This window comes from Agelaius phoeniceus, chromosome 7 (assembly GCF_051311805.1).
Source record: "Agelaius phoeniceus isolate bAgePho1 chromosome 7, bAgePho1.hap1, whole genome shotgun sequence".
NCBI classification, from domain to species: Eukaryota; Metazoa; Chordata; class Aves; order Passeriformes; family Icteridae; genus Agelaius; species Agelaius phoeniceus.
This window is the reverse complement of record NC_135271.1, coordinates 45534051-46687483: the sequence shown is the minus strand read 5'-3', so window position 1 is coordinate 46687483 and position 1153433 is coordinate 45534051. Positions and strand designations below refer to the sequence as shown.

The window sequence follows — 1153433 nt, the reverse complement described above, 5'->3', positions numbered from 1 at the left end:
AATAAAATTACAGACAATTACACACTTAGCATTTCTTAATTCTGAAGTGTTTACCTTCCCAATTAAAATACTGCTTAGCCAATAAGGTTATTTTATATCTGATATATGCTTTATGAATATATATGGAGCTGTGGTCTAAAATCAATATAAACATCTCAAAAATACTTGAATTTGTTTCTGCTATTAAATTAAGCCAGTGGATATTTTAATCTCTATGTGTATAGGTATTCATCTCACTTTTATGATCCCCCTTTGTTATTTTTTATTTCTTTGTCCTGCTTTGATCAGGCTCATGACTGATTGCAAATCAGGAAGGCCCTCCTTGAAAAGTGTCTGTACTGACTCTGTGTTTAAAAATATTAACATTATTCAGGATTTGACTTTTTTGCACCTACCCAAGGCAGTGAAGCTAGGATTATTTTCAGCGATCCCAGAACTAATTTTTATTTGTGATGAACATCAATTTCGTTCTCAAAATGAGATTCCTTATAGAATGCCTCCCAGTTTAACATTTTTTAATAGGAATTTGCCATTGATAAGATTTGTAAATTTCAAGGACATTTCCACCTTGTCAGCAGGAAGCCACCACAATTATGTCACTCAAACTTTAGGACAACACAGCCCCAATATTACTGACAGATGTCTGAAGAGCAAGTCACCTGCTACATCCAGTGGTTTGTAGCTGACACTTTCCTGATTTTATATGCTAGAACTTTACTGTACAATAATTTTAAACTATTTCTCTCCTCAATGGCTTTGAAACAGATAAAGCCCTTTGTTACACAAGCCAGACAATTTTTACACTGTGGCAGCGCATCCCGCATTTTTCTTTTCTGCAAGGGTTTTACTCACAGCAGGAGCAAAACACCTATTTAATATCATCCAGGGTAAAACTCACACATTTTTTTGTGTTCAATTTACCAAGAAACGCAATGAAGTCCTAAACATTTAAAGTGAATTACCCCACATGTCTCTGTGTCTTGCTGAACAGTTTGCCAATTCAAAGGGATGTCAGGAAGAAGCAATATTAAACTAACAGCCGTGTGCATTGATTTTCTGAAAGATTAGGTATTGCAAAATTGCAAGGAGAAAAAAACTAAGCTTCAGAAACTTGCTTGACATAAGGGAATGAACAGTGGGGATTCATTAATCAAAGTCTATAAGGACTTTATTAATAACCTTGTCTGATAAGTTTGAAAAGAAAATAATGATATTTTAAAGCATTTAGGATATTTAGGATACCTGCAGGAATTGCCTTTGTTAGAAACTGTCTTCAGGCTAAAGCTCCACTAATAAGATGAAAATTGCTGATATAGTTTGAGAAAAATATAAGAGTAATTTGGGCAGAGATGAGTTTGCAAGAATACAGAGCTAATGAAAGCATCTGAGAACAGTCCTGAGGAGCTTTCCTGGGGATACAGCTTTCCTTTTCTAGTGACACAACAGCATCTCGGGGTAGTAGACCAGATGATGGTGTAAAAATGAAAAGAGAAAAAGAAAAGACCTGAAGTTTATCTTATTTGCTTCCTTCAATGACTTCATGTAAACAACAGCTTGCGTTTTAGCACATGGGGTGCAAAACAGTTATTTAGATTTTTTTCATGGTGAACCTATAAATTTTTGTAATTAGTCAATGAAATGCTGGCAGTCAAGCATGTCTCTCTCATCTGAGCTAATCCAGAGAGTGAACCCAGTGTTTTGAAAAGAATGTCAGATTTTGGGGTTAAAGATTTATTCCACTCTAATTCTTAAATGTAACAAAATGTTACTTGGAAGCCATTAGCAAAAGAGGTCATTCTAAGCTATAAAATGATTCATAGAGAAATTATTCCAGAGACAAATATACAGTGTTGTTAATTATTTTGTTAGATAATTAAATTAACCAGACTTTCTGTAGTGGAAGGCTTATCCTGAACTTTGATGCATATTATATAAATTTATTTTTGTATTACATAAATAAATATCTAAATGAACACAAACTTTTATGACTATTCAACCAAATAGAAAATGTCTTTTTCAGTTTAAATACTGCTTATTTTTCAGCTGCATGATCCTATTCCTTTTACATTTTGCTTTAAATGCTCCTCTTTCTCTGCAAGATTATTGTGCACAACATTTGGTGAGGACCTCCACAAAGCATTTTGCTTAAAAATTAACAAATATCCCCTACTTTGGTGCTTTAGTCCTGCTGATTTTGTGAAGATGTCATTAAAATATGACTTTTTTTTTAAGACCTTGGTGTAGAACCACTAAATTGTCTTTACTGTACTCACCTCCTCAGCAGTACTCAGCGAGAGCAATCAGGCCACATTTTCCACTCATGCTTATGTAAATCACAAATAAATCATTTGCAGCCAGCAGGCGTGACCCAGTGAGAACAGGTTCCCAGCTGTTCAGCATGGGCTTAGTCAGGAAAGATTTGTTGGATTCGGTGGTTCACGCTAAAATGAGTAAAGAGCAGCTTTATCTCTGCTCCTGGTTTACAAGACATGCCTGGAATTTGGGGTTTGTAACAGGTTTTATCGCTTTGCCCTTCCCGGAATGCATGCAGAGAGCTAATTACCGTGAGGAGCAGTTGTGATCCCATTCAGACTCTGACTCAGCCCTCGGTTCTCCCTGAGCATCCTTCTCCTTATCCCAACCACAAACATCGACGGCAATTCACTGACAAACTGCGGGGCCAGGGGCAGAAACAATGCATGCTCATTTTACCATTCTTTTGGACTCATTTCCTGGGGATTTAAGCCGAAATTCCAAACCCTGAGCACCTCCAAGTACCTGGTCCTTTCTTCCACTGCAGTTGTCCTGCCATTTGCCTCGGAGCTGCCTTTTCCAGCTTGTCCCAGGAATTGGCAGGGTTTGGAGAAGAGGCCTGGTGGAAGCATCAAACAGCACTTTACATTTCTTATTTATTCTTATTCTTTCTGTCTTATTTATCCTATACATTTATATTGGTTATTCTGAATATAACATTTTATACTTTGAGAAGAAACAAGCAAGACTGGGCTAGGCATGGACAGAGTTTGTAAATTGACATCCCCACACAGTGACAGATGGATGTACATCCAACCTCGTACAGCTCGAGCGCGTGCAAACATCAAAATCAAATTTCATTTCTCCTCTATCAAATAAGACCGAGCATGCTGTAGTCTTTGAGTAATCAGTGTTATCTGCTCAGGCACTGATATTTCTGATCTCCTAAACTCTGTTAGCCTGGCCCTTGGACGATCTCCTCTGTGATTAGAGAGTGGGGATAATGTGGTCAAAAGAAAAGAATGGTTGTATCAGTGCACGTACACAACTGCCTCTGTCTAAGCATTGAAACTGGGAAAACAGATCCCTCCTGGTAGGCATCCTGAAATCTGGGGTGAAGGCAGTGTTGATAAAACAACAATGAATTAGAGCTGCTTTCCCAGCTCTAAATTTACCAAAATTTATCTAAAATTTCTCAGTACAAAAAGACGTGCAATATCAAATCCCACTTGTGAAAGAAAAGATTCTCCCCAGAACCTACTGAATCTCTGATTAATAAAGTTATAGATTTAATTAAACTAAAGCATGATTTTTTTTTTCTTTAGTATCTCACTTTCTAGGGAATAAAACACAATAGTTTGGGCCTTTCAAAAAACATATCTTCCTAAGCTTGTATTTCCATTCAATAAAGCAGATGCATTAGGGGACCAAGGCCTTATTCAATCTAAGCATTTAAATTACTTAATGGAATGTAAAACAGAAACAAAACTTTCAGCTGATGGCTATCGGCAGCCCTGAGCTTCCATGGGCTTAATCGACCTCCCTGTGGGCAATATCCATCAGTCACAGCCGGGCTCCACACCTGAGCACCGAGGGTGGGCTCTGGGCCTGGTGCAGAGCCCAGCCCTGAGGGTCCCACACACATTTCAGGGCTCAGCTGCTCTGAACCAAGAAGGTCAATGGCTCCTGGCCTGCATCAGGAATGGTGTGGCCAGCAGGAGCAGGGAGATTGTTCTGCCCCTGTCCTTGGCACTGGTGAGGGCACACCTCGAGTGCTGTGTGCAGTTCTGGCCTCTCAGTTTGGGAAGGACTTTGAGACTCTTGAGTGCATCCAGAGGAATCAATGAGGCTGGAGAGGGTCTGGGAACACAAACCCTGTGAGGAACCACTGAGGGAGCTGGGGGTGCTCAGCCTGGAGAAAAGGGGACTCAGGGGTGACCTTATCACTCTGCACAGCTCCTGAAAGGTGCCTGTGCTCAGCTGGGGTTGGGCTCTTTCTCCAGGCAGCACTGACAGGAAGAGGGAACACAGTCTCAAGTGGCACCAAGGGAAATACAGGTTAGATATTAGGAAAAAGCTTTTTATGGAAAGAGTCATAAAGCACTGGAATGGTTGCCTGTAGAGGTGGTGGAGTCACCATCCCTGGGTGTGTTTAACAAAGCCTGGATGTGGCACTGGGTGCCAGGGTTTGGCTGAGGTGTTGGGGCTGGGTTGGACGTGATGATCTTGAAGGTCTCTTCCAGCCCAGTGATTCTGTGAGTTTTCATCACCTGTCCACTGTAATCACACTCCATGTCACCCAGGCTGTCTCTCTATGCTGACTTTTGGACCCCACAGATCACCTTAAGGCATTTGGGACCTTTTCACCATCCTTGGTGCAGTCAGAGCTTGGCTCTTGCTTCCAACCCATTAGCCTTTCACTTGTAGCCTGGCTTGGTTTAAAACTTAATTAGGGCTTAGTGTCTGCCTTTATAAACAAGTATCTGGTTTTTATTATTAAAGATTTATATTTTCCACTAAAAAAAAACAACTTTCTGAATGATTCGTTTTAAGACTACTTCAATTTTTAAACAGACGTAGGCAGCAGCAAGAACAGTGAGAGTTCAGCATTTCTTAACTCCTGGAATCAGGAATCGTTCAAGCAAGTAAACTCAAAACAGCTGTGGCAATTGGCTGAAATTGCCACTTTTAATGACACAAATTATACCAGAGTGATGTTTAATGAAAGCTACAATTCCCAGCTTCTATATGCAAAATTTAAAACATTCTCCTAAATTGTGTTGACCTCTCTTGCTTAATACCCTGCTAATCATTGAAAATTGGAAACAAATGCTTCAATTAAGAGACAATTAATTGACAATTAATTCAACAATAAGCAGATGGCCAGAAAGAGCATCCTGCTATTAAATGAATCAAATGTGAGAGGGAGCATTTGACCTTTCTTATGTAAAGCTCCCCTCCTCGAAAAAAATTCTTTTCCCGAAAAAAACAAAATGTGTGGATTTTTTTGTCTCTTACTCTGCAGAGCTATAACTTTGAAAAATGAAAATAAAAACCTTATTTACATCAGTATTTTGGTCTAGGGGATAGGAATTGTGAATTAGGAGGGAAATAAGGAGCAGTAGCATGCACAAGTGCAAGAGGATTTACAATAGCTCTTGCACCCCAAGGCCTAATAGAAGAAAATAAAGCCGCCATTATCATCAAAACTGCAGATGATCTCATAAAGGGCTTGTCTACACGGGGAGGTCAGCACAGAACAAGCTCTGTTATGAATTTTAAGTGCAGTTGCAACTTTTCCTGGCTCCCTGTGCAGGAGGGGTGGCTGCTCTTCCATGGTTCCCATGGATGAGGAACAGGGAGGGGCTGGGGCAGGAGTGCATTACCCAAAAGTGCAGCCAGGCACCCCGAGCACAAACCCAGCTCAGGCAGGGCCTCCTGCAGGGTGGGGTGGGAAGGAGGCTGGAGAAGCTGCTCTGCAGGTGGGGTGGGGCAGCTCAGCACCTCATGAGGGAAAAGGCTCTTTACATTCCCCTCTTTATTCATTCCCTTGTAGCATCCCCGTGCAGAGCAGGATTGTTCTAATTGTGTCTTGGCATACATCACAGAATGGGCTGGGCTGGAGGGGATCCTAAAGCCCATCTCCTCCCAGCCCTGCCATGGGCAGGGACACCTTCCCCTATCCCAGGGTGCTCAGAACCCTGTCCAACCTGGCCTTGGACGTTTCCAGGGATAGGACAGCCACAGCTTCTCTGGATACCCTGTGCCAGGGCCTCCCCATGCTCACAGGGAATGATTCCTTCCCAATATCCCATCCAACCCTGCCCTTGGCAGTGGAAAGCCATTCCCCCATCCCGTCCCTCCAAGCCCTTGTCCAAAGTCCCTCTCCAGCTCTCTTGGAACACCTTTAGGCTCCAGAAGGGGCTCTAAGATCTTCCTGGAACCTTATCAAGACTCTCTTATCCCTTTGCAAGGCTGTATGAGGACAAGGCTTGAATTCCATACCAAAAGTTCCTTGGCAAGTCAAGGTTTCACTCTACATACCTGAAAAACTCAAAGCCAAATTCTCAGTGGCACTGGGGATATTTTCAGATAACTTCAGAAAATGGTCCTTTTCCAACTCCTTGCTTCTTTGAGAAAATGCGCAATATTCTAATTTAGCTTAGAGAACCATTGTATGTGTAAATAAAAATTTATGCTAAAGTTGAAATGTAGTGCATAAAAACCACTAAGAAATTAATTTTGTTCACAAAAGATTAGTTATTTTGTCTCAAATATATTGCAAAATTAAATTGATGAAGCAAAGAAAAAAAAAAAGATTGGACAAAGGAAAAAGTTCCTTTAAAAGAATTCGAGCTACAGATAAACCAAAGTTTCTGTTCTCCAAATTTTTATTTAACCTATAGTTTAAAAAAATAACATAGTTAATGATTGAAACTCATGAATAAATAATTCCTGCCCTCCCTCACACAGCACTGCAGGTGCTCTGCCTGTGTTTCATTTGATGCTGTATTTTATGCAGTCTGACTATGATTTCCTTGGTAATTTATACTGCATAAACCTTGACACCTGGGTGGCAGGAGCAGTAAGCTGAGCTTTCTGGGGCTTTGGCAGAGGTAAAGGAGGCAGGTTAATCATTGCTTGTACCTGGAGCTGTCTGGGTTCTGTTAATATTCATCAGGTGCTCCTGCCCTTTATTTCTGTGGCTGCCTCTTAATCCCACCATGAGAACAACCTAATCCAAAAGCTGGAGCAGCAAGACCATTAAGCAAATTCATGAATACTTTCTTCATCATACTCATCTTTCCTATGTCAACATAATAGGGATGTTTTTTCCTTTAATATTAATAACACATTTGTACTTGAAAAAAAGGGGTTTTTTTAAGAATTCCAGAAGTTAAAAACAACCAAATAAAAGTCGCTGTGGAAAACCAGTTTTATTTTGTGAGTTGTGCTTGGTGTGCCCTGGAAAGGACTTCCTGAACTGGTGAGATTCCGGGTAAAAATTTGCATCACTTGGACAAGAAATGTGCAGACACAAATAATTAAACTGGCTTTCTCCAGGTAATTCATGGGAAGTGGAAGTCAATGGAACTGGAAATACATTCTATTATTTCAGGAAACAAGCCAGGAAGAGGAGAGAAAAATCAATAATTTCAATGCTAATAAAACCAGAGTCCTTACATATTTTGTTATCTGAGAAGGAGCCAGACAGAAATGTGGTGACACAGAGGGGTGGTTCCTGGTGGAGCCCCCAGGAGTGGCAGAGACCAGAACTGGGGGCCAGAAGCAATCAGAAAGTTTAGCAGCACCAATGTTCTTTTAGTCAGGATAAACTTCCCAGCCAGACCTCTCAAATCTTAAAGATGAATTATTTTACCACCACATATCTTTGATTCCTCTTCATTTTGCTCCTGTTCCTGCTTAGTACGTGAGACTGTAAGATCGTAAAGGACACAAGACTGAAAGAATAATGATATATTGTAAATAAATGTATGATGTTCAGAGACTTAAAGGATTTTTTTTCTCCTATAGAGACTTTTTATACTCAAAGAGTGACTTTTTTTTTTTTTTTACCTAAGTCACTGTCTCAATTGTTTTCATGTTCAAGAAGAGAGGTCTTGTTACTGATTGCTGGATTATCTTGCCTTCTGCAAGGATTTAGTTAAACTTCCTGAGTTAGTGAACTTTAAAAACCACTTTAAAATTATAGCACCAGTTCAAGTTTCCTTCTTTAATTAAATTTTAAACAGTCCCCAGCAGTTTTGTGCCTGTCTCCTCCCTTGGAATATCTCAATCCATTCCCAGCTGTCATGCTCAGAGTGCTGGGTCTGCACACTCATTAGCAGATACCAGAGAGATGGCAAAAGAAATATCAAAAACCCAAACAAACAAACAAAAAAAAACCAAACAAGGGAGAAGATACTGAATATAGTTTAGGAAAATTAATATATAAATATGTGTCAAGTTTTTTCTTCATATATCACTGGTATTTTAAAATATTTTAGATTGTCTTCTGATATCAAAAATGCAAACATTTTCAAATGAGTAATTTTATTATTAATACCTTAACACTTGTTTTAAGCTTGAAATAAGGAAAAGCAGGTATTGTAACTTTTTTCATTTTCATCTTTCTAGTTCATAATATCTTTTTAAGCTTTATATGGTAACAAAGGATTCAAAAAAGTGAAAAGCAAACAAAAAGACAAAAAAACCTCCAAAAACCTCCAAACAAATGTGTTAAAAACATGAAAGTAAAATATTTAGTTTAATATAAAGTAAATGTTCTTGGGACATTTGTTATTTTTAATTTGCATGCCAAAAAGAGAGTAGAAAAAATTATAGTTCGTCTAGAAAGAACAACTTCCACTGATAGTCAAGTTATATAATGTGAATTTTAGTAAATGTTGTTTTTCCAAAAGAAATCATCTCATTTTCTGAAGATCATGAAAAGAGCTTTTGTTCTGAGTGCTATAATTTTGTCTACTTTGGCTAAGATTAGATGTCATTTGATTTTCTGAAAATTATTTGCAAATTGTTTAATGCCTGTAGTACACAAGAAAATTAGAAAAAAATAGGGGTTTATTAGTTCTACACTGGAACTTCTAAATATCTGTAAAAGCAGCTATTATAACCATTAATATAGCTTTTATTTGTAAAAATTCATTGTTAAATTAATATTGGAATAATCTGGGGATGTTCCAAATGATCAGAAAATACCTGAAAAAAAACCCTTGTCAATGTTTTAACAGAATGCACAAGATCATCTGTGTAATTCTATTTCTTAGCCTTTTATTCTTGGCTCAATATTATTCTCTAATGCCACCAAAATTGAGGCTTGGACTTGTACAATCCCTATCCCTCTGTATCAATGATAATGTGAATAAATTGATGAGGGCTCAACATTTCGCTAAGATCCAATAGCCAGACACATTTAGATATCTACAAATTCAAATATGGTTGATTTCCTTTGTCCGTGAAGGTATTTGAAATAATAAAATGCATCAATTAGAGTGTCTTCACTACTTAATCTTTAAGAAATCCAGAGGCAACTTGTTTCCCTACAGCTGTGGAAATTCCTATAAAGCCAGTATATTCCAAGAGACAGATGTGGGAGCAGAGACCCAAATGAACCTTTGTTCAGTGAGGGGTTGTGTTCAGTTTACAAACAAACAAACAGAAAAAAAAAAGAAAAAAAGGCAAAAAGAAATAAATTAACAGACTAAAGTCTTCTGCCCTCATTTTTCTTTGTTGCTACTGGAACACAGGCTTAACTGGGGTTTTTTTGTAGCCCTTCATCAAGTCTTGGCAGCTTATCTGCAGCTCCAAGGCAGAATACAGGTTAGCAGGGTATTAGCTCTGTGTCGTCTTCACTTGAGACCAAAAGAGCATTCAGTCAGCTCATGAAAGATATAGTAGACCTGGCAGTTTATTACAAATCCTGTGCACTCCTCAGCAGTCCCAGCCAGCAGGTACACCCCTGCAGCTCAATTCAGGGATGCACAGAGGATAATGTTCCCTTTAGATCCAACTCTGTTCTTTGCTAATCTCCTGTCAGCCAAATTTTCCTTGCTCTTCTCCATTTCTCATCGTATTTCATTTTGGAAATCCTTAATTAGCCACCGAGGCAGGTTGGAAAAAAAAAATTGACACAACTGATGAGTCAGCATTTCAACTAACAATTGCTAAAGTTTTTGGGTATTTTTTTTTAAGTCCCAAACTCAAGAATAGTCTGGCTCTGCAGCTCACTTTCTGGGGCTTTGAAATGCAAATCGCTAAGTCCAGTAGACTGAAACTCAATCTAAATTACTCAGAAGTGTCAGAACAACAAAGGCTATGAAAGTGCAGTGCCCTATTTAACAAACCTTTGTGGAGAGATCACGGTGGAGAAAGTGTGGAGTTTGTCACCTGAAAGTCTTTAAAAAGTTGTCTGCCTAATCACAACTGCCAGACCTTTCTGAGCAAGGATTAGATAACACTGATATAAAAGTTCATCCAGTTCTCCAAAGACCATCTTAGCAGTTTTATATAATATGATTTAAGAGGGGTGGTGCAAAGGGTGAAGAGCATGACAAGTCCAGGGCCAAATCCAAACCCAGCTTTATTCAGCCATGATTTCTGCAGCTCACATTCTGCCTCAGTGAGGCACATGAAGTGTCCTTAGTCCCAGTGAAGTTCTACCTCTGCAAGGAGACATGAGGAAATGTATGAGAATCCCTTGTCTGGATACTTCCCTGACAGACTGCTTCCTCCCATGCAATAATTAGCAGGCATTAATTCACCATAACTATTTGTTCCTGTAAAATTTTGGAGAAGCACAGGCCTTCAAAGCCCACACCAGAAATGTCCCACGCAGTCATTAACTGTGTGATTCACCAAATTTAAATGCTGTACAAAAATATCCATGTGGACACTCATTTCCAGATACGTGACATCTGATTTCCTCCTTTTCCAGAGCATGAATTTAAATATACCCATGAAATCCCCTCCTTTGCCATGTGGTTGCCTTGTTCCCTCACTGATATGGGGCTACCTCCTGTTTTCCCAGCTGCTCCTGCTCATTTCCCCTCTCCAGTCTCACACTCAGCACAGTGGCCTAAACCTTCCTGCAAGTTGTCAGTTATCATTCTACAAATAAAACACCTCACAGGAAAGACCCCTTTCCTTAGGAGAAGAGAATAAAGAGGTAGAAAAGATACACTGGGATCTGCTTCAAATTTACTCAGCATTGTGCCAGTAAATTTACAAAGCAAAATAGCCCTGACTGTGCTGGGAAGGCTTTTCAGAGCAGCCATCAAGGTTCATCTCAAGGAGAGTGCTCTGCCATATGACTGGAAAGGTCTGTTGGCTTCCTGACACACTGATACTCCTTCTGCAGAGTCGGGTGTTCAGTGTGGTGGTCACTGCCCTTGAGGCTTCAAAGATGCTTGGCAGAACCTGCCCATCCTCCTGCTCCACCTGGGCACAGAGTGGTTTGCCTTGAAAAGAGAGCCAGGCTGCATTTCCATGTGGCTTCACTCCAGGGAATGGACACAATCACAAAACCTGCAGCAGCTCCTTGCAGAGCTGAGTTGATGCTCCCACCAGGCTTTTCTATCTTGCAACCCATAGATCAGTGAAGGCTGCTGAGTTTCTCACCTAATTATACCAGTTTGGGATCTCTAAACACAGAGTTTCCTACTAACACAGCCAGGAACCCATTTTCAGATGAAAAGAAGCAACTCCCTGCTTTATGGGAGGTGAAGCCTTAGGTCAGCCTTTTGTTGCTACAAAACACAGATGAGGTCAGCAAAGGTCTTTTAAGCAAATAGACCTTCTTAGACCTAATTTCAACCACCAGTGGAGAGTTTGTGCCATCGTTCTTTCTAACCAGTCAACGCCTGTGAGCTCAGCCATTTTGTCTCCCCAATAAGTTACTTCAGATCAGCACTGTCAAAAATATAAATAACATCTTTATTTCAACCCATTGCCATTCCTCCAACAGGTACAGAGCTGGAGCATCCTGCTGGAATAGCAGACAGAAATTCATCCCCTTGTTTGAGCCCAAACACCTGTGCACCATCTCACTTGCATGAGATGGTTATTTGGCAATTTATAAACAGAGCTCTGAGACTAATGCCTATGTGCTCTCTGGCTGCCTCCTTACCCCCAGCTCCTGTTTGGCATCTCCCATCTATTTAAAGGGAAAAAAAAACCCCAAACAACAACAAAACAAAACAAATTATAGGAATAATGAAAGACTGTGCCATGAGATACCTGCCCGGAACAGAGTGATTAATTCAAATTAGCACAGGGACTTTAGTGGGCCACAGGGACACAATGATTTATGTGAAATACACTTCATGCTAGAATAACAAAGAAGACTTACTCACTTCCATCTATTACAGCAATTAGAGAGGAAAAAAAATGAAAAAGGACGTGCAATATTTCCATGGAGGTTAAACTAAAGATACATCTATATCAGTCCTTAGTGCCCATGGTTTCAACCCAAAATTGACCCTCAGCACTTCCTAAATCTTCCCAGTGCCCATCCCTGCAGACACAAGCCTGTGTCCCCTCTCCCCAGCAGGTTTCATGTGGCTCTGTCACACCTTCTCAAAGGGAACTAAAACAAGTGTGGGGAAAGTGCAAACAAACAGAAGCTGCCACATACATGATCTGGAAGAGCTTATTCCTGTGTGGGAAGTGCTACTGTGTGATAAAGGACTTTTATATCTGGGTGATTGTAATGCCCTGGGATTGTGCCAGCAGTGTCAAAGATGGAGATTTTCACAGCCCTGGTTAATCTGACTACAGAAACCTTGTGCAGGCCAAAATTAGATTAAATTTATATTAACACTGCTCATTGTTCACAGTGGAAGTTCTACTTGCTCAGAAAGAGACATTTGTGTGTCACACAGGGGTACTGTGACCTAAGGTACCTGCTTGGTATCCACAAGATGAACAAATATTCCTTGAAAACTTTTGCCTGCCTTGTATCTCAGAAAATAAATGTAAATCAGAAAAACTCTGATTTGAAGTACCACGTGCAATTTGGTTTTTTTAACCATGCATTTTTAATGAATGTGAAAATGACCTGACTAAAACCTAGAAATTTATATTAATAAGGATCAATCAGTAAATAAAAGCATCCAAATGCAATGCTGTCCCCTATGGCCAGAGGCAATACCTTGTATTTGCCTTAGCACAGTGAAGTCACTGAACTGATAAATAAATAACAACCAGACCCAAGAACAGTGTCATCGTGATGTGCCAAAGAAAACAACACAAAACATTTACCAGGAACAAAGCAAAAACAATACCTGGCATAATATGGCTTGCAAGATAAAATTTAACTATCCTCTGAAGTAATTAGCAAGTACATGAAGCTCGTAAACAGAGAAAAAGGGACATCTCCTGCTCTGCATCTCAGGCTGTCAGCCACGGATCAGGAGTGAGAACCTGCCTGACAGCGACAAGGCGCAGCGGAAAGCGTGGCACCGCCCGGCTGGCAGCGTTTCATCAAACCGCGGCTCCTTCAGAAGGGCAAATTAGCTGCTCTTGTTCTTCTTCCTGCCCCTCCTAAAATATGCTGTCTGCGTCCAAATAGAGACATGGGGACACGAGACAGCTGGGCTGTCAGGGATGCTGCTAACCCAGATCTGTCAAGGTGAACATGTGAGAGACTTCAGCTCTCCATAGGCTGGGCGGAGGAGGAGAAGTCTGTGCTGGCCGTGCTAAGCTGCTGCCGCCAGGGACTCAGGAAGATTTCTGCATGAACAATTTGCTCAACCTTTTGTGCTGTGTGAGGATGCTGCCCGCAGGTACTCTCGTGATAAGGCAAGGCTCACAAAAACTCATGGCTTGCTTTGTAAAGCCAGGGTTGTCCCATACCCAGCAGGTTTTCTTTAGCTGGTACCCACAGCAGCACTGTGATGAAAGGATTGAACTCTCTGAACAGAAAAGAACTCTCCTGCAAACCAGGAGCATTTGCTTTGCTTTTAATTTTTCTGTAGCAGAAAATCCTTTAAGGCTCTGTCCTACAGGTGTTGGCACCCTTTGGGCTGAAATGTTAAAGTCCTGTCTGCTCCATTTAAGAGCTGGTGGCACTTTGGTTACAAGCTGGAGTTCACCACAGCCTTCCTGGCTTCTCCCAGAGATAAACTTTAAATTTTAACGCTGTTTTCTAAAGGTTCTCACTGAAGTTCGAGTTTTGCACATTTTTGTACTTTTCATGCGCAGACAGAATCACCACTATAGAATAGAGAAAAAAATTGTTGAAATAAGACTTAGAGAGCATCCAGTGAAGAAAAGGCTACACTGGTAAGTGATGTCGTGACACACACTCAGCAGATGCCTTTTCCAGAGGAACCTGGTCAATATTAGGATGAGTTAAGAGAATACTTAGAGAAAGCAATAGGTGTTTTCAAAATGGATGGGCCATTAGAAGCAGATAATTGAATACCTGTGGTTAAGAAGTGCCATTGAGTTCAATAGGAGCTGCACATACATCTGAAGCCAACACTGGCTTTTGACAGAGCCCGGATAAGGTGATGGGGAAGCAGAACATTTCTGAACAACAGGGGAAAAAAAGCTCTAGGTTACAATAAAAATTGGGGAGGCAAAGCAAGCAAACAAACAAACAAACCACAAACTGAAGCTAAAATATTTTCAGTGTGGCCAAAATTTTTCCAAAATAAAAAGCTTGGGTGGAAATTTGTGATTCACTCTCTTTGGTGCTGCTTTGTAGATAGAGTTCTCCTTTGTTCAAGTCTGGTCTGGGGAAAAACAAAGTACTAGAATGTCTCACCAGCTGTAGCCCTTCACCTTCTACCATTTATGATGAGGAAAGTTGTATGTATATTTATATATAACTCTTAGAGAGTTTGGACTCAAATTCAGTGTTCCTTGGATCACTGAATTTTGTTCCTGTCCAAAGAACAAGAAAACTGCTCCTACATCAAGTTAGTCCTGCTTGCTCAAGAGCTTTGACATCCTCCAGACCAAAAAATGAGGTTTGTCAAGGGTTTTATACAATTCAATAATTTCCCATAGGGAGATGACAGAATTCTCATGGCAGCCTAAATAAAGGGTTTTTGGAATACACACCTCTGGCAGACACAGGTGGATCCCATTTCAGCTCTTGGCAAATCCAGCAAGTGCTGCAGGGCCTCTTCTGCTGCCTTGGCATCATCTTCTGGCCTGTGAGCAACCTCCAGACCCGGTCTCCAAGGCAAATGAAGGCAGCAATGACCACCCAGCTGTGATGAAGCAGCACAGGACTGAAATGAGTCAGTCTGGTGGGCACCTGCTTGTGCTCGTAGGGTCATAGCAATGGATAAAGTCAAAAAGAACATTTCACAGACTTCCTTCATGCTGTGAGCCTTGGCTCCCCTGATAAGGAGGTCCCAGAGCTGGCCTGAGCCTTTTGGCTGTTTCTCTCTGACCTTACACCATATCTGCATATCTGTTACCTCTTTTACATTGCTAAGCACACACCTTCTCATCTAGCTCTTTTTCTTTGGCTTCAGCTGCCATGCATTTGATTATCTCCCTGCTTAACTGAAAAAGGCATTCGAAATATTCCTGTTGCTTTTGCTTTGGCATTAATTATGCCCTGGTTTTGTCTTTAATTTGGATTCTGGCAGTGCATTTGCAAAGTGGATTTGCTGGGAATGCATGCAGCATCGTTTGTCTGCAGCTGCTCTCCAAAACTGCCTCCTGAAGAAGATCCTCTGCCAGACAAAAAAGTCTGCAAAGTTCAAAGGGGCTGCACAGAACTTACAAGACTTTCTCCTAATTTAAATTTTAATATTTGTATTAGGCATTTGAAGTAGAAGGTGAATCTATTCAGCCTCAATATTATTTTCCTGTATATTTTGTCAATCTGTAAAGGTATTTCTTTGCTGCTTCCCAATACTTCTTCTGTATTCCTATAAATCTGTTGATTACAGTTGTAAAATACAGATTAGCTCTCAATTTTCTTGAAGACAGTGTTAGAACTTAATCTATAACACTCTTCCCAATACCTTTGAAAAGGACAGAAGTGAGGATTTCAGAGACATAAAGCATACTAATGTCTGTGTTATGTGATACTTCACAGACATTTTTTCCCAAAATAAAAATGGTTAATTTAATCAAACCTTGGATTTTGAATCTCCAGTCACTGATAGATGGATGTTTCCCTGATATAAAATGACATTATTCAACTGACATCGATACAGGAAAAACAAAGAGCTTTCTATCTCCTAGCTTTGTTTGTACTTGACCCATTTTGTTTTAAATAACTACTTTTGAGAGCTAAAATAATCATAGATTCACTCTGATTTTCAGTTAGTTTTTCTGATGCATCAGAAACCTGACTTTTTTTGCCAATCCCACAGGTTATGCGTGTGGGCCAGAATCACAAATTGCATGGCACAAACTACCCCAGTAATCTTAAACACAAATATTTTGAGGCAATTCCAGAACGATATATTGGTCTCCCAAAGGTGGTTTACAGTCGTGGTTTTGTTTACAGATTATTCCTTTGTAATAGCTAAATATTTTTCTGGTACTGAAAATGGAAGATGTTATATTTATCACTTGAGAGATGTTGAATATAAAACTGCAACCTGCATTATTCAGCTTTGTGTGAGGTCTGGCAGCACCAAAAATTCTCTTTAGCCTGACAAATATCTGTGGAAGGCTCCATTTGTATCAGGAATTAAATAGAGAATGAGGAACATGACCACTTGAAAATAATTTGTGTCTCTCCCCCAGCCTCTACTTAGTCTTAGTCTTTTCCTAAAAAATAATTAGCCATTGTGAAAAATGCTCAGAAGTTCTGCACACTGAAAGGAAGAGGGAGAAAAATCACAGATTTTTATCCTTGCAGCTGACAGGAAGAAATGACTGTGAGCCAGGGTGTTTTGCAGATTTGGGAACACCTTGTGCAAGGGTAATGGTGCCAGTGATGCTGCTGGTCCTTTTGGGACCAGTGACCTTTGCAAAGAGCAGCAGCACCCACAAACACTAATTCAGAGAGACAGAGGAGGAGCACACAGAGTCCATAAACACCTGGAACCAGCTGTTTAGAAAGTAGCCCATAAATATGAAAACCCAGCTCACGGAGCACCGGCAGCTCTCTGCCAGGCAATGTCACCAGGAGCTGAGCCCTTCCACTACAGAGCACAGATATTTTTTTATATATTTATATACTTTTTTTTTTTTTCCAATCCATCAGAATTTGTGCTCGTGCTCTGCGAATCCATCAGGCAGCTCTGAAGGCATAACAATAGCTGGTCAAGGACAGAGCACACAATGTCTTTTCACAAGGGGCAAAGGCAATCAAGAGATTTCACACATATTTGTGCTGCCTGAGAAACATCCTTAATGTGTGGGGACACAGACAAGGGTAAGAGCAAGAAAGATAAATTATCTTGCTCCTAGCTACAGTCAGCCTGTGGATAGAAGCAGATTGACACAGTTGAGTACAAGCACCACGAGCCAGAGACTGTAAATACCTGTTAGAGTGCAAGCTGAGCTGAGCAAGGAAAAATGTCTGTCTCCTTCCTCCTAACCCTTCTGCTCGTCTTTATCTGTCTCTCCTGGTAATTTTATCATCCTTCTCAGAGAGCAGAGAGGGGATGGAAAGGGTAAGTGGCATTTCTAACCCCAACGCTGGATATTAAGGGTGAGGTGTTTAAATCTGCAAGATAGATTTAAGAGTCATCAGCCTTCGGAGACAAGCTCTTAGATTAGCAGCTCTAAAAACTCTTCAGGAATTACAGCTAAAGCAACCCCGACAAAGCCTCCCAGTAATCCCATTTTTGCACATTTGCAAAAATGGATTGAGGAGGCTGAGAAACATTCAGCCCTCAGAAACCCCATAGCTTAAGTGGCTACTGCTGCAGACTTTGGCTAATTACACTGCCAGGTGTGGATCCTACAGAAAGATTTAAGCCTGAGAAGAAAAACACGGGAAAATGATGAAAATTTCTTTGAAATATTCCTATTTGCCCTCCTCCTAAGTCCTTCTGTTTCTGCATATGTTGTGAAACTGCTTCTGCTTGGTGATGGCTGAGGCTTGTACAGAGAATGCACCACACTGGGACAACATCTCGCTGGATTCATGTCTGGCACGGCACCATCACTCCTGAGCAGACTGAGATTGCAGGGATTGACCAGATACAGCCAAGAAAATAAGGGACAACCTCCAGGTTTCCTGGTGCCCTTAGCACTGGAGTACAGCAAAGCCTGAATTTTAGACCTGTCCCAGGATAAAGCTCTTTCACTGAGCTGCTTTCACAGGATGGTCCCAGGAGATCACCCCTTTATGGGGCTTTGGGATTGCCTTGTGGAAACCCAGAACTAGCAAAAGGTCACTAAGCTGATAGTGCTGCTGTGGCCAGGACCTGGCTTTCCTCATCCTTCAAACTGCAGAATGAGATTCTCTTTTACTCCATTCCAAAGGGCGTGTGCAGGTTTCCCTCCATGGAAGCTCGGGGGGCAGAGAGCAGCTGAGTGTCAAAACTCTGTCCTGTCATTTACAGGGCACAGCCTGGAAATAAATATTTCCATTAATTTATAGGTTAACTGGAGGTTTGCTCAGCTATGGCTATGCCTAACCTAATGAGGGCTGCATCTGGGAACATCCCAGAGAATCCTTCAGCAGAGCCTGTGCTCCACAAGCAGATGTGGGCCACAGCTCACTGCAGACGTGTGTAATGGACAGGAAAAGTGGGAGTCTTGCTGGTCACTTTGTCTGCTGACATTCCTGCACTGGAAAAGACGTGGAGAGAGCTCTTAGTACTGTGGAACTGGTATCCTGAATTCCAGGAGCAGCACGGTGATCATCTGGACACTCGGCCATATGGCAGGTCATGTGTGCCAGGAGAAGTTCCCAGGAGAGGAGTTTCCACCTTCAGAATGTGCCTGCTAATCACTGTCCTCCAGATTGCAACAGGCAAGGCACAGAGCACCCCATCAGACTCACAGAGAGGTTTATAAAAGAGCTAACACGGTACGTACCTAGGAAATTCAGTGCAATATTGAAATATGAATAAAATAGAATACATTGGAATAATATTATCAATGTGTCTTGAAATGCAGCAGCAATACAGTTTGATAGTCTCCAATTGAATATTCTTGTTTTTGTTTCACTTCAACGTCTGAATTTTGTTTTCTTACTTTGATTTGGAACTCATTTCAAGTACAAAGAATTTACAACAAAACAGGGGAAAAAAGTTGCTCGTCGGTCAAAGGCAAACACTTTGCATTTAACATGGAAACACAGCTCCTCACAACAGTGGAAATCTCTGATCAAAAGATAAATTTCTTTTTTTTAATCAAATATTAGTGATTACTGTAAGGATCACTGCAAACATCAGCTCCATGAGCTCTGGAGGAGCCTACTGAACTCAGGATCTAAGCAGACATGCTAATAAACCTAAATTAGACTAGAGTTTACTGAATATTAACATTGCTGAATATTAAATAGGAAACTTGCAAATTCCAACACAGCTGATCATCCTCTAGATGAGCCAGTGAATAAAATCATCCCTGAAGTGCTCGAATTCATGTACTGTTGAATCAAATTTTTCATCTCTGATTGAAGAGCAGAATGACTCTGTGTTTTCTTAGTTTTTATCTCCATGGAGAGCTAAAGACAGCTACTGTCATCTTGTATGCCAGGTCTGTCACTCTTGGGATATCTTGCAGTGGGAGCCTAAGGGTATTCAATTTTTCAGTAAAGTCTTCTCAAATGCAAGATACAAGATGTGAAAAAAAAATCTTACCAAAAGAGGAAATACGAAATTAATTGCTCAAGTTGCAAGTCAGAGGAAAAGGCACACTTCTCTGCTGTCTAATTTTCAGAGAGAAGGAAAACAGAAGAAAAATCACAACCAAATGCAACATTTCATCATTAAAACCACAATTAAATCAAAACATCAGAAATAATGTCTGCTTGATGTAATTAAAACTCAAGGCACAGGAGTGAGTGCCTTGGAGGCAGCTCTCACTGCCTGCCAGAACCCATATGTTTGTTTAGGTACCAGGTTGAGAGCTGCTTAAGAAATGCTGACACAATATTCAGCTGATACATTAGTGGGCTAAGGGTAAAACAGCAACAAAAACATTTTACTTGTGAAAATAGATAAGGTAATGACATTTTTTTTTGTTTTATATATATATATATATATATATATATATATATATATATATATATATATATATATATATGCACACTTTTCATTATTACAGTGAAGAGTGGCCTGGAGTCAGGCCCATAAATAAGATAAAAGGGAAGCTGTGCCATACCTGAAAACTCCTCATCTCACACTTCCTCTTCTTTTTTTTCACCTTGTTTTGTTCAAACATTCACCTTAAGGCTTTGAGTGAACAACTGCATCAACGTGGGTCTTGCTGCCCAACAGCAGGAGAACTCAAGAATTTCCCCAGTCCCCAAGGATGTGGCTCAGCCCAGCTGGAGAAAGATCCTCAGACACCTTTTGTTTGGGTGGTGTCCCAAAATACCTGTGCATTACCCAAACCAGCTTGGTGGTACTGAGGGAGCCCATAGGCAAAAGTACTGGACCAGTGAGAAATTAACTTTTTGTGATGGTGGAAGTGTGTCATAACCAATGCCTTTTCTATTAAAAATTAATTGTCTCAAGCAGCATATGCCACTAAAACTTAAATTTTCTGCTCAATCTTTTAAGGTGCTGAACTGCATGGCTTTAATCCCCAGAGGCATTAGTGCAGGTACTTAAAGTTTGTACGTGTGCAGTCTTATTGATGTAAGCACTCAGTTAAAAAGGGCCAGATTACAAAGCTTCTTTGAGGATCTAGCCCCGAGCAGTGAAAAGAAACAGTTTAGGCCAGAGACATCAGAGTGGGCTAGACCCACATGTGTTATTTGCATTTGGAATGAAAGCATTTTAAGAATTTAATCACTTTTGAAAAGCATTGAGCAGAGACGATCCCCAGTCATTTTGAGGAACTAAGTCCTCTTAAATTCTAATTCTTACCCTTCTGCTTATGCACAAAATAGCTTTAAAGAATATCTTGGCGTGCCTCAGCTTTTCCATCCCCACAATGCATACCTCAAAGGGCCATTGTGCCTGCCATTAAATAGTGCTGGTAAAGCACTCTGAATATCTGCACTGGTATATATATTCCACGAGAAATTATTACTGTAGCATTAGTACCATATGAAGTTTGATATAAATCCATGAACTGTACCATTGGTTACAATTCTTTATACACTATCTCCAACATAAAGATATGAAGTCAAAGAAATAGTTGACTACTTTAGAACATGGTTCTCTAAAACCTTTATTCTTACAGCTATATTATATTCAAATGACAGAATATATCCAAACCCCTATTTTTATTTTAAGCTTGGCTGATTTATTGATGGCTGTGCTTAATTTTTAAAACATTTTCTCCTTTAGAAATTAGTCTTCTGTCAACCTCTCTAATGTACACAATCTGGAGTCACAGCATTCATCTTAAGCAGCTTAGCATTAATGTTTAATTCTGCAGTCCTTACCCTGGCTGTGCAGAACAGTTTGATAGTTTATGTCTTTTGCAATCAGTAGTTAACATATATTGCTGTATTCTCCACTGTAGTGATAGTAAGTTGCTGTTCTCTCACAGTTTTTTTTTCCCGGGTTTTCTCCTTTAATTTCTACCTGGTTTAAGATACTTGATTTTTCATTAATAAGTAATTTAGAGAGATAGCAACTGAAATGCTGAAGGACACACAATCTCTGGCCCCTCACTGAATGCTGGAGTTCTCAAGATATTTTTGAATCAGATGGTCTGGGCACCTGTGGGTGTGACTTCCTTATTTGCTTCTGTGGGTCATGGAATGGTTTGGGTTAGGAGGGACCTTAAAACCAGTTCCAACTCCCTGCCTTGGGCAGGGACACCATGCACTAGAGCAGGTTGCTCCAAACCTCATCCAATCTGGCCTTGGGGTGTCCCTTGGGCACCAAAGGCTTTAGCCCCCCCAGCCCTTAGTGCTGTGAATAGAATCACAGCATCACAGAATAGCTCCTGTCCCGCAGAGCAGACCTTCACCCAAGGACTGTTCTTGTTTCAATAAGCAGAAACAATGCATAAAGCCTCTCTCACACTTCATGTAGGACAGAATAAACCATGGGGTGCCTTATGCAGTGATACATAGTCCCCAGGGGAATTTAGGCTGCCTCAAGCACTCTGCTTTTCTTCATTTCTCATATTTCTGCCTACAGCTGCACATGTCAAACACCTACCCTTCTTACACACCCCAGGCTTTGCTATCTGCTAGAATCCACACTCCTGCAGCCCATTTTTCACATGAGAGATTCAAGGCTGCTACTCTGAAGTACTTAGAGATTGGGTAGGTGAGCGTGTGCTTAACATTAGTCCGTGCTTATCTTCTATTAACCCTAATAGGACTCAGTACTTGTTTAATGTTAATTATACCCCTACGTGGTTTTATGGATTGGGGCCTGGATTACTTATTTGATTACAATTAGGCCTGTGATTGCATGTTCACTGAGCTGAGACCATTCAGCAGTGAGCCTGAGTGCTTGTCTACTCCTCCCCGCCCTCCTTTGGAGTTACAGAAGCCACTCCACTGGCAGAGCTGAGAGGTTTCTCTTAGCCTCATGGTCATGGTGGATTAAAAAATAAAAATACCATTACTCTTTTTCTCAGTGCCTTGTGATAGTGAACAGATAGAAATGTCTCAATGAGAGGGTGAGCAAACCATCTCCCAAACACAAACCTTTTACATCTTTGGTACATGAATATATACATGCATTACTCTCATCCAGAGAAGCTGTAAACAAGATGAACTCTTCTAACCTCAGTCAAAACTGTCAAACTGAAAACCAGAGAGCAAATGCTCTGGTGAAAAGGAAGAGGTAGAGCAACCTTTAGCAGAGCCACAAAATCTCACACTTTCCACTGTGAAAAGCAAAAACTCAAGAGGAGAAATTCCCATCCTGCTAAACAGTAACAGGCTTAGAGCTCAGTGTGACTGCAGCAGTTAAACTCTTTCTTGCAGAGTCAAAACCCACCATCAGCTGGAAACAATATTAATTAAAGAGGCACAAAATTCACAATTCATTTTGTACAGGGCAATGCTTACAATTTTTTTAAATAGTTAATTTCCTCAATGAAACTGTGTTTCTCTAGACAAACAAACAAAGAAAAAACTGATGTCCTCATCATAATGGTCTTGTGGTTAAGGTGACAGATTTGGAGTCATTCCCAAGGTCTGTGTCCTTTTCGTGTCTTATCTTTGAGAGACAGATTGTGAACCAGTTATTCTCATTGACGAGCAGCACTTGCACTAGTTGCCCCATACAAAATAATGATACAGCTCATGCAGGCACTCATCCATCACTCCAAAAAAGACATTCTCAATGTAACCTTTAGGTTGAAAGAGATGTTCATGGAAGTCACTATCTCCTCCTGCATTTAGCACAAAGGTCTCCCTGCAGCTGGCATGTCAAAGGAGCTGCAATATAAGTAAAGGCAGCCTCAACAGTAGCCAGAAAATATCTTTCTAGAATATTTAAGTAAAGGCTATTGCAGGCAAAATATTAAAATATTTTCCTCTGTAAAATCATTGTCATCCACATGCCTACATCTCAATGATCTTAGAGGTCTTTTCCAACCTAAGCTGTTCTATGATTTTGTTTGAGGCCTCAAGGACAAATTTAAGGCTAAAATATAAAAGGAATAGTTCAATACTGATTCATACACAAAAGCTTAGTTATTTTTTATTTCCATAAATGGCAATCATTCAAACTATCAATCATCTGGAGAGGAAGAATCAGCAGGCAATCTAATTCAAGGAATTAGATTGTAATGTCTGATGTAGATCTACCAGTTAATTTAAATAATGAGTCACCTGGTAGGCAATCAAATCTAGGTCAGGACATTTAGCAGGCTGAAAATAATGAGTCTAACAGCAACAGAGCTAACAAAACAATCCAGATAATAATGACAGCACAGAATGACAGTCCTAACGTAATCAGACAGTGTGCACAAACTGTTAATAGACAGAGTAAAGAGAATGAACTTGTGTAGGGAGGCAAAACATATTCTCCAATGAAACTATTATAGAAGAATTATGTTTGGTTAAAAGGAAGCATGGTGACAATCACAGTGAGGACATGCAATATTTATGTGCTCTGACTGCATCTACGATATCAGTGAAAGCCTTCTTTCCCAGGCTTTTAGTTTGTTTTGCTTTGTATGAAAAGCAAACACTGTAAAACTTGATTGTTGTTGGACTTAGGAAGTGAGGCCCCCCATTTTCCTACTGACCTTTCTTGATGTTTCCTTGAAATAAGTTTTGATCTTGATTTTAGAAATTGCTTCTCAATTCAAGAAAATTGGGGGAGAAATGAAGTAAATGTTCAAAAGCAAATGTTCAAAATGTTCAAAAGCTCCCCCTGCAGTGCCCTGTGCCCCGGTGCCCACATGGATCAGGATATTGGAGACACAGGAAGCAGGGACAGGGAATGTCACACCAGCATCTTCCACAAGCCCCTCACCCATCAGATGTCTTGAAGCCCTGCACCTTGTGCTCCTCGAGCAGCCCAGGGGCTGTCACACACACAGGCACTTCTGCTCCTGAAAAGCACGAGCAGGAGATGTGTTTGAGAGGGAAACACTAGATGTCAGCAGCCCTCCTTGCTCCCCAAAGGGTGCTGCCTGTTCAAGAAGAGTTTGTAGTTTATCCATCTGCTCCTCTCTGGATGCACAGTTCCCAAATGATGGGATTTTTATCTCCACAGTGTCCTGACTGCATCCAGCTGCCACAAAGTGTTTTCTTGTGTGTGATTTCAGCCTTGTTCATTCACACAAGCAGAGGGCAATGTGTTCTGTTGGTGTGTCAGGAAGTTGGGGTCTGAAAATTCTTTTTTGCACAACCCTCAGTGCAAAGCACATCAGTGGCTCTGCCAGGGAGGTCAGACCCTCTTTCCCCAGTGCCCTGCTCCAGAAATTTAAGAATTATAGAATCTTTAAGATTGGAAAAGTCCTCAAAGATCATCAGGTTCCCATTAACCCAGCACTGCCAAGCCCACCCTAAGCCACATCCTCAAGTGCCTCATAATGCACCCTCCAAGGATGGTGATCCCTCAAGCAGAGCCCTGGGCAGCCTGTTCCAAAGCCTGACCTATGTTTTAGTTTGGAGGGGGTTTTGTGGCTTTTTTGGGTTCTTTTTGTATTAGGATGAACTCTGTGTTACCAATGACACTACCAAGTTTCTCAGACAAAATGTGGAATGGCAACAGCTTTACCCATTGAGATGAATTTTATAATCCATTACCCATATGATGCTGCAGGCAGCTGGAGCTCTGCTGGCTCGTCACTAATGCTGGGCTGTTGGGTTTATTCAGCTTAAACTAATCAGGGAGCATATAGGAGATGACTATCAAATAAATATCCTTCAACTTCAGCATCTCATTATGCCTTCAAACCTGGCATCTCATTATGTCCTAAAATGAATGATGGCACTACTTACCATAACTCCAGGTAGCTAGCTAAAGCTGAACAGCCAATTTTTTTCCCTTTGTGAGCTGATTATTTAGTTTATAATCACAATTTCAGTTTTAAAAGCATTGTTGTGTTCCACTGACAGATTTTTAAAAGTGTAGGGCTTTGTAGCTCAGCTTTATGTTTTCCAAGCATGTCATGGACTCCTTCAAGAGAATCTGTGGGAGCTCTTGTGATTCCTTACATCATGACTTTTTTTCTTTGAAAAGTCAAAAGGGAATGATCAGGCTTTATTGTTGCCTACATCACTGAGAATTATCTCTGCCTATGAACTGGACCTACTGTGGTGATAAGGCAGTATCAGGTAGCTGCTTGTAAAAACTTCATCAGGTTTCAGAAATGAAAAATGGGTGAAGAGCCTAACTGGGGTTTATTGAAATGCAAAAATTTCATCTTCTAAAATAATTTAGTCATTTCTTTTAGGATTTCTGAGCTCTGCTGCAGCCCAAGTGATGAGAGGAAGAGATTGCAGATAAGTCCATCTTCCCTATTCTTCTGTACTGTGTGTAGACTATTCACATTATTTGAAGTCAGATGTCTGTTTTGATGTTCTTATTATTTAATTTTATGTTAATCTGGTTTATGTCTTCTCAAAGGTAACAAGAACTCCCTAATACATCAGAGAAGTGGTGTTCAATGTACAAAGAAGGTTGTGGAGTGTTTTGAGGTCCACTTCAATGAAGGGAGCTTTAGATAATGAGAAATAATAATCAAAAACTAGCCTGAAGATTTTAGAATACACAAAAGCACCAACCTGCACAGAAAAGATGGAAATCACAACCTTATCCCTAATTAATGAATTTAATTTATGCCATTTGTTTCACAAATTTTGGAGCCTGTCACATCTGTAAAATCTTCCACAGCTGGAGAGTGGCACCTTTAAGCTGTAAGCTGTAACATTTGGCTAGCAGGGCCTGCTAAAGTGCTAATCCCAGAAACAGCAATTTTCCCCTTTTTACACATACTTAACAGTTTTTTATATGCCTGAAATAGTAATGCCATATGTAATTCTCTTTCTAGCCAAGCCTACTTAAAATGCTCGCTCAGAAGTAATAAGTGCAATATTTTTTCTAATCAGGTCCCTTTGGAATGAAATCATGGAAAAACTGTTCCTGCCAGCTCATGCTGATTACCTGTGTGCCTCATTACTCTAAACCCTATCTGACAGCCACACAGTCGTAACTGTCTTTCAACAAGAGCTACCACCGAGTCTTTTAAAATAATTTCATTTCAATTTTAGCTAGTTCTAGCTTAAACAGCACATTTAATTGCCTAATAAGCAGTTCATAAGAAGAACATAATTTCAAAGTAAAATGTTGGACCTACCCGGTCTTTGACAGTGAGGGAAATTAGAGATGCCTTTTAAGTCCTCCAGTGCAAGTTATTCTGCAGCAGAGGAATCAGCAACCTGGAAACTCGTTAGAATACTGATTGCACTTTCAAAGTATGCACAGAATTAAAAAATAATAATAATAAAAATTACTGTAAATATTAAGCAATTACTGAACTCAGAAGGTAGAATATTTTAACTGTTTCAGAAGTAGCAGTAGGCTCCAAAGTAATAAGAAACCCAGCAGGTTTGGTTTATCTATAGGGAAAACATCCCACACCATTGGAAACTGTGTTATTTTATTACACATAAAATATCTGAATAAATGTACAATGCACCATGTACAGGGGCTAATTTTGCCTGATCTCCCATGAAACAAAGGCAACAGAACTCAGTGAACGTGTTTTTCCTTTTAGCCCCATTATCTGTGCCTAATGAACTCCCAGCTCTGGAATGCTGCATTATCTTGAGGAGTCCCAGAGATGAGAGACTGGACTGAGTTGTATTAAATCCCTGAGGATTTACAGCAGGTGCACCTCAGCCAGCAGTGTTGGAATATCTCACCTCCCCTGCTTTGTCCCCATGTGTCCTTGGTCTGTGCTTATGGGATGGAGCCTCTTGGTCCCATGTCTGGCAGGGAAAATCCAGGCTGGAAGGGAAAGCAGGCAGGAAAGAGGAGTGGTGGACCAGAGTTCTTCAACGTGGAGCTGGGACATAACTGGGAAATCTTCTGGGGTTCATCACATCCAAGCAAAGCATGGCCACAGACCTCAAGTCCTAATTCACCAAGGGAGCAAGCCCCTCACCTTCTGCATTTTTTGTCGAGTCCTCAAATAATTAAAATTAAGTTCCAAAGCGTAAGGCAAAGAAAATGGCTAAGAGACTTCCCCTTGTTTGTCCATTTTGGATGGCAGAGCTGTTGATTTTCCTAGACAATGTGTTTTCCTGCCAGTGTGAATATTTCTAGGATGTTTAAAAATTTCTGGCAAGTTCCTGAGGAATGAAAAGTGGCTGACTACCAACATGGGCATTTGTTTGATATCCAGGAATGTTTCGTGTGTCTGGAAGACAGCAAACCCAGTTACTACAGGAAATACCCTACAGAAAGGCAGTGAAATAAATTAAGATCTGCAATGGAAATGCTTTTCTATTGAAAAAATATTCAGTTCTTGGAAATTCATGCATTTTGTCACAATTTCTTGATTCTGATTAAACTGTACACATAAAAAAGAGGGAAAATAATTAAATCCCAGTGATACTCATGAGGTCAAATGCACTGTCATATATCTGTTCATTGTTTTGAACTACTTTTTCTGATTTTATGAGAACATTACAAATTGGATGACCAGGGAGAAAAAGTTCTCAAATTTCTATGCTTTGCTTTTATCTGAATTAAATGGGAGACTTCTGCCCTCATTTTAAATAAAATATTGTATTATTAAGTTGCAGCAAATTTTTCATCAGATCACTTTTAAGAAAAAAAAAAACTCAAGAAACTCTAGCTGTAAAGAACAAAGTGAAATTAAATTGCATAGCAATATTTAGAAAATATTAGTAAATACAAGAATTACTGCTGAAGAAAAATCAATATTCTTCACCCATCAGCTCAAAATAGAATTGCCTGATTTTACTCCCAGAAAATGAGGAAATAATTTTGTCTATGAACATTGAAAAACTGATAAACTAGAAGTGTAAACTATGAAGTCATAAATCAAATACAAAACAAATTTCAGAAATGATCAAACAATAACTCATTTTCTGTATAGATTTCTCTGTATGTCTGCCTCTGAAATACCCTTTTAACCTGCTTTTTCCCATGTTTTTTGAAAGTATGGTATATTCAGCTCCTCAACAAAATTCTTATTAGTGAAAGCATTAATCATTGGTTAATTGTAATTACTTAGCCTGTGGAAAATTTGGGAATGGAATTAGACTGTGACTACAAGTCAAATAAAGTTTGCTTTTCCTATTGATTTAAACATTTTTGAGACAGATGTCCAATATGGTTTGCTTGGCATTTTCTTTTTTTTTTTTTTTTGATGCTTGGTCAATGTGCTGAATAATAATTGAGCTCACTCTCTACACACATTTTTGTATCCCATAGAAGTTACCTTGTAATCATCAATTTTCCTAACGATAGAGGACAGCACATATATTGCTTTTCCAATAAACTTGCACAAATGTACAAACCAAGATATTTTTGAGCTTCTATAATTTTTGTTGTTGAAGTGAATGTTCCTGACAAATTAAAAATTATTTAAAGCCTGCACTACACACTTTGATACCTTCTTTAAAAACATTTAAGCTTTTTCAGTGTCACAGTCCAATGCTCTTTCCTTTATTTATGCTTGGAAGGGCAAAGCCTCAATAGGGTTTCAGTGTTGGGATGGGGCACTGCCTGCATCTGACACTGGCTTTTCTTCAGTCAATCAGGAATGTGAAGGTGAGGATCAAGGGCTTCATTTTTCCATCATTGGAGTTATTGTCTTTTTTTTCTTTACTTTTTTTTTTTTTTTAATATCACCTTTAATGCTGATGACTTCAACTATTATGAAAATATTCTTTTTTTCACTATTTTTTTTTTGAAACTGGATGAGGATCCTTTCAGAACTAATCAACCCCATCATGGTAAAATTTTGCCAAAAAAAAAAAAAATAACTCTGAATGACAGCACAGAGAACCTTCCTGACGAATCATAATGTCATAACCTAACAACATTTATTTTTATAGCAAATAAATATTTCATGCACATTTAAAGTTATTACAAATTTTTCTCATGGTTTTCTGAACCAGCCACATATTACCACTTCCAGTGGTAGATTATTTCACTTTCCTAAAGTCTGTTTTTCTAAACTTAAGTCTGAATAATAACAGCCTTATTTTCTTGTCCATTCAGATTTCAAATATAAAGCTAATGACATTTTATTATTCACACAGTTTGAATCTCTTGTGAAATACTTGCTTTTAAAAGAATGTCTGAGAATACTCCCAAATGGGAGGGGGAGAAAAGCATTTTTATTTAGAACAATTTGAGCTGTTTCATTTTAAATTCAATGCCAAAATCCTTCCGTAGTTCCCCCCATGACCTCTCATAACATGAGTCATCAGAGATAACTATATCTATTATTATGCTGCAAAAAAGGTAGGAGGTTTTGCTTTTTCAAACACTTTTAGCTAACTTTTCCCCCATTTCCAGTGCAGGCTAAGGTAATAATTTATCGCTTGGCAGAAAATTACAAGACTTCCACAGTGACTCATCTGTGCTCTTGGGTTTTACATGAAAGCAGCTGTATAGCACAAGTTTTTCCCACATTTTTAACCTGATTTATTCTTAGGTTGAAGATTTGGATGCTTTTTGGGATAACAAGTTGGGTAACAAAGTGAAGAGGTTTTGACGTTACAAGTTCCTGGCTCTTCAGCTCTGAGCTGCTGTGGGAAGAGCAGACAGACAAACCAACTACCTGAGCTCTCCTCCATCCCAGCTTCTCCAGAAATTTCTGCTGGCCACCAGCTCAACTCCTACTCACATTCCTGACACCAAAACACCAGCTTTTGCTGCAAAACCACAGACTGCACGTTTTTCCTTTACTTTTACCTGTCTTTTTAAGTAAAACCTATTAACGAGTCTGCAAAGTCCTTCTCATACTCACAGAATTCTCCAATCCATAATGAAGGTCTTGGATACAGGTCATAGGCCAGATTTCATCAAGCCTTGCAGGTCATTAAATGGGAAGGAGGACATCAATAAATAAAAACATGTTGTCTTTCTGAGGATTCTTTCCTAGTAAGAAGCATAGTAATAATGAGTATATTCTTACTTACAGAATATACTCATTATTACTATGCTTCTTACACAGAATATACAGAATATACTTCGCAAACTAAAGCCATGATTCAAAGCAAAAACTTCAGAAGAAGACAGATACAGAGTATCAGAAGTCAAGACTTGGTAAATAATTATAAAGGACAATATCAGCAAAACATTGCATTGGTGTCTCTACATTTGGTTGTGCTATAATTAATCCAGCCCAAATCCTTTTGTAAAAGAAATAAACCAGTAAGATAATTTTAATGAGCTTTAAATTGATGTTATACTTTGCATTCCCTCTAAATCTAAATATTGGTAATAATTTCTCCACCAAAATATTTTCTTCTATTATAATTTCAATAACTACAGTGTATGCAAGCCAAGATATGAGTTAGTGAAAGAAAAGAAACACTGGATAATAGATCATTAACCTTAGGCCATATTTTAATCTTCATTTCTAAAGGTTTCTCTTTCTGTACACTTTATTCATTTTGCATTTCCTGCTTGCAACAAGCAAATTCAGCAAACATTATTTATCAGAGTTCCTTTGTAGGCAAACAACAGCCTGACTTTCCTGATGCGTTGTGGAGGACAAACCAAGGAGGCAGATTCCACAAAAATAAATGGTTGATGCCCAAGTTAGTGATGTATTTCTTTAAACGTAGTGGAAATATCCTTAAAAGCTGCAAGGACACATAATCAAGTGTCCCAAGAGGAGACTAACTCATGCTCTGACCTTTTATACCAGTTTGGTTATTGTAGGTATTCCATTACCCAATTAAAAGTAAAAAATGAGAGAGAAGAAAATGGGTATAAATATATAGCAATATCATCTTGATGCCTTTGATTCCTGAACTGAGTTATACCTTATTCAGAGGCCCTCAAAAGCAAAAATTGCAAGTGCTACAATATTTCTGAGAAGATATTCTGAATGGAATTAAACTTCTTTGATCAACAACTCTTTTTATGATTTTTATCTTTTTTTTAAATCATTTTTTTCCTGTTACATAACACCTGGGTTTTCCTGCCCACTTCTTACTTTCTTGTCTTCATAAAACTGGAAATTAGAAATATGTCCTGGTTTGAAAGGAGGAGGAGATACCTTACATCAAAGAGTAAACAGCACATTTCTATCTCAGTAAATGAGGTCATTTTGCTGTTTCTCCACTCTGCTTTATTCTTTCTTTCCCTGGATACTGAACTCTGAAACTAAATTATCCCTACTTCGTTTTCTGAAGAACTGAAAATTTTGTGTACATCATAATTTGCAACAACCATAGGGGTCTAAATTTTGTAGCCCAAAGGTAAATGCAACATTTTCTTCTAGTTAAAAGAACTTCTTCTTTCTCTAGCATTACAATGTGTTATAACTGCATTGTACATTCCATTTCTTAGCTGGGTGAAAATTGCAAAGCCCTATCAACAATTTCTAAAAATACTCATTTTTCATATGATACCCAAAGGAATATTTTCATGCAAAGATCAATATTTTCAAAAATATCTACTTATTTTTGTTTATTTGATGACTGAATGTTTGCTAAACATTCTGGATAGATCTGTGGGGGACCTTCATTGCTCTTATTTAAAACTGGAGGTGTTCATCAGTTTTCAGATTCCAAGCTCCTTCTTTCTTGGCATCACCGTTGGCAGCCTGAGTTCTGTTGTTGTGTCAGTGGTACCACGCTCAAGTCTATAAATCCATGTGACATTGGAAAGTCTAAATTTCATCAATGTCATCAATCATGAACTGATGAATAACAAAGCGTTTTCAAGGATCTGTTATCCAACAAGAACCTGTTGCAAAAAAAAAGACAAAATCATCTTTGTTACATCCAAGACTGATGCTAGTCCACACCAAGCGAGATTCTTTACTTGAGTAAGAATTACTTGTGCCACTAAAAAAAATTGGGAGGGCGGCAGTAATATTTGTTACCATGGTACAATTACTTTCATAACTGAGAAAACATTGTTGAGTTTTATTTTCAAAAGAAATTATTGTCTTTTTTCCAAAATTCCATCATTAATCTTTGTAAAGAATGGCTGAGGACTGAATAGAATTATGATCCCCTTCTGACAGGAAGAGAAAGATTAGAATTACAATACTCTTCTGTCAGGAAGAGAAAGATTAGATTACACTCCATATTTTATGTGAAGAAAATTGTGGCTACTTTGGCCATAAATGCAGCCTCTAAGAAGAAAAAATACTGAATTTGGATTGCCAGTGCAATGCTATTATGCCAGAGTAATATAATATCCCCACAGATATGATAGGTACTTTCAGAAAAGTCCAGCTATGTAGTGTGATACACTACACTGCAGATGAAACCTTCTCTTAATATATAACCTGAATAAAAATTTCAGTGTAATAAATGGTGGGTGGATTTCTTGTTATTGATTTTACCATGGAGGTCATCATGCATTTACACAGGAAATACTACAAATCCCAGTGGTCATAAGTTTGTTACCTCAGCCTATTTTTCTGGGTTTTTTTTCATATAGTTGGTACAGCAGTAAACACAGAGAATAATAATCCTTACTGCCTAGCAATTTCTTTTATTGTCCTTTGTATTATATACAATCTTTTGGTGGGAAAGCCCTTAAGAGAAACAAAATCAATAGGACACTATGAAACTGTAATAGGAGTCTACAAAAATCACTCTAAGAACCATCAGATATAATAGGAAGTGATTAAACCTCCATAGGGCTTTTCTTTCTAGGGAAAAAAAGTTAATAATTATAAAAAAGGTAAAAAGCTTGTTTGCTGTTACTTAGCAGGTTGTGTTAAATTCTAACAGGGGTTGAGGGAGGAAAGGTGCCACTGTAATTCTGAACATAAATGCACAATAAAAGCTCAGCCCCCAGAGGAGGACTGTCTTCACAAAGGACTCATGGAAGACTTTTCCAGAGTGTCCAAATGCTTCAAAAGGGAAAATTATATAAATTGGGAAATAGTGAAATGTTGAGGAGTTTATTTCTCCAGGTAGCATATGATCGCTAAGTGTTACATTTCCAAGCAATTCCTGAGTTGCACCAGGGCTGCTCAGAGAAAAACAGGTGAAACAGCTCCTTCATCCAGCCACCAGTGCTTCTCTATTTATCTCCTGGAAGGAAATCCTAGAGGAAAGAGCTTTAAGTTTTTGCACAACTCTTTTTGCAAGTCTTTGGTATCAGCCTGCACACTCTATCACAGTTTGAGAGCTTTATCTCTGCAGGGTTCCTTCCTGATATGGCCCATGCTGATGAGCTGATGACTCACAAAAGATTTAACACCAAGAGCACCACAAAGTTATTCTCATTTAATTTCTATTCAATGATATTCTTAAAACCTTTCAAGAAGTTTGAGAGGTGATGATAGTGTAGGTCCTGATCCAAACTTACCTACAGTCAGTAAGAACTTAGACTTTGACTTATTTAATCCTGATTGAGCTAGATAATAAAGCCAGTGCTGAATTTTAAGTGTGCAAATAGTTCTATATTATGCATACAAATCCCTTTCCAGATTAAGCTAAATGTTAATCAGTAGAACACTGATAGAACTCCCCCAATCAGCTTCCTTTTCACAACTAAGAAATTCACAATGGGGACACACAGAATGACTACTTCAAAATTATATTCAAAGGTAAGTGAAAGCTTCAATGATCTGCTGGGCTGGACACTGGAATATTCTCTGTCAATTATTGTACTTCTGAAACCTCTTCCTCACATGGTTTAACTTGCGGTGTCTCATGGAGGTGTTTTGAATCTGTAATGCCAGTCTCTCCTGTACAGCCTGCTTGGGCTCTAGCTTTGGATAGCTAAATTATCTCAGTTAAATGCCCAGAGAATATGAAATACATGGTGAACCACGTATTCATGGTGAGCAAATGTGATGAAATACATGGAGAACTGTGTGGTGAAGAAATTATTTGTCAAACCCCACATTCTTCCACATCACTGCAAATTTATTGAACTGGATGGAATTCAATCCAATGTGCTCTATGTATTTGAATCTGCATTAATACTCAAATAATTTTTGTACCTGTGCAGTGACAGTGGAAACTAGTTTTTGGAAATGTAAGTTTATTTTGCTAAATATCTAAACCAACCTGGACAAAGGGCTGAAGTGACTCATAAGAGTTGCAAGACCAAGAACATGAATGTTCTATTTTCCTTCACATCCCAGCCACAGGAGCACCACTCAGCCCATATATTCATCAGAGTGTTTTAGTGTACCTTTTAAATTGTCATCATTCTCTCTGCTCCATTAATAGAACTATCTGCATGAAAGAAAGAACAAATTGTCTTCTAACTGGTCTATTACAAGGTACATTAATGAAGATAGGGGAACTTTATTAGTGCTTTAATGGTGTACCTGTTCACTTCACGTTGTCTTGGGTGTTATTGTTGTAAGGGGCTGCTTGACAGGCATCAAAGTGCTGCCAGGTACAACAAACAATGCATTAGAAAGCAACTTTTATGCTTGTACAGTTCTTTCTCCCTGTAAAACAAGTATTTTCCAAGCAACATTTACCACCAGTCATTTGATGGCCACTGATACTTGGCCATCTTAAATGTAGTTGCCAAGCCAGGCGCTTCAAGTTTCACATCCTTGTAAAGTGACTTTTATTTTTTTAACAAAAAAACAGTTGTAAAATAAATTCTGAGGAGCAGAGCATTAACTTAATGTTTTATCACATTAACTAAACTATATCCTGTAAAAAAACTGCACTATAAAACACTGCATTAAAGTTAATGCAAGACTGAATATTATACATGGGCATATCCAGTGCAATTTAGATCCTCACTAGGACTAAGCTTCCATGGATACCCTTGAGAAATTGGCTTGACTAAACATAGGAAATTAAACCATGTTTTGAGGAGGAAAATGACCTTCCAGCACATAGGTCATACATAAGTTTTTTGTATTTTTTTTTTTAAGGCTGGCCATCATCATTGAATATTGGAAATGAAAAGACAAATCAAAATTCTTTGTTTCCTTGTTACAGTTGTTATCCACAGCTCAATCAGTAAAGGGTAAAGGCCACCATGGGATGGTCTGGGTGTAAAAGTCATCTGCAGAATACAAAAATTTATTAATTTCATACTGATTTCTCACACTGTCCTAAAGCATCATCATGGCGTCTTTTGTTAAAAACATTTTCAGCCACTTCCTGACAAGATCAGCAAATTGTTTTTGCTTCAATAAACTATTACAGAGCAGGCAAATATTATAAACCCACAGTATTTACTTTGTAAATATAAAGATAAATTTGTTGTTGCTCATATGACTCAGTTGTGTAAATTTATTGCTATAAATGTATATCTAAATTATACATATAAATATATGCTATATATTGGATAAGGTTGCCATCCTTTCATAAACAATCCAAAATAATGGGAATTAAAGTCAAAATCTGAAAATAAACTGTTACTAAAGAGAAATATTTTAAGGAGATGAGAGAGAGAGAAGTACCAATCTGATATTCACATTTCATATTTGTGAAATTTATGATTAAACACAACAATGACTTTTCAATGGCTAAAATTTCCTTTTTCACTGCCAAAGTAAGCTGAATAATTTTGGGGGTTTGTTTTTTTGTTGGGCGAGTGCATGCTTGGTTTTTGTTTGTTTGTTTATTTGCTTGGGGGTTTTTATCATAAATCACCACATTGAATTCTAAATGCTTCGTCCTTGTCTTCCTTTCTGGAAGAAACACAGAAAGACTCTTCTACTGAAAAGCAAGGTAAAAAACCTTAAACCTTTTGAGAGATTTTGTCTTGCTCTTTTCTCTGTTTTAAAATGAATAATTGTGAGTGGGGAACTGGAATATCTGGAATCCCCTTGTTCAGGGGGCCCTACCAGTGACCAGGACCTACCAGTGAGGTTGTGATAAACATTTACAAGTGTGCATGGAACAGATATCTTTGACATGACCTGATTTCACTCCATATTCACAACCTGTTTGTTCATAATCATTCACCAACTCGCGTGGCTTTCTAACAAAGTAGTTTGTCAGAAAAGTTTGAGGGAAGCTTAATCTGGTAAAAGGCTTTAAACATCTCAGAAGTACAATGAGGTTGAAGTTAGCACTAATGTTTATATGCATGAAAATCATTATTGTCTGAGCATTTTATACTGCTTTTTCTTCCAAGTTGATAACATAGGCTGACGTACCATGATGCATTTTTTATTAAGTGCTTGATTATTCGGTTTGATTTCCTGGAGGCTTTGTGTCTAATTTACAGAGGAGGGAGGGGATCAGCTTCAACTTTGTGCAGAAAAGTGGAAATAACACATCTTATGGAAACCTGTTATGGTGTGACATGATTGCATGGGGCCAATCTTCATGAGGCTGTAGAAATAATCTCAGTTCCTGAAAAGTGGCAGAGCATATCAGATTGTGAGGAATATATAAAAATGAATGCATACTTTATGCAAAATCCTCAAAATTTAAGAAGTAGGGAAGAAGACACAATGGCATCAGATTTAACTCAAATTTTGATGTGGACTTTGCAACATCTATATTGCAAAGACTAAAATATCTCCTAGCTGCAATTATGTAATTTTCATTCTAGAGTTCAGCACTATTGTAGAGACATTTTCCAGTCTAGACAGAGGACTATTAACCACTCCAGTTTTACAACAGGTGAAAGTGACCCAAAATAACTCTTCTCTGGTGATAATTTTTTTTATTTTTTTAATCCACCTTCTCAAGGTTTATAAAGAAATAATTTCATTTAAATTCTGGATCACATCTTTGCACTCCACTAGAATGTACACCATGATAGGTTGAATATAATTCACATATTGCTTAATATCATATAAATATTTATATGCAAAAAATATTAGGATGGAGTGCATGGCTGCCAGTGAAACATTCCTGCAGAAGTTATGAGAAAGATCTTTGGCAAGAAAACAGCAGTATCAAACCTTTCAGTCCTTTGACTAAATCCTGAGTAATTATCAGTAATCATGATATTCACTATCAGAAATGCAGCAAAGTCTTCCACTCAGTTCATTTTGTATCATTCACAGCTTGGGTAAAGCCCAGCTTACCAACTTTGTGTTTGAGCACATACACTGGAGGAGAAACAGGCACCTTCAATGTAATTTATCCTTTTCATTATTATTTTTTATATCATATGTGCTTGTTTTATAGGTATATTTCTGTTGCTGTTAGAGGTGATTAGAGTGTCAGAGTGAAATGTACATTTTAAGTATATAATTAAGAAAAAATTAAAGTGATACAAAAGCAAGCATTATGTACTGTGGTAGAAAGCCTTTATGGGATTCTGAAAAAGCTTGTGTGGAAAGTGGCCAAAAATGGAGGCAAATTACATCAACATAGATTTATCTCTGTGCTTAGTTCAATGTTTTGTAATCCTGATACAAATACACAGTTTATTTCAAACCACAAAGCCCAGCAAACATGATCAGATAGAAAGACTCAACCAATTTCTTTCAGTTATTAGGCCTCTGGCATTCATAAATCACCAGAAAGGCTGACCAGATATTCTGAAGCCCATCCAATTTATCATAGCACAGATAGGTTACACTTTCTAAACTTGCTCGCTCATTCTGATCATTATAATCATTTGAAATGCCAAAATAAATCACAGAATATCAGGTTGGGAGAGACCTCAAGGATCATCTGGTGTGAGTTTTCTTGGCAAAGACACGTGCTAGACATGGCCCAACATCCTGTCCAGACAACTCTTAAAAGTGTCCAGCATTGGTGAATCCAGCACTTCCCTGTGGAGACTATTCCAATATTTGTATTGATTTCACCAGGACAGTATTTCTTGCCATTGGAAGCATTGTTTAATGTTTAATTTCCTTCCCCCTGTGGTTTAGGCACCAGCCCAGGAAGCCGTCTGTGCGTGGCATTAAACATGTACTCACTTTACTCTGGGTTTAAGCATTTAAATAAGGCACTTAAATGCCTTCTGCCTCAACATCAGCAATTTTTAGAGAATTGATTGTAGCTGGCTCTGCTGTCACCTGCAGTCTCTGACCCCAACCACCTGTTCCAGCCACATCCACCCTCACTGGGTTGTGCTCCCCATTGCACTGTAAAAGTGTGTTCAGCTCATCAAAAATGCATTTCATTACCTTCAGCATCTTCCAATTACAATTCTTCTGAGTTTGAGATGCACTTGTAAAACCAAAGTTATATTTTGCAGAACAGAAAAATATTTGGAAAAAAGTTCTAAATGTGATGTCAATCAGACAAAATTTGTTGCTTTCATCGAATCCTCTGGTTTGTTGTTTTTCATGAAAAGAACAAAGCCCCTTTCCAGACTTTAATGGGTGGCTTGTGCCTCCAGCTATGCAGCAGAATAAATGGTGCTCCAAATGTTGTTTTGTCCTAATTATACAGCTGTTTAGAGAATATATAACATTTATAGAGATGTGCCTTGTCAAAAGTTAGAAGTGGTGACTATTGGCAGGCCGGCACATTCAGATGTCATGTCAACCTACTCTCATCTAAACACTGCCAGAAACAGCAGAGGAAAAGGGTAAAAGGCAGAGGAAAGAGGTAAACTTTGCTGTTCACCAAAGAGTAAAGTTCATTTAAATAATATTCCTGATTCTCTCTGCTGCCCGTTCTCCTTTCTGAGCTCCACAATTATTTCTTTATTATTTTTGCACCATTCCTCTGGGATTCACGGAGCTAAATGCTCTTCATAAGATTCCTCAGAGAATTTCCTTGTCTCAAGTCCTAAGGAAGCTGTCTGACCCATGAGTTTGCCACTGAATTGGTGATGGGCCTAATTTTGATGCACCCCTTTCTCTGCTTCCCCTGACTAAGCCCTTGAGTCAACAAAGTCACCACCATCTCTTTGCATTAAAGGCTCCTCCAAGTGTTTTTTCCACAGCTGAGTATCACTCCTGTCATTAAAATTTTATGGATGAATGCTCCACATGCATCCAGCAGTGTTTCTAAGAGCCCTATTGCCTCCCATTATTAATTAAAAGATTGGAGGAAGACTGACTCTTTGAAGTAGGAAGTATAAGAAACCATGTCTAAAAGGGTTTAAAATTGTTGTAGTAATTATAAAATATAGGCACATTTTATATGTTGCATAAAAACCATATAAACATAAAAGAATTGAAGAAATTCTTTGCTCTGAGGGTGATGAGGTAGAGGGTGCCCAGAGAAGCTGTGGCTGTCCCTGGATCCCTGGAAACGTCCAAGGCCAGGCTGGACAGGGCTTGGAGCAACCTGGGATAGTGGAAGGTGATCCTGACTATGGCAGGGGGTAGAATGGGATGATTTTAGGGTCCTTTCCAACCCAAAACATTCCATGATCTTATGTAAAGTAAAATAATACAAACTATTATAACCATTATCATTAGTATAATATTTATAAATTATAAAAATTATATAAATTCTAAATTATTAGTATATTATATATAGAAATGATCTATATACAAAGTATGTGTTTAAATTTATAGCACAGTACCACCCAGGGCTATCAGCCAAGAATCTGATTTCTACAGTGTTAGGCATATATTAACACAAAATTAAAGCATAATTTTCTTGTGCAGAACTTTCAAGGTGGCTGAAAAAAAAATAATGGAGTACCTTTAAATAGGAATTAAGCATTTTTCTGTGTAATAATTCTATGCAAGAAGTGTGATCATGGAGAATACACCAAGAAATAAGAGTGAACATGAGTGTAAAACCACTTTGGCTGTCCAGGTACCAATTCCTCTCTAAACAGTGGCCCATGAAATCAGGGAGTGTTTGAAAGACAGTGCCACTTACTGAGTAAAGAGACAGTCCAAACACCTTAATCTCAGAGGATTACAACCACTACAAATGGAAACAAACTTTCCAGCTCCTTTCCAAATTAAACAATTAACTCTAATATTCACACCCTTGAAGACATTTCAGTTGAGCTAGCATGTCTAATTTATAATCGATGATTAACAGAAGATGCAACTAATTTGTCTTTGTTATTTGATTTTTCCCCAGTCAAATTTACTCAGTAAAATGGATTGAAACAATGTTTAGAAGGCTGGTAAGCATTGAATTAGAAATCTGGTATGTGGCTTCATTGGAGACCAGCATTAAATAGATGTATTACAGGACACTATCTCTTGCCTTGAGTAGTTTTAACAAATTAATTTTGACCTGTGAGTTTAATAAGGACTGTTAAGTAGGCCCAACCTCTCAGTTAAGTTAAACAGAGACTGAATATTTAATTATTTTAATTTTGTGATAAATTTGAAATTCAGAAAGTAACAGCCCTGCAAATCTTAAAAAATACATTTTCAACCCTGTGTGTAATTAAGCATTACTATTGTGATTTTACTGCAGTCAAGAGGCCACAAAGTCAAGCCCAGTCACCCCAATGGAATGAGAATTGCACATTAGATCAAGAAAAATAGTTTTCCAGAGGTTAAAGTACCAGTTCAGGGAAAGTAAGATACATTTGCAGGAACACTGAGAATGGTGATTAGCAGAAGAGCTAACAAAGAGGGGCAGCCTTAATAATGGCAAAATACACCAGCTCACTGAAGTGGATTGTGGTCATTCTTATGGTAAAGGACATGAAACTTTATTAGTTTATGTATGAAGAACTATCACTTTCACTGTCATCTTCTACAATAATCATAGAGATGTAAACACTTAAAGATGAGGGAGCTGTCCCAGAACCCACTGCTAGATTGTGGTGTTTGTGAGGGTCCCCAGGACCAGGTAAGAGATGAGAATCTACCTCCAAGTTCTCAGAAAGCTGATTTATTATTTTATGTACTTATATTATATTAAAATAATGCTATACTAAAACTATACTAAAGAGAAAGGATACATCAGAAAGATTATCAAGAACGATGAAGAAGAACCCGTGACTCCTCAGAGCCTCAACGCTGCTGGACCATTACTGGTCATTAAATTAAAATAATTCACATGCTGCATAAACAATCTCCAAATCACATTCCACAGCAGCAGAACAGGGAGAAGCTGAAGCTTCTCAGCTTCCCAAGAGAAAATCCTGGGCAAAGAGGATTTTTCAGAAAATATCATGGTGACACTAGATCCAGCATGGGTCTGAGTGCTCTCTCAGCTCTCCCAGTTCCCAGGCAGCTCCCTGTTCTTTTTTGTGGGGGATTAACAGGTTTTTGGCACAAACTCACCCTAATACACATCAGCAAATCCCACATGCACAGAAATCATTGCTTGCACTCAGCTTGAGCTGGCAGTGACACTGACAGGGACCATGTCCTGAATCCCTCCCCCAGCCTTGGGCATCTGATTTGTGACACTCGTCCCCAAAGATTTGCTGAACAGCAGAATTCCTGCATTGTCCCAAAGCAGTGGGATGCAGGGAATGAGGAAACATCAGGAGCAGAGGTAAAGCTGCAACAAAAGCTGCAGAAAGCAGTATCTGATTATCCAGCTCCAGCTCAAACATAAAGATTTTGAGCAATCTAGTTTCTGAGCAGCACCACCAAAGTCAATATAAATGAGACTGACATTTCCTAGAAAGTTCTCTAAAAAAATAAAAGGAAGGCTTAACAAGGATCATGAATGAACAGAAAAGTAACCTACATCACACCCTGATATTTTCCTGCGATGTTTCTTCCCAAATTATTTGAACTGAAATCATCTACAGTTCATGGGCATGCAATGGAACAGGCCTCTTAGATAAATATATCCTGAATTTGCTACCTTTTAATTTTACATAATAATCCAATAAGAACACAAGCTGACTCAACTGCAGTTATTAGGTCTAATCTCTTCAAGTAATTATTTTACTAGGAAAAAAGTAGAAGTATTTCTGAAAGTGCTCTCTCCAGAGGATGGTTCCACACTGGACATCAGACAGAAACTAATCAGCCACAGTAAAATAAGGATGAAAAAAAGTAGCTACAGTCACTATGCTGAGAAGTCATCCCTGTTAAAATCAATACTGTGATTAATGTTAAAACACAGGAGATCAGAATCCATCATGCAATATTTTTCCTGTCTGGGCTGTTATTTTTATAGCTGAATTTTGCCATGCTGAACTGCTTCACATCTGAATAATTGCTGGCAAGGAGCTCCAACCCCTTCTGGAGAAACAAAGGGAGACTGAGGTTTGTACTTGCACAGGAAGAAAGAAGATGAGAAGGGAAAACTGAGTGAAAGCAAATCTATGTTATTTATATGAACTGCAGAGCACGAACTAAACCACACAACCTGGCAGGCAATTCCTGCTGAAATTGCTGCAAAATCTTTCAAGGTTTCCTGAGATGAAGTTCCTCACTCTCTGCTGCAGACACCTCCACTCCAGTGACCCTGGACCTCCCTGCTGAAGGACTGGTGGCCACAGCATTTCTCCCCCCTTGCCTCGTGCTGGTTTTTTCTGAATTCATTTTCCACTGCAACAAGAGCCACGTCCTCAATCTCCATCCCCTGAAAAGCAAAACTGCAAAGCAACCATGATGCATTGACTGATAATTTTAAAAGACAGGATCAAGTTCATATAATTAAAAAGTATCTGTTCAGAATATTTCACACTTTCAGTTTCTCTCTTTTTTTTAAAATTTAAAGTCTTTGCTGCAACAAGAATGACCTTGATACATAATAAATATATTGGTTGTCTGATAGTTTAACATGAAGTTGCAATGTGAGGTAGAAAAATTGGTTTTTCTTAGATGCTTAAATTAAAATCACAAGTCTTACATCTACTAGTAGAAGTTGTTCCTGCCCATGGCAGGGAATTAGAAATAGATGATTTTTAAGATGTCATCCAACCCAAACCATTCTATGGTTCTATGATCTGAAAATTTTGATTGGTGACACAGCAATATTCACTGCATGGAAACATGACTGAGCACATTGTGCAAGAACACAAATAACCTTTTTTACCCTTAAAGTTACAGAAAATAGGCATTAATTCCAGCTAATTCCCATCCCCTACCCACCTAGGTGATGTTTCACAGCACCTTGATGGGAGCACACTGGTGAGTACCAGCAACTTCATAAAGAGGGAAAACCATTCCTGGAATACCTCAGTTACAGAGTGCAAACTTCTGAGTCCCATACAGGCAAAACAGTCACTCTAAAGGAATTAACAAGGAGTAACCTCTCTTAGCTGTGAAAAAAATACAACAGAATTCTCTTCTACTTAAAAACTACGCACAAGAAAAGAAGAAAAACAACTCATTCTCCTTTTCCTGCTTGGTTGGGCTCTCTGTTTATAAACAGACTGCAGAGACATGGCAGACTAATGTTCTGTGCCCTCAGTTTTGTCCCTCTTCCACAAAAAATAGCCATAATATTATTGTTTTCTAAACAATTGAGGTGATTTGCATTTACCTTAAAACTGACATGGGCTGAACATGTTTTTAAATCCCTTTTGTTCTCACTACACTTACGTATAAAAACTGCAGAAGAGTTGTCAGTGGATATTTTACAAATTTGCTAAAGACTATTATTTAACCATGCTAATTATAACAATAAATGATTTAGCATTAATTATAAAGTCATATAGTAGAGAAGTGCACATATTTTATACACCTAGCAGATTTTATTAGACAGCTATATTGGGCTCTGGTTTTCATTATCTTGCACAGGTTTATGCATCAAAGCTTTCAGTTTGACACTTGCTTTTTTCCTTTCCATTTTATAATATTATTGATGTATTATTAAACGGTGGAAGATTTTGAACACGTATGTTGATAAACAGAAAAGGAGCTTTGTTTTCCATAGGAACATTGCTTTTTATCTTTTCTTCATTGAATTGTCAAGACTGCATACTTAATCACAGCTGGATGTTGGGTCTCATCTTGAACACCATAAAATCAACGAGAATTTTGCAACTGATTTTTATTGGAATGGGACCGAGCACTGTATTGGTAATGTGCAACTTATAATGCAACTTACTTGCACACATATCAATTTTATTAACTCCCTTAGTATGGAATTTTCAGAATGTAATAGTTTGGCAGGCATTACTTTAGATTTATAGTGCTCCAGGATGACACTATTAAGCCACATTCACACCTCTGAAAATTGCTATAGCAACGGACTAGGACCAGCTCTTCCTCCACACTGGTGGGTGAGAATTATCTCAACAACTGAGGCTCCTGCTGCTGCCTTTTGGGGGGCGTTGCTTCAGGAAAAGGTGCCTATGTGAGATGCATCCACCAACAAAACACACACAAATAAATATAGATGCAAAGAGCACGAGCAGATGGTCACAAACTGGGAGAGCAGTGAGGATATGGGAAGGCATGGAATGTGTGGGACTGCCTAAGCAAACTGCTTGAGTGGATTTCTCCTTGGGAAGAGGTGTCTTCTGAATAGGGGCAATAGGAACAGGCTGCCCAGAGGAGCAGGGATATCACCATTCCTGGAAGTGTTCAAAAGACAGAAGTGGCACTTGGGGACAAGGTTTAGTGTGAACTTGGTGCTGGGTCAATGACTGGACTCTGATTTTAGAGATCTTTTCTGATGTCAATGATTCTGATTTTAACCCATGAATCTTTCATCTTCTACAGACCTGATAAAAACAAGACTATACCTGGGAAGGAGGTTTGAGCACTCCTTAAAATATCAGTAATTCCTGTTAAAGAGAGAGGAGGTGACAGACCAGTCTGGCTCTCAGTGCTGCCTCCAAAACTCTGCACAAGCCACATCTGACCTTGCCAGAGCCCTTCTGCCATGGCAGGGGAAATATCCACCCCTCATCCCTGAGAGTGCTGAGAGTGAAACAAACAGAAGGGCTGGACAGACAAGGGAAGGTGAAGTCAAGCTTCACTTGAGGGCAAGGGCACTGCTGGAGAGAAACCTCAGGCCTGAAACTTCCACTCACCTTCATGGAGGAGCAGGGAGAGACTGACCTGAGTCACTGCTTTCTGTGGGAGAACAAATGAGGATTCTCCCTTTGTCTGAGAGAACAGATCACTAAGGAAAAGCTGGAGGAATGACAATCTCCTGTTGCTATTTCCTACACTTAGAAGTTTGCCTTTATCCTGGCTGTGAAACCATCTTAAAACACCAAATATTAAAAGGGAGCATAATTTTTTATAAGATTACTTTTAACTATTTCTTCATATTTTTAACTAATCTTTACATTTCTATTTGCCCAGGGTTAAAAAAAAATGTGTCTCTGAATCCAATGGCCTGTCAATTATTGTACTTCTACGTGGAATTTCAGAATTACAGGTCCATTTCCTCTGTGACTGTAACACATGGTAGAGCCTGAGTCACTTTTTTGGCAATGATCTCACTCCTGACTAACGCTGAATCATGCTGGCAACACTGTTTCATAATTTTCCTACAGAAAAGCTACAGGCAACACTTTCTCCAAACTATGACTTGAGATCACTTAGTCTACAAAACAAAAATTAAACTCATTCTATACTTCCGAGTTTTAGATGTTCTCTAAAAAGTTACCTAATTCTGAATTACATCCTAGAGCATTTCTCAGCAATTGCTTTTTGGTAAGATTATAGAGGTACAGGTAGTTAGTAGCTAAAGCTAGCAAAAGCAAGCTTTTGAAATAAAGAGATTTAAAAGCCAGAGGAGTGATTTCAATGGCTGGAGACGGAGTGCAACCATCACAAAAATTTCCTTGCTTTTTGTTCTTTGAGAGGTGGTAAAAATGCTTCTCTCTTTCACGATAGGTGGGAGGGAAAAATCTGATAGCTTCAAAAGGGTGGCCTGTCTTTCCTGTTTCATAACCACTGAGAAAAAGATTCTGTCTCTTTCTGCAATAATTTCAATCAGACAATAATCCAAAGAGATTCCAAATCCAGAGAGAGAAAACTCTTGTCCTCCCAGGCATACCAAGACAAGTGCTGACAGGGGCATAAATCCCATTGCCTTAAATCAGCTGTTCTGGGTCTGGCCCAAAGCTCTAATGATTCATTGTGCTTAAAGGTTTTAAATAAAATGTCAAACCATTGCCATGGCCACTGCCATCAGCAATGTCACCATCCTGGCTCCAGTGTGTTCCCTGGCTTGTCACTGCAGCATGAGCATGGGGTGATACCAGCAAACACTTACTGAAGGGGACTTAGAAAGGGAGAAGGGAAAAATTACTTCTAAATTTGCAAGAGAAACAGTATTGTCCTTGCAAAATATCTACTGCACTGAGCCTCAGATGCAGCTGTTCCATCATGACCTCATTGCATCTTTGCTTGTGCCTGCAGAGAACCTGAGTGCTCCTTTAAGCACTTATTTGTTGATGCACTGCTGTGCTCCCATGCATGAATTTTGAAAATGTGCTTTAGCTCACCAGCTATGGAGCTTACTCTTTCCTTTTCTTGCTAAACTGAGCATGTCCTTAAAGTGAATGCAGTCTCACATGCACTTAGACATTGCTGCAGAACACACAACATGCTGCTAAGATGATATAATTTGTTCATATTTGTTGACAGACCACTGGTCAGGAAGAATTAAAATAATTAAAAGGGCCTTCATTAGGAAAAGCAGGAAAAAAACCCAACTAATAGTGAAGTCTAAAGACAGGAAAATTACTTTTAAATTTTAAAAGAACTCAGAGACTCAATGGGCAAAAATAGGAGCCTACTAACAATTTTTCTGTGAAAATAATTTTAAAATGTTTGGAATTTGGGGCAGTACTCCCCATGACAGTGGTAAATAGCACACATTCTTTCCAACACACTTCAGCTCCTGTCAGCTCAGTTCTGCCTACCTATGTTTAACTCCCTTTGCTCTTCCTATGGATCAAGCTCTGGAGCTATTCCAGAATAACTGGAATGTGTCTGCCCATGGCAGGGGGTTGGAACTAGAGAATCTTTAAGGTCCCTTCCAACCTCAAAACCACTCTATAATTACGTGCCAGCTGCATAAACTGCATGCTATGATCTGAGGAAATTCTGCCAGTTTTTTTTCTCTTTTACCCGTTTCCTCTCAGATAGCTTGTTCAGATATGCTTTCCCAAACTTCCCCACCATTCCAGCTAGTCCCTTAAATCTCTGTTTCCTGCAGACTGATCTCTGACAAAGCTCTTTTCTCCAACAAAGCCATTCCAAGGATTACTAAACTGCAAATCACCATTGAAAGTATTTCACGCCTAAACCTCGAAGTGAGCTAAACATGATTTATCTTTAAAAAGAAAATGCAAAACCAAACCAAACAAACAAACAAACAAAAATGAAAAACCCAACAGTCTTTGGATTGACACAGCATACAGTCAGGAAAAAACAAAGAACAGGCATTCATTTGGAGCAAAGGGAAATATCAGTGCAGGTTACAAATATTTGTGCTTGTGTTTTCCTAGGCTGGATTACTGTTGTTATTAATTGCATGTCTAAACCTAAGTCCCCACTCTTTAATGTGTAGACAGACTTGTAAAGATAGGTGTTGCTAAATGCTACTGTCTTTATAAAGACCTCTACAAAAACACAAACCAATGACTGCAGCACCGATTTTTATTTTCTGTTTATCTTAAATGTGTATCAGTAGGTTTTCTCTCTCAAAAGCAGATTGCTTATTCAAAGGAAGGCTACATAGGCTTGCTTTAAAGTAAGAACAAATTTTCTGCTTCCTTTTAATCTATCTGTAAACTGTGAAGTCTGCCATCAAGTAGCTCCATATTAGTTGTGGGTGTTAAAACCTGTCAATCATGCAAGATAATTTAAATTCCTAGGTTCCTTAGACAGTGATTTTCTCCCAGATATCAAGTTATCTCCTTCTTAAAAAGGATACAATAACTTGAGACACCTGTAAGTAAAAAAACACATGAAGATCATGAAGCTTGTGGGTTTGTTCCCATGTATAATTTGGTGTTATTCTTAAATTTCCACATAAAGTCTCTTTTATAGGAGTTATTTTCATTTATGGTGATTAAAACTTCAGGACTACAGTTACAAATTCTCTAGTACAGAGGGAAAAAAAAGAGAAGAAACCATTCTGTAATCAATTGTCTTCAACATGTGGGGTGCAATCTCTTTTAATGGCAAAAAATCCCCTACTAGGTGAGACCTTTAATCCATTGAATCCAGCTGGAAGAGCCTGCATGACTTCCTGTGGTTCACAGCCCTCTCCAGCATCCACATTTCCTGGGTTAGGGACATTATTGCAGACGTCTCTGCCTGTTCCCTTCCATCAGTGTATTTTTATGGATTTCCTATCCATGGATTTTTCTATCCCTTTTTGGGCAGCCTGATGCTGTCTCCATGACCTCCAGAGACAGCCACTTCCAGACCTCACTTGCACAGTGGTAAAAGTCATTTTCTTTTGTAGGTGTTGAAGATTTTCTTCTCGTTCTAATGAGTTTCAGAACCAAGTGTGGCTTGTATCAAAATGCTTCTTTGGTCTCTCCAAAGCCCAGAATTTCAAGAGCACAGGGCACTGCACTTCTCTCTTTTCCTGGGGTTTTCCAGCACATGACTGTGCCCATGAAAGCCACGGTCCTGTGTGAGGGTACAGACTCTTCCAGTCCTTCCAGCTCTACCAGATCACATATTTTTCACATCTTCCTTTTCTGTGAGTCTCTCCATTTACCTCCAGTCCAACAGTAAAAAGTCTCCCCTTGCACAGCCTCCCCTTTCTCCCTGCAAGGACATCCATGGCAGGGATGCAACCTCTACATGCAGCAAAGAACCCATGGGGGGTGTGGATCAGAAGTTGGCTCTGCTGGAGACACATTTAGCAGGAAACACCACAAAACCAAAGGAAAAAAAAATTCTTCAGAGCAGCAGTTCCCAGGAAACATCAATGCTGTGACATGATGTGTCAATAAATTTAATTTAACCATTAAAATTAATCTAAGGATGACCTCTGCAAAGGTAGGATATAAAGATAAGACTCTAAGAACAGTGATTTAGATTAAGTACCCTTCTCTTGTGGTTTATTAATAAGACACAGCAAGCCCCACTGACTAGTCAACATAAACACTTAAAGAATGAAATGGACTAAGAAGAACAAAACAAAACAAAACAAAAAACCTAAAAAGGCAGGATTTGTTCAGCTTGGTTTTCTGAGCCAATTCCTAAAGCTTGCTTTAACTGTTTTTCTAATTTAGATAGATGCCACTTGGAGGCACTCTTATACTATTCTTGCTTGAAGTTTCTTAGAAGCTCTTCATGCAGGGAAAAAGTAATTCTTTTTTTAATTTCTTTTTTCTTCTAATAATCATCTGGAAATGGGTAATTAACAATGGTTTGGGTAGTTAAACTTTGACATTACTTGTATTTATTACCCTGTAACTTTGTCAGAGGTAAATAGTCCCCTATACTCTCAGTAAAACTGACTTAATTCCCTTATGCAATGGGTGATAAGCTGTGCCTGTGATGCAATGCTGGCTCAAAGTGGCTAGAAAGGATTACAAACTGCCAACTTACACAGATTATTCACTTTAAAACTGTGTGGGGTTTTATCATTTTAGATTTGAAATTAAGCACCCAGTTTATCATTATATCCCTTATATATTAAATTATATAAAATTATCTTTGAGAAGCAGATAAAAGTATTTCTGTTTTATAGGCACATATAATCTCCCAATTTTGATTGCATTTTAGATATGGAACTTTGGAATACATTTCAGTGTATTTGGAGCATTGTAAAATTCTTTCTCAGTCTAAGCAGGGGTGACATTTTGCAAAGCACTGTAGGAGTACTTTTAAAATTCTTATGTAATGTGTTCATTAATTTTCAATAGCTCACCAACCAAAAAATTAATCAGGCTAAAAGAAAGCTTGGCCATTACTTGCAAGGCAACATCTTGCATACCTGGGAAAGCCTACAAGAGGGAGGAAAGGACTTGGAGCACGGTGTTTTCCTTAGCAAAGGATGCATTAAAAGGGTCTAAAAAGGCCTACTACCACGAAAAAAGCAAAACTATTATTCACAAAGTCAGGGACTGAGTCCTTTCCTGTGGTACTTTCTGGGTCCCCCATGGCAGGAATGAAATGATGAATCTGATTCATGTTCCCAGAAGGCTAATTCATTATTTTGATACTGCATTATATTAAAGAATTTTATACTAAAACTATACTAAAGAATAGAGAAAGGATGCAGACAGAAATCTAGAAGATACTAATTAAAAACTCGTGACTGTCTCTCCTCAGAGTCTGACACAGCCTGACTGTGATTGGTCATTAAGCCAAAACAATTCACATGTTGGATAAACAATCTCCAACCACATCCCAAAGCAGCAAAACGCAGGAGAAGCAAATGAGATAATAATTGTTTTCCTTTTTCTCTACTGCTTCTCAGCTTCCCAGGAGAAGAATCCTGGGCAAGGGAATTTTTCAGAAAATGTGACAGTGAAATATGAAACTTTCCACCCTAACCCTGGGATGTGCACCCACTCTCCTGTTCCACCTCACACCTCTGCAGGGGTCAGACAAGCACCACTTGTAAGAGGCTGATGCAGTTCCCAGTGATCATTCTGCTGAGGATGTGCAGCACAGGCCCAGGATGTGCAGTAAATCCCCCCAGCACGGCCTCGTGGCACCCAGCAAACAATAATTGTTAAAGTTCCTCTCACTCCAAATGGCCATTTCACACAGCTCAACTGTGCAGTTCAAAACCCATCTGAACAGAGTTGTACCTCACACTCATCTTCCCAAAGAAATCCTTGCATATGCTCTAGATAAACATTAGGAATTCCTCAGAGTGAAAGAGATTAGTAAAAACTATTCTTGAGCAGAGCATAAGTCTAAATAGTGAGTGGTGAGGGATAATACCTGCCTGGGGAGCCATCAGGACAAAGTGTGCTTACAGAGAATGATGGCTCTCAGCAGTGTCAGAAAGAAGGCAGCAAGAGGAAACCTCTGCATAGGGAGGATGGGAGAGAGATGAAAGCCAGGAAAGTCCAGTGCCATGAGAAGGGCAAAGGCAAATGGATATTAACCCTCTAGAAATCTTCTGGCTCTGCTGGCATCCTGCTTTTTGAGGGCTAAGTTCCTTTTGCAACACGCACTGACCATGCTATTCTGCCAGCTTGGTTCTTTCCTGACATAGGAGCAGCCACAGAGGCCCAGAGCAGCAGTGCCAGATCCCATATCCCAACTCCAACAGCAGGGAAAAACCAAAGCCTCTGCCCACCCCATGCCATGCCATGCCATGCCATGCCATGCCATGCCATGCCATGCCATGCCATGCCATGCCATGCCATGCCATCCATCAACCCAGCACCCACCAAATGTGCTTTCCAAGTAATAAGACACCCACAGGGGATTTATCTTCAATCAATGTGTCCAGCTTTTATTTGAACTTAAAGTCTTTTTTCTATGCCTTTTTATATTCTCCTCTCTGCTAAAGACACCTAAGCTGAGCATGTACAGCATATGGAAGTAATAGTGACTGTGAAAAAGCGATGGAGAGAGCACAAATTTTCCCTACATCCTGTAGAGGAGTTTTAAAGCTTATCCCACACTTCATAGCTTGTTTGTTTTGAATCTGCCACCTCCTACTCATCCCCCTATCTCTCATCACTTGAAATATTTTTTTTTATTTTGCCCTTTTCCCCTTCCCTTTTTATTTGCTTACATTTTCTCTTTTTCACTCTAGCCCAACCATTTCCCTGTTCTTCTCCTCTACATTTATTTTTCTCTCCAGTTTCTACAGCTCTCTCTCTCGTTTTGGGCACGTATTATTGGCATAAAAATATTGTCTGTAAAATTAAGGAGGAATTGGAAAGTCACATCCCCTAAGAGGCAGGATTTCTTACAGGTCTTATTCTACTCAGACAAATCTTCTGGCACTATTCACAATTCAGAATAAACTCCTAAACATTTTTTTCAGTGAAGTTGATGGTTTGCCCCATCCTTCCTTTGCAGCATCTTTCCTGGTTCTTTGGCTACTAAAGATTTTTCACACAACAGAAAGATCTAAATGGAATTTGACCTAAGCCAAGCCCTTATACAGAAGTCAAATTTCCTGAGAACAAAGTGGTGGAGGCAGCACAAAGGACCTGATGATTGATTTAATGAACACACTTGTCTGTGAGGTGTTACCCCACCACTGTTGGTTCAATTAAACTTGGTTTTCTGACCAGCCCTCCATTAAGGATGGTCTGGAGTCAAAACCATGGCAGTTGCTGGATAGTGGGGGCATCAGACCTTGGCATTAAGGACTCATAAATATCCTTTCTTTGCTGCTGTTTCATGGAAGCTCAGTAGGCACCTCCATGACTTCATGGTGAAAGGATGCAGACCCTGCAGAGGAGAGGTCAGCCCATAGTGACCAAACTCCCACTTAAAGGTGGCACCAGAGCACGGGAAAGGCTTCTCTTCACGTTAAAAGTTTCCTTTTAGCCAGTACTTCATCCACCCTCAGGTCACCAAATGATTTATGATTCTACATCCAAACCAGCCTCTGATGCTAATTTGACAAGCCAACTGGTGAATCCTGAAACACTTTCCTGTTAAAGACGAGACAGAGTTGAAACTGTGCATTAGGGCGTCAGTCACAGAAACCATCTGTTCTAACAGGGCTTTTTGTTCTTCCCAAATTCAAGCTTTCTGAATGAGATGCTGACTGTTTTATAAAATACTGACAAGAATCAGTATACAAGAAATTACCTATTCAGCATCTCTAAGAGATGGTAATTGACAGTAGTCAGTTAAGAAGTAAAGATGTTTGGAATGATTAGCATTAGGGAGGATGAGTTGTAGAGTCTCTTCGTTAACTCTGTATTAAATTAACCTTCCCACCACTTACAGTTTCAGAATTGCTTTGTAAAACACTACAAATGAGCCTTAAGTGCAAGGCATTGTTTCCCATGGCTAGTCACAATAGTCATAAAATAAATCAGGGGTCTGGATAAGCTTTGCTGCCTTTCTTCAAGACAATATCCTGGAGTAATTTTATTTTTGGCCACAAATGACTCACTATCACCTCCATCTTTTAATTTATCACTCTAATCTTTCAAAACTAAGGAAAAGTGACTCAGAGAAAGCATTTTCCCCCATGACAGCAGTCAATGAGAGAAGATTGCCCACCTCCAACCTCACAGATTTGCAGCATCCAAGTGGATCAAGCCCCAGTCAAGTGAGTCAGACCCCAGGGTTGAGCCTTCTGGAACAGGAATTCTGACCCAAGACCTGCTGGGGCCCCTTTCCTACCTAAATTACCTCAGATCCCAACACAGGCAACTTGCAACAGTGATTGACAATTCATAGACATCAGGCTGTTCCTGCCTTGTCTTGAATACACCAAAGCTCCCTAACCCTCCCAAAGTTCAAGGCAGTCATTTTATTATTTCCCACCAAACTTCAACTCTGATCTCTGCTTTGCCCCCTTTAGAAGAGCTGACACTGAATTACCACACCAGGGTTTTCAGGTGTGGTAAAAAAATTTAATTTCCTAGAATTTCTTCCTTTCAGACTCTCTAAAGATAGTTTGGAGTGATAATAGATTGTCATGCACAGAAATACCAATATTTTGATCACAGTTATTTTGACATTTCATGCCCCTCAGTAGCTACATGGCATTGTGATACCAAACCTCTCACAGCAAACTGTAACCAGCTTCTATTTTGGATGCCTGAAGGTTGAGGAGACACTTTTCTATTCTGAGGACACAATTTACATAGATAAAACAGATAATACCAACAGCTCAAGCAGAAGGAACAATTTCATATCAGATTCCTCTTAATATACAATGAGATTTATCTTTATTGTGATAGTAGCTACCAACTTTCTTTACCATGTATTTCCCAAACCAGAAAATGAATTCTTCTCCCTCTATTCTTTACATTCATAGAAATGCCATTCATGCCATTCATGCCATTCATAGAAATGGCATGAAGTTCTATTTTTTCCCTTGGTGAAGCACCTGAGGCTGCTTTCATCAAAGCACAGAATGGGTTGGGTTGGAAAGGACCACAAAGATCATCTTGTTCCACCCTCTGCCATGGGCAGGAACACTTTCCACTATCCCAGATTGCTCCAAGTCCAACCTGACCTTGGACACCGCCAGGGGCAGCCACAGCTTCTTTGGGAAAGCTGTGCCAGGGCCTCAAAGGGAAGAATCTCTTTCCCATATCCCAGCCAGCCCAGCTCTCTGTCAGTGTGAATCCATTGCCCCTTGCCCTGTCACTCCGTGCCCATCTCCAAAGTTCCTCCCCAGCTCTCTTGGAGCCCCCTTAGGTATTTTAAGGGGCTCTAAGGTCTCCCCAGAGCCTTCTCCAGGCTGAACAGCCCCAACCCTCCCAGCCTGGTTCCAGACCAGAAGGGTCTCAGCCCTCTGGGCATCTTTGTGGCTTCCTCTGGACCTGCTCCAGCAGCTCCAGTCCTTCTCTGGCTGGGGACCCCCCAGCTGGATGCAGTGCCCTGAGTGGGGGTCTGACTTTTGAGAAGAATCTCTCCATTAACATCTTCCCTGTACGTGTTGAAACACAAAAGAAGAAAATGGGCAAGCGAACGTAACACTACAAATATATTTTTCTGTCTTAAAAAAGAATGGCATTACAAATATCTGTTCTATTACAGCAGAGTGTTCCTTTATCAGCAGGCTGTGAAGCTGAGGCTGCTCTAGGTGTTCTCTGCAAGGCTGCTCAACAGACTGCAGGGATAGAACAGACCTTCACTCTGTGAAATCCTGCTGACAGCTCCGAGCTGAATGCTGCAGTTCCTTGTCCCCTTAAGATAACACAATTGCTTGGATGCACAGCATCTTCTGCAGTTTATGAGGCAGTGATCAATCTCTGATTGACAATTCTAATTAGCAGCTCTCTTATGTGCAACATTATGGCATTTTATAGCAACTTTCTCCTGGATATTAAACCTCCACAACCATCTTACATGAAATAAAGTACTTTATAGATCATTTGATACCCAATGCTATCAATTCTGTTTGTTTATACTGAAAGGCTTTGTTGGTATTATAATATGCTGGTTTTGATATAAAAATTCATATCTTTAATACCCAGCAATATCTTCTAAGGCCTCAGCTTTTCTTCTCTGAAGAGCTCTTGGCATTTGAGGCTGATACAGGAGGAGGACTACTGTGTCCTTTTATTGCTGTTTCCAGAACTCTGTGTATTCCAGGTATAAGGTTTTGTACATTTAGAGATGAAGATTATTTCCCTCCCTCCAACAGCAGTGATTCATAATGGAATACAGAAATCATAAGAAAAAATGACATCTGTTTAAAAATGTGGTTCTCTGTTACAGTCACAATGACATATCACATTTTGCTTGGTTGAAAACAGCTATAAAATGGTGTTCATTTGAGATGTGTTATGAAACATCTAAACAGATTTGTCATGGAATAACAACTTTCACCCCCCCAAACCCACCCCAAACCAAGCAAAAGTTACACAGCAGGGTCATTCCTGAGCATCCCCATTAGAATCTGTAACCAGCAGACCAAAGTCCATCAGAAATACAGGAAATAAGCTTGGGTTCGAGTCACTGAATTCCTCACCTGTACTAAATATGAGTTTGTTTCAGGGTATTTTTTTCCCACCCTGATATTTCTTTTGGAAAACTAGGCTTTCCATCATACAGAAGGTGATAAATTACTGAGAAAAACGCAGTATCTTTTCTTGTCATGTGTGTGGCTTGTACCACAGATCTGTTTTCCCTGGTGTTCTCGGAGGGAGAGACAGTATATAAAATAAAGTTTTCCTCCTCCCTCCCCAGAAATCCCTAAACAGTAATTTGAGCTTAAATGTTACCTTAAGCCTACTTTAAATTAACCACCCTACACTTCCAAAACTAAATTTAAAGATGAGGAATCAGCAAAACTTCTGTAACAACACCAAAAGAAAAAAAAAAATAAAAAAGATTGTAAAGCACAGATAAGGAGGTTGATGATATATACACTTGAAATACCAGATATCAGCAACAGAATGCAAAGCACAGCAGGGCAGTTACAACTCAGTGTGATTCATCTTTTAAATGATAAGACTTCTCTAATTTTATGAAGTATTTGTCATATCAAATGCTTCCTAGTCCCATGAAAAATTTCTTTCCTTTCCATCCCTTAGGATTTTGATGTACAGTACAGTGCTGCCTTAATATCAGGATTAATGCTGGAATTATAAATAAACCACTCAATATTTAGGGCTATTGATGGTCGTAAGTGACACCCTGAAAGTTGAATTTCCACACTGAACAGTAACTTTACAGTATTGCACAAACCAGGAGCTGTACAGGGACGATCTCCTCTATTTTATTCAGAAGGGAGAGGGCTTGAAGATCCATTGATTTCAAACTTATTTTGCAAGTTTTCATTTAAATACCATAAATCCTCCCAGTAAATTGAGAAAATACATTTTTTCCCTTTGGAAATTAATCGGGAGGCAATTTATATGCATATATCTAATACATAGGCACACAGACACATAAAAATGTGATTTGAGGGAAGAGATTGTATTGCATTAATAAAAGCAAAGATAAAAATTCAAATAGGAGCTTCAGCATAATCAGTCCCTTCAAGTCACATTGACTGTGCTGGGGTTCAGCCACCCAAGCTGCCCTTTGGCTTTTCCTGCAGGTCATCCTCCTGCCCCGGGGCAGCTCCTGCTCCCTGGCTCAGGGATTTCTCCTTCAGCTGCCAGCCCCAGTCGCTGTTTGCCCAGCCAGGTGTTCTGCCCATCCTCTGCTAAAGAGGCATTTCTTCCGCTCCACTGAAAAACTTTGTCTTTTGCTGTTTTGGCAGGCTTCACTCCCTCCTACCTACGCCTTCTCACCCTCCTCTCCTGCCAAAACACACCTTTCCTGAGCCACTTTTTCTCCATTTCATTTCCATACCTCTCATATAAAGTGATTCCTGTGTGAATCATCCAAATACACCTGGTCCCTAAACATCAGGCAGAACCTCTGGTACGTGCCCAGGGTTCTTATGTTTTACCTTTAAATTGAGTTTTGCCATGACACGAAACAATTTGTGTTGAATGTTTTCACTCAACCTGTTAAAGAATGGGGGATCTTGCTCAAATTTAAACAGGACTCTCCCTGCTACACACCAAAAACCCACAAAACAACCCAAATTTTCTTCATATATTAAACATGCTCAGGGTTTTTATGTTTTACCTTTAAATTGAGTTTTGCCATGACACAAAACAATTTGTGTTGAATGTTTTCACTCAACCTGTTAAAGAATGGGGGATCTTGCCCAAATTTAAACAGGACTCTCCCTGCTACACACCCACAAAACGACCCAAAGTTTCTTCATATGTTAAACAGCAATAATCAGAAGTGGCAAAGAATGCATTTAATACCCAACACCACTGTACTTGAGGGAGGCATCAGTCTCACCCACCCTGAAGTCATTGTTAAATTTGGCATCACTAACACGGCCTCAGACGAGGATAAATCTTCCTTCTCATCCGCATTCAGGCGCGGTTGAGAGCAGCGCTGCCTGTTCCACGCTCCTGCTTTTCTCTGCTGAGTTTGGGCAGAGGGAGGTATAAAATATGCAACACAGAGCCCTGGTGCAAACTGGAGGATGTGTGGTTACTCCTGCTTTGATGGAGGGAAAATATGTTTCTCTCATCTATTCTCCCTGGACTGCAAAGGCAGGAAAAGGGAAGGCCACGGTATGCCTTTGGAAAGGAGAGTGGTGTTAGTCCAAACAGCTGAGTCCAGAAATAAAAAAAAGCCATTAAAAATAGTTCTAGTAGTTGATTAAAACTGTGTGATATTCCCTATGGAGCAAAAATGCTTCCACAATTTTAAGGTGTTCAACTCACGGAGTTAAGATTATGTTTTAACAGTATAACACACCTCACATCTCACTCAGCAATCAAATTTACTAAGTAACTCCTGGAAAACCTTAAGTGTATTTTAAATAACATCCATAGTTTTTTTATCCAGTATATTTAGAACTATAGTCAAAAAGACATGTGAGTAATGTAGCATGTAAACAAAACTCACACTGAGGAATTTATTTTATTCCAGCTTTTTTAACACATTTATAGACACATAAAACAGATCAAGTTTTTGTGTATCCTAATATTTCTCAACTTCTGTTGTTAATATTTTTTTTAATATTCAGTTCATGTGACAATCCAAAATTAAGGCATTTACATATAAAGGGCAGTAAAACATAAAACATTAATTTTGCATTTTAACATTAATTTTATCTCAGATACTTTATGCCACTTCATAAAATTTAAAGCTATTAAATTTTAAGGCTTCACTTATATTGAATTTTAGCGCTTGTCTTATTTAGGATAGACCTTCAGTGTGGGAGATGTAATTTAAGATGACCTGTAAAACGTATAGACAAAGCATCTTCTGATGTGTGTCCTATACCAGGTCGATTTTACTGACATGCCCTCAAAAATTAGCTTGCCCTTGACAAGGAAATTATTTCAAAATGCTCTTTTATTTTTCTTTATCACTGTATACAAGGGAAACAGGTTAACAGAAAATTCAATTGCCCAAGATTATCTAGGAACTCAGAGGTAAAGATCCAGATGGAATATGTGTCTTCCAGCTCTTTAAACACCAATACATTCCCAAGAGATCTTCTCCTATATCGTATCAGTTAAAAAAAAAAAAACAAAACCAGAAGATAAATGGCAAGCATGTCAGACAGCAGCCCTGCCTGCTGTTTTCCCTAGTTAGAAATGCAAACAAGAATTGACCTGTGCCACTTCTGATCTCAAACCAGTTATCAGAGTGCATCTCCTTCAGCAGCCAGGCCAAGGGAACTCGAGTCAATGACCGTGGATAAAAGCTTTTCCGATAAACCCTCAATCCATTAAATCAAATGGCGACTTTAAATTGATGAAGATTATAATAAATTATTTCTTAATCCTGATGTATCAATCTATCATAGGTGGTGGCACAGCGCAACGAGCAGCAGCACTAAAAGCTTTGTGAAAGTCATCTCCTCTTCCCTCAGAGCTCAGAGCATGGGAGAGGAGCTGCAGCAGGGGACAGGGGAGGGAGAGGCCACAACTCCTGTGCAAGGGGGAAGGAAGGAACTGATTTGGCACCTTGCTGGGAAAAGGGACACAGATAAAGGTTCCCATCATGGCACAGAGGCTGACAGTGCCATAGAAAGGACCAGTCCGTTCCAGTTACTTTGAGGAGCAGGAGGAACAGGAAACTTCCTCAGTTTGGGGAATATTGACAGTTGTTAGTTATCCCATTGTTAGTAACAAGATTGAGGAGCACAGAGACCCTTTAGTCTGCTGCTGGCATGCTGGTAATTCTGAACTCTGCTCACTTCTGTTTATCATACTAATTCAGGGAATGGCAGGAATGAACTCTTTCTGGAGCATGCTCACAGCTGTTTCCTAAATAATGAAAATTGAAACAGTTTCTTTCAAAGCTCTTGGAATTCATGGAAAGAGGAAGTGGCAACTCTAAGGAACCTTTATTTATTTTTTAACCAAACTATTCTAATCCAAGCAATATACAATGAAAACATACAGATCCAAGCCTGGCCATTCCATTACTATTTTACATTTCTGCCTGATGTGTTCCTCCTGGATTCAGGCACTTTCTTCACCATCAGCTGGTGAAATGAGGTGCTGGTTTTGATCCACTGTATACTGGATCCTCATTATTCGAGGCTGTTGCTCCACTAAGACAAAGGAAAGAGGGATAATGGCTCCAAGGAAGTGCCTGAAGAGGGACAGCATAAAGAGCTACACCTATGGCCATCTCCAAGTATTCCAGGCTGTGCAACCTTCCCCTGGCTGCCTTTGTTTGGAAATTCCAACCTGTGCTGGCTGAGATGGTCTCTCCTTACACCTGTTGACTTTCACTGTCATGGGAGCTTCCCAATAATTTATATTTCTCCAAGCACACACGGTTTGGCATCAGGACAATGACAGCATTACAAACCCACCTCCCTTTCACATTGAATGTTAAGAGCTTAAAAAGACCAGATGAGTTTTTCTACAATTCCTGGAGAGTTTGGTCCAGTGAATACTCAAATACCTTTATTTCATAGCCTTTGCTTCACAGGTCAGCTGAGCTCTTTATCCACCTGTCTTGTATGCTCTGAGCTGCAACATTTGAGAGCTCTAAACCCAAAAATGAACCCAAGAAATGTTTGACTTTGAGTTGCATTTTACTTCAGACATTTTCTATGCACCACTGCACACACACAAAAGGCAAATCTGATGGGAATACTGCATGAAAGGGTGTTGTCATCAGGTTTTGAGACCACTATTGAAGACTCAAGACTTCAGATAAAAATTCAAAATTTTTTAGTCTTCCTTGTAGTTAGTAATTTATATTTACACAGACAAGCAACTCATAACATTTTACATTTCTTCTAGAAATAAATCTTGCAACATCTGTGTGAGATAGAAACTTAAATAGAGTTATTTTACAGATGAGGAAACTTAAGCACAGAGAAAAGTGCATGACTAAGAAATTGACATTTACTTTCAATGTCTAAAATGGACTCTCAGGCATCTAAATGATGGCTTAAGTATTCACATTCAGAAATGAGCATTTTGCTCCAATTAAAAAAAAAAAAAGAGCTGTCAGGTATAAAAATACATAAACCCCTAAAAATAACCTAGTTAACATCTTATGCTGATTTAAAGACTTATGACTTCTACCTGGTAACTTTCCAAACAGCAACCCTGGGGTAAAGAAGAGATCTAAATACTAATAACAGGATTTCTGCCACTGGACCTACTATTATTATGAAAAGAAGTGATTATTTTTGGCTTAAAAGTGTGTGGTTGAGATGTTTATTTATCACCTTGGTAAATGAAGAAAAAAAAAGCCAGAAACTTCAATTCACAAACAGAAGCACAGTTAGCAACTGCTATTGCCAACAGTTGGTCCATCTCATCATGAAAAATATAGGTCTCATACTTACTAAAAAAAAAAAAATTGTCATTTTCTATAGCAGAACATTCTTAAATATTTTTTTTTAGATATGAGGCATCTTTTTCTTTTCCCTAAGTGTCAACCCAAGGCATGCATTTAATTTTGATTTTTTTTTTTTGTGTGTCTTCAAAGCTTGGTCACGCCACCTTCACACACCTGCCACTTGCCAAACCTCTTTTCTTCTCCTTGAGCACAGAAGATGTCCCAGACAATGCAGCAATCATTCAAATCACATCTCCAGCACACACGCTGGATCTGCTATGGCTCGCGCTGCTTCTATCCCTTGCAATAAATTTTAATCAGATACTTTGTACCCTGTTGTACTCTTGTCTGAAACCATCCAAAGTGCTGTTGTTGCTAAGGAAACCACTTCCCCTTATCCTCACACTCATCTCTGCTGCCTCCTTCCCTCCCTTCCCTTCTCCCCACGTTTTCCTTGGCTCCAAGGGCACCACTGAGCCATTTACCCCCTCATACCTTGGGGTGCAATCTCACTTGAAGCACATAAGAAATCCCTGCAACCAGAACTGGTGGTATTTAAAGTGTGACCATCCCTGCACAGGCCCATTATTTAATTAGTCTCTGCACAGCAGGGACCAAGCCAATCCCAATGGCTGCAACGGTGAGGAGAAGCTCTAACCTGCTGTGAAAAAAGGCAAAATTTCAGCTCCGGGCTCTTCTTGCAGGAGACAAAAGAAGAAATAGATGGAATGGAATATATGGGCTGGATAAGCAAGTATTTGGTACTTTTCCTAAGGAAGGAAGTTTCAGAGCCCTGCACTCTCCTCTGCAGAGCCCTCCCACCATAAGAAGCCCACAACAGGAAGAGCTGTTTACCTCTTTCAGAGAAATCAAGTCCCCTGAGCCATTTGACTGCAGAATTGATTTCTGACCCTTTGCTTCCTTCCAGGCTCCTGATGTTTAAATCATCAGGAAGGGTGCTTGTGTTTAGAGTTTTATCTTCTCAAAGCTGTGAGCAGCACTGCAGACCATGGCTCCATCACCACAAGCACAAGGGAAAAATAAGAAAAGGGGAAATTTGGCTTTTGCCATGACCACCCTGCATGCCCAGAACCAGAACTAAGCCAGGCTGTTAACTGAAAGAGGCACAGGGGAAAACACAGCAAGGAAACAAAGTCAACAACCATTAGAGTGCTTTCTTCTACAGGAATGGATAAAGCAGCATTTGAATAATATTTCAAGTTGTATTTGGTAGGTTTTTTCAGGGAAAAGAAAATTCACTCAACATACACCATTCCCTAATGGAAAGGCCCCTTTAACTATACATTGTGGCTGGCAGTAATGGGAATTTTGACACATTTGGCCTTTTTCAACACTCATTACTCTTCTCCCCACCTTGCTTTTGCTTTTTACCACACTCAGCTTTGTACAGAGGGGTGTAGAAGAGGCAAAGGGCAAAATTCAAAGCTAAAGAGCAAACAACCTCTAATATTATAGAGCTTTCTCTGTGTTTTTGCTTTCCCCAACTAAGCCTCCCTGCCACTAGTATTGAGTGTGAGGAACCTGCTGGGTCTGTTGCAGTTGTCCTATTGACTTTCTCTGGATGAATAAGTTCCTGTCAAGAGCAGCACTAAATATCCACTTTAGAAAAGCACTTTTAGCCATAAAGAGCACATTTTCCCTTCCTTTCTAGAGCCAGAGCCAGCACTGCAAAGCACAATGAAAATGCAGTCTTTGGAGACAGATATAATTATAAGTAAATACTTCACAGGCATTAATTAGCAGCATTTTTTCACCTGTGGTTTGTATAGGGAGTCAAACATCCCCCAGCAGAATTTGCTGCTGCTCCTATACTTGCTACCAACACTTCACAAGTAATAATTACACCAAACCCTTGTACTGCACCAAGCCTCAGATGCTTGAATAATATGAATCTAAAACCTTAGTTGTGGATTACTTTTTTTAAATTTTTTTTTTAGTCAAAAGCAGGTAAGATACAGATCCTGAATCTACTGCATGGCAGCCTCTTAGTACTTTCTTGTGGTCAGGGGCTGAATAAGGGATAGACCCCTTGCCAAAAAAATTTCACAAAATTCCAGAATGCTTATTTGGGATTTCAGCTAATTATCTGAAAAAAAAATCATTGAGAGGAACAAAGTAATGGCTCATCTGCATTCAGCATTGGTGCCATAAGATGAGGGTTAAAGAAAAAAAATATGTACAGAAACAGGGAAGCAGAAGAGACAAAAATAAAGGCCAGTGTATTGGTCTACAGCCTTGCAGAACAGCAGAGCAAATGCTCAGTGAGGAACACAAGCCATGGGTCTGTGTTTGCCAGCAAAGAGAACAGCCAATTTCTTTGGGCTGTGCATGTCCAAAGGCTCTGCAGTTTTTAATCAAAGGCTACTGCTCTCACCCACTTAGAGTGGGTTACTGGTACATTACTGATATTATATAGTAAAGGGCCTTAAAAAAATCCTGAAATTATTTTTCACACAATAAATTTCAGAATTCTTGACTCACTTGGCAGAGTTCTTCTCTTTCCTTTAGGCAAAAAAACATAAAAGAAGTCGTTCCCTTGCTTTGTTGGGGTGATGTTCAGATTTAAGATTCCCATGCTGAATACAGAATGGAAATCCCACAGAGAAACTCATGCATATATTGCTAAATTATTACAGAGGTTTTATTCTGGAGAGTAAATAAACCTACATGTTATAGAAAGTTCAGAGGCAGGCGGGAGAGAAACATCAATATATTCCTCTGAAAACTAAGTTAAATGTTTGAAAGCCTAGATTTGTTTTGCATAAGCCTTGGAATGTGTGCCACCAGCATGGCCCTGAAGCAGCTTGGGGAAGCTCTGGCTGTGAGCACAGGCTGGTGGAAAACCAGCACAGGCACTCATGGCTGTGACTCAGCATCATGAGAGCCTCCTGACACACAGCCTGCTGCCACCACGTACTCCAAGGGCTCCTTCAGCCCAGCAGCAGAACCTCTGTTTTCATTCCCAAACACCTCCAGATTTGCTTGTGAGGGCCTAGATCACCTCGTCCCTTAGCTGGGCAGAGGGGGACATTCACATAACCACCTCCAGATTTCCATCTGAGATGCAGAGTTCACTGTTTGAACATATGAATATGCAGTCAGGAGCTGTCAAAAAATCATGCAGCTATTCACTGGAACAAACAAGAGAGGAGAAATGTCTTAATATCAGAGCTGGCTTGACATTTCCCAGCATAACCAGATCTGGCTGTGGTCTGCAAGAAATCAATTCACAGAGAAGCCACAAATATCAGCTAATGCTTTGGTTCATAAACTTTTATCCGTGCTGGTATGAAAGACCTATTAAAGTAAATAGGGCGAGAGCCTGAGGCTCAGGTTGAGGGCCCAGAGCAGGTAAGAAGTCAAGCAGGCTCTTTGAAAGCTCCCTGGGGAAAATACCAGGGATATCACTTGGAAAACAGCCCTAAAATTTTTTTCTTCATATACATTGCCCCTATTTTGCATACCCTGGACAACGCCTGAACTCAAGAGATTGCTTAGTGCCTTAGTTTTGGTAAAGGTCATATAAATATTGATCACTGCTGGAGAAGTTAAAAAAACCTTTTAAACTGATGCCTTTTGTTTGGCACCAATTAATTTTTATTCCCATATTTTGAAATGAAAAGTTCCCGATTCCACCCACTTGACAAATGATTTTGAGTATTGTGAATAAGAAGCTTTTATAGGACTAGGTAAATTGCTGGAAGATTTTTAAGGACTGTACTTCACTCCTTTAGATCTGTTATTTTTGACAAGAGGAAAGAAAGGTTAGAGTAGTGTACAGCATAAATAATTTTCAACTAATGACCTAAGACTTCAGGGTCAGGTCTTTCAGGAGTTTATTATTAATCTCTTGACTTCAACGGACTTGTGGTTTCATTTGTGGGGTTTTTTTAAAGAAGAAACTAAGGAGGTCTTTCTCCTTTTAGAAAAACATTGTTAGTTTTAGCTATATTCTCAGGTATGCACAGATTAAGGTCTTGATTATGGTTTTCCTGAATGCATGGCATGTTTCTGATGAAGAAAAGGACTTGAGAACTATTTAAGCTGGTGACAGGATTTAACACTAATTGGGTCTACACTGGGGATTATTCTTACAGGTATTATTACAATGGAAATAGAGACAGCCAAGAGGACAAACATTTAGTGCAGATATCCACTAAATAGAACAGTGCTTGCAATAATTAATATTTCAGAAATCCGTGAAAGTAAATTGGCAGTAAAGAAGCAGAATTGCTACTTGGATTTCCAGGTTTCTGCTCTAAAAGCAAGCAAGGTCAAGGATAGGATTAATTTCTTCAGTACAGGTTATGGTCTCAGTGACTGTTTAAATTTTATACGACCATAGTGGCCATAAAACAAATAGGAAGGGAAGAGGCACGAGAGAAAAAGAATGAGTATTTTTATCATCTGACTGTGGAAAAAAATTAAAAATAAAAAAAAATCAAGACCCATTGGAATTTTCTCCATAGAATCACAGGATGGGTTGGGTTGGAAGGGACCTTAAAAGATCATCTAGTTCCAATCTCCCTGCCATGGGCAGGGATTTAAGTAAGTTCATTTCAGTATCTACACAGTTCTTTACCAACAGTACAAACATGAGTTGCAGAACCTTACAGCAGGTGCTAAACATGCAATATCTAAAGACAATATCTCTGTATAGCAATCAAAATATTGCACTTTTAAAGATAAAGCCTACTGAAAATAGATTTTTTCAGAAACAGGTCTGATTTTCTATCAGGTGCCCTTTACTCATAAACATGTAAAAGCAGCTCCCATTTAGGTGAAAAGCATGAATAACTGCTTTAAGCTCGTAGTGGAAGAACTTTTATCTCTTTTTAATTTTTTTTTTTTTAAATATGCAGAGAAGTTAAGATGTCTCCATTTGGAAATTGCTTCCTGCAAATTCCACACAGGCTTCTGTGATGGCTGGAATGACCATGTGGTTTGCTAACCTGACCTTGGTGTCTTCTTTCTCTCAGGTGCAAGGAGGTAGCTGAACAAAACCCTTCCACTCTGGAGACAGACTTTGGAGCTGATTAGTCAGCCACACACTTAAGTCTATTAATACATAGCACTATTGCCATGGTAGCAGGTTAAAGTTAGAAGTAACTAGATTTGAATAATTTAAATATGCTAAAAATACCAACTTCTGGGCTTAAGTGGTTCTATTTGTCACCTACAATGACAATTGCCACCTATGCTAGAAAGTCTCCTTGGAAAGTTTAGTCTCAGCAGGTGCAGAATTTTCTATGTGATCATGCTCCAAAATCTGTGTCATAGTTCCATCTGCAGACACCAAAACCAAGAGTTGTGTTTCTCAGATGTAGTGAATACACCCAGCTTGATCTCTGACATAAGCCAAACCAAAGCAGATAATTGGAAGGTTGAATCCAATTAGTTTAATTTGGTATGGCCCAGGGACCTCCAGATGAATCCAAGCACAATTTTACAAGTTTCCCTTTTGCCACATGTTTACATCTACACAGAGACCACAGAAAAAAAGAATAAGAAGCTTAAAATTTAAGAAGGAGTGCACATGTACAATAAAACCTAGAAAAGATTGAAAGAATACCAAACTATATTGCCCTACCATCTAAAAATATTGACTATGCTCGAAAAAAAAAACCAACCCAAATCAATACCAACCAACCAACAAACCAATCAAGAACACAGCAAACCAAACCATAAAAACTAACACTATTTTTCAGAAAGGTGGTAAGAAAAGTTATCTCTCCCATCAGTTTACCAAAGTACAACCCAAATGTAAGGTAAAATTTGTTCTATTTCTAAGAATTTCTGACTTGGTGCTCCAGACTCACTAAATTAATGCAGTGTCAATTCCAATCAATCCAACCCACTCACCTAAGTAAAATCCTGCAGGTACATTACTGTTTCCAGGACTGTTTGACAGCAATGGGAAAGATACAGGGCTCAGAGTTAACAAAAAAAATTCAAAACCAGTTTCTGCCTGTATTTAGCACAGACACCATATTTCAGATCTTAGCTGGTCGTGTTCATTTCTTGATTAAAAAAACTAACAGGGAATATTAACCATGTTCCTATTTCATCTTTCAATATGCAGATTGTAGGTGCAGGCCTACTGGTAGCAGCCTACTGTAGGATGTGGCTGGATGACACAGGTGCAAGGAGGAAAGATAATTTTAACACCAAGAGATTACAACTACAAATTTACCTATCAGTAACCCAGCTGGGAAGCTGATTAATAACACTGGATTGAAGATTTTGAACGAAAAATAAGAAAAATGCAGAATACAGGAGGATATATGGTTAGCTCTGTGGTTTGATATAATTTGGGAATGGACAAGATTTTTCACCTCTTAGGGGATTTAGAAAATAAAATAACTTTTTTCTTATTTCTATGCCTGCCTATAGAAATGATTTTTTTTAATTTTGCAATGTTCACCCTTCCCCTTCCATCTGGTCAGACCACGAGGCCCTGGATCCACAAGGGTCTGATCATCCACATCTGGGTGCAGCTGTGTCCATGTGTCTGTCCCAGCCCCTTGGGGGCAGAGCAGCCCTGTTTTGGTGGGATATCAGGAAGGACTGACTAGCCCAAGATGAAATGGCTCTGTCAAGATGCCCACAGTGCAGAACTGAGGCCCTGGCAGGTCCAGACCCTGCCTGGGCAAGCATTGAGTTTTCCTAAAATGATGTTATCACACACAGGAACAGGAGGCTAATTGGGAAACAGGGCTGCAGCAAGGAGCTTCCAGGAGGGATTTTAAAGATAAAGAAGAGCCAGCTAAGCTTACAGAACAAGCCAACACTGATAGCTGTGTGAAATGCAGATGCAGGGAGCCAGACATGTTTTAAACTCGAGCTGTTGTTGTGACTGTGGATTCCCAGCACTGCTTCATTTGCTGCCCCCATTAGATTGCCACTCTGAGTTTCTGTGCTGGGTTATGCTATGCTGGGCCAGCCTTCTCCTGGGATCATTACAAATATCTCAATTTAGTTTTCCAATAAAAATAGGAAAGTTGCAATTTAGCAGCACAGCTGCACTTATTGAAATAGCTCTGTCTGTGCTGGTGAGGGCTGTGAGGTGGAGAAGGAAGGGGAGAGGAACAGCTGCAGTGCAGAGGAGCTGGTTGGGGACAGACACAAAAAAGGCAGGGAAGGACAAGGAGGCTTCCCATCAGGAGAAGCTGAGGTGATGCACATCAGCACAGGCTTTATTTCATTGTGTTCCTATTTCAGGAATTAAGAAATCTTGTCTGAATAAGAGCCAAGGCTGAAAGTTCACCCCCCTGCTCCATCCTGCTCTTTGACCTGTTCATGGTCCTCTGTACATTTACTGTACACAGATATATTGTGTATAATTACAATAGATATTGTGTATAATTACACATTGCCAACAGCCTGAGTATCTCACAAAACCAGCAATACAAAGACATCTCCTCACTGTGCAGAGCAATCATGAAGGTGAGCATCACACTGAGGAGGTGCCACCCCTGCTGAACTCATGGGACAGCTTTTCACACTCTGTGTGTGCTGACCCACCTGTCACCCATGCTTCTTGTACAATTTAATCATCTAAAATGATGATTCTTTGCATATATCAATGGGCAATTATGACCAAGCTGTAGATGGGCTTGCCCTTCAAAACAGATTTTGAAGGTCACTATTAGAAGTCTCAGCTGCCACAGATTGAATTGGTACACCTAGGACTTCTGGCTTTATTTTTGCTCATAATCAGGTAAACAAAAGAATGAGAATATGGATTGTTAGCTAAAAAACCTGAAGGCAGAAGATGTAAAGATTCACAGAACAATTATGCTCATAATTCCAAAGGAACAGAGAAAGGAAAATCTACATTAAAAGGAAGTGTCAGCAAATGTGGAGAAATTGTCAAGACATTCTGTGGAACTAAAACAAAACAAAAAAACCCTTTAAAATTCAGGACAGCTTTTGTTAAAAGACACCTTATTCAGTATCAAATAATCCTGATGCAGGGAAAATGGAAGAAATAGAGACCCAGGACCTCTTTAACAACCCAGATAATCAGAAAGGAATTGTATTTAAAGTGGAGTTGTGCTGAAACTGGATATATAATTAAGGACAAGTGTAAATGAATAGTACAAGTATGTAGGCATGGAATTGAAAAGACAGAGGCACAAAACAAGTTACGACCAGCTATTAATGTAAATGAAAGCAGGAAAACAATTCCAGAAATGCAACATTCATAACAGAAGATAAAGAGCCAACAAGTTCCCTTATTTTAGTTGTAATAATGGCAAGTGCAGGAACACTGAAGTAGCCAAAACCTGCTTTTCTTCAGTTTTCAGCTAGAGTAATTACAGCCAGATACTAAAACAATTAATTTTAACTGGGAGCCAAAAGCATAGGACAGGAATATGAAAAAGAAAGGTTGAAGAATATTTAAGTTAGACATATTTGAGTTCCAAAGACAAATGAAATGCACTGTAAAGTACTCAAGAAATTAACTTGAGCCATCTAAGAACCATTAGCAATTATGTTTGAGGATTCAGAGGGCAGGGAAGTCCTGGGGGACTGGGGAAGGGCAGAGAGAGAGAGCACCAGCTCTGCAAAGAGAAGACAGAAAGAAGGTCCAAGGATTTAAAGATAATACAATCTTGCTTTTGTATTTGAGAGTGTATTAGAACTCTGCTTAAAATGAGGAGACAAAAATGTGAACATTTAGTGTGTGAATGTCTGGAGAGCAGATTAACCCTGTCACCAACAAGAGGCATTGCTGACATTGAGGAGCACGTGGGAAGCTGCAGATGCAGTCTGGCGAGGCTACTGATGGCAAGATCAACTCTCATCACTTTCATAAGTAAACTCAGAAGAAAGGTCTAAGAGAAATTCTTGTGAAGCATGCAGACAGGTGGTTTAAAAACAGCACTCAAAGCTTTTACCTATGACCAGCCTCTAACAGGGAAAGGTGCTGCCAGGGACCTTCCAGGGAAGGCCTGTTCTGGATTTTGTCCTGCATTCCCGTGCTGGCTTTGGCTGGGGCAGGATTGATTCTCGTGTGGAGCTGCTGGAAGCTGTGCATCACCCAGGGCCACAGCTGCTGCTGAGCAGGGACTGCACAGAGCCAGGGACAGCCCTGCTCCTCAGCCACCAGCAAGGGGCTGGAAGGGCACCAGGAGCTGGGAACGGCCATAGCTGGGACAGCAAACCCCAGGGGGCTCAAGGAACATCCTGCAACATTTGGCATCATGCTCAGCATGTAACCTGGGGGAAACCAGGGAACTGGGGCTATTCTGAGCCCTGTTTTCCTGGAGGTGGCTGAACACCTGCCTGCCCAGGAGCAGTGGCAGACGAATTCCTTGATCTGCTTTGCTTTGCTTGCATGAACAGCTTTTGCTTTACCTATTAAACTTTTATCTCAGCCCCCAAGGTTCTCACCTCTCCAGTTCTTCGCCCATGCCACTGTGGCTGTGCAGGGCTTAGCTGGCAGCTGAGGCTAAGCAACAACAGTTCTTTAGCAAGAAATGCATGTTTTGACAAATACAGCTGTTTGTGTGGTCCCAAAGTAGCAAACAGATAATAGAGTAGCATTTTGCTAGAGGACTGGGAACAGTTACTTTAAGTTGGAGACATTTCTGGAAAGGTTGTCTTCCAGGAAATGCTGTATGTAGTTACTGTGCTCAGCAAGCCTAAGCCACCTCCTGCTTCTGAAAGGAGGCCTGCAGCAGAGCCAGGCACTGAGTGGCAGTGCTGAGGACAGATATAAGGAGATGAGGATTTATCAGCTGAGATAAGGGGCTTTGGCTTCCTCATTAGTTACAGTCACTGTGGTTGAGCAACTGCATTGCCTCCTCCTCCTCCACACCAGGGGGGACAAAGCAAGCTACAAATTGCTGGGAATGCTGCATTTATCATCAGCTCCAATTCACTCCCAAACTAAGCACTAGCAATCCAGTTGTATTTATAACTCATTCGGGGGGAAAAAATAAAATATTAATAGCCATAACAAAGAAACAGCCATTTTGGTGCAGTTTGATCAAATCCTATTTCTGTCATTGGGAATACAAGGAGCTTAGAGCCTCCACCACCTCAGAACAACACAACACATGCAGGAATATTTTTCTCGAGATCAGCCAAGCATAAGGACCAGGCTGACCAGGTAGGGGGTGCTCATCTAATATAGCAATGTTGCTCTTGGTACTCAAAGCACATCTTGCTCAAGACCATGGAATCAGAAAGTATTTTATCCCTGTTGTTAGATTTCCTTCACAGACCCCTGCAGAAACAGGTAAAGGACACACTTTCCCTCATGAAATCAAAATACCTCTTGAAGGTGCCACTTCAAAACCTTAAAAAAGTTTGAAAGTCACAACAAGTAACAAAAGACCAATGAGTCACAGCAAGAGAATACAGCACAGGAAACAAACTCTACAACTGTCTTTTCCTAGAGGAAAAATACCTCTGAGATTGGCCCTTTTGTAAAAAAGGAAATAAAACCCACTGATGCACTTTAAAGTGCCCAATGTTAGGTATTGTAGTGTCGGGTCCGGCTGTCTGTCTCTGCCCCGACACGGGTAGGGTGGTTCTTGGGTGGCACGCGATGCAAAGGACGAGTCTGGACTCTTCAGCTTTTCGATCTTCAGATTGTTTATTGTTTCTTATCTACAAAATTTTCTGTCTGCCCAACAGAGGTCTGATCTGCAAGGCAGCCAAGGGCACTCTGACCACCCACGGGGCGGTCATGTCTTTTTATACTAAAATCTACGTACATAATATTTACCTTTATTTTCCAATACTTTTCACCCATGTTAGCAAGTGCACCTTCACCATAAACCAATCCCCAAGTGCCAACATCATCACAGGAGATGGAGGACAAGAAGAAGAAAGAAGAAGGACGAGACACGCCCCGATCCCTCCATCTTGTCTCCATAACCCCCCTGTACCAAAAACCTTAAAGTTTATATTTCACCCTCTAAATGTGTCCCTTTTACACCCTTCACTCTAAAGTGATTCTCTTGTCCTCAAACTGCTGTCACTTCTGTGGATGGATCAAAATCAAGCCACCAAACACTCTTGGCAACATTCCAGGATTTTCGAGACCCCCCAAGGGTTCTCCTGGCATCTCTGGACATCGGGAACGATGTGCTGAGATCCCACATTGTAGAATAATAGAAGGATAAAGGGTTGTAAGGGACCTTAAAGCTCATCCAGTCCCACCCCCTGCCATGGCAGGAACACCTTCCCCTATCCCAGGTTGCTCCAGCCTGGCCTTGGACACTGCCAGGGATCCAGGGGCAGCCACAGCTTCTCTGGGCACCCTGTGCCAGGGCCTCATCACCTTCACAGGGAGGAATTTCTTCCTGATATTGAACCTAAATTTCCCCTCTTACAATTTGTATCCACTAGTCCTTGTCCTGTCACTACAGATCCTGGTGTATTTTTCCTTGCATGTCTAGTGTTAGAAACAAACTGTGCAATCTCTTCCCCCTTCCAAGGGGATCACAGATATTTTTGTGCATAATATGGCTTGACCCAGAAGAATGTTAATTCAAGGAATACCTTGACAGCAGAACTGAAGATAAAACTAAGGACAATACAGCAAATTTAAATTGTTGACATGACAGTTGCATATTCAACCAGAGTTGCTGAGGTTTCCATATTGAGCTAGATTGGATTCACACAGAGGGACATGAACAGTGAGAAAGGAGTTCTTCCTCACCAAAGCTCTTTCACTCTAAGCCTGAGGACCAGGAGTGAAGCAGCAGCACAACCAGCCAAAAAAAAAAAAGAATGGATAAGATTAAGGCTATTACTTTTCTCCCTGCAGATATCTCAGCAAGCCAGTATGGGTACATGCACACGATATTTGGAAAGAAAACAGCAAGGGGGGAAATGGGCTTGCGCTTCTTTCCTTCTCTGAAAGTATTTTCTGAAATTTTTTTTTGTGTAGAATTAAGATTAGCCTTCCTAAGTCTGCCTGAATAACAAGGATGTTTAGCAGGAATGCTCTTGTCCTAAGGAGATTGGCAGGCTGAGATGTTACACTTTAGCAAGATGTATTTTCTACAAACTCATTGAGCCTCTGACACTGCTTAAAAATCATTAAGTTGTTACCTAAAATGCTCTATTTTTGTCATCAGCGTTACTCCCTGCACCAACTATTCTGTCACTACAGAACAGCTCAGCTTTAACTGAGACCAAACTTCTGATGCCAACAGGAGCAGAGTTCTGCACAAATATTGCAGCCCTGACACAGAGCATCAAGCCAGGTCACCATCCCTTTTTGTCCAAGAAATGAAGTGTTCCAAAGCCACATCCCCCTGGCATTGTATACACAGACACACATGCACAGATCCCACTGGGCACTGAGACTTCAGACTGCAATACAGCATTAAAAGGTATATTTTTCCTTCAAAGTCCATTTATAATTCCCACCAACACTTAGGAGAGCTGTGCAAACCCATTAAGAAAGAGATGAATATACTTCCCTCCTGAGCACAGCCTTGAATTACAAACCCAGAGCAGCTACAGAGGTCTGACACCTAAAAGTAAAACTTGAAAATCTGTATTTCTTGCAGAGATGCATCTTCTCCTCTCACTCCAGCAGTGGTGCACTACAGTGTGCTCTGCTCACCTCTGCTGCCTGATGCTGCAGATATTCTGTGGTCAAGGTTCAGAAGTGCTAATGATATTCAAAATCCATTTCCAGATCAGCCCTTTCTGCATCTGTTTACTTGACTGAAAAAAACCCAAACATATGTCTGCAATACTCACTTATTTTTCTATAGAAAAGTCATGCTGACATATATTCAAGGACCAGAGTTCTTCAGCAGGCTTCCAGGCTGTTTTGGTATTCATTTCCAGAGTATTTTCCTGCTTTCTTTTATAACAACAATCATAAGAAAACATACTTTGGAAAACAGGAGCATAAAAGTCAGCTGATTATGGCCCTCATCCCCCTGCCCCAGGGGCAGACAGGAGCTCTCACTTTTCATAGAATAAAGCTGTTCTTGAAAACACTTTTTGGTGGCCTTTCTCACCTCTGAGACCACAGATTTCTCACCAAGGCCAGGTTTGTTTCTTCAAACAAACCTTTACAGTCCAGTGATGCCAAACTCCTGCTGAAGCACAAGTGTGGGCACTCAGTGGGATTGGTAATTTGTCCCTCACAGGTCAGATGGGAGCACACATCCATTATTTGAAAAGGATGTCCAGAATTACATCAAGTTTACATGTGTGAGAAATTAACTTATAAGAAAAACCAACTCCTCATTTGTCTTTAAGGATGCAATGAATGAAATTCTATCAATGGTTTCCTTGCACAGACTAGAATAAGCATAAATTATAATTAATTGTAATTTGCTTTACTTAAGGAAAACATTATTTCCTGGAATAGGTGTAGACAAACTCCAGCTCTTTTCCACCTGTGTTACTCACCCACTGACTGATCTGCCCCTGTTGTTTTGCCTCTGTACCTGATTTCTGATTTCTGTACTGGTAGGAAGAGGAGAATAATTTCTGATTTGAGTATTGCCAGATAAATTTGCCTTAAAGACAGCTGGACACACATAACTTCATAAGAATTTTCAAAATGCTCAAGACAATCTCCTATTCCCCATCATTGAAGCTTCCCATTGTACCACTACAATCTGAGTAACAACTAACCTCTCAAATTCCTTCACACAGCAACTCCTTTAATTTTCAACACTTCACTGTCACTTACAGACAACTTGTGCACTTGTTCCATTGCACAAAGCACATTTTCCTGCAGGTAGATGATGGTATAATACACACCAGTGGTGATGGAGCTGCTGCAGGAATCAGGGAGGTTTGTGTCAATCAAGTGACCCCAGGGAGCTCTTTGTTGCCCAGCTGCCATGAGGATGGCTCATGGCTGTGTCTGTCCTTTTGAAAAATAGATTCTTCAGATTCATCTGAGATGCCTGGACAGCAGTGCCCAGAAATCCTTCATTTATTCTCCACCGTGCACAAATCAACCCCTCAGGGCATGCTTGCTGCCACTGAGAATTGTCCAACCTCCTGCTTCAAAATTGATTTTTACCTCTTGGAAAATTTAAAAGCCCCAGCAGTACAGAATTTACAGCACAGTTGCACCACAGATGCATTGGACAAGCAGCCCATGATGCACCACACATCTGAGCACTGGTGAGTCTGCCTTGCTTTTGCCACCAATGGATGCAGCTGGGCTGGTTTGGTGATGATTTTATATTTCATCCTAATTTAGCCCCATGTACCCCTTTGCTAAAGGAAGAAGTGCTATCACAGGTGACAGGACACAGCAAGCTGAATATAGACAGGTGTTCCTTTCCCTGGGAAAAAAAAGAAAAGCTTCAAACACAGAAAAGCTGTGCTGGGGTTTCGAGTTTTCTCATCAGAATTCAACACCACTCCAACACCTCCAGGGTGAACAAACACCATACAGGAAAGAGAGCTTGGTGAAGAAAGAAGCAAAGCAAGGTGTTTTAAGCACTGTACTTGATTCACCTTCCCTTTCTCCTCAGCCATCCCTGCTTCCCCCCTGAGAGGGCCCTGCCCTTTGGCTCCTCTGGAACACGTGAAGCCACATCTGCCCACAGCTGTGTGTGCCAGAGCCCACGAGGCTCACACTGTACTTGCTGCCTCACAGCATCACAAATGGCTTTTTTAGGGGGCAGTGGCAAAGGGTGAAGTTTGCTGGAGCCTCAGGGAATCAAAGGAGGAACAAAGCTTACTGAAACAGTTCCTAGTAACAGCAGCAGACTGAAAATCAGCCTGTTTGTTGTTCTGCTTGGGCTGATGAACCTCCAGAGCCTGTGCATAACATCAGAAGAGAACAGCACACAGCTTTCCTGTCAACTCTCAGTTCAACTTTTAGATATTCCTGATGGTTTCAGGCTGCACTTTGTTCTAAACCCTCAGCCCATGGTAATGGGCTAAGCAGGTGCTTCCTCTAATAGAAATAATTGATTACACAGCAAAGTTTGGTGCAGAACTGAAACAGTATGGGTATTAAATGGCTATTTAGCAAGGAAAAATGATTAGCCATTGCAAATGCTAAGTTCTGATTTCACATAAAAGGTCAATGTTAAAAAAAAATTAGTTCCAGCTTCATTGAAATACTGTTTTGACAGACGTGTTAGAGGGCTTGGGGAGGATCAGGGATGCACAGGAGACTGCCTGGTGTCACGTGCAAAACCCACTGCACCTAATGTCTGAAAAAGAGAGTTCAGTTTTCATCCACCTCATGCCTCACCTGGCCACTTGCACCCATGAAATGCAAAAAAAAATGTCATGTAAGAAGAGAAAAAGTCTACACCTACATAGAATTTGCTCTGCCCACCTGTAATGCTCCAGCAGAGCCTGTGTTGCCCACTCAACATCATGTAATTCATAAGTTCTCTAGGGGAGCATAAAGACAAAGTAGAATGATTGAGAAGGCACAGAGAAAGCAAAATCAGAAAAAATAAAAATAAGAACAAATGTATAAGGTTGGATATAACCCATAAAATGGACAAGACTGAATAACTGACAAGCCCTTTTTAAATAAACCTAAATAAAACAACTATTCCAATGTGCAAACAACACATAGGACAATTAGAGATATTTCACATCTTTATGTTATTTAATAGAGACTTCTGATGTCGAAGGTAGAGAGGATAGTCAAGATCATGATGGGCAGATTTCAACACCTTTGTTCAAAGAGGCCATGAAATAATAAGGAAGTATATACAAGCACTTTTACAGTCTGGAAGACAGAAGGAAACAGAGTTGAGGAAACTTCCTTACCCAAGAGCCAGAAGTTCAGCATGTTGGTGTTTCAGGGTTTTTTTTGTTTGTTTTTGTTTTGTTTTGTTTTTTAATACAGGTAGCAGAAACCAACAATGTCATCCAAAATACAACCTCAGTCTGACAGTGGTTTGGCACACTAAATGTATTATTTAATATTGTCATTAAATTCATTATCTCAGTGGAAGACAGGCAAGCAACTGTCACCACTAGCATGCTGCAGAAATATGTGTATTTTCCACTAGGGAAAATATGGAAAGGGAAACTAAAGGAATTCTGCAAACCACCCGCTGCTAAAAAGAAAAGTCTCTAGAATTCTCTTCACTCAGACAGAAAGAGGAAAAAAAGGGAACAAGACTTGGACACACATGCTGATCATGGCAGGAAAATGAGCAAAATAAATTGATTTGTGTACAAGTGCTGAAGAATGAGTGACATCACCCTTGAAAGAGAACAAACAGAGACCCCATTTTGCTTTGAGAAGATCTGGTATGGCCACCAATGGAACATTTTTGCATTTAAGGACAGTTTCCATCTGAATAAATGTACTCTTAAAGAAGTATCAACATGTCTGAGGACCAACAAGTTTGTGTGGAACTGAAATGCAGCTCAAATGACCATGATGGACTTAGTTCATGGTTTGGTGAGTGCTTGAGATGGTGTTCATTGTTAAACTTGAGTAGAGGAAGAGCAAATCAAACTCCTTTATCTGGGGGAATTCAGGAGCAAGTGCAATCCAGGCACTTAAGGAGTGCTGGTAAAACATCCTATCCAAATACCTCTCAAGAACAAAAGTCAGTTGAGGGGTTTTTGGTGTTTTCTTTTGGGTTTGTTTTGTTTTTTCCCTTGAATTGGGAATCTTTAATTTAAGGTGTCATAATCTGTACTCTTCATATTAAAAAGAAAAAAAAAAAGATAAAAAAAATGAAAAAACAACCAAAACAAAAACCTGAAACAGGGTCTAGAGGAACGAGGATAATTGCCCACCAAAATACAACTTCCATTTGGTGCTTCTGAGATGAAAAGGCACCACATCCTTTCACCAAAGACTGCTGAGATGATTCTTTCTGCACCTTCAGAGCCCCTTCCTCACAGCTGCCAGAGCAGGGGAAATGCCCTCTGGGGATGAGAAATCTCTTCTGTCCAAGTGTTTTTCTGCCACACCCGTGCGAGCCATGCAGCCCCCGAAATGCCAGCCCTGGGAGCAGAACCTGGCGCGAGCGCTTTCCACATTCGCGTTTTCACCCGAGCTCACTGAATTGTGACTAATGACTCCAGCACAAAGCTGCAGATCTTAAACCCTGAACAAAATGAAAAAATCCTCACTTTACTCACCCAGCCAATATATTTCAGGCTCGTGCATAATGAGTGCTGTAGCTGGCTCTTGCCCAGGAGCCCTCTCAGAAAAGCCATACATTTCCCAGATCTCCTCCACAACCACCAGTTAAAAAGGGAAGCTTCAAACTGAGAAATAGTCCATGTAGGTTTTTATGAGGTTTTTTTTAAGGCATATTTACCTCCTATCATTAAACAGATAATATCATGTTAAAAATAGACTCAAATTACGGCCAACACTGCTCTTAAGTTTTCAGGAATCTGGCAAAAGTCAAGGGGAGAAACACTTGGCAAAAGGAGAAAAGATAAGAAGTCATTTTTACATTTTCACTCACGTGGGGTGGGGAGAATGTTACAGGCCTTATGCAGTGGAATCTCTACACTTAGTTCCCTCTCTTACTCAGGGATCTCAGAGCCACATCACAGATTTTGATACTGATTTCCACTGAAGCCTCAAGAGGCTGTCAAAAAACTATTTATTCTCTGTACTACTTAAGTTTAAGACTCATCATCCACCCCACAACTCTGAGACAAATGAGTGCATAAAGAAACAAGACACCCCAATTTTGAGCTTTAACACAAATATCATTTTCACCAAGCCATAAGAATATCAAATTTAGCCTGCCACCTCCTAGGATTTCCTGAGACAAATATCCACTGTGTGAGGAGCTTGGGCAGTTCTTCAGGGGTGTTCCTGCAGGTCCTGCCCTGTGATGTTCAACATCAACACAGCTCTCAGTGGGCAAAAACTGGTAGCCCTTGGTGGCATTTGACATGTGTAGGTTGCTGTGTCCTGTCAGAGCTCCTGTGTTCCCTCAGTCAGAGGTTAGGAGGCACAAACATTCCCTGTGGCCGAGTGCTTGTAATTAAACACAGTGCTGAAGAAGCTAATTAAAAAAAATGTTTTGATGGTAGCTGTGTAATACTTAATAACCTTCGTAGTGGAACAGCTGTGCAGAAAGATGTAAATTTGTGCATGTTTTTAGGAGTGTGATATCAATGCTGGGCTGCCATGACTGCAGGCACTGAGGAGCAGGAGAGAGGCATTAGTTTGGGTGGCTTTTGGGCTGTTCAGAAGGACAAGGAGTCACCTTATCTGTCCCCAGGGGAACCCTGCTCTGCATCACTGCCTTCTGTAAGCACAGGGGCTATTTTAAATGCACTTATACCCTTATAGTAAACTTGGATTTGGGCATTTTGGGTGAAAAAGTTGCATGCAAGCATATCCAGGTAAAAATCTGATTGCCATCCCCTGGTGAGGAGCTTTCCTTTCATGACAGAAGAGGTTTTGGCTGCTTAGAGGTGTATATATATATATATATATATATGTATGCATATTTATATACACAAACATACACACTCTCTCCCCTTTGCTCTCTATGGGACCGCAATTAAAAGTTAGGAATATTTGGATTCTATTCTGGTGTCAGCTCTGAGGAACCTAATCTATTGAAAAGTGTCCCTGCCCAGGGCAGAGGGGTTGGAAATTATGTTTTTTAAAGTCCCTTCCATCTGTACATTTTGTTTCAACCCAGGGCACTCTGTGATTCTATGAATGAAGAGGCAGAGGTCACAGCACTACAAATAGGAACCATTTCTGAGCTAGCTCCCACTCCCCAGATTCAGATATTTCCTCTTTTACCAAATCCTCACTCTCTACCAGTTCCTGGGACTCTGCATCTCACTGAACTCATGAAAACAAAAAAAAAAAAATCACTTTCTCTGTGTCTCAACAGCACAATCAGTTTTCACAAACCACAGAAGTCACAGACAGATCACTGTAAGGGACAGATTCCAAACAAATATTTCAACTTCTTATGCACACAGAAAAACGGGGACAAAGAAAAATCAATAGCAATATGCTTACTAATATGTGCCTTAGCCACAGGCTGCAGCATGGGATGCAATATACATAAGGTAAACATCTTCAATGCAACACAGTTCAATAAAATGATAGATATTCCAAAAATAAAGTGTCCCCAAAGAAACAGAAAACATAATATCTGCCCAAAAAAAAGAGAAAATCCATGTAACCTCAGCAGTGAGTTTACAATAATATATACCTTCAAGGCTAGCTTTGGAATAAAAAAGCTCTTTGGGAAAAAGAAAAGAAAAAAGTAAAGTTTCCTCTATTGCAGAAGGGCCAGGCAGCCCAGGGATGCTCACTGACGTGCTCAGCAGGGCTGACAGGGGATGCACTCCTGCATTGTGGGAAATGGATCTGTAAAGAGTTTTTAGGGTTTGATAGAAGGTTTATAGAGTATGTATTTGTATGTTAATTTTGAGATAAGAAATGTTGATTTAGAAATGTTATGGAATAGGATAAATATTGTTGAGTGAGAAATAGAGCTTGAAAAAAGTTTTAAAGGATGGTTTTGTAAATAAGGTTAGATATTTGTGGAGAAATAGAATGATGAAAGTTGTATTGTAGTAGGATTTATAAGGGTTAGTTTTAGATGATTGGTCTTAAGGTATTTATAATAAGGTGTGATAAAAAGTTGATAGGTTACAAAATGTTTATAGTGTAATTAGGAAATGGTTGGGTTTTGATTGTGATGGCGTGAATGATAATATTTGTATTGTTTCACTTTTTTTTTTATGAGACTGAAAATGGAATAAAAGGTTTTTAAAGCGTCTTTTAGTTATTTTATCTCTAAGAAAAAAATATTCTCCAACACTGCATCGGGGCCTGCCCTGAGGATGGGAGACCCGAGCAGAGCTTCCCAAGGGGAGTAAATGCCTCCGACAGCACAGGATCCTCTGAGAGCAAACAACGGCAGTACAAAGTTGAAATTAACACTTTAAAAAGTACAATTTCCATTTCCAACCACTTTCAAAGGGCCTTGTTCCTCCTGCACTTCTCACCTCTTCTCACTGTCACCTCGGGACTAATTTCACTCAATATTGCCAAGGGTTCACCCGATTGCTGCATCCATCCTCACTGTCTGCTTGACAATCATCTGATTTCTAAAGCAATCCCCCAGTGCATGTGATTTGCAGGGGAGGATGTGAGTTTGACAGCCACATCCCTCAATATTGCACATAAATTAAAAATACATCATGGACATCTCAAACAAAATGTAGAAACACTTAGTCTGTTCTTTTGCAACAAGTCCAGCTTGTAGCCATGATATTTTCTGAAAAATCCTTTCCTTAGGATTTTTTCTCATGAGAAGCTGAGAGGCCTCAGGAACAAAATGTACCCAATGGTTATCTGCTGCTGTGGAATGCAACAGGTGCATCTGGGATTGGTCTCATGGGGTTGTTTCTAATTAATGGCCAATCACAGTCAGCTGGCTCAGACTCTCTGTCTGTGACACAAGCCTTTGTTATCATTCTTTCTTTTTCTATTCTTGGCTAGCCTTCTGATGAAATCCTTTCTTCTATTCTTTTAGTATAGTTTTAATATAATATATATCATAAAATAATAAATCAGCCTTCCAAAACATGGAGTCAGATCCTCGTCTCTGCCCTCACCCACAGACCCCTGTGAACACCCTCACACCAGCCAACTCCTTTTCAAGTATCTTCCTACTTAAAACTGATCTCCATAATTCCAGCCAAATGGCAAAAACCAGAAACTGGGAGGATGATGAATTAAGAAGCACTGGAGTTTCTGGTTGTTTAATATTTGCTTATGAAACATTGAACTTTAGTTAAATGCAGGTCCTAAGGGTTTGGTCTAATTGCTGCTTTTTTTTCATCTTGCCAGGTTATTTACTTTAATCCTGCCACCTCACTGACTTCCAGCACCTCATTATACCTTGGAGAACCAAGTTAACCCAACAGAAAGAACTTGGCCGAGGTTTCTTGAACACTCTCTAAAGGCATAAAAATGAAAAATTATAAAAACAATAGTTCAACAACAAAAAAAAAGACAACTCTTCTTATGACTATTTTGCAAGAAAAAATATTCTTCATGGCTTCAAGGCTTTTATTGAAAAATAATATCTTTTTGGATGGCAAAAGTTTCTTGAACCTTGAATGACTGAGCACCATTTTTCATTATGTTAATTTAAGTGGTTAAAGGTTTGCCTGACTGACACTAATTGATGGTCCCCTCCTGGGGCTTAATTGACACGAGCTTGTCTCTATAAACCTGCACTGTTAATCAGCTCCTTAGCCACTCTGGAAAATGTTTGCAGCTGAAGTGTCAGTGGGGGTTGCAGACAGACAACATTGATTCTGAGTGAGGGTGCTTTTCAGCACTCTTGTGATATTTCATTAAACTGATATTTTCCTGATTCCTTTCTAAAGCAGAAAGATCATGTCTTACGTTAATTTTCTGCTGGATTTATTTTTGCTGTCGTTTGGGAAGCATTTTATTTAGCTGTTAAGTGTTTCCTTTGATCTTCTGCAGTAGGCTTAGATAACAAGATGTTAAATACTGGCTGAAAACAGCTCGAATTAGCCACAATATCGAGTCATCCACAAGGAAAGAGCCATCCTTTGCTACACCCATGTTATTCCTGTAGTGATATCATATTTAGAAAATACAAGTGGGGAAAAAAAATAGTCATTTCCATGATAGGACCAATATCCTTTCTTCCTTTTCAGAGTCAGCACTGAATATTTTCTGATGTTTCTCTCAACTATTAAATTACTCCAGTATTGAATTTCCCCAACAACTCTATCCCTTGCTGTGATATACTCGCATTTTGATTTAAAAAGTCCTTTTATAAACTGCTGGTTTCCATTCAAAATTGGCCTATAGCCACAGTTCCTTCTCCTATCCCTGCTTCCAGAGCAATTCCAAACTCCTCATTTTTAGCACATCTTTTACTTGCATTGGTTTTCCTATTTTTAAGAAATCCTGAGTGCACACAATGTAAGTCATTAGCTATTAATAATGGTGCAATGATTGTAAACACTGAAGATAGATGGGGATTCAGATATTCAGATTTCTCATCTATCATGGACAAAAAAGTGACTTTGTAGCATTTTCAATAGAAAGTAGGGAGCGTATTGAGGTACAACTTTGATTTACTTTGGTGACAGGAGTGTTTGCTCTCTAAAAATATCAGACAAATGGTTAAAAGAAATTTTAAAGAATAAAAAAAGTGATTTACAAAATATGACCCATTATTTTGCTGCCCATCACAGGAATGCCTGGCAGAAGTGGGGACTGCTCAGTAACAGCATGGTGGGTGACTTACACCAAGGCAGAGGCTACTCTACATGTTAGGAGGACTCTGAAACAAAGTTTTATTCTCAAAAGATGTTTGGGATGATAAAGCAGGACAGTCTAGTATTTTCTGAAAATAATTTGGTACAAATATACCCTGCAATTCTATATCATAACGTGCTTTGGCACCAGCTGTAGACAAGCAGTTATAAATAACTTGAAATTAAAGTTCTGCAGAACTGAGCCACAGGATATTTTGGGGATGTGACTTCTCCTCTTGCCCTAAGGCCATGCTCCCAGCTCTGGGGCCCCAGGTACAGCACAGCCCCCAAAGCTTTCCTGCTCCACTGATCTACAGCCACAGTGATGCTGCAAAGACATTTCCCTACCCCACAGCATTGGCTTCCACCACTTGGGTTTTCCAAACAAACACCTCTATATTTTACTCTTGGGAGCAACCCTTCAGAAATATCTTTAAAAGTACTTCACTATCCCCTTTCCAAACTCATCATAATTCACCTGCCATGAAGCACCTCGGAATAGTAACTAGATTTTGGAGGGGGGTTGCCCTGTGCTTCAATAATTCTTGCTATAAGGTCATAGAAGATGTAGACAAGTTGATAATAATGGTAATATTTGGTAGGTTCACAAAAATACTGAACTGCCTCCAATTTTATGACAGCTACCTGAGTGGGAAGCACACAGCAGTAAACATGGATAAATCCATTTTTATAGACATGTATATAAATTATTGGGATAAACTCATCAAAAGCACAGCAGGTTAACTGGTACACCAAGGGGGGAAAAAAATCTGATGATGTCCTAAAAACAGCAATACAAGCGTGGCCTTTAAATTGTTAAATTATTTGGACAGGGAAAATTATGTACATAAAGATAAGCATGGGATGCATCCTGAATAATTTATTTCAGTTCAAGTTCTTGTTTCCTAAGAAGTCAAAACTTGTAGGTTGCTTTGAATTTACAAGTCATAATGGGCTGACCCAATTTATACCAGCACAGTGCAAGCCACCAGAGCCATTTTTCACATTTTCTCTTTCTTTGAGGGCTGGATTGTTTAGCTGGCCATATGTGAAAAGATATCATATGCTGTCAGGAAGGTTTTTTTAAAGTTACACCAAGGTACAGAAAGATTGAAAAGATTTTAAGACAGGCTTGTGAAAACTTTAAATCATAAACCATTCCACAATGCATAAATCATACAATTGTTCAGATAGCAGCCCTCAGTTTACATCTGTTGGATGAGCAGCTATCAAAGCTATTTCATATTTCTTCAGTTCTATTTGACTGCTTCATAGTCTGCCCAGTGTTGTTTTCTTTTCCTCTCATCTGAAATGCAATATATAAAATACACAGATATTGTTTGCCATTACATCAACTCAGTTTTGAGTGTTGAACAACAAAATGCTGAGAAATAAAGCAAATTTCAGACAGAATAGAGAGAGTCACATGCTTCATCCACAAGTTATAGTTATACAGTGAAAGCTGCCACTTCAGGGTTCAATCCCAAGTTATCTATGCTTTTGCTGACAGTCTCCCAATATATTTGACTAATATAACAAGAATTCTTCCCCATAAGCATTCTTCATTCTTACTCTTATCTATGAGATGCTGAAAACCAAGCTCACACCAGCCAACACACACTGTATTTTACAGCAATTAAATATGCTGATAGACTTCAGAATAAGCATGTCTGAGGCAGCCCAGGAGATGAATTCAGCCCTAGAGTTGCACCTTGGCTGTGCTACCTGAGCCAGAACAGACATAAAAATCATTTCATCCAGTGGCTTTGCAGCGAGCAGAAATGCCTGCAGCAGGTGAGGAAGTTGTAACTGAAAACAAAGCTCTACAGCCAGCCCTGAAAAATTCCTCAAAATGCTTTTTCTAAGCAGATTATGTAAATTATTTATAGCTGTGGAGGAGTGGCTCTGTGGTAAATTTGCCTGGGATTAGTTCAGGAATTGAAGGTTTTCTGAAGCCCCTTAGAGCTCAAACACCTTCCCCACTCCCCTGATGCTGCTGGGTGTGGATGTCACACACCAAGACACTGCAAAGCCCTCCCTCCACTCCCAGCTGGGGTACCAGCTCCTGGAGTACCTTCACACCAAGGAAGACCCTTACAAATCCCATACCTCAAATATTGTCTTTCTCAACATCAAAATACCTGGATACTCCAAAATCCATTTATTCCTGTCTTAAGAGGCTGGGTTAAATGAAGGCGCCATTTGAAGTCTGGATAAAATCAAAAGTTTAGAAGGATTCAAGTGGGAAATTCAACCACGTTTATTTAATATGCTCAGTCCAATGTAAGCATAAAACTCCTTTTCTTTTCTCAATTGAGCAGCCAAACTTTAGACTCCTGTTTAATCTAAAGTTGGCAGGAGCCCAGGTTTAATCCATATCCTCAGGATTGCTTTCAAAGGCACAAATTTCATGTTGAGGAGGTATCACCCTCAGCCAGGTTTGCCATTTGCTCGGGGATTCATTCACCTCTCATCTTTTCTTCTCTTGTTCAAAAAGTTATGTTTCCTTCAAAGCTTCACCTATTTAAAAACATAGATTTCACTTTGGGAGTTCATTTTTTACATTTAAATGGGTAAAAAACCAGAAATCCATTGAGCCAAAAAAGTCTCCCTCTCATTCACAAACCTAAGTGCTGAATGGTTCCAATCAGCCACAGACACAGAAAACTTTGACATACACACAGAAAATCATAGTTTAGAAATCTATAAACTTTAAACCTATTTATATAGTTAATGAGCTTGATTAATGACTTTGGGGAAAATAGATGGTGCATAATCCTAGCCTTGGACATAACAAAATCAAAGAATTTAAATGCTGAAAGAGAGCTGGCACATGTAATAAAGTTCATGGTGGTAAAATATGAGGAGTTTTGAGAGAATTGCAGTGTTTGCTAATTTATATGCCATGAACTACACTAGCAAGCTCTGGGGATCTTTTTATGCTAATGGGATCTGGAGTAGACTAAAATGGAATTCCAAATAAACATATATATGTATGGGTCATAATCCAGTAACTGTAGTAAACACATCCTGAATAAAATTACAGAGGAGAACAAGAAACCCTTGAGCAAACCCTGGAGTGTTATTTGGGTATTTTATACAAACCAAAAAACCCTTTGTGCATTTGTATATTCATGCCATAGGGGCAGCAGTGCAGCCTTCAAGCAGGTACACAAGTTATCCCTGTGATACAGAATGGATTTAGGTAGGAAATTGAGCCCCTTTCCAAAGACTCAAGTGATCAATGCCAGAAGAATTGGTGGCTGAGATTTCAAACAAGCCATTCCACCAAAGAGCTCTAACATGAAGTATTTGCATTTTCAAGCCAAGGGGAGTAGGTGCATTGCCAGCATTTTATGTTAATAAATTAAAAATGGAGTTGCATTTTTAGTAATGTTTTTTTTAAGATAAACTGTTTAATTAAGAAATTATATTTAAATTATTTTGATTTTTAACTTAATGACTAATTATTTGTGGTTCATAATGTGGATTTTTAAATTTAATTATATAGTATTACTTAAACTTAAGAAGGTGAAGAAGGATCAGTTTTTGTTTTAAAAGTTCTATTTTGTTTTATATATATTATTATATTCCAAAATTATAAATTAAGTCTTCTATTATGTGATGCTATATACTTTTATTTAAATTACACACTAAATATTAATTTTATTATTTAGATTTGGAAGCTTTTTCTATAGTCTTAGGTTAAATGTAGTGCTCTTTTGGGGGTAAGTGTATGTCAGTATAGAAAGTCTAAAATTCTCAGTAGTTAGGGTTCTAACAGCACATAGCCTGTTATTATGAGCTTATCACCACTGCTTTTCTAGACACACGAGTTTCTGCTAGAAAAGTTAGTTTATCAGCTGGCTGCTCTAATTAATTTACTCTTTCAGCCCTGTAGTTGTCACAGTACAGAAATGAGATGCATGCAAAGAGACTCATTCCAAATCAGCATTTTCTAGACCATGAAAAGTTGGTCTGACTATCAAAACTCTCCCAAGTTAAACACTTAATGCTCCTACCCAAGTCATGGTCAAACACACAGCCTTGGTTCACTGAGCACACCAGTGGCATGCAATTGTAGCCTTGCAGGGGCATTTCAAACCTCTCTTGACATAATCAATAACCCATTCTCCACAAAGAACAAGCAGAGTATTGGAAATAAACATCTGTGTCGCCAGGTCAGGCCCACGCTGGCTTTTCCAATTGCAGCGCTGCACACTTTTGTACAAGGACTTATTGCCCCTCAAGTTATGCTAAAGAGAGGCAAATAAACCCTCACCCAGCAGCTCAGGCCACCAGCATCATCTTTACTGATGCTTGGATTAGTCAGAGACTGATTATAAAGTCAGATAATGGATTTCCCTGGGTGGTTTCACGTGTTGTCCCTGTATCTGTTCTGCCAATTCACCCTTATTTTATTTTCTTAGTCAAACTAGGCAATGCCATTCCTGCTGTGCTGTTTGACCCTTCTGAGTTATCACCCATCTTCTTGTGGCTATTTTTAGGACACTAATCTTTAGAGGGGGGGGGATTTTAGTGATACTCAGTAGGAAATCTCATACATTTTATCACTCATCCTCTCATTTACACACAGGAAACATGCAATACTTCAACAAATATTGAATAATTTCTGGTTCAAAATAACTCCCTTAAATTTAAAAACCCATGAAGAAACTAGAGCTGACACTAAGGGTTCAGGACCAAGCTCTTCACTCTCATTGACTGTGAAATGTTGTGGGACAAAAGAGGATCCCTGCTAAACACTGCTTTCAAAGTGTCTCACCACACTTTTATACTGCAGCTTTTAAAATATAAGGACTAACTCTACAACACATGTAATGTGTTTGGCTTTTTCTTACACTTTTAAAAGCAACAGCTGCAATCAATTCTCTTTTCTGATGACATTAGGAGTTGTCCACATTAAGCATTCCCAAGGAAGACTGACATTAGGAGTTGTCCATATTAAACATTCCCAAGGAAGACTCGTAATTTATGGACTCATAATTATGGACTCATAATTTATTTCTTTTAAGAGGCCAAGCTAAGAGAAGGCAGGAAGCCTGAGAGCTACCCCAAATGCACTAATGAAAGAAACAAAACAGATCAGGAAGTTAAATTGTGTCTCAGAGTTGCATTTGATTTCAGCAAGAGTAGCTTATGAATCTTTGAAGATTAGACCAATGTGGATAATTAGAGTAATTAAGCCTAGGAAGAAGCTCAGACACACGGAAAAGGATTAATTTCTGACCATTCCATTTCATGGCTGCACATGCTTGTGCAATCCTTCCCAGCAGATACATTCTGTGCTTTCCTGATCCTGGGTTGTTACACAGCCAGCAAGACAGACAAGATAAATAAGTCAAAACCCAATCCCACAAAAACCAGGTAATATCTCTTTGTATCAGTGACCCAAGCTAGCCTAGAGCAGGTACAAGAAAAGAAAATGGAAAAGGGATGGAGCAGGAGGGCAGTGAATTCCTGACCCTTTCAGGAGACGCACTGACTGAGGTTAACCCCAGGTCCCCAAGAAACCACATCCTGGTAAAAATGGACAAAACCATTGTGCAAGGTGGGCATGAGTAAAGAGACATTTTTCATTGTCAGTCCTCTGAAAACCAAGAGAGGAAGAATCAAAGAATCAGCTCTTGCAACATGCAAGCTGACACTATAAAATTTTGAAATCAACACTGAATTCCTATTTTTACTCTCAGCACAATTGACCTTGTATCAGCAACTGCTCCTGTCATCACATTAGCAGGAACCTCACTCATTAAAACAGTTCCCCTTTTGTGCACTCCTGAAAAAAAAATTCCCAGATTAGCATGTTGCTCAAAATTCCTTGGGTTTAGAATTCTTTTATCTAAGAAAGAGTCTGCACAGCCTTTTAATAGATGCCTTAAAAGAAAAACCTTAAATAAATAGAAAAAGTACTTCACAAAACTCACCAAGGCTCACCACTGCCATGGGAGGAGACCCCAGATGTTCTGTTTAAGCCTGGAGTTGATTCCTTCTCACAACAAAAGCGTTCACACCTGGGAAAAACACTTAGCTTTAGTATCAAGTTGCTGTTGTGCATCTCTAATACTGCTCTGTGTACACAGTGCCTCCAATAAATGTAATAAAAAGAAGTAATGCACTGCTGTGCTGTGCTATGACCTCAGAAACACAGCAAGCGGGGTCAAAAGCACAAGAACCTCAGACACAGGGAAAGAAATGCAAGCAGATGGAGGAGGAGCAGCTCTAAGCATGTCAAGGCAAAGAAAAAAAAATTAGATTAAAAAAATCCAATGTGAATTAAAAAAACTCAAGGTGTTGCTCCTAGGGAAACTTAGATTGGATGAAGAAAATAGAATTTCAGTGCCTGCTGTTACCCTCTCCAAGGTGCCCCATATCTGGCAAGGTATTGAAGAACCAGAAGAGCTGGAATTAATTAATTTAATTCAAGTCTTAAGTAGTCAGTACAATGATGCTACAAGAGAGATACATGACCTCTCTTAATCAAAGCTGGAGAAATTAATCCCCACAGTGGAGGGAATGACATGCACTCTTCCCCAGTCTATCCAGCCTATTTTCCCATTTATTTAGAGTATTCTGAATTTATGTGTGTATTTAGGTGAGATTTTCACTGTACTGAGCCATAAATGCTGGAGGAAAGAGTTTCTGCCTGTTCATAAACAGTGTACCAGGTGTCAGGGTTGCAATTCAGCTGTCAATGGCCAAGACTGAATTGTGATAATAGAGGCAGAATTGCATAAAGGAAGTTCTCATCACTCTTGAATTAGATTATTTCACCTTTGTCTTATCCAAGGTTTTCTCCTTTATAAAAAGGGAAAGAAAGCCTCAGTTCTGACTCCTCTGACAAGTGATAAGGAAAATATGAACATGTTGGACTGGGAAAAAGCGGCTTCTAATGCTGGCTGTGTCCCAAAAATCTGTATGATCTGGAGCAGCCCCCGTTCCCCCTTGTGCTTCTAGGGAGCTGACTCCCCTCACACGTATCCCAGAACCAGCAGCTATAAATAAAGTATACAACAAGCCTGCAAACCTGCCAATAGAGTGTTTGGCAATCAGAGATACCCCTCATTATATTTAAAACAACAAGAAAAATTAATGCAGGAATAAAACCCCAGGGAGAGCACAAAAAATAATGGCAACTAACCTAAAAAGACACCAAACCTCTCTGAATACCATTTTTAACTCCAAAGCATAAAGTTCTGTACTTTAAACTGATTTTTTTTTTTTTAAAGCAATGAGGCATTGGTTCTGCCAGTATCAGCCACAGGAAAATGCAGCTTTCTGAAAAATAGGAAAAGCTTATAGTATTTTTTTCCCTTTTTTATAGCGTGTCCTTGGAAAACATCATTCAGTAATTATGCTTGTGCTGTTGCATCTTTTCTGTGTTGCTCAGGCTCCTTTGTCTGAGCCAGGTGTGTACATGAAGGGAACAGATCCTCAAAAGCAGTGAATGCCTCACAGCTCCACTTGATGAATGCATTATCATCTCTGAAGAAACAGACTCCCCTATCTATCTCCTGATTTAACCATCGTTGCATTTACAAAAAAAAACTGATACAAATAATTTATGCATACAAGCTACCAACACCTGCAGAAGGACCTGCCAGTGTGACCAGGAAGGTCGTGCTGGTCCTGGAGAATCTTCATTTTTTTCTTTCCCCTTCTCCAGCTGGAGGGTCACAGCTGACAAGAAACAGGCAAGAGAGCTTGGGAAAAAATCCTGTGCCAAGTGCTCTAAGATGCAGCAGGCCTTTTAAGGGAGGGACCCATAACCAGGTGGACCAGCAGAAAAAGAAAACTAGATATATTCACATTTCACTTGGCAAGTTCTCGTCATACACTAAGAAATAATTTTGGAGCTCCTTAAAGGATAAAAATGCCTTTTTTAAGGATTAATTGGGAATTTCAAAAGGCTCTTAAAGGGTTTAAGCATTCTTCCAGCACCACAGGGAAAGCAATAATTAGCTTTTCTCAGCCAACCTGTACTTTTGAGCACTGGAGAATAATGAAGTATTTTCCATATCCCTACCTCCACAACGTTTATCCTCATCCCTGTGAGCCAGGCTCAGGCAGGCAGGCTGCAGGTGGCTGTAGACTTTGCTAATGTTAAGAGAGGTATAGGCACTCCTTTGGGGGCAATTAACTGTGAAATATACAGATCAACTAAGTAATTCTTAACCTTATTCTTTGTGGAACAATTCATTCATTTAAACTGCCCTTATTATGTTAATCCACCTAAAGCAAGTTTCATAACAAACAAGCAGCCACAACCATTTTCTCTCCTAAATAAAAACAAAACAGAATATGTAAGTGTATGCATTTTGAAAGCTTTTTTTTTTTTTTTGAATCATCTTTACTGGCAACATCAGGATCAGTGGGAGGCAACACAGAGCACCAGTGAGACAGTATCTGCAGAGGTTTGCTTGGGTGAATTCATTATTGCTTGGCAAACTGAGCACTTTCCTCAGGAAATATTTTGTCCTTTGGAGTTTTTTGATTTAAACATACTTAGTTGATGCAGCTTTTTCCCTAAGTGTCTCTTTCTTAAAAGCGCCTCTGGCAAAAAGCAGAGGATAAAGGCACAGCAGAGCCAAGGAACCCAGGATGCACTTGCAGCCCGTGTGCCCCTGTTACACCCCCAGGAGGCAAGGGCAGGAGGAAGGTGAACACAACCTTGGCTGTATTGTCCTTGGGCAATCACAATTTGGAGGGGGCAAAACCCACCAGGGGATCTGCACTGCCAATTTGCCTCTGTTAAGGAAAAACATGGCTAAAAATGTGCAGTGTCTTTTCAAGGGAGCCCAACCACCCCAGTCCACACCAGCCACTCACCCACACCTACCTCACCACCAGGCTTGCTGCAATCACCCTTTCCCTTCCTCTCCTTCAGTTTTAAATGCTTTGCTGCCATCAGAGGTGTAATTCCTGCCACCTGCCCTACAGAGCTGTCCCACCCTCATCTCCAAAGGCCCATCACATTATTAAATGTGGTGCCACAGCAGGGCTATCTCAGGCTGCATTGCCTGCACACTGAGTACAGACTGGAGGGATGAGGCAGACCAGGTAAAAGCCCTAAATATTTTCTATCATGAATATCAAGTAATAAATAAAATCTTAGATCTCCAATAATAATTAAACTCATGGGACAAGAATAGAGCGATGTGATGTCAGCTACATAAATCCAGCTAGGTGAAAGACATTAATTTTGTACCTTGGACGTTTTTGGTGCCACAGTAGACTATGCAGACAGGTATGCAGACTCCAGCACCTCACAGTACAGGTTCTTAGTTTCCAGAGAGCAATAACTGGATTATCTGGATGAGCTGGGCTTATCCCAGCAGCCATGTTGTGGTGTCCATCCAACACACTGAGGGAATTCATCCAGACCATGTCAGTTCCTGCTGCTTGACAATGCAACATCTGAGCTGGTGCAGTTTCAAAACCAGCATCCACACAGTGAGGAAAACCTCAGTGCTGCAAGGAATTGGAGCTCCTAACAACAGAGCTCCTCAGGGCCATCAGCTCCCTGCTCATCCAGGACAATTTTAAACTCCGTTCCCTGTGAGAGCATCCTGCAGGTCACAGTCACAGGGAGTCCCTACTCCTGGCCACTACCACCAGTGAAAGGAGCCCAAAGCTCTGCACAGGGGTTGGGACCCCCTCATTCAGTTTCTGGACACCTGACTGCACAGTGTAGGTTTGACAAAAAGCAGAGGCAAGAGCAGAAGGGAGAAGAGTTTATGCGGTTAAGCTGAGTGTGAACACCAGAGAGGCTGGACCTAAATATCAATATAACCTATTTCCTTCCAAGGATGTATTTCTTGCCCACTGAATGATCAGTTAATCCTCCTTTTTATTCTCCTCCCTTCAGTGAAACTCCCAGGTTATTGCAGGTGTTATCCAGGGACACAATATTCACAGTTCCATTTGCTTATGTTTTACTGCTCCCATTAAAATCTGTACAAAGTTTAGAGACTGAACTAGAATTGTGCCCTTACTGGAAGCAGCTTGAACCCCTCAGTTCTTCACTTCATGCTACAAAATGAGGAATATAATGAGGAATATCCCCAGAACTCTCTGAATGAGAAATTAATCCCTTGCATCATTTCTTTTCCTTTTTTTTTTTTTTTTCTCTCTTATTTTTCTTTCTCTATGTCCCCAGCCTTGCTTTTTATATACCTTTCAAACCTGAGCATATGCATATACCTCATTTTGGGCCCATCTTGACTTGCTAATATCATATGCAATCCATGCCTTCCATCTCACCAAAGTGAATGCAGTAAAAGAGCAGAAAGCTTTTTTTCTGAGATGTCATGTAACACAAGATATGCAAACTGTCTCTGATTGGAAAGAAGAGATTATTTTTCCTGTCAAATACATATGCTTTATGTACACTGCTTGTTAGAACAATGTTCAACAAACATTCCATTTTTAAAGGCTAGAATATGCCGAAAATGAGTTTTGCATGCAAAATCTTCGTGTACAAGCAGAAAAATTGGAGTAGTACACAGTGCATTCTGTTATCAGGAACAAACATGGGCAGCAAGAAGCTTCTGAGGGAGCGGAGACTGCCAAGTTTGTCTGTAGAATTTTGGGTTTGTCCTTTTTTTATAATGACCCGTGTGGTGGGGAGGGAAAACACACGGCGGCAGTGCCAGCCCTGGTGCCAGTGCTGAGAGAAGGGAGGAGCCATTGCTGGGGTGCAGAGGCTCAGTGCAGGCTCTGTGGTAGCCATAGGATTCAGCCAATCTGTTCCTGCAGCTGCCAGTTTTACGCATGATTTACCTGGCTGGATGCAGCTCCCGCACCAGCGCTGCCAGCTCCAGGGTTGGAAAGCTCTGCTGCCAGGGCTGCTCAAAGCATCCACCCAGCCCTCTGCTGCCCCACAAAAGGGAGGAGAAAGTCTCCAGGATTTTGGTCTGCTTTGTTGAATTTGGCGTTTGTTTATTTTTTTCTTCTTCTTTTTTTTTTTCCTGAGCTTTTCTGTATAGCTCTGAATGCTTGCAGATTTAATTATTTTTTTTTATTTGATATTTTTCCTCCAGATGGGCTTCTACTAAAGATTACAAGTAAACCAAGGAAAACACATATGAAAAAAGGCTTTTTTAAACCAGACAGTGGGACAACACATGCACTTGTGAAGCATAGGCTCCATGAAGCATAGGCTATTAAAGATGTAATATTTCCACTATATCTCAGCTGCAGTACAACAAGTGACTCCAGGTGAGCGAACACAGCTGACCTTCCATAAGCATTTCCAATACCCTTCAAAATACCACATTATTTACCAGTTGTGGGAAAGTGTTCTTTAGTAAGCAGCACAAAGCAATCACAGTGGCTTTAGAGATTTTAAAGGTTTCCTAAGGAGCCACAAGTGTCTGGAAGATGCCCTTGGGGCTTCTGTTTTGCACTGTGATTGTGCAGTGTTTTATTTCTGTCATAAAGTGCATACAAAGGGAAAAGGAAAGAAGTAATCTCCTACAGCTGGAAACCAAATTACAAGACTCTCTTATAATAAGGAGAGATTTTCCCCAAAGTGACACAGTGGGACATTAAGTCTTTGAATTTGATCCTACCTAAATGAACAGGGAAAAATTCCATTGACTTTAGTGGTAGAGGATCAAACTCCAAAGGAGCTATTTAAAATATTATGTAGGTGATATATGAGTGTGGTTTCATATATGTTCATTAGGAGTCTTTTTATCCCCTCCTCCCCTCTGAAAATGCTGCAGAAATATTATCAGGTTCTGTGATTACAGCATGTGCTGATATGCCAAAGGTATCTCCAAGAGCAGGGTTTCTGTTGAGGTACTAACCCAGATTAGCTTTATATTAAAGGGAGTTCACAAATAAGGTTTTGTTATCTCTGCTCCTGGCAATTGTCAGGGCACACTGAAGCATTATTAACATTCCTGCAATCAGCAAATGAAACACAACACCCAGGACCCAGCATTATCCACAACTTCAGTTCCAAACAGTTTCCTTCTAATCTACCTTTTAGCACTACTTCCAGAAAAGAAAGAATTAATATAATGAGAAAGCAGAGTTTCTGTGGTCTCTCTGGATCTTGAATCCTCTTTGAAGTAGAAAAAAAAATAAAAAAGTAATGGTACCTGCACCCCATTAAATTGGTGTGACTCACATTTAGGAGATTCAGCTTCTATGGCTGATTTTACAGGAGGCAATATTTCCTACTTTGCCTCTCCATGAACACCACATGAAAAACCTGGACCTGAGTTCAAATGCAGAGGAAATAGGAATTTTACAATTATTAAGGATGAAAATGAGTATTGTTTAAATTAATGCAATAAAAAATGTTTGAAATCCACCTGAATTTACCTTTCCTATTTGCATTAAACTGAAGTTGCTTGCAGTCACCTACCTCAGGGTTATACTCAGAATTATATTTGAAGGAAGGAATTATAACTTGTGAGGTCAATTTTTTCAGTCTAGTTCCAGTTAACCAAATGTCCTGAAAGGACTTGGACTTGTCCTGACTCTTCTTCAACCATACTAAAGTTCATGAACTGCAGAACCAGGGTTTAGCTCCTTGGAATATTTTGGAAAGTCACAATTGTCTCATTGTAAGGGCTGATCCAGAAAGTGCTTGTGTTCATCTTCCTATTCACTACAACAGATTTTAGAAAATGTTTAACAGGAGTCAGAAAGTGATGTGAGAGAAATTGTACACTGAGTGGTTAACTGGTAAAAGAAGAAACAAAATAAAACTGAGCTAATGGCTTGTCTTGAGATATTCCTATAGGACAGGATCATCCTTAAATAAAAAACTGTTAAGAATAGGCCTTCTAATTTTGTGATAGTTGCTCAAGCTTTGCTCTTCCAACAAAAAGAACTTTTAGTTTACATGGTAGGGTATAACATTGCAATATGGGATAAACCAGGCAGCTTCAGGACAACGACTGATGAAACTAAATAAACTTTGAAAGGCAAGGAAAAGAAAAAAAAGGCCTTTTAAAAGTAGTGTCCTGGACATCCAAAGGAGATTATGATTTTGTAATTCAGTTTCTTAACAAAATCCTTGTTAATACTCACATCCCTGCAAGCTCTGAAGTGCTGCTTTCATACAGACAGGCAAGTTCAATCTGCCCTATCCTGAGCTGATCCCTTCCAAACCATTTCAGTAAAACCCAATCAGATCTCTAACAAAAGGAGCTGCAGTGGCTGTTTGACTCCTGGCAGTGACTTTATCACTCCCCTGCCTTTTGTGGCTGCCTCTGTGCAGCTGTGAGCTCATCACTGCCAGTCTGGTGCTGGGATCTTGGGTTTTTTTGCTCTTAGCAGAGTCTTAGCTCAGTGCTTTGAATCACTGCTTATGGGATCCTGAGTTATTTTTAAAAGTAACTAAGGGCTGTGGCTGTGCACAGGTTCATGGCTGTGATGCTTTGCTGCTCCCAGGTGGGTGGTCTGGTCTCTGCCTTTCCCATCTCTGTGATCCCTCATCCCTCCTGCCACCTCTGCTCCCTCAAGGCTTCTCTGTGAGCTTGCTCTGGATCATCTTGCAGGAACAACTCTTTTGCTGGGTGCTTTTTCTACCACCATGAGTAATTGGATTAGAATTGTAGAATTACCTCATGGAGGTGTGTGCAGGGCAGCAGAACTGGTATAAAATACATAGATGGGGGATGTAACCAGGAGCAGAGGATGGGAAGATCAGGGTCTCCCCTTTCCAGCAGCAATAAGCTCTTCTGTCAGCTCACCAAGGCAGACATGATATTTTCTGAAAAATCCCTTTGCCAGGATTTTTTCTCCTGAGAAGCTGAGAGGCCTCAGGAACAAAATGTAACCAATGGTTATCTGCTGCTGTGGAATGCAAGAGGTGCATCTTTGATTGGTCCATGTTGGTTGTTTCTAATTAATGGCCAATCACAGTCCAGCTGGCTCGGATCCTCTGAGAGTCATGAGCTTTTGTTATTCATTCCATTCTTGTTCTTCTTGCTTGCTAGCCTTCTGATGAAATCCTTTCTTCTATTCTTTTAGTATAGTTTTAATATAATATATATCATAAAATAATAAATCAGCCTTCTGAAACATGGAGTCAGGTCCTCTTCTCTCGTGCTGGCACCCCTGTGAACACCACACACCACCTCATGCCCACAGACATCTACATGGGTGCTGGAATATCTTTCAGTCTGCTCCTTTCTACAGCTGCTTTGTTAGGGTTGGAAACAACCTGCACAACAGAGCAGCCTAAAATTGATGAGCTTAGTCTAAAGCTGCCAAGAGGGAGACACAGCACAGGGCTGCCTTCAGCCAGGGCTCCCCATTTGGTGTCATTAATGTCACACACTCCTCTGCAGGGACCTCAGCTGGATTCCTTGAGGAGTGCAGCAAAAGCTCACATGATTATTATCATTACTGTTAAAATCACAGCCTAGAATGACCATCTTCCTACTGAGAGATCCAGTCACAGCTCCTCCCCAAAATGCAGAGAGCACCTCCCACTCCTGCTGCTGCTCCATCCCTTTAATCACCTGCACCAGAGACAGCCTGGCCTCCACTTGGCTGCTACAGCTCTGCCTCCTGTGTCAGGCTTGAACATGAATCTCTGCTCCAGGGGGATGATTGCACAGTTTATATCAAACTCCCCAGCAGAAATAGCTGCTCTTTGAGGCAAGGGCTGCACTCCAAGGTCCCTTGCTCCTTAGCATCCCAACCACAAGCCTACAAAAGCTTCTTTCACGTTTTTTATCCTTTCTCACAATATATTTTGAATACTTGATGCTGAGTGAGGCAGCTTGAGAAAGCGAGAGGTGCCTTCAGCCTGCACAGTCCATGCGCTGTTGGCTGGTTTGTGCTGCACAAATGGCAGCTCCAGGTTTTACCAGGCAAAGTTGGGAATTCAGAATGTTGCTTTCAGCTCAGGCAGGTGCTCTCCATCATGTATGAAGAGAAGGGATGTGATACCACCTTCTCTGAAAGCAAACAGGGAATGTGGCTGTGTTTCCATCCTGGATGAAACTCACTTTTCCAGGGCTGGTAAAATGAGGTCATGATGAGCAAGAAGGGCCTTACAGTTCAACTGAGACTAAAGAACCATAGAATCATGCAGGTTATAAAAAAACTCTAAGATCATCAAGTCTGACTTCTGCAGCCAGTCCTGGTGCAAAAGGAGAAAGGGAAAAGGTTTTAAAGTCACATTGCCACATGTTGAGAGGCAAATAACTTGCTGAAATGTCTACAACAATTTCTGGAAGGCTCTTGCATTAAAACTACTGCATTCAGATGCTTCATTAACAACTCCAGCTTTGATTGCTTGATATGTTTTCTGCTCAGTAATTTGAAGCCATAAATCACTGTTTAAGCTCCTAAAAATGAAGTGATCGTTAAGGAATTAAGAGTATATTACTGTCAGTAATATCTGATCCTTTGCCACATAACATCTCTCTAACTATCTCTGTGGAGATTGTGGGGAAGGAACTGATTTTTTTTTTTTAATGCAGATATTAGAATCAGAATTCCAGAAGTGCAAAATGGGAATATAATGTTTACAAGAAGCTTGATAGCCTGAAATCCAAAAAGCTTTTAACTAGATACTTAAAAAAAAAACAAAAAAACAAAAACAACACAAACATCATCAGTGGAAGTTATCTGAACTGGACTGCTGATTTTACCCAGAAATAATCAAAATTTCTGGTTTTGTGTATATTTAGAAGAAGGAACAGTAATCAATCAATCAATAAGATTGGTCTGGACTAGGCAATAGGTTAACCCTTCTGAAAAGGCATTATTTCAGTTTTAGAGTTGACTTATTACAGCAGACCAGGCTCTGTTTCCAAACAAGAATTCAGGTCTAAATTAGATACTGTATCACCTAAGTAAAAAAAAAAAAAAAGAAACCAACAAGAATTCAAGAATTGTTGGTGAGATGGTGAGAACAGAATTTAAAACTCAGAATCAAAACTAAGAAACTAAGAGTTTAGACAGCTAAAGGCTTAAGAGTAATCTAGAAGACTTTCACATTGTGGGGCCATAATTAGCTATTAGGAAATGCTAAACACATAACTGTGTTGAAAGCCTCAGTTCTCTCTGGAGATTAAATGCCAGGCTGAATCAGGTTGGAAAAAAGGCAATTTCCATCCCCTCCAGGCTCCCCAGTCTGCAGTATATTCCCAAGGGTTTGAATCAGAAGTTCAGAAAGTTTAACTCTGCACAAGTCCCAACTTCACTGGCAAAGCCAAGCAAAAGCACCATGACTCAATGCTCTGCTCTGGGTGAACAGGCAGAATGTGCATTTTTCACCTCAGAAAGCACCACAGACAGGCAGCCCTTGCACAGCTGTGGGGTCACAGGATGCAGCAGGTCAGGAGTCAGAATTAACAAGGCGGGATATTAAACAAGCTGTGGCAGAGAGTCTGCCCATCAAGGAGCAGGAAACCTGTGCTCAAGTCCATGCCTGCTTCATTCTACAAGGGAGGAGAAGAGAGGTGTGTGGGGGATTTTGATCTGTTAATGATGTAAAAGCATGGAGTTTGAGGGGGTTTTTTGCCTTTTTTTTTTTTTCTTCACTTTAGGGTGTCTTATTTAACTATACTGCACTAACTCTGTCTCTGAAAGGGTTTCAAAACTCTGCTGTGCAGCATTGAAGATTTGTCACAAAACTGAAGGTTTGGCTGGGATCTTGTTTTCAGTATCCTCTGAAATTTTTAGTAAAGTTCAATTTCATGTACTCATAACAATTTTATTTGTTTCCTGTTGAGTGACAGGCTAGGGATAAAAACATCTTTGAAGAACTGGGATTTTTATTGGAGATGAGTGCACATCTTTTTTTTTTTTTCTTGAGTTCCTTAGGCAGCACCCAAAATTCAGACCATTTTAAGGCAAATTTCTGGTGGCAGCAAGATAAAATTGTAAAGGAACAACTACATAAAATTGTCAGAGAACAACTATTCTTCAGGTAATTTTTGTTATCAATGACAGATTTTTCCAGTAGAAATTTACTTTTACTGTGTGCTGCAATTCTTGTGACTTGGAGCTGCACAAGCCAAAGGCACTGATTTCAGTGCACTAAGCACGGGTGGTAAAGCAGCAGACCTTCATTAGAAAAGAGCATTTAAAAATTAATTATCTAATGCTGCAAAATGTGAAAAATAATGGAAATGTAGTTAAATTTTCCATATGTCCTATTGAATCAATCTCTGATCTTGTTAGGGAAAATATAAAGCACCTGTCTTTGATAAGGGTGAATTACTTCTCCAGGACTAATTCTCCTGGCTTTTTGGAATTGGCATTGGATTTTTTTTCTATGCAATGTGTTGCTTGATTTAATTTCTGGCATGATGACTTCTCTCCCTTGGTAGATTTTCAGCTGCTCAAGAAGTAGAAGGATGATGGATTTGGTCTCTCTGAGAAAATCTTCCTGAATGAAGCAAACTGGAGATTCCATCTAATTCCAGACAGAATGAATGAACACCACATGGATAAGAAGTAAAAAAAAAAAAAAAAAATTTAAAATAATAATTCAACGGCATTTAAGTCTTGTGTTAAATTTCATTGGGAAATAAAACATTTGACTGAGAACATATTAACATCACCAGACAGCTTCATGCCCAGAGCTGTGTGGAAATAGCTAGAAACTTTAAATTAAGCTGAAGCTTTAAGCTTACCCCACATGTATAAGAGCTTTGTAACAGAAGGAACACTTGCCTTTCATCTTTGCTATTGGCATAGAAACTCTTTGAATGAACGGACGAGCTCAAAAGTTGCCCATTTATCATCTAAAGTATTAAATCAAGCTGTGGGCCTACATGGCTGAAGAGGATGAAATGTTCATCACTTGTAGGGACATTGAAAATTCTGTACAAAAATTACAAATAACATAAAACAGGGAGTAATTTAAATGCTGACTTTGTCCATTAGGATGTGCAATGTAGAACAGAAAGTTTTAATTCCGTATCCCATTTTTTTCAGCAGGAAGATTGCTGCAGCTTGTTACACTTCATTATGTATTTAGCAAAATCAGCAAACAATCCAGAACTGAATACTAATGAGGATCACACATGTGTGAAATGGTACATGAGGAGGCAGAAGGACAGAATTGCAAGCTAAAAATCCTTGTAGGAAGAAGTGGCTCTCTAAAGTTTGCCTGTGATCATAAAATCATGGAATGGTTTGGGTTGGAAGAGATCTAAAGGAACACCTCGTTCCAACCCCCTGCCATGGGCAGGCATGCCTTCCACTGGACCAGGCTGCTCCAAGCCCTGTCCAGCCTGGCCGTGAGCACTTCCAGGGATGGGGCATCCTGATCCTTGCTCATGCAGACACAGCAGCCATCTCAGCTGCTCATTAGCAGGGCAATTGCTTGAGTAATTATCACAAGAGTTGCCCAGACCTTAAGCCTGCTCTGCTAAATAAATTTGTGCCTCTATAGTTGCACCTCTTGTGAGGCTGAGAGGCTCATTCAGCCCAGGGCTGACAGTGGCACCTCAGTGCTTCCTTTCTGCTTCTGTGAACTTCTTGAAGGCGCTAAAAAATCTAGTGAAAACAAGGAATGAGTAGATGAGAGAAGGAATTTTAGAAGGAGCTATGTCTTCCCTTCATTGGAAGTGATCCAAGATCTCCATGCTGTCTTCCATCAGCCCCACAAGTGTTGCCCACCCACCCATCCCTTTTACCAATAAAATTTCTCCCATTTTGCATTTTCAGCTGCTTCACTGATAATTTTAGATATCAGTGTTTCACTCTTTGAAAAACAAGATTTAGATACATTGTCCACGGAAAATACCTTCCAGACAAACGCCAACAAGGACAGGCAAGAAATAATAAAGATCGGTAGGGTGGATTATTCTCTGAACTGATCTTTGATCTATGCTGAATAAAAGTTCAGCCAAAACCAAATGCCAAATTCATTTCTTCCTTCCTCAACTCTCCATTATCTGTACAACTGGAATATCAGTCTGCAGCTGATGGTGGCCATATTTTTTCTAGACTCTTAGGAAATCCTCCAAAGTAAATATTAATAATGTTTAGGCATATCAATCTGTAAAAGCTGATAGAAAATCTTCCTAGTGGTCCTAGTGGCATCCCCAAGTGCTCTCCATCACCCAGGAGAGGCTCCAGCATCAGACACCCCCATGTCAGGAGCTGAGGTCACTTCTGGAGTGTCCTGTCTCCCTCTGCACTGCCCTGACACAGTGTGGGATGCTCCAGGGGTCCTGGAAAAGATTGGTACCTGCTCCTTGGGACCTCTCAGAACCATGAAGAGACCTGCACATGCACCTTTTAATTAAAAACCTGTGCAGAGGATATTTATTCACCCTAAGGAAAACAGTATGTTAACGTACTTTAAAAAATATAAAGCACAGTTTTCCCCAAGAAGCCACAACTAATTTGTAGGGATTCTGATACAACTGATTATTGCATTACTGTCTGATTATTGAATTGAAAAAGTGCAGCTGTTGCTCTCCAATTCCTGTGCAGTAAAAGCTCCTTAAGTTTTCAAGATATCCAGAGGAATTTCCCTTACTGTGTCTTCATTTTCAATGTATCCTGCTCTTGCAGAGTGATGCTGCGTGTAAGGTGTTAGGGAGATGCTTTTTCTCTCCTCTGCAATGCTTTCTGAATTCTCTAGGACTGCTGTATCTCATCTTGCATAACACAGCAGATGGGAGAGAGAACAGAGTGGGGCAGAATCCAGTAACATCCTTTGGATGGTTGGACTGGCAGATTGCAGGAAACTGTGTTGATGGTACCTGCCAAGTCACCAATCAGTCTGAATCAATTAATTGTCAAACTGGCACACAACTCCTAGCAGGAAGCTCCGTGTCTCATTTGGGTTGGTTTTCTTTGCGTTTTTATTTTTATCTATCCAATGTCACTTTTTTTTTTGTTTGTTTTAATATCTTTACTCTTTTGAAGGTTCATCTTTTTGTTTACTGACATCTTGTGTATCCATGCTTCTTGTAAGCCTGTAGATAATGCATCAAAGTCAGTACTACCTGCTTTTGCTGGTGTTTAATGTTTTCTGGATAACAAATTGTTTTCAGGAAGTGAAAATGTTATTCAAGGGAGGATATGTTTAAGCTATCAGAAGCTAAAGCATCACTGACAATACTGGAAAAGATGTTTTATTTCTTCATTAACAACATCCTCTAGCCACTTAAAAGTCCTGGTTTCTATTTTTGTGTGTGCCTTTCTCCAGCAGTAATATTGCTGTTGGCTTCCCATAAATGACCTTGTTTATGTCTTCATATTTATTCATAGCACCAAGCTATGACATAGTATACAAATGTAATATACACATTACTAACAGCATTTAAATTAAATATGGACTGTAGCACAGGCAGCTCTTCCCTGGGATAGGGAGCCCATCCCCACTATCCTTATTCCTGTTGGTAAAATCTTTTTTAGCCCTATATCTCCCAGGGCAGGGGACTTGCCAGCCCCAGAAGTGCCCCATGGAGCCCTTGTGTGCATCCCCACCACCCAGGAAACACTGCAGCTGCTCTTTTTATATATATTATTTTCTTCTTGATTGCTTTTGGAGCAGATTTAGCTCTGCCTCGCCTCCCTGCCTGCCCAAATTCCTGTAAAGGTACAAGTCTCCAGCTCCAGCAAGCAGCAATGCTTCCCAGCTTGGTGGAGTCCCCTCATGTCCTCATATCCACTGGCACAAAATCAGGGGGAACTGATAAAAGCTGCTGTGGTGTGTTCAGCAAACACCTGCCTGGCTGCACCATCACTCCCAAACCACCATGTCCCCACTATTTTTGGGTAAAACATAGTGCTGTTCATAAGTGCGCTGGGAGCTGCAACGTGAGCTCTGTGCAAAGAGCTGCTCTTCTATGGACTCACTCAGCAAAAAAAAGTTAATTTTTCATAAAAGTAACTTTCTGATTTTTGTGGGGAAGACATGAAATGCTTGTAGGAGTGGGCCCTGGCCTGTGGGAAGCAGGTGTTCCCTCCCAGCCCCGTTGCCATGGACAGTCTCAAGACATCTGTCATTGTGCAGGGAAAGGTGGTCTGAGCTCAGCGGAGGCACAGACAGAATAAGCCAAGCTTGTATTGTGTGGAAAAGAGTTACAAATGTTTCAGAAGAGAAATCAGCCCTTAAATCCTGCAGCCTGTGCAGGGCCTGGGAGAATCTTCTTGTCTGAGATGGTCCCAAGGGTTTGACACTGGGTGGACAGGGCCAGATGCACCCCTCAAGTGATGATGGACTCTGGATCCTGTCAGAGGAATCCCTCAAGTGGTGATGGACTCTGGGACCTGCCAGAGGAATCCCTCAAGTGGTGATGGACTCTGGGACCTGCCAGACGAATCCCTCAAGTGGTGATGGACTCTGTATTGGAATAAGAGCCCAATATTACCGGATGGAACGTGCCTGGGCTCGTCTGGCCCTTGCTGCTTGACCAGAGGCAGCAGCTGTGGTGTTTTCACCTCAGAGACACCCCTGGCTGGCTGTATGTTGCAGCTGGCACTTGGAACAAGTCCAGGCAAGCAGGAACTCAGTTTTACCTCTGGTGGAAAGGACTTAGGCGATGGTGAAGGAGAAAAGGAGATGGATTCTGCCAGAGGATTTAATCCAGAGTTTTATTCCAGGGTCACAGATCTCTGAATCTTGTAATGGCTCCAACAGAATAGCGACCGCGTGGTCCCAGTGTCCTTTTAAGCCCGGGGAAAGGGGGAGGGGAAGGGGTAGGTGTGCCACCAACCAGGTGGGAGGGGGGCAGTCTCAGAGGACAAATGACACTTGGCTAGGCCAATGACCCCGGGCTGAGGGGCATCTTTTGAACTTCGCCAATCAGACAACGCCCTTGCTGGAATGTTAAGATTGACAGACAGCACTTAGCAAGGAGGCAAAAGAGGGGGGAAGGGAGAAGGTATTGGCACACCTGGGAAACTGGGATAGCTGAAACAGGATATTGCTTCACACTGCAACAACTGTGGATCCTTCCAGATGCATCCCTCAAGTGGTGATGGACTCTGGATCCTGCCAGAGGAATTCCTGAAGTGATGGACTCTTGGTCCTGCCAGAGGAATCCCTCAAGTGGTGATGGACTCTGGGACCTGCCAGAGGAATTCCTGAAGTGGTGATGGACTCTGGGACCTGCCAGAGGAATCCCTCAAGTGGTGATGGACTCTGGGACCTGCCAGAGGAATCCCTCAAGTGGTGATGGACTCTGGGACCTGCCAGAGGAATCCCTCAAGTGGTGATGGACTCTGGGTCCTGCCAGGCACACATCAGCACTGTCAATGCCAGATCTTCACCAGGATTGGACCTGTGGTGTTTCCACTTCTCTCAGTCATGTGGGCACACAACATGGATTTTGTGTCATTGGAGGAAGACAAAGACTAAAAGTCTCAGCCTCCAGTGACAATGATGAGGAGGGCATCTCCTCATATAAATTTAACCCATCAAAATCTCCTGATTCAGCTGCATGGATTCAGACCAGGCTCTGCATGAAGGGGCCACAGGGCTGTTAACCACATAGCAGAAGCCCTGCCAGATGATTTCTGAGTGACAATCTTTGTAGACCATGGTCTGCCATACCCATGGTCTCACCCTTCTCCTAGACTGCAAAACATCACTCCTGCTCTTGTCAGAATGCAATGCACTGAGGCAATACTCACCTTGCATCTTGCAAGCCCAAGCATGGGGGAGATCAGTTGGCCAAATAAGAGCTGAAATAATTTTAAGGAGCACAGATCCTCTGAGACCAAAGTGTAAAGATATGTGTGTGTCTGTGTGAAGCCATTGCACACACAATTGAAGAATTTGAGGGCAAAACTTTTCCCAGAGCCAAACAGCTATGTGTCCTCATACAGAATTACATATAAAATCTTAGTAAATTTTAATGTGTTTTAATCCAGCCTTTGTGGTTTCTTTGGCTACTCGCCACTCTCTTTCCATATCAGTGCATTATTGTATAATAAGTTAAATCTTGTACAAAGTTGCTTTATGTGGCTGAGTTTGAACTGCTGTACAAAGGATTTTTCCACTTATGAACTTGGTGGATGGTGACTCTTTCTCTACAGTTGTCCAATTAATTTTGTTCCTAAATGTGAACAAAAACCAGCTTGTATCAGGATAGTTCCTGTTATACTTCAATGTGATTTTGATTACATTATGTTACAGAAGTAGCACTGGCCTTCCTTCAAGTCTAGGTGAGAAGCTAATTGGTTTCAAACTGTTTTAAATATGCTGAAGTTATAGTTGTCAATTATTTTTCTGGAACAATAATAATTTCTCAGATTGAACTCTGCTTTGTTAAAGGGCTTTAAAAGCTGAAATAATGAAATAACTTCCTTTTTTTTTCTTGTTTTTCTCTGCTTTCACATTTAGAATCTTTTGGTTCCTGACCCCCACAGCCTGTTAATTTTGATCAGCTTTCATTCTGATTTGAAAGTAGGCTCTCTTTTTTTTATTGTTTTTTAATCAGTATTGTGTTAATGCATTTTACATTGCTTAAAAGTTACTTCAGGAGCTGGTTCTGAAAGAAGCATGGCAATATCTTTAATAAGCTCTCTATTCATACTTACTTTTAATGTCTTTTTACTGATTTAATCAATAATTTTGAAGCAGCATTGTGCCATCTTTGTGGGCATCTCTCAACAAAACAATTACAAATTCTTTTTAATAGATATCCAAGGGTAATGTGTCATCACAAAGATTTAACTATGAAAATGCAATAATGCTGAACACAGACAGAATTGCCTCAAAATTTCAGCTGATACTTACACAAAATTATTGTCCACTTCCCAAAAGGAGAAGTAGTTCTGCAAACATTTCCTTAGGTGTGTGTTTGTCACAGCACCACATTCAGAACACACATCTGGCTACTCCCAGCTACAGCAGTCTTTTACTGTTTTTTTGGGTAATATATTGTCACAGAACATTTATCACTTTTGATACATAATTATCTGTAAAACAGGGATTAGGATTTTGTTGGGTAAGGCCCAGCCGTATGTGAAATCAGAACAAGGGTCATTACCTTTAATGCCTTTTTATCTCTTTGGATGCTGCAACAATTACTGCCTGGAAAGAGGGAGGATGGGGCGTGAGAATGGGCACTCCAAGGTGTTCCAGACATCTGCTTGCCCAGATCAGCATGCAAGAGAAAAAAGAGACACTGAGAAATTCAACCAAAAACTAGAAGGTGATCCTCCTGAAAGGCACACAGCAAAACCCACCACAGAAAATGGAGCCTGTGCTGGTGAGGGATGGGTTGCTGGTGGAGCAGAGTGATTGGATTTCCTGATGGAAGAAAGGGAATTTCCTTGCCTGCATATGGCCAGAGCCATTTTTCCAGAGTTTTTTTCAGTTTTTTTGCAGTTTTAGCACTCTGTCTTAATGGTGATTCAGGGTTTAAGCAATGGAAATGAAGAGATTTCACACTGAAGCCCAAGGGATATAGCTTTAGTTTTGAGGGTTTTTACATCAACAGCCAATGTTATTTGAGGTGTTTTATGAATATAGGACTCACCTTGGCAGATCAGATTAGTGCAGCACAAGATCTGTCTGACAACAGTGGCCAATATTGATGTCTGATACTGTCAAACACTTCTTGGCTGGGTCTACAACTGCTCACCCTGACCCTGGCCAACCAGATAACTTCTCTCCTGATGTGCAGAGATTTATGACGCTCATATATTTCCATTCTCTCAGCATAACTGCAGATATTTTACTGGGGTATTTTTCTTTTATTTTCAAATGTAATTTCTCATCATCTTTGAATCTTGCTGCCCTTTGCTATGATGAGCTGTTGGGCCCAGCTGCTGTTGCTGCAGCTCCACGTGTTTACCTAGATGGATTCATTGAAAACAACGCTTATAAAGCCGGACCCGCTGCTCTGCAAGTCCAGAGCACAGACATCTGCTCCTGCTCCTGCTCCTGATCACATCAGGGCACTGCTGCTGTGATATGGGATGAAGAGGAGATCCTGGATTTAACAGCTCTGGGCAAGGTGCAAGGAAGCTGTGATCAGAGTGGTGGAGTGTGAGATGTGTGAGTGAGAGCTGGGTGTCTGCTGCAGCCTCCCTGAGCTGATACATGGCAGGCACAGGTGAGGAGAGGGCTCCAAATATCCTCTAAAGAGGACAGTAGCTCCAAATATCCTCTGAAGAACTACCTGCTCCTCCTACCTGATCCTCTTCCCACTGACCTGCTGGGTAAAGCAAACTAAAGGATCCAGGGCACCCCTGCTCTGCCCACAGAAGAAAGATTCCTGGAGCACATGGAGGGGAAAGGGAACTTCATTTTCTTGTTTTCTGGTGACTTTATCCATGTGGAGAGGCCCCTGCAGAGTGTCACAAAGCCAGGATAAATGTTAGGAAGCTGAATTAGTTTATTGCTGGAGGTCCCTTCCAACTGAAAATATTTTTTCTATTCTTCTCCATCCCATTCCATCCCATTCCATCCCATTCCATCCCATTCCATCCCATTCCATCCCATTCCATTCCATTCCATTCCATCCCATTCCACTCCATTCCATCCCAACCCATTCCATTCACCAAACACACCCCCAAAGGAACGATCTGACAGAAGGTGTGCTGCCTTGGGGGCTGGGAGGAAAAGATTGTGCTGGGAGGGCTTTTTTTTCTGTTTGGTTGCAAATGTACTTGGTGACTCCAGAGAGCAGGTTACAAGCCCCAGAAAACAATTCTTTCTGCACATTGAGAGTATGAGCTGCTGCAGCAGGCTCTGCTTGCTCATTCCATGAACGTGTCCCTGCCCTGATGAGGACAGACCACCTACTGAGAAGTGCAAGTAATTCTCTTTCCACGTCGATTCATTTTTTGGCTCCTTCACTAAGATTAATTCCTCCCTTTGTATTTAACAGCATCTCCAACTAGCAAACAAAACCAGCTTCATGAATAGCAGCAAACAATCTCCAGCCAGGTTGCCAGGTACTGTGGTGGCTTTGCAGGAGAGACATCTGTCTGATGGCAACTTGACCAAGACCAACAGCAGAGCAGAGTCACAGTCCCACGTGCCAAAATCAAGCTGGCATTGCCAGCCATGGACTAAAGGAGAAATTGAGTTTTTTTCAGTTTTATTACCACTGGTCTGAAATTTCCTGTCTGCGTCTAAAAGCTGCTCTTTATTTGGCACTTGGCACAACAAATGCCCCAGAATGCAGTACAAAGATTTAAAAGCAAAATAGCCTGTTCTTGCCACTGAGCCTATGCACAGGCTTTTCTCCAAGGTCCTCTCCCAAAAGGTTTTGGGGTAAATTTCAGTCCCTGTAATAGTCACAGCCTGAGTAAAAATATAAATTTAAAGTTTCTGAATAAAAGAAAAAAAAAAAAACCCAAACAAAAAACACCCAGATAATTATTCCTGAAACTGGAATGTAGGGCCAAATTATTCATTTCTTGCATCAGAACACACACCCAGCTCTAAGTCCAAACCCACAAGGGATGTATTCCTCACATATGGAAGGGTTGAATTCCCACAAGAAAAGCTATTTTTGCAAGACTTTGGCTTTTGATGGCAGGATCTGAGATGTAATCTCTGCAATTTGAGGCTGAGCAGCTATGGAGCATATGTTGTAAAATGCAGAACAGAGTTCTGACCCTCCATTCCAGCATTTCACAGCCTCCTGCTCCCCGGCATCCTTCCCTAAGCCCTCGGGTCCCAGTTTGTGCACAAAGAGCCAGCTTTTCCCTCCTTTCCATGCCAGCCCCAATCTCATCTCTCTTCTAAATATGGGCTTGGCAGTGTTTTAAGCATTTGGTTGAAGTCTGTGTGTGTTTTAACCAGAACGCTTTTTCTCCGCAATCCCTTTACAGGAACATGCCAGACTGATTTGAAAGTGTCTGATACAGGAATTACTTATTTGCCCTTCCACACAGGGACTGAAATGCTCTTAAAAGGCACATTTTAACTGGAATAACCAGATCTGTGCCAATACAGGTGAAGGGGTTCAACCTCCTGGTGCTTGCAGTGCTTTTGTCCAGTTTGCTTCATCACTCCTTGCCATGACAGCTCAACCTCTGGTTTGGTCACCTTTAGCACCTCTCATCCCCACTCCAGGGTGGGCAGGGCCCATCAAACCTTTGTTATAATCTCCACAAGTCTCTTTAAAATGAATTAAATCCACGGTCCAACCTTCAACTTCCAGCATGCCCTGAAGCTGGCTGAGCATCTCCTCCCATGCTCAGTGTGCCGTGTGCCTGTGTTTGTCCTTGTTGTACGAGTGGTTCCTGGTGAGACGTGACTGTCATCTTTGCTGGAGACACAGAGAAAATGTTTTGCACTTGTACAGCAGGGCACTCACTGGAGGAAATGCTGCTGCACACCAGCCTGGGCTGGGTAAACAGGAAAAGGGAGTTGCTCATCTCTTTGGAGCAGCTCAATCTGCAGGGTAGCGCATGATTTAGCAGCATTTGTGATGTTGCCCTGATTAATTCTCAGAAAGGTTTCTCAGCAGCAGATGAAGGAAGGGGGACCACAAGCACTTTGCCACAGAAGAAACTTCTTTGTGTGTTGCTGTGTGGTGTCAAGTGTTAGGATTTTTACTTTCCCCTTTGTAAGTGCACACAGAGGTCTCTGGCATGGAGTCACTTCTCTGGATACACATTCCTGACATAAGTAACTGGGTTAGGGAAGCTTCTGTGGCATGACAGAAGGGAAGGAACTAAGTAATTTCTTAAAATTCTAGCCACTGGATTTGAAACTGACAGTGATCACTTGGTTAAAATATTTCTCAAAGGATGCCATGTTCAATTGTAGCAATTTATAGGAAATGTTTTGTAAACTTCTAGGGAAATCTCAAAGGAAAAGAGTGAAAAAAGCAAGGTAAGACTTTTATTTTTATATTCCTGGACATGGAAGGAACAGTTGTATTTACAATTAATTTACACTGTTACGGAAACTGCCTGTAAATATGTGTTTGAGCTCCTGTCTGATAAGACCAGAAAATTTCATATTAGAATGTGACCCTTACAGATTTTTAATGGGAAACTTAAATAAGACAAAATAGAATAAATGCACCATTTCCATTATTCTCTCCTACCCTTCAGCCCATAAAAGCCTATTCCTTTAAAAATTAGGCACCGTGCCTACAGAGAAAAAGTGTCATTAGCAAAAAAGCTTCATGCTTCCACTGAAACACAAAGTATCAGTAGAACTCATCTGTGATTGGAATTAAAATTGTACCAGAAGACTGCAGCACTTGTGCATCCTTCTGGAAAAATAAAGGTGGAGCCTCCATGGCAGGTTTATCTTTGCACTCAAGGAAACTTCCCAGTAGGAGTCCTAGGAGGAAAAAGCTGGTATTTTCCTAAGGGCAGTAAACCAAGTAGTTAATCCAAGGGAAATTCAGCTGGATAATTGTAAGCTGTTAAATCCTTAATTAAAGGACGGTACAAAGGTATCTCAGCAGACACACACACACAAAGGTATTCGTCCTCTCCTCAGTTCTAATAAAATTGTTGTTTAGATGGATTTATGAATTGACTTCAGGATTAGATGCTTCCCTTAGATGTGTCTTCATGGTCTGGGAATAAAATTAACACCACAGCAGAATGCAGATTCCAAAGTGAAAAATAAGTTGAAGTAATAAAAAACTGAGAAACAAGGATAAGTGATAAGTTGAGGGGTTACTCCTCTTAAGAAAGTAAAATCTAACAAAAGAAATTTGTTTTCCTATGAATTACAGCTCAGAAGCAGGACTTTGTGAGTAATTAATCCCAATTTTAGAGTGAATATTCTGTGTGTGTGGATTATCACCAGGGTAAAGGTTTGCAAGACCGAGCTCCCAGCAAACATTCTCAGGTCATTACCTTTAAATCAAGTCTTGGAAGTTAAATATTGAATTTCTGGGATTTCTGAGGAACCCACGGTGAGTATTTGCAAAAGTCAGAAGGAGGGATGGGAAGATGGGCCAAGAAACAGATTTTGGTTCTTGTGCCAGGGAGAGGGAGGAGATAGTGAGGACTGCAATCCCTGCTGCTCCATCCTGCACCCAGAGCTCAGCCATTCCCCCAGCTCAGCTCATCCTCTGCTTTTCTTCCTCCCTGGGGGCTGCCCTCAAAATCAAAACCCTCAGCTCCCCCACTTCCACTTCTCAGCTCTCCATCCTTCACTCACTCTGCAAGCAGGCAGCTCTGTGTGCTGAGGAACAGCTTGACAATTTAAAGAAGTGTATAGGACAATCCATCATGAATATGAAGACTTGAAAGAATGTTTAATTTTTCTTTCTTCAGGAAACCAGCAGCCCAAGATTCCAGCTGCTCAAAATATGTCAGCAGTGGATCTAACTGCAGGGCCCTGAGAGGGGATTTGTAGAAGCCACGTGGATTTATACATCTGCTGCCTCTGTGGTGCTAAATTGGGTCTCCATCTTTTATTGTTGCTGCATCCCATCCATATTTGTTTGGTTTTTACTCTCAAACTCTGTGCAGTGCAAAACACAGCCCACCTTACAACAGTAGCAGTCCCACTTCTCTCACAGAAAATTATTTTAGAAGGTAAAGGGTAGCAGGGATTCCATGTCCTTTCACCAGGTGGCATCAATTAACACACCTTCTAACCCCTAATGTTAATATTTTATAAGACTGAGAGAACGTTCACTTATTTCCCTTCCCACAAGGATCCACTTGCAAAAATGTTTTCTAACTTATCTTAATTCATATCTCTTATTTCATAATTACCATTTTACTATTCTTTCTGCCCCTGTCATAGCTTAGTTGTGTTTTTTTTCGAAATTTAATCAAATAATAATTAAATTCTGAGGGTAACACCTCTGGTTATCTCTTCATAATTAAAGTTTACTTTTTTCTTCAGGAATATTTGAAAGGAAAAGGCAATTGCTTGTAAGAATGCATGCTTATCATTTGTGTGTCAGTTTGATGACTGAAGTGACTTTGGCAGGGAATTCAGAGGAAATAAAATTTATGTATTCACATACTGGATCTTTGGAATTTTTCTTTTTTGATCTGGATTGGTTAACTGGTTTCAAGAAGTCCCAACTACATGCCAAACAAAACCCAAGAGGCTTGTAAGCTTTCTGTCTTAAACATTGCTTTTGCTGAGCATGGTAGGTGCTACAATTGCTCTCTTTACCTTCCCTCACAGGCAGACTAAATTCTTTCCAAGATGTGTTCAAGGAAGACCCATCAATATTTACTTAATGGGGTGCTGGTTTTTCCCTGAAATCCTAGGGAAAAAATCCAAATCTCACTTTGCTGGAGAGGAGTGAGATACAGTTAAAGTAGTATTAATGCAGAGAGAGCTGTGCCCCAGCTACCATTCTTCTCAGACAACAATTTTTCTTTGCTCCAGTCCAGGGTTACTTGGCATCTGAGATTTATAAAGGTAAAAAATAACCCAACACCACAACCCTTTCAATATTTCAGAGTTTACATTGACAAAATTGTTCTTAATATTTTATTGGACTATCTCCTCGCTAGACAGCTTGAGGATATTTTCCTCAAAATAAATAACGGTCAAGAAGATCTAAAATAATAGCTTTTCATTCTAAGGTTATTTACAGTCCTATGATTAAGTCATGAAAACGCAGAATACGCAAAGAGGTGATTATAACATTGTCAGTGTCCAGCAAAGTGTCTGACAGGACCTAGCTGGGCCACTGCATCCCCAGCTGTGACAGATGGGGCAGCAAAGAAAGACAACACAGTTTGAGTCTATCAACAATGGAAAACAAGATTTCAAATGTGCTGTCAGAGACGAAGAGCGAAAATCATTCTGGTGCCGGAGAAAGTGATGAAAGTTCCCCCAAAGCTGAACTCGGAGCAGGGCAGAGGGAACAGTAAATAATCAGTGCTTGTGCTACAGGCAGGGTGATGTGTTTGTTCTTGGTTACATGGAATAGTTCTGCAAGCAAAATGGGCTGTTAAGTATTGCACATCAGCGCTTCTTACCTTATTAGATTACAAGGTTTCACAGCGCTCTCCCAGAACCTGATAACAGTCCTGACTCCCTCTCCTTACACAAACCTTGACAACCATACAACATTTTACATTTAATTACTTGAGCTGAAACTGTTCCTTGTACAAAGGTTTTTTTCAAATTAATTAATCTGCTTCCTCCATATGTCACAATTCTCTTTTGTATCCCTCATGATCTTTCAGACACGAACAAAACTCATCCAAGATCCATATGTCTCTATATTTGCTGTTGTTATGCACTTGTACCTGTTTTTTTTAAACTTTCATTGAAAAGCTACTTTTAAAACTAATAAAAAATATAAAAGCTTTTCACAATGTCACCTAGTCATGATATATTTTTTTTGTTGTTGTTATGTGAGAACTGTTATCACCAGCATGAACACCAATCTCATTCATATAACAACTACCTAAGGAAGCTACTGGGCATTTGGACTTTTTCATGCAATCCAAAGGCTGGAATGACTTAAGCCCATGGATAAACAGCAGGAACTCTGCAGGTCACTCTCTAGCTTTCCACAACAACGATATCCAGCAGAAGTTAACACCTAATCTAATTAGTTTCCTTGAGGGGGAAAAATAGGAAAAAGACAGAGCAGTATCTCTCTGGGTTTATAATATATATTTTTTAATCCTGTAATTAGCATTGCAGTGGCTTATCTTGGTAGCATGAGATAGTCAAAGCTATCAGCTTTGCTACCCAAATTAGAACTCTTAGTCTTTCCTGATTCAAACTATCACAAAATTATTATAATAATAATATTTTATTATTAAAAAATAATAGGAATATCACAGCTGTCTTGTGTCCTCATGCAGTGAATTTGAAGACAAAAATGAGCACTCTATTATTTTCCAGTGGTTCTGAGACAATTCTCTGGCATGCCCATATTTCTCTGTGTAAAACAACAGGAAAAGTCCCTGGGTCTGGGAAATCTTTGGGTCTCTTGATCAAGGAAGGGCAGCTGTGAGCTGCCCAGGAAATGTGAGCTCTTGAACAACTGCTGCTCCCACTTGAAATGGATTCAGCCATTCCCATTCTGGGAAGGTTTGGGGGTCACTGGATTAACCACATTTTCATTAATGCAGTCACAAGCATTAGAAAATTGCTCTCCCCAGCTCTTTGCGATCATGGGTTTTACCAGAAAACTGAAAGAAACTGGATTGTTTTCCCTACCTAAATTTTACTTCTCTGTGGTATAAAGGGAAAGGAAAAGAAAGCATCTATTGCCTGAATAATGCCCTCTGGAGTCTCATGGACATTTTTCATGGTTTAAACTTTGTAAAATAGAAAAAAAAGGACTGGTAGCATCAAAGGCTGACTTGGCTGAGTACCATCATTGTATGACACAAAAAAGTCAGGAAACCTTAAATAATTTGCTGATCTTGTGCCTTCTGTGTCATCAGTTTCCCTTATTTTTAGATCAACTCTTGAGTGGGAAGCTGTATATTGCTGCATCTAGATTTTTTAATGTACAGGTGAATGATGGGAGGAAGTTGGAAAGACTCTTGTTATGACAACACTTTTGGGCATCAATACATGAGGTCTGAATATTTCTGAATCTGGTATAATCTTTTTCAGGTCTTGGCAAAACCGTGGAGCTCCATCTTCAAGGGATGCCCAAGAGCATGGGAAGAGCAGAGTTTGTACTAACAGTAACACACCAGCTCATAAATTCAATGACATTGTTAGGATTCCACTGAGAATACTATTAATTTTGTAGGTTATAACAGCATAATCACACAGGAAGTGCTGCATAAGATGGAAAAAAAAAATATAGCAAACTTCTACTCCAAGTCTCCAAGGTGTTTTTTTTTCCTTTTTTATTTCTCTTTTATTATTTTTCCCATATTAAATGGGATGGATAACAAAAAGTCCATGGTTTTCACTTCAGATTTTACCGTGTAATTCTGAGTGCACCTTAAACCATGAAGGATAAGGCATGGAATACCAAGAATTATCCATGCTGCAGCAGAAAGGAGACAGTGCCAGCATAGTTTTTTTCACAGATCTTCACAAACAACAGCAAACACAGAGGAAGATGGAGAAATGAGAGGAAGATGGTTTATTACTGGCAAGAGCTCCAAGTCTGGGAAGCCTGACACGTGACTCAAAATGTGACAGTTGAAATATATGAAATTTCAGAGTATTAGGAACATTATTCTGGATGTCTTATTGAAACACACTACACAATCATCTGCCACAAAAGTGGAGTGATTCAATTTTAAGGCAATTTAAAAATCAAATTGAGGACATCTCTCATTTGAAGTGAGTGGGACTTGGCAGGTCCTTTACAGACAAGAAGAGTTAAGCCCTGCTTAAAGCCCTGCCTGTAAAGTTCTGGATCACAGAGGTGGGAACCACAGAAGGGGGAAAAAAAAAAACCTTTACAACTTCTATAACTGAGGGGAGAAATGTGCCCTTGAAAACCAGAAGGGAGATCAGAAGAATCATTTGTGTGGGGGTTTTTATCTCCAGGTCAATGGGTTCTGAACAATACAGGTTGTTTAGGTAGGGAAAAAAAAATCTTAAGAGCAGGCAGCAGAAAAAAACAGATAACAAACACAAAGGAGTATTTTCTCAAAGAAGTTAATGAAAAATAAGAATTCATTACTAGAGAAGAAGCATTAGCAAAGTTCAGCAAAGAGCCAATGAACAACAGGGGAAAAAAGAAGGCACAATAAATTTTGAGGGTAATCCCAAGAAATGTGCCAAATAATCTTAAACACAGGTGTGATTGAATGGGTTTGTAAATCAGATTGTTAATAGGATTGTGATAAATAATTTGTTACATAGAAAAAAACCCCTAAGTTTTGCAAAAGTACCTGGTGATAAAATCTATGAATTTATTCAAGTGACTAAACACGTACAAAAGGATCAAAGTGGATTGTTAAAACCACATGGATATTTCCATATATTCTTGGCCCCAGTTCAAATTTTTGAAATGACCTAGGGTCAGACTTGTGAAGTTATTCAACAGCCTAAAATATATACACAAGTACTAATGGGACCTACATAATTGCTTAACTAATTCAGTTACTTGACTTCTGTTAAAAAATTTCAATTAATATATTCCACTGGGCTTTGAAAAGGAATTGGAAATGCTGAGAATTTATTCATTAAGAGCTCATCTTCATAATCTGGTGTGTAAGAAAAACAATGTTAAATTCTCTTTGCTGTCATCAGATGTATCTGTTGATCACCTAAATCCGAGCAGTCTGAAGTTATTTTTGTACTCCAGACTATTCACTGCGACTTTATCAAACATGCCAAGGCAATTTCATTATTATTTCTCCTGACATAAAATTTGAGTTTTATCTTCAGATGTATCAATATGATTTTGGCTCCGTCTGCACTTGCTAAGTAAAATTAATTGGAATCACATTTACCACGATCAAACTAAAATTAAATGAGATTGTTATACTGGAGACATGCTTTTGTTTTTTTCCATTTTATGTAGAATTAAAACAGAGATTTTTCCTGCTCTTTCCTGGATGTGATATTTTTTTCTCTTAAACTCTTAAATCCAAATAAATAGAAGGAATTCAGCATAAAACATGTGGTTTTTTTTTTTCTTTTCTCTATTACTGGTTAAAAACACCATGCAGTTGTTTTCATTTTAAAACCCCAATAGGAGAATTACAGACGTTTCTATTTTTTACAAAGGATACCATTTTGCAAATACAGAGGGAAAATGATTAATAAAGAATGGAGCACAGCACTGATTGAATATTAGTGTCTGTGCTCAGCCACTAAGCTGGTCTGGGGGAGATGTGCTTTGTACTCAGGGCATTGTGTGCATTCAGAATGAGATAATCAGTTTAAAACTATCCAAGAACTTCTGAACTGCAGATTAACTTCCATCATCCTCTGCAGAAAGGGAGAGTGATTGCCATCCGCTTGCTGCCAACACAATCCAGGGAAGGAATTCTTTGCCCTTTCTTCTCTATGTACATTTCCAGAAATGGAATTCTTTGCCCTTTCTTCTCTATGTACATTTCCAGAAATGGCATGGAAAGTTTAATTTATTTCTTGGTGAAGTACCTGAGGCTGTTTTCATCAGAAGAGAATGGTTTGGGTTGGAAGGGACAATGAAAATCATCTAATTCCAATCCCCTGCCATGGGACACCTTCCACTGTCCCAGGTTGCTCAGAACCCCGTCCAGCCTGGCCTCAGACACTTCCAGGGATCCAGGGGCAGCCACAGCTTCTCTGAATAACCCATGCCAGGCCCTGACCACCCTCACAGGGAAGAATTTCTTCTTAATACCTAATCCCCTGCTCTGTGTCAGTTTAAAGCCTTTGCCCCTTGTCCTGTCACTCCAGGCTCTTGTCCCAAATTCCTCTCTAGCCCCCTTGGAGCCCCTTTAGGCCCTGGAAAGGGTTCTAAGGTCTCCCTGGAGCCTTTTCTTCTCCAGGCTGGAAAACCCCAGCTCTCCCATCCTGTTGCCAGAGCAGAGGGGCTCCTGCCCTCAGAACCCCTCCATGGCTCCCTCTGGACTCACTCCAGGAGGTCCATGTCCTTCTGATTTCCAGGGCCTCAGAGCTGGAGAGAGTTCCTGTGTTATCTATAATTATTTATTGTGTGCTCATTGACAAGACAGGAAGAGGAATACAAATTAACAGAACCTTAAAATTGTGTCAACAATTAATCTGCAAATCATTTCTGCCCAGTGTGCTGCTATCTAATCCCTGATATGCTACATCAAATTCCATTTCTGCTGGCCCTCTCTAGCCTTGAGTTAAAGTTCATCTTCACCCTTCCTCCTTCCAAGCAAATTTTTCTGTCTGGACTCTTAAGACAGGAGATAAAAGTATTATTTTCTACTTTGTTTTTCAGAAGGCATTCCATTACTGAAATACTTTCAATTAATAGAAAATGGAAAATGATGCCTAAGGCATCCTTCATTTCAGAAAAGAACACAAGCTTTCATCACTAACTTGTCAATGCTGTACTCTTGATCTGATGCACTTCTCCAAAGCATCACCTTTCTATTTGTTGTCAGGGACCACAAATCCGTGACAAACATTTCAAAATGAGTGATAAGGTTAAAAAGATCTTCTCTGAGTTTGTGTACAAACATTCTGCACATTCTCAAGCCTCCCTCTGCCCAGCTGGCTCTCTGTAGTCATGTTCTCCATTCTTACACTGCTGCTGTGGTTGCTGTAAATGTTGCAGCACCATGAGAAAAACCTAAATCACAGTGCACTGTGAGTGCTGACTTAGTAACCAACAAAACGAGAGCTTTACTGCACCACACAAAAGATCCATGTTTCCTCACATTTAACAAACTGCTGAAAGACCTGCAATTTAGATAGCAGGAACTAAGTTCTGTGCTCCAAGTAGGCAGGAGATAAAGGGATATGAGGCAAAGGAAGGGAAAAGATAAAGAACATCACTGTAAGACCAGGTTTTGATACTATCAATCCCATTTAACCATCTTCTTTTAGCTAAAATGTTTGTTTATACTGTCCTGGGGTTTTATTCCAAATGTGAAAGTGACAGGAATGATACGAAAAACATAGATTAGAAAGCAATTGCTCAAGTGCAGTGTCCTCTGAGGCAGAGAGGAGAGTTTCTTTATGAAGCATTGGACAGAAGGAACATGATAGTGCTTTCATTCTCCACATTTCAAGCCAGTTGACTACAACAGCACTGCTAAAACCCAGGATGTCTCTACCCTACTTGTTCTAAGCAGCCATTGCTGTCTATACCATGCCAGCTGTGCCTGTTCCTGGAGTTCCCCTCAATGCAGGAAAGGGAAAATTCCTTCTCTCTGTCTTGGCAGACCATGCCAAGGAGACAGCCTTGACCTTCAGGCTCGTGGAGGTGGGTGACCTCACTCCCAGGGTGTCCAGAGTTGTTGTTCCTTGGAGCAGAGTGGTCTAAATGGTAGAATGCTGGTTTGTAATCCCATGGGCTGCATATGACTCCTGTGGCCAAGCAGGGATCCTGGGAAGAAACCAGGATGAAGACAACATAGACCCTGATTGGAACAGAGCAAATTAGCATTTCCATAAATCAAAAGCTTCTACAAATTGGTGTGGGGTTTTTTTTCTTTTTTTTTGAGAAAGCATTAAAAATGGTTCTTTGCATAGCTACATGACCTATTTTAAATGTATATAAAACCAGCAGCCAGTTCTTTACTGTCTCAGCACCCAATTTTGCAGCAAATTTACCAGCATAATCCCACTCACCTGTAAACAACACTGATTTCTTTTCTTTTAGAGGTGCTGCTTGGAAAATTTTGTTACAAATAGCTTTCACTGAACTTTAAAAGGAAGTTATATTGTATATTGCAGAAGGACTCAGCACCTTCAATCCTTGTTCCCTGCAGGAAATTATTAAAATAACCAATGTTGCAATGATTTGGAGAGTTTAATCAAGGCTTGTCCATACAACCATTGCTACAGGGTTTTATTGTATTCTAGGCAGTACCTGAGCTCACTGTGGGCACATCCACACAGCTCAAGAAATAACCTAAGCTCTGGAAAAGGTCACAAGAGCAGGCAAGCACACAGGCAGGGTGGGCAACCATGTGAATCCCAGGGCTTCTCAGTGGGTGAGAATTACAGAATCATTAAGGTTGGGAAACACCTCTAAGATCATCATGTCAAACCATCAATATAAGCAAAAAATTTCTAAGCTATAACTTATGAAAATGAGGACTCTGGACTGGATTATCAGGAGGTGGATAATTTTATGTTCTTGCATGGAGGCCTTAATGGCAGCTCTGAGAGTTGTCTGGGTTTGGGATGTGCCCTGAACCCCTCACACTGCTGGCTGCAGTGCAGTGATTGACTGGGTAAATGATGTGAGTCCAGCTCAGAGCAAAGGTGAGCAGAGAGGTTTAAACCACTCTTCAGCAGTCGTTTAAACCAAACTGGAGTGAATTAGGTCATACAAGTTTACAGTCATACCAGCTACAGCTGAGGAGAGCTTTAAAAAGCTGTCCTTGACACCTCTTAGCTTTTAGTTATTCTTATCTCCTTGTTTCTTTATGACTCTGTCATTCAATCCACCATCCAAGCTGCCTCTTGCTCAGGAACAGCTCAGGCCAATTCCCTGGTTTTGAGGAAAAAAATATGGTGCATAAAGAGCAGAGAAAGTCTGAGGGATGGACCAGGGGTCTTAGCAGCAGGGGAGGAACAGGACTTTGTGATCAGAGTGGTGGCACAGCTGGATGTGACTGCAGCTGCTCTTTCTCCTCCACGTGGGTGAGCTCTGAGCCGCAGTCAGGGTTGAAAAACACCAACGGTTTGGTCAAAGACAGACAGAGGAGCTCCTGGAGAGGAGAAGCAGCTGTGAACATTCTGGTGTTGGGGTGAAAATTATCAACAGCTCTTGGTAATGATTGTAAGGATTAGATTGACATTTGTCCTTCTAACTTCGGTCTGTCCACTCATTTTTATATAAATTAAACATCACACACACATTCATCGTCTTGTGTGATGTTTAATTTATATAAAAATGAGTGGACAGACCAAAGTTAAAAGGATGTTAAAAAAAAAGTTTTAAAAAATATCTGCAACATTATGGGTTGATCTGAAATAGAAATAATAGTATTTTGCATATATTCTGCCCCAAATTTAGATTTTTATTTTTAGATTTGGAGTGGTGATGTTGGTGATCCCTGTTTTGCTGGTCACCCCCCCCCCCATACCTGTATATAATTCACCACCTCAGAGATTTACTCATTTAGTCTGCAATAATAATATGTAATTGAAAAAAAAAGATAAAAAACCAACACAATTCTACCCCCACACAATATCACAAAAGAATCAGTTTGATCTGGTCTTATCTTGGGCTGTCTTGGGTCAAAGAGAGCAGGTTAGGCCTGGCAATAACAGGGGAGAAGGGCTGGTGTAGTTCCCATGTTCTTCCTGCTCTTGCCTAAGCAGCAGCACAACACAAATTAGAGTAAAACCTCATGCTCCCATTGCACCCTCACAATGAAATATATAAGGAATCAGAGTGGGATCAGTGAAGGCATCACTCAGATATCCTTTTTTAATCAGGTGTTCCTCTCCAGCTTTCAAATCCTGAATGGGGGAATTTGCAGGAGCAGCACAAGAGACACAACCCAGTGTGTGGGTATAATTAAAAAAAGTAGCAGCATAATTAAAATGATAACGGAGGCAGAAAGGTAACCAGTTTCCAAAGGTGATTTGAGAAAGCACCAAGGTGAAACGGGATTTTTGCCATTAACTTTACAAGTTTAACATCTTCCTAGGTGTCCTAATTTTTTTATTTAATAGGAGCTCTACAGGTAAAAATCAATTAGATCATTGTCATTGTGTGATACTTTCAAAAAAAAAAGGCAATAAAGTTGTCTTCTAGAAACATAATATTTTCATTTTAGAGCATAATATTTATTTGATAGCTCAGAGCATCATTTCAGCCTTTCCTTCTATGTGAAATAATATGTATGCAATGGAGTGATACCGAACAGTGTGATAAAAAACATTTCCCAAAGTTCAATTGCTCATAATGGCTTATATTGCCTATGCATATGTGCCTGCACAGGGGAAGGTTTATTTCAGGGGAAAAAAAAAAAAAAAAAGAAGAAGAAGTGGAAATTTGCAGTATTTGTTACACTTATCAGACTTGAACACCTTTAAGCGTTTTCCCATGAAAGATGTTTCTATGTGACCAAAAGCTGTTAATAGCAGGTTTTTGCTGGAGACCTCCAGCTATCTTTCTATAAAAGACTGAGGCTGTAAAGTCCTTGTCTCTGTGTCAGTTACAGACCAGGGAAATGCAGCTGCAGCGCTGCAGAAGGAGGAGCTGTGCTGCTCGTGGGGTTGGTTTCCTTCACAAGGGCGATGCTGTGCACCTTGTCTGCCTGTGTTTCCACAACAATCCACTACTGCTTAATAACAATCCATAATGTTCTAAAAATAATAAGCCTAGGTGGTCTGGAAAGCAAGGAAATAGAAAGGCTGTCACGTTTTCTCTAGAGGGAATTGATACATTTTGTTGTGCTCTATTCCCCAAAGGGCACAGCAGATGTACAGGTACTAGGCTAGAAATTGTTATAATTACAAAACCTGTATTCAGTTCCTCAGAGAGCTTTGAAATTTCAACATACAGTAGAAACTGGAGCTTTAAAGAGGAAAAAAAAATCTATATGCCCGAAGAACAATAGAGTACAGGATGATTTCCTGAATTATTTACTGCAGCAAGTCGATCATTAAGAAATACAACACAACAAACAAAACTTACAAGAAGCACTGTAAATCTAAAGTACATCAAAACCAAAATTTCTGGCCCACAAAGGATTTTTTAATACATATATACAACTTTTGTTTTGCACTTTCTGCACAGAGTGGTTATATGAGGATGTATACAGACCAATATCACTCTTCTTCTCACCCCATCCCCATTGCCTGTGAATTACAGCTATTTGTTTTCTGTGAGGGGGAAAAGCCTTTATTAATGCTAACATAGGAAAATGAATTGAATTATTTATGTTCCTAGGCAGCTAAAAAACAAAACAAAACAAAACAAAAAGCTTACTGTCTTACTCTATATTTGGAAACGGTCAATCACTGGTGATGGCAATAGAGAAGAAAAGGTTTTCAGGTCCTTGCTTATTTCACTGAATCATTGATTCATTAAATGGTCTGGTTTGGCTGTGGCTTTAACACTCATCCAATCCAAACTCCTTCCCATGGGCAGGGACACCTTCCACTATCCAGCCTGTGGCAGCGCCTCCCCTCCCTCACAAGGAAGAATTTCTTCACAATATCCAATCTAACCCAGCCCAATTTCAACGAGAATCCATTCCCCTTGTCCTGTAACTCTGGATCTGTGTTCAAGCTCTCCTGTAGCCCTTTACAAGAACCCACAGTTATTGTTCTGTTTGGTCCCATGCCATTCTCCTAAGGCCACAAACCCATGGGTAAATCCTCTGGTTTCTTGGGCACCTCCAAGAGTTACTGACATCAGTGTGAGGCTCACAGGCCTTCATCAGTACTTCTGGGATGCTCACATGTTCCTTCTAAATCAAGATATATAATTTATGGACATCCTCTGGAGATGAGAACATTTCATGTAGATATGTCCCAATTATTTGACAATCTGCATTGTTCAAATTTCATCCCTTCATAGTATCACTGGAAATTCAGATGAAAATTGAAATGCACTGTAAGATGGTTTCAAATTTCTCCTGGGAATTTGGCAAGAGCAGAGTTTCCTTGGGTTTACCATTTTAACTCCCTGTTGTATTTACCTGAGGACAATTTGCTGCAGGGGAGTGCAGAAATCTCACAGGCAAATGGGGAGAAGCCTAAAGTGTCTGGTGCCTGGAGCACTTGGTGGCTGGCATAGCACCAAATTATTAATCCTGTGATAGCAGCTTTAAATCAGATCCTCTGATGTCTGTCCTTCTTTTAATTGCTGAGCCCTTTCTGCTAGTCACTGCCACTGCTCTTATTTAAACTCTCACCTTTAGGAGACTGTGCTTAGGTAGGAAGAGTGAGGCAGGGAAAAGGAGAGATCAGAGGGAGGAGGATGAGGAGGAGAAGGCAGGCTGAGGGCAGAAGGCCCAAGGTAAATGTTCAGAACTATTATCCAAGCCCAGGCAGCCACCACAGTGAGGTGACATGACCTCCAGAACAGATACCTCCAAACAGGATAAAGCAGGAACTGTGGTTTTCCCATTTTTCATTCTGATTTCTAAACTGCTCTCAAATCATGTGTTGTGTGCTACTCTTAGTGCAGGTTACAAATAACAGCCTAATCGAAATTGTTAGTAAAATTGTTTGATAAATAATCTTTTATACCAGGAAAGCTTCAGTCTCATTGAAAACATGAAAGCTATTATACAATGGATTTTTGATGGGCTCACTGGAGCCCACTCTGATAAATCTATAGGGAAATCATTCTTTATAGCATTCTTACATATACAATAAATTGTGCTAGCATGGCTCTTAAGGAGAAGCATTTGAAAGAAAAGTATTTGAGGGTTAAAAAAATCCTACCAAACACAAACAAACAACTGAAAAATAACACTCAGAGAATATCCTGGCACTTACATTTCTCACAATTAAGCTCCGAGCAAGGGATTTCTCTCTACTTTGAAGGAAACTTCTGTAGTAACCTTTTCAAATTTTGCAAAGCCATAAGAGGATGTACTAGAATTGCAACGTACTGTGTTTCATCTGGCATAGCTCTTCAATCTCTTCAATAATTTCTGGTGCCACAAAATGTCTTCATGTAACATAGCAACAGTTTCAGCAACTGTGCAGATTTAGAATCATCAAAAACACTGTAGTTTGGTCTAAATTGCATGGCTCCCTTCCCTCTTCTATACATTGCATAATGTGTAGGTGTGTCATTTGTAAATAGCTGTCTGTAGTCCCACAGTAAAAAAAAAAAAAAAAAAATTAAAAGAAAAAAAATAAGACAATGTGAACAGGTACTGCATCTGATGATCTGATGCTGGAAATCCCTACAAAGCATCTGAAATGGAAAAGTCTTGAAAAGGAAAAAATCCTGACACGGGGGCAAAATACCCTTTTCCTTCTGGGTACTTAATGACATTCATGGCCAAAATAACCAGATAGGAATAAATAAAGTGAAAATTATAAAATGAAGAAAAATCTCTGGCTTGTGGAACATGTGCTTTCTTATACAATGTGCTGTGCTTCTAAAGGTCTTTCAAACAGATACTCAGTGTACAAGTTTGTGTTTCCAGCAGGGCATGGACACAAGGATTGAGTTCAGGGAACACTGTGGGGAGTGCCAGAGCCTGGGATGTGATGGTTCACAGGCAGGAGCTTCCACACAGAGCACAATTTCCTCACATCAAATAAACTCTGCAATAGGATTTTCAGTATACTTTTAAGGTTACATATTTAAATAAGGAAATGTGTAGGATTAACTTGCTAAGGGTGTTTTCTCTTTATCTGTTTGAGAAAGGATGATATAATGATCTATCTTTAATTTGTGGAGTGGTGTCCCTGTGCTCAGGGTCAGAGGATGGTCAGTGAGGGGAGATAAGTGCTGCAGTTACACTTCAGTGTATAATAACACTTATTTGTGTCTGAGTGTGTATAAAATGTATGTGAGCAAATGCAGCTTGAACATGGAAACTCTACTCTGAAAGGAAACTTCTTTCTCACTTCTCTCTCTATTGTGAAAATGGGTTCCAAAATTACAGCTGCAGGGAGTTCTCCTCCGCAGAAGCTCCCCAGTCAGAGCAGGGGAAAGGAGCAGCTACACAGTGGGATGGGGCCCCCAGTGGGATGATGCATTAAATATCTTCTGATCACACTGAGATGAAATCAAGACTTCTAGAACACAAAATGAAGACCATGCTGGTCTGAAAACACTGAAGAATATTATTAAAAACCAAAAACCCCTCCTGTAGCTCAGCTGACTGACCTGAAATTTCCAAGGAGCACATTCAATATACAATAGGCAAGCATGTCTAAGTAGGTGGCACTGAGATGCCACCAGGCTCTGCTCCCACCTCAGAGATGGCAGCAGTTCTTGCCTCTGTGCTGAGCTGAGATGCACCTCATAACCCTGCACTTGGATTTGAGCTGATGTGCACCTTTCCAGTGGGCAGCAAAAGCAGGAGGAGCTGGTGCACGACCCAAACCAGCCCCTGCCAATGAGCATGGATCACTACCTTGTTGTTTTTCCTGGAGCAGATGTGGAAGACACAGGTCTCACACTTCAGCAGCTATTGAGATGTCCAGAATGAGTTGATGAGAACCAGGTGAGCAATTATCTCATTCTGAATATGCAGTTTCTGGAAAGATCTAATTTTCCCTCTCAGACAGTGCATCCTAAAAAATAATGGTGAAGTGGAACGTGGATGTGAATGTTACAAGAGCTGCAAACTAAAAATTTACTGGTGGTGCCTGACTTCATCTTTAGCAAACAGCACGTTGAAAGAGTGGGAGAAAGTGCAATCTAAAAATCTCATTTAAAAACGAATATATGTTCTTTACCTTAATTAAGTTCATTAGTTCTTGCAATTAATCTAATTGTAACTGGGATTTCAAACCAATAGTTGCTAGCAATATTAGCACTGATAGTAACACTTGCCACAGCTGGAGGTCATGAGAACTTAAGGGCATTTTCCAGCCTCTTTCCTGAGCACCATTTTGGCAAGGAATAATTATGCAGAGTGAAAGCTGATGGATTGTTCTGATATCAGTGAAGCCTTCATGTCTTTTCACCAGATGTAAAGTGTAATCAGAATTTTTCAGAAGTACTTCTGAATGTCATTTTTGCAGTTTTATTGGCAGCTTTTTAGAATCCATTTCCTGCCATACATGGAGGCACAAAGAGGCAGAATTGTAAAAACGCTGCACTTCTTTTCCTCTTTTTTCTTCAGCAGAGGGAAGATAGCAACAAGAAAGGAAAGACAGAGTTGGTATCAGATGTGCAACACTGTGAAAGGAACTTTGGTTGCCCTGTAAGCTGGCTGTGGGGCTTTTCCATGGCCTATAGTGCCAGGCTGCCTATTATCTCAACTTTTGTAATTAAAATGTCTTTAGTCAGAAGTACCCATGTATTGCTATGCTCTCTGACTGAAAATTTCCCTCCATCAGCCTCCTCTGCCAAACACCTCGTGCACACTGTGCTCAGCACCTGGGACCTGTGGTTTACAGCAGCTCCCTATCCTGCAGGAAGGAAATATTTGGATTGCAGTCAGGGCTTGCAGTGGCAAAGCAGAGCTGATGGTGGCGTGTGGGGAAGTGCAGCTGTGCCAGAGGCAGCAGTGCACGGAGCAGGGGAAGAGCTCAGCAGAAGGTTGCCCAGTTGTTTTTGTGGACAATCCGCACACCTGGCCAAACCCTGGAGAAGCCCGTGGCCAATCACCAACCAACAATCATTAGCGGATCTTTAATTAAAGTGCATCACTTCTGATTGCTGATATTGCACAGTTAATTTGGTGTTGGTAGATCAGCTGTAGGGACTGTTGTCATGGGCGACATCTGGGAGTCCACGGTGCCAGATCATAAAAAGATTGGCAGCACACAGCAATATTGAGAATCTTACACCTGTAAAGCTGTCAAATCATAGATAATGTATGTACTCATTGTCTCACAAAGCAGATAAAGAGAAAGGTTTATCAACAAGAAAGGATTTTGCCTGCTTGACTTCTCCAAATTGAAAAGAAAGATCCATATTGGCAAGATCTTTATCAACTGAAGGCTGTTTTCTGAAATCAGCGAGGACATTTTTGCTTCTCAGGCTTCTTCTCACTGCTACAGTGGGAGAATGAGCTCAGTCTTTGTTTTTCTTTTTTGCTCCTTAGTGAGCACTTTCACATCATGAAATGGGCCCTTTCCTTTCAGACTGTACACAGGGGACAACTGGGTGTTGTTTCAGATCTGAATGCAGAGTGAGGGGACAAAAGTCAAAGCTCCTACCATTCTCAGTGTCGCACAGTAAGGTATAATGCACCCACATTTCTGAAACATCAAGGCAGAAAGTGTTGCCCAGAAGACAAAAAGTGCAGGTAGATGATGTGACACATCATGACTGGATAACAAAGGCACCTTTGGAAAACATTTTGGTGAAATAAAGCCAGGAATCTTTTATTTGTTTTTTGCTTTGGTGACATTACCTAAGCAACAAGGACTTCTTAGAAACTATGGTTTTGATCTTGTTGTGAGTTAATGGGAGGGTAACTGTGAGCTGGTGATTGTGGGTGCTGTTCTCCCAGAAAGTCTTTCACACAAAACTAAAAAATTTGTCAAATCATGCTCTGAGTAATCCCAGGAGCAGTGCACCTGAACACACTGACATATTTGTTGGGTAGGAACTGTCCAAAGAGTTTGCCTTTGGTGCAGTTAATTAGCCCAGCAAGAGCTTGCAGAGTTAGAGATGAAATGATGCTCTGCAGTTTTTGCTCAATGATCTGCACAATGTGGTTGCACTGGGAAATTATGCTTGAGCTTGGAAAAAAATCAGCCTGATCCAGCTGTCTGCCTGTGCATCGTGCACACAATGCAAACTCCACAAGCTCTTTGTCATGACTACTCACTTCTGAGTCTGCTTAACTGCCCTTCCCATTCCTTGTCTCATTTTAAGATGGATCTACTATTCCCTGAACCTTCTTATTTACCTTGTTTGGCTTTTCTCTCACAGGCTTGGCATCCCTGCAGTGATAAAGTTGCTCATGAAGGCACAGAATTTCAATGCCAATGTATCAGAAAAAAATGCACCTCATTATTATCCAAATATTAGTAGCCACACCAACAGCACTGCTTTTATGAAAAAGTAGAATGGGGCTCCTAAATCTGCTTTCAGATTATCTTCAGGCTGGGGAGATATTTTCCAGTGTGCTTAGCCTTGATCCAAACTTCTGCCCCGGTGTTTATGGCCAGTGGGTAAATGGAGAATGAGAGGATGAACAGGAAAGCTGAATAATTTGGTATAAATCCCTGCAAGTGTTAGTGAACCTGGGAGATTCCCTGGGGCAAAAAGCATAAGACATAGGGGTTTGGTACCAGCTGACAATCAAGATAGGCAATGCTGTTACCAGCACTGTAAGAAGGTTTATTTCTATTCCTGTAATTTCAAGTTAGGTCTTAAGTAGAAGGCAAGTATCTGTGATGTTTGCTGTCTGCATAGCTGTGAATTTCATCAAGTCCAATGCAGTTCTTAGGCATTTAAGGAAGGAGCTTCTAAACCAAAAAAGTAAAAGCTGAGCTCTATTCAGAAATACAGCAAAAACAACTTCTGAGGGTATCATCTATCTCCAAATCTACTTTTCTTGGCTTTGTGTGATACAGAGCACCATGACCTTCTCCCACACATCCAAAAGAAAGGATATTTTGCTTTCAAGAAACCTTTCAACTTTTCTTTGACATCCCCAAGGTGCCTAAATAACAGAGTCAAGCTGTCCAACCTTGAAGTCAACTTAGCCAGCCTTGATTTTTCCAGACTCACACACCAATATGAAAAGAAATACTGGCTCAAAGTCAATAGGTTTATGCATGCACTCAGGAAGATTTAAGTCAGTGTCGAACACAAGTACTTGATTTCAGGTTTAGCTGAGTACAATCAAAACTCTTGTCAGATAAAAGTCTTTAATTAGATTTATTTTTTTCCCCATGCTATTTCTACGGTAACATTTATATTATCCATGAGAGCTGGTAATATCATTCTCCTTGCAGCATATTTACACTCCAACAAGCTCCTGTGTCAGTAAATGCACCCAGACAGAGCACATCAGTTGCCACCATCCCACTGCCACGTGCCAAAACAAAAGAAAAAGGGCAAAGCTGTTAGTATATTTTTCCAACAAACTGAAGAAAAAGAGTCAATCATGAGAGCAAATGATTGCCACTCCTTGAGAGATAGGAAGATTGCAGCTGCAGAATGTAAAAGAATTTCATTGACCTGTTATTGGTTTGAAAAGATAAAGGGCTTTCTCTAGAAGTGCCTTAAAAATACACACACACACAGAAGGGTAACAGAAAGCTAAAAATGTTCAGTTGCAAGAATTTATATCAGCAGAGCTGTGATCTCTTGATGTGACCAGGAACAGGTTGTACCTGTCTCATAGCTGGTCAAGGAGTTTCTGAATGTCTGGGAAAAGAAGAGTAAACCCCTGTTAATTAAAGCTGGGACTGGGAGAAACGAATCAGTAAGAAATAAAGCAAGAGAGGTAATCAATGAGGAAGGAGGATTTTGCTGGTAGGCTGCAATTAGACTTCGAGGAAAAGGACACAGAGCCATTGATCATCCAGTAGCTCCCTGGCTATCCAGAAATATTTTGCTCTATTCACTCTGAGGGCTCAAATGTGGTAAACGTGGCAATCCTGCAGTCAAAGTTTTGAAACAGAAAGAAGTTGACACAGATAATTGTATTGAAGGGGGAAAAAAAAATCAAACCTCGAAAACACCAACATGTATTGATAGTCACAGCATCTTTCTATTGGATATTGGGAAAGAGAACAAAATGGAATAATGGACAGAGATAAATGTTGAATTTTCTAGTATGATCTTAAATAACAGAGAAGAATTGTGGGAAAAGGTTTCTCCTCAGCAAATTGGCAGGATCAGGAAGCCTTTTTCACAAAAATAAAAGAATGGACAAATAAGTAAAACAAGAAAAGGCATAGAAAAAACCACCAGATTTCTTTTTCTGCAAAAGCCCTGAGGCAGCCTGTAGCTGATGTGGTTGTCTGCCTTTGAGGCTTTTGTGGGTGGAGATCCATTGAAATGGGATGGACCACTGTGAAAGGCTAGTTGGAATGGTTATGGACCCAAATCTCATTAAATGATGTGAGTTCACATGTTAATATTGAAGTCTGTTCTGGCCCTTCCAGGGGCGCAGGCTACCACTGTGGTAATGTCAAATTCCTATCAGATGGGGTCTTGAAAACTCGTAATTATCAGCTCAGTTGTTTATTAACAACTAAACCAAGCCCAACATTTTTGTAGAAAGTGGATTAACCTAATTTTCAACTTCCATCAACCCAGTATACCTGCTGGATTATTCTTCACATAGGCTATGGATTTTTAACTTTTGTTTTCTTGTGGGTTTGTTGTTTTGTTGTTTTTTTTAAATCTTTCAACACCATAAGACAAATGACCCCAAAAGGTAAACCACTGGGGCCACAGACCTGACTGGGGGAGGATATTACAGGACATAAATGGAAAGAAGAAGCTGTAAATTCCTAACACTGGCTTCCTTCCTCACCTTCACCACTGGGGCTCCTGGGATATATTGCTGCCATTGAGGAAGTCACCTCTGAAACTGAAAACCAGAAAGGGCAAGTGCTGTGTTCCCCTTGCAAGTTGTTTTCACAGAGGTACTTCTTTGTTTTCTTTTCTAGCAGGGCAGCCACAGCTGTTCATTCTGCTTTTCTTCTTCTTGAAATTAATGTTGTGAGCAAATGAAAAAAGTCACACCTAAAATATTTCTCCATCTGTAAAAATGGGAATAATAACATCTCCTTCACAGGGGTGTTGTACATCCCAATTATAGGTTTGGCACTCTCTGAGGCATCTCCTCTCTCCCAATGTGGCTTGCTCAGCCCTCAGCTCCCTCCTCACGTGTTTGCACAGGAACTGATCCTCAGTAACTTCTCAGATGCCTTGATTTTGTTTAAAGCTGGTAGCCTAAAGCTCCTGTCTATCCTCCAAATTTCTAATCTATACTCCTGTACATATTGAGTTTTACTCTGATACAGACTTCAGAAGAATCCATTTAAATATCAAATGTGTTGGATGATTATTTAAGGGCTTTTTGTAGTAATATGCTCTAAAATTAAAACTTTAGAAGAATTGTTGAAGTCACTTGGGGACAGATTTCAGTGGTGAGCTTGGCAGGATTCATGGCTGAACTTGATGATCTTGGAGGTCTTTACCAGCCTAAATAATTCTGTGATTGTAATCATGGTGCAGCCTGTGGGTGCTGCTAAGTAAAATCCCATGGCTGTCCAAGCAAATGTTCACACTGTGCTCCTTCAGCTCAAGGACCCATGGACAGCCCATGCCCTGTGTCCTGTGCTCTCTGCATGCTGAATTCAGAACCTGGACACCCTCCCTGAAACTTTATGGAAATTATTTGAAACAGATTTCTTTTTCTTTTTCTTCTACTTCCTTCAAGCTGATGTGAATTTGGATAAAAATTTTTGCAGGTTGCATTCTTCCTTTCCAACATGAAATGTGACATCTGTTGACAGCTGGGTGATATTTTCTTGACAGGAATGAGTTTTTTTGGGGGGGAAGAGGAATCAAATTTGGTGACATGAAACATTTAACAAATTTACTTTGCTTTCTCTGAGGATCTTGTGCTGAACAAATTTCATAAAAGCAGTTAGGTTTGTGTTGACTTTACAGCAATAGAATAATATCATGACATCTTAGTGAGCATTACTGTTGTGTAATGGAAGTGCATGCAGGCAAAAGACATTTAATAAGAAAATATTTTAAAGACACTAAACCTAGATTTGAAAAAAAACAAAAAAAAACCAAAAAACCAAACTTGTCTCTTACAGCATTCTTCTCAATGGAGAATGCTTTCCTAATAAAATTTTAATGCTGGAATATTCTCCACCATTGCAGACTAGAGAAATTGCAATTCATATTGAAGATAATTGCCTTTAAAAATCAGTGGGAGAAGGGATGTCAGTGTCATCTTTTCTCCCTGTTTAACAAGGATGTTGGGGCTTTTCCTGGGCAGGACAGGAGTGCTCCCTTTCCTGTCTGTGCTTTGTGCCCCGCACTGGAAATGGCACCCAGTGCACCAGGGTAGGGACACAGATTTCCTGTTTTATACACATCCTTCTTACCAAGGGATGCTGTCTCTGCCATCCTGCACTGGTTGAAATCACTACCCCAGAAGTATGTAGAGATGCTTTGGTGTAAAACCAGACTAAGGAAGGGAAGAATTTAACACCCATCTCTGAAGAGTTCCCGGTAATATGATTTTGCCTGTAGCAATGGTTTACTTTTGAGGTCACCTTTCTACAAAATGTACTTTCAACAACTCTGTGCTGTTTTCCAAATATTTGGAATATATTTGCAGCAGTTCAGAGGAGTCAGGACTGTGAGAAAGCAAATGAGACACCATCACCATCTTTGAACATCACAGTTTAAATATCCTTTTTCCTATCTGGTTGCATATCTGCGTGCACTTAAAATGGAATATATTTTTCACTGAACATCAGTGTTTTTCAAAATTAGATATTAGATCCAGTTTCACACAGCAGTGTGAGCAATATGACTGGCAGTGGCATAATGGCTCTTCCCACCAGCCCAACTGTCCCTTCCAGAGGGTCCCAGTGCTGTACTGAGCCCCAGCTGCATCCCTTCTCCCACCCTCCTTCCAGCATTCCCAAATTGCTGCTTCCAGCACCTCTTTGCTTTGGTGGTTCCTCTCCCTTAAAAATGTGAGCACCTTGGTGAATGTCAGACCAGCCCTGATGGGATGAAAACCCTCAACAAAAAGATGATGATTACAGACTCATTAGGTCAACCTGCAGTGAAAGTGCTCTGACCAAATGTTCAGCACTTAGGGTGCCATAAATTTTCCTAAATGGGAAAGCAGTGTTTTAAGCAGGCTCGCACTTATTCTAGGTCAGGGTCATTAGGGAAGGATTCTCTCCTGCTGTAACTCATGTGGCAGAAACAGAGGTTGTATATTTTGGGGTTGCTTTTTACTTTTAAAAGATGGTCTCAAGCCAAAATGCCTGGATGTGAACTCAAGATTTGAATCCAGGTTTGGTGCTATCAAAGTTGCCTCTAAGAGCCAAGGGCAGTGGAACATAGAAAATGTTCCTTTCGGATTTGAATTTCAAACTTGCATCTGAAAGATCTGGATCCTTGATTTTTGATTCAGTAAAGATGCACAGTATCTGTACACAGGAGAATAATTTTGGTTTGCACCTCTTTGCTATGTGGGGAGCATAAGTAGTTTTATGTTATTTTTTTTCCTTGTTTTCAAGGTCAGGCTGGATGGGATTCTGAACAACTTGGTCTAGTGGAAGATGATGCCTGTCCATGACAGGGGGTTGAAATGAGATGGTCTTTAAGGTCCCTTCCAACCCAGGCCATTCGATGATTCTATGATTCATAAAGAAAGAGAAGTGTAATGTTTTCACAGCAGCAATTAATATTAAGCATGCTACATATATAATTGATGGCAGTGAGGACTGTGGAAATGAAGCCTGGGGTTTATGTTTCTTGGAGGGGTTTGTGTCTTTCATCCAAAATTGATTATTTGTTTTGCCCTGACTTTACTGCACTGCATTAAAGACTGGCTCTGAACCCACTGCCCTGTGCCTTTGTGGGGATGAGCAGTGCAACCTCCATGAAGGAAAGAGCAGCCTGGAGAGGGGAGCAGTGTTATTTATGTCTGTCCTGTAATAAGAGAAAGTAATGCCCTCTGTACCCTCCACTGGGTCCTCCAGAACTGCTGGACATCACTCAGATATTTCCCTGTAGGAACATCCAAATGGAAATCTTGGCCTCCTACAGGAAACTCCAGGTAATAAAAAACGGATTAGTCTTTGGGTACCATTCTGCTATGATTAATAGTGGAAATAGTGAAAATCTTTTTTTATAATAGTCCATGGGGTTGCTAAGGTTGGCCCAACTGTACCTGAATGTTAACTTTGGACCATTTTTTCCTGTGTACTGCAGCTTTTTGTCAGCTGTATCAAGAGTTACTGTTCAGCTCTGGTCACCAGAGGGACAGGCAAAACAAGCTGAACAATAATAGAGACATTTGTGCAATTTCAACCACTCTTGCCTTTGCTTCTTGAGTGACAAGTGGCAGGAAGCCAACTTTTCAGTGAGTGTTTGAAAAGAAGGGACGAGCTCATTGTACTCCTGTTCAAAGCATGCCCATGGGTGAGGGAATGGAACAATTCACCACTGCTGGAAGGCTGAGAGGGGACACGATCTCCTCCCTCAATACAGCATGGAGCTTAACACTGGGAACGAGGAGGAGCTGCTGAACTTAATCACAACACAAGAGGAAAACAAACAGAATAAATGTTCATTAATAAATGGAACTGAAATTCGGAAGGGTTTTAACTATTACAGGAGTGAAGTTATGAAAACATGTTTAGATAGAAGTCCACATATCAGCAGAATATTATTCCTAGAGATGCCTCTGCTGTATTTATCTGACATCTTTCATTCCTTTCTTTAAAATGAAAAAATGAATCAGAGAAATGCACTATTGACATAATGTCAGTCCCACGAGCTTGCCATGTTCTGTTGAGAAATAACTACAGCTCCACACTTATTCACCTCAATGTTACTCTTAGATTTGAACATTTGCTCTCTCTTTATTTTTCCTTTACTTATATTCCTGCTGCAATATCTTTCAAAGATTAAATAAATTGTTATTCAAAAGGCAACACCACAATTCTATTTATACTCCCAGGCTCTTCACCAAAACTCAATACTACAATGTAGTTTCAAAAGTGAAAGAATTTGCCTCTTTTTTTTTTGTAAGATATGTTAATATAGAAAGGCTTTTGAAAGAGAAGGAACTTGAAAGACTCTCTAATGCTCTATTATTATCTAGTCCATAAAAAGGGTACCACAGCAGCATACCTTACTGACTGTGCATATGACTACATATTTTTTTTTTTTATACTTTAGGACATATAAGGAAAATGAATTACACTATCAGTCATTTCACAAAATGGTTCTGGGGAAAGATTAAGCTTCACCTGTGCATTTCCCTGAAGCACAGTCGTTTGTGTATATACATGAAGCAAAATACACCTCTACAATACTGGGCCATTATATAGAACTGTTTTCCACTAAATAAATATTCAGCAAATGGGCAGTTTTGCACATTTGCTGTTTTGCTTCTTATGCTTGAAGGATTATTTTAGTTACTCTTCTTCATACCCACTGAAATATCACTTGACTGAAGGACCTGGGAGCTCCTGCAGGTATTTCAGCTGGGAATACTGAAAAGGAGTCTGGTGTCTTGCCATGATTTCTGGATCTGTTTCAGTGAGCACACAAGGCAAAAACAGCATCTGCCACCCCACTGGATTCCTGGATTCCTTAGGACTGTACCCCTCTACCTGCTGGGCATCTCTGTGGCTACAGGAACACGAGGAGGATGGACCACAGGGGTGGGTGTTAGTGTCAGCCCTCACAGATATTGCCACAATATTCCCTTCTGCCTCTGTTAACAAATATAATATCTCTTATGCAGTTTAATCACTGGGGATTTTTTTTTTCTAATGAACAATATTTGAAAAAAAAAAAAAAAATGAACTCACACACATAGTCAGTGATATCTGCTGATATTAATCAGACAAGATATTGCATATGCTCTGAGCCATGGAAATTTCTTAGTCTCCAAAGGCAGTTACAGATGTTGTGATCATTATTAAAGGAAAAGAAAGAAAAAAGAAAACAAGAACCTCTAACTGTCAAGGCTTTAGAAAGAGGTTTCTGAAGATTTCTGGAGGTCTCTTGGAGGCAATGGGGAGCACAGTTTCCGCAGGGTGCTCCTCAGAGGAAGCACACAGTGCTCTCTCCACCCAGCCCCGTACCACGCTCAGGGGGCAGTGCGTGGGACTGAGGCTACACAAACCAGCATTCCATGGAATTGCAACTGCTGGCCTGCTTTGAAACAAAGGCTGCAAACGTGCCTAGGAACCTTTTCTGCAGTCTTTTCTCAGAAGGTTTTAGCAGAACACAGGTCTGGACAGATCCTCTCTAGACAATGTTTAGTGTCCAAGACTGAAGGAAGGCAGAGCTTTGCTCTGTGGGCAGTGCCCCCATTGCAGCATTTTGAGCCTCATCTGGAATAGGAGAGGCATTAAATAAACCAGGAAACAAAACACCTCTCTTCAATCCTTTTTTTTTGTTTTAAGAAAACTGCACACTGCCAGAAATGAAAGCGTGAGAAACATCTGTGTTTTTTTCATTTTTCTAGAACAGTTATTCTTTGAGTGCTGTCTGATGCATACCTCACACTTTTTTTTTTAACAGTTTGCACCTTTTTAATTGAAAGATATTTCGTCTAGCATTTTCAAGCACCGCTTACTTTTCCTGCCATTGTAAGATTTTTTAAGTTTACAGGAGGAAAAGCAGTAACCATAAGATTCTTGAGGTGACTAGATAAACTAAACCACAAAAATAACCTGTAACAAGGTGTTACAGCAGGGAAAAGCATCAGACAGGTGTATCATCCCCCAGAAGTCAGTGAAAGCAGAGGAGTGACAGGAAAAATTATGTTCTATAAATTAAAATGTAGAGAAACTCTTACTAAGCATCTTGAATGTTTCATGAATTAAGAGGTCACTGAAAGATTGTTCTTGCTTCTCTCAATAGGATCCCACCGAACACCAACACCTGCCTTGTGCTGGTGGGATGATATATCTATTCCTCCATTACAACTTCTACACTTTTGTTTTGCATCTCTGTCAAACATTGAACACAGCATCTTTACTCATTGCCTTATAAATCTGCTGCAGTAACCCAGGAGTCATGAAATTGTCAATGTGTATTTATGGAATAGGTCTATTTTATCAGGGCTTTTTTCTTCCACATCATTTAGTGCTTGTAGACTGATACCTATTGAAATTCAGAAACATTTTCTGTAAATATATGTTTATCTTGCTGTTATTTAAATATATGAGACTGTACTCTATGTGTGGCTCCTGATACTTACATGCAAATTTCTTTTTAAAAGATGACTAAGCCAATTTAAACTGAAAGTAAAGAAAACAGTTCTTTGCTGAGACTTGCATGCCAAATTTGAGCCAGAAAGGATTTTAATGCAGAACTCTTAGACTCACAAACCCTCAGAAACAGTATTTATAATGGAAATTTTGACAGCACCTTCAGTACAGCAGTGAAAATAACACCACCATAATGAAAAAGAAATGATGATAAACAGAATATATTATAAAGTAGGGTCTAACAAATTCATAGCCTTTAGTTTTGTCAGCAAGCTGGCAACAAGCAGTGAAATACAAAACAAGCCTTAGCTTTTAAATGAGAACAGCCTGAACAACAAAAGGGATTCTGTAAAATAGATTAAGAAAATATAATACCACCCTTACTGCATAAAGTACTATTTTCATTAGGAACCTTAATTCACAAATTAACACTAAGAGCACTTAGAATGGAATGTGGCTATCTGTCATTTTGGTAGCATATTTTCTTCAAAAAGATTCTTATTACATTTGCCAGGCAGGTTTGCTAATACCTTTTGTTTAAATATTCATATGTGGGCTTTTGAGCCTGATTCCTGTGAAGAGAGACAGAGCCTGAGAGCTCCTGCTGAAGCAGCTCTGAGATATAACCCATGGCACAATGGGGGGACAGACATGGGGGATGTCCCGTCCTCCCTCCTGTGGCCTCCCAGTGCCTGCTCGTGCCTGAGCACACCTACCCACACACATGCGTGTCCACAGGCCACTCAGGAGCCTGGCCTCTGCTAAAATTACCAAACTGAACTCTGGGAACCATCCCCTTCCCATATTTTTTTAACCACATCTCTGTGTTATGGTTTCCAAAGGTAGTGGCAGAAGATGTGTTCCAGTGTTGTGGGGTTGGGGATAGAGATATTCCCTTGTCCGGTGACACACCAAAATAACATCTCATGTGAAGGCAAGATGGAAACACTCATATAGAAATAAATGTGGCTTTTGTATCAATCCTTATTGCCATGAATACAGCTATTATCTTGCATAGTGAGCCTGTGTAATAATATGTTAAACATGGAATCAGGTATTCTTGTACTGATGGAAAAACCTGTATGTAGTGGAAACACACACCTACGATAGAACTTGGGTTCTGTAAAAATATGGAAGGTAAAAGAAATCTTCTAGGCACTGCTTTGTTCCCACATTTCATCTGCCTGATGTAATGCAGTATTTGAAAAATGAAGTGTGAGGCAAAAAATTCAGACCATGGATGCCCTCCCCCTCCACTTGGAGTTGGGGGTTGGAACTGGGTGATCTTTTAGGTCCCTTCCAAACCAATTCATTCTATTCCAGGTAAAACAGATACTCCTGAGTTTGCAATGTATTAATTTTTCTTTCAAGACAAATATCAAGGTTAATCCACTAGGAATATGCATTGTTTCCTCTTGCTCCCAGAACCTCACTACAAGGCATTGCCATTTGTGGGCTAATATGAGCTGAGTTCTTCAAAGTGAAGAAATCAGTGGCCTCCTATATAATCTTGTAAATACAAAGTGAGAAATTTTATTTGTTTTATTTTTAAATTTACTTTACTCTTCAGTACTATCTTCTATGTCAATTTATATAATGTCTCTCTCTAGCATGTTGGCAATATATTTAGTAATCAGAGATGCTATCTTTAACCTGTCTATTAATTTTCTCCTGGCAGTGTCCTTTTCACACTCCCAGCTGTGTCCATCAGGTTATCTGAATTTCATGCATGATCCATGCTATGTGGAATATCTCTGCACTTGTCCCTCAGCCTGTAAGTCCTCGTAACCTTGGCAAGGTGTTTCTAGCACTTCAAAGTGCTGCATCATCTGTCCTATCCATGGATTAAAATCAAACCATCTGCATTGCCATTCTTGGCCAAGACATGACAGCACCGAGGATGAGGCCTGAGGGCAGCAGTGCTGGGCCAAGGTCACCTCCAGACTCCTGGGGACCACAGCTGGTCAAGGTACAGCAATGGGGTTTTGTCACCAAATGACTCTTGGTGCCTCTTCCTGTGACACTGAGGCCAGCTTGGGCAAAGCAGTAACCTCTGCAGAGATCTTACAACAAACAATGTGATAAACAGCAAAAACTGGGATTTTAGACATCGCTTTACATGCTAACCCACTCAGCAGCTGACAAATGCATCTTCCATTCATTAGGGTGTGCCTGGGGAACAACAGACTCTTCTCCTTTTGGCTGCTGATGATTTCCTTTGGCATTAACCACATTACCCACACATTATGTTCCATCTCTAATTTTCTATTAACTTATAAGACTCTCTGGCCTCAGATGACCTAACCTGAATTCACTCTTCACTTGAGTGAAGATTTGAGTGAACATTTCTTGTCTGGGAGCACTGTGGGTGACACCATCAGTTAATCAGTTTCTAGCTCTTCTGATAAAATCTTGCAGATATTTTCCACCCAGCATGTCTTGTATGCATAGGTTTTATAAATATCAAAACAGCTAGAAATTAACCCAGACTTTTTTCATCATGAATTTCAGCTTGTGCAGCCCTCTTCTCTTTGGCTTTATGAGTACCTGCCTGTCTTGAGCAGAATATTGTTCTTAATTCCCTGTCTTTCTCATCTTACTCCTCCTGCTTTCTCTCCTGTGTCAAACATAAACTTCTTGCTTCCTCCTCCAAAGCCATGTCGTATCCCCATCCCTGACCAGATCGTACCACTGAACTCCATTTTTAAAGGATTCATTTTTCAAGTTGGCACTTTGATGCTTTCTCCCATACTATCACTCCCTCTTTGCAGGAGCTTCCCATAAACATGAGAAAAAATAACTACTCCTCCTCCAGAATGTCCCTCAAACCTCTCTTTTCGTGAAGTGACTGTTTTTCATTGGCTATGGCCACACTGAGATATACTACACACCGTGTTAATCAATATTACCTCATTGCTTTCTCGTATTCACCATTCTTTTTTATTTATTCCTACATTCTTGCCTGTCTTACTTTGAGATTAGAAAATCATCTTTATGTCCTGCATGTTCACCTTATTTAGATAGCTGCCCACCCCCTATGATGAGGTCTCATAGGCAATATAGTGACACTAAAAATAAAGAGTTATAGGCTTATAAAGACGTCTGCGAATCGGAAGCACTCTCCTAAAGGGAGCAGAGTGGAAATTTACTGGTGAACATTAAATCTCAACTGTTCTCTAATTTTAAAAAGATGGTACACCCAGACTCAGATGGAGATGTACTGGTGGGCAGCATGTGGTTTTTCATTAAGTGTAGAGATATACTTTGAGTTATAGCCATGACTTGACTCATGTTTTATAGGAGAAAAGCACAGACCCTCGATAGGATTCATCTCTAGGTAAATATTCCTGTCTCTGTGAGCCCAACATTTCTCCCAACAAGGGGTCATACTTTAGTGCTTATTTCTGGAAGCAGACAAGGAAGTGAATTCCCAAAATGCTTTTCTTCCCTCTTCTTCAGGACAAATGTTTCCTGGTTGAATACTACATATAATGTAACATACGTACTTGAATATGGAAGAGAAAGTAATACAAGGCTCCCCACCTTTAACCAGTCACTGTTTGCAACCATTAGGATGAAAAATTGTAGTTGTTTTCCCATCTTACATTGCTCTGCATAATAACTAATACAGGATAGGCATGGCAGGAGACACAGGATGCATCACTGTAATACATTTTAGAGACAAAACTTTACACTGTGTTATTGACTAAAATAAATTAAAACTTTACACTGTGTTATTGAATAAAATAAACTAAAATTGCCCCTGTTAAATTGGTGATGATACCACCTCCTTTTTATTGTAAGGGCAAAAAAGTGGTAAGCTCAGATACTTTTTAATACTTCCTTACATGTAGAGATGATGGAATGAAATAGAACATCATGCAAACAAAGCCTTCATCAGTCAGTCCTGGAGGCCAGCCAGGGACCAGATAATTTGGACAAGACCATGATGGGCTGGATGAAGGAATGGGAACAAGGTTCTGCTTCCAGGCTTTGTAAAACAGCTGTAGATAGTCTGTCCCTTTTTAAAACGTCCTTTCTTTTTATTTCAGACTGAAAACATAACCTAATATTTTTTGCCTAGTTCATTGGAAAACAAAGTCTTGAGAAGAAGAATAAGAAAACCCACGTTTGCTGTAATGCTTCTATGTTATTGAGCCATAATATTATGGCACAAAAAATACACCACTTAAGAATCTGCTTTTTAAGAGCTGCCAGGATTTTTAACCTCATCTCAAAATGCATGAGAGGCCTCTTAAAATGTATGGCCTTAGTACATTGCAAATCTATTCATTTAGCAGTTGTATCAGACATATTTCTTTGTCAGCCACCCATTTAGGACGGGATCATCTTAAAAGGCACTGACATAAATTGTTGTGCAAAAGATCGATCGGTTTAAAAGGTTTTTCCTTTTAACAGATCAGATATCTATTATATCTCACCATTTGGCATATGGAATTTCCATTGAATAAATTCAGTGTTTAATCACTTCTTTAAACACATATTCATTTTAAAAGATTTCTCCCAGATTCCATGATCATGGCTTACTGAAATGTGTTTTATGCTCGTGTGTCGTATCAAACAGGTTTGACCAAATGGCCGGGACATTCTTCCTAAGAAATCAGTTTAATTAGCTGGGAGAGACCTTTGGTGCAAAGGTAGGGGTTATTCAGCTGAGGCAAGGAAAGGCAGTTTTACAAGGTAGGTCACAAATTATCAGGATTTTGCTAATTATTCCTGAGCCTACAGGTGAACATTACACACCTCTAGAAGTCATGGCAGGGCAGCTGGTGGGATCCCATCCTCCCCATGTTAATCCCTGAATCAATTCCTGCAGATGTGAAAAGGAGTGCACATGGACTGTTGCTCTTTACTGCTCTGAAAATCACACTTCTTGACAGATATGTAATTGCTATTGTTTCTTGAAATTAGTTCATAAGAAAGATGCTGAAAACAGCAATCTGGTAAATAACTTTAATTGAATTCTAAGGGCAAAATGCTGCCAATCATTAGTCCCATTGGTAACACCTTTCTCTACAATCATTCCATTGATTTGGCTGAGATTACTGTTGAGGTTTACATCGGGTGCCACACAAAAAAACGACAGAGCAGAACTTCACCTGAGCACTGAAACATGGCACCAATGTTTCCTTCTCTTCCTCCCCTTCCATCTTCCTCAGGCTGAGGGACTCCATCCCTTATCCCAGACCACCAGTGCTTATTCTTTAGGGATATCAGAGAGGCTGGATGTGCTACTGCTGAGCATCCACGACAGTCAATTTGTTTCCTTCCTCTCTGGGGACAGCCTGGAGACCAGAGCAAGTTCTCATATTCCGTGGCCATGATCCATTTCTCCTCTGGAAGGTGAGCATCCAATTCCCAAATAGCCACCCAACTACAATGCCACTCAGATATTATAAATAGTGGGTAACAGAAGCATAAAGTTTCAGCAATAGACTTTGTTTATACTGTTTCTTCTGTATGAATTCCAACTATTTATTTTTTCTCCTTGACCTGATAAAAGAATTATTTGACAGCTCCACAAACTTCAGACTCACTGAGAATTAAACAAACTAACTGCAGTAGAACTATGATCTCATCAGCCTCCCACACATTTACTTTTGTGTTGTACTCATTTATATTGCATGCCTAATTAGTCAGGGGACATGACAATTACAAAATTAAACTACCAATAGATTTTCTTGAGTTCTTAAAGCTTTGGAAAAAAGAAACAGAATCAAAAAGAAAGGATTATGAATCAGAAAGTTGCTGGAAATTGTATAACCACAGTCCTTCCTATTCAGAAGTCATCCAGTTATCTTTTCAAGCCCACCAATGAATTTTTAGCCTAAGTCTCAAAGCAAACCTAGATTTATACCACTGCTGAGGGATTTTTTTTATTATTTATAGTTTGTTTTCTCACAAAAGCCATATATAGAAATTTTAAAAAAAGCATTTCCATCCTTATTCCTTTTTTTTAGCTGCTTCCATAATCTGAACATTAACAAGAAGATGTCACATTTTAGATGAGTTAGACAGATTCGTAGAGTTTTGAAGGCAAGAATATCTCCATATGAATGGAATTTCAAACCTAAACTCAGACATTTTGCTGTAATTCCCTCTGAAGATTCACATACCACATATTTAATAACAACCTGAACTGACTCCATGTTTCTAAAACTAGACAATTTTTAGTATTCCAGTAGCTATTTACAGAGGAGCTGAGCACTCCACATGGAATGCAGCAATGTTCTCATTCCCCTGAACCTGTTTTCTCTGCTAGGACTGTGCTCTTCTGCAAGCTCCTTGTTGACTGATACAAACTCCTTTTGAACGGTTGTTGATTGCATTTGACACAAAGGTCTGCTGGAGACAAAAGCTGCATAACTCAATGAAGATTCATTTTCTAAAGCTACCGACCTCCCAAGTGACAGCAGGGACACTTGTGCTAAAATTATTGTTTTCTCCATCCTTGCAAATTCCTCTTTATATCTCTGACCTTTTTCAGTTTGTGTGCATACAATTGTGTATGTACCAAATCCATCTGGAGAGTAGGAAGGAATAAGACTCTTTTCATGCTTTTGTTGTGTTTTCTGGACCCTCAGCACAGCCCTTCAGATGATGTCCTTCAATAGGAGATCTCTTTAGGAATGAGTGAGATTCCTATGTTATTTTCTGTTCTCCTCACAGTCAGGACAAACTAACTAGCAACAACAATGGGAGTAGAAGTCCTCCCAGCTCAGAATTTTCTCAGGGTCCCCTGGACCCCCATGGCAGGTAGGAAGTGAGGTATCATGAAAAATCCTGTCCAGGGGCTCCATTACTCCAGAAAATCCATATGTCAGAAGTCACAGAGAGCAAATATATTTGTTCTGCATAGGTCAGAGTCTGTGCACTAAAACTGATAACAAATAGCCATTTTTGTTTGCTCTGTGTCCAGTGAGAGTGGATGAATTGGCAACCAGCCCACTCACAAAACTATCTGCTTTGCATACCTTCAGTAGACATATTTCTTCTCTCCTTATACATTTCCAGCTTCCCTCCTGCTGTATTTTAACAGAATTTGTAGAAGTCTCTATTTCAGTTGTGTTCCAAGTGGCTCTTGGAGTGAGGAAAGTTTGCTGTTTCTGGGTCTTGCTGTCCCAGAGTCCCTGAGGTAGGTGCACACTTTGTGAGCTCAGGGTGACCTGGAGAACTGCAGGTACTGTCAATAAACCCCACAACTCAGATTGTCCCATTGCCACATCATTGAATGGACTCTTCTCTTCTGCACCTACTCAGGCCAACACATGTTCAAATAACCAGTTGATGTCACCCCTGCTGGATTTTCCTGGGGAGCCTCAATTTTCTCACTGTTCTCAGAATGTTCTTATTACACATCACATGGCCATGTTTCTTCCCATTGCTTCCAGGATGATATTGTTTCTTACTACCCAGTACAACTGCAATTTGTGAAAAAATAATCACAAGCAATGCATCCAAATGCCTAGCAAACTTTTTTCCTACATTGCACTTATTACATTGTTTTTGTCAGCCCTTTTTTTTTTCCCTGTCATATTACTTTATGGAATATATATACTTGACATGAGATCTATCAGTGTGTCTGGCTCTTCAGCAAAAGTTCTAGTCATAAGCACAGAAAACAACTTGCTGAAATATTTTCTAAACATTCTCCTTCTGGTTTTCTATTGAGTGCCACTCACAAAAAAAAAAAATTAGAATGAAGTGAAAGCAATCTATCAGGAAAATGGAACAAATGCAGTCAAAGGAAAAAGATCTGTGTTTGGGGACATTTGTATCAGACTATTGGGGCTTTAGTTATGTGCCCAGGCAGAGTACATGCCCTAATAAAGCAGATAAAGCAGTGGGATTTTGAATTAGTTCCTTCAGGTTACAATTTTTATTGGCAGGTGCAATGAGTTATGTGGCACTTGTTATGTACTGATGATGAACAGCACTTTCATGTACATAAACAAGGTGATTTTGCAAACAGACGCATGGCACATATTGAGAATTTAGAATATAGCATTTAAGTTTCATCTCTAACAACACCAAACCTATGTCGTAGGACACTTTTCCAAAAAAAAAAAAAGAAAAGCATTGGTAGGATGTGCTAAAGCCCCTCTCTGGAGAAGCCAAAAGCAGGTGATATATCCTAATCACAGGGAAGGAAGAATCAAAGGAGATTTGTGCCTACTTAGTATTTCAGAATTGTTTCTAACTTGGGGAAAGCACTGAGAGCCCCTCAGGAAAAGCTGGCATACTGTAATGCAAAGGCAGGATAAAGATTAATACATGTTTTCAAATATATATAAGAACAACTGCTGGTAGAATAAGAATTCAAACATTTCCTGTATTATGCTTGAAGGCATTCAAGCTGCCAGCCAATAGGTATAACAAGAAACTTCCCATTTTGCTATTATATTGTTGTGCTGTATAGGGTTTTTTTCTGAAGCATCTGGTATGGGTTATTGTCAAAATCCTACTTTGAGCAACGCTCCAGCTTAACATGAGAATTTCTGTGCTCCTGAAACTGGGACATTCTAATTATCTTTCAACAATACAGTGCTGTGCTACCAAACCCACTTTAATCTATAATAATAATAGAAAAGAATCATAAGCCAAAAGACTGTTTACAAGTTGACACAAATGACCCAATCTTTACGAAGAGCCATGGTGGAAAAAGTGTGAAAAATGTACTTCACAGAAGCATTCTTGGCAGAAGACGTGAATTTAGTGAAAAGGTTTAAAACATTTCTAGCCTGAATTGGATGACAGAGCTGCAAGAAGTTTATCTTGTACCAAAAGAGGGAACAGAAAAGATCTCAGAAAAATACAGTACATATCTTCTCTGTTACCAAACAGACTTTAAAATAGCAAACAGAATAAACAGACAAATGGCAAGAAAATGCCTAAACACAACAAACTAACCTCTGCAGGGTTCTTCACGGCTTTATTCCCTCGTATATGACCTGTGATTTGCATGTATATCAATATTTTTCTAGCAGTTGCACGGGTCCATTAGCCAGCTGCCATTCTTCATAACAAAACCATTATAAATATATGGCCTCAAAGTGCTTTTGGCCCGACTCCAACAGATCCCATCTTTCAGCAAGCCATTTCAATATAGGGAAAAGAGAAAGAAAGAAGGAAAATTTCTTTTCGAGCGTGTCATACCTCCAAGTCTAATAATGAGAAGTGAGACAGATCATGCAGGTTTCTGTATTGTCCAAAAGTTACAAATTAAACCTAGGAGAGGCTGTTTAATGAAGTCTGAGTGCAGCACAATAGGAAATCATGATATTGCCCTCAATGCTGCTGCCTTGAGAGCACTGAGTTTCCTGTAGGGAAAGAGAAGTGAGGTTTGAAATTCTACATTCAGAAAGGAAATGCCCTGCAATACTGCAAACTAGAAGAAGAAAAATAGAAATAACTATTTATAAACTTTCCTTGATAATACTTTTTCCATTATTTTATCAAAGTAAGAGAAGTGAGAACAATTGTCAAGTTACTCTGAAGTAAACTGTGCTTACCAGTGCTTAAAGAAAAGCCAACACGGTTCACCAATACTTTGTCTCTAAAAATTGACCTTTCTTAGCAAAATAAAGGTGTAAAAGCCCTCTGCTACTTTAAAAGACATCTGACAAACAGACTCCAGCTAGGGACAATGTTCATTTTCACATTTGAGCCATCAGATGTTAACATTCTAGTATAAGCCGAGTGGCCTTCTAATTGTGAACTTATTAAAGTGAAACATAATTTTATGGGTTCCATTTGGTTGCTTGGGGTTTTTTTCCTCTTACCAAACGAGGTACAATATGAAATCAAGCAATTCAAGTAACGTTAATGGGATCATGAATAATTGGCTGGGATTTTCCCCACTCTGGGGGTGTCAGATGCAGTTTAGATTAAGGCAGAGAAGAGATTCAAAGGTACTAGGCAGTACATATTTACCCTGTAATACAAGGATAAACAGATGCAAATAAGCAATTAAATATGTGAGAAGATTAAAAATCATGTACCCCTTAGTGCCACAAAAATAAGCCTTGCAAGAATTAATAACTTCAGAGAGAGGTCTCACCCTTCCAATAGTTTAGAAACTCCCTAAATAATTTCTATTTCTCTGGCCCCTATGCTTGCTCTTCCTCCCCTTAGGAAAGCTGAAGAAAGACCTAAGCACACACACAAAAAAAAAAAAAAAAAAAAAAAAAAAAAAAAAAAAAGAAGACAAAACAAAAAAAGAAAACAAACACAAAACTGAATAGAACAGATAAAAAAATCATTTGAGGGATTGAAATTTATCTCATATAGTTAGAGCAAAGCACAAACTCCATGATTCAGCCAGCAACAAAGGGGAGGCATAAGGAAGGGCTCAGCTAGCTCCAGGCAAGGCAAAGCCACTTCAGCCAGAGGTCTCAGAGTAATGAGAGACCCCACAAAAGCAATCATGGGAAGGAAACAAATATGTGAGCCTGTAGTAAAAAAGACTTTGCCTACATGTGTGACACAAAACCCAAGGAATAAACAAATTCTGTCTAAACACTGCAAAAGCTCTTGGCGCTGCAGAAGTTCTGAAACAATTTGTGGCTGCAAAAATGTGTGGAGAGCAGGGGTGATCCAGGACCAAGTCACTTCAGCTGCTGCTGGGCCACACGGGTGTGGCTTTGACTCTGTCAAAACAAGGCATCAGTGTGGCTTTATGTGGGTGTCAGTCAGGTCACTGATGCATTGGATCATGTTAGATCTGAGTTTGATGAGATCTGAGCTGAATCTGATCTGCTGAAATCCCTTCTCTGGTCCAAGCATTGTGGTACTGGGCTCTATGCAATGCAGACTCATCCTTCTCAAAGCTGCCCTCCAGCAAACCCAAAAGAGCAGCAAATATTGAAATTACATGTGCTGGATAAAGGCTCCAAACTGCTGAGCACCAAATCCCCACCCCTGCTGAGAGAAAAGGGTCAGGGGTTCAGGTAAGGGCCTATTTTGAGAGTTTGAACAGTCAAGTTTGGGCTATGGCAGCAAGGAAAATGATAGGTATTCATTTCGGTTCATGATTTTTCAATTTTTAATTTGGTTTTAAAGATTTCTCATCAGCAGCATATTTCCTAATTTTTCCACTGTCTGAACCTGTCAGACAGCTCTGAACCAAAGCCAGACCACATAGACTGCCTCAAATTAATGAAAAAGGTGAAATGAGAAAGTTCTATCTCCACTAAACTAAATAACAAAGCTCTGTAGCAAGTACACCAAGCACGTGAACAGAACCCAGGCAAGGTGAAGCCACTCCTAACAGTTCTGAGAACCCCTTATTTCACAAAAAATACAACTTTCAAAGAAACCATTTCAAACATAGTAAAAAAAAAATAAAAATATAATGCTTTGGGGCCCTTGTCCCCTGCTCTATTGTGGCATTAGGGACATTGGGAAATTCTATTAGTGACTGTAAGTTCAGGCATGGTGACTCAGCCATGCTGCACCAATTGAGTGAGTCTTTAGGGCAGCTCAAGATAAGGCTCAGTTCAAGAGAGATTTATGTTTTCCTTTGAGAAACTTGTGAGAACACGATACTTGGATTGAGACACTCATCTTGAGAAACAGCTCTTGCTTTTCAAATCTGCAGGAGTTATTTGGGTAGCGTGTACTCTCTGGTCCTTCATATTTAATGGCCATAATGCCTCTATTGTGTGGTTGTCATTAAATATAACACTGCCCTCCAACCTTTGGATTACCACTAGAAGCTGCCATGAACAATTTATATGCCAATCTTGATTCCCAGAAGAAACTCAGGCAGAAGCTTCTCCTTTTTAAATGTTCAAATGTGCTTTGTATCAAAAGAAAAAAGAAATATATTTGTGAAGTACTTACCATCGATTACAAACATCTGTGGTAAAATTAAGTAGTGGAAGGCTCTTTTATATCCAGAAACTTTAAAGAATTACCAAAAGTTGAAATCTGTCAGATATTTTAAGTAGATTTATAACAGAAGACTGTATCTATGGCTTTAGCATCTCATATATACAAAGCTAAACTGACAGAATTAAAGCTACTCATGCTAGAAAATCCCACAGTGCAGTTATCAGACTCCAGGAATAATCTGCATAAATGAAAGAAGTTTTATAATCAGGAGGGAATTAAAGAGAAAAGGGCTGATCCTCAGTGTTGGTGTGTTGTTAGCAAATGTGGGTCCTGTGCACCTTTCCAGACCAGAGCCTAAAAGCATGAGGTGTTACAAGTGCCTTTGGAAATCAGATAAGAGTATTCTATATTTCACTATTATGCATGAACCACTTGCTTTATGCAGGATTTTGACAGTGCAAAGTGTTATGCATTATTTTAAATAATTAGCCTTATTTTTAAGCCCTTAAAACTGCTTTTGTACTGCTTGCAAAGGGTTTTGTCTTGTTTTTAGTCTTTCTCCTCCCACCCATCTACCAAACTGCTTTTAGTCCATTATCCTAAAGAGCAATATAGCAATATCTTCTTCTGTTTATATGACCAAGAATGGCTCTCCTAAGCATTTTGAGTTCTTGTAGAGGCTGCACATCATACTCAACACCAGGAGAACTGAGATGGACACTGATGCATGTACATTAAATATTGTGCTCTGCTTGCGGGATCCCTTTCAAATTAGGGGACCATGAGATGGTCCCCACGGGCCCATGCTTTGAGACAGGATTGCATATGGACATGAGAATAAAGTAGTTGGAAGAGCCAAAATGCCACTGTGCTCTGCATATTTTATATGCTTTAATTGTATTGTATTGATTTGAGTCCATTATAGCCTGGTTTGTTACTCTAATAAATTACATTGTTCTTTGAAACAATGATGGCTTAAGATTGAAATATTATATTAAAACTTATATCTGACTGGCAGGCTTCAAATGTGATATTTACCACTGGCTATGGAGAAAGTAATCCTTGAAAGGCTTTCACTCTTTAAATAAAACCTCCAAGTCAGAATGTACAAGTTTAAAAATGGTCCTCAAGTATTGGTTAAGAGTGGGAGGAGAACAGCAGAGGGAACAGGCATTCTTCAGACTGAGATTTGCAAACAGAGCATGCAAGCAAAAGAAAAGAAATAACTTTTCATTTAGATTTGAGGAACAGAGAGTTTTAGCTTTTAAACTACAAATAAACAGAAGAGTTTTAGCTTTTGAACTCCAAATAAAGCTTTATTATGATGCCTTTCTGTTTATATTTTAAGTTGAGGCTTTGGAAGATTTAATTCGTGAAAAAAAATAACTTTCTAAAAATGTATCTGTGTTAAGCATTTAATGTTTAATTGATTGCATGCTTTGTGTGGCAATTCCTATGAAATCTAAAGCTGAAAGAGTTCAGCATATAAAGATGAATAATTTTTATGACTGGGCTTGATTTTTTTTAAAAAACAAAACAAGAGAGAACAATTTTCAAAGTAAATACCAAACCAAGACTGAGAAAGTAGGGGTTTTTTTAAAAAAAGAAGCCTGCTAGGCACCATATATTTCACATATACCATGTGTTTTTCTGGAAGTACAAAGTTGTTTTTAGGTGAAGTAGAAGGGAAATGGGGCATTGTTGGAATGGAAAACTGTAAACAGGAGCTCAGAGTAGATTAAAAAAAGAAATTTCATGACAACATACACATTTAAAAGATGAAGGTGAGTCATCACCATGAGATGAATACCTTATTTTTTAAACCCCATGGGAGTTGTCTTTGATGAGCAGCAGCACAGTCACTGCAGGCAGGTGCATTTTGACAGGCAAAGAGCTGCACTGCACTAATTCACTCTGTCAGAAATTCCCACCACAGCACAGAGGTGATTTTGTGGGATTTAGCTCCTGGGGTGCAGCAAGTCTGGAGATGGGACCCTGCAGCAGTAGATGTTCAGTGGGAGAAGAGCAAGCTGCCACTGAATAAGGAAATTTTGTCTTTATAGCCCAGACAAACTACTGAACATTGTCCTCAGACACGCAGGATTTTAAACTTTATGTAAACTTATTCATAAAAAAAAACAAAACAAACCTCATTTAAAATATCCATATTTTTTTTAAAAACACCATGAAGAGACGTAAGCAGCAGAACTGGAATTTTTCACTCCCGGTTATATTTTGGTGCTTATTATTTTTATATATAGTAGCTACTTTTTTTGATTACTTCTTTTGCCTTCTGGTGAGTCTGAGAAGCACATGTATCACCTGACAGCAGGTGTAAAAGCAGCTCCACGTGGCTTACTTGCCCCAGCTTTGGGCTGAAGCAGGACTGAGGAACTCCCTGTGCCATGCAGACAGGAGGAGCTGATTCCCGTAGTCCCTCCCAGTCCCTCTCCCTATCGAGGTTTCCAGACAGCCCGGGACTGTGTCACTGCTGGAGTTACCACTGGGACTGACATTACAGAATTGGCCATTCATCATCTTTGACACCAGGGCTATTTCAGAAAGTACTGCTTTGGCACATTCAGGAATAATCATATCAAAGCTGGGGCTGTGCTTTGCTTCAGAGGGAGGTCATGCAGACAATAATAATGCATCACGGGTTTTTGCTCTATTATAATGCTACCTATGCCTTATATATGGGTACTCCTCTGAAACCTTCCAGGACTGGGTGTCAGGGCTGTTTGCCTTCAGAGATAGCCTGCATGCAGAGGGCAGGCAAAAAGCAGAGACAAAATGGGGAGCAATGCAAAAGAAAACAAGAAGAATTTTTAAAAAGTCAGGTGGAAAAAAGTAGGATTCTTATACAAAATTATGTGTTTTAACATATTCAAAAGAATTCACAAGAAAAGTCAATGTTGACTTGTAAAAATCTCAAACTTATAGATCAATATGCAAACAGCCATTATGCATTCAAAACAACATATTATGTTTCATTCATAAAGGCACATGTCATAGTCACAGGGATAGACACTACAAAACGGTCTGATTTACACAAAGTAGAACATACACACACCAAATTATAAACACAAACCTGAATGTTTTCCATGCAATCAGAAGGCCTGTCTGTACACCTTTCATACTAATAGCAAAATTAAGCTTCCAGTAGGCATAAGATTGGCTCATAATGGCCTAATCCCACTGATGTTCCTTACCTTGGCATAGTCTGATGTCAGCCTTATGAATAATTCCATGGGTGTCAGGAAAGATGCAGCTGTTAAAATGCTAAGCCAGGCCTGATCATTACATTAGCCTGAAAACAGTGACTTAAAAATGTGAGTTCTCAGAACTGACGTCTGATGTTAAACCTTTCAGATCAATTTTCTCAAGTTCTTCTTCACCAAAACTTAAAATTAGCATTTCTTTTTCTCCTTTTCCTTTCTTATTTTTTTTCCTCTTGAAAAACTCATCTTCCATCAGCAACCATAGCTCCTAAAGGAAGTTTCTTTAAGGGGAATATCAACTGAGACAAGAGTTACAATAAACAGACAAGAATCAGCAACATGGAGATTTCAAGAGATCTCTCCATTTGTTGAGTGCTGGCGTAAGGAGATACAAACTCTTCAGTGCCACACAAATGACAATATTTTGTCTTTACATATCAGTGCAAAGTGAACTTGGAGCTCAAGAAACCTCACCCAACTAGTTGTATTACATCCTGATTACAATGAACATGCATTTGACAAGCAAACCAGCAGAACTGAGATGGTTTCAGCCCTTGCTTTGGAGTGCAGTATAAACAAACACCAAAACCCACAGTTAATTGCATCTACTGCTGCCTGTTTCAGAGGATATAAAAATATATCTGTGCTTCTTAGGAAAAGCATTAAGACTTTGACCTACTGGCAGTTTGCACTGAAAATACAGGATCAAACACTCAAAGATCAGTTTTCCTCACACTAAGGTAACAGCAACATAAAAAGTATGGGGTATTATTTATATCTTTACCATCCTTATAGCGATGATGAAAACAGGACATTAAATTAGTTCCAGGAAAAAAACCCTGAGAAATATCCTTATGCATTCTATTTTTACTGGAGATTAGGCATTGAATATTTCATCATCATTGTCCTTGATTTCTTATAAGCAAAGCACTCCTATGAGTTAAACTGCCAACAAAAACCCAACAACTCTATTCCCTTTCACTGCTTTCAGATTTTTTTCAAGAAGTTTTTTACCCTACAGACATAAAGTTATGGTTTAATATTTTAACTGCAACCAGAATAGTCCTTTTTCTGGCACACAAAGTTTCCCTGGAAAACACAGAGTGGTAGCTGATAACGAGGATAATCCAATGTTTTAGGCACTAACAGGGCTGAGAGAGGAATTACAAAGGTGCAGGTGTACTCACAGTGCCAAGCAGAACTGAAGAGGGAGGAAAGGCTGAGGGTGAGGATGAGGAAAGAGGAGGTGATGCAGGAGTGCAGATGAAAACCCCTCTTCCAATATGCATGTTACTCTAGGACCCTAAAGGAAAAAAAAAGAAAAAGGAAAAAAAAATTGTTTAAGAAAATCACCACCAAAATTCCACATATAGATACCATGAGAATTTGAGATCCCAGTGAAACTGAGCATCATTTAGTTTCCCAGTTAGAAAAACTGTCAGAATCATGACTCTGCTTGAAGAAAATCATGAAGTTTGAAACTGGGGGCTTATAACCAACAAAACAATGTCTGTAGCACATCTCAGTCATTAACTAAAAACCAATCTCATCTTCAAAAAAGCTTTTTTTCTCCACGTCTGGTGTCAGGAAGCAAATTCCCTTCGTTGTTCCCTGGCTCCTCTTCTTCCAGCTATCAAAGGTGGGCCTGCACCCATCTGTTCATGACACTTTTAAGACCCTATGTTGCTTTAACAAAATGAAAAGTTTTTAATTGTTTCTTATTATTTGTTTGGTTTTCCCCCCATTTTTGCCATTTCAGTGCAAAATTTGAGGGTAATTATGCTCAGATGAAAGAGAGGTGAAAGTCAAACCTGTTCTCATGTTACAAGATTTAAGATTTTACTCCTAGGTTGTGACCGTGGGATCACAGCTGATGTGTGGGCACCTGAAACTACTTTACACATTAAATGTTCAGTGATGGTATTTGACAGGGATTAGATTTCCAGTTGAAGTTACACATTCCAGAGCTTGCTAGAACCACATAAACCAAAATCTAACTAAATTGATTCAGCTATTATGTAAAAATCCTCTGAAATACTAAAGCCCTCCTAAAGTACTAAAAAATGTACTATGTAAATTTTCCTCTAAAGCAAGGGAGATAATATTTTTTCTTTGTCTTTACTTACAAGAACAACCCAAAGCAAGCCCCAGGTTTTCACTTTTGAAAATCAGCCCATATCTTGAATGGAAACTCTGAGGAAAATGTTAATTAACACTTAAGAAGACAAGGAGTCCCTTTTACGTAAATTGTCTTTCTTCCCAGTAGCTATTAAGAAAGGCAAAGGAAAGCTTTTGGAACATAAAGGATGCAATCCCCATCACTTTCACTACAAGTTTCCTTGGAACAAAAGTGAAAGCTTTATGTTTGATGAGCACCAGAAGCTTCAATTTCTATGTGGTCTAATTTAAGTCTCATGTCAAACAAACAAAAAAGAGGAATTTTGGCATAAAATCCTCCAGTAATTTACTGCAACACTTGTAACTTACTCAGGAAGTACCTGGTAGGGAACCAGTGACTTTGCTGAAACTGGAAGAAATTAGTACATCTATTTAATATCAATGAGAGAGCTTCATTTGGATGAAATATTAATACTTTGGTAAGGCATTGCTCTATATAAGATAGAATATAAGAGAAAAATTCGCTGCTTCACACATTTCCACAGACTTACCATAAAGCACCAGAAAAATTGCATCTATTGCCTGGAATTACACTGTTTTATCCATGACATTACACTCACAAAAACTAGAATATAATTTGTCATTTCTTGCCCTTACACTAATTGAACTGACACAGCTCTATTAAAATGAGTCAAATCTAATAACAGCGTTTCAATGGATAGGGAAGATATCTGCTTGTTTTTCTTAAAAGACTAGAAGGGGGAAAAAGATATTTTTGGGTTGGCTAAGCATCTATTCCCAACACATAATAAGGTTGTTATCAACCAGAAAAGCCTATTAAGATAGAAAATGAATACTGAAAGCTTTCTAATTAAACACTTTCCACTTACATGATAGTGAAAAAATAGAATGGGAGATGCTGGTCCTGATACTGTATTAGTCATTGTATCACTCATATCATGATCTTGTAATCAGCTCTCAGGATGAATAGCCCAGGTGCTCAAGCTGTGCTGCGATTTGTAATTGGAAACATCTTTGGATAATAGTTGTCTCATGAGTTGTTTTCTCCTCTTGTCATATTTTTTTTTAATGTGATGTGACTTATAATTGAGTTTTCTATTAGCTGTCATGCAATTGTGTTTTTTAAAAACTTTAAATCTGCTCCTGCCAAGCTGCTCTGTGCAGGTTCATCCTGGGCTGGACTGGGATGTGCGCAGGGACATGGGGCAGCACAAGTCCCGTCCCTCTGAGGCAGCAGGCAGGATTGGGGCTGCAAATTTTCCTTCTTTGAGGGTGGATTATAATTTTGATATCTACCCACAAGGATCCCCACTATGGGGGGTATATTCTGATATTAGTATTAAATTATTCTAACAGGGACAAAGCGAAACCAACAGCAGCAGATAGATTCCCTTCTTCAGACAGATATCTGCTGTCACATCTCACCAAAATTTTACATAGCAGACAACTCAATAAGTTCTCTTTACTTGTAATATTCCAACATGATACTAATAAGCATACCTTTTGCTACTTTTATTCTAATAAACTATATAACTTTTATACTAATAAGCATAACTTCAAATAAGTTCATAGTTCTACATATCTGGTTGGCTAAAAGTGTAACAATGACTTTTATTGTTAGGAGACTTCCAAGAAAAAGGGAGGATTTGGTAGCCAGCCTTGAGAAATACAAATTAAATTTGGTCTGAGTGGAAGGTTAAAAATTTTATAATCTCAGTTACATTAAAACCACTGCCATGTTATAGATTACAAGCAGAAGCCCATAGTATTCACATTTATATCATTTGTTTCTTTCATATTTTTAATTCAGTACTTCAGCTCTGCCACATACTGCTCACAGTCTCTACCAAGATACAGCACAAGTCCATACAACCAATAATCTTGAAACACAGAAATCATTACAATCTTTAATGTTCTCAAGTGCAAACTGTTCCTAATACATATTCTTCTATGTAATCTGGTTAAAAGGTTTTAAATTATGCAAAAAGTATATAGCAGTAACAGTATGGACAGGAGAGCTCTGGATGCAGTACTTTCACAGAGGTGAAGCAGATTAAAAAGTTGGGTATAAATATGTAGTTCTTCTATTAAATGTAAGAAGGACAGATAATTTTAAAGGGCTTAATGCTGTGTACAGGAATATCCCTGCTAGGGGAGCACATGGCAGCCTGTGCATAGCAGATCAAACCTCCTGCAGCACTGACCCCAGGGAAAGTGTGGTTTAGAGAATTTCCATTTTTTAAGAGATCTCCAATTCCCTTTCTGGGGATGATAATTTTTTCTGTTGCAGGAGCTGCCTGCACTCAGTGGCTGTTTATTCTCTTGGCTTTCCCCAAGGGCCAGTGGTAATTCCCCAAGTACACATAACAAGGATGAACAGAAATTTGGGCTCTTTTTTCTGACACAAGGAGTGGAACTGCCTGTTGTAATTTTGGATTATGATGATTACGGAAAATATTTTGAAATTTTAGGCAAGGGTTTGTTGTTGACCCAGAAGGAGCAGTGTGTCTCTGGCAGTGCTGCTGTCTGTGTCACCAGCCTTCCTTGGCTGATCTGCTGCAGGGTGATATGTAAAAATTCAAGCCAGGTTTTAATTGCACTCTCCTTTGGAGGAGATGATTGTGGGCTGTTGAATCCAAGCCCTGTGGCTTCCTCACCCGGTTTTGCTGGCCTGGCTCCTTTGCTGCCCTCCCTTCTCTGTTTGGTTACACACAGAGATACATCAAATATCACCTTATGCTGTGCAGTGGCAAAGGCTGCCCAAAAATTATCCTTGCCAGCCAAACGATTTTTGTGAGGCAATGTAGCTAATTCTTGTTCTAAATTCTACCATCATCACGCTCAAGGTCACTCTTTTCACCTCTGCGAATTGACCACCAAGATGGGAACTAAAACATGTTGGGGTGGCCCAAAATTTTAGATTTAAATTGCAAATGTGAAAGGAAAGTGCCAGCTCAGTTCCTTAATTGTTGGTAAAATATACAGAAACCTAAAATGCTTCCCTCAGATGCAAATTCTGCAGTGTTTGACTGTGCAGAAGCTTCCTTCCCTGGGAGTTTGGGAACTTAGTTAACGATGCAACCACGTGGTCATTTATTCTAATTAATGTGAATACATTTGCATTTGCAGATCTAGCAGCTTTTGCAAGCCAAGAAACAGCCCACAGTGGTTTTACAGGGCACACACAGATGTGCTGGTGCAGCACAGGACACACTGGTCAATGCAGAATGTGGCAGATACCCAGTGCTGGAGGTCCCAGACTGTGCTCAGTAGATGTTTTCCAACAGCTTTGACCCATGAGAGGCTGAAGTTGCTGTGCAACAGTAGTGGGAGCCTTTTGTTCCAACAGAGACAGTTATCAGAAACTTGGCTAAATTATTCATATTAAAAAAACAAATAAAAACTAAAGCACATAGATGAGCCTCCTTGGACCTGCATAAATTAGAGCTGGCCCATTCCTCTGTGCTTTGTTCCCGATTGCTGTTGATTTCTTCTACAGGCAAGATTTTATTTGGGAAGTCACAAGTTCTTAGTTAAAACAGGTTTAACTATTTAGCATCAGATTCATCCACCTACATAAAACCCTCCAACTGCTGAAGTTGTTAAAGGGACACTGTCAATTTCAAAACTACATGTCTATTAAAAAATGTTTTACCTTCTGTTGTTAGAAGTGATCCCTAAGGTTGGATACTTGAAAGGCATTAGAGACAATGTATCTCCTTGGGTATTTTAAGTATCATCGTTTTCACTGTTTTTCTCCCTTACTGCCCAGGCCAATGACATGCACTGGTGTCTCCATGGGGAACTTGGGCTGCAGTGTAACTTCTCCAGCTCTAAACAGATTTTTTTTTTTTACATAAGTGACTGCCTGTCCAGGTGATGCTCTTTTGTAGTTTAAATAAAGGATAAATTATAAAGCAAACTTTCCACAGCATCAGCCTAATCCCTCCTGGGACACCACAGGCTTTGAATTCTGCCCTTCAACAACAGCTCCACATCTACTAATTCTTACCAAAAATTAATTCTTACAAGGACTGACCAGCACTGGAAAAGGAGATTTCAGTGGCTTCAGAGACACAAAAAAGATAAAGAGAGAAAAGCAGGAGTAAATGAAGAAGTAAGAAGATTTAAGGGCACATGAGATAAAGCAAAGGGAGACTAATACCATGAAGGAGCGAGAGAGAACTTTTGTGGAAAAAGGAATGCAAATCTGCTGTTAAAGACAGTATTAAATTTCATATGCAGAGGGAGGCTTAGTTTGAAGTGGCATAAGGTAGCAATGATTTTTATGGCATTTCCATGCTTCTAAGTGTTTGATTTTGCTAACTTAACTTTCTTTTAGTGTATTTTTAATGTAATATAGAGATTTGGGATGGTTTATTTTTTGTGATTGTAATGCATAATTCTGACTGGCTCAACCTTTAATTCCATTTCCTCTTCATAGTTCAGATTAGAGAACTTAAATAGAGCAGCATGATGTAAGTGAACTTCCTCTCCTTTAACTGCAAAAGGGGAGGTTTTGGCTAAGTTAGCTTTCTCACAGCTTTATCTCTGGGAATAAATGGAAAGAAGAGGTAAGAAATGCAGAGGGGACACTGGCAGGCAGCGAGGAGCACTCACACCACCAGTGCCTTGGGCTTCCCAAGCATCACAGAGAGAAGCAGCCACTGGAGAAGCCACGAGAAACTCCTGGGATGAGCTCACTCAGTGGCTCATCTCCATATTTTTGCATACTGACATGTGCTACAGGGCACACATGCTTCTCAAGACAGCACAAAGTTGCTGTCTTCAGGAGCAGAACTGGCTCCCAATGCATTTTAGATGTTGTGTAAATTACCTACATAGAGCCCCGCTGTCCCCATGTGATCCTTTGCAGGTTCTAAATAAGCAAACCAATGTGTCTCAGCAGTTGCATTTTTGGAATCTTTGTGCCCCTAAGCTGTAAAAGAAGGTAGGATGTGTACTCAGAAAAAGAGGAAAAGGGAGCCTTTGGTTACTTTTTTGTCTTTCTAGCATATTCTGAATGCCAGCAGGGCAAGGGAGGTGATTCTGTCCCTCTGTTCTGCTCTTGTGAGACCCCACCTGCATCCAGATCTGGGCCCCCTACATAGGAAGGACATGGAGCTGTTGGAATGAGTCCAGAGGAGGCCATGAAGATGCTCTGAGGGCTGGAGCTCCTCTGCTCCAGGGACAGGCTGGGAGAGCTGGGGCTGTTCAGCCTGGAGAAGAGAAGGCTCTGGGGAGGTCTTAGAGCCCCTTCAAATGCCTGAAGCCATGGAAGGACTTTGGACAAAAGCATGAAGTGACAGACAAGAGGCAATTGCTTCAATCTGAGCAAGGGCGGGGTTAGATGGGATATTGGGAATAAATTCTTGACTGTGAGGGTGATATGACACTGGAACTGTTTGTCCAGAGAGGTTGTGGATGCCTCACTCTGGAAGTGCTCAAGGCCAGGGCTTGGAGCAACCTGGGAAGGTGGAAGGTGTCCCTGCCCATGGCAGGAGATTGGAATAGGATGATCTTTAAGGTCCCTTGGAACTCAAGCCTTTCCATGATTCTCTGATTTTGCCTTTCTATAGTTTTATAATTTCAGGCATTATACATTGTAATAGTGAAGACTCATGTCTTCTTCCACCTCCCAAAGTTAACTAAAGAATATATGAGTAAACTAATATTGACTGGGATAGACAGGAGAATTAATGCCTTTTTAGGGAGACAAGAGAAAGGACTAGACAGACTTAAACATGTAAATGTGCTAAAGCTCCATTCATAATCACAATTCATTATATGCCTGTAAAACTGCCTGAATAAATGAAAACATTTAATCCTCAGAGAAAGTAAAATTGCTTTCTCTGTAAATAACTGCAGAATAGTGTTTCAGGCACCTGATATTTCTCTTCAGCACCAGTGCAAGGAACACTCATACAGATTTCACTATTGCAGTGCAGAAGACAGGAGAATTTTTATCAATATCATGATGTTTTAAAGGTGAATTATGCATACTGGAAATTCAGGGAAAAGGAAGGCTGAGTGTCTGTGTGAATGACTTTTGCTCATATTCCATCATAAGCAAGAATAATAATGAATCTTCTGAATAAAGGAAAGAAGTTCTGCATTAGCTGACACTCATTTTTCCAAAAGATATACCTGCTTTACTTAATGCCTGATCTAAAGCCCTGGGAAATTTTTCTCACTTCATTGTACTCCCATCTTCTCTATGGAAGACATACTTGGTCAAACAGTTAACAATTAATTAAGTAAATTAAGTACTTTGGCCCCAACTTCTTTCCAGTAAGACTTGAGTAATAATAATGAGATCAGTGTGTGACATATGTGCAATGAAGTCAGCATTTGACATAATACTTCTTAAGAAACTTTCAATGAAGTATGTACCATTAATGATGATAAAGCTTAGAGAAAAGGCTTAAAAATTGCATCCTCTTACTTAGCAGATCTGATCCTGATGATCTCAGGGAGGCTGTCAGAAATACATTTGACTCCAAAACACGTGTGCCTCCTATAGAGCTGCAGAAAGGCAGTAAATAAATAAAAGGTCTTAACATCATTTTTTTCATGGTATATTTTCCTAGTGACTTTAGTGAGAATGAGACAAGTTTATGTGGATGGAAAAGCAACAGACCTGTTATCCCTTAAATATGGTCAAGAAGGGAAAACAGAATCAAACAGAAAAAAAATCCACAGAAGACTCCCAGCACAACTGGAGTGACAGCCTTTTCAGATGAAAGAGAGAGAAAGGGATGCAGAAATGTATTTCTTGTGCTATAATATGAATGAGAAGTATTCTAAATGGTCCAGAGGGATTTAGAAAGTATCGTGTTGCTTTTGTTGCTGCTATTTGCTCTATAAGTAAGATTTGTTTATTTGAAAATTAAAATAGATTAAGTTAATTTGAACATTTTCCCCTGTTGTGGCTTTATGATGTTCACTGCTTTATTGGTGAGAAAAAAAAGCTGAACCTGCTCGGGAGGTTTGCTGAAGAGCCATTAGTGTGCAGTAATTTACAGCTACTGAGAACCATGCATTGAGCTCCTAATTGATTGCTAATGTTGATGCGCTTGATTGGATGTCAAGTTATGTGTAAAATTTATTGAAAATAATTCTGTTTCTTTCCTCTCTCTAACACCACAGCCAGTAAATTGAAATAGATATGCAGACAGCTACATCTATTTCCTCAGGCCTGAATTTTATAGAACCTCCCACCAAATAAGACCTTTTCAGACTGTACAATCAGGATGTCCTAAAACCCCTTACTAAAAATAAGCAAAATAGAATATTCCCATGCCCTTTTTCCCCTCACCATTTTGCACAAAGACATAAAAAACGTTGCTAGCACCCTGAGCCAGAGCTACTACTCCCACATTTCAAATGAGCAGCTTTAACCTCAGGAGCTTTGATATCAGCTGGAACATTAACCATGATACTTCTTCCTCTGCGGGCTGCTCAAAGTCCCCACGGTCTTTTAAACTGGGAGTTGCAGGTGCTGAATTGCCCATGAGGGATGAAAGAGTGACAGGTCTGAACTCTGCCATCCACTCAGGAGGCAGGGGATGGCACCCCAGGGAAAAGAGCAACCTGGAGAACAGCAGCGCTGCAGATGGCACCGTGTGCTGCTATCAATGAGATGTAGCAGGATTTTTGTGTCCTGGGTTTGCCTGTGCTTCAGGCCATGCCCAAAAGGATCAGCTGAGCAAAAAGTTTTTCTAACCCTAAAGGAAATTAAAGCTATTCATTCATATATATAGATAAATGTATATTTATCTATCAGTATATCTAGACTCAGCAGTTGGAAAACTAGATCAGGATCAAAACACGCAAATGTTTGCTTGTTCTCTAACTGGTAGGGGAAAAATAAGTTATTTAGGAACATTTTAGAACAGTATTTGTTTCAAGCATTTGAAGCATTGAAACAGTGCTACTACCCCTCTAATAAGGGAATAGTTTTGGAAAGGCTGGAATTTCTGCTCCTTCTTCAGCATGCATGGCCGAAGAAGGGAAACAGAGCTGGGGTCTGGAGCATAAGTCTGAAGGGTCTAGAGGGGCTCAGCCTGGAGAAAAAGAGGCTCAGGGGGGACCTTCTTGCTCCATAAAATTTTCTGGAAGAAGGGTGTCAACAGGTGGGGGTCAGTCTCTTCTCCCAAGTCACAAGCAGCAGGACAAGAAGAAATGGCCTCAAGTTGCACCAGAGGAGACTCAGATTGGATATTGAGAAATCTTCTTCACTGAAAGCGTTGTCAAGCCCTGGCACAGCTGCCCAGGGCAGTGGCAGAGTCACCATCTCTGGAGGGATTTAAAAGTCATGTACATGTGGCCCTTGGGGACAAGGTTTGTGGTGGCCTTGGCAGTGCTGGGGGAATGGTTGGACTCAATGATCTTAAAGGTCCTTTCCAAATGATGTGATTCTTCAATTCTGTTCTATCAGAAATTGAGAAGACTGGAGAGGACATAGGAGGGGCCCAATTCTTTTGACAAAGTTGATGGCATTCAAAACCTTAGAAGCACTTCTGTGTTTGTTTATTCATGACACAGAGCACTTTTTAATCCAGAAGGTGGCAGAGATACAGGAAAAAATATACAGTGTTTATAAAATCCTTTTTCTCTAAAGATGAGCTAGACTGAATCGAACAACTCATATAAAAAACAAGGGGACAAGATCAGATTTAATCCAAGTGCTTTATAAAGGGTTTCATTTTGGAGGAGATAGGGAATTATCTAACCAATATTTCTGTTTCAAAGATTAACTCAAAAAATTATTTTTCAAAAGCATTAATATCACCAAGCAAACAGCAAAACATCTCCTAAAGTCTGTGACACGAAGATATTAACATTTCTTCCATGAACACTTTTTAATGCCCCTCCTGAGACAGCAGCAGGATTGGAGCACATGTTCCCTGATTTCACAGTAATTTTACACTTTTGCCTGCTCCCCCCCATGCCATGAATGCTGGCAGATCCCTCCACAGCAGTGCAACGTGACAGAAACTCCACAGGGTAAACGCTGAAGAGCTTTTGTAACACCAAGCTGCTCCCCAGGAGATCTCTCAAAGGAAAAGCCAGACTATCCTGCAGAGCCCAGTCCCAGGCTTTCCATGAGTAGTGTTTTATTTAAAGGATAAGTAATTAACAGCTGTATCATAGAAGAGAGAAACTTTAGAGAAGCAGGGGTTATGTCTAAAATGGATTCTTTAAAAGAAACCACAATATTTCAGAGGGATATTTTGAAGGAAACATTTCACTAGTTACTGTTGCTGTGCTTTGCTGTCTAAACATCCTACTCTGTACTGTTATCATGCTCATTTTTCAGCTGTCAGTGCTAGAGACATGCAAATAGGGAAACAGCAGCATGTCCAAATTAGCTTATATAATCATGAATAGAGCAGAGTAAATAATTTAATAGGAGCTATGTATCTGGAAAACCTATCTCTGTGTTTTTCCTATTCAGAATATACTTGAGAGAAGTTCAGAATTTACACAAATTAATTCACTATTTAGTTTTGTAAGGAAAATTTCCAGCTTGCAGTCTCATCTTGAATACCTCTTCATTAGGTTTTAGCAGTTTGTGTTTGAGGGAAAGGCTGTGGCAGCACTCAGTTCTGCTGCCTGGAACTGGAAGAGCAGGATCACATCTGGCAGGGATTTGGCCTCAATTCTTCTGTGCCTCTGATATCCCCCTGAAAGATGATGAGAATGTGACAGACTTTTCATGAAGCCCAGAGGAAGCTCCTTTCCTTGCAAAAGTAGGAAAATCGTGGAAAAGTGACTGTCTATGGTTCACATTCTTGGGTACCACCTAGTGGCACCAACTTGGTTAAGGATGGATGTGACTGATTCACAGAGCCAGGGTTGGGTTATCAGGATCTTGACACTTTGTGTCCTTATCAACTGACCTGTCAGAGCACATCGAATGTGACCAAAAATAACTGCAGGAACCTCTTGAAAAGAAACAGGGCAAATATTCACTGGTATCATACAGAAATATTTATCCCGGTGGAATCACAATAATCCACTTCCCTAATTTTGTTGTAGTGGTCACTGGATTATTTCAAGAGTTTTTCCTTAAATTGCAATCACATTTAATAGAAGCTGAGTAATTCTAAGAGAGTTTGTACCAGTCTGCTACCATGGGCATGTTGTTACCCCCATGGAGAATATCTCCAAAGAGGAGCAGCACACCAGACTCCTTCTGTGGGTTTGATGGTTTGATCCACCAGCAGTATAAACTATTTGCAGACAATGCAAAATGCCTTTTTTTTATAGATTCTTTCCCTGGTGTCCTGAATGAAATGCATATCACTAACCTATTAAGTACAAATCGCTTAAAGATGTAAATTTTTTATGACTTGCTAAATGTTAATGTATGACTTGTAAAATGTTAAAGTAGTAAATAGCGTCTTTGAGCTCATACACACTAAATTTCATTCTCTAGCCCTGAGCATTTAAGGTAATAGTCACAGGGTATTTGTCAGAGAGATTTCCATAATCCTCATTTACTTTAATTTATTGTTGTTCCAAAAAAAAAAGAAAAATATAATTAAGGGTTAATGTCCATAGAACAGAAAAATAGGCCTTTGTCAATAGATAATGCTCTCCTACTAATAGGAGACTGTTGAGACATTCCCGAAGAATAAATGTTATAAAATATGAAACACATGATACAATACCACAATATGTAATTACAGCTATTTTATGTCAGCTGTTCTGAATGACTCCAGAAGACGTTATCAAACTCTGATTAATGTTTCCACATTCTATACTTCTTGATTTATTGATGTAATAGCCAGATGAGAAGGTCTCCTCACAAAACCCATTTATTTAAAGTTTGCCATAGAAGCTCCTATATACCCTGCCTCCCATCTGCTAGAATATTTCCTATATTTAGAATAATATACACATAAAAATGAAAGCCACCAAGTGGAATTTGTTCTGGCTGGAAATATCAGAGGCTGATATGGTTATTTGTTGAGAAGAGAGCAAGCTAGTTTCCAGAGAATATTGATAAATGGTCTCCAGATACACAGCAGAGCTAAATTCGGAGGTGTGAAATTAATGTGACTGCACCTGTGAAAACTAGCCATGAATTTGTTCCAAAATGATATATTATGAATATGTGGAGATAGCAAAGATACCCAGGGCCTTGGAAGAAATACTGTAGTAAATCATGAAGATCCTAGCATTAAAAAACAAACAAACAAACAAACAAATACAGATGTTCTTTATGTCCCCTTTGCTTAGCTATTTCCAAGTTAGCTAGGTATTTAACACCAAGTTTTGATTCTGATATTCATGGAATATATTAATTTTCGGGGGCTGTTTAGGAATTGGTTCTTGCTGTCAGTACAACTTCTCCCTTTAAGTCACAAGAGAGTAGATATGCTGAATATTTCCATCTTGTAGAATAAAGAGCATTCTGTTTCAGTTTTTAATAACGTTTTGAGATCTATTCCAAGCGTGATTCATTTAAATAAAAATCAATAGGCTTAGCTGCTTCTTTTGAATCACTTAAGACAACATCTTTCCATTGGCTCTTCATCAGGGGCCAAATTCTGACCTGATTTATGCTCTAATTTACACTGCAACCCATTGCCTTTAGAGGATCTGCGCATTGTGTAAATTAGTACAGATTTGACTCCAGGGATCTTTGGTAAGTGGCATAAATTAAGAACAGGGAAAATCTGCTCTCTTTTAAAACCCCATAAAGGTCAATACAAAATTGAGAACAAGATACAGCCCCAAGTCTCTTAGTTAAAATGTATTAAAAGGTTTCGCAGAGCAGTTTTATCCTCACTGCCGCAATCTGCCCTCATTCTCCTGTCTCGCAGTGCCTCATTCACATCCACCACGCTGGGACACTGACAGTGACATGAGCCAGATTTTGCCCCACAGAGGATCATATTTTGCACACTGTGTTGACTTCTAACTTGGCTGATAGCACCTGGCATCAGCTTAAGGCAAAGGTGACTGTGGCTGGAACAATCTTTTTAATCGGCCGCGATCCCACAGGCTGCAACTTCCATCCGAGGGAAGGATTTATGCAATTGCTAATCTGGGCATTTCATTACAAGTATTAATATTTGAGGACATCTGAGACTTCTTCTGGAAGACAACTGCATAAAAAATTTAACAGTACCAAGGAGCATTATTTCTTCTGCTTTTCTTTTTTTTTTTTCTTTTTTCTTTTTTCTGTTTCTAAGGCACTCCCTTCTGGCAAGAGCACCTTCTCTCCCCTGTACTAGTCAGCGTGGAGGGACAGAGATATTTGTGGCCAATGTGGAATGGTGAGCTCTCTCTGGGTAATCAATCACTTCCCCTTGGTCACCAGGATAGTCAGGGCAGGTTGCCCGCTGCAGTTTGTGCTGACAGGGGCATTTTGGCAGAAGCAGGAGGGACACTAAAGGAGGTGAGATGTCCTTTAGCACTGCACAGCGCACAAGCTGAATGGAGAGATTGCTTGGAATTATTTAGGGTTTTCTTAACAAGCATCAGTCTGTTTGCCTGTAAGACCATGAGTCTCCTTCCCAAGGATCCCCAATGCTCAAAGCAATGCTCAGTTGTAGCACATCCACATTTTTCATAAGGAAAAATGTATAAAATAATCATTCTTCAGCTGTGATGCACAGTAATTTCACACAGTTTGATTCACCAGCTTGGACTAAGTTTATATACCCTGTGAGCATAGGTCCTACTAGAAAATTTCACATGAAGCCATAGATTGTGCATTAACTTCTTGTAGGACAATTGATATTTTCACCTTTTCTTTCTGGCAGCAGTGACTGCAGTGTATATCATGAGATCCCATCACTGGAATTAATGGGATGCAAGAAATATTTTGCCTGGTATCATCTACGATTCATCTAAAAGAAGAAGTAGGGGACCAGGCATCAAAACTGAAATTAACATGCAATTTACTCTCAGGCTGCAGAGACAAGGCTTTCTGATGTGTGAACAAGCACAGCAAATAGCCCCAATGGACTGAGCTCTGGATGTGTTGTGGGCACAGTTAATCATCCTGGGGTGAGGGGGTTTGCATAATCCATGGGTTCAGAGAGCAATGAATTCTTTTAAGTTTTCTAAGGAGAACTTTTATTTTTTGCAATGTTGAGAGAAGCACAGGGCTTATTACTCACTCATGGTAAGTGATGCAAATGAATGCAAATATTTTGTGTGGGCCACAGTAGAGAGAATTTTACTTTTAAAGAGTAAGATAAATTCCCTTTTAATGCCAGACATGAAACTAAGTTCAAGCACCCGAAGCCCTCTGTATATTGACAAGTTCACAAATGCAAAATGCCACAATGGGCCATGTAGTTCCCAATTCTATCTCTGTTTCTCCAAGGAATAATTTTCAAACAGAATTGAGAGGTTTTGTCCTTTTCTGAGTCATGCTTAACACTTCACCATGCCTGACTTTGAGGGAACTAGCCTTCAAAAATTATTTCAGTGGGTGCAGAGATCCACTGTAGCTATGGATTCTAGCATTTGGTGCATTAATGGGTTCCTCTGCAAACAGAAATCAACAGCAAGGATTGTGAACATCTGCAATACCTGACCAGAGAATCCATGAAAATTCCAGATTCCATCTACGCAAGCATTTGGAATGAGCGTTGTCATTGCAGGGAGCAGCTGAACAATGAACTGTGATTAACCTCTGCTTGTGAAGTGCTGCCATTAATGTTGGCATTTATCATGGAAATACTTCTGAAATTTTACAGATTTGAATAATTCTATTGATATTTTCCTGGGCTTTTTGATTAGTGAGAAATGAATTATCTGAACATTCTAGAGTCATGAATATACAAGAGATGAGGAAATGTGACAATACCTTCCTCATTAAAATCAGCTTTAAGGCACAGGACATAGGGAATTAAAAAGCCAATGTAACTAAACTATTTATAACTACCTGATTCTCTTTCAATCACTTTATCTAACATTAGGCTATTTTGAAAGAGACATAAAATAAAACCCTCGGCACACTTAAATCCACTGACTTCAAAAGCATCAAGATATCAATTATACTCTGTTATTTTGAAAGAAAAAGAGTTGAGTGAGGGATAAATGAATTAATTCAAGTTTAGCTTTTCAGCTACACTAATACTCATTTGGTTTCAATTTCCCAAGTTTTCCATCTGGGTTCATTTTCTGAGGTGAAATTCATTTTCATTTCATTGGGCTCTATCAGAGTGGATTTTAGAGGTCTCTAACTTAGATAAATTAGACATGCATAAAAATTGGCCAGAGGATGAATGGGACAGGTGTTGGGGCTCACATGTTTATAAAAGTCTGACAGTGGTTTTTACCTGCACTTACTCGGAATTAAGGCAAGAACCAATTTTTTTTGCTTTTAACTTGGATCACTGTGAATTTCTAGAAGCTTATTCCTCATTAATGTCTTTAAAAAACAAAAAAACCCCAAAACAAAACAGACAAACCAACAGTGACCCCAGTTTTATGCAGAATATAATTCAAACAAGTTAGGAGATTAATTTTAGGAGTAATAATTTTGACAACACATTTTAAAAATAAAATTTAATAGATTAGACAGTTAAGAAACAAAAACTCCCAACTGTCCTAAAGTCTACTGTGTAATAGAATGTCTACCTGTACTGGCAAATGTACTGAATTAATAATTAAATTTTATACAATAGCTCTCAAATTAATATATGACAAAGGGAAAACTATAGAAAGTGAAGAATATGTTTTAAAAAGTAACAAAAATGAGAAGACAAAAGAGTGGATGATTTGCAGTAAGCTGAAAACTTATATATTTTTTAAAAAACCAAAACTTAGTTTTGACTTCAGGCAACCCCTCAGCAAAATCATTTTCAGAAAAGGTCAAGGAAAAAAAATCATGGGTCTTAGTTAAAGAACACTACACAGGAGATAATTAGAAAGAATAAGAAATCTTTTTATAAAATCAAATCCAAATAATGGAAATAATAGAAAACAGTATGAGTTCTGTCAATTTAAATGTGGCAGCACGGTCAGGCAGACCCGGGCAATGTGAATGCCTTCTGCAGGGAGCAGATTTCACAGCTCTGAGTAACAGCAATAAAATAACTAAAGAAACTATAGGTGCAGAAGTGGTGTGGGAAATCACTACTCACTCAGAGTCAGGAAAGCCAACAAAATTCCAGGATGGCACAGAAAGTGAAAAAGCAAAGTCATGCAGTGCTATGTCACCTTACAAACCCACAGTACTACATCCTGAACCACTACTGGAAAGGAATTTTGGAGTGGAAATGCTTGGAGAAGATAACTGGAGGTTTAATAAATGGGATGACTCTGTTTGAAGATCAAAACCTGTGGTCTGACCAAAAATGCCTTTTATTCTGTTCTTCTACTCGTGGCAGCAGGTGGCCAGTGTTGTTTGGAGTGCTGGCACTGTTAGTCAATAACTATTTGTGGGATGCCACACCATTGATAACATAAAAATCAGAGGTAGAAGAAGTGAATTTTGAGTAGCTGATACCATAGCTTCAGCTGAATTTAGTGAGTTTTTCTCATCCATGATTTAAAGAGCCTTTACATTATCAGATGTCCTCTGTGATATGAATTTAGGGTTTTTCACATCTGCATCTCACTACTACACAGTAAGGTTTCCAACTTCTCTGCCATGGCCACTTTGAGATTAGACTGCCACAAAGTCTCCCCATGCAAATCCTCCTTCAATCTCTTGGATAAGAGATGGAATTGCAGAAGAGATGGAATTGCAAAAGGCACATGTGCTCCTGAGTGCTATGAGTCTGGTACAGGTTTTTCTAATGGCTTCTGACTTGGATCTGGGATGGAATTTTTTCATCTATTAATTCCCAAATGCTACTGGATCTGCCCATAGGAAAGGCTGCAGCTCCTCCTGAGAGGATCTCCTACAAGATAGAACCCCTTCAAAAGCCATTTTCAGTGCTCACATTCATACCAGGACTTCCTAATAATTTCCATGTTTAAGGACATTTAATGTACCCAGATATTATTCCTCACAGGTAACAGAGAACAGGTCTAACACAGATCCCCTTGATGGGTTTATATTTGCCAAAGAAATGCTGATATCAGACAGATATTTCAGTGATGTTTCATTCCACACTTACTCTGCAAACCAGGATGATTGTACCTAATGCAAATTAAATTGCAGATTACCCTGAAAGGAAGGTAAACAGCTAATGAAATGAACATTTTATTTAACTTCATCTATTCTAGAAGTTTTTAAAGCTAACCTCTAACCCATCCTTGGGTTGCACATCCCCAGGTTCCTGTCACACATTGGTGACAGCTCCATTTGTCCCACGTGTGACCTTTGTATCCAATACTGGTGCACTGAGATTTTGTGAGAGAAAAAGCTGTATTTTCATCTACCAGATATTGTATTTGAGCAAGCAAAAAATGAGTAAATCCATTGCTTTTTGACTAACATTAGCTAATCAAACAAGAAGCAGAGATGATACAATTTAGTCAAAGAGGGGAACATTTTGCAAGCCACAAGTTCTCCCGTATAATAGTTTTTATACGGCTTCATTTTAATTTTGTTTCCAAAAAGCAATAAAGCAGAAGTTGTTTTTACAACGCAGACAGAAAATTGATTAATTAAGTGTTGATCATTGTCCAAGGGTACTTCAGAATTTCTAAACTACTGCATATTTAATAGGAATTTTGTTTTTAGTTTAAATAAAAATTCCAATAAAGAGATTAACGGTTAACCTGCTGATGATTTACATATTGCTATGTGCTATTATTTCTGCTACAATTATCCATTATGTTCTTCTGTTTGCTCATACTTAAAAGACTTGGAACATTTTGGTCCTTTTTTGCATTGATTGCTCTTTTTGCTCACCTTAAGTAAACTACTGTATAGCTGAAAATGAGAATCTGAATATAATAGCATATTGCAAGCAATTTACTCCTTGTACTGCTCGTTTCAACTCTTTTTTTTTTTCATTTTCATTTTTTTTTGACAGGAATGCAATTTGCATTTTCTTATTAATACTGATAAGAAGCCGGACATTACAGTTATTGGAAACACAAGTCAATTTGGTTTGCCCTTCAAACAAAATACTCTTTTGTTACAAGACTTGGCAGCTCTGCGGTGCAAGATTGATAGGTCTGAATGCTGAATTCTTTGTAACTGAAAGGTTACCAGCAAAGACTGTTTATACTAAAGCTGAGAGTGAATTTGATGCTATCTGCAAGTAAAAATTAAAAAAAAATAAAAAAAAAAGAATATACCTGTGAATTTTAATTCTAAGTCTCTCTGAAACAAATGTGAATTTTAACCAGTGCACTCAGTGTACAAGAGAGAGTCATTGCAAAGGAGCTCTTGGAGCAATGCTGAAGCAGAAAGTACAAGTGCACCTTCTGCAAGAACAGCACACAAATTGTTTTTAAGGGAAGGGGATTTTTATATGCAGTCCAGCTCATAGGGGGTTTATAGCCAAGGTCACATAATTTTATAGACAATGAAACCAGTGCCAAGCAGATAATAGGCTGCTGTGCTGTGAATATTTGTTTTTCATAAAAAATGCAAGTCTAGTGCCTCCACTTCTCTTGCTAGGAAAATAGATATTTTATTTTTAAAATTTTGATAGAAAAAGGCTTTTTTTGCCCCATTTTTATAGCTGTTGTTTGTTGTTTGGTTTTTTTTTAGATTTTGGGGTTTTTTGTTTTTCTGTAGGAAGGCTTTCTTCTCAATCCACATCCAAGGACATAACTTGATTCAGAAGCAGTAGTGACTTAGGCTCCTTAGTGCTTTTGTTCTTCTTTGTAATTGAAAACTTCAAAAACAATATTTTTGTGTCTAAAAAAAAAGGTTGAGGGGGATGGGAGAAGAATGAAAGTCAGTACAAAAGAGAATGAGAAAGAAAATGGAGCAGACCATAATTTTTTTTCTTTTATTGTCATTCTTATTATTTCTTCCACCTGAAACTTAGATCCCAGAAGCACTGGAAGAAATATTCACCTCTGAATAAATGTCTCTCCCATTTAAAAGAACTCTCTGCTACCACCTTATCACTGTGGATAAAGAAAAGTACCCATTTTTGGTTGTTTGTTGAGGGTTTTTTCTGCATTCAGACAGGAATAATACAAGCAGTGGTCCAAGCCCATTCCCTGAGATGACACAGTGAGTTTGGCCACTGAGATTTTAGGATTTGTGTTTTGCAAGATTGTCTGGATGAGGATTTTCCTCTCAGTGAAAGATCCAAATGTGACAAGTGAACAACTCAGGCTTTGCACTCACCACTTACAAGCAGGTCATTTATTAGGGTTCAGCCTGGGCTGTGCCTCACCATGTGGCGAATGCCTTTATTCATAAAGATATGATTTTTATTTAGAAACATGCCCCTGGCAATGAAAATAACAAAAAGAAGAGATGCCACACAGGCCTTTGGTGCTTAAAATAGAGTTTGCTTCTAACTTTATAGAAACACATCAGGGCTTGGGGATCATATGACACCAATTTGATTTATATAAACTCCCTCCACTGTTTGTCTTTGTAGGTTGTACTAGACTTCAAGGACAGTTTTCATGCTGGAATGACAGAATGGCAGGATTCAAGTAAACAGAACAGTCAGGGTTTTTTATTTTCTTCTCCTATTTAATATAATTGCTAGTTTTTTTTCTCAGAGTGACCCTGAAAGTCATCTCAGTGGTAATGAAATTGAGCTGCATAAAAAAGCTGTCTGATTTGAAGAAAAAATTAAGGTCCCGGTTTTTCATAGGTAAGGAGCCCTTCCCAGACTGACAATTTGTTTTTAAATTGACCATCTCCAACACAATAGATGCCTTTATTACAAAAAGCACTACAGTTTTCTTGATGAGTGGGTATACAAGAGAGAAATATGTCTTGATCTGCCATGTTTAGTTAACTTAATATCTGTTTTCTAACTTCACCACTCCTGCTTATCCTCCCAGCCAGCCAGCTCAGGGCTGCTCCTATTCCCTGTGTCCATGATCCTTAAAGGAGTACACTGTACATACAATAACTAAAAGGAAAATTAATTGCTTTTTATATACATAATCATAGAATCATAGAATGGTTTGGGTTGGGAGGGACTTTAAATACCAGCTCATTCCATGGGTAGAGACATCTTCCACTATCCAAGTCCCAGTCAGCCTGGCCTTGGATACTTCCAGGAATGGGGCAGCCACAGCTCTGGAAACCTGTGCCAAGGCCTCATCACCCCCATAGGCAAGAGTTTCCCCCTGACATCTAATCTGATCTCTCCCTTTTTTAGTTTAAAATCATTCCCCCTAGTTGTCCCATCACCATCTGCCAGTGTAAAAGTCACTCGGCAATGCTGGGCTCACAGGAGTGAGAAAATACCCTGAGCTCAGCTCAGGTGATTATTGAGTGTCCATGGGATAATCCTTCAGTAATGGGAGAGAGTTCAGAGTACCCAAGCAAGGCATGGGGAGCTGGGATTATGGTTCTTGCTTCCCTGGAGGTGTGGGCACTCTCAGCTCTCACTTCAGCAAGTTTGCTCCACATTCACTCTCTGACATTGCTTTACTTGGTGCATTCCTTGGCTACCTTAAAGCATCAAAGCATTTTCATATGGATAAATCTGAGGAACAGCAGATGTTGCCCAGATGATGCGTCCTATTAGATCTTTTAGGATATTAATTGTATAGGCTACTCTTTCCACCCAGTTTCTCTAACTTTGGGAAGAACTATGGCTTCTCCCCCAGCTTTGCCACTGCTGACTCTTTACAACACTTTTGAACCATTCCTGATGTATTCTGTTATTCTTACATCTGAAATATTAACAACCAGAAAGTCTGATGCTCTTCAAACTGAAGCCAAAGGATGCCTCACTGACACCATAAAAATCAGATGTAAATTAACTGGGCCAATTATTTCTAGAATTTTTTTTTTTGCTTTGCTTCTCTCCCAGCATTAAATTTTCATTTTAATTGAAAGCAGATAAGTTTAAGTAACACAGCCTGCTTGCTGTTGGGTTGCTTCTTTAATCTCTGACAGTAGTTGCTACATGTGCTGTCTCTTCAGCACACCACCAAGCCCACCAGTTACTTCTGTGTTAAGTTATATCCAGTAATGATTTTTTCCCAGTATCAATCAGAAGCATAAAGCAGAATGGATAGCTAGACGTAGGAGTCAAGATTTTGATTGACAGTGAAGAGCAAACAATATTTCCAGCTCAATAAATGTCAGTGAGCTATTGATAAGTAAGATAAACTGTAATAATCTCTGGAGCAGAACATTGTACAAGAATAGTAAAAAAAAATACATAAAAAAATAAAATCCTAAAAATTTAATTTAGGTGGAAGAAGCTAAATCAACTATTTGAAATATTTTGAGCATTTCTTCAAAATGTGGTTCACAGTTCCATATGAACAGATGTTATGGAAAAAAGGAAAAGTAAAGAGCTTGTTTTCGTTTATTCTGTAGATATAATGAAAGGACCCAAAAGAAATACAGTAACATAAAGGAAGAAAATGTTAGTTTTGTATTCCAGAATTAATGTTCACTTCTTATACCCACAATATTAAAAGAGTAAATTTAATCACCACATATGATATGTCTAATATTATATCTGGTCTAAATATAAGAGCAATAAAGTGCATGATAGAAATCACTAAGGATCATTTCCAAGAGTTAGACAGAAACAATATAAAAGGAACCGTGCACAGAAATCTGTGCATGAAGCAGATTCCAAACTGTGTGTGGAAACTCTCTCTCCTTTTTTTGGTGCAGCTCACCAGGCTTACAGGTGGATATATTTGGTATCTCTGGACATTCATTTCCATGGTGCATATATTATATGTCTCCAAAATCTATTGAGTATTGTTATCTGTATAACTTTTCTTTCCTTTTGGGGCAGGGCAGATGGGAAATATAAAACATGAATTTCTTGTGCCTAGGAGTCATCATGTTTTCCTTTCATTAATCAGGGGTAAGAAGATTAGAGTCAGTCCTAGAAGATTACAAATTTTGTAGCCCAACCTTATATTTTCAGTCTCTAGAGATCTCTTCAGGGAGCATGGCAAACCAGAAGTCAATACTTGGACTTGTGGTGATGTGGATGAATAAACAGGTTATCTCTCTCCTTTCTAAAACCTGTCATGCTGCTCCTCAACTTCCTTCAATAATCTAGCACAAAGAAAATGAACCAGTTCAAAATTTTAAAGTGCTTCTAAATCTTGTACTTCTGTGCAATTTTCTAAATTTATTTAGTAAACTCTTGATTTAAGTAGTGGATTCACACCTTATTCTCAAGCTGAGAAACTGTTTATATTTTCCCCAACTTGCATAACTGGTTGCAGACAGGAAGGCTTTGGAGAATGTTCTGTGCCTGTGAGGAGGTAAGAGGTAAGGTGAGTCTGACAAATTTTTAATATAGAATAACTTGTAATGATGTTTTGGGGACAAAAATATATTATTTATTTTGTGAGAGAATATTTTAGCACAGTGTAAAAGGATATTATGATTTATCTGCCTACCCAATGTCTAGTGGACAAAAATCTATAAGGAAGCAATGTCAATTAGTCTTCTAGTGGCACATTATTATTTTGGTAGATTCAGGACTGGGATGCATCTAGATCAAGGCTTTAAAATATGTTTTGTTGAGGTTTTTTGTTTGCTTGTGGGGTTTTTTGGGTATTTTGTCAAATAGTTTGTTTTCTATAAAAGAATGTCAATACTTAGGAAGGAAATTTTTCTGGGAGACACACAATACAGATATTTAGGAAGGAGAATGTCTTCTGAATCATTAATATTCTTCTAAAAACTCAGTGGCTGTACTTGATTTTGACCCACAGAAGAATAACATGATATAGGGTCACATCAATGTTCTCTCTGCAGCCTAAAATGGTTACTTTGGTCCAGGCCTTGTTTTTGTTTAATCCTTTCAACATCTGTGAGACATGAGTGCATTAAAGCCTACGTCTAAAAACAAACTACAAAAGGGACGATCTTTCGCACTGCTGAGTGCTCACTGATTTCTAGTGCCTCCATTTTGGGGAGGAAGGGATGTGCACTCATCAGAGGCATCTAAAACTTGTTCAGAGATCTCAAAATTACTATAATCAGCCTCCACTCATAATCAGCTTCAGTGAGTAAGTATTCAGCTAATCTAAAAATTGATCTCAAGAGTGTCTCCAGCCGCATGTTCAAGTGGGATCTGAAATGAGGGAGTGCCCTTGGGACTCTGGGTTCACTGCTAGGCCAGGGGGGCTCCAGCACCATGGGGAATCAAGCAGCTCTGCTTCAGCCTCACCCTCCAGCAGCTCCTCCACCTCAACAGAGGTCAATTTGCTGCTATGGGATCTGCTCCTGGCTGTCACTGCAGGCTGATGCAGAGACAGCCACTAAGAGTGCATTAAAGCCAATATCTAAAATATGTGCATGGATCTTGGGGCCTGTGTTTATAACCAGGTTTTGTGCTCAGCACCAGGTCTATGGGCCATTCCTTTTATTCAGTGAGAGCAGGATGAGCTACATGGTCCTTCCCTATAGCCAAATCACGAGATCATGGTAGTCTGACAAGTGTCTGATATATTTTTCCCCCACTTATGGAAATGTTACAGTTTTAATGCATTTTTTTACCAATTATATTACCATATTTTTTCTCCTGTCTCTTCACTGTCATCAACTTAGCTCAAAATAAAATAAAGGAATCTAACAATTAGGATTCCGTGTCTGGGAACGATGCTGCCTTGACTGAGAGCTCTGGAAATGGAATTGTCATTTTACAACAAAGAATAGCAACAATTTGCTCAGTGACACTGAAAGGCCACCCACGCTCTTTTACCTCTCACAACATTGATTTGATGGGATCCATCTCAAAGGCACAGAGAATGTAATTTTGGCTAGGAAATTTTTGCCTTTTCCCTTTTCTGCAAGGCTGGCCACCGGTGATTATATGGTGTAAACACCTCTCCATCATCACACAGGCTGTGAACATCAGCAGTGAGCACAGAGGATCACCTGAGATGGGGTAATAACAGCCTCCTCTCAGCAACAGAGATGACCAGATTGGAGCAAGACCTCAAGTGAATTGCACCTATACAGGATTGAACATGGATATCCATTCTGGACTGCTATAATTTACATTAAGGAAAGAGAAAAAATAAAAAGGAAAAGAAAAAGAAAAAGGACAAGTGTTGGACTGACCAGTTTCACCTTTCTCCTTGTCATTTAAGATAAAATTACCTAAAGCCTTTTTCTTGGCCATACATTTGTCAGATTTCTTACATATTAGGTTTTAGCCCTATGCAAATAAAAACATGGGGACATCTGTTACAAAATGAAATTCTTCTTCTTCTGTTACCTATCCCCTCAACTGTTTTCTGCCTGCCCAGTTCCCTCACAAGTGTCTCATACTTGCACTTTCACGTTCTGAATGACAACCCTGTATTGATCTGGCAACAAAATCCCTCCTAATTTAAATCCCCTTCAGGCTTTTCCTCTGTCGTGACAACTTTGGGAAATCATCCAAAAAAATGGAAAATTATTTGGATGAGGAGAGGCATGCAAAAGTGTATCTTTAAAGAGAACAAGTGTATGTAAGTCCCATGTTCTTCCTCTTTTCCAGCCTTACAGAACTGCCTCCTTTTCAGAAGCCTTTTCAGAAGCTCACTGGCCCCATTCTTTGGGGAAAATAAGGAAGAAATAGGGCTAAGCAGCCATGCCCTGACTCCCACCAGTCCAAAGGGGCAAGCCAGAAGGGATATCCAGCCCAAGAGCCTGAGCTAGGCCAGCACCACTACCAACAATCCCACATCACATGGAGAGTGAAATGAGATGTGGGGCAGTGCCTGGACCCAATAAATCACTTCACAGACACCTTTAATGCCATCATTCCATCAGTTTGGGCATTGCTTACATTTTTAACAACTTCCAAGTAATTGCCAAAGTTGTCTGAGGATGAAGGTTCAGGTAAATAACTTGATGCACATGGATTGCTGGTGGGGGTGGAAAGCTTCTCCTTTCCTGCAGTCTCTCACCATATGGAGCTCTGAAAAGTAAAGGTTTTTGTTGTCTGTGTACTGTGCTGTACGTTATTTAGGTTCCACTGAAAAAAAAAATCAAGTAAACCAGGTGGGATTTTCTCTTCTTCCTCCTCCTTCTTGTTCATCCCAGAAGATGGTGGATGCATAGCCTCCTGATTGGAAATATTTCAGTTCCCTGGATCATAACATGTTTCTTGTGCTTTGTTGCATGTTGTTCTTAACTAGACAATTAAATGCTAATATATTTTTCTTATATTGCTTTTACCCACAGTGATTCAAGGAAGTCAGATTCTGGAGGAGTTATTTTAAATCTGACTTTAGAGGACATTGGATAGCATCCTGAGTTTGAAACACCTTGTTATGCCATCACAGAAACACATTTTGGTACTTGCTGTTTGAAGATACCATAAATGGCATAGATGATCTTTTATTCATAATTTACTGTTGCAGCTGATACAGTTGGATCTAATTCTGCATTTTTTTCATAGATAAATGCATTCTTTAAATGGCTTTGAACCCTTTTTAAGTATGAATTTCCCATGAAATATATTGGAACAACTGGCTAATTAGACCTGATTTCTTTTTTTTCCCCCTTTTCCAAATTTTGCTTGTATGTGCACACTACCCTGAGAATTATGTCTATTTTCCAGTGTTAATGATTCCAAAACTGATAAAGCTTTTCACAAAATCAGCTACCAAAAGGCAGTGTTCCATGTTTATCTTGCATTTCCTTGGACGATTCCAGGTACTCACTGGAAACCAGAAGTCCTGAGATTAATTGCTGAATATAACTACAAACACAATGATATAGAATTAAGGAATTATAGAATTACAGAATGGTTTGGGCTGGAAGCTCATCCTGTCCCACTCCCTGCCATGGGCAGGGACACCTTCCACTATCCCAGGTTGCTCCAAGCCCTGTCCAGCCTGGCCTTGGACACTTCCAGGCATGAGGCAGCCACAGCTTCTCTGGACAACGTGAGGACTGATCCTAAGTTATTGTGATAAGTGTTATCCCTAAAAGTTATGAATATTTTGGAAAATTATGAGTCCTGAAGGGAGCTGCATACACAAGTAAGAAAATCCATTTGATCAATCCCAATTTCAGTGCTATTGACTATTATTCCTGAGGAACAAGGAAATCCATATATCAATAGTTGTCATCTCCAAAACCCACTAAATTGAATTAGTGTTAATTCACATTTCATTATAAAATTATTTTTATCAATCATCTCGGGGCTCTATGTAACAAAGCCTACAGTGCACAATGGAGAAATAATGCCAGGAAATTAAATCACGAAAAATTACAAAATACATTATCTAGATTAAACCTGTGATTCTGCAGATATTTAAATTCAGCATGAAATTGACCCACAGTATTCCAGAAGGGAAAAAAAAATTGCTATTTGGTCACAGAAGTCCCCAGACTAGTCTCCTTAGTATCATCTCCCTCTCTTTGCAGGTGAGAGGTTTGAGGGATTACAGTAGATATGTATTTCCCATGTCTTCCTGAGCATCTTTCAAAAACTAATAATAATAATAATAATAATAATAATAATAATAATAATAATAATAATAATAATAATAATAATAATAATAATAATAATAATAAACATTCTCAATGCTTATGCATTTTGAATAAGAATTATATATAATTAAATCCTGATGACCTTTAGGGTTTTTCTCAGTTCATAACCAGACAAACACCCATTCACAGCACTGCCCATCAAGCCCAAGACCCAGTAGCTGCAACTTCCTGCCTTTGACACATGGATCCATGAATGCCAATGATAATTCCAGTTTTTAAAATGTTCCCATCTTCTTCTATATATAGTGATTGCACTGGTTCAAAGCTTCCAATTTCACCTAAAATTAGCTCTCAAACCTTTCTGAAATTTGGAAAAATACAACATTACACACCTTAATTTCCTGTGAGTGTGTCAGCAATGAGTCACTTTACCCCTGGTAAAAGGAGGACAAGCAAAAGCAGTCCCATCTCCTGTTTTCCCCCTTCTCCTTCCTTGCTCCACAGAAAATGGAGCTTGGTTTGATTTCTAAGAGTTTGTGAGGTGGGTGTTGAACTCAGGCTCTGCATTAGCCTGAGCTCTTACCTGGGAGAGAGGAGGACTCCCTCCACCCCACTCCTCTTTTATTTGTGTAGGGCATGTGTGCAAATTCCTTGTGCAGTTGTGCACTTCAGTCCTCTCTGTTATGATGTTTTGTGCTAGAAAACAAGATCTGGGAATGCTTTAGTGGATCCTGGTGTCTTCATGCAACCACTCTCACAAGGGCTTTCATGGGCTACCCCAACCTTGCAAAGGCAAGCATAGGGTAACTCCAGCTACCCTAAATGTGCTGCAGAGAAGGATGTTACAGAAAGGATGTTGCAAGGATATTTACAGATAGCCATCTTCTGTTTTCTCAAATATAAATAAATATTCTCTTGCTCAAAATGTCATGAAAATTACTCATCCACAGTGACTTTGTTTGCACCATCCTGTTCCCTCAAATCTCTCCTCCATGCACACAGAGTCTCTAGAGGGTTTTTTGCTGACCCCTCCCTCCCCAGCTAAAAAGCATTAGAGCCACCACTGCTGGGCACACAATCAAACCAGGCTGAGTTAGAGCAGTAAAACAGATTATACTTATTAGCCAGGTGACTGCAGCTGACTTTGTACACAGGTTGGAGCTTTTTTACAATGACAAGCACAACACTTTAGCTTAAACCTCTGTGGAGGTGATTTAAGTAAGGTCTGCTGCTTTATGATTTGGGCTTTGAAAGTGCCTTTCTGTGGTCTCAGTCAAATAACTTAATTTTACCCCATGATGTTTCAAATGCTTTCCTCTTAAAAAACGGAGAACACTTGTTTAACATGAAGGACCATAAAATAATTAAAGATGTTTTTGTTAACTGTTTATTTGAAATGCTGAAAGGAAATCAATATGTTGATTTGTGTGAGCAGAAACTGATTTGCATGAGCAGATATTTAAGAATATGAGCAAAGTGTTAATGTTTTTTTCCTAACTAATTAATACCTGTAGAACACTGAAAAAAGAAGTCCTACAATTTACTGAATATAGGAGTATACAAGGCCTGAAATTCCCTTCAGTTAATTCAGGCAATTACTGCCAAAATTTTTTTTAAAAGGCCTGAAAGCTTCATCATGATGGAGTCACTGCAGAAAACTATTCAATAAAGGTAGTTTGGGCCCAATTTGAAACGTAGCCCAAGACAGGAAGCAATTTTCTCATGCCATAAAACACTTTCAGATTACAAAAGTCCCATTCTGGGGTGAGGGAGAACCAAGAGGTTTCAGAAATTTTCACCACAAAACAAACATAAAAACTCATTGTTGGAGGCATTCACACAAGGTGTGACCGAGCCAAGCTTGGCTCTTCCCCTGTCTGGTTTAGGGTTTTCAGGCTGCTGGACATCAGTGCCTGCCAGCCTCTTGCATATTCCTCTGCTGATCAGCTGCTGCATGGGGCTGCTTTTCACAGGTAAATAAACAGGTTTTGTACAAATACATGTGTCAGTGGGAGGAAAGGAGGCTGAAGAAGTACTTGACTCAAAACAATGGCATGATTCTGTTTCCAGGTGAAGACCAAGACACTCAGAAAGTCTTTATTACTGTGTTTCTTCTTGGTTTGGAAAATGAATCTTGGATGTCTTAATGATCCTATGGTTCTATACCCCAGTGGGGATAGATGTTCATATATTTGAGGAAGGTTGTGTTCAGGTAGTTTACATCAAACAAAAATGGGTGTAGTTTTCTCTTTCTATTACTGGAATTAGAATTTTCACTCCCAATTTGTATAACATTTTAGGCAAAGGTTTTGTCAAAACTGTTACTTTCCCATTAAACAATTTTCTTTGTTAGTCAGATTTTTTAATCAAAAATTCTGCTAATAAATAAAAAAATCCTATTTAAGTATAACATAATTTTTTTTTCCACCAGTAAAGTTGTTGGTGGAAGTTGTTGCAATCTGGAGTCAAGTTCAGAGGAGCATTTTCCATATGTAAAATAAACCATTTAAGCATAAGGTCTGCTTCACACTGAGGTCATGGTGGACTGACTTGACTTATATTTGCTGCAGAGAGGCAACAAACTATTATTTTTCCCACCTTCTGCTCAGTCAACCAGCTCAGCTCCTATTGATTCCAACAGAGATTCACTTGCTTTAAGGTTTGATTTGCAAGTTATACATTTGCATTTGACCTATTACCAAGATACATTTTTTGCCTATATTCTCTATTGCTGTCCATGCATTTTAATCCAAACAAAATTTTACAAAGGAATAGAGCATCTAATCATATATATCTACACATTAAAAAAATCCTTCTTATTCAAAGCTAAATCAGAAAATAAGCAATTTTTAAACTGTTCATCAAGACTGATCTTTTTATTATATTTATATTTTCTGTATCATGATCAGAAATAGAATTAAAATCAGTATCCTTGCATTCATAACTTAGGGGAATCTTTACAAAATGAGCTAGGTTTATAAATTTTGTCTCCCTGACTTAGGAAATTATTCAGTGTGATTGTGGACAAGATCTAAAAATTATAGAGGTGCCTAAAGGGTGACTCAGGTGAAGTTGAACCATCTCAGTTGAAGATTTTGCTCAAAATGTCCTTCCAGCTGTGAGGTACCCTGGGCATGTTGGGGTTGACCTCCTCTGCTACCCACAGCTTCTCTCCTGCACCCATCAAGCTTATCAGAACTCAGAAATCAGAATTTTTTCCCTTAAATCCCTTGAGGGATTTGATCTAATAGCTGTTCAGAGATCACAGCCAACAAACATGTGAAGAATACAGATGAAGTGACTTTATTTTTAAAACTTGGCCCTTGAGAGAATGATTGGTGGCAGTGCTCATGTGTTATATACGCTATTTCTTACAGTGTTTGCCCAAGAAATGGAGAATATATATTTGATTTCACCTTCTGCCAGGGAAGGTGCAAGCCCACATGGCCAGCCCCACAGTGCAGTTCCTTAAGCAGTGCTGGTGGTTTCTGATCTCAGGACCAGAGGTATTTTCCAAAGACAGTTTAATCTAGCAGCCGAGAGTTTAATTGCTTCCAGCAGGGAAGGGAGCTGCACTCCAGGCTCTGTGTCTGTACAAATGATCAAAGAGTTGGCAGCTTTCTAAAACAAGCCCCTGTCAGCACGTGAAGGGATGGTCAGAGGTACCTCTCCCAGGCTGAGGGGCTCAGATGAACCATTCCTCCACCTCAGCCACCTCCTGGCCAGCAGACAGCTAAGCCTGGATGTGGCAGGATGGGAAAGACTTCTCCATTCTCAGCACTGATTAACGCCACACACCACACTGCCCTTATCGGTTCTTTTCCTGAATAGCCTCACAGAGACTTTCCCCGTGGTGTGTTCACTATCCCAAAGATGTTCTGTGCAAAACAAGTAGCCCTCAATCAACTGCATTTGTTGAAACACTTCTGAGGGGCTTTTTTTCCCCTTAGTTATTTAAATAGTACATTACTATAGCAACTAGTGCCTCACTATCTTTAATGTATTAAACTCCATTACACCATATGAGGCAGGAGAATATTATTATTTTACTTTACAAAGGTGGGAGCGAGATACAGATACTAAATGGGTGTTTACACAGAAAAGCTAAATTAGAATTTCAGCAAAGAAGGAGCATCCAGGTTAACTCTATTTTAGCAGCCACTGGTAGCAACAGGAGCAAAGACAACCTAATGTGGACTGGTAACTGGGAGCCCAAACCTCCCAGCTACCACTGAAACCTGCCCCTGCTCCCCTGCCAGCGGTTCACATGTTGAACTCATGGTCGTGCACATTTTGCAGCCACATGGTATTTTATCTTAGCAATGATGGGCAGGAGCTTTCTTTTCATGAATCATGACACAATATTTTGATCCTTTTCTGCCAGTCCTGGAGAAAGCTGCAGCATCATCCATGGCCCCAGCACCACCTCCATCCCACTGCCAGGTCAGTCAGGCAAAGCTCTGCATCACACAAGGTTCTGTGCATCTGTGTGTCATGCCCCACACAGGGCACACCACTCAAGATGTGTCACTTCTCAAAGTCACCATTATTTAACTGAGAGAGCAGATGAATTGATAGCACTTTATTAGCAGTGCTGGCACATCGCTCCTGCAAAGCAGAGTGGCAAGCGAGGTCACTCCCTCATGCAAAAGAAAGGTGTTTTATTATTCCAATACTCGTTTTGATCTTTAATTTATTTGCTTCATGTTAAAAAAAAAAAAAAAGCAGTGACAGATATGTTGATTCAGAATGTCTGTTAACAGTAGTGCTCTGAGGTTTATCAAAGAAAGACAAGTTTGAAAAGGAAGCTATATTTTCAAAAAGAAAGAAAAATCAGAAGTCAGTTTTAACATGAGTGTATTTTTTTTAATCTTTCCTGAAAATTATTCTTGAGCTTTAACAGCAGCTGTTGCTTCAATTGGATTTTCCTTTTTTTTTAATTCTTCAATTAAGATGTTACAATAAGTACGTTTAGATTTAGATTTAACTTAACCAATGAGTCAATCATTATAAAACACTGCAAATGATGAGGGTATCTAGTATGAACATGAGTTTGGTCACTCATACAAGTAGCTAACATACACAAGCCTGAGACTCAGTCTGCAGAAGTCACCTGGAGTTTCCCTAATAACTTCAAGAAGCTACAAACAAAACCATTGAATGGAAAACTGCAAAGCCTAGCCCTGCACTAGAATTTGCATGGAAAACTGTTCTTCACTCTGAAATCATCTTCTGGAATCCCAGGCTGTGGTTTTCAAATGTTCTGCCACTAGTCATGATGCCTACACAGAAGAGCTTGAAAAACTTAGCTGAAGGTAAGACACTGCAAGAATATATCCCTGAGTTTTCAAAGTCTGAAATTGAGTTCGTGAGAAGCGGGAATGAAGCATTCATCTGAGAGACTCATTAAATCCCAGACCCTGGAGCAAGAGCTGGAAGAGAATTCAATGTGTGGGGATCTAAAGAAACAATGGATTCTAAATCAATATATAACACAATTGTTGCTGTAACTGCATGATGTTCTGTTTTTCCATTCAGACTCCACTTCCCCTTTGGCCATATCCCTGTTATCATGAAACTAAACAGCAAAGATTTCATTCATTTCACTGCTCCAGTAACTAATCTATCACCTGAACCACTTCTATGTGCAAGATCAAAAGTGGTGTTGAAGAATAGGTGCTTGCTGTCAGGTTTAAGGAAAAAAAAAGTTCTAATTTCTTGAAGCAAATCCAGCATTGGAAAGGAAAAAAAATATAAAACAAACCAAGAAGTGATGAGGGAAAGTCAGTGCTGATAGTGGGAAAAGCCTGAGGATGTGCCTTGCATTGCAGCACATCATCACACGCCATCAGGGATGCGCTCTCTGCCTGAGGATGCCGGCTGTGCTTCCCAGAGAGAATAATCCTCCTTCCCCAGGCAGCAAAACCTCTGCTGATAGCAAGAATATGGGATGGAGGGAATTGCTCTGAGGAATGCAGGGGAGTGCTCCCACAGCCCAGCTGGAAGGGGAAACAGATAAACCCCTTGTATGGCTTCTCCTCAGGGAGCAGCTCAGCACTCGTGAGGGGTTTTGCAAAAAGAACTGAATGATCTTCCGAGGCCAGGAAATAATTTTGCAAGATGTCTGGGGGCACCAGAAAGGAGCCCCGCTCGGAGAACAAGCTCTGGGGGTGGCAAAAGTTGTTTCAACTTTCTTTTTGTCAGTTTAAAGAGTACCACCTGAGGGGGGTCTTATTGCTGTGTTCAGGGATTTTTTTTTGAGTTTTTAAAAGGATTTGTAAAAATTTTTAACAGTTTTCAATTTTTAACACATACAGAATCACAGAATCATCAAGGTTTGAAGAGGCTTTCAAGGTCATCCTGTCCCACTATCAGCCTAGCTCCAACATAAATACCCCTAAACCATATCCCTAAGGGCCACATCCAGACACCTCTGGAACACTGGCAGATTCAGCAACTCCACTACCAGCCTGGACACTCTTTCAGTGAAATTCTCATTTGTAATATCTAATCTGAACCTCCCCTGGCACATCTTAAGGCCATTTCCTCATTTCCTCTCATCCTTTTCCTTTAGATAATGCAGAGGAGACTGACCTCTCCCTCACTACAGACTCCTTCCAGGTAGTTGTAGAGAGGAATGAGATCCCCTGCAAAGAAGTTGTCTTGAAAATATAAATGGAGTTAAAAAGCCCAGCAATCTGATTGCCAGGTTTTGGCTGGGACTGGCTGTTGGCACTGTGGCACAGACCCTAAAGAGCCACCATCCTTCCCAATCCTTTATTCACCCTATGACATGACCCAGAAAAGGCCAAGTGCTGACACTCCTCTCCCACTCCTCCTCCTCCTCTTCCTCTGCTCTGCTCCAGCCCTTTGAAATAGTCCAATTGCCTCTGAGCACTGCCTGGGTACTCCTTGTCCACTCTATCCACCTTTTGTCGCTTCATATGGAGTGGTGTGAACTCTCTTAGTCTCTGACTTGAAAGCCCCACTTTGGGGAATGATGTGAAAAGCATTTCTTTTAAAATGAAGAAAGTGAATGGAATTTTCTTTTTTTTTTTTTTTTGGTAACCATCAAAGCTATGAATAAGAGCAAGGAAATACATGAAAGTAACCAGCTGATGGGTGCTGAAGGTGTCCACTTTGGATGGATTATCAAATCCATCCTCAAATATTTCAAGGCACATTTTATAACAGGCATTTACTATTAAAATAATAATAAAAGAAAAAATAATGGATTTTGTAAAAATTTTAAATCATATTCTCTCTTCAGTCCATAATAATATTCCAGTTAATGACTTGATCTATTATATAGTTCTGTTATTAGCTAATAAAGTTAATATACTTCCCATTTCAAAAGCGCTTTCCAAGATTATTGTATCAATTACTCTTATTAAAGCCTTCTGATGGTCCTGGGGGGTGGACTGTGCAAATCCAAGGGATATTATTGTACCTCCCTAACCCTTTAAAACACAGCCAGTGTGGATGCTGGGTTTTGAGCATTGTTAGACCAATGTGTTGCTGTTGTGTATTAGCAAACTCTTTCACAAGAACACTGTCAAAAGAAAATAATGCCATGGTTAGCTGTACATTGAGCAAACTAATGGATCTGAAAGAAATTTCAATGTGGTAAATAATCTTCTGTCTGCTATAATTAAGGATGTATTTGAGAAGAGGAAGATTACTTATCTGCTAGCACGAGAGGAAAAAGAGTGTGAATAAAAATAAATTACGTGCAGCCCTCTCAGGGAAGGGGACTGCCCCTGGGTTCTCACTTTGAGAGATTTATGTGTTCCTAAGGACAATTCCTGCATCCCTGCTGTGCACGAGTAGCAGGAGGATGGAGGGGAACCTGTAACCCAAAGCTGCCATTGATTCTGTCCCCTCTGTGTCAGGAAAAGACCATGCCAACCTCATTGTGGCACCAGAGACCCAACAGCTCAGTGCACAACATCGGCAAATTATTCTCCACTCAGGTCTGCTGAATCAGTATTCATGACACTTCTGAGGCTGACAGGAACTGCTGTACTCTATCACATTGACCTACCACAACCTACAGCTTGGGAAAACTGGGAAACCTCTAAATGGTCCAAGTTCTGTTTAACTACACCATCCTCCTCCCTGCCCTGCCTTTTGGAACTGTTTATAGGATGCTCACAGCACACATGAGGTTTGACAGCAAAAGAAAGCAAGCAGATTTCACTATTTCACCTGGGCATGAATTCACGTGGGATTAAGGAATAGAGCATGAGGCATTTTGAAGAGTAGTGAGTGATCATTCTATCAACATGGGAGCCAGAGCCTGTATCAGTGTAGTGCCCAGACCTCACTCACTCAAACACTGCATCTCACCTCCTCTTTATTTATGGTTTTCCTCCCATCTGCAGAGATAACACCCTGGTGACCTCCGGTGAGAAACAGAGGTCTCCATGACCTCTAGAGGAAACAGTTAGGAGGAAAGATTTTTTGGAACAGAAGACCTGAATTCTATGAAAAACGAAATTATTCACATTCACAGGGGCTTAGGGACTCTCTGCAATGTTTCTAATTAGTTTGGAAGCAGAAAAAGTCAAAATCAGGTTTTTTATTTTTTGGGAGATGTAATGTCACTTATGGACCTTGCATGATCAAAGCACAGGAGTTTTCTTCTCTCAAGCACTTGCAAGAAAGACACAAGAACACCTCAGAAGGGGCAGCAAGAGAGTGTTTTCCTTATTCCACTATGTGGCTAATTAGATTAAGCTCGAGCATTTTAGGAAGTTTTCACTGTACATTTGTCAGTGATGATCTTACTATCCATAAAACCCCTTACTCTTCTCTTTAGAACCCCAGCAGTCACTAATCTCGAGTTCCAGGGGTCAATAGTGGGAGAAGAAGATGGGAGAGGAGATGTATAATTTTACATTTTCTTATATGTCTGAAAAGAGAGAGTTTTCAGTTTTATTGAATGTTTTATCCCTCTTACACTAAGAAAGTTGATACACTCTCAGAGTTTACCTCCTGATAAGTAATATATAGCAATTAGGATTTTATTTACTGCTTCAGTTTTCATTATTTCTGCAGAAGTTAAACCATTATTACTGCCTGTAGTATAATACCAAAATTATCTCAAGGTTTCTTTTTTTTTCTGACAGTTTATGTTTTTTGCTCATATATCCCTTTATTAGTATTACACGTTCTAAGAAATAACCAAAATTGAAGACATAATTGCAGGTGAGACCATAACATTGAGAATGATTTGCTGATACTATAACCTCTCCAGGAGTAAAAAATTCAGTAGAAAAATAGTAGAGTATTTTGTTTGCCTTTCATTCTACTATTATGGGCAGGGATAGTAATAAATATTCCACTACACAACTCAAAACATCTTCAAGAATGAATTAAAGTAGATATTGTACTTTCACCAGCAACTATAATGCTTTTAAGAGATATTTCTGGTTAAAAGGTGCAGACTGGGTGGTTCTTTTTGTTCTTTTGCAATTGTAGCATCATTTAAGCTGATAAACACCCTGTCTCTCCCAGACCTTAGGAGTGGAATTACCAGCTCATAATCGTTCTGAGAGCTCCTGGAGCAATGCAGAGGCCAAGCTGAGTCAGCCTGCACGGGCAGGATATTGCTGCATGGAAGAACCTGGAGGAAGGCAGTAATTTGAATGGATGGGAGTTCACATGGAGGCTTCCACTGAATCCATTTCATCCAAAAAATCCTGGAGTGCAAACCATAAGTTGTGACTCTATGAACCAGTCTGGGAAAGAAACATCCTGTTTAATAGCAAAGGATAAATTTCAGCTCAGTTTTCTTAACATTTCTTCCTCCTTTCAGCTTTCTAGATGTCCTGCAGAATGCCCCCTCATTTCTTTCTGAAAGAGAAGTGCAGCACTAACAAAATCAAGATACAAGTCTCACTTCTGTATCGGACTCCCTCACATTCCTTGGGCCAAATTTGGATCTCATTTCTTTTTTAAGGCTGTGCTGGTGTGTTTTTCTGCAGAGCACTGGCTGCCTGAGGACCATGAGCTGTACAGATCTGTATATGCCTATATCTATACATATATATATATGCATATTTATCTATATATATATAGGTATAAAAAGTGTCAGGTTCGCTGATCCTGAAGAAACTGCACAAATAGCCCAGCAAGTTTCACAGGAAAGTGATTTCTTAGTATACTGGATGCATCAAATTGGAGGTGTTTGCTGCTCTTTTTCTTCTCAGCCTAATTCCTAATTTTGTTTACTTTCTTGATAGGTCCACTAACATCTGAGGAAGAAGATTGCTGACTGCAAAAACATCTCCCTTTGGCAGAGTCATCCCTGTAATTTGTGCTGACCATAGGAATATCTAGGTGGTTAATACAGCAAGGGAAGGTTTTATTTTTTCAAAGTGGGGAAAAAAGATTTCTCTGCATTGTGCTGGGTGAGAATAATTTAGTTAGGAAATAAGTTGGAGTTCAAATGAAAAATACCTATTTTCAGTTACTCTGGTTTACATCTGAAATTATTAAATAGAAATAAGTGAAATTATTTTTGTGGTACCTTGAGCTAAATGCTCAGAATCCAGTCACACTGCACCATTATGCATTTTTCCCCTACTAGAAAGGAAGACTATCACAATTTACTTTTTGATGGCAAAGAAGGAGGACTTAGCACCACATTTGAAGTGGAAGCTTGAGCTCCTGTGTCACACAATTTCCAGGACAGTATCACACATGAGCACTGCAGCCTGCCTACTACAGGTAGTAATTACTTTCCTGGATGGCCTGGGTTGTATTTCATTTAAAAGAAGCTCTTTCCATATAAATTTGAAAATGTATAGTAGGTATACACACATATGTGTGTATATTGCAGCAATGAGGAAAAGCAGGTAGAAATATACACATTTGTGGATTCCTCTGGTAAGGCCAAGAATGAGGATGAAGACAAGACAAGTCTTAACAAAAACCCAAATCTCAACTCCCAAAATCATCGCCTTTCAGTGTGTGAATTAGTCAACCTGAAGTCAACCCAATTACTCTCTCTCCAGTGTAGATTCACATTCTTTCTGGATATTTTTATTCATTTCCTTGAGCTTCCCTCAGGCTGATTTCTGAGTTTTTAAGTTAATTTTTAAGTCTGGGGTTGTTTGTTTTGAAAAATTCAGAATATTTGTAGTTTTCATATAGCAGCTATCCTGGATTAATGGGCTTAGCCCACAGCTCTCTATTTCATACTAAATGAATGGAAAATAAAAATCTATTAACCACTGATTCTATAATAACTCCTAAATTATGGGAATTATATTTTGAGGTAAAAATAGTAAGGCTTTTAAATTCAAAATTAAGGAAACCATCTCTGTGTATTCATAATGTCCCAAATCAAATTATTGTCTTGGGTTTTGGTTTTTACTAATGTTAAATTCTTTAAAGAAAAAAATATGTAAAATAATCCAGTGTTCCATCTCAAATCTTGGTGAGTTTTACAGAAGATCACTGGTTATCATCAATAAATTTGATGTAAATCTAAATGCCCATTGCATTGTGGATTAAATTAGATATTACTTACTAGATATTTATTGACTTATCTAGTAAGACTATTCTGATTTGGAGTTTATTCTAAAATCATTCCAAAAAGAAGAAGAGGTAAAAGAAAATATCCTGAAATCTCTGCTTAACAAACAGGACCAGCAAGAGAGGAAAGGGGAACGACAGAAGCATGGAGCTGATTAAAACCCCCTCTTGTCCTAACAGTCAGCTTTGAAAAAGTTCAAAGAAACATAAAATCTTTCCAGTGAGATCTTTAAAGAGAAAGGGGGAAAAATGATCACTTTAAAACTGTGAGCATATTCACTTGTGGCTCTGTTACTCCAGCAAGACACCCACAGCTCCCCTCCATGCCAAGCTCAGCAGCTCAGGAGCATCAGCAGGCTGACAAGGCAAACTAACAACACTTTATGTAGGGAGCTATATTTGATACTGCTCAGTAGAGTCTTATACTTCTATAAAACTAAAGCTGTGTCTTCTCAAAATCCCCAGTACCAAACCTATTTTCTTTATTTCCACACACTCATCCTGTCCAGGAAAGTACTAAAAATACTCACAATGATTATGGGCCCCTTTTTCCTACTTCTAAACTTAACATTGTTCTAAGCAATAATATCTTTTAGTTTTGGTCCTGCTCTGAAATTCAGACTTACATGAATTCAGTGTTGCTATGAATGGACAACATCTATAAGGCCCATAGTAGCAAGACCTTGCATAAATTTAAAATAAATCAATACAATTGAATCCATTCTAATGAATAATTTGCAAACATTTTCAGGTTCTTGTAATGAGCAGAAGACAGAGGTGTAAGTTGAATCACGACTGCATATCACTGGCACAATATTATCTCATTCCTTTAAACAAATTTGAGCTACATGAATCAACATGAGATTGGATCAGAAATGGGATGGAACCAATTTTCCTGCAGCATGATCTCCTGCTGGCAACTTTGGGGTGAGTTCTTTTTGTGACGATGCACACAGTTTAATCTCTCACCTTGAAGTTAATTTTATCCTGCAGTAGGCAGAACAGCCATTATGTAGGAGCAGGATGAATTTCAGAGGAGTTGCTTTCACATGCAAACACACGAGACCTGGGAGAGCTTGAGTGCTGCTATGGTGCCAAGGCCTGTCTGCCTGAGATGGTGAGGGAGGATGGCTCAGCAGCAGGTCTGTGGAAATGCAAGCACATCTCACCAAACAGCCACAAGTCACCTCAGTCTAGGTTTAAAATATGGACAGGAATAGCAGAACACAAAAATGTAGGAATTAGGAACTTGGACTAAAAGTTGAATGCCTCAGAAGTATGAAGCACTCTAAGGAGATGCAAACTCCTCTACTCTTGTGCCTCTGGGTGCCAGGCTGGAGGGACACCTTCCAGTTCTCCCATTTCTACTTGCCAGAGGACCAGAAGCAGGGAGGAGCAGGATTTTCTGGGTTTAAAATTTAGGGCTCTTGGTTGATAGAAAGGAACTCTGGCTCCATGTGTTGCTCCCTTTATACTCTAAATAGTTATCAGATACATGGAGATAACTCTGATTAACAGAGCATTATCAGACATAAAACAGAAGGACACAACCATTACAGGGGAAAAAAAAGAAATACATCATTTTGAGATGTCTGAAAGGCTTGTTTTCCTCACAAAGAGATGGGTACTGTAAGGTAAGTATATTACTTCTGCACGAATGGCATCACTGATACCTGAGAACATTCTGCAGCACAGAACAAACTCGATAAAAGTCTGAGGAATTCTGGTTTGGACTAACAGTGACTTTTTTTCCCCTCCTCTTTCTCAATAACTTTTTTGTAGGATAAAGGAACCTTTAGGGGAGAAGTGATCTAGGGCAACAAGGTTGCCATTTTTCTGCAAATAATCTGCTTTTATCAATATATTTCTCATTCATTATGCTTACATTGACCACCACCCAGTTTTAGGCCTAGTAATTCTTGGTTCATCAGGTCAAAAGAAACCTACCAAGCCAGTTTGGACATATATCCTGATGACCTCCAATACTGGGGTGTGGATTAAAGACTTTTTTTTTTTTTTCCCAGGATTGAATCTTTGGTTTGAGCCATCCCATTGTGAAAGGGGTGTTCTTGGCATTCCTGAATGCAAATCAGTACTAATATTTAGGTGCTTCCTGACTGATGTTCCCCACCCAGAGCCTTTAGGGAGTTTATTGCTCTTCCTGGTACAGGACTGGTGCAATACTGGGTTGCTGCCAAGCTTAGGGCACTATTTAAACTGCATTTCAAAAGTTTACACTTCGAATGCTCTTTTATGCAACTTTAGATTTTTGGCTGAAATGTTGTAACGCCAGAGAAACATCTAAAAATAATACTTCATAATTGCAACATATAAATCTTACATAACGCCTCCTTTCAGCCGAGACAGGTTCATTTGCAACGGGAAAGCAAAGCCCTTGGTGCTGCTGGCTAGAACAGAGATTCAGATGGAGGCGGGGGGGGAAGAGAGCAAGTCTTGTTCTTTCATGTTGTTCATTTTTACTGTCAGGATTCACATCTATTCCTAACAGCATCGCAAGACCTGAGGAAGAGGGGAGCCATGCCATAAATATGGCATGCAAGAATTTACACAAGGTCGTGCCAGACAGGACTGGGTGAGGTAGCAGCAAACCTTTTAGGGCTGCAAACTCTTTTTCTCCTGGGCTTGAGCAAGGATTGGGCTAAAGGAGTAAGAGGGACAGGCTGGGGCAGCAACAGGGAAGTACAAATATAGGTGCCAAGGTGAAGAGGCTGACAGAACCAGGCAGGATCCTTCCACAGCAGCAGAGGATCAACAGAAACTGTGTGTGTCTGAGCAATAAACAACCAGTGCAAAGCATTTAACAAGCATCAATTCGGGACTCAGGATTTCCTTTTCTCATCTTCATGTTCATTACTTATAATAATTTCACCGAAATTTAAAATATTGAAAGGTTGAAAGGAAGCATAAGGTAGCAAATAATCATTAGTGCCAAATTAAGTAGGTTTTGTCTGTAAGTAAAAAATAAGTCAGCTTATTTCTGACTATAAAAGAAATTTCAAAACACAGCTATAATTTAAATATCTTTAGACTTGAAGCAGAAACACTTTTCCTATAATTTGGGTAAGCTTTGAGATAAATTTTTACTCTTTTAGGTTGACTTTTTTGCATCCTTAATTGTTTAGATTGGTAAGTAATAAGCATATAATTGCCATAGCTATGCCTATAGCTTTGTGATTTAAGGGCAAGAACATGCAAATTCTACCTTGAAATTAGTGAACATTTTAATCTTCTCACCTAAGGCCTTCAGTATATGATCATATAGGTGTGCCCTGGCTTCTTAACAAAATGCAAATCCCTCTCAGCAAATATTTGTTCAAAGAAGTAAAACTTAAAATTAAAATAATCATTTCTCACTTCTATCATTAGTGGGATAGGTAGAATAATGGGAGAGAACAAGGCACCTATACATTATGAGGTATTCTCACATTCCTGTGTTGAGCATGTGGTGAATAAAGGTTTTTTTATATATTTCTCCAGACACACTCAAGGAAAAATTGTTGTCTTCATCAGCAGAGGCAAAAGGAACTCTCTCACTCTCTCTCCCTCTCTCTCTCTTTCTCTCTCCTTTAGCCCAGATCTCATATTTCTGTGGTTGCTATAGAAAGCTATTACTGGAACTCATATCTAGTAAGTTTTCCTCTCCATCACCAAATAAGTCCTTAATACCCAGTATTCCAAGCTGTTTGTTTTAGATATTGTTCTCCAAGATCTCCTTTTTCTTCTTTTTTTTAACCTGTAAAAGGGTCAAGGTTTTATTTTCTCTCCAGATACCTTCTAACTTCAAAGTTTCTGAATTTAATAAAATTCCTCTATTGTCAAGCAACAGCCACCAAGACACACAACAAACCACTCTTACTTGTTTCACTTTTGCTCTGTTGTGAAGCTGAGCAGCTCATGGCTCCTGCTGCAGCTGACAAGGAGCAGTTTTGGTGGCCTGGCATTTTCAGGTGGACTGCTTTCTGCAGGGTGACAAGTCTTTGCCTCTTCCTTCCTCAGCAGCAGTGGCTCTGCCAGCCTCTGCTGGGTCATTGGGAGCCAGAATGGGAAGAATGGGAAATGGGGTGTGAACAGGAAGAGTTTTATTAAAAACAAAAAAATAAATAATAAAAGAAACACACCAGTAACAAAGCACAGAACTAAAGGTTTTTTCCATTTTTAGAAAAAAATTGCTACAGCAGCAGCCTTTCTTCTGAAAAGTAGATGTTACATGAGTGACAGAAAAAGGCTGAATTCTAAAGTCTTGAGAGTGACTCTTGCAGAACATTCAGAACCCCTTTGTATGCGTGACTGGTGAGGGTGGAGTTTTGCCCAGGGCAGCAGAGCCCCTCCAAGGCTGATGGTGTGAAAGGATTACTCAGAAAAGCTCCTTCCCTGTCAGTGTCAGGTATGTGCCTCAGACAATGCAGAACTCGATGATGCATCATTTATGTTATTGTCCTAGGAGGGTTATGAATTCCATAATGTAAAAAGCTCTGTATGACACACATCTACTTTTTTTTCTACTCCTTTTAGTGAAATTCAGGAAGAAAGACGTGCTAAAAGCAGAAATTACACCCCATCACAAGAGTTTGGTATATCAAACAAAAGAGGATTCATACATCCAATTATGCAGAGTGAAATGCAATAGTAAACTCAAAGACTATTTTTTATCTTAATGCTTAAATGTTAAGCTAGATATAAAAAGGACATATAAATAAATGATAAATTGCTGATTACTTTGAAAGCTAATTTGAAATTTGTGTACTGTGCTGCCAACAGCGAGTGTCCTGAATTGGCCCAAGAGATGCAACTTAATGTAGAAGCATCATGAGAGAGTGGAGATTCACCTGATAAGGAGATGGGGGTTGGAGATGGAGGTCAAAGCACCAAAGTAATTCTGTCCACAGGAAAATAAAGCCATTACACAATCTGTTACAACATGTGTGTGAGATTTCCAACACAGGAACAGTGAGGGAAAAAAATAACTCAAAATTGGACCGTTAAATCTGGACTTGATAAATACACACAAAAAATATGACCTTCACTTTTCTGTGTTGAGTATTTCAGTGTAGCATAAAACTATGTTTAGCTGGTTCCCCACTCCCTGCCTCCATTTCTACCAAAAATGCACTTGCATGGTTGCATACTCACATTTCACCATATGTACACTGATTCCCCAGCACATTTTAAAGTGCCCCAAATTGATATAGGAAGTGGCAGAGCATGGCTTTTATGGTCTGGCTTCAGAATTATAACTATTCCTCATGCATTGGGTGTTCAATGCACTTCAAAAGGCAGCTCCTACCCTGATTCAGTGTTTTTCTTCAGGTTGCCATCATGTCTTCTTCAGTCTGTCCAGGTCCCTTGCTTGGGAGCTGGCCTGTATGGGCTCCTGGCAGGCTCAGAATCCTCTCCCTGCCATCCAATAAAAGGAGTTTTGTCTTCCATAGCTGAGGGCAGTGCAGGCAGGACACAGCCAGCTCTTCTTTTCACAGCCTGTGGGCAGATCAGGTGTTACTGAGGGTTAACACACAGAGGAATGGGATGTGAAAATGGCATCTGAATTTCTGTTTGCATTACAGCCCTCTGCTGTTTGATTAAAAAGTCAGGGTTAGTCATGTCCCTCGGGAATCTCCCTCACCTCTAAGGATATTGCAGTGCTCTGAAAGTCTACATGAATATTGGCTTGTGATGCACTTCTGAGGATATGGATATTTGGGGAAGTGGGAAAGGCTTTTGTGCATTGCATGGAAAAGCCAGAGGAACAAACTGTCACAGGCTTTTCACAGAGCCACACAGGCACTGAAATCAGCTACTCTTTGGAAAAGCTTGGATAAATGGGAAATATTTGATCCAGAAAAGCATGCTTTTCACTAGCTCTTCTCCTGAAGGAACTAGTAAAATGGGGCAATGAAAGGCAATGCCTGACAGTTTTAGCAGAAGGCCAGCATCCAGTGAAAGAGCAGGACCTTGCCCCAAAGGCACTGCCCTTTCCACATTCCCCCTTGAATGACCTTATTGCTGGCAGTCCAGCTCCATCTGTGCTCCAGCCTTAGCAGGGTGGGTGTTTCCTATCAGCGCTCTCCAAAATTAGGAAGGCAATTTTACTTCAGCCTTGAATTGCCATAATTAAGATGCTTTTTGCATCTGATGCCTTTCTGCGTGCCGAACAGTGATCACATGGCCTGGACTGTCCTCCTGCTCCTTCCCATGCCATCCACCACCCACCTCTGCTGCTGCTGGCTGCCTTCTGTGCAGGGAACAGCAGCCTGTGCTCCATACCCAGGAGCATCTCCCCTCCCAAAGTGGGGATGGATGGGTGGCTAGCCACAGGATGACAGACAGACAGACAGACAGAAAGCAGCTCATGCATGGAACCTGAGGGTGGGGAGAACAAAGCCTGCCAAAACCTCTGAGATCTGGGTGTGCTCCTTGTGGGTTTGGTTGTTGGTCCAGATCTGCTGTCCCAGCTTCCGTGGCTGCTCCATGTGCTCGCTCCATGAGGGAATAATGAGGTGGGGCTGTATTTTTAGGAAGCTCAGATGAGTCCCCAACCTTGGGGTTTCACCTTGTGCTGCCTGACTCCTTAGAGAGGAGCATATGCTCCTCTCTGAGATGGAAATAAGGAATGTGGGTCCCAAGAAGTGGGATCATTGTTCTGAATGCCAGGACTGACATCCCACAGTCATGGGAAGCAGGCCAGTACATCTTTTGAATCTGACTTTCAGGCTCTGAGGCACCAGGATCGTGTTCAATGGATCTCATTCTCTATGTACCAGACCAGATCGTGCACTCTGAACATATCACTCAAGCTGCTGACAACAGGGTTCAGCCAGCTGAACCTGCACGATCCAACCCTGCCCAGTGGGGAAAGTCTGAGCTCAGGAAGCAGGCTGGGCTTTAACAGGAGGAAATCTCATATTTATTCATGATTTAATTAAGAGAGACCAGGCTTTTCGACCTGTTTTGAATATACATGAAAACAAATACATAGATAAGGCTATCATTCATTTTATCAGCCTCATGCTTCTGAACAAAACAGCGATTTCAAATATTCTGGATAGTGAGATTTAATCCATCGCTAGGGCCTGACCCTGCTTTTCCCATATAGGGATTTAGAGTGTGGTGCTACAGATTTGAATCCTGAACACCAAAGAAAAGACACATGAAAAGCAAAAATCTCTCACTGAATTTTGTTCCAGCCTTGTTTGAACACAAACCTCCCTGTGATTTGGGTTTTATTCATTAAAATAAAGCACACAGAATAACTCTCACCGACTATTATTAATCATAAGGATTTGCTCGGGAAAACAAATATACTTGGGCTTTCAGAACAAATCAATTTGGAGAAAGAGAATATTTTGTCTGAAATGACAGCCCAGAAGAGGGTAAAAACAAACATCTCTGCTGCTGCTGGTTTACAGCTGACTCCACGATGGACTGCTGGTGATGTGTGGTGCTATTTTTAAACAGCAATTGTTTAATCACTTCTGTTCCCATGGGCTGAGACTAAAAATGATGCCTCCAGAGCACTTTGTCTACAAGCAGGTAGAAATAATTTGATCACATCCTTTATGGCTGCAGAGGAGATGGAGCTTTATGAAGCATCAGCAACACATTTCACAAAGAATCTAAATATTGAGCAGGAGTGAGAGTGTGTTGATCATGACATCTGAGTGTCATAATGTCACCAAGTGATCTGCTATGAAACATATCACCCTCTCCAACAGAAAAGGGAAGAGCTTTGCTTGAAGTTGTGTGTTTTTTCTGGCTTTTTTTTTTCTTTTTTATGCAGAGTTAACTCTTGGGGCTCATATCTCCACTTTGCAGAAAAGGCATGGATTATGCTGAAGGACACTGGTAATTGTATGAAAGCATTGTGAGTGTAGATATTTCTGGGATTGTTTATTGGACTTTCTGTTGGTTTGTTGTACTTCACAGCTCCATGTGAACTTCTCCCAGTGAAAGCAAAATTAAACACCAATGGACTTGCCAAGAGGGAAGTGTGACAATGTCTCACTCAACACAGCCACAGCCTACTCACAATTCTGAACAAAGATTGACTATACCTCTACACCCAGATGTTTACACCATGCTTGCACCTTGTAACACAGAAACTATTCCTATTATAAATATTGAAGCAGTCCTCCTGCAGAAAAACATTCATTCCAGCAAACTGGAGATATTCCCTCGGTCAAACCCTGGCGTAACTCTGCAAATCAGAAAATTATGCGAACGAGAAACTTGACCTAATAGGCAGAGCAAACACTTAAACCTCTAGCACGGAGAGTAATAGCCCAGCTTCACAGATGTCAATGGGAATTTTACTATTGACTTCCATAGGGCCAGCATCTCACCCATATCTGCATAGATGATTAATAGCTCCCCTGCCTTTCAATATCCTCCCTGGCTAACAATAAATTATCTCTGCCAGTGATTACTTTTAAGATGTAGCTCATAAAAATCCTTGTGAAAAGCAAATAGTTTTGCCTTTGGGACAGACTATATTAAAGTAAGTGTTGGATATTTTTGAAATCTTCCCCAGATGGATTGCCATAGGGCACTACAAGATCTTCCTGCCTTCATTTCAAATAATCCCAGCCACGTGTCCTGCTACAGCATTACCCTTGTAGATTTTTTTTTTTTCAGAAAGAAGGAATTAAGCTTTCTTTCAAGTGTGTTTAATATGAGAGATTGCTAAATGGTTTTGTCTCCTTCCTAGTTTATATGTTTGTAGAGATACTTCAGTTTACTTTGAGAAAAGACATAAGTACGGTTCCTTGTGTCTGGGTTTTTTGTTTGCTTGTTTTGGGTTTCTTTTGCAGACTTGTACCCCTTAAAGATAGTGTCCAGAACCAGTTAATGGGAGGAATCTGCTAGTTTAAGTTTTTCTTCATAATCTGAAAGTATTGTCCAAGTGCCAGCTTCAGGGTGTATTCTGCTGCAAAGAAAGACAGAAAAGAGGTAAATAAGGTCGGACTTTGAAAGTTGCAGGACCCCTTCAGTCAATAATCCTCCTGTAGACCAATGGTATTTAACATCTCTTTCCATCAGATAATTCATTTCCATTTCTGCCTCTCCTTTCCTTATTTTTTAAATTTTTTTTTTAATTTGAATAAGCTTTTCAGATCAGCTGGAGAATGTTTCCCTCAGGACCATGATTCCCAACTGGCCCGGCTGCCAGTGACTTTCCCTTCTGCACATTTCTTGGGTTTCCCTTTCTGTCTTCTGTTGCTCCCTGTACCATTTCCTCACTCTTCAATCCCCTGCATTCTCATTCAGAGAAAGGGCACCAGGTTACTGGTTTACACAAGGCTTCTGCATATATTAGGACAGTGTAAACTCCAGTGTAAGAAATGTAGGAGACGTCTTCTTGGCTTGCATGTGATACTGCAGAAATATCCTTGGGGACTCCTGGAGTGACTTCCACTTTCCTCACGGAGAAAATAATAATATTTTACTGCTACCCTTTTCTTCTAATCACTTAGCTATTTATCCATGAAGAAATTTTCTGTCTTATCCTGGTGCAGTTTCCTTTCAGACTTATATGACAGAATCCTTGAAAGCCCTTTGCAAAGGTACAGGCAGATGCTGAACTGTGTCCCTCTCACATGGAGAAGAGGAGCTTAGCCCCATTTTTCTACATGTGCAGAGAACTGCATGTTGCTATCAAGGGAAAAGGACTGGAGAAGAGGTTTATGTTCATATCCTTATGATTAGAGCTGAAAATGACCTCAGGCCAGGTCCCTCACACCCACAGACATCCACGTGTGTTTTGACATCATCTGCTCTCTTTTGCTGCTGTGCTTGTATTGAAAAAGATGTTGAAGCCCTTGAAGATTTTTGCACATGTAACTGTCATTGGATATTACCTAATATCCAGTGTCCTTTCACTTCTGCATGAGTGCACAGCTTGCTCTGCTCCCCCTTTAGATGGGCAAGGTAGCACACAGCCATGAAAGAGCTGCTCAGGTTTTTGAAGTGAGTTCCCACCTTAACCAGCGTCACCAAAACACAGAGCTGGTTCAACATAAAGGTCTTCTGTCTCTCTGCTCCTCTCCTTTCCCCCACCAGCACTACCTGTATCCTCATTCCAGGTAAAGAAGCGTCAGAATTTGTCCTGGCCAGAGGAGGGGGATACCCATCCTTTAGAGGAGACAGAGAGGGGGGAAAGGGAACAAATCAGCATTTTGAATCAGAATCATATTTTTCAGAGGAATCCTTCTAAAAGCTCAGGCAGTGACTGCAAAACTATTGCCAGTCAAGGTCTGTCTAGCAACTTGTTTAAAGAAACTTCTTCCAGACTGACTCAGTGTGCACTGCAGAGCCTGGGAGGAGAAACTGGCTGCTGAGTGTCCCACTGCATCAGCCACTTCCACGTGAGCTGAAGTCTCTCCTGTCAGAGAAGGGTAACAGCAAATGAGCCGGACTTCACACCCAGGAGAGCCAAAGTCATTCCATGGGAGCAGTTACTCTGCAGTTTAACTCAGGGATTAAATTCAATGTACAGAGCTGCATTATTCTGATTTGTGCACTTACACTGGCAGCAGATCTACCTGCTTCTGTTACAAGGAAGAGATAAAGATGAATGTGATCTTTGTTTAGAAGTTGAATTTGGCTTTTCCCTCTGCATCATTCACTGTAGTTTCTCATTTTCAGCTCTCCCTCTCCTCCATGTAGTAATTTCGGTGTTTCATTGTTATTCCATCTACAGACATGAGAGCAAAAGCTGTGATTCCCTAACAGCATTAGCCAGATAAGCCTGGAGGAATTAACCCCTCAGAGGTTTATGTTCCATTCTGAATCACCTTCTAACATATTATTCAATGACTGCACCCACTGAACTTTTTTTTTATGTCCCAGTTAATTTTTTCTCTCAATAGTTTCCTTTGACTCTTCCACAACTTTCCTTCTTCATGCTCCTTAAGTACACTTGTGCAGACATGAGGTGCTCCAAAGGCAGGTGGGTTTGTGACAAGGAGGTATCTGACCCTGCCAAGATCATATCTGTGAAGTTTCTTTATCTACAAAGTGTGAAGTTTACTTTAACATCAACCACAGATAAAAGGACAACATATTTTAGTGTCAATTATAAAAAAGAGAGAATATTTACAGAAGTTTAAAAGTCCTACTTTTTAAGTATTCATCATTAGCTTTTTTTTAAATTTTCATCCGAATTTATGAATTAATATAAGTTATCTTATTTTGAGAACTATATCATTTCAAGTTACAGTATGCTTTTGCAGTTTTTATTCCCATAAAAAATTGAATTCATTGTTAATTCTGTTAGAAAAGTAAAGATTATGCTTCTTAAAATATGCTATATCTATTTTTTTTCAATTTGAATGGCCACATTGAAATAAATTATGTTTAGAATTATCTGAAGCCTCAACCCTACCAAACACAGACTATTCAAAAAATGGAATACAATGCAAATAGTGACTGGCTCTACAGTTATGTAAACCACTGTAATGTTATCTTGTGATCTATAATTTTATTGCGGGGGGGACGACTTCGATTTTAAGATTTTATGCTCCTTTCTCCCCAAAATTGAAAGATTTTTGGGTTTGAGCCTAGTTTAAAGCGATGATTTGAGCAGTAGCCTATGGGGGGCACTCAAGGACCGCAAACAGATCCCTCTCCTCCCAAACTTCTCAGCTCGTCTGCGCCGGGATGGGGCAGACCCTGGGGCACATTTTCACATTACGTTTTATAAAAGGAACAAAAGTGAGGAAAATAAACTAAACCACTTTTTGTCGCAGCCTTACTATTCCCCGATGAAAGACAAAATTATATTAAAAGGTGCATTTAAATGACATTCAGAGCCTGATTATGCTAAAAGCGTAAGAGCATCGTGCTGACTGAGGAGCTCGTCTGCATTTTTAAATTCTAAACAAGGTACCTTTTACATGATGTTTCAATAGTAGAGACAATTATTGTTCGCCTACCGAGTTTTTGGGATTGTTTTAAACTTTAATAGCATTTGCATGCTCTGTTCTTGGCTTTATGGAGTGAAACAATTATTTATGCAAATTGTTTTGATTTTTTTTTTCCCCATGAAGGAAAATTTTGCCTACTGTTGTAGTGGTGGCTGTTTGCCACAGCAGTCATTTGGACCGCCACCGTAAAGCCTTTATCTGATGGCAAAAATCTTGTACCAGATGTTCTTTTATTTGATCTGTTTTATGATTAATCAGATTTAGCCCAAAACCAGAATGAAAACCCTGCTCTGGCACCTGGCTGCCGTCGCACAATAATTTGCTTTGTAGTCGGGAGGAAGGCTCGTTTAGCCTTTGAAACGCTGTGGTGCAGACTCATAAGTTTTCATTCTGATACATTGTGGAGGAAGAGAGTAAAAAGTCACTATAATAGCTGTCAGCAGGATAATTTTCCAAACATCTCAGACTGGTAAATAGCGCTAATTTCTCCTAGAGGGAAAGTTAAAGGAAGTTTGGATTGCAAACAGTTATGCACAGAAGCTCTCGTGCCTGGCCAGGCAGTGCTGATGCTGCTGCAGTAGGGGTGGGACAGAGCCTGGGCTGATGCACCACCAGCCACGGGGCTAAACTTCATCCAAATAGTAAAATTCCACTTCTCTGTAGAAAAATACTGTGCCAGAAGGAGAGTGTTCCTACAGGCTCCTTCAGTAATGCAAGTGTCTACGGTTTATCAAGAAGGGAAAATGTTCTCAGTTTATAAGGCTGCTGAATTGAGTATTGAGGAGATATGTTTGGAGTGCAAAGGGAGGGCTCTTCCCTTAGGAAAATCACCTAAAATACAAATGTGAGGCACCATCACTGTTTTGCATCAAGCTGGGATCATTTTGGCATGAAGAGCCGATGTACAACAGAGAGCGGCAACAATAATTTTTTAATAATAAATACGTTAACTATAGTTGATTTTATTGCATAAGGAGAAATGGTTTATGTGTTCCCTGGGCATGCCAAACAACCATGAGCTCCCCAGGTTTGTCAAGAGAGGCACCCCTCTTTCTGTGGTACATCATCTTTTCTTCTCATGCTGCACGACTGGGAAAACACAGTTGATATTTGTCAAATAGCATTCATTTACAGCACAAGTATCTCCAATTTCAGCACCACCAGGTGTAAGTCTTAAAAAAAAAAACAAATCCTTTTTTTTAGATATTCCTTCTGTGCTTCTGGCAAATGGCAAATATGTGATCCTTGAGAGCAGTAAGATATGGGAACATAATAGGAGATTGTGGAATGGATAATGACTGCTGTCAAAGACATTATGCATTGTTATTATTTTAATCATTTGCCATCACTAAGAAAGATCCTAGTAGGTTATTCCTGATGCCGTGTTTAGGAAAATAAAAGAGGTAGATAAAGCTGTACATTTCACTTCACAACACTTGCATGATGAAATTGAAAATTTCATAAATAAGTTGCATTGAGATCTAATTTTAAAAGGGGAAAAAAAGAAAAAAAGATGAGTTGTCTCCTTTGGCAATATCCATGTGGGCTTTTGAGTAGGTGTTGTGTGAATGCCATAAATTATGGAGTTAATCCTAAATTATTAACTGGTTGTCTCTGCTACCCCTTGGTCCTACTGGAGAGGCACTTAGTTGTCCAGATATCAACAATTTCAGTAATTGGACCTTCAGGACTAAAGATGTAGAACAAATTCATTTTTAAGCTCATGCTCATGGGTATTTGGGAGATGAAATTTAGATATCCACCATCCCAGAAAATCACATTACATTAAACAAAGGTAATTTTATTGTGTTATTTAGAGCTATGTAGTGTATTTATTTTGTGATAAGCTGGTGAAGGAAGTACTTTGAACTGACTAATATGCAACATGATCTGGTCACAAATTTTACCATGGGAGTTTGAAACAGATAGAACCAGATATTTTTATATTTTTTTCTACTTCTCATACTTTTTCTGAGCAGTGACTGTGAACACCATTTTTTTGGACAAAGACTTTCTACTCCACTCATGGGAGATAAATTTCATCTCTCCCTCCATGTGCATGCAGCAGGATGGTAGGTAAGGAATTTGGCCTGTTTTATATAAACATCTTAATTTATTGGGTAATAGAATGATTTGGAAGTTTCTTTTGAAAGAAATACTTTTTTTGTGTGTGTGTCTCAAAATTGTCCTTTAAACAGATTTGAAAGGTGATGAGTTCTTTTCTGTTCTAATAACTTTTATGAGGCTATTTTTATGAGAATCAAACCTTGCAATCAGCATTAAGATTTCCCATTTATGCCTTCACTAAAGCATGTCCAGTTAACTGCAAAATGTCACTTGTCCTGAGCAGATGTCTGGGTACCACAAGCTGGCGTTGAGGTGTCCTTTAGCAGAGCTGCACCAGTTCATTGGATTTCCCCTAGTGTGGGCCAGCACCACTTCTCAAGAGTTTTGCAAGAAAAAAAGAGTCAGGATTTCTTTACAATAGCTGGAAGATGGAGTTTAGGGCAGCTCAAGGTCATGGTTTCCAGGTTTAGGACTTTGCCTTTTGCTTTGTGTCTCATTTATTGTTGCACTTGTGAGGCAGGGTCTTCACACTGATCTGTTTTTATGTGGCTTTTAATACCCCCCAATTTATGTATTAAAGCCAGGCCAAATCATCTGCAATGCCAGGCAGCAATTTCCATCCATGACACTTGGTATGCAAATATCCACATTACAGCTCACACATGGAGAACTTTTCCTGCAGCTGCTGGAGATGCACATTCAGAAAGTCTTTAATAATGAAACCAACGTTGCACTGCAGTAATGAAAAATTCCTTCAGGGATGTTTTCTCCAGCAGGGATAGCATGTAATGCAACCCTCTGAATTCAGAGAGGGTGGGTTTTTTTGTTCTGTTTTTAATCTTTGGTCTTTCTTCTCTTTTCGATCCTCTCAAATACTTTCTCCCTTCTCTCTGCTCCTGTGTCAGCTGCTGCCTGGCAACTTTTCTCTGTGTGGTGGGACAGGGCAGGGCACCCGACCGCCTTTGGTCTGGCTGCCAGCACCATCCCCTAGCAACCAGGCCAGGCACTGTGATGCTCTGCAAAGGGCTGCACACCAGCCAGCAACCTTTGTCCCCACTGCCCCTGTCACACCAGGCACTGATGCCACCATCCCTGCCTACCCACACAACCACTCGAAGGCTGTGGCCGGTACACGATAAACAAGAGCACAACCCAGGTCTCAGTGATGCAGTCCAGGCATTTTTATAATGACTAATGCCCGAATTACCTTCTGGTGATAATTAATATTCCTGTGTTGGATTATACTGGCAAGTATGAATGATTGGTTCTACTTTGTTTAATTTATCTAAATAAGAGATTTCATAATATCCTATAGCTTGATGAATTAATTTATTTAACTTGTCAGTGTTAATAACTCTGATTACGAGGAAGAAGTTATAAAGTACCCTAAGTGTGAACAGATCTCTAACAGCAGTTTTAACTTTGAATTTAATTCTGACAAGTATTTCAGTCTAGTCTCCTATGCAATTAACTTCCTTTTTTTGGCTGTAGCAAGGAAAAGAGATTCCCTGGATTCTTTTCTGTAGCTCTGCACTGTATCTACTCTCTATGCTACTCTCCAGAGCTTCTGATTTGGATTTTTCAAGTGGGACTGAGTGAAGACTTCAATAAATATTTGACAAGCCAGACTGGTTCCTGAGCTGTGTACCTGCACTGGTCCTGCGTGTCTCGACATTCAGACACCACACAGAAATCTGAACACAGCTGTGTGCATTCAAACAGCAACAGGGAGGCTGGGAATGCAGAAACTGCTTCCAGCTAAAATTGCCATTCCCTCTTTTTTCTCAAGTCTGAGGCTTAAAAGCCTGTCATCCAGCAGGTGATGGCTTGGAGCATCTGAATTATACTACATCTATAGATACCGCCTTGGATTACGGTCATTTCAGCAAATATTCAGCAAACTTTTTTTTTATTCATAGAATATATACATTAAAACTTTCATACAGTTCTTGGTGAAGCCTTTTTTTGGATGTGGAGAGATGAGAGTGGCAGTTACTTCTGTGTAATTTTACTGTACTGTTGAGGTCATCCCATTCTGTCATATAGAGATGCACCATCCTTCCAACACTTCATAGCAATTGATGTTTAATGGAAATGAGGCTGAGGGGAATGATTTATCAAAGGTCAACTTTTATTTGTTCAACAGCCTGTATTTTAAAAATGAGACTTCTATGAGAATTCTCGCCTCATGGTGTTATCTTAAAGCAAGTTACATTTTTAGGCAATTTGAAAAATAATTACTTATCAGTAATTGTGTTTTAAGTCGTAATTCTCATTGCCTACTCCATATCAAAACTTTATGTCCTGTAAACAAGGAGGCCATTGACTTTTATTATAAATATAATTTAAATATTTTAATAAGCTTATGTGCATATGTGATCAGCAGTATTGAAAGCAAGATCAATCAGTTCTTCAAAGTCTCTCATAAATGCTAATGTTTGAAATGGGCACTAAATGGCACCGTATCATTAAAGGAAATTATTCACGGAGAGTAGTGAGGACTGTTGTTAAACAAGTATGGAATAAGAATGAAAAGGAGCAAATTAGATGGTAGAAAAGCAGGATTTTAGCTGAGGTGCCTTTCTGAGGAGCCACGAAAGGGCAGCACGCCAATTAACAGATAATAATGTTTTGGGGAAAAGCATCACCACTTGCAACCCTGCAGACCTTGAAAATTTTGCAGAAGATGCAAGTCAAGATGAAGGAAGGCTATTCTGCAGAGACAGCTCCACATCCTGCGGATGCTGGGACAGCGTGCTCACTGTGAATATGTGTGTCTTTATACCATGTGACAGTCCTGGCACGGGGGAAATGCCACTGATTTAATGAGGAGCTCCTTAAAACTTGGAATTCCCTGTTTTCCTTCACACATTTTTCTCACTTTGCTCCAGTGTCTACACATTTTCATATTTGAAATGCAGTAGGTTGCTCAAATAAAGCCATGATTAAAGCCTAAGAGCCGTACGGTGGTGGCTTGGGGGGTTTGAGGCAGGACACAGAGCAATCTCTTCCATAAAGCCGGTGGAATGATGTTCCAGTGTGACATTCAGCATGACTTCATTTTGGTTATAAAAGCAACCGATTTCCAAGACCATGGACACTGCCAGATTTTTTCATCTTTGTTCAGACCTGCTTCTGTATTAGCAAAGGTTTTCTACTCTGGGATCCATAATTCTGCTCAGTTATGGCTGTATAAATACTAATTGACTGTAGGTGAATTACACAGGCTTTAAAGGCAGTAGATGAATGCAGAATTTGATCCAACTGGATTTTCCCCTTTGGCTGTAAATTCTTTGCTGTCAACAAGCAAACCTGCAATCCTCTGTGAGTCCTGACAGTCCTTGACCTCAGAGGCGACTGGGACCCAGACTGGGCTCTTCAGTTCTTGGGCAACTGAACTTCCCCCAGTTCAACAGATATAATGAAATATTTGACATACTAGGTTGTGTACTTTTCTGTCCTTCAGCATTGCTTGGTCTGTCTTGTCCTGGAAGCCTCTTGGCCGCAGTGCTTCATATAAAAGGTATTTAGGTTCTGTGCTGTGGATATAAACGTGAAGGTGAAAGAGCTGGTGATTTACCCTTGGAATGTGAAGGTCTCAGCCATCAATATTAGCACCCGGCTGTCTTTGGAGAAAACTAATATCTGAGGATGATGTAGAAGTTTTATCACCTTTCACCTTTTAAAGGGTCTGTTTTTTTTACAAAAAGGAAACAAATGTGTGAAGATGTGATAAACTGTAGTTTTGGTATGGGGCCATTTCAAGGTAATACTCCTATTTAAAGTCACGTAAAGTCTAAATAGGCAGTATCGACTGTGAACTCAGACTTACCTCAAGACAAAAAAGAACACTTAGAGAAGATTGAGCGGTCATTGGTTGTATTGTTAAAGTAGCGCGATCCCCTACCTTCATTGTCTGAGAATTGCTTAAAAAGAAAACCCTGTTCAAGGGCAGGTTAGCCGAGGCTTGGAGCCACCTGGTCTACTGGAAGTTGTCCCTGCCCATGGCGGAGGGCTGGAACTGGATGGGCTTTGGTGTTTACCACAAAACATCCTGCTTTGGTGTTTACCACTAAACATCCTGCTTTGGCGTTTACCACAAAACATCCGGCGATTCCGTGGAGCGTCATTAACCAAAGCCAAATTTACCTGGGCATCTTTGGACGACGACTTCGCGATCACAGCCTGAGGCGGCGCGCACCCCCTTCCCTCAGCATCGCCATCCCTCAGCTTCACACGGCAAAAGGTCTTGTGGGGTTTCTTTTTTTTTTTTAATGTATATATTTCTTTTTTCTTTTTGCTAACTCACACCTCTTCCCTCAGCCTCACTCGCCTTTGCGAATTATAAAAAAAACAAACTCGAAACAAGCCCTCAAATTTCAGAGCGCATCCCCGTTCCCAGGCGAGGCGGCCGGGCCAGGGGCTGAGGGGCGCCTCCCTTAACGCGGCTTCTTTTTATTTTGATTTTTAATATATATATATATATCTTTTTTTCTTTTTGCTAACTCACTCCTCCTCCCTCAGCCCCACTCGCCTTTGCGAATTATTATTAGAAAAAAAAGCCTAAACAAGCCCTCAAATTTCAGAGGGCATCGCCGTTCCCACGCGAGGCGGGCGGGCCAGGGGCTGAGGGGCGCCTCCCTTGAGGCGGCTTCGCGCCTCCGGCACGCGCTTGTCGGGGCGGGGGGGTGACGGGGGGGGAGCGGGCGGCGCGAGCGAGCGGCGCGCGGAGCCCCGCGGGGCGGCGCGCGGAGCCGTGAGGGGCGGCGCGGGGCGGTGCGCGGGGCGGTGCGGGGCGGAGCGCGGCGCTGCCGGCCGCCGGCGCCCCGCGCTGCCCGCTCGCTGCGTGCGGCGAGCCCAGCCGCGCTCCGCGCTCCGCAAAGTGCCGCCGGTGCCGCCGCGCCTCCTCCCGCACAAGGCTCTGCCGCTCCGCGCCCGCGGCAGGCAGGCTCGGCTCCTCGTCCTCAGCCTCTTCTCCCGCACGCGCCCGCCGCGATGTCCGCGCTCCTCCTGGCCCTGGCGACGCTCTGGGGATTACCGCCCGTCGCCGAGGCGCTGGCAGCGGCAGCCCGCGGAGGTAAGGCGCGTCCGCGGCGGGGTGCGGAGCCGCGGAACTTTCCGCCGCTTCTGCTCGGGAAGTTTTGCTCCCTTGCGCCTTGCGCGGACGGGCGCGGCCGCGGAGCGCACCCCTTAGTGCGCTCCATCACCGCGCTCCCCTGACCGCGCTTCATCACCGCGCTCCATCACCGCGCTCCCGCACGCCTGGATTGCGGGCGCGCTGCGCCAGGTTGGGGGCGAACCTTGGCGGCAGCGAATACACGGGGGCGAGGAGCGGGGTGATGTGCCCAGTGGTCCCCATGGCCTCGCCGGGCACGAACCACGGGGTGCGATCCGCCACGGGGCGGGCGAGCCGCTGGTGCCGACGACCCCCGCGGTCCCGGCCGCGGCTCCCCGAGGCAGCCCTGCGGCCGGCGGAGATGTGCCGCAGGAACGGCGAGCGCCCTCCGCTTCCCGCAACCTTCCAAAAGTTCCCTCCTCAATGTCCCCGAGTTGCCGCTCGCTCAGTGCCCGAACTTGGATTTGAGCACGGGGGCTCGGGGTCCCGCAGCCGCGGGGTGGGCGAGCACGGGACTTCCAACTCGCTTCTGCTCAGAGAAGTCCCCGATCCGAGAGGGTCGCGGTTCCCCCGCCGGAGCGGGGCTCTGGGTTTCGTGTCGCTTATTGCACAGTCACCAGAGCGCTCTCATCTTCCTGCGAGATGTTTGCATTGGATATTTTCTAAGTATAGCCCAAGTCCGCCTTCTGTGTGGCTCAGGTGCGGGAACGGCGGTGTGCTGCTCTGACTCAGGTTTTCTTAGCGCTGTAGAAAACCCCGCTCACTAGAAAATTGTCTGTCGGCTTGTTGGGAGCCCTTCAGCTCCCAAACTGCGTGGTCTCATGAGTGAGATGCCCTGGGTGATGTACGCACCCCGCGAGGGTTTAGTTAGAATTCAGTAGAAATGTAACTCTCTAAAGCCTTGAATTCTCACTGTTAGACATCCAGCTCCTCTCCATCACGTACACATTACCTACTAAATTGTTTACTAACTGCTTACAACTCGTTTGGGTGAGTGCGGATGCCTCTGCACAGTCCGTCTGGGGTATAGATTTCAGCTTCACTCGAACTACCAAACCTCTCCCGTCCCTTTCCCGCGTAGCCATCAGAATTACATAGGTGATTCATGCTGCGAAAATGAGAAATAACTACCTATCAAGGAGGGAAGTATTGCTGCAGCATCGCAAACTTGCATGTTTAAAACACTGCATCACAAGGTGCAGGGATATTGCGAGGAAATGAGCATAGTGTTCCGTAGAACGGCACTTGAGCAGCCAGAGAGGGAAGGGTCTCAGGAAATCTTTTCAGTTTTATGAAGGGTACATATGCTTTTCCTTTGGTTCACAAAGATTCGTGGTCGTGGTAGTGCTTGTTTGATGGGAAATATTTCAGGAACTTTCCATGGTATTCACGAAATGGTCAGATTAGATTTCAGCAACTGTAGCTTGTATCTGATTTTATGAATAAAAATCAAACTTCCAAACGTTTTGTGGAATTGTTTTGGAAACTGATTTGTTGCTCTGTGTTCCTTCATAGCAGTAAGCAAGTGCCAGTTATGCATGTATATTAATTTCTGATGTTTAAATTCTGTTTAATTTACCTCTTTTTTTTTAATTTTTCATAGTTACCTTGCTCTGATTTAGTGTTTCACAAAAAAAAAGGTGCTGCCAGCTTATATTAAAATCAATCCTATCTTAAAAGGCAGCATCCTTGTAAATCATACCAGCCCCAAAAGTGGGATAAATCAAATTTACTTAGAATCAACTAACTCATCATATCATAATGTCATGTCTTATCAAAACTGAGCACTGCACAAATTATGACTTAAAAGGCATCTTGTTTCACAAAAAATGTCAAGTGGTCTCAACCTAAAAGGGATTCAGGATGAGGCATCCAGAAAGGGAATTACATTTGCACATCAGATAAACTTTATGATACAGTGCAAAAATTATTGACCGTACCAAGTTGATTTTCCTTTACAGGAGGAAATTCTGAGTCACTGGAGCATGCTAAGCTTACTGTATGTGAAAGGCACTGAAATTTGGAATGCACTGAGGTTGGCCATAGGTAATAAGAGAATTGGGAAAATGTCATGGGTTGTGTTAATAGCACTGTTGTGGTAGCCATGGTAATGTAACATACTAGTGAGGAGCTGTAGGGAGAGGTAACACTTTCTCTTAGATCAGTGGGCAACATCAGGAGCAAAAAAAGAGATGGGGGGGGGAACCCCACCAAAGTTTGAATTATCTAAGCCCTTTTCTCTGGTTCTGGAATACAGTTAAATTATTTCAGTCTTACCAGGTCTGTCCTCAGCCAGATTACAGCTCCTCTAACTTCATGTATATAAAAAAATTGTGAAGAGAGAATGATATGGAGAGGGGGAGCTGGAAAAAGGGGAGTGAGCAGAAGGGAATCCAGCCAGGAGAGTGTGGTAGGATAAGGTCCAAGTCCTGCTGCAGCTGAGGTTGTGCCACTGAAGCCACAAAGAGGTGATTTCCTTTCCTCCTGCTTGTCAGTTCTTCCTAAGGAAACGGACGGACCCAGATTCCATGCGACAACTTGCAACTCCTTCACAGTATAGCTGCAACAAATGAATTTATGGAGCCTGAGAAAAACCTTGCAAACAGTTTGGGAAGCTGAGAAGGCAACATTTGTTACCTGCTCTCCCTGCAGACGCTCAGGGGAACTTCACAGGTCCCATGGGTGCTCTCTGGTTCTTGTGGGCGTTTCCTTCCCACAGCTCTTCCCAGCCTTGGAGCTTCACCCTGCTCCCACACCCTTTGTTGTCATCCTTGATTTCTGTGTCTGCTGCTGTGAGCATCATTACATGGACCCACTGCACTAATTGGAGTGATTACCTAGAGGTGATCCAAATTGCAGAGATGCCCCGGATAACGGGAGTTTGACTGGGTAATCTCAGTGTTGTCAGTGAGATGGGAATCCACACCAGTATTAATGAGTTGCATTGCTCGTTATTAATCGACTTGCTGTCTGTGCTGAGGCTTGTTTGCGTTGGGTTTTGGTGGCACATCACTGCTGTCAGCAGCACTGAGCCACTGTCTTCTCCCACTGTTTCATGTGTGGTTTGAGTGTTTTGGAGCTCGCAGGCAGGCGCTGGCGTGGTGAAACAGCTCCTCAGCAAAGTCTTGCAGACAAGAGATGCTCCTGCAAAGGGAGACTTTATATGGGATGGGAAAATGTTGTCACATAACTTAAAACTCAAGTTCATGAGTGATGGCATATCACACGTTATTTTTTTATATATTTTTTGCTTATTTGAAAACTGTTTTTTGAAGGAATGACAAATCTTCGTGAATTTTACTCCTTTCTGCAGTCCTAAAAAGACTTGCAAAACTTCTGTCTTCATCCCACTTAACAGGGAGTTTATTGTTCTCGCAGTGTCCTTTGACTGTATTTAAGTGAAATCTAGAAGCAAATTACTTTGAAATGGAATTTTCAGGCTTAAGGTCAGGCTGGTGGGAGTTTGGATTTCTCACCCTGTGGCAGAAACACAAACCAGGCAAAATAAATTTGTCTCCTTGGGACGACTGCTGATGGCCTTCATTCCCTGGTGAGGTGCCACAGGAGGTGATTCTGACTGCACCGGGAGCCTTTACAATACAACTTTGTCATTATTAGCAGCCTAATGCTGGAAACTGGGTGTACCAGCACTGCTGTACTTTACCAGACTGAGCTCCAGCTTGGCCATCTGTTGGAAAGTGTTCTTGAAAAAACCTACAAAAGCTGTTTCTGTGCTGTACTACAGAGGTGGATGTTCCCATAGTTAACGCTGTTATGTTTTGAACATAGATATTCAGTATTAGTATCTTATGTGCAAAAGAGATGCTTCCAATGTCATAATGACTTTGCTGTTTATTTATTTACCCTAAAAAACTATTACTTAAGAAACATGCCTATCATTAGAGAGGCAAAATTGCAGAGGAGGGTGAAAATATATCAAGGAATTTGGGGCATTTTTTTGCAGGATGTGTGATAAGGGTTAATTTAAGTCAGAAAAGCTGGGAGATGTCCACAAGCACAGTGTCAGTGGCTGGCTGGTTTTGGAGGCACTCAGTGCTGTCTGTCTGCCCTCAGCTGAGTGTGTGAGTGCACACACAAACCCCTGGCACTCTTGGAGCCTGAGCTCTGTGTGTGGGTTTCTGTGAACTGACGTGCATGTTCTCTCTTACCTGGGTTGTTCTTTCAGTGGTTTCTGAGAGCTGAAGTTTAGTAAAAAGAAAGTGGTAGAAACACACAAACTATTTAAAGGCTAAGCTGCATTTCAAAGTTCAAAACTAGGTGTTTGATGTCAAAAGACTATGTGTAAACTTGTTCTGCAGCAAGCCTTTTACTAATTTATCACAGCAGTTCTGCTGGAGCTGTGGCAGGTTGAAGGAGCTGTCCTCCAAAGGCTTGGAGAGAAGCTCTCACTTCACACAGTGCTTCCTTTGAAGAGCTCTGTGACGGCTGCTATGTAAATCTGACTCCATGCCATACCTCTGAGGTTCATATGGACCCCAATCTTTCTGCATTTAACCTGGCAAAACTCACATTGACTTCAGTCTGCGGGTTGGAAGTGAGTGTTCCTCCAGCACCTTCTTACAGATCCTTTCCTGGTTATTTGCAGTTGAAGAAATTTGGTTTCTACATTTTGCACTGGCTCAAAAGACTTACGTAATTGTAACTTGTGAATTTAGAATTATGGCTTTCTCTAGAAAGGCTGGCAATTTAGATAATAGAACGTTGTTTTTGTTACAGTAGCATATTTGGAATCCCAGCGTGTTGTTGCTTTTTTCTAGTTTTTATGCATTAATCTGTCGCTTAATAGTCTTGTTCTTCAAATGCAATTAAAAAAAAATTTGCTTAGAGAACTCATTTTAATTGCACTTCCTAAAAACATTCTTAATGATGAACAGTGAAGATGAAAATAGCAGAACTTGGCTACTTCTAAGCGAGTCATACAGACTATTGAGTCTGTATTTAATGTCAGTTTGGGCTAAGCGTAGACATTGGAGAACTAGGTCTTAAATTTGTAAGTGCAATTAGGAACTAATTGGGTTTCTTTAAAAATATAATTACTCAAATAATGACTTTGCACCTTCTGTCCAACCCACTAGTTTGCTTTTTAATTAAACAAGTTGAATTTTTTTCCCCCATAAATTATCTCTATCGAAGAGACGAAAATATTTGTAAACTTATCCCAGCTAGCTAGCCAGTTGTTGACCATAATGGGACAAATTCCCAAGATGTACCAAAACATAGTTCTGTAAAGTGATACAAATCTTCACGTTTAAGCAGTTGGTAAAATGAAATAACCAGGACTTGTTGCTACAGAATCAGCTGCCCAGCCCAGCCGTGGTCCTGCTGATAGGATTCCTTTAGTGAGGATGCTCTGGAGCCTCCACGGGAGGGAAGGGCATTTTCCCATGGGTGCTGGGCTGAGGGAGAGCAGGATTAGACCTCAGCAATGGAATTCCAATAAAACTCAGTCAGTGCCTTTTAATTAGATTTAATGGCAACTGGGAAGGATCATTAGAGATAAACACATGCTTTTGCCAGTAATACGTTCACCATGTTATTAATCTGATTTAATTTGCAAGATCCACATAGCAGGAGTAAGATTTTTCTCTGTACCTGGGAAGTGTTATATGAGCCCGTTATAATTTGTTGTTGTATATGTCATTGCTTCCCAAGCAGTGTGTAAATCCAGAATGGGGGCTGTGTGTGTGGTGGTTGTGAACCCTGGCAGTCTGAGGGCAGGGCTGCATGCTGGAGAGAAGGCTGTTTGTCTCTTCAGAAACCGCATTGTTATTGACCATTTTGCTATAAATTGCAATGGTGTATTAATAACAAAACACTGCAATATGCAGAGTGTGCTGCTAAGTAATAGGGCTTTTTAGAGATGATGTAATGCCAGTCTGGAAGTGAGGTACGCCTGGAGATTTTTATTTCCATGCAGTTGGAAATACAGCCTAGTTCTCTGAGGCGGAAAAACAGATTACAGCATTACGAGTTCTAGATATGGTACGTTGCATCCTGAAATGCTCTTCCCAACCCGACAATGCTCCTAAACACCTCTCCTGCTGCTTCCTGCTGAGTGATGAGGCCTTCCAGAGGAGCCAGACAGCTGAAACTCAGCTTCACTTCAGAAACAAGGATGTACTATTTCCTTTTCTTGGAAATACCCATGTATTTTGGGCCATCTATTGCCTGGTTGTCCCTAGGACGTCCCTTGGTAACTTTTGGGCATGGCACTCTTGAATGACTTACACTTCAAGTGCAGTAGAATAAGTGCTAGAAGCTAAAATCTAAGCCTTCAAAATAATATCTATCATTCCTCAAAGTTTTCACTACTCTAGGGCTCTGTTTTTAACAGCAGTTCGTAAGAGTCACTCCTGGTTTTCCTCGAATGAGCAGAGAGAATGAAAAGGTGCAGTTTTGGTTTTTGCAGTGGTATTTTGGGCTGGGGATGGGCTGTGTGCAAGCAAGACAAATGCCAATGCAGTGCTCTGCAAATGCAGTGTTTTTATGTGCTCTGTCTAGAAGATTGTTCTGTGAACACACAGACATGCTCCTAAAACAATTCCCATGTGTCTTTCTCATAAAGCTTTTTGATTGAAATTTACCTGCCTGGAAAGTAACAAAAGTATCTTGTGAGTGCTACTTTGTAAAATACAGTTTTGATATTGTCAAATAGATTGGGCTGCTGTTTATAATTTTCTCAGAGGCTGTGATTTGGTGTAGAACACTTGAGTCTCCACCTCCTTTAACATGCAGGAAAGTATTTTTCCTCAAGCAAAGTTCTTCTCAATGATTCTAAAGCACTGGAAGTACCAAAAAACCACCATTTCTGATACATCCCTCTTAGTGTATAATTATTTTTTTTTGGAGAAATGCTGTAGTGTTATGTAGTCAAAAAAAAAAGTGAGTTTGAAAAAGTTACACTAATGTCAGAAGATCACAAAAAATCACAACAATTTTCTACATGATAGGTAGATCTCCACAAAACACCTGCCTCTTTTTGCTTGCAAATATAGAGAAGATGAAAGAGGAGAGAGCAAAGTAAGTTCATGGCTGGTTGGATGCTCTTTTGCATATGCAAACACACACTGATTTATCCAAAGTATATTGGTATTTGTGTAAAGCTGTGTGCTTAGGAAATCAAAATGTGTCATTTGCCAATGAGACGTTTTCCTCTCTGGAGCAAAACATTTTTTATATTTTGTGAACAAATAGATTTCAGGCTTTCATCAAGACCACTGAAGTCAATTGATTCTTTGTTTTGTCCTTGTAGTAGAATCAGGTTGCATCTAAGTATAAAAGAGCTTTTAAAAATTTTATTAAAATTTCACTGGAAATTCTTTATTAGAGGACCTCTAATTAAATTGCATTGTCTGTATTGCCCTATGACTTTTATGCAAGAAATACCTATTTCTTGAAATATTTCTATTCCAATAGTTGGTTCGATTTTGTAGGGTTTCTTAAACTGAAACCATGTTTATATTTATCTTCTCTAATTTTAAATTATGTGCATCACATGCGTGATTACTTCTCATTTCAGAATTTGTAATAATCCTCTAGAAGAGGAGTTATTGCATGAATTATTTTAATAAAGTTAATTTGATATTTTTTTTTCATGTAAAAACATCTGTTTTTGCTAGGAAACTACCTTCCTGTGAGGTCAGAAAACCTGAAAAAATTCCAGCTCAATATGCTAAGATGTGTATGGTCTGCAAGTCATTGGTTGGTTAAACCTAGTGTTTTGCTATACAGAAGGATCTGCTGGTCTTCTACATGATGCACTACCCTTTTCTTCATAAAAAAATGTATATTGGCCTTGGAATTGTGGGAGGATTATAAAGGTTTTACCTTCTCACTCTGCACATCAGTTCCCTATGAATCTTTGCAGATTTATCCAAGGATGAGCACGCTTGACCTTCTTTTGGAACCTATCCTAAAGCAGCTGTTTTTCCAGCAGTATTTAGTAAAGTGTAATGAGGGGTAGGTCAAGCCTGTGCTGATAGTCATATATCTCCTGGAGGGAAACTCTCCTGCCTTCCAAATTCATCAGAAACACTTGGTTTAAAATAGATTTATTTTGTGTAACTATTGAAGTTGCTTTTTCTGAGGGATGTTTGCAGGCAGTGGGAGTTTAAGAGTACAAGGAGTGGAGGAAGGCTGCAAAATGGAATTTGTTCTCCTTGGGCCCAAGTCCTAAGCCAAGTGTTTTTATTTTTATATTTAGATTTCAGAAAGAGTGGTGAGCAGCAAATGGTTTCTCCATAGTGGTATCTTACAGTATGGAGTCTTAGGCAAAACTCTTGGGCCTGCAATGTTAAATCCTGTGCAAGGGAGATGAAGCAGGCCTGGATTATAAAAGTGTGAAAACTTAAGTGCTGTCCCAGGCCTACAGTTTGTGTGTGCCTTTGGAAACAAAGCTGTTCTGTGCTGGAGCAAAAAGATGTTTTGGAGGCTCACCTGAGCAGGTGATGCTGTAGGGCTCTGTAAACCACTTCTGTGGGAATATATTTCACATGTATGCATATATATATAGAGCCATAAAGGGGGAGCCATGAGAGGTGCTGTGCTAAGCACAGCAAAGCCAGGAGTACCAGGGCTTTTTTCAGCAGATAGAATCTGATGCCTTCACCCAAGTGGCCCATTATCACATTTCTTCAAACTGGAGCAAGCTATTCAGGTCAGTGTGTGTGTACAGACCCACCTGAATGAATTCCTCAGCTTGCACTTGATGTGTTACATTTCTTTCTCTGGGTTTCCAGTGGCTGTGAGTTGAGTAGAGTTGACAGTACACAATATTACCTATTTACTCTGTAGATTATACTTCTCTGGAGAATTGGTGTCAGCTAATCTGCTACTTCTGCATTTTGAGACCTGTGAACTGCATCTGCAGTAGTATTGCAGGAGAGTGTCAGATCTAAATTTCTATAATTTTCTTATTTACCTTGGATTTCTGGGCCTCTGTGTCCAGGTCTCCAGCCTTTGACACTTATTTTGTCCTGTGAATCGTTTGCTTTCTGTGCAGAAATTCTCTCTGTCAGTATCCAATTTTGGCCACTCTTAGGGCGGTAAGAAGTTTGAAGCAGATGGTTGTCAACAGATGATGACAAAATTCTGAAATACGGCTCTGATACAAACTGTGAGGCTGAGTATTTAAAGCCTATTTGAAGCACATTCGAGTGTATAAAGCCTGCTTGTGTTTCTAATGCTATTGCTACCTTTGCTGTGGAATATTCTCAGAACAATTCATAAATTCCATATTTTTTTCTGAAAACAGCATAACTCCCCACACCAATTAGTGGTGTTCAGTAATGAGTATATGAACCATGTTATGATTTTATGTCAGTTAGAATTGTTAAATGCTCCTTGATGAAGCCATGCTGATTTACATTAATTGGTGTCCTGTCTTCCCACAATGGCATCACACTGTGTCAGAAGTGCCTCACAAAAAGTTGTAACATAGCTAAACTCTCAGTGATTGCCCATGATTGCCATTCTGCTGTTGACTGCTGCTCTGAAGACTTACCAGCAAAAGACTTGAAAATTCAGACGATTTTAATAAGTGGCTGTGAGCCTTAGGAGCATAACTAAAAGCATTTGCATAAAATGAGCGCTGAGATCCGGTAGGTGTGGCACAACTCGGATCCTTCCACTGCATTCGTTCCCTTTGCTAATCCAGCAGCTCAAAGAAATTGAAGTGCATTAAAGGCTGTTTACGTGGCTATGAAAAGCATGATGCAAATATGCAAATTCAAGAGCGCATCTTCCACAAGTTTATATATCTTAATGAAAAATGTCAGAGCGTAATATATCAACAGTCTGCTTCGCCCCACAGTAGCCAGTTTTTTCTAAAGATAGCACAGCATGTCCTTGCTGTGCTACTAGGAGTAAATTAACACAGCAGAGTGCTTGTTCTGAAGTCAGCTGATGATTCTTCTGCTGATTTTTGGGGAGGGAGGACTTGTCTGCTGATGGTGGTCATCTTGAACTGCTTACCACTTACTCATGCACGCAAGTAATTTCCCCTGACTGGTATTAAAAAACATCTTTATTTAATTTCTTTTGTTATCCTCTTTTCTGTTGAGTGGAAAAGTTGCTCCACCTGACTGGAAATCTTGGATTGTGTATTGTGGGACACCTGAGAAACATAAGCCATGAGTGTTTTGCTAGTGGGCGAGCAGAGTGGTGACTCCCACTGGTGTGCATCTGATTTCACCTCACGAATTCTGGTTTTATACTGAGTAGGATATCTCTCTCTTTTTTCCTTTTTTTCCTTCCCTATCAAATTTACAAAATCTCATGTCTGGGAAATCCCCTTACAGCTTCAGGAGGCCAGGTGCTGCCGAGCTCATCAGAGAGTCACAGCTGTTGATGGTACAGGTGTCTGTAGAATGCTGTGTTTTCATTTGGGGTTTGCAGCCACAGGGAAAAAAAACCAACTGGAAGTGAATGGAGGAGGGTTACTCGTTAAATTACAGCATTATTTTATTTGATGGGAAGCCAAAAAGGCATGTCCAGTACCAAAAAACCCTAACAATCTCCACAGTGCTTCTGAACCGAAAAGAACTTGTGTTGCTGAATACATGAAGAGTTAAGCAGCAACATTTAGTATGTGCAAGTATTGTCTTTGATAAGCCATGGGGAAATCAACATCTTTTCTTTCTTTCCAGAAAATACAGGAGGCTTCTTGAAGCACTTGCTTTTGGGAATGAGTGTATTAGTGAAGAGTTCATGGATGATCCGGGTCTAATTTTTATAGAAATGAATGGTAACCCACTGTGGGACCTCAAGTCTGCGTGGGTGTATTTTGCATTCACCTCCCTTATTCTAGACTTAAAGAATTCTTTTGCTTTTTTTATTTTTTCCCCACTGATAAATAAGTGAAGTTTAAAAGTAACTCATCCCAATAGGAATCACTACCACTGTAAGGAGGGGGAAAAAAGAAGGCAGCAGTAGTGCAGTGATGTTTCAATAACACCACGTAATCCCCCCATACTTCAGTAATAAAGCTGCATGGGCTGCAGTCAGCTTTCCTGTCAGCACCTTTCTATTGACATCTTTCTGTCAGAAAAGATGAAGTGAAGAGTAAAACCTAAATCTGTTTTCTCTTATGCTAAATGTATTCTGCAAAGCTTTGGTGAAATACAAAGCGTGTGGACTTTGCAGATAGTGTTTGCATTTGGGACTTGAGGGAAAATTTATGTGAACTTTGTGCTGTGGGACTGGTTGCCCTTTAAAGCAATTGGTTATATTTAATGTAAGTACATACCTCAAAACTGTATTTGGTGGAGTGCTCTGTTCTTTAGAGCTCTTTTGTTTTTAGGGGCAGGAGTGTGTAATGACTGGTATAAACTGAGTTTTCACAATTTGGTTGGCTTGGGTGCACAGACTTAACATTTTTTTGCCCTGAGAAGTCTGTTAGTGTTTAAAAGCAACGACAAACCCAAAACCCTGTCAAAGTAAGCCAGAGTACTTTGCAGTTGTTGGCTGAAACCATCTAATAACATGGTCCAAAAGCTCATTTATATTGATTTTCTTAATTCTCTCAATAACCTGAACATTTGTTCTAATTACAAGAGGAATAAAAAGCAGACTAACAGATTCTTAGATGTCAAAGTCTGTTGGACCACAAAGCGCATCCAAAAGGATATCCTTCAGAAGGAATAAGTGGGAGGTATGAGTGTGAATTTCATTAGCCAGTAATAATATGCATACCCATACTTGGGGGAGAAACACCTCTCAAAACATCTCCTTCCTGCTGGACCTCTGGGGCTCATACACTTGCCAAGGTCACAACTCCTGCCTCCCTTTGCAGCCTTTTCTGCACAAGGGGCTGAGGAAAGTTATGGAAAAACTGGTAAATTATGTTTATTTTTCAAGGAAAATATCTGAGCAGTTGGGACTAGGTAAAGCACCTCTGGAAGGAGTGGGGTTGGACTCCTGCTTCTCCTGTGATGGTGGTGGAGAAAGGTTCCTCATGGTGTGGTCTTCTGGTTCTTCATGTGAATGATGCAGGCATCAAGAATAGGATTAGTTTCTGGCTCAATTTTGAATGTGAGCTACGTATTCTCCTTAAAAAAAATAATAAAAGGAAACATTTTTATTTTTCTATTTTTCTCAGTAGTCTTAACTGTTACATAATGGGGAAGAAAATCTCTCTTTTGTCCTTAGGAACCCTTTGATTGCCAGAGAATCTGATCTGACCCATAACCTTCTGTGCTGGCGGTGCTGCTGATGCTAATGCTGGAGTGAGGGGTCAGGGATGGACCCTGGCCCACCTGGGCTGGACCCTGGCTCCTCCCCAGGGGAGGGTGCCCCTTCCTCAGCCCTCATTCCCTGCAGGCCCAGATTACCACGTTCAGTTTGTGTTGGATTTGAACCCAACAGGGAGGAAAACAGAGAGGGGAAACCTGCGCGGAGCTTGGGCACTGCAATACAATCCTCAAGGCTGAGGTTGTTCTTCCTCCCCCTCTCATCAGGTGGGTGCTGATAAAGCTTGAGAATCCCTCTTCAATTTCATTACAATTCTTTTGGAGAAGACTGGCTAGTAATAGCCCAAGGAGGAGAAATGGTGTCCCAGGAAAGGCAATGGTGTTGCTGAAGAAAGAAAATCTGAAGGATTTTCTTCCCTGAGTGCTGTGCTTCATAGACAGGAAGAAAGTAAAGGCTACATCAATCTCCCTCTTATTAAACTGGCACAGCTAATATATTCTGCTAAAATGTGTTCATCATGCTGTTTAAAACAGCCAGGTTAGAAATCTACTGACAATAAATGAAGATTTATTGGTTTTTGTGTCATTGGGGCACCTAAGACAGGTTTGGAATACTAACTGGAATTTGTGAAAGGGGGAAAAAACTGTTTCGGTGCCATTTAATTAACTATCTGGCCAATATTTCTCCCTTTTTATTGTAAAATCTGTAAGTTGCAATTGGCTGCAAAAGTACTCTTGTGCAACTCTGCCAACAGTTAACAAATAAACACATTAATACAGAAAGTCTTGTAGAGATCCATGTGTACTGGATAAAACCATACCTTGAACTGCAGAGATGGCTTGTTTTAACAAACCAGCAAGCTAGAAGATAATAATTGTATTTTGTGTATCTCTTAGTGTGGCTGTGCTGGATAACTGAAATCAGTACAAATATGAGCAATATTTTCTTTTTAACTGAAGTCATACCTGGAGCCCAATGTAAATAACCTATTTTATTAAAGTCCCAGATACTTTTATTGCTTAGTCTCTGTATTGTGTTGTTATTCTAAGCAAGAGCACTGTAAGCTGTGATCCAAATACAGAGCTGCAAGTCTTCAGATTTTTACCAAAATTTGAATCAAGTTTGTGGATTAAGGCCTAACAAAATTTAATGAGATTAAAAGAAAACTATTTTTTGGAGAGCTGATTTCTGTATACATTTATGTAGTTTGTCCAAGCTATCTTGACTGATAGATAGCACTATGGATCATGACTTCAGACACTTTCTGGGATCCACAGAAGTTAAAACTGGGAGTTTGTGTGCTTTGCTGGTCACTGTTCCTCTCCCAGCTTCCCATGGGGGGAGTGCTGCCCTGCAGGGCTGCATCTCCCTGACCTTTGAGGAGATTGTTCCTGCTGTTTGGGGAGCTGCAAGCACAAAGGGAAAATTGTGATTTTTATCACTCAAGGTCAAAGCACTGACACCAAATGACTGGTTCGTGTTTTAGCTTAAAATGCTGCAGACAGCACATTATGGGCAAGGATATGCAAAGCTCACCTTCACTGTGAGATCTACCAAAGGGGGAAATATCTGAGCCTGCCTCGTGATGCATAAAATGCTGTGGCAAGCAACTGTTTTGGGGAGATGGAGACCAAGTTTTGTAAGCACTTAGAAAAAATGAAAAGAAATCCAAAGCTGAATTAACTTTATTCTCTCTCTTGCAGCTGCTGGAGCTCTTGCAGTCCCTCTGGTCAGGCTTCCAGCGGGAGCTCTCGGGTTGAAAGGTTAACGACTCATTTACTAAGCAGTGCCATTTTCTTTCATTTTTCATCTGCAATTATCTCTACTCCTCTAAAAACTGAAAGGCCCTTCCAAAACATATTGTACTGATGCATTATTGCTGTCAATTAGTTATTAAATCATAGATCTTTAAAAGTGAAATCCAAATATGCATGAATTTATTCGGCTGCTGCACAGCCACTCCATTAGAGAAGTGATGAGTATCATATCCAGGCAGCTCTGAATATTGGCAGATGTTTCTTAATAAGGATCATAATGTTCATTTGAGCTGTCATTTTTGGGGGATTCTGGGGGAAGGATGGATACTGAAGGAAGCCCCTTGAGGATGGTGCAGTAGAGGAGCAAAGCAGATCCTGCTGTGGGATTGTTTGTGGGGTGTAACTTGCTGGGGTAAGGGCTCGGTGTGAGAGCTGGAGACAATCAGGGCGAGCAGTTGAAATGGCAATGCCTTCTGTGTAGGGGTGGCAAGATTCAAAAAGAGCCACATCCTGAGCCCTGGTTACAGGGATGGTGGCAAGGAAAGAGGAATTGCCAGCCAGTAACTTGTAAATCACAGGCTTAAAGACTGCAATAGTGGTGTCGTGGTTTCAGGGAATGGAGGGTGATGAGGGCAAAAGCCAGATTTTTTTCACAGCTGTTTGATATGGTATTCGTGTTCATTTATGAATTCCTTAAATTAGCAGTTTCACTTTTCTGCTGTCTACTATACTTTGACTCTTAACTGAATTAAATCACATTATAAATGACATCTTTCCACAGTTGGAATACAGGTTAGCACTCCCAAGAGGGGTGCTTTAATGAGGTTGTTGCTATGACAGCTCAGCTTCAGGTAGCACATGTGCCACTTCAGAATCCCCTCTCTCCCCTCAAAACATTGCAGCAACTTCTGTGAGGGCATTTTAGAACTTTCAGTGTAATTTATGACCAGCATTTCGTATTTCTCTTCTCCTAATAATGCAGCTGAGGTTTTGTGTTTGTTTCTGCTTTTATTCCTGCAGTGTTAATAGCAGTGCAGGACTTGACAAGTTAAAGAAACAAGGAGGTGTTGGTTCTTTGGCAATTTCAAAGGATGCTCTGAGGACAAGTCAAAACATTTACAGAAAGAACAGGTGCAAACACTACAGTGTTTACAGTGGAAATGTATGGGGCCTGTGCTTCTGAAATTCACATCAAAGAACTTCACAGTAGATGGAAATTGTTTATTACCTCCTTGGATACCTGGTAGGAATACAGACATTCCTGTTGGGATACAGCCTTGTAGTTGGCTGCAGGGATTTGCCTCTGCAGAGGAGCTGGCTGTGGTCTGTGGCCAGGCTGGGTAATGGCTCTCAGTACCTCAAGGATGTTAAATGATGCAGTTGTATTTTTCAGAAACACTCTGAGGTTGTATTTGCTTTGCCACTGCTGTCTGCTAGAATCATGAGGCTGCCTGGGAAAAGTCTTTCCTATTAAAAACCAATTCACCCCATCCCTGCCTTTCCACACGGGCTCTGCTCTTGTCGAGTGCCAATTTTTGCACAGTTAAATGAGGGTAAGGTAGTTCCAAGCTCAAGGCTTTGAACCTCAGTGTGGTCCAGACAAAGACTGACAGTAGTATTTTTGAAAAAAAATACCCAACCAGAAATAGCAGAAGTCCTAACCACAGTTTAACGAAGTTATTCCACACAGATGTTGGAACAGCCTTTAGGACGCATGGTGTCAGAGTGAGCACTCTGTATTGTGAGTATTGCTCTGTTGTTGCTTGCCCATGAAATGACAAAATGTCATGTTTAAACTCAAGTGAGCAGCTCTAAAATGCATTTCTGCTGCCTCAGTGTTTTCTAGTTGCTTTGTAGACACAAGAGACTTTATTGTTGAGTCTCCTCTTCCTTCCAAGCTCTGAGTGTGAGTTTTTAGATGTGTGACACTGACGTACAGAAAGGAGTCATAGTCAAATCTGACATGACCTATATAAATATTGCCTTAAACACTGGCCTGGATGAAAAGGCTTTTTTCCTTTCCAAAGGTATTCAGTTTTGTTTGCTTAGCTGTGCATTGTTGCAGTTGCTTCTCATTGGATGTGTGTCTCTACCCACCAGTGAGTGCTCTCCCTCCTCAGCACCTGTTAGAAATAAATTTCTTTGTCACTACTCATGTCAATGAAGTTAAACCCAGGGAGATGCTCAGCAACTACACAACCAGAATGCTTTGCCATTTTGAAGTTATTTGGCTTAAAAGATTTTTTTGTTTTGCTTGCTACTGCCTTAGAAACTGTGCACTATAATGATCTGGATTCATTTCTTTTGAGTGTTTTATTGAAAGCTAAAACACCTTGGGACTAAGGAGTAAAAAGGCTGGCTTTATAAATCAATGCTTCTTTGTGTGTATTATGCTATTTACTACTCATCCAAGTATAGTAAATTTTTACAAATGCAAAATCATTCAGCTGTATCCAGATTGGTTTAAAAGATGCTGATGAGAACAGTTAAGTTTTTTGCAGGTTCTGATAATATTGTTTGCCAAAATTGTGCTTGTTCCAGTTCCTTTCTGTGATCATGCTGAAAGTGCAATTTATCTGTAATTTTAATGACCAGTAAATAGGTCCAATATTCCTCACATTATACTCTTTTTTTTGTTCTCTATTTGACTTGCTTGGCCATTAGTGCCACTTATTCTCAGATCATAATGTTGCCTTGTCTGGTAAGAAGGTGAGCTGGAGATTAGGAGTTTTTACCCTCGCAGAAAAACACAGCAGAAAAAGCAAACCCAGCACCCAGGGTGCCTCGACAAAAGGAGACCAGATGCAGAGTGAAAAGCACATGGTGCAGATTCTGGCTTCTCCCTGCAAAGATTGCTGCAAGAACAGAAAGCACGCTGTGATTTATTCTCGTGGCAAAAAATCCGCAAATGGAACAAAGAGTACAGAAATCTCAATATGTTGTTGCTAATACAATTTACATTTAGAACAGTGTGTCCTCCTTCACCACCATGCTCTGTTTGAACATAGCTAAGTTCAACTAGTCTATAGCTTGAACTGCAGTCAGAGCTTCCACTAAATGAACATCTGAAACTTAATGGTAATTATATAGCTTCTAAAAAATAAATTCCCAATGTATTACATTTGTTCAGTAGTTATCTCCATGTATAATAATATCAAATTATTATGCTGTCTCTCAAAGACATAAATCGCATCATTTTTACACAGACCAGAAAATGACTTGCACTTAATGACATGTTTATCTGTGTATATATGGTAGATTTTAAATTGAACAGTTCCAGACATAATTTTCCTAATATTTGTTAATCCATCTTTAATTAAAATGTTAATTACAAATCCAGATATCACACAGAGAAAAATCAGCCTACAGTAAACTGTGCTTTATTTGCACAAGGACAAAACGCCTGCATTTACATGTCAGTCTGCTCCTCTCAGTTTCAGCATCGTCGCTTTTCATGTGTGATAACCAACTAAAAACATATTGGTGAGTTATTGTACTCATTGTTTACCCCCAGAAATGGCTGTGGGGGAGTCCAGGGGGGTGTGGAGTTAATTTAATGCTAGTTAAAAATTCCCAGAGTAGGGTCTGAAGCACTCTTTGATGGGATTTTTTTGCCCAGAATGGCTTCTGCCAGTGCTGCTGTGGCTGAAGTTGCCTCTGACAGTTCCTGGGATAGAAAACACTGCTGAAGTCGTGTCCTGTGTAGCCCAGAACAAAACTCCCTCTGTGTCTGAGCCCTGTATTCCAGAAGTCAGGCCCAGCCTATCCTGTTTTCCAGCCAAGGGTTAGGGAAGGTAAAGTTAGTTAGATGGAAGTTGTACTTGCCATGTAAGAAAAGTACATTAAGGTTAACTTGCTTTGGAAGGCTGGGGTGAGGAAGACTCACTCACTCGTGCTTTTCCTCACCAAGATGCAGTCTGTGTGCAGCTCAGTTTACTGATATTTTTATTTGTGCTACTCCATACAGAGAGTTCCAGCACTTCACACTTAACAAGAAATAATCCTGTGATCCCCTGTGCAAAGTTGCACATGTAGCTGCAACTACAGGAAGGCTTTTGTTTGTGTATGTGAATTAAAATACCTTGTTGACAGAAGGTAATTACAATCTCCAAGACTGAAAAAAGTTGTTATGCTTGTAAAAATTAGGAAATACGAGTTGTTCAGGTTTCTTGCCTTGTATATATATTTTTCATCTGTCATTAATGACATTGTCAGGGACAATCCAGTTTAAACAGATTTCATGTGACTTTTTCAGAGTTGTTGTGTTTAAGTTGCTAACTCTTTAAATCACACAAGAATTTTCAGGCAAAGCCATATAATTTATGAGGAAAATAAAGACTTGCCTATAGTGTGCCATCTGTTGATTTTTATTTAATTAGAAACTAATTTTCATAAGTCTGTCTCGCTTATATAAAATGTATACTAATAGTTAGGTTTTAAAAAAGAGTATTTTTTAAAGTCTGAGAGGAAAAACATTTTGCCAAATATGTCTAGAATATTAACTATTGCTAAATAGTATTTTACAAAAATCACATCTCTTGATCCCAGAAGCCTTAACAATCTGTTCCTTTTTGGGGTTTGTCTGAATACTACTGAAAGGGCTTGAGCTTTTGGGTTTCAGATGTGCTTTCTTCATATTTTTTAACCTGTTCATTTTTTCATCAAAGGAGGTCACCTCTTCACCTTTCTTTTAATCTTTCCTCCCTTTCATTCCCCTTATTCCAGTGTTCTTTCCAGTTTGTGAAAGTCACTTAATCTCTGTTTGAAACTGTACCTGATTTGCTCCGGCAGCACGGCTTCTCTTAGCAAGTTCATCCACATGGATAAAGAGGAGGCTGCCTTTGACATTTCTGCTGCACCAGGAGGATGCAGCCCTGCCTTGTCCAAGAGCTACAAACAAGAGGTTATTTTAGGAATGCTATGGATTGGTGTGGATCACCCTGCCTTGGTTTGCAGTCACTGTGTCTTTGAGACGTGTTGGAATATCTGCTATCAGGGCATGAATAATCCTGCTATTTATAACTTGTTTGCAGGCAAGAGGGGCCTCTCCTGGCCCTGGCCACCAGGAGAGGCAGTCTGCCTGCCTGGAAATTGAGTTTGTTTCGGTTCCTTGCTAAAAACAACCCAGGTTCCACCACTCCTCAAGGTGAGATGGTGATTGTGAGCTGTCCCTTGGCCAGGCACAGCCCTCTCCAGAGCAGCCTGTGCCCAGGTGAGCCCAAAGCCAGGCTCCTGGGGGAGCTCTTGTCTTTCCCATGCCAAGTCCTTAAACCATCTTAGCTACAAACCTGCACACTAACACGGTGAGAACATGCCATCCTTCCACCTGGCATCTTTATTCCTGCAACCTGCTTGGAAAATGGATTTTCTTCCCCCTGGTCTCCTTATGTCTGGTCTGCTGAGCACAGGCAGGGCACTGGGGCTCTGGAGCTCGCTTGCTTGTGCCTCACTTGTATTATTTCCTTTTGTTCTAGCTAGACACAGCAGATTAAGAATTGCTTCCTCTTCCCCTTGCATGGTAAGCCAGGACTAACAAAAACTAAAGACAAATCTGCTACTACATCTATTGCCTATTAGGGTGAGGGAAAAGGTTCAGGACTGGCAGCTAATAGACATGTAAAACTCATCTTCACAAGATATTCCCTAAGTCATTATTCAGTGAAGAATCTTATAAATGAGGGGGTTGCTTAATAATTGCATTCTCAAGTATAATACATTTTTCACTTAATTTGCCTTTGCAAGCTGATTTTTCTTGAACCTGCAAAATTGAATTCCTTCCTAAGTGGAGGACCAGCTACCAAAAGAGTGTGAGATGTATATTGGGGTGTGTGTTGATTTGGGGGTTATCTGGTAAAGGAGAAAAGATGCTTTCAGGAAGAGAGCATGTAGATAAATAAAAATTTGTCCTCAGATGAGATCAAGACACCCACTCTGTGAATGTGAGGAGCTGCCAGACTTCAAATGTCACCTCTTAACTCGTGATGAATGTGGGTCTAAAGGTGAACAGACTGGAAAACTGTTGGAGTAGGTGTTTTTAAAAAAAAAACACCAAAAAACAGGTTTCTTGTAGCATGATTGCAGGGAAGACTGGGAAGTCTGACTCAACTTGTAGTGGGTAAAATGGCCAGAGGAGTCCTCAAGTCTTGAACCAAAAAAATATTAGGGTGAGATAGGTAGTTTTAGGGAAAAAAGGATGACTGAAAGGTGGGAGATGACCTTAATTTCTTAGGAGTATTTTCTTTTTCCTTCCTTGTTCTATATTATTAGCTCCACTCTGTAAAGCTCCTGCATTTATCCTGGAATAACCATCCCTGGAGCCTCAGCATTTTTACTGAAATACATTTTGAAAAAAGCTTTAAGTGGAAGTTTAGCAACCCCTCTCCTCCAATAAAGATTGTTCAATAAAATCAAAACTGTATTCCTTGGCCCAAATCCATGTGCCTGATTCTGCGCAGATGGAGAGCAAAACTGCTGCAAGACAAGGAGGGCATCCACCAGATGAACTTTGTCCGTGTTTCTTGTTTTCTTTTACCTCTGCATGCCCCTTTTTATGATTTCAATGCAGTAGAAATTTCTGAGGTGCTTTTGGTGTGAGCCTTACCTTCGCATCTTCTTGACAGATGTTTTAAAGCAGCCCTGAAAAGGATCCCTTTCTAACACAGCTCCCATGATTTTATGGTGGGAAGCTCTGTGTTCACAAACTGCTATTCCTTCTTTGCTGTTTTCAGTTGCTCCTGGACCAGCCTGCCTTCAGAACTGGTTGATGAACCTTTTCTATCCCACGCTGTTTTCTCTTTGTGTTTAGCTGTTTATTTCCCACTATGCTCTTTAAAATCCTAATAACTTTGTCTTCAGCATTCTTTGCTTGGCATCAGCAATTTAGAATTTCCTTGCCAAGTAAGCACAACCTTTGTTTTGCTCAGGCAACACCTTCAGACGTAAAAACCTGGGAGTGTAGTAAATCATACGGGGAGAAAAAAAAAAGTCTTCCTTTAAAAATACATCTAATAACTATGTTTGTATTTCTTCAGTGGTATAGCAATAACTTCTAAGTGCTTTACCACTATGGTGAATTCTAGTTCAGTTTCAAAAATGTAGCTTATTGAAAGTGTCACTATTAATAGCATCCTAGTGGCACAATAAAGGATAATTCAATAGGATATCCCAGTTAAGCAGGGTACCGTGTTTACATTGGGTTCCTGCCCAGCAGCTGCTTATGCTGAAGTTCTGCACATAATTCAGGAATTAATCAAGGTGTAACCATGGGGACAATGCCAGGGTGGCCATCATAATGTGGCCTATAAAGACAAATTATATAATTCATCTGCAGTTTGGTGTGATCATGGGCAATAAGCTTCTGATTTCTTGACCACCTTGGCCATATGGTGATGCTGTTGTTGCTGATGCTACCCAGAAGAGGTAAAGAAAATACAAAACCCCAATATTTATTGGAATATAGCTCAATTTTTCTTAAATGTCTATCCATAAAGTGTGATATATATATCTCTATATATATATGCAGCAGCATAAGTGCATATTTCTGGGTGAAAACTGCATCATCACTTGTGCCTGTTTTCTGAGACAAAAGTGCTGGGAAAAACAACTGGTCAGTATTAGTGAGAATGAAGTAATTTAATTGGATTTTTCATTTTTATTTTTAGCTTGCAAGATAATTGCCTCATTATGGGTGGTAGATTCTGATTTTATTTTATCAGTTTTAATCAGATCTACATGCGGTTCCCAGAAAGATGTAACCACTCACAAAAGCCCTTGGATGCCCAGAAAAGGCTATTAAAAATTGAATAGTTCAAATAGATAAAGATGGGATTTCTAGCAAAACAGCCATTTTGGGGAAGGGGAGTGCAAGAATAACTTCGTTTTGTTAAATTAATGGTACTATTTCAGTTCGGGCCTGCATTTAGAGCTCATCAAGACACCCATGGGAATATATGAATTAGTTTGTTTTAATTGGATTATTTAATTTGATTGTTTAAATTGCCTTTCTGTTTTTATTTGCAGCCCTTTTTTTTAGCCGAAAGCATTTTCGGATTTGGATTTGCATGTGTGCTTGTTTTGTATGCTCACTACTTTGATTCTCTTCCAAAGGTCTTTTCTTTTTCCTTGGGAAAAAAAAATGGTGAAAATTAATATGTTGGCAAAATCCAGCCATGAGTTCAGAGAGAGTTGTGAATAATGGATGCAGGATCTTTCTGTTCACTGCAAAGACAATGCACCATTATCCAGCTTTTTATTAAAAGTGTTGCATTTTTAATTACACCCCAGAAATAAACAAATCAAATGCAGGAAACTTTTAGCCAGTATTCCACAAGTGGACAGATGGGGCTTGATCTGATGGAAGCAGAGTTCTGCACTGGTTCAACCAGAGTGATGTACACAGAGCTGGATCTGGGTTTCCAGGCCAAGAAAAAAACAAGTTAGCTTTGAACCAGGGCTTGTGGAAAGATAAACATGCAGGGGCTGACACGGGCAAAGATTCTGCCTGCACTTTACTGGAGCACGAGGTGTTGTAATTCTTGACATTGTCTGTGTCAGTCTATAAAACCAATTTATCAGATGGGGCTGATAATTGTCTGCACGTGATTCTGGCAGAGCGGGCAGGAGTTTGGTTTGTGCAGCCTAAGGGAATCCTCCCGAACCATCCACTCCCAGTCAACGGCAGCTTTGTCATCGACTGGAAGATTAAAGGGTTCAATAAGGTGAATTGACATAAATCAAAGTGATTTAACTGATTTAAACCAACAAGCAGAAAACTTTGATTTAAATAATTGATTTTAATCTAATTGTGAATTTATAGTGTTAGTGGTTTTCTCTGAGGCAAATTACTTGATTGGTGTATCAGGGTAAACGCAGTGATTTGTGACCAAAGAGAAATTTACTGGATCCTTTTTTTGGCCTAACAGTGAAACACTCCTCTCTCCCCCAGTTATATGTGTCTTTTTCACACGAGATCTGTATATTCAGCCTTAACTCTTCATCAATTTTCAGCTCCTATGTGAAAAGTGAATGGGTGAGATTTAATTCAGTGACTATATTAATTCACAAGATATATTAATTTTCATCTGCATTTATTTTAAAACTGGTTTCATGCATTTTAGTCACCATCTGGAGTGGATTTTTGTGAACACTAGAGGGAGTACACATTGTTTCAGGAAGTTTTAGTTCAAACCAGGATGATCTAATCAGGCACTTTAGAGCTAGATCTGATGTTATAGCTGATGTTATATAGTCAAGTTTTTATATCTTGGGTCATTTATGGAGGAGAAAACACAAAATACATAAAGGCCACGTTTTTCAAAAGACCCTCTAAATGAAAAAAAAAAAAATCTCATGTTTTCTATATTTCTCATATTTTCTATGATGCAAAAGTGGCACTTTGTGTTCTCCAGCATAGTTTAACATCCAAATCAGGCACAAAGTGGCCAGGCAGTGCAGACAGGCTTCAGGCTGGATTTGGTCAGCACTGCTGGATGTGAGAGGGAGGAACCAGCATCACCTGCCTGCTCTGCTGGGCCAGGTGTTGATTCCCACTGGGCTCAGTGTTTTCCTTGGCCTGTCACAGGAAATCCCACAACATGGCATCTGGGCAATAGAGATGAGAATTGGAGGATTGTTTTTAATGAAATGTCTAAAATCCACAGGTAAACAAAAAAGAAATTAGAAAAACAAGAAAAAAGTAGTACTATGATACCCTCTGCTCCATCCTGCTTTCTGTATTATTAAGGATGTGTGTTGCCTGATTAAAATGGTTCAAGATGAATGAGGCTAGAGTGATGATAAAGAAAATAAAATATTGCAAGTTTTCTAAAACACAGTAAGCTTTGGAGCACTAGTGGATTTTTTTTGTGTATGTTTTCCCACTCTTTAGCCTTTTAACCAGTTTTAAGTCAGTGTCAATGACTTCAGGTTGGTTTCAGTAGTGTTACATACATTCCAGGGGAAATGTATTGGTTATAATAAGAATAGTTTGTCTCAGATGTAATTTTATTGGCTTGTGTTAAAAATGCATTGATTTTTTGGCTGAAATATTTGGGCTTCGGGGTAGATACATTTGTTCTGGTTAGGAGTGCACTAGAGTCAGTAGAGCTCTTGTGTTTCAGCAAATACATTTTTATTTAAAAGTAAATGTAACATTTGAAAGGATTAAATGGGCATTAATTGGTCAGGTGCTGTATTTTCAAACCTGCCATCAGTTCTAACATGAAATGTTCTGACACTTGAAAGAGCACAAGGTCATCATATTTTTCATGTATGTAATTGTAAATCTTCTTTGTAATATTGTATTCTATGTAATATTGTAATATTCTTACTAAAATATATATAAACCACATATCCAAATAATATTTTCTCTTCCCATGTTGAAATCCATGGACAAGGCTGTCAAAGAGAAAATGTTCACTTTTTAGAGAGTGCCTCTTCCCCATTTCCCCCCCCCCCCCCCCCCCTTTTAATTCTGCTCTGGTCATCTCCCATTGAAAAACTTGGTCTTACTCCCTTCTCTGTGATCTGTCACTAGCTCAGAGTTTTGACAGAATTGAAAGATCTGTGGAAATTATGGATGTGATAAATCTGGACGAGCTTTGGCTGAGTTTGCTGTTCGTGTCAGCAGATGGAGCTCTGATGGACCTCAGCTCCATTGCCAGCACTGAAATTGCCTCACTGGCTGGGCAGAGCCCCATGCCTGGCACTGTGCTCCTGGCTTCATAAATTAAATACATTATTTGTGCTCCTTGTGTTGTTCTTTTCCACACTGGACATGCACAGCTCTACCACAGATGGAGCAAGCAGGCTGTGGTGCAAATGGCTGATAAAGCCAATATTTCTGTAATCAGCTGTACCTGTGAGGTGGCTGCAGACTGCTGTGCTCTCTGCTGTTTGACCACGGGTGGGAGGGAGGAGAAGCCTTCCTCTTGTTCCCTTCCTCCTGCCAAATACCCTTCCCCCTGATCACTCTGTGCCCTGAGCTTGAGGAGAATGACATGAGATTCAAAGTCTGCTTAAAATGTGCATAATTATAGGCCAGCCACAACATTTGTGCCTTATACTAAGATGGAATACCCGGATAAGATGTACGCTTCCCTGTTCTGGAAATGTTATCTGACATGTTCATCTGTCTTATGAACTTGAATATTTTTTCCACGTTTGGCTGTCAGACTACCCCAAAATCTCATGTAAGATTCCAGTTCTGTTTATTCTTCCTTTAATTCATAGAAGTCTAAGGATATTTTTTCAGACTCCAGCTACATAAGAAGTCCTATCAACTCTAATGGTTGTTACTTGCAGTTAAAGAAGGGCAAATAGACTTTTATGTGTTTTAAATCCTACTAGTATGGCTATCAAAAAATTAATGGCTTACAAAACCAAAAGCAATCCTGCCACATTTAATATTCTGCAACTGCAAGTCAACTTATTATATGCATTAATCAATTTGTCATAAATGAACCCCTGTTTTATATACAAGCAAATAAAACAACCATGCAACAACATATTTTATTCATAAACCAATATGCAGCAAAGCAAATGGACATAGATTTAATGTCTCACTTTTTAAATAAAATATGGTTACATCAATCTGCTTGTTATACAAATTTATGTAGCCTATATGAATCAATATGCAATATGTATAAACTACTTTTCAATCTGGCTTGTTTGGTACTTCATAATTACCTCAATTAAATGAAAAATTCCTAGTTTTAAGGAGTCCTAGGAGCAACTCAGATTTTAATTAAAAGTTTTACCTTGGTTTTAAAAAGGTCATATTAGCCAAGGGGAGATAATGTCCTTTTATAGAAGCACATCTTACTTCTGTTGCTAATTGATGTTATTTGCTGAAGAATAATTTATGCTGCTGTTAAGGCAAGAAAGAGGAAAAAAAATTCAGTAGTGTTGTTACAATTTTTTGAGAATTATATTTTTTCAGTGCCAGTATATTCATGCTTCATCCAGTAGATAAATAGTGTTTAAAAAAAAGAAGTGTATAGCAATATTTTTAATTGGTGGAATAATGTGATATTTTACTAATGAGGGAAAAGTGTCTGCCAGGATGTATTTACTGGTGAGACAGCAGTGTGTGCTGTGGTCCAGTGGGAAATTATATGTTAAAGCATGTACCTGTCCTTTTGCTTTCAACCCAGTCCTGACATTTCTTTTCATTTTGGTTGGGGAAATGGACTGTGATGTTCACCATGGAGTGTTTGCTCACCACTCTGAATGCATAATTACAGAAAAAGACTTCTAGGTACCTTTAAATACATGGAGATTAAAAGGAAAATAAGAAATAAGAATAAAACAATGTAACTGTTCAAAGAGAATGTGTAAAGCAAGATCTGAGTGTTATTCAAAAATCAAAATAGGTAGGCTTTAAATCCAACAAAATTTTTCTGAAGAGATGTTCCCTTCTGGTGCAAAATACTCTCTTTAGAAGACTGAAATACAAAGGGGTTCATGATGGGAGGTGAATCAAACCAAGGGGAAGACAAACAATAGATTGACAAAAGCAATCAAAGGAACAGTATAAGCAAAATAAGAAAAGCAAAGGGAGTATTTTGACATCTTGATCTCTAAGAAACCTCTTCCCAGTCATCATAAACCCTTGAACTTGAAAGCAGGAGCTGATTCTGCTGATGTGCATCCCCTGTAGCCCCATCATTTCTGTCAAGGACAAAAAGGAGAACTTTTTGAGATGTCATTTTTCCTTTGCCATGCTCATGACAATGGGATGCCCAGCCTGAAAACCGAGGAGTATTTCAGTAGAATTCAAGAAACTGTGTATGGTGCTGATTTTATTTAATTTATTGACTCCATCACTGCTTCATTATGAATAACCTGTGTGTTTAAGCCACTTCTTGATCCTAAAATGATATAAGGAAAATAATTTAGAATAATAGAATATCATAGAATATCTTTTGTTGGAAGGGACCCTAAGGATCATCAAAGTCCAGCTCTTCTTGGTCTATCATGGGGACAGCTCCAGGAATGACAGCATGTGCCTGAGAGCATTGTCCAAATACTCCTTGAGCTCTGGCAGCCTTGGAGCCATGACCATCTTTGTAACCCTCCTTTGGACACTCTCTAATGGCTTAATTTCTATATTATGTTTGTGATGCCCAAAACTGCCCCCACAACTCATGGTGTCTTTGTTGATCTCTGTTGTAGAGCTGCTGTTTGCCAGCCCTCTAATTTGTCCTGGCCTCTCTGCAGGGCCCCTTTACTAGGCACTGAAGTGAGACTGAAGGACCTGCAATTTCCAGGGTCATCCTTCTTGAAAATTGGGAACATGTTTGCCAGCTCAACAGGGACCTCTCCACATTCCCAAGACTGTTCAAAAATCATTGAGAGAGGCCTTGTGGTGTACAGCCAGCTCTTTATGTGTTTTCAGCTGAATCCCATCATGCCCCATAGACTTACAGGGATCCAGCTGGAACAGCAGACCCCACACAAGTTCAGGGTTGACTGGGAGTTTACCATTCCCACAGTCAATGTTATTTCAACACTGCCTTTTGCTATCGATGCATTTAAATAATCTCATTGTTCCCCACTGTTCTGGCCAACTTCAACTATAATTGAGCACTGGGCACACAAATTTTCTCTCTACAGTGATGAGCAGCATCTCATTCCTCTCATGCCACCTGACCTTGCTTCCATTGGTTGTGCCCTTCTCTTTTTTTTTTGCCTTAGCTCCTGAAAGTCATCCCTGATCAGCCAAGCCAGCTGGAGGATTTAAATCCTGCCTTGTCTGCTTGTCTTTTGACATTTCAGAATTGCCTCTGCTGTTGGGAGGTGCTGCTGGAAGGCCGATGGATCCCAGCAGGAGTGTTTTTCCTTGGGGCTTTTACTCACACCCTGAGCAGCCTGAAATCTGCTCTCCTCGTGCCCAAGTTTCATTTGGGCAGTTTTCATTTGCTTTCCTTCCTGTCACCATGTTTTAAACTCGATTCTTTTGTGACTGCTGTGGCCACAATGGTCACCAACCACACTTCACCCATGCAGTCCTCTCTGCTAACGGGCAGCAAATCAAGGAGGGCATCATTCCTGGCTGGTTCCCTCTGTTCCTGTGCCTGAGGTTAGTCCTTACCCAGAGACACCCTCAGCCATGCCACTGCCAACTGCCAGCTCCACAATTCCAGCCCCTCTGTTGCATAGAACTCCATTCTCTGCTTCCATTCTTAAGGGAGAAACTAGGTGGCTGCCTGGCTGCAGTTTTCATAAAATTGCAATTTCATAAAATTCCTGTAACCACAAGGATGGAGCACAACATTGACAGGTGCACACATAACTTTGCTAAATTTTCAAAAGATAAATTTGCTAAGAAAGAACTAAGACACTTTTTGTTAAGGCAGTTATAATTTAAGAGACATATTTACAAACAGTTGCTGTTGGCTTGCTCTGAGAATCAAGGATCCTGCTGAGCATTAAGAATTACTGAAAATCAATAAATTCTTAGTGTGCAGAAGGTCAGATGTGTTTCTAAAATACAGTGATGTACAATTAAATTATTACAGTGCATATGTGCCTTGTTTAAAAGATCTCTTTATGACAGATTGTTATTCCCCTCAATCTATCAAGTAGTTAATTTTAAATCCTAAGGAAACACATATCCATATGTATGTTACTCTGGAAAGTTGTTATGTTGCTTTGAGCATATCAACACATATTTTTAATGTGTTTGTGCTTCTGTTTTCCTGTCAAATGGATTTCAGAGCCATTGTTATCTTTTATGTTATTTACAAAGTTACCCCTCTGCTGTTCTACAGTACAGCTCATGAAGTTTTACATGTCAACCTTTTTCTTCCTCTCTTTTCTCCCCCTAGACATCACAGGTCTGTCTTTACACCCCAAACCAGCTGAGTTTTCCTACAAGTAACCTGGATCACTTGATCTGGAGCATGAATTTTTGGAAATCTACTTTAAGGCATAGCATATAAGTTCATGTATAGGTACCAGAATAAGTGATTAGATTAATCATCAATATTGCAAAGTTCTCTGCACTTCCTGCAAAGTCAGACAAGAGTTGTGCATTATTTGGGTTGGTGGGGTGGGGTGGGTGGGTTCTGGTTTTAAAAATCCTGGTCCAGGTTCTTACTATTGCCAGGCCAGTAGACTTAGGCTGTCTTTCTGTTGTCCTGTCTCAAAGGGTACCTGCAGTGTCAGATGATGTTTTGGTGTTTGATCACAAAATTCTGCTGTCTTATGGAACCAGCTGCTGGCTCTGTGGCCTAGAAATCTTGCAGAGTCTGTTCTTACTTTATGTTGGCAGTAATAACAGTCACTCTTACCACTGCTTGTCAACACTCCACAAATTATCGTGAAAGTTCTGAATCATCAGTGTAATAATTAGTAAAAAGCTCATTAAAAAAGATTAAGGATAATTGAATTAAGGGGTTTCCCAGTCTGCCTCAAAGATAGCAGAAGAGTGGAGATGGTTTGTCTCAAAAATTATCACCATGGTGGTTGGTAACCTGTGCCTGATCTCATAAAAAAAACCAAACAAAACCCCGAAAACACCAACAAAAGACAATAAAACTGTTAATCACTCCCCTGATATGTAATGTGTATGTTTAAATGAAACATATGAAGTTCAGTGGTTTGAGTGCTGCCTCTGGGCAGTGAGGAGCTGGATAGAGAGGAATAGTGTTTCCACCTGTGTTTGGGAGGAGGCTTTCTCTGGTTTTGGTGACATTAGGGAGTGGTCATGACTTGCAGCAAGGGAAATTCCAGCTTGAAAAAAAAGATTTCACCATAAGAGACTCTTCAGTGGTAGTACTGATGCCTAGAGGAGCTGTGATATTTCCATCCTTGTCCAGCAATGTCCAGCAGTAAACTTGTCCTGCTCCAGGGCAAATTTAAAACTTGTCCTGCTCCAGATTTAACTCTGAATTTAATTCTGCTTTGAGCAAGCAGTTTGGACCAGGACCTTTGAAGGTCTATCCCAACTTAAAGGGGAAAACAGAAGGGTCCAAGTAGTATTATAGTCTTGGAAGACTTTGAATCACCTCCCCTATTATGTATTTAAAAAATAAAAGGCACATCAGTCAGCCACTTCAAAATGCAAGAGCTATGAAAGAAGCCTTAAAACCTTGCCTAAAATTGCAGCAAAAGAATGAGTTCCTTGAAGAGACAGTCCCATAGTTGAGGCCAGATATACACATATATACAGTTAGCCTAAATCATGGTCTATTTGAAAAAAAGATTTGTGAAAGCTATGGTGTCTGAGCAAGCCATTATTGTTCATAGCACAAAATATCAAAAGTTCAAGAAAGAGCCACAATGTAAATTTGCAAAGGGAATTTTCAGAATACAAAAGGCTTTTCTTTAGAAAAGCTGTTTTGCCTGTGAAAGTGTTTCTAACCAGTGCAGTTATTGGTACAAGACACACAGGGTAGCTGCTAATACAGTGATGGCATCATAATGTCAGCCTCAGAGGTGGGTTTTCACAGCAACCCAGCTTTGGGTTGCAAAGCTGGTTAAGGTGGATATGATGAGTGGCTTGATAAAGTGGAGAAAGACAGGTTTTTCTTTGCACAGTGACATTGATCCTTGCAGGAATTGTAACAAAAGCCACTGAGCCTTGCCAACACAAAAACAGCTGGAAAAGAATAAAAAGACTGGCAGAAAAAGTTCAGCTTCATCAATGTAGCTTCAACCTGGGCTTGTCAGAAGTGGTGTTGACCCTCAGGCACAGGGAGCCTTGAATTTCACTTGCCAATGCTCCAAATGTGATGCAGAACATGGAGAGCACTTGGGTCTCTATTAAAGGCTGTATAGCAATGTTTGTCCTGCTGCACTTGCACAACAAAAATTAAAGGGTGTCTCCAACTTTCTCGTTGGACCAGAGGTAGTAATTAACTTGAGGGTTAATGTGAGGGGAAATAAAAAGAGAAATTGGAGAATAAAAGCAAACAGTTCCTAAACAGTGCTTGGCAGGGTCAACATGAGATACCCATAAGATGATGGGTGGCAATTCTGCTTAGTTACAGGGGCTGCTTAAGGGCCACAATGTTTTTGAGACAGAAATGCTTCTCTGGGATAGGACAGGAATGAAGGAAAATGTAAATTATATCATTCCTTCCAAAGCAAGAATGCTAAATTAATAAATTTCTCTGAAAGCCTGTAGAGGTTAAGAAATATCAGCTTTATGTTTGTCTGGAATAATCTGCATGTGGTATATAGTATTTCTAGTCTGAAGTAGCAGCAACCTTGTTTTGACTTCTTGCTTTTTTCTTATTTTAAGTTAAAAAGTTGGAAAGTCATTTATCTCATAACTAATGTCTAATTACTGAATTTATCTGTTTCAAAGTGTTTATTTCCTTGTTTAGACATGCCTATCTAATATATTACTATAGTAGTCATTGGAAAATTTAAAAATATTTAATGAATACTTCTTGGTAATCCAAATATCAGAAGCACTTCTTTGATAATCAAGAATAATGGTGTAAAATTGTGCTATTTAATGAGTGATGGCCTTACTGCAACCTTTGAAATTACTGTTTCCTCATTTGGACTTGTAATCTCCTACAAACAGTTTTCATTTCCTTTTGGGTAGTATGGAATTTCAGAAGAATGTCACTTATCATTAAATTGGTATGTTCATCTAGAAGAATAAAGAATTTCAGTTTTTGAGTTTTGACAGCACCTTTGGGTCAGTTTCTGGATTTAGCTATTTGTTCAGTCTTCTCAAGCTACACTAATATGAATTCCTGCACGTATGAAAAAGCTTTGTGAAGCATAACATATCTACAGACTTTTCTGTAAATGTAGCAAGGAAAATCAGACAAGATGGGTACATCAGGGGGAAAAATCCTGGCTGAGCAGTCAACTTGCAATAAAAATAAGAGAAGTAAAGGCTGTGTAAATTAATGGCTGAAGTAGCACAACATCCTTTTTGAAGGTGCAGATCAGAAGTGTGAGGACAAGACAGACTCAGGCAAGATGTTATAAATCTCCAACTTTAGGCATTCTGTTTCTTCTTAGATTTAGACAAACACTAATCCCAACCAACCCACTGTGTGTTCCATATTCATGAATGAAAAGCCTTTTTTTATTGTCTGCTTCAAGGAAATTGTTCCCAGAACTGAGATTATCTCCTGAAGTTGAAAATTTTGGATGAACAGGTGAGTTTTGAGAACTGGTTAAATAGAAAAATGAATAAATGTCAACCCCAAGCATAATCAAAGCAGTTTCCATAGGAACACAGATGTGTAGCTCCTGTGCATGACAGATTTAGGAATTTGATTGCATGTTTGTTCTGACCTTACAATTGAAAAAAGCCATTTTTGAGCTCTAATATTTTGGGATCCTAACAAGGGTGATGTGCTAATGGCTCCTGAAATATCCCTAAACTCCTGTGTTAACATCCTAGCTGTAAATGGCTCACAAAGAATCAGAAGCAGAAGTTGTTAGGTGAGGAGTTCCGGGTTAGCCTTGGCAAAGTGCTTTGCTGATGGCTAGGATAAAGAAAATGTGCATGGACATATCCTTTAATGTGTTCCCCAGAGCTTTTGGAAGCCAAAGCTGAGGTGACATTGAGCAGTGGCCTTCATCCAGGAAATGCTGTGTTTCCCTAGGTTGCCATGAGGGTCAATGTTCTCTAATGCTCTTTGTGTGGTACCCTCCAGGGCTCTGCAGCCTCTGCTGCTGCTGACTCTCCTCTCATTGCCAAACTAATCATTAAAACCAACCAAAGTCTCTCAAGACAAAAGCCACATTTCATAGAACCATAGAATGGTTTGGGTTGGAAGGGACCTTTAAGATGCTTCAGTTCCCATGCCCTTCTGTGGATGGGGACACCTTCCACTGTGGCAGATTGCTCTGAACCCCTTCCAGCATGGCCTTGGACACTTCCAGCGATGGGGCAGCCACATCTCTGTAGAGGTGTGTGACTCCCTGAAGACTTTCAGAAATATAATTGATTACAGTTAACTTTTTGATTAATGTGAAACATTCCGGTGTCCAATAACTTGTTCCGGCTGAGCTTTGTAGCCTAATGAGTTGAGTCTGCATGAAACTTTCTAATCTGCATAAAGGTCAGCCAGTCAATAATTTTAGCTTCTACTGTTTTAACACATTGAAGTGTTCACGAAGATGAAAAAGCTTCTGTGCTAACTCAAGTGGCCTCGCTTTTTTTTTTCTTTTTTCTTCCCAGATTCAAAGTCACAACCTGAGTGATGCTTTAAGATTTAGCTTTCATATTTTTCAGTATTTTTCAGATTCTGTACTGTCTTAGTGTGTAACTCTAGACTTCATATAAAGTGTTAGTAAGTTCTCTTCACAGCTCAGGTAGACAAAACTTTTCCCAGCCTGAGAACCAAGGACAGCATTGCAGCTTCAGGCCCAAAAAGTGTAAACACCAGCGAACTGAGGAGAGCAATCTGGGAGGATGGGACTTCATAACCTGGAGCTGTGATTGGACAATTGACCCCAACATGTCAAAACTTATAAAAGTGTGAAAACTTGTGACCAGTTGTCCATTTTGTGTCCATCTTGCGTCCATCTGGGGTAGAGCCACAGCTGAGCTCTTGTACTGCCCAAAGTGTATCCTTTGAAAGCCTTTTATGAAATCCCTACTTTATTCCTTTAACTCTGTCTAGCCTCTGTTCCAGTGAGCCTCTCTAGGCATCATGGACCCCTCTGTTGTGGCACTGTGCCTCAGCAGATGCCAGTGGCGCTTAATCGCCTCGGAGATTCCTTGCCATGACTTATGTCTCTTATTTCTGCTGTAGTTATAAGGAGTATCTAAATTGGAGCATAAATTGTCTCTGGTTAATTCTTTCATTAAATGAGCAATGTGGACTGCTAAGCATTATTATTCCCATTTTACAATTGAAGAAATGCAGTTAGCGATGTCTCAGTGATGCGGATGTGAATATTTAGTTGCATATCTGCACTCTCATGAGTATCATAAATAAGCCCAAAATCTGGCATGTTTCAACTGTTGGAGTCATTGAAAAGAGACTGATAATGAAGATAAATTTGTGCATATGCTGTACTTGTTCTGAATGTACAATCGCTGCTTATTTCTGCAAGAATCAAAGGCGAGCTCTGAACTCTGGCTACTGAATGCTCCAGGATAATTTGAAAACCCAAAAAATTGAGTCCTAGAATGGGATTTAGTGATGCCATTGATCTCTTTGTTGTAGCAAGCTCAGGCACTTTAACAGAGATGTCCACATTTAGACACCCTTTTTTATCTGCTATATGATTTTCTGGAGATAAGGATACACATTACAATCTGGTGGTATTTTTCAAAAATTTTCTTTAAAAAAAAAAAAAGGTTTCTTTTGTTACAGATCACTTATTTTTGCAAGATGTATGTTACTTCTCAGAACAGTGGGAGTGCAGGACTGGGTGTTTGTAAATATTTTCTTACATTCCCAGACATTTTCGTGTATTGATATATGGGTTTCAGCACTTACCTCAGTTAATCAGAGATGTCTGAATGGAGCATCAAGAACACTGAGCTCTGAGGTGTGTCTGTGGCTGCTCTTGGAGTATTCGAGTTGTGAAACAAAGAAATGGGTTTCACCAATTAACTTTCACAGTATGATTTCTTCAAATACTTAATTTTGGCTCCTCAAATCACCTTGCAAAACCAGAATGTAAATTAGTGCTGCAAATTGAGACTGGTGTCAGCATTTTTTTTTCCTCTGGTATGCAGTGTTATTCCAGATCCAGGAAAGGATCTGGTGTGGCACAGCTGAAATACCTGTATGGGGTGTGCTTTCCTTGTCTGGTGTGAACAAACGGGCTCATGCAGATTGAAATGACTATTTAAGCATAACGTGATGTTACTATTCATTGTGCTGGATGATGATGTTATTAAAATATTCCAGGAATACAGAGCCTTTAGGCACACAAATGCTCCAGGGTTGTAATTAGGTGGTTGAGGGTTTTTTCCTTCTGTGACCTGCCACCAGAGCTGGGGCATTGGGGGACCTCACAGGCACATGTAAACCTTATCAGTTTGTGGAGAGCTGAGCTCCTTGGTCAGATGTATTTGTGAAATCCTGCAGGGAGCTGAGGAAATCTATGTTTCAAATACCCTGTGCCCTGCAGAGAGAGCTTTCATGTAGGCACTGGCTGCAGATCTTGGAGGAAATGCTGAACTTTTAAGTGCTCACTGGTGTGTGTCTCATCCAGCCCAAGGGAAATAATTGGGAAGTGTTTATAAAATACAGCCTTGCCATCAGCATTTGGAGGGGAATGGGAGAAAATGGGATCCTGTGGTGTGGCAACTGTACTCAGAATTGTAATAAAACAGCTGAAGAAAGAAGATTTGTGTGATGTGTTACAACCAGAAAGAAGATCAGAAGCTGCCACATCTGCAGGCTTGTTGTGGAGTAAATGAGAAATATTTTTATTTCTTATTTCATTATCATTATGCCAGTGCTTTAAAAACATTCCTGAAGAAGAGTGAGTGGCTCAGTGCTAGGAAGAATTACATCTTTTCTGCAGGCCGCTTTGTATGAATATAGGATTTTTTTTCCCCATAATGGGAATGTTTGTTGTTTTACCATCAAAACAGACACACCATGTGTACATCTGCCTATTAGCATACGAATGACAAAATTGCATATAGAAATGTGATGATCATATTTAACAGCGGGGGTCACATTTGGGTACAACATCTGTCAGTTCTTTGTGATCAGCATAAGAGATTGCTTTAGGGCCATTGCATTGTGTGGGATTAATCTAAATTAAAGTTCTGATTTAACTGTTATTCCTAGGCCTTGAATAAACATGCAAACTTTGACTTAGTCTTGAAAGCAGGAGCAGAGGGTGCAGAGTTTGCCCTGTGCTGTTTTGTGGGGTGGAGTGTTAGTGCTGGGGTAGAATAAATCTCATATACTCTGAAACGCCCACAGAGTGAATTCTGCTTCTTCCTCCAATTCCCAGTGTGTAAATTAGGGGTGGCTCAAGGAAGCTGCTGGGTTGCACTGATGCAAACTGAGTGCTTCTTCCCCTGATAGCTTCAGAGTTCACAGCTTCAGTAAAGTTTTTCATGTATGCACTCGTCTTCAGATTCCTGAAATAGAAATGATCACAGGCTGGTGCCCTCAGACCAGCTCTGCTCCCCATGAGCAGAGGACTCATTATGGTAATCACCATGGAAAGGATGCATTTCATGGGAGAACAGAAAAACATTTTTTCTCACCATTTTTAGACAGCCTTTCAAGAAAGCTGCCTCTTTTCAAGTGCCTGCACTGTGAAATCTCAGATATTGTTCAGAATGGGATGGATCCGAGATGGGTTGCTGGGTGATGCCAAGAGTGGCTGCACCCTTTGAACATCTGGAAGGCTCCTGTATCTGCAGTGTGCAGATCTCCACCCTGCCAGCCAGAGTCTGTGCTGGAGAGGCACAATTTCTAATGCAAACTAAAGCAAACAAAGGAAAAACAGTTGCACAGATTTCTCCTTTCACCTCTGCAGTTTGCTTTTAGCCTAAATAAGACAGCTCTGATTTATCTTATGTGGGGAAATGGTGGGGTTTTATTCTTTAAGGCATTTGCTTCTTTTGCAGCATGCTTGACAATAAAAACATCTCAACATCCGTGTGCTGTTCTCCCATCTATGGAGTTTAGAGGCCAGTGTGGTTAAACCCCATTACCAAACCAAGAGTGGCTTAAGGCAAAACAAATTAATGGGAAAAGAAGATTTCTAAACACTATTTTTTTAAACATTCATGCATTTGGAGGAGTTCGGTAAACTGATCAAAATGGTCTTTCCAAGGAGGATGATTGTCCTCTCACCCATGGGACAGTGTGCAGGGAAAGGGGTCACGACTGGTTCAGATGACATGGAACATCTTTGAATTTGCCAGGGCCACAGATCCCCTTTTGCTTTTTTCCTCTGACCTGTGTTTGGTTCATTGTCAAGCTTTGTGTGAATAATGTTTGAAAGTATTGACATCTAAAGAGTAAGAGCAGTGATGTATGAAAGGCAGCATTTTACAAACTCCAGATGATACATCTTAATGTTTAATCATAGACTCAAAATCACACATCCAATTGTGTTTATGGGTTTTTCCCCCTCTTTGCATACAATTATGATAAACCAGAATTTCTTCCAGGTATTGTATGAAATTCTCTCAAAGGAGGCAAAGGGGATTGTTTAGTGGCTCCAGCAAAGTGTTTAAAGAACATAAACTTGGCTTTCATGATATTATCAATCAAATGCTTATTTTGGAGTTGTTGCCACCATCCGAGTCTTTCTTTGAAGAGGAAGTCAGAAGGTCAAGATTTCACAGACTGTTGTCTCCATAGACCTCTTCTGTGTGTATGGGTTTTTGATTCAGAGAATGATGGCTGGAGTTTGAAAACAGTTCAGAACAGTGAGTGATCTCAGGGGGAAGGTTTTTAAAGGCCCAGAGGGGCACAGAGCAGCTGCACCCCTTAGGAAGGTCCAATAACTGAGTGAGGAGGACTCTGCTGCTGCCCTGGGGGGTGTGCCTGGGTAGGTACCTAACATGGGTTTTTATTGTCATGTCCAGAATGACACTTTTGAAATTAGTGACACTCTGCTTTGAGCATATTAGAAATTACAAGCAATAGGATCACTGTAAACCTTTGCCCATGTGATATAAAAGTCCATCTTTTCCAAAGAGAGAGCTAAAAAACCCCCTCCCTTCTTTGCTCTGACACCCTTTGCAGGTGCAATGTCGTGGTGCTGTTCTTTAGCCAGCTCCACATCAAGTTAAAAGAAATCTATTTGGAGTGTTTCCTTATCTTTTATTCTTAATTTTATAAATTAATTCTTTTTAGAATGGCTTTTAGACCATGTATACTTCCGTTACTCCATCAATCCTGGTGAATGCAGTGGCAATATTTTTTATATTAATAGTATTGCATTAGGTTAGAATAAATCAGTGCCAAATTATTTACTGCCCTCTTACGCAAAGTACTGCACGTTCCCAGGGGCTTGGTTTGTCCATGTCTATAAAAATTGGACCTTCTGCTACACTATCAACTGATACTTGTCTTTAAAGTGTGCTCTTTTTGTCTCAGTTGCAATGCTGTTCCCTTTGCAGTACAAAAGGACGATGAGCTTTTTCCTACAGTCCATTCCCATAACCCTGGAATGTAAAACTCACTGCCAGCTGAGGTACAAAGCAGCTGGCACCGAACAGAAAGGACACAAAAGATTGACCAGAATTCAAACTACCACAAAATGAAATTAAAATAATCTCCTATCAGCAGCATCTCAGAAGTACAGTTTTGTTTGAACAATGAAAACTAGCATTTCAATTACATAATGGGCCTGAACAGAACCACAGAGCATAAGAGGGAAATTCAGAACACTTAGGTCAGCTGAGCTCCTCTGAGCTTTTCTTGGCTAAAAGGAAAGGCAGTGGCAGATGAATGCACTCAAATACTGTAAAAATAATAATGTTCTCTGGTATTTACTGCCTGTCACTGGAAAATCTCCAAGAGTTTTTCTTTAAATAATAATTAAGCATTGCAATTAATTTTAATTTATGTTCAAGGGTGATTTGATTTTGTACTTTCGTAAGTGCTAGAAACATGTGGTATTTTTTCTTTTGTTTCTTTTTCCTTATTTATCCCTGGTTAGAAATAAGGTGAATGGTAAATCTAGGAATAAAGTCAAGATGTCGTCAGTCACTCTGGCATGTGAAAAGAGGAGAAATTAATTTTCTCTTCCTTCAAGTTCAAACACTACAAATGCCACAGGCTGCCTGATCTAATATTTATCTTGTCATTTCCCAAAAGGGCTGTTTCCTTTCCTGGTAGGTGAGTATTGCAGTGGAATGATCTTCTGCCCTTTCCATTTTGGGAGTGGTCCTGCATTTCGCAGAAGCCCAGATCTCCCAAAGAGAAGTTGAACGTAAATTTTCACCTGAGTGTAAATCAATAAGTTTGAAAAATGGCCATAATCTGGGTACCTGGTACCTTTTAAAATCATTAAACTATATATTAGGCAAAAGGAAATAAGAGCAAAATGAATTAGAAGTGAGGAAGCTAGGTGGTTTTTTCACCTCTGATTTTTAAGGGGTGAATTTAATGGAGGATCAATAGAGCTGGCAAGGGTCAGCTTTACTTTAGCAAGGTAATATATGCAGTTCTCAACATCATCTTGTGCAGCACCTCAGCCATGACCATCAATACTCTGTGACTCCTGTAGTGCATCAGTTTGAAGCAAAGAATGCCAATCTGCTGTCTTGTGCACTGATCTATGAGCAAATCTATAATAATGGAATTTAGTCATCAAAGAATGTTGTATGAACATTAATTAACCTTTAAAAATAAGTACGAGGAAAGTAATACTGTTCCTGTTTCAGGGTTTGTGGTAGCTAAAATATGGGAAGATGAGCTTGGCTGGGTTGTTCAAAAATTGCAAGGGTTCATTTGGAGTACAAGGAAGGGCAAGTGCTCAAATCTTGGGGTGCAGCTTTGTGTGTTAAGACATCCTAGAAAATCAAGTAATCCCTGGAGACGTCCCAGGGGTTCCCAAGCAGGTGGCTGTCCCAGGTCTGGTGCACGATGGGACCTCAGCACGTGTCTGTTCATGAGGTGATGGGTTTTTTTGGGAGGTTTTGCTATCAATTAGAGAGATTTTAGGCCTTTTTGTACATATGTTAACCATCCAAGTCGAGATTTGTGCTGATGTCTAGCGCCAAAACATGGTGGTCCAAATCCCATAAGAGCACCTTTGTGTGCCCCATGACAATGTGGTTTTTGAAGCTGAGTGTGTGGGTGTGACTTGGTGTGCCTGCACCAGCATCTTCTCCTGAACCCTGTGCACTCTTCCTTTTTTCCATAGCATATAAAATAACACGTCTTTGTGACATATTATTGGCTCTTTCATTAGAGTTAATTTCTTCTCTTGTTTATTTTATTGCACTGACTTAAGAAATATACAATACTATGCTTGTCATTGCCTTAGGATTTTTTTCTCTATAAATATTATCTTTTTGATGATTCCGAGAATTCTGAAGAAAAAAAAGTATTGATTTCTCTATGTCAAAAGGCTCTTCTGTATCTCATAAATATTCTTTTTGTCAGGATTTAATAATTCGTTGTCCAAGCCAGTGCTTAAGTAAAATAGATTTACGTTAATACAAACTTTCTTTGGTATTTAAATGATCAATTTTTCAAACGAGGAAAAAAAGGGAAGGTGTCAGAAGCAACAAATCATCACATGTACTATGGTTTACTTGTAACCTCGAGTTCAAAGCAGATGATTTTGAGGAAGAGTTCATTGGGAAGATGTTAAAATGCATTTAGGGAAGGAGGCACTTTTGCATAGCAGCCTTAGGGGTGATACTGAGACTCTGCTCATCAGAGTTACTAGAGACATCGAATCGAAACATTTGCAGGATGCTTTTCCACGCTTGTCTTGGACAACATCTGGAAATGTGAATATTAGAATTGATTTTCAGATTTTGATTAAACCTGAAAGCTCCAGTCCAGCGTGCTCAAAAAGCATTTTTCCAAGTTTGCTGGGCTCAGCCAGGTGCCAACTGTGCACCCGTGGGGCAGGGAGAGGCTTTCCACAGGACTGAGCAGGAGTCTCCACAGGCCAGGGCATCCCTTCTTCTCACTGAAGGTAAGAGGGATTGGGCTGTAAAGTAGTTCATGTATCAGTGAAAGCACAGTGATTGCAGTTAGAGCTGATGAAAATGAGACAAGGCACTCGCTTCTACTAACTGTGTTAAAAGCCAGTTGGAGAATGAGGAGATAATGACAGTGGGTTCAGTCTTAATCTTTTGGGCTGTTTTTGCCTGTTAAGCACTTGATAAACTGGGAATAAATGCATATTACAGCTCAGATAAAGGAAAAGGAAAAATCCCAAAAGCTGGGTGTATTGCCTGCCTTCACTGGCCCACTTATTCCTACTTTTTTTTTTTAATGGGTGTCCTTATGGGTGTTGTCTCTTATGGGTATTATCTCTGTCTGTCAGCTGAGTTTTGTTGATGGCTTTCTAACAATGAGGAATACAATTTAGAAATAAATCAGTTCCTAATTTAATTACATGAGCTTTGTTTTTAATTGCATGCTTCTACTAATAGAACAGCAGATCATGTAAAATTGAGGATGGAAAAATAAATTTGCAGGCTATTTTTCTTCATGGTTTTGGTGAGTTGTTATGTTACAAAATCATACTTTATCTACAAACTGAATTGGGAAGGCAAACTAGAATGCAGATATTTTGTTACATGTTTATTGATGTTTTCTATTTTAACGGGACTCAAAGTTTGACTTGCTGCCTGATGAAAATCGAGGGTTATATTTCTTCCCGCAGCAAAGTTTCAGACCAATGAGCCTCCTGGCAGGGTGATCAGAGCTGAGTTTCAGTGATGGCTGCACAGATTGCCATATGATATTGTATGTAATTAGCATTTGTTGTTCAGAATTCTTCTGTGAGAATACCAGTGAGAAGCCACAAGTACTCTCCTGAGATCAATGCATTTTCTCTGCTATTTGCACTGCTGAAATCACAGTTTAGCTCATTGTATGTTTGTATAATATGTTGTACACAACTGTGAATGCATATTTGATTATAATAGAAATGTGATTAAATTTCAGCTTTGTTCACTTCACCTGCTTTTGCTCACTGTATCTCTGCTGAGATTTATTCTGGCGTTCAAAACTCTTCAACTGATTCATGTGGCTGCCAGAAAAATGAAAACAGTAAACAACAAACAAATAAAAACCCTTCTGCCAAGACTTTGATTCTTTTTCTTCCTGCAAACACAGGTTTCTCTCTGCTACTGTGGCAAATTTATACATTGGGTATTTCCATTCCCTGCAGCAACAGAAACAGAGGCTCACAGCCAAACCAAAAGAAATGGATTGGTCTTCAAATACTAACTTTAACATATAGGTCGTAGGTATAATTTCCTGTGTTTGTAGCTTGTTTTCCAAGAGGAAAATTGAAAATTATCCTGGTAATTTGAGCAAGATTGCAGTCTGTGGAACGAGGCTGGAGTGTCTCGTGGCCGTGCTCTGGGCTGCCCGGCGTCAATCTCCACTTTTCCATTGGAACACCTCTGCAGTCCCAGGCACCAAGAGCTCCAAAGTGATGCATCAGCCTCTGCCAGCATCTCTGTCCTGCCTCTCTCCAGGAGAGCCAAGCTCTTGGGGTAAATCAGCCCTCTGCTTCAAGGCCTGTCGACCTAAGCCCGAGTGCTCCTGCTGTAATTTTTCCTTTAGTGTTGCATCCAGTTTCATGGAGCAAGCCAGTGTTTATTGCCAGCTCCTCTCCCGGTTTCAAACTGAAAAACCCAAGATATTCTTAGTGAAAAAGAAGGGCAGATCCAGCCACAGAACTTGCCTCTGTGTATGAATTAGCACGACGTAGTTCTCCTTTTCAGTGGGAAACAATGTGCCACTGACTGGATCAATAAAAATTGATTTTTGAATAGGGAGTAGAAGCAAACAATTGCATAAAGGGGGAAATAATCTTATGCTGAAAGCAATTGAGTAATACACATTTTACCAGGAACCCATGACTGTGTAGAGATGAAAAATAAAGCAGGACATTTATGACCTAGGGGGAAAAAAAAAAGAAGTTAAATGAGGTTTTAATTCTGATTTGCGATATTTTTATGACTGATATAGAACAAAGTATCTAATTTTATTCTAAGCAGGGTGGTTCAGGGTTTGTTTTTGGGTTTTTTTTTTCTCTTTGCTGGTTTATTTCTGTTCAGTTGTGAGAGAAGTGTGCTAAATAGACCCAGAAGGGCTTTCAAAGGATAGATTGCTATTGCTTTCCCTTGTACAAAAAGGTTAATTATGGAGGTTGGGAAAATGTTGCTGCTTTAATGATAAGGGACTGCTGTACAGAAATGACTGACTGAGCTAGTTTTCAGGGTCATCTTAATTTAAAATAAATGACAAAACATCAGGCTCCTTGATCATTCTGAGCATTAAAAATGAAAGGTCCGACATGCATGAGAAATACCTAATGATCAGAAAATCTGATAGGTAACAGAGGAGGAGCTCAACCAAAAAATAATTCATTAGAATTTCTATGTAACACAATCTTTCTAGAAATTAATTTTAAAAAATGTACAGAACCAAAGTTGTAGAATTTTTGCCTGAGTTTATAGACTGTTAAATAAAACAGAATCTGTAATAAATTGAACTGTAATTTAAACCTCTATTTTGAATGCTTCTCTTCATGGTTCCTCTTCCACCATTCCAGTCAATTAGGCACTGCAGAATTTCAAAGGAGAACAGAATTTGGATTTTATTGTTGACATACTAAACTTGATGTATTATCACCATTTTTGCTTTAGTATTGGTGCTGTAATACAAGTTTTCACATAGAAAATATGTATTTCCTCCATTTTTGCACTAAAGACTGAAGAAGTTAAAGGTCTCCCCAAGGTTTATGCCACACTTCTTTGGCAGGAACATGAAGGCCTGTAAAGCAGTGTTTACTAGAACATACAAGAAAGACCCTACCTGTCAAATTAAGAGTGATTGCTTTAGAGCATCATCCTTGGAAAGCGCTGAGAGCAATGGTGGGTGAACCTCAGTAGGTTCCAGAAATTCACATTCTGCCTAAATAAGTGTCTTAAAGAATGCATTGAGTCCAGTGAAAATCGCTTGCAGGCCAGTGAACCTGTGAGAAATCCTGCAATAAACAGATGCCTTCTGGGATCGACATCCAGGTGCCCTTGAGGGTCTCCTCTGTGAGCAGCACTAGCACAATCCCCACAGGTTGTTGGGGTCCCGGGCTGTTCTGGGCTGGGAATGGTTGGTGCTCTCTGCCAAGCCAGTCCTGGAAAAATTTCACAGCAGAGGAGAGTCCTCGAGGGCTCAGATGCAATTTATTTCTTAATACCTTCTGTATCCATTGCCTTATGTCTTTGGACTACTGTCATTATTTTAGGTCATCTGTAAGTCTCAGAGTTATGTTTGAGCACCAAGCCCAAGCTACAAAGAGTTGGAGTTTTCACATTCCCCGCTTTTCTTTTTGGAGTTGCAGGAATTTACATTGATTTTTGAAGACAGACATTTTGTATCTTACTCCACCATAATGACTTGCTTGGATTGAAAAGAATCCTCCCACTGCCTACTGTTGGAACAGAATATCTGTAGGAAGTGCCCAAGCAACAATCTCATCAGCATTCCCAAGATTCTCCATTTGGTTTTAATTCTTCAGAATCCAATACCCAGTATTTTAAAAATTTATAATCCTAGCCTGTTGCTGTTGCAGTCAATGAAAAAATATGTAAAAGTAATGAAGAACTGATAATACAGTAGAAATTAGCAAAGATAGATATTTGGAAGTTATTGCATTAATTTAAAATTCATAAAATTAATGAGTTTTGTATAAAAATTACTATCTCAAGATACTTAGAATGAAAACAGTTATTAGAAACATTATTAATATTAGAATGAAGAAACATTTTGCTTTTTCTCCTCATTTTTTTATGCCTGCCTTTTGCAATTTTGAAATATGTTGGTCTTACAGATTGTGACGGTGAAGGAACAATAGTGCTGGAATTTCAGTGGTGATGAATATGTGATCTCAGCCAAGTGTTACTTATGTGAATTATTAATATACACATATTTTTGCCTCTGTTTGTTTCTTTATTGCTTCTTAAGTGGAACAGATGTGATTTTCCCAGTGTTTGAGGACAGGACTGGCCCTCACTTGGGCTGTGAGGTATTAGTTCAGATCAGCAGTACTTACCCCCTGGCATCACAATATTGCCCAGTGGCTGCACAGACTGAGCTGAGGTTGTAGCTATCCCTTAAAATTACATATGTATTATATATATGTGTGTGTGTGTGTGTGTGTGTGTGTGTGTGTGTGTGTGTGTGTGTATATATATATATTTGTGAGCTGCTGAGCTTCTGTGGTTCGTCTCCTGTCTTGTTGGTAAGAGTTACAAGACTGACTCCCAGAATTACATACAACATTGGCTACCATATCCTACAACAAAGAGCAAAACTGTTGCTCGTTCCAGGGAGTCATTACTTAGATCTTGGCAGAGACAAAATGTTGGAGTTAAAGAAAATACTACTGGGGAAGCGATGTGGGAAAGCTGGTCATGGATGCTCTGGCTCAAAGTGATGAGAGCTGGAGCTGGAGCTGCAGGAGGGGACTCTTGGGGGATAGAGAGGGCCACTGCAGACAGATATAGGTGGCATTGCAAATGTAGATTGGTAACTGGAGGCAAGCCAAAAAACTGGAGAAGAACAGCATTTAGTAGGAAAACACTGTGCTCAGCAAAGGGGTTAGTAGCTTGGAATTTTGTGGTTTGTCCAAGAGAGTCTTGGAAGCTTAGAGAATAGAAAATTAGAATTATCATTATTGAGAGTCTGGAAAATTGTGGGGATGAAGAAGAGTGAAAGGAGGGGTTGGGATGAAAAGCGTTTTAGTGTGACTGTGTTTGCAGTGAGTTGATCGAGCCAATGCTTTGGTGAAAACTCCCTAGTGCTGGAGGCTTGCCTGGGGGAGTAAATGCAGAATATCTCTGTGCTCCAGAGATCTCATGGACATTAGACAGCCCTGGCTCAGACTGCAGTTCAGCTCCTTTTTGGTAGACAACTTTTAACTTATTTAATACATTTTTTCATGTGTAGTGTCTTAAAAGCAGAGTGTGTTTTATTGAAATACCTCCCCCAACAAACCTAAAATATAAACAGTTGGCTTTGCTTATTCTGAAACGTGTAGCTTTGTTAGGACAAATAGCTCCATTTGCTTTTGTTTCACATGAATACAGGAAATAAATATTTTCATTTACTGTGGTTATTCCTTACTGGTATGTTAAAGTCTTCAGCATAAGCAGTATATATAGATTTAAGAGTTAACCAGGACTTAAGTGTAATTCCTTTTGAGCATTTAGCTATTAACTTCATGCGAATAAAGCCATTGAGTTGCTTATTTAATGATTTATTTGTTTATATGGAAAATCAATTAGCACAGCTCCTGGGGTTTCCTTACCTTTTTTCCTCCAAGGATTCTCCCCAGGAGCGGTACTAGCACAGCGAGCTTTTGGCATCCACGAAGTGCCTCAGTTCACAGGGGGTTCCTGAGGTGCAGGAACCTGCCAAGTCCATGCACCAGAGCAGGGGAGGAGCTGGGGACTGAGACTTCAGAGCCTTTGAACTTGCTCTTACAGCCAACATTAAGAAATACCAGCCTTGGGCATTGATGGGGAAGGTAGTATTAATAGAAAGGAAAGCATCATTGCTTTATTTGAATAATTAGGGGCTCCAAAAAGCTTAGTTCTGGCCTGTGCTCTTATGAGCACTTGCCACTTGTTTTTCTTTCTTTTGTCTCCTCCTTTTGTCAAGATGGTGGATGTTCTCTAGGACGTGTGCATGTGCTGGGAAGAGCTGTGTTGGAATAGCTCTGTGTGCATGGGGCTGGAGGGAGAGGTGCTGGGCTCACCTCTCTCACTTGCTGCCAGTTCAGCTGGTTCTGGTCCCTGGTGGGCCCAGGCCTGGTCTCCAAAAGCAGGAGAGCTCAGTGCCTCCAGGCTGTGTGCTGGGCCTTTCTGTCCCTGCTTTGAAGCAGCTCTGCATCCTCTTGGGAGTCTCTCTTGAAGCCTCCAGGATTTTTTTCTCAAATTGGCCCAGATTCACAAAGTGGTCTGTATACGCTTGCCACACTGAGATAAATCAAGTTTTTTTCCATGGAAAGTAAATTATATTCCCATTTATCTGCCTGCAGATGCTTATTAACAGGAAGTCTTCTAGGTCAAGAAAGCATAAAGCAAAAAGCTGTTGTTGGGCAGTGAAGGCCACACATTTCTCCTGGTACTCAGATACAGAATGGACACCAGCACGTACCAAGATCCTTTGGAGCTGGGGTTATTGGCAGCAAACATGTGCTTGTAGCTACCAAATCCCAAATTATAAACAAATAGCATTGACAGCACAAGGGAGACACGTGCTGTCAATAATGTTATTTTGAATGAACACATGAAGGAGTGACACCGAGGTTGGGTGAATAAAACCCAGGCCTCTTGACCATATCATTCTTATTTTCAATAGACATTCAAGAATAACTGATTTTTGATTCCAGATTTCTCTAAGTACTCACTGTAAATAAGAAGGGAAACTGTAAATAAGAAGGGAAATTGTAAATAAAACAGCAATAATGGATCTTCTAAATTCCTTTATTTTTAATCTTGGTATTGTAGAACTTCCTAAAGAGCAGATATTTTGACAGTTCTATTTAGCTTAGGGGTCTAAATATTCATTTTTTTTAACCATAGAAATGAAAAGGGAGTGCTATTTTTAAAATTGCAACTTTTGAAACAGTCTTCTTTATTTGGCTGCTAAGAAGTCTGATGACTTTAAAGGAAGCTGAGAAATAAGGAATATTTAAACCTGGATGGAAGCATCACTCTTCCTGTACTATTTTATAATTATGCCCAATTTTGAAACTCAAGATTCAGAAAAGAGATTATTATTTTTCATAGATAGGATGCCATGAGACATTCCCCAGTTTATTAACCCGTGCTGCTCAGCGGAGGAAAGGCAGAGCAAACCCCAGATCCCCACTGCAGAGAGTTTGATCATCGTGTTGGGTGTTGATGGAGTGAAACAGTGACATTCAGCAAACAGGTTTTAAGGCTCGTGTGGCAGATATGAAATGCAGAGTAAATATTCCTAGTGGGCTGTGTAAGCCTTTGCCATCAGCGTCTCCGATTGCCTCCGTCAATCACACCTCCCCCCGGGACTGGCCTTGTGCTGCACAGCCTCATTGACTTTTATTGTGGGGTGTATTTCATCCTCTGCAGGAAGGAAACAGGCTCTGTGCATGCAGCTTGCTCTGCAGAGCAAGGGAAGGAGTTTGGTGGAGAGGGGATCCAGACAGCCCCTTGCTCTTGGTTGAAGAGGAAATGGACATGTGACAATGGTGGTGACAGAACAAGGGAGAATGGATTCAAAGTGACAGTAGAATGAGATTGGATATTTGGAAAAGTTGTCTGTGATGGTGTTCACAGGGGTCTGAGGATGAGGGAAGAGACAAGGATCTGACTCCATGTTTCAGAAGGCTTCATTTATTATTTTATGATATATGTTATATTAAAACTATACTAAAAGAATAGAAGAAAGGATTTCATCAGAAGGTTAGCAAGAATAGAAAAGGAATGATAACAAAGGCTTGTGACTGACTGAGTCTGTCTGGACACCTGGGCTGTGATTGGCCATTAATTAGAAACAACCATGAGCCCAATCCCAGATGCACCTGTTGCATTCCACAGCAGCAGATAACCATTGGTTACATTTTGTTCCTGAGGCCTCTCAGCTTCTCAAGAGAAAAAATTTTAAGGAAAGGATTTTTCAGAAAATGTGTCTGTGACAGTTCTGTGCTGTGAGGGTAGTGAGGACCTGGCACAAGTATCCCAGAGAATCTGTGCCTGCCCCATTCCTGAAAGTGTCCAAGGCCAGGCTGGGTAGAGCTCTAAGCAGCCTGGTCTAGTGGAAGGTGTCCCTGTCCATGGCAGAGCAGTGGAGCTAGGTGGTCTTTGAAATTCCTTCCAACCCAGTTCTGTGACTTTATGATTCTGTGATTCTATGCTCTATTTCAGAAAACATCATTGGCCTGAAATTAAATTAATTTATTATATTTTTTTCAATACTCTGCACATACTTGCAGGTGCTATAACTGTGCCCAGGGTGTCAACTGTAATTTTTTCACTTTCTCTCAATTTTCACCTCTACAGCTCCATGAGAGCCTGACATGTGCAACAGGCAGTCAGACTGAGACTTAATTCTACAGTCTGCTCCTGACAGGAATACGTGCATAGTACCCATTAAAATGGAGGGATTTCAGCACAGGAGCAGTGGTCTGTTTGGACACAGCTGGAAAAACTGGAGATTAAATATATTATTTCAGAACAGCAGCTGTGAAGCTGGTGACTCACTGCAAAAACTGCTGACAGGATCTTGCTCTGCATGTATTTTTAACATATGCAGTAATAAATGTATAAAATACAGTTAAAAATAAAGAATATTAAATCCCCATTAGAAAAAAAAGAAATAAAGTGCCGTAGTTAACGAGCAGAGAATTTCATCAGGAAAAATTCAAGTTCTTAAAAGTACCAGAAGATAAATTAAATAGGTTACATCACTAATCCTTGTTCAAGCTGTGCAAATCATTTGGAAATGTTGGAAAAAAATTGAAAAAAATGAATTTTTTGATGTGCTTTTGAGAGAGAGATTGGAATAAGTGCTGAAAATCAGATTGGATTGATCATTTTGAATATAACATCAAGGCAAATCTGGGTAAATGAAAATAATTTGGGGGAAAGCCCTATTTTAAGTACTCTTAAAGAAGATACAGCCTTTGTGGAGTTGAGAGAGGTTATTCTCATAAATGAGCATGTTTCACAATGAAAATACTCAATTCTGTGTTACCAGCCTCCTTTGCCAAACAGGAGATAGCCCTGCAAGGCCTGCTGGCAAAAGGATCACACATTTCCACTCAGTGGATGCCAAATGGTGTCACATACAAGAATTTGGGTGCAGTTGGTCAGGAAAAGTAGAAGCAAAAGATTGTTTGTCATTAAAGCTCATAAATTACTGTGGTTGGATCTTTTTGGGGTGCCTCAGCTTGTTGGATGTCATCCCCGGTGAGCAGTAACTGAGGAATGGCATTCTCACTAGGGCAAATTGAACCCAAGGAGAATTTCCCAGTTAATTAAGATATTACAAGTTCAGCAAAAATAATAAACCAGTAAAAAGTGCAGTAAATGTAGATACATGTTTTAATGCATTCTTGGATCATTTGTCTCCTGGTCAGCATTTCTTTGAAATGCTACAAAGATGGGCAAGGTGGGGAGTGTAATTGGAATAAGGATTGTCTGTGAACTTCTCCTGGTGCTAAAGCTCTTGATCCCCAGCTCACACCTACACACTGACATTAACTGGAAGCACTTGCAATTAACCCACAAATCCAGGTGCCTGCTGGTGTCAGGGAAAAGAGAGAGAGTGATGCTATATTTTCAAAATATCTGTAAACTCTAATATGACATATCTTGCAGCAGGTAGAAGTATTTGCTATTTTAGTTGTGGGAGGAAGATCTTTCTTATATTAGCTCTCTTACCTTTCAGATGCTTTTAGAAAGGCTGAAATGTATAGCTGAAAGGAAAAAAATATTCTGCTAGAAGCTATGGAAAATAAAGGAAGTCAGGCCTTTTTCATCTTGCTACAATTAGAATACAACCCTAAACCATGCAGCTCAAATATTGTTTATGAACTCACAGGTCTGGACTGAATAACCATCCGTAAATTTTAAAAATTAAAATCCCTTTAGGAAGTAGTGACCTTGCAGAGCTTAAATTGCTTATAAAATTCTGAAGGCTGAATTAGTTAGGAAAAGTGATGAACTAGATAAAAAAATAAGTCAGTACAAGCTGTTCTTCCCCGTCTGTCCAGAGGGCTGGAAGAAATGCCTGACTTCTGGCTGACCTGCCTGGTGTTTGCTGTTTCCTCCAGTTTGCTGCTTACCATGGTTGTGATCAGACCCCCCCAGCAGCTTTAGCAAATTACTCAAGCAGGGGCTCGGCTCCGAGTTGTGAACCATCCATGGGGATGGAAAAGAGGAATGTCAAACAGTGCTTATCCAACAGAAGCATTCCTTGCAAACCATAGGTGGAGCCTGGCTCACAGAGGGGGATCCATCCCGTTGGGCACTGGAGAGGTGCTCGTGTTGGGGTTCATTGGGGACGAGGCGTTTTCCGTGCAGAATTCCCTTGTAGATCAAAGGGGGGATGCTGAATGCCAACTCTGCAGAGTGAGGGGATGTTGAACCCCTGCTCTCCCTGTGCTGCAGGCCCTGCACTGCCAGCAGTAATGGGGCTGTTGTCTTATCTCGGCTGGGGGCGGGCGGCTGAGCTGAGAAAGGTCTCGCTCTGCTCTTTCTTCTCTACTTTTGTGTCAAAGGTGATGCTCCTGCCAGAGATTTTGGTGGCAGCAACAAAGTTCCCCCTGGCCTCTTGTCAAATGTTAGAAAGGCTTTATTAAATGGTAAATAAGAGATGCTGTGGAAGGAAAGCCCTAAAGAGAGAGATCTTGGCCAAAATAATGCTGCAGATTGGTCTGTAGAATAACAGGAGGGTGAGCTCAAACACCAGCAGAAGCAAGGACACCCATATTGGCCATTATGGGGCACCTGGGGGCCACTACAGCAGCCTGAACTTTCTGCCAATTAATTTTTATGTTGTTTTGAAGCTGGATCATCTTCGCTACTGTTGTGAAAATGCCATTAATTTAAAGAACTGTCAGTCAGAGCTGGTTATTAGCCTGCAGGGGTGGTAGTGCACAGAATTCATTGTAGGCCAAAATACTTTAGTCCAATCCCTGTGTACAGAATGGAGATCAAATATGGCACAAACTGATAAAGAACTTCCCAAAGCTCACAGCGTCTTTTAAACAGAACTTAGAAGCTGGAGTTTTAAAATTCCATTATTTAATGTTTAACCATTAAAAAAAAGTACTCTTTAAAGACTAGGTAGCACTGACATTATGTCATCAGCTTATCACAGAATGTTTTGAATTGGAAGGGGCCTTAAATATCCACTGCCATGGGTGGGGACACCTTCCTTTAGATCAGGTTGCTCCAAGCCCCATTCACCCTGGTCTTGTACATTTTCAGGGATGGGCACTTACACTTTAAATTTATTTTTTTTTCCTTCCAGATGCAAACCAGAAGTTGCCAAATTAAGACTTCAAATTGGAAATTAACAGGATTGTTGTGCCACTGATGCAATAAAATAACAGTATTCTTCTAAGAATGAGCTTTACCGCAAATTTGGAATAATTTGCTCTGTACAAAAGCCCAAGATTTTTCTACTAGTTAAAAACTTGTACTTGTTTTCTCAGGGATCTAGTAAATGGCTGAGCTGTGTTGGCTACAATTGGGTCTGTTGACTTCCTGCTCTTCATTATAGGTAGTGTGTACTACCTACCCTACTATACTAACTTAGGTTCAGATTTGTACCTAAAACAGAGCAGAAAACAGCAGTAAAACTCTGATATAACCAGCACAAAATCTCAATAGTGTACAAAATGTCACTTAGAAAACTCTTTGATGTTTGTGGAAACAGCATATTAGCTTTTTTTGTCTGTTTGTTCCATTTGCATTTCTGTGCTCTTTGCTTCCCGAGGAAATCTTTTTCCATTTAATTAGCCACAAAAGCTCAGATACACACTTGTTAACAGGCTTAATTTGCAATGCTGTGCCAAAGGTTCTTTGCCAGCCTTTGTCTGCAGTGTGGGAAGAGAGGACAGTTTCATGTTGTTCCTACCAAGCCCATAGCGGGAATGGCATTGCTGCTTTTGTGCCACTGTTTCCAGTGCAGCTGCTGTTGGATTCAACATTTTTTGCACTTAATCAGGTGTTTAAAAAGCCCCTGTCTCACCTGCCTTTCCACCTCACACACCTGCAGAGGTGTGGGTAACAACACCAGTTCTGGGTGTTGCTAAACATGTGACTTTCAAACCTTAAAACTTCAATCTGGTGCATACTAGATGTTTATACAACTTAATATTATCAAAATAATCTTATGAAAACCAGTGTTGACAATATTTTCTAAAATTTTAAGTACACTGAGGATTATTGTCGTGTATTGCCCTCATTAATTTTTAGAACCATGTTCAAAATAAGGGTGAAATGTCGTAAGATTATTTTTTGTTGTACACAAATATAATAGGAATATTTTAATTTGCAGTTAATTTGCAGACTTCCCTTTGTGTATGAACTTTCTATACTAAACCATTTGCAGCGTGACTTTTCAAAGTAACTTTTGATAATCTAATCCATCTGTCCTATTAAAAGGTTCTTCCTCTCTTTTCTATATAGATAGGTTGTTTACCAGTATTTTGCAAGCAATGGGGGGGAAAAAAAAATATTCCATCAAGAAAGATTAGGGAAGGTAAAGAATTGCAATGACAGAAAAAAAAAAAGTTATGATTTCCTTTATAAAAGAACTTCGGATCTAAACTGGGTCCTGCACTCCAGTCAGAGTGTTGACCACAAAATAATTGACTGATGTATCAGTATGTTAATATCCATGGATAAATTCCATATTGCAATAAATTCAGAGTGTTTCAGCCTCAGAAAGCTGTCCCATGTAATTCAAAATATTCCCCCAATGCAGTATTAACTCTTAAAGAAAACAAAAATCTCTGCTCTCCCAAGTCTGATGTCCAGCACTGGTTATTACTGATGCCAAACATGCTTTTCCAAACACATTCTTTAAATTAATCATCCTACTAAACCAAAAGCAGTGTAATCCCAAAGGGTAACTTCCAAATGATCCAGATTTCCAAGTCCTGACAAAATGCAGCTGGGAATTTACTCATTCTGTGTGTTTTATGCTAGCAGAAGGTGACTGAACTGTCAGAATGAAAACATTTAACAGCAGTAATTTGATTGCAAGGAAATGGAGGTGGAATTGAGACAGAAGCAATTGCTTTCTGGCAGTGTTTCTCAGATTTCCTTGTGGACCAGCAGAAGATCTCAGCTGTCTACTGGGAGCCTGGGAATCCCTCAGCATCACCCAATCCTGCCTCTGACAGGAGCTGCTTAGGAAAGGGAATCATTCTGCACATTTAGACAACAGAGCGATTAAATATCATAATTTTGTCTTCCAGCAAAAATTACTGACTTGCTGAGCAGTCTGGGAGTTTTCCTAGAGCTCCTGTGTAATTGCCCCACTAAAGGTTTGCAAAACAGCCCCTTCCAAGTGTAAGAACCAACGAGTGTAGCAGCACCCAGCCCCCTCTGTACAGCACTTGTACATTGAATTGGTGTGCACATATAAATCAACATTAACACCTTTCTGTATTGTGTAAGCCCTGGCATTTTCAGCTCAGTAGATATATGGGCTATTTAGACTATATTGTACAAGTTTGGAAGCAATGTAACTCTTTAATTACACATTTTATGTAGTAGGAAGTTACTAAATTACACATGTGTAATTCACACATTGAGCAGTATATTGCCCTCGTGCCCTCTGCTTTTTAATTCCCATCCTAAAAGCAGCATCTGCAAGTAATTTCTTTATAGGCATATTTTCCATGATTTGTTGCAAAATAAAACTTGACTCTTTTATTTTATCCTTTTAGTTGGTTGCCACCTTTTCACCTTCTTAAAGCAGTATTTCATAGTGATGCACCATACCCATGTTCCTACTGAAATTCCCTGCATTTGGTGCAAACTTCTGCAAGAGAGGAAGGCTGGATTTTCAGAACTTTACACTGTCTGGTAAAGGTTTGTGGTTTAGAGCACAATGTGTGTTTATAGTACACTTTGTGTGGTGAAGAACTTGCCCTCATCACTGAGTGCACCGGACTACTTAAAATGAGAAAAACTAGTAAGGCTAAGAACTCCAAACTGCTTTATTAATTCTGTTTCATTTCAAGCTACTGCTGAAAGCTACTCCAAAAGCAGTTTTTATGATACTTGCTCAGTTGGGCTGTGTGGATTTATCCCATGTTGGGACACTGTATCAGAGGGAATTCTGGAAAATTTCTCCTATGAGGCAATGCTGATAATTGACAATTTTTTGAAAAATAATATTGGTTCTTAATTGGAAATTATACTTTCTAAGTGATTTATTTTATGTTTACAAGAAGATATAAGACAACAAGGACAGGCTTGATTTAAAATAAATTATTTGGAACCACTTAATATGCTTTTAGAATGTTTGTGTATGCACATTTTGCAGATTTAGGGCTTGTTCATCATTGGGGGAAAAAAGAGTTCAAGTACCTATTTCATACAGGGTATTAGTTCTGTGGTTCATATCTGATTTGAATAAATTATACTGTGCTGAGTCCAGAATATTCTGTGCCCCCCCCAACCATGCAAGCTAATAAAACAGTCTGAGCCTTATATATTTGTAACATTTTACTGAATATGCTATATATGTAAATTGTAGTTTTTTAATCAAGAAGAGGAAAACTCATTGGTCGTTTTGGACTTGCATCTAGACTCATTGTAGCCTTGAGACTGAATTGCTACTTAATTGAAAAAGCAAAAATATAAGAAACTGCACATATAAAAACATTTCAGAACGTTCCTGTATTTGAAGGTAGAATTAGTTATCTGCTTTATCAGGTAATACAGGGTTTTCTTCCCTACCATCCCTCTGTCACAAATTAATCATGATTTATACATGGAACTGCACATGATGATTCATTAACAGTGGCAATGAACCCAATTTTGGACAGCATGCACACACAATACATATAAGCCATATAAATCAGAATGCATTCACAGGCAAACAAATGCACAGTTACTGTCCTGTGTGCATAAGGACACAGCAAATGCTCTCCATCTGCAAAGGGATGACCTTCTGCACTAGCAAATGAATTGCAGAATCTTTTCTAGCTGCTACCAGTGTGCAGATCATATTCTTAGCACACCCATAAACATCGTAGTTACTGCCAATTTGAGGAATTTAGCTCAGTACTCGTTTCTCTCTCGCTGCTATGAGGGGAAAGAAATCCTTCTTGTTAGAAGGACAAGATGTACTGCTGGATTGTGTCCTGACAAATGACCTTTCCCAGGCTTTAACAGCTCCAGGAAGGGTATCCTTGAAAGCAAGTGGGCGTTTACAGTTGCCTTTTGAATGGGCAAGCGCTGCACCTTTCTCCTGGCCTCTTGGGGTGGTGAGGGTTAAAACCACCTTTTGACACGCCCGTCCTGTACGTTTCTCTTCTGCTGAGGGACAGCCTGAAATGTGCTGCTTTTGTTTTACTAAACTCTTCAGTTTTGTAAAAATAGACACTGAGTGTCTGGCTGAAGCAGATCCAAGCAGGATTGCTCACTGTGACATTGTGTTGCTGCGTGAAGGGGGGAAAAGGCACTACTGCAGCGTTTCATGGAGGAAGGACAAAATCCAGCCTTCCTTATTCATTAGACCCTTTCAGGCTGTGACCATTCTGTCACAGCTGAGGTGACAGGAGGCCATCCTTCACAGTGATGAACATGTCAGCCTGTTCTCTTACTCAGCTGTCACCCATCATTATGCATATGGCAGAGAGAAGAAAAAAAAAGAAAGAAACAGAAAAGACGCAATTTGATTGAAACATGGATTTGTGCAGACATAAGGATTGTAGCTCAACAGGTGTGAGCCCTACACTTGAAATAGGGATGGAAATAGGAATCAGACATCGCTGGAGTTTGCCCAGCTGCCTTGTATGAGTCGTGTTGGGTGCGAGGGGTTCTGTTCCTGCTGCTCTCCTGCACGGAACCTGTGCTGCTGATGCCATTAATGATTTAGTCACAGATAAAACAACTTTTAGTCTCTGTCTTGCAGTGTTTGTATTAACTGGTGCAGCTCCTGTGCCTAACCTACACAAATTAAAGGAGGAATATCTAGAAGGACTTTATTCTGTAGCTTGTTGCCTGTCTGCACCTTTGGAAAGCAAAGCTCTAGGTCAGTAAGGATCAGAGGAGCAGTTGGTCTCAAAGGAGAGGGCTGTGCTGGAGCTCAGTGTAGGGCTTGCAGCAGGACCTTGAATAAATGGATGAATTGTCAGAATCTTTTATATAATGCATAGCTCAGATAATGCAAATTTTATTTTCCGTATAAATAAGACAAAGCAGCTACACAAATACCTGATATTAAAATCCCTGTAGTGGTTAGAAATCTGTATTAGTCTTACAATTCACTGTGTATTGCTTTGATTTATGGAGCTCTGTAACTGTACAGCTGTCTGGAGAGAGCAAAACATCCTGTGCAGATTTCACAGCTGCCTGGTGTCGGGAGAAGTGACATTCAAAGCCATCATATTTGAAGTCTGGTTTAGAAGGGAGTTTTGTTGCTGCAAGATGATACATTGAGTATGCTGTCATTTAGTTATTTGAAAACATGATGATAATGTGACAGAAAAAAATAAATGTGAAAATGTTGACCTGTGTAGAAAATCAACTCTTGAAGGGAAGTAAATCAAGCGTTATTCTTGTGATGACCACAGGAAAGTGTTTGACAACATGATATATGAAGAGAAAATGATACCTAGAGGAGAAGTAAAGGAAAGGAAGAACTAGAATGATTTTAGGAAATAGTTACAATTCTGACTTTCTTTTTAGATTAGACTAATTAGGGAAAAACAAAACCAAACCCCAACCCCTAACTCCTGCAATTCTCATATTACATTTAGTCTGTTTAAGATTCAGTAGTGATAAAGAGCTTGCTGGAGAAGCCCAGGACTACATGAGAATTTAAAAAAAAAAGTGGTTTGGTGGCCTGGCCTAAACTGGATCTCATTTGCTCTACTTATTGCAATTTAGTGGAGACTAATTTAGGTGTTACTGACTTCAGAGGTGCTGCTCTGATCTACAGTCAGGGGGGAGATGTGAACTCCAGTATCAACCCTCTGGACTGAACTTTTTGTTGTGGCCCTGAAAAAAAACCCCTCACTCAGTACTTTTTTAACTTACATAATGTGTCTCAGTGCCAATTGCCCTATCTATCTATTAACCTACATGTGTCCATCCTGGGGAAAAGAGTGCAGATCTGCCACTTGCTATTTCTGTGTGCCCTTGAAACTTCAAATAAATCAGACAGAATAAGACCACTCTGATTTCCACTAGCACTGCACAGAGCTGGGTTTCACAGGGACAAAGTACTGGGGCTCTCATTGCAGTCATTCAATGCAGCTGCAATGTGTTTACAAAAGGGGTTTTTGATTATTTTCAGATTAAAATGTAGCATCAGTGGTAATGCACTCCCTTGTTAGCCACACCCTAGGCAATAACACATCTTTTGAAGTGTGATCAATGCTGTATGCAAAGCTTCTTTTTTTTAGAGATAGAAATTCTGAATATTCTCTATGACGTGCTTTTATGATCTGCTCTCCACTGTTACTAGGCTTTAATAAGAGCAAACATCACACAAAAAAATAAAAGGTCATTTATGACAAGAATATAAATATATGCTAAATCCATAGGAAAAAATATGCCTTGGAGTTAGTTAAGGGAGTTCATTCCAGTCTAGCTTTTGTAAGGGTAGAGTAGCTTAAAAGATTTTTTTATCAACAAAAATTACTCTTCATAAATTTCGTACTATGCTGAAGTTTTTTTTTTTTTGTCTGCAGAAGCAGACATTGTCTGTGGCTGCTTTAAGCTGATCCTGTGCAATCCCACCATAGGGAGAGCTGGCCTAGATGGATAATGGGTTTTTGGGGGAGGTTGAGCTTTTTCAATATTTAAACTTCTTTATTTCAGGAGCACTTACTTCACTCAGTGAGGCAAAACGAGCTACATTTAAGGGGAAAGAAAAGCAGAACAGAAGAATTGAGATAAGTTAAAGTGATGTTTAGAGGCTTTGCTAGCAGAGCTGCCCCACTGTAATTGCTGCTAACAAGAGTGGGCACTGTAAAGCTGCTCCAGCACAGGAATGAGGGCACAAGAGTTTGCACAATTTCCCTGGAAAGCCCCAAAACCCAGCCTAAAGGGCCTCCCTGCTGGTGTCAGGTACCCCAGGATTAATTACATGGACTGGCAATTAATAGGACAAAAACAGATTGAGCTGTACTATTTCAGCTTCCAGAATTTCTGGCATTACCTTAAAATTATGTATTTCATAGAATTGTGCAGTCCTGGAATGGTTTGGGTTGGAAGGTCACCTCCTTCCAAGCTCCTGCCATGGGCAGGGACTCCTTCCCCTCGACCTGATTGCTCAGAGCTCCATCCAACTGAGGCTCAGGAATAGATCTGAGTCTGAGCTGAACAAGAGGGGGAACTAAGGAAAGCATAAGGCAAAAGCAAGAAAATCCTTGGCTGTTCAAGTATTTACTTCGTGCTGGAGTTCCATAATTTCTTATTTGCCCCAACAGAGAACTTGGTTTTCTCTGTGCATGTAAATAAGAACCTGCAGGGGCACTAATAAAATGCAGGGAATGTTTAGGGGCACAGATACTGTTACACTTTTAATTACTTTTTACAGCAATTACAGTTTTTCTTCTTTTCTGGTTCTATTCCAAGACCTGTGTTGTTTTTTTGGAGCACTTACACCCAGGTCTCATTTTTTACTTTTCTGGCATTCTCTTTAAGTTATAGAGGTGTTTATTTAATGACGAGTGAGAGGTGCTGGGAGGGGAAGACATCATGATTGAACTGTGGGCTCCAAACCGAAAAGACTTTTAAAGTTGGGTGTTATTAAGAGCACATTTAATCAGGGAAAGTGACAAACAATTTGTTGTAAGACACATAAATACTAGTGGGAAACTAATTTCAGTGGCATAAAAAACAATCAACACTTGCATATAAAGTAAATGGAAAACAAGTGCCCCTGCACATTATTGCTCCTGCCGTGTATCACAGTTATTTACAAGAATTACTTTCTGCTCTCAACCAAACCAGCTCTTTTATTACCCACAGAGTAACTCAGGGGCAGAAAAATATTCAGGAAATGCAAAAAACAGCATTTTTTTACGGGATTTTCCTTTTTTTCCTTTTTGGTTGGTCATATTTAATAATCATAAACTTCCTTGTTGCTTAAGAGCCTGACCTTCTCTGTTAGCAAAGCTCGCACCTAAAAATCCTGCAAAGTTTCAATTTCTAAATGTCACAAAATATCAAATGGGTGCAGAAGATAAGAAGGAAGTCAATAAATGTTTGTATTCTTCTTTTGATGCTCTTTTGTATTTCATTTTCTGTGGAAAAAAAAAATAACCCCAAGTTTAATTTCTGCTCCAAATAGAAGAAAGAAAGAGAGCAGAGCCTGGGGTAGCAGTCAGTTAAAATATTGATTACAGTGCATAGCAATTTGCTGAAAAATAAATAAATAAACTCCAAATGCCTGCAAACTATTCAGGAAAAAGCATACTGTTTCCTATGGTGGGAAGAAGTATAATTAAAAAGCTATCAACAGTCTGGGGTTGTCAAAAATACTTTGTCACCTGAAGCACATTCCTCGTAATTATCTCTTGGGCTTGAAGCTAGATCACCATTAACCTCCCAAGAAGAAGGGTTACTATGCTTTCTGGTGTGAGAAATTGTATCATCATGTAAATTAAACCCTGTTAGGTAGTCAAATTGGATTTGGGAAACGATTGAGTATTAAACCTAGTCATGTATATTATCAAATGACACAAAGCATGAAATGCTAAGAGGGAAGGAAAAAGAAAATTATTTTTTTCCTTCCTTAAAAATGTCAGCATTCTTGTACAAAAACCTACTTTTTTTTTTTTTTGGTGGAGATAAAAACAAGAAGCTGAGGTAATATGTATATATATACATTTTGATTACTTTTAAAAAAGTTTTTGTTTTCCAGAGCACAGGGAATGAGACAGTGCTGGCTGATACTAATGTAACAGTCCTTGGATGACACATATCTATTACTGAGGATCTCATACCCTGACACATAATTGCCAGGGTTGATATGCAGTGCCTCCTTCTACCCAAATGAATTGAGTTCCCCAAATCTGTTGATGCATTTGCAGCTGTGGTGGCTGCATGGAAGGAAACTTTCTCCATCTCTGCCTGCAACTATCTGCTTGGTAAAGTAATTTGGAACACAGGAAATAAAAAAAATAGTCAATTGCTGAAAAAGTAGTAATGTGCTACAGCACATAAAAGGTATTGTTAAAGATAAAGGAAAGGGAAAAAAATCCCTGAAAACTTTAGTTTTCTTTTTGCTCTATATTACTCTATTTTCTTTTTACTTGTTTACATCATAGTCAGTATCTGCCTGAGGAATTTGTGGTTTGAATCCAAGGAGAAGAAATACCTCTTAAGCATGGACTTTTTTCTTGTTAGCTTTAATAGCAGTGTTTACAAGATGCAGTATCTCAGTGACCAGCATAAAATAAAGGCTGACTTCAGTCTGGTTACAGTGATAGAGGTGAACCTGCAAAGACACTGAGTCTGTGTTCCTGTAGGTGTTTTAGACACGACAACTTAAAGTGCAGCATTAAAATTTCAGATTTCAAAAGTGTTTGTGGTGGCAAAGTCGTTCCTTGTCTTGTTTCCTGCTTGTTATCTGCTTGCTGAAATTCCATCAGCTCTTGCAGAAATTGTAAGTTCATACCAAATGTCTCTGTTTCCCATGCCCAAATGGGAGGATGGGGGCTCAGGGTGTCCCTTGGATCTCTGGCTCTGCATGGAGAACAGCCATGCTCAGCTCTGCGCCCAACAGTGTTTTCAACAAGGAAAGGAAAGAAAAAGGGAAAAAAAACCCCATACAACTTCTCACTTGTGCAAAGAACTGACAGAAATGAGAAGGCTGAACTTCACTTAATGGCGAGGGAAGAGTGGATAATGTATTTTTCTCAGGAACAGGAGGAGTGAAACTCAGACCTTTGCAAATAGCCAACATCCTGTTCCATCATTAGGGAGCACATGCTTCTTTGTAGTTGCTAAATATAAAAATAATTTGCCGGCAATCTCCAAAGCTGAGAGTTTAAATTTACTTTTTTTTTTTTTTACTAATTTCATTTTGAAGAGAACTTTTTTTTTATTTTTCTGCCAAATTACCGCATGTTGACAATGGTCTGTATCCAGCATTTACAGTCTCTTTTCCCTTTCAACTCGTGGAAAGTGGGTAATTGAAGTGGTGTGCACAACAAAGGAGAACATCCATTGGTTCCATATAAACCTTTTAAAAGCATCTGAAGGAAAAGTAAGGCAGGCTGATATGAATTGCAAAAGGACACAATTAATTTGTACATGAAAGGAGATTTTTTAGTATGCCATTAGCCTCTGTAATAGCCAAAAAATAAAAAGGCAATCATGGATAACCTTGCCAAAAGTATGACTAACAGCTTGTCATGAAGAAGTTTTGCATTTTAAGCAAATGCATAATGTTTTTATTAAAATTACTTTGTTAACTCTTACTTGCTTCCAAGGAAATAATGTTTAAAAAATGTTATTGAAAGTCATCATGATCATAGTGATGAAAAATCAACTACATCCACTGGTACCAAGTGGAATTGTTGTTGCTGTTTGGAAGAGTTTTGAATTTTCAGCAGAGCAGTTCTGTCTCATTTCCTCTGTGTCCTTGTGCCTTTCCATAGAACTTATTAATGGAAGCATCAGTTAAAAAAAAGCTGTTCTATGTCCCATATCTTTAAGAAGCTAATTTTTCCCATTTTATTTTTTTTTAAAAAGAAAGTCTCTTCTCATTTCCCCCTTTTCTTGTCCCTAAGTTAGTTAATCTTTTTCAGCATATATTATCTGCATATTATATAGCCTATAGCCTATTTTTAGAAAAAAATATGTAAATTCTTAGAATTTATTAAGTGGTTTTATTTCTAGCCATAGCTAGCCAAGGTCATAAACTGCTCTTGAAGATTCCTGCTAACAATGAAAGTTAAATTACGCTACAGGTATTAAAAAGACAAGATTGGGCCACTGATAAATTATTTTCTGCATACCATGAAAAGAAAATGAGTCATGGGATTTCAGTAGCCTGTATTAATCAATAACTCTGTAATTCCTAATCAATCATAGCTTACTTTTATCCATCATTACAAGAGTGCAATAATTGTTAGTCCTCTATGAGAGTATCTGACAGCATTAAATAATTTATAGAATAATATAGGCACTCTTATGAGACAACAAGGAGCTGCTGTCTTGTCAGTGATGGTGAGAAACCATAATTTATGTTAATGACAGTTAAAATAGCACAGTAGCCTAAAGAGACCCCTGAAACTTAGATCAGTAATAGGGACTACCTACTGGAAATAAGGTGGGATATACTTGCTGGAAAAATGTATTTCTCAAATATTGGATCGTTTACAATGTTTAGTATGTATTTATTTGGAAAAAAAAATCATTATGGCAATTTATGGAGCAATAAACTGCAGTATGGGTGAATTTTATAAGCCTTCCCTGTGTGCCCACTACAGAAGAGTCTTATCGATTATCAGTCTGGTTTTTTTCATCAGTGCTGCTCATTTGTAACTGCATTCATATTCATTTGGTAGCAGAAGAAGGGGCAGTTTCTCAGTGCCTGTGGCAATGGAGACAGTTTATCTCCAGACAGAAATCTCCTCTCAGAGTCGCAGAGCTCCGGTGGCAGCAGCTCAATACCTGCTCTGCAAAGTCCTGGCTCATCTCCCTCCACTTCCCTCCCTGCCATTTACTCACCTTCACCCTCCTCACATCCAAAGGTTTTGATTCTCCTTTTGGTATCTACTGGATTATACAAATGAGATCTTCAAAAGGTCCAGTTGGATTTCTTTGACTGGGGTAGGTTTATGATTGCCTGTGCTATCACTGGTGTATTCTGCTCTACACATACATCTATTTGGATTAATCATATAAATTATGTTCTGGGTTTTTTCCTTTCTCTTCTCTTCTCTTTGATGCTGTAAATTGGTAGAAATCAGGACTGATGAGACATTTGCAGTCAGCAGATACTGTGTGGCAGAGAATCTGTTTTCCACCATTGCAACCAGGTTTTTCTTCTTCCTCTGTGATCCTTCTTTGCCATTTCTGACAAATTTCTCCACTCCACTGTGCTTTATTTCTCTCATTTTTCCTTCCTCCTCTGGATAAATGCTGCCTTCCTCAGCCTCTCATATTTTCTCCAGTTGTGAACTGCTCAAGGCTGTGCTCGGCCCTGGGCAGTATTTCTTTTCTCCTGCCCTTCACCGTGGTGTGTTCCCACTACAGCCATGGCAAAGCTTTGCCATAAATCCCAAAAGTGGTTTTTGCTGCTTTTCCAGCTGTGGAAAATAGTCCTCTTGATAAGCCAGCCATTGCAATTAATGACAATTACAGCCCTGTTTAGGATTCCCCCTGCAGGTTTGTGCTCTCTTAACCCTAGGGTAAGATTGAACACAGGGACAAAGCCCTAGAACCTGTTCTTGTTAGAAGATCAACCTGGGAGGGGCAGGGGGTTGGACCTCCTGAGGTCCTTACAGCCTAAATCATTGTCTGGTTCCAAATATAGCCTTCTTCCCAAGGTATTCTTTAAAGAGATGTGTAAGACTCCCTAAGGATGCACGAAGCATCTCCTCGTCTTTACCATCTGGATTTCTGCTTTTCATTTTGCCTCCCAAAGAATCCACACTTAAAAGCACAGTTGGGGTATTAGGCTTCTTTCCAAAAGAGTTAAAGAAAAATCAAGCTCCAATTAGTCTGAAATATCAGGTTCCTATTGGTCTGAAACTTCATGCTTTTTTCCTGTTTTATGTTCTGAGATAGAGAAAATTAATTATGACTGTTCCCATGTAGAAAACAGAGAAGTAAATACAAAATAATAATAATAATAATAATAATAATAATAATAATAATAATAATAATAATAATAATAATAATAATAATAATAATAGTAATAGTAATGGATTTTACTTGAATTATCCTTTCCTGGCCTCTAAAAAAAAAAAAAAGTAAAGGATTACAGCATTTGCACTCTTAAATTTTGAGAAGTGTGGTGAGGCAAAGAGTCAGACTCACCCTGGCATGATTTGATCAGATTCGAGGAATTTACACCAGGGATTAATTTGGCCCAGGAAGTTGGTAATCATGTACCACAGATGTTACAGTATTTGAAGGCAATGGTCCATTATAGCAGAAGGAACAATATTATGCCCCAAAGGACCTATCAAGTGAATGAGATGTTGAGAGGCTTTTTACACAAACATTGATTCAGTACTGGTTGCAAGATCCAAATGTGCCCAAGATCTTAACACTGGTGTCTCTTTTAGGGGTATCAGGGAGCATTTTAACATCATCATCTAACTGCCTGTATGGAAATGGCCGGTTCAATATGCAAATGGTACTTCTATTTCTTTGCCAGTAGTCCTAAAAATATTGAAAGAATGTCCTCATACATAGCTCAAAATCTTGGAATATTTTTGTCTTTATGAAAATGCCTAATTTAAGTTCTTAATATTTTCAAATATCAATTTTTAAGTAACTGACTGTTAAAAATCCGCGCACATTTATGTATTTTGAAAACCAATCACATAGTTTATCATTGGAGGCCAGAGGTTAGAGGCGTATTAGAAATAGAACAATTATAGTTTGTAGTCTGTGATTAAATATCAGAAGCATTAACCAGCCTCAGCACTACAGTCATAATATTAGAATAAAAATGACAGTTACTCTTGTAAAAGGCTAATGAGGTTGTGTCTGTATAAAGCTCTTCTGTAATTTCAAATTGGATACAGACCTGCATCAACTGATTCATTCCACCTACTCAAAAAAGAGGAGACTTCCCAAATCCTTCCTTTTCCCCCAAGTAAGCACTGTGTCCTTTGTTATAATCCAGATGAACTCAGAATCACTGGTGGCTGCTTCCCAGCAAACCAGCTGGCTAAAGCAGTGGCTCTGGCCTTTTGGGTTTCCATCACTGGGCGTGTTGTCAGGGGCAAACATGATGAACCTCAAAATGAGCTTTTGTTTTCTTTACTACTTCTTTAACTGACACTGGAAAGAACTTTCTGGGCAGCTTGAAGGATTTGGTAAAGCCCATTTAACTTGTCCTGGTGACTGCATAACAAGGTGTTTTATATCCTGACAAAATGTCATATTCGCTTTCTCCTTTCTTAGCAGTTTTTTCCCCCTGGTTGGTTTGTTTTTTCAGCAGGGCTCCTGAAAGGCCACGTGAGTCTCAAATTCTGCAGGTCTTGGCAGCAGCTGTGGACTTCTCTGCTGCTGCTGGTTTTCTGTGCATGTGTTTTATTTAGATTAAAAGGCAAAGTACATTCATTCAAGGCTTAGGCAGTTTAGCATAATTAATTGCACAATACAAATAATTTAATTAAGTTTAAACATTGCTGAATTAAAGTCCTCATAAAGCACATTTGCCATTTTCATAATGCCAGACATACTCTCCCTGTCTTCACTGGAGATTATTTTTTCAGCATATTCAGTGCCAGGAAGTGGCAGAGAATAAAGAGTCCCCAAAAACCCAAATCCTGGTGAGGGCCCTCTGCACATGTAAGAAGGGGGTCAAGTGCTCTTCCTGTAAGCCAAGTGTTGGATGGGTATAGTTTTGAAAAGGCTGAAATGACTTGTGTCACCCTCTGTCCCTTCAATGCTCTCCTGGACAGGTTGCCCTTGCCCTAAATAAGTGCAGATTGTATTGTTGTGTTGTGTTTGACACGTCTGTCCTACAGAAAATGGATTGGACCTGTCAGTCAGCCCCATGTGCTCTCCAGACAATTATGATTTCTTCATTACTCTTCCCATTATTGTATGTCTTTTAGTGACTTAAAAATGAGGTCTTCATCAAGCTGGCAATCCCTTGGGGCTCACAGGTCTCACAACACCCCAACAATTTAATCTAATTTATTATGCAGATAGGAGTGAAGTGCTGCTGTCACTGCTGCACAGGGGAGAGGGAGCAAAGTGCTGTGAGGTCTCAGAGACCCAACCTCCACCCAGAGGGTCCACGGTGTGTCCTCCAAGAGTTCTGTCCTTAAACCTGCTCATTCCTTTCAGCTCGGTGACTGATTTCACCTCCATAATGCAGTTGCTGCTAGTTATGCCTAGCACTGCATATTTCTGCCTTTCTGCTACTCAAGAAAAAGGTTAAGAATGAAAATATCTGCCAGCTAAGGTATTTTCTACTGTTTTTCCAAGATAGAGTCCAGCTGACACATTTTGTATTGACAGCTGGTGAAACGTTCACAAAAATGACATCTGCCCATTAAAAATATCCCTCTTACTTTTCCTTATCCCTGGGGATTTCAAGACTGCAAATCATTTTCATGAGAGTTGTAACCTTAGATCAAGCTATGTAAAAATACATCACTTCCATCAAGTGAAATAATCACAGTGTGATACAGGAATATTAAACAACTGCCTTCCTGCCTGGTGTGCACGGGAGTTTTTGGAGTTTTCCTCTCAGTGCCTCCAATTGTTATTTCATATTGTGACACCTGTAATTGTATATAGCAATCTAGACTTTAAAATCCTGACAAGGCTGCTCTGGGTTCCACTGCATACATAAATCCATCAGAGCAGATGAGATAGATTTTAAATTGATGGTACCACACCAAGCACTGAAATAAAAGCAGTAGCTTCACTTATCCTTGTAGACTAATAGCTGCAAATGATTTTATGAATCATTAGTTCAGATCCTATAGTCCTACCCATTTGAAACCATTTCTAGATTAATGCCTTTTTGTCTGTGATATGATATTAATAGGCAACTGAAAAGCATGCAGTTTCTAGTGGTTTGTCACAGCAACATCTTAGTAATGGGAGGCAGTTTGTAGTATTGGAATAAATGATGGATTGCTGGGATTTGGATAAGTGGCAGTTTTTTCAGGAGACTGTCTCCTGAGAGCTAGTGTCCAGTGAGAAAATATGAATTTTGAGCATGGATTGCCTGCTGCTGAGTAGTTCTGTTTGGATGATAATTGTTGTGCTCTCCTGAGACCCCACCTGCAGTGCTGTGTCCAGCTTTGGGGCCGTCAGTATAAGGATGTGGAGCTGCTGGAGTGAATGCAGAGCAGGCCACGGAGATGCTCCAAGGGCTGGAGCCCCTCTGCTCTGGAGCCAGGCTGGGAGAGCTGGGGGTGCTCACCTGGAGAAAGCTCCAGGGAGACCTCAGCCCCTTTAAAGGGGCTCCAGAAGAGCTGGAGAGGGATTTGGGACCAGGTCAAGGAGAGGACAAGAGGGAATGGATTTAAAATTACAGACATTAGGTTTAGGTCAGATGCAGGGAAAAAATTATTCCCTGTGAGGGTGGTGAGGCCCTGGCACAGGGTGCCCCTGGATCCCTGGAAGTGTCCAAGGCCAGGTTGGATGGGGCTTGGAGCCACCTGGTCTAGTGGAAGGTGTCCCTGCCCATGGCAGAGGAGCTGGAACAAGATGATCTTTAAGGTCCTTCCCAACTCACACCAGCCTGTGATTCTGTGGTTCTATGCACAGGGCTCTCTGTAAGCTTAATAATCATACAAAAGCTTCAAATAGAGCTCTGTGAGGATAATTTATAATTATGTAGAATGAGAAAAACTATTTAAGTGGTTATTTTAAAGTAAATGAGTCTCAACCACTACCTTTCAGCTTATTAGGTATTTAATATTAGTGAAACTAATAAGATGCAATAAAATTGTGTGAAAAAACCTGGTTTGCCTGTTCTTATTCAGGCAGATAGAATAACACTTGTATTTTCCACCTTCCTATCATCCTTCCTAGGGAATTTGGGGTCTCTGCTCTCCACTAAGTGCACAGAGCCAGGGAGATGAGGCTCTTCCCTGGACTTATTTAGACAGTGATGGTATGATGTCACGTCTTAACATGAGAGCAGGGAAAAATCTATGGATCTGTTGTTACTTAATTAGCTCTCTTTATCATGCTGCTGAATCCAGGAGGATCAGAGGTTAGTAATAACAACGTGATAGAAGGACCTGCAGTGCTGGAGGGCTGATACTTGAAAGGGATGTGCTTTCTGTAATGATAAGGTCTAGGAAAATGTTGCAGTTTTAATGTTGTTATTGCTGCATTTAGTTTGCTTTTCTTTCTACAGTGGAGTAGTAAATGATGTTGGATTTATTTTCTTTTGTGTCCCACATGAGAGACTGACATCCATTTATACCTAATTTGAAACAAAAGCTAAAATTACAACCTTTTTTTCCCCCCTCCTTCTACTCTATTCTGAATTTCTCAGCTACAGTGCTAAAAATAATAGAAGTCTGTGTATTTACTGGTCATCTGTAAATAAACCTTGCAGGCATGCCTACATTTTAAACTCACTATAATCTTACCATATATTCATAGGTGCCAAAGTCAGATTCTGCTGTTGACGTTCTAACACTTTTTAGGTTTTTATAATTTTATATTTAGATCCTGCCACGAGAGTCATTCTTCAGTCTCCGAGCCGCAGTCCTTGAGCACTCACGGGCTGACATTGACGTCTGCCGAACGTGCTGTGCACGGTACAGGAGAGTGATCTCCATCATTCTGTGCCTCCGTGCTCCTTAAATAAGCTGGAGCAGTATGAAAGAGGGGAGGAGGCAAGAACAAGGGTTCCAGAGGATGGCTGTGCAAACCTGGGAAGATGGATGGGTGTTAGACCCAGCACATGTAGGAGGTTTCTTCAGCCCAATGTGACCCACATTCCTGCCAGAGAGAACGGCACAAAGTCAGTGTCACTCTCCTCTTGCTAAGTTTCTCTTATTTTTGTTGTTTTTTCTCCATTCAGGTTTAATTACAGAGGAATCTCATGCCATATAAATTAGAGCAACCCATGGATTTCAGCTGTGGTGCCAGAATTTCCAGCAGCTCAGGAAGAGCCCTCGAGCCCTTCCGGAGACTTGTGGGGGGCATTGCGTACCTGAGTCCGCCGCCTCTGTCTGGCTGCCCTAATCAATTCCTGAACACTGTGCTCAAACATATCATGGTATTCATCAATTCCCCTCTCCAAATAAGCAAGAAAAATTCTATGAAGGTTTTTCTGTCGCTACTGATGTTCACAATGTAGTGAGATTGATGGATTGCACTAAAATCCTTGCAGTGGCAATGGAGCGTTTTGAAACGCGCTGGAAGAGAAAACAGGTTTAGTGCAGGGGTATGCAAGAATATTTAAGGATGTTGTGGTGAAACATGCTGGGTTTGTAAGGGATGAGGGGATATTAGGAAAAAACATATGTTTGAACAAATGTGTAGATCATAAGATCAAAACCTGTACTGAACTGGCAAAAAAAAAGAACCAACCAGATTTGCAAATGCATCCTTTTTAATTCAGTTTTTGTATTGTGTAATAAAAAAAATGTATTGGGTTGTGGACAGTCTTTGGAAAAACCTTAGTGTTGTCTGGCACACAAAAGCCTTTAGAAGATGTAGTTAAATGGCTTGTCAGTAAATTTAAAACATGGAGTTGCTTAGGAGTACTTAGAGCAAATGTCCTACATGCAAACATTTTTGTAGAAGAAAAATTAGTTTTCATATATAATTTGTGTCAAAAAATTAGAGAGGAATAAAGGACAGGATCAGAGTAAATTAGCTCTTAGATCCTAAAATTTGTTGTTGGCAAATGTAGCATTGGCTGCTATTTTTCGTCTCCATGTATTAATTAATGTGCATGGAAAATGTGCATGTAACCGTTAAAAAACCCAAAAAACCAAAAAACAAACCTATATTTGTTCCACAAATGGCCAGTACAGAACTGTCCAGTCTGCTTTTATTTATCACTCAAAGCAGGAAAATTTCTAAAGCAGTAAGGGAAAATACATCTTAGCAAAGATAGAAAGTTGGCTTACTAAATCCCAGGAAACATGACTTCCAAAACTAACCTGCCACTTTCATGCCAGAAACAGCCTTTCACCTTGAAAACTATTTCTTGATCTTGAGCATTTGATACTCACAGCAGCTGTCTTGTGTGGTCAAGAAAATCAGACTCTCAGGGACTTCCATACAAAGGGTCACACAAGGCTTTCAAGTCTGTTTTAGACAAATCTGAACAATCACAACAATCAAACTCCTGAATCCTCTACTGAAAACTTTAATTTCTGCCTCCAAGATCCTCTCTGCTCTATCTTATTTTTTTCCAGAAATGTATCAAGCTTTCTTTCAAATCAGTTTGCATATTTTACCTTCTTTGGGAAGTCTGCAAATTGTCAGAAATCTCCTAAATTCCAGTCTAAATTTATTCATGAACAATTTATAGCCCCTCGGTCTTGTATGAGTATCAGCCTTCAAACTTAAATAATTCTTCTCCCTCCCTGCTGTTTACTTCCAAATGTACCTATAAAGAATAATTGCATCCCCTCTCAGAATTCATTTTGCTAGGCTAAACAGACCAAGCTCTTTTTAATTTCCTCTTCCTTAATCATCCTACCAGGACTTGGCTGTACTTTCACAAACCAAGGTATGTGGAATGGTTCATGTTGCATTTTGCTAATGCTTTCTGTGGAAATCTAGACTCTGCTTAAAACTTACCTTCAGGAATTATCTCTTACCAAATTTTGCAAATTAGAGAAAGTACTTTCAAGTTAACTTAAAAAAAAATATTTTTGGAGTTCTAAATACTTGTTTGATGGCAGTGCCTGTTACTGCCTAATTGCTTGGGTTAGACTCAAGCCTTTGCATTCAAACAGGCAAAAGCTTCTGAGAACCCCAATTTCTCTAATTAGCTTTACTGCTCTCTGTTCCAAAAAGATTCATCTTCATTGTAGGGATGCAATTTTTAGGTTGAATCATGACCAGTCTAAAGCCATCCTAAGCAGGCTTAGAGTTGCTATAAACAGAAAAACAGCTCCTGTGCTGTCCTCCTTAATTTCATCTGTCATGGCACAGGACAAGTTCTTCAGCCTGTGATAAGATCCATAAACTTACAATTTCACCTTCTTGTTGCTCATTTTGCATCTTATGCTCCTTTTGACATCTCACCTGGTTCATCAAATTCATTTAAATACAATTTTTCACTAATTGTGTGATTAGACAGCATTCACTGTAGTCCTGTTTTGCCCTCTGGGATTTTGACCCAGTGCAAGAAAACATCATTTATATTGTTCCAGACTGCATAAATATTTGTGAATAAGTATTAAAATCTCAGATGTCAAGTACAGTGCAAAAAAAGGCACTGATGAATCTCCTTCCGTGCCCTCATTTGGTGGTGATTAGGTGACCTGCCAGCCAGCTGGACGGCCCTTCAGTGATCTTATCATTTTCTGTCAGCTCCTGAAAGAGCAAATGGCTAAGAGGAGAGTCTGTCTGGCAGCAGTGAGGACTCTGCCTGCCTTGACCTGCCCAGCCCCTCCGACACCGCAGCTGCACATTTGGTAAATTACAGTTATCTGGGCCCTGGCAGGGGTGAGGGACCTTGGTTATTAAGAATTAGGAAGAGCAGAGAAATAGTGCAGGCAGTCAGTGGGAGAGCTGAGCTGGTAACTCATGGTCTCTTCACCTGGACCCCGCTGCTCTTTGTGCTAAAGTCAAGCTTATCGTGGCAAGCGGCTCTCGGGGCGAATGTGGGGCATTTTATCAGTTCCTGCAGGAGCACATTGCAGGGGTGCCAGATTCATGATACTGCCCCAAAACATGAGGCAGGTCTTTATATAAAAGTGTCTTCAGACTCCCAGCCCTGTGCTTTAACCCCTGGCTGTGCATCTTCTCAGAGCTCTATTCTGGCTCAGAGGAGGGTTCGAAGGGGTGAGCTCTCGATGAACAGAAGGTGTTGGATCCTCCTCTGGGGCAGGGTGGTCTCAGTGGCAGGGAGGTGTCATGGGCTGCCTGCCCCTGTGTGCTGGGCTAAGGGACACCTGGGAGCATTGGAAGGTGGTTGTGGAAAACCACAAGGTCACCCTTGTGACCTTGTAACCTGGGATATGGAAGGAGTCCCGGCAATGGGACATGGACTGGAACTCGATGATCTTTAAGGTTGCTTCCAACACAAAGTGTTCTATGATTCTTCCTGTTTCCAGTGCCACAGCTCTGTGGGCTTTTAGCAGCTTCTCTCTTAGATTATTATTGTAGTTTATTTCTGCTGCTCTACATTGTGCAATGATATCTCCAAGCCAGGGATTACACAAGGGTACAGGTGATAGTTGGTGACTGAGTACAGGTACAGAATTACTGAGATTCTTCTTATTTTTCTCTGTTAGAGATGGGCACTAAGTGAAGCTCTCCTTTGTGTTCATGCCCTTAGAGATAGAAAAGGTGCTTTAAATTATAGCTGTGTTTTCAAAAGCTGTGTTTTCTGCTGCTTTGCCAGAAGTGAACTACTCCTTAGCACTTCAGACTTAGCCAATACATGCCAATTAATATCAATACAGTTCTGTACCAGTAAGAGGCCACAAGAGATTGTCCTGACCTGTCAACTGCGGGGAGCAGAGGCATTTTCAACATGAAGCCAGGGTTCCCTCTACCTGGCTTGGCTGCTACCATTATGGCAAGTGGCCACTTCCCTGCCATCCCCTGTCCTCTCTGCTGTGCCCAGAGTCAGTGGAAGGATGCTCACTAATTTTCAGCAGGCATTAGATCTTGACTTAAATCGTCTGAAAGCAGCCACTTGACTGTAATTTGTTTGTAGGATGTGTTATGAGGAAATTGGAACCACTCTTGATTAGGAGATTCCTCCCTATTCCAAAATTCATTAGCTGAATAGGAGATACAAATGAAGGTGTCTTCTATAGCAGTGTATTTCTGTTTTGACAAAGTTAATCATACAACTTCATTCCTCAAAAATCCCCAAACCAGACATTTAAGAAGTGTGAAGTTTTTGCCATCTCATTTGCTATAAATGCAGATTAGAAGGCGTTTTGGAACATGCAGGGCAGTTGCTGTTGGTTGAGCAAAGACAGTTACAGAATTCCCTGTAAACATATATCTGAAGGTGAGATATGTTGGAGATGGACATCAACACGGTTCACTTGATGGGTGATTCTGTTTTCTCCTGTATCCCTGACATTTTGATGTGTGCAGGACAAGAGAATGGCTGTAATAGGTAGAGATGATGTCATTTATTTAAACACCAGTAAAATATGGATTTTCCCCCCTCCACTTCATAACTGCAGTCCCTGGAATCACCTCCTCAGAGAGGCACGTGGATGATTGTGTGCTTTATACATCTGAAGGCTGCTTTGTGGAACTACAATTGGAAAAATTCTACAGAAAGCATCTGTGCTTTAAGTGCCAAAGCCTTCAGGCTGAAAGCAGCCCCTGGAAATACTTTTTTGAAAGCCCATATTGACAGACTGAGTTCTAAGCATGGTTACACTGATTATATGGCACTGTAGTCTCCTCTGGGCTAAAATACACCACTATTAGATGGATTTTTGGTCAGGTGCTATGTGAGTCTCAAAGAATGACAACCAATATACTACAGCAGTTAGGATTTCTTTTTTATTATTAGTGGTCACTTTCTCCTGAATATTGAAAGAATGGTGTATTTTCCACTGAAAAACTCCTGAATAAAAGGCATCAGATAGTAGGGGCTGGTGTTCCAATGTTCCAGAAACATTGACAGCAGAGGGAAATAGGATCCTGAAATACCAATGATTCATCTTTAAGGGGTTTTCTTACCTCCCATGCACTGTCATTGTCTCCCTTTTGCCCCCTCCTATGTCTTTAGTTATATATCATTGCCCTTAAGTCTTTCTCAGTTTTCCTTAAAGCAATTCTCAGCTTTTACCTTGGCTGCTCTGTAGACCTGTGGCCACAATTAGAGACTCACATTCATGTTCTTTCCTCTCACTTGCCTCGGGCGAGGTATTTGCAGCATCCTGAATAACAAATTGCATTTGCATGTTTTAGATGTTGATGGTGGCAGTGATCATCATCGTTTCACTGTCATGGTGTGCAGCTTTTAACCTTTTGTTATACCCATCTGTTGTCTGTGCCTCACCTTATGCTGTGGTTGTGAAATGGTTGTTGTGGGGATCATCTGCCTGGGATGGCTGTTGGTACAGCACTTTTAGCCTGCTCCAGTCCTAATCCCAAACCAGAGCTTTTAATTGTTGCCGCAGTGCAAATATATTGACAAGGTCAGGCCAGATGGTATGAAAATTAAAGCCACCTTTTGTCTGTCTCTGTCGATGCCAGTGCCCTTCACTTACAGAGAGAAATGCTGTTTATGTGCCCTTAGCTGCAAAAAAATACTCCCTGTGAGAGTGGTGAGGCTCTGGCACAGGTGACCCAGAGAAACTGTGGTTGCCCCACCCCTGGAAGTGTGGATGGTCAGGCTGGATAGGGCTTGGAACAGTCTGGCATAGTGGAAGGGGTCCCTGCAATGGGACATGGATTGGAACTCGATGATCTTCAAGGTTGCTTCCAACCCAAAGTATTCTGTGATTCTTCTTGTTTCCAGTGCTACAGCTCTGTGGGCTTTTAGCAACTTCTCTCTTAGTTAGATTATTATTGTAGTTTATTTCTGCTGCTCTCCACGCCAGGGAGCACAGCCTAATGTAGACCATGTTTTCCAATGGTTCAGAAGATTCTTGGGTCCTTGTCCTTCAACACTTTTGGCAAACCTCATGGAGATGCCATGGACAGGCAGAGTCATGGTGATGGATAATCCTGGGTAGCAATCATGGGTAAAGATTCTTTTCCCTTCATGCACCTGTGAGTGCATAACAACTGTTTTCCCCTGGGTTTTGACGCATCCTTTGCAGGCTACCATAACTGAAAAGGTTAAGTGGAATAGCTGGTGAATTTAAAACTGAGAGCATTGTCTCTTGTAATTTCCTTATGCTTGTTAATGAGCTTGCATCTCCTTCTGTTCATATTAGGGAAGTAAAACAATAGTGGAAGTTGAGATACACAGAAAAGCTTTGAGAAAAGCCAGTCTTCTATGAAAAAGAATCTCAACTTTAAGGAAAAAAAAATTACCTACTAATAAATTACATTACAAAATGTGTCTTCACATAAAATACAAAGTCTGATTTACATAAAAACATGCCTGGGAGCTCTTAAGTTCTCGTTGTTCCAGCACAAGCCAAGATCTCTTTTGGAAAGACAAATGAGAAGTGTCCCCACTTGCAATCTTACGTAGAAAACTTATGGTCTTGCAGTGTCCTCTGTTCCAATGGAATTGCTTTCCTGAGCTTAGGCTGCTGATGGGCCAGTGCAGAGGAAGCTTGGGAATGTTGGAGTTTTGGAATGCTGTACACTTCCCTGCAGTACCCTAGAAAATCCCACGCACCTCTTGACTTGTGTGGACACTGACAGGGACCGCACATGCAGGTTTGAGCCTTTAGAGTAAAGAACAGGAAACTTTTTTCCCCTGGAGGAATATCACAGACAGCAGCAGTAAGTAATGATGCCAGCTAATGCCAGTCATGATTAGGGTTTGTAGGAGAGCACCCATTATGGGATGGATCATGCTTCTCCTCTGTGCTGTGAGAGACTCAGCTGCCTCACACGTGCTGTGTTCTCACTCTGGGGGAGCTCATCAGGACAGCAGATTTTTGGGAAAGTGCAGGTTCTGAGGCTCTGCAGACAGTGCTGCTGAAGGGCAGCCCAGCACATGGCAGGACAAATGTGAGGAAAGGTCATCATGTCCCACTTTCAGAGAGGCCCACGGGCTCTGTGTTGAGCAGGATATCTCCCCATGGACTCTGCTATCTGTAAATGGCACCAATTCCATTCAAATCTCTGCTCCTGGCCAGGTTTCCACCAAGTCTGTATTTGTTGATTAGGCTCTTTCACTGGAAAAGAGCAGGTACAGAAATACTGTGAACCCATAAGGTGTGTTAGTTATGGAAAGATAAAGAAAGCAACAAAAAGAAATTACTACTTTTATTTTTCCTTATGATTGTGCTTTCTGAGAGTTAAAATGCTTTCAGAAAGAGCTGGGAAATTCAGATGAAACATGCAATGAATTAGTATTCAGCCTTAGTATCCATAATTTCTTAATCCTCCCTCAGCCTAACATCTCCCCAAAACAGCCTTATAAGAAAAACAGACCAGGAAAAAAAGGAGCATAAAAACTTACAGGTTTTCTTAAAGGTTAATTAATTGCAGTTAATTGTCAAATGCTACAGCATGGAACAGTAGCTTTGAATTTGATAATGAAAACCAAAAAAAAACCCAAAAAAAGGGAAAAACTCATATGGAACAATCCTGGGCTTGCAAATGTGTTTTTTTCCTCCTCTCTGAGTAGGTTCAGTTTACAAACTTAACTCAGACAATTTACAAATATGATTTCAGTTGAGAATTAATTTAGGGTGGTGTGGTGGAAGGAACAGAATGTTTTCCTTAGGACAGTAGAGACCAGCAGTTCTGTACAGGACAAAGTGAGCAAGACTACCAATGCACTTCACAAATAGAGAGTGACTTTAAATGAGATTGGGCCCTGACTTTGGGTTTATTAATATTAAAATAGATACTGAATCGGTAGTGAAAAGAATGGAAGGCTCTTCTTTTGCCCTCCTGAGTTGCTCTTGAAGAAATTGCTCAGAAATAGACTTGTCTGGTTTGGCTGATTTCTCAGAGGGGTCTGTGTCCTGTGCTACAGGAACAGGACTGAGACAGTCACTGGGAGGCACTGGGAGCTCTTCTTCCATGTCCTTCTCTCTCCAGTTCAAAGCTCTGAAGAGCCAGTTGTTTGTCAGCATTGAAGAAGTGCTAAGAAGCACCAACCTAAAATGCTGTGGGCAAATGTCAGATGTGAGTTCCCAGCCCAGACTGCTCACCAGGGTATGAGGTGGGGAAAGGAGTAGATTGAAGATTGGTTTCTTCAAGGCCAAAGCCAGTGACAGAGTTAAAAACAAGCCCAGAAGCCTCTCCCTTTGGGCTGGTGTGCTGTTCCCTCTCTCAGCTCTCTCTGCCTCCTGCCTACCATGATCTCAACATCTGAGCTGGTGGTGCTGAGAGCACCCACCTGGCACCTGGGCAATGCATGGCCACGAGCACCACAGCTCTGTGACACCCCCAGGGATGCTGCAGAGCCTGTGGAGGGCAGGCTCTGCCACTGATGAAGTTGAAGGAATTCAGGGCACAGCCTCCCCCCTTTCTATGGCCCAAAACACAAGTCTCACCGTGCAGGAGAATTCATTTCACTTGCTTTCTCATCTGCTGAAGTAATAGGGTCAGATCAGTGGGGAAAGCAGAAATTACTTTCAAGTTTCCTGACTCCCTGAGAAGGCTGCTCTCTGTATATGATGTGGTTACAGCTCCCAGACTGATGTGTTTATTTTACAGCCACAGCTCTGAGTGCATAGAGCAGGGTTACACAACAGCAACAACAACAAAAAGTTTACACAAGGTGTTACTTAGCTAGTAAACCTACAGATAAAATAACAGGGTGCAGGTACATGGAGATCTGTGAGACATGGCTGGTCATGTTTGTTTAGAACAGACTCATCCTGTCATCATAAAGGCTCCCTTGAGCCTTCTCAAAATCTTATTTCAAAATTTATTATGCTATTTAGCATATACAAGGTTACAAAAATCAGCACCACAGCCAGATGGCTGGGGAGTTGTATCATCCTGCTCCTCTCTTCACTACTGCCAATAAATTTGGTGGCCAAGGCAGGGCACCAGATGCAAGATGCTGCCAATTGGGCCAGCTGTGGGAATGGGAGCCTGGATCTCCTCTGATCACTTCCAGTCCCCAAAGAGGGCCTGTCTGCCTTGGCTGCACAGCCTCAATCCTACACAAAGTTACTGCTGCAAGAGGAGAGTGAAATGGGTGGGATCAGAGGAATGGGCACTTTATCCACCTGTTAGAGAGAAGAATTATTGCCAGTGCAGTGAGGTTGTTACAAAATTAATTAGATGAAGAAGAAAAGTCATGATTCAATTAAATCATGCCCTTTTCCTCTCCTAGACAATGTGACACTGAGGCTATGCTTCAGAGTTTATAGATTTGTATAGAAATTGGTGCTAATAGTTCAATTTTTGTGTAATTATTATGCTACTAATGTTGAAAATGAAGAATCTGGGGAGAGGGAGGAGGAGACAATACTTCTATAAATACTTAAAATCCAGAGGAGGCAGATGGGGTAAAATTATATTTAGAGATTAAAGATAAAGCAAAGAACCACTGCAATCTAATTCCAGCTCTGACCCGGAGTTTCTGTCCGTCATGAGATGTCACTAAAGCTCGCTGGGTCTGGGTTATATTTTTTTTTTCTTAAATCTTTTACATGAAGATAATGCCTTGCTATCTCACTGGGGCTTTGTGACAATTCATGTCTGTATAACACTTTGAAGCAGAGCTTGTAAAGTGCTAAGTATTATTAAGATGAGATGAGGAAAATCTCTTATCTCAAACATCAAGTTCTTCAGGGATGGGGAAGAAGTGATCTATTATCTGTAATACTCCTCTACAGACTAGGTTTGATCAGCCTTAGTGTGATTCAACAAAACCTTGTTCAACTGTGGACAAATGGACATCTCTATTATAAGTGATGAAATGGAAACCTGGATAAAGGCAGAAATCGCCCGGCACCGTCTTTGATCATAATCCATCTGCGCCTCAAAGGAGAGCATAATAATACAAACATATTTGCAGAGGCAATCCAAAAATAACTCCTCCTGTTGTTCTGCCTGCATAGAGCCATCAGGAATGAGCTCAGGCACTTGTTGTTGTTGTTGTTGTTGTTTTTGCTGTCAGCGTTGTGCGGTGTTGCTGTGCCAATTCAGAGGCTGCCAAGTCGCTCACGATGGATGCCACATCCCAGCAGCCTGATGGTGCTTGTTTGCAAAATTTGCAAAGCACCTCAGCATCATCTTTTGGAAAGGTAGTGAGGAATTAGGATGAACTTTGTCACTTGGTAATGATAGACACTGCTGTATCATGGCTGGGATGATTTAAAGAAAGTAAATAAGGCCATGTTTATGGGCAAAGGATTATTGCAGAGAAAATCACGGGGGGGCAGAATCGGCTGTGGAGTCAGAAAGTAGCAGGATAGATGCAGGTAAGTTTCAAGCAGTAGCATAGATTTTCATCAAGTCTTAAAGGAAGAACAGGAGAGAGTAATTTTGCATGTAAAAATGCTCTTATGTGTCAATAACTCTGTTCTGAAGCAGCACAGAGACTCGCTGTAACATTCAGAGGCTCTGCTCCTTCAGCAATTTGAACTTTCTGGACATAATTTCAAGGTCACACATCAGCATCACCCCTGTTGTCAGTCAAGTAATCAGCATTTCACTCACTCCTCCTCACTCTTTCTGCCTGATACTCTATTCTGCATCCCTGTGCACAGAGCCAGCCTTTGCAGCCTTGGTGCCTTTTTCATGGTGGTTCAAAAAAATAAGTAAGACTTTGAATCCTTCTGCTTTGGACACCTTATGTTTTCCTTTTGGGAAAGACCTTCCTTTAAGTAAACAACTGGGAAATAAATGCAGATTTCTAAACTAGCTGTTACTCATCTGTTTCCTTGTAGGTCTGCAGTGCCTTTCTCTGAGACATGAGACCTGATGAATATTGACACAGAAATAATGACTGACCATTGCAACAGTGCCACTTGTGTTATCTGTTGAAATTTATGCCTTTATTATTTAATAACAATGAACTAATAAAACCAAATATTTCCACTTGCAAGGTGACCTATAAGTTGTACCATAAATTCATATTGTAAATTACCATGTGCTTCAAAGTAGAAATGTGCTGATTGGAACAGAGTTTTTGGAGTATTTGTACTCCCCAAAGGATATATCTCAACAAATGTTCATTAATAATTAATCATGACACACTGGTTCTAGGAGGTTAACAAGAACATAGCAAGTATAAGACTCCCAGAATTACAAGCTTGGGGTGAATGTGGCATGAAATGTTGGCATCTTTTGCTACTTTTATCTGTTCTAGCCATTACTTGGAATGGGAATGAATAATGGACATGTGTTTGTTCTCTGTGCTTCTCTGCTTTTCTTCCCAAGACATTTTTTTATGTCAGTAATGATGGACTCACATAAGTGAAGCTGTGCTTTCTATATAGGAATATATATACATATATATATGTATAAAATATATAGGGGAAATAATAGTAGAGCCATCTTTATTTAAGTTTTTACCTTTAAAGTTTTCATCTACTCTCTTCAGAGCCATCCATCTCTCTGAGATGTCGGGTTTGTATGTCCTACCAGCACATGTCAGGTCTTGCCATGCAGCCTGTGAGCCCCTCCACTCTCACTCAGTTACTCATTCAGCATCCCAGGATGCTCCTTGTTTCTGATTGTCTTTTCAATATGCACCTTGGAGATGTCAACACACATAGAAGGTAAAACTGCGGGCTATAGAAGCTCTTAAAAGTCAGATTTTGCCAACCACAGACTTGTCATAGGAAAGATTTTAAGGCTAATGAAGGAAGAGTAATGGGATCTCGAACCTCACAGTGTTTTATATTAATTGCTTGCAAATGCTGACTGCTGGCAGCTGTGCTACACTCAAAGCATAATGGACTGGAGAGGCCAAACTTGCATTCCTGCAACGTAGGAGTTTTTTAATAAGGCAGTCAAAATAACTGCAGAGGACATGGAAGGGTTTGTGTCCACCCAATGATGTTGGGAGGTCTGCAGGAGAGCAGCCTTGTACATAACCTCGTGTGTTGCATACACTTAAATTAGGTCTTGCTGCTTTTTCAGGTGAGCTCTGAAGAGCTGCAAGACACAGAAAAAGAAGATCCAATATTCCAGCCCTTCTGCTGTTGGCTCTCAGAGTCATTTGTCTCAATTTGCCAGCGTAGTCATAGATGATACTCACACAAAATACATTAGTTCAAAAACCAGAGCAGACGAATGGAGTTAAAATTCTAGACTTTACTTACTCACAATATATTGTCTGTCTTTTTCATGAGAAAAAAAAATAAAGATGTATTAAAGACAGGGAAGCAGTGCTTATGTGGTCTGATAGATTAAAAACCACTGGGAGATGAGGCAGGGAAAGGCATGCCAAGCACAGGGAGTCTGAGAGCAACAGTTTGGCTTCATTTGACTCCTTTTTGTAAGACAGTTTCCAAGTTTTCAATTGGCTTCATTAGGCTGAAGTGGTTTATCTTGCTTTGTACATCTCGGCCTACTTTTAGCCTTTTTTTCTCTTTCCTTTTACCCTGAAACTCATGTTCTCCTATGAGTAAAGTGAACATGGAGAAAGGGAAAGGCTGGCACTTTAGAATGTGACTCTTTTGTCTTCCTGACTTTTTCCCAGCTCAAAATGTTTTAGCATTTTGTTTTCAGGGTTTTTGCATATGAAGACACAGGGGTTTTTAAGAGCTGCTAATTGAAGTTAAAACTAAACCAACAACCACTAAAACTTTGGGGAATATCCTGTTTATGAAACATGTTTTCAGCTTTTCCCTTTATTCACTGGGAATTGTTAGGATGTTGCACATATGTGTGTTCCAAAAAGCTGGTATTTACTTGTAGCTCAGTGCTGTGGGGATGATAATGAGTGAGCAATTGTAGGTTCTAATAAAAAGACTTGGGGAACAGTGTGGTTTTAAGAAACAAAATTCTATTTCCCTGTACTGGTTTTTAGTGATGGATAATAAAAGAGGAATTCATCATGACACTACATCACATTAAAGCCTTGCTTCTCCCTTAGGTGCCAGCTGCCTGTAACTGGGTGGGATAGGTACCAAAATGTCTCTCTGTGTTTTCGGTTCCAGCAGTGGGAGATGAGGTGGCCACTGCTGTGAGCAGTTGAGGGATTAACTTTGGTGTCCCCAGCAGAGCTCAGGGAAAGTTTTCCAGTTTGAGAGGGTGACTTGTTTGGCTGAAGCCAGTCCCTCTTTGGCAAACATCCTCAGCTGCCAGGTTGCTCTGGGGAAGGAGAGTGTTCACTAACACCGCATCAGGATTTTGGGAAGATGTAGAGGCTGTCAGGCTGCTCGTGCAGCACTGGTTGTGGCAGACTCTCTCCCACAAACATCACTCCACTGGCACTGAGAGGTGTCCATGTTAATCAGCTCATCTTTATTTTTATGAACAAATCCTGATATAGCCACAGGCTTAAGATTCAAGGCAAGGTTTCCATCAAAACACAGACCACTGTCATTTTTGTGGCCAGTCCACACCCTGTGTTGTGGCAGAAGAGCTGTCACTCCTGGAGCATTCATAAAAGACCTGAAAAGCATCCTGCAGACCAAGCCTGAATTGTGGCTCCTTCAGAACTGGCCAAAAGATTGACTGAGACACTCTTGTCCTTGTCACTGTGCCCTGTGTACCCAGACCATAACCCTAAAACAACCTGGGCTGGCCCCAGGCTTTTGTGAAATGTAAGTGTCCCCATAAATAACAGAAGCTGGTTACAATAATTCTTTTCTGAAAGCAGAGAAAATCTGTTTTCTCTCCAAAAACACTCGCAGGTTTTCTTAGAAGTTGCTAGAAAATGTACATAAAGTTATTTCTGCTTATACTGTTCCATACAGAAGCTCATACACAAATTAACTTTGAAAAGATCTGAGCTTAGCTAGAATGTTTTGTTGTTTTACCTAAAATCTGTACGTGAAACCCAGAGTAAATGTTCCTTCCTTTTTGCATTTAAACAGAAACTAGGTAGGTTTTCACATTAGGCAACAAAAATTATTATCCTAGCAGAGTGATTGAGATAAGCTCATTCAACCTAACTAAAATGTTGTCATTTTCAATAACTTTTCTTATTCTGCATGAAGAAAATCACGTTGAAGTCTCAAAAAATTAAACGAAATTACGGTTGCATAATGAAGCTGAGCTCTTTATGGCTGGTAATAGAAGAGCAAGAATTTCGAGTTTAGTAAATTCATAGTGGTTTGGAAATGTTATGACAGAAAGAGGGCAATGCAGAGACAATAACAGAAGAACTTTCCATCCTATGACTTTATGCTGCTTATGAACAGATTGCAAGTTCTGGCACAATCTGCAGCAGAAAACATATCTATTTTTCATTTTGCAATTATCAGAAAGATCAGAGGCTCCTATTTTTGCAGATTTTTGCTGGGGGAATTTGGCTGAATTGCTCAGAAGCTGATTCCTGGGTGTTTTTCTAAATCCTGTGTGTATAAACACATCCAGTGGTGACAGGGAGCAGCCTCACCCAGATTCACCATAACAGGAGCACCTTCCCCACCAAGAGGGACCAGCAGAGTGTAGCTCAGAGCATTTCCACAGCTCACCCCAAATTCCTACACAAGTCCTGGAGCCCTCTCTGCCTCCGGCATAGAATTCAGCTGCCTCCCAAATGTGCTGCAGCCTAATCCTACATAAAACACTGTGCTGTGAGACTTATGCAACCATTCCATCTCTTCTGGTTCAAAATTGGGCTGGAAGGCAGAAAAACAGAGAATAATGGTAATGGAGCTTTTCTGAACATCAGCATATAGGTGCATTTGATTCTGGCAAAGGGTCGTGGGCTGTCAGGGTACAATTCACCACATACCTGTATTTGTTTCAATTTGCTTATGCAGAGTCTTGTCAAAGTGATTTTTCCCCCCTCTCCAAGGCTGTTGCGTGAATGGGAGCTTCAAAGTGGCGCTCACAGAAAGTCAAACACGACTCGGTGTGCTCCATCTGAAGCAGCAGCTCTGAAACACACAAAGGGGAAAATGGAAACAAATGAAAACATCCTTCAGAGCCGGTGTTTTGCATCAGGATCACTGGCTGGGTGATGCAAGGGATGATTTCTGAGATACATTCTCAGAGAACAGAGAGAGCTTTGATACTGAATATACACGAGCTACGTGATTTTCACACTGCAAGTGCAAAGGGAGCCATGGACTTGGATTGTTCTGCTGGGGTTTTTTAATAAATTAGGGATTCATTATACTAATAAGTAAAGCAGATGCATGGCAAAAGGTGGTCTGTAATGAATGCAGAAGGCTCTGCTGTACATAACTTAGCAGAGCATTTGAAATGCTCTTTGACTTTCCCTTTGTGGATGCTCAGCTGCTTAATGTCAGGTATTTTTATACTCACAAACCAAAACGAGCTCCTCTGTAGTGCCGCTTGCCTTGTTGTTTCAGAGATTTGCAGCATAACAGAAGGTTTCTTAGTCCTTACTTTTGTCTCAGCTCCTTCCTAGAGCACTTAGCACAACTTGGGAACCTCTCTGATTTCCATTGAGTACCACCAGTCCCCTCTCTGTCTGCTGAGTGGGCACCAGCCACTTCGTCTCCATCCTTTTTCCTACAAGTTTTACAAAGCAGTTCCCAAATCCCAACCCCTGCAAGCAGAGAGAGCAGGAGGTTGCAATGAGCCTGAAAAGCACAGATGGTTTAATTCTTAACATCTCAAGAACTTTTAGAATATCATTGGGGCTAATAGCAGAAAAGATAATTAACCTTTCATCCTTGAAAGGCTTTCCCTAAATAGCTGCAATAGATAAATTTCAGGACAAATAGGAAGAGGAATTCTGCTTCACATCTTTCAGACCAGACAATGTCCATATATTTCATGTGTGAAATTGTGCTGAACACGATTTCAGTGATTTCCTGTGCTCAGGGCTCTAGATAGGCTCATGTTGTGGGAAAGTTGTGGGGTTTTCCTTTTTCCATTTGTAAACATTTGTAAGCATCCTCTAGTAGGAAGGCAGTGTCATCTTCAGCTCCCTATCACCCATTCCCAGACTGAAATACTGAGCTATTCAGCATTGTTGATCAGTCATTTCTCTTTTACTTCTTTCTTTGTGCAGGTTCAAGCAGTATTTACTGCTTCTCTAAACCAAGGTGCTCAAAGGAAATCTAAACCTCTGCTAGGTTTTCTGCAGAGCATAAAACAATATCTGCAACAAACTTCTTCAACCTTACGTGACCAAAAGCCTGGAAACAAGTCATGGCAATCTCTCTACATTCCTCCACCTGGAAGTTTCTCTGTGTCTCTTCCTCCTGGCTGATTCATGGCAGAGCTGCTCCCAAGGATTGCTTTTTCAGGCTACTTTTTGGTCCATGGCAGCTTCATAAGAAGCAGGAGAGGCCTTGAGGGAGCAGAGCCTGAACTCCAAGCAGGCAGGTAACTGGAGTGAGAGAAACAGGAGAGGATGGCATGGATGATATTCCTCATCCAAAGCATTCAGTCACTCTCTCTGACAATCCTTTTCTTACATCCCCCTGTCCCAAACCCAGCATCTTTTGTGCTGGCACATGAGACCTGCAGAGGCCTTGCACTCCTGCTCTGAACATGGCTGGAATGGCTCTCTGTTGCCCATCAAAACTAAGGGATGTCCAAACATGAGAGAGAAAAGTGGTAATAAATGCCACATGTGGTGAGGTATTTCAGGAATAGATTCCTTGTGGGCAGGAGGCAGCACAGCCCTGTAGATGCAGGTGAGAGCTGGTGCTAGAGCCAAGCCCAGCTCAGAGCTTGTGACTTGGGAAAAAAGTTTTGTCTAATGGGGGAAAAAAAGTTGAAGCAATCAGCACTGCAAAGTGCTGACTGAAAGAATAAACATTAAAGAGATAAAGCAGACCAGAAGGCAAAAGCAATCAGATTTGTAAAAGAGAGCAGATTCTGATTTTATCTTATGGAAATAGATGCAATAAAAGCTTTCTAACTGGTGTTGTATAAAGTTGCAAAATATTTTATGCAATAGGAGAAAAATTGATGCCAGTGGTTCCTTTAATATTTTATGGAAATTTGTTCAGCAAATAAATTGAAGTGGTTTTTTATTTGCAAACAGAAGGTAAATGGGGCAACTGAAGCTTATTTTTTTCTAAATATATTCTTTTTTCTATTAGATGGATTCACCCTATGGTTGGATAGCTTCTGCAAACAGTTTTTAGATACAATTTAAACATCATGAGCCAAACCATCCCTGACCATCCAGGACTGACTGTGTCTGGGGCTAGAAATGCCTGGTGTTGTTTCACCACAGAGCTGGACTGAGCTCCTGAGCGTGGGCCAGCAATCAGACCTGATGGCCAGCACTCAGAGCCTCTCTTAGTGTCACTAATGCAAACTGAAGTAGAACAGAAGTGACAGAGAAGCTGCAGCACATACAGGCATATATGGCTTTTCCCTTGAAAAGCAAGGGAGCCAGCACAATGCATTAAAGCAGCCATCTCCTTTTATCTGATAGCAGGGAAAAAAAATTAACCCAACTAAAAATAGTCAGGGCATTTTGCCCTATGATCTCTTTTCATCCCATGGATCAATATGCCCTGAGCTTGCATCCCATACATAAACAGCTTTCATGGCTGAGACGATCTTGCTATGCAATAGATGGATCTTTAATCAACACACCGTGGTACAGTAGGGCAAGGAGGGTGGGAGGTAACAGAGTTCATAAATAACTGAATTCAATCAAATTCAAACTAAGATAAATAAGAAAATGTTTCTCTGAAACCTCAAGACTTAATGATCATGGAGGCATTTTAGTGCCGTGGGAGAACTTTGTTGATAGTGGCAGGATTTTACCAAAAGTTTGAGGTTGTTCTGTGGCTATTCAGGAGTTGGACTCCATAATCCTTGTGGGTTCCTTCCAACTCAGGTTATTCTGTGGTTCTGTAACTGCTGAAAGAGTGGGGCAGAGCACAAAGAAGCACCTTCCTTTCTGAATTTATCACTTAGGGGTGGAAGGTAGAGGAGCAGGGGCAGGAGGAGTACACAGCACACAGGGATTGTGATGCAGTAAGAAATTAGGGCTGGATGTGAAACAAGTCCACACACTAAATACTAATATTTTTACATGCAAGGAAGATGTGTACGGTTTTTATCCATAAAATTATTAATAACTGTGAACATGTCTTTCTTTTTGGAGATCAATCTCTTTGTGGTTCTTTCATCAGTAAAGTCCTGGGCATGGTGTCCCAGATGAGTTGTCAGAGGAGCACTAAAGCTGCCCTGCATAGTTTTGTAATTTGGTCATTTGGTTGTCTGCAAGAAGAGTTGTATTTGGTTTTAAAATTTAGAAAGAATGATTTCACATATTTTGAGATTTTATTACAAAAATGCAGGCTAGGTCCTAAATTAACAAAAAGATTAAATATTATTTTATTCGCTTGTTATTTTTATTTCTTCATAATTAGGATGTAATTTTCTTTAATGACATTGTTCAGAAAGTTAATAGGAGCTGGCAAGTTCTCTGTGTAAGAAACAGAGGGCAGACAGCATCAAGATGCTTGTGCATGTGTGCCACATGTGAGATACATAGAAGAACCTGCAGGTAAAAACCTTTTTTTTTTTTTTATTTTTCCCTTCTCTGCAAGACTGCACCAAGTTAGTGCAGCAAGTAAAAAACATTTGAAGTGGGAAAAACCTGAGCATAATAAATACAAAAATTCTGCAGTAAGATATGTTCAGTTCTAAATCACATCTGGAGTATTCAAGGGCTGCTTTGTGAGGAAATACTGCTGGTTGAAAGAGGGAGATGTACATCTCACTGAGGCTGCACCAAGGTGTGCTGCAGGAATGGTCCCAGCATCTGCAGTGGCATGGATGCTTCAGCATTCATCCCTGAGCTGAATTTTTGTGGTTCTATGCTGCTGGAGAGTCACAAACTCCTTGTGATTCTCAGAGCATGACCCAGCCTGCCTGGGGAGGGGCACTGATTGTTAACCCAGGCCATCAGGATGGCCACGTTCAGTCCAGTCTGACAGACAGGTGTTCTGTCACACTTGCTTAATTTAATTTCTGCCCTAATACAAACTTTTATTAAAACTTCAATTTACAATTTTCATATTAGTTTTAAGTACAGTTCAAGGAAAAGATGTAAAGAATTAGAATTAGGCGCAATCCGTCGTGTCCTGATTTGATTTCTACCAACAGGAGAGTTCCAAAGAAGAAAAAAAACATCCGTGGAAGCATGGAATGCAAATTGCTCAGCATGCACAGAGTCCTGACACAAGCTGGGTGTTAATTTATTTAAAGCTCATGATATTGTAATGAATTCAGGGTTTGCTTGGCTTTGAGGGAGAAACTGCATATATCAGGTAGCAGTTGGATATAACATTCCAACTGCTTATTCTGGCCTCTGCTATTGTGGATGGAGCCCACGCTGCTTCCTCCTTCACCCTTTGAAAGCAGCAGCAGAGCTCCTCAGGAGTGGGATCAAATCCTTGTAGAACTGTGCTCTGGAAGGAAGGAAAAAAGGAAAGAAGGAAAGAAGTCCATTATGTGGATGAGACAGCATCCCTTCAGCGTGGGGCACACTGTGTCTGTTCGATCAGGTGAATCACAAACTCAGAGGAGGAGAGGCTGAGCCATTTAAATTTTATAGCCACATAAATTATAGATGGAAATCACTTCTGGAATAGGGAAAATTACAATTGCCGTGTTCAGACCGACCATTCGTATGGCAGCCGACGGTTAAGTTTTGCGAGATGGTGATCACTGGTAATAGTCACTAGTAATAATTTTATTTAAAATTCAGCAGTGCCCAGAGACTTCAGTTGAGCTCAGAGCCACTGTGGGAGTCTTTGCACAAATACCTGACAAGAGACCTTGGCAGGGTTTTAGAGCAGGAGATAAGAATTGTTATTATTCTCATTTCAGAGATTTAGAGAGATCGAGCAATTCGGAAATGGCTCCTGGGAAGTCTGAGGCACAGCATTGCACTGCTGTTAGTAAGCAAAGAGGAAATCCAGCTGACAATTTGTTAACCGCATTTCAGCTATTCTGCCATTTAAAGTTGTGCCTTTCCCACCTTTGCTATTTGGAAATATTCAGTGTTTCAGTTCAATTAATAAAAAACTTCTGTTTAAGTCCATGACAACTTTTTTCCCCGTGTTTGTAAAGTTCCATATATATTAGTTCATAACCACTGCTCAAAGACATTCTCTTACTTCATATGCCAGTGCTATGGGGGATTTTTTTGGTTTTATTTTTCCCCCAGTATTATTTTAGAGTTCAGTACATAAATATTGAAGTTTTCAACCCCAAGTCCATATAAGCAGGAGAATGATAAATATAACATTAAATTATGCATGGTGTAATAGTGCCCTAACCACTTTCATGTTCACCAAGTAAAGTAGAGGGAAATAATTTGTGTCTAAACAAGGGCAGCATTTTTTACATTGTGGAGGTCACTGGAACACATTGTTCTCATTAGATACACAGAAACCTTGGGAAGGAGTAGAATCCTAGATAAGCACAAGCAAATCTCTAATGGATAGTCTGGGAATATGTCAGCTGATTTGTAAAATGTAAATGTTTTATGAGTAATAGGGTTTTAAAGCTGATTTTGATTAATGAAATGCAATCTACTTATTCCTTCAGCAGTCAGCCTACAAACATCTAACCAACTAATTAGTCTGTTTAGGTAAAGTATTAAATCTGTCTTTTGTTTAAAAATAGGAAAAAGAAAAACAGATGTGCTCTGGAAGGTATGTGCAGTAAGGAAAAAACCTTCATTGGTGTGAATGACCTGATTACAAAAGTACAGTAATTACATAAAACTTTGCAAGGCTTTGTACTTCTAAACATACTGACAATTTCAATCTCAGAAGTTAAATTATTAAATAGAAAAAATGGGGGCAAACAAAAAATTATATCTTTGTATTTTGCAGACTTTTGCAGACTGAAGCAAGGATGGTTTTGTGAAATCAGGCGAGGTCATGAATTTTCCAGCCAGTTTAGCAATCACTGGGGTTGACAAGGTCAGAAAGTCTAAGGAGTCCTTTCTTGTTTATGGGTTTAATTTGCAGCCCTTAGTGCTCTGTTAGAGTGTTGCACACCATGACATTTGTGAATTGGACTCCTGTGGTGGTACACTGGAGAAGATGCTTCCAACTAGAACTTGCTGAAAGCCTTTGACACAGAGGTTCCCTGTGCAGGACCACTGGTTTGAGTGCCCATGATATTTGTGATGGGAAGCTTTGAAATGGATTGGGCAGATTTTTTTTTTTTTTGTTCTGGTTTTACCATTCTGCCATGTTCTGGTTTTTCTTGGCTGTCCCATTTAAACAAGCAGACTCATTCCAAACATGTTCAGCCCCAGCATATTCCCCTCACAGGTATCCAGTCACAAGACTGAAAACTGCAGGTGATTAAGACCAGTGCCTGAATAAACCATCAGTAGGTTTGTAAACCCAATTATATTGGGTTATAATATTTACAAACCTCTATAATTACATAGTCTGAAGAAGAGGGGTATTGATACACCTTCATTTTGTAGCCATGTCCATCAAATCTGGCAACTGGAGAGCACTCTAAAAGCCAGCAAGATGATACCTTAGCAGGGTAAAGAGAAGGGAGGGTGGCAAAAACAGCTGGAGAAGGCAAATGGAGGCTCATCTCATTCCCAAGAACTCTGAAATAGTGCCCTGGTTGGGCTGTTCCAGTGTAATCCATGATGGTGCCCTCTGAATCAGAGCTTGGAGTAGGGCCTGAGATTGGGAAGGTCAGACACATGCATGGGGTCATTCCTCAACACTCCAGCAGTGCTGGAGCTGTTAAAACACTGCAGAAAACCTGTATTTCATCCCATATGTGTTTGGCCACTGATGATAAAATGCAGTTCTGCTACTTCACTGAACTGTGAGTTTTCCTGCCTGCCTCACAGCTCCTCTGCTGCAGTAGGAAGGCTTAGACCTTCATCAGTGCTAGAGGCTTTTTCTGTTGAGAATTTTCTCTGATTCTATTTCACATTATCTCAGAAATAAACTGTTGGTTTTGCTGCTGTTTTTTGATTTTTTTAACAGAATATCTATTTTCTTTGTCAGTGTTTTTTTCAGATACATTTCATATCTGTCTCTTTCCTCTGTCCTATTTCCCATTAATTCTCAAAATAACGTGCATTGATTGTTCTGTTCTGGTAGCGCCAAGATCATCATGGCAGTACATGAACTATTTCCCTTAGGAAAGGTGTTGCTTCTTCCAGGAAGAGAAGAAAACAGAAAAAAAATATATGTTTCCATTATATTTCTAAAACAATCTAAATTATCTGCTTCAGTACATGTGTAGACAGTACAGTGGAGCAAAGTCGAACCTGTTTTCTCTTGTTTCAGAGTTTTTCCATTATTGCACATCTTGATCATTTCTTTAAGTGAAGAAACTTCTGCAAGAAAACATCACACAGAATTGCTCTATTTCTCCATTTTGTGTGATCAGGAAGATTTGGTACATAAACGCCATTTCATCCTAGAACTGTACTAATCCACATGTTATTAATTTAAGTGTTTCCTCAATCCTGCTTAGGATGACTTTGGTAAAAGATCCTCTGGCTGTTACTCAACAGGCTTATTCTGCTAATATTTTCATGATTATCCCATTCTCTCTCTTTTGGATGAGAATTAGGATTTATTCTTCAACTACTCTGGAACCTTCTCACCCTTTCAAATATCCCAGGGGGATCTTTCATAATTCTGTTACTGTTGCTCCACAGCTCTAGCTGTGAAAGCTCAGGCAAAGCTGCTTAACAAATAAGTGAGCTCACTTTGGGGAAAAAAAAAAAGAAAGAAAAAAACAACCCAACAAAAACAACATAAAATTGTTGGATTTACCCGGCTTTTATGTTTGACACATCAGTGCCACATGTCATTTTGCTGGGGTCTCCAGTTCCTTGGCTTTCCTGCAGTGTCTGCATCAGCAAAAATGGGTTGTCAACCAAGAAGTGACAGAAGCCATGGATCTTGCCCTTTGCTTTCTGTCGATGCATTTGTCAAGTCTTTTAGTAAGATTTTTTTTATGTTTCTTGAGAGATGCTTTTAGCACTTACCCTGTTTAATACCCTCTGAGCATTCAAAAGACAGCAGCTTTACATCAGGAGAGGTTTATAACAAGTACAAACAGTGAAACATTGCCATCTTTCCACAGAGGAGTGGGAAGTCCTTGGACCAGGACAATGCCTCAGTAGTGGGGATGAAAGTGGGAATGCTGCTGGTTTCATTCCAAGCTTTGTGGCACAACGATATGACAAATCCTCTGGCCACTGCCCCAGCTGTGGAGGGATAGAATGTAAGAAAATAAAGATAGCGCAGAAGGTAGTCTCATACCTGAGGAGTTGCAGCTGTACTAATCACCAAAGATTAGGAACAGGCTTGCCCTTAATAGGCTACAGCTGTGTCCAATAAGAAGATGAGTGCTACAAAAGAGTGGGGTAGCTGGGTGAGGGGAGAGATGGAGTTTGTTGGTTGTGCTGTGAGGAGATGCTCATGAGAAATCACTGAAAAGGTAAGGGACCTTTGCAATAAGATGGCAACACCCAACAACCTACAGTGCTTTGGCAATTGTTTGTTGAAACAGAGCAAGTGATGCTGCCCAGAAAAGCAGTGTCTTCCTGTGAAGGTCCTGAAATCCCAAGAATATCCATGGAAGCACAAAACAATTAAGTGAAAACTGAATCCCAGCCAGCACAGTTTGGTTGGTGGAGATCCCATCTGAAACATGGTGGTGAAAGAGCCTCCACTGTGAGGCCACAGTTAGTTCATGTTCATGCTTCATCACTAAAAATGCTGAACACATTCATCATTGGGACACATTTATTTTAAAAAATGGACAAATCCTTTTTGCTGTAACACTGTTAGCCCACTTTTAAAAGTCAAAATGGTTGTACATTCTGTTAATGTGTTACTGGAATAAAATCATGCTGCACATTTAGGGCTGGATTATGTGGAGAGCAGCCAATACTTGTAGCATTGATTATGAGGTCTATGCCTAAGTAGTTTTCTTCCTGATTTATGAGCCAGACATTATCATTCATTGAGTGACAGAGTAAGCTACTAGATTTGTTAATTGGACAATAAACCACGCTTTCATTCTCCTCTTCCAGTGTTTTTCATTAAGGAGAGACATATCTAACATTTAATGAAATGCTTAAATAAATAAATGGATACAGAAATGTTGAGTATAAACCCCTTGCTTGTTTCAAGAGTAGTGTATGGTGTATTTATTAATTAGTCTGGTGAATGTAATTAAAGGGCTATAAACTCTGTGAGGAAGTTAACCAGCCTTGTAATAAACACCAATTTACAGGTACAGTAGGTCAGCTGGTATTAAGTAAAGAGGTAACCTGCATAGAAGCTCATCTTTAGCAAGGAGAAAATATAAATAAGTTATCTTCATGAAAAATACAGCTGACCTTGCAGATGCAAAGGCAGCAGATTGCAATGTTTTCACAAGTTCATGTAGTTTTTTATCTCCTAGCAACTGTATGTCATTTACATATTTTACCACATCGAACATCTTAAAGAGATTTTCTGATGGCTGCTGTTGGAAGAGAGTCATTGTAGTGTAGTTCCTGGAAGACTGTTGTTTTTCATAACTGTGCTTAATGTCTTTATGGGAGGCTCTGAGGTGACATAAAAGGTTTCAGTGTAGGAATTTGATACTACAAGCACTTTCAGATTGTTTTTTGCAGTGTTTACAAAAACACTGGGGTCTGAGTTCAAGAACTGGTGCATCTACTGCTGACATTAGTCTGAAAGACACCAGTATAAAGTACACATATATACATAAATATGAAGTATGTATATATATATAAATAAAAATTGCATAGCCACTTTCTATATTAAAAAAAAATGTGTACAGATTTTCTTCATTAAGATTTTTCTTCATTAGTTCTGCTCATTAATTCTCTGATGGCTGCTTCAGTTAGCACATGAGGCTGCCAGCAATGGCAAGGGAAGGAGTCTGGGGCTGTGTTCTGGCACGTAGTAATGTTTCTGCCCAGAGGGTCAGACATGAATTCACCTGAACATTTTTATTTGTATAGAAATTCTATCATTCTTGTACCACTAATGGTAGTAGGTGGTGAAATTTCAGAAACCAGGACTGACCCCATGAGAATACTGGAGGTAGATGTAGGACCAAAAGGCATGAGGAGGACTGAGAGTTTGTTGTTGTGTTGTCCTACAGTCTTCCCTTTGCTATAGGTGGGAAGCAGAATCCTTACAGGATCTGAGCTGCTGTGATGAAGCAAGGGCAGGACAGAACCTCTCTCACTGTAGCACATGGAAAACCATTTAAGTTCATTTGAGCCTCATCAGCTGAGCCCATGAAATCACAAGCACTCTGCTCTCTTAGAGATAAATCTGATACAAGCAGCACTAGATAGCTAAAACTCAACTTTGCTCACAAAGAGAAATGTTAAAGAACTTGAAAGCAGATCTTGTGTTCCCAGGAGTTTTTCTGATCGCTGAGGGCTCTAATCCTGGGCAAAGGGAACAGGAGAGGGAAGACATTAGTAGCAAATCTTCTATTAGGTTGGCATCAGCTGTAGAGAGCCAAGGACAGAACTCAGGGTTCAACTTCATGGAGCAAAATGCAGGCATTGAAATGCTGAGCTCTGGCTTTTGTCTCACTGGAAAGCTGGGCTGTCCTGCTGGAATTAATCCAGGGTGATCCAGAATCTCTCCTTAGGTGCTCTGTAATCCAACACAGCCCACAGTGTGAGCATGGCACCTGTTCTGCTGTTAGGAGTTCAGCTGTGGTTGCTATAAATCACTCTTCAGCCCCACCAATTTTCTATCAATGTAATTGATTGTGTGCTTGTTTCTCTCTCCCAGCAATTCCGTGTAATCAGTTATAGCACCCCAGTCACAGCAGTTGCTTTGGGAAATTTGTGAAATGACAAGGGACCTCATGCAAGCTGTACAAAATTACCAATTATGGAACTACACAATCTTTTCTAGGATGCCATAAAGTGTCGTTATTCACCCTAAAAGAGAATGTCTAAACAGATCGGTTTCTCATCAAATGCCATTGCTCAGGGATCTGAAGAATATGGAAATGCCTGAGTTTAAATCATCTGTATGCCTGAAAAAGCATAAGAAATTAGTTTCTTGAGCTATTTTTATGAGTTTTTTTCCTAGCTTGCAGCTAAGTCATGCATTATGGTGAATCATTAACTACTGACTTTTATAGCTAATCCTTATATTGCCCATTTTTAGCTTTGATGACAGTTTTGGGATACGAGATTGTATAGACCACAAATACTCATCAGACAATGAATTACCTGTTTCCAACATGTCCCCAGGTTTAGTCTTTCACTGTAGAAAATTCAGCAAGAAACTGACCTTTATTTGTAATGTGCTTTGTGCTGTTCTTTGATTCCTTCCACAGCCTCACCTTCATGGGGAGTGATTTTCCCATCATTTGGGAGAGATGCACAATTCAATTCCTGCTACACATAAAATCCCCACCGGTCTGTGCAGAGCGGAATAGCTCCATCTGCAATGCCAAGTGCTCTGCATTCCCTCCCTGTCACCAGGGAGGGGACAAATCAGCTCAAACTGATGCCTGTCAGGATAAGATTGGAGGGACAAACCTGTTTGCTTGCTACATTTCAATTGGGAACGAGTCAGGCCTTTAAACTCCAAAGCAAGCCCTTCTGTAATTTCTTCACACGGAAATGCAGATAATCAAATCTTTTTCTTGCCAGAGACAATGTAATTTTATGCTTTGATTTATTCTGAAGCATTCGATTTATAGTTATCCCTAGCCCCGAAGAGTCCTGTTAGAATTGAATAAAGCCAGCAGATAACATCCCAATTAGAGTTTTCTGCAGGGAAATAAGATAAATAAAGGAAATTCTGCCAAAAAGAGATCCTTGATGAAACCTGGGGCTCATAGGTGTTTTAGCACATGTAACTCTTGGTGACAGTGACAAAATACAGATAAAACTGAGACTGTAAATAGAAAAATATGTGGGTTTAACTCTGTGTGTGTATGACTCAAACTATGGAGAGATGCAGAAGCCTTTACTGGGTCCACTTGAAGTCTGTGGGTGTGGGATTTTCTGTACCACCAGAAAATGCCTGGTGTGGCCAAAGGCTGAAGACAGGTGTCCTTCTGAAATGGTTAGTACAATAAAATAAGAAAATAGTTTGGGAGAGTGGGAGTGAGACAGATGATGGAGGTGGCACCTTCATACCTGAAGAGGGGAACAAGCACAGCTGGGTCACAGCCTGGTCTGGTGCTCTCAGACCTCACGTTGCTCTGGGACCTGCCTGAGCTTTGCAAGTCCCTTAATATAATAATAAAAATAATAATAAGATGCTTTGGGGAAGGAAATTCATGCTAAAAATGGGTGGCAGTGAGGGGGAGTGATGACTGGCAGGGCCACTGGAACTTTGTGCGACACAACCATTGGAGGGCCAAGGGGGTTTTGAAGAGTTAATTTTGGCTTGTCACACATCAGACAGGTATGCAAATCCTTAAATTTTTCCTTTGAATCTGTCTTCTGCATAGCAAAGGACAATTTAAAGTGTGCAGAAAGATATAGCTGTTTCTGGTTGCTCCGTCTCAGGAACCTTTCAGCATTACTTACGACTCAGTTCATCCTCATATTTTTATTCAGAAAGGTTTCACAATATTTTGTTTTTTAAGGAAAGTGAAAAGCCCATGTTGAGGTTCAGACAGGTGTGCATTAATATTGAGTGATTTGATTTAGATTGACACTTTGAGATGCTTTGGTTAACCTTCAGCTCTCTGAAACAATTTTTTTTGTTTCAATTTTTCAAGGAAGCGGTGGCAAAAATCAAACTCTATGGGAAATATTTACCTGGAAAATTTACAAGTGTCTCTTCTTGCAGCTGAGTTTCTTGGGTTCATGTCTAGGGGGTCAGATTTAATCTAAGTAAATGTATGTAGATGATACCTTTATACCTCCTTCTCTGTGCCAATATTACCATAGTAGTCAGGGGATCAAGGAATTAATCTGTTTAAGTCTATCAAAAAAAAAAAAAAAAGAAAGAAAAAATAATATTAAAAATTAAAATAAAGATAATCAGTTTCAGCTGGGAGGGCTGCTGCATGTAGCTGGTTGCAGAGGACAGGAGTCTGGAGCTGGAGGCAGGGGCAGGGGAGGATCATTGCAGGGATCCAGGCTGGTGTGGGGTCAGGGAGGGGAGGGCACAGCAGTGGGGTGAGAGGTGCTGATCACATCACCTGCGATGTGTGATGTACACAGATTCCACCTCACCTGTGTGTTGGTTTCCACGTCTTGCTGTGCCAGTTCTCAAAAAGATAACAACTGAGCCTAAAATACTGACTCATGCCAAAGCTGAAGTTTTAATTGTTTTGAGCTGGTAAATGTAAAACTAATAAAGAAGGTGAGTTTTGAGCTTAATTTAAAGACAAGCCTCATCATAAGCACTTGCCCTGCCTTGTAAAGGTGAGACATAGAGCTCGTTCTGTTCACAGATGCAGCAGCAAGGCTGGGAGTATTATGCAGTAGATGGTGGGTAATGATGCTTTAAGGGAGTGAATATAACATTTTTGAATTTTCACAGCTCTCCTTTTTGTTCTTTGTGGACAGGAAAACAATTAGACCTGCAAAGCTCTGTGTGAGGCTCTGGGATAAAGCGACATATCAAACGCCTTTTCTCACGGGGAGGTTGAAGCCTTGTGGGTAAACTTTTAAATAAACAGAAGATTTATTCACAGTAGTTGGGTGCTCTTGTTCCAAACTGAAGGCATCCTTTTAATAAAAATTATCCAGTTCCTTCTTCCCCCGTGGGCTCTGAGGGTGTGTGTCCGCAGGGGCGAGCGCGGGGAGCGCGTTCCCTCTGGCTTTGGATGCCTCACAAGTCTTTCTGTGTGTGCCTTAATAGTCCTCTGAGGGAACTGAAGTCTCATTTTGTGTGACTCTGAATTTAAATCCAGGTCACAGAGATGTTAAATAGCAAATGACACATTTACTGTGCCGCCCAGCTGCCTTCTGTAATGCAGCAGGAATGCTTTCTGAGCAGGGACAGTATGCCAATATTAACTTATATACAGGTTGTTTTACTGTGGAAGCTAATGGTAAAAAATAAGGAAAAAAAAAAATCAAGGGATGCTGCTCACATTTAAATAGCTACTTATTCCCTTTGCACCTTCTCTCCTGAAGTGCTAATGCACTTCCCTGACTGAAGAATTCCTAAAACAGGGTAACATTTATTCTTTTCAGTTCAAACCATTGCATTTATATTTATTATTAAAAAAAAAAAAAAAGAAATAATCCCTAATCCATTCTGGTTTCAAGGTCACCAGAAATCATGTCAGTATGCTGTTCTAACTCCTGTGCTTAGTTAAAAACTCAAATTACCTCTTCAGTTTCTGGTCATTTCTGTAATATTCTCCCTTTGTGAAGGCACATACTTTATTTCCCTGGGAGAAAGGTGGTTTGTCAAAGGTTGCTGCATTATTTGCAGCCTTACAAGTAAATAATGAACTTGGACACCTGCATTCTGTACAAAAAGGCTTTGATCAGGCAGATGGAGAATGTGTTCCTGGGCATCAAAAAGGCTCATCACAAGATAGAAAAGATGGGGATATTGGGGTATTTGCTACACAGATGTCCTTGTTGGAATAGTACTGCAAAATTCATACCCAACCAGCAGCTAAATGGGCTTCTCACCAATAGATGGAGACAAAAAATGTTTTTCTTCATTAACCTGCCTTGTTCCTACTGAGAAGGTCAGCTTACCTGCAGGTCCTTCTCTGGTACTGAGTTTGTTCAAAGCAGGTGTGTAGGTGAATTTATTTCCTTTTTGTCATTGTTGCTGTTTGGGGTTTTTGTTGGTTTGGTTTGGTTTTGTGTTTGTTTTTCCCAATGAATACTTAGATGAGGGATTTAGCTCTGCTGGTGGTTTCTCAGGTGCCACAGTTGGTTTTCCCTTAATTCATAATGCTGTGGAACAGCTTTTGGGTTAATGACCTCAGGTTTACTTCAGTTTTGGGACAAGAATGAGCTAACAGTAATTAGGCTTGTCCTCTGTCTTTTTCTCTGTGCATGTATCAGTGGTTTCAATTTAAAAGTTAATCTCATATTGCATCTGACCCTCTTCTGAATCTCTCTGGTTTCTAGGACTGTTACCTCCAGATCTAAGTTAAAACTTTATTTTTCCAATCACCAGTTGCATGGGCTCACCCCTTTTGTATTTCTTAGGTGTTCTAATTGCCACATTTCAAACCTACAAATTTGTTCTCAAACCCTTATTAAGCACTGACATTGTTGTCTTATAAATCTAATGTTGATTAATGTGTACTAAGTAAAAAAAAAAAAAAAAAACAAAAACACAAAACCCCCCAAGACCAATACTGTTCTGCCATCTGTTGATTATGTTTTACTGTGCTATGGTGAATCACTACCTATTTCTGTTCCTTGAATCTAAATATAATTTCAGTTTACTTCTGATTTCCTGAAACCCCAAATTACTGTGTTTAATTTATAAATTGCTTCTTATATATTCTGCTCATGGCTGGTGAATGTAATTAACATTTTCTTGCAAAAAACCTGTACCTATAAATATCAAGGCCATGACACACATTATTAATTTTAAAAAATGACAAGGATTGTTGGTTTTGCAAATATATAAATAGCTCCCAAAAAAATGTGCCATAAATCTTCACATCTCCTTTCTAATAAGTATAAATATACTTATTTTGTGGTTATTAGGAAGGGGATGTGGGAATACTGGAGTAGTACTTAAGTATCACACCAGGATCAAGTTAATGAGACCTGGAATCACTGCTCAGTACTGAGCAGCCTTTCCCATGCACACAGCTGATTTCAGTCCTGTGTGAAGGAATTTTGCATCAAAATATAGTTCCTAAATGTCCTAGGGTGACGTTATGATGCTTGTATCCCCATTCATGTGTTCTGTTAATATTGGATATTATGTTCTGTACCTTTAAGACCGGCTCTGAAGCGGGAAAGTTTTGTTTTGGTTTTCTTATCAGCCTGGCGGGACACGGAGACTGCGGCTTTTGCTTTTGCTGCTTTTGCTTTTTGCTTTTGCTCTCTCGCTCTTGCTCGCTTTGCTTCTGCTTGCTTTTGCTCCTGATTTTATGTCAGGAGGCATTGAGGTTCCTTCTGCTGCATCATCATCATCATCATCATCCACTGGTCGATTGGTCTTGTCTGTGCATTTCCCACTTCTGGTACTGGTAGCAACAGCCATTGGTTTAGCTGCTGGCTTAGGCTCACTATCTGGTTTGGCTGCTGGCTTTGAGCCTGTGGTGTTGGCTGCAGCCTGAGTGACTGGGATAGCTGATTTATCTCCCTGCCCCCCTGCCTCCGTCTGCTGTCCTACAGTCTCCAACAGAGTGCGATAAGCATATGCCAGGGCCCAGCTCACTGCAATGACCTTTCTCTCCTTAGGCTCATCCTGGTATTTCTCTTTCAGATATTTCCCCACCTCAGCTGGGTTCTGAATTTGTTTATGGGGAAAATCCCAGACTATAGGGTCGGAGAATTCCTTCAGGATGTGGCCCATTTCCTCCCATTTCCCACACCACTCAGGATGTTCCACGCCTGGGTCTACTCCTGAGTCAGGGGTCTCATCAGCCCGTCTAGAAATCTCAGCCCTCATTCTGGAGAGACAGCAGACTGTATAGAGGAAGGTTACCAGATTGAATACAAGAAAGATGGTTTCTCTAACATTCAGGGGAAACTGAACATCCTTTACTACTGACGCAACCGATTCATAGGAGAGGAAGGAAACTAACCTAGGACCAAGGCAGTCTGGCAGCTCTGTCTTTTCATTGTTAATTACTTCCCCAAACAAACCAGTTTGGATTTCATGTGGTCATTGCTCTGTTCACAGGTTGGAGAATAAACCAACCCACTTCAATGAATTTGAGAAAGCAAAGACAAGAGTAATCTGTGCAAAATGGATTATAATCTGACTATTTGGGGTGAATTTTGAGAGCATCATTGTGCCTGTGGTGCAAGTCAGTTGTTAGCCCTGCTCCTCTTGTTTGGTTGCTCCTGGTTGTTTTGGGTTTTTTAGGATTGTCTTCTTGCCCTTTTTTCCAAGGCCTGGATCCCGGTATTTATAGGAATTCCCTTCAACCAAAAGGAGTTTACCTCTTACTGCTCATTTTTTTATAATTAACTAAAAATATGAGATTTAAACACAGAGGCACAATTTTGAGCTTATCAAACAAGCAACAGAAGTCCCTTAAACATAACTAAGTTTTTAATTACCCACTTACTATTGATCTCAGGCTTCAGTAATATGCAGCAGCAGCAGCACATTTTTCTGCTGGGTTAGGATGTAAATTTGGGAGGATGAAACATTTTCAAGTGTCTGACTCTTGTTCCTGGAGCTGCATTTTCCTGTTTTCTCCCTGGTAATGATTTCTGATGGATTTTCTTATTTTCTTGGCTAGATGGCAGATCTTTGAAACCTTTCTTATCTGGCATGCACAAACAAGGCTTTTCTTCACCATGAAATATTCATAGAATAAAACACTTACAAAGATGTTAAAGGACATGGAACATTTAGTCCCAGTCCAAACCTTTCCAACTTCATTTAACCCCAGAAGGGTGGAATTCTCCTGGGAATTACCACAGAGTTGTGAGTCAGAAATAAAGTAATAAGCTTCAAAATTGTTGCTCATTTAGCCCTAAGGGCTAAAACCTTGCATAATGGGTTTCCTTAAAAATAACTGCAAGTAAACCTGACAGGCTTGGCTCGAGCAATGCAAAGTTTTAGCTTGTTTTTTAATGTACTCAACTCACAGTTTTATTAGTATTATCATACTAAACTGAATTTGGCCATGAACAAGCCCAGATCAACTGGGGATTTGATTAGGACAAGAAAATTAATTGTTACTGGGATTTAGAGTTGATTTGAGCCCACTAAAGACAGGGTAGCCCTATATTTCACCTTGATTAAAGAAAAAAAAATCTAGTCAGGTATTATACAATTACAGCAAAAGTGACATCATGATTTATTATGTCAAACCGTTTCTTTCTTCTTAAAGCACCACAAAGGTCAGTGAAAAACGAGGCTGCTGTGTAAGATCAAGAAAGAAACTGGTAGTGTGAATAAAACTCATGAATGTCATTTTTAATTTTCAGTGTCCCTACTTTTGTGGCTGGGAGCCAGACTGTAGCATTTCCCTTGCTTTTTAAAAAAAAAACAAAACTATATTCACTGCTTTTTTCCAAGAAGTTCAGTTGAACTCCCTGGAGAGTGAGCATCAGACTAGAAAAAAAAATCTGCAAACTTTTTTGTATGACAGAACCTGATCTGATGGGATTCCTAGTAATTTTTTAAAATTTTTTCTTAATGCAATTTTGTGACAAAAGGATGGGGAGAGGTTCCTTAGAAAACCTTGCAGTGGCACATGCTGGCAATGCACTGCATTGTCATGGAAATTGTTTCTAATTCTTCCAACTTGTAGTGCAATTAAAAAACAGGAAGAAACCAGCCACCTGTGCTAAAAGAATTTGTACATCCATATTATTTCTAAATTAAGAGTATAAATAGCAGAGGAGATGAATGGCAAGCATCCAGCAGTTGAAGACACTTGTGCAAGTTGTTTAGTTCTTCTGAACTGAATTACTCAGTTCTTATGACCAGTAGTAGTGTGACTTTACACAGTCTTGGTGACCCAGAATTACAGAAGCCTTTTGATCCTTAAGAACTTCACTTTGATTGATTTGTACATTTCTAATGGTAAATGTGATTATCTTTAATGTGACAACGTTGTCTTTAGGATGGAGAGCAGCTCAATTTTCCTGCCTCTTTTCCCCAAATGTTTTATATATGTTTTCCATGCCAGACACCGGATCATACCAGAGATCACGGAGGTCAACAGTCATTTTTTCAGCTGACTGCAGTGATCTTTGATGTGCTTGGCAATATTTAACTGAGTTCTCAAATGCTGTTGTTCCTGCAGGTCAGGCTCAGAAGCTGCGATGCAGGAAGACTGAAACAAGTCAAATAAACCGATTGTGCTATAAAAACAAGCAATCAGCAAAGTGCTAGAAAATCCCATTTTGGCAAGAAAACACTCCAGCTTTGTTCTTTGGTGTTATGATGTGATGGAAAGCCCTCAGCAGTGCTATAAATTTGTGTTACATGAATGTTTATCTCCAGACCTCTATGCGTGCAGTGTGTAATTCGAAACACAATCCATGCTCTTTTCTCACACATTTGTTGCTTTGCCTCTCACAGTCTTGGTGTTTTTTACAGGAGGTCTCCATTTCCTACAGACTTAGGTGATTCTGATAAATTAAAACAAGCATCTCCACAGACAGTGTTATTTCAGTTCATGTGACATATTCCACTTTACCACAGATTGCCTGTGGTGCACAAATCTGTTACTCGTGGTAACGAGTTCCTGTGTCCACGACTTTAATCTGTTTTATAAAAAGTGGATTTAAACCACAGTAAAAATGATTTATGGGGTTTACAAAGTCTTTCCACTAGTTTAGCAAGATTAATTTAAAATCATGCTAAGTCAAATAACAACTTGTGGTAGATAAGGCCTTATTCTTTCCCTATCTTTCTGTTTCACATGTCCCTTGTTCTTATAATCTCTTATGACTATGTATATTGCATGACATATTTTGGTATAATTTAGCAACAAGAACTTCTGAGCTTTTTCCCTGCAAGCTGCAGGAAATGGCCAGATTTTTGAAAGAAGATAGTTGCAGCTTTCTCTTGTAAAAATAGTGCTCGTAGTACCTAAGGCTCATGGAAAATCCCCACATGCCCAGTCAGCTAAATGTCTAGGAAATGTCTCAGTCTTTGAAGTCCAGAACACAGTGATTTAATTTATGTTCATGTTTTGATAACTTGCTGAAACCTAACTGACTTCAGCAGTACAACATTTGGGAAGGGAAATAGGTTGGCACCATAATATTGCTGCACGAGTCCTGTGATCTGTGGGTGGAAACTTCACATTCCAAGTTCACTCTCCTAGGGGTATTTGTACGTGGAGTTTGTCTAGTTAGAGCACATGATGGGAAGAATGTGGTTGTGGGACAGGTGATTATTGAATGGCTCCTATCATGGAAACAAAGAGAGGGCTATGAAATAACTGTCGATCGAACATAGCCAATTCTAGTTAAACATAGTAAAAGGAGGCAATTTTGGAAGAAATCTTAACTTCAAGTAGTTGTATATAGTGATGTCAGTGCTAAAGAGATGTGGTTGCACCAGCTGCCAGCCCATTCTGTTCATACCCTGCTTCCCTGGCCTGGCCCTTAATCCTGCTGCTGTCCCACCTCTGGAGAGCAAGAAGGCCAAGAGTGGCCTCACATGTTGTATAAGAGGCATCTTTGGATTCACAAATGCTCAGGGAAAGAGGCTTTCACTTAGCTCAGCCAGAAATGCTGAGGACAGGCTCTTCCTTCTGAATCCCACCAGCTGAGTGTACCTTGCAAAGCGCCCTGAGAGGTGCTTTGGGAACAGGGGATTGGAAGTAGGCAATAGCAAGGATTGTGTAGGGAATGTGGGAAGGCTAAACAGGTAAAATTCGGAATCTGGCATTACATTAATTGTGTGGTACTGGGGAGTAGGATGGATTAGCATCCCTGGCTTTTTTTTTGAGCGTCTAAAACCAGGCTGTGATGCCCTTAGCAAAAATGAACACAATAATATCCAAATTATCCTCCAAGGAGCCAAACACTATTCAAGCAAATACTGAGAAAAAACAAGTTCAGAAAAAAATTCTGTGAAAAATGTAACTCTTTTCTAGGAAAAACAAACAAAACAACAAAACTAACAAACTTTTCAAAACTTCTTCAGTGATGCTCCACATCCAGGCTGTCTGGGTGGGATTCAATACAAGACTAACCTGAATGTCAGCATCTACATGCAGCTGGTGTGTCTCATCTGCCATGCCAGGGCAGACCTGATTGATGAAGCCATAGAGCCCTGGGGAGTGGCTGGCCCATCGTGTCACCCTGCAAATTCCTGTGTCTCCATGTTGGATCTCCAGTGGCAATGGATTTTTGGCATCTGGCTCAAAGACAGGTTTATGAATTCCAACATGGAAATGTAATGTTCTTGTACTGAGGCTTTCTCGCCATGACCTCAGCCAGCCATGCTATTTTGGAGCTTATAAACTTTTAACTCCATCTTAATGAGGTTGAGCTAGTAGAAAGTCCCATATAAATAATTTAATAATATGTCTGGATGAAATGGCTGCTATCTAACTGGTAGAATAACAGAAGTGATTAAATTAAATTCAATATACACATTAGCCACTGAACTACACAGCCATAAAATAATGAAGAGTGTGGTCTAAAGAGTTGTCTCTTTTCCTCCCACGGCTTTATAATTATATCTTCAGGGAAATGCCACAGCTCAGCATTTAACGATCTGCCATCAGAGACATTTACGAGGAGATTTTCAGGGAAGGAGAGAGTTGAAGGTGTCTTTTGTACCAAAAAAAGCAGTCATTGAATACTCTGGCAGTCACCTGCTGAGAGGAGCATTGATCCATATATTTACATATCATCTGAAGTTAATAATTCTAAGTTTTTCCTCAAAAGAAAATCCGCAACAAGGTCACGATCTCCCAGGAATTGTTTGGAAAATAGAGCATAAATCTTGGGCAATGTCAATCTGTCACTGCACTGCAGCAGATTTGTATGGTCTGAGAGAGCACAGCTGATCAGTTGAGGACACTGATTGTGTTCCACGAGGAGTGAATCTGGCAACACCCAGCCCCTTTTCCATGGTGACACACAAGGTGCACTGGGAAAAGGGGGAGACATTTGCAGTGTAGGAAGCAGTGGAATGAAGTGCTCATGGAGAATTAACAGATGGCCCAGAATAAACAAATGGAAAAATTAGCAAAATACTTTTCCTAGTGCCAGACTATAAATCAAATTGAAATATCCTGAGTAGCTGTAGCGGGTATGGATATGGAGATGTGACTGTTACTTTGAAGGTGGAAACTAAAAATCTGGATGAAGACTAATGTGTTAAAGGCTCAGCAGGAGAAACTTGCAACTTAAATACATCTTTAATTTTCCAAATAGACAAGGAAAAGTCCAGGTTGTGGCTGTCAAGTGTTTCCAAGACATTTCAAAACACTGCTTTCATAACCACTCATCTCTTAAAGCAGATTAGGTTGTCCAAATGGATTCTGAAATACAGGGAAAGATCAAGTACCCTTAAGAAGAAAAAGACAAACTTAAACAGACCTGTGAGTGCATTTATTTGAGTCACTGAAATGTTCAATAAGAGTTGAAGAAGTCTCTTTAATTAAGTTGCATGCACTCCTAATCTAGTGAGACAGGGATTTCCAAGGGGATATTGTCAGTTTCCCAGTGAGGTGGTAACAACATCCGCTGCTTTGTCATTTGTAGTGGCCGTTTATCACTTGGATTTGTCCCAGCACAGGCGGTCAAAGACATAAATCACACTCTTCTGTACTCACAGCACAAATCAAAATACAGTGTACTATTACATTTTATCCATTTTTAAGGTGTTAGCTCCTACTGACCTCATTCTGGAGCCTCGCAGAGTAGTTCAGCTGTTTGTGTGAGAGATGCTCTTTTCTTTTGAGCATCCTCTGCTGCAGCCCGTGAACAGGAGAGTCCCTCATCACTGCTGGGATTTTGCAAAGAGGGAATTACCAAAAAAAGCTGGTTTAATTTCAAGCTCCATTAGACACAGTGTTTGCCAAATGGAAGAAGACCAAATTGTTTGGAAATCTTGTCCTGAAACCTCTATGCTGGTATTAAAAATCAGAAAGAGTAGGTAGTAATAAACAGAAATCATGTAATGTATCATCTGAATCACTCCCTTTAAATCACTTTTGAGTCTTTTAATTTTTATTTTTTTCTTGTGGAAATGTAAAGTACTTACTCTGGGAGTATTGATTACAGAACTCTAGTACCAGCCTGGGATTTCCAGTACTAGATTGTTGAAATCAGTATTTGAATGGCTTGAAAGTAATTAGGCTATGTATAAATACATATATATGTGTGCATACATAAATTTTCCTTCATTTTTCTTTATCCTTCTTTATAAATGTTTAAAATTCATGCATGGCACTTTATGATGTGAACATAGCAATTAGGGGAAGGAAATAATATAATTACCAAGGAGTAAAGCTGATTTTAATCCAATCTATTATTTTTACCATGAATTTTAAGTGGCAAGATTTCATTCCTCCGTCTACATACTGAAGTGCTTGTGTTCACACAGAGCTTTTCCCTCAGGAAGGTTTGTGCTCAAGCCTCACCAGATGAACTGCCTCTGTGATGCTGGTGTGCTATTCCTCCTGCAAATGTTGATGCTGGGGGTGGGGGTTCCTGCCCAGGCACTGAGAGCTGGGTCCTGTTGGGTAGGTTGAGAGGTGTTTGACAATTTCACATTTATATTCAAATGACAAAGTCATAATCAAGTTCTCAGGGTTCAGCCAAAGTCATCTGCTTGTTCAATGTCCAGCTGAAGTAAATGCAGGGGGAGTTGTTGTTGGCAGAGGCTGAGCATGAGCCAGCTGTGGCCAGAAGGGCTGATGGCCCCTGGCTTATATCAGAATGGTGTGGCCAGCAGGACCAGGGCAATGACTCTGTCCCCCTGTACTGGGCAGTGGTGAGCCCACACTTTGAGTCTGGGTCAGTTTTGTCCCCTCGCTACAAGAAAAACACTGAAGGGCTGGAGTGTATCCAGAGAAGGGAACAGAGCTGGAGAAGGGTCTGGAGCACCAGGAGCAGCTGAGGGGGCTCAGCCTGGAGGAAAGGAGGCCCAGGGGGACTTTATCAGTCTCTATAGCTCCCAAAAAGGAGATTGTAGTGAGGTGAGGTTGGTCTCTTCTCACAGATAACAAGCACTAGGACAGGAGGAAATGGCCTCAAGTTGAGCTGAGGGAGGTTCAGGTTGGATATTAGGGAAAATTTCTTCTCTGAAAGGTTTTCAGGCCCTGGAGTGGGCTTCCCAGGGAAGTGGCAGAGTCACCATCCCTGGAGGTCTATAAAAGATGTGCAGATGAGGCACTTGGGGACATGGTTCAGTGCTGGGCTTGGCAGTGCTGGAGGAACGATTGGACTCGATCTCAGATGGCTTTTCCAGCCCAAATGATTCTATGATTCTGTGTTCAGTAATTAATGTAAGAAATATCTCTCTGATTATACTAAGAAGCAGGTTGGGTCTCTGCTCTGATGTATGGGTTCAATTGATCCAGCAGCCAGAGTGATGGATAAGGAGGTGTGTGAACTCATCCCTGCAGGCTGGGCTGACGCCATGGGCTGCAGCGTGAGCCCCAGTGCAATTTGTAGGTCTGCCAAGGCCAGGAGTAGCTGTCAGGCATCTGAACTGCATGACTTTAGTCTCCTTTTTAAAAATTTTCCCTACAAGAGATATTACCAGAATTGCCAATATTAAAAGTAGCCTTAGTTTGGAAAACAGGGACCCTGGGGAGGCAATAGTGGTGCAGGATCTCAGGCTCAGCCCCATCACGGGGTGAGGGGCCCTCAGCCTGGAGGTGCTGCCACATGTAAGGTAGACAAGACAGTTAAATTGGTTCAATGGATCAGATTTAAGCTGAATCTGATTTAAAATGAATCTACATTTGTGTGCTTGTTTGTTAGGGAAGATGGGATCAGTTGGCAGAGCCACCCCTGGGGGCTGCGCCGGCCGCCCACCAGCGAGCGGTGTTGATATGCAGTGCCAGCAGCAGGCTGAGCGTCCTGGAGTGCTGCAGAGTGAATGCCAGCTCGTTTAATCTCTGTCAGCATGGTCCTCCCTCACTTCATCCGCTCAAAAGAAAGTTTTAAAGGACGCATTTAAAGAAATGTTTTTAGGATTCGTTGGAGGAAGTGTGTTCCTGGGTGTCTGTTGGCTCTAGTTTAACCCCTGGTTTTACATGTGTGATTTTGGAATCACTTCCAGTGCCAGGGATGGAGCATTTAGTTCTTATTGTGTCTGGTAATACAGTGATTGCTCTGTGACTCAGGAGGGAAATCACAGCTCTGTGAGTGCTGGGCACTGTTGAAAAAGTCAGGGCTTACCAAGAGGTCAGAAATCTGTGGCTGGAGTCAGATCCGTCATTGTCTGTCACCTAAATTTTGTATACATATGTTTTGTATTCAGGTATATGTATATAGATACCCGTATTCCTCTCTCTCTCTGTGTTTCTGTGCATGTATATCAAGGTTAGTTAGGAAAGAAATTATCATAATCTTATATAAAGAACTTTAAAATAAATATTTTTCCATCTGAGTCTGGCATGAAACAAGCAATTCTCACCACTTTAGTGCTTAATTTTTTGAAGATCTGACGGCTCGTTTTGAGAACGTGCTGCATACATTGGCATGTTTGCATTTGTCAAATCCTTTGGATGCAGCGGGGAGACAGGAGACTTTTACAGCCAGGAAAGAGCAGCTCCTGTAGCCTTTCCTACAGAAGCCTCCTCTCCCAGAGCAGTGATTTCTACTTCCCAGGGAGCGGAACTCGGCACACACTGCTCGGCTTTATTGCAAGGCACTGCACCAGCTGAAGAAATGGATCCACTCATTCAGGACAAGTAAGCAAATTCAGCTGGCTGATGAAAGGAAGCCTAGACAACGGTGTTCAAACACTCGCTCCCATTTCCTCCCCCCGTCCCCAGATGTCTGGTTTCAGTTTTAAAACATAATAACATTTCATTAAGGAGTCATAGCAACCCCTCACTAATTTGTGAAGAGTACATCGTGAGCTACATTCTGTACTTACCAACATTTGAGCACTTTAGATCTTGTTTCATCTCATTAGTGGATGTTTATGGGACCTGAGGGTTTCAGCACTCTCTGACAGCTGCACCACCACAGAGATGTCATTTCAAAGAGCTGGATATTTAAATTGCTGGTTCTGGAAAAATTTAGCCACGGGATGGCATTTACAGGAAACAGCAAACCAGAAGAATGTGCCGTGTTGGAAATTGCTTGATGTTAACCTCAGAAAGAGTGGAAATTCTGCTCTCCCACTCTTCTCCCCCACTTTACTGGACCGAAGCCTTTTTCCCCTGAATGCTCCAGTTAGGTTCGTGCAGGATTTAATTTGTATGAAAATAAGTGTTCTTTTTCCTCCACTAAATCTATTAAGCAGTGCACCATTTAGTAAACTGTCAGTGGCATCTGTTGGAGAAAAGGCAAATAAAATGCTGATGCACAAGGAGGTAGTTTTTCCAGATTATTGATATGTAGTTTCACAAATTTATGAAAAAAAAAATCCCATGGCACATGATTTATTTGGAAATAATCCACCAGTCTGCTTTTTGTGGCTTTGTTTCTAATATCACTTTTCTTCCCCATCACAATGTAGGGTTTTCTCTGAAATGAACTAACAGATAGGAAAAACAAATGCAAGTGTGAATGAACAGTGTGATGTAAACGATGGAGCAGGAAATGTCATCTTAAATTTGTTTACAGTATGCTGTAAGTCAAAGCATAGGAAACTGCTTTAATAACAAGCAGTTGATAATCATGTTAATTAGGAAATCACAGAAAAAAACTGTGCCACTTGTGTGATAATTGCCTTATTAACACTGCATAAGACTGTATTCATTTTTCAAGGATTATTGTGGAATTCACATTCACATGTGCTTTTGCTAAAATGGTGGGGATTTGTTTCATTATAGGTGGAGCCTTGGTGGTATCCCTGGGAGGAGATAGCTGGTAGGGTCCTTAAAAATCCCTGCCAGAATGGAAATGCAATGAAGATCAATATCAGATCTTATCTGAATAAATATTTCTGAATTTTACAGTTGCTACCTGGCAAACTGTGCTTATGGAATAATAACTTTACAAATTGGAAATCTCTTCCTCATTCATCAAGTGTAACTACATTAACACTGCATGAGTTCGTGACCAATTTTTATGCATGAGTCGCTGGGCGCCTTGTGGTTTTGATGGGAAATGGAAAACTGAGGGCTCTCAGAGGGGACTTGGATTTGAAGGGAGAAAAAAAAGGCAATATTTGATTTCAAAAGGCTGAAGTACAAATAGAAGCAACACCAATGCTTCTCTTCCCAGCTGAGCAGCCAAACAAGCTGCTGAGTACCAGCACATCATCCTCCAAGAGCTTTGTGCTGCTGGAGCTGTCAGAGGGCACAGCAGTGATGCCCCAAAGCCCTCTGTGAGGCCAAGACTGCTGGGGATATGGCAGAGGATGTTTTCCAACTCTGGCATCATGGCAGCACCAGCACACGCTGCATCTGCATCTTTTCTCTCACTCACGTGAATACAAAGAACTTTGCAGGTGCTGGAAGGTTTTGGAGAGGGTGAAATTGCTGTGTTCAGTCCACCTCACATGTTTCCAGCAGTTAGTTCAAGCTGACACTGGTAGTTCTGCTGTGAAGACCCTGCTAACTGGAACCAGCCCAGCTCAGTACCTGTGTGCCTGATGGAGTGGCTGTACCTGAGAACCAGGCAGCAGCTGAGAACATCCAGTGCTTGTTCCATTTCATCCGTGTTTCTTGATTCCCTTCTTCAGCTGTACTTACACAAGGGTAAAAGCTGTGTTCCTAGAGCTGTCTGGCAGCTCAGCTTTCCAAGCTTGGGGTTTTTTTTTAATGTTACTTGAAGCAAAGTGCTTCCCTTTCTGCCGTGCAGAGCAGAATGGCAGCATCCTCACACACCCACACTCATGCCATTCCTGTATCATCCTTGTGGAGACATCCAGTCTATGGGCATTGGAACAGTTGGAGAGATCCACGTGGAATCTTCCACATGGAATCTTCTTAAATGGAAGCTGAAGGCTGTACTGCTCTGGCAGATTTTGGGATATATATTTTTTTTTTCTCTGATCAAGACCTAAACTTGATAGGAACAGTTGTAGCTCTGCCTGCAAGCAAAGCCTCCTGTTCCCATTGCAGGCTTTCAGCTTGATGGAGGATCATAAGGAAAGGGAGCCAAGGAAATAATGAGGGAAAGGCCTGACATGTTAGGGAAGGTTTGTGCACCTCTTCATCTTTAGACTTTTGCCCTGGGTTGCCACAGATTGTCCAATAGCATTTCCTTCCAGAAGTGGATCATTCCGTCACTCTGACTCCATGGCCTGACATAAATCTTGCTTGGGTGATCAGACCCTCAGAACCAAGGGAAGATGCTTTTCTGTGATCTTTTTAGAAGAAAGAGAATTTGCTGCAAGAGCATGGATAATCTAACCAACATTAGATTTTGTCTTGAGCTTGTATTGCTTGTTGTCAGGTATTTTCAGTAGTCCAGGGTGAGTTAACAGAGTTACTTCTGGAGAACAAGAGGGCATCAAGGCCCTGGAATGGCTGCTTTTAAAGGCTGTTCTGAGGACTTTGGCCAATATCCTGTGTGTGTGTGTGGAGTGTTCAGTCCTTGGCAGCAGCCACTGATTTTTGCTATTCATGTTGGCAGTTGTGTCACCTGATGACTCAAAAGGGATTTTCTCCCTTCATCTGTGCTGGCTTCCTTCTGTTCTCAAAATCACACCTCTCTTTCTCACTGTCCTTTCCCTGTGTTTTTCCTTGCTCTGTCCCTGCTGTGTGCCCTCTGGAATTCATGATGGCTCTGCAGTGCTGTCCCAGGGCTGAGAGGAGAGGATGTTTTCGACAGATTCCTGGAGAATCATAGCAGGAATGTGCAGGATGTGCTCCAGATCTATGGTGCTGGGGGCTGTTGGGAGAGCAGGGTCTATCCTGCATCTGAGGTGTCCAGATGGGAGAAGCCAATGGTCCATGCTGGTAGCCAGCACCATCTCCCCTCCACAGAGAATCCCACTGCTGGACTTCTGCTGGGAAAGATTTATAACCCCTTCAAAATAACTAATAAAAAAAAAAAATATTTTTGTAGGTAAATTTGCCACACTTAAAGCATGACTTCTTATCGATAATCAGATCTTAATCTGCTTTTGCAGAGTCTGCCTCTGTCTGAAGCATTTGTCCTTGGCCATGGTCCATCCAGTGCAGCATCCTGGCTGCCTGGATTTGATTAAGTAAGATGACTTACATCTTCTTTACTGTGTAGTGATACTCTGATCTGGACACCAGCTCAGCAGACTCTGAGGTGTTTTATTGGAGTCAGGACATGCAAAAATGTATTGCTGGACTGCTTAGACAAAGCCCTTTGGTGAGCTGAAAATGAGGAAGGAGCAGGAGTTGTTGCCTCAGGGCTGTGATTGACTGCTCCATTATGAATCAGCTGGAGTGACTGGAGCCACTGAGATGTCACAGTGCTGAAGCTGCTCCCTCGCCTTGCCTTGCAAACACAGCCAAACATAGGTTTTTCAGCTGTTTTATGATTTTACCATGTTGATGCTGAGCAAGGGGAACAGGCACAGATCTCATTTCCTGTTGTTATCAATAGCAGTGACAGTTCATAACTCCCCAGTGAGTTAGATAATACTTTTGTTCATTTTTTACTTTCATATAAATGAACCAAAAGAACTGGCAATAAGCACACAGTAGGCAAGAACATCCTGATGCACATCACGTGCAAAATTTATACAGTAGTAAAAACAAGGGAATATTCCAGTTTAAATTCACTCTCTACTTTGATCTGGCTCACCTACATGGCAAACAATATTTCTTCTAGCTATGAGCTAGATGTCACCTTTTATAAAGATATGAGGAAAACCAGTAATTGTTCCAGTCAACTATGACATTTGTCATATCCCATTTAGTGAACTCAACCTCTTTACTCATTCACAGTGGTGTTTGTGAAATCCTTGATGTCTGACACATTGATTTGTCTGTGTAAAAAGCAGAAATACCTGACACTTGCCACAGAACAAAGTTTCCCAGCAGGTGTACAAGCTGCAGGTCCTTCAGGGCCACATGGTGAGTTTCTTTAGCTGCAAACCAGAGAATGCATGGAGGGGGATAGGGGAGGCCTCATCCTGCCACATCCATCTTAGGAACTGGGAGCTGGCAGCAGATCCCGTGTCTGAGCAAAGCCTTAGAGCTCCCATAGTCCCTTACTCATGAGGAAAACTGTTTATCTAAGGCATTGCCTCTCAGGTGAAAAAAAAAAAAAGTGATAATATATAAATGTTGGGATTTTGATTTATTAATATAACTGACTCAATTGATGTTTAATATCTCATTCCATGCTGAACAGAGCCCCCAAACTCATATTGTGCTGCTTATCTAAATAGCAAAATACATTTTTTTCTGGTTTAAAGGTCTACTAAGTAGATATTAGCTGATTTTAAGATACACATACTTCATGCTCTGGTGTAAAGAAATTGTATTCTTCCCAGTTCTGTTTGACTGCAGTTCTACAGAGCAATGTTTCTTCTGCTCAGATAATTTTTTTCCCTTTAAATGTTTAATCTGGGGATATTTTTTTTTCCCTTTAAATCTTTAATCTGGGGATAATTTCTTTTGCCTTTCAATGTTTAATCTGTGGATGTCATTTGACTTCTTTCTCCGGTTAGGGCACCAGTACAAGTCATGCTGTGCAATGCACATTTTACATGGTATTCTGCTTTCACAAAAAGCTAATGAACATGAGCATTTGGGATTCATTGGAAATGGTCTACTTAATGTGGTGCTTCTGTAGGAGATACAGTCCTTTCCAAAAGTTACTGCTTCTCCAGTCCTTGCAGCTATTCCTGTCAGATACACAGGGGAGCCCTGGCAAGGACATGGAGTACACTGGCTTTTTTTAGTGCCAAAATGACTCTAATCGATCTTATTTATTCTTTACACTAACGTTCAACAGGAAGAAAAGCTCCAAATTCAGACTTGTGGCAGCAACTTCATTAGGGCATAAGGAATACAGAGAACTTCAGTGCTTGGGACTCTTCTTAAGAGACTTTTCAGAGTATTTCCATGTCAACAGGAGTCTAACTCTGATCTCATGCTTTCTGAAGCCCACAATGACTTTCCTGTTAAATGCACTGTCTCAGCATTGGCTGTTAATAAAGGAGGGTGATTGTCCTTCATACTAAACCTTTCTGCCCAGATCACTGTAAAAGTGGTATTAGTGTGATTAAGAAGATCCAGGCCAAGACTATTTAACTGCTTAATCTTAGAAATGAGATAGCACAGATTGCAGTGTGAAGGCCTGGCCTGCAAAATCAGCATAAGAGGTGCTTTAAAAAAAAAAAAAAAAAAAAAAAAAAAAAAAAAGTGTTTTAAATTGTCTTGCCTGTCCATGAAAAACATTGGATGAATGCATTTGTGCCACTTTTAGAGTAAGAAACAGCAAGATCCCCATCCCTGGAAGTGTCCAAGGTCAGGCTGGATGGGCTTGGAGCAACCTGGGACAGTGGAAGGTGTCCCTGGCAGGGGATGGAACTGGATGGTGTTTAAGGTCCCTTCCACCCCAAACCACTCTGGGATTTTGCCATGCAGACAGACCACATCATCATCTGCTGGGAAGTTTTCTGGGCCCCTCTCAGAGGGCATTTTGGGGGACAGAGGTGTCACTCAGCAGTTATGTAGCTACTGTGCCCTTAAAAGGGAGCAGATCATGGCTGTTCCTCTGTCCCCTTAAACCAATCATTGGTGGAACCAGTACAGTTTTAGGCTGGAGGGTTTGTTCACCCACTTTGAATTTCCATCCACTTTAGATACCCAAGCTGTGTGCTGCCAGCTCCCTGAAGAATCCCTTGTTCTTTAATGTATCAATCTTGATAATTCCTCTGTGAAGTTAGGAAAAGCACAGAAATTTTAATTGTGGCATTAAAAGCCACCTAGATCCTTGTACTGAAATCCAAAGGTACCTGTGAGATTTCTAAAAAAATCTCCTCTCAGGAAGTCTGACAGGGAACTGCATCTGCATCCTTTTCATTACAGACTGCTGCTGTAATGATTCAAGCATCTTCTCCTCATCAGGGACAGTGTATTTACCGTGCTATCCATTAGGGAGATGATTGCTCCTGGAAGAGATGCCAAAATACCACTGTTTTTGATGTGTGAACGTTCACAGTCACCTGTATAAATAGCAGTAGGCTGCTGGAGAAAACTGTATTGATGCTTTCTGCTTTTGCTTCTGGGATTTGGTTTATTTGCCTTTCATGATCAGTGAGAATTGTTGTAGAAGTGCTTCCCCAGAACAATGCTGTGAGGAGCAGGGGGGCAGTGAGTGAGCACCGAGGTCCTGGGGGGCTGAGCTGTCAGATGGAGCTGATTTCTGTCTGCAGCTGTGAGCTTAATTTAAAAAATATTCGTTGTCTGCACGGGGTTTTATTTCTAGAGCCATGGTTTGAGGCGGAGGAGGGGCAGGGATGTGAGAAGTGTTATCAGTTATTGTTGCCCTGATCGCTGCTGCAGCGGCAGAGCAGCAATAGATGCCAATGGATTTCCGGTGGATAATTCAATGGCAACTTTCTTCTGAGCACTGCAGCGTGGGAGCCTTTGAAAGAAAGAGGTTAAGAGACAAGTAAGTAGGATTGGAGTGCTATTATTACAGCTATTTTTCTTTACCTCTTATACATGTCATCCTCTTTTATTAGGAGCTGACTGTTGAACCAGGAAAACGGATGCTGCAGTGTACAAATGATGCCTAGGCAAGGAAGGATCACTGATAAGTGATCTGTAGTATATTGACCTTTCAGAAAAATTGAATAAAAATACACCTGCTGTGAGACTTTCAAAAGTAAAAGATCACCTACATCCTTTCATTGTGCAAAGAGAGCATGAGTGCCTCTAGCAGTGACATGGAAAACAAATCCCCACCGTCCCCACCGTAACACCCCAGCCACAGGAATGAGATCACCAGGAATTGTCTCTCACCAAAATCACAGCTCTTGACATACCAGGGAGCTGCATGGAGAACTGGGAATACCAGAGATGTCACATTTGAGTGAACACTTCCATGTCCCAGCTGTACAACTCTTAAGCTCTCCATATGCTATTCAAATATCAATTAATGTTTGCTGTGGTGTGTGGTTTAACCATATATTCAGGGCTTCTTTGTTCACTTAGCAGCAGTGAGATGTCACAGCAACATCTACTGAGAGACCAAGGAGAAAAGTCAACTTTTAAGTGCAGTTTTGTGAGCTACCAGTGTTTTTGTAAAAATTTGTACTGCCCTCTGCCAAAATCACACTCTTGTCTTTCCTACTTCTCCATACCCATAATCACCCAACCTTCCTGTTCCACATGTGAGGTTACTGTGTTTGTCTTAAACAGTAATTTTTCATAGGTTAGAGTTTGTAAACACCTTTATTTTTTCCTCCTACCATGCTGTTTAGATGCATTTGATGTGAAACCCACCTTCCTTGTCTTCATGAAAAAGGTTTGTGCATCCTGCTCTGCAGAGTCTGTTAATCTCAGCATTCTGAAGTTCTCGACAGGAAGGTTTTGGTTGAACTTGTGCTTGGTTACAACAAGGAATCTGGGGGAAAAAAATCAGCCAGCTGGTCAGAGCTTGGTTACATCCCAGTTTTCTGGTACATTATGAAAGAATTCTCTTAGAGCAGAATTTACAGCAGTGGAGGTGTCCTAGACCAGCTGAATTTAGGTTGGATAGAGGAGGTTTTGGTCAGACTTATCCCTTTCTCTAATGGAACCCAAACATGTAACTGCACAGAGAAAATGTAGGTGATGAGGCTGGGGATGGGTATGAAAACTTGTGAAAGTTCTGCATGTGGACATTCTGTAAGCAGGGAATGCACTCAAACATATATACACATCTATATACACTTGGATCAGCTGTCCATTAAGGAATGTAGCTGAGGGGATTGGTCAAATAAGGCCTTTAAACCCCCCATTTGTAGATGAGTGACTGATTTCAGCCTGTGTGTCCTCACAGGGTCACCAAGTGCCCGTTCTCAGGAGCTTGGAGCAGCCTGGGGCTGGCTGAGTGCTGAGCTGTGGGAGATGGCTGCTGGGGGAGAACATAATTTACACAGGAAACAGCATTCCTCAAAGGAGAGACAAAAATTTAAAAAAAGAAAAAAAATATGTATATATAATTGAAGGGCTCTAAATCCTCTAAGCATGGGTTTTCTTCTTCTAATGTTTTTTGTCATCAGGGAAATAGGACAGAGGTATAACAGGAGCTTAGGAAGAGCTGATTTCCAGAGAGTGCCGTGTACCATACTGCCAGGTAACTTGAAGCTCCCTGATTTCTCTTGATGCTTTTCCAGTTATTTTTAACACACTTTATCCTTGTTTGGATATTGAGAAGGTGGGCACAAAGAGAGAAAGGAACAGGCCCAATGTCACTTTTGTATTTGACTAAGATCTGACCTTTGTGTTCTGCTGGCAGAAAAAATCAACCAACAGAAGCATTAAAAGATGGATTTTCTTTTAAATTAATTAGGTTGGATTTCTGTGTGTTCCACATCACAGAACTGTCAGTCTTCCTTCTGTGAACCTGGAAGCTGTTGGTCATATGGAAGTGAAGTCCATATGTGTGTGAGGGTGGTGGAAAATTTTCATTTTGACCTTCAACAGTTGTCCTTTGAGTAACACAGAATAAAACTGCTGAGGTCTTGTGAATGGCCAAAGTCTCTGGTGAGATCTCTAAAATAGGGTCAAGAGCCCTGTTTAAGGAAATTATCTTTCTCTAAGCAGGAGCAAAAAGCTAGCAAGGAGACTGGGGAGGGTAAGGGGAGCAAATAAGATGTAGGGAGTGAAAGGAGAGCCAGGAGGATTGCTATCAGCTGAGACTTTACTCAGCTTGGCACAGATGGCCTCTGAGTTTTGGCTGAGGAACAGCTGGAGATGGCATTGGAAATCTGACTGATTCTTTGGCCTGCTGTGTGTAGGCCATTCTGTCATTTTCTTGGGGAAAAAAAGAAAAAGTTTTTTCTGCATGAACACTCCTTATCAGGATGTTGAATGGGAGAAAATTAGCTGGCAGCAAAGGTCGGGGGTACTGACATTTTGTAAAGCATTGCCTCTTTAATAAAGTGGAATTAAGAGCTGATTGAGGGAATCACCACCTAAAGAAGCAGCAGCAGAAGGCATTGACACCCCCAGGTGTGATCCCTTCCTTCCCCAGCTCTGCCAGGGATGAAGGCTGAGAGCCCCTGAGCCATCGCCACGCTCCAGGTGTGAGTGCAGCTGTGCCAACAGCAGAGGGAAAAGGAGACAGAGGTGGCAAAGCCCAGCTGTGCTTCTGGACACCGCTGGAACTCTCAGGAGCAGGAGGGTCAATCAAATGGACAAATTCTGCAGGTACAGAGGAGACCACAGGGCAGTGGTGACTCTTTCCCCAGGGCACTGCAGTCTGACCCTTGAGCTTCTCACTTTCCCTCCTGGGAGAGTCACAAAAAAAGCAGCCTGTTAATTCACTTCGTGTAAAACAAAGGGAGGAATCCAAGCCTTTAGGGTGAGATTTTTAATCTTCAGGTTCAATTTAGACTGTTGCTTAAAGTATGCACTGAAATAGTGTTGCATGTGTAATTAGCAAATTAATAGCTCACCATGTTGTGCAGAAATGTCAGCACCTACAAATGTCATTGCTATTTCTTTACAAGCTCAACTTTTCATTTTTAGACCAATAATTTTGTCTCCAATGAGAATGGGCTGTTTCACTGCTAATTAATGGAACAATGTTGATAAGAAGGCTGCAATTTTAACGTTTTGAAGACAGCATAATTGATAATAATTGACACTTAAACAGTCTGCATACATAAATATATTTGTTTGTGAAGGTGATGTTCTCCAGGCTGCTGGAGACAAGGGTGAAGTTGTTTTAGAAGAAGAAAGAAGAAGAAACAGGACATTTTATTCCCCTTTAAGCCAGACTAACACATGCTCCATGCTGTGTTCTGGGATGAGAAACTCATGGTTTGCTGTGGGGACCCAGTTTCAGGGCTGGGACAGACTGGTGGGGAGTCAAAGTGTGGATTGTGCTTCAGTTTCTGTAGAAATCTGCTTTACCACTGCCAAAGGCATCCCGGGATCTGGTAGCTCAGCAGGGAATTCATCTCTGTTACAGAGTGCACAGCACTACAAAAAAAAAAAGGCAAATGAATAATAAAAATAAAATACTGTATTGCACTGCATTATACCTAGCAGAAAAAAAAAATGCAAAATGAGGCATGCTGTCCATTCTGGTACCTGCCATTTAAAATTAGTTCCCCCCCAGTTAGCACTCTTTTTTTGTTTGACTGGATAATTAGACGGTGATTTCGTTTTGTTAGAGTAAGTGCAACAAATTGATCACATTATTTTCAAAATGCTTTGCTTTCTTAAAAGTAATTGAAAAGCTGGGACCAGAAAACCACCATCAATACCCATATTTATCTAATTTAAAGTTTTATAGAAACTTTTTTAGGAGGGAAAATATATAATAAGATGATTTTTGATGCTTATAACAATAAAGTGGGAGTGGGTGTTTTGTAGTTTTTGGGGGTTTTTTTAAGCTAAACCTCTTTAAAATGAAAAAGTCTCCTGAAATAAGTGTTTGAAGGTTACTGTGAGATAACACAACAGGTTGGTAACTCTTTTTTCAGTTGTTTTATCCTAACTAAAATCCTCTATGTTGTTTACTGCATAATATTTATTTAATTGAGGTTTGCAAAGCCCCAGTAACAATTTATTTTTATTGTTTCAGCAGTTCAGCTTAGTTTCATTTTGATAACACAAGAGCTACCAAGTAAACAGTTCATCTGCATACCAAAGATTATTTTATTTCTCCTGGTGGGAATTTTTCCTTGCAGATTAACTCTTTCTGCAGAGACTTTGACATTATTGTAATTACACCTCATATATAACCCATCACTTCAGTAGGAGGAAAAAAATAAGAGAAGCAGCCATTAATTTTGCTCATTCAAATTGTGTTTGCTTGTGAGAAGACAGGCTATTATTTCTTCTTACAAAAGCCATAATGAGAAATTTTCTAAGCTGATTGTTCAGATCAAGCAAAGGGCAATGTGCAGTTGATTAAAGTCCACCCAAAGTCTTGAGCCTGGGAATATTGAATGGGAAAGCAAATGTGGTTTTTAATCCCAGAAGACTTAGGTAGACCCTGGGTATGGGTCAGCTAGGATTTTTTATAAGAAAAAAAAAAATAGGGTTAGATTAGCTGGAAAGATTAAAACTTGGAGAGGAAAAAAAAACCCAAAAAACCAAACCAAAACAAATAAACAAAAAAACCCACCCAAAAAAACCCCGCCAAAAAACCCCAGACCCAGGAATATCTATTGTAGGAATTCATAAAGATACAGATAAAATCTTTTCTTGCCTATTGTAAATGCTACTTAAATTTGTAAGTTGATTTGATATTCCCTTTTTAGGGACTATTTCCTTCCTGCGTTGTGGCATCTTTGTTTCCCCACACGCAGCACCAGGAAAATAATAAGCAACATGGAATTTATTAAAAATATCAGTCAGCCTGATGGCCCTTAGTTGATTCTACCCATAATCTCCGTGGGTAGACATGCCATTTCACAGGATCTGATCAATAAGGAGCAGCAGCAGCAGCCTGAGAGCTCCAGCAGAGTGTTAATAAATCCCACTTTTCCAGGAAGCTGTATATGAGCTCACGTTGGAGTCACTTGGAGTTTGGGGAGCTGATCAATGGCAGGGTTGGACTCAAAAGCCAAGTGAAAAGGGAGAGAAATTATTCCTCTCCCACGAGTAGCACTGCCACAAGGAATATCAGAAACTTCATTGTGTAGGACTTGCTTGTGTCAGCCTCCAAGTTTTGCTGGTGCTTGACTGTGTGAATGTTCCAGGAGTAAGTTCATGTGCCATTTGTCAATCCCAAATATTTACTGCCTTTTACACAGGCAAAGGAGAGGGGGGAAATATTTCACGTTACAGTGTGCTCCAGGGAGCTGCTCATCCCTGACTTTCTTCATCAGAGAAGAAGTTTCAGCTGCACAATCCTTATAAAGGAGCAGGGAACAATTTTAGATGTTCCTAAGTGGATTTTTCCACCAAGAAGCTGTGCATTGATGGGAAAGGGTGAACAGAAACTGATGGCTCTTCAATTCTCATCTCTGTCTCACAGTGCTGCAGTTGTGCCCTGGCCTGGTGTTCCCAGGCCTGTAGGGTGAGACAAGGGACAAAATGTCAAGAGATAAATTGGTACAGCTCAGGAGCACAATTCCTCTTCCCACTACCCTTCTGCCTCACTTACTTTACTCTCTTTACTTTGTCTTATCTACCCCAATTAAGTATTGGGGCAGATAAGACAAAGTAAAGAGAGTAAAGTAAGTGAGGCAGAAGGGTATTTGGATTGGATTAACCAAATCCAGTGTTGGAACTCACAGTAAATGTGCTCTGTGTGTGTTCTAAGGGGGAAAGGAGAAAAACCTTTGCAAGCAAGCTGAGGTAACAGATGGAGAACCACTAAGGTTGCTCTTTCCTCAGTTAGAAACTTCCTTACCCATGAAAAAGGCTCAAAGGATGGACCAGAATTTGGACTGCTTGGTTAAAAGGATGTGGTATCACCATTCCAAACATTACTGCATTTGGAAAGGAGCACTGGAAATGTTTGCTCTGGGTGGAGAAGGGCTCAGCTGAGGGGGTTTTCTGGGTGGTGACAGTGACACACTGTGATGCATCTTGTCTTCTGTATCCTGGTGGAAAACTGCATCCCTCTCAACTTGGCCTGCCTGCAACTATTATATTTTCCTTGTGGTTAAACAAAAGATGTTTTTTAGCTGATACTGTATGTGGTGAAAACCACAGTTTGATTTCTTGTGAAGCCAGCTGGATTCTTCTGGTACTTCCAGCTGTTTCAGCGTAATTTTTGCATCCCTGAAAAGAAGATTTGGAAATATTAACTGAAAAACTGAAAATGTTTGGTTTCCTGAAAATGTCTCTGGTCTGATAACCAAAAGGAGGAAGGGCACAAAGTGCTGTGTCTAGCTGAAATTTTAACAGAAAAGAAGGGGGTATGTTCATGTAAGTAATTTCTGCCCTAGGCAATTTCTTGTTAGTATTCACAGCACTGAAGAGTTTTCTCAGGGATTTTTTTTTTTGTGTTGAGTGGTTTTGTAGATTGAAATTTGAAACCTAAGCAGCTTTACTTGGATGCACTGGATCATGTAGGGGGTTTTATTTCTGGTTAAGAATCTGTTAGGGCACTTTCCTGTGCCCAGCAAAGTCAAAGAAAGTACTTCCATTGATCTGACAGAGTTATTATTAGGATGAGATAATTGTGAGGAGGTAGATGAGTGAAAAAATTAATAATTATTTATGCATAAACATGATTATATATTTAAAATTAATGTTCTAATTATATTCTTTTCATATTCTGGGATATTAATTTTAAATTCACTGCTTTGGTGATTAATCTTGCCTTTAATAAATCTGCCAAAATATGAAACCCAGGGAACACAAAGGGACAAGAATGAAGTCAAAAGACATTCTTGTATTTATAAAAGGGTCTTTGCTCTGGCACTTACCTAACTTTAGGGCTTTTTCTCTCTCAGTTTCTGTTATGCCTTGTTTATACACTTGCTGATTGATTCCTAAGTGAAGGCAATGGGAGTTTTTCCATTAGCTGCACTGAACTATGGAACAGGCACTGCATGTCACTGCATTCATCAACCCATCAGTTTAGGTGTAGTGCCTTCTTTTTTTTTTTAATGAAACAAAATAATAACTCTGCAGGGCAGCTGATCACCTTATTATTTTCCATAAATCTACATTACTGCCTCACACAGGAACGGCCTCTCTGCCAGAGAAGAGATTCAATTAAAAGGCTGCCAGAACAAACATACCTGCCCTGCATCCCAAAGCCAGACACGTTTGGTTCCACAAAATACCAGAGCACTTTCCTCAGATGGAATCCCTCTCCTTGAAATGTCTCCCCACCATTTTTACAGTTGGCTTGAGGAATCCACAGCTGAAGTGTCTTTCACTGCCCTGGTGAATCACAGCTCACTTATTCTCTATCTAGACAGAGATCATGTCATCATAGGATGGGGTTTTTCACTACGGGTGGTACTAGAGCTTTCATTTCACCAAATTTTTATGAACAATATATAAAAGTGTTGCCTCTTGTTCAGTATAGGAGCTTTCTAGTCCTTCACAAGGTATCTCAGTGCTAGGTGGGATCGTGGTGGAAGATTCCAATAATCAAAGGACACAAAAAGTGAGTTACTTTTGTCAGAAGCCATCTCTAAACTGGGAGGATTTGTTCAGGTGCCCTGTGGCTCCAACAAGGGTCCATTTCCCATATATTTCCATGATCTTGGAAATAAAAACAAACAGAACATCTGAATCGAAATTCTCCTTAAGCCTTTCCCACACTGATGGGGGAATATGTTTAGAGGGTATTTTAATTATTTACTGCCAGTATAATACAAGTGTATTGAGGACATATCTTTAAAAGTTTGCATTAAAAAAAAAAAAAATCACTCTTCCATTTATGTATATGAGAGTAAAGTTTCTGCACCTTAAGCCAAAATTTAAAAGATTGATCCATTATCTGATTTCTTTTTTTAAGTATTCTTTATCTTTTCTACTAGTTGCTAAGATTTTTTTCGGGGTTACATACATCAGTCAATGGCCTTTTCTTTCTTATGTGCAATATTTAATAGAAGTATAAATACTCCCTGAAATCTCACATTTAATTATTCACTTTGATGTTTTTAGTAGGCTGTTCAATACTAACTTTATTTTGCTGTTTTAACAGCAACAAAAAAGAAGTCACATTATCAACTTTTCCCACGTTAATTAATCTCATACTTCTTTATTCTGCAGCTCTTCAGCTATTACAGAATGGTTTGGGTTGGGAATGATCTTATAGATCTTCGTTTCAATCCCCTGCCATCAAATCAAATGAGCCTCTTTTTAGGAAGAAAATTTGCCTTTGAAGCTTCTCAGCAAATTCAGACCAGTACAGACCTCGTTTGTTCCTGGTGCAAATGTCCAAGAGCAAAAGAGGACAGAGGTTGGGAGTGGTTATATAGCAGAAAAAAGAAACTGAAGGTAGATTTAAAAAAATTAAAAAATGTAATAATGTTGGCGTGAGTTGCATCTAGGATCAGGATATTTAAAGGGAAAAGTGCAATGTTCTGCCTTAAAGAGAACTTGAGGAAATCTTTCCGCAGCAACGCGCACCAGTATGAAACAGAGTTTAATGTCAAGGGATGCCAGTAATTGTACCATTACCTGTGGCAGTGACAGGCAATTTAAAGCTAAGCCCACGTATTGATGGCCTTGGCATGTGAGTTCCCTGCCCTGGGTACCCTGGGGAGTGATGAGCATTTGAGAAACGTCCCAGCCTCTTCCCAAAGGGCTCTCCCTCTTAGGAGTAATTAGGCACAGGGAGGTATAGGGAGGTGTAATAACCTTTTTTTTTTTTTTTTTTTTTCCATGCCCACGGTGCAGAAGTGATTCTGCCCTAAGCCAAACACAATCCCTGAGGAAGACTTTTCCAGGTGGGTTTCTAGCAGTGGAGTTGGCTCCCAGCCTTGCAGAAAGCCTTGGACACAGCAGGCATTTCCCTACTGTTTGCCAACTGTCTCATTTGCAAAGCCATGGCAGAACTGGAGACATGGTTTGAGGAAAATCAGTTTAAACCCAAGACAATTTAAAATAGTTTTAAGAGTAAAAAGCAATGAAGAGCCTGTGTTGATCCTGTATGTCATACCTGCCATGAGCTCCTCTAAATTTTCATTTATCTGAACTTCTGGCAGTAATTTTTTTTACAGACAGAGCAGAAAACATCCCCTCCAGCAATATATAGATATTTTTATCCCAGCAAATGCCTAATGGTATGAGGATTGCTTTGATGACATGAAAGATTTTTTTAATACTGCTTTATGCTTTGGTAGCCCATCCAAGGAAAACAACACTGGCATTTGTGAATTACTTTTGAAGTTGGGTGGTTTTGCCTCCTGGAGTGCCATTGCAGAGTGTGTGAGCGAAACCAACAACTTTTTTACACCTTCCTAAAATTATACAGAAAACAGAGCAATATTATTTAAGAGTTACAGCACATGGAGAACCTGCAAGAGTGAGCGAGCTGGGGTCTCCTTGGAGCATGATTCCCTTTACCCCTCTCTGTACAACCTTGTGGAAAACAGGAATTCTGCACAGGCTTTGCCTCTGTCCAGAATCTCCTCTCCTGCTCTGGGGTTTCTCTGCCAGCGAGCTGTGACTCCACCAACTGTTAGAGAAACAAAGGCTCTTTCCAGTTCACATCACCCAGAAATAACCTGCTGTCTGCAGTCCTTCCTAGCCCAGCTCTCCATTTTAACATCCCGCCCCAGTTCTGTGGGGGAGATCCTAAATCTGCCAGGTGTTTTTTTCCTGCAGGCTTGGCCTGGAGCACCCTGCAGGCTGGGCTGCAGGATGCTGTGCCACGGCCTCCTTTCAAGGCACAGGGCACAGAGGCTGCTGCAGAGACAGGTCAGAGCCCTTTGTGGCCAGAGATCCAAGGGAAATGCAGCTTCACACGCTCTCCAAGACAAAATCTCACCAAGGCTTCCAGGGCAACAGATATGTAATATCTCAATTCTATTCTGAAGCTGTCAGACAATAAAATAACAATGAGTCCCTGGCCTGATAATCACATTTCAAGCAGAAGGTAGCAGAGAACAAAATACTTTTATTTCTCAAGAAAAAGAGTCTGATTATGCTGGTTATATGCTGCCATCCAGAAATCCTCATGGAGCAGCCAGTAGACACTAGAGGGTAAAATGCAGGATTGCCCATTTAGTTTACAGATAGCTGGATTTAAAACAAATAGTGGTATGAAATTCTATGCACAGTGCACTGTACTGACAGGCCTCCCAAGGTGTACTCTGCAGAAAATATTTTGTGTTTATTATCTCTGTGTCATAGACAGAACAGTTGTGGGATCATGGATGCAGATCCACTCCTAGACCTGGCTCAGAAAAATAGGTGCAAGAATTCTGTTTGATCAGAGCCATCCAAATGACATAGTTCTCTGCTTAAATGAGAGTTTCCATAGCAGCAAACATAATATTATTAATTGGTAGGAGAAGTAGGTGAAACACGAAAAATTACTTGAAAATTTTTAAATATTATTTTATTTCAACTTCATCTGATTAGAAACAGCTTCTAGGGGATTTGTTAATGCATTTTCAAATACACTTTTAAAACTTTCCTATTTAGTTTTAGCAACTAAATGCATTAGTTCCACCAGAACAGAATATATCTACCAGGCACTCTGAACCCTGGAGCTCCCCTCCCTCATTCACTGCTGAGAAACTTTGTGTTGGGAACTTGGAGATCACGGATGACACTATTCCAGCTACCTACATCAAAATTTCTTGATTGCTTTACAGACTTGGCTTACTTTGCAAATCCTGCAAGTACATTTCAATCAAGCTTGAATTTGACTTAAAAATAAAAATATTTCATCCAAGAAATTGGATTTTTCAATTTATTATGACTTTTAAAAAGATTCAAGCTAGTGTGGATGACCCAATATAGTATGACTATGATGTTTTAAAAATCATCAAAGCAATTCTTTCTTATCTGTGAATTTGCTTGCAAGTTTGACCTTACTTGCTACATTTTCTACATGTACTGCAGTGCTTTAACCACATCATTTCCAGTAATCTTTCATGACTGCAGCTCTACTTAGAAAGTCAGATGGATAATAGCATTTCATTGATGTCCCTTTCTTTATATCAAACTAATTTGAAAATTGAATGCATTGAAGTTACTGCAAAATTGAGGGTGAAGCAATGGCTCTTTTCTTCCTATGGAAATTATTTATGACTTTTCTATACAGCTCACAAGTTAAAAGGTGCAGTAGACAGAATGATGTTCCCCTCTTCATCTGTGAAATTCAGGAAATGATAGCTTTTATTTGTGTAATCTTAGCACTGTTGTAGGCAATCGATTGCTGTATGTACTGTACAAGGTGCACTCTGGCATCTCCTACACAGATAAATTAAAATAAGGCTCTTCTGCACATTGGAGTGAGACTCAGAAGAACAGATGACAGAACCTATTAGGGATGTGAATTGAGTTAGAAGGGGCTGTGATTCCACCAACATACAGAAGAGTGGTTTCTGAGGTTTCTAGATAAGATTGTTTCTTGTTGATCAAAGTTCAAAAAGCAAAGTATAAACAATAATCCCTTTTTTATGCAATAGATGAGACTCTATTCTAAAATTATTCTTCTTCCTGTAACACTCCAACACTGGTGGTTAAAGTCCTCCACTTACCAAGGATCCCAGAACCATGGGATACTTTGTGTTGGGAGGGACCTTGAAGCTCATCTAATTCCATCCCTGCCATGGGCAGGGACACTTTCCACTGTCCCAGGTTGTTCCAAGGCTCAGCCAACCTCGCCTTGGCCACTTCCAGGGATCCAGGGGCAGCCACAGCTTCTCTGGGCACTCTGTGCCAGGGCCTCCCCACCCTCACACAGAAGAATTTTTCATAATACCTAATCCCCTGCTCCCTGTCAGTTTGAAGCCATTCTCCGTGTCCTGTCCCTCCAGGCCCTTGTCCAAATCCCTCTTCAGCTCTCTTGGAGCCCCTTTAGATCCTGGAAGGCTCTCTTAAGTTTTCCTTAGAGCCTTCATTTCTCAAAGCCATATTAAAGAATAGTAAGGAATGTGTTATGAAAAATATAGATTAACACAGCCTTGATCATCTTCTCTTCACTATTCTCTTTTTTCCTGTGTGTTACTGGCCCCAAGATACAAACACAGCTTTTTAATAAAAAACTCAGAAGCAAAGTGATAAAAGCTGAAGGTTTTGAATTGGGAAGTTTAAAACCATGAGCCTGTGCAAACAATACTCTCCATACAGTGTTTTATACTTACTGGTTTTACTTAATGTGTGGGTTCAGTCTTTGGAATAGCTTTAAGTGTTATAATTACAACTCTGCTGAGTGCATTGGGCTTGAGGCCACAGCTCCTGAGCCTTGATACCTGTGAACCTGGTGTCTGCACAGGGTGTGACCCCATTAGCTGGGCAAAGCTGAGTGCATTTGAGTCACAGCTGCACTTTGGGGAAATCTTCATCTTATTCCAATATAATTAAGGAAATCCAGGCCACAGTGGTTCAACACAGAGTGTTTTATGCTCACTCAAGCAGCATTACAGGGAATTGCTGAAGAGATGTAATAAATTCTCAAGGATTGTATCTGGGACTTTGATTGCCAAGCAAAACATCGAGATGGATATTTGATGTCTTGAATGTCACATTTCTCCACTTGTAAAGACGGCATTGTCAAACAGGATAATTCACTCTTCTGCAAAAACAAGTTCTGTAAATGGGGTTTGTATGTAATAACTATTTAATATATCAAATCTTCTTGCACTGCACGTTCCAGGGACGGGCCAGCTGTGACTCTGTGGTGGGAACAGGCAGCCTGTGCAGGAGCACACACTCTGTGCTGTGCTGGCCACAAAGGCTGGGGGGGACAGGCCACATCCCAAGCTGGGGTTTTAAAAACTCTTTGGAGCTTTGTGCAGCAAGAGGAGAGTGAAATCTTGCATCGTTTGCATGTCTCAAAAGGCAGAATGGAAATTCCCACTAGAACAAGGTCAGGATGATAAAAGCGACATGAAAGAGGGTCTTTTGAGAAGGATGGCATTGACGATTTTGGGCTTTAGAAGGAGAAAAATGTCTCAGGGAGTTGGTAATGGGACAGAGATTATATTTCCTATAGGTCACTGTCTCTGTTCCTGCTCGGATCAGTGGTGGTGGCTGAACATCACAAGGAGCCAGTGGCTGGGTTAGGCCGGGCTGTGAATGTGCCGACTGTTCCAGGCTGTTTCCTTGTGGGATTATTCACATCTCAGAAATGCCATCTTGACTCTGACTAACTGCTGTCCCCATTAGCACTGTAAACAAGGAGGTCAAGGACCCAGCTGGAACAAAGGCTGAGCTATTGCCTGCTTTCAGGCTACACTGAGCCTGGGCGCTCACAGGGAGGATGCAGTCCCTCTGTAAAGAGATTTCCATCTGCAAGGCACTCTTCTTAAAGGGCCCAAATGTCCAGCCACACATAAGAACTCATTAGAAATTAAAATAATGTGATTAAGAGTTTAAAAATGAGTAGTTCAGGCTCTTACACAGAGAACACTCAGTGTGTATCTAAGAGAAAAACTGCAGCATTATTTTGAAGATGGTGTTCTGCCTCAGCCTGAAAGCATTCTTTAAAAAATCGTAATAGTATTTACATTTTTAATTTTACACATTTCTAATCCCATGCATTTGCATGGACATGAGACACTGAAATACATTTAATCTCACTCTCTCCTCCTAAAACAGAATCTGTGCTTGGTGACCCACTGATTCCCTGCTGGAGAACTGATGGACACCTTTTAAAGGGAGAGACACCTTGAATCTTCTAGCCTCTAAACTCTGATGGATGAGACAAATTTTGTGTTAAAATTTTGAAAAAAAACCCCCTAAATTAAAAAAAAAAAGAAATGGAGGGAACACTATCCCTTTAATTTCCAGCCTAATGATGTTATCATCCCTTCAGGTTGCTCCAAGAGCACATAGTGATTAATGAGTTAAGTAAGAAGTAATGAGCATTTATTTGTCCAGTTGCACCCTTTTACTGGAACACAGAACAAATGCTGCTTATCCACTCATCTCTGAGAAGTACATTAAATGCTTCTACCTCCAAACCCTGATGGTAATATTATTTATCTCACAGGGATACCGATGCAGACATTGAACACTGCAAAGGATTAACTCTTGGGTCTTTGGGAAGGGCCCAAAGGATTAACTCTTGGGTCTTTGGGAAGGGCCCAAAGGATTAACTCTTGGGTCTTTGGGAAGGGCCCAAAGGATTAACTCTTGGTTCTTTGGGAAGGGCCCAAAGGATTAACTCTTGGGTCTTTGGGAAGGACCTGAGTGCTGCACAGCCCAGAGCCCTCCCATCCTTTGGTATCCACAGCCCCAGGGAAGTGCTCCCTGTCCTTATCCTTGCCCGAGGGCAGATAAGAGCTGGAAATGGAGTCCGAGGGGCTGTGGATTAAATTGGGTGGCAAAGGATTAGCAGGACTCTGACACTTTTACAGACAAAAGCTGCTTGGGATGGAGCACAGGGATCCCCATCTCGCTCAGGAATGAGCTCTGGGATCACAATTTTGTCTTTATTGCAGAGAGCAGCTCTTCTCTCAGCTCTCTGCTCTGGAGGATCCAGCTGTGCTAGGGGAATTTGTGCCTCTGGACACGGGAATATTTACTTGGATCCAGCTATTCCTCATCATTGCTGAACCTGCACAGCTGGAGATATTTTGGGCAATTTCATAGGAGAAATAAGATGTTGGGTTAGGGTTTTTTTGGGCCCATTTTTGGATCTCATTCACAGGGGGTGTGCTAATGGACGAAGCCAAGAGGGATGTGGATGTTCCTTGGTAGCGGCATGACCACATAATCTCTTTAATGAATTCATTAATTAATTAAACACAACTTGAAGCCTGCTTGGGTTTATGGTGTACTTTTATCTCTGCTGCCCTTCCTGGGACACTGTCCAAGATGATGGTGTCTTACCAGGAGCTGTCAAGCTGAGCCTTGCTGTTCCTAGAGGAAATGCATGGTACCTTACACCTTGGCAGTGTCATCCTTGAACCTGAATACTCCCTTCCTCCTGATATCTGCTGCTCCTTCTCCCAGCCTTACCTGGGTGTTTAACGATACGTGACACAAACCTGATTTTCTTGGTTTCAGGGCAATTAGCAATATATTGGGCCTGTGTGTTTTTAGAAGGAAACCTCAGGTAAGAAGTGTAATATCAACATAAAGTCTAATTTTTTTCTGTCAGTGTTATTTTGGAGTGATTCAGTGTGTGTGTCTGCAATGTGACTAGAAGGTTGATAAAGTAATTACCGTTTTTATGAATCTTGGAGTTATTATTCCCTTAGTACAAGCCCTTGTAACTTGTCAGCTTCAGGGGGAACATTCATCACAATTTTTTTTTTTTATTATAATGGCGACATGATATAAAAATGGCTTATGCAAGAAAATTCTCCTTACATGTTCTAATAACTGCTTTCAATTTGTTCTTCCCATCAGCACCATTAATATGCAAATAGAATACAAAATTATGATGTCAAATCATAGATCTAATCAGACTATTCTACTTTGTCTATGGTATTTGCTATTATTCTAGAAAAAATGCAAAATCTATGGAAAAAAAAATATGAGCCCAATTGTTGTTCATCAAAACAATGACAAAAGACAGGAGAAAAGGAAAAAAAAAGCCAACATTGAAAAAAAAAAATTGTCCTCTGGGTAAGCCACTGGCAAGTGTCCTTTTCAGAGAGCAAAACTGTATTAATAAGATCCCTGGTAAGCAACGCTTTGTGATGTATTTGTTTCCTGTTGAATCAGAAGATCATATTGACCCTCAGATTTGAGATTTTGTCTGATTTGCTCTGGACTATTTTGTAATTTATTTAAATATATTTTTTTATATTTTTAAAATAGTGCTCCTATTTGACTAGGGCAGTAACACAGTCTGCTATAAGATTTGTATCTGTGCATTTTAACTTTTTGATACACATGAAACTTTTAAAGTATTCAGATAAATGCTTAGTATCCATCTTTAATCGGTGAAAAGAAATTTCAAGGAAACTGGACAGGGTGTATGCACAGAATGAGTGCAGATGGCACAGAATTAACATGTGCAAAAAAAAGCCCTGAAAAAATATGAGAAGAGGAAGAACAGTGTTTCCAACTTCTAATTTGAGTTGTCCATCCCTGGGCTCTATGAATACACAGGCTGTGGTGTAAAAGTAACTTGTTGGAAATATCAATAGGCAGTTATAAAAAGTGATGTAAAAAACAAGAGTGGAAATCCAGCCATTAACCAGGGTTCTGGCAAACTGCTGCTTTTCAAATGTGCAGACCCACAAAACCCCATCCTGGTGATGTGTGACTTTGACATGTTACTTAAAAGGGTTTTTTTGGGAGGTAGGAAAAACAACACAAGAAAGGCAGTGCATTAGGTAATATTACTGGAAAGCTGGATGAAATTAGAATGAGTTTTATTTTAACACCATATATTAATATAATTTCCAGTCCAGTTTGTTTTGTTCTTTAACAGCCCCCCTGGCAGGTGAGCCTGCACATATCTATCATTTCCTTCTAAGCCTCGTCTGATGGCAGCAATTATAACTTTATAAACTCCATCACTGGATCCTCCCTGAGAGACCCAGACACTAATGGGAGATTTATGAAGTATTTAAGTACTTGCTCTAGAACTGAGATCCAACAACCACCCTGCAGCTGCTGGTTTTTTTGGCTACAGGTTACCCAGACATCATTCTGCAGAAACCCCTTGTTATTTTTAAAAGAGGTACCAGGCTGTGAGGGGATGCAAGCATTCCCCAGCTTTCTAAAGCATGCAGGTGCTGGGACCCCACACCATTATAAAACTTACTGGGATTATGCCAGCAACTGGTTTATTTGCCTCTTCACCTGCCAGAAATCCCCAAGACCTGGCTGTGCTGCTGGAGAGAGGGGACACTGCATATTCTGAGCAAAACACTACAAAAAGTAGTGATTCCCCTAAGATCCCCATATCTAGAAACACACCATTACAATAGAACAAGCTACAGTTACACATTTTTAATTTTATTTATGTTCTACTATTACATTTTTTCCCAAAACTGTACATAAAGCTACAGAGCATACTGCATGATTTCAGATTTTTTGGTTTTTTAAGATCATTAAAGGTCAGGTGTGATTAAAGAGAGTAATTCAGATCAGCTGTGATGAATAGTTTGCCTCCTCGTTGAACTTGATGGAAAACACCTGAACCCAGTAAAGATTTAGGAGGCAAGGGTGGACAAAGAAAAGCAGCAGCTTTATGGTGTTCTAAGAGAAAGCAGCTTCTGGGATTTAATCTGGGAAGAAGGAATAATCAGGAGTAGTGCAGAATGAACTGGGTGAGTGATAATTATACTTAGATAAAATACACAGTTTGGGAGTAAAAGGGAAAAGTGATCTTAACTAAGGAGGGCTTTGAGTCTAGAAAAAGTGTTGGTTTTTATGCTTCCTGAGGGTGAGGAAGGAGCAGGGAAGGGGAATGGGAAAGGGCACTACAGAAACCTTAAGGCAGTGATTACACTGAAAAAACAACCAATTGTATGTTAGGAAGGTGAGGCAGGGGATGTTGTCCCTGGGGTTGGTCTCCAGCTTTCCTGCCCTTGGGAACTCCAGGGATCCCAGGTGTGAGAGCTGTTCTGCTCAGAATTTAATGCACTGATTCTGCCCATATTATAAAGTATTCTTGCTAATGAGTCTCAGGTTATACTTGGGGGAAGAGCAAAGATTGTTTTCAATGTTCAGAACCGGTAAAGTGTTGTTCAGGTCTGTCAGTAAAAGAAATTTGCTGTTTGCTTGCTTGGAGTCTGTGGAAGAAAATATTTAGGGGGTGAAAAAAATCAGTTTATTTTTATGGAAGACCTGCTCAAGGAAGTTTAAATACAGAAAGGAGAAACAGCCAAATGTTGTATTATTAGCCGTGGTTGAGCTAGGACTGCTAATTGCTGTACAGAAATGGGAGCACAGCAGTGCTGCCAGGACTGAGAGACACAGGAGGACAAAAGGAAAGAGAAAAACCTGCCCTGAGGCCATGGGGGAAACCTGGATGGGAGCTGCTGTTGGCCCTGGCAGAGCTGAGAGATTTTGCAAACTCTGAAATGCTTCATTTCAGTTTCATTTTCAGTTTCTTTTTAGTTGGCTGTGAAAGCACAGTGGGTTTTCATGGCATGGACCAGCTCAGAGGTTTATTTGTGTATTGATAAAACTCCTTGTGATAAGCAGTGCTGTCTTTCTCTCAGTTGGAATAAACCATATCCAAGGTACATAACTCTTAGAGCAACTTGGATTGAAAAATACCCATGTGTGTTATTCTGCCATGAGCTTTTGCCAAGCCTGTCCCTGGTGAAAGCAGGGGAGAATCATTGAGGTTCTTGGATATAAATGGATGGAGAAATGGGTTTGACTGGTTATTTGAAAGTGATTTGTGTGTCTGGGTTTTCAACTGTGTTTCCTGAACTTGATGCAGCCACTTTGAAAGCAAAGATAGAGTATTTCTTCTCTTCAGGCACAGTGTGCTGTATCCACACGCCTAGAAAATATCTACAGCTTTTCCAGTTTGGGGTATTCTTTGGTTCTGTGCAAAGTTCAGCAAAAATCTCATTCATATTTCCCTGTATTTTGGAGAAGAGGCAAAGAGGCTGCTGAAATGGCATAATTTAGTCAATCTGGATCATGGATAGGGCCTGACCCCAAATTTGGTTAGATAAGGTAAATCATGTTGATTTCCATAGCTGAACATTTTGATTTACCTGCTTAAGTTTGCCCATATTTCTCTATATATATCATAGGCTCAGCATTCTCTCTGTTGCATAATATCTTATTTCAAGGTCAAAATTAAACTTGCTTCAGCCACTTCCTCCATTGTATTAAAATGAATGTTCCTGACAATGTCAGCAAAACGTGTCCATGTAATCAGCATCACACAGTGGATCCCTTCTTAATCTGAATTGAGAGGCAGGAGCTGGAGCTGGAGGCTGAGTGGCAGCCCCAGAGCTGCTGTGCAATTTAAAATGCCAGGGTTACGTCTCAGGATGCTGTAGTGTTCCCTCAAGTCCCAGAACAATCTAAATTGTTCTTCTCTTTCCCTACCTGTGCTATTCAGTGCTGAGTTTTGTAGGCCAGGGCTAATGGAAAATGTGTCTGCCCAAGGGAGAGGAGTTTTGTATCAAGTACTTCCTTCCTTTTAAAGAAGCTTGACTGATTGCTTCTGTTTAAATTTTTACATAAATAGTGATGGGAGCATTCCTTCTCAGAAATATCTGGAATCTGTAAGAAGTTCCTGTTTTTTGCACTGTTGCAAAGAGACATCCCTCAAATACAGTCACATCTTTATTTATTTGAAAAATGGAAGCTTATCAAACTTTCAAAACCCCCTTTTCAGAAAATGGAAGCACAAATATTATTTTTTTAATAAAGAAAGCAACAGCCTTTTCAATAGATTTTAATTTTAATTGATTTTTTTTTTCCCTTCCTAGGCCATTTCTGACCTTACTTACCTGTTGGCATTAATGCCACTGGTGTGCTCACAGAAACCAAGGTGGAACATCACATGTGACAAAGGATCCCTCCAATTTGCTCTAAACAATTGTAAAGGATGTGATAACCACCAATGAGAGATCTAGAGATTACTGGGAACCTCCAAGATAAGGCTGTGTCTCTAATTAGCAGCTAATTAAACTCTTGATATCTCTCCTGTATCCAGTGGCAATTCCAAACAAGCTGATAACTTCATCCTGTACTGTAGTTATTGTAGAACACTCTACCTGCATTTTTTACCAACAGTTATCACATGGCTAAACTGCTAAAACTATTTATTTATTTTACTTTTCTAGAAGATAGGTATGAAAAAGGCAGGGTAGGGCACAGAGTAACTCCACAGAACCATGGGCTTGATGGTGTCTCATGACCAACTAATATTAGAAATCATGTCATTCTAAAGAAAACCTATGCTTAGGCTTTCTTCATAAGGACATGATATGACTGAAAGATTTGAAAACAGAACAATTAAAAATCCCGCCAAAAACCCCCAAGCCACGTGTGCTATATTTGTTGAGCTTTACTTCAGCTATTTACCATCAGCTAGTGCTAGTGTTTCACTTGTTTTAATTTCTGAAAGGATTAATCAAGTATCTTTTATTGCAAGCAGTCCATAATGCCATGCCCAGGTGGTTTGTTCCCTTCCATCTTGAACAGAAGATGATTTTTGTTGGCAATTAATTCTGGATGATTTCTCAAGATAGATTTCACAGGTTTATTAAACTTTTCCATTAACTTTTTTCAGGGAGGTTTGAGCATCCTCCTGCAGAAATGATGAAGAGGTGTAATTGGAAAAGTTAGATTTTTCAAGGTGACTGTTGAGTTGTTTTTATTGTTTCTCAATAATTGTTCAGTGCAAAACTGGCTAAGCCCTGCTAGGAGCAGAGATTGGAGCCCATCCTGACCTGTCTGATGGGATCCTTGGTGCAAAAGTTCTCTCCTCTGGAGAAAGAGGTGCTTTTTAAATACAGCTGACTGGGAATAAGGTTTCAGAGGGGGAGTGTGGAGTCCATAGGCAAAATCCTGCCTTTGGTTGGTCTCCTGGGAGATGGAAACCTTGCATGAGCTGTCTGCTCTAGCTCTGAGGAACTTGAGCAGTTAGTGAAATGCTTTGATGTACCTGCTCTTTTCCATTAGGCTCCTAACAAAAAGGTGGTTTGAGAGGGAAACAATGAGATAATTCTTGTGTTTGTCCAGTGGATGTTGATACCAGCCTCGAGGAGAGGGATCTGGTCTGAATCTGTGCTGAGGATGAAGGTACAGAGCAATGGGTTCAACAGAAGTACCTGGCAGGAGCAACATTCCCTCAGCTTTGATCCTAGGCCAGTCTTCCTGCAGGATGTGTGCTTTGGAGCATGAGTGCTGGGCTTTTCCAGGTGTCCCTGGGCAGACACCTGGGGCTTTCAGTCTCCTGGAGCCTTCTTGTGCAGGAATGACTGAGCAGCTTCAGCAGGAGCAGGGCTGGCAGGGGACTCAGAACCTGCTGCACTTCCCTGAATGTGAGGGTGTGTGCCCTGCTCACAGCCTTGGTCTCATAAAGCTTGTTACAAACAGTCTGAGGAGCCAGATACATTTTTCTTTTCCTTGGAAACAGGACACTGCTGGTCTTGCACTGAAAGCTTGCAAAGGTTAATGTCATTTTGAGCAAAGAGCTCTGCTTATTTTATGCTAATCCAGTGAAAGTTAGAGAAAAGTAACAACTCTGTGGCTCTTCTGAATGTAATTTTGCTAAGGGGAAGATCCCAACCCTTTTGAAGTCAGTGGCAAAATGCCATTGACTGGTTCAGCCTTTAACCCTCTGTGTATCAACCATGCAAGAAAATAAACTTTTTCTGTGACTTTGACTAAGCCTCAGTACATGCATGCAGGTTTTACAGAACACTAAAACCAGGCAAAATGCAGCACATGTACTATTTATACAGTGAAGAACTCCAATTTTCTTCAAAGACAGATCTTCTGCAGTATCATACAATTACTTTCAACTGCTTATATGCTTTTACTTCCAGGACTTGCCTTAAATGTGTTTAAAAGATAGGAAGGAATTTCTACCAGGAGATAGCATGAAAGATCAAATATTTCCCTGTCTTCATTTTCTTTATCTCTTTAGAAGGCTTAGAGACAGCAGCAGGTAATTTGAGGTGTACATTTTTGAAGAACATCAGCCTCTAGCTGTTCCCATTACCAAACCAAGATTTCAGAAAAAAGTGGTCACTTCATAAGGATGTCTGACAAGAACTGCTTTCTTTTGAGGGAAAAAAAAGCTGTTAGTAGCTGTTATCTTCTATTTAAATAAAAACTGAAATAGCTAAAAAGCCAAAAAGCAAAAAGGGAATGCCATTCAGCTAACAGAGAATGCATATGAAAAGGCATAACCCTACCAGAGGGGCTACTTCAAGGGAGAAAAACACATTCTTGCCTGGCTTTGCACTTGTCCAGCACAAAGTAAGTAAAAAGAAGTGGCAGACTTGGGTTTGAAGACAGGAGAAGTGTGTGCTTGCAGCACTCTGTGCGTGTGTGTGCTTAATCCTACTTTTAGAGCTCATGAAAGTCCATTCCAGAGTCTAGTTTCAGGAAATATTACAGGATCCCTTTGGTGGCTTATAACAATTAGCTGCAATTGCAAACAGGTCATCAGTTGTCCAGAAACCAGACATGAAGTTTGTGTGGGCCAAAAACAGCAGGGGTCTACAGGACTGGGAAAGTTGAATTTGGAGGAAAGGGAGATTTTTTCACTCCAGTGTGTTCTCATAATAAATTCATCATGTACTACATTCCTTCTCTTCATCCACCTCTCCATCTTTTCTCTCAGTGATACTAAATAAGCAGAATTAACATTTCTTAGAATGAAAACACTTGCTGCTACTCCAGCATATTTTACTTCAACAAAAAATGGGTTTAGGTTCCATAGATGGGGGGCTTGTTTCCTTGCTTATGACTCCTTCAATATTCCTGTTTTATCAACAAACCTATTAAAAGTTAAGGCAGCATGGCTTCTCACTGCTCTGTGCCCCAAATTCATCCTCTTCTCTCAGCTTTGTGCTGAAGGCACCCCTGGGTGCTGCCAGCCCTGGCTCCCCTCCAGCCAGGGCACTGGTTGGGTGCATCTGCAGCTCCCAGGCTGTGTAAATTCAGAAAGGAGGGATCACAAACAGATTTAATTGCTTGTTTGAGTTTCATTTGTGTGCTTGCTATTTTCCCACATTGCTTTGTATCTGCCCTGTAAAGTGCAGTCCAGTAGGGCTGTTAAAGTCACTTCTATTCACTGTGGATATTAAACATGGGAGTTTGAAGCTGCTGAGAGGAGAAACAAGCAGGGTTGAACTTTTCTCCTCTCCTTTCTGAAATGGCACTGTTCAGGAGTCCCAGCAGGCTTAAGGAAGAAGGTAATATTTTAATTGCCTTGTATTTCTCCAGGAGATTAATAGTGCTGTCATTGCAGGAGAGGGCATGAAGCTGAGATACACACAGGAAGATGCACAGCAAGAAATACAAACCTCCCTGATGGCTCTGCAGGGCCAGATCCTGCTCCCCTGAGTCCTGTGCACTGTGGGGATTTAAAGCCAGCTGGTCATGGCTGTGCTGTGCTGCACATGGAATAGAGGAGGGCTGTAGGTCCCCTCCAAGTGAGCTGCTCTATGTCACCAGCCCCCAGCTGCAGCATAGAAGTGTGTGTGTATATAAATATAGGAATTTGGTCAGTAATTCCTCCTGGGAAATCCGTAACTTTTGTGTCAGGAAAACATTTTTATCTGAATCTCTGCCTGAGTCATTTGCCAGGGCATGGAGGAAGGAGGGGCATGACTGCAGGTACGTTACTTAGGGGGTGTCAGGGATTTTGATGCTCTCTCCTGGATTTACTCATAGCCCAATGTGTATATCTGATGCCTCAATTTCTTATGCTGAATTATTCCCCCCTTTAATTATTGTTTTGCTAGCATGAATATGCATCCCTGCTTATGGTATAAACCTGAAGGGCATCACAAATAAGTGGGAAGACGTGCTGCTCTTAGATTTTGGCACTTCTTCCCCTCCAAAATTCCTCATGTGGACTCTGATGTTGAGTATTAAAAAAACAAACAAACCAAAAAAAAAAAAAAACCAACCCAAACAAAAGCCTTATTGTAAGGGAAGGAATATTAATGATAGAGAAAGGAAACATCAAAATTTGCTATTTGGTGTTTGGTCCTTGGAGTGTTTCTCAGTGCAGGCTGTCAGCTGGCAGAGGTTTCTCAGCTTAAACAGATGTTCCTGCTCTCAACCAGAGTCCTTACTGCAGAGGGACAAACTGAATTTTTCATTGCTCGTATTTCTTATGAGAGAGGGAGTGATGTGAAACTTAGTTTGTGCATTACCAGGGAGAAAACAGCTGTTTCCATGAGCTCCAACTCCACATTTCCAGTGATCTTTTTGCCTAGCCCTGTGTTGAGGCTCTTGCTGCCTGCAAATGCCAGTGGATTGTACAGTGCATGGTGTGGGCAGAGCTGGCCTTGGTGGGTAAATGGTACCTTCAGTGCAGGGCATTGGATTTATTTGTGTAGCTGATGGCTTTTGTAAGTGGGAGTTACACTGCAGGTAATGCTCATTTCAAAGTCTTTAGGAAATATGTGCATCAGGGTTGGGGGTATTCCTATTCAGAGGATTAAGAATGTGTGAGAAGTGGTACAAACATTTCCTATACGTGGGAATTGTCAAACATCTCTTAGATCAAAGGAAGAAAAGATAAGCTGCTTGAAAAAAAATGTAGCAAAGCTCCTATTTTATTAGTCCTTTTAAGATGTGGAAGGATGACTCTGCAGAATAATCTACACTATTGTAAGGAAGTTCTAGTTAGTTTCATGTTTTTCCTCAGCAGGAGAGATGGATGTGAGCTCAGTCTCCTGGTTTTATTCACCCTGGTGAATTCCAGTCATGATTCATTCTCACTAATGAGATCAAAGCACAGAGTTCCCCTTCCACTAACACACTCCCTCAAAGGTATTAATTGCTTCTCAAAAAAGAAAAAAAATATATATACTTTTGTTGGCAAAGCCACAGAGCTTAGTTGTGTTATTGCAGGTGCTTAACCAACCTTTGAGCTTAAAAAAAAATGTTTTATTGCAATTTATGTCAAAAGAATGGATGAGGGATTCCTCTGCAGCTCAGCTGACACAAAAGCAGAGCCTGGCAGGTAGCAGCTCTCTGTGAGTGCTGCTGGGTGTTGGGGCTGATACAGGACATGCTGAGAGAGATAAAGGTGATGAACTTCTATTTTCTAGCTTGAGAAATTGATAGGGGCAGCAGAGCTGATAGAAATGTAGTGTAATGCCTTTCTAAATTGGCCTAAATGGGATTGGCTCTGGAGAGGTGTTGGCAAATTATGGCATGTTCACTTCTACCTTTGGGAAATGTTTATTGCATTCTTATTGTTACCACAAATCAGAAAGGTTGGGCTACAGGGCAATTATTTTCTATAGCTTAAACAGTCCAGGCTGTGGACAATGCTGTGCTTAAAATAGATTTTAAAAAATTAAAATGAATAAAGTGGTGTTTTACAAACCAGTTGTTTCTTGATGCAAGTTAAATTCCAGCAGGTGTGTATTGCAGGTGGGGATGATCAACCCTTTATGACAACCCTGTTTGTAATTTTCCTCTAATTTCCCTGATTGCTTATGAGTTAATTGTGTGTGTAGTGAAAGAAAGACTTCAGAATGCTGCTTCATCAGTTAATTAAGAGTAAATCAACATATTTTAAAGGTGGCAAAATAGTTTTCGACTTGTGTTTATGGCTCTTGAGCTGTACCTGCTTTATGAAATTTCTTTTTCCTCTTCTGAACTCTGTGCTCTGCAAACCTGTTGTGTAATTACAGTTGGCTACCGAATGAGAAGTCAGACAACTGTTCACATACTAATCAAGAGCTCCTTTTGTATTTCCAAATCTCTTTGCACTGCTTGCAGAAGAAGTGCTGAGTCTAAAGGACGGTTTGGTTCTAGTTTGCTAAGGAGTTTACATGAGTATATATGTAATTGCACCTCTTTTTGCCAATTGATTTTATTACAGTGCTTAATGGTTTGTTGAATAGTTTATAGGATAATGAATGTCATTTCCTTGTATTATACTATAAATAACTTGGCAAATTTTTAATTAGGATAATCACGGTAGCTTTCTCTGCTGCTGTAACCAAGCTTTGCTTTTTGCACCCAAGAAATAATGTACATCTCTATCAAGTTAGAACAATTATGTTTTTCTAGAGAGTACAAGATTTTGTTGATTGTATTTTTTTTTTAATAGGCTTCCCTTTTTAAAACTTAGCTCTGCTTCTGTTGAAATGATAATTAGCTCAATTGGATGAGTTTTACTTACTTTAATATTCTGATTAGAAGAATGAATGAGACAGAACTTTTGTCCTATGTCAGATTTTGGAGTTTGGCTTTCTGTAGTGTTGGAATACAACCAGGCACTTCATACCACAATGTAGAAAGATATTTTACAACCACACCTAGTTAAATACTTGCTTTGGTTTCAGTTGTAATCTCAAAGTCTATGAAATATAGCAAGTTAAAATATAAAAAGAATAAAGCAATTCAAGCAGAAGTTTTCAAGTGTTCCAAACTGGAGTGATCTCCTGCATGGGGGGGTAGCCCAGTGTGCATGACCTGATGTCCAGCACAGCTCTGAGATGCTCAAGGGTCCCCAGCTGTGAAGGGATGGCAGTGTTGGAAGGCACCTGAAAGCTCATCCAGTTCCCCCCCCTGCCATGGGCAGGGACACCTTCCACTGGACCAGGTTCCTCCAAGCTCCATCCTTGGACACTTGCAGGGATCCAGGGGCAGCCACAGCTCCTTTGGGCACCCTGTGCCAGGGCCTCAGCACCCACACAGGGTGGAATGAGACATCAGGACAGATAAAAGGAGTGGTGCTTAAATTCCCTCTGTCCATCCTGTGCTGCTGTCCCTTGAGTCTCTTTTGGCTGTTTCAGAAGTTCTGGTTGGAAAATTTTTCAATTAAGTAGATTAATCAGAAAAAAAAAAAAAACCCAGACCTTTATAAAGTGATTATTCTTCTGGGAAAAAAAATAAATATATCTGGAAAGCCATACCCCTTCCAGTGAATCCTTTTCCTCAAGGAGGGAGTCCTTAGGCTCATGAAGGAATTCTTGAAGAGAAAGAGTCTGTCTCCAGTTTTTCTCTTTTGTGCAAGAAGCTGTTTTCTAGCACCTGCAACTTCATAAAACATTGATAAAGTTTCTGTCTTACCATAGTGCTGTTTTGTAAATGATGATGGATCTACAGAAAGGCCAACCCCTCTTTTCCACAGAACCCAAAAACCCAGGCAGATTCAAATTTGCCATTTCCTCTGGTACTTTTGTAAATGTAGCCTGGTTTATGTTAAGGGCTGCCTGGTCTCCTGCTTCTGCTATAACTGGCAGTGTAAATATCCATTTCATTGCTGAGATTTGGAAGCTGTTAATGTGGCTTTCACCACATTGCAGAATGTTTCTGCAGCTTTGCAGCTCCTTTGCAGGGCTCAAGCTGCTGCAGTTTTGCATTTATGTAATCAAATACAAATCTCAACATATGGCCATTTCTCTAAAATACAGAGCCTGAGGAAACTGGAGACAGCAATGATGAGTTGGAAGAAAAATCCAGTGGAAACAGAGTTAAATGCCAATGTCTGCATTGTGCCTAGTTAATATTTCACAGGAATGCTGTCAACTTGCTATAGAGCCCCAAGGATTTATACATTTTCCTGACAGATGATCATGATTCCCATCAGTACACTTAATGCCAACATCTGTAGGGTTCTACCTAATTTGGGAAACAAATATATTCTGTCCTCATCAGAAAAGAATACTTTGTGTGTTCCAGGAAATGCTCATTACCTTGGGGTCATTGCAATTAAGTGGAGGACAGAGATTTTTCAAGGGGTAGCATTACGCTTCCTTTTTGGCTGCTTTGGCTTCCTTTTTATCTTTAAATGCAAGTTGGCAGGTGCCAGCTCCTGGTCTTGGCATTGCAGTGAAAAAATGCTTTTGATCATGGGTCTAAGTAAACACATGAAAATAAAGTATAAACATGGTTGTTAGGAAAGTTCTGGTCATATTGTCTGTGCTTTGTGGGTGAGGAATGTTGAGAATGTATTGTACACAACAGCTTTATATCCTAAACATCCCTTTCTTTAAGATCCACTGTATTTTATTATTATTGTTTTATGCCTTTATTGGTCATTAGGGAAAAGTTCTCAAAATTTAGATTTTATAACTTTCTCTACATTAAATCATGGCCAGTCTAGATATTAAGGACACCTGTATAAACATTCATTTTTCCTGTCTCTTCTACCTTTTTCAGAGCTGATGATCTTCCCATCAACCTCTGTTTCATTTTGCTAAATAAATAACTTTCACTTGATTTCTTCTCTTGATGATCTTTATTCCCCAGATTATAGTTCAGCTGGCTGGAATTCTAAATTATTTATGTGGGTGTGATAATGCTCAAGGAAGAACTTATCTTTCATGTTGGTGCATGGATGAGTTTTGTTTATACAAATGCAGTTGAGTGATACCAGTGTAGCATAACTGCAAGCAGAAACAGAGGTGGAGTAGGAATAGAATTCCTTCTCTGGGAAGCACACCAGAAAACTCAGGGAAGACAGCCTGCCTGGATTAATGATGTATTTCCATGCCCAGAGCAGGAATAGTCTGGCCAGGAATCATGAAAAATGATAACAGGACTTCTCATGAGCTATTAGGAAAAATAACAGAAAATGGAGAAAATGGGAAATGTTAGCTTGGGTTTGGTAAAGAAGAAGAGCAACTTTTTGAAGAGGTCATTAGTTCTAGGTAACTCATAAATTTATTTTATTCTAGTTTTTGTAGTTCTGCAGGTTTCTGCTATTTGTCACTTTTAAGTTATATAAAGCAACTATTTATGTTAAATTTGGTGTTGCTGAATTTTAATTTTTGCAGTACTTAAGGCAGTTACCTTCAGGGTTGGGGGGAAAAAATCAGAATTTTTCATGAAGCGGTCTCTTTTATGTTGGTGTTGTTCAACCAGACCAAGACAAGAAAACTTGGAAAGATTTTACTCAGCCACAGGATGCTATTGGGAGATTTTTAAAATAAAAAGTTTGCTTTTGAGTGATGAATGTCCTGTTATGTACTGAAATGTCAGCCTTGAGAATGTCTTGGTCCTGTGTCCCTTTGACAGGTTGAGGAAGCACAACGTTGTCCATCAGTGAATTGGATCAGAATAAAAATGAACTTGTAAGCCAATAAAGTGAGTCTCTCCTGCTTTTTAGAAGCAGCATTGAGTTAAACAGCAACAATCCTGCATTTGGGTTTGAGTGATGAATAAGGCTTCACTTTCAAAGGTTATTTTCTCTGTCTATTGGTGCAAACTCAGTGTACCACTGCTAAAAGGTTCCCTTTGACTCACCTGGTCCCTCCATGGATTTGATGTGCTGAGGTCAGTTTCTAAGTGTATGAAAACCATTTCACACAAGGTAATAACTCCTTGATCTGCTTTTTGTTTTGCTTTCATGCTTTTAATTTTTAATATTTTTAGTTGTCTCTATTTTATCTCTTTCTTGTCTATCTTAACATAATTTAATCTAGATTTGCTTCCTTAATAGCAGCCCTGTTACTGCTGTCCTTTAACCTTTTCAGATGAGAGAGAGTTCTTTCTTCCCATCAATTTGTCTGGGGCATTCTTAAATCCTGAAATAACATAATAGGTTGGGGAAGAGACCTTTAAAGGACATCCACTGCTATGGGCAGGGCAGAGACATCTTCAGCTGCATCAGGGTGCTCAGAGCCCTTTCCAGCCTGACCTTGGAAGTTTTGAGGAGTGGGGCATCCACAGCATCTCTGGGCAACCTGTGCCAGGGTCTCACCTCCCTCACAGGGAAGAATTTCTTGCTAATATCTAATCTAACCCTGTTGTCTGTCACTGTGAAGCCATTCCCCCCTGTTCTGCCACTCCAGGCCCTTGTCAGAAATCCCTCACTTTAGCTTTGTTTCCAGCCTGAACAACTCCAGTTCCCTCCAGCTGTTCTGTCTAGCAGAGGTGCTCTGCCTTTGTGATCTCCTCTGGACCACACCTGAATGTGACAAATAGTCCCACTTGGCAGAAATGAGAAGGGAGATTGTGTCCAGTGATGTTTGGGCCAGCACAGAAAAGCATGAGGACCAATGTCCTTGTTGAGGCCTGGCACAGTCACGGAGTGGAACCATGAAGAGTGGTTTCTGTGCAAGTGTCCAATGAAAACCTTAAAGACTTTGTTTTCATAGGTAAAATCAGTGGAAATGTAGATTTGTAACTCATTCATCTTTGTACATTGTGAGTGCTTGTACAGTTTCCCCTTAGTGCTCACAAATCCATGAATCTTTCTGCTGCAGAAGGTAGAGTTTGTTTGGCCTGGCAGATTAATCTCTGTGGGAGGTTACACTGCTCACATGTCCACCTAAAGAGGGGAATTATGGATCCAGCTCTACCTCCTCACTCTTCATACCACATTGTGTCACGTCCCTTTTTAGCTAAAATCATTCCCAGTGGGATGTTTCTGATGGAACAAAAGCAAGGGAGAGTGCTGCCCCAGATGTGGGCTGGGGTAAAACACTCTTCTGATGTGGATCTCCATCAGCACAGCAGGAGATGGAGAAGGTGAGCCAAGGCAGCTGAAAGATGCTTTGTTTTGTGGAGCACAGTGTGGAAAGTTTGCCTGTCGGTGCCTCAGTCCCTGGGTGTGATGGGAATGGGGTGCAGAGATCTCAGCAGAGCCTTGAATCCTGCTGGGGCTCTGAGACAGAGCTCTCCTGGAGTGGCCTCACCCTGCCCTTTCAGGGGCTGCTTAAAACACCTCAGTGTTCCTAGCTGGAGATCTTGGGAAATTCATGAAAACCTAGATTTGATTTACCATCTTTTCTTTCAAGTTCTGGTAATTATAATAAAAATATTCCTCGCTCCATTTAGCAGAGCAGTTAAGAAAATGCTGCTTGACTAGAGCATCTTATCCTGTTTTTATTCTGATTTTCATTGATCAAAAGTTTCACAATTTTGATGCCTGTTTACAATACTACAATGTCATCTTTCTGTTTCCTCAAAAGGCGTATTTCCAAAATGCTTTCAAATATCCAGCCATTTTAATGAATACCTCAAGGGATCATTGAAATATCTTTTAACAGGTGGTGTGAGTTTAAAAAGTTTTTCCCCTGTGTATCCATCTGCATTCATCACCTTAGGTCATCTTCAATATTCATGTCTTCTACCTGATTTTATCCTCAGTGATAACATGTGGTTTTCTTCAAAATGAAGCATATGGTTTATTTTTCTTGTCAAATTGCCCTTAAAATCTCTAGGATTTTTTTTTTTTGGTATTTGTATCTGCCAGGATTGGAAGACTTATTTTTGCTTAAGCTATCTCAATATTTATGATAGTGTTCATTAATGAGAAGTAAATGACAGGAAAAATTATTTTTTATTTGTGCAAATACACAAAGCAGCTTTCAAACAGCCTTGATTTGTTGCTAAATCTTACTTAAAATTCCCTGCCAAGCTACCATAAATTTAGTTTCATTATGCAATCTTTAGAAATGTCTTCAAAGCCATTACTGTGGTTTTCTTGGGTTCTTTTTTTCTTGGTTTGTTTTGGTCACTTTTCCCCTCTCCTTTAGCACCATTGCAGAAAATGGATCTAAGAGGAGGGAAAAAAAGCTGTATTTTTATCAGTCAGTTTAAAGGCAAATGATGAAAAATGATTAGTTTCTTAATTCCTAGAGCTCAGTTTAGTTAGACTTGTTCAATCAATGCCAGTGTTCTGCTATGTGAGCTTGTTTTCTTAGAGTTTAAAGGAACTTGTTGCCATGAGAGAATTGTTGTTATACTAATCAGCCCTCGATGGCTTAATGAGGAATAGATTTAAATATTTTACAAATAGATGGACTCAGGGCAGGGCTGGGTGGCCAGGGAGGGGTTTTCTCCAGCTCTGGTGGTCTCCAGGGGCACTCAGCAGTGAAGTCACTCAATTTCACAGAATCACTGGGTTGGAAGAGGCCTCCAACATCGTCAGGTCCAACCCAGCCCCAACACCTCAGCTGAACCCTGGCACCCAGTGCCACATCCAATCCTTGTTTAAACACATCCAATCTCTTTTTAATCACTTGAACACATGGCCAGTGTGACGTGGCTTTAGGGACAGTCCCCAAGTGAAGGTGCAATAGTGTCTCTGATTCAATCCAGGAACTAAATTTTTACCACAGTTTTTAAGTGAAAGTAAATACACAGGTCATTGGGGCCATCTTATGAATTCATGTGCCTCACTTACCATTGCTCAAACACCTTTCAGTGGGTCATAGCTATAAATCTTGATACATTTTTTATTTTTGAATTTTTATTTTTTATTTTTAGATCGAAAATAGGTGTCAGTGTTCTGCCACAGGTGTGCTTTCTGTGAGATGGCACTTTAAATCTACTTGAGCGTCATTATTGCAGAGACTCAAACAGTTTAGATCTTAATTGATATTAATAGGAATAACCCTCGATGACGTGAACTTGGCAAGCCAGAAATTGCAGCTGTTCTCAGCAGTAGTGGCAGTAACAAAGATAATTAATTGTTTTTCCCTGGGAGATATATTTAGATTTTACAAATTAAGTATTCCATTCCCTGAGCCCTAATTCAGGCTTGTATTTGTTCTGTAAATACAGGAAGTGAAACGAAAGTTAATATTTTTTGACACCATAATGTGAGCTATTGCAATTATTTTTGAGAAATAAAATATTTTAAAAATTTATTATATATCTTCCAGTAATGAAAGCAGTTGATGTTGTGTATGATTTTGTCAGCATAAAATGAGTAAAAATTTGATATTTTAAGTTTTTTCTTTGTTGGTATGTAAGAGCTGGTACTTCATCTGGCCCCAGCAGTAGTTTGCAAAGGGGATCATATTGGATATTGCAGAGCACGTGTTCCTGGCAGAGTTTTAGACAAAAAGTATTCCTGAGTGAGCACAACTTCATTTGCTAAGAACTTGCAGTCAGCATTATAATCCTCCTGGATTATTAAAGAATACATCAAGGTTCAGTTTTGAAGTGCACAGGGATGTGCTAATGGCACTGTAAAATGTTTATACCCATCGTGCAGGAGGCCTCTGTCTGGGTTATTGATTGCCAGGCTTTAAATTCTTTCCGTTTTGCTTAAATAAGAGTGGGAAGGAATCCTCACAGATCCTTCCCCTGTCTCAGCTGCAAGTGGGCTGAGCCACCTGGGGAGTATTTACTGTATTTACTTCTGGTCCTGGTTCTTGAAGCTGTAATAGACACCCCCACAAGAATGTATATTCATATGCTCTAAGTGTGTGGTTTTTATTAACACTTATTTTAATGGTGGTTGTAAAACTCATGCATTTCAATGCAGTTCTTTCAAGCAATGGCATTTTGAGCAAGGGTTTCTTTCACTGGTTATTTATTTCTACAATAGAAAGTCTCTGGCGTGGGTATAATTTTGTCTATGCTGATATCATCCACCCTGAAAATGTAACATGCATGGGTTGCTCTGTTGCTTGCTACAAAAGTAATTTTCTATTACAGGTTTTAAATCTCTGATATCCTAAAAACGTGGAGCTGCCTCAGGTTGGGCTGGATACAGAGGCAGCAGCTCTGAGCAATGCAGGTGCCCTTCAGCACCTCCAGAACTGCCTCCCTTCACAGTCAAGAAATGAGGCTTTATTTCCCCAAACTAATATGGCACTAAACCACCAATCTAAACATTTACCTTTGTGATGTAAATATTTCCTAAGCTCAGCTTCTTTCAAATCCTGCAGTTATTTGAGCTGCTCAGGGAGAGGCACGGACTTTGCAGCAGGAAAATGTGTTCTTTATGAATGGGATGAAGCTGTTTTCTTTACTTGCATCTTAAATGCAATCTAAATGATCCATCATGCCCTGCACACAGCAAAAGCAATAGGTATGATGAAAGTCTGATTACATGTAATCAGCAGCAGTAGTGATTTCAATGTTTTGTCCTGTATTTTCCCTCAGCCTACTGCCCAGAAAAGCTGCTGCTTTAGTGTATTGAAAGAAATTACTAGAGTTCATCCAACCCATTTCTCTGGTTCTCCCTTGGGACTTTTGACCATTACATTGCTGGAATATAATTTGCTTTGGACACTTATTAAAAATATTAACAATATTGCACAATCTAGGCTGGCATTCAGGTCCACAGCTTTTTAACAGCAGTGGATTTGAGAGGTAAAACTGTTTTTTTACCTCTGTGCCCTAAAGTACAGAGAACTGTTCTTAACAAACCACCAGCTGGGGGAAAATTAGAAATGGGATGCCACTAAAAAAAATAAAAAACACATAAGTATTGTTATTACTGTGTTCATAGATCAGGCCAAACCATCTCTCTCTGGAGTGTGTGTTCATACATTCTGCAGGAATTGTTAAGGATAAACCAGTGCAGCACTGACAGAGCATTCCCCTCAGTAATTCCCTGGCTCGAGCCCACTCACAAGTGAAACCATTGTGCTGCAGAGCTCTGAAGCTGTGTCTGTCTTCTGGGGAAAATTGCCTGCTTGTACGCTTCTGCATCTCTTTCTTTCCTGCTGCTAGAATATAATTAAATATGCTAGAATATAATTAAAGTTGCTAAAAATACATGCTTTCTAATATTGTTTTTTCTGTGTAGGCGGCTGCTGTTACTCTGTTCTCAGGGGAGGAGATGGTATAAAGATGAGTGTCACTTCACTCTATTAAGTGGTCCATTTTGCACAGGGGTATAAAAGCTCCTTACCTGTGGCCTGATCCAAAGTCCCATGGAGTTTTTAAATTTATATCTATACATACATATATATATGTACAGTGGAGTCTGCTGGCTTTGTTATTTTTACAGAAGCATTTTTTCCCCATCAGAAGAGAGGAGACTTCTGAACTGAAAACTACCACTTTCATGTTAGCTGGGAGAATTTACATTCTTAGTCCTGAGGAAATTAGTAGAACAAGCAGGGCTATAATTACTGTGCTTTTACAATACCGACATTGTATCTAATTAGGGTTTAGTCTGCAGAGCACTCTGTTTGTTTAATAATCCCAGCAGACATAGTCTGAGTTTTTGCATCACCTGGATGTAGCTGGGGACAGCCATGGAAGTGACAGTTGACAGGATTTTAGGTATTTTACAGTATAAAATATTGGCTCACCCTTGATACGCATGAAATCAGTTAAGGGGGAGCTGGAATCAGCGTTTAGAGGCAAAGTAGCTCAATGCAAAGGGAGTCTTTGTTCACTTTTTTGTGTGGTAAAACCAGGCCTTAATTTTCTCTTCACAATCTCTGCAGCTCGCAAAGCTGGTAATAAAATCCTCAGCACCCCTGCTGATGAAGTCAAATCTGCTATTGTTAACAAAGGTTAAACATCCATCATCTTTTGACCTGCTAAAATTATTCCATCTGCAGGTTTGATCCTGAATTTACCACCTGCCCCATGCCTTTTAGTTTCTATTTAAAGGTGACTGATTTTTTTCTGAATATGAAGTTCTTGATTTCCTTTCCTGCCTCCTCAGCCGTCATTTAAATTGTAATTATCTTTTCCTCACGTATGGAAAGTCTCAAAAATAACTTAGAGATTTTTGGATAGAGAGGGGACAAAGAGGACCCTGAGTCTGTATTTGTGATGGATTTCCTCCAGCCTGCTCTGTGGTGAGACCTTCCCCTGTGAAACCTGGGTCTGTCATATTTGTTCAGGTGGCCACCAACTCCTTGTTCAGTACATCAGGGTTATGAGCCTCATTTCCATGACTGCAGTGGAATTTCTTAAAAGTAAAAGTCTTCTTGGCCACCCTTCAGTCCCCAGACTCCAGGATTGATTGAAGAAAGCAGTTACATTAAAAATTAAATTATTTCTTCCTTTGTTTTTGTGCAACTAAAACATTTACTCTGTGTGTAATCCTGCATACCATCCTATCGATTCTGTTCCTGATGCTGTCTTTAATTTTCTAATTGCCTGTTTCTCTTGATCATCCTGTGTGACACAAATAGCCTCAGGGATGGCAGGGCTTTGAAAAAGCAGGAGCTGAGGAGAGCCTTCCCACAGAAATGCTGCCTTTGAATTAAATGTTTCCTCCAGAAGGATATGTGGGGGTCTTTTGGTTTTTGTCAAGTGTCCAAATGTCTTGGCAAGAAACTTTTAAAATTATTTTGACCAAGTTGCTTGATAACATATCCATAGTTGTCCATTTCTCTTGTATCTGTTTTGATAGCTGTTTTTTTACAGTATTTAAAAAAAAATAGTAGTCAATACTTATGAATTATAATAGACATCACCTTAATAAATCAAGTGAATAATTATCTAAACTGATAGTTCCTTGGATTTTGTTTGCCTTTGAATAATTCAGTGTTTAATTTATATATAATTGTTTTTTAAAAAAGTTTATATTTTGAAACATTCAATAGATAAATGTTTTATGTTTTTTTTTTTTTTTTAGTAACATTTAATAGTTTTGAGCAGTGGTACTTTATTTTCCTTGCATGATGAACCAGTGGAAACTGTAGAATGCAACTTAGGACAAGAGCTTGTTCCTGCAAAAATCTCTTGACAGAGAAAGGTGACTCTTGGCTCCCTTTAAAAAAAAAAAGGGATTTTGTTATCAGTCCAGACTTGAAGCCTGTAATAGTCTTCTCATCCTTTTATCAATCCAACTCCTGTCCTTAGTGCTGAGGCTTTGGCCATTTCCTCCTTGTTTCCAAGGAGCCGATGGGTGGATGGGCTCGTTAATCCTGCCTGTGGTCACTCAGTGGGGCAATAAATCCAGGCAGAGAGGGTTTCACCACTTGTTTGCAGGTAGCTGGGTGACACCAGGCTGATGTCACATCTATCTTTTACTTTTTACTTTGATCCTTCTTTGTAACATGGACTTTTTGGGTGAAATGCAAGCTGCCCTGCAAAATGCCATTGAAAATATTTTGGCAGAAACCTTTTGCTAAATGCTGTGTCTTGCTGCCTGTGAATAATATTTTTGCCTTTTCAGAAAATCACATTGAAGACCTACAGATAGGAGCAGCTAATATCAAAATACATTGCTCTCTAGTGGTGTGAAAATTATTATTCATTGTATGCATTTCCAAATTACACCTTAAATTACCAGTCTTGGATCATGCTATCAAGAAAGTCAGACCTGAACTGCGGAAGATCACAATTGTAACTACTTTCCCAACTGTTAAATTGCAATTAAACTGATATTAAGTGACCCTTTTGTGTGCCTTTTACTTAATTCTTACAATTTAACTTAGAACTGTTGATTGTAGTTATTTAAAATAATGGATACAATCTCAGTAGGGCCCAGCATAATTGTGTAGGATTAGAGTAATTTTTTAAAGGTATATATGAGAAACAGATTATTTTAGTTACAAGTTTCTAATATTACTGTTATATTTTTTAATGTTCGTATTTTTTTAGTCCAACTTGAATAAAATAGTTTACCCTGGTACTGAGATTTTCCTTTTAGCTCTTTATATAGACACTATTTAGAAAGGAATTTCAGCCTGGTTTTCCCCTAGTTCTCTCATGCTTTTAGTAACTGAGTATAGTTTAAAGTTATCTTAGTATTTAACCCCATTTCCCTGTAGATTAATTATCCTAATATAAAACAAATGTGTATTAAACTTATGCAGTTGCTTACGGAAGCAGATTTGGCTGTTCCATTTAATGTAAATCTCTTGTTGCACAAAACAAACCCGTCATATTTAAGATTTCTCTGGTCATTAAAACTGAATTATGTAATAGGCTTCCATCTGCTATTGAAACCTGTTCATCATTATTTTGTGTCATTTTAAGTGGGAGCATTCTGAGAAATGCTTAGTGACAGCAGGCTTGGCTCTCCTGGCCGGGTAGGACACAGCTTCCTTCCTTTTGAGCTGCAAAAATGAACGCCTTGCCTTCTGAGAAGGTTTTTCTCCAAGAGTTTGGTTCTCACTCCTCCAGCCTTGCCATCTTCTGGGAGAATTCTGTGTTTCATTTGTGCTGTTAAACTGTGTGCAAGTTTCAGTCTCCTCCCCGTGTCCCCCCCAGCCCTTTGTGCTGGTCACTGCAGGATAATTCAGTGCTGCCATCCGTCAGCCCCACCCTGTCTGGGGGACACTGAGGCGCTGAGCAGGGCAGGCAGCGCTCAGTGGTGGCACTGGAGTGACACAGCAGTGGGCAGGGAGGATGGATGGATGGATGGATGGATGGATGGATGGATGGATGGATGGATGGATGGATGGATGGATGGCCGGCCCCGTGCTGCTGCTCTGGAGCAGGATCTGGGTAAATGGGATCAGGGCCTGCCAGAGCAGATATGGGATCTGCTGGAGCAGGAGCCAGGCAGGGCAGGAATTCCACTGCTGCATCCACGAGCTGCATGGACAACCTCTGAGGGAGCTGGGCTGGGGAACTTCATGAGAACAAACCAATTAATTTATAGAAGATTATCTGATTTCAGGATTAACCCTTTTGGTATCCTATCCAAGATTAATTTTTGGATATGGAAAAGGAATAAAACTTGTGCTTGAGTCCTAATACAAACAAGGTATTTAAGCACCAATGCTAACATAACCTCAACATCCTCCTCCAGGGAAATAAATAAGGAAATAAAGAAGATGGTTCAATTCAATCCAGCTACTTTATAGTTCCTTCCATACTGCTTTTAATTTTTTTATCCTTTATGATAACTTATTTTCTCTGCTTTCTCAGTATAACTTTGTTTGCCCAATTATGCAGTCATCTGAGTTACCTAGATCTTACCTATCTATATCTTTCCCTCATAAAATTATCTGTGCTTTAAAAGAAAACTGAAAACTTTTATTCAAAGTGAGGATAAGCAGAGCATATTTTTTTTTTCTTAATATTCCCATAATGTTCCCAGTATCTTAAAATATTTCAACAGTTTATGTGCTTTTCCTTCCCTGTGTGGACAGATGTCATTCTATTACAGTTTGAAACATTCAAGTGAAATGGCTTTGTAATGTCTTTTACATGGTAAGAAAACTACCAAATTAAAACAATGACATCATTGATTACCCTTTGATAGATGAAATTTATCTAAATTAATTATCTTTTAGTATTTGCTAAAAACGTTCATATGTGAAAATTCACAATGATAGAACATCTGCTCAGCAGAGGGCTTATCAAAGGTATTGTAATAAGCTATGTAATGAATGTTTCAGCCTTCAAAAGAGAAAATATTTTGTGTGGCATTTATTTAAATAATTTGTCTCAAGTTGGGATTTCCATCCCACTTTAAGAAAAAGAAGCAATTTTGTTGTGAAAACATTATAATTGAATTTGGAAGCTTTACAACTCAGTGAAGGAAGAAGTGTAACTTGGAAATATCTAAATTCCAAGAGCTAGGAGATGAAAAAGATTCATTTGAAGTCCTGCTTGGAGGCACGGCGAGCGGCGCGCTGGGTTTGAAATCGCGCCGGGTGGCTTCTCCTCAGTCCCCATCCGTCTGCTCGTTCCTTGTGCTCTTCAGGAGTTTGCCTGTCAGACCTTGTGCAGGTTTGATCCTGGGAGCAGCTGAAAACCTCAGTCTTTTCTCCGTTGAGCCTCCTGATGAAGCAGGGAACGTGTGTACAAGAAACGTTTTATTCAAGTCACGGCTCCTAGAATTCCTTTTTCACGGGAAGGTTTGTGTTGCTTGTCCAAGTGTGGTGGTGTTCTCAGGGGTCTTGGGATGAGGGAAGAGATGAGAATGTTGACTCCATGTTTCAGAAGGTTTGATTTAGTATTTTATGATATATATTATATTAAAACTATACTAAAAGAATAGAAGAATAAAACTATAATAAAAGAATAGATTTCATCAGAAGGCTGGCTAAGAATAGAAAAGGAATGATTAACAAAGGCTTGTGACTGACCGAGACAGTCCAGACAGCTGGGCTGTGATTGGCCAATAATTAGAAACAACCACATGAGACCAATCCCAGATGCACCTGTTGCATTCCACAGCAGCAGGTAACCATTGTTTGCATTTTGTTCCTGAGGCCTCTCAGCTTCTCAGGAGAAAAAATCCTAAGGAAAGGGTTTTTCATAAAACATGTCTGTGACATCCAAGTGTATAGGATGTCACAGACCTGTTTTTGAAAAATCCTTTCCTTAGGATTTTTTCTTATATAAGAGCTCCTGTGAAGGGTCTTTCCAAGATGTTTGCCATTGCTTATAAAAACCCATTTTTTTATTCCTGTATGTTTATTAACTTTTTCAAGTTCTGTTGCAACTATTTCCTCCTGTCAAATAGAAAATGAAATTACAATTTTATGAGCACACTATGATAATACAGGCTAAGGTAGTGGAGAGGCTCAGAGGTTTTCACATTCCATATAAACGCCTTTTTCAAAGTAATTTTTTTCTCTGACATGGGAAATAAGGATGGGTTGTTTCAGTGGGGGCCTTTGAAGGCTTTCCACAAGTGAGAACATTTTTGCTCATGTTCACCCTGGCACTGGCTGTCAGCAGCTGAAAGGGCACCTTGTTGACTCTGGTACAGGGCTTGTCACTCTTCACACACAGAGGGAAAAGTGATGGTCACTTTGACCCTCCACCCTGACATTTACACTGAATCCACGTCAGGCTGTTTGGAAAGAAGGACCACTTCACCCTGGGCAATGTCTTTGCATGTTTCCTGCAGCTTTCAAGGAGGTGAAGGATAATTGTGAAGAAAAGATTCAGAGGGAGCTTGTTTGGCCTTCAGCCTCCTTTCTTTGTAGGGCTACTGGGAGCAGGGATTGGCAAACGGCAGGATTGCAGGTAATGTGTTTCTATTAGGGCCTCTCTATTGTGTTAGAGAAGGCACCTGGCTATTCCGTGGTATTTTTGAGCCATTAAGGAACACAACTATCCTGTCATTTTGTAGTTTGCTGAGATAGGTATTATTCTGTGACCCTTTGTTGATTAGATAAAAATTGGCTCAGGAATATTTGGGTGTTTCTCGTTATCTGAGTATTTCTTAAATTTCTCTGTCCATAGATTGTGCCAAGCTGAGTTTGAATAACCTTCTCTTGGTCAAATCCAGGAGGGAACTTGGTGTCCTCCCTCATAATGGAAATATGTTTTTGCCAAAAAGAACAAGAAACAAGACAGTCCCTAAACTTATCACCTGCCCACTTCCAAAAATGCTCCAGGATTTTCATCAATCAGTGGATGTTTCTCATCTTCCTGATGAGATCTCAGTACTGATCTCTCAATATTTGCTTAATCTGATCCATAAATTATATTAGCACACAGCAAGTCTAAAAAATATGAGGAGCTCTTGCAGCTGTGTGACTAAATAAGGAATTTGAGCATCAATACTATGGACTGAGAACTAGGACTCCAAACAAGATGCCTCTGACCTTGTTGGGTGGGAGATGTGAGACTGAGGAAAGTTTTTACACATGGAATTTAAACATATGTGGCTTAAACTGAGCATATGGTGCTTTTACTGACAGGTACCTGTGCATGTGCCTTGCTTATGGATAAAGCAATTAGCTGATTAGTAAATGCTGAATAAGTGATAACTATAATGCCTAGAGCTGAATAAATACACATAAAACATCTGTATTCCTGTTTAGAATGCTACATGTGAACATACCAGCAGCTCTCTAAGCCCCTTTGCAATGTGGAAGCACAAATCAGGGCTTGGTAGATCTTGTGTGAGATTTTTGGGTTCTTTAAATAAAATGCCATGACTTTGAACACAGCATTACACTGAACCAAGTAGGACAGAAAGAAATGGTATCATAATAACATTTCTATACCCTGAATGTAAAACTCTGTTTACTGTTTTGCAAGATGAATCTCGAGGATTTTGTCTGTAGTTTAGTGTGGCCAAAACATAAATGTTTTACTCTGTGCTGGGCTCTAAAAATGTAGATTTAACTCCAAAGGTATGAAAGATTTCATAAGTATTATATAAAGTCTGAAATTCATAAGTAGGAAATGCTGTGCATGCTTTTTCCTCACATCTCCCTTTCAGTTACAGCAATTTAGGTTTTAGTGTATGATGAATTCTGTCATAAATTACTACCAGAATACATTTTTCAGCTTTGGAGTAAATTTTGCTGAAATTAATATGGAAACCCTCCCATGTTTCAGTGAGAGATCAAAGAAAATCCCAAATGGAAAACATGCTTTTGAGAGGGGGGAAAATAAAATAGTTCTGAGTTCTTCAACTCTTGCAATGAAGATAACTTAATTAAAATCAAAGCAAAACTAATTAAGAACTTAAAAGTGGAAGTTTTTGGTTGCGTAACATCCCTGAAACATGGCAGGATGGGTTTGTTATCATTGCCAGAATTCCTGGTCATACAGACAGGTGATGCCAGTGGATCCCAATGGAAATGTACAGTTGGATTGCAGTTTTCTGACCACTCCTTTTGGCCTTTCTGCTCTACTCCTGCTCTTTTGCTTCTTGGGTAAAAAAAAAAAAAAAAAAGCAGCTATTTTGGCTGAAAATTTCTTTTCTCTCCTGTAAGTTTTTTATGGGTGTGCAGCTAAGGGACAAACCAGCTGAGGTCTATCAGTTTGTCATTTTTATTCATGGATTTCATGGTTCATTCCTTGATCTAACCATTCTCAAGTGGAAAAAGAAAGCATGTTCACACACATCCCCCTAGTCTGTGTGTATCTTTTCTTGCCCTCTTCCTTGAAAATGGAGAGGGAATTGAAAATTTCAGCTTTGTTTGTTTTCTTGTTTCACTTGAAACAGATTGAAAATATTTTTTTAAGTTCAAAGTTAAATGAAATCTATTAGTGAGGTACTCTTACTTCGCACTGATCTTCAGGTATTGCTATAAAAGCTTTTAAGTGAGATGTTCTGATGATCTCTAATCCTTCAGCATTCATTCCCATCATGCTTGTATCATATCCTTCAAAAGCTTCTCCAGGAATGTGCTTTTTGGGTTAGCGTGCACATGTGGTTTTCTGAATATTTAGTGAGAGCCTAATGAGCAGGCTCCCTGCTCTTGCAGATCAAGACTTTATTAGGCTGAGTTTTGCTCTTTGAAGAGCGTTGCCATATGGGAGGTTTGTTTTTTTGGGCTCTCTCAGGTGCTGGTGGCAGATGGAGCTGGAAGCGCTCGGAAGGCAGAGCACCAAGCAGCTCCCATGGAAGCGGCTGGAGGTCACCAGGGCCACAGCAGGAGCCTGGCAGAGCCACAGAGTGCTCAAGCAAGGACTGCTGGAAATGGGAAGAGCAGTTCTGGAATTCTGCAGCCTCTCTGGGCACCTGGTTCCTTGACCAAGGCAGTTCTTAATTACATTCACGGCGAATTGTTTCCAGTCTCGCGACAGAGCTGGGGAGCCCTCAGTTATACAAATGTTATCTCCCATTTAGTTCTGTTCAAGAGCCCTGTTGACCTGCTTTTCTTCATTGCATTCCCTCAAATAGGAAGGGTCCAGATCCCTTTGACCCTAAACAGTGACCACAGGCAGTGATCTTCATCCCTACTTATTTAGGAGCTGAATGCAAGTTTACAGAGGCAAATGCCTTTTTCACCCAGGCAGACATCACCCATGTACAGGCAAACCTCGTGTGCTGGTTTGTTGGTTGGTTGATTGGTTTGTTTCCTTTTTTTTCCTCTTTGCTTTTATCATCATAATGGAATTTTGGTTTTCCAAGTTCGGTGTAATTTCATACAATGTAATTCTAGTTGCTTTCCTAATGAAGATTTTGAGCTTTGTCTTCTTTAAAAAATAAAAAAATCAACACATTTTTGGCTGTGGGAACTTTGACTTTAAACAAAGGCACCAGGTTTTCTATTTCTTTTTTTTAAACTTTCTTTCTAAGAGGCACTGCCAGGTGTTTGCAGCATAGGATGGGAGCATAGGAGTAGTATCCTTAGGGAGGCAAGGCTTTCATTTACCCATAGAGGGATGATTTCTCACCATCTGCTCTGCATCTCAGACAACTGGGATGTTAAAAATGTGAATTTTTCCCTTCCGCTGGGAGCTTTCCTGCACAGCTCACGTATTACAGAAAGAAAAAGATGTCACTGAAAAGAACTGTTTTATTTCTGGGCCATCATAGATGACTGTTTTTCAGCAAAAGGGTTGTTGTGATTTTTTTGTTTTATTTTTTTTAAAGCCCACTAATTAGTGCATGTTCGCAATTAACTGGTCAAATTCATTCTGTAAAGAAAACAGCTGAAAATAAAAATAATTCTGTGGTTATGCAAAACAAAAACATTTGAGAAAGCACTTTCAGAGCCAATAAAACCCTGAGGTAAAATTAAACTGCTTTATTCTAAACAAAATCTCTTTTTCAAAGTGTTTTATAAGTTAGTGGTTTTTTCACTCTGCTAAGTTTTTCTCAAGGTAGAGAATATAAAAAGCTCAGATCTCCATAATTTCTGTACTGTTGCATAAAATGGAAAGCAAGAATTTAATAGTATGGAAATATCTTAATTTTTTCCATTTTTAAAAAAAAGGTAGCAAACAAGCCTTTTTTCAAGTACAAACATCCAGCTCTGAGCTCAATGTGAAATTGCTTTTTAGAACTTCTTTATCTCCAGTTACTTAAGGTATTTTCATAAACTTTGCCCAAAAGAGGAGCAAATGCAAGATTTTTTTGTGTAGACATGTGTGACCATCTGCAGATTTGAAAGAAGCAGTTGCACTGAGGAAGGGATAATCACCCTGCCAGGTTTTGTTTCAGACAAGATTTCTATTCTATAGGTGCTGTACATGGAGTTATTTGGGGAGGTTCACTTGTGTGACCTTGACTGTAGAAGTGTTTTCACAACTTTACATTTCTATATTTATTCAGTAATATATTTCACTTAGCTGTCAGTTCAGAAACCTCTCTAAATAAATAAACAAATTTGGTACTCTTAATAATGAAAGAATTTTCAACTGTTTTTTGCTCTGAGGAATAATCATTCCAGAGCTGAATAAAAAAGTGGACATGTTTGGCAATGCTAGTTTTAATATTTCCAGGTCTGTTAGAAGCAGATGTGCAATACACAGAAAATTACAGTTCATCTTGTAGTAAAAGCAAAAATGTATCATGGGTTTCAAGAATACTCTAAAACCAAATATTATAGAGTTCTTCTGTGTGTTTCTCACACTACTCTACATCTTTGAAATGCTAAAACTTGCCAAACTCTCTCCATCTTTCTGACTTCCAGGATGGTTTTTCAAGATGTGTTATCAAAGCAGGGCCTTTAATCATCTCCCTGAAAGCTTTAAGCAAAACCACTCCATGTAAACTTCCACTCTTAATTATCCAGTTGCTCATTTTTGCTGTTGAGGGGAAGGAATTAAGATATAACAAAAATACTTTAGTTCTTGCAGGCTTAAAAGTAGTTGTGCTATAGTTATTTTAAGAAATATGAAATATATCTACATAGTAGTTGCAAATTTGGCTTGTTGTAAAATTGAATGGCATCAGTAGTTGAGAACCTGACCTCGGAAATGAGACCTGCACACAGGAAATAATTAAATTATAACTCTAATAAAGGATTGTTGTTGGTTTTTTCCTTTAGAGATAATACATCCCATGGCTTTTGGAGGAGCTAAGCCAATGGAGAGATCTATGAGTGGATTGGGTTTTGTCTCCTCCTTTATTCTTGGTTTTATGTCTTTGTGGCAGTATTGACTCCAGTGAAGTTATTTCTCTCTTGTGCCAGTGTAAGAATAATGAGGAAACCTTTTCCCAGCAATCTGCAATGTAACCTTGTGGAAGACACTACTGTAATTTATATATTGATAAAATGAATATAATATATTGCACAGAGGTTTTGTGAGCTTTAATTAATGTTAGAATAGTTTTACATTGAATAATGATGGAATAGTCTTGAGTTAATTAACTCTAGATCTCAAGGACATCAGCCTGTGGTGGTTGAATGCAGCAGATAGTGTGGGTGTGCCAAACTTCTAGAATTGCCCTCTTTTAAAAGCCATTGTTTTCAAGGTGCCCCAGTGTTGCCTTTAAATTCTTTGTTTGCTAATTTGTCATGTGAACTATGAAATATTTTTTTTTATATAAAATGGAGGAAGGATTTGGTCATTAAAAGGTGTCTGAGGAAATAGTTGAAAATAGATATGTTTATTTCAGTAGAACTTTGCTGGCAAAAATACATCTTTGAAAATTTGATTACTTGAAACAATTAAAAAATATTTTCTGTGGCAGAAGTGAGAAGTGAGTTGGGAACCTCCCTGCTGGTAACATGCCATTAAAGCTTGTTGGTTTCTATCTAGTGAGCAAATTTACTTCATGCTGAAATCTACAGAGAAATCTATAGTTCATGGTGATGTTGTTCCTGTCAGGCTGGAAGGGTGATGGGCAGCTCCCACTGAACGCTCAGAGATCTTAGAGCTCCCTAAGTGAGGGTATCAGATACCACTAAATTATTACTTCATATCATTCCTATCATTTGCTTTGATTTTTGCTTTTTGAATCATTTCATGCTCACTTTTGATTTTCATTTTGTCTTATTTATTTTGTTTTTTCATTGTGCACCTTTAACCATTTCACTCTAACCCATTCTCATTTCCAGAAGAGCACCCCTTGTGTGACGCAGGGGAGTTCCTGTGCCACGATGGTGTCACTTGTGTGTCCTGGCACTGGCTGTGCGACGGGGAGCCCGACTGTCCTGATGATTCTGATGAGTCCTTAGACACCTGTAAGTAAAGCTGAGAGGAGCTGCTCTTTGCTTTCATCTCCCTTTAAACTGAAGCCTTTTCAGACACACTGACTGTACAACTGGAAGGGCAGATCCCATTTTGTTTTATCAATCCTGTACGAATGCTCTTGTTGAGGAGCAGCAGGTTGAGGGGAGCAGGTTCCCTTCTTAGTGTGGGTGAGAGACAGAAGCAATGGATGGGATGGAAGGTGTTTTGTTCTTGTGCCACTCCTCTGCTCTCCCCAAGATGTCCATGGGCTCAGAGGGGACAGGCAGAGTCAGGCACAGGAAAATGTGCTCCTCTAATTAGGTGCATTTAGGAGGAGCTGGGGTGGAAGAGAAGAGTGCAAAGTATTTTCAATACAAATATGAAAAGCATACAAACATCAAAGGGAAAAATGAAAGACGATGTGAGAGCTGTGAGGGGGGAAATAAACAAAGAAAGGAAGATGATGGAAAGCTTTAATAAAACATATTTAATTATAGTGAAGACCTATTTGGTTTTTTTTTGGTTTTTAATGTGGCTAAGAGCTTTTGAACACCAGAGTAACAACCTTACAGACTTTTTTCTTATCAGCCTTGTAGACTACTGATGAGGTGTTATTAAATCTTAATGTTCCCTTGTTTCCTGTGTTCTGAGGAAAATGAGGGAATTTCCTGATTTTATCCCCAGGATAATCACTTAATGTAAGAGAAGAACCATGTATTTTGTATCAAAGCAATACTGACAATCAGGAAGGCTGGAAATGGGGTTTGCTGCTCAAAGAAAAGAAAATATCAAACATCAGATAGTATTTGGGAGTCTAATCTTCAAAATGAGGGACAGAAGAGCTCAAGATGTCTGGGAGCCATTTCTGTCTGGGCAAACACTGCAGTGCTGATTGCAGCCTTCCTGCTCCAGAGCTCGTTCTCTGCTACTGATCACAAAATTGCCTCGGGGGCTGTGGCGAGGGTGCTCTGATTAACCACCCTCCCCACACTGTGGGATTCCCAGCCACAACATCCTGCAGTGGGAAGTGCTGGGTACAGCTGGGGTTTTGTTACTGCACTGCTGATTGCCCCCTTCTCTGATGTGTTTTCAAGCTCAGTGTTGATATGTGCACGTATAAGTTTTTCTAGTAATGGTTATTGAGGTAGGAGCACACAAAGGGTCACACACAGAGTTTTTAACTTGCCTCCTGATATTCACCATGTAGTTCCAAATCCAACAGTTTGCTGCATGCCCAGGTATTTTCCTCTTGAGAACTTCACATGTTTTGTAAGACCCGTGTTCAGCAATTCTATTTAAAATTGTGGCATATTAAAAACATGGCATTTGGAGTTTATTGATGGCTGGAAGAAAAGTGAAGGGAGTGGGAAAGAGAGTCTGCACTTTTCCTAACATCAACCAGCATGGTCCTCTTGGAAACTCCTTTCCCTTTGCAAATGGTAACAGTTTATGTCAGATGCTTTCCTTAGGCTGTCCTAAGCCAAAGGCAGGAGTCAGCACCGTGGCCTTTCGGGTTACAGAGAAGGAAGGTGTTTGAATTGTTGTTCTTTTGCATTTAAAATTGTGGCATATTAAAAACATGGCATTTGGAGTTTATTGATAGCTGGAAGAAAAGGGAGGGAATGGGAAAGAGAGTCTGCACTTTTCCTAACATCAACCAGCACGGTCTTCTTGGAAACTCCTTTCCCTTTGCAAATGGGAGCAGTTTATGTCAGATGCTTTCCTTGGGCTGTCCTAAGCCAAAGGCAGGAGTCAGCACCGCGGCCTTTCGGGTTACAGAGAAGGAAGGTGTTTGAATCTTTATTCTCTTGCACCTTCCATGGCCCTTTGCTGAGGAGCTGCTGGGTAATGAGGTGCCTGGGCCACAGCTGAGTGTGTGAGACAATAATTGCCTTAGGTGTGCTGCCCTCCCTCACCCTCTCAGTGTAACTCAGCCCAGGACTGCGTGAGAACCAAGTGACAGCGCTGGGGCATTGGGTGAAACTCTGTTACATAATTGCTCACAATTTTGTATTGCATTTGATGGTTCTGTATTTTTTAGTCAGCACAATCTTCTGTCAAATTGTTGAAACATGTGCCTACTCTGGCTTCATCAGGTAAATTGGTTTTAATTAAAAATAATCTAATGCTCCTGATTTTTCCTGCTGATACTTTGCACCACAGTGTCTGTAGAAACTTACAAATTACATTAAAAACATTCTTATGGTATGTTTGATCCCCAGTGCTAATTCCAGGGACACAGCACATTCAGTTTTTGTGCACAATGCCATGTGTCTGTTTGTTTTAGATGAATTTGTCAGCTCTTTTTTGACTTGCATATGATGAATTATTTGGTGTAGCCTGACAGATATTGCTAGTTGTTCCCATAGCCGTAAACAAATGGATTTTGATTGATTTTCTGTGGATTTGTGCCTAGTAATAGGGTTTTCTGGGTTCTAATAATGTGCAAGCATTGATCAAAGCTTTTTTGCAAGTGGAAGTTCTTAACTTCTCTCCTGTGGGGATTTCAAAGTATAGAAAAGGAGAGAAATTCTCAAGCTGCAGCTTTTCCCATGGTGAGAATATGAGAAGTCTTATTAGTCTCATCACTCAAGCATCTATTTACAGAAAACATCCAGGAACTAAATATCTTTGTGAGCAATCTCCTGGTGATGTTTTAACCAAGTTTTGCAATGGAACCTGAAAGTTATTTGGCTGTACAAACACACATGATATGCCTGTGGAAACTAATTGCCTCAGGAACCCACCTGAAATCCTACAATCTGGTAGGTTATCAGTGTTTATAAACACAACCAGTGATTTTACAAACACAAACCTGTGCTTGTAAGGAGATCTGGGATGGCACAGAGAAGGGGGAAATGGTGGCATCCTTATTTATTGTTGGATTTCAGTGTCTGTTGGCAAAGGCTTGGGCAGGGCTCTGTGCAGGCACAACCTCCTTGAGCTGTCAGGGGTGTGCTGGGGGAGTCCTGGCTCTGCCTGTGTGTTCTCTTCAGGCAGCAGAAAGCTTCCAGCACCAGTCTGTTCCCCTTCTGCTTCCCACCTTCCTCTAAATGGTCTCACAAACAGCTTGGTGAAATCACAAGTGAACTCCTACAGCACCTACACTTGTGTTCTAGTCCATTTCTTAGCAGCTGTAGTTCTTTCTGCTCTCTGAAGATGCTGGTTTTTACAGTACCAAGGTACCTCAGTAACTTATAATGAATAATTTAGTGAACAAATTCTGTTGCTTTTCTGTTCCAGAGTTGTTCATGAGAAAATTGATTTTTGAAAAATACAAAATGTATTAATAAAACTCTTGACCAAGTCATTTCTATGCCTTCTTGGGTGGTCTCTCGGTTGTTCATGGGTTTTTTGCAAATAGTCAGGATTCAAAAATCAATTTACTCAACCTAATCAGATGATGCTGGGTTCTTCAGTAGGCTAAATCAGCAAGCTCACTGAAAATCAATAGAACTTTATCAGACAGCCCAGAATCTGGCCAGACAGTTTGGCTTTGCAGATAGTGAATCTGGAGGTTGATGCAAATGTTCAGAAGCAGGGCTCTGTTAAAAGGAAAAATAAAATGGCTGCCTGCAGACTCACCTGACATGTGATTCTGGTGGGACAATTACAAAACTCAAATCCATTGCTGAAAAGCATGGAGTTTAAAAACATAACATTGACAACAATTTGTGTATTTTATCATTAACTGACTGCACTACTGTGTGCTGTAGGCAGTTACCGCTTATAAACATCAATGCAATACTCATTTTTTGGGAATAGTTTTAGTGGTGTTTTTGAGGCTTTCTTGGTTGTTTGTTTTATTTTTGGTGTTTTGATTGGATTTTTTGCCTTATTTTACCATTCTTGCCACTAGTGTTGGTCTTAAGCTGTATTTGCCCATCTCAGCAACTGTAGGTAGAAAACTTCACTAATTTTTTGTATCCTAAAGATCCAGTTTAAAACATGGTTTTTTTGTTTTTTTTTTTAGCTGTGTGTTTTGTACTCCACAATTGTACCTCTCAATAACATATTCATCCTAAGTAAGCCATGTCCAAGGAATACTGTGGTTTCTGAAACCAGACAAATATTTGATGTGATGTGCTATTATTATCTGCTTTTCTCCTCAGCCTCCTACTAACAGGGCTGAGATCTAAAAGGTGCATTGGAAAATTACTCCTTCCATTTAGTACTTAAGGCTTTTTCTGTGTGTTTGCAGCTTCAGAACTCATCTGGCTTGCATGTTGTTTTCAAACCTGAGCTCACCAACATCTCTGTCAGGATGCATTCTGCCAGGGCAAGGTGAAACAAAGGAGCAGGGAGAGAAGTTGCTCATTTCCTACAGCTTCTTTTGGAAACTGTGCACGCTGATTGTGTTTGGGTATTGTAATGCTGGGTGCAGCAGCTCCAGCAAAGGCTGTTTGCTGTCTCTCAGCCATGGAGAAGAGAAAGATGCTATAACAGTACCTGACAGCTGCCCTGTGAGGAGACACTTGAGGTCTGGAACGAGGTTCCCCTGAGCTCCCTTTGTATCCATCTGTGGCAGAAGAGGCAGCAGAGCTCTGCAGCAGCACAGCTTCCCCCATCTATGACCCCAAATACTGCTTGAATGCCATGAGTAACCCAGGAGGAATAAACCCCTACAATATCAGATCTCCCATTAACAGAGCAGCACTCTAAAAGGAACTGCCAAGTCCAAAAGTGCTTGATGCTCATTTATTTTAGCATCAACAAAATCCTGAAAACATTTCACTCCTCACAGCCAGACCGCAACTCTTGTCCCTCCTATTGTCCTCAACTGCCCTTTTTTTGTGATCCTGACACTGCTGCTCTGGTATTTGAGCTTTCCTTAATGTTATCCAAATACTTTTGGCATACCTTCCACCCACACAATTTATTTGTGGCTGACTGGCCCTGCATTGAAACAACTCTGGTTGCCATTAATAAATCATCCAATTTGAATGGGCCCTGTCTCTGGTAGTTTGAGTAGATGTCCCCTTATTGTTGAATGTTGAAAGTATTTCTGATAATTATCTTCCTCTGGGATTTTAGGGAATGTCAGTGTCTATAATCATGATTAAACTGAAGTTGGAGGAGCAAAAGAAATGCAGCAACCCAGAAGTGCCTTGTTTAAAAGCTTGAGTCTCACTTTGGTTGCTAAAAGTGTGCCTTTCATTCTCTGGATGCTAATTATGGGAGACTAGTTTCAGAAGCTTAAAAATTGTTAATTGGGTACCTCTGTTGTAGTTCTTTTACCAGCAAAGGATAAGATAATTGGATGCAATGTTGCTCTTGTGGTATGAAACAATAAAGATAAAATTTCCTAAAGCTCCTAATTCTTTTATGAGTAGATTCATTGAAATTCAATAGAAGCTGGGATCCCAAACCACTCTTTAGTAGCTTTGGAAAATCCCAGCTCAATAAATAATGTGCATACATTGAAGGTGCACTGCCATAAAGCTGCTAAAGGTAAATGAGGAAAATGCTGGACATAAGGGGAAAAGGTGTCTTGTGTTTTCACTCTTTATAATTTTGGTGTATGTAGTTACTAACAAAGAATCTGCTATATAAAATACCTCTTTACACCTATTTTTCAGCAAGATATTTGAACATGTTACTGGCCAGATATTAATTTAACCTGATTTGAGATGATGAATGGGTACTCCCTTTTTTTCTCTGCATCAGGATTGTTCCTATCAGTAGTGCAGAACTTCTGAAGCTGTTGTAGGAAATGAACCACAGCAAAATGACAAATGTCAACAAATTTTATCCAACTGCTGCTCGTTTACATAAAATTAAGCAAATGCTTAATGCAGCAATACAATATTGCCAGCTTTTATGTTAGCTGGTGAGAAGTGTTTCTGACAGAACAAGATGAATGTTTTGAAGGAATATTAACTTTCCTGATACTACTTTTACAGACCTGAAACAAAACACCCTTCCCACTGAGGCTCTTCTTGCAGTTTACCCTGGCAAAGCTTCTGTGGTTGGTGATCACTGGTAAAGAAAAGACTTATAAAGGCATTTTTATTCTGGCTGGAGCCTTTTCCATCCTATTTACTGGCACATAGCCTGTCAGGGCTGCTGGCTTCCTCCCATCCAGGGAGTTTGCTGTTGGCTGCTGGAAAACATCTCAGTGACTGTGACCCGGGCTTCAGCTTTTGACCTCATTTTCTCCTTACTCCATCATTTGGAAAACCAGAGAGCTCAGCCCTTCCAGGAAATGTGGTTTTGCTGGTAAGATGGGATTGCTGATGCTCTGATAGTTAATGGGGTATTAGAGCAAACAGTCTGGAAAGGATGGGTGTCCATGGTGCTAAGCCCTTTGGGAAGGTTATCCAAAGCACCCCAGTGAGGCAAATCCTGCTGTGCCATCAGTGTGGAGGAGCTCAGCCTGTTCCACTGGGGTGTTTGGGGCTGCTCTTGATGATGCCCAGTTGTCATCCTAAGGGGGATCATTCTTGGAGGATGTTCCTGCCTTTCTCTCCACTGATTCTGCTCCTTTTCCCTCTGGGCTCCCCATCCTTGGCTGCTGGGGAGCACTTGCCTGGGGCCAGGGGATAACTTTGATGCTTCTGATGTATTTGCTTCCTGCCACAGCCAGCATTTAGGCAGAGCTGTTGAGGCTCCAGAGAACATTTAGAGGCAATTCCTTTTTATAATTTCCCAATGGGCTCTAATGCTACTTCTGAGGCATGAGCACATTGTCCCATCACTGGGATACAAGCATTTGCCTTCTCTACATAAATTAGTTTATTCACTTTTTTTTTTAGGAGAAGCAACTTTAAATACTTGGTGGGATTAGGCAGTGTCAGGTAACACCATGAGAACTAAAATTTATACCAGACTGAACATAAGGATCTTGGAAGAGCAAGGTGTGAGTCTGTGCAACTTGAGTCAGAAATGTAGAGATTCTCATTCCTGGTGAGTCAGGCTCTGCTGCCTGAGCTCTAAAGGGCTGACAAGAGCAGCTTAGCCCCCAGCAGCTTCATTAAACAAGGGGCTGCAATTTCAGCTTTCTGAATAAAAAACAATTTTTCTTAAGTAATTATTTTGCAAGTGCCTGCTACACTCGGGTATACATTGGAATTTGGCAGGGAATAGAATTACTTGCTTCTGCTAATTTTCTTTAAAGCATTTTAAAGACTAAAAATGCTCAGTTCCATTTTGTGCTTTATTGTTTGTTTTTTTTTTCTTCGTACTTTATTTTCTGTTCTGTGTATTCATTTCACTTTGGTTTTCAGTCTGAAGGTTCTTTATCATTGCCCTTTACATAGTTCAAACACCCAAACCTCTTCAGCCAAATATAATTACCTTAAAAAAAGAGTTGAAGGCTTTAAATTTTATTATCATCCTGAAGTTGGTGTGTTACATATGCAGATATTTAGGCAGTTATTTGTACCTTCAAATATAAACTGTTACATTAACTCTTACTGTAGTGAAATAGTTTTGGTGAGGTGAGCTCATTTCTGGTGTGTCAGGAATGATTCTTGCCTTGCATATAAATACAGAAGATTTGTGTGGTGCACCAAAAGTTTAATCAGAGTTCCTTTGTTTTTTAAATGCTTCAGTGCATAGCAAGAGAATAACCTTATACAAGATTTCCACTTCTATTCAACAAAGTGCTCAAGTTTTTCACCATCTGAGTACACAAAATGCAGTGTAGTGCATAAAATAAGATTTTATTTTGCCTTTGCACATGGTGCAAAATATTAAAGATCTTTAATTATGAATTCCCAAATTCATAATTAATTGAATTGATGACGTCAACAACTTTTCTACTCTGTGTCAAAGATGAGAACCACATGTGGAGGAATCATGGGCCTGTTATTGCAGGGAAACTCAGCAGCCCTGGCAAGAAGTCCAGGATCAAATAAGTGTAATTTCCATGACTGTGTATTTTCCTTTGGAATAAAGTAAGCAACAAGAAGTTCAGTGTGGAAGGATGTAAAGGTCATTGTATCTCGCAGTGACACAGTTATTAGAAATACTACCTCCTATTTTTGCCTGTGCCTGATTATCCTGAGCATGATTTTCCAAAGTGATTTATGGGGAATTCAATTAAATGACTGCCGGCAAAATGAGCTTCTTTTGAGGTCTGTGGAAACATGGAGATGTAATCCAAGGCCAGCACAGAGAGCCTTTGAAGGGTGATACCCAATACCTAAAACTCTGAAACAGCTCATTTATGGATTAATTGCTCGCTAAAATTGCAATCCCTACACAGAGGCAGGCCTAATGTGATATATACTCATAAGATGAGAAATTAAAATATCAATCTTTTGAAAAACCTATAAAAGTAAGTTACACGTTGAAGAAAACTTTGTTTTTAAGTTTTTTAACCCAAAAAAATTTTATTTTCATACCTAAGCTATAAATTATACCCCCTAAAAAAAGAATTGCCCATGGGGAGAGAAGAGATGGAAAGACATGGCACAGTTTGTCTTTCCTGAGGTTGTGCTGGCTGTTAAACTGAGCCTAATGGCTTTAGTTTTTCTTCCTAAGAATTGACCTTCCTGACAGCAGTTGGCCACAGGTGAGGCACTTGTTTCATGTGAGGCATGGCTGGAGTGTGGGCTGTCTGTCAGGTGCAGAGGCTGAGCTCAGCTTCCCTGAGCTAAACAGAAGCCCTGTGGATCAAGGAACTGCACCTCTGAGTTACTGGGGCAGAAAACGTCCCCAGAGGGGCCAGGAACTGCTCACTAGGCAAGTGAAGGAGCAGAGATGTGAGCTGGGTGTTTGGGCTTTTTTCACAAACCCTTTATGATATTTTGGTCCCCATTTCTATGCACATTTATTTACAATCCATTTCATTTGTGTTCTATTTAACAACAGTTTATTTTTTTTAGTTTTCTTTTCTCCTCTTTCATATTTATGTCCTTGCAAATCTCTCAAGGCCTTCTGTACATCAGCTGAGCCCTTTCACTGTAGCACTGCATTTTCACACAGTATTTTGTTTCTCCCTAATCCTTGCTGTTGCTTTATTCATTACTTTCACACTTTCCTTGCTTTTTTTCTTAGTTCTGCTGACAAACTATTAAAACTGCTATGAAAACTATTTTTCATTTTCCACGTTCCTTTATTTTTCCTCTCTCATCATCATCAACAGAGGTTCCCTTTCCCCTCTCATAGGTCTCATCAATTTTGCTGATACCCAAACCTACTAATTCATTTTGTCTCAGTTTTTCATCCCATTACCAGTCCTTTGTGCCTTGCTGTCCTGTGATGCTGTTGTTCTAAAGTCAACATCAGGAAGAGAGAATATGTTAGGAAATGAGGAATGCACCTTTTGCAGGATAATTCAGCCAAATTCCAGAGCTGATTGTGAGAGTGTTGATTTTTAGGCTGTCATTTAGGCTGCCAGGAACAGCTCTGGTATAAGGGAAGTGGAGAAATTGCTGTATCACAGCAATGTCTAATCAATAGACATTGACAAAATGTAGAAACATATTTAGGAGAAAACATAAGAATATAGCTTCATCAAACCCCTTCTTGGCTCTGCTGACATCAAAAGGTAATTTTTGATAACACAGGGATTTAGAAATTACAGCAATCTTGGGTATGAAATGGCTTGTTGAAAGGTTTTTATCTGAGGTGATGCTGCTTCACTCAATTGCACTGAGGCTCATTACAGATGTTTATAATTATAATGATGCATCTGGCCTGTAGATCCTACACTGGGAGAAATGTCATGGACTTAAATAGAGGGCTGGATGGATTTCTTATTTGTCACTTGAAATTGCCAGGGTAATAATCACTTTTCTTCTCCTTCAAAATTACCGATGAACACAACTCTCATTAGCAAGCAGATGAATTTCTGGAAGAAAAGTAAAATTGCTCTTTTTTTGAAAATAGGGCTGTGATTTAAAGTAAGAGTATGTATATGTTTGTATTGATGACATGCACAGTAATTTTAGTCAGCAAAGAGGGCACTTTGCCATGGATGAAGAAACAGTGCAAGACCAAAACCTCTGCTCACAAAGAGCAGTGCATAACTATGACAGAGGGGTGGAACTCCTCCTACAGCAGAAAAGGAAAAGATGAAAAATAATTTCAAACAAATTGAGATTTAATAAATATTTAATTCCTTATATTAACTTACAAATGTGTAAGTCTAATCCAGAGAGTCCATATTTTAACAGCTCTTACTCATGCCCAGGTAGTTCTGGGGGAAATTTAACTGTGCCAGAGGAAACATTTTCAAGCCTGTATTGCTAAACACCTTCAGGTCACATTATTCAAAGCATGTGCAACCACCTTGGAGGACTGTGAGCTGTGCCCTCAGAAATGGGTCTTAAACTGTGTGTAAAACTTGGAATATGCTCACTATGAGGTCATTTCAAGTTAGTTTTACTCACGAGAGCAGCCATTTATAGGACCGAGCCAAAGTTTGTGTTTATACTTCCTCACAGAGAATGCTAAATTAATTTTTACCATCTGCCATTTATCACCTCATTAAAGGCACAGGTATAGCTGTTAATGGTAGATATTCAATAACATGAGTTACTTCAGAGTAAGGATGTGGCAAACTTATTTTTCATTATTTAACTGTTGTTACAAAATCTAGGAGTGGGGGCAGAAACCTATTTTTTCATAGTATAATACAATTACTTCTGAAGTTTTTCTCCTTCTTCCTTCACTTGTTAAGCATTCATAAATAGACCAGGGCTGCAAGAAGTGTCTCTTGCTGCCCTTGTGCTCAGGCTGTGGAGGATATTGGGATGGCATTTTCTAACTCATTCTTATTTTTTTTCTCTGCTTCTACACCAGCCTATTGATCTTTGAGACAATTTTTAAAAACTATTTAGACAAAACTTGTCTAAGGTGGTTCTCTTCTTTTTGCAAGATGAAGCTTCATTTACAAGTGTGCTGTGTAACCTGAAGCCAATGAGCTCAGGTACCAAAACCCAGGTACAAGTAGTGGATAGCATAAATAATGGATGCCTGCTCTGCTATGAAGAGAGCAGTTGTATGGTATAGCACCTGTTTGGTTCAATAACAAAGTAAAAAACACATTATTGTCTACTGAAATCTGACTGTATTTTCATAGAAAAAATAGCAGCTATTGTCATTTTGCCTTTCAATGGATTTGTCTTCACCTTCCTAACCCTCTTCAGTCCCAACTGCTGCTGCCATCCCTGGCTCTGCAGGAGTCACATGCAGGAGGACATGAGCTGGGGCCACAGTGCCAGCATCTGCTTTGTCCAGCATCGGAAATTAATAAGGGAACGTGTTCAGACACTCTGTTTTCCATAACAACAAAGGCTCTGTTCCATTGATTTGTAATTCCAAGTTTGAAGTGAGACAATTCAGTTTAGAAGCAGCCTGGTTTTCACAGTTGGGTTTTTATTCAGTGATCAGTAGTAAGTTCTCTGTCCAAGACAGAGAATAATCTCTCTCTCTTTGCTCTTTACCCAAAGCTGGGTTTTTGGATTTTTTTTTTTTTTATTTTAAATTTCTGCTTGCAGATGTAAGTGTACTGGAGGCTGTGGTTTGACTCATTAGGCTCCTCTAACACCAAGTCTCATTTCTTTATTTCTTTTTGGTTGCACTAGAGATGTCTCTGAGGTCAGCCAGGTCAAAGCTGCAGATTCTGCAGGTAACCATAAAACCCTTCCTGCTAACAGTCCCAGGATTTGAATGTGCCTGATGAATGAGGTCAGCTGAAATGAACTACCTTTGTATTTACAAAATTATTAATTTGCCTTGTTCTCACCTTCCTTCATGGTGGCTTTGGCCTGGCCTTCCACCTCAGTCACTCCTTGATCTGCAGTGGTTGCCCCGCCTGCCCTGACTGTGTGACTTCGTGGCAGGAGGAGCAAATTACAAAAAGATCATTAAGGTGTGAAATTAAATTCTTAAAGATGACACATCTAAAATGGCTAAAACATTACCTCCAAAACAAACAGTACCATTGATCCTACTTAATTACATGCTTAATAATTTTATACCAATGTAAAGCACATTGGTGATGCACTAATCCATTTCATATTCACTGCCAGCACAGATTTTCTCCTCCTTATTTGCTTTGAATCTCATCATTATCGTGCACATAAAACTAGTATTCTTAGAATTTTTATAGTGCTATTTCCATATAAAATGAGGAAAAGTCTAATATGTGAATACTAAACAGCTCATTAACATGGTTTGTAATATATTTATTCATGATAAAAGCAGCTGAGAAATGCTGATATAAAATAGTACTTCAGTCCCAGAGTATGTCTAAGATTAGAAAAATCATGCCTCGGATAATAAATACTTCAGGGAAAACAGGAAATTTTAAATACAAATAACATCAAATAAAGAGCTTTGTATGCTTAATTAAACACATTAACAGATGCATTTATTTCACTTAAATAATTAATTTATTTCTAATACTAGCAGCAAGAAAATTTTTGTGCTTTAAAAAAATTACCTGAAAAGGTTTTTATTTCAGGAGAAAAAAAATGCTGCCTTTTAAGGACATTAAAGACATTCTTATCTGGAAGTGGCACAGAGATTGTTAATGATCAAATTACACAGCAAGCAAAATGCATGCAAGGAGAGCCTAATCTACCATGTCAAGAACCCTGATCTTTGAATTTGCTCTAGATGAGCAAGCCACTGTCTCCAGCCTAAGGAAGGGCTTTGGAACAATTTAAGTGATGAATGCTTTCTTCTCTGTCCATGTGCATTAAATGCTGGTCCTTGAAGTTATTTTCTGTGGCCTTTCAGCCATGCTTGCTGTGCCCAGGCCAGAGGAACAGGCTGTTGTGAATTACCTGTCCAGAACTGGCCCAAGGCTGTGTGACAGAGAAAAATCCTGCATTCACTGGAAGCGTTTTATAGAGTCTGGAGCAGGAGTTTAGGGATATATTCTGCAGGAGTCGTTGATGCATTGAGGATTTAGGTTGCTCTAAATTGATAATTTGGTATAGATTTAGCTAGGTGCTTATTTCCTTTCTGCAAGTGTTTTGTACTGACCAAAACCAGAAGCTTTTGCTACTTTTTAGTTGTTGTTGGGCCATATTAATTCAGCTGAAGTTTCATATTCCACATATTCATAATCATATTCAGGATTCAAGCTATCAATAAACACTGCTGATACCTCTAAAAAGGGTCAGGGAAGGTCCTTGATCTTCACTCAGATAGAAAAATTGTATAAATGATTATTAAGAACAAAAGATAACAATGTTCAGTCATCCAAAATGTCAATAAATAAATATCCAGCCAATTGTTTCTACTAGAAACACATCTGCTGTTGTTGACAGGAATTATCATGTAGTATCCTCTCCACACTGCTGAATATCCCCAAATTGGAAAAATCCTACTCACACTTTTTGGGTTTTTTTAGATAAAAGGGAATTTCTCCTCCAGTTTTCAGTTTGGGTGTTTGGGGTTGAGTCACCAAAGCAGGAAAAATGGGAGTTAGCTGGGGGGAGAGTGAATTCATGTATATGCAGGGTAGGATGCAGAGCTGTGGGCAAGATGGGGCAATTTTTGATTTCCATCCTGCTGTAAAGGAGAGAGCACAGTCCTGGGGCTGGGCTTGGGCACAGGGCTGCCTCTGAACTGTTCCTTTCCTTGTTTACCAGCACAGCCCACAGTGCTGGTGCAGATGAACAAGAATATTAAAAGAAGCCATTTCACAGCTTTAGTTCTTTAGCTCTGCCACAGAAAGGGATGCTGGAAGAAGGACTTGGCTAATCTAATGTTTCTGTAAAGTGTGGTGTTGATTGGTTAAGGCATGTATATGGATTTAAACTTTTATTTTTTTTAAACATTTTGTATTTTCCTGCAAGAACTGGAACCACGAAATAGGATAAATGTTTCTTAATAAGCCAGAAGGTCAACTTTGACTAATCCAAGCTTAAAGAAAAAGAGGCTTGGTGGTTGGTGGTTTTTTGTTTGTTTGTTTGGTTTGGTTTTTTTGAGCTGATGATAGGTTGAAATGATGCATATTATATTCCTTGACCTTTTAGGCCTGGGCTCTGTTTTTTGGCACGCTGCTGTCAGGAGCAGCACCCAGAAAGATGAGAGCACACCGTGGTTACACCTCCAGCATCCCTAATGCAGCCACAGACAGGAGCGGGGAGCACAGCTGCTGCTGCTGCTGCCCCCTGGAAAACCCTCCTGGGGCTGTGCAGGACCAATGGCTCAGCAGGGGAGAGCTGGGGATGGAGGAGCTACAGCATCTGATCAGTTTTCAAGGCTTCTCACAGCCTCCACAGGTCAGTGAGGATGGAGCTGCCTTCGCTCCTGAGCCTGGATTGTGCAGTGCTGCTGCCAGGCAGGGACAGCTCACGGAGCCTGGCACTCCTGAGTCTCTGCCCCATCACTGAGCACTTTTCAGCTCCTTTTCTTACAGTCAAACAGCTTTATCTTCTCCTGTCTGCATCCTACAGTTGTTTTATTTATTTATTTATTTTTTTAAGAATTAGTTTTCAAAGGGCTTAAAATAGTTTGCTCTAATTGGGAGCAATCCAAGTCGAGAAAGGAAGAGAAAATTGCAGTCATCCAGACAGCCCAGTGGCTTTTCTGGGGTAAATCATAAAGCCATAAATCATGGTGTGTTTATTCTGACTTTTTTTCTGTGACTCAGCTGCATTTGTGGCTACATTTTAGCTGCCAGCAAGCTTATAATTTTGAGTGTATAAAAATTACTGTGAGATTCTTTAGGGAGATTTTACTTTTTTTCAGCTTGATTTTTGTATGACAGTAAAGAGCTGACAATCTTCATGTACAGTCAAGGGAAATGTTTCTTTTCCATTGTGGAGAAGAAAGCTAAGAGACATGTAAAATTGTACCTGAGGAGTGTACTGTGAAGAAAAGACAGTGATGCAGCACCCATAATTACCTCAAACTTCTATTTTTTAAAATAAATCCCTGTTTTATAGGGACATAGAATGGTTTATGTTGGAAGAGACTTTAAAAGTCATGTAATTCCAGCCTCCTGCCTTGGGCAGGGACACTTTTCCGCTAGACCAGGCTGCTCCAAGCCCTGTCCAAGCTGGTCTTGAACATCAGCAGATTTTGACTCCTTTCATCTATAACCCTCACTGAAAGGGGTTTTTTACTGAAAAACTCCTAACACTTGGAAAATCAATGTGAAAAGTTACTGAGGGCAGAAGGAGGTGTAGGATTTAAGGTGGATTTAATATGGGTGTCTGCTGGGATCTCTCTTTCGGTTTTGATCTCTGTTTATGTTTTGTGGCTGTGTAGAGCAGCACTTCATTGGATGCACTTTTAGTTATTCTTGAATTTGAAGATTTCTTTCTCTTCTCAGAACAGTGTGGAAGAACCTTGTCATTAATGTGTGTTTGCATGTTCCTATAGCAATTCCACCTGTGTAAGGAGCCCCACTCCTGGAGCTGCAGAGTGCAGGGTTCAGTTAAACCTGACAGCAAATCTTGGGCTGCTCTGCTGCAGTGCTGGGCTGGGGCTGAGCCCCATCCCTCAGGGAGAGCATCTTGCTGTCCTGATCACAGATATGTGCATGGTCCACCTGTAGCCCTGCAGGTCAGCAGAGCAGGGCTCCCCTGGCATCCCCCAGCATGGCACTGTGTGATCTTGGAAAGGCTGAGATCACAGGTTGTGCTCAGGGGTGGGCAGGGCTCCTCTCAGGCACAGCCTTATTAGTGGTACCATTTAATGAACCTGGGGTGCTGAAGGGATTTTTGCCTTATAATGCATCAGGTTGACTGTAAGATCTCTTTTATCAACTGAAATTACCAGAATAAAAGAGTGTATGCAAAACCCTGAGTGCCAAGCACCAAAGGTAATTCCCATCGCTGTGCAACGGCCTCTGCACACGCACTGCCCGTGTGCCCACTTTATTGTTCCTTATTTGTAATGACAGATTGGTTGTAGCAGGATGTTTTTAGCTTGTTAGAGCTGCATTAGTTAGTCTGCAGCCAGCAGCAGCATTTGGAGGGTGATCCATGCCCTCCCCAGCAAACTGCTCACGAGGCAGTGATCTTTGGTGTGGCCTCCGTGCATGGTTGTGCTGAGCTCATTAAGATGTCTCAGCCTCCAAGAAGGTATCAGCTATATTAAGTAAGGAGTCCTGGCTATAAAAACAAATGCAGCATGGCATGGAAATACATTAACATCCCCTGGTTCACTGTAGCATCGTGTTTTCAGGGAAACAAACAAAGGAGATATAATCAACTGAGCTGGCATCAGCCCAGTTACTCTGAGCAAACAGTAATAGCTTTCACAGGGTTCAGGGTTGGGTCTTCTGCTCATTAATATTCCTCTAAAGGCATGCAGGATCTCTGCTGCTGAAATAAAGAGTGAATAAAATAAAAACTAGGAATGTCTCAGAGCTGTGCCAGGTGTATTGCTGGGAGATGTGTAATGAAAAGCTTGGCACTGGTGTGAATGGTTTCCCTGCTGGGTGTCAGGGCCTCCTCCAGCTCCCCAGAGCACAGCCAGTCACTGATGGCACTGCAGTGCTCACCGTGGTGCTGCTGCTTGTTGTAGCTGAGGACTCAGAGTGGTTCAACCCAGTTTTTTCTGCATGTCTGTGTGCTCAGGGTGGCTCCCTGACAGCAGTGCTGGCCAGAACATCTCCAGGTAAACACCCTCTGCCTGTGTTTTGCCAGAGAGCTGGCAGGGTGTACAGACAAATCAGGATGAACGTGGCCTGTGCAAACCAGCTTTTCCTCCCTAATCCTCGTGGCACCTCCAGGAGTCCCTGGAAAGCAGGATTCATCCTCCCCAGCAGCTCTGGCAATCACGGGCTTGCAGCTGGGCTTGGGAAAGGTTTGACAGAAACGCAAAGCCCGCTCTTAGTCTGGGCTTCATCAATCCTTTGTCTACAGAGCTCAAGTGCTCAGGTTAGTCTTTTTAAAGGCTGGTTTGTAAATCCTCTACTGGTAACTGTTTTTTCTTGCTTTTTCTCTTCTCTCCTCCTCCAGAGAGACTTTTGGAAGGCTGTTGCAGCACGGATGCCATGAGGCTGGTTATGAACTGCAGCTAATTCTGGCATCTTGTAAATATCAAAACAGCACATTTTGTTTTTACACTAATGCACTAAGATCAAAATTGCCTTTCTATTTGAACAGATAAGCATTTCATCTTTGTTAATATCCACAACCTAAAAGCTGTAGGAGGATAACAGGAATTTTTAATGGTGATATGTTGATGTTTCAGCTTGCTCTCTGAGGAGAGCTTCCGAAGACAGAAATATACCATGATGGTATAGCATTCTCTGTGTGCCAGCTCACTCTGTGCTCTGCAAGGAGCTTTATGTGCTGCTTTCTAGACATTGCACTGGGAAAGAACCAGGCACTGCTCTTCCTGGAGGTGCTCTTAGCTCTTGTTTCAGCATTGCTCCCTCCTTTGATCACATCTCTCCAGTTCCCAAGCTGTCTTTCCAGATTGGAGTCTGATGTCCACAGGACATTTCTGTGCAGTAGGGTTTTCATATTGCTGACTCAGCTGGCATCGTTTCCCCAGTATCATTGCATCCTATTTACTTAATGTGTGCATCTGTTTAGGTCTGCTGCTCCCTCAGGGCATACAAGATCACTAATCTGAGCCCTCAGTTTTAGCTCACCACTTTCCTACTCTTGTGGTTTGATGTGCAGTATAAATATCATTGTTGCTTGAGCACTAATGCACGGTTTAAAAATAATAAATACCCCATTTGCTGAAGGCTAATAGTCAATTCATTTTGGGCTGCAATATCTCCAGTTACTTCTGTGAAGGATTTGCTCTCTCAGGAGGTGGTTTTGTGAGCTTTGCCGTGCCATCCAAATTCCTGCAAAGTGATGCAATTCTGGTTCTTATATTGCTTTTTTTGACAAGTTCTGCTGTCTTATTGTGGGTTTGGCCTGGTGGCCAGAGTGCCTCTGCAAGTCAGGGCAACCACTCACCCCAGGGCCATTCTTTGAGTGGTGGAAATGGTGTAAAACCTCCAGTTCTGGAATAGAACTTGACCCCTCTCAAAGGGAGGTTGTTTGGAGGTGAGGGGCAGAGCCTCAGGATATGCCTAGGGGCATATTCAATGTTCAATGTTGTATTACCCCCAACATTTTAATCAACATTGTCTATCCGTGTGAATTCTGGACCTGAAATTTGACACTTTTTTGGGGGGTATTTGTCGCAGACATCTTCTGTGAAAATCCTTTTCTTTAGGATTTTTCCTCCTGAGAAGTTAAGAGGCTTCAAAGACAAAATGTAAACAATGGTGATCTGCTGCTGTGGAATGCAACAGGTGGGTCCCTGACTGGTCTCCTGTAGATGTTTAGATTTAGTGACCACTCAGGGCAAAGCTGTCTCTCTCTCTCTCTCTCTCTGTCCAAGCCACAGATCTTTGTTATTCATTCCATTCTATTCTTAGCTAGCTTTCTGAGAGGAAACCTTTCCTTCTATTTCTTTTTAGTATAGTTATAATGTAATATACATATCATAAAATAATATATATAATTTTATGATATAATTCTGAACATAGAGTCAACATTCTCATCTCTCCCCTCATCTAAGAACCCCTGTGAACACTGTCACAAGTATTTATATTTTTAAATTATTTTTTAGGGCTGATTCATTCATGACCCATGCTCATTCTGGTCTTGCATTATCTTGAATCTCTTCTATGTTTTTCATTTCTTTCTGTATAACCTGTAGCACAAGATAGCGATCACTATTTTTTCATATTTATGTGGACTGTGGTGGGAAGGTTTAGGTTGGACATTAGGAAGAATTTCATCACAGAAAGAGTGTTTAGACCCATTGGAATGGGCTGCCCAGGGAGGTTGTGGGGTCCATGGAGGTGTTTTAGGAAAGCCTGGATGTGGCACTCAGTGCCATGGTCAGATGTTACACTCAGTGATTTCAGAGCCCTTTTCCAACCTAATTGATTCTACAGTTCTGTGGTTCTTGAGTTTTGCAGTTTGTTTTTCTAATGTGAGTCACCTGGAAAATTTTTGTTGTTCCAACAGAATTTTCAGCCCACATTTTGAGGAGCAGCATAGCCTGTGATAGGCTCAATTTCAGCCATGCCATTAAAGACCTCATAGAGTTACAAATGTTATTCTTTAATCACTCAGCCAGGAAGGGCCTGAAGGAAGGTTGGTGAGGTGGGGCCATTTAAATGTGGCCAGTATATTGCAATATTAGCTTTGGCATAACATAACCAGTGCTTTCACACTCTTCCCAGAGACTTTTTTACACATTCTCACAAGTTAAGGATGCTCTGAGAAGTTCCACAAATTGTGGGAGGACAAGGAATGTGTTAGTCCCACATTTATTGAGGATTTTTATCTGTGAAGTGTGTGGAAACATGAGCAGAAAACAAGAAACAGAAATAACTTGTTTGATTTCAAAATGTAAAGTAGCACATAAAGAATATTGTTCTGTCTAGAAAAGAAATTTGTAAAGGAAATAAGTTTGATATTTTATTAATTCCAGGTTGTCTCTGGAAGAAAAAAAAGGTTTATGTTTTCCCAGTTTTGTTTTACTTTTTGTTTAACAGTGAGGTGGAAGAAGGAAGATCATCAGATTTTGTGGTGAGCAGTGGTATAATCAGTTTATCATCTTGTCAGCATTTGATAAATACCCTTTGGAGGAGATCCTATATGATTAGAGTCTCATATGAAATAAAAAGCATGGCTGTGGAACCTCTGTGGAGCTTAGCCAGTAGATGTCACAGATATCACATGGGAGATGTGGCTCAAAGGAAAGCACTTTAGTTTCTCTTAAAGGTAAATTCAGGTGCAGACTGACACCTACACACACGTGGGCACACAGGAGCCAGACCTACATTAAAAAAAAAATAAATAATAAAATCGTCTCTTGTAGTGGTGGAAAAGGTTTTTGTGGTGCCTCAGATGAAGTGTGTGAGTGTGGGGAGAGAAGCAGGTGCTTTGTCTGGTGTGCTGGCACAAACAGAACACCATGAAGAAAGCAAGGTGTGAAAACAGTGATGTTGCTGGACAAAGGAGTCACAGAATCTCACCTGAGGTTTCAACTGAGGTTGAAAGAGTTTCTGAATTGAGTCAGCAGACTTCTATCTTTCAGAATGACCCTATTTCTTGGTGATGAGGTTTTTTGCAAGTAGGTCACAATCACTTAAATTGTTTGAGCAAATTCAGTATTTGGGAGTTTCAAGAGAGATAAGATTTGATTGCCTGCACCCATAGCCTGAGTTGGCAGTGTAACTATTGGGAGAGCACTGAAGCCAGGAACCAAGACAGGCAAAAGCAGCAATGGAAATGTGTCCTGGTGAGACAAAGGGGTTGTTTCCATCCCCTGCACAGGGTCCTGTACAAATAGACCTTTCTCCTCTACTGTTGCAGGACCACTCTCTAAGGCAGTTTTCTGGTTTTTTGCCTAGAAATGTAATAAATTCTATCAGTAAAACACTTGCCCAATGTTTTTCCAGTAATTATTTTTATTTCATAGTGTATAAGATAACAGTGGTGTTTACCTTGTAAAAGAAAACAGGTTTCAAAATGATCTAAGCACATATAAGGGGAGCAAAGTATGTTGAGTGCCAGAAATAGCAGGCAGAGGTAGAGCCTGTGGTGACTTCATATTTGGCAAGTTTCTATACCATCTACATTTCCTACCACGTTTACACAAACATGTTGAGGTTTTTTCCACTGTTTTTCAAATCTGGGTTGATTCAGGAACAGTAGGTTGTTGGATGATGGTTTTGTAGCAACTGCCAGCCTTCTGTCATGAGGATGATAGAATAAGGTGATAATTAAACTATTGTTTCTTCTTCTTGTCTTGCAATCATCATGTACTTCCAGACTCATCATTTTGGGACATGGGGTTGTTAAAACTGGCAGGTAAGAGCCACTGCTTGAGGGGGTGGGAGAAGAGTTGCAGCTCGTAGCAGGTAAAAGGTAAATTAAGCTGCCTAACAACTTGGACACTATTTGCTCCATATCAGGCAAAAAGTGCCCCCCAACATGAAGTGCTCTACCTGATAGGTTGTGCAAAATATAATAAAAGGGTTCAAAAAACTTTCTGTCATGATGCAAGATCAGTTCAGGTGCTCTAGAGGATGAGGGCAAGGACCACGTAATGGTAATGATTTATGCTAATGATTTAATGATAATTGGTTATCACTGGTGCACACAAATTGCAAATGAATCAGGAGGCACACTTGTAAGCTTTTCTGGGCTTTCTAGAAAGTCTTTAATTTCCAAGGTAGCAAATAGAGATGCATGGGTTTCCTTCACTGGTCACGGGAGTGTGAAGTTGTCAGAAGAGATTTGTGGTGGCCTGCAGGCAAACTGGTTCAGTGAGAGGCAAGAATTGTGCCACAGTGATTTTCAGAGAGAAAAATGTGAAAAGGAGTTCTCACGTGTAAACCCACACGAGAAAATTGTGTGACGGGATGGGATTGAGCTTGGGAAGGGAAAGGGAAGAGGAGATGGCAGCTTTGATGTGTGCCATCCTTGGGGCAGTGGGAGGCTGTGTTTGGGTGTTGGGAGTGTTCCAGCTGTGCAGAGCTCACTGGATGGGATGATTGGCACTCTGGTGTGTTTGCCTGCATTTCCTCTCACCTGTCATAGCAGAGGATTGCTTCCCTCAGGGCCCCAGGCTGAGGCAGACACGTGGCTTCCTCAGGTGGGCAGGATCTCTACAGGTGGATTCCAGAAAGCAAGGAGATCACGGTTATTTAGGGCATTGCAACAACACTGAGCTTTCTTTAAAGCCTTGTCTCAACCTGGAGATATTTTCAATGTAAAATATAGTTTTGCTGTTTGTTTACCTCTTAGACTGTGTTTTTCATGCTAAACCTCTAAAGTGCCCTTCTTATCTATCTTCTGCAAAGTATCACAAGTAAAGTTGAAGACTTAATCTACAAATCCCTTTGTCATGTCCTATAATAAAATATGAGCAGAAGGTAGTTAAAACTATTTATCACAGCATACTTGGCAAGTCTGGGACTTTTTAAGTTAGATAAATTGGCAACTGCTCCATTTTTTATCTCATAAGACAGAACTAAACCAGAATGAAACATTGAGCCTTCTTGCTCTAGGAAGATGCTGGAGTTTGCTGGTGTGTTTTTTATTTATTAAAGTTAGAAAATGTTAAAGAGAATTTAGGACACTATACTTTTGCTTCTATTTAAATTATTGTCTGTGTAGTACTTTTTTAAAAATTATAATTTCCCTTTCAGAGTAACATTTTTTTGAATATGCCTGCCAGGAAATTATTAGGTATCCCTGGTCACTTTATCCACTTACAGTGCATGCTAAACAAACTCAATAAGCATTTCATTCAGCATTAATGGGATAATTATTGTATGTGGAATACTGATTTATGATAAAAGGCACTTTTACTGGGATCTGACATTTGTTCAATTCATTACTCCTGTAAGATAGCAATTAAGCTTTACAAGGTTATTTTAAATTGATTGGTACAGAATTTTTGTAACAATAGTCTTGATAATACATCATCTACAGCTCCAGTGCCACGTTAACCAAACATTAATTTTAAGTCATGTGGAGATGTTCTGCTGTTAATTGTAGCTACTCATAGTTTACACTACATTGTAGCACAGGAGGGCAGAGTATTGTTTGTAGGTGTGATGGGTATTTTGGTCAAGAATGGTTTTGACCTAAATTCTGTTGAAACCAGTGATGCAGTGCTTTTGGGTCTCTTAATTACCCAGAAAATTGCACCCCAAAGCCATGCAATAGAATGCGAAATGCATCAGGAATTTCATCCCTCTGAACAGCTATGCAGACACACACAGATCCTGCTGGTTTTTCTGAGAGGCACTTTTAGCACCTCCAGCTTTCCTCTCCTGTCCCCTAAATCTCCTGTCCTTTTTGGAGAGGCCTTGGGGAGTCCTTGTTTCATTCCAATGAATAATGGATAAAGTCCCTGTCCATGCCAAGGAGAGGCAGAGTGAGTGAGGAAAGTTCTAGGCAAGAACAAGGCTGTGTTAGAGAGGCTGACACTGCCCTGGAACGGGGAAGGCTCTCAGCATTCCTGGGGAGGGATATTGAGCTCAGACAAGGGAGGCAAATGAGCAATTGTGTCTCTTGTCTGAGCTGCCTGCAGGGCTCCTGCCAAGGTTCTGCTGTAGGAGCATCCCAGAGGGAATGGGCAGCTCCCTGTCCCCACTGACCTCCTGGAAACTCCTCTTCCACTGCTGACCCTGAGCAGCATTTTGGCAAATCCTAAACCCATTCACTTCTGGCTCCTTGCCTGCTTGCTGCTTCTTTGCTTTCATGTACTTAGTAGCTGTAAAAATCCCACTACTGCATAGATTATTTTCCCCCCTTTTTTTATTCCCCCCCCCAAAAAATAAAAATAAAAAGGATGTGTAAAAGGAACAGGATGCTAGAATGGGACGATGCTCCTGAGACTTGAAAAGAGAAAAAAGGGACTCGGCTATGGGAGAAAGTTGAAAGAAAAAATCTCCAGTCCAGCATCAAGTCAAGACTATGAATTCATAGTGAATTCTAAAAGTGATATTTGCAAGCCTTTTAAGTCTGTTTCCTGCCCAAGATGCCTTCCTTCCACCAAGATAATTGCCCTTTATTAGGCAGAAAAACACAAGCAGGATTTGCAGTATTTAGTTGAGGAACCAAAAAAATATATTTTTCAGGAAATGCTCCACGCAGGATAACCAAATAACTGTCCCCATGGATGGAAGCTCTTGGATCTAAAGGAAATCACTTTAGTACAGTTTTTATGCTGCTATTTTGACTCATTTCTAGCAATGGTATGAGGCTACAAATGACTGAAGGTGGAAAATAATTAGGAAAATATTACCAGGTACTTAAATGTAATTAGTAGTATTTTCAATTTTGTGGATTTATTTTAAAAAGGGTAAAAGTATTTTTTTTTCCAAAAAAAAATGGAGGAGGATGCTCAGACATGAGTCCCAAGTACATTGAGACCAGCAAAGTGTAGCATACTATGAAAGACCATATGCCTGTGGGTTAGTGTGCTGAATTATGCTGAATTATACTGAATTTCTTACAATATTAAAAGTTATTTGTCTTCTAGAATACCCCAGAATTAAAAAAAAAAGAAAATCTTTTGTCAAAGTCAGAGAGTTTCTAAGAACTTTATATATTAGAAAACTTCATCTTTTCAACCCCTTGGAAATTGGAAAAAAATCTTGTAGAGAGGAACTCTAATCTCTTGCTCTGATTTATGTAACATATAAAATGTATCCATGCTTTTTAAACTTCCAATTAAATAAGAGATACTCTCTCATTGTTACACTGTTCCAAAGAGGAAAAAATTGAAATTATATGGAAAAAAGAAGAAAACCTTTTTTGAAAGAGAGACTTCTTTCTGCTCTTCCAGTTGACACATTGGATTTTATGTCACAACCAGTGACTGAAACATCAGTTCAGAAATTAAAACTCCTCTGTACTTTAAAAATGTGTCATCAACTTCCCAATCACTCCTGGTTTAATCTTTGTGTGATGTCGGAAAGAAATGAAAGGAAAAATATATATCAAAAGAAGGGCTCTGTAAATTATTATTATTATTTTTTTTTCTCTCTGATGCCAATGGATGACTTAAATCACTTATGCTGATTAAAATCCCACAATATAATCAGTCTTTTTTTTTTTTTCCTTTTTTAATGTTTAATGCAGGAAAATTCTTGATGTTACTTAAAAGTAGAAAGAGAGACCATTCTGGATACAGCAAGAAGAAACATCTCAAGTTTACAGAGTTTTGGGTGAACCTGCCCCCTTGAATTTAATTTGGTGTTAATCTCAGACTGTGATTTTTCTTTTTTTTCTTTCTTTTTTTCTTTTTTTTTTAGTCTGAAACCCCTCTTAGTTATCAGTATAGAACTTTTTCTCATCATTATTTCTACATGAGAAATATACTCCTCAGAAGTCAAACTAAGTTTTTTAGAGTTTGTGCTGCTTAAGATTGGAAACAGGTTTCTGCTCTGTACCACAAAAACTAAAAATGGATTTATATGTTCAGTATCCTGAGTCCGTGTGCTCTTAGAGAAGTAGATATTCATAATAGAAGGCCAAAATGAATTGTGAGCAGGCTTAATTAACTAAAACAAAACAGGACTGTGAAACCAGATTAAAAAAAGGGCACAAATGTGCCTTTGTTGGTTTTTTTTTTAAGTTTTAAGTATTTTGAAAAATTCTAAGCAGGTAGCATGTTTCAGTAGAATTAAAGGGCATTTCCTGCCCTTTTTTTTCATATTTTAACTTTCAAATTTTAGATCATATATGGAGGATTTTCTAAAATAATATATGAGGATGAATTTTTGTAGCTCCAGCATATTTGATTGCATATGTACTTTTGGAAAAATTAGACTCTATAAGCAATTAAAAAAATGAAGCATTAGTTAAATTAAAAAAGAAAAAAAAAGACTATAATTCTGACATTCTATTAGGCAATTCATTTATTTAACTAAGCAGAGAGAAATAAAATGCCCCAAAGTATGTCTTTTACAGAGGATTACTCCCACAGCGTTATTTAATTTTATCTGTATGTATCCTACTGATATTGCCTATATTCCTCATTTCTTTATTCCTGTTTGTACATAAAGAATCTCGTTAGCACATCAGTAACTTGCAGTCTAAGCTCCCTGGAGGTACTGTGCTTTTCCTGCACCTTTTTTATGCAGATCTCCCAGGTGTTGCTGTTCAAAGTACAATGCCAAAATCTCAGGTTCACAAAAGCAATTGTCATCTATCAGCAAGGTGCTCCTTCTTTTTGTGTTGAAAAGTGCAAGGGGTAACATAATTTAAAAGAAAGTTATTGCAAAAGTGGCTCTGTCTCCCAGTGCAGTGTCCTGGCTGCAGAAGGAACAGACTGGATTGGGAAAAGCAAAGTTCAGCTTGCAGCCCTTGGCCCTAATGGGTCACAGGACCTGAGTGCTTTTACAGATTTGCCTTTGGGAACTTCACCTTCCCATTTTTAGCACGTCTCTTAGGCTGTGATAGTAAGGTTTTCATCACTCTGATTACACAAGGAGGGAGCAGTGGGGAGAGCATCACCCCCAGACAATCCCTGTTTGCTTTCTCACCCTCTGGAGCTCCAACTGGAGCCATTCCTCTGCTTCCAGCAGGGATGATCCTCCAGAATCACAAGTGGAGATCTTGAGCAGAGATGATCCTCTGGGATCACAAGTGGAGATCTTTTAGCAGAGATGATCCTCTGGGATCACAAGTGGAGATCTTTTAGCAGAGATGATCCTCTGGAATCACAAGTGGAGATCTTTTAGCAGAGATGATCTGTGACCGTGTTCACAGGGGTCCAAGGATGAGGGAAGAGATGAGGATCTGACTCCATGTTGCAGAAGGCTGATTTATTATTTTATGATATATATTATAGTAAAACTATACTAAAAGAATAGAAGAAAGGATTTCATCAGAAGGCTAGCTAGGAATAGCAAAAGAAGGAATGAATAGCAAAGGCTTGTGGCTCAGACTCTCTGTCCAAGCCAGCTGACTGTGATTGGCCATTAATTAGAAACAACCACATGAGCCCAATCCCAGATGCACCTGTTGCATTCTACAGCAGCAGATAACCACTGGGTACATTTTGTTCCTGAGGCCTCTCAGCTTCTCAGGAGGAAAAATCCTAAGGAAAAGATTTTTCATAAAATGTGTCTGTGACAATGATCCTCTGGAATTAGAAATGGAGATCTTCCAGCAGAGATGATCCTCTGGAATTAGAAATGGAGATCTTCCAGCAGAGCTGATCCTCCAGACTTACAAATGGAGATCTTCCAGCAGAGATGATCCTCCAGACTTACAAATGGAGATCTTCCAGCAGAGATGATCCTCCAGAATTAGAAATGGAGATCTTCCAGCAGAGATGATCCTCCAGAATTAGAAATGGAGATCTTCCAGCAGAGATGGTCCTCCCTCTGCAGTCTCAGGACCCCCTTTCTCTGCTGTGTACAGGGAAATTCACCTGGCAGGGAGATTCCCTGACCGCTCGTGCCGTCCCTCGCGTGCGGCTCCGTGTCCGCACCCCGCTGGAGCAGGACACCACCACTGCCATTTTCCTGTCTGCCCGAGCTGCCAGGCTCCACAACGATTAAAGGCTGCATCCAAGAGTTAAGACAGATGCCTGTCACTTCAGAAGTGTAAGTCCAGGCTTCAGATCTTCAGCAGGCAGCTCAGCTGCCACTCAAGCTGGCAGCTTCCCCCAGCTGCTTTCGCAGGGATCGCGCTCAGCTCTGCGGAGGTGCGTGACGGATTGGGTTATGTAGGAAACACTGGTGGCAGCTGCAGAGTAAGTATTTGGCACTCACTGGAGCAGGACACCAAGTGAGGCAGTCATCATTAGCTGACTGTCCTGGCTGGCTGGGCCTCGAATGTGAGTTTGGACTCAAAATGCTCTTTTGATGCCGACCCAGTGAACATTATCTGTGACATGGAGCAGTGCCAGCAAGCAGGAGGAGAGTGCCTTGCTCAGAGATGCTGCACAGGGCAGCCTGTGGAGTGGAAGGATCAGGAGATGCACACTCAGGCACTTGTGATGTGGCCCAGGACAGTTTTTGAAAGACAAACTTATTGCAGAGGTGTGGTGTAGGGGCACTGGGAAGGGAATGAAAAGCAGCAGCATGCTTTCATCTTAGTGCCTCAAAGTAAAGGGCTGTATTTCATATCTGCTTTTTTTTGTTTTAATAAAGTTATGGAAAGATGAAAAAATAAAAAGCTTATTAATCATAAATGGCTTTTCACCTCATTCAACATTTCAGTTCCCTTTCTACTGCTCCCCTTTAAGATATGACAGACTTAAAATCTTTCAGCTTTAATTCAGGAATCTCTTGATCCTGCCTTCCTCTTCATCCTGCCCTGCCAGGGTAAGGGGATGGGAATGGGCCAAAGGAAGGTTTGAAATTTGGTTTCTGCAGAGTATCTTGGCCAGCCAAGCCTGTGTTTGGGCAGGTGAGCTGCTGTGCTGCTGCAGAGCAGAGAGCATCTCTGCTGGGGCAGTACTGGCAGCACCGGTGCCCTCTGGGACTGAAAGCCCAAATTGTGCCCCTTCAGTGGCTCTGGGTGACCCAGTTTGCTTGTGGGGTGTTCAGGGGAAAAGAAGGTTCAGTGCTTCAGTAAAAAACAGCTTTTCTCAATGCAATGTAGAAACAAGAAAAGTTCACTTTGTAAACTGCAATATTTTCATCCTCTGGCTTTTCCTTTCATGCATCTCTTCCGTGTATTTGTTGCCTGTAATGTGTCTGTGTCACAGATATTAAATCTCTGAAAAGGAATTGAACCTACTAAATGAAAAAGTATTCAGAGTTGTACCACACTTGTTAATACCGTAGGGTCTCTGCAGACATGCTTTAATCTTTGTTAAGGTTAATAATTACATTATAATTTTTTGTAACTATATGAGGGTTAATGAAGCAGGAATGTGGTTTATGGAGGAATTCCTTTTAGAGAATTACTTTCAAAAATTTTTCAAGTGGAATAGTGTTCAACTACATATTTTTCAGTTCAGGAAATCTGTTTCAGTGGGAATTATATTAGATTCAGAAAAAACTTATTATTCCAGTGCAACTAATGTATTTCATTTTTAAAGTCATAGTTTGAATATTTTATCTGTGGGATAATGATACTCTTGGTGGCTTTGCCATACTGATATCACTTACAGCTATCATTTAGTGAAAAAAAAGAAAAGATAGTCATTCAAAAAGAAGAAAATCCTGGCTGGCACTATAGGAACAAACTATAGGATTGTAGTTTGTTTCAAATCAGTAAAGTCTAATTTTTATTCAAGATGATGCTTTTTGAAAACAAAGTGGCCCTGTTTATCTTTTACTCCTGTTTGAAGGTTGTGGAGAACAAAGCACAAGTAGTTTTAAAGCCCCCACTAAACTAGAAAGGGCATGCAGTAATTTCTCTTCACCTCTGGGACTTGAACACAGACTCTGTTGTGTAAAATAAGTTATGACCTCCTGCAGAAAGGAGTTTCCAAGTCCATCTGGTGTACAAAATCATAAAAGCTCACCCTCTGAAGGAGAACAGGGTGGAGATAAAACATATCAGGACCCACTCCCTGGTTGTTCTACGCTGCTGTCCACAGAGGCCTGGGAGTGCTTTAATGCTGCTTTAAATTTGAGGTCCTAAAAGGCAAAGCAAAGCAGGGGAAGCTGGGGAGGAGCAGCAGGAAGGCTGAGGCTGCTTTCATACACAGAGACCTGGTGCAGGGCATGTCAGGAGCTGCCTTCCTTGTGCTGTAAAGCATTCAGAACTTGGGCTGTGCTGGGGAGACGGTGAAAAGGGATGAAATTTAAAGTGATTTTGTAGTTTGCAGAACAAGCTTGTATTTGTCCCTGTGCTCTGGGGGTGGGGAAGTGGAAATGGAGTTGGGGAAGTGGAAATGGAGTGTGCTGCATCCATAAGAACCAGCAGGTGACAGAAATGACAATTTGCTCAGGAGCCTCCCTAACCTGGTGCCAGTTGGCAAACTGGGCTGCTGTTCAAGCATCAGTCAAGAGATTCTGGGATGAAACTGTTTTGCAAACAGTGCCTCTTCATGTGATTCTAATGACAAGTCTGCAACATCTGGCTCTGGTTTTGGACTCAGAGCTCATGCATTTGCATGCCCTGGTCCTTCCAGAGATGATTTCTGTCTTGGAGGGTGAACAGTAGCCTTTGTATAAACACTACATCCGTGGTTTGTAATATCTCCTGTTTTCATTGCTTCTTAGCAGCCTACAACAGATATTTTGAAATTACTTAGGAGCATGGTAATTTTAAGAGTTTGCTTGAAATCTCTCTATTTAATTGCCCCTGAGTTTGGTTATTTTGTTCTTGTTGTTTTCCAACTCCTAAATAAGTTTCTTACAGTTTTTTCAGCCAATTCTGTTCCCTCAGATCATGGGGACTTTTTCCATGCAATCCTGAGATGCCAAGGGCTCTGCTCTCTAGAGCTGACCTGGAACATGGAGTGGGAGTTTGCATCTTGTTACATATTAAGCTCCAAACCTGCTAATTCTGATGGAACAGAGATATTTCTGTCAAAAAGACTGAGAATATACATTCTTGTGCTCCTGTTGAATTAGTAGTAAAACCTGAACACATTTTGGAGGTGATTCAATTATCTCTGTATCACCATTAAGGTACTAACTGGGAGATGGGATTAGAAATAATTGTAATTGTTCAACAGAGACAGAAAAAAAGAATCAAATACAGAAATACAAGGCTGCAGAGTGTATAGGTGGAAATAGTTCAGCTTGGGCTGACTGTTGTGCAGTGCTGGGATTTCTTTGTTTGGTTTTTCTTTTGACATTGCATTTTTACCTGTTCTGAGTTTGGATCTGAAACAGCCTTTACAGAAACTTTTTTGCAGTGACAGAAAAGCAGAAAGAGATAAAACACAATGATATACAGTAAAGATAATCCCATCTGTGGATGGAGCATTCATGGACATAGACCCTCCTTTAATGACCAAAGTGCTTCCGGTGTGGCTGCATGCAATGTCAAATACATTTCTTGTCCAGTGCAGTGTCAACTTTATTGTCAGTGGGCAGTTCCTAAATTCTGTGTATTTCCCTTCAGCTTGCTGGGGGTGTTCTGGGGAGGTGCAGTGCCTGACAGTCCCATGGTGGTGGCTCAATGCACCTCCAGCTGCGCCACAAATTGTCACCGGGAGTGGAGTAAGAGATTAGAGGGGACTCACTGAGAGAGGCAACAAAAGCAACAAACTCATCCCCACAATGCAATTTCAGCTCAGTGTGTTCAGAAAAAGCTGAGCTTGAGTCACAGACCAATCAACTCGAGTCACTCAAATACCATTTGAGTCACAGTCAAAGCAATGAATTGCTGGAGAAGCAGGAGATGGACTAAAAAGTAATTACACAGGGGGAAAGGTGTTCTGGTGGTAGGTCTAGAAATGACTAAATTTTTTTTATTAGCAGTCCCAGTCTAAGTCTTTGATGACTGTGCCAATGTATGGGAGATCCAGAACGAAACCACAGCATTTAGATGACACTGCTTGTAATGGCTCATCTCTCATTAGGGTACCTTGTGAATCATTGTGTGCATCACATCTTTTTGCTGTGTCACCTCCTTGACTTTTTGTTCTTGGTAGCCAGGCAGATTTTTTCTTTGGATATTCTGTAGATTCTTTATTTAAATCTCCAGCATGAATGCCATGTCATTTTTGGATTTTCCTGGAAGTTTCCAGTTCTGGGATCTTTAGTAAGTCAAACTACCAAGCATAAAGGCCACCCGGTGTGAACCATGATGGAGGAGTGGCATGGGGCTGGGTTTGTAGCCCTGGACCCTCCCTGGGCTCCCTGTGTGCTCTGGGCAGAGGCTGTGGGGGGATTCCTTTGGCATTTGGCTGCCACAGAAGTCACTGGGAAAGGCTTCATTGATTCCAGTGGACTGGGATCAATTAGTCTTCAATTAGAGAATGACCTTGATACTCTTTCTCTAATCAGCATTTCCCTGTTACATCAGTGCTGCTTGGCGCTGTCCTAGCTCCAGTCTGAGTATTTAATTTATTTTTTTTTTTACTTATAGATCTGCATTACTGCTTTTAGATTGGAGTAAAGTCAATTGAAGTAAATTTCCTCCTTTGCTTTATGTCTGTACCAACACACATCGTTTACTTAATGCAATCCATTAGTTTTCTTTCTGTCTCATCTGTTAGCCATTATTTTATTACTTTTAATTTAGAAGCTCTAGATTTCCTTCAATAATATTTCAGTCCTAGTATAGATCCTATAATATTTTTTTTTCTAATAAAGATATCATATAACATATACCCAGGCAAATACTCCAGTTGCTAATCATACGAAATCTATTTATTAACTTTTGAGAAACAGAACTACACATTTCCATAAATGCCTTAAATATTCTAATTAATTGGGATGTGATCTTTCCTAAATGTGCCGGATCACTTCAGCCTGAGTGCCATTCAATGCTGCAAATTTTGTTTTCTGACTTTTAATCATTAGTGGTTATTCCCCTGATGAGCTTATTAGCCTTGAGTACAAATACTTCATCTACCCTAGTGAAGAACTAAAAGTCTAAGGAACTCCTTAAATATGCATGGATATCTAAAGTTCCCTTTTTTTTTTTTTTAATTCTTCTTCATAGGAAGTAAAGTGAAGTGACACTGTCATATAACATCATCTTCACTAATTTTACTATTTCAAGGTTAAATGCTCATATTTTGTAGGAATAGGGAATGTCTGTGGTTTGATATAGATAGAAAATACATGCCTTGCACATACCAGCTATCTGAAAAAACCTCTGTATTTTATCTTTTTGCTGTGGAGTTTTACTCCAAAATTATATTAACTACTCAAGCAGGAGACACCACATTTCTGTACAGCTTCCATCCATTTGAATTCTTTGGGTGGAACTGTATTTTGTTCAGAGTAAGGACTGAGTGTAGTCCAAGGACACTTTTTTATCAATCTATGATGACAGATGCTAATAATACATAATTATGCAAGATATAAAAAAGATAAATTAGAACTCACAAGGGTTATTTTGGTGCTCATGCTTTCTCTTGAAAACAGAGGAGACAGAAGCTTTGATAAGACTTTTTAATAGTTTTTATTTTGCTCTCAAAAGTTCGTCAGTTGGGTCTCTGCTGTGAGAATGGTTTCATCCCCTTCAGTGATGTGGACAGTCAGACAGGGAAGTTTCCTTAACAGGGATGTGAGTTTTGGTTGGTGTTTGTTTTTGCTGTCATTATCAGGATAAACATTATTTTCAGATTTTTCTTCCTCTATAACACAGCAGAAAAATCCCTATGACCAATTTGAACCATCCTCCTTACAATGGAACATGGGACAGGATGTAGGAGCTGGGACAGGAGACAACAAAACAGCAGTAGGGATTTTTGGAAAAGATTTGAGTACAATATCTCATCAATTTCTTGAGCTGGTTTTTTACCTGTCAATCAGTCACTTTTTCTTTTGTTTTCTGAGAATTTCTACGCACTGGAATCTCTAAGTGTACTTCAAGGTTTTAGAAACTATTCTTTTCCTTGCTTTTTACTTGATTTTACACTGGAGCACAAGGAAATAAGATAGTTTTCTCCAGTGAAAATGAGAATAGTGGAATATTAGAAACCTGGATTTTAGCACTAAATATATGTACAGTGTGTGTTTGCAGTGCTTACATATCTGCCTGCAGAGCTAAAAATATGTATTATTTTCCCCAACCATCTTGTTTTGCTGGTCATACTTTAAGTTCCTTTCTTTCTTTCCTTTTTTTTTTTTTTTTTAACCTACTTAAACTTTCCTCAAATATTTCCAAATACTATGAACCATTTGTAGCTGTCCTAATTCTGGCTCATAAGCAATGCTAAAAATTCCTCCCCCAATTGACAGCTTTCTTTGCCAGATTACAATATTCCCAGCTGATTAGTTATCTTAACCGCAGGGCTTTTTCTGAAAAGTACAATTAGCAGAATTTGTTTCAAGCTCCTACTAACAGTTTGCTCTAGAATGTAATTTGTTTCATGTTTTCTGAGCAATGAATGTTATTCACGTATTTTTTGAAAAATCTGCTAAGAGTATATTTTCATCCCTTTCCTTTCTTTCTTCTTCTCCCAATGCCAAGAAATAAAAAATTGAAAATATGATTTCATCTGGAACCGAGAGCAGCCCTGGCATTGAATTGAGTGGGGCTCTGGATGTGCAGCAGTTGTTGCAGTTAAATTCAGCTATTTATGAAAATAGCACCATGTGGAGGGGTAGCTGGGAGGGGCAGGAGGAAGCAGGAGGATTAGGAGCTTTCAGCAGTGGGGATTTGTGAGCCTTGGAGCAGGGAGTGCTCTGCTGGGCTGAGTTTGAAGAGCTTTCAAAGTTGAAGCTGAGGGGAATCAGAAGTGAAGGTCTTGTCCTTTGCCAGCACAGACATTTAATTTTCATTCATTAGGGAGTTCCAGCTGCAAACTCTCCACCAGAAAGCTGTGGCTTTGTCCCTGTTTATTTATCAGCACTGATGGAAAAGGCAGACAGCAAACTTGCACGTAGCTTTTGTAAAACTTTATAAAGATAAAAACCCTGTAATATATCCTTCACTTGGAGCACGGCAGCTGACACTTGCTGAATGGCTGCTGGAGTGTGATTAAATCCTTGGGAAAAAAGGGGAGAGTTACAGCAAGGAGCTGTTAAAAAGCTTGAGAAATAAATCCAGGAGACTGGATGTGTCTGGTTTGTGTTGTGGGCTCAAGAGGGTGGTGGGAGGCAGCACAGCACATCTGAGAGGAAGAGGGAGGATGGAAGAAGAGAATACTGCTGGTCCCAGATTTCCCACCGTCATGCTCTGGTTGTTCTGCTAAAGTTTTTTGGAAGCTGAACAAAAATTGGAAGAAGTGATATCAAAGCCTCCCTGTCCCAATGTGCATTAAATGCATCCCACATATTTATGAATTGGAGACAGGGAGTGATGTGGTAAAAAAGCTGGGGATAGGATTTTTTTTTTATATCTTGTAATTCTGATTTCAGTAAACAGTGGCTGAAGTGCTGAAGTGCTACACAGGCACTTCAGAAAATGCCATTGGTTTCTCTCTTAGCTGCACAGAAAATCTATGTCCTTTTTAAAAGTAATTGTCAGTAAAATTAGAGATCCTGAATCTATTTTTATTATAAAATTTCCATTTTACAAATCTCTTCTACAGACTCACTGAATTTAAAGACATTAAATGAGAAGCTGGACTGGTTGTTTATAAGACACAAGTAGAATTTTCATAGGATAGGGAAATTTCAGACCATTCATGGTAATTTTCACATTTAGCGGTTAGTGGAAGGTAATGTTGCTGCTTATACTCAGGATAATACTTATTTTTATTTAAATGGTTATTTGCAAACTGAAGTCATGGGAGATTGAAGCCTGCTTCTCTCCTTGTTTATTTTTTTTTTCTTGCACATTGTTTTCTTTTATAAAGAAATAAAAGACTAAAGAGATTTACACTGGCCAGAGTTTAATTTGTATTGACATTTCTATCTTACCTCTGAGGTTTTGGAAAAAAATGGAATCCAATGAGGTCAGACACATACAAATGAGAAGATATTGCTTTGAGTTGCATGAGCACTGAAACACCTAAATCCAACTTAATTGTTGGATAGGTGGAAACTTAGTCCAGCCTATGAAGCATGGACTTTGGGGCTGCAAAACCAGTGTATGTTTTCGTGAGTATTTATTGAAATCACAAAGCTCTGGGTTGGAGGGATAGAATTCAAAATACCAAATAATTTTTATAATAATCTCATTGACAATGGGAGAAAAATATCAGTTGATATGCCTGTTCTTTACCTCTGGATGGTAAAGAACATGAAAACTGATCTGATTTGCAATAGTGGTGCTGCAGGTTTTGGTCATCCCACACAATTTAGAGCATCATGTGACCACAGGCGTTTTATATTAGAAAATAAACTTGGCTTTACAGGTTTATAACTTGTATATAGGACTAAAATACTGTATAGGGAACGTGTAAGAGCAAATCCTCCTGAGCTGTTCTCCTGTTCTCAATTTATGTATTTTTCAAGGAGATGCATAAACATCCCAGCATTTCCTACTATGCTGATTTGGGAAGTATCTTCTCAAAAGCTTTTCTTGAGAACTTGCTTTGTGCATTGACTACAGAAATATTTTTTTCCCACAATTGCCTAACGTGGACTGAAGGAAATAACAGTAGAATTTTCAGTCATAGGGAGAAATTTCCAACTCTGCATTCTGTTAAGTGTAAATTTTCTCCCTGAGTCTTTTATTCCCAAGACCGTGTTTGTACCAAGTGGGATAAATGCTCTGCTATTTGCACATTAATACTTATGTGATACTTGCTGTTAAATCAGAAACTGCATCTTACCAATTCTGTCACCACGGTGTTGCTGATCGTGTAATTGCTACAGTTATTTTTGATTAGCCAGCTCCCACAGTGATGCTGTGTGGAGCAGGGAAGTCATCCTTACCCAAAGCAGCCCTGGACCTCAGTCAAAGGAGATGCTAAAATCAGCCTGTGCATCCTGTCATGGAAATGGATCCTGTGAGCATTATCTGCTGACCCTGCTGGCTGAGGGGATTTTCAAATCACTAATAAAAGGCTGCATGTGATGAAAGCTCCTGGCTGATGGGGAGTTACCTGACCCTTTCAAGGCAGGCTGCACTGCCTCTGTGCACCAGCTCTATGCAGAATGCTCGAGATGGGTGCTTTGTCAGGGACACTTCTGTGAGACAAAAGGGGTGCTCGAAGAGATCCTTTTGAATAACTTGGGTATCTTAAAAGGAGGTAATTTGAAACAAATTCTTTACATTTCGGTATTAATGACCCTAAAAATAAAATCTCTTCTTTTTTTTTTTTCTTCTTTTTTTATGAGCATCAGTATGATCAAGAGCATATCCAAAAGTGCACAGATCTGCAGTTTCCTGCAGAACCAGGGGAAAAAAAACAACTGGATGTAAAGCAGCATAATGTGTGAGAATTGGCCCTCTCCCTGCTCTCGATGATGTTTGAGAATAATAAAACGTGGCACTATGACAGATACCTTTTGGGAGCACTTAGAGCTTTAAATGGACTCTCTGTATTACAATACTAAATTGCAGAGTTACTACCATAAAACACACCAAATAGATTTACATTTAAATTGTAACAGAACAAGGGAGATAATGTCACAACCAGGCAACAAAAATGGGAAGGCCAATCCCAATAAATGTCAGCTCCTTATTTCATTCTCCAGTTTGTTGGGAAGTTAGGAACTTTTGAATTTTGAGTCACTTCTTGCGAAGATATAAGTGTATAAAATTGTTCTTCTGAAGCTTTTCAGCCTCATGGATAAACCATCTTCAATGAAATCATGGGTCAGAGTGGCTAAGACAGATCCAGATTAATCATTGCAGCAACAGTTCCTTTCTCCCAAAGGTCTTCCCTACTCTCTTTCCCTCCACCATAACTCTTTACTCTTTGTCATTTTTCTATTTTTAAAATTGAAGGTTTTAATAATTTATTATTATTATTTTCAGTCCATGGTGGTATGTTTTTCCTCTCTTCCTTTACTCACTTTTAAATTTATTTTTCCACTTATGGCCTTCACACAATCTCTCTGTTGTTCTCTCTCACTTGATTTTATTTCTTCAGATATTATGAATGATCTGATTGCATTCTGGCTCCTTGGGACAGTTGGTGCCATTGTGTAAAAGTGGAAACAACTGGTTTTTTAGAATATGGCACAGAATGTATCTCTCCTTTCCTTTGCTTCATAAAACCATAGTAGATTAACTCAACTAATAGTGATTTTTCTGCAGCCCATCAGTGTGACATGGTATAAATATTCAGAAGTATCAGTGGAGCTTTTTTCTGACAGTTACTCAATCAGTTTGACTCAGAAGTGCTTTGTGAGGATGAGTTTTCTCTTGATTCATAAACAGCTTGGGTATTGGTCAAACTTGTGAGTTAAATTCTGCTTTAGCATAAAAGCATGGTCTTCATTTGAAAAATCATTTTTGTCACAGCCTAAATCTGGACTTTTGCAAGGTCTGGTTAATTCACTTAGAAAACTTTCTAGCTACCTTGTGATTTATGAATGGACAGAACTGTGCTTTAAATAGAAGAGCTTTTTTCTTACAAAGAAAACAAAATAGATGTTGAAAAGGGGACTTGCCTGTAACAGAGTATTTTCTGTGACTTGCATCAAATGTATTTGTCTTTATAATGACATTGATTTTTATAGCTCCTATAACTACAAAAATAATTAAGAGCGTTTCACTGAGCTAAAGAGGGATGTTTCATATTGACTTGAGAGTTAATTTAAATTACAAATGAAATACAGGAGAAGTGCCCTAAAAACTGATGTGTACATTTTTGTAGCACGGTGAACAGATAGCAATTAGTGATAAGTGATTTGCCTCCAAGTTGCTTTGAATAGCAGATGAGGAAGAGCTCAATAGAGAGCAAATAAGCTGGAGAGAAGACAGAGGAGTTAATCTCCCCTCCAGGGCAATGATGTTCCAGGTGATATCCTTACAATGGATTTTGTCACTTTGTGTTTTAATGCTCCCAAACAATGGATTTTCACCTTTTATTTCCTCAGGATATTCTCTCATAAATGGTCTATTTAGCAAGGCTTAGGCTTCCCCTGGGTCTTCTCTTTGCAAATGAATCAACAGCATCAATTAGGATTGATTGGGAAGGTCAGGATTGGTTTTGCACCAGAAAGATTCATAACCAGAGGTGGCCATGGCATGAATGTACAGGATTGACTGGTGGGGCTGGAGCTTGGATTGTGTTGGGAATGTTGTGCTCAGCAGGAACAGGACAGTCATTGCCACCTGTGCTGGGCACTGCTGAGGCCACACCTTCAATCCCAGAGTCAGTTTTGGTCCCTCATGACAAGAAAACTATTGAAGGGCTGGAGTGTGTCCAGAGAAGGGAACTGAGCCTGGGGAAGGTCTGGAGAACCAGGAGCAGCTGAGGGGGCTCAGCCAGGAAAAAAGGAGGCTCAGGGGGAACCTTCTCACTCCCAAAAACTCCCTGACAGGAGGATGCAGCCAGGTGGGGTCTGCCTCTTCTCCTTGGTAACAAGCAACAGGAAAAGAAGAAACAACCTTAGGTTGTACCAGGGGAGGTTTAGATTAGATATTAGAGAAAATTTCTTTGCTGAACTTGTTGTCAAGCCCTGGCACAGCTGCCCAGGGAGGCGGCAGAGTCCCTGTCCCTGGAGGGATTTAAAAGCCATGTAGGTGTGGCACCTGGGGACAAGGTTCAGTGCTGGCCTTGCCAGTGCAGGGTTGCTGGTTGCACTCAATGATCTTAAATGTGTTTTCCAACCTTAATAATTCTATGAGAATTCAAAATAATTGCTGGATCTGGAGACAGCTAAGATACTCATTAAACAGCAAATGTGTGGAAAAGCCAATAAATGACACAGAATTCAGCCCATATTGATGCCTTGTGAAGACTGACCTGAAACAGAGACTAGACAGAGCTAAAGAATAAAGAAGGGATTTATTAGGAGGTCTCAATGGATGCACCTTGGGCAGCACAAGAGCCCAGCCAGGGCTGCACCCAAGATGAACCAAAATGGTCACAAAATGCACGACCGCTCATGGGGTCTCTCACTTTTATAAGTTCTGCTCCATTTGCATATTGGAGTTAATTGTCCAATTACAGCTTCAGCCCATGCAGTCCCATCCTGCTTGTTTTTCTCTCTTCAGTCCATGTTGTTTGTGCTCTTGGGCCTGAGATTTGGATCATTTGTCCTTGGTCCCCAGCTAGAGAAGGAATTGTTTTGTCTCCCTACTCTGTGAAGAAAGCTCACCATCCCTTAATATGAAGCTCAGAACTACACATTAAAGCAGCACAGAATCTGAAAAAATATAAAAGCTAAAACCTCAGGCATTAACATGAATCAGAAACTTGTAAGAAAGTGTCATCTCTTTACAACTGTTTATTGGTGGAATTAGTACTTTTCTAATTGATAGTTCGGGAACATTGTAATGAAATTTCAGCTATTTTGCTTCTATCATAATGTACAAATGTGGAAAGTTATTTCTGATTGTAGATGGTTTTTATATTGTTTTGTCAAATTTGCCACTCTCAGTGATGACAACTTTGAAAATTTTGAGGGATTAATATAGATGCCAAAACGTCATATAGATGCCAATGTTACTGAGCAGCCTGTCTCAATTATATTTTGTGGCAGAGAATATTTAATATACATAAAGTTTTTCCTTTGCTTGAGTTTGAATCTATTTTAATTCGTACTCTTCAGCTCTTTCTGATTCTTAATTTTGGGGTTTTTTTTTATTATCTGGTTTTCTTCCTGAAAATTTTGTAGCAAAATTTGGCATTGCACAACAGAAGAAAAATCAAAAACAGAACAAAAAATCAAATATGTTTGATTTTTTTTTAATAATTTTTATACTTTCTGCATTCTAGTTTGGCAGAACTGGGCAGAATAGAACTGCTGTGTGTCTGGATGTGTTTACTTTCCTAATGAATATCTTTTCTGGCTGAACTGGAAAATTTCAGGACAGACATCCTGTAGCTGTGCCATAGCCAGTGCTTTGGTTAGACTGGAAAAATCCAGGTCTGCTCTTGAGCCACAGTGGGTCAACAGATGAGCACTTGTGCTCCACAGCAAGCCCAAACAAGTAGGAGACACCAATTATGGGATATCCAGGTGTGTGTGCACATTTCTGTTTAGGTGATCCAGGATAGGAATATGTGAGTCTAATGACAGTAAAAATAAAAAAAAAAAGCTGGGGGCCTTAAAGGATTATTTTCTGCCAAGGCTGCCCTCAAAGCAGCTTTTAATTAGCACATGATTTATAAGTCTGATTTCTGTGGTGTATTCCCTCTGCAGAGAGAAGCTGAGGGTGGCGGGGACTCTTGGAAGCCAATTCCAGAGCTGTGGGAAGCAGGGGTGGCTCTGTGGCCCCTGAAATCTCTGCTCCCTCCCAGGGGGGTGGATGCTCCCCGTGCTCTGCTGGCTCAGCAGGCAGCCCCTGCTCTATTGATCCTCCTGGGATCAATGGGGAAGTGCTGTGCACAAATTGATGGCAACGTTTGGTCCTCACACAGAACAGCGGCTGTGAACAAAAGCTCAAGAGAGGCGGAAGCGCGGAGTGGGGATTTCTTACAGAGCACATCCTACTACAGAAGGTCTTACAGGAGGCTGAATAGTCACTTCTGCTGCTGCCAGCTCAGGTGTGAGGCAGCAGGACAGGTTGGAGCAATTAAAAAGCCACTGCATCCCCTGCCAGGCCTTCCCAGGGTATTTGCTGAGTGCCAGGTGCAGCCTGCCTCGCTGGAACAGAACTTGCTTGCGTTGATTTTGATGATGTTGGGCTTCATTTCAAAAGCTCAACGACTCAAAAGTTGTGCTGGTGTGGATGTTGAAGAAAAGGACTTCAGAATTAAGAAATAGAATTCATGCAAAACTCCAGGAGTAAAGTGGCAATAAGAAAAGTACTGGCACCTGTCCATGTGCTGCAGTCTTATTGGAATAAATGCAAATCATCTTTGGGCTGAAAGTAGCACATGTGAAAGCTTTTAATTTTGTTAAAATGAATTACCCATCATTATCTTGTTGCTAATATGTAGAAGTAGACTACTGAAAGACACTGAATAGTCACAGTAATTTACCATTAATCAAGGAAAAAAAGCCTCAAAAGACAGGTTAAAATCACATAACTGAGGAAACAGTTTGCATCTTACATGAGTAATTTGCTGTGTAAAATTCAAAACAGAAATAACAGCAGTGTGTGGCTCTATTGACGAGGTTTGCCTGCAGGTGTCCCTTAGAGTAATAAGAGGCCACACAGATACTTCACAAGAAAACATCTTTCTCTATCCTTCCAGTGCACAATTTGATTTTGTTTTACATTTCCTCCTTTCTTTACCTGTGGATTGTCTCATTTTGGTCCATACTCAGCTTGGAAGTGCTCACTGGGAGAGATTTGATGCTGATCCTTAAAGTGTTGCGTTTGTTGTAATGTGTTTATTTAGGTAGACCTTGGGGTTTGAGCTGTAATTATTACACAGAAGGGTGAAAATTTGCAAGGAACGGTGACTTTATTCTAATGAGCACATTTCTGTAAATATTCTTACTCTGTTTATTCTCATTCTTGTGCTTTACTAACAAACAAGACAAAGAGCAACCTTAGTAACTCCTACAGCTAAAATCACTGGGTTTCCTTGAAAAGGGAAAACATCAGATTTTCTGGCTTTGACCTTTCCCAAGGATGATGTGAAGATACTTTGTTGTCACCTGCCCCTTCCCATCTCTGATACTGCTGATGATGGTTGATGCCAGATGAGTGAGTCCCTTGGAAGTGACTTAGAGAAGGCAGATGTGCTTTGAGTTTGTCATGGGCCAAAACAGGCTTTGAGTCAGGTTGTAAGTGAGAGAGGACTGCAAATTTAAACCCCATGGTGATTCTACCACTGCTGCTAGACTGTGAGTCTGAAGGGGAAGGTGTTCCCAGAGCACCTCAGCACTGCAGACTGAACCATTTCCATCATTCCAGTGGGAGGTGTAGGCACCTAAATCGTTCCGTGCTCCTGTGGGCACTGCTGCAGAAGCTGCTGTAAGTTCAGGTAGCCCCTTCCCATTTCTCTCAAATCTGTGTGTGGCTGTGGAGCTTTGATCCCTGCATGAAGCTGACAAGTGATAAAAGTTTCTGGAGCCCTGGCCTATTTCTGTGTGGTTTATCTTGCCAAGGGAGCAGCAGAAGAACAATTAATCTGCTCAGTCAGACACATTTTGCAGGTAGGATTTGGTTATTGTTACAAATTTGGTTCAGTGATTTCCCCTTTGCAGTTTCTCAAATCCTTCCATGTGTCTCATTGTAGCATTTGCAAAACAAAAGCAGAAACATGTTTTTGAATCTGATAATGTGGAGAAATGTTTCATGAATTATAAATGAATGTCAGTGATGTATGAGTGTGCATGCTAAACTGATAGAAGATTTGAAATATGCAACATGTTAGCATATAACTTCACTCAGTTTCAATTTTTGAGTTTCACTTAGTGAGTTACAGTAGTACCTCAAAACCAATTTAAAAATATTGTAATTAAGATAAGTTATGTTTTTATTCACTATCAGTATATGGGAGCTGTCATGTACCATATCCTGAGAGGGGATTTCAAAATCTGGTCTTCTGTTCTCTCATCTGGAATTTTAAATAAATGTTCTTATTGAGCTCAGATTTTTAAAAATCTTTAGCTTCTAGTATTTAAATCGAGGTAGACCATTGAAAAAATTAACTGATGGCAACTCTTTGGCAAGTGTTTTATTTCTATTGCATGCCACTGAATTAGGGAGGGGCAAGATATTCCACATACAGGCAAACACAAGGTGACATCCTGAGCGTGGTTCTCAAAACTCTGGTGATGCAAAGCTCCTTGCCAGCTCAGTAACATTTCTTCTCTCACACAGCTTTGTGTGTTTTCTTTCCTGTCCATCAAAATGAAACATTCTAAAGCTTGAGGATTTTATTAATCAAGTAAGCTCATCCAAATTAGTTTCATTTACTTGAAAGCTCTGTCAAGACATATGAACCCATGTGATCTTGCTGTTTTTAACCAGGAGCAGAGAATCTAGGCTTAAATAAGACTTGCAGCTACAAGTTCTGGCTAATCCTTCTCTTAAAGAGAGCAGAAACCCAAGTTTCTCTCTGTGGTTGCTGAATGGTATGAGGCCAGACAGCTAACATGCTTCACAGTCAAAGGACCAGAAACTATTTGGTTATTTATACTTTTCTTTTGCTTTCATCCTTCCAGTTGTATTTTTTTTTTCCTCCAGCTTGGCATATTTCACCTTGTAAAAATAAACTTAGTATTTATGGGTTCTTTGTACCACAGCAGGGCCTAGGAGGCCTCAAAGGGATGCAATTAATCCAAATGCTTGGAAGCAGCATGCTCCCCAATCACAATAAAATTCAAGATAATCATTTAATCTAATTTGTTTCAACTGTTTTGAAAGATAAAGTTGATTGTAGGAGCAGCTGGACCTTGAACTTCTGTTCTTTAGACATTTTTAAAGATTTATTGTGGAAAACAGAGGAATGCAAGTATAAAGCTGTTATGCAGTTTAGTGTTGGGGAAATATATACATCAAGACTGAAAGCATTCATTGCACTTTATATTCAAAATGTTCTACTGGCAGGCATTGACTTGTGTTGCTTCTGCAGTTGACCATTCCAAGCAAACACACGGATCAAAGCTACTCTTAACCACTTTATAATTATTTAATTATTAATTGTTAATTTAAAATTTATGCTTCAGATAGACTTTATGTTTGAATTAAGGAGAGGCCATACTGAAATAATAAAAAATTTGAATTATAGGTTTGAGAAGGGATTGGTGTGGTGGTCATCATTTTATGCTGGCATTAAGTGTTTAGGAGTATCAGGGCTGTGTATCAATTTGACTGGTTTTGAGGCATTTTCATTTTCACAAATGCAATTAATGTTGAACTACTTATTGCCTTCTGTTGGACTCTGAGTAATATGTTTTTGTGAATTAGTGAATCAGTTGTTCCATTTGTCACACTGCTACTAGACACTAAAGAACATAAATAGAAATACATTCCATGTTTTGAACAGCAGTCTTCCAAGAGAAATGTCCAGTCAAATTCTCCATTTTCAAAATATCTGGAATAACTCCTCAAATATCAGCCCAAATAAGGGATATCAAAGTGGATGGATTTCTTCTTCCCTTAAATACTGCTTTTGCTCTCTTTTACTGCCCCATCTTTAGTGCCACAATTATTTGATTTAAGGTATGGCTTTAGGTGTGTTTTTATTTCTCTTCCCCATTCTTTTTGGTTTTGTTCTTTATTGTCAATAAAATGGTATAATTTTGTCCCAGCTGCAAAAGTTACTCCCTTCAAAGCACTGCACCTGCGGGTTCATTTTATTGAAAGGCATTTTGAGATGTAGACAGTAAAACTTAACAATTCTTTTGATAGAAATTGATGTGGAAAACTGCCACAAAGATGAGGAAAACAACAGCAGGGAGTGAGAAAAGGAACAGATGAAATAAGGTGTTTTTTTTTTTCATAAACTCTACTCTGTTCTAAAAGACTGACCTGTATTAAAGGCAGAAAGACATTTTAGATCTTGTACTGGGCTTTTCCCAACTATTTTGTTCACAGCATTTGATAGTTTGCAACAAATAAAAAGAAAATATTTTGAAATGTTAAAAAGTGAGAGATTTTTAGGTATCAGGAAGATCACCTAGGGGACTTTGAGTAACGAGGTGTGGTGGAAGGTGCCCGTGGCAGGGGGTTTGAAATGAGATTATCTGTAAAAACCTTCCAACCCAAATCTTTCTATGATTCCATGAATGTTCTTAGTCTGGTAATATTTTAATATAGTATAAATTCAATCCAATTTACTGTTTTCACTAAACTCAAAGGGAACACTGTTGAATTTATTGTGGGTTATGGTGATTTACACCAAGATTTTACTACAGTAGCTGTTCAGCCATCAGTAATACCTACTCTTATTAAATAAAGAACTGCAGGTGAGCTTACACCCCTTCTTTTTGGTCTGGATTTGTTTGTTTGTTGATTTACCTTTCAGTTGTGAGCAGCATCAGCAATTTTAATTGATGTAATGAACCAAGAACTTGTTGTTCCTGCCTTGGTAATGGTGACTCAGTTTTAAAGTTGAGCTCTTAAAACTGACTTTTAAATCAGGAGCCAGCTGCTGTAAAAAAACAGTGGCCTTAGGGTGACCTGCTTCTCCCAGACTATGGAACTTCAGCTGTCATAACTGTATTTATAGTTATTGGTAACTTAATATAGGAAATGATTCACTTATTAAATCTATTAAGTAATTTTGTTGTGAGCTACTGGCTAGCAGAGTTGTTGGCAGTAAAAGGTGTCCATTCCCTTGCTTTAGTAATGAAAGTAAAAGGGAATTTAGCAAAAGCCATTTTCTTTCTCTGTCCTTTCTCTGGAGCCTTTTTGCCTTCCCAAAGTAGATCTTTCTGTGGAGGACTGAAAGTGAGAGGCTGGAATTCTGACCCTTAAAGGCATAGGTAGTTTGGAATTTACACATGGCACAGCAAAATGCGCCAGAGCCCCTTCAGAATTTTTGAAGTTTTGTGTACCTTTTTGCTCATATAACTGTTTTCTTGATTTTGGCCATGAGCCAGCCAAATGACTGTGGAAATGGTGTCTACTGAGTTGGTTTCCTGCCTCAGTGCTGCCTTTATTTCCTGAGAGAAAACTGTGCTGTTGGTGACCACCCACCTGCTGAGCTGTCAGAGCCCAACAGGGCCCAGCCTTTACTCTGCAGCTCCATCAGCTTCCCCAGAAATCCACCAGAAGGAAGAGTGGATTCCAAGCTGGACCCCCACTCTGATTGCTTGTCACTAAAATTCCTTCTCAAAACAAAGACTGACCTACCAAATACCATTTCCACTTCTTCTTTTCAGGAAAGCTCTGGGATGCATTGACTCAAAGTCAGGGGTGGCTGACTGCACCCTGTCACAGAAAAACAGATCTCATCTCTGTTCAGTTAAAAAAACAAAAACAAAAAAGTTTTCTGAAAAGAAGGATCATAAACTGCTAATGCCTGATGTTCTTTGGATCTGAGATGAGACAGGTAAAGGAGGGCTTGCAGGAGAAGAAATTGCTGGGCATCTCAGTTGTTTTTGCCTGCATTTTTCCTGTTGGCCATAGGTGCCTTTCTGGCAATTGCTGACAAGCAGTAGAGGCTGTGGGGTGAAGAAGGGATCTGATTTAACTTCATACCAGGATGCTCAATTGCTGTGTAAAGGCTAAAATTTCAGGCCAGACCCCTTCAAGGCTGACTGATCTCACTGGGCTGCAGCTTTTCCTGCCACAGCCCTGCTACAGACCATGGCATGTGCAGGTGTCTGATGTGCTGCTCCACCCCTGGACTCAGGGATGTCAGGGAGCTGCTGCTTGCTTGCTACTCCCCATTTCCCTCTTGCTGAGTGGGTGTAAAAGGCTCCATGAAACATTTGGTGTATGCAAATGAAAAAAACAGGTGAATTATCAAGAACTATTGGTTCAGGAGGGAAAAAAAAAAAAAAAAAAAAGTCAATTTTCTTATCTTTCCTGGAGACATGCTATGGCCAGATAAGCAGTTCATCTTCCCAGGTATGTTCCATTAAGTATATTACCCAATCAACTAGGATGTATAAAGCATATTGCAAGTCTAATCTCCCCAGGCAAGTAGTATTCAATTATCCTTACCATTTTCAAGAGAGAAATATCCTGAGCATTTAGACTGCTTGTATTCTTGACACTCAGTCGTGCTACGTGAGGGCTAATAAAGAACATTCCTACTAAGCAGGCATAAGACAGGCAGATGAAATATTGAAGAAAATAGTATTATGTAAGTCCTGAGGTGCAAATGTTCACCATCCCTCAAAGTGGTTTTGTGACATCTTATCTAATGTTTTGAAATTGGGTCAGGGATGAGAGCGACTGAGAATTGTCATGCACCATGCCTGCAGTGTGTGTTTTGTGTGTATAGTTATAATTAAAAGAGAAATTCTGTGGAATACATTGTTTGCAAGTGCCCTTTCTGTTTTAAAAGGGTTTTTTGTTGTTGTTGTGTGTTGTTTTGCTATGTAAATTGCTTTTTGAACTGAATACTCTTCAGACAGACCAATTTTCCTGTTATTCTTCTAAGCAAGCATTAGAGATGTCAGAAGTCACAGCTCCTGTGAGTGCTCTTGGAAGCAATGTCTTCTCTGGCACCTGAGATGTGGCAGGTGGCAGCTGAGTTCAGTCACAGCTTCAGAATTTGGTGGTTGACAAGAATCCAAAGGAATATCTTTGGAGGGTTATGGGAAAAGCTCTGCTTTGTATCTGTTCCTGGCAGGACCTGCAGCAGGGGTTCCTGTTTGCTGCCTTCCCAGACCAAACCCTGCTCTCAGGGGTTGTTTCTCTTCTGCTGAGCTTTGCATATATTGCAGAAACTTTAGTGTCAATTATATGAGCTAAGCTAAATACCAGGATATTTCAGTCTATGAAATATGCCCAGTGTTTCAGAGAGAGAGAGGTTAAGGGGAAATATATTCTTTACCTGATTATTGCATACAAACAGTACAGCCTTTCATGGGATGTGTTGCAAAGGTTCTGTGAAGAAAGGAAGCACTTCCCAAGTTCCTTTATCCTTCCATTCCTTAAGTGACCTATGAGCTTCTTCATTCAAACATTATAAGATGTTGTTAGAAGTACACATGTTCTGTTCTTACTCCTGCCCATGATCTGTATTCTTCAAATCTGTGTTTTGCCAAGGTATAAACATCTAAAAATTCGCATTTACTGCATTTTCCTACATTTTAGCACCTGCTTTCTTTGCTGGTCCTTTGCTTTTTTCCACAGGGCATGTTCCATACACCCAAGAAAATAGTGCAGTGTTATTTTCCTCTTTCTTTGGTTTTTGTTTCCCATTCTGTCACCAGCACAGGACAGATTCCTTCATGGCTGCCCACCTCTAAAGGCTTGCTTTATGGAAAGCTCAGTCTCAGGTGTCATCCCAGGGAAGATCTCCTGCTAGAATGGGATTCTTCACCAAAACACTGATATGCATTAATCTGCCCATTAGACAGGAAGATTTAATCTTCACATGCTTTCAGTGTTGCTAGTCAGAGCTGAAACCTTGCAAAAGTAACAAATTTTTAATTAGGCCTTTGTGAGCTGGAAGTGAGCAATGCACAAGACATAAAAGGGTGATTTTTTTCACAAGAATTTCAATGTTTGCAAGGTCAGAGAGAAACTGAAATCTGCAGATGTGCTCCAGAGGGTGTGTTTGGCCAAATTTAGTCTTCTGAACTCTTGAAATACCTGGTATTTCTATTATACATACAGAAGAGCTAAATTTATTCAGTTAAGTAGATAAGTAGTAAAGATATACACTTATTAATGGGAAGGAATATTTGGATTTGAGCTGAAACTGGAAACTGGCATGAGAGGAGTGATATTCCCTGCATCACTCTGTACCCCACAGTTGTTTTCTACTCAATTTATATTGTTCTCAGAGCAGTTCTAACCTAATCAAGTGGAATACATCTATTTCCCCTTACCTTGTCTAGAGTACATGGTTGTGTGTAAATTAAGGTTTTTGGAGCCTGGCTTTTTCCCTCACTTACAGTTGTTTAGCACAAAACCAAAATGAAAGAAAATCCCCCAATGTGATAAATAGGACTTATTACTTAGTGACAGCGCCTTCCATTTCCAACCTCGGGTTCCCAGTGGGTCCCACACTTGCCTCTCTCCAGCTAACTTTGCAATGAAGTGTTCATCTCTTTCTGAGGGAAATGCTTTTTCAGAAGATAAGCAGTTCAGACAGAAATAATAAAAGGCTGGCTTACAACATTTACCTTCGGGTGGCCACTTGGGAAATGCTGCCTTCTTTTACATCACTTATTGCCTGGATTATGCAGGAGAGAAAAGTGTTTGTCTGGCTGTCCCCAAGGCTTTTGCAGTCTAATGCAGGCCAGTCACAGATACTTGGGTCATGCTGCATGTTTTCCCCCTGAATTCCAATTTTCAGAAAAGTTCAAGAGTCCCAGCAGATCACATTAATTCGGGACTGAACCCTGACCCAGTTTCCTGATCTTCCTCATCCCTCAGTCTTTGTTTCTCTTGCTCCCCCTGAGTGGTTTGCAGCAGCCCAAGGGTCAGGATTTTCAAACAGCTGGTTTAGAAATAAGCAGTGTATGCTAACAAAAAATGCTTCATGGAAATAATTCTACTTTTTTGTTATAGTAGCACGTATAGTGGTAGAAATAATTCTACTTTTTTGTTATTTCTTGCTATATAAGAAATGTAGCATTCATGTTAATATCTCCTAATTTTGGAGAGAGTTTTCGTGGTAGAATCTATTACATCACTTATGCTGCTGCTGTTGTTCAAGTCCAGGAACTTCTGAAGGAGCAGTGAGATTATTTGAAGCAAATAGATCTAGACTGGTTCTGTCACAAAGCCAAAAAAATTTCAATTAAGCTTTCAAACTAGATTTCATTCTTTGTTCACAGAATAATAGCTGTAATGATGGATCTGTAAGTACAAAAGTAAAAGTGTTTTTCTTCTAATTATTTCCCCCTACATTTCTATCATATCTTCACCATAAGCAGAGTAGGATAAACACTGTTTTGTGGTGTTTGGCCTATGGTTTTACTGACCAGAGAAGTATTTCAGATAGCCTGTGTGCAATGTCTCCTGCCTAAGCAGCAATTTGTACATTTATTGAGTGTTTCCTGGTACTGAACTAAAAGTCCAGCTGCAAATACGACAGTCAAATTTAAAAGACAGCACAATTTCCACTAAAATCCATGTACCCAACAGTTCACTGCTTTGTAGGGTAAGGAATACTCCAGCCAGGAGGAGTTCAGCCAGAAAAGGTGATACCAGGAGGCCAACACAAGCTGGCAGCTGAAGGACTCCAAACTCTGCTCTGAGACTTGGTTGCTCTATCAAAAGTATCTCCTGTCACTTCCTCAGTTAATTACTGTGGTTGCAACTGCAGAAATGGATATTTTTCAAAGAATAATATCCCTTGATCACCTGCAGCACAGGTCTGGGGTTGTCTTTTACTGCCTGTGTAGAACCTCACTATAATTGGTTGTGACTAAATCTCCCATGACAAAATTTTGAAATGATTTTTCATCTCGGCGTTTCAGATGCATGCGGTGTGTGCCAAATCTTCAAACCTCAAAAATTGTCTGAGGATGGCATATAGGGTTACTAATGGCATCTTTAGACATGTCATTAAAGATAAAAATTTTCTAGGCCTAATGAATATTTAACCAGAAGTACATTAATACTTTTTTTTTTTGTTCACAAAAGTTGACTTTTCATCATCAAAGCAGTTTGTAAGAATAAATTTTTTATAGAATGTAGAATGCTAAACTATAGAACCTTTCTTTTATTGATCATAGAATTTAGGAAATATTCATGTATATTTTACTGACTTCTGAGATGAAGGCAAAAATATTGTAGTTTCCTGCTCTATGTAATTTCATACCAACAGCTGTCTTTCATTTTTTAATGCTTAAAATCATGTTAATCTAATCCAGAATAAATACATTAGCAGAAAGACAGGGAAAGACAGAGAATTCAAAAGTGTAACATATGCAAAGACATTTACTCTTCATAGGTGCTCCACAAGTGGAGGCTCTCTAACTTTCTGACTGAGTTTCTAAGTTTCATGAAATGTATGCTGTTTTAAGAAGTAATGATGAATATTGAGGAATAAAATTTGTTCTTTTCTCCTTTGCTCTTTGAACAGCACTTTTAATGATATATAAAATCAGCATGCCCTTAGAAAATCTCCTTTGCTTTTTAGAGAAATAGGAAATCTTAACCTAAAGAATTCTGTGGAAATATTGCCTGGGGATATCAAATTTATTCTGCATTTTAATGAAATCACAAATGAGTCAATTTAAAAGTAGTATACTATAAACTCTGCTTCCTTCCTACATCTGTTCATAAACATAGAAGGATGTATACCTAGGGGAAACTTGCTTCCTCTTACATGCAAAGAGGAAGAAATTCTAAGTAGGAATACAAATTTTTCCTCATTCCCTGTGGGTAAACATCACAGAAGGCAACCTAGTTAAGTTTCATTTGTGAGAGGCAGAGCTCCTGGTGGATGCTCCTTGTTAATCAGGTTTGGTGCAGACAGAAGCGTGGCGCTCTGCGTCTGAGCAGTGCCGCAATTTGCATCGACCAGTCGAGCAGAACTCCTGCCTAACAAACCATGCAAACCATCATAACAAAAAAAAACAAAAAAAAAAAAAAACCCTGAACAAAACCAAAGAGTAAGAAAAGTTTTATTTGCGAACAACTTTTTCTGCAGAAAGTTTCCTGGATTCTTTAGCAAAGAGCACCTCTCTTCAAAATGCTGAAATAAACATGTTTAGTAATTACGTATAATCCAAATACTTATATATAATCTCTAGGTCTTCCAAATAGACATTTTTAAAAATTAGAGCTGGCACATGCAGGCAGATTATTAATGAGCCCTTGTGTCACCATTGCCTGCTTCTGTCAAAAGTGGATCCCCAATTTCTGCTGCACTGCACTGTGTGCATAAACACTTCTAAAACAGTGTTTCTGTTAAGTGACATAATCAGGCATCAGAGGTTACAAGTGACATCTCTGCTGTCACTGTGCAGTCACACAATGATTTACTGCAAAGGGTGACTGCTCATTTTCTGTAAAAGGAGTGGGATGTGGGGAGGGTAATCCTTGAGTGCAAAAACTTGAGTTCCAAATCCATGTTTTTTCTGGGAACAGTGACTGAGCATGTTTGGTGAACAGAAGAAATGTTTTCACCACTGCTAGTTTTTTTATTTTTTTGTTTTGTTTTGGTACCTGAGCAATGTTATATTTATATTTCTTCTGAATGAACCATCCATACCACTCAGAGATGCAGAACTCAGAGTGAGGACTGCAAGTTTTCTGTTCAGGTTAAGCAGTCACACCTGAAACTCTGTCAATGTGGATGGAACTAAAGGGGTAGGTAATAGACACTAGGGTGTTACCTATGCTTGCTATAGGAATATCCTCTAAAAAAATGTCACATTTATTCTCATTGATTCAAAACTGTTGCTTTGCTGTATTTTTAAGGTGTTTCCTGGCCCAGCATATAGTGTATGGACTTGATGCACTAAATTGCATAAAGATGGTGCTCCATGAGCCCAGCCACAAATAAAATACACAGTGGGGTTTCCATTCCATGAGCACTTGTGCCATCCTTCAGTAGGATAATCAGTTTTGAGCAATCCTGAATAATTCTTGAATTAATTTCTGTTTCTGAAATGTTAGAAGGAGTATAATTGTCTAAATCTAGAAGGAAGATTCAGAATTATGTAGGAAGTTGGACATCAGTGCATTAACTCTAATTTTTTTTTTCCCATATGTGTAAATGGACTTTATTGGCCCATGTACAGATGCTGATACACTTTTATTTTGCAGCTATAAGTAGCAGTAGAGAAATTAGAGGTTTGTCATCTGAAGTGTTGATCCACCCTCCTCTCAAAATGATCTCCAGGTGTTTTACAAACATTACAATAATACATTGTCCTTATCTCCTTTAAATTAATATTTTCTTAGCATCTCTTAATTTCTGTACTGAATCAGTTCGTAATGGTCACAGTATTTTAACAGCTTTCTTTCTTTTAATATGACACTTGTGTTTGAGGTGAAAGTTGTGCTGTCCTCCATCTCTAATTAATTGTGCCAGCAGCCATAACATTTTATTATGTGATTCATAAAGCTTTTATTTGGCATGAAATAGAAGTAAGTTAGCTTTGGGGTATGAACTGTTCCAGGAGCAGAGCTTCGTACTTAATTCTCTTTAAAATCACCTTAGAAGGTATTTAAAGATTCCTTTTGGTCTTGCTCAGGTATTTCTGAGGCTTTGGTTGTTCTGTTCTGAAGTCAGTAGGTGACAGCTCAGAGATCAGTGCTGCTGGTGATGTCCTGCACACCCCGAGCATCCTCAGCCCTGCTCTGTGGTTTGCCCAGTCTCTCTCTCTGTCCTGTGGTGACAATCTGCCAGGAGCCTCAGGATCAGTTTGATCCACACCCAGCCCGTGTTTATTCACCTTTTTCTCCCTCCTCAGCTCCAGATGTGTTGGTGTTTTGCAGTGACATGGGTCGAGGTTGAAATGCTTATGGGGGGAATAAGCAGCAGAAGGAGAATAGCAGAACAAGCTCAATAGATCAGCTCTTCTCTTTAGCCTTTGTGTGGGGTTTTGACTCAAACCACAATGTCAGAAAGGCTAAACCTTTAGCAGGGCATCAAGGGAAAGGAAATGTTCCCATTACAGGGAGATAAAGAGCTTTAGGTTGCAGTCTGCTTTCTCTCCAGTGGTAGCAGGGTCATCATTAGTCATTCATTATTGCACAACACCTTCAATATTGGGTTTAATTACAATTCAGGTCATTATGTTTTCTAATAATTTCACATCTAAGATACTAATATCCAAAATTAGAACAAATGTAGTATAATAATTTCCATATTAGCAGCCTTTATCTCATCAGGAAGCCATATCAGACAAACAGGGTGAAGGCCATTGTGTTCTACTGGTTGATCAGCAAAGGCTGGGTTGATTTGGTTTAAATATAGCACAAAACAAGATGAAGGGAAAGAAAAGAAAACCCTTTAACCATGTTATGATGGAATCAGTGGGAATAGCTTCTTAAATCTCTGCCTTATACCTAAAACATGTTAATTCAATATTACGAAAGAAAACCCGAGAGGTTCAAAAAGTCGATGGTGTTAGATCACTGTGGCTGCTGAAACAGAAATGGGACACAAAAGGAGCATTTTAACACTCAGAAACACTGAGACCTTAGCTCTGGTTCACAGCATGCAACACAAACCAGGCTTAACCTGGAACTCTGGGTTGGGAGTTCTAAGAACTCCTCTCTCTCCTGGCCATGCTCTCCCGTGGCATCCAAAGGGAAACGTTCATCTTTGGCTCCTTCATATTGACACCTGTATCCAAAGAGTGATTCCATTGGAGAACAGTTACTGTTCACCCTCGTGGCTATGACATGAATATTTAACACAAGATCAAAATGCCATAACCATGTTCTTGCTTCTGATTCAAAACACACCATCAGGAGTGATTTGCTGTTAATATCAGAGAGCCTCTGGGCGACAACTGCCTCTCAGAAACCAGCCTTCCTAAAGCAGCATTCAAATGTTGTCTGATCTGCAAATACAGAATTCCCCAGGGCTTTCTATACAATAACCTCACATACTAAGTGCAATTTTGTCTTCCCAGTAGAGTCTTTAGGAAATTCTGTGCTTGAAGTCAGGGTTTTTTGGGGGTTTTTTTTATTGGTTTTTTTTTGTGTTTTGCAACTTACTGATGTAATTTTTCAAAGCAAATTTCTTAGATCATTTTTATTTTTAAGATCTATTGATTTACCAAGAAACAAGTTCAGTAAAAAAAAAAAAAAAAAATCCAAACAAACAGTCCATAGTATTAAAAACTGTGTGGGGATTGAAGAAAATGTTTTATAAATGTACTTTGAATTACACCAACACTTGCAAACTTAGGAGCTTTGAGCAAAGCATAATCTTTTAGTGTATAGAGTCTATTTTGGATTAATTTTCTAGGAAATTCTGTGAAAACCCCTCAACCTACAGCCTTCCCAGAAGAAGGTGAAGGGAAATCTGTCTTTCAGCAGATTCTAAAAGGTCAAGACTGTCATTCTGATATTTGTGTGGTGTCACTCAAAGCTGTGAGCTGGATTTTAAGATCATGGAATGGTTTGGGTTGGAAGGGACCTCTCAGACCATGCAGTTCCACCCCTTCCATGGCAGGGTCACCTCCCAGCAGAGCCTCATCCAGCCTGCCTGTGTTGTGCCTGTTTTCCTCTCCTCTGTGTATTTTCTCTTAGAGTTTGGTGCCCATTGGGAGGGTTAGGGCTAATAGGATACCATCAGGGCAGTGTCAGTGTCTCTTGTGCAGGGCAGCACATCTTTTTTTGTGCCCAGACTAATTATCTCTCCACCACACGCACGCAGAGTGAATCCCACAAGTGGCCTCTCCATTTCTCTTCAGGTTTTGCAGAGCCCAGAGGCTGAGTGACAAACACACTGAACTGCTCAGTGTTTAACCATGTTCCAGTGAGGATTGCATTGTGGACCAGACTGTAGAAATTGAGGAAAATTGCAACATTTGCTATCAGCACACAGTAACTCATACTTTACTTTCTTCTGTGCGCTTGCCTATCTGCAGAGCTCTGAATATAGCAAAACTATTAACTCCTGGGAGAGGGGTTTATCACACTGAACAGGAATAAGAGTATTTTACATGCATGGCAATGATTTAAGTATTTTGTAGGCAATTTACTTGCTTTTAAGCAAAGCTGGTGGCAGTGCAAGTTGCAGTTTCTCAGTGTGTGTGCTTTCAGGCTTGTGCAGAGATGTCTGAGTGCTCTGCTGGATGGGGTCAGGGGCCTGTGCTGAGCACAGAAATGCTCAGACACATCCTTAAGTGTAGGCACACACATCTGGGCAGGGCTGATTTGCCCTAAATACATGGCTAAATATAATACTAGGGAAAGACTGCTGGGATAATGACCAGGAAATGGAGCCTTTCTCAAGGGGATAATGCCCTTTGTAAGATCTTCCACTGCAGATTTTTCTTCTCTGGTTAAATCCATGGCTTTTTGCTTGTTACAGGATGATCACCTCTGCCTCTGACTTGAGCAGAGCTTGTCCCTACAGAGGCAGTGTATATACACAGAGGAAAAATAAGGGAAAAAGTCTTTCAAAGAAATATTGTAAATTATTAAATGAACAAAAAATGACTGCTGGAGTTTGTCGTCTCCATATATAGAGATTCCGTATATATAGAGGAATATATACATATATATTGTTGTTCCGTGATACAAAGTTTAATTTCTTATCCCAAAGTGTGTTTTCTTATTTCACACTAATTGTTTACAAGGTTTAACAAGAAAACTGATCACTCTTTTGTTGTATTCCCAGAAGAAAATCAATATAATTGGATATTCCTGTTAGAAGGAAGGTCCTCTTTCTCTGTGAGCATTGCCTGAGTTTGCTGCATCCCTGTCCATGTTTAAGAGGGATTTGGACTATTTCCTTAATGATAAATAGAGTTTAACTTCTGGTCATCCCTTAAATGGTTGGGTAGTTGAACTTGATAGCCACTGTAGACCCTTCCAGCTTTGGACTTGACTGTATTTTATTTTATTCTTTCTATTTTGACACCTAAAACTCAGCCCAGAGACAAACAAGAAGATCAAAGATATGCAAATAGTTCTAATGAAATGTTGGAGAATGTTTACAAAGCCTTCAGTTCAGGTTGGGAATTGGATTTGGTCAAAGGCTCTCACTGAATAATGTTTTCCTACTATTATATGCCTATATCTATTTCTAAGCACTATGAGAGTGAGGTTTGTGAACTGCCTTAAATAGAAACAAAAGTTTAAACAAAACCCCGAAAACTAATTCTAAGTAATAATTAAATTATCTGTAATTAATGTTTTAGTAAGAGCCCATCTTTCTCACTGACAATTGGAAATAAGATTATTTTCCAATTGTACCTAGTAAAACAATTTTGCTATAATATCCTTTAGTTTTCAAAATGCATCTCAATTACTTCCTCTGGAGTAAACAAAAAGAGGGAGAAACATCATCTTTCTTAATTTATTTTGATTTTTAAGAAGCCAACCCATTTGCATTTATATTCATGTATATCTGGGTCCACTTTTAACCAAAGCAACCTAAAACAGTCCTCCATACATGTTAGAATATGTTTCAATACTGTATTTGATTTCAGATCTGCTTAAAATTTTGTGTTGGGCTACACACATGGAAATCTCAAAATGGAATATCATTACAGCAGCTTCTGAAGGTTGACTAAAAGATTTCTGTGGTCATGTGAATAATATTCTCAGCAGTATTGGGATTGTGATTGAAGCCAGACTGGTACTGGCACTGGTATGGTGGGACACTGAGTGGTGTGCAAGTCAAAACTATTTGTTGATATATACATTTTACCAATTAAAAAAAAATACAGAAATGGAATTTTAGGGAAATATGAACTTAAGAGACAGATAATAAATGCACATTTCAATGTAGAGGAGCATTATTTGTGTACTGGATCTGGAAAACAACTTGTAAAAGAAAAGAAATCCTTTTTTCTAGCCAGATTTGGAAGGACAAATGGGAGGATGCTGGCTTGCAGGAGAGCACATCCTGAGGCAGGCCCTGTCACCCCTGTGTTATGCCTACAATTGCACTTGCCTTTTGCAGCTTCTTCTCTTATTTTTCAGCAGTTTCTGACTCAACAGCAATTACCTTCAGTGCAGGCCAGTGAGGGGTGTTCAGGGAAAGAGGAGCATTTCATAATCCTTGTGTATTCTGTGGATTTGTGCTTTTATTTCACCTGACAGGAAGAAGCAGAGAAGATAAAACAGGCAGCATTAGGCTTTGATTTGAGCTTTTTTCATTTTAAATGTCCTGAGACACTAACATTGTTCAGGCTGTGATATTCAGATTTCCAGCACTTTTATTTCAAGTGTCATTGCTTATCATTATGATAAAAAGACATTGCCACTGAGAGAAAGAAGAGTCAGCTGTGCATATTGTCAGACCCTCCTTTGGAGTGGATATTTTCAAACACAAAGTCCTGTTGAATTTGGAGTGCAGGGAGGTTGATTGATGCTGTAATTGATTTAAAGCTGATTTCTCTTAGAACTGTCATTGGAAGAGTGGAGGTGATAACACAGCTTTCATGATTAGCTCTGCATATGGTTTGCTGATAAGGAAATATTGTATTTAAAAAAAAATATTCAGGATGGAAGGAAGAGAAGAGGGAAGGAAGGTGAAAGCTTTGACAGTGTTAACATTTCTGCTGGGTCCAAATCAGCACAGAGTCCTGCAGCAGGGCCAAAAGCATGGATACAAATGAAAGAGCTGAAATCCAGAACAAAGCAACACTTATTTAACACAAAATGCGTGTAAAACCCACAACACTGGTAAATTATTCTAAGACTTGGATATTCCTCAAAATATTGTGATAAATTCTTTAAATGTTGCTGTCCAATTCACCTTCTGCAGTCAATTTACCTCAGCTGAATGGAACTGAAATTCTGATATACTGAATTTTATCTATCTATCTATCTATCTATCTATCTATCTATCTATCTATCTATATATATATATATCTATGGTGCTCTGAGCAACATGGTGTCATGGAAAATGTCCCTGTCTATGGCAGAGAGGTTGGAAGTAGATGATTTTTAAGATCCTTTCCAAAATAAACCATTCTATGGCATGTATGTGTATATACAGATATATATATATATATATATGTAATCTTTCATTTGAAAGGACATATTACTTGTGATTTTGCTCTCTAGTTTTAGGAGCTCTTTGGGTGCCTGAAAATGACACTTTGCTCAAATTTGTCAATTCTCATGGTTTTGGAAGTTGCTCAAGTTCATTCACACCTTGAGAACAGCTTGAAAATTACCTACCAGTCTGCTCCTGAATGTTTTTCTGGTACCCAAAATGGGAAAATACAGAAAAAGTAACCTGTACTTTTACAAATCTTAATCTGACAATCATACTATGAACAGGGTGCAAAAACCATAATATTTATCAATTCATGCACTGTCACATCCTCATTGTGACCAGGATGAGGAAGATAAATTGCCCTGACATGATCTGTGCCTTGATTCCCAGACCTGTGTTTAAAAGGTGGGATTTTGGTTGTGGCCCCTGTCTCTGAGGTGCAGCTGGGCATATGCAGGGCCAGCAGGGGCTACTCTGCCTCCAGGGTTTTGTGTCTTCAGAGGTCTGCCAGCACTTTGGAACCCTTTTATAGAAACACGTGAGGTAAGCAAATGTTATTTATAGCATTTAATGTCTGTGGAGTTTTCAATTTTTATTTATTTATTATTTTTTTTTTGGTGGTGATAGCTCTTGGAATCATCTTCTACCCTAAAACAAAAGAACAAACCATGATTAAGTCTTTCCTATGCAAATGCAGGTAATGATCCATTAACCCCTGGTGTCAAAGCTATTTGCACATTCATCATTCAGCAATCTTCTGATATGGGGAAAATACAATTCCAGCCTACTCTGTTCAGCTGGTCCATTTCCTAACAGAACAATAAACTTGTAGAAGAATTATCAAAATTTAAAATATGGGTGAAAGCTGAGGTTAGTGTTGACACAGAAAATACACCCACTCCCAATTAAAAAAATGACAAAAAACCCACAACAACAAAACCCTGAAAACCAAGAAAAAAACCCCACAACTTTAAAATTGTTTTACTTTTGGTTTTGACACTTGGATGTCAGAGTGTCAAGAGCAACAGTGAATCACAATTAACTGTAACAGTGATAAAAGAAAAGCTGTTGCAGGCATAGTACATCCTATTAACAAACAATTAAATCAGTCTCTTGGTTTTTTTTAGCATTTTTCTACCCATATGTTTATCTTTAGAATACTTGTGACTGGAAAAGGTACCTGCATCTTCTGTTTTACCCATATGGTCCCATAGCAGCAGATGCCTGAAATGGCTTAGGAAAGGTGTGACTCATGCTATCTGCTGGATTTTTCCTGGCATTTTTTCCCTTGATTTGTCAAAATATTGCACAAAAGAATGTTCATTTATAGGATTACAGACCAAAACCTACATTTAGAAATGCTGTCATAAATGCCTGCATGCAGTCTGGCTGTCTTTCCTGCCAAGGACTGTTAATGCTTAAATTAGCCACCTGATGGTCTGGTGCCTTGTTGTTCACAAATGTCAACTGCTCGTGAAAGAAATAACAGTTTTTTTCCATCAATTCACAGAATAACATTCTGAGTGAGCTCATAAACCCTGCTAATTGCTGGCAAAAATTTGCATGTACTTTTCTTTTGGATTGTTGAGTGCTCCATTGCACATGGAGCTGCCACCAAGCCTGCGAGTGGGACTCTCCAAACTTTGCCTCTTGGAGAGAAGGGGTGGCTGAGTCAAGGGAAAAAAAAAACAACAAACAAACAACAAAACTTGGTCTGAATCTTGTTTCTGGTTATAATCATACATAATTATTAGGCAAGGAATTTAAATTACAGCTTTTTCCTCTTTACTGAGCTTATTCAGATAAAAGGCATATTAATTTTCTATGCTTTTCTGCCACTGAAGCATCATTATTTAACATGATTTGGGTTTTTTTTTTTTTTGTAGTCTCTATCTCCTCTTTGCCCTCTCTTCTGTAGCTCCGAATTCTGCAAAATACAGAACCTGTACCAAAGCTCACGTGGGTTTGAAACATATATCTATAACTAAAAATTGTGTTTCTGATTTGAGGAGCAATGTTTAAGAAATGTAATCTTCTGAAACCTCTTTTCTTGAGTTATCAAAACCACCCAAAAGTCAAGCTGTGACATGTTTCCTATAATGCAATGTTATTTCTAGAATCGTGTTACCAAAAGAGCCATTTAATTTGTACTTTTCAGCAATTTTCAACTAATTCTCTATTGTAGTTTCTGGAACTATGCCTTAGAATACATTTTATTTCAGATATATAACTACCCCCTGAAGCTCAGGCAACCTTCATCTGATGAAAATGTGATTTTTAGAGCTGTCTACCACACTATTCTGAGAACTAATGAATCAGTTTGGGTAGCTACAAATACCTGGAATTCCCGTAGCTCAGCAGCAGTTTATTTGACAGTAGGCAAATGGAAATATTTTTGAAGAAATAGAAGCTTTAATGGAAAGGCTGAGAAAACAGAAAGCCCAGATGGAATATTGTCACTGTTGATGTGTTTGTATCAGGCACAAAGACAAGGTTTGCCTCTGCAGATCTCCAGCTGCAGAGCCTCCAGAGATGTTCTTTCAATCTCTGCCTCCCCCCAGCCTGTTCCAGTTAGGCTGGTCAGGATATTCAAAATAAGAATATTCTCAATATTGGAAGGTTTTGCAAAGCCAAATTTTGAATTCTTTAGAATATGATGGGAATATATTTGAGACAGCTGATTGACATCATAGGTTTAGTGGAAAGGGTCCTGAGCAATTGCAGGATTGGTGTTAAGATGATCTTTAGAGTCCTCTACAACCCAAACCATTCCATGGTTCAATACAGGTCATGACTTCCACTTTCTTTAGAGGAGCAAAGTGCTCTGTGAGAAACCAGCTGTGAGAAACGACCCTCACTTCCAACATTTTAAAATGTTGATTAAACTCTAACAAAAAATACAACAAAAGACTTCATAAGGAAAATTGCACCACTGGGTGTCTCCATGGCTATCAGCCACATGCTTACCCACAAAATGGATGTTCTGCCTTTTATACCCTCAGCCCCTCCCAAAGTTTGTCAGTTAACTCTTTCCCTGCCATCCACTGGTGGAGATCACTTTCTTACATCTTGATTGGATGTTTTTATGCTGCACCTCCTGGTAACAAGCTGGCCCTCTCCAAATGCCCTGACTACTGAGGCTGTTGCAAGGGAGAGGGGAAAGAGGACTATGGCAGGACACATGACAATAACAACATTATACACCTTAACATAATGTTCACCCCTCAGTTGTGAGAGTCAGCTATTGTATTACTCATCTATAACACCAGCTATTTCATTATGCATTAAGAATTAATAGGAAAAAAAAAATCCAAACTCTTGAACGGTGTTTCCATGGAGAATCTTTTGTTGTGATCTTTTGCTGTGCATTATTTATGTGTATTTGCTGATGAATGGAATGGAAAAGCATTTAGGGTTTTACCACTGCATGGAGCACAGTCATGCAGAAGAGGATTCACATGTGTTGGAATTACTCCTGTGCCACTTATTCACTTCAATGCAAACAGCTCATTGTCATTGTTATATTGTGTGGATAAAAAGGTTTGGAAACAATACAAAATTTTCCTTTTTGATACACCACTGGGCATTTCTTAGAAAATGAGCAGTTCTCTTACTTTGGGAAACATGTCAGGGAGACTTCCACCTCACCTCATGCTTCTTTCAGATGTTCTGAGGCAGAGTTGGGAAACAAGTTTCAAAGATGCTGTGTTCTTTGTGCCAGGGCAGAACATTATTTGATGTGGTTTAGAGTTATTATACACTTCTGCTGTTCTTTTCAATGAATAAAAGAAATACTAAAATATTTAGGCATAGATTAGCCTAAGAGCATGGTTACTTTCAGTGGGGAAGTAGAAAGGCAGTGAACAGAAACTGCTCCTCTGGGTACTGTGTACTTTGGTTTTCTAGTATTGCTGCTACAAAAGCTTTGTAAAGAGAAATAGGAAATCTGCTGGGCACTATAGAGTTGAATGCCATAAGCAAAATAGTCCATATTTGGAAAAAAAATTATAAAAGAACTATTGTAATTATGTCACTGATTCGAACATTTTAAGGAAAACCAATTAAATAATTTGCAGTGATTCAAAATACTATATAGTTTTATAGAAGATAGTTTATTTCCCAGGGAAAAAAAGGGATATGAATATAATTACACCAATTTTCTATCCAGTGTTTTTGACCACTGTATGAACTTTTATAAGACCTAAATCTTTTATTAGCTCCCAGCTGTCTTCAGTCAGTTTATAGAAGTTCCTCATTTTGTCTTTGACAGTGTCAAAGATTTCTTCTGGACATCCACATTATTTTCATTTTTGCTTCACAATTTTTATTCTTTCATTGAGATGACTAAACTATGCTCGACCATTGCTGTAAAAACATTTTTTTTGAAGACACCAAATGGGTGCACATTCAATGGTCCAATATCCAGAAGTAGGAGGAAAACAAAATGACATTTAATTTGTTTCAGAACTCCCAGCACTCTGCATGTTCTATAGGGATGTCAATTTTTGTTTCAGTGTGGTCTTTAATTTCAAATATATAAATATCTGTGTGATTATGTGTATATATATATATTTATAAATTTATATATATATATATATACACACACACACATACATAAATATATATATATGTATCTATGAAGGCAGCTTTGCAAACCTAGTTTAAGAAATTTCAAGAGCAAATTTCCCCCTGGATGTTCTTAATCAATACCTTCAACATACTGTTTAAATCAATAATTTCTACCCACAAAGTCCATAGAAATCTTGCTGGCAGGAACTGATGGAGCTGCCCAGTACCTGAGAGCAGAGCATTGGGGAACCCTCCAGGGAGGTGAATCAGGGATGAAAATCTCTTCAGCTGGAGGAGGATGAGGAGCAGGATCTCCCATGGGGAATGTTGTGGCAGCAATAGGCAAAGGGGTGCCTTATTTTTGTCTTTTTCCTGAAATAATCAGAGCTCATTAACACAATGGACCTGACAGGTAAAGGGCTGAATGTCATCTTGTCCTGATGAGTCTTGACCATAAATTTGAACAGTTTTGCCCTTCAGCAAACCTGTTTTGCCCATAAACTCCAGGATGTTGGATGTAAGGTCTTAAAGTTTTTATGTTTAGATGCCCAAAGCTCCTTGAAAATATATTTTATAGTTTTATACCAAAAAATACCAAATTAAAGTTACTTCAGCAATGGCATGTTTCTTGGTTTTGTGGAATTGTTTTTTGTAATAGCTCAAATAATTCATCTTGGGAAGGTACAGATAGCAGCAGAAGGATAAAGCTGTGCTGATATTTGGAAAGAGTCACTGCTGGTCCTGGTGATTGCTGGCCTGTTAGCCTGGTATTGATCCAGAGCGAAATAATGCAGTGGTTAATGCAAGGCTTGCTTAATAAAAATGTAAGGAATGTAATGTAATTAATGCCTATTAGCATTGGCTGAGGGGAAATAGATCCTAGCAAGCTACCTTGCTATTGGTTTTGATGAGATTAGAAGCTGATTGATAAAACAAAGATGTTGACATTAGTCATGAGCCTTGGAAAAATATCTGCAGCACGAGCTACCTCAGGAACAGCAGCAACACAGCACCGTGCTGGAGGTTAGCAATAATCAAATGGTGTATTTTCAGGTCTGGTGTGAACAGTTTTGGCACCTCAGAGTACAAAATGCAAACTTTTTTTAGCCAAAATTACAGAGCTGAACAATCTGACTGCAGTGAACAATCTGACTCCATTTCACTCTGAAGGATTCCACCAGGCTGGTGGAAATGCTGTATTTGTGAGCCACTGTTCACCAAAAATTTCAAGAATTATGGATCCTGGAGCTTTGCTCAGCGAGGGAATCAAAAGTTATTTCAGCCAAAATTTCCACTCACAGTAATATGGGTAAATATATTGTCACATTTCTGTCTTCATAGCACTGAAGTGGGGTTTTCTAGCTAAAGACATGTTATAAAATTCCATGCATAAACAGAAAGGTGAGTAAATTTTGGCTGCTCTAGTGCTGTGTGCGAGGTTGGGGAAATCTTTATCAAACTAAGGAATCAGCTGTCAAGAAAGAGCAATATAATATCTAAACCTTACTGGTATAGATATTATTTGAGAAGCCTCAAGACAGGAATGACAGTAAGTGGATTTTTGGAGGGTAAGAAAGAAAGGAAGATAGACAGAACAAGCCCCATAGCCAAGTTAAGCAAGACAAATCCCCAATTTTATTTTTAGTAAGATAAAGCAGTCGTAGGGAACAGAGCAATATGCTATAAATGAAGAGTGCTGACAAAGCATATGTTGTTAAAATCTGAGAAAGGGTAATGAAATAGGACAGAGAAGGCTGAAATTTTGTCAGCATTTCATAATGCAAATGAAAAGAAGCCATTACAGTTGATCTTTCCTGAGGAAATGGTCTTCACATATTCATTTGTTAAATCAAAAAGTAGATTAAATGCTTCCATTAAAAAAAAAAAAATCATAATTTTCTGTTTAATTTTTTGTAAGTATCTGGTAAAACTACATTGAAAGTATGAGAGGAGATGAAATGGAGTTTCATTCTCAGTTTTGGTGTGGAATTAAGAGAGGTTCTTTTTGGTAAAGGGTAAAAGCAGATGATCACGTAGGGAAGACTGAAGAAACTGGCATTAGGAAAGTTTGTGCTAATTTTAATTTAGAGTTGATTTAGAATTTCTGTGACAAATTCATTTTTGTTTTAAAGGCTAAACTTAGTAAAGTATGTCTCTGAAAGGATCCTAGACAATAATTTTTAGTCTAGATTTTCAGCACACCTAAAATTGCTTTTCTTCTCTGCTGCTACCTTTGTGAGCTCATAAAATTGAGGAGAGTTCCCTCACTATTATTAAATAATAAGAGGTGTAAATCAGTGCTCAGGTGTGTGCAGAGCTCATCCTCAAGGCAGCCATGCTATTGTTATATAGATATTTTTAACTGCCTCATGGTTTAGTGTGCATTACTCTAACTTCAGGGGAGTCAGGATAATAAAACAAGAACATGAGTAAACCCCAGACTAAAATATCATGTAAACCTAAAGCTAATATTGGTTCAAAATTCCTAAATACCAATATGCTTTACATAGTGGCAGTATATTTTGTTTTTTCAGAACTCTGTCCTTTGGTTCATGATCTCATTTTGGGGTGAGGGGAATATTGTTGACTATAATCTAAGGCAAGTTTTCATTTGTGCTATGCTAGAAGTGTGAGGAGTGCTTGAAATCTTCCATTGGAAGCAGATTTCTGACTTTCCAATCTTCTCTCTTAATGGAGATTCTTTTGAACATCAGTAACACGAAGGACCTTCTCATAAATTAGCCACAGGCTCAATGAACTGCATCTCTAGCTGGTGTTGAACAAATATTTAACTGAAAGCAAAATAATTTTTCTCTTTTTTTTGACATTTTTTTCCTTATAGTGATATAAAAATCTGGTGTAATTCACCATCAGTGTAATTCAAACTCATCCTGCCTGGGCCTGGGATCCCTGCAGCCCCTGACCCAGGCTGGCCAGCTGAACAAAAGGAAGCCTTAATTAAATGATTACATAAAATTCCCTCTGGAGAAGCTGAATAAAATTCATTCTATGTAGGATTTCCAGCTCTGAGCAGATGTGAAAGGAAATCTGGAAGCCTCATGAACTGGCAGAGAAATCCCAAATCTAAGCTATTGAAAAACGACGGGATGAGAGATGATTATTTTTGAAAGAAGCGCATCCCCCTTTCGAGGCACTCTTGTGATTTCTCAGGCTGGCTCGTGTCTGGGAGGTTTGTTTGGAGTTGATTAAACACTTTGTGCTCGTGACTGACAGCCAAAGAGGTGCCAGAGAGGGGAGATGGAGGTTTGCTGCACACTGTACACACTTGTCAGAAGGGAAGCAGGGAAACATCTGTTTCTCTGACATGACAAGGTGCTGGTGAACAGCAAATATTACATGTAGAGCTTGTTGGCTTTGTACAGCCAAAATATTTTGCAGGGATCTGTCAGTTTGATGTTTTGGGTGAAGAGGGGAAGGGGAAGAAGGACTTCCCAAAATACTGTGTAAGAATTGTGCTGAAATCATCTAAAATGACTGTGTTTGAATGTTCTGAGCATGGAGAGCAGAACCTTGGGCAGGGGCTGTGATGGGCTTTATGTTCCTTTCAAATACCATCCTGAACATCAACGTGGAGGGGAAGGATGTGAATATAACTTTGAAAATAATATTTCAACCTGCCAGTTCTGGGTTGTAAGAGCTTAAATGAGAGATGCAGGACTCCAGGGGCTCTCCAAAATGCAGTTTATTCCATCCAGGAAATTACAGCAGTCCAGGGTGGTGGGTGACAGAGCCTGTGCCTACAGCTGTCAGCTCCAGCTGCAGGCAGGCCCAGAGACCCTTTGGTTTTGGTTACATTGCATTATATACTTTTCTTTTGGTCACAATGCATTATATACTTTTCTTTTGGTCACAATGCATTCTATTTTTTTTTTTTTGGTGACAATGAATTATATACTTTTCTTTTGGTCACAATGCATTATATACTTTTCTTTGCTGAGCATCTTCATAGAGTAGAACCAACCTATACCTTAACTATTATCTATAGCCTATCATAACTACTATAATTACCATATTCATGTTACTGTTCTCCAATCACTAAAGTCAGTACATTACAGTTTAAGCTGGAAGTTGTGTTTCCATTTTCTTGCAGTGGAAAATTCTGAGACTTTTTCTTTACTTGCAACATTTGCTGACTTGTTTGCTTGTGCTCTCTTTTTGCTTGGTAAAAACATCTTCTTGTTTGAGGTGGGTTTATCCTTTGCTCTAAGTCATAAAACCCCTTCTAACTAACACACCCTTTGCCTCCTTGGTTATCCAGTGAGACTGGCTCAGCAATTCTTTTCTTCTATATCAAAACTTGCTTCCATCTCTATTCCTTCTTCAGATTCTACATTTAAAAATCTTTCTGCTAAGCACACACATCTGTAGACTTTCTTTCAAAACTTCATCCTTCCCAACACTGGGTAACTATTCAATACACTTAATTTTTCTCAATTTAGAACAACCATAGGTTTTGAAATACTAAAATGCTACGGTAAAGTATTGGCACAGCCTTGCAAGAGTTTCCTTGCCTGCCTGTGTTGGTGCTTTTTGTCTAAAAAGAACTATTAAAAATGGATTTAAGAGGTTGTTGTTCACTCTGGTGTCCCATGGCTTGTCATGATTAAAGAATCATTTCTCCAATTTCAGGACAGGGCTCTAGAGCTCAAACTCAGACTGTGAGTCTGTATCCCATCCCACAGAAACATTCCAGAGGTGCCATGCATGGGGAGTGTCAGTGCTCCACCACATTTAGCTGCCTGTCAGCTGGGATTTTACAAGATATGGTCTGCTAATAATGCTGAGAATACAGAACCTGACATGGTTCTTTAACCACAGCACATTCTCCCATTTCTCCTGTGCCTTCCTAATGCCACCACACAGGAAGCAGACTCACTGACCAATTCAATTATTTTTCTGTAGCTGGACATGTTGCTAATGGTAATCCATTAGAATCTCCTTGTACTGCTGGCAGGTCTTTATTTATCCATGGGACTGAAAGCATTTTAAATCTCTCTGGGAAAAAAGATCTTTGTAGAGAGAAGTGAATAGTCCTCTGAAAAGATGAGGACAACTCCTGCTTTTTCCTCTTTAGTAAGGACTTTTTAATGGAAATAAGATGTTATGGAAGTATTGGCTCTTGTTTTATGCTGAATAACAATGTTGATGATGATGATAAAAATAGATTGAATCGGACTATTTGCATATGGTTCCTCCAGCAGCAGTTTCTGTTGTTTCCTTCATTTCCATCACTTCAAATCTACCCATGAGCAGAGTGAGCCATGATGGGAACTGATCTGTCTGCAGCCTGTGCTGTTCCATCATGGGATAACTCTGGGTGTTGGGAGCTGCTCTGTGCTGTTCCATGAGTTGGAATAACTCTGATTTTCAGAGCTGATCCGTGCAAGCTGTGCTGTTCCATCATGTGATAACTCTGGGTGTTGGGAGCTGCTCTGTGCTGTTCCATCAGTTGGGATAACTCTGGTGTTGGGAGCTGCTCTGTGCTGTTCCATCAGTTGGGATAACTCTGATTTTCAGAGCTGATCCATGCAGCCTGTGCTGTTCCACCATGGGATAATTTTGGCACACTCCAGCTCTCTGTGCAGTCTGGGATGCCACAAGTGCCAGTGCTGGCACAGAGGAGGAGGGCAACCAAGCCTGGGGAGCAGAGGCAGAGCAGGAGCAGATATTTTAAACTGCACTCCCAGTGTATTTTCTGAGTCCTGCGTGCCTTCAATGGCAGCAATTTAGCAATTTCCTGGGTAAGTTGTTGTTTTAGAGAAAAAATTCAGATATTACTGTCCACTGACTCAGACAGAATCTCTGCCTGTTTATTCCAGTCCTTGACCTTTGCCATGGAGTTGTCTTTCAATTTCTGCAGTACAGCAAATTTCCAACCAATTTTCAGCTCTGGGTTAGCTAATAGTTCTGTGTGAGGAGGTTCACACTGGTTTAAATGCTGTCTGGCTGTTTAAATAACTTTTTTTTTTTTTTTTTTTTGGAAAGCTGTGAGAATGTAACCACAAAAAATAAATGGAAAATAAGAGGAAAAAATATGTGATACTCGGAAATAACTTTGTAATGAACTGTTATAAAGAGGTATCTTGTATCTCAACTAGATAACTCCCATCCAATAATAGTAAAATAAAATATCCAAATAAGGCATCCAATAAAATAGTAGCTAAATCAAAGTTTAATTGGATAAGGTGTGCATTAACAATAAACAAGCTTAAGGATTCAGAAGCATAAAAAATTTCTAAGATGGAGAATCCAAGGGCCCAACCAATTCAATAAAGTCTTTGGAAAGTGGCCAGTAGGGAAACATAAAGCATCCAGGACACAGGGAGACTTATCCAACCTTGGGATATTTCACAGATTTTAACTGAGGACCAAGAAAAATCCCTCCTGAGCCAGAGTTTGTATCTGCACCATCCTAACTGATTGGCAATGACAGACTTTGCCCTAACCTGTTACTGAACACATTGACTGAAATAAAATCCTCAACACTGTTGCAAAACTATGATTTCAAATGGTAGTTTTACAAGATTCTGTTTAAATTTATCTTCTTTTTTTTTTCTTGGAAACATATGATTTTTTTTTAAATGTCCTCATATGATTTGGTATTTCATTGTGTCTGGTTTTGTTTCTGTTTCTTTATTGCTCAGAAAAATTTTGCTCTACTTGTAGGGTTTTTTTTCCCCCTTTTCATTGCATGTGCATTTTTTTCCTATTTAGAAACTTCTGTAATTGTTTTTATTATTATTTATTTAATTATCTATCTATTTATTTACTTATTTTCTTTTTATTTTATATTTCTGCCTTAAGGCTTTTTTGAGGTGAGATGCCTGGGATTGCATAGAAAATTCCAGACGTGCATCATGAATTTACACAATGGAGAGATGATGGTTTTGAGATATTCTTAATCGTTTTCTCTTTGCCTTTTTAGAGCTGACTGAGCATTAGGCTGACACTTTTAGGGAACTGTCTGACACGACACCAGATGTCTTGTATGAGTGGCAATGTCTTATCTAGGGTTTATTAATGCTCTAGGTAGGGTTATTTTTACTTCTGTGCTGCCATTTAGATGGATCTGCCACTTTATCACCAGTCTGTGTCATCTGTGCCTTTTCCTCCAAACTTGTGTACAAACCTTCCAACTTGCCACATGATTTACTTAAATGTTGAATAGCACAGCTTTGAGGCCTGATCCTTGAAATAACCTACATTTAATCTTTTAGAGACTCTTGAATTCACAGGATGACCTTCTCCCTTACCTCATGGTGGTACAGTTATTTTAAGATATTTAGGTAAGGGACACTAGTAAAAAGGGTTATCATATAGATATGACTTACATTCATTATTCTTTTCCAGAAGCTTCTCACCTTCTTAATAGGCTTATGTAAGCTTGAGAGAAACTTTATTTCTATTTTAATCTATGTCTTTCTTTAGCTTCCTCTCTTATTATTTATTTTATCATGTTTATTAGTTCTTTTTTTGATACCATTTCCACCTGTTTTCTATGATTGGAAGTCTCATTTTGGCTCTACCAACTTCTGTTTTATATAAATACTAATAACCCTCTAATTGCTGTAATACTGCCCCTGCTGCTAAGGGATGTGGGCAAGATCTGTCACATGTAGGTTGTTCATTTGTCCTGGAAAAGAAAAGACATTGAGAGAAATGCTTTAATTTTTGTAGTGCATTGCATTGATTTTACTTTGGGGGATGTTTGGATTGTGGCTATTTGTTTACATAAAGAGGAAAAAAAGAGGTTCCCTTAGCTATTTTTTTTAATCTGGGTTTTTACTGAGCTCACATTATGATAATGACTTGCCTCTGAAGAATTGTTCCATATAAATTTAGCCTTCATGATTAAATTTAGAATATAGTGAAACAGAATTTTAACTCACTTAGAAATTCTCAATCCATCTCTAAATGAAGTTTTCCATAATCAACTTATATGGGGGGAAAGAAAATTAAGAAAATTCAATCTTTAACAGTTAAAATGTGACATTGTGCAGACCCCAAGACAGCAGGAAGAAGAAAGTCCTGCTAGACTTTCCTTTAAGGAACATTTCCCATTGCTGTCTAGAAGCCAATTTTCCAAACTCATTTGCACAGTCTTTTGAACAGCAAAATTTGATTTTTTTCTTTTCTTTTTTCTTTAGGAAACTTACTCAGTTTAGGCCAAAAAAAAAAAAAAGAAAAGAAAAAATAAAAAAAGAGAAAAGATGTTTTGATACATTGTCTTTCTCAGATAAATTCCCAGCAATGAGAAATTGCAAATGAGTGTCAAATCATGATTCTCTGTCACTGAAATGTGTTCTAACCCAGCAGCTCTCACAACACAAAGCTGTCTGGAATGGTGTTATGTAGAGCCAGTGTGTTTTGTGGAGCTACTAAATATTCTTATTTCCACAATATTTATTCAGAAGAAATTTCTATTAACAGAGCATTGGACTCACAAAGCAATTAACTTCCTCCCCTCTCATGGACCCCTCTTCAGATGCACTGACATGCTCTGCAGAACAAAGGACTTGATCTTTGGGGAAAATCATTTGCTGGAATGTTTTTCTTTTCTTTTTTCCTTTTCTTTTTTCTCATTTGCTTATCACAATGTTAACATGTGAGGGAAAACAATGAGTTACTTTGCTGCTGTCTGTGAAGACACAGATCAGGAGGACGCATTTACGCCTACATCCACTTCAGAATTGTTTTCCATCTAATGTTCAGGGCATCCAACGTGATTGTCTTTTCTTCCTTCCAGTCTGCTGTGCCCTTGTCTCCCTGGGAAAAAGCAGAAATAGAGTACACAGCTTGTGAATTCCACATTTAGTTTGGCGCCTGATGGAGATACAAAACACAGATGATGGCTCCTCTCAAAGAGTACAAGTGCAGCTAGCTCAGGTCTCAAGGATTTCATTAGCAGCAAAATGCATCCTTTCTCATTTCCATGAGGTTCAGGAGGCAGTTCTGGGGTGGTGGATGCCTCTGTGCAAGATGGTTTGTTTCTACATAGCTCTATTGAATGCTGCAATGCTGAAGTAATGCACATTTTAATTATTCTAAAACATAATTTATACATTAGTTTCCATAGTAACTTGTCATTGCTGTGACATGGTTGGAGCTAGTGACATTTGTGAGTCAATTAAGCAATGATTTGCAGTGGTTTATTTCTCAAGTAATTTTTTTTTTGTTATAGCCAGCTACATTTATATTGAAATGGTTATACATTCTATAGTTATATGCTAGATGGAAAATTAGTCAATGAGGTAACTGTATTTTAAGCATGAAAGAAGTGTAATTGAAATCTGTTTCTGCAGAAGGTTGTATTTTCAAAAATACACTACTTTGACACATGGGAATATTGTTTCTTCAGGGCTTGCTCCACTATTAAATAAAGATTTAAGTGTTTGGCTCTGAAGGAATCATCACTTTCAACCAGGGACAATTCACTGTGCCAATAAAAAGGTTGTGTACAATTTAGAAAGGACCAGAAAACAATGTTCTTGGCTCTAATTAGTTTTCTTGATATATAAGGTAATCTATTTCTCAGAAGGATATAAATGATACTATAAATGATTGACATAATGAGCCTTCTAAGGAATTACTGAGTTTAAATGAAAAATGCATACAGTACTAGCAACTCCTGTTTTCCATTGGTACTCCCACAGTCATAGCTGCAAATGTCTGTACCTGGAGGAAAATCAGGGACTAAAGTGCTGTGATATTGTTGTTGCAAACCGAGTTTTTAATGGGGATCTTCAGTAGATTGTGGCCATCTGCAGCAGTAGAACATGTTGGAGAAGATCCAGTTCACCCCACAGTGGGTTTGTTGATGTGGAAGAGAAGCAACGCACAAATTTTGTCTCCATTATCTGGATTTCAAACATTCCAGAGCATGTATCAGGAAGAAATTCCTTACTGTGAGCGTGGCAGGGGCCCTGGCACAGGTGCCTCAGAGAGGCTGTGATGGAACCCAGGAACTCCCTCTGGGTGCCCTGGATGGCTCGAGCCCCTGCCAGGGGGCTCAGAGACCTTGGCACAAAGCCAAATACACCTGCGGCTTTGATTTAAACCCATGGAAACAATTACCAACCTTATGTGAAGATGTACAAGCCATGAGAGTTTAAGCAGAATGATAGTTAAGTTTGTCACAAGATAAGAAAAGTATAATTTTGAGTTTTTAGAAGGGGGGTTCAGAAGCCAAGATGGAGGGATTTGGGCGTGCCTTGTGCTTCTTCTTTCTTCTTCTTAGCCTCCATCCTCTGGGTGATGTTGACACTTTTGGATTGGTTTAGAGAGAGACTGTCTAACATAGGTGATAGGTATTGGAAAATTATTGTAAATAAAGTACACACAGTTTTTTAGTATAAAAGATAACACTGCCTCAGGGGTGGTCAGTGTGCCATGAACCGACCTGCCAGACAGATCTCAGCAGGTCAGGAAAAGAATGTTTTAGATAACAAAGAATAAAAAACCTTGAAAACCACAGCTGAAGAATCCTGACACCTTCTCGATCTCAGGGCTGGGAAAAAGAGAATTTCCAACACCTCGGGGTCATCTCGACCACAGAGACTCCGAGAAGGTTGGGGCTGACCTTGGAAGTGTCCAAGGCCAGGTGGCACAGGGCTGGTGGAAGGTGTCCCTGCCCATGGGATGATCTTTAAGGTCCCTTCTAACCCAAACCATTCTGTGATATTGGTTACAGTCTCTGAAAGCTGCAAATCCACAATTGCAAAAGAGGGGTCTGAGAAAGGTACCACAGGTGGCTGAACTTAGAATGCCAAATACCCATGATTTGATGGAGAAAACTTCCTTTGGTTTATAGATTCACTGAACTATATGGGATAAAAACTTGGATATATTTAAACAGTAGCTTCATGCATGAAGAGGTTTTATTGGTTTTGGCTTTTTGGGTTTTTTTGTTGTTTTTTTTTTAATAATTTCAGTTTTTAGAAGATAGGTAAGTAGTTACTCAGTTGGAGGAAATGTTTTTCATTAGTGCAAAACACAACTTTGCAGAGATAGCAGCCATAGGTGGGCACAAGGGTGGAGTCCCTGATCACAGCCCCACCTCTGGGAGGGACCAAACCCTCTCAGCTGGCAGGACCAGCCCCAGAGTGGTGCCCTCTGGCAGGGAGCTACAGCCAGGGAAAAGGTGCCAAAGCAGGGGGAACTTCATTTCAGCTCATCAGTAAATTACTGCCTGAGTAAGAGCAGGAGTATTGCAGTGGTAACTGTGCCAGCTCTCAAGCAGGTGTTGTAAAGGACAGGATGAGAAGTGGGAGAGAGCCCAGCAGGAAACTCCTGCTCTCCTCTCCTGCCTGCCCCAGAAATTCTCATTGTCCATCACATCTATTGTTCCCATGCTCAGTCGATGACAGAGGAATCAGAAATAGGTTTGTTCTATGAGGTCAGTTGAAATGCTGATGGAGAAATATATTGAGATTTGTTTCTGAAGGGAATGTTCTCAGGCATTTGAATAGGGCTTGGATTTTTCATTCTTTCCCTCCACCTTCCCAGTCAACAGAAATAACTGGCCAATGGAAATGTTAGAGACTGATGGACTGGCACTGACTAGAAATTCATCTGCATTTTTATATTTACCCATTCTGAGCATTTCCAGCTACTGATGGAGACAGTAAAAGGTTGTGCATAGCATTACAAAAGTCTGCTCCGAATAACAATTGGGGTTGGAAGGGATAAAGTATATGAATAAAATTGGAAAACAATAAAAGTCACATCAGTGAAGCTTCTCTAATACCAGACATGCTTTATTTTAGTAAAATTTCTTAATAGTTTTACTTCCCACAACGATCTACACACGCATATATATTACAATTATTGCAGTACTAAAAAGATCATAAAAAAATTGTTTTAAAAAAAGGCAAAGTGTGGAAGACTACTGAAGCCTGGCTGTCAATTGGAGACAGTGTGGAAACAGCAGGGGCAGATTTGAGATGAAGAACCAGAAGTTTATCTGTCACCATTGTTTCAGCTGTTTTATCTGTAAAATGAGGACAGTCTGTTGGGTGGGTTGGTCAGAACATGGTCACGTACACAAATTGCAATAGTTCAGGAAGTTACTGCTTGTCAAAGGAGCAGCAAAAACAGAATGAATATTCCATTATTTCTGAAAGTAAAATGTGAAAGCTCAACCCATGTGCATTATCCTTGGGAAATGAAGTGTGCTTTGCCTGCACCCAGATACGCACACACACGCAGAGGAGTGACTGTGATGTGATAGATAAACTGTAATTTAGCTGTCATCACATGAGCGTGGCCAGTGACTCGTGAACAGCTTTGGAATCCATGTTTTCCAAAGATCCCGTGTACTGGAGCAGGAGAGCATTCAGGCTGCACTGCACACACTCTTGGTGGTTAGCAGGTTTCATGCTCGTGCCTTTTTATGCAGTGTTAGGAGGGCTGCTGTTAAAATTGCAGCTATTTATCTGACTGAAATGTTGTCAGTGTGGCCACTTGCTTGAGATGTGTTATTCCTTCACTTCTCTTTCTTTAACCCTAATGGAATCCAAATGCTTTTAATGTGCTGGTATTTAGGGTGTTTTTTAATCTGTGGGACAGGGACAATGAGGATTTCCTCTAGTTTCTCATAATTTCTCATCCACAGTTGCAGTAATCTTAGTTCAGGGTCAAATTCTGGATTCTTTAGGTTTGGAATTCTTAAAATCTGGATTATGTTTTCATTTCAGTGAACTGCGTTACCATCTGTTTCCATTACTGTACAATTTTGCTATATAACTCGTCCCCATTTCTGTATAAACAGTGTTCTTCCATTTCTTTCTGAAAGGATTATCAAAAGCATCCATTTGGTGACTGAAAGACTTAGGTATTTTAGCCCTATTTTTAGAAATTAATGAAGTACAGCATGTGAATTGCTGCACTATATAACCCTCGTGGTCACTGGGCACCTTACAGAAGTTTGCAAAACATCTCTATTCCAGCTAATTATAGTGTTGTGAGTCTACAAAGTTATCTGAAAAAAAAAAAAAGAAACAATGAAAGAGTTTTCATTTAGCAAAGTATTTATTACACTATGATCATTAAGATGAAAAGAATTTTAATGCATGTTTAGATTTCCATTGCAAAACTGAGCAGCTTTGATCTGTGTGCACTGCTAGGTCTCCATTCTTTTCCATGACACCTATACACATCAAAAACGTGTAGTAGTGAAAATCTGTCAATTTTCACCACATATATCTTTAGACTGCCACGTTGCTGCATCATTTTTTCACTAGGAAAAGTGGCATGCGTAATTAGAGGGAAGGCACAACTACAAATTGCATGCAATTACAGCCAAACAAGTAAACAAAATAAAACTACATTCAGTAAGCTAAGGAGTAGCTGAAAGCCTTTTAATGGGGATGCCAAAGATGAGCTTTTGCAGCTCTACAATTTACCAGTCAAATTATTGTTATTTAGGAGAACTTCCCCACAGCAGCTCAGAGTAGAGTAAATGATTGGCAAATTGTCCTTTGAAATTGGTATATACTCTTCTGATTGGCTTCCCCCCTTTATTCTTTCACAAGATCTTAATATTTTCAAAGCTGAGACGTGGAGTATGTTTTCTTTTAATCTGAATTTTCATATTCTACTTGTCTCATGAAATGTGACACATTAACTGAGGGGCACATCTCAGGAAAACAGTAACATTTTGAAGGTGTGCTCGTAATAAAAAGATTTATGAGGTTTTTGAAAAGGTGGCACAAAAGAGGATAAATACTGTGTCTACATCGTTCAGAAGTTTATCACTGAAATAAGTCCTATCTTCTGGATCTAAATCAATGGGAGAAGTAAACAAAGCTGCAGAGATAAAGTTGCCACTAGAGATGGGTCCTACTCTAAAGAAATTTAATTCTGGTTGTAACCAGGTGCTGAGAATTTAAGTTCTCCTGTGGACAGTGGAGCTGTGGTGCAATTACAGCAGGACACAAAGGTTAACCAGATCTTTTCTCTTACCTCTTCTACCCTAGTAGGACTGCCTCCCATAGAAGTTTTTTGGAGTTTATTGGGTTTTTTTTTCTATTTCTAAGATTAAAAGTTATTGTGAAATTTGGAGAAAAGGAAGAGCTGGCATAGGGATTTCTTTAGATTCCTTTTAACAAAAAAAAGCATTGTAAAAAAAGTTTTCCTCAGCCTACCCAGACACAGATTATTTTATGATAATGTAGAATGTGTTTGGCAGCTGCATCCTCTTGACAAATAACCCTCCCTCTCCCCCAGCAGCATACTTCAAGATAATTGGCTGAAACGTTCTTAGCAAATAATTATTTGACCAATTAACGCTGTTAGTCGGCAGAGTAATGAACTGTGAATAGTTTTAATTCCTGTGAAATCCCACACTTTCACGAATGGAGGGAAGATAAAGAGCATCTTAAAGTTGTTGAACAAATAATTTTTTTTAGAAAACACTGAAAAGATGCAAAAGTTTTTTCCTTTCTGCAAACACTTGTGGAAACCAAATGCTACTCAGATTGATGTTTGAGAGAAAAAAAAAGCTGTAAAATGAGAGATGAATACTGTCAGATGCAATTTTTAGAGTTTATTCAAGACAAGTTTTTGAATCCTTTTTGAGTTTATTCACAGCAAATCATAGAGTAAATGATTATCATATAAATCATGGGCCTACCTGTGAAGAATTTTCTATTTAGCCCTTAGTATATTTTAGGTAAATTTAATATGGACTTTGTAACTGGGCAGAAACAGTCTTGAGATATGCTTCCCAATACAAACTGAGTGGTCAAGCTACTGCCAGAACTTGGATTAACATTTTGTTGTGGAAAGTAAGGGGGAAAAACTCAGAAGCACCAGGACTATGGAGAGAAAACCCGCTTGGTCATATATTAAAGAAGAAAGTAGATAGCAGGAGGGGAAAAAAAAAAACCAAAAAAAAACCCCCCAAAAAACAAAAAAAACCTGCATCAAAACTAAGAGCAGAGGACCAAACTAGGAGAATCTGAGAAATACTGAGGGTGAAGGAATATTAGCAAAAGCAACAGGAACTAAACACTAAAGCCAAAGTGGAGGAGTGGAAAAAGGAGCTGGGAGCAGAGCGTTTATCAGGCTGAAACAATGGCACTTCCACACCATTGTGTTCTGAAATAATTTGCCTGTAGGACAGAAAAATATCTTGTTTTGAAATCAGATGGAAATTAAAATGCAGCACTGTCTCCCAGGTTCTTTTTTTAGGAAAGCTTTTTGACAGCTACCAATGTCAGAAAAAGCTTCCTGTCTTAGCGTCTCTAACTTGAATTAAGAAAAATAAGCAAGAAGTAGGACTTTGATGAATCTTGTGTCACTGTGTACATGAATAGAAATTTGAGTTTTCTCTTACTTTGTGGATACTCTACAGAGAACTTTCTTAGATTTCAGTGGCATGAACTGTACTTAAAAGTGGTTAAACAAATTGTGTGAGAGAGTGTAGACTGAAAATCAGCATTCCCTTGAAAATATCATTAGAAAAAATCACCTCGCTACTTTTGCTTAGTGTCTCATTAAACAGATGAAGTTATATTTTTACAAAATGAAAAGGGAAAAAAGGTTTATGGTGCAGTTCCTAGGTAAATAAATGAGATCTTCCAATAGCCTGGAAGTTCACCATATAAATATGTTTGGCAGTTTTTCAGAACTAGTTCCTTCTAATCTGGCAATTTTGCATCCTTCCATTCTGCATTCATTTAAATAGAGATTATGTTGAATTGGTACAAATCTTCATAATTCCTTAATTTGCTAATATTTTGTAAATACTACTATCATATAGAAGATAATTTACTAATATTTTATAAAAACTACTATCATATAGAAAAGAATTTGGGGGGAAGGAATGGCAGTGGGGGTACAAGGAGGATAGAGGTTTTTTTTGGTTTTTTTTTAATTTTATTTTTTAAATTTTATTTTGTTTTTACATCTCTTCTTGTTAATCTGAATAATAGTGGACAGAATCTTGCTCCAGGCAAGGGTGGATGTTTGGCTGCTTTCCCCACCTGTGGAGCTACAGAAGGGAAGTCTGAAGGAGGAATTCCTCCAGGGGTACCTTGTTTTTTTTCCTCACCCAGTTGGTGCTTGAAGACTGCAGCTTTAATTACTTCAAATAATCTTGATTTGATCTTTAGTTTAAGTAAAAATGTCATGATATATCAGCAATTAGAGCAAAGCAAATATTGCAAAATTTTTTTTTTTGCTGGTCCAAGCTGCAAGAAAATCCTTTTTTTTTTTTTATTTCATTTTCTCCTTTTGCCTTTTTTTCCACTTTGCCACAATAAGAACATCATGCTTTTATTCACCAAATGGTGCAAAGGGAATGGCAGGACCACCTCTGTTACCTGATATTCATAGGTGGTTTGATTGAGGAGAGATCAGATCGGGGCAGGAATGTCACTGGGACTGAGGAACTAACTGTGCAGCACCATGGGATGCATAAATAATCAAATGACCAGTAAAAGGTGTGTGCTGGCAAGTGCATTGCATTAATGATTCATCTGATTTTGAGTGATGACTAAATATGATCGTTGCAGCCAAGTAAATGGTTCTATATTTCTGGGATACTTTGCTCCTGGGAAATGGTCCCCCTGTCATCCATCAACTTTTCCTGCTTGAAAAGCAGCCTTAATGAGCCCCACTTTTAATGGTGTAGGTCATCTTTACCTGCATCTATTTTATAGCCCTATAATTGCCTTGATTTCTGTCAACTTGCTCGTGATTTATGTTGCTATAAATAAATAAAGAACAAATATTAACTAATACAGCCACACAGCCTCCATGCAATTATACAGATGTGAGCTGGATTAGCCTCTCAGCATCCCTCTTGAAAATCTGGACTAAAGAACATCAGGTGTTCTACAGAAAGGTTAGAGAATATTAATAGTCCTAAACAGAAGAAAAAAATTCAATTATGAGCCTAATAAACAAATTGCCCAAAGTTGTGTTGTGTGTGCTCTTACTATGCAGTTAATTATGCATGTTCTAGCAGGCATTTTTTTTTGCTTTTCCTCTATATTTGATTACTTGAATTTAATAATTTATGTACTCTTCATCAAGACACCCTTGGGAACCCTCATCTGATGTTTCCCAAATTAAAGCCTCATTGGTTATGTTAAATGAAGCTAAATATATAATTCAGAAAAATGAGAAGGACCAACCAATATTGACAACTCCTGCTGGAATTCAGGGTCTGCAATAAAACTCATGTTGAAATCTCCATCTACGCTTTGTTGGAAGATTTTATCAAAATCAAGCTTTCACATTTTTCCATTAATATTTCTGGATGATTTTTATAATTATATGCATTTCTGGAGGGAATTACAGGGTGTCATAGTACAGTAAACATTTTATTTGAAGCAAGGGGCAACTGTGAGTATCATAAATATATATATTAAACCATTTGTCTTTGTGTGAGGTTAGTTCTGTTCCAGAAGAATTAAGTTAATTGTGCCTTAATTTATATACCTTTAGTAGCAACATTTAATTTAAAGGTAAATGTGCTGTGGTTGTGCAGGTGTTCAGCTCTAGTCTGTGTGCTCCACATGGATGGGAATGATTTGTCCAGCAGTTGTGTATGTTGTTTCAAACTGAGAAATTGTCATTTTGAACTTCTTTTAAATAGTTTTGAATACGTAGAATAATTAATCAGACCATCACAGAAGTTTTTTTGTTGTTGTGTCTTCTACTTGCTACTTCACTCTGGCTTTTTTGGATATCTGATTTTTATTATTATTTTTTTATTGTTTTTCTCCCAGCTCATTACTTTTGTCATTTGATTACATTGCTTGTTCAGATTAAAGATTGTTTTCTGCCAAGAACAGAGATCAGGTGTGTCTCTACAAAAGCATTAAAAAAAAAAATCAGTTACAAACACACGAGAAGTGGCTTTTGGTGAGTGATTTAGTAACAGAAAAGATTTATTTTATTAAAAGTTGGTAGCTTTTCATTAAAGGGTCAGCAGCTGTTGCTCTTATATCCACTGAAACACATAGCAAACCCAGTGCTCTCAAGCTTTTTTATATTCTAAATGTAAACACTGTTCTTCAGCCTTCCTGTTCTTTCTGTCTTAAAAGGATCCCACATACATTATATTTTCACTGACATTTGCCTTTTCTCTTTTTGAAGTCCCTGCCAGTGTAAAATGGTGTTTGCACGTGCTTTCTTCATGGCTTAGCTAATGCAGAAAGAGAAAAAATCACTGTTGGGGGGGTTTCTCTATCCACTCTGTGCTCTCCCTTCCTCTCACAAGTGACCAAATATCCCAGCTGGACCTGGGATATTTCTCCAGTCCTCCCACCAGTTTAACCAGTGGGGACAGGACTCATCCCAAGTCCTCAAAGCCACTGTGACATCTCGCTCCGCACTGACACTTTGGATTTTGCAAGGATTAACATTTGCCTTGATCATTTGGTGTCAGATGCACATGGGTTTTGATAAAATTGGGTTAATGAACTCAATAAGAATCAAATCTCATAGTCCTGTCAGAATCTGGAATAATTTTAACTCACTAAGAAGTTTGATCAGATGCACCTTATCTGCAGAGTTCATTTGGCTTTTGTGTTGTCCTTTTTAGTTTGCTTTTATTACAGAGAACTTTCTTGGATTTCAGTGGCATGAGCTGTATTTAAAAGTGGTTAAACAAATTGTTTAAATAATTTGTTTGTTGCTGAAGATGTGGGGTTTAGATGAGGGCAGGGCAAAAAGCAGTTTTCAATGGGGAGAAATCGATTTTGTGCCTGCAGAAAAATTTGCCTGCCACGGCAAAACTGCCTCATGGAGAAAGGAGTATTTTTTTTCTTCCAAGTTTTGAAAATTAAAACAAAAAACTGAAATAAGTTTTTCTGCTCTCTCTTTTTTTTTTTTGTTTTTTGTTTTGTTTTGGTTTGGTTTGGTTTGGTTTTTTTTTTGTTGGTTGGTTGGTTGGTTTGTTGGTTGGTTATTTTGGGTTTTTTTCTTTATTTTCTGTCTGTTTGGTTTTTGGGGTTTTGGTTGGGGTTTTGTGGTTTTTTGTTGTTTTGGTTTTTTTGGTTTTTTTTTTTTTGTTTTGTTTTGTTTTGTTTTGTTTTTTGTTTTTGTTTTTTGTTTTTGTTTTTGGTTTTTTTTCCCTCTTTACTATTTTTAATCAGGGTTATTTAGGCTTTAAATCCAGCCCCAAAACAGGTCCAAGCCTGATTGTTTCGCTGGCCTAAGGAATAAATGTCAGAGCTGAGGGACTCGTTCTCCTGAGCCTGTGTGTGCTCTGCAGCTCACTGAAGCTCCACCAATTCCAGTCAGATGTGACAATCACTGGAATCTCTGTGCATGTCACCAGCTGTCCCAGGTCACAGTGACAGGGACATCTCTCGCTGCATGGAAACTGATGTCAAGCCACTCAAGCAGTCCTCCCAGTTGTTGAACATAGATAAGCTGTAAATCACTTTAGGTGAAGAGAAAAAAAAAAAAAACAACCAACCAAAACCACTTTTGAGAGGGTACAGGGAGATCTAGGTGGAAAAGTGAGATAGGAGCTGGAAAAGCAGCTTGTGAAGGATTCAATTCCTTCCCAGCATCAGTAACTGTAAAGAAATTCATATTTCCTACTTGAATTTTTGAAGCTTGTGATGATGCAGCCTTCATTGCTTAAAAATTATTCATCTAAGGGATGGAGCTGGTCATTGCAGCTTTACCACCAAAGAAAAAAAAAGGTGTGAGTTTGGAGGATGGCAGGCTTGGCTGAGCTGGAGGCACTTAGACAAATCCATTTCTGTAACACGTGGGGCAGTGGTGCCTTCCAGGATGAACAGGATCCAACTTTGCCATGCTCCAGGGATGGTTGAGATTGCCCTGGCTCCCCAGCATCACCATCACCACACTGCTGGGTTTTGCTCCTATCAACTTCCTGTTAAAAAAACCAAAAAACAAACAAAAAACCACCCAAAAAGCAACAGTAGGCACAGTGCCTGCAGACCTGCACAGGGGAGGGAGGAGGGGTTTAATCAGCTGCAGCTTTCTACTGGGGAGCTCTCCAAAGGCATAACAGGAGTTGAGGAGAATTTGACTGCTCTGGGGGTGCACACACATGACTGTGCTCTGGCTTTCCAACAGGCTGTGATTGGAAGAGATACCCTTCTATTAAAAAAAAACCCAAAAAACAACAAAAAAAACCAAAACCAAAACAAAAAAGCAAAAAACCTCAAAAAACAAATAAACAAAAAACAAATAAAACAAAAAAGAAAAACAAACTAACAAACAGCTGGGAGAGAGAGCAGAAAAACTTTTTTTTTTAAGTCATTGTCCAAAATTGGAAGAAAAAACAATACTCCTTTCTCCACGAGGCAATTTTGCCAAGGCAGGCAAATTTTTATGCAGGCATAAAATCGATTTCTCCCCATTGAAAACTGCTTTTCACTTCACTGAGTCCTAACATGTCCATGAGGGGTCAGGAGCTGGAGTGTCTGTCAAGGCTGGAATAACTCTTGGAGCATCACTTGTGCTTGGTCTGAAAGTTGCCTACTTGATAACAGCACCTGCTCTTATCAGAAGTGATGGGAGGTAAAATGTTCCAGGCCCTTATGAAAATTGATTATTTGTTTTCTTAAGTTCATTTGATGCTGTACTAAAAAAACCCAAACAACCCCAAACAAACAAAAGCCCCAAACAAACAAAACCCCCAAACTTTATTAAACTTAAAATTTTAGTAAAAGATGATTTCCTTTAAGTGACAGTAAATATGAGTTTTTAGAACTCATATTTAGAAACCAGGAAAGACTTGCAGTGTAAATAAAGCAGAGCCAAAGGATGAATTAAGCAATAATAAGCACATCTCTTTCTAAGAGTATTTATCTGTCTGTGGCATGTGTCCAGCACCAACCAGATGGTATCTGAAATGCTGAACAATTGAAGGCTGAAGGAGTCTCAGCTTGCCCATTAAAAACAAAGCAAACCAGAATTATTTTAGTTGCTGATCTTACCAGGGTTGTCCTAGAGCTGCAGTAATGAGCAGTGAAGGCACTTTGGGTATAGTCTCACAAATATGAACTGGTGCAAGAGAGAAAATTACATTGGGCTGTTGGAATATATGGACTTTGGTGAACAGGAGCTGCTGAATTTTTAAGTAGTTACTATGCATGGGAAATATCAGTTTTAATTAAATGTTATTGAGCAAATGATGAAATCAGAAAGCACGGAATAATCCAGTGAGTGTTCATCAAAGATGTGGATAACTCAAGTTCATGTGTTCCTTCAGCTCCAGTTGAGACAGCTCAATTAGAATATAGCACTTTGTGGACAGTGTTCACAAAACAACAAAAAAAATTCTTCTTCCATTTGCATTTCTACTTGGAAATTAAAAAAAAAAAAAAGTTAAAGAATACCAGCTAATGAATATTAGCAATAGAAAACCTAGAAAAATTATCACTAAAAAAGAACAAGTTAAAAAAGCCATACAATTCTATAAATGACAAAAGGGAGCATTCCAAAGTGTGCCTACATTTTGTTACAAAAATCTCCTTTGCTTTTACTGAGCTCTGTTGGGAAATCTGCTTTTCTAGAAGATGAGGGAATGATGGTAAAATGCAGAGTCTCCCTGGAATTGCTGTGGCACAGGCACTAACTGAAGCTGGTGAAAACAAAGATGGGAAGTGTTCAGAAAAAATGAAACCTTAGCAGTAAATAGAGTTTTAGAAGTGAGATGAAATAGGTCTGAAGGAAAATAAAAAAGGGCTATTAATAGTGTGTGGTTGGTGGACTAAGAAGACTGAGCCACCATTGTGAATACACATCAAGAGGAAAATTGTATTTAGTTAACATTTAGATTTCTTTCTTCAGATATAAAAGGACACTAATTGTATAATTCACAGTTCATGTTCAGAAAAGGCAGAGATTTGCTCTGAATTAAAAGTCATGCTATGAAACAGCCGGGCAGGAGCAAAATTGGCAGCTCTGCACAATAGGCCAAGCATGAATTCCATTATCCCCATGGCACAGAAAGCAAAGCTCACTGCACACTGCCCAAAACTGTGTAAAAGTCAAAGTGGGGAACAGGGAGGAGGATGTTCAGCACAGCAATTAGTCAGCAAGTAACATAACCCCCAAAAAAGGAGCCCAGTGATGAATCAAAAGCTGAGCCCGTCTTGAAATCCACCTTTTAAACCAGTTCAAATCCACATCTGTGGATGTACAGAATTCTAATAATCTGATGAACTAAATTTGAAGATGTAAAACTTATACTTTGGATCATTTCTTGAGAACAATGGATTTTTTGGATCTCAGAATGCCTCAAGACTTGAAGTAGCTTAAAAATGGGTTTCTGCTTTGAGGCACTTAAGTCTAGGACTTTTTTTCTCTTTTCTCAGAAACCATGGCAATTTCTCTAAAAGCTCAGCTGGGAACTAAAGAAGTTCACTTAGACCTCTGACTGAAAATCTTTCAGGTAATAGCTGGTTGTGTCTGCACACCAGTAAATACACAGGGAAACAATGTGAGTACTGACAGGGTGCTGGGACTTTTATGGAGCTCTACAAATCTCCCTCTTGTTTATCTTCCAACACATAAAGGTGCCTTCATGGAAGGGGATAAATGATCCATTTATCTATTTGTGGACATACAGATACATCCATTGAATATATAGATATGACAGACCTTATTTTTTTCAACTCATTTAAATTAGGAAAGAAACTTTTTTCCTACTCATCGATCAAAGCCTTTCAGCAAGCACTGTAGGTCTTAAAGAAAAAAAAAAAGTGCACAAAAATATTATAGCAGATGAAGATCTTGAGGGGATTGGCTTTGTTTTTATATTTTTTCCCCCATTTGCTGCATGTGTCTGTTGCCTAATTTCTTGCCTCTTGATGGCATCCCTCCCCACAGCAGGAGGGATTTAGTTCTAAATCATCTTTAAGGTCCCTTTCAACCCTAAACATTTTGTGATTTTTCTCTGCCTCTGATGCTGGGTTATGCTTCCAGTATTCCTTTGTCTATGCAGATATGTTCATAGCAATACCATTTTTCATTTTATTTTCTCCTTGATGTCTGTACTGACTGATGGATTCTGTAGCTGCTCTGCAGGCAGTGTGGGGGGGAGAAACTTTGTAAACTAATATTTACATGAGCCACTGCCTGCAGCAAGGAGCCTCACAACTCTTGTTTTATGAAAGTAAGTGGGAAAAACGCTTCTGTTTAACTGCAGAATAAAAGCCTTGAAATGGATTTGGATACTGGCTCATAGCTTGGGAAGGTCACTCATTATTGTTCCTCTGACAAGAGAGAATTACCTTGAGACAGGCAAAGTTGAGGAATAAGATTCCAAGGAATAGATCTGAAAAGCAGGCAATATATTTGCTGGGAAAAATGGGACCAATTCTTTGATATTGTGATCTCAGCTTCAATACTTTTCTTTTAATGTATAGAATAAATGCACCAGGGTAAAGCCTGTGACTGCCAGGCAAAGGCATGTGAATAGCAGAACATGAGTCAGGACTAAAGAAATGCTTAAAAGTGGATTTTTTAAAATAAAACTCAAAAAACAAAGACCACCAGGAGGCAGAGATAACAAAAATGGGAGAAAGGTCCTCCAAACAGCATATTGAATATATATGTATAAAACATTTTTTTTTCCATAAAAGTATCCAAGGCACAATAGCAGGGAGAAAGGGAAACATCACCTTTTAAATGTTTGTTGTAGTTAAGAGGTGTAGAGACAGAGACCATTCTTCATGGTGTAGACTTCTCCTTTTTAATCTATCTAGCATGGGAAAAAAAAGGGAAAAAAGCGTTTGTGAGAAAGGGCATGAATAAAAGATACATTTAAAATGCTTCCATCCAACTCCATTGTTTACTTAAACTCTTTATAATTGAGACATCTGGGTCAAAGCTCAGGAAGAAGAAGAAAAAAATTCATACATTCTTTTAAAATTGAAACAAATTTCAATGGCTCTAGAATGAAACATCATTTTTGAACCAGCAAAAGGGGGATAAAATGTTATCCCAGCTACTGATGTTCTTAGAAGGACACCAGAGAAATCTCAGACAGAAGGGGCAACTCCAACATCACTAATGGACACTAAAACCAACACAATTGATTTTGGTGTCTGCTTTTAGTCACAGGACAAATGCACGTTTCACTATGGAGAGATCCTGACATTTTTCCTTTTTTTAAGCAAGACTGGAAAGGTAAAAATGGACATTTGGGCACAACACTGGATCCTTACAGGCTTTGTTTTTAAAAATGAGGCATTTTCACAGAGCAAACTGCTGTGGGGTGTTTGTCTAGCAATGGGAGAGGTCTGGAAAAGGAGACTGTGGCAATGAACCCACTCCATCTTCTTCAGTCAAACACAAAAGGACAGTACAAATTCTGCAATTCAGGTGTTTGCCCAGCAAAAAAACAAACAATATTCAGTCTCCTCTTGGAGCAATAAGAGGAGCATTGATGTAGATACAGCCCTCAAAGCCCAGGCTGATCCTAGCTGGAATTAAGATAAAGGGAAATGAATTATTTTGTATTTCGTTTGTGGCAGCTGAGTTCTCATCTCCTCCATGATGCTCCTGTGTGTTGTGCAAACACCTCCCTTTCCAACTCTTCCAGGTGTTTCTGCACAGCAGTGCTTTGAACTGAAAGTGAATTTCACTCATGGAGTTTTGAAGACTTTTCCAGTCTTAACATTGAATTTAGCTGTCCAAATTTCACCTAGTTTCACTCCACGTGCTTTATGAGCTCTGGATCTACACCCAGAACTTTCTGAAGATGTGAAAGGTAATGAACAGACAGAAAATTAAATATTTGTAAATTTTTTGATTTGTTTGTTTAAAGCAAAATATCTGTGGACACCATTGACTGCTTTACTTAGGAAAGAAATAAAAGGCATTTATCAGTGAGGAGCTGAATGTTAGAAAGATGTGAATGGGTGATAACTAAAATCACATCCTGCTCTTGTGGGAACTGCCTGAGGTTGATAGGAGTTGAGCATGGATGAAAACTAAGCAGTGCTAAGAAAAGGAGCACAATTCTGTCACTTTTTAGGTTCTAGCCCAGAAGTACACAGCACAAAGGCAAACTGTGGAGATTAATAGGATAACATTGTCAGTGGAGCAGGCTCTAAATTGAATCCTTTAAACATATGTGTCCTAAAAGTGCTTAGGATTGTATTCAGGTAAAATATGAATATTACAGTCTTTTCTTTCTGAGCTGCTCTCATCAGAATAAAGTGACTTTTGTGCTTCACCAAATGCCAGAGCACAGCAGATAGCTTCACTAAGCACAAAAGGAATTTCTTGAAATTATATTCAAGTAAATGAGTTACTTACCCTGGAACCTGTCTGTAAAGGGTGTAAATGATTTTGGCAGCACTCAGACTCACCCATGTCTCTGCTGTAGTTATCAAAGATAGAATTTCTGTCATTATTTAGTCAACCATTGTAGACTTGGAAAAAAACTCAAAAACCACCAGTACCCCACCAATATCGGTTCTGTACTGTCACTTTCCTGGAAAATTTCTGCTTTCTATTTCAAGTGAACAATAAATGTTCCCACTCTAAAGATACTTAAATTGCAGCACTTATTCCCAGCTGCACTGAGCCTATCCATTTTTTTAGGCACTGCTGATTCCTAGCAAGAATTACTGAATTCTGAGTCACCGGTAATATTTTGGAACCATGTCTTAAATTTTTTGTAGGGCTTTTATATATATAAAAAAGAAAAATAATCACTTTGATGTTATTCATGTCATCCTTTTCCCGGAAGATTAGGACTCATTACAAAGTTGGACTTGAAAATACCAAGTTCATACCACAAGTTTCCATACCATCATCTCCCAGGTCTGTTTGCTGCAGGTAGATCAGTAGGAAGGTTACTGTCTCTCTATTTAACACTTATATATTCAACAAAAATAGAAAGGATTATATTGTTTTTAACCATCATGAAATTACAAGGACAATTATATGTTTTTTCTGTATAAATCTGATTTTTTTTAAAGCAGATCTTTATAAGAACTTTAGAATATTTGCTAAATATAGGCCCAGGAATTTTTTTTTTTTCTGTATTGAACTTCAGCTGTTGAGTCACAATGTGTTAGCACAGGACAATGAAAAAAAGTTTTAGACAGAAACTCCACTTTCATTTTGACAAAGCAGCATGTTCTAAGGTTTAGAATATTATATATAAAAACCAGCATAATCTATATCTTCTTTATAAACCATTTTGACACTTTCTTGGGTTTGATATTTGAAAACAGTACAACTATTCACCTGAATATAGTTTTAAATCTCGAGTCTTGACAGTTGAAGCCCAATATTGGAGGAAATAGTCTCAACAGCAATCATCAGTCCAGCTCAGTGCACTCTGTTGCAATTATCTGGAAATCTTTCCACCACTAGTCCCATTGTGAAAGAGAGGAAATGCTTTCCATAAACTGTCTTTTATCTCTTTTAAAAAGAGAAGCATATCTTCATTTCTATCTTCAACACACTAATTCTACCTCACAATTAGTTTATTACCATAAACTTTGAGTTCAGGGACATAAAATACTTTCTAAAAATAGTGTATGTAGAACAAAAATGTTGTGTTTGTTCTATGTCTATTTTACTTGGTAATTTTACTAAGTAATCTAATTACCATTGTAATTACCATTTCATAGATCTATATGGAAGAGGTTTGATTTTATTTCCTAATTTCATAACAAGTTTTGTTGGTTTTGTTTCTTCTTTTTGTTTGTTTGTTTGTTTGTTTATTTTTAATGGCAATTTAAGTTATACACAAGATTTTCATAAGGTCTTGGATTCATTTAAAGATGTCTTTTTTAATAAACCAAAAGGACTTTTTCTCATCTTGGAGTATAATTTTTAAAGATTGTTCTGTGACACACACCTCTCTGCTAGCCCAATAAAGGCTGGATTTCTTGGTAAACACTCTCTGAAGCTCCCCATGATGCAAGTGATTTCCTTAGTCAGAAATGATGAATCTCATGGCTTAGCAGCACTATTTTCTGAAGAGAGGAGAGACAGAAGATTGAGATCCTAGAATAGTTTTTTGGCATTACAAGTTGTAGAAAAAATGGTGCCAGATATGGTAAAAGATGGAAAGCTGAATGTGGTTTTGGTTATTGCCTTCCAGCATTTTGGCTGTTTGCATTCACTTCCCTCTATCTCCGTCCAAGTCCCTGCACTTCTGGCCTTCCTTTACTCTTGAGTCCTCTGAAGTGTTCAGCTCTTCTAGGACGTGATGGAAAGCCTAAAATGTCCTATAAACACTGAATAAACAGTGAATATCTACAAACAATAGATAAATAAACAGTGAATATCTACATGCTCAGCTCTGAGAAGCTGTGCTGTTGGTGAGGAGGGTGAAAATGTCTGGTGAGCAGATGTCAGCAGGGAAATGATACTTTTAACCCAAATATATTCTCTCTGCATTTCACATGAAATTGCTCCTGCTTCTTCAGACTTCATGTCCCAGTCCCCTTCACTTGGTGAGGCTTCTGCTACAAATAATACTTTTAACCCCAATGTATTCTCTCTGCATTTCACATTAAATTGTTCTTGCTTCTTCAGTCTTAATGCCCCCGTCCCCTTCACTTGGTGAGGATTCTGCTGCAAGCCAGGCATGGGTTCCTGGAAATTCCAGTGTTCTGAACTATTCTGTTAGTGGTGAGACACCGATTTCTGTTTCAAACATACAGAACTGAGCTGAAAAAAGACATTTTAAAGCTCAGACACACCCTGGGCGCTCCAGCTCTTTGCAGTTTGCACTGCAGAAAGCTCCAGGAGCTGCTGGGCAGGTAGGTAGGGATCAGCTCTGGAGATTCTCCTGCTCCTTGAGTTCAGCAGAATCTTCTTTCAGAGGGCATGCAGCTGGATGGGCTGGGGGTTTCCCCCTGAATTTCATTAGTACTTGCCCAATAGTGGGGGCAGATCTGCCTGGAAAGGGCTAAAGAGCCCCGTGGCTGTGTCTGACACAGGCTCTTTGTCTGCTGCTGGCAGGAGGCGCTTTGGGTTTTGTGCAGGGAAACTGATAGAGCCGGGGCTGAATCACCTTCAGTGATGCCTCTTCAGAATTATGCTAAGAGCAATAAAATGAGCAGGGAAAGCTCATTTAATTTTTTTAAAGCTCGTTTAATTTTTTTGCTGGTAAACATGTGAAACTATTTTTCTCTCTGAATTGTGGTACCTGTAACACTACAAAGCCTTTTAGAAGTCTCTAAGAACTATTAATCTCACATTTCCCAGAAGCAAGATAGCATTCTTTTGCCAGTTTTCCTAATTTTTTTTGCCCATCTGAGGTGTTGTTCTCCTATTTTCATCACGAAGGAAGGGAAAATACAGAGATGTTGTGAGAGATGGAAATTTTACTGTGACACACACACCAACATATGTTATTTTTTGTTCCAAATGAAAGAAATTCCAGGTCACTTTATAGTTATGGGCCAATACTCAATCAAATAGGATCCTCAGTGTCTACACAACACAAAGCCCTGCCATTTCTGTCTTTTTGACACACTGTAGACTCCAACAAAGCTGATTAAATCTTTTATAGTGTTATATTTTGTACTTAGAGCAATTGAAATTGGTTCTCATCCTTTCAGTGCATGACTAGGTAAGAAAAAAACAAACAAGTAAAACACTTACTTTAATTGGATGCAATTTATATGTCTGTGTACAAAATAAAAATGAATAAGTTTATGATTGCAAACTGCCTAGCTTGGTTTAAAAAAGCATGAGAACTATTTCTAAGTTTCTGTGTTAAAGTTGAATTAAATATAGAAGATAATCTTTAAAATGAATAAGTAATACAGATTTTTTTTTTAAAGCTCTAATACTTAGACAGTGTTGGCCCTCAAATCTAATTCTTCAGGTGATTATAGAACACAGCATCTTAATGGTAAATTTTTACCCCAAAATCATAAATAAAACATGCACGTTGATACTAACAGCATCTGCTGTAAAGTCTTAAAGTATTGCAGATGAGATGAAAACTTTGTGTTTTGCTATTTAAAGTTAGGAGTTAAAGTATCAATGCATGTTTCAGCCCTGTCTTGTTTTTAAAAAAGTTTTATGTTACAAATTTCATCCAACCATGTGAAATTCCGTGTTATTTAGGGCTTGAGAACTGTTTGTGTGTTTGAATTCCAGTTGTGCTGATGGAAAAGTGAGCTTGGTAAATTCCTTCTCATTGCTGAGGTTGTGTGGGAGTGCATTAATTTTCATAAAATGCAGGCCTTGGGTTTCCATCAGAGCTTGGTATTACTGTGATCCACTAAAAATCTTCTAAGGGGGATCTTCCTTTTTTACAATTTCTGTGTCTAATGAAGAGCTGAGCTGGAACTCGATGGAAAGGGCTGTGCAGAGAGGGATGATGTGTGCAAATGTATCACACACACCCTTACAATGCCAGACAGACTTTTTAAAATGTGTGTTTGGGGTGCTGCTGGGTCGCTGCTGCATCCAGCTGTTCTATTGCATGATTACACTGCTTTCTAAAGAACATTTACAAGTGACATTTATACACTTTGGCTGTGTATAAATAACAGCTATAAGGTGAGTGTTGCTGTGTTACACTATTGCCAACACTATTGTTGGGTACTTTAATTGTTTGGGTAATTAACACTTTGGCTCACCTCTGCCATTTCCTCAGTGAGCCCCAGCAGCAGCCACTGCTGTGCCACACACAGACTCCAAGGCATTACAGCACAGCCCTGAGATGTGTGACACTAATTAAATCAAAATCTCCAAATTAAAAATAGGTTCCTTATAACTAATGAGGAGTGACCATCTACATGAGACAATATTCATTTTTTACTTCATTGATCATAAATTATTGCTGTGGTGTGTTGTAGTAAATCACCAAAAAATCCATCAGCAAAGCTTTTTTGTCCCTGCAAGTACAAAGAAAATTAATTATTTTTGCTTCCTGAGAACATACTTTTTTTTTTTTCCTCATCATCATTTACAAATGTTTGCAAAGCCATTCCTTAAAAATAACCAGGGAATATAAATCAGCAATTTGCTGATGTTGGTATATACAAGACCTCCCTTTATATTCTGATACATGCTACATGCAAGACCTTAGGATTAGGTTTTTAATTTTTAGGGTCTGTGGCAAAGAACACAAATTCTCTCATCTCTATGGGAAGTTTTAGTCCTCAAGCTGAAGCTGTGCTCATTGAACAAGATATAAAATGCATTGATGCATAACTGTATTATGTTGGACCATTGTGATGGAAGATTGTAATGGCAAGAATTGTTTTAGTGCTGTTTTTAATTAAAAACGGCACTGCCACACTGAGCTTTGAAAGACTAGACAGAGATTTGATTTTTTAAGAAAAAATCATGTAAGATGTGTTCTCTTGTTGGTTCTTTGTTCTTGCTTCCAAGCCCCAACCAGTTTTCTTTACAGGTGAATATCTTGGTGAGTGTCTCCTGACTGCAAAGAGGGGTTTTTTGTTAGCTTGTGTGAGATAATGCTTTATCTTCCACACTATCTAATATTGCAAGACTACATCTTTTTATTTACAGCAATTTTACATGAAAATTTTAAGTTGGAATGTGAAATTTAGGAATATTTAAGCCATATCAGAGGTGTAAAAACTATGCAAGATGTGTTCCTTATATCTATAGTCACAATTTGAGGACATTATAGAATGGAGAATGGGAAAGGTGAGGTATCATATTAGCATGGTAGTAGGTCTTATGTGCATGTGAAGCAGTAGAAATAAGGTTCTGACTTAAGCAAAATGGTAAAAATGAGGATATTTATCTTGACTTTAGTAAAGGCTGGATTTTTATAACCTGTTCCATAGGAATGAAAATGTCAGTTTGCATAGAGGTGCAACCCTGCTGACAATAACAGTAGACATTCCAACCTCATCAATTCTTTGAATGGATAATTTTCACTGATATCAGAAAAAAATGCAAGCACAAACATATTTTGTACTTTAGGTCCTTGTCAGTTCCTCTATAAAGTAAAGTTAGGTGTTTGTGTTACCCTCTCCCCTGAACCTAATTTTCAGTCTGGCACAGTGTTGCAGTGTTTGAGCACTATATTAATTTATTATTTACATTATTTATATTTTATATTTATTATTTAGATTTATTTTTATTTATATATTAATTTATTTATTACATTGATCTCCTCACACTGAGAGAATGAATATTGGAGCTCCCCAGGCTACACTAATCCACTAACCTTGGTTCCTTTCCTCTTCTCTTTCCCATCACTTGTTCTTTGCTTATTTCTGTCACCAGAACAGTGTGGGTGAGCTAAAGTTTGGTGTTCCAGTCGTGGTCATGGATTTCCCTGATCACCCTGAATGTTGTTTCAAAAAAAAAAAAAACAAACAACATAAAACCACAAAAAACAACCCTAAACCTAAAGAAACCCACTTTGTCATTGTATTTAATCCAGAAATGGTTGCATTTAGAGCTTTTCAGTGAAAAAATACCCCAGTCCTGTTGAATGGTAGCATTAGGTGGACGTTGAGGACATGATCTTTTCTCCCTTTGCTAGGTAAATTTTCTAGTTTGAGATATTTTAGGGATGCAGAGCATCCTACTTCATTTAGGAGTACAGATGGACTTTGCTGTTCATGAGCTGATTTCACTATTAAAAATCTGAATACCTGCATGGCTTTAACAGCTTTAGTGGCAACATTAATGTTAGGTGGCAACCACATTTAACTCAGGTCCCATTCTTGTGGCAGCTCTTGGCCTGACCCCCCCAAGGGCTCTGCCCCACCCCAGCCTGAGCCTGCCCAGAGGGATTTTTGGATAATGATTCAGCACTGAGCTGCTTCAGAAAGATCTCCTCCACCTCTTTTTTCTTCTCCATCAGCTTTTGTGCAACCTTCAGCACAGCTTTTCCCCTGTCTCCAGTGGCCATCAGCTCCATTACAGGAGGAAGGATGAGTCCTGTGGCTCAGTTAATTATTTACATCTGTGCAGTGAGGATGAGCAAGTGTCTGACACACAGAAAGCAGCGAGCAGGAAACAGAGCCAGAGGGGAAGTGTTTGCTGAAAAGCCATCTCAAACAGAGCTGACAGAACCCTTATTGTGGTTTGAAATGAAGTATTTCCAAAATCAAAGTTGTTGTGTAATATTAGATTTAGACTGTCTTGCTGTTTGCTTGTCGGGTGTGTACAAATCCACACAGAGGAGAAGGGGAGTGGAGAGCATTACTCTAAAAGTGTGATGCTCATAAAGCCCATATCCATATGCTGTGTGCTGCACCTGTGAGTTCATTTGTGCACAATTCTGGTGCTAAGGGTGTCACAGGAGTCCAGGAATGGGAGTTTTGTGAGCCACTTTACAGCCAGATAACATTTTGAACTGTTTTTCCTGCTGTAATGCACAGAATTGGGAACTATCCTTTGGAAGGGAATTTTAATGTGGATTTTTAAAAAAAAAAAAATTATTATTATGTGTTATTGACTGACCAAATTATATATCACAGAATCATTTAGGTCTGAAAAGCCTGCTAAGATTATTGAGTCCAGCAGCACTGTGCTTACCACTAAGCCATGTTTCCAAGGGCCACATTGTCTTTTAAATATCTTCAGGGATGGTGGCCCCACCACTGCCCTGGGCAACCTGTTCCAGTGCCTGATCACCCTTTTGAGGCAGAATTTTTTCCCAATATCCAAGCTAAACCTCCCCTTGTGCAAACTGACTCCATTTCCTATTGTTCCATCACTTTGGAGAAGGGACAGACCCCACCTGACTGCTCCTTTCAAGGAGAGCTGTGCAGAGCCAGAAGGTCCCCCCTGAGCCTCCTTTTCTCCAGGCTGAGCCCCTTTCCCAGATCCCTCAGCTTCTCCTGGTGTTCCAGGCCCTTCCCAGCTCCATTCCCTTCCCTGGACATGCTCCAGCCCCTCCAAGTCTGTCATGCATGAGGAGCACAAACCGAGCACAGGATTCAAGAGGAGGCGTAAGCTGATCCATGCAAGTCCTTGATGGGATTGGGAATGTTTGGCTGGGGTAGCTGGTTTGGTGGGATTGGAAATCTTTGGTTGATCTAGCTGTTTTGGTTGGATTTGGGAATGTTTGGCTCAGGTACCTATTTTGATGGGATTTGGGAATGTTTGGCTGGGGTGGCTGTTCTGAAGGGATTTGGGAATGTTTGGCTGGGGTAGCTATTTTCTGATGAGATTGGGAATGTTTGGTTAGGGTAGCTATTTTTATTGGATTTGGGATATTTGGCTGGGTAGCTATTTTGATAGGATTGGGAATGTTTGGCTGGGGTAGCTGTTCTGATGGATTTGGGAATGTTTGCCTGGGTAGCTGTTATGGTTGGATTTGGGAATGTTTGGTTGGGTTAGCTGTTTTAGTAGGATTAGAGAATATTTGGCTCAGGTAGATATTTTGATGGGATTTGGGAATGTTTGGATGGGTCAGCTGTTTTAGTAGGATTAGAGAATATTTGGCTCAGGTAGATATTTTGATGGGATTTGGGAATGTTTGCCTGGGGTGGCTGTTCTGATGGGATTGGGAATGTTTTGGTGGGTCAGCTGTTCTGATGGGATTGGGTATGTTTTGGTGGGTCATGTTTTGATGGGATTTGGGAATGTTTGGCTGGGATGGCTGTTCTGATGGGATTGGGAATGTTTGCCTGGGGTACCTGTTCTGATGGGATTGGGGATGTTTGCCTGGGGTACCTGTTCTGATGGGATTGGGGATGTTTGGCTGGGGTACCTGTTCTGATGGGATTGGGTATGTTTTGGTGGGTCAGCTGTTCTGATAGGATTGGGGATGTTTTGGTGGGTCAGCTGTTCTGATGGGATTGGGAATGTTTTGGTGGGTCAGCTGTTCTGATAGGATTGGGGATGTTTTGGTGGGTCAGCTGTTTTGATGGGATTTGGGAATGTTTGTCTGGGTTTTCTGCTGCCTGTGCAGAGCAGAGGGAGCTGTTGACAGCCCCAGGTAAAGAGCAGACATTTGTCACCAGGCATGTGACAAGTGCAGCCAGCACAGATAACTGCTGGTCAGACTGTGGGGACTCAAAGGCATCTTCTGATTTCTGAAGTTCTTAATTTTCTCTTTTGTTTCTGTTTGTTTTGGTGTTGATTTCTACAGTCTTAACTCCTCTCTTAGCTTTGGTCATCAGCCATGACTTTTGTGTGCTGGAGCTGCATTTGCTCATTTGCCAGCTCACAAAGCCACTGGTTGCCCCTGGTTTTATTGTTTCTTTTAAGTGTTATTTTGGAGATTAAATACTGTGTCTATGAGGTCACAGTTTACATTTCTTGTGCTGTTCTACTTTGCTCTTTTCAGTTATCCACATCCTGCTGTAAATGCTTATTATTCTCCTTACATGGGCAGCTGAATACCTGATTTGATTGAAGGTGACTTCAAATTTATATTAATTATCAGTCTGCATGGTTGAATGAAGCATATGGATAAAAGTAACTATGGATAAGGGGTTACTTATGCAGCATAAATCCTTATTAAATATGAAATTCTTTCTTTGCATATATATAAGATAGCACAGAGTAGGGACTTTAAGTCATTTCCATACATTTATCTCAGTGTTTCAAAGTCTTGGTATGAGAAATGTGCCTCTAGTCTGTGTAAAAATTGACTTTATAAAGCAGTTGTGGTACCATTAGATACCCTATGTGTTTAGTTTACACTTACATGAACTCATAGCTACAGAAATTAATACATAGTATTCAACCTCTTGTGAGAGTTGAAATATTTAAGTTTATTAAAAAAAAAAAAAAAAGCAAAAGCCAATACAAAACCACCTAATTTTCCCACAAAAACAACATCTTCATTAAGGTACAATATGTCTTGTCTTGGCAGGGGCAGAGACATTACTTTAAGATGCTGTGATTATAAGTTTTCTAAAAGATAAGCACTTTTGAAACCCCTGGTTTTTGATAATGAACAGGGCAGAAAATAAATTGAAAACCCCACCTGTGAGAAGACCACTCGATTAAAATTGTATCAGATATTTTATCTTTGACCACATGTTGCATGTGGTTTCTGGCTGCCCAGGGTGATTTCAAGGAATAAAGTTTTGAAATCAGCTCTGCAGATTTAAATGTCATATTCCACACTCTGATTCCACAGCAGAAATGGAGTTCCATCCAGTTTCCTTCCAGTGAGTGTGACCTGGTGTGACCATATCAGAAATGGCTTTCCTGGGTGATTTGGCAGCCAAAGCAATCTGGATCTGAAATGAATCTCTCTCCTGTTTCCAGCCTGGCTATCTCTGGGCACAGGTTATTTTCTGGAGATTCAGGGAAAGCAGCAATAATCTGTGCACCTGGCCATGGGAGGTGCCTGGCCTTGGTACCCTCCCCAGTCCTGAGCATCCCCCCTGTCCCTAGGGGAGCACCCAGTGCCCAAACCCCCTCCCTTAGGGCTGGGACAGCCCTGCCTGCAGCCCTGGGGGCTCCCCCATGGCCCTGGGAGCTCCCCTATAGCCCTGGGGGCTCCCCCATGGCCCTGGGGGCTCCCCTATACCCTTGAGGGCTCCCCCATAGCCCTGGGGGCTCCCCTATACCCTTGGGGGCTACCCTATAGCCCTGGGGCCTCCCCCATGGCCCTGGGGGCTCCTTCATAGCCCTGGGGGCTCTGCTATAGACCTGGGGGCTCCCCTATAGCTCTGGAGGCTCCCCCATAGCCCTGGGGGCTCCCCTATAACCCTGGGGGCTCCCCCATAGCCCTAGGGGGCTCCCCCATAGCCCTGGAGGCTCCCCCATATCCCTGGTGGCTCCCCCATGGCCCTGAGGGCTCCCTCATAGCCCTGGGGGCTCTGCTATAGACCTGGGGGCTCCCCTATATCCTTGGGGGTTCCCCCATAGCCCTGGGGGCTCCCTTATAGCTCTGGGGGCTCCCCCATAGCCCTGGGGGCTCCCCTATAACCCTGGGGGGCTCCCCCATGGCCCTGGGGGCTCCCCCATAGCCCTGGCTCGGCTCTGCAGCTCAGCTCTTCCCCCATTCCTCAGCCATCTGTTCCCAGACCATTCCTGCCAGAGACACTTGGATATTCTGCTGTCTGAGCTGACTCTCTTGAGCTGCCTGCATCCTCTTTGCCCTCCAAGCAGCATCCCAGGATGAATGTTTGAAACATGGAGATGTTGTATTACCATAATTGCAGCCAGTAGTTTTGACTATTTTTCCACCAACTGGCAAGGCTAGGAATTATGATGTCTTTTGAAGGGAAGAAAAGACACCATCAGTCTTTTATATTCTTAGCATTCTTGCACTGCTGTAAAATACAGCGAGATTATTTTGAAGAAGAACACTTTTAAATTCCTTTTCCCCAAGTTGACTTGATAACACTGCCAGAAGTGGCTGTCTGTTAAAGGGAGAGTGAAGAGGGGTAAACAAGATAAAAAGCTACTCTTCTTTATTTGCATTAGACATTTCAGAAAGTGCAGCAGCTGGGAAGGATTCAGTGGGATTCCAGATTCAGTGCTTCAAAGGCATCACAACATGCAGCTTGATTTGGCTTTTTAATATTTTTTTAGTTTTTTCAATAGAGGTCACAGAAATTGTGGGCAGGGAGGCCTGCATTCTACTGGTGTTGATTGTTGAGACTTTTTACCATTTAGAGTTATTTTACAGACAAAATAAGTCACAAAACTTCTATAAACCAGGACTTTTTGGGACTGAAGCTCATCTTCATTTTTAAGTCAAGTTACCCTCCAAACATGATGCTTGTAACGAGTCCAAGTGCAAATGAATTTATCACATGAATAAGGGAATCACTTCCAGTCTTCTCCTTTCACCAGTGGTGCACAAAGTTTCTCTGAAATCCAAAACAATTTGAGTAATAATTCCTGGAATGTTTTTCAGTGTCCCATCCTATGTTCCCAATCAAATAAATCTTAATTAGGAAGGTCCTCTATTAGGATTTTGAGTTAGAAAATATATTTTGAATTGCACAATGTTTGTGTCCTGGAGGAATCTTGTATTTTAAAAGCAAGTAGCATCAAATCAAAAATGTAATAGAATCTGTCAGACTAGTCTATTAAAAGTTTAAAAGTTAGATTTTTTCTTTCACTCATTAAATTTATGTAAATATGTTTTTATAGTTTTGATCACAGATCTGAAATTTTCTGTTTGCTAAAGTATGAAAACCCTCTAGTGATCTAAAGTTTATAGTAGTGCAGGTACCATGGTTCACATGCTTCACAGATCTATTTTTTTTTTCAAAGGATGTTCTCTGGTTTAGTAGAAAAGACCTTTTTTTACTCCTCACATTCTATCACAGGTGCCCTAACACAAATAACAAGCAAGTTATTACTGTCAAATCAGAAACTCAGTTTGGTTTATTTACATGTCAGGTGCCTTCAAGTCCTGATGCAGCTGAGATGGGAATCAAATTCAGCCTTGTGTTTTTTATGAGCTTCCTGGCACTGAGCTTTGGGGTGTTTTATTTGTGCTCTTCCTTGAGTGGTCTGCAGAGTCAGAGCAGCCCTGGAGGAGTCCTGGCACTGCCAGGGGTTGTAGGTGCTGTAGGTGCATGGGATGCTTCATGGCAGGAAATGTCCTGCCTCCAGGGGACAAAATGAGCAAGAAAATGCCTCACACCCAGACTCTGTGCTTCTCTCTTTCTCATTACCATAGTCAGCAAATGCTGATAGCTAGGATAAATTTTGATCAATTTTCCATGTTCTGTTGTGAAGTTCTTCATGTGTTTTACTGAAAAATGCAGGGAATATGTTACTTTGTGAAACATTTTAATCCCTCTACATTAGAATTGCGTGTATTTAACCCGGAGAATGGTGAGGATAGTTTGTGTTTCATCCTGGGAGCACACAAATCCTTTGAGACAGGATACATTCATGCACACAAGCATTACCTTTCCATGCCTAGAGCCAGCATGCTGTGTCCCTGTTCATCAGGAATTCCTCAAGGATGCCATTGGTGTCCCTCAGGGCCACCAGGTGTGGAGCTGGAAGCTCAGAGGAGGGAGCAGGGCACTGCTCCCTTTTTCCTGCACAAGGGATGGACCCTGCTAAGGGCTCCTGCTTTGCTTGGGGAAGGAGAGCACTGCCCTGTGCTGTTGGAGGTTTTTAATTGGGACAAATTTTGTATATTAGATTCTATATTTAATGGTCTGTGCTCAGAGGCATCTCCATTTGGTGTAGAAGTTGTAGATTCCCCTCAAATGGTTTGTCCTGCTGACTCCAAGAGACAAGACCTGAGAAAGCTGAGATTTTCCAGCTTATTAATTAGAGAGCTTTCAGCTACTGCCAGTGATTTCTGTCCTTCCTCCTGGAGTCAGTGCCTTGAGGGAGGTGAAAGCATCTTGCACTTGGGCACTGTGCATCCAAGGATGGATTTGCCTAAAGGGCTATTACAAGCTGCACACACCCAAGGCTCCAGTGTGAGAAATCAAGGAGGTTCAAGTTGTTTTCCTAAAAAATTTCCACCCCTTTGGTCTGTGAGTAGCTAATGATATACAATGTGTAAATTATGGTTGAAACCTCTAACTTGAGCCAAACCCTTCAGACCTCTAAATGCTCTTTGCTGTGTTAAAAATCTCAAAGTCCTTCTAGTGTGGAATTATGAGGGGGATTTTATCAGTCAGAACCATTTCTAAGAGATAAACAAAAGTGATTCTCAAGAGTCCCTAAGCTCCCTCAAAACTCCCTGAACCAAACACTTCAGGGAAAAGGGGACAGAGAGAAGTGATTGCAGCTGGGGTGGTATCCCAAAGGGAGCAATCACAGCATCCTTATCCTCCCCCTTCCATCCTGGACTCTGCAGTTTCTGAGGCAGTCTCCTGGGATGGAGAAACAGTTTCTCTCATCTGATGCAGCCACAAAGATGTGACATTTATATGTATTTTCATGAATATCTACAATTATCTGCATAGCACAACAGTGGAAGTAAATACTGGTACCTATTACTCCTGATATGACTCTTGATAGGATATTTACAGGTCAATTGAAAACCTTATAGTGCTTTTTAGTGTCTGCAAAGCTTATTTTAGCAACTACAAACCACCTGTATTTTAGGAAATAATCCTCTGAGCCATTAATTTGTAATTGCACTAATTATTTCTTGATGAGTTTATGTGTGATAACAAGGTCCTAAAGTCTACCAAATGAACAAATTCTTCAAAATGAACTCATCCAGAGAGTGCCACCTTTAACTTTAAAAAGGAAACAAGGTGCAGGACTTTCTTTGCCACATGTAAAAAGATGTGTAAGAAATTTTCCATCTGTTCTTTAGGTCCTGAGGAGTTGGATTTCAAGTGCAGCCCGAATTTCATCAGCTGCATTGGCACCAACAGATGCATCCACTTGTCCCAGCTCTGCAATGGGGTCTACGACTGCTCCGATGGCTACGATGAAGGAGTTCATTGCAGGGGTGAGTGAAAATTGATTTAACCTCAAATCTTCCACTGCATTTTTTTTTTTTGGGGAGGGTTCAAAGAGAACCAGAATTTACTGCTTGGGAATACATATAGGTCTATATGTGTGTGTGAATATATGTAAAACATCCAAAAGCAAACCAATAGAAACGTGTTTTAATAATAGAAGTGTATTTTAGTTTGAGGCGTGTCTCCAGTTAATTTAAAAAAAAAATATTTTGTGTGAACCAAATGCAAGTAAAAAACACACAGAGATTTTGGGACTTTTACTGCATTAGTTACTAAGCTTATATGATGGAAACTCTTCTATCAAAAGAAGGATGAGGAAACTTTACTGAGTGTCGCAGACATCTTTCATGAAAAGTCCTTTCTTAGGATTTTTCCTTGTGAGAAGCTGCAGTTTCAGCAACCAAAAGTAACCAATGGTTGTCTGCTGCTGTGGAATGTAACAGGTAGACCTGTGATTGGTCTCCTGTGGATGCTTGGATTTACTGACCATTCATGGCAGAGCTGGCTCTTGCTCTCTGTCTGAGACACAGATCTTTGTTATTCATTCTTGTCTATTCTTAGCTTGGCTAGCTTCTGAAGAAACCTTTTCCTTTCTATTTCTTTTTAGTATAGTCTTAATGTAACATATATCATAAAATAATAAATCAAGCCTTCTGATCACGGAGTCAACATTCTCGTATCTTCTTCATCCTGAAAACCCTTGTGACCATGGTCACAACGGAGCAAAAGTTTGGCAGCACAAGCAATGTTTGCCACAATGAATTTTCTTTTCCTTACAACTTCTGCTTAAAAAAAAAAAAAAAGTCAAAGAAAACCACTGAAAAATATATCAAATTTGCTATGAGCATTATCAATAAAATATATCAATATATATCAATAAATACATAAAATATATCAAATTTGCTATGAGCATTATTTTGCACGGAGGACTTTGTTTCAGGAGGGTTTTATGCAAATAATCTACTGTTTAATAATGTAGTTACCAAATTCTGATAATGAGAAATCTTAAATAGAAATTGGTGAAGGTCAACTATTTAATAGCTCAACTGAGATGACTTTTTGAGGTCTGCATGGGGGATAGCTTTAGGGCCAAATCTTGGATACCTTGAATCAATTATTTTTAATCAGCAGATTTCCAGATGAATGATTGTTGATGTTGTTCAACAGATCTGATGTTCCAAACCAGAAACCCAGAGACAGGTGCTGGGACTTCTGCTGCAATGCAAAATGACAATATACAGTGAAAGATACAATTAATGGTAGAGTTCAGAAAGTTAAATTAGAATTTAAAATTTCATGTGGACATATTTTCAGAGCTGTCAGAGTGAAATCTAAGCCCACACCAAAAATAAGCCACATGGAAAAAAGAAATTAAAATTAGAAAAAAAAAAAATAGCCATCTGGAATTAATCAGTGCAATACTGCTGACTTCACAAAACTACAAATAGTTATTTTTATCTAGCCAGGTGAGGATACAGGCTGTCATAAAATAGATGAAAATTCTTATTCACAGTGATAGGAATCATTTCTTTTCTTGAAGGCTCAACTGTTTTATAGTCCTTGTTCAATGAGCATTACACAAAACCAAAATTTGTGCCAGCATATTGGGTTTAGCACTGGGCCCTGCATCCAAAAAAAAACCCCAGAAGTTAAACTGGTCAAAGCACTTTTTGGCCTATACTGACACTTTCTGAAGTTGCAGGTGAGTTTTTTTCAGAGAATAGTATTGATTCATTAAGTTCTGTTTAAATTTATGTTCCTCAATATTTCATGCTTTTCTGTAAATTACTCTGGATTAAATGACAGAGGATTAAAAATCTCTAGAGCTGAATAATCATTATATTATAACTGTCTTATATTTTTATTGTATTTTAAGTCTTTTAACCACAAGATTAATGGAATCAGAAAAAAAATACAGACTGAAAGTACAATCCTGTGTTAGTGGCAATGGAATATATTTGCTTTTCTTATTGTTCATGTGTATTTTGGAGGTATTTTGGAATGTGATAGCACATAAAATACCCAATCTATATTCACATCCTTTTAATTTATGCTGAAATACACTTTGTAAGGTTCATGTGGATTCCCACTCCTTTCTTTATTATCATACATGAATATGAAAGCTTCCCAGTGGAAAAATTAATGTCTGCTTTAATACATCACCACAGAATTTGGTAAAACATTCTAAATAAATATTTCTGCTAGATCACACAGAACACTTACATAATGAAGTGCCACTATCTAGGAAACAGTTAACAACTCATTAATATTGATTTTTCTGGCAGTTCCATATTTTTACTTGCTTAGTGGGGGCAGAATTGAAAATATCAGTGGAAATATCAGTGAAAATATCAGCCAAAGAATATAGAAAACCATAATTTTACATTATGATCCTGTCGTTTGTTACAGGCAATGGCAACTAAAGTATCATTATGTTACATTCCTATACATCAAATATTTGGTATGAGTTCCTTATAGTTGTAATTATTCTCTCTCTCTCTCTCTATATATATATATATATAAAAATATATATATCTAGAAAATATATTTATATATCTATTTATCAGAAAAATGTTTGGGTGACCTTTGAGTCATTCCTCGTTACTTTCTGGGTCTTGAACACACAAGTCATATTTTGAACTCATTTTTGTGGCCAAAAGTAGCAAAGTTACTTCAGAAATCCAGCCAAACCATCCAGCTTTTCCTTTGTATTGCTCACAAGAGTGGCATTATCAATTGTGCTGTAATTAACAGTGGCCATGTGAAATTTGTGGTCGAGGAAGGCAACAGCAATTTTCAATTTTGAATTGCAAGGAGCCCAGCTGGTCACAGAGCTGTGTTAAAATCATCTCTTGCTGGGGACACTGACAGTGCTGTGTAAATGAGTCACAGTCCAAGCACCAGGAAAATCAGTCATGGTTTGAAATCAGGGGGTGGCACCAGGGCAAAGCCCATTTCAGGGCACAGGAAACTCCAAAGGGGTGAAATCTCCGAGAACTAATGGACTGTAAGCATCCAGCAAGTGGAATTATTCTATTTTCTCTCTCTAAATTTAACATTCTCACATTAATTCATTATTAACAATCTTTTAGAGTTGTATTCAGGCCTGCAGCTTTCCCTGGCAAGGGGAAATATGGTCATTGCTCCAGTGTGAAATGGTAATGTATGGGAAATTTCAAGGGAATAGTAGTAAATACAATGACATTCCTGTATGATCATCTTTTATTTCAGGCACATATGCATTTTTGCAGGTGAATGTAATGCATAAATTCAGGAGAGGTTGTGGCAATATGAAATAAAAAATGTTTTATTACGCATGGTTGTTTCACATTATGTATTCCAATGTCCTTCAGAGGAGAAAGGGGTGTGTAATTCACTGGATTTGAACCTCAGAGCATACAATAGTGATAAGACATCTATATTTGGTCAGTTTGGACTCCTTTTCATTTTTTATCTAATTGAAGAATGCTTTAGAAAGGCTGAATAAGGGAGAAATCAAAATATATATTAACGTCTCCTATTAAGCTTCTATTGGGGATTGAGCTTTCTGAAAATCCCAACAATTCCAGCACAATCCAGCCCTGCTGACTGGGGGGTTCACAGCCATCAGCTGCTGGGAGAGTTGCTAAATCTCGGATAAAATTCACCAGTGCCAAACCTAGAGCCAAGCTTGAGTAGTTCCAGTTGAAGACTACTCCAGGTCTGCTCGTGGCAATTAAGCTTCTTCTTTTGACACACCTCTCCAGGCTTCTTTGGAGAGCCAGGCCTTTATTTCAGCTGCACTTGCAGCCACTTTTACTGCTCAGCTGAGCAATGAGCTGAGAACTCTCCTGCCCCAGGGAGCTGCCAAATTATTGCCAACTGAACTTTTTAGTTCCAAGTCTTTCCTTCACAGGGTTTATCCCAGTATGGGGCTGGGGCTGGCTCTGGTTAATTAAAGCTGGGCTCATGTGCCTGCAGCTTGTCCCAGTCTGATTTTGAGGTCTTTTGAAGGCTAAAATACCTTTTTTTTTTTTTTTAATAGGGCTGTAGGGGTGAGCTGTACAGTTTTATAAATCAGTGCTTTATATACCTGTATATGGTGCACAATTGAAAGAGGTGTGCCAAAATTGGGATTTGGTCTGAGTTAGAGCTATGGGAAAGTAAAACTTGTACAGAATATGGAGATTTCCTTTTTTAATTAACTAACTTATTATTTAGTAGCTCCTGGAATGTCTGTGCTAGCACTTTAGCTTTCCAGCCAGAAAATGTTAAAAGAATACTGCAAAAAATACCAGTGCAAATAGAATCCTTCCAAGTCTTCAGATTATTTGGGTCTTTATTAACTGTGATCTGAACCATAATCTCTGAAGTCTCTAATCAATAAAATATTCAAAGGCGAACTCTGGATCATTTAGTATTAAAAAAAAAACTGCCCAACACACATTGAGAACAAGTTTTGGCCAAAAGCTGTTCTGTTTTAGCAGCCTATAATCAAAGCATTGTTTTTCTGTTTAGGCTTTTTGAATGAATTGGTATCAGAAGATGAAGATAAATGCTGCTGTTACTCAATCATGTTTTGTTCTGGTCTTTCTACAGCTGAAACAGTGGGAAGTTTTAAGTAGTGTTTGCCAGAGGGGAAAATACAAATTTCAGAATTTTAAGGAAAATTCAGATCTTTCAAGAATGATGCAAAGTTATAAAACTGAAAGATATGGACCTACATTTAGATCCTAGTCCTAATTTTATTTTTTTTTTTATTTTTTCCTAGTGAAGTTGTGTAATAAGGTAACAAAAAAACCCTGAAACAGTCAGGAGTTATAAATGTCCCTCCATTTTCTCATGAGAGTTTTTCTGGAAGTAATGCTCACCTGCATGAGACTTCCCTGTGAACTCATTTGATTTATTCTGACAAGCTTTAAATCACTCATCCTTTAAGGCTGTGATGTACAAAGCCTCACATGAGGTTACTGAATCCTGGAACCCCCAGGAAATCTCCCAGAGCTCCTGATGGACCAGTGGGGCTGCTGAAACCACCAGGTAACATTTGGAAAGATTCCCACTGTGACCACTCTGCATTCTGCATCAAGGTTTCCATTTGGATTATAAGGCAGAAAAGAGGAAAAAGTGGGGGTATTAAAATTAAAAAAAAACCCCAAAACTGAGTGGTTTTGCTTAGGAACAGAGCTGCTAGTTAAGAGCTCTATTTGTCTGGCTGAAGGCTCAATTTGCATAGTTTAGTATTATGATATTTCCTCATTTCAGCATCCAAACATCCAATTTCTTGCATATTACTGTCTTTCCTGTATTTTTGCTTCAATACAGCATGATGTGGCTCATTTGAATTAGCCAAGGTCATTTAGTCTCTTCTACTGTCAAGATAAAGAAGTCATGGGCTTGGTGATTTAATAACTTTCCATCACAAAATCCTTTTGCAGCAAAGCAAATTAGAGGAGGCTGGTGGGGGAATGAGCAGTGGAAGACATTTGAGTGATGTGATTTCATCCCACCTTGATGGGCTGCTGTTGAGGAGTTTTTAGGCTAGAATTCACAAAGGAAAGCTGTTGTGAAGGTATCAGCATTGTCTCTGTGGCAAACTAAATGTAGGATTTCAATGTTTGGCCATTTATGATGATAATATGAGACAGCAGATCATTAATTGGTTCATGGTTTGTTGAGAGTGTTCTGATCTTGTCCACTGGAGGAGCAATGTATGGAAATGGAAATACTGCTCCCAGCCAGTGTTTCTATCTCAGTTGCAGTATCCACTTTCTTGAGAGAAAATATTGGCTACTGTTCCTTACTGGTGAAATCAAGTGTTGGTCAGGTCTGGCCTCCCTGAATACAAATTTTGATCAGTATTTTTAGCACCCACATTTAAATACACATGCTTTCTGCAGGGCACAGAAACCATGCTTGCAATAGCAAATGTAGTGTTGGATGGTTAACCTATGGAGTTCTACATTATGAAAAGAGGAGTAAAGATCATAACTCAAATATTTCAGCTTTCCTATGATCCTGTTGCCCAATAAAATGCACAAAGTGTAGCAGAGATGTTAATCTATCATATTTGAGATGAGATGATGGTGGTTAAGAAGGCCAGTTGGTGGTGGTTAACTGGTTCATGGACAGGGCTGCAGAGACCCAAGGAAAGCAGCTACAGTGACTCAGGGGATGGCAAGGAATGATCTGAGAAATCTTTATTCTGCTTGCCAGGGATTTAGGTTAAATGCTATTTATCATTGCCTGCTGTTGTTGGTGCCTGCTGTTGCTGTTTTGAGGCTGCCCTTTTTTGAGAAAACAAACATTTAAACTCATCCTATGAGCATCTCCTTTTCAGTTTTACTAGAGATGTTTTATTACCTTTCTGTCGATTAGTGTGCAGAGTTACCTGGTAATTTGTCCCTGTTAACAAACAAATAATCTAATAAAACTCCTTAAGGAGTAAGAAATGCAGCAAGCTTTTTGTATGAATAAATCTCAAAGGATTTTTATGTAGATAAACACTGTGGGCATAATCTCTGTATCAGGAGCTCCAGACATATTTGCATGGCAAAAAAACCCTGACGCTCCTAAACTCAGCCCGCGAGCAGCAATTGTGGCCGTGTGGCTGCTGCCTGGCTGCCATTAGATCACATCACAGAGTAAATCTTCAGTGTATTTTCAATATCCAGGCCTCAGGGACAGCTTTTCACCGAGCAGGGACTGGGACCTGACACCAAATGCTTGTGCAGCACTGGTAACCTTGAGGCGTAGGGAGAGTGACAGCACGGGGTCTGTCTTCAGCTATCACCACCTATATTTGAGGAGATGGGATAGCTTAGACATCCTGAAATCTTATTTAGAAGGAACAATGCTTCTTTTTCAGTTTCCTTTTGGGCATTTTTTCCTTTTTTTTTTTTTTTTATTATATACATAAACTATTACATTGAGCATTTAGTGTGAGAATTTAATTACTATTTTTTACATTAACTAATAGTAAAATTATATCTGCTGCAGAAAAACACGTCTGAGGCATCTGCCCATCAATAAAACATGTCATTAAATTTCCATGTACTCTTTTTCCAGTGACATTATTTGCCTATTCATTGCTTCATTCAACAGTGTTAAAATAATTGGGCAACCTGGTGTTTGAAGTGAGGGGAAAAAAAAAAAAAAGTGACAGGCATGTGTGCTGAAAAACGTGATTTTGGTCCTCCTAGAGCAATTTATAATGTCAGCCTAAATTTACAGAATGATATCAAATTGGAGACAGAGAAGAAGAAAGAAAAGAGCAAATTCTGGGGCTAGCATCACATAATTTGTCAGAAGTGCAGTTGTCAGTTTTCTGCCCCGGGAGCCCTCAGCCAAGCTACATTACAAGACTTGGTTTCAAGTTCTTCCACTCCTTGCCTGGGGGGATTTGACTTCCCAGCTCCTGATCTTCCCAAGGTGAATAAACAAATAAGGAAACCACATCTGTTCTGTGAAGGGGGTACTTTTGCTCCTCGGGGCTCTTTTCCAGGAGCCATAAACAGTTAAACATTTATTGTCCAAATACTTGAAGCCGCAGGAGCGTTCATTTGCATTTGCAGAGTGAGTTCTGGTCTCTCACTCCTTCCCATCTCAGCAATTAGCTGTGTGTTGTTAACCAGAGTGGTAAATTCTGGGGTAGGAGTATTCCTACCTGGAATGCATCCACCTGCCTGACCACCTGTACACAGAGCACGGCAGATTCTGCATTTTCACACACTGCAATTCACAGCTGAAATAAGGGGAAACCATATTTTTTTTCTCCCAGACAAGGGCTTTGCTTCCCTACCATTCCCCACTTCTTGCATTTTTCAATTTTAAGCTCATGGAACTGTATAATCCAAAAGCCTAAGTCATTCTCAAACTGTGTAATATGGTTTAAAAATTAAAATTTGCCATTATTTCTGAGACTATGATAAACAAGTCAAGATGTCACCAGCAGTTTTAAGTGAGATTGATACTACTCAATGGTGTGAAGTTTGCTTTGACACATTGAAAAATTACTCTTGCTCTTCCACTCAGAAGCAAGAACATGCACAGAGCGTACAAAAGCTGATTTTCAGAATTCATTATACCCTCTCAGATTCCAGTCATCTTTTCTCCACAAAATTCGATGAAAGTGTAACTTAATCTTTAACTCACTGCAGTAATGCTCATGATTTTAGTTATATGACAAATGTACAGATTAAAATACTGTGAGATGAAAGTGAATAAGTTAAAAATTGTGGGCAACAGGGGAAAAAATACCTGGAAGCAATCAAGTAAAAGAGAAAACTGGGGGAACACAGAGCCCAGTCAATAGCAAGGTTCATGATATTTTATTTGAGGGATTGTCAGGCAGAACTGCTTTAAATCAGTATTCTCTGGAACAACGTCCATCAAAGAATGGGAACGTGCTCCAAGTGCATTAACTCCAATATGATAATAAAGAGTTTTCCAGGGCATTCCATAATCTAAAAATACTTTATCTCTTGTGAAAATTAGTGTGTTGAAAGCATTGTTGCTGTGCATAGGTGACAGGACATGAGCTGTGTATAAGAAAGAAAGAAAAAAAATTAGTTATGATGAGACCTGAGTCCTACTGGAATGAATGACAGCATTTCCTTGGGTGTGGGCTTCTTGACTGGGAAAAAAATAAGGGTATTTTTTAAAATCTGCTTTATTCAGGTGCTGTAAGCATTTACATGTGAAAAAAAAAAAAAAAAGAAAAAGGAAAAGGAAAAAACCTCCAGGTAGCTGTTCCATCTGAGGAAGAATAAGCCATATTTAAAGCTTGAGATGTGACCATGACCCACTCTCTGCAAATCAACAACAATTTATGACATTAGGCTGTTGTAAAAGGCTGCTGCAGTTGCATTGGCTGCTCTCTGTGTCTCTTTCTTAGAGTGGGATATCCTGGTGAAACAAATCCTATGAAATCAAACTTTTTAAGACTACATTTAGCATCTTTCTAAAATATTTTCCGTCAATCTAGTCCTTCTTAAAATCCGTTAACATGCAGGAAAATACCAAAAATGCAGATTGGAAGATAAAGTATCTTGTACATGGGATAGATTACTGGAACAAAGTGTCAGTGCCCACTTTCCCCAAGGAAGTGTTGGCCACCAGGATTGAAAATGAGGAAAAATTAGCAGCAGCCCAGATTATAATTCCAACAAAGGATTCATCCCAGGCACAGTGACACTTTTCTGCCTTTTCAGCTCGGTTTTCACACTCATGTGAGAGAGATTCCACAACAGCTGATGTCACATTCTCAGAGCAAGGTCAGTAAGGGAGAAAATGTCTGTGGTTTGCAATAAAAGAATCATTCATAGTGGTTCAATCCCCAAACACATTTTTTAGCCCAACTATACAGAAGGTCAAAATCCTCGCTCATTAAGAACTAAATGTGGTCTTTTTAACAAATGCCCTGTTTAATTACCAGCAGGCAATTCAGCACAATTAGTTGCTGTCTAAGGTACTTTTTTCTTTTTTCTAATGGTCTTGCATATTTCATAGCCCCTTTCAAAACCATGCATCAGATGGAGGACCTGCTACTTGTTTAATTGACTTTTTCCCTCTCTTAATGATGTTCATCTCCTGGAATTTTAGCAGAGATGAGTCCAGCTTACAAAGAAAAAAGAAAAAGATAGTTCACAATTCTGAAGTAGAACATTTGGCTGTCTTTTCATCAACTGAGCTTTTTTAATCCACTGAAAGACAAGGAAGCAGAGCTACACAAAACATTTATGTGCAGGTAATTTTTAGGTTTCTACAGGAAAGACATGAGTATAGTTTTACATTCTCAGACTAATGGCACACAGTGGTATCAGGAGGATAAAGAAAAATGGGAATAAGTTCTGTTCTGCAAAATGTTACATAAAATGAGCACAGTTACATTAAAACAAAATTATTCAGACATCCTGAGGACTCACATTTAAGGTACATGGACACTAAAAATACTTCTGTGAGGCACAACTGTTCTGCTTTCTGCCATGAGCTGACACTTACAATTTATGTTAAAAATAAATCAATGAATTACTTATAAATTTAAGTGGGCACAGTTTGGGGCCCATGCTTCTGTTTTGTGGTAAACTTGAATGTCCTGTGTTCAAAAAACTGTTAAGTGAGCTCTTCAGGAAGACCTGGAATGCATCCTGCCCTTCCCATAGGAGCTGGATGTTTTGATTTTTAGTGAAGAGAAAAAATATCCCAAACAAAACCTAAACCAAATGTGATGTTGGTCACAACGTCTGCTATTAAAGGATAAAGCACTGTCCTCTTCAAACTGTAATTTCTCTCTTGAGCTTAATGGAGGGGGGAAAAACCAGCTTTAAATAGCAGCATGGCTTTTAGTGACATGGTGTGGGTTACAGTTCAGCTGGAGGAAAATGGGGATCATGGAGGGTCCCTCTCTGACTGAAAAGGTTGCTGGGTCCTACAGACATGTCCTGTTTGGTTTTCCCAAGGAGAACCACATGAAAGGCAAAAAAAAAAATGCCCTTACATGATTCCCATAATGAATCAGACTTTCTGCTGATTGAAAACTTTTTATTTTGAAGTCCACCAATTTCTTGATGTTGTCTGGAAACTGCATCAAGGACATGAATCATTCCCGTGCAAAAACAGTCAAGTTTTTGGGATATAAATGTAATGTTAAGTGCAGAAATTTGCAAGCTCCTGATTTATATCTCTTAAAAAGTCTATTCATTACTTGTAATATTTTTTTTCTGCCAGTCCAGGATTTTTTTTTTTTTTCCTTCTGATGCCAAAGATGTCTAGAGCTGAGGGGAACCATTTGGAGAATGCCTCAGGTTTTCCAAGACTCATCACCAGGTTAGAAAGATCCCTTGCTGTATCTAAAGGGTAGATGTGATACATCCCTAAGGATTACACAAATCATACCAAGGTCCCAGCAGGCAGCTGGGGAGGGAAGCTGGGCAGGATGTAAAGGCACACAGGACAGGGATTGACTGGGTTTGAACCTCAGCTCTGAAAATATCCCCTGAGTACAGGGATTTGAGAGGATTCATCCCTCCAGTACTGGAAAATCCTTCTGTTGGTCTTACAGCACCAACTCCTGGTGTTCACCAAGGCACCCAGGAAGCTCTTTTCAATAGATGGACTGTAAATAACAGTAGGAATTGCTGCTGTGTTAGAATCTAACTAAGAGTACTGCCAGTGAAATACAATTGTGGTTAAGGGCACATCTGCAGGCCTTTGCTGCTGCCTTCAGCTGCAGAAGTGCTGCTCACCCAGGGCTTGTTCCCCTAATGAAGGCACAGCTGTGCATTTAGGGATTGACAAAGAGTGTGATTAGGGATTCTAGACTTCCAGAATATTTTATCTGCCTTCAAAAAGAGTTGTTGTTAGCAACTAATTCTTGGAGAGATTCGTTATTGTCTTGTGCTGAGGGCATTTCTGGAGGTAGAAGCACAGAAAAGCTGTGGCAGTTCAGTAAATCTTTGCATTGGCCAGAGTTTATATCCTGCTGCATTTGATGTTGGGTCTGGATGAGCAAGTGAAACTTTGTAAAATCTGAAAACATTGGTTCAAATAGAAATTACTGGGTGTGGAAACCCAGGGCACCAGGAATATTTCTGTGGCTGCTCTGAGGTGCCCTGACCCCCAGGGCAGCACTGACTTTGACCCTCATTCATGGAGAAAGTTTCCTGGACTTTAAGATAGACTGGAACCCACAAAAGTGTGAAATAGATTATAGAGAGCAGTGCAGGTGTGTCACTGGATGAGAAATTCAGGTTTTGGGATTTTTAGTCTGTTGTAGATGGAAGCAAGATGGAGGGCACAGGGTGTCATCCTGGGTTTCTTCTTCATGCTGCTTCTTCTTCCTTCTTCTTCTTCATGGGTTTGGGTGGCATTTTGTAATTGGGCAGAAAAGTCCCCATTGCAGCTCTGTGGGATCAGTTATTGGGTTTAAAGGGAAAATAATCTGGGTGTCAGTTCTTAATTGGAGAGTTTAGTCTATAAAGACCTTGGAACAAGAGATTGTTGTTCATTTTGTGCCTTGCTACCAGACTCACAGTAGTGAGGCTGTTTTACTGATAAGAAATGATAAACACCTGAGTCCCAACATGAACTCCTGTCTCAAGTGCCTTCAGTCCAGACCCAGAGAAACCCACAACTGGGCGTTCCTTTGGTCTTGGTTGGAATCTTTTTGCCATTTCTTGTCTCATCCCTGGTAGTGGCGTTTTCCTCAAGGAGAGGTGGGCTCAGCTCAGTCATCCAGTGCTGATTCTGGGCATAGAACCTGCTGTGCAGTGACCTTCTGCAGCTGTAATGCACATTCTAGCCTCAATTTCTGCTCAGGAGCTCCCCTCCCTGCATGCAAGGATTATAAATGGAGACCATAATTTGTTTGGACTATGTAAAATATGTCTGAGGCTTCCAAGGAGCTGACAATGCTGATGTTCAGCACTGTGAGTTCTGCTGGCAGGTAGCTCGGAAATGTTGATTATAGTGCTAAACGTTGCTTGTACTTGCATCTGGATGTTAGAAAGGACATTTTTTGGGGAAAAAATGTGTGTGGCAAAAATATAAAATGATAATTTTTTTTTTTTTTTCTTAATAGCTATTAGCAAACAAGTTATGGAGTTTTTAATACAAATTAATCTAGCTTGTTATGTACAGAAGGTTAGAATATTTGTAAATTAAAAAATCAAGCATGAAATTTAAAAACAATTTGATATTATGTCTTTAGCAAAACACCACAGACTCTGCCTGATATAAGTATAGGTTTTGTTGTGTTCCCATGATGATGTATTTTAAGAAGAGAATTGCAGAAAATCCATGCTCTACATAGAGGAGTTTACTCTAGGAAAGGTCAGACAATGTATTATAGAATTAGAGTTTAGAATTTTGAAAAATTAGATTTTATTGATTGCGGTAAAAATCTAAAATAATTACTGGAAATTAAGAACAAACAATACTTGATTATTCAAAAATTTAATTTAAAATTTGAAAACTCCCTGCATTTGGATGAGAGGTGTCTTGTCCTTTGATATTGTGATGGAAACTCTTCTGTGCTACTTGCAAAGCACAGACAATTGATGAAATTGGGAAAACAATAATTGATCATGAACCTTCTGGATGTGGAAGAGGTGAAGGTGGTGCTGAGATGAAGAAGACCTGTGGATCCAGGCAGGAAAATGCCCAAGGGAGAAGGAGCTCACTGTGCTTCCTGAAATCACAGAGTTCAAATATTTTCTTCCTGGGTGTTCTCCTCTTGTATGCTCTGGACAGATTTTCCAGCAGGTAGGAAATAACCTGGAGCTGGTGGATGAGTAGGGCTGGTCAGAAGCTCTGAAAGCACATCTAATGCTGCCTGGAATAGAGAGCTAGGCCATTCTAAAGCAGCATGAAAATTGTTTTTACCTCAATGCTCTTTTAAAAAGAGATGTGTCTCACCAGCTGCAGTGTAATTTACTTTCAGAATATCATACAAAAACTTCTCTAGTCTCCTCAGAGGGTCATCTAAATATGGATGTTTTCAAGGAAAAAAAGATGATCAATCCAAAACCTGCAGGATAAAGCTTTTCTAACTGTTTTGAAGTTCTTTTAGAATTCATAATCTTAATTCACACTTGCAAATGAGTCATATCCAAAAATGTTTTTTTAAAAATTATGTTTGTGTTTAAAATTGTGGATACTTGATACCTTTAAACTCAGGGATGTTCTGGAAACACGGAAATCTCTAATGTGAAATGGAGTCCTTGGCACATGATGGAGTTGCCTCTTGTACTCTCCATGGTATTGGCTGTAATGTCCTTATTTCCCTCCTTAATTACCTGTATAGCTGCCTGCTGAAGGATTGGAAGGTTCCTGTGACAGAGGAATGCCTCACTTGATTGAGGGGATCTGGTTGTGTAGTTTGAACTCCTGGGCACTGAGGTAATAATAATTACCTTAAAATAATTATGGCTAATCACCCCAGAGACAATTATCACACACTGAGGTGTGTGCCTAAGGGAAAACCCGTGGTTGCTCCATGAGCTGGGATCAGTGAGCCTGTGAGAGACCTTGGGGTGGAATGCAACCACCCTGGCTGCTCAGAACACTCAACAGCCCCTTCAGTGACAAAATACACTACCAAGGGTAAGGGAAAATGCTGCCTCCTGTGCTTCAGTGAAAAACAAAAATAATTTCTAAGAGTTTTGATTGATCTGCGAAATGAAAGAAAGTGCAAGGGGGAAAACATAGCACAGACTGCACAAAAATTTTAACAGTGCTCAGCACTTCAGTGAGGAGAAGCAGAAGTTAAGGAAGAGATTTAAAAGAATGGTTTAAATGTTTGCTTTTTCTCCTTGCTTTAGCAGTTTGTGTAATAAGAATCAATGGCTATTTGCCTTTTAAGTCCCCATAATCTCTTAGTGGAATGAAAATTTGAGAATATGTTTCCCTGGCACAGTCAAATGCTTTGTGGATTTATATTGATGAAGATCTGGAGCCTCTTTGCAGTGGTGATATGTGCTTTTAATCCATCCATCTTTCAGCAGTGACAAAAAGCGCCTGCTCTTGTTTTAATCATAAAGTTAACTTCAAAAAGGAGATGTCAGTAAGTAAAATAAAGTGATTTTCATCTTTTAATATCACTACAAACCCATTTTTTATTGATAGGTGCCAGAAAATGTTGCAATCATTCCTCATGGCTTTAAAGCCAAAGGACTTTAGTCTGAGCAGATTAAGTCTGTACCAGTGGCTTTAAGGAGGTGGCAATTACCGTGTGGCTTTTGTTCCTCACAGCCAGGGAATGATCAAGTCCATAAGTCCAGATTCAGGTATTTTAATCATCACCAGGAATACTTAAATCTATTAATCATTTTGTTGTTGTTTGACTAATGTTCTGTCGTTGGGCTTGATTTGCCAATGCATTCATTTGTTGCTTGTTATTTTGTCATTGAGTTATAATTTCATTATTCTCTGACCTTCTTTGTCCTCTGCTCGTGCAATTGCAGTGTAAAGGTGGTTGATGCCATTTGGACAGAATAAAAAACAACCTAAACTTTTGTTTTCCAATGAAGCTGCACAGAGCATAAATCCCAGTTAGGTTCAGCTGATTTTCTGCTGGGGTTGCACCATGACTGCTGGCAAAGGACCAAACAATGAGACAATGCAACCTGGAAGGTGTCTTGGTAGGCAAGGAGCACAGTAAGCTAGGCAGCTCCTTCATCATAAATTCACCCAAACTGCAGTCTGGGGACTGTTGAAGTCTGGATTGTTTTAAAACTGAAAAGCCAGATGTGTTGTATATATGCATATTTTTATATTTGTAATATTGCCTCAGAAGTTATTAACTGCACAATGTCTGCTGCACCTTTCCTCTCCTAATTTGGTGCTACAGATTGAAAATTTAAGATTACTTTTATTTTAGAGCACTTCAAAACTAATACTTTAGAATAGTTATTCATAGGGTGAGGAAGAACTTTTTATGCCCTAGTTCTTACTACATAGTAAAAAGCTGATGTAACATTTTCAAAACAGGAATTTAATGCACTTCAAAGTGTTTGAATTCCAATATTCTGAATAGTTCATGGTTGCTCTGGTGCATTGATATAATTTTCGCCCATTATTCATATTTTACACTTCTGTGAAGCCAGACATGCTGTAAAGTCTGCCTCAGAGGGCTTCCACTTCAGCTGCAAATTAAATATTCTGAGCATTCATATATTATCATGTGTATCTAAACCCAGACCAAACTATTCAATCCTTCTTCCCACAACTAACATTACAATAATGACAATTAATAAGATAATGGATGCAACACCCGTGTGATAAACTTTTCTTTGGGATAATGGGACTGTGTAGTAAAAAAGAAAAAAAAAAGAAATATCAAAACCTTTCACCTCTGAGGGATTTTGTATCATTCCTGTTGGAGTCACAGGAGAGATGAGGAGATGAGAGAGACTGTCCTTCCCTGCCCTGATGCCTCCAAGATAACACGTTTTTATGATTAGAGAACTCAGTGTTCACCAAGGTTAATAGTGGTTTCAAACAGTGGCTTCTCTTTGGTGTGTGTCCTGCACTGCAGCAGGATAATAACCTGTTAATAAATAGTTCAGCCTGGCAGCTCTGAGGCTTAAAGAGAGCCTCCATCCCCAACAGGAACAGGGGGTTGTGCCTCTCCTGCACTGAGCTCTCACTAATGGCCAGGGCATTGACTCCATGCCTTAAAAGCTCACTGCAGACCTGGATCCAGCTCTGGGCCTGTCATGGAGGATGATTATTGTCATTGTTAGCTGACTGCCTTCTCCATCTGTGCATCAACTGCAGGGAGATCCTCCCAAACAAAAACAAATGTGGCAGCTGCATGGAAATTTCAAGCAGCTGTGTCCTACATAGGTAGGGTTTTGTGTGTGCTACTGAGTGCTCTGCAAAATACACCACAACTGAGACCCTCTCCTGGCTCAGGGGGTATTGGGAATGTGATCTGTTAAAGAGAAAATTAACAGCACAATGAAAGAGGAATGTTTGCTTTTCCTCTTTTATCTTCTTTCCAGGGCTTTAAAGTTTTTGCTTTATTTCATTCATGTAATGGCAGAAGTAGGAACGTGTCCATGCCAAAGCAGATCCAAAAGTAGGTAATCTAGGAGCACTCCAGTTATTGATACAGGGCAGCTTGAGTCTGATTCAGTCATGTTACACAACTTGGTTCCTAAAGCTGTGTGCAGGGTGTTCTGTGCAGCATGGGGGGCAAGTTTGGTACCTGGCATCAATGGCCTTGGTGGCTGAAAAGGCACCAAAAATTCCTGTTCCTGAGTGGCACTGGGCTAAGGGTGAGATGCTAAAGGTGAACTGCCAGGAGGGAGAGGGGAAATGGAGAGGGGTGGTCATGCCAGAGGCCTTGGAAGAGCCGGGAGCTGGGCCTGGCACTGCTCTGCCTCTCTCACAAGGACTCTGGATGTGTCCACAACAGAGCCAGAGCTCTACAGCTCAGGTTAGGGAAGCTCTTGGTTCCTGTGGTGTTTTATCCCAAAGTCCTGGTGTGCTGCTTTCATTATCTTGGCTACACAGGCCTTGTTCTGTGAGAACTGCACAGACTGAACTGTTATTAACTGCCCTATTTTACTTTATCCTGAGCTGCTACTACTAGCACCAGGGCTGCTGTAACAAATCCCCTTCCTTCCACCCCAGACGTGGATGCATTTCAGTTTGAGGATGACTCTCAGATAGCTCACAATTACTTTATGATCCTTTTGCATGGAAGATTATTACTGTTCAGCACTGACCTGAATATTTTTCTTATGTATTAATACAACTGCTTGGCACTTTGAAGCAAAATTGAGGAATAAAAAAGCATAACCTCCCACACCAAGGAGCTGTAGTACGAAGTGGCTTTAGGAAACTGTTGTGAAATCCTAATGTGCTGCTCATAACTTTTGATGTTTAGGAGGCTGATGCATTGCTCCTGTGCCCAGCCATAAGATTTGTGTGGTGTAGGAGCTGCTTTCTCCTCCTGGCAGCCTTTGGCACACACAGGAGGGAGGAAGGCTCAGCACAAAGGACTCTCATGTTGCAGCACCTTCCCTTCAATGGTTTCTGAAGAGTCTCTTCAATCCTCATGCATTTCCCCAAAACACATTTAAATCTTATGCATGGAAATCAAATAGAAAAGAAATTACTTTCATTTTGTTGGTTTTATTTGTTTTTCTGACTTAGCCTAATGCTGAGGATTATTATAGCCAAAATAAATTGCACATTAGAAGCAGTACAACAAAGGTGTGTACAGTTTCAGTGGAAAGAAGATTATATCAGCAAAAGTGCATAAATATGAGAGAAGCCCAACTGTGCATATTAGGAAGACAATAAATGAAAGTAGGCCATTTTTACACAGTTTTTAAACAAAATTGTTGTTCATTATTGCACTGTCTGTGCTTTTGTCCCTTCTGCATTCTCCACCTACTCCTTGGTATTGATTTGGGGGATAATAATAATAATCATCCACAAAAGAGGGATTTGTAGTTTGTGATAACAATTCTCATACTTGCCTAAAGAAACTGCTCCCTTCTAGAGTCCAACTGCCCCGGCCTAAAGCTGGAAACAGACTTCTTGATCTTGCCCTGTGTTGAGCTGCGTAATAAAGGTAGCAGAGAGCAGCCAAGGCATTGAAAACACCCACCATCCACTCCACATTCAGATTTCCTGGCTTTTTTATTCCTTTTTTTATAGCAGTGCTCACAAATTATCAAATGTATTGTTGTAAACATCAGCGCATTATTGGCAAGGACAAGGTGTACTGAAAAATCTATATTTCATGGAGTCTAAATTGTGCTGAATATCCACAGACATTCAGCAGCTACTTCAACACTTCCTGCTGGGTTTTTTTATGTACTTCAGGGAAGTCATTTGGGATGCTTGAGTCACCAAAATTTAAGGTGACATGACAACCCAGAAAAGCATTTCAGTCTCCCAGAGACACTTATGTGCCGTGAGAAGAGCAGTTAAACAACTGAGAATCTCCATTGTTGATTTTTTCAATCTTCCCGACTGCTTGCTTCCATAAAAAGAACTTGACAATTCCATATTTCACACTCTTTGCCCCTGAGTGACCAACACAGTCACAGTTGGCTGTGGAGCAGTGGAACCAGCGGGAAGCCACCGTCTGTCCTGAGCAGGAGGGGTGACCTTGGGGGTGGTGACCCCTGCAGCACAAAGGGGACAGCAAATGGAGAATGTGCTGCTCCAATATTCCACACTGCTCAGAATTAGAGTCCATTTTAATGATGTTCCTTCTTCCTTGTGTGTCCACCCCGACACTTGCTCATCATATCAGATGTGCTTTCTTTAAGGCCAAGCTGCAGGGTCATTTCTCCTACAAGTTCTGACAGTTTTTACTACAAAGCTGGAACTCTAGAAGGGAAATCAAACCTGTTTCCGTTTTCCTTCTACATGGAAAACCTTGCAATCTGCTGCTCATGCTAAGGGAAATTCCTGCGAGCAAGGGCACAGGATTGAAGTGCACTATCAAGAGCTCTTCTTGGAACATGCCTGTGCTCTTGAACAGAGAACTCTGCTGTGGCTGGAGTGTCTGTGAATTTGTTTAATAAAAAGAGGAGATTTTTCCAGTCCATGACCTCTAGCCTTGAGCTGGACATGAACCAGGTTTTGCTTTCACACTTCCAGGCAGTGCCTACTGGGTGCCAACTGTCCAGTCAATCTCATTTGGAGTTTCTTGGCCATACTGCCAAACTTTGCTGAATAATACGTTTACAAGGAAAAATACTTTGTAGAACATCGTGGTTTATGTTTTCCAGTTGATTGCAAAGCAGATTTGCCTATTTAGATCACCAGCAAATGCCAGTCCATCCCTGACCATCCATTGGATCTGTTTCTTGTCCCGTTCAGAAGTGAACTTCAGAAGTGGCTTTAGCCAGGAATTCGTGCATGTTCAGAAGTAAGTCCTATACACAGAGCTGGTTTTAAAGGGAGGTTTTAAGTTTTTTCCACAGCACTGCCCAGCACCACTTAGTATTACAAGGATCCCACAAGTATTCTGTCCATGGAAATAAATTTCTGACAATGGAAGCTGACAAGAGCCAGTAATAGCAGTTAATTAATGTAAGGAAGGCAGCAAATATGTATTTAACATAGATTTCGTATTAAAAATCAGACTTGGTTTATGAACTTTGGTTGTGGATGAAAGGCTGAGACACCTACCATAATATTAATTTCAATTTGGTCTTCATTCCTGTTGGTCTGTAATAAATAAATATTACATAGGACAGTAAGCAAAAAATAAATGTCCTACATAAAAATGTTCCCTTTGAGCTTCTCAGGTTTTGGATTAGGAGATTTTTGGGGTTTGTTTTATTTTTTGTATTGTATATATGGTTTTTTGTATGTATGGTTTTGTATGTATGGTTTCCCCCTAAATGACAATTACAGGTATATAAACTAAATTTAGTTCATTTTCTCAGCCTTAACAGATGCTACACTTTTGCCAAGCATTCCCTGGTCAAAAATTTGTGCATTTTAGTTCTTTTAATGTCATTTAACTTAATTAGGATGTGAAGAAAAAGAATAAAAACATTTCCTTTGAATTAATAGATTAAAATAACACTCTGTCTTCTTTCCTTTCCTTAGGCTTTATAGTTTAGCCATGCATTGATTAAAAAAAAAAAACATGCACAGGAAAACACCATGGGACAAAACTGAAATCTGTAATGATCTCAATTATTTTTTTTATTTAAGTTAAAAATCTTGGAAATTGGTGTAAATCTGTGGATTTCACTGAGATTATCCTAGCTGGAGATTTATTACATGGTCTGTGCTTATTTCTGTAATATTCAATTGATTGTGTTTGCCACATTTATTTGGACTCTTGACAGAATTCCAAATGTAGGTGGAACTAATTGTTGAAGCAAATTTAAGTTTACAAAGAAGGAAATACACATTTTTTTTTCCCTAAAGCATGTCTGCATTTAAGATAAACAAAGAGAAAGCAGATTCCACAATGCAAAAATTATTAAGATATTGCTATTTATTTACTAATTGGATAGTCTAGAGACAACCACAGTGCACAAGGTCCTGCTAATGTTCTGAGGATGCTTTTTGAGATTTCAAAAAGCTTTCTGCTTTATGTCAGAATGTCAGAATGGCTTTGAGATTCTCAGTATGTCCTCTCAACAAAAAACCCACAGTGATACCCTAAAACACCCAAAAGCTGAGTGGATCCTTCTCAGTGGTACCATCACTGGTGGACAGAGAGGACAGCCAGACCACAGCTTCAAGCCACAGCTGAAAGGGCATCAGACAATATTTTTATTTGGATTTTACTGATAAAGATGAAAACCAAAAGAGTTTTAGTGTTTTTTTCATGAAGTCTGCTGCTTCACAGGGAAATAAACTGAAATTTCAAAAAGCATGTAGGTCCTTCCTCTCCCTTATGATCATGGCACTGTAAAAGTAGTGTATTTGCTGACTTTCTCTTCAATTGGTGCCAATGAAATTAATCACTGGGTTAATTCTAACCCCAGTTTTGCTGACTTGCCCAAACTGTGCTGTCATATATTATTACAGCAATTTATACAGGCTGACAGTTTTATACTCCCGAGGTCGAAATTTTAAAAATGTGATATTATTTATACGAACGCGTTAAGTGACGAGAGAATCCACTAAATATAAAAGCATGGGCCAAAATTCCTCAGAGCTTCCCCTGCCTAAGTGACCAGCTAGTGAGATTTTTATGTGTCGTTTCAGCCAGTTAGACAACTTGTCTCCATAAATCTCCTCAGCATCCAGCCAGGTGATAAAATTTGTGTCAGATGCGACCGTGCTGTTTATCATCACATGTGCAAGTTTGTACACATTCCCCACACTCCTCCCCACTGCTGCTAGATCTGAGTAGACAGGTATGATCGATGTATCCTGTGCAAGAGTGCTGATCAATATATCTCCCCTTGCTAGAAAATAAAGATTTCAGGTTAACAAGTTGGTGGAATTCCACTGGTCATCATTGTTGGGAAGATTGTGAATTTCCCAAGAGGACAGAGTAATATTCAGGGATTCTCAGTATGGTTTTCCCTGCTCAATAAAGTATCAATTAATGTAAAGCATTGCCAAGAAGTTTATCTCAAAATGTGTTCTCCTCTTTTTACAAAAGGCCCCATAGATACTCCAGAAAAATGTTTTGGATTTGTATGTATGAACAAAAATAGAAGGAAATCTTTGTTAAAGAATGGGAGAAGTCTCCCTATCTCCCCTTTCCATGGAGAATTGTAGTTTAGTTTTCTCCTTCTTGACACATGGTACCAGATATCAAAACTTTGTGGATTGTTTCCAGATGGGGAGGGAAGCAAAAAAAAGGCTCTGCATATCTAGAGCTTTATGCAGTTCGTGTAATTAGTATATTTTACACTACTTTTGTTGGTCTTGGAAACAAAGAGCCCAGAAGCATCCCACATGGAGCTGCCTCTCCTTGCAGAAGTTAAGCCAGAGCTCTCAGGTGATCACTCCTTCTCTGTTATTGACTCTAAACAGACAAATCAAGATGAACAGAAAACTTCTTAATTAATTGTCAGCGATTTACCTCGAGTGTCCCTAAAGCGACACAAAAGCATTTTCTTTAAGACGTTGCTCATCTGAAAAAAAAAAAAAAAAAATAGAATAACTCTTTATCGGTTGAATCTTGGAATGTTTAACAGTGCCATCTGGTGACCTCTGCCATAACGACAGCGATGTCACTTGGAGCATCCTGCTTGTGAGGCTCTGGACAAACACCTGCGTGCTCCCAAACTCTGCTCAGGGACAACCTCAGGCATTTGGTATTTCTGTTTCTCTTCCTCCACTCTGCAGCTTCCACAACTGAGATAAGCTGATACATGCAGTCTTATTTTTGTCTTAATAATAATAACATTTGGAATAATGTGGTGTTTTATGGTTATACATCTACCTGTAGGAAGGCAGGTGTGATTACAGCTGGGGAACCAGACACTGGCACAATTAATAGTTCCTTTTTAAAAGATTCCTATGAACTTGCATCATCTAAAGGCAAATCCCTTAAATCACTGGTGAGGACCTCATTTACAGAGATGGACCTGAACCATGACATTTTCCCTTCTTTTCTTATCCAAAATGATTTTTATTAATATTGTTTAATAGTAAAACTCATACACTTATTTATAACAAAAGTCTTAACCTCCCCCCAGAGATACGATAGACATAATGTATATTCTAATCCTTCCATGTTTTGTGCATTGGCATTTGAAACATTTTGGGACAGGGACTCTCTAAGAATGAGTTGTGGGGATCTCATTATTGATCTCTGGAAAGTACTTGCAGTAAAACAAGCTGTTGGAACTATTTTTTAAAATTTTGCTTTAAAAAATAAATTTACATTCAAATGAGCACTTTGAAAAGGTTTTTGGAAGAAAAGCAAAAATAAAATGTTATTGAATGTTGGTTTTTTCTACATGGCTACAAAATCAGCTCAAGAATACTCCTCCCTGCAGAACAAGGAGGAAGAAAATGAAGTAGTTCATGCAGTTTAGATATTTTTCCTAAAGCATCTTCTAAGCATGACACCAGCATGACACTCTTCACTGACTACAGGGGGGGTGGGAGTACCTTTGGACAAACATGGAACATCCTCTGAGCTCTGGGACATCCAGCATCCATTTGCAGCCACATGGAATAGATACAGGGAAATGAACCGAAATAGAAAACCCACAAACAGCTTTAAACTTCTACATGTGTCTTCTTCCCCATAAAGAGGCACTTGTTGTGTGCTGTGCACCCAATTAGGGGAAAAGAGAGAAATAGAAAACCAGACCCAGGCAATGGGGGACGTTTGTGTCTGTCCAAAGACATTTTACCCCATCTGTTCTGGTGATAATATTTCTTCATATGTCACTTGACTCATCCCTCAGAAATGATTCCATATCCTGATCACTCCTTTCTTTGTCACCCAGTATTCCAAACTCAACTTTGGCAAGCCCCATTCCTTTTCTGAGCACCAGATGAGATGTGTTGTTCAGAGATTGTGGCAGTGTTTGTTTCACTTGGCTGCTGCCCTGCAAAGTGCTTTGTGTGAAAACATTGTGGCTTACAAACTGAGGTTTGTAAAGCTCTAAAGCATTGTAGGGATGCATCTGCTGTGTTGATCTGAATTAAAAAAAAAAAATAGTACATTTTTTCTTGGAAAGCAGAGATTGGTAACAGACTAGGACTCAATGAATGGTTTTGGTGGTTTTCAATTAAAATTCCATGTTTTGAAAGTGGGTAATTGGAAAGTGATGGTGAATTTTAATCACATTTTCAGAACATGTTGTCCTGAGATGCCCAGAATTTTGGGAGAAGACTCCTTTCTTTAATTTAAGTGTTCAAATTATTTCATCGGGAAGCATGAGACACTCTTTCATACTCTGCTTGACTCAATGTGAACCTTTCCCTGAATTTCTTAACACAGCTGACTAGACCATCATTCTGGGAAGTATTTTGAGTAGGTAGCTCTCAATCTCCATTGGTGCTGATTTATGCTAAAATACTTTAATATGAGATATCCTTCAGTGACAAACTGGAGCCTAGGTTTGTACCTCTGGAGGATAAGTACCGACTTCTAGAGAAATTATCTTTTTATCTTTTGGGTAAAACAAATATTTGACTTGTAAAGAAGAAAATCCTAGCCAAGACTTGTCCTGGTGAGATGTAATTCCGAGTCAGGCAAGTGGGATGTCTGTTTTTTCATCTCCCACAAAGTGGATATCAAGGAAAGTAGTTGGGGAATGAAGATTGCTTCTCCCACTCTGCAAAACTGGGGAGAAATGAGTGTAGGGCAGCAAGTTTTATTGAACAAGGATGGTGGAGTTATGGGTTTTTAGGATGAGTAGAGCAAGCCACCATGTCCATGTTGGAATATTTCAGGGATCTGGAATGAGTGAGAGGGATAGGGATTGTTGCTGTGTGTCTTTTCAATGACAAAATTTACAGGGCATCAGTCAAAGCTGATGGGTGACTGGTTTCAGACCAATCACTACAAGTATTTCTTCAGCACATTGGATAAGGAGCCTTTAAAATTCCTCTCCAAAGAATGTTGTAAATGGCAGTTTTAATGGGTGCAAGGACAAACTGGGTGTGAAGAATGGGAGAAGAATTCTCAGGAGGTTATGAGATATACAGCAAATGCAGAAAAATCTCTGACATTAATATATTTAGAGTGTGAGAGGCTGCTAAGGGGATGTGTCACTCACATGGCCTCTTCTTGGTCTTCCCTGGACATCAGACAAGGCCACTCTCAGAAACCGAACCAGATCCACCATTGGTCAAATGTCTTAATAATTCTGAACTAGAAAATAGCTGGAGAAAAGGTGATTCTGCCAAAAATAAATAAATCAATACCTGAGAATACACATTTTTGCTGACCTCGACATTTTTATAATTCCTTTGTTTTCAGTTTGCTCGGGGGATTTGGTGAAAGAAATAAAATTAATGTTATATAGAAACACTTGCTTCATTTAAATGTATATTCAGGCTTATAGATTTCACATGCAGATGTGTATTCATGAATAAATAAGGCATATTGTTTAGGAAAAAGATACATATTTTGAGATGTGTTTCCTTTTAAGAGTGGTCAGATCTAGGCCTTTTTGAACTGCTGTGATTTTTTTTTTGTTTGTTTGTTTTTTTTTTGGGGAGGGGGGGGTTTGTTTGTTTTTGGTGTTTTGGTTTTGTTTTTGTTTTTTTCCCAGTTTCTTGTTATCATGCTTATTTTATCCTTGGATTAGCAATGAATTACATTTCTAGAATAAAATAGACTCTTAACAATCCTGAAGCTGAGAGAGGAGAGATCCTTCAGCTTTGAAGCTCTCAAGGCTGTGCTGCAGCGGGGGCAGAGTTTGATCCATAGCGGGAGGAGCAATTATCTGGTCCCGCAGGATCTTCAGCCTGTGCGAGCACTGATGCCTTGTTTTGTACACAGGTCATGAATGCTCTGATGACCACAATTCATGTTGCCATTTAGAGACCAGGAGAGCACGCTGTGCTCCCCCTTGCTCTTACAAGGCTGGCTGACACAAACAATCAGGTCAAAATCACAGGATATATGAAGCTGCTTTTATCATATCGGCTCGGCTAACGAGGCAACAATAAATGTGTGTAAGCATTTCCATTATACATACAAGCTTGGCATTTGAAATCTGGGCTGCTAAAACATTCCAGAAGATGAAACACAGTGTTTGTTAGCTTATTAAAAATACAGAAAAAAAAAATTAAAAAATCTATTACAATAAAATTCTTCATGTTCGTCAAGCGTTCTTTTTAATGAGAGAATGACAAATTTTAAATTTCATCAAGCGTTCTTTTAAATGAGAGAATGACAAATTTTAAAAGTGCTAGGCTGCCTGGTCAGTGATTGTAAATGGTGATACACTGCTTTATGTCGTGCAGCAAGTTGCATTCAAACACAAAAGCCAACCTGGGGAATCATTCAGCTCAACTTAAGCCAGGCAGGAGCAGCAATGTCCCGTGCACAGAGCTACCTACAGAGTTCTCTGCAGGGGTGAGAAGGGCAGGGAGCTCCCTGTGTGCCTTCCAAGGGTCACTCTGCTCCCAGGCTGGGGATGGAGTTATTTACACACAGATGTGTGATCTCAGCATGCTCAGGGGATGTAGTTTAGAACCAGCTCAGGGTCTGTGGGATGTCTCTGAGGGATGTCCAGTCCCTGCAGCTCCCACTGCTTGTTCCAGCATTCTGATATTAGGGAAGCTCCTAGACATGAATCCAACACGATACTCAGCAGTGGTTTGTACATCAATTTATGTCTTTAACTGTGTTATTTACAAAATTAGTGCAGAACTTGATGGTTGTTTCAGATTTTCTCATTATGATGTTGTTATCCCAGCCTGGGGCACTGGGACTGTAATTCAGCAATTCCACATTCTTCCTTCTTACTCACTGAAGCAGGATCCCACCTCTGCTGAGTGGGTAGCTGAGGGGATTACATGGGACTCTTACATTAATTACTGAGGGGATTACATGGGACTCTTGTTAACAACTTAGAAATCAGGACATATTAAAGAGGTCTGTGAGCTGGTCATCATGAAGTGTCTTTTCCAGGCAGTAACATTTACGTAAATGGGAAGAAAAACCCCAAACAAAAACAACAACAAAAAACAATGGTCTTGGAAAGCTTTGATAAAGAGCAATGCAAAACACTAATTGGTGAATGCATCAAGGGTAGAACCAGGAGAGACTTTAGTGGATAAAGATATTGATGACAGATGGGTTTTCTAAAGCAAGTCAGAGACTAAAAGAGTGCCTTCAGACAATGTGGGTTTTTTTTCTGTATTTTAATTCCAAGGAGAACAATGCAGTAACATGATAAAGTTTGCTAATGACATTAAGCAGTTGGGAGAAGCCAGTTCAAAGGAAATTTTCAATGTTCCAAATTACACAGTGAGATTAAGGGAATACACAGAGATGTAATCAAGATGCAGCATAAATTAATTCTGAAAATAAAATAGGAATGGAACTACAGCAAGGGTACAAAGTCATCACGTAAATATCTGCATTCTGCAGCATCAAATTGGTGAACCTGAGTGATTTGTTGGCTTCTTTGTTCTTCCCCATGCTCCTTTAGAAACAAAACGACCCCAGATATTTAAAACACTGAGACAGAGAGGCCAAAACCTGAGACCTTGACATTGTACCTGCAAATCTCTGAGAGATTTGCTCTAAAAGTGTCCCCTTGATCCAAGAGTGTTGGCTTCTTTGTGCTTTTAAGCTACAGGTGAAGCCTTTCAGCTTCAGTTCTAGAATCAACCCAGGCTGAGGACAAACCCCAGGTATTGACTGGAAATGAAAGTTCAGGAGCTGAGTCATCAGTGCTAAAGAAACTAAATAAAAATAAAAACTCTGTCAAAGAACAAGCTAGGGAGGACCAGAAATCAGAAACAATTTTTTATTTCCTATAAACTATTTATTTATCCCTATGGATTACTGCAGGAAATACAGACTAGGATTTTTTTAAGAATTAGTAAAAATGGCAAGGATAGCACAGTTTATAATGCACAGAGAGTTGAAGAGAACTCTAGTAAGTTAGGATTTTTTCCCTTTTTATTTAAATATATGTATGTCATTTCCTATGAAGGAATGAACCTAAAAAAATTGAATACCAGGTGCCAGCACAAGTGATTTAAATTACTAGAACATACATGCCTTGGCTGGCTTCTGATTTTGGCAAATAAAGAATGAAGATTAATTCTTTTGCTCTGTGGTCTTCCTTAAAACATTTAACAAAAAAAGCCTGCTTTTTGTGACCACACCTGTAAATATTTTGTCCCATCATTTTTTTTTTGTCACAATACATGGCACACATTCATCATAGATCTCCTAGTTGATATATATCCCCATCCATCTGCTGTACCACATAAATCTCTTCAGATAGTGATAATGATATAATATTTTAAAGAACTAACAGAACCAGTTCATCCAGAATTGTTGGGGTTTGTTTTGTTTTTGTTTTGTTTTGTTTTGTGATTGTTGCTTTTTTTTTTGGTGGGTTTTTTGTGGGTTTTTTTTGTTTGTTTGTTTTGGGTTTTTTTTTCGTGTTGTTGAGGCAATTCAGTGAAAATAAGAGTGGAAAGCTTGTTGGCAGGTCAAAATTTTATGGTTTTTTAAAGGGGACAAAGGGTGCAAGCCATCGATGACCCTGCACATAATTCACCTTGACATTAAAATCATTGTATGTAGATAATCTGTCAATAGAAGCAATAAAGACATGCTCATGGTGCTGGAACAGAAACTGTGCTCAACCTGAAACATCTCAGGGCAAATAAAATGAGAATCAAATATATTGTATTCTAGAGAGCACTGTGTGATGAAGCTGAGGCGAACATAGTGCCAGCCTGAAGATTTCTGTGGTATCTGATGAAACACCGAGCCAGACCTTTGAGCAGAGAATAAGAAGCCTCAGACAGCTCCTCTCTCCACCTCTGAATGCAGAAACTTTCCAGGCTAATGACTTGACCTTTATGTTGTGTACGAGGAGCCCATAATTTTTCAGGAGTGCCCAATATAAATGAAATGTGATCTTCTTTCCAAAGTAGTATTTAGTCGCCAGAACTCTCTTGAGAGCTTTTCTGTATTAAAAACATATTCTAGGGGAAATCCAGTTAAACTCTGTGTGTGGATGTGTATGAGGTTAACAATTTTGTTCCCTTTATTCCAGGGGAACATGCCCATTGGATTTTGATGCTTTCAACAGTTAGCACTTTACCTGCTGAATTATGCATGCATTGCAAGTGCTCACTGGCTTTCAATTCTAGCAGGGTCCACTGTGTCCTCCAAGAGAAAAAAAAAAAAGTAAAATATCTGTGTTTACCAGTAAGAAATTTTCATCTCTACTATTTTTTGGTTTTTTCATCCCTCCTTTTATTTGCATTTCAAATGCACAACACCTTTGCCTGTTTTGTTTTAAGATTCCAGCCTTTCTTAATTGATCTTTTCACCATGTTTGGATTTGGTAGGTTTTTACTGCTCACACTTCTAGCAGTGCTGGGAATTTCAGTGCACTCAGCCATTGCTGTGTATTTCTTAAAATTATCAAATACGGTTTTTTTGGAAAAAAAAAAGGTTGGGAATTCATCACCTTGCTGAATAACTCATGAAAATAGTTAAAATAATTAATTTACTTGTTGTGCCACCAACCAGGTGACACAACAGCATTGCTTCCCAGTGTAAATCTACAACAGATCTTCAAATTTGATGAGATTTAGGAGAAGATAATCAGATCTCAGCTAAAATAATTCAGCTGACTTCATCATTCACTTAAAAATATCTAGAGAATCTGTCTTAACTGTGGAGTTTCAAAATATTGCACTCTTGTTGTGCTTTGCTCCATTGGGAGTTCTGATTTTGAAAATAGCTTTATATATTTTCATGGCAGATTTTGTCATAATGCCAAAACTTTGCAAACTTTAAAATACAGGGTTTTTTTTTCAGTGCATATAGTGAATATTTTATCTGAACCAAGAGAGCAATAAATTAACAACATTTTTGTTGTTTTTAAGAGTAGAGTCACCCCTGTGCAGCTGGTGTCTGGCCACAGACAGTTCCACAGCATCTGTGTTTTCATTTATTGAGAGGGAATTCTCACTCACAGCTTCAGCTCACAGCTAGCTCAGAGTTTTGCCAGATTATTCACACATCTTTCAGACATTCCAGAGGTTTGAGCATGCAACAGAAAAGTAATCTATGGGCTAATAGAACAAACAAAGTGATGAGGCAGGTCATGCACTGTCACCACCATTAGCCTGCTAAGTGTGGCCAGGTTCAAAAACCCTGACTTTAAATTACAGGGCCTTGGCTCTCTCTGCAAGAATCTCTCCCTCTCCTCAGATCCCCTTCCAGCTGCCAGCACTGTCCTTTAATGTGGGGAGGAATAAATGCTTGAACTTGCTGTTGCATCCAGGATGTTTGTGACTTAAGAATCCTTTAAAAGGCTGTTGACCCTGTTGAGGTTTTTAACTTTGCAGAAATTCAAGCAGAGCAATTTAGATACTTGAGGAACATGGTTAATTAGAAGTTTCTCCTGCCTGACCTGTGGGAATGCTGATAGAAACAAGTTACTGGATAACCCACAAAGGTTATTTAAATTGTTGATCAGGGAATAAAGCAAGGGTAAGAAATTATGCAAGTTAGAAATACAGGCAGCATTGATACTGAGTGGCATAAACAGAAATTAATCACTTGGATACCAAATGAAGATTAGGCACCTTTGTACATCAGTAATTATAGGTCAGAAGTATCAGAGATATAAAATTACTAAGATCAACATGCATTGCCTGCTTTCTTGAGGTGTATATTGAGTGAAGTTTGGAGGGTTTTAGTTTGGGGTGAAAACTTCTAAAACCCAAGGCTCGCTCACCCATTTGTTAAATGAGCAATCAGCCTGAGAGATTTCTTCTGTCTTTACTATACACTCAAGTAGAGTCTCACATAAAAATTTTTCAGTTTCAGTTTTTGGCTGGACCAGTATAGTTTTGATTGTTGTAGAGTACAAAGGCTGTCCCAGGCTGGAAAGGCAGACTTGTTCCTTTGTACAGAAATGCCACCTTTTTGCACTCACTTCTCTCTCAAAAGCTTCTCCCCCAGGTTTGCTCCAGTATTTCCTTGTGTACCATTTCCTGCCAGTTAAAATGTTCAGCAGGCAGTGATAGGTAGGTACAACATTTCTCCTCCAGATCCACAGGAACTTTAGCAGCTAATACTCCCCTGGGCTGTCTCAGCGTGTCACATCTGATAACTATTACATTTCAGCAAATCTCTACCATTCCTGTACATAATTGCATTACTAACATGATTATTACTTTGCAGTAAGCAAAGAAAACAGAGGTGCAGAGGTAAACAGCACTTACAGACTGCTGCCTGCCTCCAAGTTGGGCTGCCTCTTGTTCTCACGACAGGAAAGTGACTTTCAGCTCATGTTTGCTTTGTATTTGGTGCTGGATCTTCTGTGTAACTGGATTTGTTAATAGTTATGGTGCATGGGGTTTTGTGGCTATTCCTTTCATATGTTTTTTTACTCAGGATATGGCTAAATTATCCCTACAATTTAAAGGAAGAATAATAATAATAAAAAAAGGGAATAATCACATTCCTGGTAGCACTATTGATCAGTGGCTAGTAAATTTAAAGGAAAAAAAAACCTAATAAAAAAGGGAATAATCACATTCCTGGTAGCACTATTGATCAGTGGCTAGTACCTCTGGCACAGCCATCAGCTGGAGATGTTCACTAGCCTCTGGCTGTCAGCTCCTGGGGAAAAAAAAAAAAACAGAGGAAAGATGACTCTGAACATGTCTTGTTGGTAGTAAATTTTCCTAAGCATTTGCTCCTGGCAATTTTCAGGAAGAGGACACAGCCCTGATAGATTTTGTGACTGTGCCAATATGGGACTACATACATCTCCCCCAGCCACTTTCCTCTGGTTTTTTTCACTACTTTTTGTGTTTCTTATTTTACAAACTGATGATATTTGTTCAGGAGTGTCCTGGAGCAGATGAGAACCCTCAATCCTATGGACATCTCAGACATCAGGATCTATTGGGGACTATTGGGAAAAGCTCTTTCCCTGCCCTGGTAGATTCTGCTTCTCCTGGTTATCACTGCAAGTTCCATGACAGATTTCACAGAAGCTATAAACCAGGTCATTTCTGGTTTATGCCAGAAGTAATTTTAATCTGTTATTCCAAGGAGGCAACTTTCCCAAGGTCCTCCATCAGCCTGGATAGAGTCTCTTCTTTCTATCTTTCTTTAGCTTTCAACTGTGCCTTACCTGTCCCTGGCAAATGACTGGAATGAAACCTTGTAAAAAGACCAGGCTCTAAACTGGGATAAATGAGTCACATAACTGATAGAAGTTTTAAGTTCTTGGCACTTTTGGTTGCTTGCTGGTGCTAGAGCTGGGCTGTATTATTTTTCTGTCACTATCCCAAACACTACCAGATAATCTCTCTGCAGGGTTTTCAGCCCTCTCCCAGGTGCTGAAGTCCTCACTGCAGTTCTTTTCCATTGAGAGTATCCTTTAACTTCTCTACCTTTTTTACAATGAAAAATATTTTTTGTCAGTAGTAATTGCATTACTAGTCACTTTGTCCTGATTTCTCTTACCATTGTGAGACAAATGGGCTTCATAATCTGTCTAGACAGTCTGGTTGTTACTTTAACAGATGTTTCATCTCCAAAAGCAAGACATACCTCTGCTGTTTTCTAGAAACCTTTCAGACACAGCTTTAATTCAATTTTATGTGTCCAGCCTTTGTTTTAAGTCATATTTTTCATTTTTTCTGAGACATCTGTGAGCTATGAAAGTACCTGCACTGTTTGTTCCATCATGGATCATCAGGAGGACGAGTTCCTTGCTTGCTGCTTCCCTTGGAAACTCGATTCCACTGCAACATTTACATTCCACCTTTTTCTTTGAAATTGTTAACTGGATCCAGGATCTTTACAGCTTTAGTGTTTTTTGTTAGTTTGTATTTTGGTGCTTGCACAATGCTATTTAGTCACAGAGAACATCCAAAGCTCTTTTCCCTCAGCCAGGAATTGCAACACAGATGATGTCTCTGGCTCTCCAGCATTCAGCCCAGCAGCTTTCGTGCTTAACTTTGCTTTGTTTTTTTTTTTGTTTTTAAGGGCAGAGCTTCCAAAACCTCCTTGGCTGTGCCCCAGGTTATTTGCAGCTTTTTGTTTTTTGGTTGGTTTTGTATTTTTTTGGTCTCTGCTTCACCAGTCTTTCTACTTCTTTCCCAAAAATAGAAAAAACAATCCCAAAATAATGCTCACTGAATCTCCTGTTCCCAAATGTCCTGTCCATGCCCTATCAGGTTGAATAGAGGCAGCTATCAGACTTTTAAGTACCAATTTTTTTTTCATCTACCTTGTTCCACAAAGGAGCTTTCCAGCTTTTTACCAGCATTTCTAATGAATTCACAGCTAATTCTGAGACCTATTGTGTATTCAAGGAGCCAAGCACAGAAATCTTATAACCAAAGCAGTTCACTTGTGGATTATTTGGCATTTAACTCCACTAGAAATAGTGGAGCTAACCCAGAAATAGAAATATAAATAGTTAACCTAGAAATAGGCTGCAGACAAGGAATTCTTCAAAGAAATTAGAGAGAAAGATTCAAAACAATATATTTTTTTGGAGTGTTGGAATGAGTTTCATTCTTGATGTGTATTTACAACAGGTTTTTTTCCCCCCCTTCTAATTTTAGCTATAAGGGCAAAAAATCCTTGTCTTAGAAGAAACAAACAAACATTTTGCTGAGGTTTCCTTTCTTAACACTGTTTATTCTCCAGAAGGATTTCACTGTTTTTTTTCTTTGATGTGTTAGTACATCTTTTTATTTCTTAGTATTTTTCTCCATGGAAAAAAATGTCCACCTCCACATTTCTTTAGCAGGAGCTGTGTATGTAAATATCTTCCTAATTATTATTGATGAGTGAAGAGTTTTGCACAATTTCAGTTATCTAGAAATATTCAAACCATGTTCTGTTAGTAGATAAATTATTGTTTTAGTATATTAGGATGAGTTCAGTATTGTGGAATTTGTACTTACACAGTTTGGAAAGAAGGATGGTTTCCAGGCACCTATTTTTTTTATAGTTTTGGTGATTTAATAATGAAAGATAGAGTTAAGTAAGTATGGGTTAAATTCATTGATAGTTCATGCTGTACAAGTTGAGAGCTCTCTGAATTTATATGTACTCATTTTTTCTAACCTGTATATGCCTGAATAACCATATTTTTTTATTTCCCTTTTGTATTCTGTGGTTTCTGGACAGACTAAAGACTTGTGAGAAATATAAAACCAGGAAGAATAATGTCTGCAACAGAGAGGGGCATGTTTTATTGATAGAGAGAGCTGTTTAGGTCTGGAACTAAACCATTAAATATTCCATACATTGTTATCAGGGGATGCTGGCTTTCATTCCTTGTCAGTTCCGTATCTTTTTCTGTTCTTAACACAGCTCCTTGTTCTTCCCTACCTATCCCAACTCTGGTTTCTTGCCTATTGAGATTTTCCCCTTTTTTCTTGCATTCAGACTCCAGATCTGAGTCTGGTGTTTGACTCTCTTGCCCCTGAGGCTGGAAGAGTACCAGAATAGAAGGAACCCTCAGTGAATGCAGTGATGGATCTGTTTCATATCCTGCTCTCCAATGACATTGCAGAAAGATTGCAAACCACTCTCACACACATAATTCCAGTAGTTCTGGTGAACATGGGGGTGTTCACAAGGCCATCTTGAGTTTTAGCTACAAGAATGCTTGCAGAAACTCAGTTCTTAAAATAATAGTGAAGAATTGCTTCAGATGCACTGATTTAATATTCAGGAAATAATTATAGTTACTGCAGCCATGCAAAAACATGATAGAAACATAATATGGGATCTGTGGTTTCAGGCAATTATCTCAGCCTGTAAGTGCTGAGTAACAAATCCCCTAGAGAAACTCAAACACAACTAGAAACTGCACACAAAGAATTATTTACAGAAAAAGTTCACAGGGTGTTTCCAAAGGCAATAATAAAAATATTTGAAAAAACACAAACCTCTGCAATCTTATTACGAGTAAAAATTAGATCCTAAATCATCGTAGTAAATTGTTAATTATTTATCCATCTCTTCTTGGAAGTTCAAGTGAGTGTAATTGGTTGGTCCCTAATGAGATTTGGTGAGGATTTACATTTTTTGCTGTTGATTTGATAAGAATCAAATGAGGAGAGCCTCTGATTATGTCTGTCCAAGGTGTGTGTGCAGATGGGCTAATTCCAGTGGTGCTGGGAAAGGTCTGGAAGGGCAGCAGGAGAGGAAAAGAAGGCTGGGAGCAGACAGAGAAACTGAATTGGTGGAGGTTTTCTTCTTTTTGGAGGTTTTCTTCTTCTTTTCTTTTCTTCTTTTTTCTTCTGTTTTGATAAAATGCAGATTAGACACTTACTGTTTGCTCTCTAAATAGACCGAGCGCCACTGATGTGAGGCTTTCCAGTTTTCCAAAGTATCACCAAGAAAGAAAACTCAAATAAAAGTAGATGAAATATTCTGTGTAACGGGGAATGCAAAAGTGCACTTCTACAGAAAAATCAAATGCTGCTTGACATGGGAGCTCAAGTCCAAAGTCATGCATAAGAATTGAGTTTATTTTGGGGTATCCTTCTCCTGTGCTTTGAGCCAGTACCAGCTATCTGTGTGCTGTGCTATAGGAAAAACACCCAACCCAACCAACAACTAGGGTTTGAAGTAATTTGATTTTCTATTCCATTAGTATGATTTTCATCAAAGAAAAATAGTGCTGTTTTAATGAATTTTAAAAGCCTAAACTTTAGGGGACTAATTTCTTTCATATTTTGAGGTATATGCCTCACAGTGACAGTCAATAGGGCAATGTTACCTGTGTATTTCCTTTACCTTTTTTCATTGCTTTCCTTGTCCTCAGCTCTTACAGCTCAATGGTCATTACAGCCACAGTAACTCAAAAGTCTTCAGCAAGTCTTTCCAATTTCAAGTTTGTACAATAACCACATCTTCATTTCAAATGGGGATTAAGATAAGATACATATTTCCAAAAAGGCACTGCTGGAATGTGCAGTGTTTGGGTTGTGCTTTGTCAGTGAGGAGAGAGAGCTGGCCATGCCCTGAAAATACCTTAGGAAAGAGACATTCCCAAAACCCAACAGGTGTGATAAACGGTGTGATAAATGGCTCATGGTTAACAGAGAGCCAAAGCCTTTCTGCTGTTTGGTGCTCTTGCTGATCACACCCCAGGGCTGCTCTCCATGTCCTGGCTGGCTGCTGGTGGCCTGGGGTGACCTCCCCACTGACCTGCCCATCTGCTGCCATCAGCTGCCCTCTGCACTGCTGGAAGGGCTCCTCAGAGCTGGGGCAGACTCAGCCACAAAAATTCCTTGTTTTGGAACAGGGGCTAGTGCCCCCTTGCAATGTATTTGCAAGGGTTAGGTCATAGTGTGCACCACCCAGCCTGCTTCTAAGTTTGTTATCAAAGCCTCAGGAATTCATCAAGGCTACTGGAACATAAATTGTGCTAAATTAGGAAAGAAGAGGCTGAGGAACCAAATACCAAGAATGCAAGAACTAGATAACAGAGGACTGTGGAACACCTGGACTGCAACCAATCTTTAACTCTGAGAAATGCAGGCAGAAAAGGCACCAATTAGGAAGTGTGTATTTGGTGTACTTAATAGGTTGTAAAATCTATAAACATGTGTGTAATGTAAACCATAAATGGCTTCTGCTTGATCATCTTGGTCAGTTGTACAGGAGTCCTGGATTTCCTGCACGCCCCTTGAGCTGCACCCAAAGTAGAGCCAATGGGGGCAGCAGATCTCCTTTACCCCCACTATAGCTGTCTGCAGCAAACTTTGAAAATGCTGACATCTCTGTGTTTGTAACATGATTATTTAGATTTCAGTGCAAACAGCACGTGCTAGCTCCATTCTCTAGTCTGAACCCCCAGACATCACATTTCTAGGGTGGGTTCAAATGTCACTTCAGAGGTTTTGATGTTTGCCTTGGGAGCTGCCAGATGTAGGACATTAAAAGTCCTCTTGTGCCACTGTCAAGAATCAGATTCTTCACCCTGGAAGGCATTGCCCCAAAAGCTGGATCTCAGCACACCTGGTGTAATCTGATGAGGAGAGCTCTGGCAAGGGGCTGAGCCAGACCAGATTGTTGTGAGCACACTCAGCTGAAAATCCCAGAGCTGAGTACAATTGCAGAAGTTATTCTAGTTACACATCTAAAAGCTGTTCTCGAAAATTACATTCTCAAAAGGCATTTTGAAGCACTGACAGCAAACAATGAGGACTTTGATTTCCCTATTGTTTCATGGAAATGTTTTTGGTCAGGTTATTTTGAGGTGGGAATGGTTAGTATTGTATTTAAAAATGTAACTGACACATAAAGGCTTTGAAATGTACAGCTTCATTCAGGAAGCACAACATCAAAATATAAAACAGGAACATTTTTTTTGTTCCATTATTATGGTGGAAATCCAAAGAATTTATCTTGATTTAGATCAATGTAAATTAATATTATTTGACCCAAAGTTACTCTCTTATTACAGCATTTGTTATTTTGTCCTTGATAAATGTATCAGGAGACATTTCTTACTATGAAAGCTCTACTATAATTAGTGTCAAGTCCAAGTAAATAAAAGATTGTAGTTGACTGACAATAATAAGATTATTTAGTTTGCTGTGGCCTTGAATGCTGTATTGGCTACACCTTGCAGAAACATAGCAATCAGACCTGCTGCATGTGAGAAAGATCACAGTTCACCTCACACATTTCTTTTAACAAGTACATTAAAAAATAGTCATCAGAGAATAAAATAATTGGATTTGGATGTGTGGAGCACTTGTCATTAAGTTTTATTCTTTAATACAAATAGTTTTTACAGGAGGCAAGAATAGAGAGCAAATGATCATGTTCCCTTCTGTAGCTTCTCCTCGAACAGGGTCTTTTTCTTACATGTTTGTTGAACATAAAAATGACAACAGTTCCTTCAGCTTTGTGTAATTTGGCTGACTATACCCTTGGCTAGGAAAATCAGTTATATCTGGGCATTTGTTAAAATGGTCAATTAAAATGTGAATACTCATGGATTGAAATCCCAGTGTAACCTCCTGCTTCATAGCATCTTTTCCTACTGCTGTCTGTTATTGCACTGTTTACTGTAGCATCAAAAGTGGTGGAAATTGAGGGTTCAGATGCTCTTAAGAAGGAATGTGTGGTAGCTTACCCAAGAATTTCATGTCAGAGTGGTCAAATCATGCAAAAACAGGAGCTCTAACTTCCACTGAAAGCAACTGGAAGGGCAAAGGGGACTTTGGTGAATTTTGTGGGTGTGCTGCCAAGGCCTTTCAAAGGAGCTCAGATAGACTGAAGCTGCCTGGATGAGGTGATCTTAAACAAAAAAGGGAAATGGTTCCCATGAAGCTCTTTCTCATCTGGTGAAGCCAGTGAAAGGTTCATTTTTTTCTCAATGTTCAAGAGAACTTCATTCTACCAACCAGTGAAGAAAAAAATATCACTCCATTTTGTTCCATTTTTAACAATCTAGTAAAAATCCATAGAAGATCCCTCTTACTCAGGACTTCTTTTTTTTTTTTTTTTTCTGTAAAACTACCTTACTCTGATTTTTTTTTTTTCCTAATGACAGAGCAGTTTTAATAGTCAGTATGTAAAATACCAATTTTTAAGGTAGTAGTAAAAATATTCAGCTATGAGTGTTATTACCCTGTGACTGCAGGATCCACTGCCTGTAACTTCTTTCTTCTTTCTTCCAACCAATCCCATTTTGATATCTTTATTCCCTCCTTTACTTTGGCACTTAGGCATTCTCATCAGCTACCTTAATAGTGGAGTCAAACTAATTTTCATCAAATTACGGGTTTTTTGGAAATATTGCTCAATAGTTCATCCAATAATAGTTCATCCATATAAAAAAATGTTCTTGACCCTGCTCTGTATCAGATCTGGGATGCTTAATGCTGCATATAGGAACATTATTTCCTCACTCCTATAACCCCCATTAGAAGTTCAACCCTTTGAGCTTCCAGAGACACCAGGCTACTGTCCATCTGTCAAGGCAGAAGCTTACTTAACTAAAAATGTGTAAGATCAGAGCACCCCAATCCTAATTAACCCATCAATTAGCCATTCCTTTGATCAGCTGGCCCTGCAGGCACGGGTGATCATGGTGTCTGTCCCTGTAGCAGCTTTTCCCTGCAGTGCACACAGACCCTGTTGTGAACTCCTTGGGGTGGAAACCTCTGTGCCTCCTTGGATGCATGGGAGGATCTCTCTCAGCTACTTGATGACAACTTTGTCTGTAATTTTGCTAAATATACACTCAAACACAGGCTGGAGCAGTCTGATTGCTAAATTCAAACAAAACAAAAGAGCTTCTTGTCTCATTCCTTGATTGCCATACTAATGGAAGTGAGCAGAACCTGGGCTGCTTTCCTATTTCTCTCTTTGCTAAAGGCTTTTTCAGACACTTTCCATGGCTGGGTGTAAGCCTGTACATCATCTAGATAGAGATTCAGGCCTACATTTAACATCTGTATAACATCTCTTTGGAATAAAACTCTTTTCTTGCTTCAGTTCAGCAGGTTTCTGCTGATCTGCATTCTCATATCTGCTATGCAGTGAGGCTGAAATCTATAATTGTCCTGGATGCATCAGAGGGAGATTTATGTTGGTTTGTATTTGTTTATGAAAGATCAGAAATATGGGTAATTGAGAAAGGGAAATTTGGTTGGGCACAGCCATCAGTATTTGGAATGTTTTTTTGTAATTTATTACTCTGTTTCATCTTCTTACTTTATGGTTTAAACCATCAGGGAAATACAAGTTGGCCAAAATGCTACATTGTGTAGTTTTAGCTGCCATAATAATACCCCCCATATTTAAGGATCTGTGAGTTAATTAATACATTAATTATTAAGTTGGAAACCACTGCAGAGTCACAACAGCTCAACTGTTTATTCTTCATTGCTTAAGGACCCACAATACTATCAATTGTAAAAGAAGAAATGTTTAAACAAGAATTGGACTAACAATAAGCACACTGGTGTAAATGGCAGAGGGATTGGATTATTCTGTTTGGTGATGGAAGTATAAAAAGTCTTTCCTTGATGTGGTTTTGGATGCTCAGGATCGATCAGAAACTGTCAGCTCTGAGGGAAGGGCTGTGTTTCAAAAATCTCCTTGGAGAGGAAAGCTGCTGGTTCCTACAGCTGGCAGTGCTGAGGCTGGATGGCCACCAAGACAGGTTTAATACATTATCACATAGTTTAAGAGGTGATGATACTTTTTTAAAATTCATCAGCATTCTAACAAGATCTCACCACACGAAACAACAACGTTCTCAGCTCACCATAAATCATTCCTAGCAGTACAATGAGTTTTCCTGGGGTGTCCTGATGGGTGTCAGATCTCAGCAGAAAGCTTCATACATCTGAGAGAGAAAGACTTGACTACTAGATTCCTTCTTGTCTGTTTATGTCAAGTGATAAACGAAATGTGATATTGTTGTGACCAGCTTCTGTTGTACAGAATTAATGTTGTGAGTTTCAGCTTAAAGGCCTAGGATTTGCATTTTAATTGTAAACAATATTTGCACTTTGTAGTCTTTTCTAAGGATTTTATTTTTTCCTTGAAAAATGCTGATAATAATCTGTCAGCACAATTACTTTTTTTCATTTAATTGAGGTTTGGATTTGTGCAATACAACATAAGAGAGGGATAAGAATTAACAATTTTAAATAGGAAAAACCAGACCCATTTACTAAGAAGATTTTGTTAAAAGGGAGCTGGTAGCTGGATAATAGACTATCACAAGCAAGATATGATTATAGCTCTTTTCTAAAAGAGAATCTATGGGAGAAATTACCAACAGCTGAGAAACAGGATTTTACCATAATTGTGACTGATTTTTATGATAGCAAGGTCAATTCTTAGCATTTCATTTTCAAACATTTTGCAAGCATTAATTGAGCTCCATCACATCCCGCTGGAGTATGTGCAAGTTAATAGCTTGTGTGTTAAATCTCTGACATTCCTGATGTCATCTGGGGCTGGGAAACAACACTTTCCCCTTCACAGCTTGTCTCTTCCTGAGAAGCACAGAGCCATTACCCTCCTACAAACTTTGCCTCACCTGTGTAGCTCCTCCAGTTTGATTTGCAGTTAATCTTTCTGCTCTGCTTCTCATGCTCATCGTGGCAGAGGCAGCAGAGTGAGGTCTGTACAAGCCTGGAACCTGACAGTTGTAATGCAAACACAACAAACTGTCACTCCCTAATAGCACCAGCTCTATTACTACAATTGCAGCAGAGCCTGTTCACGAAACAAGCTGATATTCTTTATGTGCTCATGGTTAATACTGAGATGTATGTGCTGTCAGCTGAAATCCAGGTAATGTTTTTACTGCTTCTGAGGTTTTTTATCATGCCACAGCAGTCTAGCAACAGACATATAGATCCCTGAACAAAGGCACCTGTCAGAGACATCAAATACACATTTGCCTTTCGGTATAGAGGAGAAATATCTGATTCTAAGCCACTCAGGCTGAGGGGAATTGTATTCACTTTAACACCTCAAGACGTTTGTAAAATCAGCTGAAAATCAGCTGCAGGCCATTCAAGGAGTTTGATGGCAGGGAAAGTCCTGGAGGTGCCTGTAAACTGCTTTTGCACAAAGAGAGCAGGGGCACCATGCCTTTCATGCTACACAGCAGAGGACAGAAATGAGAATTACACACAGTGGAAGAGGCAGGGAAATTATGTGTCTGGTCTTTGCACAAGATGGAAAAACACCTGAGGTAGGAATTGAAGGAGAATGTGGGGCTAGAACTCTGAAAACCAGAGAGAGGAATGTAAGATGTGAATCAAGGCACTGTAGGAGGATTGGAAGGATTAAAGGCAGGAATCAGTAAGAAGAGATGCTGCTGTTCTCAAAGGCAAGAATGCAGCAGCCTTCTGGAAAAAGGGAAAAGAAGGATTCAACTACTGGAATCAGTACAAAGACCAAGGAAAGAGTGAATCATAAAGTGAAAAGATCCTTAATCACCAAGAACCAAGAGGAAAAAAAAAAGAAATAGTTCTTTCATAATCATAAAATATATTTAAAAATGGAATAGTATCTTGCATCTTCATCTATCCCCCAGAAAAGAAAGCCATGTTGCTGTAAAGCCAGGAGTGTCCCTTTCCCTTTCCTAAGCTAGCTCAGACATTTCTTCCAGGCCTGACTCTGCTGCCATCCTTCCCTCCACAGTCTCCTCCCTCCCTGCCTCCCTGCAGTGCCCCCCAAGCCCTCCCTCCTTGTCCCCCACCCTGTGATGGTGTTTACAGGGGTCTCAGGACAAGGGAAGAGATGAGAATCTTGACTCCATGTTTCAGAAAGCTGATTGATTATTTTATGATATATTATATTAAAAGAATAGAAAAAAGGATTTCACCAGAAGGCTTGCTAGGAATAGAAAAACATGGAATTATAATAAAATCTTGTGACTGACCAGAGTCCAAGGCAGCTGGACTGTGATTGGCCATTAATTAGAAACAACCACATGAGACCAATCACAGATGCACCTGTTGCATTCCACAGCAGCAGATAATCATTGTTTACATTTTGTTTCTGAGGCTTCTCAGCTTCTCAGGAGAAAAATTCTAGCAAAAAGATTTTTCATAAAATGTGTCTGTGACACCACCCTTCACCCCAGTGGGCAGCCCTGTGTGGGGTATCCCAAAAGCACTGCCCAGGGTTCATTGGTGCAGCAGAATGTGTGAGGTGATTGCCAAATTCACTGGGACAAACCAGGGAGAGAGGTTTTTCACAGCTTCCCTGGCAATGGAGACTGGAAATAAGTTTCTCACATGTGAAGCTCTTGATTTGCACAAATCTTGTCAGAATATAATATCTTTAAAAGTCGGCCTTTTGCTTAGTTGAAATAGTCCAACAGCTTCAAGAGCTATAAACTGTCTGTTCAAGTGGAAAAACACACTTAAAAAGTGTAGCTGTGTTCTGAAGAGCAATACTCTTCTCATTTTTAACATTATTCCTAAATTCTTCATTACTGTGAGTGCCTAACTGCACACACAATGTGTTCCTTTCAGGTTGAATTCCCACTCTGAATTATACATGAACAAAAATGAATGTCCAGTGCCTTTGCCATGAAAAGATTGTCATGTCAAATCCCAGCATTTCCTTTGCATTTTTGTAAATGCCTTATGATTTTGGAGCTCATGAGACACACAACATTTGCTCTGGGAGCTGTGTTATTAGAGAGGACAGGAGCATCTCTGCACAACTCAGGGACAGGAGCTTGACCTGGACACGTGGATGCAGGCAAGGCTGACTTTACACCCAGCAAGATACATAACATAACCTCCCAGAGCACCTCTGGGCTCTTCAGTGTGTGTGAGAGCATGCATCAGCTCAGTCCCATGGAAGGGTGCCCAGCTGAGCAGCACAACCAGAGCAGAGAAGCAGGCTGAAGTCTGCCCAGCCTTTCTGCCCATTGACTGATTATTTTGAAGCCAGCCCCTGCATTCCCAGGGTTTGGATCCATGGATTCTTGCTGCAGCTGCTGATGGGCTGTCCTGGTTCAGGGCAAATTTGGGAGAGAACCCCCAAAGGGGCTCTTCTAGAAAAGCAGATTCAATTGGCCTCTCCCCCTGTCCTGGTTTAGGGCAAATTTGGGAGAAAAACTCCAAAGAGGGGGGCCCTCCAGAAAGCAAACCCACACGGCCCCTCCCCACAACCAGTTCGGGAGGAATTCCTCAGAGAGAAGTGGAAAGAACCTGTTTATTTAGCAGGCACAGCACCCCCCAGCACACAAAATGAGCAATACTGGGTGACACCACTCTGTCACCACTCTGAAAAAGATGAAAAATTCAGAAAGTCTCTCTTGGGGGTGGTCACTCTATTATCAGTCCCTCCGACACTGGGGCAGCTGCTGCCCAGAGTAGGCCCCGCTAGGGGGATCTGCCCAGATCAGGCCCCGCTAGGCCACAAGGGGCAAACTCTCGGTGTTTGCCAGGCCCCAGTCTGGAGCAGGTTCCAGAAAAAGGAAAGGAGAAACAGTCCAGGAAGAAATTTGGACTGTTTAGCTAAACTAGCTAATGAGCAGAAGCAAGAGTGAGAGCAAAGCGAAAAACCAGACAAAAAGCAAAAAGCAGCACAATGTACTGTCCTGTCTGTATGTCCCACCAGCCATGGTTTCTTATCAGAAAGAAACCAAAACAAAACATTCACTCTTCAGAGCCAGTCTTGAAGGCACAGCACATGATATCCAGCATAAGCAGAACACATGAATGGGGATACAAGCATCATAACGTCACCCTAGGACACCCCCTCAACCGGCCCTGGAGAAAATACTTCTTTGGAGAAAAGTGGAAAAAACCTGTTTATTAAACAATAAAACCCAAACAGTATTAAACAATAAAACCCCTTGCTGCTCCAAAAGAGATGACAAACTGAGAATGTCCCCTCCCCAGGCTGCAGTTCAGCTCACTCAGTCTCTGGTCAGTCCCTCCGGTGCTGGAAATGCCGCGGCCCAGGCCCGGCCCGGTGGCCACAGGTGGAGCTGCTGGTGCTCTGCTGGGTGTTCAGTCCAGAGCAGGTTTAAACAGGTCCAAAGAAAAGGGGAAAAAAACCCACAGTCGGTGGAACTTCTTTGTCTCAGCTAGCTAAACTAACTAACAGCAAAGGAGAGCTCTGTCCTGCTGTCTGTCCATCTGCAGACAACACAGTCCAGGAGCAGGAATGTGGAGGAGTGAGTGCAGTGCCTGAAAACAAACTGCAGCTTCTTCTCTCCCCCCTTCACTCTCTGAAACAAGTCTTAAAGGTGCAAAACTTATTATTCAGCATAAACAGAACACGACAGTTGGGGATAAAAGCATCATATAGTCAACCCAGGGCACGGGCGCAGAGGAGCTGGGTGCCAGTTGTTGTGCCACACATAATTATCCCTGTGGCTCCTGCATCCTTCATCAGTGCTGCTGCTGCTGCTGCTTTCTCCTATGTGTCAGTGCCACCTGGTCCCATGGCAGGGTGATAGACAGGAACAGCCTGCCTGGGAGCAAAGGCAGGAGACAGAAGGTGAATATGAAAAAATGCAAGGAGAAAAAGCACAGTGAAAGGTAGACACGCATTTATTTGCAGTCTTATTCGTGTTGCAGCCCCCAGGGGTGAGATATCCACTTCCTCTCCTCTGCTGCTGCCCACTTCTCATGCAGTTTCCTGCACGTCTTTCAGAGCTGCTAAGAAGGACAGGAGCAAGGTCACTTTTTCCTTGGCCAGGAGAAAAGCTGATGCACAGAGCTTCTGGCTGGCTCCCTCTCACTGCAGACAGAGCACTCCAAATCTGCAATGCCTGCACTTTCCCCAGGGATAGGAACTTAACAACTGTTCTGCATTTGCAATCTATAATACAAGGCTTTAGTGAGATACACTCAGTGTGACAATTCCAGAGCGCTGAATTACACAAAGGAGTCTCAAGTCTGCATTCAGATCTGTGTGTAAATGGAATTACATACTGAAGCATTGCTGCCTACCTGTTTCCTAACAGAATCACAATGAAAAAAAAAAAAAAAAAGTGCTGGAGTGCTGCTGCTTTATCTCAGAAAACATTTTAAAACCTATTACTTTGAGTAGTCATTCCCATTCAGCTCTTAGAGAAAATGGATGAGCCTGGGCTTCCCTGCTGAAGGAATTATTCCCTTGGGTGTAGCTGTTGATACTGTACTTGTTGTGTGATGAGAGGAAAATAACCTCAAGCACCCAGATCAATTCTAAATTGTAAATATGCAGAAGAAAAACATTAAATTCTGCATAATTGTTGCACAAAAACATGTAAAGCTGGTGTCAATAACAACCTTTGGAGCCTTCTGATCAAAAAGGTTCTGAGGGGTTATGGCTTCAACCAAGGTTTTGGTTATTTCTTTATTTTTGTGGAGGATTATCATTGGTGCTTACACAGGACCAAAACTGAGCAGGAAACTGGAGAATTACAGTGGCATTACTGTCCTAGTTTGAGTGTCCTAAATGTTCTTCTGTTTTATTACCAAAAAAAGAAAAAAAAAAAAAAGAAAAAAAAAAGAAAAAAAGACAAAGAAAATCAAAAGAAATTAAAAGAAAAAACAAACAAAACAAAACATCCCACAAAATCAACTCCCAACTTCTGAAAGGCATATTGGTGTTGAATATAGGGAAATGGATTTTCACTTTCACTGAATGCAGCACAGGTAACATTTGCTGCAGTTGAGCATCCTGGAATAAGCAATGGAAAAGGTTTTTTTTCTCAATCCCCTGTCCTGCCATTCAAATTTCTTCTATTTCTTCCACACAACATGCCTTGTTTATTAAAAATCAAGTGGCATAGCTGTTCTGTTCCTCCTAATATCAACCCACAGCTATTTATGCATTTATGCTTATGTTCTTTTTTGGCTTTTATTCAGTCTTTCCAAGAACAAGCCTAATTATTCCTGTAAGGAGATAAACACAAAAAGCAGTTTGCAAATACTAACCCCATACCTATGGTAATCATTGTCATTGGGTTTTAATCCTTAGCACCATAAATGTCCTCCAGCACAGACTGTGGTGATACTGCTGTGAATTAATTCCAAACTGCTCACTAAATTGTTAGCAAAAATAGTGTTAGATGAGGCCCATTGAGCTCCACTTACTATGGATGTGTGGTAGAATTTAAGAGACCAGAGTTAGGATAATTTTGGCTGGTTGATAAGTTATTTTAAGGGATGGCAACAACAGTTCACGTTCGTTAGAATACAAATTGCAGCTCTCTGATGACTTTTTCAAATCATCAATAAAATATTGTGCTTCCTCTCTGCTTCTCTGTCACACAAATATAAGTTATCTCAGTCTTTAGAAGCCACCTGGGAGAATTGCTTTTAGATGAAGGGATTAAAATAAGCTCATATGTTAAGGTTTATAAGCCACAAGGCTCTTGTTCGGGAACGTGCTGCCATGCCATGGTACTTGCACAGCCTGGTGCAAAAAGAAATGTGGTTCCAAATCAGGCTGTAAACGTGCCCAGAGAGCAGGAGGGGCAACCATTTGTCACCCATGTGCCATTCTGTTGTCTGCCCCACCATTTGAATTTAACCTAAATTCTTCTCAGGCATACATTGAAAAGGCACAGCAGGGAATTCCATGCACTGCCATGGCCTACTGGTGCAAGTTGTCAGGTGCAGAATAAACAATTTTGAATATAAACTGAGACTTTTGAAGCTCATTTAATGAATATAAGAATTATAACAGAAGAAGAAAAGACACATTTATCAATAAAACTAAAGGAAGTCTCCTACATGATTCTCTAAAACATTGTGCCCAAGTGATTCAGTGATTTTAGGATTTTTTTTGTCCCAAAAATTAAATTTACTTATGAGCAAAATAATTTAAGTTGAAAATTTCAGAAGCATAATAGAATGCTATTAAAAGAATCATTTTAATAACATCTTCACATATTGCAAGTATCCATTTTTTTTGCTGAGTGAAGGATTACTCTCCCTTTTCTTCTTTTTTTTTTTTTTTTTTAAAGTGTTATGGTTGGCTTCTTTTCATCTAGCTACATCTGTTCCTTTTTATAAATAAGCCTTTTCTTCCCCTAAGGATCAAGCAGAACTTCTTCCAAGCCTTCTATTCTCAAGTGTAACTTCAGAAGAGCAGAAATAATAGCTTTAATACTTGGCCTTTATTGGCTAATTCAATAGCTTTATGTACTGTAACTGAGAAAGGTAAATGTAAGGGGGATTAGAAGGCAAGGGGAGAAACTTTTCCTTTTAATTCTGACCCCAAAATAACTTCTCTGCAAAGGTCCAGCTGGCCAAGGATCCAATCCCTTCCAGGAGCCAGGAGTCATTGTTTGGGGAATATATTAGAAAAAGAGCTGGTGGGGAGACAAGGAGTGTGTGCCCTTTGTTTTGGGAAGATAAGCATCTCCCACAGTGTTGCATCTGGATCTCCTTTTCCCATGTAATTTTATGAACTTCTTTCATCCATTTTGAGAAATTTTATGTTTCCACCTCCATAACCTCAACTTTCTCCTCCATGGTCACAGCACGGCCATGCTGTTTGTTGTCTATTAGCTCCTAGTAATGCAATCAGTAATTCTAACCAGGCCAGGCACAGGAGAGACCCACACTAAATGTCCTGCACTTCTTCACAGCTGCAGGATCCACAGCCTTCATCAGCTTTGTGTTTAAGGTTTGGACTGCACCACCTGGCAGATGGAGCTGGGTCAGTGAGGACAAGCTCTGCACTGGTCTCATCCCTCAGCTCAGGGAGGATTTGTGGAAATTCCAGAGGAGCTGACACAGAGGAAAATCCTCCTCAACCTGCTGCTTCTCCTTCTCCTCCATGTCCTTTTGCTTTGCCTGTGTTAAACTTGGTTTCCCCCATGAAGGAGTGAATTTTGGCAGCTCTCAGAAGGATTTGAACTACAGCTTAGTGCTGCTGCCTAATTCAGGAGCTGACACAGGGTGGACCTCATTCTTTCCAAGAAAGGAAGCAGCTGTTTTTACAAACAGTTGTATATTTTGCCATATTCTTGGAGAGTCTTGGCCACAGTGAAAGTCTTCCTTCAATTAGATATAATTTATCTTGCAGAAAACGACACAGTTTATTTGTTTTTACTTTCCACTTGCAAACTAGTCCCAAAGGCTGTAAATCTCAGCTTATTTAGTGGCACACATCTGGAGTGGATAATAGACAGCAGCATGAGTTCACTGGGGTTACACTGTGAGAAATCCTTTGGGAATGACTGCTGGTTATTATCAGTGACCTGAAGTGCATCAGGATTTCAAAAATAAAAGTGAAATCTAACAAAGCAATGATGTGCCAATAGGAGCCAATATATCCACATTCATTCCTCTCTCCAATGAGCACATTTGCTGAGTGCTATTTAAGACATCCCCATAATGTAAAAGGTTTACAGTGAGGTCAGCAAAATTCATCCATCAAATTCAAGTCTTATTAACACAACATTCTGAAAGATCCAAGTTTTATTATTGGTTGTCAAAGCCACTTTTCTCTGACTTCAGATAAAGTAGTTCATTGAATTAAATGGTCTAAATCAGTTTTGCAAACATCTCTTTGCTTTGGGGTGCTCTAGTAGTTATACTACCTTTTTAGTGCCCAGAAAATATCTTTTGAAATAGGACAATAAATCAAAGAGGAAAATACTCCAAGGATAATTGAATCTCCCACTCACCCTACAACTCTTTTTTTTTTTTTTTTTTTTTTTGACTGCTGTCAAATACCTTTTTCTTGTGTGAATAATATAATCCCAGATTTGGAATGTTCTGGTGGGTGGCCAAATGCACAGCACCAGTTGGAGGGAGTCCTGGTACTGCTCTGAACCCAAGAGTTCCTTGTCCTTTCTGGTCTTTATTACTTTGCTTTCCTTCAGGATGGTGTGAGATGATGCTGATATCAAATAGACATGAGCTTTTGAAAGGAAAAAAAGAAAAAATTAGTTTTATTTTTATCCAACAGAAACTTGTGCAATCAGAGCTGTGGCTGCAAAATGAGAGTGATTGTGACAATTATAGCAATACAGATGTGGCCCTCTTCATTGAATTCTTCTGTGCACAAGAGGCCTCAGATCAATAAGGAAAAAATAATTCAACCACCTGTGACTGCATTCTAAGGACAAATCTGCAGATTGGAAAGTTTTTCTGGATCTCAGGATATACAAAGATTTAAAATCAAAGTCGCAAAATGTTTTGAGTTTAGTTGGGTTAATCAAGACAGCACCCATCACTGCCAGTGAAAACTGTGCATTATTTTCTGTGAATTGTGGAGGGGAAGGAAACTGTAAGGTGGATATTGTACATTAAAACATATCCCTAAGGCTTTTAATATATGATAATGTGTATCTTGATCTAAAAGATTTTAGAATCATTATCTTTCCTAAGTAAACCACAGCTTTGATCGCTACAGGTTCAGAAAAGTCTGGTCTTTTGAGGTTGTCTTTTATATTCCAAGTGAGTTCAAAAGGTGTCCACTTTATTATAGGTTCTAAATTCTGTGCTTTGAAACTCCACAGGTACACTAAGCAACAGAAACAGCTACATACCCATGTTTGCATCCTTTATTAACAGGAGCTTGATGGAATTTCAGAGTGCCAAAATAAAAACGAAGAATTAATATGCATAGAAGTTGTAAATTTAATTAGCTGGTGTTATCAATTAAGCACACTCAGTAGAACTCCAGAAGGAATTTTGATTTAGTATATCTGCCAAAGAGTTGGACAAAATGCAAAATGAATATTCAATTAAAAACTGAAAATTATCAAATATTCTGGTGTTTTGTTTTTTTTTTTTTTCATTCCGTAATCTACTGGAACAAGTACAGAGGTAAATATTTCTTCACTCAAAATGACAGTGACCATTTTTGAACAAGCAGGGTGAGATCCTGTAGTTCCCCACGAATTATTATTAAGCATAAATCTGAATTTGTGAGTTTTGATCTACGGATAGAGAATTATTTTACTGGCTTATTATGGACATGGCACTGCTGAGCTAATTTATAAAGAACTCTTAACAATTACTGTGATCAACTCATAGAGCTATTTATCAATTATTCTGAGAAATTAGAGCTGAAATATTTATGTTGTATCTTCTGGTCATCCCAGTTTTAGTTCAGGATTGCTCCCAGGAGTGGAAGTTTGATGAGCCTCCCACCATTTCCACTTGAAAATGAAATAGCCATTAATGGTATATTTAAAAATTCCCTTAGATTGTAAAATACTGGTGTAAATTCTAGCAGATGGAAAAGTGAACTTGCTGAAGTGCCTTTACTTTTCACTGCTTATTATATACCAAGTGAAAACCAAAGTGATATATAAATTTTTATATTTTTTAGCAAAGTAGGGAGTTTTTTCAAATAATAGAGGAACTTTTGTAAAGAGTGTCCTTAGTCCTTTTGAAATGAAATTGAAATGCCTTCAACTTGCTCATTTGTCCCAAATTTAGACAGACTCACACCTCAGAAGTAACAAGGACCCTTTGCTTTGTTGCAATGATTTCTTTTAATGTCAGAACAGGTTTTTGTGTGAGTGGAAGAAAGAAAAGGAAAAAATGTGCACTTTGTGTCTTTTCCTGATGGTTTTTCTTCTGGTTGGGCTTCTTCCTGTTTTCCTCGTTCATCTTCAGTCCCAACCATTTGGAGCTTGGGCCAAACTTCTCAGTTTCCAGGCTGCAAACACCAAACCAGAAAGGAGCTTTTAATGCAAGTAACATTTCACAAAATAGAAGTAAGAAAAGTACAAGAAATTATGTTTTTTCACTGGATGTAAGCCACTAATTAAGCTGCTATCAGACATGTAGGCAAGTAAAAGGGTAATTTTAAAGTATAGCACAGTTTAATGTGGTACTGGCAAGCATGATCCAAAAATTATCTGAAAATAATTTTCTTTATCGTTATGCTGCTAGAATATTTAGATTTCATTAGCATCACCTCTGTTAATTAACACTTCATACTTCAAGTTTTGGTAGATCCAATATGCCTCATCAGAGAGTACCAACTTCAAAAGGCAGTTTGTTATAAAATCCAAGTCTGTAAATGAGGATTCTGATTATATGTTAAACCTGCCCCCTACCTACATCCAATACAGTCAAGAAAAAATACCTGCTGCTTTTTGCTTTTTTTTTTTTATAGAGGGGCATCTCTACTGTATTTTCAGCATGAGAGAAATTCAGTTATTCATGCATCAACAAGAAAATGGGTAAATTACAGTAAAAGGGATTTCTGCCCTGAGTTACTTGCGAAAAAATAATAATTTGTATAATAAGCTTATATCTCTGTTGAGTAGCCACAGGGTAGCACACATTACACATTTTAAAATATTTACTCCACAGAATTAATTTTTTTCAAAGTGTTCCTTGCCCAAAGAGAAACTAAAATTTAGAGAAATGTAGATAATAAGTTATAATATTCTTTTATGGGAAAATATATTTTGTGCTGGTGAGGCTCCTGCATAATTCACCCAGTATCTGAGCTCTTATTACAAGGATCTCAACTTGTGGCCAGCATAATTATTGAAACTAAACCCAAAATACCATCTCAGAACAAAGGACTCTTGTCTTAGTAGATGACAATTATTTTAGTGACACTAGTTGGGAAAATATTTTACCACAAGGACAAATATAAACAAAATATTATATAGTAAAAAAAATTCTAATGTGATGTAATACAGAATAATAAAATCACTAAGGTTGGAAAAGACCTCTAAGACTATCGAGTTCAACCTTTGCAGGTATTTATTAGTGGTTTAAAGAATATTTCTGTGGTTTTTAAAATTTGATACTAATTGAACACAAAGCTTTAAAACAAAGCTATCAAAATCAAATATAAAATTTTAATAAAATTATAATAGTGTTTAGTGATTTAAGCTTCTTGGTTTGGAATCCTGTGACAAAGAGGAACTTGTAGAGGCAGCAGCTTTTCCTGGTAAAAGCTGGGTCTCAGCACCCATCTCATCTCATCTTCTTGGGAAGGTATTTTTATTTGTTCCATGTCATGTGTGAAATATGGATGTTCATATTTAAGGAAATCTTACTTTTCAGTAAAACAAATCAAGACTCAAGAAGTTGTTAGAAAAACAGGCCTTGAGTCTAGGCTAGTTGCACCATGAGCCAAATGAAGAAACAAAGGTGTGTGCAGAAAAACATTGTTAGAGGCAGGAAAAGACTTGGCATTTGGTATTCCTGAAATACCATGGGAAAAAGAAATTAAAAATAAAAACCAGCTTGGAATGAGGGCTGTAAGAGTTCTTACCAGGACAATCTTCAGGGAGGAATGGTCCCAGCCATTCTGCAGGAATGCTGGCTGTGGTGGCATTTGCTTGATGCAGCTCCTGTGGCTTCCCAGGTGAGCTCAGCACCTGCCCCTGGCCCTGCCAGGCTGCTCCTGCTCCTTTTGTCACCCTCCCAGAGGACACAGCTGTCACACAGAGCACTGACAGGTCCCAGACTTCAAAATCCCAGGAATGGAGATTCCTGGGAGGATTCTTGATGATGTCTCGTGTTATCTGGAGGCATGGGCAGGTATCAGCACACCATAGGGCTCTGGTTGCATGTATGTATAAACTGCCTCCTCTGCCTGCTGTATTTTTTTTCTGACTATTAAAATTGTCCTTTTTATCCTCTAAATCTCCTTTCTTTCCAGTCCTACCCCACCTCTATCTCAACCTCTTTCCATAGGCTTGTCCAGCCCCTTTTTTAGGGTTATAAGAATATTCCAGCTGGATGGTTGATGCCATTTTTCCATTCCAGCCATGAAGGACAGGGTATTTTGTGAGGGAAAAAAAAAATCACACTCAAATCTAAATCTCTGTCTTCTAAAATAATATTGAAATTATAACTGTTTTGAAAATCCAGGCAGTCTGCTTTGACTTGTGAGCCTGTATCATGCAGAGCTCTCAAAATCAGTAAAAGTTCAGGAGCCTGCACACTTCCTAACAGAGGGAGGCTGCTGGCTGAGAAATTGTACTTGATATACCTCTGATTTAGAAACTCAGACCTAGAGAGGTGTAGAAAAGCAGATTTATGCCAACAATAAACATTGCTTTAACAGTTAGTTTGCATGGGATTGGCTGAAGAGTCAGCAAACAGTAGTTTCCACGCTAGAACTGAAATTGTGTACTAGATCTTCCCAGACTGAGCAGTCTCTCTCTCCCTATCTCTATTCCTATTTCAGGACAACTATTGTGTTTTCAACATTAATTACTATCCTTTGTAGCTCTTGTAATGTGATCTAGAGTTCAATAAATGATGTTCAAGCAAGTGAACACATTCTCCATCTTTTAAAAGGATATTGAAACTTAAGCATCAGAACTTACATTATTTTGGCAGCTTCTCTTGTTTTTCACATTGGATTTCTGGAATTAATATTTTCCTGATTACTGCACAGGTATTGTTTTCAGCATGATTCAGATGCAGTTAGAGCAAAAACCTATAAAAAGCTAAAAAATATGGTTATATTAAGAGACTTAGAGCTATTCAGTATTCTTAAAGATTTTTACAATAGGTTTATAACTATTTTTGAAAAAGAAATGTTACATCCTGCCACATGATATTATAGACTAGGGGGTTTATTTAACCTTTCCTATCTTTCCTTTTTTTATTTTTTTTTCTCTGATCTTAAGGAATGAGTTATTGCAAACAGTTTCAAGTTGGCAATTAAATATTGCAGCATAGCTTGGAAAGGGTGAGGGGTTTGGTTTTATTTTTTCCTCAAGGATGAAATATGGATTATAACAGTTCTGCTACCAAAGTGTTAGATACAAGCACATTATCCCTGCCCAGGTACTTTAGCCATCTCAATTTCTTTTCTTTTTGTAGATGCCCAATGGTTTTCCACTCAATTACTCATTCTGTTTTAATGTCTCATTTTCTTATTTCTTAAGTAGAATTTACTCATCCAACACTCCTTGGAATTCTTTACCGCATTAATTTTGCTTTAGTTTACTTCAAATCAAAAGTAAAAGTAGATTTATTCTGTAATTAATGTTCTTATTTGCTTGACTTGTGTTGGCTCTTGGTGCTTTGCTTTGGGATGCACAGAACACTGAGTTGTAGATCTGTTAAGTGCAGCATATTAATTTGAAAATTAACATAAAAATACATAAAATAAATTCTTTAAGAGTTAAGAAGATATGGTAGTAAAAGAGACTCAAAAATAAAAGACTCAGACAAAATCACAAGCAGACCCAGAAGTTCTGTTAGTAAGTGCAAAGCACTGAAGCTTAAAAAGTTAAGAAAATATTCAAGTTATTTACTGGAAAGAAAACTTTTTAAATAAAATAAAAAAAAAGAATTGCAGAGCTGGAGAGAGGAGTAGAAACTGGCCACAAATTCACAAATTTTCTTTATTAATTTTAAGGGGTGGGTGTCTGTATGAGAGTGAAGATGGTTGACTAAGTTATTTTGAAAGTCTTCTGGACAAAATTTGTGTCTCCCTTTTTGTGATGGAGTAGCCTAAGAACTGAATAACTCTGCTGGTCTCCCTTGTGTTCAAACTATGTGATGGAGAGGATGGACCAGGGCAGATGAAGAAGTGCAGCTGAAGAAGAGCAGGGTGTCAAACAGAGTTTTCAGAGATAGAAAACGGTGTCAGTGAGGGCAGTGGGTGGGAGAGGGGCTGGATGGTGATTCTGGCATTTCAGACAGACCTTCCCTGGTGACACTGAGGACAAACTGGGAGGCATTTGGGAGTAATTCTCTCTATTGATTGTGTGCTCAGTGTGGAAATGATTATTGTGTTTGTGCAACAGCTGCTAAACATGCTAAGCTGTTTTATCAGCATCTCTTGGTTTTAATATTCTCCACGATAACCTTTGGCCACCTTTGGCAGTCCCACACAGAGAAAGGAGTCCTAATCCCCCCTAGCACTTGTGTTGATTTTATTAACACATTTCCTCTCTGATTGACAGGCCCAGTCATTAAATTATGAAATCCAAATTAACCCCAGGCTCTGTGTTCTGTGTCATTCCTTGTCAGGGTCAAGGGAAACCAGTCCAAAATATCCATTGGCTTTTTCTTTTCCTTACCTATTTAGAGTATTTGAAACAGGGATAGAACTATATCTCTGATCTGTTCTGAAGAAAACTTTAATGATTCATTAGAAACAACTTTAAACAGATCAAAATTCAGGTTTATTAGTACTGACTGTAAAATTATGAGTACTGACCAATTTGAGGAGAGCCCTGGATGTCCAAACGTTAGTTTCCTGCAGAAGAGGTACCAAATTCTTCTTTTTTACACAATAAACCCAATATGGCTCTGAAGAGCCACTGCAGCATTAGTCAGCCTATTTTGTAGCCATTTCTATTCACAAGAGGGAATTAGAAAAATCATCCAACTTCTAAATTCTCTGAATGAGGTCTACCTCCCTTTCTTTGAAAGAAAATAGAAAGCTTGTTGTGTGGTAGAGCTCAGCTGGGACCTGTTACCTCTGAGTGATTAGGAGAACACACTTTGTGCCCACTCTTCTCAGTCAGGGAGCACTTTTCTTCTTTGGGGAAAAAAAAAAAAGAAAGATGGGATAAAGCTATTGTTACTGACCAGCATTTTTCAATCAGGTCATCTCATCTTTTTATAAAAATCTAAAGAATATTGCAGCTGCTGCCAGTTCTTCTTGAAGGGCTTCTGAATGGCATTTCATTAAAGGAAGGAAAAAAGATTGTATCGAGGGATGCAGTAATTCTTGCAAGAAATGGGAGATTGTGGAAATACATTAGCTTTTTTATTTTTCAGCTGTAATTGTCACCTTACTAGGTCTCTTAACATGGAATTTCTGATGTTCTACTAGTTGTTTTTTTTCCAGTTTTCAGTTGCTTTTCCACAGATTTTTATCAACATCAACCTTTTATATTTGCTGTCTGTCTCCAAGGAATGAAATTAAATAATTTAATCTGAAGGTAATTTGTTTAAATATGGAATTAAATTGTAACTTTAGCTAATAAATACTTGCTTATCAGTGGGTATATGTTCATTAATTGTGGAAAATAAAAGCAGAGGTGAAGTGAGTTCTGGTATCATGGGAGACTTCAGTATCTTTAATATGGACTTAGACATTTATGGATTCTTTTTTTCCAGTTTTGACTCATGCTTTGGGTATAAACAGCAGTATTTTTGTAGTATGTATGATCCAATAATCCATTTTATTACTTCATTGACGTGCCTGCCACAGCCACACTTGTCCAGTCTTTTTCTTCCAGTGAAAACAGGAATGCTGAGTTCAGTGTAGCCTTCCCCACATGGTTATGCCTCTGCTGGTGAATTTATTTTGTGTGTGCTGGTTGTGAGCACAGTCAGTCACCTGCTGCTTGTGAGAGCCCTGCTTCCCCCCACCAAGCACCGCTGCCCTTGTGTCACCACCAGGAACTGATGGGAGCTGCTGTACCCTGGAACCTGGTAGCGAGTTCCTTGAATTTCTCAGAAACATTTTCAAGAGCAACCATAGATTTTCCATCTGCAGAAGATAAAACAGGCAGCAGACAGCCACCCTGTAACAAATGGTGCCATCTGAAAATGTGGAGTTATGATTGTGGTGTTTTAAACCAGGCAGTTTTACGCCGAGCTGCACAGGTGGGGTGGATGTGCATGTGGGTGTGCCATATCTCAGGATCTTCATGGGAAGTGGTGGCACTTTGAAAGCTCCTTTGAGTCATCCTTCTGCTCCATTGCAGTGGCTAAGGGAGGTTGGAATAGGCTGCAGAGACCTGGGTGGAGCACAGGAGCCATGCTGGGGTTTAACAGCAGAGCTTTCCTCTGCCAGACACTCACTCTGCTACCATAAAGGCAAGGCATTTGCATACTCCCTGTTTTCCAAACAATCTTCCTTCTCCTTCCTGGCTTTCCCCACGTGCCTGGTGCTGCACAGCCCTGTGACCTCCCAGTGCTGCCTTCTGGGTGTTTGACAATCGGCTCTGAGTCCATCAGGCTGCCTCAATTGTGGAGCAGCAGCCGCCAAAGAGCAACTCGACGCAGCGGTATCAGCCTCATTAGCAGCAATAATGGGCTCTTAGTGCACTCTTGATTCTCCTATGATTTTAATGGCACAGCTTTCCCTGTAGGTTTTTTTTGTATGGAGGAAGCATGAAGTCAGAGAACTTTTGTCGCCAGTAAAATATGGAGGGGTTGCAGATACACGTTTCTTATTTCTCGAGGTGTCGTTCTCTTTGTTCCGAGGAGAGCACCATTGTCAATAAAAAAAAAAAAAAAAAAAAAAGTGTTTGATGGGAGATTTTCATTAGAAAACTGAATTTGAAATATTCAGGTCAGGAAGAGCACACTGTGATAGTCAGCATTCGGTTTGAACTTCTGAATGTTGGAAGGGTTTTTGGAGGTGCTGCTTGAAAGGAAGTAGATCTCTGATCTTGGATAGTGTCTCAATTTATTAAAACCCTGAATGCACTAATAAAGGCACTTCAGAGAACGATACATTGAAAAAAGTTAGAAAAAGTAATATGGGTCCCTTAGAAGTTCTCCATACGAATTTTTGGAAATAGTTTTGGATGTAGTTGTATTTTTCTTACAGCTGAGCCTGGTAGGCAGCCAGGGGCTACAGAACAATTGGATTTCTTACTGGTTGATGCATTGCTGGATTTTGCTGGTGTGATTTTAATTGGGAGTCTTGTTCCCAGTCCTTTCATCCAAGTATAATCCCAGTTTTGTTCTCATTTATATTGGAATAAAGACCTGGGTTTGCTTTTAAAAGGTGAAGCTTGAATTTTGGCACATCTCTGCTTGATACTCTACCTCATTCCTACAAGGAAATTGACTTTCCTTTTCATTTTTTTCCTTACTCCTAGGAGCTAAAATTACTATGATGACTAGCAATTTGTTTGAGTATTTTGGGGTAAATCCTAGAGGTCAGCCAAGTCCTCCTTTCTTACAACTGGGTGGATCACAATAGTGCAGTCACAGATGGTAGTAGCAATGTAGTGTAGATGTATTAGGAGTAGTAGAGGGAGTAGTAAAGAACATGTAATTCTTTACTCTTTATTTCCATGCCTGTGTAGCTGTCACAGGAATTGCTGTGCTTTTTAAAAACAAGAATTGTTCTGCCAAGAGGAGAGAACTACAGGAATGGGTGCCTTTTCAGGAAAATATTGTGGGAGCCCAAACCTTATGTGTCCTTCCAGGATCCTGATGGAGGGGAAGTGGTAGAGTTCTGAGTTCATTTTGGCACAGGGGATAACTAATCACATCCACCCCCAGGTGTGTAAAGCTCATGAACTGTGGCAGTCTGACCTCATGCTGAACAGACATGGTTTTAATACCAGAGCATTTCAGCAGAGTCTACAGATATATCCACTTGTCATAAGATATAAAGATATTTCCCTTTGTCACTGCAGTGCCTGCATCCCCTCAGAACAATCTGCACATCTTGTTTGCAAACCAACCCTGTCAGAAAAAAAACCACTTGATCCTCGTTAATTTTATTCATCAGGATCAAGAGCATGTGTATGAATCCTACTTGTAGGATTGTAGGGTCTTTAGGTTGTGAATTTGGGTTTTTTCCCCCAAAGGTAGCCTCTGTTAACTGCCCTAAACTTACATCACTGAAGTTGTTATATCATTTGAGATAACAAACTTACATCATTTGATGTTGTCCCTTTGTTTGTTTTTAATAAATGTTTCCTATCTCAAAAAAAAAACCCCTACATCAACTTTGATTGAGGGGCACTTCTAGTAGGATCATAGTTTTATTTGAATAATAGAGCAAATTGTATTTGAAGGAAAGCTAAAATTTCTGTTTCTTGACTAATTTTTTCAAGCTTTAAAAGAAAAATGTTAGTTTTCCTTAGTTGTACTAAAAGCTATTAAAAAAATTGTATTTCTTTCCTACAAAAAGGGTAGGAGGTGGGATATGCTCATACAACCTCATTTACACAATTCCTTTTTTATTAATTTAACCATTCAGGGTTGTTTTTCCCCTGATATTTTATCGTAATGGTTGTGGATGTGAAATGGGTCTGAAGCATTGTAGTAAAACTGTAGAAATATTTCTTACACCAGCAGCTAATATCCTGCAGCTCATCTGCATCCTGTACCTGAATCACCTACTGCAGTGACAAGTAGAGCAAGTGAAAATGAAATAAAATATAAAATTAAAAAAGCTGCTCCCTGCAGTTGGAAATATGACCTAAAATTAGCATCGCTTCTAGGTCCCACAACAGCCTTTATGTCACCTGAATAATAATAAGCATTTTCTATGTAAATATTCCATTGGATTTTAGCAGTGGACAGATACTATTCCTCAAAATCTGAATCAGGTCTGGAGCCTCAGCTGTGCTGAGAAGGACAAGCAAATGCAGAAATAAGTGGTCACTGTAGAGAAAAGTGAGTTTTTGGGAAATATTGCAATAAAAATCATGTGATGGTGTTGATGCTTTTAAAAAGTGAACACACGGATGAAAATCTTTGCACAAGTACCAGTACAAACATCTGTTCATTACTTGTTTCTTTGGAAGCTGTGTGGGGAATGTTTTCATTTTTCCTACTTTTATTAAATTATGGGGGATTTTTTTTGGTCTTGGTTGGGGCTTTTGGGTTTTTTTGGGTTTTTTGTTTGTTTGTTTGTTTGTTGTGGGTTTTTTTTGCTTTGTTTTTTGCTTGTTTTTTTTTTTTTTTTTTTTTTTTTTTCCCTTGCAATAGCTCCTTTCTTTGCCTTGTAAATGTACAAAGTGGTCACTTGCTCTTTGGCTTCCAGATTCCTTTTTTTTTTTTTGGCTCAAACCCGCTGTTCTGTAGATATATTCACATTCATATAATAATGAGGTTTTTCAAGTAAACCCCATGCATAACTGCATGTATTGAAAATAAGCTTCAAACCTAAAAACTTGCTGTAAAATTGGAGAAGGGATATCAAATAGGAAAAAGAAAATGTATGAAATACATGTGCAGTAGAACTGTAAAGATGACTTATATACTCCTGAGCCTCTTGCTGCAACTTGTGACATCTTTTATAGAAGTGTCACCTTTAGGAGGCTATTTTTGGCAGTGATGTTTCAGCATGGGATTGTAAGGGTAACAGTGGGTATTGGATATATCCTCCAGAGATCACCTTCACACTGCCTCAAATATTTCTAGGCACATGAAAAAAAGTGAGCAGTATAACTTGCTGAAGAGCTCTGCACACTTGTTTTATTCTTTCTCATAAAACCAGATTCAGTAAAAACTTGGCCTGAATCTGCTATAATTTTCACCAGGATTGAAAGCCATTACTTTCTCTGGATAAACAGCAGTTAGTACAAATCTTAAATATACATGTAAGGAAATATTCAGGCTCTGCACCATTTGTCACTTGCAGAACAGCTAAGGCAGCAGAAGAAAGGCACAGCCTGTGCTGGGGAAAAAAAAAAAAACCTTTATACCTAGCTAGTCTGGAATTAGCCAACTGTCACTTTCCTGAGCCAGGAATAGGTGGAAGAGGAGACAGTGATGAAACTTAACTGACTCTTAGTTTTTCTTCTTTCTTCAAAGAGTGTGAGGCTGTTCCATGGCTCAGGAAGCCGCAGGTTCTGGAGGGCTCGCTGTGCACGAGCGTTTAAGGGAGCTCTGCAAACTATGCTAGGAGAGGCTTTGACATTTCCAGGGCTTGTGGGGAAGTCAGTCATTACAGACAGGCTGCTAAATTATGGAGGCAATTTTTATCTGCCAGTTCTTTGCTTCTATAGCTTCCTATAAGCTTCAGGAATATTTGAGGGAAAAGTATTGGCGTACATGGTTGGCTGAGCGGCTCCCTGAGTTACTTACAGCCTTTCATTCCCAGGCTGTTCACAGATTTCTTATGTTGGCCTGGTCCCTTTTTGGCCACTCCAGCAGGTAGGCTGATCTCCAGCTCATTTTGCAGCCAGTTCTAGGAGAAAAGAAACCTTCTTTTGCTATTCCTCACGCGAAATCCGTTCTGAAGATTCCTTACGGAGCTCTGCTTCTGTCTTTGCAGTGTTCTCTGTGCACAGCCTCCAGTCAGGGAGCAGATGAAAAATGGAGAGACAGAGAGAATTTTTAAAAAGGAGAGGCAAATACTGTGACTTTCTGCTTTGCTGCTTCCTTGGTACAGTCTCTGTCAGAATTTACCTTAGTAAATAACTCTATAACTCTATATACAGAAGGGGAAGTATTTTAGCAAGACACAAGACTCAGCACAACAAAATCTATTTAAATGCAGCATAATTGAAATGTTAACATAACCATGAAATGCCCCAAGGTGTTTCTTTGTTGAAGGCTGGGTATGACACAAAATAGATGCCTGAATACTGTGGTGCAGAAAAAGCCTTTTTGTACTCAAGTCCAGTCTTGCGCTCACCTTACGGAATGTTTGCAAATGCTTGGCTGCTGCTGCTGTGGTTCCTGCTCTTGCCTTCTCCCAGGGAATCTGACAGTTCAGAGAAGCTTTTGGGCTCAAAGGAGGGAAGAGCTCTTGAGCAGGGAGTTTTTCCTGCAGGGACTCCCAGCCTCAGCCTGGAGCTCATGCCCTGCCTGGCGGCACAGACCTTGTACCTGCTCAGTGAGTGCCCCGGCTCTGGGGAGATGTGCTGGGAATCTTGTTTCTCCCAGGGTGAGGGTTGATTCTTCATTCAGATTCTGTTAGAGTGACTTGAAAGAAGACAGCATCATTGTACACGAGCTGCTCTTCTCCCCTCCCTCCTCCACGAAGAGCAGAGAATACAAAGTACCGTTAAAATGGTTTTTTCATCTTTCAGATTTTTGCAAAATTAAGCAGTGCCTGTGCTCTAGTCTTTTCTTAGGCAAGTCCTCTACTTGGTAACCCATAAATCATGCTCCTTGAAGCAAGCTGCTTTGCTGCCCCTCCTATGGAAATAAAACCCACAAGCAGAAGTGTCCTCACAGCCTGCAGCTGGTGCTGCTGACCGAGGATGGGCCATGGCACAGGGCCCAGTGTGGTGCTGGTAATTCCAAGTGCCATAGCTGTGTGTATCCCAGTCAGCACTCTGGCTCCACGTTTCAGTCTGCCTGTGTGACACATCTTTTTTTAGCAGCTGATAGACAGAGAAGACCAATCCATGCGACTCTTGCTTTATGAGGCGCCGCAGGTTTTTTCGAGAGGTTAAGTTCAGTTTGATCTTCAGCAGCAAACTGTGATTTCAGAAGAAAAATGAACTTGACAACTGTTTCAACAACCTGAATGTTTATGTATATCTTCACTTAATGCCTAAAGTCAATATTTGTTAAGTCTGATTGATAAAAATATGTTCCTTTCATCAAGGTCAAATTAATTTGAGGAAATTTGCTTTTGCTTACCATGCTGCTTTTGCACAGAATCCCTTGTCAGGCTTTGCAAAAAACTATGCAGGCATTTTCTCATTTGAATTATGATTAGCTTCACTATGAACTTCCCTGAGAACACCACCTCATTTGAATGTGTCTTTTTTTAAAGGATGCCACAGATTGGATTCCAATTCAGACAGGTGATAAATTACCTGTCTTGACCTAATTCATTAACTTTAATGGTATTTGAAGTCTTTATTTTATTCAGGATCCTCCAATAGACCTGTCTTGTAGACATCTTTATAATAATGTCCATTCATCAGCCACTTAAAGGGCATCACTTAAAACTGGATGTGACTGTGAGGATACAGACTCTTTTCTGGGTTGTGTTCTGCCTTAGGATTCTGTCACTGCCATATTTTCTGAAAAATCCCTTCACCAGGATTTCTTCTCCTGGGAAGCTGAGAAGCCTCAGAGAAAAATGAAAACAGTAATTATCTGATTCGCTTCTCCTGTTTTGCTGCTTTGGAATGTGGTTGGATGTGGTGGTGTTCACAGGGGTCCCAGGACAAGGGAAGAGATGAGAATCTTGACTCCATGTTTCAGAAGGCTGATTTATTATTTTATGATATATAGTATACTAAAAGAAAATTATATATTAAAACTATACTAAAAGAATAGAAGAAAGGATTTCATCAGAAGGCTGGCTAAGAATAGAAAGGAATGGAATGATAATAAAATCCTGTGACTGCTCACAGCCTCGACACAGGTGGCTGTCATTGGTCATCGAGTAAAAACAATTTCACATGCTGGGTAAACAATTCTCCAAATCACATTCCAAAGCAGCAAAACATGGAGAAGCTGCAGCTTCCCAGCTTCTCAGGAGAAAAGATCCTAATGAAAGGATTTTTCATGAAATATGTCTGTGACAGTTGGAGATTGTTTATCCAACATGTGAATTGTTTTGGCTTAATGACCAATCACGATCCGGCTGTGTCGGGACTCAAAGCAGTCACGAGTTTTCAGGTTTTCATTACCATTCTTTGTAACCTTCTGTCTGTATCCTTTCTCTATTCTTTAGTGTACTTTTAGTGTAGCATTCTTTTATATAATATAAGTACATCAAATAATAAATTAGCCTTCTAAGAACATGGAGTCAGATTCATCAATTCCTCCTTCGTCCTGGGGACCCAGCAAATACCACAGGATTCCTTGGATGTTGCAGGCTACATCAGGCTGACTTTGCATGAGACAGTGAAGCTTGGGAAGGAGCTCTGGAGCTGTGTGTTAAATATGTTTGGCTGGATTTATGTAAATTCAAAATTCATCTCCTGAAAGTTGGAACTGCTGCCTTCACAGGGCACAGCCACCCCATGAGTTGTACCACAGATGTGGAGTTACCCTGTGGGATACACAGGAGGGCTAATGGTGGCATCACTTTGGAACAGCTCCTTAGGGGATGGACAGAGGATGGTGGAGGATTTCCTCCAGATAATTTGAGTATTACTTTCAGTTGTACTATTAAAACTATGAAAGTCATGCTATGCCACAATGAGGTTAATTGTAGAAAGAAGAAAACAACCCTCTGTGGATTTGTGCCTGATGCAGATTCCTCTTGTGATCTCCTGTATTCTCTTTAAAATGTGGGGCTCTTACCAGGTGATTCCCATTGTGTGCTTCTGAAAATGGATCCGTTTAGGAAAGGGAAACATGACAGGGCTGAAAAAGCAACTTAGCACCAAAACTGGAGTGACAAACCAGCAACTTGTATTTTCCAACCACAGAACCAATCTTCTGTCTCGCGTTAAAATAAATGCATGTGCAGCAACTACCAACACTACACCAAAGAAATCACCAAAGCTGCTTGTGAACTGACATTTAACCACTGAAAGCTACTGGATTTGTCCTTCTTCCATGTCTGGCAGAGATGTGTGGAAGGACTGTGAAAAAGCTGTGGCAGGAAATGGGAATTGCTGTCTCCTCATCACTCTGAATTGCTACTGGCACAAACACACAGAAAAAAAAAAAAATCAGGTTAAATTCATGAGAACTGTGGCATTTGCAAAGCTTCAGGTGATGGCAGGATGGAACCTTATGGTGGCAGCCTGGCCTGAGGGGATGTGGTGCCACAGGGAGGCCAGCAGCAGATGTGGCTGGAGTTCACCACAGTACTCATTAAAGCATGAAACAAAAACCCACGTCGGATTTAATGCATGTTAAATAGTTTTAATTAATTGTACAGGTGTAGTCAGGTAACAGGAGTTTTTCATAATGAATTTCCTAATCCTAATTTGATGAGGTTTTCCTACAACCTCATCAAAAAGAAACAAGAAAGGAAAAAAAATGCTGCAAAATAACAATTTTGCCTTCTGGAACCTCTCCTTTTTAAATGTGGTAGTGGAATTGTTTTTCACAGTTATGAAAGTATTGTGTATTTTTCTTTTAGTTGGATATGTCCCTGTCTTTTAGAGGCAGTTGAAAGAAAAGCTTTTTGTTTCTGCTGTCCTTTATTCTGCATGCTGGACTGAGAGCAGTGAAGAGGTTTGGGAGAAGTAGAAAATGCTGCTTTTTGGAGAATAATTGAATGTGTTCAGAATGGAGAATGTTTCGTAGTGCGGTGGAGGGAGGGACAATGAGGAGCATGGAGCAAAATAAAAAGCTTGGGAGATATCAAAAAGACATGTCCAAACAGGGCAATAAATAAATAAATTATAAAATAAATGCTAATAGACTTTTCAGAATAAAGCAAGACTTTTTTTTCTAAATTTGAGTAGAGTTATTATATTTTGGTTGTGAGAAAAAGTAAAGGTGAAGTGTACATATTTAAATTTTGCTGTTGCTAGAAATGCTCTCTCAATTAATTTTTCTTTTTTTTTCTTCATGAAGAATTTAATTGTCCTGAAACCATTCAAACTCATTCCCTCTTTAACTGATTTTTGGGTTTTGTTTTTGTTTTTTTTTCCCCACAGTAATCATCTATTCAGATTTTTTCTTTACAGATCATTCTGATATTCAGGTATTTAATGGCTCTTATTAAAAGTCAGTAAATAAATAACTAAATAAAGTAACACATGTAGCCCTTGTGTAAATACCTTGGCAACTCCATGTTTATTCTCAGGAGGTGGAAATAGGATAGGGCTGATCTTTGTGGTGCCCTTCAGCCTCCAGAGCACATCACCTGAGTCTCATTTTCAGTGTTTTCCTTTGCAGCTGTGCCTCCCATAATCTCAGGCTCTGGAATCCTGAAATTGGCACTGAGAACCATCATGTTTTATTAACTTTTTACTCAGCCTTTTCTGCTTGTGGCCCAGAGAATGAAGCAAGGGGCAGGTTACAGGGATTACATTTATTTACATTATGGCCACTAATAAAATGTGTAAATGACATCTCCTGTGAAAACTGCATTTTTTTCTTTTCCTTTACATGTAAAGGTACATGCAGCTACATAAAAATATAACTGTACTTGATCATAAAAGCTACAGGTGGCTGAAATGATTCATCACTGGAGTTTTCTGTTCACCAGTTCTTTGATTTATAGGATGGGAAAGGGAAAGGGTTTTATTTTGGGCTCTAGAGATCTGAAATGCTTTGCAAAAAAAAAAAAAAAAAAAAATCCTGAAACAACAGCTGGAGAACCTACAATGAAAAAAACACAGAATGATGTTATCCTATGTAAAATATTCAGTAAAATTAAGGTTTCCTGCATATATTATGTGTGGTTATGGCAATACCATGCATGGGCAATAAGGAAGCTCTGACTTGCAGCTGAAGGAAGAAATGAATGAAAAGCAGCTCTTGGCCTTCTGTTACCTTCAAACTCAGTGCCACTGAATCAGTCACACATTGCCAAGGGCTCATTAGCTGGCTAAAATATAAGAAATGCAGAAGGGGAGATGGATCATGGAAATGGCAGCAAATGTTGCCATGGTTTGTAGTGGTGCTGCTGATTGTGCTTGCAGCTGGTGCTCCAACTTTGGTGCTTCCAGAAAAGTTCTTGCTGAGCAATCCCAGCTGGGTGCCAGGTGAGATGCCATCAAATCACCACAGATGGAATTGTGTGTGTTCTCCCAAGCACTGGGACAGCAGGTTTGAGTCACAGTGACTTCCTAGGCTTTGGGATTTGATGGCTCCCATTTCCCAGCTCTCTGGACACCTGCACTTGTGCACTCTGACACATGGGTGACACCCATGGGTGAGAAATGCCCAGGAAAACGCTGCCAGCCTTGAAAACTGGCAACTGTGAGTGCTTCCAGGCACCAGCAGCAATGTACAACCTAAAGCAAAATTTGTCATGAATTGTTCACTTCCATTTGGGACAAACACGCTCCAAAAGTCAACTTGAATCCCACCCTGCTTGCTGCAGGGAGAAATTTAAATGTTCAGCTTCCTTAGGTGACTGAACATCTGCTTGTGAGGGAGTGTGTCACTTATTGTAGTCCCTGCCAGGGTCCAGGAGTATGTATGTCTGTCTCCTTGGGATAAAAACAGTCAATAATTGAATAAGGATTTTATTTCTCTAGCATAATTTTTCCTTGCTACCAGTTTTTAATTTTGCTTCTAACCTAAAGTCCTTTCTGTTACCCTTCACTAGGTTTAGTTTGCAGATAAACAATGGTCACTTACTGAATCTCATGTTTGGTTCTCTGGAACCTGCTGCTATTTTTGCAATTGATTCCAAGTCCTTGGCTGAGTTTCCAGAAAGGCTCTGCCTCATGAGCCTGAGGTTTCTGCTTGGCAATTTTTTGAGGATTTTATCTGTCAAGTGTAGTTGTGTTCACGAAGAGAAGCAATTTCTGAGGTACTACTTCCATGAAGAGGCATGAAATTGGGCATTGGGAAAAGCTATTACAGGTGTCTTTTGTGATTTCAGAATGATTTAATTATGGTTTTCCACATAACTACAAACCGAGCAAAGTAAATAAAGTTGCCAGCTTTTTTTTTTTTTTGTTTTCCCTTTTTCTTCACCCCCTTCCCCCTCAAGTATCAGTAAAAGAAAAATAATATCTTTTTGGCCTCTCTGTAATATTTTAAAAGTTCCACACCCTTCCCAGCTCTGTTGCACCGTTATATCTATAGCATTAGATGAGGCAACACAACAAAGAGAGTCTCAACTTGTTATTTATCTCTAGAAATTATTGCTCCAGAGGAGGACTGAGACATCTTGGTGTGCCTCATGTAGGGAACAGGGCATTGCCATGCTGGGGTGTATTCACTTGAGGCACATTATAGAGATTTTCAGCTGATTTTTGTGGGCCGTGCCCAGAAATCCAGGTATGAAAACACAGCCTGGGTTTTGGGTGAGCTCATGAGGGAGTGAGATGGTTCAGAGCCTGTTTTAAGAGAGGCACTGAGCATTGATGATGCTGTACTGTAAGCTGGCTTCCCATATATAAATAAAGCTGAAAAACATATCTAAAACCACAGGAAGCCACACTTTTTCCACTTAGAAGTCCTTGTCATCCAGTGACCAGATGAGCTGGGTGGATCTGTGTGCCTAGGTGAGGGGACAGGAGAGACAATCAGGGACTCCAACGTTTATTAGATTTCCAGAGCTCCCCCTGAGAGCTTTCTGAGCATCCTTTACTGCCACAAAACGTTCCTGAGCGTTTCTCCCAGCAGAAACTGCTCTGCTCCTGCCAGCCAGTTGCTGCTCTGGTGTCCAAGCATTCCTCACACACTCAACTGCAATTTGCTTACAAGGCTGAGAAATTGTGAGCTCATTCTGGAAATGCATTTTATACCACTGAGCCCAGGCCACTAAAAAGCCCAGGTGATCTGCTCCTGCTGACTTCTGGACCTCTCTGTGGTTTTTCCATTCTGCCATTCTCAGACTTTATCACTCCCTGCTTTCATCTCTGGCCTTTTCACGTGTGCAGTATTGTCAGGCTTCATATCTCATTAGACACCCATAAAGGTTATTATCTGTACCTCATGAACATGTACTCAGTGCTATGAAAATTGGTATATTGAATGGCATTGAATATGCCTAAAACTATAAATGGGTTTATATAAACTTAAATAAATGTGTATTCTTCTCGTAGCTATTCTTTTCAATTTATATATGTCATGTCCAGGTGAAAAAACAGATAAATTACTCTCTTCAGCCATGAAATCATTTACCCAGTTTGTTTTTTCCCAGGTGATCTTTTCTTTAGCTTATGCTTGTGTATGGCAGCCAAGGTATAACTAAAACAGCAAAAGGTCAGGATAATGAGCCATTTCCATGGGTGAAGCCAATATTTCTCTACATGCCCCTTACCTGCTGATCTCATCTTTTAAAGTGTTGTGTGATGCTATGGTTGAAGAACACCACATAAAACAAATTGTTTTGAAGCTGAGCCAAATATTGTAGGTCAAGATTTAGGCAGGCAGAAATTTCAATTGTACATCCTTGAAAAATGAATTTATCCTTGGACTGGGTAGGGAGATACTGTTCTGTGATACTTTTAAGATAGTTATACTCTGAAAAGAACTGCTGAACATTATGGAAACATATTATGTAATGGTTTTTGTTTGGTTGGTTTTTGGTTTTTTTGGTTGTTGTTTTTTTTGGTTTTGTTTTGTTTTTTTTGGTGTTTTTTTATTTGGTTGGTTTTTGTTTTTTTTTTTTCTTTGTGGTTTTTTTTTTTTTGGCAACATTCCTTCTTCTCTCTGATATGTTGGAAATGACTGCAGGGAAAAAAAAAAAGAAGGAAAAAAAATCTGTCTTTTGTAAGAAATCTCTTGTTACTCAGAAGCAGCCTGAACTTACTCAGCAAGACGTGCCCATTTTCACTGAACAATAATCACAGTGAGACACTTCTGGTTGTGTGCAGACTGACAGGCAGATTAAACAAGATATGTAATTTTCCTGTAATCATAAAGCAGACAAACATGCTGTAATGTCTATTTAAACTAACAAATTAAGTTGTTCAGCGGCTGATTGCCAACACATAGACAGTGATGTGGGGAAAGATACAATAGAGGGTTGAGATACATCAGGTGAAACTGTGAAGCACAATCCATGTGCCACCATCAGCTGCTCTTTTCCCAGTAAAACTTCCTGCATCACTTCTTGCTGCAGGCCAAGGTTCTCCTGCTGATGGGGCTGAGCTCTGACACAGTGCATTAAGGCCATTTTTACAAATAAATTCTAACTAACGTGACAAAATGAGGTGCTCAGCCTTTATGTGACAGCACTGTCCTCACAGCAGTGGTTTAGGAAGGGACAGCCAGGACTTCCCAGGTGTTTCCTGAGCCTCAGGGGTGTTCACACATCACAGCCCATCATCCTTTCCTCCACAGGATGCACCAGTTGCTGCATGATGTGTTCTCAGGTTCAGTCAATACTGCTGGGAAAAAGGCTTGCTTGCCTGATGATGATAGTAATGAAAAAGGGTGGAAATACAACAATCTGTTTATACATTTTATCCAGTAAAAAATTTTATGGAAAATTTAGGAGCAGCCTGGTACCCAGGACAAAGCACCATCCTCAAGCATCATTTTTCTCCCTCTGTCTTAAAATTATTATTGTAACACTTCAGCCTTATGAAAAGATTCTGCCCTCAGGAGTTTGACCTCATGGAATTACCTATCAGCACTCCTAACTTAGACATCCCAGCAGTGTGAAGAAAAAGGCTTGTGGTTGTACCCAGGACTTAGAGTTTGCTTTGGCTTGCTGCCAGAGCTCAGGATGCAGAGTTTTAACTTGTCATTCTGGGGCCTGATTACCCTGTCTGTGAGTTGTACAGAAATCCTGCCCTGCCTGATGGATCCTGGGGCAGGGCAGCTGGGCTGGCTGCAGACTTCAGCTGTAAATGGCTGAGTCTTTCACAGAGCCCAGTTTATTTTCCTGAATGGATGTTTTTGGGTTTTTTTCCTTAGGAGCAAATAAACCCCAACATTTTTAAATTTGACTCCTTGTGCTTTTCTGCTGAATTTTACAGAGCTCACTCACAGCAGGGCTGTAAGGTCATGATCTCTGATTTCCATGTCTCTTTTTCTGTGCTGCATCTACCATAGCAGAGTTATGGGCTGAGGTGTCTGACAAAGTTCATTACAGTTCTGTCTTTTTTGCTTTTGTGGTAAGATATTAAAAACTAATAACATGACCCAACAAATGTAAGATAAAAACATGCTGCATTATTTCAGTCCAGCAGTTGAACTCTATCAATCAAGCCACCCTTTTCTGCCAGAGAAGCAATCCATGGAGCTTTATATTGTCTCTCTCTAGCATCAACAATAACAAACAAACAAAAAACTTACAGTAGATTGCAACAAAGTCTAATTTGTGAAAGGGTTGTTCTTAAAAGAACTCAAAGCATAAGCCAGAAAAGAAAAATAAGGGTTATGGCATATGTGTGATAAGAATAGTCTAGACATCAGTGTATGAATATTGAATCACAAAAACTGAATAAAACAGAGATAAAATCAAGTAAATTTATGAAACACAAAGATGCCAAAAAGAATACTAATATTCAAGGAAAAAAAAAAAAGAGATTGCACAGAGTTCAATTAGAAGAATAGTTGAGTAACAAGCTCCTGTAAGTTTTCCTTTGGGTATATTTCAGACACAAGGAAAAAAAAAATATCTTAGTTCCATCATGAAAAGTTGTGTTTTAGCATCAGGTAGTATGTTGCTTGAGGAACACAGTGAAGGAACCTCCTGGGTCACATAAATGGTTTCTGGTATTTCAGGGCCCTTTCCATATGCTGGTTTTCCTTGGTCTATCATGATCCATGTCAAAAGCAAGCACTTATTTTCTGTCCCTGCTCTTCCCACTCAAAGAGGAGTTCCAGAACCTGATTATGTTAATAGCTAAGAACCTTCTCATTTTCAGCCAGAATTTATTAATGGGCAATTTATACTCATTTGTACTTCTGCCAATAGCCCTTTAGTTTAAATTGTCTCTTTCCCTGCTGTTGATCCTCTGATATATTCATAGACAGCAGTCCTAATTCCTCTTCATTTTCATCCCCTGGCACCAATCAAGATGAAAATTTACAGTCTCCCCATCAGATTGCAGCTCTCCATTCCCCTGCTAATCCCTCAGGCTGTGCTTCTGCTTAAAGCTGAGTTTATTTTCCTTGTACCCATTGGGGTGTGCACAGCTGCCAGCAGCTGCCTCCTGGAAGGGAAGCACTCAGGAGCATCCTGGGCCTTGACATCAACACTTCTCTATGGGAAACATTTCTCCCAGTGCTCTCAGTGATGCATTTCCCTTTTTCCCAGGCAGCATTGCACTGGTAGCTCCTGGTCACTCTCTGATGAACTATGTGACAAGGATCCTTTGTTGTTTCAAATTGGGAAGTCCTGAACTGACAACAGAAGCTCTTGCTTTTATCCCCTTGGTGTATTGTCTGGCACTTTCAGCATGTAAACCTCAGCCAGTTTCTTTTATATGCGCCAGCTCTGTATTTTTGATGTTTATCAATGTTACAGAGTCAGTAAATTTTAATTCACAGAGTACTGCAATGTTGTCAGTACTCTCCAGTATATATTGTCATTACAAAAAGAGCAGGACAGGATTTTCATATTACATAACTGGGAACCCATTGCAGCCAGAAGACTTTATTATCATGCAGGAGGTTCAGGAATAATGGCACCTAAATACACTTTTCTCTGTGTGTGCCTCAAGTCTGCTTTCATAAGATTATACAGAATCACAGAAATGTTTGGGTTGGAAGAGACCTTACAGAGCATCTAATTGCATCCCACAGCACCCTGCCAAGGCCTGGGACACCTCCCACCTGGTGAGGCTGCTCAGGGCCCCATCCAACCTGGCCTTGGTTGTTTTCCCTGTCTGGAAAGACAAAGCTAACAGGTGTAGGCACACAGTTTGTGGTAACTGGGAGTGGGGCTGGCCCAGCCTCATCCCCAATGGGTACAGCTGTGAGAAGCAGGCGAGCAGCATTGAAGGTAATGAGGTGAGGTGTGCTGACCAAGCACCAAAGGGAACAGAGGGCACACAGGTGAAATGCATTAACATGAGGGTGTAAAAGGTTGGGCTAAAGAGCAAGAAGAGTTGATGCTTGAAACCTTCTGGTGAGTTGTGGTGTTACTCTGTATGGGGTGAGGACTTCTGGAATAGTTGTATGATGGTGCTCTGTGTTTTGTGGCTGTCTCAACTGTGACAAACAGGTACATTGGTAAATCTGTGGGATTTTTTTTTTTTGTGTTTTTTTTGTTTGTTTTTTTTTCACAGTCCCCAATAGCCACCAAATAAATAAATAAATAAATTCAGTATTAAGAAGCTCCACGCTGAGCTTCTTTTTCACTTTGTAGAAACAGCCAAAATATCTGAGCATGAGAACCTGGTGTGAACCCTTTGTGAACCTCATGTCAGCTCAGGAGGAACTGACAAAAAGGATAGTCAGATCAATTGCTTAAACCTTTCATTAAAAAGCCATTCAGGAGAAGTTAGTTCCTTATATCATTCATCTTGAATGAACTGTGATAAGCAGTGTGTTTCATTGAACACAGAAGGAATAAATGAAGGCAGGATTTTATTGTGGTGAATGCCTGTGGGAGCAGTTTGTCCAGGAAGCTTACAGCTCCTCTGAGTCATTGCCAAAGGTGTATCACTTTAGGGGAGGTGAGATCAGCAGCATCTTTGCCTGATTGCCTGCTCTCCTGTGGGACCAGATGCCTGGGAGTTAGAGCAGCATGAAAGGAGGAAAGCAGAAGATTGGCATGGGTGGCTTTTGTGGCAGACCTGGCTCACAACTTCAGAGAGTTCATGGAGATGTAGGGAAGTAAAAAATGCTGCCCTTCATGTCTCCTGTGGAAGAAAGAAAACGCTGAACAAAATGACCTAAATCACTACTCCCTGGGTTTGGGGAAAGTAGATCATCCTAAAGGCGCTCACAGCTGCTTCTGCTCCCCCGTATTTCTGCAAATCTCAGGGCTTGCTCTGCAGCTCCTTGGCTTGAACTGTGGCTCTGCCAGAGAGCTGTAAAGCTCTCTCCTGTTTCCTTCAGTGCAGCTCCTTCCTTTAAATCTTGCAGCAGAAATACCAGGCTTTGACAAATGCAGAGGTTTCTGTAGCTGTGATGAAAGTGGAAGGCTCAGTGATGCTCATTCTTCACTGCCTGTGTACTTTGTAAACCGGTTCTGGCTGAGAAAGGGAGATCAAAGTGGGTGCAGAATCTGAGAAGAGACAAGAAATGACAGTCCCTGGCTTTTATCTCTTTAAATGTCCTAGCTGGAGCATTAAAAATATCAGTGTTCTGCTTCATGATTTTTCTTTGCCTCCTCACTTCCCAAGAAACCTGTTACAAATCTAACCAAGCCTTAAATGTATACACTGTCTTCCATAGCTTGTCCTTCAATATTTCAAACATTGCCAGAGGCAGTCAAACTCTGTTTTCTTCCAAAGGTTTTCAGGATCACTATTACAGCTGTTACAAACTAGCTAGTAAAGTAGAAAATACATTTGCTATTTTAGTGTTTAATGTTTTATTTATTAAAGGCATCAGGTAGAGGCATTGATAACATGCCCTAACTCTTGGTCAGTCCTGAAGGGCTCAGGCAGTTGGACTAAATGATCATTGTAGGTCCCTTTCAAATGAAATATTCTTTCCTAATCTATTCTGTTTTGTTATATTCTATTAATCTATTCTACTTTGTTATTGTGTTTTTTGCTTTTTCACTTATGGGTTCCCTCAGCAGGGTTAGCAGATCAGCAACAGAGCAAAAATTTCTGGGGCCAGAAAGTGTCTGTCACAATAAAAAAAACAAAATGTATTTGAAATGATCTGATGTATAATTTAGGGGAGAAGGGGAAAATGTCAGTCTGAAGTCAGAAACAGATGGCAACTAACAGTGGTTCTTTAATGGTTTTGTAAGGGAAATGCAACTATTTTAGTGCTAAAAGACACTCATATGGTACTGGAATAACTTAAAATTAATGAAATACAGCCATTTTTTGTGGAAAAAAATGAGCAGATAGACTTTTGTTGTTGTTGCTTGGGGTTGTTTTGTTTTGGTTGTTTTTTTTTTTTTAATTTTGTTTTTAATTTTCCCCAGATGGGCCTCACTTGCCAATTTACTATCACTGTTCTCCAGCTTTCCTGGCTGTGTGCAGCTCTGTTCTGGTTCAAGCTGCTGCCTGTCTGCATCCATTAAGGAAAGAGTGCAAACAAACCAAGACTCCCTGTTTGTGAGTCAAACAGTTCCCATCCAGTAGGAGCTCCTGGCTGTGGAGCATCAGCCAAATATTGGAGGGAGAAAATTATCGGTGGTAAAGGATGGTTGATCCCTGTTTGCTCAGAAAATGAGATGTATGTGTTGATTTTGTTCAGATAGATGTATTAACTCAACAGCTCTGCATCTCAGCCTGCAGAACCATTTTAGGGAAGTTCTCCAGTTTACCCTCTATTTGGGACTTGCTCTTGGAAAGGTGTAGCAGATTTTAAGGACTGGACTAGGGACAGGAAAACAACAAGGCCAGCCACAGCCACAAAATGTATTATCTTCCTGTGCACAGGGGCCCAAAAGGCAGAGAAATATACCAGAAACCACTGGGAAAATGGGCAGATTTACACAGTGTGTGGTTTATGGACCTCTGGGCAGTCTGTAGATTGTGTGGCAAAGAGTTCTAGGGAATGCCCTGAGAAAATTGTGTGAAACCACTTTCTTTTTAAAGTAGTTGCATTAGAATAAGTAGTAACTTTGTGTGCCAGCCACATCCACTTTTCTCCCAAAATTTCAGCCTAATTTTGACAGCGGCAGTCGCTCCAGAATGGAAGCTCCAGGGCTCAGATGCTGATAGAGACTCTTCTTCATATTCAAGTTCATTCTACTCCCAAGTAGAACTCCATGAATAATGATCAGATGGATTAAAACTGTTCCCATATTAGGATACAGATTTCTCTTTTTCCTTAGGTCATACCCAGTTACTTAAAGTCAGCCCTGTGGCAGAAATTTCTCTGTCCATTTGCAGGTTACTTTCTGACTCATCTGAATAGTTTTGAAAAATACCCTCAGAGCACCTCCTTAAGCTGGGTTTCTCAATATTTTTTTTTCCTTTTCCTGGAGGGGGAAAAAGTGTTGTTGATTAAAATAGTGGGGTTTTTTTGATCAGCAAAATTATTGAAACATGACAGCTTGAGCTGGGAAGGGTTGGAGTGGATTTTGTTTGGTTTTGTGCTGTTTCATTCTGGAAAACATTGCAGTCTGTATTTCTACAAGATTTCTACAGTTTGTTTGCATCATGTCTTGTGCTGATGGTGTGTATTTAAGCAGATTCTATGAAGGATGTCTGCAGTAATGACATATATAATCTCCATGGGTTTATCCAATATTACATGTCCAACATTAAATTATTGAGGCAGAATGTATCTCCATTGTCTGGTGTGAAGGTTTTGTGTGCACATCGTTAAATCAAAGCAAGCTTTTAAAAGTTAGAAAATCAATTGGTATGAGGAATAATAAAGACATAGGTGTTGAAAAATTTTTATTTTTTTTTTAATAACTGTTACCATTTCAGGATTATTTTTGCTTTGGTTTATTTTTTCCCCCAACAACAGTTATGGCTAACATGCATAAAATGGATGTTTAAGCAGAGCAACAGTACACCTCAATTATAAACTTTTGAGCAACTCTTGATAGAAATAAATGCTGATTTCCAATGTTTAACTTGCTGACATACCGTTGTCATAGCAAGCTCTTTACAGGGTGTGTGTGTGATGTATTACAGCTAACATAAATGGTAGTGGTGCTTCCTTCCTGAGACATGCCCTTAAACGTAGTTCAGTGTTTCTAAAGTTTGTGATTTAGGAATAACACAAACATTTAGTAACAACTTGCTCTGTTGCCATTCCCAGAGCTGCTCCCCAAGTGCCAGCAGATGAATTGCCAGCACAGATGTGCCATCGCCAGGAACGGCACTCGCTGCTACTGCAGGGATGGATATGAAACAAGCGCTGACAGGAGAAGCTGCACAGGTAAACCAGAAATGCCATCAACATCCAGGTGCTCCATGGTTCCCTGCTGGCTCTCAGGGCCAGGGAGCTGGTGGACAGCCAGCACAGAAATGTTGCTTCCTCATCCTTCTTCAAAGGCGTTGGTCAGGGACAAGCGTGGGCTTTTGGGGCAGGGAATAGGAAAGAGTGTCCCTAAAATGAGAATCAGGACCTCCCTCCTGACTCTCTAATGCTCCTGTGCCCCTGCAGCAGCTCCCCTGAAGTCACAGAAGGATCAGTGTGCTGGGGTTTTTCACGAATAGGGTGGGACTGTTGGGATATGTTCGTTGAGCTTTGTTGTAGATCAGCCTCGTTACATCACTGAGACAATTGGAAGATGGTAACAGCTCACATACTGCCAGCAGTCAAAGATTTTTTTTGTTGTTGTTGTTACAGAGTATTTTAAAAAACTTCTAGCCAATATACTATTGCCAGAGCTTACAGACAATTGTTCTAGCCAGTCACTGAAAGTTCAGGTCTGCCTGCTTCAAACAATGTTTGCTTTAAGCATCATCTTCCCTTTACTATTTCCCACAGCTCAGCTGGACTGGAGGAGTTCTGGAGTTACAGCTCAGTTGTGTGAGCTGCTCTCTCTCCACACCTCCCCACCAGGAGAGTCTCTAAAACTTGAAGTGTTTCACCTCACAGCCATGAAGTCTTACTTAGATTAGAATTTTATAAATGAAGCCTCCCAAGGTCGCACAATTTAGCTGGGAATGTTATTTTGGAGTAATTAATTGTAGACTTAAATTGTAGACTGTTCTCTTCCATTTTTGAAATATATGACTTCTTCAATCTCTGTCCAGGTGTTTGTTTCTTGCTTTATTTTTTTTCTCTATTAATAATCATAGTGGAGTTCTATGGCCCTATGGATGTTCTCACTACCAATCACTTCTCTCTCCAACTAAAAGTACTGAGCCAGATTCTTCATAAATATAATTTATTATAAGTTCTTTCTCTATATGGCTGTCATGTTTTGTGATTAAAATATATATCTCAGGAAATAATTTAAACAGTGGATTTTTTTAGAATGTCAATTTATTACTTAAATCCTCAACCACTGTTAAATAGCATCTCTTGATTTTATGGTATTATTTTTATACACCCTAGTTGAGAAAAATGTTCTTTATATTTATTAGAGGAGTATATAGTTTTTGATGTTGGATGGTGGTTTAATGGAGACATGGTGACAGCTCATTTAAGGAACTGTAAGACATTGCCAGCATAAATAGGTTGAGAAGGGTAATCAATTACTTGCTCTCCTGAAATGTTGCTCCATTCATCAACCCTGATAACTAGTGATCTCTGCTGCTAACAAGGACCCAAATGTCTCCCTGACATGATGCAGGCATTGGAGACTACTTGAAATAATGAAGGTTTTATCTTTCAAAATTAAGAGCTATTGAACTTGAAAACTCCTGCCCTTCTTCCTGGCTACTTGAGTGATTTCAACAGCCAACATCCCTGATAAATTCATGGTTTGGGAAAGGAAAAACATCAGGCCTCCCACCAAAATGATTCATGACTTATAAAACTTGCTTAGAATACTCAATTTTATTGAATTTCTTTCTTTTTTCCTAATCCCTAAACTAGATCTTGTTAATATCCCTTTAGATGTGAATGAATGTGACACGTATGGAAGCTGTAGCCAGATGTGTGTAAATACAGAAGGATCCTACACTTGCAGCTGTGTGGAGGGTTATGTGCTTCAGCCTGATAACAAGTCCTGCAAGGCCAAAAATAGTAAGTTTTAACTTCTTTTTTTACCTTCCTGAAAATATTTTGTGGTTTGGTCCTGGAGGAGTCATGTGAAAAGCCAGAGATGAACACAGGTGAGATGAACTTTCCTTCACTCCACTACAAAGAGCTGCACAACAAGCCAAGAAAAAAAAAAAATCCCTTATTAAGACAATACTCCAAGGGAAATATCAAAAGTTATTATCTGGATATTATTAATTAAAGCAAAATACTCAATTCAGCCAAGATTAGAAGAGTTCCCAGTTCCCTGTTCATAAATAAATCAAAGATTTTCCTCACACAAACAAAAAAGGCTGTTTACTCTGGGAAGACAATGGAGACAGGGGAAATGATCATGAGGTAATTGTACCCTTAGGATGAAAAAAGACATGAGATTGCTTTGTCCTTGCATCATCCCAAGAGGTGAATTTCCTGATGTACATATTCACATGAGGCTTTTTGTTGCTTAGTGCATGTTTTCATTACTTGTAGTGGATTGGGTATTTGAGGAAATTAGTCAATTGTGCTTAATGAGGCAATATAGTACACAGTGTTTTCTTATTCAGCATAATGAATTAACAATGCTTTTATATTAAAACACAAAAAAAGTTCCTTAAGGAATTCTTCAACATCCACAATACTGAAGCATGTGCAGCTGAGTATGAAGTCATGTTTAGTGTGTATATATTTTAAGGCTTCCTTTTTGTAACTCTTGCCATCAGAAAATAGAAAGGTCTAGTGATGGTTTTGAGGCTTCTTCACCTAAAGAGCATTCCTAAATGTGTCCTTCCTTCATCACCACTAGGAGTAAAGGAGTGTTTTCCTGCTTATACTGTTTTTTCTTGATCCATACGTGGCCTTTTTTTTTAAAAAGACCCTGAAGTCTTGTGAGATAAAACAGCCCATGCAAAGTAAAAATAATTTATTATTCTTTCTCTGCCTCATGAAAATCAAAAATGCAATTCTAGATCAGGAAATCCTCCGGGTGCCAGTACTGGACTTGAGATGACCCTTTTATTTTCCCTTTTTACACGCAGAAAACTGAGTAACAACTGAGAGTTGTGGTTAGCTGTTGGTGTCAAGATGAAACAAATCACATTAATAAGGGACTTCTCTGTAGTTTTTGCTACTTTATCATGTTTATTTGACAGAATTTTTCACATTTTTGGTATTCTCAGAAAGGAATCACTACTCATTAATCAAAGAAAGCCCTGTAGGACAGTACAAACCAGGGTCATGGTGCTGCACAGGAATGAGTGTTCCCCATTACTTTAGGTATTTTGAAAAAAAATGCTAGCTTTGGATCAGAAGAACAGAATCCAAGAAAAAAAAAAAAAGAAGCAGGTGTCTAAGGAAAAAAGGAAACCCAGCCCTTAGAAAACCTATCAAATTTTCTCCTTAAAGAACCTAAAGCAAATAAGGATGGAAAAAGAGCAGCCTCTCTGCTTTGTCGACATTTGGCAATAGTAGTTGTCAAGCAGATGAGCTGAGGAGCGTTCAGCTCTGTGTGGAAAAGCTGTGAGAGATAAGAAGCAGCACTAGAGCTGTAGGCTGGGCTTTCTGTGCAGCTTTCAACGTTAATAACAGCAGATCTGCTCTGAATATGAATTCCCACCCATGCTGAGATCCTGGGCACCAGAGCACCAAACGCCCCAGCTGGCTGTGGGAATGAGCTGGGAGCACTCTGAGCACTGAGCAGAGTGTTGGAGGCTTGGACAAACAGGGTGGCACTGCTGGCACACATCCCTTGACCTTTATTGTGGCATCAGCCCCATTTCATGGGTGAGACAATTGGAAGATGGCAAAGCTCATGTGCAACCAGCATTGCACAATTTCTTTGTTACAGAGCATTTTAAAAACTTTCTAGCCAATAGCTTATTGCTAAAGTGTGGTGGTGTGCAGGGGTCCCAGGGACAAGGGAAGTGATGAGAATGTTGACTCCATGTTTCAGAAGGCTGCTTTATTGTTTTATGATATATATATTGTCGGGTCTGGCTGTCTGTCTCTGCCCCGACACGGGCAGGGCGGTTCTTGGGTGGCACGCGATGCAAAGGACGAGTCTGGACTCTTCAGCTTTTCGATCTTCAGGTTGTTTATTGTTTCTTATCTACAAAATTTTCTGTCTGCCCAACAGAGGTCTGATCTGCAAGGCAGCCAAGGGCACTCTGACCACCCACGGGGCGGTCATGTCTTTTTATACTAAAATCTACGTACACAATATTTACCTTTATTTTCCAATGCTTTTCACCCATGTTAGCAAGTGCACCTTCACCGTAAACCAATCCCCAAGTGCCAACATCACCACAGGAGATGGAAGACAAGAAGAAGAAGGATGAGACACGCCCTGATCCCTCCATCTTGTCTCCATAACCCCCCTGTACAAAAAACCTTAAAGTCTATATTTCACCCTATAAATGTTTCCCTTTTACACCCTTCACTCTAAAGTGATTCTCATGTCCTCAAACTGCTGTCACTTCTGTGGATGGATCAAAATCAAGCTACCAAGCACTCTTGGCAACATTCCAGGATTTCCGAGACCCCCAAGGGTTCTCCTGGCAACTCTGGACATCCGGAGCGATGTGCTGAGTTCCCACATATATTATATTAAAACTATACTAAAAGAATAGAAGAAAGGATTTCATCAGAAGGCTAGCAAGGAAAAGAAGGAATGATAATAAAATCTTGTGACTGACCAGACAGTCCAGACAGCTGGACTGTGATTGGCCAATAATTAGAAACAACCACATGAGACCAATCCCAGATGCACCTGTTGCATTCCACAGCAGCAGATAACCATTGGTTACATTTTGTTCCTGAGGCCTCCCAGCTTCTCAGGAGAAAAAATTCTAAGGAAAGGATTTTTCATAAAATGAGTCTGTGACACTAAAGCTTACAGATCATTGTTTTAACCAATCACTAAAAGTACATGTGCACCTGCTTCTCACTGTGCTTGCTTGTATGCCTTCCATTAACAATACACGATATTCCATTATTAGCTTAAAACCTTCTACTACCTTGCTAAACATATTTTTCTACATTTTTTCTTCTGTAGACTTCTTTTCTGTCATCTTAAGGTCTATCTTGGTCAAGCCTAAAACTCAAATTATTGTTTCATGTCCTTGCTTGCTGTATTACTATAACTTTTCTCCTTTCAGACTTTACAGCCACAACTGTCTATAAGTTCTTTAATGTTTCTGAGACCTTTCACAGCTTCCTAGAAATCTTCTCACCTTTCCTATTTTCCCCACGAGGAGCGGTGAGGCGCTGAGCAGGTGGCACTTGTTGGTGCCTGCAGGAGCCAAGGGGGCTGGGGACAGCGTGGTGACCCCACAGGTCCTTCAGCTGCTGGGTGCCCTCGGAGCCTGTCCCCTCTCAACCATCCCTGCACCTGTGGGGTGGCACAATTAGCAGAGATCTCCCCAAAATCTGCTCCTTGCTGCCCTTCAGGGAGCCAAATGCTCGGCTGGGAAGGTGCTGAGCTCTCTCCCTCATTAAATTCTGCATTTTCTTCCTCAGCACAATTAAATAACTCTGCAGCTGAAAGCTTTTAGCTGCACATTCCCTTTGGGAAGGATGTTAAAATGGGTATCAAAACAGCTGGGGGCTCGCTGTGGGGTTTTTTTTTTTTCCCCCAGACTTTTAAAGCATATTTTCTTTTATGAATAAAGAGGCAGTTAATGGTTTCTTCTGAGGTGAAAATGAAACAAAACACAGCTTTGCTGAACAGAATTTAAGAACTTACTTGTTTACCAAGTTCGTATGCCTAAATTGGAAAGTCTGCATGTGATGAGAAGAGTATTTAAGGAAAGAAAATTACAGAATTGGGAATATCTCGCTGAGGAAAAGAAATTAATGTGTTTTACAAAAGTTCCTGGTATGTTTTATATTTCCAAAGCCAATCTAAAGAGAAATGCTGTGCAGTGAGAAACATTTCTCATGTAGATAAACTGGGATGAACTGATAATGACTAAAGAAAAAAATCTAGCTTTTAGGAAGAAAAATCAGCCCTGTTTAACTGATTTGACAACACAATTTTCTTGTAAAATCTCATGAAAATAAGTTTTAAAACTTTAGAAATTAAATAACCCATTTTTGATGTACATTATGGTTAAACATCAAAAATAATGTAAAAATAAATTGGTCTTCTTAGTATTTTTTTCAGATTTTTATACAATACATACCATGGGGACAGCAAAGCTCTTATGATTTACCATGTATACCCCAGGAAAAGAGGGTTGAAGCTGTTTGTAAACCCTGAATTCTGGAGTTTATGCCTTTCATATCATTGTGGTGGAAAAAATAGAAAATGCTGGCGTTTCTGAGGTTTTCTTCAGATGAGAAGTCTGTTGGCAGTGCAAAACACCTTCATTTCTGATTTGTTGTGGCATCACTTATTGATCTGTATTTTAGACAAGATCAGGTAGGAGGGAAATGCAAGCCTTTCATCTTTTCACTACTCTATCTTAAACATAATTCAAAGGAGGATGCTTTCATTTTAGTCAAGACGGATGAATCATAAAACTTCCCTGGATTAAAGAGCTATTCACATCTTATCTTTCCTATAAAATGAGGAAAAATAAAAAGAAAAACTTGTGAAAATAACACACATGAAGTCCACTTGCTTGAAAAGCTGCTGTCAGTTCACTGGAACTCACCCTAAATCTGTCCACTAAACTTTTAAGCTGTGTAGAATCTGTTCTTCAGGACAGATTCTGGAGAATCTCACAAGCAGTTTTTGTGAGAATGAAGACATGATTTTTTTCTTAGTATCTCCTGTTTTTCATCTGTTATGCCATGCAGTAAGTTAATTTATATATTTTTTATGAAATGTATATATTTTGTACAGTTTTATTCTCAATACATTATATTTTTCAAATTTTGAAATCGGCCTTTATCTGAGCAACACTGAAGGAAGCAGGTAATCTACCCTACTGTGCAAAACCATGATTAACTGCTTCAATCCATTGCATTATTTAATGCATTTATGCTTTAAAAATACAGTTTCAAGGCCAGTAATCCAGTTTCTGTATTTTTACTGTGCAATGGCTCCTGCTGAGCAGAACCTCTTGGCAATGCCACAGGTCCTTCCAACACCTTTGTCTGCAGCCAGGTTTGATTACAACTGCTGCTCAAGAGGGTTGAACTGAATTCCTTTTAAGAATTCCTTTATGTCTTAGACCCTAATACCAAAATACAGCCTTTCTCTGGAGTTTAGTGAGGTATTAAATCCTCGTTACAGTTTTCAGGAGGTCAGTTCAAAGAAAAGATCTGGTTCTCTCTCCCAGCCCTAAACCGCCTGGTGGCTTTGAAACTGCAAACAGCTCCTGTGAGCTGCCTTCTCTTTGAGGCTTTAGAGATTGCAGACTGTGGAAATATCCAGCTTAACACACAGAATAAGAGCAAAAATCATAATAAAGGTCTTTCCACACTGCTGGGAGCTGGGGGAAGAGTGATTGAATCCAGAAGTAGGCAGTGGTGTTATTTTGTGGGGAGAGAAGCTGAGCGCAGAGCTGTTGGATGTGAAAATAAATCCCCAGACTCAGCAGGATGCAGATGGAAACTCTCCTTTTGTACCAGTCTGGGGTGAGTGGGTGATAGGGACAGAAGTTCCTAAATCTCCCTTTCCTCAAGGGTAGCAAAAGTTGCTAAGAACAAGGGGAAAGAGAGAGGTTCACAGGCACTGACTGCAAAGGGACCTACCTGGCAGATTTCAAACAAAAAATTGCTTAGTGAGAACCACCCTCTCCCCTCCAGTACTTTATCTTTTGGAAAGGGAAAAACAAACAAGACTCTGAGAGCTTCACTCATGGCTTACACCACAAGGGATTGTTTTGCAAAGAAATTCAATCCCTGCAGTTCTTGGATATCTTTTGAAATTCAAAGCAAAATAATGCTTGGATCTGATCTGATGGGTGGAAGGGAATGTGGGGATGATGAGGACAGGCAGTAAGTTCCAAAAGTAACACTGCAGAAGTGTGGATTTACAGATGTTCACGTGGGATTTACTGAGGAGGGACAAGATGTGTAACAAGACAGAATATACACTATAGAATGAAACAAGAATAAATAAGGAGTAAATGAAATCCACATTAGAAAGAATATACACTGAAGATTTATAGAAATATTTTTTTTAACATCATAAAATGAATAACGATGTTTAAATAAAAGCAGATATTACCAAAGAACAGAACACCTATTGCTGTGACTTTGTGTGAGACCAGTGAGCACTGTACTCACTGAAATATTCTTTTCTCTTTAATCAGACCTGCTGATGAAGTGGCATTTGTCAAATCCTTTTATTTATGCCATTTTTTCCACCATTTAGACATCTGGAACTGCTTAGTGAAAAACTGAGAACTCCATTAAGTGAAATGTTGATTTAAAGTGCTGCATGTCAATGCAGTGTTCAAACATTGATGCATTCCTTTGAAAACAAGCAGATTACATTGGGGTGAGAGCTCCTGATGTGGTAACACAGGTTTTTTTTCACATGTGCCTAAATTTCAGAGTTCCTGTGCTTTAAGGTTTCACTGCACTGGATTTATTGTCAGGTTGGTTATAACTTCTTTGAGTGGCACCCACTTCTCAGATTTTATAACTTCTTTGAGTGGCACCCACTTCTCAGATTTTGTCCTATTTTATAGACTCTTATATGAAAAGCATCTTACAGTTTCATGTGTCCTCATGAGTTCTGCAGGTTTTTCTGGCCTTAATTCTTTTTGAAATTCCAGTAATCTGGATAGAGATAATTTGCATAAATTGTATTTCATTTTATGACTTAGGCATGAAAAATGTTGCAATAATGATACTTGGAATTAAACAGAGGCTGTGAGGCTGGGGTAATTAATTTTCTTTAATGATGTGAACCGTTGGAACAGCAGGATAAAATAGACTAATAATTGGGAATATATGATAGTTATGAAAATCAAAACAAAACCAATTTATTACATATCCTAAAACAAGCAGGTAAGAACATTAAAAACTACATTAAAACCAAAAAGATAAAAATGAAATATACGGCCTGTTAATCCTTTAAACTCTCCTCACTTTGTTTTCAGAACCTGCTGATCGACCTCCTCTTCTTCTGATCGCAAGCCCTGAGGCAATGGAGGTCCTGTACCTGAATGGCAGCAGGATGTCTGCCTGGAGCCCTGTGAAGGGATCTGCTCTGGTCACCCTGGACTACAGCTCCAGAGAGGACACCCTGTGCTGGCTGGAGTCCCGAGACCTCTCCAGCCAGCTCAAGTGCTCCAAGATCTCCACAGCCGGCACCTTTCCGGAGGAGTGGACAGTGAACGTAGCCCAGAACCTTCACAGTGAGTGTTTGGCTCAGCAGTGGTGTCTGTCCTGGCAAACAGGAGCCTGCAGAAGTGGTTTTGGTCTTGCAGCTAAACAGTCTTGGGGCATTAAATATTGCAGCTCACACTGATGTGGTTTTAGGGTTTTCACTCATATATTCAGCCTGAGCTGCGGTTTGTGTCTATGCAAAGGTTTTTAAGATGTGTGGTTTTATAGATTATTGCTGGCTGGGGGGTCTGTGTACAAATCAGGACAGGACTGCTGGGAACGTGCCTTGAGCTGTTTTATTTTCCAGCATCAGTCTCATCCCATGGTTATGACAATGGGAAGATGCCAGCAGCTCACATCCCAGGCAGCAGACCAAGAACTTAATGTTACAACTTACTTTAACCACAGTCCTGGGCAAAATGTGCTTTGTTTTGAACTCTGTGTGTGTGTTCTGTCATGATGTCTGCACCATCAGAGTGGACCTCAGCCTTCCACCCTGTGTTCCTGTCCCTCTGTTCCCTGCATGTCCAGGGAATTCCTGACCCTGTGCTGGCCAGACCTGCAGCACTGCATCTGTTTGCAAAATCAAGGCCCTGGGATGGGTTTGAAATGAAAACAGTGCTGGAATTAATGAGCTGCTCATTTTTCCATCATGCCAGCACACACCAGCTTGTGGTATCTAATATTCTTCTCAAACTTCATGGTAATCATTCAATCTTATTTAGATGAGGAATAATAATTCCCTTGGACATGAGCTGACTGTAGAGACTTGCTTTGACTTTTTCTTTGATTTTGATTTGGGAAGTAGTGCTTAGGGACTTCAGTAAAACAACTTTGCTGGGAGCTCTGACTGACACACTCTCACAGATGTAGCTGTGGGAGTGTTTTTCCCAAGCACACACATCCACAGACACTTCTGTTGTGTTGCTCAGTGGAGCTGCATCAATCCCCACGGTCTGGGCATGTCTCCTCAGAGGAAGGAACAGCATGAGACTTGCTTTTGTTCAGCTAATTAGGATCTTCTAAACACCCCTGGAGTTATTCCTGCCAGGACATGGCAGGGATCTCATGTTGCTCTGCCTGGTATATTTGTCAGATAATCTTGTGGCTGCTGCAAAATTGAGTTTTAATTTTAAATTCTCCTTTTCCTTTGCTCCACCTTCTGTTACCTGTCAGGTAATTTCTGCTGTTTCTCTTCATCATACAGCACTACCCCTGATGAGGGAAATTAATTTTGTTACTCTGTCAAGGAAAATGTTTTCCAGTGTAATTGCATTCTCTGCCAGCTCAAGCCAAATAAATGGTCAGGGCCATGGGGTGATTCACATAAAATTGTATATTCTGTTCTTCATGGGAAGCTTTCTTTTGTGTTTGTGTGAAATTGGTTATTCCTAAAAATACTAGGAGAAAAAAAAAAAAAAAACATAAAAGGCTTTCTTAGCAGTGTTTGTGAAATTTATCTTTTTTATTCCAATCTTCTAATCATTTTGTTAGTGGAAAAAAAAAATCTGCATTTGACACAAAAAGTGCTAGAAAAGTCAGCTATACAAAGTGATTGGGACTGCTTGAAGTAGATTTATTCAAAGTGTTTTCTTCAGTGAAGGCAAGTAAGTCTTGTAGTTGGGAACAAAGAATAAAGATCATCTTTAAAGATGAAAGTCTCCATCTAGGAAAGCAGGGACTATGAAAATGACTTCGTTTTCATGATGGGTCATACAACACCAGCTCCAGGTACTGAACATAAGCTTTGGATTCACAAAAGAAAGAAACTAGAGGACTCTAATTTCCTACCATTCACCCTCAGAAGAGTCCAATGTGACTTCACTTAGGAGAGGATGAGTCCCAGATGGATGGAATCAGATCCTTTGAAGCACTGGGAGCTTGGTCTGTGCCTCACTCTGTAAAGGGAGAAAGGCTGAGGAGAGGCTGAGCCTGCCCTTGTGGGTGTATTTTGCTCTGGAGAACAGGTACAGCTCCAGAGATGCTCCCTCATGCTGAGTAATTAGATGTCGGGTCTGTCTGTCTGTCTGTGCCCCGACACGGGTACGGTGGTTCTTGGGTGGCACGCAATGCAAAGGACGAGTCTGGACTCTTCAGCTTTCCGATCTTCAGATTGTTTATTATTTCTTATCTACACAATTTTCTGTCTGCCCAACAGAGGTCTGATCTGCAAGGCAGCCAAGGGCACTCTTGACCACCCACAGGGCGGTCATGTCTTTTTATACTAAAATCTACGTACATAATATTTACCTTTATTTCCCAATGCTTTTCACCCATGTTGGCAAGTGCACCTTCACCATAAACCAATCCCCAAGTACCAACATCATCACAGGAGATGGAAGACAAGAAGAAGAAAGAAGAAGGACGAGACACGCCCTGATCCCTCCATCTTGTCTCCATAACCCCCCTGTAGCAAAAACCTTAAAGTTTATATTTCACCCTCTAAATGTGTCCCTTTTACACCCTTCACTCTAAAGTGATTCTCATGTCCTCAAACTGCTGTCACTTCTGTGGATGGATCAAAATCAAGCCACCAAGCACTCTTGGCAACATTCCAGGATTTCCGAGACCCCCCAAGGGTTCTCCTGGCATCTCTGGACATCGGGAACGATGTGCTGAGATCTCACAATTAGATTAATTTCACTCTTAATATTTATCATCTCAGGGCTTGTTTGGTAGTTTTGTCTCCTCACATAAGGAGAGCTTTCTGCAGGCACAGCAGTATCAGCACAGGCATTTTGGTCTCAGCCAAGGCCAGGCATTGCCACGTGGTTTCACCTTTGTCTTTTTAAGACCAAGAAGTTTTTGGGAGAGTTTTTTTTGGGAAGCTGGAAATTTTCCTCTTGAGAAAGATTTATGCAGACAGTGCTGGAGCCAAATGGGCTTTCAGAAGTGATTCTCCTGTCTGGGAGGCTGCTGCAACCTCTGTCCATGGTAACAGGGTGCTCCTTGACACCTCACAGCCCACTTCAGTGAGTACAGTGAGACTTTCAGGAACAATCATTTATTTAAATTGATATCTCTAGGCCCAAAGTAACAAAAATTCCTTCTAATGGTATGAATGTGGAAAATCTCCCAATTTTCTGCCCTTTCAAAGCCATGATGTGCAATCTTACATTAATGCTTTGGTGTGTGGGAGCTGAGAGGTGGCCAGAGCAGCATCCTCTGGATGCAAGAATCCCCTTCTTCCTCATTTTTGGAGGCATTTTGTCTTTATCATTACAAGCACCAAGCACCTTTCATGCTCTACAAACCAGCACCAGGCAGCACAATCTGGGTTTTAGCTGCTATTCTTCTGCAGAATATAACAAAATCTCTTCTGGGATGATGCTTCAATGATGATGCATGATATTTTCTGCTTGGCTGATGTTTGATTCAGCTTTTCTTGGCACTCAGTTATCTCAGCACACCACAAGCAATGCTGCAGTGCCTGTGTTCAGCTTTGCCACCTGTGCTTTGTGCCCACAGCTGATCACACCTCACCTGGGAAGGGGCACAGGCTTTTCTCTTGGCAGCTGTGTTTGGACAGGACTGCTCTGGATTAAGAGAAACATCTTGTTTCTTCTGTAGTAATTCAGTTTTTACCTGCCAAGGTTGGGAGCAGTGCATGGTTTGGAGGGCCTGGAGTCTCTGGAGGGAGAGGGATTTGCCTCTCTGCTTGTGGGACCCAGAACCTTCTGCTTGACCTGCTGGGCACAATCCAGGCTGGCTTTTTGGATCTCCCACTTTTTGGATGTGAGTGAAGAACATCAGACAGCGAGCCCAGGGAATTTGGCCACAATCCAGGAGTGTCTGTTTGGGTACATTACTGTTTCCTTCCCTGATTTTGGTCCCTCTTAATGCTCCTCCACCTCCTGAGCTAAACCACTTCTCAGCAGTGATTATCCATAAACACTGCTGTGTTCAGAGTAGCTGCAGTAATTTCCCTTGGCAATGATGAGGCTCAGTGACTGAAGGAAACCCCAAGCACTGGAGATGGTGTTCCTGTCAGAAATTCCTGTGAATTGCCATGAATATTCATGGCAAATCAGAGCAAAGTTTGGCTTACTCTGCAGGAGCAAAACTGTGAAGATCTGGGGGAAAGTGTTTATTCCTACATAGTCTGCCCCAAACTTGGCTCCAGACAGGCACTAAGAGCTGTCACACAGTTGTAGGATGTGGGTTTGCTTTTCCTCCTGTGACAGACAGCCCATGTGCCTTGAGGATGCACAGAAAGGAGATGGTTTCATGTCAAAGGTGATTTATACCTCACATGGTTTCTTAGTAGTGTTCAGAGCACATGAATCAGTCATGGGGCCCAAATGGGAGGTGAGAAGAGTGTCCTAAGGGAGTTTCACAGAATAATTTTCCTGAATGTGGACTTCTCAAGCTCTGGCTGATCTTGCTTTGCTGTCTTTGCATTTCTGAGAAGACAGGTCAAATGCTGGTTTTGGGATAATGGACTTTCTTTCTTTGTCCAAAAGTGGGCTTTCTTGCTCTTTGGCTTTAATGTTATTTTTTTTTTTCTTTTTTTTTTTAATAGTGTCAACATCTCCTTCTTAAGTGCTCTAGACAGAGCCAAAAGTCAATATACATAACTAGGATAATTTTCTCATTCACTGTTTATTCAGCTATAATTTCCCATCTCCTTTCACTGTCCAGCCAGTCAGTCTCCTAAGGTCCTGCTGTTCTTCAAAACAGACCATCCTCTTTGCTGTTTTGGAAATCTCATTTTCATTGGGCCTCATCACCTTGTTGTTCATGTCCCCTCCCAGGTGGCTCATGAGTGTTGTCTCACACAGGTTCCAGCACAGGCTGTTGCTCTGGACCTTGGTGATGCTCCACAGAGAACCAGGATTGATCCACTTGGGTCATCCTTGGTCCATCTCTGTCCTGTATGTCAGGCTACATCTTCCCTGAGTCTTCTTCATGTTTTCCTCAGTGTCTGTTGGGATTTTTGTGTTTCCCTGTTTACATTTTGTTTTAATTTCCATACGCTCTCAGACATTTTAAGCCCAAATTTTTGTTTTTTGGATGTTCATACTCCATTATATGGGAAATGCAGTCTTTGCAACTGTTTTATTCCTCATTCTGGTGTCCCTGGACTTACAGAACTTTTGATCCAGGATTTGATACAGCCTCAATAAGGTGCTTTCCAGGCACAGTATGGACTTTTATTTAGTACAGGAAATGGTGCTATCTGATAATTGTCCTTTTTCAGATAGTTTTTCTGTCCCCTGTAATGCCAAGACTCCTTTAGGGACTTAGGCCTGTACAGAATCTTCCTTTATTCAGTGTGCTCCTCTCTTTAGCTCCTTGTCTCTGCTGATTTTTGGTTCTGCACAGCCTTTTTGATGATTATCAGGGTTAGTGGAAGGATAAGGGTAGTTCATCCCTTCATTCAACCTTTCTGCTCCAGCAAACACAATCACTTGGGCATCATCCTTTGTGGTGTGTACTGCAAATTGATTATCCTTTTTGTGTGAATAATATTCATATAATCAGGTCTGTTCCTCAATTCTCAAATGGTGTTTGCACAAAAGATATAATCTGTGTAGCTGGAACCCTAAGAAGGCTTTTCTTCTCTTAGGGGGTTCCAAATATTAGTTGTGAAGGATCTGTCTGGTTTTTCTGCATCTTTTGGGTACAGACTTCTCTATCTGGCTTGGGAATTGTTCTACTGCTTTGAGTATTGTCACCACAACATTGTGTTGTGTCACTTTGAGGCACAAGCTCCCATGGCAGACAGCCTGACTTGGTGGCATTTCCCTCCAAAGCTTGGTGATCTGCACTTAATCCTTTTTGACACCAGAGCTATTTATTAACTGATGGTTAATTGCCACAAATGGATTTTTGTAGTTGTTCAGAGATGTGATGTTACTATTTTTCAAGCTTTGTTAGTCATCCAGCTTCCACAATTGATCTTGCATTGACATTGGTCAAAAACCTGTGTCTGTCTTCTGTTCCTACTGATATCTATTCTTCTTTATTTACTCTTCAGTAATTGTGTCCTGGACAGTTACACCTCAGACTGAGTACAGAAAATAAAAAGCCTTATCTCAATGGCATTTCTCAGTGCAAATTTTTGATTGCTTTTGTTTTGTTTTGCATTTTTCCCCTTCTCTAAACTCTTAGGCTCTGCCTGGATCAGTCTACTGAATGCTCTCTCTGCAAAATGATCAAAAATTATCCATGTTGAATTGTCATATTCCCTTTTCCCTGCTTTATCAATTTCTTAGCCCACCACTTTTGGACTTTCTTCTTAATTCCAGATTTGTTGTTGTCCTAAAGTGGGACATGACTGGATCTTTTTATGTCTTCCTTACATCCCAACCCATCTTGGGTAGAAAGCTCCTGCACCAGGGAGGAAATACAAGAGCAAGCAAGCAAACTCCCACAGCAGCAGAAGGGTTTTGTTAAGAAAATAGGACTTTATTCTCAAAGTAGCAGCAACCACGTGAATTTATTTTTATCAGTCAGAATTCTGAGGGACTCTTTGTCTCTGTCAAATTGAATTATTATGCTGCTTGTAAAACAGTAGCATTTTGATTTTGTTAACAAGGTTTTTAAGGTGGAATAAAAAAATTGTGAGGACTATAGTGATGTAATGTGTAGATAACTAGCTTTCTGCTAATGTAAATCACAATTTTGTAGTGAATATTTTACAAAAACACTTACACCTTCATATACAATAGTAGTGAAGTGTTGGTTAAACAAAAACCATATTCACAAGTAGTTTATTTTTCCTGAAATGTGCCATTAATTATTGCATGTTTTATGGGATTAGATTCACATTTTCCCACAAAACTTTGACATCCACATGCACCATGTTGGCTTCATTTTGTTCTTTACTTGGTAGCCACTGAAACTGTTCTTGGAATTATCCCCCATTTCCTCAGTATTCCCAGGAGCTTGTCTTCTGCCTTTCTTCCAATGAGGAGAGATATAGGAGATAAATAAGAGACAAACACTTTTAAGCTGCCCATTTCAGTGAAGTTGTTTATGGACTTGAGCCTTCAAATGCGCTCTTGGAAACTTTCTTAATGGCATAAAAGAAATTATTAATATTTCAGTATACTTCAGTGTGCTAGTTACATATGCATAACTTTTTTTGCTTTCTACTGGTACTTTATTATTGTCTCTATAGATTTCATATCTGTTATGATTTAGCCAGTGGTTGTCTTCTTGAGTGGTAAAATATCTTTTTAAATGCAACTCACAGACATTGCTAACCAAGTTTGCTTCATTTAGACTAATTGACAGGAAATTTTCCATACAGATATTTACTTATTAATGCAAATATTTAATTGAGATTTCATAAAAAAAAAACCTAAAATACTCCTCTGAAGTCAAGTGAAGAAGTCAAGAATTCTTGGTTTTGGATTCTCTTTTTTCTTTTTCTTAATGCACTTCGGATTTTGTCATTAAATGAGTTCTTCTGCCTCCTAAAGATTTTTTTTCCTGAGGCACAGGAAAATTTAAAAAGTCTGTGTCTTCTTTGAAAGTACTTTTGCCTTTATAGGCACAAAGGAGGCATAAAAACTATAAACTCCAAAATATGGTTTGTTTACATCCAACATCATAACTAGAACCATGTTTAGATATAAAAAACAAAGCACTTGAGCAATTGCAGACCAAAGTCCATCCCAGAGAGGGATTTATCAGTAGCCAAAGCCATGAGGGAACAGTATTTTGTTAGCAAGGATGCTGAGCAGGGTCAGGAATTCTCTGCACAGAGATCTGAGTGTGCAGGGAAGTGACCCTCAGGGGATGGCACAGCTGAACCACACATTCCACCTGCTGCAAATCTTGGGGAAGCAGCAGGAAAATATATATTAAAAAAATAAATAAATAAAGATCTGTTTGTATGTCTTATGCAATGAAAAGATTCATAGACTAAAATCACAAATATGCAACTCCTGATCAAACTTGTGGCCCCTGGAAATTGCTGTTTTGAAACTCAGGTTTTGATCTGATGCTTTGTTCTGCTGCAGGGAAAAGGGTAAATAGAGAGCATGCCTTTCAGGAAGGAATAACAATGAATAACTGCATTAATGGAACTAAATCTGAAAGACAAGCTACGCATGTGATGAAATTAAAATCAGCTGCTACAGCACCCTAAGCTCCTGCCTAATCTGCTTTCTGTACCCACAGCAGCCTGGGCTTTTCTGTGCTGGACTGGAGTCTGTGGCAGAGACACACCAAAACGTTTGTATGTGTCAGAATAAAGGGTTTGTTCTTTCCTCATCACTTTATCAGGAGCCCTTACAAAAAGATGAATTGCATATTTTGCAAAGTTGTGATTATTAGTTAGATTGTGATGGACAGTACAAATTAAAACCACCCTCTGATTGTGGGGATTTAATAAAGGATTGCTTTTTTCAGTTTTTAACTCCTTTGACTGGCAGAAGCAATGAATAGCTCAACAAATAATATCTCCAGGTCATAGAAATATTGTTTTCATTCTCAATACCTAAAATTGTGTGTTTCTACTTGGAATGAAACAAATTTATTTAGAACTTTCTTGTTACTTCAGCTCTGGAGTAGAACTTGAAATGCATCATGGAATAAATGAAATGTAACACCAAAGTTTGTGTTTTTCACTATTTGTCAGTTGAGTTTGATATAATAAAATCTTCGTTTTTCTTACACATTTTTAATAGTTGAGTGAAGCATGTTTCTAAAACTGACAAATTGCATGCAACAAATGTTCTATCTGAAGCAGATCACTTTTGCTAAAGGAAAAGGCAAAATCTGATTTTCTTTGTCCTGGGGAAAAAAAAAAATAAGTGTTGGGACCATTGTATGGCATGAAATGATAAGGACAGGACATGCAAAGGGGCAGTTTGCTTGCATAAAATTGATGCCCTGAGTGTTATCAGCATGTCACCCAGCAGCTGCCACTCTGTGTGCTGGGCCAGGCATTCACTGTGACAGTTCTGAGCTGGGGACAAAGTTTGGGTTCTCTGTGCATGTGTAATTCCATAGCATTTCTGTCACACTGTGTAAGCAAAAATAATGAGCTGACTGAGGAGTGTGTGGGGATCTGTGCCACAAATGACAGTTCAGGGCATTCTGCTCTTTTTGGTAATTTTGGCCTTGTCTTGAATGTCATTTATTGCTCTTTTACTTAAATGCATTATCACACTTTTGAATTTTGGGGAGTTTTTTCTATTGCTATATATAGGGAGATAAGTGTAATGTGTTATAAAAGATTTTCCCTGTGCATATACTGAAAATATGTACTTTCCTTTTAAGACTCTTCAGAGGTGGTATTGTTTTGTCACTGAGTCTGTAGAACTGCTTGCAGAATTCAGATTTGTTTTAAACAGTCACAACCCCTGCATTACCTTCAGAAACAAACCCACTGGGAAAAGACAACTCAAGTTAAGATGAAATAATAGAAAATGTAATTTATGACAGGCTGTGAATGCACTGTGATCAGAGCAGAGCTGCTGGAGGGTCTGAGGAGCACCTGGGGCTGTGCCCCTGCTCCACTCAGGGTCACACCATGGCCTGGGCTGCCTTTGGGATCCCTCAGCACAGAACTGAGCTCACATCAGGGCAGGCAAAACTTTCATGGGTAGAAATTATTGCTAGGAGGAATCCAAGGGGACCTGGAGGAGGGTGCAGTGCAGATTTGTGTCTCTCCTCTGCTCTTTGCATGGGTTGAGACAATTGGTTTTTACTGTTGACATGAAAGGAGCAGTGATGTAGGAAGAAAGGCAACATGCTGTGTTTTGTCCTTTCCCCTCTAAATGTAGAATATGTCAAGGGAAATATAGGAAAGTTTTTAATGGAAAGAGTGATAAAGCTCTAGGCTGGCTGCCCAGAGGAGGTGGTGGAGTCCCCATCCCTGGGTGTGTTTAACAAAGCCTGGATGTGGCACTGGGGGCCAGGGTTTAGCTGAGGGGCTGGGGTATGGATTGGATCCTGAAGATCTCTTCCAACCTGGTCATTCTGTGAATAACAGAGAATGAGACAGTGTGAGGTTTAAAACCTCAAATGCTGGGGGATGCACAAGGTGGGAGAGGTTGGCGCAAGGTACCCGGAGCTTCAGGGGTTGTGAAGAGGTGGGATGGGATTATGGGCTCACATCTTCCTGGGGTGGGCACTTTTGGGAAGGGCTGGAAGCCTTCTGAAAGCAAAGGTCAGGCTCTGACATAAAAGCACATTGAGTTGGAGTCATATTTCTGGAAGCACTGGCTGTGTGAGTGATTTATGAGACTTTTAATGGGATCTATGGTGCCATTCTGGTTCAAGATAATGCTCAGGTAAACCAATAACAGCACTATTGGGGTGATGAGAGAAATAAATAAACAACAACAAAAAAAGCAGTGGCCCAATGTCTGGTTGAAAATGGATAGAAAAGTAATTTATGTATAAATCAAAAGCCATGTTTTATTTTTATTTCTTATATTACTGGAAATAAGTTCACAATGATTTTTTTTTATTATTTTAAAGTGCAGTAACAATGTCAATATTTTAAGTCTGGACAGTTGTCTGTCTTGTTGGTGAGGTCACATATAATGAATAACAGTCTTCTCCTCAAAGGTTACTATTCTTATATTGAAAATATGTAATAAATGGGTGAAAAAAAGAAAAGGACAGAGAGGGAGAAAGGGAGGATGAGGTAATGTTTACATGGGATACATTTATTATTGTCTGTTGGCAGCATTGGTAGGCAGGAAGGGTTTTATTTGTTTGTTTTTCTCAGATGACTTTTGTAGGTGCTGAGCAGTGGTTTCAGAGTTTTGCAGGAGTGCCAGCCTGCTGATGGTGTGATGATCCCTCTGCTAGGGGGAAAGGAAAAGATGAAGAAAAATCTCAATGTCCTTAATAAAAGAAGACTTTTTTTTCTTTCCTTAGCAACCCTAAAAAAGAGGCTTTTTTATCTAGTAAAGTACATGATAGGGTTTTATTTCCAAAATACTGTGTGAAGAAATGAGGTGTATGTTTACTAACAGTGCAGGTCGTATTTTTTAATATTGAGAATATTTTTAGATTGTCTAAGTTGTAATTCTCAAGCTGGATTTGAAATGGACTCAGTATGCAGATTTTAATTATATTAAAAGCAAGTTCTATTTATTTTAGCAATAAAGTCGGGTATTTTTGGTTGGGTGGTTGTTTTTTTTTGGTTGGTTGGGTTGTTTTTGGGGTTTTTTTGTTGGGTTTTTTTCTGTTTTTTTTTTCATGGTTTGAGATGAAGACAAAGACTTTTGTGCCCAATGTGAAGTCTCTGTACAACAAAATTAAATACCCTATGGTCAGTGTTAGCTTCTGATTAAAAGTGAGTGTAATAATGTCCTTTGGGAATGGTTTACACCAGTGGGTCATTGCATGTCCTGCATTTCATATTGTCTAGACCATGCATTGCTAACAGCAACTAGAGTGGGCAGCAGATGAAATTATCCTACAGAATTATGGCCTGCATGGTACCTGCAAGCACCTACAGCATGTCTGGGTCCTGTGAATCGAGAGTTTTCTGAAAAATGTTGCATTCTACAAAAAAAGTGCAGAGTGAGTTTCCTTTCCTGGGTTGCCATTTTTTAAGAGTTGCCAGGCATAATTCACTCCTCAATTATTCCCCAAAAAGCATTTCTCAAAGCACTATTGCTTACCTCTGGCATTAAACTGTTCAGACTTTCTCTGGAAATCATTTCCAATTAATACTTTGCATTGTGAAAGCAACTCCATATATTTATTGGCATCTCTTTGCATGGCAATCATCCGCTGCTTAGCCTGACAGTGGAAAAAAAAAGTGTTTTAAGTGGTTTTATTGTTGTGTGATGATGGTTTATGGGGCTCATAAGCCATGCAGGGGGCAGTCCCAGGGAGGTGGGAGGTGGTTGGAGGAAGGGAATGTCACAGCCTGGAGCAGCCAGGCCGTGTCCCCACAGCAGCTCTCCGAGGCCACGTGCCTGAAGGGACGCCTGTTGCAGCTGAATTATGCTTTAATTTTAACAGTGGGTGACTTAACTGCTTGGAAGTAAATAACTGGGTTTGATTTACAGTCTCGCTAGATTTATAAGAAGCTGTTGAATGTGCAGCTAAAAAGAAAAAAAAAAAAAATAAGGCTGTTATAGCTATGTACCTCTATAAATCTGTCTTTATTGTTCAGCATGTACGTGGGCCACTGGGACCCCATTACAGGTTTGCAATCGCTGGGCAATGTGTTTGAGACTCAGCAATGCAGAAATTAGGAATGTTATGGTTTTCAAGCCATTCTTACTTATTTCTGACATGAGATTGATGTCAGAAAATTCACCCTCTGTAAAAAATCTTAACAGTCAGGATTAAAAGATAGGGCCACTCACAAGGCCCTTATTTAATTGTTTCACACTTTCTCCTTGCTCCTTTAACCCGTTGGCATCACAGCCAGCTCTGTGATGCAGGGCCCAGTAACAGAAATTCCATTCATCTTACTCATTCCAGAAGCTCAATGCATTTCCTGATAGAATCATTCTACAACAAAAGGAAAAGAAGAAATATGCTTAAGAATGCTTGAGAATTTCGAGCCAGATTTTGCTACCCTGCTGTAAAATTCCTGGGAAAGGCACAGAGATATCTGGGGCATCATCACATTTCCACTGAGTGCTGTGTAAGGGAATTTGTTAGAGGAGGATGTTGCTGATGATTGTTGTTGTCATCATTGTTGTTAATATCGGTTTTTTGGATCCCCAGTGGAAGAAGGAAGTCTATGAAAGCCACACTTTCACATTTCTCTCTCAGCACCTGCTCAATATTCCACCTCAGCCAGTGTAGAATTGTGGAATCACAGAATGGTTTGGGTTGAAAGAGACCTCGAAGATCATCTCATTGCATGAGGGACAACTCCCCCTGTCCCAGGTTGTTCCAAGCCCCATCCATCCTGGCCCTGGACACTTCCAGGGATGGGCCCCAACCCCTTCCAGCCACAACCTGCTCCAGTTCCTCAACAAATGCCCAGAATTTTTCTTTTCTGCACGTGCTGGGAAGCTGAAAGCCTGAATCTCAGAATGCCTGAATCAACCACGTCTCTGAGAGACTTTGTGTCTTTCTGAGCCATCAGAATGCTTTCATTAAGCATTCATAATATTTAGATTATTCTTATATTTTTGAAAATTCTTTAGCTTGGAGAAGATGCTATTGTCTCAGTGTTCACATTTATAGGTTTTTAATGCGGTGTATTATGCTCCAGGGTTGAAAGAAAGCCAACAATATTTTTGTCAGTAACCAAATTGATTGAAATTGAAATGCTTTTACTCCACAAAGAAAAGGAAAAGCTTTCTCTTCTTTTGAGGAACTTGAAGTCTAGATGCTTTAAAGTGCCTATTTAAATTTAGTATATTTTAGGTTCTTCATTGTGCTTCTCACAAAGAGTATCCTCGAAGGCTGATTTAATTCAGAGGAATCAGATATTTGAGGACGAGCAATTTGAAAAAGATGGATGGATATTTTTCACTTGATTTTTCATTTTTCAACTTATGTAATAATCACTCCGGACATGGCTGTTAAAAGTTGAGATTTCTTGTGTGTCTGACTTATTGAATGGTGACATCTTTAATAAAAATCATATTTTTTAAGTGGCGTTGCCGACAGAATTCCAGCTTCACTTTCCCAAGGCACAGTGCCAGTACAAGGCTGTCTGGGCTGCTAATTAGGAGCATCAATGTCAAAAGAGTGGCACAGCAAAGGCAGTGATGCTGCAGGGTTTCACAGCTTGTCATTTATGTGTTTTAACTCTTCTTACCTGCTCTCACCATCACTGGCTATTGGAGGAAAAAAAAAAGGAGACTTGGTGTTCCTTGTCTTGTTCCAAATGTGGCTTTTTACTCAGTGGAGGCAAAAAGTACTCCCAAATGTCTTTCTGCTTGTCTTTGCAATAAATTTGGTTTGTTCCCTGATAAATATATAATTTTATCTCTTTTTTTTTCTTTCTAATTAGATAATAAATTAAACTAAGTCTGGCCATGCCAGTTTGGACATTGCATTCAGAAACGAGATATAGAGGTTTTAGAAGAAAAATTAGTAATTTAAAATAAACAAAGTAATTCTTCCTTTATGATCAATTTTTGCAAAAGAAAAAAAACCAAAAAAAATTAAAAACAAAACCCCACAAAAACCTAAAAAGCAACCCAGCATTTCCAGGTGAAAAGCAGAGATTGTTTTAAGCACTTTCAAATATATATATATTAAATATATATGAATATGGGGAAAATCTAAATATGAACTCAATACTGATTTATTCATGCATATATGAGGAAGTTTTCATTGCAGTAATGTCCAGACTAAAGAAAAAATGACTATAAAAGGCAATAGAACCTAAGTCTATCTCTTTCATCATTGACAAGAAGCATATGGAGAGTTCAAGGAATATTTCAAATTTTAATTACATTTCATCCAAAATCATTCCCCAGTTCACTCAGAAGTTTCTCAAAAACAGACCAACAATTGCAGAATTCCACTGAGTAATTTGCTCAGAACAGTTCTTACATTAAAAATAAGGAATGTTTATACTGAAGTTTTTAACAGGAAAAAGCTTGCTAATTTTTGTTTCTACATCTGGGAAAAATGAAATCTGTTAATATAACACTGATTTTAAGAGATAATGAATAGGCAGAATCCTTGATTACAGCAGTAACAGAAAACCAAGAATATGTCCCTGCTTTTGCCTCTTCTGCTGAAAATCTGAAGTCTTATGCTAGTCTTGATTTGAAATGGAAATAAATATAATAATTCATACAGTACAAGATATATGTGTGAAAATCAAAGTGGAAAAAGAGAGCCATTCTGTTTTTCTCTGATTTCCATAAACTATGGATTGGCCATAAGACATATATTTCCAGAACCCTTTGAAGATTTAGCCACCCTTATATGTAATTATTGTTTTCTCTAAAGGTCTAGTAATGTCAGGATGTTTAAAAGACATAGGAAAAGTTCACTTCCAGACACACTCTTGCTGTGCCCACAGTCTACATAATGTCATTAAGTAGAGCAGAATTTAACCTATATGCTGTCTTAACTATTCTTTATGAAGTCCCTAAGAGGAAATCCTAGTTTTTAGAAAGTAATAAAGGAAAGATGATCACATTTGGCAGAAATGCTCCAAGGAAACTGTTATTAATATAGGAAAAGCTCTCAGAACTATATAGAAGATTGCTCAGAATAAATATGTGTGTATTAAAGGGAAAACATTTCTTTTTAGAGACTTCTGAAACCATGCAAATGAAAGAAAAAAAGATTAATTACTTTAAAGATGTGAGTGGACCAGACATCTGCACATAGTGGGGTTTAAATATGAATCCAGAAATAGGCATGAAATGAATTCAGGAGTTTCTTGAGTAGAAAAGCTTTATATATATATATTTTAAAAGTCCCCAGTTCAACCAGAGCCTTTCCTCAGTGATTTGCAGTGGGTGCAACTCGTGTGGTAGATGGGGAGCCATTCACAGCGGCCTCATGCAGAGCTGCTGCCAAACCATGGAGATAAAATGGGATTCACACAACCCATCCTCTGCCAGCTGAGGGGATTTCTCATGGAGAATTTAATTTGGTGGGCGAGCAGACCTGGACAATTCTCTGGTGGGAAGGTGGATGTGTCCAAGGCAGGGGGCAGGAGCAGAGACAAACCCCAGAGCAGATCAGTGGTGAATCCAACACAGAGATGCCAAATGTGCTCAGCACCCACAGGAATTGCTGAGGACTGTGATGGGCTGGTTGGGAGGGAAGTGTTCTTTGCACAGCAGGGCTGAAGCATGAGCAGATGACACTTCAACTAATTAAAGTTGAAAAGTGGTGTGTTTATTACAGCACCGGGCACAAGTGGAACAATTTCCAAAGGCACGTGCAAGGAATCACAGGAATCTGTTAATAGAACACTGATTTTAATAGATAATGAATAGGCAGAATCCTTGATTACAGCAGTAACAGAAAACCAAGAATATGTCCCTGCTTTTGCCTCTCTTCTCTGTCTCTCTATTGATCTAAAAAAGTCTTATATATTCATATAATTCCCAAAACACCGAATACATATTCATTACCTAACCCTGCCTACCCCTGTTTAGTATTAAAATGTATTTAAATGAGTCCAAAGTTCCTTCATGCTTGTGCTGTCCCTCACCTCAAATGGGTTTTTGGTCTTCTGAGGTCAAAGTGATTCTTCACTTTTGCCTTGTAGGCAGTCTTTGGACCCCTTGGCTATAGCTCAGGTTTCAGGGCCCAGGTCCTCTTCTTTTTCACAATCAGATCCACATGCTATCCTGCTTCTTTAAACACAGTAAAGACAAATACATTATTTACATCTCAGCCTTAACTATTCCAGCTGCTAATAATTAACTATCCCTTATTATTTCTACTCTTCTTGCTGTACTCTTAATTGTTTCTATCCCCTCCCCTAACTAAATCTAGCTAAACTTTTAACTCTTTCAGTTTATTTAAACCCTTGATTCAGGACATCTCTCTGGCAGTCTGTTCTTCTGAAGAAAATCACTGTGAATTAATGTGTTGCTTGTTCTGGAAACTCTGTGATAGAAGTGATGAAACTTGGAATGCTCTGGAAAGAACAGCTTTACAAGGAATGGAGTTGGAATGAGCCTAAACCTCTCCAATAGCCCATGCTCGTGCTGCTGGGAGCTCCATGCCCTTCCCAAATCCTGCTGGGCAGGGAACTTATGGATAAATAAGTGTTCAAACAGCTACCAGTGCTGTTTGACACAAAGTTTATGGTGTGGTATTGCTTCTGGATCTCTCACTTTTCCTGGAATGCTGAGCTCAGTTTTAACAACCTAATTCAAATGATTATCCCTAATATGACCTTGAAAAAAATTATTCTTGATTTCCATAAAAAAAACCCAAGTTGTTTGGTGCAATTTATTGTGATATGTTACCAAAAACCTAAGGAAAGAACAGAGCAAACATTTTATAACTCTAAGCACTGTTATGTTAAATCCAATAACCTGTGTGTGATGTGCCTTTCACATATGTATCACTTTTCTCTCAAAATAGGTACATTCACACAATAAGAAAAAACACACCCTTCCCCAACAGGCTGCTACCTAACCTTGTTCCTTTTCACCCACTTTTCATCTACAGCAATCTTCTAGAGCGCTCGTTGCAGGAATTTAATTACTAGTTTTATTTCTACAAATGTCTGAAGTTGGATCCCTTTTGTCCCATTTAAACGATATTTTCTGAAATGCTTCTGTTACACAGGAGCTTATCTGCAATTTTCAAAAGTCTCTCTGAATCAGTAAACCATACATTTTTTCATTCCACAAATCCAACTTTAGAAAATGGTAAGCGGGCACGTTGAAAATGCTTTAACTGTTGCTGACTTCCAGAGGCACAGAGTTTTCTTCTGGCATTTTTAAAAGCATGTCCTAGATTTTGTTTGGAAAAAGGAAGGAGAAAAAAAAAGTGTTTTCTCCCTATTGTCTGAAATCTATCAGTGCTCACATATCTCACAGTGCATCTGACATTGGCCTTCTCTGGAGTTTGGATATTGGGCTAAATGGAGCATTTCTTTATTCTGGCTCAGCAGATCTTGGTAATAGGACCTATCAGGAACAATATTCCCTTTGAATTAAAAGGGAAATGAGTAGTGGAAGGGCAGGAATGGGAGAGACAGAAGACAGCAGTGAACTGTGTAATGGGGTGGCTGAGGTGGGATACAGTTGGTGTTCCTGGTATTTCACTGAGTAAATCTTATTTAAGTTACCTGCACTTTGAAGGACAATAAATGAGCTTCCATGTCTGTTTTAAGTACAAGGCTCATAAGCCCTGAGTTATCACCAAAAACTCAATGAATTCAATTTTTGTTCAATCAAGTTTACTTACTATTCTCCAATGCAGCATGAATGTGATGGAAGCAACTTTTTTTTTTTTTTTTTTTTTTTTGATTGTGGAAAGCAAACTCAAAAGTCCTCCATCTGAAGGATCATAAACATACAGAAAACTAAAAGTTAAAAAAAACCAAACCAGCTTCTCTATGTAATGATATTTTATCATATCTGGCTTCTTTTATCATGACAGAATCTCAGCTTATGTTAGCACTATTTTGAAAGCACTGTAGTATAATAAACATATTTAAGCTTTTTAAATCAAAAATCATTGATATTGATCATTGAAAACATTTAACATGATATATTTTTCTATGAATTGCAGTGTCCTTTATTAAAGAATAACTAATTCTCTCCTATAGAGTGGTATCAATACAATACTGTCAATAAGAAGAGGAAGAAATCTTAGTTAAATAAAATTGATAAAGTTATGTTTTTTGTACTTCTCTGTACTTTTGCTTACTGTAACTAAGATGGTGTATGGGCAGGTCAGCTGATTTATAAGAAAAATGAAGAATTTAAAAGGCATTTGCAGAGGGTGGTTCCACAGGAAAAAGAACGGAGGGAGCAGCTGTGTTAGGGTGCTGTGGAGCTGCCACAGAGTCCTGAGAAGAAAAATTTGGTTGTTAGTGAACATCTCTATATTATTACAGAAAATTTACTTCAATTCTACTTCTTGTGGCAACTATCAGAAATCTGGCAGCATCCAGATACCCCAGAACTACAAGAAAAAAGTATTTAAAATGAAAATGAATGCATAGATAAGGTGGTTTTAGACGTGCACATCACATTTTATTTTATTTATCCCTGTTAGGTATTTCTGGTCTGTTTTTAGTCCCCTTTAAATATAACCAACAAGCTCCTTTAAACTTTACAAATGTAAAGTTTAAAGTTTACCATCCCCAGGGTCTGGCAGACATCCTAGAACACTAAATCCAGAATCTGAGTGCCTTCAGAGCTGCCTTCCCCAGCAACCTGGTACCAGCAGTGTTCCAGGTGTTCCAGAGGTGCACCATCATTCAGTGGAGCTGCTTCTGAGGAGACCATAAAAAATCACAATGACAGACTTAAAAATATTTAACAGAGCTCAAAACAAATGTGCATCTTTCAAACCACTGTGGTTGCAATCAGCTACCTGTACTTAAAAGGAAACAATTCTCCCCAACCCCTATTTGTGTATTGAGAATTGGATTCCCTATTAGAAACCCTGTAATAGATGTAAAGCAGCTGGAGCCCTTTAAGTGAAAGGAGCATCTGCTGGCAGAGCAGCCAGCACTCGCTTACTTGGGTTGAAACTGCACTCCTGAGCTCTTTTTTTTTTTTTTCTTTTTTCCTTTTTTTTCTTTTGGCAGATGTGCAGCAAATAGCAATGGACTGGATCACGGGGAATTTTTACTTTGTGGATCACGTCAGTGACAGGATCTTTGTCTGCAGCCAGAATGGCTCAGTGTGCGTGACCCTCATCGAGCTGGACCTGAGCAACCCCAAGGCCATAGCTCTTGATCCAACTGCAGGGTAAGGCTCTTTCTTTGCACTAAGATTTATTTCACATGAGTGTTTTAATAACTATTTTTCCTTTGCTGTAGTGAGTTACTTGCATAGTTGCTGTACTAAAGCAATAATGTGCACTGAACGTGGAGCAAATAGTTAACTGTGTTAATTGCAATAATTATTGCAGCATGTGCCTTGTGACTTCTCAAAATGGAATCAAAACTGAGAAAGCAATTTAATCCCTACTTGTCACAACATTTGCTTTTGATGTTTGCTTTTCTGTAAGTTGTGCTTCTAACGAAAGGATGCGGGAAAGGAGTTTTTGAAGGGTTTTTATGCTTTATCCCCTCATTTACAGGAATATTGGAAATGAGTGTACTGAGCTTATTTACACAAAAAAAAAAAAACTGGAAGAATTTTACTATTCTTTAGAGGGTCAGCTCTAATGGTAAAATTACCATTTTCTGTTCCACAGACAACTACATTCAGTGCCAGTTGGGAATTAAGCCTTGCTTAAAATACAGAGCACTAAATATCCTCCAATTTATAACATCCACCAGCTGGGAAAAGTTTTTAAGCAATAATGATGTAAAAGCATTACTAAATAGGAGTAGAAATAGGATAAATTAATTTATAACTAAATTTTGGTAATGGTTTTGAGCAAGGATTTTACCTTGGTTTTATTAGTCAGTAAGTAGTTCAGACCAAAATCCCTGATGGAATATGTCCTAAACTGCCATAAGCCCCTTCTCAACAAATACAAAAATATTTACAGTAGAACAGCTTGTCATCCATATGTGGACTTTTGTCAGTCTTTATTTAAAGCCTGAACGAATATTAAGAAGCATTATCACAATGACTTCAATTCTGACAGGAACAGCTTGCATGTAAAGTTTACAAAGAAGTTTGATAATGTGATCTTGAGTATAGCTGTATTTCTCTCTGCAGCAGATGGTAAGCTTGACTTGATCTGACTGCAGAGTGGTTTAAAAAGAAAAATAAAAATTCATGCAGAAATTGATTTTCTGCAAGTTCTGATCTGAAAGAACTTGAAGCTTTCAAATTTGCTGACAGCAGCCTTTTTTCTGTGCCTTTACTTGTACATTCTTTGCTGGATTTACTGGATGAATCCAAAGCTTGTCATTAGCTAATCTTAACTGTCAGGGATGTAGGAATTGTGCCCAAGCCTTTGGTTTTGTGAGGAGGGACAGGAAAATGAGAGATTTCAATTGTTATCAGCTGGCTACAAACCATTCCTGCTCAGAGCCACCTGCTCAGTGCAAGGTGAAGAGTAGCTGCTCTGGGGAGAGGAAGGGCTGGCCTGGAGGAAAGGTCACAATAATATTTTACACTGTTTCTTATTCTTTTTAAGCAATCTCCATTTATTTTGTGGTTAAAACACAGTGTGGAAAATTTTATCAGAGTGCATGTTTTGTAGTTCAGCAGTTATTTCATTACTGGGTTTTTTTTGGCATTTTTATTAATTATCTGATGTATGTTGTTCTGTTAATTGGATACCTAACATACATTTTAACTGCTAACCCCCAATTTATATATTAATTTTGTTAGTTTTTGACTGGGTTTTGGTACAGAATGTAAACAGATAATGAAAAAGCATTCTGGCTATTTAAAAAAACATCTCTTGATCCTTTCTTTTGTTTTCTGTTCTTTCTTTCTTTTAACCCTTTCATGCTGATGGTTGTTGTGACTTATTTAGGTGTCAGAGTTTTAGGGTGGTACTGATCTCTTGCTAACTTGGTGGGTTTATTTTATTTTAAAAATGACAAAAGCATCCTTATTAAAACCTTCAGTGCAAGTTGAGCTCTGAATGAGTTGCTGCTTACTCAGAGGGGACCATTTCCAATTCTAAAAAATTCAGAGTGTGATCCCAAGCCTTTATGTCTGTGATAAACTTCCTGTAGTAGCACAGGGTCAAGCCCTGCTATTCTTGCATGTTCACGTCCGTGTGTTAGGAGTTCAGTTATGTCATGAACCAGAAATTCTGCTTTTATCCATGAAACAGCCAAGGCACGGTGGAAAATTTGCTCATTCCAAATGGTTCCCCTGGCTGGACTCAGGAATATCTGTTCTGAGTGTGGTTAATTTTACATCTGTGTGCCTGCAAGTTCTGTTAGATGTTTAGTGGTGATGGTTTGATATATTCTCCTGTGAGCTCACAATGGAACTGGAGCTGCTGAGCCTCTTTCCTATCACACAGGGAGTGAAAGAACTTTTCAGAAAAATTTATTCTCATAAAACTGAATTTGAAATTGAGGGGAAAAAAAGATTTTGTTATTCATGCAGCTCTTGAAGAGCCACGTTTGTTATGTTCCTCTTCCAAGCACGTGACTTTGACAGGATTTCAGCACTTTATCATTCTGAACTGTGTTTGATGTTTTGGTTATTCCAGACTAGATCTAATGCACAACCACCAGAAAAACTCCTGCTGCCCCCAGTGAGCTGGTAACTTACCCAGTTAGGGGTTTTGCAGTCCTGGTCCTCATCTCTTTCATTAACTAATTATCAATTAAGATTAGCACAGAGTGAGTATCAGATCCGTGTAAAGGAGAGCAGCATTTCCAGGGGCAGAGAATGTGCCTCCACTGGCCCCTGGGAGCCCTTCAGAGCCCAGACACAGCAGTGAAACATGGACTGAAGGAAAAGCTGGGACAAGGAGAGTAGGAAATGAAGTGGAAATTGGTAACAGAGAGGGAGGATAAATTGTTTTACAATAATATATTATCTATCAAATGCCTTTGAACTAAGATGTTTGGCTCAATATGTCTGCAGTTGATAGCTTTGATAAATTTTAATACAGGACTTCTTTTCTTCAGTGGTCAAGGAACTGAAGCAATTACTTTTGCTGGTCCATGAAATTGGTGTAAAATTGATGATGGTGCTGCTGGCTGTCAACATGAAACAAATACAAGCTGGGTTAGAATGGGTTTAGCTGAGATCCTCAGTTCAGGTCTGCTGTACTCTTGGGGAATGGTTTTTCAGAGTATTCCAGCCAGTATTCCATTGGCATATTCATGAGACTTTGATCAGCAGACATTGATGATGGGGAAGGTAACACATTTAAAACTCACAAGAGGATGGATCAGATTTAGGTTCTCTCTCAGCTCTGCCACAACCAGCTAAATGGCTCTACACAGAGCATTTTATTTTTTTTATGGCTCTGCATCTCTTTGTATTCAACAAGAAGGATGCAATGCCTGTTGTTCAAGCTCTGTGATATTTGAATACATTCAGGAACACTGGGAATTAATATTGTGGGGTGCTAACTGTGTACATCTTCATGATTATTCTGTAAATATGTCTACTTAATTGCCTCCAGTGTTCAAGACAAATTGTTGCCTTCCACTGCACCACGATGGCCATGGAGAATGTACTGCACCATTTTACAGAGCAAAAATGCCCTGGAGCAGGGGGATGTGCTGCAGATTCCACCCAACACTTCAGTCCTGCTCATACTGCTCAGACATGGAATAATATAAATACCAGGGTGTCCTAATTTCTCTTCATACCTATTTTCTGATTTTTTTGGGAATGTCAGAAAATGGGGAAATGACAGGAAGAGCTGCAAATGAGGCTGCAGCCTTGGGGCTACTCCTGGTTCCAGAAATGTGCAGCTTGTACAAATGGCTGTGATGCTTTTTTTGGGATGCCAGCCACAACTTTCTACTTTATTTCCCAGGCTTGTGGAAAAAGATGAACTTCAAGGAGGTGAGGTTTGAAATGTGGAGGGTATTGATGTAGCATCCACTGACAGAACTGTTCAAACATAAGGAGAGTGTTTCATGGATAAAAGGTTACACAGGGTGACATTGCAAAGAGGATGTGCAGAGCAAGGCTGGAGCATGGAAGGATGTGTGGAGCAGAGTGAGGAGCAGTAATGGACTAAGGAAATGGTTTAGATACCTCCTACATGAACCTCCATGGAATCATCACAGAATTCCAGAACAGTTTGGGTTGGAAAGGACCTTAAAATTCAGTCTGTTCTGCCCCCTGTCATGGCAGGGACACCTTTGCTATCCCACCTTTGCTATCCAAGCCCTGTCCAGCCTGACCTTGGACACTTCCAGGGATGGGGCAACCACAGCTTCTCTGGGCACCCTGTGCCAGGGCCCCACCTCCTCACAGGGAATAATCTCTTCCCAAAATCCCATCTGACCCTGCCCTCCTCCAGTGTGAAGCCATTCCCTGTGTCCTGTCCCTCCATCCCTTGTCCCAGGTCCCTCTCCAGCTCTCCTGGAGCCCTTTAGGCTCTGGAAGGGGCTCTGAGCTCTCCCCAGAGCCTTCCCATTTCCCCTCTGAGCGCCCCCAGCTCTCCCAGCCTGGCTCCAGCCCTGGGAGCATCTCTGTGGCCTCCAGGAGCTGCTCCAGCAGCTCCACGTCCTTGCTGTGCTGAGGATGCCAGGGCTGGAGGCAGCTCTGCAGGTGGGGTCTCACCTTGACCTCTCCACTCTGCCTGTGATCAGCCAGGACCTGGGTGGGTTTCTGGGCTGCCAGGGCACACTGGAGGCCAACACAAGAGATGCTGGATTGAGGGGGAGAAGAGGAAGAGAAGAACCAGAGGGGATGAACAATTGAGTCATTGCTGGAGTCATTCAAACTTGTGACTGCCATTTAAAAGTTGTATTAGGAACAAAGGGGAGAAAAGACTTATAAAGAGATTTGTAAAAGGAGCAAGCTCACATTTTAATACTGCAACAGTGTGTGTCATGTAAATATTTGAATAAATCTTTTAATCGGCTTTTCTTTCTGCTATGGTGTAGAAATACAGAAAAACCCACAGGCTCCACTTATTTCTTCCACACAATGTTTGTGAATGCATTCAAAAAGAGATTGTGTTATGATGATTGAAGAACAACAGCTATTAACGTGTTATGGTGTTATGTACCATTTCTTGGTAATGTTAATGAGTCAGGAAAAAAACAAATAAATGCACAACAGCAAAAAAAACCCAACCAAATACTCTGTTGCATTTTAAATCTGTAATAGCAATCAGTTGATACCTCTGGGATTAACAAAGGGGAACAAGGGAAAAATTAACAGCTGAAGTTGTCTACTTCATCATCTCAGAAATTTATTCCAAGGAAAAAATATAAAAATTTTATTCTGTGAAAGTCCTTGCTGATTCTGAAGATGCTAAGCACAGATTTCTTCTGTGGCTCAAATCAAAGCCACAGTATGAAAATAATAATGATAATTAAAATACACCATGTCATTGTGTAAAACACAATAGGGAAATTTGCCTCAGTCTGAAATTTCAGAAGACAGCAGGAAGCAAGGGGGTAAAAAGATATTTTGAAATTCAGCCTTCTGTATAAAAACAGAGTTAAACAGCAGCTTTAAGATACCATATTTGAGAGATCTGGAAGAAGAATAATAAGAAATATTTAATTATGCCTTTTTAATTTTTACTTTTGAACTTATTCTACCTCTCAAATCTGGTAGAGGTAAGAGGAGGAAACTGGGGGTTGGTCATCCCCCTGTGGTGATCAGGGTGTTCAGATGCTGTTGCAAATGTTTTTTCTCAATCTGTGTTACCATGCTCGTGGGATGTTTGCTTTTCTTGGTCAGATCAAAATGCAATGCAAGGTCCACTGAACACTTTTCACTCAAAACCAAAGGAAATGGAAAAGAATTTACACATCACGGAATGAAAAGTTTTCCTTATTAGAGAGCCATGCTCAGGAGATGGTGCCTGGGGTCTGGAGAAGCCATCCCAGAGGATGGAAAACAGCCCTTAATGAGTCAAAGAGATTGAAGGTATAAATAGAAAGAGATTTGGGCTGACAACTCAACCTGTTTGCCATCATGGGCAGACATGTAAGCCAGCCAGAGCTGTCCTGCTTGGTGGGATTTTGGACAGAAGATGGGTGAGGTCTCTGATGGAATGCTTGATGGGACAGAACCCAAGGCCAGCCCTGAAATCCTGCATGAATAAATCCCCAACAGCCAGCAAAGAGCAAATCAGCTGGTGAGGGGTGGAGAGGGACCTTCCTGAATCAAATTTATTGACAGTCATTTTGTTTTTCTTCTCTTTCTGTACCTATGTATTTCCAAAAAAAAAATAAAAATCCAACCACAAATGCAAATTGTATTAGGCAAAATGAATAGAGTCTGCATTCAACTCATGTTTGCCTGGAGGTATCAGTGAGGAGCTGAAAATTTTTGCAGGGAGGAAGAGTAGAAATTCAAAAAGGAAGGGAGGTCAGACAAACTTTTCTTTTTTCTCTATTTCCTTCATTGTTATTTAAACAGGAGAGTAGTTCAGGGTAAAAATAAAACATCTGCACTTATTGTCTGCTGCCTGTTTTATTCTCTTTTTACTCTCTTGCCTCTGAGCTTTTATAGCAGCCATTGGGCTTAGGAGAGACTCTGAGTCTTAAAACTTTGGTGGTTTTTTTTTTTTCCCTATCAGATTAGTCACAATTTTCTGCTGATCAAAGAAGATAGTTATAATCATTAAATCATTAAAGCTCACTTTTAAACAGCCAAATCATTAGTGGTTTAATAACATGCCATTATTAAAAGAGCTCAGCTCCTTTTCTTGTCACAAAGATTTTCAAAGAGCTGTAAGATACATATAAGACTCACTCACTTCAAAAAACTTTTTAAAATGGCCTGAAAAGGAATCTTAAAAAAATTATTAAAAACTCAACAAAACAAACAAAAAAACCCCTCACACACAAAAAAAAAACACTAAAAACTTTGTAATAACTAATCATAACTAATCATAATATGAAAGTTTTCATTAAGAATTCATATTTTGTTGCTCGTCCTCCCCCTCCACAACCTCTTTCAGGCTGTGAACAGTTGGAGAAGGTGTAATAGAGGAGCCAAAATAAGATGAGAGAAGAAAGGATACTTAATCAGACCAAAAAAAAACCCAAAAATTTTAAAAATTATTTCAGCTTTTAAAAATTATTTCAGCTTTTTTTTTAGTCCCTTTAGCTCAAATGCTTGCTAGAAAATTATGAAAACAAGGTTTTTTTTGTCTGATCTCAGGTTTTGCAAAACTGCTTCCATTTCCATGCTATTCCATCTTTTAATTTTAATTGTTGTAACTAAACTGAGACAGAAAACTCTTTCACCTTTGCATTTCCCCCTGGATCTTTTCTCCCTCGAAACTTCAATTCCAGTGCAGCAGCACTGGGAAACCTTGTGGCTGCTGCTCTTGGTAAGAAAAAGAAGAGATATTGTCACATGCTGAAGATGTGTTTATGTTGAAGACAGGTTCTGATATGAATTAGAGCCCTGCATGAGTGGAAAAGCAGAATAACATGTCCATTTCTGAGTGTCCTTCACAAAAAACCCAAAAAAACCCCAAATTCTAATTCATAGATCTAGGGTGATTCCAAGAAAAGGAGAGCATTTTGAGCAGAAGCTTAATTAGTGAAGAACTGGTCTCCTTCCCAAAATAAGGTGATACAACAATTCTTCATTGATGTGCAAACAGAAGATAGAAGAAATTATAGTTCTTTTTAACAGCAAACTAAAAGATAAAATTAGATTTATGGACATGCAAAGATATGAGCTTGTATGAAAAAGTCAGCTAATTCAGTTGAAAAGGGCTCAGAGTTCCTGACAAATCTAAAGGAATTAAAATACCAAGCATGTGACCTAACTGCATTAAAAAGGAACTCATTCACAATGTCAGGTTATTGGTCTGGATTGAAGTGACAATTATAATCAAAACAATAAAAATAGAATAGGCTTGAACATGTTTGGTACATGCATGTTCTCATGTAGTGATGAGTGTTTGCTATTGTGCATACCTTTTCATTAATCAAACATTTCTGAAAATAAAGATGGATGAGTATAATTCATATTGTCTTCTTCTATACCCTGAAGGTGGGCTGTATTTGGTGCCCAATCCAAGCTGCATTCAGAATAAAAAAAGGTACTGATAGTGACAAAGGATGTATTTTTTGATAATAATCCTTTGTGAAAGAGCTGGCAAAGTGAACATTGGCAATGTTATTAGAATAGTTCAGAACTGATGTTCTGAGACTTGGTATTATAACAATAGTGCCTGGAGAATGAAAAGCTAACTAGAGTAATACTGGTGAAGCATGAAGTAAAGTGAGCCTTTTTTCTTATGCAGCATGTGCCCAGTGATGGATTTCATATATTGCTGCTAAGAGGAACAACATTTGAGTAGTGTCAGCAAGTATGAGAAGAAATCAGTGGGAATACAATACAAAAACATTTGTGGAATTACAAGATAGCTGTGGTTTGTAAAGAGAAAAATTAAAAAAAAACCCAAAAATCTAGCTTGTAAGTCAGTGAAACTTTTCTTCATTTATCCCAAGTTTGGTGCAGAGGGGCACAAAGTCAGTGTGGTGCCTCTCTTGGGGGGTCAGGTTCTCCTGGGGAGCTGAGCTGCCAAACCTCAGCATCTTCATTACCCAAACCACCTCTGCCTTCTGCTCTGGGGCTCTAAACATCAGAAGTGGCTCAGCAAACCAGGCTGGGCACAGGAACAGCACAAATGGAACTCTGAGCTGCACTGCCTGGGGCCATGCACAGCTGATCCAACACATCCTCCCACCCAGCCTCACACCTCCCTGTGGCACTGGAGTCCTTGCTCTGCTGCCTCTCCTCACACCCCTCACCCTCAGCCCTTCTCTAATTAAGCTTCTCATTAAGCTTCTGCTCAAAATGCTCTTCTTTTACTGAAATTACCGTAGACCTATGAATTAGAAAATTAGATTTTTTTTTTCTTGTTGTTTTGTTAAGGACACCCAGAAATGGACATGTTAACGTGTTATTCTCCCTGGAATAGAAGTCTAGAAGTTTGTTGTTGGTTTTTTTGTTTGTTTGGGTTTTTTTGTTTTGTTTTGTTTTTTTTTTCCTTTAATAACTGAGATGTCCAGGCAAAAGCTACATGCTTTAAGCAACCCTGTCAGTGATTTTCTTCAAGTTGAAAGCAATTAAGCTGAAGGCAATTGAGGCTACTTTGTTGCTGAATGAGAATATAAATGGGAGTTTAAGCCTCTATAATGCATGGACATAATGTTCACGTCCATTTGAAGTCTCCTTTCTTTTTTTTTGTTTTATTACCTGATTGTCTTATTATCTAACCAGCTTCTGTAAGGTCATTTATGTTGAAGACAGGCTCTGATATGAATTAGAGCAAGAACAGAATTGAAAATATAGCTGCAAAGGACCCTTTTTTTTTTTTTTAGATGTACTTGCATTAGTCTAGACCTAAAAATATCCATAGATAGCTATTGATAGAGATTTTTTTTTTCCTCTAAAATGAAGAAAATGAAAACAGGAACAAAAAGCTCGTGTTTAACACAGATAGTGTATTATGGTGTTCCAAAGTTTTCCAAATCTTTTCTCCTAGTGCAGCCCACATATTGCTTGTTTTTTTTGTTTTTTTTTTAACTGAGTCTTAGCATTGCAGTAGTGCAAAATTGTGCAAACCATGAATTTTCTAATAAACCCTTGCCATGCCATTCTTTCCCTTCTTCCCACAAGATAAATAACCGCCTGTGTAGATGCCATGTTTGAAGCATAAAACCACTAAATCATAGAATATTCTGAGTTGGAAAGGACCCAAAAGGATCATTGAGTCCATTACTCCTGCTCTGGATTAACCAGAACCACCCAGAGTAACAAAAATGATGAATTCAGTCAATTCAGTTAATTCATCAGCAGTGTGATGATATCATCCTGATGGAGCTGCTGTTTTCTCAGGGCTGATTACATGGATGGCTATTTTTTTAATATATATTGATTTTCCAATTTTATTTTTTTCCTGAGGTTTCTTGCATGTCAGTGGTCTTGTTTCTACGCTCAGTAGGGTGAACAAGCCTTGCTGAGCTCAGCTGCAACATGACCCCTTTTGGTGGAAAATAGAGAAAAGCTGGAGGAAATCTGGAGATATTAATAGGAAATAACAAAAATATAAAAAGCTCATGGCAGGTGGAAAACTTGCAGGAACTGTGGTAACCTATTCTAGAAGAGAAAATCCATATTATTCCTATAAAAGACTGGTAGAATAGCAAGGTAGATTTTAATTCTTATTAAATAAAGAACAGGAAAAACAATTTTAATTAGCAGATACTGATAAATAGAGGAAAAAAATCAAGTCTGAGGCAACCTTAGCATTTAACTGATTTAGAAGTCCTTCTGTCATTAGGTCACTTGGGACTGTCTGTCTGGAAGGGATTCAAGGTTCAGCCTTGAATTTCACATCAGGATGTATGTCTGTGCAGGTCTGTAAGCTTATAATGTCAAAGAATGGTGTGCTAGAAGAATAAATGTCAATAATTCTATTTACTAACGTTTCAGTGCTGCTATTTAAAAGTATGGCTGAATCATTACCAAAGTAACCCTTTGTTTTGTTTCTCCACTTGGAGGAATTTGAGAGATTGTAAGGAAAATGGGTTAAAACATAAATTCTAGGAAGCTCTGTTTTTTTTCTTTTAGAGGATTTGCTGCAAATTGGGTTTTAAAGGGATTTTGATACCAAAAATTTATCCTGCAAAAGTTCCTACCCCGCTTTTTAGGAATTGCCTTGATTTGAGTGGTACAATTGTAAGTTTAATTGTTTAGTTTTGTCTTCATAAAGCAGCATGAGCAGCTTTCTCACCTGGTGGTCGAGAAGGCAAATTGCTGCCTTGGGTAGAAGGTTGTGGGGATGAGGAGCAGATTTCTGGGTCTGGATTGAAGGCACTTGAGACAGGAGTTCATGTTGGGACTCAGGTGTTTATCATTTCTTATCAGTAAAACAGCCTCACTACTGTGAGTCTGGTAGCAAGGCACAAAATGAACAACAATCTCTTGTTCCAAGGTCTTTATAGACTAAACTCTCCAATTAAGAACTGACACCCAGATTATTTTCCCTTTTAACCCAATAACTGATCCCACAGAGCTGCAATGCAGACTTTTCTGCCCAATTACAAAATGCCACCCAAACCCATGAAGAAGAAGAAGGAAGAAGCATGAAGAAGAAACCCAGGATGACACCCTGTGCCCTCCATCTTGCTTCCATCCACAACACACTAAAAATCCCAAGACCTCAATTTCTCACCAAGTGACACACCTACACTGCTCTCTATAATCTATTGCACACTTTTGTGGATTCCAGTCTATCTTGAAGTCCAGGAAACTTTCTCCATGAATGAGGGTCAAAGTCAGTGCTGCCCTGGGGCTCAGGGCACCTCAGAGCAGCCACAGAAATATTCCTGGTGCCCTGGGTTTCCACACTTTTCTGTGTTTGATCAGCCACAGAGCTGTTAAATAAACTGTCCAAAGTTATCTATTGAAACACGACTGTGTCAGCCTAAAGTGGAAGGAGAATCAATTTCTGCTTCACCATCCTGAAAACTCCAGCAAAACTCCTCAAAATGTGGGAGCACTGGCTCTGTCTTGGTTCTGAAATGAATATGCTCTGTGCTAGAAACTTCTAAACCTTTTGAAGTTTGCTCATTAGCAGTTATCTTGGGTTAGTTGGTTCATTTTCACACACAAACACCTTCCTGTGCACACAAAAAACTTGGTCCAAATTCGCAGTTGGTCTCAGTCTTGGTGTTTCCAAGAAACAGAATTTAGGAGTTTGGGCACTGTCCAGGCTGGCACTTGAAAAACTTGTTTACTTTGAATCAATGGGTAATTAGCTCACTGAGGAGGCAAACCTTTAGCACAGGGAAATCTAGGAAAAGGCCATCAAGTTAAAAAATAATCTCATTGACTCTGCTTCAGTTTTGTTTAGATCATTTTTATTCATTAGCATTTGACAGCAAATCGACAAACCCCAAACCAAAATACTCAGGGATCTTTATTCAACAGATATTAAATGAAAATGCCCTATTAATAGTAGAATATTTGAACCTCACTGCCTTTTTTACATGCTGAGAAACCACTGCTTGCATTCTGAGAGCTTGGTAAGTTTTACAAACATGGGGTTTTGCTGACAGGCTTCTCCAGACCCAGGGCTTGCACAGCACCACCTCTTGGCTGCTCTCCTCCAGCAGAACAGAAATGCACTGTACTTTCTGCTGGCACAGCTCCTGGGGCTGAGCAGAAGGAGAGGAGAAAAAGCAAACTGCATTCCCAACAGGGATTACACTGCCTTCAACAGAAAATCAGACCTCTAACCAAAATATTTAAATTGGAACGGAACTCGGTTGACTACACCAAGCCAAGCTCTTGTTTGGATTCCTGAGTGTCTGACATGGTTTACTGATGTGAAAACATTGCATCTTCGGAAAGTTCAAGGATTTGTTTGTTTGTTTGTTTGTTTTTATGTATGAATCTCTTTGTTAAATTGCTGTTCTGTTACTTGTCACGTAGAGTTTCCTGCATGCAGCAATACTTTAGCAGATCACAATACTTTGGTGTATGCAGCTGTCACTTCAGAAAACTTGATGTCTATTCTAACATTTTCAAAAGTGAAATCTTAATATTGGAATTTGCACACGTGCTTAAACTCTCAATATTTTATTTTGAAAGGTTTATTTTGAAAGGTTTGAATGCCCAAAGGTCTTACCCAATTCAGGGAACAGCTGAGACTGCTGAAGTGAGGCTGCTTACATAATACATGTTGTGCCTGTGTATGATTTCTAAGACTTTAGGAGAGGATTCCTGGATTTCTAAGACTTCAGGAGAGGATTCTTTTGTGGATAAATTATTTTAGCCTGATGTTCTACAAGACTCTTCTGCTTATGTATTTTTAATATAATTAAACATATATATATATATATATATATATATATATAAATAATATTTGATGAGCCACCTGTGTCCTCAGGCAGAAGTTTTGGCTGTGTTGAGCTGCCTGTGATTTGGGATGAGGTTTTTGAAAATAACAGTCTCAGTGTCACAGGCAGAATCAGGCTCTGCAGCATCAAGCTTAAGCTGAGCAGTCATAATTACTGGGTAGGCTTGAAATTGTGGTTTAAATTCTGCGTGAGGTTCACTTCATTTAAGCTTGGGAGGATTTTGTGAAGAAGAATTCATTAATGTCTGGGAAGCAGTGGGAGACAGAGGTGTGAACACTGGTAAGTGCCTGTTTGGAAATGAGCAGCTTTGCATTCTGAGCAGGAGTTGGACAAAATGCATCTCTGTGCAAGGGTGAGAGGCAGCACTTATGGAAGGAAGCAGCAGTCACTCCTCAGAGCATGAGGAGGGTGTTTTGAAATAATAACCAGTGGATGTAATCAGAGAATTCTGATAGCTCACATCATGGGAACATTTAAGGCAACACAGGAATTGTAATGCTTGCTTGGATTTGCATTTGTAACTCTTTTGTGTGCATTTTTATTTTTGTTTTGTTCTTACTTATCTCACAGCCTGGAGATAAGTTACACAGATCCACACCTGCCCTACCTTGTCCACTTTGTATGGAAAAGGAGTAGAGATTAGAGAAAGAGGCTGAGAGGTTGCTTATTTTATCACATTCTCTGAAGGCAGAATAAATGAGCCTGTGACATTCTACAAGCAGGTTTTGCCTAAATTTCATAATCCATAATATTCAGAGAGGAGATTGCATGAACTGTACATCTTTGTCAATTTAGGATTATTGTCTCTAATTATCCTGTGAGCTGGCATGAAGAACAGTTTATTTGCCTCCTTTTGCAGTGGCTTTTTAGCTACTTCAGTGGCCTTTTAGCTACTTCAGGAAAACTAGCAGATACTTCTTTTAATCCAGACTAAGAAAAAAATATATAAAAACTTTTTATATATATATTAAATATATATATATATATTTATATAAAAATATAGTCTTTTATATATTCCCCACCACTAACACCTTCTTCATCCAAATTTCTAATTTTTTAGTTATTGCACTCTATATTGTCTCTGCTTGGTCTCCATTTTCCTGGGAAGCTGATGGAAGTAGGAAAGTTTGTTTGTTTCCTGTTGTAAAGACTTGAGTGTAATACTTGCTATTTATCTGGAGGTTTTTTCTTTGGCACTGTGATAAAACTGATGTGGGTCTAGATTCTGGTCAGGTGTTACCTTGGTAAAAGTGATTTAATGATTTGAATTTTCCTCTTCTTTCTATATGTTTTTCTCCTGTTCTTTCTGTGCCCTTCCAGCTGTCACTGCCTCACATTTTAGATCCTTTCCTGAAGTGCTCTTGCTGATCCAGGTCCTCCCTATCTTGTACCTGCATAGATGAGTCACTAATGATTATAAAGAGGGATTAACAAAGGGGGATTGTGGTATTTTCAGGGTCCCCCAACGAAGGGAGGAAATGATGAATCTGACTCCATGCTCTTAGAAGGATAATTTATTCTTTTATGATATTATATTATATTAAAGAATACTGTGCTAAAGAACAGAGAAAGGATACTTACAGAAGGCTTAGCAAGACACTAATGAAAAACTCATGACTCTCTTCAGAGCCTCGACACAGCTGGCTGTGATGGGTCATTAAATAAAAACAATTCACATGAAACCAATGAAACAATGACCAGTTGGTAAACCATGTCCAAACCACATTTCAAAGCAGCAAAACATAGGAGAAGCGAATCAGATAATTATTGTTTTCCTTTTTCTCTGAGGCTTCTCAGCTTCCCAGGAGAAGAAATCCTGCAAAGGGATTTTTCTGAAAATATGACAGTGACAGGGGACTTTGCACAGGGGAAGCCACTGGGGTGGTTCTGTAGAAATCACACTATACAGAGAGATTTTCTTATACATCCTACTCACCTGCATCCTATTTCAGCTGGAACAGTGGGATGTCCAATTCCCTTCCCCACATTCCTTGCCATCCCTTACTTTTTGATGCTGTTCAAAGCAAGATATGTTCTTTATTCTGTGACACATTGTTCATTATTCTAAAAGATAGCTTTCTGATGCCCAGCAGAACTTCTGAAAATGATTTCTACTGAGTTTCCACTTCCATTTTTTTAAAGTGACCCTGGAAGGTACGGAGGGACACAGCTGCCAGAGTGTGGGAGTGTGAACTCCTGTCTGTCATCACCTCAGTGCTGCACAACTTAGAGGAGGGTGAAGTTGGCAGCAGTTGCCTCTCAGCAGAATAATGTTTAAGCTGGTTTTGACCCTTCTGTAAAAAAGGAACAAAAAACAAAAAAAAAAACCCGCATACAGGACAAGATTGTTGTAGCAGAAGTACAGATGCTGAGAGATGGAATGCAAAAGCTTTCTGACAAGAGATTTATTACTGTAAATATTCACACACAGACCACAGGGCTGCATGAGGATATTCATGTCTTTCATCTCATGTACTCCTTAGAGATATGGCTGTGTGTGACCTGCTTCCCTTATTAATAACAGGAAATATTACTTTACTAAACCCCATTAGTAGTTTTCAGAAACATCAGCCTCAGAAATAAATCCATTTATTCCATAGCTTGTTAATCAAGTCTCTATTCATCTCTCCATACAAGCCATAAAGTTCTGCAGTGAACATGGAATTGTAATTAACATCATGGACCAGTAACAGGGCGTGAATTAAACCTTTTATTTCCCAAATGGGGACATCTGAGACTGCTCAGCCTTCATGGCTTCCAGTCAGTGGCAGTGCTCTGAAACAGGGAGGTGAGGATAAATATCTAGTTAAAGAGCTAAGTAGTAGTGTGAAAAATAGATGGATAAAGAGACTTGAAGAAAAGGTGGGAATTAAGGGAACAAAAAAAAAAAGAAAAGTACAATGGGTCTTCTTTTAGTTTGGTCGCAGATATAAAGAAAGAATATAAAAAAAATTAAATATTTGAAAAAGAAGCCTTGTGCAAGTGGGGCAATCTCAGTCTTTAGCTTTATTGTACAAGTGTTCAACACTCTTGACAAACTGCTCCACCTATTATTAGTATTTAAAGTGGAATATTAATATTGTGATTGGAATATTTACTGTAACCAGTGATGGGACAGTGTTTTTGTGGGAGAACCTCAGAGAGCCCGTGCATCTTTCTCTCATAGCAAGTGCACATTCTTGAAAACTGAACTTTGCCCCCTGCGTGAAACAGGATCTCACCATGCAAAAACCAACAGGATGCAAAAAAAGGTCTCCATGCAAAAACCAACAGGATCTCCCCAAAAATTTAAACAAGGAGTTATGAGCAGTGAGTGCTCTGTGCCTGCTGCCAGTGCAGCTCTCCCCAGGCAGGGCCCTCGGTGCCTCCTGTGCCCCGTGGCACTTTCTGGGCTCTGCCAGATGGTGCTTTGGCCTTCTGTGAATGCTTTGGGGTATTTTATTGCCTGAAAACCATTGAGCTATATCACCTTGAAGGCATCAGCTTTAACAGATGAATGCAGCAGGTGATGCTGCAGATGAAATGTTGATATTTCAATGTAGAGTTTTGCTTGAATTCCAGGACAGCAAGAATGCAATTAAAAATAGCAACAGCGAAGTGATCACGTCCTTCCTGCAGGCAAGGCAAGCTCCAATCATCTCTCACAATGTGCTGCTCTCAAATATGCTTTTCTTCATTTCTGTGTAGACTATTCTCAGTTATATCACTTTAAATAAGGAGCAGATGCGTGTTGTGGTGCTTGGTTTAAGATGTATTAGTTAGCCCTAACACAGCCACCAGGTAACAGGGTTTCAGGGATGTGTAAGAAGTCACAGCTGAAAGTCCCACAGCTGTATTGAGGTCACTGACATCAGGGCAGTCCTCTTGTGGGGCAAACATTGCCATGGAGATTGTGGCAGTGTCTTGTGGACAGGGCTGAATTTATCCACGTCTCACACCTCAGTGAGCAGCCAGCAGCCTGCCCCATTCCTGCAGCAACAGGTCTGACCTTTAGGCTCCTGCAAAGAAAAGCTCTGAGTTCCAGAAATCCAGATGCCCTTAGCACCAGCAAGGACAAACTGGGATTTCAGTCAGCTGACAGTTTCCTGTCTCTCTCATTATGGAAATATGATGCTGATTTGTGGATCAACACTTCTTTCCCTTTTGTCTCAGTGGCTCCAAGTTCCACTTGTTAAAAAGTTGCACACAAACAATTTTGGGCATTTTCATTCAAGTAAAAGTGGTTGTAGGATTGACTGCAATGCATAATAAGCTAGAGAAAGCAAACCAGAGGAACAGCTGCTGCCAAAAGATCTCCAGAAAATTCTGCTTTCAACCCCTGCAACTCATTGAGAAAGTTGCAGAAAAAAAAAAAAAATGTTCCTGGATTTTATTGTTCCAAGTAGCCCAACTTGTACTTGTAAACAAATACAACATGGATTATCCTCTAATATATTTAATGGTAAATGCCATATTGCAGAAAGATAAGGATTGAAATCCCAGGCAGAACTGCAAACCTATTTGCTTACAATACACAAGATTGTCCACCTCAGCAGCTGTTCAACATCTGTTGAAGGTAATGAGATAAACACAGGACAAACAACATGTAAATATCTGGCAATTAATTCACCTGGAGCCATGGGGAGGGACACAAAGCTGCAATCCATTTCCTGGGGCTGGCCCACAGATAAATGACAGTATAAGACTCCAAAAATAAATATGAGCTGCAATCCCAACAATTTTGCCTGAGTCAGTGCCTGATCTGTGGGATTTGTGATGGTTGAACTGGCTCGTTACCAGCCAGCTTTGGAAAGTTTTGGATTGCATTTGAGGGTTTCTAAAAGCTGAATGGGAAAAGTAGTCTCATACATAGGCTATTGCTTGCATAGATGAGATTTTGGGAGAGCTGCCTCAGAGGTGCAGTTTTCCACTGAGAGAAAAAGAATTGCACCTACAAATAAACCCTTAGAGCTATTAGCTAAAACATCCATTACAGAAACACCCCCATACTGTTCTATTTGTATTTTCATTTTAGTAATTCCAAGGCCCAGAATAGCACACAATTTGATTGCAGTTTGTGTAACTCCTTTCTATTTATCACTCTCACATTCAAATGCACCTTAAATGCTCAGCTGAATAAATACAATGCAGATTACTGCTTGATGTATTAAATGCCAAACACTATCTTGCCAAAAGCCAAATATCTATTTGTGTTTTGGCTTGCCTCCATATTCACACACACTGGGGCTTAATGATGAGTTTTTTATTCTACCATGATATTTCTCTGCATAGGTGTTCCAGGGGAAAAGAGACCATAAAAAAAGATGTGAACTTCACAGTTACAGAGCCTTCTCTGTGATCAGGTTTAAATGGATGGGTTTGAATGTCTCGAGGCTATTGCTTCTCTCTTCAATTTCAAATCACATTGGAAAGCTGTAGAAGGGAAAGTACAATTTAGTGCTTAAAATGAGTATGGACAGACGTGGAAAAGACAATATGAAATGCCAGCTTGTAGAAAGGGCAGTAAAAATAATCTGAGGTCAGACAAGCAGATGCAGTTCAAAGTGCAAAAGGAGCAAATTGGGTGAGAGGGGACGAAAGCACACGAAGAGGGGACAAACTTATTTGGGGAAAAAATGAGAAGAGAAAAAGGAAAGGAGGAACAAAGCTAAGAAAGCTTCAGCATGAAGAACATCATTAGGTTGTTGCAGACAGGCAGAGGTACTAGAAAAAAGAAAAGCTGTGATCCTGCCCATGGCTGTAAATTCCTGCAATGTGTGGATGGTTCCCAGGGCACAGGTTTGGGTTTGATTTACAGGTGCTAAGGTGAGCTGGCCTCAGTTTGAACCCCGGCTGTCTGCTCTGGAGAAGCCTCTCCAGGATGGCCACTCTGCACCTCCCTGAGTGCACAATTTCATTTCTTTGTGCTTCTTTACTTGGTTTTACTCGTTACCAGCAAAGTACCACTGTAAAATCAGATAATGAAGTCTTACAGACCTCTTAGAATAAAAAAATATGACAGCTAATAATAACCAGGGGCACCTGAGCTGTATTTTCTCCTCAGCATGTGGTGGGTTTGAGAGCTCATATTAGGTTTGCCATGGATGAGAAAGATAATTTAGCCTTTTTCTATCTGCTGAAGGAGAAACAGTGGAGATAGAAGAACTATGACAGCAGCTTTCCTATGTTTATGAAGTTGTAGGCTCTGTCTTACTGTCAGGTAAGTAATTATCTGCAGTTACAAAGTGTGCATGTATTAAATAATTCTAGGTAACATTTTCAGTCTTCCAAGCAGCTCAAAAGCAGCTCTGATCCTATTTAAATGACATTTTTACTCAATGTCTTCCTACATACAGTCACACAGACAGATTATATGTTCCTAAATGTGCACCTATCTGAACACCCAAAGGAAAATGAAAGGAATATATTTTTGTGGTGGGAAAATAGCTGCTCTAGTGCTGTGACACAAATCTCCATTTGTTAACTGTCTATGGCTGAATTACATTTTAATTTGAGCAACCTGCTTTTGTTTAGGTAAAGAGAAAATAGGAGCCATGAATGGGCCACTTCACATAGAGCAGAATTACACAAATTGTAGAAGCTTTGATTTTCCCTTACTCTTGGATGGGACCCAATTTTTTCTTGACAAGACAATCTCTACCATTTCACATCTGGTGTCCTGCTGGTGCTTCATTTTGCTGTTGTGATACTGCCGAGAAATAGAGCTCCTAATTTGCAGTTTGAAATCCACAGGTGTTGATAGGAAGCTTTTGCCACTGCAGTGTAGTATGGATTTCTGCAAATGGTAAGAAAACCCTGAGATGAAGATTGCAGAATCTTTCTTTTCTAAGCAGAGTTCTTACAGGTTTTGGGGATGATACTGTTTTTCAGTATTAGGAGTAATGACTGTCACTGTCAGTGCCAAACCTCTGGGGAAGGAGGTTTCGATTTGGGCTGGGAGGGACTGGGGAGGAAAGAAATTGTACTTAACTCTTCTCAGTCACTGCTTGTTTGCAACCAAAATGAGTAAAATGAGAGCTGCTCCAGCCCTTTTTACGCCAATACTCCTGAAACCAGCACCATCCTGGAACAGATATTTTCATGGAAGGTGCACAGAGGAAAGTGCCAGCCCCTGTGAATTCTGGAGGAGAAGGGAAGGTGAATTGGCTCTCAAGGTGCTCAGCAGCCCCTTTAGCCAGGGTAGTGCTGGCACTCAGTCCAGCCCTAATGGCATTTTCTGTGCAGTGCTGAGCTCAGCCTGGTGGTTTCCATATTATTTTTATCTCTGTGAAAGTAAATATTCACAGAATCACTGGATTGGAAGAGACCTTCAAGATCATCAAGTCCAACCCAGCCCCAACACAGCTAATCCCTGGCCCCCAGTGCCACATCCAGGCTTTGTTAAACACACCCAGGCATGGGGACTCCACCATCTCCCCAGGGAAACCATTCCAGTGCTTGATCAGGAGACATTTGTGTGCCCAAGCCACTCTGCTCAAGCCAAGGGCTGTGAGAGGAGCTTTAGCAGAAGGTTTTGGTGCTGCTGTGCCTCCCATCCCTGTCCAGGGGCTCTGCTTCCTTCCTGCCCTGCTCATCCCACCTGCTGTTCTCCAGCTCCTGCTCAAATCTTTTCCTTGGACATTTTGTCTCTCCCAGCATCTCATTCCAGGGGAAAAGGGTAGGAAAGCATTTCTTGCTTCATCTCTAATCACAGAATCACTGGGTTGGAAGAGACCTCCAGGATCATCAAGTCCAACCCAGCCCCAACACCTCAGCTAAACCCTGGCACCCAGGGCCACATCCAGGCTTTATTAAACACACCCAGGGATGGGGACTCCACCACCTCCCTGGGCAGCCATTCCAGAACTTTATCACCCTTTCTGTAAAAAACTTTTTCCTAATATCCAACCTGTATTTTCTTTGACACACTTTGAGACTGTGTCCTCTGGCACAGATCATTCAAATATGATCATTTAAACCCAGTACCATCAGGTCCAAGCCACTCAGGCTCTGAACAGGCTCACACTGAGGATGCTGAGCTCACCCTCAAGCTTTGGGGGGATGTCCATGGCCTGGATTTTCTGCTTCCCCCCTTTCCCTAAACTGGTTATTAGGCAAACTGTTCAAATTTCAGGTTCTCTGAAGAACTTGGTGTTCATGAAAGGTACTTTAACAGGAATTTTCTATAAAATCAGGGTAGAAAAAGGAAAGATGCTGAAGTTTTATCTGGGAGGTGAATCTAACCATTCTGGTTTCCTGCAGATATATATAATATCTTGTCTGTGGCTATATATTATTTTCCTTGGCAGAATGCCTCATGAAAACTTAGCCAGCTGTAATTACTTCATTCCTTTAATTGCAAAGAAAAAGACCTGAAAAAAACCCTGTGAAAATTTCCAGTGGAGAACCCTTCCTGTGTTGCTGCTGAGTTTAGACACGGCTTAGAAGGTTGTTCCAGTTCTGGTTTATGTGATTTTTAACTCCTATTTTCTGTTTCTAACACCATTGCCCCTCACAATAAATAAAGCAAAGGTGGTGCCACAGCTCTGTTGGCACCAGGAGTGTTTGGCAGGGCACCTGTCAGAGGTCACTGGCTGCTCATGGCCTGGCTCTCTAGGTGGAGCTGTCTGTGTTGCATATTTGCACATGTTTTATGGTTTAAAGGTAAAAAAAAAAAAAAAAAGAAGAAGAAAAAAACTCATACACAGAATTAGTTTTAAGTCTTCTCTAATTGTATTTTTAATCATAAGATTGGTGACATTTACCTTTCATTGTGTCATTTTATTTCTCATTTTGTGCTTCAAGCCAGTGTTCCCTAAACTCAGTGCTGCTTCAAAATGCTTAATCAAATGAAAATGCTTATTTTCCATCACTGGATTTATAGCTACAGTCATGATAGATTAAAGAAAAAAAAATTAAACAGTTTTGTGACAACAATGAAGAAATATTTCAAGTCATTATATGCATTTTAAAATTCATTGTGTGCTTAAAATACAGTGTATTTATCTACGGGCACCATGAGCTCTTTTCAAGATTATGCAATTACTCTTTATTGAATGCCAAACTCTAAGATCTCAAAAACAAGCTGGATGAATTAAACCTTTTATTTCCCAAATGGGGACATCTGAGACTGCTCAGCCTTTGTGGCTTCCAGTCGAGGGGCAGTGCTCTGAAACAGGGAGGTGAGGATAAATATCTAGTGAAGGAGCCAAGTAGTAGTGTGAAAAATAGATGGATAAAGAGACTTGAAGAAAAGGTGGGAATTAAAGGGGACAAAAAAAATATATATAAGAAGGTGTCTCTGTTTATTCTGGTTACAGATATAAAGAAAGAATATAAAGAAATTTCAATATTTGAAAAAGAAGCCTTGTGCAAAGTGGGACAATCTCAGTCTTTAGCTGTTTCAATGCTTTTCAAGGCTCTTGGGAAACTGTGCTACACCTATTATTAAACTGGAATATTAATATTTGATTGGAATATTTACTGTAACCAGTGATGGGACAGTGGTTTTGTGGGAGAACCCACAGAGACCCCGTGCATCTTTCTCTCATAGCAAGTGCACGTTCATGAAAACTGAACTTTGCCCCCTGCATGCAAAAACCAACAGGATCTCACCAAGAATTTAACAAGGACTTATGAGCACAAAGCTGTGTAGTTGTAAAGTGTAAGTCCCTTGGAGAGAATCCTTTGTACAGAAATATGTCTGGGAAAAGGTGAAACCAAAGAAACTGCATCAGTGTTTGCATTAAATCAAGCATCTTGCCTTAATTACAGCAGCTGTGGCAGAGACCTAAAACCTTCACCAGAAACATAGAGGAGGCTTTCATAAAACCTTAGCAAAACTCAATTTTTCTCAAGTTTTCTAGACATGTGTTTAGCAGAAGGCAGAACTGAGCACTTTGTGTTTCTAAATCCTTGGGGTGTGTCACAGGCACGGAGCGTCCTCCTCGTCTTCTGCAGCACATCAGAAGCACATCACCCTTAATTCTGCGCCAGCCAAATGAGCTTTTTTTGAGGTTTATCCTCAATAGAGTTATAAATTATTTGATGTCAATGCAGGGCTTGGGAAATGAAAGCAAATATTTGCTGTAGCTGGCAAAGAAGGAGATGCCAATACGTCGGTGCCTCCCGTGATGCGTTTAAGCTCTGGGCACGCCGCCTGCTCGGTGTTCGGTAAAGACCCAGCTACAAACAGATGAGGAAGGCACAGGTGTAAGAGCTAAAAAAAACACTGATTTTTTTTCTTCCTGTTTTCATACTTGTCAGTTTTGTGAGCTCACTGCTCTACATTTCAACCTGCCCACCTCTAAAATGCTGTCCTGTTGCTGAGTGCTTTGAGAAGGATGACAATTAATGAGTATTTGTTACGAATGACTGATTAGTGATGGGATTTCTATTAGGAAAAACCTGAAAAGAGGCTTAATAATATCATCCTTTTCAGTCCTTTTACCCTGTGAATTTCTTAGCTCTCTTGGATCACTGACTTTGTTATGTGGCATTAGAGGATGCATTTGAAAAACAGCTGCTAATAAAGCACATGTGTATTCTGCTCTTATGGCTTCCATTGATGGGCTTCAAACAGAACGTGTTCAAACTGAAACAAAGATTAATGAACATCTCATGATGTCCAGTGATCTGTTATGACAATGGAAGAGCTTCCTGTCCAATTATTTCTTTCTATAAATAGCTGGTGTTTTCACAAATATATCATGGCAGTGTGCAGTTGAAAACATTCTGAGCATTGATTTGAGGCAGCTTATCTGTTTCTGGATCTGAGGATAGCTGCATATCCTTAACAGGTTAGGAAAACACAGAATAAACACTACAGATACTGCCCTTTTGAGCTGCTTCCTTCGGTTTAGGCTACACCTAAGTATGAAGAGAGCATTTTCTGTAAGGAATTACCTGATATCTGGGATTTCTACCATCAAAATTGATTGGGCTTTTTTATTTGTTTACAAAGAAAGTTGAATCATTTTTATCTCTTAATGTTCCAGGAGCTGAGGTGATAAGGAGAACTTTTTCTGTCCTGCGAAAGATTTTCTGTTCTATTTTGAGGTGAACCTGGGAACTTTCACAGTTACAATGAAAAAAGAAATATCTTGGGAAAACCATGGCCACAGGAGATCCTCATGTAATGTCTGGTGCTTTCAAATCCAAGTATCTCCACTCCTCCAACACACCAGAGAAGTGTTTAGCCACCAAAGATTATCTTTTTAAAGCTTTTTTTCAATGTGTAAGAGAAGAGTTGGGAAAATTTTTGTCTAACTCATACCCAGTTTTATTGGTTTTTTTCTTTCTTCTGTTTTAAATAGTAATAGAAAGATTCAAATGGTAATGTTAGGCCAATTCTTCTGATGCAGAAGTAGGTACATGGAGATTTGAAGACCTCACCAAGTCAGCAACAGATTTATCCCAGCCCTTGGGGTATCTGGCACCTTCTGCTGCCCTCTCATCAGAAAACTTCATGTGATGCTGAAATCACTGTGCTTGATAAAATATTAAAGCAAAACCCCTAATGGAGATTAATTACCCAATAAAGCAAAGAAATGCCCCTCTCTCTCCAGTAAATACTTCTTTTTGATTGAATTTTTCCTCACCTTTGGAATTGTCCTTAGATTTTCAGCTGTTCTTTAGATACTGAGGAGAGTGCTGCCTTTCCCTAGACGTGTTCAATAGCACAATGCTCAGATGGCAATTTATTTCCTCTTTACAGCTGTCTGATGCTTGCAGATTAGATGTTCCAGCCTAAGCTTTGAGTGGCAGAGTTTTGGGAGCATGTGTTGAACATAGCCTGACTTATTTAATTGAGTTCAGCTCATAGCACAGCCTCAATTACTAGTTTAATTAAGAAGAAGAAAATAAAAAAAAGAAAAAAAAACAAAAAAGGAACCAAATAATAGCAGGAAGGATGGAGTTTTGAATGATAATTGAGTGGTGCTTCTGTGTTTGGAGTTCTTGGGGTTCATCACTTGTGTGGTGAGACCTTGTCTGACTTAACGAGGATGGGACTGGATGTCAATGACTTGGGAAGCAATCAGGATTTCCAAAAAGAGCTGGATCCCAGGGGTTTGTGCTTTTCACTGGTGCAGGTTTCACAGGGATCTGGGCACCATCTGATCTGCTGTGCTGATTGTCACCGCTGCTGCCTCCCCATTATGCTTTGACAAGCAAGCACCTCCCTTGCCAGGTGCCATTGAGAAGCAGGTTGAATCAAGCAATTACTGCTTGCTGAACACAGGAGCAGCTCTAAAGGAATATAAAGTAGTATCCTTACTGCTCTTCAGTCTTCCCTCTTTTGGAAAAAAAAAAATGTGAAAAGACCAGGAGCAGATCTTTTAATAAGGTAAGAAAGGAAATGAGTGCTCTGCAGCAGGTGGTGCCTGTGTGTCCCAACCCAAGCTATCTTCTGCCTCTTCCAAGAGGGCAGTGAGGAATGGGAGTGATTAGAAAGTGCTGCAGGTTGTGAGATGATTCACTGGGGGTGAGTCAGAGGAGGACAATTATGGTGAGGCAAAGGGAGGGGAAGAAAGCCCCAAGTTAATCTGTGCTCCCTTCACCTCAGGCTGATTAGAGTAAATTCCCTTCCATTGCAGGTAATATGCAAAGTAGGTATTAATTATATTTCTGGCATCAGACAAAAATAATGCAAAGAATCTGTTTCATAAATGATGCCTGTGGATTATTGATTTTATCCTCTCATCAAGCAAACAGGCAGCGCCCTGCTCCCCTCCAAGTCCCACCAGGCTGTTTGCTGATCCACTCTCACTCGTGTCAGTGTATATCAGTTTTGTCTTAAAATAAAGAAGTTAAGCCTTCCTGACAGGTAGGCACACCATGCTCTGCTTTCAGGCTGTCTGCTGCAGAGAGAAGCTTCTCCTCAGCCTGTATCAGCTCTTTTAATAAAAGCATCTCCATCCATTCCTCTTGGGCTGCACGTGCAGCTGCCTTCCTTGTGTAGCTCAACCTCCTTTCCTGCTGTCACTCAGTACATGAGATATCAGGAACTCAGCATTTGTACTGGGGTTTATATTGTTTCTTCTTCTCCTAAAATGAGATCATTAGTTAATTAATAACACTGATAAGTTAAGCAGCTCTAAAATGCAACTGTAGTCATCACTTTGTGCCTGGTGGACTGCAGACTTGTGGAGCAGTGCTACTTTGAGCAAGGAAAAAGTGATTTAGTGAGCACTGATGTGACCAAAAGCCTGTGAGACTGAGTGGCATGAATCATAAATATGTTAGAATTCCTTTTTTCATATAGTATTAATGGCATCAGCCATAACTTACTTCTTTGAGTTCTGAAATTGTTTTAGAATTGATAATAAAATATGTGAGGTAGTGTGGATGGCTCAGCTATCAGTTCATGCTAGCATAACCTAACTTCTTTGCACATTAATATAGTCCTATACTTGGCCAGAAAAGTATTTCTATTTTATTTTTCCTGCAATTCTTTCTTCATTTCTTTTCCATTTTAGTAATTTTCAGAAATTGTCTTTCTGTCTAATTCTTGTGGGGTAGGTTGGTATTTGAAACATTATTATAGAGATGGTGCATGCAGCCATCTCTGGGGTGTACAAATCCCCCCCTTTTTCTCCTCATTCTGCTTGGAGCCAGGGCTGCTAATACATCTCTACATTTCTGGTGTTGCAGGAGAGTAATCAGGAGGCAGATTTGTTTGCTGGCTTCAAAATTGTGAAATTCCTTCCACAAATAAGGAAACCCAGGAATGGGTTCATTGTGCACTGCAGAGGAATTGTGGGGTGAGGTGATCCTGTGTGTGCCATTCCTCAGAACCATGGACAGCCCAGGGCACACAGAGTGGAGCAGGGCAGGAGGGGAAGGGCTAAAGTGCCCTTATTTTTCTGTTCTGTTAATCATTTATGATTTGTGACTTTCTGGAATTCTTTCCATGCTGAACATGCTATTGCTCTACGCTTTTATCCCCAGAAAACAAGGAGGAGTCAAAATCTCATAGCAGAAAATTCCTGGTGGATATGAATAGATAGATAGATAACCCAATAATCCCCTGAAATAATATTTATTTTGTTGTTAAATATCTTGGTAAATTTTCCCCATGGTTTTGCAGATTCTCTGGGAGGAGACAGTGAATTTATTTTATTTATTTTATCTCTATCTCCGTTTGTTTGATTTCAGCTAATCGCTTCATCATTTTTGTAAACAAAGCATATTTTTTTTTGCTACCACATTTTTCCAACTGCTTAAAAAAATTATCTAAATGTGTTTGGAGTAGAAGTGGATGCTGTGCCTCTGGATCAGCTGACAACATCTTTAATCCTACAATTCCCACGTTGCTTCTTGCAGCCTCTTATTTCATTCATTACTTATGTTCAGAGCTCTGTAACAAGCACAGTGAGTGTATGGCACACATGGCTTTTTCTCAAGCACTTTGTCATGCCAGCACAGGTTTTCACTGCTCTTCAAATGACACAGACTTCATGTGGGAAGTAGCAGCAGATAATTCAGTAAATAGGGATGATTAGAATGATCTGCTCTAATGAAAAGGGAAATTTCAAACCAATGACTGAAATAAATAAATATATGCATATTTATCACCTTTGAACACCAAAATACAGAACCTCCAGCAGTTTACACTCCAGTCAGTATCTCCATATCATTACATACTGAAACTTACATTACATACATACTGAAACTTTTTTGTCTTTGTATTTTTGGCACTCAGTAAATCTTTTAGGGAAACTCTGTGAAAATATTTCCTAACTGGAGCCAAAAGCAGGAACTCCTTTTTAACAATTATTTGTATAACTTTTCTCTGCCAAATTAGAAATTTATTAAGTAATGTGGCAGATCATCAATGGGCTCTCAGCTGGGGAGCCTTTGGAAGTCAAAATGGAAATATTTGTGTTGTTTATGTATTTGTGTTACAAATCAGCACTCCTTGACTTTAAATCCTGAATATATGCACAGCTTTCTAGCAGCTCCATATTAGTTCTAGTAATTAGGCACTAATTACTAGTGGTATCATAAATAATTCTGCCTTCCCACTAGGCCTTGCTGCTGTAAATTAAAGGTTAACAGATCAAGAATAGATTAACAAAAGCAAAAGCACAAGAGCCTTCTCCATGGTGGAATAAAACCAATTTTGTTGACACTTAACTGAAATTCAGTTCTGTTTTGTAGTGCCTTAAGAAAAAATATCATGAAGATTTAAAGAGTTTGTGACCTCAGAAGGAATAAAACAATGCAAATACAATACTCCCAACCTAATTTCAAATATTACAGTTCTGTAAAAATTCTTCTTTGCTTTTTCTTTTTACTAACTTGATGATTTGTTGCCTATGATCTTTGTTTTAGACAAGACTTTGGTTTGGGGTTTGGGGTTTTTTTATAATTTTAATTTGGAAGTAGAATTTTGATGAGGAAATTACTCGTTTACTCAGTAGCTCATGAGGAAGCAAAACTGCCTATTTTTATTACTGTCAAATGCCAGGATAAGACATGAAATTAGGTAATTCACTTGTTGCTGATATTAAATAATGCTCCAGGTAGGAATTTGTAGTGGGAAGATTTGCAGCTCTGAGTCCTGCACAGAGATGTGCCACCACTGAGCCTGGTGTGGACCAGCAGCATCCCAACCAAACTCTGCAGCAGAAAATATTTGAAATTCATAAATATATTTCAATATTGAAATATTTCAAATATTGAAAAATATTTGAAACATCAGAAATTCAGATGTAAGTTCTAATATTCATTCAAAACTTATTATTTTGCAGAAAAAAAAACCAAACCCACAAACATTAAAGAACAGAGATTCCTAAACAGGAGCATCAAAGTGCTGGATGAGAATCTTGGTTTTATTTCATTTTGTGCAGTTATGGTTTGGCTAGATACATTTTTTTCTTGGTGAACTCTGAGTATATCTAATTGCTGTTCACCACTGGAATCATCAATTGAACCTGAATAATTCAGTTTGTAATAATCCTGCAAAGTTTACTGCATCACCCCAAAGGAAAGCCAGGACACAGATCAGTTCTGTCCATTGCTGCCAAGCACAGGCTGTCTATTTTCTGCTGTCTATTTTCTGCTGTCTATTTTCTGTTCCACATGTGATAAATAACCATTGGCACAGTTTAAACCAGCTCAAGGATTTATTGTGTTAGTGAGGTTTGCTTGTGCAGATCAAATATGAAATGGTTTTGCTCCTCTTTGGCATAAGGTAAGGTCATTAACTTGCATAAACTTAATTTGAAGTCATTTTTTATACCAATTAGAATTTATATATTTATTTGAAATATAATTTTTAGATGTTATTTTTGTCAGAATAGTCTATTTTTACAGCCTCACCTGTTTCTTCATCCGAGATCATCTTGAGCTTTGATGTCATTGATTGTATTTAATGACTTAAATCTATCCCAAGAGCTTTGAGAGCACAGGGGCACTGAGGGATGTACCAGCACTGCTGCTTCCCACAGCATGCAGAAAAAAGCAGAAAACAAACAAACAAACAAAAAGAAAAAGCCAAAATTAAAACAAATAAAAAAAAAACCAAACCATAAAACACCCAAAAAACAGACAAACAAACAAAAACAAAACCAAAATTAAAACCAACCAAAAAAAAAAAAAAACCATAAAACACTCAACTAAACAGGAAAGCTGCCAGCTTCCAGCTGTGCAGAGCTGGGATTTTCAGAGTTTGAAATATCATTGCATGTAATAGCACTGATACACCTTTCCTTGTTGCTGGAAAGGAAAAAACAAAATCCCCCTCCCTTCTGTTGACTGCTAACTCATCATAACTTAAAATCATCACTTTTTCAGGGCCTGAAGCCTTTGGGATCTAAAGTCTCAGTGTAATCCTGGCCTTTCTGCCTGGGAAGGAGCCCTGAGATTCCTCAAGCTTGCATACTGTGGATTTTTGATTAATTTAATGTAATCCTACATAATGATGATTATTGTAGCATTTTCTGCATAAGATGGATGAGACAGGTTCTAAAATGCCAGCTATTACTGACATTTAATCTGGTATAGGTCATCAAATACCAAGGTGGGAGAACTGTTTTAATTTATTTTTTCTCATCAATAATACATTTTAAAGAAATTAATATTGCAAAAATGTTTCCTTTTTCCATGGCTTGTCACTAAGTGGGAAAAAGTTGGTTGACAGAAATCACATAGTTGAAGACGAAGCATCCTGTGCTGTGATTGATGCCGGTGGTGTGGAAAACATGATTTTAAATCCCTGACAAAGTGAGTGGGCCCATTTTCCACATTTCATAGTGCCAAGTGCTCCATGCAACCATCATTTCTCAGGCTGGGTTGAAAAGGCCATGTCTCAAATGCTGGGAAGGAAAAAGCCCTGGAGAAGTGAGGCAGTGTTTGGGAAATGATGGCCTCCTGTGTCTAGACAGTCATTTCTAAACAAGGACTTGCTGCTGGTGCTGTCCTGATTTGCTCTGAGCCTGAGCTTAGCTCCAGGACAAAAGTTAAACCCTCCAAACTCCTCGCTGCTTTAGCCTGCAGCTCCTCAGGCTGCAAGTCAGACACAATTTCAGGGATCTTCTTTATTTCTACCTTTATTGCCCTACAATCACTGAACAATTAATGAAAACTTTCCCCCCTTCCTCCCCCTTCCCTCCCGAAAAAATCCTATTTTCAAAGTAATTTTTAATATTGTCGCTTTTCAACTAAGGGAAAAGGTTATTTATTAAGTGGAAGGAGCAATAGAGTCTGACTGCACATAATATCTTGTGAAAATTAAATACCTTCAGGAAAAGTGCTGCATTTATTTCTCCTGTGAAAGAGCTTTGGTACAATGGTGAGGAAATCTTTGAAAATCAGTGTATGAATATGTGTATTCTGCTCTGTACATAAAAGAGTGCATGTAAAGAGTATAAAAGGTCACATGGCACCATTTTGATGCTCCAGAAATCATTCAAAGCAGAATAATCAAAAATTGCACATTAAAATACCTATCTAGAGTTGAGTTTGAGGGGTAACAAATATATCAGAGCCTGAGTTGCCAATGAAGAAAGAGAATTTTAATGTTCTGTGGCAAAATTATTTCCGTGCATCTTGTACACCTGGTAAAGGAGTGGAAATGAACCATCTTACCTTCAAAAATAAATATTCAGGATAATCCAAGGACTATTCATCATCATGTTCCAGATTTCAGTATCTCTAATATCAGTGTATGGTTTGAAAGTAAACACATATTGTATAAATATAAAAAAAAATCTGCTAAATATTTTCTTTATTTTAGGGGGGGTTTATATCTACTTTTTAAAAATCTGATAGAGACTTTATGGTATTATTTAGAGATCACACTAAAAGTCTACTTAAATGTTGATATAAAGCCATGTAGCATGGCACTTTGTTTATAAAATGTTTTTTTTCAGTGGATCAGCACATTGATTTGGCACAGCTGGTTTGTGATAAAATAGGAATAATCAATGTTTCTTCATTTCTGTTCTAATTGATGAGCTTGTAGTTGCACATGGGGAAACACATTTAGCCTGAAAGGGCTCTTAATTCCAAATTTCTGCATCTGATTTAAGTCTGAATCCTTACATTTTCAGATAAAGGGCAGTAATCTGACAAATAAATACTGATGTTCAGGGCCCTTAATGAATCCAGGAATAAATCTGCAATGTGTCTTCCATTTCAAACTGACAGTTATTAAAACTTTGCATGTATTTATGGAAAAAATGTGGCTGAAAATTAATATTTGATTTACTTACTAAAATTTCATATTGGGAATAAATTTGGAAAATTCAGAGAAGATGCTTTTTTATTCAGAAAATTTCTTTGTGCATAAAATTGCTCAAGGTAATTAGATTATTTTAATGAAAAGATATTGAATTGTATGTAGACAGAAAGCAGGTTTAAGCAAGTATAAATTTGATATATTCTGAGGGATGCACTTTTTCAAGAATACATCCCATTGCTCTAGTCTTGATAAGGAAAAAAAAAACCCCAGAAAATTCTTGTGATGAGAGTACAAGACAAACTTTGCAATTTCATCCACAGGCAAAACCTTGGAACTGAGCTCCCATTTCTCAGTATGTTTGATTTATTGCTGTTGTATTCCATATGTGCTTTTTTTGAGCATGTACAGCCACAACTACTCATAAATGGAGCAATAAATAGAACATGGTAGGATTGATATGGGTTTATAACATAATTAATATAAAATATGTAATATGTAATATGTAATATGTATATATATATATATATATATATATATATATATATATATATATATATAATATGTAAGATAAAATATTTCATATTTTACATATTCCTCTGCATAGGAAGAAGTAGAGCTTGTGTGAGAAAATTGCAACTGTGACAAAACATCATTAGACAGAAACTCAGCTGTACATCTTTCTATCCTACATCATCCCTGCAGGACCCAGAGATGGTAGATGAGTGCACAGGGCAGGCATCTGCACTCTCACCCTGCAGAAAAAGCACATTTGGGTGGAAAAAGGAGGGGCAAACACTTTTAAGGATTATTATCATTATGAACTTTAAATATGTGTATTTGGTTGACATCCCTAAGACAAATAAAGTAAAGGCTTTTATACCCTTTGTAGTGGAAGGGATCAGACTTGAAGAATAACATGCAGGATTGCTAAAACAAATGTGGAGTACAGTCATAACAATATAATAAACAACCATACTTGATTGGCAAATTGTGTTCACTTTATAGCACCTGAAAATTCACATTTCTGTGCCTGTAAGGAAATGGGAGCTGGGGGGACCTGTTAATGGCAAACCAATTTAGCTTTCTAACAGGCATATTTTTATAAATGCATGACAAACAGTTTAAATAGAAACAAACAAACAAGTATGACAACTTGCATCTTCTTTAGCAGTGAACCAGACTGGCTTTGATTTTAATCCATCCCCAAATTCTCAGCTACTTTCCCCATTTGCTGCTCAGGCCTCCACCCCTGTTGCTTCAAATAAGAAAACTTTTGTTTGAATTGGCAATTTCCCTGCAAAGAGAAGTGTGTTTCATGACTAATGTCCCCCCTGGGGGCTGAGTTTTGCTGATTTTTGCCTGTTGCTGTGCAGCAAGCAGTGAGTGGAGCTGGGCTCTGTGTGCTGAGAACGAGTTGTCTGACTGGGTTTTACTTTTATCTGCAGCTCGACCCTGTGCTGCTTCCTGCCTGGCACTAAATCTGCAGCTCTCTAGGAGAAGAAACCATTATTATTTCACTCACTGCTAGATTTCCAAAATGCCAGGAACATTTGGAACATATGTCCTCCTTTACGCGGCAGAAATCACAGAGGAGCTTTAATAGAATTTCACTCCCATGCAGCACAAAAACATCCACTCCATTTTTCCTTCCAATAGCAGTTACAAAAAAAAAAAAAAAATAAAAAAAAGGCACTTTGCTGGAGAGCCAAAGAGTTTCTAAACCCCCAAAATAGTGTGGGAAATTATCCTCCAGGTGATGGATGCTGCCTTGTGCTGGAAAGAAGCAGAGGAAGGAGAAACCCAAATACCCAAATCCAGTGGTATTTCAGTTCCTCCTCTGGGGAAAAATTTCCCTTTGCTCCAAACCTGAGAATTGCTTTCAATGTGTGTGTGTATTCTAGCAAACATTGCTCTTCAAGTTCCTCAAATCTGTCTGGGACACTGAGGGCCAAATGGATCATTTATTACCAAAAATGGGCCAAATCTGAGGGTGACCAGTTTCTTTAGATGTGGATGAAAAAGAAAACTGCTGAACCTAGAAACCAACCTAAAAATAATCAGAGTTAAACATTCTCCTGAACTATGCTATAAAGCTTATTATTAATTAAATGTGATGTCAACTAAATCAAATCCCATTAATTTTTTGAAATGCAGTAGAAATCAGAGCCAGGACTGTGTGGCAGTCCCCTTCTGAGAATGCAGTCAGTGGATCACCTCAGAGCACAGGCTGCAGGAGAGCCCCAGGGGTGTTTTCACACAGGGCTGTTTTAATGAGCTGGTTTGATCACCTCCTCTGAAGCAGGTTCCTTGTTCACCACAGTCCCCACAATTTCAGTTATCTTATTAATAAATAAGATAACTGAAATTGTGGGGATAATTAATATTTATATAATATAGAAATATTATTTATATATTTTACATAAATTATATATTATATAAATATTATATAATATATAATATTTATATATTATATATTATATAATATATAATATATAATATATATTATATGAAATTATTCTATATTATATATAATATATAAATATTATTATTATATATAATTAATAAATCTTAAATCTGGATGGTGCCACTCAATGACAACACCGTTCACATTATGTTTCAAACCAATTAAATTGCACAGCATTTCTCTTAATTCCAATTCAAGCTTTTTTTCCCCACGTCATAATCTTGCTCCTAAATTGGTAAAAAGCCTCTAACTTTTTGTGATTTGTTCATTTTGCTAAGATCAACTGAATATCTTTAGTTGCCTTCTGTCTTGAAAGTTACCCTCTCAGTGTAATTTCTGAAAATTAAACCCTGTCCTTTCTACTCATAAGTCCTGCTGAGATGTGCTAGGAATTATTTTACTTTATTCTAGTTAGGTCTTGTCCATAGAAAGATGATTTCTTTTGCCTAAGAAAGAATCCCTTTTTTTCTATATATACTTTACTAATTTGCTTCCTGTAATATTTCATTGTTTTTTTTTTATCAAGAAGATCCAGAATTTGTATTTTTGCCCCCCAAACTCTGATTGTTCTGTGCAGTGTTTGGCACCTTAGATGCATTAGAAATTAGCAGTTTTCAGTTATGCAAGTGCCCAAATGTAGCTTTACAGGGAAAACAATTCTTTCTCAGCTAGTTAAATAGGTGGATTATGAAGGAGGTGACTGAAAGCTTGGAAAACAAAAGGAAGTGATGAGAGAGAATGTTCTGGGCAAAACCAGTGGTGATAAGGGGTTTGGCAGCTGAGCTAAGGCAGTCACTATCCTACAGATGTCTCTGTAAGGAGAGAACAACAGCTCTTTTGAGGCCCTCCTTACATATTTTTGGGGCTTGATAATGAAGGAAAGATGAATGTGAGAGCAGGCACTGGGAAGTTCACTGGCACTTTTGTCTCATGGCAGCATTCTTTTCCTCTGGAATTGGTTCTGTTTGGTAACATTTATTGCTCTTTTTAGTCAGTGGGTTTGTCAGGGAGGATTATTTGAAAAGGCTGGAGAGTTGTCATTGCTCAGATGTGCACAGAATAGTCCCTGTGTATTTATTCCTAGCTGGAACCAAACTCTCTGGAAAAGCTCCAGCCATCACTTTTTAAGGCTAAGTTGTTAGACTGAGGAGCGTGCACGTAGTAGAGGGAAGGATGAGTTTATATCAGCAGTGTAACAGAGCAGTGAAAACAGCAAATGCCATCCAGGGGTGGCTGAGACTCCAGCTGGTGCTGGGAGTTGCTGGGCTGCTGTGCAGACCCCAGTGAACTCAGCTCTGGAACAGCAAACCCAGTGCTGGCCATGCCTGTTCAATCAGTGACCTAAAATTGGAATAACTGCACAGGAGGGCAGCAGAAAGGGCCTGTCCTATGAGAGGAGGAGATCTGCCTTGCCTTGCTTATCTCTGGCTGCTAGGCAGAGGGAAGGAAAGAATTTGATTTCCATCTTGAAATAGCTCTGGAGAGGAGGGCAGGTGAAAATAGCTGTTTAAGCCAAATAAGCTGCTGCAGAAATCAGTCTGTGTAATTCAGCCTGGAAGATATCAACATTAGTATTAGATGTACAACTGGGAGCACAGTGAAACCATTCTGGAAGAGTCAAAACAACTGAATACTTTTGAGTTTATTCCTTGACTTCATCAAGTCCTGCAAAGCACCAGGACTTGAAGAAGGTTCCCCTTTTCATTGTTGTTTAACTAGAGGCAGAATTCAGAATTTCCACACCTGAAGTCTATAGCTTTCAGAAGATAACCTGCCTAAAGTGCCAACATGTTTGCTGTTGCAGCAGCCTCAATTAGCAATCAATTAGCCTCATTGGCAGTCTCAGGAAATGAAGGCTGCAGTGGACTGAGCTCTGTGATAGCCCCAGTGCCCTGAGCTGGGCTCTGCAGGGACATGCACACTCACTTTTCCTCCCAAAATTGCTTTGAGAATGGATAAAAGATTTCATTGCCCTCTGCTGAAAATGGAGAGGCAAACCCAGCACCATTTGTGAGCACAAAAATTAGCCTAGAGCTGAAATAAATATTGTACAGTGCATCCTTTAGAGCTCCCAAGGCAAAGGCAGTGCAGTGTAATTGTGGGCCGACTTCCTGTGTTAGAAATGCACTCCTGCTTTAAACCTCACTCTAAAAATCTGCATTACTCATTTAATACAGAACTGCATTTAAAGATTACACACTAAAGCATTCAATTTTCTTAATTTAATTTTCAGAGCACTTTGATCGTGCAACAGCACTTAGGGAACTACTTTCTTGTTCTGTCTTTTACCTCTTCCTTTATTATAAAGTTTCATTTTTGTCAGCCTCAAGGAGAAGAATAATGATTTTGAGAGTAAGAAGAGTGTAATTTACACATGAAGTCATGATGACTTGCACAAATGATGTTAATATAAGACAGATATTGAGGAAAAAAAGAAATTGACCCCCTATTCCAAAAAGCTGGACCAACTTCTTAAATCCTTATATATTCTTAATTCTTAGATGTTCCTTACTGGATCTATTTGCTATTGACATACAAACATTTAATTTCTTGTCTGATCTGAAAAGATAGTCTTGTTGTAAAAGCTAATATATTTTTGTTTCTTTTTAACTTTTATTTTAATCTTTAGAAATGTTAAATTATTAATTAAACCAAACACTATGCAGAAGAGCCAGTGTGAAGTCAGACTTCAGGTGTTTATAATTGCTGTGTGTCTGGATGTGTATTTACATAAATGTGTGTTTATATATTTATTTATACATGAGTGTCTGATCCCAGCAAACCCAGTTGGTTCTATGATTCCAACATGAGCTTTATTTGAATTGTTGAATCTTGAGGTAAAAAGTTCTGTTAAATCACATAAACCAAATCCCCAGAAGTACAGATTGTAGTCTGCAGTACATATAACATTTTAACAACTTATTTTAAATATATATAGGTGTTGGCCTTGTTATTTCTGATGATCTGAATACATACATAAATAAGTGTAGTTACTGCTATATACACTTTTTTTTTTTCCTGCTTTCAGTCCAAATTACTTTTGCTTTTCAGGCATGATTTTTACTTTGCAAATATTATGTACTATGGACATTTTGATTTATGTAGACCTGGATGTTAAGTTTGTGTTTTAAAATATATTCTTAGCATACAGCTGGGATAAAGAATGACAGTGAAGGACAGGACAGGAATTCGGAATTATTTTGATAAATAAAAATCCCCGTCAGGAATGGAGCTATCCCTCAGGAATGTTATAGGTAAAGTTTATTCTGCCTTATGGCCTGGTGATGGACTACATGACCTTTCAAAGTCTCCTCCAGCCCTATTTTATGATTCTGAGATCAATTCATTTTGGCATTTGACAGCTCCTGCACATAGACTATAGATTATTCTAATGCCTTTATTTTTTTAAAAATTGTTGTGTAGTTTTTTTTATATTTTATTTGCAATTTTTGCACTTGAAACACTTTACTTCTAAAATGTATTCTTATTTATTTGAAGACTAAAAATAAAGGATATGGGTTTCATTCTACTGTTCAGCAAATAGCCTAAAACTGGCTTTTTATGAGAAGTTACAAGGCTATAAATTACTGTCACATAAAGATATCTGAAGTTTTATATGCTGTTGATCCAAAGTTATTCCCATTAGTGGTAATAACTACGAGATAACTCACTTCATTTGGATAATGAAATCCTTGTTCTCAAAGTGGTTTGAGTAACATTCAGCCTGGAATCAGATTATTCTTTACAGCATGTTAAAGTCATGGCAAGGTGGTCTTCAGCCTGCAAGTATAATTTGTTCTCACAAATAGGTAATCCTGTTAAAATATTGTCGGGTTAATCAGAATTGATTTGCTAAACCCAGTGAATGCTAATCAGGCATTGGATTGGGGAGATCTTTAGCAGCAGTTTTAAGTCTTTGATAGTTTCCCTTTATTCCTGGATGGAATGACTCACTGGATTTGTGGAAGCGTTTTGAAGCCTGAGCACCTTTCCAAGGCTGGAGACAAATGTACCACAGACTAAAGCAGCTCCTTCAGAAATAGATGTTAAAACACCTGGCAGTGGGGATCCCTGTATTTGCTATAGCTCATGTGCAATAACTGTTCTCCAGACAACCAGAGTGCTTTGTGCTTTTGTCACTGTTATCTGTAACTATCCTACCATTTTTTACAAATAATGGTTAAAAATTGATTTAAGATGGTAATTTTAGAGTGTTACATGGTGCATCTGTTTTGTAAGGAAACGTTTTTAGAACTTCTGTGCTTTACATTTGAAAGATAATTCTGTGTAATTGTTAATTTGTAAGAAGATATGGTGAATTTTTAAAAATAATTATGGGGTGTATGGGAAATTGAAATGACAAAGAATGAAAACTTCCTTTTTCCAGAGCCAGCAGGAGCTTTGCACTCTGCTCACACCCTTTAAAACTCACAACATCTTATTTTCTTTCAACAGCAAGCTTTTCTTTACAGACTACGGGAATGCTGCCAAGGTGGAGAGATGTGACATGGATGGAATGAACAGGACGTGGATAGTAGACTCAAAAATTGAACAGCCAACTGCTCTGGCACTAGACCTCATCAATAAATATGTGTACTGGCTTGACATATATCTGGAGAGTCTGGAAGTTGTTGACTATCAGGGGAGGAGGAGGCAAACAATAACTAAAGGCAGACAAGTAGGTATTTATTTGCAAATCAGTAAAAAAGTAATGATATCAATGCATGAATGCACATAATGCTAGCAGCTACAGGAATTTCATAATTTTTTACCTTTTCAATTCAGATGTGTTAGAATTTAAAAGATCCAGCTACATGCTTTGGTTTATCTGCAATTTAGCAATTTTGCAACTTATGAATATTTCCATTCAGTGTCCCATTAACAATGCACCCTGTAAGTCACCACTGTTAAAGACTTCAGGAGGGAAAATCTGGGGTGGAAAGGTGCAGGGAGATAAATCATTAATGACAAGATGTCCTTACCCACTCAGGAAAGAGAGACTAACAGGCACAATAATGTGAAATAGAATAGAAAAAGCTATTCACCCATTCAGACTAATCTGGATGCCCTTAAATCTTATTGTTGTTGGTGGCAATGATGCTTTTCACAGCTGATCCTGATGTTCAGAGCCATAAATACAAACTCTGGGACTGTGAGTCTTGGAGCAGGAGCATTTCAGTCCATTAGCCTGGACAGTGGAAGAGTTCTCTGGCACTTGTGAGTTTTATGTAAATCCATGGAAAATCAGCAAAGACCAAACTATTCTGGTCACTACTGGACTGCCAGGTGTGGGCACCAAGTTTGCATGTATTTCTGCCTGAGGTTATCCTGCATCGTGAAAACCATTGCAAAATGAGCCACATAGCTTTAATAGTTTTAATAAAGAAACTCCCATGGGAGTTAAATGATAAAGGTTTACACTGAGTGCAAATGGAAATAGGGAAGAAAGGATTGTAATTCAGGGGAGAATTCCACACTTTGGTACAGATGTGGCTTTATTTTCAAGGCTGTTTTCTTTTCCATCTTACTATAATTGCATTGAATTTCTATTGGGTCTTAATCAAATGCTTCCAATGATGTTAATTATTATTCTTTTTTCTGGGTGAAGACAGAATACAATGGTAAGACTTGGCCAACTGTGCTATAATTTCCAGAATGACTGAAATACTTGATGCACAACAGGGTTTTTTTTGTTTGGGTTGGGTTTTGGTGACATGTGTCTGAGTTTGGGAGTGAATGAGATAAGGAAATACTTTGTGGTGAGCAATTGGATGGTTAAAGTAATAAGATATTCTGCCTGTAAACTCCCAAAAACATTTTCTTTAATTTGTTCAGTTTTCAGAATTGCCAATGAGATACTTTACATTTTCTAAATCTATAAATCAAGCACAGCCTCTAAATTATTGACCACTTTGTGTTTGAGTTGTGATTATCTAACCACCAGCTATTAGGTAATTTTTAATCAATGTAACCAGACACATCAGAGATTATCACAATTTTAGAATTCACTTTCTGATAAACAAGCACTACCGAGTGGCCACCACCATATTCAGAGACACCAACACAAAAGGAACACAGCAGAGCTCACAGAATTTGTTTATTTCTTATAAAATATTTTCTCAAGAAAATATTCAGCAGGTATATCTTGCACCATTTGCCCTGATTTGCTCATAAAATAATTTTAAAATGGATCAATTACACCTATGAACTGTGTTTAAAATTTCCAAGTTTGGTATATTTCTTAGTTAATAATAATTAATTTATCTCAGTTACTGTTAGTTAATGATCATTAGTTAGTACAAATGTAGCTGTTGCACTTCAAGAATGTAGAAGATTTTAATTTAAAACAGAGAAACTGGGTAATTTGTAGAGTAAAGGAATTTAGATTGTTAAATAATTTGAATTTTCTACCTTTCTTTTACAAAGCTTTTCTAATTATAAATTTCAGACTACAAAAATGTGAACTATACTTTTAGTGTCATTTGTGTTTAATATTTACAAATACTCAGAAAGCCTTTTGTGCAGTTTATCACATACAATCCACAGCAGTGTTTGACATTTACAATCCACAGATATAAATAAATATTGAGCTAAAATAATGATACCATTTGTTTCTTTTCCAGATTAGGCATCTTTGTGGTTTGGCAGTGTTTGAGAACTATTTGTACACAGTTAATTCAGACAACCTCAGCATTTTACGAATCCACAGGTACAATGGTACTGATGTTCAGGCTCTTGCCAGGCTGGACAATGCCAAAGAGATCCGTGTGTTCCAGAAGAGAACTCAAGCAGCAGGTAAGATCAAATTTCCTCTCTCCAGAAAGCACAAAACCAGATAGTAAGTGCTAGTGCAGTCAAAAAGGTCCTACCAGAAAAAAAAGTATCTGAAGATGGAATTAAAATTTGTCCTTGTGGCACAACTTTGTGTTCCTTGAGTTTTGTGTGGTTGTTCCACTTTTCCCAAGCTCCAACTCAACCCTTTCCAGAGAATTCAGTTTGGAGAACTGCCCAAGAGCCCTGCTCTGCACATTGTGGCACTCAGCACTCTGAGAACTTAACACCCTCAGGGTTGTTGGATGTCCAGTGTTGTCCACATGCTTTGGGTCTCAGACCTCAGAGATTCCTGATATCTCTGGGTCTGCTTTTCAGACAGACCCACGCCTCAGGTGGGCTCCCATCTTTGGGGCTGCCAAAAAGGCACAGAGGTGTGGGCAGCTGAGCTGGTGAGAGCACAGACCTGGTGAGAGAGGGAAATTCTGACAGGGTGTCCTTGCTTTGTGTGAATATCGGCTTTGCCATCTGTGAAAGAAATCTTCATTTCCATCTAGAATGAAAGAACTCTTTTTTATCTCTGAATTTTTTGGTTAAACAGCAATTTCTGAGGTCTGTAGTCCTGTGTGACTGTAATCTGTTCACATCCTTTCTGTATGCAGAACATCAGTGGGAGATCTGGGAACTTTGTGCAAGGATAGCAAGATCCAAAATGTTTACCGTGACGCTTTATGGGAATGTTTTTGGCGTTACTGATAACAATAAATCGTTGCCATGACTGCTTAGACAGAAAAGCCAACACATCAATTCTCAATGTCAATGTTTCTAAACAGAATGACTGCTTCTGAAGAAGTTTGTGAAGTGGGAGCAAACTCTAAATTGATGTAGAGTGGGTGAACTAATTTTCACCCTGGAGCTGAGGACATTGATTTGCAGATGTCAATGTCTGAAGGAGGCTGCAAAGACTCTTTCTTTGCTATAATCATCCCTCTCGTACTCCTGAGGGAGTCAGGGAGGTTGAGTAGAGGAGAGACATGAGCACAGTGTAATCTTTTATTACATCCTGTGATTACTCCACTACTCCTTTTGTTTTGAATGGACATGTTTGTTGCTTGTCAAGATTCTCTGTAACAGCTGTCTCAGCTTGGTGAAGTTTCTGTATTACCTTTAACCTTATCGACCCTAAACCACTTGATTGCTTTATTTTAAAAGAAACAAACCTGAAAAGCTTGAGGTAAAGTAGGAAGAACAGAACTTTTTTTTCAACTAGAATACTCTTTTCTGGTTTAAGCCAGCTTATAAAATGTAAGCTAGCCTGGCAGGTTTTGTTTCCTCAGCATATTGCCTTAAACAGTTAAGAAAAAAAAATTAAAAATTAGGCTGCTAATACGGAACCATGCATTTGGAAATATGAAATCAAGGATAAGGAATTCTTTGACTTCTTCAGCTGGATTTATATCCCAACTGTACAAATCTGCACCCCATCCCAGGAAGTGTTCAAGGCCAAGTTGAATGGGGCTTGGAACGTCCTGGTTTAGTGGATGGTGTCCCTGCCAATGGCAGGGGTTTGGAATAAAATGGGCTCTAAGGCCCCTTCCAACCCAAACCATTCTGTGATTCTATAACTATGGAAGAATTCGATGATGTTTGTTCTGTTCTTTAGTTTCAGCATATGTGTCTGCCCAGAATGGTGCTGTCTAATGGAGTAGAAGGAATGCCAGACTGTGTGGGCATGGGATGCATTCTGTCCTCAGAAAATCCCAACCAACCCCATGAACCAAAGCAGCAAATGGAAAAGGGGAGAAGTGTCAGCTCCCCCAGGGAAGCACTGCCCAGCAAATGCAGTGCAGGAGCTCATTCACAAAGGGGTGATTGCACACAGCCATGGGCACGATAGCCCTGGGCATTATTGGCCTGGCTTGGATACCATCTTTAAAAAACACCTTCCTTAGCAGTTATATGTTGTATTTCCAGGGATCCCCAACGCAGGCAGGAATGGTGAATCTGACTCCATGTTCTCAGAAGGCTAATTTATTACTTTATTATACTATATTATATTAAAGAATACTAAACTATACTAAAGAATACACAAAGGATACTTACTCAATGCTAAAAAGATAATAATGACTTTTAGCACTGATTGGCCAAAGAGTGAAAACAACTCACACCAGAATCCAATGAAACAATCACCTGTGGGTAAACAATCTCCAAGCACATTCCGCATGAGCACAACACAGGAGAAGCAAATGAGATAAGAATTGTTTTCCTTTTCTCTGAAGCTTCTCAGCTTTCCAGGAGAAAAATCCTGGGGGAAGGGATTTTTCAGAGAATGTGAATGCCACAGTTATATTCTGGAGAAAGATTTCTTGTGACACAAACTCCCTTTCCCTGTGTTTTCCCTCTGTCTTACCTCTCCCCATGCTGATGTAATTGCCTTGCCTTCAATGATGTGAGCTGTTTTCCCCTCGCCGTAGTCAGAAGCCACGCGTGTGAGTTGGATCCATCTGGGATGCCGGGGGGATGCTCCCACATCTGCCTGCTCAGCAGCAGCCACAAAGCAAGGACCTGTCGCTGCAGGACTGGCTTCATCCTGGGGAGTGATGGCAGGTCATGCAAAAGTATGTCCTTGAGGTCACAGGCTGCCAGCCAGGAATAATCCAGGGGATGGTTCTGGGTGTTCTCTAGCAAATCACATGGGCTGCTTTGGGGTAGAGTTTGTTTCAAGTTAAATGTGTGAGACAGTATTTTTTGGTGAAATTCAAATATTTATTAATTCTTATCTATATTGTAGTCTCACAAACTGTGAATTTTACAATATTTTAACAAACTAAAAATAGAGATTTATTTTTTCTAAAGTTTTTTTAAAGATAAAATATCTAATTAAAAAATTATTTTTACTTTAAGCCTAATAATAATTACTTATAACCTATAATATAGTAGTATTATATAGGTTAGTACTATATATTACTATAGGTCTACTATAGTAATATAGTAGACCTATAGTAATATAAAGAATATTTTTATTTAATTACAGTTATTAATGGTAACTGTTATTATAACTTAATTACAATTTATTAATTATAATACTACTTAAACTCATAACAAAGGTAAAGAAAAACCTAAATTCTATCTTACTTTATATATATTACTATATTCTAAAACATGAAACTCTAAGTTTTCCACTATATAATATTACACACTTTCAACGTGTACCTGATGTTTCGTTCACATGCTCCTTTAATTCCCTTAAAGTTGTTTGATTTGGCTCAGTTCACAGGAGTGACAGGTTAAACCTGGAATGCTCAAAGAACACTAAAATTATCACAAGCTTTGCATCAATCAGCCTCACTCTTTATTTATTTGCCGTGGCTTTTCACAGCACACAGGTACTGCTACAATTTCCACCCATACAATCAACGTGGAGCACAAAAGCAGAACATTCATGTGAACAAGTCAAGCTTTTTCTCAGAATACCCTGTGAAAACAAACGTGATTTGTGCAGCTGTGGTTATACCTAGGGTTACATGTGCACAATCTGTTGGTCACCTACAGCCAACAGGAGTTTTGGGGAATGCCTGGTTTTTGCCTGGTTTTGATTTAGTTCAGATAAAAGACATGCAGTTAGATACTCTGATGGATGTTGGTAGATGGATTTATTTGACCTCATTCAAACCTGATGCAGTTTTCACTGACAATTCCATCAAAAAACCCTGAGAGCCTGCAGGAAAAATATAGAGAGAATTTTAAGAGGTATATTGATATCATGAATGCTCTCAGGATAAGTATCTTTAAGGAAAGAAAATCACTTTGCTAAGCTCCAGTTGTTTGTAAGAAGCTTAATTATTTAAATTGTAAAAATCTTAGAAATATGAACTTTTGATATCCATGTTTTCTACCTCAGCTGGAAAGAACAGAGTATTTTGGTTTGTTTTATTCTTTTCAATCTTAATGAAATTTTATCTTTTTTTTGTTTGATTCTGAGAAACTTTGGGTGGAAAAAAACCATTTTGTATATGCTGGCCTTCATGGTGTTGTTAGATTTTAAGATTACTTCAGTCATGGTCTACATTACCTTGATAGATCCTAATGAATTGTAAAATTAAATGTCTACAGAGCTATATATGTCCACTTCACAGCAGATGCAAAGTTCTTCTGTGATTCACAATTGCTTTTTCAGTGTGAACTTTTACGCAAAAAAAAAGAATTAGATGTAAGCAGCTCACTGAATTAACTTGTATTTTGAATAAGGTAATGAAATTAGCTATTTTTTCCTTGGGTTTGTTTTTTTTTTCCATTTTTGGGGGTTTTGTTTGTTTGTTTTTTTAATCTAGATACCTTCAGAATATATTTAGTTTAATTTTCAGTATCGAATAAGGCTCCTGCTCCCCACTAATTATGCCAGTTAATTAAACAGGGACATTATGCACTGTGAAGAAGATTAGGCAGCATCAGTTGTTTATGTTTGTAATCTTTCTTTTGCAGGACCAAAGAATGAATTGTTTCTTTTTTATGGGAAGGGACGGCCAGGAATAATCCGGGGAATGGACCTGAATACCAAAATGTCAGATGAGTACATGATCCCCATCGAGAACCTGGTCAATCCTCGTGCTCTGGACTTCCACGCTGAAACCAATTACATTTACTTTGCTGATACCACCAGTTTCCTGATAGGACGACAGAAAATTGATGGCACAGAGAGAGAAACAATCCTCAAAGATGGTGGGTGATGCTCGGTGGTGGTGACATTCAGAGGTGCTCACTACCAAGAAGTGGAACTGACATTTGCAGATAATTTAAAGGGGTTTTTTGGGTCTCCCGTGGAAAACAGACACAAATTTGACCTTGAACAGAATTGGAGATACTTTTTTACAGCCTCCTGTTTTTCCTTTTTTTTCCTGAGGGCAGAAATGCAAAGTCTGGTTAAGTGACTCTGTTGTGAATTCTTAACTGTGTCCATTTAAGCTCACCACTGGTGAGTAATTCCAATTTCTCCACTGTGTCCTTCCACTAGCTGGATATTTGTTGAGCCATCCCAAATCCTTGCAGACTTTTTAAGACTTCTTCACTCCAGCCTGCATCACACTGTGGATTCTGGAGCTTATTCAAGTAGTTTGGCAGAATGAGACTGTCTGTAGTGCTTGAAAACTCATTAAGAAAAAAGCATTGTCTTTCCTGATGCATTTTCCATTGTGAGTGTGGAAGCAACAGTTAGACCTAAACATTTATTAGAACCTTAATTAAGATGCTTGTAACATTTATTATAGCAATAAGAGAAAATGCCAGCAAGTCTTTAGTTTCCACATCTCCCACTACACTGAATCTCCTTGTTTTAGAATCATATCTCATCACACCAAATGTTGTTGCAGTGAAAAAATCTTCCAGTTTGTCAATTTATATTTTGCTTTCCTTTATGGACCCTTCTCTGAAATATTGCTTCAGCAGGAGGTAGCAACTGCCTCAGCTGCAATTCATTCTACAGTAATTATTTTCTGGTCCTCAATCTAAGAAGAAGCATAAATATTCATCTTAGCCTTCAGAGAGCTTAATATATTTACTTGTGAATGGAAGCTCAGGACAGTGAAAGTAACTAAAATACCATTGTTTCAGCAGAGGGATGTTCACTCCCTGTCATTCATAAGGCATGTTTTAATGCACACTTCTGAGGAGCCATCTCCTCTGTGCAATGATATGATGCTCTTTTAGTGTAAGGTCTCTCCTCAGAGTCTGCACAAAGATCCCTTCAGCAGCAATTGCAAGGAATAGTGACAGGCTCTTTACCCTGCTCTGGTGAATGGTTAATAAAGGGCATTTGTCTCAGAAAATAACAAATACTCAGCTGTCAGTCTGGTAATTCTTCATTTCACTGCCAGCACGGGAATGGATAATGTACATCTCACATCTTCCATTGCTGACTTTCCTTTCCTAACTGTGCATTTCATTTGACAGGGAAGTAGTTCAAATGTGGAGTAGAGGAAGGAGCAGGAAATATGTAAATTAAAGCATTATAGAGGAGCAGCAAGGAGCATCCTGGCTGAGAGGTGTCAGACAGCTTGGAGTCAGACAGTCGGGGTCAAACAGGTTGGGATTGGCCTAGTGAAACATGAATAAACTTTGTATGCCAAACCAGAAAATTGGTGATATTCCTGTAAATAATGATTAAGTGCAGTGTCTACTCTTTATAAGTACAAGATAGCAAAAAAATTAATGCAATACTGAAAGAGATGTGGATTATCTATGGTTTATTTTTGGTGATTCTATTTGCAAAGACCAAAAATATGTCACTGTCAGTCTCCCCTTTCCCAGGAGCTTACATTGTTAGTTCTAACTTGGTGTAGTTTCATAACTTTTAAGTATTTTTAAAGAACATTTGTTAATGTATTTTTCATGATTTAAAAAATTAATATGGCCTCCAGCCCTAACACCTCAGCTTTTATTCTTGTCAACTCTCACGGACTCAGCAGGGACAGATTAAATCATTCCTTGGTGGAAGGCTACTACAGAAAATCAGGTGTGTCAGGAGGTGGTGTAATATTTGCTTTGAACAGCATGCTGCTAAGAACTTCTAGCTGTGCTAGGTGCCACTTCTCAGATTAGAAGTTGCCTTTTTTTGGTGGCTATCAGTTTTTTTTTGAGAATATATACACTTGTTCAGACAGCATTGCAGCTCAGATAATTACAGTTTACCTACATGAGAGCCTGATCCTACAGCTGTTGACTGGGAATTGAGATCACTGAGCACCTCACACTGCTGGAGTTTGATTTCCCATATAGTTTCAGCTGTGATTTCTGTTTCTTCACTTTGGGAAGCAAACTGCTGGGTAGTGTTGATAACAATTTGACAGCCCGCAGCACAGCCTGGCTTAGAGCTGGTGGCACAGCTGCAGCAGTACTGTACTTCCACCAGCAACAAGAATTATAATTAACCTTTCAAACTTGCATGTAAAATCAGTCTTTTACATTAAAAATGGGGAAAAAAAACAACCCAACCAGACAATTTAATGTCTGTGTTTTTAAATACCACTGACATTTTTAAATTGATCTAAATACTGTTCAGTTAACAGAAACACAAGCTCAGGGGTTTTTATTTGTTTTTTGTACCGCTAATGTTTTTTTTTGGGGGGGGGTTTCTATGACACTAAAATTCTTGTAACATTTACTTGTAAATATTATTCAAGATTTGTTGACCTGTTGCTTAAACAAGGCCACAGTAAGTCTGTAACACTCTTTGGAAGCTGTTTAGATTGTTGGTGTATAGAAGAATTATTCCCCATCAGGTTTTATGTCAATCTAGCATTTGTGGCACTATTTATTACACATGGCATTGGTGAGCTTGGCCATTCTGTACCAAATCACATATTGTGCCCATTCTCTGTTTCATACTGAAAGGCAGTGTGGCAAACTGCTGCCTCTAGAACTGATTTTAAAAACCTCCCATCTACATTCAACACATTTGGAGCTCTCATATTAGTGTTGGTAGGAAAATTCTGGTAGAAATTCCAGAGTTACAAATGTTAACTTTTCAATTAGCAAGTGGAGAATGATCACAAGGCTTTTTTATTACCTCATCCCTTTTATGCTGAAAGGGCTTTACTGCAGAAGGACTGAATTCCTGTAGTCAAATCAAGACAAGAATGGCAGAATGACCATTGTTTTCTTCCTGTTTACTACTTGATGTGAAACCCATGTGAAGAGTCATTAATGTATTTAAAGCTTTTAGTGAAATAAAAGTGAACTTTTAATTATAACTCCACAAAACCAATGCAATTTATCTCTATAGGGTCATGCTGTAGAATTCTCCTAAAAAAACCCCAAACTTTCTGATATATTTACTATCTAGTTACCACAAAGGGGTTTTTTTGACTTAAATTATATATTGTTTAGAATCACATTTGCCCCAAAATTCCTGCAGAAGCAAGGTAGCTCAAAGACAGTATTACATGAAGCTGAGTAGATGTGGAGTAAAAGTCTTGTCAGTTTTAGGAGGTGTCCAGCATTCTAATCTAACAGTTTTGCTGCTGATACCAATGCAGCCTATATTTGAACTGGTTTGACTCCCAAAGAAGCAAAGCAATCAGCAAATATTTTCCTGAAAAATATGATCTTATTAATATAAAAATCTGATCTTATTAGTATAAAAACTGTGTTTAGCTCAAATTGCCAATATCAGACAGGATAAAAATAAAATGGGTTTTGAAAAAATAGCTCCTTGTCCTCAAGCTTGATTTTACTCCTGTCAGTGCTTTCTTGAGCAAAACCTGAGCAAAATCTGCTGAGGCCCCTCAGAGCCTGATAGGACATTTCTTGCACAGCTCAAGTTTCTCTCTGTGTTGCCTGTTCTGTTCAGCAGCTTTTTGGTTTTTTTTTTTTTTTTTTCCCTCTGGGCCTTGGGCTCCAGATCCTTGGTTAAATTCTCTCTTCTTTTCCCTTCCATTCTTAGCACTTTTCTCAACCTCCTTGACCATTCCAAGACCAAAGGCCACTCTCCTCTTTCAGGAACTTTCAATGTCCTCTGACATTTTCTTTTCAAAAGAATGTAGCAAAGGCACTGAGAGATGAAAAATAAAACTGGCAGTGTCCATCAGCCTGGGGAAGCTGGCTGAGCTGCTGCACTGCTCTCAGACACAGTTGTTCTGTGCTTTGGGTGATTCCTGTCAGACCAGGTGGTTGCTGGGTTAGAAATTTCATCATCTTCTTGTTTCATGTCCCAGAGCGCTCATTCTGACACTTTGCTTCCCTCTAGCTTCTTAAACCACAAGGAAAAATAATTTCCCAAAAGTGATGTTCAGATGTATCAGAGATATCAATAAAAATGTTAAAACACGTTTTGCAAGACTCCTGAACTCATACCACTTTTTTTTTTTTCCCCAAATAGCTTTCTCATATTTTGTCTCACAGGACATATTGTCATCTCTACACCTGTGACTGATTTACAAAATTTAGGTTTAGTTTCTTAGGTGAACAAGGTTTGGTTGGTACCAAATATCTGTAATTTGCTTTGGGCCTTCAGTAGATACGGGAAAAAAGCAATTTTAAAAACATGACATAGATATCACATAACAAATAGTGAACATAAATACATATAGAACATAAATAGAACATATAGAACATAAATAACACTGTTCTCTCTGTCTCAACAGATCTTGATAATGTGGAAGGCATAGCAGTGGACTGGATTGGAAATAATCTGTATTGGACCAATGATGGCCACAGGAAAACCATTGCTGTTGCCAGACTGGAAAAAGCTGCTCAGAGCAGGAAAACCTTGTTGGAGGGAGACATGTCCCACCCCAGAGGAATTGTTGTCGATCCTGTCAATGGGTATGAAGCAAATTGATTTTTCTGTGATGGTTGTCTTTGTGGCATAAATACAGGATTCAATTGGCTCAGGATGAGGTTTGTAGAGTCATGTAGTGATCTGTAATCCTTGAGGAGTCTGTAATGTATCTGTAGTTCCTGCCCAGCATTCTTGCCCTGAAGCCTTCAGAAGAATTTGTATGCCCGTCACTGTTGCATGTCTGTCCTGTTAATCTGAATGTGACTCACCTTTTTCTCAAATAAATTGGAGGAGTAAGTCCTGTATGAATTTTTAATATCAAGTGAATTTTAAGATGCTCCCCTGTGTTTCTCTCTCTGTAATCTCAATTTCTGGAGCCAGTTATGACCATATCCTTGCACACATTGACTTACAAAACCAAGACAGGTACTCTTCATTACTTATAAGCTTAAATCAATTTTGGTAGGCTGCATAATAAAGAAAACCACATTATATTACTGTGGTATAATGGTCATTTACTTAAACAATCACTGAAGAATGATGGAGGTGGGTAGCTTCAGTGTGGCTGGATTGATTGCTATTTTCCTATTATAGAAAATATTTACCCTCTCAGGTTTTCCCTTTGAGCCTGTCCTTTGAGGAGTGGAAGTGGCTGTGGAAAGGCTACAATTCATTAAGGTCAGACAGTGAGGGTATAAAATGAGACCATGAGCTATAACCACACCTGCAATTACTTTGTTAAATTTTCCAGCTCAGTAAATGCATGGCACAGGAAGCAGGGTATGAAGATGTATTGCCTGAAAAGGGCCATTATATAAAACACTTCTCTAATAAAATAGCGTGTCCTTCATGATTAGACTTCTCATGGAAGCTCTTCCTGAGGGATAGCATTTATTATGGCTTTTTAATTGTGTTTTCAAAATTTTAGTCCTGATTTAACCAGTGTTGGAGCATTAACTGCATTTTGAGATACAATTAAAGCACACTGACATAAATGCCTGTCACTGTGAGCAGGTTTTAGCTTATGACAGGATAAATGGAATAAGGCCAGACAAAAAGTTAATGGGGAAAAGCTCAGTAATTGCTGTTGAGAAGTCATGTAAATATTTGTAAAATATATTTTGTCTCCCAATAAAATAAGTGCCATAGTGACCTCAGCCTCAGGGCATGTGCAGGGTTTATAATTCTGTGATTAAACCTAGTGCTGTTAGAGTCAAACATGCAATGGAGTTGTAAGGCTTGTGGATCAAAAAGAGACTGATGTTCTTTGCACATATTTACAAAAACATTAACAGAACCCAAAACAACCTTCTAGAGGGCAATTCGAGAGAAATGAAAAGTCAACAAAAAAGCTGCATGTTCAGATCTGAAAAGTTGTGTAATGCATTTTTTCTTTCTTTTTATTATCCAGTTTCTCATAAATATCAAATTATGGTTATACATAAAACTACATTTGAATTTTTTTTTTTGACTAGTAGATTTGATATAATTTACACAGATGTGATAAGAAAATATTTTTTCACTTCAGTGTATCATTCAAAATTCAGTATTTAAATTTCAGGACTTTATTCTTCCAAGTAGAGGCCAATTAAATGGTTAATGGGTTAGGATCACAGAGGGTATTTCAGAAACATAAATCTGGTGAAAGAAAAGGTGAGATATATTAACAGCCATTAAAGCAGGATGAACAAATAGGATTTAAGATTGGCATGAAGTTTTTGCATATTAATTGAAGTCCTAGGTTTGACTAAAAGTAAACATCTGCTGTCTGGCAAATGTTTTCATTTATGAAATGATGTGACTTTATGTGATACAATCTGAGATGATTCACAGAGTGCTTACAGGTTTCTAAGTGTTTCTTCCCATTAACTCATTTCCTTAGGGAAAAACATGTTTAAAAAAAGTGAAAAAAAGAAAAGTGGTTTCTTAGCATATTTTTTTACCCTCTGTTTTTGTGCAAGTTCAAGTTGCATATTTTAAGTGGTTCAAATCACTGTTTTCAAGGGCAAATTCTGTAATAGAATATGCTATTCAGAATAATTCAATAAGGAAAGGTTTATTCTGTAGTTTCCAGTAGAGAATGGCTCATAGAATTCCTCTGAGCCAATACTTTTAGAGGAATTAATAGATTTTAAAAACTTTTCCAAAGCAATATTGGTGCCTTTCTTTCAGACTTTGTTTGGTTTTTTTAATCTATATTGCTCTACTATAAGCCATAAAACTATGCTCAAATTTCCTACTGGCTTTTTTTCCAACTAATTTTCAAAGCAACTGTTTCTAAACATTTTTGTGATGGGCAAAGTACACCTTACACTTTTCTGAGTGATTTAGCTGCTTTCATGAAGTTCAGAGAACATCAAGGTCACCCTTTAGCTCTAAAACCAGAGCGCAAATAATTATTGTGCTACAACTTCTTTGATAGAATTAGGTGTAATAAAAAGGATATTTACATCACAAAGGCACACTGACCTGGCCAGAACCAGCTCACTGTAAATGTGAGGTTTTTGACAAAGTCAATACAAGTAATGGTTTTAAAAAAAAACAACAGATAAAGAAACCCTATAATTCTGGTGGGAATAAATAAAGTCTTAATTCTTTCACTTTTCTTGTCTGTTGGTTCTCTGGTATTCATGTAATTTATCACAATATGAGCAAAATAACATAAGTGTCACTTCAGCAGCATCCAGTGGTCAGGGACAGTAAATAGAGTTGCAGAAACAGCAATGGAAAGAAACGTGCAAAAGTCAAAATTGCTCTGGCTTGGAGGAGCTGCTGCTGAAAGCCTGCGGTACAATTCACCCGATTAAAACGGGATGTGAATGCTCATTTCTGTAATTCCCCAGATGGATGTATTGGACAGACTGGGAGGAAGATGAAATAGATGCCAGCGTGGGGAGGATTGAGAAGGCCTGGATGGATGGCTACAGCCGGCAGGTTTTTGTCACATCAAAGATGCTCTGGCCAAATGGTTTAACTCTGGACTACCGCGCCAACGTGCTCTACTGGTGTGATGCCTATTATGATCACATTGAAAGGATCTATTTGAATGGGACTGACAGAAAGGTAAAAGAGAAATGCTGCTGGTTTGCCACAGGCATGTTCTGTCTCTGGATTTCATTGGGTTGTGTTAAAATACTCCCCAAGGATTTTAAAGTCTGCAGAACCCGCGGCGTGTCCCGGGTGAAACCATGGTGGCAGTCTCGAGTGAGAGGCTGAAACACAGCTTAGGGTGTTCCTCTGGCCTAAGTGACACTAAACCTGGCTTTATTTTATTTTTTTTACCTATTTTTCTCATGTGGCAATGAGTTATATTTGTATTGAGCCATGAATCTGCAAAGAGCTTTTCAGTAGAAAAACCCTTTTTTTTTTGGTTTTGCCAGAGAGAGGTTTTTCCTTGAACTTCTCTGGATGGGTTTTTCTGAGTCTCTGTGCCCCTTCTGAGCATTTGTGGTCATATTCAGAGGGGCAGCACTCAGCAAATACTGTTAGAGATAGAGAGAGATTGCTTTAGTTGTTACTTATGCCTTTACTAGCTGGACACAAGTCTGTGCTGTCATTCTGTGTGGGTTTGTAGAAGCAACAAGCATAGAATAAGACACTCTGACAATGGTTAAGGCTCAGACTGGAGTCTCATAATTTGGGAAAGTTTTACCATCTGCTTCATAAAATTAGTGACTGGTGAATAATAAGAAACCCATGTCTACAGGTTTTGTTTTGAAGTGTGTCACAGAATGGTTCTTTTTTTTTTTTTTAAGTGAGTTCTCAATAATCCTGAGATGTAACAAAAAATGCTTAATTACTTGAATTTATGTAGCTGAAAATAACTATAAGATACCAGTTTTTGATGTTTAATCACTTGTATTTAATTATAGGTTATTTTGGTCAAAATTTACCTGCATCAGTCACATCTATAATTCTTTAATACAGTAAAGATTTTGGGGGATAGGGAGGTACTTAGTTCCACTAATAGCTGTCAGATTATTGACTGGTTGATGAATTTGGATCAAAAGCAGTTCAGAGATGAGGAGCTTTGACTATAAGATTTCAAGCCCAATGAGAAAATTTAAAGGGTAAAAGAGGGTGATGTTTGTCAATCACCTCAGAAGAGTATTTTAGTTGTCCTTATCTCCCTGTTCTCTTGGGTTTATGTCTAGAAATAGACAAGGTAGGGCATGTGAGGAGCTGCTTCCTTCTCTCTAGAGGCAAGGTAGAAAAAAGGCTCTTGATTCAAGCAAGGATCCTGGCCAGAAAAATGAGACCAATGACTCCAAACTGAATCTGCTGGGATAAAATCACAGGATCATAGAATTGTTTGTGTTGGAAAAGTCCTTGAGATCTTCAAGTCCAACCCTTAACCCAGCACTGCCAAATTCACCACTAACCATGATCCAAACCCCACTTCTAGGTCTTTCAGATCCTTCCAGGGTTAGAGACTGCACCACCTCCTGTGTTCTCTGATGGGGGCCACATAACATGAATTTCTATGAAGTTTTTATTTCAAGTTAGATATTGGTTCTGCTGCACAGAAGGGCTTTGCACTCTTTATTTCATTTATTGCAGTAGGTTGTTATGTTTGGGACAGTAATGATCTCAGTTTTCCTATTTCTTGTTTTACCATCTCTAAAAAATTAAGGATTCTTTTAACCTTGCTGATGCTCACCTACCACTAATTAATTGCAGGTAGTCTACAGTGGAAAAGATTTGAATCATCCTTTTGGACTGTCACACCATGGAAATTATATATACTGGACAGATTACATGAATGGGTCAATTTTCCAGTTGGATCTGGTAACAAGGAATGTGACACTGTTGAGAAGTGAGAGGCCACCTTTGTTTGGGCTCCAGATTTATGATCCACGCAAACAGCAAGGTACTTATACAGTTTCTCCAGAGTTTTGTTATTAAAGGACATTTTCCCTTAGAGTTTCCAAGCATTTTGAGGTGACTGGATGAACAAAAATAGAAAAACAGATATGGGTTGTGGCACGAGAAATTTACTCTCCAGAGTTTCAGTCCACTGAAGTAGAAATTGATTTTCTCATAAATACTAAAAAGTGAATCAGAGCATTATTCCTGTCTGAATTCCTTCTGTGCATTCACTCTGCCTTTATTGTCCTTTTTTCCTTGTGTGACCAAGAGATGCTGTGCAAGTGTCAATTACAGAGGGAAACATATCTGCATTGGCTCATAGATATAAAATATATGGCTACATTTACCTTTTCTTAAATAAGATCATAGATCCTGCCTGCATTTTTTTTTTCTTTTTAATTTGCTCCCCCATCTTGGTCTACAATCAACACTGCTGCACAGGATAAAAGTTATTTGAGAGTAGTGGAAAAATCCATAGTTGTTGCTACTTGTATCAGTAGAGAAATGAGATAAAAGCCATAGGTTTGCATGGATGGAATTTAGAAAATACAATTGCTACTCTACAGGTAAAGATAAAAATGTGTTTTACTGAAGGAAACTTTGAATTCCATTTACTACACACAACGTTCCTGTGAGTTGCTGAGTATTTATTTGCTTGCTTTAGTTAAAGCATATTTCTAATTACCAGATAGTTTGGTCTGCTACCAAACATAAAAATGAGCATCAGGAATTAATAGAGATAAAACACTGTTTAAAAGATTATTTTTTTTTACTGTTTAAATTTTCTCTTTTCTGGTACTGCAGCATCTAAATTTCCTTTCCTTTAACCAAGCTGGTCTGTGTAGCACTGTGCTAAGTCAGGATTGCTGCACCAGTGTTCCTCTTACCACAGCTGCTTTCAGGGACTCTCTCTGACATTCAAAGTCATGTAAAAGTATAGTTTGTTTGGGGTTTTTCTTATATTTAGTGTGGGTTTTGTTTGGTTGGTGTTTTTAAGGCAAAATCTGGGCCCTAATCCACCCTCAAGGTGGCCAAATTTCACAATGCCATGCCTGCTAATAGAAGATGCAGTTTTTGCTTTCAATATGACTGCTGCTTTATTTGGTACTTAGAAAATTCCTTTATTTTTCAGAAAAAAGGGACATTTAATGCAGTTGCTGTTGGCTTCCAAATAAGCTGACACCAGAGAGAGAAAGTATTGCCTCTTAGACAGTTTTGCTGAATGAGCTAAAGTCTTAAGGGAGGGAATTTGGCTTGTTAATATATTCTTTGTTTGAAATTGTAATCGGAATTTTGTAAGCTAACTGCAGCCTTTAGGAACTTCCCTTTTTGTCATGCTCAGTGAGGTTGATCTTGCCATTGCTCCCTCCCAAAGGAGCATAAAAATTTCTTTTAAAGAAACTATTTGTGCGTGTGTGCATGTTTTCCTTGTAGAAGAGCAGGCTCAAGGCTGAATTGTTGAACAGAGAAAACCACAGAAAACCACTTTATGAAGCGTTGTATATTAAAGATATAGCATGCTGTAACATGCACATGCCTCAGAAACTTTTGGCTGTGATCATTTGAGGGGACTGCTTGGATGCTGCTGGTCTTGTCACACAAGCAGGAGCTGTCATTTCATTTGGGCACAGTTCAATTCAGACTGGCATTTTTTAGGGGGCCTTTTCCAGGACACTGTTCCAATCCTGCTTTGCTTTGTGCTTTGGGTAGGGACATGAAGCTTTTGGGATCTCCTCAAGGAAAGGTGTTTTCCATTGTCTCCCTCTCATGAGGCATGATCCCCTTGAGGAGGAATTCTTGTTGGTTTGTTCATTTGTTTTTCACTTACTTTCAGAGGTTAGAATTTACCTTACTTTCTTAGGCTGAGTCTTTGGATCTCTGTGCATCATAAAATATGGGAGGGTGAGGCACTGCAATGATAGGAGTTGGATTTACACTCAGCACATGACCCTGCAGGTATTTCCACTGCTTTGAAAGGCTGGATTGCTACTTCCATGTAAATAACTCTGGATTAAGTGCATTTACAGCAGTTAAAGTAATCTCTTTTGAAATCAGCTAATGTTTTAACTCCTCAGATTGCAAAGAAGAGCTGGAGCACCAGGCTGCTGCTCCTTGTGTGTGGAGGGTCATCCTAACAGTGGGCTTGCCCAATTTAACAGTACTTGAGGTTAGGTTCATGAGAAGCTACAAATGCAATAAATACTTCAGTGTATCTCTTAAATGAAAATATTAAACACATATGCATGGTGTCCATTTATTTTTTTTTTTCTGAGAACGATGACTGAAATGCAATTACATTGTTGTAATTGGTTTAGCTCTGGACTAATTTTTTAGCTAATTAAAATGGAATTGGCCTAATTTATTCACATGCAATCAACAGGGCAGCAACTGTTTTAAAAGCTGTCAAAACATGAAAAATATGATAATAGCTTAGAAAGTATTTTAAAGATTGGGACTATTTAAGAACAGACATATAAAATAGCTGTTAGGAATTGTAGTTGAGGAAATTTAATTCCCCAAATACTTGATGGCTTTACAGGTTCTTCAGCTTGTTCAATAAAGAGGCTTAACCTACTTGAACTGTGTTTTGGGAGACATTTAAGCCTAGGAGTCTCTTCAGCAAGACTGATGGGACTGAAGGTCTCATTGCACCTTCAGGTTGAGGACTGCACTTTATAAACCTTTTTATCTTGGATCTTTTTGCTTTAACTCTTGGTACTTCTATTTTCCTTGTCATCATCCCCTCTTTTATCACTTTACCTAGCACATAACCCACTGTGCAGGAGTTTGTCATCCCAATTATGAGGTTAAGTAAGAACTTTTCATCTTCAAGATGGACCATTTGACTTTGATCTACTGATTTAATTTCTATATATTTATTTTCAGCTTTCATTTGGCTTCAGAATCATCATGTGTTTCTATATTTGGCTGAAATAGTCTTTTATTGTGTAGGTTTATTCTGTTTTAGTGAAGTGACAAACTCATGTACATGCTTTAATTAAATCACTGCAAATATTTTGACTTGGGCCATGTTATTTCAGAGTCACTTTTGAAGATTGTATTTTGGTTTGTTTATTTTGGCAGCTTCTGAGAACTTTTTAAATCTTTGTATTACTGACATCCTTTGATTTGTACAGTGATGGCCCTGTAAAGATAGAGAGACTTTCAAGGCTACTTTTTCTGAGGCTTTCTTTCGCCTGAAGTTTTCCGAAATTTAGACTCAAATACATTTCTTAGGAGTTTTTTTGTTTTGTTCATAATATTTCAGTTTTGGTGACCATAGCTGTAACAGTTGATTTCTTTAGTCATTTGATCATAGTCTCAGACCTGAAGTCAGGATCTAATAATGTGTATTAAGTGTCCAGTCTAAGCTCTTTCTAAAATTGTGATCAAGCCCTCAGACTTCTCAGAGAATTCCCATTTTCCCTGGTTGTAGAGCTGTGTTCTTGTCATTTCACTCACACCCTGTCCACTGAAAGTACAAGTACCACAATATTTCACGTTATTCTCCATTAATCATTTTGCACAATTTTATTTAAAAGTTCACTGGGTCTCTAATGGACTGCTGACACATTTTCTTCTAAGAAATGTTGTGTATGGTGGATCAGAAAAAATATAGAAAAATGTTATTAAACACTGCTCAATATTGTAAGACATATTAAGGTGCATCTTAGAATATAAAAATTTTCAAAATCTTAAATTATTTGTTCATTGATTGATATTCATTTGATAATTTAAAGAGATTTTCCTGTACCTGCAGGACTGGCTCTGATGGGACATTTTCATATCCATGTTCATAGTTCCATGAGAACCTAATTTTTTATTTTGTATGAAAAGTGAAGTGAGGAGCTTTGATGAGAGGAAATTGTATGGAGTCTGGTTTAGGCCAGCAAGCTGATAAATGTTTTCTATACCTTTAAAAGGAGGAACTGCTTTTTACTAGCACAGAAAGATGAAAAAAAAGGAAAAAAGTTTTCATTTAAAGGTTCAGCAGACATGAAGTTTTGCATCTTGCTTGGTCATAATCACTTCTCACCAGCACCTGAAATCAGCAGAGCTTTGCTCATGGGAAGCTGAGTGTCCCCAGCAGTGCAGATCTAAGGACAGGTCATGGCCAAAGTGGCACAAACAGAAATTGGGACATTTCTGGGCTCTCAGTGACTGAAGTCTGGCTGCCTCAGGAATGAGGAGGTGAGGGTGGATGGTAAAACACCTGACAGCTGTCAGTGTTTTCATGGGAACAGCTTGGGGAAGGAACAATAACACGGAAAAGCAAAGCACAGCAATGGCAGATGTGCTCAGAGAAGAGTAATGGAATATTTGCCTGTGTTCTATCTGCCATAAATCTCCTTATCCTTTTGTTTTCTCTCTTTTTTCCCCCCTAATCTATAGTTGTAGCCACTTTGTTTTAATGTGTACAGATGCCAATTAACTTCAGAACGTTCCTTTATCTGCTGTTTGATTCCTTGAAGCCACTGTGTGCATGTAGCTGTGCCAAATATTTTGCAGTATTTGTTCCTTTCATAAAACAGGCAGATAAAATGCTGTGAACTGATGGTGCAGTTTTTTGTGGTGGTATTATTACTATTATTATTCTTATTGAGTATTGCAATCTGTAACTAATTATGTTTAAATATCATAACCTACAGTAACCAAAATATGTGAGAGTAATGTGCTCCTAACGCAAGAGGAAAGTAATTGCTAAAAATTCTTCATTTGTTTCTTTTCCTAATGGAAAAAAAAAAAGGCAACTAAAAACCCCATTGTTTAGTCCTAGCATGGCTGTTAAAGTTGCTTTTTATTTCTTTTCCCAGGTGATAATGCCTGTCGTGTTAATAATGGAGGCTGCAGCACTCTTTGTTTGGCCATTCCTGGAGGCAGAGTTTGTGCCTGTGCTGATAATCAGCTTTTGGAGGAAAACAGTACAACCTGCATGAGTAAGATTCTTACAGAATATCTGAGTTGATGCTGCTGTTAAGGGATCAAGTCAGACATGAAAATAAAACCAGAAAGTGTGGCCTCCTAGGAGGTCTATAAGACAAAAAAATAAAGAAATATTGCTTGAATAAATATTCTAGTTTACCGAATATGAAAGATTTTCCAAAGAAAAGAGAATATTAAGTACACTATTTAAGGATAAAATGCATTGGAAAATATTCCAGCATATCTGATATGATAAAACATTTAAATAGTTCACTGAAATATTTAAAAAATATGAGAAATGGGTCCATACAATTATTAAATTTGATACATATGAACAGTTTTCAGATTGTTCTACTAAGTATCTTAAACAGAAATCTGACATTGAAGTGTTCATGATGAAACTGTTCATAAAGCACATCAAGCAGATGTATTTATGTATGATAGATTCTTACACAGACTGTACAAATATTGCTGTCTTTCATTTTATCTTTATATATCTTCATTGCAACAATGATAAAAGTTACTCTAATAAAAGGTGGGGATTTCAATTAAAATAATAACTTGCCAGATACTACAGATATCTCTTCTTTAAAATGTTTAGACTTGTTGTTTGTAACTTTCTAAAAATTTTCTCTGTTTTTTTTTTTATATCAAAGTCTCATTGATATATCTCTTGAAATTAATTGTAACATTTTACATAAGTCTCCAGTAATAAGCTTAGTAGAGATGAGTAAAGCATAAGGATTATTTCATAACATGATGAACATTATGGAGCCTGCAATGACCAGGCAGAGCCATCACTTTTCTTAAAAAAAAAAAAAAAAGCTCTTTTTCTTTTTAGTAGAAGTAACTGGAATGGGGGCTCTACACTGGTCAGATGGAATGTAGGCATTAGGAAGAGAGGTTAGAGACTTTGAGATTGGAATGAGGCAGGTTTCCTGGATTTTTCCCAACACACATCACTGTCTGGCTCTTTCCAAGGATTCTGGTATTCCTCAGAGGGTCCTGGACTCATGTGTGCCATTTACACATGAAGCATTCTGAACCTGATGTTGAGGAGTACAGCTGCCTGGATTTATTAATAAGCTTCTAGCTTGCTACTTAACTCTACCCCAGCAGAATTTTATCCTTTCTTCTCTGCCAAGTCTGTACCACTGCATAATGCAGGTGTTTGAGTTGTTGCTTGGATACAAGAATCAGCTTTTTAGTAATCATTTCCTATCTTTAAAGTGCACCAGAATTTGGCCAATGTCTGTCAGAATATTTCCTGCTTGCTGTTGATGAGGTATTGCAGTATTTAAACTGGTGTTTTACACTGTAATCGATTGTACACCAATTCAAAAAACCAGTTTGAATGCCATTCTGTTCAGAGTTTTTCTGTTTATTAAAAGTTCATTCCTTCATCCACATGCTCGGATATGTGTGTCACTGCAGGCTTCAGGTGGAATTACCTCAGATGTGCTGAGTTTAGATAAAAGTGCTCTGAAGTGCCAGAACAAGAATTGATATTTCCCTCAGTTTAGGAAGGACGTTGAGACGCTTGAGCACATCCAGAGAAGGCAGCAAGGCTGGAGGGGGCTGGGAACACAAACCCTCTGAGGAATGACTGAGGGAGCTGGGGGTGTTTAGCCTGGAGAAAAGGAGACTCAGAGGTGACCTTACCACTCTCTACAGCTCCCTGAAAGATGGCTGTGGTCAGGTGGGGTTGGTCTCTCTCTGCAGGCAGCACTGACAGAACCAGAGGACACAGCCTCAAGCTGCTTCAAGGAAGATACAGGATGGATATTAGGAAAAAGTTTTTTATGGAAAGAGTGATAAAGTTCTGCAATGGCCTGCCTGGGGAGGTGGTGGGGTCCCCATGCCTGGGTGTGTTTAACAAAGCCTGGATGTGGCCCTGGGTGCCAGGGTTCAGTTGAGGTGTTGGGGCTGGGTTGGACTCGATGATCTTGAAGGTCTCTTCCAACCTGGTCATTCTGTGAGCTCTGTGATGTGCATTTATGTAGGGGCAGTATTGCATTCTGGCTGTACCAAGCAGATAAAGAGATGTTGTTGTTGGATGTTTTCCCCAGTTAAAGAGGGAGAAGTGCTGCCCCAGCTGTGCAAGGCAGAGCAGTTCCAGTGCAGCAACAAGCGCTGCATCCAGGAGCGCTGGCGCTGCGATGGCGACGACGACTGCCTGGACGGCAGCGACGAGCACGCGGAGATCTGCTGTACGTAGGCACTTCCCTTTTACCCCACAGCCCAGGCTCAGCTTCAAGGATTGCAAACCAAACCATGCAGCCAAACTAAAGCAATCACCCTGCAGCCATTGCTGCAAATCTTTCGTTTCCTTCTTTTCCTGCGTGCAGGAATGGCAGCCCTTTCCAATCTCGCTGGTGCACTCATTGCAAAGCACAGTGCCAGACCAGTCATCTTTTGGGGTTGGCATTGTCATTCCTGATTCTTTAAATATTGGTGATTTTTGCTTTGTTTTCCACCATTTCTTACATGGGTCACAGTATAACATCCTATGGGAGGGGATGGGAAAAGGGTGCCAGGCTCTTCTTGGTAATGTCACTAGGACAAGAGGTAATGGGCACAAACTGAAAAGCATTAATTTTATCTGGACATCTGAAAGATAACAATTTTTAACTGTCAGACACTGGAATAGATTGCCCAGACTGGTTGTGGAATTTCTGTCTGTGGAGATGCTTGAAATTTCTATGGACCTGGTCCTGATAAACCTGTTCTATCTGGCCCCGCTCAAGTAGGGGAATACACCAGGGGATTTTACAGATCCTGTCCAACCATGAAAATTTCTGAGAATGTATAATGCATTTCTTAAAAAAAAATCAAAAACTCCTCAGGAAAAAAAGGAAAAAAACAAAAAACAAACAAAACCAAAATCCCACAAGTATTCAAACCAACAAAGTAAACAAATCACCTGCTCTGCAAAACTCCCCCAAGAAAACCAAACCAGCAACAAAACCAAAACTCAGATCCCTACATGACTTGGAGTATTAATGCACGTTGTCTTTAAAGTTATGGTTTTACAAGAGATATATTTTTTAGCTGTAGAGGAGTTCTACTGTTGAAATGAAAAATAATAGAAAACATACCAATTATGTCTCTGTCATTTCTGGATGATTCTTAAGTAGCCTGCTTTCAAATTAGTGTCGCAGCACTGAGAATCCTCTTCCTTACTCTGTTTGTCACAAAGCTTTGTATTTCTGTCCTTAGATCATTTCTCTGAACCAAATCTCTTTTACTGAAATGAAAGTACAATACTTCTCCCAATCAGTTGTAGACATGAACACTCTTCTGCTCTGCAGTATCGTTGAGTCTGAAAACCCTTTTTGGTCTCTCTTTCTTATCTCTTTGAGACCAAACAACTCTAAACTATTCTGGGGTTTGGTTAGTTTTTTGTTGTTGTGCTTTGTTGGTTTGTTTGTTTTTGTTTGTTTGTTTGTTTTTTTTTTCCTAGTGGATTATGGCAGGTTTTTTTTTAGACTTCATTGCTCTTTTCTGAAGTGATTCTAGGGGTTGGATGTCCAAAACTGGACATGTGTATTTCTGCTGAGGCCTTTATGAAGCTGGCTGACAGAATGGGTTTGTGAAGGGTGATTGTTAATTCACCCTTGGGTAAATCTTGCCTGCTTCACACGGGCTGATTCTGCTGATAAAACTGATCTTGTGATCCTCTGTAATGCCCAGACCTTTTGCCATATGGCTGTTAAATGGCCAGTTTTGGATTTGTTCTGTTTCATTTTTTGAGTTTTTTTTCCTCAGCATTTATGTATTCTGGTAGGTCCATGTGGTAGCCATTGCTGATTTCAGTAATATTTCAAAAAATATTTTCCTAGTTCTGACTTGTAGAGCTTGCTCTCATTTTGTTTTGAAACCAGCATTTCCTGCACTTAAATAAAGGAGCTCAGCTAATAAAGAGAGTGAGAAGGAAAATCTTTCAGCAGATTTGACTTGATTGTCTTTTAAATTAGTGTGAGGAAGACCAGTTCATTGATCAAAGCTTGCAATTCTCTGAGGATTTATACAAATATAAATGAAATAATAACCTGAACGTGATCTATAGTTTACATGGCCAGTGTGATAACATTGATCTCTTCTCAGCAGTTGCCATAGTAACCCCAATAGTTCTTTATGAGTTTGAAATATTTGCAATTATGAGTAGAATACAAGTTACTAAATATATATGAGCAAAAGCTTAGTGACCATTTAAAGCAGTACCTATGTCAAGTATTAAAATCAAATTTAAAAAAGAAAAAAATTCTTCAACTTTTGATTTTATTACTTGGGTCCTCCCAGTTTTTTCCTCCAGTCACATGGCAAACTTTGGAAGTAGGAGATTTGGGACACCTTTCTGCTGAGATTATTAATTAATCTCTGCTTCCTTTGCTTCTGCACCCTGCACACAGAGCAGGGTTCGTGTGCTATTGATATCACCCTCGCTCTGTGTCGTCTTCAATTGCAAGAATAGGCAGAAAGGTCAAAGATAAAAGCTACTGAAATGTCAAGGATAAGCCTGCAAGACATCCTTTCATTTTAAATACCCTTTGTTTCCAGATGTATGTTAAACTTTAAAAACGAGCCTGTGGATGGCTGAGTCGGTGAAAAATAGCTGGAGATTATTTTTAACCCAGCCTTTGGAATGGTGTGCAGTTTACTGTTCTTGTCTAGATGAGCAAGATCTGCTAATAATAGATGTTATTAGCATGAAAGAAGCAGAACATAAACACTTAATACAGTTGCAAGAGCAGGCCAATAGTATTTACGTAAATCCTGTGCATTCAGCTTCATCCTTTCCTTGAGAATTGGTAGCCAGCAAAAACATGTTTGAGAGATACCTTGTTCACTCCTGAATACCAGATTTTTTTTTTTTCTGTTAGTTTTATGCCGTGTTGCATATTTCACTTTTTGACACCTACAATTTCATGGTGAGTAAACAGCAGATCTATATGTGGCCATTGACAGTAATGTGCCTCATTTTAGAAGCATTTTATGACCTGCCCAAATCCCTGCTCACTGTGGTATCATATTTTGGATCTGCACTTAGCAGCTTGCAGCTGTTCCCTTTGGTGTTTTCCTTTGTTTATATGCATTTTAGTTTGCAAACCTCATCATACTGCCCAAAGGTGATTCAGAACGTGTTTCTTTAAGGAAACAACTCCATAAAATGCTGCTTCCTTTTATCACCTAATAGAAGAGGATCCCCATATTGGCATCTTTATTAGATACTATTTAATTTATGATTGAAGCACTGCAATGTTTGTAATTGGCTGGTTTGCTGAACAATCTTTATGTCATGGTAGTTATACATACAAGATAACCACACTAACTGCATCACTGGGAACAGCATTGAATGTGTTCTTTTCACAGATTTCACAGCTGTTTTTCTCAGGTTATCTTCTTAGAGGGAAAAAAACCTCCTCTCTTTTTTCCTCCACAGTCAATCACAGCTGTCCTGATGATCAGTTTAAGTGCCAGAATAATCGCTGCATTCCCAAGAGGTGGCTTTGTGATGGAGCTAATGATTGTGGTAATAACGAAGATGAATCAAATAAAACTTGTGCAGGTAAAAATTTTACTTGGTTGTGCAAACAGATTCTCTAACTTCAGTTCCATGAATAGTTCAGGACTGATTTGAACTGAACTGAACCAAGCTTCTACTTTTAATCTGATTATTGACATTTTAAATGAATTCAGATTTTGATACCACCAAGGCTGGAATGCAAATTATATTTTACTTAATCCATGTGCTTTGCTGTGCTTTCCAAAGTTATTCAGCTCTTAATCTCTCCATATGGGTTGACTGTCAAAGCAATGCTCAGGTACAAACTCTGAGGTACAAATCTTTTTTGGCAGTTAGAACTTTTTTTAATAACGTTCTGTGATGGGTGCCACATCACCAGTAAATTTTATTTAATGGTGATTTAGTTTATGCATAATTAGTTATTCAGTTTCCACTCAGTGCCTTCAAATTCTTTTCATTTCTGAGTTATTAACTAGTGAGTGGGTTTTTAAGCAAATAGCAAGATGAAGATTGTTTACTGATTCCACTCTAGTAAATAATGGAATTCCCAAATCTATCCTTTGCTTGTGTGGAAGTGATGTTTACTGCTTGTTGTCAGAGTACTCTAAACAAGCATTAAATCTCAAATACGCAACATGCTATCCATCAATAAGCTGATGAGTGTTTTGAACTGAAGTGCAGTGCAAGACAACACACATTGTGTATTAAAATATTCCCTGTTGCCTTACTGCCTTGATATTCTTTGATATCCAACTGTTTGTTTGTAGGGTGAGAGTCTAATTTGAAGACCATGTTTTTAACCCTGTGTCAGTTGGCAATGGATCAAATTTTGTATTCTTGTTTTTCCATTTATTCCTGCAGTGGCAAACACAGTTAATGTTTAAAAACTACTTTGAAATATTTTAAACTTAGATTCCTCTTTTGTGTTTTGGGGTACTTCTCCAAACAAAAAGGAAAATGGTAGTTGAAAATAATAAATGAAGAAATATTATTTCAGTCACTGGGGTCTTTGACATATCAGCCATTTTTTAAAAGTGTAGAATAACATGCAGGTCAATTCTAAAAGTTTAAATTTGGAATCAAAATCTGTGTTGCTATCTCTGCCATTTTTATGGGTTAAAATTTTAAATAAACAAAATTATATGTAATGACAGTTTTCTAAGTTAGCTTTTTAGTGACATTTTAGTATTCATCAGCTTTCAAAGTAATTTCTGTAGCTACATAGCACAAATTCTTTAAGTGATCCTTATTTCTTCAGGAGAAAGACATGCATTGATTCCTTTAATGGATGATTGCAGTTAAGTGTTTACAAAGGCAAGGATTCTAAGAGCAGTGAGGCCAGGCACATCACACACAGGCTAATTCCCATTTTCCTGTGTAAATACAAAACTCACAAGATCCTTGTTCATGGTGTGGAATACATGTTGTTAATATTCCAACTGGTGGGCATTTTTATGCCCTGATTTTTATTTACTTCAAGCATTAGCGCATATTAATTGTTTTCTTACCACCTAGCTTTGCACAGTTACATCTAGAATTTCATGTTATTTTACAAGGAAGAAACACCTAATAATCCCACACAGCAGAGGTAGAACAGAGCCCTGCAGATGACCTCAGTTTTCTCTGAAATCAAAGGAGGTGAATGACGTTTAGTCAGAGCAGGGGAAAGGTGCAGCAGGCACCTGGAGGTGCCCTCCAGCCCTGCAGCTTCTAAAATCAGGCACCCACCAAGAGACCCAATGGATCTAGTCCATTTCCCTTGTATTTTTGGAGTGCTTTGTCTTGACAGCAAGAACTTGTCAGGTTAATCAGTTTTCCTGCGGCAATGGACGGTGTATTCCAACGTCGTGGCTGTGCGACAGGGAGGATGACTGTGGAGATGGAACTGATGAAATGACATCCTGTGGTAAGTGGATTTTTCTTTTGGGGGGGGGGAAAGGAAAATTCTTCTGTAACATATAAAACATAGAGTGATCTCTTGTCCAATGAAATGATAATGCTGTTTCTGAAATGGCAAATAGACTTTGCTTGGCTGAGAAATAAACCCAAAGCAAATGCAGCATTTTCTATTTAATGAGTTTTTAACTACAATACCAAATATGCAGATCAATCAAGACTTTTTTAATTTACAGCCCATTATCAAATGCTGTCACCCTCAAAAATTATTCTTTATCTCTGCCACATACCTCTCCAATGGGCCCTCTCAGCATATTCTAGATGTCAATAAAATCAGGCTGTTTCAAACCTCAACAGAAGTATATTTGATCTTGTATTTTTCAGTAAAAAACAATAAAAAATCTTGGTTCTATCATGAGAGAGTATCAGCAGCTGACTGCTGCTTTGCTGAGATACTGCAGAGAGGGGTGTGCTCTCTCTAATCAGCTGCTTCCAAACAATTAAGGATTTTAACAGTCACTTGTTTTGCAGGGCACTGGTAACTGCTGTGAGTCTGGGAGCACGAGGGTCAATGAGCTGTCTGCAGATGCAGAATCACAGAACATGATGTGTTGCAGTGTAGAAGCACAGGGTGCTTTGGGTTGGAAAGAACCTTAGAGACCATTTTGCTCCAGCCCCCTCCAAGAGCAGAGACCCTTCCCACCAGGCCAGAGCTCCACCCAAACTGGCATGGAGCACTTGCAGGCATGGGGCAAAAAATGCAGTCTTTACATGAATAAAAATAACAAACCCAAAACAAACAAACAAAACCCAAAACCACCCAAACAAAAAAAGCAAGAATTTTCTGGAAGTAACTGACAAAGTGTTATCATCAATGGTAGCTTTTTTCTTACCCTTTTTCACCCTTGAAGCAGGATAATCACTTCAGTTAAGTTCTTGGTGTTCTCTATGTAATTTTTAAATTAAAATTTATTTTATTTTAAATCTGTTATTTGATGAAGCTGGTTTGGTTTAGTGCTTCATCAGAGTGTGACTCTTTTTGAGCCAGAACTTTGTGAGGTTCAGTAAAAACAAAGTGATTCCAGTTCTCGTCCTAAGAGAGTTTTATATTTATGTGGCATGGTTTAAAAATTTAGAAAAAATTTCTATTCAGTATTTCTTCAGTATTTCTCAGAGTGTTTAGCAGGTAAGTAATAAATTCACCCATCTACCTATGTCATTGGCTTTAGAAGAAAAAGAAGTCAGAAAAAATTCAGACTATATTTAAGTTACTCTATTCAGAAGCATACTAGATAATTATAGAAACAAATATGTGTGTTCAATACAGATGATTCTTTGTGAATAATATTGTCTCAGATTTCTACTGCTTTACTGGAATGCTGGGAGGAATTGCTTGTGAAGGCTGACATTTTAATCTTGTATTTTATTATGCCAGTGTAGAGTAACTTTATTTCTTGGCTGTTCTTTAGCTTGGTACTTAACCTTCCCATTTTATAGTGCTCCATTTCCTGTCTCTTCCTGGCAGTGCTATTGCAATTGGAGAACCCTTCTGTAAATAAGCACATGGAAAATAGAGTTTGTATCAGTCATCAAGCTTTGGTTAGTCTTAAATATTGGCATAGTGGGAAAACCAGCCTTGGTCTGATGGGAATATAGGACCTGACCATTTATCACAGAGGAATGAATTTCATGTTGATGAAAAGTAGAGTTTGGACAGTATTTACAGTTTGAAGCCATTTTATTTTTCTTTTTGGTGTCTCAACTTTTTCTCCTCTCCAGATTAAAGACCTGGAAGGTGCAAATGTTTGCTACAGCACACTTGTGTAATTTATGCATGCAGGAAGGTGACAGAATATTACTGAAGAGTAATATTCAATTATGTTAAATAGTTTTTATTTCTTTTTGAACACTTTCACAGAATTCCCAACATGTGAGCCACTAACTCAGTTTATCTGCAGAAATGGAAGATGCATTAGCAGCAAATGGCTCTGTGATTCAGGCAAGTATCAAGTCCTCTATATCTGAAATGAATATGAGGGATATCACATAAATACTGCTTTGATGTTCTTCTTTTCTGAGACTCGTTTTGTCAGCTTGGCTTGTAAGTGGTCAGAGAATAAATAAAGCATTTTAGAATTACTGACCTGACCTAGAAATCAGCACTGAAGATTCAGATAAGGAATGGGGCATTGGATATTGTAATGGGTACAAATACTATATTATGTAGAATGAAGTATGAGGATTCATTACTAAAAAAAAAAAAAAAAAAGGAAAGCAAAAAAAGCAAAGCTATTGCTTTGGAAGTGTTTTCTGTTCTTAGAAAACAACATGATTTCTGTGACCAATATATCTGATTTTTTTTGCTTTTTGCGGACAAGTTCAGTTAAATAAATAGCATCCTTGAAGACTGAAGGCCAGCAAAACTTTAAAATGTATTTAGTTCTTTTGGCTGGAAAAGTACATATTTGAATGTTAAAATGAATCTCCTCTCAGATCTTTTGGTCTGGAAGTGATTATGCTCCAGTCCTAATAACATTGGGTTGGTCCAAAGCATTTGGTGTTTCTATAATTTTATTTGTCTGACAGGATTTTTTAGCTGTAAATGGACGAATTCCCGAAATTATCACAGTGTGCTGATGAATTTCTGTGCATGGAGACCCTTTAGAGTGTACCTAACATATTTATCTCCTTCTTCCCTTGATGACCACGATCAAATTACGGGAATTGCCTTAAGACTGTTGTAATGACTGCAACATTAGAGTAATGAGAAACTGCAGTCCATGATTATTTATGTGCCTTCTCCACTTTGCACTCTCGTAAGCACATGGAAACAAAGTTTAATAGTACTGAAAAGAAATTTGTCAGGTTTTCATTTTGTTTTATATGAAGCTGTTTGTGTCTGTGATTAACTATCTTAGGTTATCACAGAGAATAAAGTAAACCAACCGTGTTTGAAAGCCTGGCTTTTTCACACACAGTTAAAGAAATTAAGAAAATCTACAGGCTTCTCATGCTTGCTGGTGTCTCTGATTGAATAACTGAGTAAGGGGTTAGACTATCCAAAATGACAGAGTTGAGTGCTGTTGGTAAATAATATTTAAAGCATTTTGTGCATTAGCAATGATTTGGTGCCCGTGGGCAGAAAACGCACTACTTTATTTACAGGATTTTTTTTTCTTTTGTGGTTTCAAAATGATTTTCCCTCTTTACCTATTTAATTCAGAAATTTTATATTTTAATATTTAAAAATGCTGTTTGCAGATGACGACTGCGGTGACGGCAGTGACGAGCTGGGCTGCGTTCACTCATGTTCTGCTGAGCAGTTCAGGTGTCAGAATGGCAGATGTATCCCAGGGCACTGGGCCTGTGATGGTGACAATGACTGTGGAGATTTCAGTGATGAAACCAAAACAAACTGCAGCAGGGAAGGTTAGATTTATTTATTTTTTTTCCCCAAGTTTTTAATACGGAGAATAATTTGTTATAAATACCTGACCTCCAGCCAATGGGAAAAGAGGAGATGCTTTTAACCTCGGTAAAGGCTGGAATGGGAAATATGTCAGGTGCAATGTGATAACACAGAAGTGTATCATGAAGAGAAAAAAAACAAAACATGTATTACAGAGAGATAAGTTTTACAGTTTTACTTCAAGAAATTTTGCTAGATGTGGTGTTTGTCTTATTGCAGAGATGCATGCTGTCTAGGTGAAGAGACAGAAGCATTCTTTAAGTTATTATTGATATTTTCTGGTTTTTTAAATTTCAACAGTAATACTCTCATTTTTGTGTGATGCAAGTCTTCTTGGTTTTTTTTTATATAAAAGTATTTTAACAAACTTCAGCCCTATTAAAATGCTCTACATTGTATTTATTGGACTGGGGAGAGAAAGGAAGGATGCTTATGGCAAAGGATAAAGAATAATCAGATCAGAATGAGGGAATATCTTTCATATTTTCCTCTTAATGTTTTTTTCTACAACAAAGTAATCGTACACATTGTTATTGGTCCCTTTCCATAACTTTATATTTTAAATCTAGTTGGATACCTCATACAAATACATGAATTATCAGAATGTCATATTAATTTTATACATTCACAAAAGTAATTTTTATCTGATCAACCCACTTTTACCCCTGTTCATTTCCATTTTAAACTTAAAAGCCTTGCTCTAACTTTTTACAATAGAATACACGAACGTTGATTATGTAAGGGAAAAAAAACAACAAAGCAATGTTAAATAAAATAAAATAAAATGTATATTTATAAGCAGTGCTATAAGAATTGATTCAAATAATGCTTCTTGGTACAAGCAGGGAAGTATAAGTATGCCATTACTTTGAAGTTCATGCTATTGTCGTTAGTACGTTATTAAATAATAGAAATACAGTTGTAATAGCTTGGGAAAAGAAAAGCAAGAATAAAATTGAAATGGCCATAAGCTAGAAAATGCTTAGAGAATTATGTATGTGATGAATAATTAAAACCTCCCAGTAATTATTGTTTGAAGCAGTCAGCAGTGATTTCAGGGCTGCACTGAGTGAAGCCCCTTTGCTGTGGGCTTTGGAACTGCTCCAGCTGCTCCTGCAGTGCTGTGACAGCACAAACCAGCAGGTGTGGGGGCCTTGTTGGGGCACAGGTGGGACCTCTCAGGGTCTGTGCATTAGGAGAGGGACCTTGTTGGGTAAAAAAGGAGAAGGAGGACGGATGAGGGAAAGCAGCTTGAGGATTAAGCACAGGGTTTATGAAACACCAGGAAAACTTCATCAGCCTTGTTCCTTACACCTCCAAACTCCTTCCTGTCTGACAGATGTGAAAAAAGGAAATAAAAATCAGTATTGAGCATGTGCTGGAGGGGGAAGTGAAGGAAGTGAGGAGGTAAGAAAGAGTTTGTCTGAAGCTTGTGTTGAAGTGGTCAGTTATAAGGTGGAATAGGGCGTTTTGAGTGTTGTACTTGGCAACTCTGATTTTGGCTTGGGTTAGGAAGAGGATTCTAAGCCAGTGTAGACTTGGAATGGAAAAAAAAAAAAAAAACCTCACACGAGCAAATTCTTCAATGTAATTCTTATTTTTCTAAGAAACTCCCTCTCCTGGAAGGTGCAGCGGGAGGGAATTTCAGTGCAGCCCTGACGGGAGCTGCGTTCCTGAGCTGTGGCGCTGCGATGGAGAGAAGGACTGCGAGGATGGCAGCGATGAGAAAGGCTGCAATGGAACTCTCAGGGTGTGTGATGAGAAAACAAAGTTCTCCTGCAGGAGTACAGGTAGGGGCTTGCAGATGCATTTTCCTCTCACTTGCTCTGCCTGGGTTGGTGTGAGTTTGTATTGCTTCATCACGTATCTACTCTTTAACTGATGCTTAATACTCATAAGGTGAGGTTACCCATTGTATTCCTACCAGGAAAATGATATTGATTTACCTGTCCTGTTTTCTGATTTAAAATATGAAATGGATGAGTTTTGAGATTACTTAAAGCTGAATCCACTCTCTGTGACAGTACATCACACCAAATGCTTAAATAAAGCACTTAATAGTACTCCAAAGTTCAGGTATTTTCTTCACTTTCCCCTTTCTGGCCCTAGAAATAAGTTGAATGAAACAGGATAGAGTGCCTTGAATAATTGAAGAATTACAACTACAGCACTGGAAATTTGAAGTGCAGTATTGGAAGAAAAATACATTATTTGATTGTGTTTAAAACCAATTTTTTTTTTCTCTAAGTGTGCTACACTAAAAGGTGGGGCAAGAATGTGGCAATCATTGCATAAGGATATGAAATGATATAAACAATAATGTTTAGATGGAACTTTTTTTAAAGGAAAGTCCAGTTAAAGAAGAAATTAATATATGTTAGCACAGTATTAATATTTTTGTGATTTCTATCAAAGCTTTGTGTGATATTAGGGCTAAAACAACTTCCACAGCAATATTTAAAGCTGTAAGAAGTAGGAATATTGGAATATTGTTGCCATTGGGCAACTACAAATATTGAAGGAAGGGAAAACCCATTCTAATGCCTGTGTTACAGCTAAGCATGATAAATGTGTCAGAGGGGATGTGTGATCTCTGTACAAAAGTATCTTGCTGTTCCTTGAATTTTAAAGTTATAAAAATCATGATGTCTTGAAAAAGAAATATGGAACACTGAATTGTGTCTAAAAAAACACATTTCCTTTTGTGTCCCAAAAGATGTGTAGAATAAGTAGCTGTCACATTAATTTTTTTTCTATAGGTAAAAATGGATTATTCACTTCCAACAGAGTGGTCTGTTTCCTGAAACTGAGTGATGGAAACCCTGATACAGGAAATAGCCCCAGGAGCAAGTGTGTTTCCTAGTGCCTAAATGGGGAAAAGCTAACACCAGTCCAAGTGGCCAAAACATAATTATTAGAGGCAAGAAAGGTGAATAAACCTCAATAGATGAGGTTTATTTTCATCAGCTGCATTTGGAAAGCTAATGGGACAAGATATTACTACTTCAGTTAAGAGAAAGAAAAAATAGGTTAGAAGCAGTGTGGAGTTCAAAATGGAGTGTAGATTTTAGTTATTAGGCTTTGTTCCTTGCAGAAAAGCTTGCTTCTTAGGCTGGGTATTGGTTTCTTACTTGTCCTGAATGATTTTAGACACAGAGAATGGAAACCCCTTTGGGTGGTAAGCTAAGATTTTCCAAAAACAGGAAAAAGCAAGGATTTAAATTCAGCATAATTGTCTGAATGAGCTGGTTTTTTTCAACAGAGAGCTAGAACCCCATTTCAAAGTCCACAGTCCAAGCTACATTCCCTCATTGTGTACTTCCCTGTGTTTGTAGTAAGGGTAAAGGAGGGCACTGTCTCAGTGTACAAGGTGAAAGCTGACTTCTCTGGCTGTCACATAGAAATACAGGAAAACAAAAATTTTCATCAAAAATTTGCTAAATTCAAGGGTACATGGCTTTGATTTGAAAGAAAATGCAATTGTCCTTGTTTGTTGTTTGGAAACACCACTGGAGCAAGCAGTTATGACAGTCATAATTTTCTCTTTTGCAATATTCCTTCCTCCTGGAAGGAGCAAAATTTGGAGGAGGCATGCAGTAATGCACTGTAGCAGAAAACAGCAAAGGCAAATAAATTTTTGTTCAGCTACTTTTCCATTTGTTCCATGTGGTTTGGACCAAGGAGTGATAATGGGTTTACGAGAAATAGTTACTGGAATGTTCCAGAAGAAGTGCAATTTTCTCTGTGCACGATTCTAAAGAAATAATGCTGTCTGGCTTGCTCATTTATGGCAGTGTTCTGGCGAGGAGGCACTGGCTAATTGTCCCCTCAGACACTGCTGGGTGGGGACATCTGATACAGAATGTGATGGGCCTGTGTAGGAACATGTGTGTGGAGGGAGCCAAAACAGCCAATACTTGAGGAGGGAAGGGGCAGCTGGTGAGAACAGTAATAGTGAGATGGTACTGCCCATTTTTTGCTTATTTCTTTCCATTTTGTGCCTGTAATTAGTAGCTGCAGGGTCTTTCCTTACTGTGGCTTTTGTGGCTTTGGCTGATGTTTCACAATGCCACAGGGATGAGTGCCAAGCTACAAAACCAGGGTTTGTCAGCATTCAGCCAAAAGGGATTTTTCTGCTTACAGGGGAGGTGATCTCAAGAGCCCATCGTACCCAGCTTCTTTTCCAATATTCAGTTAAGGATCTATGGCAGAGTGTATTCTAAAACTTACAGAGATTCCCTTTTGTCATTTGCCTCTGGTAGTGGAACATTTTATTCCTAGCAAGTCATCTGACTCCTTTGGATATTAAATGACTTATGTGTCCCTAAAAGCATTACTTGTTGAATAAACAAATACTTTGCTTCTCCCCTTGCACATCTTCCATTTCTGTTTTGTGTTTTTACACCTTTATTATCTTGGTTGGTCTTGCTGGAACTGTCCAGCCTGGGCAGTCCTTGAGCTGCTGTATCCAAAGTCAGCCAAAATGCTGCAGGGTACTTGAGCTACCAGATTTCAGAATTGCTTTTCTAATTTTTTTTTTTCAAAACCCTCCCATGTTTGTTTGTAGTGATGTGTGATGAAAAATCTACTAGAGGTTGCACAGCAGTAGGATGTGAGAAGCAGTCATTACCTGATTGAGATTGACTACTCTTGGGCTGCTGCTAGCCAATTATTTTCTGGTTTAAAATTAGATTAGGCTTCTTTTAAATTAGACTAGATTAATTTAAATTGTACAAAGGTCCAACTTTCTATTTTAAATTCTGATTCTGTCCTCCAAAAATTATTACAGGCATGTACTTCAGCTCAATTTTATGTACTACATAAATTTATCCTTTTTATTCCATCTCCCTACTTATCAGTTAGTAGTGCTGCACCAAGAGCAGAATCTGTGCAATCTCACTTAAAATGTCATCTAATTACTCTAATGATCATAATAAAGTACTTCTGTGAAGACAAATGCAGAAGAGCCATGAATACTTCAGTTTAGTAAGCAGTACATCTGAGCTGTAATGCTTATTTGTCATACTTACTGTTATTTTTATTTTTTCAAGCAGCAGTTGATGGTATCCAACCATTTCTGATGCTACTCTGGACTACTTTTTTATACTTTGTTTTTTGTTTTTATTTTCCTTACATGTAATAATATATTAGAGGGGAAAAAAGATTTTGAGGACAAAAGTAGTATTGGTTTGGAATGGAAAATAAGGAATATACATAGAGGAAATCAAATCAATGGGTGCAGATCACAGTGATGCTGGAAGATTATAACAAAAGCAGCACTGGTGCTGTGTGGATGAGTCCAGATTAGATTTATGACCAAAGAACCTGGTGCTGAGGAAGGCTGGGAAGGAAAAGTTTTCCATCCAGAAATGTGATGAGAAAATTGGTGGTGTTTTTATCCTTAGTTCATGGCCACTTTGTTTTCTGTGGTATCAGCTCTCTTCTTCTTTAGGCTTGTTTTTTGGCTTTTTTTTTTTCCTCCTGTCTCATCCAGGAGTCATTCATAAACATCTGCTTTGTACTAAAATCTTTAAATTGAGAAATGACCACATTTTTGAAACAATGTGATTCAGTCTAAGTCCCATGTGTGTTCTACAGGACAAGTGAGATCACCAACCATCACAGCACTCTGTTAAATGTGTCAGGTTGGAACATTCTGTAACGTTGATGGGATGGAGATTGAGTCCATGCTATAGTTTAGGAAGGTGTTACATTACAGCTTTAGGCAGGAAGAACTATCTGCAAGAGGAAACAGTGCAATTAATGCTCCACCAAAGTAGTTTTCCTGTGGTTGAAGATATACTCAGTGAAAAAACCTCCTGGCTTCAGTATCCTGACAAAAACTGAAGGGGTGTATAAGTAGTTAATTCTGTTGATAATATTTGCAGGAAATCAAAAGCATTGGAGAAGCATTTGGATCAGGCTTTCCCACATAGCTGCTGCTCAGGCCTCCTGATTCACTGTGTTACACAAAAGAGCTTTGGAAAAGGGCAGATACAGCTATTGAGGCAATTAATTTATGATGGAATTTTACTAAAGAGGTTCCTGGAAATCAGAAGTGTGAGTTTCACTAAGGGGCAATAAAGGAAAAATACTTTAGTGAATTTTAAGTAATGATTTCAAGACAGTCATAATATTTCATGAAGTCCATCTCTTCAGAATCTTGGCAAAGATTAATTCCTCAAAAGTATATTCTATTTAAGAACATGTCATATCTTTCATAATGAAAGATGAATCTTTCATTATAAAACATATCTTCACTAAGGTACAAGAAAAGCAGGGAAACTGATTTTCTCTGTAAACATTTGAATGCATTAAAGATTAAAATAACAGATTAGGAGCACTACTGGAAGCAACTTCAATTTACTTTGGGTTATGGTTGGTTTGGTTCATGTTGGTATTTTCCATTAGCTTGCATTCTACTGCTGTGTTCTAGTAATATATAAAATCAATGAGCATTCAAGATAATAAAGAACAGGGACACTTTTTTTAAACACTTCTGATTGCATGCAATGATAAGCTGCATACATATAGTGCATACAGTTTTGTTTCCTCATGTCTGTGCAGTTCTGTCTTTTCAGTATGGGATATTTGGCACTTTGGCCACTAAAGAAAATGGTGCAAGATTTTCTTTCTAATTACCACCCCTCCCTGTTTGTTTTCAAGCTGATTTTGCACTGGCAAAATGATGTTCTGTTGTTTAAACCTCACATTCAGTGTAGTATGATTCTGAAGTTTCACTTCCTGCTTTTCTTCACCAAAAGTGAGAACAATCTCACATTTTCCTCATGAGTGCAGCAGAATCGTGGGTCTTTTTCAGTTTTCTTGTTTCACTGTCTTTTATCCCCTTGACTTTCTGTGAGGACATTAACTATTTTTGCATCAAAAGAAGGCTAAAATGTCGAACCAAGTGCATTAAACCAATCTTCAACAAATGTGTCCTTTTAAGAAAACTGAAATCTGGTATTGTATAAGCTGGGAAGGGTGGGCAGAAAGTTGTGTCCATTCATGCTGAGGAGGTTTGAACTCAGGAGTCTCAGGCTTTGCCAGTCAGTGCCTGGGCATCCACCAGAATTGCTGTTAATGGAAACATTCCCAGGATCTTTTTCCCATTCCAATTGAATTTTTCTCTGAATAACTAATTCATGGGAGAAAAAAAAAATTCTAGATGAGCTTCATTAACTGTGGTTCTATCTGTTCTCTCTCTATTAATTGGAAAATAAAATACATGACATTTCTGTTCAGGCTCAGTGTTATCAAAATTTACAGCTAAACCCTCCTGGCTGTAGGTAGCAAGTAGAAAAATAGGTTAGGACAGGAGCACACATACACACCTGTAAGTGTCAGCATTCTCAGTTTTGGTTCTTTTTGTTTAAATCCCTCCTTTTGTTGATTCTAATTTAATACCTCCATGATTTTAAAGATTAAAACCCTTTTTCTAATCAAGAGGCTTCCTTGCCTCTCTAGACATTGATGGTCACCGTAAATTCCTTTTCTCCCTTTTGAGACATGATCTGAACACTGATTTGACAAAACTGAGGTAATTTAAGAAATTTTGTCTGCTGTAGTTATTTTGCCTAAAAGCTGCTCATTTATCTGACATCACTGGGGAATGGGTTGTGTCTACTTCTAGAAAGATTTTTGCTTTGCACACCCATGCTAATTAAAAGTAGTGTATTGAAACATTGCTTCCATGGAGGGCTGTTGCTGTAGAAGATAAAAGAAGAGAGATGAAGAAAAGCAAAAATTAAAAATAATTAGGAAATTTTAGCATCATTTGGTGTATTTAACAGATTTTGAGGTTGTGTCCTGCCTGTATGCACTTTTGTGCAACACACAAATAAGTAGGGCTGGTGTTGTTTGGAAAATTAGATGGTCAAAAGTGCTGTGAACGATGCTTCAGAGTATAAGTGCAAGTTGGTTTCTTTCTGCACATCAAAGAGGAAAAAAGTATTAATAGAAAAGAATAATAATAATAAAAGAGAAATCTGTACATTGTTTTGAAGGTTTTTTTTTTTCCTCCTAAAGTTTGCCTCCAGTCTGATTTGCTGTGTTTATTGTCTCTTTTCCCCAAGGGAGATGCATTAGCAAAGCGTGGCTATGTGATGGCGATATTGATTGTGAGGATCAGTCTGATGAGGATAATTGCGAGGGCTATTTGTGTGGACCACCAAAATACCCTTGTGCTAATGATACCTCCATCTGCCTACAGCCTGAGAAGCTCTGCAATGGGAGAAGAGATTGCCCTGATGGATCTGATGAAGGCGATCTTTGTGGTACTTTTTAGACCCCTTTTTCTGATTGCTCATGATGCTGCCTGTTGTGATAGCTCCTGTTGAGGAAAAGGTTCTCCTACTGAAATTTTAGCACTGGGGCCTATGTGAGGATTTTAGTTTAGTTAAAGTCATACTGAGTTTATGCTTGAAGTTTTAGCTTTCTTCAAATAAGGCAAAGGAGACAAGTGTTTAGTTTTCAAGCCCCTTAAAACATTTCTGGAGGTAAACAATTTGAAGGGTGTCGATGTGTAGGGAAGGACTTCAGCTCATCTGCAGTTCTCTCCAACTACAGAACTTGAGTTCCTACCATAGAATTGTTTGGAAGGCACCTTAAATGTTAGTCTGTTCTGGCCTCCTGCTTAGGAGGGATACTTCTGTTAGACCAGGTTACTCCAAACCCCTTTCAATCTGGCCTTGGACACTCCCAGGGATGGGGCAGCCACAGCTTCTCTGAGGCCAGGGCCTCAGTACTCTCAAAGTCAAAGATTTCTTCCCAGTATCAAATCTAACTTGTCCTCTGTCAATTTGAAGCCACTCCTCCGTGTCCTGTCACTGCAGGCCCTTGTCCAAAGTCCATCTCCAGCTCTGTTGGAGCCCCTTTAGGCCCTGGAAAGGACTCTAAGGTCTCCCTGGAGCCTTCTCTTCTCCAGGCTGAACACTCCCAGCTCTCAGCCTCTTTACAGAGCAGAACTGCTCCAGCCCTAAGAGTGTTTTTGTGACTTTCCCTGCACTGGCTCCAAAATGTCCCTTCTCATCTTGGGGGCCCCAGAGCTGGGTTCAGTCCTTCAGGTGGAGTCTCACAAGAACAGGGGAAGAATCTCCTCCTTTTGAGGTACAGCTTTATTTGATGCAGTCCAAGACACATTTGGCTTTTTGGGCTGCAAACTTCTAGGTCATGTTGTGCTTCTTATCCACTAACACCTCCACTTCCCTCCACTCAGGGCTGCTCTCAATCCATTTTTTTCCCATCCTGTTCTTGTGCTTGTGATTGCCCTGAATCAGTGCAGGTCCTGGTATTTGGCCTTGTTGAATTTCAGCATTCAGGTGGCACAGGCCCCACCTTTCAAGCCTGGCAAGGTCCTTCTGGTCCATCTTTTCCCTGCTGCATCACTCACACAACTCTGTCTGATCAGAAACTTGCTGAGGGTGCCCTCAAACCCACTGATAAAGGTGATAAACAGTGTCAATCCTAACACAGAGTCCTGAGGATCACCACTTGGACATGGAGCTATGCCAAAACCTTGAAGGGTTCAGTAAAGCTAACAGATGAATGGCTGCACATCAGATAATTTTAAAAACAAGTATTAAATCTGTTTTAGAAATATAAATTTTTGTTTGCCCATCTTGGAGGCTTTTGTAGGTGTTTTAGTTGGCTTTGCTATATGCAACCTAACTGGCAGCTTTTGCAGCCCTTAATTATTGTTTTTCCACGTTATTTCAGATGAATGTTCGCTTAACAATGGTGGGTGTAGCCATCAGTGTTCTGTGGTTCCTGGAGGAAGAATTGTGTGCTCCTGCCCTGCAGGATTCAATCTTACTGCAGACAACAAAACTTGTGAGATTATGGATTTCTGCACCAAGCACCTCAAGTGTAGCCAAGTTTGTGAACAGCATAAAAATACTGTCAAGTGCTCGTGTTATGAAGGCTGGAAGCTCAGTAAGGATGGAGAGAGTTGTGTGAGTACTGGTAAGTTGAAATTTGGTGCATGTTCAATAGTCAGGATGTTAATAGCTGTGATGGCAATTTACTGAGAGCTTCTTTCACTTGTTATTTTTTCCTATATATGAAATGCAGGCTGGGATTGCCCAAATGTGGGGTTGATTGCAATCTAAGGACTCATTAAACTGTCCCTATTCTTGGTGTACAAAGGGATATTGAAATATTAGGCTGTTCTAACCTAAGAAGGCTAATACCAGATGTTTCTAGGAATGTTAATATGGTATAATTCTTAAACTGTTTGAAGTTTTATACAGTTTTTCATGTACAGTTAATATAAATGGGCATATATGTATAAACACTGTTTTGCATTCTATATGGGAGATTTAATGTGTATTTTTAAGAAATGGATCAATCATGACAATGATCAGTATTGGTTGAGGGTTTAGAAGGTTAATTTTGAATGTGCAGTTATAAGCTGCCTGTTAGCATTCAATATTTAAGATGGGGTTTTTTTCCCTAAGGCATTCTGGCACTTGTTTTTTGACAGCAGTAAGAGCCTGCTCAGCTCACTAATTGAGGTGAAAACCAACATGAGCCAAAACAGGAGAGGGGAATGTATTCCCCTCGTTGTTCACTCTTAATAAGTACTGAGGCATCATTTGGAAACCATGTTAGGGGAGTGTGTTTTTCAGGTGCAGTGTTGTGTGTAAAACAGAAACATGCATGTGCAATATAAACTGTTATCACACCTTTACCTCCCTGCTAAAGGGACTTAAAAATAATATTGAGTTTGCTATCTACAGTTTTATAATTCAGTTTTCTTTGGTCCAGGATTCTTTGATAATTTTATTCTATAATGTCTCTATTCTTTCATAGAGTTTATCAACTCTGAACAGAAATATCTTCCATATTCTCTTTTGCTTATTTGGATATTTCACAATTCAGTAAATATGATTAAGATATTCTTTATTTATTCTTACTCTGCAGTGATTGCTGCCAAAGTTCTTGTTTTATGTCAGTGCTTTGGTCTGGTTCCCAATGATTTTTGATTAATCTGATTTTCTATATTATGGACACTTCCAGTAACTGGAAAATAGTTCATTCTTATTGGGTTAGGGAAAGGAGAGGATTAAAGGAACTTAAGACAGTGTTAGTAACTCATATGAGGAAAGCTTGAAAGAAACTTTAAACCAAATCAGGTAGAAATGACTGATATTTGGAAACTAAACAGGGAAAAAAGTGAAGTATACTCACTTGTGGTATAAGATAAGAAAAGTTAGACTACAGTTTCTTGGGTTTCTTAAGCCCATGAGATATTTCTGCTTAATGTTTACTGGTGTTGGTGAGAGTCTGAAGTTACAAACTGATTTCTCCAGATTTTTTTTCAAAGAATGTAATACTAAATATATGATCTGAGACCTGTGGTGTCAGCTGATATAAAGAAAAATGATCCTTTTTTTACAAACTGTAATGATGCTACCCTAATGCCATCAAAGCTGTGACAAAATTATTCCATATTAAATATGGCATGCGCTTTTAGGGGCACAAATCATCTTGGCCCTTTTCAGTTTATTTAATTCAAGAGGCATGGGAAGTTCTCTGGAGGACAGATCCTCTGACACTTCAGTTGCTGACTGTGTGAAGGGCATTTTAGGAGAGTGAGAATAATTTTGGTTTCTTTTGTGAACCTGTGAGACTCAAAATGTCCCTATCATCTGAGTCTCTGAGCATGAGATCCTGAATGAACTTAGAATGAAGAAAATACTTTTATATTATAGTATTAGAGAAATAAAGTTCAAAGTGACCTTATGAAGACAAGCTGTCCCCCAAATGCCAAACTACTATTTCAACAATTTCAGTTGTTATGAAGTAATTCTTAGAATAGCCATGGTGATTTAAGATGCCTTGAACCAGGTGTGTATTCTATTAGAACAGTAACTTGTAATCTGTTTTCCAGGAGAAAAAATAAATTACTCACAAGAAAATGAGAACATTGCCCTTTACCTTTTTTTCCTCTATCTGAAATAGCATTTTCCTATGTATAAGAAACATTTCACAAGTACACAGCAATAACATGTGAAGTTAGTATGCAACATATTTTCAGAATATGGTAAAAACATTTATTTGTGAGCCCATTAGAAGGGGAATATGAGTGCTGAAAATGCAGGAATTATGTGATTCTAACTTTTTTTCCTGATTGCATTTCAGTATCAGAAAGTGTGCTTGTCCAGGGAATCTAATGAATTGCCAGTGAAAAATAATGAGTTACAGAATAATAAGTATATAGAACTAAAATGCTTGAATTGAGCAGTTCTTCTCTTTCCAGTTTCTTTTTCCAAGCCTCTCTTAGTTCCCCCTGTTGTATCTCATTTCTGCTTATTTTGCTTTCATTTCTTGAGCATTTTAAATGTTGCCTTTTTTCTCCTCCAGACTTTCTGCACTTTCCATGCCTCCTGTTTTCATCTCCTTTGCTTGTTGCTGTTCTGGCATTGTGACATTACTGACTTCCCAAACTTTAAATGTTTCCTTTAGATTTAAATTTGTATTGATTGAACTAAGAGTATGTTACAGAGCTCCATTATTCAGATGGAAAGTCAATACAAATTATATGTTTTCATTCTTGTGTTCCTGGTTTCTCTTAAAACACATTTCAAAATAGGTTGTGCTGATATAGTGCACTTGCTCTTTTAAATGATGATAAGCATTCAGAAAAAAACCAACTGATCTTAAAAGATATTTAAATTTCATGCTTACATTGAACCTTTCAGACTTTGATATAATAAATGTTAGATGAGCTCAGAAACACTTAGTTTCAAGTTGATTGTCAGCCTTTCCTAAGCACTGGAAACTGTTATAACACTTCATATATATGAATATATTGAAACTGTTATATCACTTCATATATATTTTTTTTTTTTAAATAGAGGATGGTCTGTCTGACTGTTTGATCTGTCTTAGCCAGTTTGGAACTCAAATTTGTTATAATTCCCAGATACCTTTCAATACTGAAATGGAGAGGGGAATAGTCCAATCCTCTCTGAGCTTTGTCAAGCTTTTAATTAAGGTTTCTTTTCAGAATCTTTATCAAGTTATTGTTTTTCTTTAAGGTAATTTTCATAAAAGCACAATGTAGATTACTTGCTGTGCTGTTGTTGTTACAGTGAGCGTCAATCAAACAATCAGGTTCAATCAGAATTTTTCCTAAGAAAGAATTTGAAATTTGACCCACGGAAAAATGTGAGGCATTATTCTTTATAGAGTCTTTTCTGATGGCATTGTGTGGGCAGTTTTCTTCTAGCAGAGATTTATTTCTTTTACAGTTTTTCATGTAGCTTATACTTTGTTTGCCTCATATATTTTATATCCTAACCTTTGTGGTAAAAAAAATTGAGGCATTTATGAAATCACACAGTGCAGAAATGTATGATTTTTCTCAACAAATTGATAAGAGTTTATTTTTCTGAAAGTTTTAAAGAATGTGATCAATAACCATTGTATTGATTTTAGACTTTACAGAAATTATTTTAATCAATTTACAGAATAAAAAGTATTTGCTCTCGATTTCTAGAAGATTAATCAGGAAAATAACATCAAATTTTGAGTTTATTGGGTAATGGAAGCATATTTTTTTTTAAATTTATTTGATTGAGCCTGAAAATCCCAATTCCCTGTAATGTAGCTGATTTTATAGAGCCATTGAATGATCAGGTTGGAAGGAAGATCAAAGCCCAGCTAATGCTGCTGCTGTTTATCTGCTTTCCAAGACCTTCAGGACACCTTCAGTGCTAAACTCCAAGTGTCCCAGGGGTGAAATGTTTTGTTGACTCACTCTCCTGAAAACTTTTGTTTTTCTGGGCTTTTTGAGTCTTCCTGGTCCAGTTTAAGCCTTTAATCCTTGTTATTTATACAGAAAACAGGATTTTTCCTGTTTTCAATTCATAAGCCTTTTATGTCTTAAGGGAATTTTACGTGCCTCCACTCATCTTCTTATTCCAGTTTTTTAGACTAAGCAGTTCCAGATTGTTCATTCTTCCCTTGCAGGCCATGATTTCTGGACCCCTTGGAACAGCTGCTCATTTCCACTTGTACTGCTGTGATTCACACTCCTCTTCAAGAGCTGTGCTCAGAGGAGGGTGCAGTGTTGTAGCCTGTTGTCAGCAGAGCTTAGGGTTTTGTTGTGTTTTTTCAATTGTAAATCCTGTCAAGATCCCATTGAAGTTTAATCCTTCTCATAATTTGCACTGTAGGTTATTTATCTTAAACTGTGCTTCCTCTATTTTGAATGAAAAAAAAATCTAACATAGCACAGATTTATTATTTTTTTTCTCGCATTATGTTGTTAATTGCTGAGAATTACAAAAAAAGTTGATAGTGAGGATTATGACTTGTGTCCTTATGAGTTGGAATTGCCAAAAACCCCACAGATCAGTATCCTCCTGTATAACAGCTGCCAATTAATCAGAATTTGGGAAGTTGCATTAAAGCGTGTCTCAAGTTCAGATAACTGCTGCTTGTGAAACAGGTCCTAATGTCAGTGATCCCGTTCTGCACTAAATTATTTAACCGCTGCAGAGCTTTGAATAATTTGCTTTGCAGAAAGTCGTTCATTGCTTTAACAGATGGGAGGGTCACTGGGAACGTTCAAGGCAGGTTGTGAACAAGTGCTTCAAGAGCAGAAACACAGCTCTGCTGAGCTGCTTGATTAGCCTAAAACATCACAGATAATTTAATGTGTGTGTGCCGTGGGCATCGGGAGGAGAGGAGCTGCAGGAGGAAGTGAGCAGTGAAGTGTTCAAGGGAATGAGAAGGGATAAACTGGGTATTTTCAAGAGCTCTCAGGAGCCTTGAGAAGCAGGAGTATTGCCTATTGCCATAAACTGCCAATAATCTTTTTGTCCTGGTTTAGGGCAAGTTTGGAGGAGAATTTCCAAATTAGGGCCCCTCCAGTAAGCAAACCCCCATGGCCCCTCCCCCCAACTGGTTCGGGAAGGATTCCTCAGAGAGGAGTGGAAAGAACCTGTTTATTTAACAGGCACAGCACCCCCCAGCACACAAAATGAACAATACATGATGGCAACACTCTGAAAAGAGATGATAAATTCAGAAAGTCTCTCTTGGGGGGTGGTCACTCTGTTCTCAGTCCCTCTGGTGCTGGGGCAGCTGCTGCCCAGAGTAGGCCCCGCTAGGGGGATCTGCCCAGAGTAGGCCCCGCTAGGGGGATCTGCCCAGAGTAGGCCCCGCTAGGCCACAAGGGGCAAACTCTCGGTGTTTCCCAGGCCCCAGTCCAGAGCAGGTTCGAAATGGTCAGAAAAAGGAAAGGAGAAACAGTCCAGGAAGAAATTGGACAGTTTAGCTAAACTAGCTAATGAGCAAAAGCAAGCAGAAGCAAAGCAAGAGAGAGGGCAAAGCGAAAAGCAAAAGCAGCAAAAGCAAAAGCTGCAGTCTCTGTGTCCCACCAGGCTGATAAGAAAACTGAAACAAAACTTTCCCTCTTCAGAGCCAGTCTTAAAGGTACAGAACATAATATCCAACATTAACAGAACACATGAATGGGGATAGAAGCATCATGACATCACCCTAGGACACTTTTACATAAAGAAGTTTAGTTGTATGGAAAGCAAGCCTCCCAGTATAATCTGTGTTTCACTCTAGGAGAAGCAACTCAGAGTATTTTGGGGGGAGCAACTGCTTCACCACAGAAAAGGCTTGCTGTGAGAAAATATCTTTATCAACGTGGATATACTGAGTTGATTCAACAGTTATAGAATCCAATTTTTGTCTTCCTTGTTTGTTTTATTAACACAGCTACTTGCTATAAAAACCTTTCCTAATGTGTTGTAGAACTATAATTAAAAAAAAATCAATTTCATCGTATGGTTGACCAATGCTGATCATGTTTAGAGATATTTTTATGCTCTTTGATATCAACTCTTTGGTATCACTTTGGCACATGTCAGGCAGCATTAATTCATTAACAATGGAAGGAGAAAGTCATTGGTAGCTGGATTTGTGATGACATGACATCAAATGTTCATTTTCTTGCTTGTTTGGCATGAGGGGTTTTTTATGCACTTCAATTGAAAACACAAGGTACACTGTATATTCAAAAGGTGCTTTATGTATTAGTAAATGGTTTCAGCTGATTGGCTTTTGAAACAATGTATGTTTTAATGGTTTCATTTTTCTGAACCTTTTGAGAAGCAGATTTTAAATTTGATAATGCTGTAATTATGGGCTCATAATGCTAGAGCTACAAAATACAGTTCAACAGTTGAGTCTGATATTCCCAAATTTAATGTCTAATATCTCTAGTTGGGATCAAAGATAATGCTAGAAGGGAGAATTAAGAAGTCTGTTGGACTGAAAAAGTAATTGAAAGACTCCTTATCAAAAGATGAATTGTTTTAATCATCTCTTTCTCCTGATAAAGTATTCTGTTTTTCACCTTCCACTTGTCATTTATATCAATTTGTTGCAATATCTTTTTTTATTATCCCTTTGAAATGTTTAATCTTCGTCTTCCAGATCCATTTGAGGCTTTCATAATTTTTTCTATTCGACATGAGATCAGAAAAATTGATCTTCACAAGCGTGACTACAGCCTCTTAGTTCCTGGTTTAAGAAACACAATAGCCCTGGATTTTCACTTCAGTCAGAGTTTACTGTACTGGACAGATGTGGTGGAGGATAAAATTTACAGAGGGAAGCTCTCTGATACTGGAGGTATGGATTGAATCTTTATTTCCTTAACAGTTGGAACACCTGCAGTTACAGGGCGTGAGACCGGGTCAGTCATAACTGAGCTGCCATTCTCAGAAACAGAATTTATGATGGCATTCTGCCTTTCACAAGGGCCATATCAAGGCTGTACTTCATTTCCAGGCTGAAAAAGACTTTTGTTATCAAAGTTTCCTTTTGCAGAGGGAAGAAAATGGCAAATGCAAAGAACTGGTGTTTCTTCCTGCTCCAATGAGCGCAATATTGATTTATTTCATTTTTTTGCAGTTTATCTTCACCTTATTAAAAAAGTATAAAAATTTTTCAGATGTCTGATAAATTAGCTCCTCTCACTAGGAGAAAGATTCTGTTTTAAAATTTTATAGCATCCAGAAAGACTTTTTCTTTGCTCTGGTGACATACTGATGGCCTATAACTCAATATAATCTCATAATATATACAAAAGAGTTTCTACAAAATGTTCTTTGTTGAAGTGTATGTTCCAGTGCTTTCATCTAAAAGGCAAACCCGAAAAAATCCAGAAATTACTCCAAGAACATCTGATAAGCTTGTATGTCCATGTTCATTCTACCAAGTCTCTACATCAGTTCTTTAAGAATCTCTTTTCTTCTTTCTTACTTTTTTCTTTAAGGTGTTAGTGCCGTTGAGGTTGTGGTGCAACATGGCCTGGCCACTCCTGAGGGTCTGACTGTGGATTGGATAGCAGGGAACATTTACTGGATAGACAGCAATTTGGACCAAATTGAAGTGGCAAAACTCGATGGCACTTTGAGGACAACGCTAATTGCTGGAGCTATGGAGCACCCAAGAGCTATTGCTTTGGATCCCAGATATGGGTAACTATGAATTATAAAAACATTATTTTTCCTTGTTGCAAAGTATTTTAAGGATGTTTAAATGTGATATTTGTTTCATTTCCTTTTTCACTGTTAGTTATAGTTTCTAATAGCTCTTGAAAGTCTATTTTGAATAATAAAGAATCCATTATTAATGTGTTTTTTCTAAGTGAAAAGGATTAAAAAACAGCAAATCAGGAGATACAGGGATCTTTTTGTTGGCAAATTACTCATCTTGCTGTGTTGTTGTTTCATTTCCTTTTTTTCAATGTGGATGATAACTGGAATGTTTGGTCTAACATTTCTGTGTGGTTAATGGACAGATTTAGGTGATTCTTCTCACTTAGAGACCAATTTTTTTTGTTTGTTTTTGTGAGTTTTTTGTTATTGTGTTTGTTTTGGGTTCTGTTGTTTGGTTTTTTTGGTTGTTTTTTGTGTTTTTGTTTTGTTGGGGCTATAAAAATACAGCTTAGATATTACTGGAAGCCTAATGACTGAGTGAGATGAATGCCACCTTTTGTGTTTGGTTTTCATCTCTAAAGTGGAGATAATGCTTGCCAGCTCCTGTCAGTATTTTTTCTACCTATACATTAGGGATATGCTATAAATCAGAATATTATGTATATTCAATACCTCCATTCTCTTCCCAGAATTATTGCTCTTTCAGAGAAGGGGGAAAACCCCAAACAAACAAAAAAATTCTTAAAAACAACAAAATTGACAAGGCACCAACCATAAATTAAAAGTGGCCAAAAATAACACAACTGACCTGTTTTACCAAGTCAAGATATTTAATTTTGTTTAGGAAATTGCTGTGGTCTGTCATGTGTCTTCACTGAATATTTCTCTCAGAAGCAAAGCTGTGAATAAAAAAATAAATATTGATAAAGGTCCTAAATTCTGGGATCTAAATTGTGAATTAGGATGTACATGCCTTAATGATTAAGGCTTTTACCCTCTCAACTGAGCTGTTAGAAAGCTTATTTACAGAGTGCATTGCTTATCTATAAAGATCTTTAAAAGGAGGCATCCTGTTGGCAGAAAAATTGGCAGAGAAGTTGCTCAAATTAAATGGTTGGGAGGAAAAAAAAAATCAAATCACCGCTGTTGTTGAAACTGAAGGCTTAATCTGCCTTTTGAAGAGCCAGGAGCAATTGATGCTACATTATGTTAGAAGTCAGGAAAGAAAAAAAAATCTTTAAACACAGACAGGAATAGCTCCTCATCCTTTCACAAATAAATATGAATATACACTGGTGATTCAAGGAGAGGGGTTGTGTTAGGAGTGCACAAATCCTGTGTCCCAGTGGAGGCAGAGCTGCACTCCAGCCTGCAGTGGGGCTGAGCAGGTGTTCTCAGTCTGCACCCATACAGATGTGTGCAAAATAAACATCTGTAGATAAAAACATCCCCTGTGAACCCCCCTGGCTGCTAAGGCTGAAGGTCTTTTAGTGGAAATACAAAAACTTGTCAGAAGTTTTGTTCCAGTCACGCTCTTTGCAATTAACTCTTTACAGCTAACCACAAGTTTTCCTATCAAAAGTATAATTTAACAGGTCTGTGCATTGTTGAAAATTCAGTAATCTAAGAACAGTTAGAGTTTATTTCTGTCTTCTTAGTGATGCTGCTTCTGTTAATTAACAAGACACTTCTTTGGTTATAACAATGAAAGTTCTCCTTATTAGAAAAACATTAGAGATGGTACAAAACTGAGAGAGACGACAATAAAACCTGTCTTTGAAGTTTTCTTAGCAAGTCTAATCTGTATAAAATTCATTAGTGACGTAACAAAATCCAGGGGTCTTCATTAAAACACTCTTAAGAGTAGCTGAAAATCTCTTGTTTAGCCTGTTCCTTGATCCCTGCTACCTCAAATCACCTTTCTTCCCATTCTCCCCTCCCCATCCTTCTTATCCATGGATTGCTTTCAAAGGCTCTCATTATAATTCCTTTTAATGAGTTGGGGTTCTAATTCTAGAGGGAAGACAAGGCAAGCTGCCACTTTGTAAATGGACACGGAAAAGGGAATGCTATTAAACCCCTAGTTTTGTTTTTTTTTTTAAAGTTCTTTATTTTCATGATAGCTTTAACTAATAATGAAATATTACCTCCATGTTACCCTAAGGAATGTATATAGAGACCCAAATTGATCTGTGTTTAATCCTTTCATTTCAAGTATGTGAATGGTTCAACCTTTTTTCCAACTATTGCCTCATAAACCATTTCATATGTTTTCTTCATGCTTTAATATTTTCTTCTATCCCCCTTTCTTCCCCTTTTCCTGTCACCAGAATTCTGTTTTGGACAGACTGGGATGCAAATTTCCCTCGCATTGAGTCTGCTTCCATGAGTGGAGCAGAGAGGAAAATCATCTACAAGGACATGGACACTGGAGCCTGGCCCAATGGCCTCACTGTGGATCACTTTGAGAAAAGAATAGTGTGGACAGATGCCAGGTAAAGTGCTCACAGCATCCTTATGCTCATTCCTCCATGCAGAAATGTGAACTGCAGTCTAAGTGGAATGTAGTTATGGACAATATGGACATGAAGAGCCCTGGGCAGGCACATGTACAAAATGTACATTGCTTTAATTTCCCTGCCAGCTGTGGGATCACCCATAGTCCTGGCTCCTTGTGCCTTTCATGTGTCCTCCTTGACACTCATCCATGCAAGGCCCAAGTTAGTTCATTATTTTTTAAAGTTCATCTGAAAGAAAACTGAATTTTCTGTTTTATTTTTCATAGCATTGAGGCAAATTAAAGCATTATCCAAACAAGTATTTCATGTGTGTAGTTAAATTAATAATATGAACTTTATAATCTATCAAGTTAATGATTGCACTACAAAAATTCTTTGGTCTTGCCACTCTTACAAAGTAAGTTTTTTACACATTTTGCCCAATGTCATAATGGTCATGTGATTTTTATTTTATTTTTACATAATCTTAAATTTGGGGTTGTCTTGTAGATCGGATGCCATTTATTCTGCATTGTATGATGGAACCAGCATGATAGAGATTATTCGGGGTCACGAATATCTTTCTCACCCTTTTGCTGTTTCTTTGTATGGGAGTGAAGTTTATTGGACAGATTGGAGGACCAATACCCTCGCCAAAGCCAATAAATGGACTGGCCAAAATGTCAGTGTAATACAAAAAACAAGTGCTCAGCCATTTGACCTCCAGATTTATCACCCAAGTCGCCAGCCACAAGGTGAATATTTTATAATTTATTGCTGAGGGGGGAAATAGGTATTCTTTTTATATATAAATATCTGGATTATTAGTAGAATAATTATTCCTCCTCTGAGGGGGGAAATAAGTGTTCTTTTTATACATAAATATCTGTGTATTATTTTGTCTTGAATTGTTGTGTTCAGCACTGGATGAAGTCAAAAGCACACAACCCATGTGGCAGAACATGTGGCAGAAGTTTTTATTGGCTACAAATATATATATGTGTATAGGTTAGGACGTAATGTGCAAAATAGCAATGCTGAGGAAAAACCAGTATGAATTTTTTTGGTGAGATATAACAAAAGACAGTGAATATTTTACAGAGAAATATTGGAAAGTGAAAAATACCATTGGAGGATGACCACAAATTAGTTACAGAATCTTTCACATTCTCTGGATAAATTTCAACTTTCCTGGCAAGAAGTTAATCTTAATACAATAATATTTTAGAATTTATCTCATGAATACTTGTTGTTTTTCTAATTTTTTTAATACTGAGAAATGATACTTTGTTTTTCTCCTCACCCAGGGTTTCTAGTTCTCAGTAAGGAACTTAGACTTTTCTGTTAGTAGGTTGTGAGCAATCTTGATTTGAAAACTTCAAATCCTGACAATTTTGGATGGCTGTGTAAATGTATTGGAGCCCAGTTCTGCATTAGTTATCCATAGAAAATGATGTTTAAAGATCTAATGTAAATGAGTACCTGCAAGTAAAATTCTACTGCACACTGGAAGGCAAAAGATTTGAGGAAAGTTCTCACATGGAATAAAGGAAAAGCAATGAATACCACTCATTGTTGGGTAGCGTTTCCAAGAGTGGTGATAACTGTGGCCTCTCAATATGTGACATAAATTGTCAGGATTCATTCTTCTGATGCTTTTTTTTAAATAATAAAGAGTGTATATTGAAGATATGTGTTACAGGGTTTTAGTGGATGTGAAGTCTCTTGGACTTCATCACTTTCTGAAATAAGGCATTGATTTCCCTTATTCTTCAGAATTTACTTTTTGGGGCAGGGTTCTTAAAAGCTGGCTGACTTCTGCTGAAGATAATATGTGTGCTCAGGCAGTTAAAATAGGAGTGGAGCAAATATGCATCTCTGCATACACCTTTCAAATAAGTTTTTCTTTCCTTTCTTTTTTTTTTCTTTAGTTTCAGATTTTTGGGTGCTTTTGTTTGTTTGAGGGCTTTTGGCAATTTTTTATTATTTTTTTTTTTAATTTGGCAATTTTTCTTTTAATTTAATCGCTCATAACTTTGGTATTTGAGGAACACTGTTCCATATTTGATGTTTCTAAAGCAGCAGGAGAGTTGCTATTTGCCTTTTCTTGCTCTCAGAAAAAGAACAACTCCTTTCTGTTTGGACTGGGGCCAGACAGCATCTTCAGAGGGATTCTGTAGCCTTGGGAGACATCAGGCAGTATTCCACAGTCACAGATATCTTGGCCCCCAGGCAAAGAAAAACTGTAGAAAAGTCTTCAGTTGTTTTTTGCCAAAATCAAGAAGTTCAAGGATCAAGTTGTGTAATTGCAGCTTTTATTTTATGATGTAGAAAGCACTGGATTCTGATTTATGTTTGGCATTCTGGGTTGGCTCTGAATTACTGTCTTCCAGCAGGAGCAATTTTTTTTCTTCAAAACTGCAGTACCTTTTTATTTGAGCTGAAGAAATGATGATACTGCCTGATTACTTGTTAAATTTTCCTTTGAATTTGTAGCTATTTTTCAATAAATGAACAAGACATTGTGCAGGTTAGAATCTTAAAATAAAATTAGGAGTAGATTTACACTGCAAATTGTCAGTATGAGCAGAGCACTGCAGGATGAACATTTTGTATTTTCATTTCCATCTGGGTCATCTACGTGGGTGCAAGTTTATTAGCTTTTAATATATATATCAAGGAAGTTATTTTGATTGAAATGAAGTAGAGCAGAGCTAAATAAACTCTCCTAGCCTAAAGCCATTTTATTTGAGTCAATCTATGACAGATGCTAATTTAAGGTAGCAAAGTGAAAGTGAGATATTTGTAGGGATGATAAGTTCAGCTCTCAGCAAACCACAGGGACTGGGGAAGCTTTTCCCCTAATGCAGAATATTCTCAGGAATGTGAGCTTGAGCCCCACTTGTCTTCCCAGAACCAAAGCTGTGTGTCAGGAGTGCTGGTAAGATGGCAAACATCTGGGAAGATGTAATTTTTTTTTTTCAGCTTCCATTTTCTTTTAAAAATCCACCTGCTGCAAAGAACAAGGTCTATTTTATTCACAAGAAGTTGTAGCACTACTGAGGATGGTGGTAAGGGGGGGTAAATATAGAGCATTGAAAGGATCACAGTTTAAAAACACAACACTGAATTTCTCACACTTCCCCCCCTTTTTTTTGTTTATTTCTCCAAGGTACTAATTTGAATTAAAATTAAAAAACAAACATGGCTATGACATTATTTTTCTTTCTGCAGATTAAATTTTTATTTAGAAATCAGGACAAACAGTACAATAAGAAATATAGTATATGGTGCCACTGGGCTCTTTTGTAATTAATAAAATGAAGAACATTTAACTTCATAGCACTGTTTTGTTACAATATTCTATTGAGTCACAGATTGCCAGCTGTTTAAAATAATAAACTCTTACAGAAATGTAGCTAAAGATGAGAAGAACTAAAAAATTTTGAGATTTTATCTCAACCTTGTATATGTTCTTTTTACTTCAAAACGAGCAGAATGTTTGGTATACATATTTTAAATAATGCAAAATATATACACCAAAAATATATCTATTATTTTACTTATAAATATATATTTATATATTATTGTTTTATTTATATTATAAATATATATTTACTTATGTTCTTTTTTATCTATATATAATATTTATATGATTTTCTATGCTTTATCAAGAATTGTGGTGTGTTTCTGTTTATTTAGTTTCATGGTGAATATGTAAATTTTTTTACTGACTAATATTTGAAATGAACGATTAAAAACTGAAACGGAGTGATTAGAGGAAATAAATATTTACTTTAGAATTTCCACATCTGATCAGTCCTAACCTGCAAATTTCAAAGATTGGTGTTAAAATAAGCAGATATAATCGGGCAGTATAAAGATTTACTTTGGCTGAGTACTTTGGCCTTAGGAAAAGCAATTCTATTGGAGGTATTGACAGTGAGCAGAGGATTTGATCTGTGACTGGTTTTAAATGAGTGGGAATCAATTGCCAGCAATGTGAAATCACCTTTTGATGTGACTGTAGCGCAGATATTTGAATGTTTAGGCAGAATTCAAACCTTTTGAGCACTGTTAAAGTGGAAGATCAAACTTTGTCTCACTAAAATCTGGTGCCACGAAGGGACAAGCTCAATATGAAGTTAATGCAGGGGATGAGTTGGCCACAGGAAATGCATATTGAGAGGTTGTCAGAGTAAGTTTTCATTTGTCAGCTGGTGATGGAATGTCTTGAGTGGGTTCTTTTTAAGGGTTACTAGTCAAGAAAAATAAGCATTTTGTTTAAATGAAGTTTTAGAGAGCAGTCAAGAAGCAATGTGACAGCACTGACATGTGTACACCTGTGCACAGCACTGTGACACAAACAGATTGACAAGCAATCAGCACTGGAAATCAATCAAATCATGAAAAAGGCTGTCCAGTCAGGGAAAATGCCAGATCTGTGGCTTGCTGTGATCAAAAGGAAAACAGATTGCTGGAAATGATTAGGAAAGGAATAAAGCAGCACAGGTAGTGAACTGTGATGCTGTATAAATCCATACCACTCCCACAGCTGGAATACTGTATACAGATCATATACAGCACATCAAGAAAGCCTGACAGGCTGATCAAGAGTATGGGACAGGTTTTGCTGTGGGGACAGGTTGGCTGATGCTGCTGGAAATACCATTTATAGACAGGCTTCTGTATGGTGGCAGTCTGTGAAATCATAAATGGCACAGAAAAGGTGAGTAACAAATGCTTATGAGGTTATTCACAATAGAAATAGAAGTGTTAGAATGAGCACAATAAAATAAAAAAAAACCCAAATTTTTGAGAGTCAGAGCAATAACAGTGTGCCCTCAGGAGAATTAGTTTTTATTAGGAAATAAAGAGTAGGCTTAGCTGTTATTCAATGAAAGCAGTATGAATATGAAAGGAACCTATAAAAATGTGTTGCTAGAAGTAATGTTTAGATCATGGTACTTTGCTCCTAGAGTTGTGCACTCGTGTGGAAACAAACACATCTGCTTTATAACATTTCTTTTCCCACCAATTTTGTGTTCTGTGCAATATGGGGGGAGTTGTGATGTGAACAAGACACAAATTGCACTGACTCCTTGCTGGATGCTTGGAGCACACTTGAACTACAACACTCTCTTTAAAATAATAATTAACCAACATGCCTTTTATTTTCTTTCTTTTGTCTGTTCTTGTTTTTAAATTCCATTCCATAAAGCACTACTTGCATGGAAAGACAATACAGGGATTAATTATTCTTAGGCTCAAAGTAAATCCTTGTCACAGATGGTTGTGTGCATACAGAGAGGTTGAAATTCCAAAGAAATTACTGCTCTGCATTGGCAAATAAATGAAAGGAAATGCTTCTCTGCAAAAACAGGACCAGATTTTTACAGTCTTGCAACACCTGTGGAAAAAATGCCAAAAAATTGCAGGAGGTTGAATCTCTAGCTGGTGTCCCGATATCCCTTAGAACATAAATGATTCTGTGATCTCCTTCACAATATTTTCAAAACTCTAATTTGTGTTTTGTTCCTGATGTACACTTCTTAGGGATAGATGACTTTTCTTTACTAATAGTTTATTAATAATTGGAAAGGGTCCCTGAGCCTTGTTAACTTCCGTGTCTTTTCTTCAACTCCACTTTTTTTTTGTCCTCCACATGAAGTTGTGAACTTATTGCAAGAGATCACCCTAGATTTTATCTGTGTTCCTACTGATACAAGAAAAGTGATGTTAAATAAACATTCTTCTTTTTTAGTTCCTGGGAAAGGCTGAGTGGCCTCCAGTGCTTAAAAAGGGCAAATGGGATCATTTTATAGAAAACAGTAAAAGCCTGGCTTGTGGTTTTTGGTGTTTTGGGATAGGGTTTTTTTAATCCTGTTTTTATTTGTTTGTTTGTTTTTAATTTTTGTTTGTTTGTTTGGGGTTTTTTGTTATTGTTGTTGTTTTTGTTTGGTTTTTTGTTTTAATAGAATGATGGCTAAATTGTAATTAACGTGTTTTTCCAAGATTTTGGAAGCTTCTTTCTTCCCACAGTACAGGTTAGACTAGTATGAAGTTAAAGGATTCAGGAACTGCTGGATAAATTTAAGGAAGCAAGCACTGGTGGAAAAAAAAAATGGTTCAATGAAGAAAACTTTGTCTTCAAATTTTAGTGCTTGAATTTGAGCTAAATTTATTTTTTAAGGAAATTCATACATTTGATTGCTGTGATTATCGAATTTCTTGTACTGCAGCCTAGCACAACGTTAGGGGAATATATTCTACACTAATTTGTTTTGTTAATTATAAGTTTGTCTTTGAGTCAGTCAATCCACTTCCTTTTTCATCAATGTTGATTTTCAAGGGTTTTTTTTTTCCTTACAAAAGGAAGACTCAACATCATTTCTGTTTATGCTTGAAATGTCTCTTCAGCAGTGCTCTGGAGCTTTGGGGTTTATAACAAGGAATGAAGATGATAAGAACCATTTCCAGGTTTTGTTAGACTCAGGGGCTCCTCTGTGGTCAGCTTTCTTCCTGCTCTTTAAAGCAATTTCAGCACATCTTCTTCAATCAGTGAACTATAGGAAGCAACTTGTCAAAAGCTACACATAGGAGAGGTTTTCTTTGAGAAAGCAGAAATACTTTGCTATGTTTTTGTTGGGTTTTTGGGATTTTTTTTCCATTTCAGATTCTCTTTCTGTGTCAGATTTCCAACTAATATTCTAGTAAGGAAATCAAATTGAGAAGAAAATTGAATTTGCCATAGTTCATCTCATAATCTAAGCTTTGACTATTGCTTTCGCACAATTAAATCTGTTTTTCAGGTCCACATCATATTGACATTTTTTTAAAACCCATGTGTCTTGATTAGGCGTGTAAGATTTAAATCTTATGAAAAGGCTGCAAAATTCTTATCTCCGTGGGAAAATTATATCCAGCTGGTTCCTAAACTTACAACTATAAACTGTGACTGTATTAAAAAGCAAAAATTAAATATGTATAGAGATATATATATATAGATATAGATATATCTAAAGGTGTTGCTATGGGGTGAATATATTATTTATATATATATATATATATTTATATATATGTATCTATGTATGTGAATATGTGTATATATATAAATTTTCTTGGACTGGAGTTGAATATTAGCCTATAAGAAATTATTAGAGTACAAGCTTAGTTAATCACTTAGACTGGGATTGTCTTCAGACAGAATTTTTACCTTCTCCCAGCTGTTTGGCAAACCCTGATATTTAACAGTGTTTTTAGTAGTGTTTTACATGTTGTGTGTTTCAATGATTGTGTTTTAGCTCCCAACCCTTGTGCTGCTAACGAGGGCAGGGGTCCCTGCTCTCACATGTGTCTGATCAATCACAACAGAAGCGCTGCCTGTGCCTGTCCACACCTGATGAAACTGTCTTCAGACAAAAAAACATGTTATGGTAAGTTTTCCTCCCACAGCCTGTCAATTGCATTGATTTTAGAATCAATGGACAAATTAATGTTAAAATAAAATCTGCACAGTGCTTTTTTTAATGGTGTGTTTTAAAAGGTGAAGCTGCTCTTTGAGAATCGATGACTTATTCTAATAGCTGAGGTCTGTGGTGCTTTGATATTTGCTGCCACAGCTGTTCTTTTGTGCTGCTGCTGTGTGTGATGTGTTCATAAAATTTATCTCTGCAAAACAGAAAGCTTTATACTGAAACGTGCATCCTCCCAACATTGTGAGTCAGGTAAGCTGAATAACAAAAAGATGCTTAATACCTTAAATCTCTACCTGCTCTGGAGTTGTCTTAGTTTCATTTTCAAGGATTAAAAAACAAAGAGTAAATATTAGAAGTGCATCCTTGCAGGGAAGTTTTATGAAAAACTGCAATACACACTTTTAAGCTCTAAAAGCCCTTGAAATGTCAAATAATTGTGTGTATTATCTATAAAAGCTTGTACTAAATCATCCTTTTTACTGTTGATTAATAACATTCAAGAAATAGAAAAGAAAATAATATTTTGGCACATCAGGGATATTGCAGGGGAAAAAAAGTTACTTTTACTGTTCATTTGTAGGTGCTTACTCCAACTATTCAGAGTTTTGAGATTAAAAAGAGAGCTCTGCTTTGCCTTTAATTTATCATCCTTTTTCACTAGTGGAGGTGTAAATTAAAACAACCAATTTGCCCTTTTTGTTCTAGCTGTTTGCTTTTCACACACATACATTTGCTGTTTGGAAAACTTCCCTTTTACAGTGAATCTGATGCCCTGAGATACCAAATGTTAACATCTCTTACAATGTGCAGGTGAAACAGGATTTGTTTGAGTGGACTAAAGAGGGCGAAATGTTTAAAATAACATTTTCAACATTTTTTTTTCTTTCACACTCATAAGACCATATTGATTTAGAAGTATGGTAACAATGTCCAATATACAGAATTCTTATATTTTTTCTGTGTTTTTTATGCTCTATAACATTCTTTCTCAAGTGTCACTAGGCTGCAGATTTTCTGGAGATGTTTAATCACGTTTATAAATGTCATCTGCACCTTTGTGAAGTGCTCTCAAATGAATGACTCTGATTTCTGTTAGAGATGTTGTGAAGAGGATGAGGAATGACGTTTTCCCTTTTTCTAACAGAAAGAAAGAAGTTTCTTCTTTATGCACGGCGTTCAGAAATAAGAGGGGTGGACATAGAGAACCCATATTTCAACTTCATCACAGCCTTCACTGTTCCTGACATTGATGATGTGACAGTCATAGATTTTGATGCTGTTGAGGAACGTTTATACTGGACTGATGTGAAAACACAGACCATCAAACGTGCCTTCATCAACGGGACTGGCTTAGAAACCATCATTTCAAGAGGTAAATAGCACAGCATTGAAGTAAAAATAATTCCTTCTAGGTAAATGAGCATGCTAAAATAGGAACATGCAGGTTGCTGATATGTGTAACTTGCCCCGGTATTGGATAATTGATCTAAACAATAAGCAAGCAGAATTTTCTTTAGGATACTAGTTCACTTTATTGATTGATAATTCAATATTATGTAAACAAATTGGGTTGTAATTTTGCACTGATTTTGTGCAAGACTGAAATGTGTAGTAAGAAAAAGGAAGCTAATGTCTTGAAGGTAGAAAGAATAAGATAAAAAGCAGGAGAAGCACAGTATTCTGACATAGCTTTGCACTGAGGAATTTCCTGTGTGCTTTGGTCACCTATGTTGACCTAGCAATGCAATGGGCTCTGTCAGGGTGATTTTCTCTTTCTAGTCTGTGTAGATCTCTCAGCTTTGGGACCATTGGTGAAACCACAACATGGCAGCCTTTGGTGATACTGGTGTAATTTTGGTGATACTGCTGTAATGTGGTTTTCTTCTGTACACAATATGTACATAAGTAGAGAAACTTAATGAATGTAAAGTCTATACCTGATTGCTTCAATCCTATTTCAGTAGCCCTGGTACTGAAGTGAAAGCCATTTTTTGTCCTTGGTAACATTTGGTTTGTGTTTCTAACCACTGTCAGCTCCTCTCCTGGCAGCACTTGTTGTTCTACTTTGTAATGCACCTGCCTGCTTGAAAATGGGAAAAACTGACTATGTGAAAGCAAATTTTTCTAACTCTGGTTCCCCAACAGTTAAGGAATGTTTGATGGGGAAGAAAAGAAATAGCTCAGTTGTGTAGATCAGATCTTTTCTGACTTGGAGAACAAATAAACCATGTAGCTGATTATCTAGGGACTTTCGAAAATAAATAGTTCAAGCTCTGCCTCTTGTGTCACTTTAGAATAAATTACTTCTGTGTTAGCACAGCTTTGGGACCATTGGTAAAACCCCAACATGGCAGCCTTTGGTGATACTGGTGTAATTTTGGTGATACTGCTGTAATGTGGTTTTCTTCTGTACACAATATGTACATAAGTAGAGAAACTTAATGAATGTAAAGTCTATACCTGATTGCTTCAACCCTATTTCAGTAGCCCTGGTACTGAAGTGAAAACTATTTTTTGTCCTTGGTAACATTTGGTTTGTGTTTCCAACCACTGTCAGCTCCTCTCCTGGCAGCACTTGTTGTTCTACTTTGTAATGCACCTGCCTGCATGAAAATAGGAAAAACTGATTATGTGAAAGCAAATTTTTCTAACTCTGGTTCCCCAACAGTTAAGGAATGTTTGGTGGGGAAGGAGAGAAAAGAAATAGCTCAGTTGTGTAAGATCAGATCTTTTCTGACTTGGAGAACAAATAAACCATGTAGCTGATTATCTGGGGACTTTAGAAAATAAATATTTCAAGCTCTGCCTCTTGTTTCACTTTAGAATAAATTACTTCTGTGTTAGCACATTTTGGGAAATGTTTGGACAAATATGGCAATTTCCCCATTTTCTAGACTGTGAATTTATTTATTTTGCATAGCTACTTTTTCTTTTCCCCTGCTATTTCAGAGACAACTTTATTAACAACCAGATATGTTTTTCAGTCCCAGTAATCAGAACAAGGCTTAGAATACCTCCTAGAGATCTTTATATCAGGCATTCAGGTGCCCAACAGAGGGACTTGTTGCTTGCTTTTTTTCAGAAAGTAGTAGAACAAAAAAGTTGCTTATTATAGAAAAACCACTGAACTTGTCAAGGAACTTAATGAAACCAAAAGAAATACACTATTCTTTCAGATTCCTTTTATTATGGTAGTTTCTGTGGTAGAGTTTTTTCGTGGTTTGTTTTGTTTTTGATTTCTTTTATGGATTTTTTTTTAATTCCAGATGTAACTTTTTAATCATTAAGTTTGAGAAAATTACAATGTTCTGGCACATCAAAACATTGTAAAGACTATTTATTATATGTAAACTATCTTATTTGCTTACAGCTTTATTTTTATACTTCTTATAAGAACATAAGAAGCTGTGTAAGCACGTCCTGCTGGGGTTCTCATCGGGTGAAGTCTCATGCCAGTGTCACAAAGATGCCAAGTCATACTTTAATCTTTTTAAGAGTATAAAATTATTTTCTATCCTACAAGCAAAAAAAAAACCCAACAAAACCACAAAACAGACAAAAAAAAGCAGAAGGGCAGGAGAGCAATTTAAAATGGGTCAAGGACTGTGTGTTTGGTGTCCTTTGCTGCATTTTGTGGAGTTGGCAAACTTCCTAATGCCCAATCACTGCTCAGCCTCATGGATTTGCAAAGCAGTCCTCAGCCACTTCCATGTCAGTTTGTCAAGGGCAATAATCCTTGTCAGTTTGTCAGGGCAAATTACCATGTGGAGTTGACAGGAGATGTGTACAAATGATGAACTATAATGAATCATTGGATCACCCTTGGCCTGTTGCCTTCTCCACAAAGATGCCAGCCACTATTAACTCAGGACAGAGGGGTGTGTTGGTACCTAGAGATGGAGCAGTGACTTTCCACCCAGTATTTCAGGCAGATTTTAACACAGATTGACAGTTATTTAAATACCTTGCTAAGGAAGACCATCAAGTTACCAAATCAGTCTTATCATATTCCTGTTTTGCTGCCTCAGGTAATAATTGTGCTGTGACCCTCAGCCCCCCACAGCTGCTCTTTCCTGGGGAAGAGAATCAGAAGGGTAAAAGTGAGAAAAGTCTTGTGTATCTTATTAAAAAAAACAACTTAATTTGAAAAGTAAAAGCTGTGAACAGCAAGAAAGCAAAATAAAGAATGTATTCCCTGCTTCCCATTGGCTGTCAGATGTTTTGCCATATCAAGGAAGGCAGGGCAGTAACTTGACGTCTTCAAACCGTTCAAAAATAAAACCAGTGAACTTCTCCAGTGACACAAATATTTAAGAGCTACAGTGGTTTTAATCCAGATCCTCTGCACTGATCCTTTGTGGAGCTGAGGTAGGAAGGAGGCTTTTAAATTTCAGCATAGCATTATTTTAGAATGCCACTGAGCAATAAACACTTTCTGAAGTAGAAAAATACAATGCAGAAGTTCAGCATCTCTGATTAATTTTTTGGGATAATTGGTTTCATGCTGTGAATATTCAGTGAGATTTTCATGTTCTTTTTGTTAGTGTATCAGGCCCAGGAAGAAACATAAAGATTATTAATTCTTGGCAACTAGTTAATAAATCCATCTGAATAGAATATTGCACAGTATTGTTAACAAACTGTAGAATAAATTATTCCTTTTATTTTATTTTTTTTTAACACGGACAACAATCCAGAAAAAAAATCAAACAAACTGCTTTCCCTTTTTGCAGATATTCAGAGTATCAGAGGTCTTGCAGTGGATTGGATATCCCGTAATTTATACTGGATTAGCTCAGAATTTGATGAAACCCAAATTAATGTGGCACATTTGGATGGTTCCTTGAAAACCTCAATCATCCATGGAATCGACAAACCCCAGTGTCTTGCAGTTCACCCAGTAAAAGGGTAAGGTGTCCATGGTTGTGATAAATAAACTGCTGTAAAACTCATCATTTATATTTTAAGTTTGGCCATTCTGTTTTCTGTTAAACTTAAAACCACAAATTTTAAAGACTTTACTGAAAATATCTTAACTGAATACTTCCCTTAGAAAGCTGCTGATAAAATCATGTAACTGTAATTTTATTTATTAGTTTTGCACTTTGTCTCCTTAACTGATGAATGTTTTCACTGCTAACTCATTGGAAACACTGTGTGCACAAAGCAATATTGTAAATACTTAAATTCTCCTCTTCAGGAAGCTCTACTGGACGGATGGCAACACAATCAACATGGCAAACATGGATGGCAGCAACAGCAAAATTCTCTTTCAGAATCAAAAGGATCCTGTTGGTAAATACCTGCTTTCCTGTTTCTTTTTTAACTGAGAGTGATTTATTATGGACATTATCTTGAATTCCTATTTATATGTACAATGAGGTTTTTCATCTACCTTGATAAGCACAGACATAAAGAAATGAACAACACTTGTGTTACTGTTGTGTTTCACAATTTAAGATGTTTTTGGCCCATTCTAACTGAAATCCACTGCAGATTTAGTGGAATATTATTGACTTTTAGGACTACAGTAGACTGAAGGAGACCCCATCTATATTTATCAATTTTTGTATCATGGTTACAAAAATGTGGAGGTCAGGGTTTTAATAAGTCATGGATATTTGTGAGAGGATGCTTTGACTGCAAATGTAGATCCTTCCTCACCAGAATCTCAGCTGCATAATCAAAATACAGACTGACCCTTAACTTTTTACACAGAGAAAAAAGCCAGAGATGAAGAATGAATTTCAAATCATGACTTAACCTCAGTTTTAGTATCTGGAGATTCACATAGTTTATCATAAAATTATGGCACTTAAAAAAGAAAAAAAAAAGCTCTTTTCATGTGTACTTTTTGGTTTTGTTCAAGTCTCTCTTTGTAGATAATTTCATTTTTTAGGGAGTTAAAGTGGTAATGTCAATTGTTGCTGCCTTATTAATGGCCCACCAATAAAGTGAATTTAAAACATTTGGTTTTTTACAACTGAATGCATTAAGCAAGCAGAAGTGAAAGTGATTTAAAGAATTCAGTAAATTTGACATAAGAGCAACATGACATGCATTTTAGAGCATAAATTCAATGAATTTTGTAGAAATTACTTGATAACTGTTTTACTGTTGATAAGATTATCTGTCTATCCACTTGAAGAGACAATTACCTTTTTATCTGGAGAGAAAAGAGTGGCAAACCCACTAATTTTAAGGTGAAGAAAAAACACTTTTAATAACATTGGAACACTATTTAGGACAGCTCTGTGCAACACTTTGCTCTGAATATTTTGTGATCAGAAGTCTCAAGGTCCTAAATTGCAATGCTTAGTGTTTCCAGTATCAAACTCTGAAATAAAATATATGCAAAATGCCAGTTTCAATTTTCCATAAGCAAAATACAGTCCCATGCTAAGAACAACGAAATCCTTCTAAAGATTTAGAAAGTAGCAGTCTTAAAACCCTAATTAAATATTTCATTTTTTTTCTCTGAGAAAACTTTTTCCTTAATTGATGGTCTAGTTCATGCAGTGCTAATTTTGAGTGTTTGGGGAGTTCTCAGGTAGATTGCTAAAAAAGACAAATATCTGGTTTATTAGAGTTGGATATCCTAGAAATTGATGGGATGTTCTTGATGCAAAATTGCAGAATTTGAAAACTGAGGGAATTTTCCAATCTGTGACCTGAATTAAGCTGATGGATTTATTTTCCCCATTTGAGCTCCATCAAAACAAGGAGACAAATTTTCAATTACAGTATTTTCTATTATTACCAAGAATATTTTAGTTTGGAAATTTTGGGAACTGATACTCTGAGGATGACAGATGGTATAATTTATTTTTCTCTTAACTAGTAAATACTAGTTATGTTTTGCTGGTCCATTCTGCAGTTCTAAAAGTCTCCATTGCTAGCACGTATATTTGTTGATAAAAAGCTGATCATTGGAGTGCCAACAATCTGTATTCTTAGGAATTCAGAATTCATGCTTAATTTTATACTTTGTTGGGCAAATCATTTTCTCATTTGAATTCCCTGAGAGCAATGTTGTGCAGTCCTCATTTTCAGATTCACTTCAGCAGCTCATAAGGTTTAAGCCAGTTACATTTGAGTTCATCATGAATATCTGTGATGCTTATTGCTAATAAACCACTCGTTTTCATTAGTAAAGCAGGACAATTCCTGAAAAAAATCTATTTAAACATGCTCTGCCTACGTTAGAAATAATATGTTTTTGCAAAGGTTGGTAATAGGTGGGAAGTATTTGGGGGACAATAACGTGCTAGGCTTGTGTAGAAGGAGACAGGAAAGTTTTTCATGTCAATTGATGCTGTGTAGTTGGAATGCCTGTGTGAAGAAGCACCAGTTGGATATCTGAAGTATAAAACCAGACAGGACAGGGCTGTAATTGGTGCTCAGCTGGCACTGGCAGTGCCTCACAAGCAGATCCCATCCGGGGGCAATCTGGGCAGCTGCTCATGGGCAGGAGCTGTGGCACATCCCAAAAGCTGCTCATCTCGGAGCAAGGGAATTTCCTGCTGGTGTATTCCCTGTGAACCAATGCTGAATTCCCAGGGAAATTCCCTGTGCTGGGAATTGCCTGTGGTGTGCCTGTGTCCAGGATCCCTGGTGCTCTGTGCTCGGAGGGAGGGTGGTTGTGCAAACGTGAGGATGTGACACTGTGAGATGAGTCCCTCCTGAAAGCACTGCTCCAGATCCTCTCCCCAGTGTGTGATGCTGCATCCTGGGTGATGCCCTTGCAGAGAGGTGGAAGGAAATATCAGTCCCTGCACAGGGATTGGAAAGGTGTTTTTTAGGAGCTTAGAAAGCAAACACCTTTTGGCCTGCTGTTTCAAATGTGCGTGAAGAAGTAGTGACACGATGGCAGCTGTAAGGGCTGCAGCTCATGGCACTGCTCTCTCCTGTCAGGGTTTCCAAAACAGCTTTCCACAGGATGGAAAAGACTACAGTACAATATCCAGAGCTTGACCCATGCAGTGAAATACACTATTTTTTGGCAACTTGCTGCTGGATACTTAGCATGAGTTCTGGGAAAGCTGGAGCACTGAAGCAAATTGTTATGGCGGGTATTGTTACCATGCCAAGAATATTTCACTGTGGAAAATCTCCTGCTACCACTTCTTGAACATTTTTAAAGGATTACAGAAGTCTGAAATACATTATCTCCTAGTTCTTTGCCCTTGCTTTCAGAAAACTCTATGCTTTATTCATTTAGCAGCTTATTTTGCAAGTATCTTTATGTTGACAGTTCTCTTGCTTCAAGCTCCAAAGAACTGATTATGAGGTCAGTTCACTATGAATCAAAATGAAAAGTAATACTATAAATTTATCAGGAGTTTGGATTAGATTTTGGTATTTCATCATCCTAAGCAGGGAGAGAACAGACTTTTTATAGTTCTGAATCACAAAAAGTACCTTGTTTACCACGTCTCTGTGTAATCACAATTTTAAAATATAAATGATGGTTTCTGGTCTGCATTTACAAGTTGTTAATGACCTTGGCTTATTCAATTCTTCATTGCCAGATAATGCTCTTTCATCAGTCAGTCACTGGTTTTGGTAACTGCTGAAAAAAACAAAAGGCACTAATCTTTCCAAACGCCTGTTTGTTTCATTGGAAATGACCAAGTTCAGTTTTCTCAAATTATTTTTTTTCATGTGTAATGCACTTTCATAATGAAAACAGTTTAACAATGTATATCATCCATTAAAGCCACTGTTAAAATTGTATGTGTTAATTACAGGTTTATCAATAGATTATGGGGAGAACAAACTTTACTGGATCAGTTCAGGAAATGGAACCATAAGTAGATGCAATTTGGATGGTGGTAATCTCGAAATAATTGAATCAATGAAAGAAGACTTAACAAAAGCCACAGCTTTAACCATTATGGGTAAGTCCAGTGATAATATATTTTTTAATTATTCAAAGCTAATTAATAATGAAATATAAGAAGCTTAGGGAAGTTATTGTTGGTTTTATGTACATAGTACATACAGTGCATTCACGAGTCAGACTGTGCTGTCCATGAAAAGTTGTTTATGTTCAATTGAATTATAAGGATATTTCTAAATGTAGACTTGCACATATATGTATATATGTGTACATATATATATATATATATATATATATATATATATATAGGAATGGAGGTAACAGATTGATGGCTTATATTTACATAGTCACATGTAAAGAACTTTGAAAGGGGAAGGAGCTGTTGCACTGTTTATTACACACAATTATCCATTATGTGTTTCCTCTGCTCAATTCCTCCTACCTAGTTCAGAATATTTCTAGTTTGTTGGATTGCCTGTCACTTTGGGAAGACTTCTTTGGGTTATGAATTGATGATTGAGGATTTGGATTTTCAGATGTCTGCTCATATTCCATGTATTAAATTGATTGAAAGAAAAATATTCCATTTGTTACACTTGGTAAATAAGAAATGTTTAGAATGTTCTTAAACATCTATCAGAAAAATCAAAAGAACAGTAGTATAAGGAAAAATTCCTAAAAAAAATCAGCTAATTGCTGATCACTGAATATTATAAAAATATTGCTTCAAATGGACTTTTGCTCATATGCAGCTCTTGGTCCTTGTTGTAGCTGGGACAGTGTAGTAAGAAATTCCAGATTGACTCAGAATTTACACTTATGCTTCTCCTTTTTAAGAGATGACTTTAGAGCTTTCCATATTGCCTGTAAATTACTGACCTCTATTCTAGTTCGCTTAAAAATCACTTGTATTTATCTTGGATATTAAAAAAAAAAAAAAGTACAATTGATAAACAGACTTTTGTTGGGATGAGTGGATTATCAACTGCCAGTCTTTTAATGAAATATTTATATATTTCTTATTAATTTATACATTTCTTATAATTTTTACATTTCTTATTATTTTTATATATTCTTATTACTGTTGCATTTTCTTCTTATTTTTAATATTTCATTATTTTTATATTATCTTGAAATAGTTTATTTGATTGATTAGTTAAATAATAATTATGCACATAAATAATAATTATGCACACATATATGCACATATGTGCTATTGAAAATTAAATAAGATTAAATGATTTTTATGCGCATGGTGTAAATTATGTCCTATTTAAAGTGGTAATTACTAAATTAGATTTATTATACACCCATTTGGACAGTACTGAACTCTAAATGCTGTCAGTGTCTGTTGGAGGTGTTATGCTTTCATATGTGCATTCATAACCATGAGCAGGTTTGGTGTCAGAAGGAATCGTGAATGTTAATTTGGACAAATTGTTTTTCATTGATTGGATTGTGACTGGAAGTCACAATCTGAATAAATGACCCTTACTCTGGGGAGCTGTTGGAAGTCTTTACCAGGAGGTGTAAAGTGTGTTTTGTTTGTTCACACTGTCACTGAGCTGGCGGTGGTGCCAGGTCTTCACCTGCCATCCACAGAAGCTACAGCAGTGATGATCCCTCGGGGGCAGGGAATAAAGAGTTTATAGCTGCTTTGTAAAGAAGAGTGCTTGAAAGTGGTTGAATTTTTGCACATCTGGAGATGGAAGAATATCTGCTGTGCAGGTTTTATCACATAGACCTCTAATATTCATAGTTTGGGATGCTTGGTTTTTATGGGTGATGACAATTCTCTCACCTCAAAAATGGTGAACAAAAATGGGGCTTTCTGTTTGATTTTGGGGTTTTAGAGTCATAGTTGTGCTAAACTGCATCTTGGCATTGCAGTGAGATTCCCCTTTAAAATCTGCTAGAGAAAAGTACAAGCATATACAGTTTTATCAGCAGGATTTTATGTGCTGATTGAAAAACATGAAAAGTTCCTGCATTAATTTCTCCTGTAAGTTCCCATATTGTGGAACACGCTGTGGTAATATAAATGCCATTTATTTTCCTAAAGAGTGAGTGGATGTGCATCAGCTTCTTACAAGCAGGCTTTTGTGCATGTAAATTGGGTCAGAACAGAAAATCCAGTGCCATATGAAGCAAGAGAAGAGTTTATCTAATTGATAAATGGTCATAACTAATAATATATAAGTAAAGAGCAATGACTAATTTGTTCCAATGAAAGATTTAATGTGATAGTGTATGAAAATTTACTACCCCTGCTGATCTGCTTGTCTACAAGTTTAATCAGAGGTTTAAGCAGGTGAATCACAGTAATTGCAATGTTTATTGCATCATTTTCGTTCCTATTCCTAAATTTTCTTGACTGCTTGTATCTAAAAACACAGTAAACACAATAAAGCATGAATGAAGTACTTCTCCTCTGTGAATATACTGAACTATCTTTTTGGTACCATTTGAATTCATCAGTGACTGAAGAGAGAGATGATACCTGTGCCCAAACCCTTAAGTGCTTTGTAGAATTTAATTTCTGCTCAGTGCTGAAGAGTTCTGTAATCTTCAGCTTTCTTTTGCATTATTCTGTCTTTTGCATTTAGTGTCTTCCCAGCTAAAAGCAATGTTTTGGACAGTTAATTTTATTTGTTGGTATATTTTGCTATATGGTCTTGTCATATTGTTGGGTTATGTTTCCACTGAGCAGAAAAAGGAGATGGAGTTTGGTATTTTGAAACTGCCTTTGCACAGTTGTGTCACCAGGTCACAGAGTTGGTTACTCGTTGATCACCAAGACCTTTACTGCACTGAGGAGCTGGAACAAGGACACAGTGGAGGGCACCTCAGTGGATTGAGGGGATGGGCAATGTGGTCTGAGGTAGCCCTGGCTGCCATGCACCCATTCCCTGCCAAGTTTAGGTGCTCTGAAGGAGGAAGGGTCTTCAGAAAAATTGAATTTCTAATAAATTTACTACACGATTGATGTCTCTTCAAGCACCTCGGCTGTTGATTTTGAAAATTTCTTTAGCTGTTTGGGAAGTATCTTCCCCAGCCATCAGTCTCCTTGTGAGAAAGCATGACCTCAGAGACACCCAAAGAGAATCCCACAGCCTTTGTCAAGGGCTAATGCCTTCCATCCCATGTGTGAACAGAATTTTGCACAGAAAACTCACAGATCTGACAGTTTCCAGTGGTTTTTGCTGTATCTTACACTTCAGGTTCCAGAAGATTTTTCAGAGCTGTAAAAAAGGCAATGACTGGGCAAGGCCGGCCCAACCAAGATTTCTTTGGTTTGCCTTGGTGATCTCTGTGCTGTTCTAAAAGCTCGAGTTTCTTGATCTTTGATTCTCTTAGTTTCAGTTTTGGAAAAGAGAAGCATTGGTTGTGCTCTATGATTTGAACTCAATAGACAGTGCCAGTGAAGTCAGTAAAGTTTTTGGTTTGCTTTGCAATACAATTTATAGAGTGGCTCAGCGCTTCACCAGCAATGAAGATTCTCCTTTAGCACGACCCTCAATCTCCACATTGTTTTTATTGCTTCCAATTCCTCTATTTTAGCATTGCAGTTTAACTGTTGGAAACCATTTGGAAGTTACCACTTCTGTTTCAGATGTTTGCTGTTGTTTAGTCCTTTCCAGGCTCTGTTTAACATTTTCCTACTATTGCATTCTTTAGTGGAAGCTTATAGAAGGTAATGATAAGACATAAAAAATAATGTTAGCAAACAAGTTGGTGCCAAGGTAACTGTCAGGTTTATCCTTGAGGGGAATGGAAACAATATATAATTCACATCTTTCTGTATTTTGGATCTTTCATTTATTGGATTTCTACTCAGCAGTGTCAGTCATCTTTCTTTTTCAATATGCTGAGCAAAATTCCTAGTCTTTTGGTGTCTGCTTTTGCTAAATCTTTTTGAATGTGTACATATCAAATGGAATATTATTTTCATCCCATAAAAATGGGATGAAAATAATATTCCTTTTGATACGTACAAAATGTCTATTTTTCCATGCCTTTAGCCATACCAAAAAAAACCCCAAACTTTGCTGTTGCCATTCTGTATTACAAAAAAGTTGCTGTAAATCTATGAAGTCCTACACACTTTCCCACTCTTACCACTTCTTCTTCAAATCCATATTTACCATGTAAGATGTCAGTGGATGAAACACCAGCCATTTTTAATTAATCTATCACTCAAAACCACATGAATGCTTTGTCTAGTACCTCCCACTGGTTATTGTCTTGCTTTTGGTCATAGCAATTTACTTCTCTTACTATGTAAACTTGACACTTTATTTTCTTCAAAGACCTCTGCTGATTTTTTTTTAGTAATTTAGAAGCTTATCTGATTCACAGCACCCTGTGCCCTACATAATTGTAAACTCCTGCTGCTGGCACAATTTATAAGTTGATATGAAATAGATCCCCTGTTCTGATATTCAGCATGTTCCATGTGAAAGAATCTCTGAATGTCTTATACAGTACAGCAGAATTCTTTTCAACAAGAATAAAATGCTTTCTATATTTGTTTTAAAGTTTGAGTTTAATCTGCCGTTCAATTTTAGACATTTTCCTGGTAGCCAGTGTTTTCAGTGGGATCAAATGATAAAGATATATTTGGAATTCTGCATAAAGTCTCATTTCCTGCCTTCCAAGTCACTTAGTGAAAACGATTCATTGACTGTTAGTGAGATTGGTTAGAAATTTTCCTTTGATGTGAGAGCTGTGTTTCTGTGTTGGGGAGCAGAGTCATTATTTCACACAATCGGAGTTGCAGAGGAGCTCGCTGCAATATCTGATGTGTTTCCAAACTGGTGTGTTGTTTCTTGAATGACAAATGACTCTGAATGAGAAACTAGAAAAGTATTGATTAGTTACTGTAAGTCTGTAGCTGAGAAGAAAGGGATGCTGAAGGCTTCTGTCAGCAGTTTTGGTGGTGGCATTTGATTGGATTTTGTATCAGGTCCTCCCAGGAATACAATTGACACAAAACCACAACATTCAGCTCATGTCCCTACAAAATAGGAATATAATGTAGATTGTATAATGAGGATATAATTTGTTGTGCATTTGGTCTTTTTTTAGTATAAAATAGAGTAACTCCACATAGTGAATGATTTTATGTGTAAGTCCTATTTCTGTTGAAGTTCATATTAAAAAAAAAAATTCAATCAGCAATACAACAAAATCAAATATACATAATAGCTTTTCAATAGGCATGCAGATATTAGAAGAACATTTTTTTGAACAAAAACTGCATATAAATATAGCCATCAAGTTGTATTATCAAGCCATCAAAATAGAAAGTAACAATTATATTATTTCATTTTAGACAGAAAATGTAGGTTAATATTACCAAAATATACTCATGTTCCTGTTTATTTTCATTGTGCATTAGATGATATATTGGTCATTTGATTTTTGTTTCATCCTAAATAAGGTTTCAAAACTAACACCAGAATGCTTCCTTAGTAGTCCAGATGCTGTGACTTTGCTGGATCTGTTTGCAAAGTGAAAGGGGCTGCTCAGATCAGGGGACTTCAAACACACACACACCTTAATTTTCCGAGTCATCAATCTTCTAATTGCCGTAACACCATTCATTACGTTAGCATTAATATATGAAATATATCTAGGCAATTTGCCCAGCTCTAAGTGCAGTACATAGTTGTCTTCCATAAATACTCAAACCACCATTAATGAAAACTAATGGCCCATCAAAATTTGCATTCAGAGTACTACTTGAAGTCTCCAAAGGACTGTCCACAAAGCCAGGGTAGCAATTTTTGGCATCTGAAGTTGCTGTTTCCCAATATGTTGCTGTGCTTAATGCTAATTACCCAGCAGAATGGATAAATACAACAATTTTAATATATATTATAATCCAGTTTCAGCAACAAGGTTGTAATTAGTGATCGAGCAACATTCTTGTTAGCATAATCAAGCAAATAAATCACTTTATTTTGATGTTTAAAGGTCCAAAACAGCATTTTTCTTCCCTTGTGTGTGAAAGCAAGTTGTCTTTACGCTGAAGTGGGTTTTTTGTAAAATCATCTACTATATTTTAAAGTAAATATAGAAATAATTAGTTCATCCTGAATACTAGACATCATAGATGAGTTGTCTACTGACAGAATATCCATAATGCAGTGAGAAATAGTCCAAATTTTAGTTAGAATTATGGTAAAATAGACATGTAATTGTTTTTGTTTTTTTTTCTTTACTTGAGACTGCAGTGGTGTTTTTTGGTCATCTAGCAGTATTGTATGACCTTTTGCATTTAAATCCCCCTACTCTATCCTTGTCTCTTTCTACAAGTCATAGTGTGCCATTCTGTGTGAGAGAAGAATAAACACTAGTTCAGTGAGATTTTGTAAGTTACACATTTATTTAAAGGTTTATCCAGGTTTCACAATAACAAGAATGCAAGTGGAAGGTAAAATAATCAATTTGAAGAGTATTGTGATACTTCACTTGTGAATTGTTATGATTTGTCCTTTATCTTGGTGTAGGGGATGTAGGAGACTCCTCAACCTCTGCAGTCACAGTTGAGTGCCTAGGATTAGTAATGAGTTTATGAAGTGTTATTTTTTGTCACCAGAGGAGAAGAACTCCAGGATCTGATGTGTCTGACACCATTGATGGAAATTGTTTAGACACTCCTAACTGTGCATGGAAGCAGATGTGGTCTCGTTGAGTACCTCAGTAAACAAAAGAGGTACCTGGTGGAACATTCAGCTGCTCGTGTAAAAATGGGTTTGGCTCTGGAATTGTTATCAAAAGGGAGAAATGAAAATATTTGTGGTGTAGATCAAACTTCTTGATTAAGTACAAGCCATGTGTTCATCTCTTGGTAAAACAATAGGACAAGTTGGTTATTTGGAGTTTTTGTTTCTTTCCTTTTCCTAAGGAGACAGGCAGGTCAGTCAAGGACAGGTTTGGGACATTGTTGAAACCATAGCCAAAGTTGAGGTTTTGCACAAAATACTAAAGAAATGACAAAACCAGTTTGATTACTTGAAATAAAGGATGAAAACACCAAAACTAGATGTAATTTGCTTTCTTCCTGTGCCCCAGTCTTACAAAACAACTCATTTCTTATAAACAGATTTGGATATGTAAAACAGTAAGTTCATGTTACTATGCACAAAACACTAGTCATTATTTAATTTGGTTAATTTAATTAAATTAACCAAAATGATTTAATGGCCTTTTCTGATTTGTGGTCACAAAGAGGATGTGAAGAACATACAAACATTTCATTCCTCACATACAAACATTTCATTTAAAAAGTTCACCTGACCTTTAGGATTGTGGGCCATCATCTAACAGGAAAAAAACCAATTCCAATTCCCAATATTTCATATCTGGATTATAGCACACAGTCACCTTCATGTTTTTAGCTTTCATGTGCCTTTTTGTTATAATTGACATGACCAAAATAGAACACAGGGACTTCTTGTTCTAAGGATTTTCTGACAAAAGTGTCTTTAGATACAAGCTGCTGTTAATTGATTATTATTGCATGATGATGTTTTTAATCAGTCAATTTTATACTGACTAATCAATGCAAAAAATTATAGGATTTCTTTAAATTTTATCCAAATTTAAAGAGAGAGTTCCAGTTGTGTCTCCAAATCTTGATATTTAGAATATTTTTCATTCCACAGATTCTGGTCTTATCATATACCTGTGGAGAGTATGTTTTGGATTTTTCCTAAATATTGTATTTTCTGGGGTAACTTTTTTCAATTACCACAGTGAAAATTATTTTTTAGATCTGCACTTCCTATCGCAAATCACTCAACTGTGTGGCTCTATAAATTTGTTATTTAAATATTAAAACTGGAGGATAGGCAAAAATTCTTTTAACTGAAAAGAGAATTAACTAAAAGTGAAGTGAATACACAGTATTTGTTGAGAAGGCAGTGTTCCTGAAGTTTAAAGGTTTTCAGTTCAAGGTTTTATTTTTGGTTCCTCTACAGTAATTATCTTTTCTGTCTGAAATGAAGAGCCCTGAGCTCATCTCATCATTCATCTGTGTGGACTCAAGGAGTGAGGACTTGTGACAGGGATAATCACAAGATTGGCTACAGTCTTCAGCCATTAGTTCACTGAAGTTTGAGCTTGAAATCAAAGCAGTTAAAATTATAATTCTGAAACTTTGGGAGGCAGTGCCTGCTTTTCAATTTTTCCAGGATTTCTTAGTAGCTGATTGCAACTTTTTTTTAATAAAAGACTTAGTTTAATATTTCAAGCAATTTTGTTTGCTTGTGAAAATGAATTTCTTCTCTAGGGTAACACTAGAATTTCCACATATAGATGAAAAATGAAGCATTTTTCTAAGCAGGTAACCTTAAATCAGCAGTTGTCTCAGAAAAAGTTTAACTGCTGAAAACTGCTTTCATGTCTGCAGAATGTTAATAACACAATTTCTTCAGATTTTCTCTATAACCTCTTTAGGCAATTCCCTTAAAACTGATCTCAGAATTAACCTCAAAAGCTTTTTTCCACCTTAGGTCTCAACCAAATCCAGTTTGATAGTGATCCTCCTAATTTCTGAAACTAAATATTACAGATAAAAAGCTTTGGTGGGCAGACCAGAACTTGGCTCAGATTGGCACCTGTAATAAAAAAGATGGAAGAAACCCAACTGTGCTGAGAAACAAAACTGCAGGTGTGGTTCATATGAAAGTGTATGATAAAGCAGCACAGCAAGGTAAGTCACATTTGAAGGATGTTTAACCAATTTTTAGAGTGCACAGTATATTTTCTCATGTGGTTCTCCCAATGTGAAGAAAATAATAATTTGTAATCAATTAATTCCTTGAGTATCTTAGTGAATTTATAATTTTTCTTCAGGAAGCTTCAAATTTCTGAGATGTGTTTAGTTTACTGTGTATAATGTCTATTATAAATCTTATTCAAATATATTTTCTATTACTTAAATATTGTAATAATCAGTTAGGAGCATGGATTTGTGATATCACTTTGGAGGATGTCTTAAATATACTAAAAATGGCTCATCCATGAAGATAACAAGGCTAATATAATATTTGATGAATGAATAGTATATAGGCAATGATTTGTTTGTGGTCTAGATTAAGATACACTAATGTCAGTGAGATTTCATCATTAACTCAACATGCAATGTTCAGGTTTTTTATATGCTTTTACTTTAAAATAGGCAGATTTTTCAGAAAATAGAATTATTGGTGTTCCAAGGGGAAATGTGGGGTTGAAATTCTGCATGAATATGCAGAAGTGAATACATTAGTGAAGCATGGAAAGATATATGAATTGATGAAAAATTTTATGCATATCTCAATTTTTCAAATATGTTATCTGAACAAAAATTGGAAATAATCATAATATATTGACAACAACACTTACTTTTTAGCCAGGGTTTCATTGCTCAAGTTTTGGTTTCTCTTGTCTCTTCTCCTGTCACGTCATAGGCAGCAATTCCTGCCAGTTAAACAACGGGGGATGCTCCCAGCTCTGTTTGCCAACATCAGAAACCACCAGAACTTGTGTGTGCACAGTCGGCTACAACCTCCAAAAGAATCGCATGGCCTGCAAAGGTAAAATGCCTTGCAGCCTTTATTTTAACCAACTTAACTTCCAGGGGAGCATTGCAATGAGTAAATAAGCTCCATTCAGTCATTTTTAGTTAAATAACTGTACTTAATATGCTTGATTGAACAGTAACAGAGAAATGTCTGCAGTGGTTAGGATAGAATTAAATTTAGCTTTTCATTAAATTATTCAGATAAATAAATTGCTGTGGTAACTCTGATTTATTTTTTTTTAATGTAGACAGAAAAGCAGACTCTATGAACCATCATTTATAAATAGTTGTTCAAGGTCATATAACTTATCTTTAAATTACAGGCTACAAGTATCTGAATGGTTGGGTATCTCATACTATTGTATTGCTCTTAATATAAAATAAAGCAAATTTTTTTTTCTTAAATCTTTTTCTTTTTTAAGTTGGCAGAAGTCAGAACATAGCTCACAGCCAAATTCTTACTCCTTGCCTGAATAATGCATAACAACCTCATGGTCAAGGTGTCTTATAGTTTTATAAATTCGATATTATTTATGACTATTAATTAGGACTAAGTAATTCCTGAGAATTACTATGTAAGAAGACGTTTAAACAGTAGAATTTATTCCTACTTAAGAGAAATAGGTGCATTTGGAATTTGATTAATCTAACAGAAAAATAGACATTTAAAATGGGTCACTAAAGCTATGTAATTCTTTGTCTCTGCAAAGGAAATGTGCATAACTGAAGTGACATGAAACCTGTACCTCAAAAGACAATTTACTCTTCTGTTTTCTACAAGTTCTTTAAAATTATCTCTTGCTGAACATGTTTAGGAAGCACAGAGGTGCACTGAAAATATTCTTAAATTTCTCATAATTCAAACCAATTTTTTTCTTAAATTTTAATTTTAATTTCTGCTGAAATTGAATAAATTGAATTAATTAACTGATTATAAGATGGTGTTTGACATGAACAGTGATTCCCTTCTCTTGATAGGACCACATTTGTAATTTAATTAGAAATGCACTGTAATGACTCATGGATATCTTTTCAAAGACCTGGAGTTGTCACTCTGCAAACCTGTGGAGCACTAGTGGAAATCATGTTTAATGGATGTTAGCTCCTCTAATCTTGGTTATTTGGAAAGCTTCCCCTTTGCTCTCATTGGTTGCTTTATGTTTCCCTTAGGTATTGAATCATTTCTCATGTACTCTGTCCATGAGGGAATTAGAGGAATTCCTCTTGATCCAAATGATAAAATGGATGCTTTAATGCCTATATCTGGGGCTTCATTTGCTGTGGGCATAGACTTCCATGCAGGTAAATATAATGTAAAATTTATTGTATGCATGGTTAAAATCATAAATTCTTCTCATAAATGAAATAACCCCTTGTTCTCAAACCTTCTAAGAAATTACAGCTGTGTTTAAAGGAATTGGGAATGCATCATGTTACGAGTTAAGCTCTACATTTAATATTTACAGTAAATAGGAAATATTGTGCATAGCCAATTGTTCTGGCAGCAGCAGCTGCTCACTTTTGGCAGAGTCATCACTGAGAACTTGAGTAGGAAACTGGTGGTTTTAGAGACAGTGTGAAAAGGCTTGTTCCTGCTCTGACACTGTTTCCATGGAATTTTCTTCGTCCTGGGTGGTGTTGTACCTGGCAGGTGGCTTTGACAGCTGAGTGGGATGGTTTTCTCCCTGTCCAGCCCAGCTCAGCCACGTTCCTGCAGGGCACAAGCCAAGTCTGGATCTGTCCCTTCCTTCTGGAAGGAGCTCTGACAGCCTGAAGGAGCATTTCCACCTGGAGTGCACTACACACCTTTCCACTAAATATACAGAAATACTTGTGAATTTACACAGCCTTACAAACTTCCTATGAAATTAGGAGGTTTCAATTTTGCATGCATGTGAAAAAAAGTGGGAAAAAAATTAAAGATCAGATTCTATAAGTGACTGGATGGTGATGGTGTTTGGATATCTTCAAACATGTTAGCAAGTTTTGATTAGTTTTTGGAAAATAAATAATCTGTGACCAAGTAATGACCTGAAACATATCCTGTATCTCTATATTTTTGACCCATCAGCCTTCCTTCCAGACTCATTTTGTTGCCCATCAAGTTTCCAAACTGGCAGTCTAGAAATAAAATCTTAAGTTACCTATGTTATTTAAATACAGACACTACCCTCTTGCAATATGCAATGATTTTGCCATACTCCATTGTTTTTTATTTTGACATAGATTCTGCCTGGGAACTCAACATTGAGAGATCCTAATTTTTTTTCTTAATTGTATACTAATATATTTGTCCTGGAATTGAAATCAGACCTATTTCTGTTGGCTCTGTTGGACTGATTTATCACACAAATATCAGTAAACTTTTTTTATCAGGTTGGAAGTTAAATTCATTAGATCTTCGCTTTTTTTTACCTGCTTCTTCACTGATGCTCTTGCATCTCTGAGTAGCAAAATTTCAAGTTCTCTCAACATTTTACAGCATTAATAGTTGGATATTTTACTTTCAAATCAGTGGCAGCTGATGTTCAGAGCTTTTCTCACATCATGGGTATAGCTCAGTTTTAGTCTCCAGAGACATAAAAATAACTTAAAAGCCAGAACCTTTGTACACATACCTGAGATGGGAAAGACTCTGTTACAGAGATTTAATCTATTCCTGGAAAGACATAGGAGAGAGAGAGAAGTGGTGACCACACATATTCATGACAGAGACTTCTAAGACAATGCAATTGGGTTTTCTATTTTTCTAATTTATTTCTATCTATTTTTTCTATTTTTTAAATTTAAATTATGCCAACTTTACAAAATTATTGCATCTAACACAGAAGAATAAAATTTGACCTTTTCAATTTAAAATAACAGTATTGTATTGAATTTTATTGGTTTTATTAGCTATTTTGCATCTCATGTTTTTTTACAATAGTCATATGATATACTTTAGAGAGGTTTATGTTTAGGTAATAAACACCAAATTAATATTTTGGAAGAAAGAGATTTTTCACTTTTTGTAAAAAATGAAATTTGAGGCTGGATAGAATTAAATGAGGTTCTCCCCCTTGGCTTGATGAAGTCACAGCACAGGGAACATGACTAGAATTGGCAGTGATAAATGCATTGCAAAGATAAATATAAATCGTGTGCAGCAGTGAAATCACAAGGGAATAGTGTGTTATAAAAACGTTACAGCTTTCAGCTGCATTTCAGCTTCAAAAACATCTGTTTTTTCTTATTTTGGTCCCTTACATTTATATATACATACATATACAATTGTATAAATTCATTTCTAAAACCTACATATATCAAATGTAACACAGAAAGCAAGTGGAGGTCGTTTCAGATTTCATGTTGTTTTTCTGTTTTCCATTTAGTGAGTGGTGCTTTCATTTCACTCTTAATCGTGAAGGATTCCCAGATTTTGCTGTTATCTCAGTAATTTAGGTATACAAAGTGGCTAAAATGTATTTATATATGCTAGTAGTATAGCATGTCCTAATTAAAAGTCTAATGACAATGTTTTTGCAGAGATGAACCATCTAGAAGATGCATACACCTTTTTTCTCCCTGTGTTTTGATACTTCTAACTAAATTCTAATTAGCAAATAAGTAACAAAATGCATGATTCTCATATTTGTTTTGACTACTCGAAGTCAGAACTGTCATTTGTTTAATTGGAGGTGGGGTAAGATTCTTGAGCATACCAATATTGTTTGGTCACAAATAGCTGTCTTATTTTATAAATATATCTATCAATCTACACAAATATTCACACACACATACATATATATAGATACATGTGTAAATATGTAGATATGAAATATTTATATTTGTTTATATTGGTAAGATTGCTATGCTGTATCTAGAAATACATATTCTCTAAATACACTCACGCTATTATGGAATTAAAAGCAGATTTACAAAGTATGAGAAAAATAATGAAGGAACAAATATTATTTAATATCTCTCTGCAAAACTCAGAGGTGGTCACTCAGGAGGTCATCAGCTCATTACTTTGCAAGCAGAATGTTGTTTGCAGCTTATTTACAGAACCCTGGCAGTGAAAATAGAGACAATTCTGCTTGAGGGACATCCTCACGCCATTTGCCCCACCTTTTTTTTGAGGTTATTATGTGCCACAGAAGACAGTTTGTTTCTGTGCTTGAGCCACTTAAAATTCTCCATCTGGCTGTTGAGTTTAAATGGTCAAGTTGTCCCTTTTTTCCACTTTATGGACAATCACTGCAGCAGAAAGGCTGGAAAGACAGCTGAGATGTCTTGAAACACCAAACAAAAAGACTGTTAGTGGAAGCTTGTCAGGACTTTTAAAATAAAAACTGACTTGTGGATGGAATATATTTTTTTATTCTTTTGTCAGCATATCACTGTCAAATGTCACTTTTTATTTCCCTAGTTAATTTTTTTTCCTTACACTGTTAAAATTCAATGTGTCTGATTACTGAAGGAAAAGTCTGTATAAGCAGTTTTACACTGTAGCTTTTCAGACTCCTGAATATTTGGAATGGTGACAAACAAAATAGTATGTTTTTGAAGCATTTATTCCATTAGGGAAAAGGTAAAGACAGCATATTTATTGTGATTTTTAACAGAGGTAGTAGCTTCCTGTCATAGCCCTATTGTGCTACATGTGCTGTACTAAACAGCCTAGAATTCTGACAGAATTATTTTAAACAAAATTCAAGAGAAGGCAAACAAATGATGAAATAAAGCTGATAATTTTGATACTTAATACAAGTTAAAGTTCTAAGTAGCAATATTTACAGTTGCTAATGCAGACACTAGGACCGAAGTAAGTGAATTAATCTGCGAATCATCGGCACATGTTTTATAGGAAATGATACAATCTATTGGACAGACATGGGCTTCAACAAGATCAGCAGAGCTAAGCGAGACCAAACCTGGAAAGAGGACATTGTCACCAATGGTTTGGGGAGAGTTGAAGGCATTGCAGTGGATTGGATAGCAGGTAGGTCTGAGCCTGCTCCAGGATGTGTCTGCATGGGGAATAAATCACATGGGACTCCATTTTCTTCATGGTGGAAAAAGGCTCTTCTTTATTCACAGATCTGCTTTTCATACAGTTTTACAGACCTCGTGTGGGAGTCCAATTGGTTACTAGTTTTCTTGCCAATTACTTTTACTGGTTAGCAACACGTTGTTATTCTGTGTTGATTGGTCACTCAAACTCTCTTCCATATGTGCAGGGAAGTTGTTTGTGAAAGGTAGTTTTCATTTTTTATCTAAGGGTGGAAAACCAGTTTATACAGGTGCAAGCTGGTTTTTTACCCAGAAATTGTTATACTAATGAATTGCTCACAAAAGGATTGTTTTTACATGGGAACTTCCAAAATGCTAGCTTTCACAAGGCCAGCCGCTGATTCCAGGAGAGCAGGCTTAACTTTATGAAGCCTTTATGATTTTTCTACCTTACTGCAACACTTGTCATCATTTCTGAGAATACAGGCTTGCCTCTTCAGCCCAAGGTTAAATAACTTTGATTCCTTTCAGCTCTAATTTCTAGTAATGTAAATGGTAAATGTCTGGAAATTAATTTATATATATATATATATATATATATATATATATATATATACACAATATGTATAATTATATATATATATAAATATATATAATTACATTTATATGTAGGATGGTATTTCCTAGATGAACAGTTTCAATACCAGTTCATGCTATAAAAAGGCTGGCTAATGCTATAAATTACAAACATAACGCCTATGCAAATGAAAATATAGCAGTTAGTTTCTGCTTCTGACTTAAGCAGAAGTAGTCTGTTTAAGTGTTGGAATTCAGGACATCCCTCTGGCTGTCCTGGATTGCCAGGATCCCTGCCAGGGGGCTCAGAGACCCTGGTACAGAGCCCAGGATGCCTGTGGTTTTGATTATGACCCATGGAGCAAGTTACCAACCTTATATGAGGATCTTTGAGCCACAAAAGTATGAGTAGAATAATAATTAGTTTGTCAGGGGGGTGAAAAATTGATTTTTTTGGGGTTTTTAGAATGGGGGTTCAGGGGACAAGATGGAGGAATCTGGGCATGTCCAGCCTTTCTCCTTCTTGGCCTCCATCTTCTGCTGTGATGTTGGCTCTTACAGATTGGTCTAAACTAGAAGCTCACTGTCTAACACAGGTGATAGGTATTGGGAAGTAGTTGTAAATATTGTACACGTAGTTTTTAGTATAAAAAGATAACACTGTCCCAGGAGTAGGCAGAGTGCCTCTGACTGCCCTGCTGAACAGACCTCAGCTGGACAGGAGAAAGAATTTTATAGATAAGAAACAATAAACAACCTTGAGACCAAGAACTGAAGAGTTCTGACTCCTTCTTCAAGTGCCGGGCTGGGAAAAGAGACTTTCTAACGTATCTCTGGGTCACTCTGACCAGCTAAAGTCCCAAGATTTAAGTAGTAGTTTTCAAGTAGCCTTTCCTTCAGGCAGTGACTTCAGGGTGTTTTTTCCAGGTAACATATACTGGGCAGACCATGGCTTCAACCTGATCGAGGTGGCGTGGCTGAACGGCTCCTTCCGCTACGTAGTGATCTCCCAGGGGCTGGACCAGCCACGCTCTATCGCGGTACACCCAGAGAAAGGGTAACATGTTATTCCTAACGTACACAGAGCTTTTGCCTTGCTCTCTGTATTCATAACATTCTGTAAGCTCTCTGCAAAATGGTTTTGGTTTTCTAAGGAAACCGTTCCACCACAAGGTTAGGCATTGCTTGGAGGCGTGCTTTGGTCTGAAGTGCCCAGCAAATCCAAGGAAGCCACGCCAGCTGATGAGGGACTTCATGATGAAATCCCATAGCTGTGTAATCCTTGGTAGTTGTAAACTCCAGGATCGTGTGACATCCCAGTGCAACAACCAGGGAGAGTGGCCAGGGTAGCTGAAGGTCACGTGAGATGAAGGTTGTGGATTGGAGAGTAACAGTTGGCAAAGTGACATCTGTGCTCACCCAGCTGATTTTTGAGGGCAGGGACTACTCTGCAGCATTGACAGAAATAGGGAATGTACCATCCCCTTCCACCTCCAGAACTCCTTGTGGAATCCCCATCCTGGGAGTTGTTCCAGGTCAGTCTGGATGGGGCCCTGAGTAACCTGGCTTAGTAGAAGGATGAAGAGACACATGTCTCTGCTGGGACCCCCACACATGGGGGTTGTTTAGGATACTTAAGGAGAATTAGAGGATCACTACTGTTTTACGTGTCTGGTTAGAACAGTGTACCTTCTACAAAGGAAAGAAATCTTCATTTGTTTTATAATATTGTGATAACTTGAGATGTCTCCACTCAGTTCCTCCAGGAGGAGCACAGCAGCGTTTTGCTAGGGAAGTACAGGGCTGCCTTCTGTGCCAAGATTAAGGCCTTTTTGCCCTTTGCATTATTGTTAAGTCTCTTCCCCTTTTGAGGTAAAACTTTCAAAGGTGTTCTTCCCTCCTCTTGCCCTGACTCTACATTCTGCATTTGTCTGGAAGCTGGAGTTGACAGCTATAAGAATAGAGAAGAAAATAGCAGTTATTAGAGCTCGTTGAATCTGCCAGTTATGCCAAGATGGGAAGCAGGCAGCATTCAGCTTGTTGGTGACATTATTTATTGTCACTGAGGAAAAAGTGAGGAACGTGTAGCCCTACAAAAGGGTGACTTTGTCCCTCATCAAGTACATTTATTCACATAATATTTTTTGGCAGCTGTTTATGATTTTCTTTGGAGTATTTTAGATTCATTTAACCTGATAATTATGGGTTGGTTTAAGGAATATTTGAGTATATAAATGTCTGCTTTCCTATGGTCAAGATTTAGTTCATACCTATTTTGAAAGTCTCAAATAACTCTCTGACCTCTGACCAGACATCTGAAAGCAATTTCAGTTGTTTAGCGGTGCTGTTAATGATCTGGTTAAAATTGCATTAAACTTATGTGGTGATTGTTAAAATTCAGCTGATTAATACTGCCTATTTTGGCATTCCTCAACATATTTTTAATTTAACTCACATTGCTGTTCTGTTTCCTAGTCCACGTGATTTTTTTTCTTTCATTAGTATAAATGGTATTGTTTATTATATCAAGAGCTATGAGAACAGATTCATTTTTCCTGGAGCCAGAAAGCTTTACAATGAGAGCCAAAGTGGGTTGTTTCAGAAGCTGAACTTGATGAGCAAATTACAGGATTCATATTTTTTTCACCCTTATCACAATATTATCCCTCATTATTTCACATATCTGTAGTCATCTAGTCAAATGCAGCTGCTTAACCTCAGAATGGTGTAATGATATCACCAGACACAGGGGAGAACTGTTGAGTAGTGCCCAAAAAGATTTTGTAGTCTTTAAGGTTACTGTTCATAAAGGAAGTGTTATGTGTAGATTTTTTGACCTCATTTTGTTATACCTGAAGCAACAGATGCAGAAGTTTATTAAAGCAGAAGTTTGACAAAGCATCTTGTCCCAAATTAATGATGCAACTGTGGCAGTAAGTATATAGAAGATTAGATAAGTAAGATTAGATAATAATATGAGATTAGATAAGTAAGATTCAAATTGTTTCCATGCAGCATTTGGCAGAATTTGAAAAATATTTTCTTTTCAAAAAGACCCTGTTTCTCTACCATTTCCTACAGTGTTTCTCACTACTTCACATCTAAAACATTTTAAAATTAGGTATCCCTTGTACTATCCAAGTATTTGTTAGGGATTAGATGCAAAAGCCTCTGTTCCAAAATTTATTTTTATTTTTTAACTTGCCTTTTTTTTTCTCAAGCACAAAGCTGAATTCTTTAAGGAATAGAATTGCATATGGATTCATGGAATACAGTTTCAAGAATTTTCTCATATATATAATTTGAAAACAATATCTTAACAAAGTGTCCAACAAACACGTATTATGATACATTTACCTTCTTAAGATTATTTAGAGACACGAGCACCATATGGTATTTTTTGATATCCATTTAATGGTAATAGTTCATTTTGTTTGCAATTTTAATTGGTGATTTTTACGACATTCTAGGTATTTATTTTGGACAGAGTGGGGACAGAGCCCTTGCATAGGCAGAGCACACTTGGATGGCTCTGAGAAGGTTGTCCTCGTGAGCCTGGGGATTGCATGGCCTAACGGGATTTCCATCGATTATGAGGTTGGTTCCTCTTGTCTTCCAGCATACCTTAAAACGTGCAGTATTTGTTATGTTTCATTAAAGCCAGCTGGTGTTCCACCTTGATGTAATCTTAATAACTCTTAATTAAATACTTGGACAAGCCTGTTGATGTTTCCTTTGAAATTAATCTTTAGGAAAATAAATTGTATTGGTGTGATGCTCGTACCGACAAGATAGAAAGAATTGACCTTGAGAGTGGAGGGAGTCGGGAGATTGTGCTGTCAGGGAGCAATGTGGATATGTTTTCAGTTGCTGTGTTCGGAGCTTACATCTACTGGTCTGACAGGTAATTTATTTTTTCATAAGTATTTTAAATCTCAAAACGTTGTTTCGGTGCCAGGTGCCTCACCTTTGTAGGCTTAGCCGTTCCTTAGCAAGGTCGCAGGCGGGATCGCGGAGTCCCGCGCAGTTTCCAAGGAGAGGGAGTTCTGAAAGATGAAAAGTGCCTCAGTGCCGTAGATGAGAACAGGCTTCTCCACCTCCTGTTAATGAACTCTCCACTGCTCCTCAGTCATTTGTTCGGTGTGAATTAGTTGAGGATTGTTGATGAGACATCTTCAACTTTTTTGGCAGAGCACATGCAAATGGCTCTATTAGAAGAGGCCACAAGAATGAGGCCACGGATGCTGTGACCATGAGGACTGGCCTTGGGATAAACCTGAAGGAAGTGAAAGTCTTTAATAGAGCACGAGAGAAAGGTTGGCTGTTCTTAAGGATGCTATTGATTGTGTTAATATCACCTGCTACTTTTTCTGTATATTAAAGCATACCAAAAATTAAGTAAGCAATGATTTTACCACCACTTTTTACTCTTGAAGTATTTTTTTTAAACCAAAACTAATGTACTAAAGAAAAACATATAGTACAAATCCTAATAAAATTTATCAGAGTGTTTCAAAAAGAAAACCTAAAACCAAAACACTTCCTATCATTCCAGGTTTGATGGTTTTTGTTTTGTTTTTCTTAAAAGACAGTCAGGATTGAGAGACCTTGAGCTGTGCTTTACAGGGTAGTAATTTCAGGAGTTTCAGATTTCTATTGGAAATCAAACCAGATGTTCTTATTAAAAATTCCCATCCTCTGTGTCTCAATATTTATTTGCTGACATTACTCGGTTTGAGTCTCTTTTTTTTCCCTTTTTTTTTTTTTTTTGCTCCTTCTGTGGAAAGAGACCTTGTAAATAATCAGATTTCCTTTTTATTCAATTAGGTTAGCCAACTCAAGAGACAAAAGTTGTTATAGACACTCTGTGATTTATGGTACTGATGGTTAAACTTTATTCTCTACTACCTGACTAAGAATATTCTTGCTATTTAACCATCTTTTTACTTCTAAAATTCTGGTTTTGACAAGACCTTGAAAAACTTGCTTTACTGAGAAACATTTGTTAGATGTCTACCAAAAATTATGATGATTTCCTCAGAAAAAACTGCTACTGGGTAATCCAGACAAAATTTTCTAGAAATATACTCAAAAGAGAGGAAAAAAATAATGTTAACACCATTATATATAAAGTTTTAAATACAAACATAATTGCAGTGTTAGTAGTACTCAAAATTTCCTTTAATTTCAGCATTTTATATCCAGAGATTTTGTCTTCTACTTAAATCTCTCCAAATAATTGCATTATATATGACATGTTAAATAAATCTGCATTTTGAAAGAGAACATATTTACAAATTATTAAAACACTTTTAAAAAATTAATTTTTTTTTAAGAAAAATCATTTGTAAATATATATGCATAATAATTTTTGTATGGATTTCTGCATGCAATTTCAGAGCATCATACTTTGTGGATAAGAATAAATCCACACCAAAATCCATTTCCTTTAACTAGGCTAGAAATTGTTAATGTCTCCTGGCTTGGAAGGGCTTTATATTATAGAATTAGGAAAATAGAACAGTGGGATAAAACAATGCTTCTTTATGTGTATTTTTTATTGATGGATTTATAGACTTGATCACATAAGGAACAGGAGAAATGGATAGAAATTTCTCCTGTTTCTAAGGATAGAAATTTCTAAGGATAGAAATCTACTGATGCTAGTTTGAAAAACATACCTGAATGATTTTTTAATACATTTTTCAAATTTTACTAGGGTACAAATGGTTAATGTCATTGGGAGGGGATGTCAGTGAGCCAGAAGGACAAAAGGGAAAAAACAGGTGAAAAATGTTTTTGGAATGTTTTTCTATCTCAAGCTATTTTATATATATATATATATATAATTTTTTAAGTTTATTGAACTAGAAGTAGTTAAGTGTTTAAAAAAACCCAATGTAATTAAATAGTTTCCTGACTTTTGTTATTCAAACAACCCCCCAAGCAAAAAAAAAAAACCCAACAAAAAAAATAAACCAAAAAAAGCCCAACACCCCAATGAGCTATGCTGATTATGATTGATGCTTTTTTTTCAAACATCTTTTTTACCCTTTCTGATGAATCTGTCCTGCAGTGGGATTTGCAAATATTCCCATCCTTCAGTGCAATTTTACAGGTGTGCAAGGATATGCCCTGACTGCCCTGGCTTCAGAACTGGCCATTTTAAAAGATGTTTACAGCTGGTGAACCATGGAAGCATTGAAGTTTTCCAAGAGATTTTAGAAACTTGAGGATCTATTTCATATATATTTTTTTTTTTCTTCTTGACCTCTCATCCTTCCAAACAGATATTAACTTTTCTAGCCTAATAAAGCTCTTAAAGTATCTTTTAAGCAAATGGAATGTAAAAATGTCTATACCTGAATCTCCACATGTTTTACGTAACTCCAGAGGACTAGCTCAAGGAATTTTTCCTCGGAGAACAAAATTAAATATTTCTTCTTTAAAGAACAAGTTACTCATCTCATTTGCCATGATTTTTTTCTTAAAAGGATTTTCAGCTTGGAATGTATCAGTTAAAGAATTCAATCAACACTTTCAGACACTACATCTTCCCAACAATTACAGTTTTGTACTTCAAAACATTCTATTAAAATGTTTTATTCACCTTCATTATGTGGAAAATTTTCAGAAATGGGAAAATTACTATACTAAAAAAGCTGAGTTCTTAGGTGGAAAAGGCTGTCAGAAACAGAAACTGAATTATCTCAACTAGCTATAATAGTAATTCATAGATAGTCCAAAATAAAAAAGACAAATAGCTCCCAATTATTGATGATTATAGTTCTTTTAAATATAACCTGTAACAATTGTAGTTTCTAATTTGACAGTGATTCCTTAATGGTGTGCAATTGTCGGGGTGTAGGTTTTTGAAGTCAGGTTTTGAATTAAATTAGAGCAAAATGTTGGGAAATGTCTTCATTAAAAACAGGGAACTGGATTCACACAGTTTTTTACCAGTCAATACATGCATATTTAACTTGGTAGAAAATACCTTAAAGCAGTGCTATATTCTGATTGTAGCTAAATTTGACTTTCTGCCAGTAACAGGTGTTAAAAAAAAATTAAAGCGCAAAGGATTTGAAACATTTTCTAAGTCTTCAGTTGGTTTTGGAGGAATAACCCAGTTTATCTTTTTCTATTCATAAAATATATGCTGTTGTGAATTGAAAAGGACATTAATTGTATTTGGTCATTGATTGTATTCTTTCTTTAAAATTATCTTTCAGTGTGGTTAAAGTTGCATTATTTGCTCTTTTTGCCCTTTGTTTTCCTTGTGAACATAGCCCAAATAATTTTTTAAGGGGAGAATTTCCCAGAATACATAAAGAATCATTTCTGCTTAAGTTAACTAAGTATATTTTTATTTATAAAAGACAGGATTTATTATGCTTTTTCCCAGGTACCAATGTCTGTGCTAAGAACAACGGCGGATGCCACCAGCTCTGCCTTTACCGCGGCAACGCGCGGAGAACTTGTGCCTGCGCTCACGGGTACCTGGCAGAGGATGGGATCAGCTGCCTCAGGCACGAGGGCTACCTGCTCTACTCGGGAAGGACAATATTAAAAAGCATCCACCTTTCAGATGAGACCAACCTGAATTCTCCAGTGAGGCCCTACGAAAACCCAGAGTACTTCAAAAATGTGATAGCGCTGGCCTTCGACTACAGCCTGAAGGGAAGGGGCACCAATCGCATCTTCTTCAGTGATGCCCACTATGGAAACATCCAAGTTATTAAAGACAACTGGGCTGGCAGAAAAGTGATAATTGAAAGTAAGTAAAAAAAAAAAAACAAAACAAACCCATATTTCCCAAAATACCTGTTGAGGCGGTCACGACATAAAGCAGAGGCTACAAGCAGTCTCAGTTGGCAACACTATTATTGAACATGGCTGACTTTTATACACTTTCTAATTGTTTATGCTTTTTCTATCTTTACTACTGGCCACAATAAATCAACATAATACTATTGGTGAGAAGTTATAGTGACTTAATTAACTTTTTAAAAATGTTTCGTCTAGCTGCAAAGTTCTTTTATCTTTCTTCTCTCGGTCTCTTTGGTTACAGCTTTGGAGAGAGCTCTTTATCAGCTTCTTCTTACTTCTCAGCTTTTTCTTGCTCCTTTAGCTAACAGGCCTTCTGTTAGCCCCTTCCACACCTGTTTTATTTCAATAAACTTTGAGTGAAAAGTTGGTGATCACTTGGCTTTATAGAGTATAAAAGTCAATGAAATTTTACCATAATTAATTCTTACATTCTATCTTATCCCTGTAAGATATATTTAAACATTAACCACTTCAAAATAGTTTGTTTTAAAATGGGCTTATGAGGTATGATGCATATTACTAGAAAACAGAAGTGATGGTGGCAATGCTTAATTTATTTTACTGTGATTTTAGGAGCTTTACTGTTGAAACAAAACCTCACTGTGCATTGCCTGGATATGAAACCATTTGGTTGTTTATTTTTCTAGTTAGTGAGGGTGAATTCTATGTTGTAGCCATTTCCCAGTATAAAATATTAAGACCTTGGTCAGTGAATTTAGTTGATTCACCCTTCTTGAAGTGAAGCCCAAGACAGGCATTTGTGCTCATTGATAATCAGAGGCAAATTCCAACCTACAGAACTATTTGGTTTTATTAAAGCCTTGCTTAGCAATATACTTATTCACTCTTCATGTTTATTATGCCTTCATTAACCACAGTAGTAGGAGAAATTTCATTAAATGTAACCTGTTTCTAGCCTTTGAAACTTGAAGCTTGGCACTGTTATCAAGAAATTTCTGCCAGCATCATCACCAAAGTCTTCAGAATTAGACAAACCATATTTTACATCTGAGGTCTCAATAAAATCTCAATATCTGGTAATAAATTATCAACCAAGTCTGATACAACTGTAATACGAGGTGTATGTAGGAAGGTACCAGGTTTGTCATGGGAAAATCTGAATTTGAGGAAAATCTGAATGTGAATGCATAAGGAATACACGCTTAATGCTGAACATCCACAAATCTGTATGACTAAAGTGTTGATTGTAAAAATTTCTGGTATCTTTCATTTCTGTTCTACTTAGTTTTTTTCTAAAATATGCAACAAACCACATTCATCTGTAGTTACTTATCAGATGAAGATACTTAATTTGTATGCTCTCATTTCCTTTTTCAATACTTTCTGGTTTATTTGAGGGCTACAATTTCAGTAATTGTTTTCTAAAATGTCCTTTGTTCTATGTAGCATTTGTTCCTTAAGATGTGGACAAACCATTTTGTGATTTTATATGATCCTAGGTGTTGAGCTTTTTTTCCCATTGATTTCCTATGTGTGGATATCTTAGAGGAATTTATGACATTTATATTGAGATATGTTGAAGATAAACTAAGCAATGTTGTCAGGATGTTCCCACTACTCCCAGAAAAGCACCCAGGGATTCAGAGTTGAGCTTAGCTGGAGGAGAGACAGAAATGTGCAGTGATGATGTTGGAAGCACAGTTTTAACTCTTGTTTTATAAGAGATAAAAGTATTATATGAAAAGTCACTGGAATTTTCAACGTTTAAAACAGACAAAGAGGAGAAATAAATACTGGTGAAGCACTAATGCAGATAGAAATTGGTTTTTAAAAGAACAATAAAGTATTCCTCATTAGTTCATAATAGGTTGCTCTACAAGAGCTAAAGACATTCCATAAAGCATAGCTGGGAATTATAGCTTTAAGAAATCGTAAGGGAGTGTTTCTACTTGTAGCTTAATATGCCAGATTTCATTTTTCATTAGCAGAGTCAGCACTCTGAATAATTGAATGTCAGATGAAATTTTGTGTCCTTATAAAAGCCTTCACTGTACATACTTGGAATGTACACATGAACTATGGCATTTTGTAGAAATGCTTCTTTGTAAGTGAGAAGGGACAAAACATGCATGAATATATTTATTGCCCTCTTTCATGTGTTTTAAACTCCCTCAGTTTATGGTGAGTAATTCTTTTTCAGCTGGTATTTTTGTAGCCTTCCATCCCACAGTCTGCACATGATTGTTTCTCTCACTGTAAACAGCAGGCAGTCCATGAAGCTGCTTGATATAGTGGAGGTATTTGTTCAACCTCCAACTATAAGGAGAAAATCAGTGGTAAGATTGGTTGACACCAGTAATTCCATCCACTGGAAGATGAAAAATTCTAAAATTTTCTTATTTCCACATTAAGAATCTGTGATCTAGAAATTATTAAATGGAATCCTGCTGAGAGATTTTAGTAATAATATTTCACTTGAGTATTGAAAACTTATGTATTTGATGTTGAATTTTGTTATTTTTCCTCAAAAACTATTAGAATGAATCTCTAGGAAGTTTTCCTTTATTAGGAAGAGATTCAAAACCACATTGGAAATACCTAGTGCGGCTATATCAGTTCCACACTCTTTTTCTGCTTCATTAAGTTGAAGTCTAAAAATCGTGAAAACCTTTACTCAGTAATTGACTTTAATAGAGAAAATAGGGTATGATACATCCAAGAAAGTGTTGTCCCAGATTTTTATTCCCTGAATATAAATCTCTTCATAAAGGATCTATTTTTAGATGGATCTCTCCCTCCCTGAAATCAGATGTGCCACTCAAATCTAACAGATCCGTGAACTTTTCTGCACACTAAAACCACTTAAGACTCATAGAGCTCTTTGTAAAACAGGTTTCCAGCTCACTAAAAACAGATTTACAACTCACGAGCAACCCATTATCTAACATGTTTTTAGCTCACTGAGAACAGATTTACTACCCAGAAACAACCCATTATCTAACATGTTTCCAGTTCACTGAAAACAGATTTACAACCCATACGAAAGCTATTATCTAACATAGTTCCGACTCACTGAATATTGATTTAGAATTCATAAACAAGCCATTATCTGACAAATTTTCACCTCACTGAACAGATTTGCAACTCATAAACAACCCATTAGCTAACACGTTTTCGGCTCAGGGAAAGTAGATTTACAGCGTATAAACAACTTTATCTAACTTGTTCCGGTTCACTAAAAACAGATTCCAAACTCACCAAGATTCCTGTACCTGGTGGGGTCCTGTCTTCAGCAGGAAGAAACAATGACAACAACAACAATAAAGCAGTCCAGGATGTGCACAGTGCCATGCCCTAACACTTTCATTATTGGTTCAATGGAAGGGGTTTTTTGAGGGGATTCTTTCATGTCTCTAAACTCTCTGTAAATCAGCAGTGTCTTTCTCCTTCTTTTTTTTTTTTTTTTTCTTAACTAACTTTATCAGGTTAATCTTTCTTATTCCCACTTTTTAGAAACAAGAACCTTGTTCTTGTCTGTGATTTCCCATAAAAGGTCTTTTGGTCAGTCTAAGTTGTTTCAAAGCTTATGTTTATACCAAGCAGCCTTTTTAGAAATTAAAGTTTCAATTTCTAGTTCATTAGTTGTTTTATTTATTTTTAAAATTTATTTATCATAGGGAGAAGTTTGAAGTAATATATTCACTAACCAATGCCTGTCTCAGTGTATCTAGAAAAGCAGTGCAGTGTTCCAATGGGTTTACACAGTGGTACAACAGTAGACAGAAGACCAACGAGCAAGTTAAAAATTACAGAAAAAAGGTGGAGGCAAGGAAAAACAAAAAAAATCAAATGAGAAAGAGGGAAAAGTATTAAGATGAGATACACTCAGTGAGCTGTTTATTCTCCTGCCTGTGTAAACCATGGCACTGAGACATTTTGCCAGTGTAGTGTCTTTCACAGCACAAAAAGGAAATGTTTTGTGAAAAAAATGTTCCTGTTTTGAACCTGAGGCGCTCATGCCTAAGGAACGCAAAAATCTTTTCACTGCTAACGTAAAGTGTCAGATCCTGTGATTTATTTTAAGGCTTTTTACAGTCTGAATCTTTTAAAGATGTTCCAATGTGTGCTGCTATTCTTCCCAACTAAATGGGTCCAATTTAACTGTCAAAAAGGCATTTATGTTCCCATTTCTCTTACAGAGCATTACATTTTGTACATTGTATGAGATCCCTTTAGTTTTGGAACTTTCTTCTCCAGAAAAGAACTTTTTAATCTGTTAAAAATAAATACTTGAATATTGCCATTTTTCATTTCATAAATGAATGGAATTCATGATAACTGTGTGTGCTGGAATAGAGGTCCAGTGATTTTTCACTTTTTAAAGGAGGGAAAGTGACAGGCCTTTGATAAGTCTGGGATACTTAAATAATAAAACATAATATTTATTATTACAATGCCAACATTGTTAGAGGAAAACAAAGTGTCTTGTCTGGTTTATCAATGCAATTTTTTTAATGTACATTGCTGCATTAGAGAATGCAGATTCTCTATTCTGATATTAGAGAATATTCTCTATTCTGATATTAGAGAATCAGTCAATCACTGAGTGTTTTGGTTGGAAGGGACCTTTAGATCATCTTGTTCCAAGACACTGCCAGGGCAGGGATATCTTCTGCTAGGCTAAGATCAGTGGGTAACATCTATGAGTTGCTGTTATAGGTGGATGAAGTTTACTAATTTTATATTAAATATTTTTAATTTTTTTTTTTTTAGAAATGTGCATTCCTACGCTTTTCATGCTTAGTTTAGGTGTTCATGGTGTGAAACTCTGAAATATATTCATGATGGGAGCTGACTCACACTGATCTTTTAGTTTGGTATGACCTGAGCATTCCCAAACTCTTTACTGGGGAAAAGTGTTCCTGCCTATTGCACTTGAGATTGCTCATGAAGAATGAACAATGTTTGTGACTTATTCAACTCTAAGCATTACCCTTAAATTTATATTGATGTATGTATTTGCTATTTTTTTTCCATCAGCAGATGTGATTTAGTTGCATAAAATGTAAAACTGTGTTTGGTGGATTGTCAGGAAAAAGCTGCAGAGGAACATCCCTTTAATTTAATTGGGCTTTTTCTAAAGGGTAATGTGATCTAGCAAATATTATTAGATCATGAGGCTTTACTAGGCTATTCTGTCATTAATGCCTCAAATAGCTCTTTTTCAACAGCAGCAATAAAAGTGTATGATTATACACATTTATTAGAAAGCTTATTAGGATTGTTGTGATATTGCTCTGAAGGTGGTAAGGGTGAGGAGTTTTGGGTTTTTTTAGAGTGCACATGTAATGCATAAAAAGATAATGTGAGCTCCTATAATTAGGAAAACATTTCTTCCATGAAAATTGTTGAGATTTTTAATAATCTAGTAAAACACTTCCATCTTTATGTGTTAGCTTTCCATTCCAGATCTCTTTCTGCCTGTAAAACTTCTTTTATATGGATATGTTTAACTACATTGAAGTTATGATATCATAACTAGTAATGATTTGTTGAAATATCCTTGGAGAGTTCCAGTTATACGAAATACTATTGCCTTCCTAAATTGTTGAGTTCTCTGCATTTTCTTAAGTTTTTGTAGTCCTTTGCTACATTATTCCTGCTGGCCCTAAGACAATCCCTAAATTTATTAAAGGAATAAGTTATATCTCAGATAACAAAGCACAGAGTCCTGCAGGTTTGCATCTCTCTTGTGATGTTCCTTGGTAAATAAACAGGGAACATTTGTGGAAGGACTATATCCATTATCTGGAAAAAATAATTGGAGGTAGGTATAGATTTTGTCAAAAAGCTGTTAATGGTTTTGGCAGACACCAAGTGTTTTGTTAGATATGGTATTTGACTATTACACTTTCCACAAAAAAAAAAAAAAAAACAAACAACTAACCAACCAAAAAAAAAAAACCCAACAAAAAGAGCGAGTGATTTTTCTGCTCTTAGAATAGTCTTATATTTCTTTATATCATTCCCAACAAATGGTCATTCTTTCCAATATTGTCTCAGGAAGTTTGAGTGGTAAGGTTGCATCCCTGGAGATGTTTGTAGTGTCTTTAACTTAAGCTACTTGTTACCTTGAAGAACCCAAAGCCTTTGTTCCTGTTGTCTTATTGCATTTAAAAAGATTTTATGTGGGATAGCTTATAGCATGGGTTTATTTTTTCAAGACAGAGAAAAATGATACAGATATTTGCTCATTGTTGGTATAATCTTAGCAGAATTTTCACCTGCTCTGAAACTAAATTATATTCTAAGGCTAAATAGAATGATGTCATGATTGGTTACTGCAGTTTATTATAAACATAGTTCTGTCCTAGAACTATTGTTTGGCAAAAGGCTTTCTGGTACTCGAGGGGCAAAGTGAGGGTGGGAATTATGTGAAGTTCTGATGGTGCAGTCAGTGAGAGATGTGAAAATAAACACTTTGCTTCAGGTGCTCGTGAGGCTTTGCTTTCAGCCCAGATCAAACTCTGGCCACCTGTTACCTGTCACCAGAATCCTACACAAACAGAGTGACAGAAACCACAGCCCCCTCCTGTGACCAGCCTGCTGGAACCATCCACAGGCTGAATCCTGAAAGGGAAATTGCAAAACTGAGCCAGAGAATGAATACTGATCGTCAAAGCCGTGGCCAATGTTCTGATAGCAAAGTGCTGTTGATGCTCAATTTTATTTATTACTTTGATGGCTTTTCAGTGTTAAAAAAATGATGATGTTGACAGTTGCTCTTGCTTTCCATCATTGTTAAAGAAAAGGAGTTGGTTGAAATGGGAAATTAAAGGAACAAGGTAATTGAAGTGGTGCAACTGGAAAAGTTTTGACTGTAAACTTTCTAGATGGTTTCAAAACAGGAGATAAGAGGTAAAAATCTAGAAAATGGAGAACTAGTGTGTGTATATATATATATGTATATATATAAAACCAAACTGAACTATTATTGCATAATGTAAACTTTGCCCTTTAGTATTTTTATTTTCTGGCTGCATTACTAAGGGAGCATATTCTGAGTTCTTCAGTTATTGATTTGTTGCTTGCCTGTTCCCCGAGAAAGTCAGCTGAAGATCAGCATGGCAATATTTATAGGCTGCATCTCATCTGTGGAATGCAATCCATCTTCGTTAACTTCAGTAAAAGTGATAGATAGCATTTGGCAACATAATGATGTGATCACTCTGGCATTGCCTTTGTAAATCATAGGCTGTTGCATTCTCTTGTGTAGATATTTAATCAGTTATACACCCCATTACTGATTTAATTCAGAACGTCAGTGGCAGGTGAATAATGTGAGTATTTGTATATTAATATCATATTGTATTAATGTTCTTTTCATTTAAGTATGCTATTCATGTGAAAATCATAAACTGTTGCTTCATGGCTAGAATAAATTTAATCAGTGCTGTAGGCATCTAATGCCATCAGTGTTTTAATTCAATATGTCAGCGAAACAAATGGGATTCTTTTCATTTCCAGTTTCTTTATGCTTTACCAATTCAGAATATTACATGATGCTGCAGAAATATGAAGCTTAGACTAAACAAATTGCTAATTTTCAACCTTGGGACTAAATCCCCCAACTGTAGCACCAGCGAGGATGAGTACATATTTCTGATGTATTTTCTAGTAACTGAGTATGTAATGATAAATTAAATTTAAGGAAAAAGTGCTCTAGAATATTCTTTAAAGGCGTATGAAATAAGTAAATATAAATCATATCTATGCAAATCAGTAATGATATAACACTGCTCAGGAATCTTCTCCAGTGTCCTGTCCTTAGAAATATAAAGTTGCTGAAATGTTTTAAGGAACAGCCTAAAGCCTAGAGAGTGTTTTCTAAGATAAAACTGTCCCTGGTCACTGTTTTATCACTGATAAAAAGATTTACAGGAATTTGGAGAGTCATCAGCAACTAAACAAACAAGCAAGAAAACAAAAACTAAAAGACAAACAAAAAACCCCCAAAAACCAAAAACCAGACGAATTGAATCTAGAAACATATAAATAAGAAAAAAAGTGCTCTGCTGCCATATCCAGCTCACACCACATGCTAGCAAGAACGAAGTTATTTGTGTTATCCTTTGTATGAATTTATCTAAAAGTTGTATCACTCTCTAAATCATTGCCCTTGACTTTAAAACCACCTTATTTATAGTTTTCTAAAGCTATTAAATGAGTCCCTTCTATATCGGTTGAGTTGTCAATTCCATAAGTACAGAACATGATAAAAATAAAAGTTTATTAGCAAATATAAACTGTGTGCCTGGTGTAAATCCTTCAGAATGAATGCTTTTGGTGGAGTTAAGAAAATGCATTTGGTGTGTGTTTGCAGCACTTGGTTTTCTTTTTAATTTTTTTCTCCTTGTCTTGTAGCAATTTAATTTCTGTGATTTTTTTTTTTTGAAACAGCTTTTTTTTACTCTGAGTTTTTCTATTTCAGTTATGTATCAAATAATTTATATGGCAATGGTTTTTTTGCAAAACTGCATATTTTAGATAATTGATTAACACATTTTTCCTCTGTGTGCTAAATGTTTGCTTTTCTCCATACATGGCATAACCTCCCATGTAGCTGTTGCCTAAAAATTTAGAAATTACCATTTTATAAACAGTAACTTGAAATGAAACCTTCCTCTACCACCATTCACAGGCCTAAACATGGAACTGCAGTATGATGTAAGAAGGGGAACTTTGCTTTCTGATACCCCTGGGAAAATTGAGTTTCCCTCTTTAGTACAGGAATTACTCAAACAGCAAATCTGGTATTGAAGAGCACTTTCATCCCTGTGGTTGTGTTTGAGTTGATCACATCTCACTGTGACAGGAAGACCATCAATATTTTTTGTCTGCTACAGAAAAGTTTTGGACTATGTTCTGTAATCAGTTTGCTCTCAAATTTCTTGACAGATTCAGACAGGAAACAAAGCTAAAAAATGGATAGAAATTCAAGAGGTTACACCAGGAAGATTATTTTTTTTATTTTTTCTGTCATCTTAAAAATGAAGAGTAATAAATGGTTTTATGGTTTGTTCCTTACAAATGAAGTGTAGAATTGGTCAGAAAATGTCAATATCTCTGTCATTTTTTAATAGAATCATAGAATATATGAGTTTGAAGGGACCCATTAGGACCATTGAGACCAAGCTGTGATTCCACACAGGGAAACCTAGTAGTTAAATCTTATATCTAAAAACATTTGTTTTAGTTTGGGGAATTGTATGTAGTTTTGAATTTGGATTCAGTGTATAAATTTAATGGAAATCTCTGTTACGATATTTGAGAACTGGTTATCTTTGAATTTCAGTTGGTGATTTCTAAAACCTTCACTTTATTTCAATATTTTGAGTTACCTGTAGGTGAGTTGAAGGCACATGAGGTTTGTTTCATAAATTCTGTTTCATAAGTGGGCAAACTATTTTTTAAATATATTCGTCTCCCTGTAAGAAGTATCATCTTATTTATTTTTTCTGTTGTTTCTTCTTGAATACAAATTGTTGTTACTTTTCCACAGGTATCTCTCAAAATGTGACATCAGAAGATAGCCAAGTGCATTAACAAGAAAAATACAAAAAACTGATACATCATTATTGGCCTCATAGTTTTGATTTATGTGCCCCAAAATTTTGATTCAGTGTTTGCTTTTTCAAAGTGATCAACCAAAAAGCCAAAAAGTCGGGACTTTTTGTTCTGTATGTATGAATTGCATATTTTCAGCAAGCTGGATGTAAATTGTAATAGCCAACATGATATAATCCTAATGATATTTCTAGATTTTTGCCTTCTGTAGCTCATTAATAAACTACATGGAACCTTCTGGTCTAAAAATATTTGTTTCTAGCAAAATAAGTGAAGTTATCAACATACATATTTCTGTAGTAATTCACAAATAGTGGTAGAAAATAATTATTCCTATTTCTCACAGTTTGTCACTTTTATATATTGGGATTAAATACAATTTATCTTTCCAGGACATTAAATTTATGTTTTAGCTGCTTATTAATATCCTTTTTTTTTCCTAGCTCACAGTTTTTTGTGTTGAATGAATGAGTGTGGTGTCATGGCTTATTAAAATTATATATTGATGCTGAGACCTTCAGAGCTGGTATTCTTTCAGTAATTTTCAGGTGTTTAGCAAAAGCCAATCCAGTTGTTAACAACAGGGTACTCTGATCCCTATTAGTATAACATGTCAGTGCTACAAAATACATTGAGAGATGGTGCTAAACAATACAAAGTGCCAAGACCTGGTTTAAATGGTATTTGAAAATGAGACAAAATAATTGTTGTCTGGGATAGATGTTTGTTATTTCTAAAGTGTTATCTGGGGACACTGTAGTGGTATACAGTTAATATATAATACCAGTTTAATGCTTGTTAGAATTGATAAATATAGTAAAGTGTTATTAACAGTGGTCTTGCCCTCTATGTTGTTTTAATTTAAATTTATTGAAATTATAAGATTTTTACAGTAGAAATAAACAGAAGAAATTATAAAAATTATAATGAGCTGAAATAACCGAACCCTGCGGGTCTGCAGGATCAGCTCTGAGGACAAACAAAACCATCCCATTGGTTGAGAGTTTGATTTGCCGTCTGTAACTGTATCTTGCAGATGTTGGGTCCGTGGAGGGCCTGGCTTATCACAGAGCTTGGGACACTCTGTACTGGACCAGCTCCACCACGTCCTCCATCACCAGGCACAGCGTGGACCAGCGGCGCCGCGGGGCGTTCAACCGCGAGGCCGTCATCACCATGGCTGAGGACGACCATCCCCACGTGCTGGCCCTGGATGAATGCCAAAAGTAGGTGTTACATCTCTCCTGCAAGTCCTAATTCTTGCCTGGTGGCAAGCAACACTCCTTTCTTTCAGTCAGCCAATGTTGCTGAACCCTACGGAGGTTGATTAGATTTCTCTGTTTAGGAGGCAAATGTTAACATGTTTTATTGCTGATATCTTTTGTTGTCTTGCTCTTATAAAGAAGTTGCAGAATTAAGATTCAATATTTCATATGTTTTTACGCTTCAGATCAAATAATCGTTGCATTTTCATGGAATGTAAAAAAAAATCAAGCTGTTTTCTTAAGAGAGAACTAAATGCAAATTACTGAGTGGTCGTTTTCTCAGACATGTCACAGATGCCTCAGGTTTTAGCTTTTATATTTTTCAGATTCTGTGCTGCTTTAATGTGTACTTCTGAGTTTCATATTAGGGGATGGTGAGCTCTCTGCACAGAGTAGGGAGACAAAACAATTCCTTCTCTAGCTGGGGACCAAGGACAAATGATCCAAATCTCAGGCCCAAGAGCACAAACAATATGGGCTGAAGAGAGAAAAACAAGTAGGATGGGACCTCATGGTCTAAAGCTGTAACTGGACAATTAACTCCAATATGCAAATGGAGCAGAACTGATCAGAGTGAGAGTTCCTGTGACTGGTCATCCATTTTGTGACCATTTTGGTTCATCTTGGGTGTAGCCCTGGCTGGGCCCTTGTGCTGTCCAAGGTGGATCCATGGAGGCCTTTTAATAAATCCCTCCTTTATTCTTTAGCTCTCTCTAGTCCCTGTTCTAGGTCAGCCTTCACAAGGCATCGTCCCTCTTACCGCTTAAGTTTAAAAAAGATCCAAAATTAATTTAAGCACTTACAAAAAGAAGTCTGAATTTCTTGTGTGCAACATAGTGGCCCATGTGTTTATCACAGAAATCAGTGTTGTATAAAAGTATGTATCAATGGAAAAAATCCTGCAAAAAAGTTTAACTTAGTTCCTTACTTCCACTCTCAAAAATACTGTGTTAGTGAGAGGATTTTTATTTTTACTTCAGTGCCTTACACATTTGAGATACATTAATTTTTCTCTGTTGATTCTAGGAGAAAGGCAACCTGCTTTTTCTGCTTCTTGTAACTGTCTCTGTCTCTTGGGGAAGTTGGGGAACATTTCTGCTGTATAAAATTTTATTTTTAACTTGTGTTAGCTGAATGTACAAAGCTGCATGAGTATTGGAGCATATTTGCACGTGTGACTTCATGTCCTGTTAATGCAAGTCAAGAGTTTATGCTTCACTGTAAAATACAATTACCAAAGTACCACCAATAAACCCCAAAGGTCTGATGGAGATTGCAATGAGAGGAGGGGCAGGTTCTGTCAGTCCATGGGTTAGAATTCCATCAGCAGCCCGGTCCATAACATTTGCTGTTGTTGTTAATAGCAACAAGGGCCTGACTGAGCCTCCTGTAGAGCACATTAAGGTCCTTCTTCCAATTATCAACTCTCTGCACACCAGTCTTTGGGTCTGTATTAGAGCTCTAACATGGGAGAAGCTGCAGATTAATTTCACTGTTAAATATTACTAATACACACATTAACTGAATTAAGTTTATATCATTACACAGCTTGTGCCTCTCTCTAATGGTAAATTACTACAGAGACAAGATCAGGATTGAACAGATCTGTAAGAGAAAAGAATTGTACTCCTATGCAAATTAATGAACTACATAACTGCTATAATTTATAAATATAATTTATTTATAGGCTGTTGCATTTTCTTATTCACTATTGATTACCACAATTATTTATAGAGGCCATTTATTTTTTTTTTCTCTGTTGCTCATTTTGTAGAGAATTAAATTATAAAATGTATCTTATGGTTTTGTTTGTTATTTTGATTTTAATACAGCTTAATGTTTTGGACTAACTGGAATGAGCAGCTCCCAAGCATCATGAGATCCACCCTCTCAGGCAAAAATGCCCAGGTTATCATTAGCACTGATATTCTGACACCAAATGGACTCACCATTGATCACAGGGCAGAGAAACTTTACTTTTCAGATGGCAGCTTGGGGAAAATTGAGAGGTGTGAATATGATGGATCACAAAGATATGTAAGTAAAACATATATTCTGTGCATTCCCATTGTATGTTTGTTTGCATTCATTACTATCTTCAAAGTGAAATTGTTACAGCAAGATTAATAATTTCCTAATTTTCTCCTAGTATTAGTTGTATATTGGGCTTTAAACTCTATTGAAATACAAATAATGCTTTGTTTGCCCAGAATTTCTTTTGTGTAATGCTTATGTGTTGCTCAAATCCTATTTCTAATAATTTCTAACTATACATTTTCAGATATTGAACTGCTCTCCATTAGTCTTTCATCATAATATATTTTGGTCCTTGAACACTCCTTTAGCTTCAGCTCAAGCAGATCTCTTACTAGGACTGTGCTGAAGGCAGCTGATCTGTGCGTGTGGTTTTGTTACATCTTTAGCACTACATTTCTTGTATTTCATGAAATCTTCATTTCAGGGACTTTGTAACTCCCAAAGTTCAGGATATAATGAATGAAGGGCATGTTCTGGCTTGTATTCAATTCCCAGCTTTGCAAGAGTGAACATCATCTCACTTTGATAAGTATTAACTTTTTAGAAGTGCTTCATATGCAATATGTGAACTTTGAAATATTTTTTTTTCATCTTAAATGAAAACTACGTGGCTTTTTGGAATCTTATCCAGTTGTTCCCCACGCTATTTTTAGACAATTTTTTTTTCAGCATAAAATAGGAGAGCCAAGCTTGTAAGAGCAGATCTGAAGTACAATCAGCATGGATAGGCGTGTGCTTTCCCTTTTTGTTTTCCTTCTATAAAAATTGACCACAGCTCACTAACGCTTTCAGATGCAGTAACTGTATCAAAAACTTGGCAAACCAACCAAGTGGGTTCTGAAGTTTTCAGTCTCTGACTATATACTTACTAACACAAAACAGAAGTACAAGGTAATTAGTTAAGTACAAGGTAAATAGTAGGTTGTGATTAAATAGTTTAACTTCATCTTTACATATGGTAGAACAAAATAAGATGTGAAGTAGGACATGATGCCACTTCGTTACAGAAACCATTACTAAAATACTACTTTTTAAAGCAGGTCTTTGGCTGTCACTTTGCAGCAGCAAGAAGAAAAGGATCATTGAGTTTTCTCAGCGATTGAACATTGAAACTTCCAATTTTTCTGAGTACCTTGCTTCTTGGTTTGGCTTTCTGACAATTTATCTCTTTTTCTCCATTGCAGTAAAAAAAAAAATCAAAAAACAACAACAAAAACCTCCTGAACACAGTGATCTGTGTCCAGCACGCTCTTCTGAAGGGTTTTTGGGAGCTCTGGTGTGTTGCACCAATACCTGTTGTGGGATAATCAGCTGATTCTGTGGTCAAGAGCACTGGTCTGGGTTCTCACTCTTCCTGCATTGCTTAGCTGAGGATTGTTATGGCAGAAGGAAAGGCCCAGCAGGCTGCTTGGCCTCTGGCAGTACTTCAGCAGAGTGGCAGATCACCCTGTAGATCATTTTTACTGACACAAGCAATGCTAGAATCCAGCCTGTTGACTCTATTATTACCCTAGTGAAAAATAATATTTCCAGGACAGTTGTTTTACTTTGCTCATGTGCTTGTTCATCTGGATGAGATCCCCAATTTCTGTGACTTCAATGCAAGTAATAATTGTTCTGCTCTTCTGATGATCTCGGACTCTTTGGGGTGTTTCAGTCCTCAACCACCTGTCAAAAATTGTTTAGACAGATTAGCCTTTTCCCCAGTATCTCTGCTTCATTGCTCTCTGGTTTCAGTTAGGTTAACAAGGGTAGAAATTGGGTAGCAGAACATGAAAGGCTAATGGCAATGTAATGAATTTCCTTCCAGATAGCAGCTTCTTTCTTCATTCTGCTCACCACAATAATCTACTGCAATGAATTAGTAGAAAATCATTTAGCAATATTGAACTGACTCTTTAAAGTGGATTGTAAGGGTTTATTGATTTTTGTGTTGAGCTGATATTTTAATACCGGTATTTGGTTTCAGGAATGCTCTTTCAAGTTTGGAAGACTTTTTTGTCACTATTGTTCCTTCTTATTGCTTCAAAGATATAAAGTTTTTTTGGGGGTTGGGTTTTTAACATTTTTTGTTCTGTTCTGTCAAATCTTCTGGTTTAAAAAACAGAAGTGACATTTATTGTTATTATTATTATTCTTTCCCATTTTCTTCTGTTTTTTTCTCCTGCCCTTACTTGGATTTAATATTATGGCTACATCTTGTTTTAGCTGCTTATTGCTTTAAATACTATTTTTTTTTTTAAGAGCACAGAAAAAGAGCCTTCAGCAAATAAGGCTAATTTCAAGTCTTGGATTTATTTTTCTAATAAATTATGAGCTACTTTGATTTATTTTTTTCTTCTTCAGTTTGAAATATTTTGTAACATTTAATGTGTGAAAAACTAGAAACATCGTTAACTTCCTGTAAACAGTTATTTTTTAAACATCCAGAAGGAATGTTTTGTTCTCAGTTATAATTTTGAAGACCTATAGGTGTGATTGTTAAAATCAATCTGGGTTTAGAGATATTTCTGGTAATTATAACCTTCAAGTAATTGCAACCTGCCAGTAATTGTAACTTTCAGTTTCTAGGATGTTTGTTTTTATTCTGTTGAATTTCTGTATTAATGCAATTCAAGAAGTTTCACAGTTGGCATTCCAAGTTCTGTTTTATTCAATCAGATTTTATCAGATATCTTCTTCAGTCTACAGCAGAAGTGCAAGCTTTAGGTTTGGCTGTGCATTTATGAAAAAAAACAGAGAAGCCAGAGAAAAATGTTTGTCTATTACTTAAAGCTTGAAATAACTTCTGTAACTGAACCTTGGTATCATTTAGAATTAAAGCATGGGTTGTACTCTTGGATGTGTCTGACTTCCACTCTTGCAGGTGGAAGAGATGGTAGGGATGTCTTTTCATGATTCCCTAAAGTTTTAAAATTGTACTTGTGTTGTTGCAAGCATAAATCTAGAATTAAAAAAATAGAAATAAAAATTTTCACAACTTTGTGTTATTAAATAACAGAATTAGAATTTCAATGAGCAGTAAAGGTGGCCAAAAGCTGATAGAAATATGGAATCTTTATTTTTAGTTTCTTGAATAAAACCAATGTCCTTGGATAGGGCTGTGACATAATACAGAGACTCCAGGAAATGAAATACAATGAGCAATAGTGAAAAACTGTTTGGTTTTGTGGCACTGTATTTGGATCTCAGCTCTCCCAAGGCTGAACAGCAATGATCAGTTCTGTAGTGAATTTGCATTCTATTGTTACAATCTGAGATAAATTAGGACAGTGCTCCCCAGCACAAAAAGCTGAGCTGGGCAGTGCTTTAGTCTTGGTTTTTACAATAAAATCTTTCCAACTGGGACAGTTTCACACTATCACAGAAAAGAATATAGGGCTGCAAAATCTGCATGGCCAGATTTCATAAAGATCTTCCAGAAACATAGATGATTTTTATATTTTTTTTTCTCTGAAATGTCTGAATATGAACACTGCAAGCTTTTCAGAGTGTATTAGGAAAAATGTCTTACTGGAAATGTACACAATTAGAGAAAAAATCTTTTACCATTAATTTATTCACATTTCTCTTTTAATACTTTTTATTCCAGAAAAATGTTGGGTAGAGAAAAGTTGTCCTCTTGGGATATTTATCACTGGGAAGAAATCTTTACTGGGTAAAATGATTTGCTGTCCAACCCCCTTTAAAATATGCAGAAATACATGATGTGCATAGTGTAGCAGAATTTGTTATAATCATCTGATTAATGTAAGCAATTTTGACATTCTGTCTGTATAAGTGAATTTAAACATGGACAGGAATGCTCCTGTGCACAGGACTAGAATTATTTATGCTAGCAGGTTGTTGAGATACCCTGAACTGGCACAGGTGGGAGCAAACCTGGAGCATCCTTTGGTATTGAATCCTGCAGAACTGGGGCACCTTCTTAGTCTCAAAGGCACAGCTGTAGTGTCAAAAGTGGGGGCCTTGTTTCACAACATGAAATTTGGATGTCCTCTATAGTAGGTGCATTTGTTATATGTAGAGAAAGACTTCCTGCACACCCACAATGAATTATTTAATAATTAAATATGGGATTGACTATTACTGCTCTCTTCTCATCCCAGCATTTTTTAAAGAGCTGTCACACAGCATCCCCTTGCAAGCACAAAGGATTGCTGATTCATGGAGATTTCCATGAAATCCCATCACTGTTATACACTCCCTCTGGGAAAGGGGATAAAGCACATGAAGCAGATGGAAAACCATGGTGATCTAAGTACATGTGTTAAAGGATATTATTTTTCTAGTTTTTTCCCAATTTCCCTATGATAAGTTGCACATAGACAAAGGATTTTTTTTTTTTTACATAGCCTGGATGAGAACTGTTCCCACTTTATAAATATACATAACTTACTACTTTTTTCACACAGAAACCTAGAATACAATTAAATAAAAATAGTAAGAGTATTATTTATATCCATTATCTAATAGAGAAATGTTAACCCCCTTGCAGTAATTCTCTTCAGCCAAAATGAAACTTTCAACTAAGAAACTGATATAAATTCATCATATTCTTCAGAAGGGTAGCTATTAATGTGAAATTTTAAATTCTGATATATGGAAAGAAAGAGGATATGCAAAAACTTTACAGGAGCTGTGATTTGGATTGAGATAAAATTCATTGTATTTCTAGAATTTTTTTCCAAACCTTATAGTGACCTTATAGTGATAGTTTTTTCAAACTATATAGTGATCTTCAATTCATTTGTTCCTTCTAGGTTTTAAATTAGTTGTTACTGTGGCGTGATTGCATTTTTTTTCTGAATTGGAAAACCTGAAACATTTATTGTCTAGGGTTCAAGTTTCTAATGTGATGATGTGGTGAGTACTCTTCAGTTCTAAAGCTCTTCAGTTCACTTTGGTTCCTAAAGACTGAATTTTGAGACTTTCAGCCATGCTGAAAGAACCTCTTCTCTCTTCTGTTGGAGCTATTAAGCAGGTAAAGTGTTGAGTAGGTATTTTTACAGGTGCATTTAGATAAACTGTGATTTTTTTTTAATTAAGGAACAGATGCCTGGTTTTCTGAAATTTGGATGCCTGTGGCATCCTTTTAACACATTTTAAGTGCTGTTATCTCATTTCCCCAGGTGCTGCAGGTATAAAAGTATTAAGTGTTTTGCATCAACATCATGGGAGTTGCAGTTTGCACTTCAAAATTCTCTCATTCAGTGACGGCACTTCCTCTCCTGTTTCTCTTCTGCACTTTTGCATTTTAGGTGATTGTCAAGTCTGGCCCAGGCACCTTCCTCAGCCTGGCTGTGTATGATGAGTACATCTTCTGGTCAGATGGAGTGAGGAGAGCCATCCTGCGTTCCAGCAAGTACACGGGAGGCGACACCAAAGTTCTGCGCTCCGACATCCCGCACCAGCCCATGGGAATCATCGCTGTTGCCAATGACACCAACAGCTGTAAGCTACAAAGCAGTTTTCCTAATGCCAATATCATTCATTTCAGGGATTTTACTTTGCTTTAGCTGTGTAAAAAGTGTTTCATTGGTGTTTCATAAATTCTTTTGTTAAGAAAAGATGGGATATAACCTTTTCCCAAGTGTCTTGGTCTGAAAAGACAGGTGTCTGCTAAGGAAGGCAGGAGCCTTCCTTGAAATGGAAAATGTAAACCCCCTCCCTCCAAATTATTATAATTTTTAAAATAAGGGGATCTCAGGCAAAGATATGGGAATAGGAATAACAGTTCTTTACTAGGAAAATTAAAATACAAATGCAATAATACAAACAAACAACAAAAAAAAAAATCCACTGCCAGAGTCAGAACATGACCTGCCCCCTTGTGTGTCAGGGTGGGGGCACAGCCCCATCCCATGGGGGCTCAGCCCTCCTGCAGTGCCAGCTGTGGCTCTGCTGGAGCAGGGATCCTGCACAAGGGGGAAGTTTTCCTTTGCAGCTCCAGGGCTGCTGGAGATGGGCCTGGGCTCCCTCTGGCAATGCAGGGGAGCAGAAAGCTGCTCCTCTGGGAATGCAGTGGGCAGAGGCTGCTGTGGTGTTCCAAACCTCAGATTGTATCCAGGTAGGAATGATTGGCTCCTCCCCCTGGGTGGAGCATCTCCAAATAGGATGATCGAATTTTATCAGTTATGCAGGGACACTCAACAGTGTCCTGGCCCATTAACAGAAGAAATTTTCCCAGAGGGAGGATTGATTTGTGGAGGAGATAAAGAAAACTGCCCAATTAACAGAAGGTAATTGCCCTACCTCTAACAGATGGCAATAGAATACACACATATCTTACAACCCGGGACACCAAGTAAATAAGCATTATTTGGAATGTTCTTCTATGGGTGTTGAAGCTCAGTGGATAGCAGCTAAATACTTCCCTGTCAAATTTCTGCAGTTTTGAATGTTGCAGGTTTTTAAAACTATTATTTTCCAGGTGTTTGTTTATCTTTAGCATGTCAGCATCTGAGGGATGCTGACATTTTCATCTGACTGATAAAACGCGAATCAATTGCCCATGAATCTGAGATATGGTGACTTTTGCTCCCTCAAAGACATTGGCCACTGAAGCAAATTTAATAAAATAAGAGTTCATCTCTTGTCATTTGTCTTCCAGGTGAGTTATCTCCCTGTGCACAAATGAATGGAGGCTGCCATGATTTGTGCCTTCTGACGCCTGATGGACGAGTGAACTGCTCGTGCAGAGGGGACAGAGTCCTGATAGATGATAACAGATGTGTGAGTAAGTAATGGTGGCTGACACGATGCTTTTCTGTGCTGTGAGGCACTTGGCTTTCATAGGACAGTTGGCCCAAGCCATTCATTTTATCTCTTCTGTATACTGAAAAAATTGATCTGGCTATTCAGCACAAACCAGGCTTTTAACTTTTTTGCCTTGTAAGTCTTTGGGGGGCTAAAACATGTTCATACTCTCCTTAAACTCCCATTATGGTAGTGGGTCGCTGTTTCCTATTTATAGAATTTTTACGTATTTATCACAATTACTGCTAAGATAGATAGAAATATGTGTATGTATCCTTCCCTAGGGTTATGTGGGATAAGCTACTGAAGTTGCTTAATTAAAGCACTTTCTCACCTATCTTTCTGTGTTGTCAAACCAGTGATTGGCAGTGGAAGTGAGAGAGGTTCAGCAGATGAATTCACATGCCTAACAATTTATTTTGTAATTATATGGCATTTATATTTTCCAAATGCATTGCAACTCTTAAAATTGCTCTTAGGTAAAACCATGTTTAAATTGTCATCTAGGACATGAAATAAGATTTAATCTTCTAAATTATTCTGTAAAGTGTTTGCAGGAAATGTTGATCTCAGCTATCAGGAAAAAAAAAGAAGACATTAAATGATGGGGTAGAGTAGCACAGAAAGGATGGAAACAAGACAGACTTCAGTTTAGCGTTGAGATCAAAAGTTCCTTTCTTCATTTTTGAAGAATAGCAAGTGATACTCAATACAATTGAAAGTTAGCGATTCCAGCTGAGAAAAGGAATTAACTGCCCTTTCACAGTGTAATTAGGCTGTGTAACTTACTGCCAGTCAAGAGTCTTGAGACAAAGCTTCAGTGAAATTCTGAGAGATGATGATATGGGTAATGACTACTCTGACTACTTACTTGTCATCAAAGGAACCATTTGAAAGGCGTTTAAATTCTTTGTTTCTGCAAGATGGAGTTTGAAGAAATCTCTACAAGGGTGTCCAGTCAGATTCAAACCGAGGGCAGGTTATGCTATATATACTTTTATTCTTTTAATTTTTTTTTCTAAAGATTGCAGTCTAAGATGCTGAACTAGATTAACTACAAATGTAATTGATAATTATTCTCCGTAAGTTCTTACAATGCTAGAAAATGGAGGGAAAAGAGATAAAAATACTTCGAATGTAAAGGACATTTGAAGTCCTTTAAATAAATCATATTCAAGACCAGAACTCACCTTATTCAGAATCTGTTTCAGAATCTGTTTTCAGCACTTTTTCTTCATGTTTCAATCAAATCAAGAAATGCTTTGAATTTATATTGGCTTGGCTATTGCATATAACAGACATTGGTTCTTTCTGAATTTTTGCAGAAGTGATTATAATGGAAACAAGAAAGAAGCATAACAATTGGATATAATTTCTCCATTGTTCTTCTTCTTGAATTGTCCTAAATCCTCCTCATTTCTCTTCACTTTGATATTTTGGTTAGAACCAGACTCACAAAGCAGATGTTTCACTTATTCTGAAGTTCATGACCAAACTGTTGCGTCCACTTTCTGAAATGTTTTTGTTTCTTAAGTAAAAGAGTAAAAATTTTAACTGCTCCTGGTTCTCTTCTAAAATAATATATAAAACATCCACTAAATGAGAAGAGGAAGGTTTTTGTGAATAAAAGAAAAAAGTAAAATGGAAGCAGCAGGTTTTCTGCCTTGGGGTTTAGGCTCTATCATTCAAGCTGGGGGTTGAGAAGGCACGGGTAATTTGAAGGAAGCTGAGCACAGTAGTTGCAAAGTTTTTATCTTATCAGAATGAGGTGCTTGTGAATTGTTTCACTGCATGTTCCTTCATGGATATTTGCCAATGTATTTTCTTTTACAGGTTCTTGTTGTAGAAGCTTTTAAGTTCTGATGCCATGGTGTGTTTTACTGTTTTGTACTCAGGTTTTCAAAACTCATGTAGGTCAAAATTGAAATGCAGCCAGCATGTTTTCTCATTTTCACTAGTTGTAAAAGCTTTTAAAAATTACGTGTTAATGTGGTTTATTTTTAGGTAAAAATTCTACTTGCAACATCTATTCGGAGTTTGAATGTGGGAACGGTGAATGCATTGATTATCAGCTGACTTGTGATGGCATTGCTCACTGTAAGGACAAGTCTGATGAGAAACTTTTCTACTGTGGTGGGTACTTCCAGATCTTTCACCTTCCTGTTGTCATTTTCGTGTTAAACATGCTTGGTTTTCTTCCTCTTATTCACACCAACTGCTCGGCCAAGATGCTCGGGAAGAAAATGCCAACACACGTTAAGAAAACCTAGACATGACATGGAAAAAATGACCTGAAAATATTTTTTTCTTCCAAACTTCATGTATTAACTGACATATTTAATAAAAGCATCTCAAATGTTCTCATGTTTCTGTCTAGAACAAAAATAAGGAAAAAACATGGCAAAGTGCTTTTTTAAAGATGGAAGATACCTTATTGTGCAGTAATGTAAAATATATAAATTCTACTTATTAAATTTTTAAATAGATTTATAAATACAAGATTTGTTGCCCAGAGCAGCTGTGGCTGCCCCATCCCTGGAAGTGTCCAAGGTCAGGTTGGACAGGGCTTGGAGCAGCCTGGGATAGTAGAAGGTGTCCTTGGCCATGGCCTGAGGTGGAAGGAGATGGTTTTTAAGGTCCTTTCAAACCCATTCCCTGATTCTGTGATTCTGAGAAAAACAATTTGTCTTTCCATGGATTTGCCACATAATTTTATGAAGGACATTCTATTAATTTGCAGTGTGACAGTGAACACCTTGCCTCATTTAAATCAACTGTACCAAATATTTTGCTACATGTTGGCGGAAAAACCTGGAAGAACTGGGGTCCTTTCATGCACTAGATCATATACAGGGTGTTGCTCTCTGATTCTGATAAAGAACAGAGTACTGGACTCATTATTTTGAATAAATAATGCAGTGAACATTATTATTGTGACTTCTGCCATAACTAGGGCTTTAGTAAATCAGTCCTGAATTTTCAAACATATCATTATATGTAAAATTCATACATTCTTCAATAGTGTTCTTGAGCAGAACGCTGTTGGTATTGGTGCTCAGAAATCTAAAAATCTCTGCTAATGTTTGTTGTTATTTTATTCTCCATTTATCCCTGTTTTCGTTTAGGCCAAATTTGGTATGCTTCATTCTGTGTGATGCCACATGCAAACATGCTCCCCAAACAAGTGTGTCAAAACAAATGCATTTAAAGTACATGGGCATTTTGTACTAAGATAATGAAAGCTGGGAATTAGACCACCCTTTTTCTTTTTTTTTTTTTTTTTGGTCATTCTTTCTCATTATGCTTTCATTTATTGCTCTTTATCCCTATATCCATCCAAGTTATGCTGCATAATGGATGAACAATTTCTGAAGGTTTGGTTTTTTTTTTTCCTGTAGCTTGGAATGCATCACCAATTAAAATATTGTTCTGGAATGTTTGTTTGGATTGAGGGTAAGGCTGTTTTCATGAGGTGTCAATCCAATCATGAGCTGGTATTTAACTTTCCAGAGAACAGAGGCTGTCGGAAGGGCTTCAAGCCGTGCTCCAATCGCCGCTGCGTTCCCAGTGACAGAGTCTGTGATGGTGCCAATGACTGTGGTGACAACTCTGATGAATTTGACTGCAAAGGTAAACGGCATCCTATTTCTTAGGTGATTTCTGAATATTGCTTTGTAAATACTCATTATGCAAATAGGAGTAGCTGGAAAATAACATGTAATTTAATCATATGGTGGGATTGATGCAAAGGCTGATTTTGGTTTGCACCTACAGTCTTGTAGAAAGACAGTGGTTTTGGCCATAAAATATAAAATATACATGTGCATTATGCATATAATATTTTATCTTTTATATGTATAAAATATAAAATACACGTGCTGTATCTTCTGTGAAGTAATGAGAGTGTAACTTTACTGCAGACAGATTGAAAGATGGTGATTTCTCTTCTGCATGTGCTTCTTCTCTGAAGCAGGAAATGCTCCATTTCTCTGCTTCTCAGATGCATGGCAGTATCCATGTCCTTTGCAAAGCTTACTAGAATTGTTCTCCTCTTCATATCAGAATTGTTTTTTGATTTATATCTTTTAACATGAATATTTATATCCGTGCAATGGCCAATGCATATAGACCAGCAAGCAGACCATACAAATCCTTAGTTACAATTCAGAAAGGTTGTCAGGGATATTATTCCATGTGATTTATAACTAAAAGCTAAATAGCAACAAGTCTTTTTGAAGGCACCAAATTATTTTTGATCAGTTATCTAAATATAAGTAGGGGGCAAAACATATAGGCAAGAACCCCAAACTGGTTTTACAGGAAATAAACTGAGATTCATGGATGATCCTGAAAATGCTGCTTCCTCCCTCAAATGATGATGTGGTGGTTTCAGTTTGAAACCCGGTGGAAACACCAATTTCCTGTAGTGGTTTTGGTTCACCAATCTGAGATTTCATCAATTTTGAGATTTCCTGGCCAACGCACCAATGAGTGTGGTGGGTTCAGTGCTGGCCAATCACCAGTGCACTCACTCCCTGCTGTGAGGTAGGATTAGGAGAAAGACAAAGCAGGCTCAAAACTTTAGAAGGGTATAAAGAAAAATTTATTAACTGTAACTAGAAGAAAGAGTAATAAGAATAATAAAAAAACCTTCAGAACACCACTTCTTCCCTCACAATCTTTTCTTTCCCACTGGACATGTAAAGAAACAAAACCTAAAATTTCAGTACGTTACCACTTCTAAGAATGTCTTCCTTCAGATCACTTAGGGAGAGAAGTCCCTCTTGCTAATGTTATGGAGATTTCTCCACAAGAAGAAACCCCAGTTTTCTCATGGCTCACAATTTTTTCACAAACAGCAGCCTCTTGGGGAAATCTGCCATCTTGCAAAACCAGGGCAATTGATTATCTCAAAATGAATTGAATTACCTAGAGACACTTTTAGGCTAAAAAAATAAATTAAAAAATTAGCAACTTAGAAGGTGTAATAAACTCCAAATTATACGTCTGCTGGAAGGGTACAGTGTGTTCTGAATGCCTCATTCTGAAAGGCAGAAGGATTAAGCATCATCATGTGTCTGATGTGCATCTGCAGAGTGTGTTTAGCACACAGATTTTCATCTTTTATAACCGTGTGTTGCAGACGCGGCGTGCGCCCCGGCAGAGTTCCACTGTGCAGATGGGGTTTGCGTGGGGAAATCAGCACGGTGCAACCAGATCATTGACTGTGCAGATGCCTCTGATGAAAAGAACTGCAGTGAGTTGGTGTTCCCGCTCCCTCCCAGCAGCTGCTCCCTGATTATTCCTTGTGTTGGAGCAGTTCATTCCTGGGTGTTGCTGCTTGGGATTCCAAGCCTGCGTGGGCTCCTCCAGCCCAACGTGAAAATTAAACGTTGAGGCTCTCGGGCTGTGTTAGGTGTGTGGTAATTTTCTGTCTCTTTCCAGACAATACAAACTGTGCTTACTTCTATAAACTTGGGATAAAATCTTCAGGATTTATCAGCTGTAACTCCACTTCCCTCTGTATACTGCCAGAATGGATTTGTGATGGGTCTAATGACTGCGGAGATTATACAGATGAACTAAAATGCCCAGGTAACTGTAAAAAAAATTTAAAAAAAAACCAAACCCAAAACATTAATTTACCTTTTAAACAAAGAAAAAAAGTCCTATCTGGGGAGGGAGAGTGTTTCTCATTGTGTTGCAAAATGTTTATTCGGTCAATACTTGTTTATTTAACATAGACATTATTACAATGCTGAATGCAGTTTATTCACCTTTATTTTGTTTTTCCTGGGATTATGTAAATTATTGCAAATGAATGTTGACTTTTTTTCTGAAGCAAACTGTAATGCCTAGCTTTCTATTTCCTCCAGGTTAGGCCTGTCATTTATCATTTTTATTTAAGTAAAACACAAGTCATTAAAATGTCAAGCTCATCAAGCATCAGCATAATCACTCAGGAACTTTTATTAGCTACTGCTTTAGTGGGTGGTATTTCTTTTCTTGCTGACTTATTTTACTTTCTCTTTTATTTGGTGGAGGTCCTTGGAATAGGCTGCCAGGGTAGAAACCAGGGTTGTTTTTGTGATAGCAGCCAGGAAAAAGTGATCATGACAACTTGAGCCCCAGACACAGGGCTGGAGTTCTCTTTAATGTTAACCAATGAATTATTCATAATATTCAGTTCTTCCTAATGAAGGAGGGAATTTATGTGTTTCATTTTTATGCTTCATTTTTATCCAGAACTCCACATCTGAGTTTGAGAATATTACATTCAAAATGGAAACATTTTTATTTCTAATGGTTTTTATAATTGATTCATTCTAGATTAAAATTAACGTCCTGTTGACCAGTAACTCTCTTTCCTCTAAGAACTAGTGTTAAATAAAAGTAAATATTTACTAAATAATAATAAGTTTTATTCGTTTGTAAAATTAGAACTTCTAATTTTATGTTGTTCAATGCCATCAAATTTTTGCATAGTAGTGGACATAATCTGATTCTTTCCATTTAATATTCTCTTTATCTGTGTGATAATCCTGTTGTGTCACCAGAAGGTTCTATTAGAATTCTCATATACATTGTGCCAAATTTATTGACAAAAATATTACCAGGATCCAGAGGAACCTGGGCCTTCAGCAGTACTGTCAGCCAACCTGTCATTAAGAACTTTCATTAGTCCTATAAAATAGATGCATATTAATTTAGAGTTTTCATTCTAATCTCTACATTATCTAGATTATCTCTTAATTATGAAGAATTTATTGTATATAACACTTCATTAAGGCCAAAATAGCTTAACTTGCTGTATTTTTAGACAAAGAAAGGGGTTTTTTTTTTCCATACCAAGGAAAATGTGGAGAGCAGTGCGCTACAGCTTCGGTAAACTAATGTTGCATAAGTACACTAATGTGCATTTTATTCCATTGTCCATTTATTTGTATTACTTCTCTCTGAATTCCGAATGTGTGCCAAAATGTTTCATCATTTTAATGTGTGACTAATTGCCTGGATCATTCCTCCCTTTACTTGGAAGCAATACCATTCCCACTCAGCCTACATGTGATTTCCTTTGCCATTTCATTCAAAACTGACCAGCTCTGGCACATTAAGTTTTTGAGTGTTGTTTCTGTTATGAATATTGCAATTCCCATTAGCAGTTTGGTTCAGTGTCATTGTTCTTACAGAAAATTACAGCAAAATACTCATGGAGGGTAGCTTTGCTTAGGGAACCCTTAATACCTACCAAGTCATCACAGATGTTCCACTTCTTTCTTTAGTCTTTTTTTTTTTCCTTTTTTATTCATACAGCTGTAGAATCCATAAATGTTTGCTTTACCTTTCCTTTTAAAAGAGAGGAGGCTGAAAGCAAATCCAGTACACTGAAGGAATAATGAAAATCATGGCAGAGAGTTTCAGTGGTCTGCAGTACTTGGAATTCCATCCTGGGTTTTCCCAGGATCTTGCTTAAGATTTTGAAAATAAGCTGTTATTAGACTAATATTTGTGCTTGCATCATGAAACTCTACATGTGGCATGTTTTCCTTCCTCACACCTAGTTTCTTAATCATTCATAAAATTCAAATTTTAAATTACTTTCTGACTCAACAAAACTAAAAAGCTAAGGGAGAACTTATTAATTTCTGACCAAGTCTAAACCTCTTGCTCCAGCATCACTGGTGGAGCTCCTGTTAGTCAGTGCACGCATGAGATTTGTGGCTTCTCCCAGTGACAAAAATACTGCCACAATTAGATTATCTTGTAAATGACAGCAGAAAGTTCAGAAGGGCAATTTCTTAAGCTGGTGTAAAACAACAAGCAATGCTGACTTGCCTGACCTCAAAACCTGTAAACTGAAATACTTTCCTCTCTAGGCCTTTTGATTTAGTTTGAAGCTGTGCTCTGATTCTTCTCTAAAAGAAAATAAAAAATAACTATTCCAGGTCCCTAGACGACTTAGCTATCACTTTTTATTTATTTTTATGAACACATTTTTTTTTCCCCATTTTTAGACATAAACACATTGACCATCAGTATTCAGAAATTTAGCAGAAATGTATTAGGCTCCTAATCATACTAGTAGAGACCATTTTACATTACATTCTTTATTTTATCACAGTTCAAAACAAACCCACATGTGAAGAAAATTATTTTGGTTGTCCTAGTGGAAGATGTATTCTGACCACCTGGCTTTGTGATGGGCAGAAAGACTGTGAGGACGGAGTAGATGAATTGCACTGTGGTGAGCATTTTGTCTTATTAGTATTTCTCTAGTCACTAATGCACTTTGGAAACAAAGAAATGTGTATTTATATCTCAGAGATTCTATTAAAAAAAAACTTTAATGCCGTGTTTTCAGATTCAACTCTAATACTTCATGCTGCCAATACCTTAAATTCTATTTCATGCCAGAATGAAAGCCCTTTAATTTACTTTTTTTCTCTCTTAAGGATATATTTATATACAGAGTTTTCTATTAATTTAATATTTAACAATTCCACTAATTCTTCACAACTCCTCATTAGAAGAGTGTTACAGATACAATGACTTTGAATCAGTGTCTGGACCCCAGCAGGAAATATGCAAAGCTCAAAGTAGGCATTGCTTTGCATCAGAGACCATACAGCTATAATTGTTTAAAGTAATGACAAAAGTGATGTAAATATAACACAGCATGAACTGTGAACTGGGTTAAGGGTCTGTTCTGTCTAAGATCTTTTCAGATTCTTAAATTTTACCTAATTGAGGCACAAAGCAGGTTGGTTTTACTCCCAGTGAGAGCTGGTCTTTTCAGTTTGTGGATTACCTGAATGGATTATTTTTGTAATGAAATTGTACCAGAAAGTAGTGTCAACTTTCTATTCCCAATTTAAATAAGACTTGAAATTTGGGGTTTTTTTTCAGTTTTTTGTGTTTTTTTCCTTTACTTCTTACCACGACTGAACATTTTATTACTTATTATTTATTTTATTACTCTCTTCATGACCCAGTGCCCACTGACATGCTTCCCTATTTGATTTGCAGTTTACACTGTATATTTTTATCTCATAACTTTGAAATTAGGAAGTGCTATGCACTGTGACAATCAGAGTCTTTTTTGTTGGCCACATTTGTCAAGCATAACTTGGTGTTTACATTTTCAGGTGTTATACTCTTGTGTACAGTATTGTAAACTGAATTAGCTGATATTTGTGGGCAAAAGGGAAGGGTTGTTAAGTCAACGCTTCCTACCCCATTGATTGATCTTGCCCATTTTGAGATACCTGTTACAATGCTCTCCTTTAAATTCAGATTTCTTACCTAAAATTCTTTTTAATGTTAATATTAAATTTTTTTGTCATCAATATCAGTTGCAACAAAATGCAAAGAAAGAAGCCTGGGAAAAATACAAGACCTGAATTTTTCAGAAAAGAATAGCATTGATTTAGGACAGTTTTGCAGTCTGATTTTGGAATGTAGAAACTAGGCTTTTATTTACAATGTATAAAAAAGTGTAAATGGGATTAAAAAAACACAAAAATTTTTCTTGTGAAAAAAAATAACATGATATCTTTTAAAGATGGAGTTAACTTCTGGAATACCAGGAGGAAGGCTGAGTTGGAAAATTTGAACTGTGTCCTCTCTGTCCTACTATCCAAATAAAGCAGTCCACTATAGTTGTAGCAGCTGTTAAATATGCAAACCAGGCTACAGGTTTTTTAAGTGTTTATCCTCATCCCACTTACAAAATATTTGAAAATATTGGAATGTCTTTTGGAATATTTCACTGTTTATTTTTAAAAATGTGTTGGTGAATGCAAACTTGCAGAAACTGATAAAATGCTTAATAACAAGATTGGGATTGTGCAGAGTTTTGGAGCGTTTTAGTACATAGAAACTGGGAGAAGAGAAAGGAGCAGTGCAAAAAATCCTAAACCATGCTTGAAACAGCAGGGAATGCAGTGATGTTGTGAACCTAACAAATGCAGGGCCTGGTGTCACCCCCAGATTCGTCCTGCTCCTGGAATCAGTTTGCTTGCTCTGCAAACAAGTGCATCTCCAAGCAGTGGACCTGCGATGGTGAGGATGACTGTGGAGATGGTTTAGATGAGAGCGATGCCATCTGTGGTAAGTTCAGTTCTGATCCTTTCAGTTCTGGGTTAGGTCAAGTCATGCTGAATGAGGGAGACCAAGGTTTGATATTAGGAAAAAGTTTTTTACTGAATGGATGATAAAGTTCTGGAATGGTCTTCCCAGGGAGGTGGTGGGGTCACCATCCCTGGATGTGTTTAAAACTGACTGGATGTGGCACTGGGTGCCAGGGTTTATGTGAGGTCTTGAGGCTGGGTTGGACTCGATGATCTTGAAGGTCTCTTCCAACCCAGTGATTCTGTGAATTCTGTGAAAATTTGACTGTAAAACAATCCCAGCCAGTAGGTTTATTGTGACCGTGTTCACAGGGATCTTAGGATGAGGGAAGAGATGAGGATCTGATTCCATATTTCAGAAGGCTTGATTTATTATTTTATGATATATATTATATTAAAACTATACTAAAAGAATAAAAGAAAGGATTTCATCGGAAGGCTGGCTAAGAATAGAAAAAGAAAGAAAAATAACAAAAGCTTGTGTCTTGGACAGAGAGTCCAAGCCAGCTGGGCTGTGATTGGCCATTAATTAGAAACAACCACATGAGACCAATCCCAGCTGCACCTGTTGCATTCCACAGCAGCAGATAACCATTGTTTACATTTTGTTCCTGAGGCCCCTCAGCTTCACAGGAGAAAAAATCCTAAGGAAAGGATTTTTCAGAAAATATCAAGGCTACAGTTTATTATAATGTGCAGAATGAAACAGTCGCTGTGATTTTAAAATAAACCCTTTTAACCATTACCAGTCACCATACAAACTAAGTGTATGGGTATTCCAGCTGGGGATTTGGGATGGTTCAGTGCTGAGGGCTCCCCTGCCATGTGTCCCCAGGCTCAGTGACGTGTGCTGCAGACACCTTCAGCTGCCTGGGCTCCCACGCCTGTGTGCCCCAGCACTGGCTCTGCGACGGGGAGCGCGACTGTCCCAACGGAAGCGATGAGCTCTCCACAGCGGGCTGTGGTAGGTTTGCATGTCCAAAAACAATATAATTCTCATGCTATTTCATGTTATTTTCATGTCCACTTTGCTGGTGAAGAGTGCTGACCCATGTGCGAGCACACAGAGAGGATCCTTCACAGTTTTACTCGGGCTGACACAGGGAGGCAGCCCAGCTGGAGATCAGGATGTGTGGCACTTCACAGGCATTATGCAGTGTTTACTGGTGAAAGTCAACACTTCAGTGACATTGCAGTTTTATTGCTCTTCCTGAAGAAATTGCTGCTGCTCATGTCAAGGAAGTTGTGCATCACAGAAGGGAGATGCAAATTCTGTCTTCAATTTACTCTGTGTAATTGTTCAGATCCTGACATCTCTTGCCCTATAAAATGTTACTTCCAGTCTACCTGAGACACATTTCCATGAACAGGGTCAGGAGTTCAGTAATAGTTTAATTGGAGGGGGTTTTTTTATTAATACATAAAAATGGTACATAAGTATATTCTATATATTTTGAGTGTTTGTGGACTTCAAAGAGCATTTGTTCAGGAGCAGACCAATATATATTATTTTCTTCAGAGCCAGACCTCAGTTGAGCCATAGACAGCATCGACTTCTGAAGCTTTTCTTTCTTGGATTACAGAAGATTTTAGCTATCTTTACTTCTGTAGCATTCTTTATGATGAGTAGCTTTTTCTGGTATTGAATTGTGTGATGCTTTTTATCTGACTAAAAAGTTATGGTTATTTCCATTGAATTCCCTCAAATTCACTTCTCATTTCATCTTTGTGTAAGAAAATCAGTTGTTTATCTCATTGTTCTCAATTTCTTTTTTTTTTTTTATGTGCTGTATTTTCCTTAGCTCCCAATAACACTTGTGATGAGAATGCTTTCATGTGCCATAACAAAGTCTGCATTCCCAAACAGTTTGTTTGTGACCACGATGACGACTGTGGAGATGGATCAGATGAATCCTTGGAATGTGGCAAGTATAACAAAAAATAGAGTAAATAAAACAATTTCACACTGCTAACTGTAAGGCGCATTCTTCAGGGTTTAAGGCATTATTGAAAAAGAAAGCTCTTCTTATTTTTTTTAGTTGTTTTAATTCTCACTTTTAAATTATGCATTAATTAATACAGCTTGGAATTAACATGGATCTGGGGCTACAGTGACAAATTATTTTCCATAGAGTCTTACAGTTGATTGCTAATAATATTTAGGAGAATTTTAAAAGTATGCCCTAGAATTTCTTGTTTAACAAGCTTATCTTTATTATATGTATTTTTCTCTTTGTCTCCATATATGGGGTTTTTTTCTATCAAAGAATCAAACACATCTGTCATGATTATCACTTCATTTTAATTCTATCAATATAACCATATGTGAATGTTTAATTTTCCCCATTCACATGAATTTAGGGTTTCTTATATGTTCTGAGTGTCTGTTCAATGTATCTTGGCCATACTCAGAAGCATTAATCTATAGGAATAATATTTATGGAAAATACAGAGCAAATATCCCCTTCAAAATGACAAATTGGTGATTATCTGTGGTATTTGCTGGGTCCCCAGGATGAAGGAAGAATGGAGACTCTGACTCCATGTTCTTAGAAGGCTAATTTATTATTTTATGGTATTATATTTTATTAAAGAATACTATACTAAAACTATATTAAAGAATAGAGAAAGGATACTTACAGAAGGCTTAACAAGATACTAATGAAAAACTTGACTCTCTCCAGAGTCCTGACACAGCTGGACAGTGATTGGTCATTAAGTAAAAACAATTCACATGTTGGATAAACAGTCTCCAACCACATTCCAAAGCAGGAAAACACAGGAAAAGCAAGTCAGATAATATTGTTTTCATTTTTCTCTGAGACTTCTCAGCTTCCCAGGAGAAGAAATCCTGGCAAAGGGATTTTTCCAGAAAATATGGCAGTGACAATTATCATGCCTGGTTTTGTGCTGTTGCAATCTATATTGATTATTTACTCTTAAATTTGCTCCAGAAATGAGAAGCACAACAGAAAATTGCTAGAAAATATCTGCATATTATAGATTTCTTAATTTTGATTTCTCTCTTTGCTGGTGTATGAGCACAACACGCTGCATCTCTAAATGGAGCAAAAAATAATTTTCTTTCTGTTGCTTCAAAAAGGCAGAATTTCATGTTGAAACTATGAGAGCAAGCATGAGGTGGGTGGTTGCTGGTTTTGTAGGGTATCGTCGCTGCCGTCCTGGAGAGTTCACCTGCGCTGATGGGCGCTGCCTGCTGAATTCCCAGTGGCAATGTGATGGGGACTTTGACTGCCCAGACCACTCTGATGAAGCCCCTATCAACACCAAGTGCAAAAGTTCAGGTTTGTAATTTTTTGCACCAAGAGCAAAAGTTCTGGTTTAAAATTTTTTGAAGAGCACGTGTGACCTCTCTTTTTTGAGAGCGATGGTTTAGGGCTCTAAGTCAGCAAATGTAAACCTCATTCCTTAAATTTCCAGTGCTTTCATGGTGATTTTGCTCATGTCTTGCAAGGACAAAGTGTTCTGAGCATCCAAAACTTCAGTTCACAAAGTCCAAGCCACCAGATCCTAAGGACTGAAATATCAGACAGTTCCTCAGTGCATAACTCCTGTTGATGCTAAAGAAGATGATATTAATATTGTAATTTCCAAAGTTTCTACCTTGCTCTTATAATGGTTATTGTGTTCCAGATATTCATCACACAAAAGGAGTTCATATAAAAGGGGATATAAAGTTGTTCTCACTATAAATAATAAACACAGCTTAAATTTTTTTAGTAAATTATTGACCCAATGCTATTGGTTTTATTGATATTTTCTGCTTACATTAGTAAGTTTGATGAGGTTTGACTTGTTTTTGAGAGGGAAATTAGTCCTGATCTGCATATGTTGTTCTAGTCTGTGGCTTTTTGAAAGACCAATTCTTCTGTCTAGACCTGAGCATTTCATTGCACTGTAGCCAGGTTCTTTATTCCAATTCTGATGGAAAACACACTCATCTGCTGTGAAGTGAGGCAGCACACCTACCTTATATTTATTTGAATGTTCCAATCGTTATTTGAAGGATCTGAATGTAGCTGAAATGATGTATTGAAGTTTTGCCAAACAGGGAAGAACATATTTGCAGGAAGACAAATATTTCCATTAGACAAGGAATTCATTGGAATTCAGCCAGTTGTGTTCCTAAACACCTCAGCATCCTCAGGGGGAGGAACCCATGTTTTTTAACTTTTGGAAACTAGAACAGTGTTTTGTGCAGAGATTATGTAGAGGGTTCTCCATTATATGAAAAAGAAATATCTAGGAGGGAGTAATAAGTTGATGTCTTCACCGATTTTTCCAGGAGAGGAATAACCTTCAAAGACATTGAAAAGTGGGAAGTTATTATAAAGCTATCAATAAGGAATAAATATTCAGTTGTTACACAATTTTTTCCTTTTGCATGCACAAAGCAGCTGATCCATGAGAGAATTAATTCCAAATACTAAGAGATGACACCAAGTTGTGTGTTCTTTTTTTGTTTTCCAGAGCAGTCATGTAACAGCTCTTTTTTTATGTGCAAAAATGGCAAGTGCATTCCTCAAAGCGAGGTTTGTGATAACAAAGAAGATTGCAGTGATGGGTCTGATGAGAAAAGCTGCCACATTAATGAATGCCTCAGTAAGAAAGTCAGTGGCTGTTCCCAGGACTGCCAGGACCTTCCTGTTGGATACAAGGTGAATAATTGCAAAATGTGGTTTAATATAATGCGAGTTTTTAGCTCTCAAGTGCTTAACTACTGCATGATTATTATAAAGCCTCACGGTGTGGTATTTCTTTGTAGTGAAGTAGCTTACATGCCAAAATAAGAACATTCAAATTTTCATTTCCTGTAAGCAAACAATTGCCAATTGTATTTAAAAAAATGGTATAGTGCCTATTTTAAACCTATGGAAAGGTGCTTTAAATACAACAAATCATACAGGTGTATACAGAGCACTGAAAATCAATGAGTAAAAATTTTCCAATACATAGGAATGAAGAGCAGAAATAGTGGTTTTCTCCAGTTCTTTGTTTTGTTCTTGTTTTGTTTTTTTTTTTTTCCAAGACAGAGACTCTTATAGAAATATTTAAAGTAATATCACCTTAGTAGCAGAATAAAACTGTTCATTGTCTGCGTGTGAGGATGTTTTTTGAATCTGCTCTTTGGTCTTGACAAGTAGAGAGGAACAGCCTGCACTAGCCTGTAAATAGCAGCTAAAAATAGAAGAAAGACTTTTTCCAGGGTTTTAACTCTGAAGTAACCCTAACTGCACTCCCAAAGTTTCATCTTTTCTGCTGAACATTGGCCCACTGAGAACTAAATAAAATCTGTGCAGCTTGGCTTAGATGTGCAGGTATTCAGCCCTCTGGAACTGTGAGGGTTGAGCCAGAGACTCAGGAGCTGTTGGGTTCAACAAAAACCTTGTTGAAGTGGTGGAGAAAGCACATCCTGGATCTCTGCAAAGAGAAATAGAGAATATAGGAGGGAACATGACAGGAAGTCTTCTGTAGATAAAATTTATGCCCCTTTTTCAAAACGCCTCTGGCCAGTTGTATTTTGCACCTTTCCCATTGCATGTGATAACGTTGCCAGGATCATTACCAAACCCAAATAAACGTCAGAGAAACAGAGAATATTCTGAGTTAGAAGGGATCCACAAGAATTGCCCATGTCCAGCTCCTAATCAGCCTCAAGAGTTCTGATTAGCATTCCTGTGTTGGTTACACAGATTGCTAGGTGGTATCAATGATTCCAAGGAAAATAGTTGAAAACTGTCTATCTTTACCAAAAAACACATGTATAATTGAAACTTAAGAACTTCAAAGGGTCCATCCATCATTATTTTCAAGAAAAAAATCCTTTCTATATTTTTGAAAAGGTGTGGTTTACTTTTCCTTCAGTTAAAGTAGGAAGAGTAATTACTCATTCCACAGGGTTTTGTTTGGGTTTTTATGGAGGAAATAGTGTTTAGGAGCACATCAGCAATATTTGAAAAGAAAAGTAGGCATGCCTCCTGTAAACCATACAAGCAGCAATGTAATTAAGATGTTACTTGAAAAAATGGTATGCATAAAAATTTTATGATGCTAACATATTCAGAAGCAAGTACACACAGGTGATAAACAAAATTAAAAATGAATGTATTTGGTTTTCTTTCCCAGTGCAAATGCTGGCCTGGATTCCTCCTGAAGGATGATGGCAAAACGTGTGTAGATATTGATGAATGTTCATCTGGATTTCCCTGTAGCCAGCAATGCATCAATACCTATGGAACCTACAAATGCTTGTGTGCAGAAGGGTATGAAACACAGCCTGATAACCCAAATGGCTGCAAATCCCTTTCAGGTATTACTATTGAATGATTTTATAATCCACAGCTGTACCAAAATAATTTGTGGAAAAAAAAAAACTTAGCCCCAAGGTCTGTGGTACCTTTATATGCAAGATAAAAACAGAGTTACTTTGAATCTGCTACTTTTTCAATATAAAACAGGAATGTGACTGTGTCTGAATGCAATAATAAGTTATATCTTTAGTCTGTGTTTTCCTCAGCTCATTTGTAATAAATAGATACAGTGGTTTTTGAAAGTGTGAATAATTAACTTTATTAGAAAAAGTATTAGAAAAGTTAAAATACATCACTTAGTTCTGCTTCTGAGTCAGATGATTATAGCATGGTTATCATAAGATTTCATCACCTTTAGAATATTAGAATGTACATCAAACTTCCTCATCTGAAAAGGAGGAACAGGAAAAAAAAATAGAAAATGCAACTCTGTTATAACATACAAATGTGCTCACTACAGGAGCAGAGTAGGCTGGACAACACATTACATTCTAGAGTGCAAGAGCAGTAGATACAAAGCCTTTATACATTTTTATTTATCACTGGTGATCTTTTTTTTTTGTTTTGTTTTAGTCGAGGTGTCTCTCAATAGAACTAAAATAAAGACAGCCTTAAAAATATATTTTTAGAATTCTGTATGTCCGTGTCAGAGATGTTTCAGTGATGTCATGAATGAGTATCTGAAAGTAAATACTTTTTATAAACTAGAAAGCCGGGGTAACACAAAGTCAAATCTGGCTTCAGTTCAAACTTTAAAAAAGCAAGGTTTTTATGAGTAGGTGTTTCTTTCTCACTGTATCATTCAGACTAATGAAATCTCAAAAAGCAATAGTCAAAACCTGCTTGGTTTGCAACCATAATTAGTAGTCAGTGTTAAACTGAAAGGAAATGTTGAAATTAAAACATATGGAATTAAATATATTTCCCATTTCATCTCTGACATTAAATTAGGATAAAATGCAGTGTTGTTCCCATATTGCAAAGGCAAAAGAATTAAATTGCATTGAAAGATATACTAATTGATTGCTTTGTTCATTTTTATACTGCATCATTGATCTTTCTTGGAGCATTTGAATGTTTTAAATATTTCTTTCATCCATAACATTGATCAGAGCATGTAACATTTATTTTTCAAGCCATCTGTATTTCAGCATTGTATTCCTGATTTTCCATAAATTAACGTAAAAGCTAGTCTAATATATTCTTTCTCCCGGGGTTTAGATGAGGAACCTTTCTTAATTCTGGCTGATCATCATGAAATAAGAAAAATTAGCACTGATGGATCCAACTACACTTTGTTGAAACAGGTATAACCATAGTACCATGCTCTAAGTTTAACTCAATACTTTTATTTTTTTCTAAAGTTTGCAACTGACAGAAACATCGTCCTATAATTGGCGTTGTGTGCACCACAGAACAACTGCAGTGCCTTCAGAGTTATTACAATACTTTAATTGACTATTTTTTTCTGGATTTGTCATGATTAAAGCTCAGGCAGTTGTTTTGTCAGTCATTCTGATGTACTAAAAAATTATGTTATTTGTGATCCTCTTCCATCACAATATGTTTTGTGCAATTTGTCTATTTCAGTTAAAAAAAAACCAAACAAAAACCCCCACCTATTTGGCCATGCATTATTTGGACCATTTATTGTCATAATCTAAATCTATTTTCAGACAGGCAGTCCCGATATTTATTTGGTATTACAAAATGTGAACTCTTATCTTTGTGTAAATCTAATTTTTAAAGTAATTGCTCTAAAATATTGTAACAGAGAAAAGAAAAAGTGAAAAACTGCAAAAACAGAAAGTCACCCAGTAAATACAGAGCTGCCATTTTTAGCAGTCTGCTGTCCTTCTGTGCTTCACCTAAGTGTAGTTATTTACCACAGATTAGATTTCCAAAATATGTTTTAATAAAAATATTGATTTCCTTGAATGATAATGGGTCAATTGTAGTAAGACTAGGAAATTATTTACTCCCCATCAATATCATTAGGCTTTTTGTAACTTCTTGAGTCACTGTGCTGTGCACCTAAACGTCACAAGAGAGGTGCTCAAGTCTTCACAACAGTAATTATGAAATTACCACCTTGAATGAAACATTGCCTTTATTTAAGCTTAGACATTGTGAAAGTCTGTCTGTTTTCCTGAAATCCTTCTGATTCCCTCTCATTTGCATCTCACTGCCTCTCTCCTCTTTTCCTGGTGTACCTGTTCATAGAAACCTGTGAAAAGAGGGGAGCAACAGGAAATTTTCTTCATGGCTGGTGCCTGACAGATGGTCCTGAATTCAATGGACTCCTCTTCAATGCATTAGGGGGCAGCTCCAGCCACTGAACAAAATATGTGTTTTTCCCATGTTCCATTCATTCACTGGGCTGATAAACACCTCTGCTGTTGAACCCACTGGTCTTTGCTCCTGCAAAGATGTGAAAGCCAAAGAGGGACCTTTACCAGCAGGACAGGGGGGGTTGTGTCCCTCATGAGGACATCCTTGTGTCCTTGTAGTGCCATGATGGATTTGGCTCTTTCCTGCACACCTGGCAAACACCAGAGTGGCTCTGGCAGAGGAGCAAACCCACCCTTCCCTCTGTGTATTTGTTCTGTGATTACCATTCTAATAGTTGTTCATATAAACTCAGAATAAAGGAGCTGAAAGTACAAGCTCCTTCAGTCTACTCTGAATTATGTGCCAGCTTTTTCCTCTATTTTCTTTTTCTTTCTTCTTTTTTTTTTTTCAAATACACATAAACAGTACAACTGTTTGAATGTGTCTCATGTATCATCTTTGTTTCCATTTCCTTCACTCCTAGTCATCAAAATCCTCAGGGTTTCAATAGCCAGAGTAGATAATCTTCCTCCTCATTATTTGTGATTTTTATCTCCCTGTTTTTAAGTGGGGCACCAAGGGAATACAAATCACAGCCAAGGATATATTGTGTGCTGTGTGTAAAAGAAACAAACCCACAGGTTTAAGATGAGAGACTGAGGCAGCTGACTCCATTTGAAATCTTCCCCATTCCTTCTAAAAAGCAGATTACTTGTGAAATGGCAAAGAATTATGCTAGGAGGGCTTAAGTGAGATATGTATATGATAAAGAGGAAATTATGTCTGGACAGAGAACTCTGTTACAGACATGAAGAGTTCTTTGTCTGCAGTTGATGTTCTGATAAAAATTGAAATTAAACTGACCCAAATTATAACGCTTGAAACCAAAGATGTGCAGGCAGTCAATTCTCTGTATTAGTCTTGATTGTTTAGGAAACTTTTACAGTGTTGTGGAATATATAGAGATAAGACCATATTTTTTCAAATTGCTGACTTTGATTTATAGAATGTTATGAAATTGTATGAAGTATTATTTTGTATTTGTTGACCTGTTGTCTCCTTGGTTAAGTAAGAATTTGAGGTGGGAGTTTCTCTGTAGATGCAATTATACCAACAGGAGGAAAGGAGGCAGGAGAAGTGTTTTGCAGCCCAGTTATGACTGACAGAGCTGCAGCTGGTTTTGTGAAAAGTGTCTGCATGTGTATGATATTTTTGACAAATGAGAGTGGTCTTCCTACACTGAATTGTTTCAGGCTTTTTATAATGATGATTTGTGCAGTTTATCTGCTCTTTTCCTCTACATTTTGATCAAAAGGTAGATTTACAGTAATTGCACAGCAGTAGTTGGTGGATAAGCCATGTATCAGTTTCTGTACGATTAAATATTGTCCTTAGTTGTTTACTTTAGAGCTGGCTGGTCCAGCACACCCCTTCCCAGCAATGAATTACACTAAACAGGGAGGCTCCTGATCTACCTGAGAGCAGGATGCCATTGGGCTGATAAGGGAATTGATTAAGTGACCTTCAATTTATAGAGGGAATACAGACCACATCCGTTCCTTTCAGCGCTGCTGCTCCCTATTTCATTGATAACAACAAACTGGCATATTAACAATAATTGTGATTTCACTACCTATCAGAAAAGTCAGCAGTTTATGGGGCAGATAAGGAAATAAGAGCCATCATCTGAATCCAACCTTCTTCTTACTTATCAGCCATTTGGGATGAAAAGCCATTATTGTATGACTGCTCCTCCCAGCATGTTGGAGTACCTCAGATATAATCACCACTGTCTCAAAATGTGTTGGCTTTGTAATTGGAGCCATAGGAGATTCCCAGGTTCCTGCTGGATCTCCAACTTTCCTGCTTTTTGGATCTACCACTGTCTGTGTGTATCCACACACACACACATAAATAAATACATATATATAGAGTACCTATAATATAGTATCTAAGTCAAAACCTCCTCATTCAGGAATTAACATTAATGTCTTTTTGCACCATTACCATTTTGAATTCCTGATTAATTTATATTACTAGGGAATTTTTTTTATTATTTAAATGTCCTAAAGATCATACTATTTCTGATTCTCCCATTTCATTTGCCAAAGAAGGGCTAAAGGTAGTAATCAGCAGTTAAACTGAGCAAAAATTAGAAGTATTTACTGCCAAATTTCATTTAAATAAGAGCATAGAAAAACACAGGAGCCTCATTTAATTTCCTGTATCATCTGCATTTTTTTGAAGTGACACAGTTAATTTGTCACCATATTTATTTCTGTTACAGTCTTTGTCTTACTCTGTTTACAAGTAATGTATGGAAAAGAGAGGGAAGTGCTTCAGAAATATGCAGACAGTAAAATAAAGCATTAGGAATATTAACTGTGTTTTGCATTCTGAATGCTATCCAGCAGTTTGTGTTCAAACATTTGAATAAAAGCACTTTTTTTTTCTGTTTTTAGGGGCTGAACAATGTGATTGCAATAGACTTTGACTACAGAGAAGAGTTCATTTATTGGATTGATTCCAGCAGACCAAATGGCAGTCGCATAAACAGAATGTCTTTAAATGGAAGTGACATCAAGGTAATTGAGGATTAATAATGTCACTACTAGAATTATATTTTTTGAGTGCTTTGGGAAATGCTCCCTCATACATTTACCCAGATTGGGAGGCTTTGGTGTATGAATACAAACGCAGCACGAGCTAGTGAGTCCTAGTAAAATTTAATTGCATTTGTATCTTATTTGAAGTAAAGATAGGCACAAGGAGAACTGCATTTAGGAGCTAAATTCCTTATGACTTATCTGACAGCTTACTGAATTGGCAGTTCCATGTGGCTTCCAGGATGCCAAAGAAAAAAGAGAGCTATAATTAGGTGTAAGCTGTGTAAATACACTGGTGTATTATTTCTTCCTATGTGACATTTCCTGTGATCTTCAGTTTGTTTTTGTTTCACCTCCACTACACTGATAATTAAAATAACTCAATGTCTTTGCTGTGAAGGGTAAAAGTGCACTCCCATTTCTGCACAGCCTGTTCTGCCTCTGTAGTGGATTAAGTTCACAAATCCACTATAAAGCACATTTGTTGACTTGTGTGAACATTTTCCCAGAACTGGTGATAAGCAGTAAGGAGTGCTTTGTTTATTCTATTATGTCTGCCCTTCTGAAACAGGGACCTAAATGAGCAGCAACATATCCTGTGAATTTTGTTCCCTCTCTGCACACCGATAAACATGCAGAGAGAAAAGATTTGTGTTTTTCATTCTCAGTTTGGTGTGTGGACTGACACAACCTCAGAGCGCGTCAGCTTTGCTCCTTAAGTGAATTAGGGTTTGAAAATCACTGGCTCCAACCTCATTTGCATCCTTCACACCAAAATAATAGTTCTTAAAAAGAAAAAAAAGCAAGTGGATGAAAATCTTCTGGCAATCTGATTGCATTGGGGTGAAAGTAAAACCCAGCATGCACTCAGAAGTTGTACCTGTGTAGGGAAAAAAATAGAACACTGGCAAGTGTGGGGTTCAAAATCCATTAAATCCTTGAATCACACTTATTGTCCCTAAACAGTTTCCAAAGCATCCTCCTCAGCTTCATCCCTTATGGATGGTTCAGTGTTATATAAGGGCTGGGGATTGCTCAGACTCTTTATTTCTAATCCTCACTATTTCAACAACAAAGAATTATTCCCAGTTAAGAGTGTTCCAATAGCCAGGTAGGAGACTATCAAAATTGCTTTCTACTGATTCATTATTAATTTAATTTTTTAAAAAAAGTCATCAAGAAGTTGAACAACCACTAGAAGAAAATTAGGATGAGGACATGGAGGATATTTAATTTTTCCATCAATTTGCAGTTTGCACAAGTGTCATATTGATGAAAATTTTGCTCGTATAGGATGTCATATGCAAAGCAAGAATCATAAAAATAGGTCCATTTAATTTTCATACAAAGAAAAAGGTTTTTTGTGTGAAAAGCTTGGCCCAGATTTGGCCTCTGAAAGCTAAAAAAAAAAGGTGAAAAAAATTAGCAAGAATTATATACTTTCTAATATAAATATATACTGTCTAATAATTATATACTGTCTATAGCTGTCTAATAGTCTATCAGTAACCTTTTATGCAGTTCCAAATTTTTGTGGCTCTGACTTTCTTATTAGGTTGCTATAGGACATACTTAATAACTGACATTATTAAAAATTAGTTCAAATGAAAGTATTATAATTTTTATTTAGTTATTTAAATGCTAGTGTTATTATTTCTTATCTAGCCAACCTGTTTGCATCTTTTAATGGGGTTGTTTTGTCAAGAGAGGGAGTTTTTATGGTTTTTCCCCTGATGAATCTCTCATTTTATTATCTTCTCCCTTGTTATGTTATTTTTTGCTATAAATAGATCAGCTCTCAGTGTAAGTGATGCTATTTGATGTATTGCCTCGGATTCCCCTTGCAGGAGATGGCATTTCTTCAGCACACCAGCTCTGGGAAGCCTGATGGCATCTCATTTTTCTTCTGCCTCTGCCCATGGAGGAGATACTGAGAGAACTGAAATGACAGCCCTTTCACACGGCTGTGTTCAGTGTTTCAGGGACAGTTTAGATTCCAATGTTAGTGGGAAATGCAGTCAAGGGCTGGACCATGCACATGAGGTGCCACACTGGTGGTCTCAGTGGCTGGGACAGGCTGAGGGGACTCTCCTCAGGAAAAGTCATCAGAAAGAGAAACTCATTATTTTGGTTGGTGCTCTAGTGAAGTGTTTAGACAGCCAAACCACTACCTACATTTTCACAGTTATCCATTTCTGCATGAAATGTCCCTTGTGCCAATGCAGCAGTTGCTGCAATTACACATTTATAAACTGGTGAAGCTGGTAGTGTGGAGGTTTTAGAAATTAGAACCTCTTATTCCCATTAAAAAAGCAGTGTATCCTGGAATTTACCTTTTTAAAAAGATTTTATAAGATGATAAATTATGTAACAACCTGAGAAGGTGCTTTTACAAATTCATAACTATAAAATTGATTTAAAGCATCTCACCATATCCCTTTTTATCTTGAAGGCTTTTCCATGTCTTCAGATGGTAAATAAATTTAAAACTAGCACTTTCAGTTATACATAATACAGGTTTATACATGAAGCTTATACTCTGGTGCCCATGCTGTTGGTGTTGAAGATAACAGTAAATTAGAATGTGCACCACAGTAATAAACCCATTATTAGTGCTTAAGAAATCTCATACATTTTCAAGTATTGCTTTCTGAAATGTAGGGTTTTTTTCTGAAGTTCTAGTTGCACAGACCTTAATCAGGAATAGAATAGGTCAGGATAGATCTTCTCAGGAATAGAATTTTCAAGCCTAGAAGAAATTGGTCTCAAATGATTGTGAATATTCAAATATTACTGAATACTTGGCATGAAGTACTCCCAGACAAGCTGGACTGACTTATGCCATGATGAGGTTTGTAATCACATATCTGTAATAAATCTAGAAGAATTTGTTCAAGTCCCAGAATTATCCAAGTCATCAAAAACCCTGAGAATAACACAGCCCTGTCAGTAGTCTGTAGGATTTAGTAGGTGACTAAATTGCTTTTGTCTCTTAACAATGAAGTCCTTTTGAAATTTAACTAATTCTTGGGAAATTCCTCATTCTTCTGCCACATGAATGCTGGAAATAAGAGCACAGTATTTCCTTTCCAGCCAGTAGCTCTGAGTGCTCTCATGGTCTCTCTGTCACGATGACATATGGCACTACTGTGACATTAAAATGAAGAATATGCTGATGGAGACTGCTGAGAGAAATGGGGAGATGAGCAGCAGCAGATGTGCTCAAGGGCACACTGTGGGGAGAGCAGCCACATCTCCACTCTGTTCTGTGGAACAAAAATGGAATATGAAATGAAAGGGGGAAAAGAGAAAAGTTTGCGTTTGTTTGATTTATTTCTTTATTTTTTTTTTTTTACATTAAGAGAAAACTAGGTACTTCAGATGAAAAAAATGAAAGCTCAAAAGTTTTTAAAAGTTTGTGCATAATGTTGGTAATTTCCTCTTTACATTATCATAGTATGCTCCATTCTCCTTCACGAGGAGGAAAGTGTCACATTGTTGTAGCTACTTAAGTGTCATTACCTGAGAAGTGTCAGTGTTTAGCAGTGAATAATACCCAGTTTTTACATGCTTTATGTCACTGTACCAAATAGCCAGTCTCTCAATATCCTGGCATCTGTACCGCTCAAATTATTGTTCCTTTTCCCAGTTATTTAGATAAATAATTAATGTAATTTTTGCTCTTCCAGGTAGTTCACAATACAGCTGTTCCCAATGCCCTGGCTGTAGATTGGATTGGGAAGAATCTCTACTGGTCTGATACTGAAAAGAGAATTATTGAGGTGTCCAAGCTCAATGGCTTGTACCCAACTGTCCTTGTGAGCAAGAGAGTGAAGTTTCCCAGAGATCTGTCCTTAGATCCTCAAGCTGGGTATGAAACAGGCAATTTTCAGTACTTCCTACTTAATCCTCATTTGATATTATTTTTTTTTAATTCAAAAAATACATAGGAAATAATACTTAGTTTTTTGTTGGTTTGTGGTTTTTTTTAATCTAATATTCAGTGATAGGACAAAGTTGTTGTGTTGGTCTGGACTCTACCTAAACAAAGAAAATCAGTGTTTTTCCTTGCATAAAAATATAACCTATCTAGTCTACTATTTTTTTTCAAGATAAAAGCTATTTTCTACTATTTCTTAGGACTAAAATTTAATTTTCTTGTAACTGTACCCTTTCTTCCCTGTAATATTGGGGAGGGAGGATACAGACCTTTGTTTAATGTTTTCAAGAGATGCATACATGGGATCTTTCTGTGGTTGCCTGGGCATCCCTGAGTATGCAAAAATCAATCTACAAAGTTAGTACACAGAGTCCCAGTCTTTCAGGAAGACTTAGATGTATAAATAAATAGGCATAATAACTTACTCGAGGTTCTTTTTGGTGTGTATAGCCAGCTTTCCAAAGCAGTTTTTACATTTTTATTGCTAAACATAAGCCTGTTTTCATTTATTTTAATATAGAATTGTGCTGGAATAAAAATTCAAATTCAGACTTATAATTTGAAATGGTGTTACTTGAATCTTGGGTTTGGTTTTTTGGTGGGGTTTTTTTTCCCCTCAGAAATGAGAAATGCTTAGTGAATCATCCTGCTGCTGCCATGCAGTTTGTTTCCAAAGAAAACATTTTCTGTTGGAGAGAGTGGAGAAGGTTTCCTCTGTCTGCTGCTTGTGTGGAGCAGGCTGGGTGCCAGCACATTGCACCTGTGTGTTGTAGGATACCTGTAACTGTTCTTAGCATCACCATTTCCTCCTGCACACAAATTCTGTTCCAGGTGCTTATCAAGGATATGAGCTGCATCTGGATTTTGGAGAGCCTGTCCAAAGCCTGTAGAGCAGAATCAGCTTCCCAGCTGGAAAGATCTGTCCTGAGGTTCTGAGTAATGGCACACAACAGCAGCCACATGCATCCATGTGCTAAATAATGGGATTTTTCTCCCTTTATGGCAAACGTGCTCTGCATTGTGGTTAAATAGCATGTTGAGGGTAAAATTGCTGCTCAGCTTTCTGACAGTCTCTCTCAGTGCTTCACCCGTTTTTAAACCCTCTGTGCAAGAAACTGTTTTAATGTTTTACAGCTAGTACTTCCTGAAGCAATTCAATTTGCATTATGTGGCTGCATGATAGCAAAAAAAAAGTTTTGTAACTTGTGTAAAAAAAAAAGTAGATATAATATCATATTTCTGATAAATTTATTAATGATGCCATTTATGTAGGATGTGAGATTCACAAAGTCCAGTTTGGGTGGTGCTTAAAATTCTAAGGTATCAAGACTAAGCCATTTAAATGTACATTTTATTAGTCTATAATTAATTTAATAAAATCACACCTGGCAGAGGGTTTCCTATTCAAATCCTTTACATTCAGCACAACTATTTACAGACAGGTCCAGAAAACTCAAAGATTTATCTGGAAGGTGGAAATATTGTAGACTAATTACTGATTTATTCTTGAGATCAACTAAATAAATTAAGCATTGAGCCACAGAATGGTTTGATTAAGAAGAGACCTAAGGATCATCCAGTTTCAAACCCCCAAGACAGGCAGGGGTGCCATTCACTACCCCAGGTTGCTGAAAGCCCAATCCAACCTGGTCTTGGACACTTTCAGGGATGGGGCAGCCACAACCTCTCTGGTCAATTATTGCTGCTGATGCCTTGTGAAGGCTGACCCAGAACAGAGACTAGACAGAGCTAAAGAATAAAGTAAGGATTTATTAGAAGGTTTCAATAGATCCACCTTGGGCAGCACAAAAGCCCAGCCAGGGCTTCACCCAAGATGAACCAAAATGGTCACAAAATGGACGACTGGTCACGGGGTCTCTCATTTTTATAAATTCCAGTGCCTTTGCATATTGGAGTCAATTGTCCAATTACAGCTTTAGATTATGAAGCCCTATCCTTCTTGTTTTTCTCTCTTCAGCCCACGTTTATGCTCCTGGGGCTGAGATTTGTCCTTGGTCCCCAGCTAGAGAAGGAATTGTTTTGTCTCCCTGCTCTGTGCAGAGAGCTCACTATCCCCTCACATGAAGCCCAGACCCACACACTGCAGTAGCACAGAATCTGAAAAATGCAAAAGCAAAAACCTGAGGCATCACAGTTACTCAGCTGCTGTGTTTGGTCCCACAGGTACCTGTACTGGATTGATTGCTGTGAGTCCCCTCACATTGGCCGTGTTGGGATGGATGGATCCAGGCAAGCTGTGGTTATAGAAACACAGATTTCCAGACCTATGGCTCTCACCATAGACTATGTCAACCACAGACTGTACTGGGCTGATGAAAACCACATTGAGTTTTCTGACATGGATGGATCTCACAGACATAAAGGTTGGTCAACACTTCAGTTGTTTTGTTTTTTTTTCTTTTTGATGCTTTCAATGTTATGTATAGTTATGTAAAAATTGTCCTTTAAAAACCTTTTTAACAACCTTTTTTGAGGTTTTTTTTTCCTTTTATCAATATATTAAATCATCTTTTCATTTTTGTTCTGTTATTGATATTAATAACTTTTAAACGTGCAGTACTATATGTTTGTGGGAAAAAAGTCAAATAGAAAAAGAAGCTCTAGGAATACAAGCAGTAATCTGAGGCACTCTTTCAATTTTATACCCTGGCATATATAGACAGGTTCTTGATTAAGTTGCAAAGTGAGTGAAACTCGCTGTTAAAAGTAGAAGGGATCCTCTGTGCCATGTGTCAGAATAGGGGGCTAAAATCAGCCTTTTCTCCTGCCTCAAAAAGCCTGGAAAAGCTATTAGTCTGCTCAGCATGAGACCAGTATTTCAAATGTAATTTGGGGCTTTCCTGGTAGATGGGTGGAATAATAACTTTTGAAATACTTATGTAATAAACTAATCTTTATCTCTGTGTTTTGCTTCTCACCTGACAGATAATTAAACAGCTTGTGTCATTTATCTGTAAAGTATGCAAAAAAAGTAAAATTCTACACTATGATGAATTGTTCTCATATTCCAAGTTGTATAATTAAAGAGCTTTCATTTTAATTCAAATATATGAAATTATAAGTTTTTTTGGGAGTTTTATTTGAGATGAAATTGTTACCTGAGCTCCTTCCTCAAGCTTTACCCAAACCTCAGCACTGCTGTACTGCTGGTAAGACTTCATGGATCTGGGCTTTTTTAGGCTTTTATCTCATACTGGGTGCCTCCAGGTCTTCTCCAAACCACAACTGATGAAATAACTACTTTATTTTCAGATCAAAGGTTCACCAAGAAATAAAAAATGGAAACCAATAAGTTTTCTAGCCCCTGCATTCATGAATTGTAGGTTATAAATGCATCATGAATAATTCAATGGCAGTTGTCTGAGATGGTAGATTGGAGACTCTAGCAGTAGCTACAAGAGCTGCAAATATTTCTATTAATCTCAGCATAATGTCCATGGGTTTTTTTTTTTGGGATGAACACCAGTCAGTTCTAACCTGCTCACCTAAGCAGCTCTCACTCAGATATAGCCCTGAGCTGGAATCCTGCTGACATTCTGCTCTTCTGACAGAGGAAGCAAAGCTCCCTACTCCTCTTGATGTCATTCCCTGTGCTGCTATCCTGCTATTTTCATTCCCATAAAATTATCCCCTTACTCTCCTTTCTGTATCTTTCAAAGGAAAGAAGTAAATAATAGCCAATGTGTCTCTCTTAGCCCTAAACTGACCACAGTGGTCAAACCTTTCACAGTCTTCCCTTTCAGCCTGAGAGTTTCAGAATTTCTCTTTCCCCAAAAATGTCCTCATGTCACTAAATTCAGAAGATTGCTGCAAAATTCCATCCAGACCATCCTCAGTGTCCATTGCCTTGGTCTCCAGCCTGTGGGGCTCTCCTGAGCAATTGGATAAAATCAGTTTCAACTGCTTTATATCTGCAGAGTTAATGTCTTCTTCTGAGGCTTTCTATTCCTGGAGAAGAAGGAAATCTGTCACAATGCCACAGCAAATTTATCCAAATTTGGTACCAGTGGCATATCTGAGTCAAGCTCCAGAAGCAATAGTGACTTTGTGTAAAGCTGGAATCATGCTGCTTTTGAGGACATGTCTCTTTGAAGTCCAGATGGTGCATAAATATTCAAGCCATAAGAAATTGAGCTTAGGGAGAAAGATCCTGAGGTATTTAAATGATGTGAAAGCAAGATTTTTTTCCTTAGGCAATCATTGTGGAGGATGAGGTTGGAAGAGACCTCCTAGTCCAACCTCATGGATCACCTAGTCCAATCTTTTCTGGGAAAAGCATGGTCTAGATGACCCACAACCATGGGTCCAATCCACCCTTTCCTTGGGAAGATTATTCCAATGGCTCAGTGTTCTCATTTTGAAAAGTTTTCCTCTTGTCTCCAATCAAAATCTTCCCGAGAGTAACCTATTCCCATCACCCCTTGCCTTTTCCATGTAAAAAGGGAGTCTCCATTTCTTTGCAGCCTCTTTAAAGGCTGGAATGTGGTGATGAGGTTTCTCTTTTTAAGAGTGAACAAACCCAGTTCTCTCAGCCTTTGCTCTCATGGCAGCTTCCCAAGCCTTGGATCATCTTTGTGCCCCTTGTCTGGATCCTCTCCCACCTGCCCACACCTAATGCCTCTCGTCGCTTTCTGCTGTCAGGAGTTTCACTCAAAACGTCATTAACAAATTAAAATGAAGTTGTAGAAAAGTTTCTGTGGATTTAACAAGACAGTGATAGAATTCTTGGTGTCTGAAACAGATGAAACAGCCCTGTGGGTGCTCCAAGGAGAGCTTTGACAGTTTTGCAGAGTTCACCTTTAATTATCAATTTGCCTTTAATCAAAGTCTTTTCCTTTTCTCCCTGCTTTCTCCTGGAACAACCAACCAAAAACAAAATTAATTTCTTTGTGATTAAGCACAAAACTACAAATATTTTGGATGATGAAATTAAACCATTGTAAAATAATTATTTTAATAGGGGAAACTCAGGGAAGTTCAGTGTTTTGAGCTGTGATTCCCCCTTGGCCTTCTGATATCTGTAATCCACACTGATAAGCACTTAAATGAGAAAGATTAAGTTTTATCTCTTGTGATAACTGTGTTCCTTGAAGGCATGTTTTTCACAAGGATTTCATGGGCTGTTTTCCTTTGTCATTTTGGACATTTTCTCTTGTCAAAGTTAACTAAGGGGGTGATGGTTGAGTTTGCTCTTATCCTTTGTGTTTTTGAATGGACAAGGATAAAGGCATGGATATGGCAATCACAAAATACGTTTTCATGGAGGAGAGGAAAAAGTGTGAACAGGAATGCTGTGAGTGATGCAATCTGAAGTGCTAATAATGGCAAACTAAGCATTTTCTCACCTGATTCTGTGACCTCTGAGGATAAGGCTGGTTTGCTCTGAGGTTTTTTCCTGAGACTATGATTTTTGGATCTTAAAATGTCTGTTACAAAATCTATCAGAAAATGCCACAGAGATTTCAAAAGACACAGCAAATAGAAGTAACTTGCCAGAATGTGGCTTTCATATCATTAAGGGATGGTATGAGACAGTGTGCAGTGTTCTGTGCTCCATATCAGATAATTTAGGATAAACACAACAATCTTAGGCTAATTATTGACACGCTGTCTGCTAAACCAAGGAGTGTTTATTACATGAAATGGGAGTTTACGTGTATTTAGATATTGGTGTTAACATTTCTTCAAGTATGGGGTTTTTAAAATTTGTTTATTTCTTCTGAACCTTAAAGCTTTTTGAGGAGAACATCTGCTGCTTTTCTCTTGTAAAATTCCTCTGCATTTCAACAGAGAAATTGTCTTTTATAATTGCCAAGAGACTCGTAGTACGAATTTTGAAAACATGCTAACTAGGCCAGAAATCTTAGACTGCTTGGGAGCTCTTCTTGGCGCTGGGGCAGTGATGACCTTGCTGAGCTGTTTGAAGTTTAATGCTTGGTTATATAAACTGTCTTTAGAGCTTAGCCAATTCAGCACTGCAGCATGCACAAATGTTATACACTGTAAATGATTAAGCAAGTATTGAAGCACTAATCTGGCTAAGCACTAAGCTGGTTTACTTATGTGAGCTTTAAAAAAAAAATAAATAAAAAATTTAAGAATTTGTCAGACTTAGCTTCTTTCTCTTCCCACAACCCAGAGGAGATGCAGGCTTCACAGTTCCCTGGGTATCTGGCTGCTCCTTGCAGGTTTTCCCAACCTTCAAGGCTCCTAAATCCCAGAGCTGCCTGCATTCCCCCATTTCACTTTGAAGATGAGCATTTCAGTAAAATGAAACTATAAAAGGGAAATCTGACAGTCCAGTTTAGGAAGTACAGAAACTTCTCCGAAATTAGGCCTTAAACTGTGTCAAGTTGTTGGTTTATACTGTAAGAACAAAAAGTTGTGCACTACAATCCTTCATCTGACAGGGGTATGGAAATTAGGCAATGGAAAAGTGATGCACTTTAAATAAATTATTATTGTTAAATTTCTTCTTTAGGTGTAATATAGTTAACAGAGAATAACTTTCCTGGAGGACCTCAATTTGAAAAAAAACACCCTGTTCTTGAGACAGCTTCTGCCTGAATGTTTGCAATTCTCAGAATTGGACAGTATATATGCAAGTTTTGAAGTAACAAGTACAGAGGGTTTGGACATTACAACCACTTTAATTTTTAGGGCCTGTAATTTCAAATGTTGCTCATTGTAAGGAGTTTGCAGGTAGAAAATTAGTATTTGTGTCTAATTCTGGACTCTGCCTCCAGAGTTTTAAAAGAGAATATGCCCAATTGTTTATAAAATTGTCCTGATGTAGAAGTGATCTAAAAAGATTACAGAAACCAATTCCTTCCAGATTTATAGTGGAGGTTTTCATAGCTCAAAAATTAGAGAAGTTTGAAAGAGGTTTTGTTTCCCAGAGCAGATGAGAAGTAGTTTTGACATGGCAACAGTTTTTTCCCCAACTTTTGAGGAGTCTATAGAATTATTCATTGTATCCACATCTGATAGCACAAACTGATAATTGCGTTCTCTCCATTATTGACTTCTGGATTCACTTTTCATAATTGTTCCTATAAAATTCTCCAATCCATATGTCTTCCCAAATCTGATTATTTTATTGGGCTCCTTCTCTTTTAAAGGATAGTGTTCAGGAGAAATTGTTCAGATTCACCTATATTAAAGGCAATTCACTCAGTTACTTTACTCAAATGTTCCCCAGTCTCCAGTTTATGAAGACCAGTTTATGAAGGTGATGCCTTGTGAAAGCTGACCTAGAACAGAGACTAGATGGACCTAAAGAATAAAGTAGGGATTTATTAAAAGGATCTCCTCAATGGCTCCACCTTGGGCAACACAAGAGCCCAGCCAGGGCTAAACCCAAGATGAACCAAAATGGTCACAAAATGGATGACCAGTCACAGGAACTCTCACTCTGATCAGTTCTGCTCCATTTGCATATTGGAGTTAATTGTCCAATTGCAGCTTTAGCCCATGCAATCCCATCCTTCTTGTTTTTCTCTCTTCAGTCCATGTTGTTTATGCTCTTGGGGCTGAGATTTGGATCATTTGTCCTTGGTCCCCAGGTAGAGAAGGAATTGCTTTGTCTCCCTACTCTGTGAAGAGAGCTCACCATCCCCTAATATGACGCTCAGAAGTTCACACTAAAGCAGCACAGAATCTGAAAAATACAAAAGCTAAAACCTGAAGCATCAAAGGTTGCCAGCAGGTTGGTTTCTGTATATTGCCCTGGTCTTGGGAAATATACTCAAATTAGATTATAAACTTCTGAAAATAGTACACTATACTTGAAATTTCTCCACGAGCTGGACAAACTTCTCCTTGAGCTATCCCAAATTTTAAGGGATGGGTATTACTTTCCATGCAGCTGCTCCTGTCAGGGGGCATCGGGACAGAGAACATAAACTAGAGATTTTCTGTTTTCTCTCTGTTCCAATCAACACCATTGAAAACAGGAGGATTTTGATCAAGGCAGTGGCAGTGTTGGACAGCTCCCATGGTTCCAGTAGAAGACAAATGAGATAAACCAAAGTGAACCAGTGGTTTATGTCCTCACAGTTGGATGGTGGCAGGAGAGGGAAAGATAAAAGAAGGAATAGCTTGGGGGTCACTGGGAATGGATATCAAAACCAAGACAGGAGTCTAAGGTGAGGGGCTGGCAGGCAGGTAAAAGGTCTCTGTAAATCTGAAAAATAATTTAAAAACCCTTAAAACTCACCAACACACACAGTTATTCTACTCAAATAGTGACTTGTATATATTTGAGAGTAATTTATTACTGCTGTGTACTGCTGTGGAGTTACTGGCATATAAACAGCTGCTCACAGTGAATTAAAAAAGGTAATAAAACATTTTAAAGTGGGACAATGAAATATTGCATTCCTATTTTTTATCAATTGGTTTATAGGCAGATTTTGAAAAATTTATGCATCTCTTCTCATGGTGTTGTTATATCTAATAGTGAAATTTAATATCTCAAACACATGAGTGCCTAAAGATGTTTAGATTTAAGGCTTAATTTCCTGCTTCTTTAGTGATAGCAGTTTGGGGATGCATAACAAGTTTTGTGTGACTTTGTTGAAATATTCTCAGTTTTCATTGTTTCAGTTATATTTTTATACTGGCAAAATATCCCACCACTGAATGCTAGGACTTTTGGCTTTCATACTTAACCCAATATGGATGTGTCTGGTATATATGATGTATATATTAATTTTGCAGAAAGAAATATTTATGCATGAACATGTTATTAAAGACATGAGTAATAACATCCTAAAACTATATGTATAGACTTAATCTATATAGTCCATGAATATTTTTTTGCTGTTCATTGAGTTTGACAGGTTTAGGTTTCTAAACCACATGTCCATTTCATAAAAGTAATAATGATTGTAAAATGTCTCATCTTTAAAATAGAATATTTTAATGTAATATACTTAAATTTAATTATGTCTGTCAAAACCACATACTTTGTCACAAGCTTAATAGACATAATCTTATTGTCATTATTCATTATTAATTTTATGGACTAAGCACTTCAATTCTTTATCAAAGGGAACAAGCATCAGGAGTAAGTAGTATAGGAAATAAAAAAGTATTGACTGTGTCTCAGAGAGGCTCCAAGTTGAATGTAAAATTAGACAGAAACAGCTACAAGGGAGTTCACTTGGCACGGGGATGGTGGGGGCCAGGAATTGCTGCAGAAGAGATCAGCAATCTCCAAGTTTATTTGGTTTTGTAGGTTTAATTGCTACTTTCTTATTAAGTGTTGTTCTTCCTTGATGCAATTTGTCTTTGGAGGGTTTGTAACCCTTCCTAGGAGATTGCCACTGGTTCCATTTAGATGGAGATGTCAGTAGGCTTTTTGTTTCTGTTTTATTGCAGTTCAGAAAATCAAGTTTCAGGAAGTGGAATTCAAAATAGTGTAGAATGTTTTTTCAGGTTGGGTCACCCATGTAAGTTTTCTGTATTTGGGTGCCAAAATTCTTAAACAGAAATTGCTCTAATGCCTCAGGGAGCTAGAAACTCATTTAAATTGTTGCTTAACAATAATTGATTACTTCTAGCAATGGGTTCCCAGCACTGGCACTCTAGTTGGGTGAATTTTTGGGAGGAACCTAACAGGGATCTTTCACCCCTTCTGTTTTTGTAGATTTTGCACAAGGGCAGGGCAAGGTTGCAGTCCCTTGGTTTTGGAAAGGGAAGGGATACATCCCTTTCTGTCTTGGAAATGATCAACCATCTTCTGGACTTGATAGGGCACTGATAAATTGGATATTTTGATATATATCTATTTTTTGATAACTTTGATAATTTTGTTTTTCTCTTAGAAGGGGTCAACATTTGTCCTTCAAAAGACACTTTTTCTTGGTACATTGATTTTACCATCCACCAATGAGACCTTTTTTATTATTATTCATGTCATTGTGTTTGCTTTTCTATTTGGAAAAACTTGTGTTTCAATAAGAGCCAAGGGATCTGGGCTTCACTTCTGTATGGCTTCAGGTTTTGTAGCTCAGGAATCCTAGATGGAATGATTTTCATTCCTGAAATCAATTGAACATTTTTTTTATGCTTAAGTAAACGTGCTCAGAAAATATAAGGGAAGCAGAGTTCACTTTTCAGAGAAAAGTAAACATTTGTATCACAAATATGACTTACAGCCTATGAATTTATATTCTTGGATCAAAATTGATACAAAATGCAGGGGAGAGAGAGACAGATATACTTTGAGTCTGTCATGGTTCTCATAACCATGTCATGGTATCTACATAACCATGTTCCCTCCTGTAGCTCTCCTCTTAAATTCATGCAGCACTTTATCTTCCTTTATTATGTTATATATTGTCATTTTTGTCTTCAAGTATCTAATAATTTTTATTTCCCACCACTTCTGATCTGTTACAAGCCTCCCCGTTTTTCCCTTTTATTCCCTGCCTGTGTTTTTTCCTCCTGTTTTCTGCAGTTTCTGAAAGGCCTGTGCATTCCTTCTCCTTTTTGCCTCTTCTTTCTTGCCCCTTTTCTCATCTACTTGTTTGGGATTAGCATTCAGTGTCAGAAAATCCATGGTTTATGCATTAAATGAAACAACACTAGAGAATCAGAGTTAGCAGCAGGTGTGTTAGAAGAGGAGGAAGTGCAAGGAACTTGCCCAGCTCTGAGAGGAGGAGGTTGTGGAGGAGAAAGGAATCCCAAAAGTAAATGTTTTAGCTTTAACAGAATATATTCCTTTCTTACTAATGGTTTTGAGATGGGATAAAATGTTTTCAAATAGCTGCAGAGGAAACAGAGGTGCTTTGTTATGACTAACGTGCCTTTACTTTAAATTCATACAAAATAATCTGGTTTTGCAGTGCTTTACAAAGAAAGAGGAACAATGAGTCATCCTCTCCTGTTTAAAACTGATTCACACCACAGAGCTTGCTGTAGGGTTTATAATTAGTATTAATTAGGGTTAATAATTAGTATTAGACATACAGTATTAGTACTGTATGTCATTTATGATGAGATCAATCAGCTAAAGCTTTTTTGGAGTTACAGGAAAGAGTGGAAAAGGAAGTGGGTGTTTCTACTACTCCATACATTTTTAAAAAAATCAATATTCACTGCCTGAAATTTTGGAAAGTGTGAAACACTGATGTCCTCAAAAGCAAAGAATAAAGAGCATGAGAGACTATTTTACTGCTCCATCAGATAATCAGATGGAAAAATGACCTCAGTTTTCTGTTCACTTTTGTTTGGTCATTCACAGTTGATGGGAACTGTAAATTCTAGAACCTCTTACACGTCAACAGTTCTGATGTTTCCTTGCTATAACTTACTAAAAGGCAAAGAAGAATTGTATTCAGCTGTGATAGAATTATTCCTTAAACAATCAAGTCAGAACTGGTTGCCATTCAATACCTGTTTTAAGAAAACTCTCTCAGGCTTTACAGGCTTATCTTCTACATTGGGTTTTATTGGTCAGCTTAGAAGAAATTTTATAAGTTTTTCTGTTATGTAATTATTATTAACTATTCTTTTATAAGAATTTTATATTTTTATGGTCAGTGTAGGATTTTTGTCAGAAATATTTGTCCAGTGATTCTGTAGTTATATTCTATTTTACTTCAAAGGGATTTTCATTTGCATATATGTGTACTATTCATTGCTTTCTTAATTGATTTTTTAATAACTTTGTTTCACAACAGAATACATTTAGCTTTAACAGCTTTAAATGGTGCAACTTTGTGTTGATTGTGACCTAATGAAAAGTTAATGCAGAAGCCCATTAAAATTACAGAGTTGCTCAGAAATAAAAATAGTGACAGGACAAACTGCAGCCTGAATCTGTGAGTTGTAAGACACTGACAGTTTTAACTCCATAGCTATAAATGGTAATAATAGGAAACCCAGTTTTTAGAAACAAATATATTTTGCCATTCTTCTTTTAAAGAACATAAAAAGAAGAGAGTCTAATAGTTGTTGCATTGTTATTGATGAGGTGGGTTTATTTTTAAGAAGTTTAAAAGAATTAAGCTTTTCAACCTGGTACTTGCAGAATTTATTTTTCTTTAAATAAATGAAAATTGTAATTGAGTCAATGAACAATGTTCTTCTGTGCAGTGTTCTAACTGTATCATTTAATATTTTGTGCCATACACTTAACTTGGCTTCTCTCTTAATGCAGTGTGATGGGACAATTCAGGCAGTGTAAGGCAATCTCCTGAATCTTCTTCAGGTCATGAATATAAAGTTTCATCTGGATTTTAATGTATGTCCAATCCAATAAAGGCAGGATAAATTGTCTGGCTACCCACAAACATACACAAAACCAGAGAATAAGCTTTTTTTCATATATCTATGCTTAGGCTATGGGGTTTGCTTCCTGGATAGCCAAAATAAGGATGACTATTGGGTGTATTTTTCATTGGTGGGTAATAATAAAGATGTTGAAATCAAAATAATTTTTTAAATTTAAATCTCTTCATGTATGTTAATGCCTTTATATGCTGTTTTATTCTGATTTTAAACTTAACTTTGATCAGAAAAAGAGAAAATAAAAAAGGGGTTTTTTTTGTCTTTAGAGAGACTGAAGTGAGACCTTTGACATCTTTAATTTGGTGCCAAAAGTAGAAGCAAGGGTCATAATTTATATAAACCAATACTGTCTCAGAACTGCAGCAAAAATAAAATAATTAGTTTTATGGAAAGCTTCAGGGCCTCATTCAGGGCAGCTGCTTCTGATGTCCCATCCTTCTCCTCCTGTCAGCCTGGTTTGTGTTCCTCATTGGAAACATTACACAGTGGGACTCTAAAAATCACAGAAATTATAAGAGCTTTTCTTGTACTGTACCGTGTATGGAACTGTAGCAAAGACCTCTGTAATGAGGATTAGGGTCAAAATTGCCAAGATTTCTTTAGACTTTGACTGATTTCTCGGAAATGATCTGAAGCTCTTTCAAAAATATCATATTCTTATTTCAGTGTGATAGATGTGCTTCATGGAGACATATAAAAAGGGAAAATAATTTCAGGCCTAAGCAGCAAGGTCTCCTTGACCAGGAGCAGCATGCCCTGCACTGGAGTTCAGAACAGGGAGGATTGCTGGGTAGAAAATTGAATTTTCTACGTTGTTGTTCCATATACTCAGTACCAGTCATCAGATCTCAGTGAGCTGTAAAATGTTCCAACAGGAATTTGAGATTTGCCTACTCTATGTCAACACTTTTAAGGTAAAAAGATGTAGAAAATAAGGTAAAGGTGTTAAAAGATGTGCTAGTTAAATGTGACAGTCAGCTGCTCTGCCTTTTCACCTCTACCAGTAATTAGATGATTCAGCAACAAAAGATTATAATTTACAAATTAATTATGGTGGTCAGATATTCTCCTGTAACATTTATGATTACTCCTATTGATGTTAAAAGGAGGAAGAAAAAAAAAAAGGTGGCATTCAGCTACTGTTTACCAAGAACAAATACTTCAGGTTAAGGACTGTACTGCAGGATAAAGAATGCTCCAAAGCTTTTTCTCCCTTTTGTCCCTCCATCCTTTTCCAAATGATGCTGGCTCATAAATCTGTGGTACTGTAGCTATGGACTTTTTTTTTTATATTGTGTGGTTGGTGATGCTAGAAATGATCAATAATCTCTCTTACTGCAAAGTTTTTTTAATGTCAGTTTTTGGTTATTTTTCCTGTCTCTCTTGTCAGTATATTTTGATGAAATAAAATGCTATTAATTCTATGAAAGGGTATTAACACAAAGCATCAGGAAATGTTTATGTTATGTTCTGATTGTTTTCTAATAATTTTTATTCCAGTAAAAGAGTCAATTTATGCTGCTTATGCAGAGTAGGGAAAGTTACAGTGGGGAATATTTTAATACTGTGCAGTGGGGAATATTTTAGCTGGCAGTTTCCCAAGGGTGAGCATTAATCTGAGGATCTCTCCTTCCAGTCCCTAACCAAGACATCTCAGGGGTGATTGCACTGACATTGTTTGAGGACTACATCTACTGGACAGACGGGAAAACCAAATCCCTCAGCCGTGCCCACAAAACCTCTGGCTCAGACAGGCTCTCCCTGATTAACTCGTGGCACACCATCACAGACATCCAGGTGTATCATTCCTACAGGCAGCCTGATGGTAATTATCCTGTCTCTGCTTCCCAAGCAGCACATGGATGTATTTAGCTGAGTAGCCATGTCCTGAGGTACTGCATGCTCATTTATCTGCAATGATTGTTTCTGTTCTGCTTCAGATTGTGGAAGTTTTCAAATTACAGTTTTTAAACATAAATCTGGATTAATCTTTTAAGCACATCCAGTATTAAATACATCTAACAAAACTTGTTCAGTAGAGAGATAATTTATGTGCTTAAAAATTAACCAAAATACTGACTGAAAGTAAAGAACTGTTAAGTTGCATTACAGTACAAGTTACCATTTTTAAAAGGGGAACAGTGTGTTATGGAAACTTTTAACCTGGTCCTTTGAAAAGTGTTACTATTGCAGAAAAATACTGCTAGACTGAGGGAATGTCAGAGAATGTGAGTGGTATGATTGTGTCTTATCTGCTGATATCACTGTATTTGAATTGTAACTGAATGCTATTTGGCAATTGACCTAGATAAGCTAATTTTTCTCTCATTATATTTATAAAAAGAGCTTTTTTATTCCTCTCATTCCTTCAATACTGAACTTACAGCCATGGTAATAATTCATTTTTGCATACAACAGAGAACAGCTTAAAGGCAGCAGGAAGAGTTTGCCTCTGTGGGTTTTTGATTTAGGACATTGCATTGTAAAGACAGTACACGGCACACCATTTTCTTCATCCATAAAGCAGATACCCCGAAGTGTGCTGAGACAAAAGTCTCTGAGCTACCTCCCTGTTCTGTCCACAGTGTCCAGACACGTGTGCACGCTGAACAATGGTGGCTGCAGCCACCTGTGCCTGCTGGCCCCTGACAAGCTGCACTCCTGTGCCTGCCCCACCAACTTCTACCTGGCCGCGGACAACAGGACGTGCCTGTCCAACTGCACTGCCAGCCAGGTATGGGCTGCAGGGATTGGGCTGCTCTGCTCCTGCTGTGCAACAGCGAATGGGGAGCTTCAAAAGGAGCTCAGCACTCAGGGGGGGCACTTGGAGCGTTACGAGATTGAAAGCGTGCAGTGATCTCCCTGCTCGCCTTAGCCGGGAGGAGCTGGCTGATGGAAGAGGAATGGGAGGGATGGATCCAGCCTGGAAAATAAAAACTTTATTAACAAAAATAACAAAGGGGGTTCAGGGTACAGAACTGGGTCCAAAGACCCTTTGGGCAGGGCAAATGCAGCCCTGGAGGGGTTCCCTAGGGGTACAAGGTCCAGTCAGGAGGGTGAGCTCAGAACATGACCTTATGAAAAAACAGCTCAGAACATGACCTTATGAACATGACCTAAGAAAAAAGTCCTGAACCAACAGAGGAGGAGAACTGGAAACTTGACCAAATATAGGATGGTTCTATTAGCATACCACTAACTCCTATGAACCCACTCTTCCCACCTGGTCAGGCGTCCCCTCCCTTCAGTGCCCTGCCTGCCATGGTTTGTGGCCAAAGCCCTCTGCAAATGCATCTGAAGCAGGAATCCCAGCTGGACCAGATTCCACAGAGCATTTCGTCTCCAAGGATGTTAGTGGGAAACACTTGCAAATGGTTTTTTCTCCAGAGAATACAGGACTTGCTCACTTTCGAATGTTGGTGTTCCTGCCAGTCATCAGAACAAATAGAGCTGCTAAACCCGTAAAAATAGCCTTGAAAAAACATTTGTCTGAAATATCAAAATACAAAGTGTGTGTAACAGTGATTTGGGATGCATGAATGAATTTTGCATTAAAAAAAGAAAACAACCTCAATCCAATTAGAAAGATTGGAAAATGATAGACTTGTGTTAAAAACAATCCAATAGGTAAAACAGAAAAAATTAATCAATGAAAACACTAAATACATTTACTTAAAAGAAAGACTCCTGAACACCAAAACTCCATCCACTTAAGACCCATATGACCCTGATCCCTGATTTTGCAGGGTTCTGTCTCTGCAGTTTAGAAGGGAATGCAAGTATCTTCATAACAACATCTCAGAGTGAGTGCCTATTTCCTGGAAATAACTTTCTGATGCCATTTTGACAGCCTGAATTCCCTTGTGGTGAGCAGAACAAGTAGAGAACACAAAGAATGATAATTGTCTGAGTTTCTATTTGTCTCCTGCCTTTGGCATCCTCCTGCTGACCCCTCTGAGCTGCAGATCTATGTGGGGCAGTAACAGCTGCCCTTCAGCCCAGCCTGTTACACAGCAAGTCCCTCAAGGTGCTACAGGACTGATGTAGCTCCAGCTATAGGTGCTCTATCATAAGTGCCTTTGAAACCCTAATTTTTCTTGGCAGAAAAGATAAACTGAGCTAAGGCACCAAATGTAATATACCATTTAATTACAGCTTTATTGAATAATCAACGATTTTTAAAATGTGGAAAAAAGCTGCCCAGAGACAGAAATCTTGCCCTTCTAAATCTCTTGGTTTCTTTACTTTCTCTGTTCATAGAGACACAGGGTAGGAAAACCAACATTTCTTAAAAGCTGACTGATAATCTACCCAGATTTTTCTCCCTGACATGAGCCACATAATGTACTCAGTTTTTAGGTTTAGCCCTAGAAAATTACATCAGTTTGTACCATTTGTTTTGTTTGCATTCCTCTTTCAGTCAGAACAGTCACCTGAGTAGAGAGTGAATGCACAGCCTTCTTACAAAGGATATTTCAGTTTTTTGTACGGATGTTTTATCCTTTTGAAAGTCTGGAAGGCTTTACATTTGGTTTGTTCATTTAATTCAAACAATGTAAGCAATACTGTACACAACACCACACATTAAGGCTCTTTTCTGTAACTGTGGGTGTTTGGGTTTATCTGGAAAAATGATGTTGTGGGCTTCAACAGTCTATAAAAGCAGAATTGAAGTGTTTGCTTTGAATAAGACCTTCAAGAATGAATTCACAGAATGCAGCAAAATGTGATGAGCAGTTTGTGTTGGGGCATTGTAAGCCAGTGTAACAGAGTCATTGAAACTACAGTGATTTTTAGCACCTTGACAACCTCAGAGCCAAACATCTCCAAATAAAAAAACCCCAAAATTTAAAATACAAGTTTTGTAAAATTATCAGCCAGAAAATCCTTGATGCTTCAACATCTCAAGCAGCTGATTTGTGGAAAAAACACTCCACAACTTGTAAAAGTTGTAACGTCGGTATAATTTATTTTAGCGTTGGGCGCATGTGGGAGAGTTTCCTTTAAAGAACACATGTACCTCCAAAAATTCCTGAGTTTATTTTATCCCTCTAACTTGTTGCATATGCATTAAACTGTTTTATCAATTTTTACAAGCCTGCACAGTTCTTCGGTCATGTGGCTGTAGTGTGGTGTTTTTAACCCAGATTCAGCTTTTCTGTCTGCTCTAGCCCCAAGGTCGGTGGAGCCCCTCTTTATCTCTTTTTAGCCTGGATGCATGCAATCTCCATTGTTTTCTCAGAAGAGAATCTCTTTTTTTCTCTTTTGCAAGCACAATAAGTTAACAGACTGAACAAGTTTAAACAGCAGACTCCAGTTAAATCCAAAATTGGTTTCTACCTGAAGTTAAATTTCTAAGCCATGTCTCACGGCAGAGCCGATTTTCATAAACTGTGCCATTCCTGCTTAGAAATAAATAAATGAATGAATGCATGAATGTCAACACGAAATCTTTTATTCCTGCTGGCCTTTCCTCTTTGCAGTTCCGTTGCAAAACCGACAAGTGCATCCCATTCTGGTGGAAGTGTGACACGGTGGATGACTGCGGGGACGGCTCCGACGAGCCCGCCGAGTGCCGTGAGTGCGCGCTGCCTCTGTCACCAGGGCCCAAAACAAACAGAACACTTATTTATAAAGTTTAGGAAGAGGATTTTTGTGGGCACTTCAGTTTGCAGCACTACTTTATGTTCCTTGGTCTCTGAGCCTTTTAAAGTCTTTGGAAAATCATATGCATTTTTCATCTTTCAAACACTCTACTTCATCCCAGTTATGTTTTCACTAAAGATTTTAATTTTGAATTGTGGAATTCTTTGCATGAATGCAAAGTTCTGACAGGTTTACTTGGGATTTTTTTCTGTGTAATAAAAATGTGGGATTCTAATCTCATTTGCTTGTGTTTTGTTGCAATTGTAGGCATTTAGATTCACATTATTCTTCACTGCAGTTTTCTGAGCAATAACAATGTTCTCTCCTTGTCTTCCTTCCTTAAGCTTTTACTTTAAAAAAATGCTCTGTGTGTTCTAGTCTTCTGGTTAATTAACAGTTAATTTGATTTTTCTTTTTTGTATTGAAATCCCTCACCCCTATTTTTACAATTTTATAATTAGTTCTCTTCTCCTGCTGCAGAGGCCTCTGAAGCAAATTTTACCATATGTAATCATTCTACATAAGTTTTTATTTTAAGCTACTGTATGCTTATATATAATATTACTATAGAGGTACATAATTGCTCATTATTTCTAATGAGAGTAGCTGGAGAAGGAACAATTCCTTTCTTGGGAAATAGAATTATAGTGGGGTAGGGAGTTTCTTAAAGCAGACTTGAATTCAAGAATTTAGATCCGAAATTACAGGTCTCTGTTGAGCCTTTGGTAAGCTTCAACCTGCAGGGCACTTTGACTCTGTGTCATTAGCATTGTAACTACAGCTGCACAAATTAAAGATATCAGACTTTGAAATTAGTCTTGCAATCATATGTGTACCCTTTAATTACAATATATACTCAGATTGAGATTATAAAGGAAATACCAGTTTATAGGTATTCTTGGTTAGTCCACAGCATAAGAACAGCAATAGTGAGACTTTTACCATTGCTCTGGTAGTATTCATAAGCAGTTTTGTCTTTTCCCAGCTGAATTCAGATGTCAGCCAGGACGTTTCCAGTGTGGAACTGGGCTTTGTGCTCTTCCAGCCTTTATCTGTGATGGAGAGAATGACTGTGGGGACAATTCTGATGAACTGAACTGTGGTAGGTGCTTGTATACACTGCAGGCTTCAGAAACAGGCCAAACTTCTTTAAATGTCATGTTTCACATTCCGTCAACAAACATCATTTTTCTTCATCTACCTTTGGAGTCTTGAATCTTTTCAACTTTTAATCACTTTAACTTGTTTTTTTTTTGTTTTCCTTGAATTTACAGACACACACGTGTGTCTGTCGGGGCAATTCAAGTGCACCAAGAACCAGAAGTGTATCCCAATAAACCTGAGATGCAATGGCCAGGATGACTGCGGTGACGAAGAAGATGAAAGAGACTGTCGTAAGTTATGCTTAAAGAGTTTTGCTCTGTAGCTGGTTTTAAACAGGCAACTGAAGTAAAACACTGTAAGTGTCCTCTAAAACAATTTGAGAACATGCAAACAGTTAATTCACACAGGACTGGTGTGCAATGCTTCATATACAGAAGAGAAAACTAAAATGTCATTTATTAATTCCAAATTTAAAGTCATTGCAAAGAAGAGAGGGGTAAAAACAATTTCAGGCATTTAATTGGGTTTTTGACTGAGGTTGAAACACATATTTTACTCTGAACCACCTCATAAATGACTCATCTTCCTGAGGCTTTCATCTGCCATGCCTTACAGCAATACATTTCTTTGGAAAAAGATGTTTTTCAGACTCTTTTCTTGGAAAAGCTGTAGATCCAAAGCTCCTTCTACATTATTTTTCTTTCATTGATTATTTTTACCTTTTCTGTTCACGTTTCTTTGGGGATTTCATTTATTTATCTATGTAACTGGATTTTCATTTGCTCAGCTTTTAGTGCAACTTACTTTCCACACATTTATTTTCACTTTACATTTCTTAGATATAAGTGGAGAAAATATTTTTTGGATTTATAATGGAAATTTGCTGAATAAATTTGTGTCTGATCATTTTGTAACAAAGATGATGGGGCTGCTATGCAGTCCTGTGTTTTACTCATTTCACTGCTCAGATCTGCTGCTGATCTGAGCTGCTTGTTCTGGATCAGCTTTCTCAAGGTTTGCGTGTGCTGCATTTCTGCAAGGAACAAATCCTTCTTCAAGGGGAGAAGGGTTGCTAAGGACAGAAAGGCTTTGTGGATGGTCATTGTTTAATGGCTGTCTTCCAAACTGCTCAGAGAGATGTAAATACAAGTTTTGCAGAAAGCTCTTTACGATGGTTCGCATGTTGGGTTTCTTTAAAAACTGATTAGGAGGGATCAGGAAAGCTCCTGTGAAAGATAAGGGAGATTACTTTTTTTCCCTTGGAAAGAACTGCACATGGTGCATGGAAGGCTCCTAAAAACCTTGAGGTGTAGCTGGCAGAAGTTAAATCAGAGCAGCCAAGTCTCCAGCTCAGGGGCTATGAGCTCATACTGGCTTGGGCTCCTGCCACAAGACAGGTAACAGGTGAGATTCTCTCTCAGTCCAATGTCACCAGTCTGGGACCCATGAAATACTTTCTTTTTTGTTGTTGCTGTTTTTTTAGGTCTGCCACTGTTCTGTTTTGCTTACCAGGTGACTTTTTCAAAGTCGCATTTCATACAGAAGGCTTTCCCTAGGTACAATGAAGGTCATTGTGCTGGTGTGAAGCACTGTTAAATTCCCTGGTGATGTGTCCTAGCTGAGGATCAGAATTCTTTGTTGTGGTACAGTTAGGACCATACCCAAGTCTATGGAAATGTGACATTGAGTGAAATAATGCACCAACTTTTAGCAAACCTAAATTTTTTCATCTTAGCAAACCCGAGAGGCAAGAATCATAATATGAAGGAGCAAATTGATTTTCAGTAGGGGTAGGGAAGTTTTTAAAGGCACTACAGAATTCCTTAGGTGAAGGTGGGACACATGTTCATGTGGGAAAACCTTATCAAAAGTTTCCTGGTTTTCCCCTATGGTCAGTACAGTTTAAAATTATTTGGAGTACCTATCTTTAAAGAACATCTAGAAACACATGTGTGCTTGGAGGTTCTGTTTTGTTTTTAAATGGCTGTTCTAAGGTTAATGCAGCTAAACTCTAACTTAGACCATCCTTAAAGAATAGGCTGAAAGCTCAGCTGCATTTTTGCATCTTTTTCTTGCTGCAGGATTCATTCAAAAATTGTTGTTCTAAACTGATAAAGTGAAATATTTGTCAAAATTTCTCAACATTTGCCCAATTTAACAGAGCCCAGAATTTCACAAAAATCATGCATAATTTTGATTCTGTTTTTGATCAAAGCATCCAGAGCTGCCTTAGACTTATAAACTGACTAACTGTCACTTTAGAAAGGTAAGGTAAAGAACTTGTCTGATTTTTGCTAAAGTGGATTGATTCTATCAATGGTAAGTCTGTTTGCAGTTAAAAGAATATCACAATAGGCACTTTATTAATTATATTTGTTTTACCGTAATGTTTATATGAAATAATATAGAAGAAAATGACAAAACTATAAACAGTATAAATCTGAATGCTTTTTTCTTATAGATATTATATAAATTATGCTAGAGATACCCAATTTCTGATTCTTGAATCCCTATTTTTTTTCTTTAAAGCACATATTTTAAATATTAGCAGAAATTTCTAATTTTTATCTGGAATTCTTTTATTTAAAGCTGAAAACAGTTGTTCTCCAGACCACTTCCAGTGTAAAACAACCAAACACTGCATTTCCAAGCTGTGGGTGTGTGATGAAGACCCAGATTGTGCAGATGGGTCGGATGAAGCAAACTGTGGTGAGTATGCCAGTGGTTCTGCATCTGTTGCTGTGGCTTGAAATTGTTTTAGCAAAAGCAAATAATCATCCCACTTTTTATATCCTCTTTCAATGTTTGATAATACCTATCTGAGAATTCTCTGGCTGATCCAGTTCTTACTGAATGGCAATCTTTGTATGAGTAGTTCATAAAATTCCCATTGTACCACTTCATTGGCAGGAGCTGCAAATGAGGCTCTCATTTGGCATTTAGAGTCATAGAAGTGTCACAGAATGTAGTGGCTGTCATAGGATAAGGTGATATTCTTCATTTTTCTCACAGTTTTATCCAGTTTCTATCAGTTCAGTCTGCATTTAATTGCTGCTGAAGTTCATAAATAGCGAAAATACAATAATTTGCAAACCCTGGTAGTTAAGACTGATGGTATAGAAAGGTTCAGAGCAGTTTCTAACTTGACATGGCTCTGTGAGCTCCAGGGAGTTATGAGTCAGCTCTTATTGTTGTAATTAGAGAAAATAATAAATATAAATATTCTGCCTGGGAAATGGATTACAGACAATCAGAGGCAGAGTAAGTGGATCAGTCCTGCTGGAAAACCCCTCAAGATGGGTAGCAGTGCAAGACACACACCAGCCATGTGCAAAAACACTTGTGAAACTTCCAAGACTGGTCTATAAAGGAAAACACAGAAAAATGGTCTGAGGTGGAGGAGAACAAGACAAATATGGAACATTTAAAGCTCTCACCATTATTCATCCATGCATCAGTGAATGGTTTGATGAAACACCTGTGTCTGGACAGGTTTATCTCTGGGACGACAGAGTAACAAAACTACAGGCTACAGTCAAGGACAAAGCACTGAGCCGCTTTTCCATGGAGGTGTTTCAAATAATTGACACATGAGCATATATAAAAAATGCTGGAGGTGGCAAATATGCCTGGGAAAATGAACTTTCTCAACACTGAAAATCCAAGACCATTGTTTGAATTGCCAGGATGGGGAAAATAATTACTCCTGTCAGCTGGTGAGAAGTTTACAGTGCAAGGAATCATTTGTCTTGAAGAAACAGTGAATGCAAAGGAGATGAAGCTTCACCTCCACTTCTGGGCTGTTATTGAAGCAGCCCTGCACTGCTCACTTTCTGATCTATGTCACAGCTACTTTCTCCACCACCATTCCACATCACCTGGATCTCCAACATTTTGTGGCTTTCCAATTGGGACAGCATTCCAAGCTTCCAAACTGTGGATTCACATTTTGGCCAACCTGATGTGGCACAAATGGTCATAAATTTCATCTAATATTTTCATTGTAAAATATTTCATCCTCAAGTCACAATTTTTTTTTTTAAGAGAAAAAGAAATAATACTGACAGTAAATAGGAAAAACTGTGTTTAGAATTAAGTACTTCACTCTGAGCCATCATTTTACAGTAGATAGAATAAAAATTACTCATATGACTAAAAAATACAGAGAAAAAATTTGGGACTGTGTGCAGTCCCAAGCTCAAAAGGTTCTTTAAATCACAACATATCCAGCAGGAGGTGTTGCTTCATATCTGAGACTCATCTTGACTTTTGTCCTGTCTCTGGCAGGAATATGTGAGCAGAGCAGGCCCATATTGAAACCTCCCTGGGATACCCTTCATCCTCTAACAACTGGAGATTCAGAGACATTGTCAGTCAAATATGTCTCTGTTTACAATAATTCATCATAGATTCCACTTTTTTTCCCTTTGTAAAGTTTTCACAACATGCTGCAGTGAGGTGTCCCCCAGCTTAACCACACATTCCCCTGAAAAAACTCCCACATCTTTATTTTTAATCTCCTGGCTGCATACACTGCTCTTGTTTTTTTGTGTTGGAGGAGACAAAAATTTATCCATAGTCACAATTTCTGTGCCAAACATGGCTGAGTACACATGGAACAGCTAAGCCTTGACAAGAACAGGGTGTGTTTAATCACATTTTGAAGTTTTCCATATTTTTTTAGCATTTGAAATATGGTTAGATGACCTTACAATGGCAGCAGTTTCAACACAATTTGGTCTTCTGCATTTTATTTTTCAAGTTAAAGATTGTTATTTTTATGTACAAAGTTTGATAGAATTAAATTCTATGAAGTATATGAATGAATATAAAAAGGATCTACATATGTTGATTTAAGACTAATTTGTTATTGTTTGGAGTTAATTTCTAAAATGTCTGCAATGCAAAATTTGTGTTCAAGAATCTCATTTTGCTTGAGTGCTGCCTGGCCATATGTATTTTGCTTAGTCAACTTCTGCTGCTGTGGGTTATTGGAGATATTACACTGAGCACATTTCTAGAAGCAGAGGAAATGTATTTATTCTTCTGTGGTTGCTTTCCAACTCAGAGAGTTGAGGCAGAATCAGGAGATGTGGATTCCTTTAGGAGTGTCTGGAGCTTCTCAGAGGAAAAGAGGTAGAGTTAATTGGTGCTAACTGTCCAGGCAATTAAAAACCATTAGATTATGCTAGTCCTTGCTCACAACTTTGATACTTTACATCAAAATGGAACAGTTTGAGTTAGAATCTTTACTGGAAGTATTTTAATAAATATAGGATGGATTTCAGGATTGAAACTTTTTCCTTTGCAGAGCTACAGAACGAAAATAGAAGAATGTCATGAGTTTGGCAGGAATATTTTAAATTGTTTGCCAGTGCAAGTATTTGAGATATCATGATCAAAGTACCATAAATTGTAATATTGAAAAATATCATGGAAAAAAACATACTTTGGGAGAAAAATTATTGCAATTGTGACATTGGCAGGGAACAAGGAATAAACACAAAAGGCAGAGTTTCAGTGACCAGATTTTTGAGTGCACACAACTGAGCTGCAACACCAATCTTGGTAATCAAATGTGGTTTTATCAGTCTGGTTCCAGAGCCACACCTAAAACAACAGAGAAAATGCAACATTTGGTCTCTAGCATCAAAATTAGCAGCTCTGATTTGTGGTTCAGCTGCAGAGGAATCAGGTGATTGGAGCTGCAGTTTGTCAGTCCTTAGCAGCCCTGGGCTTGCCCTGAGAGCAGAGTGAAGCTGTTCTGACATGTTTTGACTTTTCCTAACAGAAATTTAAACATTTTCTAGTGCAAAATCACAGTGACATGTAATTTTAAATATGTCATTGAAGCTTTTACAAAGCAAACCTTCTTTTTTTTTCCTCCCCCAATGAAAATGTCACTGATAACTTTTTAATTTACTTCATTTCATCTCAGTCCTTAGAAGCTGAACAAATTATTCAAGAGTTGCTCACAGAAAACACAGAGGCAGCTCCTTCCTGCTGGAGGAGTTCAGGGTGTTCACATATCTCTCTAAGAGGCTTCCAGTGCTCCTCTGAAAAACTCATTGAAAATATAGAACTTGAAGCAAATTTCCCTCAGTTCAGCACTATAGACTTTGTAATGTTTTACATCATATGAGTAACATCCAATCCAGTCCATCAGTAGGTAAAAATTTAAATCAAAGTGCAAAATTTTCTATTCTAAATTATTATAAGCAAAAATAACTTTTGAGAAATACCTATTTTGTACAATTATAAAATCAATATTCCAGTGGTAAACCATGTGGTCTGATCTTTTTTAGGACAATCTTACAGACAAATGCCAGGAAAAATGAATTCAGTTCTTGAGATTCAGTGTACTAATACTCTCTCGTGACCCCTTCTGAATTTCAATTTTTTTTAACTTTATAAGACTGTTTATACACTGAGTATCCTAATTTAATAAAATTTAAGATGAAGGTGTGAATATATAAATAGAAGTTTAAAGAATGTTATGAGAAATTATTTCTGAAAGTAAAACTTCAAATATTATGGTTGTATGTCATTATATGTATCCAGTAACTTTATAATGCATTTAGTGGGAGTCTTTCTCACTTGGACTCTTTGTTTGCAATGCTGTAAATATTATTCACCCTAATTACAGATAAAAAAACTTGTGGACCTCATGAGTTCCAGTGCAAAAACAACAACTGCATTCCAGATCACTGGAGATGTGACAGCCAGAATGATTGTGGAGATAATTCTGATGAAGAAAACTGTAGTAAGTAACTTTTACCTTGGTCCATGTTAGAACACAGTCAGGTTGGCAACGTGCAAGAGGAAAATTTTGAATTTTGATAAAAACAAACTGTGTATTTTCATTCAACACTCTCTGATCTGCTGAAAATCAGCTGGCCACAATTGAAAATGTCCCTTGCTGTAATTCTCCAATTCTGTTCACTCTTATAAAGAGCTGTATCAGCTATGAAAATATGCCTGACCTCCAACTGCCCAATAATCTGGTAAATTAAAAAGAAATATTGCAATTAATTTACCTTTATCAGTTAGTTATGTATCAAATTTCTTATCTTCAAAGAAGAATCATAAACACTGTTCAGAAGTGACGTGATAAGCATTTTTTAACGAGGAATTTTGATCAAACTCTACCTGCTTCTTATATTCATTGTATTCTTGAGGTGATTTGCCTTGTTTCATATTGAGAAGTCAATTTCTCTACTATTTAATTGCATTGAGAAGTAAATGTGGTTATTCAAAGTAGCTCAGTTACCCAGTTCTCTCCTACCCATGAGGAACCTGAAGGCCTAATAAATCTCTGTAATACCACTTTCAGGGAGTTAATTTCCATCTGGGTCTCAGGAAGAAATGAAAAATTTGTAATGATTTTATCTAATAATTATTGTCTTTATAAAATATTTCAAGAGGGACATTCCCTAACTAGTTCTGAAGGGCCTTCTCTTGACAATTGCTGTGGGTTTTTTTTTCATTTTACTCAGAAATACTCAGAATTTAATATCTTTTTCTTGCACATAATCTTGAATACGCATTCCTGTTTGTATACCACGAGTGTATATTTAGTATCCTCACGGTGGTCAGCTAGGCAGATTAATAAATTAGGCATTTTAATGCTGAGTGGATGCTGCTGCCCCTTTCTCCAGTCCAAGATGTGGTGCCCATAGGTACAGAGTGTCTCATTCAGCTTGGCAGGTTAAAGTGGATTTGTCTGCCTGGTAATTACTCCCTGCATTTGAAAATGTTGTGAGTTTTATTACTGCAAGCAGCAGTGCTGTGGTACATAAAAAAGGGAAAATGTTGTGTGTCTCAGTAATCACTCAGAGCCTTTTGTTGTTGAACCCCAGGGGCATTGGCACACAAAAGTTTTCTTAGCTTTGTGGGAGATTTTACTTAGGAATTGATTATTAGTGTCAGTTTTCTGTACTACAAGTAGCAAGAAATTATTTTATGTTTTTGTATTCATGTAGAAATCAAATAGAGAGCGATAGTTGTGCTGTGGTGGTGTTAATCTACAGGATTGGGCAGTTTGTTGAAAATCTGAAAAAAAAAAGGAAAAAACAAAAACTTCCACAAAATGTTGTTGCTGTTAGCAAAATAAGTGCTGAATATCATATTTGGAATTAGCCATGTGTATGATTCAGCAGTAATAATTCTCTTCCTTAAAGTTCAGATCGTCATAATACAAAGTGATATTTAAAAGTTCAAATAATGGGAGAGAAATAATCTGAAGTTTTTAAGAAAAAAAAAAATTAAGTTAGCCAGCTTTGTGTCCATATTAATAGCTAAGTAATAGATTCAGTTCTTGGTTGTTTTCTAGACTTGAAGATAAAAAAATTGTAATTAATTGTAATGGATGGAATTAGTGAGTTGACAGTACCCAGGTAAAAAAGGTGCTAGGGTTTTTTTTTTTTAAATTTGCCTTTGCTTGTTAAATGAATAGTTAAATTCTAGCTACAGATTCTTCTGTTTAAATTAAACACATTAGGCTGGCACAGTTCTAAAATCCAAAATCTTGGAAGCACAGGGACTGTACATAATACTGTTCAGCTATTTGACATTGTTGAATAAAATTTTTATAGACCATCAAGCCACTTACAGAATAAAGTGTAATGAAACAAATATATATGAAATTAGAACTTCAAAAGCATTTGACAAAATAAGTTGCATTGCACAGTGAGATAAATTGTTCATGGCATCCATGAATATAATATACAAAAGGCTGTCAGGGAACTATATCAGAAAATGAGTTGTTTCTCAAGAATGAGGAATGAATTCACTGAATTAGAGAAATTCAGCTCAAGCATTTGCACTTTTCTCTATAGTTTCTTCACATGCAAGAAATTCACTCTTCTGGTCATAACATCATGAACTCTTAATGGGGCACAATGATACAGCACTAATAATTTTTCACACCCATTCTGGCTTTATTTTTTTTTTAACATGCAATGAGCAGGTAGTGTTTGACCCAAATTCCTTGTTAAAAAATGCTTATCACTTTACTCTGAACAGTGTTTATGATTCTTTTTCAGAGGTAAAGAAATCTGGTATGTAACTAACTGATAAAGGTAAAATAATTTTAATATTTACTTTTAATTCAGCAGATTATTGAGCAGTTGGAGGTATTTTTTCATAGCTGATACAGCTCCTTGAAAGAGCTTTTGTCATTATTTGTCTTAGAGTCTATTGGTTTTAACTACTTTTGGACACTGTGAAATAAGAGTTTTTAGCTTGGATATTGGTACGTGATGAGTCCACAGTAAGAAATGTAGAATACGTTTTTAACTCTTCTGATGGAATATCTGTCTGGAGGCAGAATTTGCTTTCAGAGTTTATTTGTATTTTTAAAACCAATTTACCGCAAAAATAGGGTTTCCTCTTTAAGGAAACTCCAAAAAAGGAAAATTCCATAGGAATTATTCTTATTCTATCTATCTAACCCAAAATGAAAGCACCAATATTTTTTTTTAATTTAATGTGATTAAAGAAAATGTAAGGTACTGTAACCATTGAAGCAAAGCAAACACAATAATGTTGTAGCAAGGCATGAATTCAATCAGTGTGAAAATATTTGTGCTGCTACGAGTTCTTCCTAATGCTCTTTTCTTGCTTCTACAAGTTGCCAAGAAAACAAATTAGTTAATTTTGTCCTGGGATAAGTTTATATCCCAAATGCTTTTCTTAGGAAGGAGTTTCAGTGTTTTGGTAAAGCAGAAGCTAAAGAATGCTGCCCGTCATGGATTATACAGAAGTCCATTAATGCTTGTTCCTTTAATATTGCTTTGTATTAATAATTATTCCTTTCTAACAATCTGAGCACTGATGGAAAAGAACTTTTCTGTGTTCATATGTAAATCACAGAGCTGGATCCCAGCAGCAGAAGAAATATTTCTTGCAAACAGAGAATTGAGTACTTAGTTCTTTGTGTACATTTTTTTCAGTATCAAATCTCTGCTTATAAATAATTTATTAGCAGTATAGCAAAAGTATTTGCTTGTATTTTTCCAATCAATATAGAAACATGATAAATGGTTTTTTTTGCTTGTCAATTACTTTTCCCACAAATTATTTCCTTTCTCTATTTTATCATATCATGAAATTCTCCTTCTTGGCTTGTTGAAAACATAAAGAATCAAATGTCAAGGATTTGCTAGAGCTTACACTTTGAAAAAAAATTTGAGTGTGGATATAATCTGAGTCCATGTAAATGCCAACCTTTGATTTGCTGAAATACAACATTTCTGGAGAACTGATGCAATTGCTCTAGATGTTCTTTTAAAATGACTTTCCTACAACTTCAAAATTAAAATTCATTCCTACGTGAAAAATGAAATTTCTCTTAAAAAAATTCAAACAGAGTCATTTTGAGTATTTTTTATGAAGTAAAGAGTGGAAAAAAGGCAGTCAAAAAGTTTATTAAAGCTGCTCCTTTCCTGGAACAGTTTTTGATTTTTATAAATCCTGGGAAAGTCAACCAACCAACCAAACAAACAAAAAACCAAAACACATGGACTCAAGTTTGTTACATCTTTGTAACTTGTGTGTAGTGGATTCTCATACTGGTATTTACCAAATTTTTATCAGTTTGAGTCCTCTACTTTTGTGCTTGCTTTTCTTTATCACTGTGGCACATTTTACAAAAGCATTCATGCTTGCACCTTCCATAACTCACTAAAGGACCCTTGAGCATTTCTCAATTTATTGCTGTCCATTCCTGCTGTCCATTGTTGCTGTCAGCTCTGTCTCTTCTCTTTTTTGCCCCCTTCTTCCTTGGTCCAGTCACTGTCATTTGTTGTTCCCCATCTCTCTGCTGAAAAGGTTTTACTAATTAATCCTTATTCTTGATTTTACATAATTTACATAATGCATTGTGTCCTGTGGTGGAAATAATCCTTTTTTGCCTTTTAAGTCCTTTTTTTCCCCAAGCTCTCTGACTGGTAGATCTAAATTGCATTTAGTGATTTGTTTAACTTCTCCTAAATCCCCAATACCTCTCTACCTTTGTTTATTCTAATGCTCCAGCATCCAAAAAGTGTCTTTTGGAGTGGTCCTCATTCTCAGGAGGAAAGCACATTATGTTCTGTGGGACTCTTCCCCAGAGGTCCCCCATGCCAATGTTTGTGTCAGCAGTAGTGAAAAATTTTATTTTATTTGAAACACCAAATTTTGTGTTCCCTTTGCCATTCCCCTGAATGCTGAGCATAGGGGAAGCTGACTCTTGGCCCACACACTCTAAAAGGTATGTGATAAATGATGTGCTACCATGTTATGGAAAGTCAGAAATCTGCTTAGTTCTAATTACATGGGATATTGACATGCAAAATGCATTTCTGGTCTCTGGTGCACGTCTCACAAACCCTGTAATGACATACATGTGTGGAAATTCACAACATATATATTCAACATCATGTTATTTTGCAAAGAAATCTGGTAGAACCCAAATGTGTGAAAGTAATGAATTTTATCTTCCTATATGTAAATGAAATTTAGTTAAAATATGTTGTGGAATAAAATACCATAGAAAATTACGCCTTATCATCTGCAAGCTAATTGTTTTGAGTTTTTCATATTTATTCATTGATTGATTGGGGGAAGGGGGGGGTTATGTGTAAAATATTTAAAGGAAATGATAATAAACCTAGGTTTGTTTCTTTTCTTTCTTCAGAGCCTCAAACATGCACTTTGAAAGATTTTCCTTGTGCAAATGGAGACTGTGTTTCAGCAAGATTCTGGTGTGATGGAGACTATGACTGTGCAGATGGCTCAGATGAGGTAGGCATCTTCCAGAAAAAATATTTCTTTAGAGAATTAGTAGTTTTAAACTTTTGGAGAATGGATTCCTGCATAGAAATTTTCTAAAAGGCAGCAGTGGGAACTGTACACATGAATCCCTGTATGCAAATATCATTACAAAATTAAAACCAAACCTCTTGATGTAATTATTCTAAAAAGAGAACATACAAATAAATCAAGTAAAGTTGAAGATTATTCTACATTTTCTTGTCCCAGCAGTGATCTGAACCGCTTCCCATCACAGAAATACTTTGTGTCCTGATTGGGAAACCATTCTTTTTACCACAGCACTGCTTTGGTTTGAGAGATTTTTATTTTTTTTGAGAGAACAATGAAGATTGTTTGTTGTGCATCAGAAGCTTTCTCTGAATAATTCTTTGCTGATTTTCTATTCTTTTTTTTTCCCTTTTTTCCCTTCTCTTTTCCTCTCATTATTAGACTTCAGGTGTTTCCAGCTATTTAGAGCATGTGAGCCACCATTTTGAATTATATCCACAATTATATTTCATTTCACAAGACTTTAATTACTACATATTTCATAACATGGAGGATTATGGGCTGTAACTTCTGTCACCAGCTGCATATTTACCAATGTTTAATATAAACTCTTGATCTCGTTTATTGGTTGTTTCTTTGGTACCAGAGGTATTGTGAAACAGGCTGTTCTAGGGATCAGTTCCAGTGCTCCAATGGCCAGTGCATCTCAGCAAAGTGGAAGTGTGATGGGCACGAGGACTGCAAACTTGGGGATGATGAGAAAAATTGTGAACCAGGTATTGTTTTATATAATTCTGAATTATAAAGTGAAGCCAGGGACGAATTCAGAGTGAAGGAAGAATATAAATCATCAAATCAAGATTTCTTGGCTACTGCTAGTAGTGATAAAGTGCAAAAAAAATCTGAAACTTTACCTTTTGAGTTTGCATCATTGTGTCTTCCTACTGGTGTTTTGAAAACCCTACTTATGCACAACCCTGCAGTGTGAAGCTTGTTGGGGCACAGGTATTTCAATATTTTGCATTGTAATTTGATAATAAATACTCAACATATAAAATTCTGCTGTGAAAACCTCAGGAAATCTTGTCGGATCCTGAAACGTTTTGCTTTGTGGTCTTCATTCAAAGTTTAATAGTCCTTATGCAAAGATTTTTGTCTACTAAATTATTGTTATTTTTATTTTATTTTATTTCTGCTTTCTTGGAAAATACATTTGTTTATTTTGCAGGAACTTTCCTAAATTTTTTTGTAAGCTAGATGTAACTGATAAAAGTCTTTGACAAGACTCTCCTGATTTAGAGTGCAACAAAAAACTATCCACCTTTATATTAAAATATCCTGTTTAATATTTGTTTTAATTGTAATAATGTATGCTTTCCAATGAGATTGTTTCCTAAAAATTTAGCTTATTCAATTATAAATTAGCTAAATTTATCTAAACTCTAAGCCCATTTTAAGGAATGCAATTTTTAAAATATGCTCATTCTATGAATATATGCATTTTTGTAGTTGCCTTTGTTACCAAGCATAAGGAGAAAACAAAATTAAATTTCTAAGTGGAAAATCACAAATACCTTTTCACTATCATTATGCAATTTATTTAAGATGCCACAATTCAGATTTGTCAAATATTTTATTGTAGTTTACAAAAGTGCTTAGACACAAGTTGGCTCACTATTAACCAGAAGGTACTTTAAATTAAAAATCAATTTATTCATAAATTGTCTTTTTCTTAATGCTAAAATATGTGTTTGTAACCAGCATCTCCAACCTGCTCTTCAAGTGAGTACGTGTGTGCAAGTGGAGGCTGCATTTCAGCATCCCTGAAATGCAACGGGGACTTGGACTGTGCTGATGGATCTGATGAGGTACCTGACACATTTCTGGTGATTTGTTTCTTTTTCCTGATTTTTTTTTTTTGTAAGTTTTTTAGATCTCAAAATAATTGAAAGGGCAAGTAGGGTTTTTTTGCATCCCTTGAGTGCTGTCAGATAACTTAACCCCATGGTTGTACATTTCAGTGCTCCGTGGACAGGTTTTGAAATGCAGAAATTTTGTTTTCTCAAAGTCGACCCCCAAGCGTGGTTCTGGGGCAGTTTCCATCAGGGCCTGCTCCCTCCTGGCAGCTTGGATAAGTTGTTGTTGCCCCCATTCATGAGCCCAGAGCTGATGCCTGTGTTCCCACAGATGGATTGTGTGTCAGAGTGTAAGGAAGATCAGTTCCGGTGCAGGAACAAGGCCTACTGCATCCCTGTGCGATGGCTTTGCGATGGGATCCATGACTGTGTGGATGGCAGCGATGAGGAAAACTGTGACCAAGGCAAGAGACACTGCTCTAAAAATCTTTATTGGGCTTTTCATGAGCATACACATTGCAAGTTAGTGGTACCCTGGCCAAAATGAGTGGAGAAAGGAAAGTTCTGTGACCTCTCCTGACAAAGGCAGTGCAGCAGCTTAACAAGTGATCTGCAGGAATAAGCAAAACTTAGGTTGTTTATGACTTGTTCCTCCTTTCTGTTTCCCTCCCCAGGGATGAAAAGGTCATGTTGTTACTGGAAGCATGTTCTTTTTCATCAAGGAATTCAGCAGTAAATCTGGTTAATTCAAGCTTTTATAGGCCCCAATAAACTACAAAGCCATGCACAATAAATCACACAGCTGTGCAATATAATGAACATTTGCTAAATAAGTCATCTTAAGAGCCCAGGTTTCTGTTTATTTCAGAAAATCACAGAATACTTTGGGTTGGAAGAGACCTTAAAATTTATCCAGTTCCAGCCCTCTGCCATAGGCAGGGACACCTTCTACTATGCCAGGTTGCTCCATGCCCCACCCAACCTAGCCTTGGACACTTCCAGGGATGGGCATCTGTTGTTAACCTGTGCCAGTGCTTCACCTTCTTTTTTGTGTTTGTCCAGGAGCAACTTGTTCATCCACAGAGTCCTTCTGGCACTCTTTGACTTCCTCTTTGTTGGGATACATCACTCCTGGGCTTGGATGAGGTGATGTTTGGATACCAGCCAGGCTCTCCTGGTCTCCTCTTCCCTCCAGGGCTTTCCCAAGCACATCCTGGAGAAGCCCAAGTGTGCTGTCCTGGAGCCCAGTGCAGGGAGCTTGCTCTGCACCCTCCTTGCAGCCCTGAGGGATTTGAACTCCACCATTCCATGGTCACTGCAGCCCAGGCTGTCCTTGAGCTCCACATTCCTCACCTGCCCCTCCTCCAAGTCAAATTAAAGGATTTTTTTTTTTTCTAAAGAACAGTTTTAGTTGGCATTTTGTCATCTTCTTGAGTTTTTTTTTTCCTGGATTTTTCTTCTTTCTCTTTCTTTAAAGTGGGTTAGCCATTCACAGTCACATGTTCTGTGCGTAAATTCAAAACATAATGAAGTACAGTTATATGGGATAATAATCAGATACAAAGCAATCATAGTAAATTATCCTTTCCTTGTTTTAAGTCTGTTACACAGTCCTTAAGGTTAAAGGGGAAAAAAAAAGACATCTTGTGGGGATGATTAAGTTTGACAGACAGACCAGAAAATTCAGAGAATGTGAAAAATATTCCAGAGATGCTTAGGTACAAGAAGACAGATAACAAAGTCAAATAAATAACAACCATCTAGTCCATTTTAAAACTGCTTTTAAAATATCTGGACTGTATCTCTTTAAAACCCAATGAAATGGAAGTAAATAGTAACACACTTATTTTATCTGATGCCCACATTTTTCTTTGAGTAGCATAATGGAGCTTCTGTGAACTGCAAATTGCTTACAATACAATAAGAAGCCTATTCCTAGTTGGTTATTGCTATCATACTTTGTATTTATGTCACAATTATGATTCTGTTGCAGAAATCTATTTTATAAAGGAATTATGACAGGCAGAGCGATCACATGAAAGAAATGCCAGTTTATCTCACTGATAACTAATTTTTTCATCTTTGGAAATACAGCAAACACAAATGGAGTTTTATTCTACAGCGTTCTAAAATAATATCCATAATATTTATCTGTGGCCCACTGTGCATGTTTACAAAAATAACTCCCTTCAATCTTATTAAACAACTAGAATGATGGTTATCTTGTGATTGCACACACTATTATTTGCATTCATACCTTTCATCACGAAGAGTACTTGAATTTTATATATTTTCCTTGGATAATTATACAGGATATTTCTGTTAACGTTGCTAAGTTATGTTTGCCTTGGGAGTGAATTATACCTGGTAGCATCGTGTGAGAGTTGGAACATCCTTTTATGCAATGGGTATTTCATGGAAATTAGCTTTTGGGGGGAAAAAAGTTCGGCCATTCTGAACCTTTATAGCAAAAGAAAGCTTTCTGTTGATTTTAATGAGGTGTGAACAGGGCAGTGAGTGAATGAGTAAAAAGCCACTGAAGCCTGATTTAGCTCTTAGAGTGGGTGTTATGCATTGAGGTAAGCCACAGTGAGATTTTTAACATTATCATATGAAATTTCATTGTTTCCTTCTCTGCAGTTACACAGCTTTATTTATTTTATACTCCACTCCTCTTAGGAAACTGAAAATCCAGTTACCAAAAAATGTGTTTTATAGGAAATTAATTGCAAGAACTTTCCATAACTTTGTTGATTGGTAGTGATAAAATGTAGTCATAATTGAGAAAGAAATTCTTTCTTATCACAACGCACATTAAAACCGAATCCACCTTAAACTAATTTTTAAAGCCTGGGAACACTCTGCCCTAAACCCTTTTCCCTTACCCTATGTTCCCTTTTATTAGATGATTCAGAATACATGGAAGATTTTATTCTTGCTGCTTTTTGTGTTCAATAAACATCCTGATGAGTCATTTCAGAAGGTACAGAAGGGAAGATCCTGTCAGAGGTCACTTAATTTTATCAGTTCTGTGCCCACGTGGCTGGAACTTGAGAACATGAGCTGTTTGGCCAAGGAAGAGGTTTTTGAATGAGTATTCCTCTGCCCCTCCAACCTGTTCCTTTGGGATCTGTAAATTTAGTTATGCTATGTATGTTACTCCCTGCAAATAGTATGTGATAAGTGGTTCTAGTGGTTTTATCAAAAACTGACTTTCTTTCATCTTTTTGTTTTCCTGCCTTTTCTTTCTTCTGTTGTCCTTTCATCTTCCCAGGGGGAAATATATGTAGAGCTGATGAATTTTTGTGCAACAATTCCCTCTGCAAACTACATTTTTGGGTTTGTGATGGTGAGGATGACTGTGGAGATAACTCTGATGAAGTTGCTGAAATGTGTGGTATGGCATTATATTTTTCAGAGTTTTTTGTATAATAAAGCAAGAATGACATTTAAGACAGAAATATATAAAGGCACATGTGTCTTAAATTTTGTTTTGCTTTTAAAAGATAAGCTTGAAATGTGGGGATATAGTTTTCTTTTGTTATTGCTTGTCATGTAATTTCAGATATTTGATATTTGCTATTTTTGAGAAATGAAACTTTTCTTTAGGACACCCACAGTGGGAGGAAAAAATTGCTTGTATGATGTAATATTGAGCATCATTACACTTCATCCTTCTTTTGCTATTTTTCTGTCATATTTACTAGTTCTCAAAAAAAGCTATAAATCACCCTCATGACACAAAATCTCTAAACGAAGAACTTACAGTGCCAACACATATCTGGCTTTGATGTGTCATTAAAAAAGGATTAATAGCTGGGTAACAGCTGCTTCTTTTCTTTGCTGTGCAGTGAAGTTTCCCTGCCCTCCAACGAGGCCCTACAGATGTAGGAACAACAGGGTTTGTCTGCGGCCTGAGCAGATTTGCAACGAGGTCGATGACTGTGGAGATAACTCGGATGAAGATCACTGTGGTAGGTGATACCACCTTTCAAGGCATTCAGATCACAGAAAACACCTTGAAGGCAAAGTTTGTTACACAGATCTGCTTGTGAGAAACAGCTACTCACTTTTCATACCCTTCATAGGAAGGGTTATTAAACCTTATCAAAAATACAACAGAAGACTGAATAAAGAAAAAAGGTTACAGCGCTGGGAGCAAAAGGTTTCCCCCACCATGTGCTCAACCCCCTCACAATGGAGATTTTTCCTTTTTAACCCTTTCACCCCTCCCAAAGTTCTGTCCATCAAGCCTTTTTTCACTGTCCAGTGGTGGAGATCTCTTCCTCAAATCCTGACTGGAGGTCAGTGTTCCATAGTGACAAGCCAGCCCTCCCAGATGTCCCAACTTCCATCGTCCCTTGATAACCACTCAACGGAGTACAACATAACTATAAATCTATAACTTTTCTTAACCTATATACATGATATTTGTCCATTAATTGTGAGAGTCAATCCTTGCATTACTCATCTATCACATGCTTGTCCTTCAGTAAGGCTTAACTCCAGGTTAGCAGATCAGAATTTGGAACTGAAAGAAATTAAGCTTGAAATAAATTCCGGTTGCTTAATGCTTGGCAGTCATTCCCATTTGTATGTGTCTGAAATGACCTGAGAATCCTAAATACTGATTTATTTTTTCTCTTATTAATCTGTAATTATATAGATAAAATCACATATAAAGCCAGACCGTGTAAAAAAGATGAGTTTGCTTGCAATGACAAGAAGTGCATTCCCATGGAGCTGCAGTGTGACTGGTTTGATGACTGTGGAGATGGCTCAGATGAGCAAGACTGCAAAATAAGTGAGTTGGCCTGCAAGATCTGTCCTCTTGATTGTAGCAGAGAAGAAACAATTACCCAGACATTCATCTGTGCAAGACCTATTGAACAATACAGAACTCAGTTTAATGCAGTTCCTTCTTTTAGTTAAAAATGGATGGAATTCTGTACCACAAGAGCAAGGCAAATTTGATAGCAATTCAAGTTGTAGAGGATTTTTGGTGTAGTTACGAGTTCTTTACAAAATTTAGGTACAAGTTGATTGTATTGTTTCATATTTGCAACAAGAAAAATTTTAGTATTAAATTCTTGATGGGAAATGTATCTGTTAAATACTGTCATTGCATAAAATGTAATACATTAAATTATGCAGATGTAGATAAACACTGTAATGTCATTTATTTGTTAGAAATTCACCTCATGTTCTTTAAACAGAGAGATTAATTTGTCTTTTGCTGTTGTCACTTTAGATGTAATTTTTAACACTTTAAACAAATCTATCAGGGATTTTTTAGACATTTTTTTAATGTTTAGGTGTCGCTGAATATACATGTGAAGATAATGTGAATCCTTGTGGAGATGATGCATTCTGTAATCAAACAAAATCATCCCTTCTGTGTCAGTGTAAACCTGGATTTCAGAGAAACAGGAGGAATAGACAATGTGAAGGTAAAGATATTTTCCATCTTCCCTTCATATGAAGTATTAAAAGTGAATTCTGTGGTCAATTTTTTGTGCTGGAGAAGGAGATACATATCATGTTTGGGTTTTTTTTTCCACAAAATAAAATGCTGTTTGATAGCTATGGCATTAAGAAATTAAAAAAAAAAAAAAAAAAACAAAACAAAAACCCATCCCAAAAAAATTAAAAAAATAAAAAACAAGCACCAGAAAGTACTTACAAAATGTAGATTCATACATTTTACCTGGAGAGGTTATCAAAGATTTAACATTGGTTGTTAAGAACCACTAATTGAACATAAGTTGTTAGAATGTCAAAAGGTTCAAGTCAGGCTATTAAATAATTTAAGGAATAGATGGATTTTTAAGGTCTAGTAGATTATTTAACATTGGTTGAAGTTGCCATATGAGGATATTTTGAGATGCTTAAAATAATGAAGATTCATAGTACAAAATTGAAATAAAAGTGAACAGATAGAAATTCCTTAGAAAATGTAGTCTTAATATGTGTGGTGCCATACTAATCAACAAGAAAATGTTTATGAGTTCCCTTTGTTCATCTGCTTTGTTCCATGATTGTAAGAACTTTTTAAATAATAGTCTATTAAACTACAGTTGTATAAATTACAATTTTTTCTTCATAGATATCAATGAGTGCATGGTATTTGGTACCTGCTCCCAACACTGCCATAATTTAAAGGGCTCTTACAGATGTGAGTGTGAGAAAAATTATAAGGAGAGGAACAACAGTTGCATAGCAAAAGGTAAGAAATATCAAAATAGACAGTGCTGTCATTTGTTATATAGATTGTCCATATTTTTGAAGCAAATTTGCCATGGGAAGATCATATTAATGATTCACACATAACATGGACTCTCTCAGGGTTTGGCATCATTGCCTTTTACTAAAGAAATCAGATTATGACATGGGAACAAATAGGGTTACTAATGGAAGATAATGCTTTGTTATTATAGGAACACAGACGTAATTCTGAGCTTATAATTTAGAAATCTGGGAATCATTATGCTAAATCTGAATTTTCCACAGCTTCATTTCCATTGTAATACAGTTCATGCTTCCTTCTTTCCTCACTGATATTTGCTTTAACCAACCTCCTCTTTGTTCTTGCATTTATCAGGAGGAAGGGAACAAATGATGTTTGATATTTCATACTCATAAGGAGGAAGTGTGACATTTTAAATTGATTCTCTATGGATAAATGAGACATGAATGAGAAATAAAAATTATCCAAATAGATTCTAAATTATCAATCAGATTTTAACTTTCTCAAAAGTCAATGTATGGTTATTAGAGAACATTTTCTTATGAATAATATACTTTAGAACATCTGGATCAAGATGGTATCTGGCTATCTGAAATGAGATGTAAGACACAGGTTCTGTTGCAGTCTAACCTTTACAGCCTTCACCAAAGATAAAATCATTGCACTTCTGATTTCCAATAGAGCAATTTAAAACCATGTTTATTGACAGCTCTGTGTTCCTTTAATAGATACATTTAAGACCCTCTAAAGACAGCATGCATATAAAAATATGGCATTCATATGGGCTGAATGCATAATGTCCTGTATTTTTGTACACTTCTTAAAAATATTCAAATTCTTATATTGCATACACCTTAAAATATAGTCCTGGGTGTCTCCCCGTGTGCTTGGAGTGCACTGAAGTTGATATGCTGATATCAGAATATCAAGAGTTGCATTTATTGCTCAGAGTGTAGATATTTCTGCAGTCTTCAACAACCAGAATATAATTTTAACCTCAGAAATTCTATCAGCTGAACACCAAAAAGCTACTTGAGTAAAACACTCTGATTTTTGCATTAGTTGACATTTACCTTATTTTTGTTTCATTATAATAATCCCTAGGCTCTGAAGATCAAGTTCTCTATGTTGCTAATGACACTGACATCCTGGGTTTTGCATATCCATTCAACTACAGTGATGCTCATCAGCAAATATCACATATTGAACACAATTCAAGGATAACTGGAATGGATGCATATTTTCAAGGGGATATGATTGTTTGGAGCACTCAGTTTAATCCAGGAGGGATTTTCTACAGAAAACTTCACGACAGAGAGAGAAGGCAGAGTAACAGTGGCCTGATAGTAAGTGATCAAAATCAAAGATTAAATCACACAAATTTCATTCAATTTATTTTTCTATTCTGACTCTTCTGTAATAGCATGGGGTGATTCAGTAAATTAAAATGTCTATCTGAGAATGATTTTATTTCAGTGATATATATGGTTCCTAAAGCTTTTCTGTTCAAGACTCTGACAGATGAGGTAAAGTCTCCAAGACAACACAATTGTAGGATTTAAAAAACTTTCCTGCAGAGAAGTAAACGCTATATTAGAACATTGGGAAGACTGTATACCATCAAGATTTTTTATTGCAACAGAGAAAAGGGAAGGATGTAATATATAGAAGAAGAAAGCCATGAATTTCAAATCTTGGGAAGACATAAAAGGAGATTAAACACAAGCTTAATTTCTACAGTGATCATATAAACAATAATATTGGCAAAGTTAGGACACGTATTGAAACATTAGAACAATTTATTTCCATTTTTGTTGAACTGCAAAATATCTTATTTTGAATAAGCATAAATGTAGGTTTGGACTTTGCAACAGAAATGTGGATTTTCATGAACTTGGGTAATTTTAGCGGTCTTTACTTGAAAATAAAATAAATGCAGGTAGTTACTCATTTTGCCTAAAATATTTCTACAAAATTCTCTAGGAAGTGATATTTTTGAACTGAAGATAACTATGTGGTCTTTACATTGGTGTTCTATAATGCTGTCAATTTAGATTTTGGGATTTTTAGTCTTCCTTGAATTTGACAGCAGGGTAGAGTTTTTAATTTTTTTCTTGGCCAGTTAGAAAAAAACACCTGTCTGGCTTTTTCACATTTCCTTAAACTTAGGAGAGGTAACAGTGATGACCTCCCATCACACGCCTGCTTTTATACACCCACAATAAACAGGAGTAGCAACAGTACCCCAACCTTTCATCTATAATTCATACACCTCTCAAACCACTTCTGAGTACATTCCACCTGAGGATATTTCCTCTCCAAATGAGTGACATTCCTGACCTTTGACACCAGCAGGGCAAAAAGCCTCCTGCTGCAGGCACCAATGGACCCTGAAGGCGCCTGGAATCTGTTGTTGCATCTTGATAAGAGCAGTTTAAAAGCAGCACTTCCACCTGCCCAGCAGAAGTGTCTAGGTTCTGTTCACAGAATTTGTATGGAAGGTAGATGTGAAGTACAAAATAATGCCTAGGATCTCTAACAGGTCAGCTCTGTCCTGTTTGAGTTTTGCAGAAGGATACCTGTATTGAGGATGTGGGGTCATTCTACTGTGGAGTTTGTCTCATTTAACAATGTGGTGTACGTTTCTGTTTAAAAAATCCCGATAAACAGAGCTCTGTATTGAGTTATTCATTAGAAAATAATGAAAGTGTAAAACCTTGTGAGGTTAGTGTTGAGAAGGTGGTGGTGTTATTTATTTATTTTTTGGGGGGTAGTCTGCAGATGCATTCTGCAGCAAGAGCAGTTTGCACACCTGCAGCCTCTCTAATGGATTGAATGCTTTCTTAGAGGTCCATAAAACTGAGCATAAGTTTCCTTCAGAAATCTTCATAATCTAAATCTTCAAATCTTTTAGTCCAGGGACTGAAAATTTCACACCTCATTTGTACTGCCTCTCTGTTTAAGCTAAGAGAGATAAAATTTTCTTAGAATTAGTATTTTTCTAACATACTGAAATAGTATTCAGTTTTTCTATCCTTTTTCACTTTTACCTGAGAATATCTCTTAGGCACTTCCATTTCTATTCAAAGATATTGAAAAAATGATGTTTTTCTTTATACCCCATGTTCCCCTGTCTCTTCAGTACAGGTAGGTCCTTGTGACAATGCTTGATCCAAGCTAGACAAAGCTTTTTTACAAATCTGAATGTGGAAAATGCAAATACAGACAGTATTTAAATATATTTTGGACACTTCCCATTTATATTTGTGAAGTATTTGCTACTCATTGTGCTTAACTATGAGTTATTTTCCCAGTGTTATCTCATTAATATTCAAATATTGTTGCCTTATTTGCAGCTGATCAATAGGTTAATTGGTTTTATAGTGTTGCTTTAATATTGTCACCGAAATTTGGTTTTAAAAGGCTTGAGAATTCCTTAATTTTAACCCAAGTTTTTTTTAATGGGTAAGTTTTCAAAGGTTACATTATAACTTTTATATCTAGACTTTGATATGTAAATCAGGACAGTAAACTTGAACAAAGTCACCTGCATTTTCAGGTAATTACATTAATGCAAAAATCCATCTCAACCGAAATTGCTCCACAGAATTAGCATATCAAGAGCCTTCCTCAGAGAATAGCTTTAAGTAGCTCTCCTGATTTTCTGTGAAAAGGGGTTTAAGACTGGTACAAATTCGAGCATTAAAGGAAATAGTAAATATCAACTCTTCAGAGTTTATTGGCAGATGCAGAAGAGGATTTCACCCCAACTGAGTTCAGGCAGTCAGAGTGAATTGGTGATAACTGGAGCAGCTGTTTGCTGCCTAATCCTTGGGGAGAGCTGCACAAGTTATCCGAGGTGAACAATGAACACGGAGCCGCCCCACACTTCAGCTCAAGTGCTTTATTTTATGGAAGAGGACAAAAAGATGAACATTAAAATGATGGTACCACCCAACAGGGAGACAAGCACAGGTTTTGTGGTGTGTCCAGTCAGTTTATCCCCAGCCTGCTCCAGCCCCAGAGTTCTGGGAACTTCACAAGAGCCCTTAACCACCCTTGAGATGAGCCCACTCGGTTTCCCAACGCTTGCCCCAGGGCCCAGTGCACCCCTGTGAATGCAAACTGCTTCCAGCCCATTTTCCCCAAACAGCAGGAATTTATGGTTCTGCCTTAGAACTACAGCTCTGTCTGGATAAAGTTTATATACCCAGAAGGCTCTTTCTGGAATCAGCTGGTTGGGGTTTGTAAATGATCCTACTTTATGTAATACCAGTGGTGGTTTGGTGAATTACTACACCCACTGGGATGCTCATCTATCAACAAAAATGTTGTGTTTTGGTGGGCGAAATTCTGAACATCTTGTTGTTTTTAATTTCTTTTTACTGTTCTAGTAGTATAACATTAGCTAATGTATTATTTTTTAATGAAGAGGCAAAATAAAACATTACTTTGTTCCACAGCAATTCCATACCCAAAATATCTGCAAAAGAAATAAGATTAAATACTGCTTATGATACAAATGAGATTTGCCATTTATTCTTCCTGTTAAACCTTGCAAAGGGATGTGTTCCTACTGCATGTGCAAAGCATTTTCTCCAGTCAAACTCAACTTTAGGGGCTGAAAATCTGTAATCTGCCATTATATGAAAAAGGTTTCCAGATCCAAGTTGTTACTGCAGCTTCTTTTTTTTATGTTTGTTTGGGGTTTGATTTTTTTTTTTTTTTTTGGTTATTAATTCTTTACCTTGAAAACAGAATTTACAAAAGACAGCAGTTCTGATCAAAAGTCATTGAACTGACATGGTCTGTAGCTGTGCAGAGACTGCCAAACTGTGAAAGGCAATTAGCTTTCAAACCCCAATTTTTCTAATAAGTTGTAGTACATTATAATTACCATCAAAGTGGGCTAAAATCACTGTAGAAAACATTAATGTGATTTTCTTCCTGTATTTTCATCCTTATTTTATATGCAGAATTATTCTTCAAAATTAACATAATCCAAATAAGCTATTAGGTAAGAGCTCATTTCCAGTTAGCAATTTTACTAGACAGTGTGAGAAGATGCAGAAGAGCTCAGAAATATGATGTAGCTGCAACTTAATCAACACAACTGGAAATTATACAGCCACAGCATCAGCTCGTGGGTTTTTTCCTCTTTTTTTAAAATCTCTTAAACCAGATGGCTCCTTGACATTTCTTCTGTTCATCTCCTTCTTCATTTGATCTTTAATATTCCCCCAGCATTACTGGAACTGAAACCAGAGTTTTCCTGTCTGGTTGAGGAGTCAGGGTCAGTATTCCTCAACAAAACCCCACCCTCATTCCCCAATTTTTGTAGGATGTCTCTTTTAGGATGTCTCATCTGCTTCTAGAACCACCTTTTTTTGGGAACCATCTCTCATTCTGCTTGGCAACTCTCATCTTGGTCTTTCCAGGCTTTCAAAAAAGAGTCTTATTGTAAATTGTGGGTTTAAACAGTCAAAATAAAAGAAAAGATGAGAGGTTTTTCTGGCCATGACAGCTGCTTTCCTTTTAAAATAATATTTGTAAGCATTCTAAGCCTTAATATTTGTAAGCATTCTAAGCCATTAATCCTTGTAGTATCCAAAGAGATCTCCAGGCATGAGAGGTTTCTTGACTCAGGTGCCTGAATATTGCCCAGAATTAAAAGGAGTTTGGACTAAAAATACAGTTTGTCTTATGTGAAAATACCTCTTTTTTGGTATCTGGTCCTTTCTGTGAATGTTGCTTGGATAGCAACAAAGAAATTAAGTTTGTTATATGCAAATGCTACACTTAAAAAATTCTGTTATTTGTGGAAGCATCTGCCACCACTATCATCGTCTCATACCAAAGAATTATGGTACAATATTTTATTTAGCTTTAAAAATCAACAGTGACAGTGTTTCTAACAAATTACTGTTTTATAAATGCAGTGATTGATTTTGCTCCTTTACTATTCCCCTAAATAGAAAATCAAGGTTCTACATATCTATAATGCATACCTTCAATGAATTTTTTGCAGAATTAAAAAGCTTATGAGCAATGAACTCTCTAAATTCACCCTTGTGGTCCTGTTATTTCACCTAGAGAATGAAATGACCATTATTTTATGATGAAAATAGTCTACAAATATCTTGTGGTATTAGGGAACTCTGACACTTAAGGGAAAACCAGTTATCTTAGCATTTTCTTTCCTGGTTTTCAGTTATGTGGCTTAGTAGCATTTCATTGTTTCATTTTTAAGGAATATCTGGGGGGGTTTTTTCATAATTTAACTTGATATAAGTAAATAGGCAAACAACTGTATGTGTATTTAGCTCATGATGGTCTTGAGGTTTTTATGATACACTGCATTCATGTTAGAAAGAGTTGGGTAATCCTGTTTTACAGGGAATACTCATTTCTGCAGGAATTCCAGTAAACTTTAGAGTTGTTCATATAGCTCTCCTATTTGCAATATGAACTCCTGTCCTCAGAACCATCTTTCAGAGCTAAGCCTTAATTATTGTGAAAAAAATAATGATAAGAGATCCTGCAGTTGATAAATTTAATGTTATAATCAGTCAAACATCTTTTGTGTGTGAAGATGAATATTCATGAATACAGAGGGAATTTTATGGAACACCATACCATGGATAAAATAGCTGCATAATCTTAAAACTTCCTTTTCCTTTGGTTTCAAATTATAGTCCAAAACACTTGTTTGCTTCAGTATCAATAGTTCAAGTAGTTGATGTAGAAGTGACTTTTCCCTAATGTGGGAAGCCTTAAACTTGAGAAAACAGATTTGAAGCATTGACTTGTTCTTCTGCATGGAATAGAGGTGGCAGCTGCTCCCTCAGAGCTGAACTCCTGCAGGTGCAGTTTAAGTCTTTCCAACGCCGTTTTTCTGAAAATACGACACAAATTCGTGGCTGTGCAGCTGCTGTGAAGGGCCATTTCCACAAATGTGACTGCACCATCTGTTCTTTTTAGTGTCCAGAGTTCAAGAGGCCCAGGGGCATTGCTGTGGACTGGGTGGCTGGGAATATTTACTGGACTGATCATTCCCGAATGCATTGGTTCAGCTACTACACGACTCACTGGACCAGCCTCAGGTACTCCATCAATGTGGGACAGCTGAAGGGACCCAACTGCACCAGGCTCCTCACCAGCATTGCAGGAGAGCCATATGCAATTGCTGTCAATCCTAAAAAGGGGTATGTATCCTCCAACACCACTCTGGTTTGGTAATTCCAATAAAATTGCAAAACGCAGCAAGGGAAAGGAAATGATGTCTGCAATTATCTAAACTTCTCCAAGTTGTTGCTTTAATTTCCTGCTCAACTTACCTAAATGTAGACCAAGATCTCCATTCTGCCAGGAATGTTGAGAGGCTCACAAAAAAATTGAGCATCAGTGAAGTATTTGGAGGCTCTGTGCAGGCATTCAGCCTAATTTTTGTGTTTAATATTTCAGGATGATGTACTGGACAGTTATTGGGGACCGGTCTCACATAGAGGAATCATCTATGGATGGCACTCTGAGAAGGATACTGGTTCAAAAGAACCTGCAAAGACCTACAGGTAAACAACTCATTTTTCCAAAATACCTGGTACTCGCTAGCTCAGGAAGATTTCAGTTTCTCAGTTAAAAACGAAAAAAAACCACAAAAACCAACCAAACAAAAAACCCAATCTGACAAAACACCCAAGAAATGGGCATTTTCCTGTATTTACTGCCTGAAAATCCTTTATTAACATCCTTCTGTGTTTTCTTCCTTTCCTTCATGGTAGAAAATAGATGTTCATGGAGTTTTTAAAATTTTTGTCAGATCCTTAACACAGGCCCATATAGAGGGAATGCAAAGAAAGAGTTCAAACTAATAAATTTCCTCCCAAATGGGACTTTACTAATATTATTTACACTGTTCTTAAATTTATTACCACATATGGCTTTCCTATTTCAAATAAGAGGGAGGGAGAGTTTGAACATTTGGGCTTGACTTCATAGAAATGACTATCACAGGAGTGTTGTATGTATAAAACAAATAGAAATACCTTTATCTCTGATACCATGAAAGAACCTTGAGAATGCTAGGTATGTGTTAATTTGTATTTAAATCTTCTCATTAAAATGCAAAGAATAATTTAAAGCTGGAGAGTGGGAACTGCTTCTAAAGCATGCCCCTTACAGGTCCCATGCATCACACAGAAATGACACATTGTGATTGCCTTTTACCAGAAATTATTCTCTTTAGCCATATTCCTGAATGCCAGTGTTTCTTTAAAAGAGGGTTTTTTTAATGGAGTTTTAAATGTAAACATATTTCTGGTCTGTGAGTCAGATTTTCTCCACTTCCTCTCATCTATCTGCAGCTGATTAATTTATGACCTGAAGAGGAGTATTTTTGCTGTTATGTATAATTTCTTTTGATGTATTTTTTCTGACTTACCTACTTACATAAATAGGAAGAAAAATACCTTTTCCCATTCTTATTAAAGATGCGCTGCAACTTCAAAAGCTCAGAATGAAATTATTTTATGGTTTCAATATTTTCTTCAGGCTGAAGTGTTTGACATGACCTAAAATGGCATATTAACCATTTAATCTTCCTCTGTGAAGCATGGACTATTGATTTAACTATTTGATTATTGCCTGGAGGCTGGGTATTCATAATGCCATTGATCTTTCATTCTCTTTTTTTTTCTTTTCATATACAGATGAATATATATATATATATATAGCTATATATCTTCCAATATTGTTGTTTAAGTCTTGCAGCAGTAATGTAATTAAAATAATCTGATTTTTAATTCTGCAAGACTGAATGGGAAGTCTTGGTGATAAAAATGAGAACAGAATTAAATAAGTGTGGAAACAGGGTGCAAAGTCTCCCTGAATTCTGAATGCCTTGGTTTCAACACAGGATCACACTGGTGCAATTGGCATATTAGATTTTGGTTAGGAGAATAGGTTAGAGGATTTGACTCTATATTTAATTCCCTCCTGGTATTTCTAGCACTACCTGCTGAGGAGAATGGGTTAGAAAAGGTGCTGACCTTGGGCAGAGTAAGGTAAAGAAAGTAAAAAACCATGGTTGCCCCGAGGGGAAGGTTTAAGTGGGAGCTGTAATATTTTATTCTCTTTGTTTTCCAGTCAAATATTTTCATTGCCACAATATTTTGTGTACATGAGAATATGAATGACATAAAAATGTAGAGTTATAGAAAAATACTAATTTTTTTTTCAGGTTTTATGTTCCTATTTGAACTTTATCTCCTTTGTAGGTCTCGTAGTTGACCCGTTCAGCCAGCGCTTGTTCTGGGCTGATTTTGAGTTATCTGTTATTGGCAGTGTTCTTTTTGATGGGTCCGACTCTGTTGTGTCTGTGAGCACAAAACAAGGTATGGAGAGCCTTGGTATCATGTGATTCTCATTTTATTTTATTTTATTTGGCTGAAGTTTCACTATTCAGAACACTATGTAAGCAAAAAGCAAAGAGCAGTGATTATTGAGTAATAGTTTGTGCTTTTGTTAGACAATGCTTCAAACATTATCCAAGCAAGTGTTTTAGATAAGATAAAGATAATTTCAGCTTTAAGATAATCTGATAAAATTACCTTAGGGGGACAAAGATTCAATGATATGCACAGATCTCCAAGTATAGGTATTACTGAGTAGCATTGTGATTAATATTTAGGCTTGATCTCACTTGTATTAGAGCTGCCTGTGTTGAACTGGAGTTTTAGGGGTTGTAGAACAGTTGGGCTGAATCAGTTCTGGGAGAATAATGGGCTTGGCTTTCAGGTCACTGAGTAATCACAGAATTTTGCTAACAGAATGTGAATGAAGAAAGTCCCTTTTGATGAAAAAGAGATTCTGGTGAAGCAAACTGTTTTCAATTGCACAACAGCTTTTTAGCAATTTGTTAAGTAAGAAATTTATGAAATTTGAGTAGAAAATAAAAGGAGCACATTAAAAAAAGATTTGAAAGCAGCCTTTTGGGGAGGATTGCTTAGTGGACAGCTGGTTCTGGAGAATTGTCAGGGTGTTATTATACCTGGTGCTATTGAGTGTTTTAACCCAGAATATTCTGGAATATACTAGGAGAAATCTCCCATAATCCTAATTGAGCAGGACAAGATTGAAAACATCTTATTTTTGTTTAAAAGGATTCTATTCCACAATTTGTATCAATATACATTAAGTTAATCATCTGAAGAGAGGTCACTTTGGGTGTAGGGATTTGACCACAACCTCCTCTAGCATGGGAGCAAAGGAAAATTGGGGCTGTTTAGAAATTGCTTTGCAATGAGACTAAAACCTTCAACCCATTGAATTAAACAGGCCTATAAGAATTAATTAGAATTTATTGATATTTTTAATGAAAATGAAATACTGGGTGCCAAGCACTGATAGCATGAAAGAACAATAGGAAGAAATAAAGGCTGATTGATGCAATTAAGTACAAGGGAAATAAAAAAACATTTTTAGAGTAAATGGAGAAAATGGCAGGCACAAGGTATCACAAGGAATATATTCTGATTCTTTATGGCTTCAGGAAGAGATGCATCCTAGGCAAAGAAGTTTTAGTTAGAGGCCATTGCCTTATTAGGGGAAATGAGAAATTCTACAGCCAGTTGTACACAGAAATCCAACTGGTGGCCCAGGAGGCCCTCAGAGCTCTTAAAAATGAGGAGTTGGTAGAGTTAACAATTTCTTTTGTATTAATTTACTATAATTATAAATTAAAACAAGTGTAGTACAAAAACTAGCATTTCAAATATGTTAGGAAGGAGCTGAAGAAATGTTTTGTCAGAATAATTTCTTTGATGTGAAGCAAGATGACCTCTTTCTTCCTTGTCACATATATCTAAAGTGTTGTACCTAAGTTACAACAAGTAGAACAAGTCTGCTCTAATTAGTGAGTTGTTACTACACAGTTTCTTTTTTTCCAATTATCAGCCAGTTTCTGAAACTCAGTTGTGTGGAAAACTGAAAAGAAAAATCTTGAAATTTAAGTTGTCTGCAAAATGGGAAGGGTTCCTTTGAGGAAGATGGCTTTTTTTAGAAAGTAATTTTTGTGAGGACCAAACAAGCTGTCTGAAAAATAATATCCTTAGGTGTTAATCACAGTAATGAATTGAATTTTTTATTTTGAAAAGTTGTTTATTATTTGAATGTGAATATGTATTTGTATTTACTATCCATTTTTATTCAAGGTTTACTGCATCCACATAGAATTGACATTTTTGAGGATTACATATATGGAGCAGGCCCTAAAAATGGTGCATTTAGAGTGCACAAATTTGGCAAGAGCCTTGTAGAATATCTAAGTGTGGATGTTGATAAAGCAAAAAGTGCCTTGATTTTTCACCGCTACAAACAAACGGACTGTGAGTAAGCATAATTACTGTAAATACTTTAAATTCAACCTCAGGGGGGAAAAGCAACCAAGTTTTACAAGCATAAACCAGAGCCTGATGGTACAAACTGAAAATAGATTTAGTCATATTTTTTTAATATCATTTTGATGTGTTTGCACCCATTTGAAAGGATGCTGGACAAATTTGTACACAAATGCCTTTTGTACGTGCACTGTAACTGAGATATAAAAAAAATTAGAAGAGAGATGAATAACAATCCCTCTAGCCAGAAGCAGATGAAATTTTTTACTCCATGTACCAATAGATTTTTTGGTAATGGAATAAATTCTGTCCTTCTGTGGGTCTTCCATTGCTGTTTGGGGAATGTGTTCACAGACTCGAGGCTGTTGATATCCTGGGAAGTGGAAGTGTATCAGAATTTTTCTATCTAATTATTTATCTTTTCTTAGCTTTAGAACATAGTTCTAATTTTTTTTAATAAAAAATCAAAATCAGTGCCTCTAATGTTTTGTCTTTTTAAACAGTGCCTAACCCCTGCTTGGACCTGACGTGTGAATTCATTTGTTTACTCAACCCTTCTGGTGCAACATGTGCTTGTCCAGAAGGAAAGGCATTGATGAATGGAACATGCATTGATCAGAGCCTCCTAGGTAGGTACTGAAAACTGCAGGAAAACCAGAAAATAAACAGCTGGTCAGTTTTTGCAAAAGGCCAGGCTGGCTGTGAGTGCAGAGTTTTGTGATGTTCAATGCACACATTAATTAGCTGAAACTGAAAGGTGAAGAAACAAAATGCTTGATTCAAAAAAAATACCTCCCCTGCTAATATTCATCAAAATGAAGAATGGGCTTTCAGCTTAACTGATACAAGATGATTAAAAGTGAGTGGGTATAAATACTGACCAAAAGAAGTTTGAAAAACACTGAGGTGTTTTGGATCCCAAATTAAAAGTGAGTCATTCAAGAGAAAAAAAAAACCACTGCAGCAATGGTGAAAGGCAGTGAGAGCAACATAGCAAACAATAATGACTTTGAAGTAACAGTCAAAGGAAAAAAAAAACCTGCAGCATTTTTATCTAAAATTATATATTCTGAGAACCTCTCTAATGACTAATACTGAGACACAGATTTCCTGAGAAAAGAGCCTCTAAGTTCTTGCTGTGTTTTAGGGGTGGGGAGGGAATCTTTTCCATAGAAGATTATTAAGTACTTTAAAATGTCTTCACTTTAATTTAGGCCAAACCTAGCTTGGTCACACTGCTGGAATTATTTCTAAGCCAGTTTGATTTTTTTAATGTTCTAGAAATTACAGAATAGCATTTCTTGTGTGTATTATGTGTATGAGGATGTTTTTCTGATGTTTAATTCCAGGCTCAGAAGTGTAAGTGATGGATATTTTGGTGAGATCCTCTGTGCTTAATGTGCTCAATTTAGCAATTAAATTGATTTACCTGAAATGTCATAATTCTCTGGAGAAAATCTCATTGATCTATACTGCCTAGGCTTTAAGTATTGAATTAACAACACTGTGCTTTTGTGGTTCATGATATGGTATGAATAAAACTGTCCAACTCTGGACACAAATCAGGCTGAACACCCTCCCTGCCCCTCCAAGTGTCAGCTCTTTGTCCATCTCAGGTGGACACATGTCAAGAATTTCTGCTGTTACAGCACCACCTAAAAATTATTTCAAACTTCCCATAGTTAATACTTAGGTGTTGAAGAATGGACAAATAGAAGAAATTTGGTTTTCCTTGCTGACTTATAAATTATGAGTTTGTACTCACAATTTCAGTGATGCTCTATTTTTACTAGTGGGCAAAGGATTGTGCTGTGGTAATGTTTTCAGGAATGTGTGTTTTTATTAAAGAGAGAACTGAAGTGGTTTTTAAATGACATGTTATAAATTTTTATGGATGGACAGAAAATGCCTAGAGAAGCATTTTTAATATATTGATAATTTTCAGCACCTTCCCATGGCTGTAATATCTGTTATGACTTTATAAAAGGCTGCTGAATAAGTGCTTCCTTAGTTTTTTTGTTTACAATCATATTTCAAGTAATGCCTAATGTAGGTTTTTTCTTACTTTTTCTTTCACCTATGTTATTTTTGTAATAGTAGACTGCAAGTTTTGTAGTATCACAGATTACAAATTATGAATTGAAACTTCTGTAGTACTCTAATAATTTTTTGCACTATTTTTTTTTTAAGTGTTAGGGGATGTGAAATGTTTGTCTCTTGCTGAGGCTTCACTTCAGCTCCCAAGGACCAGCAGAGATTTCTGGAAAGACCAGAGTTGACCCCAAGATCAGCATCTTGAACTGATACAGGTTTATAATTAAAGGCTGGCTGACAGTCACTTGCCATTAATAGGTCACTAATAGCCTGCAAACAAACAAAAAATCAATTTATAAATATCAGGTTCTTTTCCATTAGGAGGCTATACACTATGGAATAAAAAACTAGGTCCTGCAGTTTTCCTTTTCTGATGAAGATCTAGAAAATGTATATGAAATATTCCAGACCCCACACATTCACCTTGTTTAAAGTTATTCAGAACATTTTTGAAACTGTTAAGGATGGAAATAACCCAAACCAGAAAATCCTGCCTTACTTGACTGTATATTGTTGAAGGCTAACCTAACAATCCAAAGGGAGGTCAGACAAAAATATTTTTTCTGTTGCTCTGCAATAAAATCCTGATTCAAAGTCAGTCAAAATGTTCTTGCTGATTTTAGTAGTCCTCTGGTTTTTGAGGCATTCTGGTTTTATTGTGATTGCACACAGCTATTTTAGGTCATGTAAGAAGGCTTTTACTCTTAGAAATTAGTAGCAATTGTGGCTATGAAGAACTTGTAGGGTTGAACTGTACTTTTTGAATAATATATAATTCAAGTTACAATAGAAAATACTAGGATCTTGAATATTCATAATATTTTTAATGTCTTTGAGTGTTTTTTAAGTCTTTTAAAATGCAGTAAGGAAACTACTGATAGTTTCTAGTTTCTCTGTCCATGACTTGGCAGAGCCAAAATGGGACAGCCATCTCCATTTCAATTCAATTTCGTCTGTCTACCATAAAGGTTGGTGACTGCAAGATAATCTCAGTCTTGCTCTTTTCCTTGTACTACATCCCAAAAAATGACACAGATTTTTATTCATTGGATTGTTCAGTTTCTTCCTTTATTTTTGGGGGTTTTTTTAATCAGAAGAAAATTAGCTAAGTCCTAAAATTCTGCATACTGCTATTCCTGCCTTGGTCCATTGTTTTTTTTTTCTTCATGAGCCCTACGTGAGAAATGTTAAATACTGACTTTTTGTAGGACTGAATCCAGATTGCCTCAGACAGCTGTTTCCCCAGCACCTCAAGCAACTGAGGAGAAACAGCTTCTGGGTTTGATTTGGAGTTTTCAAGCTGGAGTCATTACAACATATGGGTTTGTTGCATCACTGAAATGTTTTTTTCATAACAGAGTGAGTACAAGCTCCAGTGTTTTCTGAGATAAGCTCCCATCTCATTTCTCCCTGGATGATTGTGACTGACAGACCAGAATTCTTTTGGGGTTTATTTATGGACTGAAACAGGCTGGACTTTTTCAGTTTAGAAGCTACCCTTTAGTTTTCCTAAAGGAAAGAGCAGAGTTTTCCTAAAGGAAAGAGCAGAGCACCACCTCATTTTCCTAAAAGAGGCCCCTGGATTTGCATCCATTTGGGTTCTTGTATCTAATTGTCTGTAGCACAATGAAGCTAAAAATGAACCCAGAGGATGAAAATGGGGAGAATGGCACTGGAGGAAGACATTGAGTCCCACAGCTGAAGGAGCAGGATAATGAACACTTCCAAGAGTTCCCTCTTCTGGAGCCTCACACTTATCACTTTCCTCTTAAGAGGGAAACATTTCTGCTCTTTTGGTTGAATGGAAAGCCTGAGGAAAGAATTCCAAAGACTCAGAACCGGTGTTGCTTCTGAACAGGGATGAAACATTTAATTTATCATGTTGCTTCCCTCAGCAGGTCTCTGTGGGGACTTGCCCACTGCACACAGAGATTGCAGGCAGGGAAGGTGCTTTGGCTGGGGTTGGAGAGCTTCATCCCTGTGTACCTTCTTTTTCAACCCCAAAATCTGCCTCAGGGAGGAGGAGCTGCTGCACTTTGGTCCGTGCTATCTTCTTGGGGGTTCTGCTGCTTTTCCAGCCTTCTTAGATTTCAGAAAACCAAGGGTCACAAGGAAATCTGCTTCTGGTTTGGGGAAAAAAAAATCTGTTTACAGCATTTCTTCTGTATTTACAAAGGGGTCATTCTTGGGAGGGCTGTTTCCCAGTGAAGAAGAGAATGGGTACCAGTTACATTTTCACACTGTGCATTCTTTTCTTAGCCATTTTCTTCCTTTTAAAATGGTAAAGAAAACAGATGTTTTAAGAGGAAAAAAAATGTGAAGGGAAAACAAAGAGGAGCATCTGTGTTACAGCCTTCAGACAAAATTTGGGGAGAACAACTTGTTCTGATACTTTTCAGCATATGGCAAATTGGCAGGTGTAGTACAACTCTCATCTGAAGGAAGATTTATAGAACTTTACTTCAACATTAAAATTCTGCTCTCTGTCTTTATTAGGTGCATTCAGCTCAGTAAAGGATGAGCTACACCTTTGTCCAAGGGAGAGCCAAGAGCAGAGAACTTTCTCCCCCATGGGATGAAGATTTCCCACTGTGGGGGAAACTGGTTTTGTCCCAAAGAATGTAGATCCCAAACCCTGTGGTCTATAACATCATATCCCCATTTAACTTGTCTAGTCCAGAAACTGGGGGATACTTCAAAAAGGAGAAAATATCAAAAAGATGCATTTCTCTCAAGAAAAAATAGGGTTGTTATAGAAATTCCAATAAAAGGCGTGTCTTGTGTAAGTGGGGGGAGAGGATTGGAATATCAAATAATTGAACAAGGGAAAGAAAAAAAATACCAGCAAAGCTTTGATTTGCTGTTTTATCAGTGTTTCTTCTCTGTAAGATTTTCCCTTGGCTTCCAGTAAAAGGGAAGAGTCAATGATGAAGCTGATAAGATAAAGTCTATTAATGTTTGTGTCAAACAGTTTTAGTGGGAAGAAGAAAATCATAAGAAAAATGGCAAATCAAAATTCTTTGATTATGTATTAAAGATGTTAAGATTGAAATATGCAAAACAAGGCAGCAGAAGACTAAATATCCAGATTAGAGGAGAATCTATAAAATTGCATGATCTGCAATCCTTTCTTTCTTTCATGTTAGAGAGATTCAGTAGCTGGACTAGAGGTAGTATAAGAAGTGAAATTATATACCTCTGTCATTTCAGAAGTGAAAGGAGCAGCTGAGAGGTCTTTAAGTCTGAGTTTAGGAAGCTCAGAGCAATTTTGAAGACTGGAGTTAGAAACTTTTCTGATTTTGTCTTTTTAACAAGTTTGTTCCAAGGGTGGGTACTTGCTAGAACTGCTCCCACTGCTTCTTTCTGAGGTATTTATACAGTAATTCCAATTAACTGTATTCAGCTTTTTCTAGTAATTCTTTGTAATTTACTCCTGTATTCCTTTTCTTCCTGTCTTCTCCTGTGGAACCATTCTTCTCATGTTTTCCACACAAAGGCAGGCATGTCAGTCCCTTTTTGTACTCAGCTGATGTGAATCACTGTAATTTGTTTCTTGTATTTACCTCCAGACAACAAAGCAGCAGCATTAAACCCCATATATTGTTCAAGTCTAATACACTATTTTAAAACTGCCTTTTCCATTGCATCTTTTAATCCTCTTTCTCAGCTTATTGAAAGTCCAAAATTGCTCTATTACCCATTTCTCTGTTCCATATTAGAGTTGTACTGAGACTCTTGAATTTAAAATGTTTCATGGAGAACAAATTCAGTGGTAATTTCCATTTTTTCCCCCCAAATTTTATATCTTAATTCTGTGGAATTGCTCTAAAACAGAAATAAAACATGTTTTTAATGCACTATCAGAAAGGTTCATAAAAATGAGCAGTTGTCTGTACATCACTGTTATTTATTCTATTTTTGCCAAGTTCTGCTCCATAAACTCATGACTAATGATAAGTAAAACAGATAAGATAAGCAAAACAAAAATAAACCTTCTCTCCAATAAGATATGCTACATTATCCATTCAAACAACTTCTGTAATGAGTAACTGAAGAACGGTTCATGGAACATCAAAGGATTTAATGGACCACCCAAATTAATAAAACACTGAAGCATCCTCAAACTCCCAAATACAAAGCAGCTTTCTTACAGCAATTGTATATATACAGGGTGGATACCAAAAAATCAAGTGAAAACAGGATTTCATATTTTTATTGTACCACTCATGAAATAATGAGGCACCAGCCAGTCCATCACAGGAAATTTAAGATTTGCTGCCTAGTTGCAGCTTAATTTTAGAAAGGTACAATTATTTGAAAGATGACAGTTTCCAGAAGTTTTGTTTAAATAGGTTCCATCCCAGGTTTTGTGTCAACATCCCTAAACTCTGCACTTGGAACACAAAATGTTTCTTTAAAACTCAAAGGGGTTGCTGTGCCTGTGCCAAGCCAGTCAATGTTAGACCTCAACCAGAAAGGGACAAAAAGGGACTTTGACTGTTTTTAATGAATTGTTTGACTAAAGCAGATGAATTCAGCAACAATCCTGCAGCTGGTGGATGCATTATTGAAAAGTTCTTGGTACTTGTGGCATCTCTCTCTTGTTTAAAGCCATTTTGGCTAAATTCCTGGATTAGTTAGGAAGCAGTCTGGCTTCACAGGATTGTTTTGCTGTGTGACAAATGAAGTCTAATTGCTGACAGCATGATTTGGGCAGGAAAGGTGCTTTTCTGCTTCTTTAGGATTACAGTTGTTTGTATGTTTGAGCATTGTATGTGCTCATAATTGTGCTCATCTACAATTAATTTGCTGTTGTTATCATTGAGTGATTTTGTACCTTGTTCATTGAAATTAATAGAGGTTTACTGTTCAAAGTGTTTCTAAGAGAGACAACTCTAATTATAAAAGAGCTTTACATGAGGACTGAATCTGGCCTGATCAGAGTTTGTGCCTCTCCCCTTTTGTCTCATTACTACGAGGGTGGCACTGCAGCCATGAGAAATGTGATTGCAGAGCAGCAGGCTGCTTCCCTTCTCAGGGATTTTACAGTCCGAGCAGAAAAAAAATAAATAAGCAGAAAGTATTAATTAGGAGCAACAAGTTTGTATGCAAATACCAATTTCGGAAGAGGATTTAAAAGCTAAATAGTTTCCTTTTAAATATTTTGGACAGGGCTTAAGAAGGCTGTTAGTTAGCAGAGAGTATGGGAGAGAAATCAAAAAAGGCTAAGAAAAAAGGACTAAGGTTTCCAGAAAATGACTGAGATGCTTTCCGAGGTCTCCCGATGAAACCAACATTGAATTTTCCAATTCTTGAACTTGGAATTATAGTTTCAAGCAAGAATTCATACTCTCATTACTCACTCAGATCCTAGGGAGGCCAACCTCCTTGTGCCATGAGAGAACTCTCACCAACCTTTCCAGGGTTCATGGTCCCCAGATTGTGGGGTTTTTTCTGTCACTCTGCAAACAGAAGGTACCGTTCACTTTCTCCATTCTGAAAAGTGATAATTCGCCCCTCACTGACAGAGACCCGTGGCTGTGTTTGAGGCAAGGCTCTGTTCTGCCATTCCATGGAGCTAGGGATGGTGAAGCTCTGTGTGTGTGTGTGTGTTCTTGCTGCAGATGACAGCTGTAAATTAACCTGTGAGAACGGAGGCAAGTGCATCATAAATGAGAAGGGGGACGCCCGGTGCCACTGCTGGCCAAGCTACTCTGGTGAGAGGTGTGAAACCAACCACTGCTACAACTACTGCCAGAATGGAGGAACCTGTGGGGCCTCTCTCCTCGGTAAGGGTTTCTGAACAGCTCTGTCCTGGCCTGCATTAAATGCTTGAATTTGTTCCTTTTCATTTTTTTTCTTTTTCTCTTTACGTGCTCTGTCTGTGCTTAAAAAACATGCAAAAAATTAGCAGCATATTCCATACATATTCTTTGTAATCAATAGGGATTTTCATTTACTTATCTGAGTGTTTCAGCACAATTAAACTGTATACCAGAAAAGGGAGAATATAAGTAAATATTCAGTGTACGCACTCACGTGTTGAGGTCTAGCAGTGGAATTGTGAAGCAAAATGTCCAGTCAAACTACATCTTCAACAAGTCCAGACATCTTCTTTAAATTTATATCAATTGACCCCCTAAATTTATATGTGCATACACAGAGGTATTTACTTAAATACCTTACCTCAGTCCTTTACCTTTGTCTTACTGGGGTTCACCAAATAGGAATTTTACTCACCTAATTCTCAGATGAGAGCTCACATCCTTCATTCTCATGAAGGAATTTGAAATTACATCTTCTGGGTTCAGGGGTTTTATCCTGTTAAAAAGCAGGAATTTGACAATTGGTCTTTGTCCCTAACATATAAGCTTTTGTATCTTTTATAGTGTTTAAACTAGAGAGGAAAAGTATAAAAAGAAGTACTCTAAAATGTAGCAATTCTGTGAGAAAGAAGTAGAACTCTATTTTCTGCTTCAAGGAATATTTAAATATTTTATTCAAAATAAAAGAGCTGGAGAAGAGTTTGGTGCCTCCTTCTCAGAAGCTTTCATTGCTTAAGATGCTGTGAACCATTTTCTCCTGTGAGATAAAGTGGCCACCACCCTCTGAAAAAAAGCCCAGGCACCTGACCTCGAGAAGTTTGTGACTGTTCATCAGAGATTCCTCCCTGTAATGCAGAATTCTGTACCTGAGTCTCTGTGGCAGAGAGGGCTTAGATTGTAAAGATTTCCATTGCATTCCCTACTAATTAACCTATGTAAGCCCATGTAATTTGCTAATTTAGCCCCACTTGCTGGCTTCTCTGGAGCCTCCTCCCATTGACTGAGGCGTGGTGGCAAAATTCCAAGTGAATGCAAGTCTAGTCATTTATTCTTTCAGTTCTGACTCGTTGAGGGTTAATAATGTTGTTCATAATAATGACTAAATATCAGAAAATGAGAATTACTTGTACTGGAAGTTGATGAATTAGCCTTTAAACTGCTCCTAACAGCTGATGGAACTACTGACACAAGTGATAAGCAGTGATTTTTATCAATGTGGTGGGATCAATAAATGCTAAGTGAGGACATGCAAGTGAGTGGAAGTGATTGTTTAAATGGTGTGCAGAGCTTCCTCATCATCTGAAGAGAGGATGTTTATTCCCACATTTTTACATGTCTGGCATTTAATTGATTCTTTTGTGGGGTTAAAAGGCTTAATAAAATTAATAACTTGGCTCCTGGAACTCAGCTCTGTTGTGAGTCCTGCAGAGACCCCAGGGTTTTATTTAATCCTTTTTTTTTGGCAGTAGCCACAGGGCTCACTCACCTCCAGCAGTTTGTTTTCCCTCTCCCAGGCAGCTCACACTTGCTGTGCTCACACAGCTATGCCATTGCATGGATATTTTTAATTTTCATTTGCTAAATCCGGCCTCTGAAATCTCTCAGCCTTGCTAAAACAATTAGTGCAGTAGGTTTTGCCACCAGTGGGTAGAGGCAAGATATGAGCAGGGCCTACAATACACTTTGTTGAATTTTTAGCATGGGCCTGGGGATGAAGGAATCAGGCTGGGGAGGGCAGGAGTCAGTGTAGGGATGAAGGAATCAGCCTGATGCTTGGTCCCCAGTGGAATGATGTGTCTGCACTAAAGTGCATCAGGAGAGCCAGCATGGGTGCCACCACAGTCCACATTTCATTGTTCAGCTGCCTGATTTGGGGCAATCTGAACCTTTAACAGCAGCTGAAGTTTATTGCAGCACACATGACCAAAGTGTGCCTTTGAGAGCTGAGATGAACACAGAACTGGTTCTGATGGCTGTACCTGTGCACACCCAGTGATAGCAGTGTTCTTCTGCTGTGCTGGCTCCCTTTAGTTTCATCAAATTTTTAACAGCCATATTTCAAGTTAACCAGATGTCCTATCTGCCATTTCCAATTCATGAGGGTGGCTGTGCCTTAGAGCCCGCACCATAACTTTCATGTGCTGGAAATGTGGAAAAAAGACCTTGTATCTTTCTAAATCACAGTGACTCCATCCAATATTCCAGATAAAATGTTCAGGTTGATGTGCATCTCATCTTCCTTGCATACCTAGCCCCTGGACCTGGTAAATATTCTATTAAGAGGAAATCTCTATGTCTTATCAGGCTGTATTTCTTTTCTCTATCAGTCCATAAATCGTGTGGTACTGAAACAAACTAGCATGCCAGTGAGATGCCCCTTATCACAGTTTAATCTGGCCCATGATGTACTAAGGCTGCTACATGTTTTACAGACAGAAGTTACACTGGACCCTCCCAAAAGCATTGAAAAATGTAATTAAACCAAGAAAGCTTAATTCCTCTAGTGTTTTTGCAGCAACCATTTCATCTTTCCAGTTGGATACACAGCCCTTGAATTGGGCAAGGCACTTTTAGCTGCAGGGGATGTACAAGCCCTCTGCAGCTGGACTGAGGGTGGGAAATCCAGAGCAGCCTTCTCCTTGTCTCAGCCTTCCAGGCAGAGCTGAGCTGCTGTGCCAGGCTCGTGTGAGCGTTGCTAGTCTGTGTTGCTTTGGTCTTCCACATTTCTACACGTAGGAATGAAAATTTGCTTTATTACCAGGAATTGCTGATTCTCATTAATGGTTTTAGTACTTCAGCATTGTATTTTACCTAGATTTGTAGTTTGTCCTACCAGGTTGATCTGTCTGACAGCAATAGAATCATAGAATCATTAAGACTGGAGAAGACCTCTGAGGTTGAGCACAACCCTTAATCCAGCTCCGCCAGGTGCCCCACTAAACCAGGCCTACAAGTGGCACATCCTTTAAATTCCCTGTGTTCCAACAGGTATATTGCAAACTGATTTTGGTAAAGAACTCCCTCAATCTCTGTGAAGTATAAGATTACTATTTTAAAATTAAGTCAGCTCAGTATCATTTGACTTTGATCTGCTGTGCTGTTGCTGTCTGTGCTCATAAACACCTCCTCAACAAGCAGCAGTCACCCTTCTGATCCATTATACATCTGACTCATCAAACTGACCTGCAAACTCATGCAATCAAATTCTACATGTTTGCCCAACTCTGCCTTTTCTTCAAGTGTATTTTTGTTCAAAATGATGACAAATTTTCCTCTGGAAGTTGCAGGAGCCATACGTGTACCAGTGCCAATCTAAACCCATCTGCAAAATACAAATGACCTGCGATCATTTCAAAATACAAATGACCTGTGATCATTTCAGCTTTCTTGACCCTCTCTTGGAGGCTTGAGTTGCCCTTGTCAGTTCTGGCATATTATTCTAACAGTTTTGATGCAGTCAATCTCACGAGTGTCATTTTGTACACGTGGCCCCTGGAGAGCTTAGGGGCTGCCAGCAATTTTAGCCTCGTGAGATGATGCTTCCAAAGGGTCCCCACAGCTGGAAGCTTCCCCAGGAGTCAGGGAATTTCCTTGCTGATCATTTCTGGCTCAAAAAATGAGGAGATTTCCTGGGAATGAACCTTGCTTCATATTCTGATCCAAATAAAATGGTGCAGCACACAAAATACTCTTCTGGTGAATGTGTGTGTTCTAGCGAATGTGTAAATCCTCTTCTCTTTCCCCACCTCATATAGAATAGTAATGTGATAACTAATTAAGTAAATTGCAGAGTATTACTAATTTTTTTAAAACATGATTGTGCTAAATCTTTGCTGGATGTGTTAAGTTGTAGAACCTCATTATCTGCACACAAATGTTAATTTGTTCAACAAATCCCACTGGCAATTCAGGGATTATTCACTGTTGGCTTACTTACTGCTAAGCCTTTTGGCAAATTCCTATGTGAATGTTATATAGCCAGTGATTGGAGCAGCTTTAATTAAAATTTATAAGTTTACGACAGTTGTATTGAACTACAATAATTGAACAAAGAAAATGTCATCAGTTAATTAAAAGTACACATCTGAGACATGTAATTAAAAGTTTGGGTGTAATAATGAACACTTTCCAGTAAGCCAAATTAATGGGAATTTGGGCAAATAAAGTCACTGTTGCCATAAAAACACACTTTGTTTCTCCATGTAGTTTAAAGTAAAAATATTGCAGGAATAGTTTGCTGATTGTCTAAGGTATGTCTAATCATACAGAATTGTGAAGTTTGTATCAAAATGAGTGGAAAAAAAAGCTTTTCCTTTCAACGAAAATGCATGAAATAGTCTGAAAGAATCATTGTGTATGAAGCAGGTATTATTTTGTATTCTTTTTTATGAGCAAAACAAGGTGATTTGGTGCCTACTGGAAACACAGTCAGTGGCGAAGCGGTTTTGCTGATGCCACATCATTCCCAGGAGTTTCCCAAGGTGCTGTCAGCAGGACAGGGACCAGGGGCAGCATGAGGGTGATGTTTCCCAGGAGCTGATCTCAGTCCCAGCAGAGCCACCACCAGCAGCACTGGAGGGAGCAGTCCCTGAGACTCCTCAGAGATATTTAGAAATTGTTATTTTCTCCTTTCCAATAACACAGAGAGACTCTGTAGCTGTTGGGATAGATCCCAATCAGCTCACCTACTAATTATCTTCAATGATGCAGCTTCTCTCCACTCTGATTGTTTCAGTAAAGCTAATTATGGTTCATCAGCCACACAGAAATGAATTATTGTGGTTCCCACAGACTGCTGATAACAACTCCAAAGGACAAGATATTGCTTGCAGAAAGCTCATATAGAGCCACCTCCTTTTCTTTAATAGTGACAGCAACTTAAATATTGAAATTAATTGTGCATGTTCACACATAACAACTTCAAAACACACATTTCTGGTAGTGAATTTACCAGTGACTGGAAGAAATAAATAATGTAGGTTTTGGTGAAGGCATTCACCTGGATGATGTCATTTTTCAAAACACGAAGAAAGCTGACAAAAATAATGCTATTGACTTAGGTTTTAATTATTTTTAATTTTTTTAAAACTTTATTTGGTTATTGAAAATGCAGAGTATTTCTCTGTTGCTTAGGCAATATAATGAATGAAAATTGATCTTAGAATTCTAATCCTTGCAAAATATATGTAAATTTAAGCTTAAGATATATGAGTGAATTCCCAAAAGTCACCTACATGTTACAGAGGAAGTAAACCAAGATATTTCTGAGCAATTTTTGAAGTTCATTTGAAAAGTTATTATATAGAAAAAATTATTAAACTATTTAATAACTAAAAAGTTATAAACTATTTTATATAGTTATTATAAAGTTATTATGTAGCAAATTAAATTGTATAAAGTTATTATGTAGCAAATTAAATTGTATAAAGATATTATGTAGCAAATTAAATTGACAAACCAGGAGTAACTACAGCCTCTGTATCCAAACCTCATTTAACATTGAAAGATTTTAATCCCTGGTATCTTTTTTTTTTTTTTTTTCTTTTTGTAAGAAGGGGCAAAACTGCATTTCATTTCTATGTCAAAAATTTCATCTATTTTTTCATATCCTACTGGCAAAAATAAGTTATGTCTTAAGAGTCACCAGAATATATTGTCCTTTATTCTACTGAATTCTGTTCTGCATTTGAAGCTGTTTAACATTCTATAAGCCACTTTCCATGTGAATATTTTTCTACATGCTATTGTGTTGTGAATCTTTCTGTGGTGGTGATGGTCAAGAACTCAGAGGGAGTTTTAGTTCTGTGTCTGTAGAGTTCTAATTCTGAGATTTCATGGCCAGAGAAGCTGCTGGAGCTCTCTGTGCATGAGCTCCTCCTGCAATTTCTGCTAGCTGGGTTATGTGGCATCCTAGTTACGTGACTGTTTCCTTTGCAAACATAAATCTCTGTTCTGATTCCATGATACAAAACCTCGTGGCATTGTTTGGCATTGTTTAATGCTGCTGTTTTGTTAAACTGTTCTTGGAACCATTTTTTTTTTGTATCAGAAATAATTTATGAGAATAAGGCAAATGAAAATGTCATTATTAGTATTATTTCTGATGTCAACAGTCTGTGTATAAATAGGCAATGGACTGTTAACATTACTGAAAGTCATGTTAAATTGACTGACAAAAATGGGGTTTAGGCTATACTGTATTAAATTTTCATTTAGCTGTCAACAGTTTGGCATATTTATAAGTCTAATTTAGTAAAGAACAGAATAATCTTTTCTATAAACTAGAAAAATATCATTGTCTCATCCTTTTAACAGATAGAGGAGTATTTATAATGAAAACTGACTTCAGACCTCCAGATCTATGTTCTACTGTTCTACCACTATTTTATCTTTTTTTTTTTTTTACTGAAACACTGCTTCAGAGATGAAGGATGATGTGAAACCCCCTGTCTTGGGGGCAGAAATTGAAATACGTCTGTATACATGGGGAAAAACAAGTGGAATGTGTGCTAACATCTGAGTTCAACATCTTTGATTTAATGTTTAGATCACAGGGGACAGATATGAATAACCAGGCTGATGCATATTAAAGGAGTTGGAGCTATTTTTAGGTCAATGGTTTTGTTCCTGCTGTACTCATTAGAGAAAGAGACTAACTGATCTCATGGCCCTTAGGATGATTTGCAAAACACTTTAAATTAGCATAGCTTAAAATAGAAAATACAGAAAAGAATTACATGAAGTGTGTCGTGTTAGAAGGGTAAGAAGTGAAGGAAAAAGATGGAATAAATTATTCTGCATGAGTCAGAGAGAGGTGACAAAATTTGGGTGCTTCACTTGCATTGAAAAACTCCCCAAATAATTTGATATTGAATGATTACACAGGATTAAAAGAAAGGTAGACCAGAAGAAAAATCAAATTGTGGGGTTTGTGGAATACTCAGTTTAATCTTAATTACTCAATAACACAGCCAGCTAAGTGGAGAAGAAAGACCAGCAAGGTAAGCAGGGTTGCACATCTCAGAGTTTCAGATGCAGCTGTGGTGAACATCAGGAGGCAAGTAGGAAAATGGATGCATTTGGTTGTCAATGGTAAAATCTGAGAGGTTATTACTCCTGTTTCTGCCTGTAATTCCAGTCCAGTGATTCTGCATCACACATGCAGTACATTACATAGTTAACCTGATAAACACCAAATCATGAAATGTTTGGGGTTGGAAGGAACCTTAATGCTCATCTTATTCCAACCTGTCCTGCCTGGCCTTTTATTTCAGAAGAGTCCTCATTTTCATCTCTTAATTAATTTTAATTAATTTTCACCTCTTTCCTTCCTGAGAAGCCAGGAAAAATAAAAGTGTTAAACTTTGTTCTCCATAAATTTAGGAAAAATCCTTAAAGCTGAATGAAATTGAAGAGGAGGGTGAGGGAAAAATAATGTCTTGCAAGAGATAATCAAGAATGAGAATAGTTTATTAGGAAGTGAGAAGGGAGATGGCTGTTTGGACACATCAGGTAATTTACCTGAATATTATAAATTAGATAAAAAAGCAAAGTCAGGAGATGGAACAACATTAATGGGATCTAGAAGTTTGTTTTAAAGAAGATAAGCCTTAAGAAAATAAGACGGGAAAGTGGAAAGGTTTAATAAAACAGTGGAATTGTAAAAAAGCTATAAATCCTTTAGACATGAGATTTAGATAAGGAAAAAAAATGGGAAAACTAAATAGAGAAGAGTCATAGGAGGAAAATGTATTGGGTTTTAAAGACTATTTTAAAATCCTTTGAAAAGAAGCTGTAGACTAGGAGTTCACTGTGTGCAAATGTTCATCCCCAAGTGTTTACTGCTTTTCAGACGTTGAATATTGATGTTACAGGCATCTTTGGTCTGATGCCAGACAGCAATTTTTATGTAACAGTCTCCATTATCTGGAGACTAACAACACAAAATAGGCACAGATACTTGTGGTTTATTAAAAATTGTTCTGTAAAGTGTAGCTATTAGTGCACTAGTAAATATTTGGTTTTCTTGTGATTATATCTCAAGGTTTGTAGATTTAAGAATAATGTAGTGCACTCTGAAGAGACACCAATGGTGATCACACAGTTATCCTCTGCAACAGGAGGAACCCAGCATGGCAGGATGACTTGAAGAGTTCAGTCATATCTTGAATTCCTGATTAGGACTGCCTTTGAAATGATTGCATGTTGTGGTGTTGTGAGGGTCCCCAGGATGAGGTGAGAGATGAGAATCTGACTCCAAGTTCTCAGAAGGTTGATTTATTATTTTATGATATTCTATTATATTAAAAGAAATTGTATACTAAAACTATATTAAAGAAAGAGAAAGGAGACATCAGAAGGTTAGAAAAGAATGATAATAAAAACCCATGACAGAGAGTCTGACACAGCTGGCTGTGATTGGTCATTAATTAAAAACAATTCACATGGAACCAATCAAAGATGCACCTGTTGGTAAGCAACCTCCAAACCACATTCCAAGCAATCAGATAATTATTGCTTACATTTCTTTTCTGAGGCTTCTCATCTTCCCAGGAGAAAAATCCCGGTGAAGGGATTTTTCAGAAAATATCATGGTGACAATTGTATATTTTAAATAATGACTTTTTTTTTTCATAAAAGAGTCAATGACTGCACATACACAAGTGTAAAAATGCACAGATTCAGTTTTTGAGTGCCCATAACTCCCAGACATTATTTAGTTTTTCAGAAGTCCTGCATTCAAGCCATGTTTACAAAGGCACATTCCCAGCATCCAGAGAAACACGGTTGGGCTGGAGCATTGAAACCTCCTACTCTTACGATAAACCAGTGTTGAGAAAGTGCTGATCATTGTTTCAATTTGTGTTTATTTTCACCATAAACCAGCTTTCTCTGTTCTGGACAGGCCGGCCGACGTGCAGCTGCGCTCTGGGCTTTACGGGGCCGCGCTGCGACCAGAGCGTGTGCGAGCGCTTCTGCCAGAACGGGGGCACCTGCAGCGTCACTGCTGGCAACCAGCCCTTCTGTGCCTGCCTGCCCGAGTACACAGGAGACAGGTGCCAGTACTGTAAGTAACCCCCTCAAATTATGCCATGTGGGTTGGTAGGAAAAGCTCCACGCAGTGGAAGTTTAAACCCCGCATGGGTGATTTTTTTTTTGTTTTTACGACGTTGTTAAATTTAGCCCCAGATTGTTCGTGCTGCTGAGGCAATGTCATCTGGTGCATTCAGGTGATCTTTGAGCAGATTTCTTCCCTTCTACATGGCTGAAGAAAGAGCTTTTTTAGCAATGATTTATGGTTATTTTCATGAATAAGCTGTAGAGTGGAGCAGTACAAGACAGATGACTTTGTCAGTAGCCATGAGATAATTGTGTTAAAATCTTCTACTACAACTTGTCATGTGTTTTGTTATGCTGGTAATGAATTGACACAGTTGGTTAAAGAACCTTTTTGTGTCCCTAATCTTTGCAGAAAAAAAAGTGTTTTAAACTACTCCTTTACCTTTGTTTTCGATTCCTAACCCCAGCAAGCAGCAGTTTGAGGATAGCTTGGAGTTTCACAATGCTGTATTTCTTCAGCTGGCTCAAAGATCACCCTGAGTATGGTTACTGGCTCAAAGATCACCCTGAGTATGGTTACTGCCCCATCCTGGTGTTGGAATTGTAAAGGATTTCTGAATCTTACTCTTGTTTAGTTCTCAGGACTTAGGTTCTGTCTTTTGTATCTGATTTTCACCCTGTTTATTCATCCCACTGAGCCATCAGTCTCCTCATTGAGATCATTTCCTGAAGGTTTCTACGCCCTTAGAAAGGCTCTACTCACTTTCTACGATGTCCTCTAATTTTTCACTTCTTTAACAGAGGAGTAAGAAAAGTAGATTATCAACCAATAGGCATTTTGCTCTTCGTTTATATTTCTTTTCTTGCCATGCTTTTGGTTTCTTTCATTATCTCTTTTCAGTAACTCAAGACATTTTAACATAATCTTAAATTTCTTCATTTGGTCATTCATTTAAAAACAACAGTTTGTCTTCCCCATGTCTTTTCAAAAATGATGATTCACAAGCAACCTTCCTTAAGTTAGAACAAATTATTTTTACTGAGATCTGAATAATGTTTTTAAATCATCTCCTTTTTTCTGCTCCTGCTTTTCTTTGACTGTAACTTTCTAAAGGCAAGGACTGTCATAGCCTTGTTAGACTGTCATAGTGCTTGTCAGAGAACATTAAATGTTAAAGCTATCATCTCTCATATACCTTCAGTGAATTTCCTGAAGAAGGCTTGATTTAAGGAAAAAAAGGATGGGAAATTAGCTGTTATAAAGGACTGGTTTAGAATTATCTACAATATAAACAAGTATTTAGTTTTAGAGAAAGGTCTGTCAGACAAGGAAAGGGATAGTGTGTATCTTAAATAGGATTTGTACTGAAGTAAACTGAATATATTTCCAGTTGGGAGACTATGAAATAAATTGAAACCTTTGAATGGAAAACCAGCAGTAATTGTGATTCTCTCCCCCTTGGTATTAAACAAACTGCATGAATCCACAAATAAGTATCTGCAAACACAATTGGGTATTTGAAAATAGTATAGCACATAAATCATGCACAGACAGACATACAGATTAAGGAAAAATATTTACTTGAGGCTTACCCAAAACCAAACAAATTGTTTCTAGTTGAATGCTTCTGCAAACATCCTTTTTTTTTTTAAAGAGAATTAATTTAAATGTAAATTCGGGAATTTAGGGGTACTTTTTAAACAGTGCTTATTATCAGATTTGGATTGTTGGGGAAACTGCCACAATATAGAGACTCAGAGACATTATAAAACACAAAATAAAATTAAGCTTTTGCTGATTTAAAACATAAATCTTATGGGGGAAAAATAAAGTCTTACAATCTTTTAGAGTACTTTTTGCTGCCCAATAAGTTTTGTGATATTATACCAGTCTACAGTTAATAATGTGTATATAAAGCCATATCTGTTATTTTTTTTTTGCTTTATTCACACATGTGCAAGATGTTTTACTTTATTAATTACCTTCACTTTGTATGCCAGGTGGAATACATTAATATGGCATTATTGCAAAGATTGGTTGCCTCCCAGACATCTCTTTCAGTCTGTCTTTGCTGCGATTGAAGGTAGTTCATATGCAAAGGATGACACATGAATGTGTGTAGGTATTTTACTCCTGCTCCCAAGCTTAAAATATTATTAGTAGGGTTTTATGGCAGGGAGAAGACATTTGCTTGCAGTATTACCAGCTTGCAAAGACCTCATTTTCCCCACACTTATCGTCTCCAATTACCCAATGCAGAGTTTCTCCTGTGATTAGTTCACATAAGGGATAATAACCTAAATGAGTGCTCCGTGTCAAGGCACTGGCATGGCTGAAATAAATTTAAGTGACTGAATTTACATAGAATTCTACTAACACTGTGCATGTTATTAAATACACATAAATCTGATGTATTTGAATGTAGCTCCCTGTTTTAAATTCCAGAAAAAAGACACACAGAGTAGCTAAAGTTCATTTCTTGTATCATTTAAGGCCCAAACTACCTTAAAAATAGGAAACATTTTCATGCAGTTAAAATCATTCAAAGTGGATATGGTGATCCCACAAGCTGTGACTTTCTCTGAAACTGAAATCCCTTTTTTTTAGGAGAAAAAAAGAAATAATTTTCTGTCATTTCAACCCAAATGTAGCATAAACATTTTAGATACTTGATTCTTTAGATACTTGACTGTAGGAGTTTATGGCTGCAATCAATCCTTAAAACTAATAATTGTTTTGACATATGACCTTCCTACTCCTATGTATTTGTGTTTTGTGGTTTTGGATTTTTTTTTTTTTAATTGTAATGTGCATGCAAACATATGGCCCTTGCACTGCACTTACATAAAATCACTCCCAGTATTAGCTTTGAAACTGCAGTAGTTTTTGTTCCAAAAACAGGCCCCCTGCTGCAAATTGCCATTCCATACCTGGAACTGGGGAACAAGAAACAATGAACAACTTCATTTAGCATTTTTTAAGCCGCTCTTGTTGCTAATTCCTTAAGCAGCTGAGCCTACAGCCTGCATAGACAGTGGAGATATAAAATGGATATTCAAAGAGAAATAACTCCTCCAACAGCCATGCTCTGTCCCTCAGCAAAACTCTTCCAGCAGTACTCTCTCCTTGGAGAGGAGGAAAAGCAGCACAGAGTAGCATCAGCAAAATGTGTTTCTGACTTTGAGACACCCTCAAGTGATGGCCAGAGAAGCTGTGGCTGCCCCATCCCTGGAAGTGTTCAGGGCCAGGCTGGATGAGGCTTGGAGCAGCCTGGGATAGTGGAAGGTGTCCCTGCCCATTAAGGAGCTTAAATAATGACTTTAAAGAAAAAAACAAATCATGAAATAAAGTTGTCACTACCACATAAATAAAAATTACCACAATGTTAGGATGCCGGTATTTTGTAGCCCTTGGAAGCTTCTTCAGTTAGGCAATTTGATTTTTTTAAAAGGGATGAAAACTTAGACACTTACTGGTGGTTCTGAAGAGTCAAAGAATTTACTACTTGAAATCTCAGTCTTACTGGCATTTAAACAGTCAGATACCATAATGGGGTCTTGCACAGTCTGTGAAGCTTATGCCTGTTTGTAGTACTTTGTAGAACTTATGGATTATGTCTTTATATATTATTATTAGAACTTCATGAAATTTTAATATGTGGATAAATGAAAATAAAACTTAATTATTTCAAAATATCGTTTCAATTTCAGTTTAGCATAATGCTGTTAATGGTAATGTGAATGTATCAGAAGATTTTTATTCTGCCAACGTCCCATTAAATACATTAACATTACTCTGCTTTTCTCATCAGGAGTCTTTATATTATGTGGAATGATGCCATAAATGGTTAGACAACTAGAAAGGAAAAAAAAAACCTCTTATGAGTTTATACTTCCATTTCACTTCCCAGGATTACATTGTTAATATATTATATATCTGTTTATGGGGTATTCTCGATTCCTGTGGTTGCCAGTGAGTCGCCGGCTTCAGCTTCCATTTTGTTTTTACTACAGTACCTTTCAAAACATGGAAAACAACTTATTATTTATTCCTATAATGCTCCTTAATGTCTTTTAGTAATTAGGTCTGGTGCTGTTTCAGATGTCTGCCACCACTACTGCGTGAACTCCGAGTCGTGCACGATTTCGGCCGACGGCCGCGTGGAATGCGTCTGCCCCGTGCGCTTCGAGGGCCCCAAGTGTGAGGTGGACAAGTGCACCCGCTGCCACGGGGGACACTGCATCACCAACAAGGACAGCAGTGACGTGGTGTGCAAGTGAGTGTGTGTGGGAAAGAGGTTTTGTTCCAAATCCCACATTTAACAGCGCTTTGGCTGCGTTGTCCTTGACATCTCCCACACCGTAGTTTGTGCCTGGAGTGGTCATCATGTCACATCAGTTCCTCTGTGTGGCTCCTGCCCGTACCAAACCAACTGCCTCCTGGCTTTCAAAACCAACTCATGGAGCACTCCTCCCTGGAGGAAGCACAATGCAACAGGAAACTGAATGGCTTTTCACTTGGAAACACTGAAATTAATCAAGCTAGCAATGGCGTTCTTCTACACTGTTGAAATTTCTTCATTGTTCTTCAGTGTTGAAAATTCTGCATTATCTGTGACAGTGATAGAGACATACTAAATACTGTTGGAGGCATGGGTAACATGTGCTGCTCTGTTGCTGAGCTATTTGTATTCTAATCGTTTATGTTCATTAAAAGAAAGATTAAATATATATTGTGCAATAATCTCACTGCCCGTGCTAACTTTTCAAACCAGAAACCTAGAATTCTTTCAATCAGTAGATCTTATAATAATATATTAAAATACTGATTTTACAATAAAATGCTCAGATTTACTGAAATACTGATTACACTTTGCTTTTTGCTATTTTTTTTATTTTTTGACCATGGCAGTTGCACTAATGGAAAGATTGCCTCTACCTGTCAGCTGTGTGATGGCTACTGCTACAATGGTGGCACCTGTCAGCTGGACCCAGAGACAAATATACCTGTCTGTCTGTGAGTATCCTGCCTCCTGCAGATCATTATAATGCCTGTGTGACTACAAATAATAAAATTATTGTGCATGTGTCTGTATTTTTGGTCTCTCTAACTGCTGGTTGCAGTTTCAACTTACACTGTTTGTTTTCTAGCTGTTTGTGTAACCTCATGCTTTGCATACCCTTTTGCAAAATGTGTGTTGAAATTTAGAAGTAAGGGCTCCATTGTGAATGCATATAGAGACAAAGATACATCTTTGGAGACTTATAGTAATTTTAGGTCTATTCAGGCATTTTTTTCTGGAATGGAAACTCGAGATTGCCTGTCCTGCTTCTCAGAGGTGGATTAAGTCTTTTTTCCTACAGAGATGGTCAGATTTGAAGGCAAAACCCTTCTCCTGATAGCTGGAGAATAGGAAAAATCATGCCAGTGTTATTTCCCTTATGGAGATATGCTCATGTATTTCGTATTTCTGCCCTAACCTTCCCACTGCCCAGAGTATAGTGGCTGTTCTGGGGTGAGATTGTGCCCTCCTTCCTCTGTCATGGTCAAGAGAGTAATTCAGGGTGCTTTTCCTAAACTCAGACATAAAACGCAAAAGAAATTGGTATTTTGTAGCTTAGGAGTGAAATACTGTTGCAAGCAGAAAAGCCTACATTCTACTCCTTTCTTGAGATCTATGGTGTATCTTCTTTTTCAGCTGCTCAATGTAAAATACTGAAGTAGTCACTGTAGCAAGAAATTAATTTCTTTCCTGCTCTCAGTTATTCTGAGCTACCTAGTCACACTCTTTTTATTTTATTTTTTTTAATTTATTTCCTAAAAATATTCATTTCACAACGGTCTTCCACTTCTCCAAGCAACCTGGAGCTCAGAGCATCCTCCAGGCTGGAAGAGAGAGGTGTTGGAAAAGAATTGGACATGAGTGTCTCATTCCCTGGGTGACATGAGCAAATTATTGCCCAAAGGGATCTGGCACTACAACTTTGTGAATAAAGACACAGCCACTCTTTCATTCTGTTGATGCAGGTGATCTTGAAAGAGAGTTTTATTCAGACTCTCAAAGGAGTTTCATAAATGCCTAGGTTTTGTTAGTCTGACCAGTGGAAGAGATGTGCCATGGGTTCCTCCCTGTGAGAGCTGAAGCACTTCTGCTTGAGAAAAAGGACGCACAATTGTAGTGGCACTACCACTGAAAAATTGTCAATGTATGTTTGCAGGTGCAGGGCTGAAGATAATGTAATTTAGTTTTGCATGGTAGCCCTTATTCATTTGGAAATACTTTTGGTGCTTATTTTTCTCCTTTATTATTTTTTTTCCTGTTTTTACCATTTTGCCTGTTATTTGTCCCTCCTTAAACGTCTTTAGTTGAGGACTAGAGACTGATAAATCCTGTCAAAAGGAGAGTATCACAACTATGATATGTAAGCCCCAAATATGCTGACTAAGCCTGGTGATTCATTTGCTTAAACACCTAGAATGCTATTTTGGAAGCTTGTGACCTTTCATAAATTTTTTTCTTATAAAACTCTCATATTCTTTCTCAATTCACATGGAACACCATAGCATCTCAAGGAAAAAAAAAAAAAAAAAGGTTTTGTTTTTTAATTTGTGTGTGGATTTCCAATACATAAATGCTGCAGCATACACCAACACCACTAACAATGCCAAGAAAATGGCAATGACCATCTTTAAGGCCATTGCAATCTGGATCAATCAATAGAAATGTACACCTGACAACAATACTCTGAGATCCCTTCAGGCAGCACAGGTCCATTGTTTTAAAAACTGTTTGATCATCACTCATGAGCAAACTTTTCAGTGTTGTCAGATGGACCTTCCATGAAAAGAAAATCTTGGTTTTGTCTTCTGTGGGTGTGTGCCCGTGTACGTGTGCGTGTCTTGCCGTCGTTGTGTATAACGCGTTTGAAATCTGTCCAGCACAAGGCAGAATATTTATGTAGGTCTATTTTACTGAAATTCTGCAGATGCTCTGTGGGGTTTAAAAGTCAGCGCTGTGACCAGAAAGTGAACCCTTGTGATTACTACTGTCAGAATGAGGGAATTTGCACTTTAACCACGTTTAATGAACCGAGATGCAAGTAGGTTTAACCTTCCACTTAATGCTGCACATTCTGTGACATCATTCCAGGCCACGGTTCATTGGTTCAAGTCATGCACATTCACATACATTTCACAATATATACTTAATCTGGGGGACCATTTCTATAATACACACTTACCCTTTGAGAGTTGCACTGATGAGTATATTTAAAAATACATTTGGAGTGTGTGTATCATCAGAGGAAGAAATAAAAGGCTTTATTTTACTAAATAAATTGCGAAAAAACTGAAAATGCCACTTGGCCTGTATTGCTCATGTTTTGAGATATTTTTTACCAAGTTAATTCTACATAGCATGAAGTTTAGTGAGCAGTGATATTGCACATATTCTGTAGTCTGACTTCCTATTTCTTATCTGAACAGGGAAGGGAACAAAACAGCTATTTAGGTTCTACTTCGGGAACGAAGCTTGTATTTATAAGTCTTGTTAATTTTTATAGAAATTTTATAGAAACTGTTAAACAAAAGTATATGGGCTACATCATAATGTTGACTTCTCTGGTTAAAAAGAAAATTACATTTGTATGCTCTACTTCTCTAAAGGATTTTAGGTCTGTTTCTTAAAGAGAAAATTTTAATCTTCATCAGGAAAAGAAACAACCGTAGTCTTTAAAAATCCTGTAAGACAGATGTACAGAGAGATACAAAACACCTGTCAGATGAACAAGCATCACTCAGTGGTTGTGATGCAAAAGTCAGTAGTGAAATCGTGAACCAAAGACCTAGACGTGGGAGAAAATGTGAAATTCACACATTTAAATTTCTCTCAGTGAATGACTTATGGAAACACAGAATGCTGTGGGGATGTGATGTGGGTGTCTGGTGAGTAGCAAAGACAGTGACTGCTTAGGGTGAATAATCTAATTTTTTGTTACAACATGGTCTCAGTTGCTTTGTCAATGTTCTCATGCAATGAAACTCTCTGGCTTGAGGTACCATAAATCCATTGGAAACAAAATTAATTTCCTAACTACCACTTCTTAGAGTTGGAAAAGCATGGAGTGGTCAGCAGAGTGTGGGACAGGGGTGCTTGGAACTTTTTGTATCTCCTTGTATCATGCTTGTGTTTTCAGAATCATGCAGCCCCAAGAACATACTGCTGCCTACAAAGTCACACATTGGATGTATCTTTTGTGCTTTTTCTCTCAAATGCTCCATGAGCCATTTGTCCACAGGTCAATGTTTTTCTAAACCAGCCTTTAATTGGGGAGTGGGTGATTTTTAGAAGAAATAGGAGATGCCTGGATTTATTGTCATTCAGCAGGAGCTCTGCTCTCTCTCACAGTCAGCATCAGTTGAGAATGCAAACTTTACACATAATCATGCCCTTATTATCATTCAGTAAAGACAATAGAGAATAAGATTTAGCAGTTCCAAAGGGAAATCCTAAAGCCATAATTATAGAACAACTCTAAGCCTGTAAGAACAGACTCTCAACAGCCTGCACAGCTAGCACACATTTTTATCTTCCTGTCTCAAGGTGTCTTTTTAATGATGAATGCACTAAATGACCTAAATATCACTTGTACTCTGGAAGGAGGAGTTGTGGTTTTCACCTCATCATTTTAGGAATGAATTAAGGCCTTGCTGTGGCTTCATATAAGCCACCAAAAAAAAAGGAGGTTTTATGAGGACTATTGCCAGTTTTAGTGAAAGCTCTGTCATGGTTTCAAATATGCAGAATGTGCTGTGATTTCTCTTTGGACTTCTATGCAATCTAGAATATTAATTCTTCACATTATTTTTCGGTATGTGATGATTGTTATTCCCCCTCTGCCCCACATAATTGTTCTTGCTCAGATACAAAGGTTGTGAGAGAATTTCAGAATGTTAAAATTTGGGATAATGACCTTTTCTGAAAAATGTTCCACTTAGGGTGTCTTAAAGTAGCATAATCTTGTGTATAGTTACTGCCATTCTAGTATTTCCCCACTACATTTTCAAGGCTCTCTTTAGTACTGCTCACTAATGGGTGGGGTCTGTGTGTGATGTGCATAACAGGAGAAGCATGTGAGATATGCCTGAATTGCCCCAGTAAATTCACAAATCAGTTGAAAAAAAAGAATGATCAGGAGATCAGATTCATATGGGAAATAATCAAATGTTTTTTCTGTGTATTTCGCAAACTGTTCATTCCATCTGTTCTATCAGTCTGTCTTTAAATAAATACCTTTAATTATGTCTTTGTTTCCTTCTCACTAATTAGCCACCTGTATATTCACTCCTTCAAGAGAAGCAGGGTTTAGAGAGAGATTACACCTTGTATGATACCAGTGAAGAGAACTGGAAAGAATTGAAACTTTCAAGTACTCAAGAATGGCTCTGGTTGTTGAATGGGCAGGGCTTTCATTACAGAATCTTTAGCACAGAATATTGCTCTCTCTCAGCTTTGTTTCTTTTATACCTTCATCATAGCTATATATTGCTAGAATTCCATTTTTTTTTATTACTATTGGTATTTGTACCTGCACATGGATGTGTTCTATAATAATTATCTAAGAATAAATGTGATCAAATCATAACCCCCTTACACCCTTACACAACACCCTGAGGCATTCTAGAAGTATAAAAATCAGAAGCCAAAGTACAGCATTGCATTAGTTGCCTGTGGCTGGATGTGCTAACTGTTCAGAGGGATTCAAGTGTGTGTTGTATTTCAATATTAGAACAAACATCAGTTCCTCTGTAGTGAAGAACAAGTCATCCTGGAGAGTTAATGAGAAGGCACAGACCATGCAGGAGCTTGGAAGAAAGCCTGAGTTTGGTAACAGAGGAAACTGAAAAGTGAAGGGTGGAGAAAGAATAAATAATTTCATTTCTTAATGGGGAATTTTGCTCATGTAACAGGTTAAGGACTGTGAACAACTGGGGAGAGAGCAAGTTGTGGAATTACCTAAAACTGATAGCAAAGTTTGAACTTGGAAGTGCAGACATGGAGAAAGTAGGAAAAACAGCTCCTGCAGGAGTGAAACAAGCAGGAGAGCTGTTCTTACAGAATCCTGGGATGGTTTTGGTTGGAAGGGACCTTAAAGCTCACCTTGTTCCAGCCCCCCTGCCACAGGCAGGGACACTTTCCACTAGAACAGGCTGCTCAGAGCCCACCCAGCCTGGCCTGGACATTCCAGGGATGGGGCAGCCACAGCTGCTCCGGGAAACCTGGTCCAATATTGCCAGGTTGTTCCTGCCAGGTTTATAGCCAGGAGGCTGGAGAGAGGCACTGTGTGAGGGGAGAGTGTGGGGGTGAGCACCTGAGTGTGTGTGTGTGTGTTTAGGTCCCAGAATTATTCAGGAATAACAGAGTGCATTCCTCTTTATGGAGGAGCTCCCCTGCAGCTCAAGTGCTTCCTGTGATGCTGGGCCTTCCTCCTGACATTCCTCTACTGTTGAAAAATCTTCCCATATGAGCAGTTTTTATGTAAGTGCACATGCAGCTGTACAAGTGCTACATATACACACAGGTTTATAATAAATAAACTCATCATTAAACCAAACCTCTGCTCAAAAAATGTTCAGGTACACCCATGGTCCAGTTGTGGACAAATAAGGGACCACAGCCCCTGACTGGCATTTTCTGGAGGCTGAGTAGAAAAAGCCTCTGTGGTGTAGAACAGTCACAGGATTGAAAAGCCTGACTAAGAGAAGGCCCTGGTAACCCTGAGAGGCAGCAAAAACCAGGAAATTTTTTCAAGTATCCTGCAATAAATGCTTTCCATATGATTTCCTGGGGTATATTTAATGAGCTCCCCAATTGCAATTGCAACAGGAATGTCACAGCATTCTGCCAGTCCTTTGAGAGCTTTCTTTTTCAACTAAAAATATCTTTGTTATAAATATCTTGAAACTGAATGTAATCCGCAGGTTATACCTTTGTATGATAAAGGATCTTTTATCCACTTTGTACCACAAACTAGTAGTAGCTCAAGAACCAAATGAAAACAGGTGTTTGAAGAGTGGTTGTCAGAGGAGGAGATGTTAAGATCTTGGAAAAGAGGAATATGTATCTTTTTCATGGGGCATTTACTAACTAGGCTGTAATGCAGATATCCTTTGTCCATGAGTTTAAAATTGCTCAGATAAAACTCGTATTATATATATATATATATATATATATATATATATATATATATATATATATTTGCTGCTGTGTATCACTGCTTGGGAAAAACATGCTTGGGTTTTTATCTGCCTACTTACCCAGTCTTTTCTCATCTTTTCTTTTTAGTTTTACCATCTCAACCTCTTTTCCTTTTGTTTTATTGCTCAGTGTAATTTCAGCTACAGTAGTAGTCACCTGTACATGCTTTTATATATTTTCTGTTATTATTTTTAGTATTTGTATGGCTTCTGTACTGTATACATATTGCTAATTGCATGGTGGTTAAAGACTCTCAGTTCCTTCTTTTTCTTACCTTTGGATGAGTGAGGCTGAGTGGCACTTGGAAATTGTTCCTTACACTGAGCATCATGCAGCTGTGAATAATCCTTTGTACATAGTAAACTCATGCCCAAATTAAAATTAATTTTTTAAATCACTTTTTTTTTCCCCACATATATTTTGACTAAATTTCAGTGGGTTTTTGGTCATCCTGAAAAGAAATTTTTTATTGTTTTGCTTGCTTTTGAATGATGTTATTGTCCTATTCTGAATGTATTGGATTGCAAGGTAATTTGTATTTCATTTTCAGGTAGCAAGTATAAATTTTGTATCCCTTAGCTTCTACATTATTTTCTTTCTATGATGTTGAGGAATGCTCATTAGACAAAACTACTAAAATGTGGTTTCTTCACGTATAAAATGATCATGGAAAAGTTGCTACTTGAAAATAATGAAAACCTACAGTAGAGGGGAAGCTGCAGAATGTGCAATTATTGATCAGCCCTGGGTTGGGACTTGTCTTTATCATAAAATTGCTTTAATTTAGAGAATTAATCAGTGGATTTAACTTTATTTTATCAGCTCCCTGTATGAACAATGCATATCTTCAGAAGTATTCCTAAATTTATTATAAGGAACAGTTTAATTATTTGGTTTAGTGCAAGGCTTTTATCATCCTCTGGCATCCTAGAGTTTTGTGGAAAAGGGAATTTTGATTTCTCTCTTTCAATGCAATTTAATGTAGATAGTAAATAACTGTAATCCAGATGTTTCCTTGTCTTATAGTTTTAATATTAATGATAAGACAAGTTCCAGTGAAATTTTAATGTTGAGTGTTCTTAAAATAGTGAGGCTAGATACTTTCATTAGGATGTTTTAGAATATATTGCTATGTCAAGACCAAAGTTAAAAAAAATACTTTTTAAAATGAAGAAATATCATTTATAGCTAAGAAACCTTTTCAGTTCCCCTTCCACCTCTGTTTTGTAAGAACTGTTCCACAGTTTCTTGTACACCTCTAGACTAATCTTGCAATGTTGTTGTCATTTTTGGATCTGCACTGGTGTATTGAGTTGGAAAACAGTTATCTACAAAAGCACTTTTAACTGCATGTTATGCCATCTGTATTATATTTTTATGATAATGCCTGTGGCACAAAGAGGGAGAAAAAAGGAGAAACAAACTTTTTTAAAAATTGCACCAAAATTAGCTCTTTTTTTACTGTTTTTTTTTCTATTTATTCAGTCATTTCTTAGTCAAATGGTCAAGTGTGTGAATAATGGAGCTTAGAAAGTTTGCTCACACTGACCTGTAAGGGTTATACAGAAATAGACAAGAGAGACATTTCCTGTCATGAATGGACTCTGTAATAACAGCATGATCAGAAATGTAAATATCTCCAGTCTAAACATTCCTCACTCCAAGTGCAATACCTTCATGACCTCAATTGAATACATATTTTAAAAAACATCTCTCTTTACAAAATAGATAATTCCCATGGCACAGGCATTTAGTACCTCAGAGGCACTTCCCAAGCACTCATCTCTTTATAAATGTGGAACTGAATTGTTGCAGAGAGAGCTGCAGCAGTTTTATTAATGACCTTGGCAGCAGAATGTGTGCAACCTTTATTTTTTACTTTTACTCACTCTCAGTTTTCATACGGGCATCCCCTGTGGAACTGCTGCCCTTTGATCTCTCTCTGGTTCTGCTGGGAGCTGGAGATTTGCACCTGAGATGTTTTCTGCACCACTCAGCTGACTCCAGCCTGTCCTTCACTGTCAGCTTCCCCATCTGTTTCCATCTGTATTTGTCTGGGAGTGACTCAAATCAGGCATTTCCACTGTTCTCTCTCCTGAGTTTGTGATGATGTGAACATCTTTGATGAGACAAAGTGGCTTTATGTGGTTCTGCTTCATTAGTGCCTTTTTGTTTGCTCATAGTGTGACGGTGTTCACAGGGGTCTGAGGGTGAGGGAAGAGATGAGGATCTGACTCCATGTTGCAGAAGGCTGATTTATTATTTTATGATATATATTATAGTAAAACTATACTAAAAGAATAGAAGAAAGCATGTCATCAGAAGGCAAGCTAAGAATAGAAAAAGAAAGAATGATAACAAAGGCTTGTGTTTCAGACAGAGAGTCCGAGCCAGCTGGGCTGTGATTGGCCATGAATTAGAAACAACCACATGAGCCCAGTCCCAGATGCACCTGTTGCATTCCACAGCAGCAGGTAACCATTGGTTACATTTTGTTCCTGAGGCCTCTCAGCTTCTCAGGAGAAAAACTCCTAAGGAAAGGATTCTTCATAAAAGATGTCTGTGACACTACTGCAAATGTCCTGTCTGACCATACAGCCCTTGAAAATGGCACAGAACAGCTCCTGGTACCAAAAAGTTTGGGAAAGGACAAACCACTGCACATCCAACTCAAGCAGGAGTCAGTTCCCATGCTAGGAACTGAGCAGTCTGAATTTAGATGTCCTGACACCAGAAAATGCTGTTATTAAGAGCAATTTCTCTCTGCAGACAACTGAAACTGGTGGAGATCTGCTCATTTCCCATCTTCCTGCATGAACAGTTGTCCATGTCCCAACCCCATCATTATTCATGTGCCTGCTCATGGCTGATTTGCTCTGTCAAATTCCCTTGCAGAAAACATCCCTTTCCCCTGGGCTCAATTCCTTTTTCTCCTCTGTCTGCACAAGACAAGCCTTTACACCTTGCTGGACCATCAAAGGGCAGCCATTTCCCCTCAAAGTGCAGAAGGAAATGACTGCCATCCTTCCAGCTTCAGTCTCTTTAAAGTTTATTGGAGAAAGCAAGCATTTGGAAAAAAAAATTAAAATATAGTGGCAACTAACAATGTTTTTATGAGAATGCTGTCAAATGCCTCAGGTGTTTCAATATTGCTGATTTTTTTGCAATTAGAATGACAAGATAGGTAAAGAATTTCTAATATGTTTGCCTTATTTTTTCCTCTGTTTACTGCATATCTAGCTGTAGGATTCTTTTCTTCAGCAGCTGTTTTGATATCATGTCTGCTATAGGGTTTTGAAGAATGTAATTGTACATTATACAATTTTCTCATGAGCTTGTACTTGAATGCTTCATGGTGATCCTTTCGCTAGTCTCACTATCTTATGTTCTCTAAACTGTTTTTATGACAGATTTATCATAATGATTTTATATACAGTGGAAGCATTTGAAACATTTAATATAAGAATTTAGTTGCAAAGTTAGATATATCTAACTCGAAAATATTTCTTTTCCCTTCACTAGTGTATTATTAAATGCAAATTGCCTGTCATCACAAGTTTTAATTGCATGAGCTGAATCCTGATCAGGAATGATGCAAAATATTCAGGAAGAAATAGAAAGACTTTGTTTCATGTTTGTCATGTGCCAACAGCTTGGAGCTGAGTAGAATATTCTAAGTATAAAGATATATAATGTTTCTCTACAAGAATGGAGACCCTTATTTTGCAGCTGTATGTTGAAAATTGATATTTTTAAAAAGCAAATTCCTTGAACAGTATCTTAGTAAGGTAAGCTGTCAGTGCAAGAATTTTTTTCTTACATAATTGCTAAAAAGAGATCTGGAAAGAAAAAGGAACAGATGCATCTTTTGAAAGATTAAAGTTGTGTTCCCTGTGACTTGCAGGGTGCTGAAGTGATGGTTAGCAGGTGGAAAAGTCAGTTGGGTTCAGTTATAAAATATATCATTGTGAAGCATGTGTGTAATTAGGAATTGGGGGTTCTTTGCAGTGAGGAAACCTAAGTGTGTATTTGCCATATTTATTTAATAAGCAAACTTATTTCAATGAACATGAAGAACTTCTAAATTATAATGCAATTTAGCTAGTGTGTGGCAATATATGAATCAGTTAGCAATAATAATCAATATATTTAAAAAATCAATAATGCTTCTAAAGACCCTCTGCAGAGCTTAAGCGCTTTCATAGTGTATCCTACCAAAAATTAAATTAACTTTCCAAAAGAAGTTCAAGCTTAATATGAAACCCAGTAAAGAAATTTATCTGAATGTCAGGTTGTGCTGGAAGAGGTTTAGGAGCAAGGAGAGAAACAAGCCAGTCTTCTGCAGTGATCTGCAAAGACAGAAGAGAGCCCAAAGCATCTCCAGCACAGCTGCCCAGGGCTCCTCCCTGAGAATGGCATTGCTTTTGTCTAGAATGTTTGGTGTCTTTCCAAAACTTCTTTTATTATAGAGCAACATCAGTTGTTAAGCATAACCAGCTGTAAACTTTGCAGTTTATGAAATCCTTAGGAAGGCATCAGATAGCAGTAGTTCTTGGAACTGTGTGAGGGTAACGCTCTATTGCACCTCCCTAAAGATAACTGATGTTGAAATTCATGAATAATTCAGAAAGACCTAGAAAAAACATGATTCATTGCACAATATGCAACAGAGACAGATGAAAAGTGACTACTTCCTGCCATTTCCACAAGGAGACTTTGAGGGTCTGTAGTAAACTTAATCATATTTACAGCAGGTTGAATAAGCAATTGAATTTCATTCAGGTATTTGTTTCTGTTTTTGATGGATTTGCTGAGTCTGCTTCCATGGACTCCTTGTGTTTCCTTGTGTGCATGGAGAGCGTTCTGAATCCCAGCTGAGGAACTGTTTGCATATTGATATTCACACAAGGAAATTAGAGCAGAATAGCTGTGAATAATCCAGGCACCTGGCTCCTGGAACACATATTCTGAATATAAATAGTATTTAGGGCTTTCTGAGGGCAGGAGATGCTCCTGTCCCTTTAGGACAACTCTTTATTCTTTGACTCTCAGGCCTGCTTACACATACACACACACACATACATGTGGCTATATTTCTGCAAATAAACATCTGTTTATGAAATTCAAGGTTTCAAAAGTTAAAATGCCAATATACCTTTGATTAAACTTGTTTTATTTTTTGAGAAGTTAGAAAAGAACTCTGGAATTAAAGTTGTAGTGATAATAACAGGAATCAAACACACAAAGGTGTAGGGTTAAACTAAATCCCCGCTCTGAGTGCTGTCATTGCTGTGGCAGGGTCCTGCTGACTCCTTTCATGAGGATTCTTGTTGGTTTTGTGGAAGCACTGCTGTGGTTCAAGTAGCTCTTGAGAAGGTGCTGGTGGTCTCTTTCATGGGTTGCTGTGTTAATAGGTGACAATTATTAACTTCCCCATCGTAATTGGATCCTTTCAGATGTTCAGCCAACTGGTCAGGCACGCAGTGTGAGAGGCCAGCTCCCAAAAGCAGCAAGTCTGACAACATCAGCACCAGTGAGTATTTCCAATCACTGCTGTCACTTGGCAAATTTGGCTCACTTTAGAAATCTAAGCCTTGTGCTATCTTAAAACATGAGTTTATGCTATGAAAAACGCTCATTACTGGTAGCTTTTTCTTTAAAAAAAAAAGTAGATATTTCTAGACTTTTAGATTGCCACTTGGTGTTGCACAAGGCAGTTCTTAGGCCTTGCACTGCCTGCTCCAAGGGCTGGCTGCACTTTTCTTAAGGAAAGAATATCCAGTGACAAGCATTTGGCCATATCAGCCCTGTGCAGGGAGCTAGTGGGAGACCTCTGACCATTTAAATCCTACTGCAAGCATCAAAAATAGAGCTGTAAGTAGTGCATAACTTTTGTATTGGCCATCTGCAGAGGGCTGAGTTTTACCTACTGTGAAAATCATCCCGAAAGTAAGAATAGCTCCTGCTGAATGTTTTTAAACACCTCTGAAAGCATAAAAGGATGGCATTGCTGCAGTACTGGCAGCTGAAAGTGGCCAAGGCTGCCTGCAGAGTGCTGAGTGTGCTGCTGGTGCCCTGCTGTACCTGCCCTGCTCACATTTAGCCCAAGTGGAGCAGCACAATGAGCTGCCTGCTATTCAGGTCAGCCTGGTGGTTAGATGAAACTTTTCAGGGCTTTTTTCTGAAATGTTTACATGCCAAGCCAAAATTAACTTTTTTTTTTTTTTTTTTTGGCACGTAGGTAGAACTTAAGGCAGTTATTTATCAAATGTTTTCTTTAAAAAGCCTTGTTGTAATATCCTTTACATGCTGAATCTTCATAAGCTGAAGTGAACTCAGGATGCTTCACGTTTTTATTCAGTACTTCATTCTGTGTATCTGACAACCTGACTTGGCTTTCAGGCAGAAAGCCTTCAGGCAGAATTCAAAGCCTGAATTCAGTTCTCAATTCCTTATTTAGACTGTGGTTAATGTAGAGTAGACACTGCCAGCAGCTTATTTTTTTAATAAATCAATAAATGTTGTCAGTGAAACAACCAGCAATATTTTTGTTTTCCACCAGTTAAGGATTGTGATATTAAAGAAAATACATGCCTCTCCACACTGGCTTTATGCTGAATTCCTGCTTTTATAAGTCCTGTATTTATAACATAAAATTATTTGTTGCATGTATTTCTTTACGAGCAGATACTTAAAGCAAGGCTCAGAAATAAAGGTACAGTTACTGACCTTATTTTTGCAGATACTCTCATTTCAGTGAAATCATCTGCCAAAATAATGTGAAGCCCATTTTGTTCTTCCCTGTTCCCTCCTCTCCTTTAACATTGCTGTCTGATCTGTGCACTGTTTTTCTGCTGCATTAAGCATTATTGTAGTTTTTGTGATTGCCTATATCAACATACCAAAATTGTTGGCTCTTGAGTACAATGCAGTAAAATGCAGCAAAATGCAGGAATGCACCAACCATCTAGAAATGAAGATTGCTGGCTGCTTTTTATTTTTCCACAAATAAAGATAATAGATACCTATAAATACTAATTAATTCTTCAACCAGAGCTAGGCCTACTGGATATTTTAGATTAATAATTGCATGACCTAAGCTGCTGAAGATCCTGGCCATGCCAGTCCAGTCCAAATTGTTTGGCAATTCCAGATTTTCATGGATTGCTGCTGCAAATGAGGGCAGGGAATTAATCCAAATTATATTGGTATCCAAAAAGAGAGAACTCCTGATTTGTCCATAAAAGTACTTGTGTGTACACTATTAACTGTAATGAAGTTTTTATTGATCAGCATTAAAATCTCAAATTGATGAGTGAAGCTCATCATATGAAATTGCATTGTTGGCATGGGAAATTATTCTCTTTTAATTAATTTAACTGTTTTACAGCTGTGAAGCCATGATTATTCAAAGATATTTCCTTCTGTTTTAGGAAGCATAGCAATCATTGTTCCTCTTGTTCTACTGGTGACTTTGATCACTACTCTTGTAATTGGACTATTTCTTTGCAAAAGAAAACGAAGGTAAGTAATTTTATATTGAAGTTATCGTATTATGAAGTTAAAAAATAATTAAATCTTTCAAGTATTTTCATCTTTCTGATATACAAAAACTCACTTTATGTGAGAAACAAAAATGCAACAAATGACCCAAGACTTGTTTCTGGAGGCAGCAAATCAGTTACATTTTGGTTCTTGCTGGAACAACCACATCTGTTATTGATACTTAAGTTCATCATGCAGTAGTTGCAAAAATTGTAGTTCTTACCCGCTTTGCTCAATCCTGACAAGGCTGTATAAGTGTTGATAACTTTATGCAGAGACTTAGAGAATTTAACAGAATTAATGTATTTCATTGAAACCACATACTCTAATTTTGAGTATTGTTTACATCCTCAAGTTATATTGAAGATGCAAGCAATTCTCAAAATATTTACTGTAGAGTCCCCAACCCTTTCCTTACTACACATTCCTTTAGTATCTTGCACAGGAAGATAAATTCCAGCACTGAGTAGGGAATATTTTGTTCTCTTGAATTTAGCTGCCTTGGAGCTGATAATGAGCTTGAGTTTGACTTTTTGACTTTGGGCATGTCTTCCAAGGCCATGTTTGGTGGCCAGGGGAGGCAGGAGTGTTTCTGCTGTACGAGACACCCGAGAGAGCTGCTGCCCTTCACACGTTCAAAGAACATCACGTTGATGGTGCTGCTGTAGATTTAGCAAGGGAAGGTTCCTGGCAATAAGGACATGGCCCACTAGGGAAGGCAGGGTGGGAATCAGAGAGCAAACCATTTACTTCAGGCCTGTAGCTGTCCTGCTTGCTGGCCTTGAGCAGCTGTCTTCCTTTCTCCTGGGCCTTGTTACCCCACGTGTGAAACCAAGATAATGTCTCTTTGTTAAGTCCTTTAAAAATAAGTGATGAATCTGCTGTTTCTGCAAATGTGGCCATTTAGGAGGCTATTTCAGTTCTCTAGGCTAAAAGAATCTTTTAAGTTACTATGATCTGGCATCACATGCAGCATCTCTCCCCTGCAAACTCTAGTGTAAACTTGTGAGCATCAATTTTTAAAACCTTTTTTGTAAAGCCAATAAGATAAATACATCTCCTGACCATACTGCTAGTAATGCTGACCCTGCCAGACTCCATGGATGTCATTATGTGCTGCTGCACCTAAAATGCCAAGTTTAGTGATAGCCAAATCCTGAAACCAGTTGCTGCTCTGTAAATTATTTAGGTTACTGAGAATCACTTGTTAAATAATAGATTTTCACTGGAGAAATAGAACTAGCCTCAATAAAGGGCTTTCTTCTTAAAATTATATTTGAAAATGTATTTTAGAGTTATCTCTTCAGAGAAGACTGTCAAGTATTAAACTAGGTGTAGCTGTTCAACACTTGCATGCTACTGTTAAGTGCCTATTTTAGGAAATATTTTTTCAATGACATTTCTGAAAAATACAGATCATTTAGTATATTGGATTTCAGATACTGACTGCATCTTACTCAGCCAACAAGAGGACTCGACTGTTATCATCCTGACTGTGACCTCCCTATTATTCCCTTGTAATTCTAGAGAACATATTGCACTGGGAAAAAATTACCCTCTTGAGGTTATTTCAATTGCTTGGGCTGAAATCACCTCCTTAGCTGAAAGAAATGAATTCAGCAACAGAAACAATTCAACTCAATCACTTATCTTTACTGATACCTAATTCAAGGTTAAAAATAAGGCTCTGTCTTTTATTAAAGCTTGAAAGAAAATTCAAGTTGAACCTCAGTGTTCCAATCACCACTGGCAGGCAATGCAAACTGGAACGAGGAGAAGTTCATGCATTTTTAATGCATCCTGATGGAACCATTCGCTTGTCCTCAGTTTACAGCTGACTTTGTGCAACTGGTTTGAAACAAAAGTGAAATGAATGAGCAATGGGACATGACTCATATTCTCTTTGCCTTCATTCCTGCAGGGAATTGGCAATGACTTTGCAAGGCTTTCCTTGGAAGTGAGGGAAATCTGGAAATAACTGGAGGAAGTCAGGGTTGTAGAGAGTGAGTTAGAGCTTTGTATGGATCCATACCACTACAGCCAAACTGAGAAAAACAATAAAACTCTGCTTCCAGCTTCTGCATCTATCTATACATAGACTCAGATTGCTACTTTGCTTGGAAAATTGAAGGATTTTATGATTGTCTCTGTAGGAAATGCTTTTTCATCCCATTGATCTTAGAGATTAAAGAGAAACAAAATACCCAACAGTTCACTATCTTCTTTTTTTATTTTTGTATGTTTATGCATTACAGGACAAAAACTATCAGAAGACAACCCATGATAAATGGAGGACTCAATGTAGAAATTGGCAATCCATCATATAACATGTATGAGGTGGGCCATGACCACAGTGAAGGTGGTCTTTTAGCCTCAGATTTTACCCTAAATGCAGAAAAGGTAATTTCTTTTCTCTTTCTAGTGGCAAAGCCATTTTATGTCTTGCAAAGGTTTTGTCTTTAAGTGTAACGAATGGAAATGTAGAACAATGACATTTAGATTTAGTTAATGAACATAAAGCCAAGTTAGATGTCATTAGAATAAATGTCATGTATATATTAACAGCTGTTTTGTAGTCTGATGCCGTCTGATGGTCATTTTTCCTAGTGCCCGTATTTGATCAAAATAGAGTTCGAAATTAACTACAAAATTATTGGGTTTTTTTTTTAATCAAGGCAGACATGTCTATGAGCTGGCAAACCACAGCCTAGTGGCAAATATTTAAAATTGGAAGCACATTATTGTCCAGCCCCTGTCTGAAGCACCAAAGAGTGCTTGCGTGCATGCAAGACTAACTTACTCCACATGTGAAAACTTGCCAAGGCACAAGGAGCTGGGATCCCTGACGGGGCAGATAGATTAAATGTTTGCACAAAGCTAGTAAGTATTATCGTTTCCTTGTGAGAGATGCTGTCAGTCCTGCAGCAGCAGTGCAGTGATTGAAGTGCCTGAGTGATGTGACACGGGATGAGCGGGGTAATGCCGCGCTATCTCTCCCGGAGCTCCGTAATCGGGCGCACACCAAAGGGCAGCCATCACTCCCTGGCATTTCTGACAAAGCAATAACAGGATTACTGATAGCTCTAGCAATGTCACCACTGCATCACACAGGCAGTGTGCTCAGTGCAGGAGGTAAGCTGAAAATGGAGTTACTCACTGGAGGCAGAGTGGCTGAGCCAATGCTTATTGTGAGGTCTGGCCCTAATCCTCAGTGGAAAATGGTCAGAAAATGCTGAATTTTATTCTCGTGTTGAATGTAAGTTTTTCATGCTGAGGATTGCCTGGAAGGAGGTTTTTATAAATGTAGATCACTCTAAAATAATGGTTTTAGTTGGTGCCCTGTTTCTTTAACAGTGCTGATAAGTACACGTGGAAAATGCTCTATTAGCACAGAAACTGAAATTTTCTGTTTATACAGGCCAGATACATAGGGGGAGGGTCCACTGCATTCAAGCTTCCCCACACAGCTCCATCAATCTACCTAAACTCTGACTTGAAAGGACCACTATCAACAGGGGTGAGAAATGATGATCCAAGTCCATTCCATTCCACCACAGCCCCTTTCTAAAGAAAGTTTGTCTTTCATTTTTGAGTAGAGGCATTTTCTGTTTGGTTTTAATTTTGTTTTTCTTCTTTTACTGGAATGAAGGATGACAGTAAATAATACATTTTCTATTTGAAATAAAGGGTCCCCCTCTGCATACAAAATTTCATCTGTACCCATCATTGTAACATGATCTAAAACTGCAAATGTCTTTGCAAAGGAACAAAAAACCAATAAGTAATGTGATGCTTTGCCATATTATAAGTTATTATATAAGTTTAGCATGGTCACCACAGCCATTTATCCTGATATATTTAAAATTTGTATGTAATTACAGGCATTTAGTGAAGTTTATCAAACTGAAAGATAGTCCCAAATAATGGAAACAAGTGATTTTATTTTAGAGGAATTTGATGCACATAAAAATTAACAATTTCCTTCAGTATTTGCAAAGCATGTTATAATTGTTCAGATTTCAATGGATTTGTATCATAAAAGAGCTCCTTCTAAACATCTGATTTTTTTACTACAACTTAGTATGAGGTTTGCAAACATAAAGATTTAAGATACAAAAGGGACATCAATATGACATTCATTTTCATGTGCCTCAATATATATCCATTTTTTGTGCCATTCACGTTCTTGCATGACTGTAATATGTTGTATTTGGAAATTTAATAATTGTTATGGGGTGTGTTTTTTTTCTGATGGAGCACAGAACCATGGATGATGAAAGCCAGAATATTCACCCATCTTTAACTTTTTCTCCTAAATTCTGGTCACTCCAGCTTCTTTCTGTACCTCGCTGTACTGCCTTGTACAATCAGTACCACTCACAGAGGGATCATGAGGCAGACCCTACTATTATATATAATTTTAATAAGTCAATAAGGCACTGCATAGATGCAAAGCATCTCTGTTCTGTTGTGGTTATCGTCCTTAATAATGATGGCCAATGGAGTAAAAAAGTCTTGACAATTGAAAGATTTTCTCATTATAAATTTCTCATTATAATCATGACCACAAAAGTAAAGATCTGTGTGGACAGACAGGTAGAACTGAGAGTAGCTCTTTTTAATTTTTTTTCTTTTTTTTTTTTAATTAAATAAATTTGGCTCACCTTGTTCTGTCTCCATTCCAGGAAAGTCTGGACCACAAAGCAATCACTTTTTCATCTGTAATAGATGGAATGGGCAGCTTTTAATTCATTAACTGAGCAGCTGCTGTAGCTATCCAGCCTGAGGAGTATCTTAATCCTGGGCTCAGAAACAGAGTTGAGCAACAAGGAAAGGAAGAGCTAAGACTTAAAGTCACTTTTCATTCCTTGTTTCCCAGGGTGTACTCAGGATATTTTCAAGTCAGGAAAACCTACCCAGTTCTGCTTTGGCCACAAAGTTTAGCCACTTCTTATTACACCAAACAAAAATTATTTCCCTTTTTTAGAGCTTCTTGATGGTCCACTCAGTATCTGTGCAAGCAGAGCAGTGCTGATAAATTAGTTGTAAAAAGAGGAGGATTTTGACCACAAGGTGCCCTTTCCTGTTATCATGGATAAAAGCTGAACTCTAATTGGATAGCACAGTTCTTCTAGAGACAATAAAGGCACAAAGTATTAAGGAAATAGTGGAGACTCAGGGGATTTCTCACACAAGGAAGTGCTTTGCAGCATTAAAAATGGACTTGTCCAATGCTGAAGTGCCACTCATTTCAACAGATGCTTTTCATTCCAGTCCAAACCACCAAAATTGCTGAGAAAAGGCTTATCAATTTGTAACTACTATGATATATTAACAGTTATGCTGGTTTATTATTAATTTACATGACGAAAGTCTTGAATTTTTTGGTCAAATCATGTTGTGTATTTGGGCCACAGAATTCGAAAACATGGTCAGCTATTGATGGGATGCTGATGTCTTAGAACAGGTAATATATGGAAACTGTTGGCTGCAGTTTTCTACTGTTAAACTTGTCACATGGTCTCACAGTGCACCTTCTCTATAAACTCCTTCATATCTATTCTGAAATCTTCCAGTGTAATAAGGTGGACAAATCAACCTCAGAGACATTTTTTCAAAGTTTTTAATTTAATTTTTGTCAATGTTTTTTATGGTTTTAATATCATAATATGCTGCATGTCATGTCATTGGTTACTATAATAGCATGTCTCATCATGAATTTAATTTTCAACTAAATAATTAACTCATCATCAGGTTTGCAGACGTCCAGGTATCTATTAAATATGTCCTGTTGTATTTTATGTGTACTTGTTCTTGCTTTAACAAAGCCATTTCCATCTCCATAAATGCTAATTTTGATTCAATCTGACTGGTCTAATGTTTGCTTCGTTTCTCTGCAGCCAACAAATTACGCCAATCCAGTATATGCAAAGTTATACGTGGATGGACAAAACTGTCGAAACTCCTTAGGAAGTGTTGATGAAAGAAGAGAACTTCTTCCAAAGAAAATAGATATTGGGATAAGGGAGACTGTGGCATAATCTGCTGTTACCTTTTATACTCTGTATAAATGTATAAAATATAAGGATTACTTTTCTATGTACCAACAGTATTATAATTGTTTTGGCATCAGCATTACCTCTGTTTTTTGTTTGGTTGATTGTTTTCTGGGTTTTTCTTTTGCTGATGACTTTTGACTGACCATTTGTAAGGTATTTTTATGAAAAAGAAACTGCACTACGGTACAATTTACAACAATGCTGCTGAAATAACACACCTTTAAATTTGTTAAAATGGCAAACAACATATTCGTTTGTAGCGTGAAAATGAGCAATCTATTTTCTATGAACTTTTTTGGTTCTACTTAATCGATGAAGATGGTATCTGCACTTTTTCATTATGTAGTCTGGAAGCTGTAGTACAGTGTGTAATTTTGTTTATTTTAAATGGTGAAAGAATGATTGAATGGTCTACTCTCTTCTTTGTGCCCATTAGAACTTCTCTTCAGATCCTGATGAAGCTAGATAACTTTTCACAAACAAACATAACTTGCTTTTAAATTAGCTTTAGGTTGCCAAGAAGTAAACAAGACTATAGAAGTGAAACATCTAATGATCTGCATGAACACAATGATTATGTTTCAGAAATTCAGTGACTGTACATGATATACTAAACATATATACCATGTAAACAAGCTCTGTATTTATTAAAACCTTATAGAACATAGTAACGATATATCTTGGAAGCTGAAACCTTACTTGCTGTGGGACAAAGCATACAAACTCCAACAGTCCTGTAGGACAGTAGCCACCCTAGAGCACAAGAGGGCATTGCCTACACATGCTTTACATGTTTATTCACCTAATCACACGCAGTTCTTATGGATTAATAACTCCCTCACTCACACCGAGCAGTAGGGAAAAAGCCAGACCCCCAACCTTAAGCACACTCAGATGATCACAACATTCAGTTTTGACAATCATAAATAAAACCCTCACACCTATTTAGTGATACTAAAGGATTGGAACACAGCAGTTTCTTTAAATTAAGATAAACTGTGGTATTGTGGAGGTAAAAGGAGCCAAGCTGCATATAAGTGAAACCTTAGCAAAGCCCAAGTTTCAGTAGTCTGGGTTCAATATCAAGTCCAAGTATCAAAAGTGAAAAGCATCAGTATCAGTTTCCATCACTTCTCTGACCTGGCCTGTTTTCTGTTGTTGCTAAGAGGCAAAATCCGACTCACCTTTTTTTAATTTTGATGGAAATAAAGAATACAATTACTTTCAGGTTTGAACTGAATCAAAAATATTTTATACATAACTTTAAAGGCACAAAAGACGTGTTCACACATAGCCTGTGGAGGACTCTTCCTTCCTCTGCTAGACATGACTGACTTTTAGCTATCATAATATATTAACCTAACAGATTAAATATGTTTGTGGTTGCTCTTTATTCCCTTTGTACAAGCATTACAAAAATAACTGCTGTTTTATAAGAGATTTTTGTTGTACTATTGTGCATGCATACTACCTATTTCTAAACTTTGCCATATTGGGGCCTTTATAAAACTCTTGATTTATGTAATACTAGTGCAATTTTGCTTGAACAATGTTATGCATATCATAAACTTTTTCAGGTTCTTGTTTAAGTACATTTTTTTAAATTGAACAGTATTTTTCATTTTGGTTATAATAGTCATTTTGCCTATGTTTCTACAATGAAGTGTTAAATACTTTATAAAAAAATTGTTGACTGATTTATTTAAATGAAAATCTACATACTTAATTCAGTGTGTTGACTAATTTTTAAATTTAACTTATAAAATGAAAGCTAAAGAAAGAGCAAATTGAAGCGAAAAAACATTACTTTGTACAAATGGCTAAATCCATTTTCTTAATGAAAATTTTTGCTTTTTATACAAATTCTATTTGAATGTTTTTGCAGCTCTGCACGTGTTTGGATGACTTAGGTGTATAGCTGTATATTAATGTCAATAGAATTTTAAAGCTATTATTTTTTCTATAAAAATACTGTATTAAATAGTTTCATACCACACAGCTACGATTCCACAGGTTCTGCCTTTGTTCTGCTGACATCATCAGAGATGGACTAGGCCCTCTTTTATTTATTTTTTTTTTTCCCCACAATTGCAGTTGTTATGAGGCATAAGTAGTTGGAAATTTCAGAAACTTTGCCATTAATTTTCTGGAAGAGAATCCCTTATCTTCAAAACTCAGGTAGATCTAAATTTTATCTGGTGGGTATAGAAGAAACATGAGTTTTAAAACTTGAATTCTCACACAGGCCTGAGGAATTTTACTCATTGTGATGTCTCAGTGTCCCTTCACGGCGACATTTTATTCACTTTATATCTGCTTGAGAATTAATTAGTTGATAGATAATAATTTATTTCCTTATAAATACACAGTTGATGTTAGTAGAGCTATTAAATATTTGGTATTAGATCAGAATGAGGTCATAAATATGTAGGCAAAAATTTGATGGAGACACTGAGTTCTACCAGTGCCATACTTAGTAATCTTTAAATTGCACATAGGTGAAACAATCCACAATGGGTTTTTGTTTGTTTTTTCACTTTACCAAGGTTCTCCACAGGAACTGTTTTCACAATCCTTCCACAGCCCCAGAATCCCCAGGTTCTGTAGGTGGGCAGAACACACAAGGAGCTGAAGGGTGAAAGATTGAGGACCTGATCAATTACTTGTACATGCATCCTCATAAGTTCAGTAAAATGGTTTTGGGCAGGAAATTCTATAAAATTTTACAAGGGACAAGAGAAATGTTTAACTTTTTACATTTCCACAGCCTTTTTGCTGTTATTTAGAGCACAGATTCATGTGTGTTGTAAGTTGACACAAGCTTAGAAGCAAAAAAAATTTGGCTGCATCACAGATAGAAGCATCTGTCTCTTCAGAGTGTAGTTGCAAGGCTTTTCCTGGTTGTTTTCCTGGGAAAACATTCAGTGAACACTCAGGTGAAATGCCAGTTCTGTCCTATTCCACAGAATTCATTGGGATAAATGTTTTCTCCCACAGTACTAATGATTTTGCTTGGCAATGGGAAGCTGTCTGTGGGTTCCATAAATAGCAGGAGTTAAAATTATTTACAGAAATGGAATTGTTCATTGACTTTGTGTTCTTAGGCTAAGGAATACCCACATTTTCATTCAATAGGCAACAAAAATAAGTCTAAGTTTGAAGGGGAACATGTGATGTGCTCCATCACAAACTAGGTTCTAAAATTCTTTGCTGAATGGAGAATCTCTATGCAAAGCATGGGAAAAAAAAAAAGGATGTATTGAAAATTTTATAGTTTTGTCTAATAGATTTTTTATTTCCCCACAGGAATTATGCTAGTTTATTTACATAATAGTGCAGTGGAGTCTCTGCCTTGTAATTGGCCTCTTGGTCTATAGAAGAGTCTGCATAAACTCTGAATGATGACAACAAAGTTCTAAATGACAAATTGAGATGGGTGATGCTCCTGGTACTCTGATTAGTCACTCCACAAAACTGAGATTGCAATGCAGTCCTCTTGATGAACACACTAGGAAGCAGATTTGAGAATATTTATTTTGCTGAGCATATTCTAATTGTTTCTTTCTCATTTCTAAGAGAGTCATGGTGTTTGATGTTTGAAGAAGGAAAGCTCTGTAGTTGAATGCCTTTAAATTTCCCACTTCAGTCAATTACCTGGCAGTGAGATTGCTGAGAAACTCCTCATGTAGCAGCAATTGTTTTATTTTTATCAGAATCAGTGCAGTCACATATATTAACTGAATTTTGAGTAAACATTTCAGAAAATTTGTGAAAGTTCCTAATGTATCAGAATAGAACCAATGCATCCCCATTTTGGAGGATGAGATGATATAGGGAAGCAATGTCAGTGATGATAAAAGGTCCTCAAGGTTGTCAGCCTTAAAAGTGAAGACATTTTTCATGTGGAACAAGCAGACCAACAATGAATCTTGTCTGTCCAACCCTGGGCATCTCTGCAAAAGTACTGAGGCCTTTGGAATTTTTCAAGGCTTAGCTGGACAGAAGGATGGCTGATGGAGGCAAGGATAATTTATCATCCTAGGTCACTAATTTATGGTGCTTTGCTATCTCCACGTGTGAAATACAGATCTCATGGAGGCAGGGGTTGCTCATTCAGTGCCCATATTTCAAGGTGACAAAAAGGAAGAAAAAAGCAGGAGGAATCTTTTTGCTTGCCTGTGGCAGCTGCACAACACTGGTATGTGTTGTGCCTCTCGTAACCTCTGGCAGTGATGTTCAAAGCTGAACTTGTGGAGAGGGAGCTTTCTGCTGGCCTCAAAGGATGTTCAATCAGTTTTCCCTGGAATGAAGATGATGATACTGCTGACCTCCACTACTAAGCCTACTAATGATCCATTTTTTGGTTAAAAAAAAATACCTTTAAAATACCACAATACGTATATATACAAAATGTATACAGTATAGGATCAGAACTCATCTGTAGTTACTCTAAGTAAAAAATTATTTTCACAGTTGACTAGAAAGGAAGAGCTGAAACTACCATGGAAACTCAAATGAAATATTAATTTAGGATTACTGCTAAAGCTCTTTTAAAGTATCTGTTCATGCTGGAGAGCAAAAGAAAAGGATTCTAGAAACTGGCCACTGACTTTTTCTTAAAATATTTTTTAAATAAACAATTTTGAACATTACAAGAGTTGGCACCTCAGAAGATTTCAGGAAACAAGCTGTGTAGTCCAGTGGTTTCTCCCTGTTTGTAATGCACAGGCAGCATTCTGTCCCATGAGTTGGTGTTGGATGAGTCATTAGTGATAAACAGAATAAGGTAAGTGTGTGCAGATTCATGAGAACACTTGCTGAAGAGATGACCTGCTCAACAGGTGAGTGTCCAAGCTCCTGAATAGCTCAAGGGGGTGGCAAGGATTGCATTTGAGCCTTGGAGAAAGGGTTTCCACCCGCTGATATTTAAATCTGGTGCCCTGTGTGTGTGAGCAGCTCACTGAGCTCTGTGACAGACCAACACCTGAACCAGGGCAGGAGCCACGGTGGACGTGCTCTGTCCAAAGAGCAGCAGCCAATGCTATGGCAAAGCTTTAATTCCATTGAGGACTCTGAGCTTTGGGGTATCCCAAAGTGGAGCCCTGGTCTGAGAGGAGAGCAGGAATGGAGCTCTGAGGTTGCTGGGTGTGAGAGCAGTGACACCTGACAGCAGAACTGCAGCAGGGAGCTCAGGGGCAGCTTTCTGCCCTCATGCTGTGCTGGGATCATCACACCCTGCCTTTCCTTCACACATGCAGTGTGGCAGATATCCCCAGAGCTAACCAACAGAAATTCTGCACACCTGGTGAAATGTGAGATGAACTGCTTGCTAAATCAGGCAGTGATTACTGAAATGTAAGTATAGCAGCTCTAGTTGTGCTGTTATTTGAGGTGTTAGAGGGCCATAAAAAAAATTCTTTTTAAAAAAGAAAATTTTTCTTTTTAAAAGGAAAAGGAGGAAATGTTCAAGTAATATTCCCACATATTGGGAGGCAGTCTGCCATGTCTTATAATAAAACATCAGGAGAGATGTCCTTCAGGAAGAATAAAACAAGATGGGGTGAGTGGTCTGGTTTATGTATAAGGTTAAGGTTGCTCTTCTACAGGTAAGTTGGCATTCTGGACATCTCTTAAATGGAATATGTGCAAATCCTGCGTTTTTGTGTACACTTTTAAACGTTCAACTTCAAAAGCCTGGGCTTTGCTGCTTTTCAGAGCAGGAGGAGTGCCCTGAGGAGTAGAACTGGGAAAAGGTGTCCATTGCATTCTCCAGCAATCAGATTTGTTGGACTAGCAGTGCTGTGTGTCTGTCCCTGCTTCAGGAGTCACAATATCCCAATTAGAGCCTGGCAGTCACTGGAACTTCCTTTATGTGGTGAGAGTGTGGCAGGGCTCTTTGTGCAGCAGAGCCAGAGTCACTGTGCACTAAAAGCTGAGCGTGAGCTCCCCAAGGCTGGTGTCAGCCCCTGCTCCCCCAGGATGGAGATCCCAAGGACTTTTGGTGCCCTTTCCACTGACTCTGGTGAGCTGTGCTGGTGCCAACAAAACCTATCTCACCTGTAGGGCTCTGTACCTCAGCAGGCAGTGTGAAAATTGGTCTGTCATAAAGGGAGAGACCTTCTTTGGGATTTGTCTGTGTGTGCATGATTGGGTTCAGCCCTTGCTCTGCCCTGATGTGTCTTATCTGACACTTTTCAGAAGATGTTAAGCCTTAGTGGAAGAGCTGTGATGATTTCCTGCATATATTCAGCTATTTTAATCATCTTGAAATTCCTGAAATCCTAGTAGTTCATTGCCCTGAAAAGTAATTTAATGTAAATTTTTCTATAGTTTTAGCTCTAGTACATTTTTTTTCTAGTTTGTTTCCTACAATGCAGAATCAGATATATTTCTCCCCTTTTCTTAATGAACATGAATAAAATAAAACATAATGCCTAATTTGAGATTGCTATTCTGTAGATATACTATCACAGTTGTGTCTGATAGGATTAAGCTGTGCTTTTTTTCTGCTTAAATTAAAACATGAATGCAGCTTTCAGTGATAGGTACTAAAACATCTTTATAAATATTTGAAAAGACGCTGTTCAATGAACTGTGCAAGACAGGAGGCTGACCTCGCACCACTAATTAATTACCACAATCACAGCAACTCCAGAACAAAGTACCCTCTCCAGCAATCTGAAAGGTAATTAACATTCACGTCTCGTAAAAGTCACTTGACTTCCAATTATGATTAAATATGCAAGGGCAGGGGGACAGAGCACTGGGAGAGCTGAGAGCAATCCCTGAGTGCGGCGGCAGCAGCTGGAAAGGAATGTCAGGCATGGAAGGACTGGGGGGGAAATAGGGGAACAGGGAAATAGGGATTACACATCCTTGTGTCCCAGGATGGACTCATGGGGTGAAGGAGCACCAGCACCACCACTGGGTTTGGCCCCACTTCCTCAGCCCAACAAAATTCTTATCTGGTTATTTCCCAGACTGAGTCACACTGGACACAGTTACAGTTCTCCATAATCCTAACCCAAATATTACTACCCAGATTTAAGAATATCTGGCAAACTACATGACAGCTCTCATGCATTTTGTTATAGAATTAATTAGTCTTAAAGGATTGAACAGCATCACTTGTCGCTGAAAAAGTCCTAATTAGGCACATCTGACTTGACAACAGTGTCTTTCTTTAAGGAATAGCAAAACTGAATGAAACAATATTAAATTACTTTTAAGGGTCTATAATCAGCAGGACAAACCTCTTTTTTGTAGTAAAAAGTTTATGCATCCATTAAAACTTGTGTCTACTGCTATAAGTGTTTTAAAATGTAGCTACCATTTCAGTATTTGAAAATACCTTAAAGGAATTTTCTTCTCGCACATCTTTTAAAAGTAGACTTTCAGAAAGATGCTTTTTTAAATTAACATTTTAATGAAGGAATAAAATAATTTAGGTTAACAAGCACATTAGCAGTAAATGAAACAGCGAATCAATTACCATAATGAGCATTGAAAAGCAGCAATCATATTGTCTGTTTAAATAGCCATATCCCATAAATACAGCATGACAACCTGGATCTTGTCACATATTACTGTATCACATCCTATTTTCATCAGCATCATTAATATCAGAACAATTGCTACAGTCCACCATAGAGAAAAATGCTGGGGTCAGTCACCCCGGGGTGGTTAATTGCTTCCATGTCACCAGGAGCAGGCAAGAACCTGTGAGCACTCAAACTCCACTGCACTGCTGGGTCAAGTGTGTTTATTTGCACAGCTTGATGTAAAATATGAAAGTTCATTCAAAAGGACACTTCACCCCGAGATGAGCTCGGTGACTCTCCAGAGGGAGGGACAGAAGTGTTACATTCCCTGGGACAAGGAGCAGTTGATTAGTCCATCAGGGCAGGAAATGTTTCTTGACCTAACAAAGCAACAGTTGTGTCACAGAGGAAGGGGAATGAAGCCCTTCTTAATTAAAAAAAAAAAAAACAAAACACCTACACAGTCTTGTAATGGCAAGAGAGCAAGATTAGATCTGGAACGATCCTTTGGGAAGCTCACAAAAATCTGCCTGGCCCCATGAACAGGTGCTGGGAGAGGGAACTGTCTCCAGAGGTGTGGAGCAAAATGATGAAGATTAAAGAGGTACATGGAAAGCTACATGTAAGTTACCTAAAATTAAAAAAAAAAACAAAGAAAAAAAAAAAGGAGAAATAATGAGACTTATGGGTTTTTGGTGGGGGGTGTTCATTGGCAGCTGTGTGGTGTATTTTAAATGTGGATATTATGAAGAAATTATTCTGTTTAGATTTTGCCTTATCTGGCGGAGGGGACTTTGAGGGATGTCAAAGTTCAGGATAATAGCTCCTCACAGGAAGTTATGGAAAATGAGTCTAGCTAGTAAAACACCTTTTAGATCTGATAGGATCCTTTGAATTCTTGTTTTCAGATATTTCAGAGAGTAACTATCTCTGTAGATACTATGTGTATCTGCGTCTGTAGGACTCAGTCACTGAAAGCCTCTTATTTCTTAAATTGTTTTCAACCCTTCCTTATTCCTATTCCAAAGTACTCAAATGCAATTCTATCTCTTTAATGTTTTCATAGGGTTTTTCACTTCCTACTCCCTGGCAGGTTGAAAAAAGTCAGGGAAATTAACTGGATTTCCATGGGTACAGATAATATGAAATTGAGTTCTTTGTACAGAGCAGTTCCTTTTATTTATACTTCCTGCAATTTCAGAGTTCAAATTGCAGTTTAAAAACTTGTGGTGTTTTGGAAGAGTTGAATGACAGAAAAACGGAGTCATACTCATTACAGATAACAGAAACCCTGTGGACAGCACTGAGGGAGGGAACTACTTAATTAAAATAAGAAATACAGAATCACAGGGCTTGACAGTACCTTGGGGTTCTTCTTGCCCTCTCCACGTTTCTCTAACAGCATCAGCTACAGCTCAGGCAGCCTCCATAGGCATTTCTCCAGAATTTCTGAAGAGTGACAGCAATGTCCCTAAACAGCCAATTTCAGGAGTGACAGCAATATCCTTAAACAGCCAATTTCAGCACTTGCTGTCCTTATTTTCTTTTTATTTTTATGCATATGTCTCAGTTTCCACTGGTGAAGTTTAAAGCTGCTTGTCCCATCCAACGTGGACAAACTACCCTACTTTTTACAGCCCTCAAGAAAGTGAGGAGTTAAAATGAAGCAGAGATGACCCTGTTGTGGTGGGACCTGCTCTACATCTCATGAGCATGGAGGGTCCTGCAGTCCAAGTGACCACAGAGCTCTGAATTGTCACTTCATTGCTTGTAGATCCTGTATTGTGAGTGAAGAGATGCACTGATCCCTTGCTGATGCCAGGCACGATCTGTAAGGAGCTGACCCCTAAACTGAACTGGCACTGTGAGCAGATATCTTCATATTCCAGCAGAGAAAACTCCAAACAAACAAGGCTGTGTCCATACCTCTGCAAAATTCTGGGCATCACAAAGTCATGCAGATAGTATTTAATGTATCCAAGCTGGACTCAATCCCTGTGGGTAAATTTGAACCCTGGATGTTCTGTGATAATGTGGCCAATGCAGCTAATTTCATTATAAGAGCAAGATCTGTGCCTACAAACATTCTGAATCGTTTTTGCTGTAGAAACCTCTGAGGTTTTTTTGGGTTGAAGGAAGGTCTGTGCTGGTAGAATGAAGAAGAGACTTTCCCCAGGATGACATTTCAAATAGCTGGTGTCTTGTCATGTTGCCAGGTGCTCCAGTGAGGTGGGATTTTTTTGTTGTTTGGGATTCCTCTTACCTACCCCTTCAGGATTATTAGCTGCTAAAGGGAGGATTTCACAAAACAGAAAAGAAGGCAAGAGAAGTGAAAATCAGGGAGCAATTCTAGGAAGGCACTGACCCCACATTTCCTTCATGAAGGGCAGGAAAATGCTTTTCTGTGAAGGCTGTGGTTGTGTAAGGCATTGGGTCTGTTCTGTGCAGTTACAATGATCACACCCCTTCTCTCCTGGTTTCAGCAGCTTCCAGCTCCCTCCTCTCACTCCTCACCCTTGCCACCAGGCTCTCTGCCCTGAGGAACTGAAGTTCTGCCATTCCTCCTCCTGATGGCTCTTGAATTCTCCCTCAGCTCCACTCTGTGCTGACCTGCTCTGGGCACCAGGCTCACGACCTGCAGAGGATGCACATCTCAGCCAGCTGGGCTGGACTGGCCCAGGATAACCCTCACACAGCCCCCTCAGGGCTCATCATAACCTTACACAGTAGTGAGGCTCATGAAAAGTTATATTCTAAAGGACACAGAGGGAAATGGACATTTATGATAATAAGGGCATCTCCTCCTTCAGTTTCCTTTGCTGTCACTGCGTAGAGATTTTTTGTTTCCATTGAAAACTCTGCCTGACCTAACCTAGAGCAGCCTTGCAAAGCAAAGTGCTCCATTATCCTACATTTTCCCCCCCCTGTAATTTCAGTTTTGACTTCAGTTTTTAAGAGTTCTCTGTACCTGTTCTGCTTGCTAAGCTGGGGGAACTTGGCAGCAGCCACCTCAGAGATGGATCTGCTTTACTTGATTTTGCTCATGGTGCTGTTTAGCTTCCTATTAGAATGTCAAAATCACTTTTGTAAGTATATTTTGTGTCAGTGTGAGATGTGGTGACACTGATTTTTAGGGGTTTTTAGGAATTTTTAGGAATTCCAGAATATTTGAGACTGTTGTGCTGCAGAAACTCATGGATGTCTTCTAAAGTCCAAGTACATGGGCAGGAAGTGAATTTCTGATTTTCATAGCGCGGTATCACATAATTAAATTTCTAATAGGAAATGGATATTTACATAACCTGCTCTTTAAGAGTGCTCTGAATTCCAAGTTTGCCAGGAAAGAGCATTTATTGTGATGTGGCATGTACTCAGTGTCCATTGATTTCCTTAGATGATGGCAAAAAAGTGCCACTCTCATAGGGACTAAACAGCTTCACTCATGAAGCATTGAAGAAACTGTTGAATTTTAATCTAATCTACTTAACTATTTTATCAACATGCTTAAGCTGATTAAATCAGCTTTTTTATACTTTAGATTTTAAAATCCCTTCTCTGGATGTTTCCTGTGAGAGCTTGAAGTTAGTCCAGTGTGTGTGTGTGAATGTACAGTGGAAATTAAAGGCTGTTCAAAATTCTGTAGAGCAAACCTGCTTCTTAATGACAGGGAGGTTTTTTTAGGTTCACTGTGCAGCCTGAGCATATGAGTTTATTTTTTTTTTCCTGAACCAAGTTTACAGCTGAAGGTAGTAATGTAGCTCACACTAGAGCATAAATCTGCAGGCTGAAACCCTTGCAAGAACACACAGTATTGCTATTGAGAGTACTCAAGTGAAAAATTTGAAAAATTGTGTATTTAAAAGTGCTTGTAAAACCCTGTTGCCCTATGGATATGTCCAGGCCCCTTGTTTACTTCCATTTCTCAGCAACAATAACAATAATGTCACTGCAATGAGCATTGTTTGGACACTGCTGATGGGCATCAGGATGTGAAGCGAGAGTCACATGCCAAAGGCCAAAAGAAATAAGAGCCATCACTCTGTCAGAGCAGCACCATCCTCTCCACACAGCCTGGAAAAAAACCTTGTTTTCCCAATGTACACCTCAGGACATTCCATGATTTAACCCTGCCAGTAACAGTTTGGCCATTTCCTGGTCCCACAGGCTCTTTCATGCATTGGTGGAGCTTTTTTTTTTTTTTTTTTTTTTTTTTTTTTTTTTTTTTTTTTTTGCTAGAAAAGTATAGATAGTATATTATTATAGACAGAATATTGATGGAAAGTATTGGCCAAAGGGAAGGGGCCCCACATCTGGAGCACAGGAGGGGCACTCCTCCACATACACCAGAATTTCACAGAATGTATTTACAAACTGCTTCATATGGTCCCTATTTTCCCATCTTCATTCTCAATGGTTCTTTACTTATTTCACATTTTATAAATTCAAAATGGATGCAGTATATTTCACTAGGAAAACATCTTGATCTAAAGTGAACACTTAGATTTTAACCAAGCCTACAATATAGAGAGTATATCTGCTGGAAGAAGGAAAAATCCAGTTCTTGGGAGACAGAGAGAATGTAATTAACTTGAGTTACATCACTTACTGCTGTATTCATGGACCCAAATTCAATTCTCTTTGACATACCTTTTAAAAAATCCATTGCTATGAAAAGTAAAGTGCAGCAGCTTCACTGCTGGAACTCATTTTGAGCTCCTGCTTTTCCCTGCACTTTAAGGTTCAGTACAGAATGGACAGGGAGCCCTGCTTGGCTCCTGAGCCTGGAGAAGTTGGGCTGAAAGCAGCACAGGGTCACTGCTCTGTGTCCCTTCCCTGGAATCCCTCCTGTCCCTTTGCTCCTCCTGGCATAACCTGATGGTTTTATCTTCCTTCAGCATTCAGGATCCTATACAAATTATAATTTTATATATTCTATTATTCATGAGAAATAACTAGCACTGTCCATTAGCCCCTGTATCCAGCATCTTCTTTTTCTTTGCTGTCAACTGACACCTGTCTGCACCTTGCATTGAAATACATTGCACTACAATATTTTATTAATTATTTACAGTTCTCAGCTGATGTTTCAAGTAGAATTCCTCTGATTGAATTCCCTACACTGTTTATCACATAGATACAGCTGGGAAACACGGTGCTGCCATTTAACAGAAAAGTGAATTTCACCACAAACATTCTGTCTCACCCCCTTACCCTTTTTAATCTAGGCTGTGAAGGCCCTGTTCATGCAAATATTCTGCAAGTGCGGGGCTCTCCATGTCCAATATGAGCCGTGCCCACAAATCCTGGGCTGCTGGGAGTGTCAGAGCAGAGGACAGAGCAGTGGGAAGGCACAGCTGGTGGCACACTCGAGTGCAGGGTTAATTGTGCTTAATGAACCAGTGAGGTGGAAAGCAAAATATTCACTCACTCCCAGCTTTAGCTCTCCGTGGCTCTGGTAAATTGTTCAGTAAAACTCTTTGCTCAGGAGGAAAGGCTGCAGGAGGCTGTGTTTGATGGCAGGGCATTGTGAAACTCATATAATGCGCCTCTGGCTTTGCTTTTGTTCTTGCTTTGTCTATAAAAACAAGTTGGGGTGAGGCACTTTGCTGCTTGTGTGTGTGTCCTGAGTGTCACACAGCACGTCTGGTGCTGCTGCCAGGGATGGCTGCAAGCTGCAAGCCACAGGAGCCAGGTGCTCTCACAGTGAGAGCAATTTTCAGCTCTGGAATGGCTTTTGTGTGTCTGAAAACCAACAGGGGCATTCGCGAAATGGAAAAGATGAACTGCAACAAAATGAGTGTCTGTCATCAAGCATTTTAGCCTCTTTTGGAGGCTCAGCTCATCTCTGCTCCACACAGCAGCCTCTCCCCAGCCTCCCTCACGACCACAGCCACCTTTGCTGAGAAGAAATTCCATCTGCCTGTGCCCATGCACTTGCTGCTCCGCTCTGGGGCAGGTGAGCTGAGCAAACCATCCCTTTTGGGGCATCAATTCCTGTGACTCTGAGGTGTGCTTACAGCAATATCTCCTGTGCCAATTTAAAACCCCCAGTCTTCACTGTTTAATCAACTGCAAGAGCTGTTTATTGCTTTCTATACATGAGTGTCTCAACGCTGTGCTTTAATTAACTGCCTCGGCCTTGGCTGTCATTCGACACAGCTTTTATTGGAGGAGATGTTCAATCCTGTCTTTCATAACTGTCTCTTAAACACATCTGTACTGCACCCTTTTAGGCACTGATTAGTTCCCATCAGCTTTTATTCATTTCACATTCACCCACAGGCAGCCTCATTAAAGTCCAGCACAACTTTTCCCACCCTGCGACTTCTCCCAGCTCCTTGGGCAGAGCGGGGGAGCTGTGCCCCAAATTTATTTGCTCTTCTCCTGGAGGGCACTCCTGAGGCTGTTCCTCAGCAACCCAACCCTCTGCTGGGGGCACTGCATCTCTCTGAGAGTCAGCTCATGCTGGGAGCTCCAGCAGTGATTCCCACAGCAGCATTCCAGCGTCAGCCCTGAGCACACACACACACTGAGAGGCTGCAAATTTCACCAAAACTCTTTTAGTCCTGCCACTTTCTCCTCCTTGCCCTGCCTGCAGATCCACAACCACATCCTCCACTCCTTTCTCTACTCCTTTTGAGTGTGCCCAAGGCATGGGGGCACTGGCCAAGCCTGCAGGCTGCGCAGCACCCCAGGGGCTTCATCACAGAGCTCCACACTCCTCCTCCCACTGCTGTGTCCTCCTGGCTGCACTTCATCACATGGGATGGCATTTTCCTGGCTTTCCTGCCTGATTTAACCAACTGCTTACCCACCAGTGCAATATATTTTATTCCTCTTTTATATTCTTCTTTATAAATGTTAGGTTAGAGCTTTCTAATTTTACTGCTGTGGATCCTTGGAGAGTTTTTTGGAAGGGAAGGGGATTTATTTCTCTGTTGCTTTAGCCAGAAGCAGCTAGAAATCTGGAGGTGACATATCTGAGCTGCTCTCCTCCCCTCCAGCCTTGTCCTGGGGACAGGCAGAGTTTTGTCTCTAAGCCCCATCACCCTTCAAACCCACAGCATGACCCCTGGGAGGCTCCAGTCCCACCTCCCATGCAGAGCAGAGCTACCAACTTATCCACTGACACAGGTGCTTTTATGTCTCCATTACCCCTCTGTTTGTGTTTCTCTATTTTTCCCTTCCTCTTGGCATTTTAGTCACTTTTATTTCACAGCTAGCACAGCCCAGCTCTTCACAGGTTAAACAAGGTGGGAAGTTTTCTCTTCATGGCTATTGGGTAAATATTTAGGAGAATTTAGGTATCAACCCAAGGCTTTTCTATAGATGACTTCCAAATATGTGTTGTCTTCTTTAGCACACAGACCCAAAGCAGCTCTCCCACCAGAGCATCCCACCCCACCCTGAGGAAGGGCACCCAGCTAACAGGGTAGGAGGAAACTAAAGTAAAAAAAAAAAAAAAACCAAAACAAAAAACCAAAAATACCCCCAAAACCATACCAAAACTAACAACAAAAAAAAAAAAACCCAAAAAAACAAAACAACAAAAACCCTATAAAAACCAAAACAAACAAACAAGCAAAAAAATACCAAAAAATTAAGAAAAGTACTTTATGTCTGACCCAAAACTGCTGCAGATTCAGGGCTTTTGTGTTCCTTGGTGAGGCTGAGTGGAGGCACACACCTGTGAATGCTCTCCAGGGCTTTTGTCTCTGTGAATTTGTGTTTCTGGCTGCTTTGCCATTACAGATCTGTAAATAGAGGATTGGACATTATTGGGATAAATTTACCCCCACAGGAAAGACCCAGATGGAAAGCTGTAAGGAGAATATTTAGTGTGCAGAAATGTGCATTCCTGTGCACCTTGGTGCTGTTGTGACTGTGCCTGAAGTTTTCCCATCATTTTTAGTTCCTTTTGGGAGATGCTGTGAGACTCATCTTTCTCTGCAATGCTATTTATTGATGAAGCTGGCTTGAACTACCTTGAAAGGGTCATGCATTTATATTTAACATTTAATTGTTGCTATTTTCTCAGGCCCTTGGAGAATGATCTATTTTAATATTCCTGTGATAGCCACTGTGAACTTAGGTACTATTGCTTGTAATAGAAAAAACAGACAAAAATAAAAAAAAATCAGTCTTTCCTTTTTGCCTTTATTGTTCTAGAAGTGATCAAACCCACCGAGCTGTTGGCTGTTTATGCTCAGGAGCCTTAAAACCAAACTGCCCCAAAGAGCTCCCAGAGAAAGATGGTCCAGAAGCTGTCAGGATGGCTCATTTAGCGAGGAGATGAACTGCCTGTGGGAAAACCTTGCCCCTAAATGGTTTCCTGTAAAATCCTAATGGCAGATGTGTGGATATTTGGCCTTACTCCAAGGGCCACACGTCCTGAAGTCGAGATTGGGCGTATTTTGAGGCAAGACATTAATGCCAGTGGGAGGGTAGGGATGATACATTTTATGGCCTTTCTGGAAAAAGAATTCTCTAGCCTAGGTGCAGGCTACTATTGAGAAAGGAGAAATGATTTTTTTTCTTCTTCTTTATATTTATGTAGGGTGTCTGTCCTGTGCTCCAGTGAAGGGAGAGCAAAATTAAGAGCTCGTGGAGGTACAGGCAGCCCCACTGCTGCCACCACATCCCCCAGGCTGTGCCAGACAGATGTGCCCTGAGAAAAGTGTCAGCTCTGAGCCCTGTCCTCTCTCCCTCACAGCTAAAACACATCAGGTTTGTGAGCTCATCCTCCCTTGCCAGCATGCATCACGTTTTCTTCCCCCACACTTACACTTCCCTAATGCCATCAATAATGTCCTCCTCCTTCCATGCATTTCTGGTTTTCATTTCTTCTGCTTCATTCCTGGCACTTGCTCCTTATTCACCTCCCTCCAGCTCGAGCAAAACCCCTATGACCAGCAGCTCCCTGTTGTATTTCCAAATTAAATTGGGATGTGAGTGGGCTGGGGAGTGCTGCCCCGGAGATTGGCTCTTCCCTGAATGCTGCCTTTGCCCTGCTGTCCCCTGGCCCTGTCCCAAGAGAAGTTCCCCCCTCCCTTCCTCCCTCTGTGGGCACTGCAAAGGGCCGAAACCTCAGAGAGGGATGGGGCACATTCTCCCCCAGCCAGGCATCCCTTCGTTTGCCTGTGCTGGTCTCCATCCAACAGCAAGAAGCTCTTAAAGGAGAAAATATTGGGAAAATTGTCAGGGTCTCTCTAGCTTGTCAGAGTGACCCCGAGAAAAGTTGGAAAGTCTCTTTTCCCAGCCCGGCACTTGAAGAGAGTCAGGGCTCTTCATTTCTCGGTCTCAAGGTTGTTTATTGCATCTTATCTATAAAATTCTTTCTCCTGCCCTGCCGAGGTCCGCTCAGCAAGACAGGCAGAGGCACTCTGCCTGCCCCCGGGGCGGTGTTATATCTTTATACTAAAAACTACATATACAATGTTTATCATTACTTCCCAATACCTATCACCTGTGTTAGACAGTGAGCTTCTACTCTAAACCAGTCTGTAAGTGCCAACATCACAGCAGAAGATGGAGGCCAAGAAGAAGAAGGAGAAAGGCTGGACACGCCCAGTTCCCTCCATCTTGCCTCGTGAACCGCAATTCCAGAAACACCAAAATCTACTTCTTCACCCCGTGATAACTTCACTATTATTCTACCTAAACTGTTGTGGCTTGCTGATCTTCATATAAGGTTGGTAATTTGCTCCACGAGTCATAATCAAACCCACAGGTGTTCTGTGCCAGGGCTTCTGAGCCCCCTGGCAGGGGTCTTGGCCATCCTGGACAGCCAGAGGGATGTCCTGGGTTCCCACAGAAAAAGGGCACAGTTTGGTTGTCAATAGAAGCAGCTCATCTCTCCATCAGCTGGAAAATTCAGAGGGACATGGTGATCCTTCTAGCAGTTGAAGGTGGGGAAAAAGCATTACTGATTTTCCATAAAGCTTTAGCTGTATCCCAGTGGCAGGAAAGGGGTTTGTCACACAAATGTGTCCCAGCAATGGGCATTGGGTACAGGCTGTGCTGCTGTCAAAGCTGCACATCTGCCAAGGGAGTGATGTTTCACAGCCACTTCTGCCTTCCACCTGGACTATTCCTCTCATTCCTATCCCAATCCCTTGACAAAAGTGCAAAAGTAGGTCCCCACTGTACACACAGCCCTCTTTGTGACCCTGCTCAGGACCAGGGCCTGGCTCCCCTGACACCTGCAGCAAAGCCAGAACTGAGGCCCCACACCGAGTCCTGCCATCCAGCTGGGGCAAACCAGATGGGTTTTTAATCTGGGAGGGCAGGAGCTGGTGGCTGGAGCCAGGAGCTCTCAGGAAACCCCTGCTGCTGCTGGGACAGAGCCCATTTCCCTTCCTGCAGCAGCCACAGCAACCCTGGCCCGTGGCTGGGCTCAGCCTCTCCTGCTGCCGCTCCACCACCACGCTGGGGCTCTTTGGGGTTATTAATGGGACCCTGTTTCTGCAGCAGCCCAGCTGGGGATGTGAGATAGCACCAGAACCATCCAGCCCTGCTCACAATGCAGCTCCTGCCCCCAGAGCTCGCCAAGGGGGGCTGTGAGAACGGGAGGCTGCAGTGTCAGGGAGCCGACAGCCGAGGCGGGCTCGGGAAGAGTTATGGGCATTCAGCAGACATTAAAAGGACAATAACACACTGGCTTATGGCTATTTATATTTTATGAGTGACTTTGGCACTGTTTTGTTTGAAGTTTTGATGGCCATATGTTTTCCAGGGAGGCACAGCGCTTTCCTCTGTTTGTAAACTGTGCTATAATTGAAATTGAATTTTTATGAAATCCATGTGAAATATGATAACACATTAAAACACTCTCCTTTGGAGAGTTTCCTCATTGATTTTTGTAGCATTAAATCTGTTTACACATCAAAGGGAAATATTGCATTCTGTCTGTCTTCATTTCAGTCACACCCTTCCTTTTGTTTCCCAGAGACCACACATGGCACAGCAAAATCCTCTCTGCTGAGAGCTCTTCCAGCATGGACTCTTCTCCTGGTGAAATGATGCTTTACACTGTAATTGTCTTTCTTTCTCCCATCTGCTTAGGAAACCAGGAACTTTATGATGTCTTTTTCTTCCTTCCTCTTTTCAGCAACTCGACTATGTTTATGCAATGGAACCAATCCTTCCCTGCTGAAAATACAGGGGATTTGATGGCTGCCTTTGTGTCCTTCAGGATCAATCTGATACAGACAAACTCTCTAGCTGGAGTACAAAACATCATGGGTCAGTTCACTTGGAAGGAGCTGTCCAGATTTAGCTGAGAATCTGTCCCAAAAAAAGGGGGATTTTTTTGTTATGGCAGAAATAATTTTAAATTCAACCAGCATGTGTTATCTCTGGCTTCTCAACTATTTTGTGTTTGTGTGTGTGTAAAGCTCATGAATTAGTGTCCTAGAAAAAGCTTGTAGGGTGGCAAGGTAAATTGATATTTATTTTACAATCAATATATTCTGAAAGCATAAATTTTAACCTGGTGCTCTCCACTATTAGCCTATGCAGGGGCTTCTTCTTCCTCCCTCCTCCTGCCCATGTGCATGGCAGCACGTCCGAGGTGAGAAAATTCAATTTCTGGGGGTGCCAAATATGGTGACATTTGTTGCAAAGCCTGATGCTGTGCTGACAGCAAGTGGCCTCTTTTTCTACCCACAGAATGCTGGTCCAGAGTGGGCAACCTTCCTTCATGCCAGTGAGGAGAGCTCCATGGATGATTGTTCTACACCTAAAAAGAAAAGGTGAGGTCCATTGTGCCCAGTTTCCTGCTTGGAGAGGTGGAAATAGGATTGACTTACAGCTAAATCCTCTCCTTCACTAAACACAAGGTGTGACACAGTGCCCCAGCAGGCACCTCAACATGTGAAAGTTTGAGGGATTGATATTCCTAACCCTTGTAGGCATTAAAAAACCAAAACCAAAAAAAAAACCCCAAAAAAAGCCCCAAAAACAAACAAGCCAAAAAAACCCACTAAAAACCAAAAGATTAAAAAAAAAAACCAAACAAACAACAAAACCCCACCAAAAACAAATATAAAACTATTTTCTGATCTTATAAAATTGAATGTCTTCTCCTGCCTGGTGTGCTATGCAGGGAGCCAGCCCTGCCCTTTTCTGTCTGTGTCTCCCAGGGCAGATGTGATGAGACCCCAAACCAGTCAGAGATGATCTGCACTTGCCTTCACTGGGTTTTGAGATCTCAAGAAGGAACAGAGACTTTTAAATTAAAAAAAAAAAAAAAAAACAAACGAAGAAACACCTACAAAATATTTTTTCAGTTCACTTATGCCTAGTATTTGCCATCTGAAACAAACAGAAATCTTCAAAGGAATGAGCTGAGCGGTGACAGAACAACAGCAAAAAAAAGAATTTTCTGTGCATCTCCTCCTGTCTCCCCTGCCACCCTTGCAGCTCTGTGCTGGCTTGTGGGATTTGCTTTGGTTAATTCTCTTTCTGAGCTGCAGCAAACTGTGCCCTCCTCTCTCTCATCTCTGGGCAGGTTCATTTTCTCCCCTCCTCTGAGCCCAGGCTCTTGGCTCCTCATCTTCCCTGCAGCCTCTCTCCTTGAGCTACGTGCTCCCCGTCTGTAACTTTGCTTTTCATGCCCCTGCCCCGTGTGGCACAAGGGGCAGGTGGCTGCCCCTGGGCACCTGGGACCACTTGCTCCTCTCCCTCCTTTATGGGCTTCCAAATCAAATGCAAAACAAACAAACCCAAGCTGCTCCCTGGCAGAGTAGGCAGAGTGAAATAAAGTTAACGAGGTGCTGTAGGCAAAAGAAATAGAAGTGAGAGAATTCAAAGTAAAAAAAAAAAGGGGAAATGGTGGAGAAAGGCAGGAAAAACATGTAAAACAGAACAGAATGCCATCATAGAGTGTGAAGTGGTGTGGGCTGGAAGGACCATGCAGTTCCAACCACCCACCAAGGGCTGGTCCAGGAGCTGTGGTGCCCCAGCTGAGGTGAGCCCAGGTAGGGTGGGAAATCACAGCTGGTGCCAGCAGATCCTTTGAAGTGCTCACCATATTGAAGCAGTGGGAGCATTCTGTATTCAGAATTAATCATAGCACCTCCTCCTGTGACAAATTATTAAATAAAGCATTAGGAGTTGCTGGGGCTGGATTTACAGAGTGCCACTTCCCTGTTCCATATGTCAAGTGATACTGGTGAGGGAACAGGCTCCAAATCCATCCCTTAAATCAGTGCCCTGATTTAAGGGAACTTCCTTCCCACTTTCTTATGGGACGCAATGATTGTCCTCACAGGGACACACTCTGTGCCAGCAGCAGCACAGGCTCCTCACCTCTTTTTTCCTCAAACTGTGCTCATGCCCTGCAGAAATAAAGCTAATTTGTGTTTCTGACATGGATGGGATGGGAGGGGAGGGCAGAGCAGAGGCTGCAGGCTTTGCTTCCATACAGATTGTGTGTGTGTGTGTACATATAGACAGCTCTGCATCCATATGCAAGTATATTTTATATATTGTATCCTTGAAATGTGTACAGATTTGAGTCAATACATGAATTAACTGCCTTAAAGTGTCCTTGCCCATGGCATTGGGGTTGGAACCAGCTTAAGGGTAGTTATGATTAGTTTAAGATCCCTTAACTAAAGGTTAAGATCCCTTAAGTAGTTAAAGGGATCTTTATGGTCCCTTCTAACCCAAACCATTCTGTGACTCTCTGGCTCTATGAAATGTAAAGACAAACATCCCATTTACAAAAAATGATGGTTATATTTTCAGGGCCACCTCCACAGCACTCATCCCCATTCAGGAGGAGACAGCAATCCCAGGAAGGAATTACCCTGCATGTTTTTCTGGGCAGCCCAGGTTTCCAGCACACTGCCCTGGATGCTCACCTGGAAGTCAGGTAAGCCCTTGGAGTCCCCTTCTGGTTATTGAATATTGGTCTTATTAAATTCATAAGGTATTTTGTTCATGTTTAGGGTGAAGCAACACACTTAATGGTGTTCTGGCACCTAATTCCTTATGAACCTCAGTGAAATCAGTGGGTCTGAGGCACAGATGAGTGGGACAGGGGAGACTGCCATGTCATTAGAAATGTGCATTTTAAGGAATAACAACTTATTTATCCATTTCCAGCTGTCCTGGGGGTATTCTGCTGCTTTTGGGCAATAAGTTTAAATCACAATTTGAAGTCCCAGCACCAACACCAGGTGTGTGGGCATCAGGGCAAGCATTTGGGTGGGAATGGGAGCCCATCCTGTGGGTCAGTAGGGATGCAGCCCACACTGAAGCAGAACCAGGGCTGAGGATGGACAGAATCCAGGGCACTTCCTGCAGGAAACTTGGCTTCCCTTAATTATGAAATAGTGTGAGACCAAAGAGCCATAGAATGAAGATAGCAACAGCAGAAAAATTAGGAAACAATATTTCACAAGTTGGTTAATTAGCCAGTCATGTTGTGGTTGATAGTAAATATATGGCTGGTTAGTTCTGGTATGATAAAAAGTAAATGTAGACACTAATAAATAGTTATGCATTTCTGCCAAAACTTGGATGTTAATTGTAGATTTTGTTAAATGTGACCTATGAGACATGAGCTGTTTTTTCTATTAATTAAACATAGCACACAAAGTATTTCTTTTATCTGTATTTATAAAGAGATTAATATGCAATAGATGACCAAAATGTTCCCTTGTTTTAAGTAAAGACTGAAACAATGGTCTTTACAGTTAATGCATTTTCAAAATTTTTTTTTTAATACTTGTTCTTGTTTTCTTTCTTGGTATCTCTTAAGCTTTATAATCTTTCTAGAACTGTGTTCAAAATAATATTTAGCATAGAGAGAAACACTAAATATTTCATGGTATAATTAAATCTTATTAATGTAATTGTCTGCATAGTTCATATTAAAAATTTACAAGAACCTTTTTCCTTTTCACTAAGAGTTATATTTTCTTATGAATTTCCATAAATGTTTTGAGCCTAACCTAACTTAATTGTGGGAAGCATCAGAAGTTTTCTCATTATTTGATGTTGAATCTAAGTTGCTTTACTTGTATTTTTCTTAGCCCAGCCAGAGACTCTTTGTCATGGATTTGGTACTCCTGTAATTAAAGTGCAAAAGATTAAGTATTTGCTTTACCATTTGTGGATCTAGCTGCTGGCATTTAATCTTCTTCAACTTTTAGGGTTCTCTTTTCTGTTGAAAAGGTGTTTCATGAGCAGATGTTTTTAGTACTTAATTTCTTCTATTTCTGTGCTGTGCTGCATTCAAGGCATGTACAGAACAATATTCAATTTTAACTTTGAAAGGCATCTTTCTGTACAACCAAGCTTTTATAAGCTGAGCAATTCCACACAAGTCCTTTCTACTGCTTACTTGTAACACCAAAGGACGTGCAGTGTGGCCTGTGAATGCAGAGGAACAGCATGAGGCTGGGGTTCATCCCAGCTCAGTGCTTTCCCCACTGATATTCTGGAAAGTTTCCTTCTCTACCTCGAGCCCCCTGCCCCAAATCTCCCTCCTGCTGCAGACTGAATCAATATTCCAGGCCGTCCCTGAAGACTGATCTGTCTACAGCTATAGGGATTCCATGCTCACTATTCCTCCTCTTTAAAAACAATTCCTGTTTTTTGGATGGAAAAAAACTATCACGACTCCCTTTAAGCAGCAGGAAGGGAACACGTTTCAGCCGTCCTCTAATTTCCAAGACATTTATGATGAAATTTAAATCCTTATGAAGTTCTCCTGAATCCATCAAATGTCCACCCAAATGGTGTGGATGTGTTTATTGGCATTCCCACATTAGCATGTTGTCCTGCTCAGATGCACTCAGCCTGGTGCTCCACATCCCAGCAGACTCTGCTCAGACACCACTACCATTAAAATGAGCTTTTTCACTTGAACTTGCTTTCATTTAAGTCACTGCTAGCGTAGAAAGGAGCTCATTTAGTGGTGCTTTTTCACCTTTCTGTTAACTCTGAATGCATCATTAGCAGGGAGATGTTGACTAATTTGGAAGGAGTTTAGCGAAAAGCTCTAAAAATGGTTCTCAGGTCGGCAAAGCAGGCACTGTGTGGAAAGATAAAATGAGCTATCAGTGTCTAGACTGGCAGGAAAACCATGATTAGAAATTCTTAAAGGATGTAAAAATGGATAGAGGAATGGAATGCAGTGCATTAAAACTCTGCTGAAGGGCTGACACGGGTAATGTGAGCACAAAGCACAGAGTGGAAAATCCCTTTTTAGGTATTTATGGTGGCCAGCTGGGGTTGGTTGGGACACCACAGTGCAGGGAGACAGACCAGAGGATTTCAGCAGCTCTTGCCTAGTGCAAAAGTGTGTGTTTTAGTGGTGAAACAGGGGGAAATGCCACAAAAGCCAGAGAAAAAAATGAATACAAGAAGGACAGAATCACCACTTGGTTGTGGAAACATTTTTTCTGGCAAGATATTTATCGAGTTACAGAAGTCTCCCTTCCAAACTTCTGGAGGGCTTAGCATGCACAGCTTTTGAAATTAGAAAACAGAAATATGAAATGGAGAACATTCTGGCATTTCAGGAGACTTTTGACCCAAATCCCCACAGTGGGGCAGCTCTAATAGCAATTGTCACCACCTGACAGAGTTATTTCAGCGTTGCTCCATCACAGAGCCTCTGGGTGGTCTGAGAGAGCATTCACTTGCAATTTCTTGCCTATTTTATTTTGATTTGACTCACAGCTGTTCAAGTCAGGGACTCTGGATTTGCAATTTCAGTGTCACTGCAGAGTGATGCACGTCACACAGGCTTTTGGTTGTGCCCACTTTGCTCCATTTGTCCTTCATCCTCACAGAGAGCAGGATATAAAACAGGGGCAAAATCAGGTGTCAGAATCCCACACAGGCGCTGACTTTGCACAGTCACAAAATATTGTTTAATTTGTGGACAGACTGCAGGAACACTGGATGATGGAGTTTATAATAGAAATTAAGTTGGGAAGAATTCAAGTGAAATATCTGCTTCGGAGAGTAAACTCATTTGTATTCCAAAATGCAATTATAAAGTGGCCACAGGAAACTCTGTGCTCCTTCTAGTCAGCAGCACTGGCAATATCTTTGCACAAGATCATGGATAGCTTTAATTTCCAAAGAAGAAACTCAGTGAGAGGAACACGAAAACCACTGCACAGGTAAACATTTCATAAACTGGCTGACAACTGCACTAGAAATATTAAACAAGTTTAGAAAGCGTTCACCTACAAATTGTAATGTGATTGCAGGAAAAAATGCTGCCTGACTGCATCTGAGGATCCAGTGATTAGGAACTGAATGAGACCTAAAGACCACACATTTCAGCAATCTGTCTCTGTCAGTGGTGAGATGACTGAAAAAAAGTAAAAAGTAAGCTTCTCCCCTAAATTCAGGATGCAAAGATACAAAATGCAATCCAGCCCACTAATATGTGAAATATAAATGTTTGAACTTCCTTCCAGCTTCTTCAGGAGCTGCTAATTATGTCTCTGGATACCTTGGCTGTCCATAGGATTATCTACTCCCTTTGAAAATTCTTGTCCTGTAGCAAATTTAATCTACAAGTCAGGCTGTTGTGTAGGAACTGCTCCTGCTCAGGGATTAAGTTCTTGTTTGACTCAAGCAGGGATGTGCTTTAAACTCTCCTGCTTGTTTGCTTATAACTAAAATTCTGTGGAAGCTTTCACAGCTTAGAGGCAAAACTTGTGACAAAGTCCTTGTGGATGCCTCAGCCCTGGCAGTGTCCATGGTGGATGGGGCTTGGAACAACCTGGTCCAGTGGAAGGTGTCCCATGGCAGGGGGCGGAACGGGAGGATCTTTAAGGTCCTGTCCAACTCAAACCATTCTATGATTCTATGATAGTAAAAAAAAGAAAAAACCACCACAATCAACAACAAAAAAACAAAACAAAAAAAAACAAAAAAAACCCCAACCAAACAAACAAACAAAACACACAAAACCCACCAAAGAACAAACAAACAAACAAACAAAAAGCAGATCAGAGGAGAGTTTGAAAGGAGGATCTGCCTTGATCACAGTGTCCAGCCCCTCCAAACCAAAGCCAGGCACCTTCACTCAGGTGATCTTTAAAATAAAGTGAATAAAGTGAATAAGTAATAAAGTGAAGTTACTTCACCCACTCCAATGGCTTCCTCTGTGTCTATCTGTGGTTCATTAGGTTATTTTCTGGGACCACTGTATTGCTAAGGAAAATCCCATAAAATAGTGGGTTTAGCAGCAAATCCACCACGCACACTGTTCCAATGGGTGTTGCAAGTGACATTTGGCCCAAAGGCCAAATCTTCCCTCATTCAACAGCAGGAAAAAGCTGTATATTCCCATATAAACAAAAAACCAGCACATATTCCCAAAGGAGGGATGTGTGCAGGGTGGGGAGCAGAGGGCAATGTCCTCTCCTGCAGGCTGGGCTGACTCTGCTCCCAGATGGAGCACAGAGAATGGTCCTTGTGCTTAAAGAGCTGGTGAAGCATGAGTTTAGCTGGAGGGAAATGCTGATGCAAAGGATACTCCAGGAGAAAAATGATGGGTAGAAAAAGTAATTTATCTTGTTCTTCCATCCTAATAGTTGGAAAGGGAAGAAAAAAGGCAGAGCCAGCACCACCCCCTCATCACCTGAAAAGTCTCCAAAAGAACAAGCAAAAGAACAAAACAGAAGTAAAAATGTAAGAGAAGAAGGAAAGACCTACTCAATGAAAGTAAGTAGCTCCTTGTGTTTAAAATTAATTAATTCAAGAAATAGCATTGAAAAAGGGGCCCTTTTTATTGTGTTAAGATGTTGATGTTTTATAGCAATATTCTCATGAAAAATACTCATGTTGTATATAGTTGTGTTGAAAATCAAACTTTTTCCTTTTTTTCTAATACCTTTTTAAAAAATGAATTAGGAAAAAAAAATGCACTTTTTTGTGGCTCAAATCAGTCCCTAACATGATGTGTTTGGTATTTTCTGTTAAATATATGGTAAATTGAGATTTACCAAAATTACTGAAAATTAAACTGTCTCCTTTCACTGCACCAAAGTTGAGCGAAATCTAATGGATGAATATGCCATGCCAAAGATAAAAAAAAATGCTATTTCACTATTAAAAGCCTGAAGCATTATCATTTACAAAGGTAAGAAGATAAGGCATGTTTATTCTTTTCAGTGCTTATAACTCTCTGCATTCAGCAACACACATTACCATAATTTGTTTTTGTTTAAAGTGCAATACAGGCGTGCTCCTGCAAGCAAATTTAACCCCATTTATTTAAATCTGCTTGAAAATTCTTGGCTGGGAATCAACAGAAGTATTCTGCAAACATGTGATCTGCAGCTGTGTGAGGTGTGTCTGGAACTGAGCGGGTCTCAAACCTGCACCCTCCATTCCAGCTCCTGATCCCCACCCCTTGTTTGCCTTCCAGAGAACACCAGAAATGAGCAATTTCACATCCCCAATTAGTGAATTTACTGACAGCTCCAAGTGAGAGGGGGAATGCAAAACTCTTCCTTTCCCTTGGCAGGCTTTTTAAAGGTGACAGTGCTGGGATCTGAACGTGCCCTGAGCATCTCCCCTGAGCACCTCAGCAATGAGACATTCAGCTTTGTTTCATCCAAAGGGCTTTATAGGGATCACAGCATCCCCCCTGGGCATGGAGCCAGGTGTCCCACAGTAACAACACAGCTCACAGGAAAGGAAGGAGGAAAAACAACTTTATTTTTGTAGAAAGCAGTGAGGGATTTAGATGATGTCTGCTTGCTGGGAGCTGCCTGTGCTAACTTGAAGTGGGAAACATTAATTTCAGAGCTCTGCTTGGATTAGATGATGTGGCTGTGAAACAGGGGAAGATGGCTGAGGGCTGCTGTGCCATGGCCAAGGCACTCCCACTGCTTGACAGAGCTCGTATTATTAAAATCATATTATAGTATTAAAGACTATGATGTTATCAGCAGCTCTCTTTTTCTCTCAAGGAAATTTTTATTTATTATTATTTACTGTGAGGCTGGTGAAGCTCTGGAGCTGTTCACCCACAGAAGTTGTGGATGCTCCATCCCTCAAAGTGTTCAAAACCAGGTTGGATGGAGCTCACAGCAACCTGGTCTAGTGGAAGGTGTCTCTGTCCATGGCAGGCAGTCAGGAGGAGATGAGCTTTAAGATCCCTACTAATCCAAACCATTCTATAATTTTATTATTTAGTTGCTCTACTATTATAGTACTGCCAATATAAAGATCTAAATAATATGGGATTAACATCTGTTCTGTAAAGTTAACCAGCGTATGATTTGGCAAGAGAATGATTAAGATGAAAAATTCAGTTTAAAAAAATCAAACATGCAAAATCCCTTCTTCAGGGATCGTGCCTCACACAAAAGTGATGGTGGCTTGAAGGAAGAGCATTTGACCTCAAAGACTACATGTCCCAGAAATCCTCTGTGCTGAGGGCTGCTGCTCCTAGAGTAACTCCTCTAGAGAACTTCTCCTGAGAGCTCATCATCATGTGGGCAACATTCAAAGCTGCTAATATTGTTAATAACGATACTGTGACTTTTGGCAAGGCTAAAACAAAATGTATCAATGAACCCAGCTAATGTTTGAAACTAAATATAGTTCACATTAAATTTTAAAGCTTTGAATTGCATGAAGAGCTTCACAAGTTCTAGTTCAATCAACAGTAATTTCAATTCCCCTTCAGCTACTGTGTCTCTGTGTTATTTTTCCTTGTTGGTGTGGGAGATAACAAATGTGTGAATGACATTTCAGTCTGGTAATTGGGCCATTTATAGCTCCTTGTTAGTTCCTGCTGGATAAGGGCTCTGGTGCTGATTTTACATAAGGATCAAGCACCTCATTAAAAGCCCTGCTGAAAGCATGCCTGCGATACTTGACTGCGAGACAAGTGTTGCCATGTAATACACGAGAAATAAGTGACTTTGTGCTTGCCATTTTCATTAAAAGATGGCACTTTTGACAACCAAAGTGATCCCTTAGTCTTTTTCTGCATTGACCTCGCTGTTAGGGAACGCTGTGCTGGTTGGAGTGCTGTTCCTCCTCCTTGTCCTGGCTGTTCCTGCAGGAGCTGAGCCAGGATGGCTGTGCCATGCCAGCCCTGCTCCCTGCTGTCTGAAGGGGACCAGGCTGGTGGGAGGCTCCAGGAGATGCTGGAGGTTCCTCTCTGCAAAGCCCTGGCTGCATTCAGCTCAGCTGGGTCTGCACAAGGACACAGAGACTGCGCAGGGCATCGTCCTCCTGCATCCTCTGTGCTGGTACACGTGGGGTGTCACACACATATTTTATGAAAAATCCTTTTGCTAGGATCTTTTCTCCTGAGAAGCTGAGAAGTTTAAGCTTCTCCATGTTTTGCTGCTTTGGAATGTGATTTGGAGGATTGTTTACCCAGCATGTCAAATTGTTTTTACTTGATGACCAATGGCAGCCACCTCTGTCAAGGCTGTGGTCAGCCACAAGATTTTATTATCATTCCTTTCCTTTCCTTGCTAGCCTTCTGATGAAATCCTTCTTCTATTCTTTATATTTTAGTTTTAATATATCATTTTCTTTTAGTATAATATATATAATAAAATAGTAAATCAGCCTTCTGAAACATGGAGTCAAGGTTCTCATCTCTTCCCTTGTTCTGGGATCCCTGTGAACACCACCACAGTGGGGTTCTTGGGATTACCCTGCTCAGGGCCAGAAGTTGGACTCAAAGGATCCTTTTGGGTCTCTTCCAACACAGAATATTGTCTTTGGGTCTCTTCCAACACAGAATATAATTCTCTGTTTATTCCTCTTTATGTGTCAGTCAGTTCCAGAGGTAGGTAAGCCAGGACAGAGAACTGCAGCCCTGTTTTTCTCCCCATGTTTTTTGGACAGTTTTCACCCCAAAGGCCATGAAGAAGCTCTGAGTGTCTCTTTTAGAGTAATATTTTTACTCTCTTTGGCAATGTCAGAGAGGGTGAGGGTTGGAGGATTCCCTGACAGAGGTGTTGTAAATGAGTTAAAAGTGGTTGTGGGAAGAAAATTGCTCTCAATACAGGAGGAAAAACACCAAACCCCAATAGATGCTTACAGATAGAAAACTTTTACCACAGATAGAGATTCATCATTCTTCCAGCTATGTTTTAAAAGGTATTTCCTCCTTTCCTTAAAACCTCATCTCTCTTATATTCCAGTTCTTACACTATTATCATAATATCATCAGGAAAAGGTAAGCATCTATCCCTCTGCAAACCATTCCCTGTTACCATCAGGGACTATGATTTTTTTTTTAATTTGTATGCATAAAAACAAGATTTTCAAGTTATAAATACCAGTTCTATAGCAAAAAATGTTATTTCCCCACCACTCCCCACCAAGGGTTTGCAACACCATTTTCTGTTTGGTTTTGGCTGCACTGCTGCACTGTGGAGGCTGCTGGAAATTTTCAGTGGCAAAAATGGGAGGAATTAGTGAACATGTGGGGGAAAAAGCCTGTCTAGACTTGTCAAGATTGTCACTTAGGAAGAAAAACCTATGAGAAATACAGGTTGAATTTAGCACTACACTAGCACTGACTTGGAACATTTCTCGTTATTAAATTCCTGGTGTTCACAGTGCTCAAAAGTGAGTGCAAAATGTGCCTGACTTCTCTAATGGGTTTTGGAATCAGAAAAATATGTAAATGCCTTAAGATATTTCCAGTGATGCTGTCATCATCCATCTGCATTGCATTTTTGCTTCAAACTAGAAGATTCCTTCACGATGAATAGGATGCTTAAAGGGAAGGCTTCTATTGCCTCTTTTATTGATTATTAATGAAATCACAGTGCTCTCAGTCTGTTACAGCTGCAGCCCTAAAATAAGCCTTTGCAGTGATAATTGCTTCTCTTAAATCATGGATGTATTAAGGAAGGGAGCTTTTCTGGAATAGTTTATGATTTATGAAAAGTGTTTAATAATTGTTGCCTGATTTGCTGGCAATTTGGAGAAATACTTGAGGTTTCTTAAGAGAAACCAGCATATTTCATGCCTTTTTTTTTTTTTTTGACTTTCCAGGCATTGGGTGAGGAGGAATAGCTGGAAAAACCCAACTGATAAAAATAAAAAATGTGACAACATTCTCAATAAAAGAACAGTATAGAAAGCCATAGCCTGGCTTAGTATCCAAGAGAGCAGAAAGTGTTTATAAATAAATAATACATGTGTTTTTATTGGTTTGCAAAGACAGATGATGTTCCAAACAGCAACTAAATTTCCCACTTCCTGGAACATGGATTCATCAAGAAGAATTCCATGCCCAGGCTGTGAAAGCAGAACAGGCCACTGGTGGATCTGCCCTGGACCAGGGATGTGACCTTAGGGACATGAGGCCAAAATGTCTTGTGTGCCACAGCACCTTATCCTGGAAAGGAAATGGATTTGCTTACTATCCTTACAAGGAAAACTGGATTTTCTTATAAAGGTGCAGAATAACTTCATGCAAAAATTCAGGAACTATGCTTGACGTACAAAACCATTTCAAATAAACAGTTTTAGGACTAAAATGAAAATTCATTTTAGCTGAATTTTCAATTAAGTCTTGTCAGATCAATGAAAATAATGAAAACAAGGGCTCTTGGAAGAAGTGTTTGTGCTCACCTGGCTCACCACCACGTATCACACAGCATGAGACATCAGCTCTGCCAGGCACTGGCTGCTAAAAATCCTCATTCCTTGAACTTTTTTTCATTTGCAGAGTGTTTCCATGGAAGTGCCATGCCAGCAGGATCAGGTCATCCCTAGTTAATATGCTATAACATGTGCAGGTTGGGTTGTAATTTTTCCTGAGCTCAGTGGCTGTGTCTCCTTTGTATGGGCAGAAATTATTGAGCATTGTAAAAGTTTCCATTTTATTCTTTCATGCAGGACATTCCTTGAGCTACACCTTTAAGTTTCTGAGGGGTTGAAAAGGAGCCAAAATGCTGTTTCAGGTCAGTTCATTCTTATTTCAACAAAGACAGACTTCCAGCTCCAAGCATGTCTGCTTAAATTCAGTTCTCACAAAGGCTTTGCATGGAGTGATCACCGAAGCAGGTATTGTCTCTTTTTAAGTATCTTTGTAGGGATATTTCTTTTTAGTTTTGGCAAGGAAATTGCTTAAAAATTGCCAGATAATGACTGCCTAAAGAATTTTGACTTTGTAGTCAGTGGAAAGAAAATCAAAAAGACACAAAAATATAATTTTCTGAGCTATCATTTTATAAAAGTTTTGTGATTTTGATTGCAGCAAAATACAAAACACCTGAAAATAGGCCCCTCAGAAGAGCATGTCATTTGGGGTCTGTTAAGAAATGTATGTAATTTTTCACCTTTAAGCAGACAGATGGATTTGCAGTAAGAAACTTTTTCTATAAAGCATTTCTCAGCAGCAAATGTTCTTAGCATTTGAGGAATTAAGAATTTAGAGCGCTTCAAAAAAGAATTAATTTGTATTTAAGTTATTCAAGCCCACACAAAAGCTTCTAGAAATGAGACTTTTTCCTACAAATAGGGATAAGAAAGAGCTGTGGATGTGCCAGTTTGGGGGTTTGCTGTTCTCCTGCTGCTGGAGCAGGAAAAGCACCTGGTGGCAAAGCTGGGGAGGGGTGAGAAGACACTGAGATTGATCAGGGTAGATGAGGAGCTGTGAAAGAACACCTGCTTGGATAGAGCCTGATTTTTCATGATGCACAGGGAAATGATGAAGTGTGTGAATCAGAGACTCCCTTCACTCTGCAACTTTACATCTGCTCTTCTCTGAGACAGCAACATCATCATTAGCCTGCCCTGCCAGGGGTAGGAACATCTCTCACACAGATCTATTTGGATTTTATACTCGTGGGGATATTAAGCAGGTTTTGTCTTGGGTTGTTTTGGTGGTTTGTTGTTTTTTGGTTTTCATTTTTTTTCGAACCGTCTTCTGAAAGTTTCCTACACAGGAGACCAGGTCTGTCGAGTGAAGAATGATTTTACAGATCCATTTTAAATCCAAACCTAATGGAAATGTCCTGTTTCCTCTTTCTCTATCAAGCGAAAAAATAAAAGCCAAACAAAAGAGAACAGTCCCCAAAGCCATAATTAGTTATTTTTCTGTCTCTGACTTTCAGATGACGTGCTCTACCTCTGTGTCTCCTCAACATCACCCTCTCCCTCCTCCTCCCCCTCAAAGCCACCTCCCAGATTTCTGACTATGCCCATGCTGGGTCAGGACTCCCAGACTGACAGAGGGCAGCTCCCCAAGCCACGATTTTGCCCCTTCCTGTTTTTCTTGCCCTCTCTTTTCCCTCACTTTATCACTGATGCTGGATGGGTCTAATCACCCTCTGACCTGCCCCAGTCTCCTCCTGTCCCAGTTGTCCCAGTTCTGGTGGCCCCCAGGGTAAGGAGGGAGGAACAAGGAGGAAATGCTTAAAGCCACCTTCAAGGGCACAGATAAAGAGCCTCCCCCTTGTTCTCATCTTTAAAGGCCACCTGGGGCTTGCCTGCATAACTGTGAGCCCTTCCAAAAAGTGGGGTAGGATTTCACTTATAAAGTGTTAAAGATTTATTGCTGGGTTTGCCCAATCTTTTATAACTTGGCTGCTATCACGTGTAGTACTCTAAGAGTATCAAATTGCAATATTTGTTTTGGACACGTAATGCATATAACACTTTTAAAATGGGATTTTTACAAAGATATGCAGAGTTTAATGTGCTTATAGGTAATCACAGTCTCCTGGTGTGTTTGTTAAAGATTGCCATCATTTAATTTAAGTGCATAGGGCTCTTTTTCTGAAGCAAAGCAAGATTTTCTAATTGATAAAAAGGATATATACATATGTGCAATTCTTATATTTTACATTATCTTTCAGTAATGGTCTTCACACTCACATAGTTATCACAATCAAATATAAGAGAGTGTCACAGATGCTGTCTGAGCCATACAGACTGTGATTTAGTAAGTACTAAGTTAGTCAGGTTTCCAACTCTACAACAGTTCTCTGAGAACCAAATCTTTCAAGTTCTCTTGAAAATTTCTGGCCTTAAAACTTAGAATGAGTTTTTTTGTCAGAGTGAAGTTAATGCTTCATCTTTTCTAGGTTATTAAGTTTTAGCCTTCCACCACCCGTAAGAGCAGCAGTAGGTACACAGAGAGGGCAATTGACTGTCTCAAAAGGTTAACTGCCTTCTGGCTGAAAATGAGCACAATTACTCACCAAAAAGCAAATGACTAAAACCCTCCTCGGAGGAGTTTTCAAATGCACCCCGAATAGACACGTTCAGCCGGGGAAGGATGGAATTCATGGAAAGAAATCAAAAAAATATCTCAAGAAAGGAAAGATTAAAGTGATTCATGGTAGCGTTCCAAAACAAATGTAGATTATTTGGGGGCTTGGAAGAGAACACATCATTTACTGTTCTTCCTGAACTCAGTTGCCTCGAAGTTGCATTAATTTGTTCAGCTGCGTGGTAGAAGGCAGGGGAATGAGAGGAGGACAGGGGTCACTGCATGGGTCAGGCCATCCTTGTTTCCAGTATTGTGAGGAGACATTACTGACCAAATTGAACTGAGCATTAGATACTGTTCATTTCAGGCCAAGCCTGGCTCTGTTAAAACCATTGAAAGGTTTGCTATTCCATGAAAGCAGCATCAGGACATCAACTCATGGGATTCTGTGCAAGAGAAGGAAAGTCCAAATAATGTAAAATATCTACAGGATAGAAACACACCATCATTTGAGCAGAAAGGCTGTTTAATTCAACTTAATGTGGCAAGTCTTGCAGCATTTGCAAGTTCTGATATTTTTCATTATTTTTGACTGTGTGATGTGTAGAAATTTTGAGCGCTTGTAGATGCAGCTAATGGCAATAGGAGGGTTGCACTGCAGCTACCTCATGTCACATAATGCTGAGCACACTCAAAAATTCACCTCCCAGAGGCCCCAGGCTGGACATCCAAAACTAGCAAACTGTTTTGACCTTCCTCTGTTGGAATTTCAGTTTCCCACAATGAGATGAGCAGGTTCCTGCCCTGTCCTTGTGGTGTCGGTGTGGGGATCAAACAGCTGCTCTGCACAAAACCAGGGGAATCATGAATGTGATTTGAAGGTCAGTGGGGAGCCTGGCAGGTCAGCCCTCAGCACTGTGCTTAAACAGGGCTGGTAAATGGGATGCAGCCACACAATTAACAGCAGGGCTGAAATAAAATATTGACGAGCTGTGCTCATTAAAGGAGCCGTGGCTGATCCGTGCACCAAACGAGTCGAGGGTCCTGCAGAAATAATGGCAAGCCTGGCTGTAATTACAGAACTCATCAATACAGTGCACAAGAGAGTAAAAGAGAAGGTTGCCCAGACAACCCAGCTTATGAATGCTTGACTTTGCAATATTAATGACAAATGGTAATAAATTATTAACATTTCTAGATTGTGCATGGCGGGTACGGAATGTAGCAGAAAGCTTCTCTAACCTTTCTGTCAGGTGCAGTTTGGTGAGACAGACCAAGTTCAGCACCTCAGACACGTGCAAGAAGCATTGACACAGTCTGTCCTAGCACCCTAAACGACCTCATCTCAACTCTTACTAGGCCCTGAGTTTTCAAACAAAACTCAGTGCTTTTATTTTTCTCAAGCAGCAATCGCCTGCAGGTGCAATATCCATTGTTTTCTGCTGGATTTGATTGAATTCTGCTGATTGATTTCTGCTGAATGATTCAATTCACTTATTTAGGCATAAACTACAGCAGGTAGCTCTGGTATAGACCAGCTTCAGGTCCCTTCTCCTGAGATATCCCCAGCCTATCCTGCCCACCAGGGGCAGCTGGGGTATCTCATCTGGCACCTCATTTGGAGAGAAACCTTTCTGGCTTTTAAAAATAAAAAAAGTTATGATTCTTTGCTTTTCCCTTCTACATTTGACTGCTCCGAACTGACCCACAGTTTTTAACATGAAATTCAAGCTTTTTTGCTACAGCCTTTCTGAGCATATGTCTTGTTGTTGCCTAAACTCGTTAACAGCTCCATCTGTTTCACAGTCTTCATTTCCCAACATCATAAGGTACTCAGGAATAATAAAAGGTCATTTAGGCCTCGCAGCTTTGTTCTCTTTATCTCTAAAAGTTTTGTAGCCAGCCATCTCACAGTCTGTCTGGTCTCTTGGGCAATATATTTTAATAAGCCTCAAATGCAGAACTCAATTATCTGGAACTGAAAATTCAAGCTCTTAAGCATCCTTCCCCCCTCCCCCACTCTTCTTCAAAAATACAGAGAAGCACATAATTTCCTTAATTATGTTTTGTTTTCTTTTGGCCATTAGGTGAACTTTGGTAATGTGTTTAGAAGCAAATGATTTTGTATTTATGTGACCTGTATTAATTACTGCCAGGCATTGCTGCCTGCCCAGCACTGTAGCCTGAGTTTTTGTTTTTTTGTTTTGCTGTGGGATGTGACTGCCCTCTCCTACCAGAGGCTCTGGAGCAGCCAGGGTTGGAACTGTGGGAAAACTCAGAATATAAACCAGGAGAGTGGCTGTGATGGACTAGGCTGTGGAGTCATCCCACTCAGGATCTCATCTCTGGCAGGGGCTGTCAGCAAATGCCTGAGGAAGGAGAGCACACCTGCAGCCTGGCTCCTCTGCTCTCACCCACACAGCATCCACATCATTGCAGATTGGCCCCAGAAGTGTGTTTCTTCCCTCTATTAGTTTAATTGCCTTTGAACCTCTTTACGATTGTAGCACCCTATAATTACCAGTTCCACAGTTTAATCGCGAGCACACGAAAAAAACGCTGCCCTTTGCCTCTTCTTAAATTACACAAATTAATTTAGTCGCTGTCCCAAACCCTTCTGTGTTGAGAAGCAGCAGATAATTGCTCCCTATTAACTTTTTCTGTGCTGCTCATAACTTTCCTCTGTGACATCCCACCTGAGCCTTCTCTTTCCCAAACAGATTGCACACCAGCCCATTTAATCTCTCCCTACTCAGAGGCTGTATCTGTATCTACACAGATCCAGCAGCCTTTTCCTCTGCTGTGTGCCTCTCCCAGCACTGCCATGTGTCTCACATTTCATACCTCCCTACCTGGTCTCTAGTCTGAGTTGTATCAGTTGAATTGTATAAAGTCAACTCCGTGTAATACATGTGAGGAAAGCTGTTCTAAAATCATGCTTTGATGTTACTTCAGAGGTATCTTTAGACTGGAGATCAAACCAAGGCACTAAATAGGGCCCCAGTGTGAATACATGCATTTCCATGGAGCAGTACTTAGGTGTCTTTTACAGGAGACAGTTCCACAATTCCTGCTTCAGATAAATCTGAGACACACAAGGTGTGGATGAAACGAGAGCAGGACCCTTCAATTCTGTATTTTTTCCCTTTGTGTGAGAAAATACTGACTTTTCCTTCATTCACTGCTCATTATCGTGGATTAGGAACAGACCTTGATGTTGCAAGGTCAGGTAAACCAGGTTCTGTATAACCAGGAGCAAGTTACAGGATTGTCCACAATGCAGGAATTGCTAAATTGCTCTTACAGGAACTAATTTTTGAGATAGGCCTATGAGGATTTGTACTAATTATATTTGAAACATTTGCTTATACCTAAAGATAGTCCAGATTCTGATCATATAAACCAATTGTCCCTTGGCACCCACATTTTAATTTAATGAAGGTTTACACCTCTTATGCTGCTCACTGAGAAGATGCTCTCAGCTTTTCCTGTGCTGCTGTGGAACAACACTGTGAGAAATGCTCCCCACAGGCACAGATCAAACACAGAAAATGGGTGGGTTTTGTTTGTGTGTGGTTAAAGGCTCAGCCCCACACATATGTGAGGGGCCCAGGCCACAAATGTGCCATGTGGGATGTTGAGGAATGAAACCAAAATTGACGAAAATCCCAATTCAGAACTGTCTCAGATTTCATGTTTCTGTTTCATTTAATAATAAGTAAAGATAATTCAGTCTGGAGATGCACTCGGAGTTAGGTCAGGTCTACTGAATTCATACATCTTTGATGGAATTGTCTATGATGTATCAGCTGTCCCAGATACCAAAAATATATTTAAACTGCAAGGAAGGAGTTTGTCTTTGTTTCTTTTAGTCTATAGCTGTGTGTTTAAATGTACAAACCACCATCTCTCCAGCCCCTCTTGCATTAGCTGCCCAGCCAGCCTGCTTTGGAGGAATGATCAGGCTTGCTGAGATTATGTCAAAGTTATGATAAGTAGATTACAAGCTACATGTTACCTTTTATTTTTACTAAATAAGAAACCTGCAACTGAGTGGTAATTGCCACACAAACTACATTTTTGCTGCCTTAAAGGTGGATAAATAATATGTAGTGTTTTCTTGTGGATAATAGGAACACTTTATACAGCTTTATTCCTTCACCTGAAGATCTGTCTCATGGGAATCACAAGTGAAAGCTGTGTTTTATGGTGGAGGTCTGGCTGGGTAGGACAGCAGCCACCAGTGCTAATGGTTCTCTGCTGAGAAAATCACTGGGAAAATGTAAATGCGAAAGAAGATGCATTTCAGATAATCTTAGAAAATGAGGGAGGAATAAACAAGGCAGCTGGGACTCGGTGGCATTTCCTGATTTGTGTAGGTCCTGTTCCCCTCTTGTTACCAGCATGTGTGCAAACAGTGGCCATGCATTTTGTCCTGATTAGCCTGACTGTTTGAAAGATTAGCTTGGTTTGACGTGGAACGGAGGATGCAATTAGGAAAATAGGACCATATGTTATAAGGACCTTAGCTGGATAATGAGAATGGAGGGAGATGAAAAGTGTGTTCCAAAGTCTCAGTGAAGTGATTCGTTTAACAAACAGAGGCTGTCAAATCTCGACTGACTAGACAGAAGGGGCTGCTGCATGTAGTTATTACTGCAGAGGATTTGCAGAACATGATGAGCAAATGGCAGATAATTTCACAAAGCAAAGACAAATAAGTTAACAAAGACAAAGTCATCAAGAGTGTGCTTGAACTGAAAACAGCATTGTCATGGGCACTGGTTCTCCTTAGCTACAACACTTAGTGTTATAAAGAACATATTTAAAGAGAGTGAAAACCTGTGAGGTGAAGCTAATTTATAAATTGTTTGGAAAATGAAGATCAAACTGATCTGAACTTTGCACACCAGTTTTTCTAGTGGGTTCAGGTTTTTCTAATTCAGGATGTGTGATCCTGCTTGTCAGACACACCAAGAAGGCTTCTTCCCTTCCCTTTTCCTGACAACATTTCTTGAGAAGTGCAAAAAATCTGCCAAGGAACCCAAGAGCAACATGGTCAGGCATAGTTAGAAAAACTTGTCTTCAGAATCCATCTGATCTCAAGCGTTTTTGCCCTTGTCTTTATAAATGAAGTCCCTGTATCACCTTGTCATACAGTCCCATGCCTCTTCTTTCCCCAAAATCAGGGATGGCAGCTCTATGTGGGTGCTTCTGTGTAAACCTCTGGTCATACCTTCTGCACTTCTCAGACACCTTTAATTGAGCTCCACAACTTCTTTTGTTTTACAGCACCCATAACTGGGTGCTTTTCACCATTCTGTAGTTGTGCAGATGATTGTCCCTGATTAAGCACAGAATTATCTCCTGCTGATTTTTTTCCTCCTTTATTTTTCTTTCCTCACTTATTTTTCTTTGCGGATCAACTCCACCGCTCAAGATCATCTGGATTCTTTAAAGCTTGTTTTCATATTCCAGTGCATTTACAATTCCCTGCTGCTCCATGTTAGCTAAATTTTATAAACCTGTGCTTTGACCTTCCCTAGTCCCTGATAAAACCTGTCCTTGCAGGAACCCGAGGGTGCTGCAGCTCTCTCAGGAGCTGCTTGCCAGCTCTGACCTTCTGACCCTCCAGCCCCTCCTGCCCTCCCTCTCAGTGTGTGTTTGCTGGCCGTTTTTCACTCTCCATCCTAACAAGCTCATTTAAGCTGTGTTAGTGTAAGAAAAGCACATGAAAGTAGCACAAGCCTTTTAGTGTGATATAGGAAAATAGTTGTCACAACTGACAATGAAGGAATTTGTCACCATCATGTCACGGTTCCTGATGAACTTGTGTTGGTTGTTATCCATTTCCCTAATGTCATCTGGGTACTTTCAAAGACTAAGTTTAACTATTTGTTCTAATTTTTTATTCTTGGTAAGAGGGGTTAAATGGACTGGTTTGTAAACCTCTGACTCTTCTTTTGTGCTTTGGTTTGGTTTAGGTTTTTATCTCCCCAGGGGCTTGTGGGTTTTTACGTTTTAAAGGTCTTTGACATTTTCCAGTTTTGCTTTTCCTCACCCATTTACAATGCATTTTACCTGACAGACTTGAAGTCAGACAGAGCCACTCATCATAAAAGATTATGTTGTGAAACCTTTTCCAAGCAGGCACTATAGATTTACAAATGTTTCTCAAAATCTACATGCTTCATTTTTCAAAACATCAACAAAAAACCCCAGTGGGAGCAGAGAAACACAAACACTTGAGAGAACAGATGAAACCCACAGAAAATACTGGTTTGTTGCAGTATTAACCTGCTTATCTTACCAAAGGTTATCAAACACTTTAAAGAAACCTTTTCCCTTGTCTGAGAGATTGTATTATTTTTTTCTCCTTTGATGCTTTCATTCCTCTTACACACTAAGAAGTCAGGATTTTTTCTAATTGTTGCCTAATTAAAAACAAAACAAAACAATTACCTCTAATAAAATAATGACTCCTACTTGAGGCCATCATCTCTCCCAGCTAATCATTAATCCCAAGGAAATGAGACAGGCTTGATTGTTATTACTAAAATATATTCTCATCCTCCTCATCCACCTAAGAAATTGTACGTTAATTTATCCACATACAAATTAAAAGATTATTACAATAAACAGATGTAGGGTGTTACTCAGAAAAGTAAAATAGTCAGAATTTAAACCAGCAATGGAAATAGCAAATTTAATTTGAAGATATGGTTGGGGCCATTAGAAAAACATTTTTCTAAAGAGAATGGCTGTTCAGAGAGGGGCACAAGCCGTGAAAGCACCATGGTGAAGCCTTCTATCTGTACTTCCTCAGCTTCCAGTTGTGTTTTGTTCATGTGTCTGAGAGTCTGTGAGCAGATCCTCTCAGTTTTGTAAAATTTTAATTTTTTTAAACTCTGTTGATCTTAATTGCTAAATCATGTTAATGTAGATAGTTTTTTAAAAGGTAGTTCTATAATGGTATTGAGAACAGTTAATTCTATAATTAATTGGAGCACTTATCCATCATTTCTGAGATGCAGAAGGAATTTAATCACAATCAATGAGAGTCCTTATATATGAATGGCTGTTGAAATTGGAGAGTTTGGTCTACGATAAAATAAGAAATAATTAAGAAAAACATACATGTCAACCAGAAATGTCAAAAATTTTGTCCATGCTTTACAGGTGGTGCAGACTTCTAAATGTCTTCCCATTTGCAGAGGAGAGTATTGATGGTATTCTGGAAAGACAAGAACACCAAAACTTCCTTTTTTTTATACTATGAGACCAGATTCAACAATGAATTTTTTGAGACCTGATAAGTTCTTTAGTTTGCAGCGCAGTAAGAGAAAAGCAGACAAATCTGTCTCCAGTTTCACTTTAAATAAACACTCCATGAGTAACTGAGACTGAAACATCCTGTAAAAACGAAGAAAAAGTATACAGCAAACCATGATATGGAAATGTTTTATTCCAACCTTCTGAGTGATTAGAAGATGCCTCTGTCTTGTCAGAGCTTTATTTTGTCAAGCTGGCAATAAATCTGAAGAGATAAGAATTTAACAGATGGGTTGTGAAATTGCTAATGTATGAACTGTACCTCTGGTGGACTCTGTGCCCTTTCTTTCATGACTGTCACCTCTTAAGTATATGTGACAGCAATGACCCTGAGTTTGGCCTGTGTTTTGCAGCTGGAAGTGCTGTGCTAAGAACAAACCTCACAGCTTGGTGGAAACCCTGACCTCACTGTCATCCATGGTTATGTGCTCAGTGACTTCACCAGCTCTCACTCTTACACAGAACAAAAAAGAAGAAAAAAAAAAAGCAAATTACTGAAAACCTCTCAAAACCCTTTTTTATCTCTGGACAGTAATTTCAGTTCAGTACTGGATTCAAGGACAGCCTGTATGGGAGGAACCTGGTCCCCTGGAAGGCATCCCTGCCCATGGCAGGGGCTGGGCTGGGTGACCTCTGGAAGGTCCTTCCAGCCCACCCCACTCCATGATTCTGTGTTTTACATTCCCCAGTGGGGCAATATTGCCCTGCTGTCCTTCCATGGCACCCCAGGACAATGCTGGGTTTCCAGTGCAGCCCACAGGTGACCAACAGCACAGCAGGACTGTCCCAGACCTTTATCCAGGTTAACCAGGGCAGAGGTGCACCCTCCATCTGTTTGACTTCAAAAGTTGCCCTTTTCTCCCAGCAGTGTGTTTGCAGTGGCATAATTGCCTCCATAAACAACAGAGCTGTGTCGACAAGGTCCAAGGATTCCCACAAAAATTGGTTTTGCTGCATCCTCCATGCATTTCATATGCTGTACTTCCTCTATTATTTTTCTCCTCTCCAAAATGATAGCGTTTGGGTTTTTATGATAGGTGTTCGATGATGTTGGCTGATTAATTTGAACTCGTGTGGCTGACGTTGCCATGGATGTGCAATGGAGCTGATGCTCTTCCCCCACAAACAGCAAAGATGTTTGACTACCAAGCCACCAAATGAGGGAAGGAAAGTGTCAGCCAGGATAAACTTCATATTACAGCAGGAAAATTGTGAATATCAAATAACACCACAGTTGAATGGAACAGGCTTGCTGGTGATTAGCAACCAGGAAATAAGGAAAACACCTGGTTTTGTGCAAAAATTGAAGTTTTAGTCTCAAGCAAAGCATGAATGATCATTGCTAAGCTGTCTAAAATCAGTATTTCTTGTATATTTTAGAGAAGTAACTTTACAGAAGTGTTGCTGTGTCTGTGATCTCACAGGCAGCTCACAGGGTAGGAGGAGCAGCTGTGCTCCCTTGGTGTGAACTCCCCTGCAGCAGAATTTCCACTTCATTGCTGTTTTTCATGAGCCCCTCTGCAAACGTCTGACCCAAACCACTCTGAAGTTAAAGGAAATTATTCTGTGGGCTTCACTTTACTTTGCTGCTGAGTCTAGCAGAAAACCAAGAAAGTTTGGCACAGAGGAAGGATGCGAGGGTTTTGGTACATTAAAGCTTACGTCATTATATTTGATTGTTTGTTGGTTTTTTTTTTGCCTTGAATATCAGGTTAGAAACTGGTAAGTCACGCTGTCTGCAGGGCCCCAATGAAAACACCTCAGAGAAATTTTGTTTTGATGGACAGATTAATTGCTGAATGCTTCAGGCTACTGATGTACCCACACCTAGCTCACGTGTGAGGCAGGGGATCTCTGCACAGCACAGTCCCATTTGTAATTAGCTGGTGATGGGGCATTGTTTGCTGCCTTTCTCCAGCGTACAGAGTGATTTCTGCCTCGCTGATGACTGTAAACATCATTCTAAGTACTGTTTTATGATCCCTGTAGGAATAACAATGTAAACAGCGTAATTATGTTCACCTTTGAGGCATATCTAGAAACTTTGTTCTTCCAGAAGAGTGATAACAGAAATGAGTACTGTTGACAAGGTAAACAGAGAGCCACCACAACCTGCTTGTTAGAGACAGCTAATGCTTGAGGGAACTACACATTCAACACCATAAAAAATAAATATATATTAAAAAAAAAGGAGTGTTATATGGTTATCTAGAGATTTATTCATGAATGTATTACTACACAGGACAAAATATTGAAAGCAATATATTTTGAGATCTTTCTTCTTCTGAAAGGAGCATGAATACTTACTACTAGTAAACCATATTTCTCTGGGTAATTATTATGAGTTCCATAGATCATATGCATATTTGTGTCTATTTTTACCCTCATTTTCCCAGCACTGGCAGGGCTCCTCCAGGGTCGATCTGTACTTGAAAGACACTCACTATCTTCAGACTTCAGCCTCTCTTTGTTTGAACAGTGTAGAGCAAAGCATCCTGCTTTAGACTCCCAGGTTGTTAGCTCTTCACAGCCAGGAAACCTCAGGAATATTTCCTATCTTTTGGACTCTTCAGTGGAACACAATTAGATATTTCTTCACTGCAGGTATTTCCATGGGGTTTGGATACTGAAGATAAACCTGCAGCTATGATTATCACAGAGCATAATTTAACCATTTGCTTTAGATTTACCTACCATAAAACATAAGATCTGGGGTGGGGGGAGAAAAGGCTGAGAAAATTCTCTACAGATTCCTCAGTTTCTATACCAAGAATGAGCATTTTTGGAGTTCTGTCTGGAGACACTGGAAGGCTCCTGGGTCCTTGCATACAGCTTGTGTTCCATTGTTCACCTCCCTCCTCCACAGCCCATGTGAGCAGCAGAGGCTGCCAAAGTCAGTTCCTTCCTCCAGCTCAAGCCTCCTGCAAGGTGCTGTTTTGTAGCCATGATATTTTCTGAAAAATCCTTTCCTTAGGATTTTTTTCTCCTGAGAAGCTGAGAAGCCTCAGGAACAAAATGTAACCAATGGTTATCTGCTGCTGTGGAATGCAACAGGTGCATCTGGGATTGGGCTCATGTGGTTGTTTCTAATTAATGGCCAATCACTGTCAGCTGGCTTGGACTCTCTGTCCAAGACAGAAGCCCTTGTTATCATTCTTTCTTTTTCTATTCTTAGCCAGCCTTCTGATGAAATCCTTTCTTCTATTCTTTTAGTATAGTTTTAATGTAATATATATCATAAAATAATAAATCAGCCTTCTGAAACATGGAGTCAGATCCTCATCTCTTCCCTCATCCTCAGACCCCTGTGAACACATGGTCACACTGTTTTTTGAAGCTGTCCTTTTCTGCTCTGACTTTTGGGAGAAAAGTCTGTATCTGTCATCTTTTTACACATGAGTCTGTCCCACACTGTAAACCCAGTTCTATGAAAAACTAATATTGTATAGAATGGTTTCTTGGTGTTTTGCAGCAAGTTATCATCCTGGTTTGGATGGAGATCCTCATCTCTTCACGACCCTCCATTTCTGTATTAATTTGGGTTAATTGCAGGGGTGGCATGCTGCTGCTGACAGGCCTGAGAATGAGTGCTGGATGCTGAACACACAGAGACATTCATGATATGCTAGTTTCACAGCACTGAAGACAGTTTCATAACTTAAGACAAATCCTACAAATAGATGCACCTGCTTATCTGCAGATGGAGAATATAAAGTGTGTTATTACTGTGAAACTCCTGAATGCAATTTATGTGTTTGCCTTACTCATAAATTATTTTCACAGGTTTAGAATAAACATCTCCAGCCTCACACTGCAGAGAAAATTATTCTCAGCTTTTAAATACTGCTTTTCTGCAGATTAGTCCTGCCTGTAAGACATCATAAAGTAATAAAGGTACATTTTCCACCTAACTGCATTTGGGGATGGAAACACCTAATGATAACAATAACAACAATTCCTGGCATTATTATAACAACATTGATCCAAAGATCTCCAAATGCTTTCCAATAAGTAATTAATTAGGCCTCACCAGAACCCTGGAGAGTTAATTACAAATTATCAAGCATAATCACAAACTGCTTCCATTGAAACTATTCTTGTACTCTTTCCAGAGGAAAACAAAATATGCTGGCTATAATGCTGTGACCTTTCTCTCCCCTATTTCATTTTGAATTTGTAATTAGATGAGAATTTGGATATATCCTGTTTTAAGGAAAGCTAATATGATCATAATATGATCACTGCTGACCACGAAACTCATTACAGTTTTCAGTTTCTCCAGTGAGACAATACTTTTTAATCTTGCTCCGTTCCATAAATCAACAGCAGCAACAGCAACAACAAAAGAAACACTGCTAAGTGTTCCAGTGGAATTCCAGAGAGATTCTAAATTGTGGTTGCCCATCTGTTGTTCTTTCACCAGGGTGGAGATTTTGAGGATGTTTGATCCAGGGTTTATTTCTTACACAGGAAGAAGAGGACAGGTCTGTGCTGCCTCCATTCCTCCTGGGATGCAGCAAGCTCTGCTAATCCAAATAGGATAATTTGGGTCTGAGTCCCAGGGAACATCAGGAGAGAATAACAGTATTTTATCTCATGTCCCACAGCATGTGAACTCAAACACCTATAGAGGGTGAGATGCTCTAACCTGGCCTTCTGAAGAAATTAAATTTGAGCTCTTGGTAAAATAGGAATAAAAATGGGAGGAGACAAAGGGAGGTAAAGACTGAAAGCTAAAACAGTGGCCCCAAACAGCATAAGTAGAAACATCCTGAATTTCCACAAATGACAAGATGAGATACAGCTTTTGCCCATCAGAGACCTGTGATTTTACCTTCATCTCATATAATCATAGGAGTAATTAAATCCCCTTTTATTTATGCTAGGTTGTCTCTTGTTGCACCATAGTTATTGGCTTGCTTTTGATATAAGATGAAAACAGTTTACTTGAATAATTATCTGAGGGCAGAGTTCCCTCTTTTTTCATGTACCAATTTTTGAAAAGAAATGAAAGAAGGAACTAATAATGCTCTTGTGTGCAAGAATAAATCTCATGGACAATTTGTCACCTGAAAAAGCTCCAATATTTCAGCAGTGAAAATATGATGCATATTCATAGGAAATATGTACAGGAACCATACAAAAATTTCAAAGGCTACTCCACTTTATATGTGAAATTAACAGTGAATATCGTTTTTTGTCCCTCTAGCATAAAAGTCTAAAAGCAGTGATCAGAGAAACCCTGGAAGTGTAGAAGCTGATTGCAAGTTTATCTTCCCTACTTGCTGTTGGAGTGGGATCCACATGTGTAAGCAGTAAGTATTTAAATATGTATATGGCACCAGAGCAGTACAGTTCATGACCTACCTTATCCCCCCCCTTTTTTTTTGTTCCACCTTAAATTCTAGAGGGAAGTCATTAATAAGAAAATAACAGGTTTATGAAATTTCATAAGGGCTACCAAAGGGAATTACCCTCCTGGTAAATTTACAGACAATAAAAATAAATGTTAGGAAAATAATTGAGGTCTCTGTGTTGTAAGTATGTGTTTATGGTTGATTTTGTGCCACTGCTTTATCCCATCAGAGAAGAGAGGTAATTTTCTCAAAGTATTAATTTATTAAGCATCCATTGGTCTCATTGTGCTCTGTTTTCATATCTGCACGTGCAGTCCCAGTGAAGTCAACAGCTTCACCCAGATGTGAAAGATAATTTGATCCCAGAAGTGATTCCAAAGCATAATAGAAATTAAATAATTCCAGAGCATAATAGAAATACTGCTGTTTGTCTCTACAGTTCTTAAAGTGTAACCAAAGTAATGAGAAAGGATTCAGAGTCTAAATTCAGTTTGATTAAAGCTCTAAACACTGATTGGGTCCAGAAGATAATTCAGAGGCAGGCACAGAGAATTTTAGTGTTGGTGAAGGCATAATGAGAAGGAGATGAAAGCCCCAGGAAAAAGCTGGACTGGTATAATTACATAAGGGAGCAGGGTTGATGATGTGTGCTGTAAAATGCCCACATGCAAATAAGCACAGTCAATGCTCAAGCATTCTGTTCTTTGAACAAAAGAAGGTGCATGGCACCAAATGAGGATCTGTAATGGTGGGGCAGAACTGGAGTGAGGAGTCTCCCTACAAACACAGGCAGCCCTGGCTGCCAGCAGCCCCTGCCAGCATTCATCCATCTCCTGGAACAGGTCCTTGATTGGCAGCCCTTCCCCTTGGAAGTATTGAGTGAGGAAAATCTATCTGCTCACCTGTTTGTTCACCTCTGCAGAAGCTGCACGGGGAGCACAAGGCTGATTTTAGGCCCTGTTCTGGGACACAGCAGCTCTGTGTTTGTTTCCAATGGATGGGGCCAATTAGAGCACCTTGAACAAAGGTTTCTCTGCTTTGTGTGTACCATGACTTTTGTTAGAGTGGTATTTTTCTATATCAGGGATGGGCTGAGGCTTGATATATTTAGGGGAAGTTTAGATGATGAATTCTCCCCTAATAATAGTCTTTAAAAAAACCACTAAGATGAGTCAATATGGTGTTCATCTTTTGCCAGCAAATTTCCTAATTTCCTTGTAGAATTTAAGTCACTCTTCTTCATTTCCCTGTAATTTAACAGACAAAATGGGGCAATTATGAATACTAATGCAATGCAGATTCAATACAAAGCAAAATATCTACTACAGGAACTGAAAAAGAAAGCTAAAATCTCATAGTGCACTTTTCTGTAATTTAATGAAAAAAAATTTGCATATTCTTTCAAGAAGAAAGAAAAATAATGTTAACTAAATAACACTTTTACTTTGTTTTAAAAATGTCCATCATCAGCATAAGTTTAGGTGAAGCTATTTAGATGCTATCCATCATTAAAAGGCTGAACTTAAATCCAAATGGGACCCACCTCTCTTTTAGCTGCTCCAGATCTGAATGTCCACATCTCGTTCAGAGCACACAGGCAAGGGGAACAAGCCCCTGGCCAAGGGGAACACAGAGAGTCTGGGCAGGTCCCCAAGGTGGGAATGCCAAAACAAAAGAGGGAGGTGTGGGATGGCTGGAAAATGAGCGCCCAGTTCCAAAGAAAGGTCCCAAAAGATCTTTTTTGGGGGACTACAGACACAGAGTAAAGTAATACCTGCATAAGGTAAAAAATCTCAGCCCCAGTGACCCTGAGGGTTGATGAGTAAAAGTCAGTGAATTGAAGCAATTTGGGTCATGGTAATTTATGATTTTTTTAAATCATTTAACAATGAAACCACAGATCTATGAAAAGCATGTTTCTTCAGCCAAATCTATCTAAACCTAGACTTATTCTTCAGTCTTTTTATTGTTTTCTGCACTGTAGATTTTTTTTTCTATAGGGATGGGAATGCTGGGTATTTCTGTTATTTCTGTTTGTTGGTGGTAGTTGAGACCTGTGATATGTTGCTCTTTTTTTCCTGATGATTCTTTCCAAAATACTTTGCATGGTCAAAGATACATGAAAAAAAGGAAGTTGGCCTTGCTGTTAATGTAATTATATGAGAAAAAAGGTAATCAGCTGTTTTCATGCACTCTGATAATGAACTACAAGCTGTGAGAAATCTGCTTGCATAATAATAAGAAAGATGCACAATAAACACTGAGTGTGATTAATTACCCGAGTACATTTGTATCCAATTTAGCATCAAAGAGTGACACGATCAGAATATTTGGTCTGTCTGGAGCCTGGAACAGAAGTGTGAATGAAAGAAACTCAAGTGCATTCTGGCAAATGCTACACTTAATGTATTTGGTTTAGAATACAAAGCCTTGGAGGTAATTAGTAAATGAAGTCCTGATAGCAATATGTGCATGACTGCCATTATTGTTAATGTTGAACATGTGCTTAACACCCTGAGCTCTCTACCAAAACTTTATTGAAGTAGTTGCAAAAAGATGTCCAAAATGCTGCAGAGCCTGGAGTAAAACAGACTGCTAATGTCAACTAACGTGTGCAATAAAGCCAGCACACTGATTAGGTGATGCTTTTCTGAATCTCATCTTTGGAGAATAATTACTAATCTTGAAGACTCAGTCAGCAGACACTGCAATATACGGAGCACAACCTGCTCTGTGAAATAAGTAAATAAAATACCTTCTTATGAGTCAGACTCCTACAGCCATAAAGCTGGTGAGAGAATAGGCTTCAGTTGTTGCTCAGAGCAGCAGAATATTGATGCATTGTTGTCTCTCTACTTTACATGCAATCAAAGTCTAAAATTCATCATCCTTTGATTGCTTCTTAGTGCTGTGGACAAATCTTTTAAAAATCTAGGCATACTGTTGAACAAGGGCAAAACTAAGAAATGACAGAGCTCAGAGTAAAAGTTTTGACATCTCAGGGAAAGGTCAAGAAAGTTTTTCAATTATAAATAACCAGAGGATGAGACATATTACATACCTGTGTTAATTTGCCTGGCTTTAAAATAATGTGGGTTTGGTTTTTTTTTAAGATTTCTGATGTCATCTCTTGTTGAAAAACAAATTATGATTGTCACTGCTTAGACAGTGGCAATTAATCTGTAATTTATTCTGCCACCTTAGGAGTCTCCAAGCTGGTTCCCTGTCCTGCCAGGGGCTCACTCCCTCAGCCCACGTCCCTCTGTCCAGAGTTCTGCAGCTCTCTGAACCTCGGTGTGGTAACCATGGTGAACAGGCACCTGAGGCAAGTTACAGCCATTATCCTGTATCCTTGAAAACAAAACCCTGGAGAAACTATTTATTAGGTTTTACTGAAAATAGCAAGCAGCAGAAAGAAGTTGGGATAAGGGAAGAATTATAACCAGAATGGCTTTCATAATGGAGCATTCAATACTTGGGAGCATGGGTAAGAAAAACCCTGGTGGCTGTTTCTATTTACTTTCCCAGAACTTACTATTTCAGAGTTATTCCTTGAGATCAATACCAGCTGCAAGCTCCACAGAGTAAATCCAGATGACTGGGGCTCAAAGTCTTGTTAAATGCTTGGGTGGTGGTTTTTTTTTCTCAGCACACAAGCCAGGTTCTGCAGGAGCTGCAGCAGGGAGAGGAATGATAAATGCAGAGCAAGGCTGGGGCTTTGCACACTGCTGGATGGGAGAAGGACAAAGACAGGAGTTTGGGCATGGGTGTAAGGATTATGTGCTACAAAGGTGTAGTTAAATGAAGGACTGTTTAGTGAAGGAATAAAGTAATAAACAGGTGAGGAATTTGCATTAAGTTCACATCCCTGTGAAAATCTGCTTGCTACTTCTGTGCAGCAATGTGCACAGAGAGCAGAATGTGGTTTGTGGGTGCTCTCAGGTCTCACTGCTGTGTCTCTGAAAATAGATGGAACAGGTTGCATGTCCACCCCATGCCAGGCTACCTAAAAGTTGCCTTTTGTAGCATGACTCAGTTAAGACATTTCCAGATTAAAAACGTGAAGTTTGCTCTAAATCCAAACATTCTAACACAGTCATGGCATCAGCAGTCTCTTTGTGCACAAGAGGAAGAAGTAGTTCTGAGCAAGACAGAGCTCTACAAGATGCTTAACAACTGTTCATTGTCACTACAGGTGATGTGATTATAGAAATGCAAATACTGCCAGAAAATACTCATCTGAAGCACCCCCCACACAATGCACACAGACTGAGCTCACAAAGGAAAATATTTACTGAAAGCACAAAGAGACTCTTTAACTCACAGGAGTTCAGCACATTGTCATTCAAAGAAAAGGTGTTTCTTTTAGATGAGGAGATGAATATTTTAAAAATGAAGATTCACCTTATACTTACTTGACACTTCTGTGCATGTACCTTATTATTCATGGTTTATTAAACTGGTTAAAGTGGTCAACGGGCACTGCAAATGCCTTCACTTTAATGTTGCATGTTACATTAGAAATGGCTGGATAAACTTATCTAAGACATTTAGCAGTGTGAAGTGCAACCCTAAAATTCAAGTAAATGGGTTTTTAATAGTGGTTGATGTGTTATGACTATGCTGTACCATAAATGTTAGGCATACTATTTTTGAGGTATTTACACATTGCTAAATTCCATCTATAGTACTGATGTGTTTATTAAATTATATAAACAAACATTAAAATAAATGTAACAGTCAAGTGTAAAGTTCCCCCTCAGATCTGCACAGCAGAAACCAGTTTGGATATTCCAGTGGTGTTGAGTTTCCAGGGCTCTCACTGAAAACAGTAAGATCAAAACTACAGCTCCAAGGAGCAGTGGAGGTGTTGGGATGTTTATCTGAGTTCTGTTGATATGGAAATCCAGAATAGCAGATTTGCTTGTTTCCATACAAGCATTTCTTAGTGAAATCAGATAAGGTAGAACTTAAAAGTGGCCAGTTTTTGATGGATGCAGAATTCCTTGTGATGGGACAATTCAGTAGATCTAAGCCTGTTTATAAACAATGTGGGAGCCATATCTATAGTGAAAATTCTATTTTAAGCTAAAATAGTCTAACAGTTCCCACAATCAACCTCTAATTTTCAGTTGTTTATAACTACCCACACTTACGTTTGCTTCTGGCAACATGATTTAAGCCATATTAATTTGATTTGATCTCCTGCTATGAGAGCTTGTTACTTGTCAGCAGATCCTCTTGTACCAGAGGTGCTTTTTGCTGACTTTGCAATGACAACTTCCCTAAGGGAGAAACCTTTGCACACCTCTGTGTGTGTCCCAGCTTTGCAGAGCTTTGCATGAGGCATGCACAGTCCATACTTCCACTGCTCCTACTCAGGGGCGACAGCCTGCCCATATTTCTAGTGCAAGATGTCCCTGCCCTTGGCAGAGGTTTGGAACTTCTAAGGTCCCTTCCAACCCAAACCATTCTGTGATTCTATTTGGGTCTCCAGCTGCTGGGGCAGTCAAATCTCTCTGCATTTGGGGGTTTCTGTCACAACCAGGCTCGAGCTGACAAGAAAATGCTGTCTCATCCTTGCTTTTGGCTGTGCAGAGGCAGGCAGGGGATCACAAAACATATCTGGCTCAAATGATGAAAGGTAAGGACAGAGAAGGATGAAAAAGAGGGAAATGAAGGAGAGGGACCAAAGGAGGCGATAGGAAATGGACTGTGGTCCATTGGGAAATGGAAATGGGTGGGATGGGAGCTGAAAGTAAAAGTAAGGAAGCTGATGAGAACATTGGGAGCCATAAAGATGATGGGATAGGAGCAATGATGGTGCTAAAGGGGGGTGGAATCAATGCAAGGGCTCTTCTCTGAGCAGCAGTGGGGCAGGATGGGATGGTGTTCACAGGGGTCTGAGGATGAGGGAAGAGATGAGGATCTGACTCCATGTTTCAGAAGGCCTGATTTATTATTTTATGATATATATTATATTAAAACTATACTAAAAGAATAGAAGAAAGGATTTCATCAGAAGGCTGGCTGAGAATAGAAAAAGAAAGAATGATAACAAAAGCTTGTGTCTCAGACAGAGAGTCCGAGCCAGCTGGGCTGTGATTGGCCATTAATTAGAAACAACCACATGAGCCCAATCCCAGATGCACCTGTTGCATTCCACAGCAGCAGATAACCACTGTTTACATTTTGTTCCTGAGGCTTCTCAGCTTCTCAGGAGAAAAAATCCTAAGGAAAGGATTTTTCATAAAAGATGTCAGTGGCAGCAGGAGATGGAGGAAATAGCAGGAAAGAGGAGTTAGGAAAAAGAGAACTGAAAATGAGGGGTGAGCTGGATCCACACAATAACCTGAGCCAGCTGACCACCAGCATGTCCAGCTCAGCCATGGACATCAAACAGATCATTCACTACCCCAGCACTGCTGGTGAGGGCCCTGCTGGTGAAATGTGGAGCTGTGGGTGGTGTCCAGCTGTGCTGTGGGCTGTAAAGCAGGGGCACCAAGAGGACACAGCAGCTCATGGCTCCTTTAGTGTTTGGCAGTCCCTCTGAACATGCTCTGCAGACACACAGGCACGCTCCTGGAGAGGGGCACTGAAGATGAATCTGAGTAATTCAGCTCTGGAATGGATGTGCTGGGGAAAGGGGCCTCTCTGTGTGAGCCTGCAGTGAGCCCTGCCACGATGCCACTGCTGGGGAAGCATTTTGGGACAAAGGAAAGGACCCCCAGGTATCACCCATGGGCTAACAAGACCTGTTTGCCCCATGGCTGTCAGGGAGGGATGGAGGGATGTTGGTCAGCCGTGTTTGGAAGCTCCCCCTTTCTCCTCTCCATGCCAGCAGGGACTGGGGGATGCTGAAATCACCAGAATCACCAATCTGCATGTGAAGTGGTGGCTGAGATGGAGAGGGTTTATGCCTCAGACTGGGAGTGTCCAAATTGCTCTTGCATAAATGAAAAAACAGAAAATCATTTTCATGCTTTTATAGACTGTAAAACCTCTTGTGGCATTGACTGCAGTCTGACCTTCCTTAAATGAAAATTTAATCTCAACAGCTCATAGTATTTCCAGCCTGGGAGGAGACCCATTGAAAAATTAATATTAGAGCATTTCAACACCAGCCACAGCTCTGTTTAGCTCCAAATTATATGATTCTTGAATTAGCTACTGTCTGTTTTCAGGAGTTTTTCATTACAAAGGGTCAGGAACCAGAGGAAATAGTTTTCTAAACCAGAAAGGAATATTAAATGACACAGCTGATAAGTATGAACAGTGGTGCAGAAGATTTATTGAGTAATGTGTTAGGTTGATAAATGATAACATTTATTTGCAATTTGAGGATGTGACCCAAATGACACTCATTAGCTCAGCTTGTGTAGAACCGATTAGTTTTGTAAATGTATTATTTGTCTGGTGCTATTGGAAGGAGAGTCTGTTTTAATTGATTGGAAATCTGTTTTATTTCAGTGAATATTATGTATTCTGGTTTTAATTGTATTCTGGTTTTTTTTTCATCCTGAATGCCAGGGATATTACAGTCTATTACTTGAGCAGTGGAGTGCTGGAAGGCTGCAGTGAGTGCATTAATCCACACTGAGAGGGGCTGTAATAAAGCAAAATTTCTGTTACCCACTGGGATTCTTAGGAGTGCACTGGGAGGGAAATGGGGATGCAGCTGGTTTCCCTCCTTCTGCTGGTGGGGTTTGAACAATGTATGTTCAACTTCCCAAAAAGGGTCATGGATTTCAAAGCAAGATTCCAGTTGCATGGAGCTTTTTGCCTGTGCCCATCCCCAGAGCCAGGTGAGGACACTGAGGAAATGTCAGGTGCTCTCTTCTGGACCCCAGCTGTAGGGTGTAGGGGTTTGGACAACCTGAGAATAAGGTTCTGTGTTTCACCCTTTGCTGCAAAACTCCAGTGAATGTTAAGCAATTACAATTTTCCACAGGTCTTTCTGTCCCAGAAAATGGAACAGAAATTCATGCCTTTGTTTTAGGAAAGTTCAAAAAGCCATAGGATTTCTGGAGTTGTGTCTGTGTAACATTCTGAATTAGGTGAGAGCCTTGAAAGGTGTTTTGAGGAGAAGCACTGGCCTGTTGAAATCAGGAAAATGTTTGTTTCCACAAAGATATTGATGTGAAACTCTTCAGAGAGAAAGGCTTGCATGTTATTGAAGTATTTCATTCCAACCCTTTCTAAAACCACTTATATGTTTTCTGAAGGCTGGAAATGAGTTTTGTTTTGATACTTTGCTCTCCCTCACTGCAGTGTAAACATAAGAAAATCAAAACTGAAATGAAACCTGAGAAAAATAAAAGTTTTGGTGGACTCATGAGAACTCCTCCAACCTCACAGCCTCTTTGTAATGGAGAGTGAGATCTCAGCCCTCACCCATTCCAGGCAGCCACAAATGTCCCAGACTGAAAAAAACTGGGTGAAACCAGAAAAACAAACCTTTATCACAGACAGTTGTTTCATTTAGTTTCAGCTAATTCCTGCTTCTTTCAAATAAGCTGTTATTTACTAGAGAGAGGAGACAGAAATGAAAGCTGTCCATTTGTTCCAATTGGTCCTTTGTTTATTATACCATTAGAGTAGATGGTAATATTTCCTAAATCTCAAAAAAAAAAGGCCCCAACAAAGGCTAATATTTTTTCCTGGTTCCCAGGTTTTTCTAGCACACCACAAACTAATTTTAGAGTGAGGGAAGTCTTAAACACACATGGCACAAGAAAGAAATTATTAGAGTCAATGGCTTCTGAGAACTTCTGGTGGAAGGTGGAAAAGTCTGGCTGTTGCTGCAGAACAAGCACATTCTTCCTAAGACACATCTCCCTCATGAGAAGAATTTTCCCTTCCTAGGAAGCGTTGAGATTTGAATAATTTTCCTGGGCAGAGGAGACATCTTCTGTTTGGAGGTGTAGGACAAACACTCATGTCCTCATGCTGCCACTTCTCTGTCTTCCAAGAACATCCCTCACCACAGGGCTGTGCAGAAGAGAGGCTTTAGGATTCCATTTCCATTCCTGGGGTAAAGGACCTTTCCCTGTTTCCTGTCCTGGGAATCACTGTGCTTGTTCCTTCAAGGAAGCCTTTTTTCATCCTGAACAGGACCTCCAGCTAAAACGTATTTCCTGAGATATTTCACTGCTCAGACAATGTTTTCTACCAAAAAATGGTTCAGCTATGATAAATTATTTCCCACTGGTGGCAATTCATCAAAGAAATTCCCCAGTGTAGTGGGTACCAGCCTGTTTGTTTGTTTGTTTGTTTGTTTTTGTGGCTGGCACTCGGGGCTGGGTGGCAGCAGTTGCTCTGCTCAAGGCAGGACAGAGCAAATCCTGCTGTGACCAAAGGAGCCTGGGCATGCACAAAGCTCCTGAATCCTTCTCATGTGCAACAAATACAGGAGCAGCCTGCTTTTTTCCAGAAATACCTTTCTAAAACTCTCCTGTAACTTTCTTTGCCTGTTTCTTTGCTTCCAAATCGGTTTCAGAGCCATCCCGGGCTGAGATATTAACATTTTTCTCTTGATATTCTCAGGGTTATTTTAGATCTTCTTTTCCTGAGTGTGACTTTTATTTCCTTCAAAAAAACACATCTTTCTCCATGCAGTTTTGAGCTACTGAAACTGTGGAGCTCATGAGCAGACCAGTGCTGCAAAAGGCAGCTCAGGGGAGCCCTGTGGGCTTTCCACACTTTCTGATATAAATCCTGGCACCAGGGTTTGTGCCAAAGCTTTGCTCAAGTAAAGCATGAGAGGACAGAACACTGATAATGTCAGGAAACCTGGCCAGTGCTGCCATCTCCAGGGTGGGCTGCCTAAACTGCATCTCTTGTTTCTGCTCCCGAAGCAAAGAGAGGCTGTGAGTCCATCTCTGCCAAATTTTCCTCAGTGTGGGAGATCTGTGTGAAAAGCACAGCATGAGATGATACCTAAATGATATTTTAATAATCAGCATACAAATTTGTTTAATCTGGATTTAAATTTCCTGGAACAATTTTTCTTTTAAATTTTTTTTTTGTCTGCTATTTTAACCAAAGACATCAGGCAGACAGATCTTTGGAGCAGAAAATGAGAGGATGAGAACATAAACCTGCTCACAAGTACAGAGCTGCTACTTGCACCTCCATAATGACATTATCCCTTTTGTTGTTCACACATTATCATGTGCAGTGCAAAATAAATATGCATGCTAGAGCTGTTAATGAATATCACTTGGATCCAGTTTCAGGAATAGATCTCAGGCATGATTTGGAGGAATGTAGCTCTGGGCTCATATGATCAGCCAGACTTGAGCAAATCAAGCCTATCATGGCATTTCTTTTTCTTGATAATTATCATTTTAATCTAGTCCTAGTCTCATAATATGAAAAAAAAATATTTCCTTGTGGTGCTTTATCTGTTACATGGTCCTTTTCTGCTGAGAAACTTTCCCCTCTTTGTGGAAACACCTGAGCAGGGCATGCAGCCTCCAAGCAGAGCAGCTGCAGCTCATGCACAGAATTGCAGCTGGAAACAAATATCTTTAAGTGATGCACAGTGCATGTCTGTGAGCTGGTCATGCAGGAAGGGATGACAATGCAGGCATCAGCCCACCATCCTCCCTGCCCTTGTCCCTGGTGCTCCCTGTCCTGGCTCCTGAGCATCAGCTCCAGCCCTCTCTTACCTGTCTGACAATTCCAATCACATCTGCCTCCAAATTCAACATCAAAATGCTCTTGTTTATACAACAATGGTAAATAACACCTCCCAATTACTTTTTTTCTTTCTTGTAGGCAGAACAAATTGTGTCTTCCCTCGGTACAAACCATGAGACTCAAGACAGTACTAAAAAATAAATGCAGCATTTCCTCTGAATGTTCAGCTTACTCTTGCCAAATAACTCAGAGACATAGGAATTAATATTGCTAAACACTGAGAGGAAGGACAGAGTCATTTCATTGCCAGCCCACAGACAGAACTAGAGGAACTTGCTGTAATTATTTAGTGCTGCAGAACAATCCATGTGCTCAGTGTTTCACAGCTTCTTCTCATTAATAAGTCCAGAAGAAAAAAATCCCTTTATAAGAGAGCATTATGCACATTCCAGAGCAGAACTTGAGTTGTTTTGCTGAGAATTTACTCAATTTTCTACCCAACTCTGTTACCTCTGTGGTCTATAATGCAGGAACAAAAAAAGTCTTGATCCTTTATCCTCCTTTCCAAGCCAGGGGCTGGATGCTGGTAAGAGTAACCATGGAACAGGCAGCATTTGGGAACAGCAGTAAAATTTTGGGTTTGAATTTTGTTTTTTTTTTTGACTAATGCTCCCAAATGGCAGCTTTTGCAACACTCGGGAAGGAAGGGAAGGGAAGGGAAGGGAAGGGAAGGGAAGGGAAGGGAAGGGAAGGGAAGGGAAGGGAAGGGAAGGGAAGGGAAGGGAAGGGAAGGGAAGGGAAGGGAAGGGAAGGGAAGGGAAGGGGGCACCAAATTTTAAAATCATGTACTAACTCAAAAAATTGAAAAGCCACCCAGAGCCTTGAGACTCCAGTCAGTTTTTACAGCAGTGTGGTAAAGGTAAGGAGTTAAATTCATGCCATGGATGAGAAAGGGACTCAAGGAGTGTAGCATATTTAGCCTGAAAGAAAAAGCACACTGGATGATGATCTCATTACAGTGTCTAAATATATAAAAAGATTATAGAAGAATCTGGTCATGACCTACCTGGCTGGACTTTGTGAAAATTAAGGGAAGATATATTGGCCATGACGGACAATGAAATCTGCACAGAAATGAAATGGGTAAAGTTTTAATAATAAAGCCTTTTGAGCTGGTCTGGAGCACAAAGTCTGGAAATAGAAAATGCATATGAGAGACTTTTATAGGTAGCCCAAGCAGAGGTGAAAAGAATAGAGATGCCTATGAATAGAGATACATGTGAACATTGTAGTTTTATTAATGTTTCTCAAAGCTTTTTAATATTCCAAGTACTGCAAAATTATCAAGACAGTCAAGAGGAACCTTTTTGCAGCAGCTGCATTCACAGTTGACAGAGTAGAGGATGATGGTTTAAAGCACACAAACCATAGAATAGGGGAAGAGAAGAGTAGGTTGGGAAGGAACTTGCCAAAATCAGCAACTTGACTCAGGGCTGTGTTTATCTGGATCACACCCAACCCTGCTAGAGTCCCTGCTCCAGGTACAGTAATAGATATGGATAGTTTTAAAACTCTTTCCAAACTTACAATGGTGAAAAACATGAAAAAAGCTGCCCATGGGTGTTTCACTAAATGAATTTCTATTAAAAAAAAAAAAGAAAAAACACTCCCCAAATTTTTTAGCTAGTGAAAAAACTAAATATCCATAAATATAATGCTCCTATTGGTGCAGAATTGAATAACTTGGACAGACAGCCACAAACCCTCAAAATTAGGAAATTAAGACCAATGAGAGAATTCATTCAGGCAGAGCTTTTTACTCAGGATAGAAAATACAAAGAGTAAGTTATCAAGAAAGGTCATAAAAGGCAACGACATAAATGAATTTAAGAGACAGCTAGACATTTTTATGGAGAGAAGGGATTGAAGAATTCAGAGCCAGTGACAAATCAGAGAGATGAGGTTGAGATAAAATTAACGAGGACAGGCTTGCTTGTGGCCAGAGGCATTTTACTGTCCAGCAATACCTTATGTCCTCTGTCATCACATCCTAATCTAACTCTGACATCTGAAGATAGCATGAAATCTTTTACACCTCTTAGTATATTAAAAAGGAAAAAAGGCTTTCAGTGTTTTCCCCCACGGGGAAAAACATAAAGTTGTTTTTTCACTTTTCAACACATGCACGTCATTGCCACGGCTGCTGAAAGGACTCAGTCTCTGACAGTACAGCATGGCCTGATTACAAACTCACAGTGTGCTCCCTAGGTTGCTGTAAAAGCCTCCACAGAGCTGCTTCAATCATATGTGTAAGCAAAATCTTGTTTATTTTCCTGTTGTTACTTTTTAAAATCGCAGAGAACAAGTGGAGACTCAGGCATAGGTGAGTCCTGCTCCTCCAGTGCTGGTTCTCTCCTCCTGCCATGCCATCAGCTCTGCTTGCTGAATGGGCAGAACCTCACAGGGCTGTGGCAGACTTTGGCACTGTCCTTTGGCCTCCAGCAGCCATCCACTGCCTCCAGAGGTGCTTTTACATATTTGTAAGCAAAATCTTGTTTATTTTTCTGCAGTTACTTTTTAAAATCATGAAGAACAAGTGGAGACTCACAGAGAAGTGGGTCCTGCTTCTCCAATGCTGGTTCACCCCTCCTGCAGTGCCATCACCTCTGCCTGATGGGTGGGTAGAATCTCACAGGGCTGTGGCAGACTTTGGCACTGTCCTTCAGCCTCCAGCAGCCATCCACTGCCTCCAGAGGTGCTTTTACATATTTGTAAGCAAAATCTTGTTTATTTTTCTGCAGTTACTTTTTAAAATTGCAGAGAACAAGTGGAGACTCACACAGAGGTGAGTCCTGCTCCTCCAGTTCTCTCCTCCTGCCATGCCATCAGCTCTGCTTGCTGAATGGGCAGAACCTCACAGGGCTGTGGCAGATTTTGGCACTGTCCTTGGGCCCCCAGGACAGGCACTGCCTCCAGAAGGGCCCCATTGCTGATGAACCATCAGAATTCCAGCATCCCATGACCTTTTCAGTCCCCAGACATCAAGGGCTTGGTGCAAACCTACAACCTTGAAGAGAGGGAAGAGCAGCTCATGCAGTTAATTTACCTGGAATGGGAAGAGAGGGCTGTGTGCCAGTCAGGAAACTGGATGTATCCCACACTCTTCAGGAGTTAATGCTCATGAAGGGAAGATTGAAGGAAATGGGCCTTGACGTTTTGGAGGATGTAGTTTTACATTAGTTCAGGCTTAAAAGTATAGAGGGCAAGTAGAAGGCATGGACAAGGACATCTGGGATAACAGGGCAGCTTCACAGAAGGACATGAGAACTTTTCCAGGCAGCAGGCAAAGCTCAGGTAGCTCTTTCTCAGATAATCTTTCTGAGAGAACGCTGGGCACCTCTGGGGCACCAGATCTGCCTGGCAGCCCACACCATTCCCTGGGTCCAGGAGAGCTTTCCAAGACCAGAGAGGCCAAGCAGCAAAAAATGTGCATTCCACCCTCAAAAATTCATGCAGGTCTCATGTAGCTGTGCTCTGTGGGAAATTAATGTCTGTATTTCTACTTCTTCCCTGTGAGGAGGGGATGCCCTGGCACAGGTTGCTCAGAGAAGCTGTGGCTGCCCATGGATCCCTGGAAGTGCCCAAGGCCAGGTTGGACACAGCTTGGAGCAACCTGGGATAGTGGAAATTGTCCCTGACCATGGCAGAGAATGTCCCTGCAATGTCCCTGACCATTGCAAAGATCATCTTTAAGGTTCCTTTCCACCCAAACCATTCCACATCTGCCCCTGAACGTGAACCCAGACTCTGGGGCAATGTCAGGCTTGGTGAACCTTATAATGTACATATTCTAATGAAAATACCCATCTACAGAACATTTCTGTCACGCTGACAATGCAGGGATGCTCCCTTATTAACAGAATCTTTTTCCTTCATGTCGATAGCTTCACATTACCCATGTGAATTAAGTTCACACAAAAGCATCTGTGTTTTTTTATTTGTAATCTTTTCCATGGATCTCTATAAATATGCAGCCCCCAGGCCCCTTTGCAAAGAAGCTGAAGCATGTCCCTGTTTCTGTAGGGTTTACTGTAACCAACTGTTCAATTTAAACTGCGCTAATGAAGGCTAAACACAAATAATGCCAGTTCGAAAAAATATGCCTGATGTGATTAGACTTTCATTGAACACAACAGCAAGACTGGAACATATTTTCCTTCCTTTTTAGCTGCTTCTTCCCTAATCTGAATACCAGCATCTTAAATCCATCATGAGCCCAGCAGGCAGCCCACCTTTACAGAGAACTTTACCCTTAAAAATAGAATGAAAACAGCTCTTATGGGCCATCAGGGGATGGGCAGCCCTGCCGACTCAGTGTGTTTAGCTAATCTGGAACAGGAGGAGGTGGAAGTTCGTGGATTTATTTTTGTTTTAAACAGCCCCTCTGCTTTGCAAGGAGCTGTATTGATGGACTCCAAAAGAAAGCTGAGGTCAACTCTTTGTCTCAATGAGTTAGTGGAGAAATATTTAACTGAGACCTCATGGAAGCTACTTAGCTGTAATAATAACATCAAATTGCTGCAGAATGTGTTTCAGGAGCTGTCATTAGCCACATAGCTATACAACCTTAATTCTATTTGTTTAAATAAAGATCTCCCGAGGTCGCATTATTCCAGTATAAATTTGAAAGGCTCGGCTGCTGCAAACAGAGAGCTGGAGACAGAAAGCAGGGCTTGGATGAGGTCCAGGCTTTATCATATCCATTCCTTGGTGTGGGCATGTGGGGACAGAGACCTCACCAGGACTTTATGGGCTCCCTAAGCAGCAACACCATGCGATTCCTTTTTGCCAGTCTGGGATGCAGCTGCAATATGAAATCAGCAGCTCCATCTTATCACAGGGGTCCTGGCAGGAAATGTTTATGATGGCTTAGGGGAAATTGTCCATTTCTCTGTTTTTTTCCTGTTGATCAGAGTATCACTCAGCAGTGAAGACAGGCTGTTACCCCAAGATAGGAGGAGGGGCTGCTCATGCAATAGATGCTTAAGACTGAACTCATTAAAAGGGACAGAATTGATTATTTTGACTTAGAAGAGACCTACCATGATAATGTAATCCAACTGAAAGGAAAAAAACACCCCAAACAATCAAGCCCTAATTTTTTTCAAAAAGTGGATTTCAGCTATTTGCATTCCAGCCTTTCTCCTAAGTGTCTGGGATACAAAACTGTGCAGTGAGGAGACACCTTTAAAGTCTTTGATTGAACAATTTAGGGCACATCCACTTAAAATATTAAAGAGGAAAGCCCTTTGCATGCTGCCCCCACTGCAGCACAGGTTTCTCACCTGGGGCTTCCTAGACCTGTCCACATCCAGGTGCAAGGATGGAAGGACTGAATGAAGAGAAGGACTGAATTTGAACAGCTGATGGAGGCTCATGCAAGAGCAGCATCCCTGGCTAAAGGTGCAGCAGAACTCTTAAAAGAACTCCTGAAAGGGAGGCAGTTTGGCATTTTTTTTGGTAGGCCTAGTTTAGTCTAGTAGTCCTGGGATGGGGCTAAGTCCTCCTCAGCCAGGGGTGAGATCAGTTTTGTGTGTCTTTCTCAGCTTCTTGGTTTTTTTTTTTGTGAGGATGCAGTCAATATCCCTCCCTTTGACAGTATTCTACATTTCAGAAGTGATGTGAGATTCATTCCAGGAAAATAGAATGTGCAGCCCAAAAAAGCAAGGCCAGCTGCAAAAGAATCACTGCTAGGAGATTCAGCAGCAGAGAGACTTTATAGAGAAACACGAATAAGACTGGTAGGGATGGTCTAATTGTAAACTGAAAATACAAAAGTGTCATTGATAAAAGGGTAAAAAGGTCAGAAGTGTTGTGAGCACCCACTTCCAGCTGAGAGGGGCTGCAGTGCCTCTCAGATGCTCTGCAAGAAACATTTTAGACCTCTAAAAAGTACTTTCATAGCACCACTGAGAGGAGATAAAAATGGTAAATACTGTAGTTATTACCTGGAATAATATATTTGAAGTGTAGAGATGAAAACCCAAAGGATTGTGAAAGAACTGCCAGGATCCAAATGAAATGCTTAGAAAGGAAAATATTTCTTTCCAGTCTGGAACTTGTATTAGTCAGTTGTGCCTCCCCTGCAGGTGAGACTGGAAAAAGGGCATTTTTAGGGCTGGTTAAACATATTTTATTTGTGGATTATTGCTTTGAGTAAAATTCTTTTGTTAACCAATATTGCATTTCTTTATCTAAATTCCATATCCTTTCACCTTGCACTCAGAGGATATTTCAGGTGACTGATGGTCCCTCAGACTCCACTCAGAGCAGGGCTGACCCATCTGAGCAGTTCTTTGAACAGGGAGGAGGCATTGCCCAAAAACCTGCCAGAGCTCAATGTGGTCAAGATCTGATTTGATTTGAACCTGCCCTGAAATCAAAAAATACTTCTGTGACTGTATCTGAAAGAAGAATTTGGTCTAAAATCTTCATTACATGCAAATTCCACCAGGATATTGCATAGTTAAGGTCTCTGAATACATTTGAAATAATCCTCTTTTCCCTTATGTAATGAATAGAATAGATGGAATTGCTTCCCCAGAATTTCTGAGGAAATTGAAGTGATGTGCTAAAGATTTAACAGCTTTTATTTCTCTTTTCAGATCTTAACCAAATATAAAATATTAAAGCACTAATATATGTAATGAAACCAGAAGTTGCTGTTATAATTAATTTCCTTTCCAATAAAAAGTATTGCCAGCTTCTTTTGGAAAGAATGTGAGTAATCCTTTAAAAGAAAACCAGAGCAAATGTATGAAAACCTTTCTCTTCTCTTCCTTAAATCTCATCCACAAAGCCTTTTATTAATCACCTGAAGAGCACAGAGTGGTTTCATGAAGCAGAGCTGGTGGTGGTTCCATGTGTATGTCTCCATCACCAGCACACACACTCAACAAATGGCTCCTGTTCTCTTCCTGCTGGAGACAAAGCACAAAGGACTCTTGCCAAGTATCTAAAATAGATTTTTTTTCTTTTTTATCATCAGTATTGTAAACAGCCATTTTTTTTACCCTCTAAGTTTATTTTCATATTATTCTATAGAAGACTAATAAAGCATTTTAAAAAATTCTGATAGCTGCTGCTGATAGTAAGAGCTGTGCAGATAAACCAGTGACCTCCCATGTAAAACCTGTGAACAAGGAAGAGGGAGAAGAAAAAGTGAGCAAAAGTGAGCTAAGCAATAGAAACATTTTTAATAGAAATACTTTTAAGAGAAATATTTTTAGTATAAATATTTAAACTATCTTTCCATACAGGCTTCTCCTCCTTACAGATGGCCCTGGAGAAATGGGCATGGCCAATATTCCTGGCTCTCCCTGGTGCACACAGACACCCAGCAGGATGGAAGGGCCATGCCTGGGTTCCACTTTTTGAGAAAATGCTCTCCAAGCCAGTGGATCCACCCTTGCCATCAGCCACAAGAGGGTATTGCTCCAGGGGGTTGTTTTGTTTTGGTGTGTGGGGTGTTGTTTGCTTTTTATTGTAACATTTCGGAGTAAAAAGTAAATCCCGAAGAACAGGACCCTCCTTTATGCATGCAACATGTGAAGGGATTTTAAATTATTATAATTTTCTAGTTTGCTTGTTTATTCAAAAAGTCAATGGAGACATCTGGTGCTTTTGCAGCTAGATGAGCATGCCAAAAATACAGTAATAATAAAAAAACCAATGAACAAAACCTTCCTCAGGGCCACAGCTGGGAGCAAAGTGATGTCTGACATAAAAGTGACTAACCCTGTCACCTGTTTTCATTTGCCCTTTGGTATGCTGCAAAACAAGCATGTGAAAAAGGTAAACCCATCTAGCAAAAAACAATATAACTGGAAGGGATTGGTTAGCTTATTTTTTTTTCCTCTCTCTTGTTCAACTTCATCAAAGATTCATTTAAAATACTAATGTTTTTCAGCCTATTATTTGAAGTTAAAAGAAGCATATGGTGCTCTGAGACAAAAGATAATTAGATTTCTTGTCTGCCTTCAGTATTATAGTTTGTTAATTCACTTTAATGGAGTTTACAAACAGAATAGGCAGAATAAATGATAGAATAGATTAAGATGTTTAAACTGATGAGTGTTGATTTTCTGAGTTTGTTCCTTGGAATATCACAACTGTCCTATGGTCCAGCCACTGCAGCATCCTTTGCTCTTTAGGCACTGCTTGAAAAGAACAGGAAAATCCAATAATCCTGGTGGTGATGGGAAGACCCAGTCACAGCAGTGTTTTCCTCCTAAAATCTGCAGTTCTTGTTATGGCCTGAAGCAAGGGCCCCACAGCCCTTCATTTGATGTTCAGTCAGCCTCCTGTTCATCCACACCCATGGCTCACCATTCATTTGAATCCTTCTAAACTCCTCCCCTGGGTACCATCTGACAGCAATCAGTTCACAAAATTGCAGGTTCATGGTCCCAAACCCAAACCTTTCCTCAGCCTAATTGATAGATGCCAACCATGTACACAAATAATAATTTAAGAGTCTTTAGAATCTTAAATAATCTATTGACACACAACTTGACACAAACACTGCCTAGACATCTTGATGTAGCCTTTACAGCTCCTAGAAGGAGAAAAAGAAAGGTTTGAGGCAAGATGTGAAACCACTGCTAGGCTCACTCTATCTGCACTCAGAACGAAAAAAATGCATATGAGGCAATAAAGCAAAATGCTATATAAATTTAATATCTCTAAATCATCACGATTTTTTTAGATATGATGTGTCTTGGGGAAAAAAAAAGAAAATTAAAAGTAAAATGATATTTTGGGGGTTGAGTTTCAGCAGCACATCTGATATGTTGCAAGATGGAAAATTATTACTTCAGGTAGAGGAGAGGGTGATGGAGTCATCAGTTTGACACCTGAGGAAACATAAGATATCATATGCAGCTGCATGCTGCTTACACACTGCTCTGAGGGGCTGTAATTGCAGTGAAGATAATTAAGCATTTAGGTGTCTTAATGAGTGAGACCCTGAGGTGTGTTGCTGCATACCTTGACTGTTCTCCCTCTTCAGAGAGGGTGAATCCAGACTGGAATTGCTACAGGAAGGGATAAAGGATCTCAGAGGAGAACTTGTTTACAAAATCAGACCTTTTTCTGCTCAGACTTTGAGAGGGGACATATGATTGCCCCTGATAATTGAATTTGCTGAGGTCACCACTGGTATAACCTCTTCAAACAACCCAAACTCAACAATACCTGGGTCACGGTGATGAGGTTTGCACTGAAGAGGAACAGCTTTCATTTCCTGCTAAAATGGCACTGGGAGATAACATTCCTGTGTGGCACATGTACTGCTGAGGTGTAGGAGTCAAATGAACTGCAGTGCTCTTGACAGGAAGGGAAAATATAGTCCTGCTGCATAATGCCTTCCCTTAATGCAACATGACCCCAGCCAAAATTGATTTAATCATTCAAATAGTATTGTTTCATTTCCCTTATTTCTTGTCTAATTTCATTTTATGCTGAGGGGCTTGCATGCAATAATTATTTTTGCATTGACATACCTCTCAAAGGCAGGTTTTCTTATTTCTTAAAATAAATTTATGAGATGAAACATTAGACCTCTGCCCTCCTTGGCTAACAGGACACAGGCAAAGTAGTTTTTTACACTTATGTGTTAATTTAGAATATTAAAAAGACATCGACTATAAAGTTTTATGTGTCTTCTTTTTTGTATGCAGACCTGCAGCTGATACTTTCACATTGCAGCATATTCTGGATTATTTGATATTATTATTCTCCTATAGCATAATGTGAAAAATGCAGATGACTCTTCTTTCTGGTCACTAAAGTTTGCATAAGTGGTGGCTCCAGGGTGTGTGATTTCTAGTCATTAATGGATCCCAAGGTCTAGTTATGAGGCAGTAAAAGTAAACAGCCACTCATAAATGATATAACTGCAGGATTTCATCCCTTCCTTGGAGAACAAGCATAATTTCAAGGCTGTCTGTGATCCATCTTGTCCATCTGGTTTTCCTCGTTTAGTATGAAAAATAACAAGATTGGTCTAAAATCCTTCAGAAACGGGTAAAGTGAGAAAGCAACTGAGAAGCAACTAATAATAACATTGCACTTGAGCTTCAAACTAGCACAAGCATCTACAGAAAAACTTGCTGCACTTGGTGAGACCTGAACAATCAATTTAAAATGAGCTCTCCAGAGCAGGTGTGTGGCTACATCTATTCAGTATTGTTATTCTCCTATACAATAATGTTAACATTATCTAGGATTTTGATTTCCTAGTGTTTACACAAATACTTTCATTGAGTAATTTGACTCCTAGTCCCTACCAACTCCCCAGATTTTAGGTTCTTCCCAGACACTGACTGTCCAGAAGAAGGGGAGACACGAGCACAGGAAAATGTCTGAATCCCTCAGAGTGAAGCCCTCCAATTCCCCCTGAGAAAACAAAGAAGAAACCAGAAGTTGGCTTGAAATGGCTTGTTTAGAAACCTGGCAACAAGGACCTTTTAAAACTTGATTAAAAAAAAAACTTCAGAAAAGGAATATAAGCATCTCTTGCCAGCTCAGCAGCATGGAGGCCAGATTTGTTTAAGCTGAGGAATGGGCATGTTTGCCTTCAACTCTTTTGAAACAGGTGACAGATATTGTGCCAGAAATAATTTACTGACACAATTATTGTTTCTTCAAGTCAATGTTTGACCTAGACCTAGGGCCAAGTGTGTTTCTTTTCCTGACATGATCTCAAGACATTTTTTCCCTGAAGGTGAGGAAGTTTAGAGTGAGGAAAAGAATTAATGTGCACAGGCACACAGAAAGTTTACTAGTTGGTGGCAATCCAAAGCTAAAAATATTTGAAACACAGTGCAAGCACATGCACATACCTACTTGAGAGTCAGAGCCTGTTTGTACAGCCAAAATCTCCTGTCCTAGAAGGAAGGTCCAGAAAAATCCTTCCTTCTGCTTCAGCTCCTGTCCAGCTCAGAGGCTGCACAGAAATGTACCCTGGCTGTCAAAGCAGATCATGGCCTTTGACAACAATTAACTTAAGGAAATAAATACTGTGGCTGCATATTTTGGTAATATCTTTTGAAATTGTGGAAGGAAGATGTGAGGATGTGTAGACCCATAGGAAAGCACAAGCTGATTTCAGGGCTTACCAAACTGTAAATATATCCTTGCTCCTTCAGGGAAAGTCTGCACCTCTGCAAACCATTCCAGTACTTGCAGAAAAAGCTACCAACTATCCCAGTCTCTCTTTTTTCACCAGTTTAACATCTCTTTCTCACTCTCTCCTCCTTCTGTTTGCTAGCTGTCCCTTCTTTTCCTATATACTTACAAAACTTCTGACCTTCTTATATCCACCATCTAGAGAAGGTGCTTGAAAAGTGTTCAGAAGCTTTTAAATTGGAGTAACAATTATGAATGATGCATACTCTTATGGGGAAGGGACAGTGTCATTATTCTTACATAAGCAATGCTAAATCTTCTCACCATACATTATGATTTTACTCTGGATTAGTTTCAAATATAACTTGCAGCTTGGTTTCTGTTATTTTACATCATGTTGAAGTATTTGAATGAACTAAATGTGCTGGTTCTTCTTTGTATTAATGCCATTGTTCCCTCTTTTTTCCCCTCTCATTTGGTGGCTCTTTTCCCTCCTCTGTGCATCAAAAGGGATGGAGTTATGCATCCTTTTAGAAGACAGGGCTCTGAGCAGCCTGATCTGATTGAAGATGTCCCTTCTCATTGCAGGGGGTAGGACTAGGTGACCTTTAAATGTTCCTTCCAGGAGAAATCATTCTAAACACTTGTTAGCCACCTTTTTGATGCCAGGATGAGCTCTAACATATTTCGCTGTAATTGTTTTTGGCTTCTATAAAGAATCTTTCTTGTAGTAGAAGCAGCAGCTTCAGTTCAGTTAGATCAAAATTTACTCCAAGAATTTCCCTGTGTCTGCTTGTTTCCTTCCAGCCCTCTTGAGATAATTGCAGGAGTCTGATGAATAACTAGAGTGGATGCAGATTAGATGTACTCCTCCGGATACTCTGAAGTGTGCTGGAGCACTCAGACCTTTGGTCAGAAGCACATTTACATTATGACTCAGCCTTCTGACAATTGCTTCATTAGTAGATATTTAAAAACGAAAGAATAAAGATTCCCATCTGACCCACTCATTTATATTCCTCTGAGCAAGCCAGGCAAGAATGTGCAGTGCTTTTGCACTCAGAAAATGTTTGGTTTGCATAGTCAAATTGTTAAATTCTCAGCCATGCAAAAAAAAATTACTTAAATTTAAAGAATTTAATTTAAAAAGATTTAATTTAAAAAGAAGATTAGTTTCTACCATAAAACTTTTATTTTACTTCATATATATTACTATATTCTATAAGTTTTCTACTATATAATATTAGACACTTCTATTTAAACTATACATCCATAATCTTAGATGTGTTATTCAATTTTAAAGACCTTCTCTGCAAACTCAAGTCAAATATGATATTCTCTTTAAAATCAATACCTATCAACACAAAAAATCCAAAATTCTCAATAACCAAAATTCCAACACAAGGATTTCTCCATAATACAGACATGTCCAAATTCCGTGAAATTGTGGCAGCAAAATGTAAACAAAAGCAAATTAAAAACTGTAGAGTTTTCTCTCGAAGTAGTCAGGAAAACCTGAGCCCATCATATCTAAAAGAGTAATTAAAAGGAGTATTGCTCCTTAGTGAGGAGCAACAGACAGATTTCCTGACAAGATGCAATGGCAGATGTGATGACACACCGCTGCTCTGGTGGAAGGTGTTGAGCAACCTGGTCTGGTGTAGGTGCCCCTGCCCTTGGCTGGGGGTTGGACCCAGATGATTTTTAAGGTCCTTTGCAACCCAGACTGTTCTGTTATGCTGTGATTGTGCTGTGAATCACAAAACTTCTTGTACCATTTGAAGTGGTCACTTGCAGGGATAGACTTGTTTGTTGTGGGACTTGTTTTCCAAAACCAGCCCTCATTGGGCTCTGTGACACTGCTCTGCAGAATTGGACTCTGCTCTATCACAGGTGGGTCAGAGCCTGGGCAATATTTAATGGCTATATGGAGGAAATCTATGAACATTTTTGAAAATGTGACAATGCTGGTGATTTTGCAAAGCCCAGCTTGTCTCAGAAAAGCAGAAATGATTCCTTGATACAGAGAAGCTGAGGCACAAATCCCAGCTGTAGCCAATGACAGTGAGCTCAGATTCAAGGCTTGACTTCAGGGTGAATAATCTGAGGGTCTGAGTTCATGGCAGCAACTTCAACTCAACCATCTTGATGTGATGGAGAACTGGAAGTATTTAATACTTGTGTGTATTTTGTGTTTTCCAGAAGGTAAGGACAGAGGGAGTTTTATGGGTGCAAACTTTATGTTTGTGAATACAAGAGCTGTGGGACTGGGAAACTTCCAGAAATCACTGGAAAATCATAGCTGGAGTCTTGTACTTGTGAGATCTGCCATTTTCAGAGGTAAAGCCAAATGATGCAAAGAGGTTTTTTGAGACCTGTATGGAACAGGGACTTTCATTCTTCCCTTAAAGTGTCTGATGTTAAACAGAAAACAAAAGAGAGGATTCAGATTACAATGAGGCAGATTGTGCCTGCACCAAAGCAGGATCAAAGGAAGCAGTGTATTAGCTTGGAAAGATTTAGGTCTGGCAGTTGAATAAAGTGGATGTTCTTCAAATCATTTCTTGGGAGAAAAATTAAAAATGCAGAATTTGAGCTTTATCTCATATGTGACCCAAGAATGTAGGTCTTTTATTTCTTATTCTAGATTAAATCCTGTTATACGCTTGCCTTTTGAAGGTTATAATTGCTCCAAGGAGTCGTGCTTATACAGCATTCTTCACCTCTTAAAATCAGTCTTAGTTTAGCAGTGCAGCCCTTTGATGGGAATGTTTCATGGCCTGTGTAAAGTGGGTTAGGACTTTGCTCATTCCCTTGTCAACACATATGAATCCTGGCCAAAATAAATGCCATGTCTTATTGGCAGGGCCACTAAAGAAATCTTTGCTTTATTGAGGGGATTGTGAATGTAGGACTCTTCCAGCTCCAGCATTAACTTCAAAGATTGCAGCATTTTGGAGCAAAATGTGAAGATCACAAAACCAGTTTTCTGCTGCCTATATTATGTGTTTTTGGGGAGAAATAATAGCTCCAAACCTCAGCTTTGCAACTAAGAAGAGAAGAGTTGTCTTCTGCATTGGTGGATGATTAAAATACAAGAGAGAGAAAGGTGTTCATGATTCCATGAAAAATAAGCTGAAGGTTTCTGAGGGCTTACAGAGGTGGAAATGATAAAGCAGGATGAAAGGAAAAGTGTTTTCAAGGTCTTCTTTTACAGAGTACCACCTTTTTCTCAGTGTGCTTGTGTTTATCCACTGAGAAATTTTATTTTGTACTACGGACTTCAGTGGAGCTAAGGTCACACTGCAAAAGTTGCCAATATATAGGAAAACACAAAAGCAGGAACTGACATGGGCTTATATCAATATTAATTACTATTTTCAAAGTGGAAAAAAAAAATAGTCAGGTTTACTGTAAGTACTTCCAAAAAATTTATCCTTTTTCTTTCATGCTTTGGTTTTGAAGTGATTCTGCTTGCAGATCATCCTGAAATGTAGGAAACAAATGTCAGCATTAAAAACATTCCATACTTCTTCTCGAGGAAGTTTGAATCCATTATTTAGTTTGCTTTGTAAGACAAAGGTACTTTGTTATTTACTGTGAATTTATTTTCTGTTGAGCAAATTCAGATAGTTCATTCTCAAACTGTCATTGGAATAAAGATTCAGTCATTACAATATCCGTAATCTGAATATAATCATCCATAAAGCAAATTAAGAACAAGCAGAGTTACAGAGATACAGTGAATTCTTTCTCTGGAAATCAAACTCTGCCAAAAAGATAAATTTTTTTTTAACATGAGAAAATATTTCTTTTTGGTTCCATAGAAGTAACTGCATGACTCACAGAAAAGCACTTTGATATCGTTATTTTTATGTTTTCAGGATGCACTGAAGGAGTGTTCATAATATTTATGAGTCACTGACTGTAGACACCAGCACTTCCTGCTGATTAATTGTATCAGACAATGACGTGAGCAGAGGTGAGAAAGCTGCTGCCAAGAAAAACACAATATAGCAGTGAGAAATACAAAAATAATAAATGCCTAAGGATGCACTGATGCACCTAAAATCACATAGATGTCAATATATTTAGTATCAATGATGCCAATTTCAATGAGAAAGCATCAAAGGAGGTAGCATGACTTTACATATAACAATTTGTGTAGGTGAGAATATCAAGATATCTTGTTGGTTTACAGGCACTGAAGTCAAAATCTCTCTCTGCAAAAATAATATAAAGATCATAAAGAAAGTAAAACTTTGGCTAGATTTAAACTTTTAAAGGGTTTGTCCTTCAACTCTAAAATCAAATCTACAATAAGAGGTTTTTTTCATCCGAAGTTTTTCATGCAGCTGACACAATTTGGTCCAAACCCTCTCCAAGTCAAGTTTTTGCATAGCAAGGCCTGAGATTTTCAGTGTGGGCAGTGGGCTGCTGCAAACAGGGGATGAACTATTGCACTGCTGGGCATTGTTAATGTGCTGAAATGTTTTTTAGCATCTTGGGCAAGATTCTGTCTTCCCACAAATTCGTACTGAATCCCATCTCTACTTTGAAGATTTATTTTTGTGTTACTAAAGATATAATGATATCATCTGCTACTTTATTTGTTTATTTTACTTACATAAGCAATTGCACTTACCCACAGATATTCACAGTTGACTTAACGGGGATGGCTCCAGGAATCTGTTTGTGCTGAATTTATGAATTTTGGGTGGAAGTCTAAAATTGTTCCTTAATTTGATGCGTTGATAGATCTGAGTTCTGTGCAGTTTTCCATTAGCATAATTTTGGCTAGAAATGATGGGAAGTTGTTAAAGCTTGATGACCATTCAGGCATGTGGACAACCACCAGATGTGAAATGTAATCACCATTGTGGTCAACATTGAGTGGGACATGAGGGAAAGAAGAAGGGAACTCATAGGTCAGGTGAGATTTTGGATTCCTGCTTGGCAGGAGAGAAATGGGATACAGGAAGGAGTGTAAGGTCAGAGTCTGTGTGTAAAGGTAGTGGGGAAAGTTAGGAGAAAAAACACCTACAGGACTTCTCTATCAAATCCAGCTGGATGCCTTTGTTCCCCCAGCCAAACAACTAATGATCATCTAAAGCCAAAAGTCTGCTGCTTTTGTAGTGCTGTGTGTCCAGCCATTCATTTTAGAGGAGTTATTCTATCTTAAAAAAAAATCCCACCTGGTTTAAACCATCCTCTTTTAAAAAGAGACCAATGTAAAGAATGTTCCCATGCTTGGATCCTGGGGATGGTGCCATGCTGCATCCTGGTATCCAAGGGTGAGGGATCAAGAGCAAGAGATACAGACAAGTTTGAAAACATTCACATTTCATGGACTGAGACCCAGATATTGCCACTTAGAGATTTTCTATTTGTTTGAGTCCTACAAGTCCAAGTAGAGACCCAAAATTACCAGGATGATTCCTTCTAAGCAGGACAAGAGGGACAATGACCTCATAAGCTTCCTGCTAATGCTTTGTACATTAATGTTATTATCACTGTTGTTGGTATTATTAAACAGAGCTTTAAACTACGCAGAATCTCATAACAATAAATGACACTTTTGCTATATTACCTGTTTAATACTAGAGCAATTGCTTGTAATTAGATATAACTAATAAAAAGGCTTCTTGCCAACTTGATCTTTTTAATTAAGTGCTTCATGGCTTCCTGTAAAAGTAAAATATGTTCTGTTGGTGTTATATTAGCTTGGGACATCTGCCCTGATGATGTACTTTTTTCTTACTTTTCTCAAAACTTGTCATTTTGTTTCTCACAGGACCTAAAGGCTACTGATGCCACTTTCTTTGAATATTTGAACTTCCTTTTACTTTAGATGTACTCATTCAGATTTTGATGCTTTGCTTGTTCCCCTTTTTGATCCTTCTAAGGATGTTCTCAAAAGAAGCTTAGGATTCAACCAAGTGGCACCCACCAATTTCATGAGTGATAATGTCAGATCCTGAGGTTCAAAACTTTATCAAATATCAGCACCTCCCCGAGCAAGGCTTTATTTAATGACCTTCCTAACATTTCTGAGGAGAATTTTCAAGAGCAGTGTTTCCTGCCTCATTTCAACACTGTCAGTTTTTGTTCTCTTGCTCTGTGTCTGCACCTACTGATGATAGATTTTTGGGCCTAAACAACAAGAAAATGTCAGTCACTGTCTCTTAGGAGCCTCCCATCTGCTCCCATAGCCCATCCTAACCCAGAGGTGTGATCCTGCCTGTGGCAAAACCACCTATAAACAACATAACCCAACCAAAGACCCTAAAACCTAATTCCTTGTGTATGTTAGTGTGCCCTTGCATTGGGGTGGTGAATTATGATTTTTTTTTATAAGCAAAAGAAATCAGGATGGCAGCCCACCAAGAGTGAGCTATAGAAGATGTCAGCAAGAGGAGATGCTGCCCAGTTACCTCCTTAGAGTCCCTGGGCTCATCAATCATTGGAATTCTTCCTTAGCCTGGGTGCTTGATCAAAACTTGCAGATGTTCAGTGATTGCAAAGGAGCCGTAGGTTTGAGTTTCAGCCCATTTCTTATATTTATTTTGATTGTGTTGATTTTTCCAAGCTAGGACAAAGGAAAGGAGCAAATCTCTCCCCATCTGAAGCAGGAAGAAAACATTTCAAGTACACACATATCTTCTGAAAACTGCCTTTTTCACAGTTCTTAGGCCACAGCTCTCAGTTCCACAAATGATTCATTTCAGAGTTAGGTTGACACGGAAAGCTGAGCAGATATTGTTTGCAGAAGGGAAAAAAAACAATCTTAATAGAAATGCTTGATTTTTCCAGGGCCACTTTATACACATTTACAGTAGAATTTCAGCCTCATGCTGGCCAACAGAGACTCCTTCAGGGAGATATTCAGGATATTTGTAGATTGTATGAGATAAAAGGGGCAAAATATGTAATAGAATTACTCTTGCAATTATACACAATTTATTCTTTTTAGCTCCAGAATGGTAGTAAATATGGTTTTCTGTGCTTGCTTGGGGCAAACAAACTAACTGTAGAAATGCAAAGTTGTGGAATTTCCATTTCATTTCTTGCCTCATTAATTTCATTAACTTACAAATAGATGAATACATAAAATTAAAAAGTAATTTCCTTTAAATATTTTTAAATTACTCTCTCCAAGTATTCAAAGCTTTTAATCTGTTCTTTTAAGGTCTCCATCTAATTGCTCTTACAGATTGGGCTTTTGTGAATCAGATATCAGTGTGATTGATCATAAGGAAGCTAATCAGAGGGTGCCATTCACAAGATAAATGCAATTGTTTCTAGAATATTTCCTTGCAGACTGTGGCATTTCACTAACTTGGCAGCATGTATGAAATGATGTGTGGGTGGGATGTGTGAAGGTGTGGATTTATGTGGGGAAATCAAATCTAGCCATGGAGGAAATGCTATTTCTCCTTTTTTTTTTACTTTTTTTGTTCCTTATACAAGGACAAATTGCATGGGAATTATAGTGTTTCCCATTTAATAGAAGTAGCCTTCGTGCTGATGTTTTCCACAACAGTGACAAATGGCAGCTAAAAAGAAAGGGAGAGAATGTAATCAATCTTTATACCTTTAAAAATAGTTGAAAACTAAGATGAAAACTAAAGCAGTTCAAGAGAAAAATAAATAGTTGTAAGCAAACAATTATCTGGAAGAGAAGTGCAGAAGATGATTTGGGACCTAGTGATGGGGCTTGGAGGAGGCAAAAACTCCTGTTCTGCTTTTCTTTCTTGTTTGGGACTCCAGTTTCCATGGCCACAGCACTGTAACACGTATGTCCAGAAAGGAGAATATTCCCCCAAAAGGCCACAGAGTTGGAAAGCTGAAATTGTGTCAGGGAGAAATTAGGAAGAAAAATTGAACCCTCCTCCATTTCCCAGGGATTGATGACTGTTAAACAGCAACAGCTGAAGGGGTAATTCAGACTAGAAATCATCCAGCTATTTAACATGCATTTAATGCTCATGTTTTAGCTATGCACTAACACAATATTTGTTAATGTTACTGCAAAAGGAATAAAAATATGATTTTAAAATTAAGTAAAATATTTGAGTGAGATTTCACACAGATCAGAATAAACAGTAAAAAACGCATAATGTAAAAACTGCTATACTCTGAACCCATTCTAAAAGCTCATATAACAGACAAAAGATTAAATAGGCAGTCTTGAACATTTTGCTGAACACAAAGGAAATTAACTCCTGGAAGGATTAGATCAGACTCTGCTAGGTGTGCTCTGGATGATGGAAGATTTGGAAGGGAAAACTCGGCACTTCTCAAATTACATGAGTTGAGAAATGAGCTGGTCAGTCAGAAAATGGCCCCCTATTTATTCTGTTATTCAAATGTCCCTCCTGCAGCTGTGGGTCTCAGCTGGATTCCCAGGCTTTTTATACAGCATCTGCGTCAGGTTTGGGTTTTGTGTGTTTAGAACCTGCCAACCAAATATTTTCTCAGATAGAAAATGCTACTGCAATGCATTTTTATTGAGAAAAAGAGATGTACAGACGCTGACACCTCCAGACTTTTACAAAACTTTCCGTTCTTCCTCTTTAAATCAAGTATTGATTTGGCCTGGGTTCAACGTGTGCTTTAAACTAATGCACCATAATGAAAAGTCGTGGCACGATTACTTAGGGATAAGTTTTTTAGATTTAGCTGAATTGCACTGTTTTCTTAATTATGATGAAGACACTTAAGGGGATATTTTTCATGAAATGCCTGGCAGTAATCCAATGTCACTCCCATTAAAATCACCTGGTCAGAAATTAAGCTCCTCGTGTTTGAAAACTGTAATTTTCAAGTACCAAATTATTTTCTCTTTAGTGAAATTAAAAAAACCCAAACATATTATTTATATATTTTGCATTTATTATGTGAGAACTGAATGCCATTCTTTAAACAGGTGGTAGAAGAGGATAAGAAAAGTTTATTTTTAATTTTTACCAGAGCTGCAATGGACAAATTGTAACTGCAATTTTTGGATAACTGCAGAGAGAAGTTATGAGATCCAAAATAGACATTGATCTTAAAGGACTAGTTTTTATAATACTACTACTTTTTATAATACAGTAAACAGTTTTTTCTTTGGATGATTTTCCACAGCCAAGGCTTTCTTCACATCCAGACAATTATTGATTACTCATAACTCCCTTTCCACAATAATCTCCTAGTACAATTTTTGGTATTTTCCTGAGATCCTTTTTTATAGTACCTCAATATACCTATCTAATCCAGGTTTCCCCTTCCCCACAAGGAGCTTGTAAGTATTTTCCTTACACTCTGTTACCTGACTGGGTGAGAAGGTGTAATTGTTGCACTGTGTCTGAGCTGTCTCCTTTCTTCCCACCTTTACCTCTGGACTGTCTACCCAAGACTTCAAAAAACCCATTTTTAGCAGAGCTGAGCCACGAACAGAGACTTGTATTGGTGCCTTCATGATTTTGTGTTTGCAGATGGTTGGAACATGACAGGGTTTGGCAGCAGATTTTCCTTCTGTTGCACCCAAAGGCACTGCGGAAGGTGAATTCTCTTTATTTTCCCTTGGGGAGTATGGATGAGCTGCTCTCATTTCAGCTCCTGATACCCCTTTTACTCTGAGATTTGAAAAACCCATTAATGTCCAACAACCCTCACTACCATCTAAATATAGATGAAAATAAATTTAAATATAGATATAAATGTGGCCCATCTCTGACCACTCTTCTGCGTGTGTCCTTGTCTGGCAACTTCCATGTTTCAAACACGACAAATTTCAAGCATGACACTTGTCTAACACAGATTTCCCAAACTCATCATGCTCTGCTGCCTCTCACATCTTAATTTACTGCTCTGCATCTTTCACCCACTTCTTACTCTGTGCTTTTTCTCTCCTCTTGCACAGACTATTCAAAAGGAGACAAAATCCAGAGTTGCTCCTATTGGGTGTTTCTTCTCCTTGGCCTTTCCCCAGCAGATCCTTCACAGGCTGATTTCCTCGAAGCACCTGTGAGTCCTCTGTCACAGACATCTTTTATGAAAAATCCTTTCCTTAGGATTTTTCCTCCTGGGAAGCTGAGAGGCCTCAGGAACAAAATGTAACCAATGGTTATCTGCTGCTGTGGAATGCAACAGGTGCATCTGTGATTGGTCCATGTTGATTGTTTCTAATTAATGGCCAATCACAGTCTGCTGGCTCGGACAGAGAGTCCGAGAGGAAACCTTTGTTATCATTCTTTGCTATTCTATTCTTAGCTAGCCTTTTGAGGAAATCTTTTCTTCTATTCTTTTAGTATAGTTTTAATGTAATATATATCATAAAATAATAAATCAAGCCTTTTGAAACATGGAGTCAAATCCTCGTCTCTTCCCTCAACCTGAGACCCCTGTGAACACCGTCACAAGAGATTGGCATGGTCAGCAATGGTGGCTCAAATGCCAAGGGACAATCCCTTTTAAACAGAGTGGAAACACCTTCAGAAATCTGGCTTGCTCCTGGAGAAGTCGGGACTTCAGGTGGTTCATGAGAAAACACGAGCGGAGAGCCAATGGCCAAGTCTGAAGGATGGATGGATGGATGGATGGATGGATGGATGGATGGATGGATGGATGGATGGATGGATGGATGGATGTTGCCTGCTCTGGAACCTGACCTGCCACTGAGAGCTCAGCAAGGCAGCCTGCAGCACACCCTGGCAGTGCCCAAGGTGACACTGGCAGCCACAAAGTGTCTGCAAGCAAGATGGAAACTCACTTTGCTGGGAATACCTTTGTCAACATCATGATTCCCTAAATAAAGCTGGAGTTCAAGGAGGGTCTGGGAGAAAAAGCAGCAAAATGCCAGCAAAACTGGGAAATGCTATCAAAGCATCTGACAAGCTCAGCAAATACCAGAATTGCCTCTCCAGTGAAGTTTAATTAAAAAGTCTATTGTTTCCATTATTGCTTAATGATTCCTCCAAAAGTAGAACAAAAGTTTATTTTGGAGGTTAATTATTCCTGGAATTTTAAAGAGATATGAGAGTATTTTCCTTTATCTCATTTGGTAGCTGAACCATTAAGGAGAGTGAAGCAAATGGTGGGGTAAGAATTGGTGAAAACAATTTAGGTCTCAGAAGAAAGCTCCTCATGTCAGATATCATGGTGTTTTTGCACAAAAGAACCATCTCCTAGCAAATTAAGTTAACTTTCTGCACTGGAAAAAACTTGTCAATGACTTCTCCCCATTTGCTCCTGAATTCTAACTGAGACTCAGCGTGAGGAAATGGTGCAGTTGTTTCTGCAAGCAAAGGAGAAAATGGACCCATCGGGGCATAGCACTCACTGTGCTGCCAAGGAAGCTTGAGTCTGCTCCCTCACACTTGTCTGTGCTAATTGCCATGCTGGGTTTTGTCATCTATCCAATAAGCCATGCTTCAAAACTCGGGAGCCAACATTAAAACCTCATGTTAGTGAGGGAAAACAAAAAAACAAACCAAAAAAAGAAAAGAAAAAAAAAAAGAAAAAACCCAACACAAACAAAACAAAACAAACAAAAAACAAAACAAAACAAAAAAAAAACAAAAATAAAAACCCAAAAACCAAAAAAAAACCAAAGAAAAGGAAAAAAATAACCAAACCAAAAAGGGTTCTAAATTAAATATTTTTTAACATGGTGAATTGTGAAATTGATTGGTGCATGTGGGGAGTATGTATTTCACTTTAGGAAAAGAGCTGAAGAAGTATTGTTTTGTGCAAGTTCCTATATCAGCTTAATTTTCTATCAACTGCATGTCTTTCAGAAGTGCATTAATCAATTTACTAACACCTGACATGTGAAATTTATTTTTTCTCATTCCTCTCCTAAACAGTGGCACCAATAATAAATGCCATGAAAGGCAGAATTTCCAAAAGCACCAAAACAGAGGTCAGTACAAATCCCTGTTTCCCAGTCATTTGGATGCAGATATTTAACTATAATCAGGGACCTCACTCCCTGCCTAAGATGTGAGCCATGACCTGCACTGCCCACACTGAGGCAGTTCACACACATTATCCAGGTTATGGGAGTCAAGGACAGACTGAAAATTTCTCTCAGATAATAAAGGTGCTCCAGGAATAATTTCACTAAAAGTTAATCACAGCAGTACAGAAAATGTAGCAATTCCAGTCTCTTGAAAAGATAATATTATTACCTGCTCCACAAGTAAAGGCATTTTGAAAGCTTCAGATAATGTAAACTTTGACTGAATGGAATAGAAAGGCTTCCTATTTAAATTTTCTAGCATTTCCTGTAAGGAAAACATTTTAAGAGGGTACCTGTGCAGGTGCTTTTCACCTGATATTTCTTAGGCTAGTATTTCTGATAGAAAATCTCTGTTAATCATCTCTACTCCAGTTGAGGTGCACATGGGGGTTAAAAGTTTCGGTGAGTGTGTGCTGAAGTGTGAGGTGCAATTGATGTTCTGGGGACTGACCTTTCAGTATATATTATCATAGGAAATGGAAATAATATTAATAACAATAATATTGGATTATAATAATATAATAATAAAATAATATTTTTAATAATAATATTATGCTCCTATCACCAATTTTTCTTTGATTTGATTACATTTAGCTATCTATTCACTTCTGAGATTAGCTTCAGAAACATGCATCAATATCACAAATTTAATTTTATTTATTATTATCACCACTTTCTACATTTTGTTGTTATTATGAGCAGTGTTCATTTTCCCACTCAACTTTTAACTCCTTTAACTTCTGGGATAACATGGCCACGTTAACCTATAGAAGCAGAGCATACATGAAATGTATTAACTCTTTTTTTTTTGCAGTTTTCAAAGGGCATTTGAATTTCACTGAAATTCTTAGCAGGTGCCGCTGTGTGTTCGTATTTTCCTTTTAAGTACACAGGGAGGACAAGGTAACTCTTGGAGCCTTGGGCTCTCAATAACTTCAGTCCTTTACCCTTGTTTAATCTCCCAGCTTTTGGATGGGTTTGAACCAAGGAGCTGATGGTGAAAGATCACTTTCTATCGGGAGCGTTTGTCTTTCCGATCAGCCCTTGCAGCTCTGCCCTCCGTGGCATTTTCTCTTGCTCAGACCCATCTGAGTGTGTGTGAAGGTTAACTGCAGGAATCACTCACTGGCTTCTTTCCTCTCCTCACTGTTGTGGGATCTCAGCACATCGTTCCCGATGTCCAGAGATGCCAGGAGAACCCTTGGGGGTCTCGAAAATCCTGGAATGTTGCCAAGAGTGTTTGGTGGCTTGATTTTGATCCATCCACAGAAGTAACAAGAGTTTGAGGACAAGAGAATCACTTTACAGTACAAGGTGTAAAAGAGACACCATTAGAGGGTGAAATATAGACTTTAAGGTTTTTGGTACAGGGGGGTTATGGAGACAAGATGGAGGGATCAGGGCGTGTCTCGTCCTTCTTCTTTCTTCTTCTTGTCCTCCATCTCCTGTGATGATGTTGGCACTTGGGGATTGGTTTATGGTGAAGGTGCACTTGCCAACATGGGTGAAAAGCATTGGAAAATAAAGGTAAATATTGTGTACGTAGATTTTAGTATAAAAAGACATGACCGCCCCGTGGGTGGTCAGAGAGTGCCTGTGACTGCTTGCAGATCAGACCTCTGTTGGGCAGACAGAAAATTTTGTAGATAAGAAATAATAAACAATCTGAAGATCGAAAAGCTGAAGAGTCCAGACTCGTCCTTTGAATCACGTGCCACCCAAGAACCACCCTGCCCGTGTCGGGGCAGAGACAGACAGCCAGACCCGACACACTGTGACCCACCGGTGCCCAGCAAGGACTTTTTTGAAGCAGCAGCAACAGCGTCTTCATTCGTTCATTCGTTCATTTCCTGGCCGCGAGGAAATGGATCTCCCCAGGAGCAGAGGACACCACCTGCGCTGCTGGGAAACAGAGATTTCATCTTCTGGGACAGGAATCAGAGCAGGGAGTGCGCACAACTGGGTGCATCCTTCACTGGGACCTGTCAAAACCAATCATGTCTTTCCTACACAGGTAAAATTGTCAGCGTTGATAACTGTGTGAAAATGATTGTTGGGTGAAAAAGCAGCAACTCCTACTCACAGTCTAGTCCACAGAAGCTGAAAGAAAATGGCTGTTTTTTTCTTCTTTTATGTCATAGGAGAATCTCTTTTGGGGACTTCAGAAATCATAAAAGAAGTGGAAAAGAGGAAGTCTCCCAAGAAAATAGTAAACTAACATAATTTTACTTTTTTCCTAAGTCTTTCCCTAGTGGAGGAAATACAGAGTTCTTCTTTTCTAGTTAAAATCCACCATATCAAGCACCTTGCTGAAAAACAAATAATAAACTCTGCTTTATGCTAATTCTACTATAATTTTGTTTCGAAGGAATGGATTTATTTTCTTTCCAGTTAAAACTTGAATTATCAAAAGTGCAAGAACTAGTGATAAAAGAAACAATCTTGTAGGTGAGCCTGAAAATCTCAATAATTTGGTTTATTCGGGCACTCAGGTTTGGTTTATTATTTGTAATCTAAAAATCTTCATGCTTAATCTAAACCCTTTAATTTTCTCTCTAATGTAAATCTCCCTGAAAATGAACAGCTTGGAAGACTTAGAAGCTGCAGACACAATAAAGGACAATCAGCAGTGCCTTTTAAAAGCTCTGTGTATCAGCCTCTTAAAATGTCTTTAAGGTTTTCTTGAAATGGAAATTTTGTCAATGGGCATCAATAATCTTGGGGGCTTCATATTGCCTAATTGATATTTATTATTTTTATGAGATCAGTGATGTTGTGAGGAACTAGTCTGTGTATATCAAAATATTCCTCTGCCCTGAAAATGGCAGAAAACAAAAACTATTTCATGTATGAAAGCTGCAGCATTCTAGGTTGTCCTATGTAGAAAATCCTGAGGGTGGGATGGCATTCAGATATGTCTGGCAAGATGTGTTATTTCACAAAGCTTGGCATCAGTTGGGAAAGTGAGAAAGGCGAGATGTGCATGTGTTTCTTTACACTGTAAATTATTCAACAGCAGCTTTTCTGCTTCTAGCCACAGTTTTCTTGTGTTTTGCCTAACCAAATTGGGCAGAGATAGAGATTCCGAAGTACTTTTTTTTATGGTTTTGGTTTTAAGATCCAGGGATAAAATAAACAAAAGATTTCTGCTTTACTTGCCTTATTTGCTTTATATTATTTATTCTAATGTAGACAATTTCATTCCCAACTCTTATTGATGCTAAATTATGTAAACCTTAAAAAAAAGGAGATATATAATCACAGAGAGAGAGCAACAAGCTAAACCAGTCTAAAGAAAAATGTTTTAAAGCTACTCAGACTTTTGCTGTAGGGTTATACACTCTGCATTTGATGTTGAAATGATTGGTGTGATCATTGCTGGTAAGGGGCTGACTATGGGCTGGTTTACAATCTCAGACATTTCCTGTCTGATGCCATTGCTGTTGGGGGTGATGCCAATGTAAACTCTGTTTTGGAGTCTGCAGCCTCAGCAAAGGGAACCCAGCTACAGATAACTGATTTTCACCTGCCTAATTTCCTATTTTATCTTGCTGTCAGAACTCTGATGCCAAAGGGCTTTGGAATCTATTCCCCCTGGGAGACATCCTCGTGTTTACAAAATAGAGTTCAACAGGTAACAAGCAATATTGTTCCACTGGGGTCATGTTACATTCTTGGGACCTAAATATAATTATTCAGAGCCATAGCTCAAACACACGTTTCGAAATTTTGTATTACAGGAATCAACAAGAGTGGCTTTCACACATTTTCACTATGTCATCTTAATGTTTTCTAGAAATAACTTAATGAAAATAAGAAAAAGCACTGAAAAAATATGAAAAATGGATAGAGTGCACATATAAGGGAGAAGAAAGCAAGGAAGAGAGAGAAAGAAATAACTGAGTAATAAAGAAAGAATAAAAGGAAAAAGAAGAAACTAGAAAAAGTCCAAAGAAATAAACTTGTACACTGTATTTGATAACTAATTGCTGTGCTCTGTACAAAGGCTTCTGGTTTTGATTAGAGACTTAGGTATTACTGAAAACAGTATTTAAAATAATTTATTTTTCTTCATTTCCTTTGAATTCTTCATTATGTAAAACAGGTACTCCAGTGGTTTTGGAATCTTTTGTTCTTTTCATTGAGTTGCTCCATTTATATTTTAATTTTACTGCCCTTATAGTCTGAATATTCTCTAAAAATGCTGCCTATCTGCTCCTACAGTGCCTGTTTCCCATTTTGTCTCTAAAATTCCTTTTCTAAGTGAAAATGTAGTTTTGTTTGTCTGCTTTTTTTCTTTTAAATACCTGCCTGCTTTTGTTTCTTAAGCAGATTTCTTACACTGGCAGAGTGCCCATGGGTCAGGTCCACACTCACTTTTCTTGTCCAAATTTAACCAAAGGCAATGGCAGTATGGGATAGTAGATACCACCAATGCAAAATTAAGTATTATTAAAATCATGAATCAATTATTTGATAAAATAAAAATCATTATTTTTATTTTATAAATATTAATTTTATGCTTTTGCCTGAAGATCTAAAAGGGACCACTTACAGGGGCGTTATTAAACTTCACATCTGTGGGTATTTCTGAAATGCCAGATTGCTTGGTTCCATAGGCAGAGAACTGGAGAATGTTTTGGGTTGAAATGGAACCTTAAAGCTCATCCAGTTCCAACCCCTGCCACGGGCAGGGACACCTTCCACTGTCCCAGGTTGCTCCAAGCCCTGTCCAGCCTGGCCTTGGACACTGCCAGGGATCCAGGAGCATCCCCAGATTCTGTGGGCACCCTGTGCCTCACCACCCTCACAGCCATGAATTTCCTCCTAATACCTAATCTAAATCTCTCCTTCTTTTGGGTTAAAGTTATTCCCTCTTGTCCTGGCCCCATCTGCCCAGGTAAAAAGGCCTTGTCCTTTTTTATAAGCCCTCTCTACATGCTGAAAGGCCTCAGTGTGCTCTCCTCAGAGCCTTCTCTTCTCCAGGCTGAGAAAATATTACATAGGTACAAGTTCCCACATCAATTGATCCAATGTCCCCCACTTTTGAGCCCCTTTAAGATGGCAGAGGAAATAAAGCCAGACCAGCAGCTTAGCCCACTGAAACTTGTGCCTTTCAGCTCCTTTCTGCTCCCCAAAATCCACGGAGCAAATGGCTATTTAGTTAGACACCTTGTTTTGATACAGGCTTATAGGTCTCCATACAAAGAAACGTTTTTATTGAGGGAGAAAAGCCTCATGATGGTACTTGTTTTTACTGTGGGCTTCAGCTTTCAGGAGTTATGGACACCATCCAAGCAATGCTAATGTGCAGAGGCAGTATCAGGCTGATATACTGAGCATCATTACTTACTGTGGACTTTTTAAGAAGTTGGGAATTGAAGGCTGAATTCTCAAGACAGTCCTCTCAGCAGTTCAAGGACTCAGGCTTAGAGTTATCCATAAATTTTGTTTATGTTTATTCAATAAGGACTAAGTCAGTGAATGCTGTGAAGAATCATTTACTTAAACGTAAATGGGAATTAATTAGCCCACCAAATGAAGGCAAAGGAAATTCTGAGGCAAGGATGCACTCACAGGCACAGAAACACATCATCTCTTTGCTTGATGGGCCTAAAATTTCTTTTAAGGATGGCTGTGAAATACTCTTGTTTCTTTTGTTTATCAGCCAGTTTACACAAATATCTCACTTAAAATGGGAAAACTTTCCCATGGCAGCCATTTTAGCAGCTGATCTCTCATTGGAAAAAAATTCCTCTGAAAAATGCATTTTGCTGTTTATTGATTAATGATTGTTTTTTCCTTGAGCTGTGTGCAAAGATGCAGCATCAGGTGCATTTCCAGCCTCCCAGCCCCCTGTTCAGCACACCAATTGGTGCAGTATTCACTTTGCCAGTCCTGCACTAAAAGAAATTAATGGACTATCCTACTTCATTTCATGGCATCCAGGTGATGGAGTACAGAAACTGCTATAAACACCAGGGTTCAGTGGGATTGCTGGCATGAGCAAGGTGTACAATACTTGGCCAGCATTTCACATCATCATTAACCAGGCAGAGTTAAAATTATCACAGCAGCCTGTCTGGAGTGGAAGCAGAAAAGTGGTGCAGGCTGTGCAACCTCCTGGCTGTTAAATTGACCCATTGTTGCTTTTATTTGTTCCTTAACTTAATTTTGTGCTGTACTGAAATAAATGAGACCACTTACAATGTAAGAGGAAGGACCAATTAATCTGGCCAATATAGCATATTAAAATTATATGTGTTCCACAGTTTATAATCAAATATGATGCTCTTCCTGAAATAAGCACTCTCTGTATGTAATGATACCCACTAATGGGTCTGCTGGGTACCCAAACACAGTAAATTCAAGTGGTGACTGTATGGGGATGCTGCAGATTTTTCCTTGCTTTTGTGTTATTTTAATAGAGAAAAGAGTCAGGAAAATAAGGGAAAATTTCCTCTAAGGTAAACCAACAAAATCTCATTTAATTATATCTTATAAATCTCATGCTAGTTTATGTTCTTCTAAAGCATCAACACTTAGAATCACATTTTTTTCAAAACTGTATTTCCCTGATCGGGAAAAATGACAATCACATTCTTTAAAATTGCATTTCCCTGAATGGGAAAAATGACATTCTTCATAGATAGGAAGAAAGTCATGAAAATGACAGCTGAAGATGAAAAAAGCAGATGGAAAACACAAATAGAAGTAAAATCTTTTGCTGCAGAAGCAGGGCTCATGAAGTCAGAACACGAAAGTTGTCACTGCTGGTGTATAATTCCTGTAACTGGTGAGGCTGCTCAGGATGCTCATGGCCAGGAGGGAGAAGAGGACAGGGTGGGAACAAGAACTCTCTGCATGACAGATATATTTTTAGAGATGCTGGGTGCTGACAGGGTAATTCGTGGCAAGCCTAAGGACACACATAAATACTTTTCTTTGCCCTTTCACATGAAGCAAATGCAGCAGATCAGAGAATGTTGCACTGCAGAAAGGGTGTGATTCAGCATTATGACTTATTTATAGTCCACACCTTGTGAAAAGGAAAACCAGAGGGACAGGGGTGGAATCCCAGGCTGAGTGAGGTCAGCAGAATAATGTCCTTAAAGTTTCATGCCAAAATTTACCAGCAGACAGATTTCCAAGGCTTCCTCAGTTCTTGACCATCAGTGGCTTTTGTTAATTCAGTGGAAATTGCAGGTGATATTTTGAAACTCCCTTGGTAAAATCCCTGAAACTCCCTTGGCATGTTTTCCTCCCTGTGCTATTTCCCTCTGCTTTTTATTCCTCTATTGATTTTAATGGACTTCAATTACAGTATCTTGTTTCTGAATCTTTAGAGCTTTGTTTATACAGAGCACAGACTACTAGATCACTAGAATAATTTTTTTCTCCCCTCAGACTTCTTAAGCACTATTTTTCACACTGGTCTATTATTTTAATTGAGGTAAATTTAGAAACATTTAGATACCTTTCAAATCATCTGCAGTTTCACTGCTGTTTAATGAGTTTTTCTTTATGGATATCGTGTGATACTTGACAATTACATAGTGCTGTGTGTCATCTGACTCTGATGTTCTGAAAGCTCAGAACTGCTTCAATCTGTAGTTTAGTCACAAAGCAAATTCACAAACCATTTCATCATTATCTACCATTCTACCATTAGCAAATGGTAAGAGAGAGTTTTAGAGCAGGAGAATTTTATTCCCCATTCATAAATTTAAATCACTTCTCACCCTCATATTTCATGTTTATGGAATTGTTGCTTGAATTTTAAGTTTAGCAGCTCTGAGTACTGAAGTGGGAACTGCCAAGTCCTCCCCTCATCTTTCCAACCACTGCAAACCTTCTGTGCCCACTGCCAATGAGACAAAATATTAATTATGTACAAATAAAACCCTGCAAACTCGTGCACAACTGCATTTTTGGGGTATGATTGCAAAGGTATTGCAATCTATGTCAATAACCAAAAATCTTCAAAAGCGGACATTTAAATTCAGATTCATGCTCTCTCCAATTGGCCAGACTTTCAATGTCATTCTAATAAGTTATGTACATTGGGTGCTTAGCATTGCCCTTAGAGAATAGCTCAGGGAGGGGAAATCAGTGAAGAAGAGTCTGGTTTAACTTACAGATTAACTACAGTCTGGTTTAACTTACTTTGTGCACATCCACACCAGTCTGATCAGAGGAAAAGGGCATATTCAGGCAAACCACAACCCAGTCTGCTGAAAACTTTGGCCCATGAACCACAGTTCAGTCCCCAGAAAACTGCTCTGTCCTGGAAACTTCCTTGAAAGATGGAGAATAAAATGCAAAACCATGTTCTCCACTATCTGACAACTTCTCCCAAAGGGCCACTCTTTAGGAGAGCAGAGAACAACACTGTGCTTTTTCAGAGAAAAATTCCGATTTGCTTTCTCTCTGAATAAAATAACTTCAAGGCTGTTGTTAACAAAATTGCCTGGTGACTCCTGCCACAACAGGATTAATCAGCAGTACTTTTTCAGAGAAATGACTGATTTCTATAACCAAATTCCTGCTAAGTAGGTGAAATCTTCTCCCTGACATGAATATCCAGTTAAAGCTGGATAACATGTTCTTCATTATAGCCCAAATGACTCAAGTAGTTTGACACACACAGAAGATTTCTCTCCTCTCACAGAAATGAATTTCCTTTTAGTAAATTTACTGTGTAGGAAAATGTCCCAAATAAATTTTAACCATGGGCTCTTTGAGTTGGAAACTCTTCCAGCAAAAACCATTTTGAAGCGCAATGCCAGCCTGTGATTAAATTTCAGCTTTCTTAATCTGTCCCTATCCAACAGCTGGGAAAAATTTTAACCTGAGACTAGGTAAGCTATAAATGATCCTGAAGAAAACAAATCCCTAGTTTAAGGCAGTATTTAATGTTTCTTAGCCTTGCTTTTTGGAGGTTCACTGAATCAGCTCACTTTGGCAAATGTGAAGCTTTTGCAGACAACCTGCCTTGACACCCCCTCTTCCCTTCCAGAAAAGCAAAGGAAACTTTAAAAATGCAGCCTTTTAGCAACATAATGTATTTCCAGGAGCAATGCCCCACATCTTTATTCATGATGTGAATGATGATGGGGGTGGTAATAATGAAAGGGGGTCATAAGGGTTTCCCATTGTGAACTAGTATTAATCTCATTTCCTACAGGGTGTTTATCTAAGTCAGAAATAACCAAGCAGTTCAAAACACTTTGGCAAGGCTCTGATGAAAGGAAGCCTGGAAGAGCAAAGGGTTGCTGGAGAATGCTAAATTGCATTCACTCAGCTCTGCTAAGGCTAAGCTGGTTCTGGCAGGGTTTTGCCAGGATCTATCCAGTGCAAATTGTCTTATTATTATTTTTATGAATGCTAAGAGCCATCAACACTTTAAAAGAAAAATCCAACAACGAGGATTCAGGACTTTCATTCATAACAACAACAATTTTTCCACTCTCAAAAATTGGCATAAATACAAAAAAGTCTGTGGGAGATTTTAATTAAATAATAAAATGTAGTGCTAATGTAGGTCCTTTACACACCCCCCTCCAAGTGTACCAAAAGGCATGAGCTACCCCCTCTCCCATTAACACACTTCTAGGCTGTCAACAGCATCGTTTTTTTCTGCAACTCCATTTCTGTTGTGAGTGCAATTTGCCTGCCTTGCCCTGATGTTCACAGGCTGTCTTTAGAGATGTGGACACTTTGAAACATGGGGACCCAGCATTTCATTTCCATAAAGGCAAACTTGAGCTTTTCCTAGAGAAGGAAAAATCTGTCCTGCTGTCATTTCTATTCCTAGCTTTTTTTTTTTTTTTTTTTTTTTTGTTCCTAGCCATTCATCCAGTGAGATTGCTTACCTTCTCAGGTTAATTGAGTGAATATCAGGTTTTGGGTGGTAGTGATGGAGCACACAGCTGCCTGGCCTTGTGGGCAGTGCCAGTCCTTGTCACAGCAGCAAAGATGTGGCTGGAGAGTCTCTGGGAACCAGAGCTTCCAGTTGAGAAGCAATTCCCTAAATCACAGCGAGGGAATGTCATACACGATGTAGAAAATGGCTCAGTTGAATTACCATATCTGACAGCCAAGCAATTTAACTAACATTCAACCTCATCCTTAATGAATAGTCCATATGTCCAGAGAAGCAGGTAATTTATAGTCTAACATTTTCTTTTGATCTGTCGTTTGCTCTTTCTCTGTAGAATTAAATCAATTCTCAATGCACAAGGGAAGGAGGCGAAGAGAAGTCTTTTTATTTTTAATTAGAATGTGCTAAATGGTAATAAAGTAATGTGAATACAGCAGAGGCCTCTTAAATCCATAACAGTAAATCTATTGCTGCAACAGGTTCATCCTTTATCTGGTGTTCATTTAAGAAGCCTTCACCTGATGTGCCACACTGACATGAACTGATGCTAATGGAGTAATATATTTAAAGAATTCAATAAAGCATCTGTTGTAGATTGTGATATGCCTTGTAATTTTATTGACAGAGGTTTGTTTTGTCCTGAGACATATAAAATGCTTGGTTAAATGGCTTGATTATATAGTACTTTTAAAATATATTCACTTGACTGGTGTCTTGTACAGAGCAGCTTGTCAGTGATTAATCAAGATGATATTTAAAATGCAAATAATTGGATTGGCTGTTAAAAATTAGGATTTCATTCCCTTGGGAAGGAATTCTAATGTGTGTGGCAGAAGCAGTAATCTGAAAATGACGTTTCCTTGTATGCAAGTGTTAACGTATTAGGTGAAACAGCACAGAAGGATGGTTTAAAGACATAATTAAAGAAAGGAAAGACATAATTTCAGAAAAAATATGTAACCAATTTTTTCTTTCTTTATTAGTTAATTAAAATATGCAGGAGTTTAGACATATTTCCATGATGCCTTTTTTTTTTCATATACACAGACAGCTCACTGCTACTTGAGTAAAAGTGGATTTTGGCTATGACAGTAAACTTCTTCCACCTGAAAGCAATTATTCCCACTTTGGGTGTGCAATCACCTATTCCCTCTGTCCTCTCTGATCCCACAAGTGGAAAAAGGCTCTGGAGACATGAGGTGTTTTCTGTGCCATCCACACCTGTGGCCGGGGGACACGAGCGCTGTTCTGACCTGGCGCAGATGAGTTTGGGGAGATTTCTTTATTTCCAGGTTAGCAGGGGACTTTTTCTTGGAGGCACCACTAATTTGTGTTAGATATGATGGCTGCCTTATTTGAAATGGGTCTTTTTTCCTAAAACAATCATCTTCCCTGCTTCTTTCATAGGCACTTGATCCCAAGCCAAGGCCTCCGGCAGCGCTCCCCTGCCCAAGGGGGGCTCAAGGCACAATGCTGTGGGTTTTGTTAACCATTCCTCTTCCCTGCTCCTCTCACTTTTAGGACAGGTATATTTTCCTCTTTTCAGCAGGAGAATTCATGTCTTCATGTTTCAGCACGTTTTATGGCAAGGAAAGCAAATCCCTTCTTGGAGGGATTGTTGGTCCTTGAGGACGGGGCTTTGAGGTGCCTATAGGATGCATGTGTGGACAGATTGTGGAGCTCTTCTACTCAGTGCCTTGATTTCATTACTGCTGGTGCACTTTGTTCCTCTATTTTTAACGGATTTATTCTGGGAGACATTGCTGCTTTTGCTTTGCTAGAAACAAGGGTGATTGCACACATCGGAAGGTTTTGTACCACAGCTTTTTGCTTTAATTTTAAATGACAGCTACATCTGTTGGAAGTTTGTTCTTATCTTCTGTTTAGTTGGTTTGGGTTTTTTTCTGTTTTTTTTTTTTTTTTTTTAAACTACCCAGGTTGAAGGAGCCTTTTAAATGACAGCTTTGCAAGGCTCAGAGAGTTTTTGAGATGCTCTTCCCAGACTGTGAGCTGCTCCACATTGGTTTTGTTCTTTGGTAGAAGTTCCAGGTGACTCAAGAGCTTTGGTACCAGCAGCACCTTTTCCTGGGGGGAAAGGCAGAAACAGACACTTATTTAATTTACCCCAGTTGTTCTGTATTTTGCAGGTTGGGTGGTTTGTTTGGTTTTTGTTTTTTCGGGGTTTTTTGTGACACTGAGGTTAAACTCAGGGGACACACACATGAATTTAGGTAGTGGATTATAGCTAAAGCCACAATTTTAGCAGAAGTTTCAGTTCCATTTTCCTACTCTTGAAGTCAGGTTTTTCTTCACTGTTCTAATTTAATGTCAGGGTTTCCTTGATTCATTTAGCATTTCATGTGTTTTCTGCACTGCATGCCTCAATATTTCCATCATGGCCTTTTCATTTGCTATTAGTTTAGCCAACTGAAGGCTGAAGTAGAAGCTACTTGTCCAATTATTTTGAATTTTTCTAGGTTTATTCATGTGTTGACACATTCATGTTTAGTGCAACACTCCTGATAAAATAACCGAGATGTTGCCCAGTGTTTACATTTAGCAGCAGAGAATTCCAACACTAGAAAATATGTGTGTGCAAACAGTCTAAATAAAGAAAATTGAGAGAGGGCTCTAGCTAGGAAAAAAAAAAAAAAAAAAACAAACCAAAAACAAACCCATAAAAATAATCTTTAGCTCAAAATGATTAAAAAAAAATCAGTGCTATCTTTTTTTCTCTGGAACCTGGTGTGGCCAAACTGGTGCTCTACTGCCCACAGCCATTACAGACTTGCCCCCAGCTATCAGCCAAAGCATTTCCCTCCCAGCTTGTGGTGTTGATCTAACAAGTTTTAGTTATTTCTTCCCTCTCCATTGCTCGAGATGCCCCCAAGTACCCTCCCTGCTCACCAGGAGGTGGCCACAAGAAAGGATGTCAGGCTTTGCACACCCGCAGCACAGGTCAGAGACCTCTGCTGAAACTGCAAGCCAAAAGACTCTATTTCTGCCACTTTTGCTTTTTCTAATTCCAAAATACTTTCATGTGATACATTAAAATTAAAATGTTATTACATTGCAATGAATGTGGGCTGAACTTTCAGCTAGAATTTTAATTATTTTGGGATGTTGCACAATCTCTGGTCATCCGCTTTAGATGGGGAACATTAAATTTCTCTTAAGCTTCTGCTCTTAACACTCAGCAAAGTCATTTTAGGACATTAAAAAAAAACAAATCGCTGCAGAACAGCTCCATAGATGCAATTTCCAGCCTTATTTAATTATTAGCTATGATTACTCTAATTGTACAGCTTCATTAGTTTTTCTTCTCCCCACTTAAAGGCAATACAGAATCTTTAGTCAATTACAGCAAATAATTAGCCTTCAAGTAGTAACACTAAGCCACTGAAAAAAATGGAATCATGGAATGGTTTGGGGTGGAAGTGAACTTAAAGCTCATCTCCCTCTGACTGGGACACTTTCCACTGCCCCAGGTTGCTCCAAGCCCCATCCAACCTGGCCTTGGACACTCCCAGGGATGGGGCAACCACAGCTCTAAAATTTGAAACAGCGTAAATGCAATCTGATAGTGGTTCAGTGTGAAATCGGCAACAAATATTGCCAGTAAAATACTACTGTTAGTGAAAATTGTTACGAAAGGTGCTATGATATTAACTTATATTCAGATAAAATGTAGTTAGGTGTGGGTAAATGTCAATCTTGCACTGAGTATTTCTTCATGCAATGCAATGTGTGTTTTCTCTAAACCAATGGATTTTACAGTTTTTGTTACTTCTTCATTAAAAATTGCCTGAGCAACCTTGTTAACAGCTGCAGATGTTGCAAGTTATATTTGACTTAGACTACTCATTCCTTAAACACAAAATGCTTTTGGGAATATTCATAGGGATATTTACATCTATAATGATATCAATATCCATATCTGTTTCTTTCTACAAATGTAGATATTGATGTAGAAATATTATTAATCTATATTATTATTAATATATACTATATAATATATACTATATAATATATACTATATAATATATACTATATAATATATAATATATAATATATACTATATAATATATAATATATTGAATATTAGATATTAGATATTATATGTGTATGTAATATATATGTGTATATATTATATTATATATATTCTATTCATATTATATTATTATCATATGTAATGATTTACGTATTCACATGTAATATTCAAAAAAGAATAATAATATTTTTTGCAGTTAAAAGAAATACAGTTTTGTGTTTGTAGTCCATCTTTGCAAAGTATTTTATGAACTAAAGCAAACACAGAAATGCATCACTAGAAATAAGCCATAGCCATGGATGACTGCCAAATAACATTATATCTGTGTGCTGATCCCCAAGTCAATACAGTTTTTATTTTCCAATGGAAAAGCAACTTAAACAAATTTGCATCCACCTACCTTTTTCCCAGAGCATGTAGTTACTTAAAATACAGGAAGAATTATAACATTTCTTAGTCTGAATTGTTGGAAAGAGAGTGGACTTGTGGCTGAAACCACATGAGGGGCCACTGATTTTGCTTATGTTCCTTGACCTGTCCCATGGCTCCAGTTTTCACAGGACTCCAGTTCCTGATATGAATCTCTCCCAAGATGGAGAACCAAAGCAGGAGAGATTCAGGGATTTTTATTATTCCTGGCAAACAGAGAGCTCAGCTGGATCTGGTCAGAGAGAAGATGGGGGGGAAATCAAAAGATTTAAAATGAGCAATAAATTTCTATTGTAATTCATTTTTCAAAGACAATTGACACAAAGTTGCATATGCTTAATTAAGTACATTGAAAAAAATGAAGCTGTTTTACTTGACTCTCTACATAACACAGCACTCTGCCATTTAATCAAATTACTGTGGCAGAGAACGTGGTCAGTGGAAGTGCCAGTGTGAAATCATTGAACATAAGAGGAGCAGCAATAGCCTGGCTATTTTCACAAGATGGTTTGGAGAAGCAGATGACCAGATGGAGGAGAGGAGAGGCAAACACTCCACTGCTGGCAAGCACCCAAAGCTTCTTGAACCCCATGTACTCTTCTCTAATAAATATGTCATTTCAATACCAGCCATGGCAATGCAGTGATAACAGCAGGAGAATAACCCTCCTTATAATTGTGTGAGACATCCAGATATATTCCCCTGTCTCCCTGACTAATGCTTCCAACATGACTTGTTAGCTTCTGCAATGATCAAGCAGCTATTAAAGATAAAACTGTGTTAACCTTTTCAAAAATTAGAAGTGCATGACTGTAACTGGAACTACAATGGCTTCCCGGAGCCCAGAGGCAGAGGGTGAAAGATCATCCTGCTGAGACATTAGGAAGGGATGGATTATTTATTTAGTGTGTCTGAACCCCATCTGGAGGAGGTGGCCCCGTGCAAGTGCCTCCTCCTTGCTGTGTCACTGCTCTAACCCATGTAGGCAGGTAAGCAGAAAGGTCCTGGATCAGCTTTTACAAGACAGGTAAATTATTTCTCTATTTAGCTTCCCTCCCTGGAACAGAGTCTGACAGATTGATCATGGAAAAAGAACTCTTGAAACTCTGAAACCAACCATGTTTTTCTTCATTTTTAAGTTGGACCCCAAACCATGTTAATCCTAGGGAACTTGTGAGAACCAACCCACCCTTCCCAGTTTGTTCACATTTGTACCTTCAGTCACAGATCCATGAGGGTGACACTAACATAATAGCTCATATAAAAACCCCTCAAGGATGGCAGCAGAACTGTCATGTCATCCCATGAGCTGACAAACCAGAGGTGTTGGATATTCAGAAATTCACCTGTCTGATGATGCAGGTGAAGGAAAAATCATCCTTGACATGCATAAGCTGCAAGGAAAAAACAAGTCTTGTTTATTGATAAGTATAATCTGTAGACTACAAGTGACAAACAGGCAATAAATCCCAACTGGAAATAAGAATGACTGGCAGTCCAAAAAATTCCCTAGCAGTCTACAGTGAAAACTTTTCTGGATTTGTTTTTCTAAATAAACTTTTTACTGAAGTTATCAGAGCTGCTGATGGAATAAAGCTCATAATAAAAATAGATAATAGCAGAATGAAAATTGCAGAAATGTAATATACAATCCCAGGCACATGGAATATTTATAAGGTCTGACTTCTATTAAGGTAGCATCTCAGTCGCATTTTTGAGATTTTAATATCTGCAAGTAATTCTCTGTCTTCCCACAAGGACTGGTAAAAAGATCATCTAAATGAGCACGTCCAAATTAACTGTTTCCCTCTCTCAAGGTTAGCAAACACAGCAAACCATTCCTTTGGGAAACTGGATCTGCTGCCTGATTTTGTACTAAAAAATGGAAAGAAGCAAAATCCATAAGGAAATGCACAAAGGGCTAAGCTGCCCTGTGTGAAAATGTTTCGTGGTTTAGGAGCTGCTGTTCTCTTGGCAGAGCTAAAATACAGCCCAGAAAAATTCAGGCAACAAAAGAGTGGGATAGGCAGTGATGAAAAGTGCTCAACTTATAGGTAAAAGAGAGATTTCTTCCTGAACTTGGATTTTGGTGGTCATCTCCACCACGAGAAATTCGCCCTACATGGGCAGTGAATGTCATGGGGGATCCTGCAGTGACACAGAGCAGGAAACAAGCACTGCAGGTAATTTTTCACCACTTCTCAGTTTATTCTGTTCCTTTTATTACGAAACAGAACAAGCCGTAACTGTTAAACAAAAGCACTTTGAGATCTAGCCAAAAGTTCATTTCGTTGTAGCATCTTCTTACTTCAGTTGCTCTTCCCACCTTTAGCTGTGAGACAAATAAATGTACATCTACCATGTTACACACATTTCTCATCTTGCATCTCAGTCAAGGCTTCAAAGCTGCAGGACAAAATAGGATTCTCTCACACCAGTGTGAGCAAGGCAGCCAGGGATATTATATTTTACATATGTTCTCTGATACTGGAGTATCAGAGTCCCATCTGCTCAATAAAATATTTGGTTATGAAAAGAAATGGAAAAATAATTAACTAGAAAAAATCTCTTTAGTACTGTGGCATATATTTTTTTTCAAACATAAACTTTGTTAAGTCAGAGATATTAAGAAGAAAAAAAAAATCTATAAATCCCTCTGATAATAAGCAATGAAATTAAAATCCAGGCAAAAATTAAATTTGAAAAGATTAATGTTCCTTTTCATATTTTGATGACAACTATAAACATAATGCAATTTCATGAATTTACAGCTTTAAAATGCAAACTGATACCCCACAATAGTGCAATTTTAGTCACAAAAAAATAAGTACTTTTTATTTTAATGGCCCTACAGATAAATTTCTCAGTAATAATAAAATGGCTTTGAACTTCTCAACTACCATTTCAAAAACAGTAAGTAATCCATAACTGAAGCCCTTTAAATTTGTGTAGCAGCACGCTGATAGTAGTTGCATATCAACAAAATACATCTCCAAGATACCTAAATGCAAATTTTGGAGGATTCTTCTCCAAAACCATTTTGTAAAATTCCATGGCTTAAACTGCTTTTTTTTTTTCTTCTCAGTCCTCTGAGATATAAGCACTTTAGTGGCAATAACCTTGTTAAGCCTTTTGAAAAATCATTAAACAGCCTACAAGGACTCTGAGTTCCCTGGAGGGTAAAAGAAAATGGAAATCCTGGTGGTCCAGTTGGAATATGTGCCCTGGAGCAAACTGTGGGGAGCTGCTGGGCAGAAATTAGGAACACCTTTCATTATTAGGTTTGCATACTGCACACACCACCCAAACCACAGGCACACACACACCTGAAAAAAAAAAACTACAAAAGGAGCAAGACAATTGTGAGAGGAAGTACAATGTAAAGGAGGTGCTCAGATACTTTATGGAACTTGAACTGGAAGTCAAGTGGCAAGGGACAATCCATGCTCTTTTTCTCAGTGCCATGACTGAAGTCACAATACCAGGGCTTTTCACAGCAAGATTAAATTTCCCCTTGCTCAGTGAAAACAGGAGTTCTTTATCAATAATAATGGAAATTATGTCCCCACCTGTTTTCTCATGTAGGAGCAGTGCTAAGTTTCCCCTAGCTGTTGTTTTCTCTTTGGATTTCCTCTAGGGAACATTAAGGGAAAATGGACACTTCATCTCTCTGTCTCTACTATGTCTCTAAATCTTTTTCAAATTCTAATTATACTTAAGGAATCTTGATGATCAGATCTCCACACTTCTGAAGTCCTTCCCAAGAATTCCTTCCCAATTATATGAAATCCTAATTTTTAACAGCCAATTAAATTCTTTGAATTTTGAATATCATCTTGATTAATCACTGCCAAGCTGCTCGGTTCAAGACACCAGTCAAGTGAATCTATTTTAAAAGTACTATATAATCAAGCCATATAACCAAGCATTTTATATGTCTGAAGTCAGAATTCTTCTGCTATTATTAGATAAAATGCAAATAAAATAGACCTAAATTTTTCCATATGTGTTTGGCCTATCTGCAGAATGTTATGCTAAATGGACATTTTAAATTTATCCTCCTCAGTGGGTGTTTTTTGTTTGGTTGTTTGTTTGGTTTTTTTTTTTTTTGGGGGGGGGGTTAAGAAATCAGTTCTCACAAAGAAAAAATGTGCACAATAATCCACTGTTACAAATAAGCAGTCAAAACCACCAGGAGTGAACAATATCATGCTGTTACTTTAGAAGTGACACAGTCACACTTCAGACTAACACATTCCAGGAAACTCTTTAGAGCATTTCAGAATTTAAGGTCATGTTGCCCCTGAAATTAGAGCAAAACCTGCATTAGCTTTTTGGGAAGGGGTCTGGCCAGGTGGGTGTGACAAGGAGAGGGGAGGAGACATCTCAGATTGAGCTGCCTGGGGTAGGGAGGAGTCAGAGCCTTGGTGCTGCCACTTTTTTTTTTCTGTTAAATACATTGATCCTTGACAGCAGATGAGGGATTTTGCTGCACCTTGAGAAGACTGGAACAGGAGAGCCTTTGAGTGGTGAGCCCAGCTCCCCAGGGCTTGCCTTGAGGGCAGGGATCAGAAGTGGGACAATGTAGGAGACTTTGGCTTGATCCAGGAGTGCTGGGTCCCAGCTGGGGTTTCCCTTTGAATCATGGAGTCACAGGGTGCTTTGTGTTGGAAGGGACCATAATTATCCAGTTTCACACCTACTCTAGACCAGATTGTCCTGTTCAAATTGGCACTGAGTGCTTTTAGAGATGGAGCATCCACAGCTTCTCTGGGCAACCTGTGCCAGGGCCTCACTGCCCCCTGAGGGATGAATTCTTCCTAAAATCCCATCCAACCCTGCCCTCCTTCAGCTTCAGGCTATTCCCCTTGTCCTGTCACTCCATGTCCTTGTGAAAAGTCCCTCTCCAGCTCACTTGGAGCCCCTGGAGGCACTGGAAGGGTCTCTTTGGTCTCCCCAGAGCCTTCCCAAGTCTTTTGCTATTGTATTTGCAGGGAATGCCTCAATGAAGGCAGAAATGATGGTGAATCTTTCTCCATGTTCTCAGAAGGCTTCTTTATTACTTTATTATACTATATCATATTAAAGAATACTAAACTATACTAAAGAATACAGAGAGGATACTTACTGAATGCTAAAAAGATAATAATGAAAACTCATGACTCTTTCCAGAGTCCCAACACAGCTTGGCACTGAGTGGCCAAAGAGTCAAAACAACTCACAGCAGAATCCAATGGAACAATCACCTGTGGGTAAACAATCTCCAAACACATTCCACACAGGAGAAGCAAATGAGATAAGAATTGTTTTCCTTTTTCTCTGAGGTCTCTCAGCTTCCCAGGACAAAAATCCTGGCTGAAGGGATTTTTTCAGAGAATGTGGATGGCACATTTGGCCTTTGAGCCAGCCAGCCCTTACTTTGGAAACTCAGGTTTCCAAAGTAATCACCACATTCCCATTCCTATTGAGGAGAAACATATGCAACACTCACCGCTGACATCCATACAAAAATATTTTTAAATGCAGAATTATACGGCCATTACATATTTAATATTAAATAACCGGTGGGAATTTCAATATATTCTACTTGAAGAGAATGCATAAAGTAATGATAAAGAGGTGAAAAGAAATGCAAAAGCTGGTTCATCTGAAAGCACGTAGCAATTTTCAGTAGTATTTTATATATGAACCTATGAAATGTATACTGAAGAAATTAAATGTATAAAATGATTTATAGGTGGATTAAGAAGGTTTGCAATTTTTTTAGTTTCATACATCTTCAGGGAAACAGTTATAAATCTCTGTAACTTAAATTGCTTATCCAAGTTCTACAGAAACAGCATAAACAGAGCAAGCAATTATCTGTAATAAACTTTTTTCTTTAATATTGTGGCATTCATGTTTTGGGAAAACTACATATCATAATTTATTTTGTGCTGTATTAGATTCTATTTGCTAGGCTCAGGTATTTTTTGCAATTCTGCAGAAACTGTCATCTCCCTGGTAGGGTGATCCAGTCATTAAGTGTAATAAAATAATAATGCAACATAATCTGTGCTTCTGGAAATTAATTTATATACATATAACACTGGGTTTTTTTCACCCATACACCACAGAATTTTGAAAACTCCAGAAAAATCCTTTGGTAAGTGTGGTTTTGGAGTGGTTAGAAGTTCAGTTTTCATTATAGCCAGTGCTGACATTTGAAATGATAATTTGAGCAATGTTTCCTGGGGTTCAGGCACCGACTGTTACACTCAACAGAAGAGTCTGATGTTTTTTGTGACAGCCATCCAAAAATGTTCAGTTTGAAGTGGTGTCAGCTTTGCTGAAGAAAAGCTCCATAATGGTGGAAGATGTGGGATTTTTCAGAAAAAAAACAGCCTTTGCCTCAATCCACATCCTAAAATGCAAGTAAAGTGTTATCATTTGCTTGGAGCAGTGCCTGCAAATGGGAATCATGGCTCTGTGAAGCACAGAACAAATCTGAGTAGAGATGATCCAGGAGCAGGATAAGATCAATGCTTTGGAGAGAAAAACCACTGGGATTGATCACAAGATACAGAGTATATTGTGTAAAAAAACTCATAGTCTGCTTTGAATAAAGGAAAAGACAATCTACAGAGGTTATTTGAATATAGGAAAGTGTCACTTACACTGCATGAGGGCTTTGGTGGAGGGGACACTTTCAGGTGGGATGGAGATGTGCCAGCACTGTGGTTCAAGACGTGGTGTTTGCAGCCCGTTTTCTCACCTAAGGAAATGAAAGCCAAAAATGAAATTTCCATTCAGCATCGTGCTCCTCTGGCATGTTAACCTGTGCAGTGCCATCTCTACACAGTGCTTGCTTGTTGTTGTGTTCCAGGGCCTGAACTCTGTCTGCTAAACTTTGTGCAAATTGTTCCAAATTTAGGGTTGGGGGAGAAGGTTTTGCCTTGAGTCAGCGCTCCCTGGACACACACACAGGTCACTGCTGGCATGGCTGGAGTCACCTTCAGGAAACCTCCATGGCAGGAGGCTGATCCTCCCAAGAGCCCTGGGCTCTCTCTTTCATCTTCATTGTCCATGACGCAGGAGTGTCCCCCTGTCACCGTCCCAGTGTGCATCTGCAGCGAAGAAAAGAAAAAAATCTCCCTGCTTAAAACTCATTCAGCAGTCTTTTATGGTTAAGAGATCCCACTGGCTGAGTTAATTTCTGTCTTTTACTCATGCTGAGAAGCCTCAGAGCAGTGGTGAGTTTTCCAGGTGTCCTGAAAGCAGAAGAATCAACTAGGCACTCCACCTAATTCACTTTTATTATTCTAAGTTGTTTTTTAAAGTGCATAATTTTAATTGGAAACATCTTCCATGCACACTTACCTTTAGATTTAATCTTTCATATCCTACTATTAGCAGCAAGGGCCAGATTTAAATAACAAGCTGATCTCTTTAAAGAAAACTGCTTCTGTCATGTGCAGCCTCTGTGAATTCCTGGGATCAATAATATTTTGGTAAGCCCTATTTTCAAACAGTGAAATAATTAAACTTGGGAGAGCTGCATTGGTAAGGCAGATGGTTAAAGCTGCTTACCTTGGTGCTCTCTGTTTCACCACCTCTGAAGGCTGATCCAACCCATTTTAAAAATACATCTGAAAGATCAGGAGTAGCATAGGCTGGATAACCTCGATGGTTTCCATCCCTGGGGGGATCCCTCAGTCATTGCCCCGTTGTAGGATGCTGTTGATGACATGACAGCTATTGAATTACCAGGGTTTTCTGTCAAATACATTATGCTGGATCCAGTAGCAGCTTCTCCTGAAGGTGGGTGACGTGAATTTTTCTCTGGAGGAGTGTTTTTCCCTTAATTGATTGGGTGATGGCTCTCCTATTCAAAACAGCTAAATGTCAGTGATGTAAATCCCACCCTGAGTCTGTGTACACAACAAGGGAAACTTCTGGGGGTAAAAGACAGTGAACAGTCCTGTTAGGAAGTAGAGATGCCACATGAATCACAATTCTGTTCTTCCAGAGGATCATTTCCTCCAAGCACATGCTCCATCCTTAATTTCTCAGAGCTGATCCTCAGGAAACGAAAATACCAGAAAAATACCTTCAAAAGACAAGCCAGGAACTAAAGGTTAGAAGGTGACTGGTTAATAAAAATCCATAAAAGCTCTGGTTTTACAGTACATTACAAACTTCCTCTACCCACTCTGCAACGCTGAGCACCTTCATATTACTCCCAAACTGAGGTCATGGTCCCTTGTCTCCTGATATCAGCCCTCCCTGCACTGATGTGCCAGCTCCCTTCTCTGCCACAAAGTGATTAACACAATTAGCTTGAATTATGAGCTCTGTGTCTGGCCCACATTAAGCTGAATTTTGTTCTTCTTGTCAGACTAACAAAGTGACTCTGGCTTGAAAGTCTCTCTGTTTTCTTATTATATTAGTTGGTTTAAAAAGAGATGTTACCTTTCCTTTTAAAAGATATTTCTCTTATAATGTTCAGCAATGTGTTCACTCATAGAAACACTGTTGGTATTTCATTAGCTCAGTTCCCCCAGACTAAGAGAAGGGCACATGGGAAAATGTCACTCCCCCACTCTTCTTCCTTGGCTGGGCGAGCTCCTGGCTTTGCTGCTAGGGAATATGGCAATGTCAGAGTTTGGGTGCCACCAGCCTGGCTGATTTCTGGCCTGTGTGCCAAGGCTGGCCCTCTCTGGAGGTCCTGACCCAGCTCTGAAGGAGCGAGTCACGTTCCGAGGTCGAGCTGGGCAGGTCTCGCCGGCGCTGGTTCATCTCCTCTCTCCTCCTGCACAGGGGCTTTGCTCAGTGAGGTGCAGGCTCCCATCAGAGCATCCTTCCCCAGGATGGAGGAGCACAGGAGCAGAGAAAGATCTCCTTGCCATGAAACAGCAGCATCTCTTCTCACTCCACTGTTCAGTATGTGTTGTGGTGTGTTTTATGTTTGTTCAGTTTTCCCCCCATTGTTCTCTCAGAAGGTCCTGCCCTGTTACCAGTTTGTGTCAATCCCCAAACCCCTCCCCAGTTGTCTTGGTTATCAAATGTATCTTTCTTGTTCCCCACCCCTGGCAGCCTGCCTGTCACTCGACACCCCTGCCTCTTTTTCTAGAGAGTTCGGGCCAGGATGTCGGGTGATTGGGTTAGGGGCCAGGGTCCCTCCCGCAACTGTGTTTGATGGGTTCTCCGATCATGCCAATCCTTAATGTATCCCTCTCTGATTTGCTATCTTTCACCCCTCCCACCCTCTTTAAAAACCGAGGCTTTCCCTGCCTCAGGGCTCTCAGCTCCTTCTACCTGACCCTCCACGTTTCCCTACCAATAAAACCACCCTCCCTGAAGAAACTGAGAGTCGCCTCTTCATTTCATCCTGCGACTTCGGAGCTCTTTACTGCGGCCACACATCCGTAAGCCTGTCATCGCTAGGCACCGGGCCTTGACTTTGTGTTGGGGAAGTGCCTTACTGGCTGGAGGTTGGCTGGACACTTATCTAGCCTGGGCGTTTTACTTTCCACCGGCCACCGCTCCAAGTATGTTCTGACTTCTTTCGGGCAGGCGAGCGCTGCTGCTTTGCAGCAAACGCTCCATATGGAAAGCACACGTACATTAAACCATTCCTGTGACCATGTTTGACTTTCCCTCTGCAAATAAATGGAAGCAGATAGCTCCTATCCCTCAGGAGCTGCTGAAAACTGAGAGTGGCTGGGATATGCAGATGAAACATCCCTTTCTCCACAGCAGGATGTGAAAGCAGGGAGTTCCTCACCCTTCTGAGTTTCAGGCCAAGGGGCTTGGGCGCTCACAGAGCAAACGGGAGGATGTGTGATGAGGTAACTCCCAAACTTCAGAAACATCTTCATTTCAGATTCTGACTTCCTGCCACGCACACATTCTTCTGCAAGCAGGCTCCGAGGCAATTTATTAACAGCTCTGGAGGAGTGATATCAGCAGAATCTGTTTTTCAGCTTTTGACAGCTGAGCAGGGCTAATGTTACTGTTTCAGAGTGTAGAGCAATATATATTCTGTATATTCAATGAAGTGTCCTTTGAAGGTGCAAATGAAACAGTTTATCTGAGGCAAAAAAAGCTAAAAAACACATGCTAATATTTTAGATCATTTATCAGCACATAGGAAAAAAATGTGAGAAAAAAAAAGGTAGAGTATATTTTCCAAATATTTTTTTAACCACAATGAACTGGAAGTTTCAACCTGTGTTTCTTTCTGGCTCTACTTAAGTAAATATTTTAATAGAATGCATTACAACACATACACACACACACAAATCTAAGTTAAGCACTTGAAGTACTTTAATTGCTTAAAATAAAAAATTAAAAACCAACATGAAGGTGCTTCTACAGCCTAAAAACCTTAGAAAAACTCCTCAGACAGACCTACGCTCTGAAATGAGGGCTTTTAAAGAAATGCTCTAAGTATGATATAATGAAAAGTTATAGAGGTGCTCCAGGGAGAAATAAAGGGATTTTTGATCACATTAGGGATTTAAAATGAATCATTGAAGCCTTAACATTGTTCTTGAACTTTCCCAGAACAGAGGTCTTCCTTTGGATGAATGTTACAAGGAGGGTGGAAGAGGAAGCTAGAGCAAAGTAGGATTGACATGCATGATGAATTACAGTTCATTAATCCAATTAATGAGTAATTCCAGAAGCTTTAATCCCAGATAAAGCTCTTTATCATAGCTCTGGTGGCTAGTGCTGCACTAACTAAGAGCCTGTCAGCAAATCCATTGCAAGCCTCTATTATATGAAGCCTGCCATGCACTGCCAGAGCTTTTTTGGAAACATTTTGTCCAAAGCAATAATGAGAAATACAAAGAAGCAGTTTCTACACCTATTTGACTGGATTAACATCAGAAAAGATTTCAAGGCACATTTAAAAAGACACAGTCCAAGTGGAAGTAGCATCAAATATTGATAAGAGCTCTTGGGTAGAAAGCAAAAGTCTGTTTCTGATGTCATCTGTGTGCAGGATTTCCTCATGCACATCCTGGGACTGATGGGAGCCAGTGAAGTATGAGGAGGTGTTTAGAAAATAACCTCTGCTCCATTTTTATTCTCTTTAGCACTACCTAAAAGTGGGATGATCTCTGCACAGTTCAGAAATACAATCTCTCCTCAACTCTCACACACAAAGAAGGATAAAAAGGGAATAAAGAGTGGGAATAATATGAGTTTACACACTGGTTACCCTCATTCCCTGCAGACAGCCCAGCAGAACAGAGCTCACAAGAGGGAGTTAAGTGTGAGACAAGCATCTGAGCTTCTAGTGGGTGTCTAAGAGGGTCAAACAATGGACTAAAATTAGTACAGCAGGAAAAAAAGAGTGTATCAGAACTTCTCAGGAAACCAGGAACGTTTCCTGTTCAAGAAGCCACTCGAAATTCCTTCCTGATGTCCCTGTCAGAGCAGCCTCTCTCCCTGGCTGCAGTTGTCCAGCTCAAATATTCATTCACCCACTGTGATGGGACTGACAACAGGGAGACCCTTTGGAAACTCTCCTGTTGACAGCTCTGGATACTGCTGTGATTTTGATTTGGGGAGAACTTGCCTACCCAACTCTAGGACCATAAATTCTTTTATTTTAATGCCAGAGACTTGCCCACAAGAGCCCATGCAGCAGGCTCAAGGTTCGCCCCCAGCTGCTTTGAGCAGTGATGTCCAATTATGTTCTGCATTCTCAGTTAGTAAAAGCTGCATGAGCAAGACACAGGATGCTGCTATGAGGACTATTTCAGTAAAAGTGCATCCCTTCTGATGTTGCCAAAGTGCCAGTTGTGGGATGAAGACAGTTCACACCCAATTACACACAGTGATGGATTCATATTTCTTGATCAATGACTTTGAGGCCTTCTGGAACAACACTGCATCATGATCCCTCAAAGCCCAAACAAGATGAAAAGTGACATGCAGAAGCAGGAGTCAGGATTTCAGGCATGCCAGAGCTAGTTCTGACCAGCCTGCCTGTAGCAGTGCTCCTGAACTGGAAGAAACAGCAATCACTCCAGCACAGAGGAAGGCTTTGATGGAAAAAGCAGCTACACAGATTATTGGAGCAGGAGCACAATTGTCTCAAAAGCACTCCCATTTAGCAAAAACAACATCACAATTTGGAATGCAGGGCTGAATACTTGTGCTGCCAGTTGGTGGAAGTTCAGATTTCGGGAGGCTGGAGGCACAGTGGAAAATGGGAGCTTTGATGAGGACTCAATACTCTTCAGTGTGGCAAGGCATATTATTACAGCTGATTGGTCTTTCCTTACATGTGTGAACCAGGGTCACCAAAGTGTGTGGTGTTTAAAATGGTCTTTGACCCTATTAAAGCCTTCCTGGTCTCTCCATTAAACCCATAAAAGTTTGTGCTGGATCATCCAAAGGCACTGTTTCAACCTTCAAAAAACATAGCAGCCTCTAGAAAGGAAATGGGTTTGATCCACACATTTTGCTCCTTTTGAATAGTTGAATTATAGTTGAATTATTGTTGAATAACTATAATAATAATTATCTAATCATGACTGTGCGACGCCTATCCAGGAGAAACAGCACATGGATCAGCATTGGACTAAAGGAAAGGGAGGAAGAAGAGGAGGAACCCACCCCTGCAATCCCTGAGGAAGAACAGATGGTCCCTGGGAGCATTTCTGTGAGGCAGGAGTTGCAGCTGGTGCCAGCAGATTTTCTGGATCCCACCTTTCACCCTTTTTTGGAGGTGCCTGGGAAGAAATCAAACACAAGATAAAAAAAAAAACTTAAAAAGGATAAAAGCACAAGATTAAGACAGAAATGGAAAGAAGAAAAATCACCAAAATTATAGGAAGAAAACCATTATGCTATTAGTCTTCCAAATGCTTTTGAAGCTAAATAGGCATTTAGATTTGTTTTCTTGCACTTTTGAAACTTCTGTGGAAAAAGCTGCAAAGAGTTAACCTGAAAGAAGCACAACAAATCCACCCTGTTGAGATCTCCTGATATGCTACCTCTTGTAAGCTCCTTTAAAAAACGCCTTTCGCAACTAAAAAAGCGTGCCACATGTTTGTAAATGGGAAATTAAAGATAAGAACTCCTGAATAAAGTCAGGCTACTGGATATTTACATTCAAAGTGCTTTGCAACTATCAGTCAATTACCTCAGCTGTTTTCTGGCTGTCTCCAATCTGGCTGGGAAATGCAAGCTCACGAGTTCTCTGGGAGATTGGTGTTATTAACCTGCTTTTCAGGGCTGCAGGCTGAGACAGGGGAGGAGTGGGTGGCTCACCCTGTGTGGTGCTGGTGCCAGAGCTGGAAATGGAGCAGTTTGTTTCAGCACGTTCCCACCTCAGGATTCTGTAAAGCCTCCATCACAGAGGTGAATTGAAATTTTGGTATCACAGGACAAAATATGCCTCCTGATGCTCACATAGCCCATTTTTCTTCTTGGGCTAATTATAACAGAAATGTTACTTGTCCATGAAATCCTGCTTTTATCTCAGTGTTTCCTTTCATATCTGGCTCCCCATTGCTTCAGGACAGGAATCTCTGTATTCTTATAACTAGACTCCATCTTTTTTATTCTCTTTTGAGGCAAGATTAGGATGAGCAGTGGAAGGACAGAGGTTTGGGCTGCTGGTATTTCTCAGTATCAGCTGTCAGCACACAAGGCAAAATGGGATGCACATATCCAGACTTCTCTGTTTGCCTTGCAGGTTGTGTGATTCCTCCTTATTGCCTTTATGGTCTTTTGGCTTTTTCCCTAAAAAAGAAACAACCAACCTTCAGTTCCTCAGGGAAGGACAGGTAGTGGGTTTTACATCCAATGAGGAATTTATTCTGGAACACTCCTTTTTAATCTGATGTTGGTCGTACCAACAGCTCTTCTCTACAAGCAGTCATTCCATCTGCTCTTGCTATTAAAGCATTGCATTCTTTTCTGTGCATGGCTAAATCATAACTTATTTATGATTATTTTTTTCAGTGACAGCTCACTTTGGGCCCAGGTAAAAGTGTTTTGGAGTCAGAGGAAGATTAGCTGCTCTGCATTCATTATCTGAGGGAATTACTACACTTTTTCTTCCCCACCATCCAAGGAATTCTTGAGTCCCCCATCCAAACTCCAGGCAAGGCTCCTCTAATGGAAGGTTTTAAATAGTTAAATAAAATAAATTTAGATTTTTCACTCATTAGAGTAGCTCCTGATACATGACACATCATTTTTTCTTGAACACCATGGTGAGGTGAGTCTCCTGTTAAAGCCTAAAGATGGAATAATTGAAAATGGATAAGTGACCTTGAAAAGTTATGTCTTTCTGAGAGTCAGTAGGGGCTGTGCACATTAATTAGTATTTTACAGATTCTACTCTTAATATTTAGCAAAGCAGAAAAGCTTTCCCTCAGTCACTCAAGGGCAGGACTGCAGAGCCTGTCACTGTTGACATACATTTATCATGCTTTCTGTCATATTTGATTTAATTTGCAAAAATGCATTTAATATTTTGTAAAAGAAAGCTCCATTGGAAATATTTCTTTATTACAGCTTCATCTGAAAACACGCCTATGAGGAACAGATTTGATCACAAGCACTGTAGGGCAGCTTCTTCTTATCAATGACAGAAATGTGATAAAAAGGACACACAAATATGATTCATTGGACAGGACATTAACTCAGAGGTTGTAAATGCAACTTGTTAAATTTTATCCATCATGATCATAACCAAATCCTAATTTTTGTATGACTTTTTAAAATCAATCTTTGTTTTCATTGCGTTTAATAATAATAAAAAAATCCCTGAAAAAAAAAAAAAGAAAAAAAAGTTTGGTTAAGGTTTACATTTAGCCACTTCTTCTTATCAGAGAAAAGTGAAATATCTGACAAATGCCAATACATATCAAAGAGAAAATTTTAACAGCACTATCTATTTTATTGTTAAATTATTTCAGAAATCTCACAGGAACACTGGAGACCAGACTAGACAAGACACTGATGAAAGAAAAGGCAAAACAATCCCATGCTAATAGAAAAGTGAACAGGATGAATGTTTTCCATTTTCTTTAGTGCTTTTCTGCTTGGCCTGTAAGTTATTGCAATCAAAGGACAGATAAAATTTCTTGCTGAGATCTTGCTGGCTCTTTCAATATTATTTTATTAAATGATGGTGCGATTAGACTTTCACGAATGATAAACAAAGTAAATAATTTAAAATAAGGAACCGCAATACTTTTGCTCTTTACCTAGACAAAGGGTGGTCATACTGCATTTGTTGACTTTGAAGACAAATATCCTTGTCAGGGGATGCCTAATTGCCAGCCATTACCATATGTGCTTGCAGAGTTTGAAATGTGCACTTGTGCTCACAGAGGCAACTCCAGCCAGAGTCAACTCTCCACATGCAGCCAAATTTTGATTTTTCTGGTAGAATTTGCCTGCCTGCCTCTTCTGGGGGCTGCTTGGATGAAGTGCACTGAATTCATTCCCGGCAGATGAAATGGGAATTCCAGCTGGGAAGGACTCCTGCAATACAGCCAGCCCCTAGCACAGCTGACTCTGAGAGAGCTCTGGTACTTTCCCCACTCAGGCCCCAACATTTTAGGAGACACAGATTCTCCTTCAAGCAGAGGTTAAGCAAAGAATGACACTTCTTTTGCTTCCATCTTCCAGGAGATGTTGGGTAGAATGTGCTGGAGTGGCAGATGGGCCATACCCAGAGCAGTGCTTAGCAAGAGCTGCTAATTCACCCAGGACAGGTAAAACTTGTTTATGAATTTACTTGACTTGGGACAATGCTTTCTGCTGCCTCTCTTCATCACCCCTGAAATTCAGCATGTTTTCACTAGAAACCCAAATTGAAGAGGAACAGGCAATATTGTGTGATAAAAGTAGTTTCAGTGAATATTTTTAAAACATGGTAGATAATTTTTAATTATACATACCTGTACATTGCAAGTGTTGCAGCACAAAGCCAGACCAAAGAGTAGAAGCAAATGCTACTTCATCCTCTCATTTAAGCCAGCCAATAATTTCTAAAGATTTTAAATGGGACTTTAAAAAGATTTTAAAATCTAAAGATTTTAAACAGGAGGAGTTTTATCAGTCATGATGTTGATTAACTTCATGGATGTAAAGACCAGTTACACTTGGACTGCATGAAAACAAACAAGGTAAGATCAAGCACATGCATTTACTTACCCTTTCATGTGCACAAATTTGCTTTAACCTTGACAGTTCTTAGCAGCATTAAGTTAAGGATGACCAGCTTGTAAGGGGGCTGGCTCTCAAAATGCCACCAGGAAATAAAAATCCTCATCCTTGCTTCAAACTGCTTTCCTACCACAGTAGTAGAATTCAAGCCATGCCTTGTAATTGCTTATTTCTTTGGTGTCACACACAACTCATGGCATTATTGATATTTCCATAAACTGTCTTAGTTATTCCCACTCTGACATATTTATTTGCAGTGCTTGATTTTTTAAAATATTTATTTATATAGCTGTGAATTAAGTAGCTCCATCCAGACTGTAAATCAAATCACGTTGATCTGACACAGGTAGATTTCACTGCTGCCATTATCCTACTGCTACATTTGTGACAACAGGAGGAGTTTTATCAGAAAGGAAGAACAAAACTGTCCTCAGTTTTGGAATTGGAATTGCTGGAATTGTCAGCAGTTCAGGTACTGTTATGTGAAATGGAAAAATTTGTTAAAAAAAAGCAAAAAGTAAAACTTTTAAAAATTAAAGTAACTATAATCTTAGATGGAAAATATATTTGATGGTGTTCTTTTTTGTTTGTTTTGGGGTTATTTTTTTATTTGTATTTTTGTTTTAATTTTTGGTTTTAGTTTTTTGGAGAGGGTTTTTTTTTTTAAACAAGCATCTCCCATTTACATCAGTTGCAGATTTTGGATCAAAGGCACTTAGAGGGTGTAAAATTAAGACCCAGATCCAGATTTGCACCTCCAGAAGAGCTCCCAGGCAAACATGAATCAAGAGAACTCTTGAGGATTTCAAGGTTTCCAAGATACCTCTTAAAAGGTTCAGTAAGGCCCCTCAGGCTCTGCAGTGTCCCCTGCTCACAGATGATGCCATCCAGGCTGATTTTGTACCCCTGAGCAGCAGGACCAAGGGAACCCAGAAATGGCCATTGGAGGAACATCTGGAGGTCATCCCCTCCATCCTGACTGGAGCAGGATGGTCAGCAGGACCAGGAGTGACAGGAATGTGCAGGATGATCACCAAGACCAGGGATGGCCCAGAACAGGAATGGCTCTGTGTCCTCCTGGCCAGGCTGTGCAGTCAACACTGGACTGCAGAGAGCAAAGATGCAGAACAGAGAGAAAAGGAAAATGTTTCCAGGCTCCTTCCTTCTCGTGTTCCTGCTGAGAGCTTAAGCCTCTTGCAATGAGCTAAGTGCAGCCTTTATATAAATCATGTCTTCTGCCCACTAATCAGCTGCATTAAAATTAATAAAATGTAAAGAGAAGATCTAGACTAATTAGCAATTGAGTATGGACTGCACTTTTATTATCTATAGATTTTAAGCAGCTGCAAGAAGATCTCTTTAGTGCATAGCACACTGCCAAAAAGCAAAGACATGCATCTATAAATCTCATACATTTATATTGCACTCTGTATATACAGAATTGCTGCTTGCATGTGGCACACACATTATTACAGCACTGAACAAAGCTGCTGCTCCAAAATTATGCTTTGCAATTCACCTCTCTAGAAAACACTGCTATAAGCAATGTCCAGTTTATCCAACACTCTGGCTCTGTGTTGCCTCTGATTTTCCAGTTTGTTTGAATGAAAGGAAGGAAGGTCAAGTGACTGCTCCAAAATTCCAGAGGCACTCCCAGGCTCAGCTGGGTACCAGGGCTGGCTTACACCCCACAATCTCCTTGCACCACACAGCATCCCACAGGGCAATGACAGAGGAGGATAATGAGATTGCCAATTATTTTTCTCCATCAAACAAAGTGAGATTGCCAGTTATTTTTCTCTATGATGTAGTATTTCTTATATTCTAGTTTTAATTTAGAAACCTTCTAAAGGTTTCTAAGCTGAGGCTGCTTAAGAGAGGAAATACCACAGAAGTACTCAAAGTAATAAACAGCACCAAACCCTTTATCATGACTTGCTTGTCACAGCCACATTTGTTTTGCAGTCCTCCTAATGTGAATTTGTGAAATTGAGTTCTTGGATGAAGCACTGCAGAAGGGATGGAGAGCTGGAGTGTGTTCCCACAAAATCAGCACTAAAACTGCCTTCAATGAGCTCAGGGTGAGGTGGGGAATGACTCCATGCTATGATGTAGTATTTCTTATATTCTAGTTTTAATTTAGAAACCTTCTTAGCTGAGGCTGCTTAAGAGAGGAAATACCACAGAAGTACTCAAAGTAATAAACAGCACCAAACCCTTTATCATGACCTGCTTGTCACAGCCACATTTGTTTTGCAGTGCTCCTGATCTGAATTTGTGAAATTGAATTCTTGGATGAAGCACTGCAGAAGGGATTTTGAAAGCACACAGACAAAGGGATGGAGAGCTGGAGTGTGTTCCCACAAAATCAGCAATAGAATTGGCTTCAATGAGCTCAGGGTGAGGTGGGGAATGACTCCCTGCAGCAGTGCAGCACTGCCTCCAGTGACCTGTGCAGTGGGACTGAAAGCCACTTCTGGAGGCAGGCAGGCTCCATCCTGCTTTGCCATCACACTGAGGTCACTCACAGCTGCTGGAGGCTGGAAGATCTGACACTGAGAACATGGAGATTCCTTTGTAGGCTGATCACAGTTTCCAAATGCAAACCTTGAGGCACTTTGGAAATGAATTGCATATGAGAAATTTAAATAAATTAAGAGCTGTAGCTTACTGGTACCCCAGGATTTTTTTCATGTAATTAATAGCATATCAAATGGATTGCTCTTCTAAGATAGGTGAATTATCAGAGATGGCTCTTATCTGCTGCAAATACTCTTTTGTTACGTGCTGGGTTCTCTGAAGGTCAGCCATGCTGTGCTGTGAGTGACTGTTGCAAATATCACACAGTTCCATCTTGCACTCTTCCTGCTATTATTACAAGAATTGTATAAATACTCAACCCTTGACTCTCGGTTTTGACAAAAATCATGGTGTGTCCCCAACACCGAAACAACAGCTGCTGCTTGGGGAAAACCAAAGTGGGTTGGTGGTTTTTTCCATTTATTGAAAGTACAGAGTGAAATGACAGTTTGAGAGGTTAAATCCCAGTCTGAGTTGCAAGACAAGTTAAGCAAGGAAAAATTTTGCTTTGATGAGTCCGATTTAAGAATGTTGCTGTAATGAAGGATAATTATGATGATGGAAATTAAGCACAGAATTATGATAATTGAAAACTCAGTTGTGGCAGATACTAAAAGACCCTGGAGTTCTGGGGCTGTTAAACATTGCCATTAAAATCCTGGTAATTAGAAATACTTGACAAAGGATGGGTGAACATTTAGTAGAACAAAACCTTGGGTAATAATTTCTAATAATCCTGTTAGATTGCACACTGTATTACATGTTTGCATCTTCTGTGACTGAAGTATATCTTGATAGCATAGCTGCTTTCCAGCATCTAAACCTTACATCTTACTACTTTGGAAACAGATTTAACTGGAAAAAAAAAAAAGAGAGAGAAAATACTAGAAATATATAAAAATACTTGCACTTCATCCCACTGCTCTAATCAAGCAGAAACAAGATATATAAAGATCTAATTCCCATGAAAGCTAGGTTGTGACCTCATTTTTGGTACTGTACAACTGAAATGTCCCAGTTCCTCTACAGCTGTCTAAAGTTCATTTCAAGGATGTAGGGTATGCATTATTCCACTCTCTTTGGTGATTTTTTTTTTTGGCTGTTTTTTCTGTAAGTAAGGGAACTGCTTCTATTTTCTACTTTGAGAGATCTCCTTAGTTTATTTGTCTTTGGGTTACAAGGAAATCTTCTTCTGATCTTCTGTGTAGAGATCAAGTGCAGTGAAAGGCCATCTATAAGACCAGGGAGATTTAAGATTCAAAGGTAACATTCATAATATTCATAATCAGGATGGTTAGGTAAGACTTGATTAGTTTATTAATTATTTTTAACTGTTTGAAAATGAAGTGCTTTGGGGTCTGGAACACAAAGAAGAAAGAATTGCTAGACTATTCCCATTTGAGCCAATTTAGAAGAATTTACCACTTGACCAGCAACTATTTCCTATTACTGTAGGGTCCAATTCTACAAACCCACAGCCCTGGCAGCCCCAGTGCAGAGTCCTGGTGCCCACAGCAGCATCCTGAAATATTTCTGCATCTCCAAACTCCCATCCTGGCCCTGCTGGGGACAGGGATCAGCTGTGCATGACTGATCCTGCTCCTGTCACCACTATCTTAACTCCACATTACAAACCTTGTTTCCCCCACAAAGAACACCTCCTCTCTGAGTGACATGTTTTTAATACACTGTTTTATCATTGTCGGATACAGGGGTTTTATTGCTGAATTTTGAATATTGCATTTAAGGCACTTTTTTTCAGGTTGCAGACATTTTGCATATAAATTGCCTTATATTACACAAATTATACTCTGTAGTTCTCATGAGCAGTCTCATGTCTCTCACACTTTGATACCTCAGCTGTGCATGGCTGAGTGGGTGGGATAAGTGCAACCCAGGCTACAGCTCTGCAGTACCAACCTCGGTCAGGCATGGCCTGTGCTGTTTGAGGAAACACTTGAAACAGAATTTTGGGTCCCACCCTCAAATTTCAGCTGTATCTGAACTGTGGGTGCCTCAAAATTCTGATTTTTCTGAGAGTTCCCACTAGGGCCAGCATTCCAGAGGCTGGGATGTTCTGCCAGCTCAGTGAAACCTGGCTGCAGGTTAAGTGATAGAGCTCAGGGAAAGCTGCAGGTGAGCAATATTAAAAAAAAAAAAAAAAAAAAAAAAAAAGTCTGGTCCTAAATATTTTTTTACATAATATTCAATATTCATAATCAGTTATTGCTTTCTTAGCACTCTAATATAGAGTCACAAGACTCTATACTGGCATCAGGATAATTACCTGCATCATCTTCCAGACTTTGGGTTCATATAAAGTATTCATGGAGATCCACAGCAGCTAAATAAATAAATATGTGCAGCAGCTCATGAAGTCTGCACTGAAACAAGTCATTCCTCACTCCTCTGGAAAGCCTCCAGATATTGTATCAGGTCACAACTGATTGAATATTATCAATTATTATTGAGTATTATTCAGAAAACAATTTTCTCCAACTTCCTTTGGATGATCATTCCCAGCTGGTATCTGGCCATGTCAGGCTTCAATGGTTTATAATAAAATAAGCAAAACATTAAGTACAGATTAAGAGAGTAGAGAGAGACTCCACACTAAAAATGCTATTTTCCCCTCTAGCTCCCATCCAAAGGCACAAACACCATCAGGTCTGGGATGGGGTTTACTTCTCCCTTGGGGAATCTTGCTCCATGGCAGCCAAAAACCCAGGAGAGGAGCTGATGTTTGTAAATGTGCCCAGCTCAGAGGGAAAAGGACAAAACACAAACTGCACAAAGGAGATGGAAGAGAGAAACCAAATCCATTGAAGAATCTGCTCAGGAGGGGGAAAACCAGAGCAGGATAAAATGTTACAAGAAGTGAAAAAGAAAGAAACAGCTTATTGCTGGTAAAGATGATGAGTAATTGGGTTGTCCCGCATGAACTGTGGAAAAGGCTGGAATTCCCAGGAGGCAATGACACCACAAGGCCATGGCTCAAATGTTGCTTGTAGCTGATGGAAATTTCTGGAAAAGAGATCTTTCCAAGAATTATTTCTTCCTGATAATGAGAAGGGGATCTCCCTCGTGTTGCCAGCGTTTTATGTAAGACAACTGAAAGAATGTTAGTTTAATAAATCATAGAATCTTGCTCCAATCCTTCTGCCACGGGCAGGGACACCTTCCTCTATCCCAGGTCATTTAAAACCTCATCCAACCTGGCCTTGGACACTTCCAGGGATGGGGCAGCCACAGCTTCTCTGGGCACCCTGTGCCAGGGCCTATCCACCTCACAGGGAGGAAATTTCTAATTTTTAATATAAGGAAATTCCTAATATCCAAACTGACCCTGCCCTCTGTCAGTGTGAAGCCATTCCCCCTCTGCCCTTGATCAAAGTCCCTCTTCAACCTTCTTGTAAGTGCCCTTTGGGTACCAGGAGGCTAATATACATCAGCAACATTTATTTCTACAAGAAGGAATATCAGGATAGTGCAGGAAATAACTTGTGAATGCACCAGTGTGAGCTGTGAAATCCTGAACCAACTTTTCCAATGGTCGCTCTGTGCAGCCTGGCTGCTTCCCAGGCAGCTCAGAGCAGAGTAGTTGAAATAATACCACCATCTGCTGGGCAGCTGGATAATTCAGGGAGTGGAGAGCTGCTTTGGAGAGGAGAGTGTGACTCCCTGCGTGACTCTGGTCCACACTGGAACATGCCTGGCAAGCCCTCATCACGTAACTCTTAATTATTTCTATTATTGATGCCTGCTGATGCTTTCCCAGGCTGCTTGCTGTGTGAGGCTTAGCTAAATAGATCCATAACAAAACATGTCTGCCTTGCATGGCACGAGGAGGGAGCTGGGGAACACTTTTCACAGCATTTCTGGGTGGGAAGCAGCACCCCTCCAGCAGCTGTGCCCTGTAAAAGACAGATGATTGTAATTCCCATCAGGACTGGGATCATTTGCTCTCCCAGATCTGTTGCTAGGTCACATGCAGCTGGGAAGCAGAAACCCAGAAACAGCCACGTCCACTGACAGGATGAGACGCCTGCCACAGCCAGATGTGGGGAGCGGCGTGTCACAAAGGGCCAGGGGTGATTCCTGCAGGAATTGCCAATGCAGCGGGATCACCAAGCAGAATTACCAATGCTGCTGGATGTGGCCTCAATTCTGACCCAGGTGGTTTGCAGGGAGGACGGGAGGTGCCTGTGGCAGACACATGGGTGGCACTCGGCAGCGATGAGCGGCACAAAACAAGGCTGCCAGCTCAGCACAGCCGTGGGCAAGGCTCATCGCCTCCTGTAGCCCAAGGCACAAACAGGGATGGCAGCGCCTGGGGTTGTGTGAAGCTTTCCCCACCCACCAAGTGACCAAAGACTTGCTAACAGTTGGATCGGTGGAGCAAAGCTTCCACAGGAAGCAGGAAAAAAAGGCTCAAGCATGTGACAATCTGCTGGGGGAAGAGGAGGGACAGCCCCCGCCTGAAAAGTCCCTGGGATTCCCTATTTCTGCAGAGGAACAATTGCTGGGGTGACACGAGACCTGCCCCCTCTCCAGCAGCCCCTTGGTTTTCACAGGGTTATAAAAGCTGTGACACCTCCAGCTATTTTAGACACCCATGGGGAAAAAGGGAAAACAGGATGATGTAATTCAACATCCTGAAACTCCTGCTGGCTGACACTGGAATTTAAAGTGCTTCCCTTTTTTGGGATGCTCAGAGGAGAGGGGATGTGCAAGGGTTTGCCTGGAGCCGGGACAGTGCCACAGCTGCTGGGGAGGCTGCAGGAGGCACCTGCTGAAGGAATGGAGAAGCTGCTTTGTCATGGAATTATGGAATTCGTGGGGATTGGGGGAATATGCGGTGATGCAAAGGCTGAGGGAAGGCACAAGGTCCTGCTCTAGTGTGGGCACGGGGGTGGCTGCTGGGGTCTCACCAGGGCTTCTTCTTGGGATGATCAGTACAAAAAAATATCCTGGGGACACTGAAATTTCTTCTTCCCCCTGGCTTTTTCTGTGGGTTTTTTTTAGTTTTAGGTTTAGCTTAGTGTTAGTATGTATCTTTGCAGCTGTTTGTAAATCCCTAGCCTCTGGAACTTACTATGACTCTCATTAAAAAAAAAAAACAAAACCAAAAACCAAACCCAATAAAAATAAAAACTAAAACTAAAAAATAAAAATAAAATTAAAAATAAAAAAATAAAAATAAAATTTAAAAACCTAAAAAAAAAAATTAAATATAACAATAAAAATAAAATAAAAACAAAAAATAAAAATAAACATAAAATAAAAGCAAAAATAAAAACTAAAAACTAAAAAAGAAAAATAAAATTAAAAATAAAAAATAAAAATAAAAAAAATTTTAAAAATTAAAAACCTAAAAAAAATTTAAATATAACAATAAAAATAAAAATAAAAATAAACATAAAATAAAAATAAAAACCAAAAAATAAAAACTAAAACTAAACTAAAAAATAAAAATAAAATTAAAAATAAAAAATAAAAATAAAAAATAAAAAAATTAAAAACCTAAAAAAATTTAAATATAACAATAAAAATAAAAACAAAAACAAAAAAATAAAAATAAACATAAAATAAAAATAAAAACCAAAAAATAAAAACTAAAACTAAACTAAAAAATAAAAATAAAATAAAAAATAAAAAATAATAATAAAAAAATTTAAAACCTAAGAAAAAAAATTTAAATATAACAATATAAATAAAAACCAAAAAATAAAAATAAACATAAAATAAAAATAAAAAACCAAAAAATAAAAATAACCATAAAATAAAATTAGCAATAAAAATAACAACAAAAATTTTTTAAAAATTTAAAAACCTAAAAAATAAAAAATATAAATAAATAAAAATAAAAATATCTTTCCACTATATTTCTTCACTTATATTTACTTATAAATGAAAAAATAATAGCATCAGATAGCCAAGGTGCAGCTTTTCCAGCAGGAGCTGGGGCAGCAGTAGGCCCTGTGCATTTATAATGATTAAATACCATTGGTGTCTGTCACAGCTGGATGAAGCTGTACCCTGAGCTATCTTATCCAGAAAGAACCTGGCTGGCAATTTTTATGTGTTTTTTACACCCAGTACCTGTCCCCCAGCTATCCTATTGTTCATGACAAGATACCACTACATGAGATGGCCCAGCTTCAGCCCAGTTTCTAAAACAACGCAGAGAATGAGGTCAGAAAGGTTGAATCAAAATTAAGAGTTCATCACAACTATCAAGGAATTATTTTCCTTGAGCCAGGTAAGAGCAATCACATCACTTAATACCACACTGTCAAATTATGGGAGAGATTATTGTAACATTGCCAAAATACCTACCAAATAAAGTGGAGAGAGGATATTTTCAGTTCAGCTGTGGAATGACCACATCTGAAAAATCTGGGAGTATTTTTGACCTAAATGACCTTCAGGCTGTGACCTTCAGACTCTGCTTATTATATTTGTAAATAAATACCAATAAATAAGTTTGCTTCTCCTGGAACAACTCCTTCAGAGAACATTGTGTGGAGGAAGAAAATCTATTTAAATGCAGTATTACAGCTGGGTCATCTGAGACAGTTCTGTGTGCTTTGCAATAGCTTTTTTGCAAATATCAAGTGCCAGATTTTTTTTTTCCATATTTTCCTTCTCCAGTTTTTTGATTCAAAGTATCCTGTTTATTTTTGAAGCATCACTTTAGCTGTGCCATGTGTTAGGATCAAGGCATGCTGCTGTAGTTGATCCAGGAAAATATTATTTTCTGGGAAAACAGGACTAAAGCTATTGGTGCAATAAATTACTTTCTTTTGTATGGAGATCAAGTAATTCAGTGCTTACTTCAGAAAAGACAATACAACATGTATTGTGAGCCCATTAACAGCAACAACAAATCTTTTCTGGCTCTAGAGGCAGAATTAATTATTTACATGTTTCTCATTAACTTTTTACCTACTGTTAACAGTAGGTTTTTAAAAGAGCCCCTTTCTCTCTGTGATCAAAGCTTTCAACAAGCCCATCTACAAACCTCATATTTAACCATTTTAAGTTATTTGCAGCCTGTCACCAAATGACATTAGCAATTTGGAGGAAATGCTGCAGGTATTCCAGAAATTCCAAAAAGTCTTTTTTGAGATGCCAATGCTTTCATCCACTGCCCTTGTGCCAATGTTAAAATAAAATATCTTGTCTTCACCTTGCAAAAAAAATAACAAGAAACCTGATGAGAGCCTGGAAGCTGCCTGTAGACCCCAGATCCATGGGTCTGTGCTCATGTATTTCCCTGGAGTTTAATCTCTGCTTTAGCACCTCCTGGTAGAACAGGTAGTGGAATCCTGGCCAACAGAAAATGGGTTCATACTGCTATTTTATGGGGAAAAAAAATGCAAGTTTTTCCCAGGTAAACCTGGAGTCAGTTTTGGTAAGAGTCTCAGAGAAACTTGTGATAAAAGGGTCTTCATAATTCACCTGAAATTCTTACAGAATCATTGAAATTCTCAGTAATTTCAGCCAAAAAATGGAGCAAATTGCCTTGTGTTTTGGTACCATTTTGACTCAGATCCTAAAACACAGAAAAAGCCAGAACTTCTCAAAAATATTTCCATTTATTCTTTGATTTAATGAACCACTTAGACCCTCATGTCTCCATGAGCTTCTGCAACTGAATCTTTTACTAATTGATTTTGCCTTCCAAAGAATTTAAAATAAATCACAACCAAAACCACAACATTAGAGAAGGTTAATATGATGGGAATTAGAGTCTCAGATTCATTGATTCACTCCAGCAAAGGAGGCAAAGTGGCTGCTGAGGTTCCTTTGCAGCACTGAAGTGCCTCATTCCCCAAATCTTCATTCCCCAAATCCTCATTTCCCAAATCCTCATCCCCAAATCCTCATTCCCCAAATCCTCATTCCCCAAATCTTCATTCCCCAAATCCTCATTCCCCAAATCCTCGTTCCCCAAATCCTCGTTCCCCAAATCCTCATTCCCCAAATCCTCATCCCCAAATCCTCATTCCCCAAATCCTCATTCCCCAAATCCTCATCCCCAAATCCTCATTCCCCAAATCCTCGTCCCCAAATCCTCGTCCCCAAATCCTCGTCCCCAAATCCTCATTCCCCAAATCCTCATCCCCAAATCCTCATCCCCAAATCCTCGTCCCCAAATCCTCGTCCCCAAATCCTCGTCCCCAAATCTTCATTCCCCAAATCCTCATTCCCCAAATCCTCATCCCCAAATCCTCATTCCCCAAATCCTCATTCCCCAAATCCTCATCCCCAAATCCTCATTCCCCAAATCCTCGTCCCCAAATCCTCGTCCCCAAATCCTCGTCCCCAAATCCTCATCCCCCAAATCCTCATCCCCCAAATCCTCATTCCCCAAATCCTCATCCCCCAAATCCTCATTCCCCAAATCCTCATCCCCAAATCCTCATTCCCCAAATCCTCGTTCCCCAAATCCTCATTCCCAAATCCTCATTCCCAAATCCTCATTCCCCAAATCCTCATCCCCAAATCCTCATCTCCAAATCCTCATCCCCAGTGCTGGGCTCCGCAGGGCCAGGGGGATCCTCACTCAGGGGCACTGGGGTGGGCTTTATCCAAGAGCTGAAAGTGTGGCTGATGCAACAGCTCCTGCTCCATGAAACAGCCAATTTCTGCTCTGTGACCCTCTCCAAACTCGAGGAAGCATTTGTGATGTGACAAGGCAGACTGCTCGTTTCATCAGGCACTGCCCAGCACCAGCTGCTCCTGAGGAAAGTTCAGCAAACTTGATAATGAGCACTGGGGGAATAACAGAAGTTTCCTCTTCAGCTGAGCAGTAGTTGGCTCGTATCTTAAATATTTTATGTCCACTGTACACTCAAAAATGCTGTGAAAGGTCTGTGCAGGCTCTTGGTTTTCATATTGGTGTTTAGCCTACGTTAAGCACACAGAGAAAATTCAGTGTTGGGTAATGCTATTGAATATCACAGATCTAAGATTTATTGCCAAAGGAAATTGCACTGAAGGAACTTACTGGAAACAAAACAAAACCTGTGACTGGGTGATGGATGACTCTGTTCTCTAGTCTTACACCAATTATTTAACAAAGCATTTGTTACATTTGACTTTAGGCCAAGCAACGATGTGAGTTGACATTTTCTAGAATATTTTAAAGAATTGACAATTGCAATGCATTAGCAAGCCCAAAAAAGAGCAAAGCACATTAAGATGGAGTTATAAAATCAGATACCAACTTAGCCAATGGTATTTAGTCATAATTTAGCCATTGGTATTGAGTCAGTTCTACTAAGTGTGCAGCAAAATGCTGTAACAAAATGAATCATAAGCTCCATGTCCCTTAATGCAAATTATTGAGTTAACTCTTCAGCAAGGTGCCATTACCTGCAGTGATTACACGTTCACAGCATGGCAGTCAGGAGCAAATCTGGCAGGTGCAAACAGCTGCTTCTTTTTTTATAGCTGCAGAGAAGTGTCCTGTAACCCAGTGTGCTTCAACTTGGACCAGAATTTTATGAAGCTCTGGGCATGCTGGGGAAATAAAATAAAAAAAATAATAAAAAAAAAAAAATCAAGTTTTCCTTCCTCCTATGCAATTTTCTGAGGACTTATTTAGCTTCATCCATGTTCTCTAGCTGGTAAAAGGTTTGGATGAATTTTTGAAAGGAGTTCTGCAGACCATTGTTTTAGGCTAATAAATAACCAAAAAAAAAAAAGATATAATATATAGAATAGATATTATATACATATAAAATAGATATTTATAACATATATTATACATAATATTATAATGGATGATATATAATATATATAAAATATATAAATTTTATAAATTTATAAAAATCTATAAATTTATACATTAAAATTTAAATTTATAAATTTCTTATAAATTATATACAATATAGTACACATTATAAAAATTTATATTATATATAAATATAAAATTATATAAAATAATTATTTTAATAAGTTATATATAATATATTATAAATTATAATATATAGAATGATAAAAAGCTAAAATACATAATATAATAATAATATATAATATAGATAAAATTAATATGTGCTAACAGGAAACACTGATCTTAGTGTTTTATTGTGGAAAACACAAACAGAGCAAGTCTGGCTTATTTGCATTGTGAGATAATTCTGAAAATGAGCTTTGAGCTGCTCTGGCACCAGGCTTGAACCAAAAGGGTCTGGTCAGCCCCTTCAGAGCACTCAGCCAAAGGTGAGAGGGAGAGTTGGTTGGGATGAAAGAAAAAAATCCCCTTTCCTACACAGCTATTAGGGAAATTACTGCTTTAATGGCCTTTCAACCATTAAAAGGCAGAATTAGAGGCTGAATTGGAGTATTCAATTAACAAGCAGTCAGCTGTGTAAAACCCATCATGTGACACTGAGGCTGTAAGATCCAAACAGGTAAATGTTATTAGAGCCTCCAATAAAGTAAAAATGTTTTTTCTTGGGTTTGTATAAATAAACACCAGAATGCTTTCATAAGATTTGCTCTGATACGCCACTAATTTCATGTCCCTGCATATTGCACCGGTTTGAGCCACAATAAAAAATAAAGCTGAAAACAGAAAAATTATCTCTGCTGCATTGGTGTGGTATTCATGGACCTTCAGAGACAGCAACTGCAGAATTTTTGGGTGGTTCCCAGAAAATCTCCTGTTGCCAAACAAACTGAAAGGACAGAAAAGCAGCTGGAGAAGGAAGCAACAGGAATAACTGGCTGAAGGCAAGATTTGAATTTTATGAATATTAGAAGCCAAGGGCCATTGCACTGAAGGTGAAATGTCCCTTAAAAAGGTGGCTAATCCAAAATGAGGTCATAAAAATGTCAAAATGGACAACAACAGAAAAAGTTAGGCAGAAAGAAAGGAATCATTGCAAAACTAGCCCGAGGGAGGTCTGTGTGCAGTGGGAGACAGGAAGGCAATTATTTAGGAGCAGCCCATTATCTACTGCCCAAAAAGGCACACAAGTTTGTAACACAGAGTTATGATTCCAATTTATGTGATATTGGAAATGAATACTTACCTTGGTGGAAAAAAACCCACATGAAATAAAACCCATTCTAGCCCCTTCATTGCCTCTAAAATGCTACTGGTCTATAACAATAAATATTATTCCATTAGTTCTATATTACTGGGTTTTCAAAGGCAGGTGAATTAGATGAGATCTCTTTACAAGAGATGAATTTAAGAGACAACTGTTATTTATAAGAGCTGAAATAATGTGTTTGGAGTGCCTCAGTTTTTATTTAACACCTGCTTTTTCCCTGCACACAATTTTCTTCAGAAAAATTCAGTAATGAATTGATTTTTACCTGTCTCAAAAGATGAAAATCTGGATTTTGCAAAATGTGTGGTGGAGAATACTGAACAGAGGAAGCCTTGTGGAAAATAAATTATTGGGCTGGCTAGAAATTGACCCTTAGCTCCCATGAGGTCTTTCTGAGCTCTGTTGGAAACTTGCTTTTCCTGTGGGGTGATGTGTATAAATCAGATTAACTTCACTGAGAGCAATGAAGTAAATATATCTGAGAGAATACAGCACTGTATTTCCAACATTTCAATGGTTTCTGGTGTTTCCAAGGTGGTCACTTGGAGGTTTATGACAGTATCAGCAGTAAAAGAGTGGAGATTTTGAAAACAGTGTCTGTGAGAGGTGGAGGAGAATCTCCCATCCATGGCTGGATTAGGAGTTTATTTCAGCAGCTCCTGTTCCACCTTCTGAGGCAGCACTAACCACAAAATCACGTATTCCTAATAATTCTAACAATTTATAATTTAATAACTTTTATTTTCATACATAAACCAGAGGCTTATGAGGTATTCCACCACCCTTTTCTTCTTAAAATTGATATATTCTGTAAAATCCCTAAAGAAGCTTTAGAAAAAAAAAGCAAAATAAAAGCAGGGAGCAGCAGGTCCCTGTGGATGAGAGTTGAGGTGCCATGGCTGATTTATAGGCCTGGAAAATATTTGCACGCCCATATTATTCTTGTTCTGGGGATAAAGAGAGGCTTTAATTCACTAGTGCTATCAATCTGTTACCGTTCAAGGCAGTAAATTCACTAAATTCAGTAAAAAAAGCAATTCAGCTTCGTGGAGTTGTTGTTATAATATATCATTTATCATTTACTGTATGTAAGTACCAATAGCACAAACATTTAAAATCATCAGAAGAACTATAAAGAGATGAAAGGAAAATGTTTCAGAATAAATCTCTGTCTTTCCCAAAGCAATCTACTCTGAGATAAGGTTGTAGAGTGAAACATATGTCACTGGGAGCTTGACATAAAATTCTTATTTGTAATTGCAAATGTTTTAACAAAATTGTTAAACCTCATTTCCTATTTCTGTATGACACAGACTGGAAGGAGAGGAGGAGTTTTAAAAGCACACTTTGGTGCCTTGGTTTCCTTTACAGGGATGCAGTGAGGATTCTCCAGGGGATTTCTCAGGGATCCTGAAACAATAAATTATGGTGAGCATCCTATGGAGGAGCCTAAGTGTCCTCCTAAATCTGCTGGGATGCCTGCCTCTTAGGGCTTTAGACTTAATCTGATAGTGATGAAAACTCCCATTAATACTTATATTTACCCATCAGCTCTGAAAAGAAATTATATTTGCAGCATTTCTCTGTCTGGAATGAATGTGGAAAGACAATTGAATCAAATTAGGGGAGTGATCTACACTGCAATACTCACATTTCTCTGCCACTTGTTTTCATTCACCCAATAGCTTCGCCATATTTTACATCTCATACCATTTAAATAACATTTTGGGGACAGCTCTGATGGTTTTTATTTACTCCTGGCATCCTGTTTGAAAGCTTGGAAAAGGCAATATGGGCATGGAAGGAGTGGCAGAAATCTCCAGTCCTGCTCCAGAGGAGCCCTGGCAAGGCCAGGGGCAGGAATTGAGCTCTCCATGAACACAACATGGACACAACAGGAACTGAGCTCTCCATGAACACAACAGGAACTGAGCTCTCCATGACCACAACATGAGCACAACAGGAACTGAGCTCTCCATGAACACAACAGGAACTGAGCTCTCCAGGAACACAACATGGACACAACAGGAACTGAGCTCTCCATGAACACAACAGGAACTGAGCTCTCCATGACCACAACAGGAACTGAGCTCTCCATGAACACAACAGGAACTGAGCTCTCCATGAACACAACATGGACACAACAGGAACTGAGCTCTCCATGAGCACAACAGGAACTGAGCTCTCCATGAACACAACATGGACACAACAGGAACTGAGCTCTCCATGAACACAACAGGAACACAACAGGAACTGAGCTCTCCATGAACACAACAGGAACTGAGCTTTCCATGAACACAACAGGAACACAACAGGAACTGAGCTCTCCATGAACACAACGTGGACACAACAGGAACTGAGCTCTCCAGGAACACAACATGGACACAACAGGAACTGAGCTCTCCCTGAACACAGCATGGATACAACAGGAACTGAGCTCTCCATGAACACAACAGGAACACAACAGGAACTGAGCTCTCCAGGAACACAACAGGAACTGAGCTCTCCAGGAACACAACATCTGCTCACACAACAGGAACTGAGCTCTCCATGAACACAACATGGATACAACAGGAACTGAGCTCTCCAGGAACACAACAGGAACTGAGCTCTCCATGAACACAACAGGAACTGAGCTCTCCATGAACACAACATGGACACAACAGGAACTGAGCTCTCCATGAACACAACAGGAATAGAGTTCTCCATGAACACAACAGGGATTGAGCTCTCCATGAACACAACATGAACACAACAGGAATAGAGTTCTCCATGAACACAACAGGAACACAGAAGGAACTGAGCTCTCCATGAACACAACAGGAATAGAGTTCTCCATGAACACAACATCTGCTCACACAACCTCTCCCACAACATCAAATTGCAGCAGCCAGGGTGGGAAAGCAGGGTGAGAGAAGAGAGGACAGATGTGTGGACAGCCAGTTCCAGGGCTGGTTCCAGTCTGTTTCCAGTCCAAGCTGGTGGTTCTGCTCTGACTCTCATTATTACCCCTGGCTGGAGCACCTAGGAGGGGATTGCCCTGGAGTGTTTTGATTTCTTCAAAAAAGAAAAGGAAAAGGCTGAATGAAATGGTTCAAGGGTTGGGCAACACCTTTCCACTTCATGCCTTTCCACTGCTGATGCTGACGAAAACCTCCTGTGGAATGTCTTTCTGCTGCCTTTTCAAAGGAAATTCATTCCTAAATGGAAAGTTCACTCAGTGGGAAAATTCAGCCAGAAAATTTCCTGAGCAATAGTGACTGCATGAAGGCTGTGAGAAGCCATTTCTCTTACTCTTTCTTTTACTATTGAGACAAAATAAGTCAAGACTTTGGGAGGAGAGGCAAAGTGCTTCAATAACACTTCCATAGTCATTAATATTAATTTTGCAGAAGAAGGATCAAAATGTAGTTTGTTTGGTTATTTAATCATGCATCCATTTCACTTAAGTTGCACAGTAAATGATGTTTGCAGAGGCTGAAGCAATCCCTGGTAGAAGGAATTCAGACAGTCAGAGCAGTTCACAAAAGTGAAATAAATACTGAGCTGATCTAGGAAGAAGAAGGAAAGAAAATATTTGTAAAAAATGAAAGATTTCTCTTTTATACAGATTTTGTGGAAATCATATGCTTTTCTGAAAATGGATTCTGATGGGAAATCACCAGCCAGCTCCAATACACATAGTTTATACATGAGTGTCCTCTTTATGAATATTTGGTAATTGCCAATCTCTTCCCACAGAATAATCATCTTTGGGTTTGAGCTGCTGAGCAACAGCAACCCTTCTCAGACATGTCTTGGGGCACTCTGGAGCAGAGGCAATTTGCAATGTGATTTATTTTGACACCTCTGCAACAATTTGGGGTTTTCCATTAAATAAGGAGCTGATATGAATAATCCACATGTCTGTGATGGTGTTCACAGGGGTCTGAGGATGAGGGCAGAGACGAGGATCTGACTCCATGTTTCAGAAGGCTTGATTTATTATTTTATTATATATATTATATTAAAACTATACTAAAAGAATAGAAGAAAGGATTTCATCAGAAGGCTGGCTAAGAATAGAAAAAGAAGGAATGAATAACAAAGGTTTGTGGCTCGGACAGAGAGTCCAAGCCAGCTGGGCTGTGATTGACCATTCATTAGAAACAACCACATGAGACCAATCCCAGATGCACCTGTTGCATTCCACAGCAGCAGGTAACCATTGGTTACATTTTGTTCCTGAGGCCTCTCAGCTTCTCATGAGAAAAAATCCTAAGGAAAGGATTTTTCATAAAAGATGTCTGTGACACACTTCAGTCCTGGCTGTGCCCTGGCACCTGGCAGTGGTGCCATCCAAGAAGGGCACTGAGGGGCACTCTGCAGATTTAATAAAGGCACAAATGAAGTACAGGGTGGTCAGAGCAGCAAAACAGTGAGGAGAGAGAAGCAGAGACTCCTGCCCCTGCTCTGCCAGAGCTGGGAGGGCTCCAGGTCAGGTCAGGGAGCACAGCCTACCTTGGTCCACGCCAAGGGGCACAGTTACAAGGAGCTGATTTGTTGCCTCTAAGAGGTGCACTTATGCTGTCCCAGCGCCCAGGCACTCATGCTCTTGCTACCCTGAAAAAAACCTGGAGATGATCATGAGTTTCCTGCATTTTGTCTCTGCTTTGGAGTTTGAAGTCCCGCACTTTCCTTCACTGGATAATGAGGAGTGATTCTCTAAAAGAGTTCTCCCTCTCACAAGGGAATTAGGAGCTGGAAGATAAACACACCAAATGATCTAATGTAGAAATCATTCTTTGTAATCCCAGAGCTCTGAGAAGGAGGATATTCTCATGTGTAATGAATTATTACCCTAAAAATCACAACTAGTTCTCACTTAAATGAAGAGCTTGGTCCTCTAAATTACATACAGTATTCCTTTCATGATTTTCTGAAGAAACAGCAATGCTCTCTTCTGTACTCAACAACACAAAACAGAGGGAAACACAAACTCTAATCACTGTGTGCCCACTGTGTATTTCCCCAAAGTGGGCAGAAACTCAGATGAATTTCTTCCCATTCCATGTCATCTGTGCAGTCCTCAGGTAAGAGAGAAGGAGCAGTTTTTTGGGCTAACAAGAGGTTTGAATACTGCACTTTGGTGATCCTAAGATTTGTGGCATATCTCTAAAATATATGGACAAAGGTGATCAAAAGGAATAGGGAGAGAGAATCCCAAAACTGATCCTCTTCTCATCCCTGTTAGGAAAATCCTTTGGTGGGAGGGGTGCTGGGACTCAGTCAAAATCCATTATGCCAAACTTTCCTCCTGCTCAGGAGCTGCAGAAAGGACTGGAATAATGAGAGGAAACAACCAGCCCATACCAACAGAGAGGGGATTACCCTGGGGGCACAGTGAGTTTATGTCTTGTCACTGGACTTGGCAGGTATTTTCAGTCAGGTAAAAAAAAACAAAAAAAGCAAACAAAAATGGACAGAGGAGAGTTTTATCAAGAGAAATGTGTAAATGCAGACTTGCAGAAAAAAATAAAACTTTACAGTGAAGACATCTTTTCCCTCTGAAGGACACTGTCCTACTAGGAGTGTGTGTGTACAGGCAGGGTCATGCTCAGTGTCACCTGTGAATAACAAATCACTTCTCTGCCCAGAAAGCCACCCCAGGGGACAGCCCCGTGTTAAGGGTACTGCTCATAGGAAGCAGAAGGAAATAAAGGATTGCACAGCTCCCTGCTGGCTGGAGTGCAAAAGGAAACTGCCAGCAACGCTTTTTGAGAAGCAGAACATGAACCTCCCCTCTCCTTTCCTTCTTGGGGGAACCCAAGTGCAAGGATGCTTCCACCTGACCTTCAGAAAATCTGTGAGGGATGGGATTCATCTCTCAGCATTCCTCTGTAACCCAGATCTTCTGGGGGCCACTCAAACCTCCTACACTGACTCTGGAGCCTGAGCATTTCACACTTGGAGCACAGGGTCAAGCAGCCACATCTTTGGAGGCTTTTATGCGTTTGCATTTTTATCGCTGTGTTATCATTCCCTTCCATCCTGACACTCAGTCCTGCGCCTGAAGGAAAAGGCAAAGATTGTTGCTCTTAATCCTCTTCCTCCAGCCTTCCTCCCCCTCTGCTGCTCCCCCAGGCTGCTCCATCCTCCCTGCAGAGCCAGCCCATCCCCACTCTGGCATGCCAGCAGGGATGCTCAGGCAAACATTTTCTCCTCCTTACAAAGTGAAGACATCTCAGTACCCAACGTGTGTCTCCATCAGGCAATTTTTGGCTGAGTCTGAAATGCTGCTGGCAGCTCCCAGCTGTGACTTTTGGCTGGTTTTACCTCCCTGTATCCATCCCCAGCATTGAAAATTCATTTAATACTGGCAGGAATGGTGTCAGGGGTTCACTGTAGTGCTGTTCACAGTGAAGAGAATTGTTCCAAGCACCCACTGCCCACACCTGACTACACCAATCTTCTGTGGAGTTTCAGGTTCTCCTCTTATTCAGGCTAATAAGTGTGGAAACTGTGAAAATATTTTTTGATGTTTTTATGCAGCTTCTTCATGATTTTAGTTTTGCTGTTTTTTGGGGGTTTTTTAGGACATTTTTGAGAGGAAAGGAGAAACCAGTGTCATTCTTTTTTTCTGAATTCTGTAAAGTCTTGTCTTGGATGGGGAGAATGGGAAATATCTCATTGTCTGACCTGCCATTTTTTTGTTTTCCTGAAATGAAGGGAGCCATATCCAGCCCAGGGAAAATTCCTGCTTGAGACAATGGGAAGCTTCAATTTCATTTTTACCACCCTCAAAGGCTCCCTTTGATTAAAACCTGTTCAGGAGAACACAGATAAGGGGATAAGCAAGTCTCCAAAATTTTCCCTTTTCTCCTGTTGACCTGAATACCTTCCACTTACTTTTTCTTTTTTCCTTTTTTTTTTATTTTTTTTTGTAAACAGACAACTAAAAAAGGCTGGACTGATTTTGGAAAACTCTCTTTGTTGGAAATTGGTTTTGATTACCAATATTTTGGCAAGGATAAATCTCACCCTTCAACAGATTTCAGAGCTGTGCCTTTTAGGCCAAAACTTAAGAGTCAAAATCCTCACTGGACCCCTACCAGTGCACAGAAATTGCCACAAATAAATTCAAACATTAGCAGAGAAAGCCATAGAAAAGTAAAAATTGTGTACTGTTAAAAATAATTTTTTTTTTCCGTTTACAGGAAACAGACAGAGATCTCTTATTAAAAGATATCAGAAATACTGGACTTGGAGTCTTGGTGATCTTGAAGGAATATAATCTAAACATCAGTGAAATTAATGGAAAAACTTCCAAAGATTCCCAAAGGGCTACAAGTAAAGCCTGTAAAATGGTTAATCCAAGGAGACTGCTAAAACCAGTGATTCTGCAACAGCAAAATCCTAAATCAAAATTAGGAACAAAGATTTAGAAGTTTCTTCTTAAGTAGCCTATTTTTTCCTCAAGGAATCCAAGAATAAAACTCCTTGAGCATGGTAGTTAAGCCAAATGAACAACTTTTGAAACTCCATGGCTATACTGCAAAATATTTTTCATGGCTTGGAGTGTGATTTTCCATGAAATGCTCCTCACAGTGATTTGTGTGGAATGTTTACAGCCTTGCATAATATTCTCTTATCAGATAATTCACAATATCCTCATTTAAACAAGCAGACACAAGATACTTAAACCTGACAAGTCAAAGAAAAGGAGTGCTGGCAGGTATGGAAAACACTGAACAGTGGGTGGGGATGCAATATTTTCTAAATAAAACGCTGTGAGTGTAAATATCAGAGTATAACATGCAATTCAACAGCAAATTCATCTTGCTTTGCATTAAGGTGGGAACTGCATTGTCACACAATAAACTCTGCTCACGCTGAGTGAAAGCAGGAGCCATGTGCCAGCAACAGGACCCCTTGAGAGACCAAACTTCAGAGAAATGTGATAGTGCTGATGCCTTTTGGGGGCTACCTAAAGCAGAGGCCAGACAAAATTAAGAGAATAAAGAGCAGTTCTATTTATTGAAAGGCCCCCAGGTACATTTTGGGCAGATGAAGCCTCCCCAGGGGCTACACCCAAAATGGTCCACAGGTTTTCTCAGAAGTTTGGACCATAATATTGGGGGTTAATCCTCCAATTACAGCTTCAGGCAATGAAGTTATTTAGCTCCAGTTTGCTCCCCTCCAAATCACTTTTGTTTACATTTTTCAGGGCCTGAGACAGAAAGGTGCGCTTGGTTCTCAAACCTAGAGAGAAATTGTTGTGTCTGACCAAAATGTGAAGACGGCAGCTTCTGCTCTCTGTGGAGTTTAGAGCTGTACACTAAAGAATTGCAGGATTACAGATATATGAAAAATATGAAAGCTAAAATCCTAAGGCACCAGTGCCACCTGGGTGATGGAATCCTTTGCTTCTCTGCTCTATTCTGTCACTCTGGCTGGCTGTAGTGCGCTGAAAAGCATCTCTCATTCCTGAGATGTGCCTGCTGATCTTCCCTGAGTGCTGGCAGCCCCCAAGCCCTGAGGAGCAGCACGTTCCTAGCCCCAGCTCCTTTGGGATCAGCTCCCCAGCAAGGCTCAGGCTGTCCTGGAGCTCTGGGGACAAACCCAGGCAGCTGCAGCACAGCAGCTGCAGGGACACGTGTGCTCTGTGTGTGTGTGTGTGGCTGGAGGGCTTCCCTCCTGGAAATTCGGGGATTAATGACACATCAACCCTCTCCAAGAGAGTGCATTGAAAAAGAAAGAAAGAAAGGCGGGGAGAAAAAAACAAAAAAAAAAAAAATTGAAACAGGCAGGCGGGCTGATGGCTTTTCCTGCAAAGTTTAGGACTTCAAAAGTTAACTTGTAAGCAAGGATAAAAGCTGCCTTGGACACTATGCAGCAGCCCCTTCCTTCCCAGCAGCATCTCCAGCTCGTTGCCTGCCTCTGCTGGATTCCCTTGCTGGCCATTAGTGCTGAGTCAGTGACATTAGGTAAGGATTTTGTGCTTTTTAATTACCTGATGGGCGTTTGGGGCATAGAGTTCGTGTGTGTTTGAAGCTGAGATGATCTTGTTTGCGTTTACTTTTGAATGTGGGTTAGAGTGACAGGGGGTTATTATTAGAGAGTCTCTGAAATAGGATGGAAGTAAGGTTAAAATAAACAACTAAAGTAATGAAGAAGGTCACAGTGAAAGCCAAGCACACGATGTATATTGATCATACAGGATATGCCCTTTCCTTTGCTACATTTTTTTAACAAAAAAAAAAGAATTAAAACCTGCAAAAATTCTTACTTCCTGCTAGAGGAAAAAAAAAGTAAAATTATTTAAGGAATATAATACATAATATTTTCCCATAAATGGAATAAATGAAACAAACCATAAAAGAAAAAAAAGGCTTTAAAATAACATTCTATTCCTCTAGGAAAGAATTATACACACCATATATCAGAGGAACATTATAGATTAGTTAATTACACATATAATAATCATACACAGCTCTACAGCCTCTGGCAATAAAAAGTTCTTGAGTAATTTCTCTACTACTGTACACATTAAATGTAAGTCTTGTTTCACTCTAGCAGAGAGTTTGAAGGGGACATAGATTTCACATGTGTGGCTTGTTTATACAGCTTTATTAATTGAACACAAAAATACATTGAGAATCATGTTAGACATTATTCAGCCAGTGAAAACTGAGTTAATAAAAGAAACTGAGAAAAGCAAAGAGTGTAGTGCTGTGAGTGATTATGGGTTCAGCTTTGGCAAGCTCTGCAGAGGCACTCCCCCTGAAAGGAAATGTGTTGTAATATTTTACAATATTTTACAATATTTAATTCCAGCAGAATCCCAACTGGTCCTAACAGTGACTGTCAGCCAGCCCTCATTAGCTCCATGAAGATGAAACAATTTGGAGCTCTCCTCACTTGAATATCAAAGGGTCACCCAGAAAGTTCTGCAGGACCAAACTCAAAGCAAATGACCTTATCGCCTTTATCTTCAAACAATGCCTTTAATTTCTGAAACCTTCTGAAGGGTTGCCAGTTTTGTGGAGTGTAGCAGCAGCTTATCTGATAGAACAGGCTTTTCATCGGGGGGAAACGACCTTTTAACTCCTAGTAACTAAGTAACTGCATTTGCCACTGTATTTTTCCTGCTGCAGGTAATACGTATGGACATACTTAATAAACTGGGAACACAAAAGAATTAAGTATTGTGCTGTCTCTTAGGTGATGCAGAAGGATTCACCAGGCTTGTTGTGTGGGTTTTTTTTTTTTCTTCCATAAAGGGAGCTTGAAGTAAATGAAACTGCTCAAAAAAGTTTACATTCTGACAGATTGGGCTGGGAAATTACAAGGTTATTAACAGAACCATATGCTGTTTACTTTTGTACTCTAATAAACCTACTAATCCCATAAGAATTTAATGGTGAATAAGAAAGATCTGACCAAAGAGCTCTTTGTAGATGCTTTGTTAAAAGCATTTAAAAAAAAAAAAAGAAGAGGAGGATGAAAAAGTAATTTAAAGACTAAGGAAGAACTTTATAATCTTCTGCACTCTTAATTTAGGTAATGATGTTCCCTGTGAATGAGGGAATTCTCAATATTTGGGGTTTTACATTAAATCCCAAGACTGAGAAACACAAAAATGTTACCAGCAATACCCATAGCTGTTCTCTATCACAGGACTAAGCATCAGGGACAAAAGCAACTTAGAGAATCACAGATGTGGGAGGGCTGACACAGCACAGCTTGTCAGACTTTTCTGAGATGAAATTCTCTGAATAAGTCAGTCAAGAGAAAAAGGCAATAGATTTTTTTACAGTGGTACAGGAAAACATTTATCTTAAAACAGTTGCTTGTAACATCACCAGCGAAAATGAATTTCTCCCCATCCCCTCTGGAGCCTTTTCATAATGTACATACATTTCATAATGTATTTGGATATGAGTTTCCTGCAAAGGTACCCTTGAAGCTCCCAAAATCCACTGGGGCTTCACTGCAAGGTGTTACATATGTAGTAAACTCAGCTACAATTAATTGTTGGCAAGTTTACTCCAGTGGGTTTCCCTCAACTCTGAAACACGCAAGAAGAAATTTGAGCGTATCCAGAGGTGGAGAAAGAGAAGAGAGAGGATGGGGTCAGGGGAAGGGGAGGTGCCTACAGCCAGCATGGAAAGATGGTGTGTTTGCAGTGACCCAAGTGGTTTAATTTGGTTTAAGAAAGTAAATGGAAATAGTCAAAATGGAAATAGGCAAAACCCAGTATATCTTGCAATTACATGAGTCCCAGTCTTGTTTTGTACAGGAGTGAAATAAAAATCAGAGTATCTAACTTGCTTTGTGTTCTACCCACAAGCAAACCATGATTTCACTGTGAGCTTCTGCTGTAAAGCCTGAGTGCCATGGGCTGTCCATCCTGGAAACAAAACTCTGCTGGAGCTCAGAAGGCATTTCCCCATGAGTACTTCAAAAGGAACCACTCAAACTATTCAGGACTTTTCCCACCTGCTTCAAGTATCTGCCACAGGTGACAAGCTCTCCCATCCCTTGGTCAGGCTCAAACATTCCACACAGATCTCCAGCAGCTCCCTGGAGCCCCAGAGCTTCTTCCACCCTCAGGGTCCCTGAGCAGAGAGGGGTCTGGCCACCCCAGGGATCCCCAATCCCTGGAAACAGCTTACAGGGATCAAGCTCTCAAGCCACGAGTGGGTCTGGTCACACCATTCCTGTGCCTCTGGAAATAGCCCTGGGATTAACCTGGCTCCGTGGCTCTGCTCTGTGCAAAACACAGCAGACATTCACAAGCAAACAATAACCCACTGAATGCTTTCCTGTGGAAGTAGAGCCACGTGCCAAAAATATAGTAACAAGGGAGAGGAACCACCTTTACCATATGTTTCTCTCCCAACATTATTTTTAATCATCAAAAATCATTTACAGGCTAATATTTTATTTCCCTCTCATTAGATTTTGTCATTATCAAATACCACTATAGCCTCACTGTCTGGAATTATCACAGAGTCCCAGAACAGTTTGGGTTGGAAGGGACCTAAAAGATCACCTGCTTTCAACTCTCCTGCCATGGGCAGGGCTGCCACCCGCCAGACCAAGCCACTGGCCCAAATTAAGCCAGTTTGTACTTTTTAAACTAAGATAGAAATTTGAATTTATCTGATTTTGTACTGTCAAAGGGAAGCAGGAGCTGCACAATTATTTCTGCTTGCTGAAAACTTTTTTGTTCCTTTTTACCTGAAGGACAAGGGCTGTGCCACTTCAGGGAAAGTTCATTTATAAGGAAGGCAAAATTGGGCACTGTTGCAGTCTAGAGGTGAGGGAACCTCTGTCACCTTCATTTTTTGACTCTCCTGACGTGTACTGGTGTGCCACTATTGGATTTTAGACTTTGAACTTTTCAGGGAATTCAGGAATAATTTTTTGCTCACGCATTTGCTTTTTAATCTTCTGATGAAAATTAATGATTGTCTTCAAAGTAATAAAGGCTCAAAGATATGTTTGGTGTGAGAGGGCTGCCTTTCAGCTGCACCTCCCAAGGATTTGCCTATTTCCCATGATCCTGCCAAACGTGTAAGCTGTTTAAACCCCTTAGCAGCTATTTACTGCTCTGCCCTGTGCTAAAATTGAGAATCAATTTATTAGACACTGCTCATAACAGTATAGGACATCCATGGCCACAATGTTTCCTTTAATGGTCCAGTTCCTCAAAGTTATTTTGTCTCAGGATGCCAAAGCTGAGGAAGCATTGTGCGCATCCAGCTCCCCCGGCAATCGATAGGAGCCGAGACAAATCCGTGTTTGCTGCTGAGCTGACAAGACAGATCACTGCAGAGAGGGAGCACCATCCCTCTGCCTCACTGATACCTGCACTGCCTCAAGGTCATGAGGAAAACCCTCTGGTGAGGCTGAGAGGGGTCCCAGGAGTCACAGCCCAGCCCCATCAGCTCTGGCACGGCTCAGAAGCGGCACAAGATCCTGTAAATTTGAGGGCAATAAAAACGCTCGGCCCCTCGCCACCCTCCCTGCAAAGCCTAAGTCAAATGGGGCTCAAACTCAAGGGGGCACGAAGTATTTCTGGTAGGTTCTAGTCTGCTTAACAGGTTTTAGGTGGCCAGTCCTTGAAATTCCCCCCAAATTCCCTTTGTTTTCCATGAGAAACGATCCATTTGCCTCCCAAAATGCTCTAAGTTCTTTATCATAGAAATATAGTAGGAGAGCAGAGGGAGAAGTTAATCCTGAATTAGCTTTATTAGAGACAGAATTTATTTTCCAATTGTTCCTACTCCTTCCTAGACCACTTCTGTGATGTATTAAAATAATTCAGGCTTTGGAAATGGTTCTTTCCTCCAGATACATTTCCTCCCTTTTTTTTGTGCCATAGGCTTGCTGCCTCAAAAGGCTGGGAACATTGTGGAAGTACCATTTTGTTGATTTTGGACTGGGTTTGTACTGCATCTCTTTGATTTTTTTTTTTTTTTTTTTTTTTTTTGCTGGGATAAGTCCTCAAGGCATCCAGATTACTGATTTTGTCTAAAAAATTGTTTCCCTGGAAGATTTGCACTGACTTTTTTGGTACTTGCTAGCTGGATGAAGCATCTTGTCACCTAACAGATGGAAGTTTGGTGTTGGACATTGCCAGTCCACTGCAGAAATGGGTCTTGTCCTTAACATGGTTTGCAGCACACTGCTTGTTTAATGATTTTGAAGTTTTTCTGAAGTAGTATATTTTACCTTTAGTTATGACCTTTATTAATGTCACTGTGACAGCTACATTATGTGTTTTGCCTCAGGTAGAGATTACTTATGGTGAAATCTGAAAAAACACGGATTAGATTGAAGAATATTTTTATCTGTCTCTGAAACAGCAATAGAGCCATGTGTTAGTGCAGGCAATTGTTTGTGCAGCTTTTCTGGGAAGAGTTTTCTATGTTAAGCTCTTAGGAGATTTACTTAATGAGAGTATGTACTCATTTGCTTCTTTCTGACACATCTTATTTTGATTATTCTGACGTCTATTACTTTGATTGCTGTGTTCACACTGCATGGCATCCACAGGGAGCCGCCAGGGAATATTCTACATATTGAAAGAGAAAAAAATTGATTGCCTAATATAGCTGAGGGATTGTAGTAGTCTGCTCTGCTCCTTTTGCTGGTTTTATATTAATTCATCGATTGAGAACGAGTTTGCTTATTCCCCTATTTTTATTTTTTTTTTCTACAAAGCAGCTTCCCAAAGCTGGGTAGCAAATTATCTGCTTGCCACAATAATGTAATGCATGTCCTGTGGTAGCTGAAGTGTTTTACAACTCAGCTGTCCCTTGGCAGCTTTGTGTGCTGACTGCTTCAGTAAATGCCCCCTCCTGAAGTATTTGTTAATCATTTCAGTAGCCACTGCTCTTCCCCCTGCCTGTGAAATCTCTGTCATCAGAACTTTGGGAAATAGTTAAATTTAAAGCAGGTATTCCCAATCACATCCCATCATTTATATGCACATACTGGTCAACTTTATCACTATGAATTTGGTTAATAGAAGCTTAACCATGATTATTAAAAACAAACAAAAAAAAGCAAGAGCAAGAAAGGTACCCAAAGAAAATCTTCAAGTGATCTCAAAATGCATCCAAATATTTCCCTGGCAGCCCAGTACTCTTTTAGCCCAGTGGTTTACCACTAAGCCATTAAAAAAACCAAACCAAAACAAAAAAAAAAAAAACCTCCTGAAAAACAAAATAAAACAAAACAAACAAACAAAAAATACAAAACAAAACCCAAGCAAACAACAAACAAAAAAACCTTCACCTCTGAGTTCTGCAATTTTATCTGGAAGGGAGAACTTGTCCAAATGTTATTTTTGCCCACAGATAGAAAAACTTCCTTGCTAGGTATCTGGAATACAAAACTGGAGGGTGCCCCAACGTGGCCTCCTCCTCATTCTAATAAGAAGATGCACAACATCCCCCAGCCTTTCTCTCCACTTTTTAAATGGCTGATTAATTTATGTTCAATTCGTCTCAGAAGGCAAAAGCCTGTGGAACAAAAATAAATCTAGAAGATGATACAAAGACAAGAGGGTTCTCAGAAGTTCTTGAATAGCTCTCTAATGAGTTTAATGGTAAATATGAAAAATTACTTGGGATCTGAACGAGACAATTCCTCCACAGAAAGGAGCGTGTCTTATGTCAACACTTTCTTCCTTCTCATCTCCATTTGAAATTGTATTTTTGCTCATGTTTGACCATCATGCAAACTTTTCATGGAGTTTTATCTCATTGATATCCTGATATCACCTGCAGGTCTGTATAAAGAGCAAAGGAAGGTAAAATTGAGGCAGTGGCTTATTCAACACCTAAGCTAATGTTTTGTTAGTCATAACTTAATAATCAAAAATTTCTTCAGAATTAGCATATTAGACTTCACTGCATCCATCAGATGTGTTATTTGTTGATCTGGTCCAGGTACCAGATCAGACCAATTCACAAACATGATTCAGAAATTACTTTAATCTTCTTTTTCCCTTTCCCCCAGTTATTTACTTTATAATCAACTGTAGGCTTGCTATAAAACTCATTGTCTGTGACTCAGCCTCCCTCAACAGCACAGCACAGATGCTTTGATTCACTCAGGCTACCTTATCATCAGCTCTTTTCTTAATGGACTAGAGGAAAAAATATATAAAAATTCACAAAGCCATTTGCTCTGTTTTTTCTATTAGATGTTAAGATTAAAGCTGGCAACAAAGACATAAACAGGATGAAATCTAATTAATTTGTTGGTTTTCTTCTGGGAGAAATAGAAGGAAAATGAAGAGAAGGCCATTTCCTATCCCACTGTACCTGCAACTCCCTCTTCAAATGCTAAAATACATGGATATTTGATTTTCTGAACATGCATAAAGCAGGGTAAAGGGCAAAGAAATCTATCCTTTTCCCTTAGCTATCCCAGAACCATCCCAGAAGTTTTTGCATCCAACGGAGCCTTGTGAGTGCCAGACACCCACATCCCATAAACTTCCTGGAGCATTTGGGCTCCTTTTCTCCCGTATTATCCTTGCTCCCATATTATCCTTTAATATGGGAGATATTATCCCATATCTCCCATACTATCCTTTTCTGCCATATTATCCTTTAACTCACAACTGTTAAATACACAAACCCTCCAGTTTCCGACAATTTTCAGTCTTTTGCCAGGTTTAGTTTTTTCCAGTTGATCATGCAGCCTAAACTCCCTGGGGAAGCTGGAGTGGCTCAGAGCCTTCCCAGGCTGCAGCAAGGATGCCCTTGGCTCCCCCTGCCCTCGCTGGGTGTGGGCTCAGGGGCAGGACAGGCTGTGCCATGGCCTGTGGGCTCAGCATCCGCCCTCCCAGGGCTCATTCGTGCCCCTCAGAGCAAGGAAGCTTGGCCATTCCCTTGGGGGCCCACAGCACATGGAATTTCTCAGTGCTGGGTGTGCTCAGGGTGAGGTTTCACTCAGCCCCTGTCCTGGTTGAAGGCACTGGGCTCTCAGCACTGATGTGCTCAGGACAGCTGGGCTGGGGCTGCAGGTGATCCCTGCACAGCCCTTGCATCTCCCAGAGGAATTTCACATCTCCTTGCTCCTCCTGACATGATTGCTGCCTCACAGTGCAAACAGCTCTGACATAAATCATAAATCTGCTTCCTGCCCACCCCAGTCCCTCGCTGCTTCTCTGCCTTTCCCCAACAACTGATATCTTAATCATGAAAATCCCCCACAGTTATTCCTGCTGCTTCCTAAAGTCTGCTATCCATGAAGATTTCTTGTTCTGTTTGCTATTACCTCTACTCTGCATGGGTGTGGAGACACTTTCTCTCATTAATGCACCTCTGACAATCTTATCCATCTGCTTTTTTCCAAGCAACTTCATCTCCTCTCTTAGATCTGAGCTTGCAGCTTTCCTCCTGAGAATACCAAGCACTCCCATGAGGTGCTGGAAGGATGTGAGGGGACCTGGAGAGCTGTCCTTGGTCAGCCCCACTCTGCTCCCAAGGCACAGAAACCCTCACAAGGGCAAAAAACTGTGTTGGAAGAAGGCAGAAGAAAAAGCTGGAGGCAGCAACCCTAAGTACCTGGTTAGCTGGAAAACAATCAGCTCTGGAAACAAAAAAATCTGGGGTTTGTGGTAGCATCAGGTTTTATTTCTAAAGACCTTTAGAAGACAACTTTATGTTGTTTTCAATGAGTATGGGACTAAAATACTGCAGTCCTAAAAAAGGTGGCACAGGTGGCCCCATGTGTGACCTCAACACAGGAAATATCCCTCTGGCCTCCAGAGTTATCCCTGCCTCATGCAATAATCACAGCAATTAGTGCTGCAGAAATGCTGCAAGAAAAATTACAGTCACAAAAATTAAACCTCACAAATCACAAATCCACCCATTAAGGGGGGTTTGCCTCTGAATTCCATCGCTGCTGTTCCAGCCCAGCTTCTCAGTGTGATTATCTGCATTATTACAGGTTAGGTGACTGCCCAAAGAGCTCCTACTTCAGCAGGAGCAACCACTGCTGGTCCACACAGAGAGCTTTTCTTCTGATTGCTTTCACAAGTGCAAACATTTGGAAATGTTAATGTTTTCCCACTGAGACATAGCCAGTAGAAGCCCAAAGTGTTAAGTGATATTTGGGTGATCACTGCTGACAGGAAAGAGGTTGTGTTTTAGGATACAGGAGTTGGATCAATCTCTCCTGTCACAGACAGGTGCCCTCAGAGCTGCTCTGTCGATTATGCCACAGAGAAGATCTTATCTGAACTGCTTCACTTTCTATTAGCAATTAAATACATCTCAAACTGAGGGCTTTGGTGTCAGTGTCCCACGTGTTCAGTAAAGGTATAAATACCTGTGATGGACAGCAGCTTCAATCATTCTATGGCATAATGTAAATATGCTATTTATAAAAAATAATAATAAAGCAGTTCTGGCATAGTTAGAGGAGTAGATGGACTGATCAATACATGTTATTTTGGTCAAAACCTTATGCCCAAGTGCATGAACCTTCAAATTCTTCCTTTCCTAGCATAAAACCTTCACCAACAACGAAATTTGCCTTCAAATTTCTATAAAAAAAGTTTCATTAACAGCATGTAAAATAAACAACACTTGAAATTCCTGACCAGCTCTAACCAGAACATACTTTTTTTTTTTTTTTTTAGAAGAATAAACAAGCTGAATAAAAGGGGCAATACATTTCAATTTTAGTAATGATACTCGTTTGTGAGTCCCCAGCAATGCAGAAAGGAGTGATTTATGTTCATTTGTGCTTGGGAAGCAATGCTTTAACACACCAATTTTCAACTTCTTTTTTTAATCAGAGGCCCTTTTATGCCAAAAGAAAGCCATGGACTACCCTGCACTCCCCTATTGTTTTATGCTTCAGGGAAGACATAAGGCAACTAGATATTTTGCATGAAGACAAAGGGATAAAGAGAACCTGATTTCTACTTTACAAAAGCATCATTTCACTTAAGGCACAGGACCCCATCATTTGGGAGGTTCTGGAAGGGTCCTGGAGCTGGGGCAGCAGGCACACAGCAGGCAGGGATATATTGGAGCAATTTCTGTGTGAAGGGCTGGGGGCTCTGGGCTTATTTGTGACATGAGCTGAAATCTGACATCTTAAGAGCCCTCATAACTTAAATAACATTTCAGCCTATAAGATATTCTTGGGAATACCCCTCTCCTAATATCAGAGGCTCCGAGCAAGGGGCTGGAAATATATTCCCTGCATCCAGAGTGGGCAGCTGTGGATTACAGAGGCTGCTCTTGATCTTGCTCTTTATTCATTTCCAATAACTTCTTCAAGGCCACGAGCTTATTCCTGCTCTTTAAAGCCACCTTCATTTCCTAAAGTGTTGCCTAGCACTAAAGTGCTCTGTTAAGCTGCTGCCATGTTTTTCCATTCTGGTAGAAATTATTGTTCTATGTAGTTTGATTTTAAGAGTGCCTTCTGGCATCCATTTGGGGAAAAGGCACTACATAAAAGCAAAATCAATACAAGGGACAGTTATATTTCCTGAGCTTTTTCATTAGCTGTAAAATATATACATTCAAGGAGGGAGGAGGAAAGAATGTCATTTCTACCCAAACTGAAGGAGGACAAGACAAAGCGTGGGAGAACTTGCATGAATGTTCACTGATGGCAGCACAGACAGATCTCTGTTCTCAGCACATCCAAACACCCCCAGAAACACTGGCCTCTCCTGTAACAGGCATCAAGCCATTGGAAAAACGCAGAAATAGATCTATTTCAAAAAGAGATTGATCCCTTGACTTGTTCCTAATGTTTGTTAAAGCCAAACTGGCCATTGGCTGAATGTTCACAGATAAACTTTGCCTCTGTTCAGCACCAAGAATTTGGCTTGGCATCATTTCATTGTTCTTCTCTTCATTCCTTCTCAAATCTCCACTGAACTCCACCCATGTTATCTTTGCTCTTTTCTCCCAAAATATCCCAAAATATGAATCTTTTGACCTCAGCAGACTGTCCTTGGGTAAGTCCTCATCACCTCACATGATATATTTTCTAAGATTTGCAAGCAAAGAGCTGGAACAAATTCTGAAAAGCTGTAATCTGTATTTCTACAATGTTGAACATAAAGGTATTGTAGTAAGTTTTTATCAGAATCAAATCATTGCTGCTTGGTTAAAGCCCAGCTGAAAAATTAAAATTCAGACTGCTAAATTAGTCAGCATTCTGACACAGGTTACCAAACCAGAAAGGCAAACATTTTATTTTAGCTTGGAGTAAGATTTCAAACCACAGTGTCCATTCAGTATCAGCATGCAATTATGGGAGTGGGGAATTGCACACAAGCCTTTCTTTTTTTCACTCTCTTTTTTTAATGCAGGCCTTCTACAATGGCATTTTCATTAGCAGGAAATACCTGTTGTCTGTAGAAAAATAATTTGTCTTGCTTTTTGAAGACTAAATTACCTTCTCTAAAAGATTAGCTGAAAACCACTGTATAAATTCATAGGCATTCCACGTTAAATAACAAAAGTTTTGCTTCTTTCTGGTGACCCCTAGTGATGCATTTTGTGAGAGAGTTCAAGAGTAAACCCAGCATGTTATTTACTTCTGAGACGCAGATAAGGCATCTGGAAGATTTTATCTTTGTGATTTTGCCACTAGCCCATAATTCAGGGAACTGGAAAATGAAGGCCCAGGAAACTTATCAGTGTGTGATTGTTGATCTGAAACCCAAGTGGAGCAGGGGAGGAACGTGAGCTGGCAGTCACAGACAGCACCAAGCAGCAGAACAGCACCTGTGGGACAGCCACTGCCCAAAATCAGCCTCCTGGCTTCAAGGGACCACTTTCATCATGTGCTCATCACCAAGCAGTTTTTACACAGCTCTGCCCATATTTGCCTCATGATCTCAGTGTTGCAGGCATCTTTTATGAAAAATCTTTTCTTTAGGATTTTTCCTCCTGGGAAGCTGAGAAGCCTCAAGAGCAAAATGTAAGCATTGGTTATCGGCTGCTGTAGAATGCAACAAGTAGATCTTTGATTGGCCCATGTTAGTTGTTTTTAATTAATGGCCAATCACAGCCCAGCTGGCTCAGACAGAGAGTCCGAGCCACAAACCTTTGTTATCATTCCTTCTTATTGTATTCTTAGCCAGCCTTCTGAGAAAATCCTTTCTTCTATTCTTTTAGTATAGTTTTAATGCAATATATATCATAAAATAATAAATCAAGCCTTCTGAAACATGGAGTCAGATCCTCGTCTCTTCCCTCAACCTGAGGCCCCTGTGAACACGGTCACATCTCAGTGCTGTTATTTAAAGAGAGTCACATTCTGTTTTGGCTCCTCTCAGGGCTCTCAGTGAGGTAAGGCAGTGAAACAGACAAGAATTGGGCAGCAAAATGGGAGAAAAAGCAGCTGTTGAGGAGAATTTAATTTTTATTTTCACAGATATCTGACATAGAGATCAAAACTCATTTCAAGCTTATTTATATCATGAGAGTGCACCAGAAGGATGGACGCCTCCCTCCCTTTTGCCTGGCCATTCTATTCCATGACTGAGGCAGAGCTTGCTGAGCAGTAAATCCAGCAGGAGAGAGCTCCTGGCTGTGCTCCAGGAGCCTCCAGCCAGCCCTGCCCTGCCCCTGCAGTCTCACACTGTGGCCCATACAAACAGAATTCACAGAATGCCCAGGTTGGGAGAGACCTTCAGGATCATGGAGGCCAACCCAGCCCCAACCCCTCAGCTAAACCCTGGCCCCCAGTGCCACATCCAGGCTTTGTTAAACACACCCAGGCATGGGGACTCCACCACCTCCCCAGGGAAACCATTCCAGTGCTTGATCAGGAGACATTTGTGTGCCCAAGTCACTCTGATCAAGCCAAGGGCTGAGAGGAGCTTTAGCAGAAGGTTTTCACCCATCCCTGTCCAGGGGCTCTGCTTCCTTCCTGCCCTGCCCAGAGCCTGCCTCATCCCACCTGTTGTTCTCCAGCTCCTGCTCAAATCTTTTCCTTGGATATTTTGTCTCTCCCAGCATCCTTTTTCCTACATGAACTGTAGGAAAACATCTCATGATTCATCTCTAATCGCAGAATGACCAGGTTGGAAGAGACCTCCAAGACTGAGTCCAACCCAGCCCCAAGACCCCAATTAAACCCTGGCACCCAGTGCCACATCCAGTCTGTTTTAAACACACCCAGGGATGGGGACTCCACCATCTCCCCAGGGAAACCATTCCAGTGCTTGATCAGGAGACATTTGTGTGCCCAAGTCACTCTGCTCAAGCCAAGGGCTGTGAGAGGAGCTTTAGCAGAAGGTTTTGGTGCTGCTGTGCCTCCCATCCCTGTCCAGGGGCTCTGCTTCCTTCCTGCCCTGCTCATCCCACCTGCTGTTCTCCAGCTCCTGCTCAAATCTCTTGGATATTTTGTCTCTCCCAGCATCTCATTCCAGGGGAAAAGGGTAGGAAAACATTTCTTGCTGCATCTCTAATCAAAGAATGACCAGGTTGGAAGAGACCTCCAAGATCATTGAGTCCAACCCAGCCCCAAGACCTCAGCTAAACCCTGGCACCCAGTGCCACATCCAGGCTTTGTTAAACACACCCAGGGATGGGGACTCCACCACCTCCCCAGGGAAACCATTCCAGTGCTTTATCACCCTTTCTGTAAAAAACTTAATCATGGCAGCAAGGTGGAACTTTACATTTTTAGCAGTTCTTTTGCATGTCTCTGTACCCTGCTCAAACAATTGAGTCTTGGTTTGATAGCACATGAAAATAGAAGAGTGTGTGTCTAATTTTAAACTCGTGTTATTTAACATGCAATACCATGGGAAATTCAAGGCTCTTGGTCCTGTCCAGCTCCACTGATTTTCACTGGGAACAGAACAGCCATACAGTGAACAGAGTTTGGCTCATTTTTTCATTGTAACAGCTGTCCTCAAACTCATTTTCATTAAAAAAACATTGAGATCAGCCTTACATGTCACAGATTCCCCTTTGCATAGTTTTACATTTTTTTCTCCTGAATCAACCTATTGAAAAAATAACATTCATCATCTTGATATCTGTATTGCTAAGGCAAAGGAAGGCAAGAAAATTCCCCTTCTGTTTTTACAGCAGAAAATTTATTGCAGGTTGCCAGAATATGGAGTGATTAAGTCATATTAAAGGCATTTCTGTCTTCTGAAATTTTATATTTGGTTAAAGAACACAGTTTGATTTTGTATGTGACAATATTTCTTCACTGTAATACAAATATTTCTGTCCTTTCCCAATGGGTCACAATGAAGTCAATAAAATATGCACAGGAGAAATGCAAGCAGCATTTGGCTCAATATAAAGATTGATAATGTAACCACCTAAAAAAGGTACTTTTTATCATCATAAGTCTCTCCTGGTTTTTTATAGTTTTCAGTGAGCAAAACAATCCATCATACTTGAACTTCATACACGTTCCTGGAGCCAATATTTAGTACAAGTCAATTTTTAATTATGATATTTTTAGAAAAACTACAATTTATTTCCTGACTTTGTAAAACACTTTAAACAGCAAGTCATGGATATAAATTATGCAAATCTCGAGGGACCCCAGATTCATTAATCTGACTGTATTTCACAGCAAAGCAGAACATAGCACAATTGCCTGGCTCTCCCTCTGACACCCCAGAGCAGCAAAGATGGGTACAGCACTGAGGCACAGTGGGAAATCACCATTTTCCTTTAGAGGAGAGTGATTTTTAACCTTTTGAATAAAGTGCCCATTATGCTTAGAATACCTGTTGCACTCTCACTTTTAGGGCTAAAGGAAAATGGGCCTTTTAACACTGAAAGGAGTACAAAGGTTCTCATCTACAGTACTGCACAAAGAGCAGTGAACCCCTACTCCAAAACACTGAGTTTAGAGTCAGCCTGTCCATGAAGCTGTGGCTGTGCCATTGCTACAGACAGCCACAGCCAATCCTGCTGGCAGCAGAAGGAAATCTGCTCCTTTGGGAGCAGCAGCCTCCTGCTGCCTTCCCCCTGACTTTCTGCTTTGAAGGGAAACCAGAAATGCCACTTGTGCCAAGCCCCTTCCCCATGGCCTGTTACTGCCACAGCCCAGAGGCTGCAGAGCTGCTGGAATGGCTTTTCCCCCAACCTGTGTGAAGCACAAACTCTCCTTTCTCCTTCCCATCTCCCATTCTGCTCCTTTCCCAGGCAATGTTGCCCCTCCAGACCCAGCACCTGCTCCTCTCACTTAGGCCAGCTTGTCTGTGCCTCCTTTAAGACATTTTTTTGTTGTTGTTTTCCAGCTGTTGTCTCTTTTGGTGGCCACCCCAGTCCTGTCCAGCTGCTGTCTCTTCAGGCACAGCTGTGCTGGCTCCATCCCCATCCCTCCTTTGTGTGCATGGACATGGCCTGCATCCCTCTGGAGCTGCTGCTGCTCAAGCAGAGTTCAGCTGTGGCAAGGACAACAACACAGAGCAGGGATGAGTGAGGATAATTTTTGCTCAGGCACAGGAGAGAGAATCACAGGATTTAGCCTGTGTTCTTTACTAAAAAGAGCATTTTGTGTGTCTCTATTTATTTAAAATTAGGATGGGGTTATTGTCTGGGTCTCAGGCTGCATGAGCTAACACCACCCAAGCTCCTGTAGACCAAAGAGAAGAGGAGCTATTGGAAGGCAAAGCAGCCTGGCTGTTAATCCTTTCCAGCTTCTCTTGCTCTCAGTGCCTTTCCTTTCACTTTGTGAAACTGTGCAGGAGAGCAGCAGGTGAGAGGGAGCAATTGCAGCATCTGAGGCTGTTTGCTAAAATGTAGTTGGAGAGTAGGGCATGATGGCTTAAAAAAAAAATAAAAATCCAATGGCTTTTTTACCTTTCCTAGGGGACAATTCCCACACACTCCATTCTTTTTTCAGCACTTGAAACAGTTTCTCTTCCTATTTGCAGAGTAAGATATACAGTCTGTGCTTCAGTTCATATTTCCTGAACTTCAGATGCTCTTCTCCATATTCAAATATCTCACAGGCAAATGCATATCCTTATTTATACTTCTTATATTAACCCAGTTACATGCTGACTATAAAATTCCATAATAAGAAATAAGAGCTCTCATTGCACATTCACAAAGCCCTCCAAAGAACAGAGGAAGAACTGGCCATAAGCCTCATAAATCCAACTTAATTTATTCATAGGAAGAGCGTAAAAATCGGATATTTTTATATTCCAGGATATTTATGATAAGATGGTGAATGTATAAACTTCCCCCCACCAATAATTCAATAACTGATGATAAAATAACAAAATAGATAACAGGTTTCAAAATACTTGCATCAGAAGAGTGAAATATTGTAAACAATAACATGGTTTGCATGCATTCCATCAAATCTGCAGTGGGTGAGGGCAAGAATATATTTTCAAAACTTTTAGAGCTCTGTGATCCCCTGATCTAGAATCTTCCAGCTTCACTGCTTGCAGCAATATGCAGACATTTTCCTTTCATTAAAAATACTTATTAATATATAAGTAATGGGGGAAGAGATTCTTGCATCATGGTCACTTTTTGTCTCCTGAAATTTTTTCAGGCATTATAGCCACAAGAGAAAGAGGGTGGTAGGAGAGACCTGTTTTCCCAGTCAGTGTACCTGGGGTATCTCTGGTTTTTTGCCTGCCACACAGAGGGCTTGTTTTTGTCACACCCATTCTGAGTTCTGAGACAGAGAAAAGAGAGGATTTGGCCAATGCCAGCACACAGAGCTCCCCCAGTGCCAGGACAGAAGCTCCTCCTGAACCAACCATGCCATGGCCCTTGCTCGGGTCAAGTCCCTTGCTATAGAGGCAAGGGTCAAATCCATCTTGGAAAAAAGAGATTTTGCTCAAATCACCTAGACCTTTACCTTTCAAAAGAAAGAAATTCCCTGTTTTCCACCTCAAATATGTTGACAGATGTTGCTCTGAAAGCAGATGTTTTCACCACATTCTCCCCTACCCAAGTTCCCCTCCCTGCTATGCACATATCAGCAACACAAAATGCAGCCTCGCTTTCCCTCTTGCTAGGCTAAGCAAATTAATTTCAACCTATACTTTAAAAGCAAGCTTTTCATTCTCCTGATTATCTTAATAGCCTTTCCCACTGCTTGTGCAAATCAGAACAAGCAGGCAGGGATCCAAATGAGCTCTGTACAGTGGCACCAATTTAACTGTTGCCCTACTGCATTTCCAGCGCTGCTTTTCACGTTGCAGTGGGAGCAGTCACCTTGTGATCAGATAGCACAGCCTTTTTTTATTGACCCAATTCTGTTGTTAATTCTCAGGCTTGCTAATGTACTGCTCTGCCCTGGGAGTGTTCAAGGCTCATTTGTGTGTGAGCAGGACTTAAAAGGGTTTTTGGAGATGGTTCTGGATAGCTGTGTATAAGACATGTGCCTGCTCAATTCAATGGGATTTGCTGGGGGAAGGCGGGAAATGAATGTGCAGCAACAAAGGAAATTCTGTGACTCAGCTAGAAAGGCAAAAAGCAGGAATCCAGTAAATATCCAGTCTTTAGGATAATAGCTTTCACTGCTCAGCTATTCTTCACAGGTTCCTTATCTAAAGCCTCTGTGGCACTCACTGAGGAGAGAGAATTCAACCCAGGAGCCTCACAGGAGAAAAGGATGCACACTCTGGGCCCACTTCTCAACCACTCAACAATTATGAATGCTTTTTCTTGATCATTTAGATTAGAAATCAAGCAAACAGGACTTTCCTCTCTGGAAGCCAGGTTCTGATTTACAGTATTTCTGCTTATAGAACCTATTTCTCCCATTTAAGATCGTTCAAGTGTTTGTCAAGGTCAGTCTTCTGTCAGGGGCCAACAATGCAAAATTTGTGCTTGCGTGATTTTGTGTGATTATGAAATCCTCTTGCTGCTCTCAGAAACTGCAGCACAAGCAATCATTCCTGCTTTGTTCCTCCCCATTTAAGTGGCTGTGAAACACTCCACGAAATGCAAATGCAGATCCTCCTGCTCCTTGCCTGACAGCAGCTTACAAAACTGATGGGGAATCTCTTCACAGCTCTGCTTTACTTTATTTTTTTTTTTTCCCCCAGGCATCCAGGTGAGTCTATCTTTCTCTAGGAAAGATAAGAATTCCTGCCTGCCTTTTTAAAATCCAGCTTAGGGAGCAACAGCCAGCTCCGGTAGTGTTGGAACCCAGGACAGCCAAGGCCCCTGCCAGGGGGCTCAGAAGCCCTGGCACAGAGCCCAAAACACCTGTGGTTTTGATTATGACTCATGGAGCAAATTACCAACCTTAGATGAAGATCTGCAAGCCATGACAAATTAAGTAGAATGATAGTCAATTTATCACAAGGTGAAAAAGTAGATTTTGGGGTTTCTGGAATTGCGGTTCACGATGCAAGATGGAGGGAACTGGGCGTATCCAGCCTTTCTCCTTCTTCTTCTTGGCCTCCATCTTCTGCTGTGATGTTGGCACTTACAGACTGGTCTAGAGTAGAAGCTCACTGTCTAACATAGGTGATAGGTATTGGGAAGTGATGATAAACATTGTATATGTAGTTTTTAGTATAAAGACATAACACCGCCCCGGGGGCAGGCAGAGTGCCTCTGCCTGTCTTGCTGAGCGGACCTCGGCAGGGCAGGAGAAAGAATTTTATAGATAAGATGCAATAAACAACCTTGAGACCGAGAAATGAAGAGCCCTGACTCTCTTCAAGTGCCGGGCTGGGAAAAGAGACTTTCCAGCTTTTCTCAGGGTCACTCTGAGCAGCAGAGATCCCAACACTGTGGTTTGCCTGCCTCCACCTCCCTGAAGAACGTGACACACACACGTCTAGGAGGGACCAATCCCAGCCATTTTTTTCAAAGCCAAAGAGGGGTTTTGAAGCAACAGAACAACAATCCCATAGCCCAGGTGGCCTTGGAGACCACCACAAGTCCCTCGTCCCTTGCTGTGTATTAAATACAGGAAAGTCAGACTAAATATAGACATGTTGAAATAAAACACCTCTTTCTAGAGTGAATTAGATAATAATTTTACCCAAGAACTGAAGGAGAAGATTACTTATTGCTGTCTGGTGTCTGCAGAGAGCCACAGTTTCATCTTAATGATGCTCTGGCATTCACACTCCAGCCCTCAGCAAGCACTCACAATTAACATAAAAAGGGTGCTTCTTGTGCATTAGTCTCTGTATTTGACTTGAAGAGGCAGATGAATAAAAGTAAATAAATGTGAACTGTTAAACCATGGGACTCAATATGGTTCTGGAAACAGGAGATGGAAGTTTTAATTGCAGACAGAAAGATTTTGAGATCACTGAGCTCGCCTCCACCCGACACTAATGGCTGTGGTTTCCCAAATCAAACCCCAGAATTTACAGCCAGGCTCAGCACCCACTCTGCTCAGATCCTTTTCCACAAGCAGTAATGACCACTAATGAAACAGCCAAAAGCCCAGGTGGCTCTCCTGCAAATGTACATTTCAGAGCCCCAGACCTGATCCTGCAGCTGCCAGCTTCACCCTGGGAAAACCATTAGCAGCTGGCTTCACGTCCAGGAAAAGAAAATGAAATATGTTGCATTTTCACAGCCATCAATCAGCAGATGCAGTGCCAGGAAAGCTTCATAATGATGTAGATATCACCAACTGACTTTGCAAAAAAGAAAAAAAAAAGTATTTTTTGGAGGAAAACGTGTGCAAAAAAACCCACCAACAGATGAGCTCAGTGCACACTTGTGCGTGGTGTGATCCTTCCTTGCTTGGACAGGAGAGGATTGAGGTCAGAAACCACCTCCCCAGACAGACAGAGCTCACCCTGCTCCCTAGGGATGTGCAGGAGGGCACATTTCAGCCTCAGCACCTCCTCCCTGGAGCCATGGCAGGGGCTCAGCCCCAACCTCACATGATTAAATGAGTGTCTTTTCCTGCCCTGCTGAGCTTTCTGTTATTCTGTGGAGAAGAGAGTTCTGAGAGCAGAAAACCTTAAATGGAAAAAAAAAAAAGATGGAACTTCAAAGTTGCACAATGATGCATGTAAGCCCAGAAATAAATCTAAAGAAAAAAAAAATCAATGAATAAAATGTCACTTTTGGCATTTGATTGGGTTTTCTTCTTCTTAATGTTCTGCAAAATGGCTGAAAACTATCAACAGCATCACTGCTCCTAAGTGTTGCATTTCCAATTTTTTTTTTCTGCTCTTACCCCTTTTTATTATCTTCACGGTTTTCCTGAGAGAGACACTGAAATGCCTGGCATGACTCATGCTGTGAGCAATCCTTCTGTGAGAACTGAATGAGAACAGGCTGATAACAAGGGTGATTTCATTAAAAAGAGCTCAGCCCGGTGGTGACTGGTTCCACGGGGTGTTATTGAAATTATGCATGCAGAACCCCAGCTCTGTCATATTGGCTTAGCTCATGTTTTCCATGGCACAGGAGAAAGTCCCTTTGTCAGTTCAGTGGAGAAAGGTTGGAGATGATTGAGGTAAAGCAGCAGGAGGAGACCAATATGATTAAGTCACACGGCCAACTGCCCATGTATAACACAGTAATGGAGGGGAAAGCAGAGGGCAAACTAAAATTAAGTCAAAAGGACACAGGAGACAAGAGGCTACACATACAGGACATGGAGAGGATGTGCAGAGAGCTGGTTTGTACAGCAGGCAGAGTGCAGGATTGCCATGCCCTGTATTCAGATATTTCCTGTTAATATTGATGGGAACGCTGCACTCACTGATGCTGGAATGGACAGTCTGTTTAGTGAGCAGGCATGGAGAGAGGCATGTTTAATTAATTTTGCAGTTGTGGGCAGAAAGGTCAGATGACAGCCTGTGAGTAAAATCCCCAGCAGCCAGATTGGACAAGAGAATAAAAAAAAACAAGTACAAGGAAAAAAAAAGAAAAAGTATTTGAGAGGAAAGCAAGGTCAAGCCTGGACTCACTCTGGTGGTTGTTCACACCTCTCCAGCAGAAAATAAGGTCTTAATTTTGCTGCAGGTCACCAGGTAAGAACAGCCTTATTGCAGGAAGTCCTGGTCACTTCAGAGACAACATAGCTCACCTTAATTGTTCCCTCTGGGTAGAACAGAGCAGATGCAAGTCCCAAAACAGATGCTCACATGAGACCTGGTACCAGCACTGAAGAGAGCAGCACTGCCTGGCACAATCAGACACCCACCACCCACCTCAGCAGTGGGAATGGCTACAAATGCATTTGTTCCCTGAGAGAATATTCATTATTGTGTCCTTTTCCAGTGGATAAACATGGAACAGTGACAGATGGAGGTACAATCCCAGGCAGGAGGGAAGGACCCAACTCCTTCCAAGGCAAGGAAGCACTCAGGGCCCTGAAGAAGCTGACAGGACAAGAGCTGGGTATTCCTCATGGCCAGAGATGGTGGAGAAAGAGGGAGAGCAGCCTGAGCAGGGCTGGAATAGGGATAGCCATGATTTAAGTGCTGAGACACCTTGCCTGGGAGATCATTGTTCACAAAACTCCCTTCACCCCAAAAAACCTGACACGACACTACAAAGGCAGAGCAAATATTTCCCCTTCCTTCTATCAACACATGAAGTCACGGTGGGAAGTTCTCACCAACCAGGAAACCCCAAAAGTGCAGCTGCAACCCCAAACTGCACCTCTGCAATTTGCTCCTGGTGCCTGTAAATGGTGATCCAGCCCCTGTGGCAGCACCAAGCCCTGATTTCTGGAGGACTGGTGCTTCCTGCAGCTGCCAGGACAGATGACAGAGCAGTGAGCCAGTATTTCATGTCACTCTTATTGTGAGCACGTGGCTTTAATGCATGCCTTGCTCAAAGCAGCAAAACCCATCTTGGAAATGCCATTTATTTCCAGACAGTATAATAAAGAAGGAAAAAGCCTAACTGGGTACTTAATTTGCAGTCATTAATTTACTTTCATAGCCTTTGTAGGGTTTAATTTACTTTCATAGCCTTTGTAGGGTGAAGGCAAAATAATATCAATGTTAAAGGCAAAGGGAAGTAGTGCAGAGCCATTAAGAGGGGAAAAGAGCAGGTAATAGAAAGGGAACATAAATGCATTCAAAATCTTTTTTTGCTTCGTTTTTCTCAGAGACATTTCATTACAATCAGATATTTAGCAGTTTATTTCAAGAACCTTAATAAGAACACAAGGCACAAAAATGAGAGAAAGAGCTAAAAATGGCTATACCACCATGAGTAAAAAACCAAATCATTAGAAACAAAAGTTGCCTTCAAAAATGAACACAGAACTTCTAACATCCAAAGGGCAAACACAGAGGCAAAAATTCAGTGCTTAACAAGAAAAAGTGGGAAAAAAAGGATGGTTTGAGATGCTACAAACCAGCCAGATTGCCTTCCATGCAGGTTCCTCCTAATGATTTGCAACTTGCAAAGTTATTAGGAAAAATTAAGACTGGAATTTGTTACTGAGCAGAGTGCACATAAAACACAGCAACTCATTAGACCTGTGCCCACGGATTGGAGAGGCCACAGCTGGACCACTGTGACTAATTTTGATCATCCTACTGAAATAAAGCCGGACAAATTAGAGGCAGTTCAGAAAGCGAGCTGCAATGCTAACGAGGGACCTGGAATTATGACCTGAAAGGAAAGTGAAAAGGAAATGGGCTTACCTCAGAGAAGGGAGCACTGGAAGGGGCCATGGTTATTCCTCTTACATGTGGAGCAGGGAGACAACAGCTGGCGATTCCTCATGGCCACAGATGGTGGAGAAAGAGGGAGAGCAGCCTGAGCAGGGCTGGAATGGGGATAGCCATGATTTAAGTGCTGAGACACCTTGTCTGGTGATCATTGGTCACAAAATTCCTTCACCTGGGACAGGAAGGGGGGCGGGCAAACCCCACAGGTGCATGGCTTAGCAAACTTAAATCCTGCCTCAGGAAACAGGGAAAAAGCTGGATTATTAAGAGCCAATTGCAGCATGATAAGAGCCAATTCTCTTTTCTTACAGCATTACTGGTCAAGTAAGAGGCAAGTGTGAGGTGAGGGGTATCCTGACTTCACCAGCATCTCCAGGACAAGGAGTTAATTGTTTTTGTTAATTTGTAATTGCAGAGACAGGGAAATGGGGCTGAGTGTGTCCCATCTGCTGAGGTGTCTGACCCCCGAACCCAGAGCTGCCCAAAGCAGAGCAAGCACAGAGCTGCTCTTCCCTTTCATGAAAAGCTCAAAGACTTTTTTTCCACTCTTTCACACTGAAATGAAACAAATTCCTTTGAAATGTTTAGTCAAAGCACACAGAAAGAGAGGGAAAGGGAGAAAGATCCTTTTCTCCTCCCTTTTCCCCACATCCACAACCCCCTAGTAGCTATCAGCCCAGGAGACAGTGACATTAATTTGGGAAGTTTTGCTCAGGCAGACCCAGAGCAGAGCCCAAGCCCCTCATTTTGTGTTTTCTCATGTGCTTTGATTATGCCAAAGTGCAGAGCTTTCTCCCTTTTCTTTTCTCCCTTTCTGCCCTCCAGCAATTCTGTGCTGAAAATCACACAACAAGAACTTCAGTGGAGAAACACACTCTGTGAAAACCTCAGCTGTGGCGAGCCAACGCTTTCCAACAGAGGAAAAACCAAAAAAGATTTCCATCAGGAGCTCACAGCCTGCTCCAACACCAAGATTCCAGAGGCAGCTAACTTTAAGTGCCTCGTATTTCTGCATATCAGGGTCGTCAGTCAGGCACCCAGAAAACAAGGAGCACAGGAGTAATGATCACCCCTGACACGGCTGGAGTGACTTATCCAGCATGACACAGCCCTCGTGGCAGCCCTATCCATCACCTCCTCGGGCCAGCATTCCTGGAGTCATTTTTTCCCTCCAAAACATCAATACCAGCTAACATTTTTTAAACACTGCCATCCATTTCAGTCAATCTTACTCTTCATAATTTCAGTTTCTTTTCTGGTGGGAAATTGGAGTGTATTTCACGGTGTGAAGTGTCAGGAGAACAACTGCGTCAAGGAACAACGTCCTTTCCCCTGCCACTTATATTTGTTTGCTCTAGCAAGATGTACACAGTCACCCCAGCAAGAGATTAACTGTTCTGATGCACCACCACAGCCTGAGCACCTCCTAGACATACTAAAAACCTCAACATTCAAAACCTCTGCATGAGCAGAAATCAGATTTTTAGGTGGTTTGATTTTGCTACCCAGCCTTCTGCTGCTTTTTTTTTCCTTCCTTCACAACATTGGATCATTTAGATAAAATCTTAATGGTGAAGCTGCTGCTTGGCTGGGTTCTCCATGCCATTGCCTTGGCCTATTTATATGCAATAATCTCCCCAAGAGCTTATACTTTTCACTTTTATCAGCGTGCTGCAATTAACATATAGCATCTCACTCTGTTTACTTGCTACTGAATCCAAATACTCAGGGGCAAGCTGTTAGCAGGGAGAGAGTAAAACAAGCACAGAAAATCCATGCCAAGCCCTAAACACACAGGGGTGTGAAGAAGCCCCCCTTGCTGCAGAGCAGCAGGGGAATGCTTGGAATCCTCTCCTCAGAGGGACCTGCAGATATTCCCATGAGGAGCACAGCTCCAGCACTGGGAGCTGCTCAGAGAGATAAGTGCTTTGCCAAAACAACCCAAAAAACCCCAAAACGACCCCAAAGAAGCTCTCTGCTAAGAACACACACCAGCAATTGAGCATCCCTAGAGTTCACAGAGTTACCTCGTGTGTCACAGTCCCTGGGGGTGCTGTTGCATGCAGGGACATTAAATGACCTTCCCCAGTCCTTCCCTGCCCTGTTTGCTTTGACCTCCCATTGCAGTGCCCAGGTGTCCTGTGGCTCCTTGCTGCTCAGCTTGGAGCTCAGCACAGCAGGGACAGGCAGTCTGTCCCCAGAGCATCCCTCTCTTTCTCCTTCTGGCAAGGTTTTGCCCTGTGGACAGGGATTTTCCCCCCTCTCAGTGTAAGAGGTGTTAACTCAGCTGTAGTGCTAATTTTACTTGGGCCAGAAGAAGTGATCAATTGGTCTGTTTATTATGTTTAATCTTGACATTGTTTGTTACCAGGTCCAACTTCTGCTTGACCTGGCAGGAAAACAACTCTTATTTTAGCTACTATAGATATATAATAACTATATAATATAGTTGTTATGCACCTATCTTTTAAAAAGGGTGAAAAGCAGTCTCCTCTGCCTATTTCACGTGCACACTCATATGATGACATGTCAGTTCTTTACATCCCACTCTCAGAGGAAAGGAGATTTAGCTTAATGACTATTTGCAAAGGCTTTTGCAAAGAGCTAGACTGTCATTTCTCATGTAATCACAGCCAAAATAACCTGCTGTTGTAAGGAATCTTGGAAAGGACTTTGGTGATGTGAAAATACTGCAAATCATTATTGCAAATAAGATTTAATCTGTATAAAAATCTGTGTCATTCTTGGCATGTACCCACAAGGTCTATCTCCTAAGAAAAGGTTTGCCTTGAAAGAGAAAAGGGAATTTGTCCTGCCTTAGAAGAGGATTTTAAATGATGGGACACGTTCCAAGAGAATGTCTGAGAAGAAAATATGGAGACTGCAATCCTATGATCAGAGTGATAATGGTTTCAGTCCCTGATTAAAGGGAAAAATTCCACTTTGATGTGCTCTCTGCAGCCAGGAGTCATGGTGAATAAGCAACAAATACCAAGAAATGGGCTTGAGAGAAACACAGAAATTAACTGGGTCTTGTGGCCACTGGAGTCAGGCCTGCCCTGCCTCAGCATGGCAGTGACTGAGGCCCCAGTGGCAGGTCAGTCAACACATTTCCATTGGGACCATGAAGAACTGCAGCCCAAAAGGTCCAAAATGGTGGTGAGGGCAGCTGTCTCTCAGGATGTTGAAGAAATATGTAAAAATCTTGCAGGAGCATCTAGGGGAGGTATTCATTGAGGTGCTTGTACTGTATGGGAGATAAATTAGAATTAGACATCCTTGCTTGAGGTGATTTGCATTTTGGACCTGGCTGTCTCACAGTCAGAATAAAAAAAAAATAAAATAAAAAAATAAAAAAGAGCTCATCCTACAAAGCATTTCATGTGAATGAAGGCAATGGAGATAAGGAAAACAAAAACACAGGGATAATTCTCCTTGGAGCAAACCCAAGGCTGTGAGCGCCCTTGGGAGAGTGTTTTGGGGTAACAGGGGGTTCAAATGGCACCGGTGACACTTTCCCCACGTCAGCAAGATCTACCCTAATTTCACTTACAATCTGACAAGCTCTTTAGCCTGGAGAAAAAGAGCTATATCTTTCTGAAAGTTTAATTTTTTTTTCCTTTCAACGTCTTTGCAAACAAAATGCCTCAGTGCCTCCTGCTTACAAAATGTTTAATTTTAGGCTAAAGAGGGGTTTAGCTTGAATTTAAATATTATCAATCATTCCTTGTGATTTTAAAGATTTTATTTCTCTGGGAAAGTGGAAAGATTTTACTTTAGATGGAAAAAAATAACTTTTCCTCAGTGGACCAGTGAATTGCAAATCATCTGCACACTAAATCTTCTGTATGCTGGTAACATCTGTTCAACAGTTGCCTCTTTTCAAAATTTACAGCAGCACACCATGATAGCCATGTCTTTCTGTCCCTCCTACATGCAATCCTTCACTTTCTGCTTTGCTCTGGGAGCTGTCTGTACTTATATCACTGCAGCAGAAAAATGTAGAACATTAGCATCTGTTAATCCTTTTATACCTCAAGCCTTCACATGTTTGTCCAACTCTGCTTTTCATTGTGCCTTCATGTCTCTGGAATAGCCTCAAAATTCCAGATACAGCAAAATAACCCCTGAGTGTATCCTGGCCCTGTGGTGCTGCTGGGAGGCTATTTTAGAATTAAGATAATTCAGTGGTTTAAGTGTGTTTGCTGGATCCCTAGGAGCAAACTTTTACCCCACTTTGCAGGGATTTAGCCATTCAGATGTCATTAATATCAAGCCATGCTGCTGAATCTACATGTTCTGTAAGGGAATAACCTAGATTTGAGTGCCTTGCTTTGCAGCAGACGTTTATTTCAGCACACAATAGAAAGGATGAAATGGAACTTGACTTTAGCCCAGAGTGTTACTGTGGCACGACAGAGGAGCAATGAGAGGCTGAGGAATATCTAGCAGAGATCTTCACAGTAAATTTGGACCCTGGGTTTCCTTCCACACCACATTTTAAAGCCTTTGTGGGTTAAAAATAGAATCCCAGAGTGGCCTGAATTGGAAGGGACCCACAAGGATCATGGAGGGAGAGTTGAGAGATCTTCACAGAGAGCTGCAGTCAGTGGCAAAAAGGGCAAGCTTGCTTAAGTGACATGGGGTGAGAATGAGAGTCCAGCAAGGAGGCATTTTGGTATTAGACCTGTTGGTTTTCTTCAAGAAAATATGCATTTTATAAACAGAATTGAATATGCATCAGTGAAAAGAAAAATGCAAAGAAAAGAAAAATTCAAAGAAAAGAAAAATTCAAAGGAAAGAAAAATTCAAAGAAAAGAAAAATTCAAAGAAGGGAAACAGCATTGGAAGTTGGTAAAGTTAGAGCATTCTTATTTATATTTATATTTGAATAGTTAACAAAATTACAGAAAGGAGAGTGGTTGCAGTGGGAGGGGATCTGCCATGAAACAGCCAAATGCTCGGGCCATTGCCCCAGCACATGGCAGTCATGGTTTGATGTCAGGGAAAATCAGCCAGCTCCAAATCTGCCCATGAAGCTCAAACCCAGCAGAAAACGTCCCCAAATCACCCTGCCCCTTTCACCTGTTTTATTTTTGCCTTCTGCTGGGCCTGTTCTGCTGCCTGTGCTCCAAACACATCCAGTGCCTCTCAGAGCATTCCTGCTGCTTGCAAGCAACATTTATTCAACTCATTTCATCATCAGGGCTAGTGGGGTCCTCATTTCTGAATGCAAAAGATGAGCACTGTGGGGGATAATAAAAGAGAAGGGGCTCTTGAAGTCACCTGTGGGTGAATGTGAGAGGTGGAAGGGCTGCACCACCACTCCTCAGTCCCACAGGCAAACCCCTCCCTGCTCATGGACTGGCAGGTGAGTTATCCAAACCCCGGGGTCAAAATCATCATCACAGTTCTCAAAATCATCATCACAGTTCTCAAAATCATCATCACCACAGTTCTGTGCTGCCCCACCCACCCTGGGGGTGCAGTGGGAGAGGCAGCAGCCACTCCTGCACAAGGAGCCACAGCCAATCCTGCACTATTTGCACTTGTAGGTCCACACTGCAGCTTTCAAAGTGGCATTTGAAGTTTTAGGGGCTTCTAAACCTTCTCTGAACAGGGTTAATTGTAGAAAACTGCAGAAAGATTGCTGCCAGGGCTTCCAGGCTAACACTCAGCTATGTGTGCCCGTGCAGGATATCAGCAGATGCCAGACAGGTCTACCTGTACCAACAACCCTCTGCTCTCCAACCAGCTCCTAGAATAGAATCACAGCTTCATTAAGGTTGGAAAAAGCCTCTAAGATGATTGAGTCCAACCTCTGCCCAAACACCACCTTTTCAACTAGACCTGAGCACTGTGTGCCACATCCAGTCAATTCTTGAACACCTCCAGGGATGGTGACTCCACCACTTCCCTGGGAAGTCCATTCCAATGCTTAACAACCTTTTCAGTGAATAAATGTTTCTGATTTCCAACCTGAACCTCTCCTGGCACAGCTTGAGGTTACATCCTTTTGTCATAAAACAACTCATAAAACACAAAATGACCAAAGCCTGACACTCACCAGGCTTCACATAATCAAATTTTACAAGTTTCAAAAGCAACTCAGCAATGACTGCAAATTGCTAAAGAATAAAGTAGCAAATGATAAATTGATTGCCTGCTGGTTCTTTGTGCATTAATTTGTGTTATGGCTTTCCAATCTGAAATTGCTTGAGTAGATTTTTGCTGATTGTTTTTTATTTTTAGCTCAAATTGCAAAAGAAATGACTGTGGTAACCTGAATGCATCAAGTCTAATGAAGAATTGATCAATTGTCATATTGTAGGGTTTTTCTAAGCACTGGTTACTGGCCTATCTTCTCGGGATGAAAATTACAGTTATTAGCCAATTACCAACTAAGAGTGGAAAACTGAGTTGTTTTGATGACAGAAAGATGGAAGAAAACCTGAAATGCTGCCTGTCTGCCTTGTTTACCTGGGGATGGAGATGCACAGATAACATTTTCAGTTGAATTATTCCCTAGCAAAAGAACTGAGATCTGGTTGCTTCCCCCTTCTCTTCAGTAATGCTATTTTTTAAAGCATGTATTTCACTAAAAGGTATAACTTTATTTCATAATCTAAAAGCATGTTCTGGCTGTTATCAGGCAAGAAGGAGGTGGAAGAGTAGAATGAAAAGCTCAGCATGGAAATGGCTCCACAGAAATAAAAAATTGCTAGGATTCATCTCATCCGGTGAGAAGAAACTGTTCTGCATTGTCGGTGTCTGAGGAGCAGAGTGGTTCCCATTGAGAATACTCCATCTGGCAATCTGATTTTCCTTTCTTTTCTTTCTAAAGAACAGAAAGGGCCAGTGCTATACCTCCTGTAAGAAACACCATGTAGACCGTGGTGGAAGAAATCCCCATCCCATTCCAACCCATCTCTGCATGGGAAACCCTCCCGCAGCCCCATCACCCATTGAGGGACAGGGCTCATTCCTGCTCATTTCCTCTCTTCTGAGGACACAGGCACATTTTTAAGACAGCAGAAGCTTTAAAACTCACAAACCTAGACTGTGATCAAAGTTAATTCAGTGTAAATGAGAAGAAATCAGTAGGTTTGCCTTCTGCATGGCTGATCCTGATCAGAGCACAGCTGCCAATAATGTGCACCATATGGGGCAGCAATTGTCTCCTGTTTGTTCCTGTGCCTCCCTAATCCCCTGGGAACATGCAGATCTGTACCTGCAGCTCTGGCTGGATGGCCTCAGAAAGGCATTGGGTTTTACATATATATAATTATGGAGATGGTTTTTCTTATTATGGTAATTGCATCCCAAAATGTTGCACAGGTAGCAGCTGTGAATGTGGTGAAGACTCAGCTGATACCAGCTGAGCTGCATTTTCTTTTACATCAAAAAACAGCTTATAGCTGAAGGCCTTATAGGTTCCTGAAACATTGCTATTTTTATTGATGGTCCTACTCCTCCTGGTAAATAAGCAGAAATCTGTGGAGAAACCAAAGCAGAGATGACCCTAAACAAAAAAAAAAAAAAAAAAAAAAAAAAAAAGGAAAATCAGTGCCTGTTAGAACTGAGACTTAAATTCAACTAAATAAAAATAGCAAACACATTTATCTGGAGGTTTCTGTATAGAGAAACTAAAAGCCTTGCTGTTTCATGGTGTGAATGGGCATGACCAGACCTCTGTCAGGTGCTAGGCACACAACCAGGCCTGTGAGATTCCCTGGAATTCCATCATGGCCCAGGGAAAATGCTGGCTGGAACTGATACAATCCTGTTTCCATGGGAGGAAGGCACTGATTTCTTTTAGGTTTGAAGATACCATGACTAAATGTACCCAATCAGTGCCTTTCAAAAGTTGAAGAAACAAACAGTGAGGATTGCTGATAAATTTGGATTTTAGAAATCTATTAGGCTTAATGTCGCAATTCCACGGTTGGGAGTACACGGCTTTATCTTATCACAGTGGCCAGGCAGGCTGCTGGCTATTTCTAGCTCATGACCTTTTATTTCAATATTTTTTAAATCCATCCAGAGTGCTATAATGCATGAGAAGAACATTTTGCATCCACAGCAGGAGCTGCTATGTGCTCAAAACTCTCCAAGTTTCACGCAGCCCACAAAGGGATGGAGGACAGGGTCAAAGAAAACCTAAATTTTAGTGGAGAGATCCTTCCAGGTTAGTGCAGTAGCTGGGAAGTGGAGCATGTCTGTGTGCATTACTGCAGCACTGTAACAAATAAAGGCAGGAGGGAACCCAGCCATTCATCCTAAATGTCAGAGCCCTGACAGAAAAGCCCATTACAAACACGTGAGGAGCTAAAGCCACTGTTGTGCCAGTGAATGGGATGAATAACAGCAATGAATAATAGCAAAACAATAGCAGGAAAAATTGCCTGGTCACCCTGCATCCAACAGGAGCTGAATCACACCCAGGCCACACGGCAGACCTGGAATTTGGCAGCGCTGAGCTGCCTGCACTCAGAGCACCCTTATCTGCTCACCAGCCCCTGCTGCAGCCTGGAAGCACTGACAGCAAGGGAGTGCTGACACTTTCCCCTGCATAATATCACCCACACACAGCACTGCATTGAGGAAGTGCAGGAAGATGTGGCCAAAATTCAGCATTATCCATGGGGGCAGTCTGGAAAAATGTGTGGCTCGCAAATGGTAATTAGCCAGTGTCATAGCTGAGGTGTAGAAACACCTCCAGCTCTCCATGGAAATCAAATTTCCATCTGAATAGAGCCCAGCGGCTTCTAAATCAAAAACCTGTGAGTTTGTTTTTGTTGCTTCTATTTAGGAAAGCTAAATTTGTGACTGCATGCTCAGCTGAGATTAGGAGGTAAGAAAGAACCTTTTCCTTTGATTTCACTTTTTTCATTCTGAGGGATAAGAGCAAAATAGACCAATCAATAACAATAATTATAATTTTCTTTTTATTGATTTTTATTGAGAAGCCCTTAAAGGCATCATGATTAACTTAGAGATAACTTGAGGAAATTTATGAGGCTTTGAATTCTGTTGTGACACAGCAATAGTAAGTGATTTCTATATTCAGATTCTCAGCCTTCCTAGCTTTAGGACTGAACCAGAATGAGTGAGGAGGAGATTTGGTCAAATATAATAGAACTATTGACAAAATTTGGCTTTCCTGTTTTGTTTTGTTTTTTGTTAAAGTGGCACACTTAATAAATGAGGCTGCATTTTGCAAAGCAGGTACACGGACTTCACCTGGCCTGGACAACTGCCCATTGCTTTTTATCCATGTGCTTTTTATCCTGTCCTTTTTGTGTCCACCACATTATCCATGAGCAATTTCCACATTGATGAGAGATGCCAGACAGTGATTCTTGGAGATTGAAGCATTTTAAAAGAAAACAATTTTGCTGGACACTTCTTGCCTCATTTACTTCAGTTGGCCACACATGCATTGTCCCCGAAAAGAAAAAGTTCCTTCATCTGCTCTGAAGAAACTGCTCTCTGTCCCATCTGCTGTGACAGTTCTCCAAAATCCACTGTAACCTGCCAGGAAGCTCCTCAGACTTTGCTCCCACTCTCCACAGGGCCCCCTTGTTTTCACCTATTTGATCAGCCCCTCCTGACACCTCCCCTGGCCCCACACAAAATGCTTCTCTGCCCATCCCTGCATCCTCCTGTGGGAGCTCTATGCAGCTCATTATTCTGCAAATTATTCAGGGGATACACAAACCAGAAGAATATCTCACATAATCAATTCCTCCTTTCTAAAGCACGAGTTAAAAATAGAAATGCAAGGCAAGATAAGAGATAGGAGCGTGAATAAATAATTGTTTGCTCTGGAACTGAGCATTGGCCCTTGGTTTGTCAATAGCTTATTGCTTTACTCCACAGAAGACCAGGATGACAAGTGACCTTGTTCCCAGACAAATGAAATTCAGATGCATTATAAAGCAACACCTTCAGATTGTAGGGTTTTTGTTTTGGTTTGGTTTGTTTTTTTCTCAGATCTGCCTGTTATTCAGTACAAATAACATGTCATATTCTTTTCAGCAGGTGCTCAGCCTCTTGCCTCTTCCTGGGTCAAAATTTCTATAATTACATTCATTTTGCACAATGGCTCATTTGTCTCTATCAATTTTGCCTTATGAATGCTTTGTGACTTGTTCAAGACCTGGCCATTACAAGTGTGTGGTGTTTGTACAATGGGCTCCCTTATCATTTCAGTTCAGTAGGAGGCTCCTCTGCTTCTGAAATCTCTGAAAATAGCTTTATTTATTAGCTATCAAGGTTTTTTAATACAGTTATTATGTTTTATCTACCAGAGAGGCACTCATGGTTCAAGCACTTTAATGTAGTGATCACTGTCACATTCACAACAAATTTCTGCCTCTGAATATCATTAAGAATGAAAATTTTTGTCATCAGCAGTAGGAATAATTGAAGCAAAAATCTTTAAAGTATTGGTGAAACAAGGGCAGGAACTTTTATCTTTAATGAACTGTCAGGTGTTCCTTAGCTACAAATATCTACTAATAGATGTTTGCTCACCTGGAACGTGCACCCACCAAAAGGAATTTTTAAATGTTATGAGATCAGTTGGATTCTACTGTAATTTTGAACACGTCCATTCAGAGCTTGGAAAGAATTTCCCTTCCCCAACACCTGCCTTTCCTTCTCTACACAAACTCTCTTTCAATGTGTGGTAAATGACAATTTGGGGAAGTGATGGCACTGACATGCTGAAAGCTTCAGAAACTCTTACCTGAGCTTTTCTACATCACTGAAATCCAGCCCCTGAGCATGGAAGTGGCTGGTGATTAAAATGTTTCCTTCTGTTTCTAAACCAGAAATATAAGAAAGGGAACAACACATCCTTTGTCTGCAATTAATTTGGAGTTATGGCTTATTATTAGCCTCAGCATTTCAGAATGAGTTTTCCAAATGAAAATATTTCATAATTTTCCTGTGAAGAGAAAGTCAAACACAATGGAAAAGGTTCTGTTCCACTGTGGACTGTAAGAAACAAAAAGCAGAAATGTGAAAATCTGCCATAGAGGGAGAGACCTCAAAAATTTACTGTATGTCATACAAGTGTCAAAAATATGTACTCATACATAATTTGAAATACATATTTTTTTAAATGTAAGTATGCTTACATACATGTGCCTACATGTATTTTTGGGGCAAACTCCAGATTGAGTTCCCACAAGATGGGAGATGATGGCAAGAAGGAAATCTGCACGTGGGGACCCATCATTCCTGGTCACAGAGCAATCACAGCCCATCACCAAACGCTGCTCTTGGTTAGCATTGCCTGCATCAGTCACTGGCTTTTCAATCATCCGCCACACAAAAGTTATTTTACAATTTGCCAGCTATTTCCCAAGGCTTTAGAATGCCCTTTAGATATATTGTGTGGCTTTGCCCAAAGCAAACATGCACCTCAGGCTTGTGGACTATATTTCTTGCAGGGTTTCCTGGCTGCCATCACCTATTGATATTATTTGATTTGCAGCCGCTATTCAAAGCAAACAAACAAAATCTCACAACTTCTTAAACCTTCCTCCACCTAAGCCACTGATATTTACTGGGAGCAAGAGGGACGGGTAAAGCTCTATTACACTTGTACTCATCTGTCTTTAGAAATGAAAGCAAAGGTTTAGCAAGTTTTTTAGCAAGTGATTTTTCAGCCTGCCACTCTTAAGTTTCCTGGCTTTATCTCTGATATGGCTGATGCTTCTTCCCATGGCCATAAGCAGGAGGGACAGACCCTCAGCAAAAAGACTCAAAGCAGCATTTTTCTCACCAATACCTCTGCCCAAAAAGCGTACAGGGACTCAGCTGTTTGCAGAGCATCCAGCTTGAAACAGCAGCGGGTGTTTCAGGTGTTAAATGTGTGGGCAGGGAGGGTATCCCAAAGCAGGGAGTCTCCCAAAGTGATGATGCCCTGTGTTCACCTTTCCAGAGTCATGTTTGGCACAGAAAGGGCTTCCAGGCTGCCCCCAGGACCTGCTGACACAAATATCTCCCCAGCTGTGGTCACATCGATGTTTCCTTTAGCTGAGAGCCAAACCCCCTGCCCACAGCAGCACATGCAGCTCAGATACCCAACTCCTGCTCATTTTCCATGGGATATTGCTGGATGCTTCTGCCTTCTGCAGGAGGCTCTCCTCCCCCCAGCGAGCCCCAGGCTGCCCCTCCTTTCCCACACATTAACAGGTGACTCTCAACAGCCAGGCATTAACAGCAGCATTCCTGATGGCTTCGATGGAGACAGGCTTCTCCCCAAGGAACCTGCTCCATCATGCCACCAGAGTTACTCAAATGTCATTTTCACTTAGCAGATACAGCAGCTACTATTATCTGTTTGCTTTCAGTGTCAAAAAGGAGCTACTCAGTGTCTCTTTGCCACAACTTTCTGACAAAAAGTTGTTAAATTAAAAAAAAAAAAAAGCTTTTGAGTCTATAGTAAAGCAAACAAATGTTTATGTCTCAGCAACAGCTCCTTGCCTATATTGAGTTAGTGGTAGTTCAAGAAGCAGCTCTTTGCAGGAGACGAAAGCACCAGGTACATCCAGCATTTAATTCAAAACAGCTCTGGATAGAGAGCCACAAAATCTCACTGCTATGTTTAATTTCTTCCTGAAGGAAAGCAGAATGGTCATAATGACCAGTTCCTGAAAAAGCCAGATTTTTTTTTTTCATGGGCCCCTTAAATACAAGAGTAAGAATAGAGCTGAATTAAATTAAATTTGTTATCTTAATAAAACAAATATTTCCTTTTTAAGACAACCTAATCTGCATAGCCCAGAGTAGCATTGGTTCCATACTAGATAGGAATGTGGACATGAAGGGGAACAGCTGGGATGTTGTTGCTGTCCATAAGCTTGACACCTGCACCTGAATTAAAAAAGAACAGGAAAGTTTTTCGTCTGATTTGAATGTAGCTGCAGCCACCATAAGGTACAAGTGGGCATCTCTCAGATGAAGAACCAACAGGGCTCAGCTGTGCCTTCTTGTTGTTTTCTTTTCAATAACACTTTTATAATAAAATCTGATTACATTGATGCCTTTATTCATTTATTTCTGCAGGAAAGCCAGTGGTAATTAACTCGCACCGCAGCCTGCAATTTGCATGTTAAAGTTTACAATCACCCTGCCACGGGGCCATAATAAGCACCATTTTACAAGGGGAACTCAGTAATTGAGGGTTTGTTTTGCTCCTGGCTGGCTGCAGAACCTGGGTGAGGCTTTTTGTGCCACCAGGGTCTGCTCTGCGTCAGGCAGGGGACAGAGCCCATCAGGCTGGCTCTGGGCAGTGACAGCAGATCCATTTGCCATCCTCAGAGACAGCCTGCCAGCACAGCCAAACCCAGCACAGCTACAGAAACACGCTCTGGCAGTGGGCTCGGGGTGACACACACCTTCAGAGGTGGCTGTTTGAGACAGGGCTCCTTTGGGACCAAACACATTCAATTTACTGGATGAGCACCCCTCTCCTGAGGGACCTTGGAGGTGTCCCCCATGTGCCTCCCTGGCCCCTGCCAGGCCCATCTGCAGCGTTCAGCTCCTCTGGTGATGATGTGAGAAAGCCTTTTCTAAACTACTGCAAACAAAACCATGCAAGGGATGAAAAATAATTAGCCATGTGTCAGTGTCTGATATATTTGCATTGTTTAGACAGAGTAGTTCATCACTGGTAAGACCACAACATGTGGTGTGAATTTGGATTATAGCTAATACATATCAAGCAGAAGGCTATTAGTTACATCTAAAGGCACTATTTGATATTATTATTATTGAGAGACTGAATGCAATTAATTATATTACAATGTCCTTGCAAGATTCCTGTGGCAATACCATGCAAAGAGCTGTTTGCTTTTAGGTTCTTTTTCCTTTTGTTCAGACAGGAGCTAATTCAGGCAAGCAAAAGGCATAAGGAGCCAAGATTCTGTTCCCATTAACACTCCTGAAGCCTTGAGTGGTACTGGAGGGGTCAGCAAGGGTCTGCATTTTTTTAAGGGGTTTTAAATATAGGGTAAACTTTCCATTTTTGTAAAATAGTTGGTCTGCTGAAATGTCACCTCTTCCCTTGGGCTGGGAATTAGCAAAGGACAGTCTCCATGTGGTCTCCAGAAAGGACTTCTGAGGGAAGGAATTTGATCCCATATTTAATTAGAGGTGCAATATTTCCAAGTGTTCCCTCTCTGAAATGTCTCTTACGTATAGGAAAGAAAAGCTTAGGGCACTTTTTTATTTAAAAAGGCAATTGTATTAATTCAGCAGAATTTTGCATTGGAATTGCAATGGCTTTGACAGTTTAGTTCCCTGAAAATTGCAATAAAGCCTTCGTTACACTACATTTTGTCCCCATTTGTCTTGTGTACCATTGCCTTGCCTTTGGCACAATCAAAATAATCTTTAAAAATACTGCCATAAATGGATTGACTTTGACCTTCTGAGTATCTTGTCAATAAAATAAAAATGATAAATGTGTTTCAGAGCGCCACTGGCGCAATATTAAAGCAGAGTTACAATCTGAAAAGTGACATTTGAAAAATTAAGTTGTGGGGAGGGGTCTTATTCTCTGTCAGCAGTGCCACATAAATAAGCTCTATTTACAGTGAAAAGAGGTGATTTTGCTAACTGCCAGTTTGTGCAATTCCTGTGATGTGGCCTCTGCCTCTTACATCATCATTAGCAATTAAAGATTACTGCAGCAAGAAATTAGCTGAGCCTTCTGCTGCTGAGGCACAGAGCAGAGCAGCTCCACCTCAGTCCCCTCCTATGCCCACTCTGCAGTGCTGACGTGGGGAAAAGGGACCTGGCCTCATCAGGGAATGGCTCAGATAACCAAGAAAAGGCCATTTTTGATCAGCTCTTTGGAGATAAACAACTTCTAACAGAATCACCACAAGGCTTCTTTTTAGGTGAGAAGAAAAGAATTGAATATTGTGTAAAAGTCAAGAAATGTATGAAAATAAACAGGGCAGGCGAGTAAACAAACACACGTCAAGGGGCAGCAGGTTTGATTCAGACTTTGAGATGCACACACACAAGCCCTGATGTGCTTGGCTTTATGCCAAGCTCAAGTGAGTCTGACCTGTGGCTTCAATATTTGCAAGCCTAACTTGAGCTGATTTCTCAAAACCCTTTACTGTTGTTTTTATACCATTTCTTTTTTTTTTTTTTTGTCTTTTCAATATTTCTTGTTCTGCATCTTCTCAGCACATATTTAAAAGCATTGAAGAGCGCTTTGTACTTGAGCATCAATTTATATCATGATTAAATCATTCATGCATGTAGTAAATGAAATTAAAACCCCACATACTTTCAAAAGTCACAAGGCTTTGGAACCTCAAAACACGACTTGATTTCTGAGGAGGAGACACTCAGATGTTAATCCCTAAAATTAGGCTGAAATCACGTTAAAAGGTGAAGGGGTTTGGTCCTGATTCAGATATGATGAAAATCTAGATAACTAAAAGCTTTATGTTGCTAAGCTTGCACCTTTATACATTTAAATCTTGAAAATTATCCCAATCCTAAAATTAATCGTAACATAAAAGGATATAGGATTGTCTAGGCTGGAAAAGACAGGTGTCTGCTGAGGAAGGCAGGAGCCTTCCTTCAAATGGAGAATGTAAACCCCCTCCCTCAAAATTATTATAATTTTGAAACTAAGGGGCTCTCAGGCAAAGATATGGGAATAGGAATAACAGTTCTTTACCAGGAAAATTAAAATACAAATGCAGTAGTACAAAAAAAAAATAACGACAGTGATAGAGTCAGAACACGATCTGACCCCTCTGTGTGTCAGGGGGTGGCACAGCCCCATCCCATGGGGGCTCAGCCCTCCTGCAGTGCCAGCTGTGGCTCTGCTGGAGCAGGGATCCTGCACAAGGGGGGAGTTTTCCTCTGCAGCTCCAGGGCTGCTGGAGATGGGCCTGGGCTCCCTCTGGCAATGCAGGGCAGCAGGAAGCTGCTCCTCTGGGAATGCACTGGGCAAAGGCTGCTGTGGTGTTCCAAATGTCAGATTATATCCAGGCAGGAATGCTTGGCTCCTCCCCCTGGGCGGAGCATCTCCCAGTGGGATGATGGAATTGGATCAGCCATACAGGGGCACTCAGTGGCCCATTAACAGAAGATGATTAATATTTAATGGCCCATTAGCAGAAGATAATTAATAATTAATGGCCCATTCATAGACGATATTTCCCGGGGGAGGATTGGTTGTTGAAGAGATAAGGAAACCTGCCCAATGGACAGAAGATAACTGCCCCACCTCTAACAGCAGGAATAGAACACACACCCCTATTTCCAATCTCAGACAAGAATTTAGGCAGCTATTAGTGGCATCTAAATGATCTAAGTGATTAACTAATGACTCATTGCCCTCTCCATCCTTCCCAGCTCCCGAGTGCTGGCCCGGGGGACACCGCATCCTCCGCAACCCGCGCAGGAGCACCAGCTTCGACTCCCTGGAGCTGCAGAGGGCGGGCAGCCAGGAGCTGGTGTGTGACCACTCCTTGCCACCGGCATGGTACCGCCTCATGCTCGGCCAGCGGCCCGTGGAAATGCCCACCAGATGTGTCGAGGTCAGCAGAACGTGAGCTCTCCCCTGGGGAGCTGCAATAAAACCCTCTGGGGGGGTTTCCTTCCCCATCCGTCTCTGTGCTGTCCTAGGCTGTGCATCCACTGGGGATAGGAGGGTGTGTCAGAACCCAGGGCATTCCTCTGACTGCCCTGGAGGACTCGAGACCCTGGCAAGGGGCTCAGAGACCTTGGCACGGAGTCAAAAACACCTGTGCCTTCGATTTTAACCCATGGAAACAATGAACAACTTTGTATGAAGAGTTACAAGCCACAGGAGTTTGAGTAGAATGATGGTAAATTTGTCACAAGGTGAAAAGGTAGAATTTTGGGGTTTTTAGAATGGGGGTTCAAGAGGCAAGATGGAGGAATCTGGGCATGTCCTCTTCTTCTTCTTCTTCTTCTTCTTCTTGCCCTCCATCTTCTGCTGTGATGGTGGCACTTTTGGATTGGTTTAAAGTAGAGACAGACTGTCTAACACAGGTGATGGGTATTGGAAAATTATTGTAAATAAAGCACACATAGTTTTTAGCATAAAAAGATAACACGGTCAGTGTGCCATGAACCGACCTGCTGGGCAGATCTCAGCGGGTCAGAGAAAGAATGTAACAGATAAGAGAAAATAAACAACCTTGAGAACCAGAGCTGAGGAATCTCAACTTCTTCTTCGGTCACGGGGCTGGGAAAAAGAGTCTTTAATACCTTGGGAGCCATTTCACCAACACAAAACCCGAGAGGGTAATGGGAAAAGCACTTGAATGATGATGATGGTAATAATAATAATAATAATAATTACAAGAATAATGGTCACAACAATAAAACCAACAGCAACAAAACCACCACCCTCACCATCAAAACCAACACCACCACTGTCACATGCAAGGACATCAGTCAGAGACCAGGATCCCCATGGAACAGCCAATATTCAGCCAGGCTAGGAAATATTCCAGCATAAAGCCAGGTGTTTTCCAGCTCCACAGAGAGATTTTTAGTAAACCATGTATGTCACCTCAAGCTGTGCTTTTTCCAAGCAACTGTATGGCTTTAGGAATGGATTCTGCAGCCTGACTCTTCTCCCATATAAATTATTATGAGTTAAGGACTTCTTCTGCTGATGAAATTAGAAGGGAGAAATCAGAAGAAATAATATTTAAAGAGATCTTTGGGGAAACTGAAGGAAAAGTTAAAGTTGAATCTCTTTCTGCATTGAATCAATTCTTGCATTCTTTAGTTTCATAAGTATGCTAATGGCTTTGTGGAGCAAAATACCCTCCACATTCTCTATAAAAGAGACAAAACAATAATTATCTGGTTTTATCTGTGTTTAATATGTATGACAATAATGTTTGACTTGCAATCATTGTTGCCAGAGCAACTTGAGCCCCTCACTAAAGTCACTGCCACCTCAAATATCCCAACTGCAGGAGGTTAGCATAATTCCAAACATAAAGTTAAACAAAATTATTCAGAAAATAATAAACTAATTACCATAAATTACTTAAAAGATTAAATATTCAACCTAGGGTGCCAGGATCTTTGGTATGGGGTGATTCTACTCTAGCTGGAGAACCCTCTCAAAATTAGCAAAAACATTTTATATCCATTCAAACTGGACCTGTGAACTCATCACAACTGAAGTTTACCTTAATAATTTAACATTTAGTGAAATGTTAAGAGATAGTAGTTATTTCTGTAGAATTTTTAACACTTTGAATATATAAACTATAAATCTTATTGACATTAAGTGGCGGGCTTATGATTGAAAGATTAATTTCATGGCATCCTCAATTATCCCAATGCACTATGAAGTTTTTCAGGTTGCTCTATAAGTGTAAAAATATATTCTATAATATTATTTAATTTTTCATTCTATTTCAGCAATTCTGAGTGTGCAGCAGTGCTCAGCTGCATGAGATTGCTTTCTAACAATGCATGCTTTTGTTTCTTTTAATCTCTTCTCTGGCGTTTTTCATTCAGGTTTGTGAAGGTATATTCATTAGTTTAGTTTCTTATCTTGTCACATAATTCTTGCCATTGGTTTCTTCATTATCCTCTGAATGACAGTAAATCTCTTCTTCGCCATGCTGATGAAGGATTACATCTGTTAGATGTCAAAACTGAAAGAATACACTTCTTTTAGATCTTCACCTTCTAAATCTGCCTCTACATTCTCTCTCTTCCACTTAATTAAATCATTGTTTGATTTGGTTTTCCATTTAATTTCAGCAAAACCTCTGGAACAAAATAATTTAAATTAATAACTGTGCAGCTTCCACTCCTTAATAAGCAGTTATTATTATTGGACATTCCAGTCTGGCTGGAGCGAGCTGATTTTAATTAAAAAAGTCAAAGACAAAACCCTGAACAGATAGAAGAGAAAAGAGACCAAATAAAGCCTGACAATACAGCTGCAGAATTAAAAAGTACATTACTCCAGCACCTTGTAAAATATATACCCAGTGATAGCCTGTTGATACTGGCCAGATACAATTAGCTGCTTATCAACAGATGAGATTAACTTCTTAATTCAGAGTGCTGGTAGGTAAGGACTCCTGCCACCCAGCTGAGCTCAGGAGGGATTTAAGCCATGCTGGAGATTTGGAGCTTGGGGGAGAAGGGTGGGAGGACAATGGCACGTGCTGGGGGACACCAGGGAGGGGAGCTCCCACAGCCTGACTCCTCCAGACAGCCTGTGCTCTGAGCCTTGCCATGAAATAAACCTCCTCAACAAAAATACATCCCTGTCTGCACGCTGTTTCACAAGCACAGGGAGTGTTAGATCCAGCAGGTCACACAGGGGGGTTGTGAGAGCCCCAGAATGCAGCCCTGCCACAGCTCAGGGGCACAGCAAACTTTGCAATGGAAAACGAGCAGCAGCTCTTAAGGAGATGCTTCCCATCCACTCATTTAATTAAAAAAGGGGGGAAAAAAAAGGGAGAAAAGACAGAAGAAAACCCCACAAGCTACAAAGTGGAAAAAAAGAAGAAAAAGCCAAAAGCTTTTATGTCTGAGAAAGTGAAAATATTAATTGCATTCCTGAACTTGCCATGCCTTGAATCCAACTGCTGTCCATAAACTTATTCCTCCAGTGGCAAAATGTTTTTGATTGAAGGAGCTTTCCAATTTAGGCTTTGCCTGCTGAATTTCTCAGGGCAGGTAACAAATGATCCTGACCTCCCTCCCTCTATTTCTTCCTTGCCTTTCCCCCCATGCTCCCAAAGGAGGCACAGCAATTACCAGATCCTGGACATGCACTCCTGGCCACAGCCACTTCCCTATCTAAAGATATATTGTAGTACAAGTCCAATAAAAATTTGCAAATTTTGGATCCTCATGTGTTGAGGCTGCTGTCACAGATCATGGTTTGTTCTTCAAGAACTGCCAAATCTTCTGTGAAAGGCAAAAACACTGAATGAAAAAAAGTATAGTGGAGCTTTTAATAAGATTAAGTCACTATATTAAGAAGCAAGAAACAATGCACAGACATGGCCAGATCATAGTAAAATGACCTTCAGAGGAAGAACAAAAGATGGAAAAATTAAAGCTCAACAGAAAATCTATTAAAAATACAGAGAAGTACTTAACAGCCAATATGGGAAAACATACATCAATTACAGAAAATCCAGCTTCTGAATTCAAACAATACAGGGTATATGCATACACCTGGATTCATGTACATATGGGCAAGGCCCGTGGGAGGCACAAACATTAAAAAAAAATGTGAGGGAACATCACACACTAATGTTATTGAAGCTCTGCTCCACAGTCAGATAAAAGATCAATCTGTGGATTACAGCAGAGCAGCGCTGCCTGTAATGCTGCCTGTAATGTAAATTCAAGTGCCACACCACACTCACAGCAAAGCCAGAAATGGGCTGAAAATTCTCTTCTCCCTGTGGAGAAGTTCCACTGGCCCCAGGTGCTTGTCCTCACCAGCAGCTGAATGGCATTTTCTGGAGGGAATAGGGGAATAATTTCATTTTTTGCACATTAACAATCTCCAGCAACTCCTGGTTCAGAGAACTTCTGGGTTCAAACACTTCTGGGTTGTTCAATTTTCTTGTGAGGGCAAGAGGAGGGGCAGACACTGCCAGTGACAGGACCCAAGGGAATGGCCTGAAATTGTGTCAGGTGAGGTTTAGGTTGGATATTAGGAAAAGGTTCTTTCCCCAGAGGTGGTTGGGCAGTGAACAGGCTCCCCAGGGAAGCGGTCACAGCTCCAAGAAGTGCAAGGAAGTGATCCACAGATCCTGACAGAGCTCAGAAGTGTTTGAACAATGCTCTCAGGCACCTGGTGGGACTCTTGGGTTTGTCCTGTGCAGGGCCAGGATTTGGACTTGATTTTAATGGGGACCTTGTGAGTCCCTTTCAGCCCCACAGATTCTGTGATTCTGTGATTTAAAGTAATTTCTCTCCCATGAGCCAGCCCCATAACTGCAATTTTTTGGCACACACAATTCTGTAGTGAGATTTTCTACAGGCTACTTATGGATATGAGATTCTGTTTGAGAAATGTCCAATAATACCTGCCTGTGATGGGTTATCAAGATAACTTCCAATGCCTTTCTTCAGAAATTTCATCCTCTAAATGAGCAAAACCCTCTCCAAATCTGAGCATGCTCTAAATTCAGGTGCAACTGTAAATGTGCATGTGTAAATGGAGGACATGTTATGCAGTAAGGGTTGGTATTTTCTCAATAGGTTCATTTTTAGCACTATAGGTTTACTTTTTAATATGTATACTAGGATCAAACACAGTTTTAAATGCTAATCTTTGGTGTATAAAACAAGGTCATGTTAAAGCATGGCAAATCTAACCTTAATGTGCCAGTTCCTAGAGGAGAAGATTTTATTTTCCATGCTTAGTTTCATTCCCTCCTCTTAAACCTCTTCTAGAACATTTTATACTCACAATCAAAACACAGCACCTCAGCTGCATGCCATTAATTTATTATTTTGTTTCAATTATTATTTTGCTCTGAATCCAGCCCCACTTTGATTTGCAATTGTTCTATGAATTTAAAAGCAAGTGACACCTTCAAGGTATTATTTAATCTTTAATTCTTTCTTGAACACTTATGTGAATATTCCAAATCATAATGCTAGGTATGAAGAGCCTTTGTTTTTCTGGCTTGTTTTTCAGACATTTAAAACCTCTTCTGTAGAAATTAGAATAACAGCCTTTATTGTTCAGAGGCATGTGCTTAAAAGAAAAACAAGACAAGCACCAGTTTAATTGCTACTACAGATATTCCTGACGTAAACTGATTTCTGTGGAGTTTGGCCCCAGACTCAAATTAAAAAAAACCCCAAACTTATTTACTTTAACTAACTACAAAGAAATTAAAAAAAAAAAAAAGCTAAAGTAAAGTTTGAGTGGATAACAGATGCAAAATCATAATGCTTTAACTGCCAACCAGCAGCACACCAAAAGCCTTCCATCTCCATCCAACTAAAACAATGCATTCCTCACATATGGTGCTACTTATTTTTAACAGCATAATTTCAGCAATACCCAAGTGACAAGAACAATCGAGCTTGATTTCTTTGTGCAATTATGAAGAACCACAGTGTCCAATCAATCAAACTGGTTGATACTCCAAACCCCAAGCAAATGGAAGGAGACATCATTGGATTAAACAACAATGGGTTGTTCCCTTGTTTTGGCAAAGGGAGAAAGCATTTTTTTTATTGTTTAGGTTTTCTAAATTGGATTATTTAAATTATTATCTGGTGTCTAATTAGGAATCAAAAATACTTAATGAATGCTCACCTGCCACACTGAGGTGTTGCAAAGATTAATTGGGTAAAGTTTATAAAATGCTTTGAAGATTAAAAATACCACTTAATTATGATTGGATAAAGCATGGAAGGATACTAAAGAAGGCTGCCAAAGGCCTGAAGTGTCCCTTCAGTGTTGGAGAAGTTCTCCTTTGTGCAAGCTGTGTCGCTGGACACCTGAACCTGTGGAGTTTGCTCTCCCATAGAGGCAGCAGTGTAATTCCTCCTTCCTTTTGGAAATGCTGCTGAGTGAGACTCCCACGTCTCTCCAACATCCTTAGAGCAGCAGTGACTGCAGGCATTGCAGGTAAATGCTCTGTTTGAAATGCCAATCATTTGCTACCTCTGTATTCAATTTTCTGGTTACTCTCCCAAATGACAGCTACAAAATTCAATGCAAATCATGCCACAGTGGGGACTTGAAAGTTTTGGCTCTTTGAAGCCTCTTCTCCTAGATTATTCTTCTAAGTTTCTTTGCTTTTTTGTTTTGTTTGTTGTTTTTTTCTCCCGTTCTTATCTCTACTGCTGGTTGAACACATGAATATACATTTGCCCTTGCCTTCCCAGGTCTGTCTTCTAATTCACAGAGGCCTCATGCAGCAAATCCTTTTGGCTAGTGTGTGGCAACTTGCCTGACTCAGAAGGACCACATGCAGCTCATAACAGAAAATAAATTCATGTGTGTCATAGAGCTGCCAGGAAAACAGAAATACTTGATTTATACCAAAATCCTTCCTCGGCCAGCCTGTAATCCTGTATCACAGTTTGTTGCAATGACTTGCTGTCTCACAGCTCTCTTTTTTTACCCTCAAAAGGGTTGGTCATTGCTTGTAATTTGAGCATGTTATATAACAAACTGTCTCTCAAGTGGTTTCAGTTTTTGGCCAGGGCAAATGCAGGAGATCCCCATGGGGGTTTATCAGAAAGCTGCATTCTGACATCTGTGATGCCAATCCACACTTTCTCCAGCAATGAAATGGCTCACGGACTGCTGGTGAGGATAAAAACAGAGGGGGAAAACCACCATCCTCTTCTTCCAGCATTTCAGTTTTTCCTCTGTGTGTTAACAAGAGATCCAGGCCCAGTTTTATGTATGGATCACTTTCTGTCTTTTTTCACAGCCAGAATGCACTCACATCTATTCATCTCCATGGCCCCCAGCACAGCAGAGAGATGGGTGTCTCATTAATGAATTATCTTCCCAGCACTCCTGCAAGGCACCAAAGGCTATTACCATCTCAGCCACCTCCACCTCTGGTTGAGAGATAAGAAAGTGAGGTACACAGAGAGTCAGTGATTTGTTATTTGCCCAAGGTCAAGCAGCCAGGGAAACTGAGGCACTGTGTGTGCCTGGCCAGAGGCAGCTCAGCAGCTGCACTCCCAGTGGAGCAGCACTGACGTGTTGGCACCAGTTACATTGGTAAAGGCAGCATCAGATGGATGCTGTAGCTCATTTTAAGCAACAAAAGTTATTTTACAGAGAAGTGTAAGAGTATTTTTTCAGTTGGGATGGGTAGGTTGTGCTGTGTCTCCTCACCAAACCCTTTCCTAGAAGACTCTCTGAGTTTGCACACATCCATTGAAATCCAGTGCTCACTCATCCCTGCTGCTCTGCTCCCCATAACTAATTCTTCCAGCTTGTGTGGCTCCAAACACCTCCAGGGTGAACTCACTAATACCTGCCTTTAGTGCAATTTCAAAAAGAATGTTCCAGTCCGGCAATCTTTACAGAGGCACTGAAGTTTGTGGTTTCCTTGTGTAAGAGGAAATTCAGGCTGCAGGTATCACACCCAGATGAGGATGAAGCAGAGACCACTGAGCTTCAGTTTCCATTCTCCTCCTTTCCCATGCTGCTTCTCTGGATGTTGTTTTCTCCACTCTCCCAGGTCATCACAAGTGTATGCTCATAAGCATGCTTTGGAAATGTGCTTCTCCACACCACTCCTTGCACTCTAGGTCAGAAATCGACCAGGATGCAATAAATTCCCATCATCTGTATTTTTACCAGCACAGAAAACACCCGCGTCCCTTAAAGCTGTAAATAAATAAACAGAACAAACATCTTTAAACTTACACACAATGCGGATATTAAAGAAAGCAAGGGAAGGGATTGGTCTAAATTCCATCTAGAAGAATTTTTATGTTGGCCCCTCTTCTCCTTTGGTTGCACGGTGCTGGAAGGCTGCTGCTCCCCAGGGAGCTCCAGTGCCACCTGCAAGACCACCAGGACACCAAGCAGGGAAGGCAGGGTCAGCCTCTCTGCTCAGCTGCTGCTACTTTTCAGGAGGAAAAAAAAACCAAAAACCCAACGACCTTGGACAATTTGAGTGGTGTCTCTCTGGAATCCTTGTTTTCAGAAGCCTGACTATAACTGGCTCCAAATGGAAATCAGACTGTGCCATGTCACGTTGTTGATTGCTTCTCTAGTACCCTGGCTTTCCTGGGTGTGCACCCCTTCTCCCCTGCCCCTGCTTCCTGGCTTCAATAGCTCCCAGGTACAACCCAGACCGCAGGAGGGAACTGGTGCGTGACTTAATAAATTTATCCTTTGGCTTTCACTGCTTCCCCTGCTGTCACAAATAACTTTTGATCTTGAAAGAGAAACAGCAAACCCGGGCCAATGGGAAAAAATGCTGGGGTTTGGGTTGTTTTTTTTTTCCCCCCAATGTGATTTATAGCCAAACACACTGGGAAGAATCACGTTCCCCAAGCTGGACTAGTAGAGATGGTTCACTGTCACTGGCTGAAGAAATGCAAAGTGACAGCAGCAGTCACGCTCTGCTGAATATGACTGATGTCTGAGAACAAATTATTGTCAGTATTTGGTAATAATTTCCAAACTTTAGCTCAAATACCTCTGTGCTTTGCATATTGGCAAATGCTAGGTAATGGTGCAGAAAAATGAGTCACCATTGTAATTGGCTTTGTATATTTAATAAGGCCCTGATTACACCTAATCTCCTCACTGAGGTGCTTAAATTAAAGACAGCTTTAGAGAACCATGTTCCTTTAGTCAGAGGAGAGAGCCTGACAGGTACAGAGGGCAGCTCAGATCTGAGATGCCTGAACACACATCCCTACGTTGGGAAATGGAAATCAGTCTCTTCTGGCCATGACTCAACATGCTGTCATTTAAACCATTTAAGACCAATGCCTTCTGCTTTGGGATTTTCTGTATTCAGGGAATTTGTTAATAGATAAAAGCCTGAAAGCAAAAAAAAAATTAAAAAAAAAATTTAGACAATTAAGTCATGCACATCCTGCACATATGTTTTGTCCATCTTTCATATGTGTCTCTCTTCAAGAGTGAGGGAGAGGTACAGGCCCCACAAACGTGTCCAGGGTGTGCTGGAAGGGCAGGAGCTGCCAGCAGCAGGGCAGATGGTTTGGGGGCAGGTGATCTAGCTTGATTTCATGCTTTCATCTTCTTCATACAAACCAACCAAAGCCAGAGGAAAATACTTTGGAATCCTGTTATTGTGTCCTTTAAGCATTTTTATCTGTGTAAAGCCACCTCTCAAAACCGAGCAAGACATTTTTATCCCCACCTACACAGCTTTTTCACTGACCCTCCAGGTTCACACAGGCTCTTGGGGTTTAGTGATCTCCACTTTCAAGAAAGGGAATGAAATCTTGTGATTTCAATGAGGATTATTTGGGCAAGCTTCCATCCATTTCCCTGCGCTTCTTGTCATCCCATTCACTTTTATTGTTTTCACTTGGTACCGGAATTTTTCCTTTTTAAATTTAACATTTCACTTCTTTAGGTTCCTCTCCTCTCTATTTATCTTCTCTGATTTCAGGATTTTGATTGGAGTAATTTTGGTAAGTTTTGGTCCTTTTCACTGTGCTTCATTTCATCTCAGTCCATTTGGTTGTAGCCACTCCATTTCCTAATTTTCTGGTTTTTTTCAATTGCATTTTTTTTGATTGCATTGTTGTGATTTGACCAACACAACAGAGTGTGTGTTGGTCTTCATTCTCTGATTTCAAGATTTCAATGAGGATTATTTGGGCAAGCTTTGGTCCATTTCCCTGCACTTCTCATAATTTCATTCACTTTTACTGTTTTTAATTAGTACCGTAATTTTTCCTTTTTCATTTTTTTAAACGTTTCATTTCTTCTGTCTCTTTGTTTACTTTTCTTCTCTGATTTCAGGATTTTAACTGGAGTAATTTTGGCAAGTTTTGGTCGTTTGCACTGCCCCTCATTTCATCTCAGTCCATTTGGTTGTAGTCATTCCATTTCCAAATCTTCTGGATTTTGTTTCAATTCCATTTTATTTGATCATATCAAATGATATCAATTTGATCATATCAAATGCTTCTTTCCAGAGTGTTTGTTAGACTTTGTTCTCTGATTCCACGATTCCATTCGTTTTCCTGAAAGGAATCTTACCACACTTAGACGTAAACCTCTCCTTTGTGCGCACCCTCAGATGAACAAATGTGGGACCCAAGCCCCGGTGTGGCTGTCCCTGAAGTCTGAATCCCTGCCAGCTCCAGGGGAGAGCAAGAGGCTGACGGGCTGTGCCACCTGGCAGGGCTTCGGGGGCACCAGGGACTGCTGCCTGTTCCGGATCCCCGTCGCCGTCAGGAACTGCGGCGCTTTCTTTGTGTATCTCCTGCAGCCCACCCCAGGATGCATGGGCTACTGTGCAGAAGGTGAGGACCAGTACAGAATTTATCAATAAGATTGCTTGTGCCTCTCAGGCTGGGTGCTCAAAGGCCCCGGCGTTGCAGTGTGCATCTCGCTGACCTTGCGAGTCAAGCGTCACTCCCGTGAAGGCGCAGAGCGTGTAGGAAATAAATCAGTGGCAGTCCAAGGTGTTCCTGAAGAATAGCTCCTATTACCAGTGCAAAATGTAATCTGGTGTGTATTGCTGAAGCGTTCTCTGCTTGGTTACAGCTCACGTGTAACCTTTCCCACTGTCTTTGGCTCCACTTTGGCTTGAAGTTGCAAAGCGAGTGAGCAGAGGCATCTCAGCTGTATCCAGGAGACTGTCTCTAAGGCCTCTCCTTATCTTTAATAATGCAGTATCCCCCCTCAAAAAAAGGTAATTCTGAAACTCTGCAAGGAGAAAAAAAAAAAAAAAACCCAAACCAAATTGATAACATCTTTTTCATGACATTTATATAATTGTTCTCGTCAGAAATAATTTTCAGCCTACTACGAGAGATGTAACCCCTGCTCGGTAGCTAGGAAACAAAGGGAAAGCAGAAAGCAATTGCTCATTCAGTTAAACCTCCTGAACTTTGGAGCATGGCCAGGTGCATGTAGATTTCATCAGAAAACATGCTTCTTTCTCGAAATGAAAAAATTACCTTTATACTTTCCTTTTAGTGTTTTTGGACAGAGACATGACACTGAGAAACTAGGGTTATCAGCTTTTCAGTTTTCAAAATGCAAGCTTAAATAAATTTTAAAGAGAAAGATAACTATTTTCTTATCTTTATCAATATTTTAACATTTCTACTTGAAGAAGAGGAAGGAAGGAACAAAGGCTCAAAGGACATGAGATTAATTCAGTATTTGAAATAAAAAAAAATCCATTAAAATAAATGAAACCGATTCTTACTCAGAAATTACTTTTTAACTGAATAGTCATTTTTCAGTTTAAGCTTGGCTTTTTTATAAACTATAAGATTTCCACTATTCTTGTTCAAAGAACTTTTTTGCCAATACATTTTGGGTGAATAATTTTGTCCTATTTGATGAGTCACACCTGTTCAGTGATATAAAGCCACCTGCACTTCTAAGAAAAGGATGCTTATCCCTTCCCAATCTCATTTGTAGTGAGGTCCAGTCCTTCAGAGTATTTAATTTCTAGCCTTTAGGATGTTTTTGCAGTCTCATACATTGGATGGAAAAAAACTAAATCTGGAGGTTTTTTACTGGGTGTTTTTTACCTCATGGCTTCAATTCAGCTGTAAATATTGCACCACAGGAGGCTCAGCTGGGTCCAGCTGCCATGGCTTTGTGTTGGGGTCAATTCCCTGGCTCCTTCGGCTGGAGGTTCAGGAGCAGGACAGCAATCAGCACTTCTGAGCTGCAAAACAAGCTGAATTTAAAACTCCATAACTTGGCAGAAAGGACACAGCTGGGAAAAGCAGAGTTTGTGCTTGCAATTCCACTCACATCCTCCCCTAAGCTGATCACCTAACTCTGTCCTTCTGGGATAATTTCCTGCACACAGTCATGATGTGAGCCACGGTTTGAGGCAGCTTCTCCAAGAAATAAAATACAAACGGGTATAAACAACTGGTCCTTATTCATCTTTTAAGTAACTTGTTTCTTACCTCTTGCTGCTTGCCCTGGACAGATGTTAATACATTGGTTCTCTGTTCTGCTAGAACAGCTTCATATTTTATTCTCTTGGGTTCCCACATATTATATTTTCTACACTTGTCCGAAAAAGTTACTTAATTTATCCTTTCAAAGCATCTGAACCAGCTTCATGTTTTGCTTGAGTCTGGGTCCCTAGAGATGAAAAACATCTCCTTACACTATTATACCTTTCTTTGTTTCTACTTTCTAGGGGAGTTTAACAGGAAGAAGGATTTCAGACTTCATTACTTGTTGAAGCCTACAGAAAGCAAGCTGTACTTTTAGAGCAATAGCATTATTCTGGGCAGAGGGAGACTATATTGAGCAGACCTAGCCTAGATACATCCTAAAACAGCCTGGAAAGGATGTTCAGTAAGGCAATAGAGTAAGGCAATAGAGTAAGGCAAAAAAGTAAGGCAATAGAGGCTGGCTGCTTTCTGGGAGTCAGTTTACCTCTGCAACATAGTGATTTCTCATATCTCTCCTGGGCTTATTGCAAAACTTGGATCAAAAGGCTGTGCTCCGGGGAATTGCAAAGCTGAGGACCTTTGCCAGAGTAATTAATTTGTATTAATCCGAGTGCTTCATTTCAATAATGTTTCTCTCACTGCAAAATTAAAAAAAATTTTAAAAAATCAAAAAAAATTCAAAACCAGCAGGTCAGATGGTACAACAGCAATAGGTAGTCAGGACACAATTAGCAATTTTTGCATTTCATACAAAACACACCTTCTTGCTTGCATGGTTACTAATTAAGTCACCAGAAGACAAAATGTAGTGCTCATCCCATGTTTAATTACATTGACATCTTCTTGTTAGGTGAACAACCATAACACCAAATAACATTGTGTGCTACATTCCTCTTTTGTTCTCCTTTTCCAGACAAGCTTGCAAGCCTGGCTTTGCAACCGGCGATTACCCCCGAGCTCGTGCAAGGCCGAGTCCACCTGAAATGCAGCTACAGCCCCTCTCCCCCTGAGCCCCCAGTGCAGTTCAGGGTGCTCTGGTCTCGCCTCTCCAGCCCAGGGAAGAGGGAGCAGATCCAGCAGGAGACAACCCCACAGCCGTTTTCCTACGTGGAGATGGACGGCGCGAATCTCCGCCTGGGAGACACGGTAACGCCACCGCCTCCATGTCACACACCCACAGGGGATCCAACCTCCTTCCTAAACCTCTGTGGTGTTTTTATTAGTGCTGCTCCTCACTCCCTGTGCTTAGAGCTACTGCCCAAAAAGAGACCTGAGACTGTTTCATGGCAAGGTTATTTAATAATGTTAACCGGGTTCAGGACCTGTAAAATTTCTGTGAATCGCAGTGAGTTCTTGGAAGGTCTTTTACCTTTTTTATTTTTTATTTTTATTTTATTATTTACCTTTTATTTTATTCCTATGTGGAGATTTATTCCTACATTTATTTTTATTTTATTTTTTTTTAATTTTATTATTTATCTTTTATTTTATTCCTACGTGGAGGTGCACGGTGCGAATCTCCGCCTGGGAGACGCGGTAACGCCACCGCCTCCATGTCACACACCCACAGGGGATCCAACCTCCTTCCTAAACCTCTGTGGTGTTTTTATTAGTGCTGCTCCTCACTCTCTGTGCTTAGAGCTACTGCCCAAAAAGAGACCTGAGACTGTTTCATGGCAAGGTTATTTAATAACGTTAACCGGGTTCAGGACCTGTAAAATTTCTGTGAATCGCAGTGAGTTCTTGGACGGTATTTTACCTTTTTTATTTTTTATTTATTATTTTTTATTTTATTATTTACCTTTTATTTTATTCCTACGTGGAGATTTATTCCTACATTTATTTTTATTTTATTTATTATTTTTTATTTTATTATTTACCTTTTATTTTATTCCTACGTGGAGATGCACGGCGCGAATCTCCGCCTGGCAGACGCGGTAACGCCACCGCCTCCATGTCACACACCCACAGGGGATCCAACCTCCTTCCTAAACCTCTGTGGTGTTTTTATTAGTGCTGCTCCTCACTCCCTGTGCTTAGAGCTACTGCCCAAAAAGAGACCTGAGACTGTTTCATGGCAAGGTTATTTAATAACGTTAACCAGGTTCAGGACCTGTAAAATTTCTGTGAATTGCAGTGAGTTCTTGGAAGGTATTTTGCCACATTCTAAAGGCAAATTGAATATTTGCAGTTACATTACACCTTGAATGCTGTGGGGTTTGTGTAAGTGGTGGGTACATGTGCCTGAGACAATTTTTGTTTAGTACATTTTGTATCTTGCGGCAGAGGCAGGCTCAGCTGCATGCACTCAGTAATTTTTATATCCATGGACCAGAGACACAATAACATCTTTTCACAGGGAAAAAAAAAAATTATACATTTTAAAATAGAGGGAGATTCATTTTATGGGTTTTTTTTCATGTTGTTCTGCCTCTCTGATTCCAAATTCCTGGTTCAATAGCATACTGAAAGATAGAGTTCATTACAAAACAATCTTTAAGAAGTGTATTTGATGGCTTACACAGCAACAATGATCTGCTCTCAACAACAACAACAACAAAACAGAAACCAATACAGATGTGAAAAAAAAAATGACTTGTGTATGAATTCATGGCCTTTTATGGTACAGAAACAAGGCTTTTAAATTTAAATTAGGTTCATAACTTTTACAGGCAGAAGGACATTAGTGATGCTACAGCAGACAGAACAAATAGGGATAATGTCCTGGTGTTAAAAGTAGGAAATAGCCTTGGCATTTTGCAGCACTTCTTTGAGACCATGGAATCATAGAATACCAGCCCTCACAAGGGTTCAAGGTTCATCTGGTCTAAATTTTCTTGGCAAAAGCACAGTCTAGACAAGACAGCCCAGCACCTTTTCCTGCTGAACCTGAAGTGTCCAATGTAGGGAAATCCACCACTCCTGAGATTATTCCAATGGCTAACTGCTCTCATTGTGAAAAAAATTCTTTTTGTGGTCAATCTGAATTTCCCCTCATCTTTTCCATGTTACTACTTGTAAAAAGGGACCCTCCATCTTTGAATCCACTCTTCAAAAGCTGGCGATGAGGTTTCCCATAAGCCTTCTTTTATCAAGGCTGAATGAACCCAGTGCTCTCAACCTTTCATCACATGGCAGCTTCCCAGGCCCTGGCTCATCTTTGTGGCCCTTCTCTGGACCCTCTCCAGGCTGCCCACATGTTTTTGTGTGGTGGTGACCCAAACTGAACACAATATTCCAGATGTGGCCTGAGAAATGCTGACTGAGATAATGATTTCTTTAGCCCAGTTCAGGGTCTGACTGATGATGCCCTTGCATGTAATAAGATGAGGCAGATCATTCTGCCAGTTTAAGACAAGTTTGTGCTATGAAGAGATATTCTCATCCAAATTATTTCACTTGCAATCACTTCAAATCTTGTTTTAACAGTCCTGAGGGATTCAGAGAAAATATGGTTCTGTTAACAAGTAGCATTGCCAAATCTTTATAAGGCTATTTTTATTGTATTGAGTTTCCAGTAAGCCCTTCTTTGTCCTCTGCTGAAACCACGTGTTTAATTTAGTGGGTTTAGTGAGACTAAAGCATTCTCTTCCTTGTTAGGCTTCTTTAAAGGTCTTCATGGCCTATTAGACTAATTATAATTATGCATAAATCATCACAGGTGAAAACCAAGCAATGAAGCTGCAGCTGCAACTGAGAATTCAGTTTTACAAAATAAAGGTTTTAAAAACAGCACGTCACTGTTTGCCATCCCAGTCTGGGTGTCTAACAGGAGTCAAAAGGGATTCTCATCTCCAGTGGTGTAAATCTGAAGAAATTTAGCATTTATAGGGCTACTCTAGAGGAAAAGTGATGCCACTAAGAGGAGAATCAAACCCTGGCACCAAATTCCACCACCAGGTGAGAGTTACCCAGAGGCAATGGGTGACTCTCACCTGCCCAGGAAAGATGCAGATGGAAGAATATTCTCTCAGGCACCTTTAAAGGGGGGCCAGATTCACACTGATATGAGAGGGGAGACAGTAAATCAGGAGCACTTTCCAGTACTTTTCCCCTTCTCCATGCAGAGCCCAGTGGTAGCATCCCCAAGGCTGAGCAATGCCAGGTTGCACGAGGGGCATTCAAGGCAGAATTTGTCCCCCAGGACAGAGAATTTGCAGCATTTTGAAAACCACTTGCCTTTTTTTGTACCTTTTTAACTCATAATTTCTACTTGCACAATAACCTGCATTTGGTTCCACACATTCATGGCCTGAAGTCAGCATCTTCTCTGTTCCTTTCTTGACAAAAAACCACAGCCAAGCAAGGCAATATTTTTTTTTTTTACATCACTTTTTGGGTGGTTGATGTCAATGCTATTCTTTGTAAAAACACCTCCAGGCAATAGGTCAGTCACATAATGGAATAGCTATTGATATATTTTAATAGGCAGTCAAACCTTAGAGAAGAGTTGAGATTTAGCAGCCAACATCCCTGAACTTGTATTGACTAAACAGCCAGTTATTTTTTAATAGCCATCATGTGTCCTTTCTTCCCCCATCTTTGGGTTCCAATTTTGTTATTCCAGACAGTAATGCTGGCAGCACAATGTTCATGAAACTATTTCAGTCTTAAATAAATCTATAACATGCCACTATTTCTCTATAAGCTCTGAAAGGAGCCCACTCCATCTGATATGAAAATCCTGGCATTCCTAAGCCTTATTTATGTGATAGTGACAGAGGTCATTTCATTCCTCGAGGCACAGCCATCTATAAATTATAGCAGCACACTGTGAGTAATGAGTTATGCTAAGAAAGAAAGGTGTTTAGGAGAAAACTGTGCAGATTTTGCTCAGCACAGCAATCCAAAAGTTCACATGGCGAGGAGCAATTGTCACCCTACATAAACCATGGTGCTTGTTGTAAAATAAGAATGTTTAAGCAAAACCAGCCTTTCTGAGCTCTCTGATAGAAGTGACTGCTTTGCATGGCACTCTGCAACAGAAGGAGATTATGCCCCAGCCAAACAGATAGCAAATTATTGCCTCAATATAGAAAATAACTATTTTTCTCTCACAAGGGAAAAAGCGTGAAATTCCATAGAGTGGTTGGGATTGGAGGAGAGCCCAAAGATCATCCAGTTCCAACCCCCCTGCAAGGGCAGGGACACCTTCAGGTTGCTCCAAACCCCGTCCCAGCTGGCCTTAAACACCTCCAGTGATGAGGCAAGAGATCTTACAGTCCTGTTGTTCTTGGTGCTGAAGAAAGCCAGACCTTGCAGAGCACTTACACTTCATCTCTCAGGGAAAATAGGATTTTTGTCTTATTGCCAGCACTTCTAAGAGATGCCCCAGTTCAGCCCAGGGCAGAGAAGCAGCTCATTCCAGATGATGGATTCACTACATTTATTGCATTTAGATGGAAAATCCTGGGCATATGGGCTCATAAATGTTAAATCATATTAATTCTGTACCTATGGAAATACTCAAGCACTTAGAAGGCCATCTTGAGGGTTTGCCCCTTCTCCTCTCCCAGATATAGCAAGGTTTCATCCTAGAGACCCCCAGTCAGCACTGGCTCTCAGCATCTCCCCTTTGGGGTCACTTCATGCCCTTGGCTCAGCTCCCACTGACTCAGACTCTGTCACTGCCCAGTCCAGAGGTCTGCAACACCACCTGGACTCCAAAGTGACAAAGTGGCATTTCCCCATCTCGAGCACTAATCCCCTCCCAGCCACTGGATTTGTCAAAATCAACAAAGAATTAGGAAGACCTGCCTGTTTGTAGGTCACAGCTGAGTTTACAATTTCTTCCTCAACCTTCAGGTAGAAAATGAGAAGCATCCCTGCAGAAACAGAACTCTAGGTGAACTTGAGCAGAGATTTTAAAGCAGAAAGGGTCAGAGAGCTGATGAGCAAAACTCTGCAGATGATAAAACACCTTACTATTACCCTGGGAAAATTCCCTTCCTTAGCAGAATGGTGACCCAGAGTCAGCTCCCACACACTGCCTGGCCATGTGGCACCTGGGAAGGAGGAGCTGCCTCCTTCCTGTGCAGCCAGCAGCAAAGTGAGCAGAGCTGGGCTACCCACAGGGCCAGGTCACACAGCTGCACCTGCTCCCTCCTCTGCACAGCCAACAGCCCCTCACAGGGAGTGATTTGTGTTCTAAAGCTGCAAGGTCTAGTTCATTAATTAAATCAAAGACAGATTCTCCTGACTTTCCCCTTCCTGCTAACCCTTCCCAGAGACTTTGTTCCTACCCCTTTCTGCAAATACCTACAGCCAGATCGTTTTCTCAAGCTAATGAGAACTATTTTTCTTTTCTTCCAGCTTCCCTAGAAATGTCATCCCTCAGTTCTGCTCATCCTTTGCTCTTTTCATCAAGGCTGCAAACCACAGCTCCCTCCCAGCTCCCAGCAGAGTTTCTGACCCCAGCCCATTAGTGTTTAATGGAGAAGGCAATGGCAGCTGCAGTGCCCCCTTTCACCTGGCCTGGTGATTCCCTGCCCAGCCTCCACCTTCCACCCAGGAGTGCCCTGCAGCCCCAGCCTGCTCTGACACGGCTGATACTGCAGGAGGGTGACCCAGCCCCAGGGTTAACAATCACCTTCCTTTAATAATCCCCTTCTGCACCTTCTGCAGCCCCCAGACTGCCCTGCTGAGGGAATGGCCAGCAGGAGGTGACCCTAAAGGGCTCCTTGTGGGGAGAGGGGAGCTCCCCACAGCTGCCTTGGTTATCTGAACCCCCTGTATGAGCACGGGGGAGAGGCTGATGGAGAGGGAAATGCTGGATCTGCGGGCAAACGACCCCATCCTTGCCCCAGCCTGGGCTGCCCACACCACATTCAGAATTAGTTAGGGGAAAGGTGAAATTGAAGACATTATTATCATCAAAACAAGTAGAAATAACTGATTTGGAGGTAACCTGAATTCTGAAAGCTATAGGGGAAAATACCCACATTTTAATGTGCAAAGGAGAAATTTTCTGGGGATGGTGACAGGTCCTGAGATTAAAATATTCTCCTAAATTGTTTCACAGAACTAACTGACCCTCACCAAATTAATGAATGACTTCTGCCTTTAGCTAAAGAAGCTGCTCATGGGGTTCATGTCCAAATGGGTACAACTCTGTTTGAGTCCATGGAAGGGGGAAAATCTACTCCAACACACACAACATACACTCTTCTTACCTAAAAGAGCCTTTTTTGATAAACACACACAACATACACTCTTCTTACCTAAAAGAGCCTTTTTTGATAAGAGTTTTGTGCCTAGAAGAAGCCTTCTGCCCTATGGGAAGTTTTGCCAGCACACAGGGAAAACAAAGCATCCCATAATAAGAAGCAATCCAGTCATCCTGTCCAAGGGTACCTGTCCCTTTAAAAGAGATGATGAAAAAATAGAATTTGACTTTTTTTTTTAACAGATCCAATGAGTTTGTGGAAAAATACTTCCTAACTTGTCACGGCCATCAGCATACTGCTGTCAGTGGTGCTTTTATCTCTTTGCTTTAAAAAGGCTGCATCCTGAGATGGGTGTAGGGGGGGAAGAGAAAAAGAGAAAGAAGAAGTTGATTACTGAAGTGCAGAAAAAAAGAGTTAGTATTTAGCTAAAGGCAAAAAAATCCCTCCTCCTTGGGATGACTATCATAATTATGTGACAAACTGTCAACCTGTAGCTCGGTATCTGATGAACTTTGCTGATTGTGAGGTGTGCACCCAATAAGGGTGGGAATTATATAAAAGACAGAAATAAAATGTAAATTGTATTTTAAATGATGGCTGTCCATACATTTTGAATTTTGAAAGTTTGTGCTGACCTCCAAAAGCACTGAAGATTGAGCTGGGATGGACTGATAGTCTACAGATATCTCTGTGTGTCATTAGGGAGTAAGTTTTATTTGAGTGTTTGGTGCTTTATCAATAAAATATACTTCTAAAATAGATATGAGAGGAAATACAATGAAGCTGGGTTCTGATATTTGCCAGAAAATCACTTTGGGGAAGATCACCAGGCCATCCTCTGTCAGTGCTGGGCATCCCTGTGCCTGTCCATGGCAGCTGCTGCTCCTTCCCTGGCACAGACCCTCCTCGTGCTGGGCTCAGAGGGAATCTCAGTGTGAGCATTTTTGGTTAAAAGCACTGAAGCCAAAAGTGCAAACAGCCCAGCGAGTGCAAATACATCACCTGCAATGTGGGTGCATGTGATCTGCTCCATGAGCTCTGCAAGGGGGTCAGTGCTGTTTGTTTTTGGTAGGGGGAAGATGCATTATCTGAGCCCTTTCTCTGTTGTCACCACCTTGCCAGATCCTGATTTTGCAGACTCTCCCTGTGGCAGCAGCAGGAGAAGCTGCAGGAGCATGATCAACACTCACTTTCTGCCTTCCCAGCAGAAGAAGTGTTTAGGAAAGTCTGTAAGCTGAACACAAGCCTTTAGGGGAGGATTGGAGATAATAAATATCTAATGATAACAGGGGCTTATTACCTTGAGGAGACAACAACTCGCTCTCCTTCAGAGGCAGGCTGGATAACTATGAAATATCTGAGGAATTTTAACTGTAAAGTGTCTCTGTGAGGTGAGATCTGTCTGTTTTTTCCCCCAGTACACCCAGTATGACCTCAAGGCTTCCATCTTGTTAATGTAACAAATGACACCATTTTCACTGGGCCAAACTGTCTGGAGCTGTCTGCAAGAGAGTGAGAAAAATTGTGAAGGTAAAACCATCCCAAAAGGCACATAAGCCTGGGACTGAGCTGAACTGGAAATAATCCACTTGAAGAGCACAGAAAACACTTGTTTTTCCCCACAGCCCTACAAATGACCCTGTATTGCTGGTGGGGAATTTCTGCTGTGCACAAGTGAGGTGGGAAAGAGGATTCTTCAGTTTGGAGGCAACTCATGACTCGATGGTAACGAGGAGGGACTTTTAGGGTGCTAAAAGAAATATTGCAGGGTGTTATGCAGCTCATGGCCACATGAATCTGGGAATATCCTGGTGCAGAACCTGCTTTGCAGGTAGTGGCATGAGGGTCGTGCCTGAGCCAGCAGGTGAGAGCTACAAGCATCAGCATGGCCAGTGAGTGATGCTGGAAAATCTATCCAAAGGCATTTGTTATAATGGAAAATAAATTGGATTGGTCCAGTTCTTCCTTGTGGGTTACTTGAGGCTTAAAAAAGGCAGCAGCTATAAATATGTCATCTGAGTATCTGGAATTTGATTTAATATGTCACAATCTGTTACTTCATTTCCAAGAAGACTAAAAAAAAATATTCAGAGCTACAGTTTCAGAGTCTATTGTCATTTGCTTTAAGGAAAATTTCTGTATTTTAATCTTATGGTCCTAGAAATTATTTTTGCAATTTGGTTTTTCTGAAACCAATGAAACATTAAGTTGGCAGATGGTGTGCAGGCTCAGCAGAGATAAAAGTTGTGTGGCTGTGCTAGGAATACAACATAAGTGTCCTAGTACATTGTGTTTGGAGGAGTTTTTTATTTGGGTGAATTTTCTTTTCTTTTTTAATACAATATAAACCCTATAGGCACATCTGCATCATCTTTTATAAAACTATAAGGAAAAAAAAAGGAGCTTCTCTTATTGCTGACACAGTTTCTGAGACTGGATGACTGTCAAACAAATTCAAATTTTAAAATAAAATGCTTACAAACGTGGTAGAGAGAGAAGATGCTTGATCCAGTGGACAGACAGGAGTCTGGGATCCCAAGAGCAAATGTCTGAATTCTGACAGTGACATCTATGAACAATGTAGTTTTTCCTGAGTAAAATGAGTCAAAATAACAAACCAAGGTGTTTAAAGAAAGAAGAAAAACACATCCTAAGAAGAAGAAAACACATTGTAAGCATAAAGTGTTATTAATTGTTGAGACAAAAGCCATACTTCTTTGCTTATTAAACGCATCAAAAATTCTTCCAAATATCAAAATTTACACATAAATATTCTCAAAGCCTAAATCCCCAAAACATATCTCAGCAGCAGAATGAAAGCTTAAAAATTCTGAGCAACAGGAAGATGCATAATTATATGAATGTTATTCAAGAAATGCTATAGCATGTGATGTTAATTTATTTGTTACAGGTCTTTTGCACTGTCACAGCTTTTAGGAGGGGCTCTCCTGAGCAGCAGTCACTGCCTGAGGACAGCAAAGGTTTCTATGCTGGCATTAAGGTAACACCCATGGCCCTGAGTCACTGACTGGGGAATATTTGAAAACCACGATGAAGAAACATAAGTTCTGATGATCACAAGCAGTGCTGTTCACTGTGAGAAAATGGCTTTCAGTTTGTCTGTAAAACACCCTGAAGCACCACTGGCACTGTTGCGGTGTTGTGAGGGTCCCCAGGACGAGGTGAGAGATGAGAATCTGACTCCAAGTTCTCAGAAGGCTGATTCATTATTATATTATATTATATTATATTATATTATATTATATTATATTATATTATATTATATTATATTATATGAAAATTATATACTAACACTATACTAAAGAAAGAGAAAGGAGACATCAGAAGGCTCGACAAGAATGAAGAATAAAAACCCGTGACAGAGATTCTGACACAGCTGGCTGTGATTGGCCATGAATTAAAAACAAGCCACATGCTGGATAAACAATTCTCCAAATCACATTCCAGAGGAGCAAAACATGGAGAAGCTGAGGCTTCTCATCTTCCCAGGAGAAGAAATCCTGGCAAAGGGATTTTTCATAAAATATCATGGCGACATGGCACCATGTGCACGTGTAGGCACTGATGTGCCACAAAATATGGGAAAGCTCCATGTGCTAGTAAAGGTGCCCTGAACAGCTCTGGGGGTTTTTTGGGATGGGAAGTCACACCTACAAACCTACAAACAAAGGATGCACAATTCTGTTGCAAATAAACCAGATCAAAGTGAAGACAAAATATGAATTTTTATCCATCATCCTGTTACGGTCAGGCATTACAAAACAGAAGTTGCTGGAGATAAATTCACACTGAGTGCAAGAACCAGTTCTAATCCCACTCGAGGATTAGACTGTCAGGAGATTTTTGGGATCTTCTGAGTATCTGAGTGTCATGCCTGCATGAAAGGGGTTTCAAACATCTGGCAGCCCATTCTCTGTGGCATCTGAAAAATAGTTTCTGAGGAATTTTTTTAAACGTCAGGATTTTCCAGGGAGTGGAAATTCCCATTTCCAACTAGCCCTGAGTGCTGTTCTTTTCCCAGGACAATGGGCAGACAGAAAAGGCACAACTCCACCTCTCTCTCCAAACCTGTAATATTTTATATGCAGAGCAATTCTTCTTCCTGCCATAGCAGGGGAGAGGAATTGGTGAAAAATTGCAATTATTTTGCACCTGATGCAGACTACAAACATGGAGTCCATGACCATGAGGTTCTGCCAGGCTTTATGCCATGGTACTTCTCCTACTGCACTGGGGAAGGAGCTCCTTTAAACCAGGGATATTAAAAATTAAATAAACTCCACAGTATTATTCTCAGGCTTAATAAAGACTGGCTTTCTGATTTGGAGATGAGAAGCAATTACACATTATATGGGAACTGCAAACATTTTCTTAATTGCAAATAATGTAGTTTAAGTATGTTAACAGCAATTTTACCTTATAAAGTTGAAGATCACTATGGAAAAATGTATTATTATTATTAAGGAGATTATGATAAAGGTTATTATTATTTTGCAAGTAATATCTTAATAATTGGTTAAAACCACTTCACACTTCATAGATGTCAGCGTTGCCTGATTAATCTGTCATCACTCTTGCTTGTCAAAATTATCTTAAAGTTCTTTTCTTATTTCCAGTTCCTGCCAGAGTCACTAGAAATTGCAGAGGATGGCAAGGAGCATGTTTTGACTGTCCTGAGCACGGTGCCCATTGCCTGTCCTGGGCAGGATGATTCCTGTAAAATCACTTTGCAACTAAGTACTGAGGACTTGGGTAAGAGTTTTACATATTGACATCTAATCAATGTGATTGTTTTTGCCAGTATTTAGGTTACAATGAATTCTAATAGAAAATATGATATATCAATAATACCAAAGGGCGGAAGCCATAAAATCAGCAAACTAGGCCATATTTTTATCTGCAAAATAAAACAGCTGATTATATCTGACAGATTTTTGAGAGAAAAAAACCCCAAGGCCATAAATCTGACTGGCAATAACCTGAACAGTAGTCTGTTGAGATTTATGGATGAAATAACTGAGAGTAGAAGAATTTATTTTAAATTCTAGGAGCGTAAAATTCCATTTTTAGGTTTTTTTTGTAGCAGGAATGTTCTTAGGTAGAATAATTTCATTAATTATCAATAAAAAGCTCCCCTGCAGATTTATTATTCAGTAAATGCATAGTGAAGCCTTTTTTCTTTCTTTTGTTGGCTTATAGTTTTTGTCTAACTTAATACAGTAAGAAAAAATCATTTTTGTGCTTATGTATTATTCTCTTTCTAAACATTTAGGATTTTTTTTATTTTATTAACTTGAAAACATTGACAATGTCACTGAGAAAACTCTTGCCCTTTTATTCAATAAATGCTGTCTTCATGTCAACCAGGTGGAATAAGTGTCCTGCCTAAGGGTGGCATGTGGGTATTTACTTTCCATTTGCACCAAATAAAACACCCAAGCTTTTTTCTAACAAGTCACTTCTTTCTCTTCCATAAGTGACTCAACAAGAGAAATGTTTAGAGATAGGATTACAGCTGCAATTTCTCTACCCACAAAAAGGCAGCTCTAAAGAGTGTTGGCGAAACCCAGATAGGTCCTGGTATTTTTCTCTTTTTAAATCCCTTTCCTAGCTCTCCTCACCATCAGCCAAGTGCTTAGACAGAAGAAAGAAAAATAATTTAAATGGTATCACAACACAATGAACTTAAACTGAGCAGCACCTTATGGTTCCAGCAGCTGTGCTGGCTCTCATACATGCAGTACTTTGCATTTCTCCATGGCTCAGTGCTGCTCTGTTCTACACCTGCTCTTGGCTTGGAGTCTGGGCTGCTCCATCAGGCAAACATCCTCTGAGCTCATGGGAATGGATTTCCTTGGATGGCCAGGTGGAGGAAAGGCTGCCTCACACTGAGGGTGTCAGGGCTGGTGTGTGCTGGGGCATCCCCACAGACCCCGAGCAGCTCAGGCACTGAGGATCAGATAGGAATGAGCCCCAGCCAAGGCCATTTGTTTAACTCACATTTTCTGAGGCATCCATCAAGGCTTTCAGAATCTCTCTGGCACTGGGAGCCTGGGCCAGGAGCTCTCAGGTGGGGGAGGCTGAGCTCAGCACATTGGACTGAGACTGACCCCTCACCAAGGTCTCCTCCAGTCCCACAGTGTGCCCTTGACTGGAAGAAAGAGAGGATGCAGGACTTGCAGAAGCAGCTCTATTTCCAAGCCGTCAACGGGCTTGATGTGTTGGTGCCAAGAGGTGCCAGGAGGAAGGCACAGCTCGTCCAATTAACTCATATTTGAAGGAAGTTGTCACTGAAGTGGAAAATTCCTGTTAGTTTTGATCAACTCGTTTCTGCAGCTTAGACTAGACCCAGCTCTAGCCCTTGGTTGCTCCATCCTGAGGCTGTTTCCTGGGATGACACTCGGGCTGTTATCTATTGAGCTATCTATATATACTTAAGGCTGAGGATCTGCTGCTGGGTGTCTGCACAACCACATTTGCTCTGAGCCTTTATTGTCTTTAGGCTCCATTAGTTTATCTGAAGGAACACTGCGGGCTTCTGAAAAATGTGTGCTGGCCACAGTGCTGGAAATTAAAAATAAAAACCATTTCAGCTGCGATTCGTTTATACCGAATAAATTAACTGACAAGCTCCTTGTCTGACTGAATCCATATAACTGCATTCTTGTGCTAATTATGTAGGGAATAAGTGATAAGAAAGCTAATTACAAGCACAGAAATATCTCTCCAAGTTCAGACAATATCATAATGAATGCCAAGGCACAGCAGAGCCACTGGAGTTCGGCTCCTGTTAAGTTTATCGCTACTATTTTGACAAGATGATTTTCTTTGATTTTAAACTTTTGTTCTGGGTTTTGAGCACAGCTCATGGGGCTGTAATGGCAATAGCTATTCCTCATGGAAACCTCCAATTTAATTGAATCAAGAACCTTGAAAATGAACCAGGACTTTTCTATAAGATGTGAGGTGAGGCAGCCTTTAAGGACTTGATAGGAGAGATAAAATGTCATTAATATCTGTAGATTTTGGTTCAGTTCCCATAGTACTGTACAGGGTTAATTTAAATTATATTTCATGAGATTTTTCCATAAGGAATAAGACAGTGATTATTTGATTGTGTTAAAAATTCTTTAATGCCATCTCTAGAAATTATTAAGCAATTCTACAAATGGGAAAAATGGTACAAAAATCACTTATTTTAATATCAGAAAACCACTTGTTTTAATCTCAGATTAATTTTATGTCCACCATTTCTAGAACCTTATTCTCATCTGATGATAATTAGCAGTCTGGGACAGAAAACTAAGTACTCCTCAAGAAACACTGTAAAGTCCCAAAATCAGCATTTAGATTCTGACTGGTTTCAGTGGGACCACAGTTTCATTTCCTATCAACCAAAGGATTCATAAAAGCTTGAGTGGCTTCTTGAGAAGAAAATGCACACTGTATGTAGTGCAGACCAGATGGCTCAGAACTAAATGCTATCATAATTCAGAGTGTGTAAGGGAAAACACACCTATGGAAATAAAAATCCAGGTTTGCCCTTCACCTGAGACCTCAGCAGAAAGGGTCAGCACCTGAGAGAAGTGGACACTGCCATTCTGGCTGCATGTAGAGGTCCCTTTAGGAAAGATATGATGTGCAGTGCCATTGTAACACTGGTTTTGTCACCATACATCATTTCTCTACCCACCACAGATGCTCACGTAGCCAGTATCTCCATAGCTTGTTATTTTCCTCATTTTTTTAGTGAATTTATCAGCACAATTCTTCTGCATAGGACACAAATAAAACTACCATCGTTTTTCTGATTGGAAGCAAAACACCATAACTAAGCCAAAAAAATAAAAATACAGACCTGCTGCATTTGCCTTGCTGTTGTGAATCCATAGTTCACCAAAAACTTACTCAAGAACCCTCCCTTTTCACATCAAAACACCTGTTTACTTTAAATTAAATAACTCCCAGCAGATACCTCCTTATAATCCAGACAGTGAAGGAGAAATGTTTTCCAGAACACAGATCCATCTCTTTCTTTGTCATGAGAACCACTTGTCTTCATTCCCTGGGCATGGACCCATAAAGGTAACACCATTGTCCCAGAAATATTAGCACCTGTGGAAAAATAGAGACCACCGAGCTTTTAGCAAACTTTGAGGATAAAAAACCAGGACCCTGAAGAGTGCAGATGCCATCAGTCACAACTGTCTTCATGCAAAGCCCATCTGGTTCCAAGGTGTCTTGGTTTGAAAAGACAGGTGTCTGCTAAGGAAGGCAGGAGCCTTCCTTCAAATGGAAAATATAAACCTCCAAATTATTATAATTTTGAAATTAAGGGGCTCTCAGGCAAAGATATGGGAAGAGGAATAACAGTGCTTTACTAGGAGAATTTAAAAAAATCCAAATGCAATAGTAGGAAAAAAAACCCCAAAAAACAAAAAACCAAACCACAGACAGAGTCAGAACAGGCCCTGTCCCCCTGTGTGTCAGGGGGTGGCACAGCCTCATCCCATGGTGCTCAGCCCTCCTGCAGTGCCAGCTGTGGTTCTGCTGGAGCAGGGATCCTGGACAAGGGGGAGTTTTCCTCTGAAGCTCCAGGGCTGCTGGAGATGGGTCTGGGCTCCCTCTGGGAATGCAGGGGAGCAGAAAGCTGCTCCTCTGGGAATGCAGTGGGAAAAGGGGGCTCTGTTGCTCCAAATGTCAGATTATATCCAGGCAGGAATGGTTGGCTCCTCCCCCTGGGCGGAGCATCTCCCCATGGGATGATGGAATTTGATCAGCCATGCAGGGACATTCCCTGGCCATGAACAGGGGATTCCTGGAGGGAGGATTGGCTGTGGAAGAGATAAAGAAAACTGCCCAATGAACAGAATAACTGCCCCACCTCTAACAGATGGCAACAGAACACACATCCCAGCTAAATCTTTCAACCCAAGACACAAGGTGTGTGTGTCCTGGAACCAGAGGCGTTTCTGCTGAGCAGAGCAGGGCATGGGCGGCACTTTGGATGACTCTTGTCAGGCTCTGTGTTGGTGTTCACTCCAGGCAGCCAGGTCCCAGGGCCCCCAGACATCGCCCTCTCGGCCTGCCAGGTGGATCTGCTGCCGGGGCCGTGCTCGGGGAGCAGCTGTGCAGCAGCCAGGGTGACAGTGACAGCCGTGACCGACTTCGCGCACGACGGGAACCGCGTCAGCCGCCTCAGCGCCCGGCTGGCCGCGCCAGGGGATGTGCTCTGGAGGGCTTACACACCCAGGGATGTGAAGGTGAGGTCCTGAAATCACTTGGAAAATGTGACAAACCTTTTCTTTTTTCCTTTTTTTTCCTCCTTTTTTTTTCCAAAGAAAATAAAATTTCAGGGATGATTGTCATAATGATTTGGGTTGGAAGGGACCTTAAAGACCGTCCAGTTCTACCCCCTGCCATGGGCAGGGACACCTTCCACTGTCCCAGGTTGCTCCAAGCCCCATCCAACCTGGCCTTGGTCACTTCCAGGGAATGGGCAGTCACAGCCTCTGTGGGCCACCTGTGCCAGGGCCTCCCTACCTTCACAATATTTTTTTTTTTTTCCTAATATTTGATCCCTCTGTCAGCAGAATAAAACAAATCAGTCACTTTACACACCAAGAAAATTAAATGGAATTCCCTGTGCTTTGACAGGTTTAGGTTTGATTATTAGTCAGCACATCCGTAAGGCCAAGAGCTGGAACACAGAGGTCACCAGGAATGCTCCTGTCCACTGGAAAAGGACAGGAAAAAAAAAAGGAAAATGGATTAGGGAATGAGCACCTTTTTGAGGAGGGGGAATCTGAGTGTTTGGAGAACATTTTCTGAAAAAGCAGAGGAAAGGCAGAGCCTCAGAAAGGAGAGAGGAGAAGGGGACTCAGCAGTGCCGTGTTTAATTTGTGACTGTGCTGTGAATTGCCAGGACACTTTCAATGACACGTGGCTGCTCCACCTCTTCATTGATACCACTACAAAATGTCCAAAATAAAAAAAAAAAAAAAACAAAAAAAACCCAAACAAACAAACAAAAAGAAACAATCAGGAAGGCAAGCACACTTTCTCTGTAGAAAGCCTGGCTGAAGAAATGCGGTGAGCAAGGACCAGCCCTTTCTCCATGAAGTTATTTCAGGACCTCAGCTGGGAGGTTTGAGAGCTGTAATCCCACCGTCCCAAAAAATTAAGCAGAGCACAGATTTGACTGAGCTGAATTTCTCAGAGCAGGGGCACATCCAAGCTGGAATATCTTAAGTAACTGAAAACAACCCCCCAGTGAAATCCCCAAATTCCCTGCCCTAATTTTTGTGGATTTTTTCATGAGAAAATAGGATTAAACTGGACCAAAAGAATGTTTGTCTTCAAAGGTAAAATGCCTAGCATGGGTATATAACAGTATAACATTTCATCTCCAGAACTGGCTTCTTTTTAAGGTTCTTAAACCAGAAATTACAGCTAATTCAGCATCATGCACTCACACACTCATATTTTTTCTTGAAATTACAAATACTTTCATTAAAATATGAAGATGTATCAAGTGTGAAATTGAATAAATCAATTTTAATAATAAATTCCATTTATCTCTGTTAAAATTTGATATATGGAAACATAACAGACAATACTTCCCTACCCCCCATTTTCACATTGCTGCTTTGTAGTTAATTAGAGGCCTTAATGTAACATGGCTCTTGAAGCATAGCAAGAAAAAGTCCATGTATTAAAATCCACGTAATCTTTAATCCTTCTGACTTGTTCAGATATTTTTGATTTATCTGAAAATTGAACAGAAATGGTGGGCAGAACATCCTAACACATGTAGATACCTGTAAACAGGATTTCCTCAGCAAACTACTCCTGCCTCCAACCAGGAATTGTGTCTTCTGCTGTCATCATGCAAGAAGGAACAGAGCAGGAAGAGCCACATGGATTTGTTCGTGCTAAATTTTTACCTAGGTTGTGTGAGGCTGTGGAGAAAATGGGAAAATTCTGAGACACTTCATATCACACAGTAAATCCAAATGACACAGCTGACCCCAGATCAAAAAGTTGTTCAAAGAGAGGTTAATTTTTTGAGTCCTCAAGACCATCATTCTAAAAGTTTGGCGTGCCAGACACAGGTGGGCATCTCAGTGTTTCTGTGTCATGGTTAAGGTGTATTTTGAAATACAGATGATGTATTGCTGCAGGTGAGGATTGTTGTTGGGAACTGAAGTTCTATCTTCACCCTCTAATTCATTTATTTAATTTCACCCCTGTTCCCAAAAGCCAGGTTCTGCTTTGCCACTGAGACACTGCACAGGGATATAGCAGCCATCCCTCTTCCCTGCTCCATGGATCCTGGTAGAACTAACTGAAGTGCACCTCTGGGCTCCTCATGGGCAGGGAGGGAGCAAAGAATTAACAGCCCTGGCCAAGAAATCAGTCTGTCAGGATGGATAATGGAAAACCATAACACTCCATCACTCCCACCAGTATGACTGGGGGAGCTCTTCATATCACAAATCACTACATAACCCAGCCCTGCATTTTTGGGAGCTGGTCAGCAGAGCACTCAGCCATTGAAAAAACACCCTCCTGAGCAGACCTGGCAATGTGGGTGCAGCACAGCCTGGGATTCAGGTGTTACAGCTTCAGAGCCCTGCCCCTGGCTTCTGCAGGCACATCTGCTCCCTGCAGGGCACCAGGGCTCTCTCTGGGACCCGGCTGGTGCCCAAGGAGGCAAGGGCTGATGCAGATGAAGATCACTGCAGCTGCAGCAGGTCCTTTCCTGCTTCACCCACATACCTAAATCAGTGTCATTTGGAGCTTCCTCATCAATATCTGATCAATATCCACATCAAATAGATAAATCAGCCATTGAGATGCTGTAATGGGTAATCTGAGGTCAAATTGGGGGACAGGCAGCTACTACTAAAACATGCTAATGTTACTTAATTATAGCATACCTTTTTACCATACTTCAGGCAGTAAAATTAGTACAATTTAATGAGCACTCTATTCTCTTGGTAATTTCAGTGAATGATCTGCTCCTTAGCAAAAAGTTTTAATAAAAATACTTCAGCTTTTACCAGATAAAGGAAGACATTACATCAGATGAACAGGAACACTTTGAATTCCCTCATTGGCTATGATTAAACTCTGCTGTTTGAAAGCAAAGCCCATTTTGTCCCTATCTGCAATCATGTTTCAGAAGTCAGATTGTAGTTTGTACTTAACCCATGAATCCTGCCCCTAATGTTTTGTGAGGAACAGTAATGAAGGAAAACTGCTGTGTAGACTGTATTCATTACACATTTCATTTTAACTAGGTCACAGTTCGAGACCTCCCAACAGGGAACTGCTACTCTTTCACTGATCCACACATTATCACATTTGATGGATGGTGAGTATTTTACTTTGAAATAATTTGGCTCAATTACTGCAGTTATCAGTTTCTGGACGTGGCATGCATTTGGGCTTACATTAGAATATCAAAAAAAGCATTGAACAGGTTTGCTTACAATTAGGAATCTTCTCCTTCAACAGCACAAGTGGTTTCCTTCCTGCTGTGTACTTCTTTTAACAAAAGGACTAGAAATGGATTCATCTTTGAGAAGCAATGGGTTTGAGTCTGAATAATTTTTACAAGACAAAGGTCAGATTCCAAAATGTTCTTCAAATAGAACCATCACCAGTGGCTTTGTGAGGGTGTCTACACCACAAGTTGTTGTGTTAGTGACACCCCAGTGCCACCCAAGTGACACTTTATGTCACCAGGGTGTCACTGTGCAGCACAGCACACAGGGACAGCCTCCACAGGAGTTCAGCAAGATCTGCTGCAAAGTCACTCATCAGAAGGATGCTCTTGGTTTCTTCTGTTTCCAGAGCTGGTTTGTGTCCAGCTGGAGTTGCCAATCATAAACACAACCAAAAAACCCCAAAAAGATGGCTCTAATGTCTCAGATAAAAAAGGTGCAGAAATTATAAATGTCAAATATCAGGAGAAGAATGCAAAAATAAAGTTGTACATCCTCCTGTAGTGTCCAAATGTCCTTCTGTATTACCCAGCAATAAGCTGCTTAAAGACTTACAGAGCCAAAGTGGTGCCTTTGTGTTTGACAGCCTGAACTGTACAGAACTTTTCCACATTTAACTCCTCTAATCATTCATTAATCTATTTATCCCAGCTAATTGGCATCACTGAAAGCTTTTAAAATTTGCACCTGGCACATTTGATCCCATGTTGCCAATATTTGAGATGACATTCCAATTTTGTCATTCTGCCATTGACCTCCTGATGGCACAGACAATGACTTTGGGTGCACAGCATCCACAAGGGCTTGGCAGGTGGGAATTTCTGCTATCCTGACATCCCAAATTCCAGTCCAACATGCTCTGGAGGTGGCATCTGAAATGATGTCAAAGCTGGAGAAATCTGTTGATGAAATGTGAGTAAGAAAGGCAGTGACTCCATTAAAGGTTACACTTCTGCTTCTAACAAAGATTTCATGTAAATTGGGCAGTCTGAGATGGGAGATTAGCTCTGCTTATCCATGGTTTCCCAGTCCCCCTTCTGCTTTGCTGAACAGCATTTAAATGTGGCCAGGAACTTGTTTCATAAAAGTTTGGGTGCTTTTCTTGCCTTGGAAGCTTCATTAGAGCTGCATGAGGTTCAAAGGTATTCCCATACCTTATGTAGCTGCAATTATTTCAACTCTGGGATATTAAACTAGATCAGAGTATTATTTCAAACCTCTCCATACATTTATATTCTAAAATACTCCCTTTTGATTTAGGGCTGGGAACAGGCAGTTATCTGTCAGATTCTTGTGTTTAGGAAATTATAAATAGCTGAAAAGTACCTCTTGGAATGGGGATACCCTTCCAGCCATGTAGCACATTTTTACATTGCTTCCATGAAGAAAAAAAAGGTCTAAAACCAAATAAAGCAATGTGATTTGAACAACTCATTTTTAAATCCTATTGTTGATGTCACACAGGAATGCTTCTAAGCAATTTATGTTCTATTTTGACCCAGGGAGTTTGAAAAAGCCCATCAGTCTGTGTCATCCTTCCTCAGAGTCACACAAACTCAAAAGAGGAAAAACCTGGGATCAGCTTGGCCCCTCAAAAGCTGCACTTTTTTCCTTGTGGACACACATTCATCCCTACTCTGTCCAGTGCAGCTTTTAATGAGCCACATTGGTGGGGCTTCGTCCATCTCAATAACCAGGTTATGTCCCTAAGATAGATCACTTCTTGGTATTCAGCCAAGTTTCTTACCCATCATTTCACAGTCCCATTACTCCTACTTATATTCCCATTTATTATTGTAAATAATTTCTCTTTCAATTATTATAATGATTAGGCTACCTTATTACACATCAGTTAAGCAACTTCTCTGACTGCCTATCCAAAAAAAAAAATTGCTACCACGTTAGCAAATGATTTTAAAGCTCTGCCTTTAAGGAGTGAGGAAAGCAAGGTCTGGAAGGGAAGCGTTCCCCTTTTTTCATGTAAGGAAATCTGGTGGGAAAATGTGTTTGAAATGAGAAACTTTTTGTGGTTTCAAAATTTAAATGAAAATCATGAAAAATTTAAAATTTAACTTCAGTAAAAATAGTTATTTAAATAAATTTGTAAAATTGAAAAATGGTACAAAAATCAAAAGTCTGGAAGTGTTTTTTCTTATTGGCAGTACAATTTTCTTACTGAAAGGGACACTTCCAATGTAATTTTGAGTTCTATTGTGATGTTTCCAATGGTTTTAATCTGACATAGTGAGCTCACGTTACATCTGAGGTAGTTAGCTATTCATTAGACCACTGAAATACCCAGCTCCCACTCCTTAATAGCACTCCCCTTTGCTGCGCCTCCTGCTAATACATGTCTGTAGGAATATTTATCTTGTAATCTTTTCATTCTTCTCACCAAAGGCTGTGACTGAAAATCAAAGAAGAATGTGTCATATTTTACAGCATAAGCACAATCAATTTGTGTATATTGGAGCGTAGATGTGAAATAACGTTAATTACACCAGCTAAAATCCAGAGAGAGCACTTCCTTTTATAGCAAAGTACCTTCTAAATTAAACAAATGTGAAAGCCTGGTAAAGCAAAAGTATAGCCCTCATTACTGGTTATGGCACATAATAAATATAAAAGCTTTTCATGCCATAAATCGCAGATTCTTAAATATGAAGTACTAGCTTAAAACTAAATATGCAGAAAATCCTTTTAGGGCAAAGTAAAAAGGGGAATTTCTTTTGGTTGGGGAACTATATATATCATTTATGTAATTTTGCATTTTACCTAACCAAAAAAAGTTAAAAGATTTTTCAGACTTCTCAAAAATTTTCACTAATCTGTATTATCCCAACAATATTACCACCAAGGAAATGGCACCATTTGCTGGTTGGCTTTAATTGCTTTCATCATAGGAGCCCACAGCTAAGTCCTGGGCATGAGTAGCCCTGCCAGGTGCTGGGGTTTTGATAGTCTGCAGCAGTTTAGCTGTCCCCAGGCATCCAGTGCCTGCTGAATATAACCCAACATCTGCTCTGAGAGCAACGTGATGGGATGAACACTCTGAAAGCAGAGAACGTCCTTCAGCATCACCCAGCTCCTCACAGGGTCAAGCCTGCCATGAAATTGTTCCTAGTAGCAGAGAAAGAAGGAGCCAACAAATCAAATCATTTGGTGGCAAAGCTGTGGTGGAAAATCTTCAGGAATGACCACAAAAAACGCTGAACAAATACAAAGGTAAAGTGCAGCTTGGTGAGGGGGAAGTGCAGTGTGTGAGTTAATTAAACACTACTAGGTAGTAGGTAGTAGTTGTTTACATATGTTTATATCCCCTTTTGTCCCTCTCTTATGATTTACCAACAGAAATTATTCCTATAGAAGCTCACTGCCATAACCAAACACTCAGGAGTGTTTTACAATTACTGGATAAAGAGCATAACTCAAGCCATGACTTCATGCCAGGACAAGAACTTGCTTCCCCCCTTGGAAAACAATCTAAGTACAAGAGGGGTAGAGAGGGAACCCCTTTTCACCCCATCTGCCCATTGCTGCAGACTCTCAGGGGAACAGGGTGGGGAAGGGCACTGTGGAGGGAGATTTAGACTCAAACAGTGGTGCCTGGTTCACAAGGAACATGCAGAACTCCCTCCTGCAAAAGCTGCTCCAAGCCTACTTCAGGTATTTAGTACTACAAGCAACTCCAAGGTTGTCCAAAGAATCATTATCACAATTACAGTTGTGTAAACATCACAAAAGTTTACCTGACTACATCCAATTATCCATCCAACTGATCTGAAGGCTCCTGGAAGCTCTAATTTAGGCACAGTGCAGGTTTGTGCTGTGCAATCTCTGCCATGACTTAATTGAGGGACTCAGAGTGACTTCCAGGAGGGTTGGATTGGGTCCACTGTCAGTGATTATTAAGCAATAAATAGCTCCCCTGACTGCAATGACATTTACATGCATATGCAAAAAGAGCCTTCTCTACCAGGCAGAGATGATTAGTCTGGGTACAGCCAATCTGATGCCTGATTTCCCATCAGCCTCCTTAAACTCCTCTCCTTCTAAGCTGATCCTGTGGAAGGAAACTGTGGAAGGTGCTCTCATAAAATATCCTCTTTCTCCCCCACAAAGATGTCCAAATGGAGCGAGTACTAGAGGTTTAAAGAGATTATCTGCTTTTTATGTTGTCCTTAGTTCTGATCAATCTTAGCAGCAGCATCTATGCAGTGTAATACAGGATTTATGTATCTGATTAGAAAGTAGGATGAGACAGAACCATTCAAAATCTTATCACTTTATGGCCAACCTAAGTTTTTCAAGATGAAAGATAAAGTCAGATGTGCTTTCTATCAGAGAAAAGGAGCTGAAGTTTAAATTTTTTACTATGTTTTAAGCTACAAAGTTATCTCTAGCTTTTTTTTTTTCTGAAGAGGAACAAAACACAGAAATGTACATGTAAAAAAGTCACAGTTCATAAGTTTGCTTCTCTGCATAAGAAACATTAATGGCCTGAAACAATGAGGATGTTTGTATGTACTGTTTTAAAAATAATCCTGTTATTTAGCAGAAGCCTTTTATACATGGCTTTTAATGTTTTTTATTGTACAAAATAATAAAGCTTATTATTATAAGCTTATAGTTTAGTTTCCACATTAGTTAATTTCATAAAAATTGAGTTGAAAACTAATCACAGTGCCTTAAAAGAAAGCAGAATAATCAATTGTTCTTAAAGATGGAAGCTGTTGGCTTATAGGAAGACAACATCAATAACATATATTAATTATATGGCTACTATTTCCTTTTATATAACAGAATAAAATAGAGTGAGAATGAGACAAGTTTATGGAGTGAGAGCACAAAGAACAAGCAGAAGAGGGTCCTCTCACAGGCCTCTGTGGTGGAAACCCCAGAGGTTCCAGATGGTTCATGCAGAGGCCAAGCACTTGCAAAGTTGTTAAAGTTATCCTGCTCTTGGCCTCATCCAGACGGAGCGGGGACGTTCCTTACAGAAAAGAATGAAAGTCCTAAATTGCTCTCCACGCTGATTGCTGATCCACTGAGTGTGGAAGTTGTGCTTAGGGGAAAGTCATTGAGGGGGAGGAACAAACTTCATTTTAGCTGGCTTTCAGTAGAATCCCAGATTTTCACAGGAAGCCTTCACCTAGCCACAGCCAGACTTGTAAAATTTGGTGATTAGTCACAGAAGAGGTTATTTGAGCACCGATTTCCCTTTGAACATCACACTCTAAAATCAACCAATTTTGTTGAGGCGGGAAACTTCTTCCCATTTGCTTTGCATCAAATGTTTACCCTTTTTATCCATGCCCATTGCCATGGCAGCAGCTGGGACACAACTCCTGCTTTTCACAGGAATCCTTAGGCACTTCCAGCCAACAACTGCCGCTGCGTTCCCTTGGATACAGAGCCAGAGAAACTCTTCCCCAAGTCCAGCCAGCGCTCTGCTCTAATGATGGCGCGCTGCTGAGCGTCTCCCCACACAGGTGCATGCTGAGGGTGCCTAACCCTGTCTGGTTTTGTTTCTTTGTGGCTGTTCAGGCGCTACGACAGCCACAAGATCGGGACGTTCCTGCTGAGCCGCAGCGAGTCGCGGGCGTTCGAGGTGCACGTCCGCCAGTGGGACTGTGGCGGCCACCGCTCCGCCACCGCCTGCAACTGCGGCGTGGCTGCGCGAGAAGGGGGGGACACCGTGGTGCTGGACACCTGCAATGGCCACTTTCAGGACAGCAGGCCCCAGCTGACCATCAAAAGCACCGAGGCATCGCCACAAGTCAAGATCCTGAAGTCGTACGGAGGCAGGAAAATAACAGTACGTGCGTGGATGGCTGAGCGCTCTGGTGGCGATTGCACTTTGAGAACTCGCGTTTAATATTTCTGAATTATCACTGAAGTTGTTCTCAGGGTTTCTGTGGTCGAGATGACCCTGAGGTGTTAGAAAGTCTCTTTTTCCCAGCCCTGAGATTGAAGAAGGAGTCAGGATTCTTTGGCTGTGCTTTTCAAGGTTGTTTATTCTCTGTTATCTAAAACATTCTTTTCTTGAACTGCTGAGATCTGTCCAGCAAGTCAGTCCGAGGCACACTGCCCGCCCCTGAGGCAGTGTTATCCTTTTATACTAAAAACTACGTTTACATTATTTACAATAATTTCCCAATACCTCTCACCTATTTACAATAATTTTCCAATACCTATCACCTATGTTAGACAGTCTCTCTCTAAACCAATCCAAAAGTGTCAACATCACCCAGAGGATGGAGGCTAAGAAGAAGAAAGAAGAAGGACAAGGCACACCCAAATCCCTCCATCTTGGCTTCTGAACCCCCATTCTAAAAACTCAAAATTCTACTTTTCTATCTTGTAACAAACTTAACTATCATTCTACTTAAACTCTTTTGGCTTGAGAATCCTCGTATAAGGTTGGCAATTTTTCCATGGGCTAAAATCAAAGCCGCAGGTGTATTTGGCTTTATGCCAAGGTCTCTGAGCCCCCTGTCAGGGGCTCGAGCCATCCAGGGCACCCAGAGGGATGTCCTGGATTCCAACAGTTCCAATGAAAATATCTGAAGCCATCAGAGTGCCTGCAGCCAAAAGTACTGCAAAAAGAGAGGCAGGGAAGTAGCTGGGTAAAGTGTTGGTTAAGCAAAGTGTGAAACCAAACAAAACAAGTACCTCTGGAAATTTTTTGGTGACACAGCGGAGCTCTGATAGCACTGCTTGCTCTCTGCAGCACTCCATGTTTGCTTATGCCAGGCACTACCCAACCACATCACATAAAGCAAATTTCTTTGCAGAGCTCAAGATATAAATATGCAAGGAAAGATCACAGGTAGCAGAGTAATGGAATTTTTGAGTGGAGCAGTAAGACACTATTATCCAGAGCCTAAGAACCCCCAAAAGCTATGAAAATGGGCTGTAAATGTGCAACAATTTAAAAATGTGCAACAATTTAAAAAACAAAATAAAGCATTTGCCTAAACAAATATATGGCCACAACTTACTTTGCATAAGTATTGCTTATCCACACTAATAGACTGAAATCACTGGAAAAATAAGAGCAGGCTGCACCAGGGGTTTTGGTAAAGAAAAGAGCTGCAAATTATGGCCAAGAAGATAATTTTATCCTAGAGTTGTATCATCAAGATTTATTGCTATGAAATGTTTTGGATGAAGATCGGTCCACAGCAGAGCCAGAATGATGCAGGAAGTGCCTGTGCTTGGCTCTCCTTGTGATCTCACTTGGAATAGACCTCAGGAAGGCAGTAATTGAAAATCTGTTAATTATAGAATAGAGAAAAAGCAGGAATCAAGCTGTCATTTCATTTTGCAACTGAATGCAATATAATTACTGTTTTATTACTAGGATAATCTTAGCGAGGAATCCCTACTCTCATTTACACCTGAGGTAAAACTCAGGGAAACAAATCAGGGCAGGCTGGGGACACAATATGAATCCTGCTGTGAGGTGAGTGGGAATCTACAGGAACCGTGCAGCAGAGAACAAGATCCCAGAGCACACCACTGAGTGGGATGCATCCCAATCTTCCCAGCACTTGTCCATCATTATCCTCATGCAGCTCAGGAACTGGCTCCCACAGGCTCCCACAACATTCAAGGATCAGAATGGGGTTGGGTCACACAAAGCGGCAGCTTCCAGCAGGGAGTCACTGAATAACTCTGCAAACTGAGGGCTCAAAAAACCTTCTTTGAAGCCTCAATTAGCAGCATTAAATCCAGGTGGGATGCCTTGCCCAAGGCAGCAGGATAGGAAAGGGTTAGAGCCCTCCAAACTCCCAGAATAAATTCACACCTGGAAATATTAATCTGGTCAGCGCAGAAGACTGAGAAATTCTGACTGCAAGGGTTTTACATGCAGTCCTCTAGAAAAAGCCTGAAGTAATGGGGAAATAAAATGGGCAGAATTATAATTTAGTGAAGGCAAACTCTGAGTAAACTCTGGATTCAAGCACAAAAATAAAAATATGAGCTTGTTACACCTTCACAGGTATCAGTAGATATGATGGGGAGGAACTTCAAAGGGACCAGAAAATCCCCACCCAAAATAAAGGAAAACAAAGGACATTATTTGGATGAATAAATTATATTTAGGCAGGGGCCACTTAAAAAAGGAAAATAATACTTTGAAATTATTATAATGAGATGTTGACAACTCTAATGTATTTTTTAAGATTAACTGAAAATGTTTATTCTGGATAAAAAGAAAGTATTAATGCTACTTATCAGGATAGCATGTTCCTGCTCCCTCTCCAGGCTCAGAAAATTTTCAAATAGTTTTTTTAACCTGTAAAAATACAGCAAATAAAAAAAAAAGTCAGTTGAACAGATATTTTGTTTTTGCTTTTTTTTTCCCCTTTTATTATTTGGTTAGTAAACCAATCTGAAAAATCCATTATCCACACAGTTACTTCTTGTTTTGAACACTGCTAGGCTTTTTTTCCCTTTTAAAGGTCAGTGTAAGCCTACCACTAGTCCTTTAATGAGAAAATTGTTTTATCCACTTTAAAACACAATCATTTTCTGGATAATCCGGCCTTGGAAAATGAAATAATTGCTTAGAAGGAAGAAAGATATTTTTCAATCTTGGCAGTTTCTCTAAAAAAAGTTATTATTATAAAATTATTAATATAAAAGACACAATGTTGGCCTTATTGTCAGGGAAGTCACTTCAAAAATTAGCTGGTAACTTACCACTGGGAAAACTTCAATGGAGGCAAATATTAATTTAAGAAGAAAGTACTCATAGAGGTATATATTTATGTAATGCTATCAGATATTAATGCCGTGGAATCTGAAAGCAAGCTAAATAATAGCACAAATAAATATTTATAGTGTTTCTAAGTGATCTTAAATTACCTCTGCCATCACTAACATCCTGCTTTGAAATTTTTGCTTATGGAAAGAGATGTTCTTTATTGCATAAAAAGCTTGGTAAGAGCTTCGATGCACTGGAGTTTTGTTTTTTTTTGTTCTGCCTTTTCAGATCCTGTTCCCTTCTGGGGCATTTGTTCGAGCAGACCTGAGCGAGCGGGGAATGGGTGTGACAGTGAGGACACCGGGCAGGGACTTCAACAGCACCCGGGGCTTGTGTGGCCTCTTTGATGGGAGGGCTCACAACGACCTCAACAACATGCCTCAGGAAGACTTCATAGAGGAGTGGAGGTACAGAGAGCCCAGCCAGGAGATGCTCTGAGCTGTTGGGGAGGACGAAAGTTTGACAAGAAAGTCTCACAGATATGTGTGTGCTTAGCGGAAAGATTTTTGAATGTAGAATCTGAAGAAGGAATGGAAATTAAAGCAAGTTTTGATATGGAGGAAAAGAATTGCTGAGCCAGTCTTACTGGATAACCAAGGAGGCAAAGGGTGTGTTAGTTAGAAGGGGTTTTTATGGCTTAGAGCAAAGGATAAACCCACCTCAAACAAGAAGATGTTTTTACCAAGCAAAAAGAGAGCACAAGCAAACAAGTCAGCAAATGTTGCAAGTAAAGAAAAGGTCTCAGAATTTTCCACTGCAAGAAAACTGAAAAACAACTTCTAGCTTAAACTGTAATGTACTAACTTTTAGTGATTGGAGAACAGTAACATGAATATGGTAATTATAGTAGTTATGATAGGCTATAGATAAAAGTTCAGGTATAGGTTATTCTACTGTATTAAAATGCTCAGCAAAGGGAAGTATAAAATGCAATGTAACCAAAATCAAGGGGTCTCCAGGGCTGCCTGCAGCTGGAGCTGACAGCTGTAGGCACAGGCTCTGTCACCCATGACCCTGGACTGCTGTAACCTCTTGGATGGGATAAATTGCATTTTGGAGAGCCCCTGGAGTCCTGCATCCCGCTTTTCGGCTCTTACACTTAGCGCTGTTCCAAATGGCCTTGATGGGTTTATTTCATTACAGACTCCCCTAATGGCCTGCAAAGAGATCTCCTTAACCTAAGGGAGAAGCCTGGAGACCCATCTCCATGCCAGCAGCACAGGGGCTTAATCTTCAGTCAGCACAAAACACATCAGCAGTTTCCAAGAGAGAAGTTTTATATTCACAAGTGATGTCATGTTAACAGCTGTGTTAAGATCCCTCTCAGCTGTTAAAAAATAAGTGCAGTTCTCACCCACCCTTGAAAATGTAGGTAGCTGACAATAGGGATTAATTAAGGGTTTCGTATCTCTCTTGTTCTTTTATTCCTGAATGCTAATTACAACATGTGAGTATAGATTAAATGTTACATTTTGACAAAGTCTGGTAATATATGTACCATGCTAAAACCTAATATCAACTCTACTAATAATGACAGTGAGCTCTGAAAACTTGGACTTTCTGGGACAGATGGTCTGGAAACAGAGCCAGGAGTCTGACTCTGACATCTCGCTGTCACAGTCCCTGTCCCTATCCCTGCTCCTGTCTCTATCCCTATCCCACATCTTAATTCCTGTTGCTGAACTTCAAACATGCCTAATAGGTGCTCCTAAAACCAAAATGGGTTTGCTTGTGTAGCCTGGTTTGTGAAGTAAGGAAAAAGAAGGCAAAACACTAACATAGCACTTAATCCATATGTGGGAGGTCAGCACAATCCTATAGGAGCAACGAATTTTTAGGCTTCTTACACTTCAGAAAATAAACAAGCACCTCTGTCATATTCTAGTTCTATTCAGTGGGCCTAAATAATGGCTACCTAATGTCTATTTTGGCCTGTCATTATGAATTCTACTATTTAGAATTCAACAGCCATCATAAACATCCTAATAATGGGGTAATCAGTCAGAGATTGCTTCTGGGAAGGCAGATGGAGAAATAGCTTGGTGCAAGAACCAGCCAATAACTCACTGCCCCAAAAAAGAGCTAAAAGGTCCTTAGGAGCACTTGCTCAAAGCAATTTTGTTGAAAAAGCTGAAGCCAAAGCACAGTGCAAAGCAATTTGGTTATGAAGCACTGAGGAGTTTTCTAGGGCTGTGTGATGGAGATTCCTCAGGGAAGGCAGAAGCTCCTGCTAAGTGAGAAGGGCAGGAGGGGTGGTGAGTTTCATCTTGCACTACTCCCAAGGATGGATTCTCAAGGAGCCCTCAGAACCTGTATAAAAAACCAAACCAACAGAGAAACTGAGGTCACCTCCAGAGGAGACTGGATCTTTCTCTGATCCACTCACTGAGAAAGAGCCCAGTAAAAAACAAAAGCTGGAGGGTGACTTTTCTGCTGCTGTTTTTAATTTCATTTTAAATAACCCTGAAAGCATGCTAGGCTTTCTCCAGCACCTGAAGCCATCTGAGTGCCCACCATCTGGCAGTTCAGAGCTTTCCCTGGCTCCCACCTCTCTCAAGCAGCTGCAGGGCCCTGCATGCACAGATCAGTTTTACACACCAGCTTTCCAACACAACTTTTAAACAGTAAAACAACATCAGAGCTTCCCAGCCACTAAATAGCAACCAGAGAAGAGTTGAATTTTGAAACATGTGATTTAAGTAGGCAAAATAAAATCTTCAGACATTTAAAAATACGCCAAGAGACCAGCAGCAATGCTGTTAAATTCTGGACACTTTCTCTATAATAGCATCCAACTCAATTGGATGAAAAAAACTTTTCTTTAGCTCTTCCTGGATTATAGTGGGTGGCTCAGAGGAATGATAGTCTGGTCATCTCATGCAGGGGACAGAGGGGCATTTGAGCTCACTGAGGAGCAGCTGTACATGCATGGCTGTGAGGAAGGAGGGGGTTTCCTTTCTTTCCACACCATACACCTCTGTTTTGTACCAAAAGAAGGTAATTGGTTTCATGTGGGATTAACAGAGGATTTTGTTTCAGTAAGACATCAAGGCAAAAGAGTTTCATTTTAGTGAAATTTTCATTGGTGCATTAAGTTTCTGTCCTGATTCCGGACCAGTTTATGTGGTTGATTTGTTTTTTTATTAAATAAATAATATTTACAATAGCTTCTAGTTTATGTAGTATTATATCAAAGGAGGAGCTACTACTGCTGCCTTAGTCTAGATTTAAATGTACTTGATGCTGAGTCAGGGAAGCTTCAGGGGCAGATAACCCCTCTATTAGAACCAGAGGAATGGAGCGTGAAGGACGCTCATTCAGACACTAAAATGTTTTGTTCAAAGGACAAATCTCTCAATCACCAAAAACATTTTATTTTCCTAGACCATAGAGAAGTGCAGAACAGCTTGTGCATTTCCATGAGCATGAAAACCACCCTTTTGTCTCATACTGTCTCCTGCTGAGCCCACACTTTGGGCAAAACAGTTCCATAAATGTTTGTGCTCATGTTTCAGGAGGAGAAATAGGTTCATTTTGCCACTGTCACTAAGATGTTCTGTTTTAAAGTCATGATTGTGCCAATGATTAAAATGGTACTATCAGATATGCCATTTAAAATGTATTTCTAACAAATTGGATAAAGGCAATTACAGTTTCCAACAACAGTATCTAGTGTTTGGCTCCAATATGTTGGCGAATGCTTTCCCTTTTCTGAAGCCCCAACATTCTGGCTGTAGGACAAAATTAATGCCAAAATAATTTTAATTTTTGGTGCTCTTTCAAATTTTTCTGGTAATGACATGCTGCAAAATATTGGGGCAAAAAACATATCCTTTCCTGTGAAGCTCTAGGATTCCTCTTGTGCTGAACAAACAAGATCAATAAGAGATATGAGATTTCTGAAGAAACTTGAATCATGGCTGTTTATTCAAACTGAAGTCTCTAGAAGTTCATCCATCATTAAAGACTAAATTTAAAAGGGGGAAGAGAATCATCTCAGCTTATATGATAGCCTAGCCCTATGATCAATAGAGAACTGCTTTGTGTTGAAAGAAAAAAAAAATCAGAGAAACCTCTACTACAAGGAAAGAATGAAATGAAGTATGAAAAAAAAAAAAAAAAAAGAGGGGGAAGACATTTAAAAGAAAAAAGTTAGCAATATACATCTTAGAGGACAGATCAGGCACACAGATAAGGATGATTTTCATAATATAGGATTTGAAACAAATATGACTTATTTTCTTATTCTCCAAGAGTTAGCTGTGACACCCAGGGACAAATTGAAGGCCTCTTTCAAGTACAATACACAAAGGGTAACCTGCACCTCAGAAAAAGTCCTGCAAAGAGAAGTCAAGCAGTTGGGCAATGCTCCAGCAAACCACTTAAACATCTGGTATAAAAAGTCTCCATGAATGGCTAGAAAACACACAGGACAACTCAAGAAGGGCAGTGCAAAAGTGACTAAATAAAACAGGTTCAACTTAAGTGTTTTTTCAAGTACTTTTGCAGATTGAGAATTTATGTTTACCCTACCCTAAGTGAAAGTTTCCTTCTATGATAGACTAATTTGTTGAAAGCTTTCTTCTTCTAATCCCTTCCTATTTTTAAATCAGAATTCCTCCAGGGAAGAGTTTATTTGACAAGGCTCCAGCACCCTCTGAGAGGAAGCAAAGGAAAAGCTTCTGCAGATGCCAGAAGGAGAGCACCAAGCCTGTGCCCGTGGCAAACACAAAAAATGCCTTTCAGACTCCTTCCCCAGAGCCCTCTGGTTGCCATCATGACCATGTGGACCACAGCTTTGCAATCCCATATCTGGATGTTACATCTGAGTTTGTCACTCACTCAGAAGCAGAGTCAACTCTGAGAAAAGATGGGAAACTACCGACCAAGGCTTTTGGTCAAAGATATTTTTCTAAATCAGTCCAAAAGCGAAGAAGCCCCGAGGTCCCACTACAGCACCTCCCACGCAATGTTTCCATGAATAGCAACAGCTCCATTGACTCTACCAAACCAACAGGAGAGCTAAGGAAAGCAAAAAGGCAAGACAAGTATTTTAAAGACTCATCCTTTCACCCAGTGCATGGCCCAGCCCAGAGACACTCTGAGAGCTTTGCATATTTTTTCCCCGAGGACTATTTTGAAGGGGTTCGGATGAAAATCCCACTGTCATGGCCCACTCCCAATGGCCTGACTGCCACCAAAGCTCAGGAGATTTGCCACCAAATTCTTGCAAACTCCACCATTGGCTTGGCATGCAAAGGCCTCCTGGCCAAACACCTGGATGAGGCAATCGATATTTGCCTGTTGGACCTGCAGCTCAAAGATGACGTGGCTTGGGCGAGGGCACTGATCGCCCTTTTGGAAAACGAGTGTGAAAGGAGAGTGCTGGGGAGCAGGAAGGGAGAGTTCCCTGTTGGAAACCAGCCCTCTGCTGCCTGGGAGGAGATCCTCGCTGCTCTCCAGTGTCCCTGCACGGAGCTGGGCTGCCAGTGCCCTGCAGGCCACAGCTCCCACCACTGCAGCACTGCCAAAAGTGAGTAAAGCCTTCTTTCCATATTGGCAGTGAGTAAAACCTTCTTTCCATACTGGCAGTGAGTAAAGCCTTCCTTCCATATTGGCATTATTAGGCAGAACATCTGCACAGAGTTGTTTGCTCTTCAAGCGGCGCTACCGGTAAGGTATTTGATGAATTAGTAATCAGGTTTTGACCTTGAGGAGCCAATCAAAATATCTGGTTGGCTGGTCCTTCGCTTTTTTTGCCTCAGTAACTTTTTAAAAATGGATTTTACAAGCCCCTTAGCAAATTGGTTTTGCAGAAGTGATTTTCTTTACATCTGATCTATCACTGGCATGCTGACAAGCAGGCTTCTCACAAAAAAAAAAGAGGAGCGTCCTGCTCACCTTGTGGTCAATATTCATGTAAGCAGTGTAGAGATATGTCTTTCTTCTTTTTTTTTTTTTCTGGTCCAGAGAAAATAAAGTTTGAGCCTTAATTTCAAACACTATACTAGTAACAACAAAAAATTAAAAGTGACAAAATGAACAAGCAATTCTGCCGAAGCCATCAGATAGGGTCAGTCTAGGGTCAGTCACCATGGCTTAGCTGAGACATCCAAATCCTCAGCCAGCGCCAGGAGCCCAGTGGCACATCTGACACCCCAATGAATTTATTATCAGGGATGGGTTAACCAATATTCTTCACATTAAACATAACTCCAGTGCACAGGTTTAAAGCAGTTAAAATATATCCTGACATCCTTTTTTTCTGTTAATGACAGGCTAAAATTTGCAGAATAACTTCCCAAATATGGAAGAATTAATTCTCTTTCACACAGAGAATAACTGACACCAGGGACTGAAAAGTGAGTTGAGCAATTTTGAAGCAATTGCCCAACATACAATGTTCAATGTTTAACTTATTTCTCTGTGATACGGAGAGGTTAGGGGGCTTGCTTGGGCCAAATTTTAAAATTTTATTTTTCTATGGCTGAAATCTCTCAGATTGGAGGAAAATAGCTTCAATGTGACCTTTCAAGAAAAAGCTAATGGCACCTTGTCATCTTGCTGTAACATCAAATATAAACAAGGACAGGGAACAGAGCTCAGCCTGCGATTGCACAGGGAGGTGAGAACTGGAAAACAAACACGCATCAGCTGTGGCAAACACCCCCAAAACCATTGCCTTCCTCTTCCCTGACTGCTTTTTCTGCCTTTTGCTGCCTTTGCCTTGTGCATTTCCAATGTTCAGCTGGACAAGGTGCTGGGCCATCTTGTCTAGACAATACTTTTTCCTGAATTAGAGAAAAATTGAGAATAAAAAAAAAAAACCATAAAAATTAAAACCAAGTTAACAAGTGACATGCTTAATTTTCAGGATATTCTTCCTTGTCTTTGGTATAAATGCAGAAAAGTTAGGAGAAAACATCACACAATAAATTCATTTCATCATTAACTATGGTGAGGAAAAAGTGCTGCCACTTTCTAGAGTGAATCAGTGGAATGAGCTGCAATGAGATCCATTATTAAAGACCATTTATGAATTCATTTATTAGTGATTTAGAATATTTTTCTATATACACAAAAATTGAGAAGCTGTTTTATATATATATATACAGATATAGATAGATATAGATATATACTTATAAAATTACCTGATCTTGTGAATGAAATATAAAGCAGATCTATACATACAGCCTGAAGTCAGATCCCCTGCAAGGAGAAATAAAATCTTAGTTCTGGCTTGCCAATCATCCTGACATTATTATACCAAGAAAAGGTCATCTAGATTATTTGGTACAGTCAATCAAGGCAAGCCTCCATGGGAACTTCACCTTTGGCTGTTCTTGATTTTTGAATTTAATTCAAAATATATTTAAGGTTATTTGCTTGTTTTCACATTTCACATGCAGAAATGTTCTACACAGACAGCATGGAATCATTTAGATTGGAAAGGATCTGGGAGATCGTGGAATCCAACCCTTAACCCAGCGCTGCCATCTTCACCACCAAACCATGTCCCCAAGTGTCACATCTGAGGTGGTTTTTTGAACACTCACAGGCATGGTGACTCCACCACTTCCCTGGGCTGCCTCTTTCAATGCCTGACCACCTTTCCAGGAAATGCATTTTCCCTAATATCCAATTTAAACATCTCTTGGTGATGACAGCAACAAGATCCTTTTGTGCGATTGCTTTTTACTCGGGAGAAGAGTCCAATCCCCACCAGGTACAACCTCCTTTCAGGCAGTGCAGAGAGCAATAAAATCCCCCCTGGGCCTCCTTTTCTCCAGGCTGAACACCCCCCCAGGGCAGTTCCCCTACAGATCCCAAGGTACATGGGTGATGGGACACCTCTTTCCAGGGAAAAATCCAGCAGCACCCCACAGCAACCACCAACCTCTCAAATGTCACTTCACAGGAGGCGCTCAGAGCCGAGCTCCTGCTGACATCACTAAAGGCTTTCACAACAGAATTGGTTACTAGAGATGAAGAATTAATGTAAATGTCAGAAATAAAGCTCTGTGCTCCAACCAGAGCAGCTTGAGCCCCATCCCTGGGAGCTCAGGAGTCCTGGCCTGGCTGGCAGAGCCCAGGAAATGAGCACAGGCTGGATAAGCCCCTGGGCTTTGTGACTAATGAGCAGGGGTTCTGTAGGAAGGGAAAGAAAGGAGGAGAAATTAAGAATTGAATTAGGTTCCTGCAGGACATATAAAAGTGCTGTCTCTCTCACTTTCTTTTCAAAAAGTCAGGACAGAAGAAACAGGAGAATGAGTGTTAATCTCAGAAATGCTGAGTTTTAAGTGCTATTGCTAGGGAGAAGTTATTTTCCAGGAGAAGCTACATAAGTAATGAAGGAGAAGGCAACTCCTTTTGCTGGCTATATATTTTCCCATCAGTTCCAAAACAAATCTCTGTCTAATTTTCTCAGGCTGGAATTATAGATGTGAATTAAAACTCCCCCAAGATCAAGGAGGCTATCAACATAATTCAAATATATTTTCCAAGGTCACCCAACCTCAGCTACACTGCCAATACAGAACAATATATTCTGCCACTGGTTTTGGCCAGCAAACACACCCAAAAAGATGGTCCTGCAGTATTTTTAGGAATCAAAATACAGGCCATGATATATTTGGAGTGATTTTAAATGAAAACAGAAATAAATAGAGAAGATGTGAAGTGTGGCTTGCAGACAAGTTCACTCCTCTGCTCTGCCTGACTCCAACAGGAGCAGTCCAGGTGGCCAGAGCTATAATTATCCTCACATGAAAATCGCTATTTGGAGTTGAAAGGCACCTCTGAAACTTGGCAGCACTCCAGAAGCTTAGGATTTCTTAATGTTGCTTAACATTTCATAACCCCCACCCTCCCCCCAACACCTGTATAAGGTGCTTAAAATGTCATTACCACCTGTAATTAAAGGCAGAATCCAATTACAGCAGATAGCAAATCGGGTTGGTGCTTACCATTTGTATATATTGACCATGTTGCTTATTAAAAAATATCAGGACTGGTAAAGCACACATAGAGTAATGTAATATGCAGATTGTATGAAGCTCTAAAGAGCAATTACAAGATAAAAGGTAATGAGGAGTAATAACGACAAATTAGTTTCAGTGAAGTAATGACACTTGAAGTTTAAATTTCGATGTGGAAAGTTCTGGGGTGAAAAAAAATTAACCAGCAAAGAAATCAAAGCCAGCAAAAAATGGTGGTGAGAAGGTGAGAAGGTGAGAAGGGAATGTTCACCTTCCACACTTACAGAGATCCCATTTTCATATCCGTGCGTTTCAGTGGTGATATTAAGAGGGGCTGTGAACCCAACTGCATTTTCAGAGCTGTGAACCACAACCACACAGGTCCCCCAGACCCATCTGCTACACCCTGTTATTTTTAGAGTGGTTACACAGACCTTTCTGAATTCAGCAGTCTGCTTTGGGTCCTGTTCATGTGCTGTAGTTAAATAATATGAATTAAAACGCGCAATATTTTTAAAAATTTATTTATAATGTGCAAAAGTATGAGGTCAGTTATTGCAGTTCCTCAGGCTGGGTCTTCCAATGGATAATGCCTCTCCTGCCTTGGAAGAATAAGCTCAGAGTTTTGATCAGACCAGGAATGTAAGGTCAGGTACATATTATAGAAATCTCACCATTTATGTAATTTTGATTTAATTTTAAACTCAGTTCTCATTTTCAAAGACAAAGCACGTGGAAGACATTGAAAGAGAATACTTAATTGTTTTCCAGGATCCCCAGGTGAAAGGGGACAGAGTATTTCAGTTGTCTACATCAAACTCCAATCTGTTTTGGAGATTGGAGGATTTGTATGGCAGCATAATGGCTGAAGTAAATACTTTCCTCCCACTTGAATCAATTCAATGATCTTAAAATTCCAGATCATAATGATTATTTGAGGGCTGTTAGGAAGTCAAGTAAATTAATACTTTCTGGTATTTTCAATATGTGTTTTGCTGATAAGATGCAGAGGGAGCCATCAGGGTGTGTTGGCACAATAGATGCTGTCCTTGCATAAATTAAAGTAAATAAATTAAAATATTATGCAGAGTAAAAAATGCATCTTAGACTTTTCAAAGGAAATATAATCCATTTCTTAAATCCCCAAGATATCTACAATGAAAAATATTGCTCACTGTGTGTAAGGCTGGTGTTCCCTGTGGCTGGGACCAGCCTGTGGTGACCAGGCCTTCAAGGGAGAATTCCATTTAATAGCAACACAAGGGCCCCAGAAACAGTTACCAGAAACTGTGACCCTTTCCACTGGAACTGATTTTTTTTTTTTTTTTAAATCACTTGGGCTTGTAAACAAAGAAAAAACAACCAGGCTTTTTGCTAATATGGCAAAACATGTTCTATGGCAGAGAGGATGCAGTACACTTTAGCAATTCCATTGATTTTTCAAAATTGGATTTCATAAGAAGAGTCAAATGTGCTTGTGAGAACAGCAAAACCCATTCTTACTGTTTTAAACTTTTCTCACCAAACTACCATTGCTATAAAAAAGTGTTAAATTGCATTATCCCTGAAAAAGCCCTTTTTCTTTTCAAACAGTAAGTCATTGGGCTTAATTCTACTCTTCATTATAACAATCCCATTGACTTTGGTGAGCACAGTATTAACAAAATCACAGTTCCTGTCACATTGATGAAGTTACACTATCAAGACAAAAATCAGGTCTCTTTTTTCACAAGTGTTCTTTTCTTTTCCCCTTTTTCTCATACTAATTGTTGACTTTTGCACTCCACAATGTTGAATTTTCCTGTCTATCCAGCTGAGGGAGGTTTGAAGCTCTCCACTGCCTGCAGCCTGCCCATTCCCTCTCCTGTTTAAAGGTTCACCCAGCAGCTGATGGGTGAGAGGCTGTGTTCTTGGACTAAAGTTTAGAAGCTGGGGCATCTCTTTCTATCAAATACATTTTTCTTCAGTAGTGAATCCTGTAAGGCAGAGAATATTTCAAGCAGATCCCTGTGTACCATTGCAGCATAAACCACATTTTAATGCACAGCTCCCCTCCCACTGGGACTGTGTTCTTTACACTGGGCTCAAAGATATTAAAGATATATTCTTATTTCCTTTAAGCTGACATTAAAGAAGACTCACTAAGATATCAATACTCCATAAAGGAGGTTCTATAAAGCTTGAAAATGAAAACTTTTCTTTTGAGACCTGTTATCTCCACTTACTGTGAATTTTTCCCCTCAGCTTACCAATATTGGAAAGTAGATAAAGAATAAGTATGAAGATACATATTATGCAATTTAAGATTACATTGTGTTCAGTTATTCAGCTTTTTCCTAGTTAAAACAATTTATGATTTAGGACTGAAAGAAAACTGGGGAAAATATCTTTTAAATGTTTGTTTGCAAAACGCACTTTCCTTCTCCCAGCCATCTGCAGAGGAGTGGTCCTCATCTTCATTGAGGCCCTGGCACAGGATGCCCAGAAAAGTTGTGGATCTTCCACCCCTGGAAGTGTTCAGGACTTGGAGCATCCTATTTGAAGAAAGTCATTCTATAATGTCTTCAGGTCTGGGCCATAAAAATTTAAACAAATACATTCTTCTCAGCAAAAAACAGAGCTGGCATTAATAGACATAATTTTAAAAGGTATAATGATTAAATATTAAGCTTTGAGATTACTTGTCAAAACATCAATTTTTGAGCCTAGGACTTGTCACCTTTTGAAAATAGCACTCTCGTTCTTTTAGAGGTATGAACACCTCCAACCACAAAAGTTTTAGCAAGAACTACAAAATTTACAAAAGAAAAACAGTTTAGAATCAAAAGAGAAGAAAAGCACAAACTTTAACTACCACAGATGCTTCCTCACTGACACCCACATACTTTGCTCAGAGAAATATTTTTCTCTGTCACATCAAACATCTTTGTGGGCAATTCTCAGGGACTGGGGACTTCTTGCTAGTTTTGAAGCCTTTCTTCTTTTCATAGCAGTTTTACTTTAGTTTTTGCTGGTGCAGATGCAATAAACAAGCATCAGAAGAGGCGAACATCAATACCAGCTTTAATCTACTGTTTTAACTCCCAGTTCTTTCCATTTGAGGCACAGACCTGGCTGAGCAGGAAGAGGACTATTAGCTTTATAGTTATAAAGTCAATAGAAAATGAATTTTAAAAGGATATCAAATCTTGGTGATAAGGGACATGGAAGGTTGCATGCTCAGTGATCCATACTATTCCCTGCAAACCAGGCTAGGGAGATCAGTCTTTTCTGCAGATTAGTTTATTTGCTTTAATTCAAACTGAAAACAGTGAAAACAGTCCAAAAAAACATGTAGCTAAGCAAAACTATTTTCCAAGGAAGATAGGGTTAAATTTCTAGAAAAGTTTAAAAAAATTATAGGTCTCATTCAAACTGACCAAAGCCAGACATGCCAGAAGCATACCTATAACTTCTTTACATCAGGTACCACAGGAAATTTCAACCTTGAATCTTGTTAAATCCAAAAAAAAAACAAAAAGCCATGACAAAGCAACCTCCTTCTCCAAATACTCACAATGCACATGCAAGATAAACAACACATTCACAACAGTTTATAAACTAGAATTAAAACTTGGAAACCATTCAAAGGTCTGATTTAAGTTGACCAAAACAAAAAATTCAGAGCGAACCTTTAAGGCCTTTACATAATATTTTATGTTGTGTAAAGAGCCCACAATCCACCAGATACAGAACATTCAACCAATTGTGAACAAAACCCTGAGGGTAATTACCAGATTTAATCTAATTCAGTAACTTTAAACATGGGAAAATTACTAAAACCATCTAATGGGGCACTAGAGTGGACATAAGGACCAAGATCTCACCACAATGACCAAAATCCTTTTTGTGGCATCACTGCACTCACTCTTAGGAAGCCTCAAGATACTGCCAAGGATTCTTCCCCAAAGTGCCATTGAGGGACAAAAAGTGAGACCTGCTTTGGTGTGCCAGTGAGCACCATGAATGCACAACCAGAACTTTACCTGAGGTCACCTCTCCAGGCCATCTGGAAAAGAAGAAATAGTCTGTAGTCAACAGCACAATCCTCTTCTTTTCTATTGCTGAAGTACATTGCTAACAAGCCTTTTAAAAATAGAAGGATTAAATAAACCTAAAATGTCACAGTGAGTTTTCTAAAGCAAAAAATAATCTACCATATTGTTGCAGCACATGGATGCTTTCAGTGTGAAATTGAGCCAGGCCATTTCTCACATGCAGGGAGCTCTTGCAAAATGTTTTTTCTCCACTCTCTCTCAGGGCTCATTTCTGCAATCCACACTGGATACCAGGGACCCTCAAAGCAGAAAACCAGATTCACTCCATGCCAGCAAAAGGTCACAGATCTAGAGTTTGGCACTGTGGAAACAGAGTTGTTTAGGTTGGGAAAAATCCCTGTGGTCTGTGAGTCCAGCTGTTAATCCAGCAATACCAAGCCCAGCACTAAACCGTGTCCCCAAGTGCCACATCCACACAGCTTTTAAATATCCCAGGGATGGTGACTCTGCCACTTCCCTGGGAGGCCCATTCCAGTGCTGACCACCCTTTCATGTGGAAACTTTCCATAGTATCCCATCTAAACCTCCCCTGCTGCAATTTGAGTCCATTTTCTCTTGTCCTGTCACTTCCTAGCTGGGAGAAGAGACCAACCCACACCTTACCACAGCCTCCTTTCTGGGAGTCATAGAGGGATGGTCCCCATGAGCCTCCTTTTCTCCAGAATAGACACCCCCAGCTCCTTCAGCTGCTCTGGTCCTCTGAGACCTGTCTTTGGAAGCAGGAAAAACACAGTTTTCCTACAGAAAGCAGGGAGGTCACTGATGTGCAAGAATTCTGGCAAAGAGCATGTGGCTGCTGAAAGTTTTTTCTTAGGGAGGATTATCAAATGAACTTTGAGTCATGGATAGCACAAGTCCCAGGATAATGCATTCAATGATTGTGTCTATGGTTACCAAAACAACATTATATACAAAAGAAATACAATGTTTGTGCAAACATTTGGATGGAGGCAGACTCAGACTTGCTCTGTCCAAACTGCAGAGATAATTGGGCATCAGTTTGCTCTGATAATACAGATAATACAGATAAAACAGAGCCCTCATACCTGTGGTAGCTGGAGGTCCACATTCACACCAGCAAGCTCTGGCATGGAAAATTGTTCAATCAGCTGCCTGATTCCAAGGAAGGGGCACCTGGGCATCATGGGCCATTTACTTTCTCACTCCAGCAATGATTTAACCCAACCCAGCACTTATGCTCTGGTTCTTGATTTGCTTTTCATGGCTTAGATTGCTTATTTATCATCCCCTTTAAGAAAAGCAAGGCCATTCCTTTCCTTTTCTTTATTCAAACAAAATTCCTGCTGGTTTCAATTTCAGGTCTGCCGCTCCAGCCCAAAGCCTCATGTGTAGTTTTCAAACATTGCAGAAGAAAGTTTATTTGTGCTGGGATACTTTTCTAATCAAATAGTAAATCCAACATGAACCATTTCTACATGTCAGTTATACTTCAATAAGTGTAGTTTTGCAATATTCTTGATTTTATGTCAACTGTCTTCATTTTACTTCTAAATCTGTGCCTATTATTTACATAACACACTGCAAAAAATACCTGTAAAACCAACCATGTATTTATGGGGGGGGGGTGGGGGTTTCAGTCTATTATTCAGCCTGTGCTCCTTGTCAGGTTTGATTCATGTAAATGATTACAGAATGAAACTGCACCATCAGCAACTCTGAATTTACTGTTCTTTCCTGGAAATTCCTACTGGAGATGGGAGGAGAAGGAAGGGAAGGCAGGGGAGGTGTGCCTTGAGGGCAAGCATTGCAAACCAAAGAGGAAAGATCCTTTATTCTGTCTGGAGGCCTCTGAGATTTCCACCTTCAACTCCAGACCCTTCTCTCCAATTTATCTCAAGACAGTTTCATTAAAACACAAGATTTTTTTTTACTTTTTTTCCCCAACATTTCCTGCTGTTCACACTGTCCCTATGCAATGTTCTGCCAGGTGACAGATGCATTTTTTTTTGCATTTACTTGCTGTGGGTACAGACTGGGTACTGGAAATGCAGTGGGAGGCCCATGCCTGAGCCAGGATGGATTATGAACACACAGCTCCTCAAATCCTCCTCCATAACTGCTACCCTGTCACACATCTGAGCCCCAGGGTGCCACTCTGAGCTTCAGTTTTTAATCTACTAGTAAAAGTCAAAGCACATTTTTGGCCTATAGGCCATACAGGAAAAGAAGGAGGATGTTCTGCACTGGATTTCGTTGTATTTTGACATTCACACTCCCTAAACATAAATTATTAATGTTCAAATATATTGTACTTTTTACAAGCACCTTCCAGGAACTGCCTGATTACCTACAGATTTCTCTCCTCTCTAACTTGCCCCTCTACAGACATCAGACACCCATCCCAGGTCTCCACAACCTCAGCTTTCTCTGCATATTTGCACTTTTGCCCTCACTCTCACCTTTGTGATGTTTCCCAGCTCTTTTTATTTCTCCTGTCCTTCTTCCCTCCAGACTTTAGCTGATCTACTTGCAGCCCTTTTGCTGAGGTTTTTCAGGCTCTCCAATATTTCCTTCTGATGTCAGCACCTCTCTGGACTTCCAGCTCCCCCTCCATGAACCACACCTTGATCCCTGTACCCAGCAAGAGCAGGGTCTGGATGTTTGAGTGCCCAGCTGCCAATTGCCAGGAGACTTTTCCAAAGCCAATGGAATGGAGATTTGCTCTCCTTCTTTTGGTTGAAACTGGCTAAAATGCAACAACACTAGAAGGCAGAGAGGAAGACAAACAGAAACCCTCATTAAAACCAAATGCCTAAAATCCCCACACCCATTACGTGTGACATTTAAAAAGAAATAAAAAATATAAAAATATAAAAACCCTTATCAATATTTATGTACTGCTTAAACTAAAGTCTAAAAGCTGAACTCTAGCATCTATTTCTTTAAGAAAGACACATTGTAATTACTTCTATTTTCCATCAGATTTCAAGTGGGTAAGACACTGATGTTGCCAAGTAGTGTTTGCATTAAGGAAAGGACTTTCCAGGTTCTCATGCCCTGCCAATGAGGAGGCTGGGGATGCTCAGAGAGCTGGGAGGGGACACCAACAGGACAGCTGACCCCAAATGGCCACAGGGATATCCCATTCCATATGGCATCACTCTCAGTACATAATCGGGGAGAAAAGCTGGGCAGGCATCCCAGCCAGTACCTGAGCATCTCTTGGCAAGTGGTGAGCAACTGCATTGTGCATATATTCTAAATATTTTATCATTATCATTACTGTATTTTCTTCCTTTTTTTTCTCCCATTAAACTGCCCTTAAGTCAACTCACACATTTTCTCACTCTCTCCCTTGTGATTGTCTCCCTGATCCTGCCAGGAGGAGCAGTGAGAAGTGCCTGTGTGATACTCAGTTCCTGGATGGGCTTCAACCCTGACAAGTGTGTACAGAATGGTTTGAGAGAAATAAATTCAAAATGCTGAGCTGATACTGTAAGGCACTGGGCACTGAGAGTGCTTTTGTGGAGCAGGAAGGGCTGCAGGAGCACATTCCTGTGCCCCACTCCTTCCCAGGCTCTGAGATTCTGCTTCACCCACAGAAGCCTGAAAATCTGCAGTGATAATGAAAACATTAATGCAATGCAAGCTGCCTCAGTACTAGTGGGGCTAACTATTAAAATCTCATGAAAAACATAATGAAGCATTTTTATTTTTTAATTTTTATGCACTAACCACAGAAGAAGGCAATTTATCAAAACCAGTCACCACATCTGACTAATAGTTTTGTACATTACAGGAATCCACCAGTAACTGATGAAAGCTGATAAGCTGTAAACGATTTCTCTTCTTGTAAATATTGCAAAGTGTCCAGCAGTGTTGGTAATACTGCTGCAATACAATCAATTTTTTTAAAAAATGAAAGAAAAGCTAAAAGCACTTCAGAAGTGCAGGGGAAAAAAGTATTTTCTTTTTTTTTTCATGTTTATGTTGCTTTCCTTCCTTTTTTTCATCTGGAAAAACACAAGTCATGTGGCTCTGTTGTTACAGGCTGCAATCTGGTGGGATGGCAGTGTTTAAACAGCATTTTTCCTAATGACAGCCTAAATAGCAGAGCCCTTAAGGAACAGCAAGGTGCTGGGAAAGGTTATCAGCTCCATTCAGGGCATTTTGCCCCTCAAATCAGAGCTGAACTAAGGTACCATTAAAATATTAGGTGATGGAGAGCTTCTGTTTTAGCCAAGCTACAGCTCAGAGAAAACTGATGGGCAACATTGCTTTGCCAGAGCAGTGGGGATGGGGCAGGGAAGAAGCAGGAATAACAACTGGGACTCCACTCTGCTGGTGAACAACATCCCTCCCAGGGCTCCTGGTCATGCCCTGCTATTAAATATTGTTCAGGAGATAAGAGGAAAGTGTTCTGCTTTGTGCTACTTGTCACCATTGTGGCTTCTCCCGACCACTGGATCTACAAATGGTATAAATGAAAATATTCAGCCATGATCTCAACTGACTGCTATCATTGATGTATAGCAGTGATAGCATCTGCTATACATCAGATGCTATCATTGGAGCCATTGGAGTCTTGTGCTACCCAAGAGCTGGTGCAAATATCTACCAAATTATAATTTTTCTTAATTAAGGATGTGAATTCTGACATCCAATGGACTTGCATTTTCCTCTGTCAAGATAACCCCAATTTGAAAGCAATGAGCAATTTTAAAAGATGAATACCCAAAGTACAAATGAACCCAAATGAAACTTTACCTGAGAGCCATAAAACATTTTTAAAACAGTAATGGGTGGAAGTCAGCCTTGTAAGGGGGCCAGCACAGGCTGTACTTCACTTAAGCTCTACTTAAGGCTTTAATGTAGCATTTAAGTGAAACTTAGCTGGTGCATGACCTTTGTGCTGACACAGTGCAGAGCTGAGTGCTACTATTAATGATTTAACCCTCGTAAGAAAGCTTTACTTTAAGGATCCTTTTACTGCTGCCAAAACTTATGGGGAAAAACAAACAAAAAGCCAAAAACATCAGGCTGGTTTTTTCCCTGCTTTTTAACACTCCAGGGATCCTGGTGGCACGGTTATCTCTTGTTCCCATATTTCTCTATGCTATGGGATGAGGGTTTGAGGGTTTGTCCTCTCAGCTGTGCTCCTATCCTGTTGCCTGGGTCAGGGATGTGTTGCCCCTCTTACCTGGGTCAGGGATGTATTGCCAATGGATACTTAGGTCGACAAAAGTTTTAGCCCTGGAGACCTTTTAACACGAAGCCACAGCTTCAGAGAATTGATTCAGGAGCCCTGACACTCACTAATACATCTTGCAGCACTGGGTGCACAGGACAATATTTAATGGAGGTTTGCTGCTTCCCCTTCTGACAACTGCTGTTTCTGTGTTCAAGAGAAATCCACAGGGAGACAAGACTTCCTTAAGGAAAAGTATTAAACCGCAACAACCAGGAACAACTACAACAAAATCTCTGCTGCAGCAGAGCAGAGCAGAGTGTAAGTGCTGCTCTCTGCAGCTCTGTGTCCATCTCACCCTGCAGAGCCAGCTTTGGAAATCACAGCCCTGGAGAACGGGGGTCTCTGCGATGTGCGCGCCTCGGAGTGCAGCAGGATCCGGGTGTTTGGCCTCGGCTTCAGAGACTCTCCCAGCCTGCACTGCCAGGTCACCAGGCTAATTGTAAGCTGCCTCCTGCTGGCTCCTAAAATATGAAATATGGATGATACAGTCAAACACTGACATGTTTATATAGAAATGTTTTACTCTGATCTGTGCTATCTTCCCTCACTGCTTCAGCGGGTTACAAGTACCTTCCAAGCCCACTGCCAATGTGTTTGCTACAAGTGAGGGGAGCTGAAGAGGTTCAGACCTTTCCAGGACTGGTTCCCTGGAAATGCACAGCTATGAGTTCTTGCTCATAATCTCTGTGGAGTTTTCTTTGACTCCTCTTTGGTTCAGCTGCTCTGTAGTCCACTGAAGCCTGAAAGCACAATATTATTTCTCATTTTGTTCATCTGGAATCACTACACTTGGTTGTTTTCCTAAACACATTTAAATGTTAAGTTTTGTGGTTGAATATAGGGTTTCCTCACCACAGTTACAGAGGCTTCTATTTGAATTTTCTTAGTCATACTTCACCACCAAATCAGAGGTTTTGATGAGCATCAAATCCATCTCTTATGCAAGCACTGTAATTTTATCATAAACAGCTATATACAGGCAATGCTGCAACTGAGTGATTTGATGGATCAGCATCCTCAGTTATGAAATGTTTGATTAAACTCATAAATCCACCTCAGAACAGACACTCAGCCTGAATCCCAGTCGGTGCTGGCATGCTCACGAGGCACAGCTGAGATTTGCTGTGCCCCCCTAGGGCTCCATGGGCTGGAGTTGGGATGTTTTGTGCAGCTGATCTGGGGGAGCAGCTGACATCACCTTCAAGGAGCCACAAGCCGGCTGCTGAGCTCCAGCAGGAAACACAAAGTTACTCCATTACATCAGCCCATGCTCATCCCAAGTGCAGACCACAACACTTCCTAAATCAATAGACCACCTGCATGCCTAGCTAAGCATGGCTTCCCCTTTACTGTAGCTATAGTAACAGCATGTTTCCTTTTAAATAAACCACCATGGAATGCCTGATATTATTGATTATAAATATAAACATACACTGACAACTGGAATCTCTTTATGAGCCTTCATTTTCTGCACTCTCCCTCTGCTTTCCTGTAGCATCTCAATGGCGAATGGCTGTCAAGAGAAGAAGAAAGCACAAAAGCAGATTTCCTGAGCTCTGAGGCTGTGGACTGCCAGATCCCACTCCTGAACATCACAGAGGCTGTGCACTTCGTGGCTGGTGACGAGCCGTTCGCAAGATGGCAAGTGAAAGTAGGAATTTTATTATGTTTCTAAGAAACGCTTTAGAAAGAGAAAATCAGTTGTCATGGTAAATTAAAATGCAAAGCACAGCTTTCTTCCTTTCAGAAATGAAAATGCCTGTAGAAATACTCGCACTAATGTCATGTAGAGGAAAAGAAAAAACACCTCGCCAACCAAAACAATGAGCTAAACCCAGGTGTCTCTGTAGCCAATCCAAAAGGGCAAATTACAACCACTTCTAGAGGTAATCACCTGAAATTGATGCAGTTGTGCTAATCAATTGTTAATCATTAGTATTCCATTTCTGAAAACCCCAGCTCCAACTCCTGATTAGACAGCAAGTGTCAGAGAGCTTTGACTCCCTGGGTGCATGAGCGGTGCGTGCCCGGGCTGGCTCCTGGGCAGGATTGAGCTGGGATGTCACGGTCACAGTCATGGTCTGAATGGCTGAAGGAAGAAGCATGTGCATTATCTGCTTCTTCTGGGTTTTCTGCTGCAGATTTAGCCTCTTTTTTTCACAAAATGGTACCTATTTCTCTAAATATCCCCAGGAAACCACTGCCTTCCCGACCCTGCGTGCCTGCTGCCCTTGGTCTCCCTCTAGGCCTGGATGGGGTTTTTTTTTCTGCAGATCAGGTTTTTTTTACAAAAATTAGATTTTTTTTTAAAGGCTCTGAAGCTGAGAAGAATATTTTGCCATTGTAGGGAGACTGCAGATGTGCCCTGAAAATTGCAGAATGCCAAATGAAACACGTAAAACACTCCCCTCACCCCTGCCTGTCCTGCACCCTGCAGCTGCCTGCACCCAGCTGGGGACACGTGCTGCCATGTGGCCTGGGGGAAACAGAAGGATGTTTGGCAGGGCACATCTTCTAGTCAGCCATTTATTTTTAAAGGTTAAGGATTTGGGAGTTAAGGACATTAGGGTAAAACCCTGTGGGTGCAGAGCCTGTTTGCTGCTGGGGTGGACCCTGGCCCTCCCTTGTGTCACACACCAGGGCTGAACCAGGAGGGAAGGTGCTCTGCTCAAAACTGCTCCAAAAAGGTATTGAACTCTGCCAGCCGTGAGATAAAATGCTGCCTCATGGTGGAAGGATCTGAGAGGGAGACACCCTGGGTGTTCCTGGCCCAAGAGGAGAGATAAAATCCTGGTATGGGCACAGGAAGGTTTCTCCAGTGTTCCAGGACATCGTCCTCACAGCACAGGTCTATTACAATTCTGATTGTGTTCGAGTGCTTCCTTTCAGCCCTGAGGAGGTCTGTGCAATTTTTCTCATTCTTTCCCCTCAAAAACAGCTACAAAAACTCTTTCCATGCACTAAAGCTCCAGAAAAGCTCTGCACCTGCAAAGCTTTCTGCCCTTTCCCTCTCCTTCAAACCCTGCAGAGGAACCAGGCTGACGGCTACGCCGCGAATGCTCAATTAAATCATCTCAGTCTGCACGTGAGTCTGGAACTCCTGTGGATCTTTAGATGAGCAAATTGGGAAGGCAGAGCCTAGTGCTCAGTTTCAAAGGCAGCTGGCCTTACATGGCAGCACAAAGAACGAAATCATGGAGCTACTCAAGATAAAAAATTACTTTCAATTAATTCCACAGGTGTTCAAAAATTCGTGTTCCAGAAAATTCCTCTTAAGACTTATTGCAGCTCATAAGACTTATTGATGATCTGGGTTATGTATCTATGTATCTACTTTTCAAAACATAGCTAAAGGATTTTTCAGAACCAAAAGTCAGCACAATTCTTTCTGGAAATGTCACTGTTCAATATTTTCAGAATCTTTCCCCCTTCCCAAATGAAATTTCAAAGGAATCAGAAAAATTTCACTACAGCTTTTTTTCACTACCAGCATTGGGGGAGCAGGAGCTCTTCTCAGTGCTCTTTCATTTAATCTCCTGTTGTAGTCGTGTTTCAGATTTTGCCCATTGTTCCCATGACATGCTGCTGAATGCAGATAAGAAAGTACATGTGGCTACACCAGAGTGTTTGGCATAATTAATTGAGATATCAAAATACAAACCCATGCTTGGGCAGCAGATGACTTGAGCTGTCCAGGCAGATGCCTGGGTGAAGAGGTGAAAGAGCTTGGCAGCACTTATCTAATTTGGGAAGCAGCTCTCATCCTTTTCATTAAGTTCTTGTTGCTGTATCTGTCTAGAATGGGAAAAAAAAAATTACAAAAAATTCAGTGAGGCAAAAACTGAATTTGAACTCAGCACAGTTTTACACCTTTCAATTTTTTTTTTTTTAGAACTTTCTTACAAAGTCTATGTAGAGTGCTGCCAATAGCCAAGATCATTTCATGATGGGTGAAAAACCTGAGGCAGAAGCAACAAAGTTCATGAGCATCCTTTGCATTTCTGCAGAAGCAGCTCCTTCTTTCCAGATGGTGCCTATGCCCAAGCAAACAAGGCCCAGCTCTAAGTTGGTTTTTGCCTCTTAAGGTCCAAACAAATTAAAGGTTTGTTCAGCTCAGTTCTCATCAAAGTGTTTGTTCCACATCACTAAGATGACTAATGAAAAAGCAATTAAAATAGCTATAAACCAGCCCGATTCTGAAAAGAGACCAAAATAGATGTTTATAATAGAATGTAGGAAAAAAAAAAACAAAACAGATTAAAAAATAATCTAATTACAGGAGTTACATCTCACTCACAACACTCACTTCAGACAGAACAATTAGTGCAAATTTGCAGCTTTTTTTTTTTTTCCCTGTCTAGCCATTTTTTCACCCATTATTAGTACACGGGTGTTGAGACAACACTGGACACTCCAGTAAAATAATGAATTTAAATTAAGCTTAAATTGCATTAGGAATAAGAAATTCTTAATGGAAATCTTGCTGCCAGAGTCCTTCAGTGAAGAGCAGGTCTACAGGGGGGTTTCAGTTTTTTCTCAAACTGCAGGAGAAATCCTTTATTTCTTTTAGAAGCACTTTTACCTATAGTACAACACACTATAATCTGTCAATAGTCTAATATTTTCCTTAAACCAATGAATTTTACTAGATCAATGAATTTTACTGAATTTTTGGACCAATTTATATTAGTCTCCAAAGAAGTTATTTCCCTTCTACAAGTTGAAAATGTGAATATCCAAGAATATTGCCAGTTTCTGCCCTTGTGGTGGTTTCTGCAAACACAAACACTCAGCTTAAAATGTAGAACCATCCCATGAGACATTGTGGGAGAATCTGCTCTATTATCTCCCATGAACTTTCAAGCAATTCATGAAAATTGCTGTTTTTGACGAAACTTACCAAGTATTTTTTGATCTCCGTACTTCTGTTTATCTTTGTTAAATTTAACTTTTTTTTTTTTTTCTGTGAGCTGGAAGAATTTATTGAGTGATCAAAAACTTTATGGCCTCAGTTTTGTAAAATTGCCCTGCAAAGGGACCAAGGATGTTTCAGCTTTGTGGTCTTGGGAGAGATGGAGGAGGGCTGGGGATTCTTTTTTAATAGCAAGAAAACACAGGGGTACCTGATGAATCCAAAGCAAACCCTGTTAGATTTGCTAAGCAGCAGCTTTATTTTGACTGTGAGAAGACAAATCCTGAAAAATGCCAGACAAAAGGGTTTCCTGCTGGTTCTCATCAGTGTCCACAGCGTGGCCTTCCCCAGGGTTTTGAGGTGCTCTTCAAGGCTCACACCTCTCAAGACGTCTCACAAAGCACTCTCAAAAGCTTTCCTCTTATCCACACTTCTCTGGTATCTTTTCATTTTTACTGTGGAAAAATTAAAATATAAATTTACTCAACTCTTTTGTGCTGTGCAAGCACTCTTATATAAAAAAGGGCATGTGTAAGGCTTCCTGAATTATCCATTATGAGCTGGGACAGGTGACTGCTGTAATGTACCTTCCTACAGAAATGAGACTGTTTCTCTCTCATATTGTCATCCCTTGCATCTTTTATAAGGTTAATTTCAAATAAACTTATATAATACACATTCTTTTTTTTTTTCACTTTCAGGCCAAGGATTTTACTTACTGATTTGCTATTAGTAAAAAAGTGGTTCTCTTTCTCATTTCAAATAGACCTATATAATACACATTCCACATTCTTTTCTTTTTTTTTTTTTCAGGCCAAGGATTTTACTTACTGATTTGCTCTTAGTAAAAAAGTGGTTCAAAAAAGTGGTTCTCATTCTCATTTCAAATAAACCTATATAATACACAGTCCACATTATTTTTTTTTTTCAGGCCAAGGATTTTACTTATGATTTGCTTTTAGTAAAAAAGTGGTTCTGAGTCCCAGCCAAGAATGTTAATTGTGTTTCACAACTCCTTGAAATCGCCCTTGTAGTACTTGAGTCAAGCTTCCATGAGGGTATCAGAAAAAAAACCAAAAACACTTTCAGGATAAAACCTAATAGCAATCAGAAAGCTGAATGCCAGCTGAGCCAAAAGATCTTTTGGTTATTAATGAAGAATTTCCAGTTTGGAGCATTAAGCAATTTGTTAGCTCGCAGAGCCGCTCACGAGTGGTTTAATTTATCCTGCTGGCCCACAGCCAGCTCAAGGGGCAGTGGTATGGCTCCAGTATGAGCAGACAGTCTCCATATGGAGCATGATGAGTTCTGAGGAAGATTTTTGTCTCATTCAGGTCACTAATGATGGTGTGCAGTACAGTAACTCCCGGGTGCTGACCCTGTACGACGCGCTCTGCCAGCTCTGCCAATTGCACCCCACTGCACTCTGCAAATTAAAGGTAATTTAAAGATCATCAAGGTTTCCCACGGATCCTTCATCTCTTCCTTAGCCCTCTCCCTCCCTCTGATGGGCTGGGTGTAATAACTGCTCTGGAAGGGGAAAAGCCTATTTCACAGATCAGCTGCACAGCCCCACACTTTGCTTTTCTCTTTCACAGCCTCGTGTCTGCGATATTTTATTTCCTTTTCATATTTACACCTGATGGAGCATGCTTTATGATGGACCTTCCTCACACAAACACCTCAGGAAAGCTCATGGCTGCCAATATTTATCCTTTGCAGCTGTTAGTGGGAGTAAATAAGAGTGAGGAGCCTGCCCTGAGAGGCTTAGCTTCACTTCTGAAGTGTCTCTGCTATTTTCCCTCTCCCAGCCTGTTTGGTGAGGGTACATCATTTCTATTCCCATTTTCTGCCTTAGCAAGAGGCACACAAAGATGCATGTTATACAGTTTTTGTCATGTGAGAACACCCTTGAGAGAGCATAAACCATTCCTGCTTGCATTAAACACTGCTAAGTACAAACATTGAGTATTCTGACAGTTTCTAAACCTTAACCAAAAGTCTACAGCTATGTTTTAAACTGCCAACGTGTTAAAAACTGCCTGCAGAGCACTATAATCCTCAGTTTTCCCGTGGAATTGTTGGTGTAGCATCCCTTAAAAAGATCTTCCCTTCTCTTTTTTCCAGAGGCCTGCATTAAGCAAATTATCTGGTTTGCAGTGGGGCTTCAAAAAATTTTTGGAGGGTATTTAGGTGGGATATTTGAATGTGCTGATTCTGCTTTCCCACCCTGAGGCAAGAATGAATTAATAGGAGGCCACCAGTCTGCTTTTTTGTAAAATGAAGATTAATCAGGTACATCTTAACTCATTTGCCTCACTGTTCTCATTAATGCTAATGAGAAAATACAGTTTTAAAACCTGCACTGATTGCAAGCACACACCAGTTACCAAAATCTTTTTAAAGTTCGCTTTTTTTCCAAGTGAGTGAGTGAACAGAAGTTACTTTACAGGCCTGTGTGGTAGTTTGACCCTGACTGAATGTCTCAAAGTCCCTCTGTCACTGCCCTCAGAGAGAGAAGGGCAGGGAAACCCAGCACAGCCCAACTGAGGGCAAAACCACTTTAGTTTAGATTAAAATAATTGTGTTAGAATCATTTCACTTAAAGCTAAGGTGAGGGCTTTCTGTCAAAGGCTTTCCTAATTCTTACATGTTTGAAACTCAGAAATGTATATGGTCTCTCAATATGGTGTTCTCCAGGGATTATAGTAATTTCTATTCTAAAATGCTTCAAGGGAATATTTGAGCTAGGCTTCCAATTGCAGCAGACCACAGTCTAATTATACCCTTTCTGCATTACTCTGCAACACCTAAATTGCTTTCAGAAAAGGTGTTTCAATTAGGGGACATTTTATATCAGCCCATTTCACATTCTGTGTTCTTTTATGGAGCCCATTCTGCACCACACTGTATCACATCAGAAAAAAAAAAATCTTTTTTTTTTTTTTTATCATAGCATCAAGCCCTTGAAAACAACAATGTAATAAAATCTAATTAACATCCAGGGTTTAGTGCTGGAGATCTGTCATGTTCTATCATGTTGTGGCCATTATGAGAATGCTTTTTGTTTCTCTACCTGACCCATTCCCCTAAAGTGGTATTACTGACTAATGCAGTTTGCAGAAGTAGTTTGGGACACCAGTAAAGCACTAGGCAGAAAACACAGGGCCAGTAACAGGACACATCTCAGTCTCAGAAAAACAAAGGAAGGAAAGAGAAAAATATGCTTGGTAGTTTGTCTGTCTCCCCTTGTTCCCAGGATTATTCCATGTTTTTCTGGGAATCTGCATGGCCAGATAAAGTCCCACCTGCCCAGCACAGGCTACAAGGCCTGACTCCTCCATAGGATCTTCCCATGGGATAGATCTTTAACTCCATCTGTTAATTCCTGCGTTCCCTTCTTAGATAACCCAAATGCCTCCAAGCCATGAGAGGAGCAGGTCAGCCCAAAGGCTGCTGTGCCCACAGAGCATCCCCTCACAGATGGCTTTTGGGATGCTCTGCCCCACCAAGGCACCAGGGATGTGCTCAGCTCTCCTCTGCAGCTCCCTCATGGGAGCCTTAATTCTAATGCACTTCTTTATTCTGCCTTTATAGCAGAATTTGCTACAGCAGAATTTGCTTTGGCAAATGTTTATGAAGAGCAGGATTCCAGTATTTCAAATGGAAATAGTCTAGTCTCAGGCTTTGGGAGTCTGGTGGAGCTGACCTTTCATGGGCACCTGATACTCCCCATATGAACAGTCACAGCTGGGAACAGTGACGACATCCACCACATGAGTGTGCAAATGGGAAAAGAGTCACATTAGAGTCACATTCTGTTGGATCCATCATCCATTTATGACAAAGCAACACCCCTTTTTCTAAGCTAAAACATTCAAAGCTGCAAGGATCCCAGTCTGGGACTGGAAAACTTCCACAGTTTCCTCACTGCAGGCAAAAAGCACCAACATTTAAATTGCTGCTGTTTCCTTGTTTCAAGAGACAAGTGAATTTCTGCTCATATCCAGAAATTAATAATTGCTAATTTCCTTTTTATTCCTTTTTTTTTCATTACCTTCAGCTCCCACCTCTTTTTATTTCCTTTTTTTTTTATTTTGGCAGGAAAATACATGCAATATAGATGGACTTTGCTATGGTGAAGGAGAGTCAAGCCCTACAAGCCCTTGTCTTCTCTGTGAACCTGACATTTCTAAGTTCACCTGGTCTGTTAATGAAAGTAAGACAGGGGTTTCTTTTCTAGAATTTAGAAGCACTTATCTGGGAATTTATTACTTAATTTATGAAATATATCATCCCTCCATTTAGCTGAATCTATCCTGTGAGTGCACGTGGACTGTTTCTAGTGGGAATAATTGGGTGCATCAGAAATGCAGACGCCTCTGCATGCACTATGCACCTTGTTCTGTCTGAAACCTGATAAATCTCAGATTAATAAATGAAAAAAATGCCTGAAAATTAGAATTTGATATGCCAGTGCCCCATGCAGTGCCCAAGTCAATCAGCTAAAGGTGATGAACCCTAAATATCTCTGTCAGCATCTCGCAGGTACAAATCTTTAAGGAGGCAATTTGGGGAAAATACTGTTTTTAAAACACTAGCGTGTATTTTTGGTGCCTGCAAGAATTGCTTCCTTTTGCTGAACCAAATCCTATGAAATGCCTCATAGCAGAGCCTGGCTTGGCAGGGAGTCCAAGTGATAGGGATCAGGCACTCATTACCTTCACTGCCACAGAACCCTCATTCTGCAGCCCCTCGAGGCAGGGGTCATGGGGAGGCTGCCTTTTGAAGCATCTCCTGAAGGATGAAGACTGAATCATAGTTTTTTCATGGCTACCTGCCCAGTGTAAACAACAACCATTGCTCAGCCCACTCTTTACAGACAATCTGTGCTTCCAGCAGCATTATCCTCACAGCCTATCTATCTCCTCCCTTACATGTTTGCATCTGGTCAATATAAAGATGATATTACTGCTTTTATATAAATCCATGTGGTGCTTCCAGGAGGGGTTTCTCTGCATTTTAGGCTTTGTAGACCCTAACACATTACAGAAAGGTGTGTGAGTCACAGAACCAGCCTGCTTCAGTTGTTTGGGGTTTTATTACATCCCAAAAATGGGCCAACTAAAAATCCATTTGGATGAGCAGTTAAAATGCCTAAGGGTGAGTTAGATGTGAAAGAGAGTCTGTACACTTGAAAGCTGTGTTTTTTTCACCAGAAAAATATTTAATCCAACGAGGGATATTATCTGTGACTCACAAACCTTGCCTCCTTTCTGTCATAGAATCATAGAAAGTTTTGAAGGGTTTGAAATGGATCTCAAGGATCATCTTGTCCCACTCCCTGCCATGGGCAGAGACACCTTCCACTAGACCAGGTTGCTCAGAGCCACATCCAACCTGACCTTATATTCTGCTGGCCAGAGCAGCAGCATCCCCAGGGATGAGCTGGTCCTGGGTGTTACAGACAGACTCATTACTAATACCAAGACAGCTCGATTTTTCAAATTCAGGAAAGGGTTTGAAAAATAAAAACTGCATTTGTTTTGAAATTTATAAAACTAAAAGTGATTTGGGAACTCTGACGCACGTCATGGCTCACTTTTAAATGATGTCAAAATTGAAAAATATTCAGAAGAAAGGGTTTGTCACGCCTTTTTTCAAAAGTGTGAGAACTTCTTAAAAGTTCTGCAGTAATAGGGAGAGTGAATATATATTTACTGGATGGCAAGCAGATCTCTGTAGGATTAGAAACTCTCCTCCACAGACTCCTTGCAGAACATCTGATTTTATGCTATTTTGTGCCTACCACTTCCACTTACCATCCATTCAGTTAACGCCTTTGCGTTTATCCATAAATGCATACCCTGCATCAATATTTCATCGATTACTTTGGGCACAACTTTTATGGGCTCCATGGCTTTAGTGTTTGGAAAATAAAAGGTAAATGAATAGATGGAAGCTTTCAACAGTTATGCCAGGACAATCTGCTGGACAAGCATTTTAGAAAGCTCTCATAACACAGCAGCAATAAAGGAGACACATATTTAAATAATTGCATCATCTAAGCCGTGCTATGAAAAGCAAAGTTGGATAAAAATTATATGCACCCCAAAAAAAAAACTCCTAATGATGATTTCCCATGAGCATAGCGCAAGGAGTCTTTATGAGAACACATATATAGTTCATAATGTCGGAGCATGGCTTGAAATTAATCCTGGGTATTAGAAATGTGCTTTAAGTTAAACATAAATATGGTCAAATTACACTGTGAGAAGATTCCTTTAAATATCAATACCTGTCAATTTGTACTGCTGGCTAAAGAGGAAAGGTGCCTTGAGACTGAGGAGGCTTAGGACATGGAGATGAAATTCCTGGCCCAAAAAGAGCTGCTGTCACCTCAGGGTACTCATCTGATCTTACTTTTCCTTGGTTTCTAATTATAAAATGTAATCATTTTCTCTACCTTGTCCTCCTTACCTATGTACATTGAAAGTGTCTTCAGGTAGCATTTATCTTCTACTGCTAAATACCCTTGTAAAATTAGGGGGGTTTATCTTCATCAAGGAAATAGTGAATGTAAACAGCAACCCTGGCAATAACAGTGCCAGTGGTGACATGATGCACACCCCTGTCACTGGGGATGGACAGTCTCTGGCACTGAAAATGCCTTTGTTCCTGATGAAATGCCCAACTGGATTCACTCAAACTGCTTGTTTAATTACTCCTCATGGGTAAAGGCAAGAGAGTCTACTCAGTGGAAGGGTTACAACTTATTTTTCCTTCTGAGTTGCCTGCCCAGTTCATTTGTCATTCAGCATTTTGAGATTTATTTTATGTATGTTTAAATGGATGGATGAAAGGTGGATTAAATATGTATGTAAGTATAAGGTACATAATTAATTACAGTTTTAAGAAGAACTGGGACTAGGGGGAGGTTATAGAAATCATGTATTATTTACTCCCATGTATCAGATAGTGCATCAAAATTAATCCAAGTTCAGGATGGGACAAAAATTCAGCATAGGGCACAAAAAAAAAAAAAGGGGGAGGAAAATGGTGTTCTTTTGGTAAAGCTATTTGCTGCCTCTAACACACAAATCTCTTCCTCCATCAGCCTCTGGGTATGATCTGCATGTCTGCATGTTTTCTTTGAGAGCCTTCCTTCAAAGACCCTCACTGAGAACCTTTACGTGGGAGAAACTGGAGTTTATGTAATCATGGTTTCATTTTTGCTGTTTAGACAACCTGCCTCCTGTGTTCCAGGCCCCCTCCAGCCAGCTGCTGACATTTATTGGTGAGAATTTTGTTTACCAGCTAATAGCAGTGGATCCAGAAGGGTCAGCTGTGCTATTCATCTTGGAGGCTGGGCCACGGGATGCCAGGCTCTCTCCTGCTGGCCTGCTCCTCTGGAAAGTGGATTCAGAAGAAATGCAGACCTTTGAATTCACTGTGTCAGATGAGTGCAATGCACAGAGCAGATACTCCATTGAGGTAAGGGAAAGAACACTTGAAAAACAAAACAAACCTGTTTTGTCACGTCAACGCCATTGTGCAATTGTCATCATAGCTAATAATTTGTTAATGTCTTGAAAAAGAAGGCTTCAGCTATTTCCTCATAAGTGTATAATATCCAGCACAGCAATAATGATCAATTAATGGAATAAATATCTCTGAGAACATAGAAACTATATACACAGGGAACAAGAGAGAGTGCTATTGATTGCTGTTTGAAAGAACATTCTTGCAGAGCCTTTTAATGGTTCATTAATCTGCTTTAAAATTCACATTTTGCATCTGGATTGCACAAAAAAAAGCATATAACATAAAAGACCAGGCTTTAGCTATAAAATGGAGATTATAACTCATTCTCAATGATATTTTTAGAGGACGTCTTGCTCTTATGTCTTTACTCCACACTCTAAGTTTCTTGGCAGAGCTTGTGCATGGCTTTGTCTTTATTGTATGGTCTAACATTAATCCTCTGATCAGATAGGCTAATAAAGCAGGACACAGACTCTTGACATAAGAACAGTTTCGTGAAGAAAAGATTTTTATTCCCAGAGATTCCTATTTTTACTCATTCAAACCACAAAATACCAATCTGCTGAACCCACACAGCAAAAGGGAAACTGGAGCCTAGATATGGCTTTAATGGAAATATTTCAAGCTAGACCTGTGTTATCTGGGGGAGATAATGCAGAGCTTTGAATCTGTGGAAATGCAGTTCTTGTACATACGTAAAATACAACCATGGATCTCCCTTTCCTGAAGGGAGACACCAGATAAGGAATGCCACAGTCATGTTCCTGCCTGGGAGACATTTGTAATGTGAAAGAGGAAGGTGGGCAGGCAGGCAAAGAGAAAAGATTTCTCCTTTCTTCTTTGAAGAATAAGGAACAAATTCTGCCCTCAGATACAATGTGAAATCTGCTGTTACAGCAAACAGGATTGGGGTTTTTATCCTTATAAGAAGTCAGAATGTGCCCCTAAATGATGAAAAAAGAAATCCCTTTGAAGTCGAGCTCTCAGTCAAATAAATAAGTACAGTGAGTATAAGACCATCCATCTAGACAAAGGAAATTGAAATAAGTTTCCATAATAGTGGATAACATGTTTGCAGTGCAAATCTCTCCCTTCCTAAAGGGTAGCAATCCACACCCCAGAAGAAGATATGGAAAACATGGAAAAATAAATTGTCCTTTAGTCCTGCTTGAAGCTTCATTAAATTTAAGCACTAGAAAATCACAAGCCCAGTGAGCTGTCAGACATGATGATGAAACAAAATTCAGAGGAACCTTACCAGAATCCCCTTTTGCCTTTTCCAGGTTGGAGTGAAGCCCTGCAGCTGCCTCAGTGGTGGCACGTGTGTCACCAATATTAAATACCCTCCAGGCCTTGGTGAATACCTGTGCTTGTGCCCAAATGGATTTGATGGAGAATTCTGCCAGGAAGACATCAGGGACTGCAAATCAAACCCCTGTGGCAGCGGGACCTGCGTGGACAGCGTGGGGAGCTACTTTTGCCAATGCCCCCCTGGTCTGGGAGGTAACACTTCTCTGTTTGCATCTCTGCTTTAACCACAGGTGTACTGAGCTACAGGATTCTTTGGGTATGGCACCACCAACATCTGCCAAATGGACTGAAAATTTAGTCCTGCTCTTCTGCTGCCATGGCTTAGCTGTAGACATAGAAAAATAATATTTCTCTATCTAATAATGAGGGAAAATGGCCTAAAGCTCTGTTGTCCTGAAATGATCACTCAAGGAGGATGTGAACCTCCCAGATCTCGGTTGCTTCCTGCTCATTTCCCATGGGTTTGTCCATCCATGATCTCATGGATGCAAGGAGATCTCATGGATCTCATGGAGCAAGGAGAAGACTGAGTGAAAGAGAGAAAAGGCAAAGATCCAGGGCCTTTTTGCACTTGACAGGAGGATTTCACTTAATTAAGCTGAGGAAAGAACAAGAATTAAATGAGGTTTCTTAGGTCTAGGAAGAAGAAGAAGATATGGAAAACATGGAAAAATAAATTGTCCTTTAGTCCTGCTTGAAGCTTCATTAAATTTAAGCACTTGAAAATCACAAGCCCAGTGAGTTGTCAGACATGATGATGAAACAAAATCTAACCCCTGAAACTCTTCCAGGCTGGTGCCCTGGTTTCAAAATTACATCCAAGCCAAAACCAGAACAGCTGGCCGAAATGTGATTTTAAGAAATAAAGGGAAGGAAGATGATCACTTAACCCCCTGCTCTGTTCCCATTCTTGAGGTTGGCTGCTGCCAGTGTTATAGGTTTTAAAACTAAAGTAGAAGCAACATCAAATGCACATAATTATTACTGCTTATTGTGCATATATACAGAAAAACAATCATTTTTAAACAGAAGCAGTGAACAGATTTTACTCAGTGGGCAAAGTACCCCTCCTGCCTGTCAGCAGCTTTATTGCTTTGGTCATGTGGGACTGCAAGCCCAGATTGCATTTCTGTAAAATTCCAGCAGAAATGAAAAATAAAAATCCTTCAGAAGTCCATGAAAATGGCCTAAAAGTTCTGTGACACCTCATCTGTGTTGACTCCAGGTAATGCTACCTGATGGCCAAAGCCTGCTGCTGTCCAAAGTCTCTAAAGCACCTGAGACTCCACTGAGGCAAGAGCACACAAGCCTAAGCATGGAGAATAAAGCTCTAACATAGAAGTTTGATCAAAATATAAAAATCCATAAGCCAACCAAACACATGCAGAATGTCTGTAATCCCCTGGAAAGAACATTCCAATGAGCAGAGGAAAAACTGGGAATTTTTACGGTGTAATTTATGGAGCTACACAATGAGAAAAAGTTTTGATTGGCTGCAAGGAGTTTGATTAAGTGAATAAAAATCAATATAATTCCATGAGTTAATAACTTCAGTGGACCTGCTGGCTGGAGAGACAAGGGCACACAGAACTTTGATGGCAGAGAAAAACCAGATTTTCCTGCACCTTTAGATCTTGCAAGTTAAATAACAGTGCAAGGGTCTTGTTGTTCTTCCCAAAATGCCAAAATACAAGCAACAAAAGAAAATAAAATAAGATATGATTGAGTGAAAAAGGAATACATCTCAAAGTTTTAATAGCAGGTGAAAAATTATAAACAAGTGGAGCTGCAAGCCAGCTGGGAAGCAGATGATTTTACTTCAGGGCAGCTTCGGTGACAACAATAAAAGCTCATTCTTGATGCTGTGTTTATGCCTCAATTCCCCAGAAAACCATCAATAATCTAATGAGAAGGCAGTGCTGTGCAGCTCAAGTGACAGCACCACTTCCCCATCAAACCTTTACAAATGACAGCAAGCAGGCAGTAGAAACAAGAAGTGAACTTGTGAGAGCTTCCCCAACAGCCCTGCAAGGGAAGCAGCAGCTCAGGTGCACCAGTGTGAGGGTAAAATGTAAGAATGGCAACAAGGCAGGGAGAAAAACCAGTAGGAAATCTGAGAGAAGGCTGATCCAGAGTTATTACTGGATTTCTGAGTGTTCAAAGCTCATTCATTTTTCATCTGCATTGTCAACAAGATAACAAAGCTCCCTGTTGTTTATTCTTTTGGCCACAGAAAGCAAGAACATCACCCACCTGAGAACTCATCCTTGATAACTATCCCAATCACAAAATCATTATTTCTTTCCCCATTCAGCAGTGATTAGTACAAAGTTGGGGGTGGGATGGGCAGCAAGATGGAACCACGATTTCATTTTATATTTCAGGAAACTGAAGAAACTCACAGGATCTGTTACTGGTTTCTAATAGCCATAGAGACCCTAAAGGGGATTTTTCTGTTCCTTTAGAGTCAGCTTAATGTGAGCAAAAAATCTTTCTTTGCATCTGTAGGTGGTCAGCTCCTATCGAGGCTTGAAAGGACTTTATTTTCTCAAACAACTTCCCATGCAGGGATGGAGAAATATAGCTGGCACACAAACAGATGGTTCAGCCTTGGAATTTGATGAATTTCTATTCCTATTATTTTTATTTGTACTGTAGCAGTGCCAAGACAGTTGAGACTCCCCTGTGCTACAGTGCACAGGAGGTCCTGTAAACAGAATAATTGACACTTCTTGGTGCAGTTTCATGTCCATTTCTGCTGCTTCTTCAGCATCATGCAGCCAAGTTTCAGTCTTTGCAAACATTTCTCCTTGGATTCATCAGGTTTGTCATTATGCCCACATTGGTCAGACACTGTTTAAAATCTCTGTGTGACAAGCAGTGCTTGCATAGTTTCACCTTTACATCACAAAAATCAGCCAAGGGGCTGAATTTCATCTTGTTACTTATGGTGTTCCTTTGATTTCTGTAATGCCCTTGTCTTTGAGATATGAAAGACAACCCTTTGAAGTGAAAAAAAAAGAGTATTTAAAGGTGAGAAGGGAAGTATGAGAGGGACCAAGGGAGAAGTGACTGTTGTTACTGGAACTGGGAACTTTGATCCTCCTCTCATTGTTTATGGTGGCGTGTTTAGTCTTTGTATGATACTCAGAGAAAGAAAGTAATTGCTAATTTAATCAGAGGGCTACTCATTCAATATTTTCCATGTGATGTCTAATAATTTCCCAATGCATCACCAGAAATCAGCATCAGAGAAAAGCAACCTGATGCCAGGAATGTGATAATTGAAATATGATGAAATATAAACAGTCAGCCACAATTTAACAAGGGAAGGAAAAAGGTAAGCCCAGACCTACAATGCTGTGTGATGTCCAGTTTCAATAAAAGAAGCAAGAAGCATGAAAACCTTAATAAATTATGTTGAGATGGCACAGGAAAAGGGATGCAGCTTTCTTGCTGCTGCTCTTTTTTTCCTCAAGAAGAAGCAGGCATGGGAAGATGTCACTGGCTTTTTAGGCAGCTCAAACTATAAAGAGACTTCAATTTGAGTTTTTCTACAGTGAGATACTATTTTAACATGAAAGTACTAGTGAAAGCTGTCTGCAACGCTGAAGCAATGAGAGATTATGTTGTAGGAGGTGAATAATAATTCTCTGGTTTTATCATCCTGCAATTCATTCCTCTGTGACAAATGTATTTTTTGAAAGAAAAAAAAAAAAAAAGATTCTTTTATCTTTAGACCTTTTGTCCCAGTAAAGCTGGATATGTGATATGGATCAAACCTTTCTGTACCTGGTGCTGTGTGTTGAGGCATGTCCCTGGATTCTCCAGAAGCTGTCCCAATCTCCTTGTTTATTCCTGCAGGGAATAAAATTATATTAAATTAATGAAAGTGGTCAGGGCTGGTTTGTGGCTGCCCCCAGGGCTGTACATCCTGTGACCAGCAGTAGCCAAGCAAGTTTGCCCAAGTGCAGAGACAGCAGCACCTGCAGCCTGGAGAAGTTTTAAACAACATTAGATTTGGTTACTCTGCCTCATTGCTGTTCAGATAGTGATTTTATCTTTTGGGTCACCCTCCCTTAATTTGATTCATTAAATCACTCAAAGTTGTGAATTTGAAAATCAGTTGCTTTAAGGGGTTTTTAAAACCTTCTTTCTAAATTCAGCAATAGTCAAGAGATACTGTTTTGGATTCAGATCCTGTGGCAGCCTGTCCTCTGAATACCAGCGCTGTGGCTCAGTGACATTTTCAGAATGTTCCTCCAAATTTTGATTTTAAATTGAAAAATTTGGGTTGTTTTCTAGAACTCTGATCATTTTGTAAGGTTTACCTTCAACCAGACTCTATCAGGCCAGCTCACAGTTGTGTGAGGTTCACATGGAAACAGAGAGTACAATAGAGGTCAGTACATGGCTCCTCACATCCTGAAGCCAAAATGGTGAAATTCATGGAGTTCTTCAGTACATGCCAAAGATCTCACATTAACAAGACAACAAAAACAGCAGCAAAGGCATGACATGAAGGGGCAATATTAATTTCATTTATGTGCATTTTTATTTAACATGCACAGCTTTCCATGAGCAGTAGTCTCAAATTCAGCACTTCTGGTGCCAATAATGACAGCAATAAACAGTGTGATAAAAGCAGGTTTAAGTGAGACAGTGGGGAATTTGGCTGGAACATGAGTGACATACCCTGTAATGAGTTTGCAGCTGAGAATTGAGCCTTTGTCTGCTTCAACATTCGAGCTGAACTAAAACCAGGGAACCTTTCCTGATTATTAACTTCCCCTTTGCTTTGCCACAGGGCTCACTTGCCAGGAAGACAAGAATGAATGTGAAGAGGGTCTTTGTTTTCCTGGAGTGTCTTGTATGAATACCTTTGGATCTTATGCATGTGGAATTTGCCCCACTGGGATGGAGGGAGATGGTAAAACTTGCAAATGTAAGTGCTTTACATGATTTCTTTTAAGAGATAGGGGGACAATGGGTTCAATTCTACTGCTGTTATCCCTAATTGAGTATTTTGCCACTCATTTCAAGTACAGACCCTTAAATGTACAAATCAGACTATTGTCATGTTATACTAATGTGGATATTTGCAAATTGCTCTGCTGTTTTTCATTCTGGTGGAGAAGGAGCACCACAGCCTACAAAAGAGCACTTTACAGATAGATAATGTACCAAGGACACTGCACATTCCCCACTATTTCACTCCTAAATACACATCCATTTGGTGAGCACCTCCAGGGCTGATTTTGCTTTGGGTGAGAGCTGCTAGGAGAGTAAGAGAAAGGCCAATATGCCCAACCTTTCCATCCTTTCACCTCTGTTTCCAAGGTGTGCTTTCATTAGAGGACACAGCCCAGGGAATGCTTGGCATGAAGTCATTCCTCAGATCCCTGAGGTGAAGGAAAGGGTCGTGAACAGTTTTAGATCTGCTCAATATTTGCTTTTAGAGCAACAGACTCTTCACTGGGGAGCCTACAGTGACTCTGGGACCTTGCCAGTGCACTTGATGTGACTCACACACAGTCTGCTTGTTCCAGTCACATGGACAAAAGCCTTCTCCAAAAGAATTTTTCTTTTTTTTTAAGCAGAAGGCGATAAATCAACACTTGAAGACTTTTTCGGTTGTTTCTTGGTATTTCCAAAGAAATCCAAGTGGAAGATGCAGATATTTCCTGTGCAGCCATTAACATTTCCTCATATTGACTACAGAAAGGAAAGAAATATCCACTGTAAACAGACTGAGTGGAAGCTGCAGGACCCTGGCACCAGCAGCACTGCTTTTGCCAGATTTACCAAACATTCCTTCAATCACATTGCCAAACACCTGTATATAAAGTTTTCTGTGCTGTATCATTTGGCCACATTGGTTATTTCAAAGTGCTTTTGCATCTGTTTCACAAATGCATATTTTAGTGGTTAACTTGATCCACAAAGGAGGGATATACCAAATAATGTGCTTTTGAAAAATGTAACATTTCTTATTTTGCATTTTTTAATTACAGAAAAAAACCAATCTGTTTCTGAAATGGAAGTTTATTAGAAGGAATAAACCTGAGGGCTTATTTGTTCACCTAGGATAGGACAGAAATCATTATTTTTAGCTCTGATTCAGAAACTTAACATTCCCGCTCTTACCTTCCTTGCCTAAATGAGTATAAAGAGAAGAAGGATTGAAGTTGTTCTGTAGCTTCCAAAGTGAGAAACAGCTCATTGTATTGTTTAATATATATATAAAGAGTCAGAATTTCAGGCTCTATTAAGAGCAAAGAATATTCAAGACACCCAAGGCAATAATTGTTTAGCTTGCAGCACTATCTACATAGACTTTACCCCTAATTCACTACCTTAAAATTATGCAGAAAATCCCATTTTTCAGAGTTTCTTCATGGCATCCACGTGCACTTTTCACAAGTGTTTCCATGCACACAAAGCTGGCAGCTGAACTGACTGACAAACACACCCACCAGAGTTTCAGAGAGAAGGAGAGGTTTCAAGGAGAGGCAAAACCCAGCCAGAGCACAGCTCCCAGGGTGAGGCACAGCATCCCCATCCAAGGGGCAGGGCTGTCAGACACTGCTTGACCTGAGCCCCTCCAGCTACCCTGAGCCCAGTGAAAAATCACAGTGCACATTTAGGACCCCAGACAGGCAAAATTCAGAATGCTTAGCCATAATAATTTCATAATAATAACTGGTTAAAACTTTGCTGTATGCCAGCAGCTGGACCTGATCTGCCTTTATTTGCTTGTTGGCTTCCAGGGTAAATTTGTGCCAGGTTACCTGATTTGCTGCTGCTGGGGGTTTTTATCATCAATCACAGCTGAGCTCTAACACCTTGTTTTTGTCTCTGTGATATTTTCCACAGCTGTGCTTGCTGCTGATGTTACAGAAGCTTTAAGCAGTGGCAAAGGTGAATTGAACAGGACTAAGGTTAAGCAGCCACTGCAATCCTTGGAGACAAAGGATTCTCCTGTAATTAAGAATTTTAACATAAGTGATAGGCAAGGTAGGTATACAAGGATATAAATCTTTTCCATTTGGGGCAGATTCAGAAATCATTAATTTTAACACCTTAACAGTAAACACAAACTAGCTGTTTATAACAAAAGAAAATTTTAGTTAGAAAAAAAACATTCAATACATCAGACTGTGGACTGCTGCTACAATTTGACATGGAAGTGAGGCATTACAACAATAACAATCAGAGTGGTCAGGCTTAATTAGACATCACCACTTCTGAGGTAGGACAAAACCACCCCAAATTATAGTGATCAATGCCAAGGAAGATGATAAAAGTGGCAGCTTATGCCAGCTTGCCATTACCAAGTGATGCTGGTGTTTTATTTCAGTATTTAATGGGCAGCCATTGAATTTCTACTGAGTTTTAATCATGAGATCAACTCAAGGAATGAACTTGCCTGTGGCAGTAGCTTTTCCCAGAGGTGCAGCACTCTCTGACATGGGTGTGCACCCGCACCATGCTTGTGTTGGTCCCGCTCTAATGAGTGTTACATTTTTAATTGATTTTCCAGTGAAAGCAGGCAGCAAAAAATTGAGATTGGTCATATATGTTGTACAGAGACAACAGATAAATAACATATTTTATATGTAAAAATAACATATATGTGTATATATATATGTGTGCATATATGTATATATTGTATACATATATTATATATAATATATGTGTGTATTATGTATATATATATTATATATAATATGTGCATGTATTATATACATATATACATATATTATATGTAAAAATAACATATTTTGCATGTAAAATAAAAGGATTTTTTTTCTTACTCTCTTTTTAAAAATATCAGTACCAGTCCAGCCAGCCCCTAAGCAGAGCCTGCCTCCTGCAGGTATCCTATATCATGATACTCTAGGTAAAGTTCAAGAATAATGCAGAAAATACATGAGAATCACAATGGAGACCTCACTGGAAGCAATTAAAAAGGATCTACAACCATCATTAAGATTCTATTCATCATCTGTTCTCTGCCTTGACACTATTAAATACTTCACAGGCAGTTCATATACACTTGCTATTCAGTGACATCATAAGTTCTAAAATATTATATACTACCAGAGTGTCAAATTTTGTACATAGTCCTAAGATAATTAAAGCAGTTTTCCGTAATACAAGGTTTGGCACATTAAGGATGATTTCCAGATCAGAAACATATGTACTTCACAGTGTAATTTCAAAAGTACAGTATAGGTGCTGTAAGGTTTGATAATTACCTTCCAATTATAAAAGACCAAAAAGATGTCAAATAATACCTTTTCTCACTCAGTTAATCTTTCACTTATGCTGAAAATTACATTTTCTATATTTTACATGATAAATGCCAAACAACTTCGAGTAATAAACTTGAAAACATGCAATTAGAGGACTAATAAATCTTGCTTTAATGAGAAACAGCTGCTCTGTTGCACTGTGCCTACAGGACATTCCCATCTTTGGCTCAAGGTTTGCGAACATTTCGCATTAATTAGACTTGAAAAGAACAAAAGCACTTACAAAGCTTTAGCTGGGCTAAACTTTAGATATGTGTTTCACCTGATAAATGGTGAATAAATGCTTGACCTGTCCTGTTTTGGCTGCGCAGGGGCCGTGGCACAGGTGCCACATTCCCATCTTCGGCTCAAGGTTTGCGAACATTTCGCATTACACTTGCAAAGAACAAAAGCAGTTACAAAGCTTTAGCTGGGCTAAACTTTAGGTATGTGTTTCATCTGATAAATGGTGAATGAATGCCCTGTTTTGGCCGTGCAGGGGCTGTGGCACAGGTGCCCAGCTGTGCCAGCAGGCCGTGCTTCCCTGGAGCGCCCTGCTTTGACCGCAAGCCCCCCTACCTCGGGTACCTCTGTGGCCGCTGCCCTGCTGGCTTTGTTGGAAATGGTCGGAGCTGTACCAAAGTCCCCAGAGCAGGTACGTGCTGGTTTTTTTGAATTTTACAAAGGTTTTGCATAGAAAGGTGTAGGGAGATAGAATATAAGAAAACAAAGATAGCGTAGAAAATAATCTTACCCCGAAGGAGTTGCAGCTGGCCCAATTAGCAAAGATTAGGAACAGGCCTGACTTTAACAGGCCACAGGTGTAAGCAATGAGAAGGAGAGTGCTATAAAAGAGTGGGGTGGTTGAGAAGGGAACTGGAGTCAGTTGGCTGCTTTGTGAAGAAGAGTCAGTGCTCTGAGGAGATGCCTGTGAGAAAACACCAAGAAGGTGTGAAACTTTTGTGATGAGGAGACAACAGCACAGAACCCCTACAATAAGATGACAACAGAAAGGCTGTGAGACAGTGCAACCTAGCAGGGCACCACAACACTCTGAGCTCTGGGATCAAGTGCTGGTGGCTGTGTTGTGTCGCTCTCAGCTGAGGAGCAGCTGGCAGGAATTATTTCAGCAATACGTGGCTCCATGTAAATCCAGTAGATGAACCACCTCATTTGCTACTAGGGGGAATTCTTCATGTCAGGACTTGCTCAGTGGTATGAATCACTACATCTGTATTGAATCACCACATCTGTGTTTCTGCCATGCACTGGCACAGGAATGCAGGACTCGTTTCCTCCTCAGTAAGATCAGAACATGACGTGATAGATACGTGCCAGTATCACTCAGCCCTCCTTCTTTCCTAATTCTTCTGTAAGGCATCTGTTCTGCAAGGTGACCTGTGAAGACAATAATAAACAAAGTGTCATGTAAGAAGAGCTATACAAACGACTGAAGGCAACAGATAATTAAAGAATTTTTGTAGTATTATTCATAGCCTAAGCAGTAATCTTCCTCGGGGAGCTCTGAAAATCAGCTGCTCCCATTAATCTGTGAGGACTGAAGAGAAGGCCTCATTAAAAGAGGTCTTCTGCTGTGGTGAAAGAAAATCTGTGTCCTGACCTCAGCACAAAGTGGCACTGACACAGCTGTCATCTGATCCTGCTCCCTCTCAATGATATTCCCATAATTCAATGTATGGTTCTATGGCACAGTCTGGATGATTGTCCCATTTTTACTGCCAGGGCTACTCACGTTTATTCCTTAATAACAGCAGTTGCCAGGTTAGATTCCTTGAAATCTTTTTCCTAAGTATTCAAGTCAGAGTGGCTGAAACCTGCCAAAATTGTTCCCTGACCTCCCACACCTGACCAACCCCCCTTCACTTCCTATTCTGTATCCAAATCAATGGCTGTTACCTTGCTGTTATATTTTAACACACTCTATCAAAGTGGGAGCAATTTTACTGCTTAGTGTAGGTATCATCCAATCTCGTGGAACTATAAATTGATTTTAGCCAGTTCTCAGAATCTAAAGGTCACAAAAATAAACTCAACATTTTTCTCTCCCTAGCAATGAGTATGTACAAAGTATTACTTAGTCTGCCAGCATCACTAAGCCAGCTATTGACTCTTCTATAACTTGGGGAAGCTGTAAAAGTGGTTGAGGAAGAAAAAAAATCATTGTGCATATAAATAACTTTTCTGTTATTGCCCAAAGCTGAGCCTTGTCATTAATGGGATAATGGGACACACATTGTGCACCCCAAAGGTCCTTTAAATGCTGTTGAGTAGAGCAGGCATTCTACAGCTGCAGGTATTGGTACAGTAAATCAGGCACACTTACACTGTGCTTATATAAACATTAACCAATAAATTTGTCTGTGTTCTGGAAAGGGGAATGCAGAGAGAAGCTGCCATTTGCTGTGATTCATACCTGCCATATACAACTCCAGGCAAAGATTTAAGAAATATCCCAGGTATCAGGACCTGAAACAAGTACATGCTTCCTTCAAAAGTGAGCTGTACATCAGAGGCAGGGGGATTGTTTTACATTTTTCTCTTGAATATGCAAACTGAGCCAGGACTTCATGCTGGAAATGATGCCAGCTTGAACACTTCAGGAAGGGAATGAAGAGGAATTATTTTTTTTGTTCCAACAGAAGCTTATATTCACTCCTGTGAATTATATCACAATGCAAGCAATGAGAATCTTGTGCCTCAAGGTTAAATGAGAGTAGTCATTTGTTTTAATACTTAGAAATGGAAGCAATTGTTGCAGCTTTAGGAGTGTCCTAATTTATGGCCAAAATGATGGGTTTAACTCTGCTTCCCAAGTGCTTTGCCAGTAGAAGCAGAAGTATTGTATAGCATTGATTATTAAAAGATATCAGACAAAAAAGAATTAACTCTCAATTAAATTTATGTACAGTTGTGGATTATGATTATTGTGAAATCCTCCCTGTTGTAATAATAGCTTCTATCCCTTGTAACTCATGCCATCAGTCTTCAAATGAAACAGAACAAATCCTCTTCAACTTGCTACAGTGCCTGTGAAGGTACTGAGATTATGTGCCACTTCTTTCCAACTCAAGTAATTTTAATCTAAAAATGCTCCTGCTAATCCCTATTTTGTACTTTTATTGGCTGCTTTTCACATGAAATTATAGTCAATTGCAGTGATTTAAGGATTAAAGGATAAGTATTTCTTCATACCAAAACCACAAAAATTACCCAACTGCCTTTGTAGGCTGCTGAGGAGAAAAATATTCCAGAGGAAAATTGTTTCCTAAGTCAGTGTTTGATGAGCTGCACCCAAAAATTCCTTCAATTTTGATTTATAATCAACAAAGTACAATTTCCTCAGCATTGATATGTGATAGGTATTCATCTCTTGAAGTGCCTGACTTACTGCAAACTATGTAACTCTAAAAATAAGTTTCTGAGCTACATTTATCTGCTCTAAAAATGCAGGGCCTCATTCTGTTCTCACATATTTTACCTGGCTTATATCTGTAGTTTGTACCACTTTAAACAGACCATACTTGGTTGCAATTTTTTTTGAAGTACATCAGAACAGTCTTAAAGAAAAGCTAGTATGGAATTTCACATATAAAGGGAAGTGATTTTTTTTTTTTAAACAGATTCTCCTATCAGAAACAAAAAGCTATTCCTGTCCCTTTCAGACCCATAAAGCAGGTATCCTACATTTATGTAAAAATTTACTAGCAGGGTCAAAAGTCCCTTAAGTCTGCTGGCATTGCAATAAAGAGGAAAGCCTGAGGAATTTAAATCTGTCCAGGCTTCCCTGGGCACATTTCACTTTTGTATAAAATATCTGTTTCTTTTTTGCTAGAAGAGGCAGATCTAGTAAATCAAACCACCCAGTATCATTGGTCATACTGTTGGCACAAAGAAAATGAATATATCCTAATGGGGATGCTGGTGATGCTCCTGCACGCTGCAATATCCGTTCTGCTCAGGAGCTGTGGATATTTCTGCAGACTGCTTTCATCACTCACAGTCACACAGATACCCATCTGTTTGCACTTTCTTTAGCAGGTTGGAGAGGTTGGTGTCATCACAAAGGATTTATTTTTTAACTATTAGTAAATCAGCAATTTTACTGGACACAGCAGTGCCACATCCATCACCCATAAAAGATTGTTTGTTCAGAGCCAGCTCTTCCTGCCTCTCCTGGTTTAGGCAGCTGAAGATCAAGGGAGGGAGGTGATTTTATGATCTCTGTAATCGAGTTCTGCTTTCCCATTCAGAGCAGCACTGCAAGATCTCCTGTCATAGCAGTTAATTTGCAGTATTGTAGACATTTGGCACTTGCTGTACTTTTGCATGTGCAGCTATTTGTTATGTTTACGTGCTCTGTGCTTCACACTCCTCCAGTGTCTGCACTGTGCATCTGAATTCACTTTGATTTTACATCAGGGAGACCTCTGTCACCCTCTCATTTGCACCACTGTCAGATCAACATCAAGGTGTGGATTTAAAAGGAGAATGAAACATTTTGAAGTACAAGAAGGTGTGTGTCTTTAAACACACGCTGCTCAGTCAAACACCAGAGGAACATGTTCACCTTAAGTTTTGCATTCTTACATTTTAACTTGGAAATCACTTCTGTCATTATTAGCACTCATCATTAATCACTACCTATGAAAAATAAATATCTCCAGTAAGAGCTTTGGTCACTAACTCAAGGTTTCAAGTCTGGAGATAACTGCAGGAGTAAGGACTTCTTACTGCCTGGAACCAATCAAATGATTTTGTTTCAAGAGATGACTGAGGAATGTAATAGATTCCTTTCATCTTTTATCTAACAGAATTGATGAATTTGCATTAAAAAGATCAAGGCCCAGCTTCCAGTCTCACTTACCCCAGTGTAAATCATAAGTGACTCCACTGAGCAAGTAGCATTACCCTAATGGACTGAGCTGAGCACAGCTCCTGGAAGACACAAAAAGCCCCTGTTAAGGCAGGCACATCACACACAGGACCTTTAAATCCAAGTTCTGTGTGTACCAATAGGTGTAGATAAAAGGCAAGCACTGTTCAGCATTCAGAGGGTGCTCTGCAAAGAGGAGCTAACCCATCCTGATGGGGTTTATGCAACAAGTTACACGGCCTGAATGAAGGCAGGGATGGAGATGCTGCAGCCATCAGCTGTGAGGTTGTCTCAGATCCTTGCAAACACAAAACAGAAACACTGAACACACAGCAAAGGATACTCTGATCTGCCTCTGTGGGGTAAGAGCTCTCAGCTCTGCCTCTGGGCTCCAAAACTGGGAAGCATTGAATGTAATTAAATGGCTTCCAGCTCCTAGCTCTGACTCAGGCCATGGAAACTCTGTCCACAATCCATGCCTGGAATGCATGGTGGGAGCTGCTGATCCCTTTCAGAAACACAGTTTCAGTGTTTCTAGCTGGGGTGTATTTCAGGACAAAATGTACATTTTTTTCAGATGGAGTAGTTAGGATGTAAAGATGTCTCCTTCAAGGGGTATGTGATGAAATGGGCACTGAAATGGGGTTAGAAATGCCACACAAAGACATTCCATATAAATTTGGTCTTATGAAAGAGTCAGTTTTGCAAATGGCATACCAGTTATCTTCACATGAGGCCTGGATCAGCCTGGCATTTTGGACATAAGCTCTGACCCTTTCCTGCCCTCTGAGTCTGTAATTGCCACTGGAAATCCACTCCTGTGCTTGTCAAGACAGAAAAGGAATCAGAAAGAGTCTTTCTGATGTCTTTCTCCTCCTTAAGGATACCTCATAAAATATTAAGTATTTTCAGAAAAATATCAAGAGGCCTTTACAGTATATGTCATGACCCAAACATAACAACCAAAGTAGACACAGTGGGAAGAATATGTTTAGATAATTTAAAAGATAAATGGTCTCCAGCTTCACTGATCCATACACTCTGTCAATCCAGAACTTGTTAAGTGCTTCCAATACAGATGATATATTTAGGAAATGATGTAGCTCAGCAATAGAAGACCAATGAAGCCCAAGCCATAAAACCACTAGGGAAGAGGACTCAGCTATATGCCATGAATAATATTTACATTCAATCAGAATATCAAGTACAGATTACATTTCTCTCCTACCAAGAATGTGCCACCTTTTGCTTAAGCAATCACTGGGCCATCATGACTTTTAAGTGATAATAACAACTCAGTCTCCAACAAATAATCTGCACAGGATACAGGCTCAGTAGTTTTTTACATTGACAGAGCAGAGCAAGATTATCTTCTCTTAGAATTTCCAGGCTCATTTAATCATCCAGCTATAATAGCACACGGCTTTTAAAGGGAGCCAGCCCTGTTTGCACAAATTTGACAAGATTTCTGTTTTGTTAAAGGCACTTAAAGGCCCCTTTAGAACTGGAAGTAACTCAGACTGGACCAATATCCTGGCCCTATTAAAGCAACACAAGAGTCTTTCCACTAATGGACAAAGCAAAGAAGGCTTTGAAGAGAAAGGACTCGGAAACAACACAGAACACAACACAGTACAGGGTATAAATAAAAATAGGTGTCAAATATACAGATTTACCATGGTCAGGAGAAATTTAGGACCAGTTCCTAAACATCTTTCTGGTATTGAACAGGTATATAAAGGTGTAGTAGGACTTCACAGGACTTTCCTGCAGAACCAGGGGATGTCCCCTGCCAAATCACGTGAATTTTGCCCCAAATATTACACATCACATGAATGGGGTTGGTTCATTCCTGAAGGGACACAGCAACAGCCTATAGCCAACACAAGGCAACTGATCCTCTGGGATGGAGGAGAAAATCACTGCCCATGCTGATAGTATGTTAGATTTAGAATTTCAGAGAATCAGAATAACAGTGTTGGAAGGGACCTCGAAAGATATCTGGTCCAACCTTTGTTTTCTCAAAGAGAACTAGCTAAATTCTTCTGTGCCATACCATCTGAAATCTTATTATTCTAATTCCTTGCCTTTTGCTTTCTAAATTGGGAAGAAAGTCTAGGTACTTGTCAACCTAATCAGCTGAAATTGTGAAGAATTCAATAAAAACATGAATTTACTGAGAGTATTTATACATGCTTACACAATTTTTAAATAGATTCATTACTGGTTCCCAGTAAGGCATAGTTCACTTTGTGTCTTGGCTTTCATATGTAAAATAGCTCAATTTTTATATGTTTACAGCCCAAAACAACATAATTATTGTTTTAGACCATTTATTTCTTGAATTGAATAAAAGAAGTTTTTTCGGTAATTTATTCTTTGCTATTTCTTTGCTGAAATACTTTGAAGTATTTCAGCTATTTTTTTCTTTGAAGAAATATTAGGGCTTTTCTTCAGAAGAAATGAACTTTCTTTATAATCTATTATTACTCTTCTAAAGGATTCTACATAGATATTTCAGAGTATTAGACAGGGATGCTTCAGAAATGATCTTCCTTAATTTAGCCTATTTTGTATATATCTATCAACCTGTTCATGCCATGAGAGAGTCTGAAGGCCCATGAGGCATCACCAGATAAGAACACAGTTTCTATTAATTTTTCCATCTATCTCACTTCTGAGAAGTAAAACATACTGTCAATTCTTGAATAGAAAATATAATTTGGTTCCATGAACTCAATCTTACCACCACCTTTGTAGCTGCTGAAATAATGCAGTTTCAGGCTCCAGTAATTGGAGGAGGCAGAACACAAAAGAGGAGGGGTAAAAGTTCCCACTTGAGAGATGGACAAGGGGCAGTGAAAGGAAGGGTGATAAATCAGCTACAGGGGGATTAAGTGGGAGAGCCAGGGTGTGTTTTGAAACACAACCACACTTCTCCCTCTCTTCCTGTTTTCTTGGCTGGGAATTGAGAGGAAAGCACAGGAAGAGCACTTCTGAAAGCAGCAGCAGAGGAGGGGTTAGACCCAAGGAATATAAAGAGCACGGAAGGAGATCTGGCAACAAAGCAGTGAGAGGAGCACGGCTCCTGTGCCAGGGGTGAAAGCACTTCAAACAGCCTGAGGTTTTTTCCAACCCACATGAGGGAAGTTTTCAATTAAGTCTTGAAATAAACTGGAAGGTGTTCGAGAAACCATTTTTAGTAAAAACATAGCAGGTTTATAAATTTATAAATCTCCATAGGCAATCAAAAAAACCCAAAGATACTGATAAAGGAAATTGTTGGTAGTGAAGGGGAAAAAATCCTTGTGTGGGGAGCATGTTCATATCTTTACAATTAGTAATTCTTACACCATTTTAAAAATGCTGTCTCTTGTGACCCTGATGGTAAAATTTGTATTGAAAACATACAGAAGAAAAATCACAAAAGAAATAAAGAAAACCCCCCAGCAAAGAGTCTGAAAAGAAAGAGCTCAAAATACATTATTTTCCTCAAAGATCCATTTTTCTCTCATGGTGTTAATGATCTCCCTGTGCTTTGCCTGTATATGATGTCTAGTCCCAAGAATCTTACTTGGAAAGCAGATCCACATAAGAGAGGGAAATGAAATGTATTAGGATACATTTCATATTTAAAGCTGTTTCATCAGTTTCAGACTTGAGTGTCAGACTTGGACTCCAACTCATGGCCTAACAGTGCTCTTATCTACCCAGGAGGCCAAGAAAGGAGCTGATCACTTAAATCTATGAGAAATCTGGCTTAAATGATTATAAACTAAGGCACTATTAGTGCCCCAACTCTTTGTTCTTCTTAGTTTTTTCTGTCATGTATTCTTCATAATTATCTTGAATTAATCTCCACAATCTCTTAAACATCATGAAAGGTTTTCTGTTTCTTAAACTCTAAATCATAATGCTTTCTATTGCAAAAATTTTACAAATGGAAAAATATTCCTAATTTAAAAAGAGTCATACCTTAACAAAATCTTTCTAACAATTGTTTTGTATTTGTTCAGTATGAAAGGGCTAATCTTTATGTACTCCTTGACACATCTTAGATCAGACTGAAAACTTTGTCAAGCAGTCAATAATATCATTTGTATCTTCATGAACAGTTTCTTTCCTGGCCAGCCATCTCAGAATCCCCATTTTCTTTAAAGACAGCAGTTAATAAATTGAGATGTCAATTATATTGCTCTGAAAACCTTGAAGCAAATGAACTGCACAGTGATGCAAAAATTATAAATGACCTTTAATGTGACATGAGCAAACTCACTACCTCACACTCAGGTAATGTTTTCTGGTATACTCACATAGGTTTTCAACATCCCAGAACTGGAAAAGGATCTAGAAACTGGAAAAGGATCCTGGAACTGGAAAAGGTCTAGACTCACTTTGATATCAGAGTCTAGACCCCCTTCCATTTGTGGGAATCGTTTACTCTGAACACAGAAAGTCTCATAGACAAGGTTTAGTGGGTGAGCTGACTGAAGATCCCAGGTTGTCTCCTCCCCACTAGTGTTGTGTTAAAACAGAATGATTCTGTATTTCATTGGCACAAGACAAATTTGCCTTGCAAATTCTGAATGGTGTTAGGGAATTGTGTATGTGCAGCTGCAGCCACGTTGGCAAACAGAGTCTGGAGCAGAGGAGTTGTTATAATCAGAAGTGGCTGAGTGATGCAGAGTCCACAAACTATTCCCTGCTGCTCATGATTTTGGTAGGTGAAGGGGAAGAAAATTGCTCACCAGACAGCAACATCAGCGACACAATCTCATTTTCTATCAGGCTGAAAGAGCTCAGGGATAGTGAACTAGATGTTCACCTTTTAATTTCATCATGAAAGCATCAAGTGAGTAAATTTGCCCATCACAGAAGTGGTGGTTGGAGAGCACAAGGACTGAATACTCCTGTACAGATGGAGAGACAGTCGTGTGACTGCTCTGCTCTGTGCTAAGCTGTGTGGATGTGAGGCACACCACATTTGATTTTTCCCTTTTTTACATTAAAAAATATGTCAAGCATCATTAGATCAAAAATTAAGCTCCTATCTAAATTTACATTAATATCCCAATCACAATGAGTCTTTGAAATGTTTTTTTTGGAAGTAACTCTTTGTAAAACTGGGGAGGTTGAAGCTGTATTTAACTTAAAGGTGGTGAGGAATTGATTCTGGGAGTTACTGCTTGTGCTTGTAGGAGAAGGGGTATGGTGACTGGGAATTACACCCAGCATCTAATATGGGGAGCCTCTGGATGCTTAAGAGGAAGGAAAGGAGAATCAAAACTGTGTTACTGAATATTTAGGAGAGTGAAGACATTAGGGTATCACTGGATGGCAAAACAAGAGATGTAGGAACTAAACACACTCTGAGTAGAAAAGAAAGTAATGCCAGAACATAATAATATAAAATAGGAAACTAAGAGTTGATGAAAAACCAGAATTTCCCTGGAGCATCCTATTGACAGCTGCTCCTGTTTCCCTTTTCTCACTCAGTAAATACAGAAAAAAATATTAACATGAAAACATACAGAGGGAAATGGGAATGTCCTTAGCACTCTAGTAACAAGACTTCTTAGACCAGTGTAATTTTTCTGCTCTCTCTTGACATTTTAAATAAGATTTATGTGCTGGTAGATGTCTCAAATTTTAAATGATGACCCACACAGTGTAATATGTCAAAAGAGCATTTCTCTGCCAACATTCTTCTGAATGAGAAATGGGCTGGACAGCAGGTACTACTAAATGTTAATAGCTCTAAAACTACACAAATTGTAAATTTATTGAATTGTGTTAATAATGAATCCTTAAACTGCTCACAGAATTCTGAAGGAGTTGTAACTCAAGCAGAGTTAAAGGTGCCCATAATCCACTGAAGTCACAGGCAGAAGTGGCCACAGCCAGAGGAGTTTAAGGAGAAGGAGCCAGTCTCCACCTGAAGATCAGATTGGTTTGGGGCATTTTATTAGATTAAAAGAGAGAGAAGCACTTGAGATTACATGGTGATGCTCAAATCATTACATAAATATAAAGTTACACTCATATTTAAAACCCAAAAGGAAAGTTTCTAACTCTAACAGCTGCAAAGAGAAGCATGGCAGTGGAAAGGTGATAAATACTGATATCTGCAGGAAGCTTAAGCAAGTGTTTGAAGTGCCAGCTGCCAGTTTTGGTCAGGATGGGGCTCCAAGGCAGGTGCCTTGGGAAGAACTGTGTGAAGGTTTATATGTCTAAGCCCAGCAGAGATGTGGGGGAACAGCACCAAGGAATATGGAAACCAGCCTGGTGCACCCTGCTCTAGGCAGGCTGTGAAATGTGAGCAGAAATAGTTGGGGTCAGAAGGGGACATGGCTTCTCTTAATTCCAGTCTGGATCTGGTCTTTTTTTTTAAAGACTGTAAATATAAAAAAAAAAAAAAAAAAAAAAAAAAAAACAAACAAACAACTCCAATCGAACAAATCATAAACTCAGAAGAGAAAAAATAGATTGGATTTCTTTTCTGTTTCAGAATGTTGAGATCTCACCCTGGGTTTAAGAGATGTCAAGTGCCTTCTCTGTGAATGGCTGTTTTCACCAGCCTCAGTGGTCATTTTTATTCCCTTGGGAATGATGTGAATCCTACAGATTTGCTGTGCCTTAGCAACACCATGATGGCACTGGAGAACCAGGGGCTGCCTGAGACAGTTCTGAGTTGTGAAATCCCAGTGGGAAACCCTGGGAAAACCAGAGGCTGGAGGGTCACAGGCTGGGGTACCCCTGCACCACAGGGATGGAAAGTGTCCTGCTGTCCAGTTGGATGAGGGATGTTAAACCTGTGTCTCTGAAATCTGCTCTCTGTCACCCTTGCTCCAATGTCCCCAAGAGGGGGGACAGCAGAGGGATCTGTCTTTTTGGGACCTGATCCATACAGGAATGATCTCTGCTCACAGTGCATCAATAAGAACAGAGGTCCTGCCATGCCCAGCTGGAGCAGAGCAGCAGCATCTCAGTCTCTTATCTACTTCCATGAAAAATAAACTCAGTCATTCCACTGCTGCCCATCTCCCTGTTAGTTTAGGCAGAAATACTGACAGGGAGTGAAAATGTGGGTTTGTTCCATCATATAACATTGAGCACTTCACCTTGAGGGGTTTTTGTGGTGATTTCACCCAGTCCAATATGCAATCATAGGCTGGCATAGCAGGGAAAACCAGATTCACCCACTCACAGTGTGCATTGATAATGGGTTACCCGTTTGAAGATATTGATCAACAGCAAGGAAAATAAATTGGAGTAATGCAGGATTTGAGGAAAGCTGCTGACTACAGACAACTGAGTCTGCACCCTTTTGGTTTGCTTTCTTTGTTTAAGCTTATTTAGATACTTGGAGGGCTGCAGAAAGAAATTTTCAGGTATTCCAGAGAAAAATCTATCATGTTCTTACCTGAACTAAATTGCATACTATCAATACAAGCAAAATCTGAAGCAATGAAAGCTGAGAGGTCATTCTGGTCAACAGCCTTGAATGACACCAACATCTCATGAAGTTTAGTCACCTCTACAAAGTGGCTGAGAGACCTTTATCAGTATATATCATAACGAATGACCAACAAAAATGTGTCACTACTCTTCATTGGTAGCATTTGAGATGTAAAAAATTACCTTATCACAGAAATACTCCAAAAATATGCTCCCCCTTACAGGGAAAGATGAAGTTTATTTGAAGGATGGGTATCTCACCTCTATTATCTGCTAAAGAAATAAAAGATTTCTCTTTCTCAGGTAGTCAGTCTGATCTCCTTACTAGTTACTCAAATTTTATTGGGAGGAAAACCCATTTAATTATGACACAGTAGAAGGAGCTCAAAGCTATAATCAGGGCTCATTTTGGAAATTTGTCAGAGAGGTCATTCAGCCCTTCACTGTCATTCCTGTTGATTTCTTGTCCCTGAATCAAATTTTCTAAGGGCTATAATGATCATCTATTACTGATAATTTTCTGTGGAGATACTTCTTTCATCTTTCTCTCATTCATTCATTTTTAAAAATCCTTTGACTTCTCCTATCCTCACATGCTCTTGTTGCTGATGTCCTCCTGCTTCATCATCTCTGTTCTCCTATTGTGTGTCCCTCATCATTCACCAGTCTTACTTTGGATACTGAAATCCATGTATTTGCCTTCTGCTCCACTAAATACACATATTTACCTGCTGATGGCCACAGCTCGATCCAGCACCACTGTAAATCTCCAAAACATTGTGCTTCAGGGCAATAGAAACTCATCAGCTGCCAGCAGAATGACACTATTTATCAGCCAAATAAACACTGCTTTGGCTGCCAGGATTTGTTTTGGTCCAGTCAATGCCCTAACTTTCATCTGACCCTTGCCAAGCATCCGAATCTCTTTCCTTGCTAAATATGGTTAAGATCTCCATCAATGGGAGTTTTTAGAAAGTGATTAATATTGATATTTAAAGAAAGAGGTGCATCCTGCATGGGGTTAACCCCAGAAGCAAGTGAGGGTTGTTGTTCAGGATCCAATATATTCCATATCCTACAGAGTGAATGTGCCAGAACCGGTTAAAAATAGCCTCTTCCATTCATTAGCGTCAGCAGATGGCCATTAATCTTCCTGAAAGTATTGATTCAAGCTCCTCGTCTCCACTTTCAAGGCCCTTCACAGAGTCCCCTCTGCCCATCTATCATCCCTCCTTACACAGCTGAAAAGGTGGCTGGCTTTGGGACAAGTGGGTGACAGTAACAAACCGGCCGCTCCCTCGCATGCTGCCCCTGACGCCTGCGGGGAGCTGTACGCAGCACCAACAGAGCTCTTCCATTTGTCTCCTTTAAAAGCTCTCCTAAAACTTCCCTTTGCCATCAGAAGGGCTGCAGAAGCATTCCAGAGTCACCCACGGGTGTGATGGCACTGGAGCCTCTCCAGAGCACGCTCTTGCCAAGGGCCATGTTGACACTGTGTGTTTCTCCACCTCCAGCACCTGTCTGTGCCAAGCTGTGGTGTTCTGTCTCCTTGACTCTAAGAGCTGGAATGCAAACTCTGAGTTATGCCCTCAGAGCATTTCCCAGCACAGGCAGGTAATAAGAAGCAAATCCTGGCTCGGGAGGTCAAGAACTGGAAGATTCACCACAAAAAAGGTGCACAGTACCAAAACCTCATGCACTAGTTCAAGCCAAAAATTAGTAAAGCAGCAGGGCAAGTTTTTGCTTGGCTGCAATTTAACCCCTGCATGTCAGCCCAGTGCTGCAACTCAAATAATGCCTGACCTTCCCTGAGACTTGCTAATAAAAATATATTTCATCTGGTTCATGAATACCACCCTTTGAGGGTCATCACTGCAGTTCCCTATGCATCAGTGCTGGTGTCACCCACAGCAGACAGCCCCACATAAGTGCTAAACCAGTTGGAATAAACATCCCTGTAATATCTGATAATTAACTCTTTTACTTCTAGAATTGATGTTCTGTTGTTTGCTCCAAGCCCAAAAGTTCACTGTGGTTCCTTTCAACTCTAGACCAGCAAATTTAGCTAATATATCTCTTCCTTCTGCCCTAGTTTCAAGATCTTTCCAAACCCACGTGGACTCTCCTGGAAGAAATATTGAAGATGCTGGAGGCTCTCACCAAGAAGATGTATCTAAGACATCAAGAAATGCATTTTCCCTTCTTTCCCAACTCCAAATTCCAAGACGAGATATTACATTCCTTTTGGAAAGAAACCCCACAGCCATTCGCACTCCATCCCTTACAATGGAAAGGGAGACTTCCCAAGCTCAGACACCACCAGAAAAACAGCCTGATATGGAATTCACAGCACCTGAGAAACAACCTTTTCTTGAGAAAAGTGGCCCACTCCCACCCCTTCTGCATGAGGAGCCAGAGCCCAGAGCCCCGGGTGCCAGTGTGACCTCCCACCCCCCTCTCCATTTTAAGCAGCACAAAGAAGCGACAGCACGGACTGTTCCTCCTCATCCCAACACAAATCCAGGTTCATTCCCTGCGAGCTCACAGCCTCATTCCAGGCATGGTCATCCTCCCAGGAAATGGCCCAGTGGAGTCTCAGTCTTGAGGAGCAAACCACCAAAGGGTTTCCCAACCGAGCAGCCCAGAGCATCTCCTGTGGCCCCGCAGCTCCCGGTCCCTCCCCAATGGCTGGGTCCTTCCCTGGATGCTCCATCCCGGGGTGCAGGCTCTGCTCCTGGAGCAAGGCTCCCAGCACACCCCACAGCAGCCAGGAGGGGGTTCAGCAGAGCAAGGGGGGCTGTGGAGGTGCTGAAAACCAGCGCTGGGGTGCAGCCCAGGGCAGCGTGTGCTGAGCTGCTCTGTTTCAGTGGTGTGCAGTGTGAGCCAGATGCAGATGGAGAGTTTCAGTGTGGTCCTTGTCCCCCTGGATACAGTGGTGATGGAATTACATGTGAAGGTAAGGGAGAAAATCCTCTTTTAAATGCTCTAATATCTCCAAGTCTAATAATTCTCCAAAGTAAAAATTATTTTTTGTTATAAATGTGGAGATTTTTGGGGCCATTCTGTTTTCAAAACCAATTATATTTCAAAATGATAAATAAAACCTATACCTTTGAAACAGCTCTTTCTGCTTACAAAAATGACCTGTTTATTTGATACCATCTAATCTATTAAAACCAGGGACAGATTGTGATCTTGCTTAATGCCAGATTCATTCTACTAAAGTCATCACATTCAAAACCATATAAAATTTCTGTGAGAAAGAGTAAAATTGATTCTACTTCTCTATACAACACATTCTAGGAAAAACTAATTTTTCTAATATCTTAAAAATTACCTGTAAATATCTATCTAATATCTCAAATTTGAAACTGAACTTGTCATCTGAAATGTATAGCACCAGAGGGGTTTTCACAATATATTGAGTTATTTATTAGGCACCTGAGAATCCCTCCATAAACCCATAGGATTATGTACTTTGTTGAAGCAATGAATTCCCTGACTTTGCTATCATTAATCACACCTTTTGCTGACATCCCTCTGATAAGTTGATATCTTAACTGGCCTTCCACCACAAAAAGCAAAAAGTATTTGTAACATTCATTCCCCTCTTTCTCATCTGGTCTCTCATTCCTCATGCACAGAGCAGGGGGGTCTCAGCCATTATGTACTAGAAGGGACCTTGCTGTGAGCCAGGCTTTGTGGGGGTGTGAAGCCCCCAACACTGCTGCAGCTCTCTGAGCTTAGAGCACTATTGGAGATATACTACAAAATGTACAAGAAAAGGTTTCTGCAATCTTGAGCACTTCATTTTTTTGCCTATTTGCACATTTCTGAAACACCCCTCCTAAAGGATTTAGAGTTACTTGGCACAAAGGAGTTTGTCTTTAACTTCTGGTTTATACCTAGAGATGGAAAAGCACCAAGCAGGTTCTGGTACTGGGAAGCTGAAAGCCTCAAAAACCTTTCCCACATATATATGAATATTTACAGTCTGGACATAAGGCTGCTGTGTGTTTAGCAGACCCATCAGTATACTCCTTAAAACATAAATCTACCTTAAAATGTAAATCTCTCTCTGCCTTTTACTTGTGAGATGTTTCCTTCAGTTACTTCTATTACTGAAAATCTCCCTGGAGAGTCCTTAGGATGAAATACTTTATTACCAACATCATTCTGCCTTTTGGGGCTTGATGACACAATGCACAAACATCTTTTTTTGTCTCTTGTCAGTGTCCATGACAACTGACTCAATAATTATCCTGTCCCTTCCTTTTTCTTCTCCATCCTGAGCCCCTGCACACCTGCCCCCTTGAGCAGAGCCAGTGCTGTGAACAGCACCCATTGTGCCTCCAGCTGAGGATGTCCTGTCCCATGTCAGATGAAGGTGATTCATCCTGACAAACAAGGCTGAAAAATGAGGGCAATTTCTTGGATTAAGGCCTGTCACACCCTCAGCTATCAGCACCTTGTGATGCCCACACTGCACCAACTCCCCTCGGGACAGCAATGCCCTCTGGGAACAGGAGGCACAAATATTGGGCAAAAAATCAAAGCTTGGATGAGACCAACGTTTGCAAAATCTCCAGGCTTCAACATAACATCCTTGGCAAGTGAGCAAAAATGCCAAGAGACTCAGACACTATTGATAGTTGTCACCATCTTATTTCATATCAAAATTCAACAAGATAAAAGAGCCAGCCTGATGATAGCAAGTTTTAATGCCTTTGGATCTTGAGGGGATGTGACCTTTGTTTAATAAGAATGTCTGAAAATCTAAAATCTAAAATAAGAAGTACTTTACCAAGTGGTATGTATGTTGTGATAGAATGCAATTTATTTTTTTCCAAATGTGCAGATTCAAAACCAGGCTTGGAGGACTCGTAGGAAAAAAACATAAGGAGTATCCTGAAAACTAATTTCTTTCCTAAAGTATTTCATAACACATTTCATATCTTTAATATAAAATATTAAATATATTTAATATATTTAATATAGAATATTAAATAGATTAAATATAACATTTTATATATTTAATAGATAGAGATATTTTATATTTTATATATATGAAATTTTATATATTTATTATTATTATTTTATATTAAAAATATTTAATATATTTAATATAAAATATTAAATATATTAAATATATCATTTTATATATTTAATAGATAGAGATATTTTATATTTTATATATATAATTTTATAACATTATTATTTTATCTTAAAATATTAGATATATTTAATATAAAATATTAAATATATTAAATATAACATTTTATATATTTCATAGATAAAGATATTTTATATTTTTATATATATAAAATTTTATATCTTTAATATTATTATCCCTCTGGACAAGCCCCTCAGCCTCCCTGTCACAGTTCAGTTGGAAGTCCTCTCCCTCTGCTTTGTCACCCTGCACTGGGGGTGACACAATCTCAGGACCACAGGATGGAAGAGAGCCCTGGGGACCATCAGGTGTAACCCCCTACCTTCTCTTGGACAAACACAGCTAAATGTCAGTGTGTTTGGCTCATATTTAAGATATCTAAACTGAGATATTTTCAGACCATTTCAGCAATTTCCATTTGGATGACTCCCTTCACTGCTGACATCTGTGTTGTCTGTCAGAAGTAGAACCCTGCTTTTGCTCCTCCTGCTTTGGTAATATTATTATTATTATAAAGAATATTATTGTTATAAAGAATTACAGATTGTTTTCCTTCTATCAGCAGCCATGTACTCTGCAGGTGAGGGGAGATGAAACAGTTCCTCAAGGCTCTGCTGCTCTTTTCCCTTCCTGCACAAAGGCAATGAGACCTTTTTTTAGTAGCCTAATGTTAAGGCTTCACAGCCCAACAGGCCAGCTTTAAAATCTTCATTTCAGAGCAGTGTTCTGGAGACAGTCAGCATCACCTACACAAAAATAAAAAATAAGTAGGGGAGGAAAGGCCTGCTGTAGTCCACTGGATTCTCCCACATTTTCTCCAGCAGAAGATGCTCTCTGGCATTTCTGGAGTCAGCTTAGCCAAGCATCCCTCTGGTGATGGGGGAGGTTTTGCTAAATACTTAATTTTGACTCTGAGTGCTGTTTCCAAGGATTTCTGCAGTAAAAACCAATGCATTGGGACAGTCTCCTCCTAGCAGGTTTTGGGACAGCACGAATCACCTGCCAAGGAGCACTGCAAGAGCAGCAGAGCACAAACAGAGATTTACACATTTCAGCTCCATGTGCCAGTTGAATAAAAACCTAGCACTGTAATGATGCAGAACGAGCCCAGACAGGACTGATATCAGATATCAAAGCATTTCTGACGTTTTATCTGGTGTGTTACAAGTGGCACATGTGCTGCAGTGAGTTGTAACACCTGGGGCTAACACTCTGAAATATTTGTTAGTGTTGGGAGTCACCCCAGAGCAGCTCCTTGCCATCCTGCCTCTGTTCCCCACTCTGCCAAGGTGCACAGGCCATCACTTGCAAAGCTGCTGAACCCATGGGCAAGGAAAAGGGGGAAATGCTGCCATTTCCCTGGGCTCAGCTCACTGCCCAGGGTCTGTGCATGTGGCACTGCCTGAGAGCAGCTGTTGGACCCCCAGAGCTCCTTAGGGTGCCCCAAGGTGGAACACTGCCTTTCCATTTGATAACAGACTTGATCTGAATGAAAAATTCTGCTCTGGGTATCATTGTTGGGCTTCTTTCTGAGAGGCCTAAACCTGAAAACTGATGAAACATAAGGATTTAAATCAAATTCCTTGTCATCCTTTTTTTTTGTTTGTTTGTTTTGTTTCGTTTTCCTGATTCCAAGCTCCTTTGATAGGGATTGTCTGGTCACTAAAACCATACCATTAAAAAGTCAGTCTCCATTTCATAGAATACAGACAATTATTTAAAACCATTTTGGATTAGGTTGACAGCTAAGGAGTGGTATCATTCTGGTACTTCAGGAGTCATAAAAGAGCCTCAGCGTTCCTGTCAAAGATAAAGTTATAATATTTTAGAAAAATATTCTTAAGAGGGTGAAGTCAGTAAAAATTTCAATTATTTAATTGGTTTTGTACAGAATTTTCTAGGAGCAGGGGAAGTCTAGAACAATGGGAAGTCTAGAACAGTGGGAGTGATGTTTTCTGCTCAAGAGTCACAAACTCAGCATTACCTTGACATTACAAAACCATTTTTCATAATTTTCATCATAACAAAAGAGATGGAGAAATTGGGAAAGCATTACGGCTTCACCATGCACAGCTGCACAAAATGAGAAAAAAATTTGGGTAGCTCACATTAATTTTTTTGGCATTTTACACCCAAAAAAGATCTATCATATCAAACCAGAAGTCCTCTCCCTTTCTCCAAGAGCTGCCAACTGCATTTGTCTGACAATATGTGGGAAAGGTATAGGGATACTGCCTGAAATAGCTTCTCAGAAATTATGGATCATGTGCACCAAGGTGATGCCTTGGAACTTTATCCTGTTCACCCTTTCCAGGTCACATCTGATTTCACAGTTTTCTATCCTAAAGTCATATTTGTCTGAAGGACCTCATTATTCACTTGTTCTTTGTACAAAAGCTCTTCTATAATTTTGTTTATTTATCATTGCCTCTTTTTCTGCATCTTTCCTACTTTCACTGTAGCTTTTCTGAGCTGAGGGCTCAGACCTGTCCATGGTATTTGAGATGGAGTTCACCATGGGTTCAGGCCATAAGGAAGTCTGGCATTCTGTGCTCTGCTCCATTCTGAACAATTCCTACCACTTCATTTGGGATTTTTTTGACTGCAGATGGGCACTCAGCTGACATTTCACAAAGCAAAATGCATTGGTACAACCTAGCCAGCAATGGTACCTGCACTTTTATTCCCAATTTATTCAGTCAAGTTTCTCTTGTTAATATTCCAAGTGCTGTGATGGACACTTCTCTCACAACTGGGCTCCAGAGTGCTGGAATATTTAAATATGCAATGAGTTAATTTAATTGCACTAATACATGCTTTAATCCTATGCTTCATTTCATTTATCTGTGCATCTTACATGCAAAAGAAATGCTCCAGTCCACAGCTTTCCAAAAGAAAAGACAACAACTGAGGAACTTTCCCTTTTTTCACCCTGCCCTTGTGCTGAACACATTAAAACTTCATCTGCACATTTAGGAAGTTAGGTTAATGTATCTTTGAAAGGAAATAAATAATGTACAATGAAAAAAGGTAGACTTCACTGAAGTCTGTCCTGATCTGACTTTGGTGCAAAATTCTAAGCAGGCAAAGCTCTCACAGCTCCAAGCCTGGCTTTATTTGCACAGACCCAGGGCCTCATGTGGGGATGGCACAGGGAGTTACTCACTGTGGAGATGCCAAGCAATAACTCTGTCCTGGAGGATATTTGCTGATTAGGCTATGGAAAATGAGGGAAAAAACACAGCATCTGGTATTCCTGAGTGCCCCTGAAGTTATTGCAGAGAAACTTATAAAAACTGTATGATCTCATTTTAATGGAAAATAGAAGTTTGGGGATATTTCCCAAAAAGCCTTTTCAAAGGAAACAATAATGCACTTCTCCATTTTCACCTCCAGATTTTAAATTGTAAACATAAACATATGTACACTTGACAGCAAGATTGACCATTTGCAGCAATGTTTTCCTCTTTGCTGTTATTTTTCCCTATCCAAAACCGCTTAGGATAAAAACACCGCAATACCTTCCTACAATTTAGCAAATGCTCATGGAAAAAAGTATTCATTTCAGAAGATGAAAGATAGAAGTTTGGGAAAATAATTTGACATAAGCAGTATATTTCTATTACAGTGGGAAATGTCTTTTAAGTGAATATTACTCTTACTCTCACAGAGGAGCCAGTGTTCAGTTTTTATCTCTTGCTTTTCACCAGTAATGGAACAGTTTTAAACATTTTACTATTAAATGTCACCGTAAGAGCTAAATGTTTTAATATCCAAAATACCATGTTCTTTTCTGACAGTTCAGATGCATCTCAGGATGTGCAAAGGCCAGATGGAAAGTGCTCCATTCACACGGACACACTTGCTCTAAGTGCTACACAAACCATGCTGAAATAAAGCGTAGAATGCTTGAATGTCACCGTGCTTGGCACAGCTCTGAGGCACCTGGAGGCTTTATGCAACCATCATCCTACAGGAAAGGCAATCACATTTAATGTGCTTTTAAAAGAGTGGTACATTTTTTCCCCAGGTTTTGTACCCCCCCTTACAAAGAGGGGCAAAGAAATCACAATCCCAGGTTGCTCCAAGCCCCATCCAAGCTGGTTTTTGGACACTTCCAAGGATGGAGCAAGCACAACTTCTCTGGTCAAGCTGTGCCAATGCCTAATCATCTTCACAGCTGATAATTTCTTCCTAACACCTTATCTAAATCTATTTAGTTGTCCAGACAAAGATAATTTGGGTTTATCCCTTCTTTTTTTTTTTTTTTTTTCCCCCATGGATGTATACTTGGAATTTCAGCTAAGCTCATGTTGATTTGCAAATGTCTCAGCCTCATCTAATGAAAAATAAATTTAGCTTAATGACATTCTCAGCATATACAGTATGCTCTAAAATACACTTGTAAGTCTCCTATTTTCAGGAAGGTCAAATCCTAAAGTTACATAATGCAGCATTGAAAATTTCATCGTTAAATACCAAATATATTTCTTCAATGCTATTTGTGTCAAAGTGGTTTATTTAACAGCACCTTCTTGGAGTTTGTCTTTTCTAATACAATTAGAAAATGTGTGAGGGCTTTCATTATTTTTTTGGATGACAAAGTTCATATTCCATGGCCTGGTGACAATCACAAGAGGTGATGAGGTCTTTAACACAATAACTGCATTTAAATTATGTGGCTTCCCAAGAATTAGTCCTTCATTTGGCTTTCCATTTCCATAGTCTATTTTCCAGCTTTAGGAACAAAATGTGGTGCATTAAGGTTCTCTTCCCTCGTAACAATGCTTAAAATGAAAGATGCTTTGTTTCAGGTCTCGTTAGCTTCATTTTGCTTTTTCCTTGGAATAACCTTGCTTAGCCTCATATCCTTCATAAAAGACAAAACTCTGCCAGTGAAGTGAGCCAAAGTACAACATTTTTCACTGTATTCACTTCCCACACACAAGGGAAGATATTTTTCATTCTGTTATGTGAAGTGCCCTTTTTTTTTTTTTCCCAATAACATGAGGTGCCTCTGGAACACGTTTCTTGCCACAGAGTTTCTCCTTTGAGTGTTAGTAGTCATCCTGTCCCTTCTGTGATGATTTTGTCCCTTCAGTGATCATCCTGTCCCTTCTGTGATCTTCTTCCTCTTTTGACTTTGCCACATGCAATTAACTCTTATTAGAGGGTTACAAAAGAATTCTCATGTACCTGCCTTAGATCATAGCTTCAATGGTCCAAAATTTCCAGGCTCCCTGTACAATAAAGTTTTTAGATTCAAAATTATCAACACTTGAAAAACAAACATGCTTTCAGCAAACAGGCTGTTTCAGGAGCTGCAGTCCTTTCCACACTCATCCTCTTCATTTCACAGAATTACATTGCATTCTGCAATGAGTCAAGAAATCTTTACCTAGCTTGCTGCTTTGTCTGCAGAACTCATGCTACTCATTAAATAATAACTTTTTTTTTTGCTTAAATGTTTGCCATTTTGCTGACAAATCCACTCACAAGTCTTTTCTATGAGGAAGAAACAATCTCTGCCTTATTGTGAGTTCTGACACCTGTTAAGGCTTCCTGACCATCCTCAAGGCAAATTTGTAGAGAGGGATGGGCAAGGTCTTGAGGTGTAACTGCATTTGTGCTTCATTCATCACTGGCCTTCAAAACATGTCCTTAAAAAGGTGCATGCCCAGAAGTTAAATATGATTATGTTGAAACCATTCCCTTGCAGGCTCCATGCAGCTGCTCATCAGTGCTGTGTTGCTAATGGGATAGCTGCTGCTGTCCTGCAGTGTTTTCCTCACCCAAATTACTCACTGGATTAATAAAATCCAGGGATGGGGAAAGGTGTAACCTGTGCTGTGCTCACAGCCACTGAGAATTCCATATTTGAACTGTGTTTTTTCACTCTTGCAGCTCGGTGTGAGCCCCCGTGTGAGCATGGAGGAACTTGCCTGCCTCACAACACCTGCTCTTGTGCTTATGGATTCGTAGGGCCTCGGTGTGAAACAAGTATGTATGAACCCTCTCAGGCTTTCTCCATCACATGTTTCAATTAGCAGAAAATTACAAGAGAGAAAAAAAAAAAAAAACCCACCAAAAAACCTTTTTTTTTCTTTTTTCTCCCCTATATTTTCCCTTAAAATGTTTCTTGAATACAAAGGAGTCAAGGAATACAGTAGCTATTTCACAGCATATATTTACCAGCAGCATTGCTGTATTATGTAAAAATATGCACATCTAAATCAACATTTTCTACGTAAAATTGCTTCTGGAAAAACAAACAAAAAAAGAAGAAAAAAGTGCATGTTATTAATAGTTATATTTAGGAAATTTAAGATTGTGAATGAACATAGTAATGCTAATTTTGAGAACACAAAAGAGCAGCCATACCTATTAGGAGTAATGCTACTCTGCAATACAAGTTTAAAAAGAGGTTCAATACAGAAAATATCTGAAAATCAGCCTTCAAACCCTTCTCTATCAGCAAAACACATGCACTGCCATCATAACAGACCTCACTGCTTATTTAAATATCAGGCTGCCCTTGAGAGGAATATAATTTTATCTATGAAACCGAGTAGCTGGAATACTTAAAAAGCAAAGGATTTTGGGTGTGTGGCTTCTCATAGAGAAAGCAAATCAAGGAAAGGGAGAAAGCAAATCAAGCAAACCTTTAGTTTATCTCCAGGACTAATACTATCAGTTATTGGCTGTAATAGGGCAGCTTTAGGATCTGCAGGGGTGTTGGTGATGAGATATTTTGGGTTTTTTGTGTGTTTTGCAGTGGTGTGCAGCAGGCACTGTCACAATGGGGGGGTGTGCGTGTCGCCAGACGAGTGCCAGTGCAGGCACGGCTGGAGCAGCCCCTCCTGTGACACAGGTGAGTGCTTGGCAGGGCCTCATCCTCTGCCCAAAAGTGCCCAAAAAATCCCTGACAGTCCCCCACACCCCAGTGCTCAGACTGGGAATTGCTGCTTAAAGAATTAAAGCCTAAGAAGAGGAGACCAAGTAAGAATTAAAGCTTAAGAAGAGGAGAGCAAGTACGGGGCAAGACCTCAGAAAGGCTTGAGTTTATGTAATTGTTCATAAGTTTAGATGTTTATGTAAGTATTCCTGAGTTTAAATGCTTACCTAAATCTCAGGGAACCTACAAACAGAATCTTTTTGCAGCTCTTTAAGCTTGTGTGATTCTGGAGCACAGAATCTTATCAGGCTGTGCTGCCAGAATTCACACTGCTCCTCCTGCCTGCATCTCTCCCTTGAAGAGCACCTACAGAAAGCATCCACAGGAATTGGGGGGCTCAGGAAAAAGCCTCCTCCACCCATCAGTACAAAATGACAAGGTGTGGACTGGACTTAGGTACTTATTTCTCAAAGTTTTAAACAGACACAGCTCAGAGCCCCCTGTCAGGATCGAAGTCCTAAAATCTGGGGTGGATATTTTCTCCAAAGGCACAGAAACTGCAGCACTCACCTGGGACAAGGCATGCAAAATAGTGAAATATTAAAAGATGAGAACTACCTGAATCAGTGCCAGACCTGAAGGCTCCAGAGGCAGTCTGCCTCTGCCACCGTGAATATTAAATGGCTGAGACACCTTCAGCCTGCATTACCTTTCCTGGAAGGTGAGAGATGTCATTTTAACCTCCATCTCCTGGAGATTGCTCTTCCTGTAAGTGTTAAAATGACAGACCTACTGAGGAAACATAAATTAGCCCAGCTATGATCCACAGGAAATGACTGGGATTGTCACTGCTCCTCTGGTTCCCACTAGCTCTGCTTTTTCTTCTCAAGGAGTTCTGCAATTTTATTTTGGGGTGGCTTTGAACAGAATCATTCCAAGAGAAGGGCAGACAACAAGCAACAGTAGCAGTCACTTCCAGACCAGAATAACAGCAGCAGGATTTTTTTGTCTCCTGACAGCTTTGGTGAAAGGCTGCCAGACTCCCCTCTCTGGCACATTTCTGAGTGCACTGCACAGAATATTTTGTGGGCGCTGCTGGGGTTTCCCACCTCAAGTGTTATAAAAGGAATGTCAGGAAGAATACAGGTATAAAATGGAAAAAAAAGAGACTTTACCACTGGAAATATAAACAACGACAGACTGACAGGATTATGGACATCTATGAAGTAGCCAGGACAATAACATGACTAAACCAAATTCCCCTTAAGCAATGAATTAAATCCATTTTGACTTCATAAGTGACTGCTCCTTAGTCAGAAAAACCTCTCATCTAGACTACAATTTCACTTTTTTTTCTCTCTCTTTCCAAATTGACATTTTATTTCTTCTTTAGTTCAACTGAAACATTTTAGCGACCCCTAATTTATTTAAGCTTAAATTCATTTATATTTTTAATAGACTATCCTGTAAGATACTGAAAGACAAAGGGAACAGAAAGAAAAAGTCTGGTTTAAAGTATCACTCTGCTTTACAATGAAAACTTTATCAGATTCCTTATTCTTCACACACTGACTTCCCATCTAAATCAATTTGAAATTCTAATAGTTTTGTTTTTAACAGTCTGGTACTTGCCACATAGAAATATGCAAGGCAGCTTTTAATTCCTAATGCCTGTTGTATCATCTAGAGTAATAACAGATACATAAAGAGGCAAAGGGAGCTCAGCCAGTGGCTTTGTTGGTGATGAATGAGCCAATGTGTTGTGGGAACTGGCATTTAAATGAGGCAGAACAAACAGGTTTTTTGGTGCACACCTATTCAAGTCCATGGAAATGCCACAATGCTCTGCTGAATGCAGACAAAGCAGCAAACAATTAATATCTCATCTCCACATTATCCAGGGTGTATTTTATTTGACTACATTTGCTACCTTAGGATCATGCTTGGTGAGAATACTGGAATGGAAATAAATGAACTGTGCGAATCAAAAGAATACATCCGAAATAAATTAAATTATTACATTGAATTATAGCCTATTTCATCTCCCAAGCTATGCTAAAACACCTCTGAAATGCTCCCACTGTGTCGACCATGAATAAGTGCTGCAGCACAACTGATCTGCAAGGGTTGCATTAAACTTTTCACAGCACCACTAGAAATATTCATTCTAATGGCAAGTGCAGCAGTAAAAGAGTGCCTGCTCTGAAAAGTTCAACATTATCAGAGATTCATGCAGTTCTCTTACATTCCCATCCAGCTGTGTGCAATCCTGTGTGCCTGAATGGAGGAGTCTGTGTACAGCCAAACAGGTGCTCCTGTCCTTCTGGTTTCTATGGGCCACAGTGCCAGAGAGGTAAGAAAATTCTATTTATCATCTTGATAAATGGTCCAGGCTCAAAATATAAATATACCCATAACATTACCTACCCCCACATGAAATATATCCAGAGACTCTCCTTGTCATAACTATGTGTGCTCCCTTGTTGTTATAGTCTGCCATAAATCCACTTTTTATTGTTCCCAATGGTATTGGGAAGAAGTAAGAACTTATTGGTGATGCCATTAATGGTAACTAAATAATTACTCTAAAACTACCTGAGTCAGTGACATCATTGATTAGCAACTATTCAATTAAATGAGAAAGCATGGCGGTGCTTTGTTCATTTTGGTACCCTGTGGTGTGTGCTATACTGGTTTCACAGCCAGGTGATAATTTACCTTCAAATGGGGTTCACAATGTCACCTACTTGATCACCCTAAAGTGCTGTGCATGGGAGACTTCTGTAGGACTTCATCAGATCCCTAAAAATGTGATCCAATATTGCTCAGACGGAGCAGGAGCTGATTTTGAATCCCTGTCCCAGCTCTAAACTCAGGCTAACAGTGTCCTGGGCTTCTCACTCACTCTGTGCTGCAGAAGGCAAATTAATTAATCCTTTAATGACCCAGTATCTCATACAAGGAAGGGAACTTAGGGCCCAAGCAGCTGGAGCACCCCTGTGCTAACACCACTGGCTTCTCTTTTTTCAGTATGGACCTAGCAACTCCTCCTGAATCTGGGAATATTAACTTTGCATCCAACAGCAGTTGTTTATTACCAAAACAACTTCAGCATGTAAAGTTCTTTGCTCTTAATTTCTTTTGTTTCCCACATTCCTAGATTCGTGTGGTCCTGATGTATATTTTTGCAAGTGAATGATTCACACAGAAAAATCTAATTGCAAATGGAGCTTGCTGGAAACTTTTTTTTTAATGATGTTGGGGGTGAAGGAGAGAGTGAAAATTATAGGCTGTAACTTGATGATCTTGCTCTTGAACAGAGAAGGTGATTTTCATCATCTAGGTGATTTGAAGTTTTTGCTCTCAAGTGTTGTGGTTTAGACAGAGCTAAAATTTGAAAATAAGTATCCACATTCATGGGATCTGAAATTGATAGCAGGATATAATGGATGGATGCTGAGGGAAAGCAAAGCCCTTCCTTCTGCTTCTTGGAGAAAGGGAGAAGAAACAGCACCAAGGACAAGTTAGCAAATGTCCAACACTGATCTATATTTCATGGGGAGAAGCCCTTGAGGAGCCCTTTGACAGAGCCTTAAAAACCTGACACCACTGGGAATATTCTGACCACTTAAATATCTGAGAGACCCTCGGGTGCTGGGAATCATGTCCCACATTTTGCCACAAAGAATCAGGGTCTCCACCCAGGCAACAGCCCAAATCACCCTTTGGGGAGACACTTTCCCCAAAAATACCTCTGTGAGCTGCTCTCCCAACAGAGGCACCCGAATAAGGAGCCTGTGCTTTGGCAGTGCTGCTCCCCCAGGTGAGTTTGGTGCTCAGGACTTTTCCTTTCCTCTGCCCAGCTGTTTGCATCCCCCCCTGTAAGAATGGTGGCCACTGTGTCCGGACCAATGTCTGCTCCTGTGCCGAGGGCTACACTGGAAGGAGGTGCCAGAAAAGTGAGTTACACATTTCCCTTTGATTTCCAACAGTTCTCTGGGTCCTAAACAGCTTTTCTCCCTTTTGTGCATGTTCCACAGAACATTTAGCCTGTGTTTGTGCTGTGATCACCTATATTTCCATCAGAGCTCATAATATACCCAAAACCAACTTGTTAATTAGAATAAGTCAAGTCAACGTTGGGAGGAGAACATTTTGCTGGAATCCTCTCTAAATATTTCATGCATTCAAAATGAGTAACATTCATATTCGGAGATTAATTAATTATTTTGCATGAAAGATTTTTTTGGGGGAAAAAAATTAAGGCCAAAGGCCAAGAAGCTGACTAAGATCCTTAAAAATATTAGAAAGTCATAGTTCCAGCTTAATTAAGGTAATTGGTTAACAGCCCTTTATCCTTGAATTTGTTCTTGTCACTGAAAACTCCCTTTTTTCACGGTACCATCAGCATTAATATTTGATTCTTCGATTCTTCTGGGGAAATAGGTTATTTTGGCACTTTTACAGACTCAATTGCTCAACAATATCTGTCAGCCAGGGGGTTTAGGATATGTATGTGAAAACTTTTTTTTTTTTCTTTTATTATTTCTTAATCAGTTTGAAATTGGCAAGAGGGGAGCTGTGAAAACAACCATTCTTGGCAGGAAGAATCTGTACATTTCCAGAGCATTTTATGTCTCTCACACACAGAGGGGAAAAAAAAAAAAAAAAAAAGCCAGTAAAAAATTCCCTGCAGCAACAAAAGCCCTCTCATTCCCCACACTGCAGCTCTCCCCTCCTTCAGCAGAGAGGGTCGTGACGCACAGTGCACAATTGAATAGTCTGTTCTGGCAGGAATGTGCTGGAGGGAGAAAAAAGGAGGAAAAAACCTTATGTTTGGCATCCTGTTTCTGAGGTTAGGGAACATTAGAAAAGTGCTGTTTCCAGCTTTAAACACCCTGCCACATCTCCAGGCAGATCAAAGGGAAGCGTGCTGATGATGATTGCAGTCTAGCAAAGCACTCCACCAAACCCCACCAACTCACAGCAGGTTCCTTCCCACTTCCCAAAAGTTTCTGAGGTTTTGTTGCCCATCTTGGTATAATCTTTTGCAAAAATGGTTTTTTTGAGGTGATGAAAACAATTTTGTTCTGTCTGATCCAAGCCTTCATTCTACTTCAATAACTGCTATTTGGTCTGGTTTGTTTAGTCTAGTGTTATAAAAACTCAAATAAAGGGCCTGTGAATGTGATTAATGAAGAGCAACATAATTAAGTGGAAGCAAAACACTACTTTTTGCTGATTTTGCTGATTCTTACTGGCCACTGACTGCTAATTGGTGAAAAATGTTGAGCAATGTTTCTTTTTTCTTGCCCAAAATCAAGAGCACATGGGACAAGTATCAAGATCCATCAAAAGAAGTAGTTAATTCACAAGATTTTGTAACAAGCAGTTTCTCTTAGAGCTGTCTGTCTTCCTATTGTTATATAGAATAACTTCTCTCTCCTCTGGCAGAGGCTCCAGATTTTGCAGCTCCTCTGGAGCAGAAGCCTGCAGGGCACAGCAGAAGTCAGTCTCAGCTGACCTTTCCAAACTTTCCTCCCCACAAAATGCAGAAAACCAGTGCTCCCAGCGGTGGGAGGCTGCTCTCTGTCCCATAAACCTCTCAGAGTTCAAATGCAGAACACATCTCACCCCTCTTTTAGGCATGATTTTTGTATCATTTTTTATCAGGCATGGACTAGATTGGGGGATTAGATAGAATATGTGGCATACACTGAAAGGCTAAAGTGTGAACACAGGCACGTGTTCCTCACTCACATACAGACAAATGAAAAAGTAGAGAGTAATTCCCTAGCATGAAGAAATCCCACTACCCAACCCCTCTTTTTCTTAAATAAAACATGTAAAAACTACATTAAAAAACTACATGTAAAAGCTACCATAATATCCATTTGAAATGATGAATGTGACAATTCTGAGGAAAAAAAAATCCTTTTGAAGGATTTTATAATTATTTTAATTGTTCTTTGCACTCTGAATATGATATTGCTGAGTTCTTATGTACTTATACACTTCTAGTACAGTTTCAAACGCTTCTGACAGCAAAACAGCTTTATTATGTACTTATATACACACAGTCTATAATCTTAGAAATTTGGGGTAGATTATTACCTGACTAATAAGACCTATCAAGACAGAGTGAGTAAACTTAACACTAAGGCAGATAAATTGGCAGTTAATTCAATGTTGTCATTGTTTGATACATTGATATTGTTTCCACTGCTTTTAGACGTTTCTCTTTCCTTCTTAATATCTTACCTGCAGGGACAGAGAAAAAAAAAAGGCTTCTATTTAATTTTGGCAGCTTCAGATTCTCAATTGAAGGAGATAATAAAAACGAAAAGCCACACAACCCATCAAAGATGTTATTTTTGAACTGAACCCAAACAGGCTATTGGTTTATTTCAAACACATAGAGGCATGGCTTAGGGTTTTCATTTTCATCACTGTACAGTTTGGAATTTCTGCCTTATGAATTTTATTTTCATCCCTGTACAGTTTGGAATTTCTAATACTGTCTGCATGACAGCCAAAAACGCGCAGGACACGGTGGAGGCTCCTCATCTTTTCTATTCAGGCTTGCTCTCCTTTTCTTCCTGAGTGTGTGGAAAAAGGCATTCAGCCTGAAAGTTTGTGTTTTGTATCTAAATAAACATCACTCCAAAGCCCTGAAAAGCGTAAATCAGGGAGGTGTGACCGGCTGCCAGCTGCAATAAGTGCCTGGTGATTATGCAGAGCAGACACCCACAGCCCAAGCACAGGTGTAAAACTGACAGGGAAATGTGTGCTTGTGCTTCAGCAATCTGCAACCTCATACCCTCACTTGAGAAGGATTGTTTCCAGTGTGATCAGTCTTGTTGAGAGGGAAGAGGCAAATGCTGGCAGCACCTCAAAATAAAATATGTTTCTGGATCAATTTTGCATCCAACAAACACGCTCGGGCGCTGGAGAAAAACTGTTTGTGCAGTGGTTTGAATTCCCTTTTGAAAAACACAGATTTAACAATCCTGGGATGTCACTGCTTTTCAGGAGGCTTTAAAGCAGGATTCTGACTGATATCTACTGCATCCTTACAAAAATTATAAGCAAAGACAACACAGTAAGTTTCCTTTATTTACTACATGTATTTTCATAGGACTGCTCTACAAACAACCTTTAAAAATGAAAGCCCATAAAAAGCTGAGTTTTCTTAGGAAAGGTTGGAATGAAGAGAAGGGGAGAGGAAGAGGGATTCACAGGACCACACATTTTTCCTTTCCTCTGCTGTCTGCTCCTTGTGAGCGCATCTCTGAGCGAGAAAAGGCGAGCCACAGCTCCCTCTGGAGCTCATCAGCAAGCAGAGGTCAGGGGAGAACAGCATCCTCCTCCTGCCTTTCCCAGCACACCAGGCACACCTGGAGCCTGACCTCAGCCTCTCTTTTGGAGCTACCTCATGGCCAGGCAACACAGCCAGAGACGTGGGGTTTGCTCCCCATGTAAAACTGAGAGCGAGTTTCTGTGTGCTTCTGTTTCGTTGTGTTGGGCTTTGTATCACATAAATCATCCCACTGACACTGGGGCTTTGCAGATTGGATCTCAGAGTTAGGAGATAACTATTTCTCCATTTCAGTAATTCCTGCAAGCCAGGATTTATAGCCAATTCACAGTGGGCAATATAACTCACAGTCATTCCTCCAGCTCTGCTTGCTCCTCTTCCCTCCTCCTTTCTTCTCCCTTCCTGGTAGCATGAGGACTTTCCTTGCATGAGAGCTAGAGGCAAACTAATTGGAAATGTGAACACTGGGTTTCAAAGGCAGCTTTTTGCTAAGCAATGTCATATTGTGAAAGTCACTGATTTCCCACATTCCAGCCTTCCCATATAATGTTTCTGTACATTACTGCCTCGCCAGCTGCATAAGCAGGAAGTTTTACTGCTCAACAAATCAGACTCCCACCGAGTTGTCATCTTGACACTGTGTGATATATTCTCTGCAATGCCTTCACTGAGTAGCCAGATTGACTTAAGCTATCAAAAACCAGCCAGTTTGCAAGCCAAAGGTCCAGCAAACCCTCCCACACAAACAAGCAGGGAACAAACCATGTATCTCATCCAAATGGATGGAGAAATCATTCACATCAGACTGGCTTTTCACACAGCAAGGATGTGCTTAAAAGCAACAAGTGTTTGTCTAGGATTCCTGGACAGCAAATATGCTTGAACAGAGGGTGTTTGGAAGGAAATGAGCAGCTGCTTATAGCAAGCAGACCTGTAGCTTCCTGTTCAAAGCAACAAAAGTACAAAGGTTTGTGGGCTGGCTTTTCCCCTGGTTGGTGCCCAGTCTGGAGACACAGGAAAAGGAAACACTGGCCTCAGTTCCTACTTGGTTTTCCAGTCTATGTAACAGAACAGGTTCATATTAGATGTCATCTTCCTCCCCTGGGCAGGAAATACAACAGAAGATGAACAAAAAAAAAAAAAATATAATCAGGCTACTGCTGTCTTTCCTATTCAGCTGAACAAAACATGATCTGTGCATCTTGCCTGGGGGGAACAGGGAGAGCTGTGACTTCCCAAGAGGAGACAGTGACTCAGGCACAACCTGGTTTTTGGTGTGCTCTCAGAGCACTGCTCCTCACTGCTCACCCTTAGTAAGGATTTGTGACAAAACCATTAGTTGGCCTTTCTTAAAAAGTAAATTTTTTCATATATATGTAGGCGATGCATTTATTTTAATAGGGGGTTTGAGCACATGCATCTGTCTAAACTTATTTTTCAGGAAGGGAACAAGAATAAATCTGGGGAAGAACTGAATATATTTCCTAAACAAGCCCAAAAATGTTATTAAATTTTTTTTCACTCCATAAGCAAAACATCCCCAGACTACAGCATGAATTTTACTGGAGTAGAACATCTAAATTTTAATATTCTTTACCTGTATCTTAAATGCACTGAAGAAATGGGCCAGATCTGCTGCTGTATGTAAAAGCATGCTCAAAGCAAAAGAAAAGGGATTCCTGAATTACTGCATCTCTCTTTGCAGTGGGCTTCTGTGTGACAAAAAGTGCTTTTTGCCCACTAATTGATTTAACAACATTTTGGGGATCTATTTTTGATTAAAATATTTTTTAAATGTCTCTTAAAAAAGGAGCAATGGATCTATCACTTGAAAAGCCCAGAGGACAGATGGTCATGGAGATTAATGTTGTCTGTTTATCCACAAAAAGACACAAGCAAGACAATCCTCACCAGCACTGATTTCCATGTAAGCTCAAGCTTATTTCTGAGGCAGATAATAACAGGGTGATGAAGAGATTGGTGCAGTGCCAGTGCAGGCAGCAGTCCTATTCCAAACTTCCTGACCAAGTCCTCATTTTTTGGCTGGGTTATCAGCCAGACCACTGCACCCTGTGGCTGCTCCCCTTGTCTTGAGACTTGAATCTCCCTTTTCTTTTGCACAGATGAAAATGAACCAAACTGCACCAAGCACAGGCAGTGCCTCAGCCTGCTCAGGGCAAGGAGAATGAGCCCAAATGGCCTAAATTGCAGGTCAACCTCAAGCACAGAGCTGCAAAAACAATCAGCAGAGGAGAAACTGTGTGTATGAGCCCTCCTTCACTTCTCATTCAGGCATGACAAGGAAGCAGCTCAGCAGAACAATTTATATGCAGGCTGGAATGGTTCACTGACCTAATAAAACACAGAGCATTCTTCAATGAAGAGAAAGTGTTACCAAACTCAAGCCCCTAACAAGTTGGGAATGTAACCTGTGCTGAGAGTATACTTTGCAATTCCCCACATTAATTATACACTAACAGTTGCAAAGCTGAGAATAAAGTAGAGCTTTAGGCTTTTTCAAATTAATAGTGCTGCAATCAGACTAAGACCAGTCTGTAAATGAGAAAAAGGATTTACTAATGGTTTCTAAATCTCACAGTTCCTAGCAGAATATTCCCCAAACATCTAAATATGCACCTACACGTGCTTTGTTTATGGCGTTTTCATTCTTCAAAGTGCCGAAGTATTCCACAGCTATCCCAACATTCTACTGCATGTCCAGAGTGTCACCTGACAATAGGCAAAATGAAGATCATGAGACCAAGACAGAGACATTTCAGTCCAAGGAGAGTGGGGAGTCCCCTGCCTGTATGGCAGTGACATTCCCCACTGGCTTCCTGAGGTTTAGGACTCTTGCCTACCACTTAGTCCCAGGTGTAGCCATGATATTTTCTGAAAAATCCCTTTGCCAGGATTTTTTCTCCTGAGAAGCCTCAGAGGAAAAGAAAAACAATAATTATCTGCTGCTGTGGAATGCAACAGATGCATCTGGGATTGGTGCATGTTGGTTGTTTCTAATTAATGGCCAATCACAGTCAGCTGGCTTGGACTCTCTGAGAGTCAGGAGCTTTTGTTATCATTTCATTCCCTTGCTATTCTTTGCTATCCTTCTGATGAGAGCCTTTCTTCTATTCTTTTAGTATAGTTTTAATATAATATATATCATAAAATAATAAATCAAGCCTTCTGAAACACGGAGCCAAGATTCTCATCTCTTCCCTCATCCTGGGACCCTGGTGAACACCACCACACCCAGGGAATCTTTTGGAGGTAGAGATGGAGAGATCAGGATCCTCCTTAGCTGACAGAAAGTGTTATCAGCTGCTGAGAGCAACGTGACAGCAGGCAGGATTGCAGTGCATCACACACTGACTCTGGCAGGGCAGCCTGGCAGCTCAGTCGTTTTTCCATATAGTAGTAATTATTTTTCTCATTTTTACTGACCTAATAACTAAATTAGATTTATTTCCTGCTTTAATATCTCTAAAAGGCCCCGTAAGTATATCAGAGTACACATCAGAATGAAGACCCAGACATAATTAGGCAAAGCACTGACATTGCACTGCTATCTATATGGTTTGCAATTTTTCTGACCATTTTTTTCTTCTGAAATGTGTGCTAGGTCATGCAAACTAACTCTTATTGTTAGAGCTCTGTGGTAAAGTGAATATATTAGAAATGCAAACTGTCACCACAACCATCACAATTACATTTACAGCTTCCTCTGTGTCTTGTAGTAATTTGTTCTCCCGCACTGCATCCCTCAGAGGTTTCTACCAGATTATTTTTTATTATTCAGAAAGGTAATTTATTGAAGAAGTGCTTTGCATCTCTGTCAGAGGTACATGAAGCGAGAAATAGGGTGAGCAAACCTCAAAATGATTGGTATCTTGATATGGAAAAGGATTCAAATTTTCGAGCATTGCACAAAATTTGGAATTTTATTACATGACAAGTATTCTTTCTCCCTAAAATTTAATCTGTGCCTATAATTACTGGCATTCAGTGGATCACACATCTGAGGTTACTCAGACAGAGCTTGCAGAGAAACTTATTCCTTTATTTACAAACCCAAACCAACACAGATGGGGAATTTCAGATAAAATCAAGCTGTGGGAAAACATATGTGCCTAAAACTCAGCATGGGCAAAACTATTTCCTCACTGCCCTTGGAAGCAGAAAAAAAAAGGGGACTAGAAATTGCTGGTGTCCCGAATCCATAATGTGTTTTTCAGAGCTGTGTGCATTTGGGACCTTCACAGCAGCAGATATATTGGTACATCCATCTCACTAATGATCTGTTGAGCATCAGTTATACCCTCTAAAGGGTGAATGACATTTTTCCACCTCCACTAGTTTCTGCCAGTAGAATCCAAACAATGTTGTCCTATGTTAGAAACACCTTTTTTTTTTTGGCCAGAACACACCCATTTGGGGATATTTTTTTATTTATTTCTTATTTTTTTGATTTTAAAGGATTGAAAATCACTCAGCAAGATCAAATCTTTATTTGGAGCCTAGAAGAATCCAAAGAGTTGTTCCCCTTCTGCAGTCAGGATAATGTTTCATCTGAGCAGTGCTGCTCGGGTGCATAATGCACACAGAGAGATGGAGAGTCTTCCTCTAGTGGATCAATTAAACTGTGTTATTTGGTGAAACTGCTGGTCTGACCTTCCAGCTTGTGTCCTGTGAAAGGGACCAGCAACATCCCCACAGTGCCATGATCATGCCATTCCTGGCACAGAGCTTCTCCACCTTCATTCTGTTTTATCAATAGCTGATATATTTTACCTACAAACACTTGAAAGGGCTAGAAGTGCCAGCTTTAGCACAAAATCCACTTCTTTCACATTTACTGGCTTCATTTTTGTCCACAGCTCGACTTCTGCCAGCTGTATTTTCCTGGCAAGAGCAGTCAGTGATATTTTTAAATCTGTCCCATGCTCTGTGTCCATACTGGGTTGTATCTCCCCAGCTACAGCTCTCTGCTTTTGAGAATGTCACACCAAATCAAGGTAACCACTAAGCAGCAAGGAGGAAACAAACATTAAAACAACATGTACCCATAGAAAAAAAAAAAAAAACAAACCTGAGGCTGATCAAGCTCCCTGCTCCACAGAAGAGCAATAGAACAAGTTGAAATATTCACTGGACCCACAGAGAAATCATCAGTTCAAAACCAACACCAGCCAGAAATAAAAGCAGTGCCTGTGAATCACCCAGAAATGTCAGCACAGGGAGGGTGACTTAAGGGATAAGTTGAAGTATCTACCAGTAGGTGTTCTTTTGGCTGCCTTTCTGTGTTCTTTGTCAGCAAGATACAGCCTGATGCATTGCCTTAGCTGGCCCACACAGATGTTACTGCTTGAGGCTATTTTCTCTCCTCCATCCAAAGGCAGGATGCACCCAGAAGCAGGTCAATTTACTCAGCTTCTACAGGAGAGGAAAGAGAGAGAGAGAGAGAGAGAGAGAAAATAAAAGAAAAGCTATTTTGAAAACTTCGCCTTCTAATCAGCACTGCAGCCTGATTCACTGTCTCCTCATCAGAGCCTTGGCTCAGGATACCTGATGACAGGCAATTTTGATTCAGAAAGAAATAATCTCTGCAGTCTCGTGGCCAGGAAAGGACAAGGATGTTTCAGTTCCTGAAACATTGCAGATCTCTTTCTTCTAAGATTTCAGGGCCATGGTGTAATATTCCTCCTCTTTTTTTCCTTTACTTTCTGAGGGTGGTGATATGTCTTATTTCAGCAAAATTAAAAGCTTTTCACTACTTATTATCTCCTTCTAGTGTGAAACAGTGTAATGAGCTCCTTTTGTCTAAAGGTGGCTTAGGTTAAACCAGGAAAGGTTTTGATAATCCACAGAAGCAGTGGAGGTCTGGAGGACATGTCTGGCTGTTTGTGATCTCTGTATCTGGTCAGCAGATCCTGCTGCTTAACAGTGACACTTCACCCAGCAAAGTATGTCCAGTGCTTAACTTGGCCCCCAGTCCCATCTGGTTTTACATAACAGATAATTTGCTTCATAGTGTTTATATTTTAGTAGGAATGTTGCTGCAGATCAATGGGAACAAAGGCAGGCAGCAGAAGTCACTGAAATTGTGGGTGTTTGTGGCTGGTGCTACTCACAGCAGGAGAACAAGGTTCACTTCAAACACAATATTTCAGGTGTTGGAGGGCTTTAGTAATCCACAGAAATATTTATTTTGAAGGCAAATTCCTCTCTTTGGCTGACAAAGCAGAAGGTCTGAATACCTTAGAGATTTTAGGGCTGAAGAGTTTGGTATGGAGCTTCATGGAGGTTGATAAAAGAGTTTCACAAAGAACTTCACTGTGTCAAGTGAGCCTAGAGGGGATAAGCCATGAAAAGGGTCACAGGAAATTTTAAGTGATTGTAAGGTCAAAACACATTAAAGCCATCAAAGAGAAATAGCTGCTGCATTAAACAGAAAACTCAGCAAGCTGTGAATGCCTTCCAGTGTGTGGGAGGAGTGTGCCTGTTTTATGTGATGCTCTGTGCAACACCTGTGTTTTATCTTTACACCTGCAGCTGCTTGTTACCTTATCAAAAGCACCCCTCCTCTGAAATACAGCACAGAAGCACACTGCTCCTTCATCCTGCATCATCACCTTCAGCAAGGCTGACCCCATCTAACCCACCAGTTCAGGCAAGCAGAAGACCATGGAGGTGGTTCTGAGCTGTAAATGGTGGCCTTACAGAATTGTGGCACATTACAAGGCTTGAGAAACACCACACAAATGTGTTTATACCCATGGCATTAGGACTAGTCCCCAAGAGAGATGGAAAACTTACCAAACCCTGCTCTCTCTGGGTCAAGATGCCAGGGCTTTCTTAAGAGGAGGGCAAAAAAAAAAAAAAAAAATTTAATCTTTTCAAAGTCATGCCAGTACCTGGGAGGATTGCAATAATTTGATTTGCTCTCCTAGTGTCTGATAATTTATTTAGTTTTCCTGTGAGAGGCTCTAGCATTTTTGTTTGCTATTTTGAAATTGGAACTCCTCCACAGAGGCCAAGGAGTGGGACCAGAAAGGATCCAAACTAGTTATCATTAACAAATGTTGAAGTCTGCCTGATGGGTATTGAGATGGAGTTGTACTTAAGAAAGTTAAAGAAAGGGAGGACAAGGTGGAGGTGTCAGGAAGGAAAAGGGGAGAGGTAACACTGCATTCATTTACCTAAAGGTGCTTGTGAATATCTTGGCAAAAGGAGAGTTTGTTCCCCAGAGGGGGAATGCTCCTCCAGTTCAGAACAGGTTTGGTACTGACTTGAACCCTCAGTTCACTTTGAATTGAACTCCTTTGGATTTAACACCGAAATCAGAGATGCCATAAGTAATAAAGGCAGTTCATGCTATGTTTTCATAGCTACCTGGTCATTTGTATGGCAACTGAGCAAAAAAAAAAAAAAAAGGGGAGAAATGGAAAGTCGAAAGTCAGTTTGAACTTATGAGCTTTATTCAGATCAAGACTGGACCCCACCTGCTGCTGAAACCATTGCTGAATTACTAATTTGATTCCCTACAGCTGTCTGCTGTCAATACAAAGAAAAAAAACCAAAAAACAACAAGAATGTGATTGTTTGTGTAAGGTTAAAAATGTACAGAAAATGTAAGCAACAAAAGAAAGAAGAAAAGGTGAAATATCCATATGAACAAGTGCTGCTGTCCTCATTACCTTTCCTTGATTTTGCTTTCTAAGAGGTTGTGGGAAGATATTGTCCAAGTTTCAGACTATCTCAAAACAAAATCTGTAGATTTTCAAGTGATTTTAGGAGAGCAGGTTAGTGCTGGGGCATTACAGTCCATGAATATCAAAAAGCACAAAGTGATTTTAAATCTAGAACCAAACTTCATGGTTTGGCCTCATCTTTTCTAAATTCTGAATGTCTGAGCTGTTTTATAATTGAAATGTGAATTGATCCAAGATTGTGGATCAAAAATCTCTTACTGGAGATGTGAGATCAAAGGGGAGAGAAAAAGGAAGAGGGAAAATAAGAGATTAAATGATTTTAGAATTATGGAGGCCATGACCCTTTGAACTCATGCAGGTTTGAACCAGTGGTTGCAGCATTTTTTAAACAGCTCAGCAAGAACCCTGGATCCCTGTTAGCCTGAGTAAGCAGAGGCCAAGATTGCAGCATGGATCAGGAGAGGTGGAGAAGGAAGGAAATGGAGGATGACAGTTTGAGGGCTGGGGTCCAAGCAGCCCCTATAATCATGGCCATGCCTGCCCTGCCTAAGGGCAGGTCAGGATGCTGAGGGATCCAGGAGGTTTGGCACAGAGTGAAATGCAAATGCAGCAGCCAAGCAAGAGCAGCAATACAGCTCCAAAAGCTGCCAGGGCAGCAGCATCTGGGCTGAAGGGAGAGACCAGCACACAAAGTGCCACAAAAGCAATATTTCACTACATCACAGCAATAATTAGGCAACCTAAATCTACCTACTTAAAAATGCCTAATCGTCCCTGAGAGAGGAGCAAAAGGTTATTCTCCCATCAAATAAAAGTTGCTGCATTTTTGCATGCTGTCTTTTAGTAATCACCCCTATTTTGAGGCCCCATCAGGATTCCAGCTCCTACAGCAGAGGTCTGAGGGGGGACTGTGGCCATGCAGAGTCCTGTGTGCAGTGACAGGATTGCTGCAGCATTAACACTCACTGATGTGCAAAAAGGCAGCACAACCTGGGGGCTGATGGAGGCACTGCTGGGTTTTAGCTGCTCTGCTGAGAGGAGCTGGGTGTCCCACAGCCTTCCATCCCTGCAGGCAGGGAGGAACAACACCAATTTCCACGGGTGGGAAGGGGTCTCTGCCAGCCCCACTGTGCAAACAAAGCTTTGGGCATGGCAGGAGCCCTTGGGCACAAATGTGTTCCCACACCTTCACTGCCAAACTCCTGACTTGGCTCTCCTAGCCCAGTGCAGCCTCTTGCTGTGTTACACAGCTTTTTGTACTCCACCCAATTATCCAATGCCTCCTTCCATGTAAAATGTAAATCTTTCCCACTCTCACCATACTGGCACTGCCATGTTTCTGAATTACCCAGCCTCTGATGGGTTCTTCTGCACTTACCTTAACAGGCAAGGAGAGACAGGACAGGAGGAATTTGGGTACCTGCCTATGGCACCTACCTACATCAAAGCAGGCTCTGTGACTTCCCAGAAATTTGAGATTTTAATGTTAAATGTTCTAAAACAACATTGATAAATATAGCTTAATCAAAGACACAAAAACTAGGTATTCATTTTTTTCATGCAGTCAACAAATAAACATATCTGGCTTCTTGTGTTTGAAAGAACTCAGCTCTCACATCTTATTTGTACAAAAGAATAGAGTAAAAAGGTAAGTATTTTAAAAAGTAATGGTTCAAGAGGGCAATGGAAGAATAGATCTTTAGGATTTATGCTTGCTTGAATGCAAAATCACACCCAGAACGGTGTGAAAACAATCCATCCTCACCAAGGTTTTTCTTATCTAAATGAACATTTGAGAACAGGAAGAAGGAATTTCCCCATATGGAAGTGAAAGCTCCAACAATCTTTGGCCTTTCCACTTGCTTTTCTGAGAATCTCTGTAATCAGCCTCTCTTCTCTGGTGAGGCAGCCCTTACTAAAGCTTCAGCCAAAGAGTTTCCACATGACACAGCACTTCCCATGAGGATTTCTGGGACCTACCAAGGCTCTGTGTTTCAGATTCTCAATTCCAAACCACTTTCCTGTTTCTTGTTTTTGATTACAAGCCAACTCACCTTCTGCAAGGAAGCAAGTGAGCCCCCACTAAGGTCTCCCCTCATTTCCCAGCCCCACATTCTCCCTTTGTTTGTTCCTGCAGGTGTCTGTGAGCCCACGTGCATGAATGGGGGGAGATGTGTCCACCCCAATGTCTGCGACTGCCCGTCTGGCTGGAGAGGAAAGCACTGCAGCAAACGTAAGCACCTCTGCTCCCATCAAAGTTTATATTCATTAGCCCAGTCAACAGCAATTTGCAATCTTCTAATACTAAAAACCAGCACAGAATCTGATTTGCTGTTTCAGCAGTTTGAAGAAATAACAGTTTTAAGTACAGGTACTACAAAATGCTGTAAACACTTGATGCTTGCAGAGGAGAAAAAGCTGTGTGGGGGAACCCTGGTTCTGCTTCATGCAGCTCTGTTATACATCTTGTTATGGAAATTCATTTTTACAGTATTAAACTTGAAGCATTGATTTTATGTTTTAACAGCTTCACATATTTTGTTATATTCTGCAGAGAAATGTCATGTATTTCAAAGTACAGAACTATCTAAAGCCTGCTATAAAGCTTTCCAAACTGATGTACTCTCAAGGTCATCGGTGCATAATTTGGAGAATGACGTGTTCTTACTCTGTGACTCTGACTACAGTTACATAAAAATGTAATTAAAAAAAAAACCTCTCACCCTAAAATATTTTCAAGGAATATTTTTCCTTACATGGCTATTCATTACCATGAAGTTGACAGATAAACTGAATAAATTTATAATCAAGATGACATACTGTATGTAAACCAGATTAAAATATTGGCTTCTTACCCTTTGGGTCCTGCTACTAAATATGATTTCAGAACCAGTGGCTTGAATTTATAATATTAATAATTTATTCAGAAATGCTGAAGGAAGGAAGTGTCTCTCATACATATACACCAGATCATGCACTCACTCTTTCAGGATCTCTGAACAAAAACTATATGCAATAAACATATCAAACTTTTCCATGAAAATATTTGTTTTTTGCATGGAATATGTAGTGCATGAATGTATTATAGAGAGATTATTCTTAGCTGATGATGAGCTAAGCATTAGAAATGCCAAGTCTCACAGTAGACAGTTATCAGAGATAAATTTCTTAAGAAGAAAATATCAAAGAATCCTGATCATCATACTGATGATGTGATGAACAGAACACACCCATTCCTTTGCAAGTCAGCTGTTGTGAACAGGCTTAAAAAAATAAATTTCTTAAAGAACAAAGATTAGGCTTGTTGCATTAAAAAAAAAAAAAAGGTAAGCCTGTTAATTGCAAACCTGAACAACTGGAAGCAAAGCCCCTGGATAAGCCAGAGACTTGTATCAACCACTTAGTAACTATAGTCATAATACAGGGGTATTTCCAGGGAAACTGACTCCAAGGAAAGACCTGGGTGTCCAGCACCTCAGGCCTTTCAAAGTCTCTCGACTCAGCTGATTGGGGTGCTCAGGATCTGTGTTGTGACAGGTCTGTTCTTTCTGTCTTTAATTGGTTTATAGCTTGGATCGTTCTGAACCAATAATTTTGGTATTTTCACTTCTCATTGGTTGATCTTTCCTCCAATCTTGGCTCTAGCTGAGGTTGTGCTCCATGAGGTAATGTTTCTAGAAAGTTCCTTGTCATTTTACAATGATTGCCACTTTATCTTTTCCCTGGTTCCACTCCCCGTCCATAAATACACAACAGTATTAGTTTCTCATACAACCAATTACATTTAGCTACTTGTATTAACAAACATTTAACATTACACACACACTTCTCAATTTAATTAACTACTTTATCCCAAAAAGTTCAAATTTCATTTCATCCATGACATCAGCCCCATGGAATAAAGCCTAGCAGGTGACCTCTCAGCCAGGTCTTGAGCACACAGACCCATCCCATCCATGCTCTCACTTGTTCCATGTCCCTTCCCAGCTGTTTGCCTGCAGAGGTGTCTCCATGGAGGGGAGTGTGTGGGTCCCAACATCTGCCAGTGCTCCGCAGGATGGCTGGGAACGCTCTGCCAGACCCGTGAGTGCTCCTCATTCCTGCAGATTGTAACCACCTCAGCTTTTTACACACTGCATTTTCTCCAGCTGTGTGTGTGTATTCTGTCAGGTTTGTGCCTGAACTCAGTCATCTTAAAGGTCTTTTCCAACCTAAAGGGTTCCATGATTCTATTACGTGTCAAAGTCAACCCCAACACGATTAGCACATGAAATCTTCCTCTGATTTGTCAGAACTGTCCTATGCTGCCAGTAAAACTGGTACTTTCAAAGACATTTCTAGACTCAATATAAGAGGCCTGACTCATCTTTTTTCTCACATGGATGCTGACATCAACCTGTCAGACAAAATAAGTACTTTTTAAATTAAATAATTTGAAATACAAGGTTAAAAGGAGAGGCCAAGGAGAAAAGGAAGTGGAGTACCCATTCTCTATACCCAAGTGGCATTAAGCACAGAAATTCTGTGTGTCTGCTAACCTTAGAGCCTGACCCTGTAAATTCTGCTTGTTCAGGCTGACCAAGGTGGCTGGAAGTATTTGCATTTGGGGGGGGGTTGGAAGACCTGGAATGGGGAGAGATCTGTTATTGCCAATTACATCCAGGGTCACTTCAGTTTGTGGCTGCCATTAGCTTCACAGCAAAAGGGTATGAGGAAAATATCAAGGCATTATCCCCTGTAAAGGTCATTATCTCCTTTATCTTCCTTTCCCTCACACTCACAGAGCGTAATTACTTATGGAAATCTTCTGTCAGCTAACTCCCAATGGCTGTGTAATTGTTTCTTTGTGCCAGCTGTCTTCTAGTTCAAACATGGGAATGTTTAAAGTTATTGATGGCATATTCTTGACTCAGTTTATAAAATAAATAAACAAATCGTGCTTGCTCCTGTGAAAGGCAAGTAGGACTAGCATTAACAATTTCTGCTGTCCTATGCAGGCACACAAGCCAGGTAATTTTTTTTATAGATTTATCTAACCTCTGGAACTTTGATCCAAATCCCTTCATCTGCTAGTCATTCTGATTTTACTACTTCTTCCCATAGTGGGAGGTTAAATCTTTTTTTTTTTTTTTGTCCAAAAGGGTCTGGCTGAAACTCCCAGGTCCCACAGCAACCCCAAATTTCTGCTTTTTTAAAGAGAAGGAGAGAAGACTTTTGTCAGAGAGCAGATGGTGAGGTCTTACAATGCTGCTCCAGGGTATTCACAGCGAGGCAGGGGGGAAGCAGGGGAACAGGAAAACCTTCATCCTCACAGATGTTAGGTATGGAAGTGTAACCCTGAAAGTAAGTCATGTTTCATGTTCAATGGGAGGCTATTCCCTCAAACCCTGGACTCAATGGAACAAATGTATTTATCTGTCTAAACACGAGAAGCCTCCTGATTGCCTCCCTTGCTCATCTCCTCCTCAGCCCTGGCAGAGGCTGCAGCGGCACAGAGGGCTGAGACCAACCCCTGGTTGCTGTTTTTGCTGCTCTTGTACTGCTTTGGCCTCTGTCCCATCTCCCAGCAGCACAGGGACAGTGGGCCAAGCCCAGAGGCTCTGCCAGAACCCCTCAGCTTCTGGCAAGGAGCTCTTTGGTTCATCACCCCACTCCCCTGTGCAAAACTGCTTTGTCACATTTAAGCTCCTGAGGTTTCCCTGAGCTCAGCACCCCTGTACGGCTTGGATGTGTATTCCCAAATTCTGTGTTCCACTGTAACATCAGCAAGGCTGAATTCAACCTAGATTTGCACCACTTTAACCACAGACTTTGGCTATTAAACTCAACAACAGGCAAAATTTTCACATTGTAAGATAAGTAGCTGCCACATATTTTTCATTATATGAATATATTATTTCATATTTATTCTATGACATTGAATTAAATCAAAATTAAATATATTTGAATATTTGATTCATACTATGTATTTCTATGTTTTTAAATTATTAATCTCAATAGTTTCCATTTTGTTAATCTCAATAGTTTCCATTTCATAATGCAAATATTCCATCTCGCTCTACAAGTAACAATTCAGAGTACAGGTTTTTTCAACAATCACTCTGTAATCCAGAATCCATTTGGGCAGAATTTTTTTTTCTCAGGGGCTTTTTCAAGGGTGGGAGATGATTAGATAATCCCAGCTTCATTCTTTGTTTTCAGCCTGTGAATTCACTTGAGTGCCCTTATCAGGATGGTGGTGATGGAAATGCAGATACTGGTTTCATCTATACCCTCATTTTTTCCTCTCTGACTTCCTAACACATTGGGGAGGGTGACTAAACCACAGGACTAAACCACTGCTATTTTCTGGACATTTCCCAGATGGAACAGGTTGTTGCAATCCTTTATACTGAGATATAAAGCCAGAGCAGGTTCTTAAGCCAACAAAGGAAACAATGGACAAATACTAAGAAATAATCTTGGACATCTACTTGGACATCTACTTTTTGATTTATCTTTCACAAGAGTCCCAGATCACCTCCACCTGTTCAGTTTCTAACTCACAAAGGCCTGAGCCCACATAGACCATTCAAGAAGATGTTTAGAGGCAGCAGCTCCCACAATAATTCCTCTCTATAAACACTTTCTTCCTTCAGCCTTCTACTAAACCAAAAAAGGCAAAACATTCTCTGTTTTTAGGTCTCTAATAATTTAACTATTTACAGCCTCAAATACTGATGTCTCAGATTTTCTTGTCACATTCCACCAGGAACAAAGCAATAGATCTCTACCACAAGTGATAACCCAAAAGGCTTCAGCCCTTTAGCAGACAAACCTATTCACAGTATCCTAGAGCAGATTTTCCATTCTACTGCAATGAAGATTGGCAATGTCTAAGGCAGAATAATTTTATGTCTAAAATATTTTGAAAATGCCTCAGAGTGCTAGAATGGGCTGTAATATCAAAGGTAACAAGGAGCTTATAACTAATTTGGAGCAGCTCTGCTACATTTTGGAGATGCAACCACACAGGCAGAAACTCTGTCTCTTTTGCAATGAGGCACAATGAAATTGCATGTGCATGTCATGCAGTGAATTATGATTTCTTAATGCTAAAATCAGTCAAACTCCCAATGACATTGCAGAGACATCTGTGCAGGAAAGTTTATTTACAGTTTCACCGGCCCCTGGCTGCAACTAGAGAACTTGGCAAGAGCAAAAGAGACTTTCAGCAGACATTGATAATGGATAAAACACAATAGTCCTCCTTTATCAGACTGTAAATAAAGAGGTCAGTCAAAAGAGTAGTTTTCTTCCTCACTCATCTGTAACTGAGCAGAATGGCTTCTGAAAGAGAATCAATAAAATAGGTCATTTGTCCCAACAAATAAGGTGTATGGGGGAATACACACGTTAGCCTTGATAAATACCTGTGACTTTGAGGGGCATAGTTTAAGGAATAATGGTCAATTTTCAGACTGTACTGCAAATGTAGGGAAATAACCTTTTGGAAGAACAGGTTAAAAAAAGGAGTTTGAAATATTCAACGTGTCTCAACTATAGAAAAGAGCAGCTTTATAGAGGAGTGTCACAGACATCTTCTATGAAAAATCTTTTCTTTAAGATTTTTCCTCCTGAGAAGCTGAGAAGCCTCAGGAATAACATGTAAATAATGATTATCTGCTGCTGTGGAATGCAATAGGTAGATCTTTGATTGGTCCATGTTGGTTGTTTTTAATTAATGGCCAATCACAGCCCAGCTGGCTCGGACTCTCTGTCCGAGACAGAAGCTTTTGTTATCATTCTTTCCTATTCTATTCTCAGCCAGCCTTCTGATGCAATCCTTTCTTCTATTCTTTTAGTATAGTTTTAATATAATATATATCATAAAATAATAAATCAGCCTTCTGAAACATGGAGTCAGATCCTCATCTCTTCCCTCACCCTGAGACCCCTGTGAACACACGGTCACAGAGGAGGGTTCTTCCATTAGAAGCTTTTTTGTGTGACTCTGTTTTTAGCTTTCATGGCTCCAAAAATATCCAAAAACTTGCCTTTCTGAAAAGAAAGAAACAGCATTCCAGGGTCACCATGTTTTCCCATCACTTATTCTATTCCTATTCCATATTAGACACCAATTTAAAGCTCCATGCCTGTGGCTTCCCCTTGCCTCCTGTGCTGGTAATTCACATCTCTCTTTTTTTGGCTCAGAAGGAAACATTGGGCCAAAGAAACGAGCATCTGGCAGCAGAACCTGATCACCCTGACAGATACACCCAAAACACAGCTCAGTAAAGTCAGAAGGCTTCTGGCCAGGGGTACAGGTCTGTTGTTCAAGGCTCTGAATGCAGGATCAAGGTATAATTCTAACAATTAATTATAAAGTATAAGAAGGTTGTAGTTGTGAAGGATGTTCATCATTAAAATTCATGCTGCTGTCTTCTGTTCTAATATTATTGAACCCACACTGGCTCCTCATTGCCCTTCAGAATAACTTCTCTTTATTTGCATGTTATAAGTGTCAAGCTTATGGCCTTATAATTTCCTCAATATTCTTCCCATTCTCTCTCTCTCTGCCTTGAACAACATCCTAGGCAGGATTTCCTCAAGCTTTCCTCTGTAACCCTTCCAAACCTTAAAAAAAAGCAAATAATTTTGAAAAGAATGCCATTCGCATGCAAATTATAGCTCTGTTCTTTTAACATGCAGGGATAAAACTCCTTCTGTAATTGGCATTTATTGATTATAATTTTAACATAAGCTTAGCCTGTTAAATGACTTTGCTGAATCTGTACAGGATAATGCATACATAGCTGGTGTCATTTTTAGTGTTTAGTGGCTTAGCATCGCTTGTAAATACATTTATGAAATATTCATTTGAACTTCAGCTCTGTTATTATCCTCTGTGATGTCAATTCCAATTTTCCTCCAAAATGTTTTTAACTTTTCTCCTAACTGAGCTCTTGTTTTTCTGAGCACTACAGAAAGAAGCTGGGGGGTTGAACATGGGGAGATAGGAAGAAAAGGATGAAAAAAAGAGGAAATATATTTCCTTTGTAAAATTTATTTTCACACACTAAGAATCAGGGAAACCACAGACAGAAACCAAAATCCTAGTACCTCATCTAATGCCCATGTGTACCAGAACACCCCCAGATGCTATAGGGATCTGCAGAAAATCCACTTATCTTTGCATTACCTGTTCCTATTTTATCTGCTATCAATCTGAAAGAAAACCCAGCTTCCATTTTTCTCCAGCCCATATTCATATCAAACAAATAATAGAAATATACACAGTTCTTTCTCTAATAATATTAACACACAGAGGTCTCTCCCTGCTTACCATACAGTGGAACAAAACTGGGTGGGGCACAAGGAGCCTTTTCTGCTGACAATGCAATCTCTGTTGGGAAATGGTTTTGTACCAGTGAGCCAAACTCTAATTTTCCAATTGTAAATCTGTCCTTTCAAGGTTCCTGGAGGAGCTGGAGTAGCACTCCAGAAATGATAAGCTCCCTGTTCTAGCCTGAGTGTGATTTCATTCCTCCTCTGCCCCCTCCACACCCAGAATGCAAACTTGTCCCCTGCCCTCTCAGAAAAAGGAGAAATTCTGAGATTTGCAGTTCACTATTCTGTACCTTAAGGAGATTTTTGCAACAGACACCGAACAAAACAAAGTTTCCTCCTTAAAATTTGTTTCAAGAGAACAGCACTCTTGCCTTTTCAAAGAGACGGGAATGCATCAACAAACTCATAGACCGGGAAGGCAAGTTCACAGCTCCAGGTCACTGGAGTCCTGCAGCACACAGCCTCTGGCACAGCTGGCTTTTCCCAAAGGAGCACCTGGAGGGCACCAGCACATGCAGGTCTGTGTGTGCTCTCATTCTGGACATGCTCTGGGGCAGTGCTTGTGACACAGCATGAGCTCTCACCACCTGATCATAAAAACATTCTTTTGCCAAGCTGGTTACAGACTCTCATCTTTAAGATGTGTAGAGGAGCAGCAAACCTGGTTCTTTGCTTCTCTGCCCCATAGCTGTGAAGTTTGTTAGAGATATTTAGATTTTAATATTCCTCACTCTGCCCCCTCAATGGGATAAAAACCTGACAGAACAAGCCCAATACAAATTCCAGATCATTCCATGCAGCCAAGGTCATTATAACAATGATTATAACTCTGAGAATCACTTTTGGATGCCTTAGGATCCCACAATGTGTTTCCTATAAAAGTTTGCCCTGGTCTATCTCTGAGACTTCAGATCTCAACACAAAGACTTTACACAAACTTAAATCCATGTCTGAACCAGAACCTAAGTGCAACAAACTGAAATTGCAGAATTTGGTCCTTCAGCCACTTAATTTATTAAGCTGATCTTCTGTAGGAAAAATAAAAATCTCATAGGAATGCAGCAAATTCATTTAAATCTGATGGAACATCCTGCTCCATCATGAAGGAAATTGTTCACAGGCATGTGTCTACTTTATTTTCAGCTCAGCATGGTTGGCAGCTTCCTGTGCTCCTGTGCCACACAAGAAAATGTAAGAAACCACTTGTTGAGTCACATCTGACCAGTTTTTAAGGCACTGAGTTTGACTGCATGAAACTAGGATACAATATTCTGGCAATATTTTTAGAAGGTTTAGCTCATGAGATCTAATTAAAATACTGTGATGTGTGTTCTTCTTGAATTGGTGCCCTCTGAATTGGCTGTTCTTTTTCCTCTATGCCAAAACAATGTCATAACAAATGGAAATTGCTAATGAGGATGAAAAACCAGCTGAAATTTGACTAATTGCTTTTTTCTCTCTTAAAAAAATAATAGAGCACTGATTCTTTTATTTACAGAATATCTTCAAATTGATGGGCCTTTAGAAATGCAGTGGTGCTCTAGGTAAAACATTTCTCTGGGGGTTTTTTTCCCTTGGGATAAGTAGTTCATTAATAACTCTCTATGACCATGAAATCACATATTCTTATTTGGTTTCCAGAGGTGTGAGGTGTGAAGTTCACCAAATTCTCCCATTTATTTGTTTATTGTGATAGAATCACCTTTGGGAGTACCTATTTTAACATATTCTTTCATCTCAGCTTGAGGTCAGCTCTTTTAACAGCTGCAATTTATTTTAATTGGAACAAAAGAAAATCAATTTTGTCACAAATCTTGCCCAACCATCAATGCCCAGAATGTATCCTGGCTTTCAAATTTAGGCCTTGTACTGATCCATTTCCAACTGAGCCAAGGTCACCACTTTGTCAGTCTTCTCTTTCCCCCATAAATGGGAAAAAAAAGGAAATACTAGAAATTTTAAACATAGGAGACACAGAGGCATGAGAAGCCTATGACAAACCATCTTTAATTTTCAGTATTTCCAAATATTCACATCCTGATTACAAGACTTAGAATAAGTGCATTTCTAAAGAATTTTGTTCCTCATTTGTGGCACTTTGTGAGCCAAACTGCTAATTTGGGAGCAGATGCATCAGACCAAATGCCTGTGCTTGCACACGTGGCCATGCTGGCTCAGCATGTGAGAAGAAGGTAAGGCCCAAAGCCACTGATCCTTGTGGTAACAACAAAAACAACCAGATGCAACTGAAACAGCTAACAGGTAAATGAATAAAGCCTTGTTAACCCTATGGAAGATGTAAATAAGGTTATAGAATGTTTTGAAAGGGAGTTGAATGACTGCTCAGCTGCAAACTAGGCCAGTATTCAAGTTTAGATAACTTTTTTCCCCCTTTTTTATGCCTTATCCTCAGTCAGACCTGTCTGACTACCAGCATGGTTTGCAAGGCTATTGCACAGCTGAGCCTGACCTGGCCATCACACCAGTGGGATTTTTCAGCCACAGTCATTGCCCAAACCACAAACACAATTCCTGTCAGATGTCCTGGCTGGTCAATCTCCAGCTCTCAAAACAGCAGCCTGCCCCATCATTCACCTGTACTACAAGGCCAGGGGCAAAAATCAATGTATTTTCATTTCAGTTACATGACATATTAAGAGAAAGCATGAAGCTCTATTCAAATAGTCACTCAATTTTGTTAATGATAATTAGAATTTAATATCACAATTAAACTCCTGTATAGATTTTTTTAACAAGTACATTCTCCTAATAAACTACAGCTCCTACATCAATACTGAAATCATCTGATGTAGATAAGATGAGTAAGTGATGTAATTTTCTATACATTAAAAAAAAAAAAAACTATTTAACAGGTTGGCCATTGCCTAGGAGAATAAGGTGCACATTTGCTCAAATAATTACCAGAAGTCTAAATGAAGGCAGGGATATTCCAAGATAAACTGGAATTCTTCTCTGCAGGTGCTTCCATTCAGGAGACTTCCCTTGCTAGGTCAAGAGTTGGCCTTTTGGATCCATCAGACCAAGATTAGCAGGACTGCTTTAAAGAATTATTCTAGTTGTGAATGTGCAAAGTATGATATTTGTCATTTCACAAATCAAGTGGAAGTCTATTACACTTAGGAGAAAATATTAAATAATAATAATAATAAAAATCAAGCTTCCTTTTCCACATGAATAAACCATTACACACTAAATCAGTCCTGACAGAAAAAGAAAGTAGAAAAAGACTTTGCAAATTATGTATGTCCAAAATGCCAAGTCACCAGTGACACATGCAAACACACCTGTCTCTCTGCAATGATCTCACAATTCTCAGAGTTTTTAACACTGTTTGAAGAACTCTTCAGTTTCAGGGTTTATTCAGAAGAAATCCTGATTGGGCACTCTGATATGGACATGGATTGCTTTGATGTGAAGAAGGAAATGTTCTGAATAAAAGGGACTTAACAGGTTTCCTTCAATCTGTGAGCCTTGCTGAAAGTTAAATTCAATTAGTAATTAAAATTATGGATTTCATTGTGTCAATATAAATTACATGGCTTATGTTATATGAAAGCAAATGAGCTACTCCTCCAAAAAGTCAAAATTATGAGAGATATGGGGATGAAAAGGTGACTTATTATCATGGATTATAGTAAACTGTACACATACCCACATTTTCATAAAAAACTTGGGATGATAAGCCTCCCAAAAGTTCATTTATCAGACTGGATTGGGTACAATGAACAATCTGTATGTG

General features: G+C 39.4%; 2 protein-coding genes and 1 long non-coding RNA gene across 8 annotated transcripts; 2 read left to right on the top strand and 1 right to left on the bottom strand.

The window, feature by feature from the left end:
- The first annotated feature begins 211475 nt into the window (after positions 1-211475).
- On the top strand, positions 211476-849820 carry LRP1B (LDL receptor related protein 1B). 6 transcript variants are annotated; one of them, XM_054636373.2, is made up of 93 exons: positions 211482-211765; positions 374014-374139; positions 476067-476204; positions 552301-552420; positions 554053-554181; positions 561234-561491; positions 580613-580775; positions 619084-619306; positions 621252-621423; positions 623874-624017; positions 625882-626118; positions 630537-630717; positions 633517-633736; positions 635354-635543; positions 640357-640479; positions 642535-642675; positions 645909-646034; positions 647782-647898; positions 649807-649887; positions 651150-651317; positions 652965-653147; positions 659433-659633; positions 661075-661320; positions 667819-668016; positions 668663-668867; positions 671159-671323; positions 671837-672081; positions 678631-678762; positions 679949-680176; positions 683538-683712; positions 684005-684099; positions 687555-687704; positions 696228-696368; positions 697108-697233; positions 698391-698522; positions 702070-702204; positions 703719-703848; positions 706262-706388; positions 706544-706695; positions 706983-707107; positions 710197-710568; positions 721246-721435; positions 723307-723511; positions 728773-728965; positions 730125-730250; positions 732275-732403; positions 733781-733900; positions 735414-735527; positions 735716-735865; positions 738393-738515; positions 740261-740380; positions 741236-741364; positions 742203-742325; positions 743565-743705; positions 744892-745079; positions 746548-746731; positions 747954-748039; positions 751526-751648; positions 755359-755540; positions 757794-757993; positions 769567-769755; positions 770516-770664; positions 773414-773507; positions 774562-774678; positions 774851-774970; positions 777270-777389; positions 781327-781443; positions 786358-786464; positions 787129-787258; positions 788244-788350; positions 788670-788802; positions 791613-791735; positions 792190-792312; positions 793005-793142; positions 793654-793788; positions 794445-794564; positions 795690-795931; positions 801567-801790; positions 802050-802156; positions 803861-803977; positions 805796-805969; positions 806485-806610; positions 813700-813864; positions 822806-822967; positions 827063-827237; positions 827873-827977; positions 829948-830061; positions 839675-839751; positions 841652-841742; positions 844019-844163; positions 845182-845280; positions 847181-847230; positions 847664-847796. In XM_054636373.2, exons 1-92 carry the CDS (start codon positions 211684-211686, stop codon positions 847223-847225), a joined length of 13818 nt encoding a protein of 4605 aa, XP_054492348.2. In that variant the 5' UTR covers positions 211482-211683; the 3' UTR covers positions 847226-847230; positions 847664-847796. The 6 variants fall into 6 exon arrangements, with proteins under 6 accessions (XP_077037857.1, XP_077037859.1, XP_077037858.1 ...); XM_077181742.1 differs by lacking the exon at positions 847181-847230 and having other exon boundaries at positions 211476-211765; positions 847664-849820; XM_077181744.1 differs by lacking the exons at positions 781327-781443; positions 847181-847230 and having other exon boundaries at positions 211476-211765; positions 847664-849820.
- On the bottom strand, positions 294676-321534 carry LOC143694463 (uncharacterized). Its single transcript, XR_013182949.1, has 3 exons — positions 321331-321534; positions 295440-295584; positions 294676-295323 (listed from the first exon to the last, which is right to left on the bottom strand). It is a non-coding gene; the product is annotated as an uncharacterized LOC143694463 (long non-coding RNA).
- A 135183-nt stretch (positions 849821-985003) lies between the features above and the next one.
- On the top strand, positions 985004-1153126 carry LOC129122742 (von Willebrand factor D and EGF domain-containing protein-like). Its single transcript, XM_077181864.1, is given in 29 exon segments — positions 985004-985355; positions 1019809-1019993; positions 1030209-1030434; positions 1032980-1033212; positions 1042144-1042233; positions 1043870-1044005; positions 1048299-1048516; positions 1051559-1051632; positions 1057313-1057583; positions 1060770-1060948; positions 1065155-1066074; positions 1079131-1079267; positions 1080324-1080479; positions 1085075-1085179; positions 1087845-1087959; positions 1090984-1091234; positions 1092569-1092788; positions 1097404-1097541; positions 1099473-1099613; positions 1101393-1101548; positions 1115338-1116201; positions 1124323-1124418; positions 1125194-1125289; positions 1127571-1127666; positions 1129177-1129272; positions 1142481-1142576; positions 1144331-1144426; positions 1151768-1151935; positions 1153011-1153126. Coding segments are annotated over 29 exon segments (6027 nt in total).
- Positions 1153127-1153433: the final 307 nt, after the last annotated feature.

What these genes read in the sequence shown, in the direction of transcription:
- LRP1B (XM_077181742.1), top strand. Translation starts at nt 211,684, where the DNA reads ATGTCCGCGCTCCTCCTGGCCCTGGCGACGCTCTGGGGATTACCGCCC. An exon ending in GAAGAGAACTCAAGCAGCAG is followed by an intron (nt 621,424 to 623,873) that starts GTAAGATCAAAT and finishes CCCTCGCCGTAG; the next exon opens with TCAGAAGCCACGCGTGTGAG. An exon ending in AGTAGATGAATTGCACTGTG is followed by an intron (nt 738,516 to 740,260) that starts GTGAGCATTTTG and finishes TGTCACCCCCAG; the next exon opens with ATTCGTCCTGCTCCTGGAAT.